At 39.6% G+C, this 1,028,000-nt stretch overlaps 5 protein-coding genes across 8 annotated transcripts; 1 reads left to right on the top strand and 4 right to left on the bottom strand.

The window, feature by feature from the left end:
- Positions 1 to 30,517: 30,517 nt before the first annotated feature.
- LOC140652002 (melanopsin-like) lies at positions 30,518 to 53,828 on the bottom strand. The gene is made up of 10 exons (XM_072862253.1): positions 53,695 to 53,828; positions 51,250 to 51,383; positions 49,391 to 49,594; positions 48,791 to 48,962; positions 46,837 to 46,992; positions 45,597 to 45,704; positions 39,513 to 39,687; positions 36,989 to 37,075; positions 35,170 to 35,319; positions 30,518 to 30,907 (listed from the first exon to the last, which is right to left on the bottom strand). The coding sequence occupies exons 1-10, from the start codon at positions 53,826 to 53,828 to the stop codon at positions 30,518 to 30,520; spliced, it is 1,710 nt and encodes a 569-aa protein (XP_072718354.1).
- A 48,286-nt stretch (positions 53,829 to 102,114) lies between these two features.
- Positions 102,115 to 135,273, top strand: HPGDS (hematopoietic prostaglandin D synthase). Of its 3 annotated transcripts, XR_012042449.1 has the most exons (9): positions 102,151 to 102,192; positions 113,116 to 113,178; positions 114,562 to 114,703; positions 125,656 to 125,748; positions 127,923 to 128,032; positions 131,417 to 131,515; positions 132,247 to 133,250; positions 134,314 to 134,550; positions 134,799 to 135,273. XR_012042449.1 is itself a non-coding variant. In XM_072861204.1 (6 exons), exons 1-6 carry the CDS (start codon positions 102,115 to 102,117, stop codon positions 132,409 to 132,411), a joined length of 687 nt encoding a protein of 228 aa, XP_072717305.1. In that variant the 3' UTR covers positions 132,412 to 134,279. The 3 variants fall into 3 exon arrangements, 1 of the variants encoding a protein (XP_072717305.1); XR_012042448.1 differs by lacking the exon at positions 113,116 to 113,178 and having other exon boundaries at positions 102,115 to 102,192; XM_072861204.1 differs by lacking the exons at positions 113,116 to 113,178; positions 134,314 to 134,550; positions 134,799 to 135,273 and having other exon boundaries at positions 102,115 to 102,192; positions 132,247 to 134,279.
- A 29-nt stretch (positions 135,274 to 135,302) lies between these two features.
- Positions 135,303 to 181,569, bottom strand: SMARCAD1 (SNF2 related chromatin remodeling ATPase with DExD box 1). The gene is made up of 24 exons (XM_072861203.1): positions 181,333 to 181,569; positions 180,779 to 181,037; positions 170,613 to 170,787; positions 167,196 to 167,373; positions 165,185 to 165,248; positions 161,067 to 161,155; positions 158,930 to 159,019; positions 158,181 to 158,265; positions 156,313 to 156,704; positions 149,187 to 149,389; positions 147,819 to 147,909; positions 145,783 to 145,882; positions 144,192 to 144,251; positions 143,909 to 143,984; positions 143,302 to 143,437; positions 142,151 to 142,288; positions 141,745 to 141,840; positions 140,763 to 140,880; positions 140,375 to 140,496; positions 139,049 to 139,237; positions 138,034 to 138,152; positions 136,914 to 137,096; positions 136,100 to 136,209; positions 135,303 to 135,805 (listed from the first exon to the last, which is right to left on the bottom strand). The coding sequence occupies exons 2-24, from the start codon at positions 180,978 to 180,980 to the stop codon at positions 135,744 to 135,746; spliced, it is 3,078 nt and encodes a 1,025-aa protein (XP_072717304.1). The 5' UTR covers positions 180,981 to 181,037; positions 181,333 to 181,569; the 3' UTR covers positions 135,303 to 135,743.
- Positions 181,570 to 273,970: 92,401 nt separating this feature from the next.
- On the bottom strand, positions 273,971 to 274,843 carry ATOH1 (atonal bHLH transcription factor 1). The gene has a single exon (XM_072863065.1). The coding sequence runs from the start codon at positions 274,841 to 274,843 to the stop codon at positions 273,971 to 273,973; it is 873 nt and encodes a 290-aa protein (XP_072719166.1).
- Positions 274,844 to 291,582: 16,739 nt separating this feature from the next.
- Positions 291,583 to 1,027,721, bottom strand: GRID2 (glutamate ionotropic receptor delta type subunit 2). 2 transcript variants are annotated; one of them, XM_072861988.1, is made up of 16 exons: positions 1,027,634 to 1,027,721; positions 878,732 to 878,887; positions 600,992 to 601,276; positions 583,751 to 583,956; positions 528,126 to 528,179; positions 515,533 to 515,706; positions 510,154 to 510,315; positions 501,779 to 501,898; positions 445,112 to 445,213; positions 427,798 to 427,995; positions 420,506 to 420,818; positions 398,704 to 398,842; positions 389,616 to 389,811; positions 361,050 to 361,216; positions 296,184 to 296,424; positions 291,583 to 292,094 (listed from the first exon to the last, which is right to left on the bottom strand). In XM_072861988.1, the coding sequence occupies exons 1-16, from the start codon at positions 1,027,719 to 1,027,721 to the stop codon at positions 291,672 to 291,674; spliced, it is 3,024 nt and encodes a 1,007-aa protein (XP_072718089.1). In that variant the 3' UTR covers positions 291,583 to 291,671. The 2 variants fall into 2 exon arrangements, with proteins under 2 accessions (XP_072718089.1, XP_072718090.1); XM_072861989.1 differs by lacking the exon at positions 600,992 to 601,276.
- Between the last annotated feature and the right edge of the window lie 279 nt (positions 1,027,722 to 1,028,000).

The following is a 1,028,000-nucleotide window of genomic DNA, read 5'->3' as shown; positions in this document are numbered from 1 at the left end:
TTACGAACAGATTAACAATGCACAGTAAAATAATTCTCAATTAAGCAGCAGTTAATCTAACATTAGCTTTCTGTGTGCTAAGGCACTGAACTACGGACTGTGCTTTTGCTGCACTGCTACTTTTGCTTTTGCTTTTCTTCCAGAGGTAAAGCTAATGCAAATATTTAGTCAGCCTATAGCTGGGAGTTCAGCATAAAGTAACCTTCTCTTACAAGAGGTTAATGTGGATATCACCTATAGCCTCAGAGGTTATTTCCAGTTCCAAGATAGCTCTCTGGCCAAAGAGTGAAATAAATTAGGTACATTCTGAGTGTTTCTGAGAAGCAGGGGCTGCCGTCAGCTTTTGACAGCTACAGAGGGAAAGCTGTTACGCTCTGGTCATGGTGAAGCCCAAACTGCCTTGAACTGGTACCACAGAAGCGCTTTCATTTTTCTGTTTGTTTGGTGTTTTGTGGTTTTGGGTTTTTTGTTGTTTTTTTTTTCTTTTTCCTGTCCCTGGTTTGGAAAGATACCCCGTGCTGAATTACATCCTCTGTCATACATCCTGTCCTCCACAATAACTCCAGTTAGCCTAAGGACTTCCTCAGATGGAGCTGCCAGCGAAGTGGTGGGGCACAGAGTGGCCGGCCAGGGGGGCAGGATCCAGCCAGCTGGGCAGCTACGCCCGCCCAATTCACTTCGGGTCAGCTTTGTCAGCCAAAAACCCCCCATGGTCAAGTTTACTTGTCACCTCTTTTTTTCTCCTCTTAGAGCCCTGGTTCTTCCTCCAGCTGTGCCGACCGTCTTCACTTTTCATCAGCCCGTTTTTCCACCAGGCACGTGCTCTTGCATTACCGCTTCTGTAGCTGTCGTCCTCTCTGCCTGCAGTTCGCTCACCATGTCGGTGGTCAGGCCAGTTTTTAAGCCCGTGGCTTTCATCAGATTGAAACTTTAACAGCATTGGTCTTCCCACTTTAGATAGTTAGCCATTAAAGCTCTTAACGTTATAAATGGATTTATGGTCTTCTTCATATCCTAATTTCTTCTTTATATTATCTTATAAGCCTTGTTTAATTTTTCTTTATTGGTGCTTTTCTTTTTAAAGAAAAAGTAGTATTTGCTAATAAAATACTTCTTATTTATAATGTCCCCCAGAATCTTGGTAAATTGTGTAAACAAAGGAAATAAGTGTATGTTATTACTGGACTCCTTTGTAGTGACTGAGTGGATGCATCCGGAGCCTGGTCATTCATCGAGAAGCTGTAAACTGGGCAAATCTGGTTTATTCCCTCCTTCTCAGGTGAAAGAAGGACCACCTGTGTGGAGGCCACAACCTGTGCTACAGGTCAAACATTTCCTCCCCATGAGTCCAAATCAATGAAACAGAAACTAAACCTTTTAATTCCAGGCAACATGAGAAGCCTTTTGAGGAACTCCAGGTTACATACTTATCACGTTAAACATGGCCCGGTTTAGGGACTGAAACCAATCTGAAGCTTCTCAGTACATCACAGCCTGGACAGCTTCATCCTCAGCCCCTCTGTGAAGCATTAGCCTCATTTTACAGATGGTGACCAGAGGCAATAAACATTTATACATGAGAGGAATCAGCTGTCAGATAAAGAATTGAAACCAGTTCTTCCAAATTCTTGCACAGCTCCTAACTACCGGATTACCCTACCGCAGGCTGACATAGCCCTTTCTGCTTCTTCAACCACAGCAATGCATGGGAAGAAAAAATAAAAAAAATTCAGACTTCATATTGACCATTCTTCACAGAGCCAAGCACATTATGGGAGTAACACCTTCAGTCATCCATGCTCTTACCTGTTGAAGCAAGCCACCTGCTTAAATTTCCCTTTCCTTAACAGCGGGGAACAGTTAATGCAGAAATCTGTGGCTTGGTGTGGTTTAATTACAGTCCATCAGCTGCGCAGGAAGGGTTTGCTGAGTGATGTCTTTGAGCTACATTTGACATACACCACGAACACCAATTAAGTAGGGTTTGGCAGGTAAACAGTCAAACTTTCAGAGTGGTCCTTGCAGTTATTTATATTAATTAATGTCATGGGAGAAGAGGTGCAGCTTTGCCTATAATCTTTTATGTAATATATTGCCTTAGAGAGGGAGGGAGCGGGTGCAAGCTGTGGCACGACGAGCGAAGCGCTTTGCCTGGCAGGTCGGGAGCAGCCTGGCTCACGGGTTTGGACAGACGTCGCGGGAGGGGAGCAGGCAGCTCCTCTGCGTTATTCCTGCCGGCACCACTAATTCACACAAGCACAGCTAATTCACGCGGCCTTTTCACAAGCCAGGTCTGTTCTGCAGCTCAGGCAGAGGCAATCGGTAGATCCCATTTGGGGCTTGGCCACCATGACCCCGTGTCACCTTCACCAAGTCAAATCACTTCAGCCAGTTCACACTGAACTGATACAAAGATCAGTGTCGTCCAAACTAGTGAAATGCCAGTGCATCAACAGGTCTTTTGCAAACATAAAAAAAAAAAAAATCAACATAGCTTTCCTGTTGCGTTGACTTAACTGACCTGGATTTTGTAACTATTTAGGTAAATCCATACAAAACCCTCTGCATGCAGAGAAACCACTGTAGGCCTTTGTAACCATCTCTAAAGTTATATTTGTCTGGGAAAAAAAAATAATAATGAAGCCAACCATGAGAGCAGTAAGATCCGAGAACACGTCAAGGAGATCTTATTTTAGCTGCTGCCCATGAAAAATATTAAAGCAGCTAATAGCTATTCCCACAGTAAATAAAATACATCTAATCTTTACTGACAGAGGAGAAGGGGGAGAAAAAAATACCACCAGAGAAGCTCATATTTATACATTTTAAGAATTTGGACCAAATTTACATACACCAGCAGCATATTTATGTGTACTTATGTTACAATGATTTATATCCCTCTTGCTGTTTGTGAAAACGCTGGTTCCTTGTTGGCTTTGCAAGGTTGGCTGCCACATAGATCTGGGTGTCACCAGCAGAAGAATGAAACCCATGCTGTGACAATATTTTTGGCCGAAACACCATACATAAATCAAGAAGAGCAGGAGGGATGGAAGGGACCATAGGCACCTAAGAGCATCCTGCATCCCTAGCTGGCAGTCAGAAACTGTCACCTCTCTACACACTCCCTGGGTGGATCCAGGAGTGACACAAACTGAAGTGTCACTGAGCCCAAGCCTTTCCCTCCTGAGGTGCTATAGTGTTTCTTCCCAATCGCATTTACATCTTAAAAGCGCTTGCGCTTTTCAGGTCCCAGCTGTTCCCATCGGAAGGCTGTCCTCGCCTCTGTTTGTTTTAATGGCCAGCAACCTGCGTCTTATTTCCAAGACTAAGTTTAGTCACAGACAAGTTTAAATAGTTCTTCTCCCTCCCCGCTGTTTCACTGCCGGGTATTTTTAGATGGAAACCATATCCCCTGTCAACCTTCATTTTCCTGGGCTGAACAAGTCAAGCTTGCCTTGCCTCCGTTTGTAAGGAAAGATTGTGGCACTCCTGGTGATCTCAGTAGCCTTTCTTTACACCTGTTCAGATTTGTATTTTCCTTGGACATGGGACATCAAAATGATATATAGCGTCCTGAGGACAGCTTACCGATGATGTGTTCTGTAACGGATTTAGTGTTTCCACTGGAAACATCTCGTTTGACATGTCCCAGAATGACATTTCCTTCTTCTCCAAAGAAAACCATATCAGTGCTCCAGAGGTACCAGAGAGTTGCCCAGCTGATTAATTTTTTTCTACTTTTCTTCCGTTTTCAGCTTACTGATAAGTAATCTCCATATGTGTGCTTTTGTCATATATGCTTCTGAATTTAACTTCATTGCATTTTTGTTCTTCCCATAACATTTTTCAGATCTTCCTCCCTCCTGACAGTGCCTCCCAACTTTTTGTCATCCACAAATGTCATAAGCAAACTTGCAGTCTTCATGCCTAGTTTACTGATGAAAACATTAAGCAGGAATGATTCCAACACCTTTCAATTTTATAACCCTATATTTATATAATTATATATATGTACGTATATACACTCCATTAACTACCTGTCTGCCTGGTACTTTTTCTTGCAGTATTACCTGCTGCAGTCTTCCTGCTCACCTTCCATAAAAACAATGGCCTTCAGCAGCATCAGGATTGGAGCAGGACGTCAGATGCTGTCCTAAAGCCCAGATGAATGGGATCTGACACATTCCTTTTCTTTATAATCGCAGTGATAAAGCAAGCTGTGAGGTTAGTCCCACACGAGCTGCCCTCGGTGAGCCCAAGAAGCTGTGCTTGGAGGAAAGCACAGAAGTGCTGCAAGCACTGTCTATAGTGATATTCAGACGGGAGCCAGCAGGAGTCAAAGGCCACCGAGAGGTCTGAGTGAAGAAGGAAACAGAGAGAGCTAGTATTAAAATACAGAGAAGTTTCATGATGTCTTAGATACAAAACATTGTAATGCCAATGTTGGCAAGGCAGCAGAAGCAGAGAACTTCGCAGTGGCAACAGCAGTTTGTTTCAAAACAGGACAGGGAACAAAAAGATGGGGAAAACAGTATTTTAGGCTTGGTTTAGGTTTTTTAAAGCAAGGGTAAAAAATTCTCTTACACAGATTAAGGAAAGAGGAAAAGAAAGAAAAAGCTGTTGTTGAGAGGCAAATATCTCTCATCCATGCTTCCTATCAGCAAGGTGGTGGCCTAACGTGCATAAATCAAAACTGTAGATATCTGGGTTATTCTCTAAGAGCTTACTGACTATACCCACCTATGGAAAAACATATAAGCCAGCTCCTGTAGAGGATGGACAATATATAAACAACCGCAAGTGAAGCAGGACCTAATGCAATTGGCTTTATGTGCCGCCTTGTGCTGTCCGCAGCATCTGTGCAGCTACAGGTGGGACATGTAGTCAGATTAATCAATCCAGAGATAAATAGGAGCTGACAGTACTTTGGAGGAGCGTGAAGTGCCTGCAATGCATTAGCCAGGCACAGGCCTGCGATTTTCTTCTCTTTGTATGAGGACAACCCTCCAAAGCAGAGCGATACAAGCCCCTCATTCTCTAAGCTTTCATTTTAAAGAGAATATGACAGTGAGAGGAGGGTGGCATCAATCATCTTTGGCACAGCATACATGTCGAGTGTGTGACCCAGGTTGCACAGCAGTAGCTGTGGTGTCTGTGCTACATGATAGAAACACGTATTAGAGACTAATTAAAGCAACAGCTAGAAAACTGGTGGAAGAAAAAAAAAGTGAAAATGGGAGGGGGAAGAGTGAAGAGTTTTAGCCACTGCCAATTGCCTCTAAACTCATATTATTTCTAAAAATACAAAAGCAGAAAGCCAGTAGGAAATTTTGATGCCGATAGAAAACTCGCAGCAAATAAAGGGCCATGCCAGTGCCCAGTGTAAAACTGAGCCTCCTGAGCCCCGCGATTGAATCAGCCAGCCTTGTCCTCACGCTATTGCTTCACCATCAGCTTGACTGAGACTTCAAAGCCCATTAGAATCAAGTAGAAACTTTCTGCGGCTCCAGCTCCTAAGTTTAAAATTGGCACTGGGCTTTGTCTCACATTTCGCCTCTTCCCCAGCGCTGTAGCTCGATACCCCTTGTTAGCCCTCCCGGGATGGTTTCTGTGCGTCTCGCTGGAGAACATTTGTCACCTGGGACCACTCCAGCCCCTGCTCATCTCACAGAGAAGGAATTTTGGCAGCAATTAGCCGAAGTGAGTTTCTGGACCTTCAGCCTGTTTGTTTGACCTCTGGGAGTAGGTGGCTAATTCAAGGACAATGGAAGCTGTCGTGTTACCTGTTTCCAACATGAAATCAATCAGCAGAGAGCAGGAGTGAAGTCAGCCTTTCTGTTTTGATAAGAGGGTGGCCAAAGATCTCTGGAATGAGAGGCACTCCATCAGCCACCCGGGCGCAGGGACGCCTGCTATTTATACACCGGGGGCAGGGCCGGGGAACAAAGTGGTTCTTCTGCTCCCATTTTATTTTTATTTGCCTGAAACTGAAGGGTAAGGGGACAGCTTTTATCATCCAGAAGCATGCATGGGCAATGTTCTTTTGTTTCCTTTTTGGTTAAAAAAAAATGTTATCAGTATAGCATTATGTTATATACATATTATTATTATATATACATCTAAGTATTGTTTCATCTTGCAAAATCAGAATCACTCTAAAGGCAACCCTTTTTTTTTTTTTAATGAAAGTAATCCTGTATCCCATGTGCAATGGTGATGTACCTGGTCTGTGCTCCACACATCAGCAAACAGAAGACTGCTTCACTCTGGAACCAGTTGCCTGAACGACATGGAGGGATGGGGATAGCAAAGCAGAACAGCTGAGAGAGACATGAGGCACGCACCAGTTCGGATTTTATATGACAAAAGTCAAATTAACAGTGTTTCGTAGGTTTAATTTGTGTGCAGAACTATGTTTGAAACTCAGTTATACACATATTTATGCTAAGCCTCATTGGAACCAGATCCAAGTCATCCCAAAGGTTGGGATTTGTCAAATCAACCCGAGACATAACTTACACTCATTGCAGGGTTTTTTTGCCTTTGAGGAAGGGAGTGGTAGCACTTAATTTCATACAGAAGTACCCTTTTCCTGTTGACAGAGATAAGCCCCAAGAGAGTTGCATCCAATTCTCCTGTGCTAAATATGACAGAAAAGAGTCTTTGGGAAAAGCAGCCCAGCACAAAACCCTAGGGACCACTAATTGTAAGCTTATTTTAAGCATCTTGCATGGTCTGAATAGTTTACAAGGCTGTTCCAGTTGCTGAGAAGTCAGAAGTCTTGGTAATAAGGACCCTTGGGAAACTGATCCATCAATTTTACAAGTTTACAGCACTGCTGGAAAAGGGCCAGTGAGCTGGTCCCTGGAAATGAATGAAATATTTCTGTATTACCTCATATAGCTTGCAACACCATAGTAGCCGAGTAACTTGCAAGTGTTACTGCATTCATCATTGCCGTATCTGAATAATCCAGGGACGTGCGAGCACAAGCGGCTATAAAAACTGTTTCACCTCTGTTTTGTGGGCAGGGTTTCCACCACTTCTAGCCTAGCAGGGAAAAATCTCCTCAAAAAGCTTCCCTCCATGGGGCAAGACCCAGACCTTAAGCGTAGAGCCTGGCCCTGCCCAAGGCAGGTTGCTCTCCCATTCCCATCCCAGCCTGCTCCCAGGCTTGGCTCTAGCAGGGCAGCAGTGCTTACCTAACCTCAGCTCCTGATTCTCAGTGGACTAGTCAGTGGATTAATGACAATTTTCTGGGGAGACAGAGGCACATACAAGAATTACCGGATTAGCCTCTATGGGCTGGCTTCCCTCATCCCACAAACCATGTGGACTGAGACAACATGAACCAAACATGTTGCAAAGGGCACTTAGGAGCCATAGGAGCTTTTCATTAATAGTTACATGACCTATAAGTTAGGCCTTCTCATAGATTATTACCATTATGTTATTTTTAACACTAGCAGTCCCTGGGTATGTATCTATGTTTTCAAACAAAAGCATGGCTCCAGCCCAGAGGCTTTTTGCAAAACAATTTGCTGCTCCTTCCCCCTCCACCTCCTCTTTTCCTTCCCTCTCCACCCATAAAATTTACATCCAGATTCAGTTATCTCTGTTTAGCTGACAGGAAGGGCAGAAGAAAAAAAATATTTGATGATATATTTAAGAAAATAACTCATCGTGTATGCAGTACGTACATACCATAAAACACTTTAAAATGCCATAAGCCAAAATAGATGCCAGGAGCAGGCCAATCAGACTTATTTCAAAATAGCTGCTGATAGAACTAAAAAAGGATGAGAGGAGCTGATTGCAAACAGAGAGAACAGAGCACATTTTCCATGTCTCACCAAAACTTTTGCAAAAAAAATGCTTCTAACCAGCTCTATTTACAAGGGGGGAAAACAGCATGAGAAATTACTTTTTTCCTTCTTGTACAAATCAGAACTTGACTGTCGAGAACAATACTCCCCGTCCGGCAGCGTTAACCTTACAGCCTCGGGCGCTCTGCTTGAAATGCCTCATAAAGCAAACAAACTCTTCTGGAGTGAACCACCTCCTTATCTATTCAGCGAGAAAGGAAGAGGTAAAGGATGAGCGATGGCAGGAAACTCGCGTTTCATTCCAGTGACGAATTTCGACCAGCCTTTCATTCCTGTCACTTGAGATGCAAGTGCTTAAGAGGACCACAAAGACAGGGATGAATGTACACAGCTCCTTGTAAGGAGTGAAGCTCTCTTTTTGGCAACTAAATTCGTTTCCACTGTTGTTCAGTCATCAGGATCACCAGGCGGAGGGTGTGGACTGAAGTTTTTTCTTTTTTTGGGTCTGTCTAGCCAGACTTTTGCATAACTTCCCCCACCCTGCCTCACTGATCTCTTTTCAACAATTTGGGCAGTCCGTCTGCACAAGTTGCATGTTCTGGCTAACCTGATGAGTGATTTCCTAGGAAATCAGCTGTGTCAGGAATGCCTTAATCCCTGCGTAGGTGCCCCACCGATCCAGGGGCTGGGGCAGGTCCCCACATCACTGGGGACAGCTCCCATCGCCAGAGACAGCTACCGGGGCTGAAGCAGCCTTGGGCAAGGCGGGCACACCAAACCGTGACTACCAAAATTGTGGGCATCTCTAGCAGGCAGGGATTGTAGTCCATCACTTGAGATGGTGTTAGTAAGGTCTGACTTGGGAGCAAATGTGTGGGGAAAAAGGTGAGCTTAACAGCCATATATCGTTATTGCAAGTCCAGAAATATGCAGGACTGTAAAGAAGCTTTTCATACAATGGAGGTAGATACAGATGTGAATGACAGATAGAGCAAAATGAAGCATACTGTCTAAAACCAGGTCTTGTAGGACTCACTGCATAGCTCTCCTGGGTAGAAGAGTCCCTTTACTAGGCTACGGAAATGAGGTAGATTTTATCTCCCCGCACTTCAGGAAAGCATCAGATCTAGGACTGCTTGGGAAGCTATTAAACAAACTGCAGGAAATGGGGATGTCTACAAAAAAAAAAAAAAAGGAAAGTTGGTAAGAAACTCCCAAACAGGAAGTTTCAAAGAAGCACATAAGAAGCACATGAACCTTTGTAACAGCGTTGAGAAGGGACCTATGGGGCTGCAGGAGGGCTTACTCAGGGTAAGTTTTGAAACGGAAAGTATTACATATCCCACTGGCTGTGCTAATGCAAAAAATCTGTTTTCTTCTTTTTGATGATAAATAACTACGGGGGGTATTCTTAACCCGGAGAGAGGGTGGAATAAATCAAGGCTGGGCGTTGGCAGCCTTGCAGCCATCAGAGGACTGAAATCCTGGCGCAGACTTCAGAGCAGCTGGAACAAGGCAACCTCACTGATTTTTCTGGATGGTGTTTGGTCTGTTTACAAAAGACTGTGTGGTATGAGCAGAATAGGAAAGCGGTGAACAAGGCTGTGTAGCACAGGTTGGCTTGCTGTAGGAGAAATCAAATTTAAAGAAAATGCATTGCAAGTTCTCCACCTGCTTGCATACAGGTAGACCCTCTTCTCACCCCCAGACAAAATTCTCAACTTCAGTGTAGTTTCTGAAACATCTTCAGTTTTCTCCAAAGAAGAGCAGCCTGGCCCATCAAACTTACTACTGCCTCCTCATTCTTAAGCAGAAAGAAAAACTACTGAACCTGGAAAACAGTTTTGGCTGTTCGTTTCAGCCTGTGCCTTTGGCAATTGCTGGCCAACCTCTTCATGGCTAGATGTGGCTTGTGAACCGTGACTCGGTCCCTTCGGCCTTAGGGAGCGTTTCGCTCTCTTAAACATCTCCCTTCATGTGTTGAGACTGACAAAGGGTTGGTGACTACTGCCAGTTGCGATGCAGGTTTCCTCTTTAGGAGGGAAACCAGGGGCGCCTCTTTTCACATAGACTTGCAACTTACCAGAGGGAAGCTGCAAGTACTCATCAGTGAATTGGGATTGTTAAGGCCAAGACAAAAACTTGGACAAATACCTTGTGAGGTGCTTTGATATCATTCAGACTACAGGCATGGAAAAACTAGAACCTATTGTATCTGTAATCAGGAATAATAATACACACTTGCCCTTCATATGCCTTAATTGGTTTTGGAGGACAGCTATTTTCAGAAGGGAACGGCCTTGAATAATTTCACATTTTCACTTTGTCTTAAAAATTTGTGATATTAAACATAGTCTTTAATCCTTGAAACATTTAAAATACCAGGAATAAATTATTAGTTTATGACTTTTCCGTCTTTCCTATATCGTTGGGAAGTATCAGTTTTGCTAGCTAAGGACAAGATACAGGATGTATCATTCCAGGAGTGATCGTTCCTCACATTCAACTTTATTCCAATGGCTAGAAACCTGGCTTGACCCTAGCTAAATTAAAAGGAGGAACTAAAACAAGCCAGAGTTTTAATAAAAGTAACATTGCATCAGGTACACAAACTGTCTGGAACAGCTAAAGTTTGCAAACAGAGTCATGGATTTTGGCAAAGCACTGGCATGCTTTGATGGGGTCACCGAAGGTGTAGAGTGACCACAAGACATTGTGTTTGATTATCTCTTAGATTTATGGAGGATTTTCTTGCTTGGAAAGAATTTTTAGAATGATTGGCATACACAATTTGTGTAAGCTAACAGTGTTGGGATTTTATATACAATGCTATTTATACACAAACTGGGGGTAGTTTTGCTGCTTGATCTAAGCTTGTGCGTAGGCAGGGGGTGTGAGTCTCCATTTGCTGCTTGCACGTTCATTTGGACACGTCCCCACAGCGAATGCAAAATGATCCCACAGCAGAAGGGCAGCATTTTACTCCCACTACAGACTGCCAGAGACACAGTCAACAACCACCAGGGCGATAATGAAATGGCTCTACTGAAAAATGGCACTGGCCAGCAAGGAACTGAACAAGATTTATTAGTGGCCTTTATGTAACGGACACAGAAGACTTTGTGTACCTTTATTCTAATAATAGCCTATCCAAGTGATGAAACGGATTTAATGGAAAGATAGCTGTAGGTCCTTGATGCTTTAAAAAAAAAAATCTCCTAGGCTCTCAGTGTTTACTCTTTATCTCTTTGGTCACTGTTATCTTTCAGTTCCACTCAAAAGGCATGTTTAGGCCACGTACATAAATGTCCATAAATTCCCTGTGGCTTACAGTAAAAGCAAGGAAAAAAATTATTAATTTGAAGATTTGAAGGGGACTGGATGGAGTTACTCTGCTGAGATTTGGTTACGATCCTTTCTTCCGAGGGACAGCGGTCTCTTTCCAAGGTCTCACCACCAGCCCCAGGGTCTCCTGGGGTAGATAAAGTGAAAAAGGGATTGAACAAAATCTTCCCTTTTCCCACAGGTGTTCCTCAAAAATGGATCTTGAGCACTTTTAAGAGTAGCTAACTGCTTTCTTCCCTCTGCAGATGAGTAAAACTACACCTAAAGGACCAACCCCAGCATATCTCAGCAGGAACAGAGGAACAACAGCAAAGGGCTGAACGCAAACACTTCCTCCTTTAAAAGTAGGGATTGCTTACTAGAAAAATGGTGAGAAAGGAGGAGGATCATGCCACAGAGTTTTAGCCTTTTTCTCTTTTGTTTTTAAATGCTAAAGGAAGCAGTTTCACAAGGATGGAAACAAGATGGGGGAAAAGGGAAACAGGCTGAAGATGGGGAAGCAGATGAAAATCAGAGAAACAAGTCCTCTTACCTGTGTGCTAAACGTGGCGATGGAGGAGAAGACATCACGGGGTTTGTAGGTGAATTTGTTGGAATCACTCCACTGTCTGTTGTTCTCCAGCTGGGACACCTAACTGAAGGGCAACCCTGTCATCTCTATAGGTAGAAAGTTCAGAGCAATAGAAATTAAAAAAAGTTTATTCCAGCTAAATTTAAAGAAGAGGAAAGCAGCTGAGCTAATGCATACCATAGGTCCACAGCAGTTTTTGTGCATGTCTTGTTTTAAGAGTGATTTGTAAGGCACACTATTAGTTCAGGACTATCTTGACAGCTGAATCAGAGACAAAGATATGGGCAAAGAACTGAAAAAATGGCCAGCTCTGCAACAGAGGACAAAATGTAAACAGTGAAGCATGATTTTTTCCAATCCCTGCTTCTCCAGAAGCATTGACCTTCTCTCAAGATTAACTTGGTGTTTAGTTGCAGCCATCTTGAGAACCACATTGCCCACCTTCCCTCTGGCTTTGTGAAGCACAGCCAGCGCTCAGCAGCACTCATGGCTGAGAATTACCACCTACCGTCATTCAGGCTGGGGAAGAGAAGCGAACTATAGAGAAAAATCGGTTTCTTCATCAGATGGGGAGGAAAACCTGCTGTTTAGAAACCTTTTTAGTTAGGAATTAGTAGCTACAGATCCTGGAGGATGCTAACTGCAGAGCGCGACGCAGGATCACGTCAGCTAGCGCTGTTCTGTGTGTCAGTCCTTTTCCTAACAGGGTCAACCCAAAACCTGCTTCTTCGCTTAAGCATAAGAGAAAGCTATTTTATCATTTGCAACTCTCTAAGCTTTATTTTGCCAATTTCTGTTTACAGCAGCATTCTCTTCCACAGATGCTGCCATCTCCTCTGCTTACAGCTAATTCCTCATGTGCTACGATTTCCTGAATGGCTTCTTACTTTTTCATGGGTTAAGTGTATTCTTACTAATCCAGGATGGGCGCCAAGGGGAACTGGACTAGGCCGTACCTTTACTTTTCAGACTGTGAAGAGAGTCTGCTTTAGTTTCATAGATGTTAGATTAGATTTTAGCTTAAATATAGATCTTAGTTTTATAGATGCTACCACTTGAGCCACACTCCTTTTATAGAGGGGGTCTGAGATATTGCCGAAGCTGGTAGGGGAGGCAAAAGGGTTTTCTTCTAGCCCAGAGCGCACGCTGTCTTGTGAAATGTGATGTTATAGAGGTTTTTGAACCTAGATTATGGCTAGACTGCGTGCGTGCCAGGATTTGGAAGTCTCTAGTGCCACTACAGCTGACACCTGCAAGAACTTAATTGAGGATTTGGAGCATCTGTGGTGAGTTTAATCCCTAAACACAAACAGATGAAACTCCCTCCTTCCTAGCAACTCAGAGAGTGGTTCTCCAAAAAAGAAAATAAAAATCCTAGCTACTTAGAGCGTACTGAAAAAAAATCTTCTATTTAGTATTAATAATACACATAAATGTCTAGGAAAATGAGTGGAAAATAGATAAAATTACTTTTCTCTTTTGGGTGTTTGTCTCTCTGGCTGCCACCACCATCCTTGTAATCTTAGCACCAGAGGTAACCAAGAGGGAGAGAAAATGAGAAAGGATCATTGTCTAGAATAAAAAAAGTGATCTCCTTGTAGTCAAAAAAAGCCCCTTTTCTTCTTTGGGGTTTGGAGGACTCAGCAGGGGACAGTGAAGTCAGAGCAGAGGCAAAATGGAGATTTTTTTCCTGCCTGAGGAGTTTTAACCTCTTTGAAAGTTGTTGGGGCAGCTTCAGCTCCTTGCATTTGTCTCTGTTCTCCTTGTAATTTTTTTTTTAATCAGTTTTTTAGTGAGTTCCCTGCCCTCTTTGGAGACAGAAAGTTCCTCTTGGACCAGGAGGCTGAGCTGTGCAGGTACACTGCTGTTCACATCTCAACAACAGAAAACAGCCTCTCTGAACAACAAGGTAATTGCCATTTTATTTTAGGGATACACTACTGCAACAGGGAGAGATTTGTACAGAGAGGAGAAAGAGCAACAGAGAGAAAAGGAAAAAAAAATCCTCAATAAGATCTAACTGATAACTACAAAACAAATAAAGGAAAAATTCTATTTCACTTGGTATTTTAATAATGTTTTCATTCTTCATAAAAGTAGGCTTTAAAAATAGCCTTCTATGCATTTAGAAATCAAACCTAATCCTGACATGGTTTTTACTGGACAACCTGAACTCTTGGCTAGACTTGTCTGGGACAGGGATTTCAGAGACTCTTCCTGGCTTTCCTATAAAAACGCATCACGATCCTGGGCAAATACTCTATCAACAGCATCGCTGTGGGTTCTCAAATGCAGATGTTACTGCTGGGAAAAGAAACCTCACTGATGACACCTAGTGTTTTCCCAAATCACAGTTGAGAAGACTTCTTTCAGGGGTACCCAACAGGCCTCTCCTCCCACGGGTGGCCCTGCGAGGAGAGTGCCAGTGGGCAAAGCTGCAGTTTATGCCCAGGGGCTCGCTTTTCCACAGCTACGTCCATGAAGAATAGCTACTGAAACCGCTTCACTGCCGTCATGGCAGCGGGGAAGAAGACCAAACTTCAAGGAATTAACATCTGCAGACAAAGCACAAAACCCCACCCATTACAGGCTTTGCCACTTTCCCAGCAACCTGGTAACTGATTCTCCTAGAGGATGTTTGTGCAAGGAGTTTTGCTTCCATAAAAGCAAATCACAGCCTTAGTTATTTACAGTATTTCGTGCAGCTTTCATGTTGACTATGTTTGCTGTAAACCCGTAACAGCATCTGGTAATAAAAACCACTGGAGGTGCAAGAAGTAGTTTCTACTGATCTTCAGTAGAACAAATGGACTTTTGACTGTGGATGTATAATGAGCCAAAGAATAGAAACTTCTGTCTTTACTAGTTTGAAGAAGCAGCTCTAATGAATTTAACAGCAACCACTTTTAGCAGCAGGTATACAACTGTGTTTTCTGACAGGTCCAATTTAGCAGCTGTACAATAGCATAGTAGAAAAAAATTTGGAGTCAGACTTTTCAGCTGATGTGAGGCACTAGACATCAACATTACAATATGAAGTCCAAAGACGCAGCTAGGAAAAAGCCAGATCGGGTGCAAGCCCATTGTACGGGAGTCCTGCTGGTTCCTGCCAAGGGACACGTGGAAGATTTTGCTGGTTGTGAGGAGCACAGTCTGAGAGTCACACATCTTTGTTTCCATCTCCCCCCTTTGGGCAGGCGGAAAACCAGCCCAAGCAACTGAGAGGATCATGAAAGTATGAAAGAGCGAATGAGTTTTCCCAAATCTCTTAATCCTCAGACACCAGCCCAAACAAACAGGACCAGTCACATGCATCACAAAAGGCCAGTACCTAGACTAATTCCTGCAGTTACAGACGGTGGATAAAGCTTTACTAATATTAAAAAGAAAAAAACCCAACAAAACCCAACATGTTTTTTAAAGCACAAGAGAACAGCACTGAGACTAGCTGAAAAGGGGAGAGAGGGAACTTGTCTTTGCCTTGCAACATTGCACACAGCATCCTGTAAAATTCAGCCTAGGTCTATAGATCTCAAAGGCAAACAAAGAAAGATAGAGAATTCACATGTAGGAACGCAGATGCTGAGAATAAATCAGCAGAGACATTTCAGTACAGGTATAAGGCTGGCAGAGCAACATATTGGCACAGCCTCTATTTAACAAATGAATCCTCAGGGCAGCATATTTCTGGGAAAGCTTTTGGTCGTTCCTCTCTCACCAGTTCCCTGCACCCTAAGTGAAGCGATGACTGAGTATTTACAGCCTGGCCGTGTCAGGGGGTTGACAGTCCTGCTGATTTAAAGCATGGTTCTACTAGGAAAAGCGACTCTGTGAATGATAACCTCATGACTTTCTATTTATTGCATTTCACTGATTTCCAGATAAAGTGAACTGGAAAAAAAAATTACAAATAACTCAGACAGATTGGGTTCTTTCTTGTTTACCCATCAATGGCAATTAACAACCCATGAGTAAAGCTCTGTCTTTTTTCATAGCTGAGCAAACCAAAACTGAAAGGTTCAGTGTAGCTTTTCTACTTTTGCCATTTAAATGAAAGAAATGCCTCCCTCCAGAGCTCCCTTCCCTGCAATGTGTAGCTCCTCCTCGGCAGCCAGGTGCTGCCCTCCCAGATAGCAGAGGACGGAGAAGGGGATGCTGTACCTGCTCATTTCTTTCTTATTGTAGAGAAAAGTGAACTTTAGGCACAGTTTTAGTGAATGCGTTCCCCTCTACTATTTTTTTTAAGCTCTCTTCCCCCGGCCCCCAGCTGTCCTGTACACTTGAAATGCCTGTTGTTCTTTTACCTTAGTCCTGCTCTGCTAGCTATATATGTTGCATGGCGACATAAATCATTAATAACTCCATCAAAGTAAGTGGAACCAAGCCAGTAGAAGAAAAAGAAAAAACAGTCCAATTTTTTCCCTATTAATCTGGCCCATGTGTTCTCCATTTTCTTTTCCATTAGGCAAATAGCCATTGAGTATTCAATGCTGTATATAATATATTGCAAAAATGTAACCAGGCAGCTTAGTTCAGCTGCTCAAACCATGCGAGGCCATCAGCATTTTAAGAATGCCTCTCAATTGCTCTTGATCAAGCTCTAAGGGGGCTGAGATTTCATGGACCAGGACCAGAGCTGGCCACAGAATTTTTTTGTTTGTTTTTTCTTTTACTGCATTTTTGCATTAAAAAACTGAATGCAGAAAACTCTATTCTGAAGACATATTTCAGCTCTGTTTGTTTTCCATCAAAGCAGAAAAGGCCACGTTTTCTGTTGTGTTCCTTCCTCCTGCTCGCCCCCTTCACTCTGCTACATGGCCCAGGGATCCTTTTCCATCAGTTTGCTTTGTTATGCTGCAGCTTTTCAAAATTTGGCTATGTTTTGGAAAGTGTTGGAAAACAGCAAAAGGAAAAATAAAAAGAAGGGAGAACGGCCAAGCCATAGATGCAATTTACTCTGTTACCTTCAGTGAGGAAGCATGGAAACCAAGGAAGAATGCTTTTAAGATGTAAATACTTCTTTTAGAAGTATTTCATGAGAACTGGGAGACAAAAAATCCATATAAAGCAAAGCTTTGACATGTTTAAGGAATCTCGGCTCCGCTTTCTCACAGGAAGCTGAACTCAAACTTTGACCTCCAGTTCCTCCATCTCTCAGCTTTAGGTAACAGATGGGATCCTGAGACACTCTTAGAGCAATGTTTCCATTTTTACCAGTTAAAAATGGAAAAGAAGGGGGCTCTGGTAATCCCCAAGGAGACATTGCTTCTCTTTGGGCAATATGCTTGAATAATAGCTTATATAAAAAACCAAACCAAACCAAACCAAAACAACAAAAACCCAAATTCATCCTGAAAGAGCACAGCACAGAACCAGCAATTTGATTTCAACTTTTTCTTGCTTGTGCTTACTTTGCATTTAGGGCACATGCCCACTATTGGTTCTCCTGCAGGTCAGAGCACATGAAACTAGGAAGAGAGTGCCAAGCACCACTTCAAAAATGTCTGCTTTTAGAAGACTGATTGCTCTTCAATTAGCACATAGCTCTTCTCTTGATAAACTCCCTTGTATCTCTGAACACAACTAATGGTGAGCTTCAGTCTCTCCTAGAAAAGACCCTGAAAGCAATTAGTGGAAAAATGAGTAACAATTACTAATAGTTACATTTTCTACACCTACTGCTTTAATAGCAGCTCCTGCTGCTATCTCATCCATTATCTTCTAGCAGCATGATGGGTGGCCACGAATACTGATCAGACTGGGATTTTTTTTACTGCACTGAAGAATCAGCTCTTGATAGTGTACGAATAGAGCGGCAGAGTATCCTTTCCGTCTTTTTATAAATTTTGCCTATCTATCATCTCCTTCACCTGCCCTTTGTTTCCTCCTCATCGCTGCCAGCATGCTTCCCATTGGCACAATTGCAACCACATATTAACGCCAGCAATAATACGGTAATGGCACCATAAGTGGCAAGACAGCCTTGGCAAAGCACATAAATTACTGGGATGCAGAGCATGACAACGAAGGAGCATCTCAATTAAAAGCTTAACTTGCCTGTACATCTCACAGTTACTGACCTATTAGTGTCTTCCTGTATTACTATTAGTATTTCAAAGGCAAACTTTCAAAGCCACAGCAGAAAAAAGGTATTCTTCGTTGTTTATAGAATTTAATAATTTTCATGATAATTTTCTCCCAAGCTGCTTCGTAGCAGCAAGGTTGTTAGAAGCCAGTTCTGTACTTCTTGCTGGCTGTAGCAAACGTTATAATCAGCAGTGATTTTGCAGAAGAAATTCAACTCATCTATCACCTGCAGCTCCAGTAACTGAAGGTATCTTATTTTCACCTGGTAGCAAACACCAAGCATTTTTGCATCTGGATGTAAATAAAGGATGTCCAGGTGTAACAAAGTACCAAGAGCTGCAGGAAAGACTGGGAAACAGTGCTAGAGACTTTTTCCACGCCTCATACTTGTGGCTTAGGAGTATCTGAGATTGAAAAAAGATTGAACACCTCTTCAGTATCTCCTATACTAATAAAAGCAGCTGGGAAACCCCATATAGTTGCCTCTTGTACAACAGAAAAAGGGCTCAACTATAGGTGTGTACTGAAGTCTTTCTCTTGGGAAAATAGCCCTGTAACCTCTTAATACCATTTTTGCTGGGCCTCAGGGAGATAAATCTATGGTGGGAGGAGGAAGGTGTGAGGCACAGCACAGACCAGAGCCTGTGTAAGCAGGGGGACAGCAGAGGCTCCCACGTCCCCCGGCTCCCCTTGCTGCCTGCACCAGGCCACCGTGGAGGGGATGCCAGGGGCAGCAGGGCTGTGACAACAACCATTCCGCGGTAAAATGACCTACAGCATGCTGCTCAGCCAGACAGAGCACCAAGGAGAAATCAATCCCTCCAACAAATCCTCCCTCATTGCATCAGTTGAGCATATAAATATATATACATATATGCAGCATTTAAAGGCCACACTGGCAGGCACGTCCGTAGACTGCTGCCTGCTGAAGGGATGCTGCCTGCAGTCACATTATCTGCCCCCCCTGCCCCATTTGCCTGTTCTTTTGAATCTTTCTTTGCAGTGTATTTGACGGATTTCTCACTTGTCACATCTTGTTTTGTTCACACTGAAATATTCCATTATTTATTTCTTGTAGGAACTCAGAAACAAAAAGAGGTGTTGTCTGACTCAGAGCTGTTTCTTCAAACCCTTCCTTTGCAGCAGTGTCTCTCCCAGCCCCAATTTGTAAGCGGGAGCAAAATCACTCTGGTGTTGCCTGACATTAACTTGAGACGCCTGCCATGGTGGCAGGCCTGTAGCAGAAGAGTGCTTGAAAGAAAGGCTCGAGAGCTGAAATCAGCTGTGAACTATTTTCCAAGTTACCTTGCTGTGCCAGTTTTAGGCAGTTTTCATCCTGCCTGCCTTTATTCTGCACTTGGTTCTTCCCCACTGTATTCCCGCTCGCTGCTCTCTTCTGTGCAACTCATCCAAGTTTCAGCTGACACTAGTAAAATTTTCTCTCTCACTTCATGGTCCATACATTTAATGCTTTAAAATGCCAACGCCTCTGTCTCTCCCCCCGAAACAGTGTGCCTCCACTACACAATAGCTTTTAGCTATACCATAGCTTTCAGTTCCATTGCATATCCATCTTAAAAATTAAATTTTAGAAGGCAATGATGCCTGCTACTTTTCTTCTGGGCCAGGCTTTGCCAGACACTCTCTCATTATGTCATTCAGATTCAATTTCACTTTGCTTCGGACTAAATATTGCTGCAGATACCTAACACTTTCACTCTGCTATATAAAAATAGAGAGACCTTTCATCTACTTTTTTGAAAATCTATTGCGGTTCCTGTGCAATACAACACAAACCTTTGCAGCGAGTATTTCTGGTTTCTCCCCAAACTACCAACCCATTGCTTGCGTTTAGATGGCCGGAGTTTAGCCCTTTGTTATTAATGCAGCGAGAAGTGTTTCCATTCACCCCGGTGCCCGGGAGCTGGATATAGCCTCTGCGTCACCTGAAATCCAAGAGCACCCTATGGCATGTGGCACAGGACATTCCTGGGAGCTGCAGTCCACTGCCTCATTTTTAATGTGCTTGTTTCCTCTGAGTGCTTTAAAGCAGCGTGAGAATAAAAAGTTATGTTTTTAAAAGATATTGCTGCTTCAGACTGCAGTAACAGATGTGGCTTTTCCCTGGATAATGCCACTAAAGGGCCTTACAACTTCCCTTGTCCTTTATCTATAAAACAGCCTCCTTGCTTTCACTGCTCCCCTCTTTTGCTGCTAGTGGAAATGGGAAAAAGTGGTTTTACTGGAAAAAAAAACCCATGAAAAAGGTGTGGAGACACCCAGGATGAACTTTGTGTAGAGAAGGGCTCAGTGCGGCATAGCCAGGGGTTCAGGCACAATACAAAATCCTTAAATCAATCATGAGAAATTTTAAAACTATTTGAAATACCCTTCTTGTGGAAGGGAAGAGACAGCCCAAGGTACTGCCTGCCTGCCCCAGGCTGCCTTTGCAGACAGACAGGTGATGCATAGGTGGGTTCATTTTGGGTCACAGCAGCAGGCAAGCACCCAGTACATATCAGCTACAGAGGCTGAAGTTATTGACACAAAGAGTTTTTTAGGTGCCTTTTCTGTGTAAAACACTTTCCCTCAATAGGGGTGGCAGCAGCAGGGTGGAGGCAGTAACCACAATATTTGATAGTCTGCTCAAAAGCAAGCCCACTTCCCTGGTGGTTAATGACCCTCTTTTGGTCACCCCATGGTTTTGCTTGTGGGGCTACCACAGATTTGGCAATACCAATACAGCTGCCGCAGCAGCACCTAGCTGTAAGCATTAGCCAGGAAGAAGAGCCTATGGAGAAGACCCGCTCATTAAATAGGCTATTACTTCATGTAATGAATTCCAGGAAAACACGTTATATTTTGATTACGGGCATTCAGAGCGGGAACTGCCAGTACAGCACTTGAGATAAGGAAGAGGCCAGATAGACTTAAATAGCAAACCTTAGTATGACTTATTATGTAATTATCTGCCCCCCATCACCATGAGGTCTGCGTGTCTCAGGCAGCTAAAAATAGAGCAGCCTCCCGCCGCCTTTCTCTCCGTCCAGCCTGTGGGAGGAAAGACTTGACTCATGCGCTTATGTTTGGGTGAGCCTTGCGAGCTGCATCGGCAAAGGGAAGCAAGGGTCACGTGTGTTGAAGCAATACCGGTCTCTCCCTAAGCTGCAGCAGACAGACAGACAGAGAAAATACATTCACAAGGTATTAGTTGACCTGAATGGACCAGAGGCTGCCCCTGGAAAGTGTCGCTTCTCCGTGCCCCGGCTCTGGGGAGAGAAATACCTCCTGCCAAGGCACCCCACACTCCCAGCCGCTCTGGGCTGCAGAAAACCAGCAAGGGCTTATAGCCACTTACCTTTTGGTGTTTTGGGGTTTGCTACACCAAAAAGAGACCAAGGCTTTTCCTCATCCACCTGTCCGTGAGCCTAAGGGAGGCAACGCCTGCCTGCAGTGGTGGCTCTGGCAGGGTACGCCGCGCTGGCGGAGGCAGGACGGGCGCTGGGAATGACAGTGTTCCTCGTGCTTCACCAGGGCAGTACCAGGGCATTTGGGCAGACATGCTGTGCGTCCTCATCCTTATGCCACCCTTGGCTGTTTCATTTCGAAGGCAGTATAAGCATAATATTGATTTTCTAACAGGACATCCCATGCAGCACACTCACAAGATGCTGGGACTTTCACTGTCATTGCCAACGTTTTATAACATTGAGACTAGAAAGTTCAGTTACTATGCAAAAAAAGAAAATGTCCTATAGGCTGGAAGAGAAGCGTGGGCAACACCTTTTCCAAATTGGTTATTTAAAAAAGTTATATTCTTTGGGAGAGAAGGCTTGGAAACCCTGCCCTTAGAAATACCATTTTTATATTAATTTCTGGTTACTGCCATGAGGCATGCCAGATTAAGGAGTGAGGAGAGTATTACTCCAGTGTCTGCTATTTAGTCGTGTGTCCTAGAGTGGGTCCCAAGCGTATGTTTTGGTGACAAATCCAGCTGTGCTATTTGAATCCATCATTGAAAGTCACCGTATTATACAGGTAGAAATATTAAGTGGCAAACTTTGGATCCCAGCTGAGATCCAACATTATGATTGTTGCATTGTTTGGATCTAGGGTTTTGTTTTGTATTTTTTATGTAATACCTACAGCTAAACCCAAGTATTTTAGTGATTTTGACCACATGCTGCAGTCAGGGAGGGTGAAGGGTCTGGTGTCTGGGCTTGGGCTGGGGAGAGGAGGAGACTGCCACAATGCTGCTACCGTCTGGGCATATGCTCACACAACGTCCCAGCCTCTGTTGATGTTAAATGAGGATAATTACATTTTCCTCCCTCCCAGAACTGCTGGGAGACAGCCTGTTGATAAGCTGTTCCCCAAAGTGCTTGCCAACTGCTTAAACAGTCTAAATATTTTGCAGATACTCTTTAACAGCAAGCACATCACACTTCCGCTCCAAGTTTTTCAGGCTTTTTCCCAACTTCCCAGCTATGCTGTCAGAAGAGCGGGCAGAGGGCAGGGGCACACTGGGATGGGAAAGGAGGGGCAAGGGTCCAGACCAGGGTGTCCAGGGGCAAGGACAAGGGCAAATGACCCAGGACCTCCTCCTGGGATGAGCAACCAAAGCAGCTTTGCAGTTTGCCCATGGCATCCAGTGGCTTCAGTGCACTGCTGTGCCAATGGGATGGAGCTCCTGGGCTCAGGTGGGCAGAGCAGGACCCCTTGGCTGGGAGAGGAGACCATCAGTGGATATGATGCAGCCGCAGTGGGGCTCCAGGGAAGGTGCCCACCAGGCAGCGATCATCTGCTCTCTTGCACCCTACGAGAACTGGAGGGTACCAAATGCAATTACCAGGTGTTGCCTCAAAACAAACAAATGGAGGCTCTGTTTTGTGTAAATCGTAATGAAACCTCAGAGCCCATGGGATGTTTTGATAGTTAGGCTTTCACATGAGTCCCAGAAGCGATTCCATAAATCCATGGAAGAAAAAGAGGTCTGTGAAAGCTCATTAAATACAATTTCTGGCATAGAACTGCTGAAGGTTGGGAGATCATAGCAGGAAAGTATCAGTACCTGTTTTGCTTTTCTTCCTAAACACTTGTTGCTGGTCACTGTTGGAGACAGGATATTAAGTCAACTGGACCCTTGGTCTGAGTCTGTATGATTTTTTTTTCATTCTTCTGTGCAAAAAATCATGTTTCCGTCTATTCAGGCTGGAGAGCAAAGCTTGAAAGGAAGATCAAGGCTCATGAAAATTCACTGTGGTAGTCCTCTGCTTTTTACCCAGTTTCATGATTATTTTAGAGTCTGGCTTGTTTGAATGTTTTGCAATCACCGGTCCTGAGCCTCACTGTGTCCGCCAGAGTCCAGGCCTGGACTTTAGGAGCACAATGGAGGAAACTTCTTTACTACCTGACCTTTACCTTGACATGGCCATTGAATCCCACCTACAGACTGATTTTCTCCATTTTTTCCTTGGGTTGTTGAAACAGCTGATTTCTGTGTAGACTGTGGTATCAGAGTTTTCAGTATTTTAACACCAATGATGTTCCAGCAGGGCACAACAGCCTTTTCTGAAACAGAGACATGTGAAGAAGAGAGATTCAAACCAGCAGGCTTTGTGGGGTTAAAACCACCCTCCAAATTTTCCATTTTCAACCCTTCTCTTACACAAGTTTGGAAACAGCACCTCAGTTGAAACGGAAACATGCCATGGGAGTTTCTCCTCTGGAAATCTTAGTTGCTAATTCTTGCTGGACAGGAAGAACTTCACCCACAAGCAAATACCTCAGTGCATCAGCAGCACCAGAGTGTGGCAGGACAACCCAACCGTGAAGGACCGTCTGCCAGACACCTTCGGCAGTGCTCAGAAGCTGTTCCAGGAAAAATCATCACGTGGGGAAAATAAATCCAGACCATCACAAAAACAAAGGCTTTCTGAGGAAGCACCCTATGCCAGCAGGGATGCATGCCAAGGCATCCATGAGAAAAAAAGAAGAAAGAAAAAACAAAAGAAAGAAAGAAACAACCTGTCACTCCCAAACTAGGCAAGATAGTGAAACCATGGAAAACCACAGAAGACTTCTTTTCACTTGCCCATTTCCCTTGGCCTCACAGACCGGCACATCTGGTAGACTAAAGGCTGGGAGGATAAGGCATGTAGCGGAGAGCTCCAGGGGCCTGTCGGGGGTTTCGGCACTTGCTGCTGGACTCTCCGATGCTGCAAAATAAGGTCTTAAGCTACACTGCGATTGTAAACACAATTTGGGGCCAGGAGGAGAAGGCCAAACCAGCTCAACTCTCAGCCCCAGAAAAGCGTGTGGCTTTTAGGCAGCACAACGGCAAGGAGGGAAATATAACAAAACGCAGGCTCAGCCCTTCCAGGCAGCTGAAGCTCAAGTTATTTCCACATTGCAAAATACCTTAGGGGACAGGCAATTTTTCCACTAAAGTTTGCAAAAAGGATGACAGAGATCCTACTGGTCGCTCGGCAATTTTTCCTCTCAACAAATCAGAAGCAGTTGCTTGCTTGATGGCTGTACATCATCAGGAAATTTGCTGCATTTCTCCAGCAGGACTCGTGCCTTGTGCACTCTGCTGACAGTCACCCATGCAGTGACACTCAAAACAACCCCAGCCTATTTAAAACCATCAGAAAATTAGTCATCTCAAGACATTTTTAATACCAGGATTTGTTTCTGTGGGTATTTGCACTTTAAAAAAAATTATTATTATTCTACTGACGCAATCAGTGTCTGAGACTGGCCGCTGATGGCTGTCACTGGGGCTACAGCTGGCCGGCCAGCACAGCTCATATGAGGCTTGAACTCAGTATAAAGCACAGTTGTTTCTTTTGTCTCCCCAACTGCCCCAGGCTCAAAAAAATACCAAACCATGTAATTTTCAGAATACGTTAATTCACAGACAGTTTATGCTAACTTATTCCTGTGCCAAGATTGACACTTTGCTCGAACAGCCCGTTTTCCTCCCCAGTCACTTGTAAAGATAGCAGTCATATCCCCCTCAGCCTTTTTCTGCTGGGTATAACAAGGCAAATTAAGTTTGCTCTCGTAACAGAAAACTTTCATCCCCCTTTCCTCCACAGGCTGGTGCCCAGACGGTCAAGTCCGGTGACAGTGACCCTAGTGTGACAAAGCTGCCGGTGGCTCCAAGTTCCTTTCTGTTGGGTTGTCTGTAGATGGGGACAGACAAAAAGACCCGAGTGTATTAGTTGGTTGGATACAGCTTTTTACATCTTTTACGAAGATGGAGTCGGCCATTTTGCTGCACTCCTGGTGGCTCAACAATTTCCACTATAAGCTGCTGTTTTCATTTGTTTTACATTTACCAAACTCCAATGTGCTCAGTCTCACATTTTCCACACTTGTAGTCTGCTCTGGGCTGGATTTTTTTTCTCCATCTCAGGAAATAGGGATCATTTTTTTCCAAGAGCACACCCATGGAAAATTAGTTGTTAACGTTAAATACATCCATCTGTTTCTTTGAAGAGCTTTACCACCTGCTTACAGTGGAAAGGAGCCTGAAATTTGGCAAGGAGAAACTCTAGGGAGGCATCTTCTGCTGTCCCCATGAAAATCTATCCACACTTAATTCCCTATACATTTCTGGAAAATACCAGAAATTTTCATGTGCACCCACTAGCACATGTCTGACTGTTCCACAGGGATCAGACCTGCTCCTTGGCATGGAGGGAAAGGGCTGGGGCACATCACCCTAAGGACCATGCACCGCTGATAATGGCAGCAGCCCATCTCCTCATGTGTTATTGCCTATGTCTTTGGCTTGTTCAGCCCAGCACAAGGTCCTGAAGATGACAAGGGTCTTCTGAAGCTTTGCTTAAGGTGAAGAACACATCTGAATTTTTAAATAAAAATGTCTGCATAATACATAACAACAAATAAAGAGTAAAAATGTTTCAGAATAAAAACTTCAATGTATTGTATAAGACTACCAGAAATTTTCTCTCAGGAAATTTTACCATGATGTATTGGCACCAGGATTGCTGACAAGCAGATATATCCCCATGCTGGCAGAGGGGAGAATTAGTAACGGTGGATTTACACCTGACTTTGACATTTTGCAGTTAGCTTTTCATGTCCTGCTACCACCTGTAGCACTAACAAGTGCAACCAGAGTGCAGACATGAGTGCAACCCAGACACATCATAAAGCAAGTAAAATATATGGACAGACATCTGAAATCTTAGTAAGCCATAGTATATGTTAATACACAGGTAAATGTGACAAGCACAATAAAAACATCCCAGCACCAAACTTTCCGCTTAAATACTTGTGCATTCAAGGTGTGCAGCCAGAACACTCATGTATAGACTGAGGCTACGGATGAGATGAAAAGCAAGAAATAATCACCAGCTTCTGTTGAGATGACCCAGGAGGGACAGCTACATCTCAGCTCCTTCCACCTTGTCCAACCTCATCCTGCAGTTACCTGGTACATGTACTTGCTGAACCAAAGCAACACGGTTAGTTTTTATGTACTCCTATGTGAGAAAGGAGTCCACATTTAAAACACTGCATAATACAGAGCTCCCCACTAGCTTGCATGGCTTTCATGTATTTGTGAAAGTAGCAGATAAAAAATAGCAAGAATAACCTACACAGGGAATCAGTAAAGAGCAGCTGTAAAAAAGAGGAGAGGGGGAGGGGGGAAGAGTAAGGAAATTAAAAAAGAGGATATTTGTCTCCCAGTATTTTCCAGTTTTGCACATCACACATCGCCTTGGAACATAAACATTTTTCAGACAGCAGAGTGGAAGGGTTTTCTTGTTCAGGGGTGTCTCCCGAAAGGAGGGAAATGGATGGATGTCTGGGAATTGAATGAGCTTTCTGGAAGAAAGTGGTCCTGCTTCATACCTGCTTACCTTCATATCTGCATACCTTCATACCTGCAGGTATAGGTCCTGCTTCATACCAACTCAAGGCAGCAAGATTCATTAAGATTCAAGTAAGTAATTTTTTCCTTCTTATTTGAAACCTTTATCTAACCATTGATTTAACTTTAAGAAATAAATTGTCCATGGTAAAAGAAAATGTTTACATTTGTGGTCTGAACTTTCTGTTACTCATGAAATCCGGAACATATACTATAACTGTGCTATACAAAGATTTAGGACAAAGATCGAAGACTGCTGTCACAGTTCTAATGTATTGACTTTGGTTAATTTTTTTCAATTTTGTTCTCCTGATTCCTGACATCCCAGTTGAAGTTGTTGTATTTCAAAAGTTGCTGAGCAACTTCAGATTTTACCAAGTCAGTGAACTCTAATTTTAGATGCTCTGTGCTCAGGTAGGCAAGTGCTTTGTTGCACGTGAGCAATCTAAATGACTTGAAAGGAGCTGTTCATGTAAATAAAGTTATATATGTACCTTACTATTCACTGGATCAGAGCACAGGTTTCAAAAGCTTTGACCCAACTTTTTTGTTCCTTCTCCTGGCTCCTGAAATTAATGATTAAATAAGAAAAACAAACAATGGATAGTTTATTTTAACTCCTGAGAATTTTTTATTCCATTTGAGTGAACCAATACATTCCTTTGTGAAATGGGAAGCAACAGTTAATATTGTACATTTTTATGTGCCATCTATTCTAATGTGGCAACAGAGAAGTTTGAAAAATTTTTCTGCATTGTGGTAGTCAATTTAAGATTCATTTACTCTTGTGACTGATGTTTCTGCAAAAATCTCACAGTGAATGTAATAAATCTATCTGATATTTCATACAACTTCACATTTTATCTCTCTACTGCTATCTCATTTGGCATTCTAGCTTACATCAGTTGAAGTAAACAGTAATCTTGACATTAGCTTCAGAAGCAATGGTACTAATAGTATATTACATTAACAGTATAAAAGTGAAACACTTCTTTGGACATACCTCAATCCGACTAGTTTTCTGAGACACTTTATTAGTATCAGCACATATGCAAGAGATCACTGGAAAGTCGTCTTGTAGGCTAACAAGTAGAATGCAAAACTTTATCTGGATGCAGAAGAGTTTGTTGACTGTTACTTTAGGTCTTACTTTCTTCATCCCATCAGAAACTACGGCAATATTCTGCCCACAACCTTACCAATACTAGTCTGTCAACATCTGAGTGCAAAATCTGCTCTGGGACATGTTTTTATATCTTGGAACATCAAATGCATTTTCTTATTGTTATTTAGAGTAATTACAACAGTAAAAGTCACGTATACAACTTGGAAGGCTTATAAGAACACTTGCTTCCCAACATCTGGCTCGAGAAGAAAGGAGATACAGCAGCTGAGGATATTAAATGCAAGAAGAAGTAAGGTCACTGACTGCACAGTTGACGTAGGAAAAAAAACAAATCAGAGGACAGGTTCAGCAAAAAAATGAAAAGAATCAGAGATGGCAGGACAGTATGTTTAGCCTAGGATTAAGCCTCCCCCATTTTCCATGAACATTGTAGTTAATTAACATTTGATTACTCATTGTGGCCAAAACCACGCACTGGATGAAAGCCTGGCACCAAGGAGCTGCAGGCAAGCACATCCCTGTCCCCAGCAGCTGCCCCGTGCTGCCTGCTCACTGCACCAGTCATCACCTTTGGAAATGCTGAGCTGGTTGCAGACAACCTTGACATGATGACTAGCCCTGGTAGAAAACCCAGCACTCGGTGGGGATAGCCTTCAGCAGCCCAGCTGTGGGTACTGCAGCATGGTGCTGCCATGGCTGAGCCCTGGCCCCCAGAACCACACACCAGGGCTGCACGCAGGCAACCACACACATGACATGGCTCCACCACCCTTTCCCCCCCTTCTCCACAAGGTAAGGAGGTATGTTGGCCTCATTTCTGATGAAGGTCTCTAGACAGCAGAGTACCTCAAATAATAGCAGCAGGAAGAGTGTTAGCATTGCAATTGGCAGCCTGTCTCAGCAATCACCTCTGTAACTCACCAGAGGTGTTTGGCTTTTTTCCCCTAAAAAGAGCAGAGCCTGTACCAAAGCAAGTGTCTCAGTCTGCTCGAAAGTCTGCCGTGCTGACACCCTGCAAAGCTTCAGGTCTGTGAATTTGGAGGCATTCCTCTCTCTCCTGTGCTGCTTTTGGGTTTTAGTTTGTTCTTCAGTGGTGTTCCTGTCTAGCTAGTTGGAAAGAAGATTTGTGTTATCTTATTTTGTAATAAAAAAATAATTTTAAAAAATACTTTTACGCTTTCCATCTTTCCATCTGTTTTTTGCATCAGGAGAACAGGAAAAGAGAAATTGCTTCTTGAGACCAGCCAGTGCATACACAAAACTTGGAAATGCTCTCAGTGGTCTCTGCACAATCTAGGATACAGTCGAGGGAATAAACCGAGACTATGAACATAAACTCTCACTCTCTTGTTGGATGTCTGAATGCTACTAGACTCACTGAACCAAATATTTGCACTATTATATCCTGACAAAAGCCTGCTTTCTACTAAGATATACTGATATTAGGGGGAGAACAATATAGTTCAACTTGTTGTCTACATTTGAAAGTTAGAGACTGAAAGGGAGGATGTGGAGAACATCTTACAAAAAGGGAAAATGAGTAACGAGAAGAAGAATGCATTTAGGAATAAAATGCTAGGAGTGTCTTGTCAGCCTGAGCCATAACATGAAGCACAGATAAAATAAGCACAATGAGTAACCACAGATAATGATGTCCCTGCAGATCCTGTAGCAAACACCACAGTACTGTAGAGTTTTCTCCCCGAGATGATGTTTCACCTGCTCTGAAGGCCTCTGGTAAGTGACCTGTAGGAGAAGACATCTGCTGGGTCATTTTAGAGGAGGAGAGGAGAAGAATCTCCTCTGAAGAGACAAGTGATATATAGCAGCCAAGGCTTTATTTTTATCAGTGACTTGTCAAGCCAGCTGTGAACATTCACCCTTTTAATCACAGACTCATTAGGATCCATACATATGTAATCAAGACTGTAACTCTGAGGGTGCTCTAAATGCTTCTACAGGTAGTAGTGTATGTTTTAGCATACAGCACCTTGCATTCCGACATTCAGGTGATTGTGCTAATGCTGAGGTAAAATCCAGGCTTCTAGCACTAAACTTGAAAAGCAAGCAGTCACTTCCCAGATACACCACCAGTTTGTTTATTTACATTTAGCAAGCTGCCTATTAAAAAAAAAAAAACAAAACAAACAAAACAGCAAAAACAACACTGCAAATAATTTGATTAAAAGATAGTTCAGATCATCTAGCTGTCTGCATTACCGCTGGTGCTGGTGGAAGCTTCCCGTCACCACCCAGAAGAGAGCTGCCAAAACAGGAATGCTGTTTCATGGGCAGGTAGCAGAAACATTCAGCAGCTGCCCCTGCTCTCATTCATTTTTCCTTCTGCTGGCACCTCCATCTGCGGTTACAAATCAGGGCCCCACAAAGCAGGTGGCCGACTCGACCAATGCCACTCGATCATGCTGCCAGATCTTCCACTGCTCATTTCCTGCAGCACAATCTGAAAGAAAGCCTGTTTCCACGCCTGAGCTGGTCTGGACAAAGATAAATCTGAAGGCTGCCTAGCAACTACTGTATAAACATACAAAAAGTCTGATGGTCTAACCTACGAGGCTTTGGTTATTTGGTATAATTAAGTGGAGAAGATGCCAAGAAAATAATTACCGGAAAGTTTTCTTTTGACAAACTTATGATAGAAATTTCTCAACAGCTTCAAGGAACTCCGTGGACGAGCTAAGCCCTTCCAAGTCCAGCAGATTGCCCTTTTTGTCATGAAAATGGAATAATTCAGTCTCTTCCTCTTCCAGTTCCTCTCGAAATAGGTTGGTCTCTGAGGTAGGAATGATGATGATGCAAGGGACTGTATTGCTAATGATAGAGGCCAGGACTCCATTAACTTGGCTTTCTTGAGTTGCCGTCTGTGAGGTGTCTGAGTCTCCTCCTCTGCTGACACTGCTGCTATTCAAACCAACAGGCAGAGAAGCTGCTCTTAGGGAGCTGGTCACCAGTGTTGCAGGGGGACTGCGTAGGCCTGACCACCCAAGCACCTTCTCCAAACAGCTGGAGGAGAGTGAAACCTAGAGCAGAGACATAAGCTTTAGAGTTGTCATACAGCATATGACTATGGAAACCAGTATTTGAAATTCATCACCACTAGTTGCTGTTTGAGTCACCAGTCATATTTTCTAAACACTTGAATCATTGACTAGAAAGAAGGAAAATCATGATGTGTTAACATCTACAGCTTGGAAAGCAGGATGTTAAGTGAAGCAAAAGAAGACATGCTCAAATATCAACAGAGGCCAAAAAAGAAAAAAAGAAGAAAAGAAAAACCCATTCCTATATCTGACTTATTTTATGATAAAAAAAAATTTCTCTATTTTTAACACATCTCAAGCTACTGGATAATTGTACTTCTCTCTCTCTCTCATGGAAGAGATCTCAGATAAGACTCAAGCACACTGTATTCTTTATTTGCCTAAAGCTTCAACATCCTTGTGACAATCTCTACCATGGTGTCCCCAAATGGCTCCTGGTACTGCCTCGGGGCAGTTGGTGGCTTTGCATTCAGATGTTGGACCTTCCACCAACAAAGGGAAAAAGAGCGACTGTGATTTTGCTTTGCTAACCATTTCCCATCTGCCTATTTTGAGAGAACTCTAATTTCTAAATTGGCCCTGATGGCAACTCTCCTGTGACCTTTCCATAACTCTCCGTGCACAGTATGCAAAACCAGAGTAAACTAAGTAAGCTTTGAAAGTGTTAGTTAATATTTAAATACACTGGCAATGGAAAGCATGAGTGATCAGTTTTGCCTTGCTTTAGAAAATGACAGTTAAGGTTATAAAATCACTGTGCCAGATATAGAGAGAAGTTAGGAGTCCCTCCTTCCTGGGGATAATCAACATTTAAAGTAAAACGCAGTTTTTACTTCATTATTATGTGTATTCCCATGAAGCCTAATGGAATTCAGGGTACAACTAAGCTTTACTTAAATTGTTATAAAGCATCTTTCAGAGTTATAGTTCTATTTATTTCTCTTAATATGATTGTAAAGTGTATTAATTAGCTACACTGAGTCTCTCCATTGCTTGAGCTTCCCATAATAGTTTTGTAAAATTTTTCCTCTATTGCAGATATTCCTGTTCCAGTCATAAACCTCATTAATTCAACTTTAGTCTTCTTGCACCATTCAGGCATGTAATTCCCATGGATTTATAGGGGTTTCATGTGGAAACATCTTTTAAAAATGTTAGATCAGTTTCTAGCATGAATACAGCCCAGCAGGAGCTATAATCTTGGCCCCCTTTGTCTCCACCTGGTGTCTCCATGGCCGGTGACACTGCCTTTATACTGACAAACTAAACTGTTCCTTAAATAAAAATGGAAGGGTTTTTCTGGGTTTTTCTGGTTGTTTTGGGGTTTTTTTTGGTTTGGGTTTTAAGATTTAGGGGTCATCTCCTCAGTCTTAGCAAGCAGTTTGGCAGAATATGTTATTGCATAGCATAGGTCTAGTCTGATTTTACAGACAGAAAACCAACAACATTTGTTTTTCACACAATTTTTCTTTTTTTTTTTTTTAAAAAACAACCCCAGAATTTTTGGTTTCTCTCCCGTCCCCACCCCCCATCTCTCTGTCAGTCTGGGTTTAAAATTAGATACTGGTATATACTGCAGCATAATGTAATTCTACTCCACCAGCAGGAATCATTTACCAATCCCTATCAATAACGATCTGTCCAGCTGCTGTACCTACCCCAGTGGAGGGAAGCAATATGTACTAAAAAAAAGTGGTTTCAATCAACCCGACAGAGAAGAAAAGTCTGTTCTTCCAAACCAATGATAACAATAGAATGAAAAACAACTAAAACGACTCCTCCCTGCTTCAAGTGCTGTTTTCACCGCAGCAGAAGGATGGGTTTCTTTTGGATATGGCTTAGTGGGCAGGATGCCACTTCCAAGGTTTTTTTAATAGTTTTCACGCCGGGTAATTCCCTTGACAACAATCCTTTGAAATCAAGTATCCAAACCTATCTTATCCTCGTAATACATGCCTGCATTTTAGTGCTTCCAAAAAGGCCCCTTCACTGCCACGCCAGGCTTCCAGGTGTCAGTCTACATCAAGTCTGTTACCATCCTAACTAACTGCAATAAGTCATGGGGCTGGATCATATCTTTGTGGCAGCACAGAAAACAATCCCGTGCGTTTTTATGCTCTGGAAAGCACCGAGCCCAGGACACCGATTGGCTTTTTTACTTTCACTTGAGGGATGACTGTTTTTTGACAACCCATCTGCAACTGTGCATTAGGGAGACGTGATCTCAGTCAGTTAAAAGAATTCAGAGGTACATAAATTTTTTAGATGTTGTTGAGATGGTCTTCTTAAAGAAAGCGAAGGAAGTGTAAGATTCTTTTCCTAAAAAAAAATAATCATATTTTGTTAAATCAAAAAGTTAGGTGACCCTTCACCAAATTCACACTTGTGTTTCCATAAGTGAGCATTTTTGGAAGTGCCATAACTGGAATTCAGTCATAGACAATTCTATTGCATAGGACAGCATAGACAATGCTATTAAAACCTTACAATAAATATCTAAAAATGCAGTGGGGTTTCTTTAGGGTTGGTTGGGGTTTTTTTAAGGACAAATGGGTGGCCTTATAGTGAAATACACTAATTCAACTTGACAAGTAAATATTTATTCTGATAGAATGAATATTTATGCATTTAGCTAACGCACAAAGGAGCTTCACACCACACAGGAATCCCTGCTGAAAATATTGAGAAAAGCAAATGAGGCTTTGAACATTCAATGCAAATAAACTCCACACATCTCAGTGAACACCACTGAAAGCCTCAGCATGAAGGTACTCTGTTTAAAGGTTATTTATCAAAATAATCCAACAGATGTCTTTCAAAGACAAAGTATAGTGTCTGAGCCTTTTTGTGGGCTACGCAGTACTAAATTGCAGAATACAGAAATATTTATTGTATTACTGAACACTTTTATGCAATGACCTCAGATTTATTTTCCTTCTACTTCCTTGTGAGACTGAAAGCTGGTGGTTCTCGAGCACCTGGAGACAATCTCTTGTCTTTATCACTCGCCTACTACCTTGGACACACTGGGCTACTGATGGAGGGCAGTGGAGGTGGGTAGTAGATTTGAGCCCATGTTGCCTGCCACCACATTTGAAGCCATTGTTTTTCCATCAATACTATTCACACCAGTTACAGGAAAAGACCAGTGTTTCTCAGGACTTCATCTTAAGGACACACATGAAAGAAGACAGGGCAGACACGTGCAGGAACCGGGTCATCGGATGGCTGGAAATTTCCAGAACAGCTTCTGCTTTAAACTACACCGTCTCTAGACAATTAGCCTCGGAGCTGGAAGGGAGCACCAGGGACAGAAGCAGATGCTGTAGCTGCCCAAAGTGCAGGTGTTTGGTTACACACACCAGAGTAACCCCGTGAAAGCGTGCCTCCATCAAAAAGTGGGTGCTACTCAGTCTAGCCACAGGCAGGGGATTGTAACTCCTTTCTTTTCTTGAAAATGCAGCACTGATACATGCTTGACATTGTGCCACCCATCACAAATACTTGTCTTGAAACTGGTGATACGGTTCAGGCAGACTCACAGGTGACCTACTGCTCCCATCCTCAGCAGTTCCTCAGGGAACGGGGTGCTTCTCAACCGCATGACACCAAACCTCAGTGGTTTGGGCAATGAGTGTGATGCATCCACAGAAGATGCGCTGAGTACTCACCATCTCCTCTTTCAGTGAGGGAAGGGTGGCAGCGGCCAGACTCTCCCACCCTTAGGGAGAAATGGGAGTTTCTTTCTTGTCTTCCCCCTCAATAAAATAAGACATTTTAATGTACACTGAAAAGAGGAAAAAGGATGGCTATCATGTCAAACTCTGTTTTGCAGCCCTGACTTTGTAATAAAAAGAGGCTGCCACAACGTAGACACAAGGGTCAGGATGGGAGGAACTGGAGCTGGGGTAGATAAATATGCAAAGAGGCAAAGAAGTTGACTTCTTACATTTGATGCTACTGACTGTGCTTTAATGCAGCTTCAGAGCTATGAGCTGATTCTGGCTTTCCAAAAACAGGCAACATATCAGTGAAAAGAGTTAATAAGGTATTACTGACATGCTTATTGGTCACAAAAAAAGAAATAACAGCAAGGCTGAAGAGGACATTGAAGTCAGTATAAATAAAGCCTACAGATGAAAGAGATCGGTATAAAGGCTGAATTATTATTCCAGAGATGACATACTGTAGCAAGATTAACAGTAAAATGGAGAGTCCCCAGCAGAGACTTTTTTCCTTACCTTTTCTGCAGTTGCTGCATCGCAGCTGCAGGTCTTTGGGAGCAGGTCTCTCTTCTCTTGTCTCACACTTGTTGAGAAAGAATGACTTCGGCGAGGCTGCAGTTTCTTATGAGCTGGCTCTACAGGGTCAAGCTTTACATCGCTCCAGGTCTAATCACAAATGATGAAGGATTTCACACAGTTACATCCTTTCTCAAATTCTAAAAGTTCTCAAACTCTAGCAGAAACCATGCACACTTACAGAAAACTAAAGCTGTTCTAACACAGGTCTCACACTCAAAACCCTCCTGCAGAACCTGGATTTTTAATGTTGTCACTTACCCTGGACTATTCTTCTCAACCAAAAAAAAAATCTTTGAAAAATTATTTAATCTCTTTTCACCAGGATGTTTTTCACCCTTTTTTATCTCATTGCTTGTGCAATGCTTATAGCCGCATAGCACCTGAAGTCTAAAGATGGGAGCAAGTACAACCAATCTTTTCAATATGGCTTATGGTATTCTATGTGACCATCAGCTGGTACAAAACTGTAGACATGCACAGCTCCAAAACCACATTTGTATACGTCCCAGCTGGATACCCAGAACACCCAAGGCTTCTCAAGCCCTATGAGCTTGCTTCTTCTCTGAACCATCACCAGAAGGTGGGAGGCAATGGGTGGGCTCTGCACTAATTTTCCAAGAGCCAGTAATGGAGCACAATCGTGACATTGCAACCATGCCGTTACATTTACAGGCTGGGGCAGAGGCCATCCACCGTGACTAACTTTGTGGTGACTTTTTGATTGAGTATCAGTGATGAGGCCATTCCACTATTTTCCACACCGGCTTTTAGATATGGATAGATAGATAGGGCTCCATGCAAGTGGGAAGCTAGTGTATAATTCCACTGCATCACTTTGCTCATACATCTATGTATTGCCACCTGTTTATTTCTCCTCCCTTGTAGAATCCAACTGTAATTACGACTTTATGTGACTCACGGATATGTTGTCTCCCTACACTAACATGTACATAACACACAGAGGAAAGAGTTGGTGGCAACAGCTGTGTCTTTTACAGTGTTGCTGGTGTCAGTCCTGCCCATCAATACTTTATTGGAGCATTCCAAAATTTCACTCGGTGCTGCTGTCATGCAAGAGTTGTTGAGCTTAGCTTTTATTTCAGCAGCTGCTGTTTCAGCTAAAATCTGTACAGCTGCACTGAGCTGTCAGTTGCCCCAAGAACAGTTAGCTTTGGCTGGGTCAACACGGCACAACACAGTGCTGCACATAGCTAACAGCAGGTGTTTTATTTGAGACTCCTAAGCCAAAGTTGTGACAAAGGCTGAAGCCTCTTATCCACGTTATCCTATCTCTTTAAACAGCAGCCCCAACCAAACACACACAATAACCTGCTAACCCCAATGAACCAAAACCATGTAGTGACCAACAGTGAAGAACAGAAAGCTTCTTAGATCAGGATGGGTGATCCAACAGAAATTACCTAATTTGACATCAAACAAAGGATTAATGGGGAGAGAATTTAGGAATAAACTTTAAGTCAAGGAAAATTAAAAGGTAAAAGGGGCAAAAAAGATTGGAAATAAGTAAATGAGGAGCCTCCCTGTTTTAAACTGTGTCAACACATTTCCATGTTGCTAGACGTGCTGTCTACAAACAGTGAATGAAGCACAAGTGTAAGCAGACAGGTAGTCCCTATGATTTCAAGGGGGATACAGGTATGTGTGGGTGCTCTGTTTGCTCAAGCTGTTAAGCAACCCCAAACAAAATATACTCTTTTTTTTTATGACAGGATATTGGCATATTGCATATACTAACCTCATATTGGAAGGATAATCTGGGTATTTTACGGTTTATGAAATCATCACAGTTGACACTCTCATGCATCACTGTGTAAGCAGTGGACTGTGAATGGAAATAAATCAGCAGGATAGATTATCTCATTTTCATTTACATTGCAACAGAAATATTTATGCATTTATTTATATCTTCAAGAGCAAAGACAAATGCTAAATTTATTAGTCCATACAAAGTGAGTCACTCTTTTTTTCCTATCTCATGAAGGTCTTTTGCCTTAATATAGCAGCAACCAGATGAACATTAAAGTGCTCCCTGTGCCCTGAAGACTATGAGAGCCTAGGCAGGCAAATTTGGGGGTCCTCGTGCTGTGTGGTGTGGTACAGCAATGTCACACTCCACAAGAGTCCCATCACACACTTCAAACTTGCTTGGGCTCAACTCTGAACAACAGTACGCTAAAAAAGGCTTTGCCCAGGCTAAGAGAGGCCTTTCACTCTTCTATTTATTGTTTTAATTTAAAATAAATTTTATGGTAGACATATTTTATGAAACACTATAGAAAAAGCTTGTCATTTCTAAAACAGGTCTCTCCTGAGAAGTAGCTTTGTCCATTGCATGGTGTTTAAACACCTGCTAATTTTGAATGACAAAACGCGCCCCATTTAAGTGATTTCATGATCTTTAATTATCGTCATTATTACTTGTCTGTAAGACAGTAACCTGTAGGCTGTTTAGTGATAGCCGGGAATGCTGCTGGGATACATGATATCCAGTCACAAAGTGGAAGAGGATCCTTGTCCCCAAACAGTTCGCAACTTCACAAGCTGCACGGCTGAGGCTACCCAGTAGCGCACAATGAGTCATTTTAACTGGAAGTCTACCTGATGCAGCTGTATGGTTAATGTGCAAGAGAGGCAGCAGCATGGACTGCAAAGTAACCTGTCTTTTGTAATGGGATAGATTTTGTTTCCTTAGGGCTCAGGCAGTGAGCCTTCCCCTCAGGCACTTAAAGTGGTTTGTTTGTTCTGTTTTTTGATTTCACAGCCAGAAGGCCTGAATTTCTTGTCAGCACCCCAGGCACAGTGCTAGCGTTGGCTGGGACTGCTTGGTTTCCCAGTGAACAGTGCATTTTTTGCTCAGGTGTGTTTGCTTTACTGTCTGTCTGCCATGAAAGAGTTCAGAAATCTCCCTGGTGCTGTTACCTGAAAGGAACAACTTCCATTGTCAGGCAGAAAATTCAATACAAAGTTATCTTGTTCAAGAATGGTGCACTGTCCATGCTGGTTTTCCTGGTGGTCCTAGGCTCATTTCCAAATCAAGGACCCCAGCTTTCCCAAAAATACTCAACATAGTTACAATTTCACTGAAAAGTACCTCCACGGCCTGACTGTCAGTGACAAGACCCTGAAAGCAGCAGCCTGCAGGTTACAGCACGCAAATAACCGAGCCCCATCCTCGCTCAGACCGCTGCCACCTGGCTCAAGGGGAGAGCCAAGAGTTTGTCACTCAGTCCATCACAGTGATTTATACCTTTGTGAAAGGTTACTGACTGCAGCCGTCGCTCTGGGAAGTGTCTTGTGCCCGAACTGAGCGCGGAGCAGCGCAGGTCCCCAGGAGGGCCAGCCCCAGCCCAGCCCCTGCTGCGGCTGCCGTCCCTCCCCGGGAGCTGCCTTCCCAACGCCTCTGCAGGCAAGGCTGGCTTCTTGTGACTTACAGAGTCATGGCAAGGTCAAAGTCTCAGCAAGGTCATGCCGAAGAACCCCAAGGGATCTTTTTATTTCTAACTCCTTCAACCCTACTGCTATGAGACCTGGTTTCTGTTTAATTCTGCTTGGTTGGGAGGGAGAGAAAGGGCTCACTCTGCCTTTTCCCCCCCTAACAAAACCCAAACCAACAGGTTACACATCCTGAGTTTCTAACCTGTGACTATTCCCTAGGAAAAGCCTCTGTGCTGTAGGCAACTGCTTCTTCACGCTACGCTTCAGCCAGACCACCAGCCTTACTGAGACTTGGGCTACGCTGCTTATAAAACACCCCACCTAGCTCCAGGTGCAGGAATCTTCCACTTCTCACAGTTAAAATCCAGGGAAACTAATAAAAAAGTTTCCTGTCTACAGAAAATAGGCTTCCTTTAAAACAATAAAGCAGCTACTGGATAGCTTAGAAAACTTTGGATGGAAATGGTTTTCCTGTCCTCCAGCCTCACCAGATACTGAATTATGTAGCAAAGGGCTAGTGACATGGGGAGTGCCTGACAATGGCTCCTTTTAATTCATGTTAAAAACTCCAAACATCCATGGTCCCAGTAAGCATCTGAGTCAGGCAGATATGCTAGCCTGGATGCTTTATCTGATCAGAAATCATCGTGCATGAACTCCCAGAAAGCCTTTGCAGAAATGACCTCCTATGACACAAAAAATTTAGCTACCTCCCCCCCCCTTCCCATTCTCTAATTTTGAATATGTATTTATAGAGTCACTAATTTTGGGAGTTGGAGAAACATTATACTTGCTTTCCTTCATGGAAACAATAACAGACTTACAGCTTCTCCAGTGGAAACTGATGAAACACAAGTGCTCTTGGTCCTGCCAGCAAGAGAGTGATGGCTGGAGAGAGAGGTCCTGAACGATGATTCATTTATGGAGCCTCTCAGGAGGTCATTCTTCGATATTCGTATTAGGAACCTCAAGCAGGGAACAGCATTGTGGATGGTTTTTCTGAAGGAAAATGGGAGAAGAAAAAAACCACAAATGGCACAGTAACGATGTAGCTTTGAAAATCATGTGGTGAAAGTACCATCTCTTTCCATAACCTCAGCACAGCTTCTGTTTTGATTGAGGAGGTCTTAAATACTACATGGAAACAGCATGGTATATCTAGTGGAAACTACTCAACAGGCTGAAAGGAAAATAGCAGGTGGCTTCTGGGCCTCGAATCAAAACACGCATGGAAGAGCTGCATGGATAAGTAGTAATAATTGAAAATATCTTGAAAAGCGTGATTGCTTCTCATTTAATTAAAAGGTTAACGCAGAAAACTTTCAGGTTAGCTGCTGTGAAGGTCTTCTCTGTGCAAAGGCACAGGACGAGTGGAAAAAAGGAAGAGGGAGAGGGCCAGAAGAATCAGATATTGTTTGTTTGTATCATGGCAGCTCCTGTAAACTCCTATCAGGAATTAACACTCCGTACAAGCACAGAGGAGGAGGATGATCTAGGCCCCAAAGAACTTTAAATCTGCCTAATTCATTAAATAATAATCTCAGTAATGGTTGTGTGAGTCTATTCCTCCTGGCCCCAGCCCTGCATGGAGCAGAAGAGCCCAAGAGCCTCCCCTTCATGATTGCAGCTGGCCTTGCTCCTCGCTGCCACTGAGGACTGGCAGGGCAATGCATTTGCTATAACACCTCCCCAGTGCCACCCCATCCATTATTTCAGCCCAACAGATGAAGCGAATACTGGCACAAAGCTAAATGAATAAGTCAAGAAGCAAGACAGTAACAGGGCATATGGAAAACAACTATATACGCGGGACTTACGGTTCAATGGAGGATGTTAGTATATTGACTTTGCGCTGAGATGCAAGTCAAGTGGATGTATATTGTAAAATCTTTGCTTCTGTAGTTACCAGGTTTGTTGAATAACTAATACATTTTAAATGATCATTTCTATTCTCTGAAAAGATCACACCTTAAAGTCTCAGAGACTCGATTCTGGGATCACAAGATGAGATCACTAGTTTGTCAATTAAAAAAAAAAAAACCAAACCAACCAAAAAAACCCCAAAAAACAAACCCACCACCACCAAACCCCAATATTTGGCATCATCACAACTCTCAGTATACCAGACCCCTTAGTTAGAGAGGAAAGACCTGCATGTCTTTCCTCTCTAACTAAAAAGGCAACTGAACAAGCAGCTCAGTGCCTACAGTGGAGACGAGGACTGACGAGAGCATTCTGCTTGCACCATCATTCCTGATTCTGCCGAGGTGCAGGAGGCTGCCCACATGGTGCTGGATAAAAAAAAGAGCTAATGTTGTGCAGAAAATAAAAAGTTTTGAGAACCAGCAGGTGTTTACAGGACATGAGAAAATGCCAAGCCCCCATAAATTGATTTTCATATTGAGGACTTCAGGCTGGTGCTGAAAAAGCAGCTGCCATCTTTTTTCCCCAGCTGAGAAGCTGAACCACTTCCCTCAGACATAGACATTGCTTTTGATGTCTATCACAGCCTACCTGGGGCTGTAAATTATTCAATAACTTCAAGTTGGTGTAAAACATACCATCCTGTTTAGTAAGTGGAATTTCATGCAGAGACCTCCTCACACCAGAGGTTCAGGAAATGTATGTCTGATGGTGAAATTTCAAGGACAACATAAGAACATTTTTGATGGCAGGGACCAGAGTTTCAATTTTACTAATATTTGGGAGGACTGTTGAGGGACATTTTGTGGGCTGAGATGAAAGTATGGATTTTGAAAGGAGTTTTAATACTGTACATGAGAAATACAAAATAGGTATAAACCTGAGGTGCTTATTTGATGATATTTTTATAATCCTCTAAAATAAAAGTCACCCAAAGTCAAATATGTAGTAATTGCAAACGACTTCTTGAGAAAATATTGCAAATCAAAATTGTTTGTGATTATTCAGTTATCTATGATGGCGCAGTTTTGAACAAACCATTTTTGTAAAATTGCGCTTCACTTGGGAGCAACTTGGAAACATGGAGATGCAGAATTTCCCCATTTGCTATGAACAAATTATTATAAAACCTAAAACTTCCAAAATCTAAGGAAGTTTCTGCAATAACTCTAACAACAGCCAAGCAATGCTCTCTACAGCTCACGTACAGGTTGTTAAGGGAGTGAAAACTTTCTTCCCCCCCAAACCAGCATTTCATGAATTAAAACTTTGCACACATTTCCTTACTTACTCACATTTGTTACTTTCAGAGATACCTATCAGGGAGAGAAGTGTTTTTCTCCTTCATGCTGGTGGGGAGTGGGTGGGCAGGGGGGTATATAACAATTGACCTCTCAGACCAGTTCTTAAAAGCCAAATGCTAGCACAAAGGTCACTATTACATTTTCAGTTACATTCATTGTAATGTACTTCTTTTCATTGATTAAGGTAAGGAAACCCTACAAAAAGACTTGTTTGATTTCTTGGAGTGTTAAGGTGCAGCAACAGCAATTCTCTGTGCAAAAAAGCAACTTTCTTTGGTAGCGTTACGTCACCAGTTTCAGCCGCATCTGAACTCCTTAGATCCTGATTTCTAGGTGCCTCTTTCCAGAAAGGTTTGGAAAACAACTTAGATTTAACCCAGTTCAGTAGTTCCAATACAAAGCAGTGATTAACCCACCCCAAACCCTTAAGTCTTGGGCCTGAACAGACCGGCCCGTTTATCCATCATTGGATAAATGACTTTCAAGGCATAATGTGAATTATTAGAAGATATGGAAATTATCCAGAAACCCTGATCTTTACATACATATTCATTATTCACTGTTCAAGCAAAATTGGTCCTGCCAACATATTTTCACCAGCTGACTTGTTGGCATACTGTAGCTGCTTTTTCAGTTTTAGAACTGCACGCTTGATTCATCACAAGGGACCCAGCATTACTTCTTTTCCTGACTGGATGACTACCAAGTCTATAAAATGTCTTCAAAACAACTGCATAAACACTTCTCTTGTTGATATGTCTAGAAAGACAAATTAAGAAGTGGAAAAAAAACCCCACATTTTAAGAGAGTCTCTGAAATCCTGTTGTGGACTCCAGCCTTTTTCTTAATACAGTCTTACTTGGAAGAGCCAATGCTGGTAGGAAACACACTAATTGAAGCAGCTCACTATATAGTATCTGCTTTGAAAACACTCTCTTGACTTTGCAAAATAATATAAGGAATCACTGGACACAATAGCTTTGGGTCAGAAAAAAATACCAGCTTCATAATGTGTCAGCCAGCTATGCAAATCTTCTCATTGAACTTCTACAAGCCATCGGAGAATAGTCATTCTCTTGTTATAAACTAAAATAATCTACAACCTTCAAAAACCAAGATGGACTCAGGTTTTTGCAGGATGCAAAACAGTGTTACGATCGCAGACATTTTCAAACGAAATACATGTTTTCACCATTTCTGGGTATATTTCCACCAGCCTTCTGAGAAGCTTTAACTGTTCTTACAACCACACCTTCACTCATCAGACATTCAAAACAATGAACTCTCTTTCCAGCTCCCAAATCCTAGTTTTCAGGCAATATAACCTAGCAGCTTTTCCCCTTCATGGGCGAGACAAACCTCATACCAACGACTAACCCTGCCATCTAGTGGCATTTATACATTTATCACATTTATCACCACGGCATCCCCGTGTTTCGTCTGAACTTTTGACACAGCATCCCTTTGCGGTAGATACGCTTTGAAAGACTTGCAGAAAAATCTAGAGATATGCTGAATAGAAGTTTTGTTACAAGAATTCCTCCTTTTATAGAATAAAGTATTTTTCACTGCCAATGTTTCAAAACCACATTACGTACAGCTCTGGGAGGAAATTGCAAGATCTGAGCTATATCTTCTATGTGAGGTATAGCTTCTTCTGTGTACACTGTTGTGAGTTGTAAAGGTGAAAAAAAGTATTTAGGAGCTCATCTGATGCTTGAGATAAGGCTGAGAACATAATGGAGTTGTATTCCTTTCCTTACATTAAACAAACAAACAAATTCCCAAAACAAACCCCCAAAACCCTACTTTTGCTGGACTTTTGGAAACCAAGCATTTTAGAATTTTTAACAGAAGAGAATGACTTCGCCAGTACTTGAACACATTTCTCAGCTGAAGCTGGGAGGACATTTCTAAATAAAATTATGGCTTCAAAAAAGAAGTGTTAGCTTGCATAGTGTCTGGGAAGTGCAGGGTAAGTCTGTCCTGGTTTGAAACCATTCAGCAGAACACCATGCCGGCTTATTCCCTTGCAGAATTCCCTTTTAGGACCACATGACTGAAGATACAATAATTTTTGATGTGTCCATACTATGCATGCCTCCAGGTCCTAGCTAGCTCAAAGAGCAGGTGACCTTTCTGAAATGCAAGGTGGTTCCTTCTCATGCTTTCCCTAAATGTTGGGGAAGGCTGAGCTGGTCTCTGGAGACCAATTGGGATGCTCTAAAGAAGTTATTAAAGGAGATTATAATGGAACTTCTTCTGTGAAGGGAAAGGTTTCTGATTCTTTGAAGGAGTGTCTTTTATGGTATACTGAATTATCATTCTATTCACCTAATTTTGTAGGTTTCCCATCAGAGCAACAGTATGGAAATCTTTTTTTTTTTTACAATGCATTGTTACCTTTCTAATCATCTACTCTGGGGGAACAAGTTATCTTTATACTCTCTATCCCCTATCTTACTGCAGTCAGAGGGCCTGGGTAAAAAGCAGAATTCATACCTTTCAGCTCAGAAACTCATTCACTGGCTGTGAGGGAGTTGAGAAGGAAATAAAAAGGCAAGAAAAGTTGGCTAACCATGCAGCTATTGAGACTGGATAGTGTTTGAGTATTTGTTAGAGAAATTGTGCTGGTTGGCGTAGTTTTCTGTTTTAAAGTATACAGTACTTGATATCTGTAATAATAAGTAGAATGAAAATGCAGAATAATTTGCTTATGAAGGCATAGGTTCAGAAATATTTCATATGGAAAAAAACATCGAAGTGTTTCAGATAAGTGATCAGCATCACATTTTGACCAGTAAACCACATTAGTGTAGTGTAACACTTTTTTTTTTATGTTAAAGCTAATATTTTTGAAAAAGGTAAAAAATGGAAAAGCTTTTACCTGAGACAACTAAATGAAACAAATATGAAAACTGAGCCTTCAGAAGAAACTTCTTTCCACAAAGTAGAGTATTTTAGAAACATCTGCTTTGTTTTTTGAAGGCAAATACTTGTTGACCAAAGTTAGCAAGCCTGCTAACAGAAGAGCAGTATTTTCAGTATATTTGGAAATATTTGTCATTTGCAGGGGGCTCTGTCTGGATTACTGGCTTCCTACAGCTCTCACTTTGCACAGAACTTCTATGCAAATGCTGTTTGCTTCTTACAGAGCTTCTCCAAAGACCAGCAACTTGTTTACATTAGTACTGACGTTGGTGTAAAGTGAACAACATAAGCGCTTCAGAAAACCAAACCTTGAACATATGCATATACAGCTTCTTAAATTGGTGATGATGTGATTTTTCAGCCTCGCTTGTTGGGACCTATTATCCAGAGAGTTGGGACCTCTTTAGCATGTCCCTGATATGGCAGAGGATGACCCTAAGCATCACCTCCTCCTCCTGTCAGTCACGGTGTTGTGCAGCTCCACAGGACAGAGCAGGGTTGTGAGGGGGAAGTAAGGTGAAGGGGGGAGGGATTGTTGCCCACCCCTGAGGCCACGTCTGGAGCTCCACATGCAGTTTGGGCTGCCTGGTGGACATGGTGCGGGGTCTGACCACCCAGATCCCCTTATGGGGTGGTCAGGGCAGGAGCGCACATCGCATGGGGCGAGGCTGCGGGAATGGGGGTAGTTTGATCATTGTAAAAAACACATTTGCATGCACAGTTATACACATACCTATATGTTTACTGTACCTGTATCTTGGGTGAATTATTGCATATATGATGGGGTTGTAGATTGCAGAAGCTTTGGCAATAACTGCTGGCACAGATTTGGAATATGGTGTTAGGGTGTTGCCTCGACTAAAACAAAGCAAAAACATTACACACACAGCTATGCCATGGATTAATACTAAATTACTAAAACATATTACTCTTTTTGACTGTTTTTGTGCTGTGATCTCTTGATAAGAAATACCCCTGAAACGTTAATTCATTCAAATGCATTCTTTGCTCAGATGAAAGGCTTGCATTTGACAGTGTCTACTTGGTTTCACTCATTTGGAGAAGATGAAAGACATGCAAGTAATTAGTTATCTGTTTGAGGATGACCAGGAACACAAAGAATCACCTTCCCTGTTTCTACACTAGGCACATCCCCCCCAAAAAAAACCAAACGACCCCCATTGTGACCATCTGGGAAAAGGGAATGGTGATAAAAAAGAAAGCAGAATCAAACCTAAAAATCTTTCAGCAGCAACATCCATGCTGCAGAGTAATGGGTGTCAATGACTCAGTTGCAAACACTGCAGAAGGAAGAGAGGACTAGAAGTGGTTTGAAACCAACATTCTCCTCTTGACTTTAAGCTCCCACAGTCAGTCACGTGTGATCAATGTTGGCGCAGGATAATCACAATCAATATCATAGAATCATAGAATGGTTTGGGTCAGAAGGGACCTTTAAAGATCATCTAGTCCAACCCCCCTGCCATGGGCAGGGACGTCTTTTGCTAGATGAGGTTGCTCAGAGCCCTGTCCAACCTGACCTTGAAATCAAGAACATGCACTGAGAAGACAACAGGTCCCTTTGGAGCAGAGCGTGGTTGGAGGAAGATGGGAGCTCAGAGGTGAAGATCTGGGAATTTAACCTCTTTTCTGCCCTCTGTCAGAGGCAGCAGTGTATGGTGGAAACCTCTTCAGAGAACAGGTATTAGGAGGGAAAAGAGGTAACTCCTCCAATTCATTCAAAGAAAGGATCACGGGGGAGAGGAAACAGTGCCTACCAAAAATGTAGATAAAAAGTCATAATACTTTTAATATACATAGACAACCTCTTTCCTGGCTTTATCCACAAGGATATAGTGAAGAAAGCAATATCACCTCTAATGTAATAACTATTTAAACCCCGTTCCAAAGGGTGATCTGTTTTTTGTGGGTGACAGTACTAATCATACCTCAGAATAATCCATGCTGTTTGGATTACATTTCCACTTACCCTGTCCAGGCAATCAAGGTGACACAAGCATACGGAGACCAGGACAAGACAAACACAATGATGACCACAAAAGCAATTTTTGCCAGTTTCCATTCATTCTTCATGGACTGAGAGAGGTAGGATTTCCGGCTGCAGGACCCTAGCTTTTGAACATCTCTGTGAGGGGGGGAAAAATACAGATATGTCAGCAGAAGGGTGAAAAAGCGTTGTGCAACATCTCTAATGCATTCCCAGCAATATGCAAAATGAAGCAGATTTCATCTTTCCCTGCTCTAACTATTCTTTTGTCCTCTGATTTTTAAAAATCTAGGAGGTAATTAATGTAGTAAAATGGTCTCGTGTGTTTTGTCTAAGCTTTGACCACGTGTGGGACTGAGCCAGAAGAACCCCTGGGACTACAGGATGGGATTGCCATCTCCTTATCCTGACACAAGGAGGGTTTCAGGTCAGGAGGGTGAAGAAATTGGTATCCCTAACCCTTCATTGTTCTCAGAGGTGGAGCAAGCAAAGGCAGAGCTGGATGCAAAATCAAATCTGATGGCTTTTCCTTTTCAAGGGAGAAACAGCTTGCAGAAATGCCAGCTCACAAGGTAACATGTGCTGGAATACCCTGACCACTCTGAGGAACCTGGCCCCAAATGCTTACGGGGACATTTTTACTTCCCTGCAGATTTATTCACAGGAGAAGAGTATTTTCAGAGTAGAGTACGACAGGCAGTCCTAATAATTTTGCCAAAAACTGTCCCATGAAATTATCTTCTCACATCAGACAAACACCTCACACTTTATTAAAAAAATGATTTTATATGGTTTAGCATTTTATATAGTTTAGCATAAAAATAACAGTTTTTACATATCAGTGTTGTTAAATGAAGATATATTTCAGGCTGAAGACAGTCATTACCAGCCAGCAGGGTAACAAACTGTTTCCTGGTGCACTGTGAAAATACCCATAAAGTGAGTTTACTGTATTAGTGAGCAAAAGGCATAGAAAAATCTTGTGGCCACTGTGCTTCATGGGTGTACAGGCCACCATTGTTTTAAGGATGCATTCTTTGCTCCTTCGCTTGGTATCAAATATGCATACACAAAGCATAGTAAAACCAAGACCAAGGCCAAAAATAGAGCTCAGGAAGAACTTCCATTTAGGCATACAGCTAAACATGCATGTAAAAATGGAATTTAGCCTCGTGAAGGCAAATGACTTCAACAAGTGCCTGCAGATAGGTGCAGAGAAAAGCCATCGGAGCTGATGACACTGTGAGCAGCAGGAAGGACTCACAACTTCAGCTGGTGTTGGATCAGACCAAAGATAAGTCATGTGCTCATTAGGAGAAAAATAACTGACACAATGAAGTTACTTTACAGATCTAACACCCTGCTGAATTTTTATTTCAAATATAGACCAAGAATTTGGAAAAAAAAGCGTCCTAACAAGCATAGCCAGATTTTGTGCGTGCAGTTGTGATGCTTGAGTGAACTACAAGATTTTCTGGGATGCCTGCCTTAAATAAAACTGTCAAAAAATATGAGGACTATTATGTTTACAGAGCAGCTCAAAGGCAGATGATGCCCCCATTGCTATACGCTATTTATCATCCCTTGAGGCTGAAAACCATGCTGGAATGCACAGGGACTGTGTTCCTTGTATTGCAAATCTGAAATACAAATAATCCAAACTATCAAATTATCTGACATACGATTAGTTACCACATTCTGGGCTAAGATTAGAACCACCAGAGACTTCTTTCCCTACTCCAAAACACATACATCCATTCCAGTTTTTACATTGGCAAAAATATTTCTCCAGTTACAGCTGTTAATGATCTGCCACTTTATTTCCAATTTCAGTTCAGATTAATTTTTGATTCACATTTTTCTGCAGCTAAAGAAATTGAGAAAATCTTCTTATACAAGAGAAGGGAGCTTTACTTATTTCAGCTACATTGCTTACCTGTCAGTACGTCTTATGGCCAGGAACATAAATAAATAGCAATGGAATATTATTATCAGGGGAATAAAAAACACGCAGCAACATAAAATCATGGTGTAACTTCTGTTTGCAGGGGAGTAGGTTACGTAGTCCCATGTACAGGATATCATCAAGCCCTCAGGCACATAGGAACCTATGAAATACATGGAATACGTTATTTACACATACACCCAAAGCTTGCACAGCTGCTGATCCAGCAACTGAGCAATTAAAATAAACCCTGTACTGTATACATAGTCTTGAAGAGCTATGCATGCTGTATTATACATGTGGTCTGAGAATACAAGCGCACACGTGGAGAGGAGGTCCGGACTGCCAGACTCCGAGATACACCTCCTACTCCATCTGCAATTTGTCCTGCTTGAATACAAGCTGGGGGTAGGGGCGAGGAGGGTATCTGCGCCGCAGTAGCTGCAGATACACGGTACAACAGCAAACCATCAGGTGGTGGCTGGGCATCCACCAGAGAACTTATCAAAGATCTCATTTTTTCATACCCCAAGCAAGGCTAAACCAGACCACGTAGGGAATGCTAGAAGAGGTAGAGAGCAGACAACGTACTCCACCCGAAGAGCGGAGCCACGCTCCATCCCAGCGAGTACAGCCACACAACAGCGATGATCTGCATGGTGCGTTTCTTTGAACTCCACTGTATGGATCGCAGGGGCTTAGTGATCACAAGGTAGCGGTCAACAGAAATAGCTAATAAAGTCATCATGGAGGTTATTCCGAAGAGTGCCCCACAGAAAGCGTACAAGTCACAGCCTGAAGCAGAAAATGGCAATGTCAGGGATTTTCTTAAAACAGACGCATGTTTTCTCTTGGAGCCTGACATGATAAACCTCCCATTTTTTCCTGGCTCAGGACTTCTCTCCCATAGAAGAATTTTCTTAGCTTCACAATTTCATAATTATTGTTTATTAGAAAAAACACAAATATTAATAAAATAAAAACATATGTATTTAACAGGTCCTACTCTCCACTGTGGGCTGCAACTGGGAACCTTTTGTCAATGGAAAACTGCCTCAAAGAAAATCCAATCTAATTAAAGTTACATTTTCCTGGACTGTTGCCCAATATATTGATCTTAACAGGCTGCAGCAGACATCTGTCTGCTAATGACAGATGGATGTTTTGAAAAATGACTTTGGTTTATGTGGCTTAAAAATGTAGAAGTGGTTTAAATTTGATGCCTGAAAGACCAGCTGTAAAACATAGCTCCAGCTCCTATATTTAATAGCATTTAAATTTAATTTTCTATTTTATAAATATAAAATTTAATAGTATTTTGATAATATTTATAAATGTGGTTTAATACTATTGATTCTAGTAATATTAATATATTAATATAATTTAATAATATTTTTATTATTTAACTATTTAATTTTTTTTTTTTTTTAACTGACAGTTTTTACATGGAACAGGTTTTTTTCCCATCTTTGCATTCAGGCATTGCGCTAGCAGATGAAAACTTGTACAGTTACAGTGTCCCTAATTTGATTCAGAAACCTGGGTCAAATGATCATTCAGTTTTTGAGATCTTGCATCACCTGTGTGGTTATAGACAACAGCCCACCAGGAATGGGAGGAAGTTGAAATACCAGATTCAACTTTAAAGCAGACTTCTTCTGACGTCTTTACAAGTAACCTGCAATTAAGGACCAAATCCCACTCAAACCAAATCAATTGCTTCATTTGTGGCAGCATGATAATTTACACTGATTTATCTAAGGGGATGAGCACGACTAAAAACATCCTCAAACCAAAGCAGAGCCCTTCTGGGCTGCTAAATAATACCTGGTCTCTGGGCTTTCTCCACCAATACATGAGACCACTACTTGGTGCAAAGTTTCACCCAATGATGTGATGAGCAGTACTGAGCGGAGCATAGAGCCTTCTGAGGAACTTGCTATACTCACATTTCAGCTATAATTTGAGCATGCATCACCTTTTCTTTCTTGCAGTTGGAAAGAAAGGAATTTCAATTTGCAGAAAGTCCTGAACTGACTATCGTTATTTAAATTTCTTAAATGTGAGATTCCTAGAAGTATGCTAATGGATATCAACATACATTTCTAAATAAAAATATTAACTCCCTCTTAAACTAATACAGAAAAATATATTTACTACTTAATAAACCTTTTCTACCCATCTTCAGCCATAGCATCTGCCCTTACAGGCTAAAGGGTAACATGATTACATGTTGATATTGACTCCTTTCTTTCCAAAATCAGTAAGATGAAAGAATCAAACTTATAACACAAAACATGTGCCATCATGCCAACTGATGATGTCAAGAACCTGGGTTGTCACTCAAGAGTCTTGCTGCTGTCTCCACGGCACAAGCCAAGATTGTTATGGCTAAAATAGGCTGCAAGCAGTGTAGAGCTAGTGAGGTATGAATTAGTGTTGAAAAGTACCTATATCTCCAAGTATCCACTCTCTGTGCAAGCTGTTGACAAAGCACATGGGTGCCTGAGAAGCTGACATCAGGAAGTCGCTCACAGCCAAATTCATTATGAAGTAGTTTTGGGGTGTCCTCAGCTTCTTGTTGCTTAAAAACATGAGAAATACGTGATTTTAAATAGACAAAGTGAACGGTTAACTTCATAACTTTGCTTACTAGCATAAACAGATACTATCCAGGTTGGAATTGGTAGTTACTTACAGTCCATCAATTGCTAATCATCACTCAATTACTGCAGCTACAGATACGGTCATTTCAAAATGGTGACTGACAATAGCAGGGGGGATAAAATGGATTATTTCCTCTTCAAACTGAGGAGAATTCCAGCTGTCTTGAAAAATACGGACTTGTTCAGGAGACAAGCAGGTCCCTATAAGAGCGGTAACACCTAGCGTGTCCTGGACTACACAAGACCAGGATCTGAAGCAGGTTACAGAGCCAAAGGACCTGCTTTTGGTGAATTTTTAAAAGCTGCTGACCCGAAAAGGCGCCACATTACCACTAAATAAATGACCCTTTGCAAAGTGCTACGGCACAAGCAGAGCATGCACAGAGGTTTGAAAAAAACACTTTTGTTCATACACGTCTCATAAGAGATAACAAAACCACTCAGCTGCAGATGAACAGGCAACATTAAACACAACGAGGAGCGTGAAAGCAGCAGCCAGTCTGCAAGCAAAACTTATCCAAAGAAAACAAACATCACTTCCAGGTTTTTTCCCCACATCTCACCACCTCACGTAGTCTCACTTCGTAGGGATATCTGGAGCTACAACCTCCTAGGAAACTTTCAGCTGGTATTCAAGATTACCCTTGGCTCTGGCTAAGAGGAATAAAGATACTGGTAATGTATCTCACTTTTCCTTGGGGTTATTTGGTTGAATATGCCCTTGTTGCTCTGATCAAATATTACGTCCCACTACGAAAGTTAAATTAATTTGTGAGTTCAGCTCACCCAAATCTACCTTAAAACTGGCACTTTTGAGGGATATACTGAGAAGGTGTAATGCTGAACTAGTAGTCCCTCAATGTGAACCACTGTATCGGTTGAAGAGCGAAGTAAAGAGCTTTGATACCTAGAGCTTGAATTCAGGACTTTTCACAGTGTCAGGTACATATAATACAAAAAGAAGTGACTTGGCACACTCTGTGAGACATAGGGAGGAAGCAGGATTTTATAAATAGATTTGTTCTTGGAACCTGCATGCAGTAATCCTCAATAGTTTGAAATAATTGTTTCTTTTCCCCCAAATGCCTCCTTCAGTGTAGCAAGTTGAAGAACTGAGGTGTCTCTGAGGTGCTTTAAAATATCGGTATTTGCAGCTAACATGAATTTCTTTCCTCATGCTGATAAAGAAATACTGAAAAAGAAATTGAGAAAGCCATCTCAATGCTTCTGCAGTTCTAACAAAATCTTGGGTCTCATAACTGCCTGCGACAACTGAGTGAGAGGGGGTGCAGAGTTCACACCTCCACAGGTGCTTGTCTGCCTATGGAGATTTCCCTACTTTGACAATGTAATGCTTTTATTACACCAGCTGAAACAAACAAATGTCAAGAAAAATGGAGAGCTTGCATGGCAGTTCAAAAATCATGAAGCTATCTACAATCACAGGGAATTCAATTTCTCCTCTATCTCATATTAAAAGCCAGTTATTCAAAATAACGAAACTAATTTATCTGTCTTAAACATTTAAGAATAGGAAACTAATGCTTGGTTCATAACCCCAGTGGTGTTTTTTGCATTGTAAGCCCCCTCTGCATCAACATGCATGATGACAGCAAGCAGCGAGCGAGGAGGATTTTGAAATCCAGCATCACGGTGTGGGACAGAAGAAAGCTATTTATTTTTTCCATGAGATTTTTGCATACTGTAGCTGCAGGAGCTTTGGCTGTCTATTACGCTGTCAGAAGCCAAGAGAGCACACAAACTGACAGAAATCCTATGATCTGCCCGAAGCAGGGAATACACTGATGGCATGAGCTCATTTCATGTAGCACATTGCTTTCTTGGTCCTTCCAGGACATCTGGGCTGCTGGGAAGAGCGTCAGTTTTTGTCAAGTATTTCTGCAAATTCTACAGGGTGAGTGAAGAACTCTGCTGTTTCTATCAGTAAAAGTATTAAACTCTTCTTTGAACTTTTCAGTAGAATTGTTAATAGAACATGGTATTTGTTTTCTCATTTTCTTTGGTTCCTTAAAACACGAGGAATTGACACTGAGGTTATCAGTGATGGGGGGGGGGGGAGGGGCGGTGGTGGTGTTGCCTTCCCCCATCTGATGCCATCAGCCTTTGCCTGGAGATTTAATCCAGGAGGAAACGCATGCAGAACATCTGCACACAGGCACTTGTGAACCTCAAGGCCAGTCAGATTAACTGTAAAAGGAATTTTTGTACCTGTGAAACGCGTAGAGCACTAGGAGGTTTCCGATGATGCCAATGGAGCCAATAATGAGCACACATGTTCCTACAGTGTAAAGAACATGGTCGGGGATCTCTGTCTTGGTCACGGTGTGTGGCTGGGTGCCCATGTTCAAACCCTGAATGGAAAAAAGAGGAAAAGGAGAGCTTATCACCAGGGACACGTGCTCAGCCACTTGAAGGAAGGCAGAGCACTTGCTTCCACAGTTTGTGCAAATCAAACACACACCTCTGCGCTCTTTTCACATCCTCTGTAATCAAGTTTCCCTCAAGTAGCCTTCATTACTTTAACAGTACATATTTATAGTAAAAAAACAACAACAGGGAAAACAGACTGGAAAAAATATTAAGGAAGCTGCAATGATGATGTGAAAAAGGCAAAGACGTGCTAGCATGAAACTCGCTCTGGGCAACTGCTGCACTTTGGGGCGCGGAGCTAGCTGACAACATGACCTTCAGTTCAAGAAGGAATAACCTGTCATACTTTGGCACTCATACCAAACCCCACACTTACAAACGTTAAATCCCCCGGCTCTCCCCAGGCTCCCTACCCACTAACTTAGTGCTGCAAAACCTGGGAATTTCCCATGGAAAAGGTAGGAAACCAGAGGTAAAACAGCAGTAGTAGTGTCGCCTGGGTAAGCACAAATACACTAAATATTCTTGATGCCTCTTTTACTGCCCTTTATCTTCAGCACATGAATAAAACCCCACCAACTCTCTATGCATTTTTTTTTTTAAACAAATTCAGATTTATCACCAGCTAAATTCAGCAGCAGGGCAGCCTACAGCTAATCCACTCAGCTCCCATTAGCGTTATCGATGAGAAGAGTCTCAATTGCCTGATGGAGGTTCTTATTTACCAAGTCAAAAGCAGCTAAGCCATGCAGAGCACTCACATGTGCGGTCAGATCTGGACAGCTTAGTCAAAGGTATGGCACCTTGTCACAGCTGAGGACCTGCTCCACATCGCTACGCTTCGCAGCTGTGCAGCTCAGCGACGTGCAGGGTGTGGGACAAGGCTGATTTCGGCCTGCAGGAGAGAAGCTGGGTGGCAGAACAGGTTCAAGATGACAACTATCGCCCCACTGGTAGTATTTAAGTGGCCATTTGAAAATGGTGAGAACAGCCTTATTTTTCCCCTGTTGCTAGCCCCTAATCTCCCATTCTGCTGCTTCTCCTTTCTGCCTTCTATTACTCCTCGCTCACCTATAAACGCACGCACTACAGCTCCTTCCTTGTACAACAGTTCTAGCTGTGGGCATTATCCCCTTAACTGCATGATCCCACTGGGGTGCTCCCCAGGGCGGGTTGCATTCAGCCAAAGGGAGCACCCGGCGAGATGCACAGCATGCCCTGAGCATCCGCAAAACAGCGGGTCTGAAGCAGAAACAGTGACAGCAAAGCTGCTGGGGCTGAAGTGGTGTTGTAAATGGTACAAAAGCTATTGCTTCAAAGCAGAAAGCTGCTTTCAAGCTTTCTCAGTGGTCTGATAGGCTACCCATAATAGGATGAGTCTACCACCAGCGTGACACATCACCAAAGATAACATCGACATAGAAGTAGAAAGAAATGAAAGGGAGCATCTTCTGGTGCTGGCTACACCAGGGGACTCTCACTGCCATTCCCAGCAGTTAAGCAGCAAGAAAAAATGTCACCCTGTGAAGCATTTACCCTTGAAGGAGGTGCGAGAGGTAGTGTAAGAGCGGGTGGCACATGGGGAGGTGGCCCAGCGAGGCAACGCAGCCATGGCCGTCCGGTGGCACCAGGCACAGATGGCACCGTGCTTTCAGAGCAGGGCTGCCTGGGCACGCAAATTAACCACAATCAGCTCCCTTCCTCTTCCCTCAAACCTAATCTTCTTAGCAGAGTGCGTGCGCTAAGTCAGAACCCTGACTCATTTCTGGCAATGCATACCAAAGAGGCTAAACCGGGGAGAAAGGAAAAGGATCCTATTTTTTCTTCCTTTCCAGCTTATCTGTTAGGCATGCTCAGGATTTACCCCTATATAGAGGGTTATTATATAGAGGAATATTATATAGTTGATGTAAGATGATGTATAGATGAAGTAGTAGTTGCCTGTCATATGCATTATGCTTTACTTCATCATATGGGAACTCACTGTTGCAGAAACTTATTTGAGAAATGAACTATGAATTTCACACCCAAAGGTGTCTTGCCTTATCTCTCTGCTGAAGAGAAGCTGACTTGGACATTTTGGCCTCATTCATTCAGTTACGGGTGGCGAGCTGTGTCAAAAGCTGAAAAACGTCTCATGCGGCACATTTGTAAACTCAGATTACAGTTTGCTGGCAATACTGGATGAAATATAAACTATTGATGCTTACAGAGTGGAATTTGGAAGGCAATAAATACCAGGGATTACACAGAGCCTGCCATCTCAGCGAGAAGCTAAAGTGAGGGATGTTTAGATTACACAGGCTTTGGAGAAGGGATCTTGCCTTCAGGGGAGTCCATAAAATACCACGGCCACTTTTGCTGCGATGTTAATAGCAGTAAGAACAACTTTAAGATCTGAATGAAAAGACGGCTACTTATTCACTCTGTCAGTGTTACCCTGAGACAGCAGGATGTGGCAGGCATCCAGCTATATGAAATGTGACAAGCTGATAAAGACAGAAAACCATTTATAACACTGTAATTTGGATCTAAGAAGATAAATGTGCACATCTACGTGTGTGTATATATATTTCAACAGAAAACCTCAGCTTTTATAAAAAATTATTTCATTAAACTAGTGAGAATTTTCTAAATAGGCTAAACCAGTACAAATGGCTGCCAGCTAATCGAAGAGAATTTATACCTCATTTTAGTCACATAATTCATTTCACTAATTTGGCATAATTTCACAATAGAAAACTTAAAGAAAAAAGATTTAAATACCCTGAAGATGGAGAATTTAAGATCTACTCTGTTGAGCAAATGCTGCTTTTCTGATACAGACCCTTTCTCAGAACAGAACACTCAACTGGAGACAAACAATTAATATCATCAAGGTTTTAATATATTCACAGAATTTAAGCTTTTTCTCTTTTCGTACAACACCACCTCTGAGAAGCTGGCCTTTTTGGTAATTTTGATTAACAAGCTAAATACTTCATAATGTAAATATTTGACTGTATGAAGATGAGGACTAGAAATATGAAAAAAATTTCTAAGCTTGGTGACGAGCTCTAATGAGAAGCTGCTTTTTGCTGATATTCTCAAAAGCTGTTGCCACTCTATGCATTTTTTGGTACTTTTAGTTTCTCTCGAGTAATAAGAATAAAATTAAACTATAGGAGAATATTCCAAGTTGCTGTGATTCTTTCCAACCCAAGAAAACCCATATAACTATTACAAATCTCTACCGACGACTTGGTAACCAGGACAGCAGCTAGGTCCAGCAGGTTTCATTAGGTATAGTCACTGTTGTGTCTTACCAGGTTACAGCTGTATTAGCCTCTTTTAGCACCAAAATGATGTATGGTCAATGACAGCTGGTATGAAGCAGCAAAAACCCAGTTTATACTAGTGGAGGGGTCCTGCCTTTTAGGCTTAGCAAAGCGTGGATTTTGTATCCACCTCATGCTGCCACTCTCTAACTGCTAGAATACACTGTGCAGTTATACTTCAGGCTATTAATTTTCATTTAATTAACAGTGAAGTTAGACTCCCTGAGAATGCAATCGGAAAACTTACAAAGTTAAAAGCCGTGCTGTGAGATACTCCCCCAGCTCCAGCTCTTTCACACTGCCATGGTGATGCACAGCTGCTCTGGATTCAGCACATCTATCTCGATAAATTGTGTTTATGGGTGCTCAGTATCATCGCAGCCATGTAACATAGAATGAAGAGCCTGTTCTGTATGAGCCACAGCCTGGCTCCTTCTCTTTAATGATGCGATTTAAGATGGAGATAATAAAGGAAGGCATTACATTTTATTCAGCCGATACATTGAATCTATAATGGGTGAAGTGGGTTTTCTAGGGCTCATGTGAGATGTGTTCACCTGTCCTTTTTTCCCCCCAGATTGGCTTTGCCTCCCTCCGTTTGTGGTCCTGGGACAGAATCCCAAGCACTCTGCTGCAGACACATCCATTTCCTAAGCGAAGATTTTAAAGACACCATCCAGAATGACCTGATTTTTTCACTCTAAAATACAAACGTAAACAAGCAGCCCACGAAGATGCCAGTAACTGCAGTGGGGCCAGCTTCTGGCATACTTGCCCGTCCTGTACTCGCTTTGTTTGGCTCCTTCTAAATTAATGCTACAATCACTTGTGTTTTGACTCTCTGAGATGTTGGACCTGACAACTCACATAAATCATGGTGTGGCCTTACCCTTCTATGTGATGTGACTACAACATCAAACTGCTGTCACCTACGTGGCTGCTTGGAGGGCTTTCCTGGCAGGGTAGCTAACAGATCTGCGGGCAAATGGAGGATAAACAATTAACAGCTGTCCCTCAACTAGCTGGCAAAGGAAGCAGGCACCAGGTATCAAAATAAACTTGGTCCATTTCTCCCAAAATAAAGATGGAAAACTTAACAGAGGAGGAAAGTTATTCTATGAAAGCTTTTGTAATTTGATTTTTAGTGATAAAATGATGTCCAAATAATTCGAGCCATCTGTTTCTGCTTTCCAGCTGGTGAGATTAATAAAGATTGCAATGCAGAAGACAAAAAATTGTGGTTAAAAAAGAGGAGGGCAAGGGCAGGTCCTGTTCAATGACCATTCAGAAATGGTGGTATGATTGGCATTAGGTGGATATAAGAGTACCTAAAGCCTTATTTATGCTCTGATTTTGGTCACGGATGCAAGCTCATCTTGTGGAAATGATTTACGTTGAAATGAGCTTAAGTAAGGGCTTGCTTACATGGGGGATTAATGTGCACTAACAAGGGAGTGAATTAATAGCATAGCAGCCTCCCTCTGCTGACCTGCTACGTGGATTCACAAAGTAGAAGTTTGATTTTACTGTACAAAAAACCCTTACGTCTATACAGTCACGCCTGAAAATTTTAAAGAAAAATAATAAACAATATTTAGGTATGGTGAGATAGGAGCAGTCCACATGTGCCAGTCTGCAGATGTTTTTGAAGCAGTTCATTGAACTGAAGCAGTTACCAGGTAGTACTTGCCAAGTTCCTTGTAATTTCACTGACGGTCAATGTAAGAGGTAATTTCAGTGTGAAGCACCATCTGGGTTGAAATGACGACAAAATTGGAGGCTTAATGAATATCTTGTACATGTGAACTCTTGAATCAGCAACCAGAAGGCTGTTGCTATGTGGCAACTATGGTAGAGCTAGTGATGGTCAGATATTTTTCAAAATATTATGTATTTAAAATGAATACTTACAGAAAATATTGTTAATACCTTTAGGTATTAAAAAAACAACCAAACAAAAGAACCCCCAAAACCAACAACTTTGCTTGCTGTGGTTAACTGTACCGCATTACACCACCACACAGTAAGTACAGATTAATTCGGTCCTCAGAAAGTCAAATCAAACCGTGGTCATCCACATGTGGAAAGTTACTTTTCTTATCAGTCTCGGGGCGACACTCTTCTTCCACAGCTCATTCCAATCAGTTCACATGCCAAAGCCAGGAGCACTCAAACACATATTTATAGCACGCATTTAATCAAGACAACAATTGGTTTAGCAAACTGAACTGTGAATTTGATGCAGTTCATCCAAAAGTGACAAACAAAAACAAGAACTGCCAATGCCGCGTACAACAAATAGCAAAGGCAGTTGGGTACCAAAGTCAGGCATCTGCTCCAGATCTAGGCAAGTATTTATCCAGACTAAGATCATAAGCTTGTGGAAAAACCCTGGGAATTTTTTCTATAATAAAATACATACCTAATTCATTCCATTCCAGCAAGCACTTCTGGGTTGTTACTGAACTGGACAGCCAGTTGAAAAAAAAACATTTAATATTTGACTTCAAGACTCATTAGGGGCATATATCCTTAAGATCTCATGTTTAGCAGAGCCCCTGCTTTGACAAGATGCTTTCTTTCAGGCCCTCGGTATCTGTACTTAAACTTCTTCTCATAGTTGCAAGCAATCTAATGGCACATGGTTGGGAGGGTAGAAAAATCTCAAAAAACCCCAAAGAGGAAACCATCGAAACTGATCAAGTTTTCAATATAATTAGAATAAACCAGTTAGATACTCAACAAACTCAGGTGTCTACATACCCAGCCTTATAAGTCAATGTAAGCAAGGGATATTAATAATTCATATTTTTTATAATTAATGACGATATAAAAAATATTCACATGAGAATAATGCAGCAATCAGAAGTAAACAAGAAAAGTGAAAATAAGTAAAGTTTTAATATCTGTCTGCATGTTACAAAGTTATCTAAGGGCATATTTTCATCTCTCTGGAGACTGACTAGAAGAACCTTAAAATGTGAAGTCTATTCTGGAAAGCACATGGACATTGCTTTCTATGTACATCCCCAGCCACACCACTGAAATCAGTGATAAAAGACACAATTGCTTCTCTGAGTACAAAAAAAAAAAAAAAGAAACAATAACAAAAAATCAGCCCAGCTGAAAAACAACAAGCTGGCTTGTGTTCCAGCTCGAGCACTATCTGCAGTGCTTGGGCAGGGGTTAGCAAATGTGACGGCTTACTACAAGTTATTCTACTGAGCATGCCTACACACCCGGCCTTGGGAAGAACGCTGTGTTACTCGCTCCCTTGTTTTTGTGGGGAAGCACTGGCAAGTAACTAGCACATTTTTTTCCCTGCCTTAATCTGAGTTACTATAATCAAGCCCTGAGGCAACGGGGTTTTATTCCAAGACCTGAAAGTTTTAAAGCAAGATACCGAAGACATGTTTTCTGAGGGCATTTCTGTTCCAGTAGTGGTGTACTTTTATAATCAAGACAGGTAGCATTAACCAGGTCTTCACAACATTTTCCTCTACAGAAATTCTATGTTCTATTTAAACATATCCAAATCTAAGCTGAGAGTGCAAAACCTAAAAGAACCAAGTTCAACCACAACTTAAGCGTTTTGAAAAACGAGCAAATAAAAGCCCACTACCAGAGGCTGTTAATACTCAATTGAGTTGAGGGCTCAGTCCATCTTCCCCTTCTCGTCTCGCACAGGCTTGCACGCCAGCACAGCCAGTTCCTTAACGTGACCCCCGAGACACTCACCATATTGTCCCCTTGGCCATAAATGCCTTCGAAATTATCGGATGCTACGTCCAAATGCACCTCCAATTACAACACAAGCTATGCATGCCTAGGCAGGCAGCACGCTGAACAAATCTCATCAATGCTAACACTGCATCAAAATTAGCTGGACTATTACAGTTCAGCGCATATTTGTTTGTCCATGACGGAACGGATAACTGTTAGCATGGTGAAACAACAAAGCAGTAGGCAGAAATCTCAGGGTATTTTTTTTAGAGCATAGAGCATGTTAAAGAAAAGCATGTGTAGTCAAAGTCAAAACATGATATCGGAGTTATCTCCTTCAATGTAAGAAATTTTGCAGTCTTCAGGGGGAAATTATTTATATGCTACAGCAAATACTTAAGTTTTTATCTTCTCATGCATTCTGCATCATACTTTCATAGACTATGTTTCTCCCTCTGAACATCTTACTGCTACTTGCAGCTCTTTAATAATCACACAAAGTTCAGCTAAAAAAAAAATCCCTTTATTCTACCTTTGCCACTCGGTGGGGAGAGTGCTCTGAACTCAGTGGCACTGTGACACTTGGGCATAACGTGCTCTTCACCTGAGCTGCTCTCCCCTCCCTGCCTCCTTTGCGCTCCTGTAGCTCATCCTGGTCCATTTTACTCAACCCAAGCCTCCAGATGCCTGCTGCTCCCGTTTCAGCAGCCATGGATGCCTCTGACCGGGATGGTCCCACTCCAGCCTGCCCACCACGCATCAAAAGTGATGTCATGGGATGCCACTGCTTGCTGTTGGCAAGGCGGTGCTGCAGCACCCATCGCCTGCCCGGACTGAGCCCTTTCCCGCTCCCGCAGCCCCGAGCTTCAGGCCGAGCAGCAGCGAGTGCAGCTGCCACATGTGATGCTCACGTGTTACTGGTTTTAACAGGAGCATGCGAAGAAATGTCTTTGCCTTTCCACAAATGTTGGCACCACATTTTGAAATTCTGATCTCTGCCAGTGGATATAACATCCTGCCCTCAGGTTTCAAAGAGCTTAAACATATACTCTGGCTTCTGGAGAGCTAGACTTTTATATTTTATTTAAAAAAAGAGTATTTTCTTCCTTACTGTTGGTAACTGAGAGCAAATCTGTGAATCCTTCACCAGCCACCTCTGGCTTTATGCATCTTGCCTAGATGTTAGCAGTCTTTTCATCGCACTGTTCTGTTTCTTGGGGAGACCCACTCAGCTGCTGCCAGAAGATCTGGGTGCAAAAACCGCTCTGAGAAGTGGGCCCTGCGTTTTAAATAGATCCCATGAAAACATGTGCTTATTTTTAAGGATTCTGAAAAAAGACCAAGAACTGACATTAGCTTTTCAAAGAGTGATTACAAAATGAAAACACATCCTAATAAAATAGTTAAGACAAGATGTTAATAGCTTATACTAATCCTATATAGCCTTTCTAATGCTACTTTAAGAAATACACATAGCTAATATTTTTCATCAGTGTGGTCATTTGGTTCCTGCCGGTTTCTCTGCTCTTTATTTTTTCTATTCTGTAACTTACAATGAATTGTGGTGAATGATGAAGGAGGTGCAATGATAATAGTAGAATTACTATTATCTACATTTCAGTTACATTTTATTTACAATTTTTATTAGCTGAGCATAAAGAACTGCAGTTTTACCAGATAATCCACCTCGCTCTCCACATTTCCCTAGTTATAAGAAAAACTGATTTTTCTTCTGCAGGAAATATTCTTAATTGAAGGCCTGAAACCAGAGACATTCTTCACCAACTGGGGTAATTTCAACAAGAAGTTTTGTTTGTGGATGTTAGGGTGGAGGGTAATTTAAAGCAACCTACAGCCTCCTGGTGCCATTTGCATCATTCCATGAAATACATTTAGGTACATGAAAACTGCTAAAATGAGTCAGGCCAGAGGTCTACCAGCTCCCATATCTTACACCTGACAGTGTCTGGCAACAGATGCTTTTAGGGGAAGAACATGGAGAATACAGCAAGTGCACATTCTCAATCTGTTAACTTCAAGCACATTTGTGATTTTAGTATGAGCACTGGGGCATTCAATTTCTGTTTAGATCAAAGAAATGTCTAATCACTCTAAGCTGAGGATTATTCCCATGTAATATCTGCTTGCTTCTGTTTAATATTCCTCTATGCACAGAAGGAGGGTATGCAGAAGGCAGAGCCTGACTCTTCCCAGAAGTGCACAGTGAATGGACAAGAGGCAACAGACACAAATTGCAGCAGGCAAAATTTGCAGTGAGATTGGTGAAGCACTGAAACAGGGGCCCAGAGAGACTGCACAGTCTTCATCATACAGAATTTCAAATCTTGAAGTTAGTCGTGCTTGGAGACGGAGGTGGGACTTGACAACCACCCTTCCAACCTAAAATAGTCCATGATGCCAGGAAGAAAACCCTCCAAAGCATACAGTTAAAAAATATGGGTTTACGCCATAAGTAAAATGAAATATTATTCCAGTTACTTGAGGACAGGTATGTTGTCTCATTAAACTGAAAATCTTCCTACCCTACTGTCTTTTACTTTCACAAGGAACTGGGGACAGACAACAAAAGCCAAATGAACCTATATGCATGTTTTGCACCTAGCTTTAATAGATATGTATGCTGGTTTTGGCTGGGATAGAGTTAATTTTCTTCACAGTAGCTAGTATGGGGCTGTGTTTTGGATTTGTGCTGAAAACAGTGTTGATAACACAGGATGTTTTCGTTATTGCTGAGCAGTGCTCACACAGAGTCAAGGCCTTTTCTGCTTCTCACCCCACCCCACCAGCGAGGAGGCTGGGGGGGCACAAGAAGCTGGGAGGGGACACGGCTGGGACAGCTGACCCCAGCTGACCAAAGGGATATTCCACACCATATAATGTCATGCTCTGTATATAGAGCTGGGGGAAGGAGGAGGAAAGGGGGGCATTTGGAGTGATGGCGTTTGTCTTCCCAAGTACCCGTTACGCTGATGGAGCCCTGCTTTCCTGGAGATGGCTGAACCCCTGCCTGCCCATGGGAAGGAGTGAATGAATTCCTTGTTTTGCTTTGCTTGCGTGCACAGCTTTTGCTTTCCCTGTTAAACTGTCTTTATCTCGACCCATGAGTTTTCTCACTTTTACTCTTCCGATTCTCTCCCCCATCCCACGGGGGGGGAGGGGGGGCAGGGGGGGGCGAGTGGCTGTGTGGGGCTTAGTTGCCAGCTGGGGTTAAACCATGATAATATGTAATCTGTACTGGGACCATAATTCTTGGATCAGAAGGCTGCAGTCAGTGCTCCACTTCAGTTTTAACATTCTCCTACCGTGGCTTTAAGTCCCACATGAAAACACAGATTTCCAGAGGTTTTTAGGCACTTCACACCTATTGATTGCTCTGGTAGCAATACACCTACTCTTCTCCTGTGTTGTTGAAAATACTCCTTGGTGTTTATCTGCACTGTTAGATGCTTTGGAATATTTGGCTTTGGAATATTTTATGATTAATTTTTGAGAATTTTACTGGATGACTGATACGTTGTTTAGTCCAATGGCCTATGCATTTTAGTCTGACAGATTCCCAGCAGATACGCTAACTACTCTGTTTAGAATAAAGCACCTAGCCACCACAGGTAATGAAGATAATGGAGATAACTGGGAAGAGAAGGAAATTATCAGGTCAGATATATTCAAGATGACCCATCTCTGCAGTGAAAGGCACATCTTCATTGCCAAATGAAAGCATTTGGCAGTAGCACAACCTCCCTTTACTCTCCAAAACAAGAGTAAAACAAACCCCTGTACAGGAAGGAGATGATTGCTTTTCTAGTCGCCTGGAGGGTGAAGCACTTACGAATTCCTTGTGGATTTAGCATTGCTAAAATAGCAAACAGACTAACATCCCACGAACAAGTGAAACTGGCAACTCTATTTACGATTAGCAAACTACTGCAGTACTGAAGACTTATTTCAGAGGAAGATTGAAGCAGCACTGGCAAACTGATAAGGAACTGCAATGTGGGCATAATTAGGGAGCAATTACAGCAATCAAAAGACTCCCAGATTTACAAAATACTAAAATAACGGAGCATGCTGTGACTGATTTGGTAGGAATAGGTGTGTATATTAAAAGTAATTTCTGTATCTCTCAGAAAACTTAATTATCTCATGGCAGTGCTCATCTTGGAGGAAGAAACAATATCCCACACAAAAGCAAGTGCCTTTACTTTGATCTGGAGAAGCATCAAGGCAACTTTGATATAGCAGTGAAAGAGCTTCATCCTTTCCCTCTCCACTGCTGTGTGTTGCACACTGAAAATACAGACGATGTAGTTGTTTTAATGTGGTCTCGTTTTAATTACATAGAGAATTTTCTTTAACTCTGAATAACTTCCACAGACCACTTTTCAAGACTTTACAAAAGGTAACAAAAGTTTTAGTACATCTATATTAGGAAACATCATCTTCCTCTCACCCTCACAATAATCTCCAGATATGGGGTGCATTTGAACCAACTCCTGCATTGCCTTTGCAACATCAGCTTGGAACTGTGATGAACTACCAGAAAAGAAAATCTCAGCACAAGGCAGCTTTGTCTCCTGATTTAAGAAGAAAATGCCATTTTACAAAAAGAGAAGCCCACAAGCCAGTTAGGTTCAAAGCTGGTTTTACTATGCCAAGTCAGAAAGCCTCAGGGAGTCCCCACAAGTTTTTCCTGCAGAGCCCTACCTCTCATCTCAGACAAAAACTAGCTCCTTCTGAACCTTTATTTTTAAAAAGCATGTAAGCAAGCCAGCAAAGTAATATGCACTGCAGAATCTCACAAAACAAACAAAAGTAAGTCTAACAAAGCATTCTGTGTGTCTCAAGTCATGTTCATACTAGATTTAAGCCCACACTGGGCCTTTCTCAGTCCACCCCTACACCAGAAAAGCATCGCACTAAAGAGCATCTCTCCAAGGAAAAACGGGTGAAGGGACTGAAGGAATCTGCTCGCAACAGCTGTGGGGGTAAGAGAGGTACCCATTTAAGATTTCTCCACAAGCAAAGAGCCCATTGAAAACAAATAGTTACTCTTAACTGCAAACTTGTATTGAACTTTAACAGTAATTTATTGCTGTTAGTTTTGTTGTGATCAAATGGTAAACACTGAGCTAATAACAGAGTTGAAAAGTAATTTCACAGCACTTGTACAGTCATTACGGCTGAATACAAAATAATTCTATTGCAAATGGATTAGCTAAGGGTCTTGAAGCATTACCCAGGACACCATCAGCCTGCTGCATCATGCGCTGTTGAGGAGGGACTGCAAATACTGCAGCTCTTGCAGCCCTCTAGCATTTGAGACAACCTGCCTTCCCTCATCGGCCGCTTGAGGAGTGACTGCCTGGCACTTACCTGCAGCAGCACCACTAGAGTTTTCCAAAGCACCAGCATTAATCCAGGGGCTCCCTGGTGCTCTTGCTGTCACGGCTAACCTTCGTTTGCTAACGCTCATCTGTGCAATGGTCTACTGCAATGTCGTGGAGGGAGGGGCCTTTTATGTCACTGAGGGCATGGTGAGGCCAACACTGCATGTTTCTAAGCCATGTTCACTCTTTCCCTACCATGGTGACGGTTGTCAGCTACGGTATTTGAATATTAGCACAAGTTTCAGTACAGAAATCATAGCGAAAGATATCGGGTATATAAGAAAGTATGCGTGTTTTTCTTTCTAAAAAAAAAAAGGCAAGTAATTTGCTGATTACTAGGGTTATTGTTTGCAGACAGTTCAATGGAAGTACTTTGTCCTTTTTATAGTTAAAAAAACCAAATCAATTTCCTTCTCACCCAAGATCAAGTCCTTTTTCAAGCATTGCTAACTTAGCAGGACACAAAGAAAGCATGCTCCTTCCTGTTGCTCTGTTAGCTCTAGCCTAGCTGTAGCTGTTTAAATTAGGTTGTTTGTATCACCATCCAATCAGCGTGGACTTGGTTTCATCTAGGCAGTCATTTGGCTGGCAGCACAACTGCGCTGATGGCAGTCAGTAAACTTCCATGGGCATCAGGCACACATCCCCACCTGGCATTCAAGTCTTCTGGTCTGCATCCTCCATTAAACTCAGCAGCCCCTCGCACTGCTCTGTCCATTTGCACGGCAAACATCAGAAAAGCCCATCTGCCTGTTTATTGGGCTTTCTACTAGGGTATGTTTCAACTTTGCAAATACTGTCAAACAAAGCAGCTGATACCATTCCCTGGGTCTGCTCTCAGCAGGAGAGCCGGTGACTCCAGGCTCGGACCTCATGCAACAGGCTGCCCCAGAGGCCCCCGCAGTGATCCATCTGCACAGCAGCCCACGTCTGCAGACTTGACCCATGTCATACATTCTGCATGCATCTCACTGCGTGTTGAACTACTGACTACCATCGGGTATCAGACATTCCTGACTGGTTAGGTACCTATTTGCTAATCCTCTCAAGTTCCAGTATCTACCAAAGCTGTACGTTAAGTTTGAACGACATCTTTTTATTTTGGTGTTTCCCAGGGTGACTGTCCTCATCAAAGAATTTATAGAAGGTGTCTAGCAGCCATATTTTTGAGTGCTTTGGTGGAGTACAATAATTTTGTGCAAGTCAGCCTGACGGTTGCCCCTCAGCTGCATTATGAGTAATTCCTTCAATTCACTTGCACCAGTATACTAAGATTTCCTACTTTTCAGGGCTCAGAGAGCTTGGCTTGTATTGCAGCTGCAATGTCTTGCAACTCAATGTTTTCTTGTCAAGTTTGCATAACTTTGAGAAACTCTTGGGTACATTGATACCAAAGGCTGAGTCATCTCATCTAGTAACATTGCTTTGTCATGCTCTGGTGGTTCAAGAATGTTATCAGCCTCATTTAATCAACTGCAACAGTATGCAGACACACATTTCTGTTCTGGGCCCAGCCTGGTGTGTGCAACAAATTCTGCTTGATACTGTGCTTGGCCAAGGACTGCTGGATTAAGCAGACCATGTTCAGAAGTCACACTTTCTCTGCAGGCTGGCACCCCAGCACATTGGAAGTACAGGACATCCTGGGTGGGGGGTGGTAGGGTGGGGGGTGTAATTTGCAACCTCTGAAGGCAGTCAAACAACGTAAAAAAAAATTCAACTTTAAATCCCTTGATCAACTTACTGAGGTATATTTGCACATATGCATGTTTTTGTACAGCTAAGTTTATGGCAAGAGAAAGCAATACAGAATGTGAACTAATTCAAAATCTGGGGAATACATAATGACAGGGAACAAACTTGGACTCCCTAGGAAACTTTAGAGAAAGTTTAACAGCAAAAATAACCCACACAGCCACCATGATAAAGATGTGATTAAAAAGACAAAATCAATTAAAAGTGAAGACCTTCAGCAGTGCCAGAATGCACTTGGTGCATTTAAATGATTTGGAGTAATGAGTTACACGCTCAAACTCCTGTTCACTTGCCACTTATTTATTACTTAACTTAAGAGGACTCTACAAAAAGCTTGCCCAACTTTTTTCTTTCTAATTTATTCCAGGACAATGACCTGTTGTGATGAGATGCCATCCACAGCTTCCCTCCCAAGCTGGAGTTTCTCCCACTACCACTCCCACAACCCTTTCTCTTCCACTTTTAAAACTAGAAAAAGAAGCAAATATTCTTGGTAGACTTCTTTGAATGCCAGGGCTGGGCTGGTTAATGAAATTAAGTACAGGCAAATTATCAAAGATTTAGTAGGAAATCTTCTATCCTAAAATCTATATGGAGCGTTGTAATAGTATACGGTCAGGGGTATACAGGGACAGGGGGGTATGAGGACAGGGGTACACAAATTCTTCATATTTAGTTTGCTGACCTATGTCAGTTTTCTGCCCCAAATCATCATAACTAATTTGCAATGCACAAGCAAATCCTCTTTTCTTTATGGATGTTTTCAAATAACCCTAGCTAAACATGCAAACAATTGACAAACCTTCCTACAGCACTTCATTTAGGTCACGTTACATTACATTAATCGGCTCCACAAAAGGATAACAACTCTGAAATCTGCTTTAGGACATCATTTATATTTCCTTTTTCATTAAAATTTTCCTGCTATTAATGACCAGGTCACAATAAGGTTTAATCAACTAGATCTTCATGACGCAACAAGTACCATCATAAGCAATCACCTGCTACATCCTCCCCTGAATAGCCAGGGGTTTCCCACCAGCCAAAACTCCAAATCCATCCTAAAAATCTAAACAAAACAGCACAAAGAAAATACATTTCCCTTTGGGGAGAGCTGGGTCAGCCGCACAAAAAAATAAATCAAAATTCATTACATCAACAACTTCAATGAGATTTTTTTTCTTTTAAAGGAGAAACAATGAATTTAAACCATTCCTTAGGAAAAAAAAAAGCAGAAGAGAAATGCTCCCTTCCCTTCTCCCTGCCCAGCTCCCACTTTCCGAAGCCTTCCTCCAAGCACGTACTTTTTGGGTTAAGCCGAAAGCATCTCCCTTCCCTCCGCACCTCCGCTCTGTGCAGCACTGCCGAGCTGCGACTCATCCCGAGGAGCATCTGAAATCCCAGGGTTTAAAAAGCCACTGGCACGCCAGCCCTCCTCGCTCCCAGCCTGCCAGCGCCGGGAGCACTCCGAACCGCAGCTCTGGCCCCCCGCAAACCACCGATCCCGTTATTCAGCCTGACTGACCCCACCATGACTGTTTCAAGTGCAAAAAGACGACTTAGAAAAAAACCAAAAAACCAAAACCAAATGCCCCACAATTTAAAAGAAAAAAAAGGATGGATACCGGGAGGAGCTCGTTCCCAGGGCATCCCAGCCGGCTGCCTCTGCCCAGCCCAGCCCGGGAGCAGCCCGAGCCCCCGAGGGTACCACTCCCGAGGCTGCCCGTCCTCGGCGGTCGGCGCCCGGGGTCCTGCCTGCCCCGTACCTGCTCCCGCGGTCCCGGGCGGGCAGCGGGGGCAGCCGGGGACGGAGGGCGGCCTCTGGGATTTCCCTCGCAGCGACTCGCGCCCGTGGCCTCGTACGCTTTCTCTGCGTGGAGCCTGGCTCTGCCTTCCCTGTAAACCCCGCTTCGGGGGCTGAAACAGCAGCCGGGCCGCCCCCCCGCCCCCCCGGGCCCCGGCTCTGGCTTTCTCCTGGCGTGCCCCGGGCTCCATCCCCACGGCCCACGAAGCCCCACGGCTAGGTTAGGGTGTCTCTGCCCTGCTGCACATATGAGCAGCCACACGCCTAAACCCACAGCTGGGTTTCTTGCAGGGCTGTCAAGGAGCAGGGATTGGGTACTAAACGTAGCCACTTCCCAGCAACTCACCCTGGAGTTACCGAAATTTCATCTGCAGCATATGCCTCCACGTTCGAGCATCGCCTGTCCCGGAGATGCTTGAATAACCGCAGAAAATAAAGTGAGCGGCACCGGATGGGGCACAGGAATTTCTTACCTCACAGCGTCTTGCTGGTGTCACGTTTGTGAAGCTGAAACGTGATGAAAAGAGCAGAGATCTGATGGCAGGCATGCTCTACTAGAGCCTCTTTCTCTCGCACTCGGGCCAGAAAGACATCACAAAACTAGCTACATTTCTATCCCTTTTTTTTTTTCTTCAATGCATTGACAATATTTTCAACATAATTGGTTTCAACATTCCCCTTTTAAAAGACACAAATGGAGAGGATTTGTGAGACTGAGCTTTGTCTGGAGAAAAAAGGCTCAAAGTAGTAGAGAGAGGAGCAGAAATAGCAATTTAAACATGTTATTAAAGGGACTTACATGCCCCCTCCATCTGGGGCATGGCAGCGGTCACAGCTTTGCAGGAGAACCTTAAAACTATTTCTGCCCACAGATTAGCTCTTTTAACTGTTGATTTTAAAGATGACAGAAATTCAGCTACAGACATAAAACTTACAAGCATGATGAACATATACCATATAGATAACCTGTGAATACTGGAGAATACAGCAGAACTTCCTAAATTGGAGGCCTAGATTTCAAAACAAAGTTTGCCTACGCATTTAATATCCCAAAGATATGATGGATATGTTACAATAAAATGAATAATGTACCAGAACAGAAAAAAAAAAAATATGTGCTTCAGTGAAAACACAATATGCTGTTATGCATTGTATTATAAAAGCCAAAATTATGGCATCATTGTCATACATAAATGTTTAGACATCGGTATTGTATGTTGATCATTATTACTTCATCCTTGCTTTTCGTTCCTTATTGAACCACCTTATTTCTATTCAATTATCTGACTTGACAGCTTCTACTTCCCTCCTCTGCAGATGCCCAGTAAAACAAAAGATCAGTATTAGCTGCTGTCTCTTACAGTCAGGTGTAGCTTGGCATCTTGATGCTTTATTCTTCAGGTCAACCTGTTGACTTGATCTCTATGATCTGCTGGTTGCAGACAGGTTTGGAAGCAAACTACAGTTCTTTCCATTGCTTTATATGCTCCAAGCTCAAATCCAGCAAATGACACATACTTTAGACATCGTAACAGTTGCATAGTTACTTTTTTCTTTGTTCATTACATTTCTTTGTTCATTACCTAAATGACGTGATCCATTAGATTGCCTTTGTTGCCCCTAAAAATATCATGTTGATGTTCCAGATGTATCACGAGGCATAAAGTTTTTGCTTACCTTACAACTTTTTCCATAAACATTGGCTTTCAGAGGAAAATTTATACACAATTTTGGAAGTACTATATACTGTCTTTGCAGTTTTAGAACCTGTAGATTCATAATTTGTTGGCTGATAGCATATTTTATTACTAATGCATTTTAAATATTTTTTAAAGCAACAGAGGCTGCATGAGAAATGATCAGCCCTCTAACATCCACAGGTGGGTTCCCTTTTTTTCCTTTACAGAAATGTGGAAATGCTGTTCTGTGAAAAAATGAGAGACCCTACAAACTGTTCAGATGTCCTTTCTGAGGAATGGCTCACTTTGCTCATGTTGTTGTTCATTCCTACATCTGCAAGTTGGAGCTGAAACTTCTCTGAGGTCAGGCCACTACACACAATACCTCACGGAGCTGGTCTCAAAATGAACCCTATTTTGTGTGAGGTATTTTAATTAAAGCTAAGAATTGGGTGCCAAGGGAAAATTAAATGCCAACTAAAGCAAACTTTTTCAAGCTTCAGACTTGTTTAGACTGACAGGGTTTTGATTGATGGTTTGAATTAGCTCCATGAATGACAGCGTTGAAGTGCAACTAAGCCTTCAGCTAGAGGTTTACTGGACTGCTGTCTCGTACATCTCGCTTCCCTGCACTCACATCAGGATTAGTTCTTCATCAAGCCTATTTCAGCTGTTTGTAATTAATCCTGGGGCATGGGAAAATATGGTAAATCAATCAAGTGAGTACAACCAGACAAAGTATTTGGACTCACTGAGCACTATGAACTGCATTTGCATGCTTAAACTCACAATGTGTTTAAGTAAAAAGCACTGAAAATCAGTGCCTTAAAATTAGTCACAAGAAACAGATTGTTCAAGGATCTAAAAAAAGTAAGGTAAATAACTGCCTGGCAAAGGTCAGAAAAATATCCTTTCTGAGGGTAGTTGAGATCCTAGGCTAAGGCACTAATGATCGTAGTTCCATGCAAGGATTTAAAGAAACTAACCAAACATTGCACAAAACACAGGAAGTAAGTATACTTTTTTTTTTTTTTTTTTTAGAAAATGGAACAGAGTCGTTTAGGATGAATAATACCACTTTACATTCCTGTGACACCTTTCATCCCACAGGCTCCCAAAGCGGTTGGCAAATTTAACAAATTGAAGGACATTATCCACCGAAGGACATTATACACTGTACACCGAAATCATTTTATCTGTCACTAAAGGCATCCCCACTGGAGCAAAAAGCAGTATCTGTTTAACAGGTTAGACCTGTTGTGACAAACACAGCATCTAAGCAAAGCTACAGGGAGAGTATAATTGTCAACAGCTGGAACTGGTGCTGAATCCTGGATTGAGCAGTTGGGAAAAGTGTGCTGGTATTTCTCCAGTTACCACTGATGATGAAGACTTTATCACAGATCTTGCAGACCTGCCATGCCCAGAGCAGGCATTCTCACGAGCCAGCTCCGCGGGGCACCCGCCTCAGCGCGAGGTGCCTTCACAACCCATAGCCCCTCTCCTTGCAATGCTTGAGTGTTATATTCACCAGTCAGGGAGAGAGCAGAGATTGACTGTAAACATCCAGGCACAAAGCTAGACCCAGTGGTCAATCAGGAGGCACTGCAGACTTCAACAGTCAACTTTGATCTGAGCCTTCACCAACGTCATCTTTCTTTCATTGCAGGCTGAACACAGGCACTCCAGAAAAGAACATTACTTCTGGCAACACAGTGAGGTTCAAAGGTGTTTCACATCCAACAGACAATTCACAAGTGCTGCGTCCTAGGGCGCATGGGTCTGAAAACAGCCTGCCTGACCAACTTGTCGGAAATCTGTGAACACTAGCAATACAGGGTAGCAAAGCAGGCTAAATTCAGTGTACATTAAGGACTACTATCTAGAATGGCAAAGGAAGCGCAGTAGCACTGAAAAGCTCCTCCAGGCTACAGATTCAGTGGGATGGGAGCGAGTTGCACACTCCCCCTCTCTCACAGTCATGTCAGGGATCTCAGTCCTTTTAAGGAATTATGGCCATACTTGTGGCCCCTGATGCTACGATCACTGAAGAGTCCAAACAAGGCGAACAGAGCATGATTATTAAAAAAAAAAAATAACAACAACAAAAAACTGGCAGAAAGAAGAGAGTGTAATGAAAGAGAAATACATGGCCACTGACCCGGTATCTTCTAGCTTTAAAAGGAAAAGAAATAGCATCCAAAGCCCTTTCCAGATTTGCTGTCGGACCAAAAGAAAGGCTAGGCTGTCAAAGATTGATGGGTAATCTACAGTCACATATTTATTTTGGGATGGCACAGAGGCATGTTTGGAAATGTGTTTTGAGCTGTAGAATAAGGAAGAGTGAAATAAAAAGTGGGAACACAATCATATGCCAATGAGCAAAATGGATTAATTCAGCAGTCCGTATCTTCCACTGGTTTAAAATAGCTACAAGGTTGATCTGGGAATTAATCTCAGGATTGTTATAAACTGCGGTGCAAACACTCAGTGTCATCCTACTGAGCTTCTGACACTCTGAAAAGTCACATGGTATATTTCACATGGCAGCTGAAACATTTTAATTGCAAAGGAAAACGAAGAGTTAGCATGGGCCAGACCAGCTTGCCTTGTGAATGAAAGAACTGTAGAATCACAGAATCATTAAGGTTGGAAAAGACCTCTAAGATAGTCTAGTCCAACCATCAACCCAACACCTCCATGCCTACTAAACCATTCCCCAAAGTGCCACATCTACACGTTTTTTGAACTCCTCCAGGGATGGTGACTCCACCACCTCTCTGGGAAGCCTGTTCCAATGCTTGACCACCCTTTTAGTAAGAAATTTTTCCTAATATCCAATCTAAACCTCTCTTGACGCAACTTGAGGCCATTTCCTCTCATCCTATCGCTAGTTACTTGGGAGAAGAGACTGACACCCACCTCACTACAACCTCCTTTCAAGTAGTTGTAGAAACTTAAGGGCTTGGAAAAGCTCTCAAGAAATTGCCTAGCCAAGTGCTTCTCAGGTAGGGTTAGTCATCATGGAAAAACAACCATTTTTCAGTGGCCGAACATCTAAGGTATAATCTAAGCTTTAGGATATGAATGAAGCCAGTTAACATCACAGTACAGGTTAGACCCAATCACAGGATTAGACCCAATCACAGGATTAGAATGCATGTCTCACTCTTACAGTTTGCTCACGAGGGACAAAGAAGAAGACATGGCACTGCTTATCTAGGATACATTTTATGTACAGGTAACTTCACTAGCAAAAGTGTGAAGATGTACAAGCTTGACTCTTTTCTTCTCCTCCCCCACAAACAGAGGGCATATGTTAATGCCAATGGTGGAATTTAATTACACATTTGTCTTTTCTTTCTACTTTGCCTATGCCAAGCCTACAGAAACCCTTGCTTGCTGCCATTCTGAGAGGGAGAAGCTGGAGGTACCTAAGGTGGTGGCCCCTGCTGCAACAGGGGCTTCAGCATAATTCCTATCCCCTTCTCCCAGCCTCCTTCCCCTTACTCCATAGGGACTGATATCCCTCCTATCCCCTTATTCCACCAGCAGGAATGGGTTACCAGGACTCAGCCATGACTTTTCATCTGAGCTTCATCCTTTCCTAGAGTCCTTGCCATAGGAAGAACAACCCAGACAAGATCCACTCTCAATCTCTCGTTCCTCAGGTGAGGACATTCATTTTCTCAGGTACAGCAGAGAAGCTTCAGCCACATCTTATGGTCTTTGTTGCCTTTGAAACTCCTACCTCCCAGGAAAGGGGCTTCAGCACTAAGCCACAGCCAAGGGGTGTTATCTCTGTTGGAGTCACACAACGACAGAGGAAGAAATGCAGGTGTCAAAGGGCCAGAGGGTGAGGGAAGAGGAATTCAACTTCATAGTCCCCTGGGAAAACACTCACCTGGGGGACAGGAATCCTGACTCCTGGTTGCTGCTTCTGGCTCTGTTACGTACCTTCTAGAGAGGCTGTTTGAACTGGTATGCAAATACATTACCTGTCCTGGAACAGGGTCCTCAGGTCAACATCTTCACTGTGCCACCAATTCTGTAAACCAACCTGAATTCTTGTTGTTTGACAATATTTCGGTAAACAAAACACAATATTTTTTCTTTTAACCTCCATTTTGGTTGAAAAAACATTTTATGATACCAGAATTTTCCACAGAAAAGACATTATGATTTTTTACTAACTCACAAGTTTTCCTCTGACCCCATTCAATCACAAAGTTTTCTCCAACAACTTATGGAAAAACCCGAAAAGTCACAACTTTCACTGTCAAAGTCATGGCAGTGACAGCCACACAGACATTTTTTTGTTGTACTGTTATCTTCCATACTGAAGTTTTCCATTTCTGGTCAAAGGTGACTTATTTCTATAAATGGAAACATTTTCACACTTTAAATGCTTAAAACAAAATCCTTTTGCGTAAAAAGCCGGCCTGGAGAATTTCATCCTGGAAGCTGAATGCATCAGAGTCCTATCAATGCTTACGAGGGCTCTTGATAATGAGGTTAAAAAAAAGAAATCCAAACTTGTTATTGGCTCCCTAATTCAAGCACTGTTTTAAAAAGAGACACGCAGAAACAAAGAAGCCCTTATAGGTCTTCAGTTTCTATATGCTAAAAGAGGGAAGAATATACTAGGATGTAAAGTAACTACGACCAGCACGTCCTTGAAAAGCCAGGGGGACCACTGTTAAAATCCAGAAGGAATACATGTTCGGCAACAGCCACGCTACCGCCCCGACATCCCAGCCCCAAACACTTAGCAGAAAATGCTCTGCCCTGTAAGCGTCAGCTCCAGGGGATCCAACACGGCACCTAACACAGCTCCAATAGTCCCTGGTGATACGGCGACATTGGCTCTGCGTGCGCTAGGCAGTATGCTCGCAGGTAATGCTCTGCCGTGTTCTCATGGCACTTTGCAGAGTACGGTGGTGGAAGCACACTGGACGTGACCTTCTTGAGTTTTGCCCTGACGGATAGCACCTCAGTGATCAGACACCAGTTCCAGCTCTGCAGGTCCCTTCACCGTCATCTATTCCCACCAGCCAACTCTCAAACTATGGGGACTATAATCCAGTTCCCAATAAAATTAAGAGTAGGAGATAGTACTACATTTCAGAAGCTCTCAAGATGTACTGTGATGCAAAGACCAATATATAACAATTTCTTCAGCCATTTTAGGTGCAATAGTCCTGTGTTTTGAATTGCTCTTCGCTTAAAATTGTCCTAAAACAAAGGCTGGCTCAGAATAAAATGGCACTTAAACTACAAATTCTTTTAAAATGCTGTTTAGAGTCTTGTCTTAAATATCTTCAAGACTCAATGACAAATACAAAACCCGCTGTTGATTCTTACCTCAGAAAATAGAAGCAATGGTGTGCAGTAACTGAATTAGATGCATAATAATACATTTATCCTGAAGTGAGGAGAAACTTGCGTTTCATCTCTGCTCTGAAAATAAGCCATCAGTAATACCTTCTAGATGACAATTTGACATGTTTTCATGAGAGACTGGTTTTCAAATGCAGGTGCTAAAATTAAAGAAAAACAAACTCAAATTATCTAATATTTCTTTCAGGCAGGACCTTCTGTGATTTTTATCTTCACAAAATTCCATTCTGCTCCAGAAGAAAAGAAACACAATTTGGAATAAACACCTTAGAAAGAGAGTTAATACTGAAATTCACTCCCCACTCCCCTGCCCCCCCCCCCCAAGAAACAAAAGAAAAGTCTACTCAAAATCCTGTTCTTCCCTCCAGCATGCAATCTCTGGCCTATAATCTCTTCTCTGTCATGGACTGAGCCCATTTCTGGGCCTTTCTTGGTCTAATGCCACATGAATTTCTGTAATCCCTATCCCATCTGGTGCAGAATTCATCAGGGTACACTTACCTTCTTCAGCAAAATAGGTATTACTGAAAATCCAGCTCTTCACTAAAATCAAACATTTAAGATAAAACCCCTTTCCTGAGAGCAGGACATACAAATGAAGAGACTTGATAAGTACCACAAAGGAAGCTGGTATGGGACTCAGGTGTCTGGGCTTCTGCAACCAGCTGGTGTCCTCCTTCCCTTTGCAACAAGCATAAGCAAGAACAGCTACTTCCAGAGCTTCTTGCCCACATTTCTCACAGAAACCAAAACACAAAGGTACACATTGCCTGAGAAGGAGAGGAAGCTCTGCTTCCTCTAGAAAAAATTTATCAAGAAAGCTTTGAAATGAGTTAAACTTTTGTCCCAAACACACAGTGAATGAGGGATAGCCGGAATGGAAAAGCAGTTACCGATCAGCTCTAGGTGGTTTCAGGGATAGATACTCTTCCCCAAAGCTCAAAACTGCAGGGCAGAGAGAGAAGCAGATGGAATAAGATATTAAAGCAACAGGCTAAAAGGAGATTTTTGTCGGGAGATGTGGTGAATTACATAGGGCTACTTTGAGGACCATTTCAGGTATATCTGAAACAGGGTTCATGTTTCTTTTAAACATTTCAAATAGAGTGGGTTTTTTAAAACCACAATTTTATGCATAAATGTTACAGAAAATTTTGGATTACAGCTATAAACAGGTCAGATTATACACCCTAACTGCTGGGAGTGCCTGCATGTGTGTGCGTGTATATACACACTTTGATAAAAATTCATTTCAGTGAAAAAACCATCTCCTAATATAGTGAATAATTCTCATTGCTGAAGTTAAGTGTGCCTTTACTGATCATTTCTTCTGGCAACGGCAATCCTGAACTCTCCATCCAACTGTTCAGCTCAGAAGGCTGGCCTAGAGAAGAAAACATTTTTTGCTCTTTCAGAAACATAATGGGATGTTAGACTGTAAAGTAAGCTTTGCCACAGTTAAATTCAAGAAATATAGCTACGTAGGATAACAGGGAAACAGTATTAAATAAATTTTTCAGTTGTCTTATTCTTTTTAAGCTTTTCCCAGTGGTCCCAAGTATTCTCCCCATCCTTTTCCCAAATGACACAAAGAAAAGGAACTAAATATTTCTTTGGCAGAGGTACACTCTGGCAGCAAGGCACGTGTCTTTGAGGTTTATACACTTTAGCAACAGTTCTTCTTCTATACAAACTGATTTCCAGATGAAAAGGAAGGAGTAGAACAGTGAGAAACCAAAAATTCAGAGGTGGAGAAGATCCAGCTAGATCATCCAGTTCTCTCTTGCCTACTCCATCAGTCAAAACGGTGTATCGCCATCATTCAAGGATGGATTGGAACTGTTAATTTTTATAGCTGGAATACAAGAAGGATTTACCAAATTTGCTTCAGAGGAACCAAGGCCTAATGCAGATTCTCTCAGACAGACAACATATGTTTGTGAGCTCTCTGGTATGTTTAATGTTGTACTATTTGTCCAGCTACAGCATTAAGTTCAGCGTTGCAGCTCTGTCAGAAACCAACAGCTAATGCCAAGGAAACAGATGGAGACACCTCATGCAGCATCACAGCAGCGGTCTAGCTTCAGAAGCCAAGGAGAGAAAAAGTCCTGCTCTCAACTGGCAAGATTTGCCCTGGCTTTTTTGTTATTTAATAAAGCAAAATTAAATTAAAATGCCACTCCATCCATCTCAATCTAGTAAAGCCAAATGATGGCAAATTTGGATTTGGTATGAGATAGAGGAGAAATATTAAGCTGCTTTTCAGCCAAGCTTGTTCATACAAATTCAGTTTTGTTATTCCTCCTGTCGGAGCCCAGCACAGAGCTGTTCTCATGAAGCCACTGCTGGGACTTTTGGGCACTGCAGTAGCTAACAGTCCTGACAGAAAGTAAGAATCTACCACCAATTTTGGATGAAACAAATTTTCCAGGACGCAACAGACCCTGAGCAGATATTGAGATGCTTGCAAAAGTGGCAATTTAGGTTAATACAGTTAACTGCCAAAAGGAATTAAAAGTTATTGCAGAGTAATGCGCTGTGCTAGGAACCAAAAATGTGATTACTCGCGCAGGGCTTCTGAATTTCAACATGAAGGTTAGATAAACCTAAGTCAGTGCTGCCTGCCAACAGAGCCCAGGATCCCTTGGAATATCTGGTACGCTGCTCTAAATCTGTATTCAGTGACCAGCCAACAGTACTTCGTTCCCTCACCAGTGAGATCTGCTCAGGTCAGGCTTTGTACAGAGGGCGCACAGGAACAGCCAGCGTCCTGAGAGAGAAGGGTTTTGGTGACTTGGCAGTGCAGAAGAAAAGTAATACATTAGGCTACAAAAAACTGGCTGTAGAACAACAAAAAATTTGCTACATCGCATGTTTCATGGCACTGCCTTGCAGTTTTAGAAGTGAGACAAAAACCTGCAAGTGTTGTGTAGCCGTCCCTCTCTGGGCAACTTTTGCAATGAAACTCAGCAAAAGCCCATACACAACTAATACATTCAGTAGCTAGCTAGGGCTGAGGAGCTACTAGCATAAGGATTAATATGTTTTTCCCTCTCGGTAAGATGCCCACTGAGCCTTTGCTGACAGATCTGCTGGGCAGGTGGGGAAGGGCCAGCCTCCATCACACCTTGAGCAGGCTGCTCCTTGATATCGCTGACCTACCAGCTTCCAGCTCCCCGTCTTCTCCTTCAGTTTTATACCTCTTCATATCACTGTGGTGGGTTTTTTTATTGAACCCCTGAGCTGCTAATCTTGCCTTTGCCTGCAGTTTTCCCTTTCTTATCTTGCATGGCTCTCTTCTCTGTACTTTCTCACAATTAAGCAATTTTCTCAGAAGTCCGAGCCAAGGTTTTGCAGATGTGCTGTCTCACAGCAAGGTCTTGGACCACAGACAGCTGAATCCTTCAGAAGAGGGTCATGGCTCTAGGATTAGGGCTACAAAAGGTAACTGGAAGGAAGTGAAGTACCAGATGAAATGGCCAGCAGTTTAAGCCTTTGAAAAGCTAGCCAGAAAAAGGCTACCAGGTAGGTAAAGGGGGAGGAAGAAGTGAAAAGAGATAAATTACCAGTTGGCTGGGCTGGTAGGCTGGAGGCTGAAGTGGAAGTCATTACACAAAGGAATCGTTAGGTAAAAAAGCAGAGCACAAGGCAACCTCTGTCTGACTATGACAAAGAAAAAGACATGAGCAGCAGATTGGGGAAGAAACTAAGGGGTAGGAGAGAATATAGTCAAACATAGAAATAGGCAAAGACTATTCAAATATGGGATGTAACATCTTCGAATGCCTTTTATTGCTGCTCTTCAGAAAGCAGCCATCTCAGACATGAATCTGCCAAAAGGGTCTTATTTATATAGGGCTTATAATGGAATGACAGAAAAACCTCTGCTTTCTGTCTCCTTTGGAGCTGTGGATAACTACATAGAGATTTGAAATACTCCATATATGTTTGTAAGATCCATTTTTTCCCTTGGCCAAATACCACATAATGATCACAGAGATGATAGCTGAGGATGTAGTTTGGTGCAACCAAACTGTTTGCATCCAAAATGATTTGAGAGTTTTAACAGCAACAACAAGGGTTGATAAATGGAGATTTGACCAGAATATTCCAGGCTGTCTAGATCCCAGCGACATCGGATGGTGAACAAATGTATTCTTGCGCAGGCAGCTAGATGTCTGTGACCTACTGATCCTGAAGGACCATCTGGCCGTGGGAATGACTATCAGGATACAGGGAAGCAGTAGCACCTGACGGCGTTACCACAGCCTCATGAGTTCCTGACTCAGCTGAGTAACATGAGCTGCTCACACCTTTGCTTCTGGTCCATCACATATCCAGATCTCCTTTTTAATGTATAGATATTCACACATAGTAATTTGCAGCCAAAATAGGCTAGAAGCATAGATGCAGCTGCTCAGTTAATTATAACATAGTAGATTGCATTAACCAGGTCAGCTGCAGTTGTCCCTGTTTGGGCAGGGATGTGATACAGGCCCTTGAGAGTCTGTTTCCACCGTCTGCTGTTGGGTGCAGTTTGCAGTTCCTCCCCTCTGCTTGGGGAGGCTCTTCGTGCTAGCTAAGCATGGCCAGAAAGGGCTGCTCAAGTGGCTGACGTAGGAGCTCCCAATGCTCCTTGCCCAGGCAGGCTTCAGCCTCCCAACAACTGGAAAACTTCTTCTAGCCACTGACTGCCTGGTCTCCTGTTGGGAGTTGTTTCACAGCGTGTGTAAATAATACCGGTGAGCCCCAAAGCAGCTCTCCTACCAGTAAGTGGTATGGAAAACACATGCCCTGGGGCTTGGGAAAGCCTAACCCATGAGTCACCTGACTTGCCTTTAAGTGCTGGAGAAAAAAAATGAAAGGGAAAGCACCAAGTTTATTCCATAGACTCAAGGTTTAAGCTTTGGATTACGAGCATGAAACAAAGCTAGAAAAGAAGAACACAGACATGACAACACTTAGAACAAACCTAACCTCGGTTTGTCCTTCTACCTTGTCCAGGGATTTCTCCGAGGCATATCTTGGCCCGGGAAACCAGGCTAGTGTCTCAGCGTGCCATCTCCACAGTTTTGTCTTGCATGCCAAAGCTGACCTGTGGTCTTGTTCCCCCACAGAGCCAAGACAGCAGCCCCCAGACCCATCTCCCTCCCGGGCACTGTCTTTCAGAGCCGACTTTTCAGTGTAACAGGCACCTCTGTCCCAGCTGCCTCCAGGCAGCATTGCCTGAGATGGAGCTGAGGCTGTATCTTCTCCCTGCTTTTTGCTTCTTTCAGCACCTCTCACTTCAGACTTCCCTGATCCTGTTTTCTGGTCTAACAGGAACATAGCACAGTGCAACACCATGCAAAATTGTACAACCTCAATTTTACCCATGCACCAACTTGTTTTTACTTCATTTAAGTGGCCTTATTGAAGACATGACATTTTCATTACCATTGTAGCACTTCATAAACTATATATCAACCGAAGGATTAACTACATAAACATTTTGTTAAATTTGCTGTCACTATTCCACTGTGATCTGATGATAACCGCATGACTTATTGCTAATACCAATTATTAGTCTTGACAGATTTGACACATATAACAATTTCTACAGTCCCTTCCTGGCATAAGCATTTCCCCACTTCCAGTTCACCATTACCTTTGTGTCACCTGGGGAGCCTCCTGCTTTCTCCACATGCTTTCTTAACTCTTTTATCTGATCCCACAGCTGCTCTACATCCACCTAACTGAAGTGGTCACAGCTGGAAAGGAAATGTAAGCATGAGTTGATACCATATGATTGCTTCTGAATATGGTATTTCCTAAGTGATGTCATACATCTCATGAAAAGACTGCAGGCAAAATGCATCTCAGGCAGAAATGAAAAGAAGAATTAAAGTCAAAGAAGAGCAGCTGATGAAGGCATCTTTTTAATTTTTCCTTTGTGGCAGAAAAATTACAGCCACTGACCTCGTTTAATAGTTGGCTCATTAAAAGATGTGCTACAGTCAAAACTCTGAAAATGTAGAACCGTTTTTTTGGTTTATAAAATTTACTTTAATGATTATAAAGTATTTTTGTTTAAAAGTGGTAACGTAGCACACTTAACAACCAGGGTGCCAGCAAACTGATAATTTTAGCTTTACAAATGCTGCTACAAAAATGTCTTCCAAAAAACTTTTGGCTTCAAGGTATGAGAAGTAGGTACCCTTACCTACTTAGCCTGGGGTTTAGCAAACTTAGCCTGGGGTTTAGATTTAGTTTCCAAAACTATGTTTTTTTCAGGTGCTTATACTGACAAATAAATTCCGTGGTTAACAGAGGTTAAAAAAAGCACGGCTAAACCTTCACTGGATTGGAGAAAAGGATATTTGGTAGATTTTGGAGAGAAGTATAAAAGCAGAATTTCTGAATGCGAGCATGCTAGCTAGTGTGTGTCCTTCACATTTTATAGAAAGCAAAGGATTCCCAAGAAGAGACCAAAATAGTTTCCAGCTATGAGTTTACTGCATAGATTTATCTTATAACTTTTTAAGAATGAAATTAATTTGCTTCAGAGCAAAAAAGTATCCATATATACTCTTGTAATGTTAACTATACAAAAAATTGGGTAGACCTTTAGAGTATTACTACTGTAGTAAAAGCCACATTTCTTAAAACATGCTAGCATATATTAGCTAACAGATTTGCACGACACTGTAAACCCTCAGGATTCTTGCTTAGTATAAAGACCAAGGGAAGTCTGTTAACAAAGCTAGTGCTGTTCTGTTTGTAAGGTCTAGCATAAAATGGTATTATTACATTCATAAAATGGTACTACATTCACCTGCTGCTTTGCACTCACCTGTAGCTCAACATGTGAATACAGAGCAGTATGATTTAGCTAAATATAATGGATCTCTGATGATTTCACCCAGCTATAAAGAACTGTTGAAATTTGATTAACCTGTGAAAAGTGAAGAGACAATGAGTTATAGAGATAGCACTTGCTTCTCCCATAGTAAAGTGTCTGCCACATTATGCTGTTAAAATAGCGCTACTATTCGGGAGGGACTTTTCACAAAAGGATTGACACCTTGCACACCACATGGTCTGCCCTTCAAAAACCATAGCTAGATGACAAATATCCTACCTTAGCAAATGGACTGCTGCAACAGTTCACATCCCAGCATTAATGGGGAATGATGGCACATTCTTGCCCATCAGTAGCAAAATCCCGTCCAGCCTAGCTTTAAAAGCCTGTGGGTAAATGAAGGATATAAATTTACCACATCTAAAAATGTATTAACATGCTAGAAATTATTAAATGGATTCATTTTTGCAGCCATATTTGATTGTATAAGTACTTTTTCCCTTTGACTTGCCTGCTTAAGAACTCTCTTAAGCTATCCTCCAAAATGTATTCGCAGACATTTTTCTATACTTAATCTGTTGCTAGTTTTTCCCTTTCCTACCCTGACTAAAATTTAAAACATTTAATACTGCTTCTTAGTTATAACTTAGAAAGTCAGTAGCGCAATGAAAAAAAATCAGTGTGATGTTGCAGAGATGTATTAATATTACTCAACATTCAAAGTTTTGCTAAAAACAAGAACTCAGCAAAGGACTAAATACATCTTCAATGTATTACATACGACTAACCAAGAGCTCTTTATTGGGGTTATTTCAAACAGAAATGCATTTTCAGTTAACTTTTTCCAAGGAAGCACAGATTTTAGGGGAAATTTTCTGTATTAATCTAGAATATTTAAAAAAAAACAACAGTATTTCATTTCAGGTTGGCTCATACAGAAATTAGTGTATTTCATTTTTCTGAGCCCACTGACATGATTTACCTTCTGGCAGTTAACAAAACAGGAAGCTACCTCTCCCTCTGTCCCAGAGGAAATATATTGACTCCTATTCTCATGCAGGGACATGGATGAGAAGGGGAGTCAAAAACTCATTACAAGTTTCTCTCTGGCTGAACTGCTTGATGTGTGGGAGTCACACAAAAGCAGGTGATTCACAAGAAAATTATTTTGGTAAGGGAACCATATCTATAAAAGATTTTTTTTTAAAAAGGACATTTTTCCCCTTGCCCATCTCTCCAAGGCACTCAAAATGGGAAAATCTGGATAAGTACTGAAGTTACAAAAAGTGCCTTGGGAGATTTCAGTAATTCAAGTCATGTGCAATTTACGAACTTTGCGTTGTAAAATACGTTGTTGAGATTGAAAATATTTCTACATTCGTAAACTCTTGATTTTTAAGGACTTTGATTCCCAGGAAAAAACCTTGAAACATGAGCATTTCGTATCAGCAAAGCTCTGCATGCAAATACAAGACTTTCTTGTGCAGGGAAATTCCAAATCCTGCTTAGCTCTCATAATAGTCCTCTTCAGTCTGAGAGATTTCTGGAGCATGCATCAGGTGAGTGTAATTATTACTCTCCTAGAAATTCTTCTATTAACACTTTCTGCTTATACTTCAAGGTGAAGAACATTTCCTCACCCAGGCTACTACTCAATGATATAACTGCAACCTCCTGGAGTTGAGATTTCTGTGTATCACTCTATAAATCCAAGAAATCTTTTAAAGACATTTCTCAGCTACATCCTGATTGTGCAAACACAAGTCCATGGGGCACCAAGTGCATGCCAAACATCTCCCAGGCAGAGAAGCCTTGCCCTCTCAAACTCATCTTTCCCACGTCGTTGTTTGCATGGAAAGCACCATGGAGAAAACAAAACAAAACCAAACCACACCCCAGACCACAAGCAGTTGGCCATCTGGAATTTTTTTGGACCTGCTGTGCATTGAAATTATTTAAAATGAATGAAATCTGGAAGTCTACTGATGTCTAATGTTTCTACAAAGTACTCTCATGTGTTTACCCCTAAGGACAGGATGGATTCCCCATTCCAGCTCAGCAAATAACTTATTCTGTGATCAAAAGGTAAAGAACCCATTGCAGTTTTTTGCAGTCCCATATTTCTCCCCATGATATAAATCTGGCCACATCAAAACAACCGCATCACTGTTGCACTGACGACCTCTAAGACTGAGCTGTCGCTTGCCTATCACTAAGTAAAACCTGTCAAACTGTTCTATGACCGCTAAACTAGGACTAATGACTTCTTCACCAGCAGCCCCTGGGCCCTACAAGCAGAAAATGACATTGATCTTAATCAGATCAGACACCAGCTTCTCTCAACTCTATCTCAAAGTCTATTCGATTTCATGCTTCATTATAAAATCAATTAATTGTTTCATTGCCTAGTCATTTTATATGTTATTTATAAAACATATTGTGTTGATGTTCAAAAGATAGCAGGCAGGCAGGATATTTTGTACTAGCCCCAAACAGTATGCATGGAAAACAGCATTATTTTTACAAGATGCAGCACATATAAACCAATGTGATGAATGAGTTCACCTGATCATCCAAAGTGGCGCGATCAATTGTACCAGCCGGGGGCATTTCCTGCACGCCTAAAAGCCTTGCTTTCACAGGCGCTTCACAGCCTTTGACAAGGAGAGAAGTGCCGTTCACAAATCCATCCTCAGCGTCACCTTTTGCCAGTGCACTCACGCCTCCCCGCAGAAGAGCTCAACCTCCTTAGAGCTGAGAGCCAAAACATCTTCAGTGCAGTGAGGTATTTTAGAAGCTGAAACTAAGCATGGAACGCCAAGTGAATTAGTACAGACATTACAACATGCTGGACGTGGAAAATTTAAGCCACAATGAGGCTCTTTTGTTGCTTTGCAATAATTAATTCATTTTCCAAGCAACTTGGAAATTTGAGTGGATGTTTATGGAAAACGGGATCATTCACTGAAGCATGAGTTTCCAAACGAAGTTTCTTTTTAAGGAAGTTATTTATAGTTTACTCTATCAAGTTCTTCATTTACATCTAGATTCAGTAAAGCACTTAGCCATGACTCATTTGAGTTAAAGATGCACTTTCATGAATATACAAATAGAAACATTCATTTCAGGCAAACAGGATTCTAACATGAGCATTAAGAGAAAGAATTTGCTAAGCTTCAACCCTGCAAAAAATATGCATATATCTTTTCTACTGCAGATAGTCATTGCGATGGGTGTAGGCTGGAAAACTGTATTTCTGTGTTTATCTTAACTTTTGTCCCAGTTGTCATGCACATATTCCAAAGAGCACTTCGCACTTAGCTTTCCTGAATAACTGCCCCTATAAGAAGTATTTGATTTTTTTACCTTGGATTTAAATTATACAGTGTAGTTTTATCCACTATTCCTTAAGCTTATTTGTTGATAATCTGTCATGTTCTCTTCTTCTGTGATTTACAAATATTCTTTGGAAGTGGCACAATGACATTACTTAAACCTTGCCCTACTTTTGAGGTATCAATAATTTATATAACCCTGTCTTGCAGCTCTTCTGAAACCATTCCTTATTCATATTGAAGCTATACAAGTTGCAGTCAGAGCTGAGTTTCACCCAGCACAGTATCCTGCTTTGGACACTGACCACCACTAATTCTTTCCAAGGACATGCACCAGGACTTACCAAAGGCAGATATGGAATAGCTTACTGCTTATAGAACAATTTTTTGCCCTATTAACTGGAGCTGATTTAGGTGTCCTCCCACATTTTTATTTCATTTAATCAATATCATGGCAGCTTTTGATGGTTGAATTACCTGTAAAAGCATATACCCTTTCCAGGAGTCCTAAAGCCCTGGGTGTGTAAGAGGGCACGTCTGACCACCCTGGGACACCCGCAAAGGCAGTCCACTGCCTTTCTCAGGCAGGACATCTCCTGCCAGGCAATATGATCAACCCCACAGACCTGACTTCAGTTTGGCAAGTACCCTACTGGCAATGCAGGGGAATGACTGGAATTAAAAGTGACTGGATGGCTTTCAATAAGCTAGGTAATATTCACCCAGAACACAAGCATTCAAGGGGGAAATATTAATCTCAAAGCTTAAAGTATCTTATGTTTTAGGTGTTCCTCTGTCTTTTACACAGAAGCAGCTGAAGTCCACAGTGTTTCACAACCTCCCCGCTAGGTCCGTGTCTGCTGGTCAGGGTCTCATTTCTATCCATTCCTGGAAAGTGATCCTTACACAAATGTTACATCTCTTGAAGCTTCTTCGCTACTACTCTGTCCTCCTTTCCCAGTACAAAGCCCTAACAGCTGCATTTACCTGCACTGCTTAACTGCTGAGAAATTGCCTTAATCAAATTTGTCCAGCTAATGAAAGCGCCAAGTGCGTAAGTTGAGGTCACATGCGGAGGAGCACGTGTTGTGGCAGATATGCCCCTGTGAATGGATGAGCACACTGCAATGCTTGATTGCTGCTAGGGAACCTGCCTTCAAAGGACACGTTCCACCAGCTCACATACAGCCTCTGCGCTGACTCTCCAAGGGGCCTGACATATTTGACACGTTGAGTAGAGTCCTAGCTACCCCATGGGCTTCCAGAGTGGGAGGGCAGCAAAACTTCCATGTTCCAAGTGTAGTAAATGCCAGCTGGAAAGCCTTGGAAAATAGGGTCTGAAGGAACGAGTCTCACTCTGAACACCAGAGACTAGATAAGCCAATTTGACAAGTCCTTAGCTTCTGGAAGATGAAAACTGTTACTCTTCTGGAGTGAGGATGTGCATATTACAAGTAAACACTTGGCCTCACCAAATTACTGATAGTTTCCATTGACTTGGTGAGGGATTTAGTCATTTTTTTATTTAAACTATGTGCTACTAGGAGACATTTTTATTTAAATATCAATTTTCAATATTTCTCTGAGGCATAGAAGTCTCATACAGTTGGATTACTTATTTAGCAGTCTTTGTTCTCTTTGCTTGAAAGATACCTATCTCTAAGAATTAGGTAAAATATTTCTTCTGGCAAATCTACTTACAACAGCACTTTCATAAACTTCCATAAGTTAGGTTGATGGTATACAGTACTCATAAGCTGATAATTACATTTCCTCATGTATGTCATCCATAAGAACAGGAAACTTTGCTTCCAGGCTTCTGCCTTCACTATTTCAGACTCAAAGAGTGATTCAGGACTTGCTAAATAACCCTCGCATCCTGTGACTAGGAAAAGTCACTGATTCCAAATTCAGAGAAGAGACCACTTTCAGGACTGTGCCCCAATAGGAAAGAGGAGAAAACTAGCTATAGATCATAATGTCAGTGGTTTTGATATCCGTGATCTCTCTTCTCTACTGAGTTTATTAAAAATTAACATCACCATTTGGCCACTGCAAGGATGCCACTTAGGAATAAGTAGGTTTAAGACTAACTTAATCATGAACAGGCCAGGTTGTTTTCATGTTTCTGTTGAGTAGGATTAAAAAGTCTTTTGCTTGGTGCCAAGAGCTCACATCACATGCTACAGAAATTAAGATTGTGCAACACCTTCCTGGAATAAGTCCTAAATTTGCATAATTTACTTAGGTAGCACAACTTTTCCCAGAGGATAGCACAACTTTTCCCAGAGGATAGCACAAATCCACAAACAGTTTTAGGTTCTCACTTCTGGTAAGTGTACCTTCACCAGCTCCAGTCACAGTTCTGGGCACCCCAGTAGAAGAAAGATATGGACTTACTGGAGTGAGGCCAGCCCAGAGCCACAAAGATGACTAAGAGACTGGAGCATCTTTCATACATGAAGATGACTAAGGGACTGGAGCATCTTTCATACATGGAGAGGCTGAGAGAGCTGTGATTGTTCAGCCTGGAGAAGAAAAGGCTCAGGGGATCTTATCAATGTCTATAAATACCCGAGGGGAGGGGGGTGAAGAGAAGGGAGCCAGACTCTTCTCAGTAGCGCCCACGGACAGGACAAGAGGCAATGGATATATATGAAAGCCCATGAAATTCCATCTGAACACAAGAATACACTTTTTTACTGTGAAGGTGGTCAAACACAGGAACAGGTTGCCCAGAGAGGTTGTGGAGATATTAAAAACCCAACTAGACATGATCCTGAGCAACCAGCTCTAGCTGCCCCTGCCTGAGCAGGGGGGCTGGACTAGAAAACCTCAAGAGGTCCCTTCCAACTTAAACTCCTCTAACATTAACACCATAATCTGCAGCAGCAACACTACAAAATTATTCTATTACTGCTATGTTCTTGCACACAGAACATCAATTTTTGCATCATCTGTAGTTTTCATTGGGCTACAAGTAACTGCAAATAGTTCCTATTGATTAGCTTCTAGCTGGTGGATAATGCGAGGAAATGAGGTCAAAGATACCTTCAGCAATGGAACAAACACATCATCTGCAGCTTTAGTGGTCAGCTGAAGTGTTTGCAACCAAAGTCATACAAAGGGCGAATCCTCTTTCCAGCAACTCATTGTGCTAAGAGAGATAATCCTTGCATTGCCTGTGATTGCTTTTGGTTCAGTTCTCTGCTTAGAAGGACCTACATAAAGTAAACCTTGTGAGAAAGTGTGAACTATGCTAATCTTAGAGAATGCGTGGCAACATTTTTTACCTTTTTTTTCCCCCCTGAAGAATGCAAATACATTCCTGAGCCACTGAGTAACTAAATCAACAAATGTACTTCTGCAGGTGACAAAATTTTCCCTTGCTTTCAAACACTAATGTGCGCATATAGCTACTCCGAGATAAACTCGTACTGTACTTGGATTCCAGAGCACTGCACTGTGTCTCATGCAGTGTCCTCAAAGCCCTTACCCTGTTTCTGTCGGAAGGTCACTGATCCATCTCAGGTTGGAAAGAGAAATGTCACTCTTCAGCTTCTACTGGGGATAGAAATCTCCACAGAGAACTCAGAAAAGAGGGATCCTTACCTCAATAGCTGGATTTTATCATCTGCAGACTCTTCTCATTTCCTTTCAGGCCAGAATTATCCTCACCCATGGTAAGAGATCAGCAGTGCAAGGTGTGGACAGATAACACCGTTCCTCTTTTTTTTATATCAACTTCCTTAAATGAAAGTACAACATTAACTTCAGTTACTTTAACACAACAGCTTTCAAAAGTTTGCAAATATTATATTACCTATCAAGAACACAAAGCTACTTTCATTTTTTTCAATACTGTGGTAAAAAAGTCAGAAGAACTCTCCAATGATTTTGCTGGTTTTTTAGAGGAAAAACAGAAGTGTATTACTGAAAGTGTGTATAATAGCAGTTTGGCTAAAAGAAAAATTAAAAGGAACTTCCTAAGTTTACTGACATCTTAACAAAAGTGGAAATTTCAAAGCAGAAAATACTCAATAGGGAGCATTTTAGTATGGAAGAGCCGTATGCAGCATGGTGAACATATTCTGCAATGTTTTTCTGTTGCCTGAAGACAGGAAATCCATTTATCAGGATTATGTATTCTGCAGTGAGAAGCAGATAGTGTTCACCACTTAAGGACACTCTCCGCTTTTCACACTCAGCACAGAAGGAAGTGATACAGTATCATCTCATGGCAGGGAATGCAGCAATCAGGAAAAGAGAATGAGGGGAAAATCGCATCTGAAAAGAGACAGCAGTACCCGAGCAAGCGCGCTCTGTCTTTCTCCGGCACACACCAAGGCTGCAAGCCTGCTTGCACGCAGGCGAGGATCTGTGCAGGACACGGCACTCAGCCTGTGAGCTCTCAAATGTCTCAGCTCTCACTTGGCCATGAGCGTAGACTGCGTCCCCCCAGCTCCGACTGCCCCCTTCCAGGAGGGGTCTCGTGCCCTGTCTGAGCTACCGGCATTTGCTGCGTGATGGGAAAGAAGCAGCTCTTGCTATATGTAGATTGGCAGGGACTGAGGTGGAAATGAGACGAGGATGGCTTGGGTGACTTCTAGCAAACCCAGGAGACTCCCTGGATAAGCAAAAACTCTCTAATCACTCATGCAGACAGGTCAGGAGATCAGTAAAGAGGTGAGAAAGCTACCTGCAGGCAAGCTGTCAGACAGACAACGTAATGTTTAGGGTTGTACAAATACCTCTGCTTTATCTTTAGGCATGCAACTGGCCTGGTGCAACGGTACGTCTGATATTCAACCCCACCCTAACAACACAGTCAGCTCCTCCAAGCCCCATGTTGCAACCTGCTCTCCTCTCTTCCTGCTGCTGTCTGAATCAGGGGAAACAAAAGGGCGCATTGTCTGAACGGGCGAGTGGTTTCATCACAACTTCCAGAAAAGCTGAGCACTGAAAAAGAAAGCAGACAGATACATTATCTTGTCTCGGTTTCGGTCCCCTGCAAGTGCAGTGCAGTGATTATTTAATGTACAGAGGGCTGGGGGGAGCCTCTATCGCTTGTGGGCTCCTGTATATTCACAATTTTGATGCTTGGTATAAAATAGCATTGTATGTCAAACTATGTGCCATGCAGCAAGACGTCGCTAAATAGGTCAGAACTCCACAAGAAATTGCAGGTAAGAAATAATCTTAGTTATCAGAACAGTAAAAAAACAAACAAACAAACCCCAAAAAACAAAAAACACCATGGAGACAAGGACAACTTACACAGGTACTTAACGCTCTTGGAAAAATCTGTTTTCACTAAGAAAAACACACTTACAGATAAAGATGATGTTGCGAAAGCCTGAAGATTACAGCAAATATTTTGGATAAGACATCGAAATAGTTGCCGTTCAAGCAATTTATGTTTTCCTAATTTTTTATGAGGGTAGATGGAATTGTCCAAAATATGTATGAGTAAATCAAATGTTTTACATCAATGTCCAAGTATTTTTCCTTCCTGCAGTAGACAATGACAAAAATATCAATGCCTACAACACTGCAGAACTCGGTCTTTTCACGTGGTGCACTTTTAACTTCTTGTTGTTGTTGTTCCTTTCTGTTGACAAAGGACTCTCAAACACCAGTTGCACCCAAACCCAGAAACATTTCTGGTGAAGTGCCAATTGTACTTGGCTAACCCTCTAAGTAGTGCAATAGTAACACTCCCAGTACATGCAGCAAACACGAAGAATGAGCTGCTGTGCAAATACCACTGCCGTTTCCCACCAAGACTTTCAAAATCAACAACAAAAAGTGCTATAAATTTAACAGCAAAATATATGTAGCTCCTTTACCGTCCTCACAGTCAGTATTTGCTGGATGCATGAAGTCAGTTATATGGCAGCATCTGTCAAAAGCAGGAGGGTCTCTTCTGATTTTCACTCCTTAAAAGTCTGCAGTTTAAGGAAAAAAGGAGAGGAACAAATAACTGAAGGACAGTGGTCATTTGAAAGTCTTAATATTTCTCAGAGACTGTTATGCTACCTGCATCTCCTGAAAAGAAAATTGGAAGGATGAGGGAGGGCAGAAAAAAAAAATTTTCATCATATCGTGACTGATGGAGGATCAAGCATTCAAAACGAGAAACCTCTTAGGAACAACTCACCAAACAGGAATCTTGATCATTTCAGACTTCTGCAAGGGAAGCGACAGTAAGGTGGAACATATTCTGACTTTGGCAAGGCAATAAAAGTACTGATACTGACCTTGAAAGGCTCGTCTCTGGAAAGTTGGAGGCATTTCACATTATTTTCTGTTATGCTGAGGAGAAAAGACGACAAATCCAGGAATCCTAACAGGGCAAGCTCTGGTCTTCATATGAATTAAAGCTCAAATCACTGAAGTTGATGCAAAATTTTGCACTGAGAGTAAACAGTAATTGAATTGGTTTTATATAAGATCATTTTACCCAAAAGTGACTTCCTCCAGCTATGTCACTTGCTCAGCGCCACCTCTGTCACTTTGGAAACTGTACCATTATGAGCAAATATCTCTGGCTGATTGCTGATGATGGACACGTCCTGTCTACCCAAATGTATCCAAGGCACTTAATAATATCTCCAAATATCTCCCCAAAGCTGAAATGAGCATGTTACCAGATGTCGTGGTTTAACCCCAGCCAGCAACTAAGCCCCATGCAGCCGCTCGCTCACTCCCCCCCCCCAGTGGGATGGGGGAGCAAATCAGAAGAGTAAAAGTGAGAAAACTCATGGGTTGAGATAAAGACGGTTTAATAGGGAAAGCAAAAGCTGTGCACGCAAGCAAAGCAAAGCAAGGAATTCATTCACTCCTTCCCACAGGCAGGCAGGTGTTCAGCCATCTCCAGGAAAGCAGGGCTCCATCACGCGTAACGGGTACTTGGGAAGACAAACACCATCACACCAAACGTCCCCCCCTTCCTTCTTCTTCCCCAGCTTTATATACTGAGCATGACACCATATGGTATGGGATATCCCTTTGGTCAGTTTGGGTCAGCTGTCCCAGCTGTGTCCCCTCCCAACTTCTCGTGCACCTGGCAGAGCATGGGAAGCTGAAAAGTCCTTGACTAGCGCAGCAACAATTAAAACATCAGTGTGTTATCAACACTGTTTTCAGCACAAATCCAAAACATAGCCCCATACTAGCTACTACACAGACAATTAACTCTATCCCAGCCAAAACCAGCATACCAGAAAAGATAGTATTTTTTCCATTTTGCTCCTACAGAAGGGTGTAAAGAGAGAGTGTTTGCAGTTTTGCTCTGCACTTTCATAATTACCACTATGTCTGGTTATCAGAGTGGGAACATAGAGCACAACTGCTGTTGGAAACTGCATTTTGACCCAGATCATCCCTCCGTGCACCACGCTGGCAGGGCTACTTTATGCTCTCTGGCACCTGAGAAAAAGGAAAAGGGCAGACAGCGCTCTTCTCCGGAGCTGAGAGAGGAGAGTCTGAAGCCAAAGGCAACCTCTGTTGCTCTCCCTGCAGAGCTTTTCACAACTGATTCTCATTCTAATCATGCCTGGTATTTATTAATTTTTAATTAGTTTTGCAGTTTACACCTGTCTAATGTCAAACAAATACTAGCTCCCTTCACCGTCTGCTGCACTTTAAGCCACTAGACAAAAGACACTGCCTTAATATATTTAACCTCTGGGCCTCAACAACTGCAGACAAGCACAAGACAGAGATAAAGCAGTAAAATATTTATGGCTAGATTTAGAAATGGCCTCCAGGTATATGCACCTAGCTTTGTGCTTCGTTGCTTTCTATGGGCAAATCGGGAACGCAGCCGCCTACCACACATGTGGTTTCGCAGCCTGAGCTGCATGCAACTGGAAGCAAGTACCCTTAAAGACATACCCACAGGTCTGAAGACAGCATCAACCCAAAAGAGGGCACGAACAAAAGGCTGGGAGGCCAAGGGATTGTGCCATGAGGCAGGGCAGCACACGTTAGCTGAGGTCCCCACGAGCCTCAGCCAGGCAGCAGCAGCACCACGTGCTGCCCGGGGCTCAGGCGCAGTGCGTCCGGCTCACCCGGGGACACACACACTGCGGGATCAAGCTGCGCTTGGGCAAGAGCTGGCCGTCTGCAGCTTCAGAAACCATCAGACAAACGAGTGGGGCAAAGAATAGAGGAGGCTAAACCTCTTTTACCTATCTACTTTGCTTTTTCCGTACCCAGGATAAATTCAGACAAAGAACACCCGAGTAACTTCTGTTTAAGCACTTCAGACTGTTGCTTAATTCAGGGAGGAAGGAGAGCAGCTACTAATCAAATATAAGATTATTGTTACATTGCCGTGGTCTTTGAGAAGCAGAACACGCAGAGTCCCTTTCTCCTTAAGCACAGAAGAATAAATGGATTATTTCCTTGCTCATAAATCCAAGACAGTTTTCTATTCACTTCTGTTAATTTTCTATTGACTTCCACACTCAAAGCTTCCCTGATTTTTGAGTTCAAATTTGTTTCTGGTGCACAGAGACAGAGAGTAACCATTTCTTCTGGCTGTCTCTGCAATCAGTTCCAAGAACTGCCTCAGTCCCTTGGTGTTAATTCTTCCTCAAGATTAACCATTAAGCAAAGACATCCAGTGTTTCAGCTAAACAAGTTCATTCCTCACCTAGTATTTTCAACAGGGTTTTCTTAGATATATTTTATATATACTTCCTCTAACCTCCTTCAGCATAGCAATACACTGGGGACACAGTGAGCTTTAGAAGTAGGCTGGCTACAGAACTGGGTAAGTTCTGTCATCTGGAAGCAAATGCAAGTATTTCTCTAGTGCATTTATGCTGGGTTTACCAGTACTGGTTTCTATCATGATTAGAGCAGTTGCTGCTGGAAAGTCACTACTGGAGCCACGGGAGACGCCTCGCTCCTTCAAAAGTAGAATTCTGTTTTTTGGGCAGGATGAAGTATTTCACTTAGGTGCTTCACAAGGCACCTACAGCTCTATTGCGTGGTAGCAAAACTAAGGCTTAGACATTGATCCTTTTGTCTCGCTCACTTTGCCAGATCACCCTCACATACTTCCAGGAACAGAAAACTCCTCCTACAGCAATAACCTGGAAAAGAAAAAAAAACAACCAACCTCCCCCTCACCCAAAAAAAGACAAAGTTCTTAAACCCTCTTCTTCTTAATCCACTTTAATTTCCTTGAAAGTGATTGTGATATCAAATGATTCATTTTGTTGAATCACAAAGGATGAGGTGGAGAGAATTTTTTTGGGGGGAACTCTCACATTTCAAAATGTTGAAGTGAAGGATTTCTCCCCCTTCAGCCTTTCAGTGCATATCTGCAAACAGGGAGTGTGCTCTCCCTGCCCCGGTCCTGCTCCTGCTCAGGACTCCCCAGGGGCTTCCTAGTGAGACCATCCAGTACTTTTCACGAGATGAAGCAGCTTAATGTTTTTAAGAAGGCTTCTCTTTAAAAGCTTTTGATATATGCTTGTTAAGTAATACATTTGTGTAATGTTATCCCTGCTGAAACTGATGTGGATGGAATCGGGCAGGCAGCACATGTTGCATTACATTACAAGGCTTAACATTTCACTAATTGCATTGGCCTCCTTCTGTGAATCACAGATTATTCTCCTACTCATAAAGCACATCTGATTCCTTACGTAGTTGTTCATGCAATGTGATACAATTGCAAGGGTCCACGAGGGGACGAAAACTCGTGATTTAACTATCCAAATGTAAACAGAAAGCATCTCCAGCTTTCATCAATACTTTGACCACATACAGGAAATGAGGAACAAAGCTCTCTTCTCTTCTGCAACTTGTACACAGATATTTAATTCTTAACTCTTCCTTCCCTTTTACAGAGGGATAAGAAAACACTAATTGAAATACAAAAAGCAGCTGACTGCCCCTGACTTGGCTATGTGGTTTTTTCAGTTCCATGAGGGAACTTCTGCAGGATGTAATGGGAAACAAAGCATCAGTACAGAGACCACCAACGGGTACGGGTCAGCCGTCAGCTGACATACCAAGGACTTCCACTCTGTGTCTCTATGCTGAACTGCATCTTCTGAACAGATGGACCCCCTGGCTATTCATCAAGAATTTGTGCTTAAATGTCCTGTGTGCATGTAACTCCCTGTGAGTTGGGAAGAGTGTCATTACTCCTCTGCTAAGCCGGAGAAGCTATTAGGATAAATGCATGCTGTAGGGTAACTACATTTTCCTTACCTTGGCCAGTTCCTGATAAATAGAAGTGCTAAGATAAAGAACGTAAATAGTCTGCCAGCTAACTCGGGACTGAGCATTACTTACATGAAAAGCTGAAGCAAATGCACTAGAAAAAGTAATTCCAAATGCTTCAACTAAATGAGCCATCACAACCCTGCACAACCTCAAGTGCAAAACCAACACCTGAGACAAGAGCCCGCTGAAGTCAGCACAAGTCCTTAAGCCAGTTTCACTGGGCTTTGGATCAGGGTCTTTTATACACAACCACCTGGATCCGTGAACTTTCCTCCTACTTATGAATAAATCCAAGCAAGTGTTTCTGAACATATGCAACTGTGTCTAAAGGTCTGCTTTTTACTGCTTTTGCTCTCCATGTAGCAATTTGAAGATGAATCTTTCTGCTGATGCTTTTCACTTTTCTATACACAAAAGCTCCCTGCTGCCGGCAGCAGAGGAAAAAAGTTATCAGCTAAACCCAAACCCCCAAAATTGCAGGCTTCTTTGTACTCATTACTTCTCTAAGCTGCTCTGCTTCAAAAGCAAATCTCGTTATTGCTCATTTAATGATCTCATTGATCATTAAACATTGCCTTTTACTAGAGCTACAGTAACACTGGAAGGACGTTTGATTACGAATGGATAATTTCTTTCAAATGCATTCATGACCCTACTGTATACTTTTTACAAAATATCATAAACAAAGCAATGCAATATGCATGAGCAAAGCAAGCTGCAAATATTAGAACATGCTTATATTCACACAGATGGTTGTTTTAAAGTACAATCACCTTTTTTTTTTATGGTTATATTTCAAATCAGAAAAAAGCAATGAGAACATTAATTCACAATAAAAAGTTTAAACATGTCAACTTTTCCAAAAATAAAAACCTGGTACTTTCAATCCCCCCCAGCACTTCTTTGAGCAAAACTGTTTGCAAACTTAAGTTGCATTTGGCAAACATTAGGTCTGTCTGAAGCTGAATTTCTCTTGCTGAATTTACTGCTTGCTAAAAGAGAAGGCAAATTGCTGAGCTCTATTACATATAAACATAAAAGGTCAAGCGCCTTTGCTGCATTTGCAGATTTCTAAATACAGGCCTACTATCCCTCATTACGGGGCTTAAAAATTAAGAAAGGTATCATTATTCACTTCCTATATCCTATACTAAATGTTCATTTGCTCAAGTCTGTAATAGCAGCATAACACTGTAATTAAAAAAAAAAAAAAAAGGCAGGGATGGGGCGAGGAAATTGCTCAGGAAGTTAACACGACGGCTATATCTAAATAGTGAAACTTCTGGCTTGAGTGGTTTTATTCTCCTGGGCACACAAGTAGATGCACTAACTGCAGGTTACCAGTCTCGATAAGATGGTCACGTCTTGTCCAGTGCAAAAGTTGGCTTGCCATAAAAGCCTGCTTGGGATTTCCCTTCCAGCAGGGAAAAGCCTGCTGCATGGTCATGCACTTACTCCCATTTCAGCTCAGGGAGAGCTAGACCCTTACTGTTCCCAAAGCGAGCCGTCAGGAAATGCTTCTGCTGCAGATGTTTCTACTGACACACACAGTAAGCAAGCTATCTCAGCGTAGACTTACAACAAAGCACGGCTAAAAGCATGAGATGCTATGTCTTGTTTCAAATCTTCTGCTTAACTGTTAACGCTGGGGCGCAAGGTGGAGCAGCAACTGGGAAAGAAGAGGTGGGGAAGGGCTGGCCACAAGTCGATAGGCAGAGTGATCCTGCAATGCTTAGGGAATCACGGGGCAAGAGATCTGCCCTGTAGTGTACTGATCCCATAATAGCCTGTGAATGCTCTGAAAGGGACATCTGCCGAACTAAATCTTGGATTTAATTTTAATCCATGTGGCTTCCTCTGCATTTATCTAGGGCTTTCAAACAGAGAGGAGAGCCTCCGTGCTGACCAAGAAAGAAAATGTGTCATTTAGTTAAGGTCTTCGCATCCCTGTATAAAATGCACAGAAAGCATCCTTTTGCTGACTTGGTGACTCCGTGCAATCGCCAAACATACACCACGGGGCTCAGCCGACCGCAAGAAAACTAAGTGTTGCTCCATGACCAAAGAGCAAATTGTCCAAATGCAAACTGCTGAGTCATGGGGTGTTTCACCACAGATCCTGCCATGAAAATGCCTCTGCCACAGTCCAAGGGCAAGGTGTCTGACCTGAACAGATGCCTCCCCACCCAGGTTTTATACTCACTTCATTTAACAGATCATGATCTTGACCAGTTTGTTCTCTCAGTCCTAAAGCTTCCAGAAGTTGGACAGAAGCAAAAGACACTTTAGGCGAAGAGCCTCATGCAACAAACTGGTACACAGTCCCAGCTTGACTGCATACAACTGGCAGTCCAGCAAATTTTTCATGCCGTCAACAGCTGTTGCAGGCCGAAAGGGCAACAGAAATGGAGAGCTTAATCTGTAAGAAATCAGCAGCAGAGGGAGATAAGGTTAAATCAGTTCAGCGCATTACTAACTTCATTATTTTAAACTTGCGGGCACAAATCACTTCCCATTTTAGGAAGCACAGGAATTTATTTGATTGTTCACATGTGCAGTGAGCAGAATCTGGTAGAAAGGAAGAATTATTTTTTTCTTCAGGAGAAGAAACCTACCTCTTGATCGTGTAAAGACCTGTACTCACCTGAGTAATAGGTGCTCCTGAGCAGCAACCTTTGTAAATCCTACTGTTTGTGTAACCATGCTCTCTGCCAGACCCTAAGCTGCTCAGAGCAGCGCTGAGGGGAGGGAATAATGCCTGCCCATAACGTGTGGCCTGAGTACGGCTTCCACTGGACAGGGACCAAGTTACCCATTCGAAAATACAAAGTTAAAGAGTTGGTCCTCAGCACAGTTCTGCCACAGGTTGGAAAGCTTTTCTCCTGAATCTGCATTAAAGGTTTCCTATAGGCAAAGGGGAAAAGGGCTTTTTACTACCTCGTCGTTCATTTGAGGTATAATTGTAGCACAAAGAAGTGCTTGTGCTTCACACCAACTCAACAGAGGGAACTCTTGGAGTGCAGGTACAGTTTTAACTTATTAACCACCTCACATCAAAAGCAAAAGCTAGATTACCAGTGTTCGTACTAATGCTTTACCACGTATTATCACTGGCAACCCTGCCAAGGTAAGAGGAAACTACTGTCTGTTGAAAACAATCCCTGGAGAATGCCTTCTGCTTTCCCCTTGAGAAGGTTGAGAACCAGAACCCACAACATACTGCTGTGTTCCACTCTCTGCTCCAACATCATGTAAACTGAACTTCTCAATGGCTCAAAATCTTGCAAATGTTTGTAAAATAAGTTTGTTTCATATTACTTCCATTTACTTCTCTCCAAGAGCAAAGTTTTTGAGACCTGTAAATATTGCTTCAGTTTTCTGCTAATGAAATGGGAAAAAAAAAATCTCAGCTGCTTCTCTGCAACTGAAGGAACTGTCATGCCCCATAGACGCTGCTTTATGTGTAATGAACAATTAAAAACTGGTGAAGTAGGGTTTTAGTTAAACCACTTTAAACTTCCCTTTTCGGGATGCACTCACAACCACCACCCCGCCCATTGACATGCTGGAGGAAAGGAATGCTAAAGCATAAATCTGCAGTCAAGGCAAGTCCAAAAGCAAGGAAGTGCCACCGTTAAGGTTGGCCTTGACAATTTGCCTCAAAACTCATATGACGCCAGTTCCAATTAGAAGACACTTTGGGTGGGGGTTTTCTGTAAACTTTCTCTTAGCTGTAAAGGCTGCTGGTGGTTGAAAACTCAGCTGTTGACACCGGGGGAAAACATGTATTGCATGGAAATGAGTTGACCTGTGGCAAATGATTAATGGTGGGAGCTACAAGGATCTGGCACCTGCTCATCCCAGGGGAGAACGCTTTGGTTAGCGCTGCTCTCTGCACCTGCAAAGAATGCCCACAATTGTTTATTTATACAAAGTGAAGGAGGCTTCAAAGCAGATTTGTGCAGTACATATCAGACCTATCTCTTTAGCACCAGAAAGCTTTGCTCCAACGCTACTGCGTTCTGGTCGCACACAAAGAGGAAAGCAAAGCATGGCAGCACTGAATGGACTTTGTTAAGGTGAAAGTACAAATCAATTGGAAAAAGAAAAAAACAAACAAAAAATCACAACATCTATGAGTGATGAGAAGCAGTAACATCACAGAGCTCCAACAACTAATGTGCATTACTCATGGACAGAGTTTGCTCGCATCCTCTTTCCCCTTCTTCACTGATAACGGCAAAAAAATACATCTTAAATCACTTTGTTCTTTATGACAAAGGCCTGGAAGTTATATTTTCTTTTTTTGTTTGGTTCTTTTTTTTTTCCCCTGGCTCCTCTGTTTTAATGAGATTGCAGCTATTTAAGGCATTGTTCTATAATTAGATCAGATACTGGAGGACTTCACATTAGTTAGAAATAATCCGAGACAGCCGTTTCTTGGCTTGCTCCACACTTTTTACATTTAAAAAAAAAAACATCATCTGACTCAGCTCCCTAGTGTCTATTTTATTATTTTCTTCTAAATGGCACTTGAAAGTATTTCTTGCCCTTGAACACAAGCTGAAAAACTCCAGTACCCGATTTGCTGTACTAGTCCAAGAAAGTCACAAAGCTTGCTTGTTATCTGAGGGAATGATGCATTTGCTCTGTGTGTGTGTGTGAGAGAGAGAGAGGGGGGAGAGAGAGAGTCATGATGGCATACTTGTCACGGGGAGTGGTTTGCATATTAATAAACAGTATATATGAGCCTTTTCCACCGAGGCCAGCACTCAGAGGGACTCCTGTGCACTGAGGAAAGGACCACGTATCACTGCACCAGAGTGAGTTCTGTTTCGGCTTTGCTTACTGCCACAGTCTGGCCCCTCTCTTTCCCCTTTCTTCTTCTAATCTTATTCTGCCCTCCCTAGGGCTGCTGTTACACCAGCTGCGTGGGGGTTATCCTTGTCAATTATGCTTCATGTAGAGCACGTACCGAGAGTATTTCATTTTTAGAGTTTTGTTAGGTTTATTCAACATAAGTCTCTGACTAGTGCTACTGGCATAGCAAGGGATAACCATGAGCTCTACACATGGGCTGCAAGTGTAACTCAAGTCCCCCATCTATATACCTCCTTTGCTACTTACAGGCATCTTTAAACTGCCTGCTGTACTTAAGACATCTGTACAATCACATGCACTGCTACAATCAGCCTCCAAAACTTCTGGACTGCTTTTCTAGAGGCAAAAAGGTAGATCGCTAGCCTGTTGTTACAGCAAGCGCCTGTTTCTCACCAGTGCCTGATGCTATCAGTAATGAGCTACTTTGATAAGGAGGATACTTGTCAGAGAGACGCCTTCCAAAGAAAAGACAACCTCATCAGCTAGCAGCAAAAAGTTGGTGTGGGGAAGCTCCTGGCATTCTGCAGGGAGTTTTCAGTAAGTGAAAAACCATTTCGAAGCAATATTCTATTACATGCAAAGGCTGACTTATATGCATCCACTTACGTAACCAAACCAAATCTAGGCTAATGTCAGAGGAATTAGATGAACGTTACACAGCACCAGCCAATTCTTCCAGGTCATTTTTGTGTGCTATTCTGTCCATTTTCCAAATTCCTATCTTCTGGTTCACCAGTGGATTAACATACTCTCATCCTAATTCCCACCATTATTCTATAGAGGAAAACCTCCTGCACCTGCTTCCACTTGCTATATTTTTCTCGTTTTCAAAACTCACAGGGCTTTTTTGCTGTTGATTTTTGTCTTTGACTTCAAAATGATATTCTGAATATCTGTTCAGGATTTTTTTTCTTTAAGTGCCATCATTTGCCTGTGTGCATAATCCTCCCACACACATTTCCTCTGCTAAAAGCCATCCTTCATTCACTGCTCGTTTCAAACTATCCGAGCAAACAAACCATAGCTATGAAGTATTTTTCCTGGACTTCTATGCTCCTTAGAACTGTTTGTAAACACTGGTACTTTTATACTCAAAAGTTGCAACTTTTGTAAAGAAAAAAAAAAATAATCTAGACACAGCGGTCTTTTGTAAATTTACCTTTGTTTATTCTTTTGTTTTCTTTAATCCAAGATAGAATCCACCTCTCCCTAAAAATGCGTACATAGTGTGAATTACTCCCTGCTGGAGATGCACACATGTCCAGACACACAATCAAATCTATTTGGATATAAATAAGACTGAACATCTCCAAATTTTAAACTGAAAACCTTTTGCCAGTTAGCTCAAGAGGGGGAAAAAAACCCAAAACAACCTGCCAAATCCCACAGATACATTTTAACATGTCATCATTTTAAAGAACCTCACTTACGTGGAGTCGATCTGCTAAAATTCCCATAAAATAAGCTACTACAATGAACAGAAAAAATGAAATGCTTAATTTTGCACCTCTTTAGAAGCAACTAAAAACATTGCTGGAATGACTCTGTAAAGCATGAGGATGAAATGGAATAGGAGAGAAAACAAGGACATTCAGATGTGTCAGACACATCTACACTTTGGATTTGGGTAGCAGATGGCAACGGGAGGAGGAGAACAAAGAAAGGTATACAAAAAGGATGGTTTGAAAGGTCTCACAATCTTTCTTTAGTTGATGTTTGACAACAGGAAAGAACAAATGTGGGATGCCAGTCTCTGTAACTGTATGCCTCAGGTAAATGAGGATTTTGTGCCAGGGTACTCTGGGGCGGAGCAGGGAACCTGCAGCAATGGGCACTGCCCCAGAGCCAGACTCTGCCTGCTGTTTCCATGAGCCGGGGTGCAATCGGCTGCAAACAGCTGCCCGGACACTACTTTCTGCTTAAGTGTAGGGACACATAGGTTAGGGTTTTACATATCGAGCAGTTTGTGACCATAAGGCATGGAGTCTTGGACGTTTACAGCTTATGGCCAAATCTGGTGATCCCCCAGGCTTCTGGGCAGGTGTTGCTCAGGGCTGTAGGTCCACACTTCCCAGTGCTGCTCCTCTCAAGAAGTCTGGCAATGTCCGAAGAGCGCTTTAGTGAGGCCCTGCGTCTCCTCAGGCTCACTCTGGCTGCAAAAACAATTTCAAAATATCTGAAAATACATGAGATCTGTGCCTCAGCCCAGGGCGCTGGTGCCTCCTGGGCAGGGTGGTATATGCCAGGTGCCCTAGGGCAGAGCAGGAGGACACCAGGAATTCATGACCAGGACACCTGGTGGGTGGTGTTGGAAAACTCTGGAAAGTGAATAAACTTTGCCCAGTCTCACCCATCCTGGCTACAAGGAACATATATTGTGCTGAAAAACCTACCTAATCTTTCGTGCCTGTAATTTTGTTTCTTTTTGGCAAGTTGTACAGTGGATTCACAACATGCGACAGTTCAAAGTAGTTTAGACTAGCAGGGGAAGGAGTTGGCGTTTGTACTCCCCCTTGTACATACACACACACAGGTACACGTGGCTGGGATAGGAAAAAAAGCTCATTTTTTCACATCCAAGGAAAGATGCTAGGTGGCCAAGACAGTTGTTATACAAATTACTGTGCTGGACAAGCTTGAGAGTTCAGGAAGTGGACATGAAATCGTCGTGGCAAAACCAGCAGCTGCCTTTGGGGAGCTGACTAAACCACTGCGCACACAGCAACGTGACTCGCAGCTGCGCTCTTTGCTTTGTAGGGATATTGGGGGGGGTGCTGATTTATCTGAAGACTACAGAGACAGATGCAAGGCATGAATTTTACAGCAATGACTGGTGCTGGCAAGAGTTAAGGTTATTTAGGCTTTTGTTCTACCACAAAACGCTTCAGGGAATTCTTAAAACATCTGATGAGGAAATAAAAGACTTAAATAGTCTCTCCTGAGAAATTATCCTAACCACTCCTTAGTCTGCATCTTTCTTGAGATCTCTCCTCTTGCAATTTTATTTACCAGTATTTTGTGGTCTCAGGTGTGCAATTTATTCATTTGAAGTTCATTACAGCTTGGGAGGCTGCACAAAACACTTTTAAAAGTTATTTACATAGAACTGGGGCCGAGTAGCTGCAAATCAAAAGGCTGAGGATCAGACAGAAAGCAAAGTCATCACAGACGCTCAGGCCCTAAACCGGAGCGCCTGGCACGCAAGGCAGAAGGAGCAGCACGCTGCCGAGGCAGCCCAGCGAAGCTCCGTCCGTCACCGCCTCTCTGCCTCTCATACCTGCTGTGTAAGCGCTCCCTCAGTCCCTTCAGTTAAAATGAATGGGGTGAGCTTCAAACACCTGAATTCTTATCATTCTGCCTGCACTTGCTGAGGGCAGCCACATGCAGAGCAGCAGCGAGGAAGTCAGCGTGAAGAAAGCCAGCGGACCCTGGTGTTCTCCTTCAACAACAGTCTTGACAGTGACCACCCATTCGCTGTCCGGTCACAATGAACTCTCACCTTCAAAAAAACCCTAACAGAATAAGTATTTGTCTAATCCTCCTCTTTCACCAAGATGTGCTTTTTTCCCAGTGCTCTTGAAAGATTTTTTTAGAGCTCCGATTTCCCACATCAGCAAACCGAGCCTGGAGCTTCCTTGGACAGATAATTGCTTTAAGCTCCCCACAGCCTCTTTTTTAAACCCACACATTGACAGATCAGGCTTTGAAAAGCCCTCTCTCACACAGCAGAGCTTTACTTAGGTAAACTTTACTTTACTCTTAGGTAAACTTTTTACTTTACTTTTTCTTAGGTAAACTTTTTACTTTACTCAGGTCACTTAACATACTCATATCATTAGTAGTCCTCAGTAATCCCACAGCAATGCCTTAAAAACTCTTCTCATGTTAGGAGACTAATTTCTACCACAGGTTGCAAATAACCAGCACACTGGGAAAAGACATGCAAATTCCCACTAAAAAAAAATATGTGCTTTAAGCTGTACATATATGTAATCTTTAAAATCATGCTAAGAAGTATCAGGCTACAACCATTACATTTGGGGTTGTTATTTCAAAACTCAACCCTACATCAAACTGCATAAACATGTACTTCAGATGATTTGTGTATTAAACAGAAAAGAGTGTGCAGGTTTTATCTCTTTTCTCTCCAAGGTCCGGATTGTTATCTGGCATAGAAAAAGAAGGGATCAAATGAAAATATTTATTTTCTATAGCTGGGGCAAAGCGGGAAAAGAGACCACCACTTTTCAGAAAGAGAGTTTATGTCAGACAGAGCTGACAGGAACTAGATAGAATTACTTAAAGCTTTTCATGTTATTCTCTGTCAAAACACAGACTGCTGTGGAAATCTTCCATTGGAAGATTTGCAGTCTTCCATTAATCTGCCAATATTCTCCAATCCTTCTCCCCCAAAAGGAGGGCAGAAATGTTCTTATTTTCTTTGCTAAAAAAGGATTAATAAAGACATCTTTTGGCAGAAAAAAACACAAACCAACAAATCATTACTATTTTTAGTTTTCAAAGGCTGAAAATATCTCTTAAGCCTCTAATATTTTTGACTCTGTGTTCAAAGCAGGGGAAGTTTATGCTTGAGAAAAGGAAAATGAGCATTCTTCCTTTTCGCTGTGCAATAAGAGAGGACCATCCTGATTCTTCGATTCTCTGTTTCCTAACGGGAATCCCAAAGTGATTAGCTTCCCCATTCAGGGAGTACATCACATAAGATACCTACCGTACCCCTCAGTTTTTTCCAGGGAAAGGCAGAAGTTATTTGTCTTAGTGTTACTTACGTCCGGATGAACAGCTTGGATTAAGCCAGTGCCTTTGCCAGGCAGAGTTGCCAACCTTCCTCACAAGCAAGGACTCAGAAGGAGACCAACAGCCACCCCGTGGCTGGTTCTTGCTGGCACAGACAGATTTCTCACCATCAGACTCTTTTCCCTCCAAAAAGGGCCAATACATCACTATTTCTGTCTGTAATGTCAACTCTGAACTTAGACTTAAAATATAAAAACGGAGAATCTTTAGAGAGAATAATTTTTCATCTGAGGGAAAAAATTTAAGGCATTCCTGTAGCAACCGATTTGATCAGCAACCAGGAGGAGAGCTGCACCGTGCCCTGCAGACAGGGCAAGGCTGGTTTCCAGCTGGCTCCTGCCCTTTCAGCATTGCTCAAGCAGGAGAAGGTAACCAAGCATGCCTTTCCCCAAACCTTTCTGACTGTTAGGTTAGGTGGGTTAAATGAAAGGAAGAAATACTGGACACCGACATTTTCTATCTTTCCCACCTTGCTAAAACTGCAAAGTGCATTTTATAAAGTTATAGCTGTGGAAGCTTTTCTTTACTTGCCTTCTACAATAACTATTTAAGTCTTGTCTCTCTGGTTCATTCCTCTGAAAACTGAAAATTTAAAAAATGAAGGCGGGAAGACTCACTTGGACAGAGAAACATTTTTTAAAATTGAGGAAGGAGAAAGCTGCTTTAATACTCGGCTCTCCAATTACAGGGATGAGGAATTCACATATCTGAGAAGGACAATAAGCAAGACAGGCAAAACTGAACTTAATATTCCTAATGTTTCTCAGGTGAAATAAGGCAGAGTAAGTCTCTTTCCTGGTTAAAAATCTTTCTTTGTACTCCATAAAGTAACACAACTCTCCCCAACCCCTAAGGATCAGAACCAAAAATCCATGCTTCATACTTGGATAGGTCACTCCTGAGAGCCTAAGGAAAAATTCTCCTTTAATGTGTGAAGACTCTTTTGTCTGTATATACAAAGCAAAAACCCCGTACACCCAGCCAGCTTCTCTTCTTTCCCTTTCTAAATTGAGTTTCCTAATTGACATTAGCACTACTGGGCCCTGTGACTGGGAGTCAGGAAAAGAAGGAATAGTTTTCCCTCTGAAATGCCAGTATTACCATTAATGGAAAATGGTCAGCTGATACTGCTTATAAGAACTTCAAGCTGTGTACGTGGCATGCTACATCTAGGACATCACAGAAACACATGAGTCAATATATGAATTGGCTGAAATTCCACTGCCCCCTCTACCCCAGTAAGATACCCAAATCAGGCTGTTGGGTATGCATCGATTTCAAATGTACTCATCGAATTTCCAGGCCAACTTTGCAGAAACACCTTGTAAAGAAATACCAACTGCTTTAAAAGCAGCACTAAGAACAAAAAGAAAGAAAAACGTCCACCAAGCTTTTCAGCTTTGGCTAGATTATTGCTTAGAGAGGGCACGAACTCTCTTTCACGCTTCATAAAGCAAGATGCTTCTTGGCAGAAAGATACCTGTAGGCTTACACGACTGGAATCTGAGTTGTTGTTATACTTTCGTCTTACAAAATCATGAAAATGGAACGTATAATATCAGCTCCAGCAACCCAAACATTCCAAACTGATATAACAGCTTAACCTTATAATAAAATAAACAGAGGTACGCATTGACTGAACCATCACTCACTAGCCCTCAGAGGGACTTTTTCACCTTCCTCTTCAGACATGGCAGCACCTTCCCTTCTCATGCCCTTCAGCAGGCACTGGCTTTCCTCCAGGAGATTCCGAGGTCCAGCCTGCTCTCCCAGTGGCCGATGACAGGCCCTGAGTTCGCAGAGGCAGCCCTGAGTTGTATTTGCACAGGGAAATGAAATGGAGCTCCCTCAAGGACCAAGTCTTGGTCTGGTTGCAGTTCAAGCGAGGATGACGACACTACAGGCAGCCAACACCTCCAGCTTCCCCTTTTTGGCAGGCCCATGGCCGGGGCAGCATTGTGTCAGGTGCTAGCTGCTGTGCTTTCCATAGGTGACTCCTAAATTAATGAAGGACCCTCATGTTAAATAAATATACATGCAGTGCAATGCATCATCTCTTCCAGGCAGCCAGTTCGAGTCCCAGGTTTTTAGAAATACCCAGGTGAACCTTAAACCAGCCCCACAAGTCTTGCTTGCTGGAGGGAATAGTTGGGCTTTTTTAAATCCTCTAACAATGATGAAGCCTTAAGGCAAGAAAACCCTTAGTTTCTCACGGTGCAAAGTACAATTAAAGCGGACTTTGCACCACGAGGTCCTTTGTCAGACTTTGGATGGATGTGACAAATAGCTCAACTTAGCTGGTTTCTCCCCATCTGCCCCCAGCTCAGGGAAAAGCTCTCTGCTGCCTGTCGCCTCAAATATTAATAAATTTATCCAAGAAAATGCAATAAAGTGCTGCCTTTTGTTTTCTTTTTTTTTTCTGAATTCACATACTGAGTATCTGCATTCAGCTTTTGGTGTCTGTTACTAGCCTGAGGAATATTTCCTTGTATTACTTTGAGGGCTGGATTTTCCAAAACAGAGATGAAACACTGTTCCTCTGCAAAGTCCAGCAGAGTTTTGGTGTTTACTTCCACGGGGTGAAGGCTCAGGCTTGGTGTGCAGGACTGCACACCGGCTGGCAGAGGCAGCCTGCTCTGGGTTGCACAGGGCACACACCCAAAACTCAGCTTGAGCAGGCGAAATGCAGGCAGTGCACTTGTGCTTTACCCTTTAAAACAGAGCGGGAACACATACGCTGTCACCCAGTAAAAGCAAAAGCAATGCATACCTTGCAGACACTGGGACTGTTTGCTTCTGTATCCTCCCGGTACGTTCATGCAGTTTCCAGTCTGCCAGTGCTATTTCTCTTCTGTACTAGGGCTATCTGAAATTCAGCATTTTAGTTCTCGGAGAATGACATTGATTCCTTCCTGGGCTCTGGTTTTTCACTCTAATCTTGCTTGAAGTTTTCAAATTGATTGCTCGGTCCTGCTTCAACTGGAATAAAAGCATCCCAAATTAATCAGGTAATACAGTATCTCCATAAAGACATGAACAGTCTTAAATTATTTGAAATCTGTCCTAAGATGTCTGAGATGCTTGTAACTTCAACCTGAATTTTGACTCATGAGTAATGTGGAGGATGCCGCCTTTTACACATATTTGACCTTCTCTCAGATTTTCTGTTTGATTTTGTCACTGAGCGGCTCCAAAAGTTGAATTTAATCACGAGATCCACTAATCTTCTGTTTGAAGGTATGTTAAAGCCAGTTAAGCTGGCTTTAAGAAAGCCGCAGAGGAGAGTTAGAAAACCAGCTAAAAGGGTCAACAACTTTAAAGTGTTAAAGCCAATTTAGTAGTAAATTTAGACTAGTTGAGTTCACTGCTTTGAAAGTTGTATGCGATAAAACTGGGGCTGAGGTTTCCACAGGTGCTGTCAATGTAGGGCAGAGCAGGTGTACAGGTGTGTCCCAGCCATGTATTCATTGCTTTAGAAATTGAAAAACTACTGCTTAGATGGCAGATTTATTGGCGAAAGGTAAATCAGCCCCATCCTGTATTTATACACACTTGGCTTTGCAATGAACTCACCTGAACAGATTTAATAGCACTAAACAGGTGGGTAAATGTTTGCAAGTCTAGGCACTAAGGTCCTTCCCACACCAACATCTTCCAGTATTTTTAAGCCACGACTAAATCTAAAAAAAGAGAAATAATTTTAAATAATTTTAAAGATTCCCCTGCCCCCCCAAAAAAATCCAAAAGCACAAAGTCAAAGACCCAAAATAGACCTTTTTCCCCTAGAAGTGATATTTTTCAATCATTTAAGCATTCTGGACATTTTTTAAATGGTTTTAATTTGTTCCTCATGATCTATTCCTTTACAAAACACACTGGGAAAATGAGGTAAAGGAGGATAAGGAAAAAAACCCACAACTTACTTCGTATGTTTGGCAAAAAGCTATTCCAAACGCAACCATTTATTTCATTTAGAAACATATCTGTAATTGTTTAGGAAGCACTACTCCTGACATTTCACAATGAATACAAATAAAAAATAAAACCTACAAACATTTATAAAAACATGCTTACAATAAAGCTGTAGAGGCCTTTAAAATGTCAAGTATTTTTGGTAAACTCACTGTAAGGTTGGGTTTTTTTGGTTCACCTAAAAAAATTCATAAGCTTAAATGTGCATCAGCACTACAAGTATTTGATTACTCCTTATGGTGTATTCATTAGAAATTTGTTTAGCTTTGCTTTAGACATCTCAAACAATAGTTTCCACTGCTTCCTTGACAGCCCAAAATATTCTAGAGTCTACTACAACAGCCAGAAAGACTTCCTGATCGTCAGCCAAAATTCCCTTTTCTTTACATCATCTCACTACTCCTGATTATACATGTCTTTGTATATAAAGTTCTCCCACAGTAAGAATTAGACTCTTTCAAAGCACTCGCCACCAGAAAAGTTACGCTTCACTCATCTCCAGCCCGCTCTACACATAGGTGTCTACTGCCTTCCTCATGACTGTACCTTAAAATCTTCTATTCTTGTGCTTTTAAATGCCTTCCAGCTGTCACCAACTTTCTGCTAACACGGGGCTAAGGGGGCTAGAGGTAGCTGAGATACTGGAGCCATTTGTGAGCGGTGTAGTAAGTCCAGGGCACTGGAATTTCTGTTGCTGTTTATGAAAAAAGCTCTGCGGACACCCCTAACGAAAGGCAGCAGACAGTGGGGTTTGCATGCTAAAGGTTGTATCCTCTCCAAATGCAGATTGAACCAGAAGTATTCGCTTGTGTGCTGCTTTTGGCTGGGAGAGAGTTAATTTTCTCCACAGTGGCTAGTATGGGGCTGTGTTTTGGATTTGTGCTGAAAACAGTGTTGATAACACAGGATGTTTTCGTTACTGCTGAGCAGTGCTTACACAGCGTCAAGGCCTTTTCTGCTCCTCACCCCACCCCACCAGCGAGGAGGCTGGGGGTGCACAAGAAGCTGGGAGGGGACACGGCTGGGACAGCTGACCCCAGCTGACCAAAGGGATATCCCTGACCATAAGGCATCATGCTCAGCATATAAAGCTGGGGGAAGAAGAAGAAAGGGGGTTGACGTTTGGAGTGATGGCGTTTGTCTTCCCAAGTACCCATTACGCTGATGGAGCCCTGCTTTCCTGGAGACGGCTGAACCCCTGCCTGCCCATGGGAAGGAGTGAATGAATTCCTTGTCTTGCTTTGCTTGTGTGTGCAGCTTTTATTTTCCTCATTAAACTGTCTTTATCTCAACCCATGAGTTTTCTCACTTTTACTCTTCCAATTCTCTCCCCCATCCCACCGGGGGGGGAGTGAGCGAGCAGCTGTGTGGGGCTTAGTTGCCAGCTGGGGTTAAACCATGACAAGTTGCCTCTAAAAAAATTGGAAAGTAAGAAGCAAGTAGGATTTTTTTTCCCTTTTACTCCCAAATCACTAAGTCATGTCTAGTTTGAACCTCAGATAACACGTGCTCTTTTAAAAATGCCATTCCTCGCTCTCAACTGACCACACAAAATCAGAAGCAGGGGAAAAAAAAAAGCTCCAAGCTCATCCTCTCTGCTTACATTAACTTTGTAGACATACAATCCAAACTCATCCTGCATAAATAAATAAGAAAGTATAATAATATATAGTATTATTATATAAGCACAATAAAGCATAAAAAGTAACAAATCTGGGCACAAAATTTGAAAATAGAGTAGCAAAGTTTTGCTGGTTACCTAAAACATGTTTGGAAAATTTGGAATTGTCAAAATTTTTCTCTTTAGAGAAAGAAACAGTTACACCTGTAATCTGCAAGCTGTGTTTGCCAAGCGGCAGACAAACTTATTTTGTGGTAATTAACACATCTAGAAAACTAACCACATCCTAATGTAACTCATTTTGCCTGCAGCTTCCCTCTTTTATACAGTGCAAAGGAACACACTTCCTTGACTTGAAAAAAATAGTTGTGGTGGTGTCTTTGTTTTGAAGCACTTGTAGATATCTCCATTGGTAACTCTCCTCTCTGCTCCTGCTTCTCTGCTGGGCCATCAGCTGTGAAAAGTCTCCACTTACCAATAATCTCTTCTGACCCTGCTGCGTGCTGTGGGGGAACAGGTAACTTTCACAATAAGTTAAGCAGCCTGCAATGTGCTCATTTGCTGTGAATTTTTTTTTGCCTTTGCTACTCTGAGGATGCAAAGTAGATGTTTTGACTTTTGAGGAGAAAGCAGCAAAGGCAGTTTGCTCTTTTCAGGGTGAATTAAGTGCAAGCTTTCCCAGTTTCTGAACAAAGAGCCTCTCCCTCTAAAGTGAAAGCTGATGATACATCTGCCCTCAAGCATATGTTTTCAAAGGCAAGATGACTAAATAGGGGGGTGTTTTTATTGCAAGGTTATGTAGTAGCACTTACTCATTAAAAAAAAGTCCCCTTTCTTTCCTAGTGCGGATGATCTGTGTTGCATGTTTTATTACTAACACTCTGAATCTGGTGGATATAAAAGAATGGTAAATGACATGCAAGGTCTACTTTAAGGCCAAAATGAGAAAGTGTTGTGCTTTGGGTGAGGAGGTGGATGGTTGTTTTAGTTTCTTTTAGCCAGTACATTTAAATCTTAGCTGAGCTCGTAGATCTCTCTTATTAAGGTGCAATATCTGCAGAGTTTAAAAGCTTACTTTTGGTTGAAAGCAGCCTTAGCTGTTCACCTTTCCTGCACCATCCTTGTTGTACAACCAAACTCATGAGTATTTTCTTTTGTTGCCTGTTACACCGACAAACAAATAGAGCCTTCCTGTTACATGATTCCTAGCTACAACAGAAGGAAAAAAAATCACATGAAAACCTAACAAAGTAATTTCAAGTTTTCTTTTGGCTTCTGTACAAGAAACTGAGAATTTGATGACAATTTTATCAAAACAACAGTGTAGACTGGTTTCCATAGCAAATTTTCCTTCTAAAATAACTTGGGTCAATTATCTACGCAACTAGGGTAATAGTTAACGAGAAAAATCACAACAGTTTGGCAATTGTCATGATTTGGTCTTGGAGGAAGGTCTCCATAAGCAATAGAGGCTGAGCAGGGCAGGCTTGAACAAAATTGCTGCTCAAGACAGCAACTATCTTCTGTTACAGTATATGATTTTAGATTTGCACTCTGAAAAACACTTTACAAAAATGGCCTGAGTTTGGAGTCACAAGAAAAATAAATGAAAGCTGAAAGTTCTTAATATGCCTGAAAAAGTCAAGCCGTCTTTCTGGAGATACACAAGGAGGAACTGCAGGTTTAACTGTCTTTGTCCACATCTGAATATTGTGGCTGACAAATGCAGAACAAAAAGCTGTGACTAATGCAATGCTTGCAAAGTACAAGACATCATGGCTTAGTGTAATATGTCCTTTGCATTGTACAAGCACGTCTTTCAAAAACAAGCATATGGTGCGCTTTTGTAAAGGGAGTTGAGTTACTCATCTCTAAAACAACACGGTGTCTTTCCTTTCAGGGATCCAGCATGCCACAGTACAAGCTGACATACTTCAATCTGCGAGGACGAGCAGAAATCAGCCGCTACCTGTTTGCCTATTCGGGCAAGAAGTATGAAGACCACAGGATAGAAGCAGCAGACTGGCCCAAAATCAAACCAAGTAAGTAGCATGGGATCTTATATCAGAAGCTCCGCTAGAAATGCTATCAAAAAGCAAAGCACTTGAAGAGGTACCTATATGTTTCATAAGCAGAAATACATTTAATTCTTGGCTTTAATTAAGCCTATGGGAATTTTACTGTCTAGACAGCCAAAATGTCATTCCTGATGCTCTCACAGAAGTCCAGATTCAAATCTTCAGACAATCTAAAATGACTCACCTGCTGTCACCCAGCTGGGCTTTTACTCCTTAGCAATTCAGTTCCACTTTTGTCTGCCTAAAGCTAACCAAAGTATGCTAATCTTCTCAGGTTCTTTGGAGGATATGGTCTCAAAGACCACATCGCAGCCTTCACCCTGGATTTAGAAATTCAAATTGGAAATAAGTGTCTAGAAGGACACTCCTATGCAACCAGAAAGTTCTTCAGAGAGGAAAAGTGATGAGAGAAAAAAAAAAAATCAGCTGATATAGCAAAGAGAAAACAAAAGGATCAAAAGAGATGGTAGAAAATTGTTCCTAAGAACAAGCCCTACCAGCTCTTCCAAGAGTACTCTGCAGACTACTATACCCCACCATTTCATGTTTTTTAGTTAAAGTAACCTCTTTCCAGCTGTTAAAGCTATTTGTTATTTCTGTTCATTAAATTAGCCTTAGTTCAAATGAAACAGATCTTGAGTTTGGAGACTGGGGATATGAAATCAGAGATGTCTGTGTCTTCCTTTCATGGATTTGGCCCATATTTTGTTACACAGGCTATGACTTTTCACATCCAGAATGAAGAATAACACCTTTAGTTTGGGGAGAAGGCACAACTAATGCACAAGGTGATTTCTATTAATCAAGCAATGTTTCTTGATAGGCTTTCACACCATTTAATAAGCCCAGACAGTGGGCTACCAAATTCTTGTAGGGTGCAGTTAAATTTGGTCTTTCCCATAATGTTTGCAGTGACTTGAACGACAAATACTCAAGCACTGCTGCTCTCCAAGTGGCAGCTGAAACCATCTGTGGTGCTCAAATCTAGAAAACACTAACAACCCACAGAGTGGAGTGTAAATGAAGCAGTGACAATGGGATATTTTCAGTTAGGGATGACTGACTTTGGAAACCTTTTCTTTGTAAGAGCTTAAGCCTGTTGACCATGTGGTATAGCTTATTTCTCTCCCATCGCAGTTCTCAGGGAAGCAGGGTAGAAACCAAAGGTGAGATTGAGAATTTAGATGGACTGAGGAAAGCTCTGCATAGGCCTTTTTCATACTTGACTATGCACATATTCACATGTACACACACCCACTTATGTCCTGAAACAAAGTTCAGAGAATATTAGCGAAGTATAATTCTATGTAGAGCTTTGCATACTGATTTTTAAGTAAGAGAAATTAAAAAGACAAAGCACAAGTAGTGACTTAAAGGCTACAGAGGCATTCATATCCTAGGATAAGATGTTCTAACAGTAGTTCTATCAGCCAAAGTAAAGGCATTGCATCTCTCTCTGGATATTGATGATGTCCCCAATGTCCGGGCCAGCGCAAGAAACAAAGCAGGAAAATCCTTCCTATGCTTTTCTTCAGTGCTCACATCATGAACCTCCCAGTGAAGTTTTATATGTACTTTACTTGTTCACTACAGTGTATGTCTAGCTGCAACGCCATTACCACCAAAACACTGGGAGCACAGGCACCCTAGAAATCCTAAGCCATACAGTTGGTAGCTGTATCTGCTGCATTAACAAATGCTGGTTAAGTCATTTAACCGTTGGATGTCTTTGTTTTTCTTTGTGATGTGAAAGGTTTGTTAGCAGGTTTACCAAGGGTTAATTAAGATTTTTCGTTTTCTCTGCATAATGGCCTTTCATAGCAGCCTCTACTATGACTGATCCCTAGATGAAATTCCAAAGCAGATAAGAAGTTTAGTAAAATGTGGGAGCTGCTGCTCTCAGATTTGTGAAATCATCTGTGCAAAATTTATGCTGGCTTAAGAGTTATTTGAATTTCAGGCTTCTGTAGACACCCAGTCAGTGGATGGGAACTGGAATGTATCATGCTAATTGACCAGGAAAACGTGCGCCTACAAAGCAATAGTTGCATGCATGTCTGAAAATGCTATTACATCTCATACCAGGATGCTAAACTTTTGCTCCTGGAAGGCTCCCTGAATCCCAGCTCAAGCACTAATGTAATGGTGGCATTTGCCACCAGTGACATCTGCATTGCAGACAATATGCAAGTTAAGAGGTTCATCAACTAAAACAAGAGTAAAGGTAAGGCTGCCCAGGGAAGTGGTTGAGTCGCCATCCCTGGAGGTATTTAAAAGACGTTTGGATGTGGTGCTTAGGGACATGGTGTAGTGGTGGTCTTGGTAGTGTTAGGTTTAGGGTTGGACTCGATGATCTTAAAGGTCTTTTCCAACCTATACAATTCTGTGATTCTTTGTATGTGTAACAATGTAATGCTGCTAAGGAAATTGCCCGGAGATCAACTAGCTGATAACTACCTCCTCCGACTCCTCCTTTGTGAAGCAATCGTTACTCATTGTTACTTCCAGACAAAGTAAACTCCCACAGGCAAATCATTCAGCAAAACTCTGAATAAAAGCTAGCAACAGGCTTTGCAGCAAACAGCCTTACACTGTACAACAAGACCAATAGCCACTGCCCCAATCTGCCCAAGGTACCTCAACACTGACTTTGCAGGCCATGACGCAACGCCAGAAATGGTTGCCTCCTAGCTAGGGACTAGGTGGTATAGGGTTTGTGTGTCTTTACACTACAGCAGTATTGCATACAGCAGAGATGCACCATTTGCCATAAGGAAAACAAACCACGTGCATTCTCTACTATCCTGAACTTTCAAAACGCGCCTCAGCTCCCTCCGTGGAGGCAGGGATTGAAGAGGAAAAAGCACCAGTCCTCAGGAAAGCAGGTAACAGGATCCTTGGCAAAAAAGTTCAATTACTGTTGTGTTCAACAGTAAATATGAAAGGAGGGGATCCATCCAGCCCATTGCACATACAAAGCCATAGTTCACTCTGCTGAGAGATCTTCTACACTACTGTCGTTCATATTCTGTATTCAGATCTTTCTTATGAAGCTCAGGATTTTGGGTTTTTTCCCATTTTGTCTGGACTGGGTCTACTTTAAAAAGAGATGAAATAAAGTAGCAGATTCTAGTCAGTCTCATCCTGGTGAAAACCAAGGGGTGGTAAGTGTTTAGCAATGATAAGGGGAATTACAGCTGCATTTGATGTAACAGCAGCTAATGTAATAGCAATGTGGTACACCACTTATTTTGCAACCTTCAAAAATCATTAAAATTGGTCCAATTAATTGAACTAATTACATAATTATATATTGAAGTGAGATTAGAGAAATACCAGACAAATTGCTATGCACACTTGCATACAGCATGTTTGCATTTACCCACTTGCCTGTGAAAGATCTGAAACCAGTTTTGACTGCAGAGTCTGCAAGTACAACATAATGTCCCTCTTTTCAAAAACTTCAAGCATGACGAAGTAAGATAAAGGAAAAAATACTTAGGAAAGAAGTTTGGACAAGGAGAGCACTTCATGTTTCTTGAGCTACTAAGGGAACAAATCAAAGAATTCAAGTTTGTCTAAGAGCATAAGAAGTCAGGTCTCTGCACAGAGAATAGGTTTGCTTCATCAATTTTCACAAAATTAAAGTAAGGTTTTGCAACAAATACCAACCTCCCAGCCAAATCATCATACCATATAAACCAGAAAATACTGTCATTATTCTGAATAAAAGACTTATTTCTCAGTTCTCCTGTAAAATTGATGGGAAAATAGAAAATGTGTGCATTAAGATTAATGTGCAGAAAGGCCCTTTAGAAAGCAGACTTGCAGCTGCCGCAAGTTTAAATTTGACCTGGACTGAGGAGTGTGATAGGCTTTGTTGCTTGTTTTGGCATTTTTTCATGTGGCTCCCCCCTGCACGCTGTCCTCTTAATGGTCCTTCAGGCAAATAAGTAACTCCTCGCTCCTAGAAATAGTCTCGCTTGATTTTGTTTACACCTAAGTGGTGCTTTTTTTGTGCAAGAGGGAGGCATATTATAACATAAACCCCTGTGTCATTTGGCTTATACACTCTGAAATTAAAATTTATGTATCTTAACATTTCTTTTTTTCTCTTCTATCACTAATTAGATAATCTTTGGTAAATTTTCCAGTTGCTGATTTCAGGCAAGGATTGTAGTTTATAATAGTTTATAATATAAAAAGGCTTAAGCAAGCTAGTATGTAAGTATTAGCGTTGACTAGCTTTAGCACAGAATTTTAAAAAACAGACGAATATCAAGCAGCAGCTTTACATTACTCTTCACTCTGTATAAGTCAATAATTATTTAAATAAGTAAAAAACCTCACATTTTACATTTCCTTTTGAACAGACTTTGACTTGTCCCTGCCACCATTTAAACCGTAGTCAATTCAAGGTCTATACACTATCACATAATAGACTCATTCAAGATCTGTATTGCCATATAATAGGCTCCTCACAAAAAGCATCATTGCACTGAAGTCAGGATACACCAGAAAATCCACTGTAATGGTGCACAAAGTTACCATCCCCTTGAGATATTAGGCTAGCACACAGTAACAGCTTTTGTTCTGTGGCTCATTCAGGGAATTTGAAGCAACGGCAATTACACAGACTTTATCATCATAGCAAAGGGTGCTATTGCACTGACGGCTGTAACTGTCCCATAAACTGCTTATGAGGGGTGGAATGGTGCTTGAAAGGTCCTCATGAAACTTGACAGACTAATTATTGCACTGAGAATACTTCCAAGATAATAGATAAATCTTGAGAGGCACCTGACAGCAGACAAGAAGTCCTCAAGGGAGCAGTTGTCCTGTTTCCTGCGTGACTTGCTGCTATGTAGCTCTAGCTAAGATGTGTAAATAGCTACCTTTGGGTAAAAAGTAGAGCTTAGCAATCGCTTCCACGGAGAATATGAGTTGTAATAGCTACCGCACTAAAGCTGGGCTGAGGTTAGATCAGAGCCTAGAACATATGGATTCTGGATGCCTCCAGCTCCAGGCAAATCACTTCCCAGGGGCCTTGCTCCTCTGCCAGCCTTACAAAAAAATGCATCTTTCATATACTTTGCATCTTCCAATAAGAAGTATCCCATATATTTGTTTCTCATGATCCAATTTAAATATGAATGGAAAGGAAAAGCAGTTACGGTTAGTTTTCAAGGCAAAGGAGAACTTATTTTGACAGAGATTATAATGAGAAGCATGGCTGTGACATTTATTTTCCCCCACCATTGACCAATCCAGCTGCCTTACTATTGCATCAATCTAAGCTGCTTGATTGTAAAACTATTAATTATTCACGTTTTGAGGAACAATCAAATGCTTAAACACAGGCTGCTTAGCATCAAGGCCATGGACGATTTCAATACAGGCAGGAGGAAGCATGGGGAAGAGCAGGTCAACTCGGGGGAAACAGGGGAACCTGAACTCATGTCTGGGAGCAAAGCTGAGGTGAGTCAGGATAAATGTGGGGAGGAAAGAACAGAGATGAGGAGGAGAAGAATAATGAAGAAGTTAAGATGAGTGGAAAAGGAAGAAAGAGCTAAGGAAGGAGAAAATTAAAAACTGTATCTGCCTAGGGGCTCCTCTGGGCTGGGGGAGAACAGCGGTGAGAAGCATAGCACAGCACTAAGCTCTGGTTTCTCCAGCAGCCAACCAGCCTGGCTGCCAGGCTTGGACAAAACCGTGCTCAGCTCTGTGTTGTGTTTCCCCTCCCTGTCCTTAACAGAGAAACAGGCCCACATGAGCACCATCCACTGGGTCATGCCCAGGAGGATGAGCTAGGAGCTTATGGGCAAAGGGAAGGCTTGAACGCTAGTGAGAACCTATAGGCATGCCAGGATGGGAATAGCTATCACAGCCCTTAGGGACTTCATGGGATGGAGACAGTTTATACAGATGTCCTTGCTTTTAATACATAACAGGCTTCATCTCCCCTGCTTAGTATCCAGCAGAGACAATATAAACATCACAGTCCTAGTCACAGAAGCCAACCAAAATTAAAGTATGTATAAAAAGGAATTCATCCAACTTCTAAACATTGCACAGATACTTCAGTGAGTCCTTCCTAAAATGAGAAGAGAGACTGCAGATCAGTCTGACGACTTACACTCACCCTCTGTCAAGGTTTTCTTCATGGGGAGTGTAAAGTCTGTGCAGATTTCATTCCAGCATGCAATGCTAAAAAAAATGAATAACCAAGATAACAGGAAAAGCAAGAATTTGCTGATGAAAGTCCAATTTAAAGAAGACTACAGGTTTAGTTATCCAAACAGGCTGCTTTTTAAAAACCCTGTTCCTCTTTTCAGTGAGTTTTCAATCTAAATCCGGAAATCAACACAAGCATTCACAGCGCTTTCTACTTCAGATGAGCAACAAAGCGAGCAGAAACTAAAAGGGAAAGTTCCTATATTTCGTGCATGCCTGATAAATGACGCTGTTTATACGATGACGGCAACAGATTTTTCTAGCTTTCCTTCTTAAAACGTATTTGCTCAAGTGGGAGTCGGAAACTTTGCAAGACAACATTGTTTTGAAAAACATGGAAAGGACATCCATATGGATACACAAGGGTATAAACTGACGTAAGTACGAAGCAGCCCCCTAACCGATCAAGGTTAAAGAAAAACTAGCAAAGTGACATGCACATCCTTGCAGTCTGCACTCCTTTGGCTTAACTGTTCATTCACGATTGCTCTCCAATGCATGCTGTTTCATGATTTGCCCCCCACAACCCTCATTCTACACAAATGAGACCCCTCTCACACTCCAGCTTCATATGCCACCTCTTTCACTTGCTCTTCTAATGTAGGAGCCTGGCAGGAACCGACCTACATGCTTTGTTCATCTGGAGTCACACAAACCATGCTTTTCATCAAAAAATGTGTAAAATTATAGCAGTTTTAATACAATGCTTATACACATGGTACATTCGGACACCCCCAGAGGTTCCTTGAACGTGTGTCGTCAATGAGCAGAGCTGGGGCCAAAAGCACCACAGGATGCTCAAAGCAAGCCACAGAAGCCCATATCCATGAGTCTAAGGGTAACTCTGCTTAAATTCATGTACAGACAGATGGTTTTCTGTTCTAGTTTGGAGCCCCTGAGTAGATGGCCTGGCTGTGGTTTTTGCTGCGCTTCAAAAAACGAGCTACGGACAATGTGTCTAGAGACCACATTGAGGTCATTTGTCAAACCCTGACCTTGCCTCCAGCAATCAAACTGCGCCCGTCCAGTGTGAAGGCTCTTCTCATCCTTCCTTAGGATAAACTGCGTGACACAAATCCACCCCCCTCTTGTCCACTTGGAAAAGGAAGTCTCCGGTTTTCACAGGGAACACATTCCTGCCCACAACAGCCAAATTTCTATATACAATCAATCTCCTGGTTTTGCTATGAATTTATCAATATAGGAAATTGTTCTTTTAAGTTACAAGAGCAAAAAGATACTTCACTGCAGGTCACTAAAAGCTTTTGTCTTGCTACATGAATTTTGGATAACGATGTTTCGAAGGCAAAGAGATTTTTTTTTTTTCCCCTAAACTTTTCCGGACTGAAAATGCAACTTTATAAGCCGTTATACCTTCTGCTCCAATACGGAGGAGATGTACTAGAAATATTTTCTGCCCCTTGACTGTTCTTTGCTACTTTCTTCAGCTGTAAAGCAGCCTGGATATCTGCCATACTTTCTGGTGTGCAAGAATAGCATGCCCTGCACCCAAGAAGAAACGACAGATCTTTACAATGATCTGCACAGAACAAGTGTGCTTTCTTCAAACCTCTCAGAATTGCGCTCATTTACAGCTTATTAACTCAATACTTGAGAAAAGTCTGTGTATAATCATATACATAGTCTATCAGCAAGAAAAGAAAAATCTACGTTTATATTCAAATCATTTTTTTTTCCTGTTCTTTATAAGAAAAAATCAAATGTCATTTTGAACACACAAGAAAGGAAGGAATATCTCCCATTTACCACCATCTGTTATGCTTTAAATGGTCCATTGTTTAGTAATAATGGCAATAGATATGCTGCCTCTTAGCAAAAAAACCTCAAGCCTCATTATAAATCAAAGCATAATGCCTTTTGGACATTTAAGGCTTGCAGGACAATGTGCAATAAAATCTGCTCTAATTTATTAATTTTATACTTGCATTATGAACCATGCAAGTGTATGGATATTTCTATTGCACAGAAAACAAAGCTGTATTTGTGTATTCTTAATTGTAAACTCAGTTTCTTTTCCAGGAAAGAATAACCAGGTCTTAATCAAAATAGCTCAGCACTGAGGTGGAAGCACTTTGTAGGCATTACTCATGTTTTCAAGGAATGAACAGCAATCCCTTGAATTCTGTGAACTGCTAGGAAAAAAAAAAGTGAATGCAGAAATGGCCAGATTCCTGAGAAACAGAACATGAGAGATTACTACCACTCTGCCACCCAGCTGCCTTTCACACCTTAATCCATGTTCCTCAGCTGTCAGAAAGATGCCTCCCTCCTTTTGCTGTAATCAAGGGTTTCTTAAAAAAATAACATATTTATACAAACAAACCGGCTTTAATTTTCCTTCTGGTGACCAACAAAGTGAAACATCAGTCAAAGCTATGGCTTTTAGACTTTCCCCGTATGTAAACATGGCAGAAAAGGGTCTGTTTGGTTTCTAGATGAAGCAATTGTAGTTTCCCAACCTAAGCAGCGATCGTCATCATGTTTTGACAGTTATTGCTACAGAGACTGGCTTAGTCAGTTGACCTAGTCAAAACTGCATCAGCCCAGTGGCACTCCTACTGGGGCCTCCGAAAAAGGCTGGTTAACTCCTTCAGGGGCAGCAGTCATTGCTCCTGAGCTGGCTACACTTCTGCTGTTACCTGTTGTCAGGCATTGGTGTACAGCCTTGTGTGGTCTGGGGGGATCTGAAGACAGCTGTAGGCTGACCACGCTGGCACGTCCAGCAGTCACGCGCGCTCTCATCCCCTTTACTCGCACTTGCTTGGAACATGCGCTGGCATCCTGCATAAGCAAACGTTATTTCACAGCTCCGTGGCTTTGGAGGCAGCGATACTCAGGGCACTCTGCACCGTTAATGCACAGCGCAGAACCAAGGCTTTTCTCATTTTTACAACCAGAGAGCTTTTTAGTTTAGCATTTGAAGATGCATGTTTTCCTTTCTGGCTTCTCAATGAAGCAATACATGGACTTGCCAGGACCTTGCTGCTCTCTGGATAACAAACATATGAAGTCCTCTGTGCAACAAGTCTACTATTGTTTCAATAACAACTAGCAGTGCACGCTTTCTCTCTGGGGTACAGCAGCTAATGCTCTTTGAGCTCTCTTGCTTCTGCTAGTCATCAGCATCAAAATTTATACCAGCTTCACAGTGTGCTGAACTTAGGGGGGGGAAAGTAGTTATCATGAATACTGTATTCAGATGCAGAAAAAAAAATGCACAGAGGAGTCCTGGATGTCTTGTGCAGCTGCCAAACTAATTTTGCAGATACAGGTCTGACATCTAAGAGCCCCTACCTAATGTGATTCACATACTGCAAGCTAAACCATAGAGCCAGGTGGCAGTGTTCTTCATTGATGATGTCGCTTTGATAAACAGGTCACAAATGTATGAGGTTTCATTATTTTTCCCTTTTTATTAAGAACTAAAAAAACCTCGTGGAAGAGAAGTGTCATTCCCGTTGTCCCATAAAGGCAGTTCTCCTGGGTTTGAAAGCACCTTGCATGTTGCCAATAACAAACGTTCTCACTTCCGCTACCGCCTTTTTACGTTGCAAGACAGTCTTAAGATGGGCATACATCTTATTTACATAAAGTGTAATCCAGATGAAAATTGGGTACAAAGCATTTGGCTATGACCAGCACTTGCAATCACGTACTTGGAATTTATGAAATAGCATCCTTTGAAATGCAGAGATTTAAAGTTCCTCTGGTGAACAATACTGGGTTCCCACGAACAGATTCTCAGTGCCCTAAGCACGACGGTTTTTCCCAGCTTAAGCTTTGCTCTGAGGTTCCAGCCCCATTTGATATCACGCCAGCAGCTTCTCGAAAACATGTCAGAACAGCAGTCCAAGTTTTCACGTACATTATGCTACTAAATTAATAACTGAAAAATAAGATTTATTTCCTATCTCAAACTCTCTTACAGATATCCATGATGCCTGCTTAGTTTGTCTTCCCCTATACTTAAAGTCTGGAGGCTTCTTCCCCATGATTGACTGAATTTTTTTTTTTTTGAGTGCAAGCCAAGTCAAGTAAATTTGAGTATCTTCTTAGCATTTGCAGTTCAGTGTGAAAGTTATATTTGTCTCTTGGTGATGACTGTCGAGTGAAATGTTTTGTCACAATATAAGTTCTGAAATACAGATACTGCTCTGAATCACTGCTTCTGAATTTAAAACAAGTGTAAATGAAAAAGCACCTTTGTAGTCTTTACCTTTGTAGTCTTTACTCTTACTTCATACCCCAGCTGGATCCTGCACTACAAAATGTTCAGTAGTACTTTGCTTAATATTGGCAGGCACTCTCCTGGGAAGGAAAAAGCAGGGAAGAGAAGGAAAAACCAAGATTCCACTGAAAAGTTTCCCTGCATAAAGAGTTCAGGATATCTAGGAGCACATTCAGCCTTTACAGCACAAGGCTAGGAAATAGGAAATGCAAAACCTGGTTTCTATGCTGTAGTTGCCTTCTTGCAGTGTGACCTGATTATATGCTTAACCTTACTTTTTTTTTAGTCCATGCATTTCCCTACAGAAACACTGTGAAACTGTTAAGTGCAGTAACAATGCATGGTGGTAAAAGTGCAACTATTACCGACTCCCACTGTTAAGGGCTATGATTTAACTTTTGGTTGGTTTGTCTTTTTTTCTTTCTCCTCCAAGCTATCCCATTTGGCAAAATCCCCATTCTGGAAGTAGACGGAGTTACCATTCACCAGAGCCTGGCAATAGCAAGATACCTTGCCAGAGAATCAGGTAACACATATTTGACTATTTTCTTGCTCTGTTCTGCACCCACCTTTAATGCTCAGGAAAAATACATCCACAGCAAAAACAGAAACAAACCAACACCTTGGCAAGCCCAACCAAGGAGAAGTCAACACCAGCATGGCAGTACTGGTACTAGTGCTTTTCCCAGGCACAAACAGCTAGTGGTTATCAGCCTCTCGTTGCATCTGTAGTTTGTCTGCCGGCACCAAGTGCGGACCACAGAAACGCAGCGTACCACATAGGATGCTGTTAGAGACGCCACTCAAAGAGCGATGGTTTAAAAAGCACCAAGGAGTGCTGTGTGGTGGCATGCCTGTCTTCAGCGGCCTTCCTTACCATAATTTGGTGCCAATTTTGCTCGCTGGGCTGGGGCTGCTGTGGCAATCCTGATGAGATCTCAGGCTACATCCCCTGCGGTTCCAAGATCAGAAAGAAGAAACAGAACAAGGCACATTCACTAGGATGCTGTACGCAGGGTTTTGAGTCACTCAAACGTCACGTAGAAAGTAAAAGAAAAAAAAACAGACAAAAAGAAGATTCAAAGTAACAACCTGTAGTATATTGTGAAATGCTACGATGTTCAGAGCTGAAGTCATGTGGCTGAGCTCCGTATTTGCGTTGTTAAGTGTATACACCTAAAAGAAAATTCAGAAATAATCCCCCTTACGTCTGATTGAGTTTCCCTTCTGCATACGATACCTGGGGTTTGGGCTGACTTCTCCAGCCGATAGACTTTATTGACCTGTCGCTGCATGCCAGGAAGCGTGTACCTGTGGCTTCCCTAAGGCTCTCAGGGCAGTTTCCCCTCGAGCTAAACTTTGAGCTGCCAGGCTAACCAGAGAGATGATCAGGAGGAGGAGGAGGTTTTGGAAGCATTAGAGATTATCACAGTCAGCAGGCAGAGCACTCCGAAGCAGATTTAGGCAACAATTCTGAGCTGGCAGAGAGATTAGATCAGATGGTGACACCACTTACATCTTTAAATACTTACATGCTATGGAAGTACTCGACCGGTTAAAGTGACATAAGACTTTGTAATGCAAGTAAATCAAAGTAGTCAGGGCTTGCTTTAGGTCAGCAAGCTGTCATTCAAAACCATCTGCAAAACGGGTCTGGTCAAAGGTTTGTGGTGTGCTGAACGTCAGCAAATTGAAGAGGGGGGCTGGGAAGCGAGTACTATCCTACTTTTTTTACACTCCGAACAAAACAATGTAACCTGCCTTTCAAAATACCTCACATTTTCCAACTGAGGAAACAGGCAGAAGTGCAGAGCCCTATTCTTCAAGGCGCTAGCACAACGTATTTTCAAGCATGTCTGCAATACTGTGGTTCCTGCCAATTTCCTCCATCCTTGATACAATCTACTACTTGCAAGAGAAGAGAATGACGAGCATCCACCTGGTAATGAAAAATTATGAGAAAGCCTGCATTCCACCCACGCTGCCTCCCTCCCCGTCTCCTGTCGGGAGGCTGATCTGGAGCTGCGCTCCTTTTACAGCCTGAAGTTCTGATGTAGGCATTCCCCCAACGCCTTTTCCACCGGTTTGCGACAGCCACAAAGGCTAGGGTTCTGGTAAATGCTTGCAAACTCAGACCATGCTGTTCTCCTTTTGGTGTTAATCATGCTGTCGGCTACAGCAGGAAAAAAAAGCATGCATGGAAGAGGAAAGAAAAAATAGTTAAATTCATAGTGAAAACTTGCTACTTCTGCTGTTAAGCCTGCAGAATTGTTATTAAGCCTTTATAATTAAGAAATGGCATTCTTAGGTGCCTGTCACTAACAACTCTTTACCGAAGGCTCACAGAACTTGATGTCCAAAAGGAGAGGCACATCCCTTGCCTTCAAAAGCATAAAGTTTCAGTAAGGGAGATGACTTGGCAGAGGAAGGGCATATGGTTTATGGGAGCCACAGAGCTTCCAGGTGAGGCTTAAAGAACTGAGAGAGGAAGAGAAGGATGACCTGAACCAGCACAGAGGTGAATGCATGAACGCAGGTCGGTGGAACGAGAGTGAGGGGGAAAAAGTAGTAGCATTGAGAAGACTGCAGGCAAGCCGAAGGATAACAGGGGAGGAAAGCAGATTTGTAAACAAGACAAGGTTTGGCTAAGGTACCCGATTACCATGAAGTAACCTCCCTTCTCATGCTTGCTTCCCACAGGTCTGGCAGGTCAGACGCCTGTGGAACAGGCACTAGCTGATGCCATTGTGGACACCATAGATGATTTCATGACACTGTTCCCTTGGGCAGAGAAAAACCAGGATGTGAGAGTAAGATAATCACTAATTTAAACAAAGATAGCATGTAAGTCATGACTCTGTACCTGAGCATCTCCTCTGGAGAAACTGCCGTGTGCCAGCCCCTGGGTCCATTGCCTCACCTCAGCAAAATTGAGCTAGAGGAGTTCTGTGCTTCTTCCTCCAGGCTAATCCAGCCAAGGCCTCCTGCTCCCTCCCACCTCCTCCTCCTTCACAAGATTTTTTTCACCCTCGGTGGAAGCAATGACAAGGCCACCATGAGCTGCCCCTCACTGGTTCACCTTGAATCAAGGATGCCGTACGCGCATACACCAAACTGCTCTTCAAAGGGGAAAGACAGGACACTTCCATCCCAGCCAGCACTGTGCAATACCTGTACCTTTTTGCAGACAGAATAAGCACGTATCTCTCTCTTTTTGCTAACTGAACAGGATTAACAGCTCCATCCCTCTTCCTTTGCATCTTGATTTCTACTTGGCTTTTAATAAGTATCAAACTTCAATAACATCAGCTGCCAGGGACAACGCTTTTCAGCTACCAGGGCAGTGCAGGACAGCAGGCACTGCTACAGAGGGGAGGCAGCACATCCCTCCCTGTCACTGCCACCACGCGCTTCAGATCCCCGTGGCCCCACCTTGGTCTTCTGCGCTGCTTCTGCAAATACTGATGCCAGGCTAACACGCTGCCATGGCTACTTTACACACAGTCATGGGCAAGTCCTACAGCATTTGGGGTTTTTTTTTTGGCATCAGTCCAGTCCCTCCAACCAGAGCCCCAAATGCAAGCATGCAGGTCAGCTGCTGGGGAAGAGGGTGATGGATGAGTTAACTCCAGCATTACAATGGCTCCACGCAGCCCTGACCCAAGCAGATGACCTGACCCTTTCAGGGAAGTGCTAGTGTAACAACGGGTCTCACCATTACCTACCAGTGCAGCCGCCTTCCATTTATGCAAAGCTAACATTTCAGATAGACTAGGGTATCTTATTACAGAAACCACTGAGTACAAAATGTTGACCAACACCAATAATAAATAATGAAACAATACAAAAGTGCTCTGAAATCTGGCAGGGGAAAATCTGAAAGTGTATTTGGAGGCTTTAGTGTTCAAAAATGTGAATTACTTAATCTCCTAGTGATTTCCTGAAGTTTCCTCATTTGAGGAGGTGAGGTTGGCTCACGATTTTTAATTATTTAGGAACAGCCATGCTATTGCTAACATGTTAGCGTAGAAGAGCACTACTGCCACAGTACTGCTACTCCTTTACAGGAAAACTCCCACGATAACGCCTGCGTGTGTCCCAGCTCGTACTCAAGCACTTCTCCAAAATAAGGACCCAGATCACGTCACCAGTGATTAATTTAAAGTGGAAGAGAGTTCACAGGCAATGCTTACATGCCTGTATGCACGCGTGCATGCAAGGGAGTGTTTTGGGGCCAAGGAAGATCGAGAAACTTACTTTCTGAGAATCTCTAACATTTTTCTCACTATTAGCTGTTCTCCCTCCCTCCTCCTGGGTCCACTGCCACCACCTTGTGGTAGAAGTGGCATCTCATGGTCTCACAAGGCCAGATTTAAGTAATTGACACACAGCAAAGTCAGAAACCTTCCCCAGGCCTGACAAGTGATTACAGGAACACACATCCCTCAGAGAAAGATGAAAGGATGTTTTATGCTATCTAGCCAGTAGCAAAGAGAAAACCAAGCAAGGTAAAGGGAGAAGAGGTGGAAGCTGCCCATGGAAGCTCCCTCTGTGCCAGGCACAGGCTCTCCCTTCACCCTACAGCCCCCCCCAGAAATAGCTGGCGTTGCAACAGCTTTGTCATGCATTGCTGGAGAGCTCCAGAGTTGAGACAAGGAGGTCGTGCCAGTCCAGAAGGTGGATCCTGGTCATGTCCCCATCAGCTTCACAGGTTGACTGTGTACTTCTGTAGCTGGGGGAGGTCATTACAGTCACGATCACACAATAGTTTGGGGTTTTTTTTGCAGGGGGGGCAGGGAAACTTACCTAAAAAAAGGAAATGCTACAGCACAAGGTACAAATATGAAATTTCTGGACTGCAAACTTCTGGTTGTTACTTGCAGTCACAACATTCAGTTACTAAGCTCTTCCCAGACAGCAGAAAATTATGTCAAATCTTTGAACACGTCTGCAGAAATACTGATTTTATTGCAGCCTGCATTTTTTGGGACCATTTAGGCTGCTGCCCCTCCTAAATTTTATTCTTTTTCCATTAACCTGAGTTTAAAGCTGTTGAAATAATTCCGTTCCTGTATAGCCGTGCTTATTTAACCAAGCCTGATCCTTGGTTCCTCCAAAATGAGGCCAAGCACATTAACTGCACAAACGATGCCACATGGGGCAGACCAGATGATCACAACAGTCTGCAAGCTCAGTTGCTTCCATGCAGGTGAGAAGAGAAAACCAGAAACAGTTTCCCTCTCCAAAGGAAACAGCTAACCCTTTAAAAGCAGCCTTAAAACTTTCTGCTATGGGGAACAGCTAGTGGAGAACCACCACCATACACAACCTCATCCTTCATCCATTAACATACAAATACTAAAGCCCATACCCTTCAATGCAGACTTCAGCCTTTAAAAACATATTTTAACCACCTCAAATCTCATTGCTGTGGAGACAAAAAAGCAGAATAACCTGCTAACAGAAAAGTTCAAAGATAAACGCAGCAAAAGCTCAAAACCCAGGTTCCACATCTCACAAGAGAAGGGCTGGTAGAAGACAGACAACCGACCAGCATTTGACTGACAGCACAGAAAGACTGAGCTTAAGGGATTCTGGAAATTTGAGACCACATACACTAGAAAATGTGACATCCAAGAGAGTCCCAAAAAATGACCGTGAGACATTGGGAATATATTTTATAGATGGATTCTTCCCAATCTATGGCAGGGCTCCCTTCTGGCTGCAGCTGGGTGGCTGTTAGCACAGATAAACGAGCAGCATCACCCCACACATCGTGTCCCAGCATCCAGGAGCTCTCAGATGTTCATTAAGGGAGCAATCAGCTTAAGTCATGGCTCACTGAGCCAGGAATGCTGTGTTTTGGGCATCTAACCCACTTCATGGGTAATTACCTCAGCTTTCCTAAATTCTATAGTATCCCTTTGCATGTATCCAAATGACAGTTACCTCTGCATTTCTTTACTGATCTTAAATGATTTGCTGTATTAATCCCGACTTGGATATTAACACATTCCTTCTTCCAAAGAGAACCGAGAGTACGCTAAAGTTTGGGTCAGACCAAATGATTTCACTGTCACCTTTCTCAGATTTCAGCTTTCTTTTTCACAAGTGAGAAACCCCCAAAAATTCAATTTTGCCGACTGCTGTGCTTATGTGTTGGTGTGCATCTTTGTGTTTCGTTCTTCCCCCAGAAACGAGCATTTGATGATATCCTCACCAACAAAGCACCTGAGTTACTGAAAGATTTGGATACTTTCTTAGGGGATAACAACTGGCTGGTAGGGAAGTCTGTAAGTATAATTTTTGTTTCTCCATTCCAATCAGGCTGCCAGAAAAATAAAATCATTGACTAGTGTTGAATTTCTGGATTTCATGCCAGCCCATGGCATGAAACAACTCTCCAAGAGTGGGGGAAACAACTCTCCTCACTCTTTTAACTTGTTGTTCTTATCGATACACAATTGGTCGCTCAATTGCAAAGTGAAAATTGTTTTCTGTACTATTAGAAAAAATGAGGCAAACCAGCACTAGAATCTGCATTTTCTAAATCAATTTAGAAGTATGTTGACACAAAACATAAATGCCTTTGTACTAGTTAATACAGATGGGAGTTGTTTAGAATGACAGGTGGGAGTTGTTTAGAACCCTGCTTATAATCACTGATCAATTTATAGGACAATATGGAAAAAACCTCTATGAAAATGTAATCCCCTTTTTTACCCCAAACTGTTTGGAAACTAATTAGAACACTTTTTTGCAGCACAGTTTCAGCAGGAAAGATTAATATTATAATGCAAGTAATATTTGTAGCAAGGGCTTTATTTAACCAATTTTTACTTAAGTCAAGCCTTGCATTGCAGCCTAATTACTAGCTCTGAAATTATAGGCTTAAAAAACCCCACCACCTTACACAAAACAGATCAATTCATGTTTCATTTCTGCAGTTCGCTGAGAATATTAGTAGTCCCAGCTTTTGAGATTACCAACTAAAATTTACTGCTTTCTCTCCCATTTCTGCCAGGTAACATGGGCCGATTTCTACTGGGATGTGTGCAGCACGACACTTCTGTCCTGTAAACCTGACCTGGTAGACAACTACCCCAGGCTTTTGGCTCTCAGAGACAGAGTGCAAGCACTCCCAGCTATTGCAGCCTGGATCCAGAAAAGGCCGAAGACTATAATGTAGATCAGCTGTTCAGACTGGAAAAACACAAATGCATGTTTAGTTTTCAATGTGACAAGCATCCTAAGTTATTAATTTTAGAATAATTTAAATTCATTTCAGATGAGTATGCTATACCAAATCAAAATCTTGTATCCATTTATAGGCAAGAATCTAGAAAGCTGATTTAGTAGAGTAGAGCCTGAGGGAGAGGTGTGGTTTCAACCACATTCCCCCACTACTAATAAAGAGCTTGATCAACCCAATTAATGTTCTGTGGCTCTCAAAGGGAGAAGAGATGAATAAACCTTCCTGGAGAGATGCAATCGCAACAATACTTTGTTTATTGCAGACTTTCAATCTGGAGGAAGGCAGGCGAATTAACGGAGAGGGTAAATGTGTGGGAGGACTAAGGACATTAAGCAAAAAAGAAAAGAAAAAAACACCTACTTAGTCAACAAAATTCAAGCTCCTCAAGCACTTTCTTTAGCCTCTTGAAGTTTATGCTGTGCCACTGGGGAAAAAACAAAACAAACAACCCCCTCCAAAAAACCCCAAACAAAACAAAAAGCAGCTGCCCAGCTGAGCTGGTGCCCACACCAGCACCAGTTCTCCATAAGCACACCAGCTGCAAAAACATCCAGCAGCTCAGTATCTCTTCTCTTCTAGTAAGTAGGAGACACAAATTGGGGGGCAGTGGTGGAAACCAGGTTTAGAACAAATGAACGAACACATGGTTTGCTCTTCCGGCACTGGGGAAAACAGGTGGTGGAAATCCTGGCACCATGGATGGCTGTAGATGCAAGTGGTTTACACAAACTCAAGGGGAGACAAGTGCTTGCAAGAGGACTCCACTGTATGGTGTAAGCAGATAAACCACAAACTTGGGCAATCCTCTGGGCTGAAAATGGCCACTGTCAGGAAAGTATTTACCTTCACACCATAAGTATTATTTCATTGAATCGTATGAGTGACGCTAACCAACCACTAACAGTTCAGACACAAACCAGGTATTGGCAGAATTGAGAGCAAGGTCCAATCTTTTGCTCATTTCAATATGGTATCTCTACCTGCTTTGCAATTCCTTGCATGCTTTGTTCTAGCTCTTTACAGAATTTTCCTTCTTCAGCTCCCACTCTCCTCTCTTCTTCAGCAACAGACTTCATATAGTTGTTTTTGTTTTTTTTTTTCCCTTCAAACCCAATGACTGAGGTTGAAGGAACCTCTTGGAGGTCATCTGGTCCAAACCTCCTGCTCAAGTAGGGCCACCTAAAGCCAGCTGCCCAGGACCGTGTCCAGACAGCTTTTGACTGTCTCCAAGGATGGTGACTCTACAACCTCTTAAGACCCCCAATTAAAGAGGGGACAAACAGTTACAACAAACAAAAAAAGGCAGAAACACATATGAGCTTCATAGCACTTAGAGACAGATACTGACCCCAGGGGTCTAGGGATGTGATTGTTTAACCAGTAACCACTGTTCAACCAGACTACATTAACTGATTACATGCACATACCAAACTGAAACACCACACAAATCACCCTGTAGGGCAGGCATTTTGTTTCCCTTCACATTTGAAGCAAACAGGTGAGAACATGCAAATACAACAGGCTAAGCGCTGGGCTTAATGCTCAACAGAAACAGACAATCTAATTAACTGCAGCATTAAACACTTGTGGTTGTCTGTTAAATCTCACTATTTAGTCTCCAACAAAACAGGTGGAATTAAAGTGCAGTAGACAAACTGATTCTTACCCTTCTCCCTTCCCATATAATAATAAACTATTTCTTCACCCTATTTCAGCTGTGCATTTGGAACATGCAGCACAGCCACAAAAGATTTCTAGTAAAAGCCAAGTGAAGTTTAGTTCAAACTCTGAAAACATTTTAAAAGCCTTCATTTTCCATCCCTTTTGTACTTGCAGAAATCACGTACATTGGAAAAATTACCCACAGCCATAACCAACCAACAACAACAAAAAGATGCCCAACTTGCAGATCACCTCACTGACTAATCACCAGCAGTATCTGAAGACAGGCTGAAATACTGAGCAACCATGGACTCCAGCTCCTCTTCCCCACTCTTCATACAAAACTGTTTAAGTTCCTTCAAGAGATGCAACAAGTGTCTTCTGACTGTGATAACCACATAAAGAAAAGTGGTAAGTAACTATCAACCCCACATTGCAAACCAGAGTCAATTCCAGGACGCAGTCCTCCAAGAGATACTGCCTGGTACAGATTTGCTGAGCTCTGCACAGAGCATACAGCAGCTGAGGCTTTAACAGAGGGCAGGGGCAATAAGGACTTCCCCATACTTTGCCTTCCCCCAGTTTCTAAAAAAGCAGCGGTCTGAATCTTAACTACTCTGAGTTCAAAAGACCAAATTTCAGTCTCTTCCTCTGTCCAGGGAAATGGACATCCTCCTGTCCTACCTCCTCAAATCACATCATGCCAGCAGATTATAAACTTCAGATGGAGGCACACCTCATCATTGCTACCACCGAAGCTCTTTATTTCACTGAGATGAATTCAAAATTCACTGAAACTTCAAGAAGAGAGCAAGACATAAGCTTTGTGTTTAGGGCACTTCATTGGCAGAGTGCAGATCTGGTATCTAAACCAAGGATTGACAAAAAAATTGCAACCTGGGTGAAGAGTTCCATTTGGCAGGAATTCTGGTTTTATAATCAATATCCTAACACACCTGTGATTAGAGTACAATGAAACATTAGTAATTAACTGCTGCTGGATAAAGCAAAGTCAGTTCAAATGGAACATTTCAGCTAGTTTGAGAGCTGCCTATTTGATTTATAACACGCAAGTTATCCCCCTTGCCCCCAAATAACCACAAAACAAAAACATTTTGTTAATCTATGGAATTTTACTTGAACAAGTTGATACAAAACCAGTACAGTACATCAAATGAACCAAAACAAGCAGAAACAGACTCGAGCATTGTCAAATAAGGCACATATAAAAAAATCTACACGCGTAATCCAGTGAAACAGACAGTTTATATATATATTTGGAGGTAGAAATAATTACAAAAATACTGACAAATCTTAAGCAGTAGCAGATTTGTTAAAACAATTACTACTTAGGTCCCTGTTTTGAAAAGTGATCTGTAAAATAATGTTTATTCAGCATCCGATGTTGGCACATTTGGGCCATTTATGTTTTTAAGCATCAAAAGAATGCTATCGGTGTTAAAAATTTTCAATACCATGAGGAATACAATAAAGAAACTACAAAAAGTTATAAATGTTCATAAAACTCATGGTCATCAGTAACGTAAGAGTCCTTGGGGTGCAACATCACCTTTCTTCCTTGAATTCCACAACGTATTTACATTTTAGAGACCTAACGAAGCTTTTAATAGTGTGGCTATATCTGCTGGAATGGTTCCTTCTTCTCCTGAGGAATAAAAACAAGTGTTAGTACAGCTCAAAATCTTTCACATAAACAGATAAACGTCTCAATCCCCAAAACTGTACAAAATTCTCTACTTGCAGGAGTCTGTCATTGATTTGTGGGTCAGACCCAGAGGGCACTTCCTGTCAAACCAAACAATAATCAGCACAAATACATCTTTCTAGTTTATTCAACATAAAAAAGCTTGTCTGCATCAACAACCTTGTTTTTTCAGAATAATATATTGCAGCAACCTTAATTCACTTAAGTGAACACCATTATGTGCAAGAGACTTACCTGAATCTGCTGCAGTCATATCTTGTTCTAACTTCAATTTCTGCTGGCTGATTTTGAGCATGGATTCTTCAATAGTCCCCCTACTGATTAGCTTTATGACTTTTACTTCTCTGAAAACCACAAAATACGATAAATCCATTTTGGGAAGGAATGCTATGCCTTTGCTCAGCTGACAATGGTTTAAAACAAGGAGGAGGAAATGAACAGAAGGGCAATACAAAGAGCTTCTACTTTTTCTGTCTGGACCGACTGTGCCTGTACTGCCAGAAAACTTGTTTTCTCCTGCACTCTCAGCCACTGCAAAGTCTGGACGGTCACAAAAATCTCTGCTAATAGAAACAACTCAACTTCCCCCTCATCCCATACTACAGTTGAAATACCAGTTATTAAACATATTCTATTGCTCATGTTAGCTTATTCTGATGGAGGACTCTAAAACAGTCCACGGTTTCAGTCTTTATGATAGGGTGGCACTTTAGAGCTTAGAAGTCTCCTGAAGAGAACAAACAGCTTTGCCAAACAGTCCCAAAGACTTCAGATCTGCCTTGAAATAGTTCCTAGCACCAAAAATTTGAGAATTAGAGAATATGAAAGTTATACAGAACTGGAAAAAGGAGAAGAATGTAAATAAGGTTTGTTCTGGCAGCAACATATGCTAAGACAATTGCAATTATCTAGCTCCCACACAACCCCGAGCTGGTTTATGCAAGTTTTTGCTTAAAATGGAATTTTTAATCATAAAATATTGTCCCTTTAGTCTCCTTTGAGAGCTTGCCTCCAAGAAAAGCCAAGCATTATAATTAAAAAGTCTTACCTTGTCTGACCTACTCTATGGCATCGGTCTTCTGCTTGCTTATCATTGTACGGGTTGCAATCAATGTCATGAAGAATAACAACATTTGCTGAGGTCAGATTAATTCCCAAGCCACCAGCTTTGGTTGACAGGAGGAATACAAATATACCCATATCTGTATTGAACTGATCTATTAGATGTATCCTGCAGAACACAAGAAAACACACATCAGGCCTTGGAGAAAACACTACACAGGTTCCAGAGTTGAATACAGAAGTTAGGATGATGATCTTTTGAAAGGAAGGACAGTGGCATTTGCAAAGCAGCTCAGAAGTCCAGATGTTATGCAGAAGGAAAACGGGTACCAACAGTCCTCAGCAGTGACCAGAGAAACATACTGAGTGACAGATCAATAGCAAAGAATGAAAAGAAACTTGGAAAAAGATTTTGGATGGTCATAGAATACAAAGAGCAAGTTGGAGGATAAGGGAAGACTGAAGTACATGAAACAAATGGGGGGAGGGAGGAATTTAGCTTCACGACTGTCTTCTGTACTAATTTCACATACAAGGGAAGTAACAGATTTCAGCTGTAAGTGGGAAGTAATGCCACAGCAAGAATGACAGTTTTTTGAAATGAAGGAAAGAGTATCTAAAAAAAAAATTAAAAAAAAATAATGAAACAGGAAACAGCAAAAAACCAGCACAGCTCAAATGCAAAAAAAACACTGCAACATTTTCAGCTGTGAAGGACAGAGTAAACTGTTTGTCCTAGAGAAACAAAGGGGCTTATCTGCTAGTTGTAATAGAGATATACTATACTTCCAAGGAATATCTACTTAAGGTGAGCTTTTGTTATGGTATGCTCACACACAAGCAAATCAAACACACCACTAACTGCTGAAGACACAAGTTCTCCATTTTGATGGTTAAGACTGTAACCCAACCATCTAAAACTCACCTTTCAGCCTCATCCTTACTAAGGCTATCTGAAATACAACATTAGACCCCTTCTATAGTCAATGCCCAGTGACCACAGAATTCTATACATTTGAAAACAAAGGTAAGGGTTTAAAGTCACCTCCCCCCTCCATGCACACATCCATTTCTTCTCTCTCTTCTTGAGCAAAAAAGTCACATACCGATCAGAAATCTGTGTTTTTCCATCCAACCTAATATATCTATGTTGCCAATGTTTTAGGAAAACTTCCAAGATATCCAGCATCATAGTAAACTGGCTAAACAATACAACTCTGTCACCCTGGAAATGACAAAGCAAAACAAAAGTTTTAAAACACGTCAATTACGGTAACGAACTACACAATTACTTTACTGGTGCAAATAACATGATTTTACTTTGTCTGAATCCCTATTTTCCAAACTAAAAGACTAAGCTGAAATTCATCAAGTCAGGACTGACTTTCAGCGAAGATATTGTATTTCTGCTGCATTAATCCACCTTTTGTCAGTGCAATAATTTTTTAGTTACTTTGTACTTAGGTGACTCAAGCAGTCTAGAAATCACATGTCAAATGCATAAATGACAGACCTACTCCATCTATAAACATCAACAAAGTATTGTCATTAAAAACTTAAATTTAAGCTATATTCCATATAATACAGAGCAGTAGCACTCTTTTGTCTGAAAGAATCAAACAGATGCACAGCACACACTTGTGCAAATTCAGGATACTCTGAAGTATTCTGGTACGTGCTTATTTGTAAAATAAGACAGTTTGAATCTCAAAGCAGTGACCTCTTTGTACCTTTACACTGGCTTAACACATATATGATTATTCTAATGTAATAGTCTTATTCAATTGCCAAAAGAAGATCAAAGTTCATGAGCTGTGAAAATGATGCTAGCCCTCTGTACATTGAGAAAGTAGCATTAACTCGGGATGAACATTCTGAAACTTGGAAAAATGGGAAAGCTTATTTCAGCTGTCCCTAAAATGACGTGTGTAGGCAGGACTGCACATTAAAAGCTGTTAAGTATTGCTTTGCAATACTGCACGTGCACTAAATCACATTGTAATACTCCACAGAAAAGCAACTGGGTTGCACATACAGTTAGCAGATGTTAATTTAACCAGTTATTTAGAGCCACCCTTTAGATGGGCAGGAAAAGATGTTTCAGACATCTGTAGTACCAACCTTCTCTTTAAGGTCAGAGAGGATGCGTTCCAGTGCTCTAAACTTTCCAGAATCCAAGATCTGATCCATGTCTAACTTGAAGTCACTGACGTGAGAATATTGCTTACAAAGCAAATGCAGCTCAAAATCTGTCATTACTGTCATATCTTCAAAGATAAGGTCAGGATTAGCATCACAATGTGTGGGTTCCTGTTAGCAAAAACGAAGGGAAATAATGCAATACACAATCTCGCCAGACAGACAAGAAAAAAACAAAAACACCACATAACAACATCCAAAATTTCTGAGAGAACAAAGTAGCACAACTAGACATGGACAAATGCCAGAGCGTGGCTCATGCAAGCAACAAAAGATGAACTCTGCAACCCCAGGTTTATAGTAGAGGATCATTACTTCACAATTTAGCTTTTACAAGAACTTGTACTACCAAAAACTAAGTAGTATACGCTCAACCTCCATAGCAATTACCTAGTTCCCATCAAGCCCTATGACCTTTTACCCCTGTATCAGACCTCTTCCCCTGAAGACACATTCCCTAAAAGGGAGGTCCAATCCTTGGATAGATGGTAGAAGACATGGGAAGCCCAGCCTAAGATGTAGGGTGGGTAGAGGGATGTCATGCCTGGAAGAAAGAGGAAAAGAAAAGCCACATCTGGAGAGTACGATGGTATGAGTAGGAATAAAAAGGGACAAAAATCCTTCATAAACCAGTGGGTTACTTCTTCCCTTCCCCCCAACTTTGACTGGCTTTATTTTAAAACAAAGCTGAAGATATTCAAAGCCAGCTTTAACTTTCTTAGAGTACCTGCTGCACATTCAGATTTTTTTTTATACTTTAGAAAGAAGAAACAATTTTCCCCAAACTCCACAGGCATTAACCCCAGCCAAATTACAAAAGAAAAAATCCCCAACACTTCAATACTTATGCCTTCCCTATTTTAGTTCTGTACAGGCTAGATTTCTTAATACTCACAAAATACTAGTAAACTCAAGTGCCCACCCAAGATTTTTTTCATAAGTACTCTGGTTTAAAATTTTGGGGTGGGGGGAAGAGGTGTTAAGGGGGGGCTAATGAAAAGGAGATGACTGCAGTCCCAGAACTGTTCTCTCCATTCTAATATCTGATACAAAAATCAGTGTTAAACACATACAGAGCTTGATTAGGGCACTGGATAGATGCAGAGAAATAAAAAGCAGCAACAATGAATTAAGTTTTGCAAAGACACACTTTTGACCAGAGGACTGACAATAAAAAAAAAAAATCTATTTAAGTTGCATTAAAAATTCTGAGAAATTAAGGATTGCTTCTGAATCTCATCACCTTACCTTGAGCATAAGCATGGACATTGTCCTGAGCTTGTCAGTCGTGTAATACTGACGATGCAAGAGAGGGTGATTAGCCATTTTTCTAAGTTGCATCATTACATTTCCCATATCAGAGTTTTTCTCTGTAAACAAAGAAATAAGGTATATTCAGAAGTAGTACATAGATGCCTATCTGACACTTCTTTATCTCTCAGGAGAACTTTATTTGTAAGAACTGAATTTGACATTTCACCTATTACCTGAACTTAACTTAGAAAAAATGAATAGAAGGGATACAGTCAGTTTATGAGTATCAGACACTCCTAGAAAGCAAGGGCTTTGTAGTCACATTCAACATATGTCTGGGCATGAAAAAAATCCAGCAAAAGGAAATGAGACCCTCACATACCATTACTGTTAATAGTTTTCTTGAGCTTGTTTAAGAGATCACAGTATAGTTGTTCCTGTTTCTCAGACATGGCACATAATTCAATGAGATCTTTTTTTGGAGGTAGTTGTTTAAGGACCTGACAAAATAAAAACATACCAGGTAAAAACTGTACTGTAGTGAACAGTCAGTAATTCTGTACTATCTTACAAGCCTGCTTTTAAGCTACTCTCTCCATTCTCCCCATCCCAACTCCTTTCATTGGCTGCAACTTTGCTGAGTCACCAGTTCAACTCACTCAGAAGTTGATTTGGATTATACATCACTCCCCCATCAAGTAACATGATCTGCACACTCCAAAACTGCATGAAATAATAATACATGCAATACCTGGAACCTACTCCCCTGCTAATCAGAGATACCCACTTCAAGCCACTGACTACTAAAGTATGCAAGTATACAGAAACACCTTTTGGATCACTATTAAGTTTTGCCTTTCTTCTATATATGCAATTCTAAATAGAAGAATTTAAATAGGTTTTGGGTTTTAGAATGAAGAAGAAACAGTTTGATTATAGTAAAACAACACACACATTTCTAGTCATACATATACACAAATACATACATGCACATTCACTGCCTTAATCCTTTCAGTTAAAGTAAAACATCATTACTATAAAGTCACAAATATTTTTGTGTCTGATGTGGAGGATTTCTCACTTCTCTTTGCTTAGCAGTGCACCGAATCACCTTTCGGTGATCTTTCCTAACTAAAACTCCCAACTGGAAATAGTCAGCAAATAATGAGTATCAAAACCCAAAGATACAGCGGGTCACATTTTTACTTGCAAACTCCTGAAAGATAGCTCAAGTTTCTTTCCCTCCCTAGAGAAACAGCTAAAACTAGCACTGACAAAATTTGACCTTAAACTCCACTGTTAGCCTCAAAGATTATCAGGCTTTTTGATAATATGAAACCATTATTTTAAAGATAAAACATTACCTCATCTTTTACTCTTCTCAAGATGAATGGTTTTATTATCTGCTTTGCATGTGCAATCCTCTCCTTTTCATATATGCTTTGCTCTTCAGCACTCTTCTAAGGAAAATATTGCAAGAATTCAATTACAGTGAGAAGTTTTCAGCTGTAACAACACTACCGTAACTATTCTAACTTGACAAAAAAACCCAGCCAGAACAGACAGATCTAACAGGACTATTAGTATGCTGAGATATCCTGTTATGACACATTCTTACTTTAAATTATTTCATTGTTTCATTTTCTAGACTTTCATAATCACATTACCTCTTTCCATAACATACCAATAAAACAGAAGTTATGCAGCAACAGCAGTGCTCTAGCAAAAAAAAAAAAGTTACTTTTCAAGAAGAGACTACATAATACTTACTGTTTTTGAAGAGAACATCCTTCGGATTTCACTTGTGCTACTGCTGAACATATGCGGCATGACAAAATTCAAGAGGGACATCAATTCCAACAGATTATTTTGAACCGGAGTCCCCGTGAGCAGTAAGCGATTCTTTGCCTGTTTGTCCAAAGTGGAAAACAGCAGTGAGAAACATTAGTCAAACAAGTTAAAAATTCATATTGGCAGAAACAACACAGCTCTAGAGAACTGAGAAAATGAGCTCGGTTTAATTTATAACTATTTAAACTTAATATATATTTAGATCTCAGGGAATAGTTTCCTGGTTAAGTCAACAAAACGTTTTACAGATCTGTGGGGAACTGAGCACATATCAGTTTAAGACTATTCAAGATGCCTAATCCAGATGTAAGAGAAGCCTTCCTGGCTCTGTTAGGGTTCTTCCTTGTTTGTTTTGTTTGTTTGTTTTTAAATTAACGAGCTAATTGTTCCTCCCGTATCATATCTTTTCTAATGTCATACAGTACTTACACACAAGTTTTGAATTGCAAGTACAAGCCATAGTCTAATTGCTTAAAGATTAGCTTCTTAAAAAGGCTTTTGATGAAAATATGATCTTGAAAAATAAGTCGTATTAAGTGATCATAAGTATATTATTATTGTACAAATAATACAGTGCTGAATCACAATAATCAGAGAAAGAGCTGTACTCAAAATTTCTCTTTTTCAAAACTCTGCTGTTTCAGGCCGCAAGCCACAAGAAAAAATTATTTTAAAGCTAGCTTTTCTTGCACAGTCCTATCATAGTAGGTCCTTAGATACTACAATGTTGCGGCACAAGTCATCAGAAGAGCATTTTTACAATCTTCACCACTGTGGGATAAAACTGGAAAATTGCTTAATATTGAAACTGAACCATTACCATCACTGTAATGATGCTATAGGAAATTTATTACATTTCTTTGGGAGCTTATCTCGCTGAAAGAGTTCACAATGCAGGATCCGCTCCTAAGACCACACCAACACTTATATCCACTTGCATACTGTAGCTTCTGGAACATTATGTGTATATGAACTTTACAGTTAATACTCCATTTTCCCCCAGACCGTAGCTACAAAACAGAAAAAACAGGAGGTGTCCTCTCTAACCCAACAATAACTAAACCTCTTACATTAATTGTCATAAGGTGCTGGTAGCGTACAGAGCTCATGTTCTTGAGCATATGACCTTCATCAAAAATTGCATAGTTAAGCTTCAACCTGCGAAACAGTCCTCGATCATCTGAGCTGCTAATTGCACAGTTGTATCTGTCAGAGAAAGATATCATAAAAGACACATTAAATGCAAATTTAACATGAACATACTGTTATCACAATCAAATTACATTATCTAAAATTGTTAAGAGTTATGGCGAGAATACATGAGGGGCAGTAAGACTGCCTAGAAGGAACCAACCATAACACAGTTCACTACTGACAAATAATTACAGTTTACATGATAAGCCATTGCTCTCAGTAACACTTTCCAAAAAACCGTGCAAATCTAATTAAAAAGTAATATGTACCTATTGGCATGTATTATGTAATTAATAGATAATATCTAAAGCATCTATTACATAGTACCTGTTACACATTAATAAAACCCTAATTAACCATTACCCGAAAACAAAAATAAGTTCCCTTCCCATCTCAAACTCCAAGCATCGCCTGTTTTGTTGTACCGCTAGAGGTCAGTAGAAGCCAGCTAAATCTCACTTGTTACTTAATTACTGTACTTACGTAGTTACAATCACATTGAAATCGACAACTTTATTATTAATGTCCACCCTGAGATGTTTCCTATCTTCTTGGGATCCTACAAAAGGGCAAAACATAAAATGACAATTACATATATTTATATACCTATAAAAATTAAGACAGTACACAGAAATACATTTAGCAATAAATAAGTGTATTTAAACAACTGTCTTAAAACAATGCTTCCATGAGCAATTCATCTTTTCTTAGGCTGACCATGCAAGCTACTGCATTATAGGATTCATTTCTAAATTAGATTCCTCACCATAGTAAAAAAGGACATTCAGTTCAGGACACCACAGATGAACTTCTCTTATCCAGTTATCTGTAAGACATCATTAAAATTAAAAAAAAGTAATTTATACTTTATTATGTCTTAGATCACTTCAGACACACCTCAGCATTAAACCAAACATCTGATTTTAAAGCAAATCCCTTTAAATTCTCCTGAAGGTTAAGAAACTTTCTGTCTAAACACTGGAAAGCTGATAATATTTACAGAAATTAAACAACTCACAACTGGGCTTTAAGTAACTCTTGCTTAACCAGCTTGCACTTTAAACTCCTACAGAAACAGACCCTGCATGGTCTGTAACCACCATGTAAAAATAATACAACGCTTAACTTTTCAGCCTGATTTCTTCCCTAGACAGTTAATTCCTCAGAAAGCAAATTACTTCATTTGTCAGTACTCGCATCCAGAAGTGTTTCATCAGGAGAGACAGTGCCTCTGGGAGTAGGCAAGGAAGCCTGACAACGCGACCCAGCTCCAGGTGTGCAGCCAGCAGAGCCGCCACCAGCAACATTACCATGCCCAAGGGGAAGCTGCTTGACAGTCAACACAAATGCTGACCCCAAACCACAGCAGAAGGGGGTCTCTGGTACGTGCCACTTGACCCCGGCCAGACCCAGATCAGGGCTGAGGAGACCCCTCCAGAAAAGTGTCAGGAAAGCTGGAGGCAGACTGCACTTCCCAGGCATCCCCATGCTGGATGGCTTGGGCCAACCTGCCACTACAATTCATGAGCCTCTACGATTCACTTCACAAAAGCACCTTCGTTTAACCTTTATGTACACCTTAGGTTTTAAGTAACATGCATTTTTAAGAATTATTTAAAAAACCGGATCCTAGTGGACTTTAAAAGCGCACTGAAAATGGCAATTTTGAACTGACGTTGAACAACCGGAAGCTTTTCTGATTGAAAATAAATTTTTGAAGCCCAAATATGTATTTTATATTAAAAGCAGCATTTTCTTTCCAAATTAAACTTGCTCCTTTCTCCTTTCTATAATCGTTCAACAAAACCAAATTTAACTCCACAGAGAACTAGTTTCTGCTCAAACGCGTCAGCTTCGCTGACCTATTTTATTCCACCATATTCTTCCTGCTTTCGACTGAGGTCATTAAACAATCAAAACACACAATTAAAAGACAGTCAGCCTCATCATTTTAGGATTTTGATCTGTTTTGACAGATTCTGTGCAGCGAAGAGGAAAAAAGACATTGAATGTCTCAAATGCCATGAAACCTAACCCTAAGCACAGCCTGAAGACTAGGAATTTCAGCCAATATTCAGTGAGTGAAAAGACTACTTTTCTAAACAAGTTCAAATTGTAACAAGCAGCTCTATTTTTTGTGAAGCATACAGAGTATATGAAAAAAATTCCATGCTAGCTCTAATTAATTCAGAACAAGCATGCCTTCAGTATGGTTTGCATTCCAATTCAAATTACTTAAGGAGTTGAATATCACCATAAGAAAATCAAGTTTTCTTTCACAAAATTATCTTTGTTTCACAGTCTGTCCATGATTTTTTTTTTTAAACAACCGAATAGTTTTGAAGCTCGTAACTTACCTAATGTTGAAGCTGGCACAACTATCAAATGGGGACCCCTATTGCCCTCTTGGTAGAGATAAGCTAGAAATGCAATAGCTTGAATTGTTTTTCCTAAGCCCTAAGAGAAAACAAATCCATTTAAACAAAATTTACAATCTGTAGAACATGATAGTGCTTTGTACTCATAAGACAATTACAGTGTAGTCAATGTTAACTAAAGATTAACAAATCTGCATAGAAAAATTGTTCTGTTTAACTTCACTGTTTTACAGAAGACAACTTCTTAAGTACACAAACTCAATTATCTTTTCAGCTCAACATTTGAGCATCAGGGATTCATCTTTTCCATTTATGAAGTTTTTCATTTTAGTTCAAGTTCATCCCTCAAATCTTCTTCAAAAATTTACCTTCCTGAAACAGTGCTGCAGACAAATGATTACTTGGAAACTAATTGTTTCTTTCCATTTGAGCCAGTTGTACAGAGGTATTCCAGCTATTTCTGAAGTGGAATTTAATACGGAAATCAGATTTCTTTAAGATAAGCCTATGTTTCCGCCAATACTCACTTTCCTGTCTTCTGTATCATGGATTTAAAAATTTATCTTATCTACCACAAAATACACACATAACGTAGTTCTTACAAATACGAAACATACTGAAGCTGAGAAACACTGCCTAAGTCTTAGTGAAGCAAACCCATCCATTCACTCATGGCTCGCCACAAGATGAACAGCAGCCAGGATTAAAAGCAACTGGCAGACATTTAGCATTTAGCTGCCGCATCACTAAGTTTGTTCTGTTGTACAGTTACTGGTGGTGTCAGCACAAAATAAAACCTCAAACCCATAAGCTTTTCTCTCTTACTCAAAACTTATGGGGAGTGTAATGGCAAGAGATGGTTGAAATGCTGCAGAAGCAGAAAAGGTTTCTACCCAGTTAGTTTTTTCTGTATTGTTAACTACTGGTTTTGAAACTGGTGGAGAAACATAGAGGATAGGGGCTCACTACAACTAAATGCTGGGCAAGTAGAATGAATTATATTTATGGACAAGGAGCTATTAAAATGAATGGTTTGAGGGTAATCTGTTGTGGTAGAAACTGCTTCCATTGCATCAGAAGACACTATTATTACCTTAAACCATATATATACATATATAGTTTTGAATAAAATAGAAATAGTATAGGAGTTATTAGTAGCTAAGAAGGGATCACAGTTAGGAGTGGAAACTAGCATATGAGAACTGTAGAATCTTCAAGGTAATAGATAATGCTCAGGCTAGATAAGAGGGTACTGACACTGCATACTTCACTAACAAGCATATGTTTCACTAACTAGCATCTCCTCAACAAATGCAAAGCTGTAACACTTCAAGGATTAATAACAGGAACATCCTCCTACAGGGAAGGTCGTAAAGATAAAGGGACACCACAACCATGAGAACAACAGGAGTCATGGTAACTAGGGGAAAAGTAAAGATGGCAGGGGGAGATTGTGACCACCGACCCAACTGAGGGACGAAAGGACTACCCCCCCACACTCCTTTTAAGCATGCACAGTGAATTAAAATCACACTGTAGCTTTAAATCTAAGCGGAGAAAATACGGACCGATGGAAGGAGAGGATGCTTAGTCAGTCTAATGATTAGGTATTAGATAGGCGTGGTGTGTTAACTTTCATGTATAAATACTGAAGAGAATTACAGTAGGTGTGCTTGATTTGTGGAGATATTCCACCTTGCACCCTGCACAGAATAAAACAATGTCTCCTCTCTAAACATACTTCGTGTGTTTCGGGAGTTATTTTATAAAAGAGGTAATACCATGTGACTTGTAATTATCAGTGTTCATGAATCTTAGGCTACCTTTGACTTTCAAATTGAAAGTAAGAGCTCAGCAGCTTCTAAACATCTGGAGAAACTGTTTGCAATTTAAGTTATGTTAGCTAAAATAAATTACTTATAATCTGCTTGGGGTTTCTAGGAAACGAAAGAATTTAAGAAAGTAATTTTTGCAAAACTTTTAAACAATTCTTAAATAATCAATTTCACACTTACCATTTCATCAGCCAATATGCCATTCAATCCGTGTTTATGCAGCAGTGCTAACCAGTTCAAACCAATCTTCTGATATGGCTTGAGTTCCAAACTGTTAAGAAATCAAGCTTAACATGTTACCAACTTTTATTTGTTTCTCCATGAAACTCAACTTTATAATTCTGTTAAATCACAGAATGGCAAGTTCAACATTTCCTATACTTTAATGTACTCCAGATCCCCTTGCATAGTGAAAAATACAAACTTTATTTAATCAGTCACTTGAATACCAAAGAGCATTTCTGAACTTTACGTAGTTTATCTGAATTTTCATACATCTTAAATGATCAAAATGAACATTACAATAAATACCTTTCTTCTAAAATCAGTGATCCACAACCAGTTAAAAGCAGTTACACAACTGCTGATTTTTAAAATACACAAAAAATTAGGTGGCATTTAGCAGCTGCACCACTAAGTTTGCCTCACTGTACAATTAGTGGTGGTGTCAGCACCAAACAAAAAACCAAACACATACAATCCACAAGACACACTCAACAGCAAGTCACCTAGTTCAGCATTTTTTGCCAAAGAAGAAACATCACTGATAAGCTCCCTCCAAACAGTTCCCTCTTCCTCTCAGGTTTTGTTTTGATGCACCTGAAAATCCTTTTGCTATTTACCACTAACAGCCTCCAAGTCTAATCCAGGTTGCTACTCTGGCCATTCCCACTTCACCCTTATGCTTCCTAATCCTTAGGATAATGCCCCCTACCATACCTGCGTCTATTCCTCCTAAGCTCTCTCTTTATTCCCAATATCCGTTTGGAGATCCTTACCAATTTATGTCTCTGAAATAAATCCTTCCCCCCAACACATCCCCAGTGCCCCTCCCACTGGATACAGAGTTCCAGATCATTTTGTACATCTGAACTTCCTGACTGAGGTCTTCAGTCCAGCTGATAAACTTCACAAGTTTGCTCAGATTCATTTCAGTTTGGCATCTTTGAAATATAAGGTCCCCCTTTACAGAAGCAGTTTTGTTTAGCCTTTTGTTTGAAATAAGTTGACAACTCATGATCCCATCACTCAAGGTTGGCTTCTACATTCATCAAAAACTGGAGCAAGTAAAACAAGGTATGGAGCACTGTTGTATCTTTTTGGTTTTATGTTGTTCTCCTCCTCACCAGCTTTCCCAATACACTTGAGGGAATCCAACATATGTTCTTAAGTGCTGCACATCACTATCCAGCTCACTGAGAGCTGCTCAACATGCTGCATGTCAAACATGTGCAACTCCACTTTCAGAGACTACAGTTTTGAAAATCCCAGTTTTCAAGTACACCTTATTATCCGACACCCTTGTAAGTATAAAAAAGGGAAAGATACCTCTGATTCAGAATGGAGGGTTGCTCTATGTTCCATCCACATCCTCCATCTTCAGTAATCCTAGTTACTTGTTTTGTCAGTTTATTTGAAATGTCTTCACATTTATTCATGAGCTTTAGAACCACATCCCTCTCCTTCAGCAGTATCTTGCAGTTCCACACTATGTCTTCTGATAAACCAGTAGTCTTAGTCATTTTTGTAAACTGCAAAATAATAATTAAAAAATACTATGAACACTGGTAATAGCAGCAAAGGTGCTATGGCGAAAATCCACAGCTGCTGCAGGCAGCAAGGAATTCAAGTAGCAGACAGCAACAGCATCCCAATCTCCTCTCAACACTTCAAATATTCCTTACACACTTGGCCCACTGCAAAACCGTGTGAATCCTCACTGAAGGTCATCATTACAGCTCCTCGCACTGTAAAACATACCTTAAAATAAAAGACACGATTTCTCTGAAGAGTTTCCAATGTAAAATATAGGAGCTTTAAACTCTTAAAATCCTCAAGAGGACGCAACATACAGCACAAAGGAAGCTTTGAAGGCCAGGCCCACTTACAGAACAAAACCACAAAAGGAAGAAAAAACAATGTACTGATTATCATTAGATCTCCTTTTAAGCAATCCCTGTTACATACTAAAGATATAAGATATAAGCATAATGTAGGCATCAAGGCAAACCAACCTATGAAGAAGGCTATTAAGATTTTTTTATGAATCTGTCCAGAGCTCAGTATTACTCGTTCCCTGTTCTAACTGTACTGCAAACAGCAGATTCAAACTGGACTTAGGCAGACTAGGGCCGGGGCGGGGAGGAGAGATTTAGGGGATAAGAAGTTTCCCAGAACTATGTCAGGTTTTTTGTGGTCACCAAGTACTGACAGGCACAAAAGATCAGCAAGAATTGGGTCATTCTTTTCAGTTCTTCACATTTCAGTGTTGGAGGAGAATTTCTTCACCAAGCTAAGATTCACCTTTTTTCTTGCAATGATCTTAGGCAAACTAAGAGTCACTCTTTTTTCTTGCAATGAACCCAACATCCTGTGAAATCTATGAAACACAAACTTGCACAAATCTACCAGGTCATTAGCACTTGCCAATACATTTTTATGGGCAGTACCATCATCCTGACAAGGTTTTAGCACCATTCAGTTTCTCCTTTTTTTTTTTTATGTGCATGCTTCAAGTCAGTATTATCCTTATTTTACAGAGGGACAAACAAGATAAAACACACAAATACATTTTCTAAATGTCATTGCAAACAAGCTGGCAGAGGACAAGTCAAGATACCTGAATCTCAATGTAAATACAAACTAGCACAAGGCCTGTCCACCGCTCCTAAGTGCGCCTGGTTTACAAAAGGTGAAGCATACCAGTGTTGGAATCAAAAGCTTGCAGCTGAGCCATGTGGACAGCCCACATTCAGTATCACTGTGGCTCCCTATCCCACAATAGGGTACTCCCTCCTATCTTGGCTGAGAAGAGATCTTTAAGTGCTGTAACTGCTCTGCCACCATGTCCTCATCTTCTCAAAACACATGTGTTCCCACCTTGGCCAAGGCTAACTTCCTCCACTGCTTCGTACTCCGAGTCTACTACTAAGAGCGGAGGTTGCTTCACTCATACTTGCTAGAAGATGCATCTAATCTAGCATCAATTTTTTTTTTTTAAATAATGGCTCCATGTCACAATCCTTCCTACACCAATCATGAACACATTCTTTCTCCAAGAGCTCTTGATCTCTTTGTTGTTGAGAGAATTGCTACTCACGAGTCTCATTCTCACAATCTTGTGCCAGCCACAGACCTACCATGTGACACCGTGTCTTTAATTAAACTTAAAATTTCCTATTTTTTTTTCATTTTAAGCTATAAAGCATTATTAATTTTGACACAGAAGCCTTACTTCCACCACTTGCTTCCTCAAGTCCACACTAGTTACTTTATATTTCCTTCCTCTAAACTTCATATCTTCACTACAATATGGATATTCTCCATTTTAGAGACAAGAATCCTGAAGTTATGTCAAAACAAGCCCTTCAGGCCCATTAGCTTCTCCTGGATTCCATGTAGGGCCATCTGCACAAAGTCTAAAACCTTCTAATAAATTTATTTCTGCAGAAACTGGGGTCATATCTGTAATTATAGTATTTTCACACATATTTATGCATAAAGTCATTTCACTGTAAAGAACAGACATCTTCATTTTTTATTAATGGATTTAAAGAATTGAAGAATACAAGATCCTTTGGATTTGCCATTTTTTTGTTAAAACAGAATTAATTTCCACACAGATATTTCTGAATTTTAAATCAGGGATCTGCTAAAATTTAGCACAAGACTTCACAGGCATATATCCTCCTCTAATTCCTTCCTTAAACAAAGAAGGGGTCGTACGATCCAGCTATTACGTGTTAAGTAGTGATCAATATTGCCCCATTGCAGAGTAAAAGCAAGCTTTCTTAAGCTGAAGTGTACAAGCAGGCTATGCTTTGACTCCAAAAAAAAAAACCAAACCAAAAAAGCAGCAGTGATGCCCTCTACTGACAGCCTGCCGTTACAGTTTTGGGGGTTTTTAGTTTGTGGTTTTGTTCCATTTTAAACAAAACCCAGAAAGTTTACCAACACTCATAGGTTAAACCAGGCTAAAGTACACATGTCAATACTTGCGAAGAAGTTTTCTAAATAGATACCTCTATTTAGAAATAAAGAGACGTAAAGAACATAATTTTTAATAGGTGATTAAAAAATTTCAACATTTGTTTTGATGCCTAAAGCTCTGGTTGGCATGAATATAAATCCTGTAATCTATAAATAAAGGCGTGGAGAATTAAGCCATCTGTTATTAACAAAAATTGTATTGTTTCATGTCAGCACGTTAACATTCATCTCCAAGTTACAACAAGAAAAACTTTAGCCACTGGTTTACCTGTGAAACACATGATGTTACCCTGTCATGCAGAACACAAAGCAGATCCTTGGGTGGCCTTTCGTTTACTAGAGGTTCTGACATCCTCCCAGGTTCATTTTTTTCAAATGAGGTCCAAAAATGTGCGACCATCACGAACAAGTGAACCCATGAGCTTCCACAGCATGCTCTGAAGAAAGGTCCTCTGGAGTCCCAGGCTGCAGCAGTGCCCCACGGTGCAAAACCACCACACCAGCGCACTCTACTTGGGCTTACCTTACACCACGTGAAGGTGATTTAGGATTTCACTTTACTGCTTAGGGAGAAAGTCAGCCTCAACTTGTGATCAACAAACCCCAGTTCCGCTTTAAGCAGCTCCCATTTCTAAGCTGATGCATTTGCTCCTTCCCTTCAGTTTGCTTTGGTGCAAGGTGCTTCTGGATTTCCTGCTAGTTTGGTTTTCGTAGCAGTTTGCATATGTGCAGCCAAACAAAATGAGAGGTGATAAAAAAGCCAAAGCTACCCTCCCTTGAGTTTGTATCTCCTAGCTCATATACTATTGCAGTGTACAGAATATGATGGACAAGTAAGTCCATCTTTGACTGCTCAGTTCTCCCATTCCCCCAAAAGTGATAAGCTAAATATATGCTATGTCAGAATTTGTATGTAATATCTTGCATCAGTTTAACTTGCATGTACTCCTTAAGAATTTGTAATTTTTAAAAACAATAGACGTTGTTTAATTCGCTTAAAGTCTTTAATGCTAAATACTAAAAGAGATGGCTTATTTTGTGATAGAATAATACTGCGAATGAGAGAAATGAGATGATACAGCAAATCTCATACAGATACATATGTTTCTATGCTAAAAGGAAATCCAAGCAGTTAACAATTATAAACCTTAAAAATAAGAAACTAAATAGCATTAAACTCCCTCCAGTTCATACCCCTGCATTTACTAGAGGCAGTGTGAAATTGCATTGGGCACACACAACAGGCCAAGGAACAGAACACCTCCCCAGATCCCAAAAGCTCAGCTGGGCTCCTTCTGGAGCAAGTCTTGGCTCTGCCCTTGTTTCTGGGCACACACTGAACACAGGCAGGTATTGCCATTACGTGACCGTGTTTACAGCCTGTCTGCTCAGGAAACTGTGCTGAGAGCTGCCATTTCCAACATTGGCCAATTCCAACAGTCTGAAAAAGAGAGTGCTGTTAAAATATAATTAACCGCCAACACGTTTTTTAGAGGAGTGAGCGTGAGGAGCAAAGGCAGTGGGTGCCCAGAAGTGCTTCCACCAAGGAAAGAAATCATGCTGTCTGCCAGCCTGTAACGTGTGCCAGTGGGGTGTCACCAGGACCGCGAAGCAAACAGGAGAGGAAGGTGGGAAGCCAACGAAGGAAAGGACCCCCCAGGAGGGGAAGTCTCTCTAATGGCTGTCAGTTTACTAACACACATCTATCGCGAGGAGGTATAGAGCATGAAGCCGGTTCAGAGCAGGCCCGCACTGTGAGAGGAAAACATTGCTGAACACTGGCCCCTTGCACAAAAGCTACTAACACATGACATCAGACCAAGAGACAGGGAGGTGAACTTTCCTCTTCACCCTGCCCTGCAGTCTGCTCTGAACCCTCATCTTCACTTTGCCCTCCACAGCCAGCCATGTTCTCGGTGCTCCTCCCTCCCTCTCCTCCTAGCCCTCACAGCCCTGTTTTCTGCTGACCACCCTTTAGTTTGTCTACCCCTGCATCCCCATCTGCTCCCCCTGTGTTATAATCCCCAGGTCCCAGCAAGGGAGAGCTGCTCCTCATGAAATTCTGCTCCGACAGCTCCCATTTAGGCATCACACCTCCTCTTCTCTCTCAGCTCCACGCTTGGGCTTGCTTCTACAGCACAGGCACCTGGGACCACCCTTCCAAACCTCCTGCCCTCAGAAAGCAACGTGCAATTTTAAGTTGTCAATGAGGAGCAGTCAGAAAGGCACTCTCTCAGAGCACACATCCCAATCTATTTTGTTACCTACTACTCTCCTTACACACACAATGCATTCTGGAGAGAGGCATCACTTCTCCAAATGAGGAGATGGACACCTAAAGCCTCAAGGACATACCCGACCACTCTTTATGCAAGTTAGTGTTTGAGAGGAGGCACTCCCAGTTAGTCATCTCCAGCAATAAAGACTGGAGTATGGGCATTTCTAAATTGTCAAAGGAATTAATCCTTGTAAGCAAGGACGTTTTCAAGCCCTCTCCATTTATTTTTTGAGAACCATGTTTGTTAATTTTTTTTCTGTATATTTTAAGTGTTATTATATCAAGTTAAACACCTGTCTTAAATATCTGCTGCAAAGAATAAGTATTTTCAAGTGTTCTTAACTTCACAAGCTTGAAATTCATTTAAATCCATCCAAAACAAAAATCTTAGTACAACTTAAAAAGCTTATCTCGAATAAAAAAGCCATTTTAATTTATGTTTTCCTGGACTAAGATGTTCAATTTCCAAATAAGTAGGCTTTAGTCTTAATGTCAGGCTGACAGCCTTAAGATCTTCCTCAATTCTAATAATGAACAAGTGGTAACAACTTCTAGTGCTTTACATTGTATTACAAAAGATACCATTACAGTAAAAAGGGAGCTTAAAACTAAGCCAATTTCTTTAACACTGAAACTGAATCAGCTCTCCCCATTATTCTACCACTCTTATTAATTAGTAGGAAAAACCTTGGGTCACTGAGCTACTGGATCTTCATAAACAATTAAATCCACACGGATATGAAACATCTGCTAAAATCTGCTGCAAACTACTTCTACTCTGGGCAAGTATTCACAATACTACATAAACATGTGGTTGCTGACAGCAGCAATCTTTATGAAAGACAAATTTTGAATGCAAACAGGCCCATGCAGCTTTTTTTCTGTTAAATATTTTACACAGAGAAAAGGAGAACAGCCCTATAGCAAATATTTCTGCAAAGAATTAAGCTCAGGCAAAATCCAACAAGTTTAGAAAGGAACAGCCGTGTGACAGATGTTCTGTGAGAAGCCAAAGGCTTGGGGCAAAACGGATTTCTTTTGCAGCATACCTGCACCTTGTATTTTTTTCCAAGTATCCTCCTCTTGGGCCCCCCCCCCTTGCAACACAACATATAAAGATTATTTTGTTTCCTTAAAAATCTGTTTAGTATCTCTTACTGTTTTGTGGTAAAACATTTCACACACCAAATAACAAATGTTATTGTTTTACACGTATTGAAGAAGTTCTATTCTGCTCTGAAAAAATACAAGTGGATCTTGCATACATCAGTGGGGGAGGTTTCAGAACACATATTGATGAAAAAACATACCAATTACCCTGTAAAGAGGGCCTATGCACAGTTACTGCTTTAAAATCCAAAGCATTAATAAGTTAAACCAAGAAACTCTGCCGTAATGCACTTCAAATTTCTTACCAGGACGTTGCTCTTATCAGGTCTGATGTCTTGCAGTTAACTGAAACTGCATGAAATGTGAAGGCAACAAACAAACCATGGAAAACATTTGAAAGTAACATCCCAGTGACAGTAGATAATCTACTTACCAAGAGATACCGTTTTCCCTTCTGTTGTGGACTGTGGTTTAGCCTTCTGATGCTTTACCTTTTATTAATAAAAACCCAGCAGCTCGCTCCACTAAAAAATGGCTGCATTGCTCAGTTAGCAAAACCATGCTAGAGACTAAGCTGCAGTAGATTAAAGAAAAAAAGACAAAAAAAAAGACAACAACCGTTTCTTGTATGAAACTGAAAATATCCATGCTGGCACCTTCAATCATGGAGCTACCCTGGAAGCTGCTGCTGCTGCTATTCAAGTGTCTGCAGTAAAGGTCTTGCCACATTCTTGCCTCCTGCATGGGTTTTCAGCTACAAGAGCTCAGAACAGGCTAGCAAACACCTCCTTCCCAAGTGAAAGCTTTAATTTCTTCTTCTGCAGTGAAATCAACCAACTTTCTATGCTACAGAGTGAGTGACAGTAATGTCAGCCAATCAGCTTGAGTTTTCCAGGAAAATCACCCCTTAATTCATTCAAAATCAGGTCATATGACACTATTTGAAATGCTATTGGCTTAGGAGGAACATAGCATTTTAGCCTAATCAGGATAAGGCCACCCATCTAAGCCTCCCTAGGCTGAAGCCACCTTGACTCTAGGCAGGCTGGGGATAAGAAAAGAAGAATGCAGACCTACCAGAGCCTCCCAGCTGTTAAAGGGCCGGAGCGCTATTATCTTCTGAGCCTTTTTCTGAGAACACTGGGGAATCAAAGTCAGTTCGCTCGGGGAAGCATCCTGCAGGAAGCTGAGGATTTTCGCTTTGTAGCCATCCTCCATCACTTCGTCACCGCTGCTGTAGTCCTCGTCAAGGGAGCTACCACCGTCTTCGGAAGCTGACTCGTCCTCCGAGTCTTCTGTTTCTCTTTTAGTACCCCAAACACTCCTTTTGCCTTTGTCCTTTTTCCGAAATCCATTCTGCTCTTTCCCGGAAGATTTCTGCTTTGGCTTTTCTTTACTCTCATCACTTCTGCTCTTGGCGGAGGCTTCAGTCCAGTCGGAAGCTTCCATTTTCGGAGGAAATTCCATGCCTATGCATGCAATATAGAAGGCAACAAGTCAATGCATACTGGTTAAGGGTGAATTAAAACCCACTGTTCTTCCAAAATAAAACCTATATAGATATAAAACACAATTCTAGTATTTAATACATGACAACTCAACAGCAGGTGTTACTAAGAGAAAAGAAAAGAGGAGCAAACACCATGCAAGTCTGTTTAAAACATGTAAATAGTACCAACTGTGAGTATAAGATGAGCAATGCTAATATGTGTACTGCTCAAATAGCAGAAGGTATCTATCTTAAAATACAGATGATCAATGCTACGTAATATGTGCAAGCTGCAGAAGCTCTGAGGTAAGAACAGATAGTTATGAACTCTGATGTATTGCTGGGATGAGATACTGGTCCCACTCCACCCAACTGCAGAAATATTAATTCTGCTGATTTCAGAAAACAAGCCTACTTTCACCATGAAAATAATATATTTTTTCCATTTTAATGCATCTCAGTACAGTATTAGAGGTGGGACAACAAAAACATGCACTTGTTAAAGAAACTGGAAGAATGAGGTATTTCTGACCAAAATAACCCTGCTGTCTTAAAGTAAGATAGAGGTTATCTAACAGAATGTGAGCAAGTCATTTCCAGAAGTGACTTGTATGGGTTTTTCTTCCTTCTTTGGAAGAAAGCCCTTCCAACACTTTCTCTTCTGCCCAATCCCAGCTTGCTGCTGATTGACTCCAACCCCAATGTCTACCTTCTCAGAAGCAGCAGTAAGGATCAACCTCATGCATACTGATAGCTCTCTCCACTTGTAGAGAATCCAAGAATACTATTCTATCCCCAAAATACTTAAATAGCTGATACAGCAAAACATATACATATCTGACAGCTGTGTAACACTCTGAAAAGTAATCAACTCATTAAATACTGTTTAAGTTATGACTCGCGGATTTACCTGGAATCACGGTTCTTACTCCCTACTACATTTAATGCACTGGTATTTATAAATTGGTTGCATAATTTAAGGCCTATTTCTAGTATTTTTCTCTCCTAGAATATATTTTAAAAGGTTAAAATAGCATATGTCACTTGTCACCTATGCAGTTATTTGCAATTACTGATTTACAAATTACTCCAGTTAAAAACCAAAACTTACTTTTAAACAAGCAGGAAGGGAGCAGGTGTCAGCTTTGACACATTTCAAAATATATTTTATGATATATCCATAGGTAATTACAACTTCTTATGTAAATCTGTATTAGCAAGGCAAAGATATTTATCTCTACTTACAGAGCAAAAGATAAAATAATCATGACAGTTAAAAATACAGAAAAATTGAGTTTCCTTCTTTTATCCTCCCCATAATACTACTTTCAAGTATCAGTGCCAGTTTCTAGGCATAGTACTGTCAGGACTGTCATTGCTGGACATTAGAAAAGATTTGTACCACAAGTCAGTCTGTTTTATCTTGGGATAAAATAGATTATAAATCTGTCTTTACCCTCATCATCTTCTGCAAATACTCTCAGGGCCTCCAGTGCTTCATGAAACACCCAGTTATGTTCCTGAAGTACATCTCTCAGTTCCTAGTAAAAGATAAGAAATTTCATATTGTGGTAAGATAAGCAAAAACTAAATTTCTGTGCATAACAACATTAAGGCACTAACACTTAATTTTAATTGCACAAGGCAAAGAAAACCTCTGTAAATCAGACTATTCAAAATAAAGGAAATCAAAAGGAAAAAACCCTTCAGTTTATCCTCATACACTCAGTTTAGGCAGAGCTGCACTCCACCTTTTCAAAGGGCTAAGAACACACATAAACAAGCTTTGCTTCCAACAATTCAAAGCACACTATTAAAATGACCTGACCAGTTGCTGAATATCGTCACGTACTAAACTAATACAAACCTCACAGTATATCTAGTCGTCCAGGGAAGAAGAGTGTGAGAGAGAGGGAGGGATAACTTCCCCATGCATTTTTATAATAGGTCATAAAATTTGACTATGCCAAGCTTGTCACGGGACCAAAAAAGTAGGATGAGAAGTTCCATGTAGTCCTGATTACATCCAACAGCTCTCAGTTCAGGGCAAGTTACATTCCAAAAGCAGCAAACGTGAAGACCTTCCTACCCTGGGCTCTTTCCAAGAGTGCTGCTGGTGTAAGGACTGTTTCATTTGGACTATCAACAGCTGTAATTTTCTTAAGAAGTCAAAACCTGATGTGCCATCAGGAGACATGAGCTCACCTCCTTATCCAATCCAGGGAATGTATTTTGCAGCTTCTTCACAAGCATCTCTTGCCTCTCCCATTGTCTTTGGGGTTCTGACTCATCCAGCTGCGTTAAAAAAAGAAATCTATTAGGTTTAATGTAAATTCCAAGCATAGAAACAGAAAAAAAAAACCAATTAAAAACAACCAAACCTAATCAATATTGCTTATCCTTAAAGAGCCACTCTAAATGACAAAAGCACTTAAGACAAATCCAAGTTGCAGAAGTGATTCCTCATACACAGCCAATGATCAAAATAAGACCAAAACTTTCATAAGCATAGAAAATGTCTTCAGTCATGAAAGATTGGCATTCTTTGCTTGATAAGCATACACAGTGCAAAGTTACATACCAAAAATATAAATAATTTAGAACTACCTAGTTTGTATTTCTTTAAAATAAAAAGTTAGTACTGATTCTGGATGATATTTAAGGCAGAAGATAGCAGGGTTAACAGTCAGTCAGTTAGGTTAGATTACCAAGCATGCAGTATATTTAACCCATCACAGTCTATAAACATGTTAAATGGTACATTCATATGAAGATTTACAGGTGAAATATCCACAAATACTGTGTCACAGCACCATGGAGTCACATCAAAAGCTGGCAAAAGTTTTCATCAACAATACCTTCACTAACAGCTACTATCAGCCTGCAAAAAGGGAGGTTTCTTATGAACGACTGCCAAAACTTCGACATGCCACAAGCTGCTCTATTATGTATTCACCACAAAGAACTACGCAGGTTTCTTCTCAGAGCTTTGAATGCAAAGTGGTTACAGATCTAATCTACAGCAGAGATGCCAACAGGTTTGATCAATATTTACTTCACTGAATTATGCTATTTGCTGAAAGAGCACAAACCAGATCACCCAGAAGTACTCTGAGTAACAGATGACATGGTTCCTTTCCTCAGTGAGCCTATAGTATCATTAAAAGCACAGCTACAGTATGTACGACAGCTGGCAAAGCATGCTCTAGTCTTGGGAACCAGCTTAGGAAACAGAGGAAAAGCAAGAGCGAGAAAAAAAAACAGCAAGTTTCTCACTACGATTACCTATTACTAATTCTAAAAACCCATGTTTCATCTTTGTTTTTCCCAATCCTTCCCTTTTTACCTGTAATGGAACTGTTAAAGACAGAAATCAAACTGCTGCATGAAACAAGGTCCAGGGAAGCACCATTTGCTAGACTGGCTGGGTGATACTTCAGTAACATCTCCTTTGTAACCTAATCCAGGGTTTGGTGAGTAGGAACAAATCCAAACTGCAGCAAATCTTGCCTCACAAAATTCACAGCTCTCCTCCAGGAAGTAGGGGAATATTCGAGCAATATTATTTTTGCTTTCATGGAAAACTCTGCATTTTCTTAATTTTGTTCTGACCAAGGACAATATTTCCTTAAATTTCAACACAAAGATAGTCACCATCCTCCATCCAGCCTCCAGTATTTACTGTAGGATTCCCTTTCTCTACCATAAGTGGTTTCCACGGATGTCTACTGGGATGCCTGGGAGCTGACCTCATGACAGCACTGTAGGACTGTGCATAAGATCTGCCAAATACCAACCTGAATGCATCAGGATCATTACATAGTTTCTCTTTATCAGCAGAGGTCAAAGTAATCATTTCTTTAAACATAACCAATTCATTCCTTTTAAAGATTTCCCTAAGTCACGGTTTCAAATATGTATGTAAACAACATTACTCCTACAACACAGAACAGTAGCAACAGACGTTGAACTTCATCTATTTGAGGAAACACGAGGAATGACCTGATGAAGCAAGCTGATCCATAGCCTGTAACTCCACTGATGTTCACAAGAACTAAATGGTACTCAGCGCCTCACATACTGCTACCTGTCATCAACCACTTCCATGAAAGCAGTGAACAGGCTGTTGGTATACAAATCCACAAACACTAAAGAACAAAGCAGGTAATTCCATTCAGAATTGCCAAGGAGAAGAAAGTAGAAAAACCTCATTCAGATGGCAAGATTTGAATTTGATTGGATTTTCTGATAAAACACACCAAGTTCATGACACCACTGTCATTGACCAAGTCAGGTAATTCCACTTATTTCACAATACACAGAGAGAAAAAACAGTACTTACGTAATTAGCTTTTGGCTTTTTTGTGACTTGCTCATTTCTGTTGTTGCAATTTGTGGGAGAACCTTTTAGTTTCCTTTTACGAGAGGCAGCTTTAAAAAGGATCGAGGTGGAAAATAACAATTAATTACTTTAATTAAGTTCACCCCAGAACAGTAAGATCATTCAAACCAACCCTATAGTAGCTACTTAACTGCACAAGATGTTTACCAGTCTCCATAATAGTTTCCTATTATAGTCCACAGATACACTGAAACTTCAAGCAAAGCAGCTGCTTGAAAGTACATCTTTGTTTACCTCTAAGTTTTCTTTAGTAGTTTGGCAATCAGTAAAGAAATTACCTCTCATATATAACAACTGAAATAGCTTTATTTTTTATAATTGCCAAGTGTTTTACACACAAGTTGCATAAAGGTATATGTCTGTTTTTATTCAAGCTGACTGCTTTTGGAAAGTTGGTATTTAATCAAGGCCGAACCCCAATCGTGACTTGGAACACGTACATCACTGCCAATCTGGAAGTGCTGATGACAGATTTCTGGCTCAGGTGTGCACCAGAGAGGTTACCACCACACAGTTTTCAACATTAAATCCAAATGTCTGAAAGAAAACTATGCATATTAAGTCGGTGATAACTAAATATCAGCGATAACCATATTACTTATGAATAGTTCATATGAGCCAGAACTTTCTGAAGATCTTTGGGCCCTGGTGATTATCAAGAGATTATCATCTTAGCATTAAGACCTGCCCAGTGTATTTTCTGACTGCTGCCGTGCACAGCTCATGAAGGGAAGAACGCATCACCACTATTTCTGCACATTAGCTTTGCTTGAAGCAGCAACTGTTCCCAGAACAAATTATTGTAAAAATTCCTAGTCCATGATCTGAAATAGTACTGCAAATTAAATCTTTTTTGGAAGACTAACTGCCTGCAGAGCTTTAATGTCTGATACCAGCATCTCTAGCCAACCTCACCTCCCAGACTGCCAAAGGAGACCAGTGAACAAGAACACACGCACAAAAAGCACACTTGCTTTCCGATCCAAAAGACTGCCTGGATGATCAAGTTGTGGAAAATTAAGTAGCCACATCTTTGCACAAAAAGACATTTTGTGTGGAAATACTTTCAAATACATTTTCTACAAGACTCATTCATTCTCTCTGACATCAGAGATGTGACATATAAGTATTAAAAAAAAAAAAAAAATCATTAAAACATCCGAAAGGCAGAAAAGTAAAGCATCGGCAATTCTTCCTTAAATGAAAGATCTGGCAAGAGATACCAGAAAACACTGGTAAGATTTTTTCAAAGTCTATGTATTTCTATATATAGGTATAAATATATACAAGAGGCACAGTTCAATGCATCCAGAGAATGTGCCAATGGAGGGAAGGCGGCTCTCCTTCACCATTCAGGCCTTGACCTTTCTGCCCAAGAACCTTGTTTAAACAATATTGCCAGGAAAAGCCATGCTACTAGCTTAAGTCTGAGAAATGTGCGTTTGTCTTGATATCAAAGCTAAGGGCTGTCAGGCTGTTATTGGGTAAAGCACTAGAAGTCATGGACGCCTCATGCTATTACTGCTTAAGCTCAATTAAAACTGCATTCAGGATGGATAATTCTGAATACGAACAGTGACCCTGCAAACCTCTTTGCCCTAAAAAAAAAAATACATGGGCTTCATATATTAATATTTTGAAGATCTCCCTAGTTTGAAATCATGGGCTGAACACTCAATAGTCTTTGAAGAAAGCCCAATCGTGAGCAATTTTACAGGCAATTAAACTGTAGCAAAAGATCTGGATAACCATGGTCTCAGGAACCTACCAACACATAATTATTTAGAAATTAAGTTGTGGTCTTCTGAAACCCACCACGTCTGCAAACAACAAAAAACCCCCAACTTTCTGAAGACATTCACTTTGCAAGGTACATTTAATTACTCCTTCTTTGCTAAAGGAGCATACAGCTGAGGGGGTGAAGAAACTCTATTACTGCTAGACAAGAACCATCCTTGGAGTGGAGGCAGGGCACACTGGGCCTTCCAGAGAAATCCTTGTTCTATCTATAAATTTTATGTTAATGAGCGATGAGAAAAGCATCTACAGGGTTTCAAAATTTAGAAAGGCATCTGTAATTAATTCCACTGTTATTCGCTGCTACCACTACAAAAACCCCTCACCTTATTACTGTGACTTCCCCTGCTATTACAAAAGAAACAGTAATTTCTGCCTGTTCAAAAAGCCGTGAGCAGCAGATAGGTTTACATGAGCACCCTTACGTCAGAAGCACCCTCACCAATTTCATGGTTTTCAAGATGTACAGAAAACAACATCAGAAACAAATCACAAGCAGCAGGTATTACTATAACTTCACAGCTTTCATTCACACACATATTTTCAGTGTGTTACACATAATCTTTGTACCTACAAGTCACCTGCAATACTTGTTTTAGCTACAGATACCTACTGAATTCAAGCTATAAATACAAGCTTTTGTTATTTTGAAAGGACAGAAAAAATTGAGGACAACTCGGCCACACTTTTTCAGCACAGCCATGCTTCATAAAACTGTATCTTGCCCCTGACCTCTCACATAGTCAACACTTCCCAACAAGTAAAGCATATCATAAATTGACATAGATGGCAGATGTTCAGTAATGTCTCCATTTTTAAAAAATGTGTCCAAAATGAGGTGATTTATACCATCACTTTCAGGCATGCTTAGTCCTAACTAAATATTTTATACAACAGCTGTGATTAGTGAGCATTTTGCTGCCAAGAAGATTTTTCTGTGGGCTCATATTGAAAGGATGTGAAACAGCATTCTTAGATCAACACAAAAATGGCCAAAAGGCAGGGCCTACATACCAGAAATCAAAGTGTTTTAGTTCAAACATTGTGAACTGCAACAAAGTTTAAGGATATATATTAGCTTAAATTGGTTTAATATTAATCGAACCCTTGAAAACTAATCACAGTCTTCCAGGAAGGGATTTTCCAGGAGCAGCAGCACTCAGAAGTAGCGTGTCCCTCAAAAATACACCAGCTTTAGTTTTCCATTGCCAGCATCCAAGAAGTCCCATCTATAGAATCTGGTCATGTACACAGTTATAACCTCAAAATGTTGGTCTGGTTGGGTAAAACAAAACAAAACCAAACTAAAAAAACCAAACAAAACACAAAAGCAACCCTTCATTAAAATTAGCCCAATGTTTTAAAGCTTTCCGATAATTGTTTAAAAATATTTGAAGTTGTATATAAAAAAATCAGAAGATGAAAATATGGTAAGTACAACAGGGGGAACTGAATTAGCAAAAAATCTACTTTAGAAAGGGAGTAAAACTGTTCTCCCTCAGCACATGAGCTTCTTAGACATATTGCTTCTGAATCCATAGGATACTGCATGAAAAGACACATGAACCACTTAGAACTACTAAAATAATCAAGAGTGATCATAAGTAGCTTTTTCCATCATATCCAAACCATGAAGATTTCTCAGGAAAACCATGGACAACTGAACTGCAAACCCATGGAGACTGCTGAAACGGATCAGCTTTTTATAATGACATTAATATTCACACCAACCTTCCACTCTTCCCCACCAACCCAGTAAATCAGTCAAAAAGATTAATATAAGACAAGAGATTTAACCCTGGACTTAGGTGATGTCAAGAAACAAACCCAAAGCCCAAGAATGAAGACCCTTTTACATGCTTACCACTTTCTACACACTCCCACATCATGTGTTGGGTTTTTTGGTTGCTTTTCTGTTTGTTTGTTTGGTGTGGTTTTTTGATAACAGCATGAGACTCCATAAATTCACATGCAGAACAAAAAACCCAGGACTCAAAGGCATAGTTCGGGGGATGTTTTGCTAGAGAACTGTGATGAGTTGCCTATTTTGTTCTATTTTTGGATTTTGGTCCGCATCTTCTTTTCATCTTTCCCCTTCCAAAGCCTGTAATTTCAGTTTTGTGTTACTACAATAAACAAACACTAGTATAACTTTTAGCGTATGTTTTATCACTTTTTAAATACCTCCCAACCAAGTTTACTTCACTGAATTAGCTACAGCTTCTAAAGTTTGTTCTTGGGGGTTTTTTTGTTAAACATACCTTCATCACTGAACTTCAAACCAGCAGCTATTGCTTCATCCATTGTGCGTGCTGATTCTATCAACTGCAAAAAAAAAAAAGTAGTCAATTGCTAAGTGGTGAGATTTAATCCTGTTGAACAGAGGAGGACAAAGACAGATCAGCATGATGGAAATACACTTTAAAAAACACCCCAAAAATACATGTATTATAAAATCCAAGAACAAAATTAACAGGTACCAAATTAGGTAGACTGATCACATAAGCTGTATTTGGAAACACTTTAAAAAACCTACTGGAAAACATTTTTAATACAATCTCATTTATTATCACTTTTTTTCCTACTTCACAAACACACCATGCAGATTTACTTAAAAGCTTTTTTTTGAAAACTATTAAATGTTACTATCACAAAACCAGATGATCCAAAAAACTAATTTCTTAACTCATAAGATGTCTGTGTACTGTTATGTCACATTGGTCAATTTCTGGAAGTACATGCATGAAACTTATAACATGCCTCAAACTTCACCTATACTTCCTTGCAGTCCTAGATTCTTTCTCCATCCACATGTAATCTCAAAATAGATAATTTCTACAAATTAATTGGATGTTGAGACTTTTAGAATCCTTTTTGCAAGTTTGCAAGTGATTTGCAAACTGCAACAGAAGCAAATTGTCTAAAGGTTACAAATAAGAAAAACACAAAAAATGAAGTTATGAGGAATCCTGATTCCCAAGTATCGGTCCACATTTGTAAACAGCATCTCACAATTTTGCTATAAACACACAATTTCCTTTTCAAAAGGCTCATGATTTTTCCTTAATAGCCTTCATCAATTGTGTAGGGTTTGTCAGGACAGACTGTTCCAGATCCTTCATGAAGGAACAAAAGATTTGCCTAATATTCCTCCATCTTCCTTCAAAAATGTTGTGGATATGTAACTGTGGACAAAAATTTGCACAGCCTCTATGTACTACAAAGTTCTGCTGATACAGGAGCTATCTTAACATCCCCCTGAGAATAAATACCATCAGCACTACATACCACTGAATAATTAAAAACACCACTGAAGTCACAAAACAGCAGTACAGGCACACCATGTGTTGTTTCTAGCTAGTTTCTAAGCTACAATGAACTGTTATCACTCTTTGGTTTAAATACATTCTATGTGGCCAAAAATTGAAGCTTCATACATTCTGGACACCTACGATGTAAATTTTATTACAACGTCCAGGAGAAAAATTGCAAAACTGCTATTTGCAACCCCTTCTTTCTTCCTAAAGTAGAAAGCCTAAACATAAAGCTTGATCCACTGGGAAAAAAACACCTGGCAAGGAGCAACAGTAAAATGTCTATATTTCTTTAATGACATTTCAACAACCGGGAAACTTAACAGATTACTTTAAACACATTTAGCTTTGAAAACTAAAGCTAGTGAAAACCTAGTTACATATCAGAACTGAAAAGTAACCTTGCTAAAAATATATTTTACTGTACTGAAGATATTTTACTGTAATAAGTTACCATAATGTTACTGTAGATTTGTACTGTATATTGGACAATGCCCAAGAGTATTCCAGGTTCACATGTCAGCATAATCAGAATAAGTTATAATAAGTTCAAACCTACTCTCTTTTTGCCTCACTGGAAGTACTAAAGGCTTTGAGTATTAAATTTCGTAAATGCAAGGGTGCAATATTTCATTTACTGGAGAAGATGGCAATGATTTCACTCATTCTGCATTTAATCAGTTAGCTGCAGTCCAACGACGGCAGTTATCAATAGTTATCAACCAAGACAGCTATAACTAAGATTAAACTTAGTTATGTATGCATGTGCATATGGGTGTGTATGTATGCATGTGCATATGGAAACGTTACCTGGCTGTAGTTTCCCTAAAATACATTATTTTGATGTATACTTCTGCTAATAAGAATTAAGGCTGTTCCCTCTAATAAAGCCAGAGGTTTAGGAATACTGCCTACAAAACAGTCATCAAAATAAATCAAAAGAACAGAGCATTATTACTTGTAGTAATTCTTGGTCACTTCTTTGAGGAAAAAGTTCCTTCAGTGTTTGCAGCTTTGCTTCTCTGATGTCTTCCTCTACACCCTTCTTCGCAGCTGGCAGCTGATCCCCACCATTTACATATGCCAACTGGGGTAGTTCATCTTCAGGCTGTTCATCATCATCAGACTGCTCAGAGCTACAATGTATGGGGGAGGAGAAAAAGAATTAAAACCTATTTTTGCTTATGAACGTTTAACTCTAGTAGAATATTACTGTAAACCACAACCAACAGGATCACACAAAATGTGTTTAGATGCATTCAGTAACACTGAATCAACTTGTACCCTAAGTGATACCTCCTATTCAGGACAAAATAAAGCATGTATGATTAAGTAGTCTTCTGTTTGCAGTAAACACATTTCAACTTAGCAAAGGAAAGAACAAAGGAGGAACAGACAAGGGAAATGCCATGACTTACCCTTGTATTGTGCTATAAAAGGCTACTTGCCACTTTAGTAACAACCATCTTAATACATTTCATCATTTCAGCTACCTGAATTATATCAGACCACCTCAAGTTTGTCTCAAACAGTCTTGCTAGTGTTTATTTGCCCAACAGATAAACAGATGTGGATGAGTTCTTTGCAAAAACTTTCCAGGTGCAGTATCAACTCTCTTTCCTATTTCTCAGTGAGCTGAGAAAGAAAATTCAAACATCCTTAAGCAGTGTCTTAAACATCTAAACATGGAAAGAACCCTTCTGAAAAAAGCAAAGCCCTGAATTTACTGGAAGATTTATTATTAGAGCTAACCCACAGGAAGAGCAATCCCTATACATTTTTCACGACATTCAGTTGCATGGACAAAACTGAACGCAAGCACAGGTGTCCCATCCTACTGCCCTCCATAGACACATAAAAATCTCCTTTGCTGAATGAAAATTAATTCAACTGTATGGAGTTTGCCATTTCATAGGGACTTCACCATCAGAAAGGCTTCGCTGCAGGTCTCTACACAAAGACTAAAAATAAACCTGTTTTTCCTTACTATATTTTTCTTTAGCAGTTGCAACAGGCAGATTGCAATACAATTCTGAAAAAAGTAATAACATGCCACTTGTGTAGAAGATACACACTATTTTGAGACAACTGTTCATCAAATAATCCTTTTCTCCCTATCCTGTTCAAAAGGCACACACAGCCATGTGGACTCTCTGGTTGTGCCTCTTGGAGTAAAAAAATCCTCAAAACAAAAAATAACCCAAATTCCTCTTCAGTCCACCAAGCCATCTAGTTGTAAGCTTCAGAGGTGAATCCAGCACCCACTTCAAAAAAATGTCTTAGTGAAATGGCATATTAAAATTTTATTTGCATATGTCAGATCTTTTCTCCTTGATAAGGAAAAAGGTTTCTTTATAAACTGCATTTAAAAGAGAAAATCAATCCAAATGGAAATGGTAACACTGCAATTACCCCATCCTTTCCTATCGGGGATTAACATCTAGATACTTGTCAACAAAGCCAGAGTTGCACACATCATAAGTCTTGTCCTCTCTGTATAATCACATTCTTATCAAGCATGAAGAAACTCTCATTTAACAGCTAAATGAGTATGACTCCAACCCACAAAAACTTGTGTTAGAGTTCTGCTATTTTCCAACAGAGTCCAGATGGTGACTCTGGTAGTGAAGCTTGCGGCACACTTCCTTTTAGGAAAGATGCGCTTTCTGCTCTGAACTTTCTGCTCTATCCCTTATTCAGAATAAGGAGGGCTGGGATGCCCTGCAAAAAGAAAAAAATTCAAAAAACCCCCAAACACTAGGTAACACGTGCACTAAAATGCACAGTGCAAAGACACTCGATTGACTGATTCTGTGCAAAGCCATGCTAAATTCAGCACAAGCCAGAGCTCATAAGCCTGGCCAGATCCAAGCTAACTCCTGCCATGCTCTCAATTTGTTTATTAGCTCAACCAGAATGCCACTTGTGAGACAGCTTAGTGAGTTCAGTACACAATTAGCACCTGAGCCAACACACCGTGCCAAAGTGTCTGGCACTGGAGTGTCTGGTGCATAAGAGACCAGTGGCTACACAAGAATAATGAAGAGTACAAGAGGATGTAGATTATGTTCATCAATCCCCCTAGGAGCCACTTTGCTGTCCGTCCCTCACTCCCAGTAATCGGAATACAGTATAGAAATAACAAGCTGTGGCTCTGCAAGTTGGATCCTGCATGGCTTATTAGCATCGGCTCCACACGGTACAAAACCGCTTGTACTGCTTCCAAATCAGGTTGATCCCTGAAGCAGTGTAACTATGTTTACACAGCACTGCACACAAGCCAATTCGGTGCATGCAACCAGCTTGCCGTCTCTGTATCCTTGCACAATCTACAACTTAAACCACAGACAGAAACAGGAGTTCACTCTGCTAACTACTAAATTTTTTTTTTTTCTTACCAAGTATCTACTTTAAGCTGAAACTTCTGGGAAGATGCATAAAAAAAAAATCTCAAGAATTTCAGATAATAGCAGCAGGGAAAAGCATTATTTCATTTCTGCTGACAAGCTCCAGTAACTCCATGCTCTGTGTAAGGACTGAAAATCTGACAAGAGACTATGCCTGTTAAGGTTGCTATTCCCATAAAAGTTTTCTGAAGATCAGTTCAGCCAGACTATCAAAAAAGCAGGTTAAGCCGTATTGTTTTGCTTAGCACAAGAACATTTAAGGGGCACAGACAACTACCACATTTTGGTCACACAGGCATATAACTAGCAGGTAATAAATGGCAGGGGTTTCTTTAAACCATTCCAACTGGTTGTACAAGATGTCTGTCTACATCTTGTCTCTCCTGCACCTCTCAGTGCTGCCTTTTTAGCACCCATGCAAGTCACTCTTGCACAGTATTCTCTTCTCTCCCCTCTTCCAGCTTATTAAAAAATATAAATTTCCAAATCACAAAAAAAAAGTTTTCACTAAGCATAGCAAACACATCATGCAACTAATACTTCAGCTTCAAAACTCTTACACTACACACTGAATCTCTACTTGCTTTCCTGTCTACTGTGGTTTCATAAAAAAAAGAAACAAGCTAAAATCAATTCAAATATAATTTAAAACTAATAAAGCAAATATCTTATGGTTAAGCTTTCAAGTCTCATTAAAAGGAAAACAGAGGGGCAAATGCACAAACATATAATGAACATCACACATATCATTCAACATCACAAAACTCCTCCCTTGTAAGTGTCTTCTCTGAGAAAATGGCTTAAGAGCTGAATTCTTCTTCCCTGGAAATCCAGTAAAGTTTAGTTAGGGGCAGGTAAATCACAAACCAGTAAACCAGAACCTAGCCTCTGATTTTCAATTCAGTATTTCAATTTAGAACATCACATCAGGTTGCACGAACATTACAGAAAAATAGTTTAAAGCATACATTACAACTGCATCTCTCCTTGGAGCTCTGTTTTCTTTTGCAGCACTGAAGTTTCTTGGTTCTTCATCTTCGCTGTCTGAAGACACATCTAGGAACTGTACCCCTCTTCGATGCCTGAAACAAGATCGTTTCCTTGTCCTCTTGGCTTCAGGAGTTTCTGGGATGGTGGAATACCCTGTGGAAGCCATTTCAATAGGAGAAAAGATAGGAGACAATGACTTATGACTTACAACTTCAAATATTTATCTGTACTTAGAGCATCAGATACCTATGATTTCTTCCTTATACACAGCAACCATTTAAACAGAACTCACATCCTTATGCATGGAAAATTCCTGTAAGCTGTATTCCTTAAAGTGGTAACTTACCTGGGAAAAGATTCTCAGCCCTCTTACGTCAAACAAATAATTTTTATACCACAAAGTTTAAGAGATCATGTATTTTAGGTTAATACTACTTATAAATACATTTTTATTTTTGGAAAAATGAATAATCAGCAAAATCCTCTGAACTATTTCCAGGCTGATCAGGACATGGATAGAAACATACTGGTGTATCTGATGGCTGATTTACGATCTGCTTGTCTTGCTAGCTTTTCAGAAAGGAAATGTCAGTGTTATACTGCAGAAAATTAGGAAGCTACACTGAGGAACTTGACAGGTAGGTTGCAACTCCTATAGAGGTATAATTTATTTAGCCAGTCTTTTCCTCATGCTCCAGATGATTCTTAACAAGGAAACTTAGCATATGGAAGGATGCTTTGTGTAATGTACAAAGCATCAGGATATACAGAATCTATACATAATCAGGATATGACACTGAAGACATCTCACGAATCATATACTACCTTCAATGACACTTGCAAAATTGACCCACTATGCGTGCATTAGCATGTATTAACTTTTCAGTTCTGAACATGCTTGTAAGAATCAAAAGCATAAGCAGACAGTCTATTCATATAATTCCTGAATTAGTCATGCATTTTGCATGACTAAGTCCCCCAATGTCAGCTACACCTGAAACCAACTCCATACAAATATCTAGATGGGGAAAACATGACCACACAGGGAAATCCACACAAAACCTGACACAGAAAAGAGGTCTTGAACCTGAAGCAGAGAGAGGATTAGAACACTGCAAAGCAAAATCAAAAAGCCTACGCTTTATTAGACTTTGCCCCATCGCCCTCTTTCAGCACAGCACCAAATGCAGCTAAGACACAGTATGCTCTACCTGCATCTATTTCAAGGTGCTTCTGACTAAAACTCTGATGCTCCCATATAAGCCTGGGCAAGGTAAAACACATGGTTCAATCCATTGCCTACGGAGGCTAGAACTGTTCTGCTATCATCTTTAGAAAACCCTAAGAAAAAAGGCAATTTTTAGTTGATACATGTAGACTTGAACGTGCAGCTTCTATCTCTTCCATCTTTAAACCTGCATTAAACAGAACTAATACTTGGACACAATTGCCACATCTTAAGTGTGCTATTTACTGTCAGGAATTGAAGAAAAGCACTCAAGGCATTTTGCGAAAGGTATGAGCCAAGAACTGTACGTAGCCTAACCTAGTGCAGCAGTCCCACGCATTCAAGACATCATTCCTTTCTACCACTTTACCATTTTTAGAGCCAGTGTTGGAAAGAAAGAATAGTTGGTAAGCCGAGTAATTTTAAGACCAGATAAATTATGGACCCCGGAGGCACATGACTGAAGAGAGAAAGAACAACACATGGAACAGAGAACGTGACAGCTGCAGAGAGCATTTTCTGTATGAAAGTAATCTTGCAGAAAATAAATTTAAAATAACTCACTGTGGCAGCATTTGATGGAAACAAAGATAAATCCTGAAAGTACAAGCAATTTCCTGACACTGCAAACTACCAGGTGATACTGGCTTTGAAAAGGAGAGGCAGGCACCCAATAAACTAAAAAAATATGTTACCAAATGTTACCTAGCGCACTAATGAAAAGGAAGAAAAGAACTTGAAAATGGAGCTTAACACTGCTTAAAGGCACGGGAGTGAGCATAACTCAAACTTCTTTAATATATATGAGGAAATGTAAATAAGAGCTCAATGACAGTTCAAAAAAGCAATTGTTGAAGCCTTAAGTCTTCAGATGACCTTAGCTACGCATAGGAAAAATCCTATCGAAAATATGAAACACACTTCTAACCAGGCATTAGTCCATCAGTTTGGACACAGAGCGAGAAGAAGGAAGAGCACATAATTATCCTCATCTCAGCTTTCAATTCACCAAAGAACACCGCAGTCTGTCAGAGAGTTAGTTACAAGTAAGAACCGTCTTGTTTCGGCATCCTGTTTCAGCAGAGAAACCCATGTTTTAATCTCCATCTAAAAACCTCTATAATCTGGCATTTCCATATTTCTTACTGACCAGGTTTAATAACAAGGGGTTTGTCTTTCTTTTGTGCCAAATAAGAATCTGCTTCCCAGGTGACTGGCCAAGTTTTACCTCCTGTCTGCTGCTGCGGTCACCCAGCCCGCACTCACTTCTCTGCACCAGAACCAGGGGCACACAAACAATGGCTGCCTCCTGCTCCCCTCCTGCTGACCAGGACAAAGCAAACACACACACACAACGGGGACCCCTCCAGTCGCTGGCCTTAGACACCCAGTCCACCCAGGATGGAGCCTCAGTCTCCTCACTTGCTGGCACTGGAGCACAGCAGCCCCCAGGGCCCACACCCCGCTCTGGCTGCAGCACAGACCCCCCCTGCGCAGGCGCCCACGCCCTGGATCTCTCCACCCTCTACCCCGTGGCTGGCACTGGGTCCCCTCGTCTCAGGCTGTCCCACACATAAATAGGTGACTCAGACCCTCTGGTGCCCCCCCAGCTTCCCACGCTGCTTCACCTGCTTGCTGGCTCGTCCCCTGGCACCCCCACTCCCTCCGCAGGGGCTGCACAGGCGGGTGGCACCACAGACACGCAGGCCTCCGTGGCCCATGCTGGCTGTCGCTTGATTTTCCACTCACTTTGGTCCCTCCAGCTGCTGGCACCCCAGACGCATGGGACCCTGTCACCCCTGGCCCTCACTCCAGCTGCTGGCACTTAAGACCCCCGTGCACACAGAACTGATCCCCCTCACCCAGGAAAGTAGCCAGAAGAGGATTTTAATGAGAAGACAGGACTAACTATGCTGATCACGAACAGGGCACGGCCAGACAAGTATACTGACCTGTCTACACGTAACCGACCCATTATCCCCTTATCCCTCTATTTTCCCCACACTTGTTCCTCTTCAAACCACTGATCCCTCCTCTTCCCCACCTTTGGTTCCTCCCCTTAAACATCCTACAGCAAGTTTTGTACAAACCTAAAAAGCTCTTAGCTGCATCTCATAAGTCCCGTACCCCCAAAGGCAGCAACCCCCCTCAGCCTGAACAGTGCTCCCAACAGCCTTGCTGTTGACGCACGGTGATGGGCATCACCCTCAACTCATGGGGCTGACGGCCCTCCTGGGACAGCCCTGGGAGAAGCCAGGGCAGGGGCCACTCCTCCGATGAGGTTATTCGGGCTCCCCCATCCACCCCTGTGCTTCTGTGCAAAGACCAGCCTTTTATCCTGTGGCATGATGAAACAAATCCCACCTCTGTGGCTGGTATGAACAAAGAGGAGCTCCCCGCTGTTCACAGTATTTGATTTACCTTGTAAGAAGATAGGCGAGAAGGCAGAGCAAGAGGGAACAGACAGAAGAGACCCCCAAATTAGAGAAAGAATAGCTATGGTTTATTAAGAGCCTCAGTGAAGGAGAACGGACAGTAATATACTCTGAACTGGGGGGGTGGACGGGTGAAAAAAAGTCTCCACACTCACTTCCTGCACGAAAGAGCTTTGAATCATGAATAAGAAAACAGACCAAAACAATTACACAGGGAAGGTGCAGGAGAGTCAGCTACAAAACTCCTGAGAGAGTTGAGTTTTAATGATACAACTGCCAGTCTAAGTCCTCACACAAAAGGATTTTACATCCTCATAATGGAAATACAGCATCATGAGCATCCTCTCCCCTCTAGCGCACCAATCCTTTCTTAAAACTCACGTGCCTGTAAGCCAAACACCAGTGGTGTTCTCAGCTGCTAACCCTGGAACCATAATTTCAACTAGAAATAAAGACAGTTTCTTCTGCCTCCGTTTACTAACACAGAAACTTGCCAAGTCGAGTTACTACAGAGCATAACACCAGCTTTCAAAGCTGATTTGCCAGAGACTAGACACAGAAGAGGCTAGAATAAATTTATCTGATAATCAAATGCAGAAATGGGCTACATGGTGTCTAATTCCTTTATCTGTGATAAAAGGCCTCAATTTTAATTGAGTGACCATAAAAATCTAAACCTTTTCTATCACTTTCAAAACATGATAGAGGATTATGGTAATGATTTTTAGAAGAGGCAAAAGGCTCACTTTGCAAAGTAATCTTGTTATCTGGAAAAGCCCATACATGTGTAAACTTAGGAAGGTGTAAAAATTACTAGTTCTGAAGCAGTAACATACTGTCCCAAGACAGGCCTCCCTGCAACCAAGGCCAACATGTTGGCAGTAGAAAGTTCCTCAGCAGTACCTTCTTCTGTCTATCCATGTTTGGAAGAAGACGTGTTGTCCTTGACACAGTTGCTTTGCTTTATCTCAAAACCGCTTTAAGTATCTCAAAAAGTTTTAAGATGAATTCAGGAAAAGAGCAAGAGAGACCTTTGGGTATGTATCAAACATTTTTATTAGATTTAAACATAAAGATGCAGGCAAATTTCAGCAATTCCTCTCTAGCAAAGAAAAATAAAGCAGAAAAATTCTGAAGGTTAAGAAGGTGGGATAGCTGAGCAAGGGCTATCACAATAGGACAGAAATACGAGATGCATAAAAAGATGTGAATGGAATTATCAAAACAGGTCTATAAGAAACATAAGAAGTTGACATCTCTACTGAATTAACAGAATTGATCAAACCAGTTTTCATGATCTTTGCCTTGCAGGTTAGCCTATATTCCGAACATATGCCTCCTACAAGTAGGATGACACACAAATGACAGGTACTCATGACAGCTTTGCTAAGAAGCAACCTTATTGCATTTAAAAAACAAAACAAAAAAAAAAACCAAAAAATAAACCCCCAAAACCCAAGGAAAGTTTACAAAAATAACACGGTCTTAAAAATAATTTTATTCATTGCCATATAAACCTTAGAAGAGGTTTAGATTTAAATAAAAAGAGTATTTACTGTTTCACTTGGTGACTTCTCATTTTATTTTTACTTTAAATAGCAATCACTGTCCAGTCTTCATGACAACTCCTAACTCCTATACCTATGAAATGCTGAGTTGCCTGGAAAAAGCATTCTCCCTCTCAAAAAAGCAGTATTTCCTTCTCCCCCTCCTCCACCTATTCCACTGAACAGAGTCCCTTATTAATGGGGGGGGGGACAGGGGAAGAGCAGAAATCACATATGTAAGAAGTCCTCATATTTAGAGCAAATTATAACCTTGTAGAGTAGTAACAGATTAACAGTTATTGCCACAGCATGTAATTACTGGAGGCAGAATTTCCTGATTATAGGTGATTAAAAAGCACTATTAAGGAAAAGCACTATTAAGGAATGCCTGCAATCCTAAGACCAGTGTTTAAGGCCAGAAATAAGAAAACACATAAGCATCCCTAACTGGAGACGTAAACAAAACCAAACCCAACAACAACTGATTTTTGCTATCACACAAAGAGACTGCATGAGAATAACCGGATCAAACTGCCTATGATTATATGGAGAGAGTGTTAAGTTATGAATGAAGGTACTCAAACACAACTGTTTTCATACTGTTAGAGCAAGTATTTTGTTTAGTTTAGTCAGTAAACACACAGCTTCAACTGCTCTTGGAAAAACTTCACCTTGAAAAATTTTTTTTAATCATACTCACTACAGTCTTTTGGGAATCACATACCTAGTGCAGAGCCAGAATACATTGCCCTCTAATTCTCAATATAACCTCCTACACAAACCATACATCACACAGAGAAAGCCAGCCTCTTCTCTCCCAAATAAAAACAGAACTGAGGTAATAGTTAGAGTCTTACCACATTTACTGACACTGCACAACAAACATTGTCAAATGGAAAGTAATTTCCACCTAGTTTTGGAAAGCAGTATCAAATGCATGCTGCTCGAGTCTACAAGCTAATTAATATTCCATTTTCAAAGAAAAGTCTTTTTCATTTGCTAAAATAATCCTAAATATCAGTGTTACTCTAAGGTGCTTCTTAAAGAGACCATTTTAAAATGATGATTACTTCAACAGATCTTCCCATGAATCCTCAGAAAAGTTCACTAGGTACTGCAGTCATTACCTTTTTCCAGAAATGCTTTAAGTACAATTATACTGTACAAACTATGATATACACAAAAGACGTGACTTCCTGAGATCATAAAGAAAATGACAACAGATGAGAACCAAAAAAGCCGTCCCAGTGCAAGTGAATGACGTGACACTCTGAACATTGTAACCTGGAAGTGCGGTGATTTGGGTTATACATTTGAATTGTACAGAGAGGATATCAACAAAATCAATCATTAATAACAGGATCATATATAGTAGCTTAATTTCATCTAAAACTTTTATTTCAATTCATTGTTGAAGCTTCGTAAGCGTGCTTTTTGAATACAAATCTCATTTTGAAATTCATGATCATAATTCTAATTTGTGTAGATCTAATACAGTTCTGCTCCATTTCTACAATTGGAATTCTCATTATCTTAGCACACCAGGCTATTTACATAATTAAAAACATCTAATTGAAAATTAAGAAGATAGCCTGTTAAGAAAACAGTGAAGCTAACAGAAACCAAATGTACATATTATTTAGTAAATAATACTGATTTTTACAGAAAATTGTAGTAAATCACTCCAATACATTTTTCCAACTCCATAGAGAGGTATCTTTCAGATATAATTTGATAACTGCCCCCATAGTTGGTTTCTACGCCTCAGTTAAGTGATGTTCAGAATTACCACCTACAACTTGGCTGCAAAATCACTGCAAGCCTGCATAATTTTGAATATACACAAGTGTATTAAGACAACCAATTCTTCTGGCCATCATACTACAAATTGCTTATTAAAGTGTAAGGTATGCATGTTCAATATAAAGCAACAAGAAGCATTACATGTATACATACCCTGGGTATGTATGTATTACATACAAGCATTACATACATACCAGGGTATCCACCAATATTAGTTTGTCCTGGGAAAACAAAAAAAAATTAGCTAAAAAGATAATGGTGTTTCGTGACACAACAGACATCATCTGAGTATGTTTTCCAAGATGAATGAAATTAAAACAATCATATTTTTCATTAGATGCATATTTCAGGACATGTGACAAAACAGAAATCCAAAGAAATCCCTAAGAAATGATACTGAACCATTTGTGCTCCTGAAGGAAAAAGTCTGATTTTAAAATTCTTTTTACATACACAATATGATTGCATGATACCAAATGAAATAGGACAAAAAAGCCATTAGCTATTTAATAATTTTTTGTTTGTATAACTGAAATAACATTCTCCTCTTGTTTCCCCAGTTTCATGTACCAGTATTTTGTGAATCCACTGTGTTTCTCTTCAGAAGAAATACGAGTAATTGTTGTCCTCACATGATTTATTGAGCATTAGAGCAAGTTATTTTTAGTTAACATGCTGTAAACTGCTTCTTATACAAAAGAACTGCATACTTTGACTTATGTATTTAGCAGTAGAGAGAGCACACAGTGCCATAAGCTGGTTATCTCTGTACCTTTTCCATGATAATACAAGAAAAAAACCAAACAGCTGTCTGTTTTATTTGACCCAAAGCAAGAAAACTTCTGTCTTCCTGTTGCTAATTAGGAAACAAGGAGGACAGGCATCTGCTAATAAAATCTATTTTCCTCTTACATTTAAGTGCCTCATATCCTGCAGACAAAATTTGAGTGTTTTATTTTCAGTTAACTTCTATAGATGTAGAAAATGTTATTTGATTTTTAAAATGGTTAATTCCTTTAAATGGGTTACATAAACAATGACATGCAAATAAGTGGGAAAAAAAGTCACTAAACCATTCCGTGTTCTTTAAACGCTCAATATCTGTGAAAGATGAAGCATTATGTAAATGCAAAGTACTAGTAATTACATCTCAGTTTTAAATGTTAAGTAGCACCCCAGTTCTACACCAGCAAATAAGAGTCCATGGACACAGATAAGTCGACCACTTGCTGTACTTTTGTCTCCACTTCTACTCTACTCTGTTTTACTGGTAGCTACCATCATCTCCCACTAGTTTTCCTCACGATTACTTAGCCTTCCACAACAGTTCCTCTTTTAGGCTGCCTTTCATCTTTCCTTTTATTATCTCATATCTAAACTCATACTCATGCCTCTAAATTGGATATTGCATTCCTTCTCCTCCTCAGTCCTACCCCTGTAGAATATAAGCCAAGGGAGACCAGTACTGTGAAAAACAAGCTCCAAAGTTTGTTGGCCTTGGTAGTTATGGTCTACCTACATGATTCCACTGACAAAGTCATGGCCACAGGCAGATTAAAGGAAAAAATATAATAATATTAAAAAAAACCCCACAAAAACAAATGAAGCCACAAAACAAGCAGCACCACCCATTACTTCACATCTATGTTCACCCTCCAAGAAGAGTACCTGCATTCAGTAACTCCTACACTGCACAAGACAGTGACTTATCACAAACAGGAAGACAACACCTGTTCCAAAGTGCCCTTCCACAGAGCACCAGTTTTTTCATGCAATCCATTACAAAGCACACACATGCAGAAGCCACAACTAACAGTTGCTTGCTTCTTGTGTTAAGTCCTCCCTGCCGCCAAAACATCCTCTCTGCTAGTGGACAGGCTACTTAACTCCCTGCCGGCAACTCTCAAGCCAAGATTTAGAGGTTTTTTATTTATTTTTTAAACATAAAGCACTGATTGATGTTTACTAATGTGAACATGAGAGCACTCCTGTCAACTGAAAACAGTCAACCTGCACAAAATCAAAATTCATGGAATAGTAAATATCAATCTATTATAATATTGATTTGGCTCACCTTTAAAAGAGGAACTCCTTGTACATGAAAGGTTCTCTGTTATCGCATAGATAAGGTACTATGATAAACTGCCTTCCACCAAGGGAAAGCTGTATGCAAAACAAATGTAGTTAAAACACCACCAACTGATATTGTTGCTCCATTACTGACTAAATGCATAGTCAAAGTCTGTCTGGTCTCTCCAATAACACTTGTATCTTGACATCTTTATCCAAAGTTATACGGAATGTCCAAAATGAATAAAATAATCAGCAACAAATAATTTTTGTTCTTCCATTCTTACTCCTCCAGTAACGGAAAAGCTACTGGTGAACGCAATTATGCAGTTGACAGCCATTACAGTTGTTTATTAGTATTAACTGATGACTCCAAACAGAAACAGCACATCTCTAGTGTATCAGCCAAACCAACCAATAAATTACTACACAAGCAAGTTTTTCACATTTCCATGAAAACCACATGCTACTACCAGAAAAGAGGACAAACACTGCTACAAAACTATTAACACAGTCAGCTTGTGAGAATCAGCACCAGGTTTCTCAGCTCTTTACAAAACCAGGCCCAACTGAAAAGAAACTGTTTTGTTTCTTCTCAGTTTTATCTGTGATATTCCACATTGCATCAGCCTAGGACTCTAGGGAAAAAGTTAAGTCTATGTAGTATTGCATTTATTAGACAACCAAAAGGTTTTTTTCCCTTTGAAAACCCTGAGACACTATATTAGTGTAAAGTAAGTATCAGTAAAGATAATTAATAAATAGGAAAGCATAGCATACTTTAAATGTTTAAATTGTTTACTGAACTGAAAAAAATCTTTTCAGCTTCAGTGATCAGAAGGTTTCCAACTTGACTGTAAATGCACAGGTTCAATTAGAGCAAGCACCGTTACAAATAAGGATACTCTCGCAGAAATTGCTGTGAAATGTGTCTGCACAGAAAAGCACATTTGTAAAACAAGCAAAGAGGGGGAAAAAAACGCAAAACACAACAATTATTTTATTTCTAGAAATGAAATACTTACACTGTTCTTATGCTACATGCAAAACACCTGACTCACCTGTTATCTCTGTCACATCCGAAGCTGGAGTATCTGGCCTGTTGCTATCATCTGTAGCTTCGTCCTCATCCCCTCCAGCAGCACCCCCCGCTGCAGTAGAATTAGCTGCCTGCACCTGGGCTGCCGAAGGAGACACAGTTTCCTGCTCCGCGTTTTTTCTCTTCCTCTCAAAGCGAAAGCGGTCCAGGTTGTAGAGACTCATATTCTTAACCTACCGCTCCTGTCTGCAGGAGAGAAGACGGGCTCGACTGGGCAGCTTCTGCGGGAAAAGCCAGGAAGAGGAAAGAGGCAGCAGGGCTCATCAGATACAGCTCGGAAAAACGCCGGCGAAGCGACGGGCGCCGCGGCAGCGGCCGCAGGGCAGCGGCCGCAGAGCCCCGCCGACCGGGCGCTCCCGAGAGCGCGGCCCCGTTCCCACGGAAACGGAGGCCAGCGACGCTGTCAGGCCGCGGGGAAGGCACCTGCCCACCCCCGCCCACCCGCTCTCCCGGCCTCCCTCCTCCCCGCACGACGGCCGGCACCCCCCGGACCCCGGCCACGGGCCCCGCACGCACCTGCTGCGCAGCGGGGCCGACACCGGCGGGGCGCGGGGGGCCGCGGGCGGGCAAGGGAGGGAGCGGCAGCGACGCCGGCCGGACCGGGCCGGCCCCCGAGGCACTTGGCCGCCGACCGCGGCAGCGGCGGGGAGAGAGGGGCTGGCGGGAGGCGGCCCGGGCGGCGGGGAGCACAACGCTCCCCGATGGCGGCGGCAACGGCCCGCTCCCTGCAGACTCGATGCGCGGTGGCGTCGGCGCTCGGTTATGACGTCACCGCCTCCCCACCAATCACCTCGCCCGGAGGGGGCGCGCGGGCGCGTGCGCTTTCGCGCCTTTTCCCTCGAGACCGGCGCGAGCCGGCTCCTTCCCCGCGCGCGGGGGGGATCGTTGGTCTTCGCGGGCGCAGGGGAGGAGCCACGCGGGGGCTCCTGAGGGTCCCGTCCCGTCTGCGGGCCCACGGAGGCCCCGCATCCAGTGTGGGCGCTCCCGCGGGGCCTGAGCAGGCAGGGCGGCGGCGGGCCCCGTCCTGTCAGGGCAGCTGGGCCTGCCGCGCCGGGGGCTGCGCCTCGTTTGGCGGGGCCCGGCTTTCCCGGCCGCCTCACGCAGCGTCGCCACCGCGGTGACAAAGTGGATTTGCAGCTTCCAGCCCCTGGTACTGCATGCATGCCATTTGCATACCAAATGAGTGTGAATTCCTCCCCCAGCACCTCCCCAGGTTGAAAAGTTCGGGTGGGGGACTGCGAAAAGACCATCGTAAAAGCTCTGGAACCATAAAACACAGGGTTTAGGGCAGTTTTCAGCCTAGGTTCCTCTGCATGCTTCCAGGATTTTGTCCCTTTGGCAGGATAGATGGAAAGAGACCTCCTTTTGAAGTCTTGGGTCAGGACCCGCTGCCTGGCTCTGGATTTCGGTTGATGCCACGCGGCAGCGGTGCGCAGGCAGCGTGGTCTGGGGGGGCAAGGGCCCGTGGGGTTAGCTGCCGTTGCACTGAGAGCGTTGCCAGGGCTGAAATGGCATCCTTAAATGCCATAAGTGGCAGAGAGGTACTGAAACTACCTTCACACATCTGTCCTTGTAATACTAGCCACCTGTGAAATAAAGTGCTTCAAGGCCTGGCAGAAATGAATAAGAAGTACACTGGGGAGCCAGGTGCAGCAGCTATTAAAAACGTTCTGGAGAGGTTGTGCTAGCTAACAGAAACACAGAAAAAAAGCCACTTCCCCATCCGTCACGCCAGCTCTGCAGCACTGGGCTCACAGAGAGCTCCTTCACCATTGACGTTATTTGCCATTTAAATTGCAGTAGCCCAAATGCACAAGCGAGGGTCGTGGCTGTGGTGTGCTAGGTTATGTGCTGCTGTCAGCATTACTTACTACCAGGCTGCATGGAGGCAGGGCTGGCTCTGTTGTCTGACAAGCTTGCTACAGCCTGAAAGCTGGAGGTGATCCAGGTATTTCCAGAAATGCCACCTACACATACATTACCTCTACCTGGAAATTTCTTTCTATCAAAATTAGTTTCTATCACCAGTAGTCAGCAAATGTGGGTCTTGGCTACCTCATACTGAATCATCAGGATCATTATAATGAAGTTTGGTTTTCTGAAGGGGACTCTCACTGAAGTTGTTTGGTCCTCCCCTCCCTTTGCCGCTGTGCCTTTTACAGCACATTGTGGTGCTCGACAGTCGCTTTCACCCAGCATAAGCAGCTGGTTCAACTCATTCGTGCCTGATTCCAGTTCTCCTGCCCTTTTCATCAGGCAAACGGCAAGGAGAAGTGGTACGGGCTTCAAAAGGCTTTTCCATCTCGCACATCTAAGTGACAAACCCATCTCGTATTTATCGGTAGTGTCTCCTCTTACTCCAGCCTCAGGGCTGCGGCAGAACAGTTTGTCACTTTGGTCTGCTCTAGAGCAAGAAAATAAAACTCAGTACTGAACAGGCAGATAAGCTTTGAGGAGCAAAAGGATTTGGAGGAACCCCTTTCCAAATCAAGCTTCAGTGAAGATGTCTTGCTTCCAAATCAAATATTAATCTAATATTTGGATGGCAGATGAGTTGAAATTGGTTGGAAGCTGCATTGTGTTAATCCCAAATTCAAATAATAAGTTGCAGCTGAATGTGTACATTGAACAGAAGACAGATTGCCCCCACAGAGGTGGATGCCAAGGCACAAGTGGATTTGCAGATGTGGCTGGTGGTAGAACAGTAGATGGTGCAGAGATCAGCTGAGGCTGTCTCCTGAGGTTATCCTCTGAGGAGGGCTAAATTGTGCTGGAGAAGGATGAGTGCCTGGGCTAGAGACACTGTTGACATATAAAAAGGCAACTGGTCTAGGGCACTCCTAGGAGAATTCTGCTTTGCAACTCATGTCTGAGATAAATAATGCAAACAGCAGGTCAGTCTGAAAAGGGGAGAGGGATCTGCCTGTCAACACACGGTCAGGTTACTACCAGCTTGAAATTCCAGCCACTTGAAAGGCAAGCTACCCCCAAAAATGGGAATAAAGCAGTTTGTAGGTACATCAGAAGCTCAGCTGGGTGAGGGTTATAGGAGGAAAAAGGATGGACCATGAGGACACTTTCACTTGAGCATGTGGGTTTAGCTCCTTCCTGGGACCTGATAACCATCACAAAGCTCATCAGCTTCTTTGCAAAGTGTTAGTACTGGTGTTAGCATCTCTGATGTGATTGCCTCACACAAACTTAAAGCAATACATATAAACATCTGTAGTTTAAGAATCCTGACAAGGCTTAGACCACCCTTTCCATGAGGAGAGGATAACAAAATAGACACGTGATAGATGTTAAGCCACATTGCTTGACTGACTTTGAGGACACAGTCAAACAATGATGGTAAATGTACAGAGACAAATAGGCTGTGAAGCTGAAAAGCTGAAAAAGTAATAATAGAAGAGTTGAGAAAAGAAAGATGAAGCTGGAGAAGGCAAGTGTAACAGGGAGCATACACTCAGGTCAGGCAGTATTTGTGACTCAACAAGGCAGTCAGGACCACCAGTCTTGGAAAACAAAAAAAAAGACATGAATTCCAGAACTTGGGAGAGAAAGCAAGTACAAGCTAAGAAAACAGTAAAAATGAAAGGGATGAAATTCAACACTCCAGAACATGTCAGATCTTAAAAACATTGTGGTAACAGGAATTAGCATGAACCTAGAAAATGCTGCAGCAGATTATTTCAGTTTTTTTACAGTGCTTTGAACTTGAAAAGACTAGGTAATTGGTAGGTATTAGTATTATTAACAAGCTGTCATGAATTCCTGGCAAGCAAGGCAGGCAAAACGTCTTTTTTGAGGTGCTAATGACACCAGTTCTCATGCTTACTGGAGAACTGACAGATCGCTGTCTGCTATTGTTTTGAAGGCTGATTTGTGAGATTTTTTGGAAAAATGGTAGCAGAAATTTGAAAATAATCTATTTATATACAGAATTTTTTTACATGCAACATTAGAGCTGTTAAATTTGCCTTGCTTTTACTTAAGCCACAGTTTTGTTGCTACGTCAGTGATAAAGAGGAGCATACCAGATGGTATGTAGGCCTTCTGAGTTAATTATAAAGGTTTATAGAGCAGTGATATATAATAATGGCCCAAACACTGGAGGAGCAAAAGAAAACAAAAATATCAGATTAAAATTACTCTTTTTGAAATAATGCAAATTGAATTTGCATTATCTTTAGTAGAATTAAATTCAATTTTAAGGGTTTGATAATAGGAGTTAAAATCTGTCCAGATACAAAGAGTCGCATTTTATGTTACATTTTACAAATTGACAAGGTATTAGTGAAATTGTTGTTCATTAGTAAACAATGAGCCAAGACAAAAGTGTCTATAGCCATTCCTAACAAGTCTCTTTTGTTTCACCTATTGTTCTTTCATCTTTGATTCATGCCCTTTTTGTGCCCTGTCACTTCAAGGAATATTGGTAGGGGTGCTGTTTTGTATTAAAAAAAAAAGTGAGGAGGGAAAACTCTACATTAACTACTATGTGAGAACACACCGAAGTTGTGCTGTGGTATAAAATTAACAGGGTCTGTGACACAGATAGATCCTCATAGCACATCTGTTGGGGCTTGCATCCAAATATTGTACAGGATTGGTGGGAAGTGTTTCTGCTTTGTTATAAGTTGTGAGCAACAATGCAAGCTGTCAAATGCAGATGGGTTTCTACTTGATCATAAATTAAAAAAAAATCTAATAAAATGTTGAAACTAGTTCAGCTGCAGCTGGAAAAGTGATGGGAGTTGTATGTAGTACATGGCGTTGCTGTAGCAACCTCACCATACCTAAATATATGAATATCCAAACTATTTTGATGTGTGAGCTGCACAGTGATTACAGAGTAAGGCCTCAGGTCCGAACTGTCCCAGAGCTGTCTCTTTTCTCTCTTACCCAAGGGGGTGTTCCTTTTTATTGTCCATTGAATAGACAGCTTATTCTATTTCTATTCGGCAGACAATAAAAGAGAACACCCTTTGGGGAAGAATAAGAGGATAAGACTGGTTTTGTAGTATGACTGGTTTTGTATTGGTATTACTTTACATGAGTCTCATTTTTTTGTGTCTGAAGATACTTTAAAAGTGTCTAGTGTGGTTCATGTTTAGTAGGAAAGTGTTATTCCAGTGTCTTTTTTCTCACCTGAGATTATTTGAGATAGTTTATTTCAAGCAGTATTGTTTCAAGATTAATCTTACAGGAAATAATTTTTGTTTTACTTGTAAAGAAATAAACACACCTTAGTTATTTTAATTTCCTTCACTTCTCTGAAGTAGTCAGTTGCTCTTTTTGGTTTTATATGTATTTGATTAAGAAACGCGAGAGAAAAACTGACCGTAGACTTTAGGACATTGTGCTTGTTACCCATTTCATTCACTTGCACAAATGCTATCTCGGAAATCAAGCTAAACATATTTTAAAAACTGGCTAGCTCTCAAATGGCTATGTCTTGTCAGAAACTATGCATCTATGATACTTCCACTGATTTTTTTTAGTATTTTGAGGTTTATTGTCATGTGGTTTCCAGCATGATGCTCTAGAAGAAATATGTAATATGATTCAGTACTTAACCATAGAAAAAGTGGATTCTGCACTAGTAAAGATGGTGGTTATTTCTCCAGAGACCGAAATGGCAGCGTGCTCAAGCCTAACAGGCACAACTTCCCCCTTCCACGCTGTGCTGCCCTCCTCCTGCAAAGACTTACATGCATTTTAGGTAGTCCTGCTCCTTTGTATGCCATTGTTTTACTTTGTAATGGCTCAATGAGAAGGTAAACAACTTTATTTGGGAACAGTAGAGTTAATGAAGCTTGGTTTCCTATTAGTTTAGGTCTTTGTCCTTTAGCTCCTCTTCTCTCCCTCTCTGTGTAGTGTCCCAGCTCCCTATTTAACTCCTGCATGGTACCCTCACCTAGCAAAGAGAGCTGCCTCGCCATAGCACGTGCTGTATATGCTGAGCAGCTGACTGTGGAACAGAAAAGTTCTGCCTTGTCCTCTCCGAGTTTCACTTCCAAGGAACTTCTACTTATTGTGAGGACTTCTGCTTCTCTTTCAAATTTGGTTGAAATTTGGATATCCATTTCAGAAGTTTTTGTGGGGAGCAGGAAGGGAGAATTTGCCTGATTGGACGCTTGTCCTCCTTAGGAAACTGGGCTAAATGTTACAGCACCCAAACAGTCCCCTGCAGTAAACTACAGTCATTTGATGATGCCATTCTGACTCTTGTCAAATTATTTATTGACAATAATAATTCTAGAAGGAAGGTGCTAAATTTTCTCTAAGCTCTTAGGAGACTTCAATCGTTAGGCAATTCCATTCAAACTGATATTTTTTTTTTCTGTCTAAACTAACTTCATTTTGATGAGAGAGGGTTGGGTATGTATTTGGAAGGAGCAGAGCAACAGGGGGCTATTCTCAGAAAGCAACCTCAGAGAAAAGCCCAGAGGGCGTTTCCAGACTGTTTAGGTGCTGAGAAGTTGCATCAGCCCTTGCTACCTTACAGGATCATGATAACGATCCATGGTTAGGCGTGCAAACTAGAGTATTTGCACTGTCAAGCTCTCCTGGGGCATCACCTCTGGCCTTTATATGCAAGGGCTTGGAAGGGACACAGCAAGATCATGGCTACATCAGGGCAGTTCTTCTTTGGCCAGGTGTTACCTATTAATGCTCCTGCATGCTTAGATAGGCTTTCCTCATTGTTTCTGTATCTTGCTCTTGGTATGTAATATGATTCTTATAAACTTTCCTACACAAAGCAGGAATTGCTCCTGAAGCATGCGAAATGGTACTGATCCAAAGGAGTAATGCCCAATCTATTGCTGATTGCACAAAGAGTAGAATTCCACTCGTTATTTCCCAGAGATACTTTCTACTTATGAAATAAGATTTTGAAAACATTTATTTTAACTAAATATGGAGACATTTATAAATTGTTTGCTTACAAAAATGTGAATATTACTTTTAAAGTGCTATATATTTTCTCAAAGCCCATTCATGAGCTTAAAGTAATTAAACTGTGTGCAATAATTGCTTAAGTAGGGGATTCAGTCCAGGGGAAAAAAAAACCCAACAAAACCTTACTGCTTTCCGTATCTGTTGAGTAGCAATGTTATTGTGAGTGGCAGCTACAAAGATTGGTACCACTGCCATTTTATGTACCTCTTGAAGGTGTGGACCTTATGATATTACAGTTGACGGTTCCTCTTGTTGTTCTAAGAAATGAAGGCAGACTAGTCTGAACTAGCCTTGTAGGTTGCCTGATGAAAAGCTCAGTTTCATGAAATACATTTAAATCTATGGTTTATACCAGAGGACTTTCTTCTGTCCATATCTATTCCTTACAAGCACATGCTGAGTTGTAGATAAATCTGTCTGAGGCTAGAATATCAGTTTCATTGGAACAATCAGGGAGTTTCACATTTCATTCTGCTCCTGCTGTACTTGCATTTGGGCACAGCAGACCGCCCATGCAGAGTTCACTGCAGGACTGCAGACTATCTTTAGATCGTTTAAAACATTCTTGATAGGGCATAGTTGAGGATGATCATCTACTGCACGATTTGCCTTCCCTCAACACTCCTGATTTAGTGGCATCCTGCATATCCTAAGCACTTAGAATCAATATTGGGTGAGAAAATTATACTAGAAAGGAAAGCAGTAGTTGCTGTTTATTTAATACTTAAGAAGTTAAGTACATTTGAAGAAAATGCAGCTTCATCAAAATCAGTTTTGCCTGAACTGCTGAATATATGACCTTTGGAACATAAGAAGGGATATACATGTCTTATTCCTGTAAGTAATTGCTGGTGTTATTAACTAGTGAAATACACAGTATAATAGTAAGCCTTGCCATTATTTTTAAAACGGCACTGGTCAGGAAGCACACTGGATTCCATTTTGAAGATTGTTCTAAGGTTAAGATGTTACTTTAAAAACTGGGGACATTTCTTACATTATAGATCTTTGTATGACAAAACCTGCTGTAATAACTGGGAAAGTTTCTTTTAATACAGATCTGTGGATGACAAAACCTGCCATAACGGTTCCTAAATTGTTTGGTTGCTAGAAACTTGACATACCTAAAAAAACCCAAGCATGTGCTTAGGGTTTGACTCCACCAGATGACCTCAGGATGCTATGGCAGTGAGCTTAAACTGCTGTCTGTGAAGCTGAGAATGGACCCAGAGTGAGAACCTTAGAAAGACTTTTTGAAGATACTTTTCTACACAGCACCTTCATTTGCTAAGTTACATTGCAAAAAGTGCCCACAGTTTATTAATTAGATACAGTTCTTCACCAAGACAGTTTCCATTGTTTATAAACACGTTTTTTATTTCTCTTTATACTATATTCAGAGTTTGTACATTACAAGGAAAACTACTAGCATGTTAAGGCTATCAATAAAAGCCCAAAGTCAAGAGCTGATGACTGAAGAAATAACCATAACAAGGCTTTAGAAGCAAACTAGTCAGTATGAGAAACAGGCTTTTAAAGATGATAGCAGTCCTGTGGACATCAGTTTGACAGTCCTCAGGACTTTAAAGGGAACTTAGGTTCAGAAGTGTAGGACCATACATCATTCTCAAGGGCTGGTCACCTGCAGCTGAGACCTTCCATATTATTTGCAAATCACAGACTAATCACTTTTTGTTTCAAGGAACAATTTGGTGAGGAATGTAAGCTCAAAAGTGCATACCAAAAAATATTTCAGTCCTTCTGGCTCAAGTGAAACAAGTAAGTTTCCAATGTATGCCTGCGTGCTTACTTTTTGGCTTACTGCTATCAGGCTACACTGCTGTAACTCTCCTATACTGTTGCATTTTTGACATTGTGTAATACATAAGCTGAGAGTAAAAATGAACAGGAAATGGAAGTTCTTTCACCCAGCGTTCATATAGCTGTCCCCATATTTCACCAAAGCAATGTCACAGGGGCTTGCATAAATAAATACAAACATAAATAAATACACATAAACAAATACACATTTGCACAAACACAATTTTTTTTTTTACAAATAGTATTTGTAAGACCTGATCCAGCTTTTTTTTCCCAGCTACTTTTGAGAGAGAGGAGGCCTGAACTGGACTTCAGAAAGAGTATCTTTCAAGGCAGAATTTGACCTTAAGCAAATAAAAGTTATTCACTGGCACGTTATTACTGCATAAGCAGTAACAGAGTTCTGTCATGTACTTTTCTGAATCTCAAAGAAACTGGAGCAAGGCATATACAGTCTTTCATTAGATACATTTATGTGTTATTTTATGCCCCTTCCTTTGTCTTTTAATTCATGCTTTTAAATTCTAAAACCTCATTTTACTGCAAATAGAGTGCTAAAAGAAGCCTTGCCTGCACTACTGGATAAAAAAGTCAGCTAACTCTAAATATACTTAGGCCAGTTCTTTTTCAAAAAGAAAAACTTAAATAGTTCTTTGCGGTGTTTGTGTACTTTCTTCAAGTTTCTTTATAACCTACTATAATTTGTTGCTTCAGTTGTCGATATTCAAAAACTTGAGTAAAGTTTTGTGTAAATGCCTTATTTTGCATACAGGAATGGATTATATACAGGTGCACTTCCACTCCTAGGATCAGTGTTGCTTCTTTAATTTCTGTTTCTGTAGTTGGATCAATGCATTTTGTTTCATGTTATTTTGCTTTCCAGGAAAATAAGCCTTATTCCTAAAAACACATCTTAATATTAGAAAAATATTTTTACTTCTTGTTGCCAAAATTGATAATCTCATTAAGTAACTATCTTTAAAACTTTGGGATTTAGAAAAGCTCACATAGTTCAACTTGGATTTACATCACATTTTTTTAATACTATTAAAAACTGCTTTTTAATTCAATTTTGTCATATTATTATAAACTTTGCAAGTAATGATTACTGTTATTAGGCTGCATTTAACTATTTGCACACAGTAAAAGCTTCACACATTTGGGGAAAGGATGACAATTTCCTCTTGGTATCTGTGTAGTGAGATTTTGTATTTACTCTAATGTGAAAGATAATTTTCAGGGCCACAACACGACGAGCTGAAGCTTGAAACACTTTTAATGAGAGGGAATGATTATGCCAATAAAATGCCAAGAAGTTATAAGCACTTAACGCACAGCCCCACACACGCCCCCCCACCCCTCTAAGGAGCAACAGCCAGCATGGATTTGTGAAAAAGCAATGTCAAACCAATTTAACTTCTTTTGGATCAGAGCAGGAAGGCTTATGAATGTGGAGAAAACAGCAAATGTTATATATGTTGACTTCAGTAAGGCTTTTTGCAGTGTGTCATTATGACATATCCATAACTTGGGGTATCCTATAGCATACCCATAAGCCATAGAAACACGATCCAGATTAAACTCCGGAATTGGTTAATGGCCCAATAGTGAATGGTCAGCATAGAAGAGTGTATTGAATGGGGTGTGTTCACATGGCTTCTGTCCAATTTACAACCCAGGTCAAGGGATACACACTGCACATACCAAATTTGAAGATGGCACCAAACTGAGGCAGGACTGTAAGCATGCTGGAGGTCAACATTAAAATTCAAAGTGATCTTGCAAATTAAAGAAATTGTTTGACAAAATTACATGTTACGCAACAGCAAAAAGCACAGGTTCCACACAGGAAAAAAAAAAAAGTAGCAGAAATACAGTTGAGGAAAAAAAAAGCCTACATAACCATTCTGCAGGAGCAGATCTGGGAGTGATAACAGGTCATGTCACTATGAAACATGGAAACACCATGTTTGGTTGTATGAAAACAAGTACATCCCCAAGACTGCTCTTTTCTTTGAGTCGAACTGTTATACCCAGTGCCCAGTAAGGCAAGAAGACTGTGTCCAGTTTGGGACATAGTTTGGGACAGACAGCTTTTTTTTGTTGTGGCTGAACTGGAGTTAGTTCAGAAAAGACCTCTGTTTATTCTCATTTCTCTAGATCATGGCCTTCGAAGAAAGATTAAATAAACGGGATGTGCTGAATATAAAGCAGAGAATACCGAGGAGAACGTGTCTTCAAGTACACAGAAAGATACTGCAAGAGGTAGAGAAACATCTGTCCCCTATTTTCATGAAAAACAGAACAAGTAGTGATTGCATTAGGCTTAAGAAATTCTTTCAAACCATAGAGATAATTAAACGCTGGAGTATAACATCTGGTGAGGTTGTGAATTCGTCATCATTAGAAACTTTTAAGAACCAGTTAGGCAAACATCTGTCAAAGCTGACATAGGCGTAATTGATTCTGTCTTTGGGCAGAGAAGGGACTGGGTGATCTCCTGCAGTCCCTTCAAGCTACATTTTTTTAATGGGTCTTTCTCTCTCTTCCTCTGTTTCATTAGTATGCTTTTCCCAGCTTCTTAATCCACCTTCTTCCACCTGATTTTAACAAGAACAACACAGGACAATTCAGAAAGTCATGTAGGCCTCATGGAGGCTTTCCTTAGTTTAGCCTTTTAATTAATTTTTACCATCTAAGACAACAATATCACGTGAACAAGCCTGTGCAGTTGATTTTAATGCATTACAGTTTTCTTTGGTTGATATGTATATTCTTCAAATGTGAAAAAACAACGTTTGAGTCTATTTACAGTATGGGTTGTAATTAGATTATTAGGGATGTAACAAACCCCCAGATTCCCAGCTCCTGCTTTGGAGGTAAGAACAAAAAGAGGGGAAAGGGAAATGCTGAATAAGGTTCTGGTTCTCAAGCTATGATGAACTGAACTACAGCTCCTAGAGATAGATACTACTGCTTCTACCTGCCCGCCTCTTCTTCCCTCCATGGTCTCCACCTCTTTGTAACATAGGGACAAAAGGAAAGACAGGCCACGGCTTTGCAGGCGGAGTTCACAGCCCCTTACAGTAACTGCAGCTGTTGCTGAGGTCAGATATTCGCTGGTCTGCTAAGGGCTGGGGCTGATGAGCTTTCTTATCCCTGCTGCCAACCACACTTTGTGATGAACATCAGAAAGACAGACAGACAACCGTGGCCAGCGCTGAAACAGGGCGACTTTCCTTCTCCTCTTGCGATCCCAGCAAAGCCAAGAGCTAGAGCATCAAAGTCACCCAGCTAATTCATCCCCAGCCCCAGAGGTGGGGAAATCAAGCTGATATAGCAGTCCATAAAGCCGCTGTCAACTAATGGACATGACCCCATATAAATGCAATGTTCTCCCTGGTTTGTCCCTGTACCGCGTGTTTATAAAAGGTCCTTTTTTCACTGTGAGAACCAGCACTAAAGGAGCTCAGTACCACACAGAATTCATCTCCAGAGTTTTTTCAATTTCTGACTTTTTATATTCACTTCTTTTTGGAGGGCAGGGCAAGGGGAATATTTCATAAGTGTTTCTGAAGACGTGCTTCACATTTAAGGCTTTGCTGAGATTTTCATTTAAAACAGAAGAAACCTTTTGGGATGAAAACAAATGTGCCTCTTAATTGGCATGGCACATTAAGCACAAATAAACACATTGTATTGCCTACATTGCAAAAGCCAAGAGGATATTTGCTAAGTATTCCCTAGCAAGTACCGTGGTGCCTTATTTTCTAACTCTCTGCTATGCTGACAGCTCAGTTTTCAAACACTCATTAAGTGAGGTCATTAACATTTCTGTCACTTCTGTCTTAGCTTTATAAACAAATGAGGTTCAAGTACATTCTCTCCTTTAAAAAGACTAAGAACAATAAAATACGTATTCGTAGGTCTTTGTCTTTTTTATGGCTATTTGGTCAAACGGTCTAATCACGGCAGAATTTTCTACCAGAGCAAGTCCAGCTCCATCGTCTGAACATCAAGAATTTCATTACTGCTTCATTAAATGTCTTGAGTGCCAATCTGGAGAAATTTCTCGCCAGTGCTATCTGTAGCAATGAATGACTTCTCTGCTAAATTTTGGCCCCCTAGCAGTTTTCATTTCTGGCAGAAATCTGGTCGTCAAGCACCTCAGCAGGGAGAGTGGGATCAGGGATGCTGCTGCTTTGGAAAGGTTGTCCTCATGCCACGAGGGGGAGGAAACTGCCCCTGGGGTCTGTAACGCGCTCGGCAAAGCCCTTTGAAAGATGCACCCTTCTCTGCTGCTAAGACTTTTCAGAGACCTGGATCTGTCAGTTGTAATAGTAGTCATACTGAATTAGTTTTGAGAAAATGATGCATTCAAGTTTTTCTTCTCTAAAATACTGTAGACGCCCCATGTAACAAAATTTTACTTTATTCATAAATATAAAATAATTTAATAATTACATGGATCATGTCCTTTCCCTCTGTTAATATTGCATATTACCTTATTTACCAATTCATCCTACTATTTTTAATAGGACTAAGTGCATAGTAAGATATGATTTAGCATGAGTAAGTACAGAAAAATAGTACTCTAGGCGAAAGGAACAAATCTATTCAAAGCAACTAGACAGCATAACACATACGTACACCTTGGCCTCTAATAAACTCCAAATAAGAATATGAAGGAAAAGAAAAAGAAACATAAGTCATGTAAATGTCAGCTTGATACTCAAAGAGAGGTACTCCGTGCGCTGACATTCAATTCAGAATGCAAGGAAAGAAGAAATTTAGTGGGGTTTGCACCTTGTTGGAACAACTAATAAAAACATGTTTGACATTTAATGACAATAATGTGAGTTCTTCCCGTAGTACCTTTTATGGATATTGTATCTTGTATCTCTCATTCTGAGCAAGTATTCAGGATGATTTCCTCCCTCGTATATCCTCTGACATTGTTTTTTCCACACATTTACATTCATTGTGGGGAAAACCCACAGAAAATAGGATGTACCGCACAAAAGCAGGTTCCGTGGAGGAGCTGTTTAGAATACAGCTCAGCTGCCCCTTTTTAAGTGGCAACTGGTCAGATGTAAGAGTCGGCCTGGATTTTAACTGCAATGGGGACTAAAGCTCACTACAGCTTGCGGTCAGGCACATGACCTTAGGGTCAGGACCAGTTTTGGGATGGTGTATAGGTAGCCCTCAGCTCTGCTACCCGAAAAGGCAGAAGTGATGCAACAGCTAAATGTCCACTAGATGCCAGGCTTCCTTTGCGGAGCAGAGCCGTCGCGCCGGCTTTCCACAGGCTTTATGCAGATGGCCTCTGTGTTCGCTCGCTCACTCATGTAGTGGACACAAGCTCTAGTGTTTAGCACCAAAGCCTGATCCCATTCAGGTTCAATGGCAAACCCTCCGGATTTGTCCCTGGTATCTCCCAGAAATTTCTGAGAGAGGGAAAACACTTCTCAGAAGGATTAAAAATAGGAGTTATCAGTAAGAAGAATTAGGGGATTTCTGTGTCTCTCTTCTCTGTATCAGCAGAAAGCTCCCAGTGAAGAGAATGGGATGAGTTTTGTGATTGACATACTCATCAGCAAACACACCTAGCTGAACAGTGGCAAGGAAGATTGCTGACGCTACCTCCTGTGCTCCTGATGCCGTCATCGACAGGTAGGTGACCTCCAACCTCTGGCTGTCATCAAATAGGCCGGGCAGCAGCTCAAAATATTGACTTAAAAGTACATTGGGGCAATATTTGCCTTCTGATTATCTCGCTTCTGTAGTTGAGAGAGGCTTCCAGAATGCAAGCATCCCTCTGCATGGGGGGAGCCGGGGATGACGGGCCAGGAGCTCTCCCACCGCCAGCAGTGCCTGGGGCAGGGCACGCTCCATCTCACACGATGGGCCAGCCAGAGCACCAGCGCGGGGCACGCCATGCGCCAGCAGGACCGCACACCTCTCCAGGAGGTCGCAGACGTTTATGGTGCTCTTCCCCCACGCTGGCACAAATTCAAGCTTTTCCGTTGGGATTTGGGTGACCTCTAAGAAAACGGCACGGCGATCGGAAGCCACAGGGGCTCCGATTTCTGAAGAGAGCAGAGTGCTTGTTGTCTTATTAAGTGGAGGGTCCGGTGCGCCGATTCCCTCATCGTTAGTTCAGCTCAGTAGTTGTTTGCTGTGAGTAGGCACCTTCATTTCAAAGGGCTGCTTGCAGGAGAAGAAAATAGCTGATGGGAGCAAGGGCCTCTTAGAAGCTACAGTAGTTAAATTACCTACTGCTAACTTAGAGCATTAACTACTCAAAAATGCCTACCTATATTATTCAGAAAGCCCTTTCCTGAATTCAAAATAGGGTAATGGATATGAAATCTTTCTGGAAAACAAAACAGACCAATTAATTTGAGAAACATCACTACTGGAAAATGATAACAACTGCTTTCTTCTGCCTAGGGTAACGTAATACAAATTGCCACTCTGCAACGAACATATTTTCTTTAGCTTAATTTAAAAAAAAATTAAACTTTTTTCATTCATTCATTAAAATGAACTTTGGTGAGTGGACCGGTTTACAAGTATTTAGTATTCGTATCCGTATTTCTCCTCTTGGCTCTCAGATTTTGCTTCTGGCTCTGCAGGCCCTGTGTAGCTTTATGTCTTGATTTGCAGAGAACATCCTACGCAGCTCCCACAGACTCTGAGCAGAGATCCAGGTGCTTGAGAGTTTTGAGAAAATCACTCGGAGTGGAGCAGTTCTCTGCTCACCTACCGGCTCTTCCCGATAATCCTGCCGTACACTACACGCTGGAAACAATTAGGGGGGATAGAATAGGGCTCTCTGCCACTTTGCCTGTCATCAGCTTCCCTGTTGAGATCAAGTTGCATAAATGTCAATGGTCCGGCCCGTCTCGTGCTCGTCATTGTCACATCCCTAAACCCAGCAAAACTCTGCGGTAGCACGTACGTGAGAGTAATCGACATACGTGAAAGGATCGCTGCGGTATTAAGCTTTGTCAGCACCGTGAACTGGAAATTTATTTTAGAACTCGATTTTCCTTGTGAGTAAAAAGGAAAAATGATAAAATTGGCTACTAGTATCACATACAGGAGAAAACATTATTCTCTAAACACGTTAGAGGTACCAGCCATTTTACACTGGGCAGATCTTCGTAGATAGAGACATTTCTTTATTCATGTATCTCAGTGAGTGGTAAATGAGGCATGCTCACAGAAGTTATTTGGGATGGAAATGAGTCTAATTAGTCTATCCAACTTAGGAATAGCACTGTGAAGCAAGTCTGGGGAAGATGGGAGTTAGCAACAGAAACAGCAGTGGAGAAACAGAGTTATGCACTTTCCACAGTTAAGCAGAATATTTATTTGAGGTTTCATTTGGCAGAATAAACAATAGATAAGGGAACAGTTCAAGCAGGCAAACATTTCTAAGAAACTAGTTTAAAAACATTCTTATTTTAATTGCAGGGTCTATAAGCCTCCTACATAGTCCTACATTAGTTTTCAACTTCATAATTTGTTGTACAGTAAACAGTAAAAAGCTGTTCAGTTACTTCAGAGCTTTCTGAATGGGGCTGGGGCAGATGTGCTCCAAACTTAAATTACACTCATAAAAATTGATGTCTTTTAAGGTTAGCGAGGGCGTAACAATGATTTTAAAATAAGCTGCTAGAATATGTACATGTATTTTATATACTGACAAATCTTTTAATCTGCGAGAATCACATCTAGTAATGAATCACATTCTTGGAGTGAATAATTCAGCCCTTGACGCCAACCTCTGAGGGAGAATATTGTGGTCGTGGTGTCTGAACAGTGTGGTAGCTATGGCTACCTATATAATTCTTAGCAATGGAAAAAAAAGTGACAATGACATTAAATTTAATCAGGTTCCCCTTTTCTGTGGTTCCCACTGGGATGAGCCACTAGTGTCTTGCCTTAAATATTCAAAGCCTTCAAAGTTTGCATGTGTTCATATACTGGGACAATATCCTGCTAATACAGAACAATGGATCTGTCATGTATTTCTCCTGTGAGTAGCCGTAAGTCTGAATTTAGTTAGTATAGGGTATTATGATTGCTGCTTCTTTAGCAATTGTCTTTACATTAGTCTTCACTTCGAAGGAAGAAGAGCAGTAATGAAATGTAGGAAAAAATACAATGAACTTGGCTATTTTGGTTTGGAAATATGGAGCAAAGGACTGTGTCTTCTTAAAAAGATCCAGCTTTATTTCCAGTCACACTTCATCTGATATGAATGAGCTGGTACTACATATCACATGGCTGAATACATTTGGGAAACACGACCTAACATAGATTTAGGAGAGCTTAGAATCAAACTAGAGTAGTTAAATGCACAAATTATTTGAATTTTCATGTGGTAAAGTTCATAAATACTTTTTGTGTTTTGTTTACAGAGCTGTGAAAATGTGACTTTCGTTAATAGTTACTAGTGCAGGAACTTTCATTTGGATTTCCTTAATCTGCAGTAAAAGTATTGAAAAGGTTGAGACTGACTATAAATATTTGTGAGTATTGATTTGAAGTAGGTATTTAAAAACGTAGTCCTTAAGAACCATTTGTTTTGTTTATTTTTAAGTGGGAAAGGAAAAAAGGAAGGGTATTTTTTGCTATGGATTTGGAGGTAAGTTTCACAGCAGGTAGACATACCACAGTGAAAAACTGGTGCCTGTAACTTACAGTTAAGAACATATAACAGAAAATTGTTCCCTCAGTTTGTGATTAGAAAATGATCAGATCTGTGACAATTTTATATTCTTTCTCTGACTTTTTGGTAGCTTAATGATGCTTATCTCTGTTTGTCTGGCAGAGTAAACACCAGCCTGTTCTTAATACTTTCTCAGAGAATCAAAGCCACAGTTTGGAAAGTGTCCCTACTAAAGTGTACCTTCTCTCACACACATACTCATAAATGAGTTCTAGTAAGTAAGAGAGCAAATAAGCACCTGCCACTATTTCCACATGCAGACCGAAGCACTTGAGAAGAGGTGACTACCTCTGCATACCACATTCTTACAATCTCTATCTCATTAAATGATGTGCAAATAGGGTACCTATTTGTCCTGTTGGAACTCAAACTAAAGAAAACGCCACTCACTTCTACAATACAGTACATCATAAATTAAACAGGATGTTATCCACCTTTATTTATCTTTCTAGGTCATATATGGTCGTATATGCTACTCGTGATCTTGCTGCCTGAATGCTGCTCATAGTTATGATGTGTTCATGTAAAAAAAAAAAGTTTCTTTCTCTTGCCCTGTCTTTCCTCCGTTCAGAACAGATCAAGGACCCAGCTTTATTTTATTTTGTTTAGGTAATTTAACATTAGAAAGTTAGATATATATTGATCATGTGGCAAAGACTACATGCTCTTCCTTTTATGTTTACATCATAAAATGCATTCGCTAGGGAAAACAATTTCCAAAAAGCTTGTTTGAGCCAGTGGAGTTTGCATCCTAGCTAGAAAACCAAGCTCCATGGTATGATCAGGGACTTCAGTCTCATCAGCTTCAGTCCCCAAAGCTGCAGCACCCTAGGTATAATCTGACGGTAGAAGTAGACGTTTAAGTTTAATTGAAAATAACAACATCTTTTTAGGCACAGTCTGTCCCTAAGGGGTCCCAGAAATGCTTGCCCAAACAGTAGCAAGAGTAGGACTGTCCATATTTCCCAGACACGCTTGCTTTCTCCACATGGAGATTTTCTCCAGGTGGGATACAAAGACTTTGGCCTTTTGTCTAGGTTTTTACAGGCTGCCCCACTTAGCGCCAGCCTCTTGTTCTGAATGCAAATTTCACACCGGTGGCTTTTACACATGCACAGACTGATGACACAGCATGCGTGCGCTAGTTACAGTTCTTCCTCAATTTAACACACACATGAAGGTCGGATGTCTCGGGCTCCCCATGGATGTGTGCTGCATAGCACATGCTTCTATCCAGGAGATGCCAGATAAAAATGGCAAATCTGCTCAAGTCTTCTGGTTACCTTTAAGGATGAAGAGAGGAATGAATTCAGCCTGCTCCTCTGTTTCTCCTTGTTTGTTACCCAGATGTTCTTGGTGATGATTGCCCAGCCCTGCTGCATGTAATACAGATTTTGAGTTGAGATCCATCTACATTTTAATCCTGTGTTTGGTCCTGTTGTATGGACACCACTTCAGATTTTGGACAGGACTAGATAAATTCATGTTTTGAACATCTGTAGGACTGTAATCTGGTTTTATTTTAACATGCGTTTAACTTATAATTTTCCTTCAAGCCCCCCCCCCCACCCTACCTCTCTTATTGCCACTTCAAAAGCTTTGCTTTGCAGATTGTATCACTGATACGATAATGCCAGGAAAAAGGCTTAGGGGAATAATCACCCCAAACCTGTTGACACCACAAAGTGATGTCTGGTCTAATTAAGACCTAATAATGAGCTACATGTTAAGGTACAGAACAATATGAAGCAAGCCAGGAAAACTGAAAGAGAGTTTTACCTCTTGCAGAGTCAGAGTTGTTAACTGGCCAGTCAAGTGCAAGGGACGACATCTGCTTTGACAAAACAACTTTTGCATCTCCAAAAACGTGACACGCAAATTTAATCTATTTAAAGGAGTACCAGATCTTTCTCTTGAACAGAGCAGTAGCAAATACCTGACTAGTAGTAGCAAGTTGAACAGATCAGAGGCAAATAAAGGGTTGGGCCAGTTGGTTAAAAATTACTGTGCCCCCAAAACTGGCCACACGCTTCCTCCCTCTCTGCTGGCACCAGCTCTAGGAGCTCAGAGGTGTAAGGTTAGTCAGCTCAGTTTGCTGATCTGAGACTGAAAATGGATGGCAGGGGGAAAAAATCCCATTTCAGATTTAATCTGATGGTGTGTTTTCCTTCATCTGTATCTTTTATGAGTATTTGGAAGCGTATCAGCTAGTCACGATGCTTTAAACAAGTATTTTTGTTAGCATTTCCCCCTAGAATAAGTAAAGGGTGAGTTCAAAGTAAATGACTATTAACAAGGCATTTCTTACCCAGCCACAGCATAAGCAAATCTATAAAATGGGACACCTAGATATGATAACTTCTGCTAGCCAGTATGTTCTTAGATGAACCCAAATGGTGTTTCCCCACAGAAATTGTATAAACTCATTTGGGAGCAGATATCACAGAGATTGAGAGGAACAAGAGTCTTCCAAGGAAGTGGTGGCAACAGGAGGGTTCACTAACAGCCAGCAAGGTGTGGGCACCACAACTGGACCACAGAAATGTTAAGGGCAATTAGCACAGTCATGAAAATATTTCATTAGAAAACCACTATTCTCTCTTCCCAGGACAGATCACATCACTGACAGCCAAAACACCACTCCTAATTGCCTCATGATCACGAATTGATACCTAGTTGAGACAACTATACATCTTACAATGAATTTGTCATACTTTTTAGCTGTGTTTTTTTCCTGCAGTGATGTATACTGATGATATAATACATGCTGATAGGCTTAGTTCTCATTTGAAATTGAAGGGTATACCACTGAGACCAAGAAAACAGCAAACTACAAAAAGAGCAAATTTACTGTAAGAGTAGAAAAGCAGGTTGTGACAAAATGTTGTGCTTGATACAGAGAGACATAAATTCAGATATTGGAATATCAGTTTTTTTCTAAAAATTAGTGGTGGGCCAAGAGAAATGTCAGGGACTTTTTTCTTCTCCCTCCTCTTAAAAGTCAAGTCAGGATCTTAGCATTAATACAAAAATGACTTCAGAGTTAAACTTCCTTTGTGGGTTTAGGGAAACAACGGTGTTGCCATAGTTTATTTTCTTTCTGGTTACAGAGTCAGATCTTAGTGCAGGGCTGTTTAAAAAATATGTGTTTTTCCAAGTAACTGCATACTTTAAGGCATGATTAAATGAAACTTTTACAAGAATACAGCTGTGAAAATGTTTAAATCATCATTTAAAAAGTATGGATACTAGGATTCATTCTGCTATAGCATGATACCTAAACTTATGTTTGATGCATGTTCTATTTCTAGTGACTACAAAGAATACTGCACATAGTTCACTTATCCTTCTTTGACTCTTAAAATTACTTTACTGACTGTTTCATTATCATCGTATTTAACTTCAAAGTCCTAATATGGGCCCAAGACTGAAATGAACATCAATGTACATATATTTACACTCTAGGATCTGTACTTGTCTGCATAAGTATTCAGTCCCAGTATATCAGCTTCACTCCTTCCATTTTCACAAGAGAGGCACAAAGTGTTTTCGAAAAAATATCCAAAGTGCTAAACCTGGCAAATGTGATCCCCGAAGAGGTAAAAGCAAATGAGATGTACCCACAGTGACCACTTCCAAAGCATTGTAACAGTCTTTGAAATAGTCACATCATCAATAAAGCCATTTAAACCAGAGGGAAGTCTGATCTTCTCAAGGTTTGGTAGAAGAGCTGTGTTACTAAAATAACATTACCAATGGATAAGAAAAAACAAACAGGAAGGGCCTTTCGAGTCAAGGCAGCTAACAAGAGTCAAGGGATTTCATCGTGCCCAAATGGTTGGAGAAGATGTAGACTCAGGCAGAAATGAGGGGCTGGATCCCCACCATCCCACAGTAGCTGAGGCACAGGATAATCATATGTGACGTACAATACAGATTTCACATTATATGGTTAATGGGCCACAAATTAACACTTTTGCCTTCAACTGCTAGCTCCTCCAGCCCTGTTATAAAAAGCACGCATACCCCAGCTATCTCTTTGTATTTTAGATGTATTCCCTTTTTCATGCAAACTCAGTCAATCACGCAGTCTTATCTGAGTATGATTAAAATAGTGGTTGGCCAAAACTAAAAGCTCTTCGTTTGACTTCCTACATTAACCATGGGGAAACCACCTGCCTCGCTTTCTGAGATATAAAAATACTAACCAAAATGATGCTGCTACAAACTGAGGCTATGCAGGCTTAATGAAGGTGTGGGGGTTTATTGCTTGATTCCCTGGATCCGTATGATAGCTCTCCAGGGGGGAGCAATGTAATAAAAAGGGTAAGCTGATATGGCCCTTTAGAATAACAATCTTCTTAATTGCTTTATGCATCTCTTCCGTGGACTCGCCTCAGGGGAGCACACCCTGTTGGCAAACAGCAGGTTCTGTAATACAGGTATTAAATGGCAATTCCAAAGTGCACCAACTTGTGTGTGCCCGGCGGAGGCTGGCTGATCCTTTATCGGCTCAGCACAGGGGTGATAAGGTTATTTACCGTCCTGTGGCACAGCAAGGTTAGTTGTAGCTAATTCCAAAACACGTTCCTGCAAATCAGTATAAGATTGAGTGTTGGGACCGCATAAGCCTGGGGCACGAGCTACACAGCTGCAGCTCTGAATGTCCTTCTGAGCTAACAAAACTTCTGACCTGGTGCCAGGTGTGTCCCTGTTTAATATCTTGAATCCCTTCAAAATGGGGAATAGCTTTCCTGGGATGCTGGGGACCACAGGGATACTATTGTTGTCACAAACTGAAACATACAGCGTGACGTCTTTGGTGCCCTCTTTTTGGGTAGGATTTGGTGACAAGCAAATATTATACCTTTGTCATTATGACAAAGACTCACTGTTCTTCCCATTGCACTAAAATAAGCCAGCTAAGTTGGCACAGTTGGGTTTCAGATTCCAGGGGACAGTGAGTCTCACTTGGGAGAAACTGTTTTTTGTTTCACAGTCTGACTGACATGGACAATATCAGTTGGGGACACACTGATTCTGTTTTGTTTTTCTGTGATTCTGTGATTTTTTGTGATTCTGTTTGGTTTTTGTGAGCTGGCCTGTAAACTCTGCTTGCTTCAGAAGCCAGTCACTCCAGAGCTTGTGGGATGCATAGCTTCCTCAGTCTCATAAAGTATCAAAGCCGCAAGCTTGCCGTTATGATATGAGTGTTTAAATTAAGAGAATCTGTGAGAAATCCAGGAACACTTGAATCGTTTATGAACAATTAATACCATCAGATTAATCAAGGGTCAAAGAGGAGAGGTAACTACAATATATAGTGATTGGAAGTGGTATTACAGGCTAAGGATGATTTGATACAGTTGAAATGCTGGTTTATACAGTTTGCACAGATGCCACAAACACAACAAATAATTTACAAAAACCATCCTGTCAAATACAAACACCGCTGTCCTTCAGGAGAGTAACCACAAGAGTAAGGCCCTCTTGAAAGAGGACCCTGGCAAATTAACACTCTCATACATACTTTTTCCCAGTGTGGTTCTATGCTAAAAGCCAGGAAGTAAAACTCATAACTTCTCTTCTGGGCTTAGCATAATAACTGACTAGGTGACTAATGGCTGGAATACATTTGCACTGCTCACTCCTCCCCGTGACCCTGCAGGACTAAGGCAGCTCTGACGGGAGGAGTGGATTCTGCACAGCGCTGGTGGGCAGCCGGCTGCAAGCTCCGACTTCCTCAACCTTGCACTAAATGTATTTTAAAGGGAAGGAGAAAAAGGTCTTCCCTTTTCACGATGGGTCTTTGTGAGACTGAAGACAGCATTTCTTTTGTTCTCCTTGAGACTGAGAAAGTATTTCATGGGTGCTTCTCTCCGGCTTTGGGAGAAAGTCTACTCAGAATTGCAGCTTAAGATGACCTAACTGGGATCTGTGTCTGCATGGGTGGCAGAAAGAGCTATGCCTGATGCTCTTAGAAGCCAGAAATAATCCGATAAACATTTTCACTTTCCAATGAAGTAAGAGGGCAGAGCTGTGGCTGAGTAATGAAAGAACCCTTCCATAATTCTTGCAAACAGACATTTTATACCCTAGTCTGTACGTTAGTAGAATTCTGAAAGATTTTTGAAGCTTACATAATTTGCTTCCTTGCACCATAGTTCAGTATCAAATGTTATGTACACTCTTTGCTCCTAAAAATATTTTCCCTTTTTTTCATACCTAATATAAGAGCAAATTTAGTTGAGGAACAGTGAAAAATTATCTTAGTAAGGATAAATAGAGAAAAATAGCTTGCTAAGAGAGGTAGGCTGCTAAAAACTCACCAAGGACTCACCAAACAACATAAGGACATTTTTTTCTTACCTTGTAATAGCTTGCTGGTTTTCAAGTACATTCATCTTTGTTCATTTATGTCACTACACATTACCTAAAATATATGTATGTCTGTATTTCCTCTATTCAGAGTTAATATGAGCTAATCAAAGTTTGTCCCATTAGAAATCTTTGATCTATTCCTGTATCGTGTTGATACCATGATAGAGCAGACACCCACAGACAAACAGTGTGCCTTTTCTCACATTGTGCCTATTACAGCCTTTGAGCCTGCAGCTTTGGAAAAGAGTGGCACGTGGCGATGTGGGAGTACAGTGAATCTGCGTCAGTCAGGCAAAATGACTAAGTCCAAGGGGTTTTGTTGTTTGTTAAAATGTACTAACTCTTTCCGACCCAGCTTAGTGCTGTTTGTTTTTGTGTGATGTCAGGGAGATTATTCCCGGTAAATAATAAATATTTAGTGAGCATCTCAGAGATTAGATATGTCACCTTCTAGATGCTTGAACATTTTGAAATGGAGTAGAAAAGAAGGGTCTCAGTTGTTCCCTTAATAAAATTATCTGTTTCAGAAGACATCTTGGATCACCGAAAATGGCAACACAGAGCCTGTAACTTTCTTGACAATTCCTCTGGTGGCTTTCAACCTTTTTACCTCTGAAAGAGTCTCCCAAATTGCGCAGATTAATGTGAGAAATCCTGCAGCTGCGTTGCTCTGTTTGCGCAAACCCCGGAGAAGCAGGGGCACCTGACTCCTGCCCGCTGCAGACATTGATGGATGTCCCCGAGCAGCGCCGGGTTCAAGTGCTGGGATTCCTGGCGCACAGACCGTGCACCGCTCTTCTCTCAGATGCCGTATCAAGAGCTAATGTGGCGACAAGGCGCGCCAATCCCTAAGGTTCAGTGTCTGGTAGTTAGACTCATTACAATTAGTCAACTTGATGTATTGTTTACAATTTACACCAAACAAGCTTGGGGCTAATTATGACTTAGCTAGTTTGTCTCTTTGATGTCAAGATCCTCTGCAGGAGGCCCAGCTAGTGAACAGCAACTACATTTAGTCTCAAGCTCAGGTACAGAGAATCAACATGGCCTTCAAATTCAATTGTAGCTATGCAAAGTCCTCAGGCATTACGAATTACATGACCGCAGCTGATAAACCTGCTTCAAATAGATTTATTTCTACATCCTCTTAAAACACCTGCTGTCCAAGACAGCAGTGATTAAGAAAAAAACCCCACAGCTCTGAATTTTAGCCATTGCTCAGTGCATTCAGTGCTGCAATGAAATTTATGGGTTGTATTTCTGGTTAAAGTTACATTATTGTGAAAGCTATATCATAAAAGATAGATGGTTTGACCCTTTCACGTAGAATTCTAGGTTTACTCTAGCATTGTGTTGCTAAAATAATATTGTATTAATGAAACCTACGTGATCAGACATGCCGATGTATTTATTCTACAATTTCAAATCACAGAAAGGGTTAGTAAAGTTTTTAAGAAAGAAACTAGATCTAGTCAGAGGTGAAAGAAGAAAGTAAAGGGTTTCCAACAGAACATAGTGCTCCTTCCCTCGATGAGAATTGTGAGTCACAAAAATCCCCTTTGCCGTGGACACCACTGTCGGATCACTGACCTTGACTCTCACTCTCACCTTTGGCACAGGGTGCATAACTCACACTAGAACCGATTATCCCATAGGCATGCCCACAGTGGCAAGAAATGTGGCGGTAAGAAAAGTCTAGCATCATATAAGCTCTCTTAACAACTCCTAGATCAAATTTGTACATTTTGTAGCTACAAGGTTTTTTTTTTTTACCCTTCGTTTTTGCAGCTTGGCATAGGAAAAAAGTTTCATACTTCTTTTGACTTGGCAGCAGTAATAAAGAACCTGCAGCTAGGTTTTAGCTGACAACTATGGTGGTGAATCACGAGACAAAATAGCATTGCCTTTGTTCTTGCATACTTGGATGGAGTCTGCCCTGCCTCTCGCAGAAGTCAAAATGTACATCTATTCCCACAGTAAGGCGACATGCCAGAGTGTGAGTTTATTCACTAATTTGTGGTTTATAGTTCTAACCACACTGGAATTATAGACAACATTTAAAAACTATAATCGGCATGGAAATTCTAATAATTCATTAATTTACTACCATATAATCCCTTAAATCAAACCCACCACATTCTAATACTTTATTATTCAACCCATCTTTAATTGTTTAGTTAGAATTTGCAAGTTATCTAAAATCATGTAAGATCTAGATCTCAGCAAAACAGTTTTTAAGACTTGATGGAAATTCTGAGTTTCTTAGTCATTCTGAAGATTGAAACATTTTTATTTTCACACCTAACCTTACAGCGTCAGTTTTGAACAAAATCAGAAAAGATCCTATCCTTGGCCTAAAAGGTTGTCACCTTTGGGTGACAGTTGTCGCTAGGCGGGGGGATGGAGGGAGGGAATTCGGTGGAAAAAGTCTCTCATCTGTCCCTGAAAAGTTAAGTAAAAAACAGTAACAGGAACTTAGGATTTCCCAGTATACTCTACGCTGTTCCTGAACAGTAATTTTATCAATTAGTACATAAGTATTTTAAAAAATTGAAAGACAGGTGAAAACAGGTGTTAGAAACAAAACTCTGAATAGTTTGAGTTTTACAGTAAATTCCCGGCCACTTTATATTCTCTTACCTCTCTCTGTATTTTTCTGTAATCACAGCAAATTTTGTTTAGCTACTGAGGCAAAAAGAGGTTAATGGATGGGATAAAAATTGTGGTCATGAAAATTCACATTAAAATAAGAGTGGGTAGTCAGACAAGATGATGTCTGTAAATGCCACTTTCCTTGTCTGCCTCCAAAAAAACCACTTGTGAGTAGCACTGATAAGGGAGAATCCCAGTTAACGTCCCTGAAAAAAATACCATGCCTGAAGTGAAATCAACCCAATTTTGCAGACCTTATTTTAAAAAGCTGTTTCAGTTGCGGATTTATCCCTTCAAGTGTTAAAAGAAGAGATATGCCCCAAACTTGCAGTCTGTAATTGGATGCAAACTTTCCCCACCATTTTAGATAGCCAGTCAGCTTATCCAGAGATGGGGATTAACCATGACTTTCAGACCCCCGGTTTGCATTAACCCATCCCTGCTACACAAAGAAACCTGCAAATTGAAACACCAATATCTGAGAAAGTCCTAACCAGCTTCCTCATGAGACTGTAGCATAAAAAAGGAGCTTTCTACTGGATCCCTTTGGGGAATAGCACACCGTGCCAAATTCTTCACGGGGACCAAACTGAAGTCCTCCTGAAACCTCACGTGCATATCTGAGAAGATAACTGCAGTCACAGCAGTTATTTTCAATATTCAAAGAAATGTAATGGAAAGTTTACTAGTTACAGATGGGATTTTCTGTTTCTTTTGAAGCTGAGGGACCATTGTTTTGCAGCTATGGCTGCTGTTATCTGCTATGTTTATTCCACTTGAAAATCTCTGACCTCTGCATTCCCTGTGTCATAAAAAGAACAAAGCAGTGAAAATTGATGAATAAAAGTCTTCGACTCTACTGGCAAAGCAGTTACAAGCATCAGGAATTTGTCTGAGTTGAAGAGTATGTCCTCTGAAACTAAAGACCTCTTATTTCTACTCTTTTGACCCACAGGAACCTGCTTCTCTCTCCCTCTACTGAGTAAATTCACCTGGCCAGCTGATAGCACAATGGTATTTCCATCCCTCCTGCGATAGAAGGATAAAGTTAAGGGAAGGTTATAATGCCTTTATAACATGAAAACCAGTGGTGAATCTGAACCACCTGAGTTCTGTCTCTGCAGGACAATGATAAATGTCTGCTTGAAGTGCAAAGATCAAGTGCTGGGAGAGCAAGGTCAGATGCTTTACATGACATCTAATGTGACTGTCATTTCTCAGGCTTGGTAGCCGATGGAAATGTGGCGACAGGATGAACCAATCACTAAGGTACCATGTCTGGCATTTAAATAGAGTGCAGTAATTCCAGCAGTGCCAAATGATTAGAGATCTAATTGCCATTGTCTAAGGAATTTCTCTGTGGCGTGGCGTGTATGTTCAAAAAAGTGTTAAGCTGAGTCTGGCAAGGTACTCTCACTAAAAATGCATTTCTAAACAATTAAATTCTGGTTTTCTACTCCTAAATAGTCTCATGAATTAATAAAAGGTTCCGTACAGGCATATCTATAAATAATGGACGACCATTTTGCTGTTTTATTGGGAATTACCTTTCTATACGTTCCAACATTTGGCTCTAGGGAAATACTGTTGTCTGTATTAAATGCCCCTCCAAGATCATGAGAATTATACAATTCAATTTTTTGTTTTAAAAATCATTATCAATTTATTTTCTTTGAAGAGTATATCACCTTATGATTGTTTCAATGTACTAGTGACAGATACAAGATATAAAGCATTGATTAAAGAAGCGGAAAATATAATTTATTGGGAGACTGAAGACCTCCATGTATGCCAGTTAAGGTGACTTGATCACACTCTTTGAGTACCTCCGGGTGAACAGAAATTTGGTAACAGGTTGCTCTTCAGTTGATTTAACTCAAGCCATTACACCATCCAATGGTGTCACATAACAAGTGTAACTTGGGTAAACTCATCCACAAAATTAGATGTACCTTTTTAAAATGGGATAGTAGTTAACCAGTCACACAGTTCCCAAAGACTGTCGTGACCTTTCTGTTCCTGGTGATGTCTAAATACAGAGGGATTTTTTTTTTTTTTTTCTAGAAAGGTATGTTCTGTTTCAAAGAAATAGGAACAAAGTCAGGCAGTCCAATGGCCTGTGTAACACCAAGGAATCCCGCAGGCTGCGGCGCTGTGATTCCCATCTGCTCATGTAACCTAAACGTTTCCACTTGGATTCAGATTTCAGCGCTCGCCTGTGCCACCTCCCCTTACAAAAAAGTGCTTTTCTCCAGAATACCAGTTTTGGTTAGTTCCTATTCCTGAAAACTTTAAAAATCACAGAGATAAATAAAAGTCTCATCAGCTGAACATCTGCCGCTGTGGGGTTTTATCTGCCACCGAAGTCCGCCTTCTTCATAAATGGGGAGGTCTTCTAAATGCCTCTCTACGTCACTTTCTGATCTCTTCCTAAAGGTCAGATCAAAGTGAACAAATGTAGGCAGATAAAGTTGAATGCAAAGGGGTCTGAGCTTTTTCAGATCCTGTGATTGACAGCTAAAGCCTTGCACAGTGACAGTGTCACTTGAGAGACCCTACACTTTTTTTCCCAGGTTTTCTGCAGTCTCTGGTGTCACGGGGGGACAGCCCCCTGTGGTAATGCCAGGCTCCTCACTGTCAGGGGGCTAAGACCTGGACTAATTCATTGCGGTGCAGTTTAATTAAACTGCACCGGAGTTGTTTCCCTGGTAAAATAAGTGTGGGAAGAGAATGTGTGTCAAAAGAGACATGCCTCTTACTGTGTGTGCTTTATTGTTACACCACAGCTAATATATTGTGGGAATTCCCATGGAGTCAATGATAAACTATATTATCAAGGTCCATAAAATAGGCATTCTACTAGTGAGGGTTACTGTAGCCCACAATTCCATTAATCCTCCTAATTTATTATATTATAGCTGTATGTGAGGTCTCATAAATTTATTATACCCCTTTCATCTTGATAAAAATGCTTGTTTCTCCTCTCAAATAAAAACCCTTATTATTTGTTGTGTCTGTCTCTAAAAAATAAATGTATCAGCCACTTGCAAGAAAATATGATTATTGGCTGAGAAATGTAAACTGCACTTGACATGTCTTCTGCCATAAAATTAAAGAATTTTATTAAACCTTGCTTTCTGAGTGCAAACACCAGTATATGAAGGCCCATTGAATTTTTATTTGCTTTTGTTTTAGAGCATTGCATTCTCTTTTATTTTTATATATATATCTTTACAAGGTTTTTTAATTTAAAGCCACAAAACCTGCATCTGTTAGCTTTGCCTTTTATGAAGAAGGCAATTTTTGAGACTCTACATTACATGTCTCTCTGAAATTGATCTGAGTGGCAAATAAAATCATTCCCTCTTTTAGGGCATTTCACAGGAGTAAAATACTTGATGATAGGTTACGTTGCAGTAATCTGTACTAAAACATTTTATGTATGCTTGTATATGTACTATGTTAGGTAAGTCTATGTGATGAAAATAGCAAACTTCTTCCCTGGAGCTTGTGTCCCTGAAGGGGATGCAAAGTGGCCTCTATCCTTCACTGGGACTTAATGCGTGGGATAGAAAGCTTGCTTCAGGCACAGTCTAAAGAGAGGAAGTTGTTCCCTATCAGGGTTCCAAGCAAAATATGAATATGATCTTGATTTAGTGGAGTCTCACAATGAGCAATGTCAAGTTTGGTTGGGGAACACAGGAAAGGCCGTGCTGATTCAGCCCATGGGCCCCTCTAGGCCAGCATCTCTGATGGTGGCCAGAAGTAAGTGCCTGACTGAGAAAAGGACAAGTATATGACGCTTTTCCCAGCTACTATGTCAGCCTCAGACTGCTTTCAGCTCAGAAGATTTCTTGAAGTGACATGGTTTGTCTTATTTACTGATCCTCCATGGATCTGTCTTTCAAACATTTCTCCGTTCTTCCCTTGAACACGTCAACTTTTTAAATCCATGACATGCTTTGGGAAGGAGTTCCATGCAGCTACTTCATGTTGGGGTGAAGAAACCATCTCCTTGCATTCGTTTTGACCCTGGTTCTTCCTCACATCATCTGACAGCCCTAGATTTTGTATTAGATGAAACAACAAACAGCACATCCCTGTCCATTCTCTCCATGCTGCTCCTTATTTTGTTGATCCCTACTATCCTCCCACTAAGTCCCCTCTGTTGCAAGCTGAAGAGTCCAAGTCTGCTCAGTCATTCCTCATGCAGAAACCACTCCTTGGACACCTAGCATTTTAAGAACAGGATTTCCTCACCCTCCTGTATCTTTCTTCCTTTTTGGATTCTACTCACAATTATCAAGGTATATTACAAGCTTTGTTATGTAATGACCACCTACTAATCCAGCTCTCCGTGTGAGCAAAGTGAAAAAAAAGGTGCTTATCTGGACCAGCCAAAAATATGTCAGCTTTATCAGTGGATAAGCCTTCTTCTTACTCATTGCATCAAATATGCCGGTTGGTCAATATTTGTGCACTTATTACTGCAACGGTGTTTTTTCCCAGCATACTTGATGCTTTGCACCATCTTCGTTCTAAGACGTGTGTTGCTGCGGTTGAAGACTTTTATCAATAGCTTACTGAAAGAATCTCTCTATTTATCCTCATCAGACCTTAGATTTACATTAAAATAAAAAGGAGGGACAATTAATAAGCCCACTTACTGCCTGTTAAAAGCTAAGAAACACTGCAGAAATGGGGGCACCTGTATCACATAAGTGGTACTCAAAGCTGGAAGGTCTTTGTGAGGAGCTTGCAGGTCAGTGCATTAAACTGGCTCAGACTACTCCAACAGGTCCCAGGCTTTCTGCCATAGGAGTCAGGAATAAACTGAAGCTCACGACACCTGAAACACAGGCAGCCAGTGCTCTTAATAGTTCTTAACACTGGAAATACCTACCACCCAAGATACAGCCCACGGCATTTACTATCAGTAAACATAGTACCAATATCTGGTTCCAAATCCTGATGGATCAGGTTTGAAGCACAAGGAACGGATGCTGAAATCCTACTGAATAGGAGACTTCCAGTCTTCAAGACTGGATAGTCTAGATGAATCAACCAAATGTAAGTCTCCCCTAAGCCACATTAGGACAAGTGTCGAAACTAGCATGTCATGTGGACCTATAAATTGTAAAAAGTTGCTAGTGTTAAAGATTACTTTTAAACATAAACAAAAAAGCTGAGGGAAAAATTTTGAAATGTGATATGGTCTTAAAAGAGGAATAGGGAGGAAGGGTAAAAAGGTTAAGAAATGCTCTAGGCAGAAACTCTAATGTGAAAGAGGATTCAGTGTTATCTCCAAAGCCACCCCATTTACTCCATTTCAACACAGTTTCCTGTTCCAAGCTAGAAAAAGTCACTTTTTAGAAGACTATTATCCCAAGAAAAGTGAAGCTGCTAGAAGTGTCTGATTTGGTGTAATTAACTGCATTTTAAGACATTAACATAAAGCAAATTATTTCATTGGGAACCTGGGAGGAAAAAAGGTATTGTTTTCCTAACGGCCTGAAAAATAACAACGGGCAGGTATTTCCTAAACACGCCTTTGCTGAGATCCTTGGGGAAGAAAAGGATAGATTTAAAACTGCATTGAGAGCGTAGCATCATGGGCCCGGGTAATGAGTAAAACCAGAAACAATGCTAAGAGAACAGTACCTAGTATCCATGCTGGTGCTTACCTGGGCTGTGTGTATGGGGGCTGGGAGGTGAAAAAAGCTCCTATTCTCCAGAACGGTTGATATGCTTTGTCACCATGGGGGAAAAAACTTTGCTCCTCAAGCTGCTTAGAATAACCTGATGAGAGTTGCTTTCTATAAATCTTTATGAAAATCCTCAACGTGGAATGTGCAAGTCCAAGAGAGGACTTGTTCATTTCTGTGCTGATCCGTACTACAGCGTGTGTTCGGACAACGCTGCTAAAAGTAACAGAATGACGGGATTTTCTTGGGAGTGGCAGAGATAAGAATCTGCTCCATATCATAAAATCTGTCTCTCTCCACAGCAGCCTCTTAACTGGACCAGGATGGGATACTGGACTCTTAGCTGCCTTGAAATAACATTGTGTTTGATAGGGAATGAGCTCCCACTCATGCCGCCTCCTGGTGTGGCCACTTTTAGACTATTTTGTGTCTAAGAGCTTCTGATCTCATAACAGGAGAAAGAACTTCTACATATTAAACCAAGTACGTGCCATGAAAACCAAGAACGTTATTAGTTCAACATTTGAACTCTTTGGCCCCATTTCTGTGACTACTTCGGAAACCACAGTGAGACATACCTTCCACAGCTGCACTAGGCACCGCAAGATAGAGAAATAGTTGAGGAAACCTGAAGTAGATCATAGGCTGGCTGTGCTATGATATCTGATACTACCTTGGCTGTGTATCAACTCTGTTAAAATTTCAACAAAATGTAAGGCTAAATAAGAGTGAGGTCTTAACAACAGAGCTGGTACATCCTGGGACACTGCTTCATAGAGAAACTCACTGTTCGAATGGCAGCATTTCACACACACTTTCCCCCTTGATCCTTTCCTTTCTGTCAAAAGATAGTCTTCGTTCTTCAAATAAATACATTGCTTGTGATTATTTTATTGTGCAGCACAGCCCTGTGCTAAGTTGTTTTCTCAGTTAAGGACATCCTCCTCCAATGTTAGGTGTGGATTTCCACTGGCCAGCACATTGTTTCCTGCCTAAAGATGCCTTTTTTTAAAATGCATGTTTCCAAATCCTGCCTGTAATGACAAAAAAAAAAAAAAAAATCACTATGAGCTGCCAATGTTAGACAATTTCTCATTCTGGATTGCAAAAATTGCTCCTTTATCACCGAACAGTGTTCAATAGCTATTCCTTAGGCTACAATCTTAAAATTTCAGTCCCCTTGGCAGTATTTCACTTAGTCATATTTAACAGCCAGATGATGAAAACAACTGAAGTCTTTAAACCTCTGTACAATTGGTAACCTCAAACACGAGCAAATTTGTTCCATGCTGTGTTAAAATGATCCATGTTCACATAGAAAATTGATACATCAGAATTACCAACCTATAAAAAGTGTGCTTCGGAATCAGTTTTGTGCAATACCCATTGAATACAACCACAGTTTATAACTAGCACCTTAACTGCTAGTGTGGAAGGACTTTTAAGCAATAGATATTCACCGTCCAGTTGGAGGATATGTCACTGCTTTCACAGAGAACATTTGCTGCCCGTCTTTTTTTCTTTTTCTTTTTTTTTTAAACTATGTGAAATTTAATTCTAGATTTTGCCTACACAAAATCCAGTATTTGAGACAGAAGGAACATGGTCCTGAACATGACATTTTATCCGGTTTATCCTTTTAGCATGATGCGAATAAGATTGACTAACACTCCCCATTATTAATGGACATTGGCTGATTTGTGTGTAATTTGTATTGGTCAAATGTTTTGGTATACCTGTATGACTACTGCCATCACTATCTAGGGGCAGAGGAAATGGTCTTCACATAAATCGTAGAAGATACTTGGCTTTTAAAGCCAAGCTGCACAGATTGGAGGAGAGTATAAATACACTCACCGACTTGTAGGACAGTTTTCTAGAGATTGAACTTAGATGTATAGACCAGAGATTAAAGCTTTATCTTCTCAAGAAAAAGGAGAGAAAATTCAGTAGGATTTACTGTGCACAGCTACAAAGTACAGTTAGTGATTTTCATGAAAGTCAGCAAGAACATTTTTCGCCAGTGTTTAACTCAACTCACTGAAACTTGTAAATTCTTTTGCCTATTAGAGCAGATCCTATTATTAGTTAATTAACTTGGGAAATGCATGCTTAGGAAAAGCATTGCCATTTGCATTTCATAAGCACCCTTAACTGTGTAGGCTTATAGGACCCAGACTGAAATTGGGAAAAGAGATAAATAAGATGTTCATAGAATTAATCCATTTTTATCTGTAGGATTATTTGATATATTTAATTAAAATCAGAATTAACCTGTCATACAAGACAATGTGCCTTAAACTGTGGTGGACATGTATGAATCCATCGCACATGCTGCACATCCTATCCTATTGACACATTGAGAAACTACAACAGCTGCACATCTTGTTCAAGAATAGAAATGCACCAACACACTAATGAAGTTACCTCCAGCCTGGACAGCAATCCGAACCTCAAAGCTCACCTCATATACAAATGTTTGGAAGAACTGATTTGAATCATGCCCAGAAGGTTGATACTTGAAGACACTGTGAGAAAAGTGAACGCTGACAAAGAGGACACTTCAGGGAAACAAGCATGCCACAAGGTCCCTTGCTCTGGAAATCAAGAGGCTTCTGCCTTGAGTCTATAACTTGGCTGAACTCAGTTGTAACATGAAGGGGTAAGAAGGGGTGATGCAGGCTAACGGTACAACTTTTATGTTGCTTTCTATTTGGAGTCCAGAAATATAGTTGGAAAAAAGATCAGAGGCTTACATGACTTGGCAAGGAAATAGAGATTCAGGGCAGAGGGAGGTGCGCAGGCAGGGAAAGGGTCCAAATGTGAATGACTCTAATAAAGTTGAGAAACATTCAGTTCATACAAGGTTCTTCCATGTTTATTGGCAGCAGTCCTGAATTCACAGCATATAATGAGGCCTGAATTTAAATAGCCTTCAATAACAGCCATTCAAAGAGGCTGTTCAATCTTAAAATAAAACAAAAATAAAGCCATTACACTCTTTGTCTGGAGGAAGGTTCAGCTGAAAAAAAAAAGGATGAGAAAGCTGTGCAGTTGGTCAAGGTTAGGAAGAAGATCTAATAGAAATATATGACACAGTTTCTCAAAGTTGAGAATTTTCTTCAATATCTTTGCTTCTGTGGAGACTTTGTTGGACTTTGGGTTTCTTGCAGTACTGCTGTATATTGCAAGTGCTTTTGTCTTGACTAATACCTAGTGAATAGATGAAGTGAACAAAATGTTGCCCCTGCCTTCCACATCTGTATATTACTGTGGTGGGATGACCTTGGATGGCTGCCAGCTGCCCATCCAGCTGCTCTCTAACTCCCCTTCCTCGACAGGACAGGGGGTGAAAATAAGATGGAAAAATTCATGGGTCGAGATAAAGACAGGGAGACTGCTTACCAGTTACCGTCATGGGCAAAACAGAGATGACTTGGGGAAAATTGATTTAATTTACTGCCAATGAAAATAGACTTGGATGGTGAGAAACAAAGATAAAATTAAAACACCTTCTCTCCTCCCCATTTTCCCCGGCTGAACTTCACTTCTTCATTCCCAACTCCTCTCCCTCCCCAGCCCTCCTTCCTGAGCAGCACAATGGGATAGATCTGGGGGATTGTAGTCAGTTGATAACAGCCCCGCTCTGCTGCTCCTTCCTCCTCACACTGCTCCTCTGCTCCAGCTCGGGTCCTTCCCATGAGCTGCAGTCCTGCAGGATAAACCTTCTCCAGCATGGGCTTTCCATGGGCTGCAGGGGAATCTCTGTTCCAATGTCTGGAGCACCTCCTCCTCCTTCTTTCACCTTGATACCTGTAGGGCTGTTTCTCACACTGTTTTTCCTCTCTCCTCACTGCTGGGCAGCCTTTTGCCCTTTCTGAAATACATTTTCCCAGAAGCACAGCTGTGCCCTGCAGTAGGTCCATTGGAGACGGATGGCACCGCCTGTGTCCAGAGTCAGTCCCAGCCTCTTCCCACAGAAGCCACCTCTGCAGTCCCCTGCTGCCAGTGCCTGGGCACCTGCACCCAGTATTATTCCTCATGAAATTTTAGTGATAAGGCCATAATTTGACCTTTTAAAACAAACAAACAAACAAACAAACAAACACGGTTAAAGAGAGCAAGGGTGAGCATATGGCGAGGGACAGAAACCCAGCTATGCGTGTGATCTCCCTCCAGCACCTCCTGCTTTTCCCGTGCTTGACTGCTTACACTTTAGATTCCTCTTAATACATTAAAAGGGATACGTTAACACACTTGCCATTGATAACCGACCGAGGCAAAGCAATTACAAATTATACTGCAAGTATAGTATATAAGTATATAAGACAATCCTGCCTCTCGACATTCAAGGAGACTTCTCCCAAAGACTTTTTAAACAACTCCCGGTGAACTGCAGTCTCGGTGGGAGGAGGGAGGACTCGCCACAAGCAGTTTCTGTGCTTGCCCTCAGGCAGGCTCATTTCCCATACTTGACGCAAGCACAGCCTGTCTTGCAACAACCCGAAATTCGAACACGCCCGATGCAAACCAAGTCCCACTAGACATAAATTTTACTTTCACATCTCCAGCCTGCCGCCGGGGCTGGTAGGAGCCTTGTGTCTACACTGAAGATGTGCTTCTAGGGGGTGGTGACAGCTCTCAGAAGAAAGCAGCGACTGAAAGGGGAACATGACAGGGGGCTCTGTCTGACATGGACCTTAGCAGCATGGGAGAGGTTGCAGGGACGGCGGAGGGAGTCGGCGCAGCCTGGCAGGGGACAGGACGGTCAGCATTAATTCTTGCCCTCAGACAGAGCCTTCTACCAGCAGCCCGAATCAAAAAGAAAAGTTTGCTTTTAAATCATAAGGAAAGTTTCAGGGTGTTAAAAAAAAAAAAAAAAGTAGTCCACTATAAATAATGTAATGTAAATTACAATAAAGCAACATTTAAAATGGACTAAGAGTAATACACATTTCTGATCAAAACAAAGACTATTTACCTCAAACTAGTCACACACAAGCCAGCAGTTTTTGATAACAAGATCACCTTCTGCCTTGACTGTTTAGGTATTTTATTGACTTGTTTGAAACTCTTGTTGGGGACTGTTAAGAACTGGGAATAAAGCAGCATGTTGTAGAGACTAGAAACACCATGTGTGTGAAGTAACCAAGCGAGCCTTTTAAAACCTCAGGAACAGTCTAAGAAATAACGTGAACATTTTCAAATATAAGTTTTCTATTTCTAGAACTAAGAAATTAAAATTAAAACCAGAGATTGTAGTCAGTGGATAGTTAAAAGCTGAAGCTCAGCATTTACGCGTGCATTAAAGCAGTTGTGATTGATTACCCAAGTCAGAGAGCAGTTTTGCTTCCACTGTAAGCTGGCTTTATCACTTCCAGAATTTATCTGTGCTTAAGTGAGAAAAATGCCTGTTCACAGGTAACAGTTTAACCGCCCCGTACACACTCTGGAAAGAAAACGGGCAGTGTATGTAAAGGCAACGGCAGCCTTTGGACAGAAGGACTTGGATTCCCTGGATTTCACGTTACTCCGCATGCTCTCGCAGATGGAGCGGGCTGGTGGAGCAGAGGCTACAAAAGATACACGCTCCCGCATTTGTACCACAGACACACTTGCTGACCGAAGAGCAGCCAGCTTTATAAATCCAGCCTTGAACCGAGAAGTCTGAGCACTGTTCCTTTGTTCTTATTTTGCTGGTTTTGATTTTTGGGCAAAAATACCAATGCAGATCTAGCATTCTTAGATAAAATCTGTAGTACAAAACAGTAAGTAAGGGCTGGTGGTTTTCTCTGCTTTGGTCTGAGACAAAGGGGAGCTGGCAGTTATTTGAAAGAATAATGTCTTTCAGAGATGCCCTTGAAGAATATTATTATGAATTGGCTTCTGATGACTAGTGAAGTACGTTAAACATAGGATTGATTCTTCTTTAAAGGGAGTTCTCTAAACATAATTACACAAATTTCAGTGAGTTTTAAGATCAGGGTAAATTAGAAATATGCACTTATTCTATTACAAAGTTCAATCAGAGAAAAACAGTGGTCTGTCATGGAGCCAGTATTTTGATTTTAACACAAATTCTTGTAAAACTAATTGAAAAATAACTTCCAAAAGAAGTATCTCACTTTCCTCATATGTAAGCAAGCAGTGAACCTCTCTATTAAGTACAGAACACAGTCTTAATAGGGAGATACTCTTAGTGCCACTGAGTAAAAAACCACATTAAAACATATTTCAGAGACATACTGGAAGCATCTATCAATCAGCAGTAGATTGTGTTGACACATTCAGAAAGCCAAACTGAATCCCAGCGTTACCAGGCTGGTAAGATCTGTCAACACTGCCAAGATAATGTCTTGAGTTTGTTAAGGAAAAAAAGCACGTCACAAATCAGCTATCATCTTTGGCCAGCACCTAGAATAAAACAAAATAGCTCTGCAAGGGGGCTTCACGCAAGTCTCCCCTGCCACAACGGTTAAACACAAGAGGAGTGGTGGTAGAAGTTGCGCAACAGTCTGGAAACCTATATGAAAAATAAGCAATTAAGAATAAGCAGCAGCTGTCAGTCACTGGCCATGCCGTCAGGCCCTTTCTGAGCATGCCGTTAGGGCTGTACACATCGTGTCTAATATCCCCAAGCATTTTGCTTGGCTAGAGTCTTTTAGGGACAGAAATTCAACTAGGACTCTCAGAAAAAGTCAGGGTCCATCCTGGATGAACGGAAATACTGTCTCACAATGGCCATGCTCAGAGGCTGTAACATATGGATTCACATAAACGTGATGCTTCACTGGAGAGGAACTAAAACACTTGCCGGCACAGATCGTCTTGGGAGGGGAAAGGCTAAGAGGAAGAAGTTCTTCCAAAAAAGAGGCTTACTCAGTCAAAAATCAACTGAGATTCACCAGCCTGGCCACTTTCCAGGTATTTCCTAAGACAAGCCCAAACCAAAGTGAATTTTGTAAAATGTTACTAGAAAAATTACAAGAGTGGTAATTCTGAGCGTTTGTGCTCCATGAACAAACCCTCCCTTTGAGGAGTAGGGAAAGGGCTAACCTGGTGCTCTGGTGAAACTTGGCGCAGGTAACTCCATGCTGACTGTTGAATTTCTCCACGTAGTGTCAGCTGGATGGACCCTGATGACAACAAGAGACCACGGTCCCTTTCACAGGGAGCTCTGGGAAAGATCTGTCTGAATTAGTCTTGCAGGCACGGTTTGTGAAACTCTATGAGTTCTTCCAGGTTCTCCAGCACATAAATTACAATATAACCTCAGAGCGGTTATTGTTAAAGGACAAATAATTATTTAGCAATGAGTTGAAGACAAAAGAACAAGTAATTGCTTGTTTTCTTTATAGATTACTTAGACTATAAAATAGAACTTCAGGCAAAAAGTATCATTCGCCATTAATTTCTATCTCAGTAGATGCAAAATATTTGTGGTACAAAGTGAATATGCACCCCTGTTAAAGTGCAATATTTTCTTCTGTCTGTTTAAAGATGCCAGAGAGGAAAGCGCAAAGGAGAAATGCCCCTAAGAAAAGCCAGCTAAGCTCTGCTAGCAATGAAAAGAGCCTGGAATATAACGTGATACCAGCTCTCCAAACCAATCTTTGTGCGAGGAAGTAAATGTTAAGGCTTGAAATGGGAAACTGAAAGAGGTCACTCTGCTTTTATTGAGCTTTTACTTCTTGTCAAACCAGCAGGTTGTGTGTTGTACTCCTTATGGGTCACTGATAGCCTATCACAAAGCCCCCTCTGTTTGGATACCGTCCCCGAAACCCCACCAGCCAGCAGAGCAGAAACACTAAGGTGGAACTACCGTCCAAAAAGCTTCCCAACACAATAGCTGCTGCTGTCATGGTAGGACAATAAAGTGGATTTTATGCTGGTATATTTTTCTCATCATATGCATGACATAAAGTCTAATGGGCCTTGCTAGTTTCTTAGTGGCTTTTAAGGCCCTATAAAATAGCCTACTATCAGTTCGATCTGTGTTCTCAAGATGTCTGCCTGAACATCAGAGAGCTCCAGCAGGAGCTATGTTTTCATTCCCCCAACCTGCACGGAAGAGATAAGCTAATTAGCTCAGAAATTAGAAAGGGAAACTATTAGCATCACAGAAGTGAAAACAAAAGCACTATGAGAATTTATAGATGGGGAAGACCTATCCACCTACTGCTCTCTAAGGTCTGGAGGGTTTTTGTTAACACACCTTTTATTTTCCAGGGGAAAGCAGTTCCTGCCAACAGTCCTGATCAGGAGGGACTTGTTCTATGTTGATGGAGAAACGCTTTATCCTTCAATAGTCTACTTGCCGTTGAATCTCTGACTTTATGGAGTTTCAAAAGGAGCCGATCTCTGGAGGACAAAAAGAATGAGCTTCAAAATTACTGATGACAGGAGCTACAGGCAGAGATTTAGGTAAACAAGTAGAAGGGGAGATGCTTCTCTTCTGATCAATACTTCATGCCTGGCCACTGAAGTCGTACCCCTCTCCCTTCTCTCTTGGCAGCCTGGGACTGTCCTATGTCAAGTCACTTGGTGCCAGCTCCTTTTGTGGGACTGGTACGTCCTCATCATTACCCTGTATCCACCGTTATCCTCAATTCAGAAGGAAGTACAAAGCTTTTTATTTTTCCTTTCTCTCAGTCTTGGTTATACTGGGCTGACCTATTGCAGCTGAGTCCACAGAGACAGTACTCCAAGAATAAAAGACAGATGGATCACATAAAGTTTTTGCAGCATAACTTACAAACTTCATTCTTAGAAAACAAAGAAATCAGTTTATTCTGTTTTCACTTTTACATGGATCCAGATTCGCTGTCTTGCTCCTACAGTCACAGCTGATAACATATTAATGAAAAGATGCAAGTCTGAATATACCTACTGCACAAACACTTGCTGTCATTGGCCCAGATTCTGCCAGACTCCCTCACAGTTGGGAATACCTTCCTTCGCAACAATTTCCCACAGATTTAGCAAAGCTTTCCATGGACTAAGCCTCATACAATTTGAGCATCATTAGAAGAGTCAGAATGGTGGTCTGGACGATGCTGACGTTTCTCAGAGAACAGTTAAAACTTGTCTCTGAAATAGACACACACAGCTTCAGACTTTGAAAACTCTCGGGTTCAGGTTAATTTCCAGAGATTACTTCCATAACTGACATTCATCCTATCTGAAATTAAGGCTGCAGAAAATGTTACACTGGAGGACATTTATCTTGCTGCAGCTTATATTTGGACCTTGCAGACTGATGGCAAAATATATCTCTATCCTGCAAGCAAGTGCATCTAGGTGCTGAAGTTCTGCAGAGCAAATACAGTTAGATGGGTTTTGATGACGCAAAGCAGAGAAAAATATTGGAACTATGAAGCTTTCATCTTCTCTTAAACAACTGCAAAATATATTTTAAGTTATGTAGCCACCACATGAAAAAATAGGCAAAACAAAAGCATACAATCAGGGAAAATCTAACAGATATTTCACACATACTATCATACATATAGAAAGTCAGCTTCGAAACACTTCATTTTTAACTCCTTCCCTGGGAGATATGAAAATATCCTTGTCTCTGCTAAACACTGCAGAAATCAAGGTTGGTGGTGAAAAGGAACAGAGGGACAGGAGCAGACCTTGTTCCCCTAAAGTAATTTCTCTCTGAAGTTTTGTTCCTAGCCCTGAGCACAGTTGACTTTTCTTTCTGACTGACAAGGAGATTCCCTTTCCTGTCACGTTTCCTGCCACATTCCTTTCCTGAGTCATTTTCCAGTAGGCTCCAGACCCCTAACAGAGGGATACTACCAGACCTGCTCCAGACTGCCCTGACTGCACTTCTTCATGGCTATTCCCATGTTCCCTTCTTGCTGCTGGAGCAGTTCTCTTTGTTCCTCTTCCCTGTCTCACCACAGATGCATTCCCACAAATAGATGATAAGGACCAAACTCATTCCCTTAAAGGAATTTAAGGGAACTACACTTCTGAATAACTCCTTTTTTTTCCCCAGCTCCTTCTCAGAAAGCTTCTGCACATAGCAGCAAAATAAATGCACCAATGAGTGCTGTGTCCCTTTCCACTTAATGCTCCTTTAAATACTTAAAATGCCTTCCTTTGAATATGCCAAGCTTTCTCAGTGACAGTTCCTGGAATTCCTGTTACCTTCATGCAATCCTACAAATGCAAGCAACCGTCTAGGGAGAAACATGCTCCAAGAGCCAGCTCACAGAGGGAAACATACTGCTTCACTGCAATGGTAATTTGACTGCAGGGTACTCAGACTGCTTCTACTTCAGGCTGAATGAGTGTACGACTGCACTAACCCTGTCACTGTGCATGGGACTACTCAGCTCAGTGAGGTAATTACAAGTTAATTTTGCAGCCACATGCCCAGTACGTCCCATTCTATTATATCCAAAAAACCCTTGGGGTGACTACCAGTGTCATGAAAAGGGGGCAGGCAGAGACGCTCCTCCCATGGAAGTGGAGAGGTGTCTCGGTTTTTCCAGAGTACCTAGGTCAGAAGAGATGAGTATGCATCACAGACTGGTGCGCCCAGGCCATTTTCAGGACAGAGAACACTTGTTCTATTACCTAAACATATGTATTACAGTGGTACCCAGCTCTTTCACAGACATCTGGGAACAACCCGGCTTCTTGCACTCCCCACCCCTCTCCTATGCGTCGCAGTGTAAAGACACAGGATTCTGTGGCCCAATGTCCTACAATAGTCCCTTTGAAGAACATGAAAAAAAGTAGAAGTTAATAAATCTCTCTCAATACCCTCTTGAAAAGGCGGAAAGTTTTTCATCAATTGTTAAGGAGATGTTTCTTCTGTTGACTAGTACTTGCACTAAACATATATGTATTTACATAAACATTTTGTATATTTACTGTTGGTTTTGAGAGACATGATACATGTGTCACCGAGGTCAATAACATTTTAATTGCTAAAGAATTTTTTTTCAAAGCCCCCTGGGAATGGTTAAAACAGGATACGGGGCTTTTATTCCTGCTTGCCTTCACGAAGCAAGCTCTGTTCTCTGCTGTACACACGATAGTTGCTATGCATACAGATAGAGCCTTAACAATACTATTCTGACATTTAAGTATTTCACCCTCTGTGCAGGACAGCCTGTTTGTATTTTTAAGCTTGGTTCTTGGGCCAAATGCAAAGAGACTACTGTGTGACTCTGAGCTTATCTTCAGTGCTCCCATCTAAAAAGTTAATGCTTGGGTGTGTCAGGTATCACCTGGGGATTTAAGCAAGAGGCTTTTTGCAATTAACCCAATCCCGTGACCTACTCTGAATTACCTTTGATTTGAAGGCAGTTTAGTTAACTACCAAACTGCCTCTTCCATTAATTGGAATCAAATTCTCCTGAAGTGTGGGTGCACAGTAATTCCTATTTTGCCTCCTTAATGGCTCTGTACATACTCTGTTACACCTTAGAGTGAAGATACTGGTGAGACACAGGTGCAGAAGGTTGCTTTGTTGTGATCACCTTCTTGAATCTGGTTTTCTTTGCTGAATGTTTTCGAAGTATCAGCATCTAGTTATCCTGGCAGTTGTCTATACAGCGGTTAGTCGCTTTCTCGTCATTAAGAGAAACAGTTTATTGATCACTGGTTTCTGTTTTACCTATACTACCATCAAACTCACTTTTGTCCATCTTTCAGCATCTGGAAAAGCAGGGTAATAGGCATGAGCTCTGTCTCATTTCTCCTCATTACTGATTGCAAAGTTCCTATCTAACCTGTGTGCAAGGAGTGGTGGTCCTGGTCGCCAGACAGGCACTCTTCCTGTTTGTGGGCTACATAAAACCTTATATATGCCCTTAGTCAAGGGCTGCAGTAGGATTTTGTATTGATGCCTCAAGGGAACTGAGCAGGTAATAGAGGAAGACTGTCTTTATAGCAAGTTGTACAAAATAGCATAGGCAGCAGCTAAGTTATAGATTTTAGACTCAGGCAGGGACCTCGGGGGGATTTTTCCCAAAAGGATTACTGCTCCAGTGTCCCTGTGAACCAGGCTCATCATCCCATCCTGGGTCGCTCCACGCTGTCGCTGTGTTAGCCCACAGAAAGCATGGGCAACGGCGGCTGCGCTGATGTGACTCCTGCAGTGCCCTACAAAGTCCATGGGATCAGCTCTGCCACTACAGCCAGGATCAGCTTCTCTTGCAAGTCAGATTACTCCATCGCTCTGCGGCAATGCCTCCTTAGTTCTAGCCACAAACTATTGCATTGTGCAGAATAAGCAGCAAGGGGACATTTTAAAAAGTTATGTTTCAGAAAAGAGGGATATTTGATGCAACATCAGTGCCAGTTACTTTCAACAGTTTACTAAATTACAACTGTTTTATAAATCCTTACTTATGGCAAGAATAAATAGCAACTGAAAAAGGAGCATCAACCAGAATTGTGCCTAGAGAGCTGGTATGTTGCTAGGGTCTCCGTCCTTCACTATACCTGCTGGTTTTGTCACTTCTATAATTAGACTATCAGAGACACATGGCACGTATCACATCTCCTTCTTCTGCAGGCTGACTTGCCCACTTGTGGAACGGTGTATATGGTAGATATGCTGTGTCTGACTTCCACAACTGATGCAGAACAGAGGCTTTATAACAGAATCACTTCTCTTGACCTAGGAAACAGATGGACATGCTTGTACGCAGCAGTTGTTATCATTTTGCTACCCTGCTGGTGCCTTTTGCTTACTGCCCTCTAGGTTTTTAGAAGCAGCCAGATTACTGGTTGTATTTAAGATACACATTAAATATAATTTTTGGTAAATGAAAAACACCTTTTGAAAATCCTGCTAGGAATTGTCCCCAGGGTATTTCCTTTGGGAGAACCTAACTCAATCTTGGTGATTTAAAGGTTCTGTCTAGTTCTTTTAAATATTCCTTTGATGTTGTATTGCTCTGCTTGTAATAGATTGTTATTGCCCTATATTGAGTTTGCAGAGTGAAGGTAAATCTTTTGTGATGTGATTGTGCTACCCCAAACTCAATATTGTTCAGAGGTCCTTTATAACTCTCTGGTTTCACTGCAACAAGCGGGACAAATTTTCATTTTTACTCTTTTAGATTTTTATTCTCTGTTCTGAAACTCTAAGGGACTATATTTACAGGCAATGTCTAGTGCACTTTTCGTGAACTGAGAACTCAAATGCCATGATGGGACCACTGTTATTCCCTTTCCTCCAACCACTGATTTACAATATACACAGGGAGAGAGAAGGAAGGAGAGCGTGCATGCATGTCCTGGCATCCTATAGTAGTATTCCTAATACTGTGGAAAACCAAAAAGTCTCTGACATCAAGTATATCATGGCGATTCTTGCTTTAGAAATATGTAACATACACATTTTCATGTAATATTACCAGCCTAATTCCTTATATTGGTACTATAGGTATGGTAACTACCTACATCCGACTTCTTGATGTAGGTAATGAGCAAATGGCAATCAATATACTATACAATATATACATGCAAATGTATCTATACATGCAAATGCATACATAAACACACATACAGTGGGAAATTTGCCTATTTTTACATCTGCCCAAATGGTTTTTTTGAGAACCCTTCCTAGATGGACAAGTGGAATTTCACAAGCATGGTGTCAGGTACAAGCACACAATACTGACATCTACAGGTCAGGAAACCTTTCCTTTTTGATGTTATGGGCCCAAAATGTCCTGAAAGCATTCGCAGCCTCTGAGTGCACAGGACTCTGGCACAAGTCTTGAGTTTCTTCCTAGGCTGCGTGGACACAGCCAGCGAGAGCACCCGCTTGGCTTCCCAGCTCCTGTCTCAGATTGCCAAGAACCCTCTGGGTCAGGGAAGGTAGCCCTAAACCCATTTTTGAAGTAGGCTTTGCAATTGCATTTCAACAAGTGCGCATGACAGTCCCAACTCAAGGACAACTCTGTGCTTGCTCTTGTTCATCACACACCTTGTGTCCAAAAGGCTCCCCTGCTGCCCAGTTTCCTAATAGAGGTTTAAATAATAAAACCAAGCAAAACTTTAGAGGCAGATCACATTTCTTAAATGAGGCAATCCACATATTAAATTACCAAATATTCTAAAAAGAGGGGAGAGGAAATGACAGTGAATGTAGGATGGGGGTTTAAAATTTTGTCAGGGAATTAGTGTATTTTCATTTCATGATATTTTCATGAACATTTTTTTTTTTCATGATCATTTTCATGATATTTTCATTTTGCATTCTGCCAAGTAGTTTACTAGACAGAAAAATAAATTAAAGAAAACTCTCAGCTTACAGAGAGATCTCTCTAAACGTCAACTGTCCCCAAAGTCTTTGTGTTTCCCTAAATGCTTTGACCCCTTTTAATGTTCAGGTTTAATTTGGAAAGCCACACAGACTGCAGAGGCAGTGTTTCTTCTGAGGAAAAAAGGAGCATTCTTTTTTTCTCATCTTTGTATTAGCAAAAAATATCTGTACTGCTTAAGGCTATTTAGGAAAGAGGCTCAACGTTTATGCAGGTTAATAAAGCAAAGAAAGAAAATAGTTTGTCACTATTGTGTAGCTCTTCTTGTTTCATTTCGGTTTTCAGTTGGGGTCTCTTTTTTTTTTGTGTGCGCACATACTTCTGGGGAGGTAGGATTTCATTAGAAATGCTAAAGAAAACCAACCTTAATTAGCCTGAAACACATCAGTAAACTCAAGCTTGCTGGCGCAGAGTCATGTAGTGTGAAAGGCAGATACACTGGGGTCAGTCATGGTGAGTTAGTGGTTTAGTAAGACTCCCATGAGTCTACCTCTCAAAACTATAAGCAGTCAGCAAGACAAAATAGCCTTGATCAGCATTCAAAGTCATGCCTCTCTGGACAGGATGGTTAGCTACAGTTTTCTGCCTACTAATGTTGCAATTATTCCTGGTGCCCTTTGTATCCTGGGTCTCTTATTCTAAAATGTTTGGCTCAAACCCTTTTCCCAGGTGAGTGTGCTTTGACTTTCTGTAAGTTAAAGGTCCTTTGTGAGATGTGTCTTTGACTCAGAGAACACGATCTGCGAACATTTTATAAGACATTTTGGGCTAAAGTCCCCTCCGACATTCAGACAGAGACCCCATGATCCCACGGGCAGACTGCCTATACAGGCAGTGCTGGCCGGGCCAACAGATGTACCTGCAGCGTACCAAAGACCTTGGGGTGAACTAGGTGAATTTTTATAGAGACCCTCAAAACATTTAGAACACAGCAAAAACTTTTTTTTTTTTTTTAACATGCCCAGCTGAAAAACTGAGACTTTGGACTTGTTGGGAGCGCTTGTAGGAGAGTGGAGACTGAAACTCATCAAAGTCCTGGGTCAGATGCAGTGAGGGTGTCTGTGTTTGGTATTGGGCCACAGATGTTACAGAAGGGGATAATGTCCTCACCTAGACCAGTACGTTAGCTAGATTCAGTCCATTTCAAATACTGGGACTCCATCCCAACAAGTACAAGGGATTTGAAACCAAAAGCCTCTTGAGGGTACAGTTTCTTATTTGGTGGCTTTCCTCTGGTCACAAAGCTGAAGCTATCTTGGGAGGAAAGACAAGAAGCTCTAGAGCAGAGATTGCTGGGCATTCACATGAATTTTGGAGCAGAGGCTTGTCAAAACAAATGGAAAAAAAAAAGAAAAAGTTTCGATGCTACTCTCAGAATTCTGCATTCTGCAACAATGTGAATTGACAGAAATGCCTGGTATCGAGTTGGAAGAATATCAACACTGTGAGGCTGTTCCTGTTGCATGGCTCAGCACTGCAAAGTGTTGGCAGCTAGTACCTAAACAGACCCAACTAAGATAAACATCCACAAAACCCCAAATGTGTTCCAATCCTACCTATCTGTTTCCTGAACATAAAGCAACAGACTCACCAAAAAACCCCAAAACATCCTTTCGTCCACAAGAGCTTCTGCTTCCGCTAAGAAAGCAAAGGAAGAAAAGGCATGTTCTGGTGTTCCCGCTGACGTAACTGGAGAAACCACAGAAACGACCCTGGAAAGACGTCAGGGGGAGTTTTATTGGATTATAAGAAGCTGCCCAGATTACCGCAAGGAACATGGTAAAAGTGCAAGGTGCTATTGGAGACAGCCCCCAGCACAGCCCAGTGGAGTCAGGCTCCTGGGGAGGAAGGGAGAAAAAGGGGCCCCAAGGCCAGTTGTGCCTATTTTGTTGGTTTTTTACTTCCATATCTATGTGGAGATCTCTCTGGCTGATGTTTAGCTTTCTTTGTAGCGATTTTATCGCTGCTACATAACACATCCCAATGCATTAACAAAAGGATAAAGCCTCTGGGACAAGCTAGCTGATCACCAGGCTCCGATACGCCGAGCTGCCATCATCTGTCTTTTCACCAAGTGCCTTGACTGAAAGGAAGCTGGAAATAAGAGGCAAGGAGCCAGTGCCCAGTGACACTGCAGAGACCACAAGAGGAAGATCACCTAACACATTTTGCTTTCTTATTATTAGCTTTGTCTGATCCTGAAGTACAGGTGCTGGTAGGTGAGTTTTCCTAGGGTCACTCCCCCTCTTCACACTCTGCATTAACTCCTTCGCTGCCCCATGGCGACAGCTGTCACGCACCCCATTTTGAGAAGTTATGTGGAAAATTGACAAAGAATTTACAAAAATCCTCCAATGGTGATGGATTTGGGATGGCAGAAGTACACTGAAAACAAGAAAGATTATACTTTCAGTCTTCCTGGAGTCTGCCTCCTTTGGGTCACATATGCACAATAAAGCTTAGTGATTTTGTTTCTGAAGGAAAATCGTAGCTTAATTTACACAAGCTGGAATTTCTGAGTTGTGAAATTATTCTTTCTGCAATGGGTAGCAGAGACATAAAATCAAGCATCACCTTTCCCTCCTTTACAGGTCCTTTCCCGCTCTTCCCCAGCCTTTGTGGGATCTGTTTTTCCGAAGAGTTAAACTGGGTGGTTCTCAGGGGTTTACAAGAGGCATAACTATTCCTGAAAAACAATCTGATACATTCAACTTAGCAAGGCCCTGCTCTTTCCCTCTAATCTTTCAGCAGGACTCAAGGGAGGCTGAAGCTGAGATCAGCCTATTCTCCCCTCAAACTTTGATTCGCTATTAAATTCCGCCTAATGACGATGACTTTGCCATCTCACGTTCATCAGTGGGCTATGCGCAGAACAATGCGGGCCCGGCGGCGTATAGAGGGACATTGTTTCTGCCTCCCGGTTGCTCTGTTTGAGCAGCATCACGTGAAAACCCTCATACACAAGAGACATGTAAAACCAGCAAGCGGTATTACTCTCCAGGGTGCAACGGTAACTCAAGTCATACCTTGTGCATGGGTGTTTGTATTTGTGTGATCTCCTGTTGAGTTTAGAAAACAAAACCAAAACCTACAGAAGAATAATGTATAAGGAAATACCAGAGAACTCAGTGGAAAATGAAATGCAACGCTGTGATGGAGGAGTCTCGTGCACGTTCGCTGCCCAAATGGCTTAATGATCTGCGCTAAAATACTATACCTCAATTTGTATGTCTATGCATGGCAGAAAACAATTTTACAGCCTTTCAAATCCCTGATTCATTACTGGCTTATAGATAGCACAGCCTTTAGCAAGTCGGCATGGTCCCCATCACTACTAACTGCTGCACAAAAATTCACATACAGATTTCTATGCCGTTTTACAAAAGTGCCCTAGCCAGGAACAGCACTCATTACTCCAAAGAATAACTCGGTTTTCTTTACTGTCCTGAGAGTTTATCCATTTCTGTCTGAGATTTCCCAAGCAGACATATGTGCATGTATATCTCATGTGATATCCGCAGGGTGCTGCAGCCCAGGCTGCACGGATCATGCTCTGGGACGCTGTACACTCGAGGTCGGCACAAACAGCAGCTTTATCCCTGGGATTGCGGGACAGCCAGAAGGTCAGGCAGGGGGCCAACATTCTCTTCTCCACCCGCATTATTCTACCAGGTACCAGCCCTACCCTACTGTAATAAGTAGGTTTGCAGTATTTGCGACAGTTTACAGTATTTGTCCATCTGTTCTTTTACATCCCTATTCTGCACTTCCAAAGTTATGGGTAGGCCATTAGGGGTGCACATTGTAAGCAGCAGGAGCTGAATCTTGCATGTTACTTTAGTAGACACAAGCAAGAAAACAACAAAAGCCTTACATTTTCTAGACTCACTTCCCTCTTCACACACTATGTAACTCTTTCACTGCCCTGCTCCAATAAATAACATGCCCAGTACATGAGCATTGTAAACTCTCTGGGGAAAAAACTGACAAAGACTGGGAAGTAGTAGTCCTGGCATGAAGCATTTTTGATGCTAGCAATTGCTTGGAAGCTGCAAGGATTCTGTGTCTTTCCATTATTCCCTCAGCTGTCTCTCTAAAAAAAACCCCATACCTTTAACAACAAATTCAATTTCAAATATTTTCCTACTTTTGCAACTAAACTAACTAGTTTAATTTTCTATTCACTGAAGTGCACACTGCTACTCAAACTAGGTGCTTTTTTGAGCTGGAGCCTGAATGTGTTAGCTCATCTTTTAGCAGTCCAGCTCAAAGAGTACCCACTGCAAACAGGAGTTGTGTGTTCTTTATTTCTCTTTCTGTTTTTTTACCGTAGCGAAGACATTTTTAAGCATTTCGTATACGATATTCAACCCAAAGGAGCAGTTAATTACCCAGAAACAGAAGCGAAACAAAGTAGAAGGAAAGTAAAAGAAAAACCCTAATGCCACGTATCAAAAAGTATTAGACATTTTGAGGTTGCTCTGCATGCACACACATCAGCTTGACTCAGGAACACGATGTCTAAAATCATGCTAGCATCAACATTGCTTAGGGACAAAGAAATCCATTCCCCCAAGCGCAAAGCTTAATCTGATTTTTCTCACAAAGGCTATTATGAGGTTTTCACTTGAGTCACTAGAACAAACTGATGCGGACATCAAATCAGGTACTAGACCCAAATTTACTGAAAATCAAATCTGAACAGGTCTGTGGAAGTTTAATATACAGTAATTAATATCCAGAATAATTGATCAGAAATAACTGGTGAAAATAGAACCTTATCCACGGAAATATCAACATCACTAAAATAACCAAGGTTGAAGCTACCTGTTCATTTATGAAAGGACTTAATGTAGGTTCACATTTATAGCGAGGGCACTGAAATTTGTGCACATTAGATCACAAAATACTGTAACGATATTATCCTCACAAGGGAAGAGAAACTGAACTTCGGAAGCTGGCTTTCTTTTTCTTATTGGCTAAAAGGTCTTTTAGGCCTTTTTCTGATTATACCAACAAAAGAACAAAGAAAGATCTAAGTACTGGCAAAGAATGTTTTAACCCATGTTCCCGTCAAAGGGAAACAAATTACTCTGCCCTTATCTCTGAAAGGAGATCCAGTCTCAGAGTAACTTGGCCTCATGCGAGGATATGCCCAGTACCAAAAAGGAGAGCTCCAGAGTGAAAAGGAAATCATTTAGCATTGTGATTATTTCGACTACCTGCTATATCCTTTTCCATATCAGGCACTCACGTGTTAGGATTCATTTACCTAACTGGTCACAATTTCTCTCCTTTTTGAAGACAGTGACAAATAAACCTCAGCTCACTTTGCATGCGTCTCTCAGACATTTTGAAAGATAAGGCACAGCCATCCTGCGGGATTATCGCTCAGGTGTTTATCAACCAAATGCCAGAAGAGAGAGTGCGTGGGCTAGAGAGCGCGAGGAGCAGTGCCTCATCAAAACCTGCCTTTGGAAGGAAAGTGCAGAGCCCCCGTGAAACGCCTTTGCTTCTGCGGCTGCCGTTTCATTCTTCTGTTTGGCTTATTTTGTCAGCTTTCTCAGCTGCTTGCTCCACAAGCCTGTTTTGTACTTTGGAAGGTGACTGCAGTAGGTTGAGCAACCTATCAGACCTGAGGCCTTCCAATTATAGCAGTTTAAGTTGGGTACCAGGCAGCTCTGTTAAAGCAATGGATCTGCACACCTCACATAGATGAGTCCCTGCTTGCGATGTGGGCAGTTTCTCCCCCACCTTCCCTAGGACAAGCAAGTCCCACCCTCATTCCCAAAATACCCTGGGTTCAGCCCCACACACGTTACTCCCAACAACCTTATTGGTGGCCTGTGATGGATTTCACACCGAAACTTAAATTCCAGTTTATCTTGCATCGAAGCAGCACCCCTATCACCACTTCTGCTCCGCTCAAACCATCTCATACTACGCTAACACCTTGACTTGTTATTGTGACAGGGGCAGAAAGTGGCATTTCTTTATTACATAGAAATTTATAGGCAAGAGCTGCTTATAATAACTACACAGATTCATGATTCCTCAACATCTAAAGCCAGCCCACACTGTCGGTTACATTCATGCAGTTACGCTGAAGCCAGGACAGGTAACAGAAATGTGAAACGACATTGCCAGCCTTTAGGAAACAACGTACCTTTTAAATATAGGCTGCTTTTTAAAATGGTCTTTGAACAAAATATAACTGCTTTGATCAAGAGTAGGTCAACTATTTTTTTTTTCATTTTGCTTCTTTCTTTTTTTGGCAGAAGTGTTTGCAATCAATAATTATTTCATAAAGCAAATGTTATTTCAGATAGGAGGCAAATTTCAAACCTCCAGCCAGCCTATTAATCATAAAAATCTAAAAATCCTAAACTTTGGGTCAATTGTTTGCTGTACAGGAGAAGTAAAAAGATTGCTGCAATATCATGTTTTCTTCCATCTTTCACTCATCTTTCAAAACTCGGATGTGAATGGATTTTTCTCCTCTGAAAGCCTCTCCCCTTTAAATGCTTGTTGTCTCTACCACTGATCAAGTTTCTGAGAAATGACTTTATGTAAAAGACTGAGCAAGATAAAGTTGCCACATTTCGTTTTATCTTTTTGGTTGAATTATTAGGACTTAAAGTTGTGGTGACAAGACTGCTACCTTCTAATAGGCCTTGTTGCCATGGGAGTGGGCTTTGTGAAAAGAACAAGGCCCATGGCCACCAAGACCTTTTTTGCTATTATTTCCATCCTCGGCCAACACAGAAATCCTTAGTCACAGACAGGAAAATGCGGTGTAGTATACACGGTAACACTTGCTGACAGTGAAAAACAAAAGGAGTGTAAACTAATACTGCAGAAAGCTGAATTGCATCACGGCCTGCAAGCAAAAGCATTTCTCTTCTGTAAAAGAAATGCTTTGTGCATCCAAACAATTCCCTTGCTCTGTGTCTCTTCAGAGATAAAAAGGAAAGAGGGCTGTCATCGTACAAAGTAGGCATTTTGGAACTGACAGGAATTTATTTTCCTCTGGGAAAAGAAAACAGCATGTGGCAAAAACAGGGAAATGAGCAAAAAGCGTCTGCCAGTGGTCCACCAGCTCTGGTGCCCGGCCACCACCTACACCTGGAATGGGATAAGCCACACAGAGAGGATTAATGGGGAAGGATTGCTGTTGGCGTGGACAGGGAGACCTGCTTCTGCCACCCCCAGACCGAGAAATGCCTTCAGTCGAATAAAGAGCGTTCAAAGCCCAGCTGGTAGACTCCATCCAGAATCACCCACGGGAATATAAAGATCAGGGGACAGGTTGGGAAAAGCTGGTGCCTTTCTGTAGGCAAACATTTCACAGGCTTAATGCCTGCATTCAGTTAAACCTTTAATTAAAGAGGTCGATCAGGGAAAACTCTGACTGCAAACTGATTTTTGCAATTTAGCACATTCTACATGGATGAAGACTCTGACATTTGTCCGTAGTTCAGCAAAGCACATTGCAGCCTTCTGGTAAGAGATGTAAATATAGTGTGGTGGCTGATGACAACTGTAAACAGTTTACCTGTGTGACAGAAGTTCACTATTATTTTCTACTCACAGCAATTTTAAAAAAACAGCTTTATTAATACCTAAGTATTCTTCTTTTTGAGGAAGATATTAATTCAGCTGCAGTCTAAGACAAAAAAAACATCAGAAAGCTAGAAAGGGAGATCTCCATGGATCCCACTGAAGACAGTTATCCATGCATTCCATCCAGTGTTTATAAATCCCACAAAAATCATAAGTGTTATGCTTCTCAGGAATTTCCCATATCAAAAATGGGCATATAAAAGCACAAAAATATTTCTGAAAGAATGCATCGATAGCAAATTGCAACACAGACCCCGACATAAACACGCACACACTTTCCTAAGAAGCTATCTTTCCAGACAAAGGGTAAGAAGATAAATACATGAACAAATGAGTATGAAAGTATGTTGAATTGTAAAATGCATCTTATTTGGCAATGCCAGGTTGCTCCCAAAAAACATTCTACTTGGTTTATCCAGTCAAGTTTTAAATGATGGTGCACTTATTCTTCCTGTGCAGCCTCAGCACAGCTCTGAATATGGCATGTTTATTTGAAACCAGGTATCATAGCAAGAAAAGGCTTCATTTTTATTCCCCAGAACTAGAAGTTAAAATCAAAATGTTCCCAAAGAAACCGTCATATTCAATGCCTTTTGCAATTTTCAAATTCTGTTCAGCAAACTCCCGGGACGAGGGATGGGACACTACTTCCCCTGTAGTGCTCTCCTGAGCACAGGTTTGCTCTGTTGAGGCCAGTTAAAGCCCAGTGTTGAAGCAGAGGGTAGCAAGCCACCTCTGCCTCCCATGTCTTCAAGGATGATTGCCTTGTTTGGAATTCAAGCCCCACAGCTGTGAGAAATGCTACTCCGATTCTGCAAGTACCTCAGTAACATGCTTAGACCTTGGAGGGATAAAGCCTCCACAGGGCAGTAACCCACACACCTTAGCTGAGCCTTATGGCAGGAAGGCAGGGAAGCTGCTGATGACACATAGCAAGTGACTTGTCTTAAAAAAACAATAAGAAGAAAAACTCAAACCAAAACAGTGTCATCCCTGCCTCCTTGGGAAACAATATTCAGAAATGACCAGAATATCAATAAAATATTTTTTTCCCAACTCTGGTCCTTAGTCCCCACCTTTAGAGCAGCAGCACCAAGAAGAAAACAAGCAGCTTTACTTTACTCTTGCTTTTTGGAGGGTGAAAATTGTTTCACCTGTCTGGGATAATCTACCTGAAATTTTAAAACATCTTAACAAATGAGCTCAGTTAAAGCCAGGTTTATCAAAAAGAGAAAGCTTGGTTAATATAAAAGAAACAAGAGATGCAATATATGCCACCTATTTATTGCAATGTGGCTCCTTAATGCTTAGCTCTTCTCATTTTTGCTGATTGGCAATGCTACTTCTTACCAACAGAATGGGATTTTTTTCTTCACATGCCAGAAAATTTACTGCCAAGTCCTCTGAAATTAAATCATATACAATGGTATTACTGCAGTTTGCACTAGAAAAAATTGTTTAGGGTGTCACCAAAGGGCATAGTCCTGGAGAAGAGTTTAATCAGGCAAAATTACTGCTTACTGGTAGTTTGTTATAAGAACTGCAAGAATGTGTAAATCTGTAGGTAAATGAAGCTGTTTCCTTGCTACATCTGCGGATCTATACTAGTTTAGTTGGATCAAACCTTAATAAAATTGAATAGAATAAAATAAAATAACAAAATAAAATAAAACTCTGTCTTGAGCAGTTGACTGAACAAACAGTTGCATTGAAATAAGGACTTGTTTTCAATTGGAGAAGCGAGCAGCTGATACTACAGGCCAAGCTGGATGGATCAAGGCATCTCAGCAGCTCTGGAGAACGGGCCAGAGCAAGTCTCCTGGGGCAGTGTTGGGAGGTGGATGTGGGTGCTCCAGGGGAGGGCCCCCGGGATCACAGGGGTCTGTAGACAAGGCAGTTTCTTTTCCTTTCTCTCCCCTTCTCCCACTACTTATCCCACTGCTCCTGCAACATCCTCCTTCTCCTCTTATGTATGGGGCACCCGTCTTCAGTTAATACCTTTTGCTCAAAGAGGTGACTGCATTTGCATTTACACCCCTACAAAATGCTCCCCTTATTCTCAGTCTCCAGTGCATCCCCCAGTCACTTTCACGCATCTGCCAGGTTTGGGGGAAAAGGATTATAAAAGGGATTGGGCCTAGGAGGAAAGGACCAATATACTGTTAGGAGAAGGGTCAGGACCACAGGACTTTCTACTCCTGCATCCATGGGGAAGGGCACGTGATAGCTGTTGAAGTTTGGGATAAAATGTGAAGTACTGGCGTTACTAGCAGCTGCTATATATGTGACTAATTCATGCTTCAAGTGCAAATAGGTAGTTCATAATGAAACAATAGACTGTCTCTGAACCCTTGCTTACTGTTAAATGAATGCAATGTTTAGTCAAAAAGTGTAAACAGAAAGAACAGGTGTTACAATGTGAAATAATTCTGATGGCTGTCACAATCTCTTTTCAGAATATATTAAAAAATATTCAAGCAAAATAAAGTCTCTAAGTAATGACAAAGCAAATCAAATAAATGAGGCTTATGACACGTAGATAAGTCACTCAAAGCATACTGAAGAAGGATGCATATTTTAGGGATTAAAAGATTGTATAGGGAATTGAGGACTGGAAAGTACTGGTAAGATATTCACTAGCTAAGGAACATCACGGTTCTCTGCTTACTTGTCTTCTAACTACAAAGCAAAACATCAATTCATTTCCTGGAACGTCTGAGCATACAGTGTTATTCCTCATACACACAATGTTGTTATTCCCACTAAAGGACATATTTCATGTTAGAAATACTTGCTAATATAAAAAAAATCACCAGCAGTTTTCTTGAGAGGCCCTGGGAAGTGCCTCTAATTCTCTAATCCTAAATTACGTAGACATCACTTCAATTTAATTTATGTAGGAGAAATGTCAAGTGTCCATGAGAGTGGACCTCCTGGGAAGCATTCAGAAATGTAGATGCAAGGCCCATGCCTGTTCCTGTGTAATCACATATATCCTTAGAAGCAGAGACTTGAAACTGAGTAGGGATATTCTCTTGATCCTCACCTTTTTCCAGGTATTTTTTTCAGAACTGCCTTCATTTTTAGTGCTCAAGTTACACTTAGTATCGGTCTTCTAAGGTAGTTTCAAAAGGATTTGGATATAGCACTTTGTAAAGAAATCTGCCAGGCAGACGTCTCTATAAATGTTACTGTACTAAGTTCCACTGATATTTCCAACTATGCTCAGGTGGCTGAACATTTACACCAGCCTCTTCCTTGCGGACCCCGAGCGCCTCCCGTGCAAGTGAACAGCTAAACAGATCCACATTTCCATCTTACCTCCTGCCTCCACACCCCTACAAGCACGTGTTTTTACACCGACTGTCTTCTTTCCTCTTGAGGGGATGGTGTACTGGGGGGAAGCACAAATAAAAAGCCATGGTCTTTAAATTTGATTTGAAGGTGGTGAGTTTTGTGGTGGTTTTGATCTCCTCCAGGCATTCCATAATCGTGGGCCAAGTTGCCTAGAGATCTTTGTCTCCCACACTTCCAAGTCTCTCTGTTGTGGCTGACAGATCCATTGTTTTGGAAGCATGTAGCTGTCATGGGAGGTCATGATCTCCCAGGCGTGAGGCAGTCCCTTCCCTACTTTGGGTTGGGCTTTGAAGATAAAAATGGTAAATTTGAACTTGGGCGCAAGTGCGTTTGATAGAAAGCTTTCCCTTTTGCTCTTTGAAGCAGGCAGTGGGCCAGCAGGCAGTGGGCATCGCAACAGCAAACCACAGATTACGATGATTATTGTTAACATTATGGTTTAATAGCTGAAGTCAGCTGGGTCGGGGCCCATAGTGCCTGTGATAGTGCAAACATATAGTAAGTGGCAATTGCTTAGCCAAAGCACTTATATTTGACCTTTATATTCCTTCCCTTGCATCCCCTAACTTGCCACCAAAAAACGTCTGCAATGATATCAGTGTAATGTCAATGTGATATTGCCTTATAAATTTAATCTGAGAATTAAAACTGGAAGTTCCTGAAAGTGAATCCCCTGCAAACCATTTAGAAATATAGACATGAGGCTCATGCCTGCTCCGGTATGGTAAAATTAAAGAAAACCCACACCAAACGTGTTTATATTACACCACTGGTGTGGACTCTGTGTCTTCCTACATTCTTTGTGTAACATATACCATTTCAGGGCATATTACCTCCCTCTGCAAAGGGGAGGTAACATTAATATAAATATGGGCAATATTTGCTACCGTTAAGCTAACAGGCACGTGCTCAGTTGGTCCCGACAGAGCCCTTCTTTGCAGTTTACTCAGGAACCAACCCTGCCGCTTGTCGTGCAACTTCAATTTTTTTTTCCTTCCTTCCTACACTCATGCTCTGTCATCTAGGGGTACCAGCAGAGTGGATTAGAGCTGCCTGTCAGCTTTCTCTGCCTGTGTGAGCTTACAGAATAGCCTGGGCTCACAGTGCGCTGGCCCTGCTCCTGCTCCTCTTGGCAGAGAAAAAAGCTCTGGTTTCTGGCAGTGCATCCCCCTGTCACACGACAGATGTGGGGCTGCCCTTGCCCTGGTGCAGCTGGGTAGCCTAACAATGGGACCAGCCGGGTGCTCACCCAGCTTTTTCGGCTGTCACCCTGGAAGAGGAATAAAGCACGTTTATAGCAGTATATCAGCATGTATACGAAGGACCGAACAAGTGCAGCCACACTGGAGTAAAGCACAGTAAAATAAACACAAACAAATTCTACAAGGTTTAAAAAAAGACACTTTTAAAAGCAACAAAGTTATACTGGCTCAAAAACTGGTTAATGCTGCCTGCACCCAACATCACGCGCCCGCCTGCTCCCCAGCCTGTCTCAGCAGCTCGGGGTTCACTGAATGCTGACCCTTGGTCAGATAACCAGAGAGCCAGGACTGGGAAAAAGCAAGCTGCAAAAGGAAGCATTTGTGCTCCAGCCTGCTCTGAGCCACCTGAAAGAAGCTGCAAGGCAATTCCTCTGCTGGCCACTGTCACACATGAAAGCTGCTGGATCCCCGCTTTCAAAATAGACTCGTGCAATATGCACCCTCTTGTATCGAGAGACACAGTTATATGCATTAATCAACCGACACTGCCTAAAATCTAGACTACTGCTGGAGAGGCAACCTGTTGCTGGCCTGTTATCCTAATGGGCAAACCCCATCGTTCAGGGAGAGCAGGCGTGCCGCGCTCGGGGCCGTGCAGGGGGCTGGCAGCCTCCCGGCACGCAACATCGCTGCCCGGTACTGCTGCGGGCACGCAGAGTGCCTGCGGCAGCCCTGCACCCGAGGGGGCTTTGGGAAAGAGCTGGCCACTAAAAACCCTCTGTATCCTCAACAGTACCCCGAATTGCAGCATACAAAGGTCAAAATCTCCCTCGACCAGGTAGCGTTGTTGCATTACGAAGCCACGTCATCTGCTCTCACACCAGGCAGACGAGAACATTTTATTATAGTAGGTAAGCACAGTCATCTCAGGGGCCAGTTTGGGTGAATCAGGAGGAATGGAACCTTATTGGCATCGTTCACCCATAAAAAGTTATACTTAGCTAGGCTGCCAGCCACTACTTACTCACATGGTTTACAAAATCCATAGATAATTTGTCATTTAGAGGTGGAAGTGTTGTTAATCGTGTTAAAACCAGAACTAACAAGGCACTGTATCATTCGTGCTCACCAAGAAGTTGTACTTGGCAGAGGCTGCAGGTAGAGGTAGTTCAAAGTGCTGAAGGAAGCCTTACCAAGTCAACTAAAGCCTCCCAGGAGGAGCACTTGCTAAGCTTTTCAGGATGCACACTGGTTCTTAACAAGGGGGTAGGTTTTGTGGTGCTTCCCCTCCCTCAAATGCATTTCTGCATAGAGGGACTTACTCTCGCCAAAGTCCAGAGCAGCCGTTTTCCCTCGCTGGGCAGTGTTGGAAGGTCAGCATGCTTGGGATGAGGCAGCTGCACCACAACTGAAATTTGAAACAGGAACCCAAACTGAAATACCCCAGTCAGTATGGTAGAACAGAATATTGGGGGACAAACATTGTGGATTTACATTTTAATTTGCCAAAATGTCAAAAATCACTACAGAAGGTGTTAATGAAAATATGAAATGTATAAAAAAAATAAAAATAAACAAAAAAATCCATTGGCTTTTCTTGTCAAGAGAAGGGGAGTAACATAGCTTCTGCCCAGCTTTGCTTGCATCAGTATCTAGCAGGCATGAATGGCACAACTTTTCTGCTTTTTTCCTTCTGCCTTTTTCTGCTTGTACAGAACAGGAGCATTAGTACTTGCAAGTACAGTAAGAAATAAAGAAATGTTAGTAAAAAATTATAGCTTACAAAGCTGAATTAGTGTAAAAATTGTCATTCCTGCTATCAATTTTTATTTCAACCAGATTAGGTGATTTTTATTTTTTTTTAGGTTAAAAAAAGGATTAGTACTGAGTTTTAGATTTTAAAAATAAAAATTCATCCATTATTCAGGTAATTAATTACTTGATGAGTAACAGTCCTTGGAAGCTACTTCATTGCATTCTCATTGTTTCTATTTTGTAATCATGCCTTCTCCTGCTCTTTTATGGTATGAGATCCTCTGAAAATGAGGCAGCTTTGGGTAGCCTGGGGTCCAGAGTTTTCCAGATAGGGGAGAAGACAGGAATTATCACCCAGCGTGGAAAGGGACCCTGAACACCAGGAAAAGAGTCCATGTATTAGTGGTTGAAGGGCATGGGGTAACTGTGGTGGAGAAGTGGGGAAAAGAAACCTGATGCGGAGGAGATGACGCCTTTTGTGATATCCTCATGTGCGAACAAAGGGACCAGGGCAGCGGGGAGAGCTCTCAGCTACAGCTTCCAGTGACCCACTTGCTCTGGCAGGGCCTGAATTTGTTGACCTTCAGCGTCTAATTCAAATGTTAACTAAACACTTAGGCTGCATGTGAGGAGGATGTTTGGAGAGCTTTGTCCTCTGAATTTTTATTTTGCCCATTTATTCGGTTCAGTCTCTTTGGGTTTGTAGCATGGGTACTTGTGAAGATCAAAACTGACAGGCTGCAGTGCAAAAAGAGAACACAAAAAAAAACCTTATTCACAGCAGAGACTGGGAAAAGGGAGTCTCGAGGGCTATGGGACAGGAAAATGCAGAAAAACATAGCTCAAATCTCAACCATAATAGCTCAACTTTGTTACAGCAATAAATAACTCTCTTTGTCTCCGCTTTAGTTTAGTATGTTAAATGTAAAAATCATTTTCATAGGTAAAGTCAAGAAACGCCGATTCTTTGAGAAGTAGGCTGGAACAAGAGGAAGTAAGCTCACCTGACAAAGTACAGCAGAAAGGTTCAAAAAAGAAATGAAAGAGGGAAAACCCCCCAGCAGAGAGGGGTCAGGAGAGGCCTGCCAGAAAGACAGATATTATGAACATCTGGCTTTTCAGTTGTTGATATCTTTTATCTATCTTCCAGTTTTTTTAAACTAATTCTTTTATAGCCAAAAGTACTTAGGGAGTTTTTCATCCCTAAAACTCAAGGCAGACAAAATGCTTTCTCCTGTTTAAATGGAGGGGAAAGTGATGCACAGGTGCAGTCATTTGTTCAAGGTCCCCCAAGGAATTCACTGACAAAGTCAATTAACATCTGTCCACTCAACCACAGTGCCCTGCAGAGAAGGCGCTTCTACGGGATGTGGGTCAAATTCATTGCACAAGCCATACCCACAGATATTTTAAGTCTATTCCTCAAAAAGATGGATAAAGCACAGATAACTTTGTATTTCCAAGTATTCCAAAACTTCATCCTAGCTCAGAGCTTCATCTTGTGCCAGCATTTCGCCATCATATGTTACATTTATGTAGATGTATGTATCTCTCCATAAAATATACTGATGATGCAATATTTCCATTGTTAAGCTGTCAGTGAAATGTTGACCTTTGCTCCTTCTAAAACAAACTTTCCTGTCAATCAAAACCTTGTTATACATGGATATGACATTAGGCCTACGAATAACAATCTTGTTGATGGACAGCTCATCTGTAATGACTCTCTTTTTAAACTGCCCAGAGTTTAAAGCCTTGAACAGCCAACTAACCACACTCCCCTATAACCTGAGAACTATACTTGAAAAAATACAATTCATAGTCATACAGACTGTAAGTTTCCCAAAGCAAACAAGTCAGCTGGACAGTTGTAAGCATCTGGGGCTACACCTGAAAAGTAGGGGAAGCAGAGAAAAAGTGCAAGAAAACAGCTGAAGGTTTGATAGTGATTTCCTCCCCCCCCCCCCCCCAAGGGGGCTGAGGTTTAAGCTGGGAAATTTTCAGCACACTACTTTTAGTGACTACCAGTTTAGAAAAAACAAAAGATCAAACAAATAGTAAAATTTAGATTTAAAAAAATAGTTGATTTCTAAACCAAGAGAGTCAGTGACAAAAATTAGAGTCATCTTGGGACTACTACAACTTCCACCAGCTTGATGCAGTCACTCTCTAGGAGACCTCACACCTTCTTTATCACAAAGGTAAGAGTAAGAAGCTAGCACCGTTGGTTAACATGTGTTTACCACTCAACAACTTAGTGTGTGGTTACAGACAGGCGCCTTGTCTTCAGGTCACAGGGTAATTTGGGTTGGAAAGGGCAGCAGAAGGTGTCTAGTCCAATCTCCTGCTCAGATGAGGGTCAGCTAGGAGATCAGACCGGGTTACCTGGGGCTTTACCCAGTCAGGTCTTGAAAACCTATTCATTTTGGTTGAAAATTATCTCATTACTAGAGTACTTCCAGGGACCATGATTTCCAAAGAACTCTGCCTCTCCTACCTTTTATCAAATAAGGACACAAAAATTACTGTGATGGCGGGGGGGGGAAGCATTCATTCATCAGGGTAAATTAGAAAGGATACGCTTGTTTGAGCCAATCATTATAGCTTCCAAATAGATACCTGACTATGTTTTGCGCTATTTTGCTTGCTCTGCTGCCAGAAGGGCATCAAAAAGGCTTATCTGTTTCCTGCTATACCATTCATACACTCTTACCTTTCTTATAACTAGAAAGGCTTCAGTTAACTTGCCAGCAGTCATTCAAGCTTAGTATCTTACTTTAAAAGCTCCGACAAAGCGCAGCCACGTAGGAGTGCAGAACCATAGGGGTCCATGCAGCAGAACCCATTCAGTTTTAGTCATGTCCTGGCCAACAGGACTTCGCCAAGGAGAATAATTCTCAAAAGACACAACACGGTGGAAAAGATTATGTCCTTCAACTCCTGGCTCCTACACATGTAGGATGCTGAATGACGCAGAAGCACCACATTTATCAAGCACCCTATCAGACCCTCACACCAATATCGTCTACATGTGCCAAGACCATTTAACTTCACAGCTTCCTTTGGAGTGCTGAGGTTTTCTGTAGGGTGCACTGGGATTAGGAAGTGGATTATTTCCCAAGAGTCCACAGCGTAGCTTTCCCTTCTCTTTTTGCTTTGTCTTTCTCACATGTACTCTCTTAGCTCTACCTGTAGCCCATGCTTCAAAGCTATGGGAAGGGAAAGCTTTAGAAAAGAGAACACAGCTTGCTGATTTGCTTTTCTCCCACTTCTGCTAGCTTTGCAAAGGTAACCAAGTTTTTCTGTGCTAATGAGGCTTCTCTAGGTGTAGGGGAAAGACAACACTCCTCAGCTTTACATGGGAAGAATGAATGTTCTTGGGCTCTCCAGAGAATAAAGGATTTGGGGTTTGGGGAAGACTGTGAAGCTAAACCATTTCTTTGCACTGCAGGAACTTAGTCATTGCTGAGTACCAGCATGCCACCACCCTTGGTCAAAACCTGGGGTGCAATGACTGGGGATTCTCTCAAGTTGCTCAAATTTTCACTCGACACTCACTTTGTGATGACTTTGTGGAACTGCTAAGAGACTGGATTTGGGGACAGTCATTGTTATGTTAGTGCAGTTTTTGTTGCATAAAGTACTAAAAGTTGAAAAGTGCTGGTGCTCTTTGACACTACCAGATGCATCCCTGCTTCTGTGCAAGGCAACAAAAAACATGTTCCATCACCTACAACAGGAGCAGACTCAGGTACAGCCAGGTGGCTTGCAGGACAGATTTCCACAAACCTACCCCAGATGCTTAGCCACAGGGCTCCTCCATTCACACTCTTTCCTTTCTGCAAACCTCTTCTCAAAAAAAAAAAAAAAATTAATGTCTCATATCTCGAAGAAAATAGAGTCTACATTATTCACCAGGGCCACACCACAGGTCTGTATGATTTACAGATCCTGTAATTTAGGAGAAGTCAAGAGAGGGGGGATTGAAAACGGAATTAAGAAGGAAGCATTATGTTATTCTACATTTAGTAACCATAATGCTATAGAAACACTACTGTAAGCAGCAGTGTTTCAGTGTAACATCAGCAAAGATGCACTTTTACTAAAAAAAAGTTTTGAATTAATGGAAGTTTCTGATGAGAATTAAGAACTATACCCCACAAGGAATCCAAACCAAAAAAAGTTGAACCCACAGGATGCCATACCTGAAATATTAGCGTCAAAGTGTTGTTGTTTTTATGGGTGTCACTTTCAGATTTGGGAAATTACAGGCACCGTGATAAATATTTCAGGCAGTTGATTACAATGAAAAGTAATTAACCCAGCTACAACAACAGGTGTTGTATGGGGAACTGCTGGCTTTTATCATGAAGTTGTGGGTGCATGTGCTAAGTGCGTTCGTCATTTTCTCCTTTCTTTTATTCAGAGAATGCCCTGGGGAAAGTATTCTAGTGCCAGCATTTATAGGATATAATGAAACTCCATTAAATATGTATCTGACTGCTAACAACTGTGTAGAGAAAGAATAACCTAGCTATGGTTATGTAAGGCTGTCCATTCAGCTGGCTTTGGTAGTAGTAGTAGTCCCACCTGATCTCATTTACCCTGTACTTAACTGCTGGTTTTGAGTTGAGGAGGAGAACTGGTTTGGGTTTTTTTGTGTCATTTTATTTCATTTTCTAATTAACAAATGCACACAACAGGATTCAAAGCTCTGCTTGCTTTAACAGAAATAGTCCAAAATACCCATAAGTATGAACATGGCTGTCCATAAACAATGAGGGGAAAAAATGTTAAAAGTGAAAAAACAATAGATGTTCAGAGAGCTAGCGCATAGCACACGCTTGGGTTTGAATGTCGTTACACTTGTTCACTCAGAGCCCGCTCCTGACAGCCAGGCTCAGGCACAGACTCAAGCACTTGCAAGGGGAGGATGCTAAAGTCACTGTCAGAATCAGACTCACATTTTCAATTCTCTTCTCCTGCAGAAGTCACCCTTACATAGAAAATGCCAATGGACATATTGCAACCTTTTTCCCCGCCAAGATAATGCAAAATAAATGCAGAAGCTTCACTCTCCCCCTCATATCCGCATTTGGAAGGAGACAGAGCAGCTCTGTGTCTGCTTTTTCTGGCTTCCTCTAACCTGATATAACCTTCCCTGGGCTCTGAGGGTCTTGAACAGAAGATGAAATACAGGTGAAAAACAGAGCGGGCAAGCCAGGTGAGCTGCTCCTGCAGAGTGGCAGGGGGAAAATAAGACTGGTTTTACTACCTGAGCTGTCTTCACTTCCAGACAACGAGACCCCCATCCTTTGCTTTTTTGCAAGAGATGTCTTGGGCTGCCTGGGCTGGCATGTGGTTGGAAACAGGTCAGGAGCAGCAGTTTAGCACAGGGCATCCTCTGTGCGTACGGACTGCTCACAGCCCATGGGGAGAGACGAGCTCCCAAATCTTGCAGGGAGGGAGAAACCCCTATAGTCAGCATTGGCAAGCTGCAAACTCTCTGAACTCATAAACTTTGCATTTTCTTTGCCCTTCACGGGTTATTTCTCATTAGGACTATGCGGCAACATGGAAAAGAAAAACATTAGTATAGATTGCTATGGATTTCCCTGCCAGTAATAAAATTAGCTGCATGCATTCCCTAAGGAAAAGGGCAAAGAAAGTAACATTTATGATGGTGCTTGTTATTTTTCTCCAGTAGGAATAGATAGAGGGGATGTGTTTGCAAGGCGGGTTTGTTTGTCTAAAGATAAACAGAATTGTCTCTCTTAAGCCAGTTACATGATTTATGAGGGAAGACTTTTCAGCTTCTAAACAGCCTTAACAGCCTCTAAACATGCTCATAAAGTGTAATGTTCCTCCCGTCTGAGGCTGCGTGAGTTCAAAAGTCATCTCCCGCTTGTGCAGAGATCACCACTGCCTCATAAACTGTGAATTTACGGGGAACAGGTTACATCCACTGACCCCCAGAGACAAAAGCCGAACCTGACATTGATTATTTAATATCTTACTGACAAATGCAGCTCAGGAAAAAAAAATATTTGACTCCGGGCATTTGTAAGTCTGAGCCTTCGGGTTTGGGTTGGACTTTAAAATTGCAGGGGTTTTTTGTCATGCCTGCCATGTTAGTTCCCATGATCAAATATAGACATTAACATCTTACTGGGGGGGCGAAAAAAAAACCAACAACAACAAAAAAGGGCATTTTCCTTGTCACAGATGTAAAGCAGTTCAAAAAAGCACCCAGTCACATGAGAAGAATATGACTGCTTACGGAGGCTTCAAGAGCACACTTTAGCAGGTTGAAAAGGAAGAGCAGACAACGTGAGGCTGGTGGAAAAGGTATTTGAGGGTGAAAGGCCCATCACCACTAGCAGATTTGGGTTTCAGCATTAAGCGCCTGTCCTAAACCTGCTACCTAAAATGGTGACGAGCAGCTTGCAATCCAAGTACAAACACATTTATCTGTCAGAAAAGGCTTCTCGGGAAGACAGTGCCTTGACATCTCAAGATTGACTGATAATTTTAATAAAGTCTGTTATCTGGCAGGGGGTTGTTTACCCCTGACATTCAGTAACACTGCATTGGTGCGTACGTGCACACGCACACCACATGTGTGCTGAAAACACAGTCGTTTTTCTGGCACGGGGAGCCTTTCCCTTGCAGAAATATTGCTGTGCTGACAGAGGCAGAACGACTGCGCCCAGATGGCTCTGCCCTTCCCTGGCCCATCAGCACAGGTCCCAGCAGCCCTGTGCTGGGCACACACCACCGGGCCACCGGCTCCCCGGCGTGCCCCGGGCTGCCCCTGCTCGCCCGGCTTCTGCAAGGCTCCCCGGGCAGTTGCTCTCCCACGGGGAGGAGCGAGAAACCGAACTGCAGGAAAGCAGCTCTCTTTGCTTAACCAAATTCAAACAGTCCCACTGGAAGGGAAGGATGGATGCTTCCTAGGAAGGACCCAGCTGCCCGGTGTCTCCCCCAGCTAAGGCTGTTTCATGCCACACGGAGTAAGGTCTTATGCACATTTCTGCCTGGAGGTTTCTGCACATCACCACGTAATCCCAACAGCCAGAAAGGCTGGTGAATATACTTGCTATTCCTCTCTCAAAAAATACATACACAGAAATTAAACCCATCATCGAGAAAACTAATTTCACTAAGAAAGCAAAGTACCTGTAATGACAGGCAGGTGCCAGGTAGCTGTTAAATAAATTCCATGGTCTGAAGCTAATAAAAACCAAGCAACTTAATAGCTTTGGGGAGATTTTCCCCCCGTTTTATAAAAGAAAAAGTTACCAAGATTTCTCCTAGGGTCTGTTTTAGCATTATGCATTGCATAATTTTGTTCACTTTTCCAATTTATCTTTGGAAAAAACACAATCCCAAGTGGGCTATCTGGAAACAGCTTTGAGAAACAGCAAGGCTAAGCATCTTCAGTTGTAGCATCTCCTGCCATACATGCAAAAGCCCACCTGATTTGACCAGATTATAAGCCACTGAAAGACTTTGCTTGCAAAAGTTCAAATTGTTGACAGACACACTCTCTGAGCTACAGAAAGGATGCTGCATCCCACAGCTCTAGGGACTAAATAATCCTGAAGAGGTTCCCCTGGGCAGAGGAGCTGAGGGCAAGGAGACCCTCACACTGCTGCCTCTCGAAAAGCGGGGAGGACGGCAATGAAGAGAGCTGGGACAGCAGTGCGATGGGAGAGGAGAAGCAGATCAAGCACAGGAGGAGCCGGGCTGCTACAAGGGCAAGTGGTGGCTGCATGAAGTCCTGGCATACAGCTTTGGACCCACAAGCCTCAACACTTCCCTTGGGGCAGCAGTGACTTCTGAACCCTGAGAGAAGAATGGACTTCTAACCATTGGTAACAGTTTCCTTCCAGCTTGAGACCTAACTACTGTTACCTGTACCCCGTTAGCTCAAGTCACAGAGGCATCTAGTCCTGTTGATGGCCAACATAAATGTTAATATGAAGACACACAACAGAAACTCTAGTTTACTTCACTAAAAACTTAGAAAAATTAAACATAGAAATCACAATAAAGGCATTAGAGGGTGCAACATCACAGCCTAAAAATTCAGGAAATACTAGAATTGAAGTTGCTGTTACAAACATGCTGCAATACCTCCTTTAGTTATGTTAGCACAGACCATTTTCTTTTTTCTGTAAGATAATTGCTTCCTTTAATGCATTTGGGGAACGAATCGGGGATTGTGCAGCAAGAAAGGCTGTTGCCTGTCTCAAGGGCTGCAGAAATCACAGGTGGTCTGGAAAGCAGTCAAGGGGTGGCAGAGTGGCCTTGCACTTTAGAGCAAGCACCAGAGCCAGCCCTTCCTAGACTGTCGACACGTCCTCTGCTACAAACGTGCGTAACACTAGTGGGCAAGGAACATAGCCAAATTCTTCACAGGTGGGATGTGATTTCTATCCCTCTTGGGCAACCCTGCTTCTGAAAAGCTGAGTAGCAACAGCTGGAGCTGAAGCAGCAATAGCCATGATGCCTGCTACAGGGCCATAAGCGTCTTGGACTGACCACCCGAAGCTGGTCCAGACTTTAGGCATAGTGTCTTTAGGCATTATTTCTCTTCCTGCCTCCCCAAAAAACCCCAAGCACCCCACCCTACTGCCTGATCCCAAAGAGTAGTCTTGGAGCTAAACTGCTATTTGTGAAGCACTCAAGGTACTGAAAAAAAAAAATCTACAGAAAAAAAATCACAAATAAAATAGCTGCTTTGTGTACAGAGTAGGATATAAACTGCATACAGTAAGTAAGGTGAGGGGCCAACTGAGCCACATATTCAGTAGGTCAGTACATACTCTCACAACAGCAGTTACTCAGCAAATTAACTAATTAACCAATATTGGCATCTTGTGCAGAAGAATAATACTCCAGGATCATGTAATTAAAAAAAATAATGAAAATGTCATGAGCATTTAAAGACACTAAAACCCGCCTTAGGAAGTGAGTTTTCATGACAAAAATTAGTCTGGCACCCTGTAACTTCTGAAATCCTTGTCTTTCCAACTTTTACATTGTTTATAAGATACTTCATAGATGGTTATTTTTTGTACATAACTTAGCTTGCAGAACGCCCTTCAGAGGGATGCGTCAGCTCAGCTGCCATACACAGGGAGGGTTATATTGCTTCTGGGAATCAACTGCTAGAAGACTGCAGAACACACAGTTTTGTTTTCAGAGTGTTTTTAGACATCAATTTATTTCTAAAGAGACCTTTTGGATTGCTTTTAACTAATTGAATGAAAAAAAAAATCAGATCACTTCCTTCGGCATAGGCTTTATTTTTTTATTATTTAGAAAAAATAAAAATCAATAAACTGACAAGCAATTCTTTTGTGATACGGACTCTAATTTAAACCTCACTTTAGCCAGGCAGCAGGCACAGAATTTGTGGTACAAGCTGTCAAGAGATGCTGAAAGTGCAGCCTTGGCAAAATAAAGGTTTGAGGGCGTCTATCTGTAGTATTATTTACAGACAGGACAGCTGTGCCGGTGACTGAAGTAAAACACCCTGACTAAATATAATCTGAAGCCAGAGATAAGTGAGTGTTTCAAAGCTACGTCCCTACAAGAAGCACATGTTTAGCTTTTCATGCATCACAATGGATGTCCCACATGAACTTTTTTCTTCTTCAGGTTTCCTTCAGCCCCCGACTGTCCCTGTCACCCTGTGCCAGATGGGAAGTGAGAGCTAAGCTGATCCACCTCTTTGTGGTGGAAACCCCCCGAGCTTCGGCTACAGGTTACTGAAGCCTTCATGAAAAATTCAGAGCTGGTATAACAGGCTTGCTGAAAGTAAAATGCGTGTCACATTATCCACCCTCCCTTTTTGCTAGCACTGAACTACCATCACTGAGAAGTAGAAAATGTGCCTGTCACAAACTCGTACGAGGATATAGATGCAAAAATAAGCATTAAACTTACTCCTGTTTTCACCTTTTTATTTTAGTGGTAAAATTAATATGGTGTAAAAACGAAGGAGCAATAAAAGAACACAGAAAATTGATTTATAGAGACACATAGGGGAAGGGGACACTGAAAACTGCTAAGCTGCTGAAAAGATTGGGATGTGGAAGTATTTTGTGCCTTTCTCAGTAGCTAAGCCTTTATGGTTGTTATGCATTAGATGTCATTTAAGAGTGGTAATATACCACTTTGTTTCAAAAATATTTTTCCGATGGTAAATTCAGTGCCTTTTAAGGGTGTGATTTGCTGTAAGAGGAAGATAAACCACAACAGTGGAAAGCAGAATGGCCTGAGTAGAAACTGGCTTTGTAATTTGGCCCGACCTTCCCATTTGTGCTTTCATCCTGCAAGTGCAAGGGGACACACGCTCCCAGCCCTTACTGTGGGCAAACATGCGAGTTCGTCCCTGCCATCCGACACATGAAATACTTGAGATGGGCTATGGAAGTAATATAAACACAGCACATGGCTCTGTTCATTAGAGACTGCAGGCTCAGGGAGGTGGGGAGCAGCATTCCCCTTTCAGCCGACTGCCTGCCACGTCACCCCCCGGGGAGTTTGCTTCTTGCCTACCTACTCTGTAGTTGAGTATTTGTAGGGAAAAACATAAGTAAGAGAGGTGGATAAACCAGAGAGAGGCTGTATAGGGATATATCTTGTTTGGGATAAACAAGGACTGTGTAGGACATTGATTCTTTCCTTATTAATTGATGATATTTTTTCCTCAATTATATTTTTTCCTGAATTAAAATGGAGTCAAGCATGTCTCTAGGTGTCCCATCATACGGTGGAGAAGAAAGCCAAATGCAACGGGTGCCCCATATGCTGCCTCCGACTTTGCCTGCGAGGAGAGCCCCACGACAGGCACACACCCAGCTCACCATGGGAGAAGCAGCAGTGTCCCAACTCTGGTCCTCTGAAGGAAACACAGATCCTCGAAGATTCAGTTTGTCCTTCACACATGAAAATCCCATGCATATGAAGTGTGGGCAGAGAGATCTCCATGGTCTTAACACAAGACTGAAGTCAGCGCTTCTTTCAGCCCTGGTGCCAACACGCATGGTTCATTTTGGGTCACGCACAGCTATTCATGGGGCTCAGGCACATCTCCGAGCCTTTGGAGTGATCACAGACTCTGTTCAGCTGTTTCAGAAGTATTACCAAGCTACTGAGATTACAGGCAAAACAAAAACCTTACAGCAACTACATAATTTGAAAACGGACTCTCAGAAAGTAGCATTAGGAACAACTGGTCGTTTAAACAGAAGTCACATTATTACAGTAGAGAGAATCATCTCAGTGGAGCTTTAATGCTGGGCAGGGCTTGACCCAAGGATGAGGAAGACACAGGGCAAAATCTAGCATCAACACACAAACACTCTGCAACTTCCTACAGCAGCAGTACTCTCTTCCCAAGTAAAGGGAAAGCTGTGCTTCATCCACAACCTACACGACTCACTAGTACACGCATGGGTGAGTGTTGTTCTTTTTTTCTTTTGGCACTTTTAACCCGTAAGGCTCCATTAAGTGTATCAATACCTGCATCTTAATTTACAAGTGCATTTACCGCAACAGTTTCAGCTCTGAGGAGTGAAGTTATGAAATAACCCTTTTGTAATGACAAAACTTAACATAAAATTATTTCCAGTGGGCTCAGCAAGCCATCAAAAATAAAAAATTCTTAACATGTTTAAATATGCTGTGCATATAAATTGTATTTCTAAACATTCAGTAAGCATCAAAAGTCTTCCCTAACCAGAGAAATAAATACATGGATTCAGGATAAATATTCATGCAACAACTTTAATGTATCTCAAAGGGTCTATTGATGGAACAAATTGGGAAAAAAAAGAAAAAAAATAAAAGATCTATGCAGGGATTTTGTTATTTGCCACAGAAGGGCAGCTGTCTCTGAGGTGAAACAGCAATTGCCAGTACTGCACTGCAGCCTTGCACAGCAGCTTGGGTCATGACTTACTTATGTTGTATTGATCTGAAATGGCATGGGTAATCAAATAGGTTAAAAAAAAAAAAGATGGAAACATATCTGCAATACAGCAAGACCTTAGTATTGTTACAAATACCAGGAGACCATTAAATGCTTGAGATAACTTGAACTCCAAGTCTAAGCATCACCTTATAAATCACCTCCCACAACAGGGTCCTCTGGGGCAGAAGCTGCACGGTGAAGTTCAGGAGCACGCTCCAATTCTTAAAGCCCTCTCCTCATTAAAGCATTATTGAAATCATTTTCACTTCTCATATCCCCCTCTACTATGATGTTTTATGCCTTGCTGCTCATCATGTGAAAATATTATTACCTACAGGCACAATGCAGGCCAATTTAATGGAGACAAGAGTGTCACTAAGTCACCATACATACCTTTTATAGCATGCACATGGTAGTGCATGCTACCTTAAACTCTGGGGCTATTGGTAGATCCTAAAATTCCCGTTTTATATTTCATTTGCTGTTTAGAAAAGTAAAAAAGCCAAACCCTCCTGGGAGAATAGAGCAAGTCTTCAAGATATTTTATGTGCTGTCCCCTGCTGTGCCAAAGCCTCACACCTGCTGGGGCGGGGGTACAGATGTTGAGCAGAGCCTTCTCTTGGGTGTGTGGGATGGTGGGAGCCAGGGTGAAGGGAACCCTTCTCCGACTCCGTCCCCATTAATTCCTTGCAGGGGCCAGCACAGCAGAGAGGAGGGACCCAGGAAGAAGCGGTTGCAGCTGCGTGATGCCCCCAGGTTTTGCTGTCTGGCGAAGCAGGAGTTCAGTGGGAAGGGGTGGCTGGGCATGCAGCGGCCAGTGGATTTCAGTATCTCTGTATAAAACATGGGACCTGAGCACGCTGAGTGCAGCATACCCGAACTCCACAGCAGGATAAGCAGCATCCACCTCCCTTGCCCCAACCCCTTTTCCCGGGAAGAAAATGTGCATGTGTGGGGCACACATGGGGCCCCACACGTGCATGGGGCAGTTGGGGCCCAGGGCGGCGGGTCATGCCGCAGAGCTCCCCTACTGCCTGGGCAGGCAGCAGCACTGCCAGCCTGGGAAGCCCTTCGCCCTGCCAGCTTGCCTTGGCCAAGCCAGAACCCCACGTACAACAGCAGCCCTGATAGACACCCCAGATATAATCTCCCTAACAGTTAAATTGTGCATGAGAAAACAGATTCCTGGAAGGCATCTCACTTACTTCTCGTACAGACAGGCAACAACAAGTGTCGCTCCATGTCAGTTATAGCAACTACTTTCTCCTGGAAAAACAGGCCTTTGCCTTTATTAAACAGCATTTGGATTAAGGCATATTACCTGCCAGAATTACATGCTTGCTTGAGGAGTTTAGATTAGATGTTTCAGGCTAAAGAGTAGCTTGGGCAGATGATATGTTATTTCTACACGTGTTTCTTGCTTTTCCAATTCCTTTTTGCAGAGAAAACTTCAAGGTAATCATTTCTGCATGAATACTCACTGATAGGACGCCACATTAGACTGATATGTACACAAGCTACTGAGAGCATGTAAGTAGTCTCAGGAAAACTGGAGAGAAAACCAGAAAGACTAAAAAAAATCACATTACCACATCTGTCTTTCTACTCACTACTTCCTCCTCTTGCCAAACTCAGAATTTAAAAAAAGAAAGAAAGAAAAAAAAAGGTAAGTAAAATCCTAAGCATTTTTTGTCCTAACCAACTCTGAGATTTGTGACATGGTTTTACTCAAACTTGAGGTAAAAAATGTTTGCACCTTTTTCCCCAAATTACATCTTTTCTTTTGATGTTCTGTAAAACTCTGGCTTTTGAAGTCATATCTGTCATATGCAACTCTGTCGTCAAACACTGGTGCAGTTACCTTAATGAAAATTATTAATAAGTCACTGGTGTTTTCTTTTACAGTATAGGAAGGCTTGTGGCAGTTATGAATAACATTCAGTTTTGTTTGCTAAGGATTTTTTCCTTATTTTCCCCTATCTCTATTATCTTACAACCTAATCCTCTGCCTACCTGCCCTGGCTGCTTTTACACTCCCTCATTGTTTACAAAATGAATAATTAATGGCTGCAGCCAAATAACCTGCAGCCAAATCCCTCCCACCCTATTTCTCCTGCCTGGTCTATGCCATTTTCTAGTTTATTCCAGCAGCTTGGTTTACAGGCCTTGATATCACTTACATGTTTGAAAGAAAGAAATGAGAGCAAATAAAAGTGTAACAAGGTGAAAGTTCATGTTAACATGAACTATAATACTTATCTACTTGTAAGTCATTTTTGCAGCATTTGTTACATAGCAAAATTAAATGTCTAGCTTTATCTTTATAAAGTAATACAAAAAAATGCAAAGAACATCTAGAGCAGCAGGAAAATCACTGCAAATGCCTTGACCAGTTTCTAAAACATTCCTCCTGTTTTCCAGCACCAGCCTATGTCATCCCTGTCCATCAGGGCATCTTCCCAGCATCCACAAATGCCACTTGAATTCTACACCCCTCATGGCTCAGCAAAACACTGGTGTCCACTTACCACTTGTATTACCGCATTTTGTCAGTCAATGCACAAACATCAAAAAATGATCTCTGCCCCAACCAGCAAGTGACAGCTTACAAAAGTCTATGAAGCAGAGCCATCTCATGGGCACGCACAGCCCTCCATGCAGGGACAAGCTTCCGCTTCCCTGCACAGCAACAAAAGCTGGGTCAGGGGATGCTCATTTTGACTTTCCTTTGATGGCCCTGACTTCTGAAGACTCATTTTTAATTTAGTTTTCCAGCTCAGCATCTAAACTAAGACCTGGCCCTCTTCTTGCTTCCGTTACTTTGCACTAGGAGCAGTTTTGTTCAAGTCACTTGCGGGCACTGGAGCCCAGGTGCTGGCTCTCAGCTTGCCTTGGTGTGTTCCTCAACACCTGCACAAGGAAGCTGAAGCTGCCCAAACTGCAGGTGAACAATAAAAAAAAAAAAAACAAGTACATGTGATCTGGACTAAGCATGCCATGAAATTCAAATATTGGGCATCCATTTTTCTTTTTCCAGCTAAAGTTGCATACATTTCTTTTGGCATCAAAGAGGCACCCAAACTTTGGCTACAGCTGTAACCAGGAGTGTTCAGGTACTGCACTAGCAATGAATGCGCATCAGCCTAGTTTAAACCAACTGAAGCGGGCTTTTGCATACAGAGCAGTGCTGATGAACTTCATATCATTCACACAATACCCATTCAGTTGGGATTTTATGAACCAAAACAGTAAAGCATGTATTCTTGGGTTTGTTGATGGTTCAAAAAGTTAAGATGACACACCTTTGCAGTTCTCCCACTGATATATATCATATAAACAACTACAAATCCTGTTCATATTGTTAATATATATATAATTAAATGCATCACATACTGTAATCTTACTGACAAAGAGAACATGATGATAAAACAAACAAGTGAAATGCAAAAAGTGAAGCTAAGAATCATTAAATGCATGTAAATTGTAAAAACTGGTAATTTAGAGTTTACACTTTTCATGGGAAAGCCAAATTCATGCCCGCTGACAAATAATAAAAAAATAAGGCGCTCTCACTTACAATTAATTTGGGGCCTGATCCTCTGTGATGCCCTTGGCAGAGGGCAGAATCAGATTCCTGTGTATTAGTGGCACTTTCAGCAACACAATGAGCTGGTGGTAAATCCTCTGCCTTCCAAGAGAAGGAAATTAGTTAAGCTGGCTGGAAGATCAATGCTTTGAGACTTGACTTTGTTCCAGTGCCTATTCACTGGAAATTCCGAAAGAGACGTGATTTTCAACATGCCACCTCAGAATTTCTGAAATTAAATCTATTTTGCATGATGCCTGTGCAATGAGAGAAATAGCTGACAGCAGCTGCCCTGTAGAGTCCCAGGCTCTGGGTAGATTGTGCTAGGTCCAGACACTGCCACTGCTTCAGATCACTTTTCTTTCAGGCTCCCTCAAGATAATCCAAGACCCCCAAACCATCCCCTATGGGATTTCAGAGCCTTTCGCTGCTCTGGGTTAATGATGGTCTTGACATTGGGGGCTTCCCCCAGCGCCATGCACACTGGAAGGTCTGAGTCTCTCTTCATCACGGCTGAGTTCTGAAAGGCAGAAGTCCTTCGAGGCCCAGTACCTTTGACAGAGCTACAGGTTCCTGGCAGCCTGCAAAACCTACCTACATCCCTACATCTCAAGAAATGTTACTTGAAACTGAGAGGTTTTCTGCAGAACAGTTTGCAAAACACACTACTAAGCAACACTTTTTTTCCACAAAGTTATTTAATTAGAAAATCCTGACCAGTTTAATTGTTTAAAGTTAGGAATTAAACAGAGATGCACTTGAAAGAGTTTCTAGGGCAAGAGGGGCGAATACATGAAGAGTGGCCAGTGGGACGTGAGCACCTGGCACTAAGCTCTGGATACCACCAGCCTCGGGGCTAAGCCTGGCAACACAACTATCCCAGCCAAAATACCATTGCTGGTGTCTCGCTAGGAGGCAACATCTAACTTCTGATCCTTTCTGCTTTCGGAGACTAGCTTGTAGTGGTAACTGTGAGTTAGGAGGTGTTGGCTCATTCCTGACTGTATCACAGAGCTTAGACAAGCAGCTTTGAACTGGGTCCTCCGTATCTAAAAATGAGATATTAATTCCAAACATAATCCAACACGATACTTAGGCTTACTTCATCCAAGTGCATAATAGGACTTGTGGTTTTTGGATGGCAAACGCTATGAAATACAAAAAAAAAAGTGTGAAGAAAATAGGGTGGAGATCTGTTGAAAGGAAAAGAACAGAAAGAAGGTAGAAAGCATCCTGCAGTGAGAGGTGAAGGAAATGGGTCAATAAAAGATGGCATAGGTATATGGCAGATAAAGAGAGCCTGAACATTTTTTTAAGGAAGACATCAGGAAACATGAAAATTTAAGATGAGATGTGAGGACATGAACAGATAGTTGGCATGAGGTAACTATGAAACTACTGCATGAAACGGAGGGGCAAGAAAGGAAGCTTTTAGAGGGATTTCAGCATAAGCAACATTGTGTCTAGTCCAAATCCCAGATGCTAAGGAAAAAATGGAGAAGAGGAAGAGAGAGATACACTGGGGAAAGAGAAAGGAGTAATGATATCATCATGACAATATAATAAATCAAAAAGTCATATCTTTCTTAACCTAGCAAACAATCAAAGCATTTTTGTAGGAAAATCTTGCACTAAGAAAATACTCAGTTGCTTAATTTCCAATTAAATCCAACAGCTAAACCTTTATATTCTCTGCATTAAAAAATTAAATACTGACAAAACAACTTCTGAGAAATTTAATACTCTAATCCTCTCAAGAGACTCTTATAAAAGGATTTTTAAAGTCTCAGCAGTTAAACAATTTCCACTAATAAGACCAGAAACATACAAAGACATTTTGAAAAATTATATCCACCTGTGTGTCACGTTCAGGGTTTGGGGATTTTTTTTGTATTCACACTATTGCCAAAGCACCTGAGAAATAAAAGTAACCTATTAAGAAACTAAATAATTTTTTTCTTTTCTTTCTGTGATGCAAGTTTTGCACAAAGTTTCAAAAGGAAATTCTTTCCGTGTGTTTTATTTCAGCCATAAAATACACATTATAGTACCACTGAAATGCTACAAGACACATTTGTGCTGCGCTCATATGGCCTTATGCCACGTGGCCAAGAGACATTGGTAAGGCAGTCGAGCACACACCCTGTCGTGTGCGCTCAGTTTTTATTGCCCATTGAAAAAACCATCATTTTGAAAAGGAACGGAACTAACACCAAGAAAACCCCAACCTGGATAAAATTAGAGTCAGCTAAACTTGCAGCCAAAATGCAAAGAAATCTGAATACCAGCCTTCTATGCTGGAAAAATATTTAGCCGATTCACTGACTTTTCCATTGTCATGCTGTACCTCCCTGTTACAAGCGGGACTAAACCTTTCAACGCTACTGATTTCAAGTGAAGCTGCTCTTCAGTTACCCAATTTATCACTTTTTCTTAGGAATGACTTACCACCTCTTTTCAGACTGAAAAAGAGCATGCACACACATGTGCAGCTACATGAATTTTCAAAACAGGCACAGCAAAGGGCTGGGCTCGGTACTGCAGGCTGGGCTCTGCCTACCCTCCCGAATCCCCATCTGCTAACTGAATAGGTATTCATTCGCGTAGGGGGCTTTTGAAACACCCCTTATGGCTGCGTAGCAAGGGGCAGATACCCACTATAAACACCATTGTTTTGGAGCCCTCTAGTAGAAGATTCACACAGAGTTGTAGTAGCAGCCCTTTCAATGGGCAGTTCCCGTGCCAGAAGAAATTGCTGTGCTGGCAAATTAACAGTTGTGTCTGCTACAGAAATGGGAAGGAAGTAAGCTTCTAAGTGAAGGAGATGAACTTTCCTATTTTTGCTTTCTTCTTTTTTCAGCAGAGATCTGTCCCACATAACCCAACCAACAGAAATGCCCCTGGAAAGAAGTACTTCCATACTTAAATAAAAGTATGAATCAGGTAAGGGATCTATTTCTTTTGTAAGGGGAGAGATGCATTTTATGACTTAGAAGATCATCCAGTTTTCAGAAACCTAAATGGCAAAGATTAACGAGTGTGGAAGAGATCCTTAAGGCACTGATCCAGCCTAATCACCTGCTTTAATTGCTTTCAGATATATTCCTACATTAAGTGCATAAACGATTATGAGACATTCAAAGCCAGGGCTTACCACCCTTACCTGAGTGATCACATTAGAGTCCTAAACGAGACACCCATATGACTCCAGCTAAAACACACATAAATTTGTTTATGTGAACAGGGCTCTGCAAGCCCTAAAGCTGCCCACGTAAAATCACCAAAGCTAGAAATATATAGTGAAACTTCAAGCACCAACTTCAACACGAAACATGCCATGATTGTTTTACTAATGGTTTAGAACATCAACAACAAGGCCTCTTGCTTCATGCATGGGATCCTTGTTTTAATTACGTTGAATAGCTTGTTTTAGTTCGGTTTATGGGCACATCCTGTGCACTCTTGCACAGTTGAGTAATCCCATTCAATTCCAAAGGCTTATTTATGAGCATAAAGATGACTTAGAGTAATAAAGAGCTACACCCTTGTCGTTCCAGCGCTCACCTGCTTAGTGAGAATGTTATCATAATACAAACAATGAAAAAAAAAAAAAATCAGATTCCATTTTCAGCCATGCCTGAGCAAAGCACAACTACGCAGAGAAGGGTAAACAAGGATCCTCCCACAGCTTCCAGTTCCTGCACTGGTTCAAGGTGAGAGAAGGAAACTGGAACTACAGTTCACAGAAGAATGAAAAGTTCTTGTTTCACTGTGGATCCAAGACACATGATTCTGCCATTGTTTCTTTCATAGGAATGAAACACCTACTTTCGAATGCCATACTTCTGGTTTTAATGCTACAAGCATTTCTTTCGTTCTGATTTTATATCAGGACTAAATTATTATGCAAACTACCTAATTTTATCAAGGATGCTGCTTCGTAATATAATTTCAAATTCTGACAGATTACAGTTCTGCAGGAACTGGGCTTTTTAATCCTTGCTTTTGTTATCTTTTGTTTTACCCTTTATACCTACTTATGTCAGTGTTCTTGTTTCAACCAGCAATAAGCCTCCATGTCTCTGTCTTACTTTTTTTCCCTTGGAAAACACCCCTCTCCTACCCAGTTTTTCATCTTGTTTGCTTCTTGTCTCTCTCAGATGGAGGTTCTGCTGCAGCAGAGGACAGGTTAACATCCTGGGGTTAGAACCAGCTCAGAAGGAAACAGGTATTTTCCTGCTAGCCACAAACTATTGGGATTCTCCCTACACAGAGGCAATTCAGGGAGAGGCTCCTGCCAATATAAATCTACTTGGGCTGTGTGTGTAAACAGAGAGAAGGACCAGAGACTATGAGCTCCGGAGAGAGATTGCTTCCTTGTGATAAACTAAGCTAATAAGTAAGTTTTAAAAATACCAAGACCTCAAATGTTGAGAGCTTCAAAGAAGGATCAAGTTATGCAAAAATTGTGGGTGATATTTTGGGCAAAAATGTTACTTTGCATCTGCCAATTGCATCCTTTATTTGGGCTTCAGAGACTGATTAGAAGGAAATCCAGTTAAAGAACGAAGGAAGAGAGCAAAGGCCTTGCCTGTAACTCTACAGCTTACCCCTGCCAGTGCAGCACGCTACACTGGCATGCCAGAGCCAGACAGGGAGAGGCTGAAAAAGTCTGTCCCCTGATTTGTGCCACCTGCCAATGTCTCCTAACTGCTGTTAGCTTACAGCAGAGAGCTGCTGTTTCTGACTAGCTAGCAGCCTGAGGCACCCGGAAGAGCAAGGAGAGACTTCCTGTGATTTCAAATACCTGTTCTGCTTTCTTCTTGGGGGGTCATGCTGAATTTTATATTGAAGCTTTGGGTCTATCAGCTCTGTACTCTGAAAATACAATCCATGCCACGCCCAAACAATTACTACAGTTACCAGTCCTGTCCAGTCCTTGAATATTTCTCTCATGTATATGTCAAAAATCACCCATTCAATAGCCCAAAGCATTTACTTTGACATGGTACTTTTTTTTTTTTTTTGCTGAGCAATATTGTTAAATTAAATCGCCAAACCATAGGTCTCTTGATGGACAGCATTCCTGAAGATTCAACAGTCTTAAGACTGATTCTTAGCCCTGTTATTCTAAGAAGTTTGTATCTTTATATTTCATTCTGAGCATTTATTTTTCTTCAATATTTTGTTTTGTATTAAAGCTCACAAATTGAAATACAGCTTGGATCAATATCGTCTGTTTTCAGTTGTATCATAATGAAAGTAATCTCGCACGGTTTATACAAAAGACAACCTGTAGACCCCAGAAGAAATGGCTACTACGTCACCCGTGTAATGAGCCAAGCGTGTGTTTGACATATTACTCGGGTCTTACGGCTATAGATGCTATATAGATTAAAAATACACACTGCATTAAACAGGGTGGGGTGAAAAGGTTTTCACTGTGGTGGGGTTTTTTTGGTTTTTTGGTTTGCTTTTTTTTTTGTAGGAGTCGATATTAGCAGGAAGGGACTAAACGGAGGAAACAAAACTGGAGTCAGTCAGCAGGGATAAATAAATTTGTTGAAAGACAGAAAGAAAGGCAGACAGAAAGAAAGGCAGACAGAAAGAAAGGCAGACAGAAAGAAAGGCAGACAGAAAGAAAGGCAGACAGAAAGAAAGGCAGACAGAAAGAAAGGCAGGAAAAGGACACCACAAACCCCGGAAGAGTCTGCAGAGCCCGCAGCACGGCGGCAGAGCTGGGAGCTGCCGGGCCGGGGGCTACCATGGACAGAGCCCGCCGCGCCGCCCGGCCCCGGCCGCGGGGAGGTGGCGGGAGCCGGGGCCGGGAGCCGGGGCCGGGAGCCGGGGCCGGGAGCCGGGGCCGGGAGCCGGGGCCGGGAGCCGGGGCCGGGCTCCCAGCGCGGCGAGCAGGCAGCGTCCCCGGGCAGGGCAATCCCTACAGGGAAATATTTCTTCGTGCAAAAGTTCTAGAGACGCCGCCACCGGCGTCGGTACCGGGAAGCAGAGTTACAGAGCAGGCGGCCAGAGCCAGCGGGCGGTTTTATTAGCTCTGCTTCATGCTCTTTTATGGCGATTTCTGACTTAGGTCAGCCTTCACTCTGTTGATTCAGGGCATCCTTCGGAACACCTGCCTCGGAGCAGTTACCGCGTTATTATTAGGCGAGCGCAAAAGCCATGAAGTTCAGTTGCAATAAAATGTTAATAAAAAAGTTTATTGCAGGGTGTGTAAACCTAAAATTTTAAGTTAATCCAGAGAGCAGCTTACAGGCAACTTCAAAGGTTATTTTGTTAACCATAATTGTATCCTACTATTTACAATACAAAAGCTTTGTTAAATACATTTTGTTTGGGGCAAACTATTCTTCCTGCAGGTTGATCCTGTAGAAGGGGAAATCATGACCCCTCATGGATTTTCATTTTGGGGTATACAGTATACTCAACATGGGAATTTCCTATTACCAGTTTTGTAGCGTATTACTTCTGAAGGATGGTTGCCATTAACGCCTATTTTTCCTGGATAATGTGATGCTAAAGGAAAATCTGAAACGGCAATAGAAAAGCTGAAATGGATCATGCTGACACTGCAGTTCAAGTAATTTTTCAAAAAGCTCCAAAAGTAGAGCTAATATCTTTAAACAGCTCAGTAGGGGCCAGATGCACTGTTATTCAAACCAATTTAGTATCATCAAAACCTGAAACTGAACTCAGAGGTAGAAGTGAAAATACATAAAGCTGGTTAAACTATCTGATGCTGTCCATTACTAAAATAAAATGTTTCTTGCTCCAGCTGAAGATTTTTCTTAGTATCAACTTTCTCTCCAAAAGATTAATACTCAAGTAACCTCACCAAGAAGGCAGTGATCTTAAAAACAAATCAACCAAAATGCAAAAGTGCATTGAATTATCAGAACCAGTTTGCTTCATCTTACCGTTAAGATTTGTAACATTTGCAGGAAATGCAAACTGAGATTGATATGTAAGTGGGCCATAAGTTTTGGTGGGGCATGGCATTTCTCAGAATTGCCTCTGTAATATTTCCTTTCAGACAAATAGACACCTTGACTTGATGTTTTTCATTTACATTTCTCAAATTTTAGTTTTTGAAAATCAAGAGGATCCATCAAAATTGATGCTTTCATGAAAAGTGTTCTCAACTTTGATAATCTGTTGGGGTTTTATTTGAATAAAAATATTAAAGGTCTGCCACAAAGGAAGACAAGAAGCTATTTGTTCCCAATATTTGCTGCAGACTTTGAAGAGTCTTACTCAGTCTCGCCTGCTGATCCTCTGCATAGACCCTGATCCTGCACCACCATATATTTCAGGAGTGTCAGGGTCAGGTCCCTACATCATCTCCATCAATGTTGTCAAGGTGTGCAAGTGTAATAAATATGACTGCAAAACGCACCCACAGATATCACTTCAGCACTTAAGTAAGTAAAAGAGGATGAGTTTTTCCTCCCCTGCTAAGCGCCCAACTGCCACAAAAACAATGGAAAACCTCTGAACACTCAGCAGCTTTTGAAAACCAGAAGCCTGGCTTTAGACGCTCGTCTTTCATTTTTCTTATTTCTATTTTGGGGAATAACTTTTCATGCTCCCTGTTTTAAGAACACTTGAAATTACGACCACAGAGTCTCAATGGTAAGTTTTGACCCTCTGTTTTCAGTCAGGCCAGGATGATGCTCTTCTATTTGCTCTTCTTCCATTACTTGGAAAACAAAAGGAAACCAAAGATAGAAGTATTCTTTCCAGATATCACTTCCCCTGGGGGTGGGAATACTAGTGGAAAAACTATGAATCACTTTTTAAACTGTTGTTTAACCAGGCATACATATAGGTTAGTGCCCCCTACACACACTGCTATAGTTGAATAGCCACACACCCACAGCCAGGTACCCTTCAGCATTGGAGAGCATCGGGGAGGTTGTGGTCTAGGGCTGCCACAACAAGCTCCGGCTGCGGAAGTGCTGCAGGTGCAGGCCTCGGGATACCTGCTGTGGGGTTGTCACCCAAGTGTCACAGCAGCCCCGGGCAGGTGCATGGCAGTACTAGGAACTTCCTAGCACACTGCCAGTCCCTCACAGCTGCTTAAATCACACTGAACCATGCCCCAGCCCCTGGAGCAGCCCAAACCTACAGGCCAAGGTTGTGAAATCACCATTAAAGACACAGCACAGAGTCTTCACACCCCTAAATCCTAAAGGAGCCCACCTGAGAAATGGGTTCATTGCAGTGATACCTGGTAGCCTTTGCAGGATTTAGTAATGAAACCAACTAAAACTGCCTTTCCTCAAAACATGCATCACTCCTGCAGCCTCAGCTTTGAATACTGCTCGCTACGGTTCCCCTGGGGGGTGTCAGGGATGGAGTCAGCAGTCACAGGCAACAGCAGCATCCAAGTGAAGCTATCTTGCTAACCCTGAAGTTACAGCCAACAATGCTTCTGAGCTTTCGCTGTCTTTCTCAACAGGCAAACCCTGGGAACCTAATGGCTATTCAGAGCCCTTCTGTCCCAGTTTCCACCCTCACAGCACTAGACCAGTTTTTCAGGCTCTTTTAAACAAAAACATTTCAGGATATTCCTCAATGCAGAGAGGAAGTCACCAAACTGTAGGGTAGGGAAGAGGGTTGTTTGGAGGCTTTGCTAGCCAAGTAATAAAAGTGTAATTAATTTCATCCAGAAGTCTTTCCATGACCAGAGAAGAACCACATGAAAATTTGCTATGAGAGTATTTTTGCAAGACATTCTGGTAAGTGGTGCAACATAACAATGCCAGTCTGGCTATATTTACCACAGCTTCACTACAAGCATTGCAGCATGGATAATTTCAGAAAAATAACAGATATTCTTCCTACCCGAGAGGTGACCGAGACCAGTGGGTACTGAGTGTTCTGCACATCAGACTGTGCCTTACCTTCTTGCATGCTCTGGAAAACTACCTCAGGCCCATATTTGCACCCACACCAGAGAGGAAGCTCCAACAGGAGCAATGTCTGCAGCCTGCTTTTGGCTGCCTCACCTCCAGGTACTCCTCATCAAACTCAACGAGGGAACAACCTATGGGTCAGGAAAATTATTTTGCTTGCAGAAGCCTGTATCCAGGTGCCATCCTTCCCAAAGTGTTGCTCAGCTTCAACCTGCAACAGAAAACTCCACTCTCCTTCCCTCTCAACTCACCATGAGTAACAGGCTACATCTGGGGCAAGGCACCTGCTCTGCATCCTGCTTCCCCGGGTGTTGGGAAAGGATGAGCCTACCAAGAGGCACAGCCTGGGTGAACTATCTCTCTGCAGGCTGAATATCCTTTGCTTTGAACAAAGCCTTGTAACTGGAAATGCTTTTGAAGTGACTGGAAGAAAGTGCACGGTGCGAGAAGTAGAAGGGGGCACGCAGCCTGCGCTGCCCTGGTTTGGCCCTGGGCTCCTGTTGTCCACAGCAAGTTGCTTAACGTTGCTGGGCCTCGGGTCCTTCTCCACAGGCAGGATGATACCTCCCCAGGACACTGAGGAGTGGCTTAGGGACTGAGAACTATATGAGGAGCCCCTATATAAGCTTTCATCAAGCTTTCAAGTGTACTATTTCTGTAGGGTTGAGTACATAGTTATGAGAGTCCCCCTATAAATCATCACAGCTTGCCAGGAGTCAGGATTTTAAGGGACGTTCACATAACACTGGCCCTTAGTTCAGCATTAGTACTTGCATGGGAAAAATAAAATAATAATAATTAAAAAGAGTATGTGGGTAAATACAAAACAAACACTGAAGTGATAGCTTTTGCCCACAGCAACCGAAATCCAAAGAAAAGCAGATGTATGGAGGTATTTAGCCAACTTTCCATTGCTTTTTTGAAAACGGAGTACAAAAGAGCCCAGTGCCCGCTCTGACAGGGATCCCTGCTTCCCCTGGCTCCCAGCTTTGCTCTAACCCTGTGGACAGCCTAATCCCGCTCCAGTGGAAACCAGCAGCAAGCCTTCTCCCAGCTTCACCTCAGGCAGTAACTCTCCCTAAAAAACTCAGGCAAAAGGACTAGCTTTTCTGTGCTTAAAAAAAAAAAAAAGGCACCACGACCTCCCCCCCCTTTTTAAAAGGGAACTTTAGAGAAAAGGTGTTGCAGGGGACATAAATCGCGCTCGGCTCTTTCAGAAACTGGGCTGGTGGACAAATAAATAAATAAAAAAATAAGCAAGCCTGCCTCCTCGCACTGCTCCCAGGGAGAAGCGGGAGCAGCCCGGTGCCCGCCGGCCGCCGGGGGAGCGGCGGGATCCCTCCCCGGGCGGGATAAGCTATTGCCTGCAGCTGAGGGAGGTGCAGGTGGGGATGAGGGCACGGCGGCGGCTCCTGCCCCGCTCCCCGAGGATCGCTTTCGGGGTTTTACGGGCAGCAGGCGACGTCGCTACACGGTCTCGGGCTTATTTCGAAGTGTCCCCTGAACCAGAAAACTTTACACCTGGGAAGGGGGCGCGGAGTAGCCGAGCGCTTCGCCAGCGCGTCTCTCTCCCGGCTCGGCAGAGCCCCGGAGGAAGGAAGCAGAAGAAGTAAATAAAAGTTCCGAAGCTTGCAGAGTCTAACGCTGTCCCCTGCCTGGGGCCGGAGCTCCGACAGCTCCGCTGGTCCTGGTCGGGACGCACCCCCGGGGGTGCCCGGCGGCTGGCTGCGGGCTGGCGCCCGCTCGGGATCGAGGCGGGGTAGAGGGACCGGCCGCCCCCGGCGTGTCCCGCCCCGCTGCGCTGCCAGCGCGGCGACCACCGGCAGCGGTGACGGGCTCCTGCGCTGCCTGCCCGCCCGCGCCCCCCACGCGTGCCGGGGTCCCGCAGCGCCGGCGAGCACGGCGAGGGGCGACGTCCCTCCCGCAGCTGCCGGGCAAGGGCTCGGTTACTCTCTTAGCAAGAGGCTTTTGCAGCGAGCGCAGTTTTGCAGCACAGACCGTGCGTGGTGCGCTGCTCGCTGCCCATCCTGTGCAGCTCTGGCTTCTGCCGCGGGATAAAACTGTGCTGCTGAGCACTGGTTGGGAACAAAAAACCCCACAACCAAAGATCTTGAAACATAAAAATATGAATGGGTGGCTGGGGATGAAATGGTACGCGCTGAGCCGGTGGGATCGAGGGATTTGCTTGTCCCAAAGAGATCTTTTAAACAGCAATCTGACAAATCGAAGAGGGGTTTACCGTGCCGGTGGGCTGGGTGTCTTATTTCAGCGAGGCACGTACCATTAAAGAGGCACTTTTACACGTTCGCGGTGAGGCGACGAGGCATTAAAAGCTGCTCGCTCGGGGGGAAAACCCGCGGCGGCAGCGCTTGGGGAAAGGGTTAACCCGCTGGCCGCCCTGCCTCTGAAATGATGGTAAATTACCCGGCGCGTTCTCCCGGGGAAGAAATTAGACTTCAAAAGGGCTGGAGCCCTCCTGAATATATATCAAGCAGATGGGCTGATGCGCTGTCTCGCTGATGTGCAGTTGATTAACCGCCCCATAAAAGTGCAGCAGCCCCGCTCGCCCGCGGCGGGTGCGCGCCGCCGCCCGCCGCTCTCCCGGGCACCCCGGCGGCGGCAGCGCGCCTCTCCGGGGCTGCTGCTTCGGTATAGAGCAAGGGAGGGGGGGCAAGGGGGTCTCCGCCGCAAGGGACCGGGAAAGGAAGAGAAGAAGGGAGCAGAGGGGAAATAACCAGAGGGAAGAGCCGGGGGGAGGAGGGGGGGGGGAAGAGAGAACGGGGAAACACATTGGGGTGAAATACAAAGAGAAATCTCTTCATAAGCGGAGGGGATTTGCTCTCCCGCTCCCAAACCTCGCTTTCCCCGGCCGCGCTACACAGAGCCCATCCCCGCCGCGGCACAAGCTCCCATCGCAAGTCCCGGCTACCCGCCGAGCTGAAGCGGGTGCGGCGGGTCGGCACCCACGCACCCCGAGCATCCCCGGTTAAACCGAGCTGGGGACGAAAAGCCGCGGGGAGCGGCTGAGGAGCCGAGCGCTCCCCGCTCCCGGCTGCAGGACGGGGCAGGGGCGGCCGCTCCGCCGCCGGCGCCCCGCGGGGAAGCGCCGGCTGCGGCACCGGCCGGGGGGGCCGGGGACCCCGCACCCATCCCTGTAGCAGCTCGGTCAAGACGCCTTCTCCCTCCTCCCGGTCCTAAGCGGGGAGGGAGAATTGCACACGCCAGAAAGCCACCCATTGTAGCGTTTAAATGCCTCGCCGCTCAAACCGCCTTTGACACGCCTTGGCTGGGCTCCCAAAGGCATCCCGTGCCATTTGATAGCACTTCAGAAGAGGCCTCTCTTGTCTTCCCCGCTCCGGGGCAGCCTGGAAGTGGCCAGAGCCGGCGGAGGCAGGGCATTCACCGCACAAGAGCAGCGCAGCCAGCGCGGCCGCGCTCTCACCGAGCTCTCCGGGGGTGCAGCAGCTCTGAGAAAAGGACTTCGGGAGAGTCAGCCTGAAGTTAAACGGGGGGATGGCGGCAGGGCTTTCCGGGGCCAGACCCCAGCTCCGGGAGGGCTGCCGGCTGCGCGCCCCGGCCCCGCCGGACACCCAGCCCGGGGGAAAGCCCCTTGCAGCGTTGCAAGGACTTGGCCGGACCGGCCAGCTTGCCCCCGTGTCCCCGGGGAGCGCAGGTGCTCCTCGCCCCAGCCTGGGCGCTGCGGGGCTGGGCTGCCCGCCGAGCGGTTGCTCCCCGCGCCGGGCTGGCAGGTCCCCGCCTCGCCCACGCACAAGCCGCCCCCTCGCCCCTTCCCGCATTTTTCTCTCCCCGCTCTCCCGGACAGGCGCGTCCCGGGCAGGTGCCAGGGCGGGTGGCCGGACCCCAGGACGGCTCCTGCCGGGTGCCGGGGTCGGTGCCCGGGGGCGGCAGGGCCAGAGGCGGGACCACGCGTGCCGGGGGTGCACAGCGGGGCCCAAGGCGGGAGGTGCCCGCTCGGGGACGGGGCTGCGGGGCGGAGAGGAGCCGGGGCGCTTCCCCCTGCTCCTGCACGGTAGGCAGCGGGGGGTGACTGCCTGTCTCCATCCCCGCTGCAGCGGCTCGGACCCCTGTGAGCGTGTGCACGCGTGTGCGTGCGTCCACGCGTGTGTACGCCTGTGCGCCCGTGCGTGCCGGCCTCCGCGTGGGCTCGCCCGTGCCTCTGTGGGCGCCCGCCTCTCCGCGCTGTCGGAGCAGACACGCTGGGCCGTTCCTGCGTATCCTCTCCTCCTCCTTTGTCTCCCTTTCTTTGGCTTTGACTCTTTCAGGTGCCCCGGCGGTGCCCTCGCGTGCTGCTGGTTGCTGGGAGGTGGCGTGGCTGCCACTGCGCTGCTGTTGTGCGAGAGGAGGGAGGGAAGGGGGCTTGAATGCTGGCTGTTGTGCTCGGCTGGGGTTGGGGGGCCGCCGAGGAGGAGGAGGAGGAGGCCGATGATGATGATGACGGAGGGGAGGGGGTGACGATGGAGCTCACCGCGGGCGCGCAGCTCCCTGGGGAGCCGCCTGAAAGGCCGCTGCGCTCACCAGCTGACAACGCGTGCTCCGCTCCAGACACGGCGCACCGCGGCCGGGAGCGAGGCCAGACCCCCCCTCCGCCCCCCGGACCCCCCCATTGTCCGCCCCATCGCATTGTCCGCCCCGCTCTAATTAAGAAACACTGGCCCCACGGCCAGCTCCCCCCCACCCCCCCGTGGTCCCTGCGCTTTTCTGGTCTCCCCTCGCCGGGTTTAACCCTTTCCCCCCCTTCTCTCCCTCCTCCCTCCCCGAGGCCAGCGGTTGAGCAAACAGCAGCCGGAGAGCTGCAAGGCAGCGATGCGCTCCGGCCGCCGCGCTGCAAACTCGCCCCCCGCCCCGCCCCGCCCCCGCCGCGCCTCGCCCCCCTCCGGTCCCCCGAAATCCCGGCGCTAAACCCCTCCGCCGAAACGGGCGGGCAGATCCCCGCACCGGAGCCCGCGGCTGCGGTTTATCCGGCGAGCCGGGCTGAAAAGGCAGCGGAGCAGCCGTGCGCCTCGCACAAAGGCGACCACCTCCCCTAGCCACCCCCCCCCCGGTCGTTTTGCACACCCCGGAGGATATTTAGCGTTCAGCCAAAATTTAACGCTCGGATAGTGCGCTTCTGGCTCGCCCTTTCCAAATAAAAGCCCGTTTAAGACGATAAAACCCCACGAAGCAGCAAAGGGGGCGAAACTGCTTCCAGGGGCTGGTGCGCGTCCCCGCTCTTGTTAAAAAACTTTGCGCTAGTCTATACAAAACAAACACTGTCGCAAGCTCAATAAAGCGATTTATCCATCTTCATTACTTAAAGAAATGTTGTCTCTTTGTTTGTTTGGGAGATATTAAGCATGCTTAGCTTGCAACACATAGTTGATTCCTTTGCTAGTATCTTGGATACTTGGATCTGACTTTGGAAGGTAGGAGCTAATTGCTAATAATGGAGAGAAAGGAACCAGCCAGCATAGCGGGAGTGGCCTGGCATATGGGGAATGAGCAGTCTGAAATACTCAATATTCAAGTTTCCAAAATATTAATGAGATTATAGCAACCTGCAGCTATACGTTACAGCTTGTTAACGGAGTCTAAGGGAGGGGGGGGCTGCCAAGCGGTTGTTATGCAAACTCTATAGCTGAACCTTAAAATGGAAATGCGGCTGGGTATCTCTTTCAAAGAAGTGTTTAAGAAAAAAAAAAAGAAGAAAAAGCCCCTCAGACAGCCCGTGCTGCGCCGTCGCTGCGAGCACCACCGGCGCCACGCCGTGCGCTCATCTGCCGGGGGAAGGGACCCCGTCCCAGGGAGCGGGGAGGATTTTGAGCTGCGCTTTTCAACCCCTTCGCGTCTCCGCAGCCGCAGAGGCAGCGCCCGGGACGGCGGGGCCGAGGGAGGGTGCGTGCACCCCTTCAACCCACGGCCGTCCCGCCGGCATCGCCGGGACCCTCTCCGCGGGGGGCTGCCCCGACCCACGGCGGCAGCCGCTTCCCCCGCGCTGAGCACATACCCAAAACAAAACAAATAAACAAAACATCACCCCCAGCCCCCCCCAAAATTGGTGCTACTGTGCTCCTCCGCATCACTCCCGTGCTGGGAGCCCACGCGTGCTCCCTAAGAAGCGAGACCGGCTGCCAGGGCCCAGAAATAAATGCCGTAAACCAAAGGTGACCCACCCCGAAAAAGCCGGCCGTTTTTAGGACGGGAAATGACCCTACCGATGAACTTTTCACCCTGCGGGACCGTACCCCGCCTCGGCAGGTACGGGGCGGCGGCAGCGGCGGCCGCGGGTGTTTGCGGCGGGCCGGGCAGGGCGGCAGCCCGGGGTTACCGGGGGGGCAGGCGCCCGGTTTCTGCAGGGGAAAGCGACACTCTCACGGGCTCCGCTCCCGCGGGGGCTGCTCGCTCCCGGCCGCGCCTGGTTAACTGATCGCCCCTTAGGCCCCCCCCGGTGTCACCTGCTGAACCCAGCGGGACCCCGGCACCGGCACGGCTCCGGTTTAGCCCCGGCTCTGGTGTCACGGGCAGGCTGGGCAAAGCGTCAGCCCCCCCCGGCTTTAATCCGGTTGAGCTCAGGGGCCACATCCTGCTCCCCCGGCGACCCGCCGCGCTGCTCGCGTGTCCCAAAACCCCGCCGGCTTTCCCAGCCCTTTCCGCACGGCTTACGGCCCCCCCCGCGAGACAGACGAGGCTCCGTGGGGGCACCCGCTCGTGTCCCCGCCCGGGGCGGGGGGCGAGAAGGGAACGATGTGACTCGAGCGGCGGTGCGGGGCCAAGCGGCTACCGAGCAGCGCCAAGCCCCTCACCCTGCACTTGTTGCAATTACCCCGGCTCAGCTGGGAACGGCGGGACGGAGATGGGGCCCGATCCCGGCGGTGCAGGCAGCGGGGGCAGCCCTACTCCACGCGGGACACAGACCCCCCGGCCCCGGGCTCCGCGCGGTTCCTCTGCAGGGAGCCGGGGCGGCGCGGCCGGCCAGCTCCCGGGGGCATCGCCCGCCGGGGGCTGTCCCGCTCACCCTCCGCCGCCGGCTTTGGACACCATCCCGGCTCGGGGCGTGCGAGGGGAAAAGCGAAACCCGACCGCGCTTTCAGGCTGGTTTTGGTTTTTTTCCCACGTTTATTTGATCTCAAAAAAATTTTAAAATTAAAATACATAAAACAATGGCAGCTGGCTTTGCTAAAATTAAAATAAACGATTCTCGTCGTAGAAAAGGGTTTTTTTTTAAAAAAAAGAGAAGCAGAAATAGTAGCACACACTCCATAATAAATACGTTTTCTATTACCACAAAAGCAAAATAAACGGACATAAAAGTTTGACACGACAAAACTGTTTTCGTTTTTAAGAGAGCGTTAGGATTAAGTGGCTTAATTAAATATTCGTCTCCAATTGGCAGTTAGTTTGTAGCTTTCCTCTTGAAACCGCATCTCCAGCCGCTGATAAAGTGCTTGCGCCAAGTTTCCCCCCAAAAGACGCCGACATGGTGCGCTAAGGAAAATCCACCTTTTCTCCGCTATTTACAAGACAAGACGGTGCGTTATTTACATTTGTGTGGGTGTGTGTGTCCACAGCAATACGACCCAGGGCACGATCGGTGTCCTGGAAGACGCGGGTGTCAGCGCGGGTGCACGCCCGGGTGTGGAGGGCGCCGGCGGCACCCCCGCCCGCCGGCAGCAGCGGCAGCAGCGGCAGCGGCGGCGGCGGCAGCGGCGGCAGCGGCGGCAGCAGCGGCAGCAGCAGCAGCGGGGCCAGACTTTTTTCTGGTGCATCAGCTGCTGGCCGGCGCGCAAGCCGGGCTCCGCGCTGCAAGGTGGCGTGTTGGCAGGAGGGAACGACAACGACTTCTAGGCAAAAGAAACTTTAGAAGTGGTAACTAAAAATAATAAAAAAAACCCCAACCAACCCTGACAGATAGGGCGGGTACAGTCACTCGCTAACACCCTGGACAAACCGAGGAGCTGCCCGCGGGTGGGAGAAGAGGGGGCGGATTTCAAAGCGACCGAGGGGAGCCGATGCCACCCGAGACGGCGCGGCGGCCGGCCGCTCACCCCGCGGCGGAGTCCGTGCTCCGAGGGGCGGCCGCGGCCCCGGCCCCGGCGCGGCCCGGGGGAGGTGCGGGGGGGGCTGGGGCCGGCGCCCCCGCCCTAGCTGGCCTCGTCCGAGTCGCTGTAGTGGGAGCGGGGCGAGAACTCCCCGTCGCTCCTGTGGGACCGGGGCGACGTTTTGCTCCTCTCCTGCGGCGGCTGCCCGGGCTGCGGCATGAGGAGGGCGGGGGAAGGGGCTCTCTGTCCCATCAAGGCGCCCTCCGCAAAGGAGGGGAAGTGCAGCGGGTCGAGCTGCACCGAGTAACCCCCCGCGGCCGGCGGCGGGGGGAAGCGAGTCCTGCCGTGCCCGGGGGGCGAGGCTCTCGACGGCCCCGGCTGCGGCGCCGGCGGCCCCGGCGGCGGCCCGGCCCCGGCGGCGCAGGGCGGCTCGAAGGCAGCCCCGCGGTGCTCGGCCTTGCCGGGGGCGTCGGGGGGGGCGGCGGGGCTGTGCAGCAGCTCGGCCAGGGCGCTGATGTAGATCTGCGCCATCTGCAGCGTCTCGTACTTGGAGAGCTTCTTGTCGTTGTTGAAGGAGGGGATGACGTTGCGCAGCTGGTCGAAGGCGTGGTTCAGCCCGTGCATCCGCCGCCGCTCCCGCGCGTTGGCCGCCAGCCGCCGCTGCTTCTGCACGCCGCTCACCTGCGCCCGCAGGCCGGGCCCGCCGCCGCCCCGCGGCCGCCCGCCGCCCGCCGCCGCGCCCCGCGCCCCGCCGGGGCTGCTCCCGCCGCCCCGCGCCGCGCTCCCCGCCTCCGCCGCCTCCTCCTCCTCCCCGGGCAGCAGGTAGCGGGGCGAGGCGGCGGGCAGGCGCGCGGCGCAGCACACGCCCAGCCAGCCCGGGGCGAAGCCGCAGCCGCCCGCCTCCGGGCCCAGCGGCGGCTCGGGCGGCCCCGGCTGCCGGGCGCCCTCGGCCCAGGCGCCGCGCGGCAGGCTCATGGCGCTAGCGCGGGCGCCGCGCGCCCATGGGGGCCGGGCCGGGCAGGGCAGGGCAGGGCCGGGCCGGCTCGCGGCGCTGCCCGCCCGCCTCGCGCGTGGCGGCCCGACGTCTCCGGTGTCGGCCGGGCGCCGCGCCCCCCTTTAAGGAGCGGCACGCGCCGGGGTCCCCCCGCTCCCCCTCCCTCCCTCGCGCCCCACCCCTCCCGCCGCCCGCCCTCCACTCGCGCCGGTCGCGTGTCGGCGCGGCCAATGGCGCGCGCGCGGGGGCCGGCGCGTGCGGGGAGCCAATGGCGCGCGGGGCGCGGCCCGCCCGGCGCGCGGCGCGGGGGAGCGGAGGTTGGGGATGAGGGGGCGGGGGGGGGGAGCCGGCGGCACGCGCGGGCCCGCCCCGCCCCGCCCGGGGAGGCGCGCGCCTGGCGGCCGCCCTGCGCGCGGCGGTGCGGGGGGGAGAGGGGGGGCGGGGAGCGCCCCGACAGCGCGGACACCCGCGGCGGGCGGCCCCGCCGTCGGCGGGAACCGGCGCCCGCCGCTGCCACCGCTGAGGACGCTCCGTCGCGGCCGCCGGCGGAACCACCCGTTTCTTTTCCCGCCGGGCCCCCGGCCAGCCCCCGACGGCCAAACCCCGGGGGCTCCGGCAAATGCCCGCCTTGGCGGGCACGGCGCCCTGCCTCCCCGCGCCGGGCGGGGGTAGCCGGCGCTCCGCCCGGCGCTCGCTGCGGCCGCCGCGGCGCTGCCCGAGCCAGCGGCACGGAGCGCTGCCGGCCCGGGCGCGCTGCCGCGGGGTGCCCCGGCGGCGCCCCGGCAGCCCGGAGCCTGCAGGCGGCCGCGGATGCGGCGCCGCGCCGCTTTGCGGGGATGCAGCCGCCACGCTGCCGAGTGCGTGCCCTTGATTTCAGCGCGTCGATCCCAGGGACGCGCGGGGAGCCCGCGCGGGACCCGGTAGGTGAGAAGCGGCGGCGTTTGCAGCCGGGACGGCACATGTGCGTTGCACCCGGAGCTGCCACATTTTCGGCAGGGTCCCGCTCCCCCGCGAGCGAGTTCTTTTGTTCGGCCAACAATAGCTCCCCAAAGGTGGTGAGAGGGAAGCAACTCCGTGCACGCATCTTAACGTTCCTTCCGAGCAGCCTCCCCTCCTGCCACCACCGCCCGCTTAAAGAGGAAAAGTGGAGGTTTACTCGTGTGAATAGGCGTGTTGAGAACAAAGTGATGGGCACAGTATGAGGTAGATATGTTTTTTCAAACGTGAATGACTCGCAAGCCGAGGAGGGAGCGAGGGAGCGCAGCAGCTCGAAGCCATGCGGCGGTGACATAAAGTGAGCAACCGTACTAGTTTGTTAGGCTGGCCGAGCGCGCTCGGCGCATTGCAGGCGCCTGGGGCCCACCTTCCACAAACCAGTGGATGTTTTCGAGCGCACAGGACGTTGGTGGTTTGCGTTCTTTAAAAAGAAACGGACGCAAGCCTTCACTATTCTTTTCTGCTTGCAATTATGTTTCGAAGGCAAAGCTGCTGGGTTTTTTTGCCCCCGAAACAAGTGGTCATTTTCTGATCAAAATGAAAATGTTTCTTTGGTAAGAAAGATGAAAAGGAGCAAAAGTTTATGTTTGTGCTCTGTTTCTGTGTGTAATCCATGAAGTTGGCAAGCTATCTATTTGTATCCGGCCGCAACTTTTATAAGCTCCTATCATTACCACACACACATAGATGCTTTTATAATTTAAAAAAAAAAAAAATCCTCTCTCCACCGTGCTGAACGATACTATTTGCCAGCTAAATACCCAACCCTCCGGCTTTCCTTCCTGTCCCCAGGCACCGCCTGTTCTCTCACCCGGGCCCCGGTGGTACAAGCTTGCTTTGCAAGGTGCCCTGCTGTACTCTCCTCCCCAGGGTTAAGCCTGTGCGTCCCCGTTTCGAGCGCCGGGTGCTGCGGCTGCGAGCTGCTCAATGCGAGGACCGTGGGCCAAAGCTTGGAGATGAGCGGGAGCTTTGCCAAGCGGGAGCCGCTGACACGCGTTTCCAGAAGCCTAGCAAGCTCGCAGGCACGGGGAGAGCGATGATGGTGCGGTGTTGAAGTCTTAAACACCTCGCTCCCGGCCGGTGGGCCACGGGGCTGTTGTTCCCTGACAGCAGGCCCAATCCTCCAGCCCACAAGCCACCCGCTTTCCAAGGCCGCCTGGCCAGGACCCCAGGTATGGAGGGGAGCAGCGTCCCACTAGCATCCCGCGTGGATGCAGGGCGACTGGTGCCCGGGAGGGGCCCTGGCCTCCAGGTACCCCATGCTCCTGGCAGGGCCAGGGCTCCTGGCAGGTGCTGGGGGGCTTCCCTTAGCAGGACCACAGTGATTTTAAGGAGCACAGGGGAGATCAGCCGCACACCCTGGCACGCTCCTCAGACGGTCAGCCCGGCTGAGAAACACTACCAGCTGCTTATTTTTCAAGCGTGTGTTTTGTGAGCGCGTGCTTTGAAACTGGAGGCATTTGAGACTCGGTTGGTAGTTTGCCTGTGAAAGGGCAGGCACAAAAAAGCCATTTTTCCCACCAACGCCACTGCTCAGAAGGGTGAAGAATATTTCACTGAAACCCATTGCTCTGCGTATGCCCGTATCTGCTGTGTGCGCACATGCACTCAGAGTCAAAGTCAAAGGCGAAGGGTGGTTTGCGTCAGCGCTGGGTTTAGCTCTGCTCTCCCAGAATAAGATAAATGTAAGTGATGAAGAACTCCTGGGGCTGGCTGAACTCATTTTGTATTCAACACTGCCCGGCCCTTTTCTCTTCCCTTTCTCCCTCTCTTTGTATGTTCAAGCCTACTTGAGTTTCTTTTTTTCTTTTGTAGAAGTTGGTTCTTTTGAAGCGGTTCACGGCACGCCCTGCCGCAAAGGGAACTTCACGGGAGTCGGAAACACAGGCACACCGGTCTGAAACACTTACTGTACAATAGCAGGAATGTAGGAAGCCTTGAAAATGAATCTGCTCTCTCTAAGAAAGTGTCAAAGCTTTCAGAGGAAAACAAACTGAACTTATCCCCGTATCTTTATGCAGATTTCCCCCCGCTCCTCCATTCCCCCCCCCAGTCTGGTTAAGGGCTGAGGCAGCGACTCGGGGTCAGGCACATATTAGTGTTACAGAAAAATGGGTTACAAAAGGGGGGGGGGGAACAGACTTGCAAAAAGCCTCCTCTATCATTACAGCCAGAGACATTTTCAAAGCACACAAAGCACATGGGTCAGCACTCAGCTTAATTGTACTCAATAGTCTAATTCCTCATTCAATCCCACTGCAAGATCAGCCGGCTGCTCTGCAGGCATCACCACCGCTTAGGAAGTATTTTACTCCTTCTCTTCCCTTTCCCCACTTTCTCCACACATTCTCCCGATTCCTCCCTTCCTTTTGAAAAGCAAGGGGGACCCTCTCCGTGTCTCTCTCCCAGCTTGTGAGCTGGCCTTCAGGCAGTTAAATGCACGAGTGGATAGAGACAAAGTTGTGAGTGTCGCTTACTGAGGTCAGGTAATCCTTGCTGAATCCCAACCGCAACCTGCCCACGCCTCCAGCAAGGGGAAGGAAGGGGGATTCCTGCCCACCTGGTGACTGACCTGCACCCTGGAGCGGCAAACCCCATCTAGAAGCTACTACAGTGAGCTACAACAAACACATAAAGACAACGTACAGCCTGGCAATTTTCAGTCTCATCTACTGCATCATCAGAATATTCACCCAAAGAAAGTGTTCATATTTACATTATTCAGAGCAAGCGAGCTTAAAGCAGAGGGGGTCCAGCAGCAAGTCTTCCTTAGACTCCTCCTATGATCAGTGCCTGATGCTTTACTGTCAAATGTGTTTTAAATACACATTAGAAGTGATGACTGCAAGGAGTGCAAAAGCCCAGGTACCTGGGACATCACTACAGACTCCAACATTTGTGAAACCTGCCCCTTTCCACTCGTGAACAATCAGGACCACGTTGCTGCTGAAGCAGACATGCTCTCATTTCTGCAGAGCAATCTTCCTGGGCAGATCATTACAATTACCTGATGTCATTCGCCTTGACTCATTGAGGGTCTATAACAGTAACTCCCATTTCTTGGTGACATTTACCCCCGTAAAGATCTAGCGCAGACCTACGCTCTGGGCCCAACTCCGCAGACACCTTCTGTTGTGTACAGTTAATTCTAGTGCAAGTACTCCCACTGCCTCCACAAGAAATGCAAAGCATCGCTGTAACAATACTTGCCTACCTCCTGGGGTCATTGTAAGGCATAACGAATTCAGCTTTGTAATATATTTGGAAATCTTATCTATAGAATTTATACCTACATACACTTTGCCCTTTATTTAAATGGCTATAACTGTTACTGAAAATTTAATTTATGTTCTTATTTTAAAAAGAAAAAGCTTTATATTCAAGGAAGCATCGCTAATAATAACAATTTTCCTTTGGTCACTTTGTTTTAAACACGTTCTTGTTTTTACACTCAGCTTGGCAAGGAGTTTCCTCTAAAGTTGCTAAATGCCTTCATTCCCACCAAAGTCTCTGAGAGTGGAGGCACTTCTCAGCTGTGGGACACTTTCAAGAACCAACACTCAGGGGTTTGCAGGGCTGTTGCCATGCCTGATAAGTACTGCCATTGCCCCAGATGATCAGAAGACCCGGTTTGGAAGGCAGCAAGCAGTTTCCTCCAGTCCTAAGCTCGGAAAGCCTGACCGCAGAGGTCTGCATTTGCTTGGTTACTGCTTCTGACAGTAACTGTAACCCAGAGAGCTGGTAATAGCTCAGACAGGCAGCTTTTGGATAGGATCTGCGTTAGCAAGTATGTCTCAGAACTAAGCCCTTGGAGGAAGAAGAGTTAATGACTTCAAAAAAATTATACCCTGCACAGAACTGGAAGCTTTTCCTTGCAGTGCAAGACTGCTTTAATGCAATGGAAACGCTAGTATTCTGACGCTAGTGTTTCCCAAGGGACCTGTTTGTGTCAGATGGTTTATATCTTCCCCCATCCTTGATCTCCTCATCTCTTTAATAGCGATGTTACTCCAGGTGTAGTTTGTTCACCCTTTGCAGCAGGAACAATTTCGTTGGGCCTGTGAGCGCTGACACGCACCACCCACAGGTCCATCGTTTTAGTCACTCTTGAAATGAGCACCAACAGAAGGCTAATAACTGTCTCCTGCTTAAGACATCGCATGCTAGAAAGTGCTTTAAAACAAGTATTGTTTAGCATGCTTTCATTAGGCTGTTACTTAATACGTTTTACTGATACAAATCACTTAACCAAGAAAACGACCAGTGCCATCAACAGTTTTACAGCATAAGAACACCACTTCATCTGGTTTAAGATGGGAGAATTAACGTCCATCCATCCATAGAGAAAATATATTCCCTTCAAATCACATCTTGCTCTCAATGGCTCTTGCACGAGAGCCCAGGGAGTACTCCAGATTTCTAGGCACATAGAATTGCTGGTATTAGTTGTTTGGGTTTTTTTTAAACTGATTGCCACAGCGTTCCCTCTTTCACTGTTGCTTTAGCCATTGCACAGAGTATAGTCATAAAGGTTTGCTTTGGGAAAAGATTCTAATCATAGGCTTGAAGTATAAACAAAAAATTCAGCTTGCAGACTCTCTGTGGCACAGTAGTAACACATTTCAGTGGACAAGTGAGAAAAAAAATAACTGTTGACGTGTAATCAAGAGGAAAAAAGGAAAAAAGCTGACATCTTAAACAGTCTGTGTTGCCTCTCAACAACAGCGTTACTAGAGCAGTAACCTGGGAGCGTGGGGGGTGCTGCTTCAGTTGTACTGGGCCTTTGATACGGGGTTCTCACATCCATCACCCACAAAGCTCTTGGCAATTAGGCGGCCGTGTGCCTGAAGGAGGTTTCTTAGTAGTGGAAATGCCAGCCTGGAATTCGAACCTTTGCAGGCCTCCCGAGGAGAGAAGGTCTCTAAAATGCAAAGAGTAAATATTTACAGTCACAGAAGCCACAATAATGCAGAGAACAGTGGTCCCTCTAAAGAGAGAAAAGCAAGTGAAAGAACCCAAGCTGGTGCTGATCAGCACTTCACATCAGTCTCCCGGAGCAGAGAGTACTTCCCCACGAAAGAAACACTTGTCAGCCAAGAAAAAAATACTACCTTGCCATCCATGGGAAATCCTCCTGTTTAATCCCTGGCAGCAAAGGGCACAGGGGCTTCTAGGAACAAGCAATTTCCAACACAGCACAGCACCAACACAACTTTCAGGAACTATCCCTGTAAAAGGCCGTGAAAACAAAACCTTCTGAAGACATCTTCATCTGCTTTACTACCTCATAAATTAGGATGTCTTAAGAATTTCTAAATACTTGTTAAAAAAGTAGAACCAGAATAATTATTTTTTCTCTTTTTTTTCTACATGGGGTTAAGACACACATACATCCCCCAGCACAGAAAGGCTTTAAAATGCTCTTAAACAAATCCCGCGTATGACAAAAATTAAGCATTTTAAGAGGCTTTGGGGGCATCTCAAAATGCCGAGCTGTGCAGAAGACTCTTTCCAGTCTATGGGACAACAGACAGCTTCAGCGGAGCGTTGTTCGCAGTGCCTGCGACGGGTGTCCTCACCGGTTGTGTTCAGAGACAGCGATGCTCAGTTGCAGTCCTGTAGCTCTTGAGAAGCTGTTCTCTGGCAGCAGGCTTGCAAAATCCTGCCTGCGGCAAGATCTGTACCTCTGGCATACCCCCCAAGCTGCGTATCTGTTTGCTCCGGAGCTGGAGGAAGACTTGCTATAGTTCGTAAGCATTGACATTTTCCAGGCAAGTAGGATGTTTTGAACTCCGTAAAAGTTTTAGGAATTCCCACAGGTTGAAGCGTAATGTTCATCTGCTGTGTGCAAGAGCGATGTTGAGGCAGAAGGCGAGGCTAGACACAGCTGATGGCCTGCTGAGGCCAAGCACTTGAGAGCTTTCATCAGGAACCCCCAGTTTTCACTAGCCTGTGTGTATAGCTCTCGCAGTTCATGTGACGTCCCCAGTGCGCGTCACACGAGCGTGTTCAGTGTGAGAACCCGAGTGGCTCGCCTTTGGGCAGAGAGATGGCAGGAGTAACCACCACCCCACCCTGCCTTGTTTGTGAGCACAAAAAAACACCTCTTGCTTCAGCGTGGCTGTTGCATCCATGCCACTAGAAATTGTTTTTGCTGCAGGCCTGCGTGCATTTGCAGCCCGGTGAGAGCGCGAGGAGACAACATCTCGCCTGGAAGGCAGCACGCAAGCCACGTCCAGCAAGAGCTGCTTTGCTACAACAAAAGCCTGGTGTCTCCACGGGTCCCTCCGTGCTGTGCCACAGCCTGCTGGGCTGGCATGCAGGCATTTCTCTCCTACCTCTCCCAGCAAGATGGGTCTCGCCGGCTCGGGGCACCCGCTTTGGTGGTGCACCCACTTGGCGGGCACCATTTGCCAGTCGGGCGCACGGAGAAGATGCCCGTCCCAAAGCGTCACCCTCGTGAGATGGCGGCGAAGCCCACCGACCCGTCCCCGTCCTCCCCCCGAGCCCCTCGGGTGGGGTGTGCGCCCCGGGGCTGCCCCTCTGCCGGCAACAGGTTGAATATTGTAGGTGTGGGCGATTAAAGTGTCGCCGGCACAATGGCGGTCTGTGTCCCATTCGCCACGCCCGGGCTCCTCTTTGGAAAGCGCACACAAGAGGTGACACGGCGCTGGCCCCCGCCATTATCCCGGCGGCATAGCGACGCGGCCCGCCCCGTCTCCCGGGAAATGGGGCTCCCCCGGCCGCCGCGGGACTACCGCGGGACCACCGCGGCCGCGCACGGCTCGGCCCGCCCCGCTCCAACGGCTGCCCCCCCGCAACGGCTTCCCCCCCAACGGCTGCCCCCCCAACGGCTCTCCCCCCAACAGCTCTCCCCCAACGGCTGCCCCCCCCAAACGGCTGCCCCCCAAGCGCTCTCCCCCCACCGGCTCCCCCCTTCAACGGGGCAAGGGAGGGGACGGCGAGCGCCTGCCGAGGGGGGAGCCGCAAAGCCAACGGCGGCGCCCCCGAGGCACTATGCGGGGACAAGCAGCCGGCCGCCCCCGGGCCGGCCCCGGGCCGCCCCCGCCGCCGCCGCCGCGGCCCCGGGCAGCCGCCGCGCGGGAGGCGGACGCGGTGCCGCAGCGCCACCATCCGGGCAGCGGCGGGCAGGGCGGGCAGGGCTGCCGGTCCCCGCCGCAAAAGCCATCGTCCCCGTTCCCCCACAGCTGCTTTCCCCCCGGTTTCCCCGCTCCGCTCGGGGGGAAGGCCGGTCACGCTCTTGCTGAGCCCCTGTCCGTGGCGGGGCAACGGCCTCCCTGGTGGAAGAGTAGCTCCTCAAACTCGGATTCGCTCCCCACAGCGTGCAAAGCTGCTGAAACACACCGCGGCTCATGCTCTCCGACCGGCAGCGTGGCCACGGGTGGTGCGGACGCTCACCCCGCTGCCCGCAGGTGGCCGGGCTGTCAGCAGCCCCGGGGCCCGCGGGATGCCTGTGCAGCGGGCGGCAGAGCCTTCGGCAGGTTCCTGCCTCCGGCCGGCGCACCCCGGCTCCCGCCCCGCGGGGAGCGCAGCCACCTCTGCAGGGCCAGCAACAGCCATGAGGAGCCAGGTAAAGCCGGCTGTGAGTAAATGCAATGGTTATCTGGGGCAGAAGAGGTGCACCAGATAGCCTGGCTTGGACTGACTGCTAAAAGACAAGGACAAATTTAGCCCCTTCGGTCTGGTTGTCAACACGAGCGCTGACCTGGGCAACTTTTGTATGTCACTTTTGTATGAGAATTAACCAGTTAAAGCCCAAACTATTCATAAGAGGAAAATCCAGCAAGGTGTTGTACAAAGGAAACAGTCTGCTGGTTCAGCGGCTTCTGACTCCAGCAGCAGAGTAACCGGTGCTAACAGTGGGGTTTTTTTTCCATCTTTCCCCCCTTCTTTTGGCCATGCTTTTGCAAGTGAGCACCATTCTCTCAGGAAGGTGAACTGTGGGGCAATGAATGGAGATATGTATGCAAAAGCACTGCACATGCTAGTGCCTTACATGGCTTCAAGCTGTGAAATAGAAAGTCATGCCTGTACTCCAGGTTAACTTCTATTTATACTCCAGCAAATGAGATATACCATGGATATAACCTGCTGGCTATAAGTTTTGGGAGGAAAGCTGCTTGGATGTGTCAATATTTATGGAATAAATGTTTAGGAATATTTATGGAATTTTCCCTTTTTCAAACAACTCATATAACAGGCCTGATATACATATGAATAGGCCTACATTTGTCAGATGATACAGCAAGACTTTAAAACTGAAGATCACAGCGATATTTATTGAAGACAATAAATATGTCTTTCAAAAGTCAGATTTCCAGGTGTATCAGCTCTACTTCTACCTATCTTTCATCTTGATGTAGGAAAAACAAAGCTTCCTGTGTCCCATATCAGCTATACGTTCTGTATTATATAGATAGTCTAACAGGATTTTTTTTTAATCATATAAAGTTTTTTAGGGAATTCTGTTTTGGTGGGGGAGAGAAAACTTCATCTGCAGTCTCCTAAACCTGCGGAGATATAAAACTGATCCGAGCAACAGCAGATATTATTCAGAAAGGTCTGTAAAAGTTAGAGCAAGACAAACCATTCCAATGTTGCCCGAGCACTATTTTGTAAAGCAACAAGCTTTTCTGTTACACTACATCAATTTCTTGCTGTGTTCGCTGTCATGCCGCAGAGACTATTCCTTAAAAACGTGTCAGATAGTAGGAGTAGCAAGTAACCACATTATTAGCTTTGTTCACAGTATTTGCTTTCTTTTTCCCGTTCCTCTGCGTGTAAGCAAAAGAATTAATTAGTAACAACATGGGTCAGCTGTGATTACTCTTACTGTGGTCCGCAGTGAATATTCATATACAGGGAATATTCAAAACCAAACAAGACCTCCCCACTGTGTGTGTGAAGAAGCATGTCCCTGGCCAGTGGGGGAGAAAGGCAGACTAACCAGCGGTGGCAGGGCTACAATGCACTCACAGAGCTGCCCACTCCCCCTTTTTTTTTCCTGGCACTTGACACGAGCTAGCCTGGCAGAGAGAGGCAAATATAACCTAAACAACCTGTGAAAAGGTTTTGTGGTTTGTTTTTTTTTTTTCCCCAACTATGCTTTTTAATTTCTAGCAGTCGTATAACATTTACCACCTTCACACCAGGCTTCCAGGCAAAATGTTTGCCACAGCATCTTCTGACTGCCTCTGGCTGTGCCGAGTGGGAAAGGAGGGTCCCTCTGCAGTCGAGTTGGGGGAGTAAGTAAGTGACACCTCTGAGCCTTTCTTTGTGTGGCAACAAAAGTTAGATTCAGGTAGGGCAATTTCCTATATGTAGAAGGAGGATATGATATTTCCATTCATGAGGCTGGTTCCCGTAGATGTTTGCAGATGGGGCTCTGATCCAGTTGATGGTACATCCAGCACATAGTCAGCGAGCTAACAAGAAGGCTCGCATAGTTAGAAGGGGCTGCTGAGAAGGTGGGTGCTCGTTTCCATTTCCATGGCTTGCTACATTTTTCCAGTGATGTCCCATCTACAGTCACGTGCCAGCACGGGGGACCGGGATACTGCACCCTGCATAGCAATGATGCTGCCACAGTCCCGCGGGGAGGGGAAAGGTGAGCAAAGTTTGTCTGTCCTAATGGGCAACCAAGTGTGAACCTTCAAACTAGGGGTGGGGGGCATCTTTGCCCTGAAATAAATGCCCGTTTCTGTTCTGCTCCTGCTCTCCATAGCCTCCCTTGACTCTGGTGCTCGCGTTCAAATGGGGGGGCGGGAGGGCAAGCAAGCAGCTGAAACAGAGCTGTGGGGGGAGCCCAGCTGCAGAGCCCTCACCTGGTGGGCTGTAACGCGAGGCACTTACTGGACTGTGAAAGCAAACCTGCGTTTACACCTCGGCAGAGGCTGTACCTGAGCTGCCAGTTTCCACGCCCGGTGAGGCCAAGTTATTACACTGCCACGCTGGCTGCGGTGTGGGCCAGAATAGCAATTTAGGGCAGCACTGCAGCTGAGGGGTTACTTGAGGGGCTCAACAACTGTCTCATGCAGACATGCATATGCACCCCCCCACCTTTTATTAATTAATGGGCTTGCCTTGAACTCCTTATTTTGATCGGGGGGGGCAGCCTTATAATGGGTGATAGCTGGATTTGCAAATAAAGCTGCTGTTAATTTTTGTTTTGGCACTCCACAGCAGTCCCTTATGCCATGTTGTGTTGGCACATCACCCACTTGGAAAAAGGAATGGGACACAAGCATTTTTTTTTTTAGAAGGGGGGGAAAATTTATCCTGCATTGAAAAAAAGGTTGGCCTTAGTGCTGGTAGGAATAATTAGCTATGGGAGCACTGAGCTGTCATGTCATGGTGGAGGGGTGTCCTGTGCTTGCTGGGCTGCAGGTAGCTTTCTTTTTCTATTGGTACGGCAGTTATTGATCCCAGGCATTGGTACCGGGGCTCATACAGTCACTGCGCCTGTTGGCATATGCCTTGCTTTGAGCAGCGTGACCAGCACCTCTGGGGCAAGCTCCCTGTTGTGGGATGCTAACCTGGCATACAAAGGCCTCCTGCCCCAATACATGGCACTCCCCAGCTGCTGGTGGGTTCACACACCACTTCTGGGGGGAGCTAGGGAGAAATGCGTGACCTACGTATCTGCCTCTGTAGCCCTGCTTACAAGCCTCAGGTATGTCCATAACAGCCCCTGCTGTTTTTAAGGGGCCAAAACTGGTCTGAAATGACTGCTGGGGCAGAAGGAGCAGTGGTGAAATTGTGTCTCTGGTCTGTGACTGGGACAACCATTGCCGTTTCCCACTGGCAACCCACCTGGGTGGTGCAACCCTCTTCTTGGCTCGCTGCTTTCCTCCCTCTTGCCCCAGTATCCTCAGCTAAAAGTCCTTCTCTGAGCATTCAGGGAGGAAAGATTTATTTTTCCCCTTACGGCAGTGAACCGGTTCTGAGACACTGAGTTCTTGCTTCTGCCTCAGATTTCCTGTGTGACCTGGAGCACAGTAGTTAATGACTTGACAGTTCAGTTCTCCGGCTGTAATATTTTCCTTCCTTCTGACGAATGTTATAGAAATAAATTCTGTAGTACATGCAAAGCTTCACGCCACTGTGATGAATGGGATGGGGGGGGCAGATTTTGTAAGTCTTGACAGATAATAAATTTATTTTTATAACTATACCTCTTGAAAGGTAATTTTTTCATTAAATTCATGGCTCCTGTAATTTTGGGGCATTGGTGCAGTTGTTTTGGTTAGGAATTCATTAGGCCGTGGATCATTTTGCCTGCACTGAGCTTCCTTTGGAGGCTATTTCTGACCTCATGAATGGCACCTTGTGTGAGACACGACAAGCTGATAGGTTGTGATGATGCATCCGCAGCTGCCCACTGGTCTTGATGTGACATGTGGATGTGTGTGTTCATGTCCCAGTGTTTATCAAAAACTTTGCCTATGACTCATTCTTAGGAGCAGATACTTGATTTTGACATTTATTTCAAACCAGCTCCACAGAGTGAAGAGGAAAGACGAATATAGGGACTGAGAAAAACGGGTAAAGCAGGGCTGTGTTGGTATGATGCCTTTGTTGTTTTGGAGACTACTTTTTCATTAGCTACACCTACGAGCGTGCACACGGGAAGCCGGTTTACTTTTCATGTCATCACCTTTGTGCAGATTTGAGAAATTAAACTTCCCTGGGGTATTAACCTCCAGTAGTCCGTGTTGACCCAGCTACAGTGAGTATTCAAGCACAGAATGGCAGCTTTACATTCTCATCACTTTGTAGCATTCTACGTGAATGTGGAAGGAAGAGAGAAAGATACTTCTAAAAAATCGGATCTATTTAGGGAAATGATACTAGCACTTTGTTTTGTGAAGACAGGAGGGAAACCCAGGAGACTTTGGCTCTGGTCATGCCGCGGCTGAGTCAGCGACAGCTGTAATCATTCACTTGACTGGCACAGCAGGGCTATTTTTTATCTCCAGGTATTTCACTGTTGGTCAATAGAAACATTTACTAAGTGATTCTTTGAAATCAGATAAATACATTTTCTTCCACTACTCACTTTTTGTTTGTAGCTAGTATGTCAAAATGGTTGTATGACTGGAATCACCATGCAAACAACTCATCTTTATATACAGCTGGCTTGTATTTCCAGTGGAGCTACTGCAGCAGACACACTTGACAGTCAACACTACTACTTCACTGGATTTTTATTTAAAGAAAAGGAGGAGAAGTGTGACATAGGGTTCACCTTAATGTAGCCTGTTATAGAGAGTACATAGATAGTACCTGTAAAACTACCTAGATCTAGAGAGGTGTGTCTGTGAGCGTGACAGGGACAATGCCTACGGTAAAGTGCGTGACCTGTCATGCCAGCAGGACAGCGCTTTCCAAGAGGCCATAATTGCTTTACAGATAAGGAAAAGCCTAAAACTAGGCCCCTGATCATGCAAGCATCTTTGCAGCTAAGGGAACCCCTACTAGACACACTGTAATGTGCATAAGGGCTTGTAGGGTCCGTGCCTCAGGTCCGTGCCATAGCACTGCCTCATGGAAAACAAGTAGAGCTTGTCTCTTGGCTGATTTTTATGAAATAATAAAAGCAGCCTGATTATAAAAGCTTCTAGCATCCTGTTGCTAGGCATTTAGTGCCCACTGGCGTACGAGCCTATTGGCATTAGCGCGTAGGCACCTTTAAATTTTAACCTCAAGTCACTTTCAATAATCTAACTTCCTTTAGATTTTTATGTTATCTGGATGCAGGGTTTTTTTTTTTTTAATGTAGCAATGAATTAAGGACTCCTTCCAATGTATTTTTGAGACTATAAAATGAAATCCCCTGAATGCCTGCTAAGTGTAATAGAAAATTGTAAGAGGTAAAAAATATTTATTCAGTGAGTGAAATATACTGAATGTAAAAAGCCAGCAGACAAACTTTGGATGCTGCAAGTTAAATCATCACGACTGACATTATTGCAGTACATCCTGCATGACTTACTAATGAGTAGGCCATTAAGTTTAACATGTTAATGAAACTTAAGGATTGAGAAGGCCATAATGACATACAGGCTAAATTCTCTCACACTAACACTTTTGTCAAATCTAAAGGCAGTGTATGTCCAGTATCAGAGCAAACTAACTTCTGTGCACATAAAGATGGCAGAATGTGATTCTATAAGAATAATGACCATGTTCCAAGAAAATTCCCAGATTACACTAAAAAGGACTGAGGTCGGATGCAGTATTTCTACAAATCACGTCCCTTACAGGTCAGTGCCAATGAACTCTAAAATCATTCTCCGAAATGCTGTCCATATATGTTTTGTATTTTTTTTTTCATTTTTCATATATTTTTTACCATTGACACACATGGTAAATTTTGGTGATTTCCATGGATGCTCTACTGACTCATGGCAGCCTGGCGAGCTCACCCCATCTCTGTGGGCTAAATCCCCTTCAGTAATGGTGTGGCAAAAACATTCATGAGTGGACGCCTTGCTACAGACCGAAAATCCCACAGCACTCAGCAATTAAACAGTAGGAAACGCAAGTTTAGAAAACAATTTTATTAGACAAATTATTTAGACAAATTATACACAGAAAGCTCTGCCACTTGTAACTGAGGCCTCCAAAAAGTGTTTTGTGTATCTGTATAATAGGCAACACATCAAAATAGGCCTATTTTAAATATCGTACATGGTTAACAGGTTTTTTTAATAGCTAAAATCACTGCAACATCTGGTATGTCCCTATGTAGCTTGTTGGAAAGAAATTTTCTTTTTTTTTTTTTTATTTTACTCAGAAGTGTGGATGAATTCATGAATGTTACAAGGGGGAAGCAAGTTGTGCATGCTTTTAGACACTTGCTACCCTGGAAACAAAATGGCCTTTTGCACGATAAGAATTTGTTCTGCCTTACACAGTAGACAATATTTGAAGATTTAGTACAAAAAACAGTGACAGTACAAGATGCTCCCCCAGAACAGAATTAGCATCAAAATAGAATAGATCTGAAGAATATACCTTTTAATTTATCCTAAAGCAAATCACATAGGCTGATTCCTATTAATCCTAGCCAAAGAATGAGTTAGGTTAAAATAAGTGTATGGTTGCATTAAAAACAAAACCAAACAAAAAACCTCACAGGATAAACTGCTTGCTTTCTACTTAACCGCATTTTTAGTTTTAAGGATTACAAATTGAAAGCTCTTCCTACGTTTCTAACAGGTAACAGTGTTACTTTAAAAAGCTGGTGCCAAAGTGGGCACTGGTTTTGCTCTCACTGCTGTTCTTTCGCTTGTTCTATACAGTTGGCATTAATGTAAAAAATACATAGCTCCTCTAAATCTAACTTAACATATAAAGGGTTAAAATGAGCGCCTGTTAACAATTTTTTTTTCCTTAGAACAATACGTGATTGTAATTAAGGCCACATCTGTATTTCTCGAGGGCTTTTTTTTTTCTCCACTAACACCATTATTGTATTGATCAACTGTACTGATTTGGAAAATAATTTATGAGCCTTTGATCTATGTTTAAAATTCTCTAGAGCTATATTAGTTGTTTACAAACGTGGTATACCTAAGAGAGAGTTCCATTTGTCTAATTAATTAAAAGTAAAATTATCAAGGTTAGCCTTATAGAATGCTCAATAGCCAATGCAAAACCTAACCAAAGGAGTTACATCTAGGTTCAAATGTTAAATTGCCCCGGATGTTCTAATAAAAAAGTATAAAATATGCTCTGTTGGCAAATGACGCAAGTCAGAATAACATTAAAGCAACCTGTCTTTTCTAAATGAAAAGACCCCCTGCACTGTACATCTTTCCTGTATACAACACATTTTTACTAAAGCTTTATTAAATGAATTGCAATAGCAACGGCTGCCATTTTATAGCTATATATACATGTATATATATATACACATACCTGTGTGTATATATGTATATATATATGTATGAGATACTAATTTATTTAACACAACAGAGGCTTCTGCCATATGATACAGTTTACTGTACATAAGAAAAACTTTTAACACTGTACAATCACATAAAGGTCATATGCACTGTTGCAGTGCAAAAGTAGATTTAACTGTAGTCTTTACTGGCATAGTAATGGCTTTTTGTAATCCTACAAAATTGCATTCTCATATTATGGGGCCTGAACGGTCTTTTAACTTCATTTGTTTTGCTTTCTTTTTTTTTAAATTTTTTTTCTTTTTGCCTTTTTTTAAAATTTTTCGGTTTTTTAAACTGCAGGGTTTGCCTTTGGTCCACAGTTAAAAGGACACACAGCAGTGGAGCGCTGACTGGATACAGCAGAATACATGAAAAGGATTTAAGTTATTGCAATTATAGTAAAAAAAGGCGGTGGGGGAGGAGGAGCGAATGCCCTTCTGTAAAGTAATCCTCAGGGTTTTTCTATGCATGAATCGCTGCACGTTTCCTATATTTAAAGTATATGAAAAGCCTGAAGTAACCGAAACCTAACGTGGTGATAAACCAAACAATAAGTGATTCAAGTAGTAAAGAGAATAAGGGGAGACCAGACCGAGAAAGCAGAGAAGAGGAGGAGGAAGAGTTGTTACTAATAATCCTGATTCTTAAATAAAAGAAAAAAAAAAAAAGAAAAAAAACCCAAACAGAAAATAACCCCAGAACAAATTAAAAAGACCCCTCAAAAACAAAAAATAAGGAAAAGAAAAAAGGTTACATCCATGTTAGTCCCACAATATTACAGCTGCTCCTTGCAAAGGGAGTCCTAAAAAAGAAACAGTGAAGAAACTTGGTCTGATGCTCAGATGGAGGTGCCTCGGTCTGGGTCACTACCGATATTCAGCCCCAGAGTAGGAGTTGGTTGGTACGGGATAGATGACATTGTTTTGATGGGGCTTCTGAAAAAGCCACCGTTGGGTGCCCTGTGCCTGAAAGGGCCAGTTCGGTGCTCAGGCACGCTGCCGAAGGAGAAACCCGAAGCGGCTTTAGCAGACAGCGTGCGGCTCAGAGTCTGGATCTGTTCTGGTATGAAGGTGGTTGTGGTGATGTGAGTGTTTCTGAAGTCACTGATTTGCTCCAGTGCCTGACGTGTGGGTAAAGTGTCAATGTCCAGCGGGGTCAAGTCAATCGACGAGGTGGAGAACTGTTTATGGGGACTGTCGTCGTCTGTGCAGAGGCTGTTCACGCGCCTGTGGAGGTGCTCCAGGTCAATCTCCTTGTCGTCCTGGGGAATGAGAAAAACAAGAGGCACCGCTCACCATCACCATTTGTGCTGGGTTGAAGCTTCACAGTACGATTTGAACTGCTCGGGAAGCCCAACGCACAATTAACTACAGCTGGCTGTTAGCTGATGGCATCTCTGAATGTCACCAGCAAACACCCCCACCGCCTGAAGCTGGGTGGGCTAAGCCAAACTGAGGCAGACCCTTGCACCACAGCTACCTTCAAACCCTGAATCTGAACAACAAGTCTCCAAGTGCTACCCGTTGGTTTCCATCAGGAAAAGCCAGGCTTGGAGCGGTGGCTTGGACTAGCAACAGCTGAATAACAGTAAACTCTGTTCAAAGAAAGCAAAGCGTAATCTCAAACGCCTCTTCAACTCCGCAAGGAGGACAAAGTTTGAATGTCAATGCGGGAGCCTCTGAGGGATCAGCTTGCCATCTTTGTCATCCTCTCAGGGCTTAAGGAAGGGCTAAAACCACCTCAGGTTGCCTTTTGCCTTTATAATATAAATTGCGGCATAGAAAAGCTGAACTTCCAGACAAAAATCCAAGCACTGGTGACTCCCTGACATCACACAGAAAGGAGTACACCAGGCAATTTTAAATTACAATGCCAAAAGAGGGATTCATTCTCCCCTTACCTACAAAGAAGCAATTCCCTCGATTCTGATGGAATGACACTCTTGTGAGTGAGAAGAAAAGAAGGTGGCCTGGGGTACTTATTATAATATATCATCCCTCCTCTTACCTCTGTCCCTGTTCCTTCTTAAATCTCTCCTTCTGGAGAACTCAAACAGGTTTGTTTGTTATAATCGAGAGTTTAAATGCATGGAAGTTAAAAAAAGAGGAGAAAGCCCTGGGTGACATGATAAGTCACCTGTATCGTACATAGGTATTTCTACTGAACTGCAAAGCTTAATTCCAAGTGGCATTAAGTTTACATGTACGGGGGTATTCCCTCAGTCTAGGTAGCGCAGCTCATTCAGAACAAAAATCGATTTCAACTAACCTTAAAATTTACCTTAATCTCTGTGAAATCTACTGGCTCTTCCAGGCCACTAGAAATATCTCACACTCTAGGACCTCACAGAGGATAATTAGGCAGCCGATAGATGTGCACTGATGACTTCCAGCCTTGATTACTGCAATTCAATGACTGGCTTGATCCAGAGCTCCCTGAATCAATGGCAAAACTCCTAGTATACCGAATGGCCTTGAGATCCCTCCTTTGCCTAGGAATGAAGTCAAGCACTCTGAAAAAGTCCACACCTAGAACAAACTGCAGGAGTTCGTCTACTTAGCAAAATGGATCACCGAATATTTGCACTGGTACCACGCCAAACACAGAGCCCGACCGGAAGGAGACTGAGAGGCCAGCTCCCCTCCGGGGTTTTACCCTCTGAGGGCAGGGACAGGGAGACAAACCGGGGGAAAAGGGGCAGGGAATGGGGCATCAGGGATCTCCCAGGGACTGGATGATCGCTGACCACAGAGGCTTTGGTTTGAGCTCATCATGGGAGGGAAAAAATGCAGTGCTCATTTCTCGGATGTAGCTTTCTGTCTATAGTTTATTCACATGTGGACATAGACACGGATGCACATAACAACCACACAGGTGACACCAAAACCAAACGCATTCACCAAACGCTCTCTCCTAAAAACTTTGGAGCTGCATACGGATGCAGGAGAACTGGGGCCACATCAGAAGCTAAAGAAATATACAGAGGCTCTGTTAGCACGTGCAAGTCATGACTATGTCTCTGAGGGACAGTCCTAAATATTTTTCCTTTTTTTTCTTTTGATTGGGTTTTGGTTTAGGTTTGTTTGTTTGTTTGTTTTTAATTTTGAAAAAACATACAAACACTTTGTAATTTAAAATGCCACTCGAGAAAAGATTGGAATTTCATCACTTCTGAGCCTCTATAAGTTACTCAAAATATTCCTCTTTCTTCTCTTAGAGATGCATTTGGGGCTAGGGTCAGACCAGTGAAAATATATAAGCGGTGATATTCTCCCATGCTTAGCCCACAACCCGATCTCCACCCAATCGATACACCAAAATGAGACCCACTCACAGTAAGATTGTGCATATCTCCACAATATGATCTTTCCTCTTCTCTCTTGTGTGATCAGTAGTGAAATATTCAGCAGTTTTCACATTTAAATTATCATCAGGCTTCAGAGTCAACATCCCATTGAGATTACTGGGGCGGTTCATACTTCTCTCAGAGCTACCGTTTAAGGCTGTCTGCAGACTCAGGCAGACATCATTGAATGGATTACTTCTGGTACGCGACCGAAATGTTATCTTCGCAACCATAAGACAATTTTTTTCAGTATAAATGCTTGCATTCTGGAGCACAAGATGGCAGCCACCAGGAAAAAGGGTTGGCTTGCTGACCACAAACTGGCCCAATCTGACCCCCGACTCTGGACTAGTGGCCTGGAAGAGCCAATGGATTTCATGGAAGCTAAAATGAATTTTAAGAAAGTTAGTTAAGATGTATTTCTTTGCTGAATGACCCCCCCCATCCAGGATAGTGGGGACATTCAGCACGTATGTCCACGTTAAACTCACTTTTGAGCCAAGCTTTTCAATTTAGCGTTGAGACGCAATTTTAAATGCTAAGCTAATGACCACGTAACAAAGATCAAGGAGGCCAAATTATACCGTTTGTGGAAAGTATACACTTGAATTTCTCTGCATTTGAAAATTGAAATAGGAAATTTTATAGTTATATAAAATATCCGTGTTGTTTTTTTTCTTTTCCTTTGTTATTTATTTTTATGTTTTGCACCAGATAAATATGAAGTATGAAGTTCTGAAAGTTTGGGTAAACAACAATCAAGTAAATTTTAGGTTTTTAAAATAATTTACCAGTTGAAACTGTATGGTTTCCATTCCTAAGAAACTCAATTTAAAGACTAGAGATTCTTTTTTTTTCTTTTAATAATGGTCCAGTCCAGATCTTGAACAAAAAAAAGCTTGGAAATTAAAACAGGCAAGAAAAGATTAAACGTATTTTAACATCAGTGCCAATGCTGTCTAATTAGGTGGTGTAATTAATCCTGCCTGATTACACAGCATTAGATTAGCAGGAATAAACACAACGGAGAAACTGCAGAGAAAGTGAGACCACTGCACACAAATTAATAGCAATACTCCACAAGCTACACCGATGTGTCTAAGCTACACAGATAGAAAGCTGTAATTGACAGTGCTACATTCAAGTTCATACTTAGGTTCTGCTTTGGGCATCACTGCCAAGTGCATTTTAATAACTTTTTTTTTCCCTAATGTTTTTCTAGTATTTTGTAGAGCTAAAGACTTAATTCTGAAGGTAAGAAATTTGTTGTAAGACCACATAAGGCTCAGATGGCTGGTAAAGGGACAGGTAGATTGCCACGGGAAGGAAAGCTTTACACATGCAGGTGTAGAAGCAAACTCATCTCTGGTGTAAATAACATATCTCCCCGTGTTCTCTGTCCAAGATTTTCTGAAATAAGTCTGTAGTCGATTTCACAAATAAGTCTGGACTGAATGTGAAAAATCTAATGTACTCTTGCTTCCCTGGACTTCAGATTAAATAACGAGAACAGAAGTTCATGGAAGTCTCAGGAGGTTAACATTTCTGAAAATGGGGACAAGCTTATTTAAGAAGCTAACTGCTGATTAAAGGGCTAAACTTTGCAAATCTGTTTTGAAAGACTCAGCCACTGAGCTTAGGGGATATATTTTTTAAGAAGCAGCCAAGAAACATTTGAACTTACTGGTGAGAATTAGCTCTCACCAATAGGAATAATGAAATAAATATTGATGTATTAATAATGTACTATTCTACAAGTAACAGTTTTGTTTTACTCAGAATAGTTACATATTTATACATCATCAATACACATTTTTTTTCCATTCAAGCTTTTCTAGAAAGAATCACTAAAGAGATTTTGAGGAACAGCATTTACCTTAAAAAATCAGGAAGCTAAGGAAATTTCTCTGAATTTGATTCCCCACCCTCTCTAATGCTATAAAGTCAAGGCAGCAATCTTTAGGGTGCATGAAAATTCCCCAGGAGAAATGGAGGGTCTAATACCTCTTTTGATGGAACCCGGGAGCCTTTCCTTTTATTCCACCACGTTTCCAACATTGCAATGAAACAGGATAGGACAATCCCAGCAGCGAGGATGCAGAAAACACCTGCAAAACTTTTTATGTCCAGGGCACCTCCTTTCTGTTTGGTATCCACAGATGAGTAAAGATCACATTGACCATTCTTCGGCCACCACTTATGCTTCAGTATGTCCATGTCGCCGTTCTGCTGCAGCTCCAAAATCCTTGAGGGGAAAGAGTCAGAGGTTACAGTGGGGCAGTGGAGGTGACACCTGAGAGTACGAGGATGTAATCCAACCACTTGCAACCTTCCCATGTGTCTCAGAAAGCCAAGTAGCTGATGAATCCAGATGACTGATTTAGCCAGAAAAGAAAGCCAGAATATGGGGTTGCCTGTACGACTGAGCACATGGATATCTCTGCTCCACTCTAGATACAGGAAAGCACATACAAGTCTCTTCTTTCTTTCTTATAAGACCCTTAATGAAAATGCTTTACTTAATATACCGTATTTTCTTAACTGGCTTTCACTACAGACTATGTCAATTGACATTTGTAGTGCACTAGGTATTTGACAATATATATTTTGCATTTTAAGCACTGGCGAAGAGAGATTTCAATTAAAAAAAAAAAAAAAAGGAAAATACAGTTCAGATGTACCACAGGATACATGTTACTTTATTGTAAACTGATCTTTATCAGGTTACCTACTTGCTGCTTTGGAGAGAGAGCAGAACCGTTTTAGCTGCAGTCAGTAAAGACCTAAACTAATCTTGCTTAATGGGAGTATGCGACCTGCTGGTAAGCAATTTCCATAGGAAGGTTCTCTGCTGCGGAATTCACTCGTCCTTGCACCTGCGTACCCAGCCCACTGCCAAAGATTTACCGGGCAGTTTGCAAGGCCAACGTATTTAGCTAGACTTCCTGTGGGATGAATAGTTCCAAGGAATGAGAATTTTATTTGGAAGAAGATTTTCATATTTAGTTCGCTTATTCCTGAGAAGTGTTTTTTTAAAAGCATCCAAAAGTGACTAGAGTAGCAGCTAGGTGCATCTGGTTACCCAAAATAAAAAATTCCATGATTACACTTAAAAATAATAAAACAGGGGGAATGTTTTCCTTCATGTAATAAATTTGTTTTTCATTTCAGTGTTGGAAGGCAAACAATTACTTGTGCAATCATTTGACACAGCATGCACAAAATCCAAGTGCACAGAAACCAGCAGAGCTCTGAGATGTTGCTACCAGAGACTGTACTGCATTGAAGGAGGAAGAAAAGCTGTTCCGCTGACTCAGGGCTACCGTAACAGCTCAATGCAGTGGTCTACCTCAACCTCAGAAAAATACAGTGTTATGAAAAGGAGTTTGAATGCACCTCAGAAGCACAGGGCAACTGCTCTATACAGCGACCATTCGATCTCTAATGCCACTTGAACAGGTAGGCACGTCAATGAAGCCACTAAATTTTCTATGGCACATCCAAATGACCATATACTTACGCTGTGGTCCTACCAGGAATGGGAGACTTCATGCAGCCATCGGTGGCTTAAATCCCAGCACAGCTCTGGAGTGAGTTTGTGCTTCCTACCTAGGAGTACGTCCCATGGCTGAGATCCTGATCTGTTCAGAGGGGAACTGCTTGTCCACCTCTGTGCTGTACCAAAGGGAACAGTGGCCTTGAGGAACAGACTCCAGGTGATACGCGTGGCTTTGGAGATGCCAGAATCACCTTGTTAGTGTAGCTTTGTGTTTATAAGAAGTGGGGCAAATTCTGTGCAATGCCTGCTGACAGTACATCGCTGAAGGACCAGCCCTGGAGAAAGGCGAACAAGGTCAGAGTGGCCTGGGCTATATTTTGAAACGTCCCAAACCCAATGCCAACTTAGGGAAGCCCCATCCCGAAGCTTCCTGAGAGAACAGGATAAGTCAAGGACGGGAGGACTCTCCATTCTGTTGCACGAGTCAGAATGGCTGTTATGAGACATCCATGTTCAGAGGAGCTTTGGAGGCATGGGGACCATACACAGGATTGCTGTCATTGCTGCCTACAGTTGCCTATTGGGAGTCTGTAGAGAAGCTGGAGCCAGACCCAGTGACAGGAAGAGATGCAACTGGGACAAACTGGAATATGAGCAATTCTGACTAGATAAAAGGAAAACGGGAGAAGTCAAAGAATGGAACAGAGAATTTGCGGCATCTCCATCCTTGGCGATGCTCAAAGGCCCACTGGGCAAGGCCCAGAGCAACCTGACCTAACTGGACCTGCTTCAGGCAGAGGGCTGGGCTGGAGACGTCCAGAGGTCCTTTCCCACCATAATTACTCCTTTGCGACTGCAAACACAGTCCATACAGTACTCTCTATCATGGCATACAGTGTTTACAGACATAACTCAATGCAGTGGTCTACCTCAACCTCAGAAAAATACAGTGTTATGAAAAAGAGTTTGAATGCACCTTAGAAGCACAGGGCAACTGCTCTATACAGCGATCATTCAGTCTCTAATGCCACTTGAACAGGTAGGCACGTCAATGAAGCCACGTAATTCTGGTTCTCGCTGCCCTAGCATCCTGCATTAGGACTTACGTGAGTATTTTGGCCCAAATATTCCAGTCTGTTAGGTTAGCAGGAGTAGCAGATAGTTGGCATAAACAGAACCCTTTTGTGTAAGTTCTTGTGGAGTAACAAAAGATTAATTTTCGATGCCCAATCCAAACATTTGGCATATGTGTTTTTATATTTAGGAATTACTGGACTATCTACAGAAGGCAGTAACAGAACAACATTGTGGGGCTTATTTCTTCCAGCAGCAGCTCTAATCCCTGAGCTGGGCTATTTTCTCTCTTTTATTCAGTCAGTAATAGAACAAACCATCCAAATGATTGCTCTATTCTCATTAATTAAATGATTCTTCACTTGTCAGTATAATTCCTGATTACACAAGGCATCTTTTCCACAATAGGCATTTGCATAAAGACACTGAACTTTAGCTTGTTCCTTAACAGAGAATTATTCCTTAACAGAGATTTATTCCTAATTGTACTCCTGCTAATTATTGGCAATTTTCTTTATGGACGTAACATATAAGTTCAATTATTTAAAGGAAAACATAAAAAAGAAGCAGAAACCAGGGATAGTAATTGTATCATTACATGGAAAAGCTTGAGAAATGGAAAGCTTATAATGAAGCCTTGTAAAACTGCAGCTGGAAACAGATGTTGAGAGATAAAGTACATACCAAGAGAAATTATAAGAGCATGAATATCTAACTATATTAACTTCATACAGAGAAAAAGGGAGATGCTGCTTCTCTGAGACTTAGTTAAACTCTTTGTTTCTGAATTCACCTGTCTGTGGAACCAAAACAATACTTAACATATTAAGAAGATTTAACACTACCAACCTGTTCCTAGTTATGAAACTTCCTATTTTTGTAGCACATCTTCAGAAATGAAAATCGTACTTTTATTGAAATTCCATGAAAAACAACATGAGGAAGGGAGGCTTCTTGCAAGCGTGCACAGCACGTAGGCACTGCTATACTTGCGTGCTGCAGGAGCTTCCCACACGATGGCACTCTTTCCATAAAAATACGTGCTTTTGCTGCGGTTCCTGCTGGGTGCCCTTACACAATCTAATCAGATACCTGTTGGATGGCGGACACTACAATCAGTTGGATATTAGATTTTCAAATTTAATAAATGACTAAAATAATAATGCATTAACTAAATGCTCTGAATGATAATGATGCACTAAATGCTATAATTCCAGCAAGTGCTTCTTCTCGCAAGTCCCAGATTTTTACGGCTGAACTTTTCCTCGACAGTCTTGGCTCCTTGGAGCCTGCTGTATTGGCATGGAGTAGTATTGCAACACATAAGCCACTAGTAAGAGTGGTGGAAACTAATAAGTAGGGTGCATGAGTTCCTGTGGTTTTGAAATACGATCGTCTTAAAAAGCTTGCAAAAGCAGCCTATATATTGAAATAACCTGATTTGTCTGAAAAACATGACCTTTAAAACTTGCTTATGGGTAGAGTGTGTGTCTTAATATATTTTTCTCTAGCAGGCGAACTGTTACAGTAACATTTTTCAAGGCAATGACATAAAGTTATTAAGCTGCACAAAAGAAAATGTCTGCATGCACTTTAACTAATTTGGCCCTGAATTCACAGTGCCAAGTAACGTCTAGTGGATATAAGCACAGAAAACTAAACTGCCTGTGGTTTCCAGATCTGATAGTGATGTGAACAAGTCCTACTGAATCAATGGGAATAGGGCTGGATTCAACTCGGTAACTACATACGTTGCTGCTGACAGCAAAATGTAATTACTCCTGCAAAATACCCACAGATAAAAAACCCCAACTTATTATGATAGCAAGGTGTCACAAATGCTACAAAATTTAGACATCTGTGACAACACTGGGTTTTTTGATCTTGTTTTATTCTTTCTGAGTTATCAGAAGCGAGCAAGAGACACAACAGGCCATTTACAATGAGATCAGAAACACCAATGTATGGTCTGAGATGTCGAAGGTTACTGAATTTCTGCTTCCTGTACCAGGAACATGTTATCCAAAGGGATAACTTCACCATCGGCACTGACAAGGAAGAGGAGATGACGAGGTGCTACTCTGGCTCTAGTCTCCCGGATCAGGCTGCTGCAGAGAAGAGATGTGCAGAGCTGTGCAATGAATGCCCACTGTCGAAAGGGGGAGAAAAAGTAAATAAATTAAAAAAAAAAAAAGCGCAAGCTATTTTTGTACCTCAGTGGGCTGTGCCTTGGGGGCCCAAGCCAAGACCAAGGTCCCGGCCCTTGTGCCGGCTCCTGGGGAGCTCGTGCAGGTCACGTTTGGGAGTGCTCGGTGCCTGCAGACAGGGCCAGGTGGTTAAAAGAGCTCAAGTCACTTCTCCAGTGGCCAGCCAAGAGTCAAACTCCTCAGGCAAAAGCTCCACACCGGAGCTTTTCTAACAAAAATTTGGTGCAAGTCTTCATAGAATTTGGTTCCCCTCTCATAAAACAAGATATAAAGCTAAGCTGATTTGTGACCATCCTTCAGTTATCAAAGTAGACAGGTAGGAACCCACAAAGAGGGTTTTTTTACAGTGAAGCCACTGCCTAAATCTTTCTTATTTGCGGCAATAACTGGAGTGATACCAACTCCTATTGCATCTCCCTGAGGGGGCTTTAGGTTTTGGCAAAGCAGGACCCCTCTCAGCGGCAGAGCAGCTTTCGCAAGGCTGGCTCAGGGCCTCGGTGCCAGAGAGGGATGGCCACTGCCTAGCCTGGCTTGCTGCCTCCTGCCTGGGGAAGAGGCAGTCCCAGCCATGGGGAGGGAAACAGGGAATAAGGATGGAGGCAGGCAAGTAGGAGGCTCTCAGGGGTCCTTTTCACCTCCTCCCTTGCCAGCAGCACCTCATTGTCTCACTGAGAGCTGATGAGTTTTCATTATTTTGACCTTGTCCTCGGGGCCTTGCGGGAGACATATGTTGATGCTCAAAGCCTTGACTTTGATGCTATCCCCAGTGCCAACAAATATTGTCATTCCCCAGCTGCCCAACAAATCACGTTTGCATCATGGACCATTATGAAGCTGCTGAGGAGACTGAAGGAGGTATCTGTATTCACCTACAGGAGGGGAGTGTTCCTGTGCGATTTTGTCTTGCTCAAACACATAGAATAAAGAGATAGGGAACGGTCAGAAATAAAACTCAGAAGTGTTTAGAGAGCTGGTGGGAAGGTGTTCATCCAGAAATGGCTGCTTGCTCAGCACCAGCTGCACTACCCAGTTAGCCATCCCTAGACCTAAGCCTAGAATTAAAAGTGGCACCAGATCATTGAAAAATACAGCCCAGAAGTGAAGGAGGCATGGGAAGGTAAGAGCAGAAGTAGCTGTGCCAAGGTGAAACAAAGAGGGGAGCAGAGCCCATGCCTGCTCCCGAGCAGACTGAGGAGATGCTAGGAGAGCTTGCAAGATTAGCAAAGCACCTGGAGGCAGAGAGATCATTGCTATTCCAGTTCTTCCTTCGACTACAGGTCTTGATATCTGTAAACAAAAATGCTGGTTTCGAAGAGACTGTTTTCTGGCTTTCTGTGTGTGTGTTTTGTGTTGTTGGTTTGGTTTTTTTTTGTTTTTTTTTTTTTTGTTTTTTTTTTTAAGCCAGCATTTTAATGAGCTGCCAATCACAGGCTCCATGAGAGGAAATTTTTCACGCCAGCCAAATGCAGCTTGGGCTGCCAGGTTAGGCGAAGCCGCGCTCTCTCTCCACCCCTTCCCACCACTTAACCCAGCAAAAGAGTGCCCTTGGGTTCAGCTGCAAAGCCTGTTTTCTGGCAGGGACTCCAAGCAGATTTAAATGCAACTAACTTGTGCCCCATGAGGGTGGGCAGGTGGTCGCCTTCCGATCTGCCCTTCAGCAGCGCTTGGCGTCACGCTGCTGTCGCTAGGAAGTCAGCGCGCAGAAACAAGGATAAGCATCTCACCTTCTAGATGTGATAGAAGAAGCAGTAGTGAACCAGACCTGCTGTTCAGCATTAAGGATTTGCATATCAAACAATATTAAAAGAGAGAAAGCAGCTAACCTTCTGTTTTGCTCAGCAATAAGCCATTAGCTTCAGAAGATGCAGCACTCACGACTTGGATCCCATAAATTAGTATCACTTTGTTCAAATTGGTGAACTACTTTTTACTTAAATCTGTTAAACCTACATGGACACTCTCTCTCAAATACAGAAGGCTAAACTTAAATGAAACAGCATCTGCAGTAATGAGAAATGAGATATTAACTATATTTCTTATACAACTGCGGTGGAATTTTATAAGGATGGCTCCATAATAGTTTCATTCAAGCCACATAGTTTTGCTTAATACTAACAATTCAGAAACCTAGATAAAGACAAAAATCAAGTTATTCAAGATCTTCTGCTTACTTTTAATATAGAAAAAGTTGAGGTGAGCTTAAGTGGCCTTTCACCATGCAGATCTTTCCTGCTCAGGAGAAAGCGGTGCTAAAAGTATTAGTACCTATTTATAAATCCCAAATGACAAGAGAACATCTACAGACAGTCGCATAGCTATCATGAGTTCATTAAGCTCAGTGCTGTTATGGTAAACACCAAATTAATTCATTATGGTGAGTCACGGTATGCCGCCAACTTTATTAAAACAAAGAAATGTACTTTCAAGGTGTATTGGTTCCTGTGCACTACCCATATTCCAGTCCTTTTTCAGAAAATTACTTGGAAAATGACAGTTACTAAGCTTTATAAAAAATTCCGTACTTTATGGCCACACGAATGCCTGGGGCCTAATTTTCCTCTTGCTTTCATTACCATAAACCAAAAGCAAGTCCATGCATGTGAAGGCAGGGACAACTCGTGGAGTCTGCAGAAGAATGAAGCCAACTTTGATGTACTCCCTGCAACCGGGACAGCTCTGTACCTCCTCTCCTTGGTTTGTACCAGGAAAGGCTGTCTTGCTAACTGCCATGCTTCTAACATTGTCTCTGAGATCCAAAGATCAGCGGTGATGTTGCACATGATTGCTGTGGCATGGAGACAGCACTCCTTCCTAAAATTACACTTTCTTCAAACTGTCTGCTCCAATAATGCTTGTGCAACACAGGAGGCAGTCATAAATGCCATTTTGACTATATGAGGAGACAGTATGATTACATACATACGACTTCAGTAGCAGGTCCCAAGCTGCATGTAAGCAAATCAGTAGCTCTTTTCAGAACTGAAATAATTGACAATTTCACACAAAATCAGGAAACCTCAATGTCCAAAGTCAGTGGGAGTTCCATCCTGAACTTACAGACAGCAGAGACCAACATAGAGACCAACGCTTGGGAACCCAACCCTTCTGGTTAGGCTGCGGCAAAAGTGGCATTTTTCTGCATCAGTACAGGACGCCCGGATTAGCCAAAAATGGAAAGCTTGGAAAATGCCCTTTCAGTCACCACATATTTAGACATCTTCTCCCCAAAATCTCACCTGACTGAACATTTCCTCTAGTGTCACTTGTCAACTGCCCCCTGCCTGAGAAGCCCTGTTAACAAACCATGCAAAGAACTGCTCTCCTGCTTAGCAGGAGAAAGGAAACAGTTGAAAAAAAGTACTTTAGTTTGACTTTCTTATTGTTTTTTTCAAGAGTGAGATGCAAATGGCACCGTTTGGGTCAATTACTATTTAACCTAGTTCATTCTCTGATTTTTTTTAACACAAAGTGATAGATTAAACACCAAAAGTTTTCATTAAGAAAACACCAAAATTAAATATTCAAATGTTTCTTTTTTTTTTTAAGGAAAAAAAAAATTAAAAAATTACATCATAAGGAATAACTTTAATCTGTTTAGACCATCTGCTGATGTCCTATGAGAAGGATAAACAAACAAGTTCACTGAACCTGACCTAGCACTGAACAAATATGCAAACCTCATCTTCAGCTAAGAAGCAATTACATGAGAAATCAAATTACTAACATGTTTAATGTTAAGAGTTGCAGTGACTAGTGAACTTTAATTTTTATATATTGTATATGTTTATGCTACCTTTAAAAGTCAAGCACTCATTGCAGCTATGACAATATGGTCTTTTCTAATATCAAAGTTGGGCTCCAATGAATTGACAACAGGCAGAATGAAAGCAAGCCAAAACAATTCAAGAGGGCTGAAAAGGAAAAGACAGTAAGTCCCACAGAGACCCAGAGCATATCTGTAGTCAGAAAGGGAACACCTTGGGTGGTCTTTGAAAATGTCAGCATCATCCTTAAGCACACTGTGATATTTGGGTTATTGGGTGCAGGAAAAGATCTTTCATTTTAGTGTAAGAATCTGGAAATGATCATCTTTGCTTGGAGTGTCATGCTTCAGGCAGTGCAAAGCCTCATTCTTACACAAACTACCTACATCCACATTTTGAGAAAGAGAAGACACATCAGTCACATGAAGTCCTGTTAACTGACAGTCTAGAACAGCTCATTTTTAAAGTAAGAGATCTAGGTGGCACTTGCATATTTGACATTTATTTGCGATTTATATTTTGTCATCTTTGCTTATGTATAGCTGATGATTCTCTCAGTTTTTTGAAACTGTTTCTCCAGTGCTTTTTTTAAGCCTTTAAAGATGAAAACCAAAACCTTCAAAATTTTCTTTTAAATAGTGTTTAAATGAATGATTTACATAGCTTGATATAAATATCGTCATTTGGATTATAAGGAGCCCAAATCAATAGTTTAAAGCTATCTCCAAGGTGAACAGAGTTGTTGATAGAATAGCAGAAGCTAGACAGATAAATACAGAGTCTGAAGATCAAATCACAGTAATATGCTTTGTGTCTGAAATTTGACATTTTAAAATATCTCAAAGGCTTTTATCTCCTAGATACTTGGTTTTGGTAGTGAAAGCTTCCCAGATCCATTTCCATCCAGGGTTTTAAACATATTGGGGTTTGAAACCAGTACTTCTGAACATGAACACTGCACTAAACAACCTTATAGATTAATGTCATACTGAGGAGAGCCCTCTCCAAACAATCCTTTGGACACTGCAAGTGAAAACGTTTAAGGTATCCCATACAACATATTAGTGCCCCAAAATTGAATTCATTACTTTGATTTGTTCTCCCAAGCAAAAGTGTTTCATAGAAGAACCATTTCTAGAGACACCCCCAAAATATGTTCTTTCTTTAAAGCCTTTCTCAAATCATACTAATGGATGCTCTTCAAATAAACACAGCAGTATAGCGGCTCTCTGGGGAAGCCCAAGGAATTGCCACAATTCTGCCTAGGAAATTATGAGAGTCCCTGCCAAATTTACAGGAGACACTGAAGAGTGAATTCAACCATCCTTAAAAACAATTAAGATTTCTTACACTAAATCTTGCCATTTGAGAAATGCTGCTCCTGTTGTTCAGGATAAATGTGTGTCAAACCACACTTTTGACACAAGCCTGGCCCAGGTTACAAATAGATCTGCCTGGGATGGGTGCCCCTGGAAATATTGCCTCGGGCACCTCGGCCGGTCTGGGGCTAGCTCTCTCTGCTTTCCCTTCCAAGGTGCATCAGGTAAGCCTTCCTCAAAGACACATGAAATCATAAATTTCTCTACCTTGATAAACATTCAGATCGTTTAACCTCCCCTGGGTATAGAAGGAAATGATGAAAGATAAAGTAGTACAGCTTTGCAAGCAAGGAAGCTGCCTGACTGCTGTGCTACGCTCGCTCTGTGCGGAGCCCTAACCGATGCGTCACTGCCACCTTTCGTAACCGTGTTGCTCTTATGTAGGGGGAGATAAGCTAGGAACTGGTCTAGTCCCTCTTCTTCAACAGACTTAGCGATTACCTTCAATAATGATTCAGTGTGCCAGACTGCTGACCCTGTGCATGTAGGTTTTCTGCCAATGGGAGACAGGACAGCTTACTGACAGATTTTGAAGACGGACCATCTTTCAGTGCCCTCACAGGACTACCAGTGATACAGAGAGGTGAAGAAGCCTGGCACAGAAACCCTGCTAACTACTGGGGGCTACAAAAGTTAATAATTGATGGTTTATTGCCCACCGTCTATTGCAGTACATGTCCTGAGGGGCTGCAGTCTACTTTACATGATAGGAATCAGGGCTTTAAGCAGCACAGTGTTTACTGGCAGATCATGCTACAAGAGATTTCCATATTACAGAGAAGTGCCTTGATAAGAACCGAGTGCCATTCAATCTGGATAACAATCTGCAGGAGGATGGAGTGTTTATTCTGTTAATAAAGGCATCTCCCTGGTAATGCTGCAGTTTTTCAAGAGCTGCAGCCAGCTAGCTTGGCTGTATTCTTGTCTCCCAAACTTTGCCTAATCAGGTCCTCTGGTCCCTTCTGCATCACAATAAGCAAGAGCTGAACGTGTTCATGTGTGCAACGGTATTTTTTTTTTTTTAGCCTCCGAGGTTTTGTGCTTTGGAACAAGGCAGCGCAATCCAGACCTACTATTACTTTCGCTGCTGGAGGAAGCAGAGCAGAAGGAATTGGCAGAAGGATCTGAAGCTTTGCATTTCACCTCATACCTTTTTTCCCCAAATCTAGGCCCATACTATTCACTCAAACTTGAGGGATGCCTGTTCCATGCAAAACAAGTTTGTCAGGCAAAATATACACACAGCAAAGCCACTAGCATACTTAAGTCTTCTGTCAGAAATTTCAGCCCAAAGAGAAGCAGGAGGAAATAACTACTTTTCTTTGCAACTCATCCATCCAGGTCAGAACTGAGACTTTTCCATAGAGTAAGAAGAGTAAATAAGAGAGTAAGAGTAAGATTTTGCCACCTGCAAGAACACTCCCTTCTTATGCCCTGTATTTCTAATATTTCATATTGGAGTGTCCACTGATTACATTCAACAGCAAATGTGCATAAGCATAAGTTGGAAATAATGTAAACAAGAAAAGTTTCAAGGAGTAACCCTCAATCTTAATTTTTAAATTTAATGTTTAAAAAATAAAAATAAAATCAGCTTCCTGACAGAGCAATAGTACAGGATGATTTTTTTTTTTAAACTCCTGAATGATTTTAAAGTATTTGACATTTTATAACAAAATTTAATGATTTTCATGAGGAATTCTGCCTTCTTGGTTATCAAAGTCCACATGGTTAAACAAAGCAATTTTCTTATATTCTATTCTTAAAAGTAAGTAACACAATTTCAGTATTTAGTTCTTCAGTCTTAGAGCCCCTAGCTGTTTCTCAGTGTTTGCGAGGTTTCTGTGTTTTAGAGAGTTTTTTTCCTTTTTCCCCTCTCCCCAGTCTATTGGTAACTGACCCGAAGATCATATTCCATTCAGCTCAGAGGAATAGGACAGATAGGAAACGTAGCTTGCATAGCAATGTCAGCAGACATCATTTGTATCCTAGAAGTGTTTTACAGCTTGACCAACCAAATCTGCAATTATGGAGAATTACTTGAAGCAAAAATCTTTCGCAGTCAGCCAGACTGGACAATGGGCACGCTTACCCTCTGTTATTGTACCTACTGTCACTTCTTTTACAAAATGATTAATCCCACTTGCAGTCATGCAATTTCTACCATCCAAATCTCGGAGGATGAACCTTGGGAACGCTAAGTGAACCTCTCCTTCCTTCTCCCTTTCCTCCCTCTCCAGTAGGCACAGCCCACGGAGCAGCTTCCCGCAGGGGCCGCTGGGCTGGGCTTGCTCACGCTCTCATGACACCATGCCACAGCAGACTGGCATGGTTCGCTACTACTGACAGAAAGCAATGCCAGGGTTTGCCGTGTAACACGACAAGATGTAGCCCATCATTTTCCTGTGCTTTGTGCCAGATAAACTGTGGCTGAAAGAAAGAACCCCAGCAATAAAACAGAAGGTGCTCCCAGGTGCTATTCTATCAACTCCCCTCTGCAGAATGCCAATGGCTTTGAAGGGAATTTAACAATTTTATAGCATAGGTCAAAACCAAGTGACTTGGCACTGAGATTCAATTTGGATAAGCTGGTGAGCCTGCTCAGATGGTCTGTGCATATCTTTCAAGATCAAGGGCATGAGGTCAAATTCTGCAGCTTCTTTTTGATAGCACAGAGAAGTGCACTCCTTCTTTCTGCTGGCAGAGGCAGATCCGAGAGCTGGACGAGGGCTCCTCTTGCCCCACTGCAGGTTGCTCAGCCCAGAGCATGGGGAAGGTTTGGTGACAACCAGGTCCCATCAGAGAGTCTCCCTAGCAAGATCTGCTGCAGTCAGAAGTAGAGTTTGGAGGAGAGACATAAGAGAAAGGGAGACATATATTAAAAAAAAAAAAAAAGGCTCCCAAGTTTAGAGGAAGAATCAAGACTATCCTGACTTTTCTTGAAAACGTGTCTGGCAGGAGAGATGGGAGCATGAATGGCAGGATATTCCCAACCCTAATTCCCAATTCCAGAAACTAAAAGTTTATTTGTGGGAGGGCAAAGGAGGATATTAACAGGTTCTTATTTTTACCCAGCCAGTTCACCTTTCTCTACCTCTGTGTCAGACTGAAAATTAGGATTCCACCGAATGGCCCTGTCACCATGCTGCAAATTCACAGCTGCAGAAGATGACGCACAGTAAATCACTGTCCTCTCACTGAGAGCTGCCATAAATAATGCCACAGGAGTTCTCCCCCTGCAACCAGCAGCTGCCTGCAACTGCTGGGAGCAGAGCCGTAACGCAGCCCCCAGGTAGGGAATGGAGAGAAGGTAAAACAGAACAGTCTGAAAAATAAGATCCTGGCATTTATCATCACATTAACTCGTAAGCCTTTCAAAATATTTGTCTCTTGTCTCCCACAGGAGAATTTCTATAAGCAAGTTGTCATAACTTCAGACAAATTTCAGGAACTCACTATGTTAATTTTCTGAAAATACCTAATCTTAAAAGTATTTTCATTAACAGCAAGTACTATTCACTCTGCTTTTACAGAGAAGAAAGCTGAGGCAGAGACCATGAAGCAGGCACGGCAAGATCAAACCTCAGGCGAGTGGTGGAAGCAGTGGCTGAACCTGGTCCGTACTCTCTCTGTTCCCTTTTGCAGTGGGTACATTTATTTGTTTTGCTAAGAGAAGGGGGAAAAAAGAGAAGGCAAGGAAAAAGAGCAGTTTGGCAGGCTACATGACAGGTGGAAAAGGCCGAAGATGTGAAAGTGTATTAGCCGTGACTTCCCAAGCAAGCAGTTGGCTGACTCTATTGCTCAGCCTCTACATCAATGACAGCTTTTGAAGGCTCGTGCTGCAGCGCAGCCTCTCTCTTGCTGGTCGTAGGCATTTCCAGAGCACGGGCACAGCCCCAGTGTTACCGGCAGGGTCCAGCTCTGGGCAGGTTCGGCCTGGAGGGGAACCCCAGGGCGATGGGCTGCAGGGGAGCTGTAAGAGACATGGCTCTCCTGGCAGCCCCTCTCCAGCTCCGGAGGGATCAGAGCAACACCAGTGGCCAGGGACATAAGGGGGTGATGGAAGAAGGGACTGAGAACCTTCTCTACATTCCCAGCCAAGCTGTAACATTTCCCAGCCCTTTACAGCACCACTTGGCACCTTGAAGCTCTGCACCATTCACACCTTGCATAACATGCTGCCCTTAACTACCATTTCTTCACCTAATTTGGGTCAGGCCTCGAAAATACCTGGAGACAAGCTCCAGGGGATGCTTCTCTCCCTGGGAGCACTTGACTGAAGAGAGAGATCAAGGATATGTATTGCAGTACATCTCATGGACACTGCCTGCAGCTGGGGGCAAATAGCTAAAAACCTAAGGTAATCCCTCAGATTCATTCCTCTCATGTTTGGCAAAAAGTAGGAGCAGGGGCTTTTTGCAGTGCACTTATGCTGCTCTAAGATTCATATAACTATGATCAACTGTATAAAACAGTTTTAATTAGGATTTTGCTAATCACCAAGCATCTGGCTAAAGCTTCCCTTGAATATTTTTCTAGCCAGCATTGGAGGGAAAGCAGATTTGCCAGAGTTCTGTAAATACCTTTTTTTAATAAAGATGTACCCAACCTCTGAGAATTGGGTAAAAAAAAAAAAAAAAAAGACTCCAGGAACATTCAGTAATGGCTGTGATTGACTGTGGAAACAGTGATGCTAGAGGGAGCTTTCAATGGAGATTGCTATACGGATATTTAGGGCTGAGCAGATTCCAATGAAGTTTTTTTTGTATAGACTAGTTTCTAATTCTGATTTCAATTATAAATTAAGAAGATTTATTTTTTTTCCTTCCAACTCTCTCTTTTTGGTTGGGCTTCAGGTCGAATTGGATATTCTGGCCAAATTTCTCAGAGACAAAGATATACATGAAGAATGTAGGCAAACTGGACTCCTACCCTGTTTGCCCAATTCAAAACAAGGACTGGAAGCCAGGTCTCCTTTAGAATGGGGATTATCAGGTAGAGAAGAGAAATGGGATTATCAGGTAGAGAAGAGAAGTCATGACAGAGATAGTGATAAGAGACTCTTGCCTCTGTAAGTAAATCTCTAGTTTAGGAAGCTACTGCAGGGTGCAGGAAAATCAGATATAGGAACCCGCCTGCATTAAGGAGAGCCATAAGCCTCTGGAAAAAACAGATACTGAAGCTTAGGTTTCTCCTTATTTTTCCCCCCTCTGAATCAGAATTTTGGCTTTCCAGCCATCTCTTCCAAAAACTGGAATTAAATACCCAGCACAGCATTTCTCTGTTGGAGAGGACCACCTTCAGCTGTATTGCTCTTGGACCAGAGCCTGCACTAGCCACTCATCACCCTCTCTGGCACAGGGAGGACATGGATCTGAAAAGGCAAAGCTCACCCACGCTACCTGCTCAAGAAAAGCTCTTTATACCAGTTAGAAAGATTACAGAGGGCTGACAGCAGCACTGACTACTTTTCAGAAGTCAGAGCAAACCTTCTGCCTCCCGACACCTGCCTTCCCTCCATTCCCATCTCTTATGACGAGCACAGCGCTGCAGCCAGAGAGATCCCAACAGCAACACATTGAGCACGAGGCCATACCTACACTGTGGGAAGGAACCAACACCTGTTGCCCAAGGAGCCTGTAATCACAGACTATGTCTTTTTACTGTGTAATTCCAATTACAGGTGAATGGGATCAAAGAAAATGGAACCAGCTGCAGAACAGGGCAGCAGAGATTTTCACCTTCCTGAAAACAGAAGCCAGCACAGCAAGGCAGCAACTAGAATAACAGGGGTGGGAGGCGTGTTTTGTTTTAATGCTACTGCTGGCATTAGGTAGGTCAGGCCAGGCATCCAGACATCCAGGCCAGGCAGCAGAGCACAGAAAGCTTTTGCAGGCAAAAAGATACTTATACTGGCTAATTCTCTTCTTACACCCGTTTTACTTTAGAGCAGTAATACTGACAAAATGGTTGGTTCTTGTTCACGTCGACAAGAGAAGTCTGTTTTTACTTCTTTTCCTGATAGATGAGCTCCTTAAGACTGTGCACATATTTGCGAATTGAATGAATATTTAATATGATACACTATGGATTTTTTACACTTATTTTTAGTGCAAGCTTTGAGTTTAACCAGGTTTGAAGTGAAACCCTTTAGAGTTAAGAACGAAGTTCAGAGTTACAGCTTGCTTTTTGTTTCTTTTTCTTAAATAAATAAAGCAAAGAATAAATACCATGTGAAGACTCACCAGCTGATGGGAGGGTTCAGTAGGAAAAAAGATTCACATTTAATTTTAAAATAACTTTTGGGATGCACTATATTTTCAGGTTTGTTTTTTGCAAATTTTGTTCAGAGTACATGAACCTGTTTTGCATTTGGCACTATTACCTGTCTTCCCAGTCCTGTGCATGGCCCTGGGGCTAGGAAGAGACTTTACTGGATAAGTAGCTACATTACCATGGCTTCTGGGATGCTTCAGCCTTGTTTACCTGCTTAGATTTTGAAGTCAGGGGGAGGAGTGCTCTGCTTGCAAGGCAGAGATTTAAGATCACTGGGTTGCTTGAAGTCTTATGTCCAGAAAATGCATGGAGAAACCTCCATGCTCCTTGGACACGGTGATCCTTTGCATCGTCAGCATTTCCAACTCTTGTAAATAGAGCCTTTTCCCTAAAGTACACACTCAGAAAGGCCAGTGAAAATTTCAGGTTTGCATTCTGTTAGCTGTTCATTGCTTGCAGTCTGCCTTGCTATGGGGGAGAACCACCACAGTGTCACTCTAAGATGCTTGAAAACCAGAGAGGGAAATGAAAGATGCATTTCCTTTTCTTTCAATGTATCTGTTTTGAAAAGCTAATATCTGTTTTTTGGGGCTCTGATTCAGAACTTTGGAGTGTGAGGTGCTTTAGACCTTCACTATTTCTCTTTAGCCTGCAAACAAGGGGATGCAATACACTCCCGTTTACCTCACAGTATTACTTGATTTCTGCTTTATAGATCACAGATTAAAAAGGAGGCAAAATAGGTCACACACAAAGCCAAGAAAGATTAGAGGATAAAGGGTTATGAGCTGAGGCTGAGATAAGCAGTCGTACATTTAGGAAAGAGAGGTGGAGATGGGACATGAGCGGAGACTGTAAATACCTAACAGGTAGCAGTGCAGCCAACAGGAGATGATTAAGCTGGTAGAGATAATTGGGTGGCTGAAGCTGAGACAGGCCATTTAACTGAGGCCACCTACAACAGAGGAAAGAAATCCCAGTGGGGGACAGCGACCTGTGGCACTAACCCTGGCGAAGTCCCCCTTAGCTGCAGGGAGATGTCCCCAGGCTGGGAGGGTTGGTGCACTGAGGAGGCATGGTACTGGAAGAGTCAACAGCAAATCTCTCCCTAACCAGGGCCCACAGCCCCATGGGCATTTAGTGCCTAATTCTCTGTCAAGGAGATTTTGACCTTCCCTGCCTTGTTGGAGCTGCTCTCTGCAACTAAATGTTTAGTGAAGGGGACGGGGTTGTCAAGCTGGTTGACCTCATTTGGCTGGAGAGGGACCGGTGACAACATGGGTAAGTAGCCAAGGAAAGTAAACGGGCTAATTTTATAGTCTCCCTGCCTTCTACCTCAGTAAGTCACATATGAGGGCTTTTATGAAGTCTGATAAAAACCAGAGTAACCTGGTAAGTGGCACTGGAGAGACAGGTGCTTGTGTGCTCTGTAGAGACGTGGAAAAATGGCACAAAGCTTGTTAGTCATGGGGCCTTAAAATGTAATGAATATAATTTCTTTTCATACTGACACACAGTTTATAACATCAGTGCATTATCTCCCAAACTGAGAATTTCAGGCAACGTTTTCCAAAGCAGCTAAATAACATCAGCATCTCAGGATTTTGCAAAAACAGACCATGGGCAATTTTACCTTTCTTGCCACATTATAAACAGTGGCAGTAAAGGTCCACCCAGTCCATCTCTAACCACCAGGACAAGCCCTGCCCATCACTGAATCCCTATTGAATTTTCCCTTATATGACTGCATCTTAGACACAACTATATTAATGACTTATATCTGACTCTATCTTGTATGTCACTGTATTGCAGCAATATCCCAGTGGAGTGCCAGCAGGTTTGGGAAACACCAGCACCTCAAAAGGGGTGCAACTAGATCACAAGGAGCACATGTTGCAACATTTTCTCATGTGCAGACGCTGTTCAGAGAGACGAACGTTTCTCTCACTAGTGCTTTTTGCTTTGGTACGATACGAGATCTCAGAGCAGGCACTGAGACCACCAGACACATGAAGACAGCCACGTTAGAGCAGGGTAGCAGGCAAATTCCATCATCTTTATGGAGCATGCAATGCCACACATGGCAGTCAAGCAGCAAAGCTATTTTTCCTCTTGTAATTACTTACAACAGCACTTCTTAACCTGTACAGCACTGCCCCCTCCCCATCCCGCCCCGCTGAAATGCTACGAACAGCAAATGAGGTGTGAAGCCCCCACATCACCTCAGGAGCCATTACAAAAAGCTCTTAATTAGGCTACCATGGTTTAGAGGAGCGATTTATACAGAAGCACGCATGAAGCTTTTGAGAGGCGCTGAGAGAGGTCCCTGTCTCCTAGTGCTCATACAACAGGAGCTCCAGGTCATTACTGACCTCGACAGAAAACACAGGACAACTCCCCAGCTCCCTCTTGGTTACAAGGGGCAGGAGGGAAGAGCAGCCATATGAAGCTGTACTTCCAGTGTCGGATTTTCCTCCAACATACAGAATTCACCGTGCAGAGATAAAAGCGACGCAGCCATAGCTATGTCACTTAGCCTTTATGGTTTGCATCTTGTAAGACACTGGTTCAGAAAAGGTTCCCAGTACAGCCACTTCATTAAGAATGGAGACCACGGCCTTTCAAACATGGAGTCTTTCTTATTCACTAGATTATTATCTGTTCCCCCTGGGCTAAGTTAAGCAAAAACACCCCTCAGCTGACTCATTTCAGAAGCCAGCAGTTGTTCAGTTTTTCTTATTAGCACCTTGTAAAAGATTTCCCAACACGTTTAATTTCAAAAACTTAATAGTTGAAAAGCAAAAAAACTAGCTAGAAAAATAAGATAAAAGACAACTATAGAAAAAATCATTATTTTAATTACAGAGCAGCTTTGTCCTCTAATGGGAAGGTAATTTTTTCACAAGACAGCATTGCTCTAATGGAGGATGCACTTTAAATAGGACTGCAGTTTGCACGCTGCACTGAACTTCTAACCCCTCACAACTTGTATTTACTGCACTTCAGAATTGTAGTAGTGGATAAAAACCACCTATTTTTTTCCCAGGATTGCAGTTTCATTTTGTAGAGCTCCTCTGCTACGGAACTAAATATCCCATGATATTCAACAAAGTAAATCAATAGCAATGGACATTTTGCTCAGTGGGTTTCTGGTTGGTTCGTTGGTTGGTTGGGTTTTTTTGCCGTGGCAGGCATTGCCCTCTCTTCTCTGCAAATATAACAGACAAACTTGCAGAGGTGGAAAACGTGATCCTCTGTTTTCTTTCTCCCATGTGGCTGTCGATCTGCTAGGTGATTCTAGGGAATGGTAGCTGAGCCAAAAGGGGGTTGTTCATCTCCAAGGAAGTATTACCTGCACCCACTCATCCTTCTGAGATTTGGTGCCTCAGCTGCAAGCTGAGGGAGTGCTCTAGAGCCCAAGCTCCCTCTTTGCACTCAAAGATGGTGCCATTGCTCTGCTTGAGGTGGCTGGCTGTGCATTACCAGCTGCTTTTCTCCCTGCTCTCCTCTCCTGTGGTTCTATTATTCTGTCCGTCTCCAAGGTAAAGCCAAACGTGGTGGAGTACTGTGGATGCCTACTCCACAAGAGACTGCTGAAAAGGAGTTATTGGCAAATAACCTTTTTGTTCTGTGATCACTCCTCTGTCTTCTTGCCTCCAGCAAAACATAAAAAAAAGAAAGAAAGTAAAACCCCACAACCCTCCTTGATGTAGGTAAGTATCCTTTCACTAATGCTGGGTATTGCACTGCACTATCCCGTTGGGAACCGATCTTGATGTTAATTCTGAAAAATCACATCAGCTGAAATCACATAACTTAGAACAAAGTTGTCACTTTGCATGTTTGGAAATTCATTAAGGGCATCCTAACATGCTGGATGCTCAAGTGGCTCTGGCCATGGAGATCTGTAGCAGATTCCGAAGATATAGCACTATTTCACACAGCTCATATCCTAACAGAAACAGCATTAAAAGCATTTCTATGCTACATTTTTTCCTGCAATGTTGTAAATACTTAATGCAGTTCTCTAATAGGATTATCCTTTTAGAGGGGAATATAGAACCTGCCCTTTTCTGATCTTGCACAAAAGCATGCTTCTCTTGGGTGGGAGTAAAGACTTGGAGAGCATCAGGTTAACTCTGAGGCTTAAGGCCATCTCATAAGACTTACAGAGGAGATACAGGATGGGAGATTCAAGCAAGCCTTAAGCTGAAGTCTTTACATGGGAAGTCCTTCTAATCAACAGTTGCTCCTGAAAGGTTCAAGAGCAGTTTATAAAAGAGGCATACACTTTTATAAAGACTGAAATGCACAACCATAGCTTTGAGGAACCCATTGTCAGTGGGGTAAGAAAACTCCTGTTCATGCTTACAACGAGAAGACGTGACAGCTATGAGGACTCCTGAAGAACACTGAAGTGACTTAAAAATAGGAAGATTTGAAGACTTGAAGATTCATAGTGTTCCATAGGCTGGAAAAGGTGTTTTGTTGCCACTAGCTCACTCTGGTAATCAACATCACCACAAAGTTGTCTGCTTCCAGCAGACTCTGATGTCCTTTAGCTGGCAGAAAACACATTCTGTCTGCTTGCTTGGATGTAGGTGGGACAGAAAAGAACACCAGTGCTAAAGGGCAGAGCCACAACTTCCCAGTAGTATCTGTAACGTCTGTAATATCCCAAACAGGAAGTTGGAGGTGTTGTATGACATTACTCCTCCTTGCAGCTTGAAAGTATTTCTTATTTGCCCCAATAACTCCTGAAAACTGTCTGTCAAAGCGGAGAGAGGGCTGAAGCACAGATCTGATCTTCTGGGGGGTATGCCAGTGGGAGGATGCTGGATGAATGGTCCCAACACTGGTGCCAGAAGTACTCTTGAAGGTTTCGAAAGTGTCATTGTAGAGTGCTACAGGAGCAACTGAAGTCTGAACGAGGCCAAAAGTATATTTCCCAGCAGGCTTTTAGTCAGGTTTAGTAATCCACACTACTACGCCTTTCTTAAATATCCACGGAACTATGCTGAGGTATACCCCCTGGTGCACCACTAGAAGAAGAAAGGATCATTGGACTTGGTCACAAAGGTGACAAAAGCTATCATCAAAAAGGCTGCCCAAAGAACAGCGGGACTCATGGAAACATACCTGCGGCTTTCAGACTTCTGGAAGATCTGAAGGAGGGTCGCCTAGCTTGCAAAAGCATTTCCCCCCTGGCATGCATGAGAGGCACGGCCATGGCACTGTCACGGGCAGAGATCCCATACCAGAATCTCAAGCCACTCACCTCTGGCAGAACCTCAGAGATAACAGAAACAGGATTTCCACCTTCATCAGGGATAGACACAAGTTCAGGTGTGGCGCTGTGTAGAGAAAGTACACCTCCTGAGCCTAACAAGAAGAGTTAGGCTCAAAGTTCTTTTTCCACTCAATTTTCATGAATTAGGTTTTTCTTTCAGTGGTCCACTTTGAGTTCACAAGATGAGTTATGACAAGGACATTTCCTTTTCTGTCAAGAATGCATCACCCACCATGGAATCATTCTTGATATGGACAAACCATAACAAGATTTCTTTCTGATCCTAAGCACTGCTTAGGAAAGTAGTTACAATTCTCTTAATTTATCTATGTAAAAAAAAAAATTCATTTACCTGCTCAACATCTGTTTAAGCTCCTTTTTGGTAAAAGCTATATGTAGTGCAACATAAATAGGAAATCTAAATATTCCGTGCAAATGTCAAGACACACTCTAAATATTATGATCCTACACAATGCACAGTGTCAAACGTGACAATGAAGGCAGGATTTACTGCTCACAGTCCAAATACATAAGCCACCATTAATTCAAGTGCTGCCAGTAGCTGATCTACTTTGTGTAGAAAAATTACGCTCAAATGTGAATCAAAATTTGAGCTATGCAAGCTGAGCTTTCAAAAAAATACTTGAAAATATAGTGCTGCAACAGTAAAACAAAAACTACAAATTGTATTTTCAGCACCCAGCTTGGCATATATAATTACTTATTTCCGAGAAGGCAGTTTGGCTCAATTTTTTATAATTTTAACTCAATATTTTATTAATCATGGTGTCTTGTGGAACACCAGTTAAAATGGGAATGCTCATACTTGCAATTCCTCTTTTTGCTCAAATAGAACTGCTCGTACTTGCAATTCCCGTTTTTGTTCATGCACTTGCAGTCATGGCTTTCTCACAACATTTTTTCCTAGGGATAGGTGTAATATTTCTGAACATTACCATCCGTAGAAGAGCTGGCTGGGTGTTAAAGATTCAGAAGTAATAGTCAGGCAATACAGATTCAGTTCTTTACCAGGGAACAGCCGCCCTGTGCTCTCATGTAGGAGAGCCTGATTTGCAACTTCATTGAAGAGGAGGCAAAATAATGCAAAGTACAAATCGATCTTTTATTCTGAGCTGCCAGGGAAAAATACATTTCCTCTACAAAAATGTAATTCCTTTCAGAGTTTCTACGTCCTCATTCAAATACAATGAATAACCAATAGGCTATATCTCCTGTCTTGATCCATAAATATCATTATGGAAAGTGTTCCTGCAAAAGAACTTTGTCTAAGGGATACTGCAAAGCTTGACTCTCAATTCTAGCAATCTAGGTTCCAACCTTGGAAATTAAAATTAGGTCTGTATAATGTTGACATAAATTACTTCCTTTCTTTCTGTACTAGAATAACTTAAAAACACCTATCTCCAAAATGGAGAAGACAGTCTCTTAAATCATGAATCAAGTCTGGACGTTCTTCCTTTAGGCAAAAATCTAACTTTTGACAATAAGCAATGCTGATTTTAGAAAGTGAAATATGCCATCAAACTTTAAGGCTATTGAGGCTAGAAAGGATCATCATCACAGCATGGTCTCCTGCAGAAGAGAGAGAGGGAGAGAGAGACAATGCCGCCCACAGCTCCCACTGCAAGCCCAGCTGGTGCTAGAGTGAAGGCGCATCTTTCTGAAAGATAAGATTTAAGATCTCTAACTAATAGAAAATCTTTCATGCCCCCCTTCCCTGCCCATGGAATTGTTCCAAAACTTAATTACCATTGTTCCAAAGAAAAACACAAACAAAAAACCCCCAAACCCCAAGCTTTAACTCATGACTGAGTTCATCTGGCTTCGATTTCCAACCTTTAGACTTTGCTATGCTTTCTTCTTCTAGATTACGCTGTTATCAAAATTTTCTTCCCACGTAATCACACTATAATCACACCACAATTGATCACCTTTTCTCTCTCATTTTGATAAGCTGAATAGCTTGAGCTTCTAACATCTTTCATGATAAGTCATGTTTCTCAGATTCCAGGCTGCTTTTATAGCTCTGAATTTTTATGATGTATCTGTACCAGAAATGAACTTAGTATTAATGACCAATAAAAATCTCACCAGTGTTGCATACAGAAACAAGAAGTCCTTTTTGCCCACTCAGTAGTGTCCAACTTGCATATTTGACTCCCATTATTTCTCCTTAAGACTCTCCAAATAGTTAATTTTAGGGGCTGTTTGTAATAGAAAAAGATAATTTCATTTCTAACAAAATATTTCACCTGGCCTAGAGTAAAATGCTGTGCTTCAGACTTAAGCGTCTAAGAACTTTCATTTTTTAAAGTGAAATTAAAGACAACTAGATATAAAATTAATTTTGAATAGAAAAATTGTTATTAACATTTTTATGTCAATATTTAACATTCATTTTTGGGCCCAATTTCTGAAAGAGAAAGAAATTTATGTCACCATCACAGCATATTTTGTCTCCTCTTGCCTTCTTTTCCCTCCTGAAATCTTCTCAACAATTTCACAATTTCTATGAAGCCTAATTTGGGTTAAGGCAAACTGCAAAACCGAGACACAGTGACTACAAAGGTCTCATTTCCACACAGTTTATTCCACTTCAGAGTGAAGCAAGTTAAGTAAGAACTCATCTTTCTGAGAAACAGTCTTTATGCACACAGTTATTTAGATGAAGGTGGATTGTAACAACCTGAATGCAGGGCCCCAATATATGCCAAAAGAAAAGGGGAGTGCACTGAGTCACTCAAGGCAAAATGCAGCTTGGAGAAACTTTATTAACCGTGATGCTAAGTTAGCACTGAGCTGACGCAGCTGGCAGCTAGGGAAGCAAAGAAATACTCGTTTGAAATGTGAATACCACTGATTTGAAAATTTTTGAAACTATAAACACTGGACCCAACGATGTAATTTTAAAGTTAATTTTCAGAGACCTAATACAAGAGCAGTCAGTGCTGGAATAAACCAACACACTTCACGGAACTATTTATTGTCAGAACAATAGCTATGATACACACTGCCACTATTCTGGAAAACAGCCTTAGTATTACTTTTTAAAAGGGGAACGAAAGCAATAAAAAGTTCTCAGCCACTGCAAGAGCAATAACAATATTAATATTAATGTCATTTGAAAAGGTGGTCAAAGCACTTTGCTAATGCTCATGAATCATCAGCTTCTTTTGCAATGTAACTGCTCTGTTTGGAAATTGTGTTTCCCCACTCATTCATATTATTCTAAGCGTTCTTCCAGTCTGTCTGGTTTTTAAAGTCACCACATGTCCAAGAAAAAGTAAACATGAGCCTTGGATGTGCTTTTCTCCTGCTTTCATTGCAGAAAGGGAAAACATGGTTGCAGGTGCCCCCTCTGAGCAAGAAAAGCTGTCCTTCCCAACAAGCAGCTCTGCAACGTGACCACAAGCTGCTGATGGAGTTGCTATGGTTATAAAGAGGTCCTCTGTGGGAAACATCTTCACTTGTGATTAGGTTTTGACTGAGGCAGAGGGATGCTTGATGTGGGAAGGAAGGAGGGATGAAAAGAGCTTCAGCCATTTTATCCATGTGAAAGCAGAGTTACGCTACATCTGAAATGTTTTGGAGAAAGCCCTGTTTCTCCAGGAGCAGTGCACCAGGACAAACCTTCTTTCTGACATACAGGGGATTTCTGTACAGGCCAGAAGTGATGACCATACACAGAAATAAAATGAGCAGAAGTGGAGCTGGTCTTGATCTGTGGATTTTCCTGCAATCTTATGCAAGAGACCATTACACTTTCCGAAGGACAATGAGACTAGGAAAAAACTAACAGATGAGTGAGGACCTGGATGTGGCAGGTCCTAAGTGAGGTTTTGTGTCCCTGCACCAGAAGCACTAAAGGAAAACAGCACTTGGGCTTTTCATCCTAGCTGCTTCTACTTTTGTTCCTGAAACCGTGCCTCCTCACTAACGAAGGCTGCTAACAAGGGGAAAGGCAGAGAGGAGCCGGGGAAGATGGAGACGGCCTGCCCCAACTGGGGCAGAATTTAAAGGAATAAAATGTTGAGCATGGGACTGCAGCACTTACAGACTGCTGAGGAGACTGGTTAAATCACCAAACAATAAAACAGCGCTCTTCCTTTATCTCCCTCTGCCTCTCCTCTGTCCTTCGGGATCTAGCCCCTTGCACAACAGTCCTCCTCTCTTCCTGCACACATTTTTCCATCCATCCTGCCAGCCCCGGTCGAGAGGGATGACCATCTGGGATAGCGTCGGAGGGGAAGCTACGCTCCACTTTGCCGTTTATTGAACTATTTGCCTCATCATATAAAATGTGTGGGTTTTGCTCCCTCTCCCTTCATCCTCATCTTAGATCTTCAGAGTAGCCTTTTCCATGGGAGGATGGGGTGGGAGAGCTACATCTGCTACAAGAGAGATCCAGCCTTGTAAGAGGGAAAAAATGAACTGAGATCTTTATTTCAAAATACCAGCAGAGCTCAAATACCGACAAGCAAAAATAATTCCAAATGAAGTTTTAGTGAAATAAAGAAGGCTGACCAGAATGTTTCAGAGCGTGAAAAATTGTGAATAATAAACAACATGAATTCTGTTTTACTAGCATATCTCATCACATAAAAAAATCGGTCCTGTGAATCATCCTTGATGCTGGCTAGCAGACTCTATGTTCAGGGCACAATGTCTGCACTGTCTATAAATATTACTATGGCCAGTAAACTCAAGGCAATGGCAAGGGAGCTGTAAAACTATTGAGGGTACCATACACTGCAGTGGTTGTAAAAAATGCCGTAAAAGAAAAATGATCTTTTATTAAATCTTTTGTTTGGGAGGACCTTTGCATTTTAACAGGGCATTTAGCAACCAGGATAGCTTTCCAAAAGCAGCAGTCTTTCTGACCACAGGTTGGATTTGGAGCCCTGCGAAGTCCTAAAATGACTTCAGCCAAGAGGTGAGGGCCCATCTCCATCTGAAGAAGTAGGACGTTCAGTGCTAACACAAAGATCAGCTTGCCCTCCCCTCTTCCCTGGTCTTTTACAGCTTTTATCACACTTGATGTAAGGGGGAAGGCGAAATGCAGCAAAGAGCCTAAAGCAGCCTTTTCTGTTACAGTTTTGCTTTCAGCAAATGGAAACCTCAGTTTGCAAACTTGCTCTCTACCCAGATGATGCCCAGAGCCAGTGTGAAGCTTCGCTGCAGGCACAGAGGCAGGAGCTGGCCCCATGGCACGGTGCACAGCGTGAAGGGCCACCGTTGCTTGTGAAGGAGCTACTTCTGAGCTGCTGCTTGCTCTCAGGACACACTTAGCTCAGGGTCTGTGGATGGCTGGTGGGCCATGTCTATCCACTGATACCAATCCATCCATAGTTAGTATGGCAAGGCAGTGCACACCTTTCACTTGCAATGAATTCAAGTGAGAGCGTAGACTGCTAAGTCTGCCTGTAGTTTTATATGTTCTTGGCTGAGACCAAACCTCCATTGCCTTGCTCAAATATTTTGAATTCAAATATGCAGAAGTTCAGGGAAAAAAAATTATTTTATTCTAAAAGCTCAATTCAAAACTGCAAAAGCTCAGTCTGGAACTGCAAAGATTGATGTCTAAAAAGCTACACACAAGCCAGCTAGAACTAAACCCCAGCCATTTTATTTATCCCATGTAGCTAAAGACGGTGGCAGCAAAAGAAAGTTGCGTGGGGCCGGACGGGCCAACTGTGGTGCTGTGGCTTAGTACCACAGCTGATAACCAGGCTTTCATTATTCTTTTCCTGCAACGGAATACATCTGAAAGCACTCTGGGTTATCCACAAAAATCAGAATGGTGGGGGTTTCTGAAGTGCATCCATCTTACGTGATGAGGGAAAGTCTTGGTATTTAGACCATTTCCTGGTGTTAAGGCGAATACTAAAGGACTTTCAATGCCATGGCCAGGGTGGAGACAGCTCACATGAAGACACAGATATTACAAAAATCAGTTGAACTGCCTTCAATTCAGGTGTCAGGACTGACAGGATTATGACCGAATGAGGGAACTTTAATATTAGAAAGCCAGACACAGCATCCTCTCAGACTAGATACACAGATGTTGCTTATTTCAATGGAATAAAAATAAATATATTGCTTAGAAAATAAATTAATATTTTAGAGGTTTAATAGCATTTGTCAACATGTGCAATCATAACAAAATACGATACACTCTAAAGATTAAGTATGACTCTCGTGTAATGCCAAATGAGTACTTTGGGAGTTGTTTTTACATATCAGAGGTTTAGAACTTGTCCCTAAGAGCATTAATATTTCCTTCAGGAATAGCACATTAACAGCAAATCCAGCAAAACCCTTCATGGTACACTATAAAACACATCTAAAACAAACTACCTCACCCACAGAGAGGTTCAATCTTTGGATAATTCAACACTTCTCATTCCTATTAAAAAAAAATCCTTCAGATTGACATAAATTCAATCTGTATCATCTTTTCAATTATAACACAGTCTCTCTATATTAGGACATGCAGAGCCTAATCAAACACAAATGTTTACTTAAACTAGTCAAGCTCTGTGTATTTTGTACTAAAGCCAGCATATCGTATCTAATTAACCCTTCTGCTTTTCTGGCCATGCTGCTTGGATTGCATCTAACTGCATACTAAACCTGTTACAATGGAATTTAAGTAAAGAGCTCATGAGGGAAAAATTGCACTCTGTTAACCTTAGCCTTTTGTCACATCAGCTAGTAACATTTTTAATACGGCCTGTATTCCACCAAAATGCATCCCACAAATACTTCTGCAACTGCGCTGAGGGGGAAGAGGGCAGCACTGTTTCCATCCAAACAAGATTTGCAGAATCACACTATAGGATATAAGAGCAGTGTTTGCTCCTGCAGGCACAGTAACTGAATTTCCAGGGTATAATTGGATGATGTGGTTTGCACTGTCTCCAGAACCCCTTGATGGAATTACATCTGCCTGATAAATTATATACTTTTCAGAACTGTATTTTACACAATGAGTGGAGCCCTGTGTCCTAAAGTCTTGATGGGTATCATCTACCTTCTGCTTAAAGGTAGATGACCCCAAGAGAGGCTTAAAATACAATGAGCCACACTTTGCTCAAACACGAGGCAGAAAGGGAATGCCCATGAACTAATGAGAGCCTGCTCCTTGCCTAAAGGACCTTTCCTTTCACAGAGCACCGTTCGTTCTCCCTCCCTGGGCTAACGAGAGAGACAAGAGGCGGCGGGGAAATGGGACGCCTGCTGCTGTCTAATACTCCTTTTCTTCCCACAGAAAAGCAGTACAAACCCACAGAGCATCAGCCACCAGGTTTTCATACGCTTGGTAAACTGCAAGCATGACCAGCATCAGGGACAGGCTGTTGAGTTTGGTTTGACCCCATAAAGAATCCCAGTGTTCTTTTATAGCTGAAATTTTAATATGCTGAAACAAAGTGGGAATGAAGCAGGATTAAATTTTGGGTTCCTCTGATGCCTTTAAGTAGAGGACAGTATATGCCGAGGGAGTGGATTTCAATCTGAGAATGTAGAAGGAATTGAAAAATAACCTAGATATAACTGTAGTAGTCCTAATGGCAGCCTAAGCCCCCGAGAACCGATGAAAGAACAGGGTCTGCCTTCCTCTCTCTATCCTCTGACTAAAAGAGAATATGCAATGAGGTTGGACAGAGAATAAATGAATGAGAAAATAGTAATTTAGTATACTTATTTAATTAGTTCTTTCTGCTTCTAATGGTAATGTGGCAGAATACGAGACTGAACAGAACAAGGTAGCTGCCTATGGCATAATTAGGCCTTTTAAGGAGGGGGAGAAAGGCATCAGTCTGCACAGGCTGGCAGAGAAGGGGACTTCAGTGAGCACCCAATTTCCAAAGCTGGAAACACACAGTTTCTTTAATTAATGCACCTGATAAAGCATTTAGATTTTTTTGTTTTGTTTCATTTTAAATTTTTAAATAAAACACAACCATTATCTGTCAGTTGAAAAGTACTTATTAGGTGTTCTTTACGTTGGATGATAATGGAGTCCCCAGAAAAAAGATGCTCCCTGGCCCCGAATATGTAAAAGATTAACTTAAGTTTTAGCACCTGAACGCTTTTTAAACAAGAGAGTGAGTAGAAATGGGAGGTCACCAGAAGGGAGGACTGTCCAAATCTCTCCTCCTTCTCCCCTTTAGAGCCAAAAATAACCACTTTGGATTTTGACGGAGTGCCCTGGAGCTGGGCACTCTCCCTTTTCTAACATACATAGCAAGGGGCATCTTAACACACAGCCACACACACCCCACTGCCACCCCTCGCCCCAGGGGAAACCTGGGGAGAACAAACACCTTTTAAGGTTATTCAGCCCGCTCAAGAGACTACTGGAAACACACAGATAATTTGGTTACCAGCAGCTTGTAAAACAAAAGCAGAGTAGGATAAAAATCCGACCTTGTAAAGGAGCGCTCGTAGATCTGCGTGACATGTTCGACACATACACCCGTGTATCAGCAGCAAACACGCTGTCAAAAATTCTAGTTACAATAAAGAAGCAGCCTTAACTAAAATTCTTTAATTAAAAATACTATTTTGGGCAAAACTTAAATATTTTCATTGGGCCAAAATGCATATGCATACTTACATATACTCATCCTCAGGCAAAGTGTAACCCTATTATAACCCTACATCTGCAGTATTAAAATCCAGAGACTCACATAAATTGATTTTTAATGGATGTTTGATGTCTTCAAATAATCCTGCCCCAAATCTCTCTCTTTGCTGAGACTTCTCCTACAGTGTCAAGCCTCCAAACAGCTTTCAGTGTCCATCTGCAGCATACATCTACAGAGTTGGCAGAACTCTTTCCCTTAAACTAATCAAAGTTTTGCTCTAACCTACACTCCTGTGAGACGTAGGACAAGCATTATCGTAGGTGCATCTCTGTTCATTTAACAGCCTAATTTAGGGTACAATAAATACGCACAAGCACAGATCAGGATCATATCTGGTAAGAAGCTGCTCTGACTGAAGTTGATAAATACCTAGCAACCAATTTTAGTTGGAATCGGATTGAACTAGCCAATAGGTCAGTAAAATTAGTATTTACCTGAAAATTACTGTAACTACTCCAAATTGTCTCACAGAATTGCATAAAAATAACACACAGGATCAAATGAGGAATTCATGCCAATACACCAAAACCAGCCTAGAAAGTAGCATTAAAAAAATGTGGTCTGATATTGATGACAATACTCTATTTATTCCTAATCCAATGACATTAATGTTTATGTCTTTCCTGGTATTAATAAACCCGCATTTCCCAGCAACACACAGAGAGACACTTTACAGATCCTTCAGTCTTATTTATCAGGTAGATAAGCATTTCATCAATTTTTTTTGCTTAGCCATGCTTTGCACGGCATTGCCCTTTCATCTCTTGCAACAGTCTAATTATGCAATTAGGAGTTTTTTTCCTTTTTTAAAATTCAACTCAGCCTTGTATTTCATCACGTTATCTTTATCTGGGGAGATGAGTAACACCTCGACTTAACTTTTATGGTTAAATTTTCAAAGTCTGGTGCTGTGAGGCCATTCCTGGCAGATGTTTGGTATCGGCTTGCTCCTGTAGAGCAGGTACCTGGGCTTATCAGCCTGAAGGATTGCAGCCAGCCTCCCCAGCTGCTGCTGAAGCACTGTATCAGGTACCTCCACACTAATCTGCTCTCATATCCCACCACCCAGGACTTGGACTTGACATTTTCAGTCCAGTCCGTATAGAGGTGCAAATTGCTGTGACCACAGGGCATGTTACTTGCACCTTCATGCAAACACAATAGGTATTGGTTAGACACATGGGGCTCTCACTGCACCCCAAGATCTGTCTCTCTGGGCATCATGATGATGTCCACCATGCCTGCAGAGGAGTGAAGACCCAGAATTGCACTGGTGGTAGTTTTCAGTTTGGAAACCAGAGCCGAAAGGGGGGTCAGCCCACAGCAGGCAGCTAGCAGGCATGCTGCCCTCATGTGTGTGCAGCAGCGCTTGTGGCAACAAACTGCTTCATTTTCAAGAACTTATCTTTGTTTTTCTCCTAAAGGGAAAAAAATCAGCAAACAAGCTGATAGGTGATGGGGGACTAAGCCAATGTCTACTAAATTCCTGGAAGGGAATAATTGGCTTTGGGGTGTTTTGGATCTCTCCCTCATTTTGTAGGATTAGTATTTTATCTTATGTATGCATTGCTTTATATAAGCTTCGGTGCCACTTCTGCAAATACCCTGCTACACCTGATTTTGAAAAACCAGAGCAAAGTATAATATCTTTGGAGAAGAGTGAGAGAGAGTTGATAACAGCACTACAAAACAGACTGTATATCTTGCAAAAAAAATTAGTATCTGAAGTCATTGCCATTCCCTTAATCATACTAGTTAAGCTGGAACAGAGATTTTGCAGTTTTCTGAGTGAGATTTGCTCACTGCTAGGAACAAAAATTGAGCACAGTTAACATTAGACTGCACCTTCTGGACATGTTTGTAAGCTTCTTACTGAAAGAAAATAGTCATACACTTTTCCAGTCGTGCTCCTTGGACAAGGAGCAACTCTTTCCCCTTTCAGATGGGTTTTACTTTTTTACTTACAACAACATATTTACTGTTACATGTACCAAAGGGAACACAATAGTAAGTAGGTTTTGGTTTTTTTGTCAGGTCCAAAGCATCAATTTAAAACCGCTGCGCCTAGTATCACTTCAAAAAACAGAAGAGGTGAACATAGCATTATTGTTTCCAGACCCATATGCATTTATGTCAGAAACCAGAACATTGGGGTTTTTTGAAAAGCAGAACTTTAGCATCTCACCGTTCCATTAAAACTGGGATTTCCTGGATGAATTAATGGATTTTGTTTACAGTTTGTATTCAGTTTATTTATTCTAAATAAATACTTAGGTGAGAATGACACAATATTAGCAAATTGAAGTGATAAATGTCATAGTGGTCATCATGTTATTTCTTTTTTACTGTTAATTTATTAAAATGATAACATGTACTATATAAACCAAATTAATTTAATATGTAGCATGTAAATATTTTTAAAATTTTACATAACAATTACTCTTTATTACCAGCAGAAATAGCTGCTTTCAGGGTTGGGTTCATGGAAGTCAGTGCAGAGCCCTGATCTAACCTGAATCAATAAGCCTGGATAACTGGCAGCAGCTTTCTGAATATGAAGCATTGATACCAACCCAGTATGATGGTACAGGAACCCTAAAACTATTATTCTCTGAGAGGAGTTTGGCCCATAGGTTTCACACAGAGTATCTCCATCTCTTCTGCCCTTCCTTCCATTTCCTGCTCTTGCTCTTGCTCTTGCACCTGGCAGTGCATGTGATGCGGCTGTTCAATAGACCAAAGTATGAAAAATACATAATAATGACTTTTTCTCACCACGGTTAGCATGCATGAAATGAATGAAGCTTCCTGCACAAGGGATAAATCTATAACTAAATGTCAAAAACTATAACTCTCTCTGAAGGAAGCTTATTAAGAATTTGCTATGGTTCATTTTATAGTGACACTTCCATATTCAGGAGTGTCAGAGTACGGAGGAGCAGCCTGGGATCAATTCATTCTGACATAAAAAAAGAAGATTAAAAAAAAAGGGAAAGGAGGGAGAACAGAACTGGTATCTAACAAAGCATCTGGACTCATTCAAAGATAAAGCAGATTCAAGATTCATTATTGAGCCCCCCAGTCCCAATCAGACAGGCTCTGTGACACAGTCAGGGTGATTATCGCTCACTAGGGGAATGCATGGCAGTCCTAAAGCCCCATTTGCTTGAATAGCATGATATAGTTCTTCCTCCCAAATCACATATTAAAGCTCTATAGAAAAATAGCATCAGAGTGAAATACACAGTATGCATATGCCAGAAAAGGCCAATACCAAGGCTGTTGGGAGGAAAGTAAATTACTATAGTAAACTCAGGTTTCTGATACTATTAGTTTTTAAAAGCAATAGTGGAAGCAATGCAAGGTTTTGCTTAAAGGCTATAGCAAAACACAGCTCTAATTCTGCAAACTGAGACAAAGAGAGCAAGAACATAGCTTTGGGGTTAACAATAAAAAAATAATCAGTTCTAGGGGCTAGCTAAAAAACTGCAAGTGAAAACTTCCCCTCTGGAAAATGACATCTCTGTAGCAGCGTGCCAGCCTCACCAGCACACTGATGGGGAAAATGTCAACACCGCTGGAAAGGGAAATGTCTCTCTGTACTGCCTCCCCCAACACACAAACTTGCTTACTGTTTGTCATCATCTTCTGATTGGAAAATGAGGAATGGGCGTTTTCCACCTTTAGAGAAGCTTTTAGACCTCTCTAAATCAGAAAAATTGCGATGGAGGTCAGGCGCATCGCGAGGCAGCACTGCTCAGCTCGTTTGCTGCCTCTAAACTGCTGCAGAGGAAAATGGTGAAAATGAAGGGGAAATATGAAATGCCACGACGTGTCCCTGCTGGCTCAGCAGGACCCCCCTGGCAACGTGTGTCAGCAAATGCATGGTCCTGAAGGTATTTATTTATGAATTTGCTTTCACAATAGCTGTCTGATAGCTGAGATGGGACAGTTACCAAACTACCTGGGTGGTTATTGGCTAAGTGCTCAATAAAACGGATTAAGACGTGTTCTAGCAGCTCTGTGATATATAGCAGTATTCCTGGGAACTGCCATCTCTTACTGCCAAAAGTTTGGTGCCACCTTGTTTGCATTTAAGTGCAAACTCCTGGAGCAAGACTGAACCAGAGATGTTTGCAACATATCTTGGCTTCATTCAGCTCTCGGACTTCTCCAGTTCTGGGGCAAACAGTTTCCCCATTTACATATCTTATTTCCAAATTTTTACACTGAGCTTTATATCCTAGCATTTGTAAATAATAATAATAATAATAATAATAAACAGCCATCTCTTAATCCCCTTTATCTTTTGGGGTTATTTGTAATGCCACATCAGAAATGAAACCCATCTTCTAATGAACTAAAAGCAGCAGCACTCCAGACCTGTGCATCTTTTATGGAGGTTGGTCTGTAAGAGCCTGTTTATGAGAAAGAAAATTAATGCCTGGCCTGGAGCTTGGACATTTAGGTGCTGCCTGACTATAATTTTGCAGGCTATCCATAAGAAAAAAAACACAGGGAGAAAAAATTGGGATGCTCTTAAAGGTTCACAAAAGCAATGGTAATTGTAAACCACCCAACATACCTTTATGGTCTTGGGTGGGGATAATGTTATCAGTAAAAATGCACAGGTATCTCTAATAAGCTAGCAATTCTCTCCTGGGGCCTCCCATCCCCTATTGGCAGCGTCTCACCTCCACAGCTCTGGCTTTGGGCGTCAGCGAGGCTGGATGTGGCCTGGAAAGGAGAGATGGTGCAGGGCTGGGGGGGAGGCCCCAAAGAAACAAGTCTGGGGAGAAAGTTAACACCAAGGGTCTCTTCTCGTCTCCTTTAAAAAAACGTAAATGTAAATGCAAGGAAAGGCCCCTGACTTCCCGGAATATAGTCTGGTCAAGGCCGTGAGAAATTACCTGTGATTTCTAACAAGTGGCTTTTCACTCTCTCTATCGGAGAAGATGCCTCAAACTGATCACAGCGGCATTACCCAGGCAAGAACAGCTCAAATGCAGCTTCTGCTGATTTTTCCCTCCTTATGAAAATGAGCAAAATCTAATGTTAAAGAGTCACCTGACATTGCCGAGGTACTGCTGCTGCATCCAGTGCCAGTTTCTCAGATGCTTTATACTGTTTATTAATGTAGAGAAAAAGTTAAATAAGTTTGAATATTTTAAACAATGAACAAGCCAACGATTCTCCACCACAAATAGATACATAGAGATGAAGTGAAAACAAAAAGATTAAAAAAAAAAATCATTATTTTAAAAAGGATGTTTAAACATGTTGCTAAGAAATCTCCCGATTCCCGGGGCGACTCCGCATGCTCTCATGGAAGATGCCGGCAGCTCTAGCACCCGAGTACCTGGCTGCCTAGAGACTGTTGCTACGTGGACCACACTTAAATGCTCCCCATGTTTATTCTCGTGTGTGCAAGTACATTAACCCTGGCTCCCCCTTTGGCAGCGTACTGCTCTGCTTATTTGCTCTGTGCTCCTCGGCGGCTGGAGCTGACTGATGGGCCATCAAAAGCAACGTGAAGGGCAGTGCTGGTTAGGGGACTGTCTCAAGCACTATGCTTTTTGCAAAACTCTTCCCAAGCGCATCCTGGCACAGCAGCGACTGGACCCACGCTCGGGTCCTGAGCCTGATGTAAGCGAAGTGCTTGGAGAGGGACCACCGTAGTTTAAACTGATGGGAGCGTGAGCACTTCTAATGCCCTAATGCAGGATAAGAGGCTTCTTCAGTAACTCCGCTGGAGTTAAAGGATGATTCACATCAGCAAAGTTAATTACACAAGCACATGTTTCAGGACAAAGCTGAAAAAGATTAGATAAATACTTCACTTCAAAACCCTTTCCACTCGTGTTTTGTAAGTGGCTATTGTCTATTATAGCACTTTAGTGCTTTTTTAATCACACCATTTTTGAGTACAGAGAAACAGGATATATGAGTAATATATATTACACATCTACTACATTTCATATTAAAATGATTAAAAAGACATCTGTGATGCACATAATGCGAAAGGGGGTCTGTGTTCTCTCCAAGAGGCAAGGCAGGAGATTTCTTCTGGAAACTTCTGGACGGGAGACAGTCACATTTGCGAAGGAACAAACTGAGAAGCTCTCTTCTCCTCTCACCTGACATCATTTTCTGCGTGCTTTCTTCTGTCTGTTTTAGAAGAGCTACTTTCTCACTCACATAGAGAAGAGATAATACCTCTTATCCAAAAAAGCTCCCATTTTAATCACATTAGCATTAATTAGCAGAAAAAAATTGATATTCTAATGACGATACTAATTACTTGCAGACATCTCAATACTTTCAAAGCATTGCATGAGAATGAGTAATGCATAACTGTGCATGCCTTTTATCAACTCTAGTATTATTCGATGTTCATTAAATATTTTCTGGAATTAAAATGCACAGTACTTTATAACTGAGAGCCTAATTGTTTAAAAGAATAGAAGCCACAGAAGCAGCTTTCTATAATGGAAGAAAGTTTAATTTTCTCATCAGAAGAACAAAACATGTTTAGCTTAGTGCTTTTACTGTTTATCTTATTATTCGAGGGAGAACTGTACATTACAGTTGTGTGTCTGTTTTTCAGAGGGACTGTGGATAAGTACAGTTTATTAAACCCTGCTGAGACAATCTGTTGTGTCTGTCTGTTTTAATGTTGTTATAAGTCAGTTAAGCATGTACCATACTTGTTAGCTGCATATACACTAATTTAATGTATTGATGGGCTGTCAGTACAAATACCTAATGAATATTAAAATACAAACTCAGATACAGAAATGCAAAGCAGAGCCAGCATGTGGTCAACATTTTGAGGGACAGGCAGAGAAAGGAAAAGACCAGAGTTCAGAGTAAATGACAGTAAACACTCATGAAATGAACCTGAAAACAAATCACTAGCAGCTTCCTGGGAAAGATGGAGGAAAATAATAATTAACAGTTTCAAAAACACAGGCTCTAAATATACGCTGTGAACTTTGTCTTCTGCCAGCTGATTTCAATATAAATGAAACAAAAGACAGTTAGAAGACCAATATGCCAGTAAGACAAAGAGAACTAGAGAAAACAGAATAAAGACACTGTACCAGGGGAGGAAAGGGAGGGGAGAAGGAGAAATCTCCCACTGTCTCTTCTGCGATGCTAATTTTCTGTTTAACAATGGCTCTAAAAATGGATAGCAGTCGATACTTTGCATGCTCCGCATAATATAGTCTTTCAGCAAAAGCATGTACGTACAAATCTCTCCTGGTTCAAGTGAATGTGGCAGGAGTTTGTTGGGCATGTTTCTCCCTATTAGATCATATTCAGAGCTGCAGCCAGCTGCTTGTTAGAGATTCAAAGCCTTGTGCACCATTCAGTCCCAGCTCAGAGGCATGCTGTCTCTCCTTCACGAGGTTTGAAGTGAAAAGCGAATTACAAAGAGAAAGCCCTTGGGCCAGAGGAGAAAATATCAAACCGCTGTGAGTGGGGAGGCAGCGGGGTAGAGACACGTGAGCATCTGCAGGGCTGATGAAACCAGGAGAAACAGCCCAAGTCGTGCAGGGTCTGCCTGGAGTTCGATCGCTGCCTCCTTCTCCCTGTCCCACCTCTCCAAAGTCATAAAAGCGTCTTGAGGGGGACGGGGAACTGGTACATCTACCAGTTGCAGAAAAGGGAAGAATAGAGCAGTTAAATAGCATGAGAGCAGGAGGGAACTCATGGTGGGCTCCCACCTGGGAACACCCTGCCAGCCTAGAAGAGACCCTAAAAAGGGCCCAGTTCGAGACGCTACCCCTGGAGCTGGTGGCTCCTTCACGGGTGGAAAGCCTGCTGGACCTCCTGCTCCCTCCCTGCGCAGTGGTGACCTACTGCCGCCCACCCAGCAGGGACTGCAGGGATCTGCAGCGTCCCGGGGATGAAGGGACTGCAATGCAGATGCTGTGTGCTCATCAGCGTGCGGGGACACGCGGAGGCATCAGGAAATCTCTGCCTCCACAGGCGACAAGGGAGATGTGAAGCCGAAGCTGGCTCCATCCGCAGTCGTTAGGGAGAGTGGTCAGTTTTGATTTAGAGGTGAATGACGTTTCTCAGTGGAGACCTTCACGCAGGAGACAACGGGGGGAAAACCTGCAGATTTATCTATGGCAAAGCCTTCCTAGTTTGCAGCCAACAGCTGTGTTTGCTGATGGGGAAGAGAATATGTCTTCATGGATCAAATGTGCAAGGGCTTGTCAAAATTTCAAGCATTACGTAAACAGCCAGTGCAAAGACAGACACCAAGCCTTTGAAATGAAAGGGAAAAATCAGTGAAATTGTAAAATTATGTTAAGAATCAGAATCTCACATTACATTAAATATACACTTCCCTGGTGGCTTCACTCACAAAGATTTAACAATAAAGTTCTGATTTAAATAGAACCTAATATGATTAAATACCTCACCTTATTTTTTGAGCTAGAAGAGAAGGGTAAACATATAGGTTTCTCTACCATCTCCCTTTCCCCTTCACTGCTCCTCTTCCCCGGTTCCTCTTCAAATGACTTCAAACCACCCCCACCCCCTATAAAGCTACGAGATGTAAAAAGCTCTCTGTTTCCCCGATCATTTGGGCTGTGGCTGCTCCTTCTCCAGCCCAGGAAAGCAGTCGCAGTAGTGGACATCAGAAACCTCCTTGAGGAACTGTGGCTGGGTGGCAGGCTAGGATAGTAAAGCAGAGGAGGAAGGACTAATCATAGCTTGGCACAAGGTACTTCATCACCTTGACTTTACAGGTAAGCAATCTCCTCGGGTGAAGCAGTACGGGCAGGGACATTCCTGGTAGAAGAGAAGAACAACCTGCTGGGAAACTTCAGGCAGAAATGACTTTTTGGTCCACCAGCAGACATTGGGTAGATGATGGAAACCCCGGCTACAGAGACCAGACGAGGAGAAAGAGCACATGTTTTGAATCCAAGGGGACCTACAGTTTTGGGATGGTGAAGAGCTGAAGTTTGCACTCATTAGAGCTTTCTTATTCAAACCAAAATGTGTGTTGCAGACAGCTCAGTGCAAAGCCACTGCCACACTTCTAGCGAAGAAAAGCGTGATCCGGACAAGCACTACCGCCTAGGACCAACCAATTTGTAAGTCAGTGCTCTTCTGCTAATTTCCAGGGTTTTTTATTTGCCTTCTGCCATCAGAATAAGGCCTGGTACACAAAGGTAGATGTCAAGCAAACATTCAGTTCAGTTTAATATGATAGAGTGTAAATAACACAGACTCAACATTGGACGCTCACTAAATAAGACTGCATTATTCTAGTCTCTTGTGGGTTTTTTCATTTTCTGGCAGGAAAACACAGAAAGGCAGGAAATCACTTACTCCGAGGTAGAGGCTTTGCTTCTGTAATAACTCACTAAAGGCCTAATCCTGTTGGGTTTGAAAAACTTTGGTGGGACAAAGGATGTTTAATTTAATCAAGTATTAAGGTCACGTGCAAAACAAAAACCACGGAAAATAAAGATGAAACAAATGGAACCCTTCCACCAAGAGGCTGAAGGCAAGAAAAAGTAATCATAGCCTAACTGATGGCTTCATGGGTGAATGGCTAGAAATATTTGCTATGCCCAGGAAATAACTGAACATCCAAAATCACCCTTTAAAACAGAAAACAGGTCCTATTGCTGATAATGGACAAGCCGGTAAAATGCTTCACTGCGCAGCAGCAGTGCCGAACTGAGCAGTGGTGCAACTGTGAAAACAAGGCTGCATGCACTAATTTCCCCGAAACTACGGAGGAGAGGAGGAAGGCAGGCTCTGCTCCACGTGCCTCCACCTGGGGAGGGATGGCGGCTGCAGCCAGCTAGCGCGGCTCCCGGAGAGCGGGGCTAGAGGAAGGTGAGGCCAGGGCACTGCGGGGATGTGCTGAATGAGGCAGAATAAATCCCTGCTCAGCCAAAGCTGACCTGGCAAGCACGGGGAGGTGTAAGTGTGCCCACTGGGGTGAAACACTTCCGAATTCAAGCAGCCATCCACGCATCCATCATCCAGGCACCGGGGCAAGGAAAGCGACCTCATAATGACTCACCCATTTCCCTTGCTCAGTCATCTTAACAGCAACAACAACAGAAGAAACCACCTTGAAAGCTTGGCTTAGCTAATGTATGCAACCTCAGGTTCCCGTCAGTGTCACTCCTGCCTGCTGCCTTCTTCAGCCCTGCCATGTGCCAGGCCCACTTGTCTTGCCTTGCTATTACCTGGCTGCTAGACGTGCGCATTAGCTACTGCACAATCCTGCTGCTTCAGCAGCAGACTCGAGCATCATCCCCTGAGAGTTTTCACAATAACTCTTTTTGCATTGCTCTGGTCTTCTAATTTCCGTGTTGTTAAAGGTTCAGAAAATAAACTGGTCTCTGGCATTGTCTTTGGAGGAATTGAGGAAATGGAAATCTATCGCAACTAAATTTCACATTTGAAGCTATGTAAAGTTAGTTTCAATCAAGCCATCACTTGTCAAAAATTAAGAGAAGGCCATCATTAGGCTTCATTTCAGCTGGTTTGAAATCAGTAATTAACTTCTCAGAGAAAACAGATATTTTGCAGGGAATCAGAGATGACATTTTTATGTATGAGATACTTTTTGAGCCAAACGAGGCTGCACATTAACAGTAAACATTATGCCAACAAACCTCGGTAGATTGGAAGGGTGGTCTTCTGCCCTCATTGGGAATGGTTTTCAACAGTGGGGAGATTAAAACTGAAGTAAGGCAACACATTTAGACTGCAGTAAGCAGAGCATTAGCAATACGAGGTGGTCCTACTAACCACTAGCAGAAACGACAGAGGAATAAATGCAGCAGTGATCAGCTCTGCCCTGCGCTGCTGCCGGCTGAGGAGCCTCGATCTGGGAAGAAGAAAGCTGGGAGGGAGGCAAAGCGACATTAGCCCATCACAAACCCTAAATTACGGGGCCTCCAGGGTAGGAAGGCTCTGGCTCACAGGTGCTTTGCTCTTGCTGGGATCTCACACAGACCAGACCGAGGTACAGTTGCAGGCTACAAAACTGCCGGCAGACCTTGCTGGGCGAGTTGCACCAGTCACAAACGCGGAAAAGCTGGGTTTGTCTGTAACCATAGCACCCAGTCATTTTTGCATCGGTTGGTTAGTCGTTCCTCATTTGCTTTTTTTAATAAGCTGGCAATTTGGGAAATGATAGAAAGGCCTGTGTCTCACACAGGAAAATGCTGATACAGGCTAAAATCAGCAAGCTCTGTGAACTGTTGCAACTTATTTAAACAAACACGTCCGCACACACAAGCATAAGTATTAACACTACAGCTGACAGTCATAAATCATGCCAACCCACTGTGCATACAGGAAGGGAAAAGAAAGCTGTCACTTTGTTGCTCAAACGCCATGGTGATGGGCACCATACAAATGGATAGTGCTCATCTAATATAAATTAGATAGTGGTTGCCTAAAAGACTACCATTACGGAGTTCAAAGCACTGAAACTTGGGTAAACCAATAATATAGTATTTCCTGTAGCAAGAAAGACAGGAGCACCACAGGAGAGTGAGGTTTTTCTCATTAATGACTAGATAAAATACTTGATTCATTCCACTTTGAAAAAACCCAAGACAGCAGAAACACAGGGAAATGCAGAGGACAGATGAAGCACTGGGAAAGGCAGAGATCTGCTTTGTCAGTGAAATGAACGGAGTGATCTAACAAGCCTTTTCCATCTCCAGCTCCTGTTCCTGTGTTAAGGGCAGGGTTTTCTTCAATTTGCAGAACTGCCTCTGCCCCAGTCAGGGCAGCGTGGGAGAAAGCACGCAAGGGGAAATTTCCTGGCCTCTTTCTTGCAGGGGTAAAAGCACACAAACCTGCTAACCTGCGCCCTCGCCTCGTCTCAGAGGGTCTCAGCTGCCATAGCTCTACCCAAGTACCAGCGCAGCCTTTGCTGCTCCAGCTAAGAATCAAACCAGTAGCTTTTATGTTGTAAAATAAATTTAATACAACCAGGAAAATCAATTTTATTTTGTTTTGTTCTAAACTGGGATCCACTTGCTGACATGGATCATTAAGTAAAGTAGAACAAAAAGGACTGGGAATGAATGAAAACCTATTTAACAGAGCAGCAGCAGCACTACCTGTGAGGAATAACAACAAAAACACAATGCAGAGTATTTAAGGTGGTGAATGACATTTCATGTTCATCTCATCATGCCAGCATACCCCAGCTACTCTGAAATTTGTTTATGTAAATCAAAAAGACGGACATAACATACTGTGGCAATACGCAATCTGATGAGAGAAAATGAAATTCCATACAACAGCGACACCCAGCACTGTTATGGATGTAGACCCTTGGAACATTTTTATTATAATCTCTGTTATACAAGGCTTTGAAACGTGGCCATAAAAAATTTGCTTCCTAATAAGACTTGGCACGCAGCACAAGATCATCTTAGCCCAGAAAAGAGTCGTCGATTTCCTTTCTTCTCCCTGCACAGACCAAATCCTAAATTCACTTACAAAATGAAAACAAATAAATACATTTTCATTAAAGGTGAATTAAGCATGACAGTTTGGCTGTCTTACACTTAAAAGAGAGCAAAGAAGGTTGTTCCTCATTTAGAAATATACTTCCTTCATGGGCCACAATGGCAGCTGGGACCTAAGCAATGAAATCTGGCAACTCGGCATAGTGATTTAATTGCTTAGGGGTATTTTAACAAGTTCCATAGCATACAGGATAGCTATCGTTAAAAACAGAGTTTGCTTTCTTAAAGCTCCCTATTATGTTTCATCTAAATATGTAATCAGAACTGGCCAAAAGCTGTTGAAGCTTTGAGTTTTGTATTTCCACTGGCTCACGTGGGTAATTCAGCCCAAACTGACCTTGCAAAACCGGGGCGAGGGAAGGAATCTCCAAGATGTTGCTGAGACAGAAGAAGAGCTCCACAGATCCCTCATGGTAGTACAGCCCTTGTTTGGGCTACTTTCCCAACAGGGACTTTGTGCCGAATTTGACTCTTTTCTCCCCACAGAAAGGATGCTTGGCATGCTGGAACAGATCTGTGCCAAATGGCAAGAAATCTTGAAGGAATAAACAAACCAGGGAACGATGTTTTCACAAACATCCTCTGTGCAGGCTGACATATACAAAAGTTCTAGTTTTAAGATGACCAGAGCCTGCATACCGCTAACTAAAAATGAAATTTGAGCATATTTATACTCACTAAAGAAGCAGCTGTAAAAGGCAAGTATCAACTTCAGCAAATACTTAGCTGCTTCAGTAACAAATTACACAAACAAAAAACCCCAAAGTTTGCTGCAACAAGCCGATCCTCAGGGATCTAGTCAATGATTGAGAATAGGTGACAAAAGACTTGTGAAATTCTGAATTATCCCTGCCTTTTATCCAGTCAGTCTGGAAGGTAATGCTTTAATGCACTATTTTTAAAAAGTTCATTAAAAGGGATAGAAATTAAAGCTGATTTTGCAGGACATACGGAAAACTGTGAATTCTGAAAAATTAAAATACAGCTCTCCTTTTTACAAATGTGACCATGCACAAAGTTAAATGCTTTCCATCGTTACTCATGCATGATTACAAAAGATTTAAATAGCAGCTTTATGAGTTTTAATGAAGGCAGAAGGCGTCCAACCTGTGAGACTGCTGTGTTAACAATATTGGCAGGGACTGTACAAAAGCAAGCATTTTCTAGTAGTACTGGCTTGCTCAGTATATGTAGCTCAGACTTTTGAAAAACAAAACAAAAAACCTTCTCCAGTTGGTGAATTTGATTCCTGGCTATTGTCTCCCAACTTTGCCAATGGCTATTATATACAGGTATCCTTTATGTAATAGATCCCTCTATTACATTTTATTTCCTTGGCTCCCACCAACAGTTTCTAGAAAGAATGCGCTGTTATTCACGTAAATTGGACAATTCAACAATAGTGGAGGGAATAATGTAGAGGAACCACAATCCCTCAAAGTGATAATAACCTGCAGAGATATTTCGCTGCTCATTTTTTAACCAAAACCTGACATTTCCCATTATTTCAGAGTGCAGACTGCCTAATCCAGAAGTATATCTATCACAAGTAATTCAGGTACAGAACTGACATTGCAATTATTTTTACTAGTACTAGCCAAAAATGAACTATGTCTCAATGACGACAGATCAAATCTCTCCTACAGATACAGCAGTATACCTGCATTGAAAACTTCCAATTATTGGAATGAAAACATGCAGTTGTTGATCCAAAGAAAGTGTTTAGGGAAGAAAGTGTCTCTGTTTGACTCCATTTATTACTTTCCAATAGCCCATCCCTGTCAAATAACAACAGTATTTTATATGTTATTTAACATGTAAAAATCCATCAGAAAGCACAATGAATTTATCTATCAAGCAGAGATAACAGTAGTTCCAGTGCAAAATGCTTGCAATAAAATTTCAGTCCACAGGAAATGCACTGGGGTCTGGCTTTTGCTAGAGACTCAAAAGTAAGTCTGGTTTTGCTAAAAGGTTCAGGACCCAGGTGAAGAGCACCGAGGCAATTTATGTTTTTCATCTCACAGCTCTTACATGAAACCAGGCTCTTCGTGGCAATCACAAATACTACCGCCGACTATAAGAAAAAGAGAAAAATAGACTTTGTTCTACTTTCACCAAGGCTGTTCTGCATTTTTTTGCAATGAAGTGTAGTAAATCTCCATAGCAGCATAGAAAAATTCAAGATTCCTGTAATTGTCCTACTACAATGAATAATCAGAGACCAAACGTTGTGTTATTATAATCAGCTACATCTCTGATGCAATCTGCATTTATTATTCTCCAGGTTTGCAAAGAATAGAGACTTGCTTGGAAGAACTGTAAGCTTTAGTTTACAACAATGGCATTTTCTTCTGTGCTACCATTCTCTTTATGCTGCAGGAGTGTGGGTGCGAGAAAAGTGAATGGAATTGAGCTCTCTTTCAAAAAGAAATTGAATAACCAAATAAAGGGTTTTTTTTCTGAACTACAGTAACACATTCACATGACGCCCTTTCGTACATGGATGAACAAACTAGTATTACTACATTGCTACTAAACGACATGATTGGGATTTTTCTACCAAAGGCCATCCCAGTTTCAGAGTAAAACAACAACAAAAAAATACACTCGCCCCCAGAAAAAAAAGCATTTTTTTTTAAAAAAAGACGACAGTCATCCCACAACATCTATGTGGTCTGGCCATAGTAATTACCTCTATGAATTTTACAGACACTGAAATCAATTTGCCACAGAGTGATACCTCCATCTGAAAATTACTTCTTTATTTATCATTCAATCTCAAAACCTGACAAGAGTTTCTTCAAAAGTTTTTTTGTTTCTTTGAAATACAACTTATAAATACGTAAATAACAATAGCATAGATTTCTTTCCTGATTAAAGGTTTGCTGCCTTTTGTCTTGTGGCTGCCTCCTATATTTATCATTTTTACCGAGGTTTCAGTAAAAATTATTTACCATGTTGAGAGTTGGAGTGCACAGCTGATGAGGAACAGTATACCATACCAGCTGGGAATTCATTGCTTGAACATGAATGAGGACAACAAAAGCTGGGGTGTAATAGTGACTAACAACTAGCAGCATGATAAAGTTGTGAAAGAGGCAAATGCTGTACCAGAATATGCCGAGCAAGGTATTTCTGATTCAAATTGTGGAAGGTACAGGGGTGATCTCATCCGACACACTCTACATAACTGCCCTTACCCACCTTCAAGAAACCAGAACTGGTGCAGATATGAGATACACGGATGAACAGGAGAACAGAGACCTTATCTCAGGAGAATAAAAGCCTTTCTGACTTGCATGAAAAAGAGGAAAACTGAGAGTGAGTGAAGGCAGAAACAGTGCCAGAGAAAGGCAATATGAAGGAAAAGCCAATGTTAACAAAAGCAAACAGTTACACGCTGTCTATGAAGAAATCTGGACTGTGAAGAATGCCCTGGGAGCAACATGAAGGAGGAAAAGCTTCCCAGAAGGAACAGCACTAGAAAAACAACAGACCTCCCAGGGGAAAACACTCAAGTGAACAAAAATCCCCCAGACTGGTATCGAGAAGGTGCTTGGTGAAGTTATGAAAGGACTCATATGGTGTGCTTGCTTATCACAGCAGGATAATGGATTCAGTGACCCAGCAGATCCCTTTGATTCCTACGGTCATATAACACCAATAAAGCAAATTGCCTGTAGCTTCGTCACGTGGGTCTTCTATCAGACAAATGAAGATCTTGGACTGCAGATCTAAAACAAGCCACCCCCGCGCAACAGTAAAGGGTTTTGGCATGCCCCGTTGGTGTTCCCCCAATGGTAAGGGGGACACGTGGTGGATGAAGGACGGCAGACCTCTCATCTCACCGCTCCTCCCCTTCTCTGCTCTGCCCTCCTCCTGCCGGTGCCCCTTGGTGCTCCCCCTCTGCAGGCCTGCCTGGGAAACCTGGTGTGGGGCAGCTGGCTTGCCCAGCTGGAAACCCCAAACCTAGCTCCCTGTATAGCCAAAACAGGAGAGGGATCTCTGCCCAAAGACCACATCAGAGGCCATTCGGAGAACCTAAGGTAAAGTAACCTCTGGAGACCCTTGTGTGGTGCACCGCTGCCAAGAGCTGGCTTTTGAAAACAGTTTAGCTTTCAATGGCCTAGGCTATGTGTTCTTTCTAAATAAAACGGCTATATAATAGTAATGAACCATTAACTTTATTAATGCTAACCAAGCTTACTTAAAATATCATTATAAGTGAGCACATAAATAGCTGACTAAATGCAAAGTTATTTCAGAGCTCCGCAGGGGATATTAATAATGATAACTTCACTCCGGTGAGACCCTGGACTCTACTCAAAAGTTAAGGTTTCCTTATTAACTTCAGGCTTCCTGGTCCAGCAGAGATTTATTTACAGCAACCCACTTTTAGTACTGAGGCTTATAACACTGTTACTCTGGCTTTATTATTAATGGGTAGAACACATATACTAGTGAGCTGAAGGTCGAATCCAAGTGTTTGATGGATGGATGGTTCAGAGACCACCCCTCCTTTCTGTGAGGATTTTACATTTTACTCTGTGCTAACATGTGATACTGGGAAATATTTTCTTTCCTCTCACTCCTTACATGTCCACAAAGGAATATACAATTAACTCTCACTTCACCAGCCCTCTAAATATCTGTAATCTCAAACCATTATCTCTAGTGCCTTTTGCTGACAATAATCCTCAATACACAATGTCAGCACAGCTATGAAATTAAAGCATGTTATGGCAAAATGCCTTCCAACACTGTTAAAAGTTTTGGCCTCCCACATGAAATGAATCATTACAGTATTAGTTTCCTTTTGGCTTTGCTGTCAAGTTCTCTGTCACAAAAAACTGCCAAGGGTTTTATAATGGCTCCTGTCACCTTGCGTCTGACTGCCTCAGAAACACATACAGTTGACTTCAGCCATCGCTTTATCCATAATTTCATCCTAAACAACCCCAAGCCCATAAAAGCCACAGAAGAAAAATTCCCACTTTATTATCATATCGAACATGTCATGTTCTTGAAATAAACCAGCATCATGAGGCTTTAATCCTCTTTCAACTTCCCTTAAATTCCATCAGTCAGAAAACTGCCAGCTCAACTGTGACAAGAAACCTGCTTCCATTCCCCTGAGACCCTGGTGAAATGAATATTATTAGCCCATTTTTTCCTTTAGAGGGGTTCATTACAAAAGAGCGAAGCATCGAGAAATGCAGTCTCCAGCACAAGATCAATATTAATACATCCCCTGTTGAGAGGTTTTAAAATGCTACCCAACATGCGGCAAAAACCTTTGCTGTTTTCCAAGGTGTGTGGTTGAGAAAGGTGCTGGAAAACCGGCTGTGCGACTTCAGCAGGCACGTGACAGAGCCTCCCTGCAGCAAAGCTGAAACACATATGTGACAACCTGCATGCAAAGACTCCTCTTTTTCCTCCATCATGAAAGCCAGACTCTTAATAGAGAAGTAGACAACTCTTGCCAGACTTTTGCCAATCAATAAGCTAAAGATCCTTCTTCTCCTCTTTGCCTAAACATAAACCGACCATCAAGCAGCCTGGGATATTTCAAAACATCTCTGTTTGTGTCAAGTTGCTCAGAAAAATAACAAATTCATACCAAGATGTGCTAGAGGCATAATTTTGTCCTATTAGGTGTATCTGACTTAAATGGCTGTGAAGCATTTTCTCCAAATTTTGACAGAAATGAATTTGATCTTGTCTATGGAGCTATGGACTGAACAAATTTAATACGCACTTCTCCTCCTTCCAAGACTTGTTTTGCATGGAAAGGGTTGTTTTGTTTTAAGAAAAGAAGATCCCAGGAGAGCATATTTGAATAGGTATATATTGTAATACTGCTTCAAGGCCCCACTCTACTAATTTTCTCTGTCATTGTTTTACTGAAAAGAGCACTGATAGATTACTCTTACAAGCACCTGGTGTGTTTACATAATTTTCTTTATCTTGCATTTTGTCTACCAATTTATGTCTATTTACAAGGATTTCAACTTCCTCAGTCAGTACAGACAAAATTCCCATGGGGGAAATTTAGTGGGTGGAGAGGTTTAGTAGTTGAGGGTATGAAGCCTTCTATTTTGTGTTTATCATCTGGTAAAAATAATCCATACTTCAGTTAGTGGTAATAGCATGCTGTTATCACGTGTGGATATTCTTCAAGCTTATGTGAAGAAGTTTTCAGACTTAGTTCTGCCTCCGCTTCATAAAAAAAATAACCAAACCAACCCGCCCATGTTAGAAGCGTCAATAGGCAGGCCCAATGTTCAAAAGCACTGAGGTGGAAATACCAGCCTGTGTGCCCCATCCGCAACGTAACACGGTCAGATGACAGGAGATGTGTGGTTAGCCTCCACTTCTGAAGTCTTTCTACCCTAGAGCATCAGGCAAGCTAGCTTTCTACCCTAGAGCATCAAGCATCGTGGAGAGGCTAAAGGACATTAACAAGAGTCTATGTTTTTTCAAGCATGTCTTGGGGCTCCTTTGTAAACTATTTCCTAGTATAAAATGGCCAAACCACATGCAGGACGGGCAGATGTATGACTATTATAGCAACTTGAAGAATGACTTCATAGAGAATGACCCATTTCTTTAATCAATTGTTTCAAATGTCATCGTGATTATTAAAAACCAAACCAATAATATTCATCTAGGAGCTAATGTGAAAGACACACAAGATATTGATTGAAGTCAAACTACCTACCAACTGCTACAGCCCCAAACATTTTGGTCACTAAGCGGTATTAGTAACTGATATTTCATGCTTCTTTGAACAGCTACTTCTTCTGGCCATCAGCTTTCCTACCCTCCTCCAAGCATACAAGTTGCAACCATCTGACAGTAATTGCCATGACAACTGATGCTGGTCCCAAGAGTACGAAAGACAATACCGCTAGCAAAATTCAGTAAGCAGTGTAATGAGGTAGAACAGATCATGGGAAGTTAGTTCTGGGTTCATGGTATGGACAGGGAGCAATCTGGAGGATCCCTCGGGTGTCCCAGGGCTATCCACATCCCACGCTGGGGAATTCACATATGCTGCTGAGGGTGACCTAACTGCCCTGAATAGGACGGAGAGATGCTGCAAAGGAGCAAACTATAAGCTTGGAGGAGAAAGGCAGCAGGCTGATGGCAGGGGAAGAGCGGTTTACAATGAACAGATTTGCAGACAGTAGGGCCAGAAAGGCCACTACAACACCTAGTCCAGCATCCTGGTCCACAAAGGATCTCACACTGATGTAGGAAAACCCAGAGGAAGATTTTCAGAGCACAAATCAGGATTAGGCACCCTCCTCCCATGCATTTTCAACTTCCTAAGCTTTCAGCTTGCTGGCCTTCCCATCCCTGCCACAAAATAATTATCTGAAGACAAAAATCTAACATGTTCTTACAAAATTGAAAAGAAAAGAAATAAGCACACTTGTTTTTATCTACTCAAGTTCTAATAACTAAGGAAATGCCTTAATTATAAAGCATAGGTTAACTGCATGGCATCATTATAGGGCTGATTTGGAGTTGGCTGACTGAATTAATTGCATCCCTTACCTTCAGGTTTCTTTGATGTGGAACCTTAATTCAGACTTTCCTCATTTTATGATGACTGATTCTGGAATTATTATAAGCATTCTTTTCTATTTCTTTCTATCAAATAATGGGTTTCTACTTCCAACTTTAACAAAGGTTTCAGTTTAAGAATTTCTAATGACATTTAAGTATCTAGCTAATACTAGCTAATTTAGCTAACTACAGTGTTATCGTGGAGCAGACAGGGTAATGCAGGAGAAATGGTGTGCTAAGAGCAGCAGTTCTGATTGACAAGGCCTTGAGCAATCACCTCATAATTTCGTAATTTGTTCCCTGAGTTAAAAAATAATCCCTGAATATCATACTATTTTCTCCTTCAACCACAAATTACTCCATTTCATTAAAACCAAGCCCAAAAACTTAGCTGAAATTTCTCTGAAAGAAAGCTCAAGTTCAGAGTGCGTAATAAACCTCCAGCCAGGAAACAATTCTCTAGAAAAGCAAATGTTGCCAAGAAAGCTTCCTGCAACCCTGCTGTCAAAGCACTATGACTCAAAGCAAACACCACTAATGCCCCAAATGAAAGTGATGCAGACTGCCAAAAAGAACAGCAGACAGAAATAAGGAACTTTCTTGACCAGATGCAATGTTTACATTAGCGCTGGCAGTATAGCAAGAGGTTCATGAAGTCCAGCATCAGGCCTACGGACAAAAAGACTCTGGTTTGTAGGCAGCACACCAGGTATATTGCCATATCCACGAACAGTAAATCATCAGTTTTACCTGCAAACATCACAAACTGAACTTTAAGAAGGTGCCTCCAGATAGGAATAAATTATCCTGTTTATCCAGATCAATATATCAGTGCAGACCTGCAGCATTTCTCCTGCTGAATAAAGATACTGCGCTATTTACACAGAGATAACCTGCACCATTACTATTAAGATTCAGCCCCGCGATAATTCCAGCTGTAAAGGATCGGCTAGATGTACATTAGTGATCTAAAGGGCTGTAACATTTAAAAATTTTAGCAAGGAGCTTATCATTGCCTAGCCAAGATGAACGGCTGGCATCTCTACTTTTTCCTCAATTTGGAAAAAGATGCTAGTGTGTATGCAAGTGCCTGTGGGGGTTGAGAAAGCTTCTCTGTGAGCAAGCAAATCTTCAGAATTGAACCTGAAATGCAGCACTGTGGGAGTCATCTTGAATTGCAATAGGCTGAAAGGAGCACAGCATGGTCTGCTCCCAATCCTGCCAGCCCGGGACAGAAGTCTCCTGGTGAGAGCTGCTCGCCCAGGCTTTATTTCAAACATAAGCAAAAAGATGATGACAGTTCAGCCCAATGAACAGACAAACCACTCACACTTTCTAGAAACTGGGAAAAAAAGGAAATAAAAAATCTTCTCTCCTTCACAATGAACAACAGCACTGATCCCAAACACCAGTTTTGTTTTTGAGGTGGTTTTGAGACCGCCACCCAAGGGGGCAAGCGCTTACAGCCCTCTCTGCACCTCCTGGACCCAGATCTTGCCCAGCCGCCCCGGGGGATGCTCCCCTGCACCCACTCAGGGCTTCGCCCCACGGGGCCCCGCTGCAGAGCACTGGCCCTATTTGGCAGGGCAAGGGACAACAGGTTTCTACACAACACTGAAGCAGCTAAAAGGGTCCATGTTAACTGAAGCAGCAGTAGGAAAGCGCTTTGGGCTGAAAAAAGGAAACGGTCAGTGGTGCCAAGGCACCAGGTAATTTGCAATAAAGCTGGCAAGAGGGAGAGGAAAGTTGCTGTGCCCGCACGCAGTCCACGGCTGTGCTGGCTCCGCAGCCTGCAGCCTCCCTTAATCTCAGCTATTGCAGCTCTCAGTGCAGCTCTCCTCTAACTTTAGACCTTAAAAAAACCCCAATGCCAAAACCACCCTGGATTTCTTCTACAAAAATGGCCTCAGAGCAAGTAAACTGTTAAGCCATGTGGCCTGTACTAAGAGTAAAGAAGGAAGAGCTGGGAAAATGGGCAGAGAAGGGGTTGTGGGAGAAGCAATGGCTTTGCTAGCTGGCTGAGTGATTTGCGGTTACCTTGGATGTGTTATTCATCCCCCCGAGCTTAGTTTCCCACTGTAAGTTGGGAGTGACAGCCCCTTTGCTTGTAAAGCAGAAGGAGAGGGTGTTGCTATGTTCCTCTGCTCTCTGCTGCCAGCCCAGCTACGTACACAAACATTTCATTTTGGGGGTGAGAATAATATATAAACGCTGCTGCCAGCACAGCGACCTACTTACCTGTACAGCCATGGATAGATTTGTTCTTGGGTTAAACACCTGTCACTGGTTCTATCTAAAACCCCTTATTTTCAAGAGGCCTTATATATTTAACAGGGAGCAAGATTGCTACTCTTAAAAAATTAAAAATGAGTGTTGTAGGTGTTTCTAATTTAAGAGGGACATGAAGAAGGTCAACTAACCTTCACTTCCTCTGGGTTTTAACCATGCTTCATTTTTAATTGCTTTTTTTCTATGGATTTTATACTTTTCTCCAGCTTTATATAAAATGGTGGAAGAATGCAGGGGAATTTGATGCTGCAGGTGAACCCTGATGGCTTTCCGAAAGCCCTGATTGCTGCACAAGTGTGACTGTCAGAGCTGACACGTTTCTGTAGCTTTGCATAGTACTTCACAGGCAAAAAAAGAAATGAACATAAATTCCCTGTTTCATGGGGATGTTAATCTTGAGCCTTACATCTAAATTATGCCAAAGACATATTTATAGGATTAAATCCTCCTGTCAGCTAAACCAGTATAAATCTGGCGTAATTCCATGATCTGAAGTTCCATTGCTAATTAACTAAAGTCCCTCCATACCCAAGGAAATTAATACAACCAAACAATATTAAACATAGAGTGCATACTTCTCAGCTAACTCAGGGCTGAGTTCTGCATGCTTCCTCTCACATGCTGCTCTAGGAATACCCCAAGCAAAACCAAAAAAAATCAGTCCTGGGTCAGGAACTTCTCATCCCTGCTCTCAATGCTGCAAATCCATGCTTACTACTCCGCTAGTTTTCTCTCCAAATATTACTGTAATGGAGTTTGTTTGGTTAATTAAAAAATTTGAATTTTTAATTAAAAAAACCCAAACCCAAACCAACAGCTTATCTGTCTTATGGGCTTTCTGTAGGAATCTGCTATCTTTGGAAATACCGATGATCTCTTTGGTTACGTTTGGGCATCCCACCTATGAAACTGCATCCAGTAAAGTTATTTTGCCCTTTCATGCCTGTTAGTTGTTAGTAGTTGAAACCATTCTGCTTTAGTGGAAGCAGCTGTATGGAGTTACCTAGAAAGCAAGGTAAGTAAGCGGCAGCTTTTTACTGCTTTGAAAATTTGCCTACTGTTACACTATTCTTTCAGCTGAAGACAACAGTAGCAAATGTAAGGAAAAAAAAAAATTTAATTACAATAAGCATAAAAGGATCATTACCTTTCCAAACAAGTGTGCTTCCCCCTGGGTTCAGTCTTAAACTGTAAGGGCTTTTAGAGTGAACTAGCAAAGCCCCTGCATGCTATTAAGCACATGCAAGAGAGAGAGATGTGCTCATGTGCCGTGATAAATTACTACCAGTAGGACTTAATCAGGAGTGTAAGCACCCTCTCGGGCTAGGCCAAAGCCCCTTGTTTTACTGTGCTGTGACTATAATGGACTGATTATTAAAATCCTTCTATTGAGAGTGATCATTAGAGGAATATGATAAAGTATTTGATTAAGAGAAAGTCCAAGTAAGACATACTTTACTGACTCACTACCAGGCAGCAGAAAAGAGCAATTTTCAATACCTTGCATATGAACTTAAAAAATTAGATTTTTGCTGATTAATTTGGTTGTGTGGGATTATAAATCCTGCCTTGCCCTCCTCTCCTCCTTTTTTAAAATTTTTTTTGGCTGGTCATTTAAAGCATCTATTTCTGTTCATTTAGTCTAATTTTATTCTTTTTTATCTATTGTTTTATTGAGCAATTTCAATATTCTGGTTCTATATAAGACTTTTCCCTTAGTCAGGAACTGCAGTCTGTAATAACAGCAATCAAGGCAGTTCATTCTGACAAATGTATGTCAGAAAAAGACTGCCGTGACTTTGAAATATTGAAAGTGACTGATAACATAATGTGTGAAGCAGAATAAATGCATACAAATGGAAGTTTTAGCTGAGCAGTCAAAGTATGAACTAAATACAGTGTCAGAGCTCTGCAGTGAAAGCTCTGCATGCAGGTGGTTACATTGGCAAATTACTAAATGCACTTTGCAAAAGTGTTTTATGAATAAAGTGGCAAGCACAGTTTTTCCTTGGCCATATCATCCTTTTTTTCTGCTTGCACTTAGTCATATAGCAGAATGAAGCCATGTTTAAGTACAAAACCTGAGTCTGGAAAGCCACTTGTTTTTTATAGAATTTATCAGAGCTATGACAGCTGGGATCAGGGCCCTGCTTTATTTTAGGCTAACCTAACCCGATTGGCACTCAAGCAGCAAATAAAACACATTGTGCAAACAAGAGTCCCAAACATATCCAACTGATTCATATTAGCAAATGCTTCTATCTGTTTTGACCCCTCAAAAAACTACAGAGCCAAAGTGAGCCTTTTTGGGAGCCCGTTCTGAACCAGGCTAATGCTAGGGACTACCTCTGTGAAATATTTCAAGGGAAATTTGGATCTGACCGGCACAGCCTAGCTAATCACACCTGCTGCCTGTGCCTGGGCTTTGTCATGCTGCAACCTCGTGCTCCTTGTCAGGCTTGTGCCAGGACAAGCCTCAGCAGCACTACTGCTCTGCCTGGCTTGGGCAAGGGCTCTGTAATGCTTGCAGCAGCAGGACGGCTGGATGCACACTCCCCGTGCCTACATGCCCGCTTCCCACGACTCAAACCTTCAGGGGCTCTGGTACGTGGTACAGCCCGGCTCGCCTATGTGGTAACTGAAGCACACAGCACAGAAGTTTTCCAAAGCCACTTACTGTTTACACCATGCCAGACAAAAATCTTGAAACAAGCCTCTCTGCACCTTACTGCCTTGGTTTCCTTGCCACCACCAAGTCTTCTCTGGGATTCGGACAGAGGTCTTTAAGATCTCATGATACCTCATCCCCTTTCTTCCTCAAGGCTACTGAGGTCCCATACATTCAGAGAGTAAAGGCTTCCCCACCCCATCTTCACCTGTCAACTAATCCAATCCTCTCTAACCACCACACTCAGTCATACTGGTGACCCTGCTGGGGACACTGTCTGACTCCTCCTCCCAGTTTCCACCTGATCGCTACCCCACGGGCTTGCTCTGAGACACAGCAGAAAGCTTCTCCGGGTAGTTTTCTTAGATTTCTCACTTTGCTAATCTCCTCCTTCCATGAAGCTGAGCAATAAGGAAGGCTCCATTTATTCACCCCCCCATAATCATTCACAAGCACCCAGCTCCTCCCACTCCTCGGTGCCTCTCCTCTCACTCCCTCTGTCCCTGCAACCAGCTTTCTTTTCCCTCACATCCTGTTTCAGCGAGGGAAGACACCTCTGCTACCACTCTTCCTTGGCTCTACATTCTGGAGACTTTCCACACACTCCTTTTTCCTTTCCTTACCTCCGAACTTGACTGAAGTCATCAAGCAAGGCTAGCACCTTCCTTCGCCTACTGACAATTCAAGGATGGGTGACAAATAGCAGATAGGTGACAAGTAGCAGCAAGGGAAATCTCTGCAGGCTGAGGCAGCCCCTGATGCAGCAGTTGTATGGACAGAAGCAAAATTCTTAACTCAGGCATGGATAAATCCCCCCAGTTGTCATACCATCAAGTTCACTATTTACCAGAGCATATTTCAGCTTTGAAAACAAGCTTTATTTTCAGGCAAAAGCCTTTCATTTTTATCTGGAAAACAGGACCAGCTGAAGACTAGCTTTACGGTCCAGCTAAAGGTTAATTACCTTTTAAGCCAAGAAAATGGGTTAGGAAAGATCTATTATTCTTTCCTGTTTTGCTACTCTTGCTCATTTTAACTGAAATAGGTTGACCAGTGTTTTGAGCAACTTAGGTCAAGAGGCAGGAACATTTGGCAGGGAGTGCTGGTATGGGCTAGGCCAGCTAAGCCCTTGTTTGTGGTTATTACGGTTCTGTCATCAAGACAGCTGCATGGCTGGATCCTTCCTGTTTGCAGGGAAAACTTTGCACTCACTTTCCACCCCACCTTAAAGTCAATGCTGCTGCCCAACTGAGTTGGAGCGAGTAGTTAAACCTGCTCCTCTTGAGACTGATGCACACAAACATGAGAGAAGGTAGCCAGAAATCAAAAAATGTACTACAGGAAAGTGTGCATTAACTGTAAACCTAATCTCTTCTTTAGGAATTCATAAAAAGGCAAGCTCTTGGAGGCAAGCCACTTGCTGAGACTTCTTCTAGCTTTACTGTCATCAGATTTATAACCAAGCAGTTTCAAATTCTGCAGCCATGCACTTACTCACTCTATAAAACTTTGAAACACACAAACAACTCAGCTTACAAGAAACGTTGCTTCCATATAGTTAGATGAGCAACACTGCTTCCACTGACTGTACTGCACACACGTCGCTGGGTAATATCTGCTCATTTTACACACCAAGTCTGAGGTGCCTAAGGCTAGAGAAGTGGATAGAAAGTAGTAAGAAATAGCTTGCGAAGTGATATCTATTTGCAATTTAACACATTACAATGACACTGTTTTCTTTGGGGTGGTTCACGGGTAATGATGTGGAATTAATACGCATAAACAGCTTACCTGGCTTGCCTTTCTGAAACTTTAAATGCAGTGCCCTTTCTGAAAGTGAGCACTGATTAGGGAAAAGAGAAAGCATGATGCTGACTTCTTCATGGCACCTCTTTTCCAATGCGCAGCAACACTTTCACCACAGCATCGTTTGGATGCAGAGGTGCCTTCCCATGATGAAGTTGGCAGGCAGCTCTCTGATTGTCATAGCTCTATGCTGTACGAAGGCAAGAAGATCTAATGCCTTTCCCTTATGATTTTCTTTCTCATGCTTCATCTCAGTGCTGCTACTTTAGGATCCTTTAACTTACCCCATCAATTAATATTATGGTATATTTAAAAAGCCCACTAATCTGCTCACTGCCTTTTTATGTTTTCATTAGTAATTTTCCATTATGTGCTTCTTATAAGCACCCCATCAGTTAATATTACAGCATATTAAAAAGTTGCTAAAGTCTGTGTTTCTGTAGCTCTAGAAACTCTCTTTCAACTCCAGCTCTTTCAACTTCTAATCATGACTCTACTGTGAGACCTGCAAGCACCAAATGCACACCAACAGGAATCAATAAAACCATTTTTCCTGCTCTCGCAACTCAATGTGTGGGAGCCACAGCTTCTCTACAGTCCTACAGCCAGCAGCCCCCGCTAGCAAGTGAGATGCGAATGGATAATAAAGCCAGGAAACACTTCTGATGACAGTGCAGGAATCTTCAGAACCTGCAGCTCTGCATTAGGCAGTTAGTGGAGTAGGATGCAAAGGGACAACATCAGATCATCTGGTCCTTGGGGAGAGCTATTAGCAATGTGCTCATACAGGATTGCAGAAACTGTAAGCTTGATGACGGTTCTAGGCTTGGTAGAAAAAAGAGGAGAGAATAGTGGTTGGACAAAAGCTTTCTGCTAGGGCTTTATATGAAGTAATGGATGCCATATATTTAAATCAGAATGAAACTACATGTTTTTTTTATGGTCCATTTGAGGTTACAGGTCTTGAGCCTGGATTCGGTGGCCTGGGAGTGAGCTGTGCAGAATGCGACCACCCTGCGGCTCCGCTGGGGCAGGCGGCTGGCTATCTGAGCAGCACTTCCACAAGGTGAGTTTCCTGGCATGAAGGCCAACTGCAGTTTATCTTGGAGGACTTGGGTCAGGAAAAAGGAAGGTGGAGGTATTTTGAGACCTAGGGCCTGACGCAATTCCCAGTTTCACCCTTACGAGTCTAATGTAGACGCCAAAAAATAAGGATAGACTGTGTTATTTTAGATGGTTGAGAAATATTACACTGGTGTGTTACTACAGGGTTTTTTATTTAGTATCCTGGTTATCTGAGAAATGATCTTGTTATTATGTGCTACTCTGAAGTTAAGGCTTTTATTAACAGTGACTCTATCTGAATCAATTAAGACTGGGTTCTCATGTCAGATTGCTCAGGAATCTGGAATTATTTTTGATTTTTTTCCTCTAATGTAATTTCAGTTATATGAACTTGTGACATGATCTAAGGGCAGGGTCTAAGAATTAAAGTTTTCTATTTAAATTCAAGAGTTTGCTTCAAGTCCAATAATTCTCCCAATCTGCAGAGTTTTCTAATTTTCTGGAATAATAAGAAAAAAGTTATTTGGGGGGGGAATTTACTAGTTTCTCTGTTATATTTTTCAGAATGTTATATATACAGCTTAGAATAGTATTTCGATTCTAAGCAAATAACCAAGGCAAAGCAAGGCTGAGCTTTAACTAAGACATCCACTGTTCTGCAGATGATCACTGTATTTAATAATGAAAAATCCCATTAGATCATTATGGTCAGTCGTCTGCAGGGTTAGGATGTAATCCAAAGCTCTTATTTTCCCCATAGCTGGTAAAAGATCAGAAAGTAAGGGACATTCTCTTGGCTTTTCATAAAAAAAAAAAAAAAGAGGAGAGGAAGATCTCCTCGAAGAAGGGGTATATAGTACCAAGGACTCAGAAAAAGGAAGGAAGTAATTTTCCTTGTGCTGGAGTCTTTGGACATCAGTGACCTCCAAGACACAGAATGAAAATCTAAGGAAAGAGAATTAATAGTGAGGAGACAGGAAGAGCACATATTTATGACTCAGGGCAGGAACTTTCTAAAACTCAGGGTTTTGCTGATGAGATTAAAAAAGGACAAGAAAAAATCCATGCCATTTATTTAAAGCATATCCCTAATGATTTGCTAAGGGGGAGTCTGAAACACTACACGATGGCTCTCCTCTCTGTCTCCAAAGTTTTGGACATCTGAAAGTGCAACGCTTGCTGCTAGTGAGGTGTCTTTAGGCTTGCCATGGGGAAATCATTATAAGTCTCCATTTCTTTTTCCCCCCAGGACAGAAAGGAGTGACTAGCTTCTCTAGCTGCAACACAAATTCTTTGCGGCCTTTTGTGTTTTATGCCAAATTCAATCTGAGGTTTCTGCAGAAGTTATATAGTAGTTGTACCTTCCATACATTATGCCATTGCATACCCCACCCCTCACAGATGACCACCAGGAGGTATGCAACTGCTGCTGCTTCTTTTGGTACACAGACAACTTTAAGTGTTCGTAAGCTTGTGCTCGGCCGGGGTGAGTGCCATTTGGGGAAACACAGTTGATGAACAACAAGCAAGATCCCACACTGTGGGCTCTGAGGGCAATCTGGCCTTTTTTCTCTATTGTCGCTGTTTCCTTTTATTTAAAAGTGAAGTCTTTGGGGCAGAACGCACATGGATGCTCTTGGGATATGAGGAATGCAAAACAACTATGGCTTGATTTTTCAGCAGTACTGGGCGTTGACAGCTTCTAGTTACTTAAGTGAAAAGCTGGCCGCTGGCCTCTGATGAGTATGAAATTAGTGTTTCCTCTCCCTCTGCCTCTAACGCGCTGTGTGGCAGGGACTGTAGTGCAGAAGAAGAGAGTCAGCCAGCAGAGGAAGCGGGGACGTGAGCGGGATCTGAGCGCTTTGCTGCCACCCCTTCCTTGACCCCCACCAAAAGCCAGCCACCAGCACAGCACCTGAGCCATTGCTGCTGCACTGTAGGAAGCACAGACATCCTATGAAATACTCTGAAAAGAGTTTGCAATTATATTTATACCTCCCAGGGGGTACAATGGAAGTTTTAAAGTTTAGGGCTGAAAAGACTTCTTAACAGGTGTCAAATTTAGTGTCAGCACACAGTTCCTCATGAACCTAATGACACATCCTCTTCAAACTCTCCTAGGAAATTTGGCAGTTCCTATTATTAAAACCCCTGCCATTACTTTGAAAGAAAAATATATATAGAGAGAAAACTGACACGCTGCCTGGAGGCTGCTGGTGCTCAGAAGGTTAGTGGCAAAGAAAAGGGGACAGCAATCTACCTGAGCACATCAACTGGCTGCCTGACGGCATGGCCAGATGTGTTTGTTAAGATCTGCAACACATGAATGAAGTCACCAGGATGCTGCGACAGGTCCATCATTCAAATGTTTCCCAGATTATTCTCTATATTATTTGGGCTACAGCCACACACCTATTTTCAGGAGGGACTTGAAGCACCTGTTTTCAGAGGGAGCGTTAGGCACGGAGTGGTCACAGGCACTATGTGGGACCCCAGCTGGCCACTTTGCCGTCCCAATACAGCAAAAAGCCAATCTCATTCTGCAGTCAGACCACTCACTGCTGCTCATGTCTTTGTTTTGGCCTAGAAGAGATTTTCGGCATGTGAAAAAGAAAGGTCTCAAAGACCAGTTTCTTTACAGTGCTTTCAGCTGGTTACCCTTCTCCTTCACTAAACCGTACTGGCACAAAATGCTTTTTTGAAGGCATATTGATATTGCATTTTGAACGGTATAAATTTTCTCATTAAAAATATTTTGTCTATTCCCAAAATGTTAGATTTCCTTGAGTCTGGAAAGAATAATCCTGAACAGGGTTTCATCTTCTGTGGTGTGGCTGGAATTAATCTTTTAAAAGCTCAGCAAACGTGCATGGAGTTTCTAAGCGATGTACATTTTGCCACACTCTCCACTAATATTTCATTATACCCAAACTTACATTTGTAAAGATAATTCTGATTTTAAATTGCATCAGTTCAAATATGTGGGAGTACTCACTCTTCTCTCTAAAGGGTATAGGCATCCCCTTACCTCTGTAAAATTATGAACACAATATGAACCAATGCAAGCAAGTGTACCTCAATGGCAGCACATTCCTGTGTGATACTTGCTTAAATGTATCAATTTAAAATCAAGTATATATTGAACCTTTTGTGTTAATTTAGCTGTAGCCTAATATAAGCATTTTCACCTAATATAAGCATTTTCACCTTCTGGTTCCTTAGTAACTGGAGGCTCATTCCATACTGGTAGGACCGCATCCCATGTAAAGACATGGGCACTAGCTGGTAGCAGCAGTTTGAGGCTGGGAGCAGGGTGGCTGTCAGCACCGGCTCCGCACCATGCTCAGGGCACTGCAGCTTCTGTGCTTCTTCAGTGCGGTGGGTACCAGATAACCAGGTGGTCATCAGCTGCGGTCCCATATCCCAAATGCAGGTACATGGCCACTAGGACCATCACCACAGCTTTGGTTCTCACAGTGTTCTCGGTTGTTTCAGGCTTCTTTTTAGCACCTCACGAACTGCCTGTGGTATAAAGGGGCACGCCATCACGATCAGTTGCAGGAGGAAATCACATCAGGGAATTTAATTTTTGCAAGGCCCCGGATGTGTTTTGATGGCACCTCAGCATTTCAAACTGATTGCAGGTTTAATGCCTTTCTTAAGTAGCCTAACTGCTGGGCCGTAGAGACTGGAATACTTCACAGAGCAGGTGAATATCGTTGCAGTCCCCAAAAGCCACAGTATTTTGAATGTGTTAATCCCCTGGAGAACAACATAGCAGACATCCCAAACGTAGAGTGTTTTTGGAAATCCCAAATGCCTAAACTTTACTGCTGTGTTATCTTGACTGCAACTCATGCCCCATAGCATTGGAGAGAAGGGGTGGGTGTTTACACCTCTCTCTCTCTTTTCCTGTTTCTCAGGGAATCGCCTGAATGTTCAGAAAAGGTAATGAAAAGCCTTAAGCTCATGCCCAGCCCATGCTTCCTGCACTGAGACCAAAATCTCCTGTAAGCTTCCAGACCTTTTACAGCTGCACCCTAGGGATTTAACACTGTGCAGCTTATGGGTTTATATGAAATTTCATAAAAGAGAAGCCCTGTATTTTCACATAAATATATTTATTTTCAGAAAGATCAAGAAATGCCGATATATTTCAAACCAGTTCCCTACTGCATTAAAGAATGTGAAATATTCATGTGAACATTTACTAATCCTATACAGCGAAATCTATTGCCCTTTCTATTTAGCATGCAGGTTGCAGCAGCTGAAGGTTGTTCAGCCTTTTCATTAGGAAGAAAAGTAAGGATGATTTGTGAAAACCACATGGAAGTAATCATAAGGAACAAGCATTGAACGGTTTTTAGAACAAACCTTGTAAACTACTTTGTAAGCACGCTTTCTCTTTCATGTGTTTGTTTCTTACATGGTGTTTCACAGCTTCAAACTGTAAATTTATATTTATGGACATAATTAGAAGTGCAATATAATATGCTTTCATAATACAGAAATAAAAATTTAAGGGGCAGCACACACATTTTAGAATATATATCTCAGGCTCTCTAAATTCTCCAGTAGGTAGCATCTCTCCAAGCAAATTCCAATTTCTCTGTTCAACCATTACTCTTGATAATGTAATGAGTTACTTTCTCATCAGTGCTGAGTTTTGTGTATCCCTCCAGACCCTCCTGTGGCCCAATATCTCACACATAATCCCTTTCTTCATCCACCTGAACTCTGATAACTATAGCAGGAAATGGAAAATGAGGAAATCTTGAGTGGCTATGATCCCTGATTCCACCAGGGAAAACCATCTGACCTTGGGAATTCATTTCAGTCCCCTTATGCTATGGATTCCCTAAGCATTAAATGGAAATGGCATTTACTTTCCACTGAGAGATGCTAATATTTAAATATTGCTTCAAAGATCTTCAGATAAAAAGAGCTATATATGTGCAAATTTTTATGCTTCTTTCTGCTTTCCTCCAGCTTCAAGATATAATAATATACTGAAATGCTGAAATTTTGTTATGAAATAAAATTGTACTTGGAAATGTCAGGCCTGCACAGACCAATGATCCAGAAGTCGCTAAAGGCAGTGTATCAGAATAATATGTAACTTAGCCTCTCCAGGTACTGAATACTGTAACAACGAAGATAATCGCTTACTAGAACCATCCGTGACCATTTCCCCCATGTACCGAGAACTATAACAAGTATATAAATGATGTCAGAAGCAGTCCCTAAGGGGCGGTTTGGGTACATACGCCTTGACTTGGAGAGTGGTGGTGGCAGGGATGAAGAATGCTCATCTGCGCGAGCACGAGCCTTGCCATGCCACTTGGCAGGTTCACTGTATTTGGTAATAAAGATGCAGCCTATGAAACTCCTCCATGTCTTCAAATTTTTGTACTCAAGCTTACATGTGTAATGCTCTGAAGAGGATGACTTAACACCTTGACTAGCACCTGAGATCTCTTAACAGCTGGAAGCATTTCTTAAAAAGATTACAGGAAGAAACTTTACTCCTTTGTTTTTCATGGAGACCCCGAACATTACAGAGCCAGAGATTTTTAACAGAGCCAGCCTCGTCATGGCTGGAATATTAAAGTATTCAGTAAATAATTGCCTATAATGCTAATTGTAATATAGAAAGCATATATATGTTTCATTGAAATTAAATTTTTCGTTGATCCTGTGAACTTCTGTATTATGTTACTGCTACATCAGCACAAAATTCAGCCAAATGACTCCCCATATGGAACAGATTCAAATAATTCAAGCCTTCTCCGTTCATGCAGTATGTGTGAGCAGACAGTGATTCCTTGGAATCTGCATATTGTGACTTATTGACTACTTTTTCCCCCTACCTCATTCTATGGACTGAAGGCAAAGGCAATAGCCTGAATGAAGGATACTTGTATGACATAATGGTTCACATTCATTATGGCAACCACACAAAAGAAATTCCATCACAGCAACTGTAAAATTTTGTTACATGCATCTAACATAAACCATTACAAACCAGGTCAAGAGAATAGGTTCAGAATGAAAAAGGATCATGAGATTAACTCACATCTTCTCCTAAAAGCCAGACCACAGATATTACACTTTTTTAAATGTTTGGTTGTTTTTCACGTTTCACACACATCCTGATTTAGTAATCAATACTAGAGTGAAACACAAATACTGCAAAGGCACAATACACACAATTAATTTAATATTTCCGATCCTAGTAGAAACAGTACCAGAAGCATCTCTAGATATCTCACTTTTGTAGCCCAAGAGATCTATTAGTATTGGGATAAGCATCTAAGCTTTTGGGTACTAATAGGGGTCTTTTCACTTAAACGTCAAATGCTCTTGTTCATTCCCTTCAGTTTTCCCATCAGTGTCCAAGTTTACCTTTTTCTCTTTAAGAAAAGACTTCTGTAACAGGAAGGGTTGAGTTATGCTGTCCCTCTATAACAAATGAATCAACTCTTTCCTCATTTTCCTGCTAATGAAGTTTAGCCTATCTCATTAATGTTTTCCAAAAGAAACAAGAACAATTCAAATAAGAGCAACACAAAGTATTTTTAATGCAGTTTCTAGAAAAGTGAATAATCCCATGTCTCTGAGGAAATGAATGCCTATGTAAGAAATGAAGTGAATTGCAAGCACAAGATGTTTTCCCTTCACAGAAAATTAAATGAAAAGAAGGGTCCAGAGCTGAGAAAGGCCTTCTCTTAGGACCTGATCCTCCTTCTCCAAAGCCTTACCTTTGTGAGAAAACGTCTCGGTAGGGGCTGCCGTGCTGCAGTGCAATCCCATATCCTCTGTCCGCAACAGTGTTCCCGACCGTGTAAAAAGAGCAGTCTGCATCGTTGATGGCCACATACTCCAGTACCGCTGCGTCCCATACAAAGGCATAGTTCCCGTATTTCACCTGTGGTAAAGAGAGGAAGAGCTCAGACTACAGACTGTCAAACGGAGGAAGAGCTCAGACTACAGACTATCAAGTCCAAAAGGAGGTCAGTGCGCCTAAAAATGTGGCAGTTTCAGCACAGTCTGTTCTTTAATGAAAGTGAAGTTTGGGTGCCCAACAGCTGTCCGCACAAAAAGTGCACTGTGAGTGGTGCCATGCAGTGCTTTGGGTGAGCACCTCAGCAGAAATGGAAGAGACATGATCTGAGAACAACGTGCTGTCAGTGAAACAGCACCGTGCAGGAAACGTGTACTGTCCCTCTTCAGGGAACAAAGGAAACATCAGGCTTCCTCCATCAATGCTAAATTACACCCCAAATCCCCCACTAAGTTTTTTCTTTGAGCTGTAAAAACAACCATTTAGAGGGAAGGTAGGTATTCACATTGGGAGAAGCATGGAAGGGTAGGCATGGCTATCCAGATGGAAGACCATCGTTCAAGATTGTCCACATTTCAGTCATGTTTCAGGTTGCCATAGACATCATGAACACCCATGTGTCTTTTGGGCTCTGTGCATGATTATGGGCAAGATCACGCTAACTAGATTTTTTGGGGTTCTTTTTCTCAGCATGAAGAGTTTTCACATATCTTCAAAGACTTTCATACAGCAAGATCCTGTAAGCCATTTTAACTGTTTAACTAAGATAAATCTAAACCAACTCATTATATTGAAAAGCTTTTAAAGTAACATTTCACTATCCATTCACATTTGAAACAAATCCAGATTTTTCTTTCCACTTAAATATATGGGATATATACAAAATTTCACCATTTATTCAGAAGCAAGCTTTTAAAACCAGAAATTAAGTCTAAACAAATCCTTCCCTATTTCAGTGAATTTATGTTCCAGTCAAATCACGTTTTTCTGAAAAAAATAATAATCTCTAGCTGCTCTACCAGATCTTTTACCACTTTTCTGTTTCGTTGGTCTCTATGTCAGACCTGAAGAATCACATTGCTTTTTTCCTGACCCTCTGCTTGGCTTCACTCAGCGCTTTCCCTATGCCATATTAGCCAACTAAGCTGTAAAACTAGGCTGAACCCATTGACTTTGTGCATCTAATGGGAATAAATATGTGACAGCTAAGTGAAAAGTAAACAAAACACAAAAAGGCCATCTGGGGCCAGGCAGTCCAGAGAGAACTCAAAACCAAGTCAGCATATCAAAATAAGCAATGTCAGTACATCATTTAGATTACGCTTTGACAATGTCGATTATGTTTTTAAAGACGGTTTACATATAAAAGTTACTGAAGCAAGCCACACCGGCTGCTTGCTCACAAGATGTAGTGCACAAGCAACAATTGCATTTGGGACACATTCCTTTTCATGCATAATCAATCTGAATTAGACACTGGAACGGGAGTATTTCCTATTTCCATTCGTAGGCATGGTACGGGGAGGATTCGTGCAGATTTTGGAGCAGAAAGGGAGCCATATTATCTGTGGATTCTGCATGACTGGCAGGATAAAGAAAATTCTTTTCAAAATACACACACACACACAAATGCAGGACTGGTTCAGTTTTAATCTTCAGGCTCTGAAAATGGTCAGGAATGGGGTTTTTTTTGCCTCTCAGTGGAGGTGTAGGTCTATCCAAATGGCCAGGGAATAAGGGATAGAAGTGAACTTCCTGTTAACAAAGAATACAGCTTGTATGCTTGTCTTACAGGCACTGCAACTCACAGAGCTCTTCCTAGCGTGGGTTATTCTGATCTTCCTACAGGCACCACTTGGCTAAGAAAGAGATAGCATGACTGAGAAAAAAGCCCTTCCTAGGAGCATTTAAAAGGATAATGAATCAGCCTGAAAAAGAATCATGATGTACAGACAGCAAGGGAGGGAAATAGGAGACAAAAGCAGAAGATCAGAAGGGGGGAAATGAATCCTGAAAAGGATCAGATGGACTTTCCAAACAAAGGAATTAAGGAAAAGTGGGGTTCAAAAGATGAGTAATTTTACATGTGGGGAGCTCACCTTTGAGGTGATAGCAAGAGCAGAGGGTTATGTTTTGACACCTGCTTTTGTCCTAACCCACCCTTTTAACGTCCTAGTGCATTGAATTCACCTAAGTGCTTGTAAAGAGACTTAGCTGCTCAGCTGGTCAGGAAAAACGCTCTTGATTTGGCTGCCTTGCTGTAAAACAACTCACAGTGAGAATATATAAAAGTGCTAAAAGCACTTACTGTCAATAATATCTGTGATGAAGTGGTATATATAAGAACCTTAGAGCAGACCTGCTAATATCACAGTTCAGGTTCCCACAAAGATATTACTTTTCACAGATAAGATCACAGTGAGCCTCAGTTAAAAGCGCATGGGGCAGGAAAGAGATTGAAGAGCCAGAAGGGCTCATCCCAGCCATCTACCTTCAACACATGATTGCTCCATGCAATAAAATACATCCTTTTTAGCATTTTTGCCCTATCCATTTACAAATCTAGAGAATTCAGATCCATGGAGCAAACCTAAGTTGCAATTGTCATGCTTGCGATCACTCTCTTTATGGAACTACTCCTCAGTCTAACAGTTTTCATGGCTATTCAATGTATTTATTTTTACTACTTTTTTTTAAAAAAAACTTTCTTATGTCATTCCTAGTTATTTTTCCTTTTGCAGTTCTAATACTCTCACTTTGGGGCTGACACCTTTCACTTATTGATGAACCTTTCTGTTACTTAGCTGAGCTGGATATAGCTTTCTTGAATCTTTCCTTGCAAATCTATCAGTTCAGTCCTCCCATTAGCACTGATACTACTTTTGAACTGCCTCCAATTCTTAATTTTTATACTTGAGAAAAACACCTGTCTCGCTAAGAGAAAATCAGTTATCTGGCAGCTCAAGAGGCATATGATTCCCTTTTTAGCATACCCTTCTTCTGAGATTCATAGTCTAAACCGTCTGCCCATGGATCTTTCACACAGATTAAGACTACAGATTAAGACTGGTTTTAGCCTAAAGATCTAAGAATAAGATTTTGCTAGAGTATAGCATATCCGGAACACTGCTGATATTTTACAGATTTGCACCTACAAATAAGGGGTAGCTATACTATGAAAAGGGGCGATGATGCTCTGTGAGAAAGGAGGAGGGAATTTATGAACAAAATGTCAATTAAAAACCTATATCCTTTTCTCTCTCCCTCTTACTGTGAGAAGCACATATTTTGTAGCTCTCCAGTAGCTATGCTGAAGACTTCCACTTTGGGCCTCAAAATGAACAGCAAAAATTCTAGCTCTGCATTATGAGAAAAAGTTAAGGAGCTTACAGTCAGTCAATTATGGGGGCTAAATGAAAGCAAAATCTTGCAAAAGAAACAGTTCTTTGTAATACTCACTACTCGCAGCAAGATCTGCATCCCTGATTCTACTTTTCCACATCATATTGGCATTTTGTGTTGAGATAATAACATTTCAGGATGGTGGCAAATCTGAATGCTGTTCACACGTGACCGCGCAGCCCAGGATTGCCAGGGAAGCATTTGCGGGAGGGCAGCGTATTATCTTTCAGCAGCAACCCCAGCTTTCCAGTCTGCCAGGGCATGGAGAACTGACACTTCAGTCTCCTTCCCTGTGGCATCCCGCCTGTCAGCATGGCAGAGGCTAAAAGACTTGTGGAGTATCTGATGACTATTGCCATAGGGAAAAAAAAAATTACAGGCAAAATTGAGCCTGTTAGTTGTTCATCAGGGTATTTTGAACTCATGCGCTACAGTGGTTGTTAAGTGAAACCGGGAGGTACAGTACCAGACAGAAATGCTTGAATTCACGTTTTTTTGAGCAATTCCAAAGGAGTAACTGTAAAAAGACTTGTTACACAGAATAGGGGCCATCAGCACATAGATGGTAAAACTATTTCTATAAGGCTGTTATATTTCTATTTTCTACCACTGCACATTTACGAGAATTTTATTTACTGAAGCCCTGCCTGTAGATATTAGTTAAAATTTATCTTTGATGACTCCACCAAAAACCAGTTGAGTTATATGAGGAAAGTGTTTAAAACCATTACACTGTTGCATATGCATATATTTTATGCCAACATGGATGTGGACAGTATTTCTTACAGCTAACCCGTTCATGCAGAGTAGGCTGAATAATGTATTTGTGTACAACTCCAGCATTCTAAAAACACATTTCTAGGTCTAGAAAATTATAAATTTCAGAAAAAAATAACTGTAAGTAAACAACAACCAACTACAGCAATTTTTCATACTTGAATTCTTGGACAGTATATTTTCTGTATTTTAAATTCCTCTTTAAAAGAAATACAAAGAATTCTCATGAAAGAAAAAATGTAAACAATAGGCTGCAAGTTAAACAGAACTGGCCGTTATTTTTCCTGCAGACCTCTTCTAAATATTTCATCATACATAAAATGTGTTGCCTGTTATAAAAACAATGCAACTTTTAAGGCCAGGGAAATCTTAAGTTTCAACTGATTAAAATGATATTGATTTCCTGGAAGAAAATCGGAAAATTATTAGATAATGCTGATGAAGCACATTTTCTGAATACCCTGTGCCTACACCCCAGTGGCATAGTGGTGATGCTTTTTCTACTCATTTGCATTACGAGTCAGGTGCCATCCTTCCCCTCCGACTGCTGTACACCTTTCCCTGCCTACAAAGTTGTCAGTTGTATTTTAGCCAAGAACACACGAACAGAAACAGACTCTTCCACAGCATAGCAGCAGCGACTCCAGCTCTGACCTAAAACCAGTCAAGGACACTGATTCATCACCTGCTCCATACAGCGCTTTGAGGGTCATGTTCTCCAATATGGACCATTCTGCTGCACTGACTACACAGGGGAAAAACACCATTCGGTGCTGCTAGCCCTATGCCTATCACTGTGGACCTGAGACTCTGGCATATATAAATACAGAAATTAGATTTTTGACATAATCTTTGCATATTCAGCAAGCATGCAGTAGCTGCAGCCTGCAGAGGACTGTACTCAATTCTACTAAACAGCCTTGCCGAGGCTGCTATTACATGAGGAATGAAGAAGAGGGAACAAAATGGAATGAACATTTGCAAATATACGAGTGAGAGCTAATATATGTAATGTGGATATTGTACTCCGAAATGGGAAAAGGCAAAGATAAAATTCGTGGTGGAAGCTTAAATCTAGATTTTCGTGTTGTCAGATGTTGCCAAACAGCTTGATGGCATTCACAATGGAGGTTTATTTCAGCAGAAGGGAATGGAAACACATTGATCTCCACAATTCTCTTGCAAGAGGCCAATGAAGTTGCTGTTTATCGGAAAGAAGCAGAAGTCAGATCTTCTGCCTTCACAGAAATTCTCATTTGCTAATTTGTTTTCCTCCAGGGACAAAGGTTTCAAGTCTTGGTTTTGTTCACAAAGGGCACACTTCTGGCTAACTTCTGTTTGGATCCCAGTGAAATAAAAGCTCACATTTCAGCTTTGTTGAACAAACCCGACTAATTTACAGTTCTCTCAAAACTAAACTTTCTGTAGTTCTGAAGTATAATTTTGGAGCTTCTTGCCGCATACTCCCTTGCAGGCCAGCATGTGTGGCTGATCTGCATAGCTTAAGAGTGAAATGCAGTCATACAATCGGGAAAGCAGAATATGAATCTGAGCGACAGCTCTCTGCGGTGCATGATGGGAATTGGATTCCCATGGTGGAATTAGAGCACAGAATAAAAATTCCTATATACATAAAACTATATTCAGTCATCAAGGCAAACAGCTAATTTAATAATAATAATAATAACAACAACAACAACGACAACCACCACCACCACCCTTTAGGATGTCATTTTGTAGGGTCTATAGAAAGCTATTTAATTCAAGGGGCACTATTTGACAAACATTGAAACTTATTCTTTGTACTTATTCAAACAGAAAAGTGCGGAATCATTTCTAAAAGCGTTATTGAGCTAGTGCCCAGGAGCAAACAGCAGCAGGAAATGAAACACCGGGGAGCTTAGGGGAAGAAATAAGAGGTTAAAAATCCCAGCCTCATGTCCTCTTCAGTATGAAGTTTATCTTTCATTACATTGTCATATCAGCTTCAACGGCATGTCTATTTGCTCTAGATAAAACTTCATCAGGAAAAGCATTAATTCCTTATATGCAACCTGCCACCAATTTCTTGAGAAAAGCCCAATGATCACGTTTGCTTGTTACACTGGGCAGACCTTGAATAATTCATGAAGAATTAGAAGAATTACTCAGGTATGAGAGCTCTGTAGTGAGAGGGCATCTTTGTGTTAGAATTTTTCCAGTGCTCAGTACATTCACATTTTGCCATTGTAATTAAATGCATCTTGTAAGTTACAAGAAAGAAAATAACAAGCAGGGCAAAACAGAGTGGAGGCCAATCAAGGGTACAATTTATGAGGGTGGTGGGAGAACAGAGCCAGCTGCTTCTCCAGGTAATCACAGCAAAGCACTAAAAAGGCAGCAGATCATGCTGATTGCTGACATGCAGCTGACATGAAGCACAGGTTCATTACAGCTAACATTAATTTCAGATGGAAGAGAAACAGGAGAAAAAAACAACAGGGAAAAAAAATCTCAGCAAAGTAGACCTTTGAAAGGGAAGGAACCAATTTTTTTTATGCCAGCTTCTCATTTATTGTATGACAACTAAGTGCCGCAGGTAGTAAGGGAGACTATTTTAAGGGTATCACCAGTGAAGGTCATATACAGAAATGATATGAAAGCACTTCAGGATCCTCAAAAACTTAGATCTGTGGTAGCCAAGTGGCAGTCTCAATAATGAGGCAAATTTAAACCAAATGTCACTAAAGTGACTCCCCTCTTCTGATATATTTGTATTTTTGTGGCAGTTAATCCCCAATAAAAGAACATTTAAAAGAGGAAATGTACACAGATCAATCCTCTTAATTTGGGTGAAAAAGTAAAATTTGGTGGATTAAAGTATCATGAAGAAGATAAACGCAGGTGAATTTAGAGAAGCAGCATCCCTTTTTAAATTAAATTGATCCAGCATGACACTAACTGAAGGGTGCTTTTCCCCATTCTTCAGAATAGAAGCAGAGTGAATCTAACTGCAATTCTTGGGCAGCACTCCTTATTCAAAGAAATACTTCCTGAATACCAACTGCAAGGATAGAAAAAATAATAAAAAGTCAAAAAACTACTCATCAAAACCATTCATCACCTGAAAAAGAACTTTCACCACAAGAAAATTCTTTGCAAAACTACCAATGTTACTGAAAAATCATCCAGTAAAAGCTCATTTGAAACACTACAGTTTCATTTTAGAAACTTATTTTAAAGAAACTGACTTAACTTTCAGGTTTTTATATTCCTCGTACAAGAGCTCTGACCACTTTCATAGGATTCAGGATGTCCCAGTACTCACGCAAAAGAATTTAACTATCTTCTTTTGAACCATTTTATCCTTCTCTCTTTGATAAGCATCTCCTGCCCAGGTTTGGATGGAGCCTGCTTGGCACTGCAAATCTAGACACAGTATCTTGAAGCTCCAAAAGAAATGCTTCCCAGCCCTTCTTTTTTTCCCCCTCTGAAATTTCATTGCACAACAGTTTAGCATGTTTCCCCTCATCTTGGTACCCTGCAGGAGACGAGAAGCACTTACTGCTGGCAACCTGCCAGCACCTCACAAGCTTGGGCTGGTGCACGAAGGAACAGGTTCGGATCATAAAGCTCAGTGCTTCCACACCAGTTTGCTTTCATGTAGACTTTGGTGGTCTTGAAAGCTACTTCTTCCTCTGCAAAACCTGCAAGAAACCATCAGTTTCCTCTAGCAGTGAATCTTCCCTTAAAGCGCAGCAGTTCATGTGGCTGCGGAAAGAAGCAGACTGAGATTTGTCCCAACCCCTTAAGGTTTCTACCTTTCAGCGATACCTGGCATCCCCTTTCCCTGAGAGTTCAATAAGGGCTACCACGGGGTGTCTCTAACTAAGTATTTCTTTCAGGCTGTAAGTTCAGGCTGCTGCACAGACTGGTGCCGTGGAGGGTTTCCAGCAAAGCACTCCAGAAAAGCTCCACAGAGAAATTTCTGCCCTATGGTATTTCCAGCTAAAGCAACCGTTTTAAGCCTGGTCAGGTCTCCTGCAGGCGGGTCAGCCCCTTCTGACCACGTGGCCCAGATGGCAGATGCTGCACAAATAAATGTTCCTGTATCCCCAGGTGAGTGCATTGTTAAGAGCCGTTATTCCTCTAACGTGTGGGTTCCTAATGCCACCACACTGCCCCTTGTCACCAGCTTGTCAGGTCTTCGGAGACCCTGCTCCTGAATACATTTTAATTCTTGCAAGAAAATACTTTGAACCCACGGGAAAGGAAAACATTACAGATCTGAGCTAAGAAGGTTTTCTCTTTCTTTTGCAGTTCAGGACCCACAGAAAACATTAGGAGCTTTGGGAGGAGGAATACCAGTGCAGCGGCATTTTTTACTCAGTTCAGACTGCCTGCTTGCTATCACCATGCAGACAACTGCAAAGATGACACAACCTCACAAGTTGTCAAATATTGTCCCCATAGTCTTAAAAGCTAGCTCCTCTCTGCTGCTGCCCACCCCACAGCAAGCTGCTAGGGGGAGCAGGGTGCCAGGATGAAAAATACGGACAACACATCTCCTGCAACCCAAAACGCTCAGCATTTCGTGGTCACCAACTAGGAAGTCAAATCCTTCATATAAAACAGTTAATGCAAAGAATACGGTTACAGTCATTTAAAATGCACAACTAAGCCTCTGCCAGGCAGAGCAAGTCCAGGTAAAGGAGCAGGTACCTGGATTCTTTGTGTACAAAGGTAAATAAAGATGTAAAGGGTGTCCAGGATTTTCAAGTTCAGACAGCACCCAAACCAGTGTAACTTATGCATCTGAGCACTTTTCACATCCCACTAAGGATTTTATATGTTTATTGCAACTCTAATTTCAGGTGATAGTTGGGCTTTCGCATCCCTACAGGGTGAAATACTTACAGCCTTTACCTTAAAGTGTACACAAATTAGTTCCTCCCTGGCTACAACCTGTGCAGGCATTTCCACTTATCCAAGGCTATAACATTCATTTTGCACACCTTTGTAAATAACAAATGAAGTGCAAGTCACAGACTCCCATTATATTTGTTTCTAATTCATCCTGACCGGCCCACACAATAGCTCAGATGCCAGAAATGAGTTTACAGCTGACAGAACTAGGAAACAGCAGCCAAACATCAACTGAAAAAAAAAAAGTTGTAAAACAATCACTCGATTCCTTATCGTGCTGGAGGATTCATTCAGGACTGATATTTTTCATGAAAGATTTCTAATCTCTTCTTTCTCCTGAAACAGAAATCAACAGAAATTCCTGGGCAGTACACTTGGCACAGACTCAGAGAGATAATGTTAAACACAGAGCTTTTGCTTGATGAAAGTGATAAATGGAGCTGGACAGAAACTAGTTATCTTTCTGCACAAGGAGTTTCCAGATTTTGAATTGAGGAAAAGTATCGCAAATTTTGGGACCAAAACCAATTGAAAAATCCAAACTGGAGAATATTTTATTCCAAAAAGTTGACTTCAACCTGAATTATTTTCCCTGCAATGGATGAATATTTCAAAATGAAAAAACATTTTGATCAAAAGTTAATGGTACAATATGGAAATATCCTATGATGACATGTTGACAATCTTAGAGCTTTTAAAGATAAACAATGTTTTATAAAAATACCTCCTTACTTACACAGTTTCAGTTTCCATTACGGTAATATTCCAGTGGATAAATCCCTAATGACAACTCACTCTGGTTTACTTGATCTATGTTTGTAGGCATCTTAAAAAAATCTATAAACATATATAAATAGAATCATTAATACAATAAGCAATTGTATTTCCTGCTTCACTCTAGATTTCCCATAAGTCTGCTAAATCATGGAAACTTACGTCTTCTTACGTTTTGCCCAAGCCTCTCAGATTCAAACTTGGACAATATATGCTGTGAAATCTCATTATATCATAAACAAGAAGAACAGTTCTTTGGTAAATATACAATGCAATTAGTCAGCCAGTCTTATTTATTTTCTCAATTTGAGTTTCATGTGTATACCCTGTGTCACTGGTGTTCTTTTGAAAAGTATAATACAATTGGGTTAAATTCAAGTACTTGTTCTAGTCCTACCACATTAATAAAAATGCCAAGGCATCTTTGAGATAAGTAATGAGAAAAGTGGAGTTAAAATATTTATGGAATGGAAAAAATGATAGTACAGGGGTTTTTCAATTTTAATGGTGATGATACAATGCAATCAGCTGATTTGCCTTCTTAAAATGAAGTAGTGTTTCACCCAGAATTAGGAACATCAGTTGAGATTTTCTTAGCTACACAATGCACTTGCAAATCAGGTATTTGTGCATGCAGCATGGAAAGCTAAGTGCCCAGCTAATCATGTACACCAGTAAATATCTTACCCGAGTGAATGAAATAATTTCATTAGTTACCATCAAACAATGGGAAAGGAAACTGAAAACCACAAGCAATAGCATCATAAAATCATCAACTTGACATTCTAGCACTTCATCCAATGTGCGGCAGGTATCACCTAGCATCTGTGTGGGGATGGCTTGGAAAATGCCATTACCTTGCTAGGAAATGTAATCTCATTCAGTGTAATCTTATTTATTTTACTGAAAAACAAATGGGACCTTGACTATAAGAAGAATGAATATCTAAACTGATGGTTAATTGTTAGTTACATTTATATAATAACTTAACTTAAAAATAACTTCTCTTTTACAGAACTATGCCATGAGAGGGATGTACACTGGACACATACATACTAAATGTGGGGAAGAACTGCAGTTTTTTTCTGGCTTTGGAAGAATTAGAGAAAAGCCACAGTACTTCACTGCATGTGGGAACATGTGAGCTGCCAGCACAGTGGTGAGGGTGGAGAAAAGGCCTTAACTGGCTGCCAAAGAAAAAAATTAAAAATTTACTTGCCCAGGTCTATTGTATTGGCATGCTCCTCGTTCCTTCAGTATGGATTTTTAAATGGAAGACAATGAACACAATTTTCTTCTTCACTTGTTTAGGGAGATATTAAAGGATGCTACACAGCTTCTCACAAATTGGTGATATATGCCTGACCAAGTTTTCAGGAAAAGCAGCTGTGTGCCTGCATCTGTACGCACAGCCCGCACAGCTATGCAGCTGCACAGTGCTCTGTGTATAGATACATCTCCTTTCTGTGTTCAGTTATATTAAAACATCATATGCAATGCAACCGCACACACGTGGGTTCTTCTTCTGAAAATATGATCCCTTCAGACACAAATGGAAAGCATAATTCCTACTGATGGACATCTACATCAAGTCCAATGTAGTATCTTTGTTGCTATATCATTCATGTTAAATTTTGGAAAAAGTTTAATTCACAAGATGTATACAAGAAAGCAGAGGAAATACAATGCCAGGAAGATATATCCTCCTTTATCTTATGTATGACATATCTATGAAGAGCGTGTTTTATTGCAGATGAAGAAGATAAAACCACAATAATATTTTCTCTTGTCTCTTTTGACTTCTTTTTAGCTGTGTTTATTCTTTTGTCATATTTCAAATTATTTAGAGCCCATTAATGCAAGTTCAATGGGAATCTAAGACCCAGTACAGGCATCTACATTTGGCAGCCACTGAATAAGTAACAGTTGGTTCAGTGGACTTACTCTGTACCTACGTGGGGCACACACTCAGAGCAGAACCTAGGTCTAGCAATGTTCAAGCTGAATGACCTGAGAGATAAAACACAGACCTGTAAGGGCATAAAATATGGCAAGAGCATAATAAAAATAAGAAAATCTACAGATTGAGTATAATATGATAAAGATTAAATCAAAACTGCAGTCACATAATGTACATAAAACTTGTCATGGGGTGTTAGAAACACCTCATAGCTTACAAATTTTATAGAGTAGTAATAACTAAAACATACTGAAAACCATATAGAATGTGTGCAATATAAATCATGAAAAGATACAACACAATTTGACACAGTATCTGTCAAAAAGTGTACCATGTAAAACTCTATGGGGACTGAAGAAACTCCACCAGGCCTGGGACTACTATTAGAAAGAAATTCAAAACAAACCTTCTGCAAGTTTCTCTGTTATTTGGATGTAATTTGTCTTCATTCAGCTAGGAATGGATCTGGATGTTATATAATGTTATGTAAAGTAATTCTTGCTCTTATGAGATTTTCCCTCCATGTTACTTGGCTCATGAGGTCTGGAACAGTCAAGTCAGCTTCCAAATTGGTGGATGCAAATACAAACAGAGCCGAGGTCTACCACTGACTGTTTTCAATGGATTCCAAATTTGAGGTAATGATTTCTCATGTTGGATATAGGGAGCAATTAACTCTAAAGATATAAGAAAGGGTGTTGTAGAAAGACAGGGCAAACCTTTGATGGGATGTTCTAGGAAGGTGCAGAAACATGTGGAGAAGCCAGTTGATGAGAGGCTGAATTGGGCAATTCAAGATTTTGAAAAGTGAGACATTAGTTTGGGAGTGGAGAGGTACAGCAAGAAGGGTAGTAAAATCCATCAGATGCAAAGAATTTATGTGTTCTTGAGTTACATGCTTGGCTGATGTTTCCACTCCTTTCCACTAAGCTTCTTTTTAATTTTGCAAAACCGCTATCATGTCTGATAATGTGGGGAGATTCTCAACACCACAGCATGAGAGGACATATTCAGAAGTACAATTCTCTAAATTAAGATCGTTATTGGCATCTACAGAAAGACAAAATAACACTGTATTTTCCACAAAAGTTGTCATTCCAAAACATATGTTGTATGTCATTATTTTAGCCAGAATTTTGGTATGAGCTCTTTTGATTTACTTTTGGGTTTGTCTACTTTGATTCTCTTCCGTGATCTCATACCATTGTTTCATTTTTTGTTGTTCTGCTCTCTTTGTTGTGTTCCATCTGCTGCTCACTTTGTTAAATCCAAAATGATTTAATGATCAAGCTAATCAAGAGTAAGATACTGTTGAAAGAAAACCATCTCCTTCATTAACTTTCAGTGCAACTACAGCATAAGCAAGTATGTTCAATTTAATAATAGCATCATCTGAAGGACTGAAAGCGTTTTGCAAACACTCGTTAACTGATGCTCACATTTTCCTTTTGTGAGAAATCATTCCCGCCTTTGCTGTTTACACCTGCCCGATATGCACCTACATTATTGTGTGGTGTCTCCAGACTATGCTGTGAACTGCAACATTTGGGACTCCAAGAGAGATTAATTTAACAAGTTGTGTGTAAAGACAAGACCTGAGCAAAATTTTAGCACTTGAGGCCAGAATTTTGATTCTGAAGATACTGCTGCTTATGAGCACCTATCAGCACTTATAAGCTGCTTATATGCCAAACTCTGTTTTTGAGCAAGTAGTAGCTGTGTGCCTCTCCTCTATAAGAGATGAGCAGACTGGTGTCCTCTCTCATACCAATGCTCAGTGAAGACCCATGAATGAGGTGACAGGGTACCAGTGCCCATTGAGAGACCCAGTCCAGCAGCCTCCCCAGTGCATACTTGAAGTGTCACATAAAACATAACCACGCTCAGAACTCCTGCCACGTGTGAAACAAAATTTACAGGTTTTTCAGATTGATTTGTCATCTTCTTCTGACCACCTGCAGTGCAGGAAACTAGCCCACACCATTTCTCCATGCTGCAGGACACAGGTTATCTTTTTTGGTGCTCCCAGAGGTCACAAATTCAGAGTGTTTTGGACCAAGGTACATAGCAGTACCTTGGATCAATCACAAGACAGATGTCCTGGCCATCCAACTCTCATACAAAGGAATACTCAGGAACCACAGCCAGTGTTTAGGGGTAGATTGATGAGAAATTTTGAGGTTTTGTGGGAATTTGTATCCCGGTTAGGGACAAGACTCACTAATGGGAAGGTGCAATGTCCTAGATTTGTTTACTCATAGGTTGAGAATTCTTGCTAGAAAGGTATTTGTGCTGGTTTTGGCTGAGATAGAGTTAATGTTCTTCACAGTAGCTAGTATGGGGTTATGTTTTGGGTTTGTGCTGAAAACAGTGTTGATAACACAGGATGTTTTCGTTACTGCTGAGCAGTGCTTACACAGAGTCAAGGCCTTTTCTGCTCCTCACCCCACCCCACCAGCGAGGAGGCTGGGGGTGCACAAGAAGCTGGGAGGGGACACGGCTGGGACAGCTGACCCCAGCTGACCAAAGGGATATTCCACACCATATGGCGTCATGCTCAGCATATAAAGATGGGGGAAGAAGGAGGAAGGAGGGGACGTTTGGAGTGATGGCATTTGTCTTCCCAAGTACCTGTTACACTGATGGAGCCCTGCTTTCCTGGAGACGGCTGAACACCTGCCTGCCCATGGGAAGTAGCGAATGAATTCCTTGTTTTGCTTTGCTTGCATGCACAGCTTTTGCTTTACCTATTAAACTGCATTTATCTCAACCCACAAGGTTTCTCACTTTTACCCTTCCCGTTCTCTCCCCCATCTCACCGGGGGGAAGAGAGCGAGCAGCTGTGTGGGGCTTAGTTGCCAGCTGGGGTTAAACCACGACAGTATTACAAGGAAATCCCGTCCCAAGGTCAGAGCGATAAAACAACCAAAGCTTCTGCTCTTTGATTGATGTTATGACCAGAACCCCTTGGTACTTACAGACTTGTATAATACAGGTGCTTATCTACTGTTTTTTTTCATTACAGATGCATTGTATTTTCTACCCATCTTGATACAGTCCCTGGTATTTATATCCCTCCCTCTGTTATACTCAGCAGGGAATGGGGTCTGTTTTATTTGATTAACTAGCCATTCTGCAAACAGCCACAAACACCAGTCAACCCCCATGCAGTGGGAAAGCTTTAGAGCCAGGAATGGTAAACAATCCTTTCCTGCCATTGCAATCCCAGTGAGGGAGCTGTGCAGTCTATCCAGATTGGGTATTTTATGCAAATTGATAGAAGAATGAAATGGGATTACAGCCTGGTTAAAATACTTCTTAGAATACTCCACGTGGCACTTTAATCCTCTACTCCCACAGTTTGAAAAGAATGAAAAAGGAACTCATTTTTTTTCAAACTGGACAACTCTGCCACCTAATTCAAATACAGAGAGACATAAACTGCTTGCTGACAATTTAACTAAAGAGAATAAAATGGTTGAAAAAACATAATTATCATTACTCTTCAGCCTAAGGAAAGATTCTGATTATTTAACAGAATAATTTTAACTTTATTTTTAGTTGACACACTTTAAGAAAGCCAGCTTACCTACCTGGCATACCTTCCTCAATGCTGTGCTGTTACTTCTAAATTTTTAACTTGATGGCTGGAAAGTTCACTCCATCTACATTTTCTTTCCAAGAAAAGCACTCAGAAAACATCTTCTCAGTTGCTTGAGTCAGGTCAGAAAAAGACAGTAGCAGGAGGCGTTGTAATATATGGTACAGCAAAAAGACATTATTTTGTTTGGCTTTCTAAGGATTTTGTTGCATATGAAAGGTGCCAGGCTAATGCCAGAGAATGAAACGTCTTTTATCATTTTCGTTTGCTGCTGCTTATGCAAGTACACCACTGACACATGCCAGTCTTGCAGGTTTGAGTAACAGGAGAGAGAAAACTATTTTTCTACATCCATCTGATCCTCTACTCAGCTGGGAACTGCCATGTTGGTGACTATAACCACGCAAAACCTGCAGGAACTAAAAATACTGTTTAGGTAATGTTTAGAAGAGCTCCTCTGCTCACCCACAAAGGAGCTCAAAGAGACAACATCAGGAGGGAGTGCCCAAATAATGCCTTGCCAGGCTACTCCCTAGTCCATCCCAGGAGCCATCCACAGTCTGTATGCACAGCCACGATGCACATGCAGAGTCCCATTTTAGTTCAAAACACTCTTCTCCTAGATTTCAGAGCCCTGCACACATGTTAGGAAGAAAGCTGGGTGAAACTTCTGGCTGAATGGGATCTGAAACCCCCTGCAATATTTAGTGGGAATTAAAGAGGCGTGTTTTCATTTCACATCAGAGGAGGCAGGTGAATAAGGCTAGAGACCGAAGCACCCACAAGAGCTGCTGATCATGTCCTGACACCAGACCTTAGTGCAGCTTCACAGCCTCCGCACTGGAGACTTTCTGCTTACTATAATTGTTCTTTAAAAAAAAACCCCTACATCCCAACCTCAGGATTTTGTTGGCATGAGTATGGTTTAAGCCCACAAAAGTTAATCATATGTTCTGGCACTCTGCGGAGTAGGACACCAATTATTTTTGTGTAACAACTATCTGGTTTGAACCACCAGATCTGGTTTAAGGAGAACTCCCTGCTTAAACACAACAAAACCATTTTTTTTTCCCTCGAAACACTTGGGGTTCAATAAATTGATATATTCCAACAAAATGCAGTTTTACTATCCCACTATGTATAATCAGATGACTGAGGACAATGTCAAAAAGCAGCCAGCAGCAAAAGTCTGCTCAGTCTCCAGTCTCCCAGACCAGATGTTTTAAGATCAGACCTTAGAGATCTCTCTGGCTCTACAATCTGTACTTGCATTTAAATGCACATGGGTATTTAGAAGCACAGACCTCGAATTTGTAAACATAAACACCATTTTGGGGATGCATAGGTAAAATTTTGGATTCCTCTTTTGTATTTGAAAAATTAGCCTTTTCTGTGCTTTATTTCTCTCGATAATATCTTAAACCACATTAGACTTTCTTCGCCCTCCTGTTTTGAGACTAGGATGACTTTAAGGGCAATCACCTATTTTAATGAAAGCTTCTGATACTTAGATACTTGATACCTATATATGTTAGAGACTGGAAAGGTTGATTTTCCTAAGTATTCTGCCAGTGCTTTTTAGTTTACAATTTAATTTTCCTGCAACATCCTTATTACTTCACTAGCATTTCATTGCCTACCAATATGCTTATTAATGTATTGAGTCTTTGAGGATGATAGTCTAAAAATTTGCTATCAGAGTAGCTGCAGGTTCTCCTTGAGCTTTCCTATTACTTACAGCTGTAAGAGTATTAGGATTAAAAAATGCTGATTGATTTCATGAGGGACTATTAAATGTCTTACAGTGGAGACTTGCTACCGATCTATTCACTGCAATTGCATTTGCTGGTCCTGGAACAGACTTTTTGTTTGTTTGTTTAGTAACAAGTTATTTAACAGAAATTATATAAAACTGTCAAACTTTTATGAACGATTGGTATAGCAGCTGCAAAAATATGGAACAAGATCTCTCTGTTACCTCTTCTACCTCTCTCACCATTTTAGACTTGCAGCCTCATAGTCCAAGCCATGCTTTAGAGCTGGAATATACAGTGCATTTTATGCATCCCTTTCTCATTACTTCTATTCATGTGTATTTTCTGTCTCGTGTCCTTTAAACAACCTTACATTCAATCCCATCATTTGCATTTGTTAATGCATCACAATGTATTTGGATATTATTAAAATATGTTAATACACAAAAATGATAGCTGGAAACATTTAAGCAAGAAAGTGAATACATTACCAAGTTCTGTGCCTGAAGCAAGAGTGTGCTCTCCTGTCTCCATCTATTGATCATTAGACAGAGTCTGCATTTCCCTTGATCTGTGTGTGATACGTCCCCACTGCAGCCCACCACGCTGTGAGCCTGCAACTGGGCTTCAAAGTGACAGTCAGAGTTTTGGGAAGCTTCATCTGATTGCAAATTGAAAGTCGCAGAATTAATTGCACAGATGCAATGAGTGAGACAATGTAAGCCAATGGAGATAGCAAGGGAGATGCGTGACCACGTAGTGAGATGAAGGGTGGAAAGAAGAAAGGCTCAGAGAGCTGGGGAAAAAGTTGGAGTAGCTGGTATCCAAACAGAAGGGGTAGAGGGTCAAAAAGCAGACAAATGAAAAAGTAAGAAGGAGGAAACAAAGTGAAGAGAGAATTCAGAAGGAAAAGAATGAGCCAACATTGCTGGAGCTGTGTAGGAGACTGTGTAGTCCCTAGACACCCTCGGTATGGTGGTGTTATTCATCTTCATGAACCTGCAAATGTTACAGAACCTCTGTAGGAAAAGCACTAAGTTAATGGAGATAAAATGGAGAAATAAGTGTTCACAGGACCAGAAGAATAGGTGCCTAATACCTTTCGTGTCCCCTGTAGCCAAACAAGAGTGCTCCAAATGCCAAACCACTCTTCTCCGTCAGGCACTTTATAGAGTTTTTCTTTCTTAGGATAACAAGAATCCGAAATGAGGAATCAGAGCACGGACACATCTGTCTGCCACGGAAAGGCACGTGAGCCACAGAGAAGGTTTGGCGAGGGAGCTGTGGCTTTACTACTGCCTTTGCATGAGTGAGTTAAAAAAAGCAGGGGAAGGACAGGAGGAACAAACAAAGGAGGAGACATAACCCAAATTTATATTTCTCCCTGAGGCAGCAATTTTTGACAGACCTTTTGCACTGATGGTTTTGAAAAAGGGATACGGAACTAGATCTGGGCACAAAAGAAAATGTGTGGTTGTTAAACTGCACAAATTCAAATCCTTTCATCACCCTCCCATAGGAAAATGGCTACAAGAAGTGACCTGAAGAAGTAACAAAAAATACTTTGAGGACATTTTACTCACCCCAAGCTTTGTTTCCCCATAGGTTACACAGAAATGGCCCAGATCTGATGCGGCCAGACTAGGAAAGCATATTTGTAGGAGTTTGTAACTTCCATCAGGAGTCTCTCCTGTTTAATAAAGAGCAATCTCGGAGGCCTAATGGATTACAGGACTTGTTATGTCATATTCATCCCAGTTCCTGCTAAATCAAAATAAATGACTGCTTGCCAAAGTGGAATGACATGCAAGCAGCACACCCAGTTTCTGGAGTCACCAGGTGCTAATAGAGCAGAGCAGCGAGTGCTGAGCTCAAAGTCACCCCGCAGTAATAAAACCTGAGATAACGTACATGCTACTCAGGGTATATCCCTCCACAAGCTGTTGACACACAAGGGGAGGTTCACTGCTCTGCTAGCATCCCAGCACAGCTTGCTCATCCATCTACAGTTTTTGGTCATGTAAAACTGTTGCTCATACTCTTTTTTGGCGAGACAATGCCATAGATGGAAGAGCCTAGGAAGGTAATACATACAGTTCTAGCAACTGCATTAAAAGTAGATTTATGGGTTGGAAAAAGTAGCAAAAGTTTATTATTTAGCAAAAGTTTCCCTGTATTGCTTTTGCATTATATATACTCAACATGCTTTCACTGTAAGATGCCACATCAGGACCAACGTCACTCTAGCAGCAGTGCCCAAATGGCAACTGACACACTACAAAACTGCCCCCTCAGTACCTTTCTGCCCCAAAGAGTCTTCCTCTCCCAAACCCTTCCTGGCCTCTGCAGCTGATAAACAGGGGGAGAACATCATCTTTTGGTTTTAATTGAGAGAGTAACATGCAGCAGAACTTCTGTTTTGCTGCTAATATATCCGTAAAGACATCTCCTGTTTTGCACTTTTTACTAAAGGCTGTAATTTACTCATGAGATGGTTTATAAACAGCACCCATGAGAACTGTTTCTCTTTGAGACCTCTCCTGTGCTAATGCATAATAAATGCACTCATCACATAGTAAATATTCAGAAACCTTTTTTTCATGGAATATGACAATAGCATTGCTCTGTTAGACCCAAATATGCACCAATTAAGCTACTCATTTGTAGGGGTGGGTTCAGCATCCTATTCTGTCTATCCCACCCTTTCTAACAGGCGCCTCCCTAATACTGAGTGTGGCCAGCTGAGAAAACTTCAGCAACAAATAATGCTAGCAAAAAAATTTCCTTTGAGCATTATCCTGACATACTCATGCTCAGCTTTTACACTCTTTTTCTTAAATTATTTCCTAATTGTCAGTTTTCTTACTCCCTGCTCCCTTCCAAAATTTCCCATCCCCTAAAAATCCCAGCTTCAGGAGGGAGCTCGGAATTTCTACAATTAATCACTTGCCAGTGCAAATTAAAGCAGCACTCATGCTGCTTAGTTATTCAGAAATTTAAAGTCTCTCATATATAAAGCTCGGGATTATGGTATTCAGATGTGATATGACCATGGAAAGAAATGGGGATACATACTACTCTGGCAGCAATTCCCAGAGATGCATGCTACCAGAAAAAGGCACAACGACATATAAGGGACATAAACTAAGCATTGCCAGCTACAAACTCCTCATACAGGTAGCCACAAGCAGTTACTCTGCACATTGTGGTCTAACGACACTCGCTGTCAGACTGAGGTGTTGCAGTCCTACCTTCCCCACCTATCAGAAATATCCAAAGTTCTCCAGAAATAAAAAAAAAAAAAGGAAACTCCTATTTGTTATCTCTACAGGTAGAGGCTGAGGGCTATTTAACACAAAATTAATTCTACTTTTTGCATGTGCATGAGTATTGTTTTATGCCTGGCAATGCACCATGTGCCTTATAGTGGCAGCTACCCGCACACTTCTACAGAGCTGGTCTCCCACCGTCAGGACAGGGATGCACTCCAGGTGTTTCTCTCATGACGCCATCCCAATTAGTCCACTTCTACACAAAAGAAACCCCAAGTGAAATCTCCACCGACAAAGGAATCAATTTTCCTCTCTGGACTGTTTTGCCATGTAAAAAGATGGCTACAGGGTTAGAAACAGGTCAAGACGTGAAGTACTTAGCTTTGTATTTGGCCATCAGGATGAAGGGTGGGGACCGCCCCCCATCCCATGCTCACTCCTCAAAGGGCTGCCAGCCACCTTTTCTCCAGCTGAAAAGTCTGGACTCAGCTCTCTGCAGAATGCATTTCTACAAGCAAAATTAGTTCCTTAGGGTATATTTTGCTAGTTCTTATTTTTATTGCCATTTCTAGTCACGGAATATGATCTTATTTTGATAGGTACTGTACAAAATAAGCCACCAAGAAAAATAGGTTCCCAGCTTAGGCACTCCCAACCACTCTCAAGAGAAGGAAATTGTCTGTCTATGATAGCTAGGAAAGAAACTTGGGCACATAAATTAGGCACCTGAAGTTACACATGGTGGGAGTATAGTTGTAGCCATGACAGTTTAAGGATCTCAGTGAAGTAAGGTTTTAAGAGAGAATTACCTTTAAACAGAAGAAGGGATATATCTGTGGGGGGACCCCTAAATAACCAAGCTTTCAGGCAAACAAACCGTCTCTTAAAACAAGCAGAAAACTTCAAGATTAGAAAACCACCTCAGATTAATGCAATTATATTAATCAATGAGACAATTCAAGAGAAATAGGTAGCTAGCACCATTGAAGCTGGAGAAAACGAGAGATAATAAGGACTGATTGCTCAATAAAATCTTTTTCCCCCCTATCTTTTTATATTGTATCAGACTGTTACAAAGTTTAGCTCCCATGCTCATCTTTTGAAGTTAGGCTGTAGCTCTCTTTTGAGGATGAAGGCTGAAAGGTCAGACACAGAGGGGTTGTTTTCTGAGAAGTACTCTTCCTCTGATAATGTGTTCATTAACTTAGTTCATTCTGGGGTATAGTAGTTCTTTGATTTCACCCACACCACATCTATGATGGTATTTAGATGACTATAGTGTGAGTTCCTTTCTCCCCTCTTATTTGGCAGTTATAAAATAAGCCAAATGAAGGGAAAGAGCATAAAGCAATAAGAAAACAGTGCTGCTCAGTTGATGGGTAGCGATTGTAGTACACCAGAGACCTAGTTGTCAAGTTTTTTGTTAGTGTAATAACAAAGAAGAGTGTTAAGGAGTTTGAAGAAAAGACAAGACTACTGTCTTGAGGGAAAACTTCATACCTTACAGAAGAGTCCTTGGAGAAAGCATAAAGATACTTGCTTGAAAAAGAAGTTGCACTGGAAGCTCACATGAATTATTTCCAATTCAGAAATGAGAAAGCTACAGGGAAAGTCAGAATCAACCATGAAGGGCCTTGAAACTCAAGACAATTTTTTTTTTCTTTTTTTTTTTCAGGAGCATTTTCAATAGAACTAAATGCAGAAAGAGTGTTTTGTAAAGGCCAGAAAAGTACTGAAGTGATGGACTGGAGGTTGTATGAGTAAACCATAGACATGTTATGGAAGGTAAATTGGCAAAACTTAAATAGACACACAAGCTTAAGCAATAGAAAGCTACAGGAAAGAAAATGAAGACTACAAAGTCAGCTACTGTAGGTTTTAGGTTGAACTATGAAAAGATAGTAGAGGAAAACACACAAATTTTATTTCAGATAAAAGGAGCTCAGTTTAGTGTTAAGAGAAGCAGAACTGCAAGTTGTCTCCCTGGAGCCACTAGCTGAATTTGTTTGGACTTGAGAATACTCAGGGATGAGCTACAGGTAGAAAAGACTATGGTCTTGGATGTAGGATGGGCCACAAAAATTGGAGAAGAGATCTGGAAAATTGTCCAAAATAATAGAGCAATAGGAGAGAGAGCAAGCAAAGACAGTCATGCAAGGTAGAATGTCATGGCACCACACCAGGACATCAGACAGGGACATCTGAGGCTGTTAAAGTGACTGGCAAGCATATGCAGACTGACTTTTGAACAGAAGTCACAAGCAACTTGGGTGGCATTTCAAGTGAGAGCAAAAGGGGGGAGGTACATTCAGGAGCAGGTAAGATGAAACAGGAGAAGATGAACTCAGATAAAATTTTCAGGAAACTTTGGAGACAAAAGGAATACAGCAGTAGCTGGCTTGCTTAGTTGTTGGATGAACACGTGTCCATGTAGATCCATTTATTGATATGTAGGCTGACTCAAATTTTGACTTACATTTTTATTTGAACAAAGCCAAACTCTGCAGAAAATAACTTTTACAGGTGTTCTACTCAAGATAAAACCTGTGAAAACTCTCTAGAAAGTCAAAGTTAGATCAAACTTTGGTATATGCTTAGGAGCATTTGTGAGGGAGAACAAGCCTTTTGTTGAGCCTACCTTGAATTCTGAGAAAACGAGGCAGCAGGAAAACAGTTTTATATTTAATTTTTAAAGCTATGCACAGAATCTTCTTCACGCTCTGTTAACTGTCACAGATCAGTTATTATACATCCAAAACACATTGACCCCCTAAGCTAATCCAGATAACTATTAGCCTTTTGATAATGCCTGAAAGTATCTGCACCACACTGCATTTGTAGTGCTTTCTGGTCAGAATTCTAAATTTTTGCACTGCTGCAAGTTTGTTTAAGCCCTTGATATGGAAGCAAAGATACGCAGAATTATAGGGAAAGACAAATTTTTCTCCAGGCTGGTTATTCTTTTGGCTCATGCAAACTGAAGCCAATTTGTGATAAGGCTATGAGAAATATGCTTTGCAATGAAATATACCCCACTCCCCCGCCCCCATAAACTGACATGTTGACAAGCTATGAGACATTAAACATGCTAGTGTCAGTGGATCAGGCATTCCTCCTGTCATTATTAACAGCACTTCACTGCTAAATCTGGCTCAGGTTTTATGTTGAGACTTGCTTTCCAGGAAAAGGATGCTATAAGACAAATAAGAGGGAGCCAGACCACCCATGATAATACAACGTGAGGACAGCAGGTGAGTTTGGTACCCCCAGGCACCTGTCAGCTCCAAGCCGTGGACTGTGCAGGAGAGGGTAATTGCAAAATAGATAAATTGCACCTTCAGCTGTGGGGCCGAACACGTCAAGGTCTTAAGGGTACTCCTGAACTTTCTTACTTGTAGAGCAGCAACAGAACACCTCATCTGCCCAAGAAGCATCACCTCCAGAGGCAGAGGGGAACCAGGGAACCAGTGTCCGGGTTGATAATTAGTTTGCTAACCAACAGCTGCATAGCGTAGCTGATCCTCTTGTAGTGAACTAAGATATACGGGTGACTGGAGTACAGTCCCAGCATTTCTATATGCTCTTGCCTTTTTTGCTTCCTATCCCTTTCTTAGCCACTGTCAAACTGCTGAATCACAGTACAGATCCAATATACAAAAAGTCTGTCTTGGATATCTCCTGTTTTCAGTGTCTTTTTATTGGCCAACTCCATGGTCAGAAATTTTCACAACAAAGATGTATGGACTTGCATATATTAACTAGATCTTTTTGTGGTGGGATCAGTGTATCTGCTACCAGAACGGCAATTCCAACGGCAAATTTGTGAGTAAATCAGGATAATTAATTAATTCAGGAATTTTTTTGCCCATCAATAAAAATCTTCATGCTGTTGCTACTGCTGAAAACAAATTAAGAATAACCACTCCAGTTATTAACGGTTTGTTCTAGCACAGAATTGCAAATCATTATTACTCCTTTCTTCCCCAGACAAATCACCTTAGCAAAGCTTTGTTATGGTCTATTCATAGGTAGTTTAAACAATATTATTACTGTTACAGTATTCTCAAGAAGGTAAAAGTGCCATACACAGTGTCCAGGGAAATCAAAAGGGCTCAGCAGTTGCTAGCATGTTTCCACTGGCAATGCAAGTAGGATCATAAGAAAATCAAAATCACAAGACCAAATTCCTGTTGATACTGTGTGCAAGTTGAAGAGGAAATATTATGAAAGCCTGAGAGGAGTTTCTTTTAATGCACCATCCAGAAGCATTATTTCACCTGACAGTCATTCACAAGTTTCCTATCAGCTAAATATTTTGCGGATAGAGTTAGACAGACAGAGGTTTCAAACGCATTCGGATTCTGCCTATGCAGCCTGGGAAAGGAATTTTCCACTTTGTAGTACTGAGAAAAATGTAGATGCTGTAGGCTATGGTATCATGTTCAGAGGAACAAGGTGGGTAGGATAGGGCATTAGGCACTATTATACTCTAGGGAAGAAAGAGCAGACAGGGGCACAATGGAAGCACTTCATTATATTTTAAATGGGAATAGTTCCAAGGATAGGAAAGCCTGTGGTGCTTGTAAAGGATTAAGCAGGGTAATGTGCTTTTTAAGAAGACATAAAGAGGTATGTAATGTGATATCTTTAAGCCTAAATGATTTTTCTTGGAGTCCTCAATGAATGTTTAAGCAGGCATGACTTAGGCCTCTGTAAATCCTCTCTGAATAAATAACTTCCGTGAAAATAGAGATTCCTTTGACAGAATGAGATGCATATTTCATAACCTATGCAAAAAAAGGAAAATCAATTTGAGATACACAAAACACTTAGGAATAACAAAGAAAAAAAGAAGATAAAAGTGAATATTCTCCAGAATAATCCAGGCATATATAGGAATACAGCCACCTCCCCGTCCATTTTGATTTGACAGAGCAGGAAGACAAACAACTGAATGCTTCTCTACCTTCAATTCAGATCTTCAGCTGCTTTTTGTTGCCTTTTGAGAAAGGAAGAGACAATAAGTGGCAGAAAATATCTAAAGCGCCTGTGCTTTTCAGGCTGTCTCCCATTTGAGGTATTCAAAACTCTGCTCTCTCTTCAGGGTAAATCTACCCAGCTGCTCTCTAACTGGACCTAATGGTGTATATAGCTCTTCACTATGGATGAAATAGGAGCACACACAGTGATACATATGCACCTCATTTATGAGAAGAACAGGACCAATATATATCAAAACCTGAAAACTTACAACGGCATGATCTTCCCATCTTAGTTCTCTTGCCTGCCCTGCCGTCCTGCCAGGAAAAGCAGGTGAGAGCAGTAGATTGCCTGATGCCAAATGGGACTACACAATCATTGTCATTTGGCTGTATTGTATTTTCACTCACACCGGTGCCATTCCCCATGAAGTCACTGGTACAGCAAGCATGCAGTCCTGCTGAGCAAGCAGGATGATGCGATGAGTAAATCAGTGGTTGATCCCCCTCCCCTTCCCTCTTTTTATACATACATTAGTATTAAACTGCTACTTTCCTCAAAATAAAGAGTGCTGGCTCCACGGTAATTTGCAGAGTAAAAGCAAGGCAAAACTAAAGGACATTTAAGAAATAACAAAAATGTTTGGCAGAGCCTCTTCTGCGATGGCTACTTGCAAACCCCGTTTAACCTTGGAGAGGGTGCAGGAGGGAGTGTTCTTAAAGAAAAGCATCTCCTCCGTGTCCATAACATCCTTCCTGCACACCTCTCTCCCACGGTGGTCCCTCCTATCACAGTCCCTTCACGGTCATTAGCCAGCCTAGTGGAAATCCCTTTCCCCATACCCAATGGAAGCACTCATTAAGTCTCAGCCCTTGCTTGGCACTCCAGGAACGTGTGCCGAGGTAACGGCCTCAGAGAGCTTGGACAAATTGCTATTCAGTCATGCTTTAGTGCTGATTAATGATAGAAACAAAATGAAGCACAGAGGGAGACCTGTTGTCTTAGCTTGTCCAGGGTTATAATCTGGTTGAGTTAATAGCTCTGATGTGGCCAGTTATATTCGTTCACAACCCTGAAGAACATTACGAAGGATATAAATAGGCCAAGGGGACCCATGAATTCTTTCCTCTGAAATGTTTTCATTTTTTGGAAGTATTTTACAGAAATTATAATCTCTGCCTCTTATAAGTTACCTTTTTAAATATTAATTTTCCTTGACTAAGTCTAGCTTTTAACATCACATTCTTCATCCAGCTTTTTTCCTGAGCAGGTCAAATACAATCTCCCCAAAGCTTCTGTGTGAACAGCAACTGGCAAATAATCATTTTCTGTGTCATTGCTTCCTGTAAGGTGAAAGGAGAGAAACTGGACATACGTAGGTGGATGTGTATGTTCATTAGAATCGGGCCTGAGCCCTTTGATATTTTAAAACTGGAGGGTGGTTGGCTTGCTCACATGCTGCAACTTGCTTTTTCAACACTATAATTTGCAAGTGCTTGGTCCTGGGAAGCAGAGGCATGGGAAATTAAAGAACCCAGATATTTCTGGTTTTGTAGATTTTAAGACAGCAAATGCCATGTTTCCAGGAATGAGAAATCAAAGACTGTAATCTGGAATTACCTGCCAGCATGATACACTGGTGGGTTTTTTTTCAGCTAAAAGCCATTAGTCAACACAGCTGTGTTTGACGTGCTCTGTTTTTTGATTCTTCTGAAACCTTTAGTATAACTTGGGAAGGCAAACCAGAAGGAGGGCAGGGTTTTTTTTATATGAAAGGCAAACCCCAGCTTTATCAGCCCCTTACAAACTGAGCTAAAATATGTTTTCTCAAAAAAAGCAATTTCCTCTAGCCAATACATCTTCAGACTGTCTTTTTTTTCTTGCTTTTTCAGCTTATGACTTTTTCTAAAGGGGTTTCAAAAGTGCAGTTCCCCAGGGCCTCTCTTGCCTCTTCTTTCATGCTGTTTAGTCCTTCAGAGGAGAAAATATGATCTTAGTGATACAGAGGGTGGATTAGTGATTTTTAAAACTCCAAAGAATCTTTGTTATTTGGTGGTTCTTTTATTATCAAGGGATCACCAGTGATTTCATAATTCTTTTTAACATGCTCTTTCTCTTAAGTGTTTGTATCTGGTGTGAAAACACCAGAAATTACAGGTTTTCCTGGCGAATGGATTTTGATGGAGACAAAAGGCAGAGTTTTCCCCAATTATCAGAAGTGTCTAAACCAAGCTTAATACAGGTGAACACACAACTTCATGGATATTTGCTCTAATTAATATTCACATATTGAAGTTTGAAATAAAATCTATAAAATATTATATTTCTCAGATTTGATTTAAAACGCTGAATATGAATACAATGGTAGGGATAAAGTTCGTATACAGTCACTCATTAACTCATATTCACTCGCATACTGAACCCTTTCATGTACTACTGTTCTGATAAAAGCTGTAGCTGTCAACCAAAAACATGGGAGGGAACTATTGCATTCATAAATGTACCTACAAAAATTGACTCCTGCTCTCAAAGTATTTTCCCACTGCTAAATTCACTACAGAAGGTGGCTGTGAGACCCTTATTTAAAGCCAGATCATCTTTTTCTGCCTGCCTCTCTCAAAAGATGCATGATTCAGAGCTACAACTGAAAGCCAAGATTTTCAGTGTCAGGAGTGTACAAAAATGAGTTAATCAATGTCTTCTATTCAGAGTGCTTAAAGCTTTGTACAGTACATTGCCACATCTTCTGGGGTTATAAGTCCAGTGATCCTATTCCCATTTCGTATCCTGACAAATGCATTCATCTCTCATACCTATAAATCCTTTTGAGAGCAAACACTCTAGGTACTTACATTTTAAAATGTGGTTGAAAACAAGCTACATAGCTGAGAAGTCCCAATCCTCTGTGCCGATGCAATGGGCTTGCAGAAACTGGTACCAGGCATGATCATTATCTGGATGCAAATGCATCCCTTATCATTAAAAGCAACAACTAAGCAAATGTGGTGTTACAGCAGAGCATCTCCAATGGGAAGCAAAAAGTAAGTCATACCAGTACCTTTTGAATGCCTGCGATCGACTCCACGACGTTGTTCTCTGAGCCATTACTTCTGTTAATCATCCGCCACATTTGGGAATACATGCTGTCCCTCTCAAAAGGATTCATCCCTTTCACTCGGACGTGCTCATAGACTGCGGAGTCCAAGACAGTGCCATAAGGAATATCCGTCTGCCTTGAGAGATCCTGGAGAGACCTTAATTGTTGGTGAAGAAAAGAGACACAGGAGACTTGAAGCCACATTTTCAAGAGGAAGGAGATGCAGGCAATCAAAGGGCAACACATAGGAAGACGGCTGTCAAGCTGTCTTTGTTGTTTGGGTTTTTTTTCTTTTTTTCTTAAAAGACAAAGTGAGACTGAAAAATTGTTTTTATGGTTTAAGACACAAGGAGGAATATGAAGTGAAAGGAAGGGATGGACAAAATGAATATGGATGAAAAGAGAATAACGGAAGGAGTAAGAGGATCCTGTCAAATGCCGAGAGCTCCTTTGAGCAGAGGCAAAGGAGAGAAGAGAGCATCACAGTCCCTCCAGCCATATGCAGCAAGTTCAACAGAAGTAACTGCCTGTGACACCACGGTGCCACTGCACACCCTGCTGCTGGGGAGCAGGAGCGTCAGCACCAGAACTCACTGAATCTAGCCCAAGGCACCTGGGCTGAGTACTTGTATGTGCTACTGGGTTACACAGTGAAGAGCAGCTTTTTAGTGGTATTCCTGCGCTGAACTGTGCACCCATCACACAAAGCAGGTCACATCCTACATTATTTTCAGCTATAGGAAGATTTCTGCTGTGGTTTCATGAACTATCTTTTTATCATGGTCCATGTCATTTACCCCAATAAATTTGCTCTGCTTTACATATTATCTAGTCTTATCTATTCCCTATAGGCAAGAAAAATTAACCAGTTTAGAAGTTTCTAAAGCATCCCAAATATGGCTTTGTCAACCCTGCTTTGGACTTAAAAAGGTATACTAGAACCCTTTAAAGTCTCCTAACCCCTTGGCCTTTATTTTCCTGTCTCACAGAATTGCTCACCCTTACCTTTGTTTCTTTAATGGCATTCATTAAAGTTTCAAAATAACTACTGTAATATGTCTAGTGCCTAAAACCCATTACAGCTTTCCTGGCACAAATTAACTTTGTATAAACTGCACAAATCTAGCGGATGACATCTAAGGACAAATCAAGGGTCTGAGCGCTGTCTTAAAGTAGGCAATAGCAAATTGTAAAAGCTCATCACAGCCACAGAAAATGCAAACACAAATGTAGGAAACTAATCAAATTCTAAGTTGTATTTCTGAAACATGTAAATATAGAGGCTAGTGAAAATCTCCCTGACCACTGGAGAAAGGAAATGCCTAGACTATATTCAAAAAAGATAAAAAAGATGATTCATGGAATTAAGGCTGGTCATCCAACATCATGGAGTGAGTCCTCTCAGAGCACGTTTCTGAGCATATGAAGGAGAAGAAGCTGACTGGGAACAGTCAACATTGATTTACCAAAGTTAAGTCATGCCTGACCAATCTGGTTGCCTTCCACAGTAAAAGCATTTGTTTGTGGACAAGACCGGAGAAATGGATGTAGTTTACCTTAACTTCAGCAAGGCTTTCAGTACTGTCCCCCACAATATTCTTGTATCCAAATGAGGCCATTATGTCTGGCTGGGTGGGAAACCAGATGGATAAATTCCTGGTTGGATAACCAGGCTCATAGGGTAGCTCACCTGGAGGCTGGTAACAGGTACCACAGAGGTCTAACCAGGGACATATCCTTACCAATAACCTGGAGGAGGTGAGTAAGCACCCTTTTGTCAAGCTTGCAGGTGACATGACACTGGGGGACCAGCCGACTGCTCAAGGACAGCCTGCTGTTCAGGCGGACCTAGAAAGGCTGGAGGAATGGCCTGACAGGAGTGGTGTGAAATTCAGCAAGGACAGATGCAAAGTCCTGCACCTGGGGAGGAATAACCTCTTGCAACCAGCCAGGCTGGGGCGCAGCTCTGCAGAAAGGCACTCTAATAGACAGCGGTGGGCCTTGGTGAGAATTTCTCTCTGTTTCACCATTAGGCAAAGTGTTGTGTGGAAGTAGGTGTATTACTGTTGCATTGACAGTCTATCTATCTGTCAAAAACATCACTGATGAAAGGCACTAGATACATACGAGATACTATATTCACCCATTCTGTGTTACTGCTGCTGTTGCTGCCAATACACTTCTGTATCTCCTGGCAGTGTTCTGAAGTGCAACAAACTGTCACAGGATGCATATTGTAATGTCCTGTAATTGCTGTGTTATTTGTCATATATATTGCTAGAAAAGTATACAAAAAGTATTTACTGAGTCTCCAATTTCTAGTGACAACACCTAGCAAAACTGCAGTCATTACTTTACAAGACTCTGTATAGCCATATAATTTCTCATATAATAAGCAACAAAGCATTTTTCTGAAATATTATTGCTAACTGGTATATAAACGATATGCGTAGCTGCTGCCACAAAACAGTACAGCTAGAAACAGCACAAAAGAAAAACAGCTCCTGTGTATATCCTGTGGCTATAAAAACAACCTTGCTATTTTCAGGAAGGCAAACCAACACAAGACACGAGCTGTTAGTCCAGAAGTGTACTACAATCAGGTATGGGAAGCATACTACAAACAGTCTGAGAAGCAAGCAAGAGTGCCACCACGCACAAAGGTATCACCAGCAGGGAAATAACAAGGAGGAGAATTATGTCGATGCCTTCAGGAAGGCATGTTGTAGCTGCCAAGTCTCGCATTAACTACAGATTGCAGTTCTTTACCTTTTGGTGTGCTATTCTAAAACACAGGATGCCTCTCAGCTGCCCTGCTCTACATCTTTGCACAGTTGTAGGTTCTGCTTTATGCTGAGAAAATGATGGCGAGAGGACAAGAGCAAGACAAGTATGAGTGTAAACTCTGCGGATGCACTAAACGCTGCTGTCAGCAATAAACCCCAGGCTTTGGTTCACCTGACCCTACGCTGAGGAGCAAGAAAGAAGTTTTGCAGCCTCTGAGGTGTGTATGCTGCTGCACAGGCAAGCTGCAAAAATGGAAAAGACTTATCACATCAGTGACTTCATCCCCTCACACAAACATTTCAAGTGGGATCCTAAGATATATCACCTCCTTCAGAAACTGTTTTTTACAACCTGCAACTCTGCAGACTACTGGAATGACATTCACAACCTAGCAGCCAAGGTACAGCAAAGCAAAGAGAAACAACAAACCTTGACAGGACTAATAAAATTATTAAACCATTGAGGTTCCAGAAGAAAGAATTTTTATAACTACTTTGCCTCCAGCTTGGTTTGTAGGTTACACATTGTTCGATGTACCTTTATTCCTGGATTAAACAATTCATTCTCTGTTCAGACAAATACATTTAGTGGAGACATAAATCCTCCGCCTTACTATGTCACCCAGTCTCACCACACAGCTGCCACACCAGGTCTCAAAATAAGGAAAAAGTATTTGTCAAACTGATTAATTCCTACGGGGTATCCTTTGATGTCCGAATTCTGATACCGTTATCCACACTGGATGGGAATTTAATTTTGTGATAGTTTTACTGATCTCAGTTGCAATACCTGCAAAACAAAGCACACATCTAACATGAGTAAGGGAATTATAATCCCACATTTTAAAACATTTATCTCTTTGAATTTCTAATTTTGAAGCAATAAGGTAATGAATGCTAAATGTGTTTAAAAACAAAAAAAGCAGATATAATTGAAAAATTTGTTATTAAAAAAAATACCTTTAACTGAGCTTGCATATAGAAAAATTCTCCTTACAGGGAAGTGACCATGCAGTCAGGTCACAGGTCAGCTTATTTTTGGTTATCAATCATGAAGCATTGTGGGGAAAAATGTTATGTGTGGTCTTTATGGTAAGTTTTTTTCTCATTGCAGTTACTCGGATAATACCAATATTATCCCATACAAATTAACTACAATATAGGCCTATTCTGAGGATGAATTGAGTCATTTGAGGATGAATTACTAACAGCTACATGTATTTTTCAGCACTTGTTGATTTTGTTTAGTATTCTGCACCTTAATCAGGCAGCAGTTGTCAGGTCACTTTCATTTTCTGGCTTAGTACAAATTAATTACTTTGTAATTTAAAAAATTATCTTTGCTTTCAACTTGGTGAAAAAAAAAATCATATTAGGATTTGCATATGTTTCTTTCCCCAAAGCATACCCTCTTCTATAAAATCAAATCCTAGACTTAGAATTGGTAACATGTTGTTCATATATGTCAGCCAAAAGTGTTTAAAAAGTCCACAGAAAATGTAGAAAAACAAAAGGTCAGCTCATAAAGGAATAACCAAATTCCTTTTTAGGTGATTAAATACCACTGAGGTCAGAGGATTGGGCATCAAAGTGTCTTTGTAGATCTGGGTTATAGACCAATTTAGGGTAGCCGTGTTGTTAGACTTGACTGTTGCACAGAACTGTCTGCAAGAAGTAGTCACTAAATTTTAGGAGAAAATAACTGATGTCATGGCTTACACTGAAGTCTTTATTTATGACTAATTCAGATAAAGCTTTCCAATGCCTTTTTTTTTTTCTTTTTTTCTAGGACATTAAGGATTAATTCACAGGCAGGCTTATGGAACAGGGCACAGTAAGCCAAGAGATTTGACTGTTGGCAGTGACAGCTGTGTCAGAAACTAGTAATACTGCTTGCTAGCCAGTTTGAAGATCTGGATGAACCACGTTAAAGGAAAGGTTAAAGAACATTCTGTTTTTCAGGTAAGGAAATATCTACTCCAATTACTGCATTCTTGTGTAAGCTCCCTTGCAGAAAACTTGTAGGCAGTTGCATTGAGCTGTTTAAAGCCTTGGGGACACCTTAGCTTCAAGTGAATCATGGTTTAGGAAAAATGCTGTGAAAAGAACGACTAGGCAAAACAAGGATGACAGAAGACATGCTTTACTGCTATGCCTCCATTATTCGGAGGCAGAGGTCTCAACTATCAAATAGGACATACTACTTATAACATGAAGAACCTAATGTGAACTTATTTAACAGAAGACAGAAGGTGCAGACTCTCCCCCATAACGCGTACAATCTAAAGTCTTAATCAAGCTTCCAGACTTTTAGAAATGGATTAGATTTAAACTTGAAACCACCTAACACCGGCCTTTCATATGACAAATCTTTTTACTTCCCCCCCCCCCCAACTTTCCTGCAAAATTTCTGTGCCCGTGAGAAGGTGGTGACACCCTCCCATTCCCCAGGAAAACAGTGCAGTGCAGCAGTCTGAGTAAAATCAGCCTCTGCCAATGGACTCTAATTCTGCCCTAAAGGAATCATAAAACACAGTAATGGCAATATTGGCTCAGTGATGAAATTCACAGCATCAACCTACGAGAAATAGCTTGAGACCTCCACATTTATTTGGCATTTACCAAGAAAAGCCATTCTTAATTATTATTCATTCATGTTGCATTTGAGACAGTGATCTAAAGATTTAAGGAACACAGAAATTATGCTTTGCTTTGCTGCCACAATGTTTTGGCATTTGAAATGCTGACTGTCTTGATTTAAATGTCATCTGCAATGCGGGTCAAGTGTGAACAAAAGATGCATCTAGGAACTACTTTATGACTTGCATGCCTCTGCTCCTGATACTGCCTGTTGGCAGAAGATGAAAAGCTGAGCTCCTGAAGGTATTAAGAGTAGCCATTTGCTAGGAAAAGGAGATTAACACCTACTCTTATTCCTCTTGTTCCTCTAAATTCATTTAAAAACTATAACAATTTGATCCAAATGAATCAGAGAAGCAGAGAACAAATGCCATCAACTTCAAGTGAGGTTATACAGCAAAGTTCTACTTTGAGACTCTCTAGGGAAAGGGAACATTTCACTAGCCCTCCCTAGTGCATTACCTAACAAAATTTTGCATGCTTTTCTTCTCAAAATAGGCTTCTGGATAGCATGAGGCATTGCCTACGAAAAGTGGCTCAGCCTTCATATCAGCTGAGAAAGGGAAGCTGCAAGAGCTCTGAACACAAACTGGCTACCCATCCAGAAGCTGAAATGCTGTAACTACCAAAATGTTTCATGGAAATGAAATGTGCTGTGGGCTGCTTGAATCCTCCTATCTTTTACAAAAGATACCACAAAGACAGTACCTTCAACAATACACAGTAATATCTGGTGCTAGCTGGAAATCTGAAATGAAAACCTATTAACTACTTGTTACATCTGTGCAAACGCGCTGACTTAAATTTCGTTCATTTTTCTGACTTCTCTAAAGCTGGCTGGATAGCACTACAAGCAGAATCTGGTTTATTTTCTTTAAATACTTAAACTCATTTCCATTCTGGCCTTCAAAGCTCCCCAAAGTACAATTTGATCTGTTAAAAAAAAAAGAGCATCAGCTTTTTTCTGTATTGCTTATTCATGTTTCCCACTTTGCAGTAATTCAGGATGGTAAACAAACAGCCTCTCTCTTATGTGCTGGTTTGAGTTCCAATTTTGGCAGTTTTGTAAACTAAAGTTTTACACTCCCACCATAGTTAGGATAACTTCATTCCCTAATGGATACTTAACACATCTAATTACTCTATTTTTGAGCTGCAAACACTGTTGAAAAATGTCTCCATTCTTTCATTCCAGGAGCTTTCCAGCTGCAATGTTTTCTACTGAATAAAACATTTTCAGTGACTTTGGCATAAATAATACAGCACAAAGACCAATGTAGTCCCAACTGTACATAATAACCTCAGAATTCCACTGAGGGTTTTCTAGTGACATCATAATAAACTGCAAGAAAAAGCTGAAGATGTATTAAATTATAGTTTGGGTCTATATTATTCTTTTTTACACATTATAAGAAAACTCAGACACTTGTCACAGTAATTTGAATATTTTTCTGGACTAGTAGAAGGGTCACGATTTCAAAGCAGCATGCAGAGGCTTATTTCATATTTGTAAGGACAAACTGAATGACTGAATATATCATTATTATTTATTTTGCATGTACAAATTCCCATGTTGTTTCTTCATGCTCCTTAGTCAAATGTAAGGCTTTTTAAACTAAAAAAAAATAAAAATCATCCTCCCTCATAACTTTAAGATCAATGCTGACAAACATTGACGCAGAATATCATTTTACTCCCTTATATATTGTGAAGGGATTATAATTGTGACTACCAAGTGTCAAAATACCCCTGCAGTGCTCCATGATCTCAAAGTCTGTTATTCAGATATTAAAAGAAAATGATAACCTGATTTAACTGGTAATACAGCTGTGACAGGGGAATGATTTGCTCAGGTGAAAAGTCTGTTTTACATGTCTCTGTCTTAGAGCGCTTAGCCCTCTAAATAGATGAAAATGTTGAGGTTGTTAGCCCAGAAAGGAGGGATAACAACCATATTTACTTCATTTCCAATTGGGAATGAATAAGGACAGGTAATGCCTGGGCATTTTGGGCCATGGGATACCAACTCCTCTCCCCCTCACCCAAGGAGCAGGGAGAAAGAGAAAGGATTTATGAAGTGCAAGAGGATGCTCCTAATGGGGAGAGTCAGGAGATAACCATGCACTCAAAGTGAGGGGCTGCTTCCACTCTTGGGTCTGAGCTTCGGCTCCCAATTGCAAATAAAACTTGGTTCCTATTGCAGACATTCACTTGTCCACGTGCTGTTAAAGCCTGGATTGATTTTAGTATGTAGAAAATCATGACCTAGAGAATAAGTGCCTTAGTGATTGGCTGGCATGCCGTGACGCTTGAACCTAACCTATGAATTTACAGGAGGCCAAAGCTCCCCCTGCCCAGTCTACACTAGTGGCTCACTGTCTCAGGGGGCATTTCAAAGAGATTTGGAAAGCAGCTGAGCCAGAGGCAGCAAGACCTTAGGGATGAAACACAGAAAACAGGGACTTGAATCAACAACTGGAGTGAGAAAACTGAATTTTCTCTAAGGAAAAAAGTCATTGAGCCTAACTTGAAGGTCAGGTTCTTAACTTTCCGGAGGAAGAAATACAGCAGAACGTGCCTCTCTTCTTTAAAGCCACTCCATCATTTTCGCAAAGAAGGATTTATGGGAAAGGCTAACTTTGTCACTCTCACATACTTTTATGGACTTGTAGCCTCAAGATTAAAATCCTGCTATGGAAAAACAGCCAGCTGCCCCTTGGAGTGCTTGGCTAGCTAATGCTTCACTGTATTTTCTAGTCTCTGCTTTGACCCAAGAGGAAGGATTTGGGGGTGGGGGAGGTCACTGGAGCAGTGGGAGTGAGGATAACTCAGCACGCAACTTGCTGAAAGAGAGGAGACTGGAGAACCAAAGGGCAGAGCGAGAGGGTAGGAGACCTAGAAAGGTTCCTGTGGTTATGGAGAGATGAGATGATCTGGAAAAAAGGATTGGAAAGTGTGACAAAAACAGTTCACCATAAAAGGAATAGGAAAAGACAAGGACATTCATGTTAGGGAGGCATGAAGCAAAAGAACCAATAGACAGAAAAAAGAGAACAATGTGATCTGTTAACGTAGTAAGAGAGCACCTGGGAGCAGAAGGAGCAAAGATGACTAGCAAGTGAATTTTTATTGTTTGTTGCTATTAACATATCTTTGCCTTGGCAAGAAAAGGCGAATTCAGCTTTGAGCTCCCCATACATTGAAGAAGCATTGGACGACTCCTGATCAAAGCGTTAGAGCACAAGTATTGTGGGATGCATTTGAATGGAAAGCATAGCCTGAAAACACACACCAATGATTTGTACTTTCCCATTTCAAATACTGATACACTGGTTATCTTAAACTCAATTGCTTCTTTCAAAATATGTATGCGTGCATACATATGTATATATGTGCCACAGAAGAGTGTCTGCCAGAGGCCAACAATTCTGATCCTAAAGACAAAGTGTCTCCAGGAAGACTGGAAGTCTATGGCATATTGTTATTTTTTTAGCTTCCAAACTACTTCTCAGGATGATAAAAATTTCTCCCTTTTCTCACATTTAAGTAGAACATTCATAGCCCCTCTACACGTATATATATGTTCACCCTCCTCTCCCTCAATTCAATCTTTATCAACTTACTGGATGGAGTTCTCAATGCGTGTGATGGTGAGGAAAGCCGCTAGGTTTGCCGTGTAGGAGGAGATGACAATCAAAGCAAAAAGCCACCAAGCCCCCATCATCAGTCGTGTTGCCAGGGTTGTGTATGGAACCTCTCCTCCTATAGGGAAGAAGGAAAAGCAAGAATTTTCATTTGGCAGAAGGAAACCCAGATCCTCATTGCTCATGCGTTGCTCAGGAGAACGAGGCCCCAAGGTCAGCAGGGTTCTACTAAAGCAGGTTGATATAGTAAACTGAGCCAGACTTGTAGCCACACTTTCTATGCAATGAAAAGTACTGAAGGAAGCCCACACTGTCAGCTGTCACAACTGTATTTAATCTCTTTTGCTACTGTGCTTTTAATTGCAATTCATCTGCCAGTCCTATCCAGTAATGGAAATAGACTTCGAGATCTCAGAACAAAAAGAGCAAAAGTAAATTCTTACAATGTTCTTTCCTTAGAGATCTTATCTACAAACCTTAATTAAGTTTTTCTTGCATTCTTGAGAACATAAAGTTAAAAAAAACTTCATCAAAACACAATTATTTTTCACAGTTCTGAAGGCAGGCAGATGCTCATGAGAGCCATATGTATATGTACAACTTGCTGCAAGTGAACTTGGACATGCAAAAAAAAAAAAATCACATGTATTGAAGAAGAATGCAAAATTGTTTTGTATTCTCATAGTTGCTTTCCTTTAAAAGTCAACTGCCATGTAAACAAAACATTAGCAGCAACTAAACCTACCAGGATCTGAGCTGCACACCACCACTTGTGTGAACAAAGCCCAGTTTAGCAAGCCGTGAAAAGCATTATTTTCTATTCAAATAGCTGCCCCCAAAACACACTAGTTCAGAGTCTTTGAAAGAACTCAGTTAAAAACATATGAACCACAGATTTTTAGATGAAGGAAAATTCATTGCTTTAAAAATACCCATTTTGTCTGCAGTATAAGTTTTGTCACAGCTACAAGTAACTAGGGGGCACAGGTGAATGCAGCAACCACCCACAGTCAACAGCTCAAGATGTTCACCCGTTTCCTCTCCCCCTATACTCAGCAATTTGAAAAGCTGCCATTATTTTTGAGGTAGCTTCCTCAGATGCAAAATCTTATGATGGTACAATAACTGGGATTTTTAAAAGCAAAAGCAGTTTCTTACAGATTCAATCATCTGTAAGTATTTTGTGCTGGATCTTCACTTATGTAAAAACTCCTTCACATTTCCCCAGCAAGTAGGTCTAACAGGAATACAACTACAATTATTCCCATTCCAAGTACAAATAATTTTCAATTATGTACACAAACTAGATATTTAATCAATGCTTGAATATGAAGGATCACCTTACTGTTTTGTTCAAAGTTTGTCCTACCTATACAAAGCATTGGCAACTCTGCATCACCATACAATAAACAAATTTGAAGCTTTTTTCCTACTTCAGTTATGTGGAGTTGTACCATATGTGAAATAATAACTGACTCCATTCATTTATATTTTTGGTATATAAGTATTGAAATCCTTTGCCTTTTAAGAATTCCAGTATTGAAAGACAAAATCTGTATTAGACCTGTGCGGCTGGAAATAAATTTCCTTTTATTTCCAAGATGTCATGTAATTATCTGAAATAAGAATCTACCAATCAGATTGGGAGATAGTATTTCAATATAAGGACTTTCAAAGATGAACATTAACTTCAACATCTGAAGATTTGTTTTTCTCTCCTGCATAAATTTTAAATGATTTTTAATAGAATATTTCTACTTTACAAGTTTTTGCAATGTCTTTGGAATATTTAAAATTATTTTTAATGAAATGAAAAGGGCGGACAGCTATATCACTTTATCAGAACAGGCTGTTTGTCCTTTTAACTTTCAGGTGCCAATCCCTGCAGATAATCTTCGTATTGAATTGAACTGGGTAGAGTGACAGAGAAGCCAATGATCTCCTGGACATCCTTGCATTTTCATTTTTCAGCTTAATGAGTAAAACTCTAAGTTCTCACATTTTTTTATTTAAATGAAATATCAGAAAAAAGAGGACCACTGAAAGTCACGCACCTGCCTTCTAGTTTTCAAGAGAGGATGCTGTGCAACAAGTGACCGTGAAAGCAAGCATAGACCTCTCAGCCACAGCATTCCCCTACTGTTCATGCGGTGCAGTTTTCCCATACATCAGTAAGGTTATCCCCACTATTCACTGTTACTTTTCTTTTTTAACACCCATGTTAACAATAGACTTTAAACAACTGTGAGTGCTGGTCATCCGAAGTGCTTTTAGTTCACTCAGGTGTTTGTGAAGTCTTGTTCCTAATTCACAGCTGTACCTTGTATATCAGCAGTCAATAAATGAAGCTTGAGGACAAAGCTTGCATCCAAGTACACATACAAGAAACACATATCAAAATAATTCCTCACTCCTGCCCCTACTCCAAAATCTTTGCACCGATGCTTCTTAAACCACCATTTCTAAAGCAGTTCTGACACTGCAACTGCATAGGTGCCTGATCTTTAAGCAGTACAGGCAGGGTAGTCCACCTCTCCCAGTGAAAGAAAGAAAGAAACAAAAATCAAAGGACATCTATTACTGCCATAGTATCATTTCTTTGGCATCTATTAGGAGACTTAATGCGATACAGTCTTGTTCTATTGTACTGTTTGCTAAAACACTTCCTGCACCATGACAGCTCACCTTAAGAAACCTCTTCACTCCCTTCCCCCAATTTTGTTTCTAGGGATAAAACTTTCCAGAGTTTTCTTTCAGTCCAAATTTACATGTTTTCTCAGTGCAGAAGAGTACCAAATAATTCAGGAGAGCAACAATCATTGGTTTTCTATTAGCATTACCATGAAAAAGAGCTACAGACCTAACAGTCGCTGTTGCTGACTGTAAATCAGTATGCAGAAGGGACATGCATGTACACATGCCAGGGCTCTGCTTCCCAATATCTAGTATGAGTTTCAGGTGCGTGGACATCTTTATGGATGACAACATATTCTAGTTACGAGAGGCTATGCACAGGACACACAATGCAAGGGAGGAGGGAACCAAGAAGATAAAACGAGTCTTTTTCTGCTGTTGTCTTTCATATTATACCAGCAAAGCTTAATAACACCTAACGGCAAAGGGGACCACCTGGTGCCATGTAAACACATGTTGGTGACCAGAGTAAAATCTATCCTATCACACCTCATTTCTATAGCAAAATTCATCAATGGGAGTTAACATGCTGCTTGTGGTTACACTAAAAACATTACTCTTGTAGCATGCTAAGCAACACTTAAAAATACTGAGCTCCACTCATGAAACAAATGGAAATCACAGAAGACACTCATCAGTCCTGGAGTTGCATTGTCATCTTAAGAGGCAGACCTCATATGAATACAGAGGCTGTACTATTCTTTAGACTTGGCCCTTCCAATACATTGGCAGAAGGGTATAATGCGGCACAAAATGCCACTACCTGTATATCACCTATGTTGTGGCTACAGCTCCTAGTATAATTCAGCTGACACTTTTGATGTGAATTAAAAATAATTTAAAAATCTACTCTGCCTTTAAAAGTTTCAGATTGCATGTGCAGGAAGGAAAAGATATTTTCCAGAGTAAACTGAACCAGCAAAAAGCAATCTTATTGGGAGTTTTCTGAAAAAGCTGAATTACCATAGAAGTGACAGTGAAAGAAATTACTTTTAGTCCTCCCACTCTCCTCTAATGCAGCTCTCCTTCATCAATCCTAGACCAGTTTAATGTTGGCCTACTTCAGATGACAGGCTTAGACTGAAACTTATCTTATGAATTTTTGTTTATTCCCATTTCTTTCCAAGTGCTTCAAGCTAAATATCAGAAGGTAAGAAAAATAACGCATTGTCTTGACAATGCAAACAATATAATGTATAATTATGACAGACCTAAATATCGGGAAGAACCCACCTTAGGAGATAAAATGTGAACCTATACAATTCCCACACAGATTTCTAATACCTTTTAAGTTATTAACCCTTGATAGCAGTAAGTTTAAAGGTTTCTTCAAGTCAAAAATCGCAAGAGGGGATTACAGGCGAGAAGGAAGAATGAAATCATGAGAAAAATGGGCAAAACAGGGAAATTGAGGATCACAGCCTGGTGAGATCTTGGTATTCTATAATTCTGGACTAAATTTGAATAATTCAAAATGCGTAGACTGTATCTCCAAACATGTTGTTCTCAGGGATTTGTCAATTGTTTGCCTGAAGAAAAACTGCGTTCATCTGCGTAGTCCAGAACTATGACAGTGTTTCAGATAGAAATGGAAAAAAATCATTTTTGTGGACAAAAAGAAACAGTGAAATGTTTCTTGGAGGAGTTTTTAACCGCAGTTGGCATTTCTGAGATCAAGTCTGGTGGCAGCCACCTTGCTGAAAAGTGATGCAGTTTTTGTTACTAGTCACCCAGGCAGTGAATTTGCAAGATAAGGTCTCTCTCTGATTTAATATTGATTTAACCACTTCACTGGGAATGCACAATATTTATAAATAAAATTCATTTGCTTAACAGCTCAAAAATAATTTTTTTACTATTACTAAAGCAAATAGCTTGGCAGCATAGAGCCCACAATGTTGAGAAAACTCAAAATTGATTATTGAGAACGATAATGCTTTTTGAAGATTAATTATTGAAATGTACTTTATAAACAACTACACACACAGAGAAAAGCCATAAACTACCATTATTCTATGTCCTGAACTTGATAACTCTACTAAATGATGTTTCTGGGTGGAGTTGAGAGCTGGACTGGGAGTCTGCTGCTACTCCGTATGTGAAGAGAGACTTGGATGAGAAGGCTCTGTCCTTCTCCTACAGGAGGTACACTACAAGAATCCCAGCTTGCAGTTTCTATTTGTGATAACTACAGCTGCCAGGGAAATCCCAAAGACTACGTTCTTATTATAGACAAAACTCAATTTGTCACCAACACTTAACATCAAGGCTACCCTACCATTCTCACTTTAAGAACATATCTCAGTTGTGAATAACTGTCAGATTTTGATCATTTAAGCTGCAATAGTCTCTGCTAGAGGTCTGCAGTGAGCTGAATTTCTGTGTAAGGAGTTTTAGCCAGATTTTTTTCAGATAATTTTGAGAACTATGAAAAAGATGTTAATTGTGACTGTTTTATTGAGGAACTCTAATACTATCAAACTTGAAAACAAGGATCTTGAGTATGCTTGGAAAATGAAGGTGAAGAAATAAATAGGGTGGGTTATCTGGGGACAGATTTTGGTTTTGCTTTTCCTTGCAAAAATTCTGTCCACATTCAGTGAATTATTGGCCTTTGGAAAAAACCACAAAGGACTGGGAGTTGGCTGCAGTTTAGCCTTTCGCTTGTTAGAACAGTCACATCAATTATGCTGTGCATCTGCAATTTCCATTTGCACAAATATAAAGTGTAGAGTTCTGTTGCAAACAGTTTGGATCAATGTACGTCTTATGTTTTCTTTGTGAAAGGGACATTTAATAGAGAGTGGGTGTAAGGGGAGTAGTTTGCATTAACAAAGAGGCAAAGGCATTTTATATTTCAGCTATTTTTGCCATGAGAAACAAAACCTAAAGTTTGACTGAGCTCTGTTATCTTTACAAAACTCTGCAAAGCAGAGCTCTTCAAAGGCAGAATCTTTCAGGGCATTAGCTATTGCTATTGTTCTGTTAAAAACTTTCTTGATAATATAAAATCTCTCCTGTTTTCAGTTGGAAATGTTCAATGCCGTATAGGACAAAAAAAATACTTTACAGTCAATGAAGCCTGTACCTATTGCTACCAGCTGTGAAATAAATGCAGCTTGGAAGTTGTTGGAAAATCTCTCATCATTAATTTTTCTTCCTTTCTTTTCATTTTTCACCCATACTTTTCCATTCTGCCTTGAACTGTGCAGAGTGCATTCATTTCCATAACGTATAAGCTGGCATGTCATAACCTGAGTTTGTAATACTTCATTGTGTGCTAAAGTTAACACCCATTGACCACAGCAGGCATGACATGTATTCTTCGACAGGAGAATACAACCCCTTGAATTGGTAATGCCTTCCAAATAAGCTTGTAAATCAGTGGCTGAATTCCCTAGCCTTGCAAATATTGGCAGATTGCAGGGGATTGAGAGTAGGGAAGGAACTGAGCATGAGGCAAGGCTGGCAGCCAGATTCTACAAGGTCTGGACAAGTTCAAGAGCCAGCTATTGCTTTTATTCACCACACCACCTGTTTCTCCCCTAGCATTCTGTTTTTATTAAAATATAGTGGTTTTTTTTTTAAATTTATATATGAAAAGAGACATTCAGATATTTTGTTTCACACATGAAACATTTCTTCAGGTCTTACTTCCTAAAGAGAGAGCACTGCATCTAGGTATTATTAATACCATTACTATCAATACTGTGACAATACTCCAAATATATTAGGTAGTTACAGGAATCGTTTTTTTGGTTCGCTGGAAGTAGCATGATTGGAAGGGAACCTTTTTTTTTTTTTTTTACTAAAATGATTATAAAAGCTTCCATCAAATCCAAAAGATCAAGCACCTTTTTTTTTAATAAAATAGTAAAAGTCATGTGTAGCGGGGGTTTTCATTGTCAAGATATTCTCACATATTAGTTTTCTAAAAATAAACATGAAGTAAATGAGAAGGAAAAACCACTTCAAAAGAGACATTTTAAACATTTAAAAATGTTGAAATATTTAGAAATGTTCATATTTTCTTCTATTTACCATAAAATAATTTAGTGGAGCCATTGTAAATTCATGTAAATGTTGGTATTCATGAATCTTAAAATTTCAAATATTAGATAAATTTTTGATGTCTATCCCCCTACAATTGAAAGAGGAGACATTTTCATATGCCTACTCCAACAGCATTAGAGCTCTTCTGAGTTTATAGCTGGCCTATTCTTTTTGCTGAACACGAGTCCTTTATCTGTCAAATGCTGTGCTTAAGGGACAAACCAAACATATCCTATCTCTGTCTATACTGAAAATCTCCTTGTGTATCCTCCGTTATCAGGTTCCCACAGTATTCTCTCTCTTCAGGTACTGTTCAGTGTCTGGCTCCGGTGTGGCTCTCAGCAATATATTATAAAGCACCTTTCTGTATGCCACTGGTGTACTTACCATGGACAATGTTTGGCTTCCTTTCTCCTATTATTTCTACAGCCTTCCTTGTCTTTCTCTGGATGATTTTGAGGAGAAGGACTGTTGTACTCTTTGAGAAATACTGATGTTTTGTATGAATATATATCACTTTTTAATAGTGATATCTTTTGGAACTGTTAAGAGTCTGTCTATATTTGTGAAGTCTTTCAAGTTGTTACATCCATATATTAAGATGGAAGAAACACTTGAGTTGAAGCTTTAGTTTGGTCTTTCTTTAGGTTTTACATTAGATTTTTTTGTCAGCTTTCTTAAATCTGCCCAATGGTCCAGGACTCAGATCAACAAATATTGGTCCTGGAAGCTCCTTAGTAAGTTTTTTAAAAATGTTTGGGTGAAATTTGTTTGGATTTGCTGATCTGAAAATGTCTGACCTTAGTAGCTGCCATTTAACATCCTCTTGAGTTGCTCTTGACATGGAAAGTATTTAATTTGCTTTTTCACAAAAACAGAAGAGAAATATTTATTGCCTTTCTGGCATAACTATCTTGAATGGTATCACCTCCACCTAATGCACCATTATCATTAAGGTTTCTTAGCTCCTAACAAATTTCTCAAAGCCCTCCTTCCTGTTCTCAACTCTGACTCACCTCTGTGTACACTTCCTCCCCATGTAATTTTTCCTGAAGTTTGTAGCTTCTAACTCTTTGGTGCGACCAGTGTTCTTTTTTCTTTCCATCTGCTCTATATATGCATTTAAGATGCTTCAGCATGGGCAGCCTGAGACTTGAAACATACATCATTCAGATTAAATTCCCCTATTTTATCTCACATTTTCCCTTACGCATTACAGATACGCACTAGAGGAGCCAATCATTTTCTACTCCAGTGTGATTTGGTGGTCTACAGCAGACATGGACTCCCATCTCATTTTGTGCCCCAGCCATTAGCACACTGTCCCACAAGAAATCGAGATCAATCCTTTCCAAGTTCTCAATGCCTCTGAAATACTTAATGCCATTTTGACATAGTGACACTCTTCTTCCCCTTTTGCCCACCTTGTGCATCTGTCTTTCAGTATTTCATAGTGTCATATGTTCCTACTAGATTTCAGTAACACCACGAAGACCAAATCTATATTAATGAGTAATTCCAACTGTTCTTGTTTATTAGTCAGATTGCTGGCACTGGTCTATAGGCAATTAAAGAATGTGTTCACTTTGTCATTTGGTGTCCTGATTAATTTTTTTTTTCCCTTAATGTCTTCCTTCTGAACTAAATAATCACTTACTGTCTCCCATTTGTTGTTGTTAGTGTAATGATCCCCTGACTAATCTCATTACACTTGCTCCCTGGAATATTGTTTCCTTTCAGCTGGGTGGGAAGCACTGCCCTCATTGCCCTCCCAGAAGGGAAGCAATGATCCACAAAAGAAAGCTGTCTTCATTTACTTCTCTGCTTTATGTGACAGGAAGAATATCTGAGATGATCTTTCTTCTCCTTCAGGCTTATTTCAAATCACCCCTAGTCATCTGAAATCTGTAAAGTATTTTGATAAGCTGCATCTTATATATGCTTATATGTCCTTATCGACAACTCTGAAAGCCAGCTAACCTGAGGGCATATGCACAACCTTGTGCAGGTAGATGTAGGCTCTCTCCAGCCTCCTACCAAGGAGGCCAGGCATGAGCCAGCTCCAGTCTGAAAGAGATTACCATGCTACCTTGTCACTCTTGGTTACTGCCGGCCAGTAATGACCTCCAAGTTATATTTCATATCTTGCAAATTCCCTCTGCAAATCCTCTATTTGCTACCACTGTGCATCTGTTTGGATGTGCCTTTGGCGCTTGACTTGCATACTAAGGCTCATTGCTCAGCTCTGTTTCCTCATTAATAGGAAGAGATTACCCATGCTGAGATTTCAAATGCTGGGGCTAATCAAGGACCAGTGGCAGTGCCACTAAGCCCTCATCAAGTTGCGGCCCAGTGTACCCATCTCATAAATGTGGTCAGAGGGCCTTGATATATAACCTGATGGACAAATAGAAATATCCAAAAGATGGCCCATACGACTACTCACAAACTATTTTGCTTGAAACACAGGATCCTCAGTCATGTTCTTTGAAACGCTCCTCTCTGAAGCTAGAAAATGCTCTAGCACCAAGGAAAGGGCTAGTGCTACCCAGTGCAAAGCATTTCAGCCTACTACAGTGTTCTCTCACCGCTGGGCTAGCAACCTACAGAGTGTTAAGTTTGAGTCTCTGCTACTTCTATTGTCAAATTATTTTTCTATCCGTCTTCAAATACCAAGCCTGCCCAGCTTGCTGTCTCAACTGCAACGGCTTAATTCTAGTGACAGAGGACTAATCACTTGGACACAGACTCCCTTGTAAAACTCTGCCAAGATACAGCAGGAACTGCCATAGACATCCTTGATTAAAATTTTGTTTGAAAATTAGTCTATCTGCAAAAGTCTGTCAGACACAGCTACTCACTACATGCTTCCAATCACTTGTTTATGCAGAGCGCCCCTTGTTCTCCCTGGATCTAATTTATACAACAGTAGTTAGAGGGTCTATAAAGCTGAAAAATAATTCATGACAATAGCACTACTAAGGGCAAATCAAGGAGGGCAGCAAGATACAACATCCCTTTAGGTAAAAGGGAGTTGTTCCTATAAAGGTCAGCTTTAACTCTGTCTTAATCCTCAGGTACTGAATACAGGCTTTCTATAATGTCCACCATTTCCATTTTGAGAACAAAAGGGTCAGAGTCTCTTTTAAATCACTCCTAAGCTGTGACTAGACTGTGCAGGATTCAGCCTCAGAATAATCTAGATAGAACTGCACTTTGTCTGCTACTACCTTTTAAAGCTGCTGCTTTTTTATAGCTGTAAAACCATTCCGTAAAACAAACCCCTATTCATCCTAAACATAATGATCATGTTTGCAGAGAAGAAAGCAGAGAATGAAAACAGAGAAAAATTGTTTAATGGGAGAAGCAATAGCAAGTCAAAACCAAAATCCAATGGACTTTGTGTAAGGCTACATTAAACAGAAATTCAAGCCTCTGATTAAAAATGAGAACAATACAATGATGAACATTTTTACTTACTTTTTCTCCTCAGGAATTTTTAGATAAAACTCAAACATTTAAATATATATTGAAAGTATAAAAAAGGGTCTAATAACTGCATTCCAGAAGAAAGGGATCTAATGTGATAATGGAAAGTCTAACCTCTTTCCAGCTGAGCTGAGATTCCAATTTTCTGCATCACTTGCAATGATAATGTTACACAAACAGTGTTCAATCATTAAATTAATTCCCATTAAATCAATGTCCTTAAAGGCCAAACAGTCCTTTAATAATTACCTGATTAAAATGATGTTAGCATAACATATTAGTTATAGAATGTTTATAATTCCCTTTCCAACAATAAATCATTTCTTTCCACCCATCTTGCTGAAATGGCGACAATGAGGCAGAAGTTGGGAAGGGAAGTATGTCATATCACCACATAGCAAATGGCGGTGGTCTAGCTTCTCCTGGTATAGGTGATACTTCAAGAACATATACTAATCAGATTTGCATTTCTATGATGTAGTATTTACAGTGTGAATCTTCAAGAGCTATAGGAATTAACTCCTGGCTTTTAAGCCTAGACCCCCCAAATAAATGACTTCTTTCAGATATTATCAATTTTGCAGTGGTCAAATTCCATCCTTCTGTGGAATTAGGAAAATATGATGTTTTCAATTGAAAATCAAAGTGCATCACAGATAAAAGAAAATGTTACAAATACTAGTGTGCAGTAATTTAATGTCAATACATTGTAGTGACTTGTGCAACATAATTACACAGAGACAGGGGATAGATAGACTTTACAGTGCTTCTAAAAGTTCTGGAAGATGTATCATAAAAGTATATTTCATTTTTCTCTTCTGTTGTCATTACAAAAGAAGAGTAATGACTGCAGCTAAAGTTTGAAAATGGAGGTGTCTACTTGTATTTGCTGGAGTTACTGGGAGCTCTTAGATGAAGCATTACTAGACTTATACTACACATACCCAGATGGTGAAATATCATGCAAGTCTTGATATTTGAAAGTAAATCTTTTGATTGCTATAACTATGACCAGACTGGAACTGTGATGCTTGCTGCCCACCTCTAATGAAAAAGTTGGCCAAAATCTCTCATATTAATGCTGCTGAAGTGCACTGTTTTATCAGAAGACTTAGCAGGGTTTCAAATTTAATTTTAGGGTTACCAAATACAGTACCAGTCAATTACATAATCATAAATAATTGTGCAATAAGCCTACCAATTTTACCAACAGCTGTTTGCTCAAAAGAAGCTCTGACCAGATAATCTTTTGTTGCCACTTTTACAACATAGGACAATAATTTTACATGATATAATTATAAACATAAACACACACAGAGGCAAACACAGACTAGAGCTCAACGTGCATGTGTAACAAACACAAGGAGCTTCTGGGGATCCTATTCTATAGGGCTGTGATGTCTGCTTTTAAGATTGCACCTGACTGCATGCCTGTGTAAAGGCACTATTTGCAGCCACTCTGAATGCATCAAAATGATACATGCTAGCTATTATTTTAGAAAATATTGTCACGCGATCTTAACAAATAACCTTGCACACTGGCAACCTTCTGATTAGATGTCAAGAGATGCTGAGACCCCATCTCCCTATTACTAATGGCTGGATACAAATGCTCTGAAGCCTCAAACAATCAACCACAATTATCATCTATGGTACATATTCGTGAGTGGCTAAGAAGCTAACTGTCACATACAGTTTGCAGAGTGGTGGCCTTTCCTTATACTACTGACAGTGTGGTATGTAGTACCTTCCGGGATGGCAACAAGAACTGTGCACAATGGACTGAAAACAGGCCATCTGTACATACAATTAACATTAAACTGAACAATGTCACTAACGAGGTATTAAAGTGCTACTTTAGCTAAGAGCCTGTCAGGGAGGACATTATGAACACGAGGGAGAAAGAGTCCCCTTTGGCTGAAACTGAGCAACTATAAACCAAGCAAAACAAAAGACAATGCAGTGAGATGGTAAGGACAAACAATAATTCCAGTAAAGCCTCTGAGTCTTTGACAGGTACTTTTCTCCATCATCTTTTTTTTTTACCTCTACACAGCTCTGCGACTCCACACTTTGGGGGTGAAGAGAATTTTTTAAAAAGATCACATACTGAAAGATAGTTTTTTGCTTGAACCTTCACAGTATTATGAAATGATTTATAAATCTGTTCTTGCAAGATTTCCAAGCATCCATCATCACAGAGTGGCACCTGACTACTTCAGAGGCAAGTGAATCACAGACACCTCGGATACATTAGTTCAGTTTTCATGTCACTAATTCTAGTTATCCTTTAATCTTCAGAGTGCTTCTCTGCAATGAACTCCTAACCTTATGGAATTCAATTATCACTAATGCAGGAGCTCTAATTATGTTCCTAAATAACACATTTTAAAATTTAGACTAAAATTCCACTTTAGGTACATCCTGCAATATTGTTATCACAGTGATCTCTAAAACTCAGATGACCTAAAGTAATACTTTGAATAGAGCGAAGAAGAAAACTCTCATCCTTTTAAGTTCCACTGAGAATAACACTATAATGTCATTTATTGATGAAAATCACTAATACAAATGCTTATGTTTGAAAGTTGAATAATCTGGATTTTACTGAAAATCAGCTATCAACCTGCTTAAGATCACGACTCAGATTTGTTAGAAGTGAAAAGCAACTTCAAAGATGACTTTACTGGATAGCGAGGATTTTCCTCTTTGGGGATAAATATAGAAATGAAAGAAGCTATTGTAAGAACGGAATACATGCTTATACCTAAAAATATTCTATTAGCAACTATATCTAGGCATGAACAACGAACTCTCCCACTCAACAGTTTTATTATCACCGTTCCTTAACAGCCTGTTTGCAGAAGATTTTCTGTCTTTCCCCTTCACTGTTATCTTTACTCTATCCTAGTGTAGGGGAAGCAGATTCTTTAGTCAAAACCACATGTATTCCTTCATCTCAGTTTTTGTCTGGTAGATGAGGTATCGCACATTTTTAACCCAACACCATCTCACTAACTTCAAAAGCACTGAAAATGTAAAGTCCTACTTTATGATCTCTCCATCCCCTATTGACACTGGAAGAATAAAAATTAAGCAGCAGGAGGTTTCTACACTGGAATGCTGCTGTAGTGAAGGCAAACCCCTTAATTTGCATGCTGGGAAGCTGTCTAAATAAAAAATACAAATAAAAAAACCAACAGCTCTCATTTTCCCATATTTGCTGAGAGTGGACCTTCATCTCAGCAATCAGGGAAAGCAACAGGTTGGTTAACTTAATCAAAAGATTAATTTGGTATCATTATTTCCTTCCTTTCAATATTAATTTTGGCCTACTCCTTTTATACACATTTTAGTATTAGAATAGGTCTGAGGAAAAAAAAAACTCAACAGCTGAAGAAGGGAGACTTTCCTGTCAGCAGCTTCAAAACCTCTTTGCCATGCCCACCTTTACAGTCTGCAGGCAATTTTCCTGGCACCTACCCACCAGTCGGTGCTATGAAGAAGAGCCACATGGGGGGATACAGCTATGGCACAGCTGTGGCAGAGGAGGCACTCCCCACAGACCAGAAAAGCAATGGAAAAGTACCACAGGTTCCCCTCTAAATGTGTGTTCATTTGGTGCCTTGGATATCCTCTGCTGAAAAAGGCTGATCAGTTTGTAGACGAAATTGCTGTCATCCAAGCAGAGGGACAGTATTTCTAATAAAGCTAAAACTCTTTTCTCACTTCCTCCCTACCTTAAACAGCCAAAATTGCCAAGTTACATGTAAGCTTCTGTGCAGAAAAATCAAATAGCAGGACAAGTAAGGCTTACCTCTTCAGCCTCTAAACATCTTTGCAGATAAAATTGTGGGTTACAGTCCTCCTCCATGCAAGAAACATTCAGTTCCTAGCTAAATTGTTTTTCCTTGTTTCCTCAATTAAATATATATTATACACAGGTGAACTCTGAAAAGTCAAAACTGATTATTTCATCGCAATCTAACTTATCCATTCTTTACCCAAGTATAGTATAAAGTCATATTAGAAATCATAACAATTAAAGAATCAGTTCTGAGTAAAATATTCACCTTAAGGATGCTTCTGAAAGAACACAGAAAGATGGATAGATGCCACAGACATCCAATTCTACTTTCCCTTTTGCCTCATTTGGTCTTAATCAGCATTTATACCTTAACCAGACAGACATTACCTTCTCACAGTCAATTAATCAGGTCTGGAGCTAGTCCTAGGGGAATGAAGGTGTTTTTTGGGTTTTTACACCGCCATTCATTCTCCACCTCCTCATAGAAGGTGTGTCAGACACAACATCTCTAAATATACTGCCTTATGTTCCCAGCGCTATTACTCAAGCAAGCAGGTGCACACAAGATATAGAAATCCATTATTTTAGATGCCTCTGAGGACTGCCTGAGTCTTAACTTCAATTTAGGGGAAAATCCAAGCATATCCCCTGGCAGTTTAATGCAAGTAATACCACATTGCTGCAAACAAATGCCCACACTACTGAACATTTTACTTGGAGCATGGTTATTCCCTGGAATTACATTTTCAAAAAGAGACAGTCAAATAAACCTCTGTTTAAAAGTGTTATGCACATAAAACTACATTAAATGTTTGCAAATGTGTACTGTATAAATGACAATAATTCTCAGTATATGTAGTCAGTTCCAGTGATCACTTGTAGTTTCCAAACACATTTGAGACAAAGGACACAACTGCCAAAATTTAGTTATTTTTTGAAGCTGTCAAGAGGGCTGGCCAAACCATTGAGACATACGGAAAAGGAGCATGGGTACCACAGCGCTGCAGTACCTCTTTCAGAGAGATGACTTTATGAAGGTACATATACGCACTAATACGTAAGCCTAGATTTAATATAATAAAATGAGAATTTGGGAGTTTCATGTTTTAAGGTGGAACTATAATGTCACAAATATACCTGCTGGTGTATAGAAATATACCTGCTGCCTAGAAAAACGTGGATACTTGTTTGTTTCTTAATGTGCTTGGTATCTGACTTTCATTTTCCCAGCTTAGTGCTGTACATTTTAGGCTCAGCAAGTCTGTTCCCCTTGTTACAGGAATCTGTCAAGACCTGGCAATAGTTTGAAGAGCAATTAAAATTGTTAATTAATGAGACTGGCATTTAAGTTTTGCTTTCTATCAGAAGACATAAACCATGTTTTTATGAAACAAGATAGGTAATATTTCCATTTTACAACTGAGAATTGATATACAAGATATTAAATGAAGTTTCTATGGTCAGCCAGCAGATCAGATGCAGAGCCCAAACTAAGAACTAGGTCTTAGTCCTAAAGCCTTTATACTGGATCTTTTTTGATATACTAAACTTAAAAAATAATTAGGTTTCACCACTAAATATCACATGTGAAGACAGAATTGATTTCTAACACCTTTTTTCAAAATGCTTTTAGAATTTTCCCTGAATATTAAATACATAGAGATTGGTGTACAGTTAATTAAGAGAAAATGTCACTAAGAAAATACGTTGTTACAGCATAATGGTTTCCTGCTGATAGGGATATGCCGAGAGTGAGATAAGCAAGATGGAGTAATTTATTAAGCAACAGCACACTCCAGGCAGTGCATTTCAGGAGGATTATATCACGCCTTGGGTGGTAATACAAGGAACAAGACTGAGAAGTCTGAGCAGCTTTAACCATCCGAGAAGTATTATAATGACTTAGAAGTGCCAAGGCTTGGAGTCTATTTTATTGCTCTTCTGAAATCTAATTTAAACAAGGCAAACAGTAAGATTTGCTCATTTACTGGGCATTATGAACATAATTGGCCATTACTGACACCACTGATGACCAATCAACACCTCCAGTTGTGACCAGCATTTTAAACTAACCAAAACATAAGGGGATAAAAAAATGGCCCACCAGCGATGCTTTCACATCATTCATTTCATAACTTTGCTAGGTTAAGCAAGAGTATTAAGATCTCTGAAGAAAATAATACTTTTGCGGGTAATACTTTAAGCACTCATTATCCTATGGTCAAACCCTATTTATAAAACTACAATGAATGTTTGTTTTGTTGCAATCACTGAAAAGTGATTAAATCTTGAATGACTCAGCCATTTTAAAGATATTTCCTGTTATAGCAAAAAAAAAAAAAAAAAAAAAAATCATCTGCCCGGTTCTCCTTCTTACAGACATTTCCAAGTGAAACAGAGCCTTGCATCTTTACCTGCATAACCTAAAATCCTGCCACCCCAGTTCAGAAATACCTCCTCTTACCAAAAAATTCAAAGTGAAATGCACAGAGTGGGATAAGAGAGAGACAAAGTCTTTCTATTGTGCCTTTTATATTAAATACAAAACATTGTAACTTTCTATATAACTTCATTATTTTGTCTACATTCAGTAGAATTCTATTAAACTAAGTAAGCTTATCACTGTATTCTGAAGCAAAATTTGAGAGGCTGCTCTCAAAATAAAATCCTCTAGAACATTCCTCTGAGAGTTCTTGGTAAAAATTATGCAGCATTTCACCTGTCTCAAAAAACGATCCATTATACAAAAAGGGTTGGGAATAACTCTAAATCCTGAACTTCTGTTTCTTAAATCATTGGTTTTCTCTAGTAATGGTGAGAGCAGAGTGCTCTCTAGAGTATTTCATAACAAGAGCCCATAAAGTAGTAGGAAGCTAATAGAAAACCTTCAGGAGATTAAACTAGGTTCTTAGCAAGTATAAACAGACATTGTGCCATTGCAGTGAGTTGACTCAGTTAATCTCGATGAAGTTTTTAGTAAAGTTTTTAGCAAACCCAATTTCTTCTCTGAGACAGTTCTTTGGTCCCTGTTTATATGGCAGGTTTCCAACATTGGCATGTTCTAATGAGGGCAAAATTTGAAGGAATAGCAACAATACCAGGGCTGAAGAGAAAGAAAAATGCAGTTGTATAGAGTAGCACGAAAGTTGAGCAAAGACTACATAATATAGCATTATAATGTATCACTCAGACTGGTTGAGGTAGGAGGGGACCTCTGAAGGTCATCTTATCCAAACACCCCCTTCCCAAGCAGGGCCACCTAGAGCCAGTTGCCTAGGGCAGTGTCCAGATGGCTTTTGAATATCTCCCAGGATAGACTCCACAACCTCCCTTGGCAACCTGCGCCACTGCTCAGTCAGCTGGGTGACCCTCAGAATGCACTGGTGCATGGGGTTGTTCCTCCCCAGCGGCAGGACTTTGCACTTCTCTTTGTTGAGCTTTGTTGAATATATACTAATAGAGGCCTGGGGAGGAACCAAGTCAATGGGGAAGCGCAGGAGCAACAGGACCAGTGGGGTCACGAGTGATACCCAAGAAGAAAGGTACAGCAATGGTGACCACCAGCTGCAGTGTAAGGTAGGCAGAGAGCAAAACCTTTGAGGAGTGTGTTGAGAAGCCAAGGGAAAATATGGAGGGAGAGAGAGAGGAAACCCACTGAAAAGGAAACCTTAACAACTTTTTCTGTCCAACTGGCAAAGCTAATTTTGAAAAGAAGCAAAATACAGAGCTTTTGCCACTTAGTTTTCCAAGATGAGCAAAAGAACAAATGAGGAAAGAACAAAGCAAAAGAACAAATGAGGAACAAATGAGGAAAAGAACAAATTCAGAAGCCATGACACTAAATTTCAACATAACTGAAATCCTCCACAGTCTGAAGCTATGAATTTGCTTCATCTGTAGACGTAAATAAACAACTCAGAGATAACAGATGTGTGTTACAGAATCTTGTGCCTGGATGAGTCGTTCAGAGTCAGAAGCATTTGTTTTTAATATAATCCACAGCACTGCATGGCCAAGATCACTGAAAAGTCCCTGCCTTCTTAGTGGTCATGGTATATTGCAGACTCAGTGGGTATACTGGATAGTAAGACAAAGCATTGCAATGCACTGGCCATCATTTTTTGTTTAAATGAAGGGCTTGAGTACAGAATAAAAAAAAATCCACTTCACAGTTTATACACTTTTATATTAATCGAGCCTCCCCAGTTACATTGCGGCTCTATCCTCAAAATTGTCTCTTCTAATAAAAAATCACATCTATCTTAAAATTACAAAAATAACATATATAAATACATACACACTGATCTCTGTAATGAATGAACATAAAATTAAAAGGGCAACTGAGAGAAAATGTACCTCTATATTCCAAGAGTCTCAAAATGGTACCTAGACTGGTCACTCCCACATGGGGAAAAAAGAAATTGAAAGCCAAGTTCAAGACCTAAGTTTAAATGATATAAGAAGCAGTGACATTAAGTTTCAGTCTACCTTTAAGGAAACAATTAAAAATACTTAAATTTTGCTACCGAGTGTGATGGGAATCATAGATCTGCCTTAAAAACTATTGGACTGGTCTGTGTTGACTCTAGTCTACAGAAAATTACACAGTATTTTTCTCTGATGTTTCAAAAATTGCAAAAGGTTAAAACTTGTTAATAGAATTTGAGCAGAACATCAGAGTCAAGGCTGAAAGTAAATACTAAGTGATACGGTGGACCAAAGCTACCTGCTAAAATCTGCAGTTTTTATCTCTTTCAGAAGAAACAAGCAAAGTCAGTCCTTTCTGTTTTAATGAAAATAAGTTATGAGTTTCCTTAAAGTGCGACTTGTATTTTTGCACCAAAGGCCTCTTTGTCTTCAGAGCCGTGACAGGTCTGGAGCCAGCCTGCGCGTTTGCAAATCTTTCCTCTAGCTAGAGGAAAGAAAGAGAAGAAGATGCCAGAATGCACTTGCTAGCCCCAAAGAATCCAGCACTATCAAAGCACTAGCAATCCTTGGTTCATGCTGCTTTGTTTCTCTCGGTGCAGGATATAAAAGCATCTTTGGCTGTATGTTTTGATAACAGAAATGAGTACCTTGTCATGTTTTAAATCAGCAGCTGAAAGACTTCTTAGGTGAACGTGACAGTATTTGAAATGTCCTATGCTGCCACACTTAAGATATGCCAATCACAATTAATAGCAACAGATTTGCTATTCCAAAACAAATAAAACCTGCAGAGTTTTCCTGCTGAATGAAGAGCTGATGAGTGAAAACAGAAGCAAAATTACCACAATAGCCAGTTAGCCTGTCAATGCAAATTACTTTCATTTGTCTGTATTCACAAGGGTTAGTAAACAATAACGCTTCAGCTAATATAGTTTTTGTTATATTCAGATTGAATGTGAAATACAGGCTAACATTATAAATGGATCTCTTTTGCACTGGATTTCTGAGGTCTTCTGAGTCTTTATGTTTAAATTGGTCTGTGAGTTTCATATATTTTGGTATCAACCCTATTAAATTTGTGTCTTTTTTCTTTCTAGCAAATAAAGGTCTGTCCTCTTGTTTGAAGGAGAGATGTATCTATAGCTTCCCCTCACTCAGTAGGAACCAAGTGAACATTTTATATTATTCTAGTGGATTCTAAAGAGTTGTGCTGAAAATCCACTTGGTAGGGTGGTAAACCTCTCTCTCTGTAAATAAATGCCTCCCACCTTCCAAGTTCCGAGAATTTCTCTTTCTGAAGTCCCACAACAATTTTGGTGTTCCCAGCTACCATGTTCCCCCATCAGGTTTTACTAATACTGAGTTGCACCTCATGACCCTCTTACCATGGGGAGTGGATGCAGATCTTGAGCAAATTCATTTTCTTTGCCTTTTCCAGTAAATTCTGCTTTTTTGTCATCTGGTCCCACTTCTTTTCATCTAATTTCTTCCTTATCTTCATGCTTAATTCAAGGCTTCCCTCTAAGCCCTCCTCAAGCACTCATTTTTACTGACCGGCCAGAAAAACCTTTTCTTTGTAAGCTAACTGAGCATGTATTGAAGGGCTCCCTTGTGGGACCTATGACTTAGGAAACTTCAGGATGCTGGGCAACACAGGATTACTTGGATAGACATAAGGCAAACAATTCAATAATTAATGAGATTGAAGTGTGTGATTAAACTAGCTTTACCTCCTTTAAACTTTTGCCAGTCAGTCACCTATAAAGCTTTTAGGGACTAATGATGTTTGGAGTACAGCAGGGATGCTAAGGCTAATACCAAGCAATAAACCTATGTAAAATTACTCGCATTCATGCAGTAAAGAAACTAATTCACAAGTTTTAACCTAAGAAGCAGACAGATGTAATGAGTCTAGTTCTGTTACAGATCAACTGCTCTCTCACCATTGGATTCCCTAAGCAGTTACACTCGGAACAGTTTGGACAGAAAGAAAACTTTATAAACCCATCCACATACATTCAAAAAACTTTTGTAGCTCTCAGCTGGCTCTGAAGTCTTTGGTTTTCTTTAAAAAAAATCCACAACAAACATGAAACAATCTTTTCAGCTTTCCTCAGCTGGCCATCACTGCTCAATGCAAATGATAATTTTAAAACTAATGTCTCTAGGTCGATGTGTTTAAAATCATACCTTTTGTGGAAATTCTCAACTTCAGCTTTTCTTCTTTTTTTACATGGTGGTGTTAAATTAGCTTTTTTCCCTTCTAGGAGTTTTGTGCTTGATTTTCATGCATACCTTTAGCTTTTATGGAAGTCATCTGATTGTTTCTGACAGGGAATAATCTAAATTACAATGTTGCCGGTGTTACATAAATATGATGCTTTTAACTACAGTGTTCCATCCAAATTCATGTTAAAATCCAAAAAACTATCTGGGAGTTTTGAGGCTGCAGTGGCCATGGCTCTTTGTAGAGCGGATGCTCCGTGCAATTACAAATAGGTGTACCTGCAGTGCCAGTAGTGACTGACAAAAAATTACATGGATATGCCAGAAGGTATTCGTTCTGTTTTGTTGTCAAGTGTTATTATCTAAATCTTCTTTGTTCTCATGTGAAGCTGTGTTTTCTTATTCCACTTTGCATTACAACCCTAATTTGTAGACCAGAATTTTAAGTAGTATATACCAAGCCAATATCTGTAGTCCCTGATGTCTTTAGGATGCATGGTTAAAGCTCTGCTGGAAGAGGTAGGCTGTGAAGGACTTGGGAATATAAACAGAATTGGAGAATAGCCTGGGCTACACCAGATGCTAGAGGGGACTGAGAAACCATCCAGGAAGGCCAGAGAAGGTTGAGTCTAAACATTATATAGGAATATTGAGATAAATCAGAAGAGGGAGGAAAGAATATCAGATACAATAAGACCATTTAGCACTGGTGACTAGTCTAAACTTAGTTGAAAACCCAAATCCCAACGTTTTCTGTCTGACTGCATAAGAACATAGCACTCGCATTAACTATGAATAATTCTCCAGCAGATGATGAGAAATACCTTTTTTTTCCAGAGAAAAATAATATTTCTCTAACTAGACAACTACAAATCAAAACAAGCTAGCATGTAGTGCTCTGAACTTCTCACAGTTCCCACACTGGGCAGCCAAATGTCTTAGAAACCTTATAGCACAAGGCTTTCCAGTGCTCCCAGTCCCTCATGGGCTGTGGGAGGGATGCAGGGAAGAGGGAGGTCTCTATAGCAACGTGGAGGATATATAGGTTTTCTCTTGGAGGCAGAGTCTCCCTCTGTCTCTTACCTTGTTGCACAAAGGATCCATACACAAACCACATGGAGTTGTAGAGGGTTGTGGAGGTCATGGATCCCATCTGAAGGCGTGGGGGGTTGAGCCAGTTCAAGAGGTAGACCAGTAGCCCTACTAAAAGCACAGTGCCAGCTATGCATGCCCACAGGGAGAGGTCAAATGGTGCCAAGCAGGCAAACATGTCCACTGTCTTCTCTGCCTTTCGAAGCAGCACGCCCACTGAGTAGTCCATATAACGTGTTGTGAAGTCCACCACATTTTCCCTGTCGGGGGTGATGGTTAGGGCAGAGATCCCTATATCAGCTCTCTGAGGAAAGAGGGAGACAGAACAACATGCATAAGTAGGAGCTACAGAAAAGATCTTCGTTCCTCTGTGATTTACAGCAGCGAAACTTATGGAGAAACAGATGCCAAGGCCAATGTCTTAAGCATCATACATGTGAACACAGAAATGTGACTAAAGCTTGAACAGCATACCTGTACCACGTGTCTTAGTTTCTGTAAGCAAACCTCACTTGGTGGACTCAGGCACATTAGCTCTCCACATTGTTATTTTCCAAGGAATCAAAATACTTCAAATGCAGATAATAGCTGGAGGAAATCTACTTCTGGTCTTTTCGCTCAGCCTGGCTTACTGAAGCCATCATTGTCATTGTGGCAAAAGGCAGACCTTGTGTATAGCATTTCCAATCAGAGGAAATGAGTTGCCTGACAGAGCCACATGATATCTGACATTTTGATGGCATGATGATCATGACAAAGGGCTACTGCATGATAAAGGGCATCTCATATATCCTGGGATTTTGGGGGCACTTGAAATTCTGAAAACCATCAATTTTGTCTGCAGAGTCTGGAGTGCAGAAGAGCAGATATTCCACGCAGTTCCTTTACTATTTATTCCTCTATGTCCTCCTGCTAAGCGATTCCTCTCTGTGCAAACCTGTCCTGCAGCTACCTTGGACTTGCTTTGTGCCATTTACATTTTTTGTAATTTAAGAACCCATTTCAGATGAGAAGAGGATGAATAACATTCCTAGATCTAATCACTGTATTTCACAGCATGTCTGAGTATTAGGTCTCCAGAGACACCAGGCACAACTACAGCAGCTGCTATTTTACTTTTCACATGTACAATTAGAACTGCAGTGAAAACAAGAAAGGGTATTTAAAGCAGACACATTAACACCATTTAAAAAAGCCCAAATACTGAACAAAAAGACTATAAATTCTAGATATTTTAATAAGAAAAAGAGTACTTAAAATACTTTAAGCTGCTACTAGTTTGATTTAATCCATTTCTGTTCTGCCTAAAGCAGCATGTGGTCCTTTGGAAAGGGGTGAGGAGAGCACAAAGGCTTGAAAGTCTCAGTACTGTGTCAAATTTTATTAACTCTCTTGAATTTCTTTCTTCTTGCCCAAAGAAAGCAGAGATTACTAGCTCCTCAGAAATGTGATGTGAAATATTAAGTGGGAAGATATGGCAGCTGAAACTGATTAGAATCAAATTTGCAAATCATCTGGGATCTTTTAATACCATTTGCAAAACACTCTGCAGCCCATGGTACAAACATACTTTTAATCACAGTGCACTTCAGACCGGTTCAAATTATGTTACTTTAACTTTATATTAATTGTTCACTGGCTTGAGAAAGTGGCAGAAGATAGCTGGAGGCTGATGATTTGGACAAAAAAGTGTTTGAAAATATTGATTTGCTTAAAAGCCATGAATTAGAGCTTCAGCTTTAATTTGTGTGTTGGATTCTCTAGTGTCTTAAGTGAAGCTGTGTTGATGTGCACAGCTGAAAGCATGGAGCATGGCTTCATGAATTCACTTCATGTCCCTTCCTAACAATTTTTGTGAGTGCTGATTTAACTGCCCTTTGCCTATGGGCAGCAGCAAACTCAGTCAGTAATCCAAGTAAAAATTTCATCAGAATTGTCCATGGAAACATTCAGATCATCTGAGTCTCTATCCTCTGATTATAAACCTTCTGGTCAACAAGTAACTCAAGTGATTCACAGTATCTGCTAATGGTTAAGTCCTAGTTCCAGTGAGCAAGTTGCAAAGCCGTCATCATTTGAACTGTTTTCCACACTTGTGAATACAAATGTATTTTGAAAATAATTTACAGATTTAAAAGTCCAATGCTCTATAACAATAGTTGTCAAGCAGGAAAATATGGTTATATTTAATGAATAAGGGCTGTTTTGTTTTGTTTTTTCCTGAATGTGTATCAAAAAGTGAAGTAGGAATTCAAGGTTAAAGGAGGACACATGGAAACAAAAAGTCCTAGACTTAGCCTCTGCTGTTTAACTTTAGCTGTGTTATTAATTATGAGCATGTTACTAAAATACTTCCCTACCACACTAGATTATTGTGAGGTGATAATTCAAGTTCTATTTGCAAGATGTTTAAAGATTCTCCACTGAAAAGCAATATACATAAGTAAAGATACTTTTACCAAATAATAGATTACTGTAGGACTGAATGACTAACAGATTTTTTTTCTGCTTTTTCCCCCCCTTTTTTTAAAGAGAAACATATTTCTCCATGAAACACACTGATGGGCATTGCATGAAAAAGCACAGTATGTGGTATTTGTGGAAATACTGCTTCTATTTTACATCTCTGGGGAGCAGTCTCTCCAAATTCCCTGGCATTATGGTTCCACTCTGGTTGTCAGCCAGCTATGACAGAGGAACAATGTTGTCCTAGTGAAAATGTTGCATTTCCTTTGTCATACTGCAGCAGCAATCATGATATAATTATGTCTTGTGATTAAATAGTGGTAGTAAAGTAAAAAATAGAAAGGAGAGAGAGAAGACCTGACCTCTCAGTACTCCTGTGTTTAGCTGTTTAAAAAAAAAAGGTTACACTGAAATATGACAACTCATATTCTCAACTTACTAAATCGAATCATAAACACCAATTTACCAGAAAACTATATGTTTAGCACAAAACCAAACGTAAGGTTAACTTAATAGTTGATCTACTGATGGTGAGCATTCTTAATTACATACAGATTCTGTCAACTTGTATCAAAATTGGAGGATGAAAAAAATTAAATGCTTGTCATTAACATGTCAAATTGGATCAGAGAAGACATCAGTTTGAAGAAGTCAAGGTTCACTTAGTGCTTCTGAGATAAAAAGGCAAATGCATGCAATTATGTCATTATTTAGATGTAAAGCTGCCAATCTGAATTATAAACATGTGAAACTCTCCACTCACTAAGTTTTCACAGTGCCAAAATCAACCAACTATCAGCATCTTAGATACCTAACACATTTCTGATGAATGAAACTGTGACTCCTGAAACTGACTGACTGAAAAAAACAGCAGAGGGAATTATTTTTCTTTATGTGACCTACTTTGGAATTTATATTCGTTAACAGCAGTTCTCCTGAGGTCATTGTAGAGCAACATTACCAGAATCAGAAAATCCAAAATAAATGACCAAATGGGTCTGATAGCATTGCTACTGTTGTCACAGAACCAGCTCGCTCATCAGCAAAGCCTAGAAATCCCTGAAGTGCCCCTACACTATTGCTTAAGCAAGCACATCTCATACACATAGAAAGCAATCTTATGATGATTCCTGTGGTTCATGATCAAGAACAGGGAAAATAAATTAATCTACTTTAAATTTCTCCCATGAGGCCTTTCATTTTATCCATTTTCAATGTTAAATCAAGTTTCAATGAATGCTGGAAGCAATAAACCACAGTCCCACGTTACGCAATTATTAATATGGACATGCAAAAATTAATCACAGAGACCTTTTTCCTCAAGCTAACACACATACATCCAAATAATTCTCTTTTTACTCAGCTATTATTTTTTCTTCTCACTTTGTCTTCCCTGTATGCTTTCTTCCTTCCTATGCTACTCCGCTTAGGAAGATGCATTAAAAAAAGAGCCTTATAAGAGGCTTCTACTTGGCTTGCAGTTTCTCTTAGAAATGTTTAGGCATGTATTTAGTTTTCCTTTTCTGATGGACCTAAATGGAATCAGGCAGTTTTCCCTATGCTATTTGCTTCCCGATGGCTCCTCATTGGAAAAAAATCGTAGCAATCAAGGTAGCATGATGAAATGTGGGAAATAATGGTTAATGGATGTGAATATCACCGGAAATTCCAGAGCCCTGCTGGAAAGCCTACTGTCCTCTCCCAGAAGTGGCATTAGCCACTTGTCTTGCTTGTCCTACAGGCTCATCCCTCTGGTAATGTAGACTTGAGGACAACTAAAGGAAGAGCTGTGAAAAGACATAGATAACTAACAGCAAGAGAAAGATTTGCAGTAAAGCGTTGCTCCCCTGAGATGGTTTTAGTCTCTCCACAGAAAGCTGCTGCTCTCCGAACTAATCATGTTTGTGAGCTGAAGCTCTGTGGGACACACTGAAGGCCCTGGCCATTTGACAGCAGAGGAGTAAGAGCACCACATGCCTCTCAAAGAGCACTTATCCTCCGTAGACCTTCTGGTTCAGGCACTCAGCAAACAGAAAACTTTCCATAGCATGGTAACATTCAGTTTATTTTGACAGGAGAAGGTGTATGGAGCAAGGGGGTACCTAATATAGGTCTTGACAATCAAAGGAGGGGAGGCTAGAATCAGTTTCCAAATTCAGATTAAAGACCAGTTGCTTTGATCTGCTGATTCCAGCTCCTATTTTAGCAGCCAACAGGGACTTTGTCTTCAAAGCTGGAACAGAGTGAACTTGGCATAATCTCACGTCCGCGAGGACAGCTGTGGACCTAGGGCATGTACTTGGCACCGCAGGGCTTCTGCCCTGCACCACAGCCCAAGCAGAGCTGCTGCAAACGGGAGCAGCCCGGGACTGCTCTCACTGATACCAGGACCTGCATCGGAGCCTGCTGAACGCTGAGTCAGGTTAATGCAAACGGCATACGTTGATCTTGAACACAGAAATTATGTGCTTGCTACAGCAACTGCCATTTCATATGGCACATCTTCTGTAGTGGCCACAGATATTCTTCTCAATGAGATGCACTCAGAAAGAGAAGGCAGCTATTTTCCATTACCCCTGAGCGGGACTTTTGCAGAAATACATTGTTCCCAACTCATTTCTGGCTCAGGCACTAACAGGCAAAGTGCACTCCCTCTGTTTCTGGATTTCCTCAACATGTTGGCCAGACTATCACGTAAGACTCGGCTGGGAAAACAAGAAAACACTCTGTTTTAAACAGGTTAGGCCTTTAATCTAAAACTGTTCTCTGCTCCTTTACTTCCCCTTACAAAGTTGCCACACAGATAGATATTTGAGTTCTGGGAGCAGAACTCAGTTCACCATAAATAGGAAAGCAGCCTTTCAAGAGCAGCTTGCACTTGGTAAGGGGTAGATGTACACTGGCTGCTTGCCCAGAGGTTCTCTTTTGCCTCAAGAGGGACAGAGAATGGGAGAGAAGGACACAGTGAACCCTTACGGTCAATTACATAAGGGGTAAGGAAGATAAAAAATTATACACTGCCGTAGTATTGGGAAAACATGTTTTTTGAATTCCAAATGCAGTTCCATTAACTCTTCATATTTTCTAACTGTACAGAAAGATTTCATATCCATTAAGACTCATTTACAGCAAAATTGTAACAGGTAAATCTGTTCCACTCATGACATCTATTTACAGATCTAGGTAGTTACCACCTTAAGGGTGTTATTAGAATTATATGAGTCCGTGCCTACTAAGGAGACAAGAATACCATACATATTTTTCAGTGAACCATTTGATTTCAGTTGTTATGAGTTCTGCTTTACAAATAATTCTTTTCAAATAAATAAAAAATATTCCAGGCCCACTTCCATCTCCAGAGCCATCTAGGACTAAGACCCCTCCAGCTTGTGTTATGCAGTGGCCTGCTGAGTCCTTTGCAGAGTACTGTAGAGAGCAGGATATAGTATAACATCAGATTTAAAGAGCAGGGGAAAAAAACAAAAATAGGCCATTGTGGTGTTACGTCTCATAATTAGACAAGGGATTTTTAGTTGTTAAAGTTCAGAAGATGGAGAAAAATATACTTTTCTAAGTGGCTCCAGCTTACCATCTATGATCACAGCATTCCACCTTCCAGCTTTGTAAGGGCATAGGGAGATGGCAAAGGAAGTTTATTACTACAGTGTAGATGTATGAATCATGCCACAGGTACGGCATGTGTGGTTGTTTTCCATTCCAACAGGCTTCCTACTGCTCAGGAAGGCAGAATAGGTTAAACCTATCACTATTTTTTTTTCCCATGGGGATCGTTTTTCCATTTGTTAATTTTTTTTCCTTTTTTTTTCTTTACAGCGAAACTTATTTTCCAGCATTTTGCTAACTTTTAGCTGAAGTATTTAATGATCAGGTCCTGTATCTAACCGCATTGCTCTTTATTCTTTGCTGTGATTATCAATTAAATTCCACCTGCAGATTTGGAAAAGCACTTCCATAAACAACCAGTAAGTTATTTACATGAATATCTACTGCAGTTATTTAAGGAAAAACAACAAATGTAGGTCTCTCTAGATGTAAAAGCTGCCTCTACAGGTTAACTAAGAGCAAATAAAATATGTATGTTCACGGCACAAATGAGACATCAGCAGAATAGAGTCTGCATAGCCCTGTCTTTCTCTTTCAATGGGAGAAATTGCAAACAGACAAGATGTGAAGAGTGGAAAAAAAAGAAAAATATGGCACTTTTATTTTGTTTAATTTATTTATGATACAATATTGAACATTTAATGTAAAATTAAGTAGACTAAATAGTTTATTAATTACAAAATAGAGAACATACTACTCTTGATTCATACATGTACATAATGTGTTATATATCAATAAAACATTTTCTGTTGATTATATACTTCATGTATTCATCACACCAACAATTTTCTAAGTGCTATACATTATTTATGTAATGTATCACTAATTACTGCAACATCAATTTTTCCTCTTTCGAACAGCCTCTTCAACTCATTTGTGTCAGGTCTTGCCAAATTAATTAGGATGCTGTGCATCCTATTATTTGACTGTATTCAGATTTCATACTGCTGTACTTTGGTTGGAAAAAAGAGATTGCCCTGCTTCTTAAATAGTTACCAGCAAGCACTATTTCTAGCTTTTTCTTTACCGCCCAATGCACCTGGGCATACTTTCAAATGCTGGTGACACAGGCAATGGACAAAGTGCTATCTCTGACTCATTAGAAAAGGTTACTGGCTGATGCAAACATAATATACCATGTATTATTTAGCTTTATCACATGACCTTATTTAGTAAGTTATTAACAACCTTACCTTAAATACAAGTTCTCCTATCAGTCCGTTCCATGACCCATCATCCTGAGGGCTCCCATACTTGTGATCCGGTGCAACATAAATTTCATATTTAAAGCCAAGGTAAGTGGCCAAGGCTTCCAAAACGTCTATTGAGAAGCCCTGATACTTCTTCGGTTTTCCCAGAACATTTTCAGACACCATGACAAAGGGCTCTTCCTAAATAGAAAACAAAGGAGGCAACTGTTAGCAAAGGAATTACATGCCACATTTGGGTACTGTTTTTTTTAAAGTAAAGGAGGAACTATTTAAATACTGTTTATACAAAACTTTCCTACAACACGTTGTTAGCGGTGCCTCTTGCATTCTGCGAAATGCTATTTTGTTATGTATTTACTTCAACAGAGACATTTTCTTCTCTACTATGTATTTCAGAAGTAAATCTTCTGTTGTAACATTACAACTGAAATGCTTTTCAGTAATGCCTTCTGTCTGCACTTATGCTTGGCAGGGCAGACATGCACTCATACATCTGTCCATAAATACAGAGGATTCTACAGCACTGCCAGTTTCCACTGGCTGGGCAAACACTGTATCTGACAAATGCAACTACTAATTCATGATGTAAGGAGTGAAAAACATGGCAAAATAGGCCATACCGCAGAAACACGCATTCCTCTTGTTCTTCTGCTGTAATCTGAATCTGAATCTAAGCTGGTTGACTTTAAATAGTTCTATCCAAAGAGTATCCATTTGATTAGTTTAGGGAGAATCAATTATGGGACTGTAAGTTTGTCTATGAGAACAATTGGTCAATATTCATAAAAAAGATGACCGTAATAAAGGATACAAATAAATACTGAAAGTTGGAATTGGTTGGTAAGATTTCCAAACAATATGCTTTTCTTTTCCTTTTTCACAAGATCTGTAATTGTTTTCTCCATTTTTTAAATTAATATTTCTAATAACATTCTCAGAAATAGATGATTTTTTTTTGCTAACTTTAATTTCTTTTTTCCCCTCTCTATTATTCTTCCTGTTGAGTATTTAATTTCTGGACATTCTCCTTCACATATTTTTAAAATGAAACACAAAAGGAGACCATATTTCTGAGCACAAAAAATATATTTGCCATAGATGAATCTCACTTATGCTTGTTCTTTATTTTCTCTGGGAACATCTGTCTGATCTACCTAAGTAGAGCAAAAGTATTAAATCCCCCAAAAAAGCATGAAGGCACTGTAACACTAGGTATTTTTTTGGAACTGTGCTACGTTTCTTCCTTTTAATTCTTTACATGGTGCTGTAATTTAGTATGAGTTTATCAGAAACATCTCTTCTGAGGTGCAAAAAGTTAGTTCTGGCTTGTCATGGCTTGGCCATGGCAAGCACATGAAACCACTTCCTGACCACTTCCCTCCTAGTCTGTATAACCCAGACGCATACAGAAGGAAACAATTGATTTTCCGTAGTGTTTGTGGCCCAAACTTGAATTGTGTCTCCAGGGGCATTTTTGTTGGTGTTTAAATGATTTTTTTCTTTATTATTCTACTACTCATCTCCATCAATGACTTTGAAGCCAAGGCACTTTTTACAAATTTTTCACTAATGCTTCACTAAATATTTTTAGTTTCTTAGTATGTCACCCTATATGAACAGGTATCACTGAATTGCAGGCAGGATGTTCTCAGAATAAGAAAGCATAGTTTATAAATGCTTGAGTTAACGTTCATGAGGATAGCCACATGCTGAGGATGCTGCCAAAGAAGCAAGGATGCAACCAGACTGCACTGGCAGGATGTTCTTTTCTGACTGGAGGAGATCCAGAAGAAAAACCCAAACCCCTAAAACCAAAACAAAACACAAAACCAATCAAACAAAAAACCACCAGAAAAAAAAAAGCAGAAGGGTTGACTGTCTTAAGTTATTATTTCCCAGTTGTCAGACAGAATTTATTTCTTCCAAACTTTCCAAGATCAGCCAAATGGAATAAAAATGGAAGACAGCAACTGCAAGTGAATTTTTAAAGTAGTTCTCCATTGCCTGGGTTCCAAGAACATTGAAGGAATGGAGACTAAGTTGATGAAAACCTCTCCTAAATGAAAACACAGAGTGAATTCAGCTTTGTTGATAACTTGGATGAGAGATTCGCTACACATAGACTCAAAACTGCTGGAAAAAAATGTTTCCACAAAAAAATAAATATTGTAATTTATCAACCTAAGCACATTACGCACAAAATTCTAAAGATTTGTGTGTACAAAGGGTGTTTTAGAACTTGATAATTTTCATATTAGAAAGGATTTATTCTTATCACTTCTAAGTTATCAGAAAATAGTTGCTCATAAACTGAATTTTCACTCAGTTAAAAAGCAATTGCTAATTGTACTGATTTAAAACACTGTTTAAAATGCAGTTTGTAACAACTAATTTCAGTCTTTTATTAAGCTATGCAATATTGTTTGCTGTAGAGAGATTTGCGCAAAAACCCAATGTCCGGTGTGCTATACATTTAATGAAATATAAATAATCAAATAGCTTTATGCAAAGCAACTAACACTTCCCAATTTCTGTTGAAGCCTGGAGCAGCAAAATATTTAATCTTATTCCAAATAAAACAAAACAAATTTATTGCTATGTTTTTTGGTAATTGTTTACATTTCTCAGAAGGCATTGAAAGAGGACAAAAGTATTTGTCTTGATTTCCCCCCCCATAAATACTGCAAGCTGAAACTATGCCATTTGTCTTTTTGTACACTGAGAGGGTATTATGGGAGCTCCTATGGAAAGAGATACACATCCCTACAATATTGATGTTAAAATTAGTGTCTCCATCCTTGAGAAAGCAGATCCTGTAGAAAGAAAATACACAAAACAAAACCAGCCAATACATTTCTCACCTACTGAACAGAAAAATAATGAGAACAAAAAATAAGCTTGTAGAAAGTAGGTGTCAAAAACTCACAAGCTAACTAATGAGTTTGGAGGTGGCAAAATTCACCTGGATGATGAAGCTTTCATTTGACCCCAATAAATTCAAGAAAATCCTGATACACTTTCTCTCCAAAGCAAGTGGTAATTCAGACTATATAAGCAGGTCTTTCTGAGAGAAGCCATACAATCGCCATCCTTGGAGATACTCAAAACTCACCTGGACACAGTCCTTAACAACCTGCTCTAACATTAGCCCTGCTTCACACAGATGCCACCCAAGGGTCCCTTCAACCCTAAATTGTTCCAGGATGCAGTGATGTGATCAAAGGAAGGCCACTGTTCCTGCTTCTCCTTTTCTTCCACTTTTGGAGACACCTCTCTAAGGGACTGATGAGCCTCTGTGGGGCAAGAGCAGACTTCACAGCCTTTAAAGTCAGGGAAGTCTGGAAAAGCAAAGAAGTCACAACGTGCATGACTGAGGAGGAAAAAAAAAGGAAATGAATGGATTGCTCCCCCTTAACTTCTTGGTTTTGCAAGATGGATGATCTGCCTCACTGGGCCCCGTAGCCATCAGATATATTTAGGGGATGGCTTTGCATCCAACCTCAATGGAGACCCTTTAAGAGAGGAGCTACTTTCCTTCTACTTCACCTGCAATGTGCCTCCTTGTCAACTGAATGCAGTTGGCATTCAGAGGAGGGTGTGTTTAAGACTCCATGTGGATCAAAGGATTTTACACAGTGTTGTGGGTTAACCATGGTAGACAGCTAAGCACCACACAGCCAATGCTACCTGCAGCAAAATGAAAGTCAGTAGCAAACAGGTGGTTTATATTGGGTGAAGCTGTGCGTATTGCTTTTTACAACCGTAAGAAGGCAAAGTCTGGTTCCAGAGATGATTACCCCCTGAGCAAGAGAAGCTGGAAAATGCGTGCAGACTAGCACATGTTAGGAAGGCTAAAGGCAGACCCAAGATTAAGGCAATATGGCCTAAAAAAAGGAAAGCGCTGGGGCAGATGACATGATATTATAAGTACTTTGGAGAAGCAGCTCACAAAAACACTTGTCTCCATTAATTTACCTATTATCACTAGGTTTATAAAACTTTTTAAGGAAAAAGCTACACATTAAGACTGACATAGGTTAACAACATGCTACATATTAAGACTGATATAGTTTAACATCCTTCTCCCACCAGAGCAACTAGCTACCTTCTCAAACAATAGCTCTGGTGATGCTTGGTTCCTTTATTAAAGTAACTCTACTACTCAACCATCACAAATCTACTCAATTTTTGTCAGGTGACTTGATCTGATTGCCAGGTGTCCAGACAAATGCCAGAGCCAGGACACGCAATGGAGTAAGACTGTACAAGCAGAAGTGAGGAAGTACCAAGAATGTGCCTTTTTGGTATCAGGGGATGGTTAAGCAGCTCAGACATCTTATCCAAACCTGTCTTCAGATGCACAACACAGTATTATTTGAGCACATTTCACAAATTAGGGTTTATCACTGAAATACTTGGTTGAGTAAGAAGAGTTATCATCACCATTTTCCACATACAGAACTGAAATGCACAGATTTCATGACTTGTAGAGCTGAGAGGTGAATCCAAGTGTGCTCGGTCAGGGACAAATGCCTTAACCATAGACTGTTTTCCCTCTATCTTATTTTAATGCTTTAAAACATTTGTACTAACATATGTTTCTGTGTTCTGGTGAACCATGAGTGTAAGAGCAGGAAAACCAATAGAGGAAAGCAAGCATTAGATGAGAACAAAGGAAAGTGGGATCCAAAAATGAGATGTCTAGACTTAGGGACAGAAAAGTCTTACTCTTGAAAGGACTGCTTGCCAGGGTAAAACTGTGAGTGGACAACAGAGATTGTAACATGCCCTAGTCCAGGGAGAACTGATAGCAGGGCAATATAGGCACGAAAAGGAATGTCACACGTCTAAAACCCAGCTCTCAACCCCTGCCCCAAATTTTACACAGTGGGGAAGTACGGGACAGAGAATTTGTTTTGTTTTATTTTAAATATATCAGTGGAAATCAGAGGTTGATAGTATAGAGCTTGGAGCTGTCTAGATTCAAGATTAGTAGAAAAAAATGCTGCACTTTATTGCTTTCTCAAACAAGATAAAGGGCTAACAGTTTTGTCTATTCAGGGCTTGAAAAATGAAGCAACACAAGGTTTTGTAAGTGCTTCAAGAGTTTAAGATTAAAAGTACAAAATATAGTTTTTATTTACTCTCATGAAATTCTCAGACATATGCCAATAATTTGGATGTAATAGCTGGTCTGAAGTAATATTTTTATATCCTATGCTAGACCACCTAATAAAGTTAAAAATAAGAAAGAAGAGAGAAGCTTTTGGGCACAGAAGACCTTCACGTTTGAAAACGAAAGGAGCAATACTCAAGCTAAATAGCAGAAAAGAAAAATTACTCTGAGTTTAACTCGGTTATGTTAATTAATTAGACAATAAAAGAGAAACATTGGTTTGTAACTGTGCTACAGAGGTGGGTGATAAAGTCAAGCAATAAATTCAGGCCTTGGAGGAGGCAGGGAGAGAGAGCAAGAGTATGATTGCTTGTGAAGCATTCAGGGACAACTTATATGTAGGGAAAAAGTATATCCCGAAACCCAGAGTCTCTATTCGGGTTGACTTTTAAGAGTCAGTAGAATAGTGACTTTAAATTCCGAGCGTTGACAGTCATCTTTTAGTTCTCCAATGAAAATCAGGTTTTGGAGGTTCTGGTATTTTTGTATAGATTCGCTCTTTTTGGACAAATTACAGAAAACTCTCTTGAAAGAACAAAAAAAGCACCATTCAAATCTTCAACACATCACTCTAACTAAATACGTGAGAGGAAGAAAAAGTTGCATTCAGTGGCCTGTTTACAACAAAGTGGTGGTCTCGGCCCAGCTGTTAATGATTTTACATGCACACCACATCATCAGGAGATCATTGAATGGGCAACTAGACAGATTTTCCTCTCTAAATACAAGGGTGGATTCTGTGGCTTTAAGTTAAGACTTATTTCAGGATAGAAGCTGTATGGAGCCATGATACATTTATGAGAGTCTTATGCTTGCTCCAAAGATAAAAATGCTAAAAAAATGCTAGGATGTACTTTATAAATGGAAAAGAAAAAGCAAAAGCAAAACAAAATGTTTGGGATTATTCTCCTGCTCAGCTGAATCCTCTTTTCCCCTTAGCACGGGCAGAAAAACTTCCTAGCCAGGAGGCTATACAGAAATTATTAAGTAAACAAAAAGTTATTGGCTTGTGAGATCAGAGAAACTGATCACTGCTGGGATTTACAACACATATTGGGGCTTGACTCTAAAACTGCAGATGGATGGCCTTATCTGCTTCTACTATGTTTGGAAGAGAGTTTTGAAATTAGGTAATTTTATGGGTGGTTAGAATTCATAAAGCATATGAAAATGACCTCTGTGTCTACTCATTAGAAATTTCTGAACACACTGGGATATAATACTTTAATATTGACATTGTATTCATTAAATAGGACTCTGTATTCATTAAATCTTCCCTTCTTCTCTACTGAAAGTAGAAAGAGAGAGGAAAAAACAGAAGCAAGAAATGAAGCCCAGCTGTGGGCAAGACTGTCAATCTGTGCTCAGCACTGACTCTAGAAACAGTGGACAGGCACATTAAATGATTCACATCACCCAAGCAGAGCCTCGGCAATCACATGAAGTAAATATTCACTGTGACACTTTAAAACTCCCATCACCTGCAAATGCTAAGAAACTGCTCCCCAAAGTGAAATTCACTCTCATTACTGGATCTCTCAACTCCCTTCCAATGGCTGCTGGATGACCAAGCACAGCCATTATAACCGACAAGAAGCACTAAGTCTCATAAACCATAACCAAAACGTTTTCAAGCACAGGACGCTATTGTCTTGTTGCTAGGCATAATTACTTTTTTTCTTGACTCATAAAATAATTAGGCCCCCACTTTTAAATGTTAGCCATTTTGCATTTCTTTCCCCAAAAGATTTCAGCGAAATATGCAGCCCCAAATACTTAATTTCCTCAAGTGCTTTATTGACCACTGTTTGGGGGATTTTATTTGGCTAGGAACAGCACAGCAGCTTGTTATTTTTAATTGAACAGCAATGTACATTACTTCATTTTAGAATCAATGACCAAAATTTAATTGAAACATTTCATTCTCTCATTACAGAAATTCTCCTGCTAGCAACAGTTATAAAAGTTGCTGCAAAACATAACACAATCCCCACCCCTTAATAACACTAAAACAAAGATGAAGGTTTCAAACCTACAAAATCTTGAATAATTAAGGTATTATACTCATTCAATATCCTATTGTGCCAACGGGCTGTGTAACGGTATTGGCATCGAAAACCGCTGTTCTCAGATCCTGTGCTTTTCAAATAGACTGATTAGAAAGTCAGTTGTACTAACAGAAAAGTCGCCTTGCTTGCAACAGCAAGAAGCTAGTTCATGTCCCAGAAGCTGAATACAATATTAAAGGAAGGGGATTTTAAATTTGGCCTTTATTTACCACTGTCGTTATGCATGTGCTTAGCCTCTTGCTTTTTTAAATGACAGTTTTATTGTCATCTTCAACAAGACATGAGTTTGTGCTTTCAGTTACAGTACTTTAAACAATTTTGTTTTCCTGAATCAGATGGTGGCTTCTGGATTTATTATGCTATTTAGTTTAGTGCTATTTAGAAGAATCACAAAAAAATGTTAGTCAGCCTCCCTCTGCTTCCCATCTCCCATTGCTCTGCAATGGGACTAAGGATTCTTTCAAAGCGATCTATGGCAATAGTGTATTAGGATGCAGCCAAGCTTTGTGTATTGATTTTAATTCACAATAACTTAATGCACCTAATAGCTCTTTCTGAACCATTATGGTTATATGATAGGAATATGGATTGAGATTGGAATTGATTGGAGTGTTTTAAAGTATGTCTAAACAGCACAGTGCTAGCTTTAACGTAGCTAGCTCAGATACTGGAATTAGCAAAAGTGTAGTATGGTTGTATTAACCTGCTGGGAGCTTCATTATACTTCTTCCAGCAGCCATGCAAGAGTTCCTATTCATAACGAATTCACGTAATACTTCATGACATTGCACTGTCATGCAGTTCACCTCCTTTTCTATCTTGCATAGTATGGAAGGATAATTACAATCAGAGTAAGAACCTCTTTCTGTTTAAAAGCCAAATTTCCTATGTGCTCTGTGAACTGTATGAATCGCTCTGGAATGAAAATATGCCCACATAGCAGATGGGTAAGGGTCAGTGAGAAGATAAGAGCTAAGGAGCCTTGAGAGGTAGCCCTTGACATACAGATGAGTTAGGTTGGTCCTACCAGGTTTTGCATTGCACCTACCTTGCTGTCAAGCTGTGGCCCCAGCCAGGTCTCAAAACATTTGAATTCCTTGATATTCACATAATCTAGTATATAGCACCTGCTACTTTAGAAAAATGGATTGGAAATATTAATTGAAAACAAAAGGGGCTGGGTTTCCCAGAAGACTCTGAGATTAAAGCTTGTAAAACAAATGATCACAGTAGGCATGGGCAGTGTGAATAATTGTAAGGTTTATGACCTACCTGTTTTAGGTAAGTAGCTAGGTAGCTCAAAGGGACATAAAACAGCTATTAAACATAACCTGTGCCCAGTCAGCAGCAATTTCAATTTAGCCCTTGTACAGGTGTGGTGGGAGGAAGAGGAATGGAGATGGGTTCTGCCTCTATCAAGGGATATCAGCTTCTGTTCTTATAATTTTAATGATTAATATTTTGAGGAAATTTCATCACAGTACAACACCACTTGAGAAAAAAATCAAAGTATTTTCCAAAAGAAACCCAAATACATATGCAAATGTTTGCAGACAGAGGAAAATGGAATGGGAGGATTAGGGGGAGGAGACTACACCAAACCTAAATCCCTGGCAAAGCGAGGAATACTAGTCAAGGCACACTCAGCCCCAGTGGGTGCTTGTGCGCTGATGACGGTGCTCACTTATCAACACTGATCAATTGCAAGGACACAGCTGAAATGGCTCCTGTCCCCATTTTCTGCTTAGTCAAGTAACCCTAAACAGGGCTGGCAACTCTCGGAGGAGAAGCGGGGCAGATGGCTGAGGGCAGGAGGCACTTTAGGAACCTTACTTTCTTCCATCTCTGTTTATGGGTCATCATTCTTAGTCCCCAAGAAAGAAATGCACAAATTCCGCTCCCCTCTGCTTCGTTGCTTTAATACTGCCACTTTCTCTGCAATAATAAACTTTTTAGCAGGGCCTGTTGTGACAGGACAAGGAGTAATGGTTTTAAACTAAAAGAGGGTAGATTCAGACTAGGTATAAGGAATAATTTTTTACAATGAGGGTGGTGAAACACTGGAACAGGTTGCCCAGAGAGCTGGTAGACGGCCCATCCCTGGACACGTTCAAGGTCAGGCTGGACAGGGCTCTGAGCAACCTGATCTAGTTGAAGATGTCCCTGCTCATTGCAGGGGAGTTGGACTAGGTGACCTTAAAGGTCCCTTCCAACCCAAACTATTCTAAGATTCTATGATTCTATTCTATATTGAGGATTCAATTTTTTCATTAAGCACCCAAGTATTTTAAATACATTGATGTGTATGTAACGATGGCATGCTGTCTGCATATATGGAGGGGAGGAGTAGTGCTGAAATATGGCCGATATAATGGCAGAGATAAGGTTACAGAGGTCTGGAAGGGATTAGCATCCCAGCTGACTAGCACAGTGTAGAAAGATTGGGCTTAATTCAGTGTGTGGCACTAATATGTATTCTGGAAGTTTGTGCCTGTGCGGTAAGCTACGATGTGAACAGGCAGCACCAGAAGGCACCAGAGCTTAAGGGGCAACTTTTATATGCTAATAGCTCCTGAAATGCTGAATGGGAGCGCAAGCTAGAAAAATAGTAGGTGCTATTTGCTATGCAGGGTAAATAAGGAAAAAGGGTGAAGAGGGAGAAAGACACATATCAAGTCTTCTCTTGAATGTTCATAATAATTATAACTGCCACATAATGCAATTATTACCAACTTTCAGCCTTAAAGTTTCTATCTGTTTGAGAGCATAAGTTAAAAACTAGGGAACTTCAGGAAAAAAGCTGTCTCACTATGGAGCTAGTACATCCCAGCACTATCTCCTTGCTTTCTAACAATACCTGGCTCAACTGAAGACTAGATGTCTTTCCTTATTTTCAGAAATTAAAGTCTCTATGTGAAGAGCATGAGGTAACATAATCAGACTTAGAACTGCAGTCGAAGTGCCTGTTTTTTACAATTACATTGTTTCTAACCAATACTTTCATAAGATGAAATCTTTACTTAAGAAGCAGCATAAAACACATTATATAAAGTCTGGGGATAACAACACTATTGCATTTCCTGCATACTCTATATTTAAAAATACCTAAATTACAAACAATTCTGACTAAAGTTTCTGAGCAGAGTTAGGTTAACACAAACTGCTCCTGCAAAACCCTCTCCTTAGTTTGTAATTCTTTATACATGTTAATATGTTCTTTTATTCCCGTAATACCAACCTATTTTCTTTTATTTGTCTAGAAATAGATATGGTTTCATGGAAATGCAAGCTAGAAAGAATCTCTAAAACCTTCTTTCCTTTCTCTGACTCAGGATAAAGCTACCTAGACTAAGCAAGACAAACATGAACCTACTCTTCCTGGACAGACCTCTGACAAAGCAGAGTCCACAGCCTTCTTACAGCTGAATGCCTAAGTATTCTTAGCATTAGAAAGTGTAACGGGAGCTCTGAGAGCTACACTTACCTTGTGATGGGAAACATTTGCTGTAACTATTAAGAGTTTGCTTATCCTTAAACCCACTGAGAAAACTTTTGACCAATCAGAGAGCAATTAAGCTCCATTTTTAATTTTAAACATATGATAATAGCTTTTTAGGAGAGTAAAAATCGGTTCATAATCAGCATACATCCCAAGCCATTTAAAAAAATTCTCCTTACATTAGGAATGAGCAAACTAATTAAAACCTATAAAAGTGAATAATTTTTTTTATGTCAAAATTTCAGTTTCAGGAAATGCTCGTCCAGAATCATGCCCTGAAATCTGAATTCAGGTTTGCAAATTGGAAAATCTGCCCCATGAAAAGATATTCCAATACCAGCTGACTTCTCCATAGGCAAAAGTCAAGTCTCGTCACACATATCTCATACCGAATGACAGCTTTCATGTCAACAACCAGGCTAACTATGAAGAATCGTAAATAGTGAGCCTAATCCTGTCATGCATCATTGCTCCTGATGATTTAGTTCATTTACCAATGAAATGAACACCTCTACCACTGTTGCTATAATTTACCACCATTTCACTGAACATTTTTCTTGATGTGTTAGTCTATAAAAGTTCTATTCTTTCCAACTTTCTTTCAAAGATGGATATGGGCAGCAAAAAGGAAGAGAAATCAAGACACAGGGATTTGTTGCTGCCTAGGAAATTATGCATTCTTTACAACTATCAATGGAATATTCTAAAACTTCAAGTATTTTTGAAATATTTTAACTACAGCACACATGGTATATACTAAGTATGTTACCGAGTTATAGTATATAGAGATTTTATGACAGACTCCAGATAGAATAAACTACATCACTCACAGCTTTTCTGTCATTCAAACTCAGGTGCATAAATGGCCATCAAAGAAGGATTTATCCCTTACAGGTAAAAGAGCAAAATATGTTTGCTCAAAACACAAATACTACAACCGATGAAGACAGTCAAGTAATGTTTCCTAACCTTACCACCTCCTAAGGCATTTCTGCTGCCATAGGAATTTCACTATGGTGCACTATAGTCCAATATGCCGATAATGTTGAGACACAGAGCAACATATAATTTAGTATAATACATGCCTTAATTAAAATTAATTTTTTAAAAGATTGTAGGCACTGATACATAGAAAGTGCAGCCTGAGAGAATGAAGAAGGATTCACAGAAGTGCACACCATTCAGTTGTGAAAGTGGGAAAAGGATCAGGACTACATGAGAAAAGTGAGCACGAAAAAAATGGGAGAAAATGGAAGAGGCATTATCTATGAGACTATTCTGATTGTACACCATTATAAAATATTTATTCAGTATTTCCAGAGGTATCCCACACATAATATTTGCTGCAGTTGATCTTTATTTTACAGACATTCACTGATGGTTTTGTCCTGCCATTTTTTAATCCTTTATCACTTCTGACTGTTTGTTCCTCTGCGTATGCTTAAATACTGTCCGATTTAATCTCTCTTACACCTTTCCTTTCTCCTATCACTCTGAAAGCTACTCCAGCTTCTTGGAAAGGACTTTTGATACATTATTTAAACCAGTGTTGGAAGTCAAATCCCAAAGACATTCTCAGCTTTTAAAACCAGGACTTAGCTTCATATCTTTTCATCTTTTCTCTGAGTGGTAAGTCAATAGAAAAAGGGACTGAAGATGCAGACCTCCTGCCAGCTCGTGTCCCTAAAGACACTGTCTGCTTTCAGGTTTTTTTCTTTCCTAATCTGGGCAACAAATGCTCATGCATTTAATGCCAACCATTGAGAATTAAACTAGTCCTCATATGATAATATTCTCCCCGGTGTAAATGATGCTTTTTTTTTTTGCTGTGCTTGTCTACCCTTCTGCCAGCCCTTTCACTACACCATGTCCCACAGAGCCCACCTGGAGCTAAGGGTCACCAAACTGCCTCTGGTCCACCTAGCTCTGTGCAAGTAACCTAGGCAATAGCTCTCAAGAAACAGTACATGGGGATGTATGGCAAAGCATAATTCAGTATCCTTGCTATTATTTTTCTTTCCTTCATCCTGCCTACATTTTCAGAACCATCCAGATATGAAAATACATCCCTCCTGTTTGGGAGCTGTATTGAATTTTCATGTAAAGTCATAAATACATTTTGCACTATTAGGAAGTTATACCTTATGCACTTTCAGAAAAGGCTCTGTACTTTTCAATCAAGGTGTTAATTCTTTAAAACAGGGAATTTCAAACTTTTCCCTTTTTCAAACAACAGGAGCTTTTTTAGAAACATGATTTTGTGAATACCTGCTGGCCTATTCATTGTCAAACAGGCCAAATCTCATTCCATTTCTGATGGCTTAACATTCATATGAATAATTCATTAATTGCCACTGCTACTAAAATGATATTATGAGAGTATCTATCTGCTGTATTCTAGCTCCCTTTTGATAAAACTGAGCAGCTGAAAAAGAGGAGGATAAACTGAAATAGCCAAAACGGATATCTAGCTAAATTTGTTCTTGGACAATTGTTCATTCAAGACACTCTGAATTTGTTTGGAGTTATTATGCTGACCTTTGATTGAGCTACATTTCAGAAACTCAGAATACATTTCAGAAATTCACCAGCAAGTCACTTGAACTTTAAAGTAACTTGTCAAACACAAACTTCGGCTGCATGTGGGGAAAGAGTCCAAGACAGAGACATTTGATGCTTAAGTAAGACAAAATAAACCTTTTCTAGAAGTGTAGAAAGTGTGGTACTAATCCAAGTCAGATTAAAACATTGAATCACATGTACACAGGCATGACTATAGTTCCCCTCAGAATAAAACATGAAGAATTGTTTCTTATTCCTATTTATGCAGAGGAGAGAATTCCCATTAACTTCAGAGGAGCCAGGATTCACTGCCAAATTAAACCAGAGATTTCCAATTTGGAGACATACTGTAATCTGTCATATTCACAAAGAGATTTTGTTTTGGATCTGCAGATACGCAGCCCATAATTATTAAATTTATCTAGGGAAAGGAATTAGTAGATGGATGCGGATGATGAGAATTGTTCAGCACTCACTTTTTGAAGGACTGCTTTGGGGAAATTAGTCACAATCATTTATCATTTTCAGAGTGCAGAATGTTTCATTTCATAATAAGTATAATGCAGTATAACCCAGGTGCTGCAATTTGCTATCCTCTCAAATTCTACTGCAATTTTTAGAACCAGTCCTTTTCAACCTGAAGGCATAACAAAATGAAATTGGAAGAGGAGAAGGGTTGCTATCTAGAAAGACACGAGAGATTCGAAGCGTTAACAGAACAAATTAACAAATTGATGTTAACTTCTCAAATCTCAATGAAAAAGAAACCTATTAATATTCAAAGGTATTATTATTTAATTTTAACAGAAGCCTTCTTGTTTCCCTGGATTAAGACCATACTGTTAGAAACTGGCAGAATTAATAATAATAACTCATCATTCATAGTCAATAATAGATTCTTTAACAGAAATATATTGACTTAATTGAAGTATTTGTAGAAAGATGGAAAAGGAAGTATGATAAACATCATCACTAAAATAAAGTTGATGGGTGAAATTCCTCCTGCACTCACATTAAAGGCAAGAATCACACATTTTCATCACACAGGACAAATATAAATCTTCAGTTTTGTCCTATCCAGCAGATATAAAACCAGATGACACTGCACTTTCACATATTACTATGGCCTTGATTTAACTGCTAGAGTTCTGTTGATTTGTCCAAACTATAACTTGAAATTTGTATTTTATTTCACAAAATTAATGGCCTTAATAGCAAATTTCCTTTGAAAATGGCTGTAAAATGAATAGGGCTTAATGAAATTCTAGTCAGTGTCTTTGTTGACCAAGTTTTTCTAAGGGCTAGTTTTTCTAAATTGAATAACAACAAATAGAGGGACTAAAAGTCTAATTTTAAAATGAGAGAAAACAAATACTAATACTTTTTTTTATATAGTTTTGCTTCATTTCCCGTGTTATGGCATCCCAGCTAAGATCCCACTCAAATTGTTATATCTACTTATTCATTCTATTCCAGTAAAAATAACTTAATTGCACCATTGTAATAAGCTATGTGAATAAAGATGGGAACCAAGCTATAATTAGCAACAAGTAAAGGCCCTATAAATTTATCCTATAGCAACATACATGCTTGAAGTAATGATATGTTAACGACAGCTATATTTTAAGTCTCAGATTAAACTGAGACTTAGAAGCCAGCATATCCTCATTAATAATCCTTACTTATGCATAGTAAGAGCAGTAAGAGACAATGCTAGAGAGTAAGCACCCTAAATAATGCTCTGTCACCCACATGGGTGGCAGCAACACCTGTGGATATCAAAAAATTAGAAGAGGTTAGAAATAATTAGCACTTTGCAATTCTGGCATCTGCACTGTCCAATTTCTCTTCAGGCTTTTGGTTAGTAGCTTGATTTTCTGTCAGTGTCTGTCTGCCTGCCTGCCCCCCTCTCTCTCAGCCATTAGAGTTTGTATGATATTTTATCTTCCTGATTTCTGGCATTTGGGGGAAAGTACCATCAGTCAAGGGAACTGCTAGTGAAAAATATTGTTTCTGGCTCGTGAGTTTAAATAAGTATTTGCTTCCTCCCTTTATTCATGCAGTTTATAAAATCCTTGCCTCTCATCTTTGCTGAGTAATATCAAACAAACCTCGATTTGTAGTGCGGTTCACAGTTGGTTTTGTTTAGATTGCACTGATCAGCCATGTAAAGCTCTACAATTTTAAGAGAATAAAGGAAGTTTTATGCTATGAAGCCAATATGAATCATTTGTATCTTCCCCATATATTGCCTTCAGTGCACATTCTACATAAAACGAGAGTCAGTTAGCAAAATGATAAGGTAGTGGATTTTAACAAAGCACAATTCAGACTAATTGTGTTTTTCAGTAGTTGTGAATGGAAATTGTCACCAGTTGTGCTTTAAAACTGTCAACAAAACCAAATGGCTTTTGTGTGCTCACGTGAGGCAGTACATGAGGACTGCAGTGAGGAGACTGAACTGCCATGTGCTGTGTGCTGAACTTTAAATGTCTGCCTTCTGTTTTTATTACTAATATAGAATCCTATCAGCATAACTAATGACTTTTTTGTATTTTTGCAAGTTGCTAAATATTCATGCTATAATGACTTGAAAGAAGAATGCTCTGTGGCAAGCTAACTAAAATAACTGGGGATGAAATCAGAGGAATAGAGTGGAGAGCGAGGGAAGAAGAAATAAGAAAAAAAGAGTCCAAGACTCTAATTTGAATTTATTTTGCTAGACAACATCCACAGATCATTTTTGTCAACAGAAAATTATACTGAATCAACTAACATGAGTATCAGGCAAAACACAAAGACCAGCCACTGCCACCATGACGCTATTTTGATGAACATGCAATTAAAGTATAAAAAAACCCACCCTATTGCTTTGTCTTTTTCTGTGCATTCATCCTTCTTATTTGGTTGGGGGTTTTTTTTGTTGTTTGTTTTGTAGATATTATCACAGGAAGTTCTCTAGTGTACTAAGAGCTGGAACAGACTGGACACCCTGACAGATAATAGCTTTTAAAGATCCATAAAATAATTGGAGGGGTACAAAACTGCTCTGTCTGTGGCACTGACATGCTCTGGTGATTTCACTTTCCATCCCTGACTGAGCCTTTTCCTTCATGATGCAATGTCAGCAATGCAAACCGTGGAAACCACTCTTGCCTTGTTCTTTATAAGCAAGCGGTTAGGCCCTCAAACACTGAATAGGTAATGAAAAACATCAGTAGATAGTACAGAGAGGGAAGTAGCTCAATATAACCTTTACAGTTCTGCAGCCCTGGGTCAACTTTGTGTTTGGGCATCGGTCCAGAGAGACCTAGACATCTCATATTTGTTTCTTTTTCTTTATTTTTTTTCCACTCTAACAACTTCTGCTCAAGCAGCCAAAGTTTATGACAGGGAATACACTGGCCTGATATCACAAAATACCTTCCTATTCTGGCAGACATTTTCTGTTCAGCTTTAAACCAACAGCTTTGCTGCATCTGCTTAATGCAAGGTGTCCACACAGGGGAAGAACCTGGCTGAAGGAGCTAGGAGGGAACAGCAGATGTTTTACTGAACTAACGTTACTCACTCTAAGCTGATCTTGAATATTTTCTGAGTGCGGCAATTTGTGTCAGACTGCACTCAGTTTGGCAAGGTAACTGGAAGGCAGATACATCTTATGAATCATTTGGAGTTTCAGCTAGGTACCTTTAGCTAACAGGACACTTGAAGTTGCCCTTTATTAGTTCATATGGTTGTGTAATCTAATTTAGTATGTGTCTGTGGAAGAAACGGGTTTTAATGTGTCTGATTCACTCTTTGAAATGAACTGTACTGAGAAATAATTTTATTTTGTGGGAATTGCTCCATTGCTCTCGTATTGACAAGCTGAAATCAGACACTCGAACACAGGCTAAGTTCTTGGTAAAATGGTGTACTTAATAAAAAGATGAAGCAAGAGGAAGACAATGCACTCCTGCTAGTGCAAAAGGACGAGGATCTGCTTACCAGCACAGTCACCACACGCAGAACCACTCCTCGCATGTTATTCTCCAACTTTCTGTCTGTTAGTGACCCATTCAGACCAATGATGGGATTCCAGCAGCCGAGCTGAAAGAGAAAACAGAAATCATTTCCTCATTGCCAATAAAACTTTGCCAGTCATTCCTCTTAGGCGGCTTTAAGCAGGAACGTATGAAATAAACAGAACACCTTCTGGAATCAATGGGATGGAAACTCAGTGAAGGGCTTGCGCACAGATTCATCTTTAAATTGCAAATGAAGCAATTAGGGATATCAGTTTGTGCTTTTAAATACCAGTGTGCAATGGATGACAGCATCCAGGGTTTGGGGGTATATGTTTTGCTTTAGAAGAGCACAGGGAGGACTTCTATATTAATGAAAAACATTTAAAAAGTAGTATAGCTGTAACAATATTTCTACCTTACTTTCAGTTATACACTAATTGGAGAAATAATAGCTACCATAATTTTAGCATGCTGTCTGCTCCAGCCCGTCTTTCCTTGCAGAACCCTGATGAAAGGAATTACACTAGTTTTAATTAAAGCTTCTACTACTCATTGATAATGAAACAGCAGTAATTTTTAGCCAGGTTAAAAATCACATTTAAAGATGATTGAGAAAAAGACCACTGGATAAGCACATCCCAGTATCGAGAAAGGACTGCAACAGACAATGCAGAAAAAGGAATTCAGCTACGAGATGCTTTGCATTGGTGCGCTATCGTATTTCTTGGGCTTCTATGGACAGAAGCTTTTTCTCAGGGATCTCTCCACGACTAACTGCCTTTCAATCTGAATTTAGTAGATAATGACCTGCAATTTAGCTTCTCCAAAAATATAACTTGTCTACATTCTTACATGATGGTAGATGTTTATCTTGGGTACAGAGAAATAGACCAACCAACCACTCATCCCTTAGTACCACGCACAAACATTACTGGTTTCATTTTTGGAATTCATTACCACATTCATCTGGCCTGTACAATTACCAGTGTTAAATCAAAAACCCAACAGAAGGACAATGACTGACCAGAGGATTTTGGGGCAGAGTGTCAATTATGGCATGTAAACTAATTGCCTATGTAAACCTGTTCTACAGTCAAATATACAGAGAAAGAGGTAGGCACCTGCAGGTACCAGTTCTTGCTCTGAATTGCCTTCTCCATGGACTGTGCATGAAATCTGTGGAGGGATGCTCATCTTCTGACTCGGGTAGCTAACTTAAGCCTCTAAACCCAGGTGGTTTTCATGTCTCTTTTTAAAGGCACAAAAGGTCTTGCTCTGACAAAAACAAGATTAACATCAGTACATTACTGCTGGGCCCAGTGGTCTCTGCTAAGACTAGTCTCTCAGAGAATTCAACCCTATAATGTGTGAGAAATATAAATTGTAAAACATCCAAAACATTACTGTACTTTAACACACAGTCACAGAAACGGCAAGGCACCTGAACCAGCTGAAGGGGTCTGTGAAAGAAGGGAAGTACCTTTGCTGACAGTGATTGAACACAACTTTACAGAAAGCATTATTTTCAGTTCTTCATGGGAAAAGCCTTTCTATATGTGTTTCATAGATCTTTCCAAGTGAGACACAAAACAAGCAACAAATTCCAAGTACACACATTTAACATTTTAAGAAGTGGACCATTTGAAATATTTGTTTTCTTCATGACACCCAATAGGCTATTTTAGAGCAACTTCTAAATTATTTAATTTCAATATATTCATATCAATTCTTTGAAGATGCCTTCTCAAGAAATGGATGCCTCAAAAAGTAAAAAACCCAAACCTTTCTGTGATGATATAGAGATATGTTTCCCCATAGAAGAAGGCCTTAAAACAATGTAGTCATTTATCTCTGCCATTTTCAGAAGTGCTCAGCACTGTCCTAATTCTTCCCATTTTGAAGTGAAGGTCATACTCTTGTCGGGGAATGAACAAGGGTAATGCTGAGCATACTTTTAATCTCAAGTAATAACTAAATCAAGGATCTACTGGATTCAGAACTCCAGCAGAAGTCATCGAAAGTAGCAATAGGATATGAGGAGGAACTTAAGTATGACGCATCATATTAATCTCTTGCAATTACTCATCTTTCCAATAGCTATTTCTAAATAAAAGCACAAACTATCACTCCTTGGTTTCCTCACTTCATGTTCCCATCTGATCACAATGACCAACAACAGATTATGGTAGCCATCTCTGCTTCTTCTATACCTCCACAGCGTGTCTAGCTGTTCACAGCAGTATGGATGCACTAGTGACATTTCCGGGTCCTCATCATTCCTCTGGCAAAGCCCTCCAACACTTTGAGTTGAATAACCTAATTGCTGAAGTGTGTTACCTGTAATAATGCAGTGAAATGTAGTGAACGTATTTGAAGTGTGTGCACCATACACTGCACATGATAAACCACTGCCATCCTATAAAGCAAAGCATTTGATAGTCCACATTTTCTGTATTAAAAATACTGAAAACAGCACTAAGTTCAGAACACAAGTACATTCAATTAATTCGGCGACTGTCATTCTCAGTCACATAGAGAAACTAATTAGAAGTTAGATCTAATTAGCATATCCAAATGTGTTGGAAGTATAATTACGGCAGAAACTGTACTGCTTTTGCCAGATTTAAAACCCTAGGAAGTTACTGAAAAGCCTTTGTATCCTTTTGAGGTTAAAGTCCATTTTTAATTAGGTACATCAATGTGTACATATTTATATAATTTACTTTTTAGCCCAACCCGTTCTACCTTTTTAAGGAAAAAAACCCGAACATAACTGATTCCTGGAAATTTAGCATAGCACTAATTTTCCTTTAAAAAGCAAATTTTATTTTCAATTATCGTTCATTTAATTTTCAATTCAATTGTTCCTTTATGCAGCACAGTTATAGCGAAGACAAATGTGCAGTGCCTTGCCAATAAAGTTGAAATTGATTTTGAGTGGGAGCTGCTTACTTTTATTAGGTGAAAATGAATCAACATTTATCGATGACAATTTGAGCTTGTCATTGCAGCAAGAAGCAAATGTAACTATTGCTGAAACAGCAAGGTGGGGGTGGTATGAAGCTACCTCTTCAGCTCTATCTCTCACTTAACCACTTCTGCAAAACATTTGTTGCTTCTGCATTTACTTCCTTTTTCTTTTGTTCTGTCTCTGACAGTTGAAATGAGAGAATAGATCAGGCAATAACAGCATCTCACACTAATCTGGTTGATTTTTGTAGAACAATATGGGTGATGGGAACTGTCTATTGAGCACAGTACTTGTCTTCATACCATATGAATTTTGTCATTTATAGTGCTTTGTACTTCAGGTGCAGTTAATTTTGTTTATTTTAATGACAGCATTCACTCTTCTCCATTCAGATATAAAATGATGAAGATGGAAAAGTTGTCAGTGTTCCGCTTCCTTTGATATCCAATTTACAATCTCATTCTGATCATCCCACCTCCCCACTTGTTATCCCCTCTGTCATCATTATTAGAATGGGTTTCTCTCTCCTGTTTTGCTGGCAGAGCCACCTCCCTTTCCAGTGGTGCTTCTTCATTAGAAATTTTTGCCTATATGAACTATGCATTATGGAAGGTCTGTAATTTGTATATTGGTATTAAAATAGGCAAAATCTATTTTATCTATAGCTGCAATTTCCAGACACTGATTTATAAGAAACTTGGAACACTAAAATCTATAATGCCTTTATGATAGGGCTTACAGCCAGATTTTTTCCCCTACTTCCTATGAAATTAGTGAACTCTGCTGAATACCTGAGAGCTTTCACTTTTTTCTGGCAGAGTAAAATGGAGATTAAAACTGTGACAAGAAAAATACATGGGCCTGGTGTGATCACAGTTGAGGACAATCACAGAAAATAAGTAAAACCAGAATACTGATACAAATGCATTACTTAAGTGCTTGTCACTCCAGGAGAGTGTAGAGTGTTCTGTTACTTCAATTAATATAGAAAATATACAGGAACCAGTTCATCCAGCACTGTAATGCAACCACTTCTGAACTCATACTGCATCACAGCCACATTACAAAACAGTCAAGAGCAGAAAACATTCTAGAGAAGCTGCAAGGGAAATCTGAAAGATAAAACACCATTACATCCGCAACTGGAATCAATCAGAACACCAGGATTACTATCACTCCGCTTTCCTTTATTTTCGTGGCATTTAAAAAAAAAAAAAAAAAGGAAAGAACAAGACCTTGGCTTTAGTACAGACAGCCTGACAAAAGATTTCCAGTAGAAATGCCCACCACTGAGCACTGTTGAGGAACTGCTCCATTAGCAGCTTATAAGAGAGCCAGTCACCCACAGAAATACCAGCTTCCTCGCCTGCAGTACCCATATGTTCTTCAGAAACTCTTGTCTCAGTTTTTACCCAGGTCCAACCTGCTTTAGGAACTGACTTTTTTCCAAGATATGAGTTCAATAGAAGAAATGCCTGTTAATAATGCCCTTTACCATTCCAAAGCATAATAAATTCACACGACTGGAAAAGACATCATGAAGCTGTCATGAATTGGCACTCAGCTAGGAGATTCTAACTTGCAGGTGTGCTGGGAAGACTCAAAATGGGATAGACAACAAAAAATAATGAATAAAAAGGGTTTTTTGGTGATGTGTGGATTCACCATTTATAAAATTTGCTAGGACACCAGTTTAGGCAAAATTCAAGCAAGACGACATAGAAATAGTTTTGCACAGAGTATTCCTGATGCCTCTTGTCGGCTGTTGTTTAATATGTCCAACAGCGACTGGGAAATCAGAGACTAAATCCTATAGATTAAAGACTATGTCTCACAGAATAAATGCCAGAAAAGATATGTTTTGGTTATCATTCTGATACTGTCAGTTCTGAAAAATTTAGTCGGACACTCTGTCACCTGGTTAAAGAGCCCTTTCAGTTCAGCTCCCTAGCCAGCACCCAACAGCTGGTCAACAGAATCTGCAAAAAGTCTGATGGCCAGGGGTTAACTGAGGGCCTTTGTACTCCTGGGCTTGGCTAAAGAAACAAGGATCAGTTTTGTTCTTGACAGCAATTTCCTAATACGATCGGTTAGCAGGAAAGCTTTCTGTGTTTAACTTCTCCCTTCACTGGAGCTTAGGTAATAGTCAGCAAATAATAAGTTGTTAAAATCAATAGAAAATACTGTGTTCAACAAATTGGATAATGTATAGCAGCACTTGTTTCTCCTGCATTCTGTGTGGTGAAACCTATATAGTTCTGTGCATTCAGTTAATTATTTTGTACAGTATGTTTTATTACTTTAATTTGTCTCTGGACTAGAAGGAATGCCCTGCCCCTGGAATAGCTTTGTTATTTTCAAACTATATTAGGAGAATGTGAATACCCAAGTTTAGTTTTATATCCAGTGGCTTAAGGATTATAATTGCAGCAGTCAAGGTGGTCTATTTGTTTTATTAACCGATCATAGACACAAGTGCAAGTGACCTAAATAAGTATTTCTTTCCTCAAAGCCAAAGCACATGGCAGAATAACGCTGCACACAGTTAATACAATGTTTTGCTTTGGGGACTGCCCAAATTTCCTTTTCTTATTGAATTGAAATAAAGAAGCTAATGGAAAGTTACCTGCTGGTAACTTGCTATTTGTTTGCCCACCAGCTCTTGACTCAATATTTTCTCAAGGACTCATGCACCCAGATTGGTGCCAGAAATTATAACTGGATGTTTTAGACCACTGACAAATGTTGAATATATGGGGAAAAAAGCATAGACTGCATAGCTGTTCTCACACTGTGCGCTCCACTCATGAAGCTCATGCTTAGCGCTTAGGCCAAGCTTCCAGAGGAACATCAATGGTACAATTTCTGGAAAGTATAGTAAATCACCACATCTCAAAGATAATGAACCATCTCCCCAAGCCAGTGGTGTCATTCTAATGTTCCCTCACTTTTTTTCCCCCTTCATCTCTAGCTTACTTTCTCTATTACTACTTTCCCTTTCATTTGAAATTTGATGGTTTTAATCTATCATTTCCCACTTCTAAGTGTCTTCTCTTTTATCTTTGGAAAACACCCCTTTTTCCTTCTCTAGTCCTCTCTGTGAATTCAGTACTCCTAGCAGTTCCCTAACCTGTGGTTATCTTGCTCTTTCCTATATTGCAATGCATCTTGCAATTTCTTTGTGTATTTCAGCATATTTTCTTTCCTCTTTGCTTTTCTTTCCCTTGATCTTCCCTGCTGTTTCCTGTGCCTTTTTCCTGTCTTGCTCTTTTTGTTTAGGGCTTAGGTTGGTAAAGGGACCTCACTTTTCACTTCACCAAGCTTTGACTCCTCTTTCAAATCACTTTTGGTCCTTTCTCCTTTCTCTTTAGCCCTTGGATCCGCTTTTCTCTCAGGCAGTCCTCTCTCTCAGGAAACTTCCCCTCAACTTCTTCCTCTCCTCTCATGTTATGAGGGAGATGGGACTTAACAAAATACATTAATGTATGGCCCTCCTTCTCTTGCTTTCACCTTTCATATTTTTTTCACTCCTGTGAAAAAATTTTTTCACTTTTTTCACTCCCCTGAAATCCCTACACAACTCTGAGGAAAAGACCCAGACAAGGATATTAATGAGCCAGATAGTGATCTCTTTCCCACTGCCTCCATATTTCAATTAAAGTCAAATACTCAGAAAAGCCCGCTCTTTGACCCAATGCAGACATTGCCCCTTTGCCATTTGGTGACTGCACTGTGGATCGCTGTGCAGGAAATCTCCCATGGAAAACCCAGGTGGTGCTCAGGGATTGCCGTGGCAGCAAGCATTCACAGAGAAAGCATCTGTACTTCTTCATTCGTCCTGTACCACAACCCAGAGCACAGAGCAAGCACATGCATGCAGGCTACTGGCATGTTCTGGCATTGCTTGAATGCCAAAATGACCTTTGTGAGGAGGCAGGTTTTGTTTTCCTTTTGCTGAAAATTGAGGTAAGAGCATAACAGCTGACAAGAGCAGGTTGCTGGTGGCTGGGATTTTTGGTCAACAGCTACAGAGAGGCCAGTAACCACCTGAGATGAGTAACACACTTACTTTTCAGACTTTGTGATTCGACCTGACTTGGTCATATATCACCCAGAATACACTGTGAACAACAGGAAGTTGGGAAGGAAAAAAAAAGCTTCAGTGAAGACAGATATTAGTCATTAAATCTAACAAACATCTACTTTTATGTAATATATTTTACTGTCTAGAGTCCATGTTATAACCTTGTTATAGTTTATCAGGTGACATAAATAAATTAACTTAAAATGACATAGACAGACTCTTTCTCCTCCAAAAAAAGAGAAAGTAATAATCTTTTCCCAAAACACACATACACACACTTTCTTTTCTCTTCAGGAGGCAAACCTTCCTTTAGACTATCAAAGTTCTTCATACTGCCAGAGTAAAACTCATGAATATCACTCTCATTTTACACTGAAAGCTTGCTCACTGATGTCTGAATTATTCCAGGGAAATTGATAATACCAAGTAAGTTCAGGTTTGTGTGCATTTTAAATACAGTCACTTTGATTTTTAATTGCAAATCCTCATCTCCTTTCTCATTAAGCATTTTAAGAGCTTAAAAGGATGTCTTTTATCTAAATCATGTAAGGTCTGAAAAAAGAAATTAAAAAATCAGAATTTATAATTGAACTTGGTCCATTTCGTGCTGGGACACCACTGCATCTTTATGCAATCAAAGAGAAAAATATTCAGAGTTACTACTCCAGCTCATATTAGATCACAATATATAAGATTTATGTATCATAGAAAAACCTTTGATCAAACCTGATCAGCGACAAACAATGAAAAAGATTGTTTTCCACTGGGTTGCATGAAGCTCCCTCTCTACAGGTAGCAACAAAATGTGCGCGGCACATTTCAGCTTCTCATCAGTTCCCTGGGAGTATACGAACATTCTTGAATAGACTCCCAGCTTTCCCTTCAGCTTAATAAGGTGCTTTTTGGGGATTTGATTTTTCAGAAAGAGTTTGATGAGGTGGAATATGAACAGAAACTGTTTGCACTGTTGCAGGGCTCAAAAATTCTGGGGGCAGTGTTCCAGAAAGAAATCAAAATTGTAATAGCATAGAACAAAACCAGCACTGTTTCACTTGGAGAGAAGTGGGTTTACGGAGCAGGATTCTGAACAAACCCAGTCCAATAAACCACGTAAGTGAATCCTTCAGAGCAAACTGGCCTATGCTGAATGCCCTGCTTCTGCAGCAGAACGCTGCCAATGCTGAGTTACTCCACACTGCATTGCAGTCTGCAGGTCTGTAAGCAGGCATGCTGAGAAGCACCTTGTCTTTTTTTCTGCAATGAAAATCTCCCCTTGAATATAACCATAAAATTAGCAGTCTGGGAGTCAGTTCTGGAAGTAAATCCACACGGAGAATGGTGTATTAGCTTCATCATGCTCCAAGTTGGGAAGAAAAAGTAAGGCTGTTGTCTAGCTCCAGCCCAGGAGCTGCAGTAGTAGAGCAGTAGTACAGACCTGTGCTTGTACTAAAGAAATCTGTGCTTGTTTTAAAGGCAGCTGACAAGGAACGCTGTGTTTAGGTACATGTGGGGCCCAATGAGGCTACTGAACACCTGGGCTAATCTCAGTGGCACCTCTTTAGCCCTATTTTTGAAGTGTAAGCAGAATTATCACACCACTGCTCACACAGAAATGCATCAATGAACTCTACATCTGGTCATCTTTTCATATGAAGCACAATGTTATGAAGTATACTTTTTTTCAGGTATAGCGTATGGGAATCTCCCTTTTTTTTGGCAGGCTAAAGGATTTTAAATGGAGCAATACTCCACCACTACTTATTCAAAAGTAGACGTATTTATTTATTTAGCTACTGAATACTCCTTGAGCAGTACTGCTGCTGTGATTTTCCCTATGCATGAAAAACAAGAGTTGCATTCAGAGGACCTGGGTATAGGGTGGGAAATGTTCCTAGGATGCATATACCATGGAAATACATGTTCTGAAAACCTTTGAAAGAGGACACCCTCATTTTTAAATATATACCTACAATTAGCATGTTTGGCATTGCTACATAATTCTTAACTTCAGCATGAAACACAGAATAAGAAACAGACACAGAAAAACACATCCCTGCCTTACTCAAGGCACTGAAGTACTGGCATGAAAACACTCCTTCTAAATCCCAGATACAAAGTCAGAGAGGCATATGTGATAAGATACTATTTTTATCCCAAAGAATGTGGGTCCCTGTCTCCTCAGACATGTTCACCCTCTCATCACCAACATGAGAGGCAAAGGAATTAGTATGGAGGTAGTGTGAGAACATGCACCACTGTTCAGTACAGATGATATACATATCTTAAAGCATATTTGTACCTGTCTGGAAGCTGTTCAAACTTACACAACATCAAAGTAACTTACACTTTCTGCTGTTCTGCACAGGATTTTCCAACTCCTTCTTAAATGTAGTACAAAGAAAGAAAGATCCGACAAGAGCTTCTCCTATTCATACCTGTCAGTGCAACGTGCTTCCCAGGCACAGGGACTACGAAACATCTGCTCACAAAGCATCAACACCAATGACAAAAAAAAAAAAAAAAAAAGCTGATGGAGCATGAGAAATTCACATGAAAGACCAACTTAACTAATTTCCATTTTATATATGCATATGTGAAGGCACTCCTGAGAGTGCTTAAAGAATGGAGATGTTTGGTGAAAGGAGGCAAACCAAAACAAGTTGTTACTTGAATATTGCCTTCAAGTTTCTCACTACAGAGAAGCTAACATGACAGTGCAGCAAGTGCAGCACTAGATGATAAACTGCTTTCTGTTGATTCTCCAGATTCCCATGACGCTTAAATGGGAAATGCAGAGATTGAAACAATCTTTGCTTACACATAGATCAATACTCCAATCCTAAATCCAGGATTTATTCTCAGTGTTGGCAGAAAAAAAAGAGGCTTGCTAAGTTGGATGTCACAAACTTACTAGCTTGATGCTGGCTAGTAAATTAAAGCAGCATTTTGTCACTGATATGTTATAAGGTATTATTCCAGTATAACCCACGCTCACAGGGTGTACGGCTAGAGTGTCACCAGTTTTCAGTGCATTATAGACCAGATATTACAAGTGATTTACTCGATCTTATATATTTGAGAGTTTGCTAGTAAAGCAAATAAGGCCGTGGGGTGTTTTTTCCACTCCCTCAGCACAGAGCAGCTTCCTTAGGAATCAGAACTGACAGTGAAGAAATGAAAAAACTTAGCATAGCAGTGACCAAGCAGAGTACCAGTACCAAGCAACAGCTGAAAAAAAGAAGCAACAGCTTTTTCTGAAGGCAGTTTTTGGACCATGAGGCTTGGGGCAGTGGAGAACAGAAAGGTCAAGAGTGAATTTGAGGAGATGGTCGTGGCCAACAACCTGGATTATGAAGGGGAACTTCTTCCTACTAAATGCAACTGCAATGAGAGCAGATGTGTTCACCAAGAGTCCTAAAGATCAGCACAGGGGCCAGGAGCACTGAGCACTGGGAAATCTTTGAGGAACTAGGTCATGATCTGGCTTATACCAGGGGTCCTTCCTTCCATTTGGTCCAGATAATCCTTTCTAAGATTTTTGCTTCCAGATGATCTAGCCTTAGTTCCAAAGTATAGGCCTTTTTAGCATCAATAAACTGTTACTGAAATTATTTCTGTGCTAGAGGCTCTGACAGAACTGCTGTGCTGATAACCAAATGTTATACTGATAATGATCAAAAGCAATTTCCTCTCTGCCAGAACTATAAACTCACCTTCAGCACAGACAACACATTCAGCTTCTTTCCTTTCTATATACCACAGGACATCTGCTACATCATTACATAGCAGAAAGGCTGTCCCTAAGAGAGACCTGTGTTCCTACAGCCTTCTGATGATGCCCTCAATGACACCTCAGAGGCGTCATCACCTGACTACCAGGAAAAGTGTAATTCTGATTGCACAGTGGGTTTTGCTGGTGGTGATGGGGTATAGCAATCACAGCTGAGAATTAGACCGTACAAAACTGTTCAAAATGTTAATGTTACACTTGTGTGCATTACACAACATATATGGTTTAAGGCAAGTTTGGAGCGCACTGTATTTACTACTAATCAGTGCTCCACAGAAGAATATCTAAACCCTAGCAGGATCTGTTAGTAGCTAGTTCAATGGAGCCACATACAGGAGTGGGTGCCTCTGTATTAGAGAAGCAGAGGCATGAGTGAGCATAAATTTCATATGCTGAAGTAAGGGTGGGAAAAAAGTTTGCCTATTAAAAGAAGGGCTCAGATGAGTAACATAAAGATTTTGTAAAAAAGTGAAACATTTCTATATGCCTATTATTTACTATTGAAAATATAAAAAAGCACCACAATAAAATAGCATTACAGAGGCAGGTTATGACTCTCTCTGATGCATAAAAAACTACTCTGACAATTAGACACAAAGTTTCTAAGAAGTCTTTGAGAAGTGCTAATAACAACAACAAAAAATATCTTCTGCTTTACCATCAGTTGGACAAAACTGGAAAGTTAAAGAATTTTGGGAAGGAAAAAGCTGAGTTTTGCCTACAAAGACAAAACATTTTTAGTAGATTGCTCTGAAGAACCTGAATGGTTGAGTGTGAGTGATTTTACAAACTCAACGCTCCATACAGTGCAAGTATTTGCTCTTATTATGGTAAATAAGCTTGTCAGAACAACCTACATATCATAAACATTTAAATGGCAAATGATATATAGTAGAATACCTGAAGGCTTAAATAAAGGATCATTGTGGAAAATAGTAAACCATTAGTTTAAAAGATGATTTGACACTTCTAATAAGCCCTTTCTAGAATAGCTGAATCAGTAAAATAAATTTTTATTACAAATGAAAATCACTGCTTTAATGACACTAGAATTTGCCACAAAAAAATTAGCAATATATCTTAGTAATTATAACTACAGAAACATATTTAAAATCTATCTTGCAAAGGATGGGAATTATATTTGCTAGTACACTATATTCCCACAATAGCTCCTGTTTAGCATACACAATGCTGAAATTGTGTAAAGAAACTAAGAACTTTAAACCACTGAGATTGTTTTTAGTTAATTTAATATTGCAAAGCTCCTTCTAAGAACATATTGTGGCATATATGGCAGTGATTATTTAACCAACTAGGTAGTTATACCGTGCTTATCACTACAGTGTTTCTAGGATTTAATTTTAAGGGATAATATCAATTCTAAAAACATTTTTCCATTTGAAAAGATCCATTACTTTAAGAAGGGAGAAACTTCTACCTTAAGATTATATTAACAAATCAGTAATTGGGCTCAAATTACCTTCTTGAGCACATTACAGCCCCTATACTTGCCCTTTGGGCACATTACAGCTACTATATTTGCCCTGATCTCTTGGTGCTTCCCATTTTCAACAGCACCCACTTGACATGACTGTAAACAATCTGAGGTAGGAACTATGTTACCATATACATTAGTAACCTGTGTAATGGAGCTTTTTACTGTAATCATAATTATCATTAGAGATATAGCCCAAATCAGGTGTTTTGTCCTCATTTTTTCCCCGAGTTTCAGCTATACCTTGTTTATGTTGCCTGCATGATAGCTACCAGGCTGTTTCTGCTGTATAACGAATTACTGAGGGGTTGGAAATGTCCAAGAATTCTCTCTCTGTAAGATCTACCCATGGATATGCCAGAATCACAGCCTTTATGCTATGCTGATGAAAGTAAGTATGTAAGCTCCTTCCCAAGAGAAGAGAGAAAATTCTTCAGTTGGAAAGGTAACTTAAAAATAATAATATCCCTCCAAATGTTAGGCACAGCCCAGGAACAGAATTCTGGAGTGCTATTTCTCAACAGCCTGTGGGTACCACTGCACTATCTTCCAATGCACACTCAAAGCTTTTCACTGGGGACACTAATTATCTTTCAATCAGTAGGCCCAAAGGTTAACAGCCACACTAGAGAAGGTGTAAATATCTTCAGGGCTAAGAGCACGTGCTTGAAAGCTGACTCTTGTCGGGACTACTCCTGTCTGAGTGTTCATGTCCATTATAGTTGTGACAGAGAATTTTACTGGTTTACATAAACTTAGAAAGAAGGCATTATTACTATAGTTTCAGACTTTAACACAAACTTCCCCTACTTATTATCTTTTTTTTTTTTTTTAATATCATGGTCTTTTAAAATTTCACTGTCAGACTAACCTCCATCTATGCAATCCCATGTAATATGCTGTAAGTCCGCTACTTCACGCTGAAGAGAAAAAAAGTCACAAGAGCCTGTTACCTGGTGCGGCATCTATCCATTGTCTAAAGTGGAGATGAAGGCTATTAGCCTGTCAGCATTAGTTCTGATTTAAACACTTTACTCTAGACACTTTCATTAACTGTGTTGACATAGCTATATATTATTAATTTAACCTGCACTTCATTGCACTCCTAATATGCGATCATGTTTTGCAAATGTGAACCTGAATATAAGGCATTCAAGGCTACAGTCTTGGTTGGTGTAAGTCAGAGTATTTTAGTGAAATAAGCCTCATTAGTCTAGCTGAGGATCCAACCCTATCTCTACACCTGCAAATACAACTATATTTCTTCCTAGAATAGGTCCTGAATATGTCTCCATTTTTAGTACAACACCTGGGATTTATGCTCAGCTCACTTTTCATTGCATTAAAACACTCATTAAAATGAGAATTTGTACTGTTATAGGAAAGGTAAAATGCTTCTATGCAAGATGCACTAAAACTAAGTGAATAATTCATCTATTTTTCATATACAAATTTATTCATGGAATAATATCCTCTAATAGCTTCTGTTATGGCGATTACAGGCAGTTTCTCCAGAGCATTCAATAATCAGAAACCTGTGCTGGTTTGTTTGGCTGGACACATTGCCCTAACAGAACATCTTTGTCTCATGATTGGACTATCCGGTTTCTGGCATGAACATCTGCATTTATCAATTCAATTCTTACCAGCTTTAAAACCCATAAAAATACAGACTGCATACTTTCTAAAGTAAGCATTAACAGTAACTTAGTGTAAGCATTACACAGCACATGATAGTCCTACTCTCGGTAATTGTCATTCTGAGCTTTTAGCAAATTTAAAATCCTTGAACAATCAAAACTGATTAAGTCCTTAGGTAAACAAGCAGTGGTAAGTCCAAGCCCCTGGCACCCAAACCAGTCTGTCTAGTTGCTTTGTGATTTTTTTTAAAGATAGATCTGAAAACTCAGAGAACTATTAACAGTGTATTAAACTATAATATATTCACTGATGTCCTTCTCCCCCAGCTAATGGTATTCATAATTATCTCACTTGAGTAGCTAAGAGAATTTCCTCAGTATTCCTTTGCAATTACTTCTTATATGCTATTTCCCTGATGAAAACAAGGTTTAAGCCACTCCACCAGGTCTATTCCTACCTTTAATGCACTGGCATCTTCTGTTCCCATCTCCAGATAGGTATTAGGGTCGTATCTCTTTTGAAAAAAATCCCCTAAACAACCCAGTCTATTTCTGTGCTAATTATCGCTATGCTCAGAATGACTATATTGAACAGATAACCTTAACATACACACATTATTTTGAATTGTGTAGGCTTCTGTCTCCCTGCTCATATAGAAGTGTCATTGTAGCTCTGCTGGTGTAATTCTATGAACAGGCTAAGCTTGTAGAGAGAAGTAATATCTTTTATCAGACCAAGAGATATAGTCAGGGGAGAGAACAAGCTTTGGGCTCAGAAAACTAATGAAAGTCCTCTGAGACAAAAAAGCTTTCTTGTTTTTCCTCCAACTGTATTATTTGGTCTTATAAAAGATATAAACTTTTCCCTATAGGCCTGACTGTCCTTGGTTATAATAGATTACTTACAACGGAGATAGGTCAAAAAGGAGTTGTAGAACAAAATAAAGTAAACCAAAAAGCCAAAAACACAGTTAGGGAAGGTAAAATCATGGCCTGGATAAATAGCAACTCCTTACATAAAATAGCCTGCCTGACAGTCCTGAAGATGGTCTCTTCAACCTCAACACCATGATAGGATTGCTTGCCAAGACTACTAACCTCTAGACCAAAACACACTGATCAGTTTTTTGGAGAGAGTGCACAGGTGAGTTGCTAATTAGCACACTGTCAGCTATCTGCAGACAGCAGGCAGGAAATTGGATGGCACTCAGGTGAAGTTATGGGCAAGGGACCTAGAGACAACAAGCACAGAAACAGCTGAGGAATACGCTTTCTTCACCTGAATCTTTACTGGCAAGGTTTGTTCCTGGGCTTTCCAGCTCCTGCACCTAGTGTCAGAGTCTAGGGGAATGAAGTACTACCCACGACACAGGGAAATCAATGAGGCGATGCTTAAACAAGCAAATGAGTCAATGGGACTGCATAGGATATATCTGATAGGGCTGAAAGACCTGGTGGATGTTGCTACAAAACTCTGGTATTTAAAAGGTCAGAGTGACTGGAAAAAGGCAAACATCACACTCATCTTCAAAAAGCACAAGAAAGAGGATCCAGTGAAGCAAAGACTGGCCAACATAACCTCAGTTCTTTGCGGGATTATGGAGCAAACCCCTTTGGGAGGCATTTCCAAAGACACAAAGAACAGGGAGGTGCTGAAAAACAGCTGGCAGAGATCTACCAGCCAAATCAAGCCTGATCTGCTGATTGCTTTCTGCAGTAAGGAGGAGTGTCTTCATGGATGAGGAGATGGCAGTTTGCTTGAATTTAGCAAGGCTTTTGACATGGTCTATATTCTTGTAGCCTGGGCTGCATTAACAACAGCATAGCCAGCAGAGAGCTAGGTTTGTTCAGCTGGGAGAGGAGGATATGAAGAGGAATCTTATTGCTGCTATAACTGGTGGAGGGAAGGGTTACAGAGAAGATGGAGCCAGACAGCTTAGTAGTGGCGCACAGTGAAAGAATGAAAAGCAAGTCATAGGTTACAGCAAAAGCAATTCTTTGCTGTTAGAGTGACCAAACACTGGGAACAGAGGACCAAAGAGGTTTTGTTTAAAAGAACTAGCTTTTGTGTCACTGCAAACTATGATTTTCCCAAGAAAGGAACATCATTGTAGATGTCATTACTCAAAGGTCATATAGTCAGCACTGTTAACAAAACTAAGAATTGGAGGGAAGAAGGGAAGGACATGATCCAGGTCTCCAATCAGACACCACTGAGATGCCAGGCATAATATAAAACAGAAGTGAAGGACAGCTTTTTCCATCTGAAGGTGATGCTCTCTGGGCATCAAGGCAGGACATCCTGTCCGTGTGCTTCGCAGGCAGTTGATGTCTTTGAAATGGGAAATCAAAATTCTGTAAGTAGAGTGAAGAAAACTGTTGGAGATTTTAAAGCCTTTCCTTCATCCAAGCAATATCTATCTGTATCTTCCATCTAAACAATCCTCTTTTCCTATAAGACTCTGATTCTTCAAATCCCAGTTTATCAATTAATCCAGATTGCTTTTTACGGTAGACAACTGTTCTTCTAGTTGTCTGCAAATTTTACCAATGACGGTTGTCTAGTTTCTTGAAGAAGGTTGATAAAAATATTTAAAAGGAAAACAAGCCATTTTGCTTGAATATAAATAGACCTCAAAACCAGCAGCAGCTGGAATACAGAATCATAGGATAAATTGATGTATTACCAGACAGGTATAATAGATGGAGGTTTAATCCGTAATTATTAAGGTCACCCTATAATTTGTGCTACGAAGCATCCTTTTTTAATTTGTTTGATATTGGCAATTTGAACTACATAGGCTGAAGTTTTCCATACCAGATGTCAGTTCCAGGTAAAATAAACTCTGTCATAACTCATATACACGTATCATTTGAATTATGAAAGCTGGTGTTCAAATGAATTGGTCTTTTTCTAATTTCTGAGTAGTATTCAACCTTAGAAATGCTTTAAAACCTTTCAAGTGATAATACAGTAGGTACTGTTTTAGCATAACTTCTACCAAGTTCCCCTCCTACTATTTTTCTACTTGTTTCACATTTTCTAGCTGGAAATGTTCCAGATTTTGTCTTTGACTGGTTGACGTTTAATTTATTTTTTTTAAACTAGGGCAAAATTTTTCCAACTGTTTGCAAAAGGAAAATTGCAGAAAAAAAGTATTCTCAAAATTAAAAAAAACCCAAAAGGTGTCATGACCTACTTTTAATGCTATTTGGGACAGGAAGCTCAATTCAGCAAGGAAAGAAAGTCTGTGAAAAGTTTGCATATGCTAGCTGAAACATTTCTGAGATAGGCAAAGAGCTCCATTGGCTATTTTCACTTCTAAACTGTCCTACAACTCAGGTGCTAGATCATCTTGGTAAAATCTGCTTCAGACAAAATTTTAAAATCCTGCTAATATGCGTTTTCTTGACAGAATGGGACAGAAGTCTTAATTCATAGCTCAGAACACCAGAATTAGAGCTTTAGATTTTAGCAGGCTTTTTAGAGATTGTTTTCAATCACACCACAAAAGGCACTTTTAAGAGTATGTATTACTAGCATTGAAAACCTGAAATTTCCTGTGGACTTCATGAAGATTTCTGGCAGATTAGATAATGCCTTTCTACTAATCAGTCATAAAAAACCTCACAATGCTATTTTATGGGTTTGGTTTCTGCCGTTTCTTCTTTGACGAAACAATTCTTTGAGCATCAGGAACGTTTGTTTGTTCTTTAAAGCAAAGAGCTCTTTTTCATTTTGTTTTGTAGAGCACAGGGTTCTCATGTAAAATACCTAAGGAAAAATGTATTTTTGAATAGGATAAACTTGTCTTTTCTAAGGTAGGCTTGACTCAGTGATTTGTAACTTCTCGAGGCATCAGACTGGCTATTTTATTCTAACTCAAACTCTCCCACTTTGAAATCAATCATAGGTGCATATCATAATTTGAATTAATACATTAAAAAACAACGACACACCCTTCCTTAAGTGTAGAACAAAAAAAGCTAAAGCAACTTCTGACACTCAAGAAATAATATCTTTTCTATTCTTCAGATAGTACATAAATCATATTAAAAAATAATTTTGCAAACAGCTAAGTCTTTCACTCAGGTCCTAAACCAAAGACCCAAGAAACTGATGAGAGTCTACTGACTTCAGACATCTCTGGATAAGAGTGCTCTGGCTAGGGTACTCAGCCCCATCTTTATTTTGCTCTTCTCAAATTCTTAAGGAATGTGGTTGAAAAATTCACTGTGAATAAATTATCTCACGGAATGAACTGCCTCAGTTTCTGGTGATTTGTTCATAGCTTTTAGGTATTGACAGAGTTAATAAAAACGAGAATATAGCAGAGCCTCTTCTGACGGCAGACCGTCACTTCAGCATTTCACTTTTTTGACTGGATGTCTGAAACTCTTTATCAGATCATGTAATAGGAAAGGACTCTGTGGCGCATCCTTGGCACAAGTATTTAGCAGAGAACTCCTAGCCAAAGTGAGAAGATGAGCTACAATGGATGACTTCAAGCCATCCTCACAAATCCCCAGCTCCGGGCTGCGTCGTGGGCCTGGCAGCAGCACCAGCATTTCTAACAGCCCATGTAGGCTACAAAGCTGCATGGAATCAAATTAATATCTGCAAATAATAATTTTGGAGTCATATATTGGTTTTAATCCCTGCATCTTTTAGTCCCAGCGTTCCTAGACAAAACACATAAGCAAACCCTTCAGCGTACTGTTAGAATTTAGGAAATGAGTTAATAAGCAAAGAGAGTGAAATTCCATAAGAAATAACAGGTGTGCAGTGGGACCGCAAAGGATGGGATTAGTTGAAATACACAAAAGCTCTCTCCTGAATTTTTTGTGTTAACAATTTTGTAAAACCTCTAATTATTACAGCACAAGACCTGCAATTCTAGAATCTAGAGTTTAATATCAGGCTTCTCAGATTTGCTTTTGTTCTTATGCCAAGCAGATGCATGTGCTATGCATTTGCTATTCGTTTTCTCTGCAACAGTGAAACACCACAACAACAACAAAAAATCCAAAAAACCAGAAGATGACAGAAAAGATACTGTGTGTCACTAGAATAGTAAAATTCATTGCAGCTGCAGAAATCTATATAATCTGAGTTCATCTGCACGTGTAGAGAATGCATGGAGAAAAAAAACCAAAAACAACTCTTTAGACTCAGAGCCAGGTTGCACAATGTGGAAATTAGCTAGTTCTCATAGACCTATTCCTAAAGCTTACCGCTGTTCTATCAAGTACCTCCTTAAGATTTATGGATAATGGATGCAAGTTAATGCAATTTACAATTTTTTCTTGCCTCATTCCAATTACATGAATCCAGCAAAGCCCATAAGCACAAGGGAACTGGACTTATAAAGCATAAGTTAAAAGTGGAGTTAGGATTTTTTCTGTAATGAAGCTACTGTTGTCTTACTCCACAACACAGCTAAGATGAACATGAAATCTCTTCCGTAGCACAGAAGACTCTGCACTTGCAATGCCTATAGTCCCAAGTGGGATATGTGGGAGAAACTTAAGGTGATGAAGAGCTTCCTACTGCCTCATATCCAAGATCTTGTCCAAATGAGCAGAATCAGACATAAAGGTGTATTCCTGCAAAAGAGGAAAACACAAAAAAAAACCCTCAAGGAAAGACACAAAAAATAGGTGAAGGTCCTGGCCAAGAAGTTCTGGATCCAATTAACTCAATGAAAATTCAATATCTTTTCAGAAGTCTTAATTATCTCCTTTGATCACGATCTGCCTTTTTATGACCCATTCTAAACCTTAAAGGGTAGGTTATCATCAATGTCACATTAAAGAATCACTGTTCCCTTTCCACCTCACACTCCTGCTTTTGGAACCATAGGAATATAATGAACCTCTTAAAATGTATATAGTCAAAGGCAAAATGTTGACAGCTGTGATGAGAAGAATGAATTTCCCTTTATCTAAAAGTCGTGCTTTTTAAGCCATATATATCTAAGAGGAATATAAGTGTTGAATTTCTTCCCTGATGCAGTGTTTATATAAAAGCAGCAATTCAAATATCCATGGTCAATGCTGGTGAGAACTGTAGTACAATATAGACAAAGTTCCAACAATTCTTGCATAGGGCTTCTTATCACTCCAAGTGGTCTTCAAACACAATTCAGTAGGAATATGTCGGTAGTGGTAAGATTCAAAAGAAAAGAAAACGGATAGGAAAAAAATACTACTTTAAAAAAAATGATTCTCTTAATGCTGTCCAACATGCAAGGATCTCATTGCCAAAGATAAACTGAGTGATCCCTATTGACTGTGGCCATTCTCAACTATTACATCATCTTGCTCTGTATTCAAGTCATATCAAGGGATTCCAACAATTTGAATGGGCATTGAACTTAGTGCCTGAATTCCCATTCTCTAAGTCAGGATAGATTAGCTACCTTACCTCATTAGGATGCTAGGAGTATAGTTTCATAAATGTCTATCACCATTAAAAAAAAAAAAACTTTTCTGAATACTGAAGTGACACAAATATTTGGTTAGACAACTACAGGCCCAAGTTTAAACTGGACCAGTTCAGAATGAGACTCCAGAACTCACTTTTGTACCAAATTTTTCCATCTTTTTAGAAGTTTGTGACATCCCAGCACTCCCTTTGCCACAAAATCAGCCCTGAGCTGATTGCCTAGAGAGTCTGAGCACTCCTTTGCTTCCCATATACATTGACAACTGCAATACTCACCTCACTACATTTCAGAACAAACCATCTCCTGTGAAGCTGACTGAAGCAAACATTCACACAAATTCTATTCACATTCACTGCATATAGAACTCACGACAACGCCAAACATCCTATTTTATGATATTTTGGTTTCAACCCTGTGGCTCTCAAAATTGCATGGTTTCTTACGTGCTGACAGGCAGTTGATGCTATGGAAAACACAAGTCAAACGCCAGATTACTTTTAAGAGAGGCTGAAAACTGGTAGATAACACAGATGGAATTCTATTAACACAGGGTGTGAGCTGGCCTGCAGAGTTAATGCAATAATAGATTTCTCTTCTCCACTTTGTAAATTCAATTCCCACTGCTGTTAATGAGAACAGTTCATTTAATTTTCTTTGCACCATATCAACAATCTGATATCACAAACATGACCAAGTTAAATGCTTCCTACCCTGAATGCTGATTTATTGAATACACAAAAACGTGTCTGTAATATGAGACTAGCTTAAATGCTATGTTAAATAACACAAGAATATTTTAAAAGGGTAAATCAAACAGGAATTGTGACAGAAATTACAGTTCAGTGACACAAACTGAAATATGATGTAGATGTGCTTAACTTATAAATTCCTGAGCTACACAAGCTGATATCTATTAAATCTGTACTTTAAAATAAGTGTCATAAATTGCTGTGGAGGCCAAGGAGATTTCGGAAAGTTTCCAGAGACAGTTCTAATTTTGGCAAGAAGTCAGATACCTTTCTTTGCAAGATTATGATCCACCATCATATATGAAATCCCAAATGGTATGCATTTGCAGAAATAATGATCCAATATTAAATATTTCATTTACATACTCAATTACCTGGGAGAATTCAATGTGATTGTCAAAGATTGTTAATCATATCAAGTTAATGAATTTTAATGTGAAACCAAATAAATCTTAAGGATTTTGAACAGTGCTTCTATTTTAACACAGTGATATTGACTAAACTCTGTCCTCCACACCCTAAAAATAATAATATTGATGGAGCAAAATTCAGGGATCAATATGCATAAGACTGAAGAAATTCATGACCCAGCACCAAATGAGCAGTCATGCAAGAATTTTGATACTACAAATACCAAGGAAGTGTAGAATCATAGAATCATAGAAGTGAAACCCAAGTAAAACAGAACGTGGCTTTACTTGCCTGAAAGAAAAGGTTTTTTGGTTTTTTTTTGATATGGGCACACTAAATCATTCAAGCAAGAGCTCAAACTCTATCTTAACTATATTTTGGAGACATAACTGATTTGTGTGATTAGACTTGATAGTCTTACTTCAAAGCTTGATGTAAAAAGCAACTAGGATTTGCTGGGTTTATTTCTCTCTTTTTGGAGCTTCTAAAAGTGGGTGGAGAAGAGTATTATTGGCATGTTTGTTGAGACGTTCATCTATTTCTCATTATTAGAGGTAATTGGTAATAGTACTTTTTATGTAAATTACTACCTTTGCTATTTATTATGTGGTGGCGTTATTATGATTATTGCTATTGTGTTTAGATACCTAATCAGTACTAATATTATCATCATAATGGTGACTGGGAGAACAACTAAAGCTCCCATTTGGTGAATTAAAATACAAGAAGGAGCAACCTCTGTTCCTCAATCATTTTGAGATGTTAATGTCAATCAAGCACTGCCTTACAGTTCAGCATCTGCTGGAAATATTTTCCCTTTCCACTCAAGCTCAGCTGCAGCTCAACTACACCATATGTGAATTTTTAGATTTTTCTCATTCGCATTCAAGAAATATTTCATTTATAAAATTAAAATGATTAAGACTCTTTCCAGTTTCATAAGGGTTATTTAGGGATGACAGTCAGTCACTAGTGGTTTGGACTGGATTTGAATCAGTGACGTAAATAAGGGATATTCTGTAATTTGTTATCATTTCCTGAGCCAAGCACAATGATGTTTTCCATGTTCACATCAAGGAAAAGCATGTAATTTGATCAAGCTGCAAGTGCAAACTTCTTGGCAGAGCCTGAGGGAAAGCAATGACAATAATAAAATGGATAGGCAGGTTGTCAAGAGAAGTGAAAGTACTTTCAACTGCACACTTTTAAAGAAAATCCTGAAGTGGAGGGGCTGAAAATGTTGTTTACAACAGTGCCCATGGCTATCCTGGAGCTGAAGGATTAGTCTATGAACTGCGGACATGCTGTTATTAAATGAACTCAGATAAGAGTTAAATTCATTCATTTACTTAACTCTATTGTCGGCAGTGGAGCAAATCCTCAGTGATGTAAACTGGAATTGGAGCTATGACAATTTCTAGCATGAGAGTGTCTGACCCTAAAAGTATTTATTTTGCTTGAAAAAGTAGAGACAGTTTATATGTAAATGAGATGCAGCTTTCCAGCTCTGTATAATTTGTCAATATGGATGTTAATTTCACAAAGACTGAGCAATCTCTATTCTAGAATAATAATAGGACTTGATCCCACCAACCCTTACTTGTAGCAGTAATCTTATTACAGTGGTGGGACTACAGGAACAAAATAAAGGCTACTGTCATGAACATTTTCAGGAGAATGCATATCATATTATACTTTCTTTTATATAATTTCTTTGATGTGTTTCCTGGTCTCTTTCAACATAATGAGTGATGCTAAGAGCTCAAATGAAATGCTAGGGCATCTATTAAAAGTCAGCTTTTTGATGGATTTTCATGGAGTAGTATTTTTTGCAATTGGATCTGGATGTAGGTAAAAATATGATTTTATAGGGGAAATCTGATATCAAAACTACTGCTACCCTTTCTCCTCCTCATTATAAAAGGATTTATACCTGAATGCAGAAAACATTATGGAGCATGAAGTGTTTCTTGGGAGAATTTTCCCTCCTGGGAGTTTCAGGTGTAATTCCAGATTCTCTGATTTATTCCCAGTCTTGATAGCACTGGCTTCAATCTGCAGACTCTGCTTTTAAGGATTTGAAAAGAGCCTTAAAGCATCTTTAAAGGCGAGAGTGCTAAATCCATTTCAAGGTGTGTCATAAGATCATAATACAGGCTATAGACATAGTATATTTTTCAAAAAGGACACATTTAAAGTGTTTTCTGAAACACAACACTGAATTAAATCACCTGAGAATGACCAAGAGAAAAATACCAGGTGCAGAAAATGAATAACAGCATATTTCATTTCCATTTTCATTTCGTCTTCTCCTTAAAACATTTGAATTTATTTTGTTTTCATTTTCTTCTGACCTAATTAGCATTGACTTCAGGATTTTCAGTTGACTGACAAACAGATCTGTCCTGATTGCAACATATATGTTGTGAGACTCTTTCGATAACATTTTCTAATAATCTTTCTCCAAATCATTCTGTTTGCAATAGTTTCTAATAAAAACAATGCATACTTTTGTGTGATACATGCATCCTGTGATATAATTTTAAATTGCCTAGAACTTATCTCAAAATAAAGCTTAGAAGCATCTTTTCTGTTTTAATAATTATTCTAAGCCTCTGTGCTTGGGGCACTAATTTTGGTGAATAATTGGTGAATTAGTTAACGTAGTTAAACACACAGTCTTGTTTGATTTTGCTTTGTTTTATTTATTCCAATTTCTTTTCTAATATGCCAATATTATTTTTGTCCTCTTTGGGTCTATGACTCTATCTTTCATTTATTCTTTATATCCATTCTTCTTTCCTTTCTTGTTTCCTGCTGTCTGCTAGACACAATGTCTCCATCCCTGCAGAACGCAGTGGATATTATTCAGGAACATAATAAAAGCACATGGTGAGGCTTGGCTTATATCTACCAAAACGCCACGGATGTCACTGGAATTTTAGCCTGTACTTAAAAACAAGAAAATGCCAAAAGACTCAAGCACTTTTCAGACTGGGATGATTAGAAAATGGTAACCTAGGAATCACAGCAGTAACAACATTTATCTGGACTCAAAAGTCAATTGCCATAATTAAAAACAAAGGAGTTCATTAGCTGGCACTGGATGGAGCATGGTCAACTTGTATCATACCAACAATATTAAAAACAGACAACCAGCATCTTCCAGAAAAATTTCTTTTTCATACTCTTAATGTCACTTAAGTATGTGTAAGGTCATTTACTAACACTAAGACAGGTAGAGTAAATAAGTATCTGCCAGCCCTGTATGGTTGCTTGAAATATCTACAGAGCACAAAGCCAGAATGCAGGAAGACATATCAACTTTTTTTTCTAATACTTTTTCCTTGGCAGCAACTACTGCCATTGTCAGAAACAGACTATAGGGCTAGGTTGATTTTTAGTCTGTGTTCGTACAGCAGTTCTTGTCCTACAAAACCGAAAGACCTACATGCCATACACAAAGCATTGCCAAAAGAACTTCACTGATGTTCAACCCTCATCTATCAACCCTATTTAGGAAACTAGCTTTATGCAGGAAAACATATACCACATAAGCCTGCATCGTCCTATTGGAACTTGAACACATTTTAAACAATTAAATACATGCTTCATTGCTCTATTACTGTTTTTAGTAAGGATGAATTTAAGCATGGCCTTAACTGTTTGCCTGAATCTGGCCCTGTACATATTTACTTCTAATATCCGTACCTGAAACTTAAATCCCTCATAAACAGCCTTGTGCCTTCCAAAACTATAAAACGTGAAGCATATAATCCAACATCAGTTGCTACCTCACTGGGACAAACAATGTTAAATCAAGCTCAAAAGCCCAAAGGCAGTTTTAAATAAATAAATAAATAAATGCAAGCTTTGTTTCTTTTCACTGAAAAAGGTGAGTTGCCCAGGGAAAATCTTCTTCCCTTTTCAGCCCTCTCTCCCATTGCCTTCCCTTCACTCCACAAATAAATAAGTAGCACTTCTTTTCTCCAGTTTGCTGCACACCTCTCCAGGAGACTCCTTTTACATATAGAGCCATGGGGTTGCAGAATTTGGAACAGGTATTTATGAGCCACATTCTCTTTGATTGAGAAATTGTTAATAGTTTTTAAAAAAATAAGGGAACGTGTGTATCTTATCAAAAAAGATGTATCTAGAACTTCCATGAGCCATGCCTGTGCAAAATTATAAGGGTATAAAACCAGAATTCTGTAGATCATTAAATAAGGCTATTTTTTTCTTCTTAATTTATTGTTAATTAAATGCATTTTTATTTCCTTAAAGACTTACTATAATGTTGTCTTAGCAGGCAGCACATACCAAATTTGTGGTCTTCTCTTGTGTAGATTAGGCCATGGGCCAACATATATTTTGCAGTCACACTTACAATTTGCTGGTTGTCAGATCTCTGTACCATTTATTATTCCTGCTAAGAATATTTTTATGAGCCAAGACAGTTTTGGGGTTTTTTTATCACCAGGAAAAAGAGCCAAAAAATATACCAAAAGCAACATTCACATTTTCCAAGACAGAAGTTTCACAGAATGCAGGTAAAGGTGCCCTTGATGTTTCCAAAATGTATATGTTCCCTTGATACTCAAGTTTCAGTATCAACTGACTAGGAAATAAAAATGAAAAACCCAATGCTTCTGAAAAAACTTAAAAAATATATCTGTTGGCCAAAGATATACTTTAGAAAAACTCTATCTTACTAAATTTTGCAGTGAATAAAAAAAATTATATACCTTGCCTGCCCTGCCAGGTTATCAGGCAATTCAGTTATCCCATTCTCTAATAAGTGTAAATTACTCAGAAAAAAGAAAAATAATGAAGGAAAAAATTCCTTGATTTATATCACACATTTCACCAACATAAAGCTATTTGATCATCATGTAGGGAAGTGGAGCACAAAATCACGACACACACAAACAGATAAAAACAAAAGAAATACAGGTACAATTTAATTGACAGTGCTGAGGTTTATACTTCTGTTAGATACCTTTACAAGAAAGTGACTGACATCTATTTTTGGTAGATGGGTATGGAAGTGGCTAGTAGGGTCTAAACATTATTACTTTTATATAGATGTCTCTCTCTTTTCCCAACAAATAACATCAAGTCAAATGTTGCCCAGTTTGATTGCAGATAGTGAAATGTAGTTATTTCCATCTTTTATCTGATTTCTGAGAAGAGCCCAAAGTAGGTAACATACACCATATATATATAAGACTGGATGTCAGCACTGCAATCCCCTTTTCTCCCTCCTCTCAGTTTGCCTAAATTTTTTTAAATGCAAGATTTTTCAGTTCACTCCATTGATTTATCTTTTTTCTTAAGTAAACACTGACCTTTCCTTCTACTCCCAACTTTTCTCTCGAGGTGTTTTAACATAGCCCTGTCCTTGGAAAAGTAAACCTGTTAATTTTAGCCAGAACCAGACAACCTGGCATTTCCAAATTAATGATCTAATCAAACAGGCCTATAATGCTAAAACTGTGATGACAGGTAACTTGGTCATTAGCCTAGCTGTCTGCATTTTGCTTGCATTTCTTCTGGCAGGCATTTCAGATCAAGTTAAGAGGCATGCAGCTCTCCAGTCTGAATAATACCAGTCAGTTCCGCGCTTGGGTGGGGGATACATGAAAAAAACCCAAACTGCATCAGGAAATGGAAGGTTGGTCTTCAAATGCTGTTGTTTGGTGAGAGTTAAAAGTATAATTTCCAGCACTACATTTGCATGGACATACTTTAAACAGTACTGTGCACTAACTGTGCACTTCCACTGGCTTTTACTGTGTTGAGCTACTTTTCTACTAATGTCTGCATTTTCCTTTTGAACACAGATTGCTTCAGTGTTATCAATGAGATTTTTTTATTTTTTGCAAGTGGGAGGAGGCTATGTTTCTAACAAGATGTTGTATAATGACCTAAGCACAGCAAGTGGGTTACAGATAGGAGTGAAAATCTCATCTCCAGAACTTCGATAGAGCTGGGCACAAGCCCGTCTCACAGTACGTCTGTGCATCAGGCTCACTCGAACGAGGAGACAGCTTCTGTGTCTAACACCCTCCCTGAAATTGGTTGTCCACGAAAAGATAAGGCAGTCATTTCTGATGAAAAAAGATTTCTTCTTCCTGTTTCATGTGGGTGGAGAACATCAACCTCTTTTGCATGGGCTGCTAGAAACCCATCAAATGGTTTTACTTTCTGCAGTAGGGTCTCAGCCAGGCTTTAGCCGTAGGCTGAAAGAAAAGCTCACATTGACATTCCACCTCTAACATAAAATCTCAATGCACAAGCAAAATGTTTACATGTATTTCTTGGATTCAGGTTGCCTCTTATTTAATCAGTATAAAACGTCATGAAGTCTCTGGCAGAAAATACTCTAAGTACTGTAAAAGGACAGATTTTAACATTTATAGTACCAATAAACCTAAGACAAGTTTACACAATTGCAGTTCTGTCTCACAATGAAGCGTTTTCATCCAAAACTACTTAAGGAAAATATATACAATTCTTCATCTACAGTCAGACAAATGAAAGTGCTTTTACAGTAAACAGGCAACATAAGATATTTAACAGCAACCCAAAAAGAGGCTATAAAACCACCACGTTCAACTTTAATGGAAAAAGAAACACTGTGATTTCACGATTAGCCATAAATGCCATGCAGTGCAGAGAGTTTCCGTTACAAAAAAAGATGACTCAAAATGCAATACAAAGTAATTCAGACCACAGCTAAGACAGGGAGAGATAGCACAAGAGGAAAATGAGAAGAATCAGTTATACAGTTAAAAAAAAAAAAGGCGCTATTTAGAAAAGGAAATGTAGATAGCAGTTTGATCTCAAGACATAACAATGAATTTGCCTGCACAACATCAAGATGCCTTAGGACAAGGAAGAAATCACAGCAAATGCTGCAACAGGCAGGGCAGGCTGCTCCACTCCACCATGCCAGAAGCTGATAGGAACCATCAAAAATGCTGCAAAAAGATGGGGCCACCCCACTGCTTGGCATTCCACAATAACCTGAAGAGCTAGCAGGCAACCTCGGCTGCAGCATTATAAAGCTAGGATTGCCACGTTTCTCCCATATTGAGGTGTAACAACCCTCTCTTGCCAAGGAGGATCTTGCCTAATCCTACTCTAGAGTAGTTGCCAGGTTCCTGGGGTTTTTTTCAGCTTGTATAAGAGCTATAGTTGCACCTACTGCATTCCTGCCCCTCTTCCTCAGACTCTTAACTAGTCACTGCTATGCTGCTGCCAGCAATCCTTCTTTTTTGGGGGTAGTAGCAGTGAAGTGTGCATCTGGTGGAGCTCGAGTATTTGCCGTCTAGCTGGTGCCCTCTCTCACCTTGGCCTTACTACAGCTTTGCTGTACACAAACTGTACAAATCAGCATAGTACATAGATTATCTTCTCAATATTTTACTATTAAAAACAATATTGCACAGTAATTATTCTTTTCACACAGTTCACAAGTGATTATCAGTGCTTAGAGTTAAATCCTGTTATCATTACTGGTAGGACAATGATTGCTGACCACAAATGTGTGTTTGTGCACACAGGTGAACACACTGGTGTGGAGCATTGAGGGAGAATAAATGAAGATAAAACCATATAGTAAGAAATTAGGCCCTGTGGAACATCAGATTTTGCAGCCTATCAGATACCATTACAGAAGGATGAAGATCTTTGAAAAAGCAAAGCGAGTATAGTTGATAACTATATTCCATCTTGCAGCAATATGAAGTTTTTAAGGTTGTGGTTTAAAACATTTGACTTCAGTCATTCGTAAATATGGTGCTGAAAGCCTGAAGCCAAATATTACTTATGTGAGTAGTTTCACTGATTTCAACCACTGGAATAAATGAAGATAAACAAATGAGGATATGTAAAATGGATTACACTGTTACACACCTACTTGTCATCATACTTTAACATTTCTGATGTGCTACATTGCAGTCTTAAAATTAAGAATTAGGGGAAAAAAAAAATCAATATTTCAAAATCATTTTAATGGAAGTTTACATGAATGCACATGTCCACACACATACAGATGTATTAATACACATTTGATGATCATGAGAAAGTCAAAGACCTGTGCTTACAAATACGGCCACAGATTAAGAATACATACATTTCCAGATAATCAAATTTCCACAATCTAGGCCTGATTTTGATAGAAGTTCCATGAAGAGACAATATCAACTGAAATCAATGCCTCATTAGATCAGTCCTCACTGGGTAAAACAGTTCAATCACTTTACATCCAGAGGACAAAACAGACAGCTTTTTGACCTGTAAAAAAACCTCCAAAATCTCTAGCAGTGTCCACGGATTTGTAGTTCTAATTTTATCTAGAATAAGCACGGAACAAGCAAGACACAGCGCATAGGTCAAGTGAACTTGGGAATATGATATCCACAGAGACAAATTTCTCCTACCTTTCTTCTACCCATGTCAAATAGGCGGAACTCACATCCAGGAAATAGGGAAAAGGAAGAGGCCAGGTTGTCAGTAACCAGAAGAAAAAGAAAGAGATAGAAAGATTATTCCCTGCCTAAGCATTGAGGGAGGTAAAGAAGAAATAATTGAGGAAGAAAGTGGAAGGGACCTTGCAAGGCCACCTAACTTCACCAGTTTTTATAAGGAAAAGGTAATTGTAACTACACAAACTTTAAAGACAGACCTTTGGCTCATATGAATGTATCAAGTCATCATATTCCCATGCAATGTTTGCTAAGCAAACTGCAGTTCACCATCAGAGTACAACATGATGCACTTTATTTTAAAGCTCTGTACCACCTTACTGAATGAAGGGGTTGGCTTCTGGCTGTTAAAGGTAAACACATCTACTTTAAATACAAGTCAAGGGAGTTTAGAGCATTCTGTGACTGGATGCACTGAGCAGTAAGAAAAATAATTCTTAATAAGTCTTCTTTTTTCTATCTGGTTGTTTTTTTCCAGGGACTTTTCAAACTAAGCGTCAAATCTGAAATAACTGTATTCCTTTCCTCCTATGAGTTAATCCGTTAGAAAAATCATGATCAAAACTATATGGGGCATAGTTCCTTCTTATACAGCACAATATTCAAATCAGGTGAATGGAAATGTCTACATAAATCAGGCTTGCTTATTAAAATACTTCATTCAGTTAACAGGAACACATTACTTGATTTATTACAGTCCCGTGGCACACCAGTAGCCCAGAAGTGCCATGTTACAATATTTAACAAAAGATATACTATTAAATAAAGTATTTGTGAATAAATCAGCAGCGATTTGCCTGCAGTGTCTAAGTATGAGCAAAGTATCTGGCTGATAACTTTTTTCCTTTTGGTACAGGATGAAACTGCAAAATATATTTTAAAATCTTCAATTATGTTACAAGTTGCAGAGTTTGTTGTTGGCATTATTAGTCTGACATTTATCTTGTTGTTCAAATAGCTCTGCCTAATAAAATGTCTATATCTTTTTTAACTACATAGCTTTCCTATACACTCGAGGCTTTAAATGCATTTTAAATATTAACAAATCTTTCATTAAAATGCAGAAACAGGGGTGGGGGAGCTACTAGAAAAGGCTTTAGTCTGTCTCCTCTAGTTTTATGTGGAAGTATTAATCAAACCCTTCATTAAAATTGTATGAATTCAGAGCGTTTGCACAATTGGAATGCACATTACTTCTTATTTACATTACTTTTACTTTAGGGTATGCCATTTAACAAAAAATTTAGGAGTCTGAGGATATTTATGCACATATAGAAAGTGCTATATTGCAGAACTCATGGTCCAGGCAAACTTCTGGATTTACAAAATGGAAAATTGAAATTCAGTAGGAATCTCAAGCAGCATTTCCAAAAATATGCATTTGATATGACAACTCCAGCTCTGGGAGAGACTGATTATTGAGTGCTCAAGATTTATGGTTAAGGTTTCCTTCTTTCCTTCCAAGACTTGGACTGAAAAAATGTGCACTGTTCACAAATAGAAACATCCACAGCCTTCAGGCAACTGGGAGAGGTTAAACAGAATTATCAACTGTGCTGCTAAATACAGAATTATGGGGGAAACAACATGCCTGTTATAGATTAAAGTCACAAAGAACAGAAGCTGTCACGGCATGTAAGGGAAAGTCCTTTCTTAGATAAACAGTGTTAAAGGACAAAAATGATAAGAAGAAATAAACAATTTCATATTAGCAGGATATTACTAATATCCTTGTATCTGTACTAATCTCTGGGGATCTGTGCTGTTTAACATATTCATACGTGGTCTAGAAAAGTTGATGAACAGCAGAGTGACAAAGTTTGTGTATTGTGCTAAATAATTCAAAGGAGTAAACATGAAAATGGATGACAAAAAATTCAGATAGATCTCATGGCACTGAGAGACCGTGATACAACAGATGACATTCAATCTTGATAAGTGCGAAGTAAACTATATTGGAAGGAACAAATTTAACTATAAAAGGACAAAGGAAGGAGGGGAAGGTGTCCCAGATTTGCACGAATATCAAAACCTTAGAAGGCTTCAAAAAGCATAAAGAAAAATCCATTAATCCAGGTTCATTAAACACAAAGGCATTATCTTAATCTAAGAAGTCTTTAAAACTTGCCCTGCTGGAAGGTGTGACGGTTTATGGACGGGCTGCAATGTTTTTCTATATTTCCTTAAGCATTCTCCATCAGTCTTCAACAAAGTGTATTGGACTAGAGTACCTTTCCAACCCCTTCTTTTATTATCTGAAATAGATTTGTTGCAGCCAAAATCAGACCTCTCTTATTTATTATTAAATAATACCAACATCTTTTTGTGATAATACTATTACACTGCAAAACACTGAAACAGTATGTGCAAATACTCACACTTGCCCCTCCTCTCATTAATACAACTCTATTCATTCCTCTATCGTACTGCCTCTGCTCCCATGCCTACAACCCTTGCGTACCCACACAGAAGCTTCACAAATTGAACAGTATTTTTTTTTGACAACATTGGTTCTGCTAGGTTAGTCCAGCTCTACATATGAAGAAAAAGTCAGAAATTACTAGTTTGGAAAAAATATAACCTGGAAAAGCAACATCCTGTGGGAATTCTGCTGTTGAACTTCACTGAGATCAAAATTTCACTTATGGATTCAAACAAGTAGTTAAGAATGTCACTAAAAAGGTTTTTGGAATCAAAGGAAGGAAAGGACTTGGGATCAGGCTTTTAATTGGGGAAAAAAGATTGCACAACGGACAATGTCTACAAGATAAGTAAAATGCAGCAAAATTTACATGAAGTTGAATAGATTTTTTTTTTTCAATAAGACTTATTCATATCTTCTGGCTATGAAATTTTTAATTCCAAACGGCAACACAAAAATGAATAGATAGATATGAAACCCAGAACTAATCTGTGAGCTCCAGTCAATATTATGACTACTGAGTGAGCCGAATGATATAAGTAAGCATATTAAATTTATATTCATGGTTTACTTGTATGGTGTAGACTTATCATTATTCAGTATGTGAATTTTATAAACGTCTCCAGTTATTTGCCTCTGCTAGAAACCCACTTGAGCATTTTCATTATATGTATTACACCCAATGAAGTTAAAGGATTTTTAAAATTTATTTTATTTTAAGTGTCATCATATGGGGATACAGTGCTTTTCATTTTCAGTATTTTTATTTGCTTTTGCCAATTATCTAAATACATAGAGTACAAAGCTGATCTATATTTACACTGGATGATGTAAGGCAGCTGCTTAGCTCGTGCTCCGAGATAAAAAGAAAATATAAAAAAATTGCCTGTGTTAGGCCTTCTCCAGGACTTTTACTAAGAATCAAGTTTACTTAGTTTGGGTTTGACTGCATTCATGTAGCACACAGACATTTTTCAGTTCAGAATGAGTTTATATTTGCCTACAAGACTACACTATAAACATAATGATAAAATCTCCATCCCAGAAAGCAAAAAAAGGAAACAAACTTAATAGTGGTTCCTCTTGAAAAATGGAGCTATTATGTTAGTGTGAATGAGATGATTGAGGGAAAACTTAGAACCTAATAAAATCTTTTAGATTTATATAATCTGCCTTATTTTACAAAAGATAAATGAAACTTTCCTACCCCAAATCAGCACCACATTCTATAATACTTGAAATACATTAAATCCACTTTGTAATTTCTGGATTATAGCTGTCTCTCTTCTAATGCAGATGTCCAAGGTGGTAAATTTGCAGGCAGCAACTTTAAATTTTAGTGTAGAAATATATCCAAGTACCATGCATGTTGAAAATGAAATTTAAAAAGTCTTATAAAGCATGTTTGACTGTGTAAATTTTGCAGAACTTGTCATTTGAGATTGTTTTTGTAATCTTCAAACCAGATGTTACTCTAATTCAAGATATACCCAATTGCTGTTGTTTGGGGTGGAGGGGATGTATTTCAAGAAGGGACAAGACAGAAAAGCACCTTAAATTTATCCTAATAAAACTACTCACATTCTGTACATGCAAAATCAGAAGGCACTTGAGGGGGTCACTCGTTTGAAGAAGCTACAAACCTTGTGGGGAACAATTAGTGTCATGCTCCAGTTCAAGCTCCTCCCTTTGCTTTGTTATGCCCATCTATTTAGCGTTAACTATTTGGGAACCCATTTCCTCATGTCTTTCTAATTACACATCAGAGCCCCCACAGTAATGTGCATACCAATTATGCATTTAAAAGCACTTCTGCATCCACAGCCTAGCAGGCAGAGAAATGAAGTAAAAAAAAAGAAATGTGAAAAAGAGAGATGCAATGTTAGGACTTAGGAAAGATGTATTACACTAAAATAGAGGCAATTTCTTTCTCCAGTCAGAATAAAAATACATAAAAGTATATTCACATGGTAAGTAAACATCAAGTGCTATAAACACTAAGGCCAAGGAATATGATGAGATAATCTTATCTATTTGTGTGTGTGTGTATATATATATATATATATATATATATATATAAAAATATATATATAAAACTGGTTGCAGATATCAGTGAAGAAGCCATGATACACATGGGTCTGGTGCACTAAAGTTCATATTGTGAATTTTGGGAAGCATGAAGTCTACACTACCTAAGGAATTTCCAAGCTCCCATTTTTTTTGAATCAAAGTACGAAAAGGAAATGTCTCCATTCCAGGCTGGAGTATTACCTCAACCTGGTGCTGAGGATGTCACTTACACCATTTGGTACGTCCTTGCCTCTGATACTGCTATGGGCATACTAACCCCATACTGTAGACTTACACATTTTCCAGTTCTCTCCCTCTCTGCAGCAGATGTCTTGCCCTGTCTTTACATTCCATGGATGGCATAGTTGTATAGCTGGCCTTCTTTGCCAGTTATCCAAGGTTTTACTATATGTCACAACAGACAGGTTGGTAAAAGGTAACAGCTAATTATCAGGCAAGATAGTTCAGGCAATCAGCTCGGTTCCTTAAAAAGAATAATAGTAAGAAAAAAGATGATTTCTATCGAGGTGTTAAGCTGCACAGAAATGGTAGTGCAATAGAAGGACAAGAATAGGATTGATTAGGAGCTATGATATGTTCACAGATTATGCTGAGAATCTCTGGTAAGCGCAATGCATCTTTAATGCAAATCAATATAGACAGTCTGACGATGGCCCTTGAGAAGGGAAGTGTAATCAAGCTGCTGCTCCGAAAGACAGAGCTGGTCCAGCAGCGAGCACACAGGTTCTCTCTTTCCAGCACCAACGGGAGTGAAGAATTCGCCTAATAATTACAGCCGTTCAAATGATTTTTGCTGTTAAGTAGGCTGTGAAATTCAGGAAGATATTCTGGGTTTTGCCTTATAGTGGTAAAATGACTCATTGACAGAGCACAGTAGCACCATTGTGGTGAGTCGCTAGCAAACATCAGCCTCACAAGCTGCAGATGACATACAATTTGAACCGAAGTTGTAAAGTTTTCCCCATGTTGTCTTGGGAGCTTCAAAAACCCACTCTCAAAACCATTAAGTTTTGCAGTAGCTTTTTTAAAGAGAGAAGTTACAAAATGAAGGCACATATATATCTCCAAAGCCCCCAAGCTTATTTTCAGATGCTCAGCTGTAATCATGTAAGCCCTGTTCACCAAAGAACAGTAGGTGGGTAGTAATTTTTACATTTACACATTTATTTCAACATGGTGTCTAGAATTATACTTCTTTCTACGAAAAATCTTCAACAGCCTCACTAAGTGTCTCCAAAACATATGGTCCTAACCCTACTGTTTTTAGTAACAAAATGGAGTGGGGGTAAACAGTGATATTCGGCAAAGGAAAAAATGCTTACGTTGAAAAGTCAGTAAACTTCTAAAATGCAGTTTACATTCTACATTAATTCAGGACCTTGAATTAAATGTAGATTTTAAAAATAGGTTGAACTAATTTCCCCTATCCCCTGTTCTCTGTAAACCTGTATGTAATTGAACTTGCAGGATTTTGAAATTAAAATTGGAAGGAAAAAAAAAAGCATACTGCTGCCTTAACAACCACATTTCAGTCTGAAAACATTGATTTCTTAAAGGTATTTCACTGACATTTTAAATGCCACAAACTATATATAGGCATACTGTTGGGCAGCAAGCTCTGCTCCTGCAGACCAAATGCAGGAGATGAGAGGGCTTGCACCAGCCCTTGCGAGAGATGGTCATGGTGATTAACTGACCTCATCCTTTTGTCTCCCTGCCTGAGTAAGTGTGGTGGGGGACAGGAGTCAGGAGGGGCACCTCTGAGATCACTTCAGACAGGTCCAATGCAAATGCTTCGAATGAACTGCTTGTGCCCAGGCCCTTAGATCATGAAGAGCTGTGTGGAGTGGCACAATCCCCAAAGCAGCTGAAATGAGCAGAAAGCTTTCCAGGACTGCAGTGCGCATGCTCTCTGCGCACCATATATCTTCACTGGAGGAATTATGCAGGGGGACAGCAAAGTTAATTACTACCTCAAGGAGTAAAACTCACTCCATGTGATCTTTGAGACCAGGGACTACAGTTTCCCTTTGTTTTTTCCAACATACTACACCAGCTTTCATCTGGTGAGGCATCTGAAGATGTTGGATCATGGTAAGTTAGACACTCAAATTCACAGGAAATAGCTTTGGTACCAGAAAGCACATTTGCTTTTAAGCAGGTACTTTTTTTCATGTTAAAAAAAAAAACAACCCAGAAAAATAACCAAGAAATCACAAATTAATATACAGTGCTTAAAATTCACATGGATAAATCATCCTTGGAACTTAATTGACCATACAGTTCTGAACATTTTGTTAAATGGATTAAACACCTGTAAAGTTGTAAAAATGCCTTAAATGTTATCACTTCTGCACCTAAACTTAGGAACTTAAATCTTTAATTTGCCATATAAATCTAAATGCTTTCATCTTCCGAGATGTTTAGGACTCTTAGCTCCCATTAACTTTGTAAATTTAGATATCTAAACCCTAGTAAGCAAAAACCAACTCTCCATGCTTCTAGTGTTTTCATCAAGTATACTTTTAGTGTAGGTTGATATTTCCCTCTCCAAGGAACAATTATGTAAATAAAATTAACATATATGTATTTATTTACATTACACACACTTAAAAACACAGCTAAAATTGCTTTTACACAGTGTACTGTTTCATCTTACACTCTTACAGTTTAATGATTAACATACAGATTTTTTTCCTTTTTTAATTATTTATTTGTTATATAAATATCCTACCACAAGAAAGAATGGGAACTTTGGCTATGTGGGCTTTTTTATTTAGTGTATACTCCACCATACCGTTTCTGAAGTACCCTAAAGGGTCATAAATGAAAATTTACAGTTAAAGGGGGTCTAACATATCTAAGGGTTTTCAAGCAGCTTTTCTGAGTTTTCTGGAGATAATTTAGTCTTGTTGGAAGAAAAAAAATGCAATGAAGCATGCCAGCAAAAAGTATATATACGTATGTATGTATTTGTGTGTGTGAAGAAGAATTCTATCTAGCCTACAGGAAGATAAAACCAGTTTACAGCAAAGAGGATCTATCACAAAGAATAACTCAAGCCAATAGAAAAATCAGTCCAATATGCCACAGATAGAGCATGCAGTCTAACAAATCCACTAATGCTCAAACATCAGGAACAAAATTTGAAGAGTAAACATTATGGAGTACCACATGGCAGAAAAAAACAAATCTGAAACAGCATAGAAATGACCATAATAAGTGATATCCTATCATGACCAGAGACCACAGCATGACATAAGATAAGAACATAAAATAAAATAACCTCCTTCTCATAAATCTGTTGTCAGGACTCATGGTAGCTCTAATGAACTGCTCCATCAAAGCCTAAACCCAAAAATAAACGGCAAGTGACCCTCTTCTAATTCCCCATCCAAGTCACTTGGCTCATTACACACTTACATTAGAGTGATAAAAGTCTGGTGAGTCATTCGGCAGAACAAGAAGAAAATACAATTTGATAGCTTCCCTGAGTCTGTCTATCATCATGTTAGGGAGGGGCAAAAAGAAGGAAAAAACTGATGACAAAAATATTAAGAGTTAAGAAGGTAAGGATAAAAGTGCTGGAGGTTAAGAAGAAAAGAGAAACCAAGAAGTAAAATGGCTCCCTGTAAAGCTATTAATCTCAGAAGTTAAACCCCAGGCACAATTTCCTACGACTGTCTCAGGCATAATGTATTCATTATTGCTATAAAGAATACTGTGATGGCAAAGCTCTGAATTTACCATTGGCACTTGGGAAGAGAGGAGATGGGGTGACTTTCCATTCAAAGAGGGGTCAATGGAAAGAACAGGAATAAAAACAAAGAGATGCCAATAATAGGTGCTATTGTCCATAAGCAACCCATGAGTCCTTTGCAGACTTGCAGCAAGCAATCCCTCCCAGGAACTTAGACACCCTCTGAAACAGAGATTTCCAAAAGATGTAAGACCGCCAGGAGGCAAAAGCCTCAGGGCTTTAGAAATAGATAGAAAGACCTGGAGTCAAAAGTCCATCTCACCTTTGGGGCATTCAGGATTTCTGAACATCCTGTATTTGAGGCTAGGCAATCTATTTTCACACAGAGAGCTCTGTGGCCTAGGGCTTTATAGGAAAACGGTAAGCCACCAGCCTTTGTGTGCATGCTCTATGTATATGTATGTATGTATATGTATGTACCTATATGTACATACCTATATGTATGTATACTTGCATACATATTAATGAGCTTCTGTATGAACTTAAAATGAAACTGAGCTCAGCCAAAATTTTTTCTCAGTCATCCCAGGTCTTCTTAGTGCTCTGTGCTTTAAGAGAGGGGTGCAATTTAAAGGCATTATAACTATTTCTATATAAATAAGATATACAAATAACAAATTATTTGAGTCTTAAAATTACAAACAGGCACTGCATTGGGAATTTTTTCATTAGTTGAATTATGGGGAGAAGTCTGAGGGCAGTGGCAAAAGGCTAAAAACAAGTGTTTCTTCCTGATTATTTTGTCAACTTATTAGGAATTCAATAGTAAAAGCTGGACATTGATCTTCTAACTGTAAAGGGTAGCAGAGGAGATATCTGTGTCCAGCTTTTGGCATTTCACACTGACTGCATGTACTTGGAACCTGTGGACAGCAAAAACAAAGCAAAAGAAACAACACAGAAAGCCAGCATAGGAAGCAGCCATATTCATTCCCTTTCCACACTTCTCCCAAAACAGTGTTTCTTCCTCAAAACTCTTCTGTTCCCACATTGACAGGGGCATAGGAAAATGAATATCCTTGCTGTTGTATCACCCAGTGATATCAGAAACTAAAAATAAAGAGGAAAAGAGATGTATTGCCATTCCACAACATTATCGAAGGGCTTCTTCCTGCCACCCACCTCGATCTCCTACGGGCTTGCCCCATACTCATGTCTCTAATTTGCACCACTTCTCAGCCTAAAACTCACCTTCAAGTGGCGATTGTCCAGACTACTCAAATCCCATACATGGGCTATGTGGAGAAATGCACCAGCCAGCCAGGTTTGTATTTCCAAGTTAAAACGTTGGCCTTTCTACTAATACAGAAATAGTCAGTAGAGAATACCAGCTAGTCGTGAATCTGTCTCCTTCAAAAATGCAGTAGGGGATAGAACATATCCCACAAGACTGACTTGAAATAACAGCTACACAAGAAAGAAGTCCGGGAACTGTGTGGCTGCCCCAAAGCACTTCACAACGCTGTGTACCAAGATTGCTGCATCGAATATATTGCATTTTTAAAACGTGTCATGATTCCTCTTTTTCTGCTGTCTCGAAAGAGATATGATTGTTCCCTCTTTCAGTAAAGACACAGACAAAAAAAATTAATAACCATCTCTCAACCTGGTTCTTGAACTGTTTTTGCGCCTTCTAATTTTCTGCCAAAGCATGTAGTCAGTTTGCAAGGTGACATTTGCAGAAGCTCCTTACAGATTGATTGGCTAAACTACTGGGGAGCTGAGAGAATTTGTACAAAGAATGACCTTCATTCATTATAAAGTCAGACCTGCTGATATTGCCACATGCCACAAAAGCCCACCCGCTCCCCACTCGATGCTCAGAGAGGGCCGCTGCTGGATGCAGATCACAAGCAGGACAGCAAACAATAGGCTGGATGATCTGCAGAGTTCCCGATAACCCTCTGGTGAAAAGTCAGGTCATGGTGCTGCCTACTGAATGCTAGACAGGAAAAAAGCAAACTTTTCTTGGAAGATATCCTGCATAGTAACAAAGAGTTACTTGGAGGGTAATAGTGACTTCAGGCAGTAAACATGCAAATCCCTTCTCTTTGTGAGCATCTGCAGGCTCTCCTTGTCTTTCCATGATTATTTGCCTCCCTTTCAGCCTTTTCCTTGGAAGTTGCTGCAATCTTGGTGTAGCTCAAACTTTCTACTACTGACATGTCTACTCTGTCCTTTCAAATCAAGCAGCTCGGGACAGGGGCACTTGCCAAATTTGCATTTGGTACAGAACAAGTCATTGCTCTGTATAAAAACATCTAACATGGATTAATAATTTTGCTATGCTACCAATAATAGCAAGCTATGTTTAATATTTCTCAGTACAAAGCAGCATGCCTGTGCTTCAGCAACACAATAGACTGAGCTGCTTACGTGGCTCTGGACGTGTACGAAATTTCTGTTTTCTTTTACTTCTTTGGCTTGAAAAAAAACATTGGCAAAAGACAAGACGTGTTGGTTTATTTTTGCCCATTCACTCTTTTGTAAATATTGCCATAACGTAGACCTCCTGAAATATATGGCAAAACAAAATTTTCATCAAAAATGATCCCTTTGGGAGTTGCAAGCTATATATACAAAATCTGTGGCATTTCTAAATTATAGTCCCTCCTGCAGTATAAATTCACAGCCTTTCTGAACCAATAATGCTATCACTGAAGAATTTGCTTGATTACTTTGAAGTAAAAGACAGAATTGACTTAAGTTTAACTACAATCCTTGATTTTATTTAATCAGATTTAATCATGGCACAGAAGTCAAAGCTCATGTTTTTGTGATGTGTTTCACAAAACCTGTCATAACAACATGTGGTTAGGAAATCAGTCATGGTTTAAGGCTCCATGTATGACTACTCAGTGCTCCCAAATATAAGGCAAGAAGCATTGGTTCAGGGGTAACTCTGGGAGCTTGCAAAACTTGATCTTCTTTTAACAGAGATTTGGAAGAGGAAAGGTATTTATAGGCTTTGAAACTAAACTGTGAAATTAGCTAGCTAATATCTCCAGATACCTTACAAAGTTTTGAACTGCCTTCTAGGGCAGCACCTTCCTCTACATGTTTTAGAGGGAGATTACTAGTTAACATATGGACCTGAATTAGCTGTCTAAAATTGATAGTTTTTAATAAAATAGTGTATAGCTCATTATTCCAGCAAGCAATTAAAATGTCATTAGCTTTTTCACTGCTCACAAGACACACAGACTTTGTTTAAGGTGTTTTAAAAATATTTCTATACAATTATGGAAAAGGATATATATTGTCATGATGTTTGTATAAGGTTGAATATATAAATAGATATTCCTATACACATATGTCCACACATCATAGATCAAACCAGTGAGCTCACTCACAAACTTCAAGATGAAATAAACAGTACAACCATCACAATACTAATCCACAATATCCAACTTACTATGATTTCCTAGCAAATAACGCTTGCACGAAAGGAAAAACCCTTTTTGCTCTTGGGTTAACGTTTGTGAAAAAGAGACCAGTTTTAACTCTCACCAAGAGAGGGCAGTGAAATATCTCAAATTATTAGAAGATCCCACACAAGACCCATATACCTTTATAGCAAGCATGATAGCAAATAATCTCTGCAGACATTTAATTTTAAATTCTGTGGAGCATTCAACTGATGCTGTATTATTTTTAACTAACATCCTCCCACCCTTGAGTAAGCGTACTGTTGTGTTTGGAACTGGAAAAAATAGAGATTATGGATAAAACTATGAGTCCTTATGAATCAAGGTTTTACTTTTTTTTCTATTTCAAAGAGGTTTTTCAAAGCAGAATATTAAGAAACACCTACCTTCTACAGCCAGGTTCATAGCAGTGTGTAAGTTTTATTTTCAGTTTTAGCTGACTTCTCCAGAATGTGGGGGCTTTAGTACTTAGCTCTATCCCATACTTTCTCTTCTTTCAAAACCCAAAATGGCAAGTTAGAGGGCTGCTTTTGTTCGCAACTCTTAATGACCTTGTTACAGGTAAGCAGCCGTGCTATGCTGTTCAGGATGATTGATTTTTTTTGAAGAAGTCAGTATATCCATTTTTTCGCCTAAGGTTATCTCAATACTTTTAGGTTGAAAAGTTTAAATTGTCCTACTCCAAAATCTTTCATTAAAATACCTGTCATGAGTCTGTTATTTTTGGTCTCCAAAGGACTGCAACATCTTCAAGTCAATGGCCTCTTGCAATTTTGAGTCTACTGCTATCCCCACAGTTCAAAAAATACAGCTGGCAAAAGCCAGCACCTTTCTCTTTTTCACACCCAGGTGAAGATTACTGTTTTGCTGAGCTAAGATAATAACCAACAATTAAACGTGTAACCTTTCAATGGATAGCTGTAATCCACAGGAAAATATTTTGTCTTCTACAGAAAGATTTTGGGGTTTATGTTCAGCAGGATTTAAGAGAGATCACACTGATGATAGAACCTGGCCAATCTGGCACATGATTATATATGATTATATTTGCACTTGTCAAGGTACCTTTCAAAAGATATGGTAAAAGGGTTTAAAAAGAAAAGAAAAGAAATGGAAAAAGAGAGAGAGAGAGAAATACACTTCCACTTCATTTTATCAATAGTCTTTGAAGGTTTAGAGAGGTTTTAGGTCCTTTTTTAAAAAAATGGATTTAACTAAATCAGACACGTGGGCTTTTCCTCTCTTTCTAAGGCAAATGGAATGAATAAGAAAATACAAAATAAAATAATGATGAGGAAAAACATTTATTTAACAAGGTATCATAACATTCTGTGTTTTCTTTATTGATGTCTTCATTTTCTCTTGCAGAAATGATTTGCCTCAATATGCTAAAGTGGCACAACAAACTAGAAAGCAGCTTCTAATGACTAATGGACTGACTGACGATTTGGATGTTACAAAGCTGTTGGAAAAGAGCCTAATAAAACTTAGAGGAATATACAACTGGAACCAAAAAGAATTCAGAGGAATCGATTTGTAATAAATGTGGGGTATGATGTTACATACTGAATACATTAAACGAATGGGAATGCAGTACACTATCAGAAAAAGAAGATCAGAATTTCTTATTAAAGTTTCCTATCATGTGTGTCCTCATCCCCCCCAAATTGTAAAAGCAGCATGAAAATCTTTGCCATGAAATCAGTTTGATGTGAAATTCCCCGTTGGACTGAACAGAAATGCTTCAATATGTAGGCATGTTAAAAACATTTGTATTCAGTGCATCAGTCCCTATTTAATGCAATCTGTTGGTGGCCTACAGTCACAAAGCGACATAAAGATTGTATTCTCATGTGGGAAGATATCCATCACTTAGCTGGTCTTGTCATGTTTGCTTTCCTGCAGACACAATAAGTGGCAAAGCTAAAAGCAAGCAGGGTGTAAGGTCTTCAGCAGTACAGTTAGTAGCGAGAGAGGACAGTAACTTTCAGACGCTGTTCAGTGTACAAGCAGCCCCAAGGCCAAACAGAGAAATCAATTTAACTATCCAGAATCAAGCGTATCGGGAGACTCATTATAACCTTACTGTAGACCAAACTAGCTGTGAATTATTCTAGTCTTTCAAACATATTTGAAAAGGTAATTTGTGAACAAGTAGGTCACAAAATATTGGAGAAATACAATTTACCTCAGTCTCCACTGACCAGAAGGCTGTACTTTAAAATCTTTCTGCTAGCAACCAGACATGTTGACTATCCAAGTACTGTAGATTGGGCTTCTGGATAAAATATTTCCATATATCATTACCATTGTAGAACAGAAAGTCTACCTTATCTGTTCCTTCCTCTGCAACAGACTGTTACAAAGATAACATAAAAATCCATCCATGTTGCACTTCGTTTGCCGGGTTGTAGCCCCATTCTGGAATAAACTCTATGGAATTACACCCACCAACCCCTATCAGTAGCTAAAATCCACTGTGTGAACAAAACTGTTCTGATAGTGAACTAGACCACCTCTCTAATTCAAAGCTTGGACTACCCCTCCTGTAACCTTTCCTGAGCAGGTTTTTCCAGCATGCAAATGAACTTTCCATGCATTTTATGTCATTGCCTACATCCCTGCCGCAAAGCATGGAAATTCTCAGACGTTATTCTTTGCTAATGCAACATTACTTGTGATGCGCTTTGCAAGACAAAGCAGGCTTATGCAGTCTCCAATGTCAGAAGCAGAACTTGTAATTTGAGGAAAAAAAAAGTATGAAGCAGCAAGAAACATACACCTAGCAGCAGGCCTGGCAGGTTGGCTGGTTCGGGGATTGCAAGGCAAGGTAATTGCTGCAAAGCAAAGGTGAGTAGGAAGATGAAGATATATCTTAATGCAGACAGGAATGGATACAAGGAAAAAGAGTTTATAAAACTGTTTAACCTCTGTGGCATGAGTGGGACTGATACTCCCTTCAAGAAGTTCATAAATATTTTAACAAAATTGCATTAATTGACACTGTTCCAGTGAGTGATGTGTGGTTTAATCATGGATATATGCTATTTAACTAGATCCTAACTAAAATATTTATCTTTTTACTTCGTATGTTTATGTCAAATATTTGTCTCAAGTAATATAATACACAGCTTAAAATAAACTGACTAATGAGATCTCAGACATGCACATTCAATGGGGAAATCACATATTTTAACAGTAGTTAATAAACTTAGAGAGCTAAGAGTACCTGAGTACTAATTCAGAATACTAATACATTTAGAGTACTGAAACATTCTAGAGCCAAACTGATGCAAAACACCAGTATCAAGGCTTTAAAATATAATTCTATTCTTTTAATAGCATTCAAGCTATTATGCAAAATCAGTAGAGGTATATACAAACTGCACATTGCATGAAAATATTCATATAAAACACCGATGGCTCATTATTAAGGCACTCCATTAGAATGCAAACTTTAAATCAGATTTTTATGAGCTATAAGTAAATTAATTATTATAAAAATGCATTTTTAAAAAAAGCTATTAGCTTTATGACTAGATAAGGTGCAGAAGCAGCCTGGTTCAGCATGGATCAGGAAAATGCGGCAAAGATGAGACTAGATCTGAGCTTCAAAGGATGCAATGAGGAAGTACAGATGAGATGGAAGAAATACAAAGAGGCAAAGCAGCAGGTAAATGAATTGGAATCACACAAAATTGCCAAAGATAATAGACATAAAGGGTAGCATGATTAGGACAGGAGAGCAGCGTGTGGCAGTAATAGAGAAGAGATAACTCTAGCAATATCTGCAATAACACGGGCATCACTTGTGAAACAGCGAATGGCTCAGCCATAGCAAAACGATCCTTATTTCTTCCTCTAGCGATGGCTTGGCTCCTAATCTCTGGGTTTGCTTTGGCTTCTTTATCCATCTCTCTTAGATAGAAATCTTAGATAAATCCATAAAAAAACAAGCGCCTTTATTTCCAGGGGTTTAAGAGACACAGCATTTCCTGGAGCATATCATGCACTTTATTCTCAATATATGTTTCTGCTGTCTGGAAATATGTTAAAGTTATTATTTATAACTAGTAAGTTATTAGTTTCAATCCAAATGTTATCAACTTCAATTTATTTTTTTTAAATCGAACATACCAGTTTTGATACATTATGCTACATTTTTCTAAACACAGTCATGTTTTACATATAGGACCAAAATTGAAGTTAATTTGAGCTCAAATTTCAATAGAAGTCCTTCTGCAATTTATCCCATCCTATCCTTTTCTGTTTACAAATGAAAAATATTCTACCCACTGCTATACTTGAGATAGAAACTGCCATAATAAGTTTCACAGGTTTTGAGAAATGGAGAGAAGTGGGATTGGAAGTAAGGATGAGACTATTTTCCAACAGACATCTACCACAGGTGCCAGACACACCTTACCGAATTCGTTAAAACATAGTATTTCCCCCCATTTACTTCTAGCTTAAAGAGTTTCAAAGCCTTGTTAGTGCTTACAATTTCCTGAAAAGCTTTATTTTTCAGAAAAAGAGGTTCTATCAAATTAAATTAATTCTGTTTATCGAGATGGAAATCTAAAGTATTTGAGACTTAATACATATTACTTTTTCTATTACTTCTGCTGTGCATTTTAAAGCAGGAATACACCATGACAAGAGTATTTATTATTAATTTTTATTGTAACTTACCCTCTGATTAAGGCATTTTATCATAACTTTAGAACAGGCAAAAATCTGAGCACTGTAATTTTAAGGTTGAATCATAAAAAAATCTTTCAACACTATGAAAGAACTATAAATATTATGAAGTCATCGAAAGCTTCATCATCCTCGTCTTTATCATTTGTAAAGAACTCAAAAGGTGCAAGGATGTGGCCCTTACCAACTACACAGAAGTAACTTTTTATCTCTGGAAATCACTTTTAAGATTCTTTTAATTGCAGGATACAGCTTTAACCACTTTATGGGAAACATATCTCAGCATTGCCATAAATGCAATATTGAAACAAAAGGAAATATCACTTCTACTTCTGAAGTTCTTTTGGCAGATAAGAAAAAGTAATTGAAAACTTATACTTTATAAATGATGATTTATGCGTAGTAAACTCTGCCATATTTTGAAATACATAAGCTGAGTAATTTAGCTGGAAACTACATTATAAACAATGATACAGCATCCAAGTTGAAATCATACGGACACTTCTCTTTGCCTTCTCAAATATCTCTATTAGTTTCTTATCTGTCTTAAAAACACCACAACAAACAAAGATTTACTGTACTTTCAGCTGTGTTGTGCTAACAACAGCGGAAAGCAATTTCCACGGTTCAATGCATCATTTCTCTTCTTTCTCTTTAGCTAACCACTGTATCCACATGCATTTTCTGTTCCAACCCAAACATGGGACTCTCCATCAACTCAGGCTGTTCTCCCCCATGGGCACCACTCTTCTCTCACCAGGGGTTCAGCTGACCCTTGACTCTTTGCTGACCTAACTCTTTCTGACACTTGCCTATAGATGCCTACGTTCTTCTGATGAATTTGGGAGCCTTTAGCAGCTTCATGGATGTTTTCACATTCCTACACACTGTAAATCTACTCCCATGGCAGTGGAGGCTGAGGGAGGTAGATATTACATAGATATAGATATATATAGATATACAGATACATAGACGGTGGATATATCCACAGCCCCTGCATTTTCACTGAGTTCAATTACCAGTTTCCCAATCAGCTTATGACTTGGCTAGCTCCTCTAGATCCCACAGCTTGTGGAAGGAGGACTAAAGAGATTAAATGTTTGGGTTTGGGTTCTCCCTGCTTTAGTAGAAAGTGACACTGAATACTCTACGGCCACAGAGGCAAAGGTCATTGGGCTTATCAGGGCCGCTTACGCCACTGCAGGAAACTACTGCCTACTGCTGTCACCAAAATATCATTCAGCATCATGCTCAATGAAACACAGTATTTCCACAAAAAAAACCCCAAACCTCAACCCCCCCAAAAAAACTCTAAACAAAACCCAAACCAGCTTGCTTTCATCTCTGCTGTACATAAATATTCAGTGTCTAATAAGGCCCATTTTCATATTTTCCTGCTAATAGGCTAGCTAGGAACAAAGAGATCTTACTGCGAAAGAAGACAGTTCTGCCTACTTTAAAACTTGTACCAGCAAAGTTTTGATCAATATTAGCCTTCCAGGCCTTTCAAGATGTACCATAGGGGCTCATCCAACATTCATCAGCCTACAAGACAACACAGCCTTCAAGAAGTCCCTCACAAAATGTGCAAATTAGAAACAATTTATTAAAAGGTTGGACCAGATGATCTTTGAAGTCCAACCTGGGCTGTTCTACAATTCTATGATTCATTATCGTGGGGAGACATGGTTGGCAGGACATAGCAGGCCATCTGATCTTGTCAGTGTTGGCTTGTGATTCTTGAAGAAAAAAGCAATGTATCAAATCTTGTGAAATCTGTGTAGACCTACTTCCACATATGATGGACTAAGATCTGTGTTATAACCCTTAGACACATCATCCTTCCCAAGGCTGTGCACTGAACTCTTAATTCTGAGATCTGAACAATACTCTTCACCACCCTCAAAAGCTAAAGCTAAATGACCCACTTCCTACTACCATCTCTTCATGCCTCCTGTTAAAAGAAGCAGCTCAAATTTTTATCATCCCTCTCTCCTGTCTGTTTACATGTTTTTCCAATTACTATTAATTTTTGACTAGGATACACAATTTACATCCAAATTTGTATGGAAATATTTAACTTACTGAAGATACTATTATTATCTCCCTCTTCACATGATAAATTAGCTACAACATCCCCTTCTTTTGGATTAATGGAGGGTTAAACACACTTATTACTTCTTCCTACTCCCGGAAAATGTATGTTTGTTCCAGTTACAAGTATTTGTGAAATAAAGCAATTTTCATCAGATGATAGCTTTGATGGAAAACAAACCAACTCTAAAGAACAAAAGGCAAGCATTGAAAACTTTTGAAAACTTTAATTCTGAAAGGTACCTATAATTCATTGAGAATCCCCACCTTAAAACAAGTAATTCCAAGTTGAGCTAAGTATTTTATCCTATTAATTTCAAGGATGATGAAACACATTCTTGAAGCAGCACCCACTGAGTGCTCCCTTAAAGGTGAAGAGAAGTCCGTAATGGGGTTTCCAAAATCGCATAGAAGCATTACTGCCTGAGAGGTCAATAAAGCATTAAGTCCATTCTTAAATCATATACAGTTCCTTCTGATATTATTCAAAATGTCAGTTTTGAGGCACTTCAAAGTTCTCAAGCACTTCAGATCTCTGAAGTGAGTTACAAAGCTAATTTGCTCAGCTGAAGTATTTGAGGATAAAAATTCACCACATCTTGCCAGCCAGTTCTGCATATCCACATTCACCAGAAGGCTTTCACAGCTACTCAAACAGGAGAAAAAGCCACATAATCATAGTAAAGGTATTTCAAAAGTGGCCAAACCAGTCATACTGAAAACTGTAAAGGGTTACTTATTGCAAATATTGAATTTGTAAAAACAAAAGTGATATAATCCCTTGTCCTGGTTGACCTGTGGCCAACTGCAAGCAGTTAGAGAGGAAGAGAGGAACCCAAAAATGAAGGAAAAATGTCTAATGGATATGAATCAAGTTTCACATGCTACATTAATCTGACCAACATTCAAATTCAAATTCTCTTTCCCACAGTAGTTATTAAAAAGCCACCATGCTATTTCTGCTATTCAAAATTTTTCAAGACAAAAAAAATCCCTGCTGCAAAAAATAAATGAATGAAGTTCTGTATCATTCTTTGCTCTCATGCCCATTTTGAAGCACAGAATAATCACACAGGAGCCTCTGTGGTTAGGCACTTGCCTAAGAGCATCAACAGAAAACAGAACTTACTGATACAATTCCTAGCTTTTTTTATTATTATTATTTTTTGACTGATCTTTCTCAAGTTTCCATTGTCATAACAAGATATTAAACAAATTAAAAACACAACTTTGAAAGTTGAAAATATTTTTCCTGTTCTTTGCTGTCAAGACAACTGCATCTTCGGCAGGAGATGGATAAAATGTAACCTCTTATCCCGAATAACAAAAATGAATAAAAACCATGAAACTATATAATTTAAAGTGCATAAAAAGATTTGTCTCCTTCTAATGAAAGCAATCAGTCAAAACAGGCAGTTCCCAATCCACTGAAAGCAGTTTTCAGTAAGAACATTTGTATCAGTTTTGACAAGAATGGAAATTCTGAGCAAAAGAAAGACGGACTCATCCCTGCCAAAACTGCCAAGAGAAATACTACAGAGCACCAAGGTCCTAAGGGGAATTTCTGTTTGACATCAATGCATCTCCCCAGGGTCCCATTGCACTCTCCCCTGCTGCCACCCTGTGTTTTCCCTTTTTCCTCACTGTTCCCAATGCAGGAGCAAACCCCTCTTCATTCCAGAGTGCTGCAGTTACTCAGGCTTGAAAGATTTGGGGGGGGGTTCAGATCCCACTCCTCTAGCCCTATAAATGTCACTGCTAAAAGCCATCCACCTGCATGCTGAAAACTTAATAAACCTGTATCTTAATTATTTGAGTTGAATTTTAACCCAGGCACTTAATCTTATTATTCTAGACTGGGAAATCTGGACATCTGCTTGTCTTACAGTCTAAAATCACCTTTCTGTTTTACAACAGGTCCTGCTATGTTCAAATGCCTAAGCACACTGGAGCTCAGCAGACACAGTTGACTGTGCTGCTTCTAAGGAGAAATAGGTGGGATAATATGTCTCTATTGCACTATGTTTGCCTTGGCTTTGTAGGCATTAGTTTGGAGTTTGAGAGTTTGTGTTCTGGGTGATTTTGCTCATAAACCTGATCCTGGCTCTCATGTATTCCTGGTGGATGTCCTGCTCCACAGGTGAATAATTCACGGGCAACAGGTTGCTCATAACACTGCCTGTAGTAGCAGCTCTGCTCTGTATTTATTAATGATCACTAGAAGAAGGACTTGAACCTTGGTCTTCCATATTCCTGAGGCAGCATCCACCAAGCCACCGAATCCATCTCTGGCTTCTTTACTTTGCACTTGTTATGAACACTGAAATACTCACTCATCCAGACAAACAGCCTGGGGTCAGGGCAGGCACCTGGACAGTCCAGCGCCAAGATTCAGATTTCCCCCTCCTCCCTCATCTGATTCAGAGAGTCCAAAACCTGATTAATTCTCCAAATGGTACACTATTGATTACTTTGAGTCAGTCGGTCTCTCTCTCTGCAGTCTCAGATTTTAAAAGAAAATGCTTTATTCAAAAGCAAAGAGGGGAAATTTTTAAAAAACTTTTAAATTTTTTAAAATTCAGGAATACAATTATGGATAGAGGCATTTTTTCCATTTTCCATTAGGCTCAAATATGCATTTACTTTGACTTTTAAGCTAAACAGAAATGCACGTTCAAGTAAATCACAGTTCTCTATTAACACTAGTTTCATTGTGATACCATGCAAATTCCCAACACCTTCCAGCCAAATTAAATTTCACTGAAATTTCACAAAAGCTTTGCAGAAGCTAGCAGAAAGTAAAGAATCAGTCACTGTATCTTCATCTATTGCATAGCACTAAATAAAGGAAGGAAATGGTAGTCTTCAGCAGGTTTACAGCATATTTAAGTACTGTGCTGAACCAGAACAGCAGGTCCCAGTTCACCAAGGTATTTAATTACCTCTTTACCTTTAGTACTAAGTAGTTTATTTCATTTCTAGCAGGCTGCTTATGTATTTAAAGTTGCTTTAGAGAGAGTGCCACGTTACTACTGTGCCAGGTCCATCTTTTCTACCAACACTAGAGGCAAAGCAGACAGACACAGCAACATTTCTTTTCAACCCACTAGAAAATACACCATGTCTCTGTAAATTGCAAGTATATCTTTCAGTCACATCATAAATTGCATGTCAGGCTTTAGAAACAGCTGAAACAGATCACAGCTTAAAGTACCAAGTGCTGATATATATACATTTTTAAAAATCACATTACAGAGCTCTACCTTTGATCACGATCACAAAGGGAGCAGGTGAACCCATCATTTACCTCAAGTAGCTAACCAAGAAGCTAACCAAGAAGAAAATACTTTTTTCTGCTCTTGGTTACTAAATAGTGTTAGTTAATAAGTGTCAGCAGAGCTGTATAACTTCTCTTTTCACCTAATGAAGCAAAAGGGAATAAGAGATAAAAGATGCAAAAAATAAGTTTCAACTTTATAAGAAGAGATGGAGACTTCCCCAAGATCAAGATATACACTTGGAATTTATGTTGCTTTGTGATGCAAATATAAGCAAAAAATATATACCAGATAACAAAGCAATGCCACTATTGTAATCAACAACTGTTTTCAGATGAAGTGGAAGTAGCAATTCTTTTACTAGAATGAAAACAAAAAATGTAATACAATTTGCCCATCTCTGAACAAATAACACAACTATAGAATGTTCCACATAACCCTTAATAATCTGTGAAATAAAAACCTGCATGCATTGACTCCACAGGGAAAGTCCTGCCATTCGCACTGGCAGACGGAGAGAGGAACAACACATCTGTCAGGCATTATGGCCAAAGGCCTTCAGCCACATTCATATGAAGTGCTTTGCGCTACAGATATCCCTCAGATTAAAATAGGTAACATTTCCTCCTTAAGGTCATCACAAAATCATTTAGGACAGAGCCCTACAATCCTACTGGACAAATGCGGAGGGCTTGAAGCATCCTGGGTTACCCTGGTGCCCCACCCAGGGTATCGGTTTTCCTGCATGCCCGTGGCTCTATCCTTGCTCTGAGGCATCCCTAGGTGTCCTGAGTGCAAAGAAAGCCTTGACATGGACATCCTGGTGCAGAGAGGAAGAGATGAGAGAGCCTGGTGTGTCATCTCATTCCCCCACTGGGAGGAAATGACTGAAACCGTCCTCAGAAGAGAAGAGAAAAATGCATAGGAGGTGGGTGTATGCTAACAGGGATATGGAGGCAGAGCAAAGTGCACCACGATCTCCAAGTGTCCACACATGGTAAGAAAACCAGTGTGGGAACACAGTCCTCTAAATTTCAGAAGGTGTAGTACAGGGCCTTTGAGGATAAGACCATTCTGAATTACATAGAGCACGGGAAGACACATGAAAACCACTTTATTCCTGCAGTCCTGTTTTCTACACCACTAAGATATAAGACAGTATTCCTCTGAGCTATCAACTCCCTTTTGTTCGTGTTTGTTGGATGGTTATTCAGAGGAATGGCAGCTTTTATTTCAGCAGTATAGATAAAAGTATTGCACTGAAATTTAAATGTCAAAGAATACATACTCAAATGTCAAATACCAACAGACAAATGCAACAGAGAAATGTCAGAAATACACCCGTGTCTCCCACTGAATATAACTATATCTGTGCAAATGTAAGCCACAGCATGATGTGTAAAAGTAAGAGTTTTTCTGCAGTTCCTTTGGGATGGTAACACCACTGGTGTCAATAAAATCATTATGTGGCAGCGATCTGACTGTATTACTCCAAGTAGCCAACTCTGGCAACACATATAGCCTAAGCAATCTGTGGTCTGCAAGGTAATGCATTTACAGACGTAACAGTACAAAATTTGCATTTCAGGCAAATCCCACTCCTGAATTTGCTAACTTGTCACTAGATGGAGGACCCCAACACAATGAACTTCCACATGAATGCTCCCACTGCTTTACAGGTATGACAGTAGCCCATGAAAGTTGAAGGAGAGGACTTGCAGACAGTTTCTGCTAGATACATGGCTTAATTTGGCCAATAAAACCAAACACAAAAGTGAATTCCTAGTGTTTCCTAAATTGTTTGCTTTTTTGAGTCCTAGGAATATTAACCTGTGAATATAAGTGAACTTTTCAGAAGTAAGCAAATTACTCCTGAACCCAAACAGAACTGACTTCAAGCAGAATTTGGACTCTTGAGAAATTCGAGTGCATTTTAAAATTTTACTTGGTTTAATTAAAATCAATTGATTGTTCCTCAGGAAAAAAAAATAATAATTCTTTACACACTTGACTTGGTGTGAACTTCTTGTCCCAATGACTTCAGTGGGGCTTTTGTCATGATTTCACCCTTCATTATCACCCATAAAAGTACTTGGAAACAGGTTAATTAGGGAAGATGCATTTGTTTAGAAATTTCAGTCAGTCTGCTAATTGCAGCTGCTTCCACTAGAGTTGAGAAATAAAAATGGTTAGGTAGTTCTGTAGTCAGACCACTAAATACATGAAAATCTGAAGTGCACTTTAATTAGTGTAGCTAACAAAAATATACCTGACTCCTGTAATTATTGTGATTTGCTTCCAACACTAGTGGCTCATACACTGTAAAGCAAAACCTAATCAAAGACAAAATATGTGAACTTTTGTCAAGAGTAAAACCAACATATGGCATTTTCCCCTTAAAATTTTATTTTCTTCTCTATCTCTGTTGTAAATGTTTTAGGATCCCCAGCTTTTTTAACTTTGTGACATTGATTATAAATACCATATTTATTTTAAATCCTCTTACTATTCAATTTAGTGTAAAAAATACAACATTTAATTGGAATTATTTTGAATTTTTTTTGAAAGACTCTTCCAGGAACAATTATCACATTCTCATAATATACACACAAATTTCTTTCTAAAGAAAATTCCTTTCTCTACACCAGGACTCTTTCTAAAGCTTTTTCTGGATCAATGAATGCTGCTTAGAAAAAAAATTGGAACAGATTAAATCTGTTCTACTCTGGACACTTTCTTCTTTTTAACCAGCTGCAGGGCATCACAAAACTCTAAGGGCAGACATTTATAGTGCAACCTTCAACAGGAAAATTTTCTTATAATCTCTATATTTAATTTTAATTGGCAAAATAAAAAAATACATACTTTCAGTAGCTTTCTTTTTAACTTTGCTTTTCTCCTGAACAGGGTCTTGTGACACTGAGTTTCATGGTCTAATTATATTGTGTGCAAAACTCTATTCTCTTTGACCAACTTCAAATCTATTTCCTTTCCAAGACAGTGAATGTCTCTTTGTCCTTGAACTGTGATAAAGGGTAAACAAGGAAGGTTCAAAAAGCCCATTTGTACAATCTCATTGTTTTGCGCAACTTACGTGTGCCTTTACATGCCCATTAACCTCTTCTTTAAAAGTAAACTGCACCATAGTTTAAATTTACACTGTAAATCTAAATTATACCATCATAAGAGAGTTAGAAAAGCTAGGGAGTCTTTTTGTACTTCTATATTTCTAAGACCTTTTTGTGGGTCTGTCTCTTTCTTCTATCTTTTTGTGAAATGGAAGAACACAACTTAGTGCTTCACTCAGGCATTCACCCAGACAGGCCTGAAGTCAAAAAACAGCCAAAGTCAATGAATTAAATTAAATGAAGAGATACAGATTTGTCTTAAGAAGGACTAGCTGGTTGCTCTAAAGAATAAACAGCTCCTTGACGCATAGCATGTAAAATCATTCAAGTCAAAATATGTTGAAACAGGCTGAATTTATAGGTGAGGGAATAAGGACTCATGCAACATTCTGGTTGCCTGAAGACTTTGCAAAGCAGGGCTCCAAATATCAACAAGATCCAGTTCCGTTTAGTTTCCAAAGCATCTGTCAGGATCTCTGCTCAAGGTGACATAGCTATAGGCATGTGTGTACATTAAGGTATTGACAACAGATGAAACAGCAGGAATGGAATAACAATTCCAATGAAAATCGGAGGAGAAATTTCTGGAGTTTAGGGACACTTTTAACTTCTTATTTATCTCTCCCTTCTTTCAGAGCACTTATCTGTTACTGCAGAAGGTATGCAGACAAATGATGTACTTCATCATATACTGACACTGACACATGGAACCAGTTTACATATATTAAGATAACTTTCTCTGTCATTTGCTTTCAGACAATCATTTCAGGTTCCTCACATATAAAAACCAGTGTAATCTGATACACTAAATGAAGAGATCTTGGTATCACCTTTCAGGAGGTCTATCTTTAAAGGAGAGTTGCTCCTGGAAAAGCCTATTAGTCTTTTATTTTCCTAAGAGGTACCATATGATTTTTGCTACTTTTGCCATCCCAGATGGGCAGTTGTCCAAAGTTAAGGATATGCATTGCAAATAGAGACCTGCTTCCACCATTCCTTACACAGGACTTAAATTTATTTTTACAGACTAGCAAAACTGAAATACCAAGAAAAAGTAATTTTGCTCAAGATGTCATTTCCTCAAACAATCTAAGTCCAAGTATTTGGACTGTGTCTGGCAGCCGAATATATAACATTACACCTATTCTGTAAAAGTTAATTTCTACTAAAAACTTTGTGTACTTATTTCATGAAGACAAGAGATTACAGAAATTTTGTCTATGTTACAACAGGTTTTCTCTTTCTGTACCTATGAATTTTAATCACCTAACGGTTGCGGCATCCTACTTTGACCATAAGTATCAAGTGTCAATCTGGGTACTCTAAACGTAATTCAATGTAAAATTTGCTATTTTGGAAATGGGTTGCAAGGATTACAAAACAACAGCTTTCACTGGTCTTTTGGGACAGTCGACAAGCGGCTTAACACATTCTGCATTACAAACAACACGTTGATCAATGAGACCTACTGCAAGGCCTCTTTGCAGTAATAAAATAGATGGATATCCAGAAGTTCAAGACTTTTCTCCCGTTTCTTACTCCTCTTAATGATACACGACAACACATTATCTGCCATCAAACACTTTTCTATTAACATGGAATGCAAGAAAGGTTTTAAAAAAATCAGTAAAAATAGTCTCTTGTTTGAATATATGTAGCCTCACCTTGCGGATGCCTCTGCCAAGATCTTCTCCATAATTTGTCCCCAAAATTTCAAAATGCACATTGGGATTCCCCCCATTTTCTGCAAATTCCAGTTCTCCAGTCAAGCCATTCACTCCACCCTATTGGAAAAAAAGGAGAATGGAGTGAAAACTCAGAAGTAGCCAATTATAATAAACTTTCGTTTCTCAAAGGGATTTGTGCACTAACTATGCAGAATACATACACAACTACCAGGATTAGGACAGTTTTCCAAAGATCACATTTCCCTGAAAATTCCGAAGCCTAAATTGTTCCTGCATCATTTAAGCTCTTCACAGAAGAATCAAACTCAGCAATGCTAAGCAGATGCAATACAAGCAATAGTTTTACTCTTAGTGTATTTGCACTCCAATTTTTGTTCTTTGACCCATCAGCATATATGTATAGACATTCTAGCCCCATTAAGGAAAAAAAAACTTTTTGCGACTAATTTTAGTGGAAGCAAAACTAAAGATGAATATATAAAAGAAATTGCACAAAAATTAGTTTTCTTTGTTTATTTTTGTTTTTTTCCCTTCAAATGCTTCTCACCCCAAAGAGATTTCCACATAAGATCAGAGTGAGTTTTGAATCAAGTTAGGTGGTTTTTGAGCCCAACATAAGTGATCTGCACAAATGAAGAGGGGCTTGTCTAGCTGGATATAGTGATTTTTCTGTTTTCCTCCACAACTCTTCTCTACTAGTAAGAATGCATGAGATGAGCAACAATGCACCATATTTTCAAGCTTGCTTTTACTTTTCTACATTTTAGTCACAAGGGGTTAAAATGTTAAAGATGAAACAGTGAATATTTACTATAACGAATCTGAGTTGAAAGGGCTATACATGCCACAGCAATACTCAAAATATATTCCAGTGTTAATTCAACATGACACACATTTCATCTTTGTATAAGAACTGTGATGACCTGAACTGTAAAATGAACAGAGCCACGTGAAATGCCTACAATGAAAACCTTTAGCCTTAAAAAATTCCTTCAGTTTTCAGATTCAGGGAAAATTAGATGTTTAACCCACTTCCTCCAAAAAACTTGAACAATATTTTAAGTATGCACAAGAAAAAAAATCTGTCTCTGGTGTAAAACCATATGAAATGCATAGCTTTTCTTCAAAACATAAGGCAAGAGTTTTGCAGTTGTGATTGCTCTTTCAGTTAAGAGCTTTATTATTTGAATGAAAAAACTGGAAAATAAACTCTTGCAATATAAACTACCTAGCTAAGCACATGAGCCTTGCTGAATCATGATTTTAAAAGCTCTGTTCTCACATCTTCAGTTTGGAGAAAATCCAGGAAGGAGTAGAAAATTTGCATCTCCATTGCAGATTAGTATGAACTAAGAAAATCTGGTCATCCTTTTATAAAACATTAATACAATAATAATAAAAATAAAGAAGTTGATCATTGAGATAATACCTTTAACACTTACTAGAGACTACTAGAGACTAGTATTGTCAGGGAATAATACCTTAATATTTTATGAAGGACCATTTTCAGTTAAAAACAAGATAATACTTTGTGTATATATATATTTTTAATCTGTTTAAAATCTTTTCTATAATATTTACTTTTCTGGATGAGATACTAGAATAAAAATAAAAAAAAAAAAAGAAAAAACAACATCCTGATTAAGGGTACATCTGCACAGTCTTTTGCAGGAAGACTCCAGGTCATTTCCCCCTCAGTGAAAGTCAGCCAGGCAATTTTGATGCATATCGCTATGGTTAGCATGACACTGAGGTTACTTATTAGCTTGAGCACAATCCTGTAATAATCACACCTTCATGGCTTTTAGATTGGGGTTAGCATACCTTAGACTGGGTTCAGAGTAAAGACAGAGTGAGCTTGTGTTTACCTGCAAAATCATTTGAACGTATCCTTAGGTAAATAACTGAGTTTCACAAACATAAACCATTTCTGCCAATATAAACCAACTTAAATTTGACTACCTCCTGTTCACAAACCAGAAGTAGACACCTGTTCCACATACCTTTTTTCTCATATGGTCTCATCTGGTTTTTTTATTAATTAAGCCAGAATTTCACGGTACGTGTGATGTAGAAATGCCTGCAAAGCAGCACAGATCTGCAAGGCTTGGGATCCCCATCTGACCCCCGAAAGCCTCCATCTGGCTGACTTGCCCTCCCTGACAGCATACACCTCTCCCTAGTCCTGCACCACTCTGATCCCTTACCATATATTGCTTTTATTATATTATACTTTATATTTCCTATATTACTTCCTAAAAGTTTTTCCCCCACAATGTGAATTAAACCTGTGGGTCTGAGGCAGGTAAAGTATGAAAATTAATTAAACTGTTATAGATCACCTGAGCTGCACCATGATTTCAGGGGACCCACAAGCAAGGTCTGGGAAAAAAAAGGGAAAAGTCTGGAAAAAATGATAAAAGGAAGGAAATATTCAACGAAAAAAAATTTAAAATCTGTTAACACAGATGCTTTGTACAGCAGAAAGAGTTTTCCTTTTTTCTTATTTTGTGACAAAGTAGTTTTAAATTGGGAACTTTCAATACAGAAAATTAAAGTCTTTATTTTCAAAATTGAGAGTGCTCCCAATAATTTATGGGACATGAAGATATAATTATGTCTAAAATATAAATGATTTTTTGAGACCTGAGAGAGCAATTTAAAATTTTAGTAATTTTTTTTATTTTTTATAACCTTTGTCCTTCGAGCAAATACGATTTTAAAAAAGATAATTTGAAGAAGTATTTCACCTCAGTTACATTTGAAGTAATGAAATCCACTTTTTAAGAAAACACAGGATTCCATGGAAATACATGGCCCCTAACATATAGTACAGGTTAACAGACTTACCTACCATATTTTGGTATTGAATTGAATATCTATCCAAAACCATTGTGTAAGTTCATTTACCTTGATTTTTAAATGGCTGCAACTGTTGGGGCAAGATACAAACTGTAAGTCTGTTAGTTATTTTTATTTGTCTGAAATCCAGCGGTAACCATAACACCAATTTTTCTCATTCATCTATTTTGGCAATTTTATCATGCTTTGAAAATTTCTCATGTAAGAGTTTCCTTGATTAGAGCTTTCTTTCCTAGACTGTGTACATCTGCAAATAGTGTAATAAGAGGTCAGATTAGATGGGAACGCTCCTGGTTTGGAACGGCCAGAGGCAGAAAGACAAAACAGTGAAGAACCACCCATATAATACCAACAACAATACTAAATCTGATAGGAAACTTCTTGGAGGTCCTGATGCCTCCTGCCTACCTGAGTCCTACCTTGCTGGACCTGCAGGCCAGGCAATCCTGTTACTGCTCTCTACAAGTCCTCATTGTCCCACACAGCCTTTTTACAAGGCCTACACAAGCCTGTTTTATTGCTTAGGGCTGATGGAGTGGGACAGTGTATTGCCTAGGAAGAGTTTCAGGACACTGCTCCAATTTTTCTGCATAGTCTTTCACAGTGTGGATCCCTCTAAAGCACTTACTTGATTTATGGCATGTGTTTTATCCCTGCTCTAATGCATAGTGGAAGGAGATCACAGAGAAAATGGCCATCTGTATGACAGCAACTGATCCAGTAACTTCCCGATGAGATTTTTCCAAGTTATTTTAGCGTTAATTACGATAATGGGTAAGAGTCAAAGAAATTTTTCATTCCATTTAACTTACAGAAACAATGCTATTTGGGGAAAAATGAAGACAGATTTATTATCTACTCTCTCAAATTCCTCTAAGGTTGAGCCGCAACCATGCAATTTCCTGACACATTTAAAACTGAAGAGTGAAATGTCAGTTGTTAGGACAAAAACGTTTTACTTATGTTTCTGATCACTGCTTTGGGCTTTGCAGAGCTGTTATAAAGCTTGGCAATATAGTTAAAGCCTACCTGAGTCCCGTCTAGACTGGCAAGATAAACTACAGTTTATATATGCTTAGGCACTACTATACTGTAAGTCCCTGAAGAAAGCACTATTTACCCAGCAGTCAGAACCTCACTTGGGAATGTCAGCTTGCCAATCATCAGTTATAAAATATTGTACTTGTTCTCAGAGTTCCTGTTCAAACTTCCTCTTTTTTTCAAAATATGGTTATGTTCACACACTAGCTATTTTGCAATTAAGGAAAAAACTGTGGTTACAGGCAGAAAAAAATGCTATAAGCATTAAATACGAGTTTCGTATTTTATTCTTGAAAAAATCTGGTATTGAAAACATTGTTGGGTTTTCAACTCAACACACCATTTTTAGCTGCTAGTGAAGAGAGCCTAATCTACTGCCTGAAAAACAATTTGGCATCTTTTTCACACATCACCACTGAACATCACTGACATTTCTGAGACAAGAACTCGTTGACAATTCCACGCATGATTCATGAAACAACACAAGGTACGGCTCATTTTCCACAAAGGAATAGGCTCTGCGTTGCTGCTAGCACTAAAAATTTGCTGTTTGTCAGTGAGCTAAACAAATGTGACTGGGAAGAGATCAGGTAAGCGTGAAAGAAGATATATGCAGTAACTTGATGTCATTTTTCTGAGTTGATCCTCCATATAATCCTACTTACATTTATTCTCAGGCTATTCGGGAAGATTAATTTTTCCCACAGTAGAATTATTTTCTAGTAATACTTCTTTCTCTCACTGTGAAATAGCTTTACTGAGAAATAAACAAGTGAGCATGTGTTTGGGGATAGTTTCTATTACAGAAGCGAATTTAGAACTAATTGCTAGAGCTGGCCAAATTCATTAGAAGGATTGTATTTCCTGATGAATTTAACTATTTATTCAGTTCCAGAATGGGTAGAAACAGATATTAGATTTTAATAATTGTAGTGGGCTTAAAATGTTTTTTTTTTCGGGCTTTGTCCAATCATCTGAATTCACACAGAAAAAACAGCTTTTGGAGTTGTTTGTAGAAATAGCAACACAAGAATCAAATGTTCAACAGTGAAAAGTAAACAAATGACAATAGGGAATGATTCAGACAGCTATTTTGCCATTTCAAGAAACGTTTGAAACTCTTAATTCCCCCTCATTCCCTACTCTTCCCTATTAGCTCATTAGTCGTAAAGAAATTAGTTTACCACCAGAATTCTCCTTTTTTTAACAAGTGCTGCTGCAGGTAGAACATCAGTGTCCCTTTCTTTTACCTTCTTCAGTGTGTAGCTTATAGAGATTTCCCATCTCTTTTCTTGTTTTCCCCTCCCCTTTGATTTCTGATTCAAAGAGAGATTCCCTCTGCAGCTAAAACACTGCCAGATATTCCTGTTTCTGGATCTCTGATTCTAGAAGATGGATTTTGTTCTAGAAAAGCTTCCTCTAGAAGTAGTTCTTCCTGCTTGTTTCGCCACGAGAGCTCAGTTATACACAGCAGTAGATGGCAACATCACCTCCGCTTTGCTGCTGCCAGGAGAACAGCTACTTCAGTTGCTAGTCCTTTTCTAAGGCAGGCAGGCTGGAATTAGGCAACTCTTCCTTAAATCTTTCCCCACCACCACCATACTTGGCTACAATGAGACACTCACTGAAAACACATTGAGGTGAGGGACAATCTGGGACAAGACGGTAATTCCAGCTCTGTGATGCAGGTCGTCATGAAGGCAGAGTTACAGTTGTGCAGAGGATGGAAGTTCTTTTGCCAGGAGCATTTAAGAAATCTCAGAATGTTTAAGAAATGTTTAAGAAATCTCAGAGAAATCTCAGAAATCTCAGAAACTATTTAAATACCACATGGTAACTTTTTCCTGTTTTCTTTCAAAATTAAGGAAAACTGGTATGTTTTTGACAAAAGCTTTTTATTTCAGTTGGTTTTAGAGGATGTTCCAAGACAACAGGAGAGAAAAGGTGTTTAAAGAAAAAAACCAAGATGGAAAACGGAAGCATTCTCAAGAAGAGAGATTAAGTGGTTTTTATTTTTCCTTTCATTACTTTTTAACTATTGTTTTTCTGACACCTCATCAGACATTCATCAATGTGAACTTTTTAGTTTCAAAAGTACACAGCTATGATCCTGAAGTTCTTCTACATAAGTGCTTTAGTGAAACAAAAGAGAAGGTGGACCACAAAACTAAAGCAGAATTCCTCTTTCTTATGCAGTTCCAGCTCTCAGCTGCAATCTTTAGCTTTCCTCTACCTAGGGATTGAAATGGTACAGACATACACACATAGAGGAAATGTCTGTATTTAATTTTGGATTAAATTTTGACTTTCAATTTTAGCATGTTACTTCTAGGAATTCATCTGTCAGCACAATGCAGTATAAGGAGTATTTAGATTATTCAATTTACATCCATACAATGGCTTCTTATCAAAGCTATCTCATTCAAAAAGCAGAGAAATCCAAAAGCAACAGGACGCAAGCCTGGTTAGCTGCACACGTCAGGAATTTCCTTGGCTTTTGATTCATTTTCTAGCAAGCTAACCACAACCCTGGAATTTCCACTTGCTCCTGCCTCCTTGAATGCTTTCATATTTCTCCTGGCCATTTCTCTTCATGTTTCAGGGTTAAGAGCTATATAAATTGATCTTCAACACAGTGCAGCTCTTCTGTGAAAGGTCAACAGAAGGAGTTTGTTTTATTAATCACATCATTTTAGGAGGTGAGAATTGGAAGAAGATAAACTGGATAGCTAGGATGACGTGGCAAAGAATGGAATAAACTCTGTCTGAGATGCAAAGAGGCGAGATGGTGGTAAGAAACAGCATAAAGGATGTTTATGTAGGAGAAGAGGATCAATCTCACATCCACAAACAACACAAGCAAGCAAATAATCATAATGCAAAACAGTCAGCAGTCCTTTCCATGGTGGAGTACTTCTAAATTTAGAGATGCTAGTAGGGCTACCAGACTTTGCCTGAAACTCCAGCTCAGCTAGATAGTAAATTCTAATTCTAAAGTGGAAGTGGGTATTTTGACATTTCTGGCTCAGGCATCTTATTTGGATTTGAGTAAGTAGAAATAGCTTTTATTTTCTTAATGAAAAAGTATGCAATAGTATTTACAAAATGCAAGTTGATAAGAAAAGTTCCAGAACCAGCCTTGCCTGAAACATAGCTTAAAATACACGGGACTGCCAAATGTGAATTTGAAATTGCTCTGATAGGTTAAGAGCAATACAGTTTAGAGTTCCTTAAAGCCATATCCTGCCCCTGAAATAAGAAATGTGTCCTGGATTATCCTTGCAGTCTCATGACTTCAAACTATTAGAATGGAAACTGGGGACAGCCATCAAAGAAAGCCTCGAACTGTTATTTTGGAGCTAATGCAGATTGACCTGGGACTGGGGGAAAAATAAGCAGTGTTCAAAGAACCTTACATTTTGCCTTCATCATCATAATTTCTGGTGTAGCTAAAGACCTAATGCAGAACAGCAACTTCTTGAAACAACATTATATTTTAAATTAATTTTTACGTCCTTTTAATGAAAGCCATAAATAAAGCACTTTTTTTTTTTTTTTTTTTTTAATGTCCTGGGGTTTTTTGTATTTACAATGTAGGCACTGCCAGCACTTTAAATGTAAGTAAGTATATATTACCAGGAAGTACACACAGACAAATGAGAAGGCAGCTTTATGAAAGACATCAATAACATAAGGAGACTGAACCGAAAAACTTACAGGGAAGGGTAAACTACCAACCTATGCATATTTTGACTAAATACTGACCCGGAAGCCTGTGATAATTGTCTCTAAGTATGTGGAGGCTGTAAACATCATGAAGAAAGGGAATAACGAAGAAAAAATATCTTTAAAGACTGAAGAACAGGAAAAGCATCTTGGGCAATAGCATGATTAAGGTATGAAATAATAATGACAAGGAAGTAGCAAGAGCTTAATGTTGGATAAAGCACTGTAGAGACTGTTACAGGGAACAGTTCTGCAATGGCAGGATATAGACTAGATGAGTTAGGGTTTTCCTCGCTCTCATTTCTACTATTTCACTATATTAATGTCAATAGCAGTGCAACAGCAAATTCCACAGAACATTACCCAAATGTAATTCTGCAACCTTTTTTTTTCTTTTACAAATAAAAGAGTAAATTTATCTGCTTTACCTCCTAACGTGTGACACTTTTTCAATAGGATATTATTTGTACTTGAAAATTCTAGTAGTTTGTAGTTTTGGTAAACAAACTCATTGACTTCATTTCAAATATGCTCATTATGACACGGAAAAGAAACAAAAACAATTAAAGACTATTTTCATTCAGAAACTGTAAATATATCAAAACTATTGCTTTGAAAAGACGCTGCTGGTACTGGCAAGAATAGTACACACCTCAGAAGGAAATACTGCCTAATGCAAGTATTTTAGAAATCAAAGATGAGAAAATACAGGGAAAAGGTACCTTCTTAATGGTTTCCAACATGGATCGTCCTCCTTGCCAGGGTTTAGAGTTCTTCCTGATGCAGGTGAGGCTGGCCATGCTGTGCCACTTCCTGTCCTCCAGCTTCTTATGAAAGGCATTTGCCAACAGGAGGACAGTGTCGTATATATACAGGTTTGAAATCTGCAAAGACATTAAAAGGGAGTATTAGCATTATTATTTGTGGTCTCCTGCCAGCAGCCAGAATTTATCATTTGTTTTGCCTCACCCATAATCCTCTGGTAATTAAATGACTTATTTGGTATTGAGAAGAAACTGTAAAAGTCAAAAAGTCGTATCTTTGGCTCTGGTAGAAACTTCAGCTAGGGGCTGCCACACTACAAGCGATCTCCAGGACAAACTACACACTTGCAGCAACAAACTACACTACTACACTACAAAGCACTACTACATGTAAAGTAAAGGCAGCGCAGTCACTGGCACAGCTACACTTGCAGAATTTAAAGCCCTACTTGTGAACATAAACAGACTTTCTTTTACATTTAACCAGTTGCCTGCAACTTTCAATTTTTCAGTCATCACATATTTGGACACCATCAAATTCTCTTCAAGATTGTTTTGTTCTTTTGAAAAACAGAGACTCTGGAAATTTAAAATAAATCATTTCAGCATGGTGTTTGTTCCTGATTCTTGCAGTCAATTCTGATTGAGGCAATTTCTGGAATGAAATATGACCCGATGAAATCTTTCTCAGTGTGCAGTTGCATGTTGATTCTGCAATTTATAGTGTTTCCTGTCAGAGTATTTGGCAATGGCTGTTAACTCCTTGCAGGACTAAACTTACTGAGTAAATGTGTATGTGTTTCACTATGAGCTTAGTTACACACATACAGTGTGAGGAAGGTCCAGTTTGGCATCAAAGGGAGAACAGTTGAACTCAAGAAAAGAAATTACTTGTGTGCCACTTACCCATGTACTTTACAGTTCCATTACAGTTCCATTACAACCCATTACAGTTCCACTTACCCATGTACTATTTCTATATATGTACTTTTAAATGCACACAGTACAAAGTCAGATGTGAAAGATACAATTCAACATCAACATAAAAGAACAGAAGCTCAGAATTTATGAACAATTCTGAAACAAGTAATTTACAATATAGCTTTATTTCAGTCATTTCTGTCCTCAAATGGCAGGAACATTGAAGTTACTAACAGTATGATGAAGAGAAACCTCAACTCTCCTGAAGAGAGGTTCTCGGGAAGAGAAATGATGTTCAGAAATGAGAAAGACTTTTGGGAATATTATTTTTAGATAACCTATTGGTCATTTGAAGCCATGGGGCCTGAAGTTACTGAGGGAAACTCAGTTTCCTCAGCTGCACTATGAAGGGGGCTGTAGAGCATTCCTAGTGCCTGAAAACAGATTAGCCAGCAGCAATTTGCTAACTGAGGCAAGGTTGCTGGGTTTTTTTCTCCATCAGTTACAGACAAGCCAGAAGACATTTCCCAGATTTGTGGAATATGTTGACTGCTCTGTGTAAGGGTTTCTCCATACAGATGGTCTGCTCAAAACCTTAAATGAAGAGGTAAGCTTATAATAGGAAAGTATGCCAACTTTGTGGAGAATGCCCCTATTCTACCTCTTTAAAATATCCAAACACTGGGGAAGTCCTACAGCCATTGGGAGGGGGTATATGCCAAGGAAGCGCAATAATGCTGAAGATCTGAGACACTGACTGGCAAATCCACACATCACCTTAAAAAAAAGGAAAAAAAAGAAGAAAAAAAAAAAGAATAGCCTTTCTTCCTGCCTAATTACTCCTTTCCATATAACCTTTTTTTTATGTTTTTATTCTCTTATATAAATTCCATCATTATGCTGGCTTTGCCTGTGTCACCCACACTCTGCTCTGTACAGTTCTCATAGGAAGGTTTTGTGACAGACTCCTTCCCTGCCTAGCATCCAGGAAAGAGGTCGTCTTTCTCCTTACCTTGCCAGAGTTTCCTGGGGCATTTTGCCTTTCACATTTTATTGAAGGAGATCTAATGGTCTGCTGCTTTCCCTCCTGATAAACTCCCAGGATCCTCTATTGCCTTTACAACTCTACATTGTTAGTACCACAAACGCACAGAACTTCTGATCCTTATTTCCCTTTTTATTTAAATGACAATGATCCTTCACTCCCTCTTTCTGGAAGATGTTTCTTTATTCTTACTCGAGCTTCTCCCATGACTCCAGTGGCTGTGAATATTTCCATTTCAGTATTCACCCAGGAACTAATTTACTTTCCGCAGATGCACAGGCCAGGCATCACTGTGCATAACAGGATTAAAAGTATGGATTGAGGATCTGGGTTCAGATTAATCAAGCATTTTTAAAATAACTTGGATGATTTGTCTGTGTATTGTAAACCTACAAAGAATTCAAAGCATTTCAGCTAAAACTGTATTTCCCCAAAGAAGTCAGCACCACAGAGACATTTGTTTCAGGGGGAGAGAAGGAATTATTTCTATGCTGTGAGGCAAGTTTATTTTACATAAGCCTTCGCCAAAGGAGAAAAAACTCAAACCTCCAGAGAGCAGAGACAATAAGGTCACTAATAAGATTAAACTGGTACATGAAGGGCTACAGATGCCAAGTCATCATTTCCCAACAAAATGACATTGCTTTCAAGGTAGTTTCCATAACCCAATATCATGGGAATAAAGACTGTTGTCACAGTGCACGAGGAAGGATGCACTCACTAATCTAAGAGTAATATAGCTGGGCCTTCATCAAGTACTAACAGGGCTCAGGAGTACAGAGTTCAGCAATTATTAAGCATTGTTATTCCTTCACTAATAGTTCAGCTTAACATTTACAGCAATCAATCACTGATAATGCAATGATAAAGACACGACAATTAATTTCTGCTTCTCAAAATCAGCCTTCCCTGTCACTACCGGAAGTATGCCTCATTAGTAACTGTCCCGATGCAGAGAGTGGGGCTGTAATTAAAGTCACTTTACACTTTTATTCATTTTCCACATAAATTTACTGGGACATTTATCGCATTGCCTGGTATCCATTACTGATCCTTTATTTATTCCAAGTCTCTTAGACTAATGGCTGGACACTTGCATTACCAAGCAGTATCTAACTGCATAACCTCCTGTTGATGCAATTCAAAATTCAGATATGATTTTCTGTTCCAGGTGTAGAAGAAAGGTATTTAGCAATCAGATTAAATAGGAGTAATTAATCTGGATTAATGGTGTTTATTTTATGCATACCTAGACTATCGCACATAGTTTTGAGACAAAAGCTTTGTGGTACTAAGTACTTCTGTGAATCCAGTTTTTAACTTCCTTCCTCCAAAATGATACAAAGGTATAGAAGCTGTTGTTTTGACTAGGACAATCCCAGAGACACAATGAGAGATATTCACCAAAATATTTTTCAGTATTTTAATTAAGATGCTGAAAAAAATTAATTATTCACACAGACTTTAGGGGGAGTAATTCAGAAAAAATAAATCAAGAAATCCACCCTTATAATTTCCAGAGAATATTTCTGATTAGTCACACTTCAATGGCATTAAAAAAAAATTAGAAATTTCAATTTATAAATTGTTCCAACTCCCCACTGGAATAGAAGTTAATTTATAATATTGTTGGGGAGAACAAAGAAACAGCAAAGAAACCCCACAGCTACTTGAAGGTTTCTGCATCATATGAAGACACAGGGGAAACTGTCAGAGTTTTTCTTCCTTTCAGTTTTTAGTATTGTCTCACTCAGTTACTAATGAAGTGCAGCCATCTCAGGGAAAGCACAAAAAAAGCAACTCAACTGTGCAGAACAGTTAAACCAGTCAAGATTCCATCATTCCTTTGAACCAAAATGTTATGAAAGCTTTCAATAGGAATATTACATCTCTCCAAGCTATAGGTTGATCAAGAAGTACAGGTTAAGGTACAAGGTCCAATCTAACACATTAAATGGAATTTGCCAATTTGCAGAGAATAAACTTTGATTTCTAGAACTTTTCTTTCCTAGAGTCACTTCACTGTTGAAGTGAAAACAAAATGAAAGTGAAGAGAAAATAAATCAAAACATGAAGCCTCCCCTTGCTACATGATTCTTGTTTTCCACCTTGCTCTAGTTAGTAACTTTGTTCATGAAAACTGCTCTTTGCAATCTCTAGCAGCTGCATGTAATGACACCCTCAGTTTTTAGGCATTATCCATAGACTACCAAAGTTCCCCCTAGGACCATGCTGCCATAACAGAACGGTGCAACCTAAAGATTTTTCACAGTTCCTAAATAGCCTCTGGAGATATCTTATGCATCTATTGACCTTACACAGCCCTGTTAATTTTAAAAACTCTAACAGCATCAATGTGCAGTGTGCTATGGCCAAAGTTTTTCACATCATCAATAGTTGCTTACTGGCTGCTTTGTGAACAATTAGTGAGGCAAAGGCTCTTATGGCTAACTTGAAACAGGACAAGACCAACCACACTTTTCCTCCTTTTCCTCTTACATGTTTTCATTTTAAGTAAGGACAGTCTTCAATACTTCCCTATTTCTCCCACTGTTTTCTCTCACTCCTTTCTTTCAGCATCACAAGATGACTGCTCTCTTTGCTGCTAAGTCAGATATGCTCCTCCTGCACCACTGCCAATGCAGTCATCTTTCCACAACTTCATAAATGACCACGCAAAAAAATTAAAGTAAAATTGACATCTTAAGCCAATTTCACACTCCTGACTTGCCATAGCTTTGTCATGATGAAACTTAACCAGATATACGAGAGAGATAGAGGACTTGCTCTTAGAAAAGCTATGTGAAGTTAGGAGGACAGTGGCCAGGATCCTGTTGCTGACTTCATGTGTCAGGAAGGCTCTTACAGTTTAATTGTGATTTGTAATTAACAACCCTGAAAATCAGGCCTCTTTGGAACATAGGCATAGATTTAGCTGTGTACAACAAGACCCTTGAAACAGATGATGTGGGTGCTCCCCAGGAAGGCTTTCCACTTGACAACACATCTGAGGCTTAGAGAAGCATGGCAACTGAGGAGACATTGTCTACGGGGAGGAAATTCTTCTTGGTAAGATGACAAAAAATAAAATTTAGCAGGGCAACAAAACTACTACCCCATTGCCTGGAGATCGGGTGGCTTTTTTTTGGACTTTTTTCTCAATTGCTGTGGAGCGGGCGAGTTGTTTTTGTCCATCAGTCACACTCATCCCTCGCCCAAGTATTTTCTTGTCATGCCATGAGCCATTAAACTACATGTCAGAGAGGACATGAAAAATAAACATTAAAAATTACACTAAGTCCCTGGGGAAAAACCTTGAACTTATCTAGAAAGACAGTTCCCAGGTGGGAATAGACTGGTATATGAACTACCTCCATGCTTTGGGAGAAAGGGTCCTTTGGATCACACAGTGATGAAGATATTCTGTGGTTGCCACGGAAACAGCGCTGACTTATGTTTTGAGGGACTGGAAATGTCTGTCGAATAATTGTTAACCTTCCAATTGACCTTCTCACCAGCTCCTGCACATCCACATCATTTATTTCCTGGAAGACAAGGCAAGAGAGAGAATATGCATATAAGTTAAAATACAGAAATGTTACCACCAGATTATAAACAAAAAATAAACTGAGAGGGCCAAGAGGTGTGTGATTGCTACATGGCTATTGTTGAGCTCTGCCATAGCCTCAAAAAGAACCTATGCATGCTCATTAAAACAACTCACATACCACTCTTACAATAATTACAAAAGTTTAAAATGTACTGTGCCCAAACCTCACCAAATCTTTGTAGATGTAACTGGGCTTAGTTGTTTCATTTTAGGTTTTCTCTCCCTCTCCTTTTACCTTTGATCTTTTACTTAAAAATGTTTCACAGCATCCTTGGCAGATAATGTGTAAATCAGTAGGAAGTCATAGCATGATGTATTTCTAAGTGTAGCATTACTTAGGAGCTGTGAAGGTACAGACAATTATTCAGGCCTTAAGTGTTCATTTCCTGGAAACAGAATATCAAGAACCTATAAACAATGTGCAAGTTAGCAAACATAATTTACCAAAAGGGCAAAGAAAATGCATTAGAGCATTCTAGGTGTGTATGCGCTCATTTATAGCAAAACCTAATTTAAACCCAACTTTTTACTCCATAGGGTACCTATTAAGGCTTACTGCTAGACACTCAGCTCTATGGACACACATTTTAAAGAAAAAAAAAACCACCTAAGTAAATGCATCAATATGTGAAATATTAAGCTTAAAATATTAACTTTAAGGCAGGTTAGGGAAACCAGAAAAACAGTTATTTACATACTATAAATTCCTGCAGTTTGGCAACACAGTGTTTTACAGAATTGAACAAAGAGGCCCTCGGGCAGCAGGGAGCGTGGGCTCACAAGCAACAGACACTGACTCCCACCTTCACATAAGAACTTGAACTTTAGTTAAACATGGGCTTTTTCTGACGACTCAAATAGGGTCAGCTGTTAGCTTTCAAGGCAATTCTGTGTCTGTATTTTTCTGTAAAGCAGAAGAAAGAATCTACAAAATTACTCAATCTTTTAAACTAGAATCTATTTTTCATCATACTGAACTGTTTGTCCATAATCTGTCTTAATTACAGAGGCTGATGCTTCAAACTTTCTAGATGTTCAAATTTGTGGATACCTCCCCAGTAAGGGAGGTGCTTGAGGAGCTCCTATTAGCAGCCTGCATTTAACATGCATATAATGCATTCCTATATTGCATACAGCCACAGTTTATTGAATATTTCCTATTCTCATTAGTATACTTATAGTTTTTCATTTTTTGAAGGATACAGCACATCTGCACTGTTATACCTGTAACTAAATGCCATAATCTTTTTTGCCTCTAGCTTCCTGATCTATACCCATAATCAAGAACTTAGGAGACACCAGGAGATAAATTGGCACTCAAATTACAGAATCTTTCTTGTGAAAAGGAAGCCAAGCTTTTGAAAAAGCAGCTCTTTAAATGTTAAGACAACTATACCAGTAATTTTGGCTTTTTTTTTTTGAGCCTCAGTTAATATACTTTAACTTAATTATTTCAAAGCAACTTTTCTGGACATACTGGCATTTGTTCATTTCCTTTAAAGCTTGGAAGAAAAATACATGAGATGTAAATTTTACTGTATTCACTGCAGTAAAAGTATTTTATTCTTCTTCACAGATTGTCATAGGTTTTGAATTCATCTGTTATTAATGTTCTTTATGAAATATAGATTTTCTTGCAAACAAAAATAACACATGGCATCAGCTGTGTCCAGTGTAATATCTTGCATTTCTGGTTGATTAATCTTTAGTGTACCATAGATAATGGTTTCTCTCAGCTTAAGATGCTGTCTTTTCATTTAGTCTGTATCATTTCACTAGCTGCAAGGTAAAAAAAAATAAAATGCTGTTTTAGCAAAATGCATGTAATTTTTTTTGTAAGACTTTCAATATAATGGGAAAGGAGAGCTCAAGAAACTTTTTATCTTGATTTTAAACTACATCCTTTCTCAGAGGATTTAAAAAATGTTTGCCTAGTTTCATTATACACCATGCCCAAACTGCAACAGCAAGACTATTAGACTTGTTCTAATAATATAAAAACTGATACCTGCATGGCCATGTTATATTGCTAAATAATACTTTAAAAGAGATTTTGACTATCAGCTGCTCAAACATTTATCTTTTCTGCCTCAAAAGTGTATTTATTTTTTCTGTATTCAGCATTTTTTGGTGCATTTTAATTAGAATGTTCTCATTTTAACCTCACTACCTCGTATTTTTATACATCACCTGAGAACTAATAACAGAATGCAAACACCAAAGAGATTTTTGTATTGTTGCCAAGGAGGTATATACATCAATAGATTAATGACAGCTATTATTTTAAATGCTGTGAATTCCACTGATTATATCATAAATTCAGATTTTAGGCTAACAACAAAGCAATCCCATGCAAATCCAAATTCAACTTTAGTCATTTGCTATATATTTCTTTGTCATTTTTTAAAAACTTGGCATTGACTGAGCAACGAGCCTTTTATATAATGACTCTCCAATATCATCTCTCATTCTTGAATTTTGGATCTGACTTAAGAAAACTATATAAAGCAGCTATTGTATGAAAGGAAACAATTTTCATTTGCACTTCAAAAGAGGATACAGTATAATGATATAAGGATGGCAGATGATCTGTTATACAAGCACCAAATGTCAAGAAAAATTACAAAGTTGGCCAAATTGAACTGAGTTGGCACCTATATAAATTTAAGCTAGGTTATGTGGTAGGTTTTTTTTGAAAAATCATAAGTTCAATATATAGTTCCAAACCTTTCTTTTGTTGGTCTGAACTTGGAATAAAGGAGAGGCTATCCTATTTCAAATGGAACAAGGGTAAAATTAGATGTACATTTCATCTGAGTAGGCAAATAAATAAGGAAATAAATGCTATTTTAAATTAATAGCTCTTTATAGATGAATTAGGAAAAGGAAACTTTTCCTAGGATCACCTCGGCCCTTAGGGAGCGCAAGCGATCAGGAGCGCCGCGAAGAGGGTGGGCAAACAGGGTGTGGCGTGTCAGCAAGGGCATGGCACAGCAGTTTGAGCAGAAAGGCGTGCAGGAAGGGTGCTGAAGCTCTGCCAGCTCGACCAGGGAGCAACGGTATCCACCCGGCAGAAAGCCATGGCCTCTCTAAGCTCTGCACCCAGCACAACTGACGGAGCTTCCCGGAGAGAGCTGCGGTGGGGACACGCTGCCAGCCGGTGTCAGGCTGCAGGCTGTGCCCGACTCCTGTGCCAGTACCGGCGGGCAGCAGTGAGCCCGCCTGTGGGAGGTGTGCCCAGGTAGAGGAACTCCTCCGCTTCGTGGCAGAGCTCCGGGAGGAGGCGAGGAGGTTGAGGAGTATCAGGGAGTGCGAGAGAGGGATAGACTGCTGGAATCGCAGCCCACCATCCCTGGGACAGGCCCAACAGGCAGACAGGACGCATGATACGGACGATCCCCTATCTTCTCTCCACCCAGCAGAAGGCGGTCACTTAAGGGATAGTGGGGGATTGGTGACAAGTTCCTGCCCAGAGCAGCAGGTGCATCTCCTCCGTGACTACCCCACCTTCCCAGGTGCCCTCACATAATAGGTATGAGGCTCTGCAAGTGGAAGGAAACAACAATGAGGACGGCAGTTCATCTAGCTTGGAGGTGCCGCTGAGGTGAAGTCAGCCTATGCCCTGCATCAAAACTGCTTCCATAAAGAAAAACAGATGGGTCATTGTCATAGGAAACTCCCTTCTGAAGGGAAACAGAAGGCCTGATATACAGACCGGACCCACTTCTTAGGGAAGGCTGCTGCCTCCCTGGGGCCCGGGTTAAAGATGTGACGAGAAAACTTCCTACTCTGGTACGGCCCTTGGATTATTATCCGTTATTGATTTTTCAGGTAGGAGTGATGAAGCTGCAACTAGAAGTCTGGGGGCAATCAAGAGAGACTTCAGGGCCTTCGTCCCAGACTGGTTAAGGGATCAGGAGCACAAGTAGTGTTCTCCTCTATCCCTCCAGTTGCAGGAAATGATGAGGGAAGAAACAGGCAGAACCAGATGATCAATACCTGGCTCCATGACTGGTGACACTAGCAGGATTTTGGGGTTTTTTGATCATGAGTCGGTCTACACAACACCAGGTCTGCTGGTGACAGATGGGGTACACCTGCCTCAAAGGGGGGAAAGGATCTTTGCACAGGAGTTAGCAGGGCTCATTGAAAGAGCTTTAAACTACATTTGAAGGGGAAAAGGGATAAAACCAGGCTCGCTAGAGATAAGCCTGGGGGCAGCACACCAATGTCTGAGGGACAGTGTAATAGCGAGGTCCTTTGGTCTGCCATCTCAGTGGAGGTAGGGGATGGAGATCCATGTGGCAGCAAAGACAAAAGGGTTATGGATGTGTTAGAAACCACGGAAGCGCCTGAGAATGGTCAAACAGGAATTAGGGCGTCTCTCCCCAAAAAGGTGGTGGGATCAATAGTCCAACTGAAGTGCATCTACACCAATGCATGAAGCATGGGCAAGAAAAAGGAGGAGCTGGAAGCCATTGTGCAGCAGAAAAACTATGATATAGTTGCCATCAGGGAAACATGGTGGGATGACTCACACAACTGGAGTGCTGCAATGGATGGCTATAAACTCCTCAGAAGGGATAAGCAAGGCAGGAGATGCAGTGGGGTAGCCCTGTATGTTAGGGAGTGTTTTGATTGTCTAGAGCTTAATGATGGTGATGATAGGGTGGAGTGTTTATGGGTAAGAATCAGGGGGGAAGGCCAACAAGGCAGATATCAGTGTGGGAGTCTGTTACAGACCACCTGACCAGGATGAAGAGGCAGACAAAATATTCTATAAGCAGCTGGGAGAAGCCTCACGATCGCTAGCCCTTGTTCTCATGGGGGACTTCAACTTCCCAGATGTCTGCTGGAAATACAGTACAGCAGAGAGGAAACAGTATAGGAGGTTCCTGGAGTGTGTGGCAGATCACTCCCTGACACAGCTGGTGAGTGAGCCAACTAGGGAAGGCTCCCTAGTTGGGAGGGGGACCTGTTTTTGTCAACAGAGAAGGACTTGTGGGAGATGTGATGGTTGGAGGCCATCTTGGGCATAGCAATCACAGAATGATAGAGTTTTTGATACTTGGAGAAGTAAGGAGTGGGGTCAGCAGAACCGCCTCCTGGGACTTCTGGAGGGCAGCCTTTGGCCTGTTTAGAAGACTGGTTGACCAAGTCCCTTGGGAGGCAGTCCTGAAGGGCAAAGGAGTCCAGGAAGGCTGGGCATTCTTCAAGAAGGAAATCTTAAAGGCGCAGGAGCAGGCCGTCCCCATGTGCCGAAAGATGAGCCAGAAGGCAAGAAGACCGGCCTGGCTGAACAGAGAGCTTTGGCTGGAACTCCGGAAAAAAAAGAGAGTTTATGACCTTTGGAAGAAGGGGCAGGTGACTCAGGAGGACTACAAGGATGTCATGAGGTTCTGCAGGGAGAAAATTAGAAGGGCCAAAGGCCACCTAGAACTTAATCTGCCTACTGCCGTAAAAGACAAAAAAAAAAAATGTTTCTATAAATACATTAGCAACAAAAGGAGGGCCAAGGAGAATCTCCATCCTTTATTGGACGTGGGGGGAAACATAGTGACAAAGGATGAGGAAAAGGCTGAGGTACTTAATGCCTTCTTTGCCTCAGTCTTTAATAGTAAGACCAGTTGTTCTTGGGGTACCCAACCCCCTGAGCTGGAAGACAGGGATGGGGAGCAGAATGAAGCCCCCATAATCCAAGGGGAAATGGTTAGTGACCTGCTACACCACTTAGACACACACAAATCTATGGGGCTGGATAGGATCCACCCAAGGGTACAGAGGGAGCTGGCAGAAGTGCTCACCAAGCCACTTTCAATACTTTATCAGCAGTCCTGGCTAACAGGGGAGGTCCCAGTTGACTGGAGGTTAGCAAACGTGACGCCCACCTACAAGAAGGGCCGGAAGGAGGGTCCGGGGAACTACAGGCCTGTCAGTCTGACCTCAGTGCCAGGGAAGGTTATGGAGCAGATCATCTTGAGTGCCATCAGGTGCAACGTACAGGACAACCAGGTGATCAGGACCAGTCAGCATGGGTTTATGAAAGGCAGGTCCTGCTTGGCTAACCTGATCTCCTCACCACTAAGGTAACCCGCTTAGTGGGTGAGGGAAAGGCTGTGGATTTTGTCTACCTAGACTTTAGGAAAGCCTTTGACACCGTTTCACACAGCATTCACCTGGAGAAACTGGCTGCTCACAGCTTGGACAGGTGTACTCTTTGCTGGGTGAAAAACTGGCTGGATGGCTGGGCCCAAAGAGTTGTGGTGAATGGAGTTAAATCCAGTTAGTGGCCGGTCACAAGTGGTGTTCCCCAGGGCTCAGTACTGGGGCCAGTTCTTTTTAATATCTTTATCAATGATCTGGATGAGGGCACTGAGTGCACCCTCAGTAAGTTTGCAGATGACACCAAGTTGGGCAGGGGTTTTGATCTGCTTGAGGGGAGGAAGGGTCTGCAGAGGGACCTGGACAGGCTGGATCGATGGGCTGGGGCCAATTGTATGAGGTTCAAGCAGGCTAAGTGCTGGGTCCTGCACTTGGGTCACAACAACCCCATGCAATGCTACAGGCTTGGGGAAGAGTGGATGGAAAGCTGCCCGGCAGAAAAGGACCTGGGGGTGTTGGTCAACAGCTGTCTGAATACAAGCCAGCAGTGTGCCCAGGTGGCCAAGGCCAACAGCATCCTGGCTTGTATCAGGAATAGTGTGGCCAGCAGGACTAAGGAAGTGATTGTGCCCCTGTACTCAGCACTGGTGAGGCCGCACTTCAAATGCTGTGTTCAGTTTTGGGCCCCTCACTACAAGAGAGACATTGAAGTGCTGGAGCATATCCAGAGAGGGGCAATGAAGCTGGTGAAGGGCCTAGAGCATAAGTCTGACGAGGAGCGGCTGAGGGAACTGGGGTTGTTTAGCCTGGAGAAAAGGAGGCTCAAGGGAGACTTTATTGCTTTCTACAACTACCTGAAAGGAGGTTGTAGTGAGGTGGGTGTCAGTCTCTTCTCCCAAGTAACTAGTGATAGGACAAGAGGAAATGGCCTCAAGTTGTGCCAGAGGAGGTTTAGATTGGATATTAGGAAAAATTTCTTCACCGAAAGGGTTATCAAGCATTGGGACAGGCTGCCCAGGAAAGTGGTTGAGCCACCATCCCTGGAAGTATTTAAAAGATATGTAGATCTGGTGCTTATGGACATGGTTTAGTGGTGGACTTGGCAGTGCTACATTAACAGTTGGACTTGATGATCTTAAGGGTCTTTTCCAACGTAAATGATTCTATGATTCGATGATGTATCAGGCAGAGACTCCCGTGGGAAGCAAGACTATGTACTGGACACCTAATATACATTGCCATCTAGCTTAATCTCATTATTTTTAGATCAGCAACCTAGACAGAAACTTACTGTTCACCACATAGCAACTGCACCAGTAGTGAGACACATGGAGGGAAAGAATTTATTCACATGCTGCAGTAATAAGCACCAAAGTCAGCAATACCTTTTCTTATGGAAACATCTTAACTTTGGGCCAAGTAGACAATTCCAGTATTTATCATATACTGGACATGCCTTATTTTCCAGTGCATGCCATGTCTTCACCACATCCTTCATGACACTCGGAGAGGAGAGTGTTTCTTCCTCCTCCAAAAGCCAGCAGCAGTGAGCAGGGGGCAGAGTGGGAAAGGGTAGCCACTGCACATCCCTTTGAGGCCTCTGGGCTGCCACTACCATGCCATAGCATACTTGTGCTGTGCCCTTCCTGAATTTCTCAGCACATTCCAGAGAGGAGTGGTTGAGGAGATGGCATAACTAGATGAAGCTCCAAGACAAATAAAGGGAAATCTTGAACTCCATAATCATTTGCTCCATTATATCTCTCTTGGGTTTCTTAGGTTCTGGGGAGGATGATGAAAAAGAGAAAACTGATAGGACAAGGAGAAATAAATTTTTGGCTTTCACAGAGAAAAAAAATCCAAGAGCTTGGAGAAAGCAGGGCTAAGTCTGTCTGTCCATTGACTCTCACCTGTCTGAAAAAAAGAGCTGGCAGCTTAGTCACCAACCTGTACCAAAGAGGGTAGCATTTCATACCTGACCTGCCGTCACCATTGGAAAATGTAAGGGTTCAAATGAACCTCTAATGCTACTATTAATCAATTATCCATATTAAAATGTAGAATTATGTGAGCTCCTAGAACTGAGCTGCGATTTTAGGACCTGATCTAGCTGCTTGAGCTTAAAACATAGTCATACTCTATGCTCTTCTTCATGGTGGAGTGCATTGGGCTGAAACACAATGGAACAAGCTGAATACATCGGCTGAGGACCAGCCCTCTCCTAGGAAAAATGTGTTCATCTTAAAGTAGGCTTTGAATACAACCTTGTGGGTCCTCCAGTCCTCTCTTCTGCTGTGATGGGTAAGCCTCTTGGATCTTTTTCCATAAGCTGTTCTTTAAAAGAGTTTGTTTTTTTTTTTTCCTTCTCTCCTCAAAGAAGGAGTTTTTCCACACTCTGATGCCTCTGGTAATTAGAAACCTTCTACTAACTTTTGCCCTCAATTTATTAATGGGCAATTTGAACTCATTTGTTCTTGTGCCAACCTTGTCCTCTAGCCCTTGACAACGATGCATTTATTCACACTCTGTATGTGTTTATAAACAGAGAGTATATCCTCTTTCAGTCTTTGTTTTCATAGGCAATCAAGCCAACCTTTTCAGTCTCTTCTCACACAAATCAGCTTTTCTGTGCATCTGTTCCATTTTAATTTTAATAGAAGTGGTCATAATTGTGAACATTATTGCAGATGAAATCCAACCAATCCTTTGTGCAGTAGCATTAATATTTTCACCTCCTGTATGGTAACTGTAGGCAGTGGAAAGTGTTCTGGGCTTGAGTAAACAATAGTAATAGAGAACAGGGTCATCTTACTATGCCCAAGGCTGCCACCAGAATGTTTTAACAAAAGAAAATGCTTGAGACATGGATTTAAAACAAACAAAAAAAAGGTTGTTTCTTTCATTTAAAAAGAGCAAAAGAAAGAAAAGTTATGAGAATCATACAAATGCCCCTTCTTCAGTTCCACTAAATAAAATCTAAGCTTACTGTACACTTGTCATTTAAGAGTCATAAAGAAATATAATTTTACTCTCCTGGGCTTTTTGAGGTTATATTTACTATTGTGCAGAGAGAAAGAAGCAGGCAGAGACAGACTGACAGGGGGAGAGAGAGAGTGAGAAATCCATTCTCACATTTTGTTAAGGCATATTTTATCATGACTACATTCAAATCTATGATTCCTGCAAATTTTAAATAAAGAATTGCACCATCTGCTTTAAGGCCCTGAAGAAATAGAAACATTTATTTGGAGAGTGTTTCCTCAGCTGACTGCACTGATCAGAAGAGATTTGTATTATTTGCAAAGGACTAATACGATGTATTATGCTTTAGCAAATTATGAATCCTCTCATTTTATGGGAACACCCCCCTCCTCCCACACATGCATTTCCATTATGATACACAGTCTTCAAGCAAATTTGCCGTATTACATAAAACAGCAACTAATGGGACAATAAGAATTAAGAAACTCTTTCTAGGCATTACAGCATTTAAAGTGAGCAATTAAAATAACAGATGTTACCTCACAAAGCCTAAGCAGATTCCTGATCACAAAACTGAAGGTGGTATTTCGTTTTGTATTACTATACTTGGTAACCGTGTTGTATGCCCTTGGCACAGTGATGGAGAAGGAAAGAAAATTCCAGCTTATTTTGCTGTCTCATTGCAAGGAATTATTTGAATCATATGTGGATTTTGCAAAACAATGCATTTTCACTGCAACAGATCATCTTAGATTTTCAGATTAGGAAGCTAGAGAAGCAGTGTTACAGTTACTTAGTTGACAGTCTGATTTAGCCGATACGTGCACACAAATACAGATGTCTAAGGCGTCACAAAAGATTTATGTAAGCAACAAAACGAGCAGAGCTCTGAGACCATTTGACGGTCATATGGAAGTACCGTGGTCATCAACAGCTAATGGACAACTGTATCAAATGGACTTGGATGTGAAGATAGGTATTTGATATATCAGACAGTAAGGGGCCTGTAAATCACTGCATTTCCAAATCTTGCACTGCCGAAGTGGAGGCATTGTGATCGTGTTACTGAACTGGTAAAATGTTGCAATAAGCAAGTAATGTTATGCAACATTCATAATTCAGGAAACATTTACATTTCTGTTTAATTTGGACATAGTGATAAGGTAAAATAGGGCAAAACATGATTCTTTCCATATCATTATCTACAAATCTTATTTATTGCTAATCTGATTTTTGTGTCCACAAAATATTGAGATTATTAGCATTTTGAAACAAAGCTTGCAAGTAAGTAACTAAGTGGGAATATGGATTTAGGTCCAGAAGCAGATAAATATGAGATGGCATTAAACATGTTCACCTTCTTTATAACCAACAGCAGGAATGACTGAATGAGATACAGAGATTTTAATGACTACGGTTTACAGCACGGTTTGTCAGAATGAACTTAATTGCAGCTTTCACCCATTTCACATACAATAGTATAAAACTAAGAAGGGACGATGTATGTTTCTCTGTACATCATTCCGCTCTCCTAGCTGTTGGTACCAGAGCCCAAAGAAAGAGTCTTGGAGTGGAGAAGGCAGTTTAGAGTGGTAACCACTTCAATCACTCTGCCATTTAATCTGCTGCAATGTGCAAATAACAATGTTCAGAAAGCAGAATTTTTTCCACAGAGACACTAATTTCTGACTAAAAAGCAAGAAGAAAGTGCGTACATTAGGAATGGATCCCAGGTTTTGTTTTGCTTTTTGAGGGTGGAGGAGCTGACACAGCTAAAAGCAAGCACCTTCTTTTGAACTTTCCAATTCAAATAACATTTAAAATGAAAAACCAATGGCAGTGTCTTTAACTTGAACAGCAAGCCAATATCTGGGCTCTGCCTAAGAAATTGTTGTCTAATCTATTGATACAGAGGTTAACGGTGGACTACTTTAGATTTAGTTAATGCTCTTTTTAAAATAATAGGTGTTAACTCTGAAGAGTAGAGAACACTCTACTTCAAGATTCCACTTACTACAAGTGAATTCTAGTTTAATCTGACAGGAAAAAGAAAACATGTATGTTGTTCTCATAACTGTCTGCAGCTTAAAGCTGGGTTCTCAACCAGTGTGGCCCACCCCATTCAGTGCTGGAAAACACACACATTACTGGTCAAGAGCAATGCAGGGCCCAAAACAATAATTTCTGCTGGACCTGGGTTGTCTTCACAGCGGTTTCTGAGGCATAATTTTCTCCAGGGAAAACTGGCTAAAAATCCACTGGTTTAAACAAGTAGGCCAAAGTACAATCCCACTGCAACAATGTTATACCTTACTATAACCTTGAAAAAAATGCTTTGGGTTAAATTACCTCAATATTAGCACACTGTACTAATGAAAATCTAGTAATTAAGTATGAAAACAGAAGTGCACGGTAAATCCAGAGAGTAGACCTGAAATTTACACTCAGTATCTCGAAGCAATCTTTTATCCTGAGAATATACAGGAGTAGCATGATCTACATGTTAGGGTAGAGTTATCTCCCCAGGGAATTCAGCTGCTCTGGTCCTAAATCGCTTTTCATAAAACAAAAGAAAAATCTGAATGTCGTCAAATCTAAAAACAACTATATTGTTCAATGTTTTATATGCAAAGTTACTTCACATATTGACTTGTCATATTTTAGCTGACAAGCATTCATTGAAGAACCTATTTCACAGTTTAAAAACAGGATTTCAATTTAACTTTCTTCCTTTTTTCCCTTCATGAACATTCATATATGACCTGACCCAGAAGTCCACCAGAAAGCCTCCCACTAATATCAATAGGTTTGGGTATCAACCATGACTGAATTCTAGGGGAATTCTTGAAGGAAAGGGAAAGATGGGATTTTATTATTATTATTTTTATTAAGAAAAATCATTAAAATATAAACGAAACACAAACACTCCATTATGAAAGATTACATATGAAAAAGCACCTTAAAAAGATCCTCTAAAAACAGTCAGCTCAAGTTGAATGTGAGATCTCAAGATACTCAGAAGGAAAGGGTTTTTTTCATTTTATTTTCCATTTATTCATTGAAGGACTTCTGTTTAAAATAGGCGAGACAAAACAGTGAAGTCCAAGAACTTGTCATTTTATTTTTATTAAGCAACATCCACTCCCCCAGCATGCCTGAATGTTGTCGGAGCTACTGCTTCCTGTTGGCAAAGTCAAGATCAGCATGAATATTGTCAGTAAGCCTGAAAACAGGATTCATGATTCACAACAATGTTCACTTGACAGTTACCTCATTTATAATGATCCAGTGACAGTCAAAAGCAACCAAATTAGTCTCCACGACCTGAAATAGAGAACAAACCAGCTATCAGTCAACTTGCTTGTGAAAGCCAGAAAAAAAATTTAATGGATGCTCTCTGCAAATGACAAAACCCGAAGCACATGCTCTCAAAGACCTTTGTTATTCAACTGAGGATAGAGAACCTTTAGCAAAATTCTGCAGAAGCATTTGTGTTATTGTTTGACTTGCTAATTAAACTTGGAAAATACATTCCATTGCTGGCATCATGGAAGAGAATATGTTTCAGTTGACTGAGGAGAAAATGAAATAATTTTTGCCTTAATGTTGTGTGTTGAGAGGGAGCAACAGAGAGGAAGGCAGAAAATGAATATCAAGTAACTCTTGTCAGATTTCTATAGCTCCTGCCTGTAAGGCCTTTCCAGTGTACACCTACCCTGGAAGCCTGTGAATTAAAAAAAACAAACCCAAACCAAAAACCCCCACACCACAAACACTGGGGTTCATAAAAATGCAAAGAGCAGGGAGGAAAGCATTCTCTTGAGAAAGAGGGCTGTCACAGGGATGACGAATGATGGCCTGTCCCAGGCTCCATGCATGGAGGGCCTCTAATCCTCCTCCCACGCATCCTCTCCTTTCCTTTGCTGAAAATTATTCCAGGAGCTGCCTCCGTACTGGACTGAAAATGTACTTCCTAACTCATCTTTCACTCAGTCTTATTCTTTCCATCCTTGAATCCACTACACTTTTGTGGTGAGTCATGTTTGATTCACCTTTGCAGCAGAAACAAAGAGGGGAAAAAAAAACACATTTGGTCTGCTTTCATTATCTAGGAGAGAAATCATCAGCAGGAGGGAGGCCAGAAAAACTATAGAAAAGGCTGGACACCTTTACATTTTTTCCTAAATGAAACTGAATTAGCATAGACACTGAAATAGTTATAAAACCTAATTAATCACATTTTATTTGTATAATCACCATGCTCATCTTGATTCACAATTCAGAACTACGGTACACTACGGTACACTTAAAACTGCGTTGAATCCCAGAAAAAAACAAAGACAAAAATTGAAACAAGGCTTGGAACTTACAATGTTTTAACGTTCAAGTAGATGACTAGTGCTGGGCTGTTATTACCTGGACCACTGTACAGCAGCCATGTTTGGCTTTTAATGATGACCAGCACAAACAATGGTTGTCAAGGATGATCGCAATTTATACTGTGCCATGTTCAAAGGAGAACAATTTAACTGGCCACAAATCTTAAAAGCAGCAAAAAACCCCATACTGATAACCTTCATTATTAATTCAAAGGCCATTAGAATAGGGGACACTGCTTATTTACTAGAATGATAGGCAAGATTGGAAATTCTGATCTGGACACACTGGAAAAGAGATCACAAGCAGCATTATATGAACTGACATCTTATTTGAAACTCTAAACAGCACCAATAAGAAATGAGGGGAAATGAAAGCCATAGGTGTTAACGTGCTCCTGGAAAATTTCAATATTATTAGCAGTTGGAATCAGGGTCCTCACTTTACGTGGAATTTAGACTCACTACTCTTTCTCTGTGGCAACAACAATATATTTTGTTGTGTTGCTTTGACATTTTCTTGCATTCTCCACAGTAGGTGTCCACATGGCACATATAAAGGAAAAGGATAGAAACTGAATAACTAAGTGATGGGAGGCATCACAACAGGCCCAGCCAGGATGCTTAAACTGGAACATGGCTGTTCTAATCAGATCTCTTATACCAAACGAGTTAGAAGACAAACACATCCAGGAACAGAAAAAGGTTAAAAATGGACAGAATAGTAACAATGTTCTCAAGGGAGCATTTGCTCCTTATATAAAGTTCCCAAGCAGAGAAAGTTTATGCCATTTACAACATAAGCAATGCCATTTAAATTTTCCATAAGACAAAACAAATCAACACCTTACTGAAGCAGGAAAATATCTGCTAGTCAATCTACATACTTTTCTACTGAAAGCAAGCAGAACTTTAAAAAAAAAAAAAAGGAAAAAAAAAGCAGCAGCACATCTGACATTTTCTGGTTTCTTGTCAGGTTCCTGGCAACCTTGTCCCTCCTAACTTCTGGCTCCAGGATGTCCCGCTGGGAATGTCTGCTCTGCCTTAACTAGTCTGCTCAAGATGAGGTCTGCTGAAGCTCCTGTGGCTCCAAGGCAGCCTGCCAGAGGGACACCCTCAGAGTCAAGGCTCCCAGTGGTGTTAGGGGAATGACAATAGTAATTATGTTCTCCAAAAGGCTCCTAAGCTCTTCCTCTGTTTCAAAATGGCAGTCAACCAAAACTTCAGAATGAAAGAATCCACAAAATGAAAATTCACGTTTTCTGTTCAGTTTTTAATAGCACAGTAAAAGTGGGGTTGATCACGTCTTTGTGCCTGAAGCTTCGGCTGATCAGATTTTAATGCACTTTATCTTCCATTAAAACTTTGGTTGCAGTTCATTTAGTTTCTTTATAAATACTTGGTTCCATGTATCTACATTGCCCAGGCTCTCAAATTTCAATTAGACGAGGCCTGTTCAACAGTGTATGGTTCTACGTGTCACAGTTCTTATTATGTACAGCTCACACACCACTTAAGCCAGACTCTGGAAGAAGAGGCTTACTGGTCTCACAAGTCACTCTTATTTCAAACAGCTCAGGCTACTTGTGACAGATTTATTCACAACTTGCAAATAATAAGATGAAATGCATCCATTTTTTAGTTACAGTTGAAACTCCTCAGCAGAAAGATCATGTTTTATCTATTAAAGTTTATGCATTCATGGATCTACTTAATATTAAAGCTATTTTCAAAAAGGTTATGCCAAATTGAGATGAACTTGTACTAATATATGAATGAACTCAAACTAATATATTCTAAGTTTAGATTGGCTACGAATAGCCCCTGATTTAAGAATTCACTTTCCCTTTCAGTCTGCCAGAAGCTGCTTTTTGGCATTTTCCTTAGCCCATCCACCCAAGGCTTGTTCTAGTATTGACAGTGATTGCTTACAAAGATGACTGATGATGCCCTGAGAAAGTTGCTAGATTTTTTTTTTTTTACATTTTATTTTATTTAATGAAATATAGATTTACATCTAAACTGGGACTCAGCATTAGACTAGGGTTTCAAGGCCATCTTTTCATCCCTGGGCCATTCGGTCTTACCTGATGAAATCCTGGTCCCACTGATACCACTCACAAAAGAACTGTCCATTTCAGCAGGATCAGGATGCTGCGTCTCAGTCCCTCACCTCTGAACATCGTCTTCTCCCAGTATGGCTTATACTGTCCATTTAATTGACTTTAAAGTTGGTCAGTGCACGTTCTGGCTATGTCTGTATGAATTGCAGGGCACTATACTATTGTCACCATCACTAATAGCCTTCCAATATTTTCCAATTATTGCGCTGCTTACATTTTTCATCTAGAAGGCGGCACAGGCATGTTTTACAGAAAATAAATAAATACAATACTACATAAGCCTTCAGTTTTGATGCTTGAAGGAAAAGGTTGTTCAACCCTAAAGTCTTCTTCAAACACTAACAGTAATCATATGTGTAATCTGACAGTCAGAAGATTCTCTCGATCAGCAGTTATTAAGCACAATTTTACAAGTTCGAGATTATATTAAATCACTAAAAAAAATTAAAAAATCTAAAGCCAGCAGCAACACAACCGAGATCCAATTATCTGTCAGTAAAACAGTCATTACTTGGACAGAGCAAGCCTTTACAGTCATGACACAATGTTCCACAACACCCGTGTCTATCTGCTGAGTTTGCAGTTTTGTTTACTTAAAAAAGCCACTGCATTTTCACTTGGAAGGAATGATAACAAATAATATTAAAGTAAAAAAACCAGAAGAGCATGGCTGGTTCTGCTTAAAATTGATCATAACCTAAAAGGACATATAACACAGCTTCAACAGAAGTATATAATGCAGTTGTGCAGAAGGTTTCTATGACTAGTATGTTCAGAAAGTTAAAATACATATTTGTTATCTGAGTGATGATCTTTTTCTGGTTGAAATTCACATCTGCATGCATATCAAGTGAGCTGGCATGAACTTGTGTTTTGTGCCAGGGAATAATGAATGTATAAAATAATGCTTTTGCAAAGGCATAGGACAGTAATGAAAAATAAATCTGATATCCTGTATATCAGAAGCAATAAAACCATTTGATGGGGGCTTGTAGGAGGTAGGGGCTTCAAGACCCCAAGCATTTGAATACAAGGCAAGTTTCAGATTCATCCACTGGTTCTGCTGGCTATGTGACAGGAAGCAGTGCTGTGCACTCCTGAAAGGTAAGGGACAGATTGGAAATTTCCATACAAGACAGAAGGCAGGTGAACGTATTGTTTATGCAGCTCACCTCTGAAGCTAAAACTGAGGAAAAACTACAGTGTGCATTCATAATGAGGGCTGAACACCAAAACCCTACACAGATACTAAATGGAGGAGAGTCGATCCTTTCCAAAACAAAGAAAATTGTGCACATATTTGACAAATTCTCTTTTCGCACTTCCTCTAGGGGAAATTGTACAAGAATTCAGCTGTGGGTTACTAAACACACAAAGCTATACTCAACAAAGAAAGCTCTCTAAAGCTAAACATAGCTGCTAGCTGGGAGAATATTAGGAGACAGTATCATACATGCCTACCCTGTTCTTACTGCTCCCTCAGGCATTTGCTTACGGCCACGTTTGGAGATGAGACACTGAAACAGTCTTTGGTCTAACCCAAGATGGCTGCTTTTGTGCTTCCAGATATATTTTGCTCTCTTAACTGTGATCAGTTGTACTAGCAGTCACTAAAAGAAGCAGAAACTTATTAATTCTATATCAACTGTTGTGCAGTTCAGATTGTTTTTATTTACTGAAAGGGTAAATATTTGAAACAATACTAAAAAAACCCCATTTTGTGCTGTTGAGATGGCATTTCTGCTGTGCCATTGGGTACCTCCACTCTTCAGGAACATACATAAGCAGATGAACTCCAGTATGAACTGAGGAGCTGCATCCTTGCAATTTAATGCCCATAGCAACTTGTGCATTCCTGTTTCACCCAACTAAATCGGTGTCAGAGAACAAGCAGAGGATAGCCAATATAGCCAGCAACTTCAAAGAACGATTTTTCTGAATCCAGCATTTTTTAATCTATAGGCTGTTAGTATTCAGTTATTTTTAATGACATATCATATAATTCTCCAGTACTAAGAATCGAAGCAGCAAATTAGCAGGCCAGTTCTGAATTGGACTTCATGAAATTGTGGAAAAACTGGAAAAGAAATTCACTCTTTATCCACCCAACCACTGCTCAGACTAAGAGTTCACACCAGAGTATTTAAAAAACATTGTGTCATTAGTTGCATAAATCCTGCAGCAAAAGATACAACACGTTGAGTACGCAGTGCCATTCACAGTCATAGAAATCTATAGCGATAGATATAAAAGATCATTCTTAACATCTTTGTAACTTTAGAAATGTGTTTATGTCAAACTCCAGCAGTTCTCCTAACACCCTGTTAAAATAAATCAAACTTCTGCTTCATGAGGAAGGTGTTCCACTTAGTCAAACATGGATGCTATTGAACCAATGAACAAGGACATGGATGAAGCAGAAAATAATTTTCTTTTTCTAAAGAATTCAACTACACATCAAGGGACATTTTGCAAAGAGCAGAATAATGCTGTCAAGAACACAAGTAACAAGCAAGGACAAACCATCTGTCATTGGCAGTAACTCCAGAACTTCTGAATCTTTGGAAGAGCCTGACAATTTATCACAACTATTTCTATTGTTTCACGCTCAAACCGTCAAATGGGCTAAATGCAAGACACTCTAAAGCAAATAAAGCAGTAGTAGTGCCAGCATGCAAACTTTTCACATGTGCAATAATAAGTAAGAAAGCAAGATAGCTTCCCAACAAAAAGGGCATGTAATTTAATGGAAAATGACACAAAAAGTTCTCTGCATGTCTTCTTCCTTATGGATATGGGTCCACAGATGTGGGACAAAACTACAAGATACAGATCCAAACCCTTATAAAGGAAACCCAGGAAGACTGTTCTGGATCTTCAAAATTCACCTCCACACATATGTGACAAGTCAGACAAGTCTTGCAAACATCTAATGAACAGTAATGTTGCATATATGAAAAGATCCATACAGGATGTGACCATCTCAAGTGCCTCCTGTTTGAAACACAGGGGAGAGCTCTGTTTTACCTTTAAAACTGTCTTACCAAAAACTGTTTTACCTGGCTCCAGTTTTACCTTTGCTACAGTGGGGACTGCTCTACAACAAGACACCCAGATGCCATGACTCATTTCTCAAAATGTTGAAGAAAAGTGTCTCCAACTAAAGCTGGCCTTCTGTTAATTTTCTGCTCCACCAGTAGCTGTGGTAATGACTGTGAATCCCTTTCTGCTGGACCACCACTGAGCAAACCACATTTTCCATTCGATTTTTCACAACAGCCAACAGATGGCATTACATAATCCCTTGTTTTGGAACTGGCTGGTATTGAAATAATTTAGAAAGTGATTTAGAAAGTTAGTTTTCCCAAGAGTTGAGCTGGGACACAATCTCCCTGCTAACCTCTTCCAAGCCTCCTCTGTCTACAATATGTCCCATTTATGTTGTCTTGTAATCTGAACTGCACTCTTCCAGCTGGAAGACTGGTAAATTGCTTTTGTCCAATACCACTAGATTTGTTGCCCGTGTTTTAGACCAACCTCTTGGAGTCACGACTGCTGTTTTATAGGTGAACATATGCCTTGACCTATTTTTGTCTCCAGGGACATAGCAATTTGCTGATCACTAAGATACAATAAAAAACAGGCTTCCTGTACACATGTGTGAGACAGGAAGCCACCCCCCACCCCCCAAAAAAAACCCCAACCCAAAAAACAACCACCAAACAAACGGAAGAAGTCAGAGGCCATTTCTTAACATTTCCTTTAACTGAAGAGATGTGATTTGACTAGTTCAGGCACCTAGAGCAGTCTCCTGTAGTATAGATGGTCCTCAAGCAGTGGTATGCAAAGCAAAATATGAAAGTTAAAGACTATTAGATAGCTAATGTACAGGTAGTACTAAGAAAGTTTGGTGATAAACTGAAGACTGCCTTAACTGATCTGAAGTTTGAAAAGGTAAATGCATGGAGTTGTACTATTTAGTATGTTGTACTAAGTTAAACACTGCAGGACTTGTGCAGGGAAATCCTGAGCTCGTCTCCAAGTTTGTTTTTTTTTCCCCCTCCTTTTTTTCCTTCTAGCTGCTAGTTCATTAAACCACCACTTTCATCAGGCTCTCTGTACCATTTCTTCATGCTGATGCCACAGCAAGACCATTTCTGTGTCTCCGCTCTTAGCCTTTGAGCTTCTCAGTAGGGAAATAAGTTGCTGATTTATAAAGCTCATTCTTGCACACCAGAAACTGAAGCTCATAAAAATCTATCTTAGCTGAAGGCAATATTTTTGGAATCAAACTTTAATCTCTACCCATTTCTACTCTTGAGAGGGAAAAAAACCATGCATGGCAATACTTAATTTTACTCTTATGGAGCATCATCCCTTTCTGGGATTCCTTTCCCTCAAGTTCCTCCTAAGCAAAAAAAGAATACATTGTGTGAAACCTGATAGAGAAATCCCTAGGCCACTAGTCATCTAGTCACCAAGGATTAAAAGGCAAGTTTCTACAGCACTTGGCTGGGGGGCGGGGGAGAAGACATCTTCTAGTCTCTAGACAGATGAGACGGCTGACATGGCTTCATTTGCATTTCTTTGAAAAAGAAAGAAGTAGTTGAACTACTTGATCAGTTTTCCCTTTTTTTAGATTTATTTCAAAAGATTATACTTTTAAACTAAAAGAATTGGGTTATTCCACTAAATAATTAGTTTTATATTGACTTGGCTTGCCATCCTAATTATATTTGAAACAAGCTCCAGGGAAGATTTCATCTTCTTTGCCCTAGGATTTTAAGGGATGGAGGCAGTTCAAGTAGAGAAATCAGCCCCATGCTAAAGAAAACAAGTCAACAGTTAAATGCTCAATAAAAGTAAATAAACACAGCATTTTTACTTCACAGTATGACCATAGGCTTGTATTGAGAACACATAATAAAAACGCATTCTGTCTGGTAGAAATGGCCATTTTAAATTTTTAATTTCCTTCATCATTGAAAAAAGGTAATAATGTATTTGTTTTATAGGAATCTAAAACCATACATCCTCCTCTGTGGTCAACCTGTAGACTATAGTTTTAAAACAATACCTGTAACTAATTTAAGCATCTTTAATTTTAAGAATTATTTTATTCTTAGAGTTGGTTTTGCTATTTCCAAATTTACGTTTTGATTTGTATTACGATTATCCTCTTAAAAAGTGTTTGTACTAACCACTCTGAAAAAAAAACCCAAAACCAACAAAACCACCACAGATCTGTTCTGAAACTACTTGGCTTTAACTCAGAACCGTGAGCACATTACGCTACCTGCACTGGAAGACAGTTGCTAAAAAGTAGAATAGTATTCTCAATGACCAATAACGTACCTCCCACCTAGAAACTGCTTATTTCAAAGTAACGAAGTGATTTCCCTCATGTAAATTCAGAAATTCAGATTCATTACTGTTGTACAATTACCTGTACTTTCCTTTCTTGTTAAGAACTTGTTGTAATTTCTTTTATACATAACTAGATTTTGTTCATAGTGATAGTAGTAAACTGATGCCCGAAGACATCTTGTTCTTTATCTGTTACTTTGTTGTTGTTATTGTTTTTTCTTTCTTTTTTTTTTTTAACCTGAATTCCATTTGGAAGTCTGAAATCTAAGAAGAAAACTTGAGTATTTGGGTTGAACACAGGCTTTGAATCAAACCAGTTGTCATCACCTTTGAAGGTGAAGAATCAAACATAAGAAGCCTAAATCTACGCTGAAGTCTCAAAATTTCTTCCTCTGTATGGATGAAGAGCTGGAATCAGACATTTCTCCAGTGTTGTTAATTTTAAACACCTCACCATCTCCCACACTCAAACACATTCAGGAGCTACCCTTGGAGTGAACTCGCTCTAGATTAAAGGCTGTTGACAAGTCCTCCAATAGAGGGAAAATAATTGCCTTGCTGATTTTGACATCTTTGTAACCGACTTCACCAAGGCCAGAATTTCTCCACAACAGGGAAAGCTGGGGATTAATGAAGCTTTTTTTAATAGATTTAAATTTATCCTGTCCATACACAAAAGTTATTTTTCCAAGCAGAATTAAAAGTTCAATTCCTACTTTTAACCCTTTGCAGACTTTATAGGTAGCAGCAGGTTTATGCCAAGCCTTATTGATATGAAGAAACCTTTCAACTTGTTAACATGACATGAGAAGCTCAGACAAACAGCCATTAACTCTAGGCTTTAACTTGTAGAGGGAAAAGGAATGTCAGTTTGACAATGGATCATTCTTAATGTATGCTTTAGGTAATTAGGCTGCTAGTGAAGAGAGCTTTGGAGGCTGCAGGAAAAAAATACAGATGATAAAATGGCATCTGTCATAATTTCAACATATGCTCTTTTGGTAGCTCATATAAAAATATGCAAATTCATATTTACTATCTCTTTAAACCCATTGTCAATATGGAAACATATACATAATGTTTCTAATTGGGAAGCATGATTAACCAGATAAAGTTATCACTTTAGTAAAGCAGTGAACAGTTAAGACTGAAGAAAAGTACACTTCTAAGGCACAAGATTCCTTCCCAGTGTGCATTAGTATGGGTTGACTGCACTCAGCAAAAGGACATTGATTCAAATAAAACTTGTAAAGGAATCATGTAAGGGTAGTATTTTTAACTAACCTTGCCCTTCTCATCCATATCTGATTTTATACCTGACTAATTCTACAGATTGTAGTGCAGCTACTCTTGCTTTACACCAGTTTAAATGAGAAGAAGAACAGTTAATTAGGATGGAAACCACATGAAAAAAATGGGGTTTGAGGAAAAACTTGAAGGAAGGAAGTGAAGAACAGCAATACAAGAACAGGGTCACTGATTCAGAAAGCTGTTTGGTAGTGTGAACAAATGCTTTTAGACTGCCACTGTTTAAAAGCAAGCAAACAAAAAACCCAAAGACAAAATACTGGTTTTCTTAATAGCAGCCAATTTCCATAAAAAACTTCCCGTCCATCCCAGGTACCAGCAACCCAAATTAATAAAAAATTAAAAATACCAATTACATTTAAAATAGTCGAGTTGGGCGATTTTGGTTGATTGTTTTCCGATACTAGATGTGGGTGCTGTTGTTTTTAAAGGTTTGAAAGAATTTAAGTAGGAGACCTATTAAAGATACAGATTGAATTTATATCTTCCACCTGAAAATGCAAGGCTTAGTTCACCTTCTTTTTCCAAGAATATCAAGGGAATATTTTAGGGACAGACCCTCTGAATTGCTCAGCATCCATAAGTTAGCCAGATTTTCCTCAACAGGGGCTGCAAGATGCTAAGTGCTTTTGAAAACTTGCTCATTCCATTCAGGTCTTTAAATGTAAGTTGAGTGCCTTGAAAATCCAGCCCTGATTATGCTGGCAGCACGTTGTGTATTTTATTAGTGATACCGAAAGGTGGTTTTAACTCCTTTTGCATCTGTTAGCAAACTCAGTATCTAGTCTGACTGTGTAGCAGGGAAAATATTAAACATCATACACTACAGAATATAATGGGACTGCTCTTTTTTCTTCTTCACTGTCCACCTTAAAAGCATTTGTTGCCAAGCATCAGATTGACATTACTGAAACAGAGAGTATTGTATTTTCCTATCGCAGGCATTATTAAGGAAGGTCACCGTTCAAGCGACAAAATATCACTAAAGCCATCAGCTCTTTTTGCTCTTCAGCTTTATGGTGGTGCCTCTCCTGTCATTTCACATATCTGTAGAGAACAACAGTGGCAGAGGTTCAAGCGAGATAGCCCACATTTCTGACTGGCACATAAACTTAGCATTCAGCTCCTCTCCAAGTACACAAGCTGAAAGCATTTTTTTTAGTAATAGAAGTTCAAGAATCAAGAGTAGTTTAATAGAGTTCTAACTGGCTGCAGGCTTGAAGCTCCTTATGAAAAAAATCCTCTCAAAAACACACGTACCAAAACAAAATCTATTCTAAACATATTGAAAATATTCTGACCACCAAATCACAATATCAAACGCGAAGCCCATCAGCCATTTTGGTTTCTGTGCTTCACAACAGATCAATAAATGAATCACTCTTACTAAAGGTCCAAAGGCATTGCAAGCCCAGAAGATCTGCACAAGGACTGACTGAGTCTTAAGAGGGCATGGATCGAAACAGCAGCTTTTTTTCATAACGGTTCTAAATTTTCCTAATAAAGTACCTCTATATTTTGGGAAATTCTGCTATTACCCTACTTTCAGCCAGTCAACTACATGAACCTAAGCCATAATTTAAAGATTTTTAATATTACCATAACATATTTATGATAAGCAATGTCCGTCCTAACATTTACCACGCAACACAGTTCAGATTCAGCTTCTCCCCAAAAAACTGCTGGCCAGAAATTTGTTTGCATACCTTAGATCTGAAATCCTTTATATATATCATTGAAAGTTATTAACAAAATAATGTTCAAGGTGAATACAAAGTACTCTGTGTATTACCATGTTCCTATAGTTGCTAATGGTTAAGGTAACAGAAGTACGACAACTCAGCAGAAACTGAAACAGGTTAAATTATATTCCAGCCCTAAAAAGAAAGAAAATACATAAATTTTTTTCATCGTTGTTTGATGTGGGTTTAAAAGCTGGTTCCACACAGTAATTGCATCTGGATCCAAAGTGTCCAAGCAGCATGTATTTTTTCAAATGACAGACACTGGGGATACAAACATGCCAGAACTGCAGGCTCAGGCACACCTGAAATACAGCTGCAGCTGGGACATCAGCTCAGCTCTAATATGGGACAGATCCTAACAGATTGGAAAGTACTTTATCAGTGAAAGAATAGAACAAGTGGCCAGCAGGTGTTCATTTACAGAAGCAGATGAAACTTTCTAGCCATCAAGCATGGGTAATTATTCTAAAACACTTCTGTTTTAAGGTATTAAAAACAAAATGCAGAGGTATTATAGGAGAGGCAAAGGTTGCAATCATAAGAAAAACAGAAAACTATCAGCATTTAACATACACAGCGTAATTTGAGCCATTCTGTACAGTACTTTAATAATTTACAGGGATTAAGTGGCTAAGAATTGTTTCTCGAATTTTCATTGTGGAAGAGTTGCCCATTTCTTTTGGCTTGCTGAACAAAGAGGCTTAAATTAGATCCTTGCTATCATCTTTTAAAAATAAATTGGAAAGCTTTGATAGAGAAAAGTGAAAAGAGTGGGAGAACTTTAAGAGGATTTGAGCATTCCAGAAAGGGAAAAACAGCATGCATTTTGTTAAAAATACAATTAGTTCTGCATTTTAAGTTTGTGAAAGTGACAATAGCCTTAGCAAAATGAGCTATAAAGAAAAATGAAGATCTCTTTAGCTTTTGCAAAAAGAAGTATTGAAGACCATTCTAGTCTAAGCCCAGATTCCAACTGTATTTTTTAATGGAAAAGAAGCTAAAAACATTTTAATTGCTTTTTTTTTGAGTTTAGATCGATAAACATCAGTAACCTGCCTCATACTTACGGTAATTGTCCCTTTAAAGTCAGTGTAATTACTCAGTTGATGAAATTACTCATGTGAGGAAAATAACTCATTTGTATAAGAGATTACCGGCACAGGTACCTTGATGTAAATTATGAAATGCTCATTACAGAATGTCATAATTTTTCTAGAATCACATTTCTTTTTCCCACAGGTACTGTCAAATATCTTTTTACCTTTAAGCACTGCATTTTCGTAGCGTTCTTTCAATCATCCTTTTTGAGTAACCTGAACCAGAACAGTAATGTATCTCTCCTGTTCCAACTATTAATATTATGGGCACATGGTCTTTGCTGTTGGATGGTGATAGAAGCAAACTGACAGACCCAATAGCCAGACAATCCTTGAAGTGATACATGAGCTTTACACAGGAGTGATCAACAAGATAGAGCACTATTCTCTCCAGACTGATTGATAGGAAAAACAAGTTGGCTATAAGGCTGTATTTTCAGCTGGGAGCAAGTACATCAGAAGTCCTCTGTGGGCCTCCAAGTATACAGAGTGCAAAGCTGAGCCAGTCAGAAGAATAAAAATAAAGAAAAAGGAAGAAAGACAGAAAGAAAAAAATCACAGTGATCTAGGAAGGTCATTATTTGGTCTATTATGCAGGAAGTAAGAGAAATACACATCTGTCATGAAGAAATAAACTGCAATGAAGTTTGCTGTTTACCTAAGCAAAATTCTGAATGTGTAAGCATAATTATGGCTGTGCTGGTTTTGGCTGGGATAGAGTTAATTTTCTTCATAGTAGCTAGTATGGGACTATGTTTTGGATTTGTGATGAAAGCAGTGTTGATAATACGGAGATGTTTTAGTTGTTGCTTAGTAGTGCTTATACTAAATCAAGGACTTTTCAGCTTCCCATGCTCTGCCAGGTGCACAAGAAGTTGGGAGGGGACACAGCTGGAACAGCTGACCCAAACTGACCAAAGGGCTATGCCATACCATATGGCGTCATGCTCAGCATATAAAGCTGGGGAAGAAGAAGGAAGGGGGGACATTCAGAGTGATGGCATTTTTCTTCCCAAGTAACCGTTACGTGTGATGGAGCCCTGCTTTCCTGGAGATGGCTGAACACCTGTCTGCCCATGGGAAGGAGTGAATGAATTCCTTGCTTTGCTTTGCTTGTGTGCACAGCTTTTGCTTTACCTATTAAACTGTGTTTATCTCAGCCCACGCGTTTTCTTACTTTTACTCTTCCCATTCTCTCCCCCATCCCACTGGGGGGGAGTGAGCGAGCGGCTGTGTGGGACTTAGTTGCCAGCTAAACCATGACAATGGCCATCTCAAGTCCAATTAAATCCCAACTTATCCAAGGCAGACAGGCTGGCACAGCCCAGTAGAGCTGTGTCAAATGTCAGGCAACTGCCTGAGCCATTTCCCAAAGCTAAGTCAGGGACAGGATGGAGGAAAACCCTTCCCACGTTCCCCATCCATGAACCTCACCTGCAAGCAAGAAGGGATCGTGATCACTGCACACTGCCATGCAATTAAACACATCTGCTCAGACACTGCTAACTAACTACAGCTGAACACATTTCTATAGCTGCTTTTAGGGGCACAGCATATTCCCTCTATGTGCTTCATATATGGCACTGCCTACTCTGACAATAGGCACTTATGCCCCTGTTAGCCCCAGACTGCTGCCTAGAGTCACCATGCTTTCTCATCTGCCAATGCCTCATTTTATCTCCATTGCTGAAGCACCATCAGGATGAGAAGAAAGATTTCAGACGCAGAGGAAAATGGCACCAGCAGAGCTTTTGCTGGGTATTTTATTGCTTTCGCTGGATATCCCCCCTCCTCTGTTTTTTCAGCCTTTTTGGCTGCTAGCCCCCTACTGAGCAAGAGGCCTTCTTCCCTGGCTGTCACAGCAAGAACAGCCAGGGAAGCTGTGACACATTTGCTCCCACTTCTTGCCACTTGGATAGACAGTGCCTTTGTACCGTATCTTTTTATGGTACTTTTTCTTATGTGCACAGTAAGCATTTTTTCTAGAGGAGCCAAGAGAATTATTAAAAAAAATAAAAAAGAGAAAAAAATTAAAAGTAAAACCTCTTCTTAGATCAACCAGAAACTTGGAGAAGGGAAAGGGAGGGACTTTCTGTAGATATATATTAAAGTTCATGAGAGACAGATATGGATTAAAGCTCAGTGAGAAACACAAAAGCTCTAAGGAATCATGAGAAAATCAAGTTCAGATAACTTTCTGCACTGGCATCCTGGAAACATTAAAAACCTTCATTACTGCAATGTCTGATGCTTGCAACATAGGCTACAAAATACAGCTATCTGAAAACATAACATTGTGCTGACTAAACAAAGCAAGCTTATTTTCCTCTTGTCCTACAACACACAATTCATGTATACATATATGCATGCACCACACATTTATTCCTATTTGTTTCATCTACCATGTCTTGTCCTATATGCTGTCAGCTTTTTCTGAGAGATCAGAAATGTATCTTTGTACATGTGAAAATGTCCTTTACATGAGTTATAATCCAGTCCCTAAATTTATTTCCCAAACCAGGCATTTTCCAGAATCCTGGAACACAGAAAATTTTCCTCATAAACATCATAGAAAATTTCTTCTACCAAAAAAGATTCAAACTTTGATCCATGACCATCTGCACACCATAACATGTCTCCAAAATGGAAAAGAGGCCATCAAAATTGCTTATTGTGTGTCTATTTCACTCTCCCCTGGGCAAAAGAAGATAAAAGCAGAGCAGTACCATATTTCTGTCAAAATATGGATCTTCCTGAATGTAGAATTCAATAGCCAATAGTTGACTTTCTAAATATATATTTATGGCAATAAAAGATATTTTTATCACTATTGTTCTGTGCTTGTATGATATCTAACACTGGCATTCTGGCATGTGACTGAGCAATAACTGAAACAAATGAGATACCTTCTCTAGCAAGAAGTTATCGCTGTTCTTATGATTATACTTTGACATTTTAAAGAAAGGACTATAATTTTTGCCTTTACTTTGAGAACAAATGCAACAAAAAACTTGGAATTTAATATGCAGTACCGTATCTCCCAACCCCAAAATCAGATTTGATCTGAGAGTAGCTAGGATTAGAGGTATCATGACAAGAACTCCCGCTTTGGTTCACTGTGAGGAAGGATACATGGAAAGGAAAGAAAAGTCATACTCCTTCACTTAATGCAATTAAAATAAAGGTTGACATCTTGGAATATTTCCTGCTGTAAGCATAAAACTTATTTTCAGAGGCAGCAGGCTTTTCCTTACATTCCAGGACCCGCTCCATTTGCAGTATACCCTTATACACGCACCAAGGCTCCCCACAGCTGTGTTTCACTTGTTTAAAGGGCATTTAAAGTACAAATGTACTTGGCATCACCTAGTTGAAAAAAAGTGCACAGACTGCCTCCTTTGGAAGTCTCTGAGGCTTTGTTCAATATGTGGATGTATGCTTCTTGAAATCCTATGGTGTTTTTTTGCATGTGCATACATATTCAGGGAGATGGAGGCACTGAAAACATTATGCTACGTTAATCAGACCTGTACGTTAAAGTCCCTACAAGTAAAAATACTGCGACCCCATTTTTTGTTTGCTCTTCCTTTGGTCCTAGGGACAAGTAGAAAACACAGGAAGGTGTTCACACCATGCTCTCACACGCTGAATGAGCCTATATTTCATGTGCAACAAGTTCCCATCTGTTGCGCTTGAGACAGGGCAGTGCTTTGCAGATATGCAGGCATGGTGAACATGCACCAGACTTCCTGCGTATTAACTATAGGTGCTCTTTCACACTGGGGCATGGAGCCTGAGCTTTATACCACTTACAACTGTCACAATTCATTACTGAGATGCTCAAAAAGGCTCTAAGTAGGGGTGCTAATTCACCTCTGCTCATTTCAGATTCTGTCACATTATCCCCTTACCGATCAGGGCACATATAAATGGGAAAGAGGAGGGAGGATGTATGGCTGTACCTTCCTTTCCAGGAGTAGATAATATCGAAAGGAACAATTGTGAAGTGTGCTACAACAGTTACATGGAACATAATGTAACAGGGAATGGGTTTTATGCATTTTGAATATAATTTTGTCCTCTATGGGATTCTGGTCCTAGACTCAGCTGGAAAACACATTACTACAAATAAATGATAATAATGGTGAGGTTAAAAAAAAGACTGAATTTTCTGAAACCAGTCTCCTGCTTTGAAAAGCAAGAAAGAAGGTATTGCCTACCAGCTACATAAGCAAAGCAGGAGCATTCTCAGCTATATTCACACTGGAAAAAGTAATATCCAGTTTCCCAGCACTGTTGCAACTGAGATTGTGGGTGCTAGTGAGCACTTATACAGCATTTGTACCTTATTAATGCTGACTGAACACTGCCTGAGGCCTGTCTATGTTAGAGCATGTGTTGATGCTAGTATGAATGCACCTACAAAAGTGCTAAATCAGATAATAAAGTGACCAACATTGATGCAATTGTAATGGATTTTTCTATATTTTAGTCTGGAAAGCTTCCTTTATAATCTCAAGCACATTAATTAACTGGAATTTTACCATTTCTGCTGTGTAAGTGTGGCGGAAACCTGAAGGAAGCCATAAGAAAAAGGACGAGGAAGAAAATGAACAGAGAGTCATCACACTGCCTCTGGATTAAATGTACACACTAATAAACCCCCGATACCTATTCTATATAAGCACTATTGAAATATTATTACTCAGTAGCTACAGTAAGTGCCACTAACTATAGATACGAAAGAATACATCCAAAAAAGTATATCTGATTTTAAAAATGTGACCTATAAAATAAAGCAAAAATGACACCCTCTTAAAGGGAAGGAAACATCAGGAAAATTCTGTGGATATTGAATCAGAGAGCACAGAGCCTCAGACAACAAAAAACCTCAGACAGAGAAGAACCATTTGCATTTTACACCTACTTGGCTCACTTCACATTGTGTGTCAATCTCAGGAAGGGAACACAAATCTTTCAAAGTCTGCACCTTCTTTTTCAACCCTCTACCTTCCTCTTTGCTCAAAATGACGATATAAAAACAATAGAAAAGGGATATGTGGCCATATTAAATTTGGTCCCAAATTATACCCTGTACAAAAATAATTTTAAGAAGCTTTTATTCACACTAAACCAAATTATATTGTTTCCACGACAGAACAGAAAAACCTAGTAAAAGGAGCTTATAGTATTTTATGTGAATTATTTATGACAGTGTCCAAAATGTAGAAGTGAAGGATCTATGTTGGCTAGTGAGATAATGAAGCCAATTTAAATTAATTCAGCCTTTGTCCTTACATAACCTGGAAAACTGCTGTGTAATGTTCATTTAAACAAGTAACTTCTCTTTACCAGAGTACTGTGCTGTAAAATAGGTCCAATAAGCTAATGTTTTACCATCTGAGCTTCTGGTCCCCAAAAAGAGAGCTAAGTCAGCAGACCTCTGCCTATTTATACTTGCTCAGCTTAGACACCTATATTTTAATATGCATAGTTAAAATGATATAAGATTTTATATATTTATATATATTTTTTTATATTTTATATTGTGGAAACTAGGTGCAAGGAAATACTTCCCCTAAAGGTCTATTTGCTGCCTCAATCTTAAAGGTAAGAACAAACCTTTATCGAAGCCTCAAGACCTTTGACCCTGCCTCATGCAGTGGAAGCTGACTGTTTTCAGCCAATTGCTGCTATTTGCCAGTGCTATCACTTCATTCCCAGAATAATGGGATGATATTAGGGATTTATCAGGGCAGAAGCACAACTCATTCAAGGGAATGAAGAGAAAGTGTTTCTGAAAATAATTATATACAGATACTTAAAAAGACTTTTCTAAATAATTTTGAAAAAAAATAGAGTTTCAGTGTGAAGGGCTTTCATCTGCCCTTGCTTTTGTGACAGTGATATTTTCCCACACTGAGATACAGAGAAACTCACCTTACTTGTGTAACCGTGTCTTTTCTTCATAGATGAATACCGCTGCTAATGACTAAGGACAGAGGGGACTACAGTGAATTAATTTCTTAAAGTGTCTCTAGCTCTGTAATCAAGGCAGGTAAAGCACATAACAAATACTGAGAAAGAAAAGTTAGCCTCTAGCAAGCTTATTTTAAATAAATAAGCAAAAATCAGTGCCAGACATACACAATCCCATGTGGCCATGTCTCATTTTATTAGGTTTGTGCTTTTTCACGGTTTATCCAGTTTCATATTAAAGGCACCCAATTCCTGCAGTGCAATGCATTCAGACAGATGGTGCTACAACATAGCCCCCCAAACATAAATCATGGAAACGTATTATTATATTTAAACCAGATCATCTATAAGTGCTACAGTGAAAAAGACAGCATTCCTACAGTGACCACAATTAGCCTGAAGTTACGTCCCCAGATAGAATATGATATTCCCTGTGAACCATTTCTCGATGAGATTTGAAGCTGGATGTGAACTTTGAATTTGATACGCAAACTCTTTAGCTCATGGATTGCGGGAAGTTGCACATCAGAGCCCAGAACAGTATCAATATACCATTTTAGATCTTACAAAATAAATCAAGAGTACACCTTCTCCTTCTAAGGACATTAATTACTGATGTACCATGGCAATGCTTGGGAGACACAGGGAGAACAGAGGTTTGGGCACAAGCTGTTTAAGACCTGTTGATCTACTTGCAGTTATTCAGTCCTTTCTATTCAATCAGTTACTGTGCTAAACAGAGTCTTTAGGGTGAAGCATTTACAGTTAATTATGGAACTGGTATAATCTGTCTTGCTTTCAAATTAACAATTTATCATAGCAACAAATTAATTTTCTCTCTCTCTTTTTTTTTTTTTTTAAACAGTGTATTAGCACATCAACCATAGTGGCTAGCCTCATTTCACTCCCATTATTAAGACAGTTTTTCCTTTTAATTTAGAGAAAGCATGAAGTTTTACCACTGGATCTACAACTCAGCTATGAATAACCTATTGAGAAAGTTTTTATTTCAAATACAAAATGAGTTACAGACACAAATTTAACCAAGACTAAGCCACTGTACATAGTCCTGGTGATGAAACCATTAACTTTTTGGATAATAAAAAGGTTTTTTATTTACTTCTTGCCTAGTTGCTACTTTCACACAACACTCTAGTGATTCCAATAAACAGACAATCTACAGTTCTCCTAATAAAGTGTTTCATTATAGTTCTTTTCACAAATTCATTGCCTTCAAAATCTGTAGTGCTCACTATTCATTAAAAAAAAAGAAATAAGTAATTACAGCAAGCAAGATGCTTTCATGTAACAAATTTGCAGTCTGATTCAATCAAAGAGTGAATGGAACTAAATTCAAATTATTCCACGAAGTTTTGAAAAGAGTTTTATTCAACAGTAGTTGATTTTCAGTTCCCAGGATTTGACTGAAGTTAGGTTTTAAAATAGACTCTGAGAAAACAGTTATTCTTTTAATATTTGTGATCTTGCGAGAACCTAGGAATATTACAACAGTTATTGAAAACTGATTCTTAGGTGTTTTCCAGACTAAGGACTATTTAGTTAGCTGGACACTCCCTCTGATGCTTATTTTCACCAAACTTTGAGGCTGTTTGTGGTTTATCCATTCATATTACCACATACTGAAAAATGCTCTGGATAGTCAGAGAAAACAGAGCTTTATTTCTAGTTTTTCTCTCACTGTGATAATTGCTTCTCAGAATACTCCTGCAGGAGAATCAACAGGGGCATACTGCTGAACACAGAACAACGGCTTCAATGTTAGAGGCTCTGAGCACTTATGAGGACCAGTGAATAGTTGGCACTCCAGAAAAATCAGGCTACAGAGAAGTACCTAAGTTATCCCAACTAAATACAAACATATTAATGCTAATTATGTTTGCTAATACAAGCATGTGAATATGTTGTCAGAAACAGATTCTTTTGCTCATAGGCAATACGTACACGTCCTGCAAAACTACGGTTGAAGAACTATTTTGATATACAAACCAAAGTATTATGTTTTTAGGTAATATCGAGAAACTGAGCTTTTTCCAGGATAAATTATAAATATTTTATCTTAATTTCATGGCTGTATGCTTTGGAAGAAAACCTTTCCGCTACAGGGGAAAAAGTAGCTTGGCATATACATATATGTAGACGCATTTTATGCTAAACAATCTACTTTCTGTAGTTTACTTGCAGCAGAAATAGACAAAAGTCAGAAGAAATTAAAAAAAGTAATTGAATGAAGAACTATTTGAATGAAACACAAAAAGCAAAAATCTTACATGCATCCATATATCCTTCTATTCTGAAGTCTCTCTGGGGCCCTGAGCCAAAATGAGTTATACATAGAGTCCTATACATTCTCTATAGTCTCAATGAATTCTCATGGCAGTTGGTTAATCCGCATATAAGAATATATTATCTGGGGAGTTTACTTTAACCCTTCTGACAATGTAAAACAAGAGAAGGCAACAGACAGGCCTCTTGGCCCAAAGCCTGAAACAAACCCCTATCAATTACGTATAATGCCTTTTGCCTTGGCCCACTTGCTCTTTTATAATCACAAGGCTACCTGTTGCTAAGCTCCTCTCTTATTTGCTCCAACCAGCATGGTGCACTTTCACATCAAATTATATACATCCAAAATGAAAGTTCCATGACGCCTACAGGAAAGACTCCCCACAGCTTGAATCAATGATAGCAATGCTGAGATCTTCACATACAAGCTTTCAAAGGCCATCTTAAATAAAACTACTTTCAAAATGAGAAGTGATCTAGCATGAAATATATACTTCGGTAGTTCCACAACCACATGCAAGAATGTATGCGCGTAAAGGCAAGTGTGCATAAAACATCTAAACTTTCAATAATAAAGCAATTGGAAAACATTGGATGTATGGCCAGTACATCCCCAAAATGTTCAAGTCCCCTGCCCTCTCAGCTAGCCTAAACAAAATCAAATATCAAAACACAGGAAAGAGCAAAGGAAGCAATGACTGATAAAGCAGGATGTGGGGCATCTATGATACTCACCAACTAAGAGGAAGGAGGGCCAGCTTGCCCTTGTATTATCTAGTCGCATGTAATAATTCCTACAGGTTTTTTATTTAAAAAAAAATGCTGTTATGTAATCCACAGCAACACACATGAAAATACAGATTTCTGTATTTATGGCGATGCTTACTAACTGTTAGATGCCTTTAGCCACTGCAGTGATGTTCTCCCACCCGCCTCAGAGCTGATGTTGTCAGAAACAGACAGGCAAGCCGGGGAAGCTCAACAGAGGAGATGAGCATAATTGTGTGGTACCTCAAAGCTCCCCCTTGTACCTTCCGACCTTTGCTCTTTTCCTTCCCATTTTCTATTAGTTTCCCATGCTGTGCTTTTCCTGAACTCCAGCTCAGCATAAAATCCCATTACCAAAATGTCAAGGCAATAACCATATCTTCATCTCTCTCGTTCCTTTTTCCCCCTGCAAAATACATACACACTGAAGGTGTTATTATGGCTTTATTATTTTATGTAATTAATAGCTCCAGTTCAGGGTAGGAATCCATTATGCTCCATATTCTGTAGTACATTCTGGAGAGCTTGCAGTCCATATTAATATACAATGTGCATTAGCAATTATATTTAAAACATATAGTTGGCACTCAGTGGAGAAATATGGAAATAACAGTATGGCAACTATGAGGTTACTTAAGAATCCTAAATCTCATATAAATAATAGCAGGTACAACTCAAATGGTTAAGGATCTGTAAGTTCATTTGCTAGAATAGACAGAGTTATGAAAACTGATTTCTTGTGCTTTGCCTCAGACACTCAACACAACTTGACAAAATCCTCTAACAAGTCCTTTTTTCTGCTGGAAAAAGGACATTTCTCTTGGTCAGTGGAAGTTCTCGATCACTCCTTACACACACACACCCTGCTGACTGCAATTTGTTAAACCTCCAAATAAAGCCCTAATCTTTCTGTGATACCATTAATCAACAATTATGAAATAGGGGGGAAACCCATCTGACTGCTCTGTCACAGCAACGACACTTACCCATGAACCCACCCTGTTCACCTGTGAGAAAGCCCCCTCCTGATGTGCTTCATTCCTTGTTGTTGTGGTTGATTTTTTACATCTTTTCCCTACACAACAGGTGCTTGTGGGTCAGCAGGCAGAGACTGCATTGCTCAAGAGTAAATGGAAGGCCAGTTCAGCATATATAGATCTATATTATATACATATAGACACAAAGTCCCACTAACTTCTATTGTATCATGAACGCATAGTGCCATTAGAAGCAAAATACATCAAAAGCAGGAACCCAGCAATAGTTATCTCTGTCCATCTGGAATAAGTGAGAGCTTCAAGTATTTCTCTATACCACAGCTTTCAGAGCTGAAACAAGAGACAGAATATAGCCAATTTTCTTGATCATTAGTCAACTCTCCAGACACCAGTAATGAAGAAATTTCAGGTATAGTTTTTTCTCTCTTTCTTTTTTTTTTTTAAAGTAATGGTTATGTCCCCGAATCCTCCCAAAACAAGTTGCCTCACTCAGTGCAAGGACCCAGTATATAGTTCTGCTTGAAAAGACATGGACACGCCCTTGTCAGTAAAGCATCTCTGCTGCCTCACGTGAACAAAAAGACAAAACACCCAAACCAGCAGAAAACAGGGACAAACTGTTAATGAGGAGCAGCGATAATATTTTTCTGGCTTGCTTCACAAATTATAGACAGAGGGCAAGTCCCTTCACCCTTTGAAAATGACAGCATAAGCGCTACCTGGCAGAGCAGGGCAAAGAGCCAGAGTACACCAGATCTGTCATTCCTTGTTAAAAAAAATTAAATAAGTCAGGATCAAACCCATACCTGAAGAATTTCATTTTTTATTTTAAGACAGGCTTGCAGTGTTGAGATTGAAACACTGTTCTGTGCCAGGCTACCTACTTGCAATTACTGTAAACAGTGTGAATTGGCACCACCCCACCCCCACCCCACCCCCCCCCAAATATCGGTGCCAAGAAATGCAGACCTTGAAGGTAGAGCCAGCAGCTCTGCAATGTGGAAAAAGAACAAAATGCACTGGTGACCCACCTCTCCTTTCAAACCCATAGTTTCTTTTGCTTTGCCTGCAAAAAAGGAACCATTGCTATTCCTACAATGCAAAATCCCTGGTGCGTGGCTCTGTCCCTCTGTGGGCTGCAGGGTCCTGCTGTCTCTGTGTCACCCGCTTGCAAATACGGCCCTCCCTTGGGAGGGTGAGGGGGAGCAAGGGCTCCCAAGGCAGCGAGAGGCTACAGGCTTGACTGCCTTCTCTGAGCACTGTTTGTATTTTCCAAGAATCAAGTGCTGCATTGAATTTGTTGTGCAAAATGACAGCTGAGCCACTCAGCGGCTCCTTTCTCTTCACTGAGTTAATAGCATCAGACACACATGCCACTGCAGAGCACGGCCTGCTCGGTGACTGATTTAAGTCTCTTGCTTTACACATTACCTGGATTTTTAAGGTTAAAAGGCTGTCACAGTGCAGGGACTATGTCATTCTTTGCATCTTGTACAGAAGCTAAAGTTGGCAGTAAATTAAGCACAAGACAAGGACAGGGGCAGGATGTTGACAACTACCTGTTGTCAAAAACCTCACCATAATAATAACCTTTTCTGCTAAAAAAAACCCTCTGCACATTTGTTTTAAAACACTTATTTCCATTTTCTATTATGGTCTTCAGAGATCATATACATCTTGGAGCCTCATTCTCTCAGCTGGCACGTTCCTAATAAGACTGCTGATGCAATCCATATTAAAACTAAATTGTTTTAAGATACCAGGAAAACAAACAGAACTGCAAGCTGGGGATAAAAATAGGCCATGCACCTTCGAGGGACCAGCAAAATTTCTGCCTCTAATGTATGTTTATGAAAATTCACCTCAATTCCCATTCTCTCCCACCTCTTTCTTAGTACACTGTTTGAATCATAAATGCCAGCAAGCAACAAAATGACTATCCTGAGAAATAAGGAGGAATCCTCTGTAGCAACAGTGATTTCTTTCACTTCCCTGGCTCATTAATTAGCAAATACTTTCTTCTGAATGCCTGTAGACTATGTCCAGGAGAGTGCCTAAGAGGAGAGAGTTTAAAATAAGCAGTGGCAGAGCTGCTGTAACACCAGCTAATGAGGTGCTGTGAAGCCTATATGTGAACAATTCCCTGTCTGCAGTTTGAATTTACAATGATTTGTAGGATCAGACTTCCTATTATTAGAAGCCATAAGCTATTAGCATTTTGAAGAAAGTAATAGCAAACAAAAACTTTTGAACAAAAAGTTATTCTCCCGTTTCATCATGTGTTGGTTGTTTAAACTTTAAGGACAGGACATCTCAGCAGCCCTGTCACCTGGCCAATTTAAAGCAATTGGGAAAGTCTGTTCCCATATTCCCAAGAACTCAAGTTCACTAATTCCTAGGTGTTGCAGTAAAAGCAAGCTGAAAAGCACTTTTCTAAAATGCTTAGAAAGCTAAGTGGAGAAACTACTGGATTTCAAAAAGGAGGCTGGTATCGGCCTCTATAATGCTCCATATGAGTATCAGAATTAAAGAAGCAGTTTAACAGTACAAGTATTTGCTAGTAAAGCTATAATTGATAAAAAGAGGAAGACAGTTATTTAGAAAAGCAGTATTAAGGAAATTATAAGAAAAGTTTGGAACTGACATCAAATTTTCATATGGGATGAGATAACTTTATGTGCACTCACATTGTTCAAGTTGTCGCATGCACAGGCATTAGTCTCCCATATGTTGTAAGACTCAAATTATGTTTCCATAGCCAAAGTCCTAAACTGACCCAAAATTAAAGATCTTTTCATTTTAGGATAACTTGACCCATATCTCACTAGAATGAAATAGCCAACCATGAACAAAAGTGAGGTCCAGGAAAATAAAACTCAGTGTATTTATGCTGAAATTCAACTAATATTGGGTGCAATGTTTTTTTAAAAGCACAACAGATACTATGCCTCAGCATGACTCTCAGAGTTAAGCCCAAGATATGAGTGTCTTCACCTTTGGTTTCATCAGAAACCTTTGCTTTCAGAGAAAACTAATTTGTAACACAATAAAACACTTTACTGCAAGTGGAAAAGTGGATTGTAGAGAAATCATTCTGGAATAGCTTTTCTGGAACAACTGTATAGACTGAAAAATCCTTATTCTTCTCTTATACTCCACTACCTTCCCCTCTTACATTTTCAGTCACAACTGGGTAAAAGAAATGGAATATGAAAGTAAAACTAAGCAAAGTGGCTTCAGATGTAAATGAGAGGAGGTAAAAATACAGAACTTGCCTCCTAGAAGTCTTTCTCAGCTTTAACTATAGCTATACAATTAGATAAGAAAGAAGGGGTGGGGGGTGGGGGGGGGGAAGAGAGAAGACAAGAAAGAGGTGTAATTTCTGTAGGTTCTTGACAAATCCTGGCAAATTCCTTTGTTAATCAGACAGAAACCCAGAATGGTGAAAAGGGCATTTCAGTTAACAAGAGAAGGCTCCTGTGTTCACTTTACTAAACTGATGTTCAAGGAGAGAGAGGGAGATATGGGGAGCAGGGGGGGGGAGACGTGCTAAACACAATATCCCAGGACAGTATCATAGTTATGTCAGGCACAGTATCATATTATAGCTCGTAGACACTTGACTACCTCTGGGGTAGATCTCTTGCTTGTGCACTACTTTTTTGAAAGCTGTATCCTGGATTCTTCTAAAAGAAAAAAACCTGTGTTCTTTCCATTCTGATCATAATATAGACTTTACAACAGGACAGTAAGAAATAAACCATGTATGACTAGGATGGTAGCCTCAGGATGATGATAAAGTCAGAGTGTTCATTTTCTAAAAGTAATAATCATTTGCATCAGTATTTATGGGGGTGGCCACATTTTCTAATTAGGTTGTCAATGTTTTGCATACAACTATTTCAAATGGTTTCATGCAGCAACTCATTCTGTAGTCTAGGTACTTTTCATTACTCTAATTCCACTGGTCTAATATTTCAAAGTGATTTGCTCCTACTCTCTCATGAGGTGTTTATTATATATATTTTAATTTCTGCTGATATTTTCTTGTAAGGTATTGCCAATTTCTGGGTAATAATTTTAGCCATTGCTTACCTGGGATGCTGCAAGTGAAGCCAGGAGATCTCAGAAAGATGCATTCATTTTGGCATTTCTCTCCTGAGAATCTGAAAACCAAGTATTTTTCAAATGATATTCAGAAACACTCGGCTTACCAGATAAGGAGAGTATTTTTTCTGTTTGGTGAATGTAGCAAGCTGTTTACATCACCTGAATTGCCCCTTCCTGAAATAAGGAAACCTCATGAGAACCCATTACCTAATTCCTAAGGCCCTTGGATTTATACCATAATAATATAATCGTTCCCAGATTACCGACAGTTCAAAAAGACAATTATATGAACCTGATGTTCTGATCTGAGTAAAAATCCATTATGTCCACATCTATGCAAAAGATTATTTTTCCCCTTGATATGTGGAACAATTCTGTGGATAAAATGTTTTTAAATGCCTAAGGACAGGATTACTTCAAAGAACAACAGAAATCCCAACTTTTTGAATGGCCATTTGCATCTACATTGCCATTTTTACACCTGACTCTCCAAAATTATCTGAGTGGAATATGAGAAATTAAGAGGTAGTGTCATTCTCCTCAGGGCACCCAATTGCTGGTTCAGTTCTTTCCTCTCCACTGCCCAGCTCTGCCAATAATACACCAAGCTTAAATTGTAAATCATAATAAAGCCAAGTTGAAAACCTTTCCCAGGTACAGAACATGTTGCTTCTGGTTTTTGGTGTTTTTTTGCAGATTTATTTCAGTATAAATACAGTGTTTTCTGTAATTGCAATACATGGTTGACTGGTATTCTTCAGAGAACATATCAGTGATCAGCAGAAGGCTAGCTAGTTACATGTCTGACTTCTCCTAAATTCATCTGCTGTGTTTGTGAGGAAAAATAGCAATATATACATCAATATTCTATGCAAAGTTATTGCTTTGGTTGGCAATATTTTCACAATTTAATGGTATAGATTCTATATAGTATAGTATCTTTTGTTAGAATACTTAACTATAGAATGATTCCTGGGGTAAGATACAATCTATAGTACAAAAATAGGAGGAGTGTTGCTTTTAAAAAAGTGTATTAATAATAATATCTCTGTAGCGTTCAGCTTGCAAAAGCTTCTTACGTGACTGCTGGTAAGGGGATTCATTTCTTGCTCTGGATTTGCATGTTTCTGTTCTTCTGTTTAGTCGAAGGTACCATTAGTGAAAGCTTCTTTACATCACATTCATTGCCAGTTTACAGGATTTGTTCAGGGTATTTAATATGCATATAATATTGGTCAAAATTTAGATTATATGCAGAAATAAACTGCATAACTACCCAACATTTTACTTTTGCATAACTACACTTGCTAGGAGGAATCGAAAGCAACAGTTAACGACTGCTCAAATTGCTAAGAAAAATATTTTTTTATTGCCTAACATGAACAGCCAGATTAGACAATCCACTGATGTAGAGGATGGAAAATAGAAGACACATGGAAGAAAAGAGCAAAGGACTCATTCTGAAGGGACTGTTTCAGTTCATAGCCCTCTATTCCTTGAACATAGCCAAGATAAGATAAAAGAAGAAAGGACCTCTGTACTGCTCCTTTCTTCTCTACCTTTAGTGGGCACAGGTGCAATAGCATGACCTTTCCTTTGATAGTATAAAAGACAGGAGGAAATTCTAATAGCTTTTACGCAGTACTTGATATCAGTAAGAAACAAGTGCTGTTTTAATTTCTAGTCCAACGTTCCCCCCTCCCCAAAACAACCCACAACACAACAAACAATAAAGACAACCCTTCGAGAGTGATTATAACTTGCTAGGAGTGTCTTAGCACATTGTTTAGGACAGCAGGGACTCCTCTACCCATCACAGGATCATACTTGTGTCTCTTCTCCCACAGTGTCTGAGCATGTCATGACCATTTCTTGTAGTGCACTGTGATACCTACAATCAGGTTAAAAGAGAGGGAAGACCCAGAAGACCTTCTTTCCCTTCTTGCTTAGCTCTTCTCTCCACTGTAAGCAGCCACCTTTCAGATAAAGGCACAGCAGGGCTTTCCTTCACCTGGACCTTCCACTATTACAGCTCAGCGTTTTCTAAAGATGGAAAGAGCATTATATGGAAAAACGGTTAAGCTGCTAGCACTATCTCTTCCAGGCACTCAGGTTTGAACTCCAAATATGCATTTCTTCTAAAATACTAAGCCTCTACCAAAAAGGCAGCTATCAATCTTCTACTTCCTACTGTTTCTGAGTACCTTTCAATTGCTTACAGGAGCATGAGCCCTGTGTTCTCGCTGTACAAAACCAGAACGAGAAACACAACAGAAATGCCAGAACAGGGCCTAAGAACCCCTTCTTCTTTCCACCTTTTTTGCTTGCACTATAATGTAGAAGCCATGCTACTTAAAAGCAAAGGAAGGGAAAGAAATGGAAGACACCTTTCCATGGAAGTGCTGAACTGCATTCCTCATTCTGTAGCCACTGAAAACATATTAGAGACCTGGCAAAACACTTTCCCTTTCTGCAGCATTCTAGCCTGAATCACCAAGTAAATATTTCAAATGCTTTTTACCCTTTAGAAAATTATGCTTTTCAGACACTAGGCTAATGAGACATTCCTCTGGGAGTTTGTTGAGATGCTAGAAAAGTTCCTGAATTACAGTGTTGACTTAAGCTTGTTAAAGGAGCTATTCAGTAACTTTCCAAATAACAAATGATTGCACTAAGTCTTCTAGCTAGAAGCAGCATTTACTGGTGCATTTGGACTATGCACACTATCACTATTATATTAGTTCTGACTATACAGTTTAAACATTTTTTTTTCCTGACTGTTCCAAATACTGCTTAGGAATCTGAAGTGATAAAGATGATATATCATTAAAATCGCCTCATTTGAAGCACAAATCTTGAAAACTGCGTAAGAAAAAGGTGTCAGATAAGTTATCACAAGACAAATTATATTTCACATGTTTGTATTTTTCAATCACCTGAAAGTGTAAGACAAAGACACTTTGGTAGAAAGCAAAACAGTTTTTGCATTAATCTTGATCTAGTTTCTTCTGCATGACAAAAAATTGGGACTGAGATCTGTAAGTCACCTATGCCAATGTAGCTTATTCAGTGGGAGATGCAGCTGAGGGTCTGGCCTTCGATGCGGTTGGAATCAGTCCAATTTGAAATGACTCAAGCAAATGTCATTTAAGATCAATCTGCCTTCCACACCTTCAATTACCCTTGAAACAGAAACATCTTCCTGCATTTCACAGCACTGAACAGCTTTGTTATTAGGTCATTTTACCTGGGTTAGCCTGGCTGAGCCAAGTGGCTAAAATCCATAGCAAAAGGATCCTTTCCCAAGTACTTGAATTTCAAAAAGACGAAGGTGTGGCAGCCACCAAGAAGCGAAGGGACCTGTCTACCTTTACAGAGCAAGTCATTAGCAGGCGTAGGAGTTTAGATTACCAACCCCTACAATTAATGCAAGAAGTCATCATATATATTCAAGGTTTCTTTTCTCTATTTTATTATAAAAAACCCTGCTTCCATGATGACAGAAGTTTTCAATTTTCCTTGGAAATAAATTTTAACTTTTGTTTTTACATAACCCTGAAAGCCAGGGCTTGTAACTGGAAACATCAGCAGACCCTGAAATGCAGCAAAGCTATAATGCTTCTCTAATGACTTCATCTTGGCTAATGCAAGGTATTGCCAGTCAACAGAGGGTAAAATTTCATTTTGTTAGTTATGCAATATGGATAAAAAAAAATTAGGTTTTTGCTCAATGGCATAAAATGAAAGTGCTGAATTTTAAAGTCAGCAAATCTCATGTGGATTTCACCTCAATTCAGATATTATACTGGTGTTTGGAAATACGAGCCTTTCTGTGAAATTTCCATAAAAATCCAATTTACCTACTTTATAATTTTAAAGGCTTAAACTATAATGCATGGTTTGTGCTCTCTGTAGCCTTGAAACTGATTTGGTGTTTTCCTAAGCTTTGTTGAACAGTTTGTGACCTTCCTCCTCTCCTCCAAATGTCTCTTTTAAAAATATTAATACTCAGAAGTCAAGGAAAAAAAAAAAAGCATGTATGTCTGACAAAGAGATGAGGACAGTAGACCATGGCTCCTAAGATGAGAAAAAAAGACTCCTGGGAACAGCTTTAAAACATATTTAAAAATAAAAAAGCTACCTAATGAGCAAATGTACTCAAAAAGAGGCTTCCCCTACTTCCCTCTACATTATGTAATTGCCCAGTTTGGACTTACAGCATCACTTCAAGATAGAGAAATGATCTGGGGAGTGGGGGCAAATAATGGTACCTATTAGGCAGCAGAAAATAAATACATTGAACAAAATTGTGGTACAGTCCATTAAGTGTAAAACCTAATTACACAATTGGATTTCCAAGGTCTCCTTTCTATTATAACACATTACCTCCCAAGACTCTAACCATTTCTGTAAATATGGATGAATATGTATTACAAGAATCAAGACTTGTAAAGTGTTCTATTCCTGAAAAATGCTACTGAAATTTCCATTATAAGTACACTGGTTGTACCCAGAAGAGAGACTTAAAAACCTGGAGGAATTGTGATCGAGTTTTAGCTCTCTCTAAAATAGTAAGACTATTCAAAGATCCATTTAATCTGATCATAACCTCAGGAACCCAAAGGCACGTGTACTCCAACAGTATTTCCAAATGGTATTTTGATTAATTTCAGGTTTTGCATCTGCACAGTATATTATGAACAAATACGAGCTTGCTCCACCCATGCTCTGACCTGAATGAAAGTCAGGAGAAGCACACACTCCATATTAATAGACCCTTCCTGTCGGCAAAGATAATTAAGTGATGTTCAACATTATACCATCTGAACTGAACCCACTCTAACTGTGGACAAAGAAAGCTCACGTCTGCCTAAAGTGTATTCCATAGGCACAACCCATTGGAGATTCATCTTTTACCAACCTCCTGGCCCAAACACAAAGGCAATTGCCTGCATTACAAAAACTCCTGTGTGTGTATGAACTCACAGGTTTATGAGAATGTACTAGTTGTAATATGTTCTCTCTAGTGAAATATCAGAACTATTTAATTTGACTTTCTCATTTCATCCACATCCAAACATCTTGATATTGTTGTTGCAATGGATTTATGCTTTTATGCCTGCATATTTTTTATTATTATTATTATTAATATGGTATTGTATTTATACTTTTAGTTAAATTTTAGCATCATGAAAAGAAAATGCTTCAGAAGGGTTTCTCTTCCTAACTTTACATTGCAAAAGAAACTTCCAAATACTGGCTTTTCATTGCAGCTCATTAAAGTTTAGAGGTCTCAAAAATTATCTCTTCTGATCAGATCCCTTTACAGCTAAAGTTGAAAATATTCCCTTCTTTATATACACTTCAACATGTAATGGAATTTTCTTTCGGATATTCTGAATGAGTAATTTATAATGCAGATGGTTGAACTTGCCTATTATTATTTGAGGAGCATCTTTTGTCTCTGCAGTCTCTGCCATCTCCACACATATTGAGCTGTTTCTTAATCAGGATGCTGGTACAATGGTAGAAGTTTGAACATATATCCTTATGACTTGAGATTTGTAACCCCACAGATTTCATACCTACATTACATGAATTGTCAATAGTGTTTTTATTATAAATATAACATACATGTATTATATAGAAAAAAAATTAGATACACCAAATAAAACAAAGGAGTGTATTTACCTCTAAGAGATACCTAAGGCATGTGTGATATTTTATGGGCATTAAAATATTATACCATAAAGCCAACATTTTTAAAAGAGTGTAGCCAAAGCAGTACCTAAGTGCACACTTGAACACTAACCCATCTGCTGGGATTCAAAAAGGTCTACATCATATAAATTTCCACTGAGAAAAACTGTAGGTAAAAATCAAAGGCAATTTTAAATGGTTAACCTCCCTACATGTCAGCAATTGATTTTTCAGGTATCAATATAGATTTAATGGCAACATTTTTAATGTTTAATATGTTTAAAGAATTTAAACTGAACACTGGCATGCCTCTCAAGTCATTTTGCCTTCAGCTTCTGAAACTAGATGCTTTAGCCCAATCTATATGAATAGCTTGATGGAGAGTATTGCCATTTCATAATATCAGGAGCCTACCATGGGTATCTAAATTTAGATTCAAAACTTACTTCCTTGTCTGCCTTGTAGAGTAGGAGTTACCTTAAGGACTGATAGCACTGATGTTGGAAACTTCACTGCTCTGAGGCAAATGCAGGATTATATCTTGTCCTTTTTTGGTTCTGAAATTAAAAGCATGACTTGCCTTGATTTTCCTATTGCAATGTGAAAGGTTGTTGAATTAATTGTGTCTGACAGTTTTAATGAGTCTTTGCTTACAGCCTTAAATCTTTCTAAACTAATTTCAAACAACATACATAAAATTATATGAATGAGACATGTGACAGAGGTCCTGATCATTTCTGACTGTGAAGAACAGATTCTTCTAGGAACCCCAAGTGCTGACTGGTAAACTCCCAGTTGTAATGGTAATTTGATGCCTAATTATCCTAGGTTCTTTAAATTTGATGTCAAATTTCAGTTTGAGTCACCATATTTTTCCTCTACAACTTGAACCAATCAGAATATTTCTGACTTTCTGCTACATGATACTGCTGAAAACAGTAGACCTCATCTCAGGGATACACACTTCAGTACTTCTTTAAGTGTCATGTTTAACACTTAGTAAATTTTAATTATTATTGTTGTTGTTCAATTATATGAAGGGCAAAGCACAATTACTAGAATTACAATAAAGTTAAGGACAGTACTAATTATATTAATCAAAACAAAGACCATTTTACATTTGCTCACTATTTAGATTGTATATGTTTGTATGTTATGTCTAAGCATAAAAAAGAAACAAAAACTCCAGCAACTTAGTGACAAGGAATTAGCTTCAGCAAAGAAAACTGCAGGAAAGTATATACAAAATAATATGAAATAATGTGATATATGAAATATCACATACAGCCTGAGAGATGTCATCAGAGTAACTGTCTCTATAACTGTTTCAAACAGACTTATGAACAAATCTCTCTCTGATATTATTCCATACTCAAAAAAACTCTGAAAAATTGAAATTAATTTTTCATTTAATAGTTCTCCGAATCCGCTCTGCAGTCTCCCCCCAAAATTGAAAGTCTCAGCTCCAGCCTGGAGATTATATGCATCTAATACAAGATGATGGACACAATTTACTGTTGTAATCATGAGGTCTTTTACTGGTTCAAAGACTGAGACAGGGTAATTTGATACAATTCTGAGCTACCATATTTGAAACAATGGGAATCTCATGTTTGCTGCTTTTACAATGAACTTCACATTTTTGAAGTAGCTGTGTCACTTGCTCTTGCCCTCTTTTTACTGTCTTTTTCCTAATGCTTCCAAAATCAGTTTCTGTATACAGCAAGCTGCTACGATAGCAATGCAAAACACTGGATTCCATAGTTAAACTATTAACGCTTCTAAAGTACTTTGAAAATGTAAAAAGCCATGGATATGGAAAGTAATTTTACTAAAAATAATAAAAGGGCAACGGATATTTGGCACTCTTATTAATATAGAATATTTTATTATTGTACATCTAATTGTTTCAAAAAAGAAAGAGACATTGTGAAATCACCGTGTAAAATGAGAACCTTTGTCAAGTCTGTGCTTAGAGCTGCACAGGTAAGAAAACCAGTTCCAGTGTCACAGGACACAATAACCAAACTGTCTCTCTCCAAGAGATGGACATTGTCTGAATAACCTCCTCAGCACAAGGGCTCCCTGTGTCCAATACTAACTGGCACAAACTAGTGCCAGAAATAGCAGTTGCCTCTTCAGTGTGAATGGGCATAGGTTAACACAGCTTCAGGTTCGCAACAGCAAAAGAAGTGTGCGCTCTCTTGTCACTGAACATCACGGCAAGCATCTTTAGGAAAGCCAGTTCAACACCATGTCCTTGAAATAATTATTCTTTTGGTAAAGAGGCAGCCTGTTTTGAGGCCATACATGCTACCTGAATGAACTTTGCTCACTTACATTGTTCGCACTGTTTTTTCTAAGTTATGTGTGACTTGGCATCACTAATGCCACATAGAGATAAAAGTAAATGACCTCTTATTTATCAATTTTGAATTTTCTGTTATTTTCAACTTAGGCAATAAAGATTTATGTTTTAGCCCATCTTCCATTCTCTTTCTCATACTGGCAAGTAGTTCTTAATTTATGTGTTAATCTCACAATGTACTGTCCTACTGAAATAAAGAAACTGCTAAAAAAACAGTTTATCAAGACTGATATAACTTGAAAACACTTCATTGTTACTGAAAACAAAGGTACATTCCTTGAAAATAATTTCATAAACTGTTTGGGCATTATATAGACGTATAGGCAAATAATTTGTTCATACAAATGAAAGATACTCCACTGCACAAGTGGAAACTGCAGCGTGAGAGAAGGTGGTCCTCTGTTTGGCATGTCATGTAGACTCAGGTAGCCTGTGATACTGACTTCCACTTCTGATTAACCTCTCCCTTAGAGTGACTTTGGTATTTCAGACAGTAAGCCTACTTCAGCATTGCTGAAGTTTACAAGCAAAAATGCCTGTAACATTTCAAGTGAGCCTTAAGCTCCTTTAACATCTTACCACTTCAGGAAATTTTTCCTACAGTCTTACTATGCCAGTTCCACCTTGTTCATGAGATGGAAACAGTACAGAAAGTTTAACAAAGATGAAATAAATGTATGCCTCAGAATAGTTCAATTTAAAGACTGTAATTAAATGATGCCCCAGCATTGCACATTACCAGAAACCTTTGTTGTTGGTTAACCAAGGGAAAATATTTACCCATCTGTCACACAAAACAGTGTTCCTGACATTCTATGAGGAACTAATTGCTAGGGATAATTTGATCTTTAAAAATGAAAGATTTGTGGTTCCATCATCACCAAAACTGGAAATGTCAAAGGTAATTCATCTGGGTTGCAAGAGGGAAGAAAATGCTACCTTAGAGCCAGAGATGCATTGTTGTCTCTTTATAGGAATATACAAATATTGAAGAACACACTCGTTTTTGGAAAATGTTAGAAGTGAGAGCACAAAAGGCTAATTTCTCTTTCCAGAGAATGTGTGTATGCAGAAGGCCAACTGTGGAGGTAATGTTGCACTAGATAAATCAAAATGTATGCGACTATCTACAGGAGACTAACAATAGAGAGAAACCCACATGTAACCAATGTGTTCAAACTGCAGAAAATTAAATGTTGTTACTTTTACCAATGACTTTAGAAATTCTCTACGATAGCTTGGTTTATGAAGAACACCTAGGATTTAATCTGAACAAATGTTTGTGGTTTGTTTTTTTTTTCCTTTCAGTAATCACAATGGATAGAAGGAAGATGTAGACAATAATTTTGCACCTCAGTGGCTATGGCTGTAAAACTGCACAAGAAATTAAATTAAGACTTGCACACTGAATAAAAGCTTCTATCCAGATATAATGTTCTGATGTGTACAAATAAGGCAAACCATGATTTAGATTGAAGTATTGAACTAAGTCTTAGAGCAGAGGTATTTTATCCCTCCTATGCTTTTACAGTACCTAATGCAAGTAGGTACTCCGCAGGACTAGTCTACAAATATAACATATGAAATTGTAACATGTAATGTCTTCTGTAGATAAAATTCCCCCCAGAGAAATCAGAGTTGGCAGAATATGCTCTTGGAAGATGAGGAGTTATGACCAGGTCAGGTACGAGAGAGATAAGCGTCAATGAACAAAATCTTAGTAAATTAGAAAAGGTGCAAGTTGCATGGTGCAGTCATTACAACTACACATACCTATGCATTCAGTATTAATCAGAACTTTTAAATATCATTCTTTATGCTACAATATATTTGAATCCATTAACTATGGGAATCAAAGCATCATTCTTCTTTCACAATGGTACGAGAATTTAATCTGCTAGTTTTATCAGAATTACCTTTCACTTTTAACTATAAGGGGTTTTGTCATATTTTGTGTTACCTGAGATGTTTTTTGATTATCTATTTTATTTCCAAGGTTTTTCAGGAATAATTTAGTTTGTGACTTCTACACACATTTTAATAATTCTTTGTACCAACCAATTCATGCTAGAGCTACATTAAATATTCTTATTCTTTCATGGCTTCATGACAACATCAGGAAACACACTTCACATTTCAAGTTTTAATTGGTGATACAGATGCAGTAAAAAAAGGCATTTCATCTATTTGAAGACTGTTAATAGAAAGTAACATTGTAGCCATCTTACATGAAAAGTGGTTAATTATGTGCTGGGTTAGAATCACAGCACTTTGGAACAACTAAGCAAACAGTGGAACAAGTGAAAGAGTTGGCACAAAGGAGCTGCAACATGCAATTAGGGACAGAGAGGACATTAGGGGCATTAGCAGCCAGGAAAGTAGGCTAGTGTGGGGCCTCAGCACAAGTCAATTCTTAATAGCATTGCACGTTGCACAAGGACGTCCTATAGGTCAAAACCCATCTGGGCCCCTGCGTAAAGATGAAAGAGAGAACCTGCCTTCTGAAAGTTAGTGTCTGAAGTGTAAAAACAAGGTAGATAGGTTATGTAGGTAGACAGGTGGATGAGGAGTACAAAGAAGCAAGGGAATATTAGTCACCACAGTAGGCAGTTGTCTCAGCATAACAGCTGCCTGTACATTGTCAAGTTAATCATAGGCAAGGTGACAAAAAATTCTGAGGAAAGGTTTGAAGCAGGATAATGAATTGGTTTAGTGTGGATTAGTAGCGTGGTCTTTCCACGTGCAAGGGAAAGTCATGGCAGAAGCAAGATCACTGAGAAAGAAAGCAATGAACAATAGATGGGCAAACAAGAGCTGACATCTGAACACCATTTAAAATCTAAAATGCAACATTCAATACTTCAAAAAGGCTCTGAGAAAAAGCAAAAGCTTTGTGTTCTACACCACTAAGAAGGCAGTCCCAAGAACAGGTAGATGATTAGAGCAACAAGCTAGAAAAATAACCTTTCATCAGTATTTTGAATAGCTTCAAGCTGGGTGAGATTGTATTTATCAAGACCAGATAAAGAGATTTTGCAATTGCAAGGAACAAATTGTAGCTGTGTACCTTCTATTGAGAAAGTCTGCACCTCAAAGTTACTTTCTAGACAGAATTAGCTATATTTAAGCAGTGGACAGATGTGAAGATCCTGAGAAAGGGCAAAATTGAGCAATAAGGGATGGATGATAATGTAGCAGTTTGCCCAGAATGATTAGAGGAAACAAATGAAGATTAAAACTTGCTTAAGTTTAGGTGATTAGACATTGAACAGATGTCTGAAAGACAGGGAACACATTTAAGTTGGACGAAGATCCAGAGAGAGGATAAATCAGAGTCATCAGCACAGAGCAGATCCTGAATTTATGTTCACAAACATAATTTTCCAGACATTACGTACATAGAGAAGACGGCAGGAAATAATTATGCCTAATTGCAAATCACCAGCATCCATACTGTGTGAGAGCCATGCATAGTATGAAAGCATGGGTTACTAAGAACTGTTTGATTGATAAAACTCACCGTAGTAACCTTTGAGAGACAAGGACTTACTGATGTTGATGAATTTTGTTGACTAATAACTATTACCATCAAAATCTTAAAGAGAAAAGAACTCCCCTTTCCATTCTAAATGTGATTTTTCATATTTTAAAATTATCATGTAGTGAAGGGATGATGTGAATATATATTTATACCCTTGTTACCATTAATAAACAGAGAACTTCAATTCATAGGGAATTACCAGTGTGGAAAAACATAATACATATCAATAATGTAGAAAAAAATGAAACATCCTTGTACAGAATGTGCAGAAATGTGACCGAAGAATCAAATTCTACACATTGAACAAAAGATATAAACAGCTATGGGTTGTGTCAAACAAATCCACCCTACAGCTATCATGTGAGATATGAGCTCCTTGAAAAAATAAGCACCACCAGGAAAATCAAGTTAAAAGTCATACAAAATGAATCAGGGAAGGCTTTTTGTGAGAAACACATTAATTGTGGAAAAGTAGAAAAATGTTATTTATTTGCACAAATATGCTTTGGTGTGAAATATGCTCTTGTGAAAAACTTCTAATACTCTATTTGTCTTAAATTCATCAGCTGTCTTCTGCCTCAGAATAAACTTTCAGTACTAAGTGCTGCATTTTCTGGCAAAAGTTATGAAATTTTCCTTGCTGAAAATCTGGTATTTTTGTATATCACATAGTATTAAATCAAAATAGCAAACCCCATCAGGACAAGAAGTTAAATCCTTGAGCAAGTAAAGGTGCAGGACTAAGCAAACTGCAGAATGAACTCACGTCAACATGGTAAAGGAGAAGCAGGCTTCAATGGAAGTTGAACTATGAGCTTTGAGGAGGTTACAGAATTCTCCACACTCTGACTCTTGAGGAATATGAAGACAAGCATCAAATTTAATAGGTGGATCAAACAAAGAAAACCAAAAATCTTCAAGCAACCAGAAGCTAAAAGTCCCAGTTTAGTCTTACTGAGTCTGGTAGGTGTGATTGCCTTGGGCAAGCAAGAAATGTACACAGAAGGCAGACAGCTCATCATCTTCAAATCCCAAGCACTTTGTCTTGAGGTCAGATTGACTGAACTGGATAAATTCAAAAAGACAAAGCAGCATATTGATAAAGTTTGCAGGGACACTATAAAGCAGTCATACCTCCACCCTAGCAGGCTGTGTGCTACTAAGCAGGAAGTGCATCTCAAGTCAGCAGGGCAATAACTCCTGGCAAAGTAAAAAAACCAACAACCACAAATGGGACTTTGTGTGAACACCACCAGATCATCACACAAAGGAGGATCTGACTCAGTTACCCCATGAAAAGCAGGATGTCATCTGATCAGAAGGAACAAGATAGGGAAAATTTTGTCAGATACAGAATAAGTGGGAGTTGCATGCTGATTTTCCCTCTGACAATATGCGGCAGGCCCCACAAAGAGAGTGAGCTGTTGACTGTGGTCCATATGGGCATCAGCAACAAAGGGAGAGAAGGCAGCAATGCGCAGAAAGGGATCTATCCAAAGCAACATGGAATCAAGCAGTAATCACTTAAGACTGAGAGGCTGCAAATGATTCCACAGTTATAGATGAAGACAGACAAACTCTGGAGGTGGCAAAAATCTTCATAAAAATTGGTATACAAAAGGAATGAGACCATAGCCATATTATATGTATGTTTCCATGCAAATCTGAGAAAGTCAACAAGGCAATAAGGATGAAGTGATACACCTGATTTTAAGTAACAATTGATGTACAGGGCATCTCAAAAATCTTGCTCAATGGAAGATTTACCAGGCTAAACATTAAAGGAATTTCATAATATATTGTGGTAAAGGGAAAACTCTCTATAGTAAGACTTACCTTAAAACAAAGAGATAAGTATATACAAAAGAGCAGTCAAAAGAATAAAATAGTCTTAACTGGAAACTATATGAATTGTATTGAAGTATAAACTATATCAAGTGTTCAGAATGCAAGAAAACTATGGAAATACATTTATTTTTAATCTATTCACTTAAATTAATCTCCAACAATCATCAGTTTTCCTTGCCCTTCATTGACTCTTTCCACTTTCTCAAGTCTTTCTGCGACAGAGTACCTCAATCAGAAAAGTAGCTTTTCACATCAAGCAATATTACTTCCCAGTCCTGTGAGGGGATGCACATTTGTACCAGGCTTAAAATTGTATTTCACACTCTTATTACATGCGTGTATATTTGAACTCAACAAGTTTAATCCTGTTGAATTTATTTTAAAATCCAAACAAAGTATTTGTCAAAACTGAAAGCAGCTCCAATAATTTCTCCCAGGGGAATTCTATGCCACTATTCTTCTTCTCCCAAGGGAAAGCATTATACAATTGAGACATACCTCTTTTCCCTATTTTTTTGTAACATTCATTAGAAGTATCAAAAATCTTGAGTATATGTAACTATTTAGTATTACACAAACATAACAAAAAAATTCCTTGAGCAAACACTAACAAACATCAGGGAACATCACTGCACTGAGAGACCAACAATATACTGTAAAGCCTGTGATTCGGCTGCTTGATATAACAAGGATAGCGAACAGAAATGACAACGTGAGATTAAGTTTTAATTTTGGATTCAAATAAAAGTTCAGTTAATTTAATATATTCTTAATACTGTTTTCTGAAAATAAATCTCAAGTCATCTCTCTCAGATCTCCAGACTAGAAAAAAAATTTAGCACAAATAAAAGAATCTGTAAGTTATCAGAACTGACCCTATATTTCATTACTAGTTCTTTTGCTGAACTCCTGTACTATTAGTACATATACCTACATATATTATATCTAAGTTTGCTTGCGGCAAAATAGCTGTAAGAAATCAGATATTCATGCCCTTCCTTCTACTTATCGGTTTACCTTTAGACCTCAGGCCTAAACAGGCACTTTCATATTTCTTTCTTCAGTTGATCGTTTCCCCTCTGATAATGGACAGAAGTCAGATGACAGCACTAATTTTTTGATCTGTCAGCAGTTTTTGATGTGGTTCACCAAGTTTCCCATGGTTCATCTCCATGGGCAATGGCAAAGGTAGGGAATATAGCCTGAGGGGTTTGTCTTTTCACGCACTTCAGGTGTGATCAGACAGCTGGGATGGGAAAGTGGCAGTACATTATGGGATGTCTCACCCCGTTCTGCCTCCTCTCGTTCAATGTGCATGCAGTGGATCCAGCTGCACTTTAGCCTGCATAAGTCTGTCAACTAGTCTGAAGACAGCACTTAACTTTCTGTGTCCTCTTTGAACACTGGTTTGACAGTCTGCTTGGATTCACTGTTGCAAGCCCAATTAGGATCCTCAGTAATGGCAGGCTGGCAGCCACTACCTAAACAAGATTAAAATGAAGATTGATGAAATGGGCAATGAAAAAGTACTTTCAGCCCAAACTCAGCAGTTGGCAATACAGACCCTTAAATGCCCTAATATGGATGCCTTAACAGCAAAGACAGTAATGTTCCCTCTGTAATGAAAGACCCATGACCGTAATACACCAGGCTGAAATGTAAAGCGCTCGGCTTGGAAGTAAATTTAAAAGCTAGTCAGGAAAAGAGCAGCATGAAAAAAGGTCACGTAACTCTGCAGAGGATGTAGATATTTGAAAATCTGGTTTTATTACAGTTTGGAATGAAACCCAAGAGTTTTGGAATTCTACGAAAGACATTTCAGAGCCCAGGCTCTCAGGTAGTCTGCCCAACTATCTTGGAACCACAGACCATAGGAAACTTGAAATTTTTTGATGGAAAAAACCTCTTAGCTGGCTTCAGTCAGGATCTGAGCTCTTAAAGTCAATGAAGTTTTTCCAACATTTAACTAATTTACAGAACAGAAACCACAGGCTTTATTCCTTAAATATTGACTCCAACAGCAGCATACTGCTGGCATGATCTCTGCACTACAAGCACACTTTTTGGCTCGTGTATGTGTTAGACAAATATATGTGAAACAGTGTATAAATAAAACATGATTTTATTTTATAATTATTAATTTCCACTTCCTAAAATTAAGGCAAACTGTTTAAAAAAAAATTTTAAAAAAATCAAAGCAGCACAAATCAGATCCACATTTACATTGCTACCATGAGGATGCGCCAAAGAATTAACAGGGAATATGAAGTGTTGTGTAATTTACACATTTTAAGTGTACATTTTAACCAGCTGAGTGTATTTTGCAGACTCTTCTCTGTGCCAATCTGCAGAATATGGATAGGCTCTGTGACTCGGCTTTTTCAACTTAGCTAATGCTTTTAGCTCTAAGGTGCACAGTTCAAACCTGGCTGCTGGTTATCACACACTGGTTCTTCAAAGGCACCCAATTTAGAGTCTGACAGACAACCACATTGATAAAGAGCTAAGCATGCACCCACCTACCCTCCAAACTACCATCTAACTTCATCTGAGACCAAACCACCAGAGCATTCACAGAAAAAGATCTTCACTGAGAAGGCAAAAATGACTCAGATATTTTATAAACCATGGAATGGTTTACGGCCAGACTGACACATTGAATCACACTCTGAAGGGGACTAGGAGCTACTGTACAGTTCAGGTTTGAAGAGCTCACATCAATTTGAACAGCTAAAGAGATGGCAAGTTATATTTTGCCCTTGACAGAACATCAAAGCACCTGGAAAAGTTCTGACCCAAAGTACCCTGAGGCTTCCATGAGGTACATCTCTACCATGTTATCACCTGGGGATGCTGTAAGATGACATGGGCCCTAGCTGCAGGGTTCTCCATGAAGCAGGAATTATGTAGACCCAACAGCCCCTCTCTCCTGAGAGGGGAAAATTTCAGTACTACAGTGTTTATTTGTGAAAAACTTATCTATCCCCAAAAGCTGCAAGGGCTCTCAGGACTCATTATCTCACTTTGTTCATACATATCCAGGCAATTCAAACATGAACTCTGTTTTAAGGAGATCACACATGAAAAGCTTTCATTCCTCAGAGCATCTCAAAATGCCAAATATGTTATTTTTGAATGTTTCTTTTTAAATTAGAGCTTATGGGAAGCTGCTTTCATCATTGGTTGATTCAAACTGGAGAAAGCTTGAACCATCCAATTCCTTTTCCCTCCCCTACTTCCCCCTCAGCACATCTCACTTCTTGTTCAATGCAAAAATGGCAAATAACATATGTAATAACCTGTGGGATGTTTTTCCACTATAATCCCACAGAGAAATGCCCAGTCACATGATGAAAATCAGTCTACTTCCCCAAGCTAAGGCAAGCTGACACTGTCTAAAGGCCTTCTTGAGGCCTGTCTCCAGCTACATGAGGAGGAGTTAAAAGGAGCCCCTGCTCTAGTGCCTTTATAACTAAATGAATGTCATATGTGAACCACTCTTTAAGGCTACTTCATTTACCTAATTCCTAAAGAAAGTTGACAAAAATCAACCTCTTCATTTAATCTCTTCTGAATTTATGTCCGTTTAACTCCTCAGCAATGCTGGCTCAGAAGCCAGATAAAGCACAAAAGACCAAACAAAACAGACTTTTTTCCTCTTTTAACACAGCAGGCCAATAGTATCCTCTTGCAAATTTCCTTTTCCTCTTTTTCTTTCTCCTTGTGTTTTCATGTCCAGCCACTGTTTCTTAAATTAATTTGTGCTGACAGCATAAACTCCTACTGCTCTTCATTCTTTATTTGCTCTGAAATACAGGAACTTTTGTAAGATAAAAATATTTATCTATCTTAAGATAAACTTTGATTCCCTTCCCCAGCAAATCTCATGTGGCTCTCAAGATTACATTTCAAGAAACCCTAACAGTCTGGATTATGGTATCACTTTTCAGACTTTGTTTCAGAAAATCATAGAACCATAGAATGGTTTGGGTTGGAAGGGATCTTTAACAATCATCTAGTCCGACCCCACATTGATCACCTCTTCAATGTTCAGGTTCATTGACTATCATGTATGATAGCTAGTGCCAGAGCTAACTGATGGGTCACCACTGAACATGCCAGAAGCAAAAGGATGCAGTCTAAATCCCAAAGAAGGGCACTCAGCGACTTCATGGCAAGTTGTGTCCTAGAGGATCCTGAAGAGGTAACACCACGTGATGAGCTAGCTACTTTTTCATATTACCATGTTTTTTTGCATTCATCAGGGGACAAATTTTCTGGCAGCTTACATCAGAGAATCTGGTTTCAGAAGACTTAATGTTACCAACGTCCCAAAAGCAGGTTAGCCGGACACACACACTTTAGTACTTGTGCAATTAGCCTTTTCATGAGCAACAGAGAGATCCATGGTTTTTTCATTGCAGAATTTGGGTTTCTTGACAGCTTTAGTAGCGTTGACTGCCTAGTCACTTGTAAGTAGAGATAAAATGACTGAACCCTCCAAGGAAGCATAGGGCTCTCATTAAAAGATAGGGCCCTTAGCGTGGATGACATAGGAAACCAGTAGATAACATGTTTTTACAAAATCAAAGTGATACTTTTTACATCTATTCTCACAATCGGCAGAAGCAGCTGTTATTTTCATTTATGGAAGTTCTGAGATGAATCACAACCATTAATTAATTTTCCATTTGAAATGAGAGCATTCAGGACAAAATCTTTTGAAACCATTTATAAATAAGCTAAATAATACAAGTCCTAACTAGGGAAAATTATGTGGGGAGGTGAGAAACTAATACTGTCTAAAGCTAAAATCAGCTCTTGATATCAGCAGTCCACAACTCCTTATGCTCTGTGGAGACCACAAAGTCAGTTACTGTCTCCTAAGTACTTCCAAAATAGAATAAATTTTCTTACAAAAGTCTTCCAAAATATCACTGTTGATTATGAAGTGTCCACAAAAGCAAGCTGAATCTTGAGGTACCCATTGTTATAGATATTGTTTCTAATGGTGTACTAAGCATTTTTATTAATGTGCTGTTAACCTATTCGCAGATAATTATCCAATTTGGTTGACCAAATTTTAAAAGAAAGAATTTAAATCGACACAAAGATTACTGAAGCATATGTGGCAAAAATGTTACAGCCAGGATAAAACTACAACACGCATACTGAAAAAAGGAGAAAAACATGGGAGATCCTGCTCAGCTAAGTTTCATAAGCATACTCCCAGCAAACACTATGAAAGGGGTGATAGGGTATAAACTTCTATCTTTACTTTAGAGCAGACTAATGAGATAGTTTCATCAGTGCCACAGGGAACATTTTTAAAACAGAACTAATGACCATTAGTTCTCCTCATTTCAGTCTAACAGATGGACAAAACGATTTAGATATTAATTGATTATGAGTCAATTAATTGTGCTTCAGGGTTAGAAACATTCAACACTGAATTTTCATAGTAGCTAGGAAATCAGTTATATTTTAGGGAAACCTAGGTAAGCTAATGCACTGGCTATACCTCTATTTACTGATGGGAAGGAAGGAGGCAGAACAGTTCTGCCAATCAGGCAACATGACTTTGGAGGAAGAATTGGATTAGAAATAGTTTTGTCAGATCTTATCTCCACTTTAAGTTAATCTTCTCTAGCTGTCATTTTATTTCAAAAAGACACTCATCCTGTGGCAGTCAACTGCATATTAGTTTTGCAGATGTTCAGAGTAGGCTTTTTATAACACCTACATGAATCAGCCATCCTCAGCTCTGTGGAAAATACGTACTTTAATATACTAACTGTCTCTACCAATGTGTATATAATAGCTTTGTTTCATTAATGTTTTATTTATTTGTTTTTAAATTTATTTATTCTTTTTGGCCAGTTGAAGCAATTTGCTCTCTATAGGAAGACATTTGTCTCTCAAGAGGAACACAACAGAGGTGTTTATAGTGAAGCTATAAAAGCAAGGAGGAAGGATAAGCAGTAACCAAGACTATCAGACCCAGTTAAAATCACTGGTATAACAACAGGAGAATATAATTAACTATGATAGCAATTTAAGAAAGCAGGACAAAGAATAGCCAACACAAATAGAAGAAAAGAATTCTTACATCTTTAAAGATCATGGGAGGTCAGCCCCTCAGTTAATTTTAGTCCAGAAAACAGCATACCCAGCAAGATCCCAAAGAAGAGAATGTCAGTGACTGAGTCATTAAAAGCCATGTAGAGTAACAGAAAGAAATTTATAGGAAAGCATAACCAAACACTTGTCTGCACAACAGCAAATACGAGATTCTCATAAAGTTCATACTACATCTTCTACTCAGTACTTAATCAACTAAAGCTCCTCCTCTTTTCTCTCAGTTAAACACACTAGCAGTTTAACTATAGTTTTTGTAAATATTTGTAATAAATTACTTATGAAATTGTAATGAAACTAAAGAGTTGTATTTAGACTCATGACTGCATTCCAAGTTACAGATTGGGATAGAAAGAGAATTAAGGATAGAAGAAGAGTTTTAAAAGCTTATTAGGTAGTTCCAAAATTCGAAGAAGAAAGTAGGTTCAAATCCAGAATACTGGTCAAAGCTTACATATAGCAGGGTATTTTTCTTGTTTCATTATACTTCAGGATGAAGAATTTTATTGTATAACTACAAACATTCTGATAGTGTAGATATTTGTACTGATAACAAGACACAGAGCAATTATAGTCATGCATATTGTCATGCATACATCTATATAATGAATGTATGGGCATCTTTTATTAACAAAATAAGTTTTCTTTTTATAAATGAAATAATATGCTACAGCTTTTGCTGTTGACACCAGACAGGTAGACCTGGTTCACCTCTCACAATTGTGCTATCCTCTGGCAGAGGCTAGAAACCAGCATCATATACATATCCATGTATAGTAAATGTCACATCACTAGACACCATAAATCCAAAATGAAGAAAATCCAGAAAGGAGAAAAATACAGAAATATGCTGTGACTTTTTTAGGTTGTAAAACACACAAATGCTCCAGTTCATATTGGCTTTGCATGCAAACTTCAATGAGTTCAATAAACTTCCTCATACCACCAAAACCACAGTAAGGAATGTAAAAGCATAGACAGGCATAGTACGATAATCAGGGTATATTAGTACCACCAGACTTGTAACATCAGGCAGGCTTTTGACTCACTTTTCACATCACAAGTGTATATGGCATGGCTGATTGCATGATGAGCATGCCCATATCCTGCTTCTCCTCAGCTGCTGTTATTAGCAACCACAATTAAGAAACAAAACCAACATGCAGCCAACACAAATGTACCAGCTGAGCTACAGCCTACTGATATGCAACCTTACTTTTCCGGAGCAGCAAAGTACAGCCCTAGTTCTAAAATCTGCATCAGTGCAAAGGACCTGCAGAAGGCTGCCAGCTCTTCTTCTAGATCTAGACCCTCTGTGTTGCGATAGATTTCCCATGATGTTTCCTCTTCATTTTAGATACTAAAATAAACCATCTTAGCTACGGTGAGCACTGCATTCTGCCCCAAGAACCCCCTTACTACATTGCAAACCTGAATTTCACTCTCCTCCTGATACTTTCCTGAAAATACAGAAACAGAAAGGATTGCTTTAGGTTGCAGTCACAGTAATGACGCATATGATACAAATCCCTCTGAAGCTGATATTTCACCACTGAGACTTACTTTCCTCTTTCATTTTTCTGTAACTAAAATGTTTTACGTTTTAACCTGTACCCTATGGTAAGCAAGTGCATATAAAATCTATGCCAACGACACTCTGTTCATCAAGCACAGGAAAATAACAGGAATTTTCACTTCCAATCATTCAGCCATCAGCTGGATGGCCTATACTCAAGTCTGCAAGAGCATAGGAAGTCAAGGAATTGGACTAAACAGTAAATCCAAGAACTTTCTCATATTTTTACTAAAAGGTAAAATCTAGAATCCTGCAAGACCCCTGCTTCCCTTCTTGCAGGTTAAAAAAAGTCAGCAAAGAGACTCTTCTGCTACATTTAAAGGATGAAAGCGTCAACTTGTTCAGCATTCTGAACATGTTTTCTGAACATCGCTTTACTAGAGATTTGGAAGATCCTATGAAGTAAAAAATCCTTTAAGCCTCTAGCTCAGTTTGCAGCTATAAATTCTGTGTTTAATGCTGGAGAAAGACAAAAAAGAAGATATATTTCATTACATTGTCATTAACAACAACAAATTACAGTGGAGCATGCTGAATGGGATTTATTCCATCACAAGCTATACTGTAGAGAATGGACTCAAAAAAGTCAAGTATGCTCTACAGGAGAGTGCAGGTCTAAAAAGCTCAAACACTTTTCAAAAAAAACTTGGTGAGAAAGATGACCTTAAAGATTAGAGCATTCAGCTTACTTATAAGAAAGACAGAGGAGCAAACAGAGTCACTGACAGTGCAAGATCTGATTTTAGCCTCTGAAGACCATCTCTCCTAGATAAATTCTAGTATAACTCTTCATGATCAACATATACACTTAGGATAAAATGATAGGAAAAGGAGATAAAAAATAGCAGTAGGCAAGTTCATATGGCTGCTGCTGATCCTTCACCTTCATCACTGCCACATAAAAGAGCACTGCTTGAACAACTGTTGCCTTTATAGACTTCAGACTTGTATTTTATGTAAATAGGATTGTTTAAAAATTCCCAGAGATTATGAATAAACTTTTACAAAGAAAACATTTAAAATCTCTGAAGGAAACGATCCTTCATATCTGCATGATGGAAAAACTACCTTTTGCATTATTAGCGTCAACTAGCTACCAGCTACTAGCTACTACCGCATTCAGCAGTGCCCAGAAAAGGATGATGTACATAGAAATGTGATAAACCATCAAGTCACTCCCCAGCCTAATGGGAAATCCAACAGGCTTCCCATGAGACCTGTGGATGCTCTTCCAGTCCATCACTGCTGAATTCAACTGACAAATCCTTTCTTGTCCAATCTCCATGTTGCCTTGACAAGAATAAACTCTTCAGGCAGTGGAGTTCATTCAAAAACATAAAACCCAGCATGCATTTTAGATGGTAGATGAACATGCTTTTACTTTTACAGTAAACATGTGGATGTACACAAAATAATATTACTCTTTAGCTCTTATGCACTGTACACAGGTATGCAGGAATTACTCTTACTTTTTTTCAAAGGAAGAAGTAATGAAGTGTGATTCAGTAACACATTCGAAAGTCACATAGCATGTGCATGGCAGAAGAAGAGATTCCAGCTTTCCTAAATCCCAATTTGAAGCTTGTTCCTGAATGTACCCAGCACTGGCAGCCTATGGCACACAGCAGATTTTAAATGGCAGAAGATCAAAAACTCAGATTTACAAGATTTTAAAGAGGCACCTGTGGCAAACAGTAGCTAATAGCTGAGCTACAAATTCAGCTGTGCCACAAACAGAGGCAAGGTACCACCTAGAACATGCAGTTAAGGGATGCATTAGATGACAATGCCTTCTCCAGAGCTAATTATGTGGACTTAATATCTATCTGGAGTCTTCCACCTCTCCCTGCTATGTATGTTATCTGTCCACACCTGAACAAAAACCACCGCCATCTGCTCCCACTGGAAACTGTAGAATTTTTGCCACAGGTTTCAGTGGAAGTAGCACCCAAGTGTATCAGATTCTTAACTCCTATTTTCCGCTGCATTTACTTCACCTTATGTGTGTATATAATGCTTTTGACTAAAGACAGGATAATTTTCTTTATTAATACAAAGAAAGAGAAGAACAAAACAGCCAAATGTCATTGTAACATTCCTTAGGATACATGTAAAACCCAATGAGCACAGCATCACAGAATAAGGTTAAAAAAAAAAAAGACTGAGCTTTCATGAATTTTGGACACAAAGGCTGAATAAACCTTGTGGAGCAGTTGAATAGGTTTTCCTAATTCACAGCAAATAAGCTGTTTAAAGAAATAAGCCTGTTTAGAGTGCTATGTAACACTAAAGCAAATCCCTGTCTTTAGATCTAAAGGATCTGTGATTTGCTGCATGATCAGATCTAAAGCTGAAACCTGATAAAACAATAACTATGTCACTATATGAAAAAATTGTATTTTTTTAAACACTTATGTTTAAAATTACCTATAATTTTCAACAGAGGAATAATAATCAAATATAATAAAACCCAGGACACTTGCCATCAGGAATAATCTCATTTCACAGCATAAATGTTACTTCTCATTCTATTCACAGTAACGATCAGAAAAAACACAGTAAAGGTTCAATAACATAAGGCATTTTTAAATTACATTTGCTCCTTTAACATGCACTTTTCTCTTTCTTTTTCACTTGCCCACTACATGACAAGAACTCTTCAGTACTTCATTCATATGCTTTATTCTATTTTCCCTGTTTATTTTAACATTTCATTTATAAAGAGTTCTTTTATTTATGAAAGTAATAGTGCAGGTTCACTTCATCCAAAGTAACCTTATTTTAGTACTGTCCCACATCAGCCTAGGGTAGAAAAAAAATACATTTTAATTTGCAAAAATCATGTGTAGTAGATGGTACTAATGCCTAAAAGCTACATAATTTTAATTTTCTTTGAAAGCAAATATAGACAAATAAAACGGCACCTATAGAGGTTGGTACAATAAGCATGTCTGCATACACACATGTACATACATACAGGACTTACTGCTACAACTCTCAGATTTGGCAGCTGCTAGTTTTGCTGAATATACATTTTAAAGAATTATAACCCAGTTCTGTAATGCATGTGAGCTTAACTTTAAATAGATGTTTAACAGTAAACATTTCCAATATCTCTAGCATAATCACTTGTGTGCTTGAAGTCCTTACATTATGGGGCTCAGTATCTTCAAGTTTATTGCAGAAAGGAGCCTTTGGAATAATGAAAAGTTAATATTTTTAATTACACAAAACATACAGTGTACAGTGAGCTGAAGAGCAGTACTCTTTCCAATATGGGAACTGAAAATGCTCACTGCATTGATGGCTTGAAATTGTCAAGCCCTCACAACAGCTTTGTTGGCTGATACACATTGCCAATGCTCTGAAATTTTTGCTAGATTAACTGCTGAATCTTGCTGCTGCAGTGAAAAAGTGTTCTCACCTCTTTCTGTAAGCGGTCACTACCCCTGCAACAGAACCAAGAGAAGGGACCTAGCAAGGGGCAGCAAGGTACACAGTCACATCTGCCAAGTTTTGCTGCTGGGGTGGTAATCCCTCCATTGAGGGGAAGAACTGACAGCTGGAGGTGGCAGTGTCTTCAGCTCCTAGATCAAGGCCCTCCCAAGCTTGCCTGTCAAAACTCCAGCAAAATCCCTGGCTGATGCTAGGGCTCTTTCACCCATGGCTTAATGGATTTTCAATGTGTAAAGTCTTCTGCTAGTCGACATAATTTTCCTCTATATCTAAAAAACCAAATCAGCTGCATCATCCCTCCCTTGTAGTCTTGTTATCAGCTCCTGGAGTCTTTGCACAGAAGAACACATTCATATTTCTGCACATAGTTGATAAGGTAGTTTCTTTAGCTAAACAGAAATAAAGTTGTAAGCAGAGATGTACTGACAGCATTTTGGCCTCACTGAGGTCACCTGGTTTGCTTCTTAAAGTCTTGCTTCCCAAAGTTGCTTTGTTATCCCCAGAACCTCCGTTGCAACCTGAGTTTCCTGGCCTGTTCCTCCTCCTATCCATCCTTCTTACAATTGGCTTTAGAAGTCCTCGCTTTGCAGGGCAGGCTCAACACAGGGGTGGTTCCTCTCTTCGCTTTCCTAAACCTTTCCTACTGTTGTTTTGAGATGCCTTCCTGCCAAGGCTGACATGGTGATAGAGACTTTCTTGGCCCAAAGAGTCCCTGCTCTTTTGCTAAAGCACCAGATGATTTTTTATCTTTTTTCTACTTTTGTTTTCTGCCACTTGACTCTAGATCTTTGCTCTCATGCTGAGCTGGCAAGGACATCCTATTCCTTTTCCCCATATGGCTTTTCATATCCTGCAAGTTCATCACAGATCAGAACAACATGTGCAAAAAAGCCCCACCCCAAAATAAGAAGCAAACAAGTGGCACACAGTTCACATTAGTCATCAGTGCTGTCAGCATAGGAATTTGTGCGCAAGATGGTTGGTTCTGATGTGCTTTTCAGTAATCACAAAAGTTTCAATGGGAATATTTTGCTTCCCCTGTGGGACCTGGGTGATTATTTGAGGGTACAGAAAGACCTCACCCGACTGAAACATACTGAACGAGTCACCAGTATATCCCTGGCAAAGGGATATACTTTACCAGTACTGGTAAAGGATATACCTTTACCAGTATATCCCTGGCAAAGGATTTTCCCAGGTGCTGCCACAAGCTGATGTGGGGAGAGGTCCCAATCCATGCTAGCTCCATACCTCCACACTCCTTAGCCCCACTGAACGTCACTATTTCAGCAGAAATTTTTGCCTTCTGCCCTCCATCCCCAGCTCAAAGCAATGAAGGACATTAGAGAATTTGGCTGGTCCCTCCCCCTCTCTTCACATTAATCCTTTAGCCAGTAAGGAGAGATGCTATAATACCTGCTCCCAAGTCTTCGTGCCTTTCCATGCCCTAAAGAGGGCAAAGTAATACATAATGGTTAAAGAGAAGGTGGATTTTTATCTCCATAGCCAGAACAGTGTATTTACATCTTAATCTCTGTTTTCTTGAATATATAAGTGTAGATCTCATCTCTGCAAACTCTAGAGATACAAAAGCTGGAGAGAAAGAAGGGATATAACATAAAAAAAGCAATGCTCCTTTAAAAAAAATAAATACAAACCCAGAATGTTCTTACTTAAAAATAAGAATTTCAAAGAGTCAGAACAAAAATAAATTCTACCACAAGGAATCTCCAATTTACAGACTGCCTATTTACACAGGCCAGAGTCTGACTATTTACCCTGGAAAAGTTGTTACTTGCATAGTAATCAAGCCCATGCTTACTACAGCTGTTGCAGAGTGAATGAACCCTCTTCTCAGCTAAACAATGAGGGAGTTCAGCCAAGTCAGTCGTCTAAGAAGGGACCAAGCAGCAGAGACTATGTGAGGTCTGGGGAGAGAGGCTGACAGCTGAATCCAACTAGGCAGCCAAAAGCATCACATGGGCAGAAAAACCATAAAAAAACCCCAAGGGCTTGTCTACATATGCAGTTGTTTCTTATTCATTTCATAAGGTTTACATGCTAAATCCACTAGGTTAAACTGAATTTCTAAGTTAAACTGATCGTGCACAAGACACAGTCTTTGGAATAAGCATGTCCACACTTCAGTTGTTTAGGAATTTCTTAACCCATTGGCAGTCTATAGGCTTTATAACTTGTTTGCCCATACAGTGCAGCTGCTGGTTCAACTGCAAAATACCAGTTTTTCATATCCACTGGCAAAGCTATCCCAGTAAATTTCTCCTTGCACAGACACTGAGTGTTGGAGCGCAGTTGTTGTGTAGTTCATTCCCCCCCACCAACAGAAATAACTTATGGCAGTAATCATACTTCTATTTGAGTAACTCTTCCTATTGAGAGGCTCCTGCTGTCAGTTTTACCAGTCACACATCACATCCCAAATAAATGTTGTTATGCTGGCAAAACCTGTAATGTAGCGCCTGATATGAGACCCTCTTCTTGAACCCCACTCACAAAATAAGATAATGACCTTTCCTGGGGGGGGGGGGGGGGGGGGGGATTGTGGGTTTGGTTTAGTTGCATTTTTGTTGGTTTTCGGGGGTTTTGAGTGGCCAATGCCAAAGAACTCTAAAATAAATTGTTTACTTTCTTGACAACACATACATGGCAAACTCAAAAGATGACAATGACTTTGTTACTATGCTTGAGTGTGTAAAAATAGATGATAAAGAAAGTGTATTTTTTTAAAAAAGAGTGTTTCTCCTTTGGAACAATACAGGAGGTTTTTTGTTTCACTGAGTTATTGTAGTTAGAGCCCTGAACCCTGCTGCTTTCAGGTTGAAATGTGAGATATCTTACCATGCTGCTTACTGAAAAATAAAACATTTGTGACTTGGGTGATGAAAACAGTGCAGAACAATCTAAAACATGCTCACAAATTGTTTATATCTTATAAGGCACTGCAGACATTTGGATAGAGCAGCAAACCCTCATTACTCAGAATTAGCAAGCTTCAGTGTGTAATGAGGACAGTGGAATGCCTAGCCAAAAAAAGAGGGAAAAAAAAGAAAAAAAAAAGAAAAAAAAGCCCTCTTCCAACTAATGTTCCTAAAAGGCATTCACTTGAGATTGCATATGCAGAGTTAGTTTTTAAGTCTCAATTTCTGAAGACCTAGGCAATAGGAAAGTATAAGAGAAATGTAATGCAAGTTACAAATAGATCCAAAGAGAAATTATTGCAGGGAGAAAGTGTATTTCTACAGAACAGAAACCAAATATATTTTAAACCATTGGTTGATGATGAAGAGTATACATGCATGTAAAAAAAAAAAACAAAACAAAAACAAAACAAAAAATCCCCACAAACCAGAAAAACCAAAACACACACGCATTCGAAACAGCACAGTGCTGTGTAAAAAGAACCATGTTATTAATTTAATTACACAAGTCATAGTTGAATGCGATATGCAAGTCTTCCGTCTCTAAATCCTGAACAGCTTTTTGAAAATTCTGCCCATATTGCTTGCAGCTTTTGTTTAAATACATAAGCATAACTTTAGCCTATCATCTTAAATTCTTCATTCAGGACCGATCCTTCATGAATTTCATTACCTTACTACTCCTCAGTGGTACATAACAGATCGTTATTGAACATTATTTTATATAAAAAATGAAATGCCAGTCTGGTAAACACATTTTGTCCACAAATACATATTTTATGTATATCTAAATAATAATAAAATTATTGTCAGTTGTAAAGATCTTTTGGTAAGGGATACAATGAGCAAGGAAATAGCAATACAATATCCACGAGCTTGAAACAGAAGTTTGAGGGCTAATTCTTCTGCATATTTCCTAAATGCTTTTGCTCATGCAGAACGTAGTTATACTGTTCTGTATGCACATTTATAAGCATGAAAAAACATCCTTGCATGATGATCTTGGAAGAGAGAATATTTAAATTTTTAGTTGGGGTTTTGGTGGGGGTTTTTTTTGTTTAATTGTTTTTATGAAGTCAAATAAAATTAATCTTTTGACAAACAGCTGCAGTCTTGGTCAACAAACCAAGAAGTTACTAGTGATAAACACATACCTCTGTTATGAATGATTTGGCTGTTGAGGGGTTCATTACAAGAATAGCCCGTCTCAGAGTGTCCCGGTAGCGGTTCAGTTCTTCTATTCGCATGGTGGCAAAAAGCCCCGTGATCATTTTATTGATGTTGTTTTCTACTTTCTGCAATGCTACATCCATTCCCTGTTGAGATACTTTGTCCAAAAACTCTTGTATTCCACGGATATCTAGGAAAATCAAAAGCCAAACAAGATGTTAATTGGTAAGTGGAAAAAAGACACAAATAACAGTTCAATTCATCTCACAGAAGCGTTTTTTTTCAGTACCAGGTAGACCCCTATGGGCATTCACTGAATATTCATTGGAGCTCTTCCTGAGCTATGCTCATGGCATTTCTTAAAGTCCTAAAAGAAGTGAAAGAATGGCCACACATCAGCTATTGTCCAAAAGAACCACTACAAAACAAACCTACAAATATTTCTAGCAGTTTTCCTAATTTGGTCATCCAATCATCATACTTGTTCCTTATTTTTCTTAAAGGACTTTGACACTAAAATCCATAAAGAACAGTGAAGCTATGATGACTGTAACACACAGTGCTTCCTTTGAGTGAGGGTTGTCAGAGGGCAACTGAAGGGGAGGAAGGTAGGAAGCAGATTGTTTTCTTTTATGGGACTCAAAATTTTATTATTCACTGCAGTGCTATGTAACTTAATGTATCTAGGTGAAGCTTAGGCTGTTCACTCATCAAAAAGTCTTAATGTTGTTCTAAATTGCACAGCTATTTTTTTCCTTCAAAAACAAAACAAAACCCAGATGTATAGTTGCAATGGTACTGCCTGCTCTCTTCTGATACTGCCGCTGCTGGCTGAATTTAACAAGTTCTTCCATAGCAAACTGCTCTAGCAGAGCTTTCTGTCTTACTCCAAGTAAATCCTCCTTTAAGAATGACTTGGAAAGGAAGAGTTGATCATCAAAATGCTAACTGTGTTACCACCTAGCTTGTAATATCTTTAATGTCTCTCCTAAACTGGAATGGCTGGTTACTCTCACATTGTGATACTACCTCAAGCTGGTCCAAGGCTTTGAAAGGCCTTTTCCAGTAATGAATTCCAAAAGGGTGAGCAAAATGCTTGTTTGTTTGGGTTTTTTTCCCCTGCTCTTTTGAATGGTTTTGTCTAAAAAACCAAACTTTGAGCTTAAAATTTAAAATCATTCAATGACTTCACAAGTCAGAGCAGGGTCTCCTGGACCTCAGGAAAATCCCTCCAGCCTCACTGAGTCCTTGCTATCTGACCCCTGCTCACCACTGCAGTTTCTCAATCTTTTTTCTGGAGCTAAATCACCTGTTCACCAATGTGACTTCTCCCCCTGGCAGTCACTCAGACCTGCTCTCCCAGAGGATATTCAGCAGGACAACCTTCCTTCCCCGCTGGCATGCCAGCCTTGTGCATACCCACCTGATCTCATTTAGGGGAACAAGATGCAGCCTTAGAGCCAACAAAACAGATACCGTCCAACACAGGCATCAGTTATGGAGGGGGGAGGTGGGGGTGGGGAAGGAAACCAGTAACCCAACATAAAAAGGAATTCCTGAAGAAACATTTCTTTGAAAATAAAGGTTCTTCAAGTTTTGGAGGGCATTTGTGGTTAAAACCCACAAAAAAAAAAATTTCTCCCGTTAAAATACCAAATCTGGGCTCTCCTAGGTGTGTGGTGTTCAATCTCATCCCTGTTGGATTGCAGTTCCTGCTCTGCTTCCCTCCTACATCCTTGGTGCTCTATCAGTTCCTTGTCTCGATCGCTCATTTTCCAGGGGAACGGTCAGACCTGAGGCCACAAGGCTGATCATGCATCTTTCTTCACGAAACATCTTATATTTGAGAAAGCTTCCAATTAGATTTTCACAACTGCTTGGCTACTCTGAGATCTTTCATCCTCACCTGTCATCTTCTCCTACTCCCTGCCCTTCTTATACGGGGAGGGGCGGAAGGCTCTATTTAATCCTAACATGGGATAAGTAAATATGGGATGGAGAATGTCAAAAGTGTTCATACTTTTGGAAGCACCTAGATGCAGTTTGCACATGATGCGAGAGGACAGCAGAAGGCTGGAAAGGAGGGATGCCTGAGCATGACAGACTTTAAACAAACAGCCATAAATTCTACCAGGAAAGGGCTCTTGGTTGGTCCTGAGGGTGGTCTGTTTTTCAGGTGATACAAGTAACACTGTGCTGGCACATTGTGATAACGGCTCAGGGTAACCTCAAGACAAACCACAGAGAACAGTGGAGCATGTCCCTGTTTTAGTTTATCAGGATCACAGTAGCTACATTCTCATAGGAGTACACTGACAGGTGGCAGCTTTTAGAGGAACTGAAGTTCATTTTAAGACCAGAGAAAATAATGAAAATCACTCCTTTTGAGAGAGTGTTTGAGAGACATTTTGAGAGAGACTTCTAAAATTTTCCCCCAAAACTGCCTAGACCCTAGCATCCTCCGCTAGCTGTCGAGAGAGCAGTACTACCAGCACTCAGCTATGGTCAGTCCTGCAAATGTGAGGCAAATGTGGCTGGAGGTCTGTGCTGCAGAGCAAGAATTATGTGACTCCCCACTCCCAGCAAACCATCAGCAACATGACAGAGAAACTCGTGTGATACACCCTTGAGAAGATTATGGAGATGTCACGTGGATTTAACATGGGAACTATGACGGTGAAAGCATAACATCAATGCAGCTGGGGTCTGGCTAGTAACCACGGCAGATGCACACTACATGGCCCAAAGGGAGCCTAGCAGGAATGGGTCTGCTAGGAATGGGTCCAGACCTGATGGGTCTTCAGGGAAAAGCTGGAAATGCCTGAGCTAGAAATCTTTATGCTGACTTTGCTGGAAAAACTGTACCAAAACTACATTCAAGCTTTCCTTTTTTTCCAAGCCTAGTTAACACTCTTTTTACTGAGCTATACATTTGAGGATTTGGGGGGCCCAACACACTCTGAAGTTTAAAGATTCTGAAAAACACAGGTGATTTTGAGATTTGACTTCAGGTTATAGCAAAATAAGGTATCTGAGAAGTTCCAGGTTTCACAGAAGTCCAGCAGCCCTATCAAGAAGATCTGAGGCTCAGACATTCACACCTTGATCTGCTTATTTTCGGCCACAAACAGTAGCATAAGGAAAACAAAGTTTAGTCTCCATGGTAGAGAAAACGCTCTGCTTGTCTTCCCAGCAGAGATGTACTAACTAGAGATCATTACAGATAGCCATCCTCCTCTGGCACCAGATTACCAAGATACTCCAAATTATAAAGAAATAGCCATGTAATAGCTTATAATCAAACAGTCCACAAAAATAATGTAACAGGGTTAGTCTTGGAAATTGGACTGTCACAATCAGCAAGTTGGGTTTCTTGTCTAGAGCTCTAAAATACCAAGAACTGGAAGGAAATGGCGTTTTAGTCGTTTAAGCTATTTTAGGCATTCAGCACTCCAACCCCATTCTTCAGACACTGCCGAAATACAAGTATTTCTAAACACTTGAAGAATAGTTTAAACACGAATAAAATACAGCCTTACCCTAAAAATAAAGTTCCATAAGAGAATCAGATACTAATTACAGCTTCTGTTTAATATCTAAATCAGGAAAATTAAATTCAATCTAATCAGAGATGTTAGAATTTTTTTTGGCACTTTAAATACCAATTTAAGAAGCAACAAGATTATTTAAACTGCTACAAATATGCCTAGTTTTATGCAAATGATAAAATAACTTCTTTCCACTTTAACTCCTTCGTTCTAAAGTTCTTGAGGCTCACCCACTCTGAGAGTTACTCAACATCCAGACAAATGGAATAAAAACTGGATAAAACTGACCAGTTGGAGTTAAAATTATGGAAGTACAAGGAACACATGTAGATGGGATCCAGATACACCGTCAAAATATCAGGGGGAAAGGTTACTTAGGCTATGAAAGCCTTTTTAAAAACTTAAATTACATAGCATAAATCCATATATTCTTCTCCAACACCAGAACAGGGTAGGCAGGAACCACCAAAGTTTTATTTGTCCTTTCGAAACAAGAACATAATTTCACTTGACCTGAATTTATAAACACACTGGAGTTATGGGTTGATATTCTGTATAATCTGTGTTTTCCCAGAAGCCAGATTATGGGATCAAATGGCTTTGTTCGCCACTAATATCTGCAAATATAAACAATGAAACAATTATATTGAATCTTCACCAAATGAAGGGCCAAAAGGGACAGAGGTCCAGTATTATTCTACAGTTCTGCATTTATTAGATGACCATGCCAACAGTATGGTGCTACGCGTTTAGGAAAACAGCACCATTCTAATGGAAAAGATACCAAACCAGGATTCACAAAACTTCTTTACTACTTCTGCCTTTGGCATTGATACAACACAAAGCTGTGGGCAGGAAATAAATACAGACTTTGCTTATACCTCATCTTACCCAGCAGAAGAATGGATATTGGTGATACCTGCTGCTATGAAACAGCAGAGAGCACATAAAAACACCCTGCTATTTAAATCATGATGCAGCAATATTTCAGCAGCAAGTCACTAGCAATGATCATGTTCAAAGCGTATGCCAAAGAACAGATACTGCCACTGAACAGGCAGCATTATCTTTCCTGCATGGATTGTCTGAAAATGGCACATATCCACACTGCACTGTGGAATCATCTTTCTAATAGATAAACTCCTTCTGCAGAAAAATCTGGCAAGCAACCTGTGGCACAGATGGCTCCACTGCGGAGACACAGGACTGTTCATGTCTGGAACACAGGTGTTTCTCGCCCTGAATTTGCTAGCCAACCTGTTGCCCAGCCAGAAGATGCATTTCTGTTTTCTATTTAAATCAGATGAGTCACAGTCATTTCCAGAAATGCAGAGGAGCTGCCCATTATCACCAGTATTAATTATTAATTACTGATTAAAGCCCAAGTTACCACATAGAGACAGATCAGGGCAGGAGCCAAAAGTTGCTATCTCCTCTCCCAACTTGTCACTATTAGTTAGTATGACATTTTCTTTTTTTTTCACTGTACAGCCATCACTTCCAGTCTACACACACATGCAGAAGAACATAGTACCATTCTGCAGTCAGATACTCAGCATCAGCTATAGGGTTAAACCAGGCTGGAAATTTAAATGAAACATTACCAAACATTCTCTTTTTAACCAAAATTGTGGCCGATTTAAGAGATTGTGAAGTTGGTTTTGAAAGTCTAATAAACAAGAGCAAGGCAAGCAAAATTTATCAAGGACTGTTGGAAATGACCTTCCCTGACTACCAACACATAACCATGTCACCACAAGGCAGAGGTCTATAGGGAGATCTTATGCTCTGCACTGCTGGCACACAGAAAATCCAACACTGCACACACCAGACTACCTGCAGCCACAGCTGAGGTGCATGTGCAGAGAATCCTGTGTAGGTGAGCACAAGGGCCATGGCTTCCTAAGCTCTGAAAACCTGACTGATATATTCAAATGCAGGTACTCAGTGTAACACAACTCAAGCTGAGATCTGAATTCAGGTGCCAGCTTTGCCACAGACTCGTCATTACTGTGTCAGTTATCATGGACCTGACATAAGAAACAACTCGGGAAATGAAGCACAAGTCAAATTGCGTGCAAGCACCTAAACCCACACTGTCTTTTCATTGAACAATCTTTTAGATACTGGAGAAACCACAAGAAACAGGTACGTATCTTAAATGCTGTTGCAGAGCATGCTCAGAGCAGACCTACGCATCCTTCACAGACTACGGGTCCTATACCTAAATCTCCTTAAATGACCAACCCAGCAGGAACACTCAGACCTCACCTAACACAAACAACAGCACCATTTAACGGAAAGCTCAGCAGTTGCATGGCAGAAAATACGTACAGCCAGGTGATTGGGAAAAGGAGCCAGTATTTTCAGGAGATCAGAAGGATTTAAAATACGCAGCTTTCCTCAACGCCAGGTTACGGGAGAAATTGTGGTTTTGATCTCTTTTCATTGAGGTCTCTACACTGTATATATGACATCTCATACAAGAATATTCCTGACTTCCATGACCTAATCTTAATATAAACAAATAAATTTGTTCCTTCCACAAGGTTGTTTGTTTGTTTGTTTTTTTTAATCACTGGATCAGATATTCCTCTCGCTTCTTTGCTCTCTCTGGCCCTACGTAACTTTCCTTTGCCATCTCTGTTTCTATGCAGAGGAATAATTTCAGAGGGAGCAAGTCCCCTAATCCATCCTGGGGAAAGTCTAATGATCAGGACATCCTAGAAGAAAATACTTTGGGGTTCAGGCATCTCGTATAGGAAAGCCAGTATGTATATGCAGTGAAGATTTTATAAGCCATCCAAAATGAACAGCAAATATTACATAACTCACATGCCAAATACTTCTTATACCCTTATTAAAAATGAGAAATCTACAAGTTAGAAGTAGTTGCAAAGTTTCTACAAAGTTTTCAGATCACGCTATGACCAGGAGAAGAGAAAGATGACACTATTCACCAATGGTAATAAATTTATCTATCCAGCTCTATCATTGTATTCCACCTAAATTACAAGGCGCTCATTGTTACTCAGCACTTCCGTTATCTCAAACCTGGTTTACAGTCATTAGCTCATCCTCCCTCTGATACCATTTAAGATCTGAGAACATTTTCCTCACAGTATCCAGATGACAAATACCAACTGATTCAGCTGTGGCAGTAAAGGTGAATGCACCTGTCATAAATATTCACTGGCTGATTTACACAAAAGACCACTTTATTTGTACAGTTGATGAGAAAAGCCATTGTATAACAAATGACACTGTTCAAATTCTTATCAAGAAAGCTTTATAAGTCTAGCACAGTGATTCTTCCTTACACAATGATGGCTAACATGACAGCAACTATTAATTATGGAAATACACTGCACACATGGGAGATGTACAGCTCTGGCCAGACTCTGATGGTGCCACTGCTCTGCTTAAAGCCTTGAGCAAAGTGTTCACATTCCCATGCACATATTTATTAACATGGTTAAGATCTAGACTGAGGAAAACAACAATTTAGCATGATGATTCAATAACAGTCCTTCATCCTACTTTCACAGCAGCGGGATTCCCTCTCATTAGTCAGCTTATATGTAATTCAGTGAACGTATAAATTAAAATAAACAAAAAAACCCATCTACATCGCTCTTTTGTATTAGCATTTGGGAACTGAGAGGGAGCAGTTACCTGAACTGTTTCAGCTGGATGATCTAGCTTCAGAGAGTATAGCAGTAGTTCAAACTCACTATAAGTAAAGCTCAAATTTTTAATTACATATGAAATCTCATTTATATTATCAAAATTTCTGGAACCTAGAAAGTGGGGATGATATTTCTTGAGGGAAACTGAAAATTTGTAAATGGTGAGAATGACTGTTTTTTCCTCCCTTGCTTGCAATTTTCTGAAATTTCACACACCCAAAAAAAAGACAACAAATTTCTTAATATCATCCAGTTGAGAAAAAGGAAGAAAAATACACTCATATACTTTTTTCATTTTTGAAGATGTTTCCATTTCAAACTGTAATAAAAATAAGTAACTTCAGTTTTGTTGTTTGATATGAACTATTGTGGCACTACTGAAATGTCTATGTAATCCTTATTTTAAAGGATCGTCCAAAGGTCATTTACATTAGCTACTTTTTGTTTCATGCCACATATCAGTTATTGCAGATTATCCTTTAAATAAGAAAAATCAATATAGGTACTCTCAAGTAGCTGAATCAATGTTGGGGGAGAGATAATAACTTTTCCAGTTTTCAAATCCTGCAAGACTTAAGTTTCCAACCTTACTGGCGATTGACACAAGATTTTTCCTTTGAGTTTCTCAGTTTTCTAACTGGAAAGAAAGGAAAAAAAAGAAAAGGATAAAAAAGATAAATAAAATTGAAGCTAGAACTAATCCTTCAGAGCATCAGCTGCTACCTCAGCTTCTCAAAAATAGAAGGGGAGTCAGATTGTGATCACCCCTCACTCATGGAGGCTGACAAACCAATAAATTCTATAATCACGTGCTTTTGATTGTATAACCTGCTTTCCACCTCTTCATTCAATTTCTTTTTGACTACAGTTTGCATTAGAGATTTCCAAAAGGCTTCTAGGAGTTGCCTTTGAGTAAAACAACCTCTTGCAAAGAAATAAATTTTCTCTGCCTAGTGCCTCCAAAGATGATAACGGCTTAGAGCTTAGTGCTGTTTATCTTCAGCATTTACTCTCCTGTTAAAAATCATGCCAAACTTGAAAAATTATACTTAAATCCTATACAACTGTACAACAGAGCTCCATACCTCTGCCTAGATATATGCCTTTATTTAATAGCAAGTAATCTATACTTCCATCTGTACGATACACCAACTCTCCCTGTAGGTCCCTACTGCTCCCTGTTGGTTTTCATAAGCATGAGGAACCATGCATCCCTTTCCAAGGAAGTGGCGGGGAACAGCAAAGTGACTGTCCTTGCAGATTTCCTGGTAATAAACCAAGTGTGACTGTGTGTTATAATCTTGCTTAAGGCAAATTGTTCTCTGACTGTTTTATCAATCTGCTCCTCAAGAATTTTTTCATTTGATTAAAAGTTTACACTATAGGAACAGGAATATTTTATGAGTGGACTGGTGCTGTGAAGAACATAAGCTATGAAAGCAACGCTGATAAACTAAGATTTAGAAGTACTGTAATAAATATTTTCTAGCTTTTTTCTGTCTCTTTGCTTCCTCTTTTTCTTGACTGGTTAAAACTCTCAGAGAGAAGTTTTCTTTTCAATTTATGACACTACCTGACATTTACGATGCTATTATGCCTAACTCATGCTTTTTTTCCAATGGTGGTATAATTTCTTCTATTCAACATGCAAAGTACTTTGTTCAATAGTTTCCTCTTTTGATAACTGTTCATTTATTTAGCTGCCAAAATATCAGTTTACAAACTCAATTTTAATACTTCTGAGAAGATATTAAAACAATGTGTTGAGAGTTGAAAAATACTTAGCAAACAGTAGTGGAGATCAGTGCAAAGTTCACGTATTCAAATATTTTTAAAATAAGTCACTTTTCTGACGCTTGCAGTCTGTGCATATACGAAAGAAATCTCATACCTCTACAAAACCTCAAGATAGCACCTCATTTACAGTGATTACCCATTACACAGGTATTAGGAGAACATCTACAATTTTATTTCAACCTCAGCACTGAAATTCTAGATATAATAAAAAATTTGGTCCTCCTTCCTTACTAAGACAACACAGATGGCTGTCAGGCCAAGCCTTCGAATGCTTTATCCATTCCATTCTTAAAGACAGCAACATGAGCGAATGACAAACCCTCTCTTACCTTTCTACATATTTTCTTGTAGCTCCTGGAATGCATTTCCCCAAGTATTATGTGGTTAAAAGGCAGAAGCATGGCCATAGTTTCACTAGAGAAATTTTATAGAATAGTTCAGTTATCTCAGAAGTTGAATAATTTTAGGGTCAACCGAAATAATATCTTCAATTTCCAGTCGTAATGTCAACCAGCAAAAGCAAGTTGTTACCAAAGTTCTCACAAATAGCTGCTAACTTGCAATATAATTAAGTGACACATTACAGTTACACAGATGAAAAATACATGTTCCTTTCTTTATCTGGATGACATAATAAATACTAATGGAAAAAAGAAAAGTTCAATAATAAGCTTGAATTAATTATATGTTTATTGAGGCACAGTGAAGTAAATGAGTACGGGAAGTTGGCAAAGAGCCAGATGAGTAATAAACAATTTTAAGACTGTCTGGAGACAGACTTGAGAATATTATAGTCATCAGGCAGCTGAAAACAGCCGCAAGGTAATTATAAGCATTTGCAATTGATTAAAGAGACTATGATTCTTTTATGAATCTTTATTAAACTTGCATTAAAACTTTAAATTATTTGAAAATGTTATGGTTTCAAGCACATCTTTGTCCGTGGTCATCATATATTTATTTCTGGATAATGTGTATGCAGGAAAGTGTCAATGGAATTACTTACTTTATACGGTTTTTAAAGGAGATACTAGGAATCCAGGGCCCATACATACAGATGGGTATCATCTCATAATATCACCCCTCTTAGAACACAAGAGGCAGCCTCTCTGCAAGCAACTCACAGCCTTTTGAGTTCCAGGTATAATCCCTTCTTTTCCAGGATCTTTAAAGAACAGTACTCCCATTCTATAGTATTATAGTCAATTTATTTGAAAACAACCACTTTCCTGGGGTTAGGGATGGAGACAATGCTCTCTTTTATCTTCATAGTTTCACAGACCTCTCTACTTAGGCAGGAATCCCCAGTAATACAGATCTCACTGCTCTCCTCCTTGAGATCGTATTTTATTGTCTTTCTCCAAAATCCTCCCTCAGATAGAGTTTGAGACATCTTTTTAGTGATGTGACCAGGTACCTCACACCACTGCCTTCATCCTTTCCTGGTACACAAATAATCTGAATCCCGTGTGCATGCTGAGGAGCAAGAGGGGAGATCCATGAGGAAGTTTCTGCAAGACAGATACCCTCTAAACTGTTTCCTACTGCTAACCTCCTCCCTTCCCTTTCAGTGAATTACTTCTTCAACCTCCATTTGCTATGGGAATGCCTCCTTTAGCGTCACAGAACAAATCCCGTTCAGAGCCTTAATGCTTGTTTTGTTTATTTTCTTTACAAAAGTTAAAATTAAATTACCATCTAAGAGAATGTCAAATATCCATTACCAAAAATACGTAGTATTAGCAGGAAGGTCAAAAAACTGTAAGCAAAGATATCTTAGCCCTGGAATCAGTAAATATGGCATAAATCAACAGTGATGGTTGCATATCAAAGGCATGCTGGGTTGAAATACACAAGGTTAGGCCAGATATTTGGATAGAGGAGTGGGGTTTCTTAACTATTTTTTTAGTATAAAATACAGAAGGGTTCTAAAATATTACTGCCACCACCACAAAAGAGAACAGGAAATATGACAAAATTCATTCTCCAGAAAAAATCTTATTCCCCCAACCTTATCTAGATAAAGCGCAGAACATTTCTATCTGCTTTGGCACCAACAAAACATTAAAAATAAATGTTCTTCAAACAGCTAGACTTTCTCCCTTTCATCTTGGAAATGCAGAGATACCTACACACTGTAAATTGCACAAAATTCACATTTATGTTCTTGCAATGATTGACTGGTTTCTTCATAAAGAATTTACTGCTACAGAAAAGTATCCACATACTCCTGGAAAATACAGTGAACTGTAAACTACCTGAAGAGTAAGATATGAATTACAAAAGCTTGACCCTTGTTGATACACCACGGAGATAAAAACCAACAATATGCTAGGATTCTAGGTCCATTACTCTGCTTATATAGCCTGGGCTCACACATTCAGATCTCAAATAACTATTTCATTTGTTTTCCTCTATGATTGAATGTGTAAGGGTCTTTTTCATGTTACTGTTTGGGACTGGCCACTGTCAGATGCCAGTCTGTGGGTGAGGCAGGATTTGCTGTTTCAAACTGAATTTTGTTTGCTTTTAACTTGAAACCATAAAGTAAAGATGTAATAACATGGCAAAGCTTGCTCAAAACATTTACAGATGTCACTGGCTCTTTTTACAAATCTAAACTTTGCAATGTCCAAAGGTATAAGTTGTACATTTATAGTGTCCAGTCTGAAAATGCCTTCACTTAAAAGGGTGCTGATGGTCCTAAGGAAGAGTTCAGAGACTTAGTGGAGGAACTGCCCAGTCTCTACACCAGTTTGTAAGACGGAAATGCACAGCTGTCCTGCTTTCAGCTGAGATAGAGTTAATTTTCTTTATAGGGACTGGTATGGCGCTATGTTTTGGATTTGTGCTGAAAACAGTGTTGATAATACAGAGATGTTTTAGTTGTTGCTGCACTAGTCAAGGACTTTTCAGCTTCCCGTGCTCTGCCAGGTGCAGAAGAAGCTGGGAGGGGACACAGCTGGGACAGCTGATCCAAACTGACCAAAGGGCTATTCCATACCATATGGCGTCATGTTCAGTATATAAAGCTGGGGAAGAAGAAGGAAGGGGGGACATTTGCAGTGATGGCGTTTGTCTTCCCAAGTAACCATTACGCGTGATGGAGCCCTGCTTTCCTGGAGATGGCTGAACACCTGCCTGCCCATGGGAAGCAGTGAATGCATTCCTTGCTTTGCTTTGTTTGCGTGCGCGGCTTTTGCTTTACCTATTAAACTGTCTTTATCTCAACCCTCGAATTTTCTTACTTTTGCTCTTCTGATTCTCTCCCCCATCCCACCAGGGGGGGAGTGAGGGAGCGGCTGCGTGGTGCTTAGTTCCTGGCTGGGGCTAAACCATGACAACAGCTACCCTCTGCAGCACAATGATCCTATAGTTTGAGCTGAGCAGTCAAGAATAAAAAGAGTAAGAGCCAATTTGGCTGCCTAAATGAAGTAAATGTGGCTTGTACTTACTGTGTGGATAGTAATTTTAATAGCAGGTTGAGAAAGGCATCAATCTATTGCATAGTTTTGCTGCATTTCATGCCACCCACTCTTTAACTGTGCAAGAAGACTGTCCTTAATGGCATTTGAGAGAAGCGCAGAATTGTCCTTGAACACTTAATATCCTCATATGAAATATTCCTAAACAAAATCAGATTTCATGTCCTGGGCAGGCCATTATCTTGTTTTACCTCAAGGAACAAAACACACTGAATACAAGGGGATTGACAGCACTATTTTCACTAGAGTTTGATGTAGATCATCCCAGCAGAGAGCAAGGATGGGGGAAAAGACGACTTATCTCATTCTGATTTTCACAAGTTCATCTGAATTTATACACTAAAGGTAGTGTTGTACCTTTAGTATACAATTGTAGTAAATTAAATACAAACACCACCTAAGTATGCTCAAGTTAAAATGTTCATTTTTCTTACCTCCTCACTCATTAACTGTTACTGTGTGTTAGCCTCACATTTGTTACTGGCAAGGCTCTACCACTGACAAAAGACTATGGCTTTGCTAAAATCTTTCACTAGTTACTTCAGCTTAACTAAGTCAACAGCAGCAAAATACTTTTCTGATTATTATCAAGGTGTCTTTTGTTTTGTTTTGTGTTAGAATAGTCAACCTATCTACAATTTTACTTGGAAAAAACCCATCAGTTAAAAACTTAGATGTCAATTATTTCAGAAATGCATTTCCACATCACTTCTTCAACACCCAGCTGGTTATGACTTAATGAAAGAATTGCTTCTTTCAGAGACTTTAACTTTCTTTGTTGGTAAAGAACCTTTAGGTAGACTTGAATCTTCTAGCATTTAGATAGAAGAAGTGTTAAAATGTTAAAACTGAATATACTTGTCTACTTATTTTCAAAAAAGAATTTGGGAGTTTTAAAAAAGGATAACATTGGGGAAATAACTCTCAGACCTGCAGAAAGACACATTTCCAATTACAATTCTCTAACTGTCTGATAACGAAAAGGAATCTATGATAGACTGCAAAATAAAAATCAAAAGCAATTCAATTCATAGAATTAGAAAACAATGACATTGATAAATTGACACATAAATGGTTGCAGCCTCTTTTAAAGGTGCAAGGGATCTGGTTTAGCACAGTATTTACTTTGGATTTGAGCCCAATTTTACTGCAGGAAAATTTATTTTGGATATGAAAGGCACATTTTCTTTCACAGAATGAAATTATCATTGGAAATAATTTCAGTAATACAATTGAAGTATTTTGTTATAAATTGTTAAGTTAAATCACTATACAAAATAATTTCTCAGAAAGGAAAGTATTGGAATTCTGCTGGTTGCTGGAACCAGTCAGTCTAACAGCGTTTTCGTGTTTTCTAACTTACAAAAAGATGGCAACAATGGGAAAAATAAAGGATTAACACATATCAGAATCTATATTCTGATTACGTCTCAAGTGCCATTTAGTGCTATGAAGACATCACTTAATGTTATGATACACCCCTTGAGGAGGAAAGATCACCACATGCAAGAAGAAAACCCACCAGGGCAAGAAATTGCTCTGTTTGCACAAGTGTCAGTTCTGCAGAGGACTGTGTAGAACCTATCAATAATCTCTTCCTAACACTAATTTAATTCTAATGCAAGTGTTGATCTCGCACCTACTTTAAGCTTTAATACTAAATGTTACATTGAAATGTCTAATATTAACTGCTGCATGCAGTTAAACTGAGCAAAGCTTCCAAGCAGAATTTGATTTTAGGTCTGTATGAGCTGAGAAAAGAAATAAATCTCATACTGCAGCAGATCCTCTCAGGCAAGCTGAGGAATGGGATTGGGATCTTCCAGAGGGAATTGCAACCACCCTTAGCTGCACTGACACTTTGACCAACTGGATGGCTTACCCCTGGACCTCCACCCCATGTCTGCATGTCCAGTCTTGATTTCTTTCTAAAACAGGCACAGAAACTAAAGCTAATGTCGCCTTCCTCAAGCACTTCTGTGGCTCTTGGGCCAACTCTCTTATAAAACCCAAACTGATGCTGGATTTTTTTTTTTTCCTAAAAGTATTTCACATCTATTGACCCATCTAAATGAATGGCTTTCTCAAACATCACAGAAACATAGAATAATTAGAGTTGGATGGGACTTCAGGAGGTCACATAGTCCAACCTCCTGCTAAAAGTAGGGTGAATACTGAATTCAGACTTCTCCACTCTATAATCCATTAACAAGTGATTCCAGCTCCTCTTTTCACGCCCTGAATTTCTCTGCCCCTCCCTCTGTGCAAGCCCCTCTTCGGTCAATAAAGAACCTGGGAAGAGAAAATGTGCACTGCTAACATACTGGAAATGTTTTGAGTATATCAATAAAATAGCAGGAAAAGGGGAGAAAGTGACATAATTTGTTAAGATTTATAATAAGTTCCTGGCAAGATTGCTCTCTAGGGACTGCTAAGAAAATAATGTCATTGCAGGTACAAGGAAAACTACTGCCATAGATCAAAAACTGGCTAAGAGAATTAAGAACAGGCAAAATACTGTGTCAAGCCTAATGATTTCACCTGAAACAGGGTAGTGAGGAATTAGAGAGGCATTCCAGTACGAGCAAGAAGAGGGATTGGAGAGACAGAGAACAACTCTCACGGTAATGAAAATAACAAGAGAGGACTCAGGTTGCAGGTGGTGATCTGAAACTTCTGCTCTCTTGTTCCTTATTAAAAGTGGAGGAGGAGATAGCCAATGAAATCAGCAACATAAAATTTTATAAAGAAACTGTAGGAAGCATAAAGAGAATATAAAAACTGCTTGCTGCCCTAGGATGGCTGTTGAAATCAAGGATTTAGCACAATTTAAAGAAACATTATACTTTTGCACAGATAATATTACTATTCAGAGTTACAGGTTAACTCAAAACTGAGGTTGCATTTAAAATCTTTCTGTTCCTGGTATTAGTCCCAAACTATGCACACACACAAACAAAAAGAAGAGACAACACAAAACCCAAAAAACCCTCACAAAATCCCACCCAAAATACCCAAACCACACAAATTATTAGAAAGGGGACCAACTGCTCAGTATATACTAAATGAAAATATTCCCCCCACACACACCTTTTCCTGGTGTACGTGTTAGTGACTGATCACTGATCAGAGTCAGATTACCAATCTGTCTTGGCCACCATAGCATTACTTGTAGTCTACTGAAGTCAGAACACCATAGAGGCTGGTACAGAGACTTAATATCTGCCACATCACGTCTGGGGATGATGTGTCACTGACTGAGCTACTGGTCTGAAACTTATTCCTTGCAGGCAGACATCTGTGTTACATAAGTCACACCATAATGAGATTCTTACCCAGAAATCAAGGACAAAATGACATGGTATCTGAACTGCATTCTCAAATTAAATAATGAAAATTGAATAATTTCTATTATACTACTACTATTAGAATAACTACTATTTACAAATATAATTATTTAAAAATATTATTTATAAAATTGGAGGGGTTTAGACTCAAAAATATATGCAAAAAGTTATCTTTTAGCTGGCAAGATTATGGTCTTCTTCATAGGTACACTGGTACTTAAATGCACAAACTCATAAAACATGAACAAAAATACTCTGCTGCAAGCTTTTTGGATGGCTTTTTATGTGTGTGTTGCTTATCCTATGGCTGGTGCTTTTAGGTGCTGCTTTGTTATAAATAGGAACTCTCCTATTCATCGTTTTCTATCTTTCTAATTTAAGAATTTATTATGTAGCCAGGGAACAAAAATCAATAACACCTGACCTGAATGAACCAGATATTATGCATAGCAAATCGCTGAAGTGAGCGTTTTTCCATAACTTGAAGATTTAACTTTGAAAATAAGTTTTAAAATGTTCATCCAAACCAGTCATGATTACTTATGAATAATGGATGCATCTGAAGAAAATAGGTCTGGTTTCAAAGCAATTTTCCATAGAAAAAAGATCATAAAATTAGTTAGATAATACACCTATACTACAGAAATCTGTCCAGCTCTCCCCTCAGCCATAGAAAGTATCTGTACCGAACTCAGCTGAGTCACTGAGCTGGATGGTGCAGTCTTGTGATGCTGCCGTCTGTGTCGCACTTACTCTATCACACAACAGCCATCAATTCAGCACCTTTCAGGAACACTGAATGAACTCAAAAAAGAACGAACATTGTCTTCTCCAGGCCCTCCTCCTCAAGCGCTTTTCTCTACAGAAGTTCTCTCTACAAGTTTTACATTTATGAATAGCAGCTCATGCTTGCCAAGGTGTCTGTCCTACATTCACCACTGCTTCAGCTTCTGGCCATCAAACATATGCCAACAAACAGGACACATTCACCATGCAAGGAACAATTCTGCAGAATGTAAAATCTTACATGTTGCCTCTTGAATTGTCATCTTAGATTTCTATAGTCCAAAAAACAAGAGAGCTTGCTAAAAACTTTTATGCTTCATAAACACTGGCAGAATAGAAAGCCAGATAAGTTCTCCATTTATCAGCTAACTCTAACAAAGAAATTATCAAATAAACTTGTAAATGTTGATGGATTTTAGAAATAGATTTCTCTGAGGTGCTGTGAAATGCTGACAGAACCATAAATGTTCACAAGCAAAACATAATCTATTGGAAGACTATAAAGATGTAATGTAACTGCTTTCAACAGAATTATGGATTTGACAAAAATCACCCTGCTAAATAAATACTTACCATAGTCGTTATCATAAAAAATAATGAATTTCTGCCAGGCATATTCCGTGACCACCCTCAAGATTACATCATTTAAGTAGACAGGGGGGCGGACGGAGAGCGTGTAGTCATCGTTGCGGTTGCTCCTGGTGAGCCCACAGCCACTCCTTGGAGTTCCTGCTGTTGAGCGCTGGATGAAGAGGTGAGGGATGTGCATGGCATCTGCCAGCGACTGCAGGGATCCTGCTGATGTGCAGCCGATGGAGCTGACAAGGGCCAGGATGCCTTGGTTCATCAGGTCACAGGCTGTAAGAAAACAGTGATATTCAAGATGAGAGTGGTTCAGTGCATAGGGCCTATTTTGCTGCTGAAATACAGACACTGGGAATTGAAACACAACAGATTCAATCAAGTGAAATATAGATAAAATTTTGCACATTGAGTAATTCAGACCTAAAATTCATTAAAATTACGAGGCTCCTCTATTCACTTTGAGCTGTCTTGTGGTGCAAGCTGGAAGACTGCCCCATCCACCTTCCCCAGAAATGAATTATCCCTTGAGAATGAGACCCACCCTGGGCCTTCTGAGGAACAGTAAGAACTGATTCCAGCTACCGAATTAACATGACCACCCAAGGAGATAAGCACTGTTCAAAGTCTAGCACAACAGCTCCATGAATAGGAGTTTTGCATTAGACAGAGAAAACTTGAAGTAACAGCTCAGGCTTGCTGTAAACTTCTGAAAACAACTGAATAAAATTATGTACATTAACTTGTCCAAGCAAAAACTGAGTTGCTTTTGGGTTTTAAGAGATATATGCAATAATCTTATGTAACGTATTCTTTTTCTTTTTTCTTAAAAAAAAAAAAGATAGTCTTGTAAATAGCAAAACGTTTTCAAAATTCAGTTACAGTTTATATACATTTAGTCTCCTCACTTCTGTAAGAAAGGCATGGAGTTGTTTATGCAAAAAATAACACCTTGTAACTAATGGTCCTGTTAATGAGGGCTGAGTTACAGCAGACAGTTTGAAGCACAATACCAATGACATCCACATTAATACCAAAGGTGTTTATCATGATTAATGTTAATGCAATCAATAAATATCAAAAGAATTAATAATGATTAGGTCTGTAATTTTGAAGGATTACCCGGTGAAATAAAGCAGAGTCAAGTGTTTATATTGGGTTTCTAACAGACTTGAGAGCTTGAGTGAAGAAACAACATGGGCTTGTAGCATAATTCCCCAGACCACACCCAAGGCTAAATTTTGAAATACTCAATTTGCCACTGGCAAAGCTACACGTACAGTTAACCTGCATTTACACATGTAAATCAGGTAATGGGACGGTAAAGAGTAATATGTATTTACATATGCATATCTGATACTAAACTGTGCAATTACTTATTTTGCAAGAATATTTTGCACACACAATAGGTGCATCCAAAAACAAGAAACCCACATGTGAGAATATATTCCCCTAAAAATACGAAGACATATTTTAGCGCCAGACGTGTTGTCTCATATCATATGGCTCTTACTTACGGTGAGTAATGTATTACTCCAAACACTTATTGATCTCAATGGGAATATTTACAGTGTGAGGAATGGAGCTCCACATTCAGGCCCATGTGGAGCTTGCCTTCATAGCCAAAGGACAGCACTGGAGGTCATGAAGGCAGAGAACCACCTTCTCCTAAAGCCAGTGCATTATTCTCGTTTAGATACCGAGACCTGGAACATGCCATGGTGGATTCCTAGGGTGTGCTGAAGCTCTGTCCCATGGAAACACTTCTGAATTCTTTCATGCAGATAAATACGGAAGGGTGAGTATTCCCACAGAGGCGTTTCAAAGAGTTTTGGCTGAGGATAAAATGTTCCCTCTGTATATGCTCTGAATATACCTCAGCTTTTGGGCCAGCCTCTGGGCTTCAGGTTAAAGGTATCCTGAAGTATCCTGAAATAACCACAAGTATCCTTTTTCAGAAAAGTACCACATATCATTGGTAATTGGACAAAAACATTATCAGTATCTCACAAGTTTCTAATATTCAGAACATTTCAAAACAATCTTGTTAGCTTTTCATCTTTTATGCTACTTGTTTACATTCTTCATCGTCACTTTCAACAAAGATAAAGGCTTTGTCAAGTTATCTTTTTAGGGAGATGCTGAATCTCTTTCCTGATATGGTTCTCCTGCACCAAGTACTGCAATATCTAGGTTGCATATCCCAGTGAGAATGCTACTACTTAAGAAACAAATATTTTATCGATATATTGATCTATCGATCAATAAATATCTGTAGCTATCCATATGTCAATAGATATCCTTATAGCAAGATATTGGTAGACAAATAAAATTGGTGTTAGATTTGCAAAAGCCTGCTTTTAATTCAATGAAAATTTAAGTCTATATGGTCCTTGATACCACCCATTCGAATAAAATATGTAGTGTGACCCTCCAGTGTCTCAAACATAACTTTTAAAAATATAGCAGAGTCAAACTGCATTACAAAAATTGCTTGAAAATGTCTAAATTTCCAGGCTCACTTTCAGACTGAGAATAACCAGTACAATCCCTGTAATGCTATGAAGTGGGAAACACGCTTTTGTGAAAATTGTTATTGAAACATGAAGGGGAAGAAAACAGCATAGAACATTTAGCTCCACAGGGCCGAATGCTAATACTGGCAAACAAACAGAATAAAGGATTAAAATCATCTCTCTTGACACTGCAGCACATTTCTTACAATAGCCTCAGGACTGAAGTTGCCCATGTGGCTCTTTCTTCCATGATATGCTTATGAGAATCATGTGTGCTGGATTGGGGCAATATGCACTTAATTATGCTCGCAAATGGACCTTGTTCCTGTACACTTAGAGACTATTTAATACACAGAGAATTAGCTGCTGGAGAAAAAGCTGTTATCTCAGAGGCAGCTTTTCTAGAAAATGAGTGCATGAGTTGCAGAGTTCACCTCTGAGTCAGTCTAACCAGATTATTCTCCAACTAGAAATATAATTTCTACAGTATATACACATAAAAAGTAAAGCCTATATGATATGTCAAACTATCACGTATGATATTCACATGTTCCTTAGCTAAGCAGAACTTCTGTTGGCTCCAGTGGAAGAGTTGATTGGTAAAAAGCATAAGACTGAGGTTTACATGTTTTCTTAACCCTTTTTTCCCCCTCCTCACAGACAAAAGCTCTATTAAATCCTTTTCCTAGTGATCCAAATCTTTCAACTGTATCTTATCAATTGACTAAAAGCTCTAGTTCAAACATATTTGAAATCCTGGTTGCATTCATTCTTGAGCCTGAAATATCCAAGTTACATTTTGTCTCATGTGCGTTAAAAAAATTCACACACTCACATATATATAGATAAAAGGACTTAAATGCTACCTTGCCATTCAAAACTCTGTTGCAATTTAATTTACTATGACTTCCTTAGAGATTGTATTTCCGAGCTGGTATTTAGTCTACTGCCAATACGATCAAGGAATATTAGTTTACCATTAACTAGAGAAAGAAAAATGTTGCCGTGTCTTTTAAGACCTCAGGACAGTAGAAATGTTAAATTCAAATGGACTTTTACACAGCTCCATTGCAAGTTTAACAAAGAAGGAACAGAAAATTAGTAATAGTGTTTATAAAACACTACTGTTTAACAGTATAAGTTATGTTTAAACATAAGTTGTCCAGACATTAATTCACCCTCGTAACCGCCAGATAGCAGATGCTACTAAAAACTGGATCTTCACCAGGTAAAGGAATAAAACTGATCATAGAAGTTTACACATTGCATAGAGAGAATATCAGGAATGTCCATAAAATAAGATAATTTAAAATGTTTCTCCATTGTAGATATACATAAAGACTATCTCGTGTATAGCACACACTGGCATGCACCCAGCATTATATTTAACTCTCCAGCTTATCTTGTCTTTCTCAAAATACAAGGTTACCGAAGTTCCAACACTGGTGGCCCGATCGCCAGTAACAGAAAAGCGATATTTTAGGGTAAAATATCTTCTGACTTAGTTTGGCATGACATATAAAGAAAATAAAAAAAACCTAATTTTGTGTTCACTTTGCTATTTTTTTTAAATAAAGAGCATAGCCAATGCAATTTGAAATAAATAATTTACATCTAGGCTATCAGCTTGTATAAGCATTTCAGTAAAGCAGAATTTAAATGGCTATGGTTACAAATGCATCCTTAAAATGTGTTCTCCGTAAAATGGAAACAATGGTAGGTCCTTTGTTTGGGGAATTCTATAATTAAGAACAAGTTTAAAAACAGATGCAGGAATAAATAAGAAGCACAAGGAAAAAAAGTACTGCTAAGATTTAACTATTGCTATGAATGTGAGCATTTTCTTACTTATTTCTCCCTTTTTCTTCCTGAAAATAAATCATAACAAATCACTGTCATACACCACAAACTGATAAGCCAAAGTGAAAAAAATTAGTATAAGATCTCTGGAGACTTCAGCAACAGCTTAATTTTGCTCCCATTTAAATTGCCGGTTAAACAAAGTCAGACCAACTCTTAACTTTTTTTTTTTTTAAATGTTAAATATTGTGCATAAAGAGTGGGTAGTATCCATTTAAATAATCAGAGATGTATTCTAGGGTCCTTTTCATCTTCTCTAATGTAGAAACTACCAGGCTGCTTCCAGAACAGTAGTGTCGTTTGACTGAGTATATGCTGAGTGAACAGAAGTTAGATCTAAACCCTGTTCCCAGAGTCCTGGTCCCACAGGCCTGACTTGGACACCCCAGTGTCATTCCCCTGGATGTCCTTTTCAAAGCTGGCATCATTTCAGTCTCACTGCTCCTGGATGTTTTCCACATATTACCCACACAGAGTAGTGGTATTTAGCTCTCAAGCTATTTAGCTGACTGTGAAGCTGGGGAGGAAAACTCTCTTCACCGATATCTCTGTTTTAGGATGGAAAGTGAGGGGTTATAAACAGTATTTTCCCTGTGTATCTGCTCTGCGTTTTGGAAGTGGTTCAAGGACTCTGAAACCAGGAGGGCTCCATATAATCGGGCCAAATTAGCTTTCCCTTGATTTCTGTAGAAGGTGAGTACAGCCTTTCCACATAAAATTTTTTTATCTTCTTACTCTCTTTTGGGGTCTGTATGATTCACCACCTGGAAGGATACTCAGATTCCTTCCCCATTTCAACAAAATAGCCAGGTACCTACAATCTAGTCAGAGGTCAGGGAGAAAAATCTAGTCCATAAGAACCTCAGATTTTCCCTATACATTAGCCATGAAGAGAGTATTTACAGATTTATTAACACATTCTGGAAATTAATCATCCCTTCCATCACCCTATTTGTACTAATCCACATCCAAATCATGATAAGCAGCTGATTCAAGGGGCAAAATACAACATCAGGTGACTTGAGCACCTAATAAATGGATATTAGGCAATCAGAACTTCAATGTAGCTTTGCAAATATAAGCTATTATTTCTTGATTTGCTCCTCAAATCTTTTCTTAGTTTCAGGATGCTGATGAAGACTGAGGGACCATAGCATGCAAATTCCCTGTTGCGAAGGGTAAGGAATAAGGTAAAGTGGATTTCTTCCACTGAGGTGTTCTGTTCCCTCCCCATCAAGTAGCCGTGCTAACCACAATGCAATTTTTTTTTGTCTTTATCTGTCACCTTTAAACAACAGTCCCAAACCATTCATGAATTCATTGCAGGAAGATAATGTATTCACATGAAAAAAGCCATGAAAACTTACAAGAACTTTAAGCAGATAAACGACAGGTCTTTTTGTTTGGCATTCATAATCTCAGATGCAAGACGTAAGGATAAAATGTGATTATGAGACCCATGATCAAGTGAGCCTGGCCTCAAATTTTCAATAAATCTTTTTAGTCACTTTTCGATAGCAATTCTGGTCTTGCAAATTATTTTTCTTTCATAACACAATGGTTCATCCCAGACTTAGAACTGAATTATTTCAAGATGAGTGACAGCACATTTTTAATATATCCTGAAAACTATTCAGAAGGAAATAAGGGTAACATGGGGGGAAAAATATTATTGACTGGATTTTAAAGAATATTCTCCTCTGCAGTGCAGATAACAGAGTCTAACCTGTTCCTTTTCTTGATAAGGTTACAGAAAGCCACTTCATTTACATATTCGCTGTAAACATTAGGCAATCTCCACTATATTATACACAACTCAGACTGCTAACAGTATTTTAAATTCACTTGTAATTAACCTTTCAGGGATTTTAGTTTGTCTTGACTGTAAAACAAACTTGTGTTTGAGTCTTAACAGCTGTGCTTCCTAAGCCTTGGCATTTCTTTGTTTGGGAAAAATAATCCAAACTTCTGATACCTAAGAGTAAAAAATATTACCAGAGAGCGCATTTGCATCTCTGTTGCATGAAACACCACAACCACTTTTGGATGTTCTTATTGAAAAGCATTTTGAGAGACTGTTCTGGGTCGGATTTCTTCCTGTATACAGGCTTTGCCAATTATGGTAACATTAAATCCATCACATTAACATTTAATAATTCATCTGAGCCTTGAAAAAATAAACTAGAAGTCTCACAAGTTTGGAGGGAGGCAAAATTTATACACAAAAAGTATTTTGACACCACCTCTTGCAGGATGCAATGGGAGAGCTTGAAAGAAGCGCAGCTTGCAAAGGCTACCAAATGGAAGGCTCTACAAGTTCTCTTTTTGGACAAAAGTCCAGATTTTTTTTTTTTTCCCCTGCAAGCCAACCTGCATCTCTTCTGTTCAATTCTACAGAGGCACATAGAAGGCACATGTCTTGCCAGATTACTGTGCCAGGCAGAGAAACAGCAGTACAACTTCTTATATTTTTCAAATCTGGTTTCACCTGGTATTCAGCAATTGCACCCAGGCTTTGCCTCAGAGGAGTGATGGCTCCTAGCCCTTCAAGAAGCCTGAACTGCTTTGAAAAACATTAAAAAACCTCCAACATTTTAAAGAAGTTACATAGCCACAAATCTTCAGCTGAAGAATGGCTTTAGCTGCCATCTCCTGTAGCATATGAACACAAGTATACTCCCCCAAAAGTGCCACAGCTTTTCAGGGTGCCTATGGTTAAGAGGTAAAAAGAGACTGTAGTGCTGACAGACCTGGAAGGAGGAGATTATGCTAGCTGGTACTGTTGTAGAAAGGTTTGATATGAGAGTTAATGGGTGAAGAGGGGCAGGGAAAGAAGGAGGTTAAATCAGTTAAAGCCAGGAAGTGACATTCATTGGAGAAAGGCCTACAGACGCATTACAAAATTGACCTCTAGGATCCTGGCATGCCAACAGGGATGTCTATCTGCAAAGTTAATGTAGCACATTAGAAAATAAGGAATGCAGGGAAATCCGGGCCTAGATTCCAAGAATGACTCCAAAGTCCTTCCTTTTTTTGTCCTGAACCCACACTGACACAAGACAAATCTCACCTACCGCCAGCATCCTTGCTCAAAGTGTTGCATGAGCAATTTCCATTCAGCAAAATGAAAACTTTTCATTTCATGTGTAATCATTGGTAGATTACACTTGATTACCTATTTAATGATGACGCATATATTTCTTTAGTCTACTGTACAACTTCCTCCATCCCTTACTTCATTCATCTTCACCCTTGCACTGTTGCTGAATCTTTTAATTTCCCTAACCAGCACTGTTTGAGAAGTTATTAAGCAGCACATAGTGTCTGATATCCTTTTTAATAGCTAGCTTGCCTGCTGCAGAGCAGACAATTGCTGCATAGCAGCAAATATATGGAAACAAAAAGGCTGAGTCTTAAAGCAGTTTTATATAAAATTAAAGACAATTTTATCAAAAGATAACATCCTTATAAAATCATAGGGATTTACTCTAGTTCTGTGTTCCCTGAAAGTCTGTGTAGGAGTGTTGAGGAAAAAACATCAACAACAAAACCTGTTTAAACCTTGAGCATCAACAATTCTCATTTTATGAGACTTGCTCAAAACATGCCAGGGCAACATTCTTGTTAAGAGAGTAAAACACTGAACTTGATGCCATTTGACAAAAATTACACTTTCCTTGCCACCTATCAGTCAGATTATCAGGCAATTTTCCCTTCCAGCCTTTCTATCTTGGATCTAACATTACCTTCCTATCTGCTTTTTCTTCCCCTGAGCGTTCCAGAACATTGGCTTTCATCCTCCCATTGCCTGTTGTCTCTGTCCCCTTAGAATCTGCTCCAGGCAAAGCAGCTTGCTCTCCCCTCTTCATGTTTCCTCCTCCACCTCTTCTTTTTTAAAATTTTTTTTCTCCACCTACTTCACCCCATCTCCTCCAATGTCAAGAAACAACAAGATCTAGAGGACTTGGCACTGGACTGAGAATCTGAAGGCTCATATCCTGGTCCCACCTCTGCCATTACTTTGTTGCATGACTCATTTTGGATGAGTAATCTGATTTCTCTTATGCTTTGGCGATTATGATACTTTGACACCTTTGTAAAACATTTTTGCATGACCTAAATACAAAGGATTACATTTGTGTTCCCCTCAACCATTTTTTCCAAGGTTAGAAGGCCCATTTCTTAGCATAATTCACATTGCCAGAAGTTCCTTTACATCCCCTCTCTTTTCTGAATGCTCATGTTTCATAGCTCCCCTTTCTTGTCCAAACTATTAGTATGGAGACAACAGGCTCTGCTGGAGAGATGCAGTACAAAGCACAATACCACAACCTAGTCCAGGGCAGACAAAAGAACACACAGCTGGTAGCATTAGTTTAATTGGAAGCCCTACAATGGAAAGAGCTGCCTGTGCTGCCCTGGATGAGCTTGGCATTCTCCCAAGCATAGATATTACTGAACAATACTGCTCAAAATAAGACCATCCCCCAAAGGAAAAGAAATCTGTGAACAGCAGTCTGGGAGAGCTTTCTTTCCTACAGTGCAAACAGCAAACATTCAGGGAATGTTCTGCTAAGGGGACAGTAGAGCAACTTTTTTTGTGTGTGTGTGTGGCATTGTAGAGAGAGAAAAGTATTTTCATAAGGCAAAAAAAGGCACACTTAATTTTTTTTTTTTTAAAGAAAGAAAAAAGAGGCAATTCTACTAGACAAGTGAATCGAACAGAGCAATTTGAAGAGCAAACAATACTAAGGCCAGATCTTGCATTTCCCGTGAAAGAGGGAAACAGACTCTATATCAAGATAAAAGAGCTTTGTGTGAGAATAAAAAGAAAGCAAGAAAGACAGTACATCAGTTGCAAAAAATACATGGGTGTGAAAAAACTGAGAAGTCTGTAGGAGTTCAGAACATCAGTTCCATTAGCAACTTAGCCACTCAAGTAAACCTTAGACGAGTCAAAACAACTATTACCATTATTTGCTAAGAATAGACATTGTGCTTATTTCGCTGACTGACACACAGAATAACAATCATGATAAGAATAAAAATATCAACTACCTTTTATAGAACACTTTTTTATTTGTGGCACTGAAAATGCTTTGCAAAGAAGCTCAGCATCTTCACCTCTATTTCACAGAAGAAAAAACCCCAGATGTACCAAGAGGAATTACTTGCCCAAGGTCAGAAAGCAAAGCAAGGAAATTGTTTTCCATGCCAAGCTAAAACATGTACAAAGACTGAAAACAAAGTCTTTTGTTGCAGCTTTTCATTGTTTGTTTTGCACATTAGTGTGCTATTGAAAGCGTTTTATGTTCTGAGACCAATATAACTAAGCTTTATGAAGAGGAAAGATTTGAAAGGCAAGGCGATGTGGTCTACAACAATGGGATTAAGTGACAAAGGGTTCCAGATGTACAGCGACCCCAGAGCAAGAGCACTGTTGATTATGAGGGATGGGGGGCATGTGCCACAATACTGAGACACAGGCATGTATGTAATGGGGAATGAACAAGGTAAATAAAAGCAGAGCTGTAGGTGGGAGACAAAGTCTTAGCAGATAGCACAAAATGACAGCAGACGTGAGGAATGTATTATAAATAGAAGTATTCAATAAAGGAGTAATCACTTCACAAGGAAAATTACTGATACAGTGTTCAACTGAAGGAAAATCGTAAGGTATTGAGGTTAAGAGGGGGGAAAAAAGCCATGCATGGAAAATTAAACTCCTGGGAAATAAGCACTCATGATTAGGTGTTTTGGAGAAAGGCACATACTTGTATCAGACTGGGTATCTGGCACCAGTGACAGAAGAAACCAGCATCTTGGCTCGTATTACTTACAAACACCCTCAACACGTTTTCATATCTGACATGCAGTGTGATTGGTCCTAACAACCTCAGATAAGCTATATAATCACTAACAACCCCACATAAGATTGTGAAACCCAGAACACCACACTTAAAAAGGGTTGAGGGTGCAATGCTTATATAGTGAATATATGAATTCAGAAATGTTAGAACAGTACTAGCAGAAGGTATGGGGATGGCAAAAAAGAGAACCCATAGGTTTTCGCAAGGAACAACAATAAAGGAATATGAAGAGTAAAGGGATGTAATCACAGCTTTGAGGTCATAGAGAAGGATGTTACATGTTAGCTGGTAAGTGATGAGGCAGTGAGATTTGCAGCTGGGAAGTAATAAATCCATTTAGACGTCAAGGAGGAAGAGGCAGGTTGCTGCTATGTGGGAGTAATGGCTGAAGATATGAATGGCTGAGAGAGCAGAAGGTACAGCAAGGAGGCCAGTGACAGTGGTACTGTAACAGCTAAAGTGGTAGATAGCCAATGCACTGACAAATGTGTCAGTTAAAAGGGCACTGAGGAAAAATCAACTTGGTGCATGCTATAAACAAAGCAGCAGAAGGGCTTGGCAGCAGAGCCTCAGCATGCAAAGAGGAGAGAGAAGACAAAATGTGCCTAAGTCAGAGAGTCTATTTTTGCTCTCTTACTCCAGGAATAATAATGGTGCAGTGTTCCTTTGGTGCCAGTTGCAACCTTTTACTGAGATTGCTTTGACTTTAACAGTTGCAAGAGATGCCAGGAAAAGAAGGTAATGCAGCTTTTCTTTTCCCTTGACTTTTTCCAATGTCACAGAAAAATAAATTTGCATAACTCTGAAATGGAAAGATATACATTTTCACTAAGCAGCATTTGGGTAACACTAAACACTTAACCTTAATTGGAAGCAGCAGTTGTTCTAAACCATGCACACCATGGTAAAACAGCATTGCCAGGAGATTTAAAAACCCATCTCTGACAATGAAGGGACACGTTTCCAACAAAAGACATACCCGACCAACTATCAGAAATCAATTGACACAAATCCTATTTGGAATCAGAGGCAAAGCTTCCCTTTGCCTGTAAGTAGCATTTTAGAACTGTATCTCTCCCTGACAAACACAAAACCATGTGGGGAGGAAAAACAAGCGGTCTCGGTTTCCAAAACTGGAGCAGAAGTAGTTTTCCACAGCCTGTACAGCTCAGAGGCAGCAGTGCCATGTGCAGGAACACCACGTGGAGTGAAGCAGTTGAACTGCTGAGTCTGCTCGCTCGCTTCTCCCTCAAATGGAAGTTACAATTTTCGTCCTAGCTCTCAAATACTTTTAATTGCCATTAGATCTAAGCACCAGTGCTCACTGCGTTACTTCAGATACCAGCAACTTTGTTCCTTCATTGTAGTCTTCAGTCTTGTGGGTGCAGCACATCATGTAGTGACTGACATGACTTTCTCCAGCTCTTTCATGAAATGCATTGCCACAATACCTCCATACAACAAGAGTATTGACTCCACTTACGAGATTCTGTCTTCTTGGCACATCTACTCATTTTGCATTGGTATCACCTCATGAGTTTCAAGCGAGTTGATCTGTCACTACCGGATGTGAATGAGAGGGGAACCAGGCTTATTGTGTATATCAAGAGCTCCTGGTTCTGGATTACAAATAGTGTCATTCCTTATAGCCTGCTTTTTCTACGCAACATCACAGGGGAGGCACAAAACTCAGGGATGTTTGCTTCAGATGTCAGATGCCTCTGGGGCACCACACCTGCATGTTTAGTTCCAGTACTGAGTTCTGCACCCATGTGGAAAAAAGGGTGCAGAACATTTAGCTTGCATAGCTTGCAGGGATGCCCTGAAACTGGCACTAAACCAGAGTACTACATACCACAATCTGATCTGCAGTACCTACAGGTAGCATGGCAAAGGAGAGCAAAAAGGCAAAAAAGAGAAAAGAACTGGCATAAACAGTATACTTTTCATTCAGTCATGTCCAATACTTTATAAAAGCAAGGAAGTATAGTTATTCCCATTTTACCATAATATCTGAAGTATATAACAGATTAAGCAACACATCTGAAAAGCTAGAGTTACAAAACACAAGTCTGTTTTTCTGCCTAGTACTTAGGTAAGCAGTAAAAGGCTGGTACATTTATATGTAAGTGGCACTCTAAATGCCTAAGTCTGCTGTTTGAATCCTGCATGCACAATAGAAAAAGTGCTGAAGCTTCAAAAATATTTCTTTAGGACTGAGTAAAGCACAATTTTCTTAGTAACGTGAGCACTGCCAAGGGCGTTGTAGTAATGCCTACATGGCCTTTCTGCCATTGGGCTGCTCTGATGAAAGAACAGACACTGACTACCTTTCCCACTGCATCTCATTAGTGTGCTGCAAGAGGTCTTCCACAAAAAAAAGGAAGAAGGTCAGTTTTCAGAAATTTAATTACAGCTAACTAGCTGCCAAGAGTAAATAATTTCAAAATGCATTGTAATGCATGAGTTTGCATAATTCTAGTACATTATTCCATTGTCTATAAGTCTGTTTCTGCAGAATTTGTATAAAACAAGAGGCTTAAGCTTAGCAAATAGCCCTGGTCTCATTTCACCAGTTCTGAAAGGTGTGAAGTTTTCTGACTTCTTTTCCAAGAGTTATGCCTGATCTTTGCCTATGAATTAGTGAGGAGAGAGCCAAGTACACTTTGCCATTTCTCAAGTTCCATACAATCAATTAGTTTCCTTTGTTAGCAGGGGAATTTCAGACTGCTATATACTAAGGCACTATTAGTTAGCTTGCATTTTACTCCCATTCTCTCCCCCTTGCTGCTTTTGATACTAGCGTATTTTTAATAGGAATGTAGTCGATACACCAGAATTTTTTTTTAGGAATGAGATGCAAACATTTTCTTATTCGGTATGTCTGCAGCACCCATACACACAAATACGTATGTATACACACAAAATATCACACAACTATCTCCAGCTTCTCCTTGTGCACAGCAATATGCTGGGACAAGATGCATGGGCCAAACGCAAACCCAAGAGAAAAAGACAGGCTTCAACTTTAAGAACATAGTCTCCACCATGTATGAAAGCTGCCTGCATTTCTAAGCCTTTAAGTCATCCAACCACAGAAAAAGTCTAAGGTCAGTGCTTTGTAAAGGTTCAATTAACACAGGCAGATATTTAGTATTAGTGCAAGAGATGACCCAAAATCCAGTGGGCTTGTCCCCACAATAGAAAATGAAAGCCTTTTCTAGTCTGAAATTGACATTTGAATTAAGGCAGCTTTCATTCCTTGTTATTTTGTATGAAGGCAGATGAGCAGTGTCAAATACCACAGAATAAGATGATTTGCACAGAAATTTGAAACACATATAAGGACTGTCAAATTACCACACTTCCCAAAGTAAGAAATAAAAGGGCAGACAGAGCAGGGAGAAAAAAAAGAATCCTCTTATTCTCAGTATCACAGCCATTTCTAAAGCCAAAACCAAACACTGTTCAAATCCAAGGATGTTAAATAAAGAATGGCAAAGAGTAAGCCTAGTATCTTCATGCATCTCTAAGATTGGCAAACAACAGAAACTGGCAGAGCATTTAAAACAGAAAAAAAAAAGCCAAAAAACCCCCCCACCTGGTCCTGTTCTCAGTCTTTATCTGTTTGAAACATAAGGACATGGCCCTGGAAATGCAGTAAAAAGCCCTGCTTAAAGCAATTTTCCCACTAATTTAACAGCCTCAACAGTTTCTTCCAGTAAGAAACGCTTTTTTTCTATTACCTCATATTTTTTTGACTGCTTGGTACCAATCAGCAGTTAAGGCATCCTGAGATCCTGAGGATTTGGTGACAATCTAAAATTGTGATTACAACTACATTAAATGCCTTGGGAATGCCTCCCAGGTCTGGCATCACCAACATGCTTATCCTAACTCTACCTTGGGAGGCCTTGTTTCCCCAAGACTTCCTTTGTCTTCAAAGGAGATGCAGGCATAGAGCCTTAAAGAGACCTATATGAAGTGCTTCAGCCTAGTACTCATTTTTGACAAAATGAGTACCTACCCTCCGCAGTGGAACAAACTGCAGCCATAGTTTCACCATGGAACTTGTGTGTTAACCTCACTTTTTATGTTTGCCATAAAGACAATTAGCTATAATATTCCTCTTTCTACACCGTGATTTGCAGTGAAGTCATCTACATGAACTTTCACAGAGGAGCCTGGGAGTCAGTTCCGTTGTATTTCCTTGTACAGATTCTTGGGAAGGTCTCTAAGTCTACCACCAAAAGCCAGGTTTGCAGATTTCACTGGAGAACAACAATGAAAGGTACCATAAAAGCTCTTAGGTGGGAGGAAGTTTCAGAGGGCTGCAGACTTCAAGCCATCCTCATACTTCACCTTTTCTAGGATCTGATTCAGCTGTTTCTCAAAAACAACAAATGTGCTGTTCAGGCCATGGTTAGTTCTGAGATACAATCCCCATTCAACCATATCCTACTGCCTTGTAACTACGTGTATGCCGAGATGTCACTGTATCACATGTTTCTATCAGCTAAAGGACAGCTTTCTTCACATGCAAATTTTTTGTACCTGGGAGTATAACAGAAATAGAAACCCCTTCTGGCTGCAGAATATGTGCACTGCCCACTGCCTTCGGTTATTGTCTTTTTGCTGTTAATAGGAGCTTGCACAGGCTTAGGGATTCACACTAGCACATCCTGCTGCAGAGCTAGGGACTCCTGTTATTTGTAAAGTGTTTTCTGCTTTCACGAAGGAAGACTATAGCATGTAATACTGTTTCAGCGGACTGATACCATTGTTTTATGTTTAAAATTGTTAACAGTACTATTGTTATGAAAAATAGATTAGACAAAACAATAGTTTATAGGGAACGCCGCTCAGATGAAGAATAATAAAATTAGTAGGGCAACTGTTTTAAAATACAGGCTACGACCACTTCCCTGCAACTGAAATAAAGAGGATTAGCAATTCTGCAAATCAGAAACTTGACCACTACAAGTGAGGGAATTTTTAAATAGCACTTCCTTGTGATGTTAGGTAGGCCTGGACAAACTAGACCAGGGAAGCCTTTACATAAAGACAGACAGCCTGGCACTGGGGAGGCAGACATCTGACAGAGAAGAGGAGGAATTTGTGGCTGGCAAAGATCGCTTTTTGTCCAACTTTGCCATTAGTTACAGATGGCCATGCTTCATTCCACATTCATTTAAAACATCAGCCAAGGAGAACTCCACCTTTCTAAATTTTACTGTTCTCACCTCATAACTTCCATCTACAATACCGTTTGGTTTTCTAAGCTGGTATGAACAGGAAGGGGTCACTGCCAGATGTACTATAAATTATGGCAATTTAAACAAACTAAAGACCGGGTCTTACAAATTGAACTAAGCTAGCACACGCCTAAAGCAATCTAAATTACAGGGAAAAAAATTCCAACCAGTCCAATGCAGGCACACTGTAGTGTGATGCTTACATTGTAGGCCATGCATTTACTCTGTAATGTAATATTAAAAGAAGGACTATTAGAGTTCATAACAATTGCATTATGAATTTTACCAATTCAGGTCAATCCATACAGATGTATTTAAGGCTATATGACAGAAAGTGGAATTGAAAGTAAAGCATTGACTTCATCTTTTTGGGAAATCTATCCCTGGTACTAGAGTTGTTCTAGGCAGGATGGGCAAAATCCCCAGCACAGACAGGCTGCTGCAGGATTTTAACTACCATGTTACAGACACAGTGTTTTAGAAGACTTAAGTCAGGACCTCTTCATAACTCTTACCAGCAGTTGCCTCTGCAAGCAAAAGTCACCAGTTTTTCATGCAGAAGGCTGCTGATGCCTTCAAAGTCCAGAATTAAATTGGTTCACCTGAATCTGGGCTCATAAACCCTTCTCTTTACCCACTTGCTCTGCCACAGTGCTAAATTACTTTTCCTTTATGCGATGCAGCGCTTACAACCCAAATGCAGATATTAGATATTAGGGCCTGCAGTACTGGGAGAATTTTTTCATTAATTACAGGCTTGCTGGAAGACACAATTTTTGTTGCCCTGCTTACTTGGGAGAGACTTACCACTTGTGAGTAACGCCTACACATGTAATCAACACATAAGCAATTAAAGCAATCATTCAGGATGCGGAGGATTTAGGTTGTTCTTTGCTTAACACCACCACCTCATGTGCCCCAGTCCAAGGGAATCTGTTACTACTTGGACAGGAGTATACTGGGTGGTGAAGCCCCAGACTGCCTCTCTGACCATTTCACTTGGCATAGGCTGTCAAACATGTAATGGAACAAGGACTGTAACCCAGAGGTCCAGCAGCCTGCTATTCTCTCATAAGACACTCTGTCCTTATAGTACAGTGATTATGAGAGAGACAAGTTGAAATCCTTTGTGGCAGAAAAGAATTTGTGCCTCCTATATCCTGACTGCGTGCACAAATCACTCAGCTATCACGTAAAAGAAGAAGATCTCCTCCCTTAGGAATTCTGTGAATCTAGACTCTCACCTCCCTTGCTGCTTCTTACAAAAACTTCAGACAAACCATTTTAACTTCAGGTTGAGCAGTACTTCTAGTCTACTGGAATAAAGTTTTTTTCTTATTTTATTCTTTTAATCTCTTCTTTTCAGCAGCCAAACCAAGAAGTCTAATTGCACACAGGCATGAAATCCCACATCATCCAAACTGTCTTTAGTCCACTGCTGAGAAGGTATATGGAACACATATCTAGCAAGCATCTTAAAGGAAAGGAATTACAATTGTCTCGCTCCTCTTAAGGACAAATCATACGGTACTCAAGTGAGATAGGGTAAATGCACATCGCTACATTGTAATTCATGTATTTAATCTTACCCTGTGTTGTGACCTGTGAGAACAGTAAGGTAACTTATCCTCTTTACTGCAGATAGTCACAAAGCATTTGACAAATAAAAAGTTTACACTCTGTCCTAGTACCCAATGACACACTATGCCACAGTCTCAATCTTTTCAAATGTAAATGAGATGTCCTTCTGAAATCCATGCACAAAAACCCTGATATAGAATCTTCAAATCCAGCTATATAAAGAATCCTGTGGTGATACTTTACATAAATTTTGAAAGACAAATGTGTATTATTGAATTTCATTTAGGGTAGATGACATTATGAAATCAAAATAAGTACACAACAGGATTTGATGTTTAACTAATATTTCGCTGTTTTTTAGATTACCAGAGTAACACTTATGAGGAATTGTCTAAGAGGGCTCCCTTCTTTATGTTATTCAAATTTAAAAACAACAACAACAACAAAAACCCAAAACCAAAACACCCCCCTCCCCAAAAACCCAACCCAACTAAAAACCTGCCAGGCAAACAGGAAATGCAAACAAGATAGTAAAATCTCTGAACATAAGAAACTAAAAACATATAATGCTTCAAGGATTATATCTTAATATCAAACCCTTCAAACCTTTTGCTCCCATCCCAAATATTCTCTTACAGAAACTAGGGACACTTCTGACCATGCTAAAAACAAAAATATAAATATGAAAAGCCTCATTTTAGGAATCTTACAGGAATCCACTCTGTACTTCCTCTAACTCTGCTTTGCTTTTATTCTTTCCCAAACTGAAATTTCTTGGCTGTACTAGTTTACAAGACAGATATGCTGTTAAGCAGGGACCACAAATGAGCACACAGCTTTATTCATGAGACAGTGATAACAGATATTGAACTTAGAGTTACATTTTAACTCTAAGAGTTATGTAACTAAGAGGGACACAATTTACCTCACCCAGATATTTTGAGATTTCAGTAATCTCTATTGCTTTGCATCTGAACAACACCAATACATCTAAAATCTTTGCTATCAAAACCATTAAAGACACAAAAATGACAATGACCAACCTTCAAACCTTGCCTATATTTAGTGAAAGAGTGCAGGTGAAAAAGAGAAAAGTTTAAAGGATCGATAAGTATTTATTTTTATAGACCGAAACTGCTGTAACAGGAAAGACTGAACCAGGGTCGTCCCACAATAAGCTAGAAATAATGTTCATGGCACTCATCTAGGATAAGGGGGAAACCAAAAGTTCAAGATGCTGATCCAAAAATCACTGAAAATAGAAACAGGAAGACAAATATTCTACATTTTCCAAGTAAGTTCTGCTGGACCATGCACAATAGCTCCATTTTTACATATAATGGAAAAAAGTGTCAGTGTAATTCCCATTAGCAATAATTAATTTGTTCTGAGTGGAAAAACTGGGTCAAATTCAAACCTAGTATAAGCAAATGGAACTCCATGCTGTTACGGAATTGTTAAAAAAAAAATCCACTATGCTTTCATTTGCCCTCTATTTCTTTGGTACCATTTTTCCTAGGGGAAAGCTGCCTTATCCACTTACTAGAAAGATAAGAGAACTACTAAACCTACCTGATAGTACTGCTCTGTATCAATTGGGATGTACTGTTCAGTACTCTGAGGTTAAGAAAAGCACCGTGTAACATCAGGAGAATCATATTAGATTGCTGGAGGTAACACCACTTCTAATCCTAACAGAGAGGCTTCATCACTCCTGGTTATCCCTCAGGAAGCAGGGGATAACAGCATCAAGGATGCTTTCTTCCTTACTACACACAGGCCATTTCAGGTTGCTGAGTCATTGGATGGGATCTAAGCCATCAGATTATCCTTAAAACATCACATTTAATTAAAACTTTCTTGTCCCCTTACTAGTCCCCACCCTTCTTTCATCAAATGCAAGTCTGGATGTCGAACCTCAGAACGGCATCTTTCTTTGATGCTGCCAAAACTAACCCTGATACGAGGGATATTTATGTTTTGAAGTGGCTCGGGCACATCCCTAGCCTGAATGTACTTATTAAAAAAAGCTTACAAAAAGAAGCAGCAAATTAATCTTGATTTTTTTTTTAATAATGATTCCTTAAACAACTGCAAGGTACTGCCACATCTTATTGTTTCATAGTATCTCTCTCAAGGACTTGCAAAGAGAACATTGTTAGAGACCCACGCATCTAAACAACTTCAGCAGGTTGAGAGAAACATAGATAAGAAAAAAGTGGAGCAGGGAAGAAAATATTTATTTTTTTCCACTCCCTTTGGCATTTGTAGAGAGGCTTTGGAGGAATCAATATTCTCAGATTTATAAGAAAAGCAAGCGGGGGGCTCCAAATTTCATGGCCTTTACAGAAGCAGACTTCCTGTTAGCTCCACCAAGGAAATGTCAGATCACAATGACAGCCCACATCAGCAGCTACCCGAGAGCCATCACATTGACTAAATAGCCTGGAAATGGGGAACTGCGTGAGTCATGAGCTGGAAAGTGCTAAGAAGCTGTCAAAAAAACCCCCAAACACAAAACACATACACAAGATACTGTGTTGTTTTTAGCCAGACGTGAACACAGAAATAGGTCTTCTAGTTATAAATTATTTTTGGTGCTACAGAGAATTGACGTGCAAGGGTGATCTCACTAGACAACAGCCCCCTGCAGAGCAAACAGACTGTAACTACTCTTGCTAGCTCACTGGCCATGGGGTGATTGGCCATGATGTGCCAAATCCAACTTCAGGAGCAAAATCTTCTCTCTGGGAAATAGTGACTGATGTTTGACCACAAGCACTATGGTAGCATTATCATAGAGAGCAAACAGCAGAGATATTGCATCCCTTCAAAAAGAACTCAGAAAGCTGCATTGATTTTTAGCTTATTTAAAAGAAAGACGGGGAAAAAAGAAACTGAGAAAAAAATCCATGTAAATGCATATTAGTTACGAGTGTTCTATTGGCTCATGCAGGCAAAGACCGCAAAAATAGCAACATGTGAGAATGGTTGTTGGCCTGAGCACAGGCCAATCAATCCATTATAATTTAAGTGAAAGCTGCTCTGAAAGAGGCATTAGTTCCCTACTATATTGCATTTGCCAGTTTAAGGGGAGAAAAAAAAAAAATTAAAAAAAAAAAGATGCTGGAACCAGAGACCTCTAGGACTGGGGCTCGCCAGTGACTCGCAGATGTCAGACAGAACCTTCTTCATCAGATGCAATGATTTATCAAAATGTCCCACGTTTACAGCACATGGGAAATGTTCACTTTTCAGAATAAGTGATTTCGTAGGAGTAGGGGCATCTAGATTATATATTCTCGTAACATCTAAGATGGAAGAAATTAAATTTAAAAAAACTGTTGCCAAGCCAACATGTACTAAGTCTCATCAGAATGCAATTTTCAAACAGCACACCAAGCACACCACACCCACCATGATGTGAAATATGTAATAAACTCCTTGCCAGATGACAGACAAATATTTTTCTTTTAAAAACAGAATTTGGGGATGGTGGTGGTGGTGTTTGAGAGGAATATAAGCAAGTAAACATATATATTATGCAAAAACTTCACTGAAATCAAAGTACAGAAAAAATCATCCACATACCCAGAAGATGATGGCAGTATATCCTGCCTTCATTAACAGCCAGCTTATGGCTTGCCAGCTACCTGAACTTTTTCCAAATACTTTAGCTAGCTCAAATTTGACTGCAGTCCATTTTGGCCACAAATTTAAAAATGTGTCCTTCCGTTCATGTATATTGCAATCATTTTGCCAGTGCTAAAGCTAGACATTACAATTACAACATGCATTACTCAAGCATTTATGTGCTCTATTTGGTTATTTTTATCACATTCATGCATGCAAGCGTACATCTCAAATCATTCAGACCACATCAATTTCAATTCATTTAAAGCATAGAAAACCTCTATGTTTGCTTCAGAAATTAATACATCTAAAAGATTCCTTATTCAGGAATGGGAAACATTTCTTCAAATGCCTTATTTTTAAGGCAATCTGTGTTTATTCTTTAGTTTAACTGGCAGTCATATTAGTTTAGAACGTGAAAGTTGTTTTCTACAATCAAAACACTTCACAGACGCTACCAATCTAGGGTCATTTTCCTCTACAACTTTGATTTAGGAGGGAAATACAGGAAAAAACTCAGATTATTTTCATGAGACTATTTCATACTCCATGGAAACTTGTACAGCTGAACTGAACTTGTTTTATTGACGTGGCAGTTTCCCAGTATACTTCCTAGACTGAAAAATGACAGTACACTAAAAAGAGCACCAGGAAGATATTGTTGGCTTTTTAACATCTGAGAACTTCTCCTTACTAAATTTTTTTTTTACATTGATGAGAGTTATATTGCCAGGATCTACCACTCCATGATTTGCCCGGCACAGGGGGGAAGAACTATAAATAAAAATACATACCTAGTCCCATTATTTAATTTAGCAGCTACAATGCAGAACATACAGTCCTGGACACTTGCTTGTTTGTCAATATCCTCTGATGAGTGCGAAGGAACTAACACCATCATTATAAATGCAAAACACTATTTTCAGGGCGGCCTGTTACAATTCTTCAGCAGCATGCTACCTCCATCAGCAATACCAATATTGCATCTTGCATTTCTGTGTCTGTGTATGGGTACACACATGTAGTTACCTCCCCCGTCTTTTGTCAAACCTGTGATTCTCCTGAGGAATTATTTCCTACTTCTTTAAAATAGCAAGGTTGTATTGGAACACTTTTCCAATAACGTAACTGCTTTAATATTCTTGGCATACTCTTTACAAAAGAAAACAACAACAAATAAAATTACATTTGCTAACGGGGTGCCTATCACAAGGTGCTGGCAGCAGGTGGCTGCAGGGCGGCCTCTGTGAGGAGGGAGAGGCCGGGGCTGCCCCAGGCCGGACACAGCCGGCTCCAACCGACACAGCTGAGGCCCTCAGCCAAGATGGCAGTGCCTCGGGGAAAGCGTATGTAAGAAAGGGCAGAAAACACGGGAGGGAGGAGGAGGGAACGTGGAGAGGGGGAAGGGGTGATGAAAATAGTAGAGAAGACGAAGGTTGGAGCAGGAGGAGGAGGAGAAGGTGCTCCATGGCAGGGCAGGCATTCCTGAGGGACTGTGGCCCATGCATCCATACAAGATGAACACCTGATACCTGAAGGGATTGGACTGGTCAGACAATGGTCGCTGCTCTGGGTATATATGTAGCCTGCTTCCTTGTAGCATCAGATTTACCACAGCACAGTAGCTGTAAACATTCATTTTCATCACGTGTATTGTTACAAATCTCACTTAAACATGATTCTGACATTTTCTCGTAGAAATGCTCAGCTCTTCACAAATCTCTTTCACATCAGTAATGAGTTTCAGCAGTGAGAAATGATACCCTCTGTGTTTTTTTCTCACTCATCTTCTCAATACCTATTTTCTTCAGTATTCCCTGCTGAGTACCCTTTAAAAGTTTGAATCATCTTTTGACATAACAGACAGGCTAGTGGTTCAATAAAAAAAGTATTAAATCTTGCAGGATCAAAACTCCAGATACTACTGGAGGAGGGAAAGAGGCATTCAACAGGTGGGATGTCTATGCCAAATCAAGGTATCGTCGCTGAAAAGCTCCGATAGTTAGTTTGTTGTTGAAGACAGAGAATGATTCAAACCTTAAACAATTTTTAAAAGAAAGTATTTCTAGAGGTGAGCCATTTTACTTTAGAACTGTCTGTTAAAAGACATAAATAACTCCCAATAGAAAGCTATATATTTTGTTTTGTTCAGTCCTTATATGTACCTCTTTTCAGGTATGAGGATTTAATATTAGGAATCTATTTTTCATATTTATACACCTCTCATTCTAACAGCTAATATCAAAATGCATCACACAATTTTGAAACATGATAGCAATTTCAAAGTTTCCAAAAACTCTGTAGAACTAATTTTGTGTGTATTTACCTAGACATTAGACACTTACATATGTTTATTTCTGTTAGCCTATGTCTCCTTTGCCATACATCATTCCAAAGAATATTTCCACCAGCTGGCACATAAGCTTAAAAATTTGCTTCAATGTACCAGACACAATGAATACCTGTTAGCCATGATCACTTAACCAAACCACCACAACTCTCTTCACCCAGATGAAAGTTGCTATCTAAAACCAGCTCTGCCTTTTAACAGATAGTGCTTACCAAATACAGAGCAGGCCAGAAATACAGACAAGACCATAAACAGTATCCACGGTCAAATTCTTCTCAACTTGGGGCAAAATATGGGTGCAAAAGCCCCAGTTTCCCTTCTCCTGTGTGAATACTCACAGGCTGCCTCATTGCCTGATCACCTAACTCTCCATATGTCTTTGATTCAGAAAGAGGAATGTCCTGCTTCCCTGGTGTCACTTCGGTTTGGTCCAGGGCATACATAGCCATGACAATAACTGCAATCTGGAAAGTATTTGGCTAGAGAGAGACTTGATAGACAAAAGCAGATAGAAGCAGAAATTAGTCAAAGCAGCTGTTTAAAGTCAGATTTCTGTATTTGGACATGACAAATCCCATAGCAGTTCAGTAATAGTAAATGTATTAACTAGCTGTATTATTATATACTATTGCAATATTTTATAATTGTTTAACTTGGTGTTAATGATATAATGATATCATACAAACATATCAATTGTCATGAAAAATGCAGTTTTTCATGACTGGGCTACAGCACCTGGACGAAGATGAAGATCCATAGAGAAAACTTAATTCTACTGAAGACAATGGCTAAATTCTCCTCCTTCGTAAATCATATTCCTATCAACAACCTCCCTTTTCCTGGAAAGCAAGGGACTGTTTGCTTACTGTCAGACTCTTATAAAGTTTTATTTTATTAGAAGGAATGTAAAAAAGTTCACAATCACCTACTCCAAAGTATATCTAAAATGCCAGATTTTGCTTTTTTTTTTCAATGACATCAGAAATTTGACTGAGTTGCACATGAATTATTAAGGGTAGGAGAGGAGACTTTTGTAAATTGCCACTGCTGCTGAATTTCAGTGGTAGCCTCTCCCTCTTTACATGGGTGTAATAAATGCATATGTATTATACACACACATAAACATGTAGTATACCCTTGACATGTATTTATTATATAGATGTCTCTGATGATTGATAAAAATAATGCAAGACAATAAAACAGGCTAAAAAGCCAGGGTGACATGCATCATCAGAGCAACCTTATGAAAAGTAGAGTAGGGTCTGAAAAACCCAAGGTGTTTTAACATAATGTAAATCCTTCACTTAAATACAGTTTTAGATTGAATTTTTTTATACTGAAGCACAGTAACCCTCCCTATAATGAATAAATCTACTTTTTACACAGTATAAAGCTATGAAATATAAGAAGTTCATGATGATAGCAATCCTTCCAATACCTCTGGAAACCGTAATTCACCCATTAAATAAAAATTTCTAAAATTTTACCGTCATTTTCCATCTCTGTTTCTTTCCCTCCCCCTCCTTCTACTTTTTTAATTAAAGCTTCTGAGGAGCACTGATTGAAAGGTCTTTTATCCTCTTATTGCTTTTTTAATTCTTTACCTCAGTCCTTTTATACTCCTCCTTAATCATGAATGCAAATAAAATTCAAAGTGTAATCAGCAGCTGCCTAAGGAGAGCACTGAGCTCTGTTGCCATGGGAACAGTCAAGTCAGTCCTTGACCAGAGGAAGAATCACACCTACCTTTTTGTCCGATTCCCTTCACCATCCCTCACCCCCTTTAGTTTCAAACCACACATGCTTCCCTGGAACACACAATATCTTACAACAAATATTTGCCACTGATCTAATGACAAAGGATCACTAACACAAAAGTCTTTTACACACAAAATCAACGACCAGCAGCAGTGGCTTATGTGCTGGTCCTCCACATTGAACATCATCCTAGGGCTTGTGGGTATGGGGTAAGGGTCCTGGGTTGCCCAGAGTTAACTGCTCACCCAAGAGACTATATCTCTACAAAGAGCACTTCCTCAATCAGAAGCACTACATTTTTTCACTTCAACTTCTAGAGAAATGACATTATGCCTTCCTATTAAATGTCTCTAGAAAGGTCTAATTGATCTGTTAAAACAAACTTAAAGGTCCCAAGACAGAGGAATTTCCAGATACGAATAAGAAAATTCACATGAACTCATGACTCCTTTTCTATTCTATCTGAGTTTATTTGTCAAAGTATATCATCAATTGCATCAACAGCGCCCATCACATTTCAGGTACAGCTAGCAACTAAGCATGCTGCTGAAGTTACAGACCACTAGATTATAGTCCAATTATTAACAGGAGATGAAACTACACAGACGTTCCTGCAACATTATAACGCAAATTTGTTTAATTCAAGAGAGGTGCTTCCAACTACCTTTATCTTGATGTTACTCTATGGAAAAAGAGGAGCAAAGTATAACTAAACTGCACAGACAGGGACATAGTGCTGTTCCCCCCAGGTCTGATGGTGCCCTCAACACCTAGATCTTCTGCGTAGTGCCTCTTTCTTACTAAAGAGCCCCACAGCCCTCAGCAGTGCTCGCACATTGCAGAAAAAGTAATATATTCAAATAAATATACATTATATTAACTATTTATATGATTTCCAGGACAATTGTTCTAACATCCTGCACTTGCTCATTGCTTTGCTGAGGTTCCTGCCATACTTTGATACTTAGCATACTTTGTCAGTGTAAGCAGCTTAGCCCACTGTTTCCAAAAAAGGGGGAAAAAATGACACTGGATTGTTTCTGAAAATCCCCAAACAGGGCTGGTTAAGATCCACTTTAGATAAACTACAAAAGATCTGAAGAAGTAGAAGTATCTGATAATGATGGCCAGTTTTGTCTTATTTCTACGTGCTTCACCACAGCTGGAGCTTTTGCCCAGCATTTGATAAATGACTGATGCTTCTGTTGTTTTTTGGTAAGTGCACTGGGACCCAAGAAATTGTAAATATGCTTAAGTCATTCAACACTAATTAAACTTTTCAATAAATAAATAAGAAACTCTGTAATCTCACAAACTCAGACAGAATCCTCAGGGGACAGCCATTGTCCTGACTAAGGCAACTGGATATTTAAAGCACTTACATACATAAATATACACACACACACATATACACACATTGAAGAAAGTAAATGAAAACAAAATAATAAATACAAAAATAATAATTTCCTTTAACCTTTATCTGGAAACTACATTAAATGGCCAAAGTCTAGAATTTCATGCTTATTTAAGACTTGGTTAATCACACTTTTACCCCTTGGCACTTGTTGAATGCATCTTCATTAAGTGGAATTCTTAGTTAAAATGTCCCAGTTAGGCCACAGTCATATCCATTCACTCTCTTTATGCCAAATCAGTCTCATCAGAGATGTCCCACTGATGTCCCAACTCTAATAAGTCTGTTCTAATGAAACAAAAGTAAATCACACAGGATGCTACTGCACACATTTGGGAGAAGGCAAAAGTGAAATACACCACGTTCCCCTGCCAAGTGAATTTCGTTCTGAGACATCCCCAATTATATCTCTGGGAACAGAGAGAACCAGCTTGCTCCTTCTTTCTAAATTGAGATCTGACAATTAACTGTACATGATTACTTTCCTATAATATCTTTATTCCTCTTTCAATCATTTGAGAGCTGAGTACAGCACACAGCATACTTGCAAGGAAGACAAAAAGGCAAGTCCTTGAACAGAACTGCGTGCTTTCTAACACTTCATATAATTAACTGTGTCATATTAAAAAACTAGGAGGCCCTTAGGTATAAGCAAAGCTTGACATTCAAAGTGCTTGTTAAACAATGGCTACATAAAGTCTATGAAGCATAGTATGAGGTCTATGTTGTGGTTATAGACAGTATTTTTTGTTGGCAGTTGTACCCTCAGTTTGCTTTTTGAAGCACTCACTGTAGCAAGAAGTCTTCAAAAGTTTATTCTGAATGTTTATCATATTTTCAGCAAAGAAGGCAACAGAGAGACCATCACTAAAAGCACAGAATCAAAATCGGAGATAAATGAAAGATAAAAACCAAGAAAAAGAAAAGCAATCTGAGAAGAAATTGCTCTGATACCCTATTAGAATGGCACTTGTTTTGGCACCATGTCTTCCTGGCTTTATGTCAGATGCTTACTCCAAATAAAAATATCATGCATTGGTAAAAGACTTGATGTAAATATGAGCAACAAACCATAATATAATCTAGCAGATTCATCTAACATTGCAATCTCTTGTGGACAGCCATTGTCTTGATTGAGACAGATATTAAAAAAATAAAGAAAATTAATTAAAGGGAATTACTATAAATGGTAATGAGGAAAAAAAAGGAATAAATGGGAATTATATAGAGTGTATAACTTCATTCTTAATTTCTCTAACTGGCTATGATTCTCCAATGAAGGATGCACAGAATACCATTAGTATAAAGGACTCCCTGACATGGTCAGGTTTCCTGCTTTCTGGCAGAGTGATGAAGATGGGGAAAAAGGTGAAATAGGTTGAAAATACATTCTATCTTCCAGTTTTTATTGAAAAAAAACCCAGTAATGCGCCAACTTCTCTATACATATTTGGTTTGTTGAGGCAGGGCTAATCGGGAAGTCCAAACTCTATTAATATTTGCAAAAAAAAAAATCCACCTATCTCAGAACAACTGGTAATCACACAATAAATGGGGGCACTCTGCCCTTCTCTTACAGCCTGTGAGTCTTCTCTATCTAGAACATTAACCACGATAAAACATGATGTCTGTACCTACAATTATGCCAACACTGCCTCTGGAGGGCCCATGACTTCTTTTTCTCTCTTACTGTTTACCATGTTGTATATTTATAATTCATGTCCTTTAATTACGCTAATATATTTTATCCGAAAGTTGCTATTGTTGCTCGGTTTTTTTACTCTCACTCCTGCTTAATACATTCTTTCAAAACGAAACCCAGATAGATGCTCATGCCTTTTTCCTAGGTATCAAATTTTAAACCAGGTTTGCTTGCAGTTAGTTGCAAGCCTCTGTTAGCACCGTACATTTTATACTCTTGTGAACAGGACATGGAGTGCACACCCAGCTCTTACAATGTCTTTTACCATTCTGTTGCTGTACATTCTCTAAAACTAGCCTTATGGGAGCACAGAGAAGTTACCTACACTAAAAGAAAGCTGTAGCTGAGAATTATATCATATACTGCCTTCTGGAAATCACCTGAAGCTTCAATTGGCTGATCATGACTAGCGATTTACTCATTCCCTTTGTACACAATACCTAGAAACTGAACCCTTTACAGCACTTTGCGTCCCAATCCCATTGGTTCAAGGCACAGACAAGCTCCTGAGTTGTTTCATGGTCTGAGAAAAGGAGGTGGAAACTCTATTTTTTTCATTTGAAGCAATGAAATCCCCAAGACTTCACTTGGCCTTCTTCAAGAAGACTAATACACAGTTCATTTAGCTACTGATGTAGGAGGTAAACTTTTAAAAACTTGAGTTCTGTGTGTAGAATAATTTCCCTTTTGTTTGTTATTTACTTGCACAAGACAGATGTGAAAGATTCATCATTAACTTCTATTGAATATCTTCTTGCATTCTGAAAACTTAATACATGGGGATGCTTTTAGAACAAATCTCCATCTAATTTCTATTAGTGCTGTGTTATGGCACGTTTCCCCTAGAAATGTCTCAAAACTATTTAATATTGCTGGAAGTAATGCACATATACAAAGTGTATATTCATGATTTTTTTTCTGTGCATTGGGATGGTTATGAGGTGAATAGAGAAAAAATATTCTATACTTTTTAAAAAAATTTATTTTAGGCCTAACTGTATTGTGCCCTTTCCAGGTAGCTTCAGCTCATTTAAATCTCACATAAATTTTTGTTTATTCCCATTTAGTGTTTTTAAAAGAACTCTATTTTCCCCTGTAAAATCCAATCAGGAAAATTCTCCATCTTGCACCAGAGTGTGAGGCAGGCTGTGAAGAAAAACCACCCTTCAGAATGAACGCAGAATGTAATAACAGTTACAACAAATGCATTTGAGTACACATATGCCTGAATAAGGGGTCAAAAGTCACCTCACCATTAATTGTTATAGATCTTTAATTTTAATTTCTGAAACAGTTTTGCTTTCCCTGTCAGTACCAAAATAAGCCAGTTACTCTTTTAATCTAATAGCCTTCAATTATTCTCTTGAAAAAAAAAAAAGTCACTTTAAAAGCAAAGGCTAGTTTGATGAAAAATTATTTTGTTCTATTTTTCCTTTCTGATCAAGCATGTCTCTGCAATTTCAACATGAAATTATCTTCATCCTCCAGGAGTAATCTGCATTAAATGGACTGTTTTAAAAATAATGTATCTATTGTTCTGACTGTGAAATGTAAAGGAGGATGGTAAAGCAGTCAATTTTCCAGTGCAAAAGAATAGTGTATAAGGTACTGAAATGCTTTGGTTAACAAATAACTGTAATATTACTTCTAACAACATAAACCTGATTGCAAGGTCAAATTAAAAAAAAAACAACCAACCAACAACAACAAAACCAAAAACCAAACCCAAAACAACCCACACTCCAAACACTCAACTTCAAATCTGCATTTGGCAACTACTTATCTGGCTGATTCACAAAGAATTGCACCTTTCTTTTTTCTCTTACGGCTGAAAGCTGCTTCTGTATTAGACATCATTGCCCCTTTCTCCTTCCCCAGAGTTAAATGGGATGAAAATATATTGCACTCTTGGTGCAATAAGACAGCTGATAATCAACACAAGCCATAACAATGTTAGAACTCCTAGTAAAGCTATATGGGGTTTCATTGCCATTTCTGGGAGTTCAGAGCTACAATAAGTACAGCCAATTGCAATGTAAATACCTTAAGTAATTCTAGTTTAACAAGTCTAGTTCATTTACATTAATTTTTTTCTAGTCACTTTTGTGAGTCAGAGTTGGGTGGAATTATTTGATACAAAAGTAGAGTTTAGGGACATGTCAGTATCATAAGACAAGTTTGGGGCATTTAAATGGCTTTTATATACTCCAAATTATTGCTAGTTTGTTTCATCTTGTGTTTCCATACCCTCAGAAGAGAAAGCTCTAATCTATGGGGAGGGCGGGGGGTGGGGGGTGGGGACGGGACACGACAAAGCAATTTATTTGCATCTTGTTTAATGTGACTATAGAAACTGCTAATATTTTTCCATTGTAGTTGCCTTTCTAGGTTTCTTATTTATATGCTTCAGCTGTCCTCTTTAATAACAAAGTTAGTCTCTTATTCAGGAGGCAATGCCTGAATATGAAATATTATGGATCAGATTTTATTTTACTGTAGATAAAAGCATGGCATAGTAAAATAAAAAATAAGTTGTACTGCCTCCAAAAAAAGAAATTTATAACTCAGAATCACTCTTTGCAGGTAATGTTTCATTACAGCTATACTCACGTTGTTTTAACCAGAAATTAAAGCAGTATTTAAGCAATAAAAATAAAATTTTCATTACAAGCTAAAGAAGTTAGAAAACAACAAAGACTCTAATGACAAATCAAAGACATTCAGAAAACACACACTCTCCTTCACCACAAAAGGAGACATTTTAACTTTCATCCCATTGGTAAGTTTTCCTTCGCTTGCAAAATTTCTCCATTCCCTAAAAACTATGTTCCAGAATATATCACTTTGTAACCAGTAGACTCATGTTAACGGCTATTTCCATAGAAAGGCAGAATTTTGCATCTCTCTAATTAATCTGGAAGCATACGAGGAAGTTACCAGGCATGAACATACATAAATGCTATTTATAACTAATTAAGACACACCAAAACAATCAAAGGATGAAGAAGTGAATGAAGTGCCAGAGTACCATGGCCACTAACCAAACTGCAAAGAGCAAATGCAATTGTTTCACACCATAACATAAAAAGAAATAATTTCTTGTTCAAGGGACAGAACTGGCCCTGAGCATCAGGCACTGACTTCAGATAATAATTTTTGAACTATTTCAACTAAATAAAATTATAGTTCTCTATACAATACTCCTGATGCAGCAAAGCTTACATGTACCTGTTAGGATGCTCTGCTGAATCAGGCCCTTTCAGCACTTACAGTCACTTAGAGCACTGATCTATAAAAGGAAAACAAGCATTTGAAGTTATAAAGAGCTAAATGTTACCTGGTATATTAAGAAAAAAAAAAACAAACAACCAAAGGTAAATCTTTAAAAGCACTAGAAAGATAATTTTCTTCCAGTCAAAACTCTTAACTGCTGCTGCAAGTTATGTAAATATTTAAGCATAACCAGTTACCTGCCATGGAGTTCTTAGTCGTAAACAATCCAATGCTTTACGACACGTCAAATATACCACTTTACATTTCTTTTATACCATATCTTATGTGCAAATGTATCTGTGCTCTTCTGCTATGGCATAACATGATGAAGACTCCAGCTCAGAGAAACATCTAAATCTTATTTTTTAAAGTATTGATATGTCTGTATGCTTTGGTCTATTCTGCCTTCAGCAACTCCAGAAACATTTATTCATTAAATCTCCAGTGTACAAAGGCTTAACACACTGATTTCACTTTTATCTACTAGCCTAACAGCCTCTGAAGTTTATACATTTTACTAATTGTCTCAGGTGGTTCCCATTTCATCATTTTCCATGTTGACTCTTGCCTCAGCTAGCATCTGCCAGTCAAAATGGTCATGCTAATACAGAACTATGTTCAAGAGTGATGAGTTTTACCTCTCTCCAGTGACAAGAAGTGACTTTTTTGGGAGCAAGAAAATACTAAGATTGGTACTACAGGCTTGTATTTCCTGATTTACAACTAAGCAATTTTCAGGTTTTATTTATTTGGTTACTTCGTTAAGGCAAAAGATGTCACTTCTAACATTACCTCTAACTTTATGAATGCTTAAGGTGTAACTCTTCCTCACCCCTTTAGAAACACAGATGCAGCCTCCATGGCTTTCCTCAAGGGTCTGAACTATGCACTAGAGGAAAGAAGAAAAATCTGTCTTCTCAAACAACAAAACAAGCAGCAAATTTGCTTGACAGATTTGACAACTACTCTGAGTCAAATATCTTCTCTTACGGTTGACATGAGGATTTCTTTGAGTACCTGTTGGCCATCCTAGACCAACATCTTACTCAAAGGAAGGACACAAGACAACTTCAACTCAAAATGCTATTCACGTTCATATTCTGTCAGACAGCATGTAAGCCTGCACAAGCCCAGTAAAACATCTGCATGGTATCAACAGACAGTGAAGTGCTTGAGGTAGGAATGAATACCTTGGAAATTATGGGTTGGCTGGATATCTTGTAGAAGACAACCTAAAAACAGAAGTCACTTCCCCTACTCACAGCACAGGGAAACCTTTGTAATCATAGATGATATTATATGTACAGTACTTAATGCTTTCCTAGTTTATGTTTGATTTACAGATAAAAATTTTCTGCAGATTTCTCCAGCTGTGCTCCCTTAGCAGATTGTGAGATGCAGCAATCTGTTTGAGAGCAGCTGTTAGTTCACATGTAGTTTTATTTGCATGACTGTAAAATAGCAGCTTGCTACATGAATGAAACATGCTTTCTCTTTGCCCTATTCTGCTAGAAAGATTTATACATTTAATTTGCTTTTACATGGAGGAGAGCTTTATTTTTAAATAAGATTATTTTCATAGAATGCTTTGGATTGGAAGGGACCTTTACAGGTCATCTCGTCCAACCCCTCTGCAAGAACAGGGACATCTTTAACTTGATCAGGTTGCTCAGAGCCCCATCCAACCTGACCTTGAATATTTCCAGGGATGGGGCCTCCACTACCTCTCTGGGCAACCTGTTCCAGTGCCTCACCACCCTCATTGTAAAAATTTCTTTCTTAAATCCAGTCTAAATCTGCCCTCCCTTAGTTTAAAACCATTGTTCCTTGTCCTGTCACAACAGGCCTTGCTAAAAAGTCTGTCCCCGTCTTTCCTGTAAGCCCCCTTTAAGTACTGGAAGGCTGCTAGAAGGTCTCCCCGCAGCCTTCTCTTCTCCAGGCTGAACAACCCAACTCTCTCAGCCTGTCCTCGTAGGAGAGGTGCTCCAGCCCTCAGATCATTTTCATGGGCCTTCTCTGGACCCGCTCCAACAGCTCCATGTCCCTCTTGTGCTGAGGGCTCCAGAGCTGGACGCAGTACTCCAGGTGGGGTCTCACCAGAGCAGAGCAGAGTGGCAGAATCACCTCCCTTGACCTGCTGGCCACGCTTCTTTTGATGCAGCCCAGGATACGGTTGGCCTTCTGGGCTGTGAGCGCGCATTGTTGGCTCATGTCCAGCTTTTCGTCCATCAGTACCCCCAGTTTTACTTTTAAAAATTAAAAATTATTTTCAATTATGTATTTTAAGATTCTGAAAAGTCCATGTAGTCTTTTTAGGATGTGTGGGATTTCATTTTGGTCTGAACAGAGTTTTAAGTAACATCAGTTAAAGGAACCAGAAGCATAATATTTCTACTGAAGGACCTACGAGATACCTTTGCAAACAGATTTTAAAAGGTGTCCAGTCCATAATTTGTTTGAAAAGCCCACCTCCATGCCAATCATCAAAATGATCAAATGCACAGCACACTTGCAGAGTTATATGCAGAAATACGCCATCTTCTATAGCAATGGTAACTACATATTACTTCGGAAATTTTCAAACAGTTAGTGGCTAGTTCTAAATACCTAGGGACATATTAATGATGATCTGTTATCCCAATGCCGCAGGTGCAAATCAGCATGTAATTTCAGTTGAAAAAGGTAAGCCATAGGAGACCTCTGAGAGAGGTTTTAAAGTGTTTAAAGCCCACTTAAATTGCACTTATGCCCATCACTTCCCAGCGGGACTCACCCTGACCTTCCACACTCAGTGATGCCTGCTAATACAGAGAGGCCCTCGCTGTACAAGGCCACTGATCTCTCCTGTAACTTCCCTAGGTTTTCAGTCTCTCCCATCAAACTCTGCTGGGAACTAGGCTCCAGCCAGGAACCTAAGAGAAACACTCCAAACGGCAGCTCTTGACAACTGTGGGCCATTTTCTGTGCTCCCCCAAATGCTTTCAAAACAGCTGTATTTTGTATTGAGCACCCACCCTGCTGGTGCCTTAATTTTCTTCTTTCTGTCTTAGATTTTTTTTTAACCCTGCCTTTTTACTATTTAGGTAGAATCATTTAAATACACTGCTCTGTAGTTTCTTCCTCAGTTGAGGAAATGGTTTTTGTCAACAACTTATAGATTTTTTTGTGCTGGGGGTGGGGAGGTGGTGGTGTGGGCTTTTTTTGTTTTTGTTTGTTTGGTTGGGTTTTTAACATCCTTTTAGTGCTTAAGCAAGTTTGGTTAAATATAACTCTAAGCCACGCTTCCACTCACTGCTGCTGCATGTCAAGAGCAGCTGAACTCAGGCCATCTCCTTTATGTTTAAAATTCAAGGACCAAATTTTTCATAAAACGTTTTTAAATGTATAGAACACTACCAATTCATATAAATATTATTTCTGAAAAGAGCTGGAGAACTGAGAGTGAAATTAAAACACGACCTTTACAGCACCTGCATTTACCTTTCCTCTAAAAGTTGTAAGAGGGCAGTAAGGAGGAACAATCCAATACATTTAATTTCAGACACACCTCTTGAGAAACACCAGGCCCCAAGGGAAAAAAAAAATAAAAAAATCAGTGCTTGTTTGAAAATGCTTCAGCAAACCTGCAGCCAAACACAAAGGTCAGCATCTTATTCTTTTCCATATGAAATAAATCACAGCTTTATCTGATTTCATCAGGCATTCTCCAATGTTTCTTTTATTTTTTCAGATCTCCGTTCTGCCTCTCGGATTGCAATTGCTCTGCCATTCATGAGATTACATCTTTAGCAGCTACAACCTAACCAATCTTTACAAAGGCTCCCAGGTAGTTTCCACAGATACAGGGCACCAACCATTTGTCACTTGTCTGCAACAGCTGAACTTTCAGATCGATTACAAAAGGAAGCAGTGATAAAGTAAACAAGATATGTCACCAGTTTGGAGTCAAGGAACTAGATTTTGCCACTCTGACAAACAGCATTATTCCTCCCCTGGAGGAATAACCAGGCTATTCCATAAAGCAAGGCACCATCTATGCTGAACAAGGGTTAAGGACCAGACTCTACATCACACATATACGTGCCACGACACACACACACCCCCACCCCTCCAATTTTTCAATTCCTATTCTTACTCTTCTTTCAAATTCATACAAACCATGCAATATCTATTCAGCACAGTAGTTGGTTGCAGAGCCTGCCATCTTTTCTTATGCTTATGTGTCTCCAACTAGATTTTTGAATGGATTTCAAAGAGGCATTGGCACACTACTCTGAAAAATATGCTAGCCAGTTTGGATCTGGTTATGGCATATAAATTGGATAAAAGCATTAACTTACTCCCCACTTCACTACCTAATGGGGAGATTTTTCTGCTTTTTCCCTGTGCTCCTTCCCTCCCAGACAGCAGGGAGTATACCAAGATGAGTGCAAAAAAGCCCCACTTTTGAACTCACTAGAACTTGTTGCCTACAAAAGTTCCTGGAGCAATGAGTCCCACTGCATACAGACTGTTCTTTTGTTTCTTTAGACACTGTCTGAGATGATTTCATGGACTTTTCCCCACCATACAACACCCATTCAAGTACTGTGACAAACAGTGAGAGAATAAATGAATAATTCTTTATTCGTCTTGTTTATACCTCTCATGATTTTCGACAACACGATTGTATTCTCCTCAAGAACCCTATTCCATTTAAATTCTCTGTGCCTAAAAATTGCAGAGTTCAGCTAATCTGAATTTCAGCTGACCATCTTTTTAATAGTGCTGTGTTTGAAAAGTAAGTCACAGAGCCTTAGCTGAACCCGACTGCATTTGTATACTGCCACTATGGATTTTACATTCCATTGAAATATCTATAAAAAGCCTTTTCCCATTTAATCGCAGTGAACCTTAGGCTAGTAGCAAGAAGTTGGTATATTCAATCCCCTGTCCCTTCACTGTTTCACAAAGGAAATGCACTCCAAAATAAATGTACAATGTAGAAAAGCAAACATGATTGCAACAGCCTATTAACATCACTAAGAGTGATGGGAACAAAACGTGTTGGTAACTTCATTCAAATAGTGAAGGATAGGCATGATTTAAGCTAATTGGAAGTGGTCAATAAATCAGAATAACATGAGGTTGAATATGAATATACATACTGAGAAAAAAGACCGTCAGGCAGACAGAAAAAACTAATACAAGTGAGCTAAGGTTTATGTTACTGAGGACAAAGATAAGTCAAATCTTTTTACCAAACCCCTCTCTCATACTTACTGCTGATTCTTTTTGCCATATTTCTCTACCTGCAGCATTCAGCAGGCATGAGCTGTAGAAAGCGATCTATAGTTCACTGAGGCAGACTAAATGCCTAAAGTCCCTGTTTTAAGTTTTCACAGCAGTTTTCCAAGTCATTTCTTATTGGTATTAAAGATATAGCTGCTAAAAGTGACTGAAAATTAGTTTTAAAAAATACCCTTCATTCAAAGTACTCGGGAAACATAACACCCTCAAGAGCCAGACTAAAAGAAGAGTTATCATACTTAGTCCTGCACCATTTTACAAAGAAAAGGCATTACATTTTAATTCCTGGCTCCAAATACATCGTCTGGTTTGGATCTTATGAAGCCTTATGAGAAATTAATAACAGGGTTTGAAATCAGATAGAACCCAAAATAACAAAAATCTTGTGAAACTGGCTTACTGCATAGACTGACTGACATGTGAGCTGAAAGCCACCAGAATGGCTCAAGAGATTTTTGTGCCCTCCAGTTCAGATTAGACTACTGACACTGACTTTCAAACAAATTTAAATACAAGTATTCATTTCTCTTCTGCTCTCACTTTTTTCCTGTCTTCTATTATTCATTAGCAGTCAGTCCTGTTTTGAAGTCAGATTCCTGCTAGAGAGCAGCGTGACTCCCTAAACTTTGAAGGACAGGCTTGTTCATTTAATAAAATAATGCATTAAACAAGTATTCAAACGATCTTAGGAAAAAAAACCCCAAACAACCCTCAATATCAGCCACATGCAAAAGTGTCCTGAAACAACCCAGCTTGCCAGACCTTTACTACAGCATTGGAGTTACAGGGTTTTCCCCTAACCTTGTTAGATCTCAAGATGGGTCCCCTTCAAATCTCCACCTTTATACCTGAAACAGCCTCTATGCCACTGACATCCCATCCATCATATTCCCCAGATCTTGCAAGAGGCCAACTGCATGATGCATGGTTTGGAAACGATAATGCAAAGGTAAGATAAGGCCCAGGAAGATATGGTGCTAAAGCCAATCTTTGCTGCTTCCTGCCTTCAGAAACGATCTAAAGCTCTTCATTGTATATACTCCACTGAAATTCAAAAAAGCTATTCTGACAGTTTGGTTTGGTAAGACATCTGGCTATTGTGGCTGTGAGACTGGAGGTAGGGTGGCTGGTGTCGACAGAAGGAAAGTAAAAGCCCTACAGAATTACTTACTTTCAGTCTTCCTGTAATCACCAGGCAATGTAAAATACATCAGTAGACTCCCACAAATAATTTTAACCAGAGAGAACTGGCCCTATGTTCTACACGATACTGAGCACAGAAAACGGGACCACTTTATTTGACTTAGCACTGATAGAGCTGCTGCTGCTTCTCCCTTCCCTACAGGTTTTAGGAGAACATTTGTAGTTCAACAAAGCACCCAGCCACTACCTCTTGGGGTGGGGGGCAGGTGGGGGGGTGGGTGTAAAACAGAGCACCTCAGTTCTGAACTTGACTCTTAAATCCATGTCATAGGTCCAGGTTCGCTCCACAGCAGCCAAGGGACATTTCCTCCTGCCATAGCCTTTGCTATTCTTCTGCTGCAGCTAAAGTGTAAAGATCAATGTCAAAGGGAATATCTCAGAAAGCAAAGAGGCGATGATACTGGTTTCATTTCTAGTGGCGAGATCCTGCCACTCTGCATCAGAAATAATTGTGCCTTTTTACCATAGTAGACCACGAGGCCATACACAAGCTCAGGCACAGCTTGTGGCAGAACTCTGCTTTTTGGGAAGGTCAGAGAGAGATGTGTTACTGTAGGCCCACACAGATACTCAGGCTCACAAAATCCCCATTTACATTTTTTAAAAGGATTTCTTACAGCTATGCTCACAAAGAAAGTGATTTTTTTGTTTTTTTTAAAAACACTACACAATAGTAATGCTGCAAAGCTATATACACTGCAGAGTAAAAATGATCAGAATCTGCAACCTATCCTAAAATCCATGTTCTCCCCCAAAGTTAATTTAGTAAAGTTGTCACAAATGTTCCTGTTCAATAATTAAATGGGGTGTAAAAAAGTAATAAAACCTGGCATAACTGCAGTGCTAAAATAATCCTGCATCTGTCCAATAAACTGCTTGGCAATCAGCCAGATGTTACATTTTATTTAAATGCCCGTATCACAACACTGACAATATCCCCGTGTACCTTCTCCTTTCTTTTCTTTTCTTTCTCCGATAGCACAAAACTCTCAGAATACCTCCTGTGGTTGATCCCAATAGTTCAACATCAGCTTCTCAGTTGTGACTGACTATATATTAGGCCTGGGTCTCAGCCAACTTGAAATTATGTACAAAAAGTGCCGTACGTAGCAATAGGAAAATGAGACAAGCACATGCTTTTCACCTGAGGATATAAGGTTACATATGCACCACTACATTTTATTACAACATGAATGACTTTCTCAGCTATAGCACAACCTCCTTCCCCTGATAGGGATGTAAAGCCATAAGCAGAAGGTATCAACCAATGGGCCTTGATATTGCAATTAATTAATATGTTTTAACTGCATAATTTAAAGCAGGGGAAAAAAAGAAGTAGTATTTGGAACCAACTAGAACCCATGTGTTTCCTCAGTTAGCAAATGTGTGCTATATGAGATCTTATTTCACATCATTCCATGAAACACACTTTTCCCTCTGTTTTTCTCATTACCACAATGTCATTGTGCTTTTGTGTCAATATTTGTTTGAATAAATATTAGTTTTATGGTTTGCAAACGTGAGCAACAAAATAAAACCTGAAAAAAGGCATCTATCTTCTCAAATGGCCTTTTCACGTACAATACAAGAATTTTCTCCCAGAATTTTCTTCAAATAAAACCTGTTGGAAGACACTTCTCTGTGATTTAGAAAGTTACCTGTAATGAAATTATTACAGATGGCCACAATGATGTGTTCATACCCCAGTGAAAACTCCAAAATTGAGTTATTACAAAGCTTAAATCACCCCAACCCTTTGGCTAAGATCAAGTTGAGCAACAGTTTAATATCAGATATACCCCTGTCTGAGAGACAGCAGAAAACCAGATTTTATGATCTAATAGGTTTTTTCCCCTCTCCAAATATTTTATAATTCTAAAGGTTCTGATTCAATGAGGTTTTCACCAAGGTCAAGTATCTAAACTGAACTACTATGAAGCATTTCAGAAGAGTCAGTCTTCCTTATCATGTCAATAAACTGTGTATTAAAAAGGATTTATATAAGACAACACTTGCAGACTAAAGGGTCAAATCCTCATTTTGTAAGGGAAAAAGTCTCAAAATACTGTCAGACTATAACTGTGAACTTTCCTGGCCCTCAAACTATTTGAAAAATAAAATACACTCTCAAAGTTGTATTCGTGCTTGTTAACAAAATGAAGGAGCTATTTTAACCACGTGAGATATTTTTTATATATATATATAATTTTTTTCCCCCCCCTCAAAAATCAAGTGAAGCTGCTCTTTGCCTACTGCTGGCTTTAGAATATTTTTATCAAATATATCTGACGTTTTATATTTGCCCAACATGAGATTTCATAAGGAAGCTTTGTCTTCAGAAAGTGCCAGGTACTCCATTTCTGAAAATGCAGCTCTCTGGAGTTTCCCATGCTCCTTATTCTAAGTGAAGCAAGGAAAAACAGTAGTTAACTTTTACCTCTTCACCACTCCATGAGCCTCACACCTGTGCTATCACTAAAGCATGGGCTTTTACAAGTCTTGTTATTATCTGGGACTGCCACAGGTATTTCATTACAAAGCCAATATAAATGAAAACTGTTCTTTTTCCCCTCAAACTAGGATCTCAACTCTAAGAAATAGTGAGCACAGCAAACCTTTATCAGCAAAAGCAAACAAAACATTTCCTCTTTGCCCTCTGAGTTATTCTTCTAATTACACTCAGTTTTAAAATAGCACGACTTAGAAAAGCTAAAGTACATTGCTACTGATAAACAGTGTATTTTTATACTGTTATCCCCTCCTGATCCTTCCCCCCCCACACTACTTATAATGACATTAATTAATGCCCAGCCACCCACCAGCTGATTAGAGAGCACACGAGGGAATCATTGTACCTAAACTAGACTCTGTGCAACAGTTTAACAGTTGTGAGAGAGATGTCCAGCTGAGGTAGTACAACAACAACTTCACGCAGTGCTTTTAAGAAACAAAACCAAACAAAAAAAGAAAATCCCCTTTTATGCTCCTCACACTGCGGAGACAAGCGCTGCAGCTGCACACATACCGCCATCATTGCAATACAAATGTAGCAAAACACGTGCTCTTGCGTGTTACATGATCACACATTAGTACAGTGATCCAAACATTTTAATATATAGAGTCTGGCCCTTAGGTAACTGCACGCTTGCTGCTGACCTCTTCAGCTTCCTGGCCTGGAGGACAGAACAACCACAGAAGTACTCTCTTCCAACACCCCCGCTCTGCTCTTAGCCAGGGTCTATGGGTCTGCAGCTGTCGCATACTGGGAGAAGACTTCAGAAAACATAGGAAATGCCAAATGGCCAACTCTATGCACTACAAAACCAGTAACTGCCTAGACTGCCTTCTTCTTTGCTACTCCAGCACTGTATTTTGCACACTAAGACAGTACTTTTCTTCTTTCCAGAATACGCAATGGCTTAATGCAGCCCAAATGAATTGGTTGATTCTGGTCATGGTGAAACATAAAGGACCATAGCTTATTTATTTTCTCAACATTTATTGAAAACTATTTTCTCATCTCAGATACAAAGATGTAAGCTGTTTTTATCTAATCTGTCTCCTGTCATTTCTCATCTAAACCAACAACCTTCTCTAAGCTATTTCATTATCCATTGTTTTTTTCTGCCCTAGAATAAAGTTCTCTCTCCAGTAATTACAGCAAGCAGAATACGTTAATACTTTTAATCTATTTTAAAACATTATTTACAAGGAAGTGTATGTTTTGCTTTTGATTACTCTAACAGATTATATCTGTTTCTTTACCATGCCTCTGTAACACAAACTTCACACTAATATGTTTTTATATTAAATATGTAAAAAGAGATTAATTTACCCACACTCAAATCTTTCTGGATTTTCTTAAATCCATTACATTACCTACTACTTCATAATACTATTTCTATACAACAGAAAATTCACAGTAGATATTGATTATTGTAATATTAATAACACTCTAACACTCACTCACCTTCTGGGAAATTTTTCATATATGGATGCATCAGAAAGTCAAAAGTCTACTAGCTCCTGTCAGTTCCTTAGTTCAAAGTGGCAAAAGCAAACCAAGTTGTGAAGAACCAATTTATCTACTGCTTCATTTCCATTTCCCAGTACCTGATAAACCCAGGTGATAATCTTTAGAGTCAGGTGTAGAGGTGTAGTGACACTAATGATCTACCGCAAAAAAATCACAGGGGAGTAACTCTAATGAGCCAATAAGAAAAATCCCTCACACTCTAATTGCGACATTTAACATTTAATGGAATGTTTTCTTAATAACATGTGGAAAATAGGTGAAAAACCATAAAATAAATAATTTAACTGTTAAAATTCTGTTTGTTCACATTCACTAGCTTACACTATTAAGTTCTCAATTATTCCACCTGTAGCATCAGCACTGGCTATTCTGTTACACTTTTCAAGGAGGCTAAAGAGACTGACTTGTTTGAAAGGGACAGTGTGAAAGGTGAAATTGAAATTGAAATGCAATTTGTTGAAATTGAAATGCAAAGAATGCACTGATTTGGGAAGAACAAGCTTAGCAGTCAGTGTCCTAACTCAGTGAACAGCTCTTTTCAGTAACACATATATAACGTTATGTTAAAATGAGATCATGTCATTGCATTGCGTCCAACTGTTTCACTATAAAACAATCAAGAGAAAAGCTGACCAGGAAAAGAAAATGCCCTAATCTTTACTAGTTGCCTTTACTGATTTTTCACAACTTTTTTTTTTTTTTTTTAAATCAATTGTGTCATGTTTTGACATATCAATCACATTGTGATGTGTCAAAAACCATGGTTGTGTTTTGGGCTTTGATTTTGTGACGGTGTGCTTCCCCTGCCCCTGACCTTTATCTCCTGCAACCCTGCTTAGGTGATAATCACCAGTGGTGATTGTAATGGATGCATCTGGTCACCATCGGCTCAAAGTGGATTCAGGAGACAGATAACAACACAATAGCCTAGGGCTATTGTGCAATGCACCCACCGAAGAAACTAAAACCTGTGGTCGGCATGCAAATATGACTATGGATCAATCATCTTATCCCCCATAAATAGTGAGCAGCCCAAGAGCTCTTTCAGCTCTCCTGCATAGCAGTGGGCTGCATGCCAGGATCTCCCCTTGAGCAGGGACTCCTCTTAAGGTTACTCCTCGAGGTTGAGAGATTCCATACCACAACAGATCCTCGGTAAGTGACTAATAGCATGCTAAACTTTGACATCTTAGCTAAGTGATATAAAGGATTGATTGCACACACATATAATCCTTTAGATATAAACCGTTGACCAAGTCTGGGACTAGGACTGGATCTAGCTGCACCTAGATTCCTCTCTGAGAAGGAGTTTAGAAAGCAAGGGGATCTTTTTCCAAACCTCATGACTCAATGGGAGGGTCTCCCTGACAGTTTTTGTCTGACCCTGTCCTCTATGCAGTAAATAATCAAGTGTACCTCGCCATTGAATCCTGTAAAAACACTGTCGCATTGAACTTTGTTAACTCCCTATTGTGTATCAATAAACTATATTTTTACTTCTCTCTTGCAAGTGAAGTGCATGCTCACTCCATCCATGACAGATTTATGTCATGAAACACCATGCAAATGAAAAAGCAAAGCTTGGGATTAAAATGAAACTCTGCTTGAACTGAAATGTCATAATTTACCCATTATATTTCTCTGAGGGAATTGTAATCAAAGTCCACACAATGCAATCAGAGATATATGGATTTTTTTCCATAACTTTTCCCACTGAAATTTTTTGACAAAAATAGTCCATTCCTTTCTATTCTTGAGACATATTAAATCAAGTTTTCTCTACATCACATTTCTTTACTGTTAGTATTTAGTAATAATTAGTGTTATCTGTCCAACGCCAAACATAACAACCAAACATAATATGACCAAACATAATACATAATCCATTGCATTTTTGAACACAAAGCATTCTTTGATTGTGGCAACAAAGTTAACATAGAAAATTCAGGTTTCAGCAAGCATCTTGAGAAGTCTGCACAATTCATACTATTTACAAAGCATCAGAAAAAGAGAGCTGGAATGGATCTTAAGAGGTCATTTAAGTCCCCGCAGCAGGATCAACTATATATAAAATATTCCTGTCAGATATTTGTCTAATCTATTCTTAAAAACCTCCAAAAGATGGAAAGAATGTAGTCTCCCCAGGCAATCTATTTCAATGCTTCACAATCTTACAGTTTAAAAGTGTTTCTTAATATCTAACCTCAGACTCCCTCACTGCAATCTACTTCCATTATTTCTTGCCCTAAGTACATTTGGAGAATCCTTTGTTCCTGCATTTTTCCAGTAATTTTTGACATCACTGAACAGTGTTACCATCTTCAGTTTTTTAAGTTAAATAAACCCAATTCCTTCACCTTGCCAAATATATTCATATTTCTAATATGAACAATCCTTTCTGTTCCTCTCTTCTTCATCCCCTATACAGTAGTTCAGTTCATGGATGAATACAACAAAGGAACCTTCAAACTTACACAAAAGCGTTCAGCAATACAATTTACTAGACCACTAACTGAGCTGCATTTCTACAAAAGGACTGGAAAACCAGGGACAACATACTCAAGCAAGTCTTGTTGCTGGTTCATACCTTCTTTTCACTTCTCCTACTAAAAGCTTGTGAAGGGGTTGCACTAGTTAAAGGAGGAGAGAAGGAAAAATTGTGCAAACGTACACCCACATGCTTTACTGAACGTTGTGCCCTTGCTATAAAATGCAGTTCCTGAGGCTTCTGTGAAATACAAGCTCTACTTCACCCTTGCAGTGCATCATGGAATTCCACCCTGGAGCAGTCTTACAGCTTCTGGGAAAACAAGAGAACAGTGGCAACAGGGTGCCTTGTCTGGAGGACTAGCTTTATGCTTTAAAGCTTAGAGGTGTGAATAGCCCAGACTCCTAAAACGAGGGATCTTCTTAACTGCTTAGAACTGCTATCTTCAATAAAAGGCTCTAAAACATCAATTTTACTATATTACTGATCTCTTCAATGCTCTCTCCACTTATTAGTTGGTAACAAGCTACAGAGTGGTTTTGGGTTGATAAAGGGAAGGGAATTGTGAATGGTGTATACATACTTCTCTGCAACAGTAGATACGTTTCTTTAAGGTTAACTAAAAGTTCATTTCCTCCACCTCTCTTGCTAGTCAACAAAACTAGCAAGTCACATCCTTGAGACTGCTCTACAAAACTGCAATACATCATCCTTAACCTCTTTGCAAACCACCTGTTAAAGACATTATGAAAGCTTAGATAGGGTAATTCATTAACTGTTCTTTAAGCAAGTTGATAAACAGTTATCTGAAAGCTATTACTTATAGGAATACCGTATACTTGCACATTAGAAGTGATCAGAAAATATATTAACATATCAGGGTTGTAAACAAAACAAACTAAACAGTTGTCATCATTCCCAATTTCTCCGGGTTGGCAAAAATGAAACAAATGACAGGTGGCATTGATTCCAGTCACTAGAGACAGCTGCTCCTCCTTCGTAACCTATAGTCATGCTGGTTTAGCCCTAAACCATCCCACCCCCTTATTTGTAAGTCTAGTTCCTTGGTTATGTATTTAAGAATGGTAATAAAAACTTGTTCTAGAAATTGCTTATATACTCCCATCACTCACTCCTATGCCGAAATAGATCGGTCTCAGGGCTATCTAATATCACGTTTATAATTATACTGAAAAAATGCAGCTCAGTTCTAATAACCAAAGAAAAGCAGAAAAATATATGTTGGAAGACACCTTTTAAGGTCACCTAGTCCAACCCCCTGCTCAAAGCAAGGGCTAACTTCAAAATTAGATCCCGTTGCTCAGGGCATTGTCCTGCTGAGTTTGGAAAACCTCCAGGAATGGAAATCCCATAGCCTCTCTGAACCCCTCTCTCAGGGTTTGACCTCCCTCATAAGGAGGATATAAGGAAAGATGTTTCTCAATATAAAACAGGACATGATGTGTGTGGGAAAATAGAACTTCACCTCTTAAAACCATCTAAGTTATACAAAGGCAAAAGGAGAAAGAGAAAAATTTTCTCATCAGAAAATGCTACCAGCAGCAAAAGAAAACTTAATACATAAATATTCCCATGTAAACAGTGTCCTTCCCTGTAGCCAGCCTGCATAGGATGGCAATGCCATTCATTTTATAATGCCCTAACATCATGTTTGAATTGTTTCTTTTCTACAGATACAGCAAATGAGTCTTAGAGACATTTATCATACTCCCAAACAAGATCTCCTTCCCTGTTAGACATGCACTCCATTTTACATTAAACCTGATTTGGACAAGCCTGAGGGTGAAAGAGCTGCCCTTGACGCTAGACCTAAGAAATGCCCGAGAAACTTCCCCAGGACTGCGCCTTTGGGAGTTGCGCCTTAGCATTACTCAATAAATTGCTGACTCCACAAGAAGCACAACCCTACAGGCCGAGTCTGCTTTTTTGTTAAAATAACTTCCTTAGACTTATTGATTGATTAAGCACAGAAGCAAAATCTGTCTGCTTTTATTTCTCTTTCTACAGCCTCATTTTATGTAGCACACACACAAAAAAGTGAAGCTTCATTGCTTTTGTCTTTCAGTAGAAGAATATAAAACAGTGTCCAAGCATGACAGTTACCACCATGATGCAGACTAGCTAAACTGTACAAACATCATAATAGGAAGACAGTTTCCTGAATCGAGACAGCAATTATGCCAGCCTTAGCTATGGAAATTATAGCATGCATAATCTAATTCCTTTTATTTTTCAAAGCAATTCAAGCCACTGAAATTTATGTAATTCATCCAGCTATTTTATTGAACAAGTGCCTATATTCATCTAGTCTTGCACATAACGGAGACAACCATACTTTCCATTTCCGCTTTCAAAATTAAAGTTACTGTAGGAATGAGTTGCAGTACTCGCAGCTATTATTGCCTCTCCATCCCTCACTGTGGAGGAACTAAAAGCAAAAATCTGCTCACACAGAGTCAGTCTTATGCCAGATATGACTTTGTGAAGCAAGCAGGCACCAGCAATACACAGAGGCAAAGCAGGCAATGCATGTATTCAAAAGCTGTGCTATCTTTTCACTGAGAGAACTGAAAGTATTTCATTTAAACAGAATATGAAATAATTCCAAATATTGTGTGGAAAATTAATACTGACAGGATAAAAGTGATTGCATTTACTTAGCCCCATTTGCTGATTTTTTTCTAAACTGCAGACACTATATCAGAGACTAAAATTCAATTTAAAAATAAACTCTCTTTGACATATGATCCTTGAAATGTTGAACATGACAGAGGCACATTAACCAGCAGCCTCAGTAGACTAGTCTGCATTTAAAGCTATTCAGTTCTATTAAAAAAGATAACACTTCTCAGGATGTATCTAAATACATCTCCAAACTGTTTGGACAATTCAACAGCTATGTGGGTGTTTAAGTATGCCCTTAGTTAGCTATATAATTATACTTAAATTTCAACTCTGTTATTGCTGTAGAATCAAAGGTGTAAGGAAATTTACAACCAGATATTTTTACCACAAACTTTTCAACACTGTGTTGTTCTTTACAGCTAGGATCATATGCAGATCTCAGCATAACTTTTTTGAAAGTTAAAGATGAGAGTATTCAAAATAATAACTGTGATAGGATCTTGAAAATATACACTGGAAAAGGGTAAAGCAAAAGTCCAAATGTCAATGGAGAGGGAAAAAATAAAAAACACTCCTTGTGCCCATCCTACAACTATGTTTGAATGTGCAGGATCAACGTTACTGAGTCCATCTCTCTGATGCATCTTCCTGGAAGACTCACCATCAGTTTGAACTTAACATAGCAAAAGATTTGCTGCCTTTTTGGGAGAAGACTTTTTTCTTTCCCAAAGCCCTTACTTGTTTTAGCTGTCTTTCCACTGAGGATTGGTTGGATTGGTATTTCAGTTATACAGAAAGCAGGAGAAAAGGTGGGGGCAAGGAGGGTACTTGGTAGAAGAAACAGCTGGTATTGCATGCTTCTACTAAGTATCCTCCATGAACCCACCTTTTCTCCTGCTTTCCATACAGCTAAAATTCCTGTTTATGCCTTCATCAGTATAAACTGAGGTTACTGTAACTCCTCCCACCAGGGCCTTGTCTATCATCTGTGTTGCTCTGCCTGTTCAAAATGGAATTTAACTGTGAACTTCAACTTTTCTGGAGCATAAACAGCTCCAAACTTCAGCAGCTATCTCGGGCTACTTTCCTTTAATCCATCTGGCCGTCACTAGCCACACTCACTACAGATCTTGCCTTCCTAACAACAGGAATTGCCTAATCTTGCCTAATAATGCTGCCTCATTTCCTTGTCCGCAGGCTCCTTGCTGTTTGGGTTACTGCTTCCACCATTTCAGCCAAGCCAGTGTCTTCTAGTTTTGGCCAGCTGCTTACACAATCATTTGGCTGGATTATCATAGTCAGAGAAGGCAAATTAAGCTTTCTGTTTTCTTCAAACAAGCCAAGGGAAAACTGAAATCTGCACAACAGCAGTATATACCACTTGACTAAATCTTTCTGTCCTTAGACTAGAAAGGCTTTTACAGCCACAAGAAAAACCTGTAACTCTTTGGAAAATGCTGCTGAAATTGGTTTTCTACATACAGCCTTACAAAGAATCATAATAGCAACAGATAAAGTTCGGCCACTGTGGTAGGTAGCTGTCATCATTATTTGTTGAGTGTAATAAAGATTTTTGTGTAATTAATCAGAGTCATGAAATTGTTACGCTTCTTTTTGCTTGTGTGTTATTTCATGCAAGCGTACTTTTGTCCATGTAGAAAAGTCATAAGCTATGGCTGGAATTCCAGTGCCATTTTTAGGTAGAATTTCAGAGAATGAGAACTGTGTATCATCACCTACCATCTTCTACCTGGTCTTCAGAATAAATATTGTAATACCACATCCCACTACACACATGGGGCCTGTGACCACAAATCAACATCGGAGTAGCAGCTAAATATTTTATGTTTTCTGAAGAGCTCATGCAACCTAAATCTATATTTAATGAGTGCATCAAATATAAACAGAAGCAAATGTTGGCCTCATTTGCCCCAAACATCTGTTATTAATGTCATTATTTTTTCTTGAGGAAAATTCCTTGCTGTAATCAGATTCAAGAAAGTTCTTATCTGCTTGTTTCCTATTTTGTTTTTAAATCATTTTCCACACAATTTGCCACAAAATGATAAATTATCACCAAGAAAAAAAGAGACATGCTTCTTAGCCCCTGCAAAATTGAGAAATTTATTTAAAAATCTTTGGTTGATGACCAGACTCTAATATGGAGCAAGCCCTGCTTTTATTTAGAGGAGGGAAAAGAAATAAGAAAATCAAAGTCCTTCATTTTGCACATAGGGCTTGGAGGTTGGTGTAGCAAACCTTCCTCTTTGCCAGCATCCTCTTTTAGGTCCACCCAAAATATTCTGAAGTCATAAGGAAGGAAAAGATGTGGAGAAACAAAAAGACATGGTGTAGAGGATGAACAGTGGGAAAATGAGTAAAAAGTTATCAGGAAAGTGGGATTGAAACAGATGTAAAAGTGAATTTAGGAAAGAAATGGGACAAAGAAAGATACACATACTTTGAAGAGCAAGTAAGAGGAGACAGTATTGTAAAATAATGAAGAAAAAGATATATAGGGTATAGATTGAAGAAGAGTAGATCATGTGAAATCATGGCAATTGAAAACCTAGCAGCCAAAGCAACATCAGGAAGCAAGAATAAGAGTTGGCATTCAGACAAGCTAAAATTAAGAAGAAACAGAGGCTGTTATACTGAAAACAAAAGGCAGTGAAGCTATTGGAAAGTGCTAGGAGAGGGGAGGAAGTAGCGTGGGAGAACTGAAGAGACAGTGTAGAGACAATTTAGACTTTCACATTTAAAGTGGTTCAATTACTTTTGAAAAGGAAAGGCATGGCTTTATTACTTTCAGTAAGTGGAGGAGGAGTGGGGGGAAGCTCTTCAGAGCAGGATCAGTTCTGAATCTGAAGAACAGCAGATACAATATTCTAGGAACAATTAGTATATTAATCATTTACCACATCACACAAGAAGTAAAACCAGACAATCCTGCAAAGTGAAGAATCCTATCCGAGTAACCGGGGAATCTAAGAATTTAATATAACACATTCAACATCAATTCATCAGGCACAATGGCTGTTTGTTTATGTAAAATAATGTAGCAAAAGCTTTATGAATTTTGGCTCAGGGACTTAGAATGTTTGATACTTGAAATTTTAATAGGTTTGAGAGAAGAAAAACTCTCCAATGAATAAAGCTGTTTTATCTTACAGGCATCTCATAAACTGTTTAAATAGAATTTAAAATATATTAGCCATCAGAACCAAAACTATTTTAAAAATGGACACATGATGAGTTTAGGGGTTAATTTTCCCACAAGAATCTCAAATACATCACAAAAGCATTGTATAATGTATATAACGTGTCAGCTGCTTTTGTAGCTTTTACTAATCTATTTCTTAGCCTTTAGAGACCTTTGCTACTGAAGCATGCACTCTGTCTTTACCATAATGCCATCTCTGGATGCCAAGCGTTTTTACTATGGGATGAAGTGGTGATGCATGCGAAATTATTATGTGGCTCAAAGACCTGTGACACAAGGTACAACAGTAATACACTCAGGGTTGAGCGGTGAATTTTAAGGCAAAACCCAGACTTGAGGGCAGTTAAGAGCCTTGTCACCACATCAAGGAGAGCTCTGAGTAGACGTGGGTGAAAGGAAGGTGGGGTGCACTGTTTGGAGGTCAGGCACTGGCCACCGGCAGTGGTTGACCTAAAGTGATGCTCACCAAGTTTGACCTTTTGCTGTCAGGATGATGCATGCTTTTGGGATGGTTGACATGAACAAGAACGCTGCCTACTGCTGCTGGACTCCAAAAAGCAGTAACAGCAGCTCTTCCTTAGGAGATGAGGAAATGGACTGCATCTGTCTGGGATGGAATTAACATTTTTTGTAGCAGCCCAAATAGTGCTGTGCTTTGGATTTGTGGCTAAAACAGCATTGATAACACACCAGTGTTTCAGTTATTGCTGAGCAGTGCTTGCACAGCTTTGAGGCTTTCTCTTTTTAGGCTTTCTCTTTGAGGCTTTTTCTTTTTTCGCTTTTTCTCTTTGTTTCACCCTGGTTAGCAGGCTGGGGGTGGGCAAGAAGTTGGGAGGGGATTCAGTTGACCCAAATTGACCAAAGGGATATTCCATACTGTATGATGTGGTCAGCAATAAAAGGTCATGGAAAGGTGGAGGAATTCAGGATGTTCATGGGTATGGCATTTGTTTTCCCAAGCAACTCATGCTTAGGTCCTGCTTTCCAGGAAGTGGCTGGACAACTGCCTGCCAATGGGAAGGAGTGAATAAATTCCTTATTTTGCTTTGCTTTTGCTTCACTTACTAAACTGTCTTTTTATCATTCCCTCAGTCTTCTCGACTTCCTTCTATTTTCTCCCTATCCTGTGGGAGAGGGGAGTAAATGAGCAGCTGGGTGAATGCTTGGCTGCTGGCTCGGGCCAACCCATCTGAGGAACAATTTTTTATTTCTCACAATACAGCTTGAAATTACAATCAGGAACAATGTATTGCCCCCACAACCACCATGAGAAATGCAGGAGCCTCTCTGATACCCAGATGCTGCAGCACAAATAGTGCAACAGGTTAATAAGAATAATATAAAAGCTCTTCCCCATTGCAAAATTCTACACCACAAGGTGCATGATTCCACTTGGAAAAATAGCTTTAGGCCTTTATAAATATATTTAAGTTTTCTGACTGGCATGTTTGACAGATATTTGACTACAAGAGCCAGAGATAGGGGAACAAAACACATGGTTGGAAATTTTACTGTGCTTACACAGCTCTGAAATATGATACTGTGTTGGTGCAATCTAAGGGCTCAGACTCCCAGTAATCTATCTGGAATGCTAATTAATGCTGAAAACATATGAAGGCAGTTTAACATTCCTCCTGGGTGGACTTCCCCAGAGGTAAGGATTACTACATCACCAGTCTGATATATTTGTATTGTATTTCTCAGAAATATGGCATCTTCTCAAAAATAAGTATCCGCTTGCTGAGCTTCTGTGAACCAGTGCAATTTTGCCTGCTGTTATTTTCCTAGGATAGGAACACGATGAAACACTGATTGGTATGATAGATCAATGTAGTACTCAGATGAACACCAACTGAAAACAGTTTCTCACCTCCACAGTATCTGTGCATTGATCTTAAAATTTTAGATCTTAGATTCAAATTTGGAAAGCACTTTAATTTCTAAATACAGCTGTCAGCAGACATCTGCCTGCCTTTGTATTGAAGACAGCTGGTGTGGGAGAGTTAATAACAAGGAAAAAGTGTAAAAGGAACAGAGTCCTCCATCATGATTGAGAGTCAAATATGAATATTTTCAACTACAGACAAGTCCAAAAAGCTATAATTTTTATCTCTTATTGATCAACACAATCTTAATAAATCGTAGGTATGAAACAATGGGTAGAAGAGACCAGGTAGGCCGTAATGCTATACATTCAGCATTAGTCTAAAGAAAGAGCTGAAATATGTAAATTATGCTGCTATTTTCACTGGATCTTTTGTCATTATTCCTTCAGTGAATATGAGGGACAGAAGTGAGGAACTTCAAAAGAACAGATAACATCTGAAGAATGGACAAGCTGACAAAAGAGATTAGTGATGAGATGCAAGAGATCAGCCCAGCCAGATAATCCTCAATATCTATGTAAAAATTAAAGGAGAATGGGAAGGTTATGTTACAGGACTACTTTTCCCAGCAAGAAGCATCTGAAGGACAACAGAAAAAAAATTAGTATTAAAGACAGTTACCATAAAAAGGTCACCATTAAAAGTTAAACAGCAGTCACTGCTGCTTTATAAAATGGGACCCACATGCTACATGAACAGGACTTATTACATGTGAGGCAAGAGGTCTGTTCCAATATGGAAAATGCCACAAGGAAGAGGAGAAAAAACAAAATAAAAATGTACGTGTCAGGAGGTTGCTAGTCTTCATTGTCCCTTAATATTAGGCATCTCTCCCATCCACAAAGTCTTGGCTGTATTTCATAGACTTTTCCTGTTTTCTTTCTTGCACGATTTTCTCAGTATGCTCTGGTGCTGACACTGACTTCTGGAATCAACATCTTACTACTACGTATAGGAGAATTTTATACTTCTCAAGATTAGTACTTTGGGTTGTCTGTAGGCTTTCCCAAAAAACCTCAGTTAGGGCATACGCCTTTTGGTTTATACTAAAATGGCTATTGCACAGTTGTGTGAGATACAGGCCTGTTAGAAATACATAGTTTCTGCTGTACAATGTGGCGGCTGCACAAAAAGTGATCACCAATTTCCTAAACTACATTCACACACCAGGGAAATAACAGAACTTGTCCATTTTGCCACCACCATGTATCACAGTCTGACACACAGTATGTATTAACTAGAGAGAAAGAGCCACGAAAAGTGAGCACGACACTTGGAAAAGGAAATCTTGCGATTCTGCACACGCTTAGCACTTTGATGTGCATCAGTAATTTGAGGCAGGTATGCAAACGAACTTGTGAATCAATTCAGGAATTAGTCTTTAGGAATGATGTGGGACTGTAATGTCTTTTATACTTCACCAAGAATAGCAAAACTTTGATCTTAATGACTTCGTACAGAAACCATTTACACCTGGGAGCAGAGATTCTCATCAGTCCCAATACAGAGCCCACCGAGTGTTGCACATGCCTTGCTCGGAAACCTGGGTCATGCCACGGTACTAATCCATAAATTGTAATGCTTGTCTGCCTAACAGGTTTTTCTATGACTTAATGCATTTGCGTTCTCAGCATCTGTGAAAGGTACTCAGATACCTTGGTGAATGCTGCATTTTAAAAACCTGAACAGGTAAGCAGTTCGATTATTTAGCATTACATCTCAGTAATACCCAAGTGCTTTGGAGTTTCAGGGAAAGTTTGCATGTGAAGAAACCTGTATGAGTGTTAGATGCAATGCATTAACTTGAAAAATAACTTGAAAAATTACTTCTGGAAGAGTCTGTTCTGTAGCAGCAATCAGATGCTGCTATATCATCTTATAGATATCATCCTTCACTTAATTATTGTAGGAACAAGTTCATCAGACCATCAAAAATACCCCTTTGAGAAGCAGAACTGATATAAATCAGTGTAGCTCTAGTGATTTTAATAGAACCACACCAATTTATGCTAGTTCAAAGCAATAATTTAGGCCTTTTGTTATTGTTGAAACTCGTACTTGAAAAATAAATAATTTTACATGTATGCTGTAACCAACATAGGGCTAGAATCATACCACATATAGCAGACAGCACTGAGCTATAGCCAGGCTCCCCAAAATCTCTAGTAAATCCCACAGTGCTACAAAACATCTCAGAGTATGGCTCACTACTAGGGTTTTTGTTGTTTGTTTGTTTGTTTTGTTTTAAAATATATTTGAAATATGGTTGTGTTTACCACTAGTGTTGTTCATATGGCAGCCCATACAGAATGCTGTTAAGGTATTTTTTCTAAACATCTGCAGAATTCCCCTGGCTGTAAGTAATTGCTAGTGCTACATTAACCTCTTTTTTGTGAGGTACCTTGCTTTCACACATTAGGTCAATTACAGGTAACTTCCACTATTGATTTTTTTTCCTGTGTCTGTGCCAATACCTGAAGCACAACTACAGATTCCTACTTTATGGAAATATATTTGCAACCTTTTCCTTGTTAGTTGGAGCTACCTTGCTTCTATCAGCCTTGGCTAGCAACACCTTCCAGCTATTTCAAAGTCTGACTACTACTTTATGAAGGGAAAGAAAAGGAGGGAAATCTAGGATTTAGAAACAGTTGTGAACCCTCTTTTGCTTCCACTCCAAAGGACTATTAAAATATTTTAAAATTAATGTCTGAAAGAAATGTCATTGATGCACCTATAGCACAAGCATTAAGATAAAATACAGTGGCATCTAGAGTGTCCATTGACCATATTTTCAAGCAGTTGCAAAGATTTACCTTTATGGATGAACAATCTCTGGCAGAAGAATTCTTCTGCACAGAAAGAGTAGAGAATAACAGAGATTATCTGCTTTTTTTAGGACTAAAACTTGTGCCTTGCCATACTGTGAACCCAAAACACATTGTACAAACTGCATTACTGTTTCCCTAAAGGATCTGATTTGCCACAACAGGTAAGTATGTACATAACCTGGATTCAAGTCTCTCCTACTGGTGTATCCCGTTTTCTTAGATTTCTGAAAACATAAAGATTGAACCTTACTCCGTAATACAGCACCAGGAGGAGCTATCTGTGGCTGGAACGGTTTGAAGATTTATTATTAATGGCTTCCAAGCATGTAAGTAAGGCAACACCAAAGGCCAGAAGTTTTTGGACAATGAGAAGCAAAGAGGGTTCCTGTAGTCCAGTATATTGACACAGGCTCATACGGGTTTGCTATGTAATTGCCTTCACTACAAGCTTTAATTCATAAATGGAAGCCTCTGTGTTTTCTACACGTTAATCATGAATCTCTTTATAAGTAAAATGATCAGAATATGTAAAAAGGTCTGTGCATAAGAAAAGTGTCTGGAAAAAAGGAAGTTAAGTTTGAAAATATCAGCTTTGCCTGAACCCCTGCACAAATGATTTCTGTGCTTTTCGTTTCTATCCAACTCTACTTTTTATTTAGATTGCTTTCTTCAGAGAGCTGGAATATTATCTCACAAGGGTTTTTCACAATCCCAGTGACCTTCATTCCTATTCCTCCATAAAGTTTCTTTTAAAAGCTGTTATTATACTTATTTTTTTAAAAATTATTTTTCCCCAAAAAATTCCCTCCAACCCTTATATATTCTTTTTGTGAACATTAGTGTTCCATAGTAAACATTTTAACATCAAAAAAGAATAAAAGTAAAATAATTAGAAATTTATTCTAGATACTAAAGAGGGAAATTTCATTGTGTTATATGCTTATTGTATTTGGAAGAACATAAGGATATCAGAGAGTGAGGATGAAAGTCTTCAGACCTGTCAGTCTTGCTATACATGTGGAGCTCTAGCAGTGTCATGACCTCAATTCCCCCATGATACTTCCATCAATAATACTAAGGATGTGGGTAGTTTTCAAGCTCTTCAGCTCTTTCTGCTAATTTGTCACCCTCCAAGTCATGGAGCTAAGAAACTCCCAGGTTTTCTGTCTTCTATTCATATTTTATAAAAAAGTTAATTACAAGACTTAGAAGTCGAAAAGCTGAATGAAGCTCAACTGATTTTAATGTAAGGACAATGAAAGATAATTATCTAATCTAGAGCAAATTCAGTGGCATGCTCAGCAAAAGAAAAGGTTTTAAATATATATTTGAAAGTAGACATTTGTTGGCCAAATACTAATTTCTGAAAATGCTCATCTGATGCAAATTAATTACCCAGCCTATACATTTTCAGTATATAGAAAATACATTTACAATGAAATAAAAGTATATATTAAAGCATGCACCAAAACCTCACCACCCTCTTTACAACTAAGTAAGCATAAACAAACATAGCATCCTTTTTTGTTTAGAAACATCTTCTCTGATTTCTGTCACCTACTATATTGAGGTACCAGAGCCCTACATTTTTAATAATCTTTCTAGATGTAACTTCAGATCTTCAAAGGTGTTTAGATCCCTAATTCCCTTTGATTTAAATGAGAACTAGGTAGTTAAACAATAAAATGTGCTTGAATGTGAAAAAAGAAATTGTCATCTTTTTCAGGAAAACAGTATTTAAATGTTTAAAATATACCTTACATAACTACAATCAAGCAAACAAAATGTTATTACAGCTATATAGGAGGAAATTTTCAGATGGTCAGGGTGCTATTTTTACTGAAATTCAGTGGATTATTCAAATGGTCATTGACACCAGGGGGTCAGTTTTGTGGGTAAAATGTCTTGGAGACCTGTTTGGGCAAGGTCTGGATAATGAAAAATGGTACTACCCCACTACCTGTGAAAGTTTTCTCCCCTTCTAATCTGCTGTCACCTGAGATGTCTTCCACTTTCTCTCTTTCCCCAGTCACCTTTGTGTTACTCCTCCTCCCCTAGGTTATGCCCACACTAGGATGTGAAACGGTCCCCACGCCAGCTAGCAGCGTTTCCCAGTCATTGTGCAGAGGTTAAGAAGTTCCAGGGGCCATTCCCAATGGGTGTTTTTATTCAGCGCCCTGATTTTTGGAGACAAAGTGAACTCACTGGAATACACGATGGCTATTCATGTCAGTTGACTCAGTGCCTGGGGACACAGCATCAGCGTCCTTTACATCTTTGTCTACATTTACACTATTTCTGCCTGCCCTGCTTCTTATTTCTCCCGTTAAGTCAGCTTTTACATATCCATGTCTTTCTAGCATGGGGAAAGGAAAGGAAAGAGTGAGGTGTCTGCTCCTGGGCTGCAGTAGGACAGGCAGGACAGGTAAATTGAAAAAGAGTGGAAAGAGGAGGACTGAGAAGTACTAGAGGTGAGGTGAATAGGGCTTTCTCTTCCTGCTGACACTGGCAAAGAGATGGCTATGGTTTTCTCAGAAAAGCTGCCCTCTGTTGCTGCACAGGACATCAGCAAGTGCAAAGGGTTAGCCAGAGATGACATTCAAGTTGGCTGCTTACTTGAAACATCCAAAACTTGTCTCCTTTGGCTTCAGCAATATAGTCAGTCTGCTGCTGTCTTTAGTGCTACTGCCTATTTTGTCTGCTGTTTGGAACCAACCCTTCATAAGTAAGGACAACAATGAGAACAAAGATCTGAGGACGGCAGGAAGGCTTAAATGTCAACTTAAGATATTTTTTTTTTTCCTTCCAGAAATGAGTATTGCTAATGAAATCACCTTGATTAGTCTCAGAAAGAAAGTGTCAACATCTGAACGATATCATGAATAGATGTTATACGAGAAAATTCAAAATGTACATTTGCCATATTATCTTTCAGTTACGTAAAAATGATGCCAGTTGAATGTGAACCTTTTAATGTATGATGAGTAGGGGAAAAGCACCATCTAAAAGTTACAAAATACACACTAGCACTAATTAGTCTTCTGTAATAGGATTAAAGAGCCACAGTTAAGGACAATTTAAGCTTATTTCATAAAGATTTATTCTTTTATGGCATTTCTCCAAAGTGCCATTTCACCATCAACCTCTCAAGTTCAGTCAAACCAACCCAAAGTAAATCTTTACTAAACAATGAAAGAAGTTCAGTATCTTTCTTCTTGGCATGCTAGTTATACGCCTGAAAGAACATACAAACTAACTGAAACTGCACTAATGGAATCTGTGTAGGTGTAGAAACATAATGTTAGGAACGCACTTTCATAAGGCAACAATGTATAAGTCCCACTGGTTTCCATTAAACTTCAAAGAAAGCCTAAGATTACAGAAGATATAATTTTATAAACCAGGACTAACACTTGTTCATGGAGCAATATTCAGAAGTGGATCTAAGCAAACCTAAATAAGCCCACATAAAGAATCTGAAAAGATATGATTTCTGTGTTTTTCCAGCCCTCAGTCATATGTGAAATCAACTTGGGCTTCAGGTTCGCAGTCACTTGTTGATGATGCAGGTCATCTGATCCCCTTGCCCAGGCCGGTATACACTATGGAAAGCAGTACAGGGTGAACCACAGAAAAAACTCATGAAAAAAATCCAGCCAGCAGAAATGACTAAAACACGTAGATAAAGCACATGAGAAGAGTGGAGAACTGCTTTCTACCATAGCTTTAGGGTTTCTTTTTTTATGGCTCAAGGGCATATAAATGACATTTTGATAAGTGGAACTCATTGTAACATTGGAATCCAAGTCTTGAACTACATCACTTTTCGTATCAATTCTAAACTCAGCCTCAAATGACTACTGTATTATCATAGACTTCTATATAAAATACAGCGATTTCCAGAAAAATACTGTCCTAGAATAATTTACTCATTGTTTATATACTGTTTGGGTTTTTCAGAAAAAAATTGCAGCAAGACTGAGGTATGAAACAAACATTATCTTTTTAATCTGAACATACTCCAACAGCAATGCCTTTTTAAAAGCAAATCTGGTAAGTCGTGTATTTAAAATGTGCTCGAGCTATAGAAATCCTTCTAAGACTTTGAGTGACAAAACATCTAGAACAGTAGATCACAGGATGTGGTGGGTTTATTTGTTGGGTTTTTTTTTGGTTGGTTTTTTTTTAAAGATTCAGGGGAATAGCTGCCTAGCTCTTCTGCTTAAGTATGTTAAAAGCACAAAAATACATCAATGGTTGAGGCAGCAACATACAAATCCCTTATATTTGCATGTAAAGTACTAGGGTTCGGATAGGCAAACATCTTGAAAAAATTTCTGCTTGTCATATCATAAGAGCCATTGCATTTTCTGAAACAGAAAGTATGATGCTTTCATGTCTGGCTATATTCCAATTTGGATAATTACATCCTACCTGCATAAATTGCATTGGCAGTTTTCATTAGGCATGATATTATTCTTTATTTCCAACCTTACATTGTTGCTATATGCTATTAACACACAGCTTTTTGTGCTTCAGCCAAGAAGCAGCTGCATGTCTGTGAGGAAAAGCCCACATATTCGTTGTTTCTTTTTTACTCATCTGTTCCACGCTGCTCCCTCAATCGATAATACATTGTAGTCAGTCTCTAATTTTACACACACCCCCTGCCTTTTTTAAGATTATAAGATAACCTTAAGGAATAAATAATTTTTTTTGTTGTTTTTCAGACAATCGTTGAGGTAGTTATAAGCTTTTGTGTGTTTGGTTTTGTTCTGTTTTTGAACGTTTAGGTATTTGATTACCTTATGGCAAGAGGAATGAAAAATCAAAATGGTATTCCATTAGAATTTCATCCAAAACTAAATATTAAGAAAGTTTAGAAAAACCTAAAAGAAATCCTCTTCCCTACATTAACATACAACATGCAGCCCAAGTCCTGATGCAGAACCTTAGAAAATCACCACCTGTGTTGATGGACTGAAAACAATGTCAGTAAGACGGTGTCTCCAATGCAGAATCTCTTCTGAGAGCAATCTTTCTGTTTGTTTTGATATGCCTCTGCAGATTTATGTTCATTTGTAAAATTCTGCACCAAGCTAGTCTATTTCTTTACAGTTATAGTACAGGTGCTTTTGCCCATAGTTTGCAAGTAAGAGCTTATGAAATAATGATTTTTCAACTTTTCAAAGTAAATTAAAAGAGTAATTAATTAGATATGCATTAGCATCTCTTCCAAGATATTTGTAGAAAATAAAAGTCTGAGCAGATTTAGTTCAGAAACATTGACTGTTTTTATGTAGGAAAATCCAGATTCTGGTAGTAGAGTCAGGAAGGCAGTTTGGACTAAATGGTTGCAATGAGCGAGCTCCCTAGCTTGTTTTGGTTTTAACTCTGTGGCCTCTGCAATGCAAGACAAAGTATCAAGACAGCAGCATTAGCCCCATTTTGCAGCATCAGCAGCATAAATAAAAAGACAACTTATGGATGGTGCTCAGTTGTACGTTCTTCACTACCTTTGTTCTGCCTGAAGTAGAAGTTAGATAAGGTAAGGTAGTTTCATCTTCATTTATCCAAAGATCTTGTTGACATTCCATAAGCTAGACTCTTGGAAGACATTTTTTAGAACATCAGCCTTGATGAGCTGAAGACAGGAACGAACGTGTTCTCCTGTGGCTGCAGAGTTTTTCAGACCATCTCCCACAATTCCATCATAAATGATAACCAGAAGGAGGTTATTATTCTCTCTCTCTTCAAAAGTATGATTAGACTAGAAGCCTATACCCACAGTTACTGATCCTAGAAAAATATTTTCTTATATGTTTAATGTATGAGAAGAAGGGAGAGGAGGAGGGCTGCAAAGGACAGATTGTCCAGCACAGTCAATAATCAAGTCTTTAGGCAACTGTACTGAAAAAAACCCCAGTACTCTAAATGGACTTCCGTCAGGCCCTGAATTTTTTATTTTTTTTTTCAGCAACTTTATTGGATCTAACATAGTGACTTAATATCCCTTGGAAGATGTGTTATTGATAAAAGAGCTCCATAGTGACGTGACATCAATAAGGTAATTCCCAGGGTTGGAACTAACAGCAAGTACACAACATGGATTCACATTGGCAAGACTGTGGCTGTCCATTGATTTCTTGATGGATAACTGAAGAAATATCTTTCCTCTTAGTGGCATGAGATTACCGACACCACAAGAATGCCAAAGGCGTTCTCTCATAGGTGCACTTTACTAATTCACTATATCTGACAGCCAAGGCAGACAAAGAAGCTGTAAATCCTTCTAGACAAATTTTTATCTTTGCCAATAACTCCTGAAGATTTCTATGAGATGGAGATGCCAGTGAAGAATGGCCATCACCATACTTAAGGACTGCAATTAGCCTTTCTGGAGACACACCAAATATTCCTTGAAGTGATGAACCTAGAGAACTTAATTGTATGGCCTTATAAAGACTAGCTAAGATGTTTAAAGACTAGCAGAGACATTGGGTCTTACTGTGAACCCTCCGTCCTCTGTTGTAAAACCAGATCAGCAATGATACTCATAGTAAAAACCAGAAATCACTTCCACTGATGCTTGAATGAGCTTAGTACACACATATGATTAAAACTAAAGAAAAAAATGGCAGCAAATGTGCTTGCCAAAGAATGCTGTTTCATAGCTAGCAAGTCAGGTGAGCACTAAGAGTTGTGGTGGCATGAAAAGATGACTGACCGCCTGAAAATCTCGATGACTTGGTTAGCAATCAGTTGCAGTGCCATTTCATCTGCAAATAATTTTTTCCTCCCAGTTCCAAGGTGACCTTTCCTTTGGGGTTTGCCTCAAAGGTGATAAAGAAAGAGGACAGCTCTCATATTCTAAAGGCTGGAAAACACTTTAAAGGCGCTCAGTGTCTGAAGTTTTAGCTCTTTTAAATTAGGACTACAATTTTTATCAGCAGCGATCTAGCATTCATAATTACAGAGTTCCACTAAGTAATCAAAGAGCTGTTCTTTTAGCAATGGAAATAAATTTTCTGGTTTTCCAAATCTTAAAACCAAATATAATGAACCTTCTCTATATTTAGGCCCATGCTTTCCTAAGTTTTTACTGGAAAGAAAGTAAAGCTTTATATCTTGTATTTGTACAGCCAGTGCAAATCTCCACAGCCTCCGCTGGACAGAGAAAGGAGTATGGCCAGGGTAACCCATTCAGAGTACTGCTGAAATCTCTGTTGTTTGTAAATTCTAGTTTCTTTTTTTCTGATAAAGCCTTTAAAGTTAGAAGAACTATGAATATTGCTCATCATCTTAGACAGGTGAATCCCCAAGGCTCAACTGTCTCCACTGTATTCGGAAAGGATGTGCATTTCCAACATTGCTCCAGTGGATGTCAGTGGAACCTACAATTTGTTTTATTGTGTTTATTCTGTTAAACAGTCTAACTCCCAATTTTTCTATGATTTCCAAGCCATGATCTTGTGAGGTTATAGTAAATGGCAGAACCATTAAAGTATTTTCAAGTGTAACTCTGATAATGGTTTACGGTGGTTTGAATATTATGTTTGAGAACCGATCATAGTCCATTGATTCATAAAGTCAGGAATCAGTTCTGAACAAAAAATGCTTTTAACATAGATACACATACTACTTCTAGGACTATATGCATTTTTTATTGGTAACAAACATGAATGCTAGTGACCTATGGAGTGCACAAAAGATGAATGACTATCAGCAGACATCATCTCCACATCAGTGAGATGAAGGAGCAACATTAAAAAAAATATTTAGGAAAAATTTCAGCAGCAAGACTTAATCATAATCCCTCCCTATCGAAGAAATTTTAGTGCACTGAGCATGCAAATCAAATTTCACAATGAAATGGCTATGATAAAAGCCTCTTAATGTTCATATGAACTCTTAAAGCAAATACAAAGTGTTTCAAGGACACACCTTTGTTTTCTCAGTGTTTACTTCATATCCCTGCCATAAATTAATCAATTTCACTGTAATTCCCTGAGAGTGCTCAATTTAGTGGCACAGTAGGCAATATTAAGAACTATTTCTTACTTCAGGACACAAAAACGTTGCCCATTTTACAAACTGGGAATAACACACTTGTATCTTTCATTACAAATTCTCTCTGTCCCATTTGTGTTTTATTTCCGTTTAAACCTCTAAGGCATACTGTCTGCACTGTCAGCCTACACTCTAGATTTGATGTGTGGGTTGAGGTGAAGTTAAAAACAAAATCAAAAAGATATCCCTAAATATTGAAATGTGATTAGCCTGATGCAAATCCCCCTCTTCCTCCTCCAAGTCCTTACATGATCTGACTGACCACGCTTGGGGGTACTGGATTTTTAAAAAGCAGGTATTCAACAATTTCAAAGAGCTTCTTTTGTCTCTTTGGGGTGCCTCTAGAAGGAATATCCATCCCAAATCAGTAGCACTTCTGATTTCTGGCCAAACGCTAGAGCACTCATTATCTCCCACGGTTTGCAATTAGAGTACCTTTTTCCTCTTGGGGAAACTAAGCCCTTGGCAACGGATGGAACCGGAGCACTTCCACAGCTTCCTGAAGGTAAGTGACTGATCAGTCGACCCATGGCTTTATGAAATATCTTTCATCTTCAGAAGATTGTTGGTTTTAGGAAGTTTTCTTCACCAATTGTTTCACTTATATTCAACAAAAATGAAGTTATAATAATCCTAAGCAGATGGCAAACTGAAAGTTTCTCTGCCTCTGTCAAAGTTTACAAAAATCTTGAACAATAGTTTTGTTTTGAATCCTTGACATTTATTAATGCAACAAGTTTTCACTAGCTGACTGATTGAAATGCTTTGCATCCTATGTATAGTAATTATTGTAAAGATTGCTGATACTATTTTTTTATTTGGCCATAATAATAATCTGTGACAAGAGCACGTTGATTTCAAAGAAGGTATGAATTCTTCATGTGCATTTAAGCTATTACTGCTTCCTGAGGTGTACTGGGGATATTGCAAGATTTTTTGAGACAACTCTCAGGCAATAGAAGAGCTTCAGATCTGCTTAGTCTGTCTAAGCCCATGTGTATCAGTTACTACATTTCTGTCAGCTGTCTCTGTCAGTGTCCTAATAAGGAGGCAATGGCCATCTGCCTGTGCTAACAGCATCACACCTAACTGCTGCCCTGTGACTGAATAAGAGATATCGGGACTTGATGCAGTTATACATGGATGTAGGAGGGAATGCTCTTCGTGGATACAATTTCTTACCAATTGAGAATATCAAATAGCACTCACTCACTAAAGTGTTCTGGTTATCCCTCTTATCCACCTTAAAAATGACATTATCTGGAAGACTGCCATAACAATGTTGCTCTCCCTCTGAATGCCCAGGAATAATGGAGCAAATCTCAACCCAGATAAGGGATATCTCTTACGTAGTCAAACACCACCTCTTTGGTTATGCAGCAGTATGAAGGTGCTCTTTCTTCTTATTTTTAAACAACGACACTATCTGACAGAAACTGAATTCTAATATATTCTGGCCAGAGAAATTAATCAGAGGAATATAGAAAGGATAAATACACATAAACCTTACATTTTGTCTCATGCCTGCCTGAGATGCATAGATGCCTGCCATCTATGCATCATAACCATATTGATGCATATACATTTACTATCTGCCATCGTATAAGCTGAGAAGCACAGACCAACATATGCAAGCAGGCATATAAGCAATGACAAAGATGGACTAAAATATTTTTCAGCATAAAATAGTGAGAGCGCTTTATGCACTCAATATGCTACAGTTCCATTTAATTTCAAGAGTTCTATTAAGCATTGCTCTAATTGTACATCACTTATAGTTCGTGATCTGTGAAGGGGGATAATAGATGTCAAGTCATTGTGCTAGTAGCCATTCATTCAATTTATATTTTCAAAATCAAAATCATACACGACTCAAAAATCCTTATAAGCACGCTAAAAGCATCGTCACAAAGACATCTATTTTAGGCCATGCAGAGCTCAGTAACAAAACAAATCTTGCACTTCGTTTTCAGATCCAGGGTTATTGATTATTTTATCTCCTGTGCTGCAGAGTATGCCAGAAGGCCCTGCTCTGGAGGCAAGTTGCAATGAAAAGAGACAAGAATTTTATTAGTGTTAGAAGACACATAGCTCTGTTTTGGGAAAAATTACACAGCTCTCCAGTGAGAAAAAATAATACAAATGAATGAGGCCTGACAAAAAGCAGAAAAAAGCCTGCAGCTGCCATAAAGTTGATAAACGCTGAAAGGGATCTCAAAGATAAGCGTAATGATGCCTAAGCCAGCGACATTTCATTATTATCTCTCTGTAATTGTCTAGGAGAGCAGGTGAGTCCTTGATGCGTTCCCTACCATGCCGATCACTATTTTGCCAACCAAATTAGAGATGAATCACTCACAGGATCTGTGGAAGAGTCTAGTGCAGCTGCTTTTGAAAGGACAGCTCCTTTTGACAAAGCAACACCTCCAGTAACAGCATTACTGCCAGTTTTATTACCTGCTAACAGCACCTAGAGAATTCATTGCCTTTATACATCTACATTTTTTAACATTTGGGAATGGCACAAGGAAATGTTGAATACTCTGTGAGTGGGTGCTGTTTACAGCACTGTGATCTTTAAGAAGACATGGCAGAGTCTCTCTCTGCTTCACGTATTTTCCAACAGAAGAAAATAATTTGTCTGGGGATGTTTTGACCCACTGTTTTCCACTGACAGAAAGATGTCTTCAATAGACATAGCTGGGAACAGCAAATGGACTAATGACTGCTGCAACCCACTCAGGCATGCAGGCACTCCCTCCCCATCACCATTTGTGAAAGGGCAACAATCAGTGTTGTCTCAGCGGGAAAAAAAAGGTATTTAGGTAAGTGGGTATATGCTCTTTACCCCCACATGCACAGGTGACGGCTGGACATCAGCTCTATTTTTAAAAAACCTTGATAAGTAGCAAACACAGCTGTACAAAACCAAATTTGTCCATAAGCTAACATTTTCAAAATCTCGCTCGGCTCCCTCTTGGACCAATTTACTGAACGCTGACTCAGAACATTGGGTCTGTTTTTCACCTACTCTCTGCATAGAGAAAGTGATTCAATTTCTTATGAATTAATTTCTTCTCACTCCACAAATTCTTATGTATCTTGGTGGTTTAAATTACTTCTTTCTAAAAATAGTATATTAGCATCAATCCTGTTCCCTTTCTTCCAGAGTTTTATACACCTTGATGATACCTGCCCCCCCCCCCCCCCCTTCTAGTCCCTCTAGAGCTTCACAGATCAAATTTGGCTAATCTTTCACATCTTGCAGACTGTAAATTAGAGGTCTCTGCTGCAACCTAATCTCAGCAATGTCCTTCTTATTATAAGGTCACTGGAAATGCACAAATTACTCCAAATGCAATTTTATTATTTCTTCAATTTATGCCAAAATAATTTAAAATTAATTATAAGCATAATTGTCTATTTACAAGCCTTACCTCTTTTTTTCTGCTGCCATGCAGTATTCTATGCAGACTGTATTACCTACAAATACTTTTCTTAAGTTAAAGTCTGCATTTCTCTCCCTTTTCCTGTTGCAGTGTGTGTATTATTACTTTTGGGTCTCAGTTTCATTGCCCTTTAAACTTTTATGTCTCTAATCCATTAAAATAATCCAGTACTGCTTTCTATGCCAGTAGAAAGCAGTACTGGATTATTTTAATGGATTAGAGGCATACTGTATTTAAGGACACAACACAAAGTCTGAGTTACCATCATCAACCAACCAAAGTTTGGTTTTGCTAGTGGCACAATCTTTTTGTAATATGTCCTTCTCCAAGGTCATTTACATATGAGGTAAACACAGTTTTTCTAAAAATGATTGATGCTGCCTAGAAATTCAGCCAAAATTTACTGGCATTTGCCCATTAAAAGAAACAACAACCAAACCCCACATTTTAAAGCACTTGAAATGTTCCTATTTGTGTAGCTTGATTTCACTTTTTTATAGCAGTCCCTTTTGTATTATAGTAACAACTATTTACTTGAAATTTAGCTGATGAATACCATATGAAATAGTCCTATAATATGCTCTGTGGGCATATAATATGCTCTGTGGGCTCTGCGGAGAGGCAAAAAAGGTTTTACAGGTACCAGAACTGAATGATTAAATTGTGATAAACTTTCTACAGATTCTTTTTATGATTTTCTAGAATCTGACAGGAGGGATTTAATTCTCTATTAAATTCTACATAACAGTTAAAATATTCAGGCTGATGTACGAAGCATACTTTGAATTATAAGTGAAATGTCTTGCTATTCATCAGCAATTATGCCCTTAATAAGTTCTGACTATTGTCAAAGCTTTCTAGCAGGTCAGTGAAGCTATGCAAGAGCTGATCTCTACAGGAAGATTGATGAATTAAAAAAAAACCTCTCCAGAAACCTCTCAGTGAAATCTGCCTTTAGGATCTATCAATATTTTTTATGCACAGTTTCATGAGAATTACCCAGTCTGGGATCAGAGTGAATAATTCAAAGCAAATGCATATTATTCACCTCTTTAGGAAAATATTTGTCAGCAGATCACAGTTTCTCTGAATGTATTCATTACCACACAGAACTGGAACTGCAGCAAGCACAAACTCTTCTATTAATTTTAGTGGACTCTGGATTAGATCCTATTTTAATTTCCTCTAAATGCATTTTAGGTAGGATTTTACTTGCTTAGAAAAAGACTTCTACACAGAGCTCATTTACAGATGACTGAATATTTGCTGTTTGGTTTATTTGGGTATCATGTTGTTGCTCATGTCAACATGAATGACATGACACCATTCTTTCCCATTAGAGGATCGTGTCTCTAATCCTAACAAAAGGGAGCATGTAAAGGTAATGGGATATTTTAATGTCTCTAGAGAGGCTACGGGATGAACTGGATTAGGGTGTTTCACAAAATTCCTACACCATGCCAACACTGCTTGTCCCCGGAAAAACTATGTAAGTTGTACTTATATCACGATGTTATACTGACAGTGTGCAATCTTTATATTCAGTTTATTTTATCCTTGATGGAGATTTGGGGATCAAAGAGGCAAAAATATAGAAGCAATGGTGAGACTGTGTCATTTCTGGGGTGACAGTGTTAGAGCTCACAGATATAAATTTGGGGTCCTGCTCCTTAAGCAATATCCCACATGGAAAAAAACATCATATACTTACTGGTTTTTGTCTTTGTGCCATGAGCTTAACAGTTTCTGACACAGATTATCAGTATGCATGAAGTATCCTGGTTAGAGTGGACAGAGGAATACTAATGCCATGCTCATTTATGAACTTGGTCATGTTTTCAGGTTCCTGGCAAAATATTTGGGTGTGTCTGCAGTACTCTTTGAAGGAAGAAGTTTATCATTCCAGTCTATGAGAACAGCTGTCTATGCTGGCATCCTGGGAACACATACACAGTATTCACCCACTGCCACATAGGATATACTACAAAACTACTTCTCACATACGTTAGTTCTGAATCAGAAAACTTCAGTGAGCAAGTGCTTAACTCAACAACTCAGTGAAACAATTATTCTCTCTGTGCCCTCTTGGCAAATGTACAGAGATGGGAGTAAGGGCAGCACCAAGTTACATAAACAAATGCAGTCTTGGTTATCCAATGCAAAGCTGTAAGCTGGTCATTTATCCACTAAATAATTTGTAAGATCATGTATTTTACTAACTACATTGTGTTTCTTAAAGATTCAAGAAACTTTCCTTTAATTTAGCTTTTAAGCTATTTGCTTATTCTTTGTTATTCTCCTATATGTGGATTTCCTCTCTAGAGCTCAGAATTACCAACAGGTGTTGATGTTGATTTTATCTCCTTTGTGAGTGTGCCACATTTCATCTTTTAGCAGGGTATTTTTTAATCCTTTAATCCTAAACTTCTTCTCCCTTCACCAGTAATGATTTTGGATAGACGAATGACAGATAATCAATACTCTGCAAGCACTGGTCAATGCAAACTAAACTGCATAATGCTTCTTGAGTCACCATCCTCCAAATCTCAAAGCACCTACAAAGATTCCAAATTCTTTACCTTATTACTTCTCTACCAAAGCTGTGCATTTGGTTCATTTGAACTTTCCGGCAGAGTTGAAGGAAAACTGTGCAGAGACTGTCAGCTAGCCGAAGCCCACTAATTGCACTGTGTTCCCAGGACGCGATTACTGAAGTGAAGTGTAGGAGTAAAGTAGCTTTTGTTAGTTTTATTTCCATAATCACACCACTAGAGAACCATAGCTAACATCCACTTGCATTTATAACTGGAGACTACATTTCATATCGGAAGTCAGGGAAAAAAGGGAAAGCCTAATTAAATGGATGTGGTTTGGTTTTCCTCCAAAGCTATGGTCCAGCCATATTTCATAGCTAGATGGACAAGATACAACCTGTTACCGTGCTCTGCAGTTAGGCTGGCAGCAGGTAGCACTTTCTGAGTTTAAGATTTGTCTGGAATAACACTGCACATATTTTACCACAAAATTATGAAGTGATTCCGAATTGTGCAAGATTCAAATGCCTGTACATGCAATACATATGCCTTTACGTCACAGGACTAAAACTGGGTAAACATGCACAGGGGAACAGTGGGGGGAAAGTGAGAGAGTGAATGAAGCCCTCTGGAGATTTTGCTCTTGTATGTATGAGAAGAGAGCACATGCTAAAAGTGATAATGGCAGAAGAAAACCATGCGACAGGCAAAGAGCCCAAACAAATTATGTTTCAAATTCAGCAACTCCTACTACACTTTGTGTGTATTTTTTAAAATGCAGATTTACTGAAGAATGTAAGTAATATCCTACTGGGCCTGCTCTTTTGGTCAATGATTGCTCTACCCCACAAGAAACTGAGTACGCTGATCAACCCTGTCTCTCTGACTGTGGCAGTAGGAAAGGTTATTTGGGAGCAGATATCTGCAGTCTGTCCATTCCCACTTCCCCTTCCCAAGCAACTCCAGTCACTCACTCAGGAGTGTTGGATGGAAGAGGCTTCCCTACCTCTTCCTCACGATGTCTGCTATGAACCTGCTGCCCACAGGTTTGACTAATCTGCTGTGAACCTCACTCTTGTCTGTCTGCATTTTCTGCTCTGGCAACAAATTCCAGAAGTTCAATACCACTGTTAAAGAAAACAACAACAACAAAAGTACTCTCTCTTCTACATTGTAAATGGATTTCCCGTAGTTTTGGTGCATGTAGCCCTCTTATACTTTATGATTTTATTCACCTCAGTCATATCCTCACCACAGCATTTTCTTCTCCAAACCAACGAGCCCCAGCCTATTTACTCACTCTTCGATAGCTCATTTCTTATGCCAAGACGACTGTTACTTGGCTTTTCTAGAGCTACTAACAGCCCTGCCACATTCTGCCTACCATGGTTGTAGCCCCAGAAAGTGTGTTTATCAGCAAAATAGAAAATACTATGGTCTGAGACTTCTACTGGAAGGTTTTTTTGCAAAGTTTGATATTATTTAAGAACAGAAGAGCTCTGAAATATCAGGTCTTTTTCTGATACCTTGGAAGATAGGACACACAGCTTCATAGAGCAAATTAGAGTAATACTTTCTGCACTCATGAAATGAAGCATTTAAAAGTGAAATAAGCAGAATCGCATTTTCAAGAAATAATTGTTATCCCTGGAGTAACTCCAAATCCTCAAGAGCTTTGTACATTTCTCATGCATTCCAAAACAGGAAAAAAGGCAGATCTTAGTAATTTTGGTGAAGCTGAGGGCTACAGAGAATAACTTGGTAAACTGCATTATTAGTGTCAATGTTGATAAATACATTCAAATATTTTCTCATTTTTGCTGTCTCTGTAGATTTCATATAGCTATAGTAGAAGGCTAAGAAGACACCATATCTGTAGAAAACAAAGATTATGAAAGATACCTAAAGTGGATCATTATAACATAACAACTGTGTGTCCTCTGGGACAAGGATATCTTACTGTGATATTACCTGAAATCCTAACACTTCAAGATTAATTTAGTATTTATGGAATACAACACAAAACCTGATCTCAGGAGACCTTTTCAAGACCTCAGCACTTTAACACAACCTATTTAATAAGTAAGAAATAAAAATAAATGCTAATTCTGCACAACTTTCAAAGCAAAGCACTATGGGACAGATTCAAAAAATAATTTAGGTGCTTACACTGTCAAAACCAATGGATCCATGTAAATCTTGGCCTAAGTGTAATAACTTGGCAGTTTATCAAATATATTTTGTTTAATGCAAAATTACAAGTAGTGTTTAATTGGTTTCTAACATCAATGCAAAGTATTTCTGTAGTCAATTTGCCAGTTTGTGAATTGAAATAAAGAAACACAAAAAATAGTAATTTGGGAGAACTTTGTTCTGCGCGTTGTCAAAAGTGGATACAATTTTCCTTAATTAAATCTAATTATTAAATTATGCAGTTTTAATTAGTTACAGATTTCAGATAATCTTTCTCACCAATGTTGGAAGTACCCAAACCATGTCACTCATATATGCGTTCCTTAGTACAAAATTTATCCTAACTAATGATAGCTCATAACAACATGAAAGATTTTCTTTCCCTCTCCTTTTCATCTCTAAAAAGGAATGGAAATTCATTGCTCTTTCCAATTCAATATGGTGATTTTTGAAAGTAACCACTTGACTGACACAATACAGCACAGAGGAGCTCATGCTGTTGTTTTTTTCATTCTTATCCTCCACACAGACTCTTGGGCTTTACTTAACGAAATGTCCACTATCTCTCTCTTTGTTAGCCAAGGGTGATCTTGAGTAAATTAATATGACAGACACTTTCCATAAGTAAAGAAATTAAACTCCTGAAGACTCCAGTACAAGATACAATTATATACTTACCCAAGAAGAAATGGTTTGTTCCCTGACAAGATTAAAAACAGAGTCCAGAAAGAGAACAATTTTAAACTAGAGACAAAAAAACCAAAATGACAAATTTCACAAACAAATCTTCACCTCAGATTTTCCTCATAAGGACAGAAGGTCTTTTTACTTGTCCATTTTACCATCAATAAAAAGTCACTGGTTCTAAATATATAGCATTATTATTGTTATTGACTTAAATACCTTCATCATGCCCATGAAGTAAACAGGACTAATGGTGAGACGGCAGATCTGAAACACCAATCCATACACTCTCTTGAATATATGGAAAGAGACATAAAGGAATACAAACAGGACTAAGGTAAATTCCTTCACTAATTTCATTCAGAATTTACAGAAATCTGACCTACTTACTAGGCTGGAACATCACAGAAAAATGAAAGGTTGGACCATCAAAAAAAGAAAGGGCCCATATCCAAAACAAAGACTGTGAGGTTGCTATATTTTTATATGATCTTTAACAAAAGCACACTGTTTTCTGCCCCCATTCCACCCCTCCACCACTGGGCTCAGCTGGGATGTAATTAAAGCTGAATATATGCTTTTTCAATACCCACAAGTTCGACCTCAGGCACACTTTTCAAAGCACTAATTTTCATGTTTTATGTATTTACAATTCAGTTTCAAGTTTCAAATTACCTAAATAATATACTCTCTTTTATAGTTGTTTTTGTTTTTCAAATTAATTTGTTCCTTTTAGCAAAATTGGTAATGCAGAAAAGAAAAGGGAAAGGGACACTCTGGCCTTGATGAAGTATATTTAGGAAAGAAATGGCTGAGAGCAAGAACTGTGCCACCGTGGTCTGCTTTCCTGAATCATCACTTCTCACCAACTACATTTGCATGGGAACATACATCTGCTGTAGAGCTGCTTTTTTATGCCTTTCAGTGCATGACAATCTCAGCTCATCAATGTACTACATGAAGGTAGGATTTTAGCCAGGAACACAACCCCATATTAGCTTTCATTTAGCTAGCACAAGGACAACAGCAAATCCAGAGATGTGGCCTTCACCGCATCCATCAACCTGCCAGTTACTTCAGGCTAGAGACTACCGAAATCTGTGCTCTTTCAGTGGTCCTGCTCCCTTGTCAGGCTGAAAAAATGACCATGTAGTCCTGCATGGGGTAATCATATATTCATTTACTAGCTAGACGCATCCTCCAAAATGCAAAAAAATCTGCAGGAGAAATGGACATCTTTGCCTCAGACATGCACTGTCTTTCCAAATGTTGTAAAATGAGCTAAACAGGCCCTGAACTAGTGACAAATGGATGATCCCTTATCTAAAAAAACATGTAGAGTCTGAAATTGTATGATCGTGTATTATAAAAAAGGGAAACACTTTTCAAATGTCATGTATGGGATGCACATCCTTTCCTTTCTTCTTGAGGAATTAAAATCCGTGGTATTTACAATTCAAGCTAGTCATTACATTCACCAGTTCTGTGTAACCTACCTTTCAGATCTCTGCATCCAAATTTAAGTAAAACCTCCATAAATCTCTGTAGACTAGATAATTGGAAGCTACTCATAATAGCAATTGTCTTTCCTTCATATAAAGCTATGTTTTTGCAATGAAATATGTAAGTCTGGGGTTATTATCCCAACTGTAGCATTACGCTAGTGCAGCAGTACTGTCTCTCCGGTCAGCATTAAACTTGTTGCTGAAGTTTTGTTCAAGACGTATGCCACTGTACCATGCCATTTTTATACAATGTCTTTCAGAGACCAGCAACGTTCTGACTGCAGGTCCTTGCTGTGATGAACAGAAGGTCAATAGGTCATTTTCTAGCAATTAAAGTGGTTTCATAGAACAAAAGCTTGTTGACCAAACCAATCCTTTGATATTATAAAAAAAATTCCTCTAAGACTCAGTAATGGGAAACTGTACACTGCTGTTCTGTATGTAAACAAGATATTTGACCTATAAACCATCCTGAAAGTAGAGGGGTAATGGAAATAAGCCAAGTGTCTCTTCAAACCTCTCATTTTTACCTCTGTCTTGGTAGTCTCAAAGTATGAACTGAAAGTAAACTTGTATGAACAGTATGTTTCAAGCACACCTGGTTTAATTTTGTTATTCAGACATAGAGTAAGATGCAGCTATAACTTAGAAGTTAAGTTCACATGCACATTCACATGTAAATAAAGCTTCAGCAATCTCCCACAGACTAGCTGACTAATAAAATAATGAAATCAAAGTAGTAACAGTTTTAATATAAACAAACTTAACCGAGGGTATACATCAAATTTTTTCACATGGGGCATAACCTCTTCACACACAAATTGAGATCAGTTTGTCATTGTCTCATAATAAATAGAAAGGAGGGCAGAGGGTGGAATTGCAAAGAAATAAAGACATTTAGCACTGAACTGTTTCATACAAAGCGGGAAACAGTTTCTTGCTGGAAGAAATACTTTTGTGAAACACAGATGCCATGCTGTTTATCTAATGACAAAGCAGTTGAACCAGAAAGATGGATGGATTCTCACTGGCATTTCCTGCTGACCACATTAAGTATCATAGCTGAGAGATTTTTAGACTTTCCTGGAATTACTTTCCATAAGACTTGATTGAACTAAATGTGCTCTATGCAAATCTCTGAATATAATGAAAACTGGAATCAGCAAAAAGAGTTTTCCTTGCACTCACTCAAACCACAGCAAACAGCTATGTAACCTCAAATGCAGAAGTAGTGTTTGCACAGACTTCATGGTGGATAATAACCTTTCTGTGCATCATCAGAGGATTTGGGTGTTTTCAGATTTCACTCTGAATTACAGAGGAAATGAGGTTGAGTTTCCACATTACTCAGAGTGCAATCAGTTATAATACTTCAAATTAAAGCAACTATTTCTACAAATGCTCATCACTACCCTGCAACATGAAGTAGACATGCTAATTTCATTAGGACATATTGAAGCCTCAGTTACGCATGTAGCAATGCAGTCCTCCAAATGAGCTGCTGTCAGATTTGCCTAATATTGCCGGGAGAACAGTCAAAGGCTACTTTGCAATTATAAAGCTTAAACAGGATCGAACGATAAACTGGGACCACCACACTGCTAAGGTCTTCAGCCAGCCAGCAACCACCCCCCCCCCCAACCAACAAAAAAACCCAGCTACAGTTTAAATTGACATAAGCATCACTCACCACTCTGTGGCTAACTCAGTGGCTAAAGTAACAATGCAGAAAATTGTCTCACAGGACTTTCAGAGAAGAAAGAATACGATCGCTGTTGTTGTTCGACTGTTGAAACTATTGTTCTCAGAATACTTTAGCCTCACTCAGATCTACCTTTCTGTGTTAGTTTTTAAGTTCAATTTCTTTTCTTTTATAGCTGTAAATCAGTTTGCACTAGCCTGTGCAGCCCTTCTCAAAGCACTGGAGCTGTGTAGATGAGCTGCACTGATTTACATCATCTCAGAATTGGACTCAAAGACTTTAAGTAGCATGCTGAGATCGGATATGTAACATCTATACCGGAGCATCTAGGATTTGATTGCAATATAATGAAGAGTCATTTAAGTAATTACTTTTGCATAAATTACTCTATGCTGGTATGTTCCAGTCTGTAATTGCCGCACATTACAAGCACCATGGTTACTAATCAAGGGGAGACAGGAATTCAAGACCTGGAAAGAGCAAGAGAAATTAGGTAGAGCAAATATACAGTTAGACTAAAGAACACATTATTCATCTGCCATCTTGACATGTATCATAAGCAGGAGCATAAGAAAAAGGACCCAAAAGTGACACACCTACGTACCCCAGCCCAGATAACACATACTTCTGTGTGTCACAGAATATATAAGCAAACTGACTAGATTTGATCAATGTAATAAATTCCCTCATCATGGTTTAAGTAAAAAGACAACTCAAGATGCCAACGTTGCCATGTTCCGTAATTCCATAAAACCCAATAACCTTAAAATAAATTGTTCCACTCATTAGAGAAAACCCTGTGTCCTAGATGTAGCAGCCTCCCAGCCTTCCCCTGTTTTAGGAAAGGAGTATGTGGCCATAGCAGAAGTCTTTATGCTGATTTCCAATAGCAGAGGAAACCACCACACAGGACCCTTGGCAAATGCAAGGATAGTAACATGACATAGAGCACTGGTAACCTGAGGGAAAGCCCACCCATGCCACAGACAGCATGGGAGCAATAGCGGCTGCTGACTGCTGATGCATATTTGCAAGCTTTTTATGACCCTGGCCATAATTGCAGGTTTTGCGGTCAAAGCCAAGGCAGTTTTGACTGGTACTCATTTTTCCTTAGTAACACTTGGCACAGCTGTTCTCTTATGAAACTAAATGTCTTGTGACAGTAAGCGTAGCATGATGGAGGGGGTCTGGCAGAGATGCCAAATGATCTTTGGCCTTTATTTATATGTGACATTTCCAGAAAAAAACATTTTATTAGATAAGCCACTAGGGAGCAATCCTTCAATAGGTGGCCACGGCTGCATTCTTCTGGCAAAGATAAGCTTATGAGAATGCAAACCACAGGTTAGGAGGATATATTCTGCAAAGCAAAGCAGAAATGGAAGAATCGGAAGGGAGAACGCTTAAAGGGGAGTCATATTTGGACTGAATGATTCCTGAGGCGTCACCACATTAAGAGCTGCCCACAGCAATTATCCTGGTAAAGCACTAGCACTACCCACCAAGCTCAGCTGTCCCACAGTTCGTTGACTGATGTTAAATAAACCATCCATATGTCACCATTATCACAAATAATGATTACATACCCTCAGACCGTATTAAAAGCAGAGTGGAATTTGAGGTAAATACAGGCAAATTGAAAACAAAAGAAGACCAACACGATACACTGAATTTCTGAAACACCACAACTCAAGATGTTTTTCTTTCACAAGTTCCATCTGCAGTCCTGTCTCACACAAAAGTATGCAAGTTACAAAGTCTTTAAGTTTACAAACAATGAAAAACAACATGTGGAAGAACATATCATGTCATTGATAACAGCTTCAGCCATCATCAGAAAAAAGTCATGACCATGTATTCAGGAAACTTGGTCAAAGTCTGAACTGCTTCACTATCATCTGGAATGAAGAGAGATTCAAAGTTTCTGTATAAGGCATGGAAAGAGCAATTAGTAATTAAAAGACATAATTAATGAATACAACGTAGAGTGAGGAATACAGGAAAGAACAGCTTCCCGCCCTTACAGGTTGTGTTGGTGGGATATGTTGTCTAGCAATCTGAAGTTAAAGCTAACGAAGTCTTCTGTGTGGGAATAGATTTATATACACTTATCACACATATAGCTACATAAACACATATGCCCAAACACAAGCTAATCCCTTTAATGAATCCAGCCCACAACAGTCTAATCATTACAAATTTTCTTTATAACAGAAGCTATATTCAGATGCACAAACACAATGCAATCTCACTTGTAAAGTACTACAAGCTTTATCCTTTCAGAACCTGAAAATAAGGCCTGGTTATTTTTTCTCCTTAACTTTCAGGTCTCCTTGGGCCCAGATTTTAAATCTTCCTGATGTTAATTTCTGCAGCTTAATTATGCTACCATGATTCTTCTTCCCCACTAGACATATAGTGTACAAATCTACAGAGAAAACATCAGTTCCTGGCAAGAGCTCTTGGCAAAGTAGTGATTCTTCCCCCTTCTCAGAGCCATTTTGAACATTAAGACTATGCACAGAAATACTAAAATTTGTCATGAGATGGTTAGGATTTGTTGAAGCACCCTTTGAAGCCCTGTTGAAATGTTTTAGTCAGGTTTTGAGCTTGGCCTTTTCCTTGAGATGAACAAAAGTACAACAGAAAGATGCAGAAGAAACAAGAGAAAACTACAGGAATGGAAAAATATCTTAGCAGACTAATCCCTCCAAACCTCTACCCTTCTAAAAATATTCTAAACAGATGGGTAAAGGTGTATCAAGCCAAAGCTGTTACTTTAGATGAAACCTGCATTAGATTTAGAAGTTTCTGCTGCTCAGTAGTACTATAAGTTGCACAAAGAAACAGCTTGCAATATACTTACATGTCTGAAAACTGCTGGCTAATATTGGGTGTGGCCAACTCTTAGAAATTTCCGGTTGGGATTAGACTAAATATTTGATCTATATATCACAGCTGATATTATAACCTGTATGATATGAAGAAATTTTCTCCCAGAAGGTAAATTAGTAAATGGAGTAAATGAGATAGTGACAAAAGCAAAACTTCATTAAGCCAGTTACAGTTACTCAGTCATTATTCCATCTTGTAAAATTATCTTTCAATAAATACAGACTTCTGAAAATGAAGAAATGAATTAACATGAACAGCCATGTAACCTGAGCTCTTCCCTCTACTCTCCCAAATTAGTGATAACCAGTGTGATTTTTTTTTTTGCAAGCCTCCCAGCTGCTTTCATTGTTACACATATTTGTATATGCATTGAATCATGAGTAATTAGTTGCAACCAGTTTAAAAAAAAAAAAACACAAACCTAGAAATGAGGCTATCAGGCTAGTCATGATCAGTGAAAATCATCACTGAGATAAATATTTCTCTCCCAACACCTCTGCCTATGATATGGAAAATTCCTGAAAAATATAGCATTGCATGCGTAGATTGTGCCAGTTGTCAAGTAGAGGAGGTTGTCAGTAGCTGAAAAGGAAAAAAACAAGAATCCCAGCTTTTACTAACAGAAAAATCCTTGCTTTCATTCTTCTTCCAATGAAAAATATTGCATGACAATCCAAGACTAAAAAAAAGTTTTCAAAATTACCAAATTCACTTACTAGAATAGAGGCATTTAGATAGTCAAATCAGGGTACAACCATTCACGGAAGCTGTTAATTGTCCAAAAGGACACAGCCCTTGTATCATCTTTTTCATCCTGAAATATGGTATCTTCTGTAGACAAATAAATCAGACATTATGGGGACTAGATTTACTGCAGTTACAAGAGCAGTATTTGCCTTATAAATTCTTGCAGTGCTCTTTTCTTCATCCCCAGTAGCTAAGCACTGGCTAAACAAGATGAAATACTGATATAGTATGGCTACCTTTGTATTACTAAGGCATTAAAAACCTTGTTATTACTAAGACATCAAAAGCAAGACAAAATTATTTTCAGTTGCCATTTATCTTTCAGTGGTGGCAGTAAAAGCTGCTGAATTTTCTCTCAAAAACAATTTCAACTTTCAGATCATGCCGCTACATATTTTTACCCATACAACATCTATTGTTTTCAATACCCACAATGAGCCACAAATGCTTTTTTAGCCACAGATGTTAAGGGTACCTAAGATTTCATTTTAGAAGACCACAGAAAATAAGCTGTGGTTTTTCACCTCTGTCTCCCTAGAGAACAACCAGGCTGCATGTCTTCTCTGTTCATCTCAGTTGTGAGCAGATTTTAATACACGGTCCATGTTACACCTGTGACAGAGCTTCAGTGGCCAGGCAAAATAAATTTCTGGGCTTTTCTGTTTTGTATTACATTTTTATATCACATTTATATGCTCTATTACTAACATAATAGTATAGTCCGACCTGCGCAAGGATATATGGACTGTCAATGTCAGGTGAACAGAACAAATCAGGAACCAGAGGCATTCCCCCATCTTGTCTGCATTACTCACTTGAATTCAGCACGTGACTGCCAGAATAAATCACAATTTCCAGCTTATGCGAGATATGCTTTTTCCCAGCTCTTATTGTCAACAATTATGTATGTTTCATTTAAAATAAGCTCATGGAGTACTTGGGGAGGAAGCCATGAATTAGATTCAAAGTGCCTGGTTTCTCACTAAAAGAGACTTGAATTTTTATCTGCGAACAGAAAGATTTATCACCTAACTCTAAGAAGGAGGATTGAAGTTTTACTTACACATCGAGACACATGGCCAGACCCCAGAGCTATCACATGGGTATTTTAAAATGTACCACTGTTAGAAATTGTATCATAGTAAGTCAGTATAAAGCATATTCTTTAGAAATCTCAGCCTGGGAATAACTCAGTTCCTCAGGGTCTCCAGTCCTAGCTGGTTGAAGGTTACCACACAGCAAAAAGGCTTGCTGCAGATCTTGTTGGGGTGCTGCCAGTTTAAGTTCTGGTGCAACAAAAGATGTTGTTTGCTATGAGGGAGACAAGGACAAGAAGCAGCACCTGATGTGATCATTAGCTGCCTACCTGTTTGCTTGCATTCCCCAACAGCATGCGAGGCTTGGGCACAGAGGAGGGTTTGATACAACGTGCAAGCTCCAGTCGCTGTGTAAGTGATGGACTTGTCAAAAGATGAAACATACTGGCTGCAAAATACTGCCTTATCTGTACAACTCCACTCCAACTAGAAAAAGCAGCTATATAAAAATGACATGGCAGCAAGGAAGGACAGAGAAGGAAGAGAAAATGAAGAAAGAGAGTGCAAAGAGGTAGAGTGTAACAAAGATCACCGCAAAGGATACCTTTTAAACAATGAAATGAGCTGGATGTCCAGAATTGCCCAGCTAGGACCCTAATATGACCAGTATATTTGAAATCTGTTTAAAATTGCTTGTGGCTTCCGATCTTTCTAGAGCACTAACAGGCTGGAAACATGTGGCTCTTGTGCCATTTCTTTCCCCTCTGTGCATGGAAACGTAGCAGATGAGTACAAATATCTGGATGACTAGGTTTTGCACAGCAAACAACTGCTGAAGATGCAAGGAAACAGAAAGATGAGGACTTAAGCAGCCACAGGAAAAAACAAACAGATTGCAATCAAAAGAGCATAGCCCAAATATCTATAATGATTTAACGTGCCAGAATAATAATACCTCTATTAACCAGTCTAATCAGCTTCCAAACTAGAAATATTTCCTAAAAAAATATTTATCAGTGTTAAGGCAAGTTTCACATTCAAAACTGAAAGGACTTAACACCAAACAGAGAGAGTCTACGTTACAAAGAGAGTAGAACTATCAATCTGGAAAATATTTATGATTCCCAGTTGAAGATGACGTTTAATGAAGCCAGTAAAAATGCAAAATTATCTTCTGACTGCAAACTCTCCAAAATATTTCAATGAATTTGTGTCAAGAACAGCCTGCTTTCAACAGTTACTAATACAAAACATTTCATTGCAGTCTTGGAAACAGGCATTTCAGACTTTTACGGCCATATTTTCTAAGTCATGTACTCTTTATGCTACAAACACATCTGTTTGACATTAACTCATGAACATGTGTTATTTAATGTGCACAATAAAAGACAAAGGGTCTAGCTGGCCATATGCTAACAACGGAACTGTACACCTGCCCTCAACTTCACTATAGATCAGTTTATGCATCAAACTACAAACGCCTGGGGAATTTTGGTTTTTTTCTGGTTTCATTTTTCCCTCCATATCTGTACTCCACTGACTTTCAAAATATAACAAATTTTGGGTCTGAGCTAAATGTTTTCTTACATGGTCTTCAGCACTTGGATAATACTATCAGGCAGGGCTTGCTTTTCAAAGCAAGTCTGACAAATAACTGCCAGGATGCACTTAAATGTGTGTCAATCACGACAAACCTCACAGTCTGTAAATATGTAGGAAGAATTCATTGTGTAATTTTATGTGACACTACTCAGGATTCACAAGGAAAAAAAACAATGCCAGAAAAGCTATATCCTGTAATGATCTGCTTCCCAGTTACAATGAATCAAATGTAACTATGAAGATTTATGCTGTGCTATCAAACATTAATGTTGATGCTTCATGTCTTTATGCTGCTCTGAATTAATTTATCAGCAATGTTCTTTAGAAATGCCGGCGCTATGTTCAAGAGCTTTGTTCACCTTTCACTGCTGAACTCTACATTCTTAAAAGCAGTAACAAGCAACAGTTTGATGTCTGACACAATATATACAAATATACTTTTTAAAACATTTGAAATCCCAGTGTTACTTGTGAAGGCAGAGAATGAACTGAAGAATCTTTGGGGTTTTTATTTAAAAAAATGAAAGTATCAGAGGAGTTACTTATCAATATTTACATTAAATTTATCAACTGAATCTGAAATATTTTTTCCTTCAAAGGACAAAGGGAATCTTATTATTTCATAAGCATACAAGGCAATCAGGAATCATATCCAAGTGTTTAGTATTTTAGATAATGCACGATATCCTAATGAAGCAGACCTTCTAAATGGATTTTTTTGGTATAAACTGGGGCGCCCCTTGCCTGACTTGAAAACTTACTGTAACATTATCATTTGGGAATGAGATCCAGACAAAGCCCAGGACACAGGATAATTAGAAAGTAAACACCCCACTAGCATATTTGCCCAACCTTCAACTACAATTGGCTAAAACCAGAGTTCATGTCCCTTAGTTAACAGTCCCTCAGGGATTTTCATCCTTGAATTTGTCTAATTGCTTTGCATTTTTTTAAAACCTATATAAACTTTAAGTATCTACATCATTTGGCAAGAAGATGCACAACATAAATATTTGTTGTGCAAAGAAGTAACTACATTTTGTGTACAAAATGTACTCGTGCAAGTTAAGTAAGTTCTTGGCTGCTATTTGCAGGATTCTGAACATACAACTGGGCCAAATAACAGATATTTGAGATCATTCGGGTTAATTCCATTCTGGAGAATATCTTATTATAAACTATAACTACTGGGAGACTATAGTTAATACCTGGACCTGAATTGTGTGATAACAGGAAATTTTCTTTTCAAAACTAAGACTGAGGAGGATATTTTGTTTGAAATGATGGCTATTATATGTGAAAGAAAAATCATAATATTTAGCTTACATGAAAATAAATCTAGTAGAATCAATATATAATAATGATAATTCACATGTGCTGGAGGACCTGACCCTTTCTTATTAGAAAAAGCCACAGATCTACAAAGCCAATATCTTGTGGATTATAGCCATGCACTCTCAGGTGTTATGCTGTAATGCAGACAGACTTGTTTAATATTAATTACTCCTCTTCTTGTTTGCTCAGTAGAGAGGGTATTTGAACTCTAGTGATCAAATGGACTTTACAGACTAATTTCCCTTGGGTAGTCTTTTTGTTGAAATTCTTATAAATTGGTATCTAATCAAGGGAATAAAAGGGGATGGGGAGAAGTAAACAGTTGCAAAGCTTGCTAGGGTTCATGAACTGAAAAGTATTTTCTTTTCTGAGAGCACTGAAGTTTCAGACATCAGAAGATTATTTGAATTTTAGCCCTAAATTAATTCCAGTTTTCTTCTTATGTTTGCACAAGTGAGGAAAAGACCAATTTTTAAATTATCAGTTTCCTTAACATGAATAAAATGCACATTTATAAATGACTCATTCTGTTACAGAACATGAAAAACTCAGAAACAGAAGGCAGTCCTGCCATTCTATTGATCTCAAAGAGGACTTGCGACAAAAGATCATCTATTGAATAAAGTACTGCAACAGGTTGCCTCTCACAGTGGCCAATAGCTGATGCTTTATAACTCAGTAAATAAAAACAATACATTTAGCCACCCATGCAGTGTTGTAAGCAGAGGAGGGTTGGCTTTTTTTTCCTTTTAAATTTATTTTTGCATCAACTGGCCAATATTTTCTAGGTGCGATTCGTTTATTTACTTTCACACAAGTAACAATATACACGTCTTGGAGGTGGCGGCCTAGAACCTACTTACAAAATGCATTTTTCTATAACACAAGAACAACCCAATGCAGAAAAATTAAAATCATAATCCATAATTAACAAGGCAACAAATTAACACAGCAATATACCACCTTGAATAGAGAAAAGAATGATACTTTGAAAGGCTTTCTTGGTTATCTTAGCTTTATGGTCTTCTGATTGTTTTCATCTTCCAGGTTTTTCTTCTATTGTTTCATAATCCATCATTTGCCTTGAAAAACAATTTCTCAGCATTTATAATGCTCCTGCAAGCAGAAATGTTTTTCTTTGTTGTCTAAGATTAATTTTTTACCCTACCAAGACAATCAGTTTGAATGAAGCAAAAATTCTCTAAACATCCATGGTGACCCAACAGGAAAATAAAAAGGCAAAATTGAAGACAGGGCTGAAGCCACCTGGTCAGTGAATTATATGTGTTTAATTGGCAGAAGTCCAAGGTATTATACTGAAGAGATCCGTCTAACTAAATGATTAGATTTCCAACCATTATTATGACTTAATACTGAAACATGCTGAACAGATTAACACTGAAACTTCTGCACTGACTTGTAGACAGTTTCTTATCCCTAGATTCCCAAATGATATCACAGGTGGTATTGGAGCATACTGAACAGCGCAACACCGAAACCTCTGTAGTGGTTTACAGACAGTTCTTTACCCTCCTTTACCATTCAGATCTTGCATTAGAAAACAGCCAAAGCATACAAATAAAACCCAACAGCAAGTAAGCAAAAAGGCCAAGTGGCTAGGGTTGCAGCCTTCGAGTGAAAAGATGAGGAGGCTCTATCTTACTTTAACACTGGCTTTTTGTATGACATGAAACACCACACTTGCCCCGGCTCCTATGTATTCTCCCACTCTCTGCTTGAGCTACATGTTCCTGTAATGAGTTTGTGCAATGTCTGCCTAGAACACTGTGGTCCCAGCATCAGCTAGGGCTGTGCTACCTTCTGTTGACCCTTTACTCATTCATCGTGGTTTGGTAGTGACTCCAAAGTTTGGCTGTGATTAATAACAGGAAATATAAACCATCTGGGAACTGACCTTTGATTTGAATTAAAAAAAAAGTTATTTACCAAGCTGCACTAACCTGAAAAAGCCCATGAGAGCTCGCTCTTGTGTACTATTAGGTCCTCTTTTTGCCCTACAGTCAGAATGCAGAGTCAGAACCTTGTTGATATTGTCAACTCACACTACTTCTTTAGAGAACCTTTGATCAAATTCTTCACTTTCCTAGAAGGACCATGACTTTTTTGTTTGGTGTTTTTTTCACCTTTTATTACTATGGTGAAGTTGGGAAAGTAGTTCTGACCCTGGGCTGTTAATCTTTAATGAAAATGCTGCAAAATGGATTTCAGAGCTGTGTCAAACATTACATGAAGGTTAACAGAGTTTAATAATTTAAACCAGTCATTCACTGAACATGATATTACAAGTACTTTAGCCTTCCACAAATCTACATTGAGAGTCTTACATAAAATGCACTGGTAGCTCACTCTCTATTTATCAACATCTCTATTGCTCATTTCACTTTCATGTAGACATTTCTCAAAACTGCCCCAATGACTGAGTCATCAGTGTCTCATTTTCAAAAGAGACTTCAAGAGAAGTTCTCAAAATGTCATAGGAGAATTTTGTCCCAAACCTCTACTAAATTTAAATCTGAGCTGGCTCTTGACTGTCTTTCAGGCTGGTGAGAAATCTTCTGCCTTAGACATTTAGAAATTTACATGTTCACCTGCCCTACATGGTTAGTCATGGTCTAGAAAGCCACGATCTGACACACTCGCAGTGTGGTCAGTACTATATACGAGTGACCCTGGGAAGCATTACAGATGGCCAATGCAATAATGCTGATAAGCCCTTACTAAGAAGGGCAGCTTAGACACACAGGCACCTCTTCCACAGCACAGTTTCCAGCTCCCAAGGTATCTCAGAGAACAGCCCACATTAGCTAGAAGCAAGGCCCAGCAAATGCCAACCTGAGGAGTGACACAGTTGACCGTGTCCACATTTCCCTTGTTTCAGGCAGGGGTTAACCTGGAGCTGTGCTGGGCCTGTGGACTGCATGCCCTGCAGTCAACAGGCTAGATCTGCCAACTGAAACTCACTTGAAAGAAATCTAGTCAGGGTGCTCCAAGTTTACTCTAGGAGGTGGGTGGGGATGATTAGAAGATGGTATCTGAAAGCGAAATCCCCATCCAAACTGAAAACAGCGCCTGGCTCCCCACTCTGTCCTCCACTGCACAATGCAACCATGCCTGTGTCCGTTTTAAAAAAAACAAACTTCAGTTTTCCATATTCTGCAATGGATTTACAATTCACACTGATCTCGTGAAGTATAACCAATTACCAAACAAGCTCAAGTCCATCTACGCAAGCTGTAGTTGCTTTAGTATGGATCCTCTTAAGATTATGGTGGATGATTAAAGGCAGTTCCCTGAAAAATGTTGAAACTTGCATGTAACTAATTATTTGAAGCTGGCAGGACTACTAAAAACACCCAAAGTTAATCACTTCATTGTCTGTTGGCCCAAGGAAAGGAGTTAGAGTTTTCAGTAAAGTTTTAATATTTCATCCAAGTGCAACCCATTGGGCACAATTCTGCAAACGCCTCAATAGGGTGAAGTGCTCTGATGAGAAAAGTTGTGCTGTTGGAAAGCATTCATGAGGCAGGGCTACGGGAACTATGACCCATAAATTAGATGTCACTGAGTTTATCCAGAATAAATCCCTCAACGCAGGAGTGTATCACTCCTGGAGCAATTACTTTTCAATGGCTTGTTGGGGATTTTTTGGTCCTTTTAAATAATTTTCTAACCCAGAAGGGTCACATTAACTCTGAATGCTGGTTCTGTTGGAGCTTGTCCAATTGTAAACTGAAATTCCCTGACCTTTGAGGCTCAGAGAAGACCTGTTAACATAATATGCACTGATCACTTTTCCTAATTTAAACTGTTTGGGTTTTTTCCTTCATTTTCTGGAAAACAACCACAGTGTGTGTAACAGACACTTTCGGACTCTATAAATTAACCTGGCTTGACCTCCAAAAGAGAAAAATATTTTAAAAGGGAAAAGGAGTAATTATTAAGCTTTTTGTCTGTGCTGCTTGTCAATTTGCATAGCATTAGCTGTAATGCTTTGCAAAGCTTTTTTTGGAGGTCATCTAATCTTGTTAAATCTGTCACAGGGCTGCCACGGTATCCGACTTAGACGACACATTTGCACAACACAACAAGTCCCTAGCAATGGTGATAAATGTGTTTGTTTCTGGCAGTCCAACCACGCAGATGCTTATTATGTATGTATGCCTGCATTTACATTATTTAATCAGCTTCAGAAAGGAGAAAAAGGTCTCAGGGACCCAAGATATGGTTTGCTTTTGTATGCGCTTACAGCCTGCTCGTGATAGTTGTAAGCAACCATTATTTGCTAGCTGATCCAGAAAGATCAGGAACTTCTTAGGGATTCCACACTATTAGTATTGTTACTGTTTATTTACATAGACCTAGCCATGCAGATGGAATAATAACCAAGACTATCTTTACCCTGTCTAAAACACACCAACTGGAAACTAAAACATAATAAGAGACATCAAGTTCAGGGGAAGATAAATGCTGCTAGCTAGACTATTTGTACCAGAAATTTCCTGTGGCTAACAAAATACATGAAACTAGTAAGTGGACTGTACACAACTCAGCTGCTTTTATAAAGCATGAAGGATTGAATTCATTTTCGCTTTAGGAATCCAGTCCATAGGCATACCAGGATCACAAAGAGTTGAGGGGAAAATCTACAAGCAGAGGTCAATCCTGTAAACCCACAGAGACAGAAAAAAAAAGTTTCAGGCACATGTAGGACTAAAAAAGACAATTAAAAAAAAAAAGAAAGAAAGAAAGACACTATTCAGAAGTTTGCAGTTAAAAAGTAAATTGCAAGCAAGCCATTTAGTCTTCTGAATATGAGCAAAAGGAGCAGTCTGTATCTCAGTATTTCATAAATCCAAAAGCTAATATCAACCAACCTGTTTCAAGAGCAGCATAAATCCATAAACTGCTACCAATTGAAACAGAAAACTTCAGTTTCATTATTGTCCTGAACTGGCATTTCTCACTGCCAAATTTTAATTACTTGACCATGCTGATTAGTATTGAAGATGGTAGCTTTTATTTGGTCAAACTTACAAAACCAGAAAATGCTTATACACATGGAAAATTAGGTTCATTATTCCTATGCCACATGCATTTACAGGTGAACAATCTCTCAAAACTTGTAACTGCTTGGAGATAAAAATATTGCCAGTATCTTCCATTTCAGCTCAAATTGACACAATAACTAGAAAAATGGAACAATACTAGCTACTGTATAGGAAAAATATCACATACGTGTAATGCTGCTGACAACGAAAAATGTTTTGATGGGCAAGTAAACAATGAATTTGTTACTAGTTACAGTCATGATAAGGAGTAGATGAATTAAGGGGACACGTTTTCATTTTCGTAAGCTGCTGAATTAGTGTAATTACCAAAAATATTATCTTAACGTAGCCTGTGGTTTAAACAGACTTCGCAATTTGAAAGACAATTTATTCTTGTCAATTTAGTGACAGAACGTGAAGAACTGAAAAAGACAAGCTCAGGTAGTCTGAATACTGACTCTTGTTCTTTCATCTCCTGTGAGGAACTTCAGTGAATATACTGGTGGAACAACTTTTTGAGATCCAATGTTGTTGCCCTCTGTAGAAAGGTCTGTTTGCTGGGCTTACTATGCAGTTAAATCTGTTTCAAATTTTGTGTTAGACCTTCATTTTCTTTGTATGTGGTGGGTTGACCTTGGCCAGCTGCCCACCCAGCTGCTCTCTCACTCCCCCTCCTCAACAGGGCAGGGGGACAAATTAAGATGAAAAAGCTCCTGGCTTGAGATAAGGACAGGAAGATCATTTACCAATTTACCATCACAGCCAAACCAGACAGAATGTGTGGAAAATAATGTAATGTATTGCCAATTAAAATAGATTGGGATTGTGAGAAAAAGACAAAAACTAAACCACCTTCTCCCACTCACTTCTTCCCAGGCTCAACTTCACTCCTTCATCCCCAGCTCCTCATCACAATCTTAGCTATTTACAGCAGACACTAGACATGCTTAGGTAAACAATGACATTGTATTTTGCAGGAAAACACTGATATATTAATGCCAGTTTATGCTAGACAAATTCCATACTTATATTAGAAGATACCTCTAAATGACAAGCTGCAGCCTGAAGATCGACTTGACTCTGAAGACAGTTATAATTTACCAAAGTTTGTAGATTACTTTTACTCATTTACCTTTCCAAATCAAGACCCACTGTCAAGTAAGAATTTACGAAAATTTAGAGGAAAGCGAAATTAAGAACTCGGGGTTTCATATTACCACATTAGAAATCCTGTTAATAACAAAAGTATACAGTGACGATTAACACAAACACTGCATACAGTAATCTTCCCTGAAAATATTACTTTTGTTTATAAATAGCAAAGAACTGTTAAAAGCAGCATAATTTATACTTAACTGGAGTAAGTCTGGTAATTTCAGTGGATTTGCCCATACTTTACAGGGGACACATCTAACAGCAGTTGATTCAAACCTAGCTTTTCAATCTGCATAATTTGTTTTGAAAGAATAAAAATCACAATTAATGATTAATTTTTATGGTTCAAAATTACTTTCACTCTATTTCTAATGTATAGTAAGTTGTTCTAGGTAATACAGTAATATCATAAAGAGGATTTTGACCTTTATTCCAAAAGTGAATTTTTACTGTCCAATAATACTTTACCAAGAATCTTGCAAACATAATAGATTTTTAAAAAGCAAGTTCCTCAGATAGCATCACACAGTTTTCTACAATTACATCGAAGTAATCACATAATTTTGCATGAATGTGAAAACAAAGTGGAGTACTGTTGTAACTCCAGAAAGACCAGTGTTTGTCTGATGGGGGGTCTCCCATCTTGCACAAAGTGTCAGCAACTTACTATTCAAATGAATTAACCCTCCAGGCAAGACATTCACCTCAAAACAGACAGAATGGGGGGTGGGTGGGTGTGTGTAAGATTGCACACATGTTTAAGGAGGCATGAAATACTTTATTTGAAATACCTCTGTACTTTTACATAAGAGCTGATTGACGAAAGACTTGATCCAAAACTTTGATCACATAGAAAGATCATTTTTTGCTCTGGTCTGCTCAGAAACATTTACAGGACAATTACCTTTGACTTTCACTTTGGAGCAATTTAGGATGTTGGTTAAAGAGAGAAAAAAAGTGTCCAGCGTTAAGCCACGTGTATGAAAAATGTAAGTCAGCCATTCAACATTACTAACACTTTAAGTGGGCTGTGAACTAATGTAGCTATGAGCAAGGCAGAACTCTGGACCCAGACATGCTTTTTCAACCCCCAAAGAAATTGGGTGAGGTGGGGGAATAGGCAATGGAGATGGAAAAACACTGAGCTGTAGAAGAGATGGAGTTGACTTTTACTGGTAACACTATCATTCCCTCACAAATTTAGTTATTCCTAAAACTCTGCTTGTATCTGAATCAAATCACCCCCAGTAAACAAACTTGATAATATTTCTATAAGAATAGAAACCTAAAAAGGTCGGGAAAAAATCCCCTAAATCTTCCATTTCTCAGACTATTACAGAACTGATTCCTAGAGTACACTTATGAGCCATCAACAGATTATTTTTTTTTTTTAAAGTTTGCTTATGCTACAGGTTAAAATAAACACCATCTCAATTTCAAGGTCTCCAAGGAGACAGGAAAAAACATGTTCCACTTTCAATCCCACAGATATAAAAGTGTTTGAAAGTGTAAACTCTAAGAAAACTTTAAGGGACTAATGTTTAGGAGATGATCTGAAAATCATTTTGAGAGAGATCTCAATTTTCTAACCTGCTACACTGGGGGTGATGTACGTTGATGAAGTATGTTCTTTTGTGATTTTGACAACATTGTATCTTCCTAAAGAGGTCAGGAAGAAGCACAAGAGAAATGACAGACTCTGTTATTGATCAGCTCGGTGAAGATGCTACCAAAATGAAACAGAAACTGTGAAAGATTTATGAACACTTTCCAATAACTATTTCTCTGCCATAGAGATGTTACATGGGCTCAGGCAGGCAAAGCTAGTTAGTCATTCCAGAAATGTAGCACAGTCCATACATAAATCTGTAAGAGGATCATATAAAATAAGTGAATAATTGAATGAAAAGTCATTTTTTTACCAGATGGCTTCAACAATGACAAAACTAGAAACTGTAAGAAAGAAGCAGGAACCTGTACATCCATTTAAATATTACAAGAATCAACCCAAACCTGACTTCAAGTTACTCTGAGATTAAAGAAGAAGTCTAATTAACTTAGCAAATATTTGTGCTGAATCAGGTTAGCTGTGCTCCTTCAGGGGAGGACAGGCTGATGAATCTATTACTGTCCTCTGGGCCCAGCGTGCTCAGTGAAGAGCGAAAGGTTGTATTTTCAGGAGAAGGGCACAGCTCTGGCAGGGAAAAGGGGGACCCTTAGCAAAGACACCTGCTGATGGGTGGCTAAGTGTGACAGAGCAAGGGTATCAGAGCTGGGAAATGCCCAAACTGAACTCCACGGAGCTGGAGAGTGTCTCTATCGATGTACTTTATTTATTCAATATATCTACAGTTGGACTCGATGATCTTAAAGGTCTTTTCCAACCTAAATTATTCTATGATTCTCTATGTACTGTGCAGCATGAAGTACACATACACAGTTGCCTTTGAACACAAGCCACTTTGAAGTGCTTGTGACAATTCATTTCTGGGTGCTAGGAAAAAGCTCTGATGTTGTAGGCTCACATATAACAGCATTTGTTTACATGTACCATATGCATACTCTTTCTTGCTATGTATATAAGTCCTATTAACCTAAAAGAAAACATAATTCTGTACTCCTTCGCATTTTCTGTTTCCATCTGAAGCTCAAAAATATGGGGTGGGGGGGTGGGGAGGTGGGGTGGCAGCGGAATCTAGTCTTGGTTATTTCCATCCCAGAAGAAAAGAAGCAGCAGGATACTTTGCAAAACAAGCTGTCCCTGTGAAATTCCTGCCTACTGCAGATCCAAATGGCAGCCTAAGCTTTGAATAAGCTTCTGAATTTCTAACATGCTTCTTTGGAAAGCTGCTGCACATCAGAGTTTCCAAACCTGTGAGAGACATCCAAACTGTGTATTTTTATTTTTCATGTCAAGATTATTGAATTATTCAAATCTGGAAATACATACCAGCAAAATACACTTGCCTCTTTGCTTTGTAATCATTTACCAAAGACATTTGATGCTGGAAGTTAATGATGCCACTAGCTAGTTGGTCATACAACTTGTGCTTCTGTATTTTAAGTTATTTATCCCTAAGCCATTGTCTGAATTTCACCTTCCCAGAAAACTCCCTCTGAGAACCCAACTGCCTGCATCTGTTCCAGAGACTTTTGGAACCCTCTCCCAAAGCTAACACACTCTAAGACACCCAACACATGATAAGAGGCCCAGGTCTCTGTTTAATATTTCTCCCACAACTTATCAACGATTTTGTGCACCATAGGCCAGGTAAAAACCGTGTTCCAGGGCTCTGTGTGGGTTTCTCCTCTTCCTTCTCCCTTTTAAAGAAATTCCCAAATTTCTTTAAATAACAGGATCTCTTGTTTACTTTTGTTACATGGGGGTCCGGGCCACTCAACTCTCCTCTTTTATCATAGCATTCTTAATTCTTTTCTTTCTATAGGAGGAGATGTCATTTAAATTTATATTTAAATATGCAAAGTTAAAAGATAGTAATGACAAGCTGCAAGTATCAGTGGCTTCCACTAGTTAGATCTTGTTCTGTATCTAGAGTCAATTATATAGGTAGTGGAACCTGCCACTTCCCTGAACGAATGGCAGATAGCAAGGATGACCCCCAGTTCATGTTAGGCTAAATGAATTTTTACATACCTTCATATATGAAGACAACTAAAATTCACTGAAGATTACTTCCAATTCACAAAACCACAGATGTCTGGCTTTAGATCGGATAGAGCCAAAATCATCACGAACGGGAAATGCATATTTCCACAGCATAACACATTCGAGGATCTTCAGCGTCCAAATAAAACTGATGCTGTTTGTTTCAGCAAAGCGCTGCAAACTTAGGGGAGTGTGTGTCTTCAGCAGCACCCCCATGACAAAACACAGAGCTTTACAGGCTGACACTTTGAGGTTACTGGTGTGTAAGAACACTTGCTGGACAATTCTTTTGAAGATTTTTGTCTACTGTCTATCAGTAGCTGCTATAATGCATCTTCCATAGCATATGTGCAATACAGAGTTGCAACTTGTTGAACATTTGGAGATGCTTGACTGTTAGCTTGTAGCAAGTGCTGCCATGGTGTAGCATGTCAATAATCCATGTCACTCAGAGTGGAGTGTCAATGGATTAAAATATTCTCCCATTACGCCATATAGCACAATAGACTATAACAGCTGTGAATGAGCCATTGTGTCACTATTAAGTGTTTTGTCATGGTCTGTCAGAGAATACTAAGGAAAATTCAAGTCTGTAGATTGCTGGTAAGATAAAAAGCAATGTCTCATTCAAATACATATGAAATCTCCTTGTGAAAGATTTACATGCAAAATTCCTCTTAGTGTTATGGGAATTAGCTCTATGAATTCCCCACACGCTTATGGCAGCAGGATGGACCCTTGTGACAGTATGGCAACAAAGGATTTCGAAATTTGTTACTGAAAAAGCATTGAGAATTTACTGGTAGGTAGGCTTGTTGTCTTTCATTTTCTCTTTTCTTTGAATGAAATAGCAAGGTTTTTTTAATCCTTTTGTATTCAAACACCCAAAAGGCACTGGTATTTATCTTGCAAAACTTCAACTAAGTCATTTCCCCCCCCCCCTCAAGACCTCCTTTGAAAAGCATCTATACTCCTAAATCTCTCTTGCCCCCTCCTTCTGAGTATAAAAGGAAACATTTGTAAATGGGTATATACAAACTTATTTATACCATGTTAATTCTCAGGGCTTCCAGCAGCGACAGAGAGAGAGTATTTCCTGACACTTAACAGAAAACAGGACTGATGGAGTCACCCTACATCAGCGAAGCATACCCATGACACCAGTGCAAGCAACTCTGCCAGCATCAGGTTTATGGAAAGTCCAGGTTGACTTTCCGGCAGGTTGTTATGAGCCTTTAAGCAGTCCCACTAAAGGACGATATTGAAAGCTAGGGTGTATGAAACATGCCAAAGCAGAACCCAAAGTCACTCCTGCAATGCCCATGCTCTATTACCACTGCAACAGGATATGACAACCCCTATTGTCACGGGCAAATAACATTCCAGGGAAGAATTCAGCAATATTCAGAGATTTACCTTTTTGTCTTGTCTTTTCTGTTTTCAGATACAAGAAAACCAGCTACATAAACAAGTCTTTTATATGAGAAAATATTGCATTAGTCCTTGAAGACCTCGTTCACTCTCTCTCCCTTTCAATTTATTCCTTTATATACTAATCTGTTGTTTCATACCATCAGAAGCCTCCAATAAGACTTAAAAATACATATGACAACTCTAATGTAATTTTCCTTCTTCCTTTAGACAGATGATCACACATTACAGCCCACTCTGTTTAGATTCACACAAAAACTAAATAAATCCTGTGCATCGTACTCACTTTAAATAGCACCCAATCTTAAGACTAACTGAGCTAAGGTGAGACATATTCAAGGTGATGTTGTATACCAGATACAACATGGCAGGGCACAGGCAACATTTTTACCAAGTCTACAACTCACATTGGGTTAGAATTAAAACTGGGTGATTTTCTTTGGGCATCCATTATTAAAGTCTTGTGTTTCCTTTTAACAAAGTTTGTGCTAAGTCTTTCCATTAAATTTTATGCAAACCACAAACAAATATGTCACCTCGTTTTAACTCACGGATTTTTGATTCACGAGAACAATGGAAAAAAGAAAGTTAGTCACCAAAAGAACTCTGACGATGCCAGACTGCCAGAAAACACATAATTTAGAAGTTTGTATAGTTTTTGTCCTCACATAACGAAGCAGAGAACAGCTTTAGCTGCAGGGCCATTCTAATACAGAAAGATGGGTTTTAATAATGGATGCAAAGTATTTTATCAGCACAGCAAGGAGGGATGAGGGTGGGAAGATGATGAATGACTTAAAATTCTGCAGGGGGCTTCTACTGATGTAGTTGTTTAGAAAGATGCCATGCTCTGCCACACTGCTTTCACTTTCTCCAGGCTATAATGAAATGAGTGCAGCTAGGGAATCATAACCTCATGCAAGAGCACTGCATGGTCTTATCTATCTTTAAGATCTAGTGCTTTACTATCTGCAGTCATGTGGCATCAGCTCAGAAGATGAATTTCTTCAAAAGAACCGAGTCAGAGTCTAGTCCCTTTGCCTGCAAGAAATGCAGTTTGGATTAGCAATCACAACATGACCTTTTCACTGCACTCGGAAAGACAGAGTCTATTAGGATACACCAGGTTTGTTTCAGACTATTTACCTGCATTGCAAAACACTAGGACCTTTTCATTGACTACCTCAATGCTAAATATTCAAGGGACTAATTATCTATAATTACCTTTCATGAGCTTTATCAAATACAGCAACCTTACATGCTTTCGTCCAAAGACTTTCTTTTTTTGACAAAACACTAAGGTGTACTCAATCTCTTTGGCAATTTATTTCATGGTACTGTTCTGCCTAGTGCCTAACCTAGATATTGACCCTCAATATCAGCATTAAAAGCAGTTGAACTTATATGTACGTACATATTCTGCTTAAGACCAATTCACATTGCCACCAGTGATCCCAGAAATGCACATTTACATTTTACTTTCTCTACTACCAAACTAAAATGAACAAATTAAAAGCTAAAATTTCAAATAGAAATAACTACAAGTTGGATGTGGAAATCTGAGCCTCACTATTTTAAAAGTAGCCTGCTTCTAGAGAGAACATGCACTTATGGAATATGGGGATGCTTCCACCATTTTAGAATCAACAATGTTGCATTTATTATACAACAGAAGTTATAAGGGCTTGATTTTTTTTTTCCTTTTTTCCTTCTGCTAGCAGCTAAAGAAATACACAAACCAGAATGTTGTGTTTCAGTAATATATATTTCTGTTTTAAATCACAGGCAATAAGAGAGTGGACTTTCACACTGATTTCAAAAGAATCGTAATCTTTTTCAGCTTATTTTTGCTCATCATTTCTTAAGGAAAGAGTACTTCGCTAACTTTTAGTAAGACTATTCCACAAATGTTCCAAGGAAACAACTGAAAAAATCCAAGACTAATTAACTTTGGAACGTGTAACCAAATAAAGAGTTTCACATACAGTTCCTTGGAGCTTGTCACTGTATTAAATGACACATGCAACAATTCTAACAAATAACAAGCTGCAAATACTGTGACTAAAGCACATAGGCATTAGGCAACAAATTAAATCAGAGGAAACAAAGTGGTACTTGGTCTTTAGCAGGGAGTAAACCATGGGAACACCAAATGTTGCATGCAACATGTATCAGGTGTCAGGGATTTCACCCAGCTCACACTGAATGCTCATACTGGTGTCATTATGTGGTGTCCCATTCAGCTGCAAATCAGAGCAAACAAGCAGATCCTGAGTCACAAACCACAACCCCCCTAGCAAATTTCACATAAAATATCCAGGAGGACACTGTCAGAGAAGACGATTTAACAATATTGGAGATACAAAGATTGAAAATTAAGCTGGATTTTGAGTGCAAGACCTGGAAACTATAGTAAAAGCCGGATTACAAACAGGTTAGAGACAGAGAGAAACTGTAACACCCAGAGAGCCAGAGCCGGCTCCACTGCTTGTGCAAATGAGAGTAGGTCCCAGTATTTCACCCGAGCTGGGAATCCGACTCCCGGCCCTCCTGAAGGCAGGAGATCCAGCCCATCATTGCCTTTGTACATTCATCTCGCAGAAAGAGCATGAACAACACAGAATCTCTAGTAACAGGTTATGCTTTTGAGGGTCTAAATGTCTACGTAGCCAGTTATTTGCTGACTGAATACATTGTGTTTAACTGATTTTGAACACAGTGGAAGAGGCAGCATCATTTGATCTATTGAACTGTTAAAGGTCGTTTATTGCAAATTTTAGGAAAATACATGCTTATATTAGATTCCAGAGAGTAAAAGGATGTGTTGACAAAGGGCACATTTATTAGAGGAGACCTAATTGCATACTTAACCTTAGGTACATGCTGTCTTAATGGCAAATGAAAATATGCCAAGCATTTTATATTTTTCAGAACAAGGGCCAAAGGCAACGGCAGAATCAAACTCTCAACACAGAGAAACCTTTTTTCCCCTATTTCATCACGGCTAAAGCAATCTCTGGATAGCCTCAGATTAAAATATCTGCATACTAATAAACAAGATGCTTCACAGAAGAGGATGTCTGTTCTCTGCAGTCCCAGTTGTCCCACCCACTGCTCTGCATATATACTGCATTCTTATGCATCTCAATGGCAAAACAATTGTCCTTAGAACTAGTGGACAATATTTGGTAAAAACGATGTTATATTTAAACTGTTTGCACCTTCCTGTCTTAATTTTGTTGAAATTCCTACCAAACCTTGCCTTTTCTACCAGTGCACAGCAAAGAAAAATGTCACACTGAGGGAAATTGCCTCCAATTAACCGCTGTGTCTCTCAGTAGCTGCTAAAATCACAGGGGCTACAGGGACTTAAATCGTCCTCCAAGCCTTTGGAGGGAGGTGATGCATCATTATGTATTGAAAAATCCTTTTTGAGGGTAAAAAGAAACAAAACAAAACACCACCCACATTCACCCAAGAATGAAAAACTGAACTGGGAGAAAAATCACACCACTGGTCTCTCCTCTGCTTGAAACTGATCACCACGATCATGTACCAGGGAATCGACTCCTCAGTTCCAGAGTCACTCTGCTGGCCTTAGAAGTCTTTTATGACCTAGTCCCTGGGGAAATGAAAGGGACAAAAACTCAGCCCACAGTCATGTCCATCTCTGCCCAACAACAAGGGACAACAGTGGGTATATAAGAGAAAACCTGCCTGGAAGGTGCCACGGGGAGTCAGAATTTTCCTCCCAGAGTGAGAGGGGAGGATGTGAGCTGCTTATTTACAGAAAAGACACCACGTGCTCCTTGTTCTGTGAGCAAGGATCGTGTCAGTGACCAAACAGAAGTGAAAACAAAAATTTTGTGGAAAAACAACCTGTGAAGCATCAGCAGCTGCGATCCAAGACAAAACAGACAAAACCCATGTGGAGAAGCATGCGTGTCTCCCTGGTTTCACAAATCAATGGTTCCTTGTGGAGAAGAAACCCTTGTTACATTGGCCCACAGTAGCTCCTGACAACCTGGGTGAAAGAAGCCTGAACATAATTCAAAGCAGACCAGCACAGAGGATGGGGAACTGGCACACGCAGATTTGGATATTCACCCCAGTACATGAACCTTTAGGATTGTTCCAATCTTCTTACCACATGCTAAAGATTTATACCAAACCTGGGGCTTGGTCCCAGAAGATATTCAACTTGCTGAAGAATTCAGAAAAAAGAAAAACTAACAAAACAATGAGCACATTTTTTACTGTATTCCCTCTATCTTCACTCCCCGCTTGTGCATGGGTTGTAGGGGCTCAACAGTAAGAGCTCTGTGCGAGTATGTGATCACAAACCCTCCTGAGACTGCCGGCTGCTGAGCAGGTGTGTGCTGTGCATGCACCCTCCTCCGGTAACACAAGAAACCTAACGGCACAGCGACATATTTGCTGGAGTCAAACATTAGAATATAAAATAAGCAAGCATTTGAATACTAGCAAAATAACTTAAGATCCTGGTAATTTATCCAACTGAATATTAACTAGGCTTCTTCCTGTGACAACGGCAACCTGTACTAAAAATAATGCTTTCTCTCCTCTTGCAATGCTGCTGTCAGCAGATATACAGAGACTGAATTTCAGTATGTGACAGAAGTTGTATTTTTGTATTCTCAGAGGTGTGAGAGTATGGAAAAACAATAAGAATCACAAGATAATATGAAATACCAATAATATTTGAGCCTAAAATAGTGGTTTGTGTTGAGAAAAAAACGCACAAATACTACTTAATTCTGAGAGAACTTTAATAAGCAAGCACATATTTTCCTTCACAATTTCAGATGGGAAATGGGGGAACAGAATTGTGTTTTTGAAGCTGGACAGAGACACCCAGGACTCCAACTCATGTCTTTTTAAATCTCCCAATCAGGTGTGTATTAACCTATACCATGCATTTATTCTATTATCTTGTATTTTGAGACTTCACAGGGAAGGAAATGTTTGCTCGTTTTTAACAGCCTTCTGATATAGTTAGTTGGGCTTGGTGTTTTTAAAGGATTGTCTGTCATTTGCATTTATTCTTGTAGATTTTATCAGCGGTGTTAGTCACCTCTTCCATTCTGTCCATATACCCTTCTAAGTTTACCATGAATGGATGGGCAGATCATTTAATTTACAAAAAAAAGTATGGAATAGTCCCAAGATGGGGAGGGAGGGAGGGAAAGACCGAAAAGCCCTTTATTAATGATCCATGCATTATTTATCATTTTTATGAAACCAGTCCAAACTGTTCATTAAGATCCAATGAAATTTTAAGGTATTCTGAGAAAGGTGAAAAACAGACTATGCAGAGGAAAAAATGGTAAGGTTTCTACAACCATGAAAGAATACATGAAGAATACAGAACAGCAAAAGGGATTAAGAAAGAATTTACTTAAGAGAAGAATAATTTAAAAGTTGACATGTGCCAAGGCTGGAACTGCAGCTTATCTGAAAAGTCTTAGTCTCCTATAAATAAACAACCAGGCAAACAAACAAAATCTACTTCTGGCAAGGTCCTAATCCCCTAATTTCCTGAAAGAAATCTGGTCACTCCCTGAAAGTTCACTTAATAGCAGAATGTGTACTTTGTGGTATAAAAGTGTATTTTTAAAAAATATTGGAGTTACGAGAGTAACTGAACACATTTGATGGAACACAGTGCATAATATATTGTCTGAAGATGACTGTTAGCAACTCATTTCAGATACTGAAGGGATGGCTGAAGAAAAGGAAGTTTGACATTTCTCAGAACCTCAGAAGTCCCCAAAAAGATGGTCTGCAACAGGAGGAAAGCTTCATTTCTCTGTTCATTTCTCCCTCCTTCACCTCCTTTAAAGTTTCATTCAAAATAAAACTCAAAGCTAAACCAAACCCTCAGTGGGTGAAAAAATGCTATGATTTCATCAGTCAAAATGGCAGAGCTCTTTTATCCCAACAAGCAAACTGAGCTCATGATTTGAATCCTGTGAGGGCAACTAAACAGAACCTGTAACCAGGTGGATAACTTGCCTGAGTTGAAGCCTAATTTAATAACCAGCGTAGCCCTCTTTCCAGGGATCAGTCTGAACCATGGACCTGATTTTGAGGAACTGCAGTATTTCATAGTCAATCGAGTGGAAGCACTATTGTGAGATTAAAAATCCCCACTCCAAAAAAAAAAAAAGCTTTCAGGTTGACATGTTACCATTTGGGAAATACTTAGCTACACTATATCCACACTTTTCTTTCTACTGAAATTCAAGTACTAAAGAAGAAAAGTACTGTCAATTTATCCCTCCACTACATGCTATTTTGTAAGGTTTTTTATTCTCTCAATGTTTTCCACTTGCTTAGATCCAGATTCTACTGCTAATACCCACATTTTACATTTTGTCACAAACATCAGCATCAACATCAGAAACAGGACAACTAAACTGTTCTTATAATGAATGCTTTGCAATATTAGATTTTAAAAACTTGTCTGTACCCTTACCAAATTTCAAAATACACTTTAAAGGACTTCTACTTTTACTGCAGTTTTCTTCCATGAAGTATGTGTTCAGGCTAATTAAAGAGGCTCCTAAAATATTCTTCTTCCATACAGTAAAAAGTGGGTACAGAAATCTTCCAGAAGTAACCTTTTTCTCAGTGATGATTACAGAAATCAATATATCACACATGATTTTTCAAGACCACAAAAACAAAACAGGAACCTCTTTTTTTCCTTACAGAAAACTTTTATTTAAGTCTAACTCAGAGAATACTAGAAATATTTTAATTAAAGCCTACTCTGTGTTACAAGCAGTCTGAACATATAAATTCAAGGATAAGTGCTGAAAGTAGGAAAATATGCTCTTAGAATATCTTTGATGCTTAAACAGTCAATAAGGGTACAAGCCTCTTTAAGCTATTTAATTGCAAATTGCAAAAACTGCTTAATATCATCACTATATATAGTAAGTTGTTTTATGCATAAATATGTCAAGGTCATTTGGTGCCATTACTAATATAAGAAGCCATTTCAGTATAAATGTTATTAATTGGAGGATTAATCAGTCATACAGCAATGCTTAAGCAACTTCTTCACAAACCTTGCAAATTCAAGGGTCACCTCTCCAAATATTTAAAAAGGACAATTACTTATTTCCCCAGTTTATAAATCTCTCAAGGACACTAAGTCGGGTCCCAGCTATCAACTTATGAGGAATTTCTGCCTCCACAGAGGAAATAACTTCATACCTTTCCAGCAACAAATAAAATGGTGGCTGTTACTACCACTCTCTGTCCTCAAGAGGTTATTTCTTGCACATTACTAATCAGAAGCCCTTACTATGGTTTTGTAAAATTAAGTACATTCACCATTAACCACTTTAGCTTATCCATGACAAACTAAAAAGGACCAAGTGTGGCAAAGGACCTTTAAACAGGGTACTGTTTCCAGGTGAACAGTCTCTATAAATTTAAAAACTAAATAAATAAAATCATAACCAATTATAGAAAAGGCTTATCTTAGTTTAACTACATTAGAAGAGTGTCGCTACGTGAGACAGTCCTGTTTAATGGTACAATCATGACAATAAAAAACCCACTGTGACTAAACTAATGAAAGATGTATTACTGAGAGATTTAAGAAATGAATGAAACTTGACCTACCCTTTATTTTTTGCTAGTATTTAACAGTTTGTAGCAAAAAAACCCCAAAACCCCAAGACCATCATGCAAACAGAAGACTCTAGAAATGAATGAAAACCTTGGGACTTAAAAATTATTTTATTCCTCTTTCTACCAGAAATAATGCAACCTCTTGTTTCTTTCCAAAGACTATTAAAATTGGAACAATAAAACCAGCACAGATGTTAATCACCAGTGTTAACTTCCAAGTTCTATGTACTGAGCTAACACACTCCAGAAGATACTAGTTTAAAATGTAATCCAAAAGAAATTACTGTTCTGTTTACTGGGAATCTTTTTTTAAAGGTTGATAAATTTTTCAGTTTTCACTTTACATTGGACATCTGATACTGCTGTGGGAAGAGAATAGCTTTTGGGTCGAAGAAGACGGGGAAAAAAGGGAAGAAATTTTTAAACTTCTCATACTGCATTTTTTAAAAGTAGTAAGAGAAATTTTAAGATATTTGATAAATACTTTTTCACAATGACAGTCACTGAAGACTTACCTGAAACTAATTAGAGTTAAATGAATAGGCTTTGAATTAACACATAAAATGAGTGATTAGGATGTAATTAAGGTAAAATCTGAAAAGATATGTGTTGTTAAATTTTGGAAATTCATCAAAAGCCTATTGTCTTTCCAGATTTCTACTATGTTTGCTGCCAATGCAAAATGGAGATGAAGAAAACAATATTAGGTCAACAAGAACAGGACCTCTAGTTTTTAAAGCATTAAAAAATTAGCAGATATTAGAAATCAGTTATTTAAAGTTATCCATTCTATTGCAAATACCGTTCATTGAAATACCATTCATCTGCTTTTTTTCCCTTCACTAGAGCAACCTTCTCCAGCTAGAAAGCACAGACCTGATTTAATTGTTTAGAGATTGAGATGAAGCCCATATAAATTCATGTTTTCTCATCATGCCAATAGGCCTTGGATTGGTTCCTTTGGAAATGTTAAATCATAGGATTTCACCTCACTCAGAAATGAGTCATTGGGTAACACGCACAGTTCATAAACATTGGCAGCATCCACACATACGGAATACTAAACCCTTTAAGAAATTAAATAGGTCTAATATAACAGTAATATTTTTCTATGGAATTTATATAACATTTTACATATGCACCTGTATGTATATATAAAAATTTATACACACACACTGTATGTATGATTATCTACTTACTGTTTCTTAAGATGACTGTGCACCTGAAAGTATCATTTAATTTGAACTCAGCTAGCATAATACATCTGTCAAACTGTTACTCTCAGACCATTTTTCTTCTGCTGTTTACTCTTGCCTGTAAGACCACAACAGCTTCAATACACACATATTTACAAGGGCTGTAGTTTCCAAAACGGCCTTATTCTGTTCATCTCTTTTCCACCCTGTATCTATTGCAAATGCAAATCCATGACTCTTCTATAGGTGGCTTTAAATAACCTCCTCCTTTCCCTTCATGTAGCTGAGGAGAAGGCAAAGGGCAGGAAAGCAAAGCATCAGCTCCTACCGTCAGATACAGCTGGTGAGTCAGTCTCTTCATGTTAAGGCTCTATGGAAAATGGGGCAATTGGCCCAAACTTGTGCTGTGACATTTTCTAGGCAGGAAGACACAGCACACATGTAAACTATTACCTAGAGAGGACAAGTGCTCTGAATGCTGTCTGTCTTTGGTTTTATGACTGCAATCCTTTTCCAAGATCCACACCTGAACTCAACATGGTAATTCATCTGCTATTTTAGACAGGAACTTACCACACACAGCTTTACCTAAAAGAGAGGTGATACTGGCAGCATGAGTCTGCTCTTCTTGGCCTGCTTTAATGCACGACACCATGACATAAAGTGCCTTTTTACTCTGAGGTGAGTTTGGTTTTTTTTTTCCCCTGCCCATTTCACATCTACTTTTTATAGTACTTGATGAGTCACAGCAAGACAGACAACTTAGATAAATTGGATCATAGCCAGTAAAACCCATCTCACAGCTGCTCTCTACCTCTGCAACAGAAACATCCTTCATCATAAGATCTGTTAAAATAAGCTGTCAATAAAAATTCCCCACATTTATCTGGAAAAAGAGTTGCTTGCAGAAAAAGCCAGTAGCAATAAAATCAGAGATAAGGCATTGCAACATCAGTCAGCGTTCAGTGAGGAAACAGAATCAAACCACTGCTTCACATTTAATTAGGATTAGGCAGAAGAAAATATGGGGCCAAATATTCAAGGGTTGTAAATCACACGAGCTCCACTGAGTTTTACCTATCGACATCCACTAAAAATACCAGTCTCTCTTGTTGGAAATGAAATGCCATATACACTGATCTGGAACAGAGAGAAAGGTGTTTATACACATATTAATATCCTGTACATCCCGTCCAAAGTTTCCCTTTCAATACAGTGCCACACAGACATATACCAGCGTGCCCTGAGCAGGTCAGTAATTGCTACACAGAAAATGGCTGCCCCTGGTCCTGGATGTAGTATCTAGTTTAATTGCAGGCAAGAAGCTTTACTGCCTCGGCTGCTCGAATGCTGGGTATGAAACACCACACTATTTCTCCACGCACTGCACAGCCACAGGACTAACCTTAATAGTCATTCTTGTTGCAAAAGCACTAATATAGTCTTCTTACATGTGATGGAAGTAAGGCAGAGAGACAGTAAGTAAATTGTCCAGCCACAGGCAGAGCCAGGAGCAGAAAAGAGATTTTCAAGTCCCAATCTGTTGCTGCCACTTCTAGACTGTATTTTTGTTGTCTTAATGGTCCACTATTGATCCCCATATAGAGTTCCTTTCAGACTCTATATGTCTTAAGCAGAAAAGACAAAACCAGCTGATCTTAATTGGCACAAAAGTACTGCATTGTCTCAGACTGATCTACTAAGAACAAAACAATGTTCAAAACAATCGAGCACAAGGCACTACAGGCTGAGGAAAAAATAATTAATCTTCTGTTTTTCCAAGGTTTCACAATACTTCTTTTTGTTTATAGAAAAATACTTAAACAGCATGTCTAGAATTGTATCACTACTGTTTAGCTGAGAGCTGGGAAGAGGCAAAAAAATGACCCGCAAAATGCCAGTTACAAAAAGAAGCTCTTTCAGGCCTTTGAAGTACCTTGTTGCCCCACATAAGCTTCTGAGGTCTCAACATTTGAGTAATTTATCCACTCCACACAAGTCCTATCAAGGCCGTTCAAGCTGGGTGGACAGAGGAGGTCTGGTTCTTTAAAAGGAGCAGGCAGAGCTGCAACTCTTCGTGTGCAATGCAAGTCCTAGTGAAGTCCTCAAAATCAAATTTAAAGAATACTGAAGTGCACAGATCTCTTGCAGGCTCCTTATCAAGGGATGCCTATCATTCAGACATCACAGAAGATTAGTTCGATTAGCTTCCAGCTTCATACCTAGCATCTCTAAGAGCCTGAACAAGAGGGGGCACGGCATTAGCTAGGAACGTCTACTCTCCTTCACTACAGAGTGTGGAACCTAGTGAAACACAAGTGCTTTTCATTAATTAGATTGTTTGTAGAAAAATGTTTTCACTTCTGAAATTAGCTGCTAACTGAAGCCATATTCACATGATAGTTTGAAACCAGATTTTAACGTTTGAGGTTTGATTGCAAAACTGTCACAGATGACGTTGGTTGGTGCTATTTCCCATTGCCAATAGTCAGGGGGCTTGCATGAATATGAATATGAAACTCAGGTTCTCCCCTTTTGATCGGAGGGATTTGAAGCTGTATCTCCCACTCTAACCACCTGGCTTGGGTAAGGTGCTCCCAGTTTCTCCCACTGACACTGTTCTTTAAAAAAATGGGCTTGAATATTTTAAAGAAAAAGGACTGCAAGTCTGCCACTCATCTTCCATTCCTTTTAAAGTGACTATGGATTTGGCTTCTCCATTGCTCTTTGGGCATCCTGTTCATCCAGAGATGAAACAGTGCAACCCACTCATCATTTGAAATCTCTGTGCATTCATATCTGAAGAGCTTTAGTATAATTTGGTTTTGTTTACCATAAGTTCCTTTTTCTAATCACTGATCTGAATCCTTCCCTCTGTGCATAATACTTACTTGAAGAGAAAAAAAAGTTTCAGTACCTTCTTATCACGCATTTTATTCTTGTACTGTCAATCAATACATTTTGCTTTAAGGCATTTTCCTTCACATTCTTTTAACCAGCGATGAGCTGAACGTTCATCAGTAGCTGTGGGATACAGCAAACAGAGAGCAAAACAAAGTGCAGGGCTATGCACTACTTCCCTTGGGAACAAGGGATCAAATCCAATAGAGGACTTACACATCTTTAATCTAACTTTACAATGATTGTGTCACAGAGCACAAACAGCATTCAGGGTCCCTACCCTGGAAATCACCAGATTTCATGACTCCACTGACACTAAAACCTGAGCAAGAAACAGCCTGAAGTCTGCAGATTGATCATACAACTGCCAAAAGTTCACCAGCAGAATTACACCGAAAATGGTGTCGATCCTTGTCACGCTGCAGCTTCCATAATGTGAAGCACCTTGAAATGACATAGTCTACCAGTCACAGCAGTCTCGTTGTAAGGCACCTACCTATTCCCTGTTTGCCCAAGACTATATAATGTTCATTCTTCCAGTTTCATAGCAAAACACAGCAAAGAGTGGAAGAGGCAGCAGCGATGCTGTCCTTACTCCCCTTGCATAAGCAATAACCTAGTGTTGGGAATTCACAGCGAGGAAAGGACAGCTCTTGGCTCATTCTTGCTCCTCTGCTAGAGGAGAGCTTAACTCTATACCTACCAAGGGAAAAATGCCCCATGCAGCACGCTGAGTAAGGAGCTAGGAGGTGCAGCACAGTGAAAATAAATCAAGGTTTACAAAGCAGAGGAAGGAGTGCAACTTCATACTTGAGAACTCACATGAAAAAAGTCACCCTAATCCCTTTTCCTTGGAATGCCCACATGCATCATCCAACAGCTGATTACCTGAGAAATCTAAAGCAAAGCCAGAATAGCAGTCAGGCCTCCTACGCACTAAAAATCAAGCACCAGTCAGTGTGTCAGTGCTCCTTTCCCTGCATTACCGTTCCACCCTGCAGTCTCCCTAAAGCCCTTCAAGCCTCTTCTCCACTGGTCTGAGTGAGGTCAGTTCCATGCTTACCTTCCAGGAACCTCTTAATAATGACATTACTCAACATCCATTTTTCCCAGGAAAAGTTTGATGGACTTATTTAATAAATTTTACAAATAGCTTACTGGAGAAAAATATTATGCCTTTGAAGTCTACAGCATTTCCAGCAAATTCCTATCGTTATGCAGTGTGCTTTGTACTTCATAATTAAAACAACTTTAAAAGTAATCTGTTGGTTTTTATACTCAAGCCTTCTTAACTCTTATCTGTCTTTATGAGTAATAACAGCCTTCCATTTATATAGCATTATTATATGAGAATTTTCATGTTAAAAAATATGAACTTTCCACAAATGCACAGGCATTTTTTTGTCCGTATACCTCATACAGGAAATTATTGAGTTTTCATATTGAAATTTGGTATGTACCAAAAATGCTGATGCAGACAGTTCTTATACTGATAAAAGGAGGTTAGGAAGTTTTACTTCAGACAGAAGTAGTCCTTGGATCACCCAGCTTCAGGAGGCTCCTTGCCTCCTGGACCTCTGTGAGTAATGTTTCCAGAACTACATTTTCTATGGCCATTATGGTCGAATTTCATTGAAGTTATGATTACGTATAAATGTGTGTGTGTCTGTGTGTATTACTAGAAATGGTGACATGAACTATCTCCTGTACTAGCTGTAGAAAAATAAATTTTGTTCCTCATGCTGATACCTTCAGGGACCCTTATAAAAACAACTTCTCTTGCTGACTATAGCTCAACATATGATGTAGAAGATGCATAAATGTGGGTGTCTGTCCCTTACATATAAAGATGAAGAAAGATGATGATCTATAAAGATTTAAAAAAAACCAAACCCAAACCAAAGACTGTAGTAAATGTTACTTTTGGAATAAAAAGGTTCAAGAAGCATTGCAAGAATACCACCTTTATGCTAACATAGATCATCTAGCAGAACCTTTTATTGCAACAAGTGAAGTTTAATGTTCGACTATGTCATTTTACACCAGAAAAGGCTCAATAAACAACCTCCCCATCAGAAATATATCAGTTTCATTGGACCTTGTTTCATAGAAGATTTTTTTCAGGCTCCAAAGAGAACTTTCATTCCACAAGAGCCAGTAATGCAGTACCACCAGGGTCTGAAAAGCTTCCAAATGACTGTCTTGAATTTAGGTCTCCCATATTAAGGTCAATAAACTAACGGACATTCCAGGATAGGTGACCATCATACTCTACTGACTTCCATCTACTGTTGCTAGTCTAAGCTTCCTGCAGGGCACTGGATTTATTGGACTGCTATGATAATGGCCATTCTAATTTTTCACCTGCACTACTTTTCTGGAAAAAATAAAAAATCAACTGCCTTTCATATGACTTGGGTTTTGGCCTAGCTGTACTGGGTCTGGCTGGAATGGAGTTAATTTTCTTCATAGCAGCTCCTATGGTGCTGTGTCTTAGGTTTGTGACCAAAACAACGCTGTAACACACTAATGTTTTAGCTATTGCTGAACAGTGCTTGCACAGCACCAAGGCCTTCTGTGCTTCTCACTCTGCTCCCCCAGTGAATAGATTGGGGGGTGTGCAAGAGGTTAAGGGGGGACACAACCAGGCAGATGACCCAAATTAACGAAAGAGATATCCCATACCATATAATGTTATGCTCAGCAAAAAAGGGGAGAGGAGGAGGTTTAGGGGAGTTAGCTATCTTTTGCTCAAGAACTGGCTGGGCATTGGTCTCCCTGTGGGAGGTGGTGAGTGATTGCCTTTGTATCACTTGTTTAATTTTGTTTTCTTTCTCTCTTCTTCCACTTCTTCATTTATTACACATATTTTATCTCAACCCACAAGTTTTTTTGCTTTTACTCTTCCTTTCCTCTTCCCCTGTCCCACTGCAGGGCTGTGTGGGGAAGTGAGTGAGCAGCTGTGTGGTGCTTAGCTGCCTAGGGGTTAACCCCCAATGCCAGTGTAGTTCAATGATACATAAAAATATTATTTCCTGTTCAATTCTGCTGCCTGGAACTTACATCAAAAGAAAAGGAAGGATTTGCCTGTTCACAGCTGTCATAGTGCATGAGAGAGAGGGAGAAGAAGAAAATGGCGAGAGGTTTGGTGCAAACCCTCTGTCACTCTAAGCACCACTGAGAGCAGCAGACTTAGACAGACATGCAATGAATAACTGACTACTACTACTACACATTTTGAAATGCATCTAGTCCTGTGTGAACACATCAAGACACTGGAGATGTCCCTGTTTTGTCTAGTGGCTTATGTCACTGCTGAATTAACACATCATCATCATTAAATCTTTTGAATTTACTTGCCTTTAGCTCTCCACCCTTACTTTTTGTTATGCTTTCCTCTTCTGATTAGAAAAATATATCCTATATTTTCCTTCCTGAGAAGGTGTTTATGCTTTGTACTTCTCCTGTACTTACCTCTCTACTTTCTTAAAAAAAAAAAAAAAAAATTAAACTGTGGTGATATTTATTTTATCACCAAAAATATTTCTCTCATTCTTTCAACCTTTTTTTGGATCTCATTTTTGGAGTTAAAGATGAAGTCATCAGTAGACTAGAAAATGATAGTTGCCAAGGATTCAAAGTAGTGATTCAAAATATAGGTCAGACACCCAACCTGGTACACAAAAAATATTGGTATTTTGTATTTCAAATGGCGAGTTTCCCAAAGCTGTTCAGTATTATTTTAAAGAGCTCTGAACAGAAGGAAAACTTTAGGAAACTCTGACTTCTTTAGATTGGTTTATTAGATGACATCCTAAAATGTCTGATGACTTTCACATAGCTCCATAATACCATACTGATGGGAAAAGTCACAGAGAGGTGGGCGGACAGAAAAATGGCCCTGTTATTTCAGACAGCAATTTATTCAAACTACTTATGAATCCTTGAATCTTTTAACTTACTGTCTCCATCCTTTTGCTCAGACCTTATTTTGCCTTCATCCAGTTTCCCTGGGTCCCAGTCCATGCTAGTGACAGATCAAAATACTCAGAGATTTTTGAGGCTTTCCAGAACAGGTGGAGTACACCACAAGGATATGTTGCAGAGGGCACCACCTTCAGCATGGACACCCATCCCTTCAGCATCACATGCATCAGTTGTATGGGGAAGGGACACAAGAAATGTTGTCGTGGTGGGGGGCCAGAAGTAGTCGCCCGGGACTTCCCCAACAGGTTAAAGAATTGCTAATCGTATTCTGACAACAAAGGCGGTGGAAAGGAAGATGTGAAGAAAAGCATTTGAAACTGCGGGCACACACCCACATCCCAGTGGGCAGGACGTTTGCCAAACCTTTGACAAAGAGTAATGCTACAACAAAGTGGGTCAGCAAGATCAGGAAATTTGAGATTCCACCAGTAGCTTATAACTGTAACAACTTCTTATGACCACCCTGTGCCATTATCTTCACACATATTGAAGCATTATATGTAGGTAGTGAGGCACTACACACCTGTGAAAATTCAAGGGTATTCAACATGAAAATACTGTTTGCTATAATTTTTCAGTATTAATAAGAGTATTTTTGATCTCCTAAACTGAGAGCAGAAGTTGGCATGAACTGGCTGGTGTACTTCAGGGACTTTTTTAACCTGAGGGCTGAGAGCAAAGTATCTGAGCATGCTCAAATTTCAGAGCTGCTCTGCTTTTTCACAGGAAGCAACACTGACCCATCCAACTGCACTCCCCCCAACGCTGAAATAGCCTTCAAAAGCAACATAGTTTTTTGGGCAAGAATTCTCAAGGATTACCCTTTGATTTCTCTTAAAAATAGATGAGATACATCAATAGTTTATATCTTATCCTCTTCTAACCATCTTGTAGTGTTCAACTTGGATGTCAATTTTCTTCTTGCACACTGCAAATATACACACTATGAGTATATAAATGTGAATTGCCATATGTTGTGCAATACCTAGTTATCAACTTTGCAAAACTAGTAAACTTTGTTTCTTAAAATCTACCCAAAAAGCTAGCACTTGAATTACAAGCAGTACAGCCTACTAGGAATAAATTATATTAAATACCTTCTACTTCGGTATTTATACTAATTATACTAATTATACTGAAAGTATAATTCTGAATTATACTTTCAGAAACAGACCATGCAAAGGGCTTCCTGTAATTGTTTCACTGATAAAAAAGGCTCCGCTCATAAAATGGATAAGCCTAAACTGAGAACAAGGTAGCTTAAGGATTCAAATAAAGAATTCTTTCCAAGAGAGATTGACTACCAACAAGCCATTACTATAATCTGTTACTTGTGATTTGTAAAATGATGATTTTACCAATAGATCAATTTACTGATTTGAAACTAAACCTTCTGCACACTTGAAATCAGAAACTCATTTTTAAATGAACTAAACCTTACGTACATTTCTCTAAAAAGCCTCTTTCAAAACAGAGGAGGGGAAGAGTTGACTGGATAAATGATTCCATTACCCAAGGACAAACACAATACAAAGCTGTTTATATTATCTTGCCTACACAGCACAGTATAACATTTTCCTTCTATATAATAGCATATTCTGCATTTACAGAACAGAGATATTATATGTTATGACAGAGCTGTTTTATCCTGTTCAAAAAATGACATGCATCAATGGGAAAATATCAAAAGAGCACAAGGAGGAGATTTTTTATTATTACAGACATGGTAGTTTGTCATAAATTAACAAGGCCATTATTAGCCAGAGCACCGATATATGCTCCCTGACAGGAGCTCATTTCAGAAGCTGTGACATCCTGATTAATGCTATATACTAGCACTGCATTTTACATGCTATATATCTTTAGAAAAGTATATCACCTTGGACAGGATTTCATCCTAGTTCTCGGCAGCTGACATTCAGGAGCTGGGTATATGCCTCAATTAAACATTTGATTATGACTACTAGTTATCAGTCAAATCAAGGAGTAAAAAGTCTAATAACTGCTTTTTGGAAGAAAGGGTTTCTTATTTTTGTACTATGGAAATAAATGCACAAACAACAGCCAGTGAGCTTGAGATAATATGTTTTCAGAAGTTAAAACAATTCAGTTGACTGGGTTAAGCACTGCTTGTGCTTGCAAATTTTCTTAGACGCTATTTGCTGGAAACTGTTTCATAGGTGATCTGTTTCTGTAACAGCTTCATTGTTTCATCTTTCATAAAAAAACAAGTCAAGATCTTATGAGAAAAGCTCCATTGGAGATCTGAGGCATAACGCTCCTCAGTTACAAACACACTGTGTTTTCTAACGCCTGCATTAAATTTGGAATTACTATCCTGCTTTACAAACGTGGCTGAGCTTGAGCTGCAGAGATACTCATCAAAAATGGGTAGAAAACAAGAGATAGCTGCCATTTTTTAAAGAATATAGAAAGAGATGTTTAAAAAGAGTTTTCCTATTTACCTGCCACACCTCCTGGGAAGGAGTTCCTGCTACATCCATTCCCACATCAGGAATAACTGACAAGGAATGAGAAATAACGTGCCCAATGCCACACACAAACTGTAGCTTAACAAATCCAGTCAGAAGTAGAATTCCATAATTTATCTGCCTCCAACTTCCTAAACCATGTCCCTGATCCTCCCTTCATAGCAACAGCACCACACCAACCTCATCTTCACAGCTGCCCTTCCCACCTCTCAATCTGGATGCTAGAAAGGCAAGATCAAAAAAAAATACAAGTGCTTTCATCATATGGTAATCTGCCCAAATTCAGGAGAAAAATCTAATATATTTTGCAGGAAACAAGAAGAGAATACTATATGTTTTAAAATAATACAGCTTTCAGATCCCTCTGGCCAGCAGCCAGAGTAAGGCATTCTCAGGGAGCTGAGACACTTCTGTGGGCTGTTGATTCAAGTGAAGCCAGTGAGACGTATCACTGTACCACAGGTGCAACTTCAGCAGACCTGTGTGATTTTCATTTGGCTTCTTTACTTTGAAGCCAATTGGGTTGATCAGTTTTGAGAGACAAATTGCCTTTTTTGTAGTGTAATTTTTTCAACTGGCAGGTACAGAGCTCCAGCTGTATTTGAGACATGCACAGTGCAGGTTATGTCCAGAGATGGCAAACAGGGTTTGTTGTGGTCCGTAAACCTTGGAAATTTGTATTTCAATAAGCACCGCTCAGAAAGAGAGAAACAATAATCAACTCACCTTCAAGAGCGATTCCCAACCATACAATGTGGATAGCTGTGAAGATTTCACACAGTACATGCCATTTCCCTTACTGAGGACCAGAGGAAAGAAAGTACACATGAAGAAATTAATTTCAATCAATAAGGAAAGCACTGTCTGGGGAAGGCTGATTTTAGAAATATAAAGGCATGCACCCTCATGGTGCTTCTTTTAACTGCAGCTTTGTTTGAAATACAGTTGTTACTGCTTTGTGTGACTCAAGACTTCAGTTTCATCACAGCTTCCACCGATGATCTTGCCCTCAGGCACATACGGGCATTCTCCCTCCTTGCAACTTGTGCAGGTGGGTCAAATTCCTTATGTTGGGTCAGCCCAAGCCTGTGTATTTTTCTTTTTCCTGGGTGGATAGTGTCAGATGAGGGGAGATTAATGTGTTATCACACCACTTTTGATTTAAAATTACCTTAGCTATTGAATCTTTTTCAACTGGCCTTTTGAAAAGGATAATATATTCCAGCCACTGAGCAAAGATGTCTCCTGTGGCATTGATTTAAATAAAAAAGCAGTTTTGCTTGAAGAGGATTCCCTTTCTGAGCCTTCTTTCACTTGAGACTTTTGCCTGCAACTTCAGTAACCTGAAGAAAATCTCTAGCATATAGTCATTAACCTCATGAACCAAAAAGGAGTGAAACTTGGTCAGAGACATACCTGTTTCCACACTTTCCCTCCACTGGCAAATCCCCCATTTTGCTCAATTTTCTAATCACTTTTCATTTATGCCTTACCGGCTAATCTCTCCAGTAGTCGCAAAAGAAAGAATTAAAAGATTTCATTCATGTACAATTAATGTTCAAATTGATAGTGAGTGAAAGTCAGTTTTTGCTTTGACATAATTATGTAAATGAACACTAGAAAGAGTTAGACAGGTGAAGACCACAGGGTTTGATATGCGAGCATGTTGGCTTAACCCAGCTGGGTTTCTTTTCTGCTTTGATGCACCCATATAGAGAATTGACAATTATTTTACAATGGAAAGTCCTTATTAATCCCATTACAGCCTATACTGCCTGCCTGTGTAGCCAACAATACTATGTCCTGGGAATGAAGGTTATACAAACAACTCAAGCTATACCAAAATTAATCTATCACATCGGAAAGGATTGGTAATTAAATTTGCATAGAATCAAGTCAAAACTCTCACTGATCACGTATGCCCACAATTGCATATGTACTCTTATAAAAGAAAAGGGAAAGCTCTAAGTTGGAGCCTGTACTTTTGCTGTACAGCATTTGTTGATAATTGAGAGATGAAGGTTTCCTACTGGCAAGTGATTTAGGGCCAGAATTAACACTAGCTGTGCTAAAGACATTTAATGAAAATAGGATTTTTAAAATGCCTTAAAAAAAAAAAAAGGGCAACAGTGGAGAAGTGTGAGGTACAGCATTTTTAAGATCTTACTGAAACTTTCTTCAGACTCTAGCTAATGTTCAAGAGGAAGTACTTTCACCAGTCCCTCAGTTGCCAGCATTATTGTAGCTGTTTCCCACTGAAGCTACAGAAATCAGAAAGTGCATTGTTAGGTGATATCAGCAGGAAATCTCCTTCCCACAGTGAAACTCTTCTACTTCTACTTCCTTTGATAGACTGAGATTCAGAAAAAAGAAAGCTTGCCATCGCTGACTCTTCAAATGCACAGCTCGAGTGAAGGTGTGCCGCTCAAAAAGCAATGCCCCGCAACATTTTTTTCCAAGTAGATTGAGGATGCACTGAATGCTTACATACGCTGTGCAACATTCATGCTTGCTTCAGTTGTAGTGAGCTAGCAAGATTCAAAGGCCCTCAGGTCTTAAAAGACCATCAAAAGTACTGTCTAGGAAAGGATTTTATTACTTGGAAAACAGACCTCCCAGATTTGCAAGTGGCCCAACGTAAGATAGCATAAAAATCTACTCCCACTCCACAGTATCTGCCATGTTTTTTCAGTAAATAAAACTGGTTTTGCTTCAAGCAGATATACTACTAACGAGTTTGAAGTCTGAAGTGTTTTATCATATGGTACGAAGTAAGCTTTAGCATTTTTAATGGAACAGTTGATTTCAGATGGTACACAGTATTTCCTCTTTATCATAGCCTGTAAGTTATAGGAAGCTCATCTTTAGTTTTAATACCTGTTTTACTGTGATATTTCCAATTATGCTTTTTAAAAAAATCATTCATTTCAAGCATTTTTACAATTATGTGTTTTAAGACTAATGTGAATTACCATATGGTTTAAAATGCAATAGACTTCAGCAAAAATTTGCATGAAGCACACCTGGCTAAGTTTGGATAATGGCATTTTTGTCTGTATCATATTCAGTGCTTGGCTCATAATCAAAGCCTAGTACAGATCACACAAAACTCTTGATGAGCTGTAAATGTGCCTCCATCAATCCACAACCCTAAAAGCAAAACCCACCTTGCTGCTTCAACATTTTTACATGCGCCAACCTATGTGAGGGTGGTAGATTGGTGCTAGACCCTATGAGGGTCAAATTCTTCATGTTAACTACCTTTGAGCTGACTTTAGGAGCCAGAAACCTAGTGGTTATGTGCAAAAGTGTGTGTGGTATTGCTTTCTCCATTTGCACCGGCAATTTGTATGAACATACACACATACTATTTTCTCATGCAGAATGACTAAAGACCTATATACAGAAGATCCACTCAGATTTAGCTGTCTTGGTAAGTCTTACATGCCAGGTTTAGAAGCCTCCTGCCCAGACTCTTATATGCCAAAGCATCTAAAAGTGCCTAAAACTATTATGAAAATCATACTGTGTAACAAGACATTTTGTTATTGCACATAAATGCAGGCACTGAAATATTGGCCAACCTGAACACCACGGTGCTTCTGCTGTGTAAGGCCAGTTAGGATTTATAAACTACGTGCCACTGCACTTATATCCTGTGAGTATCTCAGCGCACACCTGACACAATCTCACAACACCCAATTAAGTGCAAAGTAGAGCAGCAGAAGCACAGTAGGAGAAAGAAATATGCATCTTTGCAATAACAACCTATTGGTAGCAGGTGAAGGATTGCAGGCTAAACTTTTCCCTACCAGAAGCAGTTCAAACCTTCTGTTTATTCACTGTTGGTCGATACAAAAGTCTAAACTGGGTCCCTCAGTGCATTTTCTCTTGAAATGGAACAAGTGCTTGAGAAACACTGCAAAATTCAAAGGAACAGAAAGAAAAAGGTGACTTGGTACATGAAGAAAAGGAAGAATCCAAGGTGCACACCGTTCATCCCATCTCTGTGAAGGGCAGAAGCAACTAGAGACCTTCTGGCCTCTTCCTGGGGACAGGGCTTTCTCTATTGGGCTACAGTCATGCATTTTCACAGCTGTTCTTGTCTTTACTGGAAGACATCCTATTCATCCCTCTTAAATAATGATGAAGTGAGGTCAAAACACTACTCTGCAGCAAAACTTTATCGCTCCTGAGGACCTAATCACAGATGACAGAGTAAAGCTTGATTTTAAATTCTACAACATTACACCAGAATAACCCCTGTATGTCCCAAGATCACTTTATAAGTGAATACAAAATCATAAACTTACCCAACAAAATTTTATCACGTCATCTATTTCCCTACCAACCATTTCTTTAAGCTGGAAGAATAAAGGTAAAACTAAACATTAGAAGCCTTAACCCGTTTGTCTGTACAACAGTTGGAGACTCTCTGCCAAATTGATGTGCTGACCTTTGAAATGCAAAACAGAAAGGGGGAAATACATGAAAAATTATAGGAAGTTGCAATGTATTTAGGCTTTCTCTACTGAAAGTGAAGCAGCACCTGAGTTCCTAGCCGTACACCAACCCACCCAAGTCAGGCAACTGTTTCGCCAATATCAATCTCATGAGAAAATGTTTTGCAGGACTGGAGGGTGTTCCAGTGCAAACACCTCAGTAAGGATGAATAAGATCTCTGCAGGGAAGGCTCCTCTTTGTAAAGGAAAAAGTTAGAGAGCTAAATTTTAATGCTGCTCTCATATTTAAATTGCTATCAAGAAAGAATACTTTGCATTTTTATAACACCTAATTTATAGGAATTCCAAAACACTCTACAGATATGAATAAATTCTATTTCTTACCTCCTGTGAAGTGTGAGAACTTTATCCCCATTTTAACAAACAGAACCTTAAGGCGTTGAGATTAAGCAGTTTACCATGGGTTACAAAGGAAGTCTGAGGACGAGAGAACAAATGCTACAACCCTCTCAGCTCCTGTCCTCTCCTGCTCCACACAACTGCAGCTTTGCAGCGTAATTTTAAAATGTATCTCTATTTTTAAAAAAATTAAATTGAATTTTATGTTTGTTCTCAACGTTAAAAGAAATATCCCTCTGAGATAAGGGAATGCACAGCTTTAGCAAAAGGGAGGGGATACATCAGCATGTTCTCAAGATCTTCCTTTCAGTAGTCTTCTCCCAGCTGCACAGTTCATTTGTCTTCAAAATATTCTTCCAGCATAACTGACTCCAAACCACCCCATCTGCTAAACAACAAACTGTTCTGTTTCTTCTCAGCAGGAACACTGAAGCGTAAAAGTCAAAGGTTATGCAAAGGTATCCAAGGACTCATTGTGAAATATGGGATTAGCTAGAGCTGAACAAATATTTTTTTTTGTTTTGATGGTATACATGAAAAATAATTAACAATTTTGTGTGTGTGATTTTAGGCCAATCTGGGTTTCCTTTTTCCTCTATTGTTCTAGTGGGGGGGGGGGGGGGGGGAAGGCAAAAAAAGGCAAAAAGAAATAGTCTTCCTTACCCTGAAATTAAATGCTACTACATTTCAGTTGTTAGAACTTTTTCCAAATTTGACTTTTTCCAAAATAAAAAAAAAAATATAATTAATTAAAAGGTCGTATGTTATTGTTGGTTGTTGTTTTTTTTTTAAAATAGACCTATTTTGTAAATAAACCATATATTTAAAAACATTTCTGCCACCTTCACTCTAGTTTGCAGTCTGTCTGCAAAGATCCAACTTTCAGATACCACCTTCAGGGGCTATGCTGATCAAGGAGGTAAGAGGGTCACTGAGTAAAGAGGTTCCTATCATAGCTCAAAGGCCACTTGTGCTTACCGCACAACCTCCTTCTTAGGGCTAGCCACTGGTGTCCAAATGAACTAGCCCTGTCATGTGCTTTAATAACCTTTTGATTTGTTTTTCTGACATGCTTTCTGCATCAGGGAACCAAGTCAGCTGCAATAAAAACCTAATACAAACCTCCCTGTTGCATGTGGCCAGCTGTGAAAAAAGGGAAATAGGTGATGTGAGCCTTCAGCTCCAGGGTTGTAGGTGTTATGGTGTGGGCTAAAACTAATCTGGAAATCACTCCCACTACTCTAGTTGGATACTTTCCATTTCTTCTGAAAATAGTAAATACATGGATAAGCAAAAGGATCTGAAGATAGGCCAAATGGGTCACCCCCTTATCACATCATTTTTCTCTTGAAAGAAATTGTAGGAAGTATAGATTTCCAAGAGTGAATCAAAAAGGCAGAAATATGTCTGAGATGTGCAACAGCCACAGAAAAGTCAAGCTGTTCAGTTACAAAAATAGTAAAACCAAATTGGAGGATTTTGTAGCTATGAAAGTTGTCCTAGTCACAGGATTGCAGGGATGCTCCCCAAAAATATTTTACTGGCCATTTCCTTTATACCCAAGCTGGGGCATGTAGCCTGTGTGGCTCTTTCTATCTTTGGTGAATAAGCTTCAAAAATTTCAGCTGGATTCCACCCTGAGGTTATGTGCAATAGTAATAATAAGCAGCCCTCTTCTGAAGCAGCACATTAATTGTGAACCTCTTTAAGAAGGCCATACCAGGGCTGAAAGGTCAAGCTTCAACTGCATTAATCAAACACCAAGGTGACAGGGAGTAAGCAAGAACGGTGAGTTTTGTTCCTCAGTATCATTCAAATACACACACATTATTTTCTTAGAAAGAGATAAACCGGTAGGTTTCAGTGTGTCAGAGGTAATATTCAGATTGTCATGAGGGGCTGTGGATTGGGCTCAGAAATGAGACACTTAGGATACATTGAGGATTTTTAAAATACCAAAACTATAGAGAGAATATATATGGGGAATTATTTCCACACATCTAAAGTAACATCTCTATTCATCATCAAACAACAACTGTGCTGTAAATTTACTCAGGCCATAATGACATTTGCTCACTATAGGAGCCGGGGCAGATGAAAGAGAAAAGTAGAGTTTACTGTTTCTCATACTGGAGCTTGTTTTCCACTAGTTCAGAGTATTGCACTGTTTAATATGGTGTATTGCCCTGCATCCACTGCTATCCCTGTACCTGTTCCTGTCCAGGAACAGAAGGCAGACAGAATTTAGCTTGGGGAAGGTGTTCCTGCATGGGATATAGAGCTGATGAAACAACCCTGTGCTACGCAAGCTGCGTGGTCCCAGCAGGATGCTGGGTTTTGCAAGGGGGAGAGGCACATGGCCGTTTGAGCGGTGCAGGTCAGCTGTCGGCCACAACCCATTGCTGCTGTGGCAATCCTGCAGCTTCCAGGGGAGCGCAGCTTGCCTGAGCCCGAGCCCAAGCCCAAGCCCAAGCCCAAGCCAGGACGGCTCTGAGGGTGCTGTGATCTACACCCACCACTGCAAAGGCCCCTGCTACAGCCCATGCAAGCAAAGTGTGAAACACAATCTGAAACACACTTGTCTATTTTCTACTCTGATGTCCTTTCCCTTCTTCCTATGGGGGAAGTGTTAACCCAGGAAGAGAATCCAGGGCGATATTTCTTAAGGAAAGGTGGAACAACTGCCCCTGAATTCTTCTGAAAGGTGGACGCACAGGACCTTAAACCCCAAATTGATGATCACCAACCAGCTGCTGGCCACAGCACTTCAAGCAATGGTGACAGCAGCTGAAATCCCAACATGTGACAACTGGACTTCGTTCTTTCGAGAAACTGCTCTTTCTCCACAGAGGCAGATACTTCAGTTCAGGCCCGAAAGACATTTATCTTCAAGCTAGAACAAAGAATCCCAATCAGCAAAGAAAATTCAACAACTGGAAAGGAAGTATCATGGGTTTACGGAGACCCCAGCCCCTCAGAACCTACCTGTTTCACAAGACTTGAAGGAAGATTTCTTATTTCCACTAGTGAGTCTTAACAACAGATTAATTCAGCTATTGCCCATCTAATGTGTTTTCCTCTTATTTATTGCTTGTAAACCAAACTGCCCTTTGAGGTAAAAAGCTGTTGAAAAAACATTTATTGCCCAGTCTATATCAGTGCTAAATCTCCCCAAAACACAGTGAGTTCCCTCCCTGAGATAAGTCCTGGAGTCAGTGACTGAACTGTATTCTCTCAAAAACCAATTGGAAACTCACTATCATTAACTTTCTAGAGAAAACCCTTAAAATAGCAATACTACAGGTATTAGAGATTAAGATGCTTTAAAAGTTCAGTGAACTTTTCGTCAGTTTTGCTCTCGATCCATTTGGCTCCAACCCTGCTTGAATGAGCTAAGCTAGCTTAACTCATTGTCATTCCTAGATACAGATACATTCAATTTGCATAAATAACCCAGTGTTACTCATGCTGGAGATCATACTAGCACATGTCTATGTTTTTTTTTTTTTTTTAAGTTCTCTTCCTTAAAAATCTTTTTGTACTTTTTATAGCATTTTTATACTCTTTTTGAACACTATTAAAAAGAACTTTGATGTGTTATTTATTTAAAGAAACACTATCAAATTAGGCTTAATGTTTTAATGTAATTTATATCCAAAGACTTTGATAATGCAGTAAAAAAGGAATGGACTGAAACAGCTCAGCTCTAAAAAACATGCCTGGAAAGCACCTTCTACAATTACACTGGTAACCATAAAATATCCAAACTTCCTAGAGGTGAGGGGTTTGTGCTTTTCTTTAAACCTAGACGGGAAGCTATGCTTTTGCAAACCTAAGTTATTTCACTCTATACAGGAATAATTCTGGGAAGTTCTATAGCCAGTATTGTACAGAATGAATGATATATCAATCCTTTTTTCATCCTTTTTTTCCCCTTAATGAAAAGAAAAAACATGCATTTAAGTGTTTCCTGATTCAGGACCAATTTTACTAATGCAAGACAAAGTGTAACTCAGAAAAACAAAGTATGATACAAGTGGATTTGTAGTTTTTAAATGGTCTCTACTTCAAGACACATAGTGCCTAATGTACTTCCTGTGCACCAAATTACAATACCTGAATTTCTCAAAACATGGCAAGGATGGTTGTTTCTTGACTGCTTAAATACATTTCAGGCCATTCTAAGTATTTAATGACAAGATATAATGGGCAAAAGAAGAAAAAGTTGTATAGGTATTTTAATAGAGTATCATTTTTATTCACTTCAGTTTGGAAACTGCTTTTTTTTAGCAGGTGGTAAGACCCACCTTCCCCCCGCCCCATTTTAAGGGTAAATTATAATTAAATCTGTCTTTACATATGAGAGTAAACCAAGGCTATTTTGGTAGGGAAGATACTGTTCTGACAGCTAGGTGCTCCTTTAAACATCTCACTTGTTTTCACTCCCATAACCTATAGCCTACAAAACAGAAACATGAGGAAAAAAAGCCATTGCTATAATTAGCAAGAAAGGATTTCATCCTTCATGCATCTTAGACCTATCCTGCAGGAGATGACATCAAGTGCCTCTCAAGAACTGCATCGTGCCAGCAATCCTCACTGATGTCACGTGGACATTGCTACCACTCACCACCATTCAGGAGGGCATCAGCACCTTTAAGGAGTGGGATCTTCATGCAAGTGGGAAGAAGATGATTTTCTGTGTAGCTCCCATTTTCCAGGGACAGTGGGAGGGCTGGAGAAGGAAAGCAACATTACTACTGCATTCTGCTCTCCTGATGGTTAATGAAAAGAGGAACAGCATTTTCTTTGCAAAATGGAAACAGCCAGTCAATTGCAGGAAAAGTAATTAAGCCTCATGCAGCTGCCAACCATGTTCTCTCTGGACAAACATTTCAGTTCAGTTGTGTTTTGTAAATGGGCAATGACGGTTTGGGGGGATTTTTTTTTTCTTCTTCTAAAACCCCAAATTTTCTATATAAAGTCAGCTACAGAACTCTGCAACAGGCTTCCTAATTAATGCTACCAATACTTCAAATGCAGTTAAGGAAAAAAAAAAATTAACCTGCTACTTCTCATGAATTCAGATATGAAGACTTACTAGGAAAAGTCTTTCATTTCAGATTCATGAAACCCTTTATGAAATAAAGGCTTTCCAAAGTTCTTTTGTGTGATCCCAGTTTGTTAGATGAAGATATAGGGATGAGCAAAAGGGCTGCTGAATGGGTTAAGAGAATGGCTAAGAACATCCTTTGGTCACCATCCTGACTTGTCATAATAAGTCGTTGCTTTAGGAAGAAGATGACAAAACAAATCATGTCCAGTTGTATTGTTGATATGATTTTAACCTCAGGATAAACATCTGGACCAACTCTCAGCATCATTATTATTTGTTGCCACTATTATCCCAGAACCTGCAGCTCTGGAGCAAGATCACAGCAATGCTAAACCAGTGCGTGCTGGCAAAATAAAAAGGCTGTCTCTTTCCCAAAAAACCACAGATATCTAAACAAATGGACAAAAATTATTAAAAAAACCCCTAAACAACAAAAAAACCCCAATGGCATAATACAGATGAGAATGGTATATCTGCTCCTTTTGTATTGTCTCCTTTTAAATAATCATTTGCATCTTTTCATGTCTCTTCCTAGTACACAGAAAGGCATTTGTAGTTGAGGAGGGTCTTTAGGAAGCCTTCTGAAATAGCACAAAATTTACTGTAACTTCCATCGCACAGAAAGAGTCTATTAACCACATCTGTAAGTTGTTGAGAAACACCTGAATCCTGAAAGGATGAATGTGATTTGACTTAAACACCAACAAGGGAATGTGCTCATTCCCTCTCCCAGAAACTGAAACCGAGATATAAACCCAAATTAGATACTCCAATACCAGACATTTTCCTCAGTGTCTCTCAATGTTTGTTAGACAAATCTTTGCTAAATTTTTCAAATCGAAAGCTGAACAGCCCTTCTGCAGAATTGCTTCTGCAGGCCATAATTAGTGAACACATTTACAATGTCGTAATTGTGATTTTAGCACATTATCCCCATTAGATTTAAAATATAATCTAATGTAATGGTAAAATTTGCTCTATATATTTTATCTATGTGATTATCACCAAAACTAAAGAGAAACTGTAGCGAATGTCCATGCAACTCCTTTAACATAACTGAGACTGCCCCCTAATGTAGTGAAGCCCATTGAGATAACAGAGGCTCCATCATAATACCTGGACTAAAGAAGGGAGGGGCAGAAAGTTTATGCCAGCCTCCAGATTAGGCAAATGGAAAGCTATTTGCCTCCTTATATTCAGGGAGAATTAATTTCTCAAAAACATACAGGATTTTTGCAACAAGTTCTATTTTGAAATAATTGACCCATTAAAACAGTAGAGATTTATTATCTTTGTAGATACAAGGTACATCTTTATCTGTATCTTTATCTATATCTTTATACACGTTTATCTTTACAGATACAAGGCACAAATACTAGCTCTTCCTCTTATGAAGAGATCTTGATTTGTTTTGAGACTTTTTTTTTTTTTTAAAGATTTTTCTGGGCCTTAAAGAAGATTTGTTCTTCACCTTTTCAAGCTAAAGGACAATGAGATCACATTTTGTGTCTTGGAAGCCTGTAAGCCTTCCTTTGGAAAAGCATTCAGTTTATTCACAAGCATTGAACAGTACCAATTGACAAGTTTATGGTCAACAACCTCGTTTTCCTCTCAGCAGATCCAGCATAGGAATGCAGCTACAATGCAATCCTCAAGTCAACTGGAATTCAACTGAATTGCAAGGGAACTTGGGAATCCATGTACTAGTATAAACTCCTTTCATTATGAAATTTCTGCACCACGGACTTCCTGAATTTATTTTTTTTAAAGAAGAAGAAAAAAAAAAGCATTCAATTCTTCCCTGTCCCTCATTTCACCTACACACAGGACAAGCATCTTTTCTCTGGCGCAATAGGGGACATGCTGAAAAGCTTGAACTGGCAACTCAGTTTTGTCAAGTATTTCTGTGAAAATGGGATTACTGTAATCATTAATTGTAGGACCAGCCACTGTCTCTGAAAGAATGCCGATATGTCTCCATCAACATGCCTCAAAGTACCGAGAAAAGTGAAGGAAAGTATTCAAATGACTGTTTTGTTTAGATGTATGCACTTCTCATGCTATTTAAAATGAATAATGATTGATTTCAGAACTTTCACAAAATTTGCAGTTGGGCTATAATGGGAAGGAAAGAGAAATACTGACCTTTGAGACCTAGGCAAGCAGGATTCATACCAGTGAAAGACTTGTGAGTCACAGGATGCCTTAAAAGAGAACAAGGGCTGCAGCCTTCCCTGATGAAGGACTGTTGTAAACACATAGGCACAGCAACATGACACCCAACGCAACAATCTGGTGAGCGTGTAGTAATTGTCAAGCGGATTTATGACAGATGACCTATTATACTCCCTCTTACCTCAGCAGTACATCCCAAGCTCAGGAAAGGTTATGTGGGTTGTCTAGCACCCATATGGCTTTATTTCTTATATAGCAGCTCTAAAATGATGTTCCTGAAATTGACTTTTATTTCTTTAAAAAGTTTTCTAGCTTTTTCTTTTTTAATGTTCCTGTGACACCATTTGTGTGCTGACTCCATCAGTTTTGAGAAACACCACCTGTGTGACACAGATTACAGAAGGTAAGTCTACTTCAAGCAATATGTCTTCAAGCAACACGGGTTTCCCCCATATGTTGCACCTCAGAAGTGGTCTTTCCCCATATATTCTATGCATGCCAACTGCATTGCAAAGACTGCTTGCCAAGGCGACTGAGAGCCAAGGTACTGTCATCCCATACAGATGTGTTATGTATGTAAATCGGCAGTAGCAAACAAAAAGGCCAGAATGAAGCTCCTTTGCTACCTAATCTTGTTGACATTTGAATAATTGCTGCTGATGGTGCTTGTGTAGGTCACCATGACAGCTCGTGAGAAGGCGTATCACCTAACTCACAGAAGCAGATCTCAGGCACTTAGCTCCTGCCTGAGCAGGACATCAGTGTGAAAGGATATCCACTTTGAGTCATGGTTAGCCCTTCACAGAAAGTTTGGCATCAGACAAGCTTCCCTAGTTACCTGAGAGGGAGCCTGCAGGGAAACATTGCTACTTGCCTCCTCTGTCCTGCATGGAAAGGACCTCATCCGCGCTTCTGAAATTAGGTAACTATTACCACTACATCATACATCGCAATCTCATTTCAAACCACATTATTCCTCCTGTTCAACATCAAAGTCTAAAGGGGAAAACAGGAGAGCATGAACTACGTAGTATTGACAGGTTCAATTTAATAAACAAAAGTTTTATGAGTATTGTAAATCAGAGGCATTCAGACTTTGAAGAATTCTGAAAAATATTTCAGCCCTCCAAAAAGAACATTTGAAGGGATTAGTCAGATGAAACATCTTTGTGAGTCCTGAATACAAACTGATCATTACATACAGTGGTGGGGGGGTGTCTTCCTATGTCCATAAACACACACTTGCACTGATGTTAATGGAGAGGAGAACAGTCTCATTAGTGTTGTATATTTATGTATTTATTTTTTTAGTCTGGGGATTTCTTGGATAAATTTAATTAAACTGTGCCTGTGCTTTCACGCTTTGAGAGCTTGGCATGAGTGGTTGAAATATGCGTGCTTACTTGATAGTCTGTCCCATTTGCTTAACAGTCTTGGAGGGAGGGGAAAAAAAAAAAGGGGAAGAAAGAAAGCACATCCTCCAAGTCACTTTGACTAAAACATGCATTTGTGCTTCACTCAACATTTACGTATGTGCTGGTTTTGGCTGGGATAGAGTTAATTTTCTTCACAGTAGCTAGTGTGGGGCTGTGTTTTGGGTTTGTGCTGAAAACAGTGTTGATAACACAGGATGTTTTCGTTACTGCTGAGCAGTGCTTACACAGAGTCAAGGCCTTTTCTGCTCCTCACCCCACCCCACCAGCGAGGAGGCTGGGGGGGCACAAGAAGCTGGGAGGGGACACGGCTGGGACAGCTGACCCCAGCTGACCAAAGGGATATTCCACACCATGTGACGTCATGCTCAGCATATAAAGCTGGGGGGAGAAGAAGGAAGGGGGGGACGTTCGGAGTGATGGCGTTTGTCTTCCCAAGTACCCGTTACACTGATGGAGCCCTGCTTTCCTGGAGATGGCTGAACACCTGCCTGCCCGTGGGAAGGAGTGAATTAATTCCTTCTTTGCTTTGCTTGTGTGCACAGCTTTTGCTTTCCCTGTTAAACTGTCTTTATCTCAACCCACGAGTTTTCTCACTTTTACCCTTCCCATTCTCTCTCCCATCCCACTGGGGGGGAGTAAGCGAGCAGCTGGGTGGGGCTTAGTTGCCAGCTGGTGTTAAACCACAGTAACATGAAATCATTAAACTTACTTGTCTGATTATAAAAGGACATAAACTTATTTTAATTCCAATAACCTGGTCACTCCACATTAGCACTATATAGAGAGGACATGATGACACCATTTTTCCCTTTCTTTTGCGTTCTGCAATGTAAAGTAGGTTACATACCATTGCATGGGTCTGTAATATATCAGTACCAGCCTAGAAGCTGAAAGCATAATATGATATTGGCAAGCGGGTAAGAATACACAACACAGTTTTTAATTCATCATTATCTAATTGCTGACTCTTTTTCTGGAACAGCCATTACTCCTCTGTTTGTCAATTTTTTTCACTGTGAACTCTGAAGTGGGTAATCTCATGTCTAAAGTGCTTATTTGGTCCTAAAAATTTAGGATAAAATCTAGGTCCTGCTGTAGTTGAAGAGAGTTTTGTCACTGACTTCAAAAGTGTTATAATTTCACCTTGTGACATTTAAAATCCTTGCCTGGTGAATCTTGCATATGTTTTCCACGAATACCCAATTCTGTCAGCTCTGAAATACTAAGTGTAAGTATAAGGGGATGCTACAGGAAAAGTATAGGAGAAAAATGGAGCACTCAGTTTAGACAGAAACAGATCTGTGTGGAGGACTTGAGTGAGAGGCCAAATTTGGGGAGTCTGCAAAAGAAATAAGGGAGAAAATAGAAAGGCTGTCACATCAGCAATTTACTTGACTATCAACTTCATGTATGCACTGTAAGCACATTGCATGTGAAGAGCTATACCATTTCACGAGCTGGTAAATTCTGCTACAAAAATCTTTAAATGTGGATTTTTGGTTAAGATCCTTTTCATCACTGAAAGCCACACAGAACACAGAAAAGCAGTTTTAATTACTGCCACCTTTCTGTTCATCCTATACTTTTCAGGGAAAACAATATTGCAATAGTACTTTTTGACATTTTACCTCACTTAATATGGTGAGCAAATCATATTGCGTAGCATTGATTATGCATTTTCAATGCATTTTCACCTAGAAAGAGGTAAATTTTCACCTAGAAAGAGGCTCTGAATAAAACCTCACATGAACAAAAATTAACTAAGCAAGAAACACAACCATACTTTCATCCGAAAAACCAAAAGTACTCAACCCAGATGTGCAACACCAGAGTTTAAGCCATTCTTTCACTTTATAGTATTTGAACCAGAGTCTCCCATCTATTTTGGTTTGACTGTGGTAAAAGCAAAATAACATTCTTATAGCCATATTCATTAACATGCAGACTATAGATTCATACAGAAGAGGGGATACAAGAGTGGAAAGCAAGCTAAGCCCACATTCATCAACACAAATCACTTACATTTAGGTGGACTGCAAAGCGAGTTACCTAGTTTTGCCTTGATTTCACTTAGGTCAACCCGTTTAGCAACTTTAGCACAAGGTCAACTGAATTTTGTATGCAAGTATCACGTATGACAGGCTAAGAAGCTCGTTTCCTTCCTTCTGTCCTCAAATTCAGCCAGACTATTGTATTCACACATTGCAACAGCAAGACCTTTCGTGAGCCAGCATACACTTCTGCCCATATAGATAACTAAACACCTGGAGCACATTATGTGCAAACACAGAATAAAAGTGTGCAAACAAACCTTTGCATTGCATTCTCATAGATGCAAGTTATACTCACCTCCTCTTTCACCTTGTGGCAAAGAAGAAGGACACCCCGGTGGAGCCTGCTCCTTTCCAGCAGTACAGACAATTCTGATCTCCAGGCACAATGATTGCACAGATTAGCTTTCTCTGGGTATGCTCTTATCAAACTCAGACATTTCTCAGTTATCCATGCAACTAAACTAACACTATCCCACCAGAACTCTCTTCCCTGCAGAAAGGTGCTGCACCCGATATCCATTCATCTCCACATTGCTATAATTAATGCTAAGCTCCAAATTGGATTAGCCATGTAAGGCAGCTCCGTAAACAAGTTAATAGGATCTCTCTGCTAACAACACTGTTACCAATATCCAATTACTGTAACCAGGTATTAATCTAATGCTGTTAATCTGTCAGATTCTAAAATTTAAAGCACACTGCTGTAACATTTTAATACAATTAAAAAGTAATTTTAATTGACTAAAATATGTGTATTAGTTAACATTGTATTTTGATATCACAGCAATGGATATGTAGAAAACAAACAAAAAACCCAAATCAGCTCAGGGCCTGGGACTTCCATTACTGCATTAGTCAAACAGTGATTTTAACCTTTTTTTTTTGCCTGTTAGGTAGAGTAAGACCAATGTGTCCAACCCAATTCTTTGGATAAATGGCAAGAAGTTTCTAACAATTCTTCTAAATTCCTTTAAAAACAATTAATAAAAATAATAATGACTACTATCAGAATCTACTGTGGAATAATAAGGAAAAAACCTGCTCATTATTTAAAACTTTTCTCTCCTAGTTTGTTTTACCCAAATATTAAATAGAGTCTATCAAAGAAGAAATGGCAAATTACTAAAAAGAGAGCCAGCAGTTCATTTAAAATAGACCACGAATTGTATCAGCCAACTGATTGGTTTTGATGTTCTGTATAAGAAAGGGACTAAGCCAATAATTACGATTTCTGTTTGCTCATTTTTAGCATAGCAAGCCATAAGCTTACTAAGCGCTTACACCATCTTGGGTACAGGAAGCTATTGTAGTACATCAAGATACAGCATGATGAGCACAAAAGAAAAAAAAAGACCCACTAAAATTTGCATTCCAGACAGCACAGTTATCTCTCAAAAAAACATTATTTTCTGAATATCCTTCCCACTGAAAAAAAAAAAACCAACAAAAAAACCCCCACAAAAAAACCAAAAAAACAACCCCCCCCCAAAAAAAAAAAAAAAAAGTAACAATAGCTAACTTATCATGGATTTCATGTTTCTGAATGAATACTAATTCCATTCCTCCTCCCAGGTGGATGTGCTCAGCTCAGGTAGGCAAGGAGATGCACTCTGCTGTGAGTAGTAGCTGTGGGCTCATCTCACACCTCCTATGGGCTCCATGCTCAGGACATCCCAGGGAGACCCATCCCTCCCCACTGCAGAGAGGAGCTATCCGTGTGTGCCCACCAGGCTGCTGGGGATGGCCAGGACCCCGCTGCCACCAGGGCAGTGGTGCTGCTGCTGCTGCGAGCTGGTGCTGGGGATGCTGGAGAGGCAGATGCAGAGAAACTGGTTGCAGCTCTAAGCACTACAGGTCACAGTGGGAGGTTTACACACCGTAGTATGGGTAAAGGATTCAGCTTGCCCTGAAGCAAAAAGAGCTTTTAACTTAGCGTAGGATCAAAAAACTGATCCTCTCAAGAGTCTGAGGGATAAAGGAGACATTAATTAGGGGTACAGCAATAGATGCCACCTTAGCTACATCATGAGTTGTCTTTAAGAAAGAAGCGTATCAGAAAACAGAAACTAGACTGCAATTACTAAAGCATAAAACGATAGCATGAGGCTGGTGTGCAAGCTAGAAATCTGAGGCACAAAATCAGATGCAAGTAGAAGGAGATATCAAGGGTAAAAAGAAAACACAAGAAGTAGAAAGAACTAACATAACTAACATCAACTTCAAATGTTTAAGACAGATAAAGAAAAGAGCATGTTAGGGCTTATGTAGAAAATTTTCCAGTCCATCTGATCCAGCTAATGTAGACACCTTTGCTAGACACTTAAAGAACTGAGAGAAGCACTCTATGGAGAAACAGGGAAACAGTGGAAAACAAACAATGATCGTTAAAAGCCAGGGACTTACAGACCAGTAGCATGAAGGACCACAATTGCACAGCAAATGTATAAGCCCACATAGATTCAGAAGTTGCAGAGTTACATTCTCAGTGTGGTGGGGCACAACTAATGCTTCCTGGCTGCCAATTTACTTACTTAAGATGGCTTTAGTGCTTCTTGACCTGAGTAGGCATATTCACGTCAGCACTTACTCTTCTGGCACAGACTTACTGACTCAGGGCTCTGCTTGATCTGGAAGCACAAACCTGTGCTCTGACGCACAGCATTGGTATGTTCTACAACTCTTTATATGGAAAACAACTCTACTCATGTCTACATTATATTTCCCTTATGAAAAATCAGTAATTTTAGAAAGACTTCAAAATCAGTAATATAAAGATGATAAACATAGCATTCATCAGCTTAAGTACTATTAAAATGATAGATAATGGTATATGCTAGTAAATTCCCAAAGAAAAAGTTCTTTCTCTTCCATGGGAGAAACTGGCTAAGATTAAAAAATCATAAAGAAAACATTATCACGTCATTACAAGTCTGAGATACAAATTATCAGAGATCCATCGATTTCTCCTTGTACAACACAAGCTGTAAAAAAGCACAATTGCAAGACTGTGACCTGTTAGTCCACCCTTTTCTGACACCCCACGTAAACCTGTTTTACAGTAATAGGAAAAACCCTTAAACTGACAGAACTCCAGACCACTAATAAAGCTCAAGTAAATCTTCCTGAGACCTTCTACATGCCTTTCTTCACATGCTATAGCTCACACTGCTTGTATAGTACTATAATAAAAAGTGCAGTTATATATTTTTAAAGGCCTGATAAACAAATCCTTCCATCTCTTAAGAACACAGCCCAGAAGTCTTTGTTTCATTTTATACCTCCTTAGCTAACATAGCTGATTGAAAGTGCACCACATTTAAAAAATGTAAGTATATAAACTTACAGTATGTTCTAAATAATACCTCTGAATTGTTAATTAAATATAATCAACTACTTACTCAGGATCAAGAGAAGGACTTTGGAAAGTGTAATCAAAAACAAGTCAGGAGGATCAGGACGCGCAGGAACAGAAACATAACAAATATGCCACAGGAGAGATACCACAGGGAGATTGCCACATTTGGCCATCAAACATAAATCTGACATAGAAGAGAGACTTCATAAAACTTCCTGTCCAACACATTGGTCTCTACTGGACACCTTTACCTTTATCTCCATCACTCAGTAATGGGAGGGCTTATATTTTCTTTCAGGCGGTTGCTACAAAGCAGAGCCACTGACACACCCACTTTTAACATATCCACATACACTTGTATATAAAACACTGATTCTTCTAGGATAAATGAATAAACTGTATAGCCAGCAGAAGTTCTCTGAATTTGAGATATCTTGCTGTCTGCAACAGAACAGGTCAATGGTTCAGAAATCTTTTCCTAACCCTTCTACAATCCCAAAGTGCCCTACATAAGAACAGAGAAGCAAGCTGCAACACTTGCCAGTGCTTGAGGGTTTTATTTTAGTTTTTTTCCTTCTGCAGGCTAAAAGGCAAGCAATGGGAAGAGAGATCGCTATATATTTAATGATTTTGCAACCTAAAAATCAAGACTTACAAATGCTGTGTAACGTTACCCTTTCTAAATAAATATGTATTATTTCCCCATCTATAATTCAATTTTCAATAACTCTGTTGGCATGAGAAGTTATACAACTCTTGACAAAGTTAATCCATCAGCTTTGGCTATATAGGGGAGGTATTATAGTGGCAATGGGTTAGACTGTCTTATACACTACCCCAGCTGCAACATCCTGGAACCATTCTGTACCTCACCTATCATTAAAACTATGACCACCAAAGGATGCAAGTTTCCACTGAATCCCACTTACCAACAGCTGGAACCTAATATCTCCAATCTAAGCAAATATTAAACATGTTATGTGCACTTGCTAGAGCCACAAAACAATGAAGCAGATATAGGTCTGCATTTTTTATTTTTTCGTAAAGAAATAGATTTGAAAAGTAGCTTGTGGAGGTATTTTGGAAGACTACAAAAACATACCACCTTCATCAAAACACATTTTTGTTGTGTGGTAAAAAACAGCTGGGAACAGATTCCTATTTCCTACGTAAATTAAATCGGCCAGGATTCTCTCTAGGACCACAGTAAAGGTAATATGCTCTGTGGACTGGAGCCATTAAGAGAAGCCACTTCCACTCCATTTTGATCCTCAGACCCTCCCCAGCTATATTGTTGTATTGCTACTACAATATCAGGCAGGCAAGTTATTTACATAACATTGTCATCCCTCAGAACTTCACGTGTTCCTCCCAGGACATGCCAGGACATAGGTAGGTACATCAGGGCACCTATTCGTACTGCCACATTATTTTCAGGCCTCTCCTGATGGCCAGAGTACCCAAGGAAACCTTAGGTAAGAGCATGTTTCCTGCAGGGTGCCTAAGTGGTACATCATCAGATACTGAGAAACCCTGCAGCACTTCTTGACTCCACCACCGGACCTTGCTAGACTTCCCTGCCTGATCTATTAAAAGACCCTTCCTTCTTGTATATTATAAATATACCATGTGAAGAGCACTTCTGAGCTACTTTTTAACCTGCCTACAACAGGGAAGAGGCCTGCTTGTATCCTTCCCTTTATATGCTTCCAAACACACAGACAAAAATAATTTCTCCTAAAAACATAGGACACCCTGCAGTGCCTTAGCCCATGTGAGCCTGTGTCAGGACGAATACTCTTTTCTAACACAAGAATCCCTTGTTGGACTTCCTAAGAAGACCTCTCCTCATGCACACACCTTCCCCAGCCTTCTCCCACTCATCACGTTGGCAGCCCAGGACCACAATAAAGGTGCTGGAGAAGGAATGGGAGAGTAGGGGCACAGCAAGCAGCCTGCCCACATACTCATTCACCACAGGGCCTGTGTACAGTGTTACTTATATGCTGCCCAAACATTTCCCTACCCATGGTGCCACCACATAGTCTGGACCCAAGTGCTATTGCCCCTCCCCAGCATGCATTCTTCATTTCCTCTCCTGCATGTTCCCTGTCTCTGTTGTCTCTGGTCCTTTTACCAAAAGTAGTAACTAGTCAGATACAACTTACATTCAGCTTAATTTTATTGAGAGTAGGTAATCTGCTACTCAAGCCGAATTCTGGGTGCAGAATTCTGGGGAAACACTCAGAGACATGCAAACACACAATCCCGGCTGTTCAGCTGCCAGGCCAAAAGCACTTGGAAAGTTGGGGTACTTGAATCCCAACAGGTTTTTCAGCTTCAGTTTAGCATGAGGCAAGACAAATCCTGCTGGCAGCTCCTGGTCTTAGACCTTTTATAGCCCCCTGGCTGCCAGGCCAAGTCCCTGCTGGAAGCTCCTGCAGTTGCAAAGCCCTATTGGGGGCCACCACACCTGCACACAGAGCATTAAATCCAGAAAACATGTTATAAACCATAGAAACACTTTGTTATCAAGTATTAAAAAAAAAAATCTTGTTAAGTGTAAGCAAACTGTACTGGCCTTGCAAAGGGACTACTTAACCTTGAAAGAGGTTCTACATTCAGCAGCACTGCATGGATTTACCCATCCACTGAGAGAACAAACAAAAAACCAAATACAAAAGAGAACATTTATAAAAAGGTAAGTCCCTTTGCAGTGACACTGGGATATTTTACTCAGAGCGGTCAGATTACATAAATAAAATTATTTTTTATTCTTCTTACTGGACAAGTACATAATATTCAAAGCACAGCTATGAAACACTTTTATACAGGCCACCTTTACCACCTTTATTTACTGTGGCCAATACAAACTAGTACTATTCTAAAAGAGAGCACTTAGCCACAGAACAAGATCCCTCAAGATCTTTTCAGATTTACTTCTATACTAGAGGCTATTTCCATGGAAAGGCAGATAATTCAGAAAAGGAACATAAATACAAACCATGTCTGTCTTGATTCTTACAGGAAGTTGAACAATAAAGCATTCCTTGGAAAGACTGATGGTCTGAAAGACCATCTAACTGTGCCAAACAAAAATTAAGTTACTAGGCTCCCCTCCTTGTCTTTTTCAGTCCTTATATCAAAATTGTGAGCCATTACACATTACATTACAAAATATGAGCCATGCACTCAGAACACATCTGTTATCAGATTATTCGTCCATGCTTAGATGCGTGTGGCGTCATGACAAGCCACAATTACACAGGTGAACTCAGATTCAGCAGTCCAGAGAGTGGAGGACATAGTCTGGGAGCAAGTACAGTCGTGGTGGAAAAGGAGATGATGGCTGATCTCCCAGTCCTGACTACTGGTAGACAGAGACTCATGGTGTTATGTCCCAGTGTCAATTTAGATGCAGAGGGATCTCAGTCTCCAGCTACCACTCCAGAAGGGCATGACAGTCTTGTTGGTCCTATGTTACTGCCTCCCTTTGTACCCTAGGCAGTCTGAGACATTCTCTGAAGCATTTGTAATGTGGGATGTAGCTCTCCACCGCTTATTTCCAGATTGAAGTCCACCCTGAGTCACAACAAGCAAGGAGTGCATGATAAGGAGACACTACTTTTTCTGCAGTCTCATCCTGCACTAGAGTGAAGAGAGATGACAAGGTCAGCATAAACCCTTGTTCTCAATATGCAATATTTTGGAAAGAAAAAAAAACAAAAAAGGCTGTCACTCCTTAAACAGGTCATCAGTATTCCTTAGCTTTTTTATTTTTATCTTTTTTAAACCATATATCAGTCTGGAAGACAAGAGCACTTATGTGAGGTTTGGGTCAGGGAACAACCCTCACATGGTCACTGCTTCTTAACTCTATCCTGCAGTCCTCTTTCAGCATCACTCTCCTAGTTTCAACTCATTCATAATATAAGGTGATCCAGAAACGGATTCATTGACATGCTGCTCCTACTCCTTAAGGGGCTGGTGTGGGTTCCCTAACAGAGACTATTTACGCAGGCCTTCGTTCTTTCAGGGTGAAAAAAAGGCATGGTCTAGATGAACCCTTGTACCTCACTGTGGATTCCTCCTGCATACCTTACAGCTCTAGAGAAGAGCCGGTGAAGATATTTTGGCAGCTGCTGGTCTGCAGATAGACTGAGGCAGACTGTCCCCAGAAAGAGGCTTTCCACTGGCCATATGACATTTCTAAGGCTGTCTAAGGACCTGGTTAAGGGGAGCTTGCAATTGTGCAGATGTGCAAGATATTTGACTGCTTTTCTTACAAGGCATTCCTCCATTCCTGAAGTCTGGTGTGCTTCCTTTCCCCCTGTCTTCTCCCAAAGATGTGCTTATTCCACATTTCAGACTGCAGCCTCTTTGTCAAAGCCCTTCTGGTTCTTCTCTGCAAGAGGATTACCCCCATGAACAGTTGTTAATACTTCAGAATAGAACTCCTTGACCTTCCACTTGGCTTTGTGGATAGCTCTGTTAAAACTGTTTTGCATGTACATACTCTATATTGAAAGGAAGGTATAGATCTTCTCCCTGAGCTTTGGGCAGAGCAGCTCTCCAAAGCAGCACACCATGCATGGAAGCATCCTGGCAGCAGTGGGAGATGGATGGTGTGGGCCATGCCATATGTCCTTTAGAGAGATGCATTGGCAGAATTGGGTCATTCCAAGTGGGTCCCTGTGAGGTGCGAGTCATCCAAACTGTCTGCACACACTTTGGAGGGTGGGTGCTCCTGAGGTTTCACCCACATGCACCAGATGGGGCACCCTACCGGCACCGCTAGGCACCAGCCAGGGAAACTGGATCCCTGGGGAAGCCTATCAGTGCAGTACAGACGCGCCCACAAACACCTAAAGTTAAAGTAGACACTTTCAAGATTGGTGGATGGTGATGATTGATAAGAATCCATACCTGCTTTTATGGCATTTCATAATATGATAACTGCACAGCAGAAATAGCCAAAGTGCTTTTTCTTGGGCATTTTCCCAAGATGGTGATTATGAGCATGGGATAGACTCTAATGTCCAATAATGACAGAGGTTCACCAGCTATACATGCTATTTTTTTAAATAATTCTTCAGTATCCAAAGGCTTTAGTCAATAAACGTTCTAAGCTAACAGTGTAGCAGTTAATATTGAAAAGAGGTATATTTCATGCTCCTATATGCCCTTAAAAATTTCAGTTAGCCTGTATATATTTAGCAGAAAATACAGCAAAAGTCATGATACACTATGCATCTACAGATGGCAAATGTGTAACTCTGGTGTCCAGTGCTTACGGTATGGAAAAATATCAGTTTTCTAGTGGGTTGCTGTCTAACACGATGAATTAATCACTTCTGGGATAAATTATGGAAGTTCCCTTCTGTTACAAAATAGTAATGTTCATACAGCAAAGTATGTAATGGGAACTACAGAAGAAACTGATCTATCTAAGCACTGCGTGGATTTATTGACACCGATTTATCAGTTTTAATTCATCTAAGCTTGAAAACATCCTGAGCTCTCACAACATATGAGAAATTACTTTTATTTGGCTCCAAAATAAAACATTAATTCAGGTCAGCTTTTCCTGAGATTTGTCAAAATAGTTTTATGACTCTTTATGACTCATCGAGACTGTTAGATTCATTCAAAATTAAGTTAAAAAGAAATCCCTGAACACAGATGTGTTTTACAAGTCATACCAGAATTTTGGGAAAACGGTTTAAATTACTCATACTGGAATTTGTCGAAGATGTAAAATTTGACATACCTTTTCTTGCAAAAGTACGACAGGGTTTAAAGTGGTCTGTTCAGTTCTTTAGCTTGACCTCTCACCATAAGCACAGCAGCACAAACAGCATAGTACTTTTAAGCCCCATTACAATATAAAATAAAAAGGAAGAGGACACCTCACATTATTTCCAGCAGTGCCTATGTTGATACCAGAAGTCACGGCTAAACCTTGTTAAGCTTATGAAATCCCATAGAAGCACTACAGATTAGTAGTAGTAAATATAGTTATTTTGTATACCAAACTACCCAGAAGTACTTTGACTTAGTTAGATTAATTCAGGTTTGATAACATCAAAACTTCAGGTAATTTTGCTGGTTATACATGGTTTCTGCCTAAGGTTTAAAGAGGTATTAAAGATTTAACATACAAATTGCAGTACTTTTGCTGTTTTTACTCTCTGGTACCAGCTCCCGGGTGTCTCTAGGACACCAACAACTGAGTGTCCAGATATGTACACAGAATTTAATTCATTAATTAACTACAGACTTTAACATAAGAAGAAAAAACATTATATTAATTGCAAACAAGAGCAAATCGATACTATTTTTTCCCCAGAGATCTTTATACTATTACTCTACTTGTCTACTACTTGAGATGGCAATTACCCTCAGGAATTATGAGACAAAAAGGTAAGTCACTCCAGTTCAATAGACAATTCATATTACATGGAACAGTAATTCATACTTCAGCACATATGAAATCTTTTATCTCTGGGTTTTCCTCCCCCATTTTTTCCAGCTAAACACAGGATACAGACTATGAAAAATGTAAGTCAAAACTGTTCTTTTAAGCTCAAATATTCACAATCCAACTATAAAATTTACAGTATGGAGAACTTTCCTGTAAGACATTTAACATTATTGATCCCAAGATGTGCAAGCTAAACATAACAATGCTGTGTTCATCCTACTCACCCATGGATTCTCCTAATGGTGCCTTTTGTCACTATTACATAGTCTCTATAAACACAACATCTGCATAAGTGACCATGTTGTTCCAGGAAGAAAGTTACTACAGGAACAGCGGTTAGAACAAAAAGTCTTGAGTTAGGTCTCCTGCATTTTATCCCTAATTATAACACAGTGTGTTGTCTGCTATGAAGCATTTAATTGTCTCTCATTTGGATTAAGGATGGGTACAGTAACATTTACATGCAATATATTAATATGAATCATATACACACATGAATTTTCTACATATTTATCAACGTCACAGGTTTGTTACCAAGTCTTGTAATCAGTGTCCTTGCCTAAAGTTCCTATGCAGACATATAATTATTATATTAACCAAGAAATATTATATACAGTGATTGAAGTTCTGTGTAAAAAAGTTCATTTCAGTTCACTCCATTAAGTATATGAAAGAGCGTAACAAAAACTGTTGTGTCAAGTTCTCACTTGAATCATGACTTCCACCACTAATTCAAATTATTTTTTTTTTAAATAATATTGCAATCCCAATGCTCTATCCTGTATTGGTAATAAAACACAGATAATCATGTGCTGTCACCATTTTGCTGGTTATGTGGTGGCATTAAGCAGCCATAAGCAACAATAACTGTTGTTGCAACTGGCTGTTTGCTGGACTCCATTCAATAAAAAGTGTCTACAGAAAATATCGTAGACAATGATCTACTCCTGCTGCTGTGGCTCTGGATAACTAAAAATAATAAAAAAACCAAATATCATGACTTTGTTAGTGCAACAAGTACATAGCAGCTCTCAGCAGGTGACAGGGTGGTCACAGGACTTTGGTTCAGCTGCAAACCCAGCTGAAGCACGCTTGTGTTTACTTGGAACATATCATTTAACACACCAAAAGTGTAGTAATCCACAGGGCACCAGCAAGTGATGAGTCATCAGCAAGTGATGCTGTTTACACAGGTGCTGGAGAACATCAAGAGCTTGCTTTGACTGGTTTCAGTGACAGAAAACCCTGAGTGCAGGAGGATGCTAAAGGTAGAAAGCAGAGTCTGCAGAGTACAGGACTTGGGAGCTTTTTTGTACACAGAGACCTTGATGGCTTCAGTCCGGCTCTCGGCTTTTTGATGCACCCATCCCTGACTCCACCTTGACCCTCATATTCTGAACTCAGCCGTACTCCTTGCACACCACCTCCACTTGCTGCTGCTCCCAAAGCCTCATCAACAGAGCTCACCAGCCACATCCTGTGGGGATCACGTCACACACAGACAGCTAGGTTTGGCGGATTTTTTGTAGTTTATCTAAGCAGTTAACTTATCTGAAATCTTAAACGATAGCCAGTCTAATAGATCTGAACATCCTATTGACTGGAAAATCTACAGGGTTGTTTTCAAGTTCTAAATCTTGATGAAAATGCATTTGGCAAACTGATTTAGATTAAGCAGCAATCTGAGTGTCTGAGATTCAAGCTGTTTTCCCAACATTTTCTTGACACAGAATCTATTATTATCAGGTCCTTGGGGAAACCTGAAGGAGACCAAAAACCCCACATCTTTGTCTCTCATCTCCAGACCTTAATGCTTCTTGATGGGCACTGCAACAGAGCAAATTGTCTCAATGTAGAAGAGTAATCTGTGAAACCAAGGCATGCTTCATACAGTAAACAACACTAAACCACTGACTTTCTATATTTAAGTTACTTTCCAGATATTTAGCAGAAGAATTCACTCTTCAGCTCTGTTCTTGAAACATTTTTCCTTGGTACTGTCGTTTTGACATTCTGTTTAGAATTAACTCCCAAGGCATATTGATTCCTTTTTTCTTTTTGGTCTGCATTTTCCAGATTAGGAACTGTTCATTTCTACTCTCAAGTTGAAGCTTAAAATACTACTACTACTACTACTAATGTCCACTTCTTCCCGAACTCCTCAACTATAAGCCTTATAGTACCTAATATTTTGAACATGTGTCTAGGTTGCATATGATTTTAGAAACAGTTGCCATTATTGCAGAAATTATTTAAATACACGAGCACACAAATGCACACACACACATATATATATATATATATATATATATATATAAAATTAAATATTTCAAACTCAAGAGACCTGCACTAAAAGAATATTAAGGATGTAATGCCAAGTACTCAAAACCTAGGCAAAATGCCTGTATTCAGTTCTCTATACACTATCAGTTTTTAACTTCACAAAGGTACTTCTTATTCCTCTCCCACAGGAGTGGGATGAGTGCTTCATCCAGTGTGTAGTGTGGGACCATACAGCACAAATGAATCAGGGCTGAGCAGTGAAGGCTTCTGTCCATGCCTCATTTGTTGCCAGCGCTGCAAGGAGTTAATAAATGTTGGAGACACACGGAAGAGAAATGAGGGTTTGATGGTGAAGACAATTGAATGCTACTCTGGAGAATTGGATTCCATCCCCACCTCTGCCATCGAGCTCCAGTGAGATGCTGGGCAAACATTTCACAGATGGCTACTAATTGTGTCTTTCTCATTTCCTGCACGCACAGTGGGCAACACCTGGGGCCAGATTTACAGAAGTGTTAAGCATTCAAACTGCAACTGTATTTGACTGAAGCAGTTTTCTGAATGGAAACACTGCTGTAAAAACTTGATACTTCTGAAAATTCAGATCATGCCTCTTCAAACAAATGTTTGCTTCACAATTTTGGTCATAATTTCCTGAAGAGTCAACCGTGTATTTGTAAAATAGAGATAAGGCAATAACTATCCTTTGGGTATGGTTAGGATAAATTCATTAAAGTTTATGTAGCACTTCAAGACCACGGCCCTCTAATACAAAATTCCCACTACAACACAGATAATGATGATGTAGAGTATTTAGTGAGAAGTTGCAATGAAGTGCACTAAATACAACATTCAGATATACATCGGGGAGGATTAAAAGTACAAGTACACTCACTGAACAACCAACAATTTCCTCACTATGTAAGACTTCTAAGAAAATAATGCATGACCCCACAGGAAAAAGTGTTTTATAGTATAACTGTATACAAAAAGGTAATGGATTACTGATAAAAGGCAATTTTAATTCTGGTATCTCCTCTCTTTCAAATATTTGATTTTTGCAATCCTAACATTCATATTTTCTGATATAATTTGTACTTATATGAATGCATATACATTATAGAAAGATTTCTGTCAAATTTCATAACAGTTTGAAACTGTTGCCTTGGGAACTAAATTTAAACAGATCAACTGTCTGTAATCTTGACCCTTTCTTTCTGAAGTTGTGTTGAAATTTAGCTTTTCAATACTCCTCATATCCTTTTGCTCTGAAAATTAAAATATACCACAGAGTGCAGCAATAGGATTCCTATGAGATTATGGGCAATTTCTGTCCATCGTTGTTGTACACTTCAAAAATCAGGCTGTCTGATAGCAGAAGTCACACAAGTTTCCTGTTCTCATCTAGTCCACTTGAAGAATTATTCTGAAATTAGCTGTAGCCCCAATTCATGCTGAGGAATCGGTATGGAATTTTTATCTCTATTTTTCAAACTTTGTAAGTGAACTCTATTGTTTTTGTCTTTACAGTTTGTGCATGCTGTCTTTCTACATCAACGTTCAATAAATTCAAGATGAATGCTTCACAGTAGGGCTTATCCTGATCCTGTTGATGCACTGGTGGCTATACCTTGGCCTTCCCCTTTTCCTTTTATCATCAAATCACAAATTGGAGCCACCTCAAGGCTGCTCTAAATTGTGCTCAAGTGCGATAGAGTAAAGAAAACCCTTCTGGACTCTGGGAGTTACCCTAGCCAATTTTTTTCCCTCCCCCTGCTCCCCAAGGTGTCCTCTGACACATATTTCATATTGCAGGCTGCAAAGAGGAGTGAAATAAGACAGCTCTCCTGGCACGATGCCACTGAGGGATTTTCTTCCCTCCAGCACACTCCTTGGGCAGTAAGCTGTGCCAGCTGCCCCGCTGTTCCTATCTGCCGGAAAAGCACAAAGCAGCTTGAAAGAAGACGGAAGATCTAGGCCATGACAACTTTTTAAAGAAAGCCAAAATTCCTATTCTGCATTTCATATTCAGGATGTTGAATATTACTGCTTTTAAAACCATAGCTCTCAGGTTGAGAAAAAAGGAGGTTTGTGTTTCCTTCTCGCTTTGCCTGCAATAGGCTAAAGTTTAGGGACTTAGAGCACACAAGTCAATGGATAATTATTAGCAGATAATGAACACAGATTTGCAAGAGTTGGTTAAGCAGTTGTCAATCTGTCACCAGCAGCAAGAAATACCATCAACAGTTCCTACATCTAAAGTATGTTTTGAATGTTTCTGTAAAGAGCTTTCTTCCTGTAGAAAGAGAACCATGGTTATTTGCGTGCTGTTTATGTCTAAATAATTACATTTGCAGGCTATTTTAAATAATATCAGGAAAATTCTATTAAAAACTCAACAACCTAAATTTCTGCTGATAATGGTATTTGCCAAATGACAGTTTCCAAAGAAGCACTCTGTGAAGAACTGTCAGTTTCCATTTGAGTTTTGCATTAGAAGGATGCATTTGGAACAATAAACTGTAAATTACAGCAAACTGGAACAAAATTTCATAAATATTAGTTATATTAACCAAAGCATGATTCTGACACACTTAATACAAGACAATCAATCAAGCTCAGCTCCAATTAAGCTCAGCTACTAACCAAATAGCAGCCATTGTCAGAAATGGTGATTGTTTTTGAAGTTCTAAGTTAGAAGTGGAAAAAAAGTTTTAGCATGTAGTATGTCATGTGGAAAAGGAAATCCTTATGGCTTGGATACACTGTGAAAGGGAAACCCATGTTGCTAAGAAACACTGAGCAATGCTATTAAGATACAGTTTATGCATATTTAAACTTCAGTCCAAATCACTTCCATGTGATTTCTTGTCTGTGGCTTGATGTACTTCTCATTACGCCCTTCTACCTTTTGAACAAGTTGTGCTCAGCTGAAGTCATGCACTGAACAAGACTTTGATACATTGCCGTTCTGCCCACGGAGGTCCACATTTGCCAGTGGCAATGCTGAAAAAAACCCATCAGGCAGATAGATGTATTTTATTCTGAAAGGAAAAACTTCAGTAAGAGGCAAACCAGACATGCTGCATGCTATTCTGAGTTTGCGTTTGATATCTGTATAACTCTCTACACACCTAGAGACCAAAAGCCACGTAGAAGAAAGCTGGCTTTAGAGATTGCCTTTTTTATTAAAGGGCAAGACCCGCACTCTTTGATTCATTTCCCCTTCAAAGTGAATAATAATAATTAAAAAAATAAAAATCAAGGACTGTACCGTAGTATCAGCTATTTTAAGACAATTACATCTGGAGGAAAATGGAATGATGGACGTACTGGCAACAAGTCCTCCTCAGATTTACACACACTTAACAGCGAAAGTGGCAACAGATCTCCAGCTTCATGATTCCATCTGCAGCATTTCAAATTCTTGTTTATGCTCCTTACAGAGAGAGACACATGGAAGCGCTGTGCTCATCTATCAATCCTAGTAGCCTGTACCATAAGCATTCATAATACAGTGCCTGATCTCCTTTATTTACTACAGTTTAATCCTGGAGTAAATTCCTTTTTTTTTTTTTTTTTTTTATGTTAAATATACTTAGTTTTAGCTTAATGTTCATGTTTGTGACAGTAGACTTTGATCCACTTCATGCATGTCTATGTTGCATTAATGAGAACAGGGCAAAACTGCCCGAGTCAGTACATCCACATACATTAGCTTTAGTGTAGTAGAGCATTGCTACAGCTGTACCTCCTCTAGTGCTAGCTTGTCTTCATTTACTTAGAATTCCAAATTTTATTCCAATCCCACATTTTAAAATAAGAGCCTGAACTTTCCTCATAGCTTTCCCCATTCAGAAATGTAGTTCTGTATCACCTTTAAGTATTTCTGCCTGGCTAGATGAAGGATTTATCTAAATTCCTTCTGGCTGTCAAAGCCTTACAGCAACAACTTCCCATGACATTATTTCCTTTTATGCTGAGCTTCCATCCTACAAAGATAAACGGGGCATATAAGAAATTGAGGCCAGACATGCACTCAATCAAGTGATAATTGTCTTCACATGTACTATAGCCCTTATTTAAGTCATGGTTCTTTCCCAGATGAAAACCGCCATTCTCAGGGCAGAGGTTATTTGCTGAGGCTTCACATCATGCTAGCACACTCCTACCACTTTTTTCTCTTGCTCCAGTCACTGGAAAAGGCAGCTGCTGGGCAAAACAAGCTCAAACAAGTAGAGAATATGAGCGTATGAGCAGAGTTTGCATCCAGCTACATCCCTCAAATTCTGCAGCACTTCATATTATTTCCCCTCTAATGTGTTTTGCTTTCTGACCAGAAGACTAGAAGTCTTCAGTTCAACCTTGAAATCTTTTGTTATAGCAAAACAGAACCCCACACTTAAAAAATAAAGTCACACACAAGAACGGATTACTTTAGGTTCACAAGGATGCAGCAATATTGTATACTTTAAATGCAATATAATGCCAAACCAGCACACCTCCATAGCGCTAGATACTTCTTAAACATATTTTAATGTAACCTTTCTGGATCAACTTTCGTTGTCATGTTTATTCACCAAAACATTATTTCCAGCCAGTGAATTTTCACTACAAAATATCACCTTCCAATATGCTCTCTGCACCAAACCATAAATCACTAACTCATTACTACCCAGTACAAGCTAAAAAGAAAGTAACCAAAAAATCTGCTGTATGTGGAGTCTTAACATAGCCATTTTGGAGTCCTCACCCAATTTTGGGCAAGAACATTGATCTGTTTGAGGGTAGGAAGGCTCTACAGAGGGACCCGGACAGGCTGGATTGATGGGCCGAGGCCAATGGTATGAGGTCCAACCAGGCTAAGTGCCAGGTCCTGCACTTGGGTCACAGCAACCCCATGCAATGCTACAGGCTTGGGGAAGAGTAGCTGGAAAGCTGCCTAGTGGAGAAGGACCTGGGGGTGTTGGCCAACAACCAGCTGAATATGATTCAGCCCAGGTGGCCAAAAAGGTCAATAATATCCTGGCTTGTACCAGAAATAGTGTGGCCAGCAGCACTAGGGAAGTGATCGTGCCCCTGTACTTGGCACTGGTAAGGTGGCACCTCAAATACTGTGTTCAGTTTTGGGCCCCTCACTACAAGAAAGACATTGAGGTGCTGGAGCGTGTCCAGAGAAGGGCAACAAAGCTGGTGAAGGGTCTAGAGCACAAGTCTGATGAGGAGCAGCTGAGGGAACTGGGGTTGTTTAGCCTGGAGAAAAGGAGGCTCAGGGGAGACCTCACTGCTCTCTACAACTACCTGAAAGGAGGTTGCAGCGAGGTGGGTGTCAGTCTCTTCTCCCAAGTCACAAGCCATAGGATGAGAGGAAATGGCCTCAAGTTGGACCAGGGAAGGTTTAGATTGGATATTAGGAAAAATGTCTTCACTGAAAGGGTTGTCAAGCATTGGACCAGGCTGCCCAGGGAAGTGGTTGAGTCACCATCCCTGGAGGTATGGTGTAGATGTGGTGCTTATGGACATGGTTTAGTGGTGGAGTTGGCAGTGCTGGGTTAACAGTTGGACTTGATGATCTTAAAGGTCTTTTCCAACCTAAATGATTCTATGGTTTTAACCATAAACCTGAGTGCTCTTCTCTCTAGGCTCCCATGTTTGCACATAGAAACTACACAACACTTCAATATAAGCTCTGTTGACAAGAAGATCTCATCACGCTAAAATTAACAGAATTTCCAGAGCAGACAGAAACAATAAAGCTTGACAACTTTTTTATTTATTTTGAGTTTGCATCCTCAGGAAATGAAGCATAACAGTATTTATGTTGATAATTCATATTCTATGTTAATTCAGATTCAAGAAATCAGGTTTCCCTGGCAACCTCCATTGTTTTGCCTCCACAGGTTGCTTTAGTCTACCATCACCTTGGCACCTGCGATACAGTGCGACCAGTATGGCTCAGACAGAGCTGCGCTCACTTGTTCCGCCACCCGCAACAGCCGCTGACCTTCAGCTGGCTGCAGAGCCCATCATGAAGGGAATGGGGCTCTGAAGCCTGACCTTGCCTTCTTGTTGGAAACCCAATTAATTTTCACAGATCTTTCCCACAGCTCCAGGTTGTCAAACCACACAGCACCAGGCTGGCTTAAACTGCTTCCAAAGAGACAGCAGCTACAGCTACAGGCCAGCTCTCTCGTACAGCTGGCAGTCTATTTAAATGAACTGATATTCAAGAGCTGAAGGGAGGGAATTAGAGAGATTGACAGACAGACACAGGGTGAAGTCTTGGCTTCCAGAAGAATTGCCGTAATGTGTCTGAGCAGGTGGTTACAATGAGAAGAAAAACCTGTGAGAAGAATATGAACTTAATTTCTATCACAAGTCATTAATAGTAGCTGAGGCACAAGCCCTTTCACAGCTGAACTGGCATTTTGGATTGATCAGTATTGACAGCTTGTTTACCAGGAAGATCTCAAAACTAGAAGTGCTCACCAAGTAGCTTAAGCTTCTTCCTTCCAACGCAGGGAAAATACAGCGAGGGGGAGGCTAGCTCCTCACACTCTGCTGCTGCAAGAGGAAAAGAAAACCTTTTACTTTCTGGTTTTGCATTGAATTTAGAAAATTTGACTTGCTAATCTTTTATATGTTGGCATTCTTTCATCTTCTTGAGAGATAAATATTTTTAATCAGGCAATTCCCTTCAGGATAACAATGATTCAAATTATACTGATGAATGATATCAATCAGTTATTAGGCATGAAAAATGTGTATATCAAAGCCTAACAATGTTTATACTAACAAAAGTGCAAAGCTTTTTCCCCCCCTTCTTAAAAAAACCCACTCTAATAGTTTTCTTACACACTCTCAAGAGGGTTTTTTTTTCTTCAAATGTTAGAATAAATCCAGCAGTTAACTGGTGAGTTCTGTTTGCAGTAGAACATTATTAAATGTGGAATTAATCAAATTAATGGGAGATATCATGCCATATCCCTGCAGATATATAGAAGAAGATGTTTTCAAAGGCTGATTTTTACAATGGAAAATTAACATTAAAATGGCACTGTTGACTTTAAAGCCCTAGACAGGGTTGCCTTTACTTCCCCATTATTTTGCCAGATATCCATCTTGACTCAGACAGCATCTGAATTAAGGATTTTAAATGATCAGCATGTCAGGCCTTCCCTCCAGGGAGTTCAGGCACAGAGCTCTTCCTCTCTCTGTCCCTCATCCTTGTGACCCTGTGACCCTTGCTGCAGAGAAGGTGGTTCAATAAAACAGGACGTCTATCAAAGCTGTTCATCACTCAGCTTCTTTGTGCAGCAAGGGGAATGCCTGGACCACACCATGAGGTTTTTGTTGGCAAACACCATGCCACACAAATGGCTGCTCCAGGGCACCTTAGCTGTATCTGTCCATTTCACAAACCAGCTAGGAATTTGTAGCAGGCCACTGCAGAAGATCTTGTAATGAGGAGACAGTGATTTCACGCAGAACCTAGGGAGAGTATAACCACAGGCCTTCTTTGTAGAGACCCATACGTTAGCATGAGTAACCACTATATAATCTGAGCATATACCATGATTGCCTTTCACTTGTTCCTATGGAGACACATAGGAACGCTCTGCTCTTGGCAGACCTCAGTGGCTGCTGGACAGACTTAGCTCATAAATCTGTAATGGAGGAGCCTGCATGTGGTTCCCACCTAGTCCATGTGCATGACACAATCTACATACCTTGTCTTACCTTTAGATTAAGCAGCATACCTATATGTAACATTCCTTTACCCAACAGCAGAAACGATGAATACGTTTGTTTACTTTTAAGAAAATCCTATGAAACCTCCAAAGACCATAATGCCATCAAACCTCATCATGGACGGGATCTGTGTAGCATGATCAACTTGAAGGGGTTTGTCTGACGTTGCAATAGCCAAGGTTCCCAGCACCAGAAGGGACTTAAGCTTGCTATCACTTTTCCCACTACTTCTCTTAACATCAGAAGGGACATAAGACTGCTATCATCTTTTCTACTACTTCCATCTTCCATTCTTTATGCAATAAACTCATTAATCAACCTTGAGTGTCTGTACCTTTCTTATTGAGATTCAAAAAGAACCTGCAGACCCTCTGTAGAAAAAAGAATTCATTATGTGTATCAAGCTATTCACATGCTTCCATAGCTTAAGGAAGCTACCATACTTCCTTAAGTTAGGATAAAAAAAAAATCCACCAAAAAAAAAACCAACCCCAAAACCCAACTCTTATTAGCCAAACCATTTGTTTTTAGGATAACACAAGGACTAAGATCTGTAACACAGGGCTGGATAAAATACACTGCAAAATCAAGTACCAGACCTGTTCTTTCCAGCTGTGCTCAACATGGTCTGCTTTCTGCATGGGACCAACATTAGGAGTCTGATCTAAGAGGCCACTTGTGCTTCACCTACTGTTCACAGAAGACTTGTCCCACTCCATCTCCACAGTCACCAGTAAGAGTGAAGTGCTCCATGAAAACCAGCTTGACCATTGTCATTATTTCAAGCTCCCTCTCAAGAGAAACAAAACTGAATGTTAGATCTCCGGCATTCGAACAAAGGAAGACATCTTAATTGGTGTTCACAAAAGGGTCTGAGTAGAAGACAAAACCAGTAAGAATCTACAAAAAAATGACATTCTGAATGTAAGTCAGGAAGCACATTCAATATCCAAACAACTCCCTATGGAAGGGCAACACAGGACAAATAATGCTCATCTAGATTAAGTTATAGTAAAATTAATTCACTTTCTAAACAGAAAATTCATATCAGTAATGAGCAGTATAAATACCTAAAGCAAAGCAAGATGCAGCTGCAAATTACGGCATAACATCTTCTTTACAGCTACTTTCCTTGTCATTATGGAACTAAGCATACTGTTTAGCTGCTGGTTGCAGGAGTCATTTTTACAAAACAATATTTGTTTTATGCACAATACACCTGGTGCTGAAGATAAAAATTCAATATACAAAACATATACATGAAGATATTTTGCTTAAGTTAACACAGTCATTTGAAACATCTCACCTTCATAAAGAAAACCAGAAGAACTTCCAAGTTTAATTGTATATGCAAAAGATATGTATGTTAACAGAGATTTGTCACAAACCATAAATCAGAAGGTGTTGTTCAAAGGAAGGTACTTGGCATGGAGAAGTAGTAAAGAAGAGTACCAAAAATTCTTGCTCAGAAACATTTTAACCTAGAAGGAGTGCAGAAATACAGAAAATACAATCCTGTGCACAAAGTTCATTTCCCAGCAGTGGGTAAATGCCTAATCCAAATTGATTCTGGCCTATATTTCATGCTTTAATCAAAAAATATATGTTTCAGAAAGCTATCTGGGGGAATTAAAAAAAAAAAAGGCAAAACATAACAAAACATGGGTCCTGATCTGATGCCATGAAGGATATTCATTAATGCAGCAACAGATGGTTAATCTGCAGACTTAGAATATGTCAACTTCATTTAATTAAAAGTCAACATTATTATAATATTGCCATCATAAAATCAGGTTATGACAGCATGCCAAATTTTATTGCTGTTTTACTTTTAAACAGAAACTTTTTGACGAGGAGCCACACACTCACCACTTCTCCTGTGAATATTCACATGTCACAATAAACACAGCAACTTCTCCTGTGGGCTCCCTCCTGCAGTGGCTCTGCCACGCACAGCAGGATTTTGATACCTCTACTCCTACACTCGGCAGCATTTCAGGCTGCAGCAGGTTCTGGAGCTGATACAGCTATGCTACCACTGGTACTCAAGCTAACTGGTTTTGTGTCAGATCAAATAGCTCAGCCATCACCCTGTAATTTGCAGTGTAAATACACAGCAGTGGGTCTACTGTAAGTGAGGTGTAACTCATTGTATGGGCATCAATAGCTGGCTTAAGTTATTTGTAAGGACGTCAACACAAGGTTGCATCCAACATCAGGTAATTCTCACTCTTTAATGTCACATGCCACCAAAGTAACTTTGAGGTGTAATTACTAGATGAGGTGTAACTACTAGAGCTGGCTATGAGGTGTAACTACTAGAGCTGGCTGTTAGCACTGGATAGAGCAGTCATTACAAAACACCACATCACCAAAGTTATCCTGATCTCAGGTCCATTATGTGACCCAACTTTTGCTCAAAGCTTCTCAAATGTTTCATTAAGGAACACCTCAATTCATCCCCTAACATTTCTGGACTTAAAATCCCAGATGGCAAGGACTGTACCACTGAGGGACTTCAGCCTGTGAATCCCAGAGGCAAGGACTGTATCGTTGAGGGACTTCAGCCTGTGCTGCACCTATAAGCTCTGCAGTAGTTTTATCTTGAAAACCTCTTCTCCTTGCGCAGAAGCCTCCAGATCTCAGTAGGAGAAGAGCATGAGTCGTAGGGCCCAGCAGAGATCAAGCACTCGGCACCCGCTGGTACCAGAGCAGAAAGGAATCAAATCTTGATGTGCGGGCCCTGGTGACAGCTGGTTAGGGGTTGCAAACCCTGCTATAAAAGTGATAGAGACAGGCAAAGTCTCATCTGGTTATGGACTACTTCTATTCTCTGAGCTTTGGTGCAGACCCAGTTCTGTTAATAATATGAAATACCATCTTACTGGCTTGGATTAATTTTTCACTGTCCCAAGAAAAATAAAACAAATATAATACTTTTATGTGGAGGAAAACCAATGCTTTTTTTTTTTTTTAAAACTAACAAAAAAGGACCCGATAGTTCTGAAGTATAACCCCCCATATGTCACTGACCCGCAAATATAAAGTGTAAGTAACAGCAGCACTAGGACATAGTGTCTCAGGGGCCAGAGTATGAGAGGTTATTTTTATGTTCCAAGAAAATACCTATAGGCAGTCTTTTAAAACCATTACGAGTGCGTGGTCTGCAGAGAAACTGTGAAAAAAATTCAGAATGCTGTTTTGCTGTATTTTCCCAGACATCAAACGGGGAGCTAAATTCCTGACAGTTGCATCTGCATAATTATCCAGCAGCCATCTAACCCTTCGCTAGCCCCTATGGACAGCTTCACAGCTGCTACAGTTCTGAGCAGCAGAGCTGGACAAGAGGTCGGAGAGGAGGACATGGCCAATCACCCAGATGCCACGGGTGGAAACAAGCAGCCAAAGCTCATGTTTTGCAGCTCCTAAGCACACCTCGTATTTGAATGTAGTGTCTGGATTCAATCAACAAAGCAGCCAAATGCATGTGGACAAATTCATCACTGCTCCAGTAGGAAGGTGCACAATGACAATGAATAATACCGTATTTACACATGCCTCAAAGTATTAAAGGATGCTAAGCAGAACTTGGTAGATGCTACCAAAACTTGGTAGATACTAACTTCTTATTCACATTTTAATAACTATGTCTTTTCCTCCAGAGTTTTTGAAGCTTACTCCTTGGATGCACAGAAGAACAGTGACAGACGCACTCTTATTAAAAATATCAAAACAAAAAATGTACTAAATTCTTCAAAGCTGAAAGGAGGAATGGGCTGCAGGGTTGTCTTAGCAGTTTGTGTTGGTTCTTATTTTAATTAGAGACTAGATCAGCCACTCCATATGCCAATCCCAAATCTGGATGCCACAAGAAAGCATGAGAGTTACATATATAGATGGTAAAAAGGCAGGCACCAGCAAATGCTGGTTTTGCAAACCCAGTGGGAAGGCAGAAGCTGCAGGGAGCTGATGCACTCCTGACTCCTCTTTCCCATGCACCAAACTCACCTTGGGTGAGTTTGCTGCTAACAGCTGTAGAAACATGGCCGTGCAAAAGAAGCAGTCTCTTAGGTAACCACATCCTAATCCACTTGAAACTGCAGTATCATGTAGAGATTTTCTATTATTATCAGTGGACACACAAAAACCTCAGTGGAAACCCAGATCTAAAGATGGCATACAGTTCTAAACCAAACATGATTAACAACCCCAACCCAATGTTCCCTGAAGTCCTATAAAAGAGTGGAATTCAATTGGGTCCAACTGTGAGAGAAATATACTTTCTGGTAGAAAAATATGCAGTGAACCTACAAACTCTCTATTGTAGGTTGTGTGCTAAGTAGCACACAATTTCAGTAAACATGATGCCTTGCTGGCTACAGAGGTGTACTCAACTTTTCCCCGATATTCAAAGTAGTAAACCTGGAGTGAACACTAATTATGAGTAATACTGCTGTGTGCGCAAAGAAAGCATTTGGGGTGAGAGGACTTTTTCCTTTTTTGTAATTTAATATCGAACACTGTGATTTACTTCAGTGTAAAAAATCATCAGCCAGTTTTAATGGCTTAAAATATTTTTTTTCTTTTTGGTCAATATAATGAAAAAATTATAGTTTTCATATAGATAGCAAATGTTTACACCAGAAACCTCAGTAAGATCAACTACATTAGTAACTCATGTCTGTTGGAGCTGGGTAATGCCCTGATGCTTAAATACTTTTTCAAAGCAAAGAATGAGAGTCCAAGGACATCTCCAGTAAAGATAAATTTTTCAGAAGCAAAACAATTCAGTTCCCAGAGAACTTCAGGATACATCCCAAGTATGTCACTATGTCAAAGAAAGAAGAGAGAAATTACAGGAAAACATGAAATGCTTACAACCTGATCCAAAGGTCACAGGGATCAAAGGAGACACTCATAACGACTTTGGCAAACTTTGGGACTTGATCATAGTCACTCAGAAAAGGACATTTCAAAAATTTTACTATTTTCTTTTTTTTTTTCCAATTTAAAATCAAGAATAGGTTCAAAGAACTGACATTAAATACATACAAATAGTTGAAATACTCAGTACTGCTCGGTGGTAATACACTATCATTCTCACAGCATCTCTCATTGAAGTACTGTATTAAACTCGTACAACTCCTATACATTGCAAGTATGATAAAAAGACATCATAATCAAACATAAAACATATGCTGATTACCTGATATTTTTTGATATCACAAACTTCACTTTCTAGTGCAAGTCACTTATTTTAATCCTAACTGAAAACAGCAGACTTGCCAATTCCTCTGCTAGTCTGACAAGTAGTCTAGACATTTAGATAATAGCATTCACCTTTGACAGCCCCCTCTGAGGTATTAAACATTTGTTAATAGTTTAATAAATTCCAGTCAAATACTGCTTTATGACAGTCACATCTGTTAATAAATTCCAAGATGTTTATAACTACAAAGATCAGCTTTGTCCTGAAACAACTAAATTAGCATAAATTATGAACATACAGATGTTATTGACATATGGAATAGAAACATAATTGATTAAAAACATACTGCAAAATTCAGTTCATGCTCCCACAAATACAGGCAAGTAACAGTTACATTTGCTGTGATAGATATTCTAATGAGCAAGTAAACATCAAGATATTTTGTGCCATTCCAGAACTCTTCAGTTTTGCAAAAACATATTTAAAATTTCCCTAATATTATTCGGCATTCTGTAATCCTCATATGTGAACAGCTTTAATGAGAGGCAATTTTCGGTAGCACTTAGAGCCACAAGTCCACGACACGTTCCTCTACATCTTGAAGTATTTCCTGAACCAGTTTCTCTTTCCTCAAAATCCATATATCCTTGCTTTTCTAGAACTACTCAGTTTCTCAAACTACACCCAATATTTCTGAATAACATGCAGCATTTTACAAAGTAAAGATACAGTATATTTTCTTACAAGTACACCTGTCTGCATAGCAAAGAAATTTTTCACATTATTAAAAATATTTGACATATGCATGCTATTTCCAGGATATGTATTGATCTAAACCTTGTCCTTCAGCTTTCATATATAATTTCAAGCCATCACTGCCCGGCAGAAGGTCTAACAACAAGGAAGGAAATAATGCCTCTGTGACTCAGCAGCATCCTAATACAGAAATATAAGGTATTGTGTTCAGCTCTGGGGCCCCCAACATAAGAAGGGCGTGGACCTGTTGGAACAAGTCCAGAGAAGGGCCACGAAAATGATCCAAGGGCTGGAGCACCTCTCCTACGAGGACAGGCTGAGAGAGTTGGGGGTTGGGGTTGTTCAGCCTGGATAAGAGAAGGCTGCGGGGAGACCTTATAGCAGCCTTCCAGTACCTGAAGGGGGCCTGCAGGAAAGCTGGAGAGGGACTTTTTACAAGGGCATGTAGTGATAGGACAAGGGGTAATGGCTTTAAACCGAAAGAGGGTAGATTTAGACTAGATATAAGGAAGACATTCTTCACTATGAGGGTGGTGAGGCACTGGAACAGGTTGCCCAGAGAAGTTGTGGATGCCCCATCCCTGGAATTGTTCAAGGGCAGGTTGGATGGGGCTTTGCACAGCTTGGTGGAAGGTGTCCCTGCCCATGGCGGGGGTGTGGAACTAGATGATCTTTAAGGTCCCTTCCAACACAAACCATTCTATGATTATCTAAGTATGTGCTGACCCTAAACCTGCAAAGAGCATCTGTATTGGTTGATAGGAGATCCATACATTTGTTAGGTCACAGATCATTCTACCTGAATGTTTCAGTTTGATGCAGTAAACCCTGACAGCTTCAGTGATCACAAATGCTTTCCTGCTCCTACAATAAAAGGTTTAATATTGCCAAATACATTTATTCCCTCCAGCTTTCTTTATGCCCTAACACAGTGCATGAAAAACAGCAGCCTATACAGTATGGCTACAATCAATGAGCATATGTGCCTCCATTTAAGAAGGATAAATTTGTCCTCTGCTGATTAGAGAGATATAATTGGTGTCCAGCTTCTGCAGCTACTGCAGAACGTCTGTGTTTCCCCTACCTCTTTTTTTCATAGACAGGAGAAGGATGAAAATTCCCTTTCTGCCTCCTGACTCTGCAGAAAGGAAAACATTGCTGCTGTCTTGGTGGGGAAGGAGGAAATTCAATTTATTGATGTTAACCTGACAAAAGTTTTGGTTAGGATTGTTCCCATCTATTCCAGAAAGGCAAGGCAGGGAAATTAATCCACTGGCAGTTAAACTGAGAAAAGCAGAATCATAAGTGATTTCCTATACAATCTTTTGTTAATTTTTGTACCTGGCCACAAATCAAGAGATCTGATCACAGCGCTTTCTGTTTAGAGAGTCAAGGTCAACTGAACTAGTACAGCACCTGTGGTGGGCAGGGGTTGGTCTTCAATGTGATAAAAGCTCACTTGTCTAAGACAGACAGGGCAGAGGTGTTCTATCCGTTTCAGAAAAGATCTTTCAAAATGTCTGCGAGTGCTTCAGGATCTAAAATACTGACTTACAAATTGGTTCACAAATGAAAAGGCTCATGGTTGAAAAGATCTAGAGATGGTCAGACCCGCAGATGTTACATTTCTCAAACTGTCACTGCATGGTTAATGACTGTTACTTTCCCTTTTCCACTTCACATTAATTCTTTGTCCAAGAGTACCAACATCAGTCAAAGCATCTGAGGAGTCATATCACCTTGCAGGAATTCTGTAACGTGGTAACTCGGTATGAAGAGGAAAAACACGCAGTTTTATGGAGCCTGGCACATGCAACCACCCTCAGGTCCTACAGAACTTCACTGGTGTCAACACCAGGAGAAAAGATTGGCCTACAGTTAGGTGTCAAGCTGGCCACAACTTCTATCAATGCCCAGGCAGAACCTCAGCAATGAAGAAAGCAGCCAATAATTGTATTCAAAATACTGTACTGCAATTCCTTGCAAACAGTCAGGAAAGAAGCTCCATACACCTGAAATAATGATGAGTCTATTATCCCGGGAGAACTCCAAGATGGTTCTATACGTCTGAATTTTTCCAAGTAGACCATCAGACACGAAAAGTAGAGAATTCCTACCCTTTGGATGCTAGCATGCAGCAGAAAGACTGAGCCTCTGGGGCATGACCACATTTGACAGATAAAGACTATCTGCATTGGAGAGCTGCTAGCCTAGGTTTACATACTGAGGGGATGGGGGCAGGGAGGAGCGCTGCAAGCCTGGTGATGTGTCTGAACACGAGAGATGCACATAATCAGGGTGGAATAATTCAGGGCAATCTGCTCCAACCATAATATGAAGAAAGCACTGACATGCCTCCTTCCTGCTGTGATCAAGCCTGCTTAGAGCCCTATCCAGACACCATACCAGCAGAGCAGGTTTTGCCCTTTCTCTGAAGGGCAAGTGATGCCATGTTGATAACACTTCCCCCCCAGCACATCCTCCGCCCAGAACTGAAAAGACTATTTGCCCCTTTACGCAGTGCCTGCTGGGTCCTGCTGTGCGGTACCCTGAGGTCAGCATGCCGGCCACTCTCTGGATCTAAACTGCCTGATTTTTCCTGTTATCTCTTCCCACACACACATGCTTCAGAAGTCTCAATGATAATAACGCTAAAATAAGCAAAATATCCTCCTGAAGATGGTTTAGACACATTTTAAATACTAACGGAGAAGGAGGCTGAGGGGAGACCTTATTGCTCTCTACAACTACCTGAAAGGAGGTTGTAGCAAGGTGGGGGTCAGTCTCTTCTCCCAAGTCACAAGCCATAGGATGAGAGGAAATGGCCTCAAGTTGCACCAGGGGAGGTTTAGATTGGATATTAGGAAAAATTTCTTCACAGAAAGGGTTATCAAGCATTGGACCAGGCTGCCCAGGGAAGCAGTTGAGTCACCATCCCTGGAGGTATTTAAAAGACGTGTAGACATAGTGCTTAGGGACATGGTTTAGTGGTGGAGTTGGCAGTGCTAGGTTAACAGTTGGACTTTTCCAACCTAAATAATTCTATGTTTAACATCCTAAATTCGCCTCTGTGGCTTCCAGTTTCCCTCCTCCCCACCAATGTCATCCTCTCTTTCTCCCCACCACCACCACACCACCACTCCATAACCAACCCTACAGGGCTAGGTTTTCCCTTTCCATCCCTTTCCCCTATACTTTTGCTCCTACCTTGGCTGGATGCTCCTCTCCCCTCAGACCTCCATCTCTCTTATCCTTCACCTCCTCCACTTTCCCTCGCTCTTGCTTTCTCCTTCCTCTTCTCCAGAGCTGCTTCAACACCACCCTTCTCATAGAACTCAGTAGCAACTGCACTGATAAAACATAAGCAAATTATTAATCTTTTTTGAATCTGTGATGTATCTAGGTTTGCAACATCTCCCAGGTGTTAGCTAATGCCTAACTCTTCAGATTTTTTTTCCTCAGTAACTCCTGTGCTATAAAACGCACAATTTACTTGCATGTATCTTTGTTCTTGCTTGCAAGGTAGCTATATGCAAATGTGAACTCACAGACACTGGTGCAGGTTTCTGAATTTTGGGATTCTTTTTTCTTGGAATGTATTTCTCCAGATGAACAAAACACTCAAGACAAACCCCTTCAGAGTATTTATAGTTGAATAAATTGTACAGTTCACTAGCAGCTACTCCCTATGGCATTTGGTAAATGTAAGCTAAGCAGCTTTATTTGCTTTACTGCAACCCTGTCTTGTTTGCCCTTTAATGGCTTTTGTGCATGTGGCTTTTTTTCCTCCACCATCACTCAACAAATAATTTTAAGACAGAAAAGAATATTGACAGTTCCTAAATGTCCGTGCTCCCAAATGGGAGCTTCTCTTACTGTCATGAACACTTAACTGGCTCAAAAGCACAAGGCAATTTTTGCTTTTGTTTACTAGAAAAACACATTAAATACAAGTTAAAAAAATTAAAAATAATTTTAAAAAAGCAATAAAAACTACCAAGATCCTATCCTCAGGAAAAGGAGCAACTCCACTTTGGTACATGATTTGGGAATGATCGTGGGAAACTTACTCAACAAAGCTAGAAGCGAGACATTTTTGCAGGTGCATAACTGATTATTTGACACAGACACTGAATGAACAGCAGTTCTCCAGACATTATGCACCTGAGTTCCCAGCTAGAACTGGCAATTGCATACTTAACACACTTACACACATAATGTCTTTCCCACACAAAGCACAAAACATTTTCTGTGCCTTAAAGCAATCACTGTTACTCACAAATAGATCTGAGAATGCATACAAGCATAGAAGTAAACATGCAGAGTTACATATCTTATTTAGGCACTATGAGACTGATCTCAAATTCCTGGTGAATGTTTTTTCAGTAGAGAAAACTTGTAAACTTCAGACCCTAGCATTATCAGATTACTCTTCTGGTTCAATTTATAAGTGCACTCATCACCCATCACCTCTGAGCTGCAGACGCTGAGCACTTCGGGGAGGAGGGGGCAGGGAAGTCTCCTGTAAGTATAGTAATGAAAGTAATGAAGGCAAATGCCTCCAAATGCACTTGGAGGAAGAGATATTTACAATTATATATTTTTTTATATTCTGAAATGGTTTTTAGTTCTCCCAAGCCATTACCTCTGTAGGTAAAAATTCAATATTAAACAGATGGCATCAACACATCTTATACTCCCCCTGAATAATTTCTCCAGAACAACGAAACAAGTTTAACAATCAAGCAAAGAAACAAAATTAATGGAGAAAACACGAAGACAGAACCAGACAAATCACTGATAACACAAACTGCCAGTTATTTGATTCTCATGTATTACTCCTCAGGTTAAAAAACCTATGAATATATATTGTAGGTAATACTTTTGGGGCTTCTCTACATAGGATAAGTTTGCATATATATAGGCAAGGACATTAGTGCATATCGCACTATTTCCTCATAACTGCCTTTTTTCTTCTAAGGATTCTTACAGTAATTAGAAAGTATCTCTCTGCAGTGGATTAAAGAACTGAGAGTATCTACACTGAGCAAAACCACAGACTAGCTAGTGAACCTCCAATTTACCCCCAATTTGCTTGGCCGTAATTACTGTTCCCAAGCTAGAGAGAGAGGAAAAAAAGAACTGAAACTTATCTAAATCCCACCACCCCACAAAAGAGGAAAAAGCTACCACACTTCCATTTCCAAAAGAAAAAATATCACAGGGCTGAATATAAGGAAAATAAATTGTTTTCATCAAATTCTCAGACTATGGAGAGTTTCAGGGATGATACTTCTAAAAGCCATAGTTGATATTTAGCAGAAGTTCTGTGTGATTTTGAAGAAAACTGATTAATATTTTTGTGATCACTGTCAGCCAGAAGTATTTCTGTAACTAGAGTCAGTATTTTCTGCTAATACAGTATTCAGATGAAGATGGAAGAGACGTCGAAAACAGGAGAAGAATCAAGGCCATACTGAAAGCACAAATACTCATATTCAAAATGTGTTGGGTACCGTATTTTGGAACCGAATAGCCTAGAGAGGAAATAAACAACAGCTCGGTCAGTTTTCTCTTCTCATCCAGTTCTTGGATTACTTCTGAAGTACGTCTATTCAGGTGCAAACACCAAGCTAGGGACTTCACTAAATGATGCCAAGTTCCTAAAAGGCATTATCTGAGAGGTACATCACACCAGTTACTTTTTCCAGGAGAAAACACGCCTCTCTACACATAATCCCAGAATAAATCCAGCGATGTTAACAGAATGCTTTTTGATGTGCACCACAGTACCCAATTCTGACACGTAGACCTTGTTGCCACTGGCATGTTTTAAGGACTTTTACTCTATCTGGAGATCTAATGCACAGTAGAACGGGAAGATAAGAACAACACACCAAAGAATTCCCAACACATTTACCTAAGCACTATTGATGAAAGATACTTAGGTTTTCTTTATTGTGTCCATGCCTTTGTGCTCAATTCCAAGCCCTTCACTTACATCTAAGGAGGGAAAAAAAAAAAAAAAAGCATGAGAGACAAGATTCCCCCTCCCCAAGGTAATTTCTGAAAGTGATTTTATTTAATTCATTGCATTAACTGAGCAATAGATCCCATTCTTTAATAAAGTGCTGAGTCATTCTCACGTAACATCAGAAACAATCTCCTATACTAAGCCTATAATCTGCAGTGCATCTGGTTGGCATCAGACATCTTGAACAACATTTATTACATCAAATGGTAGGGTGTAGTTTCAGTTTTTGTTCTTAGTTTGTTCTTTGTCTGCCAGTTCACTAACAAAATAAAACCCCCAAAACCAGACTTTCTCTTTTTTCTTTTGCAGCATCAAACATTTCCATAAGATGTATTATGAAACATACCTGGAGTCTTTACAATAACATTGAGCTGTGTTATGTTTCTAAATCAAACTAAGGAAACTCATTAGAGCTATTCAAGGAGTGCAAGAACAGTTCTTCAAAGAAGCATCAGTAAGTTCTAAATATACATATGCTTACTTCAAAAGCTCTCAGTTTAACAGGAATTAGATCTTCAGAAATACTTCAAGATCTAAGCAATGTCAAGGAAAGATGAGAAAGACGAGAAAAGCAGAGAGGAGCTTTTTCTGAAAGGTGACAGGGAATCAGACTGAGCAATGCAAAATTTTCAGAATGAGGCCAAACACCCAGGGAGGAGAGAGCTGTTCTCCCAGAGGTGTGAAAAAGGCTAAGATTGCCTCCTAGGACTTAGGCATCCTAAGCCCAGATGTTTAGTTTTCATTACACTGTACTGATGTAAAGATGATTAAGAGGCCTCCCATGAAAGATTTGCTACTATCCTATCAAGTTCAGTAGTACTGATCCATACAGTCCTGATGTGAAATCGCATCTTCAGTGCTTCATCAGTGTAATGCACTTAAAATATCCCTAAATAGACAATCTAAGGCACTAGGGTTTGGGGTTTCTTTGGTGGCTTTTTTCGTTTTGTTGGCTTGTTATTGGGTTGGGGTTTTTTGTTTGTTTGGTTGGGTTTTTGTGGGTTTTTTTGTTTGTTTTTTGTTTTTGCGGGGGGGGGGGGGAGGGGTGTCTTTGCTTGCAAGATTTCTTTGTACACTGACTTCATTTAATCATACTCAATATTACGATTCCTCCTCAGCCCATTTACAAATTAAACTAACATTGCCTCTGCAACATCCCCCCTTTGCAGGAGCTTGTGCACTACAACAGGAGCCATTCACAGTTTCTGACTCCTTCCAGGCTTAGATTTCCAGACTATTACACATCTCACTGTTCCTCACAAAGCAAATCCTGAAGAAAAACTGTGTTTCGTAATAGAGGCTGCAAGCCATGTTAGAACATCTTAATGATAGCCACCCACTTGAAAAAAAAGGAGGGGGAAAAAAGTGTCTGTACAACTGCAGTAAATACAGATGTTTCCATGCAGTTGTTCATTTTAATCTCCAGATGTGCAATCCTGCCCTCTTTCCACTTGCCATAGATTACCTGTAAATTCAGATGGTTATTGCGGGAAGGAACCTGTATTGCATGTTTATGTTACAAGTAGCTGTGTGCAAACACAACAGTAGCCAGTCAATTTAGCTGACACTGCACTGAGGGCATCAGTTTCCAGGACTTTGATTAAATCCTGATGGGAAGGAAAATACCTGTACAACAAGCTGTTCCAACTTACAAATGTGAAAGTAGTCAAATTTCATCTTACAGTAAAGTACGATAAGAAAGATGCAAAAGGCCTAGTTGCAATGCTGCTTTTATCACCCTAGGAAAGTGGGTAAGTTTCAAAATTTCCATGTATCCAAATCAGAAAATTACATCAAGATCTGAGGCTGAATTTGAGCTCACAATTAATCACCCATTATTTCCCATTATTATTTTATCCTGTCCTTTGCAAATAGCTTGATGAATCATATTATCCTGCTGTACAAAATAACATATCTGCCATGAATCATCACATGCAATATATTGAAAATTGAATGTCTTCCCATACAAGAATGAAGGTGCATGCATGAACACTGCTGCAAGTACTTAATCTCAATTAACTTTATACAATTTCTAGTTTATATAATTTTCTTCCTCCCGTATTCATTAGCACTGATTCCTTTTCCTTCAACTTTATTTTGACTGATTTTTCATCCAATGCCTCTAACAATCCCTGTAGGAACTATAGCATATATTGAAATACACTCTGTTCTCTGCAGGACTGTATTCTGAGTCACACAAAGCCTTTGTATCTTTATGTCCTGGTTTCAGCTGAGATAGAGTTAATTTTCTTTATAGTGGCTGGTATGGGGCTATGTTTTGGATTTGTGCTGAAAACAGTGTTGATAACACAAAGATGTTTTAGTTGTTGCCGCACTAGGCAAGGACTTGTCAGCTTCCCATGCTCTTGCCAGGTGCACAAGAAGCTGGGAGGGGACACAGCCAGGATAGTTGATCCAAACTGACCAAAGGGCTATTCCATACCATATGATGTCATGCTCAGTACATAAAGCTGGGGAAGAAGAAGGAAGGGGGGGACATTTGCAGTGATGGCGTTTGTCTTCCCAAGTAACCGTTACGCTGATGGAGCCCTGCTTTCCTGGAGATGGCTGAACACCTGCCTGCCCATGGGAAGGAGTGAATGCATTCCTTGCTTTGCTTTGCTTGCGTGCGTGGCTTTTGCTTTACCTATTAAACTGCATTTACCTCAACCCTCAAGTTTTCTTTTGCTCTTCCGATTCTCTCCCCCATCCCACCAGGGGGGAGTGAGCGAGCGGCTGCGTGGTGCTTAGTTGCCAGCTGGGGCTAAATCACAACACTTTAAAACATTGAGGATGGAGGAGCATGTACCAAAGAATCTGAAAGCTCAGTAATGTATAAATAAGTACAGATGTTCTCTGCCAAAGATTTACTGTCCTACCAGAAGACACTCCAAATACAAGTGATAGCTATACAAATGGAGAACTGGTGGTCCTCCACATCTGGCCCAGCTTTCAAGTCCACCGTATATGCCTGTAGGTTCTGTTAGGAAACAATTTCAGGGACATGAGCCTAGAGTTCAAATCCATCTTGTACTTGCCTGTATAAACCTTTCCCCTTTTTGTGAACTCCAGCCACTGGGATTAACCAACAGTTTCAAAGATGGGACGTTGTCCAAGCCCAAATGAAGTCAAAGAGGATCCTTCCAGGCCCAATGCAGGTACCATCTGCGAAGCCCAGAAGCAGCAAGCCTGCTGTAAACACTAATGGGGTAGCCTCCAAACTCAACAGCAGTTTTGTTACTCATTTCAGAGGTGCATGATAAAACCCCACATGTGCTATTGCAATCTCCCAAAATTAAAGAAGGGCATAACCTCTTGGGTTTTTATTACTACTATTTGTCATGGTTTAACACCAACCAGCAACCAAGCCCCACACAGCTGCTCGCTCACCCTCCCCCGCCAGCAGGATGGGGGAGAGAATCTGAGGAGTAAAAGTAAGAAAACTCATGGGCTGAGATAAGAACAGTTTAATAATTGAAATAAAGATAATAATAATAATAAACTGTAGTGAAAAGGAAAACAAGAGAGAGAGAGAGGAACAAAACCCAGAAAAAACAAGTGATGCAACTGCTCACCACCCACTGACTGAGCCCAGCCAGTCCCCAAGCAGCGATCGCTACCCCCCTACCAACTCCCCCCAGTTTCCATACTGAGCTTGACGCCATATGGTATGGCATAGCCCTTTGGCCAGTTTGGGTCAGCTGTCCTGGCTGTGCCCCCTCCCAGCTTCTTGTGCACCTGGCAGAGCATGGGAAGCTGAAAAGTCCTTGATTTAGTATAAGCACTACTTAGCAACAACTAAAACATCAGTGTGCTATCAACACAGGTGTGTCAAGATTATTCTCATACTAAATCCAAACCACAGCACTGTACCAGCTACTGGGAAGAAAATTAACTCTATCCCAGCTGAAACCAGGACATTATTATTAATGATCAATCATCCAAAGCACATTGCCCTGAACAGAAAATCGCTTGAGCAGGTTTTCATGGATATGCATTTACATATTTAAAATTTCTACAGAGCTACAAGTGTCAAATTATGCTATAATCCAAACTCAAATAATTTCAAATACTGGCACAGGGGATGCAATTAAGCATCCCAGTAAAAATCTATTGTTGTTCATGAGTATAGGGCTTCCTACTGAAGCTTATTTTACCTTTTAACACAAAATACAGACTGAGCTACTATGTAGATAAGAATAAAGCTCACATTTCTAGCTACAACAAATGTATTCATGCAAATACTTTATATATACACAAAATGCAAAGACACAAATCGGATATTTTTGCTTAAGACAGTTACTCTAGTAATTCCATTTCTTGACTATGGCCAGCTGGGAAGCTCTGAATTCAGTCTAGACTCTGCTGTTAATGATCACTCAGTGGCAGTGGTACTTTCCGTGATGGTCTCAGCAATTATGTGCCTGGTCTCAAATAGCTGCCTGTAACAATAACAGTTTCAGGGCCCTGCCCAGATTCTGCCTTGAAACTTTTACTCATAAAAGAAGATTTCCCATTAGTGAAACATTTGGCCAGGCAGGAAGATGACCCACTAATGGCCACCCTCATCAGAGCCCCAATAAGAAAGATGATTGCATGCTAGGCACACAAGAATACATAAGTCTGAACTCACCTGAGCTAGCAAATTGCCCAAAAGTAAATAGCAGCTCCTTTGTTCAGCCTTAGCAGGCCATAACAGAAGCAGAGTCATCTGTGTTACAAGCACATGGTCCTGTAATACAGCAGAGACCAGCAAGACTGTTCTTTCCTGATGGACAAGGACTAACCACATACTCCTCCGCAGCATCAGGAAAAAAAAAGAAGCTGCCCAGAGCAGGTGTTCCTCCACTGTGTCACAAGGTTAGCAAACTATCAAAAGACCTAGCAGGTGAGCTTTAGTTATTAGCCCCTGCAATTAGCAGATCCAGAAACAACCTGATGACTCTTGACCCATGAATAAGAAAACCCATTACAGAACCCAAGCTGGCAGAGCATGACCTTGGAGAGGAGGAGAAAAACACTTCTAATTCAGCTGAATGCATCTCCTTGGTTTTTTTCCCCCCTGAAGGATTTTTTTTTAATACCCTCACCATCTTGGGTGGTCACCTTATATCCATGTGCTAAATGCAACCTATGCTCAATTACAGTTATGTCAATTACATCATAAAAATAAAGCTGTGTCCTTAACACCTGTGTCTGTTGTCCTGCTCTGTGTGTCTAAGACAATGAAGCCATAGTTGTTGCAATCAGGAAGTCTCAATTTTATTTTTTCCCTAGATTAACACTGAGAACCTCAATCTCTCTCTTTCACACACATACCTACCTCCACCTTGTAAAACCTTCTTAGAAATGTTTGGGGGAATCTCCCATCACCTGCTTGTATACTTACAAGAAAACTGCAGCAAGTTAATTACCTAGGAGGCCCTCTACCACACTACCAAGTCTGGCTGTAACCAGCCACATATACACATAAACACGCCAACACACACACATCAACTACAATGCTCTGGAAAAATCACTGTAACCGCTTCATCTTTCAAAATCACTTAATTTCTTCTGGTGAAGGAGACTGTATGAATCACTGTTGTAAGCCCATTGACAGAATGCTTAGCTGACACTTACTCAATTGAATAAAAATGTAGAAACCAATAGAAATTGAAAGTAGAACAATTCAGAACGTAATTGTCTAAGGTCCTTTTTTCTTAGTCCTCCTAAATCACAGCAGCACAAAGGTTCATATTGCTCCAATTTGTCCATCAGACTATAAGATCTGAGAGCATTTGAAGCTGTACATTGTTATAGTTAGTAATACTTCATAGACAGATGAAGTCGCTTGTAAGCTGCAAACAAACAGTCATAAACCTTTATATTAATTTCTTGCAGTCATTTTATTTCAAGTTGCTTATCAGTTCTAGCATGACAACTCAATTATCTACTAAGCATTTTCCTATTCCGATAGGCGTATTGCGCTCAGCACTCTCTTTGAAGCTTCCCAGATGGACGTTACGTGAAAGAAGCAAGCAAGCAGGAAGAAAATATATGGACCAGAGTCTGCCCGACCATTTCTAAATGATCATGTTCTGAAAAGAGAAGCAGAAAGCTTAGAGAGATATATATTGCTTCTGGCAGTAGTGCTTCATTAAAAATAACCCACAAAAGTGAAAGAGGATCAATAATTTCTTACTGAAAAAGTAGGTCTCAAACATTAACTCTTCAGACCCCTTACTGAAAACCTCACCTTTAAAACTTCTACACTGCACATAAATGAAGCTCGGCTTCTGACACAAGTGTAAAACAAGTTAGGGCTACTTGAAAGTCCTGCCCTCCCAGCAGGGTTTGTTTGTTTTTTGTTGTGTATCCTTAGGTCTATCACGTTGCTTACACTTCTTGTCTTCGCTCTGAATATGTTTCCTCTTTGTCAGATTCCACCACCACCACCTTTAACTGAACTCAAGGAAAAACCCCTTTATCTTTGCATGTGATATTTTTCTTTGTTCATTGTTCTTTCTAATTTTATATATTCATCTGCAACCCCTTCAACAAGCTGCATTTTTTAATGTCCAGTGTCAAATAGATTTGCATCCAGCCACTGAGTTAATTCTGCTAACATAAGCATAAATCCTGCTTTAAAGATATCCTAAACCTGCAATGAACACAGTACTAGCTTAAAATTACGAAAGTCCAAGAAGCTTCAATACAGGACTTAAGAGTACCACTGCCCTAAGGCATATATTACATTTGTTCAGTACCCTTCTCTCCATCCACAGCTCTGCCACAATCACTTGCCAGTAGCTTTATAACTACATCTATTTGAAATCTTTATCCTATGTTTTTCTTTCTTCACCGTCCCGCCTTAACCTCCCCTGCCCCCTTTCTTGGCTCCAGTCTTCTCAATCCCACTATAATAAGGCTTTCACATTCTTTTATGGTCAACAGTGCTACTGTTTCATCATGATTCTGTTCCAAAACACAGCTGTTAGAGGAACTTGAAAATTCATCTTCTAATCTGTTAATTCTTTTTTTAAAAACAAAACAAAACACAAACAATTCCGCTCTTGGAGCTGGTGTATTTTCCATGAATGCACAGCAATATTTCTCTATTTTGTTCATTCTTCTCTGCTTTTGCTTCCAATTCTACAAAGATATCATGTGGAGTTGCCTAGTTTCTACCTGGCTCTTTCTTTTTCTGAGCTGCACCAAGTAGCAGTACTTTTAAGAAAATCTTGAATTTATAGACCAAACAAAATATTTCTCTGTTAGTGTCTTAGAAGTCGTCCAACCATCTGCCCGTTTCCAATTACCGCATTAATTTAACTAATATAAAGAATGGTATTAACTAATTTCAACCTTTTAAAATAAAAATCAGGTCCAGAGCTTTCATCTTGTGTTGCTCACCAAGTATTTTAACATACCATGCCGTAAATAAAATAGTGGTTTCCATATAAATCGACTGTGGTCTTTAAAAAGATGTCATTATCTCCCTGTTTTGACTGGATTAATTCTTCTCAATAAATCTAATACTTTAAAATGCTGCGTAGATTTTAGCAATGATATCTTGAAAAGGATTATTACTGCATAGGTTTTAATTTCAATTAGGACATTACATTAGAGAGAGAGAAAGAAAGGAGAAGGGGCTGGGTGAAGGACGACATGAAAGAATCTATTATCTAAAAGACATAATGAGGGTGGATTGAACTCTTATATTAGACGTATAAATTTCAAAGCACAAAATATGATTGCCAGTGATACATATTTTATAAGTCTCTTCTTAGCTAAGCTGAATTTTCTGCCAAAAAACCCCCCAAATCAAAATGCAAAACAAAATTAAATGAGACAAGGAAATAAACCAAACTGAATGTCAACTCTTCTCCTGAGCAGCTGCTGAAACAGTGGATTTAAGCTTTTCATATTGAAGGTCAGGATACAAATCAAGTTGGATTAACAGATATAAAATTTGAAATAATTTTAAACTGAGAAAATATACAAAACATATAATTGGAAATATCAAAATAAGTCTCCCACACACCTTGTGCAACCCTGAATTGCTGGGGAAATATTGATTAATTGTACTCTATCTACAATTGCTATTGAAACAATAGCAAGAGAAATTGTAGACAACACAAAATACTTTAAGAATCATCAGTACTGGTATGATTCATCTTTGGAACCACATCCTTTAACATCAATTAACAGGCAGATAAATAAGAAGTGAGAACGCAACTGGATTTCAACAGCCCTGAATCACTTTTTTCCCTTTTAGGTTGTCCTACCTGTACATGACTGAGGAAGGAAAGAAAAGGAAGCGCAGGATATATTGTGCTGAAAAAGTGTTTTGGATTTTTGGTTTTGTGTTTTTTTTTCTTTAAATACCTAGATACCTTGCTGGAATCGCCTTTTTGGTTGGGTGGGTGGATGGGTGTGTTGCCAACCCTCTTTTGTGTCAGTTTATTCAGGCACGTGCAAAGAGACCACACCAGCAGTACATACACAGCTTAAAAGTATAAAGCAATTATTTATTGATTAGCACATACACAAGATGGCAAGTTTAAGAGTTGCTAGGCTACTCACTACCCTGATAAAAGGCTCAAAGGGTTTTTGCTGTCCAGGCAGACCCAAGCCCAGAGAGGGGGTCAGCCTCTGGAGCTCCCTGGAACAGATTCCCCATGCGGCCAAGCTGCCACCCACCACCACCTCTGCTGGCACCAAGGACCTGACTGGCTCACAGCTACATCTGCTGACCTCCAATCAGCCTCTCCATTTTCTTCACTTTAGGTTTGGTTTTTTTGTTTTTGGTTTTTTTTTTTTTTTTTTTTTTTTTTTTTACTTTTCCACATCAGTTCTTTTCCTCTCGATTCTTTGAGGTACTAACAATCCTTGTCTCTACAGTTCTGCCTCTGTCTGTAATTTTATCTTTCTTAATTTATTTTTCTTACAGGCTCTCTCACAGCTCTTTCTCATAACCTCACAATTTTCTTAGACATCTGAGCCCAGGTTATGTAGCTGGGCTGTGCTGGAGCAAGATCTTGGATCTCTGGAAGAGACACAGCTGAACTGGGTAGTTCAGGAAGAAGTTACAGGGCAGATGCAGGCAGAGGGGGTTACAGCATACAGAGAAATCAATACTACAGGAGTAAAATTCTCATTTTGACACAACTGTCTAGATCCAGCCTAAGCCAGAAATAAAAATATCTCGAGTGTTGCACCAAGGGGAAAAAAAAAACCACCACCACCACCAAAAAACAAAAAACCCAACCAAGCAAAAAACCAACAACAAAAAAAACCCCAACAGTTAAAATAGCTAAACACAGCCTAGGCTCATATGTATTGCAACACTTGATCTTCAAACTTCAGCGTTTATTAAGTTATGGAACTTTCTTGCTAAAACAATTTGCCACAAAGGACTGCTCTCCTCACCAACACTGGAAGACTTTTGCCTTTCAGCAATTTCAGTAAAATATCAGAGCTTATAATGTTGTTTGTCACCTTGCCCTGACTGCTTATCACTGAAAAAGTCATCTCAGAAAAATTTTCTAGTAGTTACCTTTACTAAACCCAGATGTTAGTGAAAGAGTTAAACATCAGGGCTTTAGAAGAGCATTTTTTGCCCTTCCTTATGACCCCATCCTCTGTTGAAAACTGGTTAAATCTTTACAGCATCTGGTTGGATTTGTTTGAAATCATATTTCTCTTCTTTGTTATTTAATCTTTACTTTAATCTTTAGTATTCCATTGCCCTTCTGCCCTGTAACCCACTTACCATTGCACACCAAAGCTCTGGGGGTACCCTCACATGCTGTGCCATAAATCCCATTTCTTAATATGTACTCAGGATACTTTGGTTCCTCTTATTGAAACAGAAAAAGTCTAATTCTGTGCATTAGTATATCCTTATATGTGGGAAGTTATTGTTTAAGTATCTCATGTAGAAGTACCTTATTTCTTTATTTCCTGGAATGAAAGTCTGAATGATCTGAAGACTGAAATACACAAAACAAGACCAAAACTAGAAAAATACTACCATCTGAAGAAATACAAAATTATGTTTTCTTCTTGAACTAGCATATCTCAGCTCTTCATTGGGTTCTTGGAACTTTTTCAGAAAACAGGAATAACTTTTTGCATTGTCAGAACAACTTCTAAGTTTCTTAATTGCACGCACAAATACTCTGATGCAAAGTCAAACCAGTTTACCCATGTAAAAATACACAACTTGAGATGTGTAATCTCTTCAAAGGCAGCCAAACTGAAATCCAAGCGCATATGTACTTCTGGCAGTCCTAAGAAATTACAAAGAAAAGACCATATCTGAAATGTCAAACTGCCATGTTTCCTCATACGAACACCTACATGGATACTGAAACGTGCCTTTTCCCCTGAAAAGCCATGCCTTTAAATACTGTGGACAGGTAACAAATTTGCCTACAAGGCTCTCTTTTCCCATTATGTATCTGGCTTTCAAAAGAAGAGTGATCAGCTGAAATAAACTTTATAATAAATGATGCTTTCTTCAACTCAGCCCCAGGCATTTATGCAGTCTAGAATATCAAGATACATCTCAGGATTCTTCCAGAATCAATAATCGGTTAAGAAAGGATGTAAATATGACAAGAGTAAAAAAATTCTGCTTTCCGGCCAGAAATTAATACCTTCCCTTTATTTTCAACTTGAACTTCAGAGCTTAAAAGCCTTTAGCAAGGAGAAATATTTTTTCTATAAGACTAACAGACAGATACACAAGTTACATTGCCAAAAGTGACAGAAACACTTCAGAGATTCAGAATAGTAATGTACCTTTTTGAAAGGTACCCTGTCTGTACACTTTAATACATAACCGATGAGATTGCTGTTATGTTCAACATGTGCTCATGAGTTTTACTAAATCTCAGCAGCGATTTATTTATTTTAACCTCTGTCATATTACTTGTTCAATAGCATGAGGGATTTCATTTTTTATCATATCAGCAGCTCTTTCAGAACAAACATTTAAAAAAATATCTGTAATTATTACCCAAAATGCTGTGATTTTTTTCTGATTCTCTTTGACCACTGCATGAGTGAATTAAAATTACATATCACAGCTATACTTGCAAACCTACAATTAGTATTTCAATTTTTAAGATAGTCTAGAGAGGTTTTTCAGAACTCAGGTTTGTTATCATAGCTACAGAAAGATGGAAATTTCCAGCTCCCCTGGTCATTACTCTGTAACAAAGATCCCCAAATGACATGTCGAAGTAAACTTCCAATTCATGTTGGGGTCATAGTTCTCAGATAGTAGGGGCTATCTGGATCTTACTTCAGCATGGTTTATGAACACAAAGGAGGAGAGAGTATATGGTCTCATTTTCAGTTGCCCTTGAAGTTCAGAAACACCAAAGTTTAACTTAACATTGTGTAAGCTATCACCTAAAACCTCCCAAGCAGCAAAACCTGCCAGTTAACCTCACTGGCAGCACCTCAGTGCTCCCCTTGCTATAGCTATTATCCCACACGTTTTGGGAAGGGAAAGTCAGGCTTTGGTTATTATAGTAAGACAGAATATAAAGTATTTTAAAACTGGGCTTATTAGGTAATTTCTTTTGTATGAGGGTCAGCAGCACTAAAGCACTATTGGCAAGTAATACTTGTTTAGCTGTTCTTTCATCAAAAAAGCTCTTTGATAGCAAGACTTAGGCTGCTGAAAAAGATAACAATGATTTCTAAATTACAAGAATATGAAAACAACTGCAAGACAAGTTTTCACAATTATGCATTTTACAGATGCAGCTACTAACTTTCAAGTTTGAGACCATAATACCACAAAAAGTGCTTGGGCTAAGAGGTCTCACTCATACCACACAGGAGTTGAAATTTGCCTAAGAAAGAAGTGAAGACTACCAAAACGTTTTTTTGACAAACTCTTACAGGTCTTAACCCAACATTGTCATTAGCAGATGATCCATTTGAACAGAAAACAATTCACCTGTGTTACTGCAAGCAGACTCTGCTATCTCATTACACATTTAACCCCACACTGGGTTAAAACAAAAAGTTTGCATATTGTACCTCAGTAACTTTTACAGGACAAAACCAGGTAGATTTGTGAAGAAAATTTGTTCCTATCTTTTAGCCTAGTGCAGTAATTCACAAGCTTTGGCAAAGACATGAAAAGCTATTATCACACAGTTTTGGGGTTGTTTGTTTTAAACATAACTTTTTCAAATTTCTGTTGGGTTTTTTTCCCCCATAAACCTCTAACTTTTTCCAAAGTCACCGTTTCCTATTTGGAGAAAGTAGCAGAGGCCAGAAAAGAATTATTGTTCCCTATTAGCAGGCCTATCTCAATAAACACTGACCACTCCACTTCTATAGATTCTCAAGGCTCACACAGATGGAAATGTTGATGAGCATTGAGAACACAGAGCTAGACCAATGAAGGGAATTCAAATTTGTGGAGGTATCACCCATGTTCATCTCCTACCTAGGCTCTGGGGAAGACTTAGGTGACTCCAAAAATGGGATCAGCAACATCCAACATGTAATCAGGAGACTGCCTATGGCAGCCGAAAATAAAGGAAAATAAAACCTAGTTCCATCAAGGCCAGGTTCACAAAGAAATGTAGAGATTTAAACATGATTTCAATGTACTCAATCTCAAGACAAGTTAAATAATCAGTAGAATCTGAGCTCTACTACCCGGACGGGGAGAGATGAAGAGAATTTCAGGTTCAGAAAGCCCATAACTTTCTGCCAGAGTCAAGTGCTTAAACTGCTTTCTACCTAAAACAGAAAAGAATGTCACTCTTTGTCCTTTAAAATATCTAATAACTCAGCAGGAAGAGGACTCATACCAAACATGAGACACCAAGATTCAGTTTCCTCCTCAAGCTTTCAGTCTTCTCCCATCAGTCTCAGGAATACATCACTATGGACTTAAACTTTTAAATAAGGCACTATCCAAAAAAGAACTACAGAGTTCATAGGCCCTTTGAAGTGGCCACGGTCATCTAGACTTTGTCATTGTTTTTACCTGATCTGGAAGTATGCTGGGGTATGCATCCTGCACTGCTTTTGTGTGTTAAATTGAAGAGGTAATGGCCAACACACAGGTAGCGATCAAAACAGAAGCACAGAAAATGGCTCAATGTCTGTCAATATTGAGTCACGTATGATGGTTGTGTCTGTTTTAACTTATCTAAAGAGACCACTTCCTTCTCAAAGACATTTTTCTACTGAGATTAAATTGCTGACATACCAGACTTTCATAGCAGTTACTTACTGGGGAGCAGGATTTTAAAGATTTTCTCTGTTTTCTACTGATAACATAACTGAAACCAAAATAACTTTCCTTTTTAATTTTACAGTCACCTAGACTTAAACAGTTTCTCCTTTGTTTCTGGGATGCCATCGACATGCTTCAGTTTTACATGACTTCCAATTTGTTTTTATGACAAAGCCCTTGATACTGTTAATTTTCTCTCATTTTGTAAAAGCCAATGCTATTCAGATTGTTCCAGTTCTGAAACTTTCAGTACAGCATTTTAATGACATTTTCATAATTTTATGGGTGTCGTAACTGGCAGCAAATCACACAAATGACATGGAAAACCAAGGAATTCTTGTCTATCTTTCAGCTCACCAGAAGCTATGGGAAATAAGTCTTTCATTGTAAATAGACCCACCTCTTAGTTTAGTTCTTAAACCTGCATCTCATATTTTATCTTGTCAGAAACAAAATGCCAATAATTCAGAGGGAAGCTCTCTTAATAGTGAACACATTCCATATCTCTACTTTTCGTTTAAAAAAACCCAAACAAACGGCAACTTAAATTAAAGTGCACCCTGTAAGTGCAGAATCTCAAGATGAGAATAAGTTCAGCTGCACCACTACAGTCAATAGGCTTTGGAATTTAATCAATGATGTCTTCCATGAGTGGCGAAGTGAATAATTGCAGCTGCCCTACTGTAGTCAAAAACATCATTTGCAGATTCATTTTAGCCTTCTCTGGAATAACACAGCAAGTAAATCTCCATCAAGTCACCCAGCAATGCTTTCTAACTTTTTTTAGCCCTTGCAGCCCCAGGTGAAAGAATTAATTTAACAACAAAGCACTCCATCTGACTTGGAAATGATTGCCTCATTGATTTTTTATCACTTCATAATATCACACCAATATTTCTTAAAGAAAATTTACTAAGCCTTGGAATGGCAAAGTGCACTGGGCTCAGCCAGGTGTGCAATTCTATTGACATCTTGTGTGTTTGAGGTTCAGATTAGAGAGACTTATTTTTCTAAATAAAATAACCTCTCACAGAAAATAATTATGATCTCATTTTGCCAGTCTCACATCTTACATGTGTCATTTTAGTTTGTGATTCCTATATCCTTAATACTTTAATCACTGCCCAGTAAAATTTCCACTGATAACAGGTTTCCTAGGCTTTTCAAGCCTGAAGTAGTAACTTAAACAGGTATGGAAAACAAATGTCAACTTTACTTTGAAAAGCGAACCACCACATCCTCTTACAGCTTTACCTTTCCCCTCTTCGGGCAGTCCAGCTCATTCACACAGTATCCCGCCTCTTTTGTTTTGAAAAGGCACAAAACATTTCTCATAGTAATGCCTACCAGATCTCCTAATGGAAATCTTGACTAGGAAGCCACTGAGCAATCAGCAGGGAGCAGAGGAGGAAGTCGAGATAAACAGGATCTAAATCCATCATAATCGACTTCAAGGGGGCCAATCCTCTTGCTTTCTAGTTATCAGAAAGAAAATAACACCTTATCTCCCATTTATTAAATTATTAGAAGGCATTTAGCCACAGCTGCCTAACAGACTACTTCCAAGCACAGCTGTAACTTGTTACTGCCCTATGCTGTCAAAGAAACTATCAAAAGTCTGCTTTCCAAGAAGCCTGAGTGATTCTCATTCATCTCAGCTCCTTTAACAGATTCATTAACAGCTCATTACTTTTATTACTTTGTTCTTAGTTAAGAGGGTCTGTGCTATTGAAACAAGTTATTGCAGGAAGTTTGGATCTGCAGCTGAACCAGCTCACTGCTGGAAAACATTACATTCTGAGTAATTAACTGCCTCCAGTTCTGCTATTAGGAATTTATTTCTTTCAGCATAAACCTCTGATAAAGAAATCCAAAAGAAAGTACCACATGAACAAAGTGTCATGAAAAATGTGCTACAGAAGGTCCCAAAAATGCCCTTAGCCATTCAGAAATACTAATAAAAATCCACAGTGAATTTCAAAATTGTTTCAGTTACTTATAAATACGCGCACGCACACACACACACACACATATGTCTGTCTCTCTATCCAAAGTTATTAACAGTCTTGGTCTAGAACCTGTGTGTCAGCTAACAAGGTTAGCATTTGTACACAACTAAATTAATTTAAAATACACAAACACATAAAATAGTTAGGAAGGTGCACCTTTGAGAAAGCAGAGGGAAGATTTTCATTATTTATAAACAATTAAGTTTTATTAAAAACTTGACTGTATCAATTTAAGGAGTGTGTTCTGACAACAATGATTAATTTTTAGAGAGCTCCTAGTAAGCCAAACAAATTACATTTTGGACACTTACTAAAACAGTTTCTACAAAAGATTACTGTCCCTTTAGAATAACCCATTCATAATTGTCATTATCATCCCACTAACACAAAATTGCCAGTCTCTTGACCTTTCTCCTCTTAAGTCTCCAATGTCTTCCTGAAAATTCAACATTATAATCCATTTACTTGAAATGGATTTTTCTGTTTAAAGGTCTGTCCAAAAGCTTGTGAAAATAAGATCTGAAAAATAAACTCTAAACTCTCTAATAAAATCATACTTCCATTTGTTCTCATGATAGCCTACAGAAGCATTGTATTAAAATTTAACCTATCAAGTTTCCAGTAAGGTTTACCAAAGTAAACAGCTGTTATCTTCACATGCTAACTGCAAACTACTCTTCCCTTCTTGTAAAATTAATGAGACAAAGGCTCAGTGGCTCTCCTCTCTCCCCTCGCCTTGATGGAAAGCAATTTTCTTCGTGGATCTGATAAACATCTAATAATGAAAACACTTGTTTGTTCTGAGCTGCTTTTTAGCTGGGCAGGAATACACACCCAATTAGACCAGCCCAATTAGAATAAAAAAGCCTGTGTTAAAATCTCAATATGAGTGCAACATTAATAATAAGCACATTCTCACAACACATAGAGTAGCAGTTCCCATGGCAACCATAAGTCTCACTGCGCATCTAGTAAAGTAGGGCCTTTCTTCACATAAGTGCCAAAAGCACAGATAACTTGCCAACAATTTGTATGGTATGTATTTATATGGCTGTATATAGATCCTCTATTGCATTAGTATGAATCTTACTAACTACAATTAATGACACAGTTGTTCTCTCCCCCACGATCAGTGAAAAAAGCCACTATGGAAAATTGTTTATCATGTTATACACCATTTCTCAAATATTTTGACATGCCTGTCATGACTGTGTGACCTCCAAACCACAGACACTCTTTAAACATCCCCTGATGCCAGTTAAAAGGGTCAGAGTCAAGATTTCAGAGTAGCTGCTAATACCGCGTGCTCTGTCCTCTTTGCAAATAGAGCTTCATGGTTCATACTCCACTAATATTGCTTTTGGTTCCTAAGAACCTTCCTGCTTTCTCCTGTCAACTTATTTTCCCTTTGACAAAACAGTACTTCAATTAGTATTTAATTGAAAAACATAAGTCTCTCAAGTCTCTCACCATCACTCTGACAGCCCAGACCTCACTCTTGGAGCAAGAACTCTTTGGTTTTGCTACTTTACCCTCATTTCACTGCTAAATTTTTGCTTCCTCTATTGCTGCTGGCCCTCCAACACCCTTTCCAGTCTGCTACAGAACGCAGAAGAAATATTGATGCTACTGTCTGAAATATACTTTCTGATGTCCATCATGCAGACGAAAATACTGGAAAAAGCTTCAAGAGCTAATGACACACTTACATCTGGGTCAGGTTCAAAACCCAAAGCGCAGACCTGGACCAACTGTCTCAAATGCTTTCCCACTCCTGACTCAATATCTCCTTTAGCTGCCCCTTAATTCATCCAAGACAGAAATCTGCCTATGAGATTGTCTAGATTAGGTGTATGATACGTTATTATAATCTCAGTGCTCTCATCCCAGTTTGTATCTTTTATAAACACTGACGCTCCAGGGAAACCTTGAGTTATATACTGCATGAGCAAATTTTGAGAAGTTTCAGTATGCAGTTACATTTCAGTGCTTTTTCAAACAAGGTCCATACAGAAAGATGGACCTTACCTAACTCTGAAATCTTACAACCCTGTTCTAGAAGTAAGAAATAAAACAAAGAACACTATTCTTTAGGAGATCTAGAAAATCTCACTAGGGGATTCATTTAAAGCACTAACAGCAATGATGCACGTATCAGAAAAATCACCTTTTTAAGTCTGTTCCCAAGTAAAAAGTCTAAGAAACAAACAAAAGCCCTCCATTCAGAATGACATACAGACCAAATCTGACTCACTAGACATTTTGAAGCACTAAAAGACTCCAGTATTTACTTCTAATGTTGAAAACACTCTGGGATGTACACTGTAAGTCTGATCCTGAAGGCAATTATCTGCACTGCAGATATGAGTAAAGTCATGCTTTTGGGAAATGTGTGGTATATGTATTTCACTGGCTATGTCTTAAACTAAGAGTAAATAACTTGCTGATGCTCACATTACCTAATCATTGCAACAAGAGCTGAAACACAGTGCACTGAAACTTCTTTAAACTAGTAAAACACAGTTAATTTCAAGATAGCCATATGAAAAAAGCTCTTCAAAACAACTTTCATTCCTAGCTTGAAGTTTATCACGACAGAAATTCAATATTTAATATAAATAATCCAGAAACTCTAAGCAGTTGGAAACAGCTGAAATTTAATAGGCAGGCCTTATGGTATAGTAATAGGATACTAAAAGGGAAGTAACAAGATTTGCCTTCTGTGTTTTGCTTATCTGAGTCTTATTTTTCCTAACAGTGAAAGGGAGCAAATTTGAAAAAGGCAGATGAAGTTCTCTGCGAGAGGACTTTATGAACCCTGAATGTACTATCACTGTGACAGACTGAGTAGCCGGCGACTAGTCACCGTCACCTGTCCAGTGCTCCCTTCACTTGCCATTTACCAGTTAAGTAGGCTCTTTCCTCACTGCTAAACTTCTTACATGCAATATTTCTGAACTCACCTTCACAGACTATCTTTCCATCTACTGCCCCTAGAGCTCTGTAGACCTTCACAGATCATCTTCTCACCTTATGGAGAAATATTAACAGAGCTAGCATGTTCAATACCTAGTTTATCCCAGGCAACTCTGGCACCCATTTTCAGTTCCCATCCATCTCTCAGTTCTTTTTTTGGAAAAGGAAACAATAATATGCACATGTTCTCTTGAGCAACATGTAAGACATTTGGATGACTAGAAAGACCTCTTTGGATATGTTTTAAAGTCTGAAGTACCCTCACTGATCCAGTCTGCACTCACAGGCACACAAGGACTTGAGTAGTGCATTCTGGATGACCAGCAAATCCCAAGCATTGCAGAACTTCAGTCTAGATGTTCACTCAGAAATGCACACTTTAATCACATTTATTGTAACCTCACATTTCATGTAATCTCTCCTGTCTACAAGCCCAACCTAGAATTTAGGGGTAAAGTACTTTAGACCTGTCAAGAATAGAAAACGTGGAATCATCAGAAAATAGACAGCTGCAAAAACAGTGGAGCATTTTTCTCCATAAGTATAAAGTCAAACAAGTTTGTTCCCATGGGCAAAAACTCAAAACTTATTCCATCCACTGGCCTGAAAATAAACAGCAATAACACTGGCACTTTGGATAACAGCACATTGTGGTTCTTCACACCTCTGCACACTCATTAATGCATTCTCAAAAAGCATTCAGATACAGAAGTGTGACTAACCTTCTTACTGGATTAGGAAACAAGTATGTGGTGAATTTCTGACTTTCCAAACTGTTTATTGTTATAATCATAGCCTTAGTCAACAGAGATGGAAGAAGTCTTTTAGGAGACATTAGAAGACAGATTTTTATAAAAACCAGTGCAAGTCATCACTTCTAACATCTGTGATCTTAAGAAGTTGAAAATGGCAATTTATAAACCATACCATATCATACAAAGCTTACAAAAAAAAAAGAAAGAAAAATTGTCAGGGGGTGAACTTACTCAAAGAATTTCAAGCATGAATTGTGCAAGTTATCAACACAAAATACAAAGGATGACAAAAATGTTACTGGGTTTCTGAAACGAGTAACAAAGGAAGTTATTCCAAACAAGGAGGAGTAACAGAAATAGGAAAGTAAACCTTGAGGGGAAAAAAAAAAAGATAAAATTTTCCATTTACTGCTAAAGATCTTCAGATAAGGCAGATAAAAGGTAACATACATATAATGCACTTGTGCTGGTAATTAATCTGTATTTCTAATATAGCAGAATATGTATACTAGGCATATATTAAGAGATATTGCCAAACAAATTGCATATGCTGCATAAAAGAACACTCAGATACAGATTTTCTCCTCATCATCTTTAGGGGTTTTTTTAAGCTATTATCCTGATTTTCATTTTTATAATCTCATTTACTTCTTTCTTACCATTCTTCTCTGTGTAATTTCCCTCATCTACTGACCATCATTTTTTTTCCTTCTGTACGTGTTATTTGTTTACCTTCTCCCCCATTAACCAGGTAAAAACATTTGGAAAAAATAATGATACAAGATGTTCCTGTAGTGAATGTCATAGGAGGATTACAAAGCTGTTCATTAAATTTAATTAAACTTAACAACATTCCTCTGCCTGCTGGAAAGGATTACAATAATGAGTTTAAAGATGGAAAAAATGAAACCCAGAGAAGGTAGGGTCTGTCCATAGCTCCTGAAAGAGGAAAAAAACCCATTTGACATGTTGATTTGAGCTTCTGATGCCTCAGACTTTCCGTTGTTTTGCAAATTCACTGCTTGCTTCCCTCCTATACACTCTGCTGAGCACCAGTATTCTTGTAATGTAATGGGAATATAGAAGGAGGCTATGCAAGACTAGACTACAAAACAAAAGGACATACTGACAGAACTAATTCTGAGTTAGAGGGTCCCAATTCGCTAACAGAATTGACAAAGGTATAGGATACATCATGCATTAAAGGTAATGTTCCCTGATTAGGAGAGTTGTAAGAGCATCATAGCCTGAGGGCTGCCAGTCAGGCTTTGCAGGAGTGGAGTACGTGAGGCCAGAGCTCAATATAGAAACTTCTGCTACCTAATTCACAGTTAGTCATACCTGCAACAACGACCTGAACAACAGCTTGGCTGGCACATAACAGTCTAGAAAGCTGAGAACCTATCATTACAGATAAAATTAGAAGCAGAAATAAGATGCTTCTAAAGGTTCAAATATGTTTGATCCAAGCATTTGATCTGGGAATTTCTCCATGTTCTATTTTAGTTTATTTTATATCAATTCAGCTAAAAAAAATTCAGCTGCAGCAACTTAGCATGCACTTTTTGGATTAACTGAGTGGTAGGTTTTTAAACAGGAAAGTGAAGAGCTATTGAAGCTATGCAAACTGGTGAAGAGTTATGGAAATCATTATGAGCTGTACCGTGAAACTTCAAATAATAACACATTTAATACTCAGTGACACTAGCCTCATAAATCACATCAACTAGATCTTATCAAAAGGGGGCCGATCTTCACTTTATACATAATCAGTATTGACACTTGGTTAGAAGAAACTCACAGCAATGGGAGACTTTATCCAAAGAAGGACTACAATCAGATAGACATTTCTTCTAAAATGAAATCCACTGACAAAAAAGGAAGAATCCATACTTTTTTTTTATGGATTTAAAAGGAAAAAAAAAAAAAAGAAAGCTTTCTACACTATGGCACAAAAGATTATTTACCTCTTTGAATATTCTAATATTTTTCTGTAAAATTAGCAATTAATTTTGACTTATCCAGGAAACACAAAGGATTCAAATAAGAACCATGACTGAACCCATGGCTGATTTCAAAATCAAAATTGGGATGTCTTCTTTCCCTGACCTTTGTATTCTGTTGCAATGTCTTACAGCATCTTGATTAATGTCATTCATAAATGAAGGAAGGAACCATGTCTATAAGCAAGAGTCATATCTTGTAAGGGCAGTATGTTTGACTTTCAAGCAAAAGTGAAATGGAGATTTGCTTTTTCTGTATAATTAGCCCATTGATTTTCCAGGCAATATCATTCATCTAGTTCCATCCTGTCTGTGTCCTCTTAGCCAGAGGTGTAATTAAAAAGCCAGTTCCCCCAGGTACTGGTAAAATTAAATGGAACGTGGGATCTCACAACACAGGACATTTCCCAAAGCTAGTAGATAGCAAAGAGAGGTTAAATCTTTTTAATGCTCTGAATATTATGGGTCAAATTAATTCCTAAGGTAGCTGTGTGGAAGTCACAGTAATTTGCCCCAAGGGCAGGACTTACAGAAGATATAGGACTGTCTTAGTGTTTATGATTTCCTGAATTGCAAAGCAATGACTGACATACTGCAGGTTTAAAATTCTGAAAATTTTGAAATGGGCATTTGTTGCTCCGGAAGAAGAAAACAGCACTTGTTACTCCAATAAATATGTCACTGCTATGGCCTCTAACAAGTCTCTAATGAATATATTTAACTATAACAATGCACAATCTGAAATACAGCCGCTTAGTCTTTATTGTGATGCTTAAAATTTCTTAACAGAAGTGAGGATAGACAGGAGTACAAATAAAAAAATAGTGTTAATACTATTAAAATGAAGGGAGAATACATGATGCTGACAGGGCAAAAAGCTGCCTAAATTCACACCTCAAGTGTTGTCAACTTGAAAGTGATACAGTACCTGAAGTGAATGACACCAACTTACAGTGAGAGTTTATGTAGCTCATGTTCACCATTGACTCTCTCAATTTTATAAGGTACATGTTTTCTGGAATCCAACTGATATTTCATTGCAAGGCTTTCTCCTTGGAAATTGGGATTTTGATGCTAAATATTGATGCATTCACTCTCTCTAAGTGTTTGCAGTCAAGGGCAGAAAGTCTTACTAATCTCTTTTAATAAGCTGTGATGTTTTTTAAGAGAAAAATAAAAGCATTTAGTAGATTTCCACCACTATAATCCATGTCCCTTACATGCTTACCCTAGCTGATATAGGTTTGTCTGAAATGGGGCAAAAAACGTGAACATCACATTCCACAAAATACTGCACCAGTGATGTACGTGACAGCTTTATAATATTTCCAGCATTTGTCTCTATTCCTTTCTTAATGCAGCCTGATGTTTTTTTGGTTGCTCAACACTAAGCAGATGTTTTTACTGGATTAGTGACAATGATGTCTAACTTCTGGGGAATGCAGGAGGTCCCTGACTAATTACCTTTGATTAGAGCTTCTTAATGGATCAGAGTTCTTGTATTATTATTTGGGAGCTATTTAAAGTAAATCAGTAAAACAAGTTAATTTCCAGATATTATAGCTCTTTCCCCAAATTTGTCCATTTACCAGTATTCAAGATACAGCCTGAATGAAAAAAACTGTTTCAATAAGTTTTTCCAGACATATAACTATCACCATATTTTTGAGAACTGTTTAAAATTTCTTTTTCAGCTCTCAGAAGTTGAATAAGTACACAACCATTCAGTTATGAAGAGATAAAAATGTTCCAATTAAATATTATTCCAACAGCTTTCCATGTAGATTTGTTGTAGTGTCTAACATGTCTCACTTTGACCGCACACTGTATTACAGCTCACTGATGCCTCTCCCTACAGCTCATTTTTAGTAATATGGTATGTACTGCAATTAGATGCCCGAGTTCATACGTCCATCTGTTTTCTGGTGCTCTGCTTTGCATTTCATGTGATTCCTTTTCTCCATTGGTACAAGCTGATCGCTCATCTAGAGACTAGAATATTTAATGCCACATCCGTTCCAGTTTGTACCAAGATTTCTCAGAGTGTATTTTTGTATTGTCATCAGAGGATATGTTACATTTGTGCCAAATATGAACTACACGCACATTACATGCATTACACAGGTAATACGCTACAAAGCAGATGCTTCTGGCTGCTTCCTTGTGTGTTCCACCATCAAAATTTCAATCAGTGTAACCCAGAGTAAGCACACAGAAATATGGCCTTTTCAACATTCAGTCCGCTTCAGGCATCCTAAACTAAGAATGTAGATAGATTGACTTATCTGTAACAATTACGATGAATTCTGTCAAACTGGCTTTGATGGTCTAAGACAATCACATCTAAGTTTCAGATGTGCAGTGCCACTGGGGAAGACTAATAATATGAATGAATAGCAGGAAAGGTAAGTATCCTCGTGTTAGCTGCAGGACATTTGTGCAGAATCTGTAGTATTTTATATGGTACTTTAATACTTTGTATATAGGATGTATACAAAATTTGGTATAAATGCTCATAGAGGCTTTTACAAGTCTAAAAAAATAAAATTGGTAATCTATGTCATTCTTCAAATGAGTTAAAAGTATAGTTTTAGGTGCTACATCTGCTCTAAAACCTTTCTGCCAAACAAGAAAAACAACTGAGTAACACTCCAGGCACTGGCTAACTGTTTTTTATGATATACAATGAACTATGAGATGGAAAAAATACCTGTACAGAATCTGTCTCTCTGTATTTACACTGGTTTTACTAAGATGAGAATTTGTCCTTAGTTACCTAATTTAGGAGAAGTCCCTGTTTTAAAAGACAGGGTTTAAATGTGTTACCAACTGCCTGAGTAAGTGACAGGCATCCTTGGACTGCATCCAGGGGCAGCAGGCGCATCTGGGAAAGTGGAAGTCAAAGAGTATTAGTTACATTAGAGGATTTTTAAAATAAACTGACTTACAAATCTAAGTGGATTTTTATTTCAGATTGCTATAAAGAAAAGCAGTTATTTCAGAACTCTGCAATTCATAGCATCATAGAATGGTTTGGGTTGGAAGGGACCTTAAAGATCATCTAGTTCCAACCCCCCTGCCATGGGCAGGGACACATATTAGTCAACTGAGGAGCATAAAACAGTTTAACCTAGCGTCAATAATAGCCAAAGCAGGGTTCCTATGCTTTGCCAGTGAAAGTGCCTGCTAAGAAATAAATGCAAAGAATGCTAATAATCTAGGAACATACTTATTTTCTCTTATGTATACCTATGTCGCATCCCTTAAAGTACCTACCATGGGACAGAGCGAAACCTTGGTGGGATGAAAGGGCGGAGAGTACAAGCCCAGGGAAACTGCACACAAGCAAAATCCTTTAATAAGATCAGTTCATTTCACTCTAGTAATTTTGCAAGAGTGAAAGAGCTACCAATTTCTCCCTTCCTAGCTTCTCAGTCTGTTATATACACATGTATATTTCTCATTTCAGTGATTTTCAATTACAACATTTTGCTCTTTGTCTTCTGAAACATTTCTTTTTCTAAAGCCTGATATATAATACATAGCTTGCAGCTAAATATTTTTCTGTAATATGATTTGCTAACACAGTCTTTTCAAGAGAGCTTTTTCATTGCTGTTGCTGAAGGAAGAATGTTTTACCTCAAAAATGCCTCTGCTTTTCAGTCTGCTATTGGACTGACCACTGTATAAAAGCAATCTGAAATTGAAGAAACTAGAAAGCTTTTGACACAAAGAATATTAAGAAATACAGTTGAATATTGGATATTCTATGAGAAGGCATATCTTAATGTCAGATTTACATAATCTGACTGAAGATAAAGGTAAGTAAAAGTCATCTTTTATCTGATCTTTTTATTGACCTTCAAGCAGGGATGTAGAAACAGTAAAAACGTCATGGCACTATTTAAATGAAGGTGAGCTGAATGCATAAAATCTTATGATAATCAGTTACTGCAAAAAACATTCAGTCTCAGGCTTCCTGGTAGTGTTCACCTAAACTTTTTCCCCGTCTTAGTATATCTAGATTTTTGGGATGAGTTTGCTGATGGCTGAATGCCCTTCTGAATAGGATCTTATTTCTTGCTTGGTCCTTAAGCTCTTTAAGAATTGAGGTAAAGAATTATTCTTGAAGAAATACAATGAGTAAGTCTGATTTGAACTATTTACTAGTGACATCAGTGAGCTTCACTGTCTGAGGATCATGGATCACTGCAGCCTAGGAGTACAGTATTTTGTCACTGCACATGTATACAAAAAGGTTGAACCTGGGAAAGTGAGATACCCTGACTGCGGAACCTCTCTGACTATCAGCATTCTGCACCACTCTTAGAGGTACACATGTTAGTCTGTAGGATGTATGGCCATACATTTGTGTGCATAAATCTTATCTGCTTCAAGAGAAAAGTAAATCTCCCTAACAAATTCTTCAGCAAGGACAGACTGAAGTTATGGGAAAGAAAAATCTGTCTGCTGAATGGAATACAGTTTTTCTAGTGCAAGCTGCATTTTATTTATATGTCTATAAAACCTGTCCTACAGGGAAATCCACCCAGCATTAGACTATTACTCTCTTGAAAAAGAACTGTCATAAACATGCAAGAGTGTAAGAAACATCAGCTCTGAGATACTATCAGTACTACTCTCAGAGTCAGAAATTATTTTACTATAATCAAATACTACTAGATAAAAGAGAACATCAGTGGCATACTATTTTGGATGGGCAGAACACTGAGAGACTGAGGCTTAATTCACTTGCGCTACATTAGTGCGCTAAATACATATTTTTATTAAACATTTCTTGTTATGACAAATCTTTCCTCTTAAAAAGAGTAAAACCCACAAAAAGCATATTCTTTTTGTGCCTATAGTAGTACATATAGCAGAGCAGGAATGGCAATCTTATCCTTCTCAGCCTTATCACACTTTTGCTAGTAAAACATCTGCTAAGCCTGCAGCATAAAATATGTCCATTGATAATGCTTTGTTGAGCTCCTTAAGTTAATAAGCTTATTGTTTATAAATTGTCTAAAACAGCGTAATCCATTAACTGATCACCAGTGAGCACTTAGTCTGCAAAACTACTATGGCTCTTTCTGATCATATATATGGTTGCAGTGAAAATACCTGGACTAGTCAATATTGAAAGGATGTTCTAGCATTACCATTATCATCTAATTCAGAAACCACAGGAGAATGTTCTCCACTCATGATGGTGATAACACCTATATGGTCTCTTGAGCTGCTTTTGCACTCTTATATGATGCACAACATGGGTCCCTAATCACCTGGGATGGCATCCATGCAAAGTGATGATTCGGCCATACCCTTAGGTTTTCTGTGAAAAGCAACCAGTGTGCAACAGCAGCAGGGGCAGGAAGGGAGGGCTTGTGCATATTGCAGAATCAGGACACTGCTGGATGCATATCTGGACTCTGATCAGTGTGAAATAATTTGTGAAATGCTCTGAGATATATAGTATTAAGGTCTGCCAACTTCTCTTTCTTTCAAGCAAGTATCCCAGAAACATACACTCGCTTAACAACAAAACTCTTCTGATAACTATGTTACATACCAAACCAATTTATAAGTACTTGTGAAGACAGTACAGATATGTGAGGCTGACTGGGAAGATCAGGAAAAAAGCATAAAAATAAATAAGTTAAGTAACTTTGATATCCCATTATCACTACATTTTATGGATACTATAGATATACACATCAATAGAACTGTGTTCTTTCTTTAGCTAAACAGTAAACCCTCTCTTAGCTAAATTGTCAGGCATTTGGACTGTACAGTAATACATTACTGTACAGTAATACAGTCCAGATACAAATATAGTATCCTTGTTTACTTTATGACAGCTATGGAGGTAAAATAACCAACCAGGTGAGAACAACCACAGTAACTCATTTGATCAAGGTCATAAACTGCTACGGTTTTAAATATAAACCTACTTTGAGGACTAAAAGGTCTGTACACTAAGTACAATTGTTAGCTGGCCTTGAATTAAACAGTGTATACATTCAGCAATTGAGCTGATAAATCAGATGTGATGATGTTAACAAAGAGAGCTAACTAGTTTCTAGCTCTAAAAGAAAACACAAAGAATGAGAGAAGAAAACGCATTAATTCTATTGTTATTAATGAACCTGTAGCAAAAGTTGAAAATGCAAAACTTGAGGTGCGATTGCATATGAGAGATGGAGAGACCAGTTCAGCTAAAATGAGGAACATCACAGACCATAAATTACCCATTTTTCTGAAATTTTAAAAGTTCAGCTTTAGTTTTCTTTTCCTTGCCTGATTTTCCCAAACAAATTAAAATTTGGAGAGAAATTATAAATGCGATTGAAAAACTCAACATTTTTCTGCTCTATTTGTGATTTTAAGGAGCTATCAGAAAGCTTTTTCCCAGGAGATTTCTGATCATTTTTCTAAGAATCAAAAGTCTCAGGAGGATAAAATTGCTATTTGCACTAGCCAGCCTCTGGCATTCAGGACAGGGGCATCATGTCAAAGGCAGCCTTTAAGGAGGAGGAGGGGGGACCAAAGCCACACTTTGGTGCACACATCATAACCAGATTTAAACAATTTAGTTAGATGCCTAAGAGTTAGTTGTTTAAATCTAAGCCACTCGCACAGATACTCTTTTTAGTCAATGGAAGGAAAGAGGAAGCTCCAAAGGGCTTTTGAGTTCATATATCTTAAAATAGGATGAATTACCCTTGGAAGGTATCTACCTTTCCATTTCTTTTAGAAGGGCTTAGACAACTATCTTACATGCTGAATTTAACATAAAAACCTTTGTATCAGCTGGTGAAGGGAAACAGTCCCCCCCAGCTGCTATTATACATTTCAGGTAAAGGCAGGTCTGCAAAAATTAGCAACATCTGGTTTGTAGCACATATGCTTCAACTCTGCAAAGCCACCTGTGGGCCACTGAAGTTCCCCTCACTGTCAAATGGTAGGAAGCCTTTTTTTCTGGTCCTCTTTACAAAGAAGAATTTCACTCCACAGAAGAAGAGAATGAAAAAAATCCATCATGAAATGCTGGAATTTTGAATTGCAGATCTGTTGGCCTGTAGCCATGAACCTACAATGTGAGGCTCGGCAGATCAAAAATAGAAACTGAAAGCATCCAAACTGTGTTGACACTTTTAATTTGATCTGGTGCTGAGAATAGGCTGCTTTTGAAGGGGCTGTGTAATTTCCCATATAAAAGGATAAAGAATGAGCAAAATGAGAAGCGTTCGGTCTTTAATATGTTTTTCCTCCCCAGCCTTTAAGATGTTGCAGCCCTTGTAGACATTTGGAAATACCCTGCTTAAAATGAAAGTAATAAGCAACACTGATCTCTACCAACTTAGCAGTACCAAGAAAGAAATGAAAAAGCAGCTCAAAATGCACAGGGGAGATAGAAAAATAGGGCTGAAAGGGTCATTGTGGACCAGACTGTAGGTTATAAACTAATCTTTGAAGATTAAAATGCATCCTAAAGAATGCAAATGGATTATCATTATCTACTCTAGATATTTGCTTCTTATTGAGAAGCTCCATTCCTTGCAGCATACTACTAAATCTTTTCCAGCAGTGTCTCTTCATGCTTTCATTGGCTTTAGTGAGAGCTACTGTTCATTATGCATGACTTATATGGGAAAAACCCATAACTAAAAAGCTCATGGCTACCACTTTTACGGGATGCTGCCAGCAATATAGACGTTTTCTTTTGCTCGTCTGCCTTAGATCTCAGATTAACTTGCCACATTCTAGTTGAACAACCACATGTGACCCTCTGGCTACCAAAAAGGGAAAAAGAGCCCAATATTCATTGACTATATTACGATCTGTTAAGGACATTAAAGTGCAGAAGTTTCTAAAGGTGAACTCTTGATAAAAGCTGACAGAGGGCACTTTCTGTTTAGGTTGTGAAGTGATGCTACTTTAGCAGTGACCTTGCAAACCCACTTTACTAACAACGTAAGCTGAGTAAGCGAATATGCTTGACTAGTTTTTCCTATTTGATTTCTATCATGTTTCTTTTAAACCTGAGTAAGCCATGTGTTGCAGCATACATTATTCCCGTTTCCCACTCGCATTTTCAGCAGTACTAGGCTCCTCCCATTTCTCTCAAAGTCAGAGTTGCTGTTTACTGGGTGGGAAAGCAGTAAGCATGACTCCTCAGCATCCCTGCAGCCAAGGCGCTGGCTGCTGTGAGATGCCAGGTAACTTGCACACGTTCCCCCCTGCCTCATGCTCTCCACCCACACAATGGCGATAATTCTCCTTACCTGCTTCAAGTGCCTTAGAGATTAAGTAGGTTTTATTGGGGATGGCCTTTTGGTTCCCAGGACAAAATTAGTTCTGCATCTCACATTGGCATTTTGGTAGATTAGGGGGCTTTGTTGTACTACTGTGAGCTGCTATTAAGTAATGCTTTAATATAATTCTAATGTGAAGTGTACCAAATTTCCTGTCATTTCATCAGCAAGAAGCAAGCAATGGCTTCAGCCACTGCCATCCTCCAGCTTCAAAGAGCAATTTGGCTAGCAGCAGTCCATGGGAAAGAAGGGACAATATTCTCAAGTATGTTTGAAACAGCTGCCTTTTTCAATACTTCCCTGAGGGGCTGGAGCATATGATTTCTGGGACATACACATGCTCCATTGGCCCAAATAACAGCAGAGCAAAGTTATTTCTAAATTTAACTTTTGTTTAAAATGGAAATTCTATGTTTTTCTATTGCATGTAAGAATAACTACATTTTTTACAGAACCTTAAGCATGGTTTTATTTTTTCTGAGCACAAAAATATTAAAAAATGGCTCTGCCAAAGAATAGGCGTGACACGAAAAAGCATAAAATCAGCAGATATAGAAAAAAAAAAAATTGGAAGGAGAAAAACCAAGGAATAAACAACAGATAAACAGCACCACAAAAAGTGCATCATAAATGCTTTGCTTCCTAAACAAGGAGAGATAAAGATAGGCCAACATGAGAGCAATTTTGCAGGCTTCTCTTCAAAAGAAAGGTATAAGGTCTGGGTTTTTTAACTGTGTAAGTAAAATTCACGTGGACTCTGTTGACCGGTGATATTAATTCAGAGCATACAGAAGACAAATGGCTTGTATCCAAAATAAAACAAAACGTTACTTCTTGGCAAAAGAGTTGCAATGCAGTCTAAAAAAAAATCATGCTAATTCATTCTCAGAATGATATGTCAGATTAAAATAGTTACTTTCTGGTATCATTATGATGAGACAGGAATCTAATGTCTCCATCATACTATAGAACAGCGATAAGCTTTATTGGTAAAGCTTTCACTGTATTTACTGTAAAATTGTCAGTTTGCTCTTTTCTGGAGATAGCAAGACAGTTTGTGTATGATTCAAAGACAGACAACCTTTGCCCGATAATTTATTGTATTTGGTGTCGGTGAGTTTTTCTCTAAGGAATGGAAAGTGTCGTACACTGTCAAGCTTTTCTCTCTCCTCTGAAAGACAATCAGAATAGTTTTCAATGTGGAAACAAAACTGATAAAGTCAAAACATCCTTTTGAATTGCAATATCCAGTTCCAGATACAATACAAGAGGAGAAAGGTGTTAAATGCCCCGTAATTAACAATTGCATTGATCAAATTCAAATTGCTTAAATTATTCTGCAGAAAGCTATAATAGTTTACATCATGATCCTTCAAGCCACAGTATGACCTAATTAAACAGTAACAAGAAAAAAGAGCTTCAAGGTAAGTACTGTGTGGAGTAATTAATTATGTTATATATAATTTCACTTTCTTTGCATGACTGGCTCTATAAAGTTTGGCTAACACACTTACAGCTATATTTCTCGAGTTAGTTCTTAATTGCCAAACGGACCTCCTACCACTCTGTTACTCAGATTTAGTACAGCTAATAAATAAGATCACAAGCTCCTTGGAGCAGGACTCACCTTATTATTAGTGTAAAACCTAAGCACAATGATTACACTACAGTAAGAAAACACAATATTATCTATTCATCATGGTCTGTTCCAATGAGCCAGTCAGAACTGTGGTCTTGTGCAGAGTTTTATTTTCAAAGCATCAAGTATTCCAAAGATTCAATACATATTAAAAAATACAACTGTAGCTGTTTGATAGTGGATGAAGTGAGGTTCAGTCATTCCTCATGCTACAAAAACAGGACAAGGTGCAAATTTCTGGTCAGACAACTGGTCTTAGGCTCGGGACTGGAAGAGAGCAATGATGAACGTTGTGCAGAATTGCTAACTGCAACTTTAAGTGACCTCTAATGTTTACTGATAACCAGGATGACCACCAAAATTACACATTACCACTGAGCAGTCCAATATGCCTAGATTCTGCTTGACAGTTATTTCAATACATCTACAAAATATTATGTGAATTTAAATATGTTTAATTCTAAACAGTGAGATGACTTTTGTGATATGAAATCTTATACACGGCCATAACATTACTAGGTGCTCTCAAAATGTATTAAAAATAACGGTAAGTTTTGAAATGTCATCATTATTCTTTTTAGTAGCTTTTAGCAGCAGGGCAACATCCAGTCAGAAACTACGAGTCAGCATTGGTTTATATAAGGATGATAGCTATATATGGAATATGTCTGAAAATAGCCCATCACCATAAGGCATGCACCAACAGAGAGGAACATACACATACATACACAGGATGGGGATCCAAGCAAATCCTAGCATTCCTGTCTCCAGCTTTCACCAACTTAGAGAATCCATGTTAACTTAAGGACAGTGTAACACATCAACAGTTAACGCGAATGTTGGATTATGACTTATGTATTGAGATGCTATGCAGGCAATATATACAGAGCACAGCAATACTCCCCTGCCTCTCCTCTACAGGAGGAAAGTGCTCCCTCAAACTCTGCCAGACTCTTCAAAAAAGGAAAGCAGCTCCCCACAACACTGTGCCTGGTAAGAAGTAGGCAAAAACAAGGCAAATTGGGGCTCCCTGTGCCTAGATCACACCACACAAAAGGTAACTTTGCACTTATGCACTCCACACTGCATTCAATATGCAAAGGGAAGCTTCCTCTATGCAGGTATTTCTGAAAGAGTTTTGCAGTAAGCTCAAGCTATTTTTAAGTTGGAAGCACTAAAAAGCACCTCTATAGCCAAACTTACAGATCTGTTTACTTCAAAGATTCTGAAGCTGAGTGCTCCAAAACCATGTCATAGAACTGATCTAGCCTCACCACCATACCCCCAAAACTTCTGATGTAAATACTAGAAGGAAGTGGAGAACCCTTGGCCTCCCCAGTGGGAGTTTTACCAAGGTCCACCACTTATATTCAACACAGTTCTCTTCCCCCAACAGAATGGCGTTACAGTCTTACCCTCCTCCAAAACCATTATACTTGAATATTATTAATGGTTCCTTGGGCCACAGACAATTTTTCTGAATATTTGCAATGATTAATAGCTAAAGGGACATAATGTGCATCCCCACAAATTAGCCATTCAATCCTTAAGTTGTCAGGTATGATGTTATTCTGAAGTGAGATAACACAACTTGGGTATTTAGGTGACAGCTGAACAAACAGAAGATTAACATGATGTGCCAGTGTTTAAAGCAACAAGACAAACAGAACACAATTAATTTATCCTTTCTTTCAAAAATAAAAACATTAAAAGGACTCGTGTTAATATCTGTGTGTACAATTTACAAGAGCATGTAATGATTTGACTATGGGTTTCTTTTTAATAGAGTGAGAAGAGATGCAAATGTCAATGGGAGCTGGAGATTCTCTGCAACTGAAAGTTAAGCCTTTAATTTTCAAATTACTGGCGTTTGGTTTTGAAAGATTTAGTAATGTTTTAAAATCTAGAAGTTTTTTTTCAAGCACAGTCATCTGGTTTCATTTTTTAACTCCCTTTTTCAGTTCTCCTCTTCCCCCTCTCTCATCAATTCTATTTTCCTGCTTTACAGAGGAGACTACTTTGAGGCCACTTACGCACCTGGACTGCAAGGAGCCCCTCAGAGCTCCTGCTGTGAGGAGATTCAAACGAAGAGTCAGTTTAATCTGTGCATGTAAAATAGGCCACTGCTATTTAAAGTGACAAATTTAGGCCTTGATTCTGTAAAAGAATTATGCCTAACTTGACACACATGACTAGTCCCTTTGCTTGAGTTTATTGTAAGGCTAAGAACAGTTTTTTAAGAGCTTAGGGGTTTAAATTCCATTTTCAAGTTTGTCTTACACACCTATAAGACTTCATGGTTTTGAAAATGGAACTTAGCCTTGGTTGTCATTTCAGTGCTTAATTTTTTATACTAACTGAATATACGTTGTACAGTACCTTCTATTCATTTTTCTTATCTACCAATGTAAAGGAATGAATTCTTAATACAGCACCTCTTTGGAAAGGGACTGCCTGCTGCAATAAATAACACCTAAAATCAATGACAGTTGTATGTTTCTTAAAAATGAGTTCCACTTTTTTGTCATCTCTGTTCATCATTTTCAGGCTTTGGACATTTGGTTAGGAAAAACTTGGGAGTTGCCTGACAGACAAGGCTGTGTACTCAGGTTCATGATTAATATGGCAATTAAATGAAACACACTCTAAAAGTCCCGGAATTTAATATTCAAGAAGTAGGTGAGTTAGGTAGGGGGGAAATAGAAATGTGTGTGTGTGTATATATATATATGTATATAAATAAAATCTTAAGCTGTTGAAAAAATCATATTGGCAAAGATCTGGGATGTCTCCGGTATTTCCATGCCCCGCAAAGAAAAAAAGCTTAACAATTATATGTACTTGAATGCAATTTCAGTTCTCTAGGGCACTTTTACTGTGGATTATATGTTTACAGATGAAATACATAAGATAATGCAAAAATTTAGGAACACCCTTAATGGCTTCAGCCACAGGTCCATTTATTCAGTGTGTTGACTGTGATGTGCAAAGATGCAAGATACCAGAAAACTGATACCTCCCTTTCAGCACACCCTTTAGCTTTTGGAAATCAAAGATTCAGAGATATCAGGAGCAAACATCATGCAAGTCATCTTCCACACTTAAAACATTTTGCATGATAGACAAAGGACGAAGGGCCAGATTCTGCAGCATTTATTGGAACATTTCTTTATCTCAGTGAGTTCTTGTGATGCCCCCTAGTATTTTGGAGCACATGAGATTTCATTTGCATGGTAGCTCAAAAATATATACTAGTAGTGGCCAACACCTCATTTAACTTAATTATGACATGTAGAATTGACTGCTTTTGCAAAAACAATGCCATAAAAAGTGGCTAATACTGTGCGAAAACTGCACTGGTGGACCCTATCAACCTCTTGCATTTTCAGCTGACAAAACACACAGGTTTTTCTCCTTTGCGAAGCACAGCGCTTGACCTGAGCCTTCCAAAGAGTCACTGAGATGAAAATGATAACAAGGCTTACTCAGCAGGTAGGGCACTGTTTCACCATGCCCACAGGGCCCTTCAGCAGGCATGGGATGACTGTGTAGGGGGGAGAGAGAGACCTGCACTACCCACCCCCTCAGCTGCCATCAGCGACAGGCTGGTGAATCCCCAAATACAAGGTATAAAATTTTCTCTTTTTTATTTTTGGTCATTATTTAAGTGCTTTCTTACCCTGATGTCCATTCCTGTCAGGGCCCGGGCATATCACACTTCTCCCACCCTTGCCTGCGAGGGACAAGGAACAGGAGCTACCAAGCTGGCCATCGAGACAATCCTCTATTGATTTTGCAATGTAAACAGCTGGGTAAACAACGGCCATTTTTTCTCCTTTAGACATGTTCCATGTGCTTGATCATTCACAGTGTGCATTTTGGAATTCCAGAAATTCTGGAAATTGAATTTTCTGAATTCAATTGAATTAAACTATTCAAAAACTTGATAAACCTCCAGGAACTTGATAAACCTGAAATACCAACTTCCAGACTGCATGTTCATTTTGGCACCCCTCATTCTAGAAGAAATGGTTTTAAAAAAGCTTATACCATGAAGATATGATACTATTTTGTTACACACAAGATTAGCAGTGATATCTCATTCCCACATAACAAGAATTAAAATGTTTAAAATGAATTATCAAAACCAGTAATGCTGCCATAGTGAGTCAAATTTTCCTTTCACTGGGAATTCTTTTCAGCCTCCAGGTGCTGTTTTGCTACATTATGAAGGTCGAAGCATCTTCAGTGCTGCAGCAAACCATACTGTAAAAATGACAATGTGAAGGCTAAAACGTACCAAGCATTTGCCATGTCAACATGTCCCTAATGAAAAACCCTTCCACTTCATGAACTGGACAAGCTGTATGCTTCATTAAGTCACAGACAGCACACTCATTAAAGATCAATGGCATCTTCCAAATGCATTTTGTTTTTCTTTAGTCCTAACATATGGTCATAATAATGCATCTAACAGTAAGCTTGGGCACTGATTTTTAATGAAAAATAATGTTCAGACTGGCCCATGTAATTTGCTTTTATGTTTCTGACCTTGTTCTGAAATGAATCCCCATAGTTCCAAAACATTCTCATTCCAGGTTCTCAGTTCTCTTGCCAAGAAAGGCAGATGTCATGTTTGTAACTTACAACGTCTCTATTTAAATCATACCCCTTCATATAATGCTGGTATTTGTTTTCCCTTCCTATGCGCACACCAACTCCCAAAGAAGAAAAAAAGAGGTTCAAAGCATTACCTCTAAGCTAACGCTACTGATAGCAACACAGGTATCCCTCATAGATGCACGCCATGCTTCTTTCTAGCATGAGAAATGATGTAATTTCAGAGACATACTACATCAGCCTATTTTACCATCTGTGTAGGAGCTCTGAGAGCCCAGAAATTATCACAGTGAAGAGTGATCAAAGGTCTGGCAACTATAGTGACATATTTCATTTTTTAATGGAAAAAAAAAGTCCCACCGCATTTGCTACTAAGGCACTGCAAAGAACAACTTCCTACACTGGAGTCTTCTTCCAAGTATACTGGCCTAAAAGCACAAACTCGCAGCTTACACTTTCACTTTTCTTTCCATCACCTTTGCTAATTACATATACAGGCAGTGACAATCCTTTCTCCACTCATTTTCTTTTCTGGCATCCACTTGCTGGTGAATGCTAACGTGTGTACAGTCAAAGTAAGAGTGAAACAGCTGCAAGACATCAAGTACATCATTTTAAGGTGTATCTGGAGTCTGTGCACAATACTGTTGTTCATGGATGAGTTGAAACAGTCACTTATTTCTAAGTTTCTTCAGGACTGTATCCAAGAGTTAGGCTTATAATCATATTTCTCTTAGGGTAGAATCACACACATTTTCAGTTCAACCACTGGACTAAACTACCTACTCAGTTATTTAGCTTTTAATCAGTCTTTAGGTACTATTTAACTTTCTACTGAATAATCATTACAATTTAAACACTTACCTCCCCTTGTGGAGATGCTGGCTTCTAAAAGAAAAAATTAATGAAGACATGTTTTTTATTCAACATTAGCTTAGTTGAACATTAGTCTTTCCTGAAATACTGAGTCCATAAACGCTTGCTCTTGTGAGCCTTAACTGTAACTTTGGCTTTAACTAAAGTTCTCAAGCCCACATCTTCACCACAGTGTGCTTACATTCCTCCAGACTTTGCTCAATAAACGGACCTCCTAGATTGTTAATTTCCCAGTCTCTGACCCTGATCCAGAAATATAAGATACTTGTTCATACATACAAGGAATAGGATCCAATGCTTTGGATAGTCCTACAGTAAAGAGGGCACTTCCGTCGCTGATTTCCTGTGCTCTGATACTAACCATTATTCTGTATTTAATCGTAGTCCATTGGCCACACTTCTCCAACAAAATAAAGTTACTGTATCTGCTTTCATATCCATCTTCATCCTACATGACTACTTCATGACTATTTTAAGTCAATTCTTCACAAAGCCCTAATTCAAGCTTAACAAAATGGCAATGAACAAAAATGCCACCAAAATTGAGAGAGTTGTTTCTTCTGTCATTTGTGCTATTCCCGGAGACCCTGCAAAAACCTGCAATAAACTGAGTTTTTCAATCCTTTATTCCCAAAACCTAGCCTGACCTCTAGCTTTAACCAGTCAACACAACTAGCAGCAGGTAGTCCTGTAGGTCTTCCGTTATTACATATCTGCCAGTATCTTTTTTTACTTTCCAAACCTCTTACTTTAACTGGAAATTTGAACCAGAGCAATACTTTTCTTACATAGTGAAAGCAAAAGTCAGCTATTACTCCTTCTCATACCAGCATTCATCCAAAATCTGGGGCACTGGCACAGCACAAAAAGAAATACAGTGCTTCTACCCCTTATTGTTGGAATCTTACTCCTAACTGCAGCCCTAACCTCAGTTTTTATCATAGCTGAAGGGATCTTAACTTTACAAAAGCACACATTGAACAACTAACCATTTCATCAGTAGTGTTCCACCTGGTATCAAAAATAATTTTAGTTCTGTAAGCCTAAAGAAAGCTAATAACCAGAGGTATTCAGTAGCTGCTTTCTCAAACCAGTCGTAACCTCTTTGTTTTAATTATAGTCCAATGATGCATGTGAACATGTGAACTAAAGCATCCTTCAGATGCTAACCACCATCTTAATCCTAGCAGGTTTGCAAGACCCTTCAATAAATAGACCTGTCCAGTATCTGAATTTCCAAATTCAGATTCTAATCCTAGATTTAAGCATAGTTTAATGACCCATAACTTCACCAATACAAGCATTAAAAAAAACAGCAGTCCTTTGCAGAAGGGCATATCTCAGTCCTGTTGATTTTTTAAATATATCAATGACAGGTGCGATGTGCAAAAAGCTGAGAGAGGTGACTCCATCGTTCTTCTTCCAAAGAGATTTCTAAGAGTCCTTTCATAACAAGATGTCACTAAGAAAAGCATTAAAAGAAAAGTATAAAACCAGGATTAAACCTGCTCCAAATTTCCACATAATTTTGATTAGTTAATTGACTTTTCTTTTTTTTCCTGATTTTTTTCCTACAAGGTACGTGCCTGTATTTAACTTTTTTACTACACGTCATTAACATTCAAAACTGGAAATGAAGTTTGTATCAAAGTCGAATGAATTAACACTAATTCAAGGAAGAAAAATGTTCAATTAAATTCCAATACTTCATTTTTACAGTTTGATTTCAAGCTTACATGTCACAATAGTACAAAACACACAGGACATATTTAATCACTTTATGCTTTTATGATGAAGTAGTATTTGAGTAGAAAAATCCTTCAGCAGTTTGTTTATCTCCAAACTCAGACTGTTTGGACTGTCTGGAGTTCACATATGGAAAATGGCTCAGATATTTTGCTCAATTTTCAGTTTTGTTCGAAAAGTATTTGTCTCTTCTACCTGACCATGTCTTAGAAAGCTGCCACTTTTCATGTACAGATGTCTTTTTAGCAGTGTCGTCATTAGTTTGCAAAGCACTTCAGAACGGGGGGGCTGGAAGGCAGTGTACATATTTAAGTTGTTATTATCACATTCTGTAAAATTTATTCTTGACAAGAGTTCTTTTGTGGTTTTAATATCTTATTTTTCTGCTTTCCCCAATTTGTACTCACTTCCCTAATCCTTCAGCTGTCTAGAGGGTTTTCTAAGTGGTTGCAGCAACTGGGTATTGTGACATTCCTTTACGTTTTCCTACAGCTAATGCTCAGCTTCACTCACTTTGTTGCTCTTAGAATTTTTTTAGTCTTATTTAAAGATACACTTGTTTTAGACCTTAGAGTGGTCTACCTGCTGAGTTAACAGTTATTATTACCTGTAAGGGGAAAATGTATTTTGAAATAAATTAAAAAGATGCATTAGTGGAGAAGCTTTTATATCAGCAATTAAATAACTTATCTGAATTACAGTGACAGATTTGCAACTAAACAAAAATGTCACTTAAAAATGACACTTATGAGAGCATCAGTGTGGCACAATTACTTAACTTGCCGTAAAGGAATGTAATTCCCCTAGGAATGAACAATACTGTAGCAATCTAAAGTCCACATGCTTCATTATTTTAGTAGAGCTGAAAAGACATATTTTCCCCTCACTTTTTCACATTCATTCAACAAAAGACATACTTTGTAAATATAAATGTGTTTATTAACTATTGGGTAAGATCTTGGTGAAGGCAGCCATGAAGCCAATTCTGTGGTTTAACAAGAGGAAACACAACTGATGAAAATTGAAGACTATTGCTGAAATGTCCTCATTCTCAGAGACAGAAGTTTTTAAGGAGAGTGTCTTTGAGTAGTTGCAAAGAACCAGTAGTACTAGCACATACAACTCCCCTGATGGTAGCTGGGTGTCAATGAGATTACTGGTACACACAAGATATCCAGCACTGGCTGCACACCACTGGTACTGACATACCCAAATCCAATGCAATTTTTCAGTCATAATTACATTGACTTCACTGAAACTATTTAAGTGCTTCAAGTTAAGCATGCATTTAATCGCCATAGCTATACTAGAGTCATAATTTGTGAACTGTTCTGTACCCTCCTAGGATTAAAGATACAGCCTAATTACAAAATATACTAATACCAGTGGTAAAAAGTATTTTTGCATTATTCCCATATTGCGTAAATAGCATATGTATAATTTCACTGCAATCAATGGAAATCACAGATTTCCATATCACATGCTAAACGCTGAGGTTGATTACCATTATATTTAATTTATACTAATCAGTGTGAGCCAAGTGGGGCTTTAATATCACATGGAGATTTACAGCAATTATCTTTTTTTTTTCTTTTTTTTTTTTTTAAGGTAAAAAGTAAATGTACAGAGGACCAGAAATGAGTGTTCATACACAACACACATCATAGGTGCTTAGAAAGAGATAATATGTATTTTAAAACCATTTGAATGTTGCTATTTGAAAATATTTCAGTAGAAAGCTTTGTCTTTCCTCTTGGACATTTCTCCTGAGCGATGACAAAAGAATTTAGTAAACCCCATTTATTTCTAAAGCTCTCTAGAAATAGTTTCTTATCTTTCTCAGAATTCAACAAAAATAAAACAAACTTCCACATATTTTTTTATATTGGAGAAAATTACAGATTAAAATCAGATCAGCACATGTCAGCATATGGTAAGTATGTACGTTACCTCAGTATAGATTGTTTTATTTTATATACTGACAGTCCTAAGGCTGCATGTGTCTTGTATTGCATGGACACAGGAGAAAAAAAGACAATAGGGTGAAATAAAAATAATTTTCTACCATACTAGCACAAGACTTCTGATCTTTCAAGTGGTGCAGCTGAAAGAAAGGAAATTTCAATTGGCCTGACAATGCCAAATCTCTGATCCTCAAAATACCATCAAACAACTGACATCTCTCACACAACTGAGGTGACCCCTGGAAGTAATTACATAGAACACAGAATAAATCAACACTGGCTTTTCATATTTTATAATCTGTTTGGTTGGAGGTTTTTTTGTTTGCTTGTCTGGGTTTTTTTGTGGAGGGCGGAAGGTTGCACTAGCTGTGTATGGAGGACAATGAAACAATTGGTCTATACAACCTTCCATGCTATCTACTACTTCTACAGGAAAATAAAGAAGCTGGTTTTCCTCTTTGTGCTTTGTTTCAAAATGAAGTGATATCCATAATGCCATACTAAATGAAAAATAACAATATGTGTTTCTTTCTTAATACATCTAGATTTTCCTTTTTACTGAACCAATTCCTATTTATGACAAGAGTGTTACAGGAAAGAAAAATCAGGTCCTGTTTTTTACACAAGCTTAAAACCTGCTCTCATACAAAATAAGGTGAAGTCAACTGAATTTAATGAATTCTGAGGTCACAGCTATTAAACATTAATGCTGAAACTTCAACGGTTTAAGAAGCTAGAGGGTACTAGTGGGGTAGAAACACAGACCGGAGCTGAAGGCCAGTCAAAAATAACAAGATTGTAGGATGGATTTCAAGTAAAGCAAGCTTACGTGGCACATAAGATGATATAATCCATTTCAGGCCTATGAGGCAACATGAAAAACAAATCAATGGGTAACCTGTGGAGAAAGCAAACCAAGGCCGTTGACATAGTGTCTACAGTTGACAGTATAAAATGCATTTGATACATGGGAAAAATAAATGCTTGCTCATTTAAGACAGAGAGGGTAAGGATGACAATTCTGAACTGAAGCCTGTGGAAGGAACTCAAAGGAAAAATATGGTATCTTCTCACCATGAGAACCTGACAACCTATACTGGGATCATGAAAAATTGTATACATTCATATCTTTCTACTGAAGTCAAAATGGCCATTTACTTTCTTCACGCACTGATTTGCAGAAAATACGTTAAAGACATATGAGATAAGGATTACCTAATTATCTCTTTGAAATTGAACTATCATTAAATTCTGAATTTAGATCCAGAGCTCTGGACTAATTCTAACTTTCAAATTACTACTTCTTGAAATACTCATCTAATTTAACACTGGCAATAGATTAATTAAAAAAAAAAAAAAAGAGCAGTGAATGTTAGTAGAAAATACTATTCATGTTATGTCAGCAACTGTTTTACTTGGACAAAAGTAAAAAAAAATCCTATGAATAGGCTACCTGTACATTTCAACTATTTGAATTGCAATAGCAAATGAGAAAAAAAATAGGCAGCCTTTCTTTGGGACATTATTTTCTTTAAATCAAGACTCCAAAGCTAACTTTATATGAACCAGTTCTTGCCATTCTGATTTAGAGATAAAGGACAGAGCCAAAGAAAAGGACAGCTGGCAGAGAAAGGGAGGAACTCTGATCAATCCACAAACATTTCCTTCAAGAGGGAACTTGGAAGGCAAAGGCAGAAATAGCAGGTAAGGCATGATGAAAATCAGAAACACCTTTTGAAAAAAGATTTGCTTCATTAAACAACATGATGCTCAAACTTATCCATTTCAATTTCAAATACCAAACCACTACAGTTCATCACAGCGTCCACATTCTGTCACATCAGATTTTGAAGGGGACCTAATAGGCTGCAGAAGACATTTCAGAAGCAAAATGTTTTCCATAAGGAAACACCTTTTTGTAGTAATTAAAGAGCAAGGTAATTGCAAGATACTCCCCCAGTCCTCATCCCCCTGCACCACTCGGGGTGGGGAAGGAGGTAGAGGAGTCAGGGATGAAGGACTGAATTTGAACCTGGGAAAGAGGGGGAGGTGTTGTTTTAATTTTTGTTTATCACTAACCAGATCTATTTTAATTGGCAATAAATTAAATCAATTTTCCCCAAGTTGAGTCTGTTTTCCCCTGACAGTAACTGGTAAGCAATCTCCTTGTCTTTATCTCAACCCATAAGCTTTTCCATCTTATTTCCTCCCCCTGTCCCGTCGAGAAGGGGGAGTGAGAGAGCGGCTGGGTGGGCATCTGATAACTGACAAAGGTCAACCCACCACAGTTAGAGAGGCTGTAGCAACAGGGACAAGAAAAGTGCAGTCAGCAACAAAATATTCAGGATGTACCTTAATGTGTTATCCTAAAATTACACATCGCAGGAAAGCAAATGAAAGAATGAAGAATGAAAGAAAAGGTGTCTACATTTTTAATGCCTTCCCCTATCCAGGTTACCTGGAAGCTAAAGTGACTTTGAATGTCAGAAGGCATCATATCGTAGCACGTGGTTAGTGCTGAAGGATTGGGTGGTGTGAATTTCTGCTTAACATAATAGCTGCGTGAGTAAGGAGATGTCAGGTCAGGTTTGCAGGTCCACATATTACCTACACTGGAGCACATAGTTCTGAGAATTCCTATGTGAAATCTCCATTTCTTTATTGCTTAGAAAGACATCGATTTCCTTATGAGGATTCAGTGTCCGCTGTCACAGGGTACAAGTGGAAAAGCATAAAACAGGACCAATAAACAGGACCAATATGTAATTGTAAGTTAGGTCATTATTTAGAGGTTTAAAATTACATTCAGGAATGCAGAACAGCTGTACTCTTTTTTAAGGGCAATATACCGTATACACCTATATCTTACTACAAAGTAATAATATCAAAACAGATTTGTGATCCTGTACAATAATTAACTAGGAAGGGTAGACTTTGTATAATCCTGTTACATTTATCAGTGTTAAAATGAATGCATAACATTCATTGGACTTCGCAATACCAATCACAAATGCAGATCAGCTCTTTCATCAGAGTATTGTTAACATTGTATTGCCTTAAAAGCTGTTTTCTTATAATATGTCATTTGCCTTTTTTTGTTACTGCTAGAAATTAAAGACAAAACTACCTTCCTGAAACCCCTTAACAAGAGACTGAATCCAATTGTCACTCAGCCAGTGAAGTTTGAAACTTACACTCATGCAGAGAGAACAGCATTTGGGGGTTCAGGTGCGCTGAATATGCCTGAAATCAGAATTCTCTCTTTCTTTTCTGCTCCTCACTACACTCTAGATAAGATTGTAACCAAATATTCGCAGATATCTTTTTCAAGGATCAAGAAGAAAAAGTGTAGGGAAGGGAAGTGGTTTTGCCTGGATAGTCTATAAGAGAACTTAACAGAAGAAGTTAAGCATCCAATTCTTACTCTCATTGGAACAAGTCAGAGAAATTGAGGATCAGATTCTGTCCAATGGAAATGATGCATATTGAGAAGAAACACAAGGCTGTCTTCTCAGGGATAGAAAAAGAGTAGTTTTACTGCTAAAATTAACAGTCTCAACAGAAACCAGTGTTAATACTGCTTGGTCCTATTTCTGTCTGTTTGAATAGTTTGTTGATTTTGAAGACAAATGTAAAAGAAAAGCAGTAACTAAGATTTATAAGAGCATTCTTTGTTGGTGTATCCAGTTGAATATTTGTCTTTCAGTTTACTTATCTTGATTTTATTTCAATCTCTAAGAATATTAACAAAGGCAACAACTAACGCAAAAGAAATGAAGACCTACAAGTAGATCTAGAAGAGTGCAGACAAAATTTTGTACTCAAAATGATTACCTCAGATACCAATCTCAGAAATTATTGTCTGGAATGACTAAAGCATAAGTGAGACCAGAATTTATCCAGTTACCTTGAAAATGAATTCATAGATAATAAACTGTATTAGCAGTTCCACACAACACAAAATTTCCTTCCCTTCTTTTATTTATTCTTACATTATTTTATTCTTAAATCTGTTTCACAATTGTGTTTAACCAACAGAAAATTCAACTGGTAGTACTGATACTGAATATTGACACCAAATTCTCGTTATTGCACTGCCCAGTTGTATAATCACAGCACTTTTCATGGTGAGTTACAATATCTAAAAATAAAACTCAATTTTTGTTCTGAAATTTATCATCCAAATTACATCAAGAATATGAGTCACAAACAGAAGAAGAAGCTAGAAGAATACAGATTATAACGGTTATTAGTATACAAACGTTGTTGGGTGAAACCAGTCCAGAGCTTTCACGTGATTCTGAGATGTTGAAACTTGCATAGAAAGCAGAGATATAGGAAGGGCAGTAGTGAAGCTCTTCAATACTATCAGAAAATAAGAGGGAACATAATTCTTTCATGTTGCATGGGGAAAGTCAAGAGCAGGACATCTTGAGAAGAAATGCTTCCTTCATAGTTATTCAGATATGTTATTTGAGATAACTGGGCTTGTGATCAAATGCTTTTTGAGTCCAACAACCAAACCATGGACTCGGTAGGAGGCCAGAGACAGGAAGATCACACATGCCTTGTCCAGATTATATAGGAAAAGCAGGCCAAAATTCCCACTGATTCTGGCTCCATGCATATAACCGGAGGACAGTAGTGAGAATGCAGCAGATACAGTCTGTTCCAAACAAACGACAAATGCAGTTTAACTAACCGTTGTTAGCCACACGAATCCTGTTCAAGAAGTCTCCAGAAATTGAGCACACAATAGTCTAAGATAGCCTGCTGAGTTAGACGTGTTCCTGTTTCCAGTGGTATAGCACCACTGTAAAAATCTAATACTCCTTGGCACATTCGTACTGCTTTAAACAATTTTTTTCCTAGGCGAGGGGAAAAAAAAAATACAACGAACTGGTTCCGAGCCAAATCCTATTACTTGAAAACGTAAATTTACATGCTGAGCATGTTTTTTATTTCTTATCTCCATTTTCTCATTTTGCAGCACTAAAAGTAGCTTCAGGGTGCTTTAATATTTAATTCCATTGAGAACCTTCAATGCTTATATCTAGCTTTGTAAACTTAAAAAAAAAAAAAAAGCAGAAATACTGCAAATACCATTACTAGCGCTTCAACATCTAGAAAGATCAAAGAGAGAACATATCCATTAACACATCATCCAATATAGTTTTTGATGATAATAGTTACCAAAAAAAAAAGATTGTCACCCACAGTATTTTAGTAATTTATCTTACATTTAACTTTGACACAAGACAACATATCTGCACGGATGAGAATCAGGTCACACATCAGAGCAATTGGGATGCAATTAATACACTATATTGCTTTCTTTTTTTTTTTTTTTTTTTTTTCATAAGAGATTTTGAAGAACCCAAGAACATTCTCCAATCTAGGGGAATTCCACAGAATACTTTTCCAGATTAGAAATGAGAGTTTATCCTCAGAGATTTATTGGTGCTCTGCTCCAGGTCACACCAAGGAATTTTTCAAATGAACCTAAGTTTTTTAGGGTGAGGATCATGCATAGTTGAGAAAGTTGGGGACCATTTAGCTGGGAAAGTTCCTGGGAATAACTTTTCTTTACATAGTGAACTTTATGCCTAATTACTGATCTCGGTTAAGAAAAAAAATGGACTTGTTCTGTATTTATGCCAAAATGACAAAAATAAAAAATTACTCAATGCACTCTTCTAAAGGAAAATGTTGCAGAAAATATATACACCAATTATGTCAGCAGTTCTCAAAATTTAACTGCAGAACTGTTTTACATTCTTCAAAACAAATTTAGACTATGCATTGGCTTCTCCACAAGTCTATATATGTCTTTTTTTTAAGTGTATCACACCTTTGTGCCCTAAAATGTGAAATTAGTTTTAAAATAGCAATTCTGTAAGGTGCTCCTTTTTCAACAAGTTTTATGAGGTCAATACCTTTCAGCCTACCACCCTTTTCTTTTTTCCTTTGCCTTCCAGACTTAATGAAAGCATTCACACTTTCCTTTAGAAAAGCAGGCAGAAACTTTGCAAAAAAACGTAAGAGAAAAAAATATAATCTACCTTGTTTTGAAAGCTACAAGTTAGGAAAAATACCCGATCCATTTATAAAAAAAAATAAATTGCATCATACTGCACCCTCCTTCTTCGTTGTGCTGTTACAGAATCATACTAATATTTGTCATTCAATATCTCTTTAAGTCTTACTCAGTTCCTGAACACATTGACTGAACAAATTTCCCAGTAAGTCAGAGACTTAAAACATAGGACATCACAGAAGCCGTATTGATTGAAGTCAACAACTATCACACGCAATGCACTTGTCTCTGAAGTCAACAGGAAGACTAATATTTTGTACACTGTTTTGACCTTAAAGGTAATATATTTAATTTTTTTCCCCTCTCAATTTTTTTTCCCCTGTAATTAAAGTAGAGACAAGCAAATTGTAATCATATTCCAAGAATTAAATCAGTAACTGGTTTCAATATTGGCAGCATTAGAAGGTCCCTTGCTAGTCAGGCCTGGTTCAAAGAAGCTGTAATCACAGCAGGTTTCTTTTCCTTGAGCTGGGGGTGGAAGGGTTCACTTTGTCAAATATATTCATGAAAATACAACATATTTCTGTGTAGGAAAAAAAAAATCATTTCTCAAGACCTGTTTATAGTTAAAAGTACCTATTGAATTTGTAGATATCAGTTCAGTCTGAAGACATAGAAGAATGTTTTCACAGCAAATAAGTAAACCTTTTTTGGTGCCTATACTGAAAGTTTTTCTCAATTTTAAAATATTTAACTGTGGTTTTTTTATCTTCTCAGTTTTGAGAATATATTAGATCAATTTTCCTATGATTGAGAGTGCAACCATCAGATGAGAAAACAGGTCAACAAACATATTCAGCAGCCTGCAGGTAAAAAATTTTTGGGGGAATAAAAAAAAAAATAAAGTTTGATAACATACAGACAAGCACTATATATGGTCCTCTATGAGCGTTCTCCAGCATTTTTCACAGAAACGGATGGCTGAAAGGATATTAGAAATGCTAAGGAAAATTTATACTCAAACAATTTCACTAACTTCTAATTAATTTAGTTTACTGCAACAAATTGCTGTCTTGCAATGTAAGACAACCTCACTGAGGACAATGCTAATGCTCATCAGAAAAATGTTTTCCCTTTAAATCAGAGTGAAGCCATATAAAGCCTAGCAAAGATATATATGGCATAGAAAGAGCTTGTAAACTTCAAATGTGGAGAAAGGCACACCTAAGAAAGAACTAACGATTTAGACATCAACAATTCCATGTTTTCATCACAGACCTTGAACTCCTCCCTAAATTAGCAATCTAAAGATGGTACACAACACAACTGATTGAAATAACATTTGCCTTTAATGCCAAATCATGTAAGATTTTGTAGTTTTAAATGGGGTTCATTTTTCGAATGTGAGTCAAAGCAAAGCTGAGTTGGTTTGAAAGAATCAATTCAATAAATGAATACAACTTAAACATTAACCTTAAGGATGAAATTTGAGCAACATTAGAGTGTATACAATTTTATTAAGTAGTATAATTTATGTATTCATTCCCTTTCCCACTCCATAGCAAAGCAATGGTAAAATTAAAGCAAATATGTCCATACAAGTATTTGGAAGTATAAAAATTATCTTGCAACGAAGCTTATGTATCTCAAGCTGTTTCTTCCAAGTCATAGCTGTAATTTTTCTCATTAAATATGACAGCACAGCAAAGCTTTTAACATAACATTAAAATTGTTAATAACTAGAACTGAAATGCCCCCACTATAGATCACTTCAGGCATGGGCAGATATTTGGAGATATGGCTATGAGATACTTCCACTTCTGTCTCTCTACTAGACTTTCTATCTCTCTAGTAGGCTTAAGCCCACTTTAAAAACCTTATCCACAGATTATCAGGGAAATAATGAGCTTTTCTGACTCCCAAGTATTTTAGTTGGGAGTCATATCTATTTTAGTATTTAGATAGGAAAAAACAGTCCCAATGAAAAATGACCTGGAGTCATTTATCCTGTCAAGCACATGGTTTTTCTTTACTGGAAAGGAAATGAACAATGAAGAAGGAAAAAAAAAAAAAAAAAAAGAGCAGACAATATGGAATTTACTGAGACCTGTGTCTGCTTAAGTGTTAAGGTCGCCAGCTGAGGATTCCAATTTTGTAAGAAACCCTTCACCTTACATGACATTACTGGGAACTCTCACAAACACGGACTCCAAGAGCAGGGTCTGAGCTAGCACATGAAGGTCTAACTATGCAAGCCACAGGAATATGAAAGCTATGGAAAACAAATGATCAGTCAGCCACCAGCCCATATAGACAATCTCCTGGGTGGCACTTTAATGCTGGAATAACCAAAAGCAGAGCAGCAAGATGCTGTTTCTGCAGCTGAGCTTTCTGCCTGTGCCATACCATTGTGCTAAACCGCACACACGCTCTTCCATCAGCACTCCCTGACTAACTAATAAGCAAAATGGATCTATCTACTTTGAGCACACCCAGAGTGAGGTGGCTGCTCCTCTGAGATGCATTTTAACAGCGCCTTGAGCAGTCCTGCTATTTTGTGCTGGGATTCCTACGACATCCCTGTTGTCTGAAAACATCCCCCTCCCATAAATTGACAAGAAGGAATGAGAAGAGGTAGATACAGAAAAGCATGAGCAAAGGTAAGCATGTGAAATATTTTCCATGTGAATAAATTCACTGTTTCTCCAGGTGTGACTCTTCCTCTTGCCCTCTTTTCCCCTACCTTGCACTTTATTAGACGACCTTCCTATTCCAAGACTTGAAGATGATAATGGATTGAGAGCAGATAATGGAATGAGGATCGATATTTCAGCTTCCTTGGGAATCTTATATTCTGATTTCTGGAAATAAGATACCCTGTAGATGAGCTCCTAAATACCTACTTAGCTGCCAAAAGAATAGGTCTGGCTTTCAAGTATAGAGTGACTTTACCCATGAGCTGTTGAATGTTCAATTCTTTTCAACGTCAGTCTATTTACTTAAATATTTTTCTTTTAAAATCTCAGTCTAACTATGTGCTTACCATCATTCCTCACAAATACCCACAGGATAAAGACCACAACCATACTTGTTTATTGACCAAACACCAACAGGTCCACCAGGTTTCCCGATTCCCATTCACCCAAGGAGTCCAGATGGGAGGAGAAGGAAAAATTGTGACCATATCCCAGATTTCTTTCATGGATACAGGCAGTAAGAGGAGGCTTGGGGCTGGATTTTATCTTGAAATAGGGAACGAACACATCTGAAGACTAGAAAGCCCTCTTGGGTTCAAAATTACAGGCACAGTCAGAGAGACAAAAGATACACTTCAAAGCTAATTGAAGTCATTAGCAGTACTTTGAAGACAATAAACTGTATTTAGCAAGATTTAAAAAAAGATTAATTAATCGGTCAACACACTGACTTCCCTGGTTGTTTAGTGTTTGTTTATTAAACATGAAGTGGTCATTTGCCATGGAAAATGAACTTTTCCAGGATAGCACACTTAATTTGAAAATTTATTTTTCTATTTAACATCATCTACTGCATCTACTGTTTATTGCATGCTTTCAGTAGTAAATTCCTAATTGTAGCAATTCTATTATGGGTTATACAGATTTTAGATGGAATTAGATAAATTAATATAGCTTCACTGCTGAGTGCACCTGTAGTAAGTATCATTCCTAGTATCTCCTTCTGTGAGCCAAAAATACGCATCACTGAAGCATACATTGTCTTTTTTTCTTTTTTTTTTAAATAGATGCCATGCATAGGTGGGGGACAAAAAGATGAAGTCTAAGAAACCACTGTTCCAAAAGCTGTATCGGGTGTCTTTAGCTAGTCTGTGATTCTTTTGTAAATATTCTCATACAGACAAAGACTTTGAACTGGCTGATGTAATGGATTAATTTGCTTCAGCAACCGCGTGGTTCCAGACACAATCCATCTAAAACATAATTAAAATACGTTTGGTAGATTTGAGGCTAAGCTTTTTGAGAACAACAGATTACATTAGAAAGATTTTAATGAGGACAGGGCTGATTAAATCCTTGCTTCCTCCTTTGGATAGGAACTGGGGAATCCTCTGAATGAGGTTAACATACCATTTACCAACTAGAAGTATATGGAAAATAAGAAGAAAGGAAGGACTAAAATAACCACGGGGTCTTTTGAGTTTTTAGTAGCATAAAATTGAACATATTTAGGTTGTATTCACTTCACTCGAAGAAAAGCAAGTGGCTGCTATGTATCACTGTCACCAGAGCACTATTATCTACATATTATTCCTGTATTGCTTCCACAAAATACTGCTGTTTTCATATTATGTCAGGTATGTTTTAGCATGCATCATCCTCCACAGCCGAACTAAATGCTAAGTACTTGGTGAAATAAAAACTGTTTGGGTAGAAATGTGCCACACTTGTGAAGTAATTTACATGAATTAGAATTCACATTATCAATGTTACCTCTAGATAAAAAGAAAAGTGTTGAGTCTTCTTTGGGATGACAGGATGCTTTTATAATTTTCAAAACGTATTGAGGAAGACAGAGGTAAGGTCATCCCTAAAACCCAAATGTTGTGGGTTCAATTCCCAGTCTTGTCACATATTTTCTATTTCTTTAACTTTAGGCAAATCACAGATAATTTCTCTACTGTCTTCAGCAGATTTGGGAATGTAGCAATACTCAATATTTATTCTCTGTCTGCAGACTGGAGATAATTTATTTTTTTTTACCACCATGCTGCATGGATACATTCATTAGCATTTGGGAGACATCCAGATGTTAGGGTGGCAGAGATCATATTAATAATCTCAGTGTTAATGATCTAAGACTTATACATTTCAAAACAATCACCTGAATAAATGTCCAGATGTTCAAAAGGATTTACCACCTCAGGGTTCCCATTATAGACATCTTGCTGCCCCCCCACCCCACCCCCCCAGAAACACAAGCCATTGGTTTTGGCCTCTAACTATGAATTCAGAAGACCATATTATTTTTTTTTAAGATCCTATCCTAAGCCATCTACATTTCCCAGAAAGAACAGATGAAATAGAATATCTGGAACAGAAGATTTCCCTCTGTCTTCTTCTTTTAAAACCCACAGGAAAAGTGCGGGCAGTCACAAGCAGTGAGTCGGGACTTCATCTTCACAGATTCAGAGGTGTTTTAACAATGTCAACAGGTTATCAGGCAATATATCTTCACTGGCTCACTGTAATAGTTTGATTCCCTATTAGGATACTTACATAGCCAGATGAACATTGCCCAATGTTCACCTGACCATTTAAACTTCCCCACTGTTATCAAACGCAATTCCTCAAAACCTGCAGCTACTACAAACTCTTCAGCATATGATCATAGATTTGTAAGATACTACAGAATTACTACTTAGTACCCAACATTGCACCTAGTTACTATTTTATTTCAAAATCTTATTGAAAAAATACCTTTTGTAGATCACTTGGGTAAGTTGTCTAATGCTATGTACAAAAAGCTTAATACTGTGTTCCATCTTAAACATTTACAACATGACTCTGTTGTAAATCACCACAATTATAGGCTCACTTTGCATTTTAAAATTGAAGCAATCTTTCCAACAGTAAGATTCAGATGAACATGCAGACAATAGCTCTTATGGCTGATTGAAAGATGAAATGTTTATTATGGTGGTTAAAAAATAATGCTAAAAAAGACTATTGAGCTTATCTGCAAGCAGATCATAACCAAGGGCATGTATTTCTCAATGTTAATTTGTTAGATCACTGAAATTAGACATAACTGAAATACCAGACACACACATACTGCAGAAGAAGAAATAAGCTTATACAGAGACCCCAGTTAAAACTGGGATCTTTTAACAGTATTTTTCAGACTGGATCTAAAATATCTCACAATACTGTGAACATATTCTGCTAGTATGAAAATTTAACTTCTATCAACACTTTGAAATATGTCTCAAGGAATAAGATGATTTTTCAACAATACAGCTGAAAAAATTAAAAAAAACCCCAACAGATTACTGGAGTTAGGAATAGCAAAGGTCTTCAAATACAAAGATATATTCTAAGAACCATACACACATACTTAATGTCGCTTGTAAACAATCCAAGCAAGGGTTTATGATGTGCATGCAGACACAGTGTCAGTGAACCCAGAAAAAATCAGTATAAAACTAAAGACAAGGGAGCAAATTCAGAGTGACCCAGCATGTGACACAGTCACACAAAAAAACAGACAGTATTTTTCAGATAGGCACACACTTGCCCCGCGTGCACTCAGAGTTGACCAAACGAGACTGCCGTTAGCAAAGCCTGAGCCCGAGGAAATAATGTGTTCAAAGAGCCAGGGTATTCTAGCCCGGGTTCAGGACTGTGCTTACCACATTCATGCAGCCTGGGAGTAGCTCAGAGCACAGGCTGGGGGAACTCGCGTCTCTCTGCACAAAGCTGTGCCAGCACAGACACAGATAAAGAGGTGTTGTAGAAAGAACTGAGCAAAACGAAGGAGCAACACACAGGTCAGAGTGCGACAGGACGAAGGCCAAGAGAAAAAGAATTTATTACCTAGGACTCCATCAGCAAACAATCATGCACGTCCTTTGTTTTTCCACCATGAGCTTCTAAATGTCTTGATACAACAGACTACAACCTTAAAATATTCCTTATTTTTAGGCATACCACACTATACAGAATTATCTCTATTTTTAAAAACTGCAAGAACAACTACTACAATGATAATTTTTCCATTAAATATTAAAGTTTTTCTTTACTATAAATATTTTATATTTTAAAATGTTGCATAATACTTTTACTACTGAAATTCCACAGCCACGAAGACTTAAAGTTATATTGTATACCTAGAGGATTCTTTCAATCCAAGTTGCTCAGAGAAAGTCTGCTTATCCTCTTTCATTTAATTAGTGATTCAAATACTGAACTTGTTTATTTTACTTCTGGGGAATCTCATGTGCAAAGCTTTTCTAATGGTACAGAAGTGTATTAAAATATAATAATAACAGGCAGGTTATTTTTTACTGAGACTAGTACATCTTTGAGCAAAGCTAAGCCAGTCAAATGCGTATGATTTAAAAGCTTAACAGTGCATAAATAATAATCCTCAAAATTTGGGGTTTTATTGATTCAAAAACCATGCAGCCTCCAATTGTCACTTCATTGGGCTATTTACATTTCATAATTCCTTTTCCTTTTGTATTTTAATTAACTGACATCCAACCTTGCCTTGATTTCTGACAGCTGTTTATGAATGTCAGGATTCAGGCTGTAACTTTACTCTCTCCTGCAAGAGTGGAACATGAAAAACTTTTCCTTCAGTTCCACTGATCCAACGTGTCCTTGTGCAAACCAAATCAAACCATAGTGGCCCTTAATTTCAGTCTTTCGTAGCAACATGAGCATTTTATACTGGGTCACTCCGAGAGTCTTCATTCTCAATATGACAAACAAGTATGACACCTTTTTGAATGCAAGATTTTTAATGTAGAACATTAAAATAAAGCAAAGTGAGTTATGAAAAGTGAAATGTCAGAGAAAATCTGGCATGTGTGCATAGTCCAGTGACGTTACAAAAATAGCACTCACTTCCACTTCATTTTCATTACCTATTTTCCCCTTTGTTTTGTTTGTTTTCTCTGCAAATATATGCTGTGACATATACTTACTTCCCTTCGTTTCCAAGCTCTCTAATCAGTTTGAACTACATACTTGTACTTCAGTGAGGCACTCAAGGAGAAGGGGTGAACATTTTTCATTTCAGAAACTTCCAAAGATCTTTTGTTTCAGTATACAAAGGTCAAAATACAAAATTGCTTAATGAGAGACAGGCAGATTTCTGACATCCCAGACAATATAAAACAGCAGTTGCTTCTTTACATTTCACCTCAGGGGTACTTTCATATGTGTCACGTTCTCCTGTGCAATTTATGTGACGGAGAAAGCCCAGCCTACACAAAGAAAAATTAAAAAAAAATTGTCGAGATTATTTTAATGACTACCAAGTACTATTACCAGTATTTGTAGTAGCAGTCCTGCTCAAGGTAAGTGATGTGCCATTCAGGATACCTCTAACTATGGCCATCTAGACTAGCACTCCCAGAGTTATTAGCAGTATTTAGCTAGATCCAAGTGATGGCTGGTTTTTTTGAACAGTATTGATAACAAGGCATATACACAGTGCAAGTGAAAAAGGGGCTGAAATGGAGCACCCATCCTTTAGCAAATCTGATCTCTACAAAAGGTAGGGTTCCAAACACTGTCCTTCTAGATATTGTACATAATGTTTCAAGTCTATTTCCTTTAAAAGTAGAGAATTACGTTTTGCAATTTCTGCTAATGATAGAACTAGAGAGATAAAGGAGAGCTATAAGGAACTATTCACATAATTAAAGATTTTCATAAATAATCCCTCAGCTTGCTATGCAGCTGAACTTTCCTACAAAGTCTGAAAAGGAATTATATCCCTTCCAATGAGCGCTGTTGGAAACATTCAAGAAAGCCACACAGGGTGTTATTGTCTATTCAACTACAGAGGTGTTCTGAATTGTTTCTTTAGACCCCTGTTATATATATATCTATAAATCAATTTATATATCTAATAAAGCATATAGGCTTTTTCTTCCTTGGAATTATTTGATGGAAAAATCTTAGTCTTTGAGACTATTACTATTTGTATGGAGTTATTTTGACACTAGCAGTTTTTCAGTGTAAAGCCTCTTTGCTGATAAATGCAGTTTGAGACGATGAGCTGAGCCCCACTACTCCTGTGCTGTGAGAATCTCCACAGCTCAGCACAAAAGCTAAAAGGCTATGGAAGTTCCCATGCATGCATGAAGGTTTTTTTCTTGAATAAAGCAAAAAGACCAAAGCCGTACCGCTAAGCAGAACTGCCAATCATCCCACACTCACCTGGGAGATCCCAAGCCATGGTCCTGAACAGACCAATTTAGGCTGCACTTGAACCTACGTCTCCTTCGACAGAGGACAGTGTCCTAGCTGCTGCATTGCTGCAGGGATGGACTTTTTCTCTGCCTGGCATTATTACAAATAATTAAACATTAGTTAATGTCACTCACCTACAGCACAGGACAGCAAGGCTCAAACTCCAGATCTAATGAGCAGTTAATTACTAATAAAATGTGACACATTTACAAATGAGAGGATTTCAAAGAACATAAAGCAGGAATGTGGCATATTCCAGACAAGGGTTTGAATCAGGGTAGGAATTTGCATCCTGGCTTTCCATATCCACACTTTTGGGCCTTTACTTTTGATGAGAAGTCTTAACACTGCTAAAACTGGCAGGAGTATTCCTGCAGAAAGTTTTGGTTTGACAAACCGGCCTGATCTTAGAAGCAGAAGCCACAATTTTTCATTTCCCCAACTTATTCCAAGTGTCAATGGGAATTTGAACTGCAAGAATTAGATACTTTCTGGACTGACTGTCTGACAAGAAGGAGATACACACTTCAGACTGACAAAAACAACTACCAGCATGACTAAATAATTTAAACAGAAAACAAATTGAACTGGGAAGGATCTCTAATCTGAACCGAATACAAAACAAGTCCCATGCCCAGATCACAAAAGCAATAAAACAGGTCTAGCCTGAAGACCAGAGAAATGGCATCTTTCTGGAGAATGCAAAAGATTTGAGAAGTATATAAGCAGGAGGAGAGGGTACTCCTGACTGGCAGGAACAGCAGCTTAGTCAGCAGCTGACAACCAAATATCGCCAGTATCAAGCTGGTATCTAACAGAAAGTAAAATATAAAGACAAAAGAACACATACATGGTGCCAGCATAAGGTTTTGTAATTAAGGTTTTGGGAACCACATCGAGCCTAGTACACAGAAGGCCACTGGTATGGCTCTTATGCCATTTCTGTGATTTTTTTATACATGCTTTTGATTATTTTTTTGAAAGACCAGATTGAAATTGCACATTCCCATATGAGAAATACGTCCTGGTTCATTTTCTCTTCACTTTGCTACCCATTTGTGCTGGGTATGGCTGGAATAGAGTTAATTTTCTTCACAGTAGCGAGTACGAAGCTGTATTTTGGATATGTGCTGAAAACAGTCTTGATAACACAGGATGTTTTCGTTACTGCTGAGCAGTGCTTACACAGAGTCAAGGCCTTTTCTGCTCCTCACCCCGCCCCACCAGCGAGGAGGCTGGGGGGGCACAAGAAGCTGGGAGGGGACACGGCTGGGACAGCTGACCCCAGCTGACCAAAGGGATATCCGATACCATATGGTGTCATGCTCAGCATATAAAGCTGGGGGGAGAAGAAGGAAGGGGGGGACGTTTGGAGTGATGGCGTTTGTCTTCCCAAGTACCCGTTACGCGTGATGGAGCCCTGCTTTCCTGGAGATGGCTGAACCCCTGCCTGCCCATGGGAAGGAGTGAATGAATTCCTTGCTTTGCTTTGCTTGTGTGTGCAGCTTTTGCTTTACCTATTAAACTGTCTTTATCTCAACCCATGAGTTTTCTCACTTTTACCCTTCCCATTCTCTCCCCCATCCCACTGGGGGGGAGTAAGCGAGCAGCTGGGTGGGGCTTAGTTCCCGGCTGGGGTTAAACCACAACAGTCCTTTTTGGCACCCAACGTGGGGCTTGAAGGGTTCGAGATAATGACAGGTTTGATTGGAATGTGTTAGATTGAATTTGTAGCTGTTATTGCAGTTTAGCTATTCATTGACAGGGTCCTGTGCTTGCTCTGGGGCTTGCTTGCCTTACTGTATATTGGAGTCTAGTGCTCCTTAGTGGCTGCTTTTTGCTTTCACTGCTTGCGGTACTGCTGTACTGCTGATCATCTTACTGTGCTGTGCCTGGGAACGTTTTGATAACAGCAATGGCCAGCGCGCCTGGGCTGGCAGATGGCCAGGGCATCGCTGCTGTTTCTGTGCTGCTGTACTGGACAGGCTGGAACTCCAGTGTGAACTCAAGTCGAAGGGACTGTGACCTGTGGATGAGTCCACATGGGAGCAGGACAACCCGAAGTGTCTGTGGATAAGCCCATGCCAGAGCAGGTACATCTCAAAGCGTCTGTGGTTGTGATTATGTCTGTGCCACAGCAGGCATACCTCTGAAGGGATTGTGGCCCAAGGATAAGTCCATGCTGCAGCAGGTACACCTTGAAGCATCAGTGGCTGTGCATGAGGTCATGCTGGAGCACCTCAAAGAGTGTGGCCATGGATAAGCCCACGACAGAGCAGGTACACCCCTGGAGGGACTGCAGCCATGGGTAAGGCCATGTTGGAGCAGGTTTACTTATGAAGGGACTGTGACTGTGGGTAAGGCCATGTTGGAGATCTATCTCTGAAGGCATTATGGCCCATGGAGAAGGCCACGCTGGAACAGGTGCACCTCAAAGTGACTGTGGCTGTGGATAAGTCTATGCTGCAGCAGGTATACCCCTGGAGAGACTGTGGCTCATAGATAAGGCTCCACTTGGACCAGGTACACCCCTAAGGGACTGCAGTCTGCGGGTAAGTCCAAGCCAGAGCAGGGGCAAGGGGAAGAGTTCATTGCAATGTTAAACCCAATAGTCTGGTCCAAAGGGACCAGGGGTGAGATTGTAATGGAAATACCTTTAACTTGTTGTAACCCAGGATTTGAGTTGCATGTTATGGAAATTACTATAGCAGGAACCCCTTGTTGCTGGCCAGGCTAGGAGCAAGGGGAGGAGTTCATTGCAATGTTAAACCCTATAATCTGGCCCAAAGGGACCAGGGTGGAGATTGTAATGGATATACCTTTAAATTGTTGTAAACCATAATTTGAGTTGCATGTTATAGGAATTACTATAGCAGGAACCACCTGAACCAATGGAGGACAAGCCTTACAAGAAGCAGTGCAAGTGCAGCAGACACCCAAACTGAGCTGGGTTTGATGCCCAGTAACTCCACACAACACAGCACCTCTCCTGTCCTGAGTGACCACCATAACAGATGGAGCCCAAAGTCATGGACTAAATAAACTCAGTGGACATTTGTGGACATTTTACAAGGGTAGTCCACAGACTAAGGGAATGATATCTGTGTATTATATCGAAGGATGGGAAGCAGGGTGGTGGTTAATGAGGATGTATTGGATAGTGTAGTACCTGAGCATAATGTAAATAGTATGGAATGAGGGGTGGAGAATGTGCTGGTTTTGGCTGAGATAGAGTTAATTTTCTTCATAGTAGCTAGTATGGGGCTATGTTTTGGATTTGTGCTGAAAACAGTGTTGATAATACAGAGATGTTTTCATTACCACTGAGCAGTGCTTACACGAAGTCAAAGCCTTTTCTGCTCCTCACCCCACCCCACCAGCGAGGAGGCTGGGGGGGCACAAGAAGTTGGGAGGCGACACGGCTGGGACAGCTGACCCCAGCTGACCAAAGGGGTATTCCACACCATATGATGTCATGCTCAGCATATGAAGCTGGGAGGAGAAGAAGGAAGGGGGACACACATTCAGAGTGATGGCATTTGTCCTCCCAAGTAACTGTTACGTATGATGGAGCCCTGCTTTCCTGGAGATGGCTGAACACCTGGCTGCCAATGGGAAGGAGTGAATGAATTCCTTGCTTTGCTTTGCTTGTGCACAGCTTTTGCTTTACCTATTAAACTGTCCTTATCTCAACCCACGAGTTTTCTCACTTTTACTTTTCCCATTCTCTCCCCCATCCCACCGGAGGCGGGGAGTGAGAGAGCAGCTGTGTGGGGCTCAGTTGCCATCTGGGGTTAAACCATGACACCATTCTTCATTAAAATTGATACAATGTAGACTTTCAATAATAATTGAGAAGGAAAAGAATTCACAATCATTGCTTTTGCAAATACCCATCTTATCTTAGAAAACACTACTTGTCCTGCCATCTAATACACGTTAGCCTCCCTGTGCAGGGACAGGATCTATCTTTGAATTGTACAGTGCATATAACCGATTCCTCAAAAACTGATTTCTAATCAAAGAAAAAAACCCAAACCACATTTACAGCATTCAGCTGATTTTGTAGGAGAGTCTGCTTCTTTTCATTGCATAATCTCTGTGCACACATTTAAGCTCTTTACAATATGAAAGGAATATGTTCTGTCACTTTAAAAATCAATCATTGGGAAACAGGTAATGTAAAAACACGATAGGAAAGCAGTGCGGTGTAATGGAATAAGCAATACCCAGAGAATGTGCTACTCTGAATTCCCCAGCACTTTGCTAGCATCAGTTCACAAGAGCTTATCTCTTGCCCTGTGTTTATCAATGCCTCTGACACTGACTCTGCAGAGCGTACTGATAATAACAATAATAATAAAAAAGGTTTGGTGCTCAGTCCCATGTTTGCTGTTGTACTTTTGTGACAGGTATGACACACTCCACTTCCCATGATGGTTGGGGTTAAATAGCCAACAATAGATGCAAGTTCCAACACACTGCTAGAACTGTTCAACCGTAAAATAAACACTGCTTAGCACGTTTTAAATAAATACTAAAGAATTAGAGAGCACATGGTAGAAACATTAATCTGATAATCCTCCTAGCATGTCTGCTGTTTATGTGAACACAGACAGGTGGTTCAGGCTGGGGCTGATGGCTGCCATCAGCTCCAGCCTTGAAATACACGCAGGTCCCAAATTTAAAAAACAATGGATAATCTCATTCTGCCTGAAGCTGTTGGATCTGGCCTTGTTGTTCAGGATAGCCTGCTAGCTGATGAAGGCATGATGTGCCTCCAGGCCCAGCCTGGATACGTAACAAATAAAAGATGCAGTCCTTGTGCCCAGAACCCCTTATAAACAGAATAAGCATCTTCCTGCTTTCTGTTTGGAAAAGGTGTAAAATACACAACTGACAGCTATATCCAGATTTCAGCCTGTAAGACATATCACACAGTAGGACTTAATAATTTTTTTTTTTTTTCAATCCACCAATGCTGCTGTTTTGCACCAGTTTCTAGAGAGTGTATGCAGCTACTTGATGTGACACAACAAACCCACATCCACGTCCCTAATGCAGTAGCTACAGAAAACTGTTTTTCCCCAAATCAAAATCAGCATGTCACAAAACAAATGTATGTATTGATCTTTACTTTGAATATGATGTTCATGACACAGCTTAATTTTATTTCATTCAAAATAATGGCAAACTATGAATACAACACAGATCAGATTTCTGTTGAGATTTAAAAGTCTTTTGAGGTCTTTTCTGATCCATTAGCTATTGTCTATCAAAATACTGGATGTGCTGTGCACAAATGCATGCAGGAGGAAAAACTGCAGCTGATTTATGCAGAGTGTACTGCAGCTCAGAAAATGCAATCTCTAAAATGATTTAGGTCTGGATGATTTTATGTCATTAACATATTACAACCAGAGCTCAGAGGTGATCTTTGAACTGGAGGTATTATTTCCAATTAAATGGAAACTGACATCCATTAGTTTTGAAAATAAATTAATTCCTTCCATAAGGAATCTAATTCCACTTCCACCACTCCACAATATTTGGTTTCTCACAATTGCCAGCAAGATTTCTACAGTAGGACTAGTTGATCTTTCTTAAAAATAAAAAATCCCCCTCCCCTTGTTTTTCTTTTTTAAAAAATGTATTTAACAAATCCCCAAATTAGATGCTAGGACACTGCAGAAAGATTGTTACATGTGCTAGCTCATCTTGACACCTAGTTTCCCCTAGCTACAGCAAATACGGATGGTAGGAGCCTCTCAGAAGCAGAGTAACTAGTGAGAATGGGAACAGAACTGGCCCTACAAGGAAACTCTTAGTCACTGTCAAATCCAGGAGGAAATTTAAAATTAAACCCTTAGAATTTTTTATTGTTATTTAAAAGGAAAATTATTTCCTTACTCTTACACAACTCCACTTAATTTATAAGTTTCCGACTTCATGACTCATCCCTCTAATCCCTCTCTGTTTTATTTCTTTTTGTTTGTTTGTTTTATCTAATAGCATGGGAAGAAAAGAAGAGTGGAAAGAAAGAAAAGAAACAGAGGTCAACTTATACAGGGCTCTCTTTCAAACTGAGTTTTAGGATGTATATGGATGGAGAGGGAGCAGAGAGAGCAGTGATAGCAGTGGAAGTGGTGGGAATAGAGGAGTTGTCAGTGTAATAGTTCTGTTTTAAGCAATGAATTCCACAATCTTTTCCCTTCTCTACTGAACCTAGCAATGCTTGCTCCTTCCATCAGTACTGTTCTTTCAAATCCACACTGTCTCTCCTTCAACATGATTTTGCTCAAACCTTCCACTGTCTGGAAAATTTGGGTCAAGCTTTGCATTCCATTGTAATTTTTAAAAATCATGCAGCTTTCTCCATCCCTTGCCAACTCTCCAAAAGCACAGGAAAAAAAAGAAAAAATATGAAACTCTTATTTTGCAGAGGCAGTGAGCCCCTTTTGAAATACAAAGAAAATAAGTATTAAGGTATTAACAGCAACATTTTAAAGCTGTTTTAAAAAATCTTTTTTTTTTTTTTTCCTCCTTACTGTTATTGCAACCCCAGAAAGTTCTATGTGAGGAAGAAAGATGATCTTTCCAATGAACTTTCCAGTGTTAGTGAGGTAAGATTTTAATATGGTTCTCATAACAGATTGCTTTCTAGTTAACAACATAGCAGAAGACCAAAACACAAAGCAAGTCTTAGGGACTCAAGAATATTCTGTGTTTATCACTCCTTTATTTTGATAAAACTAACTACTGCAGCATGCATTATAGAATCAAACAGTGCATGAGCTCAGCAATGGGTGAATTTGGTCATACAAGTATATTGAAGCTAATTGCTTGCATACAGGAAAAAGCAAAATACGTATTCCAAGAGAGTCTCTCTTTTTCCACCTTCTTTAAGATTCATTAAGTGACTCTAAGACTGTTTACTTTTTACAAAGCCTTCGATGTTTCACTGGGATTTTCAAAAATACCTACATGACACGGGAGCACAACTCCCATTGATTTTTCCAAGAAACTTCTTCCAGATTACTTGTACACTTCTGAAAATCCAACCTCCCATGCTTAACCCTCCATTCTATTCCAGTCAAATATATATGAAAGCTTTTGTGCTGCAAATACAGTATGTGCTGCCTAGGACAAGCAGTGATTAAAGAGAAGGGGAGGGATGAACCATCGCTCTCTACAACTACCTGAAAGGAGGTTGTAGCGAGGTGGGTGTCGGTCTCTTCTCCCACGTAACAGGTAATAGGACAAGAGGAAATGGCCTCAGATTGGGCCAGGGGAGGTTTAGATTGGATATTAGGAAAAAATTTCTTCACTTGAAAGGGTTGTCAAGCATTGGACTGGGCTGCCCAGGGAAGTGGTTGAGTAACCATCCCTGGAGGTATTTAAAAGATGTGTAGACATGGTGCTTAGGGACATAGTTTAGTGGTGGACTTGGCAGTGCTAGGTTAACGGTTGGACTTGATGATCTTAAAGGTCTTTTCCAACCTAAACGATTCTATGATTCTATGCTAGGGGCACCCCCCGAATTGAGAATCTGAGAAGTGCATCTCACAGGTGAAGGCTATTCATGACTAAAGTGTTTAACTGCAAAGACCAACAGCACAGTTCCTGCATTCTTTTCTAAAAGGATACTTTGTGACAAGAGATGCCCAAGCCATTCAAAGAAGCTTCCCCAAACATTATACATCTTAATGAATCATGTCCTAGTTTCTCCCAGCCCTCTTTGGCCAAAGTGACAGACTTTTCCAGGAATACTTGGAACAGTATTTCGGCTTTGCAAAAAGGGCTGAGATTTTATTGATGTGAAAAATCAGTGAATACATATGTGAGTGCACCTTTGTTTCTAGTTCAGGATCTGTGATTCTCAGTACTGCTTTGAACCGAATCCTCATTTCTGCAATCTGAAAATGTCTGGAAAGCCTGGGTATTACTTATCTCCTATTTCTTAAATGCATCCCAAGGGACTCTGAAATAGTCTAAACCAAATTCAGTGCTGCAAATTTAGCTACTAAACACTGTAATATACAGAAAAGTAAATTTCAAAGAAAGTGAGCTTCATGCACATATACACATGAGCCCTCACTAATATAAAGCTTAGAATATTACAGAAATGACAAGCCATATCTTTTGCCCCATTTAAGATTCAGCTTTACTGTTCTAATAGCAAAATGTGGACTGTAAAGAACTATTTCAGGAAGATGGAAGGAAGATGGGAAAAGGAGATGTGGGTGATGTGGCAGCACTAGGTCTCACCAACACAGTTGATCTAGTGAAGTCCATACTGCTGCTCAGCCTGAAATCACAGGTCATTTCAGTCCCAGAATTAGGAGAAAAAAGAGAAAACTGCAGACCACCTGCCTCTACATTGCACAAGGTGAGCAGAGTTTTGCTCTCAATATACAGCAGTACCTCATCCCTCAGCTGTAGCATGGCTATGGACATGCTGCATTAAAGAGTAGATGCCAGCAATTAGCACAAATGAGTCCTATTAATTAAAGTAATTTTTAAACTCTTATCATTATCACTTTAATGGAATGAATGAATGGGGATGAAAATGCTTAATAACTTAGATAACATGTTGGAATAAATAACTTCCCCATGTTTTTGCCAGCCATATTTCAAATGGAAATATTCTATATTGGAATGCTCTTTGCTGTATGTGTGGAATAAAAGCATAAGTAGTATACATGGGTACAATTACAAATCCATACCTGTTTACTACAATGATGACAAATATAACAGCTGGATTTTCACATGATCTACTGCTACAACTAGGCTTGAAATAGAAATGCAACTTCAGACTACCAAAAATAATACTGCAAGCACAGTAGCACAATCATTTTAATCTCTTGAAGCTGTCATTTCACTGGTATAGGAAATGTAAAGATAAATCACTAAGATAAAATGCAATAGTTTATTTTACTAGTACACTGAGATAAGATTTACTTCCCTTTTGATTTGTTTTGCAGAAAATATTTGTATTATGAGTTTGTGATTGGTAACATGTACCAAAAATAGAAAACAGGTTCTTTCAATTTAAAGCTAGAAAGCTGGAGTGAAGAGGCAATGTCACACTCTTGGATGTTAGGACTTCACCACAGAGATCACAAAGGAATACTTCCTCTAGAAATAGCTTCTGATCTTCAGCAAGACACAATGTGTGTTTTCCTGCCCTATTTATCTCTGACACATCAAGCATTGGCCATTGATGCAAGCAGGATCATGGCCTCAACAGGCCAGTTGCTTTATCTTGTAGAGCAAGTCACATAGCTACTCCAGTGGTGGAGAAGAGCAAAAAGAGCATTAACAAAAACCAAAACCAAACACCACCCCCATCCAAAAAAAGAAACCCAACCCACACAAACCAAAAAACAGGAGCCAAAAAACAGTTGGAGGACCCTGAAAAGTGACATTATACTTGATAGGTTGGAAATATCACTGTAGTTTTGTTTCCAAGAGGAAATGAAAGCAGCAATGCTGCAGGAAATTATTGGAATTTGAAAAAGTGGAAGGATAAGAAAAAGATGGCACTGCAAAAGAGAGAGACTCAGGGAGGTAAAAAAATAGTCTTTGGATTTAGCTCAAAGATGATGCTTATCAGAAAACTCCACAAGGTGGGGAACTGTATCATCAGTGCCTGGCTCCTAAGGCTCCAGGATGCCAAGGATAGGTCTCACTTAGAAAGGTTGGAAAGTCAAAAGCTGAAAAAGCTCAGTTGCGTTGATATTTACATTTGGAAGACAAATTTAATTTGCCTGAATTACACCCCGTTTTCTTCTATTCTAAGTGGATATTATTACAAGTAAAACATTTTATCAGATTAGTCAGAACAGTGAGCTTTACGCAAGTATTTCCCAAGTGTGTAATCAAACAAGTTTTCAACAGATGCCTGGTTGTCTTAAGTTATATTTGATACAAAGCTATAAGTTTCATATAGATTTTCACAGTTCAAGGTAAAATTATATGGAACTTCCTTTACAGCAATTTCTAAGCTTTGCAAGTCTTTTTTCTTTACTTTCAGAATTCACTTACTTGGGCTCACCTCAAATTTTAGAAATCTATCCAATAGGGTTGGTTTTTTTTTTTAATTCTTCCTTTTCCTTTTTCTGCAGAAAAAGTTCAGCCTGTGGATAAATATTTAAATAAGGCAAATAAACCATCCTCTTAGTGGATATAGATAACAAAATTTCAAGGCAATGGTAGCATGTGAAAAGGGGAAAAGTCAAAGATGAAAATTATCCATTCCTCAAAAGTAATGGACTTTAGAGGCATGGCTCTTCTATTAAAAGTAGCCGTTGCATAACTACCAACTTGTATATTGGTCATTTCCAATATACATAATTCCTGTATTTTTAGCATTTTTTAATCCTCTTGTACTAACTGGGATCCTTTCCTGCGTCCCTGTCAGACTGCAAACACAGAACGAAAAGGACAGTCTCTGCCCTAAAGACCTGCCAGTCCAAGTACAAGGCACAAGACAACTGATGAAGAGAAGCCAGGGAGAATACAAAACCAACAAGATGTTGGTAGTCAGCATGACAGGCACACCAGTCGCCTGACTGTTGTCAAGCTTTTTCTAGAGACAAAGGGTGTATTAAGGAAAGATATAATGGAGAAATAAGGTGGTGGACGTTTTTGTGTGTCAACGCAAGTGCTTCCCAAGCTAAAAGGAGGAAGCATATAGCATGCTAACATGTGGGTGACAAAATCCTTACATCATGGGCTGTCTGAAACAGAATGCAACAGCATGATATCACATAAACAATACATAGGCTGGCAAAGGTCTTCAGCATCATTAACAGAAAAAGCAAACATCTTATTCTGATGTGATGGAGAAAGGGAGGGCCATGAGAGAGGTTAGCTGAAAGCAGGCAAAATGCTCTAAGTCACAGGTTAAGAAAAATATTTCGGCAGCAGCTCTGAATAGATGTGGATTAGAAAATATGGCATCTGCCAAGACCAGAAAACAGAATATTGCATTATTGGGATATGAAATGTTATGACTTTTATATTTGTGCATGGCTAACAAAAGCTGTATGTTAGAGCCATCACATAAGAAGAAAATCATGTAAGAAGAAAGCAGATGCTGGGATATAAAAGGTAATCAAAACTGAGAATGAGATCAAGGTTACAGGCCAAACAACAGAAAAGAGATGATACTGCCCACAGCAACTAAGAAGGTTGTGCCCTGCACTAATGGATAAAGAGCTCTGATTTAGCCCCTTTGAAATAACCACCAATGCCAGGTGAAAAGCAAACATTTCCTGAAGACACCACCACTGTTTAAAAGGACACAAAGAAAGAAACAACACTGCTATCAGTGTGTTAATTTTCTCACAAAAATATCTTTCAAAGAAAGAGCTGTTATAGATGCTACTGATACCTCAACCACTTACTGATAAAGAAGGGTGAGCTTCCTCTTGCGATACTTTTTATGGGGGCTGGGGGTGTGCAAAGCAGTTCCTATCCACCCCTACTTTAACTCAGATACGCTGCCTTCATGTTTTTCAAAATACCACCATATCTCCAAGCTAACTCTTTCTCAAGCTGAAGAGGGCAGGGTGCAGCATCCTTATCATCCTTTGAAAAGAGAAGAGCACCGACTATTTCTGTGTGATATGAAGTTATTCTCAGGGACTGTGATCATGATCTCCAAAAGCACTGCCCTACTCCGCTCCTCAGGAAAAGACAGCTTTAATTCTGGGAATCCAAGTAAACTTGAGAAGAGAACACCATAAATGTAATTTGTCAAACAAACAATCAGAAATACCTCATAAAAACCAGGAGACCTGAGGCAGCTAGATAACAGATTTTAAGAGCTGAATAAATTAAACAAATGGCATCCCCCACAGACTGTTTTCCTTAGACTTCGTAAGTACTTAGGCTTCATTTATACAAAACACTAAAGGGAAAAAAAGAGAAGGAGAAAAGGAGACACTTCCTATGATGCCTTTCAGTTCAGTAAAGCAAATGTTAGCTTAACAAAACTCTTCTTTTGGGAAATATGTGGAGATTGCACTGTGTGCAAGAATGGACTGAAAAGGGGGAGGGGTGAGATGGACAAATGATAGACAGGTGGGATCAATACATTCACAAGGGGAAGTGAACAAGTGCCATTCTAGTCTTATCTGTCTATCTACAGTTCTGACTCCAGATAATGTCTAATTCTCCTTGATGAGAGCTTAAAAGAAACCTCTGATCACAAGCCACATGAAATCAAATGTTCTTGCAGATTCTACCAAAAGTGCTCATACTTGCCTAGTAAAAAACATTAAGAGCTTGGGAATTAAACAATTTTCAAACACCAAAAGAACAAATCATCATGCTTTTAAACCCACACAATTTTGTGCATCTCTAAACACACACCCACACTGTTCTGTACATACAGGAAATTCTCATTAAATTAAATCTGAGCCCATTTACGGAGCTTGCAATGGCACCACAAACAGAGTGAAAGGAATTACGGAAAGTTAATGAATAATTTAGGAATAACAGAACAAGCTGTCTTAAGTGTTGCCAAAATGCAATAACGTTAATTTTGGAACTGGAAGAAATATTTAAAACAATATGTTCTTAGCTAACTACAGCACAAGCCACACTGCCATCCTGAAACTAGATTTGTAGGTGTTTCTGTCTGTGTATAAGTACAACTAGATATTCTAAAGATTTGAATCTAGGCATTTGTCTCACCATCAAAGGTAATTATAGATACACTTGCTACAACACTTCTGCATTATTTTCCCACACAAAGAGAAAGGATCCTCCTCTTTTTCATCATCATTGCAAGACATTTCCAAAGGTGCTTTTTTGCACCATGGGGCTAAAGCAGTGACTTTTGTTATGTGCTCAGTTCTCTGGAAAAAATTTGAAAATCACAAGTGGGTTTTGAAAATAATTATTTTTTTAATAAAATATTTCATCAGAATATGAATAGGAAGAAAGGCTCTGCATTTCAAATATTCATTACCCAAGTAGAGATTTAAGGTCAACCACAAGCATCAATGAGAGCCTAGACTCTTTTATTTCCTCCACGTCTATGTTTTTGCTACCAGTTACTATGTTTCCTCATTTTCACTTCATGCATGATCCAGTATTTTTCTATTTCTTATGTCATATTTGCTCCTTCTTAACAAGGACCTTTCATAACAAAGCAATCCAATCTATTTGTTTAGCCAGGGCAACCAAAAACTCTTTGTGGTTACATTTGACTACTATGTCACTGCCCACCCTCTCTCACGTACTCACTAACCACACGACTTCCACCAATAAACCTGGCTATGTACAGAAGAAGAAAAATCACATTGTCATTATGCTGGACAGCATGTGTGTTTATTTACAGCTTTCTGTTTCAACACAATTACTTTGTTAAGGCCACTGTGATTTCCACTATTAGGCCAGTTATCTGTATCTTCCAAGTTTTATTTGCTCTAACATCTGGCAGGATATTATACTGAGAAAACATATTTAGGAGCCACTCAATAAATGGCAAAGAATTTAGATGCAAGATAACCAAATAATAGGACAACTGTAAAGACCACCAATAACTTTCCTAAGTGAAACTCACTTAGTACCCTCAATTCTCATAAGTAAATAAATAGAAATTATTATTATTATCACTGGCATTTAATACCTGTGAAAGAATAAACCTTGTTTCAGATTGGAAAAAGTCTGACAAATGGATTAATTCTCTATTTTGGAAACTAAGGCAGACAGTTCTGAGTTGCGATGAAAGCTGTAAGAGTCCCAAATTACCTAAGAGTGAAGAAGTCACTCAAGCTCCATACTCCTGAACCTTCCCGGACCAAGATGTAAGTCTTTGGGACTAAGCAGATACATCTGAAAGAACTAAGAGCCTAAGACATAAATCTCAGAGATTCAGGAAAAGAACTGATCAAAGACAACAGCAAGTCACCTGAGACTAAAATCTTAAACCCAAGCTAAAAGTCCCAAAGGAGTAATTTTTACATTCCCTCACATCCCTAAACTGCACTGGTCTTGGAAGTATCTTTTTGCAGAGTGGGGCGAGGGCTGTTTGGTTTTTTTGTCCATAAAATACTGTGGCAAGTGTAATGCTCAACTAGACAGCAACAAAACTGCTCCACAAGGATGCATAAAACAAGGCCATAGTTTGCAGGACAACAAAGGCAAACTAGTGATTTTAGCTCTGCTCTTATGTACCAAATCAGCAGTTCCAAACAGTTACAACTACTCATGCTGACTGAAAATAACAGGACTGCACAGGTATAAGTGAAGGGCAATTATACAATGAAAAATATCATTTAAGCACAGCAACATCATTAAAGTTGCAGCACAGCCTGATTTACAGCTCCCAGAGGTACTGTGTAAGTCTGGCAGTTTAGAAAACACATATTGTTACTTGTAAATTGAGAATACTTCATATGAAAATCACTGAAATACAGAAATGGAATTCTAAAATGTCACGGTTACAGATCCACTTCTCAGTCTTGGACTTCCACGCTCTGAATACAGTACTGATTGAAGGAAAGGCTTCCACGTGGGGATGCAAGAAGGGATGAGGAGAACAGAAGGTTCCTAACACAGAAATGGTGCTTGGACTTTGACCAGACTCAAGAGGCTTAAAGCTAATTTAACATTTCTTCCCAGATGTCTTCCAGGCACGTGGGACCATCAGAAATGCATATCCTCCCAGCAGCACTGCTGAACCAAGTGTGCCTTCCCCATACATCTTCAAAGCCAATATAGGCTATATTAAAACTGGTTTCCTCTGTAACAAGAAGAAACCTGAGAGCAACAGCAGTGGATCATAAAACACTTTAAGATAACTTAAGCATCATCAGTATAACACTTTTTGTCATTCTTTAATACCTCTCCAAAGACTGTGGAAGAAGACAAAGCTTCCAGAAAGCAAAATAAAAAACAATACCAAGGATAAATTAAATTTTGAATTTATTGCTAGGCATAACTGTGAAGCATTAACAATGTACAAAATTTCATTTAAAGTTATGAAGAACATGACCAATCTCCAGTGTTTTTTAAAGAAATTAAGCAATAATTTTATTCTAAGTGAATGTTCCAGAGGGTAAATGACTTCTGCAGTGCAATAAATGGTACAGCAAATTGAGGAGTATATTTTAAAAGTAGGAGCAATTTTCCTTCCATAACCTTCACTTGAAAGAACATTATTGCTATTTTATTAAATGGACTAAATGAAAAATAAATTAGAAGGCATTTTATGGGGTTTAAATACACTTAATATCACAGTAAGATATGTGGATTTAAATGGCAACTTTCTAAATTATACTGCATTGGCAGCACAGAATATACAGAACATTTGAAAGAAATAATCAAGCAACATGATGAGACATTCACTATTGTTTCCTAGAGGACCCATGAACGGTATCAAAGATCTATTCCATCTTTGCTTATGCAACTTATTATTCAAAATTTCGCTTCATATAAATCCAAGATTTTGGCAGGTTATTGCTCCCATGCTAAAAAAATTGGGGCAAAATCTAATATCTTCAGGACATACAGTCTGTACAACGTATGTACAGGGGAAACTGTTAGATAAATCTTGCATGGCAATCTGATGCATTTCCCAACCAAGACAAAGAACATACAACTGATGTGCCAAAATAGTTGCTGAGCAAAGTTATTTTCTTAATACTAGGAGAGAGATGCAGTTCTCAGAGAATATGGAAGGAGTTTTTGATGTTACAAGATGTTCTACAACATAGCACAAAATAATTAGGAAAATAGGTCTGATATTGAAGCTGCACAACACAACAATAACTTGTGATTTTTTGCCAAGTTGCCTAGTGGGAATGTCAAAATTAAAGACTTCTTGTTTCATGACAAGAACAATGTCTGTCATGTTTACCTAACTTGTAGGTAACTAGAGTGTTCATGTTTCCATTGCTTTAATTTATTTTCATAATGTAGTTAATAAACTTACATAAAACAGCCAAAAAGTATGGGGCTGTCCACTAAACCTAAAAGGAAGTTGTTGCCTTACGCAGAAAGAGAAAAGCCACTGGAAAAATAATATGCATTCCCACTGAACAGTATTATTTTTCATCAGCCTGTACTTCAGTCCCTGAGGATTTTCCAAGCTGTTACGTGGCTGTAAGTTGACTCTGGAACTTGTTGTTGAGGTTGATGGCAAGGCTAGGAGCCCTTGGGTGAAGAACCGCGTGGCCAGGCACAGTTTGCCTTTAGCATGTGTGAATACAGAGTGCAGCGTCATGGCTTTTTACTTTTTCACATAACACCCATTGCATTTCTTTAGAAACCTACGCTAAAATGTATTTTGCTCCTTTTTTATATGCTGGCAGTTCCAGACTGCCTCTTTGCTTCTGTTTTGTGTATTTTCTTGGGTGAAAGTTTTCATATGATGCTTCGTGAAGTTGCATAAATATGAACATTTATTACTTGAGCTGCACACAGTGAAAAGGCACATGCAGAACCATGTGCAGAAATACTCATTGCTGATTGAAAGTCTGTAACTCTGACTACTCTTAGCATTTTTCCGTGATGGTGCTATCAGTTTCTTGTTAGCTCCCATCAGGATATTCAGCCTACTTTTGGCATGATCCCAGTTTTGCCAGATCTTCACCCTTTTATGCAGACTGAAGGCCACCCTTTTTGACATACAGAATGTTTTCTCAATATCTGGGTAGCAAAGAAAAACCTTCACAGCTACAAAAACAAATATTTTTTAAAAAGCGCAACATGCTTAGCCTAATGTTAAGGAAAAAGCATGGGTCCACTATTGCTCTTTCTGCTTTCCCCCATTATTTTGAATTCACTGGCCAATGCATTCTCAAAAAAAATGTGCAGCACCTGCTGGGGGGTAGAGCAGGACCACCACCAAGAAGCCATTCTAGGAAGGTTTCTCTAGCCCTTTGCCACCTGGGTGTCACTCTTTGTCACTGATAAGAAAAAGTTATCACCCATGGGCTGAGCTCCACAAACTGAACTAGGCCCCTTTGCTGCAAAGTCAAATAGTACCTTTGGAGAGAGGGACAAGAGGAGAAAGTGAGACAAAATTTATTAACACTTCTTTCAACCTAAAACCTCTTGAGATATCATGATATTCAACCAGGTTCTGACTGAATCTGACAGGAATCTCTTCATAAATCATGGGTCTATCCCAGGCCTTTTGAGCCAATACACCCAAGGCACAGATTTTCCTGTGGTAGAAAAATGTGTAACATCTAGAATAATTTTGAGACTTCCTCAGACTCCCAGTTCAGAAAAGTGAATTACCAGTAATAGTTTCAAGGCTCAAACTCACTCCTTTAAATCTACACTGGGCTAATTGAACCACTTTCCAATTTCTCTGATAGAACCTTCTTGTAACTCTTCCTTGCAAACCAAAAATTGCTCCAAATCTTTCAGAGTTCAGACGTGACCTGTGCTCCACAAATGTATCTTAAACATGCTTTCAAGTCTGTCACAATACTTTCCAAGCTAGGGATAAAAATCATACGTATGTCAGGAAGAAGCTTAATTCTGTCAAACAGCCATATTTGTAAAGTATAAGCATAAAGCTTTTTGAAGATATGTACATTTAAAAAAAAAGTTATTTATAGTTTAAGCAAATATTTGTTTTTTAAAATTGCAAGAGAGAAGTTTGGGAGTAAAACAAGAAGCCTTGAATACAGACAGTTCTTTGCACCTAAATGCAACAAGCTGTCCTCTGTCCTGCAGAATCCCCATGGTCTGCTGTGCCAAGGGCAGCTTTCCCTATGCTGAGACAGAGCTTACAGTGGCAGATGTCTCACCCTTGTAGTCCAAATTAATCTGGCATAGTGAGTAAATGATGCAGTCTGAGAGGAAAAAAAAAAAGTTATTTTTAAGGCAGTTTTGTAATACAGAGTTTTTTGGTTTGTTTTTTTTGTTGTTATTGTTGGGGGTTTTTGTTTGTTTGTTTGTTTTTTATTTGGGTACTTGTTCTTCTATGCACTCGGCCTTTTTCTCCAATAAATCTCTCTTCAGGATTAATTCTTGCCTATGATTCATAAAAGCTATCAGTTAATAAAATATGGCCAAACTGAGTGGCACTTGCAGAAAACTGGTATAATTTATTTATTGACACATGTAAAGCAATACTTTGAAACTATAAAGCTATCTTAAATCACGGCTATATTTTGTTCTGCTGAATTTTGTCATTCCTCCCTTCTCCTCCTATTTTTTAGTCCTAATTACTGTGTTTTCCTTTTAACGGGACTAAAAGACTAGATGGTCCATTCATAGGCACAGGCAGCTAAGCACAGAACAGATAATGACAGCTCATTTCTGACTGGGGACCTTCGGTGCTGTTGCAAACAAACCCCCAAATCACTACCAGTATAAAAGAGAAACAAAAACAAACAAACAAAAAACCCCAAAAGCTTGGCTCCTTCCAGATCAAAATGGTTACAGAAAACCTACAAGCTGTTGGAGTTATGTGAATAACACAGCTGGTGTATTTCTTCAAACACAGATGAATGTAGGTAAACAAATTGTCATTTTTTTTCACTGTTTTGTGTTATTTCAGCTTCTTGAAGCCAAAAAGGAATGTGTATTCCTATTCTAAATGGCAATAATTAAATATTCCACGACAAAGGTACTTGTTCATTTGCTCTTTGAATAGAACTGAAGAAATGCAGTACAAAGTGCCTTCTTGATAAGCTCTTCACCTGAAATGTACACCCATGAAAATGGCAAAATTAAATTTTAAAAGGTTCTCCAGAAACTGGAACATGGTCTATCAGGTATTTATTAAAGTAATTTAGAGGCACAAATATAGTAACAAATATGGCTTTGTGCTACAATAGTAGCAAGTGGGCTGAGTTGCATCAAAGAGGTAAAAGTTTGAAATTCCAGTAGAAAGGAAATTGCTAGAAACAGACAATAACCAAGATGTTGCATAGACAAGTCATTTGCTTTGTCATTCAATAGTTATGTATTTTGAAAACAAAACTACATTAGAAGATCACTTATACTCCCGTTTGATTGATGATTTGTCACTTTTGCTACCCTTTTACTGAGCAGCAGACCAATAAATAGATAGTGACTTTGAGTGACAGTAAACCCAGAATTTCAAGTAAATTTGAGGAAAATAATCTGTACAGATAGGAGTCAAAACAAATACCAAAGTCTGATTTTTTTTCTCTTCTCATACAAAATTGGGATGTAATTAATTTTGTAATGACAACTTTGAATTAAACCATCTGCTTTTTTTTGTCTCCTTATTTTTCTTACTTTTCCATGTAGACTATTACACTCTCATATTCCTAGGAGTCAACAGCAAAGACTAGATTTACTGAATGGCGACACTTTCCTAGGGAACAGTGTCTGAAGATGAAGATTTACAGGTCACAGCACCTAGTCAGGTGAACCTGAGCAACTCCGCAACGGTGTAGGTCAAAAAATGACCTTGGATGTGTATAGGTAAGCAAATACTGAGTAAGCTCAGGAGGGTCCTGGTACCTCTGCATCTATCACTGAATCAAAGTGCTACTGGATTGCTGGGTCCTGCCTGGCTGTTCATACTTCAGAAAAATTGTTGAAGACTGAAGAAGATTCAAAAGGCAATCTCAAGTCCTGAGCCTAAAGAACCAGGAAAGTATGCCATAAAAAGGAGTGGTAGTCTGTTTCACTGATTTAAAGGAACATGAAGGAGTGACTTGATTACAGTATTTAAGAACTACATGAAGCAGAAAAATTTGATAATGGAAGAATCACAAATGAATGGCCAAAACCTAAAGTAAGATTAATACAGTCTAAAAATATGGAGGATATTTTTAACACTAGAGGCAATGAACCACTGAAGCACCTTATCATGGGTTGACATCAGCTTTGCAGCATTAGAAACATTAACATTAAGCTCATTGCTTTCCAAAAAGCACAGTTCTATAGTTCAGCGATGGTTCCTCAAAGAAAGGTCTCTGTTTAAACGGCAATAATGACCCCTCACAATCTCCAACACTGAATCTAGAGAAATGATCGGGGGGTGCGGGGGGAGAAATAACTGCAGCGAATGGGTCTCGATTAGGTGACAGTCCCACACACTGAAACCCCATAGCAGAGCAGATGATAAGAAGGTAAGATACATTCAGTTTCCAGCAGATAATATAAACAAATTGTTATAGCGTCCACTTCTTAATTGTTTTATTTGAATGTATTTCAAATTCAGTGGCATCCCTGAATTATTCCTATTCAGGAAAAAAAAGGCAGCTTAATTAAATTCTGTGAACTCAAGAATTTGAATTGACAAAGAAGGCCAAAACCAAGATGTGTTGTCAAGGCAACATGGGCCAAGAATTGCCTTTGATATCTGTTAGACCTGACAGTTGATAATATTAGGCATCATTTGTACAGCATACTGATGCATCTAGCTGTAATTTTAATTTATAATGAGAGGCGAAAGTAATGCCTATAAGCAAAGATAAAATCTCATGTTTTAGAAATGTGATGTAATTTTTAGTTTGATTTTTACTTATGCCAATCAAGCAATACTGAATATAACCCCTGGATGTTGGTGTCAGATTCAACACAACACTGGTAAGGAAGTGTTATCTCTAAGGGCCCAATTTAATTTTTAGCAGTTTAGGGTTTGATAAATGTTGGAAGTTAAGCAAAAATGGAATTCCCTCAAGCTAACTCAGTCAGATAGTTTATTACAGAATTAATAACTCCATCTTTGTCATGTAATTAGAAAGTAAAATGCAGAAAGGTATTTGAAAAATATACCTTCATGAGCAACTCAGTTTCTAAAAAAAGCTAAAAAGCTTTTTCTTCTAAAAAAAAAGAAGAAAAGGAAATACAATACAGAAAAAGGAGGAGCGGTATTATTCTAATTTGTGACAAGCACTTGAGCAAGCCAGAAATAAAATCAAAGACACTTGACATACAGAACTACAGCCATTTCAAGTGTACTTCTATAGGCTGGAAGACAAGATTTAATCCAGACCATTACAGTCAGGAAAAAAAAAAAAAAAAGGACAAAATTAGTGTTTAGGGCAGAGTGTGATATTTGCATCAGAATCCTGGGGCATTCACTAGCTCTATTTTTCTTGCTCCGTGAGGCATATCAGTAGTGCTGGAGAGCAAATGTTTCTGCTTTTACTAATTATTCATTGCTAAAAGATCTAACTGGAATAAGCACAAACCTGGAGCTATATCGTTGTCAGAGAACTTCTGTTTTTCCTCTCTCCCCCTTCCCTCTCTGCTTTAGAAGAAAAGCATGACTGACAAAGCAACTGATATTAATATCTCTCTAGCACTACCCTGTTCCAGTTGGTTTGGAAAATAAGAAAAATCTTGTAGGAATTCAAGAACAGGTGAATAGAATAATTCCCAATATTACCATACAGATTCATCTGTATCCAGATGTTCTTGAACTCCCTCAAACTACAGTTGCTTCTTAAGAGACTACAGATTAAAAGTAGTTCCCTGAAGCTTTTCTACTGAAGTGTGTTTTGTTACTCCATCCCAGACAAGCAGATACATTAGAAGTTCATTATAGCTGTAATTACAGTTTCCGCAGCTGATATTCAGAGAAACAGTTTTGCGTTTCCATACTACTTCATTAAAAAATGAAGGTTCACTCAATTCCTTTCTATCATAAAGCAAATTCAGACCCTACCACATTTGTCATCTGTTGCTCTTCCCAGAGATCAGGTCTCCAGGTTGAATGCGGAAGGTGCATTCCTCTATGATCCCTGCATATTTTCCCAGCACCTTGTACTTCTCTACTCACTCAAAGAATAAACTGTACCATTCTAAAAATAACTAACTTTACAACCTGTGGTGGATTTTACCTTGGCTGGCTGCCAGATGCCCACCCAGCCGCTCTCTTACTCCCCCTCCTCAACAGGGCAGGGGGAGAAAATGGGATGAAAAAGCTCATGGGTCAAGACAAAGACAGGGATATCGTTTACCAGTTACCAGGTAAAAAAGACTCGACTTGAGGAATATTAATTTAATTTATTGCTAATTAAAAATAGAGTAGGATGGTGAGAAAAAAAACCAAAACAACCCTACAAGAACACCTACACCCAATACACAACCTGAAGGCAAAACACCAAAGAAAGCACAGTCTCTGCATGTCAGACATAGCCATACATCCATGATTGTTAGTGATTGTCCAAATGTCACATCCAAAGTGTCTCACCTCAGCTAAATTACAAAATCCAGAAACAATTTGCCATAATCGCAATGGACTAGGTCTTCAGCTTTTGTAAAATGGTTGCATATATCTGCATTGCAAACCATAAACAGCTAAACACAATTTTTCTCCTGAGCAAACTAGTTGAGGAGATAAAGCCCTGGAAACTGGAGTGTCCCGAATTGGTAGAAAGGAAATGTTCCATCCTGTTGGTTGAGCATTTGGTAACAGTGGTAACCAGCACCAAAGTAGTGAGTGGACAGTTATGTCCATACAGCCCAAGGCTTGATGTCTAAGTATTTCTACTTGAAAAAAGTTCCATACAGGGTTTTGGGAACAAACAAACAAACAAAACATAAAATGTGGACAATAGCCTTGCATATATAGTACTGTGTGAAAAAATGTATGGAAAACTAGACTTCATTACGGATCATAAGTAAGATACAACTCATTAGAGGAGAAAATACATCTGAAAGTGAACTTGAGAGAGATGATTAATTTCTATGAAGTAAATTGAACCTCTGGAAATTTATACATTTCTAATTAAAAGCCCAGAGGAAAGAATCAATTATGTTTCTAGCATGGCCATTAGTTGTTCTTTGTGCATTTTTTATTTGGTCTGATTGCCAGTGCTATCCATGTAAGAAGCTTCATTGTTTTGTTGTTTTAATATAGTAGTGTGAAGATGAATGGCCCTTCCCATGCTACTGAAAGAAGATTAAATGATTAAAATAAACCTGCAGTTGAAAGTTAAAAGCATGTAAACTTATAACAGACTAAATTAAGGATTATCACAATACATGAAAGAAAATTACTTTCATGAACTATGTTTTTCTTAAAGCCAGACAGCATCCTAGAATTGCATTTAATTAACTGAAAATGAGCACAACTATCTAAAGTATCACTAACACCCCACTTTCATAATTGTGTTTTATGAGAAAGAAAATAAGGAAAAAATGAAAACAGAACTGTCTATACAAGACCAAAGATCCGCTTGGTACATTCATGTCTTTGGAACAACATCAGTCTGCTTAGCCCATAATTAGTGCACCTGTATGTCCTAAGACCTCACTTTCAACTACAAAATACATGCATGTAGATTTTCAAATTGATCCCTACAGAACTTAGAGCTGAATTTCTGGTTCTTCTTGCTTCATGTAACTATGAAGTACGCTCACATATTTTTTGCGGATGATATTTTATGTAGAGATAGGTTGTTTGGTACTTCTATCTAATAGACAGTATGTTTTGCTGTCTTGGAAATTCACGGTAGAGAAACTGCAATGAGAAAGGAATTATTGGAAATTAAATATGTACTTAAAAAGCAAACTTTGTTTTTTTTATTTTGGGGTGGTTTTTACAGGCTACATATGCAAGCATATGCACATTCAAAAATAGATTAATCAACTTCATGGAAGCCCACTCAGGCCTGCAAAGTGCAAAGAAGCAGCTGTAGCAGGAAGGTGAGAGGACAAACCAAATACTTGTCTATTCTTTTCCTCAAGACCTGCCACTACCACTGCCAGCAAATGACCCCATGGGACAGTCATGTTGTTGTATTTAATGAATTCTCTAAATTGTTTTGGTTTCTGTTAGCATTGCGTTTGAACAGGTTTGAACCCTCAAACATCAGCTCTGAAACCTCAGAATACATTCCGGCTGCCAAGAAAAACTACAGTCATACAAAAGAACAGCTCTGATATGAAGATGAAGGTAGGCAAAATACAGCAGAAGGAAGAGAGAATACTTTTATTTGTATCTTTTATCAAGAATATAGATGGGAGACATGTTCCTTAAAATTCATTCTTTGCTAGTCACATGTGAATGCCTGAGCATGATATGACAAACTGTTCTGCAGTTTAAGAACTATGAGAAAAGAAAACCCATCATATACCTAGCCCAAACTTCTACTGCCCCCAGCTGTGACTGTGAATTACAATTACAGGTCTTTCCTGCAAGTAGAAAAGAACAAGTCATATTTCATATTCTTTTACAGTGTATAATACTTAATGTGTGTAGAGAAAAAAAAATGAGGTCATCTCTCAGTCTCTTATCCCTCATCTAAAATTTAATCTTTGCACTGTTTTTTTCATTAAATATATTTTTGTTACCTGCATTGACCCGATCACTGCTCATGTATGGTCTTGCTTTTCTACTTGCTAATGTAACAGGTCATTATATTACACAGCCAAAACCATGCATAGTATTTCAAGTCTCAGGTTAACAAGACCATATATCATAATGCTAAATACATTTCCACTTTATTGATATCTTCTCTTTTGTATCCACTGTACTATCCTTTTCACTGGAACTCTGATTATTCTCTTTATTCCTCAGGGTGTTTTAAGTAAAAGTACCTAAGGCCAAATCCAGTTCTAATGAAATGAGGGAAAGCTTTGTCATTGACCCTAGTATTACCATGAATTGGCTGTTAGTGAATAAAAGCTGTGTACCTTTTTATCCTCTGCATATTATTCAATCTTTACAGCACATCCAACACTTCCAGACTTTTGCTGGTTTTCTAATGTATTTACATTCTCCTGCAAACGTGCAATGTCTTGCAGCGATGACCACTATCTGTTTTATTTTTAATTTGCCATTTACTATAAAACGTACATGTATATTTTATAAGGTATGTTATAACATAGTGCATTGGGGGCGCACATTAGGCGGAAAGCTGTTATTTGCTTTGTCCTGCTGCTGCACATTGGGTCGTGATGAAGCTTCTAGGGACAAGCAAGTATTTCCTTGGAGCTGAGATGCAAGGTGAGTCGAGAGGGGAGGAAGAAGGAGGACTGAGAATGGGAGCTTACCAAAAGGACATGAGCCTGGACAGCAGAAATGGCTGAGAGAAGTGAGAAGCAGACACACAGTCAGGCCTTGGAGTTGACGTATAAAAGCCTTTATCTGGAGACCCAGAGGAGACCACATAAACGTAGTTCTCTAGCCACAGAATCGCTGGGGTGAAACCAAGCCTGGAAGAAAGGCTGTGGTGGTACCAGGGAAGGAATGTGAAGACTGCAAGTGGAGAGAAGTCAGGCAGAGTAAAATTTGTAAACTTTTAATATCGGCTTCAGTTTACATGGCTATTTTGAGGGGTTTTTTTCTGCTTTAAAATATGAATTGCTATAATTTATACTCAAGGTGTGTCTAGCTTTTGGATTTAAGGTTATTTTTGTCTTTTGGGGCGCTTGCTACAGAGCAGAGTCTAGGCAAATCCACCTAGAAGATGTAGCTGACTCAGTCTCACCACGCCTACAGAATGCCAAATATTTGTGAGACTTTTCTATCATGCAAAATATGAACTCATGAGCTCTCATCTGAAGACTGAGAAGCTTTATTACCCACACACAAACTTGCACTTCTGCTTGCACCCTCTCTCTCATAGACACCACAACTCTGCCAGGAAGCCTCCTAAATTCATGACTCTTGCATGTAGGAACTGCAGTCATGTTTTTAAAACTTATTATGTACGCTCATTGGAGAGCTAGCTTTCTAAAAATGGGTTTGTGTACAGTAAGTTTTAATTTCCAAGACATTTGTCCTATTCTGCTCAGTGCCAGTCTCCTTGATGACTTATTGTTATTAAGTAGAACTCCCTGGATCTTTCCTGCAGTTAACGCTTGATCGCTCTCATAATTTCAGAGTAGTACCAGCTTATTTTGCATAATTAAAAAACTGCTCTAGTTTATCAAGCACTTTGATGAAATTCACATTTATATGCATTTATAGCAAGGTGTTCTCTAGAACTTTATTTGCACTTCAAGAAATTCAGTCTGAAACATCATCCCCCTCATATTTGGTAAATATTCGTCGTTATTTGGTAAGTATACCAATACACAAAATACATCAAATAGGTGTTTGGTAAGTACAGTTGAGTTTTCTCTGCTAAATAACTGAAATGTTTTTCAATAAAAGGTCAGGAGAGGTATATACAAATGTGGAACTACCTTATATGTGATGTATTTTATAATCTCTCGGAAAGATTAGATTAGTGTATTATCTAAATGCTGCCCAAATCCATCCATTTTTCAGACGGATCCATGGCAGTTTTTGAGGAATCTTTAGCCTTTTATCTCTTCCTGCTTTCCAGTAGCCTTGCTGTTATGCTTACAGAGTTCCTGCAGCATGAAAACTTTCAAAAATTAAGGCTATTTACCATCATCCAAAAGCTCTCATGGAAGCTTCTCTGATAGTTTCCTGCAGAACTAAAAGAACTTTTATTTTTCCAGGTTTCATAAAAATCATCCAAGGATTTGGAGCACAGTCTTCTCAGTGGTTCAAGAAGTGGAGATACAGTAACTAAAGTTTTGAGGTTCTGCCTCATTGAAGACTAAGAAAATTTGGATGAAACATGAATCAGATACAAAATTTTAAACAGGGCACAGACTATAAAACCTGTTCAGGACAGCAAACCCTACAAGGGGAACTGTCTGAGTACACCCGAGATACTGCGTTACTTGCAGATTTAGCCTCTGACACAGTAGGTTATGCACTACAACACCAAAACCCAGTCCAGATACCCACTGCCCACCTAATCCTCTTTCAGTCAGTCTCATAGGAGCTGAAAATATCTGCCTAGAAAGGAATAAAATGCAGGCATCAGTCTGTGAAAAGAGTAGGTAGGGAAAAAGTCTTGGCAGTAGTGACTGGTCACTATATTTAGTTTGTAAGAGAAGCTGAGGAAAACCATTACAAAAATGAACAGATTCCTGCAGAGTCTGGACTGATATGTCAAGATGGGACTGCTCTTCTATAGTTTCTGCCAACTAAATACTCCCAAATGGTAATGCCACTTGCACGTACAGCTTTTACAGAAGGAATTGATGAAAACCCTTGTAATTCAAATATTAATCTAATAGAAAATTCCATTAACAAAGAATGTTGGAGCGGTGGTGTATTACAGAATAATCAGAATTCATCACAGCTCTCTCCTATGGTACTAATGATTCATTGGTCTTTCAGTAGAAAACTGAGGGATATCTCTAGCAACTTACAGGAGTCACCTAAGAAAAAAATAGCACTAGCTCATACTAGCAAAATGCTAGCAAAGTGTTCAATCTTACAAGGGAAATACCATACTGAAGAATCTGTAAGTTCATAGCACATATCAGTGTGGCCACACACTCAAAGAAAAGCAGGTGCTTTAATCACTGAACTCTCTCAAAAATTAAGAACTCGCTCAATTCCCTCAGTAGTCTCAACATAGCCAAAAAAATCATAATCATATTAAAAATCAGCTAAAAGCATGGGGGCAGTAGGAAAGTAGGTATGTGCAAGTTTTTTCAAGTCCCAGTGTTTACTTAATTCTGGAGGGAAGCAACACTAGGCATGTGTGTTTTGCATCTGAGAGTTTTTTTCTTTTTTTTAGTTCTTTTTCTCTGAGGCAATGCACATTTGATTGTAGTGGCATGCCTTTTAATAATTGAAGGCATTTAACCTGAGTTGCAACCCAAACAATTTTCTGCAATCTAATTTACAGCTCTTCAAGGCTCAAGTTCTTTGCACAAAAATAAGCAAGAGATGCACTGTGGGCTGCCATGATTTTGCCATTTATTTTTTATTTTTCTACTTCAGAAAGTGTCAACTATGCAGTAAAACTAGATAATGTTTTGTGGCAGATTATACAGTCTGCGGTACGTCCAGGTACTGTTCCAGAGTTGTGGTGACAGTGACATGAATAAAGGCAATTTGATCTTCCCTGGAATGCATTACAGCAAAAATGGGATGATAACATGAATCAACACTATATTCCATTTTCAACAACAAGAATATAGACAACTGTATTTGTTACCTCTCCTTTTTCCTTCTCTATCCACAAATATTTGTACTTTTAAATCCTACCTTCTGGTACATGCAAAAATAGCAAATAAATAGCACATCAGACATAAGCAAATGCATGTTCTGTAGGCTTCACCCAAGGGCAATACAAAACCCAGGTAAGCACCTCAATTACTGTTCTACAAAAGACGTAACAGGATACTTGCTTTTTATCTTCCATCAACATATATTTGCCAGTTGCATGGAAAGATATGGAAAATATATTTTTATAGGCCATAGTCTGCAGCTACCATATCAAAGTTGAGGCAGTGCTGAAAATGTCACTGAATGAGAAAAGGCCAGATTTTATGATCAGATGATATGTAACACGCAGCATGTCCTGTCATATGTAATTTTTTTTGCTCTCATAAACACAATCGTTATTGTGACATCAATTAACATACATGCTGAGGAATGAGGGAATTAATAGATGCTAATGAGGCCTAGCAGAAGAACAGACTTAGATGGCCTGGTATGTCTTTCCCAACTCTGAATTCTCCAAATCTTTGAACCATTTCACTGTACTTCAACTTGTATGTCAATAAGAGAAGAAAAGAAAGAACATAGGATATCTTAAACCGAGTTTAACCTTAAGCAAAGAAGCAGCTGAAAATAACCTACATCAATCTTACATTTAAGAGACAGAATCATACCCAACTAATTTTAATTAAGTTACTCCATTAGCACTGATTTTCTTTGACACTGCAGTGCATGACCTCCTCTACCCTATGGGTTCGCACCAAGGCAGAGCTTCCATCGTAACAAACCACCTCACTTAAACTTCATTATGTTGTTGCACTAATGGAGTGGAAAGGATAAAGAGAGCATCTTACACTTCTTCTTTGGCCAATATCTCTGCCCTCGGAGAGGTATTCTGCTAGTTCACAAGCTCATATATGCATTAGAAAGATGCTGTTTTCTGCTACAACAACTTCAGCATAAACTTCTAACTTCTGCATAACTTATTTCTATCATAACGTGGCAACAGGAGGCTTAAGTTAGCTTATCGATTTTTTCTTCCATTTCAGCTGCTTTATTCTAACCCACTTATAGCAATTCCAATTCCCCTGCCATCCCACGTGCCTCTCCTTCCTGCCCCAAACCTCTTCCCACCCCTGTCTGGAGTTAAAATTTGAAAGCATTTTGAAGTTAGAATTTAAAAGAATACAAATATACTCCTCTTCTGTTGTCATCATGCAACACGTCCCCTGAACAGAAGACAGTAGGCTTCACGTTGTGCCGTACAGGCAAAAGAAATACTCACTTGCAGGAGAAAAAGCACATTTCTGCCCCAAATTTCTATATTCAGTTTATTGACGCCTGAGATGATAACCAAGAGGAATTCAGAGAAAAGACATTAGCCTCCTTTTTCTTTCAAATATATTTATTCAGAGCATTGGCAGCTAATCCAGGTGCTAAAAGGGTTCATAGATTTTAATAAGATCTCTTGGATGGAGACAGTGCTTCCTGAAACCTAGTAACTAATGTAACATTTTATCGCTCAGTCTAAAGGTAGCTGAAGTCTACCACGAGAGATTGCTTTAGACCACTGTGGACCTCCAGAGGTATTTTTATTAGATTATTTGAATACTAGGCTTTAAATAGCAAAGAATGCAATTTTGAAGAGACTGCAATCTTAAAAACAGTATCAAAAGTTAAATTATAGGCAGAACTTAATATTAAAGCCCTGGAGACTCTTTAAAGCCGTTTCTCCTAAGAAATGAGCCAAAACCTCTTGAATTATTAGAGGTGTCAAATCTGCTTTCACTAGAAACTCTCCACAGATCATTTCATTAAATCATTTGATCACTGGCTCTTAAATAAAAAAGGAAACAATTTTGCAGGAGAGCAGTGAGGGAAAAATAGCTATAATTAAGTATAGCAATTTAAAGTTGCATTCTTCACACATCATTACTGTCATTAGAAACACACTAATATGCTAGCAAAATCGCATGCTAGAACTAGTGAATAAGGAAAAAGAAGATACAGAGTTTGTTTGAAGAAGTTCAGCAAAGTTCATTTATCCCCACAAATATCTGAATTGCTTGCTCAGCTTTATATGTGAAAATATTGAGAACAAAAATGTTAATCAAGTGGTACCTGTGGCCAACTTTCTGTGCTTCTCCATCACTATTTAGTTTGGGATTATTGAAAAAAGTGCAAAAAAATATTTTAGGATTTTGATTCATCTTCTGCTTAGTACAAATTGTGTTCTACTCCCCTTTTTAAGAACTTGATCCGATTTCAAATAATTCATATTATTTGTACTTATATTAACAAATTGAAATGGAATTCATACATTTGTGGCATGACCTTGTCTTCCATTATACAACTCTGGGTCTCAGAGGGCAGTGACGAAGCAGGGACATGCCTGCTACATTTTCAGCAATAAAAACTGGAGAGAGATGAGGGAGAAGAAAAGGACAATTCAGCTGTGTGTACGAAGGGAAAAGAAAGATGACTGTCATGCAGAGAAAAAGGAGCTTACAAATTTGCTAAAATGAATAATTTACAGTTACACAAAAATGCATTCAAATACGTTTTTCCTTAAGTGAATCTTAAAAAGCATACAGAAACTGCATCGTTGAAGTCTTTAACAACACAGACTTTGCCAGACTGCACCAGGCTATTGGTCTATCAAAACAGTAAGCCAGTGACAGAGGTTTCAGGGAGCTTGACCATGCAGCATCTACTCAATTGCTTTGGACAATGGCTGTTTTCTTCCAGTGTTTATTATGCATCCTGAAAGATAGGTTTTGCTTATTTTTTCTTAGTATGCAGAACTATAAATGTTATCGAACACAGAAGGAAGTCCTTGTATTACAGGCTGATTCTGTTTTGCCTATTTTCATTGCTGCAAAGCACAGGAGAACAAAGAAGACTACTAAATGGATGGTGACAACCTCTGTCTGCACCAGACCTTTAGCAGATAGTTCAGAAGAGAGTAAAAACTCCATAACACATCCTACTGTACACCATTATACTGTTATAAAAAATGTCTTTGTACATGTTGAGGCTATTAATTCTTTCAGGTATGAAGACTAAAGTCCAAGGCAGTTTTAAGAATCAACAATGCTGTAGATCTTCCATATGCACATGTAAGGAAAACCTCTTAACTTCCTATTCCAAGAAGTACGGACCCCATACCAACTGAATTAATGTACACGATTCCCTGTGTCAGAAACATTTCACGGGACTGCAGTCACATCCAGAGCTTAGTAACTCTCATGATAATGTGGAGATTTTCTTATATTATTTTTTAAAAGCTAAGCAAGAGCTAATAAAAATTATTTTTATATAAGCCTGGACTGCACTTCACTGCTAGGAGGAAGACCTCTGCTGAGCACCCTAGCCAGGGAGTGCTGAAGCTGTGACTCCTGAAACTGCTCTGAGCATGAAGTTTCACAAGAGAGGTGATCCATCAAGCTGCTGTTTATGAAAACACGTAGTTATCAAATCCCAGTCTCCTGGCCTCCTACTCACAGTCGTATTTCCACTGAACAGGAGACTCACTTCTTTTTGGCTGGGTTTGTTTTCTCCTAGATTGGTAAACTGAATTGACTTGCCAAGGGAATAAGTGACCAATGGAGATGGTTCAGGGGGGCAGAAAAAGCATGTAGCCAGGAGTGGAGGGAGGGAGGGAGGAAGTTGTTAGATCATGCAACCTCACTTGCACATTAAATGTCATAATTTAATGAGTTAATTTAAATTTAAATATTAATAATTTAATAAGTGCCAGCATTCCCAGGCCAGACAGAGATAACACCAAACCACCTTCTCAGGTCAAACACATCTGAGTAATGAAGACTGCGAGATCTGCTTATTTATTACCTAGCAGTTTCTGCATTCATTTACACTTGTACAAAGGGACTGCCACCAAGTTCAGGGGTATTTTATATCCCTTCTTCATGATTTTAATGATGGTACAAGCATGTAATGCACTGCTCTGGTCTGTTCTGGTAGGGAATATTAAATATATATTTTTAACAAGTCAACTGATGGATTGTATGACAAAGCTGCAAGGCTTGACTACTAGAATTATGGAACACTGAGATCCTGACTTAGGTCACTTGGCTGATAATCAGTCACTGATTCCTCTTAGGCACTGGAAGATGACAAAAAAACCCTCAAACCAACAGCAATCAATCAATATAAGCATTCTGCTCAGTTTGAGATATTTTAAGATTCTTATCTACAAGTCAATAAACAATCACCATGATTAAAGAACCCATCTTGAGTCTTGGCAAAACTTTTCTGTGGGGAGTTTACTCACCTGCTTAAAGCCCAATGATGCAACTTCCCATCAGCAAAAGCTCTGGGAGGATGCCATTAGAGCGTCAGATTGCAACACAGATTCCATTTCACAGCCGCTGGCTTAAGGCATAGGGCTGTAATATCATCTTTGCAATTTTTTCACGTTTTTCGTGTTTCAGAGACTTCCTGGTCTGTGCCACCATCACACCTATGCAAGATAATACAAACACCTGGATATAGTCTACAGAGTCATTCCCCTTAGTTCTAGTCTGCTTTACATCTAACAGAGAAAAAGGAGACATATTTGCAATGACCTGGCCTTATTTAGCCATTTCTCACGTTTAGTTCATAGTTTGTATTTAGTTTGTTGAGATAGACAAATGGCAGGCAAAAGATACAGATATTTTAGTGGCTCTCACCACAGCATCTAATCATGGATCTAAATAGTGTTTTGGGCAGAAAAAGGAAATGAAGGTTATGATGTGAAAAGGATGAGATTGAAACTTCTTGACCTCTGATCTTTTAAGCTGAAGAGTGATGTGTCCTCTAAATTTCCAGCCAAGGAACATAAAAGAAAAAAGTGTGTGCTGCCACTGTGGTCTAATCATGCGTAGTTAGGTGTTCCTAGCCATCAGCACTTTAGCATACTTGACTAGTGATGTATGAAGTAGGCCACCCCTGAAAATTGGTTTTCTTGCCCTGTGTCCGGCACCAGTGTAACCAGAGGCCATAAATACTTAGGCTGTTCAATATCCTCTTACTTTTATTTTTTTAGAATGATTTATTCACGTAACCAGGTTAAAATTGCAGCAGTAATTCAGATTGGGGATTGAAAAGCTGTCTGGCTTCAAGGCACTTGGGAGTTATTACCCATTTAGACTACAGGCAGAACAAGCCCTGTAGCCTGGTTTGCTGACATTTGTCCAAAAAGGTTTCAGCACTGCTGTGTTAATCGACTGGCCTTGATTTGGGAAGGGGACAGAGCACAGATTTACTCCCCTCTTTCACCATAATCTCAATTCCTACTTCCAACCTCTTTTGGACTGCTTAAAATCTGTCACCAGAAATAATTAGTGATACTGAAATGAAATGCTCCTGTTGATTCTGTTACCCAAATTGTTTTAAGAACTGTTGTTCACTGAAATTAGCCATGAGCTACAAGGTACAGTAAAATAAAGTTTCTAAGATAACAATCCTGTTTACAGAGTGATAGCTATTGGCTTCAAGTTGACCCTAGAAGAAACGAAAGATACTGCAATAAAAAGGAGGTACCTGCTTCAAGCTTTCATAAAAACAGCCCATCTTAATTTTCAGGCACATCACACCTAGAAAGCAATTGCTCTGAAATTTTCATAATTTTCAGACTATATTCCAAAAAGTGACTTGCCTATCTCCCTGACACAATCCTGTCACCACAGAGCCAATTTTGAAGGCAGAATTACTCACGCAATTCATGGCAACATAATGGCATAATATTCCCCCCCATTTCACCTACTGGATTTAATGAGCTTTCCATGAGGCCACCTAGAAAGCAAGTAAAAATATATCTTCTTTTCTAAACAGCAAGACAATTTTGATTCTTCACATCTGCAAAATAATATTATTAGCTGAGTTGGGACAACAGTCCCAGGAATAGCATATTTAAGGGAGCTGGAAAATCAAAGGACATTCAAATTGATTATCTGCCATTAGATGCTTTCACTCCTGCTTAAAATTGGATGAACAACAGCCTATCCCTTTCCTGCCAGTGATAACACAGTAGCAATCTAGAGGTAGTTAAATTATTTTATAAATATGGGCCTATCAGTTCTGCTCATGGTTCTTGTTCTCATCTCATCATGGGTCCCATATGTGATTAAACACTTTCCTAAGCAACATGTTAATGCAAGTGTGAAAAAATGCAAAAAGCAGTGAATGAGGTTAACTCATCTAGCAGCAAAAGCCGACCTGACACACAAAAGTATGCTGAGAGACCCTTCACACTTGCTTGCCTGGATTCTGGGGTAGCCATCCTGACGAGCACTTCAGATCTGTATCATTTCTCCTTCTGTCACTACTTCCGTATTGCTGACAGATGCAATCAGTATTTGCCCAAAGAGCAGATAATTTTTCAACCAGACACCAGAGAGTACACACAAATCATGCAGAACTGGAAAGAATGGGGGCATAATCTGTTTTATTTTGTAGAAATATTACTTCTACTTCAGTTTACCACCTCAATGCTGAGCTGGCTAACTGCACAAATTGCAGCAGAGGAGGGGAAAGATGATTCCTTCCCAAAATGATATCTGAAGTATCCTGTTGACCTGCCCTGAGATAGGAAATTTCTGCCAAGCTCTAAATCTGGTGACTGATACCTCCTTTATGTTAGCACAACTTATGGAAAGGCACCTGGGAGAATTTTCTCTGCCTCCTCATAGCTTACTTAACTTGCTTAGCGTCATATCTTAAGCCATAGTTGCAGAGCTTATCTACAGGTATTCCCAACGCTACCCTCTGCTTGAAGTGCAGGTCTGTAAGTCTTTCCAAAGGTTACATTTTTCCCCTTTCATTCTGAATGTATCTGATCAAAGAAGCTATTTTAAGTCTTTTTAATCAGATATTGGTCAAAGGCCTTTATGCTGGCATTCAGGAATTAGGAAGCTGAACCTCTGAGATCCACCTACAATGGAACAATTAGCTTTATAATAACAAATCCAAACAACCGTGGTGGCACAGAGCTCAGTGAGCAATATTAATTCAGTACCAGGTAGTTCTCAGAGGTTCTGCTGAGCTTCATCCTCATGCAATCTTCAGTATCGGCAGGCTCCATGCGTAGTGGGGCAATAGACTTTCACTGGGGGGAAAGAAGGGAGAAAAATGCAATAGTTCCCGTCACCTGAAGGGTGCAATGGATATGGAGTGACAGGACATAAAGCAGCTTGCTCTGCCAGGGCAGTGGAAAAAAAACCTGCACTCTGGAAAGGGCATGTGTGAGCACACAAAATTGCAATCTGGGCAAAGCACCAAGAGAAACACTGGGTGCACCAGAGCCACATCGCACCCTGTCCAAAAACCTGGGTGAACTTCACAATACCTACAAATGCAAAAATACCAGCTTGCACTTGACGGCCTGCTCCTCATGCCAGAGGTAGCAAATATTAACATTATTTACAAATCTGCAAACATACAGGTATCTGTGCTAGACCTAACGGGGCTTCAATTCATGTTGCAAGGAACACTTGGCTGGGCAGTGTGGGAGAAGCTAGAAAGTCTGTGTACGTGGAGATAAACAGAATATTAAACGCTGCAGTAAAACACAAACATTTCCAATGATTTGGAAAGTGATTCCAATCACTGGAATATATAATAAATTTTAGAAATAACAAAAACAAACAAACAAAACCAAAAAACCCACCCCACCCCCGATCTCACCAACTGGAAGGAATGCTTTAAGTACTTTCCCTAACAGATGATTGTGATTGCCAAGTTTGCTTTTGCAAGAAAATAAAGGTACTGTATGATTTTCAAGTATTCAACACAAGGATGCCTAAGGAACCCTGAACTAATGTTGATTATTTCTGTCAGCAGCCAAATTCAAAATTTCTTAGCTCCTGTCTAACTTCAAGTTGTACCTTTCTGTCCTTGACGGTTTTAGTCATGGACAGACTATCCTGCACCTTTGGACCAGCACGGTCATTACGCTTTACAAAAAATATATCTGTGAGAAGTGCAGATTTATAGAGTATATATTCTTCCTTCTTCACTTATAAACAAAGGTATTTTGCTTCATGGTGCTGGCAGGAAAAGCCTGCTAGAAATTTATCCCTCAGTACTAGATTCACTATACATACAGCTGCAGGAGCTGGAAACTAAAAAAGAAAGAAACAGTCAGTGCCAGTTGTCTTCTGATCTGAAAATCTGGAACTGAGATTTTCACCCATCCTACACTTGATAGGGATTACTCTGGACAGGCCAAGTTGCCCAGCTGCTTACGACAGCCCACATCAGAAAGCTTCTTCAGGTAGAGCAAATATCAAATCCAAAATAAATGTGTTTTATTTACAGATATATATATATAGGATATATGTATTACAGCAGCCTCTAATTGTTTCTTGCATCTTTCTAATGGTAGACACATATTCTGATTCCCACCTAATAGATAGGATAGATAAGCCAGCCATTTTACTAATTTGATAGCAAAAGGCTCCTGTCTTTGGTGCTTTGTTGGTTGCAAAGCAAACTAAAGGCTACGTGCAGACTGCCAAATAGAATGGCTAATGAGAATCTATGAGACACACAGTAGAAAAAGACAGTGCTTTACCTTGCTGGCTCTCATACCAGATTGCTTTTTTTCCTTTTGAAGAAACTGTGATTTTTTTGAGTGAGAAGGGAGGCAAAATCACCACTTAACTAGATTTAATGAGCCTTTGCTTTTCCTATTCAGTAATTTCTTTCACTGTGGATAACTTGGTTAGCAATACCTCTTACAGTCTACACGATATTTGTACTGTTCTAAATTAAAATTTTTTTGATGTAATACCTTTCTTATTTTCCCAGCCTAAGCAACTTAGGCAATAAGATATATAACAAAAATAAGGGATATGGATACCACAGGAAAAAAAAAAAGAAATTGTGAAATTCTCTTTTTAATATGGTACATGAACTACATCATCTTGATGTGTTTGTATATCACATTAAAAAGATTCTACTCAATATACAGTAGATATAATTTATGCATAACTATCTCATAAGAAGCTATGTCACTGATTTTCAAAGGCCTCTCATTCCCATATCCTCAAAGAATATTAGCAGAAAGTAGGAACCTAAATACCTTACTGGATCTAAGCCTTTATCATTATGCTCGGCAAATATCTAACAGTCCTTTGTTATAGTACAATAGATATACTCTACAGTACAAAGTTATCTGAATCATGATGCAGATTTTACACATTTTACTTAATGTGGCTGAGATCTGTTAAGGCTTCTTCTGTTTGTAATAAAGGAATATATTTCCTTTATAATTTATATTTCTTAAGGACAATGGGCAAGAAAGAGACAATAATAACGAGCAGCAAGGATGATGTAAAAAAAATTAACATTTAAAAGTACCCTCTTGAAAATTTAACTTTTTGCATTACATCCCAAAGGAGAGAGATCAGTACTAATTGAGAGTGGTATTACTGCACTAATTCCAGGAATAAATTACATGGCTCTGGTTCAAAACTGAGAAAAACTCACTGACTAATCACACCATACAGATTAGATACACTCTCAAAAAAAGAGAATCTTTTAATCTCAGGCCTCTCATATCTATGGTACAGGGTCATGTCTACCTCTGTCAAACACTGTGCTCATTCCTGTTGTCATTTTTATGTATCATTTCTGTTTTGCTTTTGCTCTAACTGCACTTAATAAGTTTCTTGAATGTATTACTGAAGGTAGACTGAATTTACTGAATTATTTTGACCGAGCCATTGGCCTCAGCAGTGCTCATCCTGTCTTTCTCATGCCCTATCAGTGTTCATAACAATATCATTGCTCTCCTTTTGGAAGTCACAGGCAGAAATGACATCAGATAAAAATTAAATCCTACTTGGCAGATATACCAGACATTTTTCCACTGGATCTGCTGCTCATCTTTGATATTTCCACCTTGGCTGACAGGGGCTGATTTTCTCCTAATTAGCACCTGTGTATGGTCCTTCACAAATTATGCCTACTGGATCGAAAAAACAGTGTCATTTTAATCTGGTAATGTTTTCCATCCAGATTTTGCAAATAATTAATTTTGAAAGGTTTCAGAGAAGCATTGATTTCTTTTTTATCTGGTATGACTCAGTCATCTTGAGTAATTGTAACATTCCCTTGTTTTATTATGTGGAGACACATATAGGTAACACAAGTCACTGGACCATCATAGCCATACATATGGTAAATTTAAGGGTATAAATGGCTAAATAAGCCACAGACATCACATTTCTTTTCAATCACAGAGCAAACATTGAGTACCTTAAATGTCACTTGTAAGATTTTTGGTTGGGGTTTGGGTAATATAGCTCAGCTATACAAATCTGAACTTCCAAACTTGCATACTGCTCAAATGAACAAAATCTCTTATCTTGGAATAAGGCCATCTCTAGCTGGGATGCAGACAATGCTGCTATTTATCATATATTTGGTTAGAATTTGTATAATGAAATAATTCCCACATTGGTATGAAAGGTCCATATGGAATGACAGTAAATTATGATTTGTAAATCAAAAAATATCCAGGCTGATGAAAAGGACCATGGAGAAATAGTAACTGTTGCACTAGTTTGTGGGAAAAGAGGAAAACACTTTAACACCACCACCCCACCACCCCCCCCAAAAAAAAAAACAAAACAACAAACCAACAACCCACCAAACCAAAACCAAAAACCACAAAAAACTTACACCAGAGTTCCAAGAAAGGAACAGTATGTGATGAAATGAGAAGCCAACATTGGAAATAAGAGTGAGTTTTCTCATGAGTTTAATTTATAGTAAGTCCAGATTCACATACAGACATAAAAAACAATAGCTATTTGGCTAAGGTCTTTTGATAGATTAGGTCACTACACAATTCAAGAGGAAAAGAAGCTTCTGATTATTAACATCACCATATTCATCAATTACCAACAGTTTGTAAAACCTAAGGAACTATTTCTACTGACACCATTTTACTTTCCCTATCTCAAGGAAATTACGCTTACGTGATTTGACCAAGGTCACACAAGGAATAGAGGTGGACTACATCCTCCCTGTTTTGCCTCTATCTGAAGTTAAATGGGCAAGGTAAACCAGAAAGTAGTCCATAATGAACACTGACTTCGTGAGCGTGTGCGTAATCTTGTACTTGCAAAACATTAAACTGAAAGCAAGATACTACTACAGTACTTTTACAGCCAAATTTTGCAATGCACTGCATTCCACTCTACTTTCCTGAATCTGATGGACATGTTTGTAAATAAGGATGTTTTCCTAGCAGGGAAGCTGGATATGGAACTTATCAAACAAAAGAAGAAAAGGAAGCAAACAATGTTTTTTCTTAGCATCTTTTCACGTAGATCAAGAAATCATAGCTAAAATTTACACCTGTCTCCTCTCTCTGGAAAAAAAAATATAAATAAAATCCAACAAACCCTAAACTTACTCAAAACCAAGGCACAGTGTCTAGCCTTTCTGTACCAGAAGAACAATGGGAGAAACAGAGCTGCTAAGTGAGGAAACAGTATAGGTCAGTGGAAGAAACTTCTGCCAAGGTAGCCACATACAAAAGGACAAATGACTTACAGAAGCATCCTTCTGCCGGTGTATTTTCCTTTGTGCCAGAAACTCTCCCAGCAGAACAGAGGTGGACTCGTTTTTCTTTCTCTGCATGGTTCACTGGCTACTTCATGCTGTTGGAAGATTTCTAATACAGACGCTCTCAATTATTTCCAGGATCCATCAGCCTTCACTACAAATGGTGTTTCCCTTGCAAGAATCACACAAGATTTTGTATGAAATCAGAAACTTGCCTCTAGCTGTAGTGAAGGAAAGAAAACAAGGCTTTATACTCTTTTGGTGTGGGACTTTGCAAAGGCACACACAACTGCCAGAATACTCATTATCCAGTGATGAAAAGAAGCTCCAGGGAAAGAGAGGTGCTTTTGCACTACCTCACTGTGAAATCTGGCATGAGCCTCAGCAAAATTGAAATTGCTAGTGCCGACACCTACGAAAATAAAATTAAGTATAAATCCTTCTACTAAACAGGTGTGAAGTTCTGCTAGTCCTGATACACTCCAAAAAAATCCCATTTTACCATAAAAACACACAATCAATAAATTGACATTAAACAATAAAAGCAGCTTTTTAACCATTTTGAAGTGTCATAATTTTGCTTGTACACTAGTTTGATGAGCAGAAGTTGAGCTTCTCACTATACTCAAAGCTGCACCATTAACATAAAAATGTATGACATCTATAAAAGTTAATAGGCATAACGCTAAAAGCTGCCAAGTATAAGAGCAGAATAAAAATGAAAGCTCTTGCCTTCAGAATCCCTGTAACTGTGAAATCCATACCCATCACAGCACTGTGCCCTAGGTTTTTCTGCTCCAAATATAACACTGCCAGAATGTTATTTAAGCAGTGCTGTGAGAGCTCATTACATTTTAGAAACACAGCCACTCTTCAACAGACAAACTAACAAAAAAAAAAAAGTATACAAAATAGACATATTTCACAAAGGGATTTCAAGTCACACACCAAACTGGGAGTGAATAAGTCTTCCCACTCTATTTTAACTACTACCGTTAGCTTGCTTAAATGAAGTCTGGCATCATGCATTATCTGTATTCATGTTTCCAGACTGATGGCAATATCCAATAAAGAACAAATCCAGTAAGTCCATTAACAAAGGTTTTCTTATTACCATGCTAAAGGGTAGAATGGTTGATGTCTGCAGTCTGTCAGCTCCTCCAGCAAGATCTGATGCCTCAGAAGAAGGTATAAATTGCTCTCCAATTGACCTACTCATCTGTATGTAGGCATAAATTATCTCATTGAAATATACGGGAGATCAATAACAATAGAAATTGGATTTTATGCGTGTTTATCTCATTCCACAATTAAGCCTCAATTGTTCTATGTGCCTGTAGCAGTGCTTGATGCTGTCTCTGACAAGAAATACAAAACATAAGCTCAAGCCTAACTGTGTTTAATTAAAAAATCCCTACACTCCCAAAATAGATGGTTGCTTATATTAGACTTATAAAATCGCAATGAAAACGTATCAGTGCAGAGGCAAAGACTCATTGTTTCTACTTATAATGATTATGAGAGAAGAGGATGATCATCTTATCAACAAACCAGACAATGAGAATAAGCACATGCACATTAACATCACATCAAACAAGTTTGATGGGGTAGGCTGGTTGAGTAGAATTTTATGATCCTCCTAATAAAATATGTGTTGGATTCCCCTATAGGTATTAGTGGAACAGCGCATTAGTGGACCAAGCATGAAAGTTGGCCATTTGGTCAGGCAAAAAGTGTTTTCTACTTCATGTCCCTGTTACTAACCCAGCAATACCATTCTCCTGGAACCATTAACAAATTCCCCTCTGACTATTATACTGCAAGCAGAAAAGGAAGAAACCAGGTTTTTTACATCAGTAAAGCCCACATGATCTGCTTCTGTCTGCATAGCTTGTCTTATCAAATAGGGTCTCAAATACAACCTAAACCTCATATGGTACAAAAAAAATTACTGTTCAGGGATCAGTTTGTCTAACTCAACATCCATCCACCTGTGGATGAAAACAAAGGCACTATTTGATAATATACAGTAATGCTTTACAGACTTCAGGAGGCATAATTCTTATTTTAGCTAATCACATATGGAGTTAGACAAGATGATCTCAGTTTATCCCTTCAACCAATTTGGCTTTTGCTCTTTAATTCCAGAGAGAGAGTAATAAGTAGACAGAAAAGATGGACAAATAGACTTAAATGAGTCAACAAACATGGAAAGTTCAGAGCAGGCAAGAACCACCAGAGTTTGGAGGAAAAAGACATGGAGCAAGACAGCCACTCATGGAAACTTGGCACTGAAAGCTCTGCTCAACAACTACAAAGAGGAGCTTGGGAAGCAAGCACAGGAAGCAATGTGCAGCAAATACAGGTGTTGCCCAGCACTTCTCCTGTGTGCACATCTGCTACTGAGATGCCTGTAGAGCTGAGGCAATCTGCTCAACAGGCATCTCAGTAGATCTCTACAATGTAGATCTCTATAATGTAGATCTACAAAAAGATTGTAGATCTCTACAATGCTTTGGAAGGAGTTGTTGATTTAGCACCACGTTGGTTTGATGGCATGAAAATATTACCTCCTTCCCAGTAATGCCAGTTTCAGCAGCATGGCATGTACCTATGTCAGGACATTGGACATTTGTACCTTAGTGGAGGGAAGAAAGACACTACTTGTAGATTTTGAAAGTGGAAATACAATAAGTATTCTTAACAGTTTCTCATCAGTCACCATTTTATACCTCCTCTTCCTTCCATTGCTGGAATCAAGACATTTGATTGCCTGTACCTCTTCCCCCATTCCTTCCACTTGTCTGCAAAGCTCTTTTCTCCCCTTCTCTCTCCCTATAGGGAGAACATTAGGGACCTTTTCAGTTTCCAGCAGCTCTTTGTATCCTCAGATGCTTGTCCTGTGCTGCCAGGTATACGTGTACCAAATTGAACGTAAAGTCTTCCTACGACCACATAGAGCAATGAATGAAGTGATGAGATGAAAGGAAACAGCAGCTCCTTCAGTGTAGGAGTATCATGAGGCGAGAAGGTGTCATAAAATATGTTCCTCTAGTCTAAAACTGTTGCACTGGAAGAGTGAGATAACAGAAAGTTGCCTGCAGTTACATTTAATGATATCCTGAATGTCAGTCATTCACAGAAAGTTGTTATACATCTGAAGCTTTGGGTTTGGTTCTTTCCCAGGAGTGTGGGGCTTATTCAGTACGTGGATCTACAGTGAAAGCACAGGCAGAACTATACCTTGGATGACAAGTTCTCATCTCTCACCCTACAATTCCTTATGGAAATAAATAAATTCCTCTTACTCTATGTTGAACTCACACAAATTAGTTTCAAAGGTACCTAGGCAAATAACAGTGCTGGGCACTTCTGTAACTTTCCAGGTATGAAACCCCAGTTGCTGAATCACACTGTTATGATCTGAAAGCATCAGTGGGGCAAAACCTACCACCATGGGAAGAAAAGACTACAGTCAGTCTGCCTCCTCTTGGAGCCAAGCCATTGTCACACGCTCTGCATCAAAGTCAACAAGCCACATGCCAGTTCCTCTCCTCCTTATCCCATCATGCTTTCTCATTTGCTGATTTGGCCTATTAACACAATCAAAGTAAAAATCTTATTTGGAAAAATGGTTTAAAGCACTACCGATGTATGATAGATAAGTAATGTCTTAATACACGTACCAAACATTACAAAAGGTTGCTAAGTCTCCTGGTTGCTGCAGTCTTGCATTTTATTTGTACACATTGTGGTGTATAAATATATGCTCGTATCTTAAACAAAAACACAGAAATAAAATATGCAACAAAAAGACAAGAAATTATTTGGTGCCAAGATTATTTGGACAGCTTCAAGGACAATTCTCAGACTCTTTACATGGCGTGCTCTACACGTTATAGTTTTTTAATAATACATAACGTTAAAGCTTCTTGCTTTAAGAGCTTCTCCTTGAGGCCTTACAACATTTTCTTGTAAAAATGTTTCTAAATGATGAAATCTCCTGTAAAACTGTATTTGCACCTAGACAATTTATCAGAGAGCTCTTTGGTTATAACTGAGCAGGGTAATCTCAGGGGAAAAAAATCTGTATCATGAATGAAAAAGCCTAACACTAGCTGCCTTTTGCCAAAATACCGTGTAAGACACTGCTGCTTGTTTTAAACATAACCATGACATTCACTAATGCCATTTTTTAAACCAATGCTTCAGACCTGGAATTATTCTTTCACTATAAATACAGAAACGCCTTTGCACAAGTGTTTAACCGTCTCTGCATGGTGCCCTTCAGTCCTCTTGTTGTACAGTTAAATTAAAAACAAAAGAAAGGCACATTTAAATCAGCACTGTGTCTGTCAACCCTGGAGTCAAATTCCCACAATTACTTCTTTGGGGATTATGTGCTCATTTAACTAGTGGATGCTCTTCCCAGGGCTCCCAGTGCTATGCTGGAATTGGCTGGAGCAAGTTATCACTTCTGTTGTGGAGTTACTTGGTGAAGCGTCCTGCTTTTCCTTCACAACCCTGCACTGCAGTATACACAAATGAATTAAACACTCTCTGACTGCTCTTCATCTGAAAGCACTAGTTCATTACATAAAAAATTACAAGTGTCAAATAGCATAACTGTAATCAAAATAAATTTGCTGTCCCTTGATTTTGTCTTCATATTTTTGAATAGGTTATTGCACTGTATATGCTGTAATAATACAATTTCCAATGGTCCTTGGTAACTTGTTAGTAGATAAAAGTATATTATACTGTGTGGTAATGATGTTTTGCAAAGACAAATATTCTTGGGGGAAAGAAAAGGAGAAGAACAGTAGAAAAAGGGTAGAAGAAATTATAACTGAATAGGCAATAAAAATTAAGCAACTTTCAAAAGAGACCAGTGACTTGGGAAAACAGCTACAACTGGAGACAGCTTTGACTGGAGTTTATTACTAATGTATCTGTAAAAATAATTTTAAAAATTGCTAGTAGGTGGGATGACACAACAGTACTAATACAATCCCCAATCAAATTTCCTTCCTCCCTCTGTACCTAAACCTGGACATTAGAAATGATGCTGCAGATCTGCATTTTATTAATAGGAAGAATAACTGAAAGAATTTAAAAGCCTGGCAGACAAATTTCTTTGAAGTTTTCTGCTCTAAAGCCAAATCCCGAGTTGACTCCAACTCACTACAATGGATAGATGGGTGAACAGGGAGGCCTCTGAGTGCTTTCTTGGCACGTTGCCATTAACTGAATGACAGCTGGTAATTAATAACCTTTATCTAAACAATAATTCATACAGGATTAAACTGCTTTACAAACGCTATGGCTTGATGCTGCTGAAATTATTGTGACCTAATCTTAAATCAGTGTCTTCAATGAAATCATCCCCTGACCCATTCTATGTGTATATTTTAGCTTACAAGGGGGCGGTAGGAGGTGCAAGGATATTTGATCCTGTGAGTCACAACACACCGACCTTTATTTTGGTGATTCTTACATCAAATACATTACAGAGTTAAGCAACCTAAAAATCTGCCTGATGAAGAAAAAGTTAATGAACAAAATGCCAACCTCCTGCACATCGTACAGAACATCTTCGACAACTTCAGATAAGTAATAATGAGTATATTCATAATTGTGGCTCCCAAATGGTAAAAAATACACCAGAAGGACAAAAATAATAAAGAAGATATATCACTGTACGAACAGGCAGGAGAGGAATCTTGGGAAGGTTCACCCACTTCAGGTCAAAAATTTTGTTTTAGACACTTTGGCTATTTTCATATCCATGTTGTAACTATCAACTTCACACTAAAAAAAATCTCGCATTTCAGGAACGCTTCAAAAGAATTGAAGCTTTAGAGAAAAGAAGAAAACTGTAAAAGATGTGTATTATGCGCTAGTCTAGAACTATACATTGGAATGAAGATGTAGAAGCAGGCTTGGAAGATAAAAGCATATATAGTGCCTCTGTATGTATGTAGTTCAGTACTAGGACACCAGCTTTGCTGACGTATATCTTTTTAAGCAAATGCAGGCTTACATCTACCACCAATGTTGTAAGTAGTACAAAAAAGCAGGCACTCAGCCATACAGAAGAAACACTGTAAATACAGTAGCTAATTTCTTTTTTAAGTGATCTCCATTTTGGTAATCACAGCTTGATAAAACGCGAGCAGTACAATTACACACTATAGATAAATAGCCTCTTTGGACCAACTTTAATTACTTTAATTTGATTAAAGAGATCTTTCTATCTGAGTTCGCACTTCAGAATATTTATTAGCTGGTTGAAAATATTATAACCTCAGCATCTAATTTGGAGAATGCAGATCCTTTTGCTTGATAGAATTGTCCCCATCTCTTTAAGTCAGGAACAACATAGCAAAAGGCATACACTAGTCCTGGGGTGTATTTGTCTCATTTTATTTGTGGTATCTTTCATAACATGCAATCCACCTAGGCAAAAAATGCTGTCTTAGAAGCCCAGATCCTGCAGGCAGACACTGGATTAGGAGACATAAATTTCACTATCACAAACTTTATAAACTCCCTTTTAATATGGGACATTTTTTGTTCCTCCATTTCTCAGGCACACAAGTAATAACTTCAAAATTATAACCTCAACCATTTACAGTGGCAGAGAAATTAAAGGAAGCATTCAGCAGCGTTTAGCATGCCTTCGTAGCCTCTATTCATCCCTTTAGATTTTGTTTCTCCTCCTGCAACATTTGAAATGAAATGAACAGGCAACACTGAGACAGCTGCGCAGTTGTAACTCCCTGCTACTTCGTGGGGTGAGCGTGACCGTTTAATACAGGTGAGGTTTTGATTGGTATGCTTGTTTAAGGCTCTGCAAGATTTCCCAGTGAAGTCATCTCTGAGAATCTTAGGATTGCCCTACAACCAATTAAATTACCATGTTCAGTGCTGCTGAAGTTGTTATCCTTCACCTTTGTAAACATTAAAAATGCAAATTAAATATACATTATATTAACTGAATAAAACATGAAGATCTTTTGCCCTCTTACAATAATGCAGAGCAAGGAGCAAAAAGTGAATCAGGCAATAAACTTGGGCTTGTCTATCCTGTATTCAGAGTTTTAGTTGGAATAAACAGATTTAATTTGTTTGTACAGCTATTGAAAACAACCAGAACGTAATGCCACAGGAAGCGTGTGAAGGGAATGCAACCGATTCATGATGCTCAAGGATGTCAAATTCTTGTTGCTCAGGTACAGTGCCTTTCAAGTGATAAAAATTATCATCCTCTGAAACATCTCCTCTACCCCATCCCCGGATTTCTCAGCCTCCAACAACACGCATTATGGTAAAGAGCACTCTCAGGAGCTTCCAAAACTTGCAAATGGCAAGTGGTATTAGCTCAGTCTGGGGAACATTTCTCTCTTCTACTTGGACATCTGCATTGCCTTATCATAGCCTTGCTTTTTCTGACAGATCATCATCACACAATGAGGACAGCCCTTCAGAACAGCCCAAATACTGATGCTGTGATCAGATAGGAAGGCTGGGCCACTTGGCTGCAGGCTGCTGCAAAGAGAGACAGTGGGGAAAAACAGCACTACCATTCATAAAATGATGCATTTTCAGTATCTGTTTACATCATTTTCTGGAAACAAATCTCATTCATCAGGGAGAAATGCTTTCAAATCAGTAAAGCTAAATGTCTATAATCCAAGAATCCTAAAAGTTAGCTGAGGAAATAATTGCTAATATGATGGTACTAAATTTTAAAATAAAACTTGAAATAGCAACACTAAAAATGTTACTATTGCAATATTGAAGGAGGGCGACCCGATAACTATAGGCCTCTCAATATGGTATCAACCATCACAAACAGAATAATGAAAAATTAGAGAGATGATAAAGAATTAGAAGACAGGTTATAATTGGTACGAATCAGTCTGATAACTGTATAAGACCGAGATACAGTGCACATACACTCATGGGAAAATACATATTTTATAATATATTTTAGAAAATTCCAAAATTAGGCTTTGTATAAACTGCTATTTACCTGGAGAGGCAAAACTGCATGAAATGTAACTGTACCTAGAGCAGCTCCTAGTAAGATCACAAGACAGTTTGTCTGTAATGAAATCTTATATAAGTTACTTATTCTGCAGAAAATGAAATGCTATCCAAAACCTCATGTTGTATAGGCAGAGAGCCAAATAAAACACTAATTCCACCTCCAGGAGCACTAAGAAGTTTTCTTCTGATCCCTCCTGACCCTCTTCTTCCATCTTCTTCAAACCAGGTAAGTTGTTTACACACATGAGAATATTAAGCAACAAGAAAACCAAAGCAAAGTGTTGTAAACAGTAAGGGGTTTTGGTTGGTTGGTTGTTTTTTTCCCCCTACACATAATGGTGAATCTTTGTCGCAGGTAGTTTGAAATCTGAATGCCTTAGATTCTACCTGCATGGAAATTTGTTCCCAAATAGCTATTCTTAAGTAAATATCTTTGTGGACGTTCATAGCCAATAGTCTCTGCAGACTAGAAGAGACCACAAAAAGTTTCGATCAGAAATAGTTATTCCCCTTTTAATTCATATTCTAACTTAACACAAATAAATTTATCTGGGTACAAAGTAACCTTCATCCCCCTTTGGCCCACTGTAGATTTCTTGTTACTGGTCCGTATGACCACAGCCCTGCAGATCTGTAATGAGGAGGTCTGCCATAGGGAACCCAGCCAAGGAGCACGCGCTCCTTCCATATTTAGTGAAGTCCAGAGCACAGTATACAGAAAGACAAAACTTGGTTCAACTGTTTCAAGAGGCAGCCTGGAAACAGCAACGGTAAACCTCATAAAACAGGCCATTTAAGTTTACACTTATATACTTATGCTCTATATAATTCTATAGCAACAGTCAAGATAGGAAATCTTATTATTAAATTTAACTTATATGAATCTGGAAATACAGAAACAATTTAAGAAATAATCAGACTGCAGACTTTGAGCGAGCTCTAGGAGAGTTGACAGACAAGCTACCAAAAGCAGGTAAACATTTCAAAGTTCACTTTCACCCAAGTGTAACATACAACCTGGGAATCATATTTTACTTTTCCAAAAGTCTGATATTTCCAAAACTGCAATCTATTCTATCTAGATATATATTCCAGCTGCCAGATGTAATGACTCTGCAGGACAGATATTTCTGCCACGTAATTTTTATGCCAGGTAAAGCTTTAGGAAATGTCCCTTTCAAATGCTCAAGTTCCTGCTACAATGATAGGTTTAACGGAAAAGATTATTGATGCACTTTAAGATGACATCATGTATGTTCTTGTAGCCTTGGTAACTATAAGAATTTTATCACAAGTTAATATCCCATGCGTACCCATACACATCTCTACCTAAAACTATACTTTTGGGGTTTTTTTCTAATTGCAGTACTTTCTTTTGCATTAATGCATTGCTAGGTATAAATACCAAGAATTTATACAGATGATTGATTTGAAGAAGTATCCTCAGATTCCTTATATTAGCTGAAAAATGCAAACCCATTCCTTTCTTACAATGTCACTGTTCAGGCTTTCTGCAGAGTCCAACAGTGGTTACAGGAATGGGTTTCTACTCAATTTGTATTTTGGAAGTGAGAGCTAGAGAATTAGGCTTAAACCCTTCAAATCTGTTTCTGTGATCTATACCCCAATTAAAAAGATATAACCCAACCCCATGGGAGACAGCTTTTCAACTCAATTCACAGAATTTGAGAGTCCTTAGTAGAAATAGAGAGGGGAGGGGGGGAAAAAAAAAAAGAGATCCTAGGTTAGTCAGCCACACTAGACTTAAATTATTCAACACATGACAAGTAGGTGCATTTCCTATTTTTCTAAAGGTTTCTTTCATTTCCTGTTACAAAAGGTTTCCAGATACACAAATGCATTTTAGACCTTGGAATGATATAATTTACTCTTGCTTGATAAATATTTGCAGTTAAAATAAATTTGGTTAATTTTGTGTAAATTGTTCTGTGCGTCACAGCTGAGGCCCTCAGAGGCTGCAATACTTTCTTCTTCAGGTTCCACAAAGAAACAGAAAGAAATAGCACAGATTTTTTTTGTATGCACGAGTGTTTCTCCAGCTTTTCTGTAGTCTTTATAGAATACAGCTCTCTAAAGAAGAGATAATTATTTAGTACTAAACTCTTCTGACTTAATTGAAGTCTGTTAACCCCTTCAGTAGCCATACACAGACACCCCAATACTTCTAAAGCTCTCCAACTCTGTGAAGTTTGAATAGTAGTATGTGTGTAAAGACTTTTATCTTTTGAAATCAAAATGGCCAGCTTAATTCACCTCAAGAAACAGAGCAATTTGAAAAGCTGGAGAAAGTGACAATTTCCTAGATAAGAGAACCTTCATTCACTCTGTAATCCTGCAGCAGAGTAGCAAGTAGAGAACTCCTGTGATGCAGAGATCTCACCAAAAAGTGCATTCAAAATCTCTTGCTTCCAGCTGGGATGATTGTTTCTCAAAAATGTACAAGCTCTTTTTTATAAGTAATAGGAGTCTTGCAATGAATCCTGCACTGCTTCCCAAATGGCTCCATATCACCAGTAACATTCAAAATCTGAGGATGTTGCAGAGAAAGAAGACTTCAAGACATTTTTATTGTGCTGCAATCAATAAACACCTACATTTTTGTTTACTTCACTTCTATACAGCCTCTAGAAAGCATTAAAAAAGCCACCGTGAACTTTTTGCATTTGCCCTTTGGATAGTTTATCAAAATTTCTAGCATTAACACCACTGCATTCTAACACGCATGATATTACGCGTGTTTGGAAAGGCACTAAAAAATCTTTAAATGTTACTTTCACATTTTTCACTTTGTACCATCCCTCAGTTCTCCTACACATCAGTGGCACAGTTCAGCTTGTCAATTTGTGAGAAAGAAATCTTCTCTGAAAAAATATGATGGCAGTCTGTCTCATTTGCTACATTGCTTCTGTTGCATTTTGACAGACCTTTCTTAGATTTCCTATATTTCAGCTACTTTTGCTAAGATCGAACACCCCTTTGCATTGTGAAGAATCCGAGTTGAACACTGAAATAAATTCTACTGAAGTGGCACCCACCAAGATCTCATGCAGCAAGAAAACTTTGCAAAACACACAAAATACTACTGTAAGCTGATAACTTATGTTGATTCCATTTTGTTTCTATTATATTCAGCCTTAACTTTGAATAAAATCACTACAACAGACACATTGCTGAGTCCATGGATTTTCTACAGGTAATATTTTCCAACTTGCTATTGTACAAAACTGATCTCACTGAAGTTATCAGAAAGATTTGCTGAGCCTGGTGCTTCCAAGCATGAGTAACCACACTGATTTTCAGAGGTAATTTAGAGTCTGGAATTTTTATTCTTTCACAATGGCAGCTAAAGCTGAGTACTTTTGTTCTAGATTCTTGTACATTCATATCCTAAAAATTGGCCAGATAAAAACAAGCACTGTCACAAATAACCAATGACCAGCCAGAAATAACCAACAGAAATAAACTGGGTAAGAGGAGAGGAGTGGATATGTTATGGTCATCCCTTAAAGAAAAGCTCAAGCAGTTCTCTAGAATTTGTTTGTGGAGGAGAATACTATAGTTTAGCAGTACAAGAAGCATTCACATGAAGAAAAACTACTCAAAATTCTGCTTTTCATTATCAAATCAAATGTGAAATCACTTATCCACAGACAGTTTTGAACTCATGTTTGTTTTGTTGTAAAATAAATTACTTCTTCAGTTTCAGATAAGAAAAGAGCATCTGCTGATTCATAGCAGCTTCTAACTTTCCCATAAAGTTAGATTGCACATGAAATTAATGTCTGAAGAGCAGAAAATCACCCAAAGAGAGAGGAGAAATGTATGTGAACTGGCAAATCTATTACATGTATCAATGTAGTTTGACACAAAAGGCAGAGTTAGAAATTCCTGAGAGATGATCTTGGCATCATCAAATACATTTAACAGGTACATTTCATTTTTAAAAAGTGATTTGAGCTTTGGAACTAGTGCTGCTCAAATTCCAAGAAGTCCTAGGATTACAGCACTTGCTAAAAACAAGTATCTTAACACATTGCCTTTCTTGCTAAGTTTATTGAAAGAAGGAGGAACGGAGACTAGCCATACTCAACCCCATTTGTTACATCCACAACTGCTTTTTATATGTGGAAACCAATTCTTAAAGAATTTTGATGCTACGTAACACATCACAACCTGTCAAATTATTTTTGATGGCATTTTGTCTGCAAAAAATCAGAACCTACCTCAAGCAAGCCTTACTGACCTAAAGGCTCAGCTGGCAGAAGGTGTAAGTAGCACTTTACATGAATTATGACTGCTTATCCTCCCTTCTGACACAAAAAACCCCTTTCACAATAAATTTTAATACATTTCCAGGCATGAATTGATGAGGGTCATGGGATCCTATGCAGAGAGAAAGAAACAAAACAGTGTTACAGAAATTCTTCATGGTGTATTGCAATATAAAAACCAAAATGTTGATTTCCTCAAAGGATCTCCAAAAAAGAAGTTGACAAATATTGAAAAAGAACTATGTTTTATGCTTAAAAAATTGTGAATTGAGTGTGACTCATAGGGCCAAGCAATAACTCCGCACAGGGCTTCCCTGGATGCTGACCTTCCTTTAAAAGGTTAATCCTCCAAATAATGAAACTCAAATTTCCAATGTAGTTGGAAAAAAATGTTCCAACTACAGAATTCCTGTGAACTATCAATATAATGCTGTTATCTGGTATTGAAAGATAGAACTTGCCTATTAGGAAGAAAGTTGTTGTTACTAGCAAAGACTACAAACAAAAGTCTTGCTTCCTGGGATACAAAAAAACGCTTTTCTAAATAGTCATATATTTTTTTCAAGATAAAGATAAGGTAGAACAATACATCTTTTAATGCCATAGGTGAACTAACACAGCAAAGAAAATTACTTAAAAATGTTTTCTTAAGTTAGTGTTTACAGAGGTTTGTTTTACACTCAGTTACTACTATTTTAAATCAAGATCACTGTGTTTGTCTAACACAACTAAGTCAGTCAAAGGTACTACTTGCTCCTATGCGGCACAAGTATCTCTAGACTCTCTCCCCCTCTCATCAGAGGAAACAATTTCTGCCCCGTGATGTGTGGAACTCAACGAGCCAAGCACACAGAAGAGTATGATTTTGGCTCAGCATTTGATCCATCAGCGCAAATTCAGATGACATGAAAAATATATTAAAAAAATACAGAAGATATTGGAAAGGCAAGAAAACCAAGTGGAAGTTGTCTTCTTCCTTCATCTATACCCATTTCCTCCCTTTTCCTTTCTTCTATCAGAGAATTAGGATTAGCAAAGGCTTCAGGAAGAAACTCAATTTCATGTTTCAAGTAGAGCTACTGAGCCTTTTTACAAGTGTCTTGACAAGTCTGTCTTTTTGCATCACCTCACACTTCAGATTGCACCCATTAGAGAGCACATTAGCTGTTATAACCTAGGTAATTTTTTTTTAAACTCCTTCTGGTAGTCTGAATGGATTTCATCTTCTCCAAATATTCCTCTTCTCTGTTCAGGAAACAAAGTTTTGGCACCCCTTTTCACTGAAATGGCATCTTAGAAATGTAAAAGTCTTCTCTTAGGGCAGCTGGCTGCTTCTGTATTTGACCAATTAATGACTGTTTACTTTCAGCTTCTGGTGCCCACCATTACAGCAAAGCTCGTCCAACATCTGGCTGCACCTAGAAGGGGGGATCACGCTCCCTTCCTCTGCCCTTTGCAAGGGCTGGCTACCACAAGGCTTGCCACGGAGCCACAACTTGGTACTAAAGAGACACAGGATAACATTTTTGAAAAAGAAAGTAGCTTCTTGCTGGCTTCCTTTCCTGCACCAGGTCACGAAGGGATGGGATGAACATAAATTGTTTACCTGTAACATGAAACTGCAATTTCTGAGTACAGCTCTCTGGTACTTTGTGATGATCTAGCCCAGTACATCATAACCCTCTTGTCATAAAACAGTGTCAGAAGCAAAACCTCTGTAGGGTTTTACTTATTTAACTGTGTTTTGTGGCCTGGCACTCTGGAAGATTTGCTGCAATTTCAAACTTTTTTCCAGATATCACAGGGCATGGCCATGACCTGCAGCCATATTTTGTGCTTCCAGCAATAGCAGAGGAGCTATAGCCACCTGGCGCAGTCATTCGGACGAATAGAGGTGCAGGATGTGAAAACGCTGCTAAGATCTACAAGTTTCTGAAGAAAATATGCCCTTAAAATAAACAAAACAATGAATACCAGCTGCCAAAGAGAATTAAGTCACTGACTGGGGATTGCTTAAGTATATCCCTGCTCAGGAAAGCCTTTAAGCAGGTGCTTAATTTCCACATGAAGTTAACTCCCATGTGTTAGTGCTTTATACCCTTACATAAAGATCCCAAACCCAAACTCCCTCTTGTGTGTCAACAGCACATGAGAGGCTCTGTGAGGCTCCTGTGTCTATTCCAGGCTCAGAGTAAATGTTTTCTGATTATCATCAACACTACCTGTTGCATCTCCCCCTGTGAGTGCTCTGCTTAACGGCTGCATCCTTCAGAGTGGCTTGGCTCACCTCAATACTCTCTCAGACTACACAATGAAGAATTGCAAAAGATTGGATTTTAAGGAGAAAAAAAAGTTTCAGAAGGGCCAGTAATCACAGAAGCTACAGGCACTCCGACAGTCGAACAGAATGAGCATTAAAATCCCACAGCAGACATCCTTTCAAAAAGATAACATGAAAGGTTATGGTTTTCTGATATGATTAGTGTTTTAATAAAACACTGCTTAGTTTCAAAATCTGTCCTTGTAACTGCTCTCTTTTGCTCAGATAATTTTTCATAAATTGATATTTAGTCAAAATTACTTGGTAGTGTACAATATAAAGGGTCTAAGTAACAGGGAACCAGGCTAAAATATAATTAATTTCCCCATCTAAGAGAATGACCTTCATAATTCACTTCAGGCTTCACCTCCAGAGTGTCATGGCTCATTTCCTCATTACCAGAATTAGATTTTAAAACACTACTGTCCTCCATAAAGTACACTTTGTCTCTGATTATATACATAGAGAGAGAAGAGTATGTTTAATATTATTTGCATCACATAAATACCCAATTGCCTCAAATACAAATCAGTGTACTTACTAAGAATACATCCTGTGCCCAAAGAGCTAACAGATTACAACAACAACAAAATCTTCTAAATGAAACAAAAGATATTTGAACAGGGAAGGAAGAAGAGCAAGGAAGGCTCAAAGGGGAGAATTTAATTAATTAAGCAATTAATTAATTAAAATTAATCACATTGACTTTCAGAAAAACACAGATATAGATGCATACAGCAAATATGGATCTGTATGCAGTCGGATACTTATTTGTACCTAAACCGTCAGGTGAAACAAACTTAGTGACTTTTGCTTAATTCAGAGAATTTAGTCAGGAAAAGCAAAAGCAAAACCCCAAATTAACATCACTTTACGAGAGGACTCGGGAGGGCTCCACATAGCAGAAAACAATTGAATGCAGCAGTTTAGTGCTTGGTAGTTGCCACAACCTGCTGCAACCTGCAGGCTGAGAGGCCTGTCTGGGAATATACATTTCCGGTTGGACAGTCATGATTGACTGCTGTAATGATTGTAGTGGACATCTCTTCACAAAAAGACGGGGAGGAAATCCGGATAGGGTGTCCATTACTTATTTAAGGAGATTACTTTGGGGGACTGATAGCCTAGGGTGCTAGCTAAATAATTGGCATCTAGGAAGATGAAGTATCTCTCATTTGCTTTGCCTCTGTACTTCTGTTTGTTAAAATACCCCAAAAGCCTTCAGGCACAGTGGCTTTAAACATTTAAATGTACTACTGATATTATTTAATCACATCACAATTTGTATAGCTCTCTTAAAAGTAAGCCACTAGCAGTGTGTCAGAGTACATTAACACGGCAGACTGAAGCACCGTGTTTAATGTATGAAAATGTATATTGGGCATTTGTGAACTGCAAGTGGAAATACACATATTGAAAAATCAGAAATGATCCAATCTGGATTTAAAGTGTAAGTACTGCAGAATATCAGCCTATCTAGCTGCTCCTATAGTAATGTGATAACATTCACTCTGCACTCCACCAAAGGGCATCACACTTGTCCAGTTATTTATTCATTTATTTGATTCACCTTTTTAAAAGAGGTAAAGAGGTTAATAGCCTGCCTCACAGTCACATGCTTTTTAAGCAAAAGCCTAGGAAGGAAATTCTTTCAAGACTATTAAAATTCCTGTCTGTCATTTGAAAGTGGAAGCTCTGATAGAAATGTCAAAATCTGCCATAAAAATTAATGTTGAGCCAAACTTTGGCAACTGGCAACAGCAAATGGCATCAGTGTTCAGAAAAATCATTCTTGCTGTTTTAAAGTCATGAGAAAGCAGAAGGAAAAAAAGACTGCAGAAAGGTAGTGGGGTAGGTAATGCAAACTCTGAAACACTAGTCCTTGGTTTGATGTGTGGTCCTATGTAAATACGTCCAGCTGTATCGTTGCATCGGAATGCTGTGATGCAGCCAAGTATAACAGTGGGATGCTACTGGGTTTCCTGGTCACCTGAAGAAAAGTGGTTTCCATAGAAACACCAATATTCTTTCCTTAAACCACAACAAAGACATGCAGCAGTCATAAAGTGTATGTTCGGTGGGGTTTAGGTACTCTGTGAGACAACGTGGATAACAGTAACTAGAAGATGGCAGGATCTTGCCCTAGCCTGCACTGTAGAAAGCCTCTTTTTTCTCCCTTTGGCTCAGCAATTTGGAAAGAGTACTTCAGAAAAGGCTCTTCAACCACACTAATATCTGTAGTTCAAATTTTTTAGATTTGCCATCTGCGAATACTAAGGACTGCTGAGGTTTGTACCTCTTTTCCTCAAACCATGTTTCTCCCATTGCTTAAACTACCCTGGAGAAATCCATTCTTGATGGACTAATTTTTTTTTTTTAATTTATTTGGATTTGGGCGGATTTTTGGAGCTTAAGATAAAGGATTTTTTTTTATTTTCAAGTATCTGAAAGTCTAGTGCAGCTTACAGCTGCCAGAGTTTGCTTTCAAACTGGAAAAAAGATAATGGAATTTGTCTTGCAATTGGGGAAAACATTACTACAGAAGGAATTAGGAACTAGAAAACATTGGAGCCCAAAATTCAAAGACTGGAGAGCAGTGGAAGTCTTGCAATTACTGTAACTGCTGTAACAGTATGAGGCCTTATTCAAAATAAAACGGATCCCCTTTTACAAGTTGCAGTATGCTCTGGGTAGATTACTTTCAGGCAAAGGAAGGTCAGAACAGCTTTGAAATTGTTGCTGAAAATGTGTTAAATACGCATCCTGCTCCTTCTAAACTAAGCCTTTATTATGTGTCCCTTTTCTAGTTCAGTCAATGCTCACTCTTCCCTTCTCCCTGATCTTCTCCCATGCAACCACTGTCTTCCCAACTGTCACGTTATCACCAGTGTTGTAAAATCTTTTTTCTTAAGCTGCCAACACTTGGACACCCGTGGCACATTTATGCAAATTGGAGATCTGATTGATTTTCTGGTGTTAGCAAGATTAAAATGAGAACAAAGCCTATGTAAGAGTACCAGGATTCTCACCCAGCACTTTGAGAACAGGGCACAGTGCCACCACTGCTGATACATTATGTGGATGCACAGAGGGTAGATAATTCAAAAGATTTTTTGCCATATTTTCTGAAGTACTGATGATACAAGCAATTTGCAATTGCAAACATTTCCAACAGTTTCTGATTTTACAATAGAGTTTTATATCACTACTGAAATGCTTCTCCTCCTCTTCTCCCTTAACTTTTTATAGTTCAAATCCTAGTTGAAAATTATTTTTTTCCTCCTCAGTATTAGTAATATCATTTCACATCAAAATCCATTTTATTGGGAAATAAGAAAGCAAACCTGGAATGAAATGGAAGGGCAGTGAAGAAGTGCAACCCTGCAAAGGTTTAATCTCAAACCTAACATGTACTGGTTAATAAACAGCACAAGGAAGGCTGAGAAATTTGAAGAAATAAGTAACACAAAGTGAAAGAAAGTTTAGCAGTCCATGAAATCTGTGGATTTAAACAGGTTTCTACAGCAATCAGAGAAACAGGAAAGGACAATCTTATTACATTCATCTAGTCCCAAAGGCCAAAGCAGATGTATCCATCAGGCTGTAATTTCTGACCATAAAACTTTGCTTGAATAAAATCCTGCATGTGACCTTCATACATATTGCTGCCCTACAAACCTCTGTTACTCTACAGCTGAATCCCATTTAGTTATGACTCACTGCCTTATTTACTTCACTGATCACAATAAGCTTTCAAAAGCCATTACGAAGGCTTGAGTTGGTGTCTGTAAGCATACTCTGGTGACTAACCTGAATGACAAAAAGGTTGTTTTTAAAAAAATAAAACCCACATATATATGATTGCAATAAGAAAACTTGTCCAACAAAGCAGATGCTAAACAGCATCAGTCAAATCTATTTATCATGCATTATAGGTAGCCTATAGAAGAAAACCTTGGATTACTATAGAGATATTATTTAAGGTAGGTAAAATGTGATATTGTCAAAAAAGGAGGTAGGAGAAAGGAGCAGGATAAAAAAATATCAGCACAAAATAAAAAGTAAACTTTTGCCATGAGGTTTAAAATATTGGCAATGGATCTCCGAGGACCCTACACATCTTTGGACATGGGTCCTGCTGAGCTCTGACAACCCTCCAGATGCTGCGGATGCCTCAAGCACTGCAAACACCTGCAGAGTTTGCTCCGTAACTCGGCATGCAAGTGGAAATGGCAGCATAGGGGCTGTAGAAACTGTGCTGCCTGAGGAGGCAGATCAGCATGAGCCAAAGAGTCACCTCTGGTTCAAGTTACCAAAGCCCCTCCCTCCCTCCACTTGCCTTGGGATAGGAATTACAGCAGACAATAATACCTGCATCAATGGAAAACACCTTCCCCTAAATATAAGTAAATCAGTATTGCAAGAATACGACTCTGTGGAAAATGTTTAGAAGACAAGGAGGGTTTAGAGAATCATTAGTAGTGGATTGAAACAGATATTTAGTAGTCTGTCTACCACGGTAACTCAGCAGAGAATCCCACAAAAATGCACAGGCTGTTGCATATTTCACATTAGCCATTCAGCAACCATATGATGATATTATTAATGAGAAATTAAGGATTGGAGGAAATAGCAGGCTTTGAACCATAAAATTTAGGCTTTAATTATTAGTGTATTGAAGTAAGCACAAGAATAATAGTAAGAGAAAGATAACACCATGATTTTCTGACAAACAAGAAAGATGCGATGTATTTATTTTGACCAAATTTCCCAGTGAAAAAAAAATACCAGTCCATTAAAAAGAAATATAGAAACATGACTCTTTAAAAATAATTACACTTTAAGTATATTATAGAAGTCAAAACCTTTTGAAGGCTATCCCCCCCTTATCTAAATTCTGCTGTAAATTGAAGTCTCACAAGAAAGGAAGTAAAGTTTATGCTAATATATAGTTGCCACTAGTATGGATCTAGCATAATAATTCCTTGTTTCGTAGTGCTAAAATACCGACTTGCTACCATGCAAAAACTGACTATCCCTACTTCCTTCATTGTCTATACAAAGAAAACTTCAATTCCTGCTTTCCCTTTGTAGCACCCAACGTGGGCACAGCATAAAAAAGTCAGCCACAGTATTCTTCCTCTCTCCATCACACAAGCACACAAATATTTTGAGACATCACATAAAAGAGTATTATAAATATTGTGAAGTATTTCGTATTGACGAAAGAAAGGAAGAGAGGAAGGAACATGCCATGTTGGACATTTCCACAGGTGCGTGTCACTGTGACACCGACTGGGCTGCAGCTGCTGTGAGGGCCTGGGATGCACCATCTACATGCCTCAGCCACCCTCCTCCTCTGCAAACTCTCCCCTGCGCCCATCAGGCTGGAGCTACGCACACCTGGCCATGCACCTTGCTGGTCCTCACCCCACCCTACCAACTGGGCTTGCCCTGGACTTGCCTCCCCCCTCGTGGGGCAACCTCAACCTCTTCCCATCCTGATGAGTGCCCGTGCCACCCCACAATGTTGACATGCAAACATGAGTCGCACAGTAAACCGCATGCATCATGCTCACTGTTGGCCCTCTCTGACAGAGCATATACTGAAGGGGAGAAAAATTTGCCTAACTTAAAGAAACTCAATTTCACCTCCTATTTCCATGCACTAGGACATGCCTATAAATCGTCCCTGAGGCACTTCCAGTGATATTATAGGGCATGTCATTCACAGCTCTTCTAGAATAAAACTATTCAGCTTTGCAATACGGTCTCATGGCTCCAATCAGAACTGTTAATGAGATGCCCTAAGGTACAAATGGAAGACATTTCAGGGCACCATAATAATTTATAAAAACAGATTCAGAGGGAAGAAGAGTAAGTACCACACAACAGCCGATCCTCTTAAATTGATTATCTTTACATCCCAAAATCAATATTATCTGAATGTTCCTGTTTACAATGTTTGGGAGTTACTTGCTAATTTTGCTAATAAAATGAAATAAAAGGTAGAAATAATACTATTAGTGGATCATTACGAAAAATAAATTTGTAAATATCTCCTCTGTACCTAATGTCTCGTTTTATCAGATCTTTGCTCATGACTTCTTGTTTTTTGAAATTCAAAATCCTAGGCAAGTTTTTTAAGAACTTTCTCTCTTCACTAAAAGGGGCATATTTTAGACAAATTTAGAACAATTTTAAGTTATTATTATGGCTCTAATGCTTTAAATTAACATTTTACAAAACATTAAAAGCTATTTTTTTAAAAGGCTATTCTGTAGTTTAGACAAGATGAAGAGAGTCAAACTTTTGATTCTGAAGTACTAAGCAAACAAAGTAAACATCAAGCAGTTTATATAAAAAATAATACAAATAAATTAGTATACTATCATAATAAATAAATAATACAGTTTTTGCACATTAGGCTCTACCTGATAGGAGAGGCCACAGTACCTTGGACTCATATTAGTGTTGCTATGCTTCCAAGGAAAGGGTCACGCTGGCATGGAAATGACAAGTTTGGGCATACTGAATGCCACACACACTTAAAAACATGAGATTTAGCCTCATTCTAGTATTTCTCTTACAAACGGAATACAGAAATAGCCTTGTTTCTGTTATGTTCATTTGAACGATCTTTTCCTGGTGTTTAGTATAGTGCATTTTGGCTAAGTTTGTTTCCAAGGGATAAACCATGAAATATGTGGCAACAGTTACAGAGGTCCCCTTCCCTGCTACTAATGCTTGTAAGAAATCCAATTAAGAACAGGTGGCAAGTGATATAAAGATGTGGAAGAAAGGAGAAAGGGAAGAAACTGGTGCAAAGTAATTGAAACATTACAGTGCAGCTTATGCCTGTATATTATCTGTGGTAAAATAGTTCGACAAGGAAAATTTTACAGATATATGCATGCAAAAGATACAACCTTTGTTCTTCACTTGAAGTGTGCCAAACAAAACACAGGGAACTTAAGAGATAGTGAATATGAGGCTTTGCTAGCCATGTAGCAGTACAAGAAACAGTTTTTACTGGCAAATACTTTCTTGAACTTGTCAATATCTCAACAGTCCTTTATGCCCCCCAACACATGGTCATAAAATTTATGTCAAATCCACTCCATTCACATTTTAAATATTGACTATACCAAGATATTTTCAAAAATTACAAATGTAACTTTTGCAAGAAATAAATAATTGAATATTAAAGTATCAGGTCATTAACTCCTTTGGAATGTTCTACTTTGCTAGACACTCCTACTTTCTTTGTTAGAAATAAATAAGTTGCTTAAAGCATCATTCTGTGAAATAATTTGCAACTGCTTTAACAATGATAAAGGAAATTAATTGCTAAGTTTCAGTGTTAATCAATGTTAATCACAGAGCACCAGCTAACATTATCCATCCTGGACAAATTGGAAAAAAGCTTAAATACTAATAGCATGGAAAGTATCTAAAAAATACTCACCTCACCCATTTTCTCCCTCTGGATTCTAAAAGGATCTGATAGCTTCAGTTTTTATGTTGGCCTTTTCAGATTGAAATAGATTGAATGATTCTGATCGGAATACTTTCAAAATCACTTCCTTTTCTGCCTCAGCCTTATCAAGCCCAGACTGTAATGCTTCTCATTACACAAGTCTATCCACTTGTAAAATTTAACAAAACAAAAAAATTCCTAAATTCTGAAAAATTACAAATGTCACTGAAAAAATTGTCATATAAGCATTAAAGACCTTTTAATTAACATTGCCTTGTCAATAGTCCATTGAAGCCAAACATGTATTGACCTTTGACTTCATAAGTCTCAGAGCAACTGTTTGCAAATTTGCTGCTTAAATCTCAAGTTCTACCTCAAGTGTCAATACAGAGCCAATAAGGATATAGAAAGTCATCAAAATGTTGTTTTCTTGTTAAGAAAAGTTTAATAATATACCTACAATAAACATCTGTATCTCAGACAGAAGTTAGCATGCCAGAACAGCAAAGAAATAACTAATACTTCGGAAACAAATTTGAATCCATATTTCTAAAGACTTCATATAGCTGTCTTTCCAGAGAACTGCTCAGTCACACCAGGGATTTACTAATCCAGCTCAGAGGGATTTCAAATATTGAGTCCTGTCATCATCCTACCGCTACCACAGGAGCCCAAAGCAACATCCTCATCTCTTGTCCAATAATTGGGGAATGACAAAGGATGAACTAAGTACAAAACCATATTGGACACAGGTGGCATTCTGAGTCATCAGGTTATCTCTAATCCCTCCTATAAAATAAGTAAGTTTTTCAAGTGTAGGTGCTGAAAAAGTTATCCACACAACAACCTATATTTTCCAACTAAATGCTGTTAGTTGCAGGAAATTGAACCAAAAAATAGTATTAAGAAGTCATAAAGTAAGGACTATCAGTTTGACAATAACTTCAAAACAGCGCAAAAGAGGGAAGATGTAGGCAAACTGTGTCTGACTTCCCTACCATTTTTGAAGAGCCTTTACTTACAAAATGGATAAAAGCTAAGTTTATAGTTTGAAGTCACTAGACCAACACAAACCATAGCAGCTAAATCCAAAATTAAATGCAACATTTGATATTCTATGTAAAAAGAAGCCAACAAAAATTACAAATTTCTCATAAAGCTAGGAAGCTATCAGGGTAGTATTTTGCATGTCTCTGCAGAAACAACAGCAGGAAATCTGTTTAGATGTCCTACCTTCTTGAACCGCCTGAAACGGATTGTTGCCATCCACAAATGTCACTGAACACGTGATTTTCTCCGTTTGTAAGATTTCATCATTCTGGTTGAGATCAGCAACTGCCATTCGAAAAACTTCCTCATCTTTTTTAGCAGATTCATCAAAAATTGCCCCTGGGGGGGGAAAAAAAAAAAACAACAAAAATCATGTTGCACCTTTCACCTACAGTATCCCAAAGCATTAATCATAAGCACTTAAGACATTTTACGCTGTAACATCATCCCTTCGCTCACTCCTGAAGACCAGTTCTCTCAACACAGAGCCCAGAAGCTACTTCACAATACACAGAATTTCTACATTTGGACATAATTTAAGACATAAATTGAAGAGAAGCATTGATTCCAGCTAGAAATATTGGGGAAATCTAGTTAAGCACAAAACAAATTATCTGTATAGGAACATGGCCAAGAAATGAGAACTAATTACCTTTCCAAAGGTGCCATTTAATACACTGAATGACTGCAACAGGCTAGGATATACATTTAATATCATGTCTAGCGACAATTAAAAGATATAAAGTTCAAATGAGGTGAGAATAAGCCTAAAATGGTAGCAGCACTGGGAACTGACAACCATGATCAATAGACAGGTCAGCAGCTGATATAAACTATTTCAGGTCTAATTCCTATTTGATTTGTAAAACAACCACTCCAGCTAACTGTCTGACTCTTGAAGTCAGTAAATTAAGTTTAAGAGGTTAATTAAAATAATTTCTGCCTTTATAAACCTGACAGAAAGTGACTATTCTGCCTTTTTTCCCAAAACATTCAAGCAGAGCATCATAAACAGGAAACCATTAAACTCAGGAGGAGTTGGCACAGTGAGGGTGTCCAACCCTCACACAGCCAATTCTTCAGGTGTATTGAAAAAGAACTCCAAGGCTAATCCAGAGGTTTTAGCTTTTTTTGCTTTCTTTAAACTATAGTGTCTCTTTAAGCATCACTAATTTCCTATTATTTTACATTTGCTTCTTTTATGAACTATTTATGCAGAGATGGCTCAGATTACACTGTTATAGTCCTATGTTGAATGCTATATTGTTTAAAACCCTCAAATCATGGCTGTTAGATATTCAAGCACCTTTAAAGTTTTCATATCCAGACAGTAGATTAGAGACAGAAGGGATGCTTCAAAAACAGACTTTTGAAAACTGTATTTAATCATTATGAAATATCTTCAGTTTTCAGGTTTGTTTATTCTTGAGTGTCTGTTGTCAATACAAAATTCAACTAAGGCAGCATATGTGGTGAGGCAGCCAAAGATAATAGAAAATGCTGATCACTGATGATTTCAGGTAAATACCTGCAATCAGTGCTGAAAAGAACTGAAAAACATTCATTTACAGGAAATGGCTACTTTAAGAGAAATAAACTCCATACACAGTGTTTATCATGTTTTTCACACTGACCTCCAACACTCATCTCCCTGCCAGCACCACTCATCCTACACGAGCGTCATCGCTTCCTACAATCTGACCGCTTTGACTCCAGCATTTTCCCTCCTGAAGCTGCTGCCATCTGGAACAGCTGTTCTTTACCTCTCCACCTCATTCACCTGTCATCTCTGTGCAAATCTCAGCTGAAAACATTCATTTTCTCCCTTGCTGCCATTTCTATTTCCCTTGTTTTATTTAGCTCCATAAAGCAAAGCCGCACATGGCCGAGAGTATGCTTTGTATGCAAAATGCTGCAAACCGTGTCTTCTCCACAAAGATGACTATTTGTGTATCCAGGTAGCATTTAAGGATACAAAAGACTTTGTCCAATGATATACCTTAAAACATGTTTGTTTCTAATCTCATGGAACAGTTCAAACCAAAACCACAGATGCTTCATTTTGGGGATACGCCTGTACTGATGATGACAACATAGCCCAGCAAACATTGTTAATAAACATTTGAAGGAACAATTTTACATGGCTACTAAGTAACAAGGTTAAAATTAAGAAGGGAAAATAATGGTAGTAATTAGTCAAATTCTATCCCTGTAGAGTAATTCTGTAATAAATGCCACACTGGAAGGAAGTGAACACGTACAGGTTTCATGCACACATACAGGGCAGCTGTTGACTGTGTTGCAGAACAGCATGGCAAAATAAAGACCTTCCAGCCAACACTGCGGAGTACAGCTTCTTATTCTACGGCTGGGAAATGTCATCTTAAGCCTGGCTTTGTCCCCAGAATAATCCAGATCATTTATTGAGTAGAGGATACAGTCCAAGCTATCTAGTGTTTCTTTTGCATGTGCCACCACAAAAATCCTCTTCAGCCCCATAGCCCTCCCACTGGGCAGCAGAGAACTGCTCCCAAGATAGTACATTGGCCAGTCCGGCATCAATTTTCTCAACAGATGAACCTTCTTGAGAATCTTTCTTGTTTCTTTCACACACAGATATCCCTAATAAACTCCTATGCTCTTTCTCCCATTTCTCAGCCTGACACAAATCCTACCTCTGACAGCATCTGGACGGTATAGTATAAGGAACTGGATTAGATGAAACTCCATGCAGCCTTCACAAATGACGCCCTTTCTCACTGTAGTACAATTGCTCCAGTTGTGCTCTGACCGCTGCTTACTTTATTTATGGCTCCATGTATCAGACACAAATTTCAAAACTTCTCCTCTAACCAATACCACATCTGACATTTTAAACAAGCTACCTCACAGAAACGAGACATTACCCATGCTCTAGTGTAGGAGTATCTCCATAAGTAAAACAAATAAATATATAGGTAAATTGCAAAAAAAGTTGTAACCACAATTCCCGCCTGAGCATCCTAGCAGGAATTAGATTGTCTTTCTTCAGAAACTAAGGCCTTATTAATTAGAGTATCTAACTTAGCTACACAAAAAGCCTTTTAAGATATATGAAAGATGACACTGTTCCTTTCAGGAGATGGCAGTGGACAGCAGCACATGAATTACACTTCAAAAAGTGATAAGAGAAATTTTATTTCATAATTGATTCTCAAAGTTTAATTTCAGTTTTCAAATAAAATTGGAAAACTAAAAAAACCCCAACCAACCAAACCACAAAAACCCTGAATAATTTTGAAATTGTTCCTACTCTCACATATATATTTTTAGGTCCCTGTCTTTTATTTCAACTGTATTCCATGTGTCTATATATCTCTCTACATTACACAGGTGAGGGGGTTATTATTTTTGTTTGTTTTCTAAAAGAAAAGCCTTTTCAATGAAAAGGTAAAAGCCATTTTTTGGATTGTGCTAACATTGCTGGAATGTTTTCCTTTTCCTGTGGTTTCAGGAATCATCCTCTGGTTGACAAGAGTGAATTTTCTGATGTGAAGCAGGTCAATTGAAATTTTTACAGCTACTAGGTGTAATTTTCTTTCCTTGTTGAGGCCTGAAATCACATGGAAATTTTGATGCTTATTCTTTCAAACATAGTCTTTTAACCAAGTCAAACAAAGAACCCAAATAAACCAATTAAGGGTATCACACTTTAAAATTACTTCTATAGTGAGAGCTACATGCTCTTTCATTTCCTGATGTATAGCTGCAAAATAAGAGAACTGGAACAATTGCAAACTTATTTGGAGTACGTGTCCAAAATGAACCCTTTTGGCTACAGGAAAAATTGTTACAGAAAGTAATGAACAGCTGAGGAGAAAAAGCAAATTATTCCTTCGGATACTGTAAGACACTCGCTCTCTAGAAAATGATGCAACAAAACTATTTACAAAGGGAAAAAGTCTTCAAAATTATACAAAAGTTCTTTTGTCTTCCACCCCCACTGCTCACCTTAGCTGAAACAGGCCTCACGCTAAACGTGTCATTTCTAACTATACTCAAGGAGTATTCCCATGATTGCATCAGGAGCCGACACGCTGACACAGCAACTACTTTGCACCAGTTTCCCCTCTCCCCGTTTATATTAGCATGTCATTACTTTCAGCTTTATTTCAGAATCTGGATGAGGACAGCACAAACGTTAATTCTCTACTGGCTTTTTAAAAACCTCAGCACATCAATAATGTCCTGTAGCTTAGCAGAGAATTCTTTGTTTTTAACTATCTCATTCACACTCAACCATGTCACCAGAAACATCAGTTTAAATGAATATAGACCAAATCATACAAACGCTCAGTAAGTTCACCAAGTACCAATGACATCATTAGAAAGGCTTTTCAAAGATAATTTGTCCTACTGACCCATACATATAAAAATATAATCCAAATTAGATATTATCAGCTATTTCTAGAGTAATTTGCGCAGTCTACTGGAATCATCCCAGAAAACGTAAAAAAGGGAGAGAAATGCATCATGACTGCAAGGGTGAAGTGTGAAGAGATTTAAACCAATGTTCATCTTTCTATTGACTAAGAAAAGACAAAGTCCACTGCTTGCAGTGTTTTCAAGTATGATAATCTTATTATCTATGAAAGTATGACATTTCTGGCCTTAGTGCCCCATATTAGTCTCAGGAAATTAAGTATCTCATTTCAAAGAGGAGGGGGAGTACATAGATTAAATGCCATTGTGAATTGAGGTCACAGTTCAACTTTAGCACGTAAGTTTGATTTTCACTTTATAACGTTGCACACACATACTTCATCAATAGAAGCAATATACACTTTGCCCAATAATTTACTAGTTCACAAGTACAGGAATGTTTGGAGACAAAAGGAAGAAAAAGGGGAAATGTAAAACACAGTAACTTTTTGAACGACTGTCTGATGTTCTCAGCAGCAGCTGATTCTATGAAAATTCTTTGTCCCACCAATATTGCCAGCCTGTTCCAGTATCTGAATCTGATTCCACTGTATTTTCTCAACTGCTGTTATTACATTATTATTCTGAATGAGAAACTTAACACAGCTGCTGGGAGAAGGATGTCCGTGCTGTTAACACTCAGAACTGGAAGCTGAGGGTTTTTAAGCCTCATGGCAAACCTCATCTGAGATGTCCCGCAGAGCTATGAGTGCATCACCACAGGTCTAGCTCCCCTATAAGAAATTAGGTTAAGAGACATTAATTTCTTAGGGTTTAAATCAATGAGACTCATATGTGAGATCCTGAAATATTGTGAAATAAAATCCCATGTTATTTCTAGGCCATATGAATGTCTGGTTGGGAAAATTTTTATAGAATCCATTCATTTGTACCTATAATGGCAAATGCCTGGCTATACTGCATACTATCACGTCTGATTGAATGAATATATACATACAGCTTTAGAAGGCCACTTATATTATAATGGAATTATTGTCAACAAGAACAAGAGAGACTTGATGCATTTGAGAGTCTGGCTGTGTTCATGTAGGAATTTAGAAGGTCACATACAGAGACCTTCCCTTGCGCATGCAGCTCCCATTGTCATGGTATTCAGCATGCGCTAATACAGCCAGACCCTAAATTTCACTTGTGACGTATTTAGAGCTGCTGTTAAGTTTCTCTATTGACTGATAGGCAGTCGAGTACATGCAATCACATCTTGATTTTGTCAATGAAGGGAAAACATCAGCATGCTTCTCCTTTCTCTTTTAAGTTGGTTACGTTTTAGAAACCCTTTAGAAAGGGCACAGTAAGCTTGGTTTTGTCTTTGCAGCACAAAGGGAGTGTAAATCCTCCATCTCCTTTGTATCAGGAGGGACTTTCCAGCAGATGTGTCCTCAGCTACCTCGCACGTCATATTGCGTATGCCAGGCATGGCACAGGACTTCGCCGTCAAGCCCCCCAGCCCTCAGGGACCACAGCTGGCTCACATGGGGCCAACGTGGGGCTCTAGCTCAGGGCACAGCCAGTCCCTTGGGTCTTAAGTCATCAACCTCATGTGTTTGCTCCTCGGAGGCTCCCTGCTCTGCACCACAGGGATCCTGGCACCAGAGTGCATCTAGGCCAAGCTGAAATTTTTGTTTTGTTTGTTCATTTTAATTTTTCAAGACTTTCACAGCTCCCATGATGACGGTGAAAGAGACAGCAGGGTAGGCCTAGGAGCACCTATGCCAGCTCCTTCTGCAGAGAAAGTGATGTCCCCCTGCCTGCCAGACTGTAAAGGCAGAATTTCTCTTTCTACTTTACATATCTCATATTTTTACAAGAACAGTTCACCAGTTATCATCAGACATGTAAAAGAAAATTAAAATCACCAGCTTAACATAATATATTTGCCAACACTAAATCTACACATACATATGCAAGGTCCACTTGTGACTTTAAGCAGCACATGTGAGACCAGAGAAGCAGCAGTGAAGTTTCTGGATTATCACTGATGCAAGAATACTCAAGCGAAAGAACCATCAGGTTTACTGTCATTTTTTTTCCATGGACTTTTGTAAAGGTCTACTTCTGATAGAGAAGGGTTGATATTTTTCCAGGCCACACCATAAGCAATGCCATTTTCCCTGAAATCACTGACAGTGGTTGACCATACATTACATACGCCTGCATACAGGTTGCTGCTACATCCAAAACACATTCTTTAATCAACCACAATTGCATCCATTTTTAATCTAATGAAAAAATAGCAAAATTAGTAAATACACAGTCCACACCTAAGCAGAATACATGAAAAAACCCCACTCCAAAACCAAAAAGCCACATTATTTTCAAGGGAAGCCACCTTACCTGCAAATCTTGCCATCTTGTTCTGCAATGTGGTGGACATAGACAAACAAATTGTACATTACTGGTATTTAAGGAATTAGAGAAGCTACCCTTCTAGTTGGACACAAAAATTAAATCAAAGATTAAAAAGCTGGATTGGAGAATGAGTTTTCCATCGTGTTTCCCCATTCACACCCAAGTTCAGCAAATGGTTTGTATGCACAAGCCTAACTTTAGGCATGTGAATAATCTCTCTCAAGTCACACCTTAAAATGAGACTCTTTGCTGGGCTTAATATGGCTCTGCCAACTTTGTATGGCACCACTTACTCTAACCACTGCAGAAGGTACCTCTGCTCGCTCTGGGAGCTACGCCATAAAAATACACAGTCCATTTCTGTTCCTTTTTTAAGTGATTAACCTCCTGTTCTCAGTGCGGCTCTATGGCTGGAACATGAACTAAATGATGCAGGAATTCCTTCTCTTTGTTGTTTTTTGTTTTCTAACTTTAAATATTTGAAACAAAGAGGTGAAGGAGGAATTTTACAGGTTTTTCAATCTGGCAAACTGCTAGAGGCAAAGTGTGTTTCAAATACAGTGAAAGTAAGAAAAGTGCAGTTATCATCTAAACACAGAAAAGTCTCTCCATTCTTCTGCTGAAGCACCGTTGTTTTTTAATGTCCCAGTCTCACAGTTAAATAACCAATATAACTCTGTTGTTTCTGAAGTCTGTTATTTGTTTTAAATGATTTGACTACAGGAGGGTATTCCACTGTATTACACTTTTTCTTTTTTTTAATTTTCTTTTTTTATCTCTAGAGTATACTACACAGTTTTGGAAGTATTAAGATGGTTTGACAGGTTGACAAAGAAAATAGACTCAGCTTTTTATGAGCTTTTCTGAACAGATTTATATACAATGAGAGCCAATACTTCAGGTATTATATGTCAAACCTATTAATTATAAAACAATATAGAATTTCTAGAAAAGCTAAAACACAAGCCTGAAGGTATGGAATCAATTGTCTTTGCGTTGCTTTTACAAAATTTAATTTTAATACATTTAGAGGTAGTCTGGGGTCAATTCATTTGGCCACAACAGGTGCTAGAGATCTGTGGAGCTCTTAGGAAATTTTGAGAATTACTGCTCTCACAGTTTGCAGTACTAGTACACAACTTGGATTTTTTATTTTCTGCTTAATTCTGTTGCAACATTGTGGATACACATCAGTGTCATTGGGAATTATGTTCACATTTGGAAAGAACAGACTCTAAGATCTTGTCTGCCTTATTTACACTGTCCGTTAGGCACCTATGCACAAGCATGAACACTTTCCAGTCACTGTTGATTTATCTTAAGCTCATCCCGACAGACATTTCTAATTGTTCTCAAGTTCTAAACCACCATTTTACACTTATATTTAATACAACAAATGGTACAATTTGTCAAAATTGTCTGCTGAGTCTCGTTAATCTCATTAAAAAAACAGCTGTCATTTGCCAGACCCGTTTTGGAAGGGTTATTGTTGGCTAGAGAGCACAAGGAGGAGGAGGGCAGAGGGAGAGGAAGGCAAAACACTGGGGTCCTACTAAAAAATGCATTTATTGAAGTGCATTTTTTTCTATGCAACATATAATCAAAGGCATCTTAAAAAGGCGATTCTAGAAAATCTCCTGGTAAATAATAAAATCCCTTCTCAATTGCTCTACATTCTCATTAACTTAAGTGGTCCTTCAGTAGAAAATGAGTGTAAAAACTACTAAATCAAAGGAATAACAATTGACATACATCTTGCATTTTTTATAGCCAACTAATTGATTGCACAAATTGCAGAGCCACAAAGAATTTGTTCCTGCAAATTGAAAAACACTGCTGCGGCATTGGAGACTGCTATCTACTTCTGTAGATGCAGCAGGGCACAATATTATCATCATATAAACAATACATTTTATACACAATGTACCTTTCACAGGATAAGAATTAAGATATCTTCTGTGCACTGTTCCACTATAAACTTGATGTGGTGATTAACTACAGTGATAATATCTTCACATTCATTATACAACAAATGAGCTGATAATAATGAGAAGCTTTTCATGTTTTCTATCATATCCATAACTATCAAGTTGGGGTCTAGCTGTGAAAAGCATCTGCTTTGGTAGATATTATTGCCACATTATTAATATCCCATACAGAAAGTTAGTGTGATGATCATAAATTTGCTGAATAGTATCTGCATTCTTGAAAAAAATATTAAAAAGAAACCTTATAACGTATATTCAGAGCTTGCTTATATCTTGTTTTAGAACCAGAGCAAACATTGATTTGATATATTATTTCTTCTTTTTTATTAGCCCTGACTTCTGAATGCAAGGATGACTGCATCCTAAAAAAACCCCTAAATTGTTGTTAAGCATTTGTCATTGCTTACTGTCTTCCGCTCTCATACTCGTTGCTCTGCCTCTACGTGCAATTCTGCTTTGTAATTTTTGGAAGACAAACTAATGCTTTAATTAATCAAATGATGCAGACTGCTAGGTAGAGATGGAGGGAAGACTGCTGCCAAACCATTTCTTTATGACATGGAGCAGCTGCAGCACCTTACTCCACTAGCAGCTGAACTTTGTGGAGAATGAGATTACCAATATGTTAGAGATGTTGTTAATACACACACATATGCCTACATACACACAGACGTAAAAGTGCAAAGCTTACAGTGTGAAATTTTTCTGGAGGGCATTTTTCTGCTTTTTCCTTCCTATTTCACTTTAAAATTTACACAAGCCTTTTGCTCCAAGTAGTTTAATCATTTCATGCAGTACAGCAGCCTGACTTACAACACTGATGTGCAGGTGTTGACACTAAAGATTGCCATTGGGAGGGTATTACAGGAGTAAGAGATTATTTCTTGAGCACCACAGTATATAAATCCAGCCTTCTATTCATTGTAAAAAATAAGACAGAGAGGTGCTGAGTCAGTATATCACAGACTCACAGAATGGTTTGGGTTGGAAGGGACCTTTAAAGATCATTTAAGTCCAACCCCCCTACCATGGGCAGGGACATCCTTCACTAGATCAGGTTGCTCAACGCCCCATCCAACCTGACCTTCGACACTTCCAATGATGGGGCATCCACACCCTCTCTGAGTATCATAGAGAAGTACAGACAGATACCTGTTAAATACATTGCTTTTAAAAATCTGTCTGATCCCACGTGTAGTGTTATGTATGCCACAGTCAAGAATTAAATAACAACAGGGACGAAAGCAGCAGTGAAAAACTGTTTTATGTGCCCATCTAAAAATGCAAAGGCTGACTCTGAAATTAATCCTTTTCTTAAACAGCTTTTCTTTTCCATTCTTTAGAGCAGGTTTTTATTCTGCTGGAGGAGAGGCATTCAGCAAATCTACACACAAACACACTCTTTGAATGGTAGTGGAAGAAACCAAACAATTTAGTCTCATAGTCATCTAGCCCACTTTCTTGCCAAGGCAGGACTGTCCTGTAGAGTGCAATTTACATTCCAGCTGAAAATTAACATATCTTTCATTCGTATGTCACACAGAGGGTAAATCCAGAAGCAGTCGGTTTCCAATTTCAACACAAAAAATACATACAAAAATGCCCTAAGAAATAGCCACTTTCCAAAAAGGGTACAAATGACCCTGTTTTTGCTAACGTGTTTCTTATTTACTTCTCAGTACAGATTTTGCTGAACTAGTGTTACTGTCCTTAATCATAAACTTTGTATTTTATCATTTTTGGTAAAAGAACAACTCATGTTGCTCTAAAATTTGCTCTCCAAGTATTCAGGGCTATGGGCTCAAAGTGACTTCATGATCATGGATGTTGAATACTTAAGTTCAGTGCCATTTTTTATAGAAGACAGTGCCGTATCTTCTTTGTAGTTCTTACTCATGTTAGAGAGAATAATTTCTAGTTTCACAACTCATAATTTACACTTGTCTATAAAAAAAATATACTCTTAGAATATAACTCTCAGATAAGCTGAGTTAGACTTTTTATTTCAAAAATTTCACCCAATAAATTCTGGTAATGATGCTTCTCTTTCAGAAAGGGCAAAAGAAGAAGTGGAGAATAAGGAAAGCTTAATGTCATTCTACATGAGACACACTAAATATGACCAAAAAGGTCTGCTTTAAATTCCTTCAATTCTCTGCTGCAATTTGACTTCATGCTTTGTTTTTAATAACCCTACAGTTCTTCAGCAATATAAAGCTCTTTGAAAATTATAACGCTGTCATATGAAAAGCCTGTGAATTTACATTTCCCAAAGCCTCACTGCAAGTCAATTAAATGTAGTCTTGTTCTGCTAAAGAGTAGTTTCCAGGGTGCAATATATGTCTGTAAAAAAATTTCTTAAAATCAAGTCATAATTTCTGATTTTAAGACAGAAAACGCGTGAGGAGTGAAGAACACCTGTTTCTTCCATTGGCCTCTATTATTTTTGTGCTCTTAGAAGGCAAACTTAACAGGTAAGAGGTGAGGCAGCAGCTGAGCTATTTCCATAAACTGTGGATGTGTCAGACACCTCTCTCAATCCAAATATTCCCTTCTTCTTTCCCACATTTGTAGAAGACTTCCTAAGATAGTGCTATACAATAGGCTACTTACAGACCTGAGGCTGAGAACCTATTGCTCTAACATTTAAAGAAATAACTGTAAAAGAAATAAATGAAGCATAATTTCAACCTCCAGCTCCAGGTCCACAGTTGCTATAAACTCAAATCACCCCAAGTTCACAAATATGTTTAAGAAACTAGCCTGACCTTTGATTTTTTTTTTAATGAAACCTAGAACCATGCATTTGGTTTATCTCCTGTCAAGAACCACTTATAAAAAGCCATATGAAAGTTAATAATTATATTGCCATTTTAGAGATTAAGGAATATTAAGCAGATGTACACTCAGTACTCAGACACTGCTCAGACACTCAGTAATTAGTCACCTGTCAAAATTGGAAGAATCTAATAAAAAACTGATTATTCAAAGTACCTGTCTTTATTTCTATAACTTAACATATAATCTTGGAACACTGATATTAAAATAACAGTAAGTATGCTATTATTTAGATCCCACCTTATCTGAAAGATCATAGGAAAAGGGGCTTGGGCGTTTTTTGTTTGGAGAGGTTTAAGAGTGGAAGCTGTTGGTTTTGGTTTGTTTTCTTGGTTTGTTGGTTTTTTTGGGGTTGGTTTGTTTTTAAGTGAAGTGGCCGTAAACTGAAGGTGACAAAAATCTTGTGTGCAATGTCTTGAAAATCATTCTAACTTGAATAGACTTGATATCTGGTAACTAAGGCAAAGACTTTTTAAAAATTTTAACATCTTATTGAAATTGGAAAAAAAATTGCAAGCTGGAAAGGAGCTAAAGAAAATAAAATTATACAGGAAAAAAAAGAAAAAATATTGTGTCACTAACCATATTCAAATTTAAACATCCAATGTAGAAGCTGGAAAATGAATAAACAAAAATTTCACAAGTGATACATGTGGAGGGATAAAAATTGCTGTTATTATTATTGCATGATCCCTACTGATCAATTCAACTTTGTGAGGAGCCAACCAAAGTGAGAAAACAGCACTTTGGCAGCAGCCGGTTGTAGTGAGCAGATCATTTTGAGAAAATTTTCTTATTAATTTACAAAAGTGATAACAAAGAACAAGCAAAACACCCACTATCATAAAAAAAATAATTTTTTATTTTTAGCAAAACTCTAATATAACCTAAAATAGTTCCTGTTACCAATATCCTGGGAACAGATCAAGGTTTTGTCTCCTTTGAGTAAGCAGAACAGTACCTGTAAAAAATGTGCGTTTTATTTTCTGTCACATTTGATAAGTACCCAAGTGATGAATGCACAGGGAAACCCATGCGAGAAGTATAACCTTCATACTTTTCTCGTAGTCACTTTTAGTGTTAGCAACTCTCCCAGCTCTAGTTTAAGAAAAGACATTTCTTGTAAACTACTTCTGCAACTTTGAGAAAACAATCCCAGTAATCACTGTACATAGGAAATATGAACATCAAAGGAAATTGGAAAATTGTTTTACAAAGCAGAAGGACATGTTATGTTCGACCCTAGAATCCAAATTCTGCCCTCCTTTGCACTTAAATACTTCAGCGGATAATTTAGCTCCATTTTCCAGTTACTTCTACCTTAATCAAGTCCTTTTATGGTTTGGGAAAAGATGAGTAAACTTAGCTCACACTGACTTTGCCTGCAGGCCTGTCACACGATTAGACATAAAGCTTTAAAAATTTGTCTACAGGTTTTGAATCTCATTATTACTGTATTACTTAATTATTACTGCATAATTATTTATTAATTATTACTGTATTATTACCAATTAATACAGAATACCTTGAGAATATTGTGGCACATTTTATCTGGGAGAATGTTGAATTAATTTGCCAAATGACTCCACAGTACCATGCCAGAATTCTACCTGATATTAATGCTTCTTGCACCATGACTCCTGGTACTTGATTTCCTTACCAGAGGTTAGTAAAAACCCTGCAAAATTAAGCTCTGCTACAGGGATTCCTCAGCAGACTGTTCCAAACACAACTAGTTTCTTAGAAGATTTTTTTTTAAATACATTTCTCTTCTTGGCCTGTTTCCAAGCAAAAAGAGGATATCTAAATATCGTATATTTAATAGTAGCAGAAAGGCATTTCTAGGAATTAGATCACAACTGCAGGCATGACTCCAAATCCCTCATTTTTAAAAAGTATTTCTTTTCTGAAGTAATGATTTCCCATGCTATATCACCACTGTACAATCATTTACTGTTGACAAAGTAAAGTTCACTGTAAGATAAAATTCCTGAGGAAGAGGAAAACTAAACTGCCCAAGATTTGAGAGCTACGTATATGCTACATAACAATGGAGTATGTATACTAAACTGGCTCTTAATGAAGAGGAAGAAATGGCACTACAGCAAGTATTCACATCCAGATCTCCTCTTCCACATCCTGTGTTCCAGACACAATGCAATATTAGTCTGTACTCAGATATGCAGCTCTAAAATCAAATTGTAGGTTGCAGTCCACAGTGTCATGAGCAAAATTCAACTTCCTTCCTCTTAAAAAAAAATTCAAAAATCAAAAATAGCTAGTACTCTACAGAACAAAAAATATTATTCATTGGATTGACAGGGCAAGCAAAAAGTATTTCCCTGATTCTTGGATTGTAGAGGATTTTCTTTCAGTATTACTCTTCTAGCCTCTAGTTATCCCAGTGAAACATCTCCTGATGGTTCCTTTTACACACTGAAGAAAAATAAGCCTCGCAAAACATCTTACACACCATTCATGCATAAGCATTTCCACTCTTCTCTTCCCCCTCCCCCTTCTTTCCACATACAGATAACATTATTTTCCTCTTTGGTCTTAGAAACAGAATGCCAAAATGAGACTCCCTGAAGCATAAGGTAAAATTTACACCAGGCGCTGAAGAAGGGACAAGAAAGCCCCGCCAGATGAGTCATTACCCTACAGAATCTTCCCACATTTCTCTTCCCATCCCTTCTTCACTTTCATGGGCTTTGCATCAATAAACTTTCAATTATTTTCTGGACAGTAGAACATCTTTGCCAGTGCTGAAAATGTGTCTGCTGCAGAGTACCAGGATGCTGTGATGGTGGCTGGGACATTTTCATGGGACATAGTTTAAACTCCTGAGACAGGAAAATCTGAGCAGAGATCTTCAGTGCTTTTTACGAGTTCTTTGATATGAGGAAATTGTAGGACCCCCTCCACATTCCACTGTGCTTCATAGGTAAAGGAGTTGATGAATCCAACTCCTGTAGAAGATTCAAGGCTGTAAATCCCAAAGGACTTTCATACTAGACTTCTCTGCTTCTCACAACTCAGAAAGAGCCAGGTTTGAAAGCACACCTTTATCATCAGCTATGCTTACAGAAACCAAGATGTATTCTGGGTGAAGTTTCAGCTTTCCTCTGTGGTCATCTCAGAACAAACATAACCACAATACACACATGCAGACCATGAGTGTTTCTGATCTAAGCCCCAGTAGCTGATACAAGTTTGATTCCTGGGTAACTTTCTACCCTGTTGAATACATAAAGCTGGCTATTCCACCTCATATAAACTGGCTTTGGAATAATTACGTATCCTCAGAAGCTTTCAGTCTCTATTTCTGCTTATTTTATTTCTTTGTGTCTGAATACATATGTGCAGAAAATTGGGAAGAAAATTATTACTCAGGCTTGAAGATGAATGATTTACCATATTTTGCTTCTCCAATTACTTTAGAAAATTCTTCAATATTTCTTTATGTAAGGTGGCAGGGAAGTTCCCTCTCCTATCTATCCAGAGTATATAAATAAAAACATCACTCTAAAAGGTCACATTGTTATATTTACAGTCTGCAATACGTCAGCCTGCAATATGAAATTCTTGGAAACTTTGATTAAAAAGTGAAAACGCATGTACAAGCTCACAGAAGGGGAACACCATATAGAATTATCATCTGTGCATACTCATGCATACACACTCTCTGAAAGAGAGTGAAGAAGCAAAATAACATGTTTCCTCAAAGAGAAATGGCACATCTTATTTTCAAAGTGAAGGCAGAGCCTTCCAAAAGTATAATGAAAATTGGTCAGGTAGAGGTCATTTAGAATCTATAAGCTCTACCCTAGAATGTATAAGAACAACAAAGCTAATGAAGACTAACTATTCCATTACAATTCTTCAGTGTTAGCATATATAGTCCATTATATGTGAGTCCATGTCTCAAGCTTCATTTTACAGAAATGGTTATAGCCCCAAAGAATAAGGACCCAAAAGTGAAAAAGCAGTGAATCTGGAGGTGGGGGGGAGCTTGTGGGGTCAGTTCTGCTTCCTTTAAGTAAACAGTTATGCTACTGAGTCGTCATAAAGCCTTATCATTTTCACCTACATTTCCATAAATAAAATCTTCCAATTTTCTCTTTCATATGACTGTTTACCATACTACAAATATAGATTTGCATATTACCTGCCCTTTTTGCATTTGTTCTTTTTATATTAGGTTACTTTATTCTCAGGAATATGCAGAAGAGTTAGAGAGAATTCCAGGAACAAAAATAGTACCTGAATTCATAATGAGATAGGAAAATTTATGTGCAATAAGATCATCAAATAATGATTAAGAGTGATTGAGCAGCCACAACCACTCCTTAAATGCAAAAGGGAAAATGTTTTCTAATAAACGCCCATAACAATATTATTTTTTCTAAGAATCCAGCAGTAAACAGCTATCTATGCACCCTTCATTGGCAGTATCTTTATTTTGTAGCCTGCGCTTCCAAAAACATTTGAAGAATCAATTGCAATCTGCAATTCTACTCTCGTTTAAGTAATAAATAAATCTGCTTTAGAAAATATCTCCTGGGCCGCTTTTTGCAGCCTTTTCACTATTCAATACTATATTCAGTATCAAAATCTTGGTATCATCTTCTGAAAGTAAGGGGTGCAGAACGAGTGTGTGGTGGCTCTACTGCAAAGCACACAAGTACCAGGTTACCCTCAGATACTGGAAATAGTATCTGTGTTTCTAAAAAAATATTTATTACCATTTCAGATAAAAAGAGAACCTGTAAAAGAGGTTTTTTAAGCAGCAAGTAGGAAAGCAATCATGATAATCACTGCAGAGAGGCTAACCTGCCTTTCACCTACTTATGCTGTTCATGGACTGAAACAGTCTTGGTAGGGATATAATCAAGTGCTTCTTTGAGAAACTAGAACTAATTTTCAGAAAGATTATTTGTGACTATTTCCTGAGAAACCTGAAAAACTCTGTGGGTTTCAGGAAGAGCTTGACACTTGGCCCACATTCTTCAATAAATTATCAACACACGCAGGACTACTTGATATCTCGGCACAGCTCGAGCACTTACCATCATCTTTAAAACAAAACCATTCAAAACCATATTCTCACCAAGCACTGGAGATTCAATGCTGGTAGGGCATGAAAATTAAACAGACAAAGGTTTTTATCAACCATGGGAAACCAATGCTAAGAGCTTAGCTCTTACTCCAGGGAACAACAAATCACCAGAAGATACAGACTGAAACCCTTCACAGGAATCCTCATGTCCATCAGTTTAAGTTACACTATACATGAATTGAATACATCTGAATATATGTTTTTATATATATATTTGAATATATATTGAATATATTTGCATTCTTAATTGCAAATCCTACAAACAGGAGACAATGTGAAAAGGGCAGCTCTGGAAGCTGCAGATGAGATTTAAAAAAAAAAAAAGAGGCAGAAATGGCAAGCAAGTTACTAAAAAAGAGTTTCTAGCTTTGCATTAGTTCCCGTGGATTTGCAGTGGGGTTGGAAGTATTATCCAGGCAACCTGTAGTGGCCGCAGTGGTTTTGCAACAGAATGCTATTGTGCAAGTGAAGTACTGCGCTGAAGTACTGCAAATGTAGAGAAATTGGAGGTTCACTTTTTATGTGCCATTTTCAAGCATCTCTCTAGCCAAATTAAAGGGCTTGGCAGGTGATTAAATAGTGGCCTGAGGCTGTACTTAAAGAAAAATGTGGCATGGGCTGCACGTCAGCTGCAAGGTAAACACAGTCTTGAAGAGCAGCTGATCATGTGCCACCCTAGGACTCAGTGTAGTTGAGGTAATCTGAACCAGAAAAACAGCATTTATAGGGTGCAGACAGTGTTTTTCCTACACATTTCAGCAGGCTCAAATACTGTGCTGTGTAGCACAAGAGAAAAGCTTGCCCAGTCAACATTCACTAGGCTGATTTATAACACAGGCCTTTCTCACGCATGCATATTATTCTTTAGCATCATTACTATTAAGTTACCAGATCTTTTAAAGCTGCTCGCTAATCAAAAACCCACCAGGACCATCCATTTGCAGCTGAAGAATATAGTGTCAAGGAAACTTCTCTATATATTGTGTGAGGAAGAGACACTTCCTGCAGCTTTGCTGCCTTTGAGAAGCAGGCATGCCAAGTGCTGACAAGAGAATGAATAGAGCCAGTCATGCTAAACATGCATCCTATTGTTTTGGGCTGTGTCAGTCAGATCCACTGTCAACACATTTTCTGTTTCTCCCTCTGCCTCCCCCCACCACCATCTTTTGTTGCTGTTGTTGGCAACTTACACTCATCCCGTTGGATTCAAGAAGAATATGCTGCGAACCATGCTGCATCTGCCGGAGCCTCTCTTTTAAAGAAACACATGCACGTTTAATTTAATTTTTTTTTAAAAGGACTCCAAAAATAACCCCTTAGGAAGCAGGAAGTGTTTTTCCCCTTTTGAAACTAAACCACTCTCTTGGGGAAATTCGCTGCGCTCCGTCCTCACTACAAGGATGAGAGAATTTCAAAAGAAGGTGCTGGCTGGGGACGCACACCTCTCCAGTGAATGCATGTGTGCTGCCATACACACACATATACATGTATACACCTCGGTGTGTGTCTATTGTTTTTGCTTTACAATGACTAGGTTCTGAAGGGAGCAGTATCCCAAAATTTAATCATGCTCTTTTTAAAGATAGGCAGCCTGACTAGTCATTCGATCAATAACTCAGCCTAAGCCAGCTCTGTGTTTGTGGGCAGAAAGAGCTCATGTTGAGTTAGAAACCTCAACATGGGACATGCAAGTTGGGATTCAAACGTGGGCAAAGTCTGAATGCCCTACAGGTATTTCAGACAATTCCTATTCTACCATTTTTAATGAAAAACTGCATCTTTTCTACTTTTTTTTCACATCCAGGTAAATAAATAATTCCTTAAGCCAAAATAAAATGTTAAAAAATGAAATTAAACTTAGTAAATGCTAATGAACACTGTTTTGTCTTGTCAAGAGTTTTATAAATGATGAGGTGAACACAAAGAAAAAGAAAGTGTTATCCTCTAGGAGAATATTTTACCTGCAGTGTCACAAATGGACATATTTCCTGAAAAAAACACTGTCCAGGACTTCAGTAAGGTCTGGACCTTATTTAGATGGTTTTTTCTACTGATAAATGAACATGTGGGTAAACCATCCCTCAAAAAAGCATGAGGCCTAACGTAGATTCAAGCTCAAAACGTCTGGAGCAAGGACAGTGACTTGCAAGACATTAGAAGTCAATCACAAGCCAGAAGGCAGCTTTGGTTTTGTTTCACTTTCAAAAACAAATTAAACTGGCAACTAGCCTTGAGCTTAAAGAACAACAACAAAATGTATGCACACTGCAAACTGGTTCCTTTCAGGTTTCCCCTTAGGGAAAGCAACACGTTTGCCAGCATAGGGAATGCCATCTCTTGCCTTCCCTGTGCCCAAGTACAGGAACTGCCTAAAGAGATGCTTATACCGCAGCCACTATGAATGAAATCAAAAGATGATAAAAAGATAAGTTACCAGGGTTCTGGCCTACATATGTTTGAAGGAAGACTGAAACTATAGCCTACTGGGAGAGGCTGTCAAGGCGATGGATGGCAGAAAGTCACCCTGCTAGGCAAAATAGGAAAGACTACGATATCTATTCTTTATCAATCACACAGACTGCACCGCAGTTCTCTTTTTAACCCTCAAGCTTCAGGAAGGAAGACAGGCTTCTAAGGACCCGTAGGTTATTGCAATGACAGGGAATCAAATGAGAAATAAATTATGTCAGGGAAAGTAGGATGAAAAAAACCAGAGGTCTATCAATCTGTTTCAGGAAAGTTTGGGCACCCGCAAAAAGAAGAGAATATTTTCTAAGCTGCAAGATATCCTAGAAATGACATCCAGAAGTTGAATAAACAGCATAGCTCCTCCTAGGAGGAGGGAGGGAAGGAGATGTTCACTTAAGGTTACAGGATTTAACAGGCTACCCCGATCAGCAGGTTACGCATCAAGAGATTTTTAAACTTTACTACGGTTTCCCAACCTTATGCTGCTTCTGATGACACCACTGAAGTATGAAAGATTTGCTAGATTATTGACTACTCCCATCTTACTTCAAACTCTACAAATTTATGAAGAAGTAGGAAAAATTAAATGGCTTGCCAAGGTTGAGTTCTTTGACAAATGTTTTGAGTGGTATTAAAAGACTGGACAGTACATTCTGCATTGATCACGACCCACTGCAAATGATTTTAAAAAACCCAACAACAAAGCAAAAAACAACAAACAACAAAAACTCCCTGTATTTTTAAGACATTATTGAGCAAAATATCCTGAAATTTCACCATCTGCAGAGTTTGGAAACAAAAGAACAAATTCCCCTTGGCAATTTTTCCACACCTACGTGCTTCAACTTTAACTTGCTAGCTGGGTAATAGCATTGATTACCAAATAATACCATTTTCATCCTGTGGGAAATGTTCCTGAAAAAAACTTGTTAAGTGACCTCAGCCTATAACACAATCAAGCGAGGGTCCTCTTAAAAAGTCTCATTAACTTCTTCTCTAATCTTGGTTTTCACTGTTCTGTTCACTGACGCCTGGATCCTTTTTTGCACTCTCTCTTCTCACCTCCTCTCTTTCCCTTTCAGCCTTAGCTCCAATTTTTTTCTCTGCTCCATTTACCACACTATCTCCCATCTATTCCTAACTTCATCCGCTAAGCTTTTCCATTCCCTTGCAGTCTCTCTCAGGAACATGTTTTTCAATCATACCTATAAATCCTAGTCTGCCCTTAGAATACAAATACCATGCTTAAAAATGAAATAGGAAAAGATAACAAATTAAGTCTAATCACTTCTATATGTTTTCTATTTTCCATCCCAAACTTTTACTCTCAGTTACACATTTAGAGTGACTTCTTCAAAACAAAGCTATTTAAAAGAAATTGTGACTTCAGTTTCCCTGGTTTCCAGCTATAGTATTACCTTAGAGTTGCATATCTATTTATTTTCCATGACAAACCCTAATTGCTGCGCTCCTTCTACATCCACTTTCTTGCAACCTAAACACAAATAAGTAGGTGAAGTAAATGGAGGTTACAAGAAAGGAGTGCAAGCATTAAGAGAAAACTCTATTTTTATAAATCAACTCAATTCAGAAGCCTACATCAGATTTAAATCAACATAGTTAAATTATCATTGGCTGCTTGCAAATGGAAATAAGAGCAGAATAGGTCATCATTTATATTTTGGCCCTATGTTTTGAAAGAAAAAATAACAGTTTTCCAAAAGCTTCTGATAACAGTCACTTTCTAATCTCACAGAAATTGTATGAAGATAAGTACATGAAGAACTGTGCCACCTTCGGATACTAGAGTGGTTTGGGCTAAGTATCATCCATCACCATTGGAGTGCTAAGGTGGAATTTGTCTTGACCTCAGATTTGTCTAGCGACTCAAAATCAGTAAATGTCCATATTCTAAGGGAATGCAAATGAATCTATCAAAGTGAGAATTCAGGAAATCAGGAAACCTTAGCCTGGATTCCTCTCTGGGGCATTTGCTTGCTGTTATCATCCAATAGCTAAAATCAGAAAAGCTTTAGCATAGTTATCAGTTTTCTTTTTCAGAAGTGCACTAGGCCAGACCTGCCCAAAATATGAACTTCTAGTGATTGCATACTTGCCATTTTACCAGAAGAAGATTTTTACCTGTAATAATTACTGTTATGACATCCTGCAGCACTGCTAATCTGATGTTACAGGTTAGCTCAATGCTTCCAATATTAGGTATTAATAATGAAATAAGTTGTAAAGATTTTTATATAAAGACTTAGTAACATGGAGCATACATTTTTACTTATTCTAGAACGACTTCAAAATAACATTTTACATCATTAGACTTAGTCTGGCTTTATTTAATTTAAATAGAAATACTACATTAAGACTGAAATCAATCAGTCCCAATGCAACAGCAAAAATTTCTATCATTTTGCAGACATGCCGTTTCCAATTTCAGAGATGTCATTTCTCTTTTCTGAGAACAATGGTGCTAATTACAATATGCAATGAAGAGCATCTGGAATCTAAAAATCAACTTATGCCTGTGTAAAGACATCCATTAGCTTCACTGGGCATTGAATCAGGCTGTTGCTGCAGATCGGTCAATGTAATTCTCCTCAATGTGTCAGACATTAATGAAGTTAACATGGGAAAGAACAGCACACAGCAAACAGCTAATGACAAAATTGCCCAAAGCGCTCACCTACCGCTGAAGCCTGCCCATCAGACACAATTTCAGAACCTTCTGAAAAGCTTTCAGACTCCAGACAATATTCTGTTGCTGTCATTAGAAGTGTATTCAGTGACTTTTCTTAATCCATTAAAGGTTAGTAGCCACTGTTATTTCTGGTTACCAAGAGGGAGCATTCTGGCACTGCTTTACAAACATTGATTCCAAGTGGGAATTTTTCAGCCCAAGTTTATGAAAAGTTTCATTCTCTGCTGTCTACAAAATCAAAGTAACAACGGGATAGATCTTTACCACCTCCCAACTCACCCCTCCAGCAGACAGAAGAGATCAAAAATTCACGTCTCCCTTTCCTCCTGGGGGCATGCTGCTCTAATAGAATTTATGTTACCAGCTTGGACACCCGGCATTGCATGAATTTCACCTCCATTTCCATTCATTTGGGAATAGATGATTTTGTTGAAAAAGTCATGTGTATATATATATATATATATATATATATATATATATATATATATATAAAACCCAGGTACCATTAACCTTACAAAAGTGAACTTGCCTTTGAAGACAAGCTTTTAGATTCCTCTCTAACTCAACAGCTACTAACTTCATTGAAAGCCTAGTAATATTAACCTTTGCAATCAAGAACCTAGAGTCTTCTGGTCTACTGATAACGTACCAACACAGATGGAAAGAACTGCAAGTCAGTCAGCCTATAGCCTCAAGTACAGGGTACTAACTCAGAGTACATACTTCCCCAGCCAGATTAACCAAATGAAATATTAAAACAGGTGTAAGCTGTTAAAGCTTCTAGTATTCAAATTGCCTCATTTAGATACCAAATAATCTTTGGAGCACTGCATCATGCTGTCTGGAACACTTCCCTTGCTCTGCCCCATGTCTGACAGGTGTGAACACAGACTCGGCATTTTATTTCCTAATAAGAAAGGAGAACATGTACTTAACTTCATGTAATGGTCTTAGTAAAATCAGTATTGCTCTAATTTTTAAAGTGGGGCATACGCTTGTATGCAAGCAATGTTTTTAGAAGGCATTTGAGATGTGCTCCATTCACCTTTTCTGTGTGAGATTCTGGGCACTCAGCACCTCTAACCATCAGATCAATATTGCATGCTAAACAGTTTCTTTGTCAAAGGCTCCTCTGTGCTAGCACACTCAAGAAAGTTCAGATCAACATAAGTAATTCTAGTGTGAAAATTTTCTGGCAGACTATACTTTCTTCTTCTACACAGCTATCTTCCAGTAAGGACTGAATTACAGCAATTTAACCTCTTTAATTTCATTTAGGCTCATTTTTCACTCTCCTCTTGCTTTGATTCACCTTAACTCTGTTTCCAGCCAAGACCAAGTAGCTGCAAGAGATATGTTTCTGTTCCACAGCAGAGCTAGCTCACTGCTGGTTTGATTCCCTTAAGTCAAGTCTTCAAGGACAGATTCTGGGGAATACTTCCACAGTGCTAGATTCTTTTGGGGTTTTATTTTTATCCTTCTTGCATCGTTGTCCAGTGTAGGTGTGGCAGTACTAAGACCACCTTGTGCACCTCTTAAAAATTGACTTTGTCTTACAGAGGAAATGCAGAACATCTGGAACAAACTGGTAGGTCTTCAGATGGGAAGAACCTGAGTAAAAATGTTACTGAACGTAAAGACTAGAGAGCTCTGGCACCTTTGGGGAACTTTTCTCTTGGATGAGAAACACTGAGCCTAATGATTGCAAGATCTGTGCTCTGCATCAGTAGGGCATGGAGGGGTTTCAAGGAACTGAAAGCAAGGTTTCTCCACTCAGAAGAATGAGGGGTCAAGGCAATGAAAAGCAGACACCCACTGCTTCCAGAAAAGGGCTCATAGACTGAAGGAACATAGAGGTGAAGGAGATTGGCCAGGAGTAGATTTGGATGGTGACAAAGAATAAACCCTGCAATCATTCAGGCCAGTTGCCAAGCATGCAGAAAAAGAATTGGCAAAAAAGTAAGCAAGTTTCTGATGGTATCTACTTTCCAGTAGGAACGTTTCTGTTGGAACCCTGCCTGGTTTCTATGCGGTTTTCATCACCATCAGTTTCTTATCAAAATTGAAATATCTTGCAATTGGCTGGTTTCTGTAGAAAAAACTAACTCTCATTTTTTTCTTTACTCTAAATGAAAGCAAACCTGATGCTGACTGTAGTTTACCAAGCCTCTAATGACTCAGAGTGTGATTCACACAGCTCCAGGTTAGAAATATCTTTCTGCCCTCACTGCAAAACTATTTTTCCTTTGTACAGAACAGAATCAGACTGAGACTGCATTAAGGTGAACAAGTACAGCTTTAACTGACACAGCACACTATTCTCTATTCAGTAAATCCCAAAGATGTTTTATGATTCTGAAACTGCAGAGTCTAAATTACTAGGTTTTCCTTCTAGCTCAAGAAATAAAGGTTCATGTTTCCAGACAAAGGGGCCAACAGCTCGCTCTCTTCAGATGACCAGACCAAGGAACATTATTACAGTTTGAAGATCTATTAACCTTTAGTCACAGTTACTCATTTACAAACACACTGTATTGAATGAATTTTCTTCAGTTAAAAAAGGTTGATGTTCATTTGAAAAGGTGAGTGCCACTTTATCAGTGTTACAAACACACTATATTAACTGTATCTAAAAATACTGATGGGAAAAAAAATCAGGTATTCTTTTATTCCTTTCATTAACTTTATGAACTACACATAGTTCCTTACACAGTAATTGTCACACCTCTTTTTATAGTCAGGAAGTCAGCTTTCATTTTCATTGGTATATTACTATTTTAAACAACACAGCAAGGGAGATAAAACATATGAAATTGCATTTATAAGAACACAACAAAATTGGCAGGGTTACCCAGAATCCGTTATTGAAACCACTATGAAATTGATGTCTTTGAAAATGACAAGATTTTGAATTGTCAGCATCCCTTTAAAGTACTACTTTCCACCAGCACTTATAAACACCTGTTATAAAGGCACAAAGGAAGAATTACATTGTAAATTAATGTCACAGTAAGGTTAAAAGGGGAATCGAAGTTAACAGTAAAAGAAAAAAAAAAAACAGAGCACAAGTAATCAAATATTCAATATTAGCCAGCCCCAATAAACAAAAATGGTGAATGTTTCCATATTGCTACTTTCATTAGACCAGCAAACTGCATAATTTATGTCTGAGACAGGAAAAGCTTTGCCACATAGTAAATGTGGTTTTTCACAAGCTTCAGAGAAGGTAGTTTTACCAGCTTATATAATCCTCCATTGCTGTTTTAACAGTATAAAAAATTATAGTCAGACATAATTAGTCTACTGTTGAGCTATCTAGATGTCTGTATACTCGAGGATCTTAAATTATAACTTGTGTGATCACCTGGGATATATTGTTGATGGTTTATTTTAATCCAAGTAAAATGAAACACACAAATTGATGTCAATTATTCAGGCCTGATTGCAGCCAAATTTTGAGGGATTTAACATGATCTATGAAGCCTTGGTGGCATTTTTTTTTTATCACCACAAACAAGGAAGAGTAGCTAAAGATCTGTCCTTCGAATTCAGTTGCTTATACTGGTTCTGTATAATAAACTGAAAATAGTACAGAATCTGATTTTGCTGTTCTTCAACTATATAAAACTTATAGCTACCTTCTCCTGCAGAATGTTTCTAAAACATCAAGTTATCTTCATTCACTTACAATAAGCTGCACACCCTATTTACGATATCTAACCATATAGGATTTCAGCTTCTATTTGAAATAATAAAATAAAGCTCAAAAAAAAAGGAAAAGTGCAGCCAGAAGACCTGCACTTCTCATTCAGATGTTAACCAACCCACAGCATTTCAGGGCAGTTCGCCCACTGACAAAGAGGATATCTCTTTGTTTTACAGCATGAAAAAGTTCATAGCACTTCAGTTTTCTTTCATACACTTTATTAATGAACTAAAAAGGCCTTTATTTTCCAGTTAACTGTGCTGTTGTGGCATGTGTCTTTCCCATTAAAATGTAATTCAGACAAGAGTAAAGCAAACACCTGCTACCTGCCAAACACAAAATAACCAGCATAAAACTCAGCTAACGTCTCGTTCTGCATTGCAGAATGCGTACAAACCCTAGAAGGGGAAAACTGCAGGATTCACTCAGATATAATTGGCTCTTCAATGGGTGTATATTAATAAAAAAAGGGGGCTTATAGAAAAACCTTATAACAAAAGGTTTGTAGAATTCAGTTCATGAGGATATATTTTCTCTCACCCTACAGCCTAGAAGACTGTGTAGATCCTCACCATAACATATAAAAACAGTTTAAGAACGGCTATGATTGGGTTATCCAGATCACGGGTAGCCTTCATTCGCTTCACTCACAAGCCAATGTCAGAATTTTGGTCTCTTGTCATATTAAAAAAAAAAAAAGCTGTCAGTCAAACCAGAAAGAACTTGGGTACTCAGCTTACCTGAGCACTACCATGACTGCTAATGGTCTGAGAAAATGGTTCTTCTCAGTGCTATGTCTCTTGAATACTTTTGTCACTCAGTTGGTCCAAGAACGGATCAAGAATGCAACCCTGCATGGGTACTGCACTTAATATTATGGCTGATAGCCAACAACACTGACCTCTAGAGATGAGCCTGGAGGGCAGACATGCCTTTTTTAGAACAAAAAGAGCTATTTCATTGCATGTGCAAGCAGTCCTGCTGTCAGCTCCCTCTTCCAATTGCCTGCCACAGGGTGTTAGAACCAGAAGCCCTTCCAACTGCATTGAATATAAAAGTACTTATGTCTGGGGCATGTACAGCTTCAGGTAATGTACAGCCATGGTCATGTACATGGTAATGTACAGCCTATGACACCCATCTCTGTCTGATTCTTTTTCTCTACATTTTTGCCAACTAACAAAATAGGTGTGGCATCAAGAGAAGACCATTGTATTATAAGTATATATTAGCACATACCTTCTTAAAGTTAAGAATGCTTGTCTCCCAAAACTGTCTTCAGGCAGGAACAGAAATCTCATTTTTAGGAAAGCTAAATCTTCAACTGGCTCTACCAGCTGCTTGTTAAGTTACTGCACTGTCACTGGTACCAGATAATATGCTCTGAACAAACAACTCAAAAGGTGGAAAATTCCATAATAAAGATCATCTTAAAGGTCAGATGAACAAACAGCAGACAAATCTCTTCTTCCCTTTTCTCTCTTCCTCAACAAAAATAGCTTATCATTGACACCAGTAAGTGATTAAGGATGATAGCAGTCTGCTATAATAGGTAAAATTTTGGACCTCTCTTCAGGTTAACAGTCAGGTGGATTGGATGGGTCACAAAAATTTGTTGAAAGGGTGGTTTGCATGCATCAATTAGAGAGAGAAATTGGAGCAACTCAGTTTGAGAATTAGCTAATGATTTTTGTCTGAGAAGCCTGAAATGTAGATAAACAAGAAAAGAAAAAAGAAAGAGCAATATAGACTTTAAATGACAGGAGATTCTGTAACACCAAACACAAATACTTAACAACATAGAAACAATAGTCTGCATGGATTTAATTCCTATCTTATTAATTGCATTAACATAAATCAAAGAAAACTCATTTAGTGTGAGGATATGCATCATAAAGCAGAGATGCCTATATCCTATCTAAACTTATGTGGTTTTGTAATTAACACGTCTAACTTGTAGTAAATATTACTATAATGAATTCTCACCTGCAAAGCTCAAAAATTACAGCTTACACAGTCTTAGGCAGCAAGACAAAAAACTGATGCCTGAACGGTAGGCAAAATTTGGTTTTGATGCCTGAACACTACCTTCTAACCAGAAATAAATGACCCAAAATAAAAAATAAAATTAAAAAATTAGAACTAGGCTCTCCTTTACATAGAAATACTTCTATAGATCTGCATTAATTCTGCATGAATATTGTAAAATCTTTCCCTGTGGGTGTTTTCTGTGGAATGACCCTGTGCCAAAAACAAGAGGGTAAAAAAAGGATAGCTGGAACTCTGTGTAGCATGGGAGTGCTAAAAGACCAGAGTTGTCCATGGGGACTAGGAATAGAAAAATGCTTTTCTCTACTGTTCAGTGGTAAGCAGTGGCCCTTGTACTTGCTCCCCGATCCAAACCAGACAATGCTTGCCCCTGTCATAATTGGAACTGTAAAGACAAAAGTACATTTTCTATTTAGCTAGCTTTCTGATGTCAACAGTGTTTCATGGGGATAAGGAAGACTTGGGAAAAAAAAATTATAATATAGTGCACTGGACTTTGCAGGTGAGGTGACTTGCTTATTTCTGAGGAATCATTAGCATGATTGGGCACCAGTATATTGTAACAACAAATAAAAAATTCACATCCAAACTTTCAAGCAGAAAAAAAGGTGCCGTCGGTGGGGGCTGGAAACCTTAAATACCAGAGACCTTGATGATACTGCTTCTACTACCACAGAAGGAAATAAAAGTCAGAGAGTTATAATTGAGATTATTTTCTTAGCTCCTCCAGCAAAATGTCAGCAAACTGACTCAAATGACAGTGACAGTTGCTAAATCTTTCTTCAAGGAGTAGTTCAAACTATCACTGTGAAACAAACAGGACTCTTGTGTTTTCTATACTGATGCTCCTTGCCTTTCTACTGTACAGGTTTTTTGTTCTGTTATGTTTTGGCTTGGTTTTTTTTTCTTCATTCATTTTCACTACAGACACACTGATGGGCTAAATTTTAGGTTGAGAAAAACAGTGAGAATGTTTCTGAGAGCTTTTGAAAAATACCAACAGAATAAATAAAATAGTGTCTTCATAGAGCTGTGTCTTGAAGCTCATTTCTTCCTGATCCCAGCACAGCTGGGAGATGATCTGCTATTGACTTGTAAGAAGGGACAGGGAAACATAGTGTTCTGGAAGACCACAAAAAACATTTGAAACTTTCACAAAGCTAGTGTTCAGGTAACTTTTAAGCATCAGACTAGAAAGCCTGTAACCATCCCAGGGCTGACATGAAGCTCCTGCAGCTGGCAGAGTGCCACAGAAGGTGGGCATACAGGATGACTGGCACCTGCAGCCTCCACACCCAGGAAACAAACTTTAGTTTGGAATTTTGTCTTCAGAAGAATTTTGTCTTCAGAAGCATGAAGAAGTGATATTTGACTTAAGCAAGAAAGTGACTTTTGTTCAGGCTTCTTAAATATTCTGTTTTGGTGAACACATATTTAACTCAGACATCTGGCAAAGCAGTTGGAAGGAAATCCTTGTGATTAAGGGCCAAAGGAGCTATGAGCACTGGGAAGATCTCCAGCAAAACAACTGATAAAACTGGTAAGAAAAAAAAAAATTAAAAAGAATCTAAACCTTCTAGGCCTACGTCATAAAGAAGCAGAATAATAAAAAAAATACAGCATAGAAACTACATTCCCCTCCTTTTGTTTCAAGTTATTTTCAGCTCTTTCTCTCAGTCTGAACACCTTTTTTTTTTTTTTAATTATCAGTCTCTGGATTCAGATCAGGCTTAATGTCATCACAGAACAGTGCAACCCTAAGGACACAGTAGTACATGGTAACACACTTTTCCTTTCCCTTCAAAAGAATGGCAGGAAACAAAACTGGCTCATCCTTTGAGTGTTTTTCTACATGCATCACCCAAGGGCTGAGTGCCTCATAGGATGAGCTGTTAAAAGCAAGTAGTCTCTGCTCTTATGTCTGTATTCCATTAAGGCATTTAGGGCTGTCAGAAATTAAATTCAGAGTCAACAGTCAAACACACTGTATGTAAATGTGAACCTGAACTCTTCAACCCAGCTGTATTTCAGACCATGAAGAGGATGCTGCAGCAACTAGCTGAATTGCACTTAGCAAAACCTCATGACTATCTCTTGTTTAATTTAATTCTTAGTTGCTTATATTAATAAAAAAAAGGAAAAAAAAAGAAAACCAAAACCAAATAGCTGTAAGAAAGCAGCAGGGAACTGCTTTTAACTGTTCACTCCCCCAGTTGTATTTCACCTTCTAGAGCTGTCTTTAAAACTCTTTGACAGCTGAGTTCAAGACTTGATAGGCTTCTAAGAGCTAACTGTTCAACTCGTCTCCAAGATTTCAAACTGCTCATTGAAACAGGATGGCTATAGGCAACAATGAAACTAAAAGAGCGTGCTACAAACTGGTTGCTTGAGGGAAACCAAGATATCTTTGAGAAACTCAAATCCACTAATACTTGAAAAAGAAAACAGTTCTTTCTAGAGAAATTTTGAAAGTTATAGATCAAGCTTATCATGCTCTTTCTCAATTTTTTTTCCCCTCCATCCATGCTTCTCACTGTATTTGCTTACCATAATTTCTTCTTTCTTGTACTTAAATTAGAGGAAAAGATCTCACCGCAGTAACTACTTGCAGCTAGGAAAGACTGTGACCAGTGCATATTTCATAAGGGGACTTTGGAGATCTATTACAGATGTCATGTTTCCTATATTACCATGTTGAAAAGCTCACCTTTGACTTGGTCTGTTTTTCTGTTCTGAGAGGATAATGGCACGGAGTAGAAGCAGACAGGAAACATTTCACTCGTTCGTCTGGATTTTTTTTTAAATTACTGGACTAACTCCCCATGTTCTAGATGAGCCCTCATGTTATTTTTGAAATGTAAAAAACTTCTTCCCATAAACAGTAATTACCACAACATATATATATAGGTTGATATAATGTTAAGTAAAATCTGTATCTGAGTGCCAAGACGGAGGCTGGTTATGTGAGAAGGGAAACAAAAACCCAAGCAACATACCAGTCAACTATTCCAACAGAATAGGCTTGACTGAAAGGTTTTGCCCACAATGCAATATACATAATCACAGGATCAAAAAGCCACAGTACTTGCTTTGAGGTTTCAGGTCTGGATACGCTTGAAGGACCTGAAGCAAGAAGATTTTCCTCTGCACTTTTAGCTCAGACATCTCTCTGTTGTCCCAACACTCAGCCCAAAGCAGCTATGAATGAAAATGACATTAAACTGAGCAGTTGTCAGCTAATTTGCACCAAATTATGTAATGACATATAATCTGAGATGCTTGGGCTCCTGGTGGTCACCCTATGAAAAATTGATACACCATTAATTAGTTCGGTTCCCGGATATTTGAAGGGACCGAAGCAACTCCAGAGAACGACGCTGGAAACAGAGAAACAGAATAGACAACACAAACTTTTCAAGCACTAACAAGTCTCCCATGCTACAGACGAGAATCCAACCATCCCCAGGCATTAGCCTGGTCAACAAGGAACGAAAGGAGAGGACATGAGATTTTGATAGGTAGAAGAAAAAAAAAATTCTGAGGGAAGAAATGGACACAAATGTATCTGGGAAACAAGAAGGGTCTGTGACCCAACATCTTATTGCTTTAGACAACAGTTTTTCAACAGTTCCTGAAATTTACACTAGTATTTATACGCATTTCTTCCCATAAAAGTGTATTAAAACGTTATTGATACTTTCATATAAAACTCTAGGGAAATCATCTGAGAAGACTGTCAGCAAAATTTAATTTGAACAAATTCAACATTAATAAACAGCATAGCAGTATATATTGATCATTAGCTGAACTACAATTATTTGCTCTGTAGATTTTAAATAGGTACATTTTATTCTATATTTTAAAAGTATAGTAAAACATTTACTTTGAGCTACACTAGACACGAATTGTACAAATACTGAGCTTTTGCTTCGGTGTGGTTTGCCCAAATGGAACTAGCTCCTTACGCTCCTCAGATTTAGTACGTGACTGCATGAAAGGGCCTTTTCTAATTTCTGATTTCTCTCTCAAAATGACCTTATAAAAAAATCCATATTTACTAATTTATTTCACTTTTATACTATTAATTGTAGTTTCTGCCAATGTTAGGAAATCAGCACATAATTTTGCAACAATTAGGACCATTTTTCAACTTTCATCCAAAATGTAATATTTCTCAGGCCTTTGGGTTCTTCAGAACACCTGGAGAGCAATCAGAAACAATACCTAAAGAAAATTTACATACACAATGAAGAAAAGGATCAGAATACATAATATATCTTATATATTATTGCTACCTTAAAGAGCCTCATCCTATTTTTTATCATTGCATTTGCATTGGCATTAAAAACCAACTTCTGCAGAGAATGGGCTACTAAGAAATGCAACCCAAAGGGAACCATTAAAATATAAAATAAAATAAAAGAGAAGCTGATTTGCCTGGGGATTGAAAATAGTTCTCAAGTTTAAGCCAAGATTCTTCTCCTGTAAAGCTGTATCTTAATTCTGACAGATTTCTCTATTAGATGGTTCCCCTAACAGTTTTATAATGTTTGTTCAAAGAACAGCCTGCAAAAGTTTGTTTCCTTTCTCTACACAAGGCTCCCTTCCGTTTGCAACTGGCTGATTCCAGGGCCAGAATATAACATACCAGAAAATCTTAATTGAAACCTATAAGCTCTGTAGGCCAGCTACTTCACTAGCTAAAAAAAAAAACCACCACCCCAAAAAACCCACCCCCCAAAAAACACCAGAAAAACCCAATATTATTTGACATGTGGGTTTATTTGGCAAGTATCTAGTAACCAGAAACTTTTCAGCATGTTAATGAAGAAAAGGCAAAGCACAGCATCAGCAAGACAACCATCTTCTGAGCAATTGATACTAAATGGAAATCACTCACATACTAAAGTATTAAGAAGATCGGGGAAAACACTATGGTGAACTGTAAACTATTTGTAGATTGTTTCTAGTCCTTAGATTTATTCCTTGTGCTGTTCTGAAACCTGTAAGTAAATTTAATGACTCAGAGTTTGTTGACAATGTCTTGTATGGCTTAACTAAACGAGATTTTGGGCCAAAATTTTGACTTGCTTCCTCTTTTTAGTGGTCTGTCCTAGGAAAGGAATATTATTCTGTGCAGAAAGTCATGAGGATATTTACATCCATGCATCATTTTAATAAAATGCAGTTTTAAAATCCCCAAATCTTCCAGTGTTGAAAACCTGAAGCCGAAAAAGCAGGAGATAAATGCACAGCTGAGTGTACGGTGCCTAAGCAGCGAGAGACACGTTGTTATGCAGCATTGCTAGAGCCCTCTCCACAACACATCATCCAGAATGGCAAATATTAGGCTATCCATGCCTCAAAGCACACAGCACTTTTCATCAAACCAAGTCTTGGCAATTAGAGATACTTAAGTAGCACTTTACTCTCTCAAGAGTTCAACACCACCAAAAGACATGCCGCATTCATCATCACCAGATTTTAACTTTCTATGATACTCTGACATCTGCGCTGGTCCATACCTAAATTTGTAACTTTGGGTGATACAAAACAAAGATATACTCCACATTTTTTTGTCACAACACTAAGAAGGTCCACTATTGTTTGGATTTTTAATTGTGTAAATATTCTAACATGTAAATAGACATAAAATGGGAAGGCAACACAAACATAGTTGTATAAATGCACGCGTGCCAGATAAACTGAGATACCTATGGCTATCACCTCTGTGTGCACAGCTAGAAAAACTGGACATGATTATGTATATATTGGACACATTATGTATATATTGTTTAGTTATGATCTTAACTAAGAAGAGAAACAGAAACAATTAATGAACCACATGTGGGACAGGGCATAAGAAAATCCATCAGAAAATCTTGACAGAATTTTAATTATCAGGAGGCTTAATGCTATGCAAAAAGATAGTGAAGGTCACAAAAACAAGTAAAATTGAGAGTATGTAAACAGTAAAGACCTAATGAAAACCAATAACATCTCACAATATTTAAGGGTAAGTACTATGACTAATTTTGCAGACACTGTCCTATTAGGTTGATAAATTGTTCTTGTGAAAGTTACAATGACTGTTAACCTGTCACTTTGCTGTTTCTAGGAGCTTCCACAGTCCCAGCAAGATCATAAATTTAACCATAGATATTAAGTACTTGCACGGTTCACCGATATTGGTTAGTTACCTAGACCACCTGATTCATGTTAAAACTGAAACCTCTTTTCCATCAGCAGAATTTCATCAAGTGAACTATAGGTCAGTTCCCTTGATTTAAAAACATGGGTTTTTTTCCTTTGTACTGAGTACAGAAAAGTTCAGGGCAATATCAAAACAGCCTCTACCTATAAAGCCTTCTCTGAGCCATAACCGTTTTATTTGCAGAAAAAAACCCAAGGTGCTCAGCTTAGAAACTCAACAGTAGACGTGACTATGCATCTACAGAGTTCACCTATTAATATCTGAATGCATAAGGTGGCACACAAATGCCAAGTTACCAGTTAACTGCATCCAACAGATTGATAGATTTCTCTTCTCACTCTCTCATTAGACCTGGAAGTTGACCTGTGTGTTGAATTGTACATACTAAACCTAGAAAGCTTATTTTATCTTGTAAAGGTCACGCAAGTACTCAAACTAGTATGAAAATTTAAAACACTACATTAGTGCATTTCATTTTCACAATTTATAATCTTCATGACTGATTTAGTACTATTTAAGAGTTACAAAGAAGATATTCATGAGACTGAAAATATCCATTAGATTTGGATGACAGACTATGGATCAGCAGTCATTATTTGATTTTTTTTTTCCCCCTTCTTTACATTGGTCTTGTCTCAAACATTTTAGTTTTGTATCTTAAAAATGCAGACTTAGCCCTAAGCATGACAGCATAGAGTTGAGCATAGTGTCCATGATGCATTAAAATTACAAATCAGTTAATTTTATGTGCATGCTACGCAGCTGTGACTTAAAGAATCACCAGAAAACAAAGAGAAATTGATTAGCTGCAATATTGGCTTGAGAAAAATCAGATGGCACAATCCTGAGGTTGAAATACATTACACTTGCCTGGACATCCCTGCTAAACCTCTCTTTCCATCACAGGAGATAAATTAAAAAAAAAAAAAAAAAAAAGAAGAGAGAAAAATTATATGATTTGCCAAGGGTCATAAAACACATAAGTGTCTCAGTGGGGAACAGATTTAAGGAGCTCCAATGTAATTCTAAAACCATGAGTCAACAGTACCTTCTGGGTATGTGTTCACAAGGGATTGTGTGGTGCATAAAAAAAGACATACATAATTTGAGTACTTGATTACTTGCTTTTTTCAAGAGCCAGCACAGTTTGCCCCTAATACTGAGAGTATGCTACACGTATATATGTAGTTCACTTTGTCAACTAAAAAAAAATAAATATACAACAATCTAATGCAGATTTAAATTCAAATTATCTGCAGTGGCAGATGATCATTAACTGCAGGTAGGATCAATTCCTTAAAGCACTTGCATTATGTAAGAACAAAGTTTTCTGGTCCAGGTTTTTTGTGACAGAAATGCCAGGATGCTGCAATCTTGACTGAGCAGCTAAGAACACAGAATTGCGCTGGCAGAAAATGATATGGAAAAGTGCCACACAACTTTAAGCCAGAAGCATCCTGTTATCAAGGAAACTTAAGATGCAAAGAACATGAACTCTCTGAAGGAGAACAAAAGTAAATTAAGTAAAGCCTGGCAGCTTGTATCTTAGTGAAGCATGCTAAATTTATACAGTAGGTGGAGACACCTCTTCCACAGAGCAAAGCAGAACTCAAGTAGCATCAAGCTGGCATCATCAGCATCACTTTGAATTCAAGGGCCAAGGTAACCAAAGGCTACAAAGAAAGAAGTAATAGTTCTGGATTCAGGCTGTGAGTTACTTTACTTCAGTGTTAGTTCTTTTAATATTTTATTGCTCTTGATACCTTCTTGGTCTTTCAAGTTATCAGTTTCTACTTTTGAATCCTTCAAGGTAGCTCAGTAAGAGTATCAGGCCCTGTAAATAAATTATGCTTCCCTGTATTATTTCTCTACTTTCTGGAGATTCCTTTGTTTTAAAAAGTTGCAGTGATATAAAACAAGACATGATGGTGTAATTAATTTCAAGGAAGAGAGCATCCTAATATTTCTCATTTTCCTGCTCATCCTCTAGCGACTGAGTTATTGGTGCTACAGTTACCAGCTATGGGAGAAGAGCAGGAAGACAGTTGATTCTTTTTTTAAAATTACGTTGGTTGAGTTGAGTTACCCAGCGATAGGTCTTAAAGTAAAAACCAAAATAAAATTAAAAAAAAACAGCGAGTCACACGTGAAATACTGACTAATAATCTAGATCCCCTACTCATTTACACAATAGTTCTTCTGGGTGCTATCTTGGCTGAGAGCAAAAGCATAGGAAGAGGAAATTCCCTGTGGTCATTTAAATTGTAAGAGCGAGCCTTATTTTGGCTTTTCAAATAAAAAATCCTAATCTTCAAAATGGGTTTGCCAGCAAAAGCTATCTTGAATTCTGTCTTCCAAAGGAGAAAGCCCTCACAGTCATTTGAAAGCTTTAAAGGTTTATTCCTACTGGAAAATCCATTTAAACAAACATTCTGGCAGACTTTCTTTAGTGCAAAAGGAGCTTCTGAAAACTTAAAAAATAGCTATAGGGTTTTCAGCCTCCTGAGGTCAGTCTTCCTTGCACAGTGACTGCCAATCTCAATACCAATCTTCTTTGTAACTGCCAAACCTATAGAACTGCTTGAGAAATGCTCTGCCAAGTAGAAAATATTTATCTTGCAACACTGATAAATGTAAGCACAAAACAGAAATCAGTTATCTTTACTGCAACAATTTAAATATAAACAACTTACCAGAGAAAGACAGACATCCACTATATGAATGATATCACAACTATCCAGCATTGGTCTATGACTAACTACAGCAAAAGGTTACCACAGCCTTAAACACAGCCAAAACTTATTACAAGAACTGAAGTATCCAGAAGAGGAGGTATTTAATTGCAGGACAAAACATAGGTCCTTGAGAGAGAACAGGAGAAAAGGGGTGCTTGCATGACCATGTGAATTAAGGTTGTTAAAAAAAAGTTTGTCATATTTCAAGTAACCCTTTCAGAAACAGATTACTGGGACAAGTGCCAAACTAGAACAAATTAATTTATCAAAGGATATGTTACTTCTGTAGTGTAAATGTGTATCATACTTAAATGCTACCAGAAGGCATCACAACTTCCTTGTTATTCATAACTTTTCCAAAAAGCCTCCATAGTAGCTTTACTTGATTTATAGAGTCAGATCCTTACAAACCACTGAACTCACATTAAAAAAAAAAAACAAAACCAAACTATAAGGATTTTTTCTTTTTATAAAGGTTCCGTAAAGCTATCCAAATTACTTACAGCAATATATCTTTTTCTATTAGGATATTTGTCTCAACTCAGTTAGAAAAAGGCAAAAGTAGTAAGCACTTTCTTCCCACTTTTCCACATTTACAATGTTCTAGGTTAGACTCAGTGCTTTTTCAGCAGTGTCAAAGTATGTATATTCCCCTCGGCCCTTATACAAATCAGTTATTTGCTATTTTGGTTTGCTTGCTGTGCCAGTCTTGTAGATGAGCATAATCGTAAAGGATTATTCCAACTTCTTCATTGCTTCTGCCTCAATGATACTTACTTAGGGAGCATAGTCATTAATACATCTCTTTCAAAGGGATTTCTTTTGGGGGACTAGAGTCTGTGCTGTAATTTATAGTTTTCTAACTTGGTTGCTTCCTGACCTCCTACTTTCCAACACTGAGTGGGGAGTTCAGGAAACTACAGTACCCACATGTTACCCATGTGGTCCATAACTATTTTTATTACATTTTGCTCATTAAAATTAACAACATTTCTTATATTTCTTTGCAATCATTCTGTCATTTCCTGGATTTATTTTAATTTTGTGTAACATTTTCTACCTTTCCAATCTAGTCCTTTACCGAAGCCTTAAGCTCTCTCTGGATGCTTTATTTTTACCTGCAGGAAACTACTGCTGAAGCACCATTAATATGTATTTTCTCTTTTTCTCTCTCACCCTCTGTGTGTGTGTAGATATATATATACACACAAAAAGGTGTGTGTGTGTGTGTGTGTGTGTGTATACACATACATAATTATTTGTAGTAAAGAAATTTCTGAAGTAGTGTGAAAAAACACCTAAGTAATCTCCATGTTTCGTGTTTCCCAATTTTACTCTTTAGACCAGATGCACTTGACAGCTTATGAAGATGTGCTGGCAGGTTCCCATTATCTAGCAAAGACTCCTTTTACTGAAGCTCCTTAGCCACAATGCCTCTTTTAGCATATTAATCTTTATACCTCCCCTGAGAGATGAGATAAATGCTATTATCCACTTTCATAAAACCAAAACAAAGAGTTTAGATGCAAACTGATCTGTGAGTAGCAGTGGCATCTAAACTGGACTGTGAGTAGCAGTGGTGATGACCTAATTTGCCTGGCTGCCTAGATTCACATCTTGGTCAGACTTTGGCTTCCCGATTTGGTGGTTTGTAGTAAATTATTTCCATCTCCAGAAGAGATCTCTCTTTCACTTTTATCACATCCCATAAATAGTCAGTGTGTCTAGCTCTTTCCCTGTTTTTGCTCACAGATCCAGCGCCTTGGCTGTTGGGCGTGGGGGGGGAAAGCTATGCAGGTCCTCAAAAACCACCAGCAAAATGTTGCTTTCTAACTTTACATACAATGATCCTTGTTACCTCCCACTGCCACTTTGTGAAGAAAAAGAAACTGAAGTATAATTTCAAAACAAGAATGCAGAGAAAACTAAAATACAAGCTGCAGTTAGAAAAATGTTCTCTTTCATGAATTACAGGAAAAAAGCAGGTTTCTCTTCCTTGGGAAGGCATTCGGATTCTGCCTCCATGATTGCTGTAGGGGCCAACAGAATTGTCATTAGAACAGGAACTTATTTTAATACAAAAAGCCATGCTTTAACTGAACCTAAAGCAGATTGCACATGGTTTCCTTCTGCTGTGCCTTCATAGTGATCCTTCTGAGGTACAACACAGCTGAAAGCTGTGGAGGTGCCTTTACCAAAGAGAACAGGTCAAAGCTAAGATCTCCATCAGCTCTACCTACATGTATTCAGCAGGTGCTATTAAAATAGGAAGTGCTGACCATCAGCTGTTAAAAAAAAATCCACCTAGGAAACTGCTCATAGCAAAAGCTCTCAGCAACGGCATGTTCCTGCCCCCATGCCAATTCCAGCTACAATGATCTGCACTCAAGGATCAACTCACATCATCAGGGAGCAGGAAAAAAAATTCAGAAAAATGCATTAGCCTTAGAATGAGATATTATTAAATTGTATCTTTTACCTTGTTTTTATAAGTTAGAAACAAGAGACACAGAAACATACTGGTAGAAAGTACCTCAAATAACTCACTTCACCTATCTCCCTCACCAAAAAAACTCAGACAATCCTGGGCTTGTTTTACCCGTTCTAAAATCCCCTCCTAGCACAGAGAATTCACAGCCTTGTCCAGTATGTAGCCATTCTTGCACCAAGAAAGTCTCCTCTTTATGTCCAGTTTCTCCAAACTAGAAGTTTTCCTCCATACGCCTGAACTAAATCTCACTTTGCCTAAGGAATCTGATTCCTTGAATACAAATTTGACACATAAGACAATCACACCTCATCCCAACATTTTTTATTCCAAACTCTTCAAATGCAGATATTCCAACAATCCACAAAAAAAAATGTTTTCTAGCATTCCTACTTTTGTCAACTTGTTATAGACTTTGTCCAACTTTTTCTCGAAGTTCAGAGGCCAGAATGCAACAGAAAACTCTGCATAAGATTTTCTACTGCTGATGAAAAGAGTGAAATAAATGTTTGCAGCCTTACATTTGACACTGCAAAGTCCTTAATTAAATATTGTTGTTGTTGTTGTTGGGGGTTTTTTGTTTGTTTGTTTGTCATTACCCTGTTAACTTGTTATGCAGTTTCTGCTCCATTATTTCCTTTTCAACTCCAGGTCCCACACGATTTTTCTACCATACTGTTTTCAACCCAGCTATTCCATTTTCTAGTCTTGAATCCAGTTTTTTTTATTCCTAAGTAGGAATATAAATAAACCTTTTATATTTGCTCTTATTCAATTTCATCTCACTGATCTCAGATAATCTCTGAAAATGTATAACAATATAATTTTACATCCTTTACATCACATCCTTGTGATTCCTGTTTCTTAATGAAATGACAGAGAACTAGTGATGATTACCATAAACAGGGTCACCAATGAGGCATAATTATCTTAGAATCTTCTTGCATTTGCATTATTTACAATTATCTTTTTTTGAAAGTCATGTGCGAGTACCAAAGAACTCACCATATCACATGTGCTAGGCAAACTTTCCTACACAGAAGGAAGTCACATTGGTTTGACATTATTTTTTCTTTGTAAAATTATATTGGCTTATTCTTGTTCTCCTGGTTCTTAAGAACCGGTTGTTTGTTAATTTGCTCTAGCCTCTTTTTCAACTCTTGAAGTTAGGAAAGAAAGACTGTTAGATCAGTCACGCTTGCTTTTCCTCTTTTGAAAGATTAATTACTATGTTTGCCCTTCTTCAGCCTTCTGAGGCCAACCCATCCTCTACGAGCTCTCAAAGATAAACACCGCTGGTTTCTGAGCCATTGATTCAGTTAGTTCCTGAGGGATTGTACATAAACTTCATCAGACCTAGCTGACTGAAATACACGGAGCTGGGATAAATATTCTTTGACTTGTACTTTTCCTGTTCTGGCCTATATTCTCATTCTACTGTTGATTTTAATTATGTTAAATTGTTATAAATAACTTTTTTTAAAAGGCCTGAAACACAGAAGAAAATGGAGCATTTTAACTTCATTTGAGCTATCCATTATTTTCTCTTCCTCCACTTAAACAATGGATTTATGGTTTTCCTTTGTTTTCTTTTAACACCTTTTATGGCCTTTTAATGTCTTTTAGTCACTGGAACTTTCTACATTTTTTTCATTTTGTCCCCTACGTGTTTGTGCCATCCTTTTATATGTGCCATTAGCAAGATGGTGCTAGTACCACCTACAATATAGTTCTTTCTGATTTTAGAAAGCTCTGATTAAACTACATTTTTCTCTTAAAATACATCCTATCTGTGTTTTACATCAAAATAGTTTTGTGTTGTGCTTTTGATATTGCTTCTTTAAGGAACTTTTCCCAAGACCTTTATCCCTTAAATGACTTCTTCTATCTAATTATTTTATAAGTTGGCTGAAGTCTACCTTTCAATGCTCATTGCCACTGATTTTCTGCTATCACTCCTTCTTTTTCTTATAGTCAGAGAGATGGTACTCAGTGATCCAAGTGGTCCTTTGAAGTATTATGTTTCTAAGGTGTTTTCAGAACACTTTCATCCTAATGGCCTTCTGCTTTCAGACTCTGAGCTCTATCCTCACTATTTGTTAGAATCAAGTCTGAAATAGTTGCTCCCTTGGTTATTTTCTCCACCTTAGCAGGTCACCTTTGTTTGCTGGAAATATGGAGAAAATGAAATTTATTTCAAGGTGTTTTAGCAAACACTGATTCTTTTAGCAAATCAGGTACTTTGATCTCAGCCGTACACGTCAACTATCCTCCCATGTACAAATCTATTATGATAAGTTTCCACTTATTATTTCAATATATATTCATTTTTTAAATCAATCCCTAAAACTGTTTGATGTGGAGCCAGCTTTAGAGTGAAACTCTGCCTTCACAATATTCAGTACACTTCTGCAAACATGTTTACACAGTGAATTCATTTCTTCTGCTCCTGCCTTTCAGGTAGGAATTGACATAGTAAGTTCCACATATTTAAGGAAATCATAGAAAAATGTTTGGGGGAAAGCTGTATAACTTCCTACTAAAAAGTGTGTGAAACCTTACAGCACACAATATTGTGGCAAGTTCTGTGAATACATCAGTGCAATAAATTCTTCAGAGAGGAAGAGGGAATAAAACAGAAATTATTTTCATGTTCTGCAAATGCTTGGTGTAGCCACTTAATGAATGCTGCATGCAGCTGTGATCACAGTATCTCAAAAAGCCTATCCTAGAACTGAAAACAGAAAGATTCTTATATCATGAAGAGTTCATTGGAGGTAAGAACAAGTGGATGTAGCAGATTAGGTGACACGTTCACTGAAATAAAAATGCAAAATCAAGCATTAGATAACTACTGTATAAAACTACATGAAAACTTAGTTGTTTGGTTTTTGTGGGTTTGTTTTTAAGTTGGAATGATGCACGTGTGGATAACAGTTCAAGAAGACCAAAGAATCTGTAATGAAGTCTCTGATCTAACTTTCCCTTCAGTGCTTTTTTAAAATCACAAACTTCTATATATATTAGAGAAAATGGTTGTATTTTTAAGGAGTATAGCATTAAAAAAGTATTTCAGAATACTGGAAAATAAACAGTGTTCAACCAGGAAGTATATCTCTATCATTACAATTTGCATCATCCCTAAAGACAAAATGGGAACTCTTCAGCTAACATACAAAAATGGTATTACTTCTCTTGTACTTTTTTGGTATTAACTGAAAAAATGCTGTAAGGCCCAATTGCAAGTGCACAAGGTAACCCACCTTGCTATACCTTGCTTCAGCACTGCCTTACATTGAAGGGCAATAAAATGAAGTGCCTCCTAAAATTTGGAAACTCTTTTGGCAACTTTCCAAAGAATTCCCAAGGAAAGAAAATTTCTGATACTTGGTATTCGGGATTTAACGATGACTTCTTGCTTGAATAATTTTGTCACAACATGTAGTATATGAACAAGGCAATTATCTAGAAACAAATGGGTTTTTTTTTCCTATTACACTGTAGACAGAGTAGTAACTTTTGGAATTAATCTGTGCATTATCAGCTGCAGGTAAAAGTGCATTGTCAAATTTCAAATGTATATTTACTTTTTCAAATATTCCTAAGAATTTCACTGCTCAACTGATAATATTTGAGCAAACAATAGATTAGTCCCCTTGCTACTGGATAATAATGAGAAACTACGAGAAATATTTTGCTGTACTCACAGACTGAGTCACCAGAGAACAATATATTATTTCCAGCCAAGTCTTGAATGTTTTTTTCTAAATTTGCCTAGACTGTGAATAGCGCAGGGCAGCACCCTCCCTAGCTATTTGAAAAGGGTCTAGTGTAACGAAAATACAGTCTACATGTAGGATTTATGCCATAAAATAACAATAGTAAAAATAAATATTCAACATTAACAAAGATTAAGGCCTGAATTATTACATAAAGAAAACTGAGAAAATTAAAATACACCTCATGGGAAAACTTGATTAGAAGTAAGTAAATGCAGTCTGAACAGGCATGCTTTTGCTATCACTTATATTTTGCTGGATTTATATCACCAAAACTTGCATTCTAAGTGTAAATTACGGCCCTGCCATGTCAGTGCCACAACTTTCTAAATTAGAGAAAAGACTGAGATCAGAGTGCCATACTTCACCAAGCAAGAAACATTTCTCTGGTGCATTCTGGGTCAAGTATTATTAAAATGTAATCTATTGTTTCAATTCAACATTCCTTTCATTGCATGAAGCCCTGTTACGTTGATAAGCAGATGCATTTGAAGAAATGCAGTGATGATGCCTAAGATGACATCTAGGAGATTTCACTCTCGGTATCAAATAGACTGTTCTCATTTGACTACAGAACAGCCCACAGCTAGACCTCTGCAACATGCCAAGTCTTTTGCATCATCTTTGGCTAGAAGTAATGCACAGGGCCAACAAAAAAAGTAAAACTGAATGCAGGTTCAGTATTTATTGCCTTTTGCACTACTCGAGCAGGTGAAACTTCTATCATTGGTGAAGGAAGTCCGATGACAAAAATACCAGATAAGGACACAACAGACCTGCTATAAATTCCACAACACGTTAGGGGTAGAGGGAGAGATTGTAGTAAATAAGGATGGAAAAAGTTTACCAGAAATTTTATATCTCTGACAGAATAACATTATGGTTTTCGTAGATGAAGCCCAGTACATGTAAATTATTTGGCACATTAGCTATGACATTATGGTGACCCTTCATGCTTTGGAACCAAAAAAAAACCAAACCAAACCAACAACAGAAACAAAACCACCTCCACAGTTCTCAAAAAAAAAAAAAAAAATCAACCCCCCCCAAGACAGTTTTTGAGAGGGCTGGGTTTTTTTATTTGTTAATCCCATATTATCTTTGCTAATCCAAGATGTTCAGAAGGTGGATTCTGAAAACCAGACATTACTAATGATTGATGTGATTAACAGTACTCAAATAATAATCACACAAGCCTCTGTAGTTGGATTTCAACTGCTAGACAAGCCCTTACAGAGGTATGATCCTTTCAGCTAAGAAAGATTGTTTTATACGACTAATCTCGCTAGCTTCACTGGGAATAAAAATTATGCTAAAATTTGTAGATCACTGACTAATGCTAGACAACATACGGGAAATTGTTTGACCTGTTTGCACTCATAATAAAGAAACCATTTCCCCTAAGGACCTAGACTCTCTAAGAAAAAATTCAGTGCTGAGGTTTCCTAGTTAATACTTGTAAAATGTGTTGAGGTCTGGGATGGGAGCCACTAGAGAAACACACCGTAATTTCCTATGATAAAAGAAGAGGGAAATGCACAGAAAGCAAGCCCCTAATCTTGAAAGCAGAAGTGTCATATGAGCTCTTAATTGTTTAGCATAATTATAAACATATGAATTCTTAAAAGACTATTGCCCCATTGGGTGCAGCATATTTTCTATAATAGAAGATGAAAAATTACAAGTTAGGCAACATTTTTGCAGAACACAATTTACATATTATCATGGATCACAAATTCAAGATAAGTAAACACTGTTATGTTTTTACAGGGAAAGATAAACATCACACTGAAATGTACAAAGTGGTGTTTAGCCTACAAAAGACATCAGTTAATTCTTTCACACTCTGCAGAGTGCTCTCAAGGAAGCTGCAGGAATGTGTTCCACTTTGCACATGTCACTTAAAGAAAAATATAAGTCCAGTGATGGACCATAAGATGGTCCTCTGGAAAAAAAAACACCACAAAACCCCACATTTCACAAACAGGACACCAGTGAGGACAATGAGACCTAGAAAACCTGATCTGTGAGGAAAGATTGAAGGAAAGACAGTGTGGTGGTAAAATTATTAATATTTAATATTTGAGCGGTCTGGCTAAGAAGTTATCTTTACTCAAATAACATTCCTTTTAACTAAAAGCTGTGATTGTTTCCAACTCCCCACTTGTGAGCTAAGGCAATACTGGGTATGCCACTCCTATAGGCTCCACCAAGAGCCATATCCCCACATTGTCATGTTATTTACTGTTTGATTCTTTCTTTGAACTGTAGCAGTTAGCAAGCTGCTTGAGGAGTCTCTCCCTCCCAGGGATGGGTACCTAGCTTTGTTAAGATTGAAATGATTGTTTTTACTCACCTCTTTTTTTTTCTGAAACAGTCTATAGGTTGGGTTGCAGCAACCACTTGGCAGAGGAGAGTGTCACAGAGGGGGAGACACTGTCTTAATGTTCTCTCACTATGACCATAGTTAATAAAGCTTCTGTCTGACCTGTCCTAATTTGTTACACACTTGAAGTACCCAGATTCTCCGACAACAGTATTAATCCTGGAGAAGGAAAAATAGCCATTACGTGTGAAGGAAAACAATTCTGGCTGCTGTCACTTCTGAAGACAGAACAGTAAAGGGTTTTCATTGGGTGTTAAGAAAACTCATATGGAATTCCCCTCACTCTATTTTTGTTTATTTATTTTTTTATTTTCAACTTGCTTTATCTACCCAACATAAAAATGTAACAACTTTTGTGTTAAGATTCAGGAGGGATGAGTGCCTGACCTCTTCAGGTCCTTTCCAATCCTATTAATTATGATTTTACAAAATAAAATCTCCTTTGGGGCAAGGATACAGCATGATCATGAAACATGCATTTGCTGGGCATTGACAGAATGGCCCAGGACCCTAAGACTGACAATAACCACATTGTACTCCAGAAACAGAATGCCTTATAGCCTGCCTCCCTTACCCTGAAATCACCCCCAGGGAAAAACCATCAGAGATTAATTTATTCACACAATCCAAATACTGACAGCATACTTACAAAAGCTTTAGAAATCCCTTAAAACATCTAAGACTAACATTTGATCTGATTAAAGATGAAAAAGCTTCCACAATAGTCATATGATAATGGTCTCAATACCATGAAAAAATATCAAAGCAAGAAAAGTACTAATCTTAATTTTCATATGACCATTCAAAGCTTGCAATTACCACATCTAGGATTTATACTGGAAAAATCCAATAACTTCAATTAGTAATACATTCAGTTCAAATGATAAATAATTTTCTCATGTCTCTGTTAAAAAAAATCTTGGTAAAAAAAAATATTCTAAACAATATTTCTTGCATTTTCTTTTGATTTAGTAATGATTGAAAAGAAAATGCTCAGAAAATTTTATTTTAGAGAGGGAATGTTAAGGAAAACTATAGATGTGTGAAAAGTGGGAGTTACAAGGGAAAGTATTTTACAGCAGTTGCTACTAGCAACTGATACATTGTTTCACATACTGTATAAAATCGCTCTGGTTCAGCTTTACACATCTTTCTACAAATATTAACTTTTGTATTATAATCTTTACTACCCTTTCTACCTCCAAGAAGAAAATTAAGAAAGCAAAGACATACCTTGGGAGCTTATATTTCTGACTATTCAATTTCCTACTCCATCCTTGGAACATATTTCTTCCTTCTCCCCCCAAATATTTTGATAAGAATGATGCAAGGGCCATAGAGGCCTTATGAAACAAAACACTTTTAGTATAAACAATGCATGCCTTGCTAACGACTGTGCCCTTGAAGGAAACCGAAGAGACTGATAAAAGTGGAATATGCAGGCCTCGTTAATCACTAACCTTTGAAGAAGAAACTAAGAGGAGGAACTTCAAGGACTGATAAAGGAAACATCTTGTTATAAGGGAGATTGCTGGGCTGGGAGAATACGGCACTACATGAAGTCAACAAGATTTACAGAAACTAGGGGAAAGGTAAAGGCAGGGGGAGATCAGGACCACCGACTTAATTAAAGACCAAAGAAAGCTACCCCCCATTTCCTGCAAGCATGTGCAGAATATTAAAGTAGCACTGTAGCTTTAAGTTGAAATAAGAGAAATGTAGACCAATAGAAAACTGCTTTGTGTAATTACTTATGCATATGTATAACTAGACTGTATAAATATTGTACCCACATGACCAAACTTTGTGCTAGCTTTGTGGAATGGCCACCTAGCACCCATCTCTGCGCAGACATGAAATAAAATACCTCTGCCCTGTGTGTATATTGGCGTTTCGCACACCAGGTAAATGACCTCACGCTTGTGGGATAACAAGAAGGCAGAGTTCCACACAATAATCCCAACGAAAAGTAAATGATACTTAATTCCTGGAGGCACTATAAACAACCTCCTCACTAACCAACTTCAACATCTCTTACTTTCCTTATCTTGAAATTCCAGGTTTCAAACACAATTTAAACACTGTTAAAAGTGCATGCTCAATAATTTTGGAGTTCATTAGCAATTTTGAAAAGTTGAGTAAATAGAAATCATTTAGCATTGGGCTAAAGATGACCATTTTGACAGCTCAGAAACAATTGTTTTATGTTAATCTGGTTTGTTTTGCTTTCAGAAATTGTAAAAAGATTTGTTAAGTAAAGTAATGGAATTTGGAAGTCACGTAGCTCTATGTCATAAATAAACAATACGAAAATGGAACAAAGCATTTTGGGTGAACTGAATTCATTTAGTAGGAATTAATTTTCTGTTTTGCAGCACAAGTAATTTTGTACTAACTTTTTACCGAGATCCATTAGTACACTCTGAGCAATCTGGCTACAGTTCAAGGAAAATACTCCTTTTTGCCCAAAATGCCACACCACCTCTTCTATTTGCATTGCAAAAATTCCTCCCTTCTTGCTTTAATTGGAAGAACAGAAACAAGTGTTAGAGATTTCTACAGGATAGGTGAAATTCATCACTCTTGCTATGTTCAAGTCAACATCCCATTAGACCTCTTTCTTTCAGAGCCCTCCTTAATGCCACAGATAACATCAATTACTCATTTCCTTTCTGGTCAGTAGCCTTCTGACCCAACAGCCAACACAGAACTTTTCTAATTATGCAGAACTTGAGATTTCAGTTATTTCATTTCATTTAGAGATACTAAAAAAAAAAAAAAGGTTGGGATAGAAACTGAAGTTAACACACCCACAAAATGGGTAGGGGCACATGGGCATCGCTGGTTCCTCTCTCCCTCCCTTCCCCCAGATTTTTCACAGAAAAAGGCTAATTGTTGCTGCTAAGAAGCTTTTTAGTTTTGAAATACTTATTCCTTCTACATTTTTAAGTCACATTTGTCTTCCATGGGCACAGATCATGGTGTGAGATACAAAAATGAGACTCCACAACCAGACAATCAAAAAGACTTGGCTGCCTCTCTTGCCTTTTCTTTTAGTCTGGCACCTGGGTCTCACAGGCTTTGCTGCACACTCAGACACTACCATCAGTAGCCAGAAGATTTTGTGACGACTGGATAACAAGGGAAAGCACTTGCTCCCAAAGGGTAAGAGACTAAGATCTCAACAATTAAGAAGCTGAAAAATTTGTACTTTAAGTACAATTTTTGACATTTATCTCCACTGTCATTTCCCCTGTCGTCTTCAGAGTTCATTACCAAGTCTGTGGTCTCAGCCCTTTCACCAAATAACATAGCAACATATAATGTAGTAGCATATGCACCAACATAACAAATAATGTACATCTCGCAACTCTCAGAGAAGCAGCCTTCCAGGGAGAAGAAAAGTCAAAATACGAAGAAAAAGCAGTAAGGACAGAACAAAAACTAATTTCTTAAAAACAGTTTACTCCACATCACTGAAGATGACCGTTTACACTGAAGGAAATTCAAAGGAAAGAATTGGGTTACAAATGGTTTTCATTAGAGGCAGCAGTATAAGCTTGTCATAAAACTGACTTGAAAACATACGACAAAGAAATTTCCGTATCTCAAGGAAGTTTCAAACCAGAAGAGCAAACAGACCAGTCCCTTTTCTGCTACCTATCTTATCCCATGAATATGCATATTAAGATAATGCACACTTACAATAGATACTCCTACTGGGAAGTCATTACTATAGTTAATTACTGATAAAAAAGAGAAAAAAATCTAAATGCCTGAAGTTAAGATTTCTAACCATTCTAACCACTCAACTGATTTTCAAAGGTTACGCAATGACACTGAAGTCAGTAGAGCCTTGTCTCTGATTTCCATTAGACTAGACTGAACTATTGGAGTCTTAGTCACTAAAACCTTTTTCTTTCTGAACTAACCTGTTTCTTCTGCTAACAGATTAAACTATGGTGTAGACCACCTGCTTTCTGAGCTGAGTTGCATTTTTGGATGAGTCACAGACACAGTTCTACTTCTTTAGCTTCCGTGAACAAATTGCACCAGACTAGTTTGCTAATTAGTGAGGAGATGAATATTGACATATTAGTGAGGAGACTTATATTGACAGGCAAATATAATTCTAATTACTAATGATGAGAAAAGAACTACAGAAAATACCCTTGTGGTTTAACTGTAACACCATCATTGATGAATAATATCAATCCTATTTAACTATATGAAAGTTGTGCATAGAGCATTCTCCAGCTCCTCTTTTAATCAAAGCAATCGCTACAACCTTTTACAGACTAGGCTCTTCTATAATTTCCTCTTCTGTCTTCAAACTACAGAAAAGCCTGAGTCACCCTGCCACCCCTTTCAGTAAGTGGGTGCCTTAATCTCTCCTCTGATGTTTCAGTGATATCTACACATCACATTTTACCCATCATTGAGCTTTTTCTAAATGGCTCTGAGCCCTGACTTTGCCTATTCCCCAATCCCAGATTAGCTTTCCCCATATAAGAGGCTGGTTGTACTGAGTAGTAAGGAACTGAGATTTTTTAAAAAATATATGCTGCAACTGAAGAAATTTATAGGGAGGAGGTATGGAAAGTGACTAACCCAGGCATAAAATATCATAGCAAGTTACAAACCTGTATTTGACCCCAGCATAAAGCCCACATATTTCCGGATGAATCTAGAAAACTGCATCCCACCACCCTCCCACTTGGCTAGAAATGATTCAATAGGTAGATTAATAAGAATTTATAAAATGTTTAGAAAACACAAAATCAGATCAATCAGATTTTCCACATGCTACTTTGCTTTTTTAAAGGTCATGAATGATAAAACAGATTGATCAATTTATCCATTAATTTTATTTTGCAATATTTTTGCAATTATTTTGGACACTCCTGTATCACCTGAATCTCAAACACTCTAGGGAAATATTTTAAAAAGCTGAACAGTGATTCTGTATAGGAGTCTGTAGTAGGGGTTGTTTGCCTCTTTAAAAAGTCATTATAATACTTGGCTTAATATCGTGTTATTTCAATTTTACATAACCTACATTTCAGGAAAAATCTGACCATAGCAGCCCCTCTGCAAGAAATACTAAGACACAGTTACACAGTTTCCTTGCTTGCTCTGCAGACACATTTGTTTGAGTAGCAACTTCCACTCAGAATCTTAATGCCTCTCACTACCCGTCTAAAATAAACAGGACATCCATCCAAGCACCACTGAACACCTAGGAACCAACTTCATATCAACGATTTTCTGTTGTCAGTGTAGCAATAATTCCCCCCTGCTGCTATTATTGTTTTTCATGCATACCTTGGGACTTGTTCATTTCAGAGTGCTCAGCACTTGTGCATGAATAGAAATTATCTTGTTAGCAATTCAGTATCATGTCAAAGATATAGTTCCGGGGATGGTCACGACACCAAGGCGAATAGTTAAAACTGCAAGAAGCCGTGGCAGGAAGGATAAATGGTGATACAGAGCCTTCAAGATAAGCAGTTACACTTAATGACCACTTACAGCGTTAAGCAAATACAACCCTGTTTAAGTGCAAGAGTTGGAACTAAAAAGCCAAGTATGACTTTTGGTACTGCCCTCAAGAGAATAAAAAGAATATGCTTTGAATGACAAAAAAAGAAGGACAGGCATCGCCATGAGACACTGCTCCAGTGATAATTTTCTAAAGGTCTTCAGTACTCCAGTAAATGTAAGTCAAAAATGACCTCGACAATAAGCAGACTGGTGCTGAAAGTGTGACCAGTGTTACAAGAAACTATTGAGAAGTTGCTAAACCTGTCTGGCATGTGTCTCACCTCTGACAATCTTAACCTCCTTCTGCTAAACTAAATATATGTTAAGGTCATCTTTTGCCTTATAACTTTAACTCCTTCATATAACTTGGTGGGGTTTAATAACTAAAGTTGTAGGGGAGGTTAGGCTGGTTGTTTGGAAAATTAGGTGGAGTTGTGAATATTCCACAGACTTATTTTTAATCCTTTAGAGAGAAATATGAAATTCAATACAATCAAAGAAAAAAAGCTCATGACTGCTGCTGTTAGTCCCTTCTTTGGAATAAAAAAAATCAGATGGTTTCAAAGAATTGTTGGGAATTTCATCATGCCAGAAAAGCTATTCTGGACAAATTTGTTTTCAAAGATGATCAGTTTCATTCTAACTCTTCCAGAGTGAGTTGATCATGGATAAGACAGTAAAACTCTTGCCTTCTCTTGGACAAAGCCTAACCTCCAGAATTCATATTTTTAGTCAAGTCTTTGAGGTAGCTACTTCATTTTTAGCTCTCCTGTCACATTTTCATCTATACAGACATCAGGAAGATATATTTTCTTCTCTTATGTTTAAATTAGTTCCTGGTCTCAGGAACCCTAACTGCACAACACTTCTGCTCCCCTAAACTAAAGCAATCCATCTCCACCATAACCCAGTCATTCTTGGAAACATTGCTTCTTATTCACAGTGCAAAACTCACTCTTTTCACCTGAAGACCTGAGTTAGTAGTCACTTCTTTCAGCATCCCTTTCTCCTTTTTAGCATGGAGCATAGTATTCTCAATGCACACAGATTAATACTGATTTAAATATTCAGGTGCTGACTGGAAAAGTCTACAAGGTAGAGCAAAAAGAGTAGACACAGCTCTGATAAAAACAGTAGAAGGTAGAGGGCAGCCTTATTAACTACGGATGACTATATTTCTAAATTTCTTTGCTCTTTTGATCTTTTTCCACACAATGACATCTAGTCCTAAAGCTACAGATTGTTTTGTGATTACATTTGCATGGAAAAATGCAAAGCTAAATGAGGTTGCACTTGTTTTTCCATGATCAGCTGAGATCTCTAGTTTTCAGTACCTTCCAGTCTTCACATGAAGACTACTCGCTATGCAGTACAGGCCCCACTTAGCAGCCAGACTTTCACACATCCACTGTCCCCTGTAAGCCCAGGAATGGAATGAGTCATTTCATCGGGCTTATATTACTTGATTGCTTCACAGTTTCCTAATGATCTGCATACTGAAAGGAGAATCCAAATATTGTGAGAGGAATAGCATTCTGTGATTATGTGACGTTGTGTTTTATGAGACTGTTCAGAAGTCCCTCTGATGTACATAACTCAAAAGCCCCTAAATCTTTGACATTAGCTACACTGCCTGCTACTTTCTTAATAATAATAATAATAATGGGGGAATAATACCTTTTAACCCTTTTTTCAATCAATTTAATTAACCAATTATCTATAGCTGTATTTGAGATAGATATTACTGGCCTCACTGTTTTTCCCTGGAATTTGGGGCCTGGATGCCATAATGCATTAATAAAGATGAAGCACAATTTTATCCTGCTTTGCTGAAGTGAAAGATAAGAATCTGATATATTATCTGATAAAGGGACTAATTGTTTCCTAAACAGGTATCCTACACAGCACATATACTTAGCCCTTCTGAGCTCTTGTGAGTAGCACACGTCATCTATTCAGATTACATTTTTATCTATCCCTTAGCCCACATGACTTGGCTAAAGGCATATTTCTATCAATAAAAAGTTTTTGTTATATATATATATATATACGCACACACACATTTGATTTATATAGACATGTATACACACACAGAGGTGCACATGCTCACACACACATATTCCTTTTGCCACAAAGTAGAAAATGTGCTTAGAAAGCAAAGAAAAACTTACAATTAAATATGCAATTTTATTAAGTCTGCCTTTTGCTTTGTTCTTAGGTTTTTTAATTAATTCTTAGGAAAAAAGTCACACCATTTCCATTGACGCTTAACCTAATGTATTCCTATCATAGAATATAGAAGGTTTTTTCACATTAAAGAAAATCACTCTAAAAGCAGAAACACCAAGAAAAAAAAAAAAACAACCCACCAAAAACCAGAATTAGATTCAGGCAGAGATGTCTAGAATCAGCTCTGAGATCACTGACATTAGGATTCTGCAGCATGCATTAATGAACTGCAGACCTACACTGCAACAAGTGCAATATATATATATTCCAGGATATTGTCTCTGCTTTTTAGTTGTCACTACACTACTACAAACAGGCTATGAAGTGTACCTATGTTGTATCTGTACTCACAGATCAATTATATTTGATATGTTGACAGGTCTTCAGTGCTCATTCAGGGAACTATTTGCCACCAATTTACCAGCTAACTTTCCTGTTTTCAAAAATAAGAAGGAAATAATAGGTTGAGGAAATAAACTGTTCTTGGCAATGTTCTTGAACATTGCCACTGTAAACTAGTGAGATCTAAGCAAGGTGTAACACTTATGTTTCATCTAATGGGAAAAGAAAAACACACAGCAATAACAAAAAACAAATGAGTCTAGTTGTATAAAAGCTTTGGTAAGAGGTACAAGCACTGCACCAAAACATCTGCTTTGAAATTTGTGAGGTTTTTTCCTTCTTTTTTTTTTTTTTTTTGGACAATTAGAGAATTAGGTTAGCAAGTAAACTAAAAGCCAGACACTAAAGAAAAGCTAGGCACGTGCAATGAGGCAGAGCCATCTCTACTTCCCCTGTGTAGAATTAGCATATATTCATTTAATGTGCATCAACTACTTGGTCACTTCTTTTCAATTTCTATAGGCAGGCAAGTGCCTTTAATTCATCTCCTTAGCATTGTCTCAAACTGGCAGGACCTCCGTTACTGAAAATAAACTGCCAAGCATGACATGGTTTACTGTTTTTTTTTTCCTGTGCTGAGATTAAGGTAAGGAGAAACTTTCTGGATCCATTATTATACTGGATCCCTAAACTTAACTCAATCTTGAGGTTCTATAGTCAAAATAAGTTAATAAAAATATTGATCATCTTAATTTTTACAGTTTTGTGACTGTTCTCAACAAGGCTAAATGCAACACTAAGAAAGGCTGACATTTCCCACAGTGGAAGACTGATAAGAAGAAAATTGTACTGGGAATCTAGTAAAAAGGATTCTTCATTACCTTCCCAGATTGCTTTCACAGCTTTGGGAGGTCTGGAGACCATTAAAATGCTTGGTAAAATTTAGCAGTTCTCCAGTACTGATGCTTGCCCAACTGTGGCACAAAGCTGCGCTTTCTTCTTGCTAAAAAGTACCTGGGCAGCCATTTTTCAACTCACTTTGTTTTACTTCCCTTCTTGCCTCTTCCAGCTTCTTTGACATCAAAGAGGCGACTCTGTTCAAACACGTGCCAGGTTTGGAAGACACCTGTTAGAAACACATATTTCAATTGTTCTTCCGCCTCAGAAACCTGAATGGACAAACCAAGGCATGAGAGCCAACAGCAGCAGATCTGCACACTTAGACAGACAGCTTCCATTTGAAATCCCACCATGACTGTAGAGCCTGGCCTGAGGACTGAAAGCAGTTATAATGCTTTCATTCACTTCCAGTAGAAGGCCTGGGGCACAATAGGCCACTTACAGCTAGCTTAAAAGAATCTTCTATGAAATGGCTTCAATAAATGTGACTAAAAGCATATCTTTGGATACACCCATGGTAAATAATCTATACTAAGATTTAAGGAAAACCCACTTTCTCCTCCCTCTGGTTCTAAGCACTGAGAGAACTACTGACTCCCACACTAGGAATCCTTTACATGCAAATGACACAACCAATTACTGCTAAAAAAACCCAAAAGCATTGAGTCAAGTACAATATTGATGCCTAAGAACCTTTAAACTGTTCTTCCTACAGCAGGAGCTTTTCAACTCATGTGTCAAGTTCTCTCATTGCCAAAATGGCAAGCTGTTTTGCTGCTGTTGCTCTTCTAGATCATCACCAGAAAGTCTGAGATTAAGTTCCCTTAGGCTTAAACACACAAGTTGCTCTTTCAGCTGGCTGACAGAACTCTCTTGCTTAACCACATCTATAATGAATGTTCCTCTCCCAGGTGAGTGACATGCAAAGGAAATCCAATCAGAGCTTCCTACTTGGAATTACCATTACAAAACATAATCATTACACAGTCAATTTTACACCAAAAGGTATATTAATACCTTCCTGAGATTCCAAATAACTCCAAGGAGAGCTGAATATACAGAATCTAACTTTCCACTGCTTGTGAGGTCCTCTGTCCTTGTGTGGAGTGATCTGCAGTCCCCTTGCACGCATATGCCAAAGTAGAAAATCAGCCCCCGAGTCCTTTCTGAACCACTACTGTTTCTTTAGCCATGTCTCCAAGACCAATCTGCTGCTAGGTTTTTCCCTACAAAGGGATTTCGCACTTCCTTTCTCTAGATCTCAGCTTTCACTGCAACACACTTCTATTAGCCCTGCCCAGCATCCATAAGCAGCTAAGCATACCAGTATCAACGAACGATATAGGAATTATCTCATCAGCAACATTTCCATCAAAGGAGAGAAACATTAACATAAGATGGTAGGAACCTATCCTTCCAGTTCCTTACCCTCGTCTTAAGTATGAAGCCAAGAACAAAAATTAAGCTTCTTACCAGCAATTCCATGTGTCATTTATGCTACATGGCTACTATTGCTGAAGAGCCCAGCAGCATAAAAATAAGTCTAGTAAACTTGCCTTCCTGTCTGTTTGTATTATTTATAATAATTGCCAGGGAATGGGACACTAGCAAGTTCTTTTCCCAGTTTGGCCATGGGCCCTGCCAGTTGATAACAGTGATAAAGTTTAGAGTGTTGGAAGAATTACGTTGGCTTTAAAACTGCTTTGAGATCTTTGTGCTTTGATGAAAGACATCCAAAAAGAGAGCCAGTAGTTATACAAGGCACAGATTAAAAAATTGTGTTTAGTATTTTTACCTTGGCAATAAAGGTGTCTGGATCAATCTGCAATGGTAAAAAGCTTTTAGAATAATTTAACTCCTTCTGAAAGTGTTCTATAAAATAGTACAGTAAGACCTAATTCAGGAGCAGAAAGATGGATAAAGTCACTATTAGAATTCATTTTCTTTATCAAACCAAAGTGATTTTAGGTGTCCTATATACAAAGTAATATTAAAAAAAAAAATTCAGAAACTTCATGCAGCAGGATCTCAGCAGGCCTCAGAAATTATAGTCTAACTCACAGTGAAATAATTCTAATGAGTTTGGAATAGAAAGAGAGCTGATTTCCTGTCAGAGAATAAAAATACTCTCACTTGTCCTTGATTTTTTTTTCCCCAATGGAAAATATTTTTTATTATTGTTATTGGTCATTTTTACAAAGTTTACTATCATACCTGTAATACCTGACAACACACAGCATCACACGCAATGCTCTTAGACCAGTTATTTATTTTTTTGGGTGGGGTCCTCTAATAGATAATTGACTGCACAGGGCCCACACCATGAAAAGGTGAACAAGAAACAAATGAAGAGGAATGCAAAGGACGCAGCCTCTCTACAGACAGACACATCTGTTTTGAGGTACTCCCCCAACTGGGTGCAGCTCATTCTTACCCCATTCCTTTTTCTTTTTATTTCCATGGCACAGACCAGTTGTAAATGAAGGAAGATGAATAAAACAGGCTTCAACATCATAATGTATCACCATACATTCTCAGATTCTATCCTGTACATATCCTGTTGTGTATTTTATAAGGACACTTCAGTAAATCAGGATCCTCTCCCATAGATTTGTTCTGTGGCTATCTTTTTATAAAAGAATATTGATAAGTACGGATTCTTAAATGGATAAACTGATGATGGTCTAGAAGATAGGTATTTTAAAAAAAAAAAAAAGGACACAGGCCAGAATTGGAACTTACCTTTGCAAGAGAAGTGGCTAGTAGCAGGGGAATCAGAATTCTGACTTTACATTTATTTTCTAGTGTCATTTAGACCAAGTTAGTATCAAGGGTGAATTGTACTAACATAAGCAATAACAGTTCCTGCCACAGACTGCATCAAAAAAAAGGATAACCAAACCATAATCAAACTTAGAGAAATCTGAGAAGTTAAAATTCCGATCAATTTCAGTCTCTGCTAGGCTCTTCTAAGAAATAAAAAATGAAAATCACAGGCAATCATTGTTTCTGCAGCAAAACTAACACACCAAATAGGAATAGCCAGGTGGGGAGGAGGAAGACAAAATTATTCACATGCTGCTTTAATTTATTCCTGGGAGAGCACTGCAGCTGCAGGGAATCCTGAGTAGATGTTCACTTCCAGAATTAATCTGTTATGTAGAAAGAACAAACATGAAACTCTTCGCTCCATTTTGCTGCTTTTGCTGCTAACATGAATCCTTTACATACCTCACTGCATGTAGCCATCATTCTTTTAAGTAAGTACTTGACAAACCACTAAGCACAATACCTTATCCTTCACTGAAAACAGCTCAATAAAAAACTGGCAACAGTTGGTTTGTAAGTATAGTAATCAAATTAACAAAATGCCTTTTTGTTCAGGAAATCCATCATTTAAGGGGAGGCAAGCAGGCAAGCATAACCATACACAGCCACCTAATTGGGACAATAACATATTAGTATGAGTGACTCATTTCTATTCATACTTAAGTGCACATTGTACAGAAGGAGTAATCCATTGATATCTAAGCTTTGTGTGTTAACATCATGCATCCTTTTCAACTAGATTAGAATTTAAGTCAGTGAACCATAAGCAATACAAGTAACTGGTAAAGGAGGAAGACTATTCATGTGGCTAGTTATAATGCCTCCCTGTCCTTCATAGGAAGTATTCCCATCAACAGTTAACTTTATCACAATATCCACTCTACCTCCAAAAAAAACCCCAACCCAACCACAAACCCCAGGTAAACTAATAATGCAAGGGGTAGCATTGTGGAGCATGTGAGAGTAAAACCTTTATATTCTTACCAGGCCTCACTATCAGTATGTCATCTATCTTTACAGCGCAATTGCACTCTGCCTTTTTTGTTGTTGTTGTTCCCCTCCTTTAAGATTTGAATTCTTCCTGCTACAGACTGTTGTCTTTTGTGTGAGCAGATCTGAATCCAGCACATTTTAGGCACTACTAGAAAGTAGAAATCAATAGTGATGTTTATGTAAAACTCAAAAATACTCTTTTGTTTAGAGTGTATTTCTATAAGATGCTACATTTGTCACTAGTAGTTCAATAGATTTCTGCAACATCATTACCTAGGTGTCAGACACTAGAATCAAGCCCTATACTTTTATTCTGAGGTTTGTTTCTGTCCAAAACAGCCATCTTGTATGAAATTATAAGGTCTGATCCTATTTATACAAGAGGACCTGGACAGACTATATATATATTCTTTATGGTTAAACATAGAGCCCATAGCAGAACTGCAGACAGAACAAGTTGTATGACCCTGAATCCATGGAATAAACAGGATAAAACCCACAGGACTAAAAGAAATGAAAAGAGAGGAAAAAAGAACATACAGAGGAGATATTGTTCCCTATTATCTTAACTATTTCTAATTCCTTACTTGAAGTTACAAAGCTGTGCTTGCACTGTGGCCTAACCCAAGCAGCGTACCAGGAAGGATATCCAGCACAAATAAAGGACTGAAAAAAGCTCAAAGAACCAAAAGCCTAATATTGTGCAGCATAACAGAAGACTAATTTTCAACCTCATTTAAAATAGCAGTAAGATCCACTATGGAAAGAGATGCCTGAGACTATCTAGAGCTATAACAACTATTAAGACTATAACAACTATAAGACTATGTAGAGCTAGACAACTATTGGTACCACAAACTAAGGCAAATGTGCAACTGCTCAGAGACCTAAAGCATGAAGTATACGTGAAAGCGAGCGAGAGAGAAAGGAATCTCAGAAGAGAAGGAAAACAAAATGAAGTAACAGAAAAAAAACTAGGAAAAAGTCTAGGAAGAGACTGTTTGGGTATTTTAAGACAAATGCTTCCTGAAAAATGCTGACTGATGTCAGCAGAGAAGCTCCCTCTTATTTGATTTCACTAATGCATGGAGAGATTGGACCTAATAGATCCTTTGTACTTAACTAGGATTGCATCAGAGATAGCTGCTTTCATCAACAATTTCTCCTCACTGAAAAAATCCACAGATAATGTGATCAGGCTTTCTTTTGTTTAATGGACATAGAAAATAATCATGTGAGGGGAGACAGTCTCCCCTTTGTTAGGCTGCACTGATGCCGAGGCCCTTCATTCTTGCTTTGGTACTAGAAATAAGCAGAGGAGACAGGAAAAGTCTTATGTTCTAGGATGGGGCATTTTTATCCATGTAAAAAAATAGCATCTTAAAGGTGTCCTCTGTATGTAATAAAAGGACATCTTCATACACTAAGACTGTTTCAGACACCCCAGAAGTTCAGTTGCCTTCTCTCAGAACTGTAACACAGTGAAATAATGAAAGCTTCAATTTGTATAGCCATGATGTCTGGTACTGGAAGCAGAATTTTGCAGTTATTTTCCAAGTTATGTTCGGTTATATTTCCAGTTCTAGAAGAAATGAATTTCAGTTATCTACTGAAAAAGCTTATACTTTCAGCCCAATATTGTGAAGAGCTTCTGACAGATGGCATGACAATGCATTTTAGGATTTACTGTGTAATATAAAAAATATATCAGATACATGAAGTGATTTTTGCTGGATAGCTCTCATCCAGAAAACAGCTTAATGTTACCTCAGGAAACTCAGCTGGTAGGAACTGCCCCATCAGCTTGTCAGCTAAGTCTACTTTCATAATTACAGTCTGAGGATTGCTATCAAGACTGATGCAAACCTAAGACACAATGACCCTGTACCCATGCATGATCAAGCATCTCTTCCCCCCGCCTCCTCCCTTACAGTGGGATATAGTTTTAGTGAAAAAGTCAATGCCATCATAAACATAGTTGTCAGACTACAAAAACTGACCCTAAAATGGAAAGAGGAGATTTGGACACAGGTGACCAAACACAACTCTGGTGGCGTAGCATGTAGCAGTGCGTGAACTTGGAAGTCCCTTTGGCTCATCGCTTTCTCTGGTCCCACAGAGCTATAAGAAGGTGTTTTAGAAGTGGCTGCAGTTTCCACTGAAGTTTCCATATTTAAAATGAAAGTGTTAAATCTTCCTCAAATAGACTGAGCTTAAAAAAATAGAAGAAAAAAAATCCACACACATGCCCCTGTATTTACAATCAATGTCTCACCAGGCACAGAGTACATGCAGGCACGTGTGTGAATGAGAATTGTATTATCCATGTATGAATTCTACCTAGGTGAGTTTAGGCTCTAAGTATCCTTCAGAAAAAAGAACAGAAAAAAAATACATGCACATTTGAGGGTGGGGGGGAAATGTTTGCTCACCTCTGCATACAAACATTTCATAGGTCTCCTACTTTCAGGTTCTCATTTATGGGATTTACCCAAAATTCAAAGTTCCAGAAGAAAATATAAGACTTACTATTGCCTCAAAATGTTTCTCTGTCTCCTGGTTTCAACATTAGTCAAAAGCAACCTTTTTTTTACTATCAATCTTAAAAAATAACTACCAAAATCCTGATGTTTTAAACATATCTTGCTTGTGTTTTTCTCTTCAATATTTAACTCATGTATTTTTATGTAAGTAGCCCCAGTACTATTTCCTTGAGGAAAAAAAGACATTGTGATTGACCAACTCCTTGTCATTCTGGTAAGCAAAAATGTCTCCACGGTCTTGCTTTTTCCTTAACATAGTAGAGCCATGACTTCCATTATATACCTTTAATCTAATACATATAGATGTTTCTTTCAGAAGTGACATTTGGTATCAGGCTGAATTTTTTCAATTAGAAAGACAACAATGGTAATTTCATAATCCTTAGAACACAGTAGTTCACTTTGTATTCTGCAAGGATTTTTCTTTTGATTTTATTCTAGCTCTTCATGCTTTTTAAGTCACCATAATCTCTGCACAACTGCAAACTATTAGCACGTTTTTCAGATTTCAAGTTCTGTCCAAACACCATTAAAATTATCACCTTTTTATTTCAGATCTTGGTGTCTTATCTTTTTATCCTCTACCTGGCTCTATCACATTGTTCATCTTTTCAGCGTGAAAAGATCCCTTGCCACAACACTTTTTCACAGAACCCTACATTTTTTTCCTGTACAGCTGAGTTAATTCAACAGCAACAATGTATTTTAATTTAATACGGATTACAATTAATTATTTCATTGGTTACATTTATAATTTGAGATACTTTTTAAAATAACAGAAATAACAATATACAGAAATAACAGAGAGTAAGAAGCCCAGGAATCTTTAAAAGTTGATATTTAAGTTCCTATTTAAAAGCAAAAAACTACTGCATCCTCCGCTGAGGAACTGCTGTCAGTCACCACAGTTTCATTGGTATTCATTTTGGGTCATGAAAGAGGCAAGAATTACAGACAGGAGAAGAGGAATATGGTTTGCATGCAAAGGCAAACTCTTCTCTTGCAAGGTTAAACAAAGATAATTTTAGAAGCCATTCCCAGTAATGTATTTATGCAGGTTTTACTGACCTAAGTGAAAACTTTAAACAAAAAAACCCCCACAAGCTTTGAAAGACAGGAAAAAAAAAAAAAAAATCGGTCTTGGTTTTGTTACTTTCAGCTAAAGAAAGAGGAATTCTCTCTATCCACATATAAATGAAGCAGCCAACAGCTTAAACATGCAATATGAGAGCTTTTTATAAGATTAGTCTTTTTAAAATAGCATTTTATTATGGCCCACTTTATTAATACAGACAGGATCATAAATACCAGTTCTTTTATACATTTAGATATAGAATTCATCCCACAAAAAACATGCTATCTCTCCTTCCCCCACACACTTTCTTTCAATTCTATCGACGTCTTATAAACCCCAAAAGGCTGCAAACCTGGACAGATATTAGCTAATATAAGAGACAATCCAGAGCAAGTCAATTCTTTACAAGTCTTTCTTTTTCTTTCTCAATATTGCCAAATTCTGATTCTTAGTCATCCATAATCCATTTACATCCCTATATATATGTCATAGATATCTCCATGGAATGCAAGTTCCAAATAACTTTTTCCATCCTGGACTGGCATTTTGACAAACCACCAGATTTCCATCACGCTGCTGCTGTTGTCTTCCAAACTGTTATTTCTACTGAGAAAAAGGACTAGCACTTGTCACTGAACCTTACTATATATATATTTCCTGGAATGTATCTTCAGCAATGATAATGAGAATCATATCACTTCTAGGTACTCTAGCTGTTTTTAAAATGTAGATAATATACAACACTTAAACTGTCTCTTACTGATGCTGCAAGTATAATGATAAACATCACCGATATCCTCAGATGAAAGGCTATACACACGCACATACAAGCCAGTATCCCTGGAATCACAGCTGGAAAAATGCATTTACAAAATTGCTAAAATATTTTAATAATATGTATACTATTACATGCATTCCTAGTTATCTCGGGTACCAGAAACCTATGATTGGAAAGTCTGTTCTGCAGTTTCCACTGACTGCATTAGTAGTGAAGCAGAATAAGAAGCTCCATTTCAATGCAGGAGAATGTGGTATTGCACTTCTCTTGGCAAAAATGATGCCAAAATCAACAGACAGACCACAAGGATCTGCATGGCACACTATGCTGCCCACTGGGTCACAACATGGCCCTTAATGTTACCTTATTCCATGACAAAGCAAACATCAGTGTTCAAAGCCAAGACTAGACTCTAGCATTCTAAATTTTCATGCATTATTTCACCAGCTACTTTTTCAATTATTTTTTTTTTAGCAGTACCTTCAAAAGTGGTTGGACAGACCACAGCTTAGGGTCATCAGCTTTCTCCACATTCACATAATGTTAATTTTAGATAACTCAAGTTTTCACAAAAAAAAATTTGTGTAATAAAATATTTTATTTCATTTAACTAGTTAGGAAATTGTGATACGAAAAAGTGCAAATCGAACACTTTTGTAAAAACTAAATCAAGGATTTTGTTATCAAAAAGGAAGAAGCAGAGAGACTTCTACATCTCAGTATTCTCACATTCAGAACTATATTTCAAAAAACCCCCAGTAATTCATTACCACATACACATAGCATTCAAATAATTTTCATAAGAAACAAAACATGAGCCTATACTTTCCCCAGTGAGACTGAGAAGTCCATCATTAAAAGAAGAGATTCCCCCATCACAATTTTTGTAAATAAAAACTGCAGTGATATACCAGCTTTATACACCATTTAGTTTAACAACATTTTACAATAAACTCATCACACCACAATGCTGGATGTCTCAACATAGCCAAAGAATACTGAGCAATAAGTAACAATCAAACCCTACTAAAGTTATTTTTTTTAATAAAAACAAACAAAACAAAACACCAAACAACATCAAAACTTGAAGGCCTGGATTTTTCTTTCTTTTAAAATACATTCGTAATAAACTTGACTCTCTTCCGTTACCCTGCTCCAACCTGCTGTCCAAACACAATTTCAAAGCTTTGAATAAATGAAGGTTATAGCCAAGAAGAATAATTTTCCATGTTGTGTTCATCCTTTCTGTTATTTAGGAATAAGACACAGTCCTATTGTTTCCATAATATGACTCTAGGATGTTAATATATGTAAAGAATGAAGGACAGAAAGCTAGCCTCTGACATGAATTTGCTCCAGTTAACCAAAGCGTCATAGATACTTACATAATTTGGAAGAACTTTTGATGGTTTAATCCTTCTATTTTAATGAAGCTTTACCCTTGAGATGTTACTTAAAATCTGATTTGGCATTGGACCAAAAAGTACTCTGCTAAAGCAGAGTTAAAGTTCCATATACTGCTAAAGTTCCATATACTGTAGTAGGAATTTCCTTGATACATTTTCCTTACATAAACTTGACATAGTTTTACAGTGTTGAGACTCTGCAGAGAATGAAAGTAAATGCATTTTTCATTTTCTTTGTCTTTTTAAAAGGAATGAATCATCCCATTTTCACTGGATGCAAAGGGGGAATGGGTAAACAGGTCATGCCATTAAAAACTGATCAAAAAGGTATCTTGAATGGTATATAACCACTAATTTAAGGATGTTTCAAAAAAGGAACAGATTGTATATCTAGATTTGCTATGAGGACCAGCATTCTTCAAGAGTTGTGATAGTAGATGTGGAATTAACAGGTCTTCCCTCTTGCAGGCAGATGTCTGCCTACTAGAAGTTGGATGCTGCTGCCGTATTTTCAGTTTGCCAATAGCAGATAATTCTATTTCTTGTTGATGGTGTTTCATTTCTTTAAGCCCCAGAGCTGGGGGCTTTCTGTATGATTTATTTTTTGGAAAAGATGGAGGTTAATGGAAGCTAAACTTCTCATTCACATACCAAATTACATTTGGGAGAACCATGAACCGAGAGATCATCCTGATGGGTTAAAAAAAAAAATCAAATTAAAAAAGCAATTATTCAGACCTCACATTTGGAAAGGCAATGCGTGTTTGGCAGTTTTGCAACCAAAAACTAGTTAGTTGTTAGTTAGTCTCAGCCTACACACAGAATAGGTCGAAAGAGACCTGTATTGTTCCCTTCTGATTCATTCAATCAGCTTCCTTTATAGGTTAGTTTTATTATTTTTCACAGCTGCAAAAGTTCAAATATCCTAAGAGCAAAAGAATGTGAGATTACTTGGAGGTTTTTAAATGGAATTTTGGGATGAGTCATCCCCAGAAAGATTTCCAATGCTCCACCCCAAAAGTGATCCACCAAAGCAAAATGATGGATGAGAGCTGTTGGCTAAAAGAGAAGCAAAATTTTCTGATATAGTCAAAACATTCACAAGTGGTCAGGTCTCTATTCAGTGCCGTTTAGCTTGAAGGGAAGAAAAAATTATTTTGACTAAGATAGCTAGATAAAACTGAAAAGATAATATTTTAATTTAATTAATTATAAAAAAATATTCATAGTGTGAAAAGAGGAAATACTGAGATTCTCATTCAGTTGCAATTTGAAAGTCAGCCCACCTTTATGAAATTGTGAAAAATTTCGAGTAATTTTCATTTGCTCTATTCCACCCCACTTCTTGAAGAATAAGCTGAAAACTATTACAAGCTACTGTTTCTAGACACATTTAACATATCAGTAAAATGCTAGTTTTATATAAACATCAGTAACACTGAGGTCTGCTCTATGAAGTAACTGTGTTGAACTAACCTAGGCTAAGCAATGAATCCATTAGCTTTCTTTGATTTTTCTACTACCAGAATGGGAAAAGCAGTCACCCAACAATAACCATGTCACAGAACACTGTTCGTTCCTGATCAGAGTGCTTTTTTTCTTTTAATTATTATTATTATTGAAAAAAAAGCAAAAACAACAAAACCCAAAACAAACCAGAACACCAAAAAAACCCCAAAACAAACTGTGAACACTGACAAATTCCCACCACGGGGTCGTCAACAGCATCTCAAGCTTTTTGCTAAGCTCCAAAGACAGACGGCTGAAGAGGTTGTAAGAATGACTTCAGGGATACTCACTGCTAAGAGATTTTCTCTTTTAAGAATGAATATCCATCACTGCTGTCATTGTGCCAATAACATTTATACTAAAAACACAACAATGAAAAGAAGCAAGGTCACTCCTCTGAATCACTAAACTCCCAAATGACTCCTATATAATTTTCATGACTGAACTACTATGATTGCAGATTTCTATTTAACAGCAAGCAAGCAAAGTGGCAATAAGAATGAACAGATATGAGTTTTGTTAATGAAACTTTGTACCATGCACCACCATTATGCACTCCCTTGTATGGTATTTTCTTTTAACATACCTGCATGTACTGCATGCACTTGCACATTTTGCACACATATCTATATATAGTCACTTTTTTTAAGTATGAAATTTTTATTTATACATAAACAAAACATGGAAAGCTTTCTATATGAATAAGCAGTGTTAATGTGCTCTGTTTGAAGAGTAAAGAGGTTAGAAAATACAAAAATCAGGTATAAATGTACCTTGTACATGCAAATAAAAGTAATTTTCACTCTTGGCAATGTTTGTAGTGACTATCTCTGAAATACTGAAGTGTACGAGACACGTCAATCTAAAGCAGCTCTTAGTCAGAGAAGCATTGCCTCGACTCAGACTTCAGTCTCATTCAGACCGGAGACTTGCTCTTTTGTAAGTTTATACTACAATGCTAAATGTGCAGACATTAACTAGTATTAGCGTACTAAACTGATGTCTTAAACCTAGTTTCACCCATGGAAAATGCCTCACTGAACTCAGGTGGATGAGGTTTTCAGATTTTAAATTTAGACTCTGTGGCTGCTCTGGGAATTGCACGAGGAGCCAGTGCCACATAATGTTTGCCCTTTCTTCTGACAGCCCATCTAGAAAAGCTACAAGAATCCTCCTCTCAGTAAGTTGCCACCTGACTTCAAATTTCTTACTGCCTAAAAACTGGGGGCATTTTAAAGTGATGCCATGACCACACAGTGATTTAAGAAAAAGCTATAGAAAGTTAATCTATTCCCAGGGAAAAACTGAAATAAGATGGTTCCTAATTAATGAATTATAACTGGAATTTACAGATATTTTCCACAATTTAAGACTTTTGAAGACAATAACAGATTGTAGATACAAACAACATACAGCAATCTCTCAGTTATTTCCATTACAACTAATATTACAGTACTCAACAAAAGATTTTAAAGTGTGTAATAGCTTTTAATCTCTCTTCAAAATTTTGCTTGTTTCAGTTGTAAGCTGTGACAAAAATATCATGGCAACATACTTGCAATTAAGTATTAAATTAAGGACAAATGAGTACTGAAGACAATTTTTAAGTTGTCAGTTTCACTGATGTGGACTTGTACTATTTTATTTCACTCCTTCCAGTTATTTCATTTCTTCTCCATTACAAAATGCTCTATACAAGTATAATCTGAATGTAATTTTTCTCTTTTTTTCAGTTATTATTATCCTCCACGTACTTACAAGTTGCCCGACTGCATTAATAACAGGGTAAATACCTCATGTCTTTAACACACGAGATAAAGAGTTCTAAAGCATCTCTTCATTGCTGATACAATCTTCCGAGTTCAGCCTTTTATGAGTTAAAAGACTTCATTTAAGCGCAGTGTTTCTAATGCAGCCCTGTTGACTTTGGGCGCTCTCTGTTAGTCACCACATGTCACATCACACCCCCAAGATACAAGAGTTCCTCTCTGTTCACTGGTGTTCTCGACCTTTGCTTTCCTACTTCTGCTCTGCTTCCTGCTACATCCAAGCTTCAAACACAATCCACAAGTTTCCCTCTTTTAATGTACATTAGGAAATCCTTCAGCAGCAAATGATAATTAAAAAGAAAGAAATCAGCTTTAATTAAAATATCTTAAAATATTCCATTTCAAAATTCTTTTTTTTCCCCCAAGAGAAATATTTAGCATGAACACAAGATTGTCCTGTCGCCTTCAGGCCCTGCAACAGGAAGAAAGGTACCATCCTTCATCAAGCACAGAAAGACCAGTCAGATATCTCTTCCTCCCTTCTCAAATACTTTCAGTATGTAGCATAATGCCCTCAAAAGGGCTCAGAGTGGAGAGAACTGGATAAATTAAAGGAGCAGTATGAACAACCAAATCAGTCAAGTATTCTAAACTATGAACATGGAGGGCTGCACCTAAGACCCACTGGCATCCCCAACCAGAAGCCCTACACAAATGCCATGGAATTTCTACAGCTGCCTGTGCACACCCCGATGGTCACTCCACAGCAGCAGAAAAACATGTTCCAGAGTAGCAGGTCTGCAAGGCAGCAACCCCTTTCATGTTAAACTGGTAATAATCCAGCTTAAAAGCCTCATGGCATCATATACAGAGACAGTGCAATTCATATATTAAGGTCTCAAGAAGGTTCTCAGAGATCAAAATGAACACCCTATTCCTATACACAATCCTGTTGACTAGCTACTACACTAGGAAGTAATACTTCTAATTTGGCATACCACAATTCATGTACAGGTAAAATTCCAGACTAATACAAGGAATTATTGGGAAATAAACTACTCAAATTCCAGAAAGAATAAAGGACAAAACTCTGCCTTCTCATCTAATAAAAATATAGTGGTTTGGTACATGACCTTTTTTCCTTCCCTTTAGCTCTAGATTGCTTTTTTCCTCTCCTGATGAGCTTCATTAAACCATTTGGAAAATAATTTTCCTTTAAAATATCAATAAATGTAAAATGATAATAATTTTATTGGGGAAGGGAGCCAATTTTATAGGATGTACCTATTAAAAAAACAAACAAACAAAAAACAACCCACCCCACACCCAAAAAAGTCCCACAACCAAGCCTAGGAAATTGTAGAGAAAGGCAAAAAATACCAAATTGCATTTTGTTGACACTGACCATCACTTTCCCTGATAAAAAATGAAAACTACAATTTTTAAAACTGCCCCTGAGGAAACTTATTTCACAGTTACCATAATTTGCCATCTGTAGTTTCCTTCTTTAATGAAGTCTTTAGTATAGACTTCATTGCAGACGAGTAGGAACTGTTAACTCTTCATTGTGGGAGTTTTCACAACTTGTGCAAGCTCTTCTAAATTAGAATTCTTTGCATATTAAAATGTAGGTTTATCCTTTCCTATATGAATCATTACACTCTCTGTTTGTTAGCCTGTTAGTCAGGAAGAACATCTCAGTTGCACTTTAGAAGCTGCAGATTTTATTACTATCTAATGATACATTCAAACAATCTGCTACAACTGAGTACCCAGAACTTCACATTGAGGCATACTATAACAGTATAGGCATGACTGATGCTTCATATATTCTATTGTTCACATTATTAGATGACAAGTTTAAACAAACATGGAAAAGATTCTCTTAACTTAAAACTATTATAGGCTGCTTTTGTATTTTGGCAGTCAGGATTAAAATAATCACCTAATGCTTTATTGAATTACAGAAAAAAATATACTGTTGAAATAGCTCAAAGACCATTTGACAAGTAGCATATATTACAAAAATGAATCACCTGCAATTATTTTAAAGTCTTATTTGCTTTCTAAATAAGCATCTGCATCAACACAACGTTGAGCTGAGATCTACGTTCATTGCTTTATTGCCACCTCAACTTTTCATTCTCCATCTGTCTCATTCATCTCTTTCAGTCTGTCATGACCTATACAAGGAGTTCTTTAGGGAATATCCTGTAGCTAATACAGAAAACTAAAATGCGTAATAATGTATACAAGCAAAATATGAACAGGTGATATTGAAAATGATGCTGTTTAATAATTTTGTCATTTAACTGTTCGGGTCATGGTCACTTCCCTTTATTTTCACAATTACGATCACTGGCACATTTGTGACAACCCTCATTTTGTACCTGTTTCTCATTTACCTACAGTGTCTTCCTCATCTGCAGACTTAACAGTTTGTTAAATCCACAGGCTATACAAAGTCATATAATTATATGTAAGTAGAAAACCTGCTTCCTACACAAAAGTATTGATTTACTATATAGCCAGCATGCCTCCAAGATATCAATTAAAGGAATAAAAGAGATATGCAGCTAAATCATTGAATACTCCACGTTCCACCCATCAGTTCCTCTTTCGAATCTCACGTACTTCTTTTTCACTCTCCCACTCCCATCTATATATTTCAACTCTTGCCTCCTCCTGCAGTAGTGATCATGTTTTATGAAGGCCTAGACTAAAATCTACACAGCTGTGTATGTATTTACGGCCTAAGTTAAAGCTATATACTGGCTGTTTAGGAGGAAGAGTGGTTTGTCAGACTAGAATAATGGAGGTTGAGAATAGGAACATAAACGTGGAGTGAGATGGGAAATGGAAAAATTCATCAAGTTGCACAATCTCAGTGCATAAGATATCTAATCATAGCCATACGGCTAATAAAATTTAAGTGGAAACACACAAAGAATCACAGATATTTTTAAAATATGGCTAACCCTAGAAAGCCGTAACTCTGTATTAAAAACACAACTATTTTCTTCCTTTAATGAAAGCTGTACCATTATGCAAACAGAAGATATCCTCCAACCACTTTATATTTACAATTACTGTAATACAATCTAATAGCCAGTCAAATATGAACCATAAAATATTCAATAAGTAAATAGTTCCATTGCAATCTTTAAGCATTTGCATTTAATAATACTGTTTTCTTGATTTATGATCAAGGTAGTGAGATGTACTTTCAGTGTTATCAGTACTATACTAATGGAAATGTAATTTACCAAAACAATTTAAATATACCATCCAGCTTCAGAGTAGTCTTGTAAAATATAATGTCAGAAGCAACCTTTTATCTGTGCCATTTCTTTGGGTACACTATGTATAATGAGATCATTTATAAAGTTCTAGTTTTACAGCCACTTTTCATACCAGTATTTTCATTTACATTAGTGAGTAAACCTGAACTTTCAGCAAGATGTTACCTTTTTGACACCATATGCTTGAATTTCAATTAATGCCATGTGAATGAGAACATACTTATTTTCCTTTCTTTCCTCTTGACAGCTACAATGAGAGAGCACTAAAGAATGTAAGGCAGCATAGTGTGTGAAGCTTTATTCAAATTTCAGTTTCAGATTATTCAATTTGATTGCCCAATTCCCAATACCTTTCAACTTCCAGAAGTTACGATCACTGTGTTTCAATACATGCATGCTGTCCTAAAAGCACGGAGTTCAGATGACTGAACTCCATAGAAAATGCTAGTCAAATGCAAAGTTGTTCTTTTGCATGGAAATAATACTAACCCAGTAAGAGATGAAGGAAGGTTTATTTACAATAAGGCAGAAAAGGAGATTTCTTTCCCTTTTTTTACTGGACTCAGACACTGAATGTATTATTCCCAGGATTCCAGAATTAAAATAGAAGTAAACTTCTAAATGAAATATAGCTTGAATACAGAAAGTAGTAGACTTTGAGAAAATAGTGCCATCTCAGTCAGTCTTCCTCACAGACCCTAACACCATCTCTGCACAGGGGAAGAGTGAGGACAACTGCACAGTTTGCACACTTGCAACCATGTCATGATATACTCCCCAATACCTTGTGATGTCAAGTGCTTGAGTAACCCAGAGCAAAATTCAACTTGACTTAAAAAGAACTTACTATGCTTGAGTAAAAAATATTGTAACTTCACATTACGTTAAGCATATCTAAGTCTCAGTATTAACTTGATAAATATCCGCATAAGATAGTTTGAGAAAAGGGGAAAAGTGCAGAAAATATTATTTAGGTTAATTATTCTTTCAAAGATCTAATCATGAGAAAAACCGCGTTCTGCAAAATAGCAACTGCCCCAAACTCTTACTGGTGCTTGAAAGCTTTACCATCCTATTGCACTTCCTGTAAAATCTTCGGATTACTATATTTAGGGCCTATTGTTAGTATAAAATCTATAGACATTTTGTAGGTAGAATTTAGAAACATTTATGGAAGTTACATGTAGTATTGAAACAAGGATTATGTGATAAAATAATAAAATAATTTTCAAAAATCAAATATTAAAGTTTTATAAAAATTAGAACAAATAAAATCAGGGGAAAAACAGAAGACAACTTTCTCCTGTGCTATAATCATGTTCCACATTTTCCTTCTACTACTTTTCTTCTGAGTGAACAAGCAATAAATTTTTCTGTAGGGGAAAGAGTATGCATTATATATACTCAAGCAAAACCAGGTATTTCCATGGTAAAATAAAGAGCAGTGAGAAACATTGTGACTTTTATGACAAGAAGCTCTATAATTATTTCTTCATGTCAATGTTAATTCATTTTCTTGTTCTAGAGTATTTTGGTTTCCCACAGAATCTTCCTTCACAAGCCCTCTCAATTCACAATTCATGTCAAACAAGGAAATTTCCTGTTTTGTGTAGCAAACTGTAATCAGATCTATAAATCAAGACCTATGCAAATAAAATTAGAGCTTTTCACATTAGCGTAAAATAGTAGTAAATTGGGCAAACCTCTGCATAAGCTTTTCCCAAGCTCATTATTTGTAATAACGGCAGCCAATTTAGAACCATGACAAAGTGGAAGTACATGTCAAATACAAGTACAATGCTCTGTGAACTACATATACTCATTTGACAGGAATATGTTTTGAAGATTTTTAAAAGATTCAATTAACCTAAAGTTGATCATCTTCCAGTTCAAAAAGAATCAATAAGTACTTCCACGCCTTGGAAGAATTAAGTAAAAAGGACACCTTGAACAGCTAGATAGTTCCTAAAACAACCCAAGCTTTTATTAAGCCATCACTGTTAAAAAAATTGAAGCTTCTTTCCTATTATCACTTCTCTGTTAAAGTCTGCTTGAAACAAAAAATAAAAATCACTGCCCTTAACCCCTCTGTTGCCATAAGGAGAACCTCTAGCATACCTTAAGCACAAATAGAGACATTTTCTCAACAAAGAATCCAGAGCAGAGCATAAAAAGAAAATCAGGCAGCAACTGCTAGCGGTAGGCTATTGAAGCATTTTTGTTTGGTATGCCAGTCCTTTTCTAAGGACCCAATCATCCTGATTGTCAAGTACATCCTGCAGGGCTGAGTACCCCCAGTTCCTGTTTGGATTTGGGCCTCTTAACTGCAATGCTGCTCTCTGCCTGATTCAGAAATACATGGCTGTGCAAGAGCACTATACAAGAATAGCATATGAAACATGCAAGAATCCAAAGAGAAAGACTTGGAAGTCCTGGTGGACAAGATGATGAACATGAGCCAGCAATGTGCCCTTGGAGCAAAGACTCCTGGGTTGCATTAGGTAGGCTATTGCCAACAGGTCAAGAGAGGTAAGAGCCTTCCCCTCTGCTCAGCACTGGTGAAGCCACACCTGGAGTGCTCAGTCCAGTTTTGCACTCCCCAGTACAACATAGACTTGAGCATACTGAAGAGAGTCCAGCAAAGGACCTCAAGAGAAGGCTCACAGGGATCTTCTGGATGCATATAAATACCTGGTGTTGGGCAGTAAAAGGATGGAGCCAGACTCCTCTCAGTGGTATCCAGAGAAAGGACTGAAGGCAACATGGGCAAATTGAAATACGGGAAACCTCATTTAAACATAAGAAAACACTTATTTGCTGTGAGGGCGGTTGAAACCTCTGGGCACAGCTTGCCCAGAGAGGCAGTGCAGTCTCCATCCTTGGGGATAATCAAAACCCAGCTGGACATGGTCCTGAGCGACCAGCTCTAGCTGACCCTGCTCTGAGCAGGGGGTTGGAGATGACGACCTCCAGAGGCACCTCCTAACCCCAACCATTCTTTGACTTTGTGTGTGATACTTTGAAATAAATTAAAAAAATTTTAGGGACTTCAGATGATATTCTTGACAACCTTGTATTTTCACATTTCTGGACTAGGCCTTAGAACAGTAATTTTAAAAGTCAGAGCCTATAGGATTAATAGTCTACAAACCTTGCTTCTAGATTTTTGCATGATCTTTATTTTCTTAGAATACCTTGTAAAGTTTCTCCATACTTTCACATGCATCTAAAGTACTAAACACCATCATTTTAAGGTCTCAATGTTCACAGAACTAAGATGCCATCCCTTTCTTTCCTCAATAGGGAAATATATTAATAAATCACTCCTATTTCCATCTAAAGAGAAACAGTGAGTGCTAACAGGAGAGAGTGCATCAGTTGGTTTTACCTTTGATGCAAAGTACTTTGTTGGACTTTAAACAGCAAGCCTGACTTTTAGTCATTTGGCTGCTCTTGGCTTTTTTTACTGTCAACAGTGACACTGTTTGACAGTTTTGTCTCAGAAAGCAGATGATTCTTCTACAAGCCAGAAACTGGTTCAAAGGACAAGGTTAATTAAATACAACATGTACACAGGGATATAAACAATCATTTAAATGTCCCATAATGGGGACAATCCCTGGAATACGGGAGAGGGGAGGAAGCTGTGGAATATGGGGGGAAAAAAGTGTACCCAGCATTGATATTTTTAGCTTTACACTCCCAGAAATGGAATTCCCACTTGCTGGAATGGACTAGAGAGACAGCATTTCTCCCTTCCCGAGCTCCCACATACTGAAATCAATTATATTTTGTTTTAGTGATCAATTGCTGTAATACATATTGCTATTTGTTTCCCTTTTCAAGACAAAGAGGACTACTTGCTTTTAAAAAAAAATTATCTGCAGAGTCAGAGGAGGAGGAGTGGGGGACAAAAGTGCTAAGAAATTACACAGATTTTCCAATCTGTCAAAAATAGACCTTTTAATTTGTAAATGCCGATATGTACAAAAATATCTAACTAGGAAGAGCAGCATAAACACAAGCTTGTTATGGATAATGAACTGAAATTGCCCACTGTGTAAATAGGGCAATACTGCTGAGTCAATACAGCACCGGTAGAGTGAATAACACATCCTCCTCACTTACTCATCATTTTAAAGCTCTCAGAAAAAGTCTGCCCTGTAAACCAAAGAAAGTCAATTTAGACATACTGGCTTACAGGTGATGGCTATTGTGAGCTCTGTCTAAGGCTTCTGAATTAACTCCTGACCTCAAAATTGATTCAAACTGCAATCCTTTATGAGTCCATTTGAAAGCACCTCCCCTCCTCCTGAGTGGGTTTAAAAGTGCCTTATAAAATGATAAAAAAAAAAACAACTTTAGATCAAGTACGAACAAATAATCAGAAATCAAGATACAGCAAGAAAACCAAGCACCACAGCCATTACAGCTAGGATTTTCTCTTTCAAAGAGTAGCACTCATTTTCTAAGTAAGTGACTCTGTTCCACCTTCAGAGTCCTACATGTTAGCAGTGAGTAGTTCTGTGAACATCACTGCTTCCAGGATGATATGGCCTTCTGTCTACCAAACATCCACTCAGTTCAGTTTTTCCCCACTTACCACCTCCTCTCCTTTTCAATGACAGCAAACATATGCAACTGAACATCTTCCTTTCAAAATATCCTCCTCCTCTCCATCAGAGGAACCCCTGGCTGAATAGGTCCTACCTGGAGTTAAAACAAGGCTAACACTTGGACTAAGTTCTGCATGAAATAATAACCTATTCCTGAAGGGTATTCTTACAACCTTTGCCACCACTATAAACTAAAAGGTGACTCAGCTAAGACTCACTGACCATGTTTTGCAAGGCAGATCAGTTACAGTAAGTCTTACACCAGGACAGAATCTGTCACAAGCACATTGTACCACGTCTATACAGTCTCCAGTAAAGACAGAAGAGACAGAAGGCAGAGTAGTTACACACAATAGTACTAGAATTTCCAAGTGTGCAAAGAAACTTGGTCATGTATTTCTGTAAAAAATCTAGCACTTCAAGGGACATTAATCACTATAGGGATGATATAGGACCTCTGACATTCTTTGAAATGGAAAAACAAAGTTGAAGAAAACCAAAAAACAATTGGTTATGCTAATGACTGCTGAGGTCAAGGGGAAATTTGAGAAAAACTGTGTCATTTGTAGAACCTGGTTAAAAATGGTACTCAGTATGAATGACCTAAAAGCACAGGCTCTACAAGAAATCAAGTTTTTATTCACAGTGGCAACCGTCTTTTCCAAATGTTGCCTAAGAGAGTGTCCCACAATGTCAAGTAGGAAAAGTAAATGCTGATTTTTCTGTTGGTTTTCTAAATTTCAGTATAACCATGACCTGCTTAAAGGTGTGTTCTTTCATCTCAGTTAAAGCCATTATTTTTTCTTCTGTGTTATCCCATGCCCCAACTTGTAAGCCATTGGAGAACATAAACATTACATTGAGAATCAAGGTTCAATACTGTCCTAAGTTTTAAAGCACGAAGATGTCATAGTTCTACTACTTGTTTACTAGAGGTGGCAGGAGGAATGTAACGCCTTGACAACTTGATAGGAAAAAAAAAAGCCTGAGAAATACAAGCAGAATCTTTGTTAAAGGCAGATAATAGGTCAGTGACAAGGTGCAAGTCTCTTAATTTGCAAGTGAATGTCTTATCTACTAAGCCACTGTTTCTCTCTTCTCATCGTGATAATACTTAATATGCAGTGTTGTATAAAATATAAGTGCTTTCACAGTTAATGCATACTACTGTATGAAATTAAAAAAAAACAGATGTATGATATGTCTCAGCATCATCATACAATAGCATCATAATCCTGCCCCAAGCAGATAGAATAAATTGGATAACTTCCTGAGATTTTTCCCAGTCTACCTTTCTATGTTTTTTTTGTGAAAAGAGGTTGTAAGACACACTGTACAACAAAGTACAAATTAAACAATACAGTACTGTTATATAAATAAATATTGCATGAGGAACCTCGTGAAATTCAACAAGGGCAAAGCAAAGTCCTGCACCTGGGATGGACTGACCCTTTCCACTGGTACTGCTGGGCCTAAGTGCCTGGTTAGGAGCTTTGCTGAGAAAGATCCAGGGGTCCTTGTGAATGTTTGGCTAAAGATTAGTCAGCAGTGGACTTGAATAAATGAAGGCTGCTAGCTTACTAGTCTAAAGATTATGGTAAATCTAAAGATTATGGTAAAATTGAGTGAATCCACTGGAGGGCCACCAAGATCACAGAATCATTTAGGTTGGAAAAGACCTTTAAGATCATCAAGTCCAACCGTTAACCTAGCACTGCCAAGTCCACCACTAAACCATGTCCCTAAGTACCACATCTACGCATCTTTTAAATACCTCCAGAGATGGTGACTCAACCACTTCCCTGGGCAGCCTGGTCCAATGCTTGATAACACTTTCAGTGAAGAAATTTTTCCTAATATCCAATCTAAACCTCCCCTGGTGCAACTTGAGGCCATTTCCTCTTGTCCTATCACTTGTCACTTGGGAGAAGAGACCAACACCCACCTCACTACAACCTCCTTTCAGGTAGTTGGAGAGAGCAATAAGGTCTCCCCCAAGCCTCCTTTTCTCCAGGCTAAACAACCGCAAGTCCCTCAGACGCTCCTCATAAGACTTGTGCTCTAGACCCTTCACCAGCTTTGTTGCCCTTGTTTGGACATGCTCCAGCACCTCAATGTCTGTCTTGTAGTGAGGGGCCCAAAACTGAACACAGTATTCGAGGTGTGGCCTCACCAGTGCCGAGTACAGGGGGACAATCACTTCCCCAGTCCTGCTGGCCACACTATTCCTGATACAAGCCAGGATGCTGTTGGCCTTCTTGGCCACCTGGGCACACTGCTGGCTCATAGTCAGCCAGTCGTTGACCAACACTCCCAGGTCCTTTTCCGCTGGGCAGCTTTCCAGCCGCTCTTCCCCAAGCCTGTAGCGTTGCATGGGGTTGTTGTGACCCAAGTGCAGGACCCAGCACTTAGCCTTGTTGAACCTCATACAATTGGCCCCAGCCCATCAATCCAGCCTGTCCAGGTCCCTCTGTAGAACCCTTCTTCTCTCAAGCAGATCAACAATCCCGCCCAACTTGGTGTCATCTGCAAACTTACTGAAGGTGCACTCAATCCCCTCAGCCAGATCATTGATAAAGATATTAAACAGAACTGGCCCCAGTACTGAGCCCTGGGGGACACCCATGGCGACTGGCTGTCAAATGGATTTCACTCCATTCACAACAACTCTTTGGGCCTGGCCATCCAGGCAGTTTTTTACCCAGCAAAGAGTACACCTGTCCAAGCTATGAGCAGCCAGTTTCTCCAGAAGAATGCTGTGGGAAACGGTGTCAAAGGCTTTTCTAAAGTCTAGGTAGACAACATCCACAGCCTTTCCCTCACCCACTAAGCAGGTCACCTTGTCATAGAAGGAGATCAGGTTAGTCAAGCAGGACCTGCATTTCATAAACCCATGCTGACTGCGCCTGATCACCTGGTTGTCCTGTATGTTGCACCTGATGGCACTCAAGATGATCTGCTCCATAACCTTCCCTGGCACTGAGGTCAGGCTGACAGGCCTATAGTTCCCTGGATCCTCCTTCCAGCCCTTCTTGTAGGTGGGTATCATGTTTTCTAACCTCCAGTCAACTGGGACCTCCCCTGTTAGCCAGGACTGCTGATAAAGGATGGAAAGGGGCTTGGTGAGCACTTCTGCCAGCTGCCTCTGTACCCTTGGGTGGATCCCATCCAGCCCCATAGACTTGTGTGTGTCTAACTGGTGTAGCAGGTTGCTAACCATTTCCCCTTGGATTATGGGGGCTTCATTCTGCTCCCCATCCCTGTCTTCCAGCTCAGGGGGTTGGGTACCCCAAGAACAACTGGTCTTACTATTAAAGACTGAGGCAAAGAAGGCATTAAGTACCTCAGCCTTTTCCTCATCCTTTGTCACTATGTTTCCCCCCACGTCCAGTGAAGAATGGAGACTCTCCTAGACCCTCCTTTTGTTGCTAATGTATTTATAGAAAAATTTTTATTGTCTTTTACGGCAGTAGGCACATTAAGTTCTAGGTGGCCTTTGGCCCTTCTAATTTTCTCCCTGCAGAACCTCATGACATCCTTGTAGTCCTCCTGAGTCACCTGCCCCTTCTTCCAAAGGTCATAAACTCTCTTTTTTTTCTTGAGTTCCAGCCAAAGCTCTCTGTTCAGCCAGGCCGGTCTTCTTGCCTTCTGGCTCATCTTTCGGCACATGGGGACGGCCTGCTCCTGCGCCTTTAAGATTTCCTTCTTGAAGAATGTCCAGCCTTCCTGGACTCCTCTGCCCTTCAGGACTGCCTCCCAAGGGACTTGGTCAACCAGTCTTCTAAACAGGCCAAAGGCTGTCCTCCAGAAGTCCCAGGAGGCAGTTCTGCTGACCCCCCTCCTTACTTCTCCAAGTATCAAAAACTCTATCATTTCGTGATCATTATGCCCAAGACGGCCTCCAGCCGTCACATCACCCACAAGTCCTTCTCTGTTCATGAGCAACAGGTCCAGCTGGGCACCTTCCCTAGTTGGCTCACTCACCAGCTGTGTCAGGGAGTGATCTACCACACACTCCAGGAACCCCCTAGACTGTTTCCTCTCTGCTGTACTGCAACTTCCCAGATGTCTGCTGGAAATAAAGTCCCCCATGAGAAAAAGGGCTAGCGATTGTGAGACTTCTCCCAGCTGCTTATAGAATAGCTCGTCTGCCTCTTCATCCTGGTTGGGTGGTCTATAACAGACTCCCACATTGATATCTGCCTTCTTGGCCTTCACCCCTGATTCTTACCCATAAACACTCCACCCTATCGTCACCATCATTAAGCTCTAGACAATCAAAACACTCCCTAACATACAGGGCTACCCCACTGCATCTCCTGCCTTGCTTATCCCTTCTGAAGAGTTTACAGCCATCCATTGCAGCACTCCAGTTGTGCGAGTCATCCCACCACATTTCTGCTATGGCAACTATATCCTAGTGCACAATGGCTGCACAATGTCTTCCAGCTCCTCCTGTTTGGTGCCCATGCTGCGTGCATTGGTGTAGATGCACTTCAGCTGGACTATTGATCCTGCCACCTTTTTGGGGGGAGATGCCTTAATTCCTACATGATCATTCTCAGGTGCTTCCGTGGTTTCTAACAGATCCATAACCCTTTTGTCTTTGCTGCCGCGTGGATCTCCATCCCCTACCTCCACTGAGATGGCAGACCGAAGGACCTTGTTAGTGCACTGTCCCTCAAACACTGGCATGCCGTCCTCAGGTTTATCTCTCTTTCCTGCTGGAGAAAACAGGATTTGTTCAGCCTTGAAGACAGAAGGCTCCAGGGAGCTTAATGGCAGATCCCCAGTACCTACAGGGAGGCTACTGAGAAAACAAAGCCAGGTTATTCATGGTGGTGCACAGTGGAAGGCTGAGAGACAACAGTCATAAATGAGTGGTTCCAACTGGATAAAGGGGGGGGATAAAAAAGGGTTTCACCATGAGTATAACAAAGCATCAGAACCCAGAGAGGTTGTGGAAGGTCTGTCCTCAGAGACTTTAGAGCCCTGAACAACATGGTCTGAATTTAACGCTGACTGTGCTTTGAGCAGGACCTTGGACTAGGGACCTCCTGAGATCTCTTCTGACCTGAATGATTCTGCAATTCTACATCATGAAATCAAAGAGATACACAGAAACTCCTTAGAAAGCACAGCAAGAAAATCCTTTCTGCATGATTATTTATATAACCCTTGTACTGCTAATGAAGCTGTCTTTTCAAATGTCTGAACAACTGACTAATGTATTTGACTATGCTACCATCAAAATAGGAAAAGAAAGTTGCTCATTTCTCTAGCATTATTTAGTTTGGAGAGGCAATTTAGCAAAAAGCATCATTAATGTTGTATGAAGAACAGAAACATTTGAATCACCAGAAAATATAAGCAGCGGGTTATATTTCCTGCTAACTCTCACATGGTACGTAGCTTGGTCACTCTCAGGAAATAAACAACCTAACACACAAATACATCTCCTTACTCGAAAGGCCAGCAAAACAACAAGTAAACTAAATAAGGAAAAAAAAAAAGTCTTATGTACTCTTATTTCACCCCAAACTATGACTTTTTTTTCTTGTGGGATGCAGGAAGGAACAGATAGGAATGAAAAGACAGGAAGTAAATTTTCAAATATTCATTTTAAGTAAAACTGTGTTTCACCACTTTCTAATATTCAGCTCCAACTGCTACAACGGTGATTTTTCTAGAGCTGCTTCCAATACTGCACAAGTCAATGCTATATCCACAGAATTCCCCAGAGCACATATGTGGATATTCTGTAGGAAGATAATACAACCCCATTATTCAAATGCAAAAATACTAAGATTGTTCTCAAACTTTAATTAGCCTGACACAAATTATTCCACTTTTTATTTTCCAGTGCTTTAAGGTTAGTTACATTTGATATACCTTAATTCACGCAATGACAAACAAAGAAAAAAAAATATTCTATATGCAACCAGTAATTTATCACTGAAAACAAAACAATAAGGTTCACAGGAGTATAAATGAATGCCTTGTCCTAAGACTGGCTTCCCTGCGGCAAAATGCAGAACATGCCCCTCCACAAACACACAAATGTACTTGTTTCACATGCTGTGATAGTCCTATTGACTTCAAATATCCTCCTTATTCCTACTTTCCTGAAAGTCTCATATTTCTCAGGGAATCATCCAAGGGATCTTCTCATCCCAGGGGAAGAAAAACAAAACCAAAAAACCCACGAAACAAAACCAAGCTAAAACCCAAAAACATCTTCTCTGACACTTGATGAACACTATTCCCACCAGAAATCAAAAGACAGCATTTACCTGGCAGAATCCTTGCATTATAAGGAGACTGAAATGCAGTAGCTAAAAGATGTCACAATATCATCACGCATGGTGAAAAGGAAAATTTAAAAAAGAGAAAGATATAAACAATAATTCTTGAATTACTTCCTTAAAATACTACCATTTCAAATATCAAAAAATACTTGCTAGTAACAACTCTCACTTCAAGGCAACAAATGTAATTCTTATGAATATTCTCCTGGAAGGAATACCTCCAATTCCTTAGAAGAGAAATATAAATCTTGTGCTGCCCCAAACATCAATGTTCCTTTTCTCAAAAGGAATAAAAGGCCAAGTGCATTGCCCTAGAGTTTAAGGCACTTCAGCATGTGAAATCAATTGGGTTGTTCATGCACTTTAAATTCAGTAGTTGCTTAAACACTGCTGAATTAGACACAAAAAGAGGTAAAAGTGAGAAGTCTCACTTTTACTCTAGGGCAACATGCTTGGTTATGTATTAGTTAGGCCTGCTTATTTTCTAGGCTGGGGTGCTACTCAGAGAAAATTTTCCCCAGAGATCTCTTGCAGCAACTATGAGACACACCTTTTTCTACACAGTATTTATTTCCCACGCTTCTGCTGGGCAAGTAATGAAGAAAACTGATTTGCAGTAAGCTTTATCAAAAAGCAATCCACAGCCCAGCACTGCTAGCAAGAACAAAATTGTATTGATTAAACAGAAAACTCATTCTAATAATAACCTGATACACACTTAATTGTGACTTCTTTCTTCTGTACAAAGCAATGAAAAAAAAAGACAAAGAAGATCTGGTAACAAGAGAAAAACAAGAGATTGGAGCAAATATAGGCAAAACTACAATTTAGTTCTGAAAGTGGCATTTAGAAGTCCCAGTCAGATCAGAACACATTTTTCGTTCTCAGAAGATGGTAGGTGTTACGTTCAAGATACCACCAAGTAAAACTAACCTTGCTGTATTAAGATTAACAGTGACAGTATATAAAATCTCATTTAATTTAGCTTAACTCTGTCCCTTAATCCAACTGGAACTCTGATGGCAAATTCCTTTATTTTGCAAATTTCATATGTAAAACTGAAGGTGGAGGAAGAGGTTTGAGCAAAACGTTTTCTGAGGACAGATTGTAGCAGAGCAGAATTGAATTTGTGGCCAACATTTCTTCTAACCAAAATGTTTCATTAAGCTGAGGTAGTATGCTAACTGAACAGCTCTAGAAACAGGTATATTTGATAGCAAATACTGTCTACTTGGTTTTTTTAGATCCCCTTTAGAAAAAAGGAAGCATTATATCACACTGTTTAAAAATAACATTGGAAGGGGACTAGGTTTTCTTCTCCATGTCTTTAGCTGTAGTCACTACGTGATGAATCAGAAGAGCTAGAGGCAGAAAAGGGTATTGGTTTGAACTCCAAAGCATGTTCCTAGCATTGCACTACCTGCCCATGCAAGATGTAAGACCAGGTCCAAATAAGACAACTAACTCAGAAACTTTAAACATTGGCCCAGGGATTGAAAGCAGTACCAAACTGACTTGTTTGGGTGACTGTGGCTTATATAAAGACGAAGAGAAAAATCATTCTTACCTTGAGAAAAAAAAAAATGCTGGGAAAAAAAATGCAGTTAAAGTGTGTACACTAAATCTGAATGCCTGGACTGAAACAGGAGAGTTTCTTTTTGAGGTTACTTAAAAAAAAAAGCAAAGAACCAAGCTGAGCCAAGATAGCCTTGACTAAGTGATTTAAACTCCTGTAATAACTTAACTCAGTTGTAATCTAGGTAGTGATGTTAATTATACAGCTGAGGCAAAGCAGTCAGAGGATGGGCACAAATGGCAAATTTGGCATCTGAACCTGAATTTGGTTTCTGGCACAGGCAGGGAAGGCAGGCGAAGTAGTAGCAGGAAAAAACAAATAAGCTTGGCTTATATACCATTCCAACATGCCAAGGCCAAATGCATCTTTTGTGAAAGTGCCTCACTACTCCTATTAATTTAAACACCAGTTGTGCCATTTACTAAAGTGCTCAAATTCAATCAATACAGTATTTTGGTCATGCAGATTACAGAGTGATGGCTGGAGTGCTTTACATGCCCTTGGCATAAAGTCAAAAGCCACTGTCCCACCAAGTCTTATTTTGCCTTCACAAATAATGGTACAACTAGAGATGAAATTATATAATAACTAAGTTCACATTCTGCAGCACTGAGGTCACTAAGCTAGATATCAATAAACTCATTTCAAGAAGCAGTTTGGACTCAGATCTGAGTACCTCTAAACATGTACAACAGAGTCAAGCATCTGCTTGATACACGCTGACATAATAGTTAGCACTTTTGGTAGGGCTGACTTTAATGTTTAATCATATGTACACAACATAAGTGTTGTATACACAACATAGTATAAGGTCTTTTAGTAGAAAAAAAGGAGGTTTCACATACTAAACTGAGGCTCAGAGATACTTGTTTTTTTCCCCAGGACTTGCCTCCCTCTGCAGCCTTCACCAAAGGGCTTCTCTCTCAGACAGTGAAATAAGTAGCATCTGGGAATGAAACTCATTTACCATAAATAAGTTGTGACAATGCTCATGTAAATGAGCTGACTCAGAGATGTATTCACATTACACCTTCCTCCCTTCTGCACCAGCAGAAACTGTGTCCTCACAGAGAAGTTGCCACAAAAAACCCCTAAGCCTTATCCCAAAGGACTCTCTTCCACTATTTCTACAAAGCAGAAATCGCTTTACAGGGACTTAATGAAAAACTGGTGTGTACCATTCGACCATTGTGTTTCCATCACATTCTCTCTTCATGCAGCAATACCCACTTTTTAGATGATCTCTTACTTTCTGAATAGGAGTTGGAAGTAAGTTATAGCAGGGAGGTGCCCTCAGAGAGGCCTTTCTACCACATGCCATCCATCAGGTAGAAGATGAAGCTCAGCTGCTGCGATTTTAACTGTTACTGAAAATTTTCACATTATTACAAACACTGTTGCTGTTCTACAAGGAGTAAGTTATGCTTACTTTCTTTGATTGTAAAGTGGATAAATTCCTGCAGCAGCCAAGCGGATAGAAATGGTGCAAGGTAATTTTACACTAAGTAACATTCATCATAAAATTGTTAACATAGATGACAGTATCCAAGTCTCTTGTTAATTATTTGACTGTAAAACTTTAAGAGCTTTAAGTTGACAAGTGTTCTCAATGGAACAGACATAATTAATTCCCTAGGAAAGAAAAATAAACAACATTTTAAAAAACCACATACTTCTATGTAACAATGCAAATGATGTTTTTCAAATTTCTACCTCTTCCTTCCCATTCCCTCACAGAACAGAAAACATCTGCAAGAGTTATAACAACATTTTAACAGTGGAAATAAAGGTAAAAGTTAACTTCCCAAGACTTCAACAACAGCAAATATGAGATAAGAAACAATATTTAGAACTAGAGAAAAATGTTATTACAGAGAAAGGTCTGTAACTATTGTTGAAATAAAGAGTACATTTCATCAAGGTGAGACTAATTTCTATTACTCCTAAATAGTTAGTCTTTACTAACTACTAAAAACCAGAACAAAACAGAAAAGGAAAACCAACAAAATAGGATCTTCCAGGTATGCCACATATTCTCACGTGGCTTTTAGCTTTAGTAAGCAAGAGGTAAGGAAAACATTAAAATCCATTATTCTTACTATTTTTTTGTTTTGTCCAAGGTTTCTAAGTGACAAGACCCAACAATGTACTATAAAGAAGTTAGTGGAAATGGAATTAATTAAAACAGCGGTATTTTTAGAGATGCTGTGAGAAAAACAGAAGGCAATGCTTGCTGTTAGCAAACTAGTGACACAGGATTTTCTTTTAAATAGCAAATGGATATTTGAAGAATACTACAATGTTTTAAGTAAGCTATTAAGGGCCAAGTTTCCCATAACAAAAGCAAATCTCATTGTTTGCAGTGCGTATTTTTTAAGGACAAATCAGAAAAAAAGGGTCAGTTTTAACTTTTTGTATAATAAGGTGTGATAGAAGAATATTCTTCTCACTCTATATAGGAAGAAAAACATACTGTCAGTTTTTCTTTGTCTTCCCTAATTTTTTTCTCCTACTCTATAATATACCATATTGGCAAATGGAGTTAAGAAAAGCTCCTATTCCTTTCTCTTCTGTAATGTCTTCAGAAAAGAGCCTGACTTTTTAGGAGCCTCATTACATTGGGTGGAAGAGGCCATCTATTTCCATCCTACACATTCACCCCATTTAAATTTTCAAGACACATTCAACAGAGCTTGGAAAACTCATTGGGTTTTTCAGTCTATAATTGAGCTTACGTTATCAATCATGACTATGTTATCATGGAACTGAACTCCTGAGTCCTGGTCCTCTAATTTTCCACACTTACAAACCACCTTTACAAGCAAGTCAACCAGCTTGCTCTGAGATAATTTTGCTCCAGATACTATTTCCCATATGCAGTATGGACAAGATTACGCCTTATTTGACCCCCCCCCATGCACACCTGGAACATTTTTTCCAAAACTTTCCCAGCAAGCTCTGTGCCTTCAAACACTCTCATGCATCCTTATACCAAGTTCCATAGCATGTAACACCTACCCTTGCTTTCTTGCTTCAAAAATACAACTTCAGCAGACTGCAACACAGGCTTCACATTATTTCAGTTAGTCTGTACCAAAACCAAACAAAAAAACCCCACCCCAAAAAAGACCAGAAACAATCATGATGATAAAGGGATGTAGAGATGACCAAGGGCAAGCACTCTGTAGCATTCACTTCACTGTAGGACCCGTGAGGACAAAGGCAACTTTGCATCTGGTTTGGGAGTCAGCCATAGTGTGGACTTAGTCAAAGACGACAGTAACAGCTGAAAGTGTGTTTCATTAAGAACCAAGGTAACAAATTATTAGCAGACTAGAAAATCCTTACTCCATTTCCCACAGTTAGTAAACTTTAACCTTTTCAGACTCAAAGGGGCAAAAAATTAAGGCTGAACTGTGAGTAGTTATAAGGCAACAAAAAAACCATCTGGATCACTCAGCTGCTCCTAACAAGGCATTCCAATACATGCGTTATCTAAAACTCATAGTAATTTGCAGGAGGCGATACTGGTTTTGGATGACAGCTGGACTCACAAAAGCTTTGTTTCATTGTGACGCTATTTTACTCAGAACTTTTGCTGGGAGACAGAACAAGACAAAGATGCTGATGAATGCAAAGGGCAAACAGAGAATGATCCTTCTTCCTTTGCATCTCCTTCCTCAGGCTGTTCTTGTGACACATTGCGTGTTTTAAACATGAAAGGTTCTTTCTAGGCCCACAATGACAATTTTGAGACAGAAAATACAAAACTAGCACAAGCAGAATGTCTTTGCCCTTCTCCTGCATATTCTTTCCCAGAGCTTTCATGTATGCCAGTGTTGCGTGTCATGAAGTACTATATTGAATGTCATAGTGCATGAAAGAGTTATGTAATTTTCACATTTGGAAAAGTTGCTGTGCCTGTGGCATGAAGTCTTTTTTAAAAAAAAAAAAAAATCAGTATACATCTCATACAAATTTTGATTAAAGATGGTTATTTACACAGAATGCTGTGAGCAGCATATATATCCTGATGCACAGCAAATGAGCATGATGGTTGGTGTTGAGAAAGTGTGGTTAACCTATTACAGATGGAAATTAAGGTTTAGGACTCCCGGATTCTTCTCCTAGCTGTGCCACTTATTATTTTACAACTGGAGTCTACGGTACTTCATAATATTGCAAAGAATCCTGAGGCATAACTAATATTTATAGCATAATTTAAGGCCCCAGGTGAAAGGCATATTCATCAGGACATAGTATGACAATTAAAATTTGCTAGTTAAAAAAAAAAAGTCATTAGTGACATAAAAATTCAGGGTAATTGTGAAGTGACCTGGGCTTATTGTTTCTGAAGGAAGTCTTCTGAATCATGCCAGCTGAAGACCTGCCCATGGCATTTGGAAATGCATGCTAATAGTTTTTCATAGAACCATAGAATAATTCAGGTTCAAAGGGACCTCAGCGGGTCATCTGGTCCAACCTCCTGCCCAAAGCAGGGTCAGCTATTCTTTAGTCCTTCATAAAAAGCCATTTATCATTCCCTCAGAGTTAAGTTATCAAGAGCATCATGAACTGTTTAGTAACCCAATTACAATGATGAATTAATCAAGCCTGAATTTTGCTAATCCAATTACAGTACCCTCAAAGAACTCAATGCATGTTTGGATGCACAATGCAGTTACTAGTGATACAGGGCAATTCATAACATTTTGAAGATAAAGACAACGTGGTTTGTTTAGCACTGACTCTGCTAAGGGAGTGTAGACATAGGCATTCTATGTTAGGAAGCCAAAGGTTTTAACACTGTGTGTTAAGTGTATATAATGGGAGAGAATGTTTACAATGGGTCTTCTATGGATGGGGAGCCAGAGTGCAAGCAGCCATCAGGAAGGGGGAACATTACTAGAGGTCTGAGAGTGAGGGTGCACTTCACGAGCAGTAGCTCAAGATTTATACCCTGCGGCACATGAGTCTCAAACAGTACAACTGGCCACAACTGCCTTTTAATACAGAGCTAGTAGAGAGCAGCCTCGCCCTGAAAATATGGAGAATCACTTAGAATATATTCCCTCTCTGCACTTTAGGAATGGCTATGAATGACAAGCTCTTTCATTTGAGCTAATGTGTATATTTATTTTGGGGGAGACCAACAACAACAGGAAGAAAACTGAAACTATCATCTTGTCTGATTGACCACAGAATTCAATCCACACAAACCTTCTTCTTTACCTCAATATGTCATATATCCCATAAGATCAGTACTATTCTGGTGTTTCAGGAAGACAAATAAGATTATTAGCAGAGAGAAGTTATGAAGACACAGCTTCTGTAAAGATTTTTTGCATCTATTTGTAAGTTAACATATGCTAGGTCTTTGCCTAGTCAGATACGTCTGACAAGACTTTTCAGCTGGCATAAATCGCCACTGCCGTATTGCTGATTTCTACGTTTTAAATGATTCAGTCCACCAGAATCGAAGTCATATTTTCACCAACATTTTAATGTGCTGTTTATACAAAATTGCTTTTGTCCTTCAAAAGAAAAGAAAAAGACGACACACACAAACTAATGGATGATGAACAACCACTTATTTGAATTGGCATTTAAATTTACTCTCTAATCCTGCAGCCATTGGGGATCTAAACAATTGTTACCTGATCACAACAAGCAACCATTAATATATGGATCTCAGTCTAACAGGAATACACCTAGCAGAAGTACACGTATTTACCGTGCATGTTTCATAACAACTGGGTTTTTTCTACAGATAGGAACTGAGACATTGGTTAAATTTTATTTAGCAAAAACACGAGTAAAAAAAAACAAACCAACTTTAAAGTAAGATACAAAGTTGCAAGGTTTTACTTTCTACAGTTACATATAGGTGGAAAGTTTAATGCATACTAGCCAAGATGCAGAGCAGGTGACAGAAGCCAGCTAAAAATGAACCTGCTGCATGTGGATGCAAGATAGAGATTTGTGTGTGTTAGCAGAAAATAAAAGACATTACCTGACTTGAGGTACAAACAGAAAGGCAGAAAAGAGACTAGCAGAGGCACTCCATACCCTTCAGCTGGTTTAGCCTGAGAATTCTTCCCAAAACCATACAGAAGGTGTCCAGCACATCTAGATAAAGGCTACTTTTAAAAATGTTACCTTAGATACCTGGAGATTTTTTTTTTCATTGTTACAGCTGTTGATTTCTCTCTCCCTTTCTTTCTCTCACACTTCCCCCACCACCACCCCCCCCGCGCTTTAACTGTCCTCCACTTCCAAGTCTCTGCTTGTACTGAAGGTAGCCTCTCTGCGTATCTGGACTTCAGTGGCAACACACTGAATCTAAAGTATCTTTATTTAAATATTGTTTGAAATTATACTGTACTTCATAATAAAGCCACAGCAACCTGCTGTTTTGCTTCTGTTCCTGGGATGTTTACAATTAACCAGAGCATAATGCTATAACGTCATCCCCCTGCTAAATTCAAGGGTGTGTGAAAAGAGCAGACAGGAATACACACTGCACTCCAGTACATATATTACGTGCTCCCCAGCCCCCAAGTTTAAGAAGGCTACATTCAAAATCCTCTGTAATACTAACATGATTAAATGGCTGTGTAAAGGCTGTAAGTTCATAAGCTGTACTGAAATAATTTGTGTAGAAATGATACCATTTCTCTTCCCAATCATAAAACTTATCACACACTATCAAGAAAAAGCAGTATTTTTCATTCTTTATACAAAGGATAAAGTGTTACCTCTTAACACTCTAAGCAGGTAAATGCTATATATTTCATGCATATCCAATACAGTTGAAGAGCAGGCACATGGCAAAAATATAACTTTCTGGGTCTGTAGAATTCCACCAGGCAAACAATTGAGCAGTGCTTTGACTGATAGGGGCACTTTGACCAAAATTTGCTCTTTCCCATCTAACATAATAAATCAAAGTATATTTTAGGTCATGCTCAGCTCCATTAATGTAACTATACTTGCAGCTTTACACACCATACATAAAATATTCCCATAAAGCCAGCCACAGCAGCGGTGGTACTATGCTCCTTTGCATAGTCATTCTGCCCTTGCAGATTGGGTCTTGTACAGTCATAATTAAATTCAATCAGCACTAATTTATCTTGTATTTCAGCCAAAATTGTTATACTGAGATGGGCTGAAAGTAGCTGTAGGGCTTTCTTTATTCAGTTATTACAGGAATCGCATCTGTTTCCAACAACTAATAAATGGTAGCCCATACAGCTAGAGGACAATACAGTGGCAACGATGCCAAGCTACGTAGGTTAAAAAAATTTCCAGATACAAGAAGAGCACTTAAGAGTGGCAGAAATACAAACTTTCAGTCTAAATGTACCATTAACAAATTCAGCCTTTCATTAACTAGGGCCAAACCAAAGACTTCCAAGTTGTTTCTTACCACCAGAAAGGGAAGGATTGCTCAGCACAATATATAAGGGTCACACTGTGTGATCTTTAGATATACCAGTCAGGCAAATATCTAAAAGGGAATAAATAAGTGAAAACAAGCCAGTACCAAATGCTGAATGATTACTTCAAAGTAACAAATAGTCTTGACTTCAGAATTAAATTCCCTGCTCTTCCTTCCATCCATGCCAAAAGAAATTAATTAAAAAGTTAAGACAACTGCACAGCAAATAATAAAAAGGCACATAAATACTTCACAGTTTCATTATATAAAAATAAGTCTGATTGTATTAAATAGTGTTATATTTTGATAATCTAATGCTATTGCTATTCTTCTGTATGCTAAAAAACCTCCACGGATACAGAATTATTTTTCAGCATCTATATTACTGTTCTCCACAGCGCTATAACAATTTGTATTAGATGAGGATCTGACCCTGTTTTCTTTGCTTAAACAAATCCAACATTTCACATGAAATCCATTTTGCAGAACATCTGTTTACTCTTCATTATTAATACATGATCATCACAGATCTCATTGTTATCTTCTGTATAAAACTAGCATCATGAAGAAAGAAATAAATCCTTATTTATGAGGATTTCAACACCTTAAGTATATTCTGTCCTTCCCAAGTCATAACATTTTTTTCTAACCAGGTGACCAGTTTCTTGAGTCAAATTATATTGTAATAATATCTGAGGTAATTTTGCCTCTGAAATTGGTGTTTAGGCTTTTAAAAGTATGATTTAACTCATAGTGAGATGCTGTCTTGGTCCAGGTGAAAAAAAACTTTCCCTAAAGCTACTACTAGGGGGGGAAAGAATGCTCTACCACCAATGCCTAACATTTACCTCATTATACTAACAATGCCTATTAAAAGAGTTCATAAGAAAAAAATATATAAAGAGATCAACTGAATGAGAAGCGGCTAAGGACAAGAAGCTACAGAGAAGCATTTCCTATTCTCTATTAAAACCACACAAAAGACATTAAAATAATTTGGGTGACCCTACACAGCATCATGGATATTACATATATACAGTGGCTGTATCTAAGGGATGCAAATTATAAGCTACAGCTGAATGCAGGTAAAGAAATATTGTCTTTGGGAAACGCTCACTTTTTTGAGATTTTTGCAGATACAGAAGATCCTGTAGACAGAGACATCCCACAGCCTCAGTTGTTTAAGTAGACCCTATACTTATCAGTCAACACTACTTGGTAGTAGTGTCACAAGTACTAGAAGCTCTCACTGAATGCTTCCTCAACAGGTGAAAAGCCTTTCAAAAATTGCTCTGTTGAGTTTCACCTATTTTTTCCCTCCATATTGTGGGGAAGGGCTTCCAGTTCAAAAAAGAAAGTGTAGAAAGTCATAACTAGAAAGCCATAACTAATGGAAAGAATTCAAAGCTCCAGTCAATTTTATATCTTTATTAGAATAGGAAAAAAAAAATAATTCTAACACAGCCTCTAACGTGTTGGATAAAGTCTTAACCATGAAAGCAGCCCCACATCATGGACATATCACCAAGTGCTTTTAGTGATTTATCCATAAACTTTTACAAACTATCTTGTTTTAATTGTTTTGAAATCTTTTATACTAAACTATTTTTATATTAATAAGGGAAACATTAGTGCCAATATTTTATGTTAATTACATGTCCTGATAACAGTAAGCAAATAAACCTACTTCTCCAGATATCTTCTTTTCTCTCAAAATTGTCACGTCCCCTACTAATGTTATTTATAACTTATATGCAAACACATCTAGAAATGCATGACTAAAGTGCATTTAAGGTATATATTAATTTGAAACATGTAATGCAGATGAGTTCTAATCAGCATAAAAATTAATATAGAATATGCACATAAAATATGCATATAAAATTTATGTTGTTTATACTCTGCTTTACATCAGAGAGAATAATGATCACTGATAGGATGGTTTGTTATATAGGATTACTTTTTCATAGTAATACTGACTTTTTTTAATATCCCAGTATAGGAAGTGGAGACATTAATCTACTGCACAATTTCACAAACAAATTAATATGGTTGGGGCTCAGTTCTCATTTTTTGCCTTCAGACATAAAACAGAAGAGTCATGAATTTCAGGATTAAAACAGAAGCATTTTGTTTTCTGTCTAGAAATAAACATGCTAGAGCTCTCTGATGGAGACAGGAGAACGTTAACAACTTCATACACTTTTTGGAATGCCAACACATTTTTGCACATGCTTTTCCATTGCACCCTGTGCACCTGGCCAAAAGCATAGTCTTGTTTTCTGTTATTCTTCAGCCCTTCCCACCTAAGACTGGGATATCAAGCAGTACCCTGACCTGTACCTTGCTATACTCTGAGTACAGAAACTTCTGTCCATTCTAGGTCCAACTGTCCAAAGCTGGGGAGCAAAATCTCACTACCTTCCACAAAAAATCCATATTAAGGACTACTCAAAGAAGACATGACAGACTGTAACTCTTAATTTTGTATGGCATTTGGGATATTAGAAATAATGTTATTATTTTGATAACTGCAGTTATTTTCAGGTAAAACTTTTTGAGCACTTACTGTGTTTCAGTCAGTGCTATCAGTGCTTTCAGTGGAGGGGAAAAATTCCATTTCTAGAGCTAACAATTAATAATTCACTTATTGCCGATTACTTAGGAATTAGGTTAGTTCAGGAAATAATTTTGCTGCATTCATAACTCTAGATAGTTGATGTCTGCAAAATATAAAGTTGTTGTTTTGACGGTTTGTTTTGGGTTTTTTTTTCCCCCCACATAAAACCCCCAATATCCTTTTCTTCTGGAGAAATAGCCAATATCGCCACCACCCTGCTGAGGCTTGGCAGGGGCCCAGAAGCAGCATGGTCTCTGGCATTTAGGCATTCATCTTTAAAATTTGACTGTGTCCTATCAACAACATCCATCTACAGCTACTAATCTGCTAGTCATAAAGCAGCTGTCGTAGTGGTGGGCCTGATTTTTTTTCTGTAAATAAATATCAACATAATATCTCATCTCAGTCTTTCCTGGGCAAAGCACCAAACAGGCAAGATTTGGAGGAAATCTTCACAATTTTTTGCATCACCCTAAGATAAAAGTAGAGCTTCACAACAGTATTTCATTTGTTGAATGTGGAAATCTTAATAGTTACCTCGAATATACATGTGTGATTATTACTGCTTTGGTCAATTCACTGGTGATGCTTTCTTCCGTACTGGAGCTTCCATTACTTTGACAAGCCAGTGACACCCAAGTGACACAACTTAATACTGTTCTTTCCCTGCCAAAAATGAGGAAAATCTTTCTACTCTCTCTCAAAAATATTCTCTGGTTGCCTTCCTCACAAAAGGTTCCCCACCTTTGTCAATATGTGATTTTGCAAAAACAAATAAATACAGAGTATATTTATTTTTTACACACTATCAGCTTGCTTTCACCGTTGTCAAATCATGCTCTGAAAGAAATATTTTATTTTGTTCCCCACTGTACACAAATGCTTAAAACGAGGAACGTTTCATGAAAAACGTTTCATGAAAACTAACAAAACCTACAAAAGACAATACATTACCAGCAAATGGCAGAAGGGGTTGGAGGTTGTACTGGGTGCAGGTGCCCTGGTTTTGGTAGTGGGGAGCTGCAGGGCGGCTTCTGTGAGGAGAGGCTGGGGCTGCCCCAGGCCGGACACAGCCGGCTCCAACCGACACAGCTGAGGCCCTCAGCCAAGGTGCTGGCACCTCAGGGAAAGTGTAATTAAGAAACAGTAAAAAAGAACCCCAACAACAAAAAACCCACACACACCTGTGTAGCAGTTGGTAGAGAAGAGTTAGGAAAAAAAAGAAAAAGTGCAAGAAATAGCCCAGTGAAGAAGGAGGGGGAGGAGGTGCTCCAAGCACCCGAGCAGATATCCATGCTGAGGCCCACGGAGAGCCCATGCTGGAGCAGGTTTATCCTGAAAGACTGCAGCCATGGAGAACCCACGCTGGAGCAGGGGAACAGTGTGAGGAGGAAGAAGAGAGGAGCTGTTATGGACTGACTGCAACCCCCACTCCCCATACCCCTGCAGCACTCAAGGCGGGGAGCAGATGGAGGAGCTGGGAATGAAGGAGTGAAGTTGAGCTGATGAAGCCGGGAGGGGGGAAAGGTGTTTTAATTTTTCTTTTTGCTTCTCACTATCCTACTCTATTTTTAATTGGCAGAACATTGATTTTCCCCAAGTCATGTCTATTTTGCCCATGATGTAATAGGTAAGCGATCTCCCTGTCTTTATCCTGACCCATCTTCTTTCTCATCTTCTTTTCTCCCCCTGTCCTGTTGAGGACAGGGAGTCAGACAGCGGCTGGGTGGACATCTGGCAGCTGTCCGACCCACCACAGAATACTAACATGAAGGCTGTATGCTGCAGATACAGAAAGACAAATTCTCATTGACTGCAATACTCTGAGTTAGGAGAACATTTCTCCTCACAGAACTGCTGATACATTTTTCTCCTCATATGCTGCCCAGTGTGAGCGCCATACACATAAAACTGAATATGAGACTCCAGATTTCCTGTATGAATTTGAAAATGTTACCTAACATTGCCACTATGGTTATTTTTTTCATACTTATGTGACAGACATACATAATGGATATGAACTTTGCCTTTCAAAGTCAGAAGACTTCAGTGTTCTTGCAAATGAAGATCACTCTGTTACAAAGTACATAAACACATTATTAGTTTTAAGCACATAATCCCACTTACTTCAAAAGACCAACACCATGATTCAAGTTAGCTACTCAAAATTTAAAGTAAGGCAGATGATTATCTGATTCTTCATTTCTTACAGAGAGACCTAGGGAATGTTTGGGGAGTGGTTTATCCAAAAGTAAAAATAAGATACAGAACTCAACTGTTTTAACTAGATATTTAAAAGCACACATTTTATTCCAGTTGTAGGTCTATTTTCTTTGCTGACTATGGAAAGTAAATTTCTTCCACCACAACAGAATGATTCTACATGTGTCTTACCAATTGTCATTGGATTTTAGTTTTCCTATAGGCTCTACTAACCTGCCCATTAGGTAGAAAAAACTGAAAAAGTGAGTGTTAAATGCGACTTGAAATTGAGTTTTACCAACTCTCTGACAGTGTACTGCAAAATATAAATTCCCATCTGCAACAGAAACTAAGTGTTCTTATTCCAGGAAATGCAGTTTGGCCATAACTTTTATGCCCTCAGAAATGTGTAATTTACATTCTTTCAATTTAAAAAGGCCACTGTAAAAGGTGTCACCTTTATAAAAGCTGTTCCAATAAAACTTTACTTCCACACTATATTTTAAAATTAATTTGACCTTGAATTCTAAATTTCAGAAAGATGAGTATATAACACTTCTTTCTGGACGACCATTTTAAAAAATATATAGATATTTGACAGTATATCTACTGCATTTTAGACCACAAATTAGGACACTTGGCAAAGAAAGATTTGTTCCATCCTAGCTTTTAGGAAAGTATATGCTATAGTTTGGAGTGTAGTACATCAGTTCACTCAAAACAACTATGTTTTTTTAACAGTTAATTAGAAAGCTTAATAGACTTGCATTTCTGACTTCCCAAGATGCCAGAAGACAAAATTATTTTATACAATTTTGGAAATAAGGGGAAGGATCTCAATCCCTTCAACAGGAGTTTAACCCTGATCTTGCAAGGAAATTCATAAGGTACATATCAACGTAGAGTAGCAAAGCTAAGATCATCAAATATTAGCTTAATTAAAATAATACCCCCCCCAAAAAAAAAAACAAACAAAAAACTGAAGCCAAACAAAAAACAAAACCAAAACAAATAAAAAACATACACACAAAACCAAAAACCTAGAAGAAAATCAGCTTCTTGTATTTCTTACAGCACATATCTCGAGACAGAGATCAACTGGCAACTCTAAGTGAACATCTTCAAAATACCACATTCCTTATTACCCCATGATGTCCAATATAGGTGCAGTGAAACACAATACCTCTTGCTAAGGTGTAACTCACTGCACGACAAGTTGTTTTTATGCATAGCCTGCCTCCTGCAATAGTGTAATATTGTTCATTTCTTAATGGTACTTGCATTATGGGCCAACATCTTTTCTTCAAGGATCACCAGATTTGCACCCTGAAGTGTTTTTCTGTACTCAGACATTTAGCCTTACCTATGTTATTTCACAGTTAGCAGCTATCAGCTGCATTCACATCATTTATTTTTGCACATTTCAGTACAGAAATTTATATATAATGTATCACAAGCCCTTGCATGCCCTTTTCTCCTTGATACAGTCTTACAAATCACTAAGTCATTCTTCATAGTTAATCTGTTATCTCCCTACCCACTAAATCTGACACTTTATACCCTTAGTTTAGTAATTGCTCTCATGGTTTTGTCCTCAGCAAAAGACATCTTCTCAGGAAGTTTTTCACATTTCCGTTCTCTCAAACTTTTGGTAGCATATGACATTATTTGTGAGAACCAGAGCTTGCGAAATGACTGAAGTGATTTTAGACTTCAATTTCTATGGCTCACTTCTGGGATATATCTGACAATATCTCTCTCTTGGGAAGGGGCAGAGAAGCACTCTCCTTAAGATTTAGGATTTTTCTCTGCTTTCTTATATATAGGCTGATGAAACAACGGTATTTTGTCCTATGGTCACAAGGAGAGCACTAACTGGAAAAAATGGTCAATAGCAACAGATGACTGGTGAAAAATACCTGCCAGCTGAACTCCTATTAAGCTGGTTTTTAATTCCTATTAGAAAGAGCAGGGCATCTGTGATGACAGGAAGATTTTTTTGGTTGAGCGTAATGCCTGTTTGCAAATATACTGCCCTTCTTATTAACAGCTGTGCTTACAGTTTGAATGTATGCTATACTTGAAGTTTTCATAAATTACTGATCTAAATGGTGCATGTAAAACGCATGGGAGGATATTCCTGAGGCTTAAAAAAAAAGCATATAAATAAATATGCTATAACATACACGTTATTTTTCTTAAATATTTTGTTCATAGTGCTCTCAGGTTTATCTGTTTGCACTTTATGAACAGAACTACATTAGCCCACTATAAACATCTACAATAAATATTGTATGAAAGTACTTTCAAATGTAGGACAGATTTAAAAATGTTGAGATGTGGTCTCAATCCAGGAAATACTTGATGAAATATTTTATTTTTATCTTCTTTCTCTGTATAATTATGCATTTACTGTATCTGTTGTAAAGTCTATTCAAATGGGGGAGAAAACTTTTGAAGCAGTACTAGCATACATTCTCAAATGTATAGAAAGAAGTTAAAAGTTGAGATCAGCACACAGACTTCATTAATAATCAGACTAAAGATAAGAATAGATCAGCTAGAAGTATCAATAATAATTGGGGCTACTTCAAGTGCCACAACACCCACATTTTCCTACAAATCATTGAACTGAAAATTCGCTAGCTTTCCATGTTACCTTTTCTCACTGGTTTTTGCGCTTGCAAATGCAGGAAGATTTAACTTCTCCATTTTCAAGTAATGCATTTTGCACATCAATACAAACAATACCAAGATGGCAAAGAAACGAAACATCACCACTTATAAAAAAGGACATGCCAGCAGTTCATTTTCCTCTGCTCTCTGAATTACCCAGGACAATTACAGAAATACATTTCTTCTCTCTTACTGGAAAAGATGATTATGGTACAAATTTGGACTGTGAAGATGGTCTCCAAATCGAGAGACAATCATCTTTAAGATTGTTGCTATTGAGTCATAAAGAGAGGTCAGTATTTTTTTTTTTTTTTTTTGAGAGCGAGAGAGCACTCAAAACTGTTTTTATGTTAGAATCAACACCATGCTTAAAGGCAATGGGCTGAGACTGTTAGCCATTTCTTCATATCAGCAAAGAATCCCCCTGTCATCAATTAAGACCACATAGAAACAAAGAAGCCCACAGCCTGGACCAAGTATGATATTATTTCTTGCTGAATGAGCAAGGGTCTTAACAGAGGTGGCACTTAGATTTACCATCTGGGTTTCTAGAAAAATTGAGGAGGAAATTGAGGTTAGGAGACTAAGAATTTTCAAAAAGGTCTTCTCTAAAATGATGGGAAAATCCTAATGTTTATACAATAAGCTAATATAATAATCCTAAATTATTCCTAAACAAATGAAAAAATATTTGAGTGGGGTCATAATGCAAGTTTGATTTTATTATATTACTATTATATTACTACAAACTGCTCATGACTCAGTCCTGAGACGTGGGAAGTAAGATCAATTGGAAGGTGATATTCAAAGTATTTGAGACTAGAAATTTCCTATAAATAACAGTCATCCCTACTCCCTCCTCTATAATAAATCCATAGACTTGTCCTTCAGTGAGATCCCATCTGGACAAACACCTTTTCTCACACAGAGTAACAGTCCAAAATTTCTGAACCACATTGTTTCACTGCTGCAGTCCTTGAAACACCGCCAGAGTCTGATCCAGTGGACTATGAAGCAAACAGGCAGTCCTTCGTGGCCAGTACAGAACCATGACCAATAAAGTGTCCACCCCCGTACAAATGTCATTGTAGCAGCTTACTCTAATTGGGTATCTGCGTGAAAATGTCCAACTATCCTGTTAGATCTTTGATTTCCATCCAGGGCTTTGTCTATATTGCCAAGTGCCACCCCTTTCCCACAGATTTCTTTGTGCATGCATGCATGTATACACACACACACAACTTAAAATACTCTATTCACAGGTGTGGGAAAAGATAATTGGCTTTCTGTCAATGTAAGTAGAAGCAAAATAGTTAAGCAGATCTAAAAAGCAAGTAGAACAGTTCTGCTGTTGTGGTACAGAGAATTCCTTTTCTGAAAGGGACAAATCCTGAAAAGCTTTGCTGATTTTAGCACTACTAGTCTTCTTCCAGTTAATATGTTTAAAATCAGAATCTCAAATAAAGATGATTTATTCAGAAATATTAATATAAGCTTTTGGTTCATTATACTCAGCCTTTTCTCTGACACAAATTGGACATTACCAACTAAAAGAAAAAAAAAATTCACACTTCTGTCTGTGTATTTTTGTGCCTTGCAAGAAAAAAATATGAAAACCACAGTTGTTTTGCTAACTGAGATTAAAATCTTTTCCTTATCCTCCAAGGACTGTATTTCCTTTGTGCATGGTTAGTAAACTTTCTTTTAAGAGCTGAACAAAGTTGAAAATTCTAGAGCTCAGACATTTTATGTTATTCTCTTTCAATTGCAATGCATGGTCTTGTACAGAATCCACAGGAATATTACGCTTGTATTTTCAAAATTGCTTCTCTATACTGATTGTCCTAATGATCAAGAGACAAATTATTTGGAAGAAAACAGAAAAAATGAGTTTTTCTGCAATCAGTCTCTAATATGTATGAGAACGGGACATCACTTCACCAAAACAATCCATCTGTGAAGTATGCTAAGGGATGACTGTGTTTGGATACAGCAATTAATCACCACATTATTTATAGCACTTCAGAAGCAGCTTACAGTACATTAATCAGGGATAACTTCTGCTTAATTAACAGAGCTGCCAAAAACGTCAAACAAGACCATAAAAAATGGAATTGAGTAATAAAGAATTAGCAAGGGACTAGTAATGATGAAATATTCAAAGTTCCTCTTCAGCAAAGGTCTTCTCCCAGCTTCACTTCCTACAGCACCAGTAAGCAACAAATTCCATCTACAAACAACTGTGCTGGATAACTATATTAGTAGCACTAGATACTCATGAGTAAAAAGAAAACAAAGCAACAAGCAGTTGACTGCATCAGTTTAGCGCACTGCCATGCACCCAGCCACGTGGCTGTGGAAGACATAGAAAACAAAGAAGCAACTTTTAAACTTATTTTTTAAAATCTTCCTTTGTGTAATCAGAAGGACCACTGGAGGGAGAAGGTGCGTGGATTACACCTAAATTCATTGTCTCTGCTACTGCATGGACTCTCTTGGAAGGAAAGAAGAGGAGTAGCATGGAGTTTGCCGTTTAATCTGCTTTTCAAATCATGATTCAGTGGAAGTCTCTTTATTATGTAGAGGCTCATAAAATAAAATCCTATTTGCCAGAAGTGTGAAAGACAGTGTAACTCTCCCATTCAAAGTACTTGAAAAGAAGTTTAGCAATTAAAACTAAGTAAAACATTAGTGAGATATGAGGAACATGAGTAATTTGCATGTTAGGCATATGCAAATTAGAAAACAAGAGCTGGTTTAAAGGAATAAAGAACTTCATAAAATTACATTACTATTAAAAGTAGCTTATATGCTAAGACGTATTCTGATTTACATGAGCAAATTTATTTCAATTACTACATGCAAATGGTAATTCTATTAAGCAAAAACAAATTTTTATTGAAAGCACATATAATTATAGAAAACATTAATGAATCTTTCAAATTTAGGTCTTCAGTAAAAAGGGACGAGGAATAAAATATAGAAAAAAATACTTTATTATTCAGTGCACAGCTGAAAGTTTAACTGTGAAGCAACTGTAATTAGGTTTCATCAGTCTTTTTTAGCATGGTGTCTATAGATCCCCAAAGGAATTGAGATTTCCACTGCAAATACCGGTGAAGTGTTTATTGTTACTTGCCACACTTCAACATCCCATAATAAAGATGCTCTTTCTTGAAACTGTGTCTGTCCTTACGTAAATAAAGATATCTACATCTACACCTAAATCTATGATTAGTCTAATATTTTACATGTATAAAGATAGGTACGTTTAGGAACTTATCTTTAGTCTAATAGCATTCACAGAAGTCTTCATGAAACTGTCACTTGACACCAGAACATGCATGCACAAGAACCTCTTTAATGTGTGTGTTTGTATGTATATTGTGTTTATGAAATGGAAAAAAATTAAATGGACTGAAATGAAAGCAAAACCCGCTACATTCCGGAAGCAGTTGAAGAAAGATCCATCAACTGATGTGAAAGAAATCATTTCCGTGTCATTTACAGCTGAAGGAAAAAGAATCATAGGACCTATAAAGATAGAAAAAAAACACCAACAAATTCATTTGCAAAACACAGATCTACATAAATACCACACCAAGCTCTCATTGTGCCCCCCCTGGTTAAAAGTAGCTTGTCTAGTAGTAGAATTTTGGGCAGTATAAAAGAGCACTGCCAGAGCTTTTGGTAGAGTCAGTTCAAATAGTGTCATTCACATGGTTATCATTTGTCTTAATGTGTCTTGAAGTGCATTTGTCTCATGGTACTGGTAAAAAAGATTGCCATGAGGTCACTCAAAACACACTTAAAGGGCTCAAATTAAATATTCGGGTTACCTGGTAACAGTAACATCTCCAGCCACATAATTTCAAATTATTCTGGAAAATAATATTCCCCTCCCAGTCCTTGTGTTTTGATGACTTCACTGGGCCCTCCTCTGACAACTCAAGTGCATTTGAGATCAATAGGGCCTGGGTGGACAGGAGGGAACCCTGTATAGTTATGTACTGAAAGGATTAAGAAATATGGTTTACACTATTTTGTCACAATACTGTTTAAGTGAAACTATCAATCAAGAAGCCTATACATTTCTCCATTGTATTATATCAGCTCTTCTGTATGTTTCGTTAGTATTCATCAAATGAAGGATGACAGCATGTGAGCACGTATAGTAGCATTCCCTGTCAGTGATTCAGAGCAATAAAATGGTAGATTAGTCAATTCTCAGCAATATTGGGCAGATAGTACAGGCTCTTCAAACAGGTGTGAGGACTTAAAATATACCTCTACCTTTACCCCGTGACAGTTCACTACAACGAATTGCTTAAAATAAAGTAAAAAAAAAAAATCTGAAGTGGATGAAACAACCTCATTATTCTTCAGACATCCCAGACTCAGAGTGACTTAAATGGCAGTCCAGCATATACCAGAAATGGCAGATCAGTCTCTAAGGAATCTCACAATTCCTACCTAAAAATGCAACTCAGTTCACTATTTCATGACAAACCCTTTATGCCTGAAACCAAACACCATCCATCTGAAGTCACTATTTTAAAAATTGCATCAGGTCCCCAGAATCACAAATACAAAACATTCTCCTGCATATCTCTACAATTCATTGTAAAATACCCTTTTCCTTTCTTTTCTGCAGAAGCCCTTTTATCACTGATAACTGCTGTTAGACAGGCAATGTTCTTTCACCACTGATAAGTACTCCTAGACGGACAGACTATGCCAGACAGATAAAACTAAGGCAGATATGCAGTTTGAGCATTTCATAGAACTACAAATAAAAAGGTTTCTAGAAATGAATGATAACATAAGTAACACTGCAAGCCCAGTGAAAAACCTCTAAACATAATGAGGGGTAGAGTAAATGCCTTCACTTTACACAGAAAGTGTGAAAAATACAAATAAATATGACAGAAAAGGCTCCATCTATAGAAAAACAGCATTCTGCTTTGGATCAGAATGCATTTAAAAATGCAATGTAAGAAAACTCAGTCAGGCAAAGACCTAAGCTCTCTGCAAGTATACCAGAGTCAAATCAAATAACTCAAAGTTGGCCACAAAATCAGACCTGAAAACTGGGACTATTACGAAGGCTTATCTGAGGCAGTAACAGTCACCAAATGGTCTTGTGAAAGGTTCTGTATGACACAGAAATTAGATACCTGCAAACCAAATGAGATGGCATCAGCTTTCATTGACAACCTCAGAGACACCTTGAAGACAGCAGGAGGATTCTCCTAATCTCATCCCTAAAAAAAGGGACAGATTATCTCTGTATCACATGCCAGCTCTGAAACAAGAAACAATCTTCAGACAACCAGTGAAAAAGAAGAGAGATGTTTTTGCATCTCTCAAGGAAAATTCAAACTCACTGAACCTCCCCAGGTCCTAGAATAGCTGCTGGCATTTATATAGGCAGATCACTACCAACTACCAGGCAACTTTGTCACGTTGGCCCAAAATCATTATCACAGTCCATTTGAATGACAGGTAAAACCTAAGCCTCAGAGAGAACTCCCTTTAGTGTGAAAAACTATTGCAAAATGGTTATTCCTCATTCAAACCTTGAAAACCCAGGGTTATTTGCGTTTTCCCATGTAATCCAATTAGTAACATTGAGACTAAGCTAATTGCAGTAAAAAACAATCATCAGGTAAACCTTGTGGTTTCTGCGGTTTCACACTTTGCCTTTAACACCTGTCCAACACATAAGACAGGATTTTCATTCTGAACCAGCTCCCACTGCAGTGGGACAAATAAATAACAGAACTACTTAGGAGTCATGTGCAATGCATTCTGCATAGAATATTCAGTTGGAAAGGGAACCATGCATGCTCGTGATCAAAGGAATCAGCTTTCAAAGGGAAGCTAATCCGCTTTTAAATCTAAACGAGACAAATAAATCTAGCAAAACTGTACCCCACAAAATCTTTGTCTTTCATTAGCAGATGTTAGAGAGCAATCAACATGATTTAGCAGAGCTCCTGGAACTGACGTTCTACTGGATAATTTCTGGTTTGTATGAAATACGTAATTGGAAAGTATTTTGCATGTCTGAATTAACTAGACATTGGAAATAACTATATTAAGGATTAACCAGTGATTTGGGCAAAAAAAGTTAGTCGGTAAGCAAAATGTCCTCTTCCCTGCTTCTTTTATTAGCTATGACTTTGAGCTCAACTTTAGCATGCCTTTGAAAGCACTGTGTTTATCAGCCTTAATTTTATGTCTCAGCCTAATGTGAAACATAGCCACTTACCTCATACTCAGTGGCCTTTCCTGGGCCTCTCTGTAATCAACTCTTTGGAAAGCTTATAATATCATTTCATTCACTGGGGAATTTTTTTTAAAGAACATGCAGCAGTGAAGTTAATAGAGATTCATTTCTACTTTGTTTTGCTTGGATACCTGGAAGATTTTGATGCTTCTGTTGATCCTCGCTATAACAAGCTAAACTGGCTGTGCTCTGACAAAAAGAACTAATGAATAAGAGAACAAAACAACATAAAAACAAAATAATATATATACTACTGATATAAGAGAGGTCTATGACAAGACCAGAAAGGAAATTACGGTATGGGCTCTGCGAATCTACTAAGCTAGCTGATGATCCCTATTTCATTATCAAACGTGAGAAAACACTTACATACTTGAGAAAAATTTCACTGTACTTGAATTTATATCTCAACACAGCTCTGATTCTTCAACTTTCTTAAGTTACTTTCTTTAAACACAATAGCCTGCAAACTTATCTTAAATATGATTCTTGTACATTAAAAATATTCAATCAATCTAACATTTCAAATCAACTAACCTGCAGTGTACTATTAGATCAGGATCAATAGGCTTTCTAACACTCAATCCAAGAAAGAAATATTGCTGAACACACAAAATATATGCATTTTGAACTCCCTTCCTGTGCCATTCTCCTGCGGTTTTCATACCATTCCTTTTCTAGATTACATCAGTGCTACCCAGCATTGGTGCCAAATTCCCATTCTTGCTTTCAACCACCTGCAGTTTCTATCAGCTCTGCTCGCTCCTCCTCCTGTCTCCACCCTTTCTCATATAGCACATCCACACCTTCCCATTCATCACCACTGTTATTATTTGCTTCCTTTCATCATAAGTCCACACTTTGTCTCTCCTTTCCCATACTTGTGCCATCATTCTAAAGCTCCTTATCTCCAGCCATTTGCTGCTTAGGAGCTTTCTCAATCAGTGGTGGTATGTTTACATTTAACAGCCCTCTGAAATATCCTTCCCTGCTTTTGTGCGCTTGCTTTTTTAGATCCATAAAAACCACTCATCATTCCTAACACCCAACAGCACAGTTTTGCACAGCTTAATTATGTCTTCTGAGGAGCATCTTCTCTTGCTCATTTTGAGACTGCCTTCTGATAGCTTCATTTGATGCCCTATTGTTCTTGTAGAGAAAGAAACTGTAAATAATTCTTTGTTCATCTTCCCTCAGTCTAACAATGATTTCTGGATTCCTGTCATATACCCTTTAGTCATAGCTCTTTCTAGACTGAAGAGTCCTTGATTATTCAATTGCTACTTAGGAGATAGCAATTCTTTAATAAACTTTGTTATTCTTCTTACCTTTGCAAGTTCTAACATATTCTTCTAAGATAGTCTTCAAGACATGGGCATACTGTGAATTACAAAGCCACAAAAAATGTTTCTGGGGGTTTTCCACTCTTTTCCCAATAATTTCTAATGTTTTGTTTGTTTTTTTTTTGATTGCCATTGAGAGCTGAGAGGACATCTGCCTAGAATTATTCATTGTGGCACCTACATCTCTTTCTTAACAAGAAGTAATTAATTGGTTACCCATCACTGTGTATGATTGCAATTGGGATTTTTTTTTCTACCTCCATTTGCACATCCTCACATTTATTAGACTGAATTTCATCTATTTTTTTGCTGCTCTTAGAAGTTGCTCCTTCTCTTCGTTATCTTGACTAGTTTGGCAATCTCATGAGAATTTCATCATTAGTCACTGTAAACCCACTTCTCCAGAATATTCAGACCCCCGTGCAAAATCCTATGACATCCTCTCCATTAAGAAAACTGAACACTAATTCCCACCCTGGTTTTTTGGGTATTTTTTTACGTGTTTATCCATGTTGAGCAACTATCATTTTCTCTCATGGCTAGTTAGTTTTTTCAATAGTCTTTTTGGTGAGAAACTTTTTCAAATAATTCCTGGAAACCTAAGCAGATCATACCAACAGGACTACTCTAGCCCCCAGAGTGAATTCTAACAGTGAGGAATGACTAAATAAGCCATGTTGAGTCTTCCCCAGCATATCATACCTATATGTCCAATAACTATTTGTTGTTATAGTTCCTATCAATTTGCTGAATGCAGGCTTACTGGTTAGTAGTTCTCAAGATACTCTCAAGAGTATCAAGAGTATCTCTGGATACTCTCAAGAAATCCTTTTATAGCTTGATATCACATTAATCTTATTCCAACTCTTTGGTACCAAGGAAGTGTTAGGCAAGAGGCAACACAGTAAATACAGTTCAATTTAACTATTTCATCCTTCAAGGTCCTCTAGAACTCTTGGGCAAATGCCACCAGGTTCAGATATTTTTAACCAATATGTAGTGTTTATTTTGCTGCCTCTTCTACTGAATTACATTCTCTAATCAACTCCTGCAAAAAAAAGATGTCACCATTTGGGAATCTGCCCAATTTATTTTGCATTTACTGTTACTGCAACAAATCCTTTCTGTGTATGTGTGTGTGCTGTCCTTCAGATTCTTATACTCTGATCCTCCACTGGCCTTACAGACTACCTGACAGGCATCCCACGCCTGAGGAGTTAGAGAAAAGTCTTTGGAAGTTCTTCCTCAATCTTGTTTGCTCTGCCTTAATGCATTCTTTTACATTTAACATAACAGATTTTACATTCTTTTTTATTTTTCATATTGAAATGGGGATTCAATTTTGTGAAGAACATTTGTGTATATAGTAATCTCTCTAATCTTGGTGTTTAACAATGATGCTTTTTTAATTTGGTCTTTCTAAAATGCTTTAATGCCTTTTTTACCTTCTAATACAGCGGCTTCAAACAATATCCATGTCATCTGTAAAGATGATTTTTTAGCTGCCTCTCTTAGTTTCTTTTTAACAAACATCCTCATTTTTCTAAAACTCCCATTTGTGGAATTAAGTACTGCTGTATTGGTTCTTCTGACTTCTGTTGCTCCTGACAGGATGTTGAATATAAGCACGTTGTTACAGAACATACTTTGGTAATAACATTGTGGCAATAAACTGCTCCTCTATTGATTCTCTGATTAGCTTCCTCAATGAAAAGTCATTTATGATGTCTGAAAGTTTAGTCTGAAATGACTTGACATCTACTACCCAATTGACACAGGGAGGCAGCAATCACAGTGAGCTGAAATAACACATTTCTCTTGTGTTTCCTGACAAGTGTCTCTGACCTCTCCTGGTATGGCACATTCATTGTCTCCACTGATCAAGCACTTATCAACATAGTCTTATTACTTATACTAAATTTAGGCCTGGAAATTCAACAGGGACTCTTAATTACTCCCAGATCTGTTTATCTGATATAACCTTGCATTTCATTTACTACATAGCACTATTTCTCCACGTGCATGACCTACTCTTTCATGTATTACCTTGTTATTATCCCAGTACTTGTTTTCCTTTCAGAAAATTCCCAGTATGCTTTTTATAGCAACAGACTAAATTAAAGCTAGGCATCCTATAAAATGCAGGTATCGTGAATTTTACAACCCTCCACAGAAACTCTTAGCATTTAAAGAATACGGCAGTGGCAAATTGAATACCTCAGACGTTGGAAGATTCCAGAAATAAGCCTGTCTAAACAAACTCTCCCTGACATCCTTGTATGCATATGGCATATTCTCTATTTACATTCAAATACTATCTTTCTACAGGACATCTGTTTTGTTCAAGGCAGGGTATGGATAGTACTCAGTTGATAGTTATTCATCTTTTCTTTCCACATTCACCACCCATTCAATCCCACAGTGTATTTACTGGACACGATCCAAACCCTGCGCTGAATACAGAATTACTGCTTTCCTCATGGGCTTTCTATGGTTCTCTTATTGTATTATCTTAGTGTGCTCCTCTTTTAAACAAACATAATTAATCTAGCATCATAACTCTCCTGTAAAACTAGGTGGTCCATATTATACACAAGGAACAGAGAGGCAACAATTAAAGGTAAAATTGTCCATGAGTCAATTAATTGTAGCTAGCTAATTAGAAAATAATATCTTAGAACCCACTCTATATCTCTATGAAACACATTTCCAATTATATGATTAACACTATAACCACTCAGAACTTCCTCAAGTGAAATATCATGTATACCAAATGGGGGAGCCAGAAAAGAAAAGCATGAAAGTTTGTGTGACTCACTGCATATTCAGCAAGTGCTGGTTCTTTATAGCAAAGTTTTCCAGACTATTTTGCTTTCTATTCCACTGCTTCTTTTTCCATGTGCCTTGCATCAAATAAAGAAAGCAAAGGACAATCTATACAACTTTGCTTCATTCCCATAACACAGGTTGTCATGTATACAGCCCTTAAAAAAAAAAAAACAAAAAAAAACAAAAAAAACCAACCCAACAAACCAAACCAAAAAACACATTATCTTATAATTAGATTAATACAATAAGCTTATGAAATAACTGTTAACAAGCACACTGTGATCCTCTATGTAGACGGTCTGTAGAAGAACATGAGATGTCTACCCTACAGTCAGGTCTCACCGATCCTCACTGTCAACTGTGAACAAGTTCAAGCCCAGGCTCTGGTGAGTAATATGTACAAGTTCAACTGCTCTCCCATTGCACCCCAAGCTTATTCCTGTCCTCCTCTCATGCATACACCTAAGCTCATGCTTCTTTACTGTGCTTCACCAGGGGGGTGAAGTCCAAGGTTGCCAACAACTGAAAACCAAGACAGGGAACCTGAGAAAAATGGCAGATGAGGAAGAAGTAAACCAATTTGAACAATCCTCTTACCATGCAAACAGTGCAACAAAATGTTTAGCTCAGCTCACAGGATGAGGATCACTAAAAACAAGTGCAGCAGGTCCATGCTGCTGGGCAAAGCGATTGAACAGACAGTTGTGCTTAGACACCAAAGCCACATGTTAAAATTTAACTATGTACTCAGTGTTCCCTCACATTGCTCAAAAAAATGTGAAGGAGCTAAACAGGTTATATCTTCTGTGGGTTTTTTGCCAAACCATAACAAATTTGTCTAAATCTCACACATATAAATAGATATTTTCTTAACAATAGCTTTCAATTTTTTTTTTTTTTTTTTGAAAAAGATGTAGAAGTGTTTTGTCTAAGCAAAAAGTTTTTCATTTAACTTCGTTCCCAGTTACTTGTAAAATGCATTGAACTCATTATGCAGTTACAGAAGCAGGAGCACCTTGACAGTCTGAATTTAAGGCAGACAAAAAGTCACTGAAAAATCTACAACACACAGTGGAAAAGTCTGTTAGGGACAACAAGTTGGGTATGAAAATAGTCCACAGATATCTGAAAGAAATGCAGTAGAGAAGTTTTCTTCCAGGTAAATAAGGAGGGCTTTTTTCAGCCTGTTAAATGTGCCTGCCTGGATATAGTATCTGCCTTTTCAAAATTTCAGATAAGCTCCAACAAATAGTACTTAAGAAGCTGGGATAAACTTCTCTGAGATCTCAGTGATAAGCAAAATAATGTGTAGTAGCATTGAGGACAGGCTATAGATAAACTAGAGGAGATGCAGGATGATAATCCACAGGTACATAAAAGGCTGATAACAAAGAGGATGGGAATAGCTTGTTTTCCATGTTCATTAATGGATTCAACTTGCAGCAAGAACAATGCATATTAAACATAATGGAAACTTTCAAACAGTGAAAAGAGTAACAGACTGTGACAAATTGCCTGGCGAGGATGTGGAAAGACTGTAATTAGAACAGGCAAGACAGATATCTGCTTGGAACGATACACATAAAATGACTTGGGGCAAGAGGATTACCTCTTGAGGCCCATTCTAGTCCTAGTTTTCCACTTTTCTTTATACTGTGTAAAAACAGATCAAAATTAGAACTATTTCCCTAAAATTCTCTCTGTAAGGAATGTATATTTAAAAGAGTACACCTCTCCCCGTAGCCAGTATAAAATTGCTGTGACTATTCAACAGAAAGGGAAAAAAAAGAACATTTCATGTTTCCTTACACTAGTCTGTGTCAACTGAGATACTGAGAACCTAGGAAATGCTTCCACTTTTATGTGTGCCAACAAATGGAATAACTCTCTGTGCACACAGAAGTCGGGTAGCTGCATATATACAAAATGATGACATGCTAAGTCAAAGTGCAGTGACACAACAGCATTAATCTAAAAGTTGATTACCTGATGCGAATATGCCTCATCTACCTTTGGCTGTTGGGGAAAAAAAAAAGGGGGGGGGGGGGGCAAGGGGGAATCTGTAGGTAATAGTGTCTATTTTTCACTCAGACAAATGTATTCCGATATGACAATTATAAATTCCTTATCATTGTTATAACCACCTGAGCACTTTTTCTTCCTCTAGTGAGTATCTGTCTGAGTCTAATTTATCTTTTTTAAACAAAGGCAATTCAACTGGTGTTGTAGAATAGAGAGTGTTCCTCATGTTGCCATTTCAGCATCCTTTCCCAGTACCCCCAGGTTTCTTTTCAAAGGTATGCCACAGCCACCCTCATGGACCTCTGACACAAGAGGGTTCAAACGTACACTGACATCTGATTCACAAGGTCTCTTCTGATCTGAACTCGCTACCTACTCCACAATGGTGAGCTCCAGCCCAAGACTGACCGAGACTGTCCCTGAAGCTGCAGCTCTAGTAGACTGCAGGCAAATCAGGCCCAGGAATTGGAGCAGAGGAGGCAGCTCATTTCTCCAGTACTTTTCCCAGATTTATTGGAAGAGGAGGACAGAGAACAGCAAAGGAAACTTCATGACAAAAATACAAAAGGGGGACAAGAAAGACATCAGGAGGGGTATGGGAGAAGAAGGGGAAAATGAGGGGGAGGGGGAAAGTGAGTGACAGTCATAGGTAGGTAAGAAAAGTGACTAAAGAAGGAAACTGGCAGTGGGAGGTTGAAAGGAAAGGGGGGGAGGTATGTCTAAAATTCAAGGAAAAGTTGCTTGGGAAAGGCATCCAGAATGGCCCTGGGGGGAAACTGGGACTTCATTAGAAGCAGAGGAAGCAGGAACGAAATAACACTTTGGATGAGGATTGGGACAAACAAGAATATGAATGGTAGGATATAAGAAAAATGTAGAAAATTTGGAGAGTGGGAGCCTGGATTTGCTTTGCAAAAAATCCAAGAAGAAGCCAAGGGGAAGAAATGGAATTGATACAAAGGAAAACAACAAAGATCTGAACTCAGCCTAGGACTGTCAGGGAGCTGGCGTGGTGGTGGAATGGGACAATGGAACAGGAAGGAAACAGTGAAGTCTAGATTTGGATCCAGAGAACAGGGAGAATGGAACAAGAATCTCATAATGAGAATCAGAAGAAGAGGAGAGGGGAAAAAAAAAGAAAGAAGAAAAAGACGGACTCATACAATGGCAGGAGGGAGAGAGACACTTGCTGGCAAGAAACCTAAGTAGTGAAAACAAGGTCTCAGTAAGTAAAGAGAAAGAGCCTAAAACAAGGAAAGGAGAAAAGTGGAATCAGACGTGGAATAATTTGGAGTAAATGGAGTATATTCCACACCAGAGCCTGGAACGCAACCAAAGAATCCCCAGTCTCGCCAACACTCTGCTGTCAGCAAGCATCTATGAATCCCATCTGAGAAAAACCCACATATAGTGGGCTTTCACAGATAGTCAGCAATTGCATGCTCTCATTTTCTGGTTGCCTGCCTGGAGACCCTAGGGTCTGATTTGCAGAAGTACTGAGCACTTGCAACAGTGACTGAAGTCAACGGAAGTCACTGTTGTGAAAATAAATTCATTAATGTTTGTGATGCGCTCAGATACTATGGCAATGAGTACCACGGAAAAGCTCATGAGAACATGAGTAATTCTGACTTCAGAAAGAATTTAAAAGGAGTGCAGTAAATAAGATATAGGGATACACATTGAACATCAAGGTAAAAGCAAAGCATCAAAGTTGCTCACAGAGGGAATCCATTCAGTCTATCCAATGCACTGTAAGGTAGAAGTTGTATAGAGCAAAAAATAGAACATAATAGAAATAAAAACCTATTAATATAGGAGACCAGTAACAAGAAGAACATCTGTCTGTCATCGTGAATGCTTGACTTTGAAGCTATATTAGCTGATTGGTATTATTTGTGTGACTGTTATCTACATATTCCACTCACATAGACAAGTAACTGGTATGACCTCAACATATAAGCTACATCTAAAAAGCAGTTCCTGTCTTGCCAACCTATTAGTATGGGTCATACACACTGAAGTCAATGGACAGTTTGGTGATGACTTCCATCAACATGACTTTAATTCCATTAGTTCCACTTAAAGTAGTAATACAAAACGCTTTTCTCAAATTCGTAAATACCCTGAAAAAGGATAGTGTTTATTGACCCATTACAACTTAATACACATTAAAAGAAATTAAGTAAATGATTATTATAGCATCCTAAAATAACGAAGTGATAGTTTTAACAGTGTTGGAGGGGTTTTATTCTGTTTCATACTACCTGATTCCTCTTTTCATTGTTCTCAATTTGGCTAACTAACAAGGCCAGCATCATACCCACACTTCCTGAGGCTACTCAAATTCATACAGTTTCTCCCATATTTGTTTGCTAGACTGTGGCTCAGGTCAGTTTAAATTTTGACCTTCTTCACTACTAAATTTATTTTTTTTTTTGTATTACAGTCAGTTTACCCTTCTGGTTTTCAAATACTAGTACAATTACTGTTACATCACAGTTTTCCAGTAAATAAAAATTTAGTTGGTTTAAGAACTAAGTAAAAGATTAAAGTCAACATTTCTGGAAGGGACTAATGATTCTGCCCAAACCCAAAAGGCAGATGGTTAGCACTCCGGAAAAGCAGAATGTATTGAGTTGGGCAGCCCAAACATTTACCAGCTTAGGAAAAATTTCCATCTGATTGCTCAAATACAAAATAAGCTGGAATGTAAGTCACATGTAAATCCAATTCCTTCACTTTCAAAAATCCAACCCTTTGATTTGGAATGGAGCCAAAGATGCACAAAATCATTCACTGCTGATCCAACTGAATCATGAATGATTTAGTTCTTTATCAGGATCAGCATTTTTTCAAGCTACAGTCAAGGCCTATTAGTATTTCACATTATTAGATACTTTTTTATCAGTTTGACAAGACTGCTTACATCAAATATTCCTGTAAAAGCAATAAGTCCTGTGCTATTTGTACAGCACTGTGATTTTGTACTTACACATTGGGGACACCTTAGAAAACAATTTGAACTCCTGTGATTATCAGTGACACTGAACAAATGCAATTTTCCTAAATGCTTATGTAGCACCTGCATATGGGCAAACAAAGACCTACAAGAGAAGTGTCTTCCTGCTACTTCCAAGAAGCAAAATTTCCTACTACTAGATAAAAGCTTTTGTTCAGAACTGTAAAGTGTGCTGTTCCCTAACAAAGCAGTCATTACATCCATACTTTATGGTTTGGGTTTTTTTCTTTAAGTACAACAACATGAAGGCTCTCATGGAAGTGTTCTACGCAGTAATTTTCACTCTGGATGTGTGAGCAAGTTCAAATAGGATATGAAAGAAACTCCAGCTGAAAGCTTTTTGAAATTCCATTTTTTCATTTCAGTGCTTCCTGGTTCTCCCCAACACCACTCCTATTACCATTGCAGTAGCACCCAGTGGCTCCTGATGTGGACCAGGACCCAAATTAACATCAGTATTACTTCAGAACTTTTAAATTTCATTTAAGAAAACATATACTAATCTTGGTGTCTATCAATCACAAGTGTTATCTAGCAATCCATGTCTTAAATGCGCACACAGCTAAACAGAGAGATCAGTGGCCTTGGCAGCCATGAGCAATACCCTTGCCCATCAGTTCCCTGTCATCTGTGACACACATACATCATAAATGTTCTCATTTTTGAGACTTTAGTCCAATTCTCTAAGCTCTTTGGGTTTTTCTCCTTGTTTAGATCAGAGATAAGAATGGGCAGGATGAAGTGGGTAAAAGGGCCGCTGTTCTGAAGATATTTAGCAGACTTAAACAGCAATATCATGTTATTTGCATCTGACCTGCAGCTTTACCCCATCTGTTGAGAGCTGGAAAGAACAGCTGAAACACAAAATACGTTCTCTCGTGTTTTGGCTAACCATGTCCCCAAAGATTTTCTTAAACCCCCAATTCAAAGGAAATTCAAAATGGAAGCAGACAATGAAGAAATGCTTGAAAAGAAAAGGTCTAAGGTCACACCTCAAGTCACAAAAGGAATATGACAGAATAGAAGACATTTGTAAAATTAAAAATAAATAAATAAATATATTTTCACTGCTGGTGGAAGACGGAGGCCCTGACTGAAAAGCAAGACAAAACTTAAATTAAAATTTAAAAACAACAAGATTTACCACGATTTCTTTGCTTCCCATTTTAATCTGCTGCATTAAAAGGGATCAGGATTCAGAATTTCACACTTATTTATCACCTGGTTAAACAACATTTAGTAGCACAGCACCAGGGAGCTGCTGTGCCACTGAGCAGAACATAGACTAATTCCATCCTGATCAAGCAGCAGTCATTGCATCTCCATATCATTAGGTTACCCTTAGAGAGATATCCCAGTACTGCGGCTATTCTAATTAAGTTTGTTAGGAGTAAGTGAAGTGCGGTGCCCAGTAATTCAAGTGTTTCTATGGCAGAACTATAGAGCATTTCAACAGGTATCAGAAGACTGGGTTTTTTTTAATGCCTGAAAGCTCACTATAGCTCTGGTTTGCAGCTATCAGAAGGAGAAACATTCCAGATTTGCACCTTCAAATCTGTGTTCAGAAAGCCAGGACCGAAGTCAGCTGATAAACCTCAAGGCTTAATTGAAAGGAAAGCCTGTCAATAGCTTTCAGTCTCATTTTGCTTCTGGGTAACAGACTCAGTTTTAACTTGTTGTGCAAGACGGGCATGAAAAGGTAAGACTGGGTCACATACTGAGTCACCACACAAAATAAATGACTAATGGGTCTATCTGCATTTGACAGATTGAGGTTCAAATCCTGCTGCTCCTTCAGGAAAGGCAAATCAACTGCTTGATGAAAAAGGGGTTCATGGCACAGGTTACGCAGACAAGTTTAAAAAAAAAAAAGCCAGACACTTTCTACATGCTCCCTTTAGAAAGTTCCTGTTAACTTTGTTTATTAAGAAGAAAACATGATTATTGTGTGTGTAATCATTTGCCTCCACATAAACTCTTGCACTGACAGATACTACTTTCTTAATTCTGCTGATGTGACCACAGCTTTTATCTGCCCTCTCCATTGACTGTCCTTTGTACAATAGAGATCAAATTTTGTTGTGTACTTCCCTGCTTGCCTATATAATACTGTTTTCCTGTTTGTTTTTTTCCTCACACTAAACCAGTCTGTTCAGTGTCTGTATCTTCCTCTCACTTTTGCTCTTCTTTCAAATTTTGAATTCATCAAAATGCAGAGGTTTACCCTACCCTCTCTAAATGCCCCCTCAAAGTTTTGCTTATCATATACATAGACAGCTATCTGCTAAAACCAAAGTGGTTTGCTGAGGTTATCTACTTAATCTCCTCACAGCTTCTTTCCAGTACCGAAGCATTACCTCCTTAGTTACACACGGGGGTGGGGGGAAGAGAAAAAAGCAAGACACCAACAAAAAAAAACCAACACCCCCCGCAAAAAAACTAAACCCCAAAGAAAATGCTTTAGAAGACCTGCAGCAGTTCAGAGAAACAGCAATCACACCTAGATTAACACCAGTTTCCAACCCTGGTGTTCAGACCATTATATATATTCTGTAGAATGGAAATATTTTGTATGCGTACACACCAGTCACTCCTAAAACCCCACACAATTACCACAGTCATTTTCTGTTGATCTACAGGAAACAATCATCTCCACATGACTGTTTTAAAACAGTTGTTCATTTTTAATAGAAGCAACTTGAATACACAGGTTAATTAAGATCACAGAATGGCTGAGTTTGGGAGATACCTCTGAAGATCGTTGGGTCCAACCCCCATGCTCAAGCAGGGCCACCTTGAGCTGGCTGCCCAGGACCATGCTCCTAGTTTAAGGTGCTCCTTACCAGGTTTGCCAGCCTTCTGGCAGAGATGCTTTTTCCCAGCTTTGTAAGGTGGATCCTGCCTCTTCCAAGTAGCCCTCAGAAAGAGTCCCATGGTCATAAAACCCAAAAACTATCCATTAGTATTTTCCTTTAGAGTGAATGAGAGGACACGGGCAGAAAAAAATCCCAGGCATACATCTAGTCATCCTGTTCAGATGGCCAGCTTACTCAGACTCCTAGGTAAGCTAGATTTATTTTATCCAACTAAAACTTTCTAGTTTTAGTTGGATAAAATAAATCAACACTGAGCCTAGAAAACTACCAGAATAGCGCGTCCTCTCTTCCTTGTACAATTCTTTCAATTAGGGAGCTACATGTAATTCTTGTTGCTTCGGTGTTCAAGCCAGAACCCTCTAGTGTCAGTGTCTACCTCTTACATCACCTCAGATTGAAAGTACTTTGGTATCGTTTGCTTTGAAGTTAGTAATATTTTCTTTTAGATGCCAACCTCGCTGCAGCAGTTGGGGACACTGCTATGAGAGGATCACAGAGTTAAACATTTGAGACCAAGTGAAGCCTTTCATTTGTTCCAAAAAGAAGCAGAGCAGTGCTGAATAACATTTCTAATAGAAATCATCACCCAACTGCACCTGCATTAGCAGCTTGTGGGGAGGAATGAAGGGAGGAAAATTATACCTAATAGCAAAGAGGAAGAAACAGATCGATGACTTATGTTTTTGTTTCACTGCCCACAAAGGCAGCCCGAGACACTGATTTATTCTAAAGCAGCAAGTGTTTTTGTTTAAAAAGACTTAGATTTTCCCGATTACACAAATCTTTATGATTTGGTTTTATATAATTTGCTGTATATTTCAAAGTTGTGACCAAAATGCTGTTTCATTCCTCCAAATGGAGACCAGTAGTGAATTCATAACAGAGATAGCTTCTTTCTTTTTTTCCCCCGACCCTAGCACTTTAATTAAACAATAAGAAAAATTTCAAAATATTAAAATTTGATTCCTTTCACAGTTATTCAAGTGTTACTTGAATAACTTCTTTATGTCAGTGCTTTGTTAGCCAATTGTACTACTTACAGTGCAAATATGTAACAAAGACCTTTACTCCAACAAGCTTATGAAGGATAAAACTATGGATAACAGCTGGGTATAATTAAAGTACAAAACCAAAACTGGTATCTCAGAGTTCCACAGTCAATCAGTTCCACAGTACATCAAGGTCTGAATTTTTAATTAAAAAAAAAAAGAGAAAAAAATTAAAGAAGGAACTCAGACCTTTCTTGTGTATCACAGATCCAAACAGTGCAGAAATTCATTGTTGGCAAGAAAAAAATTTATTCTGCAGCACCAAAACATGCATAGTATATATCAGCAGGTATATGCCTAAACTAAGTGAATTCCCACCTGCCAAGTCCACTGAGTTGAGTAGGCACCGTACTCCAGACCTTTAAAACAGGTATGAGTACAGCTTTGCTCATCTTTAGACTTCTGAACTCTTTCAAGGCCAGTAACTTCTTCATTCTACTTTGTAGAGTGGAATTAGGTTACTAGTTGATAATATAAAAAAGCCAATATGATACCTAATGCCACTGGAAAGGAGAAATCAGTGTGAGGACTCAACTTTACAGACTCTGCGGTCTCCGTCTGAGTAGGTCTGAAAGGTTAAGCAGCCTCAGGGGACTGGTGCAAGCCAAGGCAGATTTGCCCATGACAAAGGGTAGAAATTCTGGCACTGCAGAGGACTAGATGCCTGTGGAAATGTCACCAGCATCAAATTAGGAAAAGGTGTTTCAGCTTGCTGGACATAAGTAATTGTGCTCCAAGATCCTACTATAATGGCTTTTTGTTTTGCTCAGGACTTGTAGTCAACTTTGGTAAAGGGAAGTAGGACAAAATATCCAGATGAATGCTTCAGTACTACCTATTGACAGACTCCACGAGGACTGTTGAACTAACGATCAATGAAGAAAATACACTACTCCACCATCTGAAGTTTCTGTGCTTGTTCCTTCCTTCTTTCTACACAAAAAAATCATTATGCAGTGTTAAATCCACCCTCCATTCTCCACATTGGTGTTTCATTTGAACTCAGCAGCTGTATCGAAAGGAGTTATTGACACAGACTGCAGTATTAGCATCCTTTTTTTCCAGAAAGTGATGCAGTAAACTAACAGACTCATTGAAGCTTAAAGAATTGCTTAAAAACAGTCACTCCAGCCAACCCAGGTTTATCAAATTAAAACAAAAAAAAACCCACAAAACACCGTTAACAGTAATTACTTCCCAGCTTTTCATTGGCAAATGGTTTAGAAACTAAAATAGCAAAATCAGATTAAAAAAAAAAAATCACATCTAGATAGTCACACGACCTCTATTTCCTAAATAACTTCTTCCCTACTATTTTATTTCTTTGTCATACTGGCTTGTAAAGCACTGTGCTCTTCTTGGCCTGCCTCCAGGAGAACATCGGTTTGAAGGTCAAGTTTCCATGATTTGACTGTGAAGGACATGCCCCTTCCAGTCACAGCATCCCCGAGCTTCTGTCAAAATAATCTCTTTCTTTATTATTTGACACTGACATTCTGGAAAACATTACTTGAGAAAAAAAGGCAAACACACACACACGTACACATGCTTGGGAGACGGATTTGGGTGGGTGGGCAAATCTGACAAAACCAAAAGAGCACAATAACCTTCCACGGCAATGAATTTGAGAGGAGTCTGAAGCTCAGAACCATTATAAAGCTGCTTCACTTTCATTTGGGGAGCACTGATGTATGGTTTAAAATGACTTTTGAGACTTTTAATGGATAAAATAAGTCGTTGGGAAAACAGCACCTCTCAAAGAGCAAGTGTCCAGTCCTCCATGTGTGAACATCTCTGTTCACGCCAATGTCAGTCCAGGGTACACTGCAACATTGCCTTTCTTTCACCTCTGACAATCCAGATAGCAGCAGGAAGAAGCTATGCCCACATCAGTGGTGCCTACTTGATATTGATGATCACTGATTATAAAGGGTCATAAGGTCATTTGAGTAAAACACATACCTCTGTTTTCTCTGTGAGATTAGAAGATAGCATTTTGGTGTAATCCTTTGTACTTACTCATCTTTCGTTACCAATAATTCAAGCGATACTAGCAACTAATGTCAGTTCTGATGCTTCATTGATGCTCAGATAATAAAAACCCCCACATTTCCAGTCCCACAGTATCTGTCCGGATGTATCTGCCTACATCCAGCTTTTGTCTCATCTTCTATTCACACTGTAGGTGCTTTAGAATTTCAAGTTATCTTTGTTCTTTATCAGTTTAGTAGTAACACAGTAGAATCCCTGGTAAAGACTAGAGTCTCCAAGTGCTACAGTACTACCACTAATTCCACTACCTACAACTCTTCACTGGTTTAATAGCATTCGATAGAGTTAGTCCAGATTTCTAACACAGCAAGAGTAAATGATTAGGTATACTCTATATAAATACAGTAGTTAAATCCTGTTGTCTGGGCTACTCCGAATATACTATAAAATGGCTCCATGATTCAGAAAAACATGTCATTCGTAGATAAACTTCTAGCCAGATTACCTCAAACAAGCAAGCAGAAATGAACTTTTCAAATTAAGATTTAAAAATTCTCCTGTTTCCACTAAAGAATATAATCGTCTCACAGAAACTTTGACAAAGACGACGGGTGACTAGAAAGAAACAAATATTTGCGTTCTATGCTATAGAATGTGAATATGTTATTCTTATTTGTAATATGCAACTAAAAATGGTAAAGCTACTGGTAACAGAAATATCCAAACAGCATTTAGAATCAAATATGAAAATGTATATCCTCCAGTTCTCTTCCCACTCTACCTTATAACTGAAGGAGAGTTTAATTACTATTTTCAGTCAGAGCAAAACTAAACCCTTGAAACCTCCTGAGAGTATATAAGGCACTGTTAGTGCTGGGAGACAGATCTGTCTGGGTTACAAACCAGAACAAGCCCAACTCCATTTTTGCCAGCACCATAAATGTTGCTGTAAACCCATGGCTTATGCTACGTCCAAGGCATGGGTGAGCCCTTCCATTCCCTAGAGTACTCCCTCATGACTTGGGTCAGAAAGAGGCCAGGCAGGAGAGCTCTGAACGCCTGAGAGCAGACCTGAACATCCTGCTTGTGCATAAGCCAGACTTTAGCTGCTGAAAGCCTATCATACCCAGCCTTGTTCCTCCTCTTATGAACCAGTTTGCAAACGGAGTTGACACCTAACAAGCCCAATACCCATATTGTCAGACCAAGTTTGGGTTCCATACAAGTCTACTCAGCTACAGTTTAGGTTCCGCTGTCTGCATGTGAGTATCCCAATTTAAGAATAAACTGTTCGTCTAAGTGTGAGCAGTGGTAGCGTAAGCTATAGAAAGCAACTTCAAGCTCACTCCACATCTGTCAAAAGCAAGATCTGTCAAAAGCAGAACAAAACATGAGGTGATACTAGTAAGTCTAGCTGAAAACTCTCAACTATCCTAAGTTTCAGTGACAAATTAGTTCAAAGTACTTCCTGAAATAGCCTTTAATAGCTAGCTGCTGCTGCAGGAGAAGGTTACACATACTGGCCAAACAGAAGAACAACTAACTGGGATAGGCTTAAGGCGCCATGGTCATGCTCTCTGAATTCAGAAGCCTAGGAGCATTCTGGAGATGATGTTATAAATGATGTTATAAAATGCAAGCATACAGAAATGCTAATTTTGTCTCTCAGTAACTTTTGCTGGAGCATTTTATAAGGCATACAGTCACTCATAAGCACAATACTTAAAGTATTTAAGAATAATAGGAAAAAGGATTGTACAGCCAGATATTTATTAGAGGCAAAACAATAAGAACAGCTAAGATCACACCAGCATATTAAAGGCAGTCGCACTTTCAGAAGTCCCTGGAAACGTCAATAGTCATCACCTCAGTTTTCAATGAAGAGATAAGATCTTGTAGAACAAAACATGTCTATTGATTAAGATTACTACTGAAGAAGGGCTTTGTAACTAATGAACACAGTGCACTTACTTTTCTCCTCAAATCCCTAAAACTCTATCAATTATAGGCGTGTTTGTTTATGCTAGACCCCAATTCTTTCTTATTACAGAGTCCATAATCATCTTCTTTTAAATCTATGACTTATATTCTTAATTCTTCTTCTTAACTTCTTTCTGTTTCATGTACAATTTATATTCCTTGGTTTTCTTCTTAACTGGCAAATACCCTCTCATAATACTATCTTTCTTTTCTGTCTAAAAATAAAGATAGTGACGAACTTTTGCTGTATGGATGATAAGCTCAAAGACTTTTTCAAAGACCAACTTTGACTATCCATAAAACTATTTCAGCATAAAACCTGAAATCCATCTGTTAAGACAGCAATAGGTCTGATATTTCACACAAACCTGTACATGTAATACTAAAAATGACACTAAATCTGTTTCTTTGAAAGACCCATCTTTGGAGTATTCCTCCTCTGTACAGCTGTCTGAAAGCTTTTATCATTCTTGCAATCATCATAGGTTTCTTACTTGCAATTAAGTTCTCTGAAAGCTAAAATTTTGCCTAATTTAAAATAAAAATGAGACAGACTGACAGCAAGTATGTTACATGATTTTCTAAATTATTTAGTCTTGTGTTGCAAATATAAACTTTTGTAAATATGAGGTGCATATCAGTAGTGACTCTAATGTTTTTTAGCCAGTAAGGATCTAAAAAAAAAAAAAAAAACCACCAACAAACTCTATCCCATTCAGCTTCATCATAATCTACACACTTGGATAATAAATCAGTATCACTCACGCCAGAAATGAAAGTATAGCCCAGCCAGGGTGCTGAGGCCTTGTAACGTACCCCCATGCATCACGTTTTCTGCTCAGGCTGACTTGTGGCATGCCAGTCTCCAAGACTGTGGGAATAGCCAGGGAAAGCTTCACTGATTGCCGCTGATGGTTTGAGGTGCCAGGTTTAGTGCTAGCATGTGCATCCACTGTTAACAACGGAGGGAAATAAGGCTCAGAAAAATTATAAAGGGTTATAAAGCTCTGGTGGCATAAGACAACTCTGTTCTCAAGGTAGCAGCCTCCCTGGTTTCAATTCAGGCCCATAAGCTCGTCTTCATCTACTCCTTTAAGCTCAAAAAAGGTGTTTGGATTGCATCCTATCCCTAGGTTCCCACCCACAATCACTATTTTGAATATATTCTTCCAAATGGTTGGAAAAGTTTCTTCCTTCACGAGATCATCTGTTTTATTAAGCAGATCTCAGTGGTTTAGCAGCAAACACTTATTCTATTAATGTAATAAACTGTAACCTCCTCAGCTGTAGGATTATAAATTACCCAGTCCCTGATCTCATTAAGAAATGAGTCTGTAGAAGAAGTGTTAATGAAATAAGAGAGAGATAGCAGTTCTTTGATATGTGTTACAAAAGCCAGGCAGTTAGTGTTTGTCCAGAACGGGGTCAAACAAATTCAACAAGAGCAAACTGATTTCATCTGGGCAGCATCCATTTAACTCAATGATTGTAAAAAAGGAAGTAAAAAGAAGTTTGCTTTCATTGTAGTATGAATCAGAAAGCAAGAAAGAAAAGGGGAATAGAAGTTAAGGTTTCTGTTAAGTTGTGCAATATCTTTGAAACTCCAGTATAAAGGTCAAAGGTGTGGTATTCAAAAGGAGGGAATTTTGGCATAGGGAAGATAGCTGCAGAAAGAAGTTAGATGAAAAGAACAGAATAGTGTGCATATAAGCTTTATAAGTGAAAAGGCTTGTTAAGATGAAACTAGAGAACATGCCTAGTTCTTATAAATACCTTTAGTAAAGACAACTTTATCCATTTTATTGTCCACTGACATGCAAGTCACTTCTAATTAAAGCAAAATTTAGAGCTCTAAAATAAAGCTGGATGATACATTTTTAAGCAGATGCTACATGAGTACCCACCAGAAAGCAAAAGATTCTGACTCTTATAATGTGTAACTGATATAATTTCTGCACAAGCCCATATGGCTCCTGATTTTGAAGTTCAAATGTCGACTATTCTATTCCTATTCCACAGAAACAATTAAAACGGCACATTTACATGAGTACTTCTCAATATTCCTAATACTAATGGTACTAAAACTAGAAACATCTGCAACTGTGTGCTTATCCTAAGAGTCCCTCAACAACTCAGAGGGCAAAACATAACATAGTAAAACATCATTATCCTGTTGTTTTGCAAACTGCCCTATAGCCAAGTCCTGGGGCAATGCTGCTAGGCTTTGGAGACCTGTTAAGGTGGATTTATTGTGGGCCATTTAATATCATTACAAGAAAATCCAACCAAACCAGGAGATGATGTTGGAGGGACTGTCGCACACCAACAGAATTGCATATATGAATCAATATGCATTACTCTGGTTTGATATAAATCAATATGGCATGCAGGAAAGTTATATGCTTTATACTTCCTAATCTATAGAGAGCCTTGTTTTAAGCAGCATCAAATAAATGTTATAAGAGGGTTTGATTTCCTTAGCTATCAATTGATTACATGTAACCAGCCCTCCACCAGCTCTTTGTTCACACAGAGAATCCTAAGTAGCGATTTACTATGGTGTTCCAGTGGGGACAGCAAAATGCTGTATAAAGAGACAGGATGCTTAGCAAAATACTTAAGCGTTAATCACACTTGCTTCAAGCTGTCACACAGAGAAGTACATGCAATACAATAAAATAACAAGGCAAAATTGTACAAGTGTGACTGTGCATTCATCCCTGGCCTTGAATCTTGTCAAAGCTCGAGTGTGCGCCCCTGGCCTTGAATGCTGCCCAAACTCAGCAACCCTGAAAGCTCCTCTCCTCAAACAGGACAAGCTGAAACACTGAATCCCGTAAGGAATTGCCGCTCGCTAGACGAAGAACACCAGCTCATGGTATGACCTGCACTGCCTGCCAAGAAACCTGCTATAAATATGAGCTTGCGTTGCTAACCCTTCGGGCTGGGAAGAGGCTGCTGATGGCTATGCCAGAGGGGCTCCCATTACCCCAACCAGGCAAGGTCACCTCCTGTTGCTGGAAAACCTTACTTCTTTCTGCAGCATTGAGAGGGTGGTGATTGAGACCAAAGGCTCAGGAATTTGTTCCTACTTGGTATTAAACAGTTCTTACTTGCTGATTACAGGTTATTGTTAATCCCAAGTGAGCACATGTGTGTGAGAAATCTTTCACTGGGGAATCCATGAACCCAAGTCACAAATCACTAAAGGCGGTGTGACAACAAATCACTCGGAGCCTTGTCATTCTTACACTAAGCAATACTGGTGAGATTCAGCATGCTTTCTAAGTGACTTGATAGGGTTCAGACAGTTTCAAGTCTCTGGAGAGCTAGTTTCACCCACAGCGTGGGATCGTCCTCTGGAAAGTGACCATATTTGTGGGGTAAGCTACCAGTGTGACAATTGCAAACATTACCGTCACCGTTCCTCTTGAAGCTTCATTTACACCAACTGTTTACTGAAATTCATAGACCATGGTTTATTCACTTCAGACATGCGAGCACTTCTTAAGCAATCCTTGACCAGCAAAATTCTGAAAAAGCGGTTTCAGGTTGTCTGTCTTCTTCTTTACCATTTCCCCACACCTAACACTTTCCTCTGCCAGGAATTTTAGCTTGCTGGGATTATTTTGTTTTTACTCTACGTCAGCAAATGTGGCACAAAAAGATAAAACAGCTGCATGCTACTTTTCCTCCTCCTAGGTGGAGTGTATTTCCCACCTGGAAACAAACAGCCCTGTACAGAAACAAAGCAAAATGCAGCCTTGCCGACTGAAGAAAAAAACAAACAAACAAACCAACCCCACCTTCATGTACTTTACGCTTTTTTATACAAAGTACATTTAATTTCCTGTTTAATTCAACAGAATCTGTTTGCTTTCTTCTCATCCAGTTCATCAATTCATAACACTTGCAATGCACCCAAAACTAGTCTGCAGTTTAAAGACAAAAGTCACATAATGCATATAAAGCTTTTTTTTTTTTTACAAAATATATACACAATTATAGAAAGTTATTTAATTTGGTTTTGTGTTTAAATTTATAATCACATTAAATTCAATTTGGATGTCAGCAAATTGAAAATCTCTGAAGTTCTCTGAAAAGTGTTCTGTATAGGTATGCATGCCCCAGTCTGTTCCAAAATCAATACAGCTGAACATTAAGTTAAGACACAAAAGAGATCACATTTCTTAAACTAATGAAAATTACACAGAAAGGGACTGTTCAAGAAGAGACAATCCATGGCCTTTTCAAGACCCTCTGATAAAACCTAGTGTCTACAGCCAAATACAGGGTGGTCTGCATATTTCCTACGCTGTAGTGACTTTTGTTTGTCTAATTTAGCCGCATTACTGGTAGGAGACTTTTCTAAAGAACATTAGTAATGATTAAGAAATGACTGCAAGGAATCAGCCCCAACCTCCTTGCCACAAACTAAACTCCCAGGCCATTAGATCAACATCAGCTCAGTCAATAAGACACCAGTGGAAAAGGACCAACCTGACCAAGAATGTTCATCACCACCAGGTAATTTAAGCAAAGTCCTTTACTGTGTGGTTCCCCTGTTATTTCTTGGGTTAGTAAATATGTTAGGTTAATAAAGTTATTGTTATTTTTTAACAATGAAGTTAATAATATTACTTCTATTTCAATTGACTTCTTGTCACTTAATTTTACTGGAACGGTATTCACTTCTGTCTCTGCTAAACTGAGGGACTGGCCTAGTTGAATTAACACATATTCCTTCCCTACATGCCAGTGATACCATCACAACTTCTTGCATAAAGATCAACAGTAACAGTAGCAACTGGAAATAAGATGGTAGGGAACCCAGATTCACCTCAGCTATTTGGAGGCTAATGGGATACCAAACTCTGCTGAGCAGCTGAGCCAGGTGTCTTCATCCTGAAGCACTGTAACTGTTCAGTGACTAATCTGGTAATTATTCAGTGACTTTGTACATATACATACAGAGAGAAAGAGACTTTGTAATTTGGCACATGCTGTGGACACTGAAGCTGTTTATTTACAGAAGCATTCATGAAATATGCATGAAGAGTTTAACTTCATTTTCAAAAAGTCCAAGATTCCACTGATTTTCTAGCAAGTTACCTCAAAGCCGTTGTCCTCAGAGGAACTAACTGAGCCAAGAAATGCTTCTGAAGAAGCTGCAGACTTTCTTTAGTCCAAGAACACATTGAGATAACCTGCTCCCTCTGTCCGCAGCTACCATTTACTCCAAGAGCAACAACTCTCCTTGGAAAACATCACAACAGAGTGAAAAGGCAGCAGTGACCTGGCACCTGTGATTAAAAAGAATGTGATATTCTACAGAGGCCTGTATATAGGAGGGAGGGAACAACTAGAGCCCTTACAGCTTTTCTTTGTTTCTGCTGCAGAGAAATCTTTTGAAGGCCATCACTTACCAGACCAAAAAAAAAAAAGTTTTCCTACTAGAAAACAAAAAGCCCAAACAACTTAGAACAGAAGTTGTTCAAGCCAGCAGTTGGAAGTCAAGGGGCCATGGACTCCAAATAAGATGCTGTGAAAGCCCAATTTTGCTCACATTTGACTGCAAGCTGCCCAGCAGCTATCACACGCAGCAAACACTGCCGCAACAAGTACTAGAATGCAATTATATTCATATTTTGAAAGTACAGATTGAATAAGTATATTACTTGTCATGTATTCATCGGTTTGTTTTCCACACCACTCTCACATACGGTAAAACACACAAATCAAGCAAACAATTCTGCAAATTGTATTTGTCTTTTTGCTCTTCATGACCTTAAATTCTTTTGCCTTTTGCAGACATCAGACCACAATGGTATGGGGATTAGGAAACCGCAGAGTAGTTCTCTGTAGCATTTTAAGAAATGTTTCTAAGCACAACAGCTAGCACAAAAACAAATGCCTTACTGAAGGCAAGTGTCTGAATCATAATCTCAAGTCTCCAACTCCTTAAGTGTTTTTCAATTGTTACAGACATATGTGTTGATGGAAATACATCACCTAATGAGTTTCCAGCTACTTTGACTGGTCCATCAGCCCTGTTAATAGAAGTGTGTTTCTTTCTCTTTTTCACATTGCTAATGTGCTAATGGATAAAATTTATCATCCTCAAGCACAACTCTGAGCAGCTAATCTAACAACTCACAGTATAATTCCAGAATGGTTTAAAATGTTAAAATATATAGGCTAATCTCATCTAGGACACTCATTTGCTTCCTCTTCAGAGTTCAGGGAATGTATTTCTCCTACCTTTTTACATAGCAAAAAAAATACACCTTTTTTCCATTCAGAGCAAAGTCAATGGGCAAAGTTGACACAGAGTCTTGTAGGAAGTTTTGAGAACTCTTGTGGTCCAGAAACCGAATTACTTGCTTACTACAGAACTGGATATTGCATTAGGTCTAGCTCAAGAACATCAGCAAAGCATTACTAAAGCCAGTAGGGTACACAAAAATAACGATATTTACATACAGAAGGCCAAGTTACCTGCTAATGCTACCACCTACCTGCTAATATTACATACAGACACACACCCCCCTCCAAAAATAAATAGTATGTTTAACTGATAAACAGAGTTTATAGCTGATCATCCCTTTTAATAGACAGCTATGTATTTAAAGAACAATCAACACCCTACATTTCTTCCCTCGTCTTAATCATTGTTCTACATAGTTACAAACGATGAATAAGGAAGAAAATTAGAAGACATTAATTCCTTAATCTATCAGAAAACACTGTAGGATTATACAAACAAATACAGAATTACTCACAGAAGAGCAGCTACATATGCATATTGGAACAGAAGGAAAAATACTTGGTATGCAGGAAAAATAAACGTTAGTAACCAGAAAGAATTGTTTACCCTCTACAATAACAACAGTCTTAATGTTACCAATTTGGATAGCAGATATCTATATAGCCAAAGTACTCAAGTCTCAGTCTGAGTTGAGGCATCATTTTTAAACAGCATAGCATTTAAAAAAAAAAAAAAAAAAAACAAATCACCTTACAAAGAAGTTTTCATTAAGCTATAAAAATAACCAATGCCCACCAATATAATTTCTTTGTCTTTAATAAAAAGAAAAGAGTAAGGTATGGGATTTTTTTCTTTACATATAACTACCCTTTCTTTTGATATTAGTATGTGGGTTAGCCATGGTTCTGTAACAAACCTTCAATCAGAAATGGGAAAATTCTTCAAATAATTATCTTAATCTGTTGTTGAAATAGAAGCAATATTCCATTTTCAGTAATGGTGCAAGTAAGTTGTCTCTCTGAATATCGTTGGGGGAACAAAATAGTAAAAGTATGCAATTGCATGTGACTATGTAAGTAAATATGTGTATGAACAGTCTAGGAAGTATTCCCACTGCCACACTAAAACATTTTATATATATGCTGTCATCACCTTGTCAAGATCTGGCAATACAACATTAGTTACATATTACAGATCATATCATTCAGAGGGAACAGAACATTCTGAGTGTGCCTCAAAGTGACATGGAAAAGCTCAAGGCAGGGGCTTTTGTTTTGAAGCTCTGGATACTGCTTATCTATTCAGAATGCCCCAACTTTTCCATGTTCCCTTATAAATCCTAATAATTGCAAAATAATATTCTGAAGATAGTGACAGAGCCAGTGCTACTCACACAATAAAACAGGACGAGTCACTTGCCCAATGTCACCCAAGAATTTGTGGAAATGTCAAAAGCCATGGGAATCTTCCAAGTCCAAGTCAAGTGCTTTAACCACGGCATTGTTCTTGACTTCTAAAGTGCAATACTAATCTGACCTTGTTTGCTCAGAAGATATTCCTAAAGCTAAAGTTCTACACTGCGTGCTGACACTTCTTCCTATGTGTATTTTAAATAGGATTTGACTAATCCAGACAGCATAATAAACAATCCAAATCTTCCTAAAATGTGAATTCATGCTTAACATTTAAGATTTACAATTGTTGGGTAACTTTAAAAAAAGCCTACTTTTACACTGCTTGGCCTGACATGAAATACCACAAAAATATTCATTATTTTAACAAACCTTCCAGATTAAGACTCTGAACTACTTTAAAATAAGTTGTGAAGTACATGAACTTTTGAAAGCTTATTCAAACTTAATCCCTTCAAATATTTTAAGTATACGATGCTGCAAACCCGTAGACTTCAGTGTACAGACATCCCCATGAGGTAACAAATAAAGGAATATGTACATGATATGCTTAATACCTGTACACCTCAACTACCTTTACAGATGGAACAGGGAAAGAAAGTTGAAGGGAGTTTGCTGCCCTTAAGAGACACAACTGGAGAGACTGACACATGCACACTAGGACAGCCAGATGAGGAGGATGAATTCCAAATTATAAAAACTCCATGCACAAAACAGGACAGTAGGACATCCTTCAGAACATAACAGTGGACATTACCTGAATGACAAAAAAGGTAAAGCTGATCAAGTGTCAGCATACAAGTAAGGACATGCAGAGAAAACACTCATCTTGAATGCACCCTGTTCAGTGGAAGAATACATAATTTTTTCTTTGCTCAGGCGACATAGCTCACCTCTTTTTTTAATACCTATGCCAACTAATTTTTCCCCAAAAAAAAGGTATTTGAAAGATGAACATAAGCAATGACCCTACAGACAATTTTTAGGGCCTGCTTGTGGACCATTTTTAGATATGTATTACTCTGAAAGTCAGCTGATCACTAAGACCATTTTACATGTTGCATACATTTTGCAGGGCACACATCAATTTAGTGGTGTCCTTCCTTCAAAAACACACGACGTCTGTAGCAAGCTATTCCTGGTAACTGCTATGACAGTGTCTTAATATTTCCAATGGGCATGTAGTTCTCAAAAATACTTTTGCTTTTAAAGACAGCACCTTGGTAAGAAGAAAGAAAGGTGTGAAACAAAAGCAGCTTGTAAAGCTCACCTGAAATACAACCAGAAGTTCAAAAACAGATGTGCACTTCTCTGCATTAATACTTGCTTTGCATTGTAGAATATATGACAGGGTTTTAATTAGCCTGCTATTTGGTGGATTTACAGTTTACTATATTTCCAGATTCCAATTGAAAATATTGCAGCAAATGCAAAATAGATCAATTCTTCAGATAATGCAAGTTTGTCTGCAACAGCAGATAAGAATATGTAAAAAAACCCCAGGTGGTTTCATATACCTGTGGAGATGCATTTACAGTGCCATTTGAAACACTGTCATGGCTACCTTTACGTAAGCTAGAGCTTTGACTGCTTTCATAACTACATATATGTATTTGCGACTTGTACTGAAAGCCCCAATTTCTTCCCATAACGGTAGCAATCCGTATCTGCGCTTTCCACCCTCCAGTATAACTGAGCGAACAGTCCTGCTCCATCACCCACAAACACACATCTTGGAAGCATATCATAGAATAAGTTCATTGCTTGCATCCGAATTTTGCATTCCTGAAACAGAATAGCTTGTTCTAGTCACTGATGCAAAAAATACATTTTTACAACTAACAGTTGTACAGTAAACTTCAAAGGTCTCAGCTGAAATAGTGTCACTGTGATTAGCCATGCAGATACAACACAGCATGAGAGAGCGCTCTACTTGAAGAATGCAAACTCAGCAGACAAGACAAAAGGTGTTCAGTAAGGGGATATAACTATCCACATGGAAAACAGAGGTTCAACAAGTCAAGACAACAGCTGAACAGGGTACAACCCAGCCTATGCAACCCTAGCTCATAAGGAGCCCTGATGGTTTCATTTTGACAGCTCATATACTTCAATCATTGCACGTCTTCCTCAAGGTCAGAAAAGAGTCCAAAACTTAATCCACCTTTCACAAATTCTAGTCCTATTCCTTAACTATAAAACTGCTTTTTGTTTCCTTTCCTACTAGTGGAAATAAGAACGAAGCATGGAGTAGGAGATATACGGAGCTTGCCCTGAACAGACATCAATGTAGACCAATGGTCCATCTTGTCCTGTCTTTAGTAGTTGACAGTGAATGATGCTTCAGAAAGGCATTAAGCTCACTGAAAATTAACTAGCTTTTGAATAAGGTTTTTGCATCTTGAGACAAACGTACTTAAAGCAATACAAAATATTATAACAATAGTAGGAATTAATGTGTCAGTGAGGTTTCCACCTGTGTTTAAATCTGGAAATGTGAAGATTTCCCTAATCAGTTTCCCTCAGTTCACACACACATGAATGCTCCACATGCATTACTGAAAGACTGCTTATGAGTACTGGCAGCTACTAATGACTTTGAATAAAAAAAGGCAAGGAAGTAGTTGATGGGAAGGAGAAGGGAAGGATAAAAGGACAAGAAGGAATCAGATAAACATAGATGTGATCCAAAGTCCAATAAAGCCAATGGAATGATTCATACTGACTTCAGAAGTAATGAGACACGGAATCTGAAAAGGCAGATAACAGATTTTAGGCGTAATGGTTGGTATGTTATTTCTCCAAATGTTCTACCACAGAGGACACTATGTTTACTCTAAAATAATCATCTGTAAGAACAGAGTTATAGCCCATTTTGTTTCCTTTTAAATGGCTCTGGCAGCTTTTTCTAACATGTGATATGGGAAATCTTTTCTTTTTTTCCCCATCACATCTCCTAAAAAAAGATACTATCTACACACACTCATGTCTATCAGACTGTGTTAGTGGCCACACAACCCCAGCCCTCAAGGATTATGAAAATAACATGAGCTATGAATTACATGCCCTGCTTGAAAAAGTGTCAGTCAGTGACTACTTTGAAAATGCTGTTAGCCCTTTGTCACATTCCAGTTAGAAATGAGAAAACGGAGCATGGTTAGCAGTCTTTATCCTGATGACCGTTCCAGTAGGAGCTATTACCTAGAAGAGAAATAATACAGCAATAAACTTCCATCCGAATCCAGCAACACATTCAAATGCACACTATGGTCTGGGTTGCTCAGCAGGTGAGATGAGATGAGATGATGACAAGTTCTTTCAGATCTTTACAGAATAGGAAAAACTTAAAGTCTGAGAATATTTCAAGGCTGTATTCAGTCAGCAGCCTCAGTGGTCAGCAGTGGAAGGTAAAAATATTGGTTTGCATGACATAAAAACAAATGCATGCAAAACCCTTTGTTGTGCCACTGCATAAACTTTTTGGCTGCACAATTTATGATTATCGGTAGAAAAAAAAATAGAGTTTCTCTATCTGCTCTTCACTTTTGATTGTGTGTAAAAGCAGTTGGACACAGACTGTACGCTGAGCAGAAGACAAAGGAAAAGTGAGTTTGGTGCTGTGCCCAGGTGAGTTAGTCCTAGGACCTAAAGCAATGCTATTTAAAGGCATTGTAGTATACTATGGAATGACACCAGCAAGAACCTAAAAATCCTGTTTTACAAGGAGCAGGCCAACAAAGAAGCAATTTAAAGAGGAATTTAATAAGTATTTTGGCTCCAAAAATTATGTTGTGCTAATAAATATAATCTGTCGGCACAGATGGGGAAAAATAAGAGGTAATAGAAACAGAAACATTTCCCACATAGTTGCAGGCTAAAACTATTATTGAAGCTTTCCCTTGCCTTTCTGGTAACATGAATACAAGAGCATTGTCCTGGGGCATGAGACCAAATAAATGAAGCTGACAAAAACCAACAAGACGGCAAGATTACAGAAACTTCACCATAGACTGCTTTTTACTATGTATACAGACAGCACGTAAAACAGGGCCATGATCTCAGGTACTATTACCACAACATGGATCCTAAGCAATGCTATTAGATGAATAGCACTAGGGAACACAAGGTACACTTTTCTTGCCATTTAGCCATGAATTTCAGTGACAGCTGTTGCCCCAGAAACTTCTCCATTTCCTTTCTACCATTATGCCAGATCCCAACATAAATACTTACATGCCAATCAACAAACATACAGTCACATTATCTTAAAGGTCTGGATCTCCAAAAAGCCAAGGGTATTATTTGCAACATAGGTACTGTGATGATAAATGTCATTGCAGGTATAAAATTCAGTCTGGAGGGACTGGCCCAAGACACGGTGAGGGAGACAGACAACTGCTTGCAATAAGTACCAGCCAAGTGGCAGAAAACTCTCCACTTCCTTGACTTCACCCCTTGGCATTTCATGAACACAAGAAACTGCTGGCATGCATGTAAAGCCTTAACTCTCCCCTGGAAGTGGCTTCTGTGGTAGGAGGATAAAGGAAAACTTGGGATGGGATGAGATAGAAGAAGCTTGCTGGGAATGAGAAAGGTAGGCAGTACCATACACACAAAGCAGGAGGGTCAGGTGCCCAGGAGCATGTCCTAGTTTATTTGGTGAGAGGTAATGAAGGGAGGGCAACATTACACTGGCCCTGTATTACAAGCAGCCTGACACAAAGCTATGAGCTGGCTTAGCTACCACGAGCGGCTCCTCAGCAAACTATACCGGGATATTCCTGGGCTAATTCACTCTCAGTTGTGTCTCCTTTAGGCCCCCAACATTCCTCACTTTCAGACAGGCTGCTCTAACTTTTGGCAATTATGCTTTTTAAAAGACATTTGCTTACATATAAGTAGAGGTAGGTACTGAGGAGGATTCACCATAAAGACTAAGTTTCTGAGCACTTTAAAAAATTTTTTTTAAAATCTCATAAAGCACCTTTCTGCACAGTTTTAAAAATGTTTAGACTCCATGATTCTAAAGGAAGAAACAGATAATGAACATGTGCACTGTACAGCATTTCACCATTTTTATACTGGAGGCAAGAACTCCATGACGACCTGCAACCAAACCACCTCCTTCCTTCCCTGTCCTTACTCTTTAGTGCTACTAGAACAAGCGCTTCCTTCCCTTGCTCCTGCTGAAATCCATCCCATTCTTTGTCAAGGTGCTGGGAATGAGAAGAATCAGTGAAAAGGTAGCTGCTAGAAATAGCTGTGAGTCCTTCCAAAAAATAAGGGATACATGAGATGGAAATTGCCCTTCCTAGCCCTATCACAAGTTGCCTCTTAATAAAGTTCAGTTCCTGCTCATATATGCTTTGAATCTGTCAGTACTAAAGCAGTTTTTAAGAGGGAAGATAAACATTTAAGTATGAGGAGACAAGCAGGGAAAATGATGTGGGAATACGTCTGACACTGTTCTCATGCAGGGTCACCATGCAGTAGACCTGGTAGCAGCCAGTCATGATACATGGACATCCCTCGAAGGGGCAGGTTTACCGACTGATGACTGTGGATTGGCCAATTCTATTTCATCAGCCTATTATTCACTGTAAATATGTGGAAAATCCATCTGTTCTTACTTCTCCATATACACCAGATATGAAAGAAAACAAAAGCCTGTCTGAGCAAAACACAAGAGCATGACAAGAATAGCCTTAAGACCTTATTCTCACAGTACAAATAGCCTCTGTTCCCCATGCCTCAGATAGACGTTTGCTAACACAATAGAAGGTGGCTCTCTGTACTCCCTCTCTCACATAGGATAAACCAAAATACCTCTCAGTGACAGTACAAGACAACATAGATGCTTGGATTGAGAAACAGATAGCCAAGAAATCTTTCATTTACCCTGGATCTACAGTGACTCACCTCAAGCAACTAATTTTATGGGTGATCACAGCCCTTCCACATGAAAAACAAACCAAGCAGTATGGGTTCCTGAGGGGCAGTTTGGAGGAGGTGAAGATCTTTACACCTAAAGTAACAAGTGAAAGAGATATGACTCTTCAAACATACAATCAGTCCCAGCTGTACTTCCAGCATGGAAAAATAATAAAAAAGTATAATAAGAGGTAGAACTGGTATATAGTCCAGGAGAGTTGGTCTTAGTATGCCTTAGCTACATGGACCACATAACCATTGTACCAACAGGCATATAAGTACACACACACACTACCTGTACCCCAGCAAGAAATATTGGCGAAAATTATTTTGGCTAAAGGCATATGAGAGATATGATCTACTTCTCTGCAGAGCTAGTTAAGAGCATTAGTTACAGTCCATGCAAGACTGAATAAATAAAACTCAGTGAATCCTTTTTAGGAGAAGGAAGAGAAAGACATCAAAAATGCTTCTTTCTGGTTGGCCACATTTTGCCTTTTCTTCTCAACTGGAATTTTTATAAAATGCATCTTTTAATATGGATCTCCAAAATCCTTCCTAAATTAGGTGATCAACAACTACACATAGTCTGTCATGACTAGATTTCTCTTCTTGCTCCCTTCTTTAAATATCGTGCAAGATTTAGCTCTTTGTTAATATGAGTAAAGCAGCCTTAATATTGTCGCAGAAAGCATTTCCTAACAGATACCAGTAAGTTACGCTGGCTTTTGGAATAGGTTGGAAACTAGTCTGGCCCTCTTTCTTACTAGACATTGAATTATTTCTGCATGTTCAGCTGACAGAAGTCTGGGGATGGAGATGTTCTGCTACTGAGAACATTTCCAGCAGCAGATCATCCTCTAAGTGTAGACCGACTTTCACATATAGAAAGGACTGAGTGTTTAGGTGGTGTTCAAAACCCCATAGGAACATGAAGCAAAGAACTGTTTCTCAGTCCACAGGACCTAAACGATAGGGAATTAAGCTTTCTAAATACCCATGGTGAGCACATTGCCTTGTTATTTTGCCACACAAACTGTATTTGTAGTTACCCCTGAATTGTTACTGTGATGTGAATGAGAAGCAGTTATAAACAGAAAGGATTCTGCTGCAAAATGGGGCTCCAAGCTGGAAATTGTTGGAAACAGGCATCACTCTAGTCACGTACCACAAATATTTACTCCTTTATGTGAGCTGAGAGCATGAGAATCTCTAGTAGGCAGTGGTCCCCACAAAGAGTTTGCGACTCCTTGAACTAAAATACTGATTTAGAGTTAGACTTTTCTTCATGCCATGAATCCTCTAGCTCTTTCTGGGAATTACGGAGATTTTTAAATAGTACTAATCCTCACTAGCAGATGGTAGTAGCACTTTGTCAGAGCATTATTACATTTAAGTTAACACTTGGGAATTTAATGCAACGGCTCCAAGACGTACTCCTCAAACCCCTCCATAAAAGAGCCATTTCAAAGCTTACATCTACATCTGCTGCTGTCCACTGACTTCTTACCATCAGGAGAAGTGGCCTTGGAAACAGCAGTATTAAAAATGATAAAATACCTTAGAATCCAAAGTGGTCAGGGGGAATTTGTGAAACGAACCGCAACCTCTGTTGTATTGCTAGAGCAATGCTAACAACAAAATACCTCTCCATGGCACTTACTCCTGAGCCTGCCTCAAAAACCAAACACTGGTTATTCCTAAGTAGCAGACGTTTGATTATTCATTGCAGATGCCTAGAGATGAGAGGGAAAGCAAACGGCACATGCTTGTTCTACGGGAGGATTAGGCAGAATGAAGAGATGGGGGTTACAGGGATGACTTTAACAGCTTCCAAAGCACCGACAATTTCAATATTCTGTTTGTTACTCCAAGCTAGTGGTACAAAATGATGCAAGGACCTTGTTTATATAAAGTTAGCCTCTCTCTCCCTTTCATGTTCTGGATGGGAGTCTGTAAACCTCATATTTTCTGAAAACAGTTGTACTCCTTACTTGACACAACACAAAGAGCCAATTAATTCTAGCCTCAGGGACATTTGGCAGGCTTACAAAAAATGGGGGGAAAAATACATCCCTTAAAAAAAAAAAAAAAGCTTAAAAAAACCCCACTGTACTTTAATGAACAGCTTTTTTTTTTTTTTTACTCTTAAATCCTGCAGAAGATTATTTTCAGCAATAGCAGTTTCCAAATGCTATCATTATCTACCTTCCCCTGAGGAAGTATTTACCTCTTCTTCCCATACATCATTCAGCCCTGTTATTAGAGATCATTGATCTCAAACAGAAAAATATTTTAAAACCTATTATCCCCAACTCTTATTGTGTCTCATTTAGAGGAAATAGAAGCCAGTGGCTGTCCCTTTGCTGCTTTGAATGGGGGTTGGACAAGGCTGATGTTGACAGAAAACCAGACTTTAGCCTCAACAGCCCAAATGAGGACATATGCCACAAGATAAGCATGAAAGCAGATCCACTCACCACTCTGGAGCTTCACTGAAGAGAGGTCTAAACTTTTAATGCAAGCTATGCAGCTATTCAAGAGAAGAGGAGCAAACTAGAGCTCTCACTCCACGGAAGACACAGCAAGCTTTAAATCCAGAAGCACGCTGCATTATTTTCCCTTTCCTTCCTTCCTAAATTAGGTCAGAAGTCAATGGAGCAGAAGCTGTGGCTTTGTGCATCCCTTCCTCCCACTCACCAGCCACAGAAGCTGAGCTTACATGGGGGCACGGTACAGACGGGCAATAAACTGCTGCACAGAGGAAGCAAAGTAAGATTATTTAATCAGAGGGATAATGCTAAGGCACAGGGAGGTACAATACACTCGGAGTTATCCCGGGAACAGAAGGGTGGAAGATGACACTTCAGTACTCATTGCTTGTATCTGTGTACAATGGTACTAGGCAATACAAAGACAAAATGGATCTCGCTTTTCTGCGAAGTAACCAGGTACAATTATCAGCTGAAGAAAAAAAAAAATTAAGATCTACCACACAAATCAAATGCTTTACAGTAAAACTATAGAGGCTGGACAGGGAGAAACAATCCCATTTTCTAATCTATAATTTAGTTTCTTTAAAACTTAATATTATCTTCTAGATATATTGTTCTCAAAGCATCGTTTGCATTATATTATTATTCTTTTCAGTAATATTTAGGCCATTCCAGTGCCTCACTCCTTTGGATTTCCCAACTTTCTTTGTATGCATACACATACACCTCCTCTATACGGCCTGTCCCAAATGTTTAAAGCCCAGTCTCCAGCCCACATAAGTGTAACATTACCTGCTATTCCCTAGAATTATCCGGTACTCTTACAAAGCTAGCCTGGCCCATCACTCTGGCTAGCCCCCTCCAAATGTTTCCTGCACCCCTTCAGCACCCAACCAACTCCCACCACTGCTAACCACAACCTCCACCCCCCTCCAAAACTCCCATGTAGAAGGCACCACCAGAACCTTCCCCACAGTACTACTGCTCCCAGAGCCTCTCTGCTGCAGAGAAACCCCCGATAAGGCTTTGTTTCCTGCTGAGTCACGCCTTCCTTTACCTGCAAACTCCTCTCCTTGCAGCTAGACACAGCATTGATGATGTCCCCAAGACATCACCCTCCGTGATGGTCACACCAAGCGCTCCTGATCATTCCCTGTCTAGCATATACATTATATACAGGAGACGCTTTTCTCCTGCCTGCTCCCCTCAGCCATTTTATTTGAAGTAGCCCCTACACTCTTTGCACCACTGGCAAAAATGAGAGCACTTTTTCAAGTAGATGGGTGTTTCTCATGTATCTCCAGGATGCAATACAATTCCATAACAGGAGAGCTACTACAAGGATTTGGAAAATCATTTCTCTTGATCGTTTCAATAATATTTCAATAACATTCTAGAAACTCTGCAAGGCTAGCTAACGAGGCTGCAGATGCTTTTAGAATCACTGGTTATATTTAAATATCTCTTTTAAACAAACTAGGGCATTTTGCAACATATGGTCTTCCACCTTCCCAAAAAGGGCTCTTTCCTTTCTACCTAGACATCTTCCAAAACTGTACCATGAAGTACTTGTCCAAACAAGAGACAGAGAGAGAGAGCACACGTGCATAACCATGTATTAGTTCCTGTACTAGGTAAAGCCAGAGAGTAATATGTTGGCAGCTGATGAGATAATGACTGTTTTTACTTTGCCAGTTTAACCAATGTTATTGACAATAAAACATTGTAGGTAATTATTATACACACATCACTAGCCTTCATTTCCCATCAACTCTCTTACCTCACAGCACTGTAACTTTTGTTATCACGTGCCCCAAACCAGGGAAGTACTGACAGCAGCCACGCTGCATCTGCCCTGTCAGTACATCCCTGTAGACATATCTATGTGCTTTCATTCCTTCATACCCAGAGTGATCATTCACGAACATGAATGAATGAATCTGTCTCTCAAAAGACGCCAAAAGATTTGCAACTTTGTCTCCTGGTGTACAAACTGAGTTGCAGAGAGATCCAAGCCCTCTCTTTTAATTCGTCTTGAAATCTTCTGACAGACAACTTTTTGTTTCCTATTTGTACAGCTTCTAGCACAGTGGGGTGCCGTTTCACAATTTGTATTCACGTTATGACTTCCTTCAAGTAAAAAGCCTCCCAAATCTCTGTGTTGTTACTTAAGGTAGAAACTAATGTCATCCCAAATTAGAGAAAAATCCAGTCAAATATTTTCAAAAAGAATAACCTGTCTGATTACTGAAAAAGTGTGTGTTTATACATTGTATATGCATACATAAATACATACCCCATTGCTAGTTATTAACCTGTACCATGGAGCTGGAAATGTAAGTAGTACATGAGTAGTAAATTTTAAATGATATTTATAACAAACATATTAGCGGATATACTGCAATACCTTCTTGGGTCTATACGTTCACAAAGGGGAGAGCTGAAGAAAGACTAGCCTTAAACAGCATAATCAACTTTTGGGGTTATATTTGTCTCAAAAGAGGGCAAATAAGTGGAATTCCAGAGAAATAAAAAGCAGCTTTATCTGCCCAAATAACAGACACTTGTGTTATGGTATGTTTAACTTTGTTCTTCCTGGACAGAAAAAAACCCATATATTTAAGAGTATAGAACATAGTGACCATCACAACTGCTTGCCATGAACTTGGAATATGAGAAAGAAATTAACAAAAACAGTGAAAGGGAGAAGTATGTGTATTTTAATATGACCAATAATAGCTATCACTTTTCACTTGCCATTTAACACACAGTCCGTACTGTACACTGGCTGTACACTGCCAGTACTCTACACCGGCTTCACTGAAAGAGAACCAGATCTTTTCTACTGTCGTTTTCCCTTTAACAATTCTCCAGTAGATAAAATTATTTTAAAACATTCTCAAATATTTTAAGCTGAACACTATAAAGACTGCAAGAAGGCAAAGGGTCTACAACAACAAATAACCTTGCTTCCTAAGTGTTTGGTCCGGAGATGTCCCCACTGCGTGCTTTCAGCCCACGATACACTGCCAGACAACTTTTAATACTGGTTGCAATCAGTGAGGTAACTCTGCAATAGTCTCTTGTGACCTGAAAAAGACAACTGACATCTTCAAAACATCTCAATAGCTCAGGAGCCTAAGCTCAGCTGGCAGTCAGTCAGACTTGAGCTCCTGCACTCTTTAAAAACAAATCAAGTTACCATCTCATGAGGTCTGGGTCCTGAACACGGGTTTTGAGTTGGAGTCCCAAGGCAGGGAAGTCTGCCGTGTGGCACACTTTCATTTCTCTATTTAAAATGGATTTGCAAAAGTGGTCATTGTTATATCTGTATACATTAAAATAAGGCACAGCAAATCCAGGCCTGACATTCAGGTCTGCTTCTACGCCATCCTCTGCTCCCTCCGGAGCTCTCATCCAGCGCTACTTTCCACAGCACCGGAACGCTGCTATTTGATTTTGATTTATCACAAGTGAATTATTATAATGAAATCACCAACTCGATTTAAGCCTCTGAGAAAGATATGGTTGGACTAACAAAAAATTGTTCTGCAAAACAAGCAATTATTGTTAGGTTCACTGGATATTGGCCTTAGCAATCCAACTGATTATAGAAAGTTAATGATTTAAAAAGCAATGAAGAAATAAGAGATTAAATCCTTTAAATCTGCATGAAAGACTCCAAGAGGAATTTTACAGTGATTTTCACTGCATATTTTATTAGATATGTGATATTTTATTCATGGGTAAAGCAAATATAACAATTAGGAATAATTAGCATTTCAGGACAGAGTGTTATCTAATAGGTTAAAATACACATATAATTCTTCATTTAAATTCTGTATCTTCACATTTTCCCCTTTCTGGTTCAGAACTTTTCCATTTAGCATAGCATTTACAGGAACATTATACAGCTCCTGAAGAAACAGAGACAACTAGTGGCTCTCGCCTTTGATATCTTATTTCCCTCCGCTCCTTGCATTTTTACTCATTTTCTTTTTTCAATTTCCTCTTGAGCACAGCTTGTCAGATAAACCCAGCATAACTTTCAGGAAACTTTTTCCCTTTCATCTTTTTTTCCATCCTACTCCGCCCGCATTCCAGAACTAATGCGTGCAATAGAAACCTACTTTAAATCTAACCCTGCACTTACAAATCCACCAGTCTGGAGTTGACTAAAACTACAGTATTTGTCTCTGTACCACCTCTTCCACTACAACTTCAATGCTACAGAGGAATACTGTACTTACTGTATTCTCCTCTCTCATTAGGCAAGTGTCACTTTTCATGTGGGGTTTTTTTTTGTTTTTAATGCAACACTTCAGAGCTCACAGAATAGCCCTTCCTTGAGCTGATGTGGTTACCCCAGACCAAAGCAAGAACAAGACTCTCCAGCTGAAGTGCACTCTGCAGTACAATACAGAATACAAAATACCTCCTCTGAATTAAGTATATTATCACTGAAACTAGAATATAAATTTTGAACCTTACAAAATTACAGCACTGCACAATTTCAAGCCTGTTCCCTTGCCAAGTTTCATAACTGTCATCCAAACGCCAGTACATTTCATCTACTAACCTTCCATTTCAGTCTGTGTCCTCCCTGTTACACAGATCAGTTATAACTCTCCAAGTCACATAAACCATTATTAATTATAGTGGTTGCAGACACAAGAGAATCTTTCCCTTACTCCATCATCTCTCACACAACCTTTGGCCAACAACAACCAGAAAACAAAGCCTGACTCCTATAATGAAGAATAGCAGAGGAAACTCCCCTGCCAGTGCTCATGGGAAGAGACTGAAGTACACAAAGATAGGGCAAGACAGACACCTTTTTCTCACCCATTCTTCCACTAAGTCCTTCCATCTTAGTCTGTATGTTTAAATTACTACTTCTACATCAAGACTACACAACTAAATTCTGCTTCATAGTGGGAGACAACAGCACTTCCTCTTCTCCCTGTGCTGCTTCAAATACACGAGCCAGCTAAAACCTGTGCCCAGAAGGTTTTGCCCAGGCCTTCCTTACATGGTGTTGAGGATGGTTTAACTAGCACGGCATCACACTTACTTAACATGCATTTAACACATATTCTGTGCCAAGTATCACATTGCACCAGCTCAGTATTACACCTTCTCCAACACAGTCTACTAGCCTAGATGAGCAATGAAGCCATGGTCAACATTACTCTAAAAGAGGCCAACGTAGCTCATTTTGATAACTACTGCAAGCAACAGATCAACTCCTACTTGCTAACAGACATAGTAGATAGTGCAGGAAGATAAAAATAACATCACAGAAGGAAAGGAATCGCATCTGTATCCAAGAAGCCCAGTAGAAAGCTAGTTGCTAGACAGCCAGTCAGTCTAGGGTACAAAAAGCCCCAGAGAAACATGAGCTTTCATGCCCAGTTCCCAGCCACTATGACAGTTTGCCAGCAAACTGCGTGTTATGCTTTATTGTTGGGCTGTGACTGTCATACTTGCCTCTTGGCACTTCTAGATAGCACAAACAAATGAGTATATCTGGGGCTCTCAGAGATGGGTGTCAGCATGACCAGAGCCATATACTGGACTGTAAGGCCTTAGGATGCACAGGTGTGGAGCCATCCAGGTTTTGACAGACATGCCCAGCCTGCCTCTGAAATCAATTTTTTCTTTCAGTTTCACCAGCTTAGATAATAACTTATTCCTTCTGGAATTTAAATCTAATTTAAAAAAAAAGTTACATCTGAGTTTACAGATGCAGAAAAGTATCCTAGTTTGCCTCATTACCAGTGTATCAACTGAAGTCAACATTTTGCACATACCAAGCTATAGTGTATCGTAATATATATTTACATAACATGTTTTCAGAGTTTGATTATTTTCTCATATTTGCTCAAAATATAGATCACTTTATGAATACTCTTTCCTTTTCCTATTGGTCACTCTTAAGTCCAAACAGCAACAGTAATTGTTTATGTCTAATAAGTTTTTTAAACGCTGAAGATATAAAACACAAACTATGGTTGGAGAGTGTGTAGATGAAGAGAGTTTTACCATGCTGTAATATGTAATTCAGGTAATTAGGAAAATTAACTAGAAACTGATAGCCAAACAGAACTACTCTTTCATATAAACTATTTTTAAAACCATTGTTAGCATGCTGGGGGGGGGGAGGGGGGGGAATCAAGCAATGGAGTAGTAGTAGTGACAAAGAGTAAAAATACAAACCTCAAAAGGCAAAAGCCTCCAATAAATTTCAGCAAAAACCAGACTGTCATGGCAGATTATAGATAGCTATATATCAAATGGAAGAAAATGATGTCAGTTCAAGTCTATATCTAGGGAGTAACCTAATGGCTTACAAAAGTCATCTCCTGCCAATACCACTTGCTTTACAGGGCCAGGGAGTGGAAGAGAACCATACTTAATGCCTTTGTTCATTAAGTTAAATGAACCTTAGTTGGTAGGTTTATGTAGTCACAGTCTTAAAAGATTTTTCTCCAGTGTGTTTTTTCAAAGATGGCATTGTGAGAATAAAGACTCTGTGCATCCATAAGTAGTCATCTGAAAGCACACAGCAGCGGCAGTGATGGCTATGTCAGGCATGTTAGGACACCACTTGAAAATGGATGGTTGGGGTTTTTTTCCTCCATCTTTATCAAGGACAAAGAACTTGAAATAACACTAAGAATTATTTAAGAACATGAAAAGGAGCAGCCTGCTGTAGTCAGCAATCCACGGGCTCACTTTAAAAATCTTCTGAAGTCAACTAAGCGACTCACCTGGATTATGACAGACTCTGGATTAGGCCCTGGTGATCACTAAGAAACACTCCAGAAAGCAGTGACACCTAATGGCAAGCAAGCCTTTGGAGGATAGCAAGCCGTAATCTATAGCATAGGAAATTATCCCTCTTTAGCTGCAGAGTAACTAGCACTAAAACACATTACATGGACTGAAATACTATCACAAATCTCAGCACCTCGGATAGAGTTTACGAAACAGCGCACATAGAAACACAGAGTATGTCACGCATGCTGTGCATTTAAGTAGAACATAGTTACTAATAAAACCTACTGGCTGCTAAGCCACAGCACGCTGTATTCCAGGTCTTCATCCATATGTATGTTTAAAATAAGCAAGTAACCTTGGCACATTCTAGAGCAGGGAAAACAGAGATCTGAACACTCATCTGCAGACATTATAGGCACGCAGAGATTTATTTGTTTTTAATAAATATGTTTTGCTTGCTTGTCCTGCACTTTACAAAATGTATGTGAGAATATTCTAATGAACAGTTAGTGACGTACACTACATACCTTCTAATGAGGCTTTACCAATAGCACAGCAAATTAAATTCCTATTACCAATGCACAACACAATACAAGCCAAGCTGTACTGTAGTACAACAGTTTACAAGACGAAACATGGACATGCATACGACCAAGCTAGATGACTTCCCTTCTCTTACAGAAAAATTTTATATTTTAAGGGCACCACCATATCAACAGAAGAAGTAAGCAACAGACCCTGTGTTGGAATTGCCCTGACTTTATTATCCATGGTACAGAAGAGCTTAGAAGTATGAACCAAAACTCAGGACCCAGCAACGCTGGGAACTTGTCTAACACAAGGAATGCAGCAGTCCTGGTTTGCAAAGTCTAAAAGCTGAGTAAGGGAAGTAAGGAGTAGGAGTAAGGGAAGAGCAGATCTAATTTTCTCTCTTAGAAAAAAAAAAATAGTATATATATAAAAATATGTATTTAATGTATATGTACAAATACACGTAAAAGCACGTATATGTAAGTATATATTATGTATTTCTGAACTTGCCATTGAAAATAAAAAAAACCTAAGGGCAGCACACAACTGACTGCATATGACCAAAGCCACTGATAAACATAAAAACAACCAACTTGCAGTAATCAGGGTGCCTGAACTATTGCTGCACACTGCTGCGATGAATTAGCCTTTAAAAATACTTTAGTGTATTCTTTCAGCAAAAACTTTTGTATCGTACTATATGACCACTGCCCTAGGTGATTTTACTGCACCTAATACACACATATTTGCATATATGTTTCTATATGCACAATAGGAAATCCATATGCACATACAGATGTATTACTACGTACATGCCAAGGGAAAAAAAATTAGCACAAAGTACAAAATAGAAAAGCATGAGACCAACTGTAGAAGATACAAAGCATACACAAATTGTGCAGTTGACAAGGAATGCCACCTAATCCCTGCTTAATTAAAGCACTGTTCTAAACTCCTGTTTAGGGAGTGAGGAGTGTGGGACGACTGATGTATGAAGAAAATATCAGGCAGCGTGGCTAATCTCAAAGACTTTGGAGCTTTCGAGCTACGTAAATCAGAGCGACTTTTTGAATAGCCTCATAAAACACAAAATCATTGCCATTCCACTCACGACTTTCAGATTCTTCCTACAGCATACAGATCATTAGGAAACTTCTAAGCAATCAAGTAATGTGGGGCTGATGAAATTACTCAATCAATGCATGGGCTGAGAGAAGCAGCATAATACAGAATTGCACAGTTTTGACATGGTAACCCTTCCCCTTTCTTTTTTATATAGGGGTAAGGAAAATTACAGTGGAGTCGATTCATTTCAACATTTTCACAAGAGTGCTTAATGTAGTCTTTCTGAACTGCCAGTTCCTATTTATAATAGCAGGGCAGCAGAAACGTACAGACTATAAGCAGCCCTACCAACATTTAAAATATGATATAGGAAAATGTTTATTTTTAAATGTGCGCATTTGCATACACACAGACCTGCTCTAATGATCAAAAGCAGCAGCTATAATCATTCAGAAGACAGAAATATGAAAAAGCGTATCACAGATAAATACCAGTCACCGTACCCCTCCCACTGCCATCACCAAGTCGTTACTCTCTACTCACTAAATTGTAACATTTTCTGTCATTGTCTAAGAGACGGCTGATAATATATCTCGATACAGAAAACAGCCCTTTACAGGAAACACATCCAATAAATACATAGGCAAGCAAGACAGTGCATTATGCTGAAAAAGTGCTATCAGAAAAAGGGTATGCACAGGTAACATGTTATTTCTTATGACCATCTGCCCCTCCCAAACATGGGAAAATATTTTCCACTTGAATATCTTAACACTGTAGAATGAGAAGAAGATAATGCATTTATTTTGTTTGTTGCCTAAGGCATCAGTACTACTTCTGTAGTATTTCTTTTCCCCTGAACTGAGCATTTTGTTTTCTTCTTGGGCTTTATGAATTCTTCTGTAGTTAATTTGTTCATAGAGTACCCTACTACTGCTTTTCATAACTCATATAAATACGGTTTATTATTTATGTCTAAATATTTTATACATAAGTTTACTCAGCACAAGTGGAAGAAAACAAAAGGGGGTCAGAACATCCAGGTCACAAAATACGGTGGTGTTACTAGGGGCCAAATTTTCATCTGTAGGCTGTACAAATTGGAATATTTAGCAGTCTTCCCATTTAGTGTTAAATTAGTTCTAATTTCAGGTAATTTATTTTCAGTGTATTCATTCTAACAGATGTAAAGCTCTGTGTAACAATTATCAGTTTGCCATTTTCATGGCAACATAAACCAGTCTATAAAAAGAGGTAATCCCCTTGCCAACTGTACTAATTGTCTCTCAAGACAGATTAATCGTGTGAGGAGGAACTACTTTGGGGGTTTTTTTTGCTTTCAATGAAGATTTACTGTGTTGATGCATCTAATCACTAACAGTATTACAAAAAACATCAGTGGTAAAATGTGTTACATTCGTCATATATAAACAAGTGAAACAAACAAAATTGTCATTAAGATGAAGAGAGAAAAGCTATTGTCTCCCTTGATGCTGGTGCAGAGGCATACAGCTCGCCCAGCAACGCTCCGCTCCGTTAGCCGGGAGGATGGGAGACAGGGGATTGCAAAGAAACTCATCTGCTGCACAGTCAAAATTTCCCCCCAAATCCTAAGATTTGATCGGCTTGTTACAAGCTCCTAAGAAAGAAATCGTAAGACGTAACCATCTCCTAGTGTCACTTCAACAGTCTACAACTGGGAAGAATTAAAAAGAAGTCATTCTCCCTTTAAAAGGAGGGCATAAAGCGCTGCCTCCCCTGTACAACATTTGATGCTCCAGTGGCACACAGCTATAAGGACTGACCCCTATAAAGTTGCGGTACCTAAGGGAAGCGGTAGCCCGTGGGCTCCGGGGTGGGGGGGCGACCCGAAGGGCTGGCGCATCGCTGCCCAAATACCGGTGTCCTGCAGGAAAGCTCTTGACGGCCGAGCTTTCCAAACGCTCTTCCCGCTTCCCCTCTCACAGAAACCCGCTACGGATCCCCACGACAGGCACCGGCAGACATGTTTATAAAGCCAACCCCGGGGAGAGCGGCGGCTGCCCCGCGGCCGCGGCCGGCACCGCCCCGGGGACCTCCCCAAAAGCCCGGCGGGCCCCTGCCCCCAAATGCACCTTCCCCGGGGCAGCGCGGCGCCGGCCGCCCGCCCGCCCCCGCGTTTCCAGGCTCCCGCTCCGCCTGCGTGCGGTGCCTGCAGATGGGCGAGCGGCCGCGGGGGAAGCGCCCTCCTCTCCTCTGCTCTCCTCTCCTTCCTCTCCTCCTCTCCCTCTCCCCGCGCATCCGCGGCCGGCGCAGGGGGGCGACCCCCTCTCCCCAGTCGCGGCAACGAAACGCCGCTCGGCAGCGGCGCTCGGCGCTTCCCAGGGATGCGCCCGCCGAGAGGGAGGGCTGCCGGGCCGGGGATGGCTCCGGATAACGGGGAGAGAGAGGGGACGGGCGGCAGGAGGGAAGCCCGGCGCCCTCTCCCTGGCTGGGAGTGCGGGCAGCGCCGTGCATGGCTATCACCCGAGCTGCCCCACCGCCGCCGCCCGCCGCGGCCGGGAGGGGGGGCCCGCCGCCGCTGCCAGCGGCCCCCCCTGCACCCGCCGCCGGCGGGGGAGGCCGCTACCCTTCCCGGGCGCCGCGGCCCCGGGAGGCGGCCGGCCGGCGGGGTGGCGGCCCGGGCAGGGGAGCGCGGGGCAGCCGGAGCCCCCCCGCCCCTGCGGCCGCCCGCCCGCGGGATGGGAAGCGCTCACGTTGCCAAACCACCTGTTCCGCCGCGGGAGAGGAAGGCGGGATGGGGGGGTGAAGGAAGGAAGGGGGGAGGCTTTGCGTGGCTGTCACGGTGGTGTGGGAAATGGGGGGAGGCTTAGGGTCCCCCCGCCCGAGGGCGAGCCGGGGCAGGAGGAAGGGCAGCTGGAGCTGAGGGGCTGCGGGGAGGGACTGGGGAAGCGCCCGAGCCCTGGCCCCCCCAGATCATCAGCCGCGCAAAACCTCAAGGTCTAAAGCACGCACATACCCCGCCGACAAGAAACCTCTACACAGAGCGGTAGGGGGAAAAGAGGACGCCTAAGATCGTGGTGGAAAGCAATTGTAAGACGGGAACAAACAAAAAAAAGCGAGCGCGCAAGGGCTAAAAGAGAGCGGGGGCTGCGGGGGGAGGAAGCCTGCCAAGAGAGGGAAGGTTGCAAAGGAGAGCTGGAAAAGTGTCCAGCAGCACCAGCAGACACAGCACCCCCTTACCGATATGAATGATTGAATCTGCAATCGCCGCTTTCCAGGTTCGAGTCCAACAGACGGACACGACCAGGATGAGGGAGAAAACTTCCATCTCCTCCGGAGGTCCAGGCTTTGTAACACCAGCTCTCTTCGCCAAACGGTGCCACCGCGGAGGACAGCGCGGCGCAGGAAACCCAAGAGTTTGAGGTGCCGCCGGCGGAGCGTGTAAATCCCGGTGGCTGGCGCACAGCCGCGGCTGGGCAGGGAGCGAGCCCGGGGCTCCGAGCGCCTCTCCCCTCGGCCAGACCCCGCGTCACTTCGGGGGGCTCCTGGGCAGCACCAGAGTTGCTGGGAGCGCCGGCAGCAAATCCATCCAGCCCGGGCGCCGCCG

The sequence above is a fragment of the Ciconia boyciana genome, chromosome 5 (assembly GCF_034638445.1).
Source record: "Ciconia boyciana chromosome 5, ASM3463844v1, whole genome shotgun sequence".
Lineage (NCBI taxonomy): Eukaryota > Metazoa > Chordata > Aves > Ciconiiformes > Ciconiidae > Ciconia > Ciconia boyciana.
This window is presented reverse-complemented; position numbering and strand designations above follow the sequence as displayed.

Bases quoted from the DNA above. Each gene is read 5' to 3' on its own strand.
- ATOH1 (XM_072863065.1), bottom strand. From the start codon at position 274,843: ATGAGCCTGCCGCGCGGCGCCTGGGCCGAGGGCGCCCGGCAGCCGGGG.
- LOC140652002 (XM_072862253.1), bottom strand. From the start codon at position 53,828: ATGGGCACCCAGCCACACACCGTGACCAAGACAGAGATCCCCGACCAT. The intron at 49,595-51,249 runs GTACTTTTCAAC...TTTCTGCTTCAG, and splicing joins GTGGATACTTGGAGATATAG to GCTGTGACTTGTACGCTTTC. The intron at 35,320-36,988 runs GTTAGTATATGC...ATTTGTGATTAG, and splicing joins GATTATCCTTCCAATATGAG to ACCTGGAGCGATGTAAAGCT.
- SMARCAD1 (XM_072861203.1), bottom strand. From the start codon at position 180,980: ATGAGTCTCTACAACCTGGACCGCTTTCGCTTTGAGAGGAAGAGAAAA. The intron at 158,266-158,929 runs GTGAGCTCATGT...ATCTTTTACTAG, and splicing joins TCCCTGGATTGGATAAGGAG to GAACTGAGAGATGTACTTCA. The intron at 138,153-139,048 runs GTTGGTACTACA...TGTCATTTCCAG, and splicing joins TCTCTGACCTTAAAGAGAAG to GGTGACAGAGTTGTATTGTT.
- HPGDS (XM_072861204.1), top strand. From the start codon at position 102,115: ATGAGCCTTTTCCACCGAGGCCAGCACTCAGAGGGACTCCTGTGCACT. The intron at 125,749-127,922 runs GTAACACATATT...TGCTTCCCACAG, and splicing joins ATACCTTGCCAGAGAATCAG to GTCTGGCAGGTCAGACGCCT. The intron at 131,516-132,246 runs GTAAGTATAATT...CATTTCTGCCAG, and splicing joins ACTGGCTGGTAGGGAAGTCT to GTAACATGGGCCGATTTCTA.
- GRID2 (XM_072861988.1), bottom strand. From the start codon at position 1,027,721: ATGGAAGTTTTCTCCCTCATCCTGGTCGTGTCCGTCTGTTGGACTCGA. The intron at 445,214-501,778 runs GTGAGGCTACAT...TTTCTCTTTCAG, and splicing joins TTGGCAGAGGCATCCGCAAG to CTCGGCTGCTGGAATCCCAT. The intron at 389,812-398,703 runs GTAAGTTGATAA...CCAACAATTAAG, and splicing joins CGCATTGAGAACTCCATCCA to GTCTCTCCAGGATCTCTCAA.